The following is a 1153433-nucleotide window of genomic DNA, read 5'->3' on the forward strand; positions in this document are numbered from 1 at the left end:
CACTATGTTTTCCCTCACACAAGAAACCAAAAAGATAACTTGTGGTAATTTAGAAATTTAATTAATTGGTGCACTGTGAGGTAGGTTGACTACAGGTTTAATTGGGGGCAGTTAGCGGTGGGATCTGCTACATTTAATTGGAGTTAGTGGTAGGGTTGTTACCCCATATCCCACCCACTGGGTCTAAGGAACCATCCACTATTATAAGCTTCAGTTTATTGGTTCAGTCTGTTACTGAGGCCAGATATCTGCACATGTAAAGAATTGGAGCTGTGACAACACACTCCAAAACCCAAGATTACCCCATTCGGCAGATTCATGTAGATGTTAAACAGCATGGGGGAGAAGACTGAACCCCATGGCACCCTCTACTGAAGGCTCAAAGGGGCCAAAGAACATTTTTCAAACACCACCTTCTGGAAACTGTCATGGGAGCCAAACTACTGCAAAGCAGAACTACCCCACCCCACCCACTGCAACCACACACAACCACTATTTTGAAACTTTGTTTTTTGCAAGATCACAAACAACAGAAAGGCAAAGGGACAGTGAGGGGGGAAAGTATTTGATCCCCTGCTAAATTTGCCCGTTTGCCCTTTGACGAAGAAATGACTAGTCCATAATTTTAATGGTAGGTTTATTGTAGCTGTGAGAGACAGACTAACAACAGGAAAACCCCCAGAAATCCAGAAGACAAAAGTCAGAGATTGATGTGCATTATAATGAGTGATCATTATATTTGATCCCTTTGCAAAAGATGACTTAGTTCTAGGTGGGAAACCCTTGTTGGCAATTACAAAGGTGAGACGTTTCTTGTAAGTGGCCACCAGGTTTGTACACATCTCAGGAGGTATTTTGTTCCACTCCTCTTCGCAGATCCTCTCCAAGTCAGTAAGATTTCGAGGCTGTGGAGGGACCTTCAGCTCCCTCCACAGATTTTCGATGGGATTAAGGTCTGGAGACTGGCTAGGCCACTCCAGGACCTTAATGTGCTTCTTCCTGAGCCACTCCTTTGTTGCCTTGGCCATGTGTTTTGGGTCGTTGCCATGCTGGAATACCCATCCTTGACCCATTTTCAATGCCCTGGCTGAGGGATGGAGGTGCTCACCCTAGATTTGACGATACATGGTCCCATCCATCATCCCTTCAATGCGGTGAAGGTGTCCTGTCCCCTTAGCAGAAAATTTGCAAATGGGCAAATTTAGCAGGGGATCAAATACTTCCCCCCCTCACTGTAACTGTGTTCAGCTGAAATTCTTATCAAATCCATATTTCAAATCTACTCTGTTGATGGATTTTGAACTTGTTTATATATATATATATATATATATATATATATATATATATATATATATATATATATAATTCTGGCTCTGGTATGTTAATGTAATTGGGAATGTTTTCTATTATTAATAGGAAATATTAATGATGTTTCCTTCTTACAATGTCAATAACTTTTAAAAGTAAAGGTTGAACCAAGTGAGACAATATGTTGTTGAAGTTCTTCAAGAACCTGAGAAAGGGCACCTTAGTAGGGTTTTGCAACAGTAAATGCTTTTAAATTAATTAGGTAGTTAATTGGTTAAAAGCTAGACAGTTAACCAATTAAAAAAGCTTTAATCAGTTGAGAGCCCTTTTTCTAAAGGGGAAATTCACAGAGCACTTATTCTGGCGCTTAAGTAAATAAGCATTCAGCTACTTCTCATGCTGAGATTAAAATGAGAGCTGTGGGCTTTACAAAACATGGCTCCATTTCTGGGTGCAAGAGTCCCTTGGCAATCCTGTGCCCAAATGACTCCGCCAAGGACCACTTGCAGAGCCTGTCATGGTGTTCACAAATGCACCTTAGGCTCTTCATCTATAAATTAAAATCACATCTTGAGCCTTAGGCTCTTCATCTATCACTATCAAAGGTTCATAAATATGTTATTCACAATTAGCTTGATGACAGGGCTAGCCCAAGACATCTTGTTGCCTGGGCAAAAGGCAAGATGGTGCCCCCATTTCCAATTCTGTGTACAGATGCTGACAATGCTGGTAGTTGAATCTTATTTCAACACAGTGAAGGAACAGCATGGTCTACCATATCTAAGGGCAGCAGGCTTGCATCAAGGATGCCCTCACACATCTCCCTTCCAAGGCTTCGCTCTCACTCCCTGCCCACCAGGATCTACCACCTGAGGCAAATGCCTTACTCTGCCTAATGGTAGAGACATCCCTGCTTGGTGAATGTCCTATACCCTCAGGGTTTTGTACAACAAATCTCAAGCTTATAGCTGAGTAGAGCACTTGTACTTTGTTTTGGAGGTTCTCCAGTTTCATCAGAATACAATGCAGCAAGTCCCACAGAACTCATTAGGCAGAATACAACAGTTTATGGGACCTGACTGAAGGTTTTTTATCCTGAGGTCCAGATTTCCTTTATCAGGACTCACCTGTTCCCTGAGAAGTGGAAGGCCTTAAAGGGAATAGGCACTGGACCTGGAGTCTAGCATTCCTCATCTTCTTTGTGGATTCCTTCCAGACTCATTGCTGGGTCAATGTGGGAGTATGGCTCTCTGGTGTGGAGTGGGGAGGCTCCTTGTGAAGGTTCAGGTTCAGAGGATATGGGTTCTGGAGGTCTTGTTTCAAGAGTCCCTGCATGGAGGAGTCCTGATTTGATGGGCTTCAGTTTGTAGCTCAGGCCTAGTCATGATGCTGCAGGATGGGCTGGTCTCCAGTACTTCCTCTTCTGCGACTGCTGTCCCAACAGATCTGGCTGGTCCCTCTAGATCCATGTCCAAGTCCAAGCTGTTGCTCCCAGTGGGGAATCCTCACAGGCAAGCCCCAGTCATCTTCTGTGGGAGATTGGAGCTGTAGAGTAGCTTAGAGTTGGGGATTAAGTGAGGGATTGTACCAGTGTGTCATGCTGAATTGCAGAGGAGCCAAGAGGGTCTCCTAAGCACAGCACAACTACAGGGAAGGGCCTCAAGCTCCTTCCTAACTGAACCTTCAAGGAGGGGACCGGGAATCTTTTGTGTTCCATCCTGATGCACTTTAGAGGCACTCCAAGCACTTTCAACACTTGTCTGTGTTGCTCTCATCTGCAGTTCCAAAATACTTGGAGTAGCTCAGAAACACAGGACAGAGGTGGAGATGATCCACAGCTCTAAGCTTGGGAGAGAAGTTGGGGCCACCCAACACTGAGAAAGACTGCAGGATTTCAGCTACTAAGGCCAGACCATTTTTTTTTTAGGTAGGGGATAAAAACTACACACACACACACACACACACACACACACAGAGAGAGAGAGAGAGCTTTGTGCAGTAAAGAGCATCTCCTTATTCTAGGGCAACCTTTCTGTTCAGGCTGCCTCCCACATTTCTCTATGGGGCCACCAACCACTGAGGTGTGCGTATTAATTTTCATGTCGGAATGAATTCAGTCCAGAGCTCTCTCATCTCCCTAATGGAAGATATATTCACTCAAAACAAAACACCAAGAGATATTGATGTTCTTGGCTGCCAACCATGCCCTCAGTACCATTCTTGTTTTAATGAATATACATGGCTTTCCTTGGCTCTCTGCGCTGCGGCCCATCTGTTAGAATGGCATGGTTCCTGCTCACATGTAGGATCAGACCCTTGCCCTGCAGGAACAATGGGCTGCTGTTGCTCTGCTGTTTTTTAAAAGAGGAGCAGCAGGAGCTGCAGGAAACCCCTCCCTTGTGTCATTGCCGAAGCACTGGCAACACATGTCTCATTTCACATGAACACACCAGTTGGTGCAGATGCTCCACCAGACAACATAACCAAGCAAGGTGAAGAAGGCACGGCAGCCAATATACATATTCTCTCTCTCTCTCTCTCTCTCTCTCTCTGTGTGTGTGTGTGTACATACACAAAGTGGTACCTCGGTTTATGAACTTAACCCATTCTGGAAGTCCGTTCTTAAACCAAAACTGCTCTTAAACCGGGGCACACTTTCCCTAATGAGGCCTTCCACCGCCGGTGCCCTTCCACCGTTCAGATTCCGTTCTTAGACCGAGGTAAAGTTCTCAAACCGGGACACTATTTCGGGTTTTGTGGAGTTTGTAAACCGAAGCGCTCTTAAACTGGACTGTTCTTAAACTGAGGTACCACTGTGTATATATATATATATGTGTGTGTGTGTGTGTGTGTGTGTGTGTATTCCATTGCAATGAAAGTTTATAATGTTAAGGATAGTGAGGAGAGCACTGCATGTCCTAAAAATATGCTCTGGTTCTTCCAATAGGATCTCACACATTTCAGTAAGATTTTAGTTTCTCACAGTAAATTTCTATCTGTCTGTCTATATCTATCATCTATCTATCTATCTATCTATCTATCTATCTATCTATCTATCATCTATCTAATCATCTATCTATCTATATCTATCATCTATCTATATCTATCTATCATCTATCTATCTATCATCTATCTATCATCTATCTCTATCTATCTATCTATCATCTATCTATCTATCTATCTATCTATCTATCTATCTATCTATCTATCATCTATCTATCTATCATCTATCTATATCTATCCTAAAAGAGTATCTGCGTACAGATCCTTTATTTTAGCATTATATGACTTGCAATTTGTATCACTTTATCTGCGTAAAATGCTTGAAACCAGAACAATCCTGTGATGTAGGTAGTTTTACTGTTACTTCCATTTTAATTGGAAAGCTAGGTTGAAAAAAACCCAGCAATTTTCCCAACTTTACACAGTGAAGGAAGAGTTTAGATCAGCTCCAAGTCCAACACTGTGTGTAATATTCAACTAAGTTTTGCTCAGAGTAGTCTGGGGATGAAGAGAAATTTGCCTAAGTAGGCATCTAAATCCAAATCTACCACATTCCCACTTTCCAAAACACTATGTGAACTGAAGCACTGCCATCCTTTGAAATGCACATTCATCTGAATTTGGGGAGACAGTTCTCTAGCCAACCAATGTTTACAAAAATGCATAAAATAAAGATATGAATGAAAATAACATGCAAAAGTGCATTACATTAGAGGAAATTGCTTGCAAAAATGTGTTTACTAGAATAATTTTGCACTAAGGTGCTGATTAATTTTCATAAGGACCTCCCCCCAAAACAACAACAACAACAGCACAACCCACTGCAGATTGTGGAGAACTGGATTTAAGGTTGGAAAAATGAGAAACTGAGAGGACCCACATTGACCAATCCTTCCATCTTTAAAGTAGTAATTTTGAAATTAATGGACCTAACTTATTCATGTTCATTCATTTCAGTGGGTCTGCACCAAGTAAAACGTAATTTATTATCACCTTGCGCTACTAAACGGCTATTAATTATTGTAGTTTATCTGAGCAGTCAATGTTAATAGGAGGGCAGCAATTATTGGACACAACCCAAAATAAGTAAGCTGTAATTATGTGCTAAACCAGATGGACCTCATGTGGGTGCAGGGAGGAGGGGAGGGAAGAAGGTTGGGGACACAATTTGAAGTAGAAAAACAGGAAGAAAGGAAAGGGTTCAACACCCACCACTCGCCCTGCAATTCTTCATTGTAAAATCAGGTGTTTCTCATCCGCCACCTCCTGTAAAGTGACCATTCAGAATTAAAGCACACTTTGTGTATAACATTTAGGTTGACCCTAAGGCTGTACTCCTGTGAACCTTTACTTGGAGCAAGTCCCACTGAAAAAAGTAGAACTGTTTCCCGAGTAAATATGTTTAGGATTATGTGGTACATTCCATTTCTGGATTTTCTATGAACATTTGAAGAACAGGGCTGGTTCAGACATAAGACCTAGCTAATCCAGCATCCTGTTTTCTGATACTGGGCATTTTGCCTCTGTCCCACATTCTGCAGTGCTTTGGCGTCATAGTTTGTGAGTCACAGGGGAGGAATGATGGGATAAGAATGACTTCCTAACCCTTTTCCCTCTGGTTATTTCTTCAGCTTATGCTTCCCAGCTTGCTTTTTCACCTGCAGTTGAGGATATCATACACTCCAACATTCTCGAACGGCAAAGTGGGACCTCCCCCAATCACCATCCCACCCACCACATCTCAGCGCTACCTGCCCAACCCATCTCTATGTTCTTTCACTCATGCTGCTCCCCCTCCCTCCCCCTCCTACCTTTGCCTACTGCCAAAATGGGACCTCTAGAATTGGAATCAGCAGCCAGGTTGGCTTCTGTCAATCCAGGATGTCCCACTTCAATTGGGACAGTTGAGTGACATGTGATATAGGGGCTCTCTATCTTTTCCTCCCATGGCTGAGAAAGTAGCCTGGGCTGGATGTTTGAGGAGGGCCTTCTCTGCATTCCATCTTTAGGAGAAGTACATTATGTGGGTACAAAGAAGAAGGCCTTAATGGTGGTGTCTTGGTTGTGAAATGCCCTCCACTGAGAGACAGCGCTGGCCCTGGCCCTATATCCTTTTAGGCACAACAACAACACTTTTTAAAATCTACCTAGGTGTTCTTATTATTCAACTCCCTTAAAAACAACAACCAGGAAGTGGTTAATCATGGTCAGGAACAGGGAACCTGTGCCCCACCCCAATAGTGCTACAAAAGTACAACACCCATCATTGCATCCTGGCGCTGCTGGGAGTTGGAGTCAATGACAGCTGGGGGCCATAGGTTCTCAGTCTTTGATCTGGATAAATATTGGATAGGACTTTGTTAAATTAACACTGTTTCAGTTTTCAGGACAAACCAGAGGCTTTGGAAAAGTGGAAAGTGCACAATGCAACACACACACACACCCTTTATGCCTGCTTCCTTAGGCTTCTGGTTTGACACCATTATTCCCCTACCCGGCTGATTCTTCTTTCCTCTTCCTGAATCCTGTCACATGGACAATCCTTTGAGCAGTTTGATTCTCATGGAATCTAACATGTATTTGAGACTACCCAATATGGTCTCATTACAGTTTCTCTCTTTAAGAAATAAAAGAGCATTCTCCCCTCCCCTCCACCGCCCAACTGGAAAACAGAGAGCATGGTTCCTCTTGTTAATTCGGGACAGTGGGAGGACAATAGAAGAACTGCATGTTGGCAAGTCTTGCTTCCTCTAGCCTCTGGATAAGAGATTTGAGTATGGTGGATATTGCCAATTCTTTCAAGATCTTCCACACTCTTTAATTGCCCTACAAATGAGAATTAAAAGAAAAGGACAAAAACAGCAAGGGTTGCCTCTGCCAAATATTTTGGACTTTAGAATGTGCTTTATCATTAAGCTAAGTATGGATAATTGGTATAATGCTCAATAAATCAATTATAAATTATATGCACAAATGGAAAATTGAGAGGGAGGCAGCTAAGTGAATTAGTTCCCTTTAGTTTCTAGGAATATCTTATCTGTCTATCCCAGCGCTGCCGATCTAGCCCATATTTCTTCCTAATATGTTTTCTCTAATCCAAATAAGAATGGTGTCTTCCATTGGCAAGTATAAAGCCAGCCTGAAGTTCTTGTTGTATTATGGTCACACTGAAGCTTGTGGGGAAATAATAAAAGATATGTAATGATGAAATGAGGGTACAGGGAATGTCGATTTAGTTTGTGTTTAAAGGTGAGCCTGCCATATCTGAACTTTCCAAAGCAACATATGAACAAAAAACCCCACAGCTGTCATTTGGAATTCACACTTATCTGGATTTTAGGATGCCATTCTCCAGTGTTTACCAAAATGTATATATTAGGGGACAGTATGCATAAAATGAATATTATTAGTAAAAATAACATACAAAGGTGCATGGGGGGATTGCTTGCCAAAGTATATTAGGGATATTGCTTGTCAAAAATGTGTTTATTGCAAGAAATTTACACAAAAGTGTTAATAAGTTTTACATGTGGAGTATTATTTAAATGCAAATTGCTGCAAAATGTGGATAAGTGAAGAAAAATGTATTATATTACAGAATACTCCTTGCAAAAATGTGCGCATTAGTCAAAACTGCATATAAAATGTGCTTAGTATAGATTTTCACTAAAATGCTGGCAAAGTTTCATTAGGATATTATTTTTTATAAGTCTTCAGATTGCTGTAGGAATGTGGAGAACTGAATTTAACACTAGAAAAATGAGAAACTGAGAGAAATGAAATTAAGAGATTCATCCTTATTATGAATTGATTGTTATGTAACCTGCCTCTTTTGCAGGATGTGATTGTGGTTCGAGGACCCGACCACCGCGACGTGAAAAGAAGACACAGGGACACGTGATATAAGGTTAATGGGCTAGAAAAGGCCACAACTTTATTGATTACAGCAATGAAAAGGTATTGGCTTAGGCATTGGATCGCGAAACAAGTGGGTTTATTCACCAGGGGTTCATCACCTGTTGATGCTAATCCAACTATAGGCTCACCCCTGCTGTCACCGAGGGTCGTGCCATGGCCTCCCGCCAAGCAGGCATCAGACAGAATACACGACCGCCAGATTCCTTTAACGGAATACCCCTAAACATTGAAGGCATAGGCGATGGCCACACCTAGCACTTCGACACACCACAGCACATTATTCCAATGCCTAACCTACCCACCAATACCACAAAAGTTGTGATGATTGCTATGAGGTAGGCGAAAAAACCAAAAAGCCTAATGCCAAATGGAAAAACTCCTACCAGGCCCCCCGTGCAGCCGGGGCGACCAACCTAAGGTCCATAGCAAGGCCAATGACCTAAGCCCTAACTCAATGGGAGTGGAGGGTGGGTGACTCGCACAGGACGACGAAGAGAAATGAGGCCGGGGAGAGGCTGACGCTGCAGCATCAAGGCTGCTGGACATGCCCCCCCATGGCACCTGGTTGGATGGCCACGGGGGGGGGGGGGGCGTGAGCGCCAGCCAGGTGAGCTGGAGGCAGGGGGCTACGCCCCCTGCTAGGGGCGGTGTTCAGGCTCCCACCCACAACCACTCCCCTCTCTTTCAGGGAGGAGAGTCTCTATTAGTATGTTTTTTTCCTTTTAGTGAGTTGCACTCAAATATGCAAATATTATATTGAAGTATAAAATCTGTAGCACAGATCAGTGCTTATGACCTTTAATTCCTGCCCAGTGCTGCTCCAGTTCATCGTCATCATCATTAATTGAATTTCTGTACTTCCCTTCATCCAAGGATCACAGGGCGGCTTACAATATAAGAACAAAAAACCCTATCACAGTAGCAAACAAAAACAATAACCCTGCTTTAGAAGCTACATGAAGAACAAGTTCCCATAAGGAGCTCATAGGCTCATGGGCTCCCTTGAGGTAAGACTCAAACCAATAGAATAGATTCAGCCTGGATAGCTCAGTTGGTTAGAGCATGGTGCTGATAACGCCAAGCTTGGGGGTTCAGTCCCCATACGAGACAGCTGCATATTCCTATATAGCAGGGGATTGGACTAGATGATCCTCAGGGTCACCACCAACTCTGCAATTCTATGGTAAGTTACAAGAAAGGAGATTCTGAATAAATATCAGGAGGAACTTTCTGACAGTAAGCTGCTTGACAGTGGAAAGGACTCCCTCAGAAGGTGGTGGACTCTCTTTCATTAGAGGTTGGCTGGCTATCTGTCATGGATGCTTTACTTGAGATTCCTGCATTGGACTCAATGAGGCTTGGGATCCTTTCTATGAGTCCATGATTCTGTTTGAACATCTCAAAATCCATCATAGCAGCACTCGGAATGCCTCCTTTATATCGCTCTGCTTCTGTTTTATTACGCCCCCAAATTACTCACTGTGTCTTCTTCATTCTATTCTTTGTCGCTTGAACTCTGCTTCTTTCTTCCATTACTGATCCAGTCCCTTTCTGGATGTCATGTCGCCTGTCGTGCTGCTGGGATCAGGCTTGGACTGGCAGGTCCAGAAGGAGGAGGAGACAGAGGAAGGCGCTGAATTGTGGGAACTTGGGTTGGAGGAAGGGGGATCTCGCCTCTCAGTGCTTACTTCAGCCATGTTGGAAGGGAAAGCAGGAATGCTGGCTCTGCCTTCTGACCACATGTGGAGCAGAAAGCCTCAAGGGTTAAGCCTCAAGATGATGGGGAGGCTGGACACTGGTCAGCAGGAGGATGCAGCTTTGTTGCCCAGACCTGCCTGCCCCAACGCAAGGTGAAAAAATCCTGTGAATGACTGGGATGAGTGGAGAAACTTGTTGAGACATCTTTGTTGTTCTGAACGCCTTGCCCTGCTCCAGAACTCCTGAATCGTGACTCCTGTGCACTGTATCTGCTGCTGTTCCTACACCAGTACTTGCCTGTGTGTTTGGGGCAGGACCCAGGACAGGGAGCAGAAGTAAATGCAGTATCTCTGTACATATGGGGAATGAAAACATGATAATGGTTATTATTCAGATCACACTCAACAACACATCTAAGAAATATTACCATCTCCAGATGAGACAGCAAAACCTTAGACAACCAGAGTGCCGATGAGAAAAGGGGGCCTTCCTCTGCTGCATATGAAATGCTTTCAGTGAATAATTGGGAGCAGAATTGTTAAATGTATTCTACAGTTGAAACTTTAATATTTCCATTGCATATATACAATCTTATTTTACTTTAGATTGCTTCAATACTATCAGTTAAAGTCATTGCATATTGACTGTTCCCCATTTCATTATAGGATTAGGGACAATCTGCATAAGAAACAGGGCTTTCTGCATTCCTTAAAAAAATGGAATGTTTGAAATTAGTTTGGCTCCTTTGAATTCCAAGGGCATTTTCAGATATCACATTTGCCCTTTATTTGGCCTAAGCTAACGAGGCATTTGCACCAGGTTGTCTCCATTCTGTCACCACATAGTATGTATCCTGGACATCTGCCCTGTGGCAATCGCTACTGCCATGTACTTTACATGTTTGTTTTTAATTGTATTTTCCATTTCTGGTTTTTCAGGCAAACACAGAGGCATGCCTTAATGGGTAGTTTTTCCCAGCAGATTTTGCATACTGTACATTTAAATTCATGTTTGCTAACAGAAGCCCTATTTAGAGGGTTAACGTGTGTTGTCAGAGTAGATGGGCAGGGAGGAGGACTCCGCCCCTGATGCCATGCCCTCAACTAGCCCCACCCTCCTGATTTCTACATATACAGTGGGGATGCTTGTATTGAGGATGTCTTTAGGTGCACAGCTTCCATAGGATCTGGAACTCCAGATTATGCAGAACCCTTGAGGCAACTCCCATGCGTGAGATTTCATAACACTGCAGGAGGTACAGAAGATTTACTGCATGAAACATTTCAATTCAATCTAGGTAGACAGAACACTTGAGGTCAAGTCTATTATATATGTGTGTGTGTGTGTGTGTGTGTGTAGGAGGAACACCCTAGAAGATAGGCTGTATGTAGCAAAAGTTCATTACCCATTTTAGCTTCTGACAGCATGTATAGGAGGGTAGCTGGTGCTGCTGATCTGTCTTGAAAGAGGGCTATGAATGGCCCAGGTGAGGAAAACAAGCCTTCCTCCAGAGGCATACCTTTACCCTCCCTCCTGAGGAAAGTTGCTTCTTCTTCTTCTTCTTCACCTCCCAGTGTCTTTAGCTGGCACAGACTGGAAAAATCTGAGAAGCGAAAATAAGGAGGAAGAAGAAACCTTTAAAAGTCACAGCAGCAAAGTTGCCACTGAGTGAAGTTGCTGTTCTGCCAAGCGTGGCGACTGGTGAGCTGTGACAGATCCTGTCAGATAGGCATTGGCCCAGCTTGCAGGTGTAAGCCTGACCTATCAAACTGAATGGGAGCTGACAGAAGGGATTTCTGCAACATGAAATGGAGAGCTGACATGAAAACAGTGACGTGTGAGGGACCGACCAAACCACCCCAAGCAGAGCTGTCACTAGTGATGTCCAGAGAAATGACAGTGGAATACTAACTTTAGTTGATGTCAATTTAGTTGTCCTTTGTGTTAGAAAGAGGAGATGAAAAGGAGGAGCTATTATAATAGCAGAGAAAGATGGTAAAAATATTCTCCTTGACATATAAAGCAATTTCATACTTACTTCAGCATCGTTAGAAAGACCAAGCTGTATCCTGGGCAGCTTAGAGAACTTCTGGTCCTGGGGTCTTTGCAGCATCGTGCTGGGGGGAGATAGGCTCCACATGGAAGAGTAAAACACACACAAAAATGAGATGGATTTATACTGAGTCAGGACATTGGTCCATCCAGTCCAGTATTGCTTGACTGGCAGCAGTTCTCTAAGGCAGAGCCTTCTACAAATCCAACCTGGTTTGCTCCCTATGTGGTTGGACTGCAACTCCCATCAGATCTGGGCAGCTTGGCTCAATGGTCAGGGATGATGGGAGTTGTAGTCAAACAACATCTGAAGAGCACCAAGGCTAAGGAAAGCTGCTCTGTGAGCTCAGGCAGATGCCTTTCCCAGCTCTGCTCCCAGAGCTCCTTTTTATTGAAGATGGCAGAGACTGAACCCTGATTGAAGTTTGGGGAAGGACCATTGCTCAGGGGTGGGCTATAGGCTTTGCACGATGCAGGCCTTGGGTTCAATCCCTGGCATTTCCAGTGGAAGGATTGCAGCAAGTAGCCTGGCTGGGAACTGCTCCTTTGCTTGTGACTCTGGAGGGCGGTTTTATTCGGTAAAAGGCAGCTTTGTGTGATTAGAAGCTAGAGAGGCAAACAGTCACAACTTGGAATTTGAACTCAGTGCAAGCAGCAGGCTCAGCGTAAGGACCACAGCGGCTGCAGATCAGAGGGGGGGGGGAGATTTCGACAGGCAAGGTTCTAAAGAAGGTGTAGGGCAGTTGCTCTACAATGAAGCAGTTGGCCAGCCCACCCGCTGTCTGCTTCTGTTCTCATTTGCAAGGACTGCTGAGGGGGTTGAGTTGGTGAAGCCAGGACAATCAAATTACTCCTTATCTACCTCATTCCAGGTTGTGGCAGGAGGGTTTAAAGAGACAGCCCTGGCTTTCTATACCTATGGTGATTACCTTCTAGACCAGGGGTCAGCAACCTTTTTCAGCTGTGGGCCGGTCCACCATCCCTCAGACCATGTGGTGGGCCGGACTATATTTTTTTTTGGGGGGGGGGGATGAATGAATTCCTATGCCCCACAAATAACCCAGAGATGCATTTTAAATAAAAGGACACATTCTACTCATTCTACACACTGATTCCTGGACTGTCCACAGGCCGGATTTAGAAGGTAATTGGGCCGCATCCAGCCCATGTGCCTTAGGTTGCCTACCCCTTTTCTAGACTCTACTCTTTTACTCAGTGTAAGCCATCCGAGTGGCCCCTGTCCTGCAGAAAGCACTCCTGACCAGTGGGCAGGCTGGCCTTTGCTCCTGAAGCTAATCCAATGGAGGATATGCTAGGTTGCAGGGACTGAACTAGATAACTTCTTCATTCCCTTTTTTTTCTTGGCATGCAGCCTTGCATTCCTATGAGGAGTGCTGTTTAATGACTTAATGAATGCAGCTGAGGAATGGGGCTCACAAACAGGCTTCCCTCCATCCCTCTCTGCTTCCCCCACTGACCTTGCTTGCATGACTGATCTTGGGCAAATTGTTTTATGGTACCTCTCTGCGTCTTTCCTCCTATGACATGTTTGTATGCTACACAGCACAATGTGCAACCCCCCCCCCCCAATCCTGGATGGTATTAGACCTTTAGGTGTTACTGTAATACAAATAATAAATCTAAAGCAGATCCAATTTTAGCATTTTGAGAGGGAAAGAAAAAACTTTTCTCCCCTAGAGCAAGAGTTTGAGGTTCGAGTAGTGGCAGATCATATGATGGGTTCAACTAGAAGGCCCTAGAGGGAAGAAGAGGAAATTAGAACTTGTGAAAGGAAGGAAGAAAGGAAGAAAGGAAGAAAGGAAGAAAGGAAGAAACTTAAAAATGCCCATTGTTCCTTAAAACTAGCATTGCCACCCACTGGTAAGGGTGGGGAAGAATAGTCATTGTTTGCATGAATGCATGACCTACCTGCTCCCGAATCCTGCACATAAATTTGCTCCATTTCAGCCATCTCACTCATATTGGTACATTGCTGAAAATCAGGATGCGAAAGGGTCCTATCCTCTGTTGGCAAAGTGCTGGTGCTCTGAGTGGGACTTTTCGCACGGGACATTCATGTCGTAGCTGACCTGAAAGAAGATATTGAATCAACAAGCAGACCTATTAGAGCCTTCGTTAGATACCTATTCAAGTGTTACAGCTGTGAAGACTGCATTAGCAGTGTTCCCACCATCATGCAGTAGCAGCCAGTGGAGTGGCAGGGTTGGGGCTCCTGTAGTCTCCCCACACTGTATGTTGCTGCCACTTACCAAGAGAGTGAAAGGGACAAAGCGTGGGGCGGGGGTGGGTTCCACACAGTGTGGGAGCAGCGGCAGGCTCCTCTCTGTGGAAGCCAGAAGGAGCCATGTGGCAACACAGCAAGACTATAGCAACCTGGAGTGGGGCTTTCATAGAATCATAGAACTGAAGAGTTGGAAGGGACCCTGAGGGTCATCCAAACCCCTACAATGCGGGAATCTGTGGCTGCCCCTGTTCTGTGGAACAGCATCCCTGTTGAGATATGACAGTGGCCCACTATCTGCACTTTTGAGAAACAATTGGAGGCATTTTTGTTTTAATAGGGTTTTTCAGGGGGGTGCAAAGGCCCTTGCCTGTTTATTCTGTATTGCTTTAAAACTTGTAACTGGGGAAACCCCCAGGGGCAGAAGACTCAGAGCCCAGGGATTGGTGGTGGGATGATGGCGAGCGGTCAGGGGGAGAAGAGGGAGCAGACTGGGAGGAGGAGATGTCGGAAGCTGAAGAGGCAACAGGGGTTGGTGAGCAGGGAGAGGCGATGGAAGAGAGGAAGGGCATCAGGAGGCAGAGTGGAGGCAGGCTTCTGAAGAAACCAGGGAGTCTCCCCCTCCTGCTGTGACCAGCTCATAACATTTTTCATAATACAGTGGTACCTTGGTTTATGAACTTAATCCATTCCAGAAGTCCGTTCTTAAACCAAAACTGTTCTTAAACCGAGGCACACTTTCCCTAATGACGCCTCCCGCCGCCGGTGCCCTTCCACCGTTCAGATTCCGTTCTTAGACCAAGGTAAAGTTTGCAAACCGGGACACTATTTCCAGTTTTGCAGAGTTTATAAACCAAATCATTCTTAAACCAGACTGTTCTTAAACTGAGGTACCACTGTATGCTGAACACACATCTCTCTACCCTAGCCTTTGACATGTCTCTCTCTCTCTCTCTCTCTCTCTCTCTCTCTCTCTCTCTCTCTCTCCTTATGATTATTTTAATTGATTTTAATATTGTATTTTTTAATCTTGTTTCTTAACCTTGCATTTTTATACTGCTGCAGCCCACCCTGGGACCTTATGGACCTAATGGGCAGGTAAGAAAACAACAACAACAACAACCAGTTTATTGTAACGGGTGGCTCCTTTTTAGACTACCCCCCCACCCAAAGAATAGCTTTCACATTGACAACTAAACATTACAAAAGTTCAGGCACTATACTCTAGGGAATTAGTTTCATGTCCCCAAACAAAGAAATGTAATAATAGGCCTGCATTATTTGGTACATTTAATTGGTTTGTAGCCTAGCTGGAATTAACTATCCCTTGCTGTCATTAAGAAACGTGAGAGTAAAAAGTGGGTCACATACTCGGCTTTAACTGCTCATAAATAATTTCCTTTGAAACACTGTCCTTATAAACTCTGCCTTTAAACACTTAAGTCTGCTGCAGCTATTAACAGCAGGTGGGGAAAGGCGCTACTTTTACAAGGTTCAGAGGCAGGAATAGCAATCATTTGTACAGGATACTTTTTCAGCATGACAATGAAAGGTAACTAAATAAGACACAACATTATCAGTCCAATGAAATCAGGCATTCTTCTGTAAACAAACATTACATAAACGTTCTATGCCACAATTTCATAGCTATATATGCCGTGTGTGTGTGTGTGTGCTTGTGTAATGCAGGCTGTAAATGAAGCTTACTTTTTAAAAGAGAGCAGGGATGGATTTTAGGTGGAGAGACTGTCAGAGAAATTGGGGTTAATTGAAGGAGTGATGAACACAAGGTCCAGATCTGGCAATATCTTCTTCCCAATCTTCTCTCTATGTATGGTTGGGGTCCAGAGGTTCGGGACCATACAGAACTCAGAGCCAAAATTGGACAGGGTCTCCATATCAATGGAGGTCACACAACATACAAAGGGAATCAGAGACTCCGGAGGGAAGCCCCATATCACCCTCCTAGAATACACCAAACCCAAAGACCCTACATATTTATTTATTATACTTCTATAATGCCTGCCAACCAAGTTGCTTGGATGGTTTAGAAAAAATAAATGAAAAATAGAAATACAGACTCAACAAAATAAAACAGAGACCAGTATACACCCAAATGTTGCATGAAAACAGACCAGCATAAAATCAGTATTTATTTATTTTTAAGCGTCAAAGGAAAACAGCAAATTAGTGCTCAGCTCTAAAAATGCACTGAAAGCATGTAATTAAAAGGGCTGGGATAATAAAAATGCCTTTAACTGGCATTGAAAAGACCATAATGTAGGCACCAGGGAAGCATCTCTGGGGAGGGCATTCCATAACTCAGTGCCACCACCAAGAAGACCCTCTAAGAGGGGCTTAACACCTCCTGAATGGATTCACCTCCTCCCTGTGGCAAACACCCCAGGATCTGAAGAGCACAGTGAGTCTGCACCAAAGTTTAAACCAACCACTGCAGTTCACACTCAACAGCACAAGACATCCCATTTCAGAACTAGACTCGTGAGGAGGCATCCCTACCTAAGTGTCACCAAAGCCCCTGTAGTGCACTGGAAAGGTGAGCTTGATTGACTGGTCAGCTGTGTATTTCACTGTGATCAAATATAGGAGCAGGGGAGGAATTTGTCTAGGCTGCTTTTTGCATTGGATTGACCTGACCTGATTTCCCCAGACTTGCGTGCAGACCAGACTGAAACACAGTATGATTATGCACCTCTCTGAATTTTGCGATGCAGTTTTGGTGCATGAAAAGTCTGCATACATTTTATAAATTTTAAATTTATTGTTGTGCATTGTTTTAATTGTTTGTTTTCCTTCTGTGACTGTACCCCCAAGTGTGTTTTAGAAGCTGGTCTCCGACTGTAATAAATTGTCTATCTATCTATAAAATATATATCATACATAAAAGTAGCATATGAAATGGATAGTTGTAGATTTCCCATGATGATGGTTATAATGGGGAAAATCAAAGCTTTATTTTATATACCGAATGGCTCAGAATCTATAACACAGACTGAAGCAGAGAGAGCACAGATCCACTTTTTCTTTTTGGGAAAAATAATAATACAGATACCAGGTGAAACTTGAGGTCTGTGCAACCCCCTATGGTTACTTTCATCAATATAGCCCATGCCAGCTGCCTGTTAGGTATGTTGGCAGGCATTCCAAAAGGATGTTTTAATAAGAAATATATAGGTTGAGCACATCACCCTTTTCAGCAGACAAAAGACAATTTTCCAAAAAAGCTGCCTCAGCTGTACTTAACATCATGGGCTGGCATGTCTTTCAGCGAAATGAAGCTGAACAGCCAGACACAGCCATGAGCCTCGTGCAGAGAGTAGTCAATTTGTCCAGTAATGTTCATCTTGCACTCTTAACAGTTTTATTTGTTGATCATTTCAGATGTTAATGGTAATGGGCCCCATTGGTATTGGGATATTTATGTCTGATAGCACAGCACAATTTACATTAATAAGACTCATTAATTTTCAGATGGTTCCTACCACTCAAAAGGGGAAAGTGTGAGACACGAGCCTTTGTAACGTGATTCCTCTTGCCTGGTGCATCATAGACCCACTAAGTACATTTCCACACAACAATCAATGCCCTTTTCTTGTTGTTATTGATTATTTGTTCCCTTGCCAAAAGGCGGACCATTTTCCCTTGGAAGAAAGAACTTCTTTCCACACATTATGATTTTTCTTCTTCCTGGGCTCCATTTGTCATTTTGCAAAAAAAAATCTGGAAGCCTTTTTAGTTTTATGCTTCTATTTCCTACATCCTCTTTGTCTCTGATTGTGGCGATCAGAGAAATTGGGATGTGAAAATGATGTCCAGCATTAAAAGGGAGAGCTATAAAAGAAACAACAGTTCTTCATTTGAACATGATACAAATGACTCAGTCATGTCCAATTTTTATAACAGGAAATAGAAAACTAATTACTGGCTATTTTGGTCTTTCTAAATCTCTTCTTTTTTATTGGTAGGACAATGAACAGTTACTCTATATAAGAAGAGAGGCCTCAAAGCAAATAATTTATTGGGTCTGATTTCCATAATGGCCTTTCAGGCCACAGACTGGTGGGCGCTGACTGCTAACACAGCTGTCCTGACCTGGCATCAAAATATTTTTTTGCTTTTCTCTACAAATCTGGTTCAGCGTTTTATTCCTTTATGTCCGTTGATGAAACTGGAACTGAATTTATATGCAGAAATCAAATGGTCGAGCACTGCTAAATTAACAGAAAGTACTAAACTAATAATATACGGCAAGGATTTAAGAATACTGGAGAGTTTTGTACAAATTTATTTTGGGAATAACAAAACTAATCCCTGAGCTAGATATATCTAAAGCAAAACAAAATCTCTAAATGGCTGAGTTTTGGTTTCTTATATGAAATTGCCTATTGGTGGATGGATCTCTGCATCCCCCCCCCTTCCTGTCTGCAATCTGAATTAGTTTTAGACTGAAATCAAAGTATGCCAAGCCATACTTTGAAAGGAGGTGGGAATTTCTAGCAATGCTTAATTTATAGAATGAGATGCATTTGGACTCCTAGCCAGTCGTGTACTGAGGATGATTCCAAAGTAGGGTTGCAGGATCTGTCTGTTTTGGTTCCCACTGTTTCTCATTTTTCCAGTCTTAAATTTCAGTTCTCCACATTTCCCACCAATTTTTGCTTTATTTTTTTAAAAAAATGAAATGAAAAAGAAAAAGAAAATCCACCAGCATTTAAGCATGAATTTCTCCTAATAAACATATTTTATGTGCATTTTTATAAATGTACACGTTTTTGCAAGCAATTTCTATAATAAAATGCATTTAGTAAGCTACGTTCATGAATGATTTCATTTCTAGGCAAACTGTCCTCTAATATGTGCCTGTTTATAAACATGGTTTGGTTGGAGAACTCCATCAAAAAAATCAGATAACCATGAATTTTGAAGGATAGTTGTGTTTCGGTCCACTTATCATTTCAGAAAGTACATTCAGGAAACTGATAGATTCTTCTTTAAATGTCCATGGAATTGAATTTCTCCTCCATCCTTACCTGGAAGTCACACTATTGACCCCAAAGTTATTGACATGCAGTTAAGACCATGGATGGGAAAACTTTCAGAGTGAGGAGTGCCAAAAGAGTACCAAAAGAAAGCTGTTGGGATGTGTTTGGCACAATCCAGGATTGAGTAAGGCCCTGTTACACATCCTAAACTCACACTCACAATCTGTCACACGCAAAGCTATTTTCCATGGAAACAGAGGCATATATTTGATTTTTAGTAATTCCACTCAAGTTTCAACATTATGTGCAAAAATGCACATAAAATATGTTTATTAGGAGAAATTCACACTAAAGTGCTGATGGATTTTCTTTTTCCTTCTCATTTCTCCATAGACTTTTATGAAGTTTGTCTTTTTTAAAAAATAACTCTTCAGCACCCTTTATCTGTCCTGACTGTGCAAAAGGCAAAAAGAAATCAATAATGTCAGCAGAAGAATGCAAACAAGATCAGCGCACAGCTGAACTGAAAGCTCTACTACCTTACAGCTATTCAAAACCTCAAACTTCAAAATGCAACTGTATCCTGAAAACAGCATGTATACAATCAGAAAATGCATTGACACTTTGGGCATATTACTAAGGAATAGAAGCCTACTTCTAGGCTGAGACATTTTCCTTCAGATTTAGTCCAGAAAAGGACAATCACAATTCTCTGATACAATTTGTATTTTGGCTATTTGGTGAGAGGAAACTCTACTAATTCAAATCATTATCAGTCATAGATATTAACCCACCATATCATAAACAAGGCGGATTGCAAAAAATAATTTGCTCGATTTGAATTTGTCCTCCTAAGTATTTTGCCACTATCACAATCTGGGAATGTGAGGCCCTATCAAAATATTGCAGGAAGTAGTCCTATCCATATGGCAGCAGACACTTGTCACGTATGTTCTAGCTGAGATTCCTGCATTTCAGGGGGTTGGAGTAATTGGCCCTCGGGACCCCTTCCAACTTTTCAATTCTATGATTCGATAGTGGACTGATAAGAGATAAGTTGATCTGTAGCAGGTAAAATGGGCTGTGGCCTGGGAAGGCATGAATGATGTCAAAGCCTGGATTCCAAATAAGCCTTCACCTTCTGCTGCCGTTTCCCTCTTTCCCTTCCTCCTCCTTCACAGCTATTTATATTGTGTTGCTGTCAAGTGGGTTATTGCAATTCTTGTACTACCAGGACTCTTCCTTTGTCATCTTCAGAATGTTTTTGGCGCATGGGCAGATGGGCAGAGACAAAGGCAGGAGAACGTAAGAAGAGCCTGGCTGCTGGATCAGACCAGAGGCCCATCTGGCCCAGCATCCTGTTCCCATGGTGGCCAACCAGATGCTGGCTCTAAAAAACAAAACACCTTTATAGCATCATTTCTGGATCAGGAAAAACTTATTTAATGTGGGGGGAAGCTTGGGCTGGCACTTGGATGGCAATGTCAGGTGGACAATGTGATGCACTGAGTCCACTTTAAATTGCTGGGTGTATGTACATAGCCTTGGGGAGCAGAATCAGGGCTGGATTAAGACCATTAGAGGCCCTAATCACTTAAAAGATTTGGGTGCCCCTATCCATACCTAATGCAAATATAAACAACTAAATACTGTAAAATATTGCCTTCTACAATTATTTTATAAAGTTCAGCATGACGGAATCTTTTTTTACATGTTTTGTTGCACTGAACTTATGACATGTATATTGTGGGAGCCTTTGTTTTTGTGGAACCTGGTTCAGCTGCACCATATGGTCCATGGTCAATCCGGCAATTGAAAATTTCTGTGGTGCCTCCCTTCTCTTGATGCCCTAAGCACATGCTTATTTTGCTTAATGGTTATTCCAGCCCTGAGCAGAATGCAGAGGAAACCATTGCCTGCATCTAACCCTTGGTCTCTGGTGTCATTAAAAGAAATGAAAATGAAAAAAAAAGTACTTTTTTCAGAGTAAGGCAGGAAAGGGTTTGAGCACAGTGCTGACTTTTTACTTCAAATGCAAATGCAAGGCTGGAACTACTGAAACAGAGAGCCATATAATTCTCTCAACACTGTGTGCATTTATTTTAACATAGACATATGCATCATTTTAACCAGAGTTAGCATCAAATTCACCTAAAATAAAATTCCATGATGAATTTAAAGGTTCTCAAAACTACGTATGAATGTTGAAATAAGTAAGGAGTTTGGATAAAACTAGCAGAGTTTTCAGACAGGATGGGTGAGTGCTACCATAGTTGCTAGTAAATTTCTTAAGAAGTGATATCCAAGGACAATTTTGGAGATTCCTGCTTGGGCAGACATCTGCGGAATCTCCAGAAAAGCAAGAGTGTTTTGACAAGAAGAGCAAGATGTCTCTAAAGGGATCAGCGTTTAGCAATGCTACCTAGGGAACCTACTGCTACTTTCTTTACCAGGCCCCTGACTTGCATCGGCATATGGAGGTGAACCCAGCCCAGCTAAGATTGAACCCCAACTATCTCTGCAAAAGCCAGCAGATTTGCAAAGCCTTCATTTTTTGCAGAAGTGCTGCTGTCAGTAAGCCTGACTTACTAAAGGAAAGCGGGAGGGAGCGTGCCCATCAGTAAAATTATAGCAGATGCTATAATTGTATGTGATTGAATTACAAAGGGAGGGGAGGACTCTATGGCATTTTTTTTTCTGAAGTGGGAAATGAATTACACAACAGACCTTGCAATTGAAAAGTCAAGTGGATGTACACACACACACACACACACACACACACACACACAGAAGCACTCACACACAGACACAAAGTCGGCTATCAAGTCTAAACTAGGCATGATGGCAAGTATCCAGAAAAAAGGTATGCCTGGTGCCAAACTTGTGTAAGAATAATGATTTAATAATCAGCCCCATTGCTTTAACGGCCTTTTTTATATATATATAAACCACTTTCCCCTTTATTGTAACTAATCTCATTAAATAGGGTTCATTGTTTCTCTGTCACTGTCAGACAACAGGCTCTTTCAAGAAGAACTGTGCCATGGATTGGATTGCTCAACAGGATTTGAAAGAAGCAATAGCAACATCCTGATAGAAGGTTGGATTGAATATCTTTTGCCATTGGAGGGGAAACAGAGGGCTTCCCATGTTTGTCATTTTGTGCCATTTGGGGCTGCCTCTCAGTAAACCTTCTGTGAAATCTTATGAGAGTCTGAGATTTTTGGAAGGTGAGTAACAGAAGTGATTGATGTGAATGTGTGTGATGATATAAACCTTGTGGCAGAATGACAAAAGGGTAGCTCAGTCACCAGGGATAATGTGAGGAAGGATGTGGTGACAGCAGAGGCCAGCAGGTAAACTGCCTAACAGCCAGATCTGGTGTTCCTTGTATTCAGTGGGAAGGCTGCAGCAGACTATTCCAGGGTAGTGGCTAATGTGGTGATATTTTTTTTGGTATAGTCGTTGGTTATACGAAGCTTTTTGACATATCACAGATTATGAAAGCCTGGAGCTAATAATAAATACCTGAAATTCAGCTTCCTTCACTGCTTTGTGGCCTCAGTACCCCTTAAGGTTACCAGGCCATAATGCTCCTGTGATGGTGTTGCTACAAGAGACAGAATTGCTAAATCAGCCTCTTCCACCCTGGGGCCCTTCATCTGTTCTGAGCATTGCCTGTCATGACTTGGGGCTGAAGGGGGGCTGTGGCATGGAGGGCACCACACTGGGGAAGACTGTCTTATATTCAGGAATTAGCAATCCTATGCTGCTTTAGAATCCTGGCCAGCAACCTCCAGTCCTCTAAACCTTTGGTTTGCCCTGTTTCCAATACTGCAGAACCCTTCCTTAGGCCAGCTCCCATGTGTCGTTTTGACAAGGACTTCTTATCTTTCCACTATGTGTGGTTTTAATCTGAGACAATGTGACAACTTTCCTTTCCCTCACAGCAGTTGGACTGCAGGCTGTTTAGTTCCTTTGGCCACTGAGCATTCTGTACTACCTCATCACTACAGGCTCAGTACAGAAGTGGCTCACCTAATGGGGGATGAACCACAATACTGACTTCTCAGCATCGGTGTTGCTGCTGCTTACTAGACGGGGAGAGGTGAGGTGATGGGAAGGTTAGGGTTGTGTGGGTGCACCACCAGAAGTGATGGATTGGTTCTGCTGATGTACCCTTACACCTGAGATATGTCGGATACAATATGGATAGAAAAACTTGATAAATAGCCTCTGTAGGTTGATTTTGAAAAGTAATGTGAACTTTGATGCTGTTTTGAGAAAAAAACAGATATTGAAACTGTGGTTCATCAGTCAGTGGAAAACCTCAGAAATATGGGTTGATCTTGACAAATCATGTTATCATGGCTCCATCTTAGCCAAAAGGAGATTGCTTCATCAAACCATGTTAGAATGGTAATTGAAATCTGTCCTTTCTTGAGTCTTCATCAATACTTCTGGCTTCTTATATTCATATATAGTGGTACCTCAGGTTAAGAACTTAATTCGTTCTTAACCTGAAACTGTTCTTAACCTGAAGCACCACTTTAGCTAATGGGGCCTCCTGCTGCTGTGCTGCTGCCGCGCGATTTCTGTTCTCATCCTGAAGCAAAGTTCTTAACTCGAGGTACTATTTCTGGGTTAATGGAATCTGTAACCTGAAGTGGCTGCAACCTGAGGTACCACTGTAGAAATAAATGCCTATATAATGTAGGGTTGCCATGCGTCCAGAATTTCCTGGACAGAATACTGTAGTCAGAAGCAGTTCCCAGGTGGAATTTGCTAAAAATGTCTGGGAACAAACAATGTTGGCACTGTCGTGTTTGGCGATTTTCCTCAAAAATGTCTTTTTCCTCCCTGCAAATAATAACTTTTATTTTAGATCTTCTTAAAACAGCACAGGTTGTTTGAATCAAGTATATTAGATGGGTTTGGATTATTTGACTGAAATGTTTCAGGGGCCACCCGAGTCCCAGGCCCCAATCCAGGCTTACAAGCAATATGATAAGTTTCTTGCCATACTCCACACCATCAAAAGCCAATTCAGGTAAAAGCTATTATCTTACAAATGATGTCACCACTGTGCCATAAAGGTATATTGCAAATATATTAGGAAGTATACCATGAATACTTTCGGAATTACACTAACAACATATAGCCTTCTCCTATGTCAGTGGTATTGTAAGTAAGAAGAATGTGAGTTTATATAATCATACCACAAGCTATTTCGAAGTATTGGTAAGCTGTTGTGGACTCACATATCCAAGATTGGGTTTGTAGTAACCATTGGGTGTGATCTACATTATTGTTACAAGAGGTCAATGGTTTTCAAACTGTGGGTCTCTTGGGAGTTGATCAGGAGTTCCTCAATGAAAAGATGACAATATTCCTTCAAAAGAAGCTTGTCCATGAATACTATTTTTCCCCCAGCAATGCCAACTGCAAGGCAATAATGTGGTCCAAGAGGTCTGGCCACCATTCTTCACAAACTGGCTGTCTGCTCTAGGGCAGCCTTCCAGATGTTTTGGACTACAACTCCCATCAGATCCAGCCAGCACAGCTGGAGCTGATGGGAGTTGTTGTTCAAAATGGCTGGAGTTTGTCGGGGGCTGCTGCAGAATATGCTGTAGAACAGAATAGACTTTATTTGCGTAGCCGACAGGCCATAGCATCAAAGGACAAACACCGACAAAAATACATTACGAATATAGTTACCATAAAATCTTATGACCTATTAAAACCCTAGGTAAAAGCTGGATTATCATTCATCCATGACCCTCTGTCCCATGGGCGGGCTGTAGAACACTGAACAATACATAAGTGTTCCTTGGCAGACTGCTCAATGTGGAAAGGATTCCCAGAAGGTAGAAAACTGAAAAATTGCACAGTGTATATAGCAATCAGTGGAGGTATTTGGGCTTTCAAATTGCAGCAGCGCCCTGTGTGACACCAAAATTTGGCATGTGCGCTCTTGCTCTCGCTCTCTGACACACACACACATCTCACCTTCCATTCTAAGGCATTGGTGTGACACCCCTCATGGTGCCCTCTTGGCTCAGCAACCAGTGCAGGCGAACTGGTGGTGCTCCCTTAAATCTGTCTCTGTAGCAATAAAGCACCACCCTCCTTTATATTTGTCACTTCCCTTTGGAATCCAAGTGGTCTGATTTTGAAAGCTACTGAAAGGTGAGAAAGGAAGAACCACAGATAAATGGAGAAAACAGAGTGAATCGTAGATGAAGCTCTTGTAACAACAGGAAAAAACCACAGACTTTAAGCGGCTTAAAAATAACTGTCTTGTTACATCACAAGAGCTTTATCCTTTCAGGTATTAAACCAAAGGGCAACAAGGGATCAGCTCTTTTTATTTCCGCAAATATCTTAAAAATGCAGCCTAATGGATCAAAAGGAAACATGCAACAAATCCTATTTCGAGGGTGCAAATTCTTTCCAGAATGACTAAAACTTCCAGAATGACTGTTTTAAAATATTTATTTGAATATGTGCTTCCTCATCTTTGTCCAATCTGTTTTCATGACTGCAACAGGCTGGGCAGAGTGTTTGGGTTTGTTTTAAATGTGCTGCCTACTTTTAATATTTGGGGTTGTTTTAAAATTTAAGGTTTTAAGTGCCACCCAATCGTTATCCCTGATCCTGCCAAGCTATGCCCTCCAGTAAAAGCAGGATTCATCCCTACCTTGGTGGCCATTCGGCAGCCAAATACCAAGTTCAGCACTGCCCCTGCTCCAGAGATTATTTGCATGGATGAGGGTGCAGGCCCAGGATTTTTCTAATAACTTTTTTTTTTTTTTTAATGTCATTGAGCCTACAGTATTCTGATTTCTAGCCATGGTGAAAAAAGTTGGAAACATAGGCGAATGTTCATACTTTATTAATTATTTTGGTACACTGCTATAATAAACCACTCTTGATTATTGTACTCTTCTGGGCATATGAACAATGCCAGAATGTCAGTTTTACATTAAAAGGATGCAGTTTGTGAACACTAAGTACTGAAATAAAATGTGTGTTTAATTAAGACTTTAATCTTTCCTGAGCTCAATTAAAAAATAAAAAGGTTGGGGGGGAATTGCATCCCTATAGGGGCCGATAATACTTTCCTAAAATGATTCCTATTCTTATGATGTTTATTAGTAAACATCCGTTTGGGTGAGTAATTAACTAGAATGTTTGGGGATTATTTTACTTCTGCTAATTGTGTTCTCAAGTCTAGATGATCATTAAACCAACAATGCAATCTATTTATTCTGCTGAGCCAAGAAATTAAACGGGCTTCTTATTCCATCAATACTGAGATAAACAGGACAAGAGTACCACTCAGGCTTAAGGTTAGTACTTAACATTTGTCTGAATTTTCCTCAACGGTCTGTCTGTTTGTTGGCCTAAGGATATAAAGTAATAGACACAATTCTTGGAGGGAAATGAAGGCTTATGTTGAGTCCACTTTGCAAATTCTGTAGCATAGTTCTTGGCATCTTTTATCATTCCCACTCTCCCTCTGATGTCTCTTCTCTTCACATTCTGGGGGCATGATCCATCCTATCATTGAAACATATACAGTGGTACCTTGGTTCTCGAACAGCCTAGTTCACGAACAACTTAGAACCCGAACGTTGCAAACTGGAAGTGAGTGTTCCGATTCTCAATATTTTTTTGGGAAGTCGAATGTGTCCTGAGTCTGAGCTTCCGTTTTTAGTGCTGTGCTTCTGTTTTTAGAGAGATTGCGCTGATGGGGCCAGTGAGGAGAAGTATCCTGGCAGCGCTCTGCAGCCCAGCTGCTTTGGCGAGAGAGTTTTAGAATGTTTTGGTTTTGAAACGGACTTCTGGAACGGATTAAGTTCGAGAACCAAGGTACCACTGTTGTGGGGTCAGCATCCCTCCAACATCCCTTCTTCCGATGAAAATAGGGACATTCTATTCTACATCAGAAAGCTTCTCCTACGTTTGATTTCCCACACATATGAAGGTAAAGGACCCTTGGATGGTTAAGTCCAGTCAAAGGTGACTTTGGGGTTGTGGCACTCATCTCACTTCAGGCCGCTATATACACATATACGTCTTCCACCTCGGGCCAATTACAACCTCTCCAGCTAACATTCCTCACAGAATTGTGGTAAAGAAAAAGTGTGTGAGGGAAGGGATCATGTACAACACCTTCAACAAATAAATGGAATGAAATAAAATTTTAGTTGGAAGCTAACTTGAGTCCCTGTCAGGAAAAAAATCAGGATATAATGACAACCATGGAAACTGAGAATGATCAGGAACATACCAAGAGAGTAAATCCTATTGAACTCAGTGGGTCTTACCTGTGAGTGAGAATGCTTAGGATTGAGGTGTAAGACTGCAGTCTTTACTCAGTTACCTGGGAGTAAGCTTCATTGAATACAATGGGACTTGCTTCTGAGTAGACATGTAAAGGCTTGCAGTGTAAGGCTCAATTTACAATAAAGGAATAAACACTCCACGTGTTTCCTAAAAAAGTGCTGGTTGCTGAACCGTTGGATTTAAAGAATAGGAAGGGCTTCATGTGTCAGTTTCACCATTTCCTTCTTTTGGTGCAAGTCCACACACACACACACACACACACGTGTACAGAGCAAAGGCTCCTGTTTCCAAAAACAACAGGAGGGAGAGGTCTGATCTTGGCACCGCTTTTAATTATTCTCTGAGATGTGGAGGGGAGGAAAAAGGAAAAAGAAGAAGATAAAGGGTATTCCCTTTCCTACACACCCAAACACCCCAAGGCATGACACTGCAGCTCCTTCACTGCTCACTGGGCTGCTGTACATCTTTTTGGCGATCACTCATAGCCGAGTAAGATTGTCTTCCATAAACACGGTTTTAACAATGAGTCTGTAAGTGACTGTGGAGGCCAATTCTGGATCCACACATCCTTCCACAGTGGGGACATTGGTTTCCAGCTGGGAGCTGATCACGGTGTGGATTTGCCAGGCGTGCCTTCCTCCTAGCACATTTCTCCCTTGTGTCCTTAGTTCGAGTGTCTTCAAAGCCCATGACACCTTTGGTAAAGGCTGTTCTCCAAGTGGAGCGCTCGCAGGCCAGTGTTTCCCAGTTGTCAGTGTTTATACTACATTTTTTTAGATTTGCCTTGAGACAGTCTTTAAACCTTTTTTGTTGACCACCAGCATTAAGCTTTCCATTTTTAAGTTTGGAGTAGAGCAGTTGCTTTGGAAGACAATCACCAGGCATCCGCACAACATGACCAGTCCAACGAGTTGATGTTGAAGAATCATTGCTTTGACACTGGTGATCTTTGCTTCTTCCAGTACACAGATATTAGTTCGCCTGTCTTCCCAAGGGATGTGTAAAAATTTTCGGAGACACCGTTGATGGAATCTTTCAAGGAGTTGGAGATGGCGTTTATAAGTGGTCCATGTTTCATAAGCATATAGTAAGGCTAGTAGTACAATAGATTTGTAAACAAGCATTTTGGTTTCCCTGCAAATGTCCCGGTCCTCAAATACTCTGCACTTCAATCGGGAGAAAGCCGCACTCGCAGAGCTCAGGCAGTGCTGGATTTTGGCATCAAAGTTGGCCCTTGTGGAAAGATAACTGCCTAGGTAGGAGAAGTGATCAACATTTTCCAACGTTACACCATTGAGTTGGATTTGTGGTGCTGCAGAGGGGTTATTTTGTACTTGTTGGTGCAGCACTTTGGTTTTTGGAAGTTGAGTGATAGGCTAAGCTTTTCGTAAGCTTCTGCAAAGATATCTAGGATGGTTTGGAGGTCATCCTCTGAGCGTGCACACACTACGTTGACATTTTCCCTGAAGAAATGCCAGGTGCCCAAGATGAGCAGCTAAATCTCTTCCCTCCTCGACTCAACAGGGAATGTTGGCTGGCTCAGCTTTTTAGACTGATGCCCTGCTCCTAAACACACTTATGCAGAAAGAAGTAATAATAAGGAACCAAGGCTTACCCAGCTTTGAGGTGCCCTGCTGGGCTCTGGCAGGATCCTAGAGGCCTCCCACCTCCTCCTCAAATCTGGGCAACCACTAGGCTTTGGGAAGAAGCCAGAGGACTCTAGGAGCCTGGCAGAGCACACATGCCTCCTTCCCAAAGCCAAGTGCCTACTTGGCTACCTTCAACCAATCTGAGACTCTGCAGGAAAACGTAAGAAGCCAGGATGGCTTATGAGGTTTGGGGGATGTCCTGGCATTTTCGGGACAGTTGGAGACTATGTCACACAACTAAACAAAATCCTATAGCCCCCTACAAACACACATAACCACAAGCTCAGTGCACACAAACCTGAAGTGTCACAGCCAGGACCAACCCAAAACATTTTGGCACCTAAGGCGAAGCAAAAAATGCCACCTCCCCCTCCAAGGAAGATGCCAGAGGGAAGACCTACTATCGGGAACAGGGGGAAATAAAGATCTACAATGGGAACAAGCGGGTGAATGTAGATTTACATCAGGAACGGGGTAGGGAATCAAAGCAACATTACCTGGTGGCTGAATTGGGAATCATCCCTAGGGGCGAGAGGAGACCGGCAGCACCTCCTATTTGCCAAGATGCCACTGTAGAGGTGGCATATGGGGGCTGCCAAGGAGGCGGCACATCCAGCCTCCCAAGAATGCACCACAGCTGTTACTGATACTGTGGCAGCAATGGGCAGTGCATTCCTTGGAGGCCAGATCTGGTGCCGCTGTGGATCCCACCACCTGAGGTGGTTGGCTCACCTTGCCTCATGGGTGGACCAGCCCAGGAAACAGCCATTATTGAAAATGGGAGGTCTATGCCAACTACCCTCCTCCCGGGCATCTTCTAGCCCAGGTGCAAGCTACTCAAACCCAGAGCTTGGCTGGGTCATGTACCCTAGAACTTAGTTCTTCTAGTTTCACAAAACTCTTCTTCCAGAAAATTGCCTCACTAATTTCCACTGATCTAATGGATCTCAAGATTTCTTTCCTCCAAACATTATGTTCCTTGGTATTCTTCCATTTTTGAGTGTTTTCTACTCTATTACTATCTTTTGAGCAGGCTGCTAACCCTTCATGATTCTAATTCACATGACTACTTCAGGATAATAAAGATCTTTTTTTTATGACCAATATTTATGTCCCACTTTGCTAGCTAAGATGTTCAAGGCAGCTAAACAGCAATCCAATAAAAATACAATAAGAATAATGATTTCAAAATTAGAGCATTAAAATTAATAGTCCTACTTACTTAAACAAAATAAGAATAAAATAGCAGCAATTTGATTTCAAATTGCAATTTTAAAATCAGTATCTAAAAAAGCCCATTGCAATAAAAAGTCCTTGATGCCCATTTAAAGCACACCAGCAGTGGGGGTTTGCAGACTTTGCTCAGATGTTCCAGCTTCCAAGTACCACAGTTTAAACAGCAGCACTGTGAACTTGTCCCAGAAACAAATTTGATAGCCAATGTAGTGAATAAAAAAATCAAGGTAATATGGTTTGTAGGTTCCAGTTAGATGTGGCAGCAACTTTTGAACCAATTGTCATTTATATTCAAGGTCAACTCCACACAGAGAGTACTTTTCAATAATCTAATAGCAGTTATAATACTCTAAACAATAAGTGACCATAATCAAATATATGAAATATAGAATGAAGCAGTAAATACAACTATAAAACCATCGAACACCTTACCTCTGCAGCAAGTTAAAATTCCTATAGACAAAATGTATGAAACCTTGTAATTGCTGGAAAGGTAACACACAAGATTGTGTGATGAAAAACAAAGAACCAGTAGACGACTTTTTGCAATTGGGTGAGACTTACTATCTTATGTTTCAAACAACAACCTGCATGACTCCTTATCTAAATTATGTGTTAGTTTAATATGCCTATGTAAAGTTGTTATCAGCCCACAAACAGCTATTCAGCTACCTTAGATTTGGCATCCTGGAAGTTAAATCTAGGCTAGATTCAGTCCACGGTGGTTCATGCACACAGAGATCTCCATACAGCAACAGGAAGTCATCACAGATTGTCCTTTCTGAAATTTCCATACCCTGGTTTTTATGTTATTGTGATTATTTATTATATATCCCTCTCTTAAGCCTCAAAGGGCTCCTGAAACAGATAATCAAAACTAATTTTCTATGATCAGCAAAACATTGATAATCAAAGGCATATGCTATTAAAAGCCACAAACCAGAATAAATTGTTAAATTAAATTATTGTGCTCCGAACCAAGGTTACCCCAAAATCATACTCTCTGAGTGTCTCTGTTTTCCGGCATAGTCCCAGAATTATGAAAAGCCACCCCAGCTTCTGATTTGATCCTGGAATGTCCCTGTTTCCACCACCATCGCAACCACTGAGCTCAGGGAGGAAGGTGAGCGTCCTGTTGCCTCTCCAAGGCCACCACTGCTGGCCTCCTCCCTTGGGCAGCTCGTAGCTCCTCCTGGAGAGCTGGTGAGGAGGAGGAGAGGCTCTGATGCACAGGCTCTGAGGGGTGGGCAGAGGGCAGGGCCATCCAAGGCAGGAAGAAAAGGGGAGCAGAGCAGAGCACAAGGAACCTTCACTTTTTTAATTAAAAATGCTTTGTGCGTCCATGTCTCCTATTGCCCCTTTCTAAAATTTATTTATTGGTATATGTTTTTATTTTTGTAAATCTACCAAAAATGAAATCAAATCAAATCAGGATTAAGGGGTTTTCTCAAGATGGTAGAGGGTGTGTGTGCTGTGTCCTTTTGGTGGAGACACAGTGGTGGAGGCACTCGCCCGTCTTCTGATAGGAAATGCTCTGCAGAGGGTGGGGGGTACATAAAATGTGAGCGTCAAGGAGGGTCAGTTTTGGGGAGTAAGAAATATTGGAGGGCATGCAAAATGTGTTGAGCAATTTACCATTTTGTCAAACATTTCCACATTTTTTCAGTACATTTCAGTTTCACATTTGGAGGCTTGTCTCCCCTCCCCAACTGCCCCCTGTAGTAACACTGCATGAATTGTATCCTAAAGTTCACCAAGAAAATCTGGGTTCCACCAGCTTCAAAGCTTGGTACTTATCTCCATCAGGTTTCACATGAAATCTGTCTGCTCTGTGGAACTTCTCCCCTCCCTTCAAATCAGCATAATGGATAACAAACAACAGAGAAAGAGGAAAAATGCAAAGGAGAGGCCAGCAGGGAGATGTTGACAGCAGGAAGAGAGGTGGCAGTAACTATTAGAACATAGAAAGGTGATTTCATTCACATATGTCAAAGAGAATTCAGATACTTCCGACAATGAGCAGGCCGCAGAAAGTTCAACTGCTGTATTCCACCTGTTAGGAGATGAGTTTCAGTTTATGTGTCAGCATTTACATTTTCATCACAAGATAATTTTTAATTTAAGAGCTATCCAACTTTGTCCTGACTTTAAAGAAACAGATGTGGTGGGTCCCAATCTTAAACAGAAGACCAGTGTGTGTGTGTGTGTGTGTGTGTGTGTGTGTGCACGCACCATTGTTTTTAATGAATGTATTTTTAAAAGTTGTATCCCACTTTTTCTTAACAAAGAGGCTAACATCAAACATTTTAAAGAAGCATTTATTAATTAAACAATACAATAAAAGAAAGCAGCAAAAGTATTAAAAACCATTAGTGACTAAAAGGTCTTAACCCAACCATTAACCTCTCCCAAAGGTTTAACAGACTGGCAGAGTGGATCAAGCAATGGAGTTAAACAGGGGCACTTCAAAGCAAAGGCATCATAACTAGCAAGACGCTGCAATTCCTACCTTCCCACTCGCTGCATCAACCCCCTAGAATTCATCTAGTGGCCGAAGCAATTGTGAAAACAATTGGTTATCTTGCATTGCTGGGGTGTGTGTGTGAGAGAGGAGGGGATTCCTTGCGGTGCTCACCTTGGAGAGCAGCTCTTTCCAAATAGTATTATAATCTCTTTGTTTGAGTCAAGTCCATACCCAATACCTTGTGCATGGTTTGTTTTGTGCCTGTAAACTTCTCTTCTGCCAGTTGTGTCGCATATGAAAGCAGGACAGTGGTGAGCAACTAAGGAATGGGGCCAGCGGCGTAGCGTGGGTTGTCAGCACCCGGGGCAAGGCAAGTAATTTGCGCCCCCTAACCCATGGATTTGCGCCCCCTAACCCTAACCCCCAGATGTTGCGGCCGGTGCGGCTGGGCCCCCCTGCACCCTCCACGCTACGCCACTGAATGGGGCTTTTCAGTGTGCTTAAGGTAAAGGTAAAGGTACCCCTGCCCGTACGGGCCAGTCTTGACAGACTCTGGGGTTGTGCGCCCATCTCACTTAAGAGGCCAGGGGCCAGCGCTGTCCAGAGACACTTCCGGGTCACGTGGCCAGCGTGACATCGCTGCTCTGGCGAGCCAGAGCCGCACACGGAAACGCCGTTTACCTTCCCGCTGGTAAGCGGTCCCTATTTATCTACTTGCACCCGGAGGTGCTTTCGAACTGCTAGGTTGGCAGGCGCTGGGACCGAGCAGCGGGAGCGCACCCCGCCGCAGGGATTCGAACCGCCGACCTTTCGATCGGCAAGCCCTAGGCGCTGAGGCTGATGACTATTTTAGGGGCCGTCAATGTCTGTCGCTGGTTTTATTCTGTGTTGGGTTTTAGTTTCCTATTGTTTTTTACATTTTTACTTTTTACTTGTGAGTCACCCAGAGGACTCTTGTCATTAAGTGATATATAAATATTGGAAATGAATGAGTAAAAATAATTTATCTGTCGGAGCAGGGCCTCTGATGTTGATCGTAATGCATGGAAGAGAGCAAATGGGCAGAAGCCTGCATGGAGTGGGGACCAGGCGGGATGATCATATTTATTGCTGAGTGTTTTGTATACACAGGATGTATTTGGGGGGGCAGGGATGCTGGAAGACCTATCTTGGTGACTGAGGGGGTGGGTCAGCATGGGAGAGGGAGCCATCAGAGGGCAGCAATTTTTCTCTGGGCTTTAATCTGAAGGATATTATGACCTCTCCTCTTTTAGTGGGGAGGAGCTTGTAGTCTTGCCTTTTTTTGTTAACTTTGTTTTTAGTCTTTTAGCTGAATTATCAAGTTCTTGGGTTTATATTGTTGCCTTCAATTGGGTGTTAATGTAAAACACTTTGAGTTACCTTTGTGAGAAAAATTAGTCACAAATAAAAGTTCATAAGAATAAAATAATAATACATTTTGGGAAGAAATAGTGAGGAGGTCTTTTCGGAGCTGCACCCCTGGTTATGGGAGCTCCCAGAGAATCTTAACTTAAGGTTACCAGACGTCACCAGATTTACAAATCTGTCCCCATACAAAATCCATTAAAGTTGAAAAATTTCCCCGGATTCATTGGAAAAAAAATGGTAACCTTATCTTAACTGTATCAACATGAAGATCTCTCTAGCACCAAATGAAGACCTCTTTGCTCTCTCAAGGTTTTTCTTAATTATGCTTTGGGTGCATTTTAGACAGGGCTCAAATTTGCTTTTTTCCCTTTGCTGGTTTTGGGCTTTTTATTGATTATATTCAGGTGGGTGTTTCTTTTAGTTTTCTGTTGTGTTTTACATTGTTTGCATCAGTATTGTTTTAATACTATTGAATTGTGTTGTTTTATGCTGCTTACACTATTTTTTGTGCTAGTACTCCTATATTGATTTAAGTTGGTTGTTGATGGTATTTTTATTTTGTTAATTTTATCATATAAATCCTGTGTGTAAAACAACAGATTTTGGACCAGTATCATGTTACTTTTGAAGAGCGACCCCAGACATTACAGTATTATTTTTTTTAAGCAAAACACACAGAGACACAATGAGAAGCCAAGAGGAAAGAGTTAAGATTTCTCTTCTTGAGCTGCTAGACCTCTGCTTAGGATTATCCCGTGGCTGTTGTGCTTTTAAAAAATGTTGAGGCAATAAACAGACAACTGAACAGCATTTTATGCTGTTCAATCCTAACAGAGTAAAGGGACTTTATTTGAACGATTGGTCAGTCCTATCAGAGATCTGTTCCTTGTGGACCTGTTCTAATACTATAGCTTGGGAAATTGTTTAGGAGAGTTGTTACTGTAATGGATATCATCATCATCATCATCCTCATCATTATCATCTTTATTTTAGATCTTCTTATGACATGTGGAAATTATTTGGTTGTGTACTTTTTGCTGTTTTATTTATTGTTTATGACTATTTTTGTTATGTTTGTAATTATGTGGTATTTAATTTGTTGTAACCCACCTTGGAAAGGCGGCATACAAATAAAATGGCTGATTGATTGAGTTGTCTGAGCTCTGCCTTCTGCTCAGAGACTGCTGAACCCTCTAAGACCTTTAAAGATAAGCCTTTGCGAGATTTTGTGCAGCAGCTTCTGGGTTGAGCTCCCCCGAACACAGCATTTCTAGGAAGTACTTGACAGATCATTTTTCATCAATAGGAAAATTTAACACCCTCTCCTTAATTCCCCACCCCCAATTTCTTGCAATTTTATTTAAAAAAAAAAAATTAATGCAGGAAAAGGACTGCACTCCACATATGTGGCTGACTGTCAATGTGTCAACTCTGTCAATATGTCTGCATATTTTGGGCCACTGCAAAAATACAAAGGAAAGACAGTATAAAGAATTTGCAAACAAAACAGACTTACCCCTCTCCGCTAGGCAAAGTAACTTGCATGTGCACTGTGGCACTTGTTTCCCTGAGGTAATTTGGCAATAGTCCTGGAATAATTGGTAGGCCTTCAATCCAGAGTGGCAAAAAGCCTTGATCTCTGTATGCTCCAAGCTAAGAATAATTTACTAGCGCAAACATGGTAGGCTTGTGGTTCTGGCATTTAGAGGGACTACTATGCAGTCAAGCTTATAATATGTGTTGGCCATTGCCCCAGTCCGTTGGACATGATTTTTGTGTGAAGAAATGTTCCCACATGCAAGTAACAGTTTGTAGTAAGAAAAAAGCTGGTTGCATGTAGAGAAAGTAAACCAACATCCCTTGAAAAACTGATATTATCTGGTATCCTAAATCTTCATTTCAGATTTCTCCTTTTGCCTCTTTGTGTGTTCAGATCCAGAGACCTCCCTCCTAAATAATAATAATAATAATAATAATAATAATAATAATAATAATAATAGAGTTTGAATTTGATATCCCGCTTTATCACTACCCGAAGGAGTCTCAAAGCGGCTAACATTCTCCTTTCCCTTCCTCCCCCATAACAAACACTCTGTGAGCTGAGTGGGGCTGAGAGACTTCAAAGAAGTGAGACTGGCCCAAGGTCACCCAGCAGCAGCATGTGGAGGAGCGGGGAAGTGAACCCGGTTCCCCAGATTACGAGTCTATCGCTCTTAACCACTACACTATAAAGACACATTTGACTCAAATTTTAGTTTTAGTTTTTGGCAGAATTTAGGCCACAACTTTATTGATTACAGAAAAGTGAGTGGTTGCATAGGCTCTGGTTCAACTAGCTCCCTGCACCCTTGCAGGTACCGTAGCACTGACCCAGAGCTCTATCATAGGTCAGCCAAGGGTGAACACCTGAGGAAGGTGAAAAGCCTGGGAGCAGACTCTATTCACTCCCCAGATGCTCCCCTGGACTCAGGCATGGGCACAACCCCTTTTTGGGGGTTGGCCAAACCAAGTTGAGTCCCTGGATTCCTTTAATGGAATACCCTTCACACAGGGATGGCAAGAGCCTTCTCCCATCCCTATCACATGAACCAGTGCCTATCCACAACCTTACAAGTTGTGATGATTTGCTACGCGGCAGATGAAAACTCAATGGCAACAGCTGATCAGCCAAGTGGGAAAATTCCTGTCGTGCCCCTGTCCCAATGACAGACGACGGCATATCAAGGTGAATCGCAAAAGGCCCTAAAATTAGGGAGAGGTGGGTGGTTGTTCCGAATGCATGAGCCGAAAGAGGAAGCTCTGGGTCATGTGCATAGGTATATATAGGTCCCTCGGTCCATTTAGACTGCAACCCCATTGGCCAGATTGAAACCCAACATCGAGGGACTTACTAATCGGGTGTTGTGGCTGTCCAATATACCCACCCACAACCAAGAGGTCAGTCTCCAGATCTCACCGCAACATGTGCCCTCTTTTAGGGAGGACACGATTTCACAAAAATAAACGGTTAGATGTGCCCAGCAGAAAACTAACATTTGCTCATCTTTAGGGTGCCACAAGACACTTTGCTGTTTTTGCTGCAGCACACTAACATGGCTGCCTGCATGAAAAGGGAGAAAAGCGGTCTCAACCTGCCTTTTGTGGTGCATTTTCAAAGGGTCTTTAAGGGAAGTAGATAACACCATCCCCCTACTGTGTAAACCCCGTCTCAAAACAACAAGACATTGTTTTTCAGGAGGTGCTCTGTACAACAGAGGTAGGTTTACTCATTTGAAAAACTCTTGCAGAAACTCCCCTCCCCCAGCTCCAATGGACAGCTTGCGGTTCCTGGGAGAAGGGAGGGGAATAACTTTATTTTATTTCATTTTATTTTAAATGGCATTGTAGAGCTGTTTTGTTAAGCCTCTGCGGCTTAAGCAAAGACAGAATTTATGATGTGCCCAGGAGCAACTGAACGGATGCTTGAAAACATTAATATTATTATTTATATCACTATTTAGTTAGCTGTGCTGGAAGGTATTAATATTACCCTCATCATTATTACTGTGAAACAAATGCTGCGAAACATTGGCAATGACGGGGTGGGTGGGTGTTGAATAAGGATGCTAAATATTATCCCCCCCCCCCGACAATAAAACCTATAAATCAAAGGAGGGAAATATCCTTTTTCAAGTAATAACCGCCCTCAAATATACCACAAGACTGAAAGCAAGGTAATTAACATGGCTCTTGTGCTAGTGCATTCATTTGCATTTATGCACATCCCCTTTCCTCTGTGTCCCCTTTCCTAGTGCCCTTTATTTATCTCAGACTTGCTTTATCTGGGAGCTTTCATCGTGGCTGTTGTTTATTCATGTTGCAGTTCTCCACTGAAAAACAAGCACATACCGTCAACTTCCAACTGGCCAACATGGATGCTCAGGATCACATGGGGATCAAAGCGAGATGAGGACAACAGGGGTTTCATTAAAATGTTGAGTTCTGCGCCTGAGGAAAGAGCAGTGAGGACGGGGGTGAGGAGCGGGGGGAAATATCATCTGGCCCAAACAAGTTTTAACTGGGGGGGAAAAATCTGAGTGAACCACCTGTGGTCTCCTTGGAAACTGGCATGCAACCCCTCCAGCCACCTTTTAATGAAACCCCAGAGCCCCTTTATTAATTTATTAAAGAATCTATTTTCTGAAGATTCATAAACCACACATAACTCATACTCTGACACATCTCTGCTATGCTAATAGTGCTCACCACTATGAATAATTAATTCTTTAATTAGTAATAATTAGATGCTGTTGTATAGATCAGGCCACCGGACTGACAGCACGCTGTTGTTCAAATGTCACTGAGGGTCGCAGGGCAGGTCCTTAAACTGGAACGGCATGTATCATTTCTGCTTTATTCATGCCCATCTGATGCACTAGCGGGCTCCTTTTAGGGAGAGAAGATTAGTATAAAACACTAACTAGAATGCACTGTACATGAAAACCTGGAGGACCATAGGAGTTTGGGAGCTTGACAGGTTATAGCACCAGATCTGAATATGTATGACGCAGAATATGAATGGTACAAGGCGTCTGCCCACCCCCCTCTACGCCTAATTTACAGAGCAGTGCTCTGGCAAACAGGAAGGACAACATATACCTGGTCTTCTTCCATATGCAGAGGCTTGAAAAGTGATGGGCAGTAGCAAGATCTTGATCACTTTATGATGCAGCAAAGTTAACCCAAGCTGATTTACCTATGTCAGTTTTGCGTGGTTTTGAATGCATGTATGTATGTACCTTGTCAGTGTTGATTCTGGGAGAGTTTTCCTTTGATAAATAGCAGCATTCTCAGCACAAATTTGACTTGGAAATATCACTTTGTGGTGACATTTCCATGTAAGGTATGACTGTAATTGAACATCCGGATGGGTATAAAAATAAAGCTGCTTTTATCTTGTACTAATTACAGTAGTACTTTGTGGTGAAGTGGTTGAGACTGTTGGGCTGGAACTGGAAAGACTTAAGTTCAACCTCCACTCAGCCATGAGAATCACTGACTCCCTCGTCTGTGCATTGTGTCACAGACTCAGCTTCTTGGTCACTACATTACATTAGCTCTCATTTATAAGAAAAGGGAACCACAATATGTTACGGGGATTTCTCACCTTGTTGTGATAGTTCCCTCTGAAAATGGAAATTTACATCAACTGTAATGCACATTTTCAGGTACACATTTTGATAGTGACTTTGCCCTATTACCCCATTGAGGAATGCAATGCTTCAACAAAAATATATGACTGATTAACTGTATGTTTGTCAGTTCTTCCTTTTATGCTTCATCTGATCAGCATCCTGAACTGCTAACAAGTGACTTGAGGAGGCAAAACAAATCCAGGGTATCTTTTCTTGTTGAAAGATTAGAAAAATCCCCTTTTGTTAAAGGAATGAAAGATGTGGCGGGGGGGGGGGGACTAAACAACAAAGATGAAGAAGTGAACTAGCAGCAATTTTGCTCCTAGTAGGGAGAAGGAGAAAACAAATCCTATCATCAGAAATCTCTTTGCACTGTGTATCTTGATATTTTGGAGGAAAACAGTTGAGGGAGATGATACACAAACATTATTTGCTGATGACTATTGAACAAGGTCAAGCAAGATATTATGCTAAGGCTTTTTGAGATCTACATCAAGAAATGTGTGCCACTCAGAAAGAGAAACAAACATGAAGGCAATGGACAATATTGCCACATATCTTTTCATATGCAATGCAGGAAATAATTTTTTTTTTTTTTTGCTTTGAATATGCCAATGTATTGCCCTTAAAGAAATGCACCAGTTAATGAAACACTGAACAGATTGTCAAAGCAGAGGTTGAGCTCCTGAGGCAAACATCACTTATGCATATTGTCCACCAAGTCATTTCTTTCCATCTCCCCGACAAATGCACAGGATTAACTAAATAAAGGTGTAGTGAACCTGAAAGTTGCCATATTGGATACATTTAGAACCTGCTCATTGGTGTGGGAGGAGAGGAGGATAAATTTGCTTGCGCTGATGGGGTGCATTAATTGGATATAACCCAACAAGCTAGAAATTTCAAAAGGTGGAGAATCATTTACAGAAGTACTGTGGGGGTAGTGATACTGGATAGTTTAGTTTAGAAGATGTACTATTGTTCGCCTGACCCAAAATTCCCAGAGCAACATTGAGATGGAGAATGAAATAAAGCGAGTAGCCAAAGGAGGAAATAATGGAGTAATGAGTGACCACTTAACCCTCACATAGAATAGGTGTGTGTGTGTTTTCCAGTCATGGCAAAGTGGTAGAATGTCATTTAGATACCCTAAATGAACACGCCCTAGAACAGTTGGTCATGAAGCCAACCAGATGGGCAGCAACTCTGGATTGAATATTAAGCATCTCTCACAACCTGGTGTGAGATGTGTTGTTGAACCAATTAAGAACAATGACCATAGTGCTATCAAATTCAGCCAAGAGGAACCGGCAACCCACGCTATGCTACTGGAAGTTCTTGATCATAGGTTGTTGGTGGGGTGATGTGAGGTGGGGTCTGCAGAGGCCCCAGTGCAGTGTCCTGGGCCCAGGAAATCCTTTGGCACCCTTGAGGTATACTGTTGGATGTAGTATGCACCAGTTGCTGTGGATCACAAGTAGGGAGAGTACTGCTGCACCCAAGTCCCACAGGCATCTGGTTGGCCACTGTGAGAAAAGAATGCAGGATTAGATGGGCTCTTCTTAACCCTTTTAAGACTGACTTAAATTATGCTTGGCTGAAACTTTGTTAGTGTGTGAAACAGAGTAAAAAAGACAGAGTGCAGTTTAACTGCCATCTGATTTGATGGAGGTGTCTATGCTGTCTAGAAGATTTGGAGAGTGGCTGGCTTTTAGTACACTTCCTCCCCTTGTACCTACCAACCTTTTAAATCTTGCCATTTTTTGCAAGTACAATGACATGTGTTCTGTTGGATTTTGAAGCCAGAAAATGACATTTTAAAACTCTGGTTTTTCACCTTAGAAGTACAATATACAATGGAGCGTTTAGAAACCTGTTTGATGAGAGCTTTATATACAACAAAAATTGTTTTGATCTCCCTTTTTTACTTTGAGACATATAAAGCATTCCTTTATTGTTTTGCTTTTAATTTTAGCTTTGAGTCCTTCTCTCTTTTCTTCTATAAAGAATATGTAGATGCCATGTAAATATTATGCTAATTGAATCCACAGTCAATTAATGTGTACTATTATATTCACTAATACCTGATAGGCAATGTCACACCAACCCTCCAAGTTTTATTTGATCTTTGTCAGAGGCAGTAAGGCTGTCCCTCCCATCTGTATTTCCTCTGTTGACCATCTTTTTCAATATATCAATGTATCAAAGGGGGTGGGATCAGTGAAACATCTTTGTGGTTTGTGCAGAGGTGCAAAACTCTGAGCACCAGTAACCACTGGCACCTAAAACAACTGGTTTGTGCCTGATATCTGATCATTCTTCTTACTTGGCTTCTAGAAAATGTTTCTAGTGCCTAAGCTTTGGGAACATGTTTGCAGCTCTGTATTTTGACATGATCTAATAAAACCTATATCATCCCAATTCCTGCCACATTGCCAAAGTAGCAAGATAAAGGGGAGCATATTATTAAACAAATAAAGCCCCTTGCTTTTCATTGAAAATTATCTTTTCATCTAAACAAAACTATGCATTTTTTAAAAAAATATTATGGAAAGCCAGTCAGCATACTTAACACATTGTTGAGATGTCACAAAACTTTCTGGTTTCTTTAAAAACCAGGAAGGTAAGGCAGGATGTCTGATGTGTCCAATAGCTCTACACACACACACACACACACACACACACACACACACACCCCTTTGAGTTTGCCTTGGAAAAATATGTGCAAAAATGCTGGTTGTAATTTGTAATTTCTATTTTATGAACAGATTCAAAATCACATTCCAACTTACTTTCTGTACTTAGCTGTCAACGTTTTCCTTTTTTTAAGGGAAATTCCCTTATTCCGAATAGGATTCCTCACAAGAAAAGGGAAAAGTTGACAGCTATGTTTCTGTATCTGCTTCACATTGGTGTATATGTCCCGCCCCGCCCCATTCAAAGAACACTATAGGAGTTTTGCTTGTTCCTAAACAAACATACATGAAATTACTTTGAAATCAACTGCACTGCCATTAAAGACCAAGCAAGATGTGGCACAGGAGATATGTAGTTCACCCATGTGTTTGCTTTGGAGATTGGGGAAATGGCAGCCTGGGAGAGGATGTTTAGGCCAATAATAATAATAATAATAATTTATTATTTATACTCCACCCATGTCATTTCCCTGATCCAAATCTGCCCACCTCCCAACAGGGCTGCCATTCGTTTCACGGTGGTAGGGAAGAGTATTCGCCTCTTTTGGCCCTTAGTCAAAAGAACTTCACCATTCAGCAAGACTGTTGAATGTAGCTCGTAGAACTACAGTATATCTTGCCGGTGTAAATCATCTCTCATGATTCTCATGGTGGTTAGCATCCTCTTCACCAGCTATATATAGATTTAAAAACAAATAAAAATAAAAATTTAACAACCGCCATAAACTAGGCCAACTAATAAGATGGCATTCTCATGGAGGGCTGCTCATGTTGAAAGCAAAGGACACATATATTCAGCTTATCTAAGTGACTTCCTCTTCTGCCTGATTTATTGCCACAGCAGAAAACTTCCCTGCACATTCTGCAGACTCTGAGCATGTGCCCTTGCCAGTGCATGTGAGGTCACTGATATTGTCAAGGGCAATTTTTGTCAGTTATTGAAATGAGAACTAATTTGACCTAATCTAACTTGACAGACAAAATAGTTCATCGGTGAAATAAGCCAACTCCAGAAGCTGGTGCTAAAGATGAGGAGGGAGGATGCATTAACATGTACATTGTAACCCTAGACATGTCTGCTCAGAAGGAAGTACTGCTGAGTTCAGTGGGACATACCCTATATTATTATGTATAGGGTCACAGCTCTAGTCTGTATGCAGGATTTTAAAATATGGGGATGGGGTGGGTGGTTAAGTACATTTCCTTCTCTCTCCCCTTTTGATTATAGATTTTAGGTATGGAATCTGTGGTACCCTAGCAAAGTCAATTGTTGTCAGCCAGAACATCTTGCCGTTAACTGGAAGGGCCATAACTCAGTAGTATGTTGTTGTTGTTTAGTCGTTTAGTCATGTCCGACTCTTCGTGACCCCATGGACCAGAGAACGCCAGGCACTCCTGTCTTCCGCTGCCTCCCGCAGTTTGGTGAAACTCAAGAACACTGTCCAACCATCTCGTCCTCTGTTGTCCCCTTCTCCTTGTGCCCTCCATCTTTTCCAACATCAGGGTCTTTTCCAGGGAGTCTTCTATTCTCATGAGGTGGCCAAAGTATTGGAGCCTCAGCTTCACGATCTGTCCTTCCAGTGAGCACTCAGGGCTGATTTCCTTAAGAATGGATAGGTTTGATCTTTTTGCAGTCCATGGGACTCTCAAGAGTCTCCTCCAGCACCATAATTCAAAACTCAGTAGTACAGCACATGAAATAGGTCCTGGGTTCAGTCTCTGGCATTTGCAGGTAGGGCTGCCAAAGATTCCTGCCCGAGACCCTGAAGAGCCACTGCCAGTCAGTCTAGACATAATTGGGGTAGATGGACCAGTGGTCTGACTCGGTATAAGGCAGCTTTTAGACTGAGCCTGATCACCTTGCAAACCTGTATGCCATGGAATGCCTAACCTATGACCCTCCGGTTGGTGTTGGAAGTCCCAACAGCACCAGCAAGCATGGTAACTGGCCTGGGATTATGTGGACTGCAGTTCTGCAACAACTGGGTGTATGGGGTGTTAGGGGAGGGTTAGTACCTCTGGTGGGGGACACGTCATGCTCTTTCTGGGGTAGTCTGTCCACCTTTGGTCCCCACCCTGCGCTCAGCCACCCCTGCTATATAGGTGTTGTGCGCATTCTTCCCAAATACAAAACCTAGTGAGATGGTGTTCCTCACTTCCTCTCTCCCCCTCATTTTCCACATCCCCTTCACAATCCATGTTGGGAGCCTGCCCTTATTTCCTTCCATTCTCATTCTATCACATTTAATGGGGTTCAGCTAATGTTTAAGTTAGAGATGGGGGCAAAATTCAACTTAGTTTACATTTAAAGGCCAATCTACCTAATCCATACTTTATGCAACAAATTGTGAACAGAAGCAGTCTTCGAAATTCACAGTTCTCTCAATTTTGCAGTGCAGTGCTCCAGCAAATTATTGTGGTACAGTATGCATATTAGAGTGAGAATGACCTAGAAAATGCATTATATCAGGGGAGAATGGTGTTCCAAGAATGTGCATATTAGAAGTTCACATTAAATTTTTTGTGAGGATTTTTTTTTAAAAAAAGACAGTCGCAAGCCGATGGTAGAAACATGGAGAACTGAATTTGAGATGAGAAATATGAGAAAGAAAGGAACCAAAATTGACACATTCGCTCATTGCTAGTTTCAGTACATATTAGTAAAACAATCTGGAAATGATCACTATACAAAACAGCCTGTGGGAATGTTTGGGTGAATGTTTACATGTACACATTGCCCCCGCAATAGAGGGGACCTGGAGTCACGTGATGTCACCATGTCCCACGGTGTGCTCATGGTGTGCACACATACTACAGGGCATGTGGACACGTCGCGTGGACACCCCACAGCATGCACATGTGACATGAGCATGTGCCACAGCTTGTGCACATGGCTGCCACAGATGGAGCAAGCTTCTTTTCTCCTGTTCTGGAGGGTAGATCCCAAACCAATGGATTCAAGTTACAAGAAAAGCGATTCTGATTCAACATCAGGAAGAACTTTTTGATGGTAAGATTTCGGACTCTCCTTCCCTGGAGCTTTTTGAACAGAGGTTGGATGGTCATCTATCATGGATGCTTTAGCTGAGACTCCTGCATTGCAGGGGGCTGGACTAGATGACCCTCAGGGTTCCCTCCATCTCTGTGATTCTATGATTCTATTATTACAACAAATCTTCAAATGCTATCTTTTATTTTTTTTAAGGCTTAATTAACCAACTAAATAAATAGAAACTAAAATAATTAGGCAAATGTTTTTGAACAGATGCTTGATTTGGCATCTAGCCTATTATCTGACCTAGCAGTGAACTTACTAGGGATGTGAAGAAGTAAGTTGGATGGAATTGCTCCCACATTTTAACGTTAAGAAATGTCTAGATCAAGTAAACAGTGCAGAACTGAGCTGATAAATATGAGATGCTGTTGACAAGATAATGTTTTGTCATACCATCATCCTGGGTTATTATTTTTAATCTACTCCTGGCTATGCTGCATTGTATATCCTATTTTATGTTGTCTTTTTTATCATGTCGGCAGATTTGTGTATTACACGTTAGATCCATTCTCCTTCCTCTTTCATAGGATATAATTCACAAAAGCAGTGTGATAATCAGATCACAAGCTCTGATGCCTCTAGTATACAATTAGATGCATCTCTCTCTCTCTCTCTCTCTCTCTCTCTCTCTCCTGTTCTTTCTTACTCATCTTTCTGTGATAACTGACCATATAAAGTGAAAGAGGTTAAAATAATCTCACCCCAATCACTACTGAGTGAGTTGGATTTTCTGTACTCTCTTTGGGCTCATTTATCTCACCTGTGAGGAATGAAGATGTTCTGGAAAGGGCGAATGCTGCATGACATGCTCTTGAGTTATGGGTCATGAAAGAAACAGAGCACTTGCCCTTGGGACATGTGCTATCCCACATGTAATATATTTTCCAAAAGTGCAGTGTGCTCATAATTTCTGGATGTCTGTAAACTCAGAATTATTGCTACTGCTTCAGTTTGGTTCAGGATTTCTAAGCAAACTCATAATGTCTCTGTAAAATATCCATCTCACTGACTGTATCCATGGCTCCATCTTATGCTCTAGGCGCTTCTGCCATAGGTCACATGAGCAGTTAATCACATAAATAACCAAACAGCTGCTAATAAAATACCTCTCCGTGGTCCTTGGATGCCCTCCATTACCATAGCACCTGTATGCCCCACAACCCTTAATGTAGCTCTCTTTTCAACTGCCCCATGAGGTAGAAAAACGCTGCCATCGCAATTTGAAGGTAGTGACCTGAGGGACAGGAAGGTTAAATGACTTCTACGAAATACACCCAGGTAGCTTCTACTGATGCATGGACTTGAAACTAGTGTAGAAAGTGGAATCCAAATCCTAAAAGGAATGAACACTATTGTATCACTTTTAAGAGAACTCCAGAGAAATAATCCATTAAAATAAATAAATTGTTGCCTTCACATGTCCAGCTACACACCATTTTCTTCTACCATGTGAACCCTACCATTATGGAGATCCAAGCTGGATGCTCCAGGCTTAGACGGCATGGCTTTAGCAATCCATCTTTGTGTTTCTATACAAGTAATTTAGAAACATTTACCATTCTGAAGCTCAGTTAAACTGCCTGTCTTTGCCTGCTGCTGTACGGAAAACCCCATGAATCTGACCTTTGAAGAGTTTGTAAGTAAACAATTTTTAACTTGTCAAATATGTGTCTTTCTATGCTAAGGGAAGTGGGGAGCTTTGGAAACAACTTAGAAGGGGATAACAGCCTATATTCCCACCCTTTACTTTGCTGCATGTTTTATGATTTTAAATCTCTGCTGTACCTTCCTTTCCAAAGAATACAATCCCCAAACTTGGATCTAGGTATCCAGGGAATCCCCCTTTTATTTTACCTGTAGCATTTTCCCTTTAACCAAACCAAATACAAAATATGAACAGTGAGTGCAGACAGCAACTCAAAAACAAATCAGAATTTTAAGACATGCAAAGATACAGATAAAAAGTGATGCCCCCCCCCCAATATACAGGACTATTTTCTCTGGTGGTTGGATCCTATAATTTTACAGAGAAACCTGGTGTCAATTCATGTGTTAAAATGGGCTTTAATATGCTCATGTGAGTGGCTTTCCTGTGTGAGCAGTGTGCCATCAGAGAAACACACTGAAGGCAAATAGGCAATCTCTGTAATTAGGTCACTTTGGGGCAGTGAAAATTCCTGCTCATGGAAGCAGCTGTATCCTCCATCAGTCTACTTCTCCCGCATCTTGCTATTCAGGACTCCTCCAGACAGCTTGTTTATGGAACATGCATCCCAATTAGCTTGCATAAAGTTCATGCAGGAGTTAAATTATATAGTTGGATTATATAATCCATGAGCAAATGTTCTGATTTGCTTGTGGGGTGATTGCATGTTCATTAATCCCACAATTTTCAATGCATTTCCTTGTTACTTTCCAAACTGCAAGAAGTCCAGTTCTTTTTTAGAGTGGATTTGTTGTGCTAGGGTGATGGAACTGTTTAATCCACTTTAACTGCCAAATTTAAAGTCCCAGCATGCACTTGAATCCCTCCTGTGGAATTCTGGAGGCATCCTTGGGTAAGTGGACCACTTGTGGGGGCAGTTATTTACACATATCTATATATACTAATACAAATTTGAGGCTTTCCATTCTCAGGCTTATGTAGCCAAAACCGGTCAGCAGTGTCCCGTTCAAAAGCACTAGTTTTAAAAGGAAAGTTGCTAATAGAACCCATTACTTTTGAAATGCTTTTTTAAAAGTGAGAAGTAATAGTCAAATATTTCATTTGCTTATAAACTAAGTTGCAGGGGGCAGGGTTGAAACAAACAAACAAACAAACAAACAAACAAACAAACAAACAAACAAACAAACAAACAAACAAACTGTGGTGGTACCCCTCTTTCTTCCAGTATTCTTCCTCCACTAATGATTAAGAGTAAAGCCTATGCTCTCATTAAGTACCCATCAAAACTGGGAAAGAGAAGAGAGTTTCTGAAATATTTACCATGGCTACGGTGCTATTAGCCCAATTCTGAAACAGGAATGTGATAACTGAACATGCCTCAATGAGAGGAAGAGCCTTAGCTACAGTGAGATAATTTCCAGAGGGTAAATTCCAGCTTGCTTATATTTTATAATGCAACATAGAGGAGATGTACATTCTGTTGCTAAAAGGGAAAAGCATATGTCCTTTACAGAAGGAAAGAAAAATAAGTAAATAGTGGAAGGAAAACTATAGAAATGTATTCTTCCTTTACCTTTTATTTTTATTTTTTATAAAATATTTATTAAGATTTTGCATAATAAAACAAATCACAATCAGACAAAACAAAAGAGAAAGACAATCAAAAGCAGCACAATCCAACAAGAACAATAAAACACAGTAAAAAACATAAGCGAAAAAAGGAAAAAACAATAAGAGAAAACAAAAAAACAGAGAAAAAATAAAAGATCTAGTTTTTGGCTTACTGTCTTTATAACCCTCTTTCCTGACTTCCTCACGTCTCCCTTTTCTGTGTTCCCCTTTACACAATCAAATTCAGCAATTCCTTACCCTCTTTCCAATCTTATTCAATGTTATACATTTCAACCTATTATGTCTTCGGTTTTCCTTTCCTTTTAAATCCATTTATCACATGTTCTTTATAACTTAATCCCTTATATCATTTGTTTAATTTTGACATAATTTTACTCTGGTCTTTTCACCCTTTTTTCTTAAAACATTTTTGCATATTTCTTTTTACTATATTACTGATGCCAAATTATCTTTATATCAAACATCATTTTAACATTCAAACATTTTACAATGTTTTTGGAGATATTCTTTGAACTTCTTCCAGTCCTCTTCCACCGACTCTTCTCCCGGGTCTCGGATTCTGCCAGTCATTTCTGCCAGTTCCATATAGTCTATCACTTGCATCTGAGGGGTCAGACCTTCCCAAAGTTGATGGACATTGCCATTCAAATGGTGTGTGTGTGCCCATCATGTGATTGATTATGAGGGGTGGTGCATACCTGAGGTCCTCCCAAATATTTTAGTCAGATTGGCACCCCTGCTAGCAGGAGCTTGCAAAGCAGGAGCCTATTGCACCCTGGCAATATTCCTAGGATGTCACCTTACATGCAACAGGCACCAAAGAAAGCACCACTTACTCAATGGAGCAAGGACTAAGAACATGGATAATAGGGGGGCCAGGAATAAAATATCCCATGGGTCTGGAGGCCACATGTTCAAATAATATTAATATGTGTCTCATGATCTTACAGGTGAGTTCTGGCTCCATTCCAAGCCAGCACCCAGAAATCTGTCCTAAATGGGGCACAATTTGGTGGCATTCCTAGTTGTTAGTGAGAGAATCCAATTCTTTGTTTTCCTAATATTTCCCTGTTGTGCACAATCAGCCAACCTCCTTGCCTGTCTTGCTGAAAAAGTGGGGTTTAATTCCACATCACTCCAGATCAGGGAGCATAGAGGGTGAGCAATGGGACCTGGAAATAAAAGCAGTGGTAGACTTTCCTACTCTTCTGTTACCCTAAAGGCAGGTTTCCTGAGTTCCAGCCTGAATCTAGTCTCAGTTGGCCACATCCAAATAAGTCATGCAGAGGGTCAACATAGATAGTTTGGGATTTTGCCCACACTTTCTGCTCCAGAATAATTTGGGCTGTGTCTGTTTCAGGTTGAAGACATACACGATGGTTGATTACACACAATACTTTTTAAAGCATATTTGAAACATATTTCCCCTCAAAGCTTAAAGTGCTTTAAAGCTGTAGTGTTGGTGAAAAATATGTTCAACTTTTACTTCTGAAAAGGATATACCTTTCATCAATCTCAAGTTCCACTTGCTAGCATCTTAAGATGTGCATCAGTAAAAAATTACATGGCGATACCAGCTCGGCCCCTGACACTGCTCCTGAGAGCCCTTGTCAAGAGCAGCTACAGCTGTCTGAATTATTTGAAGGTGAAAATGTATCCACCTACTCTTGACTGCACATTGTTTGGAGCAGAATATGTGCATGTCATACAAGGGTGAAAAGAAACCCAGAGGAAAGTATTCTCTTATAGCAGACATCTTAGCAGCATTTCTTATGACAAATGTCTGACAGTTTCTTTCATGTTCACTGCTCTTTGATTTTCTATTTTTATTTATTTATCTTTAGTGCCCTCTGGTTTGGTCTTAGCCTTTTCCCTGTCAGTTGGCTGCTTCCTACCCTCATATAACATGCATCTTAGTTTTACCCTTCAGCTTTGGTGTCAACTGTATGGATGGGCACAAGAATCTAGTGTGTGAAGACTACAGGACACAGCAAACACCTGAAGATAAAACTACAAAAATGAGTGCTCCTTTCTCTAAATAGGAAGTGAAGGACAGAGTTGACGGCTACCAGCTTTTCAGTTGGCAAGCGTGGCTGCACCTTTAATTGCAACTTGATATGCAGATATTAGGGACGCGGGTGGCGCTGTGGGTTAAAACACAGAGCCAAGGACTTGCAGATCAGAAGGTCGGCAGTTCGAATCCCCGTGACGGAGTGAGTTCCCGTTGCTTGGTCCCTGCTCCTGCCAACCTAGCAGTTCAAAAGCAAGTAGATAAATAGGTACCACTCTGGTGGGAAGGTAAACGGCGTTTCCGTGTGCTGCTCTGGTTCGCCAGAGGCAGCTTAGTCATGCTGGCCACATGACCCGGAAGCTGTATGCTGGCTCCCTCGGCCAATAAAGCAAAATGAATGCTGCAATCCCAGAGTTGGCCACAACTGGACCTAATGGTCAGGGGTCCCTTTACCTTTACCTATGCAGATATTAACATTAGATCAGGTTTATACTGTGAATATCAGGACAGGTCATTCTTATAGCAGCAAGATTTAGACACAGATGCAATATGAGAGAGTCCAGGCTTCCAGCCCTACATATGTTTGCATTCATCCAAATTCCACTCACTTAAATGCATAAATATGGGTTGAACCCTGTTGGCATCTGATTGATTTCAGTCAGTATCCCCTAAGTAGGATCAGTGCTTCCCACCCCCCTAAAAAATGTTTAGGGTACTCTCATTTTCCTACTCATATTGAAATACTGCCCCTCAATGAGGCCAAACTTAGATTCACAAAATGTTTAGGGGTCCCCCTGCATCCCCCCAGAAAAAAAGCACTGAGTAGGACTACGCCTGGATCCAACCCTAAGTGTTTGTGGAATAGCTCATTTGGAGCTGGGATTCAATGTTTCCAACAATTTTACTAAAATATCACACTGGAGCGACACTTCTTTATCTATTTATTGTTTATTAAATTTGTGTACTATTCTTCATCTGTAGATTTCAGGGTGGTTCACAGCATAAAAATGCATGATGAAAATACAATAAAACACAAGAACAAAACAAACCAATAGCCCCCCTCTCAACCTTTGTTTTCCAAGGTGCTCTAGGTGTTCCCCATAGTTCTCCCCCTACTTTCACACTCACAATAACCCTGTGAGGTAGGTTAGGCTGAGAGGCAGGGACTGGCCCAAGGTCACCCAGTGAGCTTCATGGCTGAGTGAGAATTTGAACCCTGCCCTCCCAGGTCCTAGTTCAACACTCTTAACTAATACGCCACATTTTGTCTAGACTACCCCATTGAAAAGCTTGAGGCAGGAAACAATAATTTAAAACAAAGGCACCAATAATAGATCTGCACAAGAGTACTGTGCCTTTTCTTTGACTTCTGGCGGTAGGAAATCCAAAAGACATGAATTGGAAGATCCAAACATATTTCTGAAATGTTATCATCAAATCTCTGACAAGATCGGAAGTTCCGTTGGCAGACATTCTGAGCTTTCCTTTATAATATAAAAATGGCAAATATATACAGTGGTACCTCGGGTTAAGAACTTAATTCGTTCTGGAGGTCCGTTCTTAACCTGAAACTGTTCTTAACCTGAGGTACCACTTTAACTAATGGGGCCTCATACTGCTGCTGCACCACTGGCACGATTTCTGTTCTCATCCTGAAGCAAAGTTCTTCACCTGAGGTACTATTTCTGGGTTAGCGGAGTCTGTAACCTGAAGCGTCTGTAACCCAAGGTACCACTGTAATTAGAATGCATTGGCCTGTACCAGCCTACCCATACTTGGAGATCAGCTTGTGAGTCTGCCTGTGAGACCAATTTGACGGGGAGGCGAAGGAGAGGGCTTTCTCAGCAGCAAACTCATGCCAGCAAAACTCTGCACCAGTTGAACTACGTAAGGCCTCATCATGACAGGCCTTTAAATTAACCCATCTGTTTACAACCACCTTCTTTTAAACGAGGGATGCATGTGAGTTGCAGTATATAGATGTTGCTGTTGTGGTTTATAATTATTTATCTGATTTTATTATCTTTAGTGGTCTGAATGCTGTTCTTCCTGCTGGCTTTGGTATATATGATTTTTAAAAATCTTATTGGGTTTATACTGTGAATTTATAGATTGGTCACCACCTTCGTATAGTTTGATCCTAAATGGCATCTCTACAAATATTTTAATGAACGAACACAGAAGAAGGAGAGCCTTCAGCAGCATGTAAGTGATGGGGGTCAGCTTAAATAGTGATTCTTCTTTCATGAATTGTGATGCTGTTATCTTCATTTGTGAAATGTTTTTTGGGTGTGTAATGCCCTGCTAGATAGAACCCCACATTCTGTTTCCAGCAGTGGCATGGCAGTTGCCTCTCGGAGCAAACATATTACAAAGGGGATCATCAGCCATTGGCTGTTTTCTAACACAATGTAGACGTATAGTTTTTGCATTCTTTAAAAAGCTATTGTTGTAGCTGCTGCTGCTGCTGCTGCTGTTAAAATTTTTATATCACCCTTCAGCTGAAAATCACAAGGTGGTTTACAACGTAACGCAAAATGTATTGTGTAACAACACAATAAGCAAAAAACCAAGACCATCCCCATAGTTTAAAAGGCCATAGCTTGTTTAATCAGCCCAAGGCCTGTGAGGATAGAAAGGTTTTTGCCTGGTACCTAAAGATAATGAAGGTGCCATGTGAGCTGCCCTGGGGAAAGGAGTCCACAAATGCTCCTTCCTGTGTTGCCACCCTCTGGGTGTCTCATTAGGACAGCACACAAAGAAGGGCTTCAGATGATGATCTCAGGGTCTGGCTTGCTTCATATGGGGTCAGCAGTGGACGAAGCCTCTTGGGCACCTTGGATGGAGTGCCCAGGGGTGGGGCAAACCACCCATAAGGGCGGGGTGATGGCGTGCCGTCCCGTGCCATCCCTATGGGCACCACGGTGGTGCACCCTGACCCTATGGGTGCCGTGACCATGGGGCATGCAGTACCTATAGAGATGAGACGCAGCGCCCATAGGGACAAGATGTGGCCACGGCATGCATAGGTGCCCATAGGGACGGGGCATGCAGTGGGGCCCCAGCTGCCCTACAGCTGGGGAGGAGGCAACAGGCGGACAGCGCAGAGCGTGTGGGCTCATGCATGTTGCAGGCCCTGGGGTGACAAGTGCTGCTGCACCCCCCTTTGTATGCCCCTGTATGGGGTCTGCCTGTGGTTCTTGAGGTGCTGTGGTCCTGCACTGTTTAAGGCTTTATAGGTCAAAACCAACATTTTGAACTAGCACTGGAAACTTATTGGCAGCCAGTGTAGTCAGGCCAGGACTGGCAAAATATACTCAAATTGCCTTGAGCAACCTGCCTACAGAATTCTGCATCAGCGGGAGTTTCAAAACTGACCAAGGCAGCCCCATGTATAATGCATCACATTTCTTTTCATTATGAGTTTAAGGCTGCGATCCTATACCCACTTACTGGGAGTAAGTCCCAGTGAACTCAGGGAGCTTGGGCGTAGACAGGGCGTTTGTTGGGGGGGCAGGACTGACATGGTTAGTCAGTTAGTTAAGTATTTATATTGTTTTACTTGATCTGGGGGGGGCAGCTGCCCTCCTGCCCCCCTTGGCTATAACCATGTCAGGGAGACATCCTTTTGAGCAGATATGCATAGGATGGCACTGTAAGACAATGAGTGCCTCAGCTAGCTTAGTTTTTTCAGATGCACTTTTTTATTTAAGGAAAAAATGTGCAGCTGATAAAAGCCTAGTCAGCATGTGCAAACGACAGGTAAGAAATCAGAAATTTGAACCAAATGTTGAAAAACCTTACTTTAGCTTTTCTACCTTTATCAAAGCCTGATTCTTCATGTACAAAGCAATTTTACTTGGGAGGAAGTTCCATTGAGCACGGTTGGCCTTGCTTCCAAGTAAATTTGCATAGAATTTGGCTGCATACAACCTCTTCCAAGATGGCATTTTATTTTTTCAGTCTGAAAAGCAAAAGGTACTGATCTCAATCTCTGTTCGTGCAAGTGTCATACTATTAATCAAATAGCCCCATAAGCTTAAAGGGGAGGGGAGATTCTTAAAAAGAAGAAGTTAAAACCAGGTCAAGTCAGTCTGGATGTTCAAAATGTCAGCAAATTGCATGCTTGAAAAGCTACAAAAAGATATTAGGTTTTTGAAATCTGAGAGGGAATCCATATAGACAGAAAATTTACAAACACTTTCCCTTTCTAAGCTCACCAAAAAAAGGAATCCTCTGGGTGAAACAGAAGTGCTTTGAGAACAGAAGGATCAAACACCCAAAGAGCAGAAAGTATTCTTTATCAGTGACATTGAAGAACTAAATAAAGTGAAAGGTGGGAGAGCTAATTCATTACGACTGAATAAAAAAGCAATTTAAGGGCCACACGTGTAGACTACGTGTGCTCAGAAAGTGAAAAGCTAGCATGCTGAGCCATTGGAAGGAGCTGCTAGACATCTCTATGGGAGCAACACACTGGCCTCCCATAGAAGATCAGAGCCAAGTGCAGCCTGGTGCACAGACACAAAATACTGTGAAGCATTAAGAGCATGAATTGGTACTCCGAGGTCAAACCATGGCTCTCTCTGCCACTGGGGCTGATGGCCACAGCAGGAAAATGCAAGCAGTTCCAGCTAGGACACTTGTGGAACAGCACAGAATCCACCAGGCTTAGGATACACCATTTTATATAAAGCTCAGAGATCTGTGGTGATAAGGGTGGGCAACAATTTACCGAGGGATACCCCCAGATTCTCCCCTGAAAAGCGAGGTTGTGCGTGACCACCACCAGTGACCATCAGGTCCCTGAAAATTGTACTCAGGTTGTGTTCATATATATGAGTTAAAATATGCATAACAATGGACACTGAACAATGTCCTTGCCCCTGAGAAGGGCAGTCTTTGTGCCTTTGTCCACACTGGGGAATATTGAATATCATGTTGGGCATTGCCATGACAAACCAAACATTTATGCCACTTACCTGTCTCTTAAGGGTGACTGTTGCCTGGCCAGGGCAAGGATCGTGACCAATCTTAATCTCCTGACCTATTTCACATGTTCTTCCCAACACCTTTTTTACCCTTCTTACTTAAGAATATCCAGATGAAGCCTATCACTTTGAACACAGTTACAATTTCAGGTTTGAATTTCAGTGAGTGCTTTGTGGCAATATCAGAGAAGGGTTGTTGCCAGTTGTCTGTTATTCTGTTGCTAATCCTAGCCTGGCCAGGTGTATGGCCTGCAGGTAAGGCGTGGGAAGCAGCTGAATACCAGATCTCTTTGTTGCACATTATCTTGTTAGTTAAGCTGTCTAAGCTGTCATAAAAGTTTTCAGTGTGTGTGTGTGTGTGTGTGTGTGTGTGTGTGTTCGTGTGTGCTCAAATGAAAGGCAGAGTTTAATCGAGTTACACTTTTGCTTACTTTTCCACATAAGTCTTTTGCAAAAGAACCCTAGAGAAGGCCAGGTAACGTTGAGCAAAAGTTTTGTATGCAATTTATGTTAGTTAAATTTGTAGAGCAAATGAAGGCCTTAAGCTACCTGTAACCCATCTGAAAAACAGTCATTAAAACAGGTGGAATGGCGGTTGGGTCTATTGTAGCCACTCTTAGACTCATTTTACCTTGGCTTGAGCTCTCCAACCTAGGATCACCGATCATTGTTTGTTTTAAAGACAGATGGAAATGCCTCCTTTGAATGACTAATACACACGACAAGATCACAGCCAGATATCTATGTGAACAGCTGCACAGCCTTCCAAGAGGTCCTGGGTTGCGGCCAGGTCCCAGTCTCATATATTTCAAGCAGGATTAGTTTATCCTTGTAGGCACTGGAATTACTCACTGGGGATATTATGCGGTATGTTCTGGGATAAAAACAAACTAAATCTATGAACCCATTTTTGGGATTGTATCATTGAAATGAATGGATCTTACATCTGAAGGCTTCACCCGGAACAAAAAAGCTGGCTAGCACCCCCGTAGCTATGGTTCTGCCTGGCGGTTACTAGGCAACCGTTTCTCTACCCTCACTCACAGGGTTCTAGTGGAGAAAATGGAGGGAGGGTGGCATAGGAAGCTGTCCTATACAGAGTTAGGCCATTGGTCCATCTTTGTTGTTGTTTAGTCATTTAGTCATGTCCGACTCTTCATGACCCCATGGACCAGAGCACGCCAGGGACTCCTGTCTTCCACTGCCTCCCACAGTTTGGTCAGACTCATGCTGGTAGCTTCAAGAACACTGTCCAACCATCTTGTCCTCTGTCACCCCCTTCTTCTTGTGCCCTCCATCTTTCCCAGCATCAGGGTCTTTTCCAGGGAGTCTTCTCTTGAGGTGGCCAAAGTCTTGGAGCCTCAGCTTCAGGATCTGTCCTTCCAGTGAGCACTCAGGGCTGATTTCCTTCAGAATGGAGAGGTTTGATCTTCTTGCAGTCCATGGGACTCTCAAGAGTCTCCTCCAGCACCATCATTCAAAAATTGGTCCATCTAGCTCAGCATTATTAATACTGACTAGCAGTGGTTCTTCAGTATTTCAGGTTGACTTTCCCAACCCTACTTAGTCACACAAGGGACCTTTTGCATGCGATACATGGCCTCTACCACTAACTACAACCTTTCCCATATATGCCATGCCATTTTGAGATCCTTGAAGAAAAAGTGGTAAAGGACCTCTGGTTAAATCCAGTCAAAGGCGACTATAGGGTGCATCGCTCATCTCGCTTTCAGGCTGAGGGAGCCGGCTGTTATCTGCAGACAGATTTTCCAGCTCATGTGGCCAACATGACTAAACTACTTTTGGTACTATGAGACACCGTGATGAGTGCCAGAGTGCAGAGAAATGCTGTTTACCTTCCCATTGCCACGATACCTATTTATCTACTTGCACTGGTGTGCTTTCGAACTGCTAGGTTGGCAGAAGCTGGGACAGAGCAATGGGAACTCACCCTGTCAAGCGGATTTGAACCGCTGACTTTCTGATTGGCAAGCCCAAGAGACTCAGTGGCTTAGACCACAGTGCCACCTGTGTCTTTATTCACACCTAAGTGATAACCTAGGTGACACCTAAGTAGCCAGCGCCCAGCTTCTTAGAGGGCTGAGTATTTTTGCATTATGCTACCCGAGGGGGGAAGCCTTGATCTATTGCAGCACTGCACAATTCAATAAATGAAGCAGCTAACGTTTCTGAGTTAGCCAGAGCACTGTGTTATTTTAGGAGATATTTCATGTAGGGCTAGTTTTTGCAGAACACTAGGACAAGAAAGCCAGTGTATGGGAACCAGGCTGTTTTCATAAGCAGACTTATACCAGCCGAGGAATTTCTACTCTGTCACAAATGTTCTGCAAAATGCAGCATTCTCCTGCTTTCGTATCAGGAGATTGCCATATATTTTACATAAAGTAATAATATGATAAGAGGTGCCTCATTGCTCATGAATAGCATCTCTGAGGAACCTGCTAGCACTAGAGCAGCTCTACTGGTGTGGAACTGTTTGCAATTTCTCTAGCTTGAATGGGTAGCGGCTATGCAATCTGCTGTATGAGTCACGAGAGCTTTGATTGAGGGATGAGCACACCTGGGAACTTGGGAACATCTGGTAGAAGGGCTCACTTTTTTAAAAAAGCCATCCGATGACTTGGGAGCAGCATCTGTGTAGAGTGCAGCACATGGCTAGTTCGGAGTAGGAAAGTAGGCAGAATTTGATCAGACCTAGGAATTTGATCAGATCTAGGTGAAGGTGGGCTGTAAAAGCAGGAATACAGAACTAAGTTATAAAAGGAAGAACAATGGGCTGGATGAGTAGCATTGAAAGGTATGGTATCTGAGGTGATTTCCAACCCAGGGTCAACCTGGCAGCAGGAAAGTCCCATGACTTACATCAAATAGGGAGACCCTTGCGGGGCTGGCCACAGCCTGGGCATATAGGCAGAAGCCACGCCTCCCAGACCCCTTTAACAGGTGGGGTAGGCAGAGACTACAACCTCCCCTCCACCCAAGACTAAGATTTACCCAATGCCTAAACCCCCAAAGTTGTGACGATGCTATGAGTTAGGCAAAACTACCAGGCTGGAGCCCATTGGCTTGGTGGACAAATTTGTACCTGGCACTGAATCTGGTGACCAACATGGTCATAGCAAGGTCCCATTATATAAGACTAAGCCACTTCTGGTGAACCAGAGCAGCGCACGGAAACGCCATTTATCTTCCCGCCGGAGCGGTACCTATTTATCTACTTGCACTTTGACGTGCTTTTGAACTGCTAGGTTGGCAGGGGCTGGGACCGAGCAATGGGAGCTCACCCCGTCGCGGGGATTCGAACTGCCGACCTTCTGATCGGCAAGCCCAAGAGGCTCAGTGGTTTAGACCACAGCGCCACTCACGCCCCACTTCCTAAACTGACATCCTAATCAGCAGGTCCAGACCCAAACATTGTGCTTAGAACTGGACATGTGGGTGCAGAAATATTTCTGTCTTTATAGTCTCAAGGCTTTCATTGTTATTTACATCCCATTTGATCAGCTGTTTGAAGAGAAGTATATCCATGCGTGTGCGCACAAAACCCACACTCGTCCTTCCTGCATGCCACTGGGAAGAATTCATGCCTGACCTCAGATTTGATAGTCAGTACATATGAGCAAGAATCGCTACGGCTAGAGATCTAAACTGACAGTGAAAAGACTGACAAACACATTTAAAACACACCACTCTTCTGAAATGTGTCTGTGGGAAAATGGCACTTTCTTAACTCAGCAGACCAGCTGCCTGCATACGTTTGATCATATCTGCTTATTTTAGTGAAAAGACCGTCCAAAAAAAGTTGGATTTCATTACTGTCAACCCTGCTACACCAGCTTCCTTTTTTTGGCACACACAACCACTTATTTGTTTGTCAGTAAAGCAAAAACGACTTCACCTTGTCCCTATTGTACTAGGTGCTGTGCTGAACAAAGGAGTGACACGGGGCTTAATCTGAGTCTTTGCAGTCGGCGTTAGATATTAAAGGCAGGGTGAAAGGAAAGGGCAAGAACTGAGAATGGTGAATGGCAGAGGATCTGATATAAGTGCCAGTAAAGCTCTGGCAGCATCTTTTTTAAAAAAAGAAAAGGGAGTGGGCTTTGCTGTGGGATTTGGAAGGAGAGAGTGAAGGAACTTGATGCACAGAGATGAGGAAGTTGCTGGTGAATATAACTGATTTAACATTATTTTAACTCACAAGTACAGATTTGAGGTTTTTTCAAAGTGTCTGTGGAGACAGAAGTGGTGGCTTGGTAAATATAATGGAAATTTGACTCTTGGAAAAGGAGAGTTGTACATGGTTGTGTCTACATTTGAGTATTGGACACTTTTCAGTGGTCATAGGAAGGTGTGAAGGTGGCTCTATTGATAAGTATTGTGTCTGAAGTGAAGAGAAGAACAAAGTGGCACATGGACACATGATTAAAAATCCCCAAGTCTGAGCAAAGACCTGGCAGTCCTTACTGCAGCAGAACCATGCAGGCTTTGATGGCTGTGGGAGTTGCTCAGTTCCTCAGCAAAATCTCCCCGAAGGTCAACCTACTGGAGATGTTTTATGCACAGTGTATCTTCCTAAACACAATGCTCAGACCCATTATGTTGAGAATGGAGAAAGTGTTCACTGGCATATGACGTTGGAACATCACATTTGAATGTGTTCCGTAATAAAAGAGGGCACCTGGTTAAATAGTGGAAGCCCAATTTAAGTGGCAAATCCTAAATTGAATATATAGCAATTACTGACAGTTAATACCAGCCCTACTAATAAAACTGTAATTAGATCTCATGTGGAGCTATAAAATGAATGTGTTAAAGATTGAACCAACTGCTTACTGGATGTCTGATGGACAACTTGTGCTGATTGCTCCATTGAAGAGGCCATATAATTTCACACTGTACTATACTTCTTGGCCTTGGGTGGCACAAGTATCAGCGCAAACAAATAATTCAACAGAATACAAAAGTGGAGAGAAAAGGTGTTGAAGCTGGCCAGTGTAGGAGCTGGTACAGATGACTGGATTTCTGCAGTTCCATTCTGTAATTGTTCCACGATTGTGATACACTTTTGGTTCCATTGGGTTTCCATTTCGGTGCCTTGGGTTACATACTTTTCAGGTTACATACGCTTCAGGTTACAGACTCCACTAACCCAGAAATTGTTAAGTTGTGGGTGAACATATCAGAAGACACAGCGATTCTTCAAACAGCTCTTGTTTATTCACAGGCCAGAACAGAACTGAACTGACAGGTTCGGTCAGCCTGCTTATATAGAGCTCCAGTACAATGTAACTGTAACAATTTTCTAAAACTATCCAATCACTGAACGTCACTTTCGATCCCTTCTTTGCATAACTATCTACAATATCCCCCTGCTGGCCCAGGGTGAGAACTTCAGTACATAACAGAAATATTACCTTGGGTTAAGAACTTTGCTTCAGGATGAGAACAGAAATTGTGCTCTGGCAGAGCGGCGGCAGCAGGAGGCCCCATTAGCTAAAGTGGTGCTTCAGGTTAAGAACAGTTTCAGGTTAAGAACGGACCTCTGGAACGAATTAAGTACTTAACCCGAGGTACCACTGTACTTCAATTCCAGTAGCACTTCAAGATTTCAGAATGTGATCAAATAGATTTTAAACGTATGGTGAAAATTGAGAGGATTGGTACGTGGATAAAAAGAAATGTTTAAAAATCCTGCAAGTCCCCCACCTTTAAGTGCTGTTTCACTATTATGCTAAATACTTTTAATTTTATTCTATTAAAATTCTATTATGCTAAATGCTTTTAATTTTATTCTATTAAAATTCTATTATGCTAAATGCTTTTAAACAAAAATGAGGTGATTTTGTAAGAGAATTCATTTTTAAATTTACTTTTGGTGCGTTTTACTCTAGAGACACAAAAATGAGTAAGAATCCCACTCACCCACCTCTATGTGAGATGAATACCAAGGATGCAAATTGGAATGACTTACTTGTAAACCTTAGAATGAAAAAATGAGAAAACTCTGCTCCTTGGTCACAAACAACCCCAAAATGGTTAAAACTGAAAATACTGGCTCAGGTTTAAAGGAGGCAGATTTTGAAAGCTTTAAAATGAATATGCTGAGTTTGTTCTAGAGTTCATTTTGCCTGTTCCCCTCTCATTGATATGAAACTGCACATCTGCCAGAATATACAGTGCATTTTATTGGTGGGAAAAGGATTCAGAGGTTGTAGTAGAAAAATTATCCACAATTCTATGTCTCATTGTTAGAGGAAGGTGTAGTAGATGTAGCCAGATTTTCAAATAAAAACTTACTCTGAGTTGGTATGTACTTCATGTTTTCAAATCCTTTTCTTTCTCAGGAGGCACCACATATCGAGTAACTGTTCTGTTCTTTGCTCAGGTATGGCTGGTACAATATTATATATAAAATCTATTTTCACTTATGTAAATGAATGTCGCTCTGGACTTCAAAGGAGGAATGCAGCCTAAGCAAGGAAACCATTTAAATTACTCTTTGCTTCTGACATTCTCATGATATTTCCTTCTTGAAACATTTTAATTCCCTCACACCAAGCCAAATTAAATTTGAGGATATCTTTACTCTTTTGCACAAAACCATCTTCTGCAATCTCACCAAACTCTGTGATATCAACTTGCATACCAAGGCCAGGTAAGCATATTGATTTATACCCAATGCCTTAGCAGAAAATGCTTCTGCTCCCATAAATTGGAGAATCTGGTTTTTGCTGTCCCCACACCCCCTGCAGTCATCAGGACCACAACGGGGTGCAGGGGACATGCTGCCAGTAGGAGAAACCTGTGAAAATTAAGTGCCCTGACCACTACATGAATGTAACACTATCATTTGGTACAGCCCACTGTGCATAAATGCAGCAGGAGCACAACTTAAAGATTTCCAGTTCCAGGATGCAGCATGACTTCAGGTGAAAAGCAGAAGCACAAAAATGACGATTTATGCAGTTTTAACCCTACCAACCTTCGAGGCAGGTGACTCACAAGCTAAAATACATGCAACTTTCTGGACTGCATTTTTGGTTAAGAAATCTCTGAACTATAGCAGCACCGCATGCAGAACCAGCTGGGTTCCAGTGGTGTCACTGGATTTTCGGCAAGTAAGCACATAAGTAAATATATCTAAAACATATATCCTGCAGCATAGCCAATAAGGCACTTGTAACAGCTTAATTTTTTTAAAAAAAAGTTAAAACCATAGAATAAAAATTACTTACAACCTACCTAAAACAAAACTCAGAATCATAAATCGGACTCCCATAAATGCTCTTTCTTCCAGTGATACAGCCATGCTTCACCTTCAGCTGCAGTTTCTACAACTTACCATAGCTGCTACTCAAATAATATGCCCATTACAGCATGTATATACTTGCTAGCCTGCATTTTAGATTTGCTTTAACATTCTTAAGAAACTAGGTGTTATTTTAACCTTTAAAAAAAAACCCCTAAATGAGGCATTGGGCACTGTGTAGCAGCAGGGTTGATCGATGAACAGTGGAGAATCAAAAGGCTGCTCTCATAAGCCCTCCAGTGTTGGAGAGGCTAAGAGAAACCTGTTGAGATTCCTTTTCCCAATCCCTCTTCTAGCTCCACCTGGCAATAAAAATGTCCATGAATCAAAATGTAATACACATTTCTTTGATTGAGATCCCTGTAGAAGTGCTGCAGAACAGCCCCACTCTCTGCTCTCGCTCTCTCGCTCTCTCGCTCTCTCGTGTGTGTAGAAAGAATGAAATATGAAATAAAGCACCTTGATACTTCTCAAAACAATCAAAGCTAAAATTTTGTGTCTTGATTGCTAAAACATTTTGCTGTGATTCAGTTGTGTTTCTGGTGAAGTAAACTGTTGAGCAAGCACCTTTTAAAAAAAAGAAAAGAAAAGCAGTATTTGTACTAAAAATAATCGCAAACGAAGGTGTTCTGAACCTCCTGAATGCTCAGAAAGCATGTTTAATGTCTCCCTTATGATATACTGAAGAGTAACAAAGGCTTCACCCCTTGCAGAGAGAGATCTACTTGGCCAACAGTGAACTCCCCCAGCACAGCAGAGGCACTTTGGGGAAGAAAGCACAAGGGCCCATCTCTCAGTGGTTGAGCATCCACTTTGTATGCAGGAGGTCTCAGATTCTATCTTGGCCATCTCCAGATGTGTGCCCTGTCTGAAACCCCAGAGAGCTGATTCCAGACATTGTACGCCAGAAGTTGCCAGCATGGAACCTGTGGGCACACATCTGCCGTAGAAACCTTACCTTGTGCCTTCAGGGTCCCTTTCCACTGTGGTCATCAGGCTTCGAGTAGGCTGTGTATTGTGTTGCATCTGCAGTAGTGCTGCTAAGTCGCTTCTGCTTGCACAATGGAACTTTCTCCCTTTCGTGCCCCTGGTGTCCCTCTTCAGGAAAGGAGGGTGGTGACAGCAGAAGGAGAGGGACATGCAGGGTTGGACCCAGGAGTGCGCTGAGGTGAGCCAATGGAGCCAATGCCTGCCCCCACCCACCCCGGCCTGAGGATGTGGCTCTGCCATCTCCTAACATGGATATCACAGCAGGAGGTTACCGGAGAAAGTTGGGAGCCACTAAGAGGTGCCACGAACAACTAGGTTGCACCTGCTGCTGTTGCTGCTACAGAAGAGCTCAGTTCCAGCTTGCTCCTTGCTGGAGCAATGTCAGAGCTCTGTGTTTTCCAGAGCACAGCCTGAGCCCTGCCAAGCCCTGCCTACCCTCTGCCGGGACCTTGTTCCACCTTGTCTTGTCTTATATGACAGGGGGCCTTGCTGCACTGCACTCCTTCTTCTCCCCACTAAATCATTTGGGGCAAGTTAGGAGAGGGTGTAGTGGGCAGGGGAGGAGAGGAGGGAAAGTGCCATTGTGTAAGCAGCAAATCTTTGTGCTGATGGAATGAGGGCATTGGAAACACAGTCCCTGCTCTTCCTTTGCTGCTGCTCTTAGAGTATCCCCTTTGCTGCCTTTAACAGCAATAAGTCACGCTGTGCATTCTGCAGTGGCTGACTTTGGCCTTTCAAATTTTAGTGGTGCCCTGTGCGACACCAAAATTTGGTGCCCCTGACTCACACCCTCCATTGAGCATCATTGTCATGATGCCCCCCACAGCACCCTCTCAGCCAGAGCCATCTTTCCCATACGGCCTAGTGGTGCATTGTGCCAGGGCGCTGGTCTGTCAGGGATGCCCCAGTGAGTGGGGGAGCTGCGCGGCTTTGCTGGCAGCCTCCCCTTTCCCTGCACGCCCACTAGCTGTGCCCTGTCAAGCCTATGTTCAGCTTCCTTCCCAAGCCTCCGTGGGACGAGAGCAATCCCTGCAGAGGCTTAGGGTGGAAGCTGTGTCACACCAACTATACAGCGGCATGGGGGAGAGTTGCGCGCACACACCCATGGCTGGCAGTGCACAGCTTCTCCCCCCATCTGTGGTAATTTGGGGGTGCTGAGTGGATATTTGCACCCCGGTGCTGCATCTGCTAAAGACGGCCCTGCTCTCAGCTCATCACCCAGTGCAGGCAAACTGTTCTCACTCCTTTAAATCCACCTCTGCATTCTGAAGCCATGTGAAAGAAACATATAGTTTCTCCACAAAATGAAGGATGCTGATTGGCCCAGGACCAGAGACGTGTGTGCCCAGCTGGCATGTTCATTGGTACTGGAGACCACATAGTGTGACTGCCTCATGCCGTCTTTCAATGTGCGATGGGTTCGAGCAATCCCCCCTAGTGTATTGCTCTGTTGCTCCAAAATGGTTGCATTTATTTTCACAGCATTTTGATTTGATTTTATATGGCATATAGTCGGATTAGCTAGATGTAATTTTTTAATGTTGATATTATATTATGGCAATGTTTATTATATTTTATTACACACACGCACACACACACAAACTAGGGGGTGTATGTGGGAGCCAAATAACAAGGGAAATTGGGGTGATTCAGAGGTCTTTCATCGCTCCAAGTCAAAGTGTGTTAATAACCCCTTGAGTGGGATCAGCCCCCTCGCCGCCTTACATTGCTCTGTTGTTTCTAAACTTAAATTTTCATATATGTTTCTCTGATTTCATAAGCTTTACAATAAGACTGTCCAAAAAGTTGCTCATGGAGCATAGAAGAGAAGCAGAAAGAAATGGACATTGATCAATTTCTGAAAATAAATGGACTACACAAAATTTCTCAGGAAAAACAGCTAATGTTGAATTATAAAATAACGGATCAGGAGGTGGAAGGGGCCATCCAGAATATGCAATTAGGTAAATCTCCAGGACCAGATGGTTTGACTTCAAGATACTACAGATCTTTGAAAGAATGGTTAATACAACCATTGAAGGAAGTCTGTAACAAAATTTTGGAAGGGAGAAAGGCACCAAAGTCGTGGAAGGAAGCTTACATTACACTTATACCAAAAATAGAGACTGAAAAGACACAGCTTAAGAACTACCGCCCCATATCGCTGCTTAATGTGGATTACAAATTTTTTGCAGACATTTTGGCTAAAAGACTAAAAAAGGTTCTAGTAGAAGAAATTCATAAAGACCAAGTGGGCTTTCTCCCGGGCAGACATTTGTCTGACAACATGAGGAATATAATTAATATTTTAGAAAAATTACAAGTGAATATCAATACCAAGGCAGTTTTGATATTTGTGGATGCAGAGAAAGCCTTTGACAACATCTCATGGAGTTTTATGAAGAAGAACCTACAGGGGATGGGGGTAGGCCAAGGTTTTGAAAATGGTATAGGTGCAATTTACTCAGAACAAAAGGCAAAACTAATCGTGAACAATGTGGTGACAGAAGAATTTAAGATTGAGAAAGGGACACGACAAGGTTGCCCAATCTCTCCATTGCTCTTTATATCAGTCCTGGAGGTTTTGTTAAATATGATTAGAAAGGACCAAGAGGTTAAAGGTATACAAGTGGGAGTTAAACAGTACAAACTGAAAGCATTTGCTGATGACTTAGTGTTGACTTTACAGGAGCCAGAATCTAGTACTAAAAGGGTATTGGAACTGATTCAAGAATTTGGACAGGTAGCAGGTTTTAAGTTGAACAAGTTGAAAACTAAGGTTTTAGAGAAAAAATTAACTGTGAATGAGAGAGAAAAGTTTCAGGAGGAGACAGGATTAACATTGGTTAAGAAAGTGAAATATTTAGGGGTAAATATGACAGCCAAAAATGTGAATTTATTTAAGGATAATTATGAAAAATGTTGGACTGAAGTGAAAAAGGATTTAGAAATATGGACAAATTTGAAGTTATCATTGTTAGGCTGAATTGCTGTGATAAAAATGAATGTGCTGCCAAGGATGTTGTTTTTGTTTCAAACATTGCAAATTTTGGATAAGATGGATTGTTTCAAGAAGTGGCAGAAAGATATTTCTAGATTTGTTTGGCAGGGCAAGAAGCCTCGAATAAAATTTAAGATATTAACTGATGCTAAAGAAAGAGGTGGATTTGCCCTGCCAGACCTTAAACTATATTATGAATCAGCTGCTTTTTGCTGGCCGAGAGAATGGCTGCTTCTTGAAAACACAGACGTGTTGGATTTAGAAGGTTTTAATAATGTATTTGGTTGGCATGCATATTTGTGGTATGATAAGGTAAAAGCACATAAAGCGTTTAAAAATCACATTGTTAGAAAAGCATTGTTTAATTTTTGGATAAGATATAAGGGTTTGTTAGAAAAGAAAACCCCAAGATGGTTGTCACCAATGGAAGCGAAGGCACAGAAAATACTCGATATGGAGGCCAAATGGCCGAAATATTGGGAAATTTTGGAACAAGATGGAGACAGAATAAAATTGCAGAGCTTTGAAAATTTGAAAAATAAAGTGCGAGATTGGCTTCATTATTACCAAATAATGGAGGCATATAATTCGGACAAAAAAGTTGGCTTCCAGGTGGAAAAATCAAAATTGGAAACAGAATTGTTTGATCCAAAAACTAAGCATTTGTTAGAAATGTATAACTTGTTGCTGAGATGGAACACTCAGGATGAAATGGTGAAATCAGTTATGATTAAATGGGCACAAGATGTTGGACATAACATAATGATGGCTGACTGGGAACAGTTATGGACCACAGGTATGAAATTTACGGCATATAATGCCCTAAGAGAAAACTTAATGAAAATGATTTATAGGTGGTACATGACACCAGTCAAGCTTGCAAAAATTTACCATTTGCCCGATAATAAATGTTGGAAATGTAATGAGATTGAAGGTACATTCTTTCACCTTTGGTGGACATGCCCAAGGATTAAGACATTCTGGGAGATGATTTATAATGAAATGAAAAAGGTATTTAAATATACCTTCCTGAAGAAACCAGAGGCCTTCCTCCTGGGCATGGTCGGCCAATTGGTGCCAAAGAAGGATAGAACTTTCTTTATGTATGCAACAACAGCAGCAAGAATACTCATCGCAAAATATTGGAAGACACAAGATTTACCCACCCGGGAAGAATGGCAGATGAAGTCGATGAACTACATGGAATTGGTGGAAATGACTGGCAGAATCCGAGACCAGGGAGAAGAGTCGTGGAAGAAGACTGGAAAAAGTTTAAAGACTATTTACGGAAATACTGTAAAATTAATGAATGTTAGGAAAATGTTGGAATAAAGTTATATGGCTTTAGTAGAAATGTTATAAGGAATTAAGGATAAATAGATTAATAGAGTATTAAAGGGAAAATAAGGTTAGAATGTGTTAAGATAATTATAGGATTAAAAATAGAGGAAGATGGAAAGGAATTGCTGGAAAAATTAATAGAAGTGGAATACAAAAAGGGAGGTGTGAGGAGGTCGCGGAAATAAGTGAATGAAAGATAAGATATTGAAATTATTTGATGTGTATTAAACTGTGTTTGTTTTGTTTTGTTAGTTTAATGTTAGTGTTTTTTTTTCATTTTTTGGTATTGTATTGTATTGTATTGTTTTTATTTTTTGTAGTGTTTAAATTGTTGAAAAAGGTAATAAATATTATTTTTAAAAAAATAGAAGAGCTCTGGATCACTTTTTGTTAAAGCACAACAGCTGAAGATATTTTTAAGTTATGGGGAAATGGATATAGCTATTTTTTAGATACCCCATTATACTGAATGAGGAAAACGGAGCTTCATTTTATACAGAGCAGCATGGAATCCAAAGCACAGATCAAAGGACAGAGAACACAGAGCGACTCAGAAACAGATTGGAATTTTTTTAAAAAACGCACAGCTACAGATGCAAGGTCCATGTACCTCCCCAGTGTGCATGCACACAGACATTTGTACCTAAATGAACAATTGGCCAGGGCTCTAGTATAGTTGATGTCCTTACACTGATGACTGAAATGAAAGAGGTTGTGCGGTTGAAATGCAACAGAGGCATTCTGAATAAGTTGGTAGCTCAAGCATATCACTGCTGAGAAAGATGCACGAGCAGCCAAGACATGGCAAGTGTGTGAGTAAGCAAACCGACATCTTCATTGTGTAGGAAGCTGTGCAGTGTTCTCTGGCATGAAGTGACTGAGCCGATATGAATTATCATCAGAGATAGATATATTATATAATGGTGACTGCAGTCATCTGTCAAGGTTCCTTACCAACATCCATGGAGTAAATGTCACAGGTGAATAGCAGCTTGCTCTGCTTATGTTAATCTGACAATGAAAGCATGGCTCTGTACTTTGGCAGCACATCAAGTTCATTGAAAACTAGGGGTTTAATTCCTCCTTGGTTTGGGCATGCTTCCCAAGCATCAGTGGATCTCAAACTTTTGTCTCTGGGTCACATTTTCAGAATGAAAAATTTGCTCGCGCCACACCAAATCTCTTAAGGATAAGAAACACACTGGCAAACAAAAGGCAACAACTCCTAGCAGTGCTTGATTTGTAACACAGAACACGACTACTTTATAATATGATCATGCATAGGAACCAGCTCCTAGGGGCTGTGGGGGCTTTGGCTCCCACAAAGTTGATGGGCATTCCCATTTAAATGGTGTGTGCGCACTGTGTCATATGATTCATTATGCAAGGCGAGGTCCCCACAGTATTTTGTTCAAGTTGGCACCCCAGTGATCATGGGACATCAAGAAAATATAAAACAATGTAACTACATAAGAATCATTCCCAAATATAATTATTAACGAGCCTTTCATAACGTGTACAAACTCAATGAGTGGTGTAAGCTTCCTTTTGCCAGATAATCTCATTTATATTAGGTCTAATTTGAGACAATAATAATCTCATCTCCTCAGCCCAAAGAAGCCTTTCTCTTTTCTGATCTTTCATATTTGTCATACTTGAAAATCGCAGTTCACAACAATATGTCATGGAGAACTGTAGAAGAATAGCCATGCTATTTTCCAGCACTCTGTTTGAATGGCGATTCCGGATCACAACTAAGATTGTCCACAGTATCAGTTGATGCTCTTACTCTCATTTTGAAAAGATATCTATCCATATTCTGCAAATAAATAAATAAATATTTTGGTACTATAGTATTCTATACTATACTGCACTGAAATGTTTAAGTGTTTCATTGATTGTCCTTGAATGTTCCCACCACACTTGCCATCCTCTCCTGCCACACACTGTGGCTCGCCACACCCTTTGAGAACCACTGCTATACATCCTAATGGCTGCTTGTCATTAAAACTCAACTCTAGCTGATGTACACTGTGAGAAAGGTCCTAGTTTTTGCAGGATTCCAGCCAGGGTCTAGGATGAGGCAGTGAGGCAGCTGCCTCAGGCAAGTGATGTTGAAAGGCGGGGAGGGGACAGAGCTGTGAGTGCCATGCCTGCCCTCAAGCACAGTGGAAGATACTTTCCTTTCACCTGTATTAGAGTAAGATTCAACTGCAAATCCAACTAACCTCTGCATGTGCCTTTGGAGAGGGCACCAAATTGCCCTTCACCTCAGCATACTTGTCCTGATTTCAGCAAACTTACAGGGTTTCCTTTGTACATGGGCTGCTGGTCTTTAGTACGAGAGCGACTGGGGAATGACCCTTGTGCGCATAAAGCAGGGATGGAGAAGCTGTGGTTCTCCAGATACTGCTGGACTACAACTCCCATCATCCATGACCATCCGCCATGCTGGCAGGATCTTCTCAAAGCTGTAGTCCAGCAACATCTGGAGGGCCAGAGGGATCACCATTGCTGGCCCAGGCAGTTCCTGGGTCCTCAGAGTTCCATGCCACTACACATTGAAACCACTTGCTCTGTAGATGTCCCCTTTTCCTCACACATCTCTGAGGAACTGGCTTGTGTCTGTGGAGAAAGATGGATAGACTATATGGATAAATTATAGATATTTGCATCAGCCTCAGCCATTGCAATGTATTTACAAAACATAAAAGCAACTGAAACACATACAATTGTCAAATTAAATTAAAAATTATACGAATTAAAACACAGAAAGCACCACAACTGTTTATTTTAATAGCATCTGCAATGAAACACACACATATATACGGCACATTCTTTTCTACAATCCCATTACCTTTTAGAGAAAAGTGTCCTTATTAAATTGTTCAGAAAAGGAAAAAAAAAAAATCAGAACTGAACTCTGGAACAAAGTATCTGAAACAGTAAAATGTCCTTAAAGGCCAATTAGAAATTGCAATACTGGGAGTTTTACTACATGTAACTCCACTGTAATTATCAATCAATGGATTCAGTTGAAAAAACCCCTCAAATTCACAGCTGGGGAAAAAGATACTAATTATTTCCTGTTAATTAAGACTGTGCTGGGACTCAGGCTTACCATCCTTCAAGTAAAGGATTGACACATCAATGCTAATATAATGCTCAAGGTCCTTTTCAAAGGCTTTATTTCTAATGTTAATAAATTGGTGTCACATTATTTTAAGTGTCTTAAGCAATCATGCCATTATCTGTCATTTAAACACGGCATGTCTGTATAAACACAGAGGGTGATATAATAACATCGCCAGGGACAAAAATTGGGATGATTCAATTTGCTTCCGAAAACATGAAATTTGAATCATTTGTCTTTTGACAGGTTTGTTGGAAGACCACATCAAAGGTAAAGACTGTTCATAAAGTATTAGTTTGTTCACTTGACTTCAATATAATTTTTTTCAGTGATGTCTACTGAACAATGTAGAGCTCTGAGTTGATGTTTTATTCAACAATAACATATTTTTAGTGCCTTGTACAAGTTTTACTTTTATTTATGTCAAGGCCATTTTATATGGCCAACAGCGGCTTAATCTCACAAATGGGTAATTGGCAACAGGTTTTTTTTAATGGATTGGGGTAAATCTGGATTGTCTCTTAATGCCAAGACTCCCTGGAAAAGACCCTGATGCTGGGAAAGATTGAGGGCACAAGGAGAAGAGGACGGCAGAGGACGAGATGGTGGGACAGTGTTCTCGAAGCTACCAGCATGAGTTTGACCAAACTGCGGGAGGCCGTGGAAGACAGGAGTGCCTGGCGTGCTCTGGTCCATGGGGTCACGAAGAGTCGGACATGACTAAACAACTAAACAACAACAACAACAAGCAGCAATCCCACAGAAGGCATTATTCAAGAAGTACCTCCAAGTTGGCCAGCAGAAAATGTGGCGTGGCCATTCAGCTGTGGGACAAAGGAAGGAATTGATCCTGGTCAATGAAACCTAGTAAGCAGTGCAAAATTTAGGAAAAACAGTGCAATACAAAATGTTTTGCTTTATTGCTATATACAATCAAGTCTTAGAAGCCAACAAGACTAAAATGTTTACAATAGATTTTCATGATAAAATATCCTTATATAGAGACTTGAGAATGATAAATTGATTCACCGATACATGCACATTGAATAAATGTGCATGGGCACATGTTGAAAATAGTCACCCATTGCTCACATGCTCAGTGTCCATGGGGAGTGAGTCCTTAACGTGTGATGGCCTGCTATGCCATGCGGCTGGACATGCACAGCCTAACAACACCAGAACAAAGGGTAAATTGTGCTCCCCTTTATGGAGGCAGAGGGGCAATTTGGCTGGGGGCTGGCAGGCAGGCCTAAGCATTTCCTGTAGTGCTTACTTCCATTGGGCTGGCAGTGCTTGGACAGCATAGGAAAGGGATCTAGAGTGTTCTGACATAAGCTGCTTCCCGTGTTTCATGACACTGTAAATGGTCCCTTATTTTAAGAGAATGTCCATCTGGAAACCCTAAAGGTAAAAGAGGTTATCGCTCTGAAAGAGGCAGCAGGGCCTTTAGGCATCATTAGAGTTCGTGAAACTACAGTCTACCTGGGCCACATCTTTTACGAGCAGGAGCTGTCATTTCACTGCCCACTGAAAACCTATTTATCTGCCATGGAGAATGAAAATGAGTTCTTTTTCGTGTGCAAATGCCGGTGGCAGATTTGCCTGGCCTAACTTTCACAATTTAACAAACTTTTATCATTCCCCCCCCCCCAGCCAGTTTAGCATATTCTAATCTGTTCCTCCCTCCTCACACACAAGAAACACCAACTCCCACCACCGTTCCTGTTTACTATCTCTTTCCAAATAAACATAATATTTTTTAGCAATGACAGGTGATTACCAGTCTCTCACTCAGCCCTGGTAATTCATTTGTGCCTCCCAGCAGTCATGAGTCATGGGTCTTTTACACTTGTCAAGCAAACCTAATCCTTACCCTTCATGGGCCAGATATCCTAAAGATGGCTGAACATGTAATTGCCTTGAAGTGTAAAATATTTCCCACATTATTTATTATGCTATTGCCAGCTAGTACCTCTATAGTTAAGGTTGTGTCAGCATTTTCATTATAAACCTATATTTCCAGCTGTAAAAAACCTGCTTGAAGGTAGAGCTGGTGCTTGATCAAAATTAGGGACTGCTCACTGGGAGGGATAAGGGGTGCCGTGAGGCAGGCCAGGTTAGAAATGTGGAAGCTTTCTGTGTTGCGGTGGTTTCTCTAGACTTTTTTATTCTTTGGGATGCTCCTCCAGGTGTGTTCAAGAAAGGCACGGGATTCCATGCTGTGATCCAAGCACAAAGAAAAAATTTAAAGTCTATATAGGGAAATTTAAAGTCTATATAGGGAAATTTTGTAAAATTTAATGGGGGATAGAAAAATCTTGGAATGAATTTTTTTGGCCTTAGTGGAAATGTTTTAAGAGGTTAAGTGTAAATAGGTATATTAGTTTTAATGGGGAATAAGATTAAAAACATTTTAAGATAAAGGATTTGCTGAGATAACTTATAGAAGTGGAATACAAAAAGGGAGGTGAGAGGAGGTCAATGAAACAAGGGAATGAAAGACAGATTATGGTAAATGTATGATGTGTGTTTTTAAATTGCTTTTGTTTTGTTTAGTTTATTGTGTTTAGGTGTTAAGGTTGTGTTTTGTATTGTCTATATTGTATTGTTTCTTTTGTTCCTTTTTTCTCTTTCTTCTTTTTTGTAAGTTTTAAAAGTAATAAATATCATTTTTTTAAAAAAAAAGGGGTTGCAGTGCTGGCACATGAAATATCACACCACAGCTTTCCCCAGCATTGTTCTTATCTGAATTTCTGTTCATTGCACTGAAGCAGTAGTTCACCTAAGATGAGGTATAGGAAAATTACCTGCCTTGGATGCAGCCTAAATGACAGTGTGACAAAGGTCCTGGCTCTAAATAATGTGAACTATTGAATGTTTTATTTTCAGTACAGAGTGATTGTGTTATGCTTGCAATCTGGGTACCCAATGGCTTCTGAGCTGGAGAGGTCTAGTCAGAAAAGAAGTGGGGAAAGTGTGCAGAAAAGAGCAACCATGAGATCTAGTGAGATCTTGCCAGAAGTTGTTGCTGCCGCCGCCACCATATATCCCCAGGGCAGTGACGGGGGGGGGGGTCAGGCGGGGTATCCTTGGGATGCTGTCCCATGGGATTCTGTGACCTCAGGTGGCTGTTTCAGTCTGCCTGATGGGCGGGCTGGCCCAGGGCATGATCAAAGTTTACAGAATTATCTCTGATGTTGAGAAAGTAGCTAGATACCTTCATCCAATATAGTGCATTAGCAGCAGACTCAGGAAAAGGCAAAAAAAAAAAGAAAAGAAAAGAAAAGAAAAGAAAAAGAAAAAGAAAAGAAAAAGAAAAGAAAAAGAAAAAGAAAAAGAAAAAGAAAAAGAAAAGGTAGATCTCCACTTAATTTATGGAATTTTTCTGCCATTAAGTGTGGTGATGGCTTAGATGGTTTTAAAAGGGGGATTAAGACAAATTTATTTACGTATTATTTATGCATTATTTTATTTTCTATTTTGATTAATTGATGGAGGTTGATTCTACAGTGGTACCTCAGGTTACATACACTTCAGGTTATATACGCTTCAGGTTACAGACTCCGCTAACCCAGAAATAGTGCTTCAGGTTAAGAACTTTGCCTCAGGATGAGAACAGAAATCGTGCTCCGGCGGTGCGGCGGCAGCAGGAGGCCCCATTAGCTAAAGTGGTGCTTCAGGTTAAGAACAGTTTCAGGTTAAGTACGGACCTCCAGAACGAATTAAGTACTTAACCCGAGGTACCACTGCACTAGCTATGCTCAGTATGTTGCACCTCCAGGTACGTAGGCTGGATGCCCTGGAATACTTATTGCTCAAGGGAAAGCAGCTGGGGAGAAGAGGAGGAGGAGGAGGAGGAGGAGGAGGAGGAGGAGGAGGAGGAGTTTGGATTTGATATCCCGCTTTATCACTACCCGAAGGAGTCTCAAAGTGACTCACAATCTCCTTTCCTTTCCTCCCCCACAACAAACACTCTGTGGGGTGAGTGAGGCTGAGAGACTTCAGAGAAGTGTGACTAGCCCAAGGTTATCCAGCAGTTGCATGTGGAGGAGCGGGGAAGCAAACCCGGTTCACCAGATTACGAGTCCACCGTTCATAACCACTACACCATGCTGGCTCTCACAAGCCTTGCCTCCATGATAGGATTGTGGTTTTGAGATGCAGGATGAAGGACCAGAAGTGAGCCTATTCTTTGATTCAACAGCACTCTTCTTAAGTGTTCTTATTTAACTTTGGCGGTGGCATAGCTAATGCCTAGCAGCCACAAAAACACCATATGTCATTTTATTAAGTGTTTATGGGAGACTCATCTGGTCCCCAGCAGTAGATGACATGGTCTTCCCTCCAGAAACAGGGGCTGGGAGGAGTTTCAGATGGTTTCAGTGGTCAGCTGATGGTAATGATGCTGGCCAGTGCTGTTGTCAAGACAAGACTTTAGGGCAGAAGTTCAGGTTCCCACTCAGCAGTGGCTGGCAAGGTATCGAGACTTACCTGACCTCCCATCACCGGCATCACTATGGCTTACTGGGAGGAAGAGGAGCAACGAGGCAGCAAGTCTGGCACAGTGAAAACACACAGATGGGAGCACCAGATTGGTTCTGCCATTGTGTCTGCACCACACTGATCTAGCTGCCGCCTCCTCCCTCGTGCTCCACCTCTGCAGCAAGGCCACAGCAGGGAAGTCAGGTAAGTGCTCGCTCCCTGCCAACTGCTGTAGTCCCACGCAGCAGAATGAGGTGACATGTGGGCAAAGACAACAGGGTTACCTTGCAACATTTTAAAAGAAGTGAAGGCAAACACATTCCTATTTAAAGATGGAGACCCCAGGAAGATAATTAAGTCCAGGGTCAAAAATTGCCTAACCCCACCACTGATGCCAATCCACAGAAGCAGACTTTTCCTTCATCTGTGTGACTGCTGTGAAAATATTACTGGCATCCATCTGATTTGAGAGACAATGGAGTATGTCTCTGGGGGTGAAGTCAAACTGCTGGAGGTTCACAGCACCTTCTGTGGCTGCAGAGACCAGTAATTCCTGTGTTGTTTTGCTGCATGAGCAGTACCAAAGTGACCTCTCCTGGGTGACAGGCTCTCTTTTGCATAAATGACCACACCTCTCTTCTTTACTCTGTCCGAAGATATAAATTCCTGGCCCAATCTTTTGTTTACTAGCACTTTTCTGTGGAGCCTAGTCACATGTGTTTCTTGCAGGCAAATAATGTCCAATTGTTCTTTTTTTAATATATGAAATATTTTCCTCCTTTTTTCCGGGATGTTACAGCCATTTATATTCCAGCTCAGAAGTTGCAGAGACATCCTGAAATAATCTGGTTATTTTTCCAGGGGTGGTATCTTATTCGTTGAATCTTCAGGTTCCAAGGGTGCCGGTACCGCCGGTGCTCCAGGCCCAAAGGGTAGTTCAATTCCTTTTTGAAGGTCCTCTCCGTATGTGGTCAGAAATTTGTCTCTATCTTCCAGTGTTCTAATTTTAACCTTCTTCCCTCTGAAGGTAAAAGATAGTCCTTGGGGAAATTCCCACCTAAAGATAATTGAATTGCTCCTAAGCAGTTTAACCAATTCCAGGTAGTCGGATCTAAGGTCCAACAGTTGTTTAGGGATATCTTTAGAAATTTCAATTCTTCTATCCAAAATGTCCAGTGACTTTTCGTAATGTAAGCCCAAAATCTTATCCCTTTCCTCCTTTGATCTCAATGTTATCAAACAGTCTCTGGGCTTTTCTTTCTTTACAAGTCTTCCAAGCCTGAAAGCAGACGCAATTTTAAAGTCCTTTTCCTCTAAATTCCAGAACTTGGAAAATTCTTTAGTCAGAAACTCAGCTAAGTTGCCTTCTTCCACTTCTGGTATTGACCTTATCCTTAAATTACTCTCCCGGTTCTGCAGTTCTATCATAGATAGATAGGTCTGATGTTCACCTACTTGTTTGCAGAGTGGTCTTACCTCTTGTTCTAAATTTTCTAATTTTTGACTAGTATCCTCAGCCAATTTCCGATTTTCTACTGTGGCCTCCGTCAACTGCCCAATTGCCTGTGCGTTCTGTGATACTTGTCCAGTTAATCTATTTAGACATTCTGTGTTTTGCTCAATTTTGGCTGTTTGTTCATCGGCTTTCTTGTCCAGAGATTCCACTCTCTTGTCCAGAGATTCCAATTTTTCATAGATTTTCTCTAGAATAGAAGCAGTTGCTCCTGAGGCCATATCTTCCAATTGTAACTGTTCAGTTTCTCCCTCTCCTGCCCTTGGCAGAGAAGCAGCTTCTTCCTCTGAAGGCAAAGTAGGTAGAGATGATCTACGTGTCTGCGAGACTGAGGTTAAAGTTGTCAAAGTTGTTTGTCTAGTTCTTCCCCTCCTTCTTGCGCCACTCATTCCAGAGTTATCTAAAAGTCAAGGTCAAGCTGAGTTGTTCCCATGAGAAAGCAGCGGCCCAGAGGAAAACAGTCAAACAGGAGGTCAGGGGAAAGGAAAGTGAAATGATGTCACTGCTGTAAATCCCAGATCCTCTAGGGGGAGCTTGAAATGTCTTAAGGGAAGAATCCAATTCTAGTAAATTTACTAAAATCAAATTTAATGTCCAAGAACCTTCAATAGCAGGTTTTAAGCAGAGTTAGTATTAACAGCCACATTGTTTCAGACAGTGCATACTGGTACTTCAATTGATGTTTCAAAGTAACAAGTCCAGACCCCCTCAGATTGTTGCAAGTTCTAATACACAATAGCCAGATCTGCAGAACTGACAGCTCAAGTTGCTCAGGCAGCTCCAGCACCTGGATTTCTCATTCAAGTTGTAGTTCCAATAGAAGAAAGGTATCACAGTACAAATAAAAATCAGAGAATCAAATGCTTAAAGTCCTTATTTTGTTTAAGGAAAAGTTCAGTGGGTGCTCAGATCAGTTAGGCTAAAGATTCTTTTTAAGCCTCCACTCCTCCAGCTCTTTGCTTTGAAGTTCAGTGACAGCGGAAGACGGACTTCCTGTTTTGCGTCACTCTGCTTTCAGCCAAATTCAATAATTTAGTCTCAAATTTTTTTAAGTCCTTCTTCACTCACGGGTTGTTGCTTTCCCGAGTCAAAAGTTTCCAGGAAAAGAGGTCAGCACTCACCGGCAGCAGCAGCGCGGCTTCACTCCGTAGATTGCGAAACGACTCACAGCGCCGCTACCCCCTCCACGTTCCGGAGCCCCTTACGGGGTTCCTTCAGCGTTTCGGGAGCCGCTTCTGGTGCCCGCCGAGTCTCAAGTCCACAGGCTATTGCTGCCTGTGGGTTTCCGATGTGGGTCTCCGCTTCGCCGTAGCGGACGACCCAGTTTCCACGGAGCTTCCTCCTCACGAAAGGAAGAGGACCGCCATTGCCGTTCGCGCCGCCTCCGGAAGTCCAACCAAATTCCTATTCAAAGACGAACATGGAAGAATTTTGGCAATTGAGATACAACATCAAGGAGAGAAACTTTTGATATTAGGAATCTATGCGCCAAATGAGGGGAAATCGGAATTTTATAAGAAGTTGCGTGAGACCATGCTGGATTATCTGGACTACAACAACATCATTTTGATGGGAGATATGAACGGGGTCGTATCAACCAACATGGATAAGTCACAAAGCCAAAATGTTACAAAAGATGGCAGACTACCAAAGACCTTTTTCGAAATGACAGACAATATGGATTTGATTGATATTTGGAGAATAAGGAACCCCTTGGGAAGAGAGGGAACATTTTTCTCTGAAGCCCAACTGACCTGGACAAGAATCGACCAAATATGGATATCTAGAGGTCTGGCACCCAAGGTTAAAAAGGTGGAAATCTGCCCAAAGACCTGCTCCGACCATAATGCAGTAAAGATGGACATGACACTAATACCAACCGGCTCCTTTAGATGGAAGATGAATGACAATTTGTTTAGAGATCAGGAGATTATTAAGAAGGCCCAAAAAGCTCTAAAGGATTATTTTGAGATAAACATGAACACTACGGTGGAAAAAAGAACCATCTGGGATGCAAGCAAGGCAGTGATGAAGGGGTTCTTGATACAACAGAATGCTGTAAAGAAAAGGACACAAAATGAGAGGAAAGATAAAATCTTGGAGAAAATTAAAGAATTAGAAAAGAAGCTAAGATTAAACCCGAAGTCACAGCCGATGCTGAGAGAAATTAAACTTCATCAAGCACAATATTCTAAATTGATAAACCAGGAAATAGAGTGGAAGATTAAATTAATGAAACAAAAAACTTTTGAATCGGCGAATAAATGTGGAAAACTGCTAGCTTGGCAGTTGAAGAGGAGACAAAAATTAAATACAGTTACAAATTTAGAGATTGAAGGAAGAAACATTCAGAACCCTGTGGATATTAGAAAGTGCTTCCAGAGATATTTCAAAAAATTATATACCCAAGGGCCGCAAGATGAGATTGAGATTAAACAATTTTTGGAAAAAAATGGATTACCAAAATTGTCACAAGAAAATAGATCAATCCTGAACTGCAAAATAACACGACAAGAGATTGAACAAGCCATTCAGAATATGAAATTGGGCAAATCTCCAGGACCAGATGGGCTGACCTCCAAGTATTATAAGACACTAAAAGACTATCTGATACAACCACTGATGGAGGTTAGCAATGAAATTATGGAGGGGAGGAGGGCGCCAGAATCGTGGAAAGAAGCCTTCATCACATTGATACCAAAATCGGAAGCTGAAAAGACACAACTTAAGAACTATCGTCCCATCTCTTAAACGTGGATTACAAAATATTTGCAGATATTCTGGCAAGTAGATTTAAAAAAGTTTTAAATGAGGTAATTCATGAGGACCAGGCGGGCTTTCTCCCAGGTAGACACTTGTTTGCTAACACAAGGAACATTATTGACATTTTGGAACTTTTGCAAACAGACATAAATACAAAAGCAGTGTTAATTTTTATAGATGCAGAGAAGGCCTTTGACAATATCTCCTGGAAATTTATGAAGGGAAATTTAAAAGAAATGGGAGTGGGACAGGGTTTTGAGAATGGGATTGATGCAATATATTCAGAACAAAAGGCTAAATTGATAGTTAACAATGTGGTTACAGAAGAGTTTAAAATTGAAAAAGGAACACGACAAGGCTGTCCTATCTCCCCTTTGCTATTTATTTCGGTTCTGGAAGTGCTCCTGAATATGATTAGAGGGGACCGGTTGGTGGAAGGAATTCAGGTCGGAGCGAAACAATATAAACTCAAAGCTTTTGCAGATGACCTAGTTTTGACCCTGCAGGAGCCAGAATCTAGTACGAAAAGAGTACTACAATTGATCCAAGACTTTGGTCGGGTGGCGGGATTTAAACTAAACAAACAGAAAACCAAGGTATTGGGGAAAAATTTGACAGATACAGAGTCAGAACGGTTTCAGAGAAAGACAGAATTAAATGTGGTTAAAAAAGTAAAGTACCTAGGGGTAAATATAACAGCAAAAAATCTGAGTCTATTTAAGGATAATTATGAAAAATGTTGGTCAGAAATTAAGAGAGACTTAGATAGTTGGACAAAATTGAAACTTTCTTTGTTAGGCTGAATTGCTGCTATTAAGATGAATGTATTGCCAAAAAGGACGGAGTGCTTCCGGAAGTGGCAGAGAGATATTTCTAAGTTTGTCTGGCAGGGCAAAAAAAGTTTAAGATATTAACCGACGCGAAAGAGAGAGGGGGCTTTGCCCTGCCGGACTTAAAGTTGTATTATGAGGCCGCAGCTTTCTGCTGGCTAAAAGATTGGCTACTTCTCGAAGACACTGATGTATTGGATTTGGAAGGTTTTAACAATGCTTTTGGTTGGCATGCATACTTATGGTATGATAAGGTTAAAATCAATAAGGCCTTTAAAAACCATATTGTCAGAAAAGCAGTGTTCAATGTCTGGACAAAATATAAAGACTTATTGGAAAACAAAACTCCAAGGTGGCTATCACCTCTGGGAGCTAAGGCCCGAAAAAGACCCAATATGGAGGCCAAATGGCCAAAGTATTGGGAAATTTTAGAAAAAGATGGAGACAATTGGAAATTGCAGAGTTTGGAGAAAATGAAGGATAAAGTGCGAGACTGGTTACACTACTTGGTCTCTGATTAAAGAAGTTTTCAAAAATGACAAAAAGTTAGGGTTCCAGGTGGAGAAATCGAGATTGGAATCAGAACTGCTAGAACCTAAGACTAAGGTACTTTCAAGAATGTATAACTTGCTGTTAAGATGGAACACACAAGATGAAATGGTTAAATCGGCTATGATAAAGTGGGCACAGGACATTGGGTATAACATCATGTTCGAGGACTGGGAAAGGTTGTGGACCACTGGGTTGAACTTCACTGCATGTAATGCTTTGAAGGAAAATGTAATGAAAATGATATATAGATGGTACATGACCCCAGTTAAACTTGCCAAAATATACCATTTGTCTGATAACAAATGCTGGAAATGTAAAGGGAATGAAGGAACATTCTTTCACCTCTGGTGGACGTGCCCTAGAGTGAAGGCCTTCTGGGAAATGATATATAATGAGTTGAAAAAGGTATTTAAGTATACTTTCCCCAAGAAACCAGAGGCCTTTCTCCTGGGTATTGTCGGCCAGAGGGTGATAAAGAAGGACAGAACTTTTTTCCTGTATGCAACAACAGCAACAAGGATACTCATCGCCAAGCACTGGAAAACTCGAGATCTAACCACACTGGAAGAATGGCAGATGCAACTGATAGACTATATGGAATTGGCTGAGATGATCGGCAGAATCCGAGACCTGGGAGAGGAGAAGAAGACTGGAAGAAATTTAGGATTTATTTACAAAAATACTGTAGTTTGGTTGAATGTTAAGAAGGATGCCAGACCATAAATAATTGAGCACCACTAAATTAGACGTAATTTGGATGATAAGTGAGATTGAGGAAAATATAAACCTTTTGGAGAATTATTAGATTAAATTAAATGAATGAGATTTAAGAATGTAAACAAGATGATAAATTGCTGGAAAAAGTTTTACAATGATGTAAGTGGGAGCGGGAGACGTGAGGGAGTCCAAAGAAGCTTTGAAAATATGTTATGATACATGTCATATTGTTTATTATTTTTGCATTTTGTATTTAAAAAATCTCAATAAATATTTATTAAAAGAAAACAAAAACAAAGTGACCTCTCCTGTATGGAGGTCCTGAGCTACCCAGATGATAAGACCCTCCTCTCTGCCTTGCTTTCACTTGCTTTCATAAATTATATCTTAACCCACCAAAGTGATTTTTTCTAAGGAAAAATAATTCAGGGAATATTGCCATGGGCTTTCACACTGCTCAGGCAAAAGCCTGAGATCTCACTCTCCCTACATTCCGTAACAATCTAGATGTGTGACCATGGGACCAAGTAGTCACTTATCAAACTTCTTGGTTGCAATTGGGAAGAAGGAAAAGATGGCAGCAGTGTCTTGGCAGGTGACTTCTCCAGAATTGGAAGTTGCTCAAGGCTGGGTGCTTGCTAGGTTGTGATGGATTCTTGTCCCAGCTGTATAATTGCTCTTGATATTTCGAAAATAAATAAATAAATAAAAATTGTGCCAAACAGTGAAATGATTGAATTATTTGTCCAGTGTCACTTGCAGAGACCAAGATGATGCCGAAAGAGACAAGGACTTTGGGCTAATTTTATCCTCCCATATGTCAGATTGATTGTATGTTCAGTAGCTGAAAGGGCAGAGGGTGTTCATCTACATGGCATCGCACACAGGAGCCAGCCCACCCTTACCCCAGTGGCAAATTTTTGAATGTCATCATGGGTTTCTGCCTGCCCTCAATGCAGGCACCTTTTTTCTTTCTGTCTTATAGGAACGCTTAAGTAAAAGTGGGGCGGGGGGGGGGGGGAGAGGAGGCACTGCATGCAGAATGACTTGTATTTTTACCACCTGGAAGGGCACAGTAAAGTTTTGCCTGATCCACAACAGCCCAAGTGGATTTTCATCTCAGTAGCATCATATAGCTACAGCTGATTAAAATGGTACCAACATTTACAATTTGCTACTTATGGTAAAAAAATTTTTAAAGAGGAACAAATCTGTGACCACAGTCTTTTATTCATTTATTCCTATCATCCGAGGCTAACTGAAAACTTTCCCCCTATATCTGTCCTTCGTATAGTTGCACAATTTGAGTACAGCTCCCTTACTTTCTTCCTGCATAAAATACTGCAGTGTTTTAGCTGATGTAAAATGTGATTTGCTGTTTTGTTGCTGATGACAGTTACCTGAAAACCTTGTGGGATCCTCAGGTATGTTAGTGGCTGCACTCACCTCCAAACAGCATGAGATTCTCTTGGTGGGGAAGAGCTTAATCTCCCTTGGTGGGAGGTGGAGAGAGGCTGGTTGTCTTGTCCCAGCGGGGAGATGGGGTGTAAATGAGGATGCCCCCCATAAGTGTTTTTTTTGTTTTGTTTTGCTTATTTATTTTTGCTTTTGGGCTGTTCTTATTCAATGGACCCATTTGTCCTTGCATGATTAATGGTTGCTGAATGTTTGAATGTTCTCTCAATAAAGTTGATGGAATCAATGTGATAGGCGCAAGGAGAAAGTGGTTGTCAAGTGATTGTCTCTGTGGGGGTCATATGTTCACATTAGTTTTGTGTGAATGTGTGTATGTGAATTATTTTGGTGATTCCATTACAGGTGAGAACTTTTTTGTAACATTATATGTTCTATTTACATGCTGTAATTATTATTTTGTTGCTTATGAGTTGCTTTTGCATTATTAATAAATTTGTTTCACTTATGTACATTTCTGAGATATTGATTGTTGCTTAATTACCTTACTTAAAACATGATGTGTATTATTAGTAGTAGTAGCAGTAGCAATCGTAATATTAAAAAATGCTTTACTTACAGATTTGTGGTCCCGGTCATGCATTGTCCTATGCAGCAACAATAGCTAATGTAGGCAAAATATTCTTGGGTAGAAATAGGAAAAGTAGCTTCAGAAATGTGTTTGAAGCTGGGAGCTATTGTGAGACCCGTCCTCCATCCATGGCTTACATTGTGAAGAAGAGAGTGGAGAAAGGAAGAGAAGAAGCACATCAACTCCTCTCTTACCAGAGGTGAGGAGGCTTGACTTAACTGAGCCTTCTCTAGCAGTTAGAACACTGTTAGAACACTTAAGCCCTTCATACCTTAACTAGCAATCATGCATAGTTATGTTTGACTGCAAATTTCCCACAGATCCATATTTTTAAAAAATATGTCCGGAATGTTTTAAAGGAGGACTTTAAAAATACTACCCCTAACAGCAACCACGGCACAATTTCATTTCCTACTGGTGCAACAAAACAAAATATGTAAAAACTTGAGAAGTTTTCTTAGAGGTCATTTAATAAAGGCTGAGTTAGAATCAATACTGTAACTGAATAGATTTATAAATTTGCATGCAGGTGGTATTAATTGTGATACTTTCTTAGAATAACATTATGAGCTGTTTTGCTTTTTGCTATTTGTATTCTTAATACCAAAGTGATGTCCAATTATGTCTATATGAATATGAAAAATAAAATATGACCCCTTACAGTCTGCAGAGGTGAAAGCTTTGAAAGTTTACATCTAAAAACATGAAGTGTGAATTAGGAATATACCATCATCCTTGTGTTCCTCCCAAAATGGTTTGATACTTTGCATGTGGTCTGGGAGTGTGAACGTGAGCACCTACTGCAACCTCTGTTGCTTCCTCCTTCCCTTGTCCGACAAGGATCTTCCCCCACCTTACCTGGAGCAAGAAAGGGGGGGGGGGAGGTTGTATAGACCAATGATGGGGAATCTCTGGCCCTTGAGATGCTGCTGGAGTACATCTCTCTTAATCCCTGACCTTTGCCCATGCAGGCTGCGAGTGATGGAAATTTGGAGTTGAACCACACCTGGAGGGTCACAGTTTCCCATCTCTGTGTGAGAGGCAGTGCCATCTCCCATCTCCATGTTAGAGGAAGCACCAGTTTGCTGTGGAAGAACACCCTGGCCCACCTTTGGCAGAAATGGACATAGTCAATTTTTCACCAAGGACACTGAAACATGTTTCCAGCACACTCAGTGGCAGGAAAGGAAGATCCACTAGGGAACTGCAGCTTCCCACCTCCATGGCCAATCTCTCCTGCTAAGTTGGAGAGTGCTTGAGGGAGCAGGGGAAGGTGGCAAAGAGTACTTAAGGTGAACGTGGAATGGGGCACTTTTTCCACCCCACATCGTTGTGGGTAGAGATGGGGGGGGGAGTTCAGTTCAGTTCACATTTAAAGGTGAACCCACCTAGGGGTCTGGAAGAATACACAAACTGAAATGCAGCCATCTTTCAAAGTTCATGCTTTCCCAAATTTTACAGCGGTGTCCTCCAGCTCAAAATGTGTACAAAAATGCATATACTGGTGTAGAGTATATACATACAAATGTGCATAATACTGAAAATAACGTACAAAACCTGCATTATATCAGGGGGGAAGATTTGCAAAGAACATCTATTAGACAAAATAGCATGACTTGCATGATTGTTGTATCTTGTCAACAGCGGTTGTGTTACAGAAGGTACTTTGGTGTTCTTCAGCAAAATATATAGCATGATTGTGAAGGTAGGATAAATTCATGCCAGAATGTTGATGAATTATCATGAGGACAGGTTTTTGTTTTTTGGGGAGGGGAAATGCAAAGTGATGTAGAAATGCGGAGAAGTGAATTTAACTCTAAAGAAAGGAAAGAAACTGGAAGAAACTGAACAATTTGCTCATTCCTACTTGTGAGTAATAAAACAAAGGAGGTCATTTTCACCACAGTAAATACATATCTGGAAACTTTTATAACAGATACAGTGAACAAGAGCCAGGTTTGGCTGCAGCTCCCTGTGAGTGTGCGCTCAGTGCGCCCAAGGTTGTCATTGTGTAATGCATGAAGTGGTAAGATTTAACATGTCTGACATCTGCTGGCTAGGCTCACATCTGCTTTTTTAGGATCGCTCATCCTAGTCATTTGTTTTGTTACAGAGATGGTTTGGTAAGGGGAATCCCTACAAAAAAAGACAGTACTGTTGATGTGAGAATGCAACATTATTTCCCTTTGCCATTAAAATATTTTGCTGAAGAACACCAAGGTACCTTCTGTAACACAACCGCTGTTGACAAGATACAACAAATAACTCCGCATTTCCAACAAATGTTGACTCTTGAGTATATCAAGGAAGCTACAAAATGTATCACATTGTATGTGTGTGTGTGGGGGGGGAGTATTAACAAGGTACTTTAACACCTGCAGCTCAAAAACTTTGGACTTTCTTTGTTTCAAAAGAATATTGAATTTATTTGCTCATTAGCAACAAAGGTAGAAGCACTGGCTATTAATGAGTGTGGTGAGAGCAGCATAGATTCGCTTGAGATGGATGTTTCCGAAAACAGAATTGCTTGGAGCTGGGATGTGGTCAATAGCAACTAGAATTCTCCATTAGTGCCTTGTGGAGGTTGACAGTTCTCTTATGGCTCACGGTGACCATTTGTGGAAATGGGACACTGGGCTGGGTGATGTGCAGGTACACAATATATAGTCAGAACAATGGGAGAACTCTAACATCACACTTTGTTGAATGTGTCATCAGCACAAACATTTTGGCTTGCTGGAGGGAATGATCCCCCTCTCCTCCTGTCCACTGTTTTGAGGGTTCTCCTGCCTGCCTGGCCCAGGCAGTTTTGGGAGGCCCGGGGGGGGGGAGCCCTGTTGTGCAAGCAGAGGTCCTTGCGCAGGGCTTCCGTTGACAGGACTAATTAGGTGAATCCCGCCCAGTATGTCAACTATCCCTCCGCTTTAGAGTATCTGAACCAAATATGAGAATAATCTGTAATTCCTTACAGCGTAACTCCCTCATCTGGACTTCCAGCCAATGGTGTCTTAGTGCAGCACAACAAAGTGGAATGTACTATTTCAGACCTCAAGTGGGGGATCCCAGATTTGAGTGTTTTCTCTTGTTAAATAAAATGCAAAAATAAAATGCTGCATGCAGAAATGAAACTTTGAGGGAAAGTTCTAACCTTTCTGCTCTAGTTTTCCATTTTCAGGCCAGTGGATATGTAAGGAAGCATTAAAAAGCGATACGCACCTGCAATGTGATGTGATGCCGTCCATTATGCAATCTCATTCCCAGCTTGGTCCATTGCATGCATAGATCCAGCTGGGGCATAATGGTTTCCAGAGAGCAGTATGCTTCAAACCTTCAAACCATATTCACTGAATGGCAGCAGAGAGTTGAGAACAGGATTGCACCCATTCGCCCCTGCCCCACCAATTTCCACACATTAAGTAGAAGGCTTGAATGAAGCCCTATGCATGATTGGTGACCCTAATTTCCCAGGTTTCCATGGAACATGTGGATGGAACAAGTAGGTGCATTCCCACTCACCACCACCAATGAACATGGTTTGAAGGTGCGAATATGGTTTGATAAATGAGAAGGATCATGTTCTTCTCATCTGATTTCTCTGCACAGATCTTACACAAAAAGGTACAAGTCAAAATCAGCAGCTCAGCAGCTGTAAAAGAAAAAGAAAAAGATCTCACTAGGCTGATGCAAACTAGCAGAACATGGAAGAGAAATGAAGTGCATCTACATAAGCTTATGATTCAACCACCTATTTGTCCTCTCTGATACCATAGTTCACATATTTTAGGTGGTCCTGCTAACAGATATCCACATGTCCTCAGTCTTATTTGAGTTGTGGTTATAATTGCTAATGAGAGCACTGGCCCTGCATGGGGGATGCTTTGATATATGAGTTCTTGATGTAGGAGTGTGCCATTACTGGCTGCAGAATCTAGGCCTTCTTTTGGTTGTGGGGTCAGAAAAGGTGGAGGTGAAATGGCAGTCATCTGGGTGGGAGAACTGAAGTACCTCTTTTGCAGGGACAACATTGCAGTCCAAAGGATTCTGCCTAAAGATTCCTCCTCCGTTGCTTGCCCCCCCCCCATTTCAGAAACCCCACACAAGAATTGCACTGATGGTGGCTTTCTGTTAGTGCAACGCTATCAACTGTCTGGCTCCGAAGCGCCCTCTCTGATTGCATGGAGCCCGGACAGCCCCGTGGTTTTCTTTGGAGCTGAGGGCAATGAAACAATCGCTGAGACGGCTAGAGCGTCGGTGGCAGAAAACTCACTCCGAATCTGACCGGACACAGGTTAGAGCTCAACGTCGAGCCTACCAAGTGGCGATAGCGATGGCAAAGAAGACTTTCTTCACCGCCTCTATTGCATCTGCAGAAAATAGTAGCAGGAGACTCTTTCAGGTGGTTCGCAATTTAACGGAACCACCTTTACCACCGGGGCCTTGTAAAGACCCCAAGATCTCCTGCAATGATTTTGCAAAGTTTTTTGCAGATAAAATCACTCATATTCGGAAGGAGCTAGACACCACCGTGGGAGCAGGGCTGGGGCGGGAGAGTGCTAGAGCCCTGTCTGGTAAAGTTGCAGGGAATCAATTTCAATCCGTTACCCCCGAGGATGTGGACAGGCTGCTTGGATGTGTGAAACCAACCACCTGTCTCCTTGATCCTTGCCCATCCTGGCTAATAAAAGCAAGCCGGGAAGGGCTGGGCGATGGGCTCTGCGGGGTGGTGAATGTTTCCCTCTGTGAGGGAACATTCCCAGATCCGCTGAAAGAGGCGGTCATTAAACCGCTTCTTAAAAAACCATCTTTAGACCCGGCCAGTATGGCCAACTATCGCCCAGTCTCAAATCTTCCATTCTTGGGCAAGGTGATTGAGCGCGTGGTTGCTGAACAACTCCAGGCACGCCTTCCAATTGGGATTCAGGCCTCATCACGGGACTGAAACAGCCTTGGTCGCGCTGGTTGATGATCTCCGGTGAGCTAGGGACAAAGGTGAGAGTTGTTTCCTGGTTCTGCTGGATCTCTCAGCGGCCTTTGATACAATCGACCATAACATCCTTCTGGACCGTCTAGAGGGGTTGGGAGCTGGGGGCACTGTTATACAGTGGTTTCGTTCCTTCCTCCCGGTCCGTGTTCAGAAAGTGGTGGGGGGGATGAGTGTTCAGACCCTTGGGCCCTCACTTGTGGGGTGCCTCAGGGTTCCATCCTCTCCCCCATGCTTTTTAACATCTATATGAAGCCGCTGGGAGAGATCATCAGGGGGCTTGGACTGGGTGTCCATCAATATGCAGATGATACCCAGCTCTACCTCTCTTTCAAATCAGAACCAGTGAAGGCGGTGAAGGTCCTGTGTGAGTGCCTGGAGGCGGTTGGAGGATGGATGGCGGCTAATGGATTGAAGTTGAATCCTGACAAGACAGAAGTACTGTTTTGGGGGGACAGGGGACGGGCTGGTGTGGAGGACTTCCTGGTCCTGAATAGGGTAACTGTGCCCCTGAAGGACCAGGTGCGCAGCCTGGGAGTCATTTTGGACACACAGCTGTCCATGGAGGCACAGGTCAATTCTGTATCCAGGGCAGCTGTCTACCAACTCCACTTGGTACGCAGGCTGAGACCCTACCTGCTCGCGGACTGTCTCGCCAGAGTGGTGCATGCTCTAGTTATCTCCCGCTTGGACTACTGCAATGCGCTCTACGTGGGGCTACCTTTGAAGGTGACTCGGAAACTACAACTAATCCAGAATGCGGCAGCTAGACTGGTGACTGGGGGCAGCCGCCGAGACCACATAACACCGGTCTTGAAAGACCTACATTGGCTCCCAGTACGTTTCCGAGCACAATTCAAAGTGCTGGTGTTGACCTTTAAAGCCCTAAACGGCCTCGGCCCAGTATACCTGAAGGAGCGTCTCCACCCCCATCATTCTGCCCGGACGCTGAGGTCCAGCGCTGAGGGCCTTCTGGCGGTTCCCTCATTGCGAGAAGCAAAGCTACAGGGAACCAGGCAGAGGGCCTTCTCGGTAGTGGCGCCCGCCCTGTGGAACACCCTCCCATCAGATGTCAAAACGATAAACAACTACCTGACATTCAGAAGACATCTTAAGGCAGCCCTGTTCAGGGAAGTTTTTAATGTATGACATTTTAGTGTTTTTGGGTTTCTATGGAAGCCGCCCAGAGTGGCTGGGGAAACCCAGCCAGATGGGCGGGGTACAAATAATAAATTATTATTATTATTGCAATACTGGCATAATTGTTTTCCAGCCACAGAACATTGGGCAAGGTGTTTTGGAGCAAACCCCCAGAATGAATTCTTTGTGAGGAAAAATGGACAAAACTTTTAGGGCCTGTAACTAAAACAAACAATTAAGATCTTAAGTGAAAATGAACTAACAAATGACATATTTTGGAATGCTATGGTCAGCTCATGTGACTAGGAAGGAACTACAGTGGTACCTCGGGTTAAGAACTTAATTTGTTCTGGAGGTCCGTTATTAACCTGAAACCTTTCTTAACCTGAGACACCACTTTAGCTAATGGCGCCTCCCGCTGCCGCTGCCCCACAGCCGCACGATTTCTGTTCTCATCCTGAAGCAAAGTTCTTAACCCGAGGTACTATTTCCGAGTTAGCGGAGTCTGTAACCTGAAGCGTCTGTAACCCGAGGTACCACTGTAATCAAAGGGGCATAACGACACTGGAACGGCTGATAGAACTTCAGTTGAGTGCTAGGTCAAGTAATAATTGTAACAACAGTGCTTAACAAATCATTTTTCTAAAAAAAGATTTGACACTATGAAAAACATTGGAATGCATTAAGCTGTGTTGTCTGGATTGTCAACGAAAATTGAGTCAAATGATGAGAAAACTGCTTGTGTGGAAGCATCTCAGGCCATTAACTTATCAAAACATCAATAGGGAACATACTGAATAATTCAGTCCACATATTTCCTTCGTATGAGAAATGTTGCGCACAACTGCCAAGATCGGAAATGGACAAATGCTGACAGTCCCACGTTTACTACATACGATCAGAACTCCAGCAATATGAACAACCCATGACAATAACAAACAAGTGGCAACCCTGCACAAACAGGACTTTTTGAATAGGGGCTGCCCCGCTCGCTTCAGGGTTGGGGAGTGGGTTGTGTGCACAGTGGGGTCTGCATGCATGGAGCAGTCCTCTTGACACCGGGGGGGTAGGGGAATGAGGCAGCTCCTGCTTGGGGGAGACCTCCGTGTGGGACGCATCAGAACCCCGCAGAGCTTTGGATGGTAGCCAAAGCCTCTTCCCTGAAAGAACCTTTCGTCTAAATAGACCCCAAAGCTGCACGGTGGGAGTTGAAAGAGAGATAAATCACCTTCTCAAGGGCACACAGCATGTTAGAGGCAGCAGGATAAGAACTCAGGGCTCCTGGATGCCAGAATGAAGCTTTGTCTGTATGATCGCAGATGCATGACTGACACTTGCGATAAGGATAAACTATATTTTTGTTTCAAGAACAGAACTGATAAAATGAGAAACGGCTCGGCGAAGCATGCCAGTCAGTGTCAAAGCCTCCCTGCTCCTCAAATTAAGTGTCTGTGGCCCCTCTGAAGTCTCCTCTTTCTGTGCCCTGTACCCTTCATTTTTTCCCCCTATGACATTTGAGGTCTTCACCCAGGAAAGGTAACACGGTTTCTTTAAGAAAATACTTATAGTAATAAAAAATGACTTTAACCGCAAAAACTAATAATTGCTAAGGAGCCAATTAAATTCTGAAAGCGAGATGAAACCCTTCTTATTTCCCCTGGTGATTTTCTGCTTTAAACTCGCTTCCGTGTTGGGGTGGGGGGGAGAGGGAAGAGCGGGAGAGATGGGGGGAAAGAGAAAGAAAATATAATTTCAGAAGCTGACAGAACTCATTGTTCGAGAAATTTTAAATTCAAAAAAGTTAATAAAGCTCAACTATAAGATGAAGGGAATTTGCATTTCACAGATTAACAACATGTACAGCAAGAAAGGCGATCCGCCTTGCCCCAGGTGATAATTTAAGAAACCTTTGCATATTTTATTTAAAACTGGGCCCAGTTTGGCTGGGTAATAAAACAGACAGATAATGATTAGAAGGTCGGCCCTTCAGGGCACACAGCTTGGGCCCTAGCAAATACCAAACAATGATCCCACAAGCCTGGCTTGCTGCAGATTAGTCTAATTGCCTGCTGATGTTTTATTTTTTTTTCTGAAGTTCTTTCCCTCCCTTCTCCTTGAAACGCTAAACAGGGTGGCAGTTTTGGTATTTGCATTTTTTCTTTTTTGCTGTTCATTGCACACATATATACTATCTCCCCCCCCCCCCCGTGTGTAATTGTGTGTATATTCATACGTGTGCACAAAATGTGCATTTATTGTGCATATAAATATATACCAAATGTGTATGCGCATGCACACTTTAAGTGAAGAAGAAGAAGAGTTTGGATTTGATATCCCGCTTTATCACTACCAGAAGGAGTCTCAAAGCGGCTAACATTCTCCTTTGATTTTATTATTGTATTTTTATATGGTAGTAACCTCCCCTGAACCTTATGGTGAAGGGTAGGAAATCCTATAAAATAAATAAACACACACACACACACATCTCTCATAAACAAATTCCATGTGTGCACACATATAATACATATTGATCCTGTATATATGTAGTATAGTATACCCTAGTGGTCCAGAAGCTACATAAAAAAATATGCAAGGCTCCATAGAGCACTGATGTACCTAACATGGAGCATTATATGAGCATGGACTGCTTCAACTCTTCACTATTGAGGAATCCTTCCTGACTAATTATCTAACACTTTCTCATGTGTGCCTGCATGTACACACACTGGGGATCTTCTGTGTGCACTGCAGTTGCTGGCCTGTGGTTATTGTCTATTTAACCGTTCTCCCACATAAGCACTGAATTCTATATGCTTCCTAAATGCATTGGAAGTATGACCTTCTGATTTTAATAGAAGTTTCCAAGCTAAAAAGTGTGCCTGAGAACATGAGCACTGTAACTCTTAAGAAAGCTGTAAAAGATCAAAAGGTTCATCGGGTTTGCTTTTCTTCTCCTTTGCTATAAATTTGGAGCTGATAATAACTTCCTTGTACATAGTTAATTTGCAGGTTTGTGTGATATATCCACAAAGTCTAATTCCCTTGGCTATAGTACTCTGTTTTGTTATGTGAGACCAAAAATTGCTGGCGGTGTGAAGCAGGCTGTTCTGCAAAGCACACAGGTGAGAAAGATCTGCAGGATTTGGTGTCACCTGGTTGTTGATGAGGGAAAATCATTAATGTGATGAAGGAAGGGTTGCCCTTAAGACTGTAAAAGGAGGTGATACTGTTCAACACTAGTTTGTCTGATTGCAAAGTTTGTATGTACAGAATAAAAAGTATGAGCAAATAGAGAGTCCCACCAGCGAAGGGTCATTGCTGGGGGTGAACAGAGGCACTGCCGCACCACCCAGAGTCTGCCCTTAGCATGCCAGTGCCTGCCTACTTGCTGTACAGGGGTTGAAACTGATTTTCAGCTGCTTCCCTCTTGCTCTCAGTGTTGCCCTTGTAGAACTCAGCAGGCAGAGGGTAGGAACAAAAGGAGAATGCTGTTGGCCTCCTTGACTTCTGCCCCACCAGTCCCAAGCAAACTTTCCCCACAATATTTTGTCTGTATGAAATGCTGTGGTTAACTCTAACCCCCTTTGCACCAGCTAGTTTGGCAGTGCCTTTGGTGTGTCTGAGCAAAATACCGTATTTCTCTGCTGAAATTTAGACAGCCCCTTTCAAAAGCCTCTTCCTTTTTGTTTTGTTGTGTTTCCCCTTTCCTTCTTGATGGCGACTTTGCCTGTCAGTTTTGTGTCACTTGCTGTACATGCCAGAAATGTCACTTGGAATGACAATACTAGGAAAAGGTCAGGGCTATTACTGAACATGCTTGGAGCCTGAAGCTCAATCCAGTCAAGACACTGAGATTCAGCTTCAGGAAGTGATTGGGAAGAAGTCAGCCACGGGGAAAACAGAAGTATTTGGCAGCATTGGTCCATGGAAACAGTTCCTTGGGGCTCTCATACTTTCTGGTCCAGGTAGCGTATGCTGTGCAATTAGCACCAAGAGCTGGCATATGTACTGTACAAGCAACGCCGACCTGTCAGGATCTTTCCACAAAAGTATACTAACTGAACATTGGCTGTATGCAAGAGTGTTGCCTATAAATCATACCTTGGTTGTGCATTTGCCTGGCTGTCAGCGCAGAGTGCTTCCTCTTACAGGTGCAGGGGAGGGAATTCATTGTATCTCACCTTTATCTCAGCAAAATTATTCTTGCTGAACAAAAGAGGAGCAGCAACTGAGAGAAAATTGGATTTAGACCATTTACCACCATTCACACCTTTGCTAATGAGCACTCACATTCACACTGTGGGTGCCCTTTGCTTCGGACTAGGGTTATTCTTTGCAGGTTCATGCCTAGGCTCAGTTAGTCAATTTACACTGCTGGAAGGTGGGCCCAGTCACATAAATGGGGAGGGGAGGACGGGGGAGCTGGCAGCAGCCAGGCAGTCGGCTCAGGAGCTTCGCCCACCCACCTAACCCTCCCTTTGTTTGATGTTTCTTGTTTACAGGTTAACTGTTTTGCTTCCTGTTTAGCGGTCGCTGCTACAGTCTTTTGACTGGTTGCTGTTGAAGAGCCAGGAAGAAATTTTCCTGCATTGGCAGGTTTTGTCTTCCACGTAGCAATTCGTCACAACTTTGGCAGTTTAAGGCCTTGGGCAGAATACTTTAGTCTTTCCTTCCCTGAAATGGGGGGGGGGGCATGAAGTGGTGACCCCCCCCCCCCGCGCACGTGGCAGCGATTCCAGGGTTCCCTCTTAAAGGGGTTTGTATATGGGTGTCACTGGCCATACACTGAAAGGTTGTCAGTGAACTCCCATGTGTTGCAGGGATATGGGGTGGGCTGCCTGCATACACATGCATCTTGCAGAGCACCCCCATATCCCATTTACCCTGAGGAGCCCCAGTTCCCCCAGCTGGGGGGCTGGGAGGGATACACGCCCAATGCCTAAGCCAAGGTCTTTCTACATTTGAAAGTTTAATAAAGTTGTGGCCAAATTTTAATTCTGTAACACATTGTCAGAGTCATTATGCCTTTCTGGTGGTCCCTGGGGGCTGGGGCAGTCGCTGCCTGGTCATGCAAAACATCCCTGGTCACTGTAAGTCACAAGAAGCCAAATATTCTTTTGTGGCAAAATAGTAGTTCATGTGTGACACAGGGCTCCATTATATTGCTTTCTTCCTGTAACAAAGGCACAGGGAAACTCAGGTCAGGGGCCAAAAGCAGCCCTCTAATCCTCTCTGTCAGGCCCTCCCCATACACCCTCCCTAGACCACACCCTCCCTGGCAACTTCCTGGCTGTTTTTGCCTGTCTGGCCTTGAGCTCCAACCATGCCTCTTGCCTGTAAAGGGTGTGTGTAGCAACTAGCTTACTGTGCAAAGCTATGTATGTTTCTCTGCCCCACCATCCACTGGCATGTGCACCCCACCCGAGAAGATTGCACAAGAGGTTTATGGCACAGCATATGGATCCGGTGTGTAGGCTTGTGTTGTGACATCTTCAGTTTGCAGTGTTTCCTGGCACCAGCCCTACATCTTTGGTTGCCCACTTGTGAGGGCAAAGAAGGACAACAGGGAGATGGTTTCTTGAGCGTAGAGATGCTCTACCTTAAAGGGGAAAGAAGGAGAACCCAACATGAACATCTTTGACAGTGATCCCATGGAAAGCATGGCTTTCCTATGGCGGCACCCAGGCAACAGATTCCCCTGCCAAAAGAAGTTCACCTGCCAAAACCCCATCACTGCCAAGTCCCTCCCCCACACCAGGTGCTTTAAGGTATGGTTTTCTGGACTTCTTTCGGTTTGTTGCTGCTTGTTGTATTATTTGCATACGTTAAAACTAATATTTTATAATTTGATTGCATTGTGTCAAACTGCTCTTTTATCATCTTATATTTGTAGAAAACCTTCAGTAAAAGCAATTTTAGACAAACTGGAAATGACTTTTGCAAATAAGGAAGCAAATAACTCCTTAACTTCAAGCATGCTCAGAAGTCCTTAACCTAATTGAAAATATACAGTGGCTGGTTGTCACTCCTTGCTTGTGAAAGTAAGGCTAAACTAGAACTGAATGGTGGTGTCATATGTATATGTGCAATAAACCTGGGGAAAATCCAAACAAGTTGAAAATCTGGGAGAGGGGGGAATCAAATGTTAATTTGAATTGAATATGTTAATTGTCTATTTTATTACAAAACTTAAATCTTAATTCTTTGATGAATTAAGGCAATAATATTGAGTATCAATTTGCTAAATCCCATGGGAAAAATCTAACTAATTTTTTGTTGAACATCTCATTGATGTGTTTATTTACAAAATTTGGCTTTTAATGGTTGTTTTTAAAGTGTTTTACAATATACTATATCTAATAGAAAAATGGTACTTTATACACACACACACGCACACACACACACACATAGTATGTATATAGACACTCTCTCTCTCTCTCTCTCTCTCTCTCTCTCTCTCTCTCTCTAATAAATAAATAAATAAATAAATTAACAGGAGAAACTAAAGAGCTGTAGGTCTAGAATAAAACTCAAATGAGAGTCTAAATTAAAGGGCCTGACAGGCCAAGTATGTTCTTGTCTGTCTCCCTAAAGAGCCATGTTTGGTCAATCAGTGCCAGGGGATGTACTCTGTGTGTCTCCTCGTGAGGAGGCCTGGAGGGTGGCTATAAGGGAAGGGCCTTTTCAGTTGTGCCTCTCCTGCTCGTGGAATTGATGAATAACTGTTTTCTGCTGATGACGTTCTGCCTTTATACTGAGTTTGTTTATAAGTCACTGTAAGGGTTTTATTGTAATTGGTTTATTGTTTTTAATGCTATGTCTGTGGCTCTTACTTCCTTGTCAGTTGCTTAAGATACTCTTTTGTAAAAGGTATGTCTAATAGTATAGTGGTGATGCAACACTGGACTAGTGGAACTGTCCTCCTTCAGGTAGCTGCAAATCTTGAAGTCACAAAGAGGGCCTCATTGTCAGATATTAAAGCAAGGCAGTGATGCAAAATCCAATTTTATAGTTGTTAAGAACATGCTTAAATCTTTATCACTGAAATAAATGGGACTCTATGTGAGGATGTTTAGGAAGGTAGGAGAGGATACATTCTTTTGATATTATCCTTCCTCATTCACGCTAGTGAGCCGACAGCAGAGAACATTCCTTTGCAGCTTATAGTGAAGCAGTTGATGACTCGCTAGAGTCTTTCAAGTAAGCAATCCAGTCTGGCTTGTCTAGTCTGGCTTGTTCCTGGTAAATTTCCCCTTTAGGTAAAGGTAAAGGGACCCCTGACTGTTAAGTCCAGTTGCGGACGACTCTGGGGTTGCGGCACTCATCTCGCTCTATAGACCGAGGGAGCCGGCATTTTGTCTGCAGACAGCTTCCGGGTCACTAAGCCGCTTCTGGTGAACCAGAGCAGCACACGGAAACGCCGTTTACATTCCCGCTGCAGTGGTACCTATTTATCTACTTGCACTTTGATGTGCTTTCGAACTGCTAGGTTGGCAGGAGCAGGGACCGAGCAATGGGAGCTCACCCCATTGCGGGGATTCGAACAGCCGACCTTCTGATCGGCAAGCCCAAGAGGCTCAGTGGTTTAGACCACAGCGCCACTCATGCCCCACTTCCTAAACTGACATCCTAATCAGCAGGTCCAGACCCAAACGTTGTGCTTAGAACTGGACATGTGGGTGCAGAAGTATTTCTGTCTTTATAGTCTCAAGGCTTTCATTGTTATTTACATCCCATTTGATCAGCTGTTTGAAGAGAAGTATATCCATGTGCGTGCACCACTCGCGTCCCTCTTTATTTCCCTCTTATTTCCCCTTTATTTCCCTCTTAAAATAAGAATGACGCAACACAGTCTTCTTGAAAAATAACAGTAAAGTTTTACTCACATTCAGTTCACAAGAGTAATCTGAAGGCAGGCATTATTTTGTGGTTACAGTTACATTTGTAGAGAAAAGAAGTCTGAGTTAGGTCTCAGACTTTCTACTTGTGGCCTCCATCCTCTGTGAGGATGTGCCATGTGCTGGCTAAGAGCCAGGAGCAGTAGGGATCCAGAAGTGAAGGTCCAAAAGAGGAAGATGGTTGCGTAGCCAGCCCTTTTACCTGGTCAGCTCGGGTCCTGGCCACCTGCCTGGTCACACACAGTTGAGGAGGATCCAGAGCAGGTATGACAGGATGTCCTCCTTGTCTGGAGCCACATCCCCCTGTATGTCCATTCTAGGCAACAGGAAAATGTTGTACTTGACTGCTCTAGTAAAAATATTAAAGCGCTAAACCTCAGATGAATAAATAAATATTATGTTGGGCTTGGATCACAATTTGCATACAACTTGCATACAAATCCCTGGTACAGATATAAAAATAGATAGATAGATAGATAGATAGATAGATAGATAGAGGGGTTTTTTTGTTCCTTAAGCTCTTCACTGCATGTACAAGTATAATAAATTGACTAAACTGTGTCTATAGACACTTTAAAATAAAGTAAGCCTAATTTTTCATCTTGAGCCTATAATTGTAAAGCCAACTGCCTTTCAGATTTACACAGCTATCTGCCAAGTGCACCAACAAAGGTACCGTAGAAATAGTGTCAGGCCCGCAACAGACAGAAAAAACTACAGTCTCTGAAAGCTAATATGGAGCAGGGATGGATGGGTTGCATTGTGAGATGAATGTGAAGCAGTGTGGTCTGTGGAGTGTTCAGATTTTTTTTTTCTGTTTCAAAAGGAATTTTTTACCCCAGGCCAGAAGCCTTTGTGTCAGAGAGACTGTCTCATTTCTCTTCTCAAAGGCTGTCAGAGATGACTGAGATTTGAAAACCCTTTTCTGATGTTGATGAGGTCAAGGAAGGCAGCACTGGCAACCATCAGTCATTGCATCAACAGTGAGCTGAGAAGACACGTGAGGGCTGGAGGAACGTGAAGGGATTATATTTGGAGGAATGCGAGAAGGAAAATTGTATATGAGTAAATAAGTATGTTTTAAACAAATCGGAAAAGGGGAGAGAGAGAGAAAGAGAGAGAGAGAGCAGGTCAGGTGATAATGCCAAAGTTTATTGTATTAGCATTCTGCTTGAATAAGGGAGAGAGATGGAAGAGGTCCCCAATGGGATGTTCTGAAGAAAGGATAGTTGACTAGCGGCAAAAGATATATTAATATTACTTAATCAATACCTAAAATTCTCCAGCGTGTTTTTGTAGAAGCCTGTTCTATAAAGTTGCTGATTCTATTGAATTGTGTTAGCTGAAAAGAATATACAAGTGAAAGACCCCAATGACTTGATAGGAGGCGCTGAGATTGTCTAAACACAACACACACACAATGAATCCCGCATTGTCAGCTGAGATAAAGGTGTGGCATTTGAGATGAAGTACCCCATGTTGGGATTTGTGTAAGTGCACTGATCAATTAAGATTAATGCTAATTGCTTATTAAGAGAGGTTCACTGGACCCCCACTCACCCACATGTTGAAAGATCATGTGACGAGACTTGGCGGGGGCGGGCAGGAATATGTGCAGCGTAAGTTTCGTCATCAAATCAAGAAATTTTGTGCTTGGTAACTTTAGAGTTGTGACACAGCAACAGCTCTGTCAGCTTGATGTTTATTTTTTCTTTGTTATAGCATTTATACTTCACCCTTCTAGTATAAATACACAATATATGAGTTTCAGCATCAACCAATACATATAGTTTTGATAAACTTTATTCTTCTTCTTGGGGCCCATGGCAGCCATTTTGTGCTGGGATCTTTGGCAATTCTACCAATATTTGAGTACTGGCACCTCATTTTTAAAAAGCAAAAAAGCACTTTCTTTATATGCCACTTCAGGAATAATTCATAGAATCATAGAATCATAGAGTTGGAAGAGACCACAAGGGCCATTGAGTCCAACCCCCTGCCAAGCAGGAAACACCATCAGAGCACTCCTGACATATGGTTGTCAAGCCTCTGCTTAAAGACCTCCAAAGAAGGAGACTCCACCACACTCCTGGGCAGCAAATTCCACTGTCGAACAGCTCTTACTGTCAGGAAGTTCTTCCTAATGTTTAGGTGGAATCTTCTTTCTTGTAGTTTGGAGCCATTGCTCCGTGTCCGCTTCTCTGGAGCAGCAGAAAACAACCTTTCTCCCTCCTCTATGTGACATCCTTTTATATATTTGAACATGGCTATCATATCACCCCTTAACCTCCTCTTCTCCAGGCTAAACATGCCCAGCTCCCTTAGCCGTTCCTCATAAGGCATCGTTTCCAGGCCTTTGACCATTTTGGTTGCCCTCCTCTGGACACGTTCCAGTTTGTCAGTGTCCTTCTTGAACTGTGGTGCCCAGAACTGGACACAGTACTTCAGGTGAGGTCTGACCAGACAGAGCAGAATACAGTGGCACTATTACTTCCCTTGATCTAGATGCTATACTCTTATTGATGCAGCCCAGAATTGCATTGGCTTTTTTAGCTGCTGCGTCACACTGTTGGCTCATGTCAAGTTTGTGGTCAACCAAGACTCCGAGATCCTTTTCACATGTACTGCTCTCAAGCCAGGTGTCACCCATCTTGTATTTGTGCCTCTCATTCCCCCCCCCCCAAGTGCAATACTTTACATTTCTCCCTGTTAAAATTCATCTTGTTTGTTTTGGCCCAGTTCCCTAATCTGTCAAGGTCGTTTTGAAGTGTGATTTGAAGTGTGGGCATATAACCACATTGCAGTGGTGCTTGTGTTGGCAGGAGTCACAGAGCCTGATAGTAGCATTGCTTCTTCCCTGGATGGGACTGAGGTATAGATCAGGACAACAGCAAGGTCAGGGACTATGCTGGGCACACCTTTGCAACCAAATCCTTGCGCATATGCAGCCCTGCCCTCATTACTGCTCCAACACCATCTTGGTAAGCAGCAGTAATGCCAGCAGGGCCGTCTTAATCATATCTGGTGGCGTGGTGCAAAGATCCCCTTTCCCAGAGTTGTCGACCTTTTTTAGGGCTGGAGGAAGCGGGCAGTGGCTGCAGGGCGGCTCCTCCTCCGGCAGGGAAGAGGTGGAGCCTGGACAGGGCGCCTCCCCACTCAGCTGGCTGCTTTGTGCCACCAAGCCGAGCAAGCAAGGGCATGTGTGCTGCTCCCGCTGCATCCTGCAGAATTTGGCACCTGCAGGCTAAAAGGGGGAAAAACCGAACCAACACTCAACAGGAGCGGCGCACACACCCTCACTCACTCAGCGCGCTCGTTCGGTGTTCCTTGGACTCTTGTCTGGCGCCCTCCAAAACTTGGCGCCCTGGCGTCCCGCGCCACTAGCAGGAGGGCAGTGATGCCAGTTGGGAGATATGATTGAGAAGTGAAAAGTAGTCAGCTTTAAACAATGAGATACCTTACCTTGTCATCAGGCAAAATGAAATCACACTTTACTTCTTTTGAAATGAACCACCTACAAGATATTGATACCCTATAGATATTATAACTAGTCTGTCTGTTGTTGGATACAAGAGGCCCTTGGCAGTGGACATGAGGTCCACTACTGATAGACTGAAAATGAACAGGCTGTGGCAAGCATCCTCCTGGAAAGGTAAGGGAGCTGGTAAAGGTGAGAGCCTTTATCAGCCAGAGAGTTTGCATGACTACATATGGTGTCAAGGTTTGCTTCAAAAATTATCAGAGCTTGACTGAACCTTTATGTACTGGGAAGGCTTTGCCATCTGAACCAAGCCCTGCCCTTTCTTGCGAAGGGGCCATAATTTAGCACACTTTGGGCATTCTGTGCTTCTGGGGTGTGTGGGGGGTCTTGGGCAGCTGGGCTGGTTCCTCAAGGGATTCTGGCTTTCTTCTCAGATGGTCAGGTTGCTGGTCCATGGGCCTGTGTCCAGCACTGTGTGACCTTCCTCCCTGATCTGCTCTAGGAAATACCATGACTTTCTGATTGGTACCTGGGTCTGTGTCAGTGACTGGATATAACATTGGGTCTTCCTCAGAGCTGATGTCTCACCAGAGCCTTCTGTATAGCATGCAGCTCATTCGTTGCCTGTGCTCTCCCTGCCAACCCTTTTCTTCCACATTGCCTTGTAGCCTGATAATTTAGGCATTTTACCCACCCCCATAAGAAAAGCCCTGGAGGAACAGAAAGGCCTGCATAGTCCAGCTTCCTCCTTCTCACTGTGGGCAACCAGGTGCCGATCAAACTGGACGTGGGGGCAACAGTCCTCTCCCACTGTCATTCCCCAGAAACTGGTGTTCAAAGGCAGCCTGCCTCTGATTCCTGTAGAACAGTATACATGTGTGTAAGAAATCCAAGACTTTTTGTATGGCCATACCTGACATTTAGAAGACATATGAAGGCAGCCCTGTTTAGGGTTGTTGTTAATGTGTGACATTTTAATGTACTTTTAACCTTTGTTGGAAGCCGCCCAGAGTGATTAGAGAAACCCAGCCAGATGGGCGGGGTACAAATAATATATTGTTGTTGTTGTTGTTGTTGTTGTTGTTGTTGTTGTTGTTGTTGTTGTTGTTACAGCTCCTTCTCAGCCACAGCCCCTCTCCTCACACCTCACATTCCACTGGCCATCCCTCACGCCACCCTGTCTCTCCCACTGAGTCTTCTTGCCCTTGAACTCTGCTAATGCCTCTCACTTGCCTGGGTGCAGGATCGAGAGGGATGTGTGGGTGCATACAGAAGCTAGACCTTTGCCTCTGGCCCTTCCCACCGCTGGCATGAAGGTTGTTCAGAAGGGAGTGGTCTGAAAAGAGGTTCCCCAGACCTGATATACAGCCATCCTGGCTGGTAGCCATTCATAGGCTTGTCCTCCTTGAACTTGCCTGATCCCCTGTAAAAAGTCATGTAAGTTGGCAGTCATCATCATGTCTTGTAGAAATGAATCCCCTAGTTAAAACTATGTACTGTGTGAAGAACTACTTCCTTTTATCTGTCTTTTCCCACATTTACTTTCATTGGGTAACCCCAGGTTTTAGTACTATGAAAGAGGGAGAAGAACTTTTCTCTGTGCACTTTTTCCATGCATAATTTTATCCACAGAACTTCATCAAGTCCTGTGGCACCCAGGGGGACTTGTTCTGTTCAAAGCATGCAGAGGCAAGAATAGTTATGCACTAGCCACTCCAGGCTCTTGGCAGCTTGATGACTTTTTCTGGAGTTTTGCGAAAAAGGAAATCATTTTTTAAAAAATGGATGGAGGCAGCACTGCAACCCTCAGACCACTTTGTAATGGGATACGCAGAACTGCAAATTCTGAAACGGACTAAACTGGATCTGATCCAGAGCATGATCTACCTGGATCAAATCAGTTGAATCCAGTTTGGAATCTGAGTTCTGTGGAATACTCCCCTGCTTGACATTTCCATAGAGTTATTCACTTTGAACCTAATATACTTTGCCTGGTCAGTTACTAGCAGCTCAGATCCCATCAATGTGGGGTGTTTGGGATTTTGCACCATTGTACTTTGTTTTGCACTTAAGGCACCTCCAGACATCAAATTTCTCATGATTATATTGGGGTGGTTATACACAATCTCACTTTCAAGACTGTTTGTGCCTGCAAAAGTTTCAGGGTAGACATACTATTTAATTTCCAGTTTGTGCATACCCCATAACTCCCTGCAGATATCCTGCAACTTTTTATACCACAAATATTCTGGTTTATTTTTTGTCCCACTATAGTGGAAGTGTGCCACTTGAGACAGCAATAATGCAGTACCATTGAGGAACAAGTAACAAAGCCGAATGAGGAAGGGAGGGGTGCACATTTGATAAATAAATAAATGCCCCCACAGTGACGGAGCAGCAGTTTATCCCACTTTTATTGTTCTTGCAGGAAATCTTTAAAATGGGCCCAAGCATTGCCAGATGCCTAGAATTGGAATAAGAAGAAAAAGAAGGAAGGAATGGAGACAAAATCAAATTTTGGTTAATTCAGTGGTGGAACAGGAGCATTTCACCAGGTGTGTGGCAATTGTGAATTAAATCGAATGTACTAAGTAGAGTAGCCTAATCTATTAAGAAGCATTTGTGCTTAATTAGAAGTCAGATGCAAATGGAATAGCTCTCAGCAACTGTGTGTTCTCATTTTCCTGCTTCTGACCCTAGTTGGGTAAACCTTCTGCCTTTCCTTTGTACTACGTATGATTGTTTCAGCAGTTGTGCAAATCCTTGTGCACAAGCTGCTCATGCAGTAGGCAGCTTATATCAGTTATGCTCGAGCAATCTATGTTTCAGGTGGTGCAGCAGAATGAATGCAGGATCACAGCTTGCTCCAGAACGACACTGTCCAATGACATTTTGTTGCTGTTTAAACCATTAGAACCCATCCACTCAAAACAGCCCACTCAAAGGTCCTAACAGAACCACTTTCCCCCAAGTAGATAGTGTGGTGCAGTGAAGGGTATGTTTGACTTCTGGAGAGACTTGGGTTCAAAGCCCCACTCAGCCATGAAGTTCACTGTTTAATCTTGACCCAGTCGCCAGCCTAAGTTCTCTCACAAGGTTGCTGTGACGATAAAAACTGAGGGCAGACCTAGGCCACTCTGAGCTACCCAGTATTGGGTTTATGAATTTGCGTGTAGAGGATGCTCTGAATGAAGGCAGTATTGCTCAGTACTTCATGAGACTGAGCCACAAATCAATTTAAAACGTAATTTTTGCTCTTCGCCTGAAAGCAAACATGCTAGTTCCTGCCTTTCCCCCTGACAAAGGGTTACAGCATTTCTTATCCTTATGGGTGAAACCCCTGTCCTCTTGTTTCATAACAATATTTTACTCCAGAGTAATTTATTTTTACAGTGGGTCTGTGTTGTCTATGTGACAACCATTGAGTTCTGTACAAGGAGAGCTGTTTTCCCCCTCTTCTTTGCCTCCCTATGTTCAGTCGCATCTCAGCCAGAAGTTATTTACATTAGTCATGTTTTTAAAAAGAAAGAAAGAAATAGGTTTCTATTTTTTAAGAAAACCAAGGCAGGAACTCAACAACAACAACTTGGAGAGTAGATTTACAGTTCTGCAGCCTTTGCTCTTGCCCCGAGGCCAGATGGGACTTTGGTGTCCTTGGAGAAATGGCAGAAGGAAACACTAGGGGCCAATTGCTGATTTTATCATTCAAACACAAAATTTGTTACACCACTTTATCAGTCAGAGGGAAAGCAATTATAGTGTGGTTCAATTTTCCACTCAATGGCTGTACTGGGGATCAAAGTCAGCTTTTATGACAAGAGAAAATGTTTTGCTATTTTATTTGTTACTTAAAATAAAAATTTAAAGTCCTGGCACTTTAAGTACAATATAATCTGAGAGTGTTTATGTTTTTCTTTCCTTCTATAAGATACACTTGATTACTTTAGTCTTTCTCCTTTTAAATAATCAAGGCCCTTTCTCTCTTTCTTCACATTATATTATAAAGCCCATTGCAATGCAGAAATGGAATTTTCACGCTTAAAAGCAATACAGCATTAGAAGTCTATAATCAGCATGGAAGGAAAATTGACAGAAGACCACATGGTTTATTATGAGCTGTTCTTTTCTAGTATCTTTTTTCAAATGAAAAATATAATGTGTGTGTTGGAGTTTCTCGTGCATTCTCTTAAAAAATAATGGACACAATGATGAAATAAAATACTTCAACTGAGGCAAAACTCCTTTCAAAACTAGAAATGATTAACTGAGGAAGAAGGGATAAACTCTAAGATTTGAATCACATTTCAATCTAAAATCATCCTGTTTTGACACATTATCGAAACAAGTGTGCTTTTAATTGCTTTAAAAAAATTTTTTTACAAAGGAGACATAATAGTGGAATGCAGAGAAACTATATCACATCCATTCAATAAACGTAATAATAATACTTACAGTAGGGTTTATACAAGCCTTTTCATCTGGAAACCTTTTTACAAATGTTAACTAATAAACCCTTAAAATACCCCTGTGAGGTAGGAGAATGTGCGCAGAAAGAGAAAACTATTGCTACATCAAAGAAAATTGCATCAATTATTTAGCTTAATATTTTAATCACTCTTCGAAAGCAAGGCAGAATCTCATAATGATTTTTCCTATATGTGCCACGTATGTGTCCTACGTATTTAAATTTGCTACATTTTCCTGTGATTTGCACCTGTTTAGAAATCATCCTTTACGCAGGCCAGTGAACTGGAAGAGAGGGGCAAATAAAAAAATGTGCCCCTGTGGATCAGGGCTCCAGGGGAAAAACCCCACTTGGCCCAATCCAATAAGAATGATGACAGATGCACACTGATGCAGGTATCCATGCCCACTTAGCCCTTACAGGTGTGAGTTTGCCATATGGTAATGAGCCCCAGAAAAAATGCTCCTGTATCCTGCAATAGTATCAAAAAATAAAAGGTCCTTGGTGTTTGCTTTGGCAGCACCAATCACAAGTTTGTCCAGTAAGGATAACTGCTGCTGGCACCATAAAATAATTCAGTTTTGTACTGGATCACCTTCTGGATCCTTGCGCATGGTGGACTAGCAGGCAGGCCACACTCGTCTCTTCCACAAAGTTACATGTGTCCCCAGGTGGGAGATCTCAGTTCCTTTTAGCTGTCCCTGTTCTCTCCTTCAGTCCACCAGTTGAGATATCAGTACTTTCCAGAAATAACTGAAGTTATTTTTGTTCCAACAAGCTTTTCCAGTTGGTGTCCGCCGTAAGTTTCCATACTGTGTTGTTTTTAAACACATCTTCTGCTAATTTTGTAGCTGTTTTATAATATACTTTGCACATTGCCATGGGATATGATATGGAAGGTGACTAATAAACAGCAGCAGAAGTCCTAGGAGCTCTTCTCCATGTTTTGATGATGTTCCACCCAAATCACAGCTGTGTTGCAGACCCCTCATTTTGGGTTCTGCACACACATCTACCTCCTTGTCTGAGGTCAGTGGTATAGCATCAGTGTCAGTGGGATGTGAGAATCACAAGTGCAGTCTCCAAGCCTGGTCCTATAGGACAGCACTTCTTTGAGCTGCTTTAAAGCTTGGCATCAGGTCTGCTTACAGCTATAAAATTTTAAAGCCAATTAAAAGCCAGTTGCTAGGTAAGGGATCTAGAAAAAGCCAGAAGCAAAGGGGGCAGGAAAGTGGGGAAATGCAGGTTCTAAAATTATTCAATGATATCTTGAGCATTTAGTCTTGACTTTCGCTTTTGAATTGTTATTTAAAAATGAACTGCAAACAAACAAGCACTATTTCCAAGCATTCAGACTTTTCAGCTGCTATGTCCTCGGCTGCAATGGATAAAGTGCGAAAGGTTTTTAAGGACTCTTCTTTCTCATATATATTTGCCTGCTTAGAGGGAGAGAGAGACAAAGGGGGGAAATCATTAATTTCTCCTCCCCAGCTATAAAAGCCACAGGATGCTTTGGTCTGACAAATTTAAATTAGTGAAGTGTTTCTCCCACATGGGAGGCTGCCAGCCCTGGCTTGTGGTCAGAGATAAATTTTTCAGTGAATCTGTACCCTGGGTGATTAAGGGAAACCTCCTATTTTGTCCTCTGGCTATTGAACCGATAACAACACTGTTGCCTTTTGTTGATCCCCCAAAGGTTTCACGCCAGCAGGGAAAGAGAAGAGGAGAAGGTCAGAGAATTCACGGGGGTGATGGAGAGAGATGGCTGAACGGGCAGTGCTCTGTAGTGACTGTAGTGAACAACTGCTGCTTTCTAACATACCATTGCTTTCCTACATCAACTGCTAGAATTTAATTATGTCTGGGAGACTCCCTTCCCATGACGGGGAGGGGAAAGGAAGCCCTTTTGTGCTGCTGAGGCGCTGCTCTTCCAGTTAGCTGTAAGGAAGGAGGTCTATCGCCATGGCTCCGCATGGAGCCTCGTATAGCACTGTATTTACTCTTATAATCCCACAATGCCACTCTCTGTGACAAAAAGCAAATGTGGCTGGCATCTGACTGCACCAAAGCAATTGTAGCTATCCTAAGCAAAAGGACGAAAGAGGAAAAGTCTGAACACTTGCTCATTAATTATTTCATTGTTTTTCCTCCGCTCGCTTGCACTTTCGAAAGAAACGGATTTAAAAATAAATAAATCACGGTGTGCTTGTGGTTCAGCACAGAAATGAAATGAGATTTTAAAAGTTAAGAAAAGGTGTGGTTAGAATATTGTCTGCCATAATTGTTGGGAGGAAATTTTCACCCTTTATCAGTACCTCTCACTTTGAATATTTGTATATTATGTGTCAGGCATGCTATAGCACCTATGCTCCAAATGCAAGGCTGAAATTAGTATTGTGCCCAGCTATCTTACAGTCTTACTAGTCTGCTAGGCTGATATTATTATGCAAACTAGCCATCCATAAGATGCTCGGGTTCTTAGGCCTGGTGCACTCCCAGCATGCTGTGCACCATGGCGTGTGCCTGGCATAAAAACAGACTCACGCTGCACATGCTTTTTGAAATAAGTCCGGTTTTGTTTACTGAGGCATGCTATCCTGGGAGTAACCATAACTGATCACTGTGGGATTTGCATAGGATTGCAATGGCAAGTGGCCTCACACAGGCTCTCGGATGGGTTTCCCCATCCCAGATTACAGGTAAAGGAGACTGGGTTTGTTCCAGGTGCCACATGACATGAACTACAAAGCCCCAAGCTTGCCTATTTTAGCTGTGCCCAGCCGAAGTCCAATTCAAATCAATAGGGCAAGTTAAACTTGTCTGATTTCAGGTCAAGCATGACTAACTTTAGTGGTAAAAAGACCAAAATGCATAGAAAATATTTTAGGTATATGAGCTATGTGTTGAGGAATGAAAGAGAGAATAATATGTGTGTGTGTGTGTGTGTGTTTGCGCGCGCGTGCGCATCCCAGAATGCTTGCAAGAAAGACATATTTGATGCTATTCTTTTGACAAGTTGTCATGCTTCAATCTATATTAAGAGAAATATCTGACATGTCAGAACCGCCATCTCAATCTGTCTTGTTTGGGCAATGCCAGAACATACAGTAATCTCCATTGTCTGACCTATGAAATCTATTCTTTAAGGTCATGCAGCATGCCAGACACATTAACGCAAGCTGGTTTATTATATACCAGCATGTGTTCAGCAAGGGTATTGGACAGGAAGCTACTGCAGACGTTGACTGGCCCCAATACCGAGATTGTGAGTCATGTTTAAGGTTTTGATCTTAATCCCATTTACTTGAGAGTAAACTCCATGGAACTCAGTGGGACTTACGTCTGAGAAAAGATGCATAGAATTGTGGTCACAAGTTATTTCTCTCATTGAATTTTAATATGGCTCCTACCCGCCTGCCAACCTAGCAGTTCGAAAGCACCTCCAGGTGCAAGTAGATAAATAGGGACCGCTTACCAGCGGGAAGGTAAACGGCGTTTCCGTGTGCGGCTCTGGCTCGCCAGAGCAGCGATGTCACGCTGGCCACGTGACCCGGAAGTGTCTCCGGACAGCGCTGGCCCCTGGCCTCTTAAGTGAGATGGGCGCACAACCCCAGAGTCTGTCAAGACTGGCCCGTATGGGCAGGGGTACCTTTACCTTTACCTTTTACCCGGGTCAGCATTGCCCTAGTTCATAGCTGTCAACTTTTCCCTTTTTTAAGGGAAATTCCCTTATTCCGAATAGGATTCCTCACAAGAAAAGGGAAAAGTTGGCAGCTATGCCCAAGCTATCAGATGGAAGGTGACAAACTGTGGAGGTGGCACAGCATGGGGTGCCCCCACCCCATGACCCCAGCAGCTAAGGAAAAAGGCGCACTATCAGCATAATGTAAGAAAGAGGGTGGACTGTGTTTGTCTGGGAGCAGTAAAGGAACTCCAAATTATTTCTGTGTATTTCATTCAGCCAGCACTTCAAATGCAACATGAAAATCTTCCCACTTTTGCACTATTGACTTGTTATTAACTATTGACCATGAACAAGCATTCAGTGCCTTTCATTCTTAGACTTAGCATAAGCTTACATAAAGGTAAAGGGACCCCTGACCATTAGGTCCAGTCGCGGACGACTCTGGGGTTGTGGCGCTCATCTCGCTTTATTGGCTGAGGGAGCCGGCGTACAGCTTCTGGGTCATGTGGCCAGAATGACTAAGCCACTTCTGGCGAATCAGAGCAGTGCACGGAAACGCCATTTACCTTCCCGCTGGAGCGGTACCTATTTATCTGCTTGCACTGCGTGCTTTCGAACTGCTAGGTTGGCAGGAGCAGGGACCAGGCAAGGGGAACTCACCCTGTCGTGGGGATTCAAACCGCTGACCTTCTGATCAGCAAGCCCTAGGCTCTGTGGTTTAACCCACAGTGCTACCTGCGTGACTTACATAGGGACACTCAAATACAGAGCCCGTGGTACTGGCCAGATGTCACTTCATAACTACCTTGTATGTCTCATTGGTGAATCATAATTAAATAGAAGCCTTTTCCTATCCGGTATTCCTTACTGTTGGTCTCAGCTGTGTGAGCAAGAGTGGAAGCTCCTTATTCAACTCAATGCACGGTTGGCCAATAATAAAGGGGTCGCGTGATGATGAAGAGAAGGAGCCCAAGACAAAAGGAAAGTGTGGCTGCTCTTTTCACCCACACAAGACACCCACACAAGCTTCATGCTCTGGCACTGGGGGGTGGAGAGCAGGCGGGGGCATGGCTGGTGCACGTCCTGGGGGCATGGTGCGCTGCCCGCAGGGGCGTGGCACCCAGCGTGGGGGGGCAACCAAAATGGCACCCCACTGGGATCGTGCTGCTGGGGGTGGTGTGCTCCCCCTGCCCCCTCTTCCTCCGCCAGTGTACACAGCACACACAGCCATGGGCAGATGCAGTTTATCCCTGACTCCCAGCTGCTATAGAGAAACAGTAAGCAGCTTCCCCGAGATTTGGTTTTTAGTATTAAGGACTATCAAAAAGACCGGCAGAGAGGAAGTGAGAGAGAATTAAGAGCCTCGGACTTAAGATCTCCAGGCTGATTGTATATTGAGACTGATGGACACATGTTGGGGACTGAAACCGGGAAGGGGGCATGGGTGGAATATAAATTGGGAACTCAAAGGGTATATAATTATAATTTGTTTTTCTTTTTGTTTTGTTATCTGTATGAAAATTGGAAAATTTGTGGAAGGGAATTTTGGTCGACCTTAGAGAAATGGTTTAAGAATAAGTATTGAAGTATAAGTTTGGATGAGAGTTAAGATTGGATAAAGTAAAAGTGGTTTTTAAAATAAAATAAATTAAATGAAAATAAGGTTGGAAGGATATATAGGGAAAATGATTAGATATAGAAGATTAAGCAAAAATGAATCGAGGAAATGGATGAAAGAGAGAAAGTAAAATAATAACATATTAAAAGAAACTATTAAGTTAAAAAATAAGGTTGAAAGGATTTGCTGAAATAAAAATCTGAATTTGAATACAGAAATGGGAGGTGTGAGGAGGTCAAGAAAATAAGTAAAAGGGAAGTGGTTATGTAAAGGATTTAAATTGCTTTTTTCTTTTTTCTTTTTTAATGATTGCATTTTTTCTTTGTATTTTTTCTGTTTTTGTGTTGTACTGCGTATCTTTTTTGTTTTTTGTTTTTTTCATGTTTTCTTTGTAATCTTTAAAAAATCTGAATAAATATTATTATAAAAAAAAAGAGAGAAGCAGTAAGCAATGGCTATCACCATCTTACGGAATTTGTAGCATCTCTGAAATATCTGGCTCCTGCCTCCCTTTTTTTGATAAGGTGCTGTGCTGATAGGCACAAAGACAGACAGAGATGGACAGACAGACATGCAGCCACCAACACACACGTCAAACATCATACAGTGGTACCTCAGGTTACATACGCTTCAGGTTACAGACTCCGCTAACCCAGAAATAGTGCTTCAGGTTAAGAACTTTGCTTCAGGATGAGAACAGAAATCGTGCTCCGGTGGCGCAGCGGCAGCAGGAGGCCCCATTAGCTAAAGTGGTGCTTCAGGTTAAGAACATTTTTAGGTTAAGTACAGACCTCCGGAACGAATTAAGTACTTAACCTGAGGTACCACTGTACCTCTACCTGCTCATCAAATGATGAATATGATGAGCGCTGAGAAGATCAATCTGCATCTCAGTTGAGACGTCTGGAACTTTTCTGTCCAGCCCAGGATCAGGATCAAAATGGCTCCATCCCCACTGGTCCCCAGCACACTTGTGTCCAGTGGTGATGCAGTCGCACATTGCCACAAAACTGGGGAGTGCTTAGCAGGACAGATCAGGTCTTTGGGCCTGCATTTCACCAATCTTGGTTTAAAGAGCAGATTGCAATTACTGGGAGCCCCCTCCCCCCATTTCATTTCTAGGTTGCACAGGCTACAGTGTGCCAGCATCCGTTCCCTGGCTTAGACACAAACTTGTAACATGGGCCTCTTCCTGATGCCCCACAATCCCTTGAAAAACTGGATAACTGATGGATATGCTTTGACTATTCTTTGTACTTTTTGTTACTTAGGTTTCTGGCTGCCTGATTTATATTTGCAGTATGGCATGTATGTAGATCAATGAAATGAAAGTGCCTAGAAGTCATGTATGCAGTGTCCCCTCTTCCTGAATTCTAGTCAGTAATAATAATAATAATAATAATAATAATAATAATAATAATAATATTTTATTTATACCCCGCCCATCTGGCTGGGTTTCCCCAGCTACTCTGGGCGGCTCCCAACAAAACAATAAAAACATGATCAAACATTAAAAACTTCCCTAAACAGGGCTGCCTTCAGATGTCTTCTAAAAGTCAGGTAGTTGTTTATTTCCTTGACATCTGATGGGAGGGCATTCCACAGGGAGGGCGCCACCACTGAGAAGGCCCTCTGCCTGGTTCCCTGTAACCCTGCTTCTCGCAGGGAGGGAACTGCCCGAAGGCCCTCGGGAGGAGGACCCCGGTGTCCGGGCTGGAGACGCTCCTTCAGGGATACTGGGCCTTTTAGGGCTTTCAAGGTCAGCACCAACACTTTGAATTGTGCTCGGAAACATTTTGCATGACTTTCTATGGGAAAGCGCGCCTTGGTTTTGGAACAGACTTTGGATTGAGCCTGAGAACCAAGGTACCACTGTAACTAAATATTGGAAGGAGCTCCCCCTGGGGCCATGTGTATTCTTGTGTATTCTGGAGAACGGTGGTCTAACTCACACATGTTCTGTGGGTTGCACATCTCTGCACCATCACAGACAGGTGCTGTGTGAAGAATGGTAACTGTGGTCCTGAGGGTCTGATTGAGAGGCTTGGAAGTGCCACACAGGGCCCCTAAGCCTGAGGTCTCTAACCCCTAGTACAAAGGGCCTTAAAATCCATAGTAACCAGGCTACTATATTCTGAGAGACTGCCCATAGATTGTGGTTTGCTTAGGAAGTAACTCAGTATTGGTAGCATATTGTCTGAGAGTGGAGTCCATGACATTAGACACCCCAGCTTTAATGTCACCAATGCTCCAAACCAGGGGTCAGCAGTGGTTAGCAGGAAGCTGGTCCACTGTCCCTCAGACCTTGTGGTGGGCCGGACTATATTTTGAAGAGAGAAAAAATGAACGAATTCCTATGCCCCACAAATAACCCAGAGATGCATTTTAAATAAAAGGGCACATTCTACTCATGTAAAAACACGCTGATTCCTGGACCAGCCGCGGGCCGGAAGGCAATTGGGCTGGATTCAGCCCCTGGGCCTTAGTTGCTCCAAACTGTGAGGTGTCTACAGCTGATAGGTTTATTCATTTTGGGTAGTAGATAGACAAAATAAGGACAAAATATTGGTGAATGGCAGATTTCCTTTTGGACATCTGTGGGAAATTCCTTCATGTGCTTATGTAGATCCTTCTTGTATTCTGCAGTGTACCTTTGAGGATACACTGAGAAGACAACAATTAGAAAGTTTTCTCTCAATTTCCCATGAAACAGGAGGAGTAAGATGTTCCTGATCCTGGACAGAGTTGCATATCTATTCTGTTTCTATATAGTTCAGGTTTTTTGGTGTGTGTTTTTAAAATGTTGAAACTTTACCTATGCTTCACTTACCTGGCACAGCATTGCAATGGTGAAGGTGCTGTGGAAACAGCCCACCTGTTCCCAAGTGCTGTTTAGAGATTGATTTCTTACAGTATGTGCTTTCATAGAAGACCAGCTAATTCATTCTTATGCACTCAGGTGCATTCAGGCAAAACTTTCCCTGGGTTTTTTCCCTGGCATGTGGAGAAAATGTAAGCACTCCCGCTGTTGTGAGAAACCTCATATACGTATGGTTGAGTTCCAATTTAGGTCATATAAACTCAAAATACTAAGAAGTTTATCTCTGGAATTCAGCTCTTTGAATGTTGAGCAGAAGCATGAGGAATACAAATGCATGCCTTAATAGAAGCTTCTTGCTTTTCTAAAAAGCACATTAGACACATTTTACTGTACTTTTCTGTGCTACCATATCATGAAGCATTGGCCAATGCCCCCACTCCCTGCATGTACAACTTGTTAAAAATTCTTGGAACAGATTTCATGGATATCACAATATGACTTTTGAGATATTTTTTTCAAGGCTTTGATTTATATTTTAGTTATCAACAATTATTTGTTGTTGTGTGATTATTCTTCTTTTAAACTGGGGGTGGGGTGTAAACAAGCTCCTGGGAAAATATTGCCTCAGGGATGAGTCCTTTTGGAACATATGGATCAGTCACAAGTTTACAACTACATGTTACATTGACCATGTGTATTTTATAATATATATATTTTTAGTTAGCAGGTGCAAGATCAGGACTGGGTGGTGGTGGCTGGGACCGAAGAGGTGTCAGGATAGAAAACTAAGCATGTGAAGCCAAACTAAGTGTTTAAAATAACATGTACTTTGGCCAGAAAACTAAAAATTAAGGACTAGCAATAAATTGCTTTATGCAAGTGGTATGAGAAGAAACCAGGAAGGACTACAGCTCGTTCTATTCTCAACCTGTCCTTTTACTATGGTATGTCTCCCTGCTATGAGTGCTTATTTCCCTGTCTCTAAGATCTGCAATGTGCTTGGTGGTTCTTTTTGGTATTTAGATCAATTCCAGGCTGGTCTGAGGCCTGATTTTGTCACTGAAATAGCTTGCGTCATCCATGACTTTTACTGGGAGAGAGACATGGGGAGAATAGCTCATTGACTTCTCTCTTTAAAAAATAAATTAAAAATATTTATTTATTTTACATATCTTAGTACATTAGTTATACAATTGTCATCGTTTATCTCACAGTCTTTGACTTCCACATAAATCTCTCTGCAGGGTCTTATTTAGTCCTTGTTAAACTCCATCTCCTTAATTACCACCCCTCCTCTGCTTATTTTAACTGCTGTTAATATATCTAACTCCACTTGGAAATTTATCTGATTGTTATATTTCTTTAAATATTTGCCAAAGTATTCCCACTCTTTTTTTTAATGTCCAACTCATCCGGGTTTCTTATCTTTACAGTCAACATTGCTAGCTCTGCGTACTCTATTAGCTTGTTTTGCCAATTTATTTTTGCGGGACTATTTTTGTCCTTCCACCTTTGGGCATAAATTGTTCTGGACACTGTTATTGCGTACAGGAAAAAACTAAGTACCTACTTGAGAATTTCCCCCTCTATAGCTGTACCTTGGTTCTCAAACTTAATCCGTTCTGGGAGTCCATTCGACTCTCAAAACCGTTCAGAAACCAAGGTGTGGATTCTGATTGGCTGCAGGAGCTTTCTGCACTCAAGCAGAAGCTGCGTCAGATGTTTGGCTTCCGAAAAACATTTGCAAACCGGAACACTTACTTCTGGGTTTGCGGCATTCGGGGTCCGATTTGTTTGGCAACTAAGCCATTCAGGGACCAAGGTTTCACTGTACTATACTCAAGAAGAATGTCTCTGCTTTCTTGGGAAATGAGACCCTTAACATCTTTTTTAGTTCTGAGTATATTATCTCCCAATACTCTTGGGCTTTCTTACAGCCCCACCACATGTGTATAAATGTTCTTTCAGTCTCATCACATTTCCAATATAAATTGGTTCCTTTTTTATACATTTTTACAAGTTTACTAAGGGTGAGGTGCCATCTAAATATCATCTTATGTAGGTTCTCTTTTAGCATGCCGAGAAGTTTATTGTTGTTTTCCCCAATTTTTCTCAAGAGACCATATCTATGTTCTGTCCTAGGTCAATTGCCCATTGAACCAGAGAGCTCTTTGTCGTTTCTTCCTTAGTGTCCCACTCAATTCCTTGACTTCTCCATGGATTTTGATGCTATTGCCCATGGTGTTCTTCAGGAGCAACTTTGGGGGTGGTGATTGGAGGCACTGTCTTTTAATGTTTCTGCTCCCATCTGTAGGGTCGCTACCAGTGGCAGACTGTTTCTCAGTCCATCACAATCAGGAGGGGCTGTGAAAGTGTCTAGAAGCAGTGATGGGCTGAATGGGGTCCAGTAAACTACTAAGGCCTTCTTGCACCTGTTGCAGTTTCCAGACCAGATACAAGGGCAGCCCACATAAAGTGTGTTAATCTTAACTACCCATAGCTCTGGTGCTTTCCTTTCATCTAAGGTGTACTGTTGAGTCGGAACCTGGTGTTTCTGCATCAGATATTAAACTGAAGGAGCAGGGGAATGTAACAGATGCCATGGACAGTAACATCAATTAAGGCATCAGTTACTGTTCATAATAAGAAAGACTCAGGTGCTCTAATTTTTATGTAATTATGTAATTTTTATGTTTAGTGTTTGGAAGTGCCCTGATTTGAAATTTGTAAAATGTCAGCTGTACTGGAATGAGGCCCTATTATTTAGCATGTAGTGATACCAAGGTGCTGTGCTATTAATTTTTTTTATAAATAATGTAGAGTTAACATAATAACAATAAAGTCATCTAAAGACATATTGTACACCAGACCTTAATTGGAAGGCTTATGCCAGGCTGGGATTTTTATGCAAAGAGATGGCAGCTTTCTAGGAGAGATAATGGAATAGTTGAAAAATAGAGTTGAATTTATTGTAATGCAACTCAGGATGATTAAAAGCCTGTGCTTATTAGACACATAAAATGTATTACTGAATCATTTGGGGGGACATATAATTTTCCAATTATTTATGCATCACAGTAATTAATGAGAGTAGGGATGGAGTCAATGATTCACTGTGTAATACATATGGTAGTTACCTGGGGAGGAAAAATTACAGAGCTACCAATTATTTGCTTTAATGTTTTGGTAATTATGTCCTATGCCTAAGTTGATTTTTTATTTAATTCCATTTTTTAAAAGCTCAATTTTTTAACAATGAAACTGTTTTTCTTTTCAAGTGTCTCAATTAAGTCTTACATGGAGAAGGTTATGACTCAAAATTTCAGCTTGATCATTTTTTTTAATTTTTGCTGGTAACCCAAGGAGTAATCCTCTCTGAGGTCTACGTGGTCCTTTCATTTACACAGCAAGCAGTCCTAAACTTTTATGCCCTGATCCAGCAAAGGTGGTCTGAGTGTGGATTCTGTATACAGTGGTACCTCAGGTTACAGAAGCTGCAGGTTACAGACTCTTCGGGTTACAGACTCCGCTAACCCAGAAATAGTACCTCGGGTTAAGAACTTTGCTTCAGGACAGCGGCGTAGCGTGGGTTGTCAGCACTCGGGGCAAGGCAAGTAATTTGCGCCCCCTAACCCGAGGCAAGGCAAGTAATTTGTGCCCCTAACCCCTAACCTGCCGCCGCTGCCAGCTTCTTCTTGCTGCTGCCTGGGCTGGTCGGGTGTGGTTCTCTCCCGTGCTCAGCGCTGTGCTGGTCGGCCGCTGCACTGTCCCGCCCCCAGATAGTCCCTCCCTCGCTCTCTCTCCGCTCCGCACCACAACGCACGCCTGGCACCCTCCCCCTCCACAGTGGGTGGCGACCCGGCAGCTCGGATCGGATTCGCACAGCCAGCACTGCAGTGAGAGAGAGTGAGTGAGCCAGGTAGGGGCAGAGAGCTGCGAGTGCGCCCCCAAATGTTGCGCCCGGTGCGGCTGGCCCCCCTGCACCCCCCACGCTACGCCACTGCTTCAGGATGAGAACAGAAATTGTGTGGCGACGGCATGACGGCAGCAGGAGGCCCCATTAGCTAAAGTGGTGCTTCAGGTTAAGAACAGTTTCAGGTTAAGAATGGACCTCCAGAACAAATTAAGTTCTTAACCCAAGGTACCACTGTATATAGATTAGACAATGTGGATGTGGTTCAACAAACACAAACTATCCTTTGAGGATTCAGTCCCTGAATTCTGTACTAAGGTCAGCAGTAGAGCTGATGATAAAGAGTGGCTCAACAAAATTTGACACAACTGACCTAGTCATTCAAGAAGAAATGGTTTTGGTGAAGCCCCCCACCTTTGTCTCATTGATTCCTTTTGTTGATTCTCTAGCATTCGTACTTGGGAGAAGTCCCAATGAATTCAAATATAGCAATACAGTTTTCAACAAGCCTGCTTCAATTCCCTGTTAAGTGGCTTGCTTCGGTTACTGCTCTTCTTTGAATCTGTATTTAATTGAATAAAATTAGGTGCTGGAAGAAAGAGTCACCTATTCTTTAGACGTGTGCACATTTCCCCCATAGGTATTCAACTTGTGCTCATGGGATAGTATAACAAAATAGCAATTAAATGGTTAACTGTTGAAGGATTCCCTCAAAGGCAAAGAGGAGAAGAAAGTGGGAGCAGTGAGGCGCAGTTGCACAGCCAACTTCCACAGGGCTTCTGGTGGGACAGGTCATGACACACACAGTTTTGGGTTGTTTTATTGTTGTTTAGTCATTTAGTCGTGTCCGGCTCTTCGTGACCCCACGGACCAGAGCATGCCAGGCACTCCTGTCTTCCACTGCCTCCCGCAGTTTGGTCAAACTCATGCTGGTAGCTTCGAGAACACTGTCCAACCATCTCGTCCTCTGCTGTCCCCTTCTCCTTGTGCCCTGCATCTTCCCCAACATCAAGGTCTTTTCCAGGGAGTCTTCTCTTCTCATGAGGTGGCCAAAGTCTTGGAGCCTCAGCTTCACGATCTGGCCTTCCAGTGAACACTCAGGGCTGATTTCCATCTGAATGGAGAGGTTGGATCTTCTTGCAGTCCATGGGACTCCTCCAGCACCATAATTCAAAAGCATCTTGAATGGGGTTTTTTTCATGCTTCCCCCCCAAAAAAGCATTTTGAACGGGTTGTTTTAGCGGGCTTTTTTGTGCAAGCCTGGCATATCAAGGGGGGGGGGGGGACTGTGCACGCAGGTAAAGAAATATTTCCATATATGCTGACAAGAGATCTTGGGTTTCTAGAACTTATGTAGGGCAAGGAAGTACTAATTTAGGGAAGGTACCAATACAACATAGTGGAAAGATATCCCATCAAGCACCACCTAGCAGTGCAAACATGGGGTAGAGTTCAACTGAAAGTGCTTGTGTGTGGGTGAACCTGCACAAAAACGCACACACACAAAGCAGAGATCTGTGCAGCCCATCTGTGCATTAACACTCTGGTGTGCTACAGTCGAAGTTGAGGAAATGACACAGAGGGAAGAAGTAAGCTTCCTGCACCCAGCTGCCCATTACCCTAATTCCATTTCCCTCTTCTGGAGCACTTTTATGACTTTTTTTTTAAATAAAAAAGGTCAGGCAATCCAGTCATGATTCCCCCATATCACATTGTGTTGGGTCCTCAGGACCTGGGACCAGGAAAAAAAGCTCCACCCAGGTGCAGTAAAACGCAAACATAAGGCTTCACATTCTCCCAATTTAGCATTTACTCTTATATCAAGAGATATAAAGAAGGATCTCATGTTTTGCCTGGCAAAAGGGCATTTATGCTCTTTTTAACTAAGAAAGTGATAAGTTCCCCTACCTTGGGAATTCAATTAACACTCTCAAACAAGTTGTAAGGGTGTTTGTAATTTGCTGATATTTACTTCTCAGCAACGATGTGAAATTCACAGGCACCTTCTCCTTCCAAACCTTTATCTTAAACCCAATTCTTTCTCCAGCTTTTCCCCTCACCCAACTCTAGACTGCATCTTCCTATTTCTTGTCAGCTCTCACAGTAAAGCTCTCCCCAGAGCTTGTTCTGGCAGGTGTGTCTGGGTCACGTGTTCTTTAATAAAAATACAACCAATGCTATTTGGAAGAGAGAATAAAATTCCCTTTTGCACATGCCCACCAGCCTCTTGCCAGCTTAGGCTTGGTGCTATTTAGAGAGGCATTTCTTTTTAATGAATGAGCTCAGAGTGCTAGAATTTCCCATGAAGATTCCCCCCCCCCCTTAATTTTTGTAGCACATTCAGCAGATTATGTGGGTGGGATATGAATCAATAAAGCTCCCAGCTATACAAAGCCTTTGGGTGTGCAAGTCTGTGTTGAGATATTTGTTTGTTTGTTTATCCCAAACAGAACTAAAAATCTGAATAGGTTTTTATTCCTGCCAAGAAATAACAACATACCCGCCTCCCTCAAATCCCTGCTGTGCTAGAAATCTACTGTATACTAAGCACTGTTTTTATTGCAAATATTCATGAGGAAACATTGTTGGTTTTAATGATGGAAGATTTTAGAGAGGCTTCTCCCTCCCTTTGCTTCAGCGTACTGCATTGTGAAAACCACAGTAAAGCAAAGGCAAGATTATCTGGTACACCGGGAATGTTAGACATTCCCTGATGAACTTCCATGTCGAAGGGGCAACACTCCACACAGTATCAGATGCTGGGATCATACAGATCATCTATATTTTTATTATTGCATTTATATCCCACCTTTCCTCCAAAGAGCTTCTTACCCTCCATGTTTTATCCTCGCAAAAGCCTTGTGGGGTAAGTTCAGCTGAGAGACTGTAACTGGCCCAAGGTCATCCAGTGAGTTTCGTGGTCTCCCAGACCCTCATCCAGCACTCTGACCACTACACCACAGTAGGAGTGGGCTACTGCATTCCTACTCAGCTTGTGGGCATCTTAGTGGCCTGTAGTGGGAAGACAATGCTGGCGAGAATGGAGGCTTGGTCCCATCCTGCAGAACTTCATTAAATGGAATGGAACTGAGGATGCTGTCAGCAAAAACTATTAACTGTCTGTCTGTCCATCTGTCTATTTGTGTGGGTTATGAAAACTATCAAGGGGCCATTTTAAAAAAAAACCAAATAATTGCATAGCTAGGTCAGACCAAAGGATTATTCAGCCTGTCATTTCATCTGTAAACGAGGCCAGCTTGATTCTACTGGAAGACGTATAGGCAGATTGTGATGCGGGTGGTTACAGGAGCAGCCCATCCCATTTCTTTGCCTGAGAGGTCCTTGAGATCTTGCCAGAACCTGGAAGTCACAGCTGCTTCTTGCTTCTCCAGTGGCTGCAGTGGTGGGCAGTACAGCACAATTCAGCCGTGTTTTGCTTTCTCTATTTATTTATTTTTTTTAATTTTTATTAAGAGTTTTATTAATACAATAAAAAAGAAAGGAAACAGAATAGACAAAAAACAGACTAAAAGAAACAAACATAAAATTTAACATCTTGTAATAACCATCTTTTCTTCATTTTTGGACTTCCTCACATCTCCCGCTCCTGCATTCCACATTAATAAAACTTTAGCCAGCAACTTATCACCTTGTTTCCATTCTTATTATACACATTTTCAATATTTTGTCCCTAACTTTGAATATTTTATCTAGATCTTAAACACCTAATTTTAACATAATATTTATTCAAAATTTATTATTCTCATACAATTCACTCATTCTCATAATCTTAACTAGCTTTATGGTGCCCTGTTGTTTTCGAATCTCTCATCCTTCTTAACACTCATATAGTTTACAGTGTTTTTGTAAATAGTCCTTAAATTTCTTCCAATCCTCCTCCACTGCTTCTTCTCCCAGATCTCGGATTCTGCCAGTCATTTCTGCCAGCTCCATATAGTCCATCAGTTGAATCTGCCATTCTTCCAGCGTGGGCAAATCTTGAGTTTTCCAATATTTGGCGACAAGTATCCTTGCTGCTGTTGTTGCATACATAAAAAATGTTTGGTCATTCTTTAACACCCTCTGGCCAACAATGCCCAAAAGGAAGGCCTCTGGTTTCTTAGGAAAGGCTTGCTTTCTCTATTTTTAATGACCACCAGTGATGAGCCATGCATATCTCCATTGAGAAAAGGTTCCAGATGTGTGGGGCCACCACTGAGAAAGCCCTGTCCTTAGTACTTGTCCACGGTAGGCCAGAGAGCAGGATCTTATACACTTGAGCTGGCTCATACAGGTGCGTGTGGTCTTTCAGATAATGTGGTCCCAAACCATTTAGGGCTTTAAAGGCCAAAGCTGGCCATGGAATAAGTGTGATATGATCCAAACACCCAATTCCCACAAGTGTTCAAGCTGCCGATTTCTGTACTAGTTGCAGTTAACAGCAGCCCATGTTGTAGTTTACTTAAAGCCGCCTTATGTGCTCACAACAGTTGTGTGGTTTGAACCACGAACGGAACCCTTATGTTTCACCAGCTCAGCCTTCACTAACATGCGGTCCTCCAGGTGTGTTGGATTAAAACTCTCCCTCAGCCCCAGACAGCATGGCCATGGGCTTGGTGGGAGTTGTTGTCCAAAACATCTGGAAGGCACAAGGGGGCAAGTGTCTTTGCTTCCTCTTCAGATCTGCGCAAGCGAGGACTTCACTTCAGTATATGGGGCACGGCCAGTGGTGGGATGAAACAAAACTTGCTGGTGATTTTTTGTACTGGACTTTTTGCATATATATTTTTTAAAAAACACACTGTTAAAATATTCACTTGTTTTATCGCTCCGTGTAGTTTCAGGAAAGAGAGAGAAAGAAAGTAGAGAGGAGAGGAAAGAATCCATATAGCTGCATGACCTTGTAGTGATCCAAGAATCTAGTTACGGTTCAGAATGCCACAGTGCAGTAACGGCGTTTCTCCTTCCCAACCCTTTTGCGCAGGTGCCTTCTGTAGTTGGCCCCATGACATTAGCAATTATAACAGGCTTTCATTCCACTGGCAGGCTACCCGAAAGCCCTGCAAGGATTAGTTCAGAGATACAGAAACACTGAGGAAACCAGGAGGAGGAGGAGGGGTGGAAGACAGAGAGAGATTGCACCGAAGGGAGAAAAATATCATATTTGGATCTGAGCACTTGCTGCCACTTCATAGCAGAGGAGGTTAGAATCAAACCACAGTGGATGATAATTGCTTTAACTAGGCTCATGAGTCTTTTTACCAGAAGCATGGTCAGAAAGGTTGGATATGGCTGGCGAACTGATATTTCTCTGACTTTCTCTGTATATGGGAAATCAGTTCTCTAATGCCCCCTTTCCCACATCTGCAATCCATTATACATATGCCAAATGGGAATATAAATAGACTGATTCTTGACTAGGAATAGGGGAGGAATTTAGTTCTGTTTGCACTGAAAGCAGAATATCAAATTCACACTTTCTGAAGGCATCCTTCAAAATTTGTACTTACCTGAACTTTGCAGTGCAGTTTTCCAACCTAACAGCATTCACAAAAATTCATATATTAGGGGAAAGTGTGCATAAAAATGAATATATTTGTGGAAGTAGCATACAAAAATGTGTTATTGCTTGCAAAAACTTGTACATTAGTTAAAACTGCCTACAAAGGTATATTTATTAAAAGACTAAAATGCAGAAAAACTTTCATGAGGATTTTTTTTTTTAATTCACAAATTGCTGCAGAAATATGGACAACAGAATTTAAGGCTGGAAAAATGTGAAATGACGATAACTGAAATTGACGAAAAATTCCTTGCCTATTCTTGACATACTGTATTAACAATATAAGAGATGTTCACTAGTGGAACAGACTCCCTTGGAAGGTGGTGGACTGTTCTTCATTGGACACTTATATGCAGAATTCATCATGCGAAAGGCTGGGCTGGATGAATCCCAAACCAGAATTAAGATTGCCAGAAGAAATATCAACAACCTCAGATACACAGATGACACAACTTTGATTGCAGAAAGTGAGGAGGAATTACAGGACCTTTTAATTAGGGTGAAAGAGGAGAGCACAAAATATGGTCTGAAGCTCAACATAAAAAACCCCCTAAGATTGTGTCCACTGGTCCCATCACCTCCTGGCAAATAGAAGGGGAAGAAATGGAGGCAGTGAGAGATTTTACTTTCTTGTGCTTCCTGATCACTGCAGATGGTGACAGCAGTCACGAAATCAAAAGACACCTGCTTCTTGGGAGAAAGGCGATGACAAACCTAGACAGCATCTTAAAAAGCAGAGACATCACCTTGCCAACAAAGGTCCGTATAGTTCAAGCTATGGTTTTCCCAGTAGTGACGTATGGAAGTGAGAGCTGGACCATAAAGAAGGCTGATCGCTGAAGAATTGATGCTTTTGAATTATGGTGTTGGAGGTCTCATTTGTTGTTATTGTTTGTTGTGGTGATGATGATGGCCATAGCAATCTACCAATGAAGGTATTTTCCTGGAATACAAGGCTGTGTTCACACTCCTCTTTTACTGTGCACCTGTTGTGTTGGGTTTTTCATCTGTTTTTGGATGGTCATTCCCAGAGGGTGTTGATGGCGATCACTTTTCAGCCCCGTTGAACCTTCCATGTGGGGCTCCGCAAGGCTCAATCCTATCCCCCACGTTGTTTAACATCTACATGAAACCGCTGGGTGGGGTTATTCAGAGGTTTGAAGTACGTTGTCGGCAGTGTGCTGATGACACTCAGCTCTATTTCTTCTTTACATCTGCAGGTGAGGCAGTGGATGTGGTGGACCATTGTCTTGCCTTGGTAATGGACTGGATGAGAGCCAACAAACTGAAGCTCAGTCCAGATAAGACTGAGGCACTGTTACTGGGTGGGTCCAGATGGGACCCACTGGGTGGGTCCTAGACCAGATGGGTGGGAGGTTGCCTGCTCTTGATGGGGTTACACTTCCTCTGAAGGAGCAGGACCATAGCTTGGGGGATACTTCTTTATCCTTTGCTGTCGCTCAAGGCTCAGGTGGTCTCAGGTTCCTTTTTAACCAGGCCTTTGGTTGATTTGATTGACATCCTATGCCTTTTAGAATGTGTTTTTTATGAGGGGTGTTACTGGGTTGTTGTTTTATTTTGATTATGTATTTTATGGTTTTATATTTTGATTTTGTTCTGTGAACCACCCTGAGACCTCTGGGTATAGGGCAGTATATAAATTCAAGTAAATAATAACAACAACAACAACAACAACAACAACAACAACAACAACAACAAAATAAAAAAAAATCCTTCCAGTAGCACCTTAGGGACCAACTAAGTTTGTTATAGGATTTTTTTTATTTTGTTTCCACTACGGCAGACCAACACGGCTACCCACCTGTAACTGTAACCCAAAATGCATGTGCGGCCTGTACTTAGTTGTAAACTGCTACTGTTTGATGCATAGTTTCTCAAGCCAACTTCACACTGACTGGAGTCCTGAAGCCATTCCTAATTTGTCTCCAGCCAAGGTGTGAACACAAACAGTAGTGAATTAAAGCTGTGCTGATTTGAACTGCTTGGGGGAGAAAAAGCGCCAAGGGGAAAAGAACCTCACTGTGCTCTAAGGCAGTAATGTGAACACACCCAAATACATTAACTTTCTTCCCTTCAAAGGAAATTCCTGCAAAGATGACTTGAAAACAATAAAGTGCCACTGGTCACGCTTGGTGCTATATTAAAAATAGTTCCCAAGAATGGGTCTCTGCTTGCAGAGGTGAGAATGAATGTTATGCCTTTTTCATGCCAAACGCAGTAAAAAATAAATTTTTAAAAAGCCCAGGCCCAATCATGTTGTGTTTCAATAATACTGTGAGTTGTCAATCCTAAAACCTCCACATACACACTGGTAAGGAGATTTGAGAGTGAAATGTGACCGCTGTCTTTTAGCTACAGAAGAGAAGCAAGACAGAAAATGTGTGCCGGTTACTAGAATTACAGAACTAGGCTTGGAGCCAAGACTGTGTCTGCACTCGATGGGGGAATCCTGTTGTCTTTCAGGTGCAGGAACAGCAATTGCATAGGCAAAGGAGAAAGTCTGTTTCACTTCCATTGTCCTGATTGCAGAAATGAATTTTCAAGGAAAATCAGTCAGCCATTTTATTCTGGCCAGTTCCAGTTGTGTTTCCATTCCTATTAACTTTCGTTAAATGTCCCAGATGTTTTTACACATATGTATTGACTTATGAGTCATTGAATTTGTAATTCTAAAAGTTATAAAGAACTAGCATTTCCAATAGCAATATTGTGTCATTTTTTTATGATCATAATCATGCATGAATGTTTTATTCTTAAAAGGTAAAGGTAAAGGTACCCCTGCCCGTACGGGCCAGTCTTGACAGACTCTAGGGTTGTGCACTCATCTCACTCTAGAGGCCGGGAGCCAGCGCTGTCCGCAGACACTTCCGGGTCACGTGGCCAGCGTGACAAAGCTGCATCTGGCGAGCCAGAGCCGCACACGGAAACGCCGTTTACCTTCCCGCTGGTAAGCGGTCCCTATTTATCTACTTGCACCCGGGGGTGCTTTCGAACTGCTAGGTTGGCAGGCACTGGGACCGAACGACGGGAGTTTTATTCTTACACGTCTGTATTTGCTCTAAGAGTGCTTCCCACTGTACCAGTTTGAGGCAGAGAGGGTCTCACGTAACTGAATGTTCCTCCATACCAAAAATTCCCTGCACATAGAAAATTAGCATAGAAGGAAGAAGGCTTATCTTACAAATTCTCTCTCTGCTGTCTAGATTTCTAGGTGGAGAGCATTATTTGTATGGGTGAATATTCAATTATATGAGCCCAATTGCGGTTTGTGGTGATTTGGTCTAAATGGCTTACCATTTTCATGCAAGCCAGGCCTATACCTCACTAGTATGGGAGTTTTGTAGTCTTAAACACAAGAATTTCATTCCAGATAACACAGACTGTTGTGGGGTGATACTATGAAAGGGGCTTGATGTGGATGCCATATTTTGATCTTCTTTGAGCCTGTACAGTGGTACCTCGGGTTAAGCACTTAATTCGTTCCGGAGGTCCGTTCTTAACCTGAAATTGTTCTTAACTTGAGGTACCACTTTAACTAATAGGGCCTGCTGCTGCTGCTGCTGCCACGCCGCCGGAGCACAATTTCTGTTCTCATCCTGAAGCAAAGTTCTTAACCCGAGGTAATGTTTCTGGGTTAGCAGAGTCTCTAACCTGAAGCGTATGTAACCTGAAGCGTCTGTAACCAGAGGTACCACTGTAGTTTTACATCTGTAGGATGGAAGACTGTACTTGGACTAGCATACTGGTCAAACCAGTTTATTTTTTAAGTTATTGACCCTAGCCAAGTCTCTTAAATACCTTCTTTACATGATTCAAGAGTTGGTGAATTACAGCTATGTTGCCATAGAAATGACTAACTAGAGATGCTTCCAGAAAGAGCAGTCCTTCCTGCTCAGCTGCAGGCCGTGCTATCGAGGTGCAGGAGAACAATTGGAAAGTCCAGATTGTTCTCAACTGGACCACAGAAGATAAACCAGTTTGTGTTGCTATGTGTTTGAGGAGCGCCTAGAAACTTAATGAGAGAGAAAGATCAGTCTAAGAGCAAACTATATGGTGCTGTGGGTTAAACCACAGAGCCTAGGACTTGCTGATCGGAAGGTTGGCGGTTCGAATCCCCATGACGGGGTGAGCTCCCGTTGTTTGGTCCCTGCTCTTGCCAACCTAGCAGTTCGAAAGCATGTCAAAGTGCAAGTAGATAAATAGGTACCGCTCTGGCGGGAAGGTAAACGGCATTTCCGTGCGCTGCTCTGGTTCGCCAGAAGCGGCTTAGTCATGCTGGCCACATGACCCGGAAGCTGTAGGCCGGCTCCCTCGGCCAATAAAGCGAGATGAGCACGGCAACCCCAGAGTCAGTCACGACTGGACCTAATGGTCAGGGGTCCCTTTACCTTTACCTGTATATCATGAAGACACCCAAGTCTCCAATGACCTGCATTTCAAAGAGAACAAACCTGTAGTGACCCATCAAGTCACTATGGACTCAGTTAAGTTAGTAAAGAAAAAGTGTTTTATATGTGTTATGACACGGTGACACCAGATGGCGCTGTTGAGTCCCATCTTTCACCAACATGGTTTCCCATGAATAAAGTTTACAACGCATTGTCCTGAAACACTTTTTTGATGTGTCTAGATCTAAATTCCTTAAACAAGTAAGCACCTGAAATAGAATCGGGGGGTGCCTGAGTGAAAGTATGAGTTTATCACATGTTCTGAGCACAGTTCAACATGTGGGCAGTTACCTTTCAAGCCCTCAGGGGCTTGGCCCTCTTCCCACACCACCCTCCCCATTCGGCTGGGAAGCTCTTTTTATGTCCCAGTCAGGGCTGCCTCAGGCCCTTCCTTCTAGCTGTCCGTTTGGCCCTGTCTCTCCTTGCTTTTCCACTGTGTGGTCAATATTCTTATATTCCAGCAGAATATGACTTGGATTCTTTTGTGACTGATTTTCTTGGGGTTACATTGGGGTTGTCTGCCACATCTGTCTCTGGTTTTACTGCTGATTATTGATATTGTTGATTGTTTGATTACTTTCTCTGAGCTTTTATTGGTTTTTTAAAATGCTCTAAGCCAGGGGTCGGCAACGTGAGGCCCATGGGCCAGATGTGGCCCACGAAGATCGTTTTACCGGCCCACGAGCTGCCCCTGAAAAGAGCCACCCACTCAGCGAGTCCCCCGTGTGCTGTGATAAACCGGCACAGCACGGCGCGGGGACTCGCCAAGCAGCGCCAGAAATTGCGTCTATGCACGTGCAAATACTGGAAATCGCCTCTGCACATGTCCAGATGCTGAAAATCACTTCTGCGCAGGTGCGATTTTCGGCATCTGGGCATGCACAGAAGCAATTTCCAGCACTGCAGACATGCACAGATGCGATTTCCAGCATCGAGCTGCGCCAGTCCGGCCCACGGGCAATTTCTGTGGGAGTGATCCGGCCCATGGCCAGTAAACCTTGCCAACCCCTGCTCTAAGCTGTCCTAAGAGTGGCAAATGCTGTGGAAGAGTGGGATAGAAATATTTTAAATATTCAAATGAATAAGAAACAAAAGTCTTATTATTTATTTTAATAGAAATTTATTTTAATAGAAATTTAACAGCAAGGCATGCTCACAGTCCCCTGATCCTCTTAACACTTGTAAATGCTTCCTTTCAATAGAAATTAACTAAGTGTTAAGGGCTATCTGTACTAAGAACCAGTTCACCTGCTCTATTTTTCCCCAGGTTTTTCTGCAGATGTGCATCTGTCTACACAGCAAGAGCAGAGTCTGTGAAACATAATAGAGCTCTCACCCACAGGGCCGGCCTTAACGTGAAGCAAGGTGAAGCAGTTGCTTCAGGCAGCATATTCCAGAGGGGGTATCATTTTCCAGCTCCCAATCTCCTTCTGTTCATTAAAAAAAAAACCTTTTAGACTTTTTTTTGCTGCAGGTGAAGAAGAATATATGAAGTTCTGCTTACCAAATGCAAATTTGTGATTTCTGAAATAACTTTTTGGATGGAGCTCATAGATGGTACTCATTGATGAGTCTGCGGTTAGTATGTGCAAGTTCTATTTACAGTGGTACCTCTGGTTATTAATGCTTCTGGTTATGAGCTCTGCTCCTGGTAGCTGCTCCTGGTTGTGAACTTTGCCCCAGAATGCAAACGAAAATCACGTGCCAGAGGTGCACACGCAGTGGGAGACCCCGTTACAGATAGGTAGCCATGTTGGTCTGCCATAGTCAAAACAAAATAAAAAAATTCCTTCTAGTAGCACCTTAAAGACCAACTAAGTTAGTTCTTGGTATGAGCTTTCGTGTGCATGCACACGAAAGCTCACACCAAGAACTAACTTAGTGGGAGACCCCATTAGTGAAAGTGCTCCTCAGGATAAGAATGGTTTCAGCTTAAGAATGGACCTCCGGAACGAACTAAGTTTGTAACCAGAGGTACCACTATAGATCATTTCCTTTGTTTTTGGGTGGAGTGGCTTTTGTATGTTCAAGATTCTGAAACACAATGGTGTGTCAGCCCAAGACACAAAGGGTGGAATGCTTCCCCTGCCCCTTCCAGATTCAGAAGCTGACCAGACTGGCAGATGACTCCTACTTCAACACAGGCAATTGGAGACTGCTCTCTGCTGCAAAGAGGCAAACTGTGTAAAAATTTTAGGGAGATTTGCTGATGCCAGATTTCACCTTGTACTTGTATCTGTGCTTCTGAACAGTTTCTGAGTCACTCTGTATTCTGTTTGCTTCAGGCTGCTGTTCAGCTTCTCAGTTCCTCTGAATAAAATGAAGAGGGAAGTGTCTTCCCCATTCACTCATGTGGACCATCTAAAAACAGCTACAGTTTCTTTCCTTTTGGCAGAAGCTGGTTAAATTTGTAGGCATGGGACCTGTGAATGAATGAACTAGAATGAACTGAATGAACCAGAATGAACCGAATAGAGTGAACTCTATAGAGTGAAAAATTGTGCATTATGGGGGTGTGGAGAGAGTGTGTATGAACACTGCTTAGCTTATTTTTTTTAGTTGCTATTTCATTGATGTTGCCAAATAAATCAAAGCTAAGCCTGCAAAATTGCAGAAAAACAGGTCCAGGGGCTTTGGTAAGAAAAGTTTCCTCTATAATCCATATTAGGACAATAACTTTATTAAGCCAACTTAAACTTCAAAATCTGTATTCATTTCATATTTTTGATGAGGGGAGTGATTTTTCGCTTTCACTCATCTTAGCTGCTTCTCTTTGATTTTCTTCTGGCAGTAGCTTGTGTTGGGATGGGGTGGGGATGTTCTCCAAAAGGCATTTCAAGATTTGACTGTCTTTAATGCTGCTTGAAAAGTACTGAAGAGTTCCAGAGTATTCCCCACTCCTGAGAGTTGTGGACAATTTAAAGTTAAATGAAACTTTTAAAAACTTTCTTTTTAAAAAAAAAAAAACCAACAGCCAGTGCTCTAAGAATAACAATATATTTAAAAGCTGTTTGGTGCTCCACTGGCAGCATTTAGACAGCCTCACGTCTTGCAAAGCCCATGGACGTAGAGTAGGAAAACATAGGGACACTGAAAACATAGGGGTGCAGTACATGCAAGAGTAGAAGAGAATACACAAAAACCAGAGCAATGCAAGACCTCAGGGAGACTCTGAACCAACTTGGAGTGGGGAGCTGACATCACAGTTTGACTCAGGGAGGTAAATTAGCTCAAATCACACCAATTTGCCTTGTTATTCACAAACAAAGCAGTCATATACCTTTAGGGAAAACCACAAGTGCCCTCATTGCATTTGATCAGCTTATACACTAGGCTTGTCATTCCCAAACCTCTTTTGAGCCCATAGAAGAACGGACTTAAGACCTAAGAGACCATTCTTCTGAAAGGCTAACAATGAAGAATATGAGTGCACTTTCCTGGCTTATATTTATTAGCTCTTTTTCTGGGTTATGAGATAATTGCTTATGATATTTTACAGTTATACCAGATATGGAGCCATTTTGTATAAATTGTGGTCATTATAAGCAGTAAGTGTGGTTACTGCCACATATAACTAATGATTTCTCTTCTCTAATGAAACTATCCATCATTTCAGTGGAGAAAAATTGTTTTCTGGAATAGATCTCATTCAGCATTATTGTGGAGAGGCATCACAACTGCATTCTTTTTCTTCACCAAGGGCCAGATTTTCAAAGGAACTATATTGGCATTGAAATGAGTGCTGCACACTTGGTGAATTCCACTGTGTTGCCCTGGGCCAGATATTTAGAGATGCTCAGCAGGCTTGATAGTCACTGAGCCATTTTGAACTTCAGCTCCAGCTTTGGAGGTTGAGTTTTTCTGAAAATTGCTGGGAGGGAGCTAGTGGCTCCTCTGCACTTTTCAAAATGCATGCCCAATTGCAGGCGTTGATGAACAGAAACTGGGACCCAAAGGCCTTTGACAATCCAGACCCACCAGAATGGTCTGCAGGAGGGGGTTCCCTTTTACTGGCCTGCGATGATCCTTCCAACCCCCTCCCGCCCGGGGGGCTAGCGTACGCAGCAATGTGACAGCCAGTCGCTAAGTAACAGTGAGTGGGGATAATAAATAGGAGAAATTCCTTTAGAGTCGTTCAGGTTCCCACCACCCGCCATACAGAATATTTGCTCTTTCATACTTCAGTGAAGAATTATGTAGCATACACAAGTTGCAATCAGGTTATAGCACAGGAGTGCTCTGTAATTTTATACGGTGCCCACACCCAACCTTTGCATAAGATGTTAGCTAACCAAATGGGACAAGGTGCCTAATTGATTTGAACTGAGACTCTTCTTCTTTATTAAAAAGCTATCCAGAAGGGAGGGGGTGAAGAGGGGAACGAGAGAATGGAAATAAGAATCAGAGCAACTCCCCCCCACCCACCCACCCTTCTCCTCTGAAGGAAGCAGCAGTGTCTCCTTGCAGAACGACAACCCTCAGGATACAGCAGTTGTCTTCAAATCTGTGACCATAAAAAATCATTATCTCTGTGAAATACAGCAATTTGGGAGATAATCAAACAGTGACCAGGGGGCAGAGCTGCCAATCTGAAGGATTATGCTCAGCGCACGCTTGATTCCGCCTGACCTTCCTCCGAGCCAGCTGTCAGCTTGGCGAAAACGCACATGGATCAACTCGGGGCACATTCATTAGACTGTCTTTGGTGAAGGAGTCATTTGCATAAAACCCCAGCTTTCTTAATTAGTACTTCATTTTTCCCTTGACTTATTTTGTGGCTGAGTTTGGTCTTTTTATTTATTTGTTAAACTCTCTGGGAAAAATATTAAGTGTGTGTGGTGATGTGTGTGTGTATTGGGGGGGTTGAGGTTGTTTGTTTTTTAAAACAAGGGGGTGGGCAAAAAAAGAGAGAGACAATTTGACTTGCAAATTATGTTTGCGATAATTAGGCAATTAACATTTTTTTTCTTAGTGATAGAGGTAGTTTCCACATAGTAACAAAAGATGAGACAAATGACTAAAAATTCAGAATATGGTATTCAGAAATTATCATTTGATCTTTTGGATGGAGAATGTCTCACAGTTGAGTAAAAGAAGATTGGACACTGAAGGAAAAATACACTCTATCTTCCCACCTCCCAAGCACACTTTGGCTACAAAACTGATATTCTGTTGACCAATTAGTAATTCAGTGTGAGAAATTATCATTTTTCAAACCCAATAGATATGAGGTGGGAGTGTGTGGCCTTTCTTCATGAAGACACAATGAGACAATTTTGTTTACACAATAGCATGACCATCAATAGAACTGTACATGTTAGAAATAGCTGCTAACAGAAATGCACTTTCAGAGAATCCGGGGTGCCTGACTGCTGCTGCTACCAAACCAACTCCTCAGTGAAGGAATGTGATAGAGAGAAAGGGAGGGAGCAGCACTGAATTCTTCCTTCTTTCTCCTCTCCTTTGGCTCAGTAGTAACTAGGGATGAAAAGATCTGTCAGTTTTGGATCCTCGTTTTCCTAATTCAGTACTCCACATTTCTGTTACAATTTGAGATTTTTTTTGGGGGGGTGTGTGTGGGGTAAATCCTCTTGAAAATTCTTCAGCATTATACTGCAGTTACACCTAATAAACACATTTTTAATGTGGCTTTTACTAATTTACACCTATTTGCAAACAATTTCTATTTGTTTCTTTGTTTGTTTAAAAGTTTCTATACTGCCCCTCATCTGAGCATCCCAGGGCTGTTTACAATATAAAAACTGCATTCTGTATGTTGTTCACACAAATATCTTATTTTTTATGCACACTTCCCCCTAACACGCAATATTATTATTTAATTATTTTTTAAACTGGTTGGTTGGAGATCTGCGTAGGAATATTTGAATTAGTGTGAATTTTGAAGGATGGCTGTGTTCTCATGCTGTTTGGTTCTCAAATTGTTTCAGAAAGTGTGAATCTGATGGCTTTGGCTTTAAATACAAACTGAGTCAAATTTATCTCCCATCCCACAAAGTTCTCTCCTCCACCCAAATCACCAGCCTCAGGCACCACTCCATTGTATCCTAAGGTTGGTGTAAAACAGGGGTCAGCAACCTTTCTCAGCCGGGGACCAGTCCACCGTCCCTCAGAACATGTGGGGGGCCGGACTATATTTTGAAAAAAAATAATGAACAGATTCCTATGCCCCACAAATAACCCAGAGATGCATTTTAAATAAAAGCACACATTCTTCTCACATAAAAACACCAGGCAGGCCCCACAAATAACCCTGAAATGCATTTTAAATAAAAGGACACATTCTATTCATGTCAAAACATACTGATTCCCGGACTATCCGTGGGCCAGATTGAGAAGGGCCTTAGGTTGCCTACCCCTGGTATAAAAGCTGAGCAATTATGATGAAGCTCCTACCTCAGAGTGGAACAGAGCTGCATGAAGGGGTGATTTAAATCTTTTTCTCCCCACAACAACAAATTCCTAAACATGAGTGGATGGATTTCTTCAGCTGGACAGTTGGTCAATGTGAATCTTGAAATGGAAAACTGCACTTGTATAGGTTCAGGAACTATGTTATGGGAAACCTGACTTCCATTCCTCTGATGTTCTGTCATACAAACAAACTTGTTTTTTCACACAGCATTGAGGAGAAAACTGAATCTAGGCGAGTAGTGGGTTACCTCCCCCTCATTCCTTCTTTTGAGATAAAATCTTGACATTTTCTTCCAACATGCATTTTTAAATGTTCTTCGGCTTGATGATTTTTACAAATATTTTGAAAATTACTGTGAGAAGTGAAACTAGCCCCCCTCTGGTTGCTTTTTAACATCACCCTTTAAGTTGGCAACTTCCAAGCCTAGAGTTCCACCCTCCGAAGATTAGATGACTGGTGAAATCTCCATTGCACTTGATGGAAGCACGATCGAAATGTTTGCTGGATCTTGACCATCAGTTGTGTCTCATTTCTGCTGTGAAATGGTGAAACTGGCAACAACTTGATTACTTTTTCAGGTGCGGAAGTAGCCTTTAACCCCAATCTGCAGTGAAGGACCTTTTCTTTAAAAAGAGGGGGGAAGCTACATATCATTTCTGCTGCTGTTATTGTTGCTACTACTATTATTTTCCCTTAGCTCTTTCTCTCAATCTATCAATGTGTCCTCTTTGTTCTTATTCCTCCCTCCCCCCCCAATCTTTGTTTCTTCCTGTTCTTTCCCAAAGATTCTCATGATAACTCATTCTTAGGCAAGATCACCTCTCACCAGCTGAAGACCAGTGTGCCAGCGAGGGAGAAATGATTTAGAGTTGTGCCCAACATTTCAAAAAATTCTCTTTTGACCACTCATTGGGTGGGCAAAGGCAAAACGAAATCCTCCCCAAAGTTCCTGGGCTGGGGAGCTGGAGGAGACAAAAGGTCACATACAGTGGAACAAATCTCCCCACCACCAGCACTTCCTGGAAAGTCTTGGGAGCCACATCACATCCCACTGTTCCCAGGAGGTGAGCCTGGGGGGAGGCTCCACAAGGCTGTCTGCATAGCTTCCTGCTGACCTCACTTCTTGGTGGGTAAGGCAAGTGGTGTCCATCTCCTGAAAATTTTGAATACAGTGGTACCTCAGGTTAAGTACTTAATTCGTTCTGGAGGTCCGTTCTTAACCTGAGGTACCACTTTAGCTAATGGGGCCTCCTGCTGCTGCTGCACCACCGAAGCACGATTTCTGTTCTCATCCTGAAGCAAAGTCCTTAACCTGAGGTACTATTAGCGGGTTAGCGGAGTCTGTAACCTGAAGCGTATGTAACCTGAAGGTACCACTCTACATTTCTTTTCCCTTCCTCAAGGAAATAGCAGGTAATCTGCCCATGGATTTGCAGGAGGAGAATATTTTGGGAAGCAGGGAGGGAGCAGGCTGTTTCAGTCCAACCTTAGAATGCATGCTTCTGCCTCAGTAAGTGTAGGCCAGGGGTCGGCAGCCTAAGGCCATGGGCCACAAGCAGACCACGGGGGTCATTCAACCGGCCCATGAGCCACCCCCAAAGCCGCCCGCTCGGCGAGTCCCCACATGCTGCACTAGACCGGCACAGTGCAGTGCGGGGACTTGTTTCTGCAGCACCGGAAATTGTGTCTGCGCATGCACAGACACCAGAAATTGTGTCTGCCCAGACACAGGCACTGGAAATCGTGCGCATGCATGACCTGGTCCACGGAGGGAGCTCCACTGTAGTGAACCGGCCCAGGCGAGGTAAACCTTGCCAACTGGAAATTAGAAATGCATGGCATATTTTGCCAGATATATGTGGGAGTCCAGAAAAGCATAGAGTTCCCCTCTGCCACCAATTTCACTGTTGTCAAAAAGCAGAATCCTTCACTTCTTCCCAAAGCCAGCTCACCAAGGAGATGAGGAGAAGCACTTGCCTCAGGCAGCAGAAGTGCGAGAGACCCACCCATCACTTCTGGCATTCTGGCGCATGGCGTTGCCCCCCATCTTCCCACCCCCGGGGTGGAGAAGGCAATCAGGAACACCTTGTGGGATGTTCTTGCTCTCAATGAGTTTTTCAAGCGAGGGGGCATTCTGGGGGCAGTGGAAGTGGCGGGGACATAAAGGTATGGCAGTAGGGGGTGACACATTTCAATTTCACCTCAGGTGGTGAAACAAGACGAGCCATTCGTGCTCCTGCCTGATAGTCAAAAACTGGATCCGTATTTGAACTGGAAGCAGAAGGCGCTCCAGGTTCACTAGATGGGAGGGAAGCATGACATCATAGCCAAGCGGCAAGATCAGGGAGCAAGCTCTCCTCCTCTGCACGCAGCAACTGCTCGGACTGCCACCTGTCAATGGTGACCTTCCACTCCACTTTGAAATGCTTGGATCTGGAGTTTGTTCATTTACTTACTACACATTAATCCCACCCTTCCTCCAAGAAGAAGAAGAAGAAGAAGAAGAGTTTGGATTTGATATCCCGCTTTATCACTACCCGAAGGAGTCTCAAAGCGGCTAACATTCTCCTTTCCCTTCCTCCCCCACAACAAACACTCTGTGAGGTGAGTGGGGCTGAGAGACTTCAGAGAAGTGTGACTAGCCCAAGGTCACCCAGCAGCTGCAGGTGGAGGAGCGGGGAAGCGAACCCGGTTCCCCAGATTACAAATCTACCACTCTTAACCACTACACCACACTGGCTCTCAGAGTGAGCTGAGACCTTGGTCCATAGCAGAGGGGGGATTTCAACCTGTTTCTCCCTAGTCTTCAAATCGGGTTGATAAACTAAATCTAAAAGGACATTGTTATAAGATCTTGATTTATCTCCCCAATATTTTTGTGCACTTGAGGAACTCAGATGAATACTGTGTCTCAATTTTAATGGCAGACTCTAACTCTCAGATTACTGAAAATATAGCCAAGTTATTTGTTGTAGCCATCAAAATTAGGCCACACTTGTTAAGGGAAAGATAAATTCTAAGTTTCATCATTTTTTGAACTGTGTCTAATTTTGAATTTTGTTATACACTTATTTTGAAAGCCACAGTGTGTATGCCTATTGTGCATTTTCTCTGTTTTAGTTGTCTTGATAACCCTGTCCCATATTTGATGCTTCAGCCTGTGGACCAAATAAATTTAAAGGAAACTGCAGCCTTGATATGTCTTTTCTATGGGGTGTTGTATTGATGGATTTTGTTTATCTGTAATGCGCGCACACACACACACACACACACAGACACACACACAATTCTTCTTGATTTATATTGAGCTTCTGTGGAATTCTGCTATTCTGGATAAACTGCCATTTTCTAGATATGTGATCTCTATTGTTGGATTTTATTTCTTGTATTGTTCTTTTATTTTTTCTTCCTGCCTTCTGTTTTTAAATAGTATTTGAATCTGACTGCTTCTTAATGCTATTATTCTTTATTCTCTTCTGGCTAACTAATGAGAATAATTATTGAAGTATTTTTCAGTGTGAATTATCTACTAAAGGCTAATATGAAAGCACCAATCTCATTTTAAATTGGGTGGGGGTGGCTGTGGAAGATGCCATGCAAGCCAAGAATTGCAATCCCTGAAGTAAAATAACAGGATTTTTATTTACTAAGGTCTTCAGTCTATTCATTGGTTTTTATTAGCATTGAAATAACATTTGGGGAAGATTATATTACGGATCTTTTTTATTTTAATATGGATATTTAAAGGTTCACAATTAAAAAAAGCCTCTGTTAATATTCCGATATCTTCTCACCAGAAGCCAAGAGGGATTAGTGTCATGGCTTTGTACTAGCACAACCAGAATGTGGGATTGCTCATAGACTCTCATCAGCCTATTTTTGATGCCACAGCCTTCCATACTGGAGACTATACTCCAGCATCCCACACTGCCAGTTTGGGATTTCAGTGTGAAAGTGCAGGTAGCCGAATCAGAAATTAAAAGTGCTGCATTGTTCCGAATGCTGTGTAACATCCTCTCATTGTAAGTAGCAGGGAGCAGAGCACAGATCACCCCAGCTGTCATGTGGTTGGCAAATAGCTGCTCAAATTGAATGCATCACATCACTTGCAAAAGAAGGAGTAGGTAAAGGACTCCTGGATGGTTAAGTCCAGTCAAAGGTGACGATGGGGTGCAGTGCTCATCTCGCTTTCAGGCCAAGGGAGCCGGGCGTTTGTCCACAGACAGCTTTCCAGCATGTGGCCAGCATGACTCAACTGCTTCTGGCGCAATGGGACACCGTGACGGAAACCAGAGCGCATGAAACGGCGTTTATCTTCCCGCCACAGCGGTACCTATTTGCACTAATGTGCTTTTGACCTGTGAGGTTGGCAGGAGCAGGGACAGAGCAACAGGAGCTCACTCTGTCACAGGGATTCAAATCGCCAACCTTCCAATCGGAAAGCCCAAGAGGCTCAGTGGTTTAGACCACAGCGCCACCCCGTCCCTTAAAAGAGGCACTATAGCTAAATGGTAGCAAAGCATATAAACCACAGTCTGTGAGTCCTGGATCTTGGATCTCTGAGGAAACCATTGTTTTCATTTGTTTGTTCATTGGATAATTTTTAAGAAGCAAAGAAATTGTTTTCTGAAGGAAGAGAGCATGCAATGAATCATGCATCTAAATGAGCAAGAGCTGATTTTCACCCTGTCGTGGATGCACATGGAACTTGCAAGTCTTTCTCATTCACTTCCATGGAAGATGTGGCTCTGAGCATCCATATTGCAGAAAGCTCTGTTCTTCATGTGAATAGAGTGGATAAAATGGAATGGGTAACCCATCGTTCTGTCCTGACTTTGACAAGAAGCCCATAGGGGCACAATGGGGCAAGGCAGAACAGCACTCTGCCGCTCAAGCAATTCCCCCCCCCCCCCGGCTTGTTGCCTGTGTTGACAGTATACATGGGAATGGAGGATCCTGGGATTGAGGGGGGTTGGTTCCTCAAGGAATGCAGGCCCCCGGGGTATGGATTCCAGCAGCTCTGATGCTCACAGGTCCCCAGTCTGATGGGTTCGGGCACTGGCTCCAGTTTGGTCTGACTTTGGGCTCAGGCCCTGTGGTGACAAGGGTGACAGAACCTTTAAGGCAGGGACCCTCCCCTAACTGGCTGTCGTGATCTCACACAAAAATATGGGATGTCCCATTTTTTCCAGGGCACTTGGCAGGTACGAATTCAGTCATGTACACACAACAATGTACATAGCAACAATGAAGTATGGCCACCCTGAAATCCCATTGAATCAATACAGCTTAAGCACAATGCCTATGCAAAGGAAGTGAAATCTGTTGGTCGCTGGGAAATTAATCTGGATCAAGATCTTCACAATAAGTCCTTCTGTCCTTGAGTCATGAAATCAGCTCACTAATACTGTTCAAAGAAAGGAGTAGAAAATGTATTTTAGAAAGCTGTAGCATTTTTATTTATTTGATGGGGGGTTTTTTGTTTAAAAGTCTTTTTCACTTAAAACCTTCTCTTTATTATCCCCATGTTAAGAAGTTGCACAATTCAATAAACAAACAAACAAACAAACAAACAAACAAACAAACCAGTAACTGTTATTGCTACCTAAATACCATTACCTGGAATTTCTCTGAAACATTAAGACTTCAAAAGGGTTAATTAATTACATTAGCTGTGTCATTATCCTGGCAAAGTTCTGCCCGGAGGGTGTGTGGATCCAATCAGCTGCTAAGTTTGAAAGAGCTGTGTCCTTCTTTCATGAAAGAAAATTTATCAGACATTAAGAGCATGGTCATTAGCAGAACCTATTGTTTATCCTCTCTCAGGTTGGGGATATATCAAAAGGTATAACAGAGACAAATATGGTAAATAAGTATTTTCTTAATCTATAGCTTAAATAGAAGAGAACTCACCATTCCTTAAATATTTTTGCAATCTTTGAAATGTATAGAATTGAACATATGAATCACTATATATGTTTTAAAATACATGGAAATGCTTTTGTTAGTGGAATGTAGAGAACATTGCATTGATTCTTCAGATGTTTTGTACATGATTATTATATAAAAAAATCAGAACAGTGGGAATCTCTCTCACACACATGAGAGATAGAGAGAGAGAGAGAGAGAGAGAGAGAGAGAGAGAGAGAGAGAGAGCTCAGTGTTCATTTCAGATGCTGTAATCCTCATCCAATTGAGGCCAACAGCTTTCACAGCTCACATTCATTTTGATGGAGAATTGTGTTTAAGGTCCAACATGGGCAAACATTTCTCCTTTGCCATAACCTCTAGGAACACAGCATTATCTTCCCAGCAACCAATGAAATGAGCTGGGAAACTTACAGCAGCTTAAGTCTGCACTGTATAATGAGAACTCACTCCTAAACATCATAACAGGGAGAAGAAATGACTGGGCACAAGGTTGTCACTTTCTGTGCATGAAGTACAGTCCGACTTAAAGGCCCAAATGGCTACCTGTTTTCTTTATATGATAACTCATTTAGCATCTGTCCATCTTCTTATCGGCCCTCTAGTTGAAAATGCTAACCCTTAGTTAAAAGTAGCTTATTATTAAACAAGTCACTCATTTATACACGAAATAACATTTGCACATTGCTTCAAATGTTCAAAGTATGTTATAGAATTGTAATCCTTACCACAATCTTTTAAGATATGTCAGTATTATTATCCCTCATACTGCAGATGGTTAGACTGAGGCTAACAAATAATAGTTTGAGAATAAGTTCGTTTAGGGCTTTTCTGCACTTGAGTTCACTGTGGATTTGACCCTCCATGTTTTTTCTAATTCTTTTGTAGTGCCAACACAATGTCCTCCTCCTAGTGGCAGTCCATAGTCCCCCCTCTCTAGATTCAGAGTTCCCTGATCTCCAATAAGGGAAGAAAAGTGCATTGAGTGGTGACACTTCTCTGGCTACCGTCTCTAGCCAGACAGTACCAGCTACTTCTTTGTTTCCATCAGCCAAAAGGAAAGGATGCAGTCCGGCTTCTTCCACTGGTTGTTTCTGGAGGGAAGTTCACAATAATTTTTTATTTTATTTTTCACCTGTTAAAACAGCTCTTTAGAGCAGAAGTGGTCTTACACAAAGTGGGTGTTTAAAAAATAAAAATCGCCCTTGCAGGTACAGGAGGCTGCAATGGGAAAGGGGGAGAAAATGTATCAGCCCTTCATAAGAGTGATTCCAAATTCTTGCCTGGCTTGGAGCACAACACTTTAAAATAATAATAATAATAATAATAAACTGGGCAGTGGATATAGGCCATAATATTGAAATGGCAACATGGGAAAGATTGTGGAATGTGGATTTGAAATTTACAGCGTGGTATGCGATAAAAGAAAATTACATGAAAATGATGTATAGATGGTATCAGACTCCTAGTAAATTAGAAAAAATGTATGTCGAAATCAGATACCTGTTGGAAATGTATAGAGAAGGAGGGTACCTATTTTGTGGTCATGCAAGGTAGCAAAAGCTTTCTGGGAAATGAGTTTAAATAAATGAAGATAACATTTAAAAAACAAAACATAACCAGAAGCTTTTCTTTTAGGTATAATTGGCGGAGAGGTAACCAAAGAACAGCAAAAAAAATATGTATGCTGCTATGGCTGTCCAAATGATTTATGCCCAGAGATGGACAGAAGAAACAGTTCCAACGAAGGAGGACTGGCAATTAAAACTGATGGAGTATGCAGAAACGTACCAGAAGAATAAGTAACCAAGAAGAGAGACTTTTTCAAACAGAATGGAGACAATTTATTGATTATTTGAAGATGTATTGTAAACAACTTAAAGCATTAGCAGGATTGACAGAAACATGTGCAGTAAGAAACAATTAAAAGGGAATACAAAGGGGAAATTAGTAAACAGGTTTGAACTGGACATGCAGTAGCAAAAGATATAAAATACGGTAAGTAACTGCAGAAAGGAGGGGAGGGAAGTCAAGGGAAATGTAGATTGACTATGTAAAGACTGTTTTTTCATTAGAATATTTGTAAAAGGAGAAAATGAAAAATACAATTATTATCTATCTTTTTTTAAAAAAAAAAATATTTATTAAGATTTTTTAATACAAAAATGCAAAAGTAATAAACAATATAACATGTATCATAACGTATTGTCAAAACTTCTTTGGACTCCCTCACGTCTCCCGCTCCCACTTGCATCATTACAAAACTTTTTCCAGCAATTTATCAACTTATTTACATTCTTAAGTCTTATTCATTTAATTTAATCTGATAATTCTCCAAACATCTAATTTAGTGGTGCTCAGTTGTTTATGATCTGGCATCCTTCTTAACATTCAACCAAATTACAGTGTTTTTGTAAATAAATCCTGAATTTCTTCCAGTCTTCTTCAACCCTCTCCTCTCCCAGGTCTCGGATTCTGCCGGTCATCTCTGCCAATTCCATATAGTCTATCAGTTGCATCTGCCATTCTTCCAGTGTGGGTAGATCTTGGGTTTTCCAATGCTTAGCGATGAGTATCCTTGCTGCCGTTGTTGCATACAGGAAAAAAGTTCTGTCCTTCTTTATCACCCTCTGGCCGACAATACCCAGGAGGAAGGCCTCTGGTTTCTTAGGGAAAGTATACTTAAATACCTTTTTCAACTCATTATATATCATTTCCCAGAAGGCCTTCACTCTAGGGCATGTCCACCAGAGGTGAAAGAATGTTCCTTCATTCCCTTTACACTTCCAGCATTTGTTGTCAGACAAATGGTATATTTTGGCAAGTTTAACTGGGGTCATGTACCATCTATATATCATTTTCATTACATTTTCCTTCAAAGCATTACATGCAGTGAAGTTCAACCCAGTGGTCCACAACCTTTCCCAGTCCTCAAACATAATGTTATGCCCCAATATCCTGTGCCCACTTTATCATAGCCGATTTAACCATTTCATCTTGTGTGTTCCATCTTAACAGCAAGTTATACATTCTTGAAAGTACCTTAGTCTTAGGTTCTAACAATTCTGTTTCCAATTTCGATTTCTCCACCTGGAACCCTAACTTTTTGTCATTTTTAAAGACTTCTTTAATCTGAGCGTAATGTAACCAGTCTCGCACTTTATCCTTCATTTTCTCCAAACTCTGCAATTTCCAATTGTCTCCATCTTTTTCTAGTATTTCCCCATATTTTGGCCATTTGGCCTCCATATTGAGTCTTTTTCGGGCCTTAGCTTCCAGAGGTGATAGCCACCTTGGAGTTTTGTTTTCCAATAAGTCTTTATATTTTGTCCAGACATTAAACACTGCTTTTCTGACAATATGGTTCTTAAAGGCCTTATTGATCTTAACCTTGTCAGGTTTCTGGAACTTATGGTGGAATGTGCGGTGACAGCACACAAATGGAAAAACTGGCTGATGTTCCCATTAACACCATAGGGTCAACATGGTTTTCATGAGTTCATAGCAGAGGTGAGATTCAGAATCAAGGAATACCTAATTCCTTGCCCAGCTCCACAGCCACCATGGACACAAGTACCAATACTGGTGGAGAGTTGGGAAGACAGATGAACTAATAGCAGTGTACTGGAAGAAGCAAAGATCACCAGTGTCAAAGCAATGATTCCTCAACATCAACATCATTGGACTGGTCATTTTGTGCAGATGCCTGATTATCTTCTTCCAAAGCAACTACTCTATTCTGAACTTTAAAATGGAAAACGTAACGCTGGTGTCAACAAAAGACGGTTAAAGACTCTCTCAAAGCAATTTTTTTTTTTAAAAAAAAATGTAGTATAAACACTAACAATTGGGAAACACTGGCCTGCGAGCGCTCCAATTGGAGAACAGCAAAGGTGTCATGGGCTTTGAAAACACTTGAACTCAGGACGCAAGGGAGAAACGTGCTAAGAGGAAGGCACGCTTGGCAAATCCACACCATGATCAACTCCTGCCCGGAAACCAATGTCCCCACCGTGGAAGGACATGTGGATCCAGAATTGTCCTCCACAGTCACTTACAGAGGCATTGTTAAAACCGTGTTTATGGAAGACAATCTTACTTGGCTACGAGGAGTTATATGGCAGGCAGTGCCATAAAAGAATAATAACAGAATAACAGAATAAATATTAGAAACATATCCTATTAATATTCAATACCAGATTAATTGGGGGGGGGGCTGGAAAGCACCATTCAGTCCTACCCACCTTTACATCTACCTTCCCCCTCCCTCTTCTGCTTTTTGGAAAGCTTTGAAGAAATCTCATTAAAAATGTGTTTAGTGAGGTAGGGGTTGGGGGGCAATATGTTGAGGGTTAAATCTGAAATGCTAAGCAGTCTTTGGCAGCTGGCAGCTGTTAGTTACTTAGTTGCATAAAACTAGTCTGAAAAGTTGGGTTCTTTTTAATACAGTATTGAGTTGGGGGTTGTGAAATTTCACTTCTGATTGGCTTGCTGGACGGAAATGCTTGGTCATTCATTGGATGGGAAAAGTGATGTGGAGGGGAGGGAAGAATTCTGTGCCACTTGGATCTGATTGGCTGAAGGGCAGGGTGGCAGGAACATAAACTGGTTAGTTCTGACTGTTCAGGGGAATTCACTGTATGAGTCCCTTGACCAGAAAAAGAAGAAGGTTGAAGGCAGATGTTGAGCTGAAACAGGTAGAAGAGAGACAAGCGGCTAGTACATAGGCTAGGAAGAGCCTGGAAGTAGAGTTTACACACACACACACACACACACACACACACACACCCGCAAAAGGCTGAATCACTGGCGGAGAAGCTATCAAAGGGCTGTGAGCAGCAGGGGTGCCAACTTTAATAAAATATTGGGGGGGGGTAGGTAAGTCCCACCCCACATAATCGATCACATGACACAGCACACATCCATCTGAATGGCAATGCCCATTCAGGCAGGGGGAGCTCAAATATTTTATTGGGGAGCCGAACTAACCTGGGCCCTGGGAGCTGGCTCCTCTGGTGAGCAGGGAAGAAGAGTTCAGCAAGGCGCTTCAACTAGAAAGAGACACGCCTGCAAGCCTGGCTGATAGAAAACCAGCAGATGTCCTCTGTACCTGGTAGTGGTGAGACTGACAGACTGTGGGGAAGGGGCCTAAGGGTGACTGGCACACAAGTAAGAGTAAGGTAGGAGAAGGCAGGGCCAGCTCAAGACAGTTTGGCACCTGAGGTGAACAACAAAATGGTACTCCTCCCACCATCAGTTGAGATGAGAGGGGGAGTGAAGATCAGCATCAGAATTAAAGGGGGTATTGAAGATCCACATGGGAATTAGAGGGTGGGGTAAAGATCAGCAATGGAATGGACGGGGAGAGTGAAGATCAGCCTCAGGAGAGGAGGAGAAGGAGACGGTGCTGGAAGAGGAGGAGGAGGTGGCGGCAGACGCAGGAGCAGGGCGATCTGCTCCCCTCCCAGGGGGTCCCTATCTGCCACCTGCGGTGGCTGCCTCTCCCTGCTTCATGGGCTCTGGGAGAAGAAATATAACAGGATTTTAACAGCCAGCCTTATGTAAGCTTCTGTGTTTGCATGCAACTGCCCGCTATAATGATAACATTATAAAAGCAAGCCTGTGTCTTAAAGAAATACTATAGTGTTTACCTTATTTTACCTTTGAGTTAATAATAAAGAACAACTGAATACTTCTGTTCACTTATAAAGTGAGTCTGGCTAGCTTGGTACCATGTCTACCACAGCTACTGGGTTGTAGATGAAGGCTTTAGTAAACAACATGGTATAGCTATATGGTGTTAGTGGTTGGAAGGTTTGGGGGGTTGAAGTGCAGTGGTGGGGGTGGGAGAAAAATAGGAACCCCTCCATACACTCAGTGAGTCGGCAGTGACAAACAAGAGGCTGGTTCTCCCCCTGTGAAATGGGGTGGCTCCCTGCACAGGTAACTTTACTGTAGGGGAGAGGAAATGAAATATTAACGAGGAATATTGCAGAGTGGTGTTTTTATTCACTTAGAGATGATGAATGACACACAGTCAGTAGCTGTTGAAGTTACAGGGCTGATAAATCAAATTTCAGCTTGACCTAGGGCTGTCATCTCACCATATAAATTAATGTTTACAATTTTTAAGTAACACCTCTGGTTTAAAACAAGCAAGCCAAAAAATAAATTCTGAAACTGGAACTGCAGTTTCTTGGGGGAAATGGCAGGCAACTTCTTACATCAAAAGCTCATTATACTTTTGGACAGTTTGACAGCCACCCCAAAGTGCCGCATTATGGGAGCAGAACTGAGCAGCCTTTGCCTCTTGTTCACAACAATCACCACACGTGAAAGTTTTAATTAATCTCCTTGATCATAAGGGGAGGAGCCTGCTTAACTATTAGTCCCGTAACATATCTTACATGATGATATCCATGAAGCCCTCTCCGACTGTTCCTCCAGCACCTGAGGGACACCCATTATCAGCATGGCATAGGAAGACTTATTAGGGGGGATTTTTTTAAAGTTAATTTGTCAGAGCCTGGATAGTTCCTTCAATTTTATTATCAAAACCCAATTAATTTTCTGTAACAGCATCAAATTAATTACAAAATATGCTAGAAATAGCAAGAAAGGAGAGGTGTTTCCTTTCTTTCCTTTCCCTCTCATTATGGAAAACATGTCAGGCCCTTTGGCAGTGAAGGCCTATTAAGGAACCACACGCCGTATTTTTTTTTCTTATTTAAAATTCCACTGGTGGCATCAGACTCAGGAGGCCTCTGGAAGATGAAGCTTTATGTTCTTCATCTCATGCAGGGAACCATTTTCACTTGCCCTTATTTGTTCATATCTTCTTCATTTGTTTCTCCTCCCCATACATATTCAACACTAGGATGGTCACTTCCACTAGGAATCTACCCCCTTCTAAAAAAATAATAAGAGGAAATGCATACCAAAAAGGATACAGATCTGCATGAAAATTGCATATGTTGATTTTTACATATAGATGCCAATTTATAAACAGCTTCTGTAACTTAAAGAGAAATACAATACTTCTCACCATAGTGGGGAAGACTGTGAATGGGTCACATCAACTGAAACCGATGCCATAAAACTAGGCCAAACAGTGTAGGGGACATCTCAGCTGGATCTGCCATGATACTGGTGTCAAGGTTGTTGTGGAGGCAAGTGATTTTGTTCTCAAAGTGCTTGCGAAACATCACAGTGAGCCTCCAATCTAGAGCCCCATTCACTGGAGTGGGTGTTAACAGACCCTGGACTACTCTAAAGAACTCCACTGGACACTTAAGGATGCAATGGGGGCAAAAAAGTAGGTTTTATTCACCACCATGCAATAGCTTCACATAGAGTCTTGCACCATTTGCACTCTAGTCAGCATCCGGCCTGTTTCATCACCCACCGCTCAGTAGGATAGGAGTATTCATGTGGATGGACCATCACATCTTACAGACTGCTGATAGGCTACCTGCTCTATCTGTTGGAAAATCCTCCAGAAATCTCCAAAGATTCCATAGTGTCTGGGGAGAGACCCTCCTCCTTCAGGGGAAAACAGATGCCATCCATTCAAACCTCGCGAAGAAGTCCACCCACCTGACTACTCAGGGCAAAACTATATTGAGACTATGCTCTGCTCCTTGCATTGGGTCGGTGATAACCTGAGACAGCCCCATAGTTGCCATGAAGTCCTGAAATGGTACACCAAAGGAACCTTCAGCATGGATATTGATGTTTTATTTTGAACAAAATTGTGTATCTCAGCTACCAGGAGTTTTGGCAACCCTGGGGTGAGTGTTGAGTCAGGCCTTAGGAACAATGGCTGAAATTCAGCAGTCATGCTGCAAGTCGAGGGGCCGGATAAAATTCAGGACAGCAGCTTGCAAACCTTCTCTCTCTCCCCTCCCCACAGCAGCAGCAGCAGCAGCAGCTATATCACATTGTATAGGTGACAAATATTGAAAAGACACAGCACTTGGCAAAATGGCAAAAATGTACACATAAAACATTATGAAACATGTAAGCAGGAACCCTATTCCCCCCCTAAGCAAGGCATGTCAGTTGCATGGGCCCGGCTTAGGAAAACATTTCCTTAAAGACTGTGACTTGTGAACCTCCGAGATGGAGGCAATGCGAGTGCCCATAGGGGTGCGGCAGAGATGAGAAGTAAACGAAACAGAAATGTGAGGGGGAGAAAACTGGAAGAGTCGAGTGAAGTTTTTTGAGGTGGAAGAAGACATGCCCTAGGAAGACATGGAAACCTAGGCTACAAATCAGGCTTTCCCCTATAGGCACAGACACTGTCTGTTGTGTTTTGCAATTCCCCTGGACTTAGTTTAGAGGACAGTTCTGAAGACGATGGCAAAAAATATGCAATCTCCAGATGTACAAACAGCCTGATCATTATATTGCATGTATTCTAATGGTATGGAATATATATATTATGATACAGAGAGAGAGCACACCTCTGGAAAGAAAGAGAGATCAGTGAAAATGGGCTAATGCCCTACACTGAAATGTGCAAAACCTAGACCTATTTCTTGGCTTCTTTAAAGGATGTATATAGAAGTCATTCTATATACCGGTAGATTCTTTATAAACAAATACTCAGTTGGCCCTCAGAGGAAACATGTGCTGTGTTAATACACAGAGAATTTTTGCAGGAGAAATAAAACTGGTTCATGATAGCTCAGTCGGTTAGAGTGTGGTGCTGACTTTGCCAAAGTTGCAAATTGGACCCCATAAGGGACAGTAGCGTATTCCTGCATTGCAAGGGGTTAGACTAGATGATCCTCAGGGTTACTTCCAACTTTATGATTCTATGAGGATGATTCCATTGGAACTGCCTTCTACATAAATTTGTTTAGAAGTGTTCAGATAAATAAACGATTTTTCCAAGACACTTGGGCCTTGATTGATGTGGACGCAGTGATCTGTCTCAAGCTACTTTTGTGGCATGCGTTGATGACACCTGGAAAACCAAGACAAAAGAATTCTGTTGTTATTTCCTTTTGTTAGGTTGTGGGATGTCTTTGCCACAAATTTCAGAGTTGTGCTTTGTTTCCCAGTTACCAAATCAAATGAGCAGGATCCTGGGCCAGCAAGGAATTCCAATGGATTCAGGTGGTCCTAGACTTACTCCAGAATGGATGAAGTGTGGATTATTCTACCACACTTTGGAAGCTGTAAATGTGTGGCCTAATGTGTTTTATTCGGCTGCATCCATTCTAGGTGAGATTTCATTGAGGAAGAAGCATTTTTTTTCTGTAATGACTGGAGTTTGGGGGAAGGGGTATAAAAAAGTACAAGCACACATATAGCCTTTTCCTCATCTCTTTTGATCTTCTGAAAACTGACCTAGTCATCAAATGCAATATTTACAATGTGTGTGTGTGTGTGCGAGAGAGAGAGAGAGAGAGAGAGAGAGAGAGAGAGAGAGAGAGAGAGAGGCAGGCTAAGGTTACCTGGTGCTGTATGCTAGCTCCTAGTTATGGAGGAAATGTTCTGATTTTATGAAAGGAATCAGCATGGGGCAGAATCCATTTCCTCCAATGTTGTGGATACAAAGAAATTGTCAGATTGCTGACGGGGATGGTTTTGAATGATGCCTGAAAACATGGATTAGAATGCAGAATGTGTGCATAAGATATTCAAAAGGAGTCCCTGGCTCACAGCACAGTGGATCCTTAAACTGAAATATGCCATTAAAATTGTAGAATTGGGGAGGGAAATGCAGAGCCACTATGCATAATGCACAAGCCAATGTGTCAAAACCCAGGCAACAAACTGCCATTTGCAGCCATGGGGGGAAAAAAATCTTTTTGCACTGAATGCAGATGTGTGGGGTTTAAAATACTAACAAACAAATGATGTATGTTACATAGCCTGGATGAATTTGATTCTTAAAGGCTAAATGGCATGGGAATACACACACACACACACACGCGCGTGCGCGCGCACACACACACACGTTTTGTGGGGGTGGTAACATGACAGAAACGCTTATGGGCAAAATATCTATTTTAATTTCATTCCATTGGAATCTATTCCACGTTTTCATAGTATATGTGTGGGGGGGTTGCAAACTGCAAAGATAAGAGTTTAGAATGTACTGTGTACACACCATAGACTGAAAACACATTGCCTCCAAAGAACCATAGGTAGTTTACCTCTCCCAGAGCTACAGTAACCAGCACCATTAACAAACGTCAGTTCCTAGGATTCCTTGGGCAGGGGGTGGGCTTTAAATGTATAGTGGTACCTCTGGTTACGTACTTAATTCGCTCCAGAGGTCCGTTCTTAATCTGAAATTGTTCTTAACCTGAAGCACCACTTTAACTAATGGGGCCTCCCACCGCCGCACTATTTCTGTTCTCATCCTGAAGCAAAATTCTTAACCCGAGGTACTATTTATTGGTTAGCACAGCCTGTAACCTGAAGCGTCTGTAACCTGAAGCATCTGTAACCCAAGGTACCACTGTATAACTCTGCACAAAGATTGGCACTTGTTTCCTTCCCAATTCATATAGAAAACAGGACTGAGAAATCGAAACCTTTATGTAATTCCTGCTTCAGCTGTTGAACCCCTTATTTTCCAAGGGTTTGTGAGTGCCTTAAATTTATGGTATTGCTGACTGTCATCTTACTGCTATTCCATGAAAAAGATCAGGCTCTGGGATACTCTCTCTGGAGTGGCATTTCATATTGCCCTTCACTGCATATGATGCACCATTTACCAATGGTCACAAATGCATGCCATTCTGGAAGGGAATCCCCAGTAATGGCTGTTCTTGGTGGCTATTACCATACAAAGAGGCAGGTACAATGCAGAGTAGCTCCCCCTCTGGCTTGGGTGACTTCCTGCATGCCAGTCTGGTTGTTTTGTTTATACGGCTTTGTGGTGCCACGGAGGAAATTGCCGAGGCTGTTTGATGAGCCCAAGAAGATCTTGGCAAGTGGTGATAACTTCTGTGCGAGAGCAATTTTAAATCTGCTTCCATGTGATGACTGTAGTGTGTGCGCAAGCCACACAATTTGGTATTATTTGTGTTTCTTTTCTTTTCTTTTTATACTGACTGTAATGCTTCCACAAGGGTCTGGGCTATTGGATATGGAGTCAGCCAGTGAGCACAATAAAATACAACGCTGCAATTGAAAGATAATACGGTCAGGATGAAATTGCTAGGGCATGTGGCCAATAAGTCATCATTTTGGTTTCTTACCTGAGCAATTTAAACATGGCCTTAGGGCAGCTTCCAATCGTTTGCTTGCTTATACTGCAAGCTCAGATTCCAATGTGTTCTGCTCTAATTTGCACCTTCTTCTGGTTTCGTCCTATGACGAACCACCACACTTCTGAGTGCAAACATGAGAAGGCAACTGAACCCCGTTCAGGCCCTGGAACCTAACCCTCCTCGCCCCCAAACTGCATGTGATTTATGCTGGTTTGGATGCTCTGTCAGTAATTTTTCCTTCTTCTGTGGGGCTACAAAGTGCCATGCAAGGAACTAATTGGGGGAGAGGCAGAGAGAGAAGGGGGGCAGGTAAAAGGCCCTTTGGCTGCTTGTACGAAGAACACAGACAGAATCATAGTCCCCCAACCCATGTGAAATAGTTTAGGTTCAACAAATGCCTTCAGTATAAAAACAAAAGTTAAAAACAGATAATTACTGACAATGTTTTCTGCATTTTTGCCTATTCTCTGAGAGAAACATAGTGGCCTATCATCTTCTGATGAACTGCTCTTGTGGGTGAAGGTGGCAATGCCTCAGACTCTCCCAAGAAGCTCTTGTGCAACTGAAGATCCGGGGGACTCCAACAGTCACAAGTTGTTACAAGTGTTAGTACTACAGTCACCCCAGTACTAAGGGCAGTATAATATCCCATCCCAGTAATAACATCACAGTAGTATCAGTAAAACTTATTTTATATGCAAATTGCCCACCACGCACAGGAGGCTGACAGATGCCGTCTGCTGCCTTCAATGACTGCATAAACATTCACAATGCACACCTTGCTGTCTACTAAACTTGCATTTTTTTTGGGGGGGGGGGGAAATGCCAGTGAATATGGATTGCAGTTTTGATTGCTGAGCCTTTGTAACCCTGCATAAGTAAAAAGCAGTAAATTATGGGGTTTGTTAAGCTTGCTTAACAATACTAATAAATGTAATACAGTGGTACCTTGGGTTACAGACGCTTCAGGTTACAGACGCTTCAGGTTACAGACTCTGCTAACCCAGAAATAGTACCTCGGGTTAAGAACTTTGCTTCAGGATGAGAACAGAAATCACACAGTGGCAGCGCAGCAGCAGCAGCAGGAGGCCCCATTAGTTAAAGTGGTGCTTCAGGTTAAGAACAGTTTCAGGTTAAGAACGGACCTCCAGAACGAATTAAGTTCTTAACCCGAGGTACCACTGTATGACGCTTAAGAAACGAACTTATACAAAAAACAAAAAAACCAAAGCAAGAGCTGAATGCCTTCTTTATGATCCACTGTGTAACACTTTTTATGGGCTGTATGTTTGAAAGGAGGTATATATAATGATGTTCAATGTGTAGTTGGGAACAAAATTATTACAGTTTTAATATATGGTTCAGCCATATAACAAAAGAGCGCTAGCCGGCACTTGCCTTTATGTGCGATGCAGCCTTATAATGCAGAGCCTCAAAGCTAGGGTTTACTGTACTTTGGGAATTAATCACATAAACTATAAATTGGGTTCAACAGGCTGGCTGGGTAAATAGGCGCAGCTAATGAGGACACTACGAGATCTTATAAGAGCGCTGACTGCCCCGGGACAAATGTGCTGAGCTGTACCTGATGGAAAACTAGAAGACATCAAAGCATAAAGGATTAGTGCTCTCACAGTGTTGAGAAATGGCCAGGGGGAGATTCACCAACTTATTACCCACATCCAAGCTAATCCTGTTATCTGCAAAAATATAACTGTTCTGGAACTGCCACCACCTAAACTTGCAGGAGACTAATTCTGTGTTTACATGGACAAAAGTGCAAAAATATTTCATCTGGGCAATGAATATAAACAACGGAGATTTTTATGTATCAAACGTGCAGAGGCGAAGGGAAGGGAAAAGAAGAAAAATTACCCTCTCAGACTTATATGGGAGTGAATGATTTGTTCAGAGGAATATAGAGTGTCAGTCATACGCGGCTGAGCCACTGCTGTCTTCATCTGGACTGCAGTCAGAGTATCCCAAAGGACAATCCAAATACTTTGAAAGCAACTTTTAATAGAAAAGAGAAGATGAGAAGGATTGAGAACCATCAATGCCCATGCCCTCTGGAAATATAGAAAATCTATTGTGTGGCAGATGCCTCCATACCTAATACCTGGCGCTTGCTCAGCAGTGCATTGAATGATGGCCGGAACCCCACAGCAGTTGAAATGCCACGGAGAAGGATCCCACACATCTGTCTCTCCCACCCCACCCCCCACAAAAATCAATGGGGATCAGGTTTAGGTTTATGCAAAGGAGATAAAATAAAACCTGCTAAATGGATACTCAGCTGGTATCTATGTTCGACTATAGCTCCTGCCTTTCTTCTTGAAATCCCATAAAGCAGAATCAGCCAGCAGGAGAAAAATGCAAAAAGGCAAAGGCTAGAGAAAGCAAGGGAAATGAGTGTGCCTGCTATCTGCCTAATCTAAATGCCATTTCCTTTCATCTGATGGATCACCAGAGTCTGGAGATAATCTTTATCCCTTATGGCACTTATGGAACGGTGGGCAGGCAGGGCAGGAGCTCTGCACCTGGCCTCGCATGAGGAGCGGAGGTGAAGCAGCAACCAAAAAAGCCTTCTGCAGATGTACAGGAGGGGTGGGGAAAACTCACCATTTATTTGGCCATAAGAGAATTGGTTCAGTGTGGAGTTTGCTTGTCCCCACAAGTGGGGTTCTTTCTTTTTTAATCTTGAGGACGTATCGAGCTGGTTAGACGCCAAGGTTGCAGGTTCGATCCATGTATGGAACAGCTGCATATTCCTGCATTGCAGGGGGTTGGAGTAGATGATCCTCAGGGTCCCTTCCAACTCTACAAGTCTATGATTTTATATATGATTCTGTGATTCTCCTATGACCCAGGGACAACACAGTTAGGCAAGGCAGGATACCTATGGTAAGAGCACTTTGCAAGTGCAGTGCAGGTAAAAGGGGAATTCTGGGTGGGATTAAACTAAGGAGTCCTGTCAGTGGAAGCCCTGGGCAAGGACTTGGGCTTCTGCCACTGGACGTTTTCCCCTCTCTTCCCCCACGTGCCCCCCCCCCAAATTGGCCAAAAGCGCAACAGAGAACCCACAGAAAAGCACACCCTGGAGGAGAAGGGGGATAATTCCACCTGGCAAACTGAAACACTTGCTCTGATGCTGACAGAATGTTCGCCTCAGCACGGCATTGACTTTCTCCCTCAGATTCCATAGTTTTAACTGGTTGGGTTGTTGTTGTTGATGATGATGATGATGAGGGTTGAGTTAGATGTACAAGTTACTCAACCGTCATCATCATCAACAACAACCCAACTATGGATTGATTAATTAATTAATTAATTAATTAATTATTGCTTACTTACTTAATTAATTCTCACAAAAAATCTTTTCTTTTTCTTTAGTTAAACAGAAGGAATAATAACTAAAGAAAAAGAAAATATTTTTTTTGTGAGAATCTTTGCATTTCAACAATATTGGGGGGCTCCCCAGTATAATAAGGGGATGGTCCAAGACCTTACCGTATTCTCCATTCTCCAACTCGCAAATTGTCATGGACCAGCTGAATGCAGAGGAGTGGTGGGAGGCAGCAGCTGGAGAACGCCCAGGGGAAGAAGAGCCAGGGGGTTGTTGGTGGGATGATGATGAGTGGTCAGAGGGAGATGAAGGAGCAGACTGGGAGGAGGAGAAGGAGGAGGAGGTGTCAGAAGCAGAAGAGGTAACAGGGTTTGGTGAGCAGGAAGAGACTGTGGCAGAGAGCAGTTCAGACTCCAAGGCAGAAGCGGGGGCTGGAGAGGAGTGGGGCCAGGAGAGAAGCCTGCTGAAGAAACCAGGGAGTCTCCCTCTCCTGCTGTGACCAGCTCCCCCTGCCCTCCGGTCTCCTAGAACATGCATAACAATAGAGAGGGCACAGCAGAGGGGGGTTGTGCACAAGTGCAGTCTGCAATTGCTTGGGAAAGACCCTGGAAAGGAGGAGCCTTAGGAAGTCGTTAGTGAAGATAGTGAAGTTAGTTAGGAAGTGATTAGGAAGTAGTGGGGGCCTTCAGTCCTCACAACTGCCTTGTTGGAGCAAGGCCTACTAGGAAGAACTGATGGGATCATTATGCCTGCGCTGTTCTGGTTTCCTGAATAAAGAGTTAACTGTACTGACTCCCGTATTTTGCATTGATTGCTGACCTATTCTTGCCTCCAGCTCCTGACACCAATGCTGCTTTGCACACCAGACTTCTATCCCATACATAGTAAGTATTTATGTGGAATGTGCTGTCAATGAATTTCACTCCAAGTATTGATATTTTCATATAGTCTGCATTGTCGTATGTCTTGTGAGGGATGGGATATTCTCAATCCTATTTTTCTGCCTCAGGTAGCAGGCTCCATAGGGACAGCGTTTCCTGAAGTAGATCTTTATCCCCCCCCCCCCCCGTTCCTTTTTTTATAAAAAAAAAAAAATTAATTCAAAATTATAACAAGACATATTATCCAAAAACATATCATCCTTATTCCCCCCCCCATTTTTCCTCCCTCCCCCTCCCCCCTCCCACACAGAACCCCCACCCCCGACTTCCCTCAGTTCCAGTCTTTGGTTTCTCTAATAATGCTGTTTTCTGCATGTTACAAGGTTGTATAGATCCTCAAACTGTTTAGCTGATTATTATCACTAAAAAATTTGTGGATGTTTATTCAAAACCTGCCAAGGAGTCCAGTTCACTTTGTTGCATCTTCAGATACTTTGTAAAAGGTTCTCATTCATCCTTAAAGTCACAGTTATCCTTGTCCCGTAGCTTATATGTCAGTTTTGCCAGTTCTGCATAGTCCATACATTTTTCTTGCCATGATTCTTTTGTTGGGGTTTCTTCAGTCTTCCATCCTTGTGCTATCAGAACTCATGCGGCCGTTGTTGCATACATGAAGAAGTTTTTCAACTTTTTTGGCAGGTCTTTCCCTACAATCCCCAACAAAAATGCCTCGGGTTTTTAAACAAATGTTAAATGGAACATTTTCTTCAATTCGTTGTATATCATTTCCCAAAATTTTTTAATTACCTTACAATCCCACCACATATCATAAAATGTTCCCTCCTCTTCCTTACACTTCCAACATATATTTGAACTAGTTTTGTACATTTTTCCTAACTGCACTGGTGTTGTGTACCATCTGTACATCATCTTCATGTAATTCTCCTTCAATAGGGAACAATCTGTAAATTTTAAGTCAGTTTTATGCCCCATTCCTAATGCAGTTCCTCACCCCTTCTTCCTGGTGGGGAGGGGAGTACCATTTAGTGGTTTGCCTCAGATGTCAAAATGCATTGGGCTGGCTCTGCATCAACTGTTCCAGGCTTTCCAAAATTGCAACTCTTAAGCGGGAAGATTCTAGTCAAGCCTTTTCCCTGAAATGCAGGTGTTGCACACTGGGGAAAGGGTTTGATGTGGGAACACTTTCATTTCGAAGTCTGTTTTCTGAGCTCCTTTTCCCACCTGCTAATGACACCAAGTCATTTCTCTAATGCCCTATGTCAGTCAAAGTCCTGCAATTTCTCTATTCCTTCATGTCAAAGTATATTTCCACACATATTGAGGCTGAAATCCAGTTGTAATTAAATCCACCCCACAATGTAAATGTTAAACAGAACGTTCTTTTCACATACACATCCCATCCCACAAGGTGTAAGGCTAAAATGTGCTTTTCGGTGCTATGTATGAGAGGAGTCTTAAGACTCCAGCAACTATTTTTGCCAGCAATCCTATAAAATAGTAATAGGTGAAATCCCTTGGGCTGTGTTCAAAATTGGGCTCAGCTAGCTGAGCTAGTTTCCTTAAAAGTTAGAAGGGAAACTTGGTTATTTTGAGATGCTATGGAAGCACATCAGGATCCAGAGCCCTCCCACAATCCCCTCCAGTTTCTCTGCCTTGCTGCTGTTTCTGTGGCTATTGTGGTGTCTCCCTCTTTCCAGGCTTCATATGTGGTTGCCATGGCAGAGATGGCAGGTAGGCAGCTCCTTCCTTCCATTCCTGTTACATGGGTTGTTGCTGCTGCAGTAGCAGAGACTTAGGGGTTAGGTACCCTGGGGACATTTCATAGGCCACTGCCTTCTGAGTTGCTGCTATAGTGGCAACTCCTAACTCTCCCATCAGGGAGCGAGGGAGGGGTCTACTTGCCTACACTGCTGCCACCACAGAAACAAGCACTGTTGGCAGGGGGTGGGTGTGTTGTGGGCGAGTCACGGGTGGACTGTCCTGTTTTGTTGCGCCTGTGGCAAAACAGGTAAGTGACACCCTCACAGCCCCCACTCCCACAAAGCCTCACAACTGCAGCAGTGGTTCCGTTTTCTAGCAAAATTTTGCAGGGCTCTTGCAAGATCCCACCAGAGCCCAGAACGGTTCACTGCTTCTCCTTGCTTCTCTGGAGGCTCTGCCCCTTGGAGCCAGTGTGGTGCAGTGGTTAAGAGTGGTAGTCTTGTAATCTGGTGAACCGGGTTCGCTTCCCCACTCCTCCACATGCAGCTGCTGGGTGACCTTGGGCCAGTCACACTTCTCTGAAGTCTCTCAGCCTCACTCACCTCACAGAGTGTTTGCTGTGAAGGAGGGAGGGAAAGGAGATTGTTAGCCGCTTTGAGACTCCTTAGGGTAGTGATAAAGTGGGATATCAAGTCCAAACTCCTCTTCTTCTTCTTCCATCACCTGAGCCCACCTCATGGGCAGCCTGGGCCTGGGGTGGGTCCAAATGTGAATGAGGAGGGGGTTAAGAGGCCAGAGAGGAGCCTCAGCTCATAAAGCTCATCATGAACTGGAGGCATGCATCTCAAGTCACTGAGATCCATATTACAGCCTTGAGGCATTGCTACCAGAGAGCTGGGTCTGATGATGACCCATGCACACAGCCAGAAGTGCCTCTGGGGTTTCTCTTGCATCTGCATGCACTTGCTGAATAGGCAAGGCTCCCCTCAGTTTAAAATTTCCCCTGCCCATTCAGCAGTGCAAGAAACTGTAGTAGAAAACCGAAAGGAAACCTCCATCTAATAAAAACCCCATTGGATCAGGCCAGAGGGCCAGCCCCCTGTTCTCACAGTGGTCACCCAGATGCCTCTGAGGAAGCTGGCAAGGAGGACTGCATTTAATTGCATCTGAATATGCACCTCATTTTTTAAGCTTGCAGCCGGTACCCAAACCAAAGCTGATCAGACTGAGCTGGTGGTTCACCCTATCGTGGGCTCTGTAGAAAAGGCGTCAGCTTGTCTACTCAGCTCATAATGTCTGCTGCTTTAGCCTGCCTTCAGGTTATCCATGGGCTGCCAGTTGGCCATACTTGTTTTAAGTTTGTTCTTATTAACCAGCACATATGTATATTAACTTCATGTATCAACCTAGCTTCTTTAAAGTAATCTTTTTGTAGCAGAATAAAAGGGGAAAGGAGTGATTAACGTGACAGCTTTTCATGCTTTTGAAGGATCATATCAGAAAACATTGCCAAAAGCTATTTTATTCAGAAAGGAAACACCCATTTGCTTGCTGTAAATTATGGGTGGACCAGAAAGAAACAAAAGCTATGAACCCCTCAGGAGGAATACTTTTCAAACACCATCTTTCCACTCCTCCCACCATAGTAATAGGAACACAAGTCAGGTTGCCAGTGACTAGGAGTGTGCTATATATATTTTTCATGCTTAAAAAATAATTACACTGTAAAGCTTCAAATAGTATAGTGTTACAGACTGAACAAAGAGTTAAATATAAATTGTGAAGAAGTACGGGATGAGGAAAGAGTGTGAGGACAAACTTGTGCGTAATGGCAAGAGGATCATATGTTAGTGAGGGAGCAGGTCAGGTGAGATAAGGCAGTGAAGGAAAGGCTTTGCCAAACTTGGGTCTTCTTGCAGATAGGCTAGTTCATACCTGCACATGGCATCACTTGATTTCTTAAGAATGATGCGTGGCATTAGGGAAGCTCCATCTGACATGCTTGTTCCCTCACACATACACGTTGTCCCCACCGGCAGATACTGTTGGCATCCATCTGTCTCAAGAGACTATGGTAGAATGCGCCATTGGAGGTAAAGTTAAACCATTGGACAGTTACAGTGTCTGCTGTGGCTGCAGAGACCAGGACATGTTTTATTGCCACTAGGGAAGACGAAGGCATCCAGTTTTGCTGTTACAGAAGCATCATGGCATTTTTTCTCTCTGCACTCCTCCCAGCAGTCATTTCTCCTCTGAACACTGCTGTGGATACACAACCTGATTGTCTGTCTCCAGGCACAGCGATTGCCTGCAAGGGATTCCCACATGGCAGGGCTAATGATAATGATCATCAGATAATGATCACACATTTATAAACACTGGTGATATGATGATGATGTATCAAGGGATCACATGCTTGTGTGAACCACGCTATTAGGAAAGGGAGGTTTGGTTTGACAAAAAACAGTGTAGTAAGACAGTAAGAAGGGACATACTGAATCAGACCAAAAACATTTCTACCTCAGCATTCTGTTTCCCACAAGTTTTAGCCCTAGGGTTGAGTATGAAGGTAGCAGAGGAGGCACTAGGGAAAATTTTTTGGAGAGGGGACAGAATGGGCAAAGTATATTTCTAGGTGGGTATGTTATGTCACACATTTTAAGATCTCTGAAAGAAAAATAACAGTATATCTTAATGGTATGAATCCAGTGGGGGGGGGAGTTAAGGTGGGGGGGAAGGAGTTCCTTGTTTGGTTGTTGTTGTTTTTTGTCCCAAGGCTCCCTCTCCAGTTCTGCCCATGGGAAAGGAGTTTAGCCCTGTTCAGTACTTAAACTTATTTCATGTAGTAACGAATTTGTGCGAGGAAACTGTTGTCTTTCTCCCTATCCCTATTGTAAGTCAGCTGTGGAACATGTGGCAGTGGAAATTAGACAAATTCATTCTGGAGGAAAAGGCTTTCAAAGATCTCTAGTTATGTACAGAATCATAGGACATTGTGCCTCTGAATTCCAGTTGCTGGAGACCCACACTGGGAGAGCACACTCAAGTACTACTGGAAAACAGAATTCTGGACCAGTAGGGCTCTTCTTAGATTCTTATTTCCTTTGCTGGGTGGGCAACCCTCTCCCCAGTTCAATTGGAGATGCCATGTCGGATTAAAAAAAAAGTTTTTAGCAATGACCAGATTCTAAGTGGTCAGCTGCTGTTGCAGCAGATTCATTTGTGCTGATGGAGCTGGGAAGTCAGCTGCAAGGGGAGATGTGAGAGAACAGAGACAGAACAGTGGGGAACTTTCAAAAGTCAGTACTGGAAGCATCAGATTGATATGGAACATGAAAGGCAGTCAGTAAATATATATGGGAGGAGAGTGATGTGACCACAGATGAAGTTCATCAGAGATGCTCTGAGCCTCCACATCCCTATGAATCAGGAGAGTGTGCGGTGAACGCACACCGGTGCAACTTCAGATTTTAAGACATCAGTTTTGCCATGTGTACCCATCCACACCAGGGTGTTGTTTTTGTCTTTCTTTTCATGCCTTGGGAAATAGTGATCTTGCAAGTTCACGAAATGCCCTTCTGTTCTCAGGTTCCCTGGGTCCCCCCCCCATGCTTTCTCTTCCTCCTTCCGTCTCTTTAACCTTGTTCTTATGCTACCACAAGAGTTGGGACAGTAAAGCTTTCAGGCTGTATCCAGTCTGCAAATGCTTTTCTTAATACCACACATAACATTTTCCCCTGTGTGAAGGAATAGGACTTTTATCCATTTTGAGCTGGGCTTTGGGTTGTAAAATTTGGGTTGTAAAATGGTTGGCTTTTGCCTTAAAGGCTTCCATGCATGACAGGAGAAAAAGTTCACAGGAAGGTTAAAAATGCAAGGGGAAGTTTTGCTCAGGAAGTTTGGTCAAATGTTCATCCCTGGATCTTAGCAATTAAGAGGAAATAGAAAGTTAACAAGGCATCTGCTCTCCTTCTGATTGGTTAAACATTGGGGTGTGTGAAAATATTGTATAAAAACGAAGCAAGAAAATTGGATAGTTAAGTCAGAATGTTGAAAAGCTGGAGCTGGAGCCTGCAAGAGAGGAAAGGGTCTGAATGGCTTTAAGAGAGCTAGAAAACTGGAAACGAGGAGGAACCAGGAGAGGACCATGAAAAGACCCAGAAGCTGAACTTAGGGTTGCAAACTGGTAAGCACTGGGCTTGGGCAAAGAAACAGAAAGGAATAAGCAAGCTGTACATATTTATATGTGCTTATTTTTCATTTCCTCCTACATGTAACTACTCAAACTGAAAAACTTTCTTTTTTCCTAAAGCAATTTTCTCAAAAACAATTTCACTTGTTGCTCTACTAAAATCATAATTTCTTGGGGGGGGGGCCTTTGGAGGGGTCTAGTGTCTTGTTTTTCACCACACACTTAAGTGCCATTCCATGCCACTCAGTACCGGGAGTATGTTAGGTGAGTTACAGTTAAAGGGGATTTGTAGTGGAGGCAGCCAGAGAAAAATAAATATATTCGTGAAGTTAACAAGAAGAGCAGCTTGGCTGATTTACTTGCCCTTCGTGCAGTCCCGTCCTGGAACAGGTTGCCTGGCACAGGGTGATGGCACAGGGCTGTAGGAGCTGTGAAATGAACTTTGATAGGCTGGCTGCAACCTATGACCTTACCATTCAGTTCTAACCCACACAAGGCATGAAGAATACTCCTTAGCTCAATGGGAAATGCAAGCTGCAGTCTACTGGGGGAATACGCCCCATTTAACACATTGGGGCCTACTTAGGAGTAAGCATGCATAGGACTGTGCTGTAAGTCACAAAGAGCAAAGATTTCCAAAATCTTTCAGACTGAGCCAATAATTAAACCAAGGGGGCATTGCTGTTTAGCATGAGCAAGAAGACCACATGTTTCTCTTCAGGACATTGTTTTCCACACTGGCTGTGTTGACGTATAATTTTATTCTCTTGCTGACGCATGAAGCATGGGCTTAGTTAACTTCTTGCTGCTGTACAAAAATGCTTCAAAATCTTAAATGCATTCCTTCTTATAATATTATTTCTAGAAAGTTGCTATCCCCAAGTTTCAGAAAGAGAAAGTACTATCTGGAATAAAGGTATGAGGCAAACACAGATGTGTTCAAGAAGGTTGTCAAAGGATATTATAAATATCTTGCCAGGTATATACACAGAATTTTATGGTAGCAGGAGATGAGAGAATGGACTAAGCGGAGGTACTTCTTTGGGGTATCTAATGCCAACGCCCTATTTTGAGGAAGGGAACTGCTTTTGCCCTTGTTCATTTGCAAAACTAAATTATTTTAATTTTGAAGTTGAACTTGGCTAGAAGATAAAAATTGCAAGACATACTTTTTCACAAGTGTTGTGAGAGTATTTCTGAGTAAAAATACTTTGTTTGTTATTCATTCTTGTAAGCAAACTTTGTGAACAAGTACTATTTTGAAGAGTTAAGAAATTAATTATGTGATTGCCATCCTTTGGCATTTGTAATTTCACAATTCAATATTTTCCCCCTAATGTTATGATTCAAGTTCTTTCTCTCATAAGTACTCATTAACAGGGATAGGAAATAAATTTGATCCATTTCACGTTTAAGGAAGAACCTGGCTTTTTTGCACTTTCCAAAGCAATATGTGAGCCAGAACAGCCATCCTTTGACATTTGTAATTTTACAATTAAATATTTTCCCCCTAATGTTATGATTCAAACTGTAAATGGCAAATGTCTAACACAAAATTTAAATTCGCATTTATTGAATTTGTACTACAGATTTCAAATGCTTTGGCAGTTATTTTAGGAATCCCTGCTAGAAAAAGGGCAATTTTAGTTAACTTCTTAAAGGCTCCAATGGGCCACTGTTGGAATGATATTCCACAAGGAAAGTACCACCACAGAAAAGGCTCTGCTTTTCCAGTGGACATGGTTTAGAACAGATTTAGATTCACTGTCAGAATCAGGAAATTAAAACCATACCTGAGTTCATGATAATACTGCTTGGTGTTTCAGAAGGAAAAATCTACCCTCACTCCCTCTCTCCTAATGATATGCAACCCTGTCATGCTTTGCATAGTGCTGCGTACATGGTTTTTAATGATTACAGCAGCCAGGAGGCTTTCCTATTATGTTCACATTGTCAGCTCTACCTTTCCGCTAGTTCTAGGTGAAGTGGTAGTGCAATACCCACAGTTCCACAACCTCCATGCCCGCCGCATAGTCGCTGACAATGTAATACTCGTTCAGCAACTGATTATAATTAAAAATATCAGAATAATTAAAGTCTTCAGTTTGACAAGCAGAGCCATAACTTTGCCTTCAGACATTCCTCTCTAATTAGTTAATTAATCCTAATGCAAATTATAAGCAATAATTAGTCAGCCAAGCTTGACATAAAAGTCTGCTGACTTAACAGCGGAAAACCTTCCTGGTTATTGGGTTGTAAATTTTTACTGTTCCTTTTGTCCAATCATTATGTTCTGCAATCTAGTCTGCGGCTAAGCTACCCTGTATACATCTAGGGAAAAGGTAGAGTTCTGCCCTTGCTGCCAGACCAACTGGAACCAGTTAGTTGTGGGAATGGAAGTGTTTCTAGAGTGGATTCAGCACCCACTGCTTTATCTGCAAGCACAGGAAGGCCTCTGTTTCAAGAGAAGGATGGCTCTTTGCTTGCCCCTTAGACTCTGTGGGGAATATATGGTGGGGATCTAACTTAGCCTCCCAAGCTTTATAGTCATGCCAAAGGTCTCCAATCCAACAAGGGAGATATATTTTTAAACCTCCATCTCACTGGATTGAAGACCTTCCTTCAAGCTTCGCATCACAAGACTAAAGATCTATGACAGGGCTGTCCAAAACACAGTCCTTGGCAACATTTAACCCCACCACCACCACCTGCACTGAGGCACTAGGCTCTGACAGAATCCTAGAGTCCCCCCACCCAACGCCTAGTTAGCACTTTCCCAGCCTCAAACCTCCTTCCCAAAGCCCAGTGCCATCCATCAAGGCCAGTTCAGGGCCAAAACTGGGACTGCCCTGAGGCCAGACGTGGATGAGTCAAGATAATCAGTTTCATCCAAGATGTCAAGCATGCCCAGGCAGAGGGGCCTACTTGAATAAAATAGGGGGCAAGTAAGCCCCGTGCCCACATAATGAATCACATGGTGCAACACATACACACTATTTGAATGGCAATGCTCATCAATGGGGGGGGGGGAGCTGGCACCTCAAATATTTTATTGGGGAGTTTGAAGGGACCTCCACCCCTAGATGTTGGCTTCTATGCACCCAGGTCATCCACAGGGCAGGAAAGCATGGAAGGTACTGAAGGCAATTAGCTCCTTATTAACAGAAAATAACTACACAGTAGAGCCTTCTGGCTTGTCTTAATCCAGCTGAGATGTTGCTGAAACTGACCACCTCTAGCCTTTCACTCAGGATCCCTCCCAAGCAGACGAAGGCTACACTGAGGGAGGGAGCTCCTCCTCTGGGCCTGTCTGTTGATCGGGGTGCCAGAGGGGGAGGAGAGCCAGCAGGACTGCTCTTCAGTGTCCCACCACCAGGATCCAGGATATAAGTCGCCTTCTTCTGTGCGAGGGCCTTGGGGGTTCTTGGGCAGGCAACTCCCACCACTCTTCCTCATCCAGCCAGTCCCTGACACAACAGCATCCTTGAAGTGTTTTATTCCTCAAGGTGTCTTACTAAATTTTGTCCTCAAAGTGTCCTACAAAATCATTATACAGATATCCCACCAAGTAACGCCCACACCCATTTTGTTTACCATCTAGCCTGATGAAGAATTCAGGAGATTTCAGCAGCCTGCACACTATTTTGTGACATTTTAGTTGCCCTGATATGGATTTTGGAATCTTACATTGATTTTCCAAAGGTCTTTCAGTAGCTGAGAATAATTACCACTTGGAGCACAAACGACAAAAATATGTACTCAGACACCCTATTGAGTTCACTAAAACTCAAACATGTCTCTGTAGAGCATGAGTTTTCATGTCCAGTCCAAATTTTAAGCACCTTAAAAAAAAAATCTAAGTGCTTTGTAAAAATTAAAATATTTTATATGCCGTGCTTGTAGGCTTACCAGCTTAGTAATGAACTGTTTTACCAGTCTAATAATATCACCTGGATTGTGCCGATGTGAAGATAAGAGTGATAAGATAATTTAAAAATGACTAAAACCAGAGTTTTTTCACTCTCTTTTTCCCATGCGCAAGTAAATGAATGGGAGTTAGTATGTCATTTCAAGGGGAGAATAGAATTAAGCATTTTGGAATGCAGAACCCAAGAGGGATGGTTAATCCCATTCGTGACAATAGCAAATGTAATACGTACAAATAATGGAAAGCATTATTCATGCTTTTCCTCATTTCACATACAGCACAATATGTTATTTTCTAGCTTCTAATTCATGTCTTCATTAAGGGGAAAACTACTCAGGAAGCCCAATCCGATTGCCTCACTGTGCCAGGCACCCAGTACACCAGAACAAGATAGTCATGTTACTGTGCATCCCAAACAGCAAAAACAACAGCACAACAGAAAGAATATGCAGCAACATTGGCAGCCATTCCCACAACCTCCCAGGTGACTCTGCCAACACTCACTCAACACCAGTGATGCCCCCACATTACACCCATGCATGAAAGCCGCCAATCAACACATGGCAGCAGGAGGAAGGCAATGATGGTGTCACACAGCCCAGTCTGCAGTCCAATTCTCCTTCACAAAAAGCAGACGGATGCTCTTGGGAAGAGAAGAGCAGCAGTGACCCCATCCAAAGAGTCCCAAAGGAAAGAAGGGAAGCAATGTTGTGGAGCTATCAGGAAGCTTCATGGGAAAGGGCTAGGCAATGAAAATGTGAGATGTGGATTTGAGTCACACCTTGCGGAGCTGAAAATGTGACCTCTTGTTGTTGTTGTTTAGTGGTTTAGTCGTGTCTGACTCTTCATGACCCCATGGACCAGAGCACGCCAAGCACTCCTGTCTTCCACTGACTTCCACAGTTTGGTCAAACTCATGCTTGTAGCTTCGAGAACACTGTCCAACCATCTCGTCCTCTGTCGTCCCCTTCTCCTTGTGCCCTCCATCTTTCCCAACATCAGGGTCTTTTCAAGGGAGTTTTCTCTTCTCATGAGGTGGCCAAAGTCTTGGAGCCTCAGCTTCAGGATCTGTCCTTCCAGTGAGCACTCAGGGCTGATTTCCTTCAGAATGGATAGGTTTGATCTCCTTGCAGTCCATGGGACTCTCAAGAGTCTCCTCCAGCACCATAATTCAAAAGCATCAATTCTTCAGTGATCAGCCTTCTTTATGGTCCAGCTCTCACTTCCATACATCACTACTGGGAAAACCATAGCTTTAACTATATGGACCTTTGTTGGCAAGGTGATGTCTCTGCTTTCTTAAAATGCTTTGAGGATGAAGCAACAATAGGATGGGGAAAGGGAGACGTAGGTCTAGAACTCTTAGCCTTCCAGTCCAGAAAGAAGGGCCCTAACCACACAGTCCATTGAGAAGGATCCCAGGCAGAGTGGTCAGGCAGTGGGGGGAGGGGAGGAGAAGAAGTGGGCAGCCTTTGCAGGGGCTGCAACACACACACGGGGAAAGCAACACCCAGAAAGCCTGAACTCTCCACTCACTGGCAGGTGAGCACGATGATCAGTTCCACTCTCTGTGGTGCAGTTGGGACACTGGGAAGGAGAAGCAGCATCTCTTTAAAAACCTTCAAGGAAGGAGAGTCCACCACCTTCTAATGGAGACTGTTCCACTATTGAACAACCTTAAACATTAAGGCTGGACCCTGAATTGATTTTGGGCCTGCATCTCTTGGGTCAGCCCAGATCAGCCCAGGTCAGATTGGGGCCCATCCAAAATTCCAAATTGGACCCTCAATCAGATTGGATGGCAGAGGCAGGGTGTGCACAACCGTAGTGGTTGTAGTCCAACATAATCAATTGGCCAATGATGAAGAAAGGGAGCAAACAAAGGCATTTTAGTTCTACAGTGAGAGGAGGTAGAGTTGCCAGAACTTTATTTCAATGGTCATGAGTTCATCCTCATGTTCAGATGCCTGTCTTATCTCTTTTCTGTTATTTTTTAATTATTGTGTCATTGGTTTTAGGTTTAATTTTTTAAATGTTTTGTACACCACTTAGAGATTTTAAAAATATTCAGTAGTTTACAAATACTTCAATAAGCAAAGCCCGAACTCCATTCACTCCCTCCACTGCATACGTTCAGAGAAGCAGAATGCAGTGAATTCTCTTTTTTAAAAAATAATATTTATTCAAATTTTAAAGATTACTAAAAGAAAAAAGAGAGAAAAACAAAGAAAAACAAAAAAACAGAAAAAAGTACAATCAATACAAAAAACAACAACAAATCGAACTTTTACATAGCTTTCTTTCCTTTACATATTTCCTTGACCTCCTCACACCTCCCATTTTTGTATTCTAATTCAAATTGTTATTTCAGCAAATCCTTCCAACCTTGTTTTTATCTTAATAATTTGTCTTAATATACTTTAATTTAACGTTCTCTCTTTCACCCATTCATTTTTACTTAATCCTTTATGTCATTTCTGCCAAAACCACATAATTTTCTTTTTTCAACATCTTTCTAACAATCCTTAATTTTACAATATTTTAGAAGATAAACTTTAAATTTTTTCCAATCTTCTTCCACTGACTCTTCTCCTTGGTCCCGGATTCTGCCAGTCACAGAATGCAGTGAATTCTCTAGGCAGACGCTGCATTTCCAAGGTGCCACAAGGTCTCCGTGATGGCCAGCACATGGAGCAAGAGAGCCCCAAATATCCTGCTCCCTAACACGGCTAGGGGATCCTGCTTTCTCTGCTCTGGCCAACATTTTATATAGAGAAGGGAACTCTCATGTGTTTCAATAACTGAATTTTTCTATTAATATAAGTGAGAGCCAAATACTGTTGTAGTTCTTTATGTATATCATTTTCTTCCCACAGAGTATGCATGAAAGAGTCTTTCCTTTGGAATTAGTTTCTGGATTGCGGATGCTTTTCTCATCTTGTGCCATACAGCTGTTACAGCCAGTCTGTCTCTTCTCACCAAGAGGTTGAGACAATGCATGTCAGAACCTCACCCATCACTTGTGCCGCAGCTAAAGAGATTGCACTTGACTTTAGCACCTTGAAGGAATGCAAGTTGATCTTCCAATGTGTTCTTCTGTTGACTAATAATGGCACTTGCATGTAGCTGTGTACACAATAGCTTCTGACTACAGCCGTAGACTCTGATGATTTGCTTTTAAGCAAGAAAACAATGTTCCCTTTCACTGCAAAGCCTTCCTCTCTGAGCTAATGTTTAATAAAGCACTATTCCTATCTGGCATTCATATTGGCAATGATTAACTTGAAATAAGCGCAAGCTGCATTTAATATTAGCACATGCTTTCGCTGACATTTTAAATGTTTTGTGTAAATACTTACTCAGTGGGGGAAATGTAACATGAGAACAAAATGTGATGCTTTAAGGACTGTTGCAGACTTTGTGCAGAATTAAGGCCATCCAATAGTATTATTCTCACAACATCCAGTTGTGAGAAATTGGAATATAGAAACCTCATTGGAGATTTTGAAGCAGAGGTCAGGTGGCCACCTGTCATGGATGCTTTAGTTGAGATTCCTGCATTGAAGGGGGTTGGACTAGATGACCCTCAGGGTCCCTTCCAACTCTACAGTTCTGTGATTCTATGTTCATTACAAATAGGCCTGAGACAAATTTTCTTTAGTTTTGATTTTTTAATGTTAGCATTTCTACTCTTTATGCTCCTCTAAGATCTGCTCAGGGCAGACGCTAAGCTGTGGAAGTACACAGAAAACAGGAGATCAAGAAATTTCTGTCTTTCTTTCTTGAAAGAGCTGTTTATTGAAGAGATCTCAAATGAGAGTATGAAATCCTTTCACAATGATATACAGATAGCATTAGTAAACTGGTTCATTTATAGTATTTTAAAATCAAATTACAAAAAGAAACATTTCAACCAGTTAATATATATTATACATCTCAAAAAAAATTTCATGAAAACTGCAAATGCCTCTGTTTTTAATGTATGTATTTCTTTGAAACTCAATTAGGCATTTCATTCAGACCTCAATGATTTGCAAAATCTCAAAATTGGTCCTTTCATATAAGTTCTCAGCTGGTTAAAAAAACAGGTATAAAACTGTTTAACACATTGTTTCTAAGAAGAAGCATTGAGGTGCTATCTCATTGCTTTGTCCCCCCCCCCTTTTAATTGACATGTCTGTATTCAAGCATGAGACCACCTGCCTTAGTAAGAGATGGAGAATGTTATGGGCTATTGAGCACTCCTGCAGATTTTCACAGAGGATCAGCAAAACATTATTTAGCACAGGTGTTTCATTATGACGCATTAGGGGAGCAGGGATAGTATTCAATAGCTCTCAAACTTCCACCTGTGTTTTGGACAAATGCTTGCAAACTGGGAAAGCAACAGAAACATTATAAGGAAGATATAGTTCAATCCAATAGGAACTTACCATTTTTTTGCTCTATAAGACTCACTTTTTCCCTCCTAAAAAGTAAGGGGAAATGTGTGTGCGTCTTATGGAGCGAATGCAGGCTGCACAGCTATCAGAGAAGCCAGAACAGCAAGAGGAATTACTGCTTTCACTGTGCAGCAATCCCTCTTGCTGTTCTGGCTTCTGAGATTCAGAATTTATTTTTTTTCTTGTTTTCCTCCTCCAAAAACTAGGTGCGTCTTGTGGTCTGGTGTGTCTTATAGAGTGAAAAATCATAAGGCCCACACACAAAGAAAGTAGGAAAAAAATAAGAGGTGATGGTTAGAATCCATAACTGTGTTAATATTACTAGCAATATTCTCAAGAGCACTTTAAACCACTTTATTGGCTAGTTGGTTGACTGGATTACATATTTCGCCCCTTATGGGGCCTGCAAGGTTGTGGTATCACTTATTTCCTTTCCTTCATTTGCCCAAATGATGCTCCATTGTAGATGCTTATTCCTATGCAGTAGATGGCTATCTAAGAGTGAGAAGCAGAAATTCTTCTGAGCTTGTCTACATGATACACCATTTATAAATATTATTAAAATGGACTGAGAACAGGGAAATTCATGATGCTCTGGGTTCCCAAATAAACCCATAAACTAGTCTAGACATAAGAGCCAGGACAGAAGGAATGTCATCACAGACCGCCCTGCTGACTGCAATGTTTAGTAAAAGTCACTTTTTGGATTGGGATTATGGCACCCTGAGTTTCCCTGCTCACAGTCCATATTAATGGCATTCACCCTTCAGGCTCACACATGCTTGGAATCTGTGCCCTTTGCCCTGTTCTGCTCATGAGTCCATTGTGTGTGATGGGGCTGAATAGGGCAGTGTTGCTCATACTCCACTCACCATCTAAACATAGCCTGCATTTAGTTAGATACCATCTGTTTTAACTAGCGAGGGTGTGGAAATTCTTGCATGCCTCTATGTGCATCCTGCTACTGCAATCTGTAATTTGCAGCAAGAGATTTCAAATATTGTGCCACGGCCATTTCACCTCCCCCTCCCCGTTTTCTGATCTTTATTTCCCTGGCTGTTCTAGGAATTCACTGGAAGGACGGCAGCTCAGAAGTACCTTTCTGCCACTGCTGTTTGCAGAGTTGCCACATGAAGAGAGACTGGCAACACTGCTTATCTTCCAGCAGCAATGGATCACATCCAGAAATGTACAGTACTCTGCACATGCTCGGGGCTTCTCTCTTGTTTCCATTATGACTTCCCATATTCAAGAGGCTAGTGCTGGAACTGCAAATAGATGCAAAGGCTGAACACTTATTAACTCTGGGAGCAATTAAGCCCAAACTGAGGCTGCAGCTGATGTGATGTTTGAAACCAACTTTGCCAGGTTTACCACCCTGGCTGTAGCGCATGTAATATCCAACTCATGTTTATTTAATGCATGTAAAAGATTTTATTATTTACATTTAAATATTTATGACATTTTTCATAAGGAACTCTTCACCCACACCCACCCCATGAAAGAAAAACTTTATCTTGTGCCCTTTAGGAATGAAGCAATTTCATTTTACTAGACAGATTTTATTCCGTATAAATAATTGACACTGCAGGAAAAGAGGCCCTGATCTATCATTCCATCTTTATGCTATTTCCTAAGTGAAAGGTAATAAAACTAACAAGCTCACCCTTCTGTGCTGACTGCCCCAAAAGCAAAACTCTTAACAAGCTGAAAGGTAAGGAGATGGTTAGAAAATAACAAAGAAAAGATTCAAATATCACCCACGCTTTTTAAAGACCTCCGCATTCATGATGTACAAGTATTGTTATTACTCTTTCAAAGGTGAGTTTAGGTGACATAGAGCTGTAATTTTTCTTGGTATCAGGTTTTAGCACTTGGTTCTACACATGGTTCATTTGTCCATCCTAAAGGTATCTCTGCACACAAGACAAAAGTAATCTATAATCTATAGAACAGAAATAGCATTATCTCCAAAAATAGCAAAGGACAGGTATTGTGAGAAGTGGTCGGAGCAGGCCTCTTGGTTCTTTCCTAGATGGTAACGGCAAAGTGTTGGGTGCCCTGCTCTTTCCAGGCATAAGTCCACCCTTAGAGGCTCCATGTCTGAGCATTGTTTTGTTTTGTTTTGTTTTGTTTTGCCCCAGAGTTTTCCCCACAAAACCCCACTCTTTAGCACTCAGTTAGAGCAAACACCAATTTGGGTTTTCTGTGGATTAAGGTTTGCTCCGATTGGACATTACAGAGTGGGTTTTTGTGGGGAAAGCTCTGGAACAAAAAAAGGGCACTCAGGTACAGAGCTTTAAAGCATGGATCTTGCCTGGAAGAAGCAGAGGAAAGCCAAGTGTGGATAAGCCCTCAGTCACCATAGCATAAGGATGTTGAGGTGGGGCAGGTTTGGTCCAGCTGAGTGCAGTGGAATGTGTGCGTGCCCAGGCGGAGACCCCCCGACCCCCGAGAGACCACCAGGAGGAAAGAATAACTCATGACAACATGTTATGGGATTAAATTGGCCACAACTTTATTAACTCTTTCAGATGTAGGAAAGACCTTGGCTCAGGCATTGGGCGTGTATCCTTCTCGGCCCCCCAGCCAGGGGACTGAGGCTCATCAGGGTTAATCAGATCCAGGGTGGGGGCACTGCAAGACGTTTGTGTACGCAGGCAGCCCACCCCCTGTATCTCACAATGCAGGGGAGCTCACTGACAACCTTTCAGTGTATGGCCAGTGACTCCCTTTTAACAAACACCTTTAATGGGGAACCCTGGAATCTCCACCGTGGGGGGGGGGGAATGAGTCACCACTTCACACACCCCCTCCTGAGGTTTGAATTATCCAATTGGTGGCATTGGTGGAGGTGGGGAATTCTTTACTCTATGTTCCCTAAATGGAGGGAACATGGAGGTTTTTTCCTCACACAGGAATTTGATGATTTTTGGGACCGGGACTTGGGTCAAGAAGAGATTAAAACTGTGAGGGCCTTCGGACTTGGAAGAGGAGGGGAAAAAGAGAAGAACAAAATAAGAGACTGTTGGAACTACCAGAAGAACCTAGAAGAACAACAGTCAATAGTGGAAATTTTGAAAGACGTCCCGAAATATCTTTTGGATTTTGGGTTTAACTACGGAGATTTGGTTGCCCTGTTGAGAAGGAACAAAATCATCTCTAGGTGGGAGTTTCCCCGAGATCTACTCTTCAGCCTTAAAGGAAGGAAAATGAAAATAAGATCAGTGGAAGACAAAGTAAAGCTCATGTATAAATATGAAGAAGACTCGCAGAAGGGACTTGGAAAAGAGTTAAGAGCATCGGACAGAAGATCACCAGGTTGATGGACTATAGGGAATTGGCGGATATGACTGGCAGAATCCAGAACCAGGGAGAAGAGTCGGTGGAAGAAGATTGGAAAAAGTTTAAAGATTATTTATAAAAATATTGTAAAATTAATGAGTGTTAGAAAAATGTTGCAAAGGAGTTATATGGCTTTAGTAGAAATGTTACAAGGAATTAAGTACAAATAGACAAACTAGAGTATTAAAAGGAAAATAAGGTTAAAATATGTTAAGACAATTCTATATTAAAGGGAAAAAGAAGGTTAGAATATATTAAGATAAATTACAGGACAGAAAACAGAGGAAGATGGAAAGGAATTGCTGAAACAGTTAATTAAAGTGGAATACAAAAAGGGAGGTGTGAGGAAGTCGTTGAAACAAGTAAATGAAAGTTAAGATATTGAACTTATTAGATGTGTTTTAAATTGTGTTTGTTTGGTTTTGTTAATTTCATGTTTTGGGGTTGGTGTTGTGTGGTGTTTTTGTTTTTGTATTGTATTGTATAGTTTTGTTTAATTGTTTAATTCTTTTTCTTTCTTTTGTAGTCTTTAAAATGTTAATAAATATTATTTTTTAAAAAAAATTAAATTGAGGTTTGGTGGGAACCCCCAACTGCTGCGGCATCAGAGAGGCGGACCAGCACAACTGGCTGCTAAGTCCCACGAAGCCCAGGGGTGTTGTGCGCAGTCCCGCAAAGGGCGCCCACAGTCAGAGGAGTAAGCATTCATTGATGGCATTGGGATTGGCAGCTGAACCTATAATTTTACTTTTAAGTAAGTTTGCACTAATCTTGCTTTTAAAATATTTGGGTGTTGTTCATCACCATCACCAGGTGGTGAATTTAATATTGAATCTTCTGCAATACAGTTACAATTGTCAGGCCATATCACTTGAAGTCAGACTCATCCACACTGTTGTGAAATGTTTAATTAAAGTCATGTCAATTGCTGAGATGAATATATTTTCTCAACACATTCAATAATAAGAATAATTTTATTATTTATACCCTGCCCATCTCGCTGCATTGCCCCATCCATTCTGGGTGGCTACGGGGAAATTGGGAAGTGGACACCTTTTACTACTTATTTGAACTCACAGACACTGGAAAATCATAGCTTTTTTGCAATGTGCATTCATGAAATTAAAGGAGAAAGAAACATGGAGCCACCACTGCTGCGTACTTCTCCTCTCGTGACGTTGAATTTCACACAGCAATGGACACAAGTCTTTGTGCTATGGATTTCCCCAACATTTCATTGGCTGTTGGTGGCAGGAAATGTGCAAAGTGGAGATGTCACATGACAAGATGAATAAACTTGATGCTACAAGAAAGAAACGGGAAGCAACAAAGAGCAGCAGTGTATCTTGTGACATCCACTTAGGTATTCGCTGCAAGCTGGCAAGTTTGGAATTAGGAGGGGACACAGGCCAATGAGAAGACAGAATAATTTACTGAGAAAACAGAGACTTTTTAAAGAAGTCTTTTTACTTTGCTCTTCCACTGCTTTTGATCTGTATAATCAGCTAATGAGATTTCCACCTCTCCAGGCAATGAGACAAGTTACTGTCTGTGAAGATTTGCGGCAAATACGTTCAGCTACTATTAAGAAATATTTTTTACAGCACAGTGCATTTAAACAAATATTAAATTCATACAATTGTTAATCAGTGTGCCATCTGGAAACATTTGAAAGTTTAGACTCTTAATTGCTTGAATCTCATAAATGCTCAAAATTGTTGCGCACTACAGGCTATAATGCACTTAGGACTTTTTAAACTGTATAAATACATGTAATTAAAACCAGGGCTGTGAACACCTTTTAGCAGCTGCGCAGGCTGTAAGCCTCTTCGCTATTCATCTAAAGGTGTTTGGCACCAGGGTCAGTGACATGTCACTACACTTGAATCTTACCATTTGACAAAGCATCAGTATTCCTTTCCCAAATTCCTTCCATGTGACTGACAGTTAAATCCATTTCTTCCTCAGGCCACTGTTTAAATTCCTTTGTACTTGTAGAAGCAAGCTTGCTGGCTCAAGAATTTTGTCTTAACTTTGCCTTTAAGACTTGTCAACGGGAAAATTAGGACAAGGAATTCTAATTTATCTTTCAAAGGCTCCCGTTGGTACCAAATGGAGCTGTTTTTATTTACATGTCAAATCAAAGACGCTACAATTGTTGTGGGATTTCAAGAGGTGTCATAAAGTATACCGTCTCGGAGGGTGCCAAAGAGGGAGGGGGCTAAGCTGAATAAAATCAAGTACAGTATAATGCACAAAGAATCCCTGTAAATAGAAAATACTGGTGATAAGATTATTGAAGAATTAGTAGCAACATTATGTACCCCTTTCTGTGCTCCAATGTGTGTACTATATGCACTAGTTACTAGTTCACTGTTTCCCAAGAGTATGATAGCCGAGAGACTTTTTTCTAAGTTAAAATTGAATGCCTGCTTCATTCTTACACTCCAAAAAGTTTGCTTTTAGAATGCCTAATGTAAGAATTATTCATATGAAATGGAGCCCATGGCATGCTGCCCTGGGCTCCTTTGGGTGCAAGGGTAGGATATAAATTGACTCAATAATAATACCCTCTTTTGTGCCCTTCTATAATATAGTAAATCTGAATGTGCCTCTTGACTAGAAAAAGGAAAGCCCAGATCGGAAACTCATGAAGAGATGCAGCAGGCAGCCTCCTCTGAAAGTGGTTCAATGTTGCTACATCAGAAAAGGGCAAGCAGGATGATCAAGGGATTGGAATGACTCCCTTACAAGGAAAGGTTGCAGCATTAGAGGCTTTCTAGTTTAATGAAAACAAAAGGTGACATGATAGAAGTTTATAAAATTATGCATAGCATGAGGAAAGTGGATAGACAAAAGTTTTTCTCCATCTTGCATAGCACTGGAACTCTTGGACATCCAATATGAAGCTGAATGTGGGAAGCTTCAGGGCAGACAAAAAGGGGACTTCTTCACTCAGCACATATTTAAACTATGGAACTCCCTCCCACAGGGATGGCCACCAAGTTGGAGGGCTCTAAAAGAGGATTGGACAGATTCAAGGGCAACAAGACTATCAAAAGCCACTAACCATGATGGCTCTGCTCTGCCTTCATGGCTAGAGGCTGTATGCTTTTTTATAATAATAATAATAAAAACAACAACATAATTTTATTAATCTGGATTTTCAAGATAGCCTACAAAAGAGAACAATAAAACAAATATAAAACAGATCAAAAACATCAGAAACAAAAGTAATTATCATAGCAATAGTAAAAATACAAAAAGCAGTAGATAAAAAATCAGGCAGCGTGCTTCTGAATACCTGTTGCTGAAAACTTCAGGAGAGGAAGGTGCTTGGGTCCTACTTGCGAGTTTCCCATGGGCGTCTGATGGGCCCCTGTGAGAAGTGGGTGCTGGACTAGATGGGGCCTTGGCCTGATGCAGAAGGCTCTTAGGTCCTTAAGAGTAAATGGCATCCTTGGGCAGCTGCCAGGGTCCCTTAGTACAGCCCACTGCCCACTAAATCTCACTGCTGTGAATCACTATATTTCTGAGTCATGACAGTCAAAATGGGTCTACTAGACACAAAAAAATTAAGCAATGCAGACAAAAATCATTTCTGGGGGCCCTCTGGGATAAGGGGCCCAAAGCTTAAACTTCATTAGTTTCATAGTAGATCCACCCCTGTTCCCAGTGTCTGAGTGAAAATCACTAGCATGGAAGCAGTCCTTAGTTGAAATGTTTCTTAAATCAATCCATACATGTTTGTTCCTTTTGCTTCTAGTTTCTGGTATTGCCTGAAAGGGAACTGGGAGGCATGTTTTCTTTCCCCTTACAGAAGAGAATCTGCAGTGTTGGTCAGGTTGCAAAACAAGAACTGCTTTGATTTTTTCACATTCTGCCATGAGTGGAGAAGAGGGAAGCTAATACCTGTTTGTGGAAGATAGGTGAGACGGAAAATAAATAAAGACAGACAATAAAGCATGTGAACACTCCAAAAGCATTTTCTACCCTTGAAATGATTTGGTTTCATTGTGGCACAATATCAGTGAGGGATACTGTGCAGGAATTTAGTAGGAGAGGAGCAGGGATCAGTTGACATCTAATAGCATCCCAATGGAGGCAGTGGGGTCACCAAGGGAGGGCCTGGGATGCTCTGTGCTACCAGGAATGCCGCCCAGCCTCAATAGCCTCATACCCCCCAGATTCCAGGTGCCACATGGCTACATGACAGTCAGTGGTAATAACTGAATGGGGGGGGTCAAAAAACCTAGTAGGAGGTGGCACTTTCTATCCCACATAGCAGGTGAATACTTTGGAGGAGCCACGATTTGCTCTTCCTCTGGCAGCTTCCATGTTTAACACTCCATCCTGTAAAAAGAAGCTTAGAAGGGCTATTTCAGCATCACTTCAGTGACAGCAAATAAAGTCACTGACAACAGGCTGCTTTTCAGGAGAGGCTGCTGGGAAGCATGAGCCAGAGGAGATGGGACACACTCTGAGTCACGGGTCACCAAAGTGAGACCTCCAGATGTTATTGGAGTGCAATTCCCATCATCCCTGACCACTGCCCAGGCTGGCTTGGACTGATGGGAACTGGAGTCCAACAACATCGAGAGGGCACAATATTGGCTATCCCTTTGCTATGTTCATAAAATGAAATAGGAGTTGCATAGGAACCACAGAAGGTCCAGGGGCATCCTACTGATGCTTCAGCTCTGCTGCTGATGTTCCACCTAGATTTGAGTTTAACCCAGCTAGTGTACATACAGAAGGCATTAGGTGTGCACCCACAGGCAGTGTGGAATAGGGTTGCGTTGCCACCTGTCCCTAGAAAAATGAGACCATCCTTATTTGACAGCAAAGTGTCCCCTTGTCCCCATCTAAGATACCATGGCTGCCACCAACGTGTTGCTGCTTTCCCAACAGACTTCCACCTGTGCAATGGATCTCCCTCTTCCTCTCTTCTCCCTGGGATCCCCCTGTGTACCCTCAAAATTTCTCCAAAGGGCTGGGAGACCTTCCAGAGTAGAATAGGAGAGGAGAGGAGAGGAAGGGATAGTTCTGCAGTGGAAATAATTCCTTGGCTTTGCCACTACAGAAGCCACTACAAAACACAGCACAGGGTGTTTAAAGTTTGAAAATGGTTCACTCCAGGAACCCCCTATGAGCCCTGCTTAGTTTATCATTTTATTTATTAGAGTTACACACCACGCTTCATCAAAAGATAAACCTGCTTAAGTGCTCAGATCATAGATTCAATGAATGCACTTAGGATGACAACAGGCCTTCATGTGGACAACTGTATGCCATGTGCCCGCAGGCTCCATTCGGGCATTCAGTGAATGTGCATGGGGGTGAGGGGGGAATGTGTACATGGGTTGATATTACACAGTCTGAATACCGTAGCAGGGCGCATTCCTGGCAACCACCTATACTAGCATGGAGACACTCCATGGGATCTGGAGTATCTATGGGGACTGCAATTAATATTTTGCAGAAATGTTTGCACATCCAAAGCTGATACTGTGACACTTTATCACAGTCACTTTGACTAGGTTGGGTTAAACAGACTTGTTAGATTGTGGATCGGTCTATAATGACAAGATTCCATATATATATATATTATTATTGGGCACCCTCCTAGGACTGCACATACAGGGCTGCAGCTGTGTCGACAAGAAACGCTACAGTTATGTATTCGTTCAAATGTACAGCGTAGGCCCAGTGATTAAATGAAAACCTATTCGATTACCCTTTTAAAAAAGAAGTCCTAGTGCACAGACTGTGAGATGACAGATGAAACCTGATCCTTAAAAAAACAGTTTAAATACTTCCATTTATCAAATGCCATAGTCATTATAACAGAAAACAGGAGTAGACTACCCCAAGATACTGCTATATTTAGCTAGCACCATTACGGTGATTCATGTCAATAGAATTTGGTGTCCTCCTGTCCACCTAACAGCTGTGCTCTCTAAATGTCTCACACAAGCAGCAAAGTGCTCTTCCTAACCCTTAAAAAGGGTATAGAATGAAAGGCACATAAACTCTGAGCAAGTTCAAATGTTAAAGCAGAAATGCCGAGCCGAGCCGATGCGCAAGGGAGTCCTGTGTTGCCGAGCAAATTGGAAGCACGTGATTCTCACCCATGGTGAATCTGAGAGCCCCAAACAAGATATGTATGATCAGAGAGTTCCACTTCAGTTGTTTCTGCAGGACAGGAAAAGGCAGAAGTCCGCTTTCTTTGCTTCGTTGTAACATCTGAAGTGTCTCAGAACCATAGAGCTCTATGGCGAGAAGGCCAAATTGAAGCAAAAGGAACAAACATGTTTGGATTGATTTAAGAAACATTTTAACTAAGAGCTGCCTCCCATGCTAATGATTTTCACCCAGACATTGGGAACAGGGGTGGATCTACAATGAAATTAATGAAACTTAAGCTTAAGGGCCCCTGATCTCAGAGGGGCCCCAGAAGCGACTTTCTTCCACATTGCTTCTAGGAGCCAAAGGTGAGAGCTGAGGGCAGGCTGGGGACCAAGGTGAACAAACTACCCCTAAAGGAGCATGTCATGTCCCCCACCAGAAGTGTTACCCCTCCCCTAACACCCCACACCTTCCTCTAGCCGATAATAATTGGCAGGGGGCCTCCCAAGGTTTTCACACACAGTCAGTAGCACAAATAAAAATGAAGTGCTTGGGATCTGACTGTCATTTTCTTAGACCACTTAAGGAAAGTACTTTTAGTGTCATGGTGGTAATTTAGAAGGTTATTTTCTTCTTGTACAGTTTCTGTTGTTAACAAACACTTAGCCTGAGAATGCATTGCAGCATTACTGTATTTAGAGAGCACCAAGACCCAATATGTCTTGAGGAACGACTTGTCAGCCATCCGACAAAGCCGTGTGTTCTGGTCATTCAGTGATATGAAAGTGTGTGTGTGTGTTTGCCTTCTGAAAAGCGGGGGGGGGAAGAGGCAAGCTTTCTAATGGCAGCCTGGCTCATCAAGTGTAAGCAAGACTGCGGAATTGCTAAGCTGTATACCCAAGGGTGCACAAAGCCTGGAAAAATTCCATAAAATAGGACACTTTATCACGTGGCACTTTGAGCCAGCAGCAGCATACATTTGTGTGGCTACAACAGATGTGCCACATTCAAGGCAGAACCCAGAACATGGTCAAGTGCCAATTTAACAAGTGTGAGAGCATATCGTCCCAGCAGGAAACAATCTCAGTGAAACAAACTGGCAAAGCAGCCCATTTGTCATGATCCTGAATGCCTGATCTGTCGATCTGTTTCTGCTGGTGGCACTGAGGATGGAAGCATCCAGATTTCTATTCTAACTGTTAACTGATGGCAGATCTTCAAAGGAGAAGCCTTTAGAGATGAGTGACAATATATTTCTATGGCCCAAAGAACTCATGAAAAATATGGCAATTTCTAAGAACCACTCTCTCTTCCAAAATCTGTGCTAATCTGCATCAGTTCTTCTTCACAAGCCAAAGTGGAATCATTAACAGTCCATGCACTAGTTTAAGCACAAAACTCTTTTAAGAAGTCATGCCAGGTAATTTTGCAGATGGTGCCAAACAGTATTTGATCAACAGCAGAGTCAAAGCATAGCTGAACCCCAAATTGTCAATGGTTAGCTCACAGATCCATCAGGTCCTCATCTTTGCTCCTCAACAATCACAAGGATCAACCTTAAAATTTGCTGGGTACCACAAACCAAGAAACATATGAGAGATGTATATCTTGCTGGTATAAGATAAGGGGAGAACTCAACTCTTTCAGAAGGCACAGGTCTCAAATCCCTTGCTCCAAGATCAGGTATACCTCACTCCTATATTTCTTCCATTTACCATGAGTCTGTGACAAATTGCTGTGCTCACTCTCTAGGTTTAGAAGATAGCTAGGGTTTCTTTATTCTTTAAAACTAAGATGTGAGTGTATGTATTTAGTGATTATTTGCTGCCTGCATATTTGTAACCTTGTTGTCATATACACAGTGTCTTTTCGTTTCCATGTAATAAACCAATCTTTTTCTACAAGTTCTTTATTAGGCATACAAGTTATAAGTATGAACACATTTTTAATGAACACATGTCCTGATTCCATTTGTCTTGGAGCTGTATGCTGAGTCACATATGTGATGGGCATGCATGTAGGTTCAGACAGACATCTAGTATGAGGCCCACAACATACTATTCCTTTTTGACTGACACAATGGCTTGGCATAGTGTTCTCCCAAGAGTTCAGGCATATTATCACTTTGTGTCTTGGGAACTGTGGTTCAGTTGTTCCAGCACACTGTGTGTGATGATGCAGTACATTTGATGTTACATCTGCTTTGTGTTTGGCTGCATAATGATGGCAGTAATAATGCAAACAATTGCAGTGAGTTGTGGAAATGATTGGAGAGTTAGCATCACAGCTGTATTATTTAGTAAACAAAAACAGACCAGGCCTGTAGCCAGAAATTTCATGGTGGGCAGGGGGCTTTGGCTACACAGAGAGAGGACATTGTAAGTCAATGGGAAACAGCAAAAATCCAAATGTTTAAAGTTTACTCATTTAAATTGAATTAGATTTTAAGTGCCAGGTACTCGAGTGCCTATCTAAGCCCCAGATTTTAGGGTGACCACAGATTGATTCCATTTAAACACCAAGGTTAAATCTATCCAATACAGTATAGCCTTATCAAGCTAAACCATTTTTGTAATTCACAAGCATAAAACCACAATCTTATTAGCAATAGGATTCATTCAGTGACAAGGTAGGTAACTGAAAGGCATCTAAACAGTTGGAGGAATGGCAATAATGCAGAAGTAGAAATGATAGTAATGTGGAAAATTTCATTCTTCATCCTTTCTGGGGGGGAGCGTATGAGAGGTTGGGTTTTCAGTTGATGGGGGAAGGAGAGTGTTGCTGGGCACCTAGATGTGTTTTCTTCACATTTTTGAACTGATTTGAAATCAGGGATTATTATTGGCTCATATGCATTAATATTCCTGCTTGGCATATTTTATTTTATTTTTTAAGATGAGGGGTAGTACAGATTAAAACTGCCTGACAGCGATGAACCCTCGGTCATTTAGATAAGTATACTGAAGTGCATTTTTCTGCAGTGAAAGTAGCCAGGATATAGGCAACACTGCAGCAAGGAAGCTTGCCATGAACAGTTAAAAACAAAGCAAAACAGGTACCAGGCTGAGTGAATCTGAGTACTCATTCTTCTCCTCCTGCTCCCATTCTTGCATGAATCAACTGAAGCAAATGACCCACTGCCACTCAAAAATAGTATGGATGATCTCTCAGATTACCTGCTCTCACTTGTCACTGCTGTTACTGAGGTGGATAGGAAGCAAGCCAGAAGGAAGTAAAGGGGCAAGGGGAAAAAATACTACAGACTATGGTACTTAGTAGGAAGGACCAATGGTCTGAGTCAAGCAAAAGCAGATTCCTGAGTTCAAGTAAATGTGACTGTAAGCATTTCCTTGTGCATGCCTCAAAGTGGGGAAATTTATATCTATTTTTGGACGTGCGCAAAATCCATCTGGGTTTTGTCAGCATTCACGTGTGAATGTCAACATGTACTATATTCTGAGCAGTCTTTGTGAAATAATATACACAGGGTGAATTGTCACCATGATAGGTCTTTCCTATAAGCCTTTCCAATAGCAGTTTGCTTTTAATGTGGTGTCATGTAGCTGTAAGTCTGCTGGAAAATATAGTCTTTGGATTTAATACTTGGTCTCTTGTGACATGATCCATAAAATCACACTGCATGCTATACCGTGTTGACGGCACTCTGTTCTGTTCAGTCTACATTTTGGATAACTGGAGAATGAACTTTTAAGAAGCTATTAGCCATGTAAACATTTTGACCTGAGATGAAAACTGGATGATTGTGAAGCATTAACAATAATAAGATTGCAAAAGACACAAGGCTAAATGGCTATTTTTGGAGATAGAAGTCACTCTTTATCAATGAGCCTTTGTGAAATACTTGCAGATATTCTGTATCAAAACAATTCTCTTTTACGCTTTTTATCCATCCTTAATGTCCAAATCAATGCAGGGAGCATGAAAATGAAGGGCTTTTAGAGTACTTCTTTGAACCTGCTGAATTATAGAAGGTAAAGCGGAAATAGCTATAGTTTACCTCGGAATGTTTGGGTTATATGTGACCAATTGTATTTTAATTGTGCTTTTAACCAATTTGGCACATTATCTGTCAAGATGTTAGTTGAGTGGTTGACCAGTGTGTGCTTCTGGGGAAAGAATAACCAATTAATAACTCCTGAACCATTTCACACTTTGAGAGCTAATTTATTTATTTGCCATGCATTGCCCAATTGGAGATGAGGCTGGTGGAATTACAGCTGTGGATTCCCTCCTCAATGGATTCAGGTGGCTACATATTGGAAAACAGAGTGGTATTGTGGGTTGCCTATGACTGGGGAGACCAGGGGGGCATAATCCATTTCCTACTCACCCAAACGGCTCACTTGGGCCAGTAATAATAATAATAATAATAATAATAATAATAATAATAATTTATTATTTATACCCCGCCCATCTGGCTGGGCCTCCCCAGCCACTCTGGGCGGCTTCCATAGAAACCAAAAATACAGTAAAATATCACACGTTAAAAACTTCCCTGAACAGGGCTGCCTTAAGATGTCTTCTGAATGTCAGGTAGTTGTTTATCGCTTTGACATCTGCTGGAAGGGCGTTCCGCAGGGCGGGCGCCACTACCGAGAAGGCCCTCTGCCTGGCTCCCTGTAGCCTTGCTTCTCGCAATGAGGGAACCGCCAGAAGGCCCTCGGCGCTGGACCTCAGCGTCCGGGCAGAATGATGGGGGTGGAGACGCTCCTTCAGGTATACTGGACTGAGGCATGGACAGCTGTGAGTCCAAAATGACTCCCAGGCTGTGCACCTGGTCCTTCAGGGGCACAGTTACCCCATTCAGGACCAGGGAATCCTCCACACCTGCCCACCTCCTGTCTCCCCAAAACAGTACTTCTGTCTTGTCAGGATTCAACCTCAATCTGTTAGCCGCCATCCATCCTCCAACCGCCTCCAGACACTCACACAGGACCTTCACCGCCTTACTGATTCTCAACTTAAAAGTGTGAGTGAGGGCTGCATAGGCCACTGCAGGGCTCTTAGACAGAAGGCTGAACAATAAATTCAATCAATAATCTAAGAACACATTTGGTTGCCCTGATGAAATACAGTGAAGAACATAGGAGCCAACTTCTAGGGGCCAAGGGGTCTTTGGCCCCCAATAAAATATTTGAGAGGGCCAGGCCCCCCCCCCAAAGTTGATGGGCATTGCCATTCAAATGGTGTGTGTGCACCACATGAAGTGATCAATTATGCAGGCCATGCTTTAACCAGGATTATACTTTTTCACTCTGGAATTACTTCTCTAGGGGATTAAATGGGTCTGATGTCTTTATCAGATTGAAAAATTAGGGAATTATATAAGAACTCAGTTGGGAGCTGCAGCATTTCTATAAAATTCCAAAAATGCTAATTTAGTTTCCTGGCCACCTTCAAGCATTATCAACCTTCCAGCAGCAGCCCAAAGTGAGAGAAACAGCTCATTAAAGCTCTTGCAGAATCTTATGGTTAAATTGCAGTATCATTCATGGCCTCCTCCCCTCTGTGCCAAAATAGTTCTTGTTTGGTGAGGGTGCCAAAGATTGCATGATCCTTTCAGTAAGGAAACCAAGCCATTCTTTTTTCTTTTTTGTAAGTTGTTTAGGACCATATTCATCTTCATTTTACTGCCAACAGGTGGAGACCTGCTTGCTGTAACTTCTGAAAACATGAGCAAAATCTTGACTTAATTGCAAAGCTAGGTGTCTGTGATTTATTCTAGCCTGAGTATTTTCATGGAGAAATATGTTTGTTTAAAGGTGGTTAAGGGCAGATATAAATCAAACCAGGCTTTCATATGCGTGGAGCAATCACCATTCTACTAACCCTGCTATGAGAGAGTAAGAATGTTTCTTCCAAATCTTTGTCTCCAACCATTTCAGACAGGGGTTTCTCTAAGCACTGCCTAGACTCTGAGCCAGGGGCCTTCTTCATGCAAGGCAAATGTTCTACCCACTGAACTACAGCCCTTCCCAAGCTACCAGATGTGGGCAGACGTGGCAGAAGCAGTGGTGCCCCAGCAGCAAGAAAGGTGAAGCACCACTGACTGTGCCACTCTGGGCTCCATGCTTCATTTCCACAATCACCATCTTTTCTTCCTTTGCTGGCACTTACTGAAACACTGGGAAAGAGCAAGAAAGAGCAGGAATTCTCTTCTTCACCCCCCCCCCCAGATAGTTTTGCAGAGGTGATTAAGGATCTCTTTTATTTGAACACATACTTTGTGATCAATGGTAAGGAGAGGATAACTTTGGCTGAATATTTTGACATAAATTTACAAATATACATTTCTTTGCACGCCTACTTTGGGGACATAGCTTCTCATGTCAAGAAGGTTAAAGTCCTAAAATAAATATCCAAGTATAACACATCTTCCTCCTCAAGAGCTGATAAAGCGCTCTCAGGTCTACAACTGAGGCAGCATAAGGTTATGCTCAGAAGAGCCCCAGTGCTGAGCAGATATCTGGGCACTGTCATTGTTTTACCTACATAGCCAAGCTGTCGCTTTCCTCTGTAACCTGTTTTACCCTCTAGACAGAAGGGAGGGGGCAGTGGGCCCTGAGCAAGCAAAGAAGCCAAGCTGGAAATCACGTCAGCCTGAACTTCTTCCTCCGCTGCCTCTCTGGGGGAAGAGATTTCTACTGAGGGTGGGATGTGGGAATGGGGTGGAGGAGATACGAGATGTCAGGATACGGAGGGGAAGGAGAACAAAAAAAACATTTCCCTTGGCAATTCTGTTTCCCTTTCTTGGGGGAGGGGTAGCGGGGGCACTACTTTCTTCATTCTTTATCCCAACTGACAAGTACAAGCACTTTGGGCCCTAACTGGATGTGAACATTGTCAAAAGGAATTTGGGCTAAAGGAAGGCATCTGCAGTTCCGTTCTGATTGTGCTCAGCACTGGAGCCACTTTTGCCGACGTGGAGGGTGGCTGGTGGGCAGACACCAGCGCAGATGGGAACTTCACATACTGTACGCATCATGACCAGCTATAAAAAGAGTCACAATGAATCAGTTGTTACACAGCAAGTCTCCTTGGAACCTTCACATCCAATTTCAATCCAGCTGACATCCATAGCTTACAGTGAGCTTTTGTGTTTAAGCATCGGGACAGTATTAATGCAGGAGCAGAGCAGCTCTGGATTGCCATCGTGCAGGTTTAACCACTGATCTCCGCCAGTTGTTTTGAAGGGTGGGGTGGCTGAAGGGGAAGCCGCTGCCCTCGGAAGGGGAAGGAGGCCGGGGGAGTCTGTGGCGATGATAACTGAGACGGTTGGGAAAGGGAGACCTGCAGCCTACTGCCGGCAACTGTGAAAGAGAAATTCTCTGCCCTGGTTAAAATTCTTTGGTCTCAGTAGACAACAGAGGAGAAAAAACACAAAATTAAAATGGGGGGGGGGATAATTAAAGCAAACAGCTTAACTTTCCTTGAAAGGTGAGTCAACGGAAAGCCACTGTGAGGTAAACTGACAAGCTGGAATGAGTTGACTTGACAGTGCGTTGCTCAGGTAAAGGTTTGACGGTAGCAGCACGAGCTTTCTGAAGTGAAGTATTATGAAAAGGTAAATTATGTTTTGTATTCATGACTGAAAGCATTTTATTTTAAACCCGACGCTGTCAAGGTGGAGATGCTAGCTTTACGTACCAGCGCCTCTAGCCTTGCAATGTGAGTGAGGCAACATGACAGCTTGTAATAAGTAATTTTTATACAGTTGCATTTATCACTCAAGTAGGCTTGGCAATATTAAACACAGACCTTAAAATGCTGCGGAAGAAAAGGACAGGGGCTGCGGGCCATACAGTGTGTGTGTGTGTGTGTGTGTGTGTGTGTGCACGTGCGCGCGCACACACACACACACACACAACTTTTCTTTCTACACTCTCTTTAAACCGGTTTCTGTTAATGTAGCACTTTTTAAGATATGCAGCAAAATGCCTCCAAATTGTTAATACTTCACTGAAAGGTTATGAATGGAATGACCCCATTTAGCCCAAAGGATGTTGTTTTAGGCTTTAATGAATTAGACATTGCTACTATTTCCCAGCAAAAATCAATTGCCTCAATTAACAAATTTCCACCATTCCAAATATTTACAGAGCCAAAGGCTCATAGTCTCATATCTGGCTCTCTGTTGCTCTTAGTCCTCTTGCTAAATTTGGTAAATGCAAGTGGCAGCTGCTCTGTTGCATTTGCTGTGAAGCATAGTTGCAGGAATGCCTGGTTTTGATCACCTTTTCAGCCCTCTCCTTTCCCGAAGGTTTTTAATGATGAATGATCCGTTGCAATTAGGATTGGCAATGGGACAGTATTTTGCTGCTCAGACCAATAAGATTGTGTTCTGCCATGTAATCAGCACTGGGACTTTGAATGCTGGTAACTTCCAGTTCCTTGAATGATAAGCCTCCATCTTTTGTATGGCTGCACCTATTTTCTTAGGGTTGCCATATTTCAAAAAGTAAAATCCAAGACACCCCAAAATTAGGAAACTCCACTGAAATTGATGAGCTGTTTTTAGGGAAACCCCCTAAAAAGTTGTTGAACTTTTTTTAAAACATAAACGTCCTAAGATCTGGACATACGGCAGCCCCAGGCTCTTGCCCTCATGGCTAGCTGGCCAATGAGGCAAGATCAGGCAGCAGGATCCACAGAGCTGCAGCCGCCTTTGTGGTGTGTTCCTCAGAAGCAGCCTCCCCCCACCTCTCCGCACCCCAGTGCTGCCTCTACAGTAGCCTCATGGTGAATAGGAAGTGCTGGCGGTCTCCTCCCACCCTTGTTCCCAATGCAGATCTTCACTGCCTGCTTCTTCCCTGGTGGGAGGGGGCACCATTTTGCGGTTCACCTCAGGTGCCAGCCCTGCCAACCTTCATCCACTTGATATATTTTAGTTTTGGTCAACCAAGAACACTGGACTTTTTATTTTATTTTTAAAATGGCAATCTGAACTGCCAATGAAAGCAAAGGGCAAGCAATAATCTAAGGCCTGCCCATACCTTGCAGGCTGGTCCTCCTGCAAATCAGCAGTCACTCCTTTGGAGACAAATTTATGGTTTATTTAAAATATTTATACACTGCATTTTCCTTAGCATTCAAGGCGGCTTACCAGCACAAGAAAGTATAACATAATGGAAACAGTAACATGGAAAAGAAACAACATCCATAAACACTGGCAATGAGAGAGCTTAAAAGCAACGGCAACATATATGTATATTCATGCCTGGTTCTGAAAAAAGTTACCTAATTGTGCACAGTACAGTACTGATTGGCTGGCTCTTATGGCAATCACAAACCCTCCTCCCTTTCTTACTTTGTCATCTTGCTATGTAGATGGCACTTTAAAAAAAAATTAAATTTGTATACCGCTCTTCATCCAAAGATCCCACGGCAGTTCACAACATAAAACCACAGAATGAAAACGCAAAATTCATACAGTAATAAAACAAAAGCAAAGTCAATAAACCCCCTCCCACAAACACAGAATGGCTGGTCTTTGAATGGCCATTTATTGGTAGATTGCATTGTGCATTACAGCTCTGAACTGGGCAGCTTCAAGGCCCCTCCTCTCCCTTCTTATGATTCTTTATCTTTCAGTCAGACCAGACCTTCAAATTAAGAATTGTCCTCTGAATGTGCCCTATGTTGTAATATCTTTCTAAGATGTCGTTTAGATTCCAGGGGAAGGGGGGGACTTAGCAGATACTCTGATCTCTATAACCAGACATAATATAACTCCAATGAATTCTGCTTTCCATTAGCCACCAGGGAATAGACAGATAACCTGCATCATTAATCCCTAAATAGCTAGCCAGTTTAATGTATACTTCACTTTCCTTGTAGTAAACCAGTTTCAAATATTGGAGAAAACTACAGCAAAGCAACCAGCTCTGAAATGTATATGCTCATACTTTGTAAACAACGGAAAGCCATGTTTCCTTTGTAACAGCATTATAAAATCTCTAGGCTGTGCCTGAATGAGAAAGCATCTGACAATTTTATACCCAGTAGTTTGCTATTTCTGATCTATCTTTGTACTGTATGCCATGCCTATGACCTGATTCTCCATTCAGCCATACCAGAAAACAGTCAATCAGGATGCATTCTGTGTGACTCTGAAGTTATACTCATGCAAAATTGGAAGTTAAGGAGAAATGAATTAGGTCAATAGTAAGGAAGAATTGCACCTATATATCCTATGGCGCTGGGCACTCAAACAAACTACTGTATAGAGGAAAAATAATGCCTCAAATTAAGGCCATTCATGGGATTCTAATTATTTCTCCAGAGCAAACATTTCAGTCTCTTATGGGAGATAGTTCTCACACTATTTCCATATACAGTTAGATCATATTATATTTTTTCAACTAGCAAATACAGTGTCTTCACATTCAATGTTAACACAAAAATATCCCATACCATTATTTTCTGCAAACAAACAAAGCTTCATACTTCCTCAAGTAAATCCAGGAATTACTCTAGGATTCTTAGGTCAAAGGGGCCTATTATGTCAGAATATTTCCAGAGTAAAAACTCATTGGAAAAGAAAAATTCACTGAGATCATCTTGGAAGTATAGATGTGGCAGGGATCAAACCAAGTAGTATTGTAGTGGAATACACTTCCAGTGAAATTCGGTAGCATCACATTCTGCTGCTGCTTGTGCCATGGCTGAAACCAATGGGTGATGTGCTGCCTGCTAACTGCATTTGCATATTGTAAGATTTCCATAATAAAAGGAGGTATGTAAATACTTTAAATATAAGTAATAGGGATGAATATCTGCTAAAGAATGGGTTAAACATCCCCCACTTTCCTGATTATTGAGAAGCTGGTTGGTAGTGCAGAAAGGGTTCATTTTATTAGAGAGGGGAAGAGGGGGCTTAATGGCGTTTGAGGAATGATGATAATAATAATAATAATAATAATAATAATAATAATAATAATTTATTATTTATACCCCGCCCATCTGGCTGGGCTTCCCCAGCCACTCTGGGCGGCTTCCAAAAAAAAATGATTTATAGACATATCTACATGCTCAAGCCTATTAGAAGCAAGCAGATCCTGGTTTTGTTTTGTTTTGACCATTTCCCATCAGTTAATGAGAAGAGAATTTGCATTCAGAAATCATCAAAGGGTAAGAACTTTTCTTTTCTTTTCTTTTTTGTTAACACTTTATTGCAGAACAATTTACATACAAAATTAAAGAAAAAGAACAAACAGACAAAACAATACCTCAATAACACCACTAGACTTTAACTAATAGCACAATATCTAACACCACACATTCTTTTGACTTCCAATTCACCTCTTTGTGCCTCAACGTATTCTTAGCCTATACACACTTTCTGTTATATCTGTTACTAATCTGGAATTTCCTACATTTATAGCTTCCCTTGGTCTTCAAAATTCAATCTAGACCTGTCAGAAGGTTTACATTTTCACAATATTGTTTTAAATATTATTTAAATATTGTCCACTCTGCACACTTTCTGGTTTGAGTTTCCTCTTATTCTCCCAGTCATTTTCGCAAGTTCTACTTTTCGCAAGTGAGAATGTTTCAGTGAATTTCTCAGTGTGTGGGGCCCAGAGTTTTTGTCCCTTTATCTTACGTTCAGTCTGGCCAATCGATGTTTATACAGTCATACCTTGGGTTACAGATGCTTCAGGTTGTTGTTTTTTTGGGTTACGGACCGCCGAAACCCAGAAGGACTGGAACGGGTTACTTCCAGGTTTCGGCGGTCACGCATGTGCAGAAGCACTAAATCGCACTTTGCGCATGCGCAGAAGCGCCGAATCACAATCCATGCATGCACAGATGTGCTGCTGTGGGTTGCAAACACTGCAGGTTGCAAATGCTGCAGGTTGTGAACGTGCATCCCACACAGATCACGTTCGCAACTTGAGCCTCCACTGTACGTGTCTTTTCTTTCACTCAACAAATCATCTCTCTGAGACTCTATGGCTTTCCACAGGGCCCACATTTCCTAAAGACCCCTATGCCATCCCCAGGTGGGCTTTCCTGTAAGCCATGAATAGGCAAACTAAGGCCCAGGGGCTGGATCCAGCCCAATCGCCTTCTAAATCCGCCCCGCAGATGGTCCAAGAATCCGCGTGTTTTTACATAAAGCGTGTTCTCCTTCAGGGAGAGCACGTGTTGCGGTGGGGTCTACTGAGCCACCCCCTTTGTTGCTGGGTAAGTTCTCCAAGATGGCCAGGGGGCAGTGATTGAATTGCTGAGTTGCTGGGGGGAAAGTTATGTTGCAATTTTGGTGGGAGGGGTAAAAGGTTTAAATACTCTGCACGCAGCCTTGTACCTTCTCTTTTGCTGCATGCAACGGATCACCCACCTACCCGCCCTTGAGTAAGGGGTTGTTGTGTTGACCTTGCTATGCCTGTCATGGGGTCGTCTGCCTTTGAGCAGGGGCCTGGTAGGAATTTTGTCCATCTGGCTGATTGGTTGGGCCATTTGGTTTTTGCCTACTGCGTAGCAAATCGTCACAACTTGTAAGGTTGTAGTTAGGCATTGGTTATAAATCTGGTGGAGGAGGGGTTAGGATAGGTTGGGCCTGCCCCTCCATGGTTGCTGCGGAAAGGGAATTCCGTTAAAGGAATCCTGGGGCTTGCCATCTTTTTGTCCAATCCCTGGAATGGGACTAGGGCCGGCAAGCCTTCGGGGAGCAGGCGGGTGAGAATTGAGGGTCTGTGACTCAGCTCCATTTCTCCCCAACTTGCTTTCCCCCGCACTGTCTTTTGGTGGTGCCAGGAAGTCAGTTCTGTCCCCAGGCGGGGGGACAGATAGTCTTAACCAATGCCTAAACAACCACTCACGGTTTGTATTTGAATAAAGTTGTGGCCAAAATCATGCCAAAAATCTTAAACAAAAATTACGTGTCCGTTGTGAGTTATTTTGGGGGGTGGATTGGGGACCTCGACACGCAAGTAGAATGTGTGTTTTTATTTAAAATGCATCTCTGGGTTATTTGTGGGGCATAGGAATTCATTCATTTATTATTATTTTTTCAAAATATAGTCTGGCCCCCCCACAAGGTCTGAGGGACAGTGGACCGGCTCCCTGATGAAAAAGTTTGCTGACCCCTGCTGTAAGCAATGGAAAGTGGTGAGGCTGCCTAGTATGTGCCTAGTGTTGTTTGTTTTCACTTTTAAAGAAATCAGTTCATAAATAAAGGGTTTTTTCTATAAAGGTAAAAGGAAGGATTTCCCTTGAAAACAAAGTCAGCAAGCGCATCAGTCTCAGGCACTCAATAGCCAGTCTCTACAGCTTCAGGGCTTCATTTAAAGCTCAGAGGAAGGTGTCGTAAGGTAGCAGTTCCTACTGGCGCTTTTCCAGATCAGAAAGCAGAGGTGGCTGAAGAAGTTGCAGAGCACTGGGAGACATGTTTATGGGAAAGTGGTGGGGAAATATCTTCCATGAATATCTTAACATTTTAAGATCTTTAAGATCTTTAAGATTCCTTTGGAATGTTGGTTGGTGTGGGATTGAGCATATCATTATATGCTCAATCCCACACCAACCAACATCCCAAAGGAATCTTAAAGAACCCTAAGAAAGAGACCGAAAAATGAAAACCTCTTAAGCAAGGGAAGTAAACTTCCAAGATACTGGAGGACAAGTTTCAGCGCAGCACTAATAAAAACGGGAAAACCAAAAACAGGCAGCAAAACCACTGATCATGCATCAAATTCTCAGAAAGCCGCAATTTCCCTCCCTAAGGGCTCCTTGCCACTTTTAGCCAACCCCAGCTAAAATGCTTTGCGCTCTCTCTTGCACTGTGTCCAAATTCAAACTTGCAAAACTCACTCCAAACTGTTGCTGCTTTGCGGGTGTGGGACAGCAGCAGGCAGCATATAATTCAATGACATTGTTTTGTTTATCCTCTTGTTCACTCATCACTTGCCCTTTCATAATGATGGGTTGATTTAAAATCTATTTATGCCAATCTTCAGCAGAGCTGCCTGGGCAAATTAAAATAAATAAATAAAACAAAACAACATGTGCCAATAAAAATGCATATTTTTAAATGCCTGGGAGAATAAAAGCTCCTTTGCCTGATGTTGAAAGAAAACAGGGCTGGCACTCGGCAGGCCTCCACAAAGAGCCCTCGCCACCCCTGAGAATCATAGAATCATAGAATCATAGAGTTGGAAGAGACCACAAGGGCCATCGAGTCCAACCCCCTGCCAAGCAGGAAACACCATCAGAGCACTCCTGACATATGGTTGTCAAGCCTCTGCTTAAAGACCTCCAAAGAAGGAGACTCCACCACACTCCTTGGCAGCAAATTCCACTGTCGAACAGCTTTTACTGTCAGGAAGTTCTTCCTAATGTTTAGGTGGAATCTTCTTTCTTGTAGTTTGGAACCATTGCTCCGTGTCCGCTTCTCTGGAGCAACAGAAAACAACCTTTCTCCCTCCTCTATGTGACATCTTTTTATATATTTGAACATGGCTATCATATCACCCCTTAACCTCCTCTTCTCCAGGCTAAACATGCCCAGCTCCCTTAGCCGTTCCTCATAAGGCATCGTTTCCAGGCCTTTGACCATTTTGGTTGCCCTCCTCTGGACACGTTCCAGTTTGTCAGTGTCCTTCTTGAACTGTGGTGCCCAGAACTGGACACAGTACTCCAGGTGAGGTCTGACCAGAGCAGAATACAGTGGCACTATTACTTCCCTTGATCTAGATGCTATACTCCTATTGATGCAGCCCAGAATTGCATTGGCTTTTTTAGCTGCCGCGTCACACTGTTGGCTCATGTCAAGTTTGTGGTCAACCAAGACTCCTAGATCCTTTTCACATGTACTGCTCTCAAGCCAGGTGTCACCCATCTTGTATTTGTGCCTCTCATTTTTTTTGCCCAAGTGCAATCCTTTACATTTCTCCCTGTTAAAATTCATCTTGTTTGTTTTGGCCCAGTTCTCAAGGTCATTTTGAAGTGTGATCCTGTCCTCTGGGGTGTTAGCCACCCCTCCCTCTGGTGGGGTGCTTCCACCCCTCTGGTGGAATGTGCTCCCTCTGGTTGGCATCCACCTTACCTCACATGGCCTGGAGGAGACAGGTTGGTATGGGTGCTGGCGTTCCTTCAGGTTGCTGGGTCTTACGCAGTATAGGACTTTAAAGGTAAACACCAGCACTATGAATTGTGCCTGGAAAGGATTGGGAGCTTGTGAAGTTCCTTCTGGGTCAGTGATATATTTTCTCACCAGCTGGTCTCCATACCAACAGCTGTATTCTGAACTAGCTGCAGTTTCCAAACAGTCTGCAAAGGCAACACATTACAGCAGTTAAACCCAGTTGTGGTTAGGCTGTCTCTGTTCTGGGTAGGCTGGAGCTGGTACACAGCCTAACTTGGTGAAAGGCACTTCTTGCCAAAGAAACTGCCTTGGCTTCCAGTGACAATGGTTGGATGAAGGAACACACTCTCTATCACTCACTCTGTCTCTGTCTCTCTCCCACACACACAGTGTGTTAATATAGAGAGATGCAGAGAAGAACGTATCTGCAAAAATAACTCAAAAAAACTGGGGGAGGGGCAGTAAGGGAAGTGACACTGTGGAAGTAAAATGTGCAGACATTATTAGGAATTATGAGCCTCAGAAATAAATGGCATGACCATGCACAGAGTGCACCTTTCTCATTTGCACACAGGAGTACAAATATTCAAATGGAAATTGGTCAATCATGCTGCAACTTTATTCTACATCCATTTTGGGGTATACAGAAGTAATGCAGATACTGTATTAAGGTGAAAATATATTATTTGTTGCAACCTTGAACCTGCTGCCGTGTGGCACATACTATAAGAATCCATAGTGATCTACATTTTTTTCCATTACCAGGAAGTGACAGGATATAAACACCTTGATCAAATTTGTGTGGGCAATGACTGTGAATGAACATGGCTAATTGCACATAGAACAGCTTGCTGTCCCAGGCTGAAATTGTAATGAAGCCCAGGGAAAATAATGCAGGTGACTTCTGTCCTCCTGATTCACTACTCCCTTGTGGCCATGGCACCAGATAATTTGATGAGCAGAAGGCTCTGATTGCAATGGCAGAAATTATGCTGTGGATAGCTGAGGTTCTTTTGACCTTTGTGTGAGATGGTGATGAGCGTTTCTTTTCCCCATAAGCTTAGGAATGGGTGGAATGCAAATGCCCTCTCCTGTGTGATCCTTCAAGACCGTCTTGTGACAGCAGGCAGTGTGTTTGGGGTAGAGCACCTTTGTGCACTTGGGAGCAAATACTTGTGAAGAAAGATTGCAAAGTGTTGCTGGTGGAAGGGAGTGTTGTTTACTCTGATTACAGGGTCTTAGTTTTAAAGCTCAGTAAGCTTTGTGGCTCAAGCATTTGTTTGCTGTTTTAGTGCTAAGCATGTTGGATGGTAGAAGAAGCAACGTCCATCACTGCAAAAGTTACAGCTCCTCATCCAGATGAATTCTGGTTGTGGGTTGTTGTAGATAAATTGTCCCACGCTCTTATAAGACTGCTACCTCATGGGTTCATATTCCTTTGGTGTGGCTGTGGGTTCCTTTCCCTTGTTACATGTGATTCTGGGAGGAGAGATGCACTGTTTCCTTGGAAAATGTCACATATTGCAAGAGATGAAGGAACCACCACTGAGCATGGACCTCTGTTATGGTCTCCCACCACACTTAAGACAACGACTAGGCAGTGTTATCTAGAGCCAAATCAGTAGAGCACGAGACTCTTCGCCTCAGGGTTAGGGGTTCAAACTCCACATTGGGCAAAAGATCCCTGCACTGCAGGGGGGTTGGACTAGATGACCCCCACGGTCCTTTCCAACTCTTCAGTTCCATGATTCTATGAAATCCAAATGTCTTGCTGGTTGGGGTTGTCATTTTCTTGGGTGTTATGGAGTTCCAACACTTATGGAATTGGTCTATTAAAAATGAAGCTTATTACCAAAGACAGCAAACTTCTGTAATCTCTTCAAAACAGATGTCTACCTTTTTTGTTGGTGGATGGAGTTTAATGTCTTGAACCCACTTAACTCTCATGAGCAGAAAACCAATGTATGTGTTCATAGTATTGATTCACAATGGCATCCCCTGGGGATATTTTTATCATCAACAGCAATTCCCGTCCTTGAATCTCTCCATTTTCGTCTTAACACCTTTGGAGGCCCTGCAAAGTAAATAGTAGAATATGGAGATACAAACTTGACAGTAGTCAAAGTACATCCTAATGATTACTGTTCTGCCAGGGAAAAGTTTGATGAGCTATGAAGTTTTTTAAAACTCCGATATAAGGAAGGATACCTGTCTTTTTCTTTGCATGGAGCTTTTCATAAATCTGCTGCAATTATGATCTCTAGCGTGATCTTTCTCTGCTCTGCTTCTCAGATCCTTTTAGCATGCTGCAAGAATTGGGTATATCCAAATTCACATATTTGTTATGATCTTGGTTACTTAAATATTTGTGATAGGAGTCCTTTCAAAAGCCATTCTTAGACTATAGAAAGAAATGGATTAAAAACTCTATATTGGTGGCTACAGAGTGGCTTTTTTCAATAATTTATTTAGCAGTGTAAAGATGTGTTGCTGGCAATAAGCTATGTCCTCTTTATTGATGCCAAGTCACAATTTCCTGTTCCCTGGGTGTCATGTTTGTCTATGTCACTAACTGGCATCTTACACGGACTCTTTATATTTTTAAGGTCACAATTAATCTCCAGCAATGCACAATCTGTACTAAGAGGGAGGTAACTACACTGCTAAGTAAGTACAACAGAAGCTGTGGATATTTCTATAGGGCTGGGACCAGTTTTATCCTGTGTTGTTTATACCACTGAGTAAATTATTGTAAGTAAATAAATATTAGATGAGCCAAAAGGGAAAACTCACATCTCCAAAATATGTCCCTCAGTTAAATAAAAACACCCATAAGTAAATCAAATTATGATGCAGCTCAGTTACAGAAAATTTTGTTGATTAATCATATGAGTTTAACAGTGTGATCTTACACACCAAGATGTAAGTCATACTGAATTCAATGAGACTTGCTCCCTGGTAAGAATGTATAAGATTGCAGCATCAACCAAAGAGAAAGTCACAGAAATCCTTAATGTATATGTGCCCTAAATCTTGTCCCATGTTAAATAACATTCATTCATATTATCTGATGGTCCAGGTATTTCTAATCCTTCTTTTACTATTTGTAAAAGAACACACATTCGCATGCCTTTTTCCCCTTTGTGTGGTTGGCAGGTAAGCCCCGGAAGGAAAAAGTAGGCTTTGGAAATCTGAAGCCTTGAATAGGTAAGAAGGAACTGTGGAAGGACTCTGCTGAACTTTTGTGGAAGGACTGTCTTGAAGAAGAAGTCGGACAAGGAGGATGGGGGGAAATGGTGATGAAAAGAAGCACACATACAAAACTGTTTCAAGAACTTTTTACTGATTGGTATGATTGCATTCAGAGGGACGCAGGTGGCGCTGTGGGTTAAAGCCTCAGCGCCCAGGGCTTGCCGATCGAAAGGTCGGCGGTTCGAATCCCTGTGGCGGGGTGCGCTCCCGCTGCTCGGTCCCAGCGCCTGCCAACCTAGCAGTTCGAAAGCACCTCCGGGTGCAAGTAGATAAATAGGGACCGCTTACCAGCGGGAAGGTAAACGGCGTTTCCGTGTGCGGCTCTGGCTCTGGCTCTGGCTCTGGCCAGAGCAGCGATGTCACGCTGGCCACGTGACCCGGAAATGTCTCCGGACAGCGCTGGCCCCTGGCCTCTTAAGTGAGATGGGCGCACAACCCCAGAGTCTGTCAAGACTGGCCCGTACGGGCAGGGGTACCTTTACCTTTACCTATGATTGCATTAAGATTAGTAAAGTTGACTTTTTAAAAGGTAGTGTTCATGGCCCTACCTTTCAATTCTCATCTCAACCCCCCAGGCCTTTAAATGCTGCCTCATTTTACAACATCACCCCACCTCTCTGAAGGTAACAAATCCAGCAAGCCCTTCTTTTCTCCCTGACTTCCCACCAGAATTGAAATGGGACCTTCTAGGAAATGTTGGGCCCTGGGCACACCACACACTTCCTTTGCCCTCTGTTTCCAAAAAGTGGTTGTGCTGCTGTGTGACAAAAATGCAACTATCAGACATTACCCAGAGAGGGTTACATGGCTTTATTTTCCTTCTTTGGCTTGTTTATGCCCATGCTGACTAAAAAGAACACCCAGGTTCAATGAGTGACAAATCATTACAGACCGTACAATGTAATTAAAAAGCACAGCCATTGATCAGCTATGAGCTAAACCTGAGGACCCCCCCCCACCAAAAAAAGTGAGAGACCCAGAATAGCTGGCAAAACTTCTCATTGAATCTGTCTGAAATGGAAGATGTTCCCCCTGCAGGCATGGAGCTCAGCCCATTGTGCATTTCCATTAGAGATACACACTGACTCAGAGCATGCCATTGATGTTGGCCTATTTATGAAAGGCTGTTGAAAGAGGTTTCAGAGTTAATTGAAAAGAGCTGTTTCTGAAGTAAAGTAACTTCAAACAACACTGCTCTGAAATGTGTTTTAATGGACTGGAAATCCGTGAATTTCCCACATTGCACACATGAAATAAAGCACACACACACAAATGAAAGCTGTCTTGACGTTTGGTGAGATTTTTCTTTCTTTTCATTATCCCTTTCTAAGTAAGTTATTCAGTGGACAGGTGACAGAATAGCTAGAAAACTATCGACTGATAAGAGCAACAGCCGCAAAGGCCTGTCAGTGGTTTTGCCATATGTTTCTTTGCACTGAACAACCTCCTCACAAAGCCCTCTCTCAGATTTTAAATTTGCAGAAAGCTTATTTCAGTCCTCCTCATTTACTCCATACATGCTCAGGTCCTGTTGAAAATAAGCTTGAAGTATAACACTTAAGTTTTCTGTGCTGGATTTGCACCAAAATTTGCATGACTTCAGGGGCAATTTGGATAATCTGTGCCAATAATCTGGCTAACAATATCTTGCTATCTAACTTGGATGGACCAAATTCTCTATGAGTAGAGATTTGACTGGGATATTTCAAAGTTCAGTCCTCAGCCTCTTGCCTACTATATACTTTGTCATCTTCAGTAGCCTGTATCATGAATCTGTCACTTGAGTGAAGAGGGATCCTTCTCGGAGCTTGGCTGTCAACTCACTGACAGTCGGCCACCTGAGGGCTTCTGAGGACATATTATTAGGATGAGGCTGAGGTATTCTGGTCTCCTCCAAGGCCTTAAATAGGAGGTATGGCCTTGGTTCATCATTGCTGGTCTGGATCCAGATGAAGAGAAACAGAGGACACAAAGAGAGGCTGCTTGGAGATGACCACACAGACTGCAAGAGCTGAGTCGTGTGACTAGCACAGTTGCTGCAATAATGTTTGTAGCCTTACATCTCTGTGTTGTGTCTTTCACAGAATCATGGAGTTAGAGGGGACCATGAGGGTCATCTAGTCCAATTACAATGCAGGAATCTGCAATAATATTTTGCCCAACATGGGGCATACAACACACAACCCTGAGATTAAGAGTCTCATCACACTTGGAACAGGTCTCTTCTCTTCCTCTTTTGCTTTTAACAGGTTTTCTTCACCAGTGGCACCACAATACAGGTTCACAGCCATCCAAATCAAAGAAATAGAAATAGAAACATAATTCACAAGAAGAGCAAAGATACACTGCAACCTGTCCCAGCTGAGAAACTGTCAGTTGACTCCACATAAATGGTCTGTCTCAGTATAAAGTTCGTTCCTAGAGTGATGGGCCATATCCTACTGCAGTGATTTGGTTTAGGAATCTATCCCAGCTAAACAAGGAGCACATCCTTGTCTATAAAATAAATACTGTCCCTGTGTACACTTGGGATTCAATGCGTCCGTTGGGTTTGGCAGGCTGGAGATATGGGTGAGATCAAAAGTGAAAGCAAGCAATAGGATTAAAGGAAATAGATTATTATGTTTACTCACATATTGCTCAGTAGAACAAGTCTTCGCTGGGAAAGGATTTGTTTTCTGCTTGAAGAATTAACCTGAAAAATTTGTTCTAAATTTCCAAAGTTTCTGCTAAAGGCACTCTTTTTCCCTTTTTCCTTTTGTAAAGAACTTTTAGGAAAACTTAGCAGGAGGAGGCCAAGCCTGGAGCTGAGTGTGGCACAGCTTCAATGGCTGGCTCCTTCTCCTCCTTCTCCCGCTGTGGGTGGAAGGAGTGGGAAAGCAGCGCCCAGCTGGTGGCAGTGGCAGCAGCAACAGGAGGAGCCACAGGCCACTGCAGCCATGCGGCCACCACATTCGGCTCCACCTCCTGGCTCCTCCTGACATCCTGACATCACACATGAGACGTCACCCCCCTCCATTATCCTCTGACAATGATCAAATACAAGTGAATTAACACTGCAGTTCATAGGCTAGCTTTGCCTCAAGCTAGCAGCCCATCAAGCTGAATCTCCACTTCAGGGAGCCCAGGAGAAGCCATTTATTCAGCATGCAATTCTCCTAATCTCAGGTTTAGCTGGGAAAGTTAGCATATTTGGTAATGGCTTGAGGACCTTGGGAACAATGAGGTGTTCGATTTAAAAACACAGAGAGACACACATGTCAACTTCTGATCACTTGGGTTGGGGCAGGGGAGCCATGCTATTCTAAGAAGACATTTGCTGATTTACAACTCTGCAGAGCTATCGCTCTGGGTGCTTCCAGATGTTGGGAGCAGGAACGTCTTCCTGGCTGCACTCCTGATAATCATTCTCCCCCTTGCCAGCAATATCATACAATGATATTTGGAAAGGGAAGGTTAACAGAATACAGCTTATTTCTAGCAAGAAGAATTAGGCTGTGTGCACACTATACATTTTAAAGCACATTTGAATCACATTCTTTCCCTCCACGAATTCTGGTCACCATAGTTTACCCCTCAACAATACCGTCACAAATAAAACGTTTTAAGTGTGTTTTAAGAGCAATATACAATGCGACACTAGCTGGCGATAGTGAGCCTTATGGAGAATTCAGTGTATTGTTAAAAATGCTTTTTTAAAAAAAGCATTTTCAGAACATTTTTAATATGTGTGTAGATTCCACCAGAGTTGCCATTCTTAGCAACCTTAACAAACTACAGTGCCAATAATTCTTTGGGAGGAGTTATGTGCTTTTAATGTTCTTTAAAAAGGTTGTGTGTTGGCAGCCACAGACCACAGAGAAAATACTAGCTAGGGCACAATATGTAAAATCTCTACAGTAATCTAACCAGCTGGAATTCTTTCTTTCTTTCTTTCTTTCTTTCTTTCTTTCTTTCTTTCTTTCTTTCTTAAAGTCAAGTTTTGTGAGTTTTGGGGAAAGGGAAGATGAACACACACACAAATGAGAGAAGTGTGTGCTGTTCATAACATTGTGTAGATTCCTTGGAAAAAGTGAGTGAAGAAAGCACAGCTGTTTCACAGTAAATGCCAGTGTGGAAGCAGCCTGTCTGTGACTGAAGCCTTTGTTTGCTAGTATTAACCCGATGGATCCCTAATGTGGAGTTCCAAGAGCAGCTTCCCAAAGCATTGCTGGAGAGCTGATCTAATTTTAAGCCAAGTGGAAAGTGAATGTGATGATAACCTAGATAAGGGTGCAGCGATATGGAGAGCATTAATAAAGTCCCAACAAGCGTACTTAACGCAGCCTCCTTATTTCCTAAATTATTTGCATTTATAAAATATAAATTTATAGAGGCCTCCTATTTTGCATCATTTAACCCGTTCCTTTCTTCTTCTTCTCCACAGAAGGTAGAAAGGGGTGTTCTTTACTTCCTCTTTTCTTCTGGCACTCAAGAAACTTCAGATGTTTTTGTTTATACTGCTGTATATCTGTCATCATCAGAGAAGGTACCTTGGCTTAAGGCCAGTATAAATTTAGATTTTTCTGGATAGCTTTGGCATTTGAGCAAGCTACCTTTTATATTGACTCACGGGCAAAACACGTACCTTACAAACTTTCCAGTTACAAAATCACCAGGACCTTCACTGAAGTACAGAGAACCATACCGCCATAATGCCACAAATCCACAAAGGGTTTGATGAATACACACACACACACACACACACACACACACACAACACAGTGCTTTTTTCTGGGGGGGACGCAGGGGTATGCATACCCCTAAACATTTTGTGAATCTTTATACTTTTGTCCTTTTACTGTATTTATTTTTCCCGATTTGAACTATAAAATGGTGGTTTTCTTGAGTCAAAATGAGAGTACCCCTGAACATTAAAAAAAAAAGCACTGGTGTGTGTGCGAGAGAGAGAGAGAGAGAGAGAGAGAGAGAGAGAGAGAGATTTCCACAAACAGTTCTGCCTTGTTCATGTGATGAAACAAAAATGTTATCCACACTGCATGAGGCTAGTGTTCTTCCAACAGACAGGTGGGAGTGGTTTCATTACTATACGAATTTGTTGCTTTTAATGTACTCAGAAAGCAATGAGTGTGCTATCCTGCTTCTTCAGTGAACTCATCAGTAAGGGTTTCTCTTTTTTCAGGATGTTGGCATCACCAAAAAAACTAATCCAAACATTAAACCAACCGATCAAAATATATGTGACCCACCTTGCTGAACACAGTCTTACCTATTAAGTGCTTGAAGAACAGTCCCAGGCGGGGACCCAAACAGGAAATTTATAAGTCCCTGGTGATCATGGCAGGTTGCAAGATGTGCAGGCCTGCATTAATCCATAATGCGTTGTTCCAACACTTGTTGCCAGCGAACTGGACTTTTGGAGCTGACTGGAGATCTTTGAATCATTTCTATGCAGTGGGGTGCTGACTCTCTTTCCAGAAATGCCTGATAGCCTGAAACGAACTGTATTCTAACCTCCATTTGCAGCATCTTGAGTTCATCCTAAGCCAATTCTTTCCGATCTTTCTTTATGTATTTGATAAATATGAAACAAATATTAAGCAGCAATATTTTTCTGCTTTGACGCTGAAAGGTGTGGTGGTCCCTTTCTGCAGAATGAAGCTCTGTGTTGTGCTATCTAAACTGCTGAACTCACAATGGAAGTGCTTTGTTGAAAGGCCAGTTGCTGAACTAAACCTGTGACTGAATAGTTCAGGGAGGATGAAATTTGAGGGCGCAGAAATGGGGAAGAGAAAGAAATTTGACTAGGGAAATATGCTTTAGAGATACTAGTTTCATGAAGAATAGGTGATCACCAGAGCATGTAAAAAGAAATCTAATGTAACTTAAAATGATTAGCTGATAGCAGCTGATCTAACATTAAGGATTTACATTTCAGAACAGGTATGTCTCACATCCCCAACCTGTAAAATTAAAAAGAACCTTAGTCATACTTCCGGGTCTCTTCTTCTCTTCCATTCTATCAAGTCTTTCAAAACAATAAAATGTAGGTGTCATCTGTTCACCATGTTTCAACAGCAGAGGAAGGACATGCAGAGGCTGTTGCTCTGACAACTGTAGAAGTCTATTCCATGAAATATATATTACAACTCAGCTAGATTGGTAAAGTAAAAGCGTTTTAAATGTGTTTTATATGTGATATAACACCTTGACACCAGATGGCGCTGTGGAGTTCTGTTTTTGCCAAGGTGATTTCTCATTATAAATATTACAACGCATATTTCTGAAACGCTCTTTTGGGGTATCTAGATCCAACCTTGGAGTCAAAGACTAAGCATTTTTTAAAAGTGATCTAAGGCCTCATTGGAGCCAGTTGTTCAGATAAGGTGACATAAATACTTTTAATTTAATTTATTTTTAATTTATTTGAGTATACGCTGTGGTGGATTTTAAATTTTAGTTTATTTTACAGAATAGCTATTTTAATGCATCTCATAAGTCTGGGATGTGGGAGGGAGAGAGAGAAAGAGAGAGAGAGAGAGAGAGAGATGGGGAAATGGCATCACTGCATCTGACCCACAGGCTTCCCAAAGAAAAATGTGCTGATTTACTTCAGTAGGATGTTTTCAAGATTAAGGAGCCAAGATCTGTAAATATTTTACTCACTCATAATTTTATGAGGGGGACGCGGGTGGCGCTGTGGGTTAAACCAAAGAGCCTAGGGCTTGCCGATCAGAAGGTCGGTGGTTCGAATCCCCACGACGGGGTGAGCTCCCGTTGCTCGGTCCCTGCTCCTGCCAACCTAGCAGTTCGAAAGCAAGTCAAAAGTGCAAGTAGATAAATAGGTACCGCTCCGGCGGGAAGGTAAACGGCATTTCCGTGCGCTGCTCTGGTTCACCAGAAGCGGCTTAGTCATGCTGGCCACATGACCTGGAAGCTGTACGCCGGCTCCCTTGGCCAATAAAGCGAGATGAGTGCCGCAACCCCAGAGTCGTCCGCAACTGGACCTAATGGTCAGGGGTCCCTTTACCTTTACCTTTAATCTTATGAGGAGCAACTAATTCAGAACTGACAGCAGTATAATTCTGCATGTTCATTCATGACAGGATATTTTGTTTGTGTTATTATTGTAAAAAAAAAAAGAAGTTGGCATTTTAACTTCTGAAATTATACATTTTACACAACAAACATTAGTATAGATATTAGAGAAAAGCTATTAATAGGAAACAATAAGCCTTGCCAAAAAATCTGCAGTTTTTTCTCAGTCTGTTTCTCTCAAAGCTTTACCTGCAACTCATTGCTTCTCCAGGCTGAGTGAAAAATATCCCATCTGTTCTCAGAAAGCAGTCACCTGACCCCACTCTATCAGACGTCCCTGGGTGGAGATGATGACTCCCAGAAGCCCATGGACTCACAGCGATGTGCTTACATGCCAGCAGAGTAGTATAAATGTGATTAAGCATACGTTTTGTATATAGTAGTTAAAATATAGCAGTTTGCATGAACTTGTCATCATCGAAGACAGATAGCACGATGTGTCTGTTGGTGTCTAGCTGCCCATAAGTCTTCAGCTGATGATTTTGAGTGAAATTATCTATTTCTTCTAGCCTGAAGGGTTAGTCATGTGATGCCTTTCAGAACTTCTGCCAAGTGTGTTAGTGCTGCTGTCTCTTCATCATCACTGAGCAATATACTATCTCTCTCCTTCACCAAAAAAGACAGCTGGATTTGCTGTTTGACGTCGTAATTCTGCTGAATTCAACTTAGTTGATTTTCATAAAGATACTGTTCCCCGGCTCTGTCTTCTCCCCAGAAACATGACTTTCACAAACATGTCACAACAGTGGAGTTCATTTAGAGCTGTTCATTTCAGATGTTTTAAACTAATCTTTTCTTCTCTACTCTGAAGTGACACAAACTCAAAGGGTGGGGTTCACCTAACGGACCTCGTCAGCAGAAATCCTGCAGAAAGATTTCTGCTTGTGCAATGGGGCATTTCCCCCCCCCCCCACCTTCTCCTCCCGCAGCCCCTGAAATTGGCTCTGAGGGGTTTGGGTGAACCACCAGAACACAGGGGAAGGCGAGGAGGGATCATTCCATTAAGCTGAAATGCTTGTGCAGGCAGAGTGTTTGTAATAGCACGGTGTTGAAGTCCACCCATTAAGTGCATTCTGGTTGTGTGAAGCCTATAATTTCACTAGCTATGGCCTATCAATGAATATACTATGATACTGTTTACAGGGTAATATTTTATCTTAAGTCTGTGCAAGCATTTGGAAACACAAAGCTTTTTATTAGCCTGATGAAGTCCTTCAGACTCTTAAAGTCTGATATTCCCACACCAACAGAAGTCATTACCTCTTCACTCCTTTAAGTATTTTTATTCCTAACACAACTACTGCACAACCTATTTCTTATTTTTCCAGACACAGTGAATTCTCCACCTGTTTTGTAATTTCATATCAACTGCCACAAATCCTCTGACTCTACACACATCTCAGAAAGAATGATTCCTATAAATCTTTCTCTTTTTATTTTTTTAATCCTCTAATGATTTCATTTTACCTTGCTTGTGTGTGATCTCCCAATTCCTCTTAAAACAAAAGCTCTCATTTTTCTTCCACTGCCAGTTGCCTTTTTAACATTGCAAACCCAAATAATTATTTCCTGAAGGTTTACAGTAGAAACCTCAAACTGTCTGATCGTTTAATGTCCCTTCACTTTTTGTGCCAGTTTTAAGGCTCAGCAAGAATTGACAATGCAAGCCTTTCACGGCATCAGCTGACTGTGTTCTCTTTGACAGCAAGATTTCAAATCAAGGATTTAATAAGCTTTTCCAGTTAGCAGGAAATAATGTTCCTTCCATCCCGCTCCTCAACAGAACATCAAACAGACCTCGGTGCTGCAGCTAAGATTGCAGCTAAACTAGAATCACAGTTCATTTGCATTCATGGTCTTACCAAGTTTGAGTACTGGGAGCCAAAGGGTGAGGAAACATTATTGCTCTTCTTTAAATAAAGTTTGAATGAATATAGCAGGGGGAGGGAAGAAAGAGAGTTTTGAAAATGTTAATTTCTTTGAAAATTCAGTCTTATGAAATACACACACATCTATATTTAGCCATCCACCCACCCATATATATATATATATTTAAAGACACTAGGTGTGCATGCTGATGACATAAATATCTTTGATAAAAACAAACTACAGTGCTGGACCTGTGGATATTGCTATAGTTATTGTGGAAAAAATATTTCACATAAGAAGAGCCGTGGTGCATCAGACCAAAGGCCCATAATTCACATGGCCGAATGTTCCTCCATATAAATTACTCCATATTGAACAGTAGATGCCAGAGACAATGATTTTAAACTAGCCTCCTTCTTGACATGCTTGCTTTCCATATGCTGGGAGATGTTTTGCAAGGAGATGAATTTGATCATATGACTTTCAGCCTAGTTTCAAATGGTATCACTACTTGTCTAAAAATTAGGACTTAGGATCCTTTGTCGAAAAATGAACACTAATGAGTGGAAGCAATAATAGAGATATATTCTTCAGTTAAGAGAGATTCCCCTTCACCTTCTTTAATTAACAATTGGCTACTAGAAAGGAGTGGGAGGTTATAACCCATTCTAGTGAATGTGGGAACCCATAGCTTCATTTGATACAGACTTGCTTGAAGCCTGAATTACAGATAAAAGAAGAGAGAGTACAGGGTGACTCAGAAATTGATCCAAACTTCTAAAAACATACAGACATACCAAACAAAGTAGAATACCTGACAAATCATTAGCTCTGGTTTTGTGTTCACTTTAACAATTCATATGGCTGTTTATTCCTCTACTTCAGACTGGATATGGGGTGCTGGTCAGTATGGATTCTTAGCTATTATGAGAAAACGTATGCAAATACATATTTAAATTCTAATTTTCATGGAGGGGGAAAAATCAAAGATTTTTGCTGGAGAGAACGAACTTAGGATCAAGATATAAATTCTCACATCTACCCAACCCATGATCAGACAAAAACAAATGACTCACAAACTAAAACCAAAAATAAACTACTTCATGCAAAATGCAGTAATAATTAAATATAGAGATAGATAGAATTATCAGTATATAAAAAACATTTGGACACGCAAAATCTAAGAATAATGAATAAATACAAAGGAAGACAACCCTTTCCTTAAAATACAACTCTTGTCATGAAACTGTCGTTCAGTGGAATACCCTTTTCATTCAATGTTACCAGACATGAATTAATAATAGATACAACTTTGTGTAAAATGTAAGGAATCTTTATCACTTGTAGCGTACAAAAGAAAACCCCAGCTATCTAAATTCATCACGTGAGAATTCATGTCGGGGGACAAACAATTACACAATGTAACGTAAAAAATAAAACAAAATCACTACCCTGTATGAAGTTATACATATACTACCAAACAACCATGTAGTAGGAAATTCAATGGTTTGGTAAGTGGCTGTCTACATTTGCCCTGTAGCAGTTCTTAATCCAGAATAATCAGTCCATTGTAAGCACAGATTGCATAAGTGGAATGTTCTATTTAGCTATTCTGCCTAAATGTTCCGCATATAGGAAACAGAAGCTGTGCGGTTCCCAAAGATAATAATAAAAATGTTGTTCAGGATTTCAGAAACAAAGTTAATGTGGAAATGCCACTTACAGAGGAGTACAACTGAGAGTCTTCATAGTTCTTCTCTGCTCCAAATCAACATGCACACCACTTGTCTCTAACCCACCACCAAACCAAGGCTGAAAAGTATAATTCTTTGGTTCCCGCATTTCTTTCCCATTCTGTACCCTTAAGGTGAGCAATGACTGAGAGCAGTACTGTTTTAACAGGAAGTTAACTGCAACTACTATCACAAAAGGAGGGTGGTTTGCAGTTGTAAAAATTTTTTGAGAAAAGCAACGGCCACAGTAATTCCTGTCCTTGCATAAAGGATGGGAATGACAGTTGTAGATGCTTCTTTCAACTGCCTCAGATTCCTTTCACATGAAAGATTCGCTATAAATCCAAATAAGATGATGGATGGTTATGGGGATGACATGGTGCCAAGAGTACTAAGGCGGAGATATTACCTTTCAGAGGAAAGTGATAAAAACTGCAGGCCAGCTCCATTTGCTTGTCTGGGGTGTGCCTGGCACAGAACCAGGGGGAAAAGGCAACCATGGCAGCCAGCCCACTTTCTGCTATCAGTCTTGGAGCTAGCTTACGACTGGGCTCATTCTCAGTTTGACTTAGAGCAGCTTTAAAAGATGTTTCATTCAGCAACATTTACCTAACCCTCCCCCTTCTGATTTTCAATTTTTTACCGTATTTTTCGCTCTATAGGATGCACTTTTTCCCCTTCAAAAATGAAGGGGAAATGTGTGTGCGTCCTATGGAGCGAAGACTCTCCCGGCTGGAGAGGTAACGCGCGGCTATGGCAGGATCCTCTTTAGCCACGCGCCACCTCTCCAGCTGGGAGAGCGTGTGAGGGGCTAAAGAAGCCATAGCCCCGCGACCCTCTCCCAGCTGGAGAGGTGACGCGCGACTATGGCAGCAGCCTCTCCACTGCGCCTTTCCGCTGCTCCCTGACCTGCTCTTTGGGGCTGGTGGTGGGCTTTCCCTGCCAGCCCCAAAGAGCAGGTCGAAAGGAACCTGAAGCCTGGAGAGTGAGAGGGGTCGGTGCACACCGACCCCTCTCGCTCTCCAGGCTTCCAAGGTAGCTGCCTGAACGGCACCTTGTTTTAGAGCGGGAAAACAAGAGGGGGAAAATTCTCCCCCTCTCTGCGCAGCGCCTCCTGCCGCTTCGCTGAAGGGGCGCTGGGCAGAGAGGGGGAGAATTTTTTTCCCTTGTTCTCCCCCCTCTAAAACAAGGTGCGTCCTATGGTGCGAAAAATACGGTAATTATCACATGTTGATCTTGAACCACATTTGAAAAGCAAAATCCAGATTTGTCAGTTGTTCAAATATTTTGAGATCTGACTTCTAATTTGTGAAATTATTAAATTGTTGCATTTGAGTGAAATTTCATTTGCTAGAATAGTGGGATCGTAGAATGGTAGTGTTGGAAGTTACCTCTGGGATCTTCTAGTCCAACCCCTCGCAGTGCAGGAATACTGTAGGTAGGGCCTAGTGTGTGGAATGAAGTCTAGGAAACAGTTATATCTGAATCAGAAATTGTGCCTGCACACTTTGGCAAAAGAGTTCAATTCAGTTATTTTAAGGGTTTTTTGTAGACACATATGAGGTATGGCCAAGAGGAAGGAGTTCCTGAGACCATTAATGACCTTCTATGACAGATTTGTGAGGCACCTTGAATGTGAAATTTCTAGGATTTGTTCAGAATCCTAGAAATTAATCACCATATTTAGAGCAGGTTCTTTGGAGGTGTACAGAGAACTGGCTTCTCTTGCGCTGATGCTCAGTTTTAATTGTTACAGCTTGGTAACGTAGACAAGCTGCTTGGAGGGGTCCGGCCTACTGCATGCCTTCTTGACCCTTGCCCTTCCTATTTTATTAAAGCCAGCCAGAGGGACCTGACCAGGTATATCTGGGGTGTGATCAATGCCTCCGTGCAGGAGGTTTATTTTATCTTTTTATAATATTTATTTAATTTTCATTTTACAACTTTTAAGCATTTCTTCATGTTTCACATTATTTTTCCTCATATGAGCTAATTGACTTCCCCTCTCCCATCTCATGGTTACTATAATTTTTATTTTATCATCACATTCATACTTCTTCCTGGTTACGTTTCACCATTTCCGATTACAATTTTTAAAAGAATATGTAAAAAGATAGAATTTTCCTCAATATAAGTCTTATTAAGTCAGTCCTACTAGTGTTGTTAATTGTTTACAATAGACCTTCAAATATTGTACAAATTTACCCCAATCATTTGTCATCCATTTGGAGGATGGATGGCGGCTAACTGATTGAGGTTGAATCCTGACAAGACAGAAGTACTGTTTTTGGGGGACAGGGGGCAGACTGGTGTGGAGGACTCCCTGGTCCAGAATGGGGCAACTGTGCCCCTGAAGGACCAGGTGCGCAGCCTTGGAGTCATTTTGGACTCACAGCTGTCCATGGAGGCACAGGTTAATTCTGTGTCCAGGGCAGCTGTTTACCAGCTCCATCTGGTACACAGGCTGAGACCCTTCCTGCCCGCAGACTGTATCGCCAGAGTGGTGCATGCTCTAGTTATCTCCTGCTTGGACTACTGTAATGTGCTCTATATGGGGCTACCTTTGAAGGTGACCCAGAAACTGCAATTAATCCAGAATGCAGCAGCTGGACTGGTGACCAGGAGAGGCCGCTGAGACCATATAACACCAGTCCTGAGAGATCTGCATTGGCTCCCAGTACGTTTCCGAGCACAATTCAAAATGTTGGTGTTGAGCTTTAAAGCCCTAAACGGCCTCAGTCCTATATACCTGAAGGAGCATCTCCACCCCCATCGTTCAGCCCAGACACTGAGGTCCAGCTCTGAGGACCTTCTGGCGGTTCCCTCATTGCGAGAAGCAAAGCTACAGAGAACCAGGCAGAGGGACTTCTTGGTAGTGGCACCCGCCCTGTGGAACGCCCTCCCAGCAGATATCAAGGCAATAAGCAACTATTTTACTTTTAGAAGACATCTGAAGGCAGCCCTGTTTAGGGAAGTTTTTAATGTTTAATGCTGTATTGAGTTTTTAATATTTGGTTGGGAGCGTGGCTGGGGAAACCCAGCCAGATGGGTGGGGTATAAATAATAAATTATTATTATTATTATGTATTATTATCATTTTGGAAAGCTTGATCACACTGGTTACAGATTTTCCCAGTCAGCTTCGCCAGCTCTGAATATTCTATCATCTTCGTCTGCCATTCTTCAACTGTTGGTAATTCCTGCTGCTTCCATTTTGGAGCTAACAAAGTCTTTGCTGCTGTAGTTGCATACATAAATAATTTCTGTAGTGCAGGAGGTTTATGTGCCACCAGCTTTAAAGGAGGCAGTAGCTTATGCTCTCCATAAGAGGACCCCCCTGGATCCAAAGGTGTTAGACAACTTTCACCCACTCACTAGCATCTCACTTCTGGATAAGGTGTTCAGGAAGCTGGTAGCGGGATATCTTTAGGCATTCTTGAAGGAAGCAATTCATCGAGATCTGTTTCATTCCAGCTTCACACAGTCCCACATAACGCCCACAATAAAATATCTCAATTGAAATGCATATTACCTTCCAAGCAAGATTTAAATATCATTAAGAACACCTTAAACCTCTTAACAGCCGGGAGCCCAGGTACCTGAGAGAGTGCTGCTTCCCATTTCAACCTGTCTATTCTTTAAGAATTGGTTGCCAGGGGAGTTTGGTGTAATAGGACCTTATCAGTGGCACCTCCAAAATCCTGGATTGACCTGTATATGGAAGTATATATTGCTCCTTCACTGCTTTCATTTAGCAAACATGTGAAGACACACCTCTTCTGCCAGGCCTCTGGTGGAGAAGGCTGTACTATGGAATACAGGTACTGAAATCAGGTAATTGTTGAAACAGCTGTTGGTTTGTTGATATTGTTGTTATTATTTTAATTGGTTGTTTTAATGTTTTGTATTAAGCAGCTATAATAATTTTGATTCCTAAACTGCAATGTGACAATCTCGTAAAGGGTGGTATAGCAATCCCTAAATAAAGAGCAATACCTTTTACATTGTATATTACACATAAATAAAGGTATGCTAATTTAGTTTATGTATTTTAGCTTGCATAATTTGCATAGCTTCTACACATACAATCAACTGTCTGAAACAACAAATTTAGTTTATACTGATGGTTTAACAGCTTATTTTATCTAACTGTTCTGCTTCAAAAATAAGGATTTTTAACTGTATTTATTTTTAATATTTTAGTGGCATTTCAAGCTGCTTTCAGATTTCTTTGAAATATGGAGCATTGGGGGTTCCTTATGTTGAATACCCTGCCCACCATTTTACTGTAGAGACAAGTTGCCCTGCTTAGGCAGAGTCAGTCAGTGCAGGTATCACCTGTTGGCAGGTGTCAGTGGTGGCATAATCTGATAAAGACACAAGTGTGCCCAGTCAAATATTTCACACATAGTAATAATTTGTCCAGAGCCAGTGCAAACAATTCATATTCTGACTCCACCCGGGTCTTCCTCATTGTTCTGTTGTCCTCAGAATTCAGACATATTTGTTTAAAATATTTATCTTACTGAGGCTGATACACTAAGCCAAAATGCAGAAAGTTCATTTGCATCCTTGTTCTATATAGTCCTTGCTGCTTAATGGGACTATAGGTCACTTGCAAACTTGGGGCTTCACATTTAGCAACTCACCTCAAAGGCTTCCTTCCCCCCAAAAAAGCATATTTAGAAGACGGCAATTGAAATTAAGTTATCTCCACCTACACCAATGTGTCAGGCTACTTTTGTCCCCACAGGATTCAAAAGATATATTTGTGATGGTGAACAGATGTTTGAAACCGGGGTAAGGGGGTGGTTGGAAGGGGTGATTTGGAATGAAGAAACAGCAAGTGGGGAAGAGCACCCCCAAACCTCTTGCTGCTGCTCTGCTGCAAATTGGCAATTGAGGCAGCTCTAGGGAAGTGCGACCGGTGTGGTTGCACAGGACATGCAGCTTCTGAGCAAGATCCACCACTATTACTCCAACAGAAGATAAGAAGCGGTGGGGGTGGGAGGGAGAGAGAGAAACCAGATTTTGGCATCACACAGGGCGCCACTGAAATCTGAGACACCAAGGTCCGCCACTGGTTGACCTGCATGTGTTTTCATGGGTAGGTGGGCCTTCAGTTTCTGACCTCTGAGCTGAATCACATCAGCCAGCAATTCACATGAGCACCAGTCCTTTCCTTTAGGCTCCTCATCATTCCTGTGAAGCAAACAGGCCAAAGGAAAACCTGGCTGCTTAACAGGAGCCGGGCTGGTGGGGCAAACTAAGGAAAGAGCAGAGCAGCAAGCAGGGCTGTCTTAAGCATATGCAGCGCCGGGGTTCAAAGATCCGCCCGGCGCCACCCCCACCCCCACCCCAGGTTGCCCAGTCCCAGGCACACAGGAGGGCAGAGCTGGCCCACGGCCTCAGCATCTTGCTGGCTCAGTCACCCCCAAACTTGCGGCACAGAGCCACCCACAGCAGGAGAGCCTGCCGCAGCACTCCAACCGATGGGCGGGCTCTTCACCAGACTCAACTCTCAGGCCCCAGACTCTCAGCCTGGCACCCCTGAGAGCCCGGCACCCGGGTGTCCCACACCCCTAGCGCCTATGGGTAAGACGGCCCTGGCAGCAAGCCTGGACCTTGAGCAGTTGCATTCGCCTTGCCTTGGCACATTAAAAGGTACCAGTATGATCTTGGAGCTGAAACTTAGTAGGGACAGCCCATTTCTGAGACAGAATAAAAACAACTGTCTGAAGCACCAGGTGCAGGGCTGTAGCACCCACTCACTCCGTGATTGGTCCCTGGTCTTGCTGCTGCTGCTGCTGCTGCTAGCACCACCAGCCATGTCCTCCTGCCTGGTTCTTAATGAGTGCCATAGCAGGAAATCTCATTTGTGATACCTTCAACTTTTATGATCGTATGAATGCTGTAGTCTCTGTTGGAGGGAGGGAGGAGGACAGAGGAAATCAGCTTGCTTGAGCTCCTTGTTATTCTAGAAGTGGAAGTTAGGGTTGATGCAATGTTTAATGAGAGTTTAGAGTACCTCTCTCTGCTTTCCTACCCTCCAGAAACCACCTCTACTAGTGTTCAGGTTTGCCACCTGTAGCCACCCCTAAATTTCAAGCCCTTTAGAGCAGAGGGTGGTGAAATATTCAGGAAGCAACCAGGTGTCCTTTTACATTTTCCTCCTCCTACAGCTTCCCACCTCCTAGAAAAACCAGACCAGTAGTACAAACAGGGCTGACCCAAGACATATTGCTGCCTGGGGTGAAACAGTGGGTGGCACCCCACACCATCAAAAATGGATGCACAATTCCCAAGAACAGCCAAGTTATTTTGACCCCAGAGGCAGAAAATTCCACAATCACCTCCCCCTGGTAGTAAAATGCAGTAATTACAAATTCTAAAGCATGTCTGAACAGTACTGAATGAAGACCCTTGATGCAGAATTACTCTTGTTATATAGAACTGTATAGTTTAGCTCACTCTCTTTTCCTAACGGCAACTAGAACATGGCATGATTTACTTTAGATCAAATCCTCAGAGATTCATGTCCCTTCTTTGTCACAGCCCCAGTTAATTGGGACTTGCCAAGCTTTTCTAAACAGACAAGAATCCTGGCATTGCCTTTATTATTTCCTGAAATAACATCTATTAAAAGCATTTTAGAGCCCTACACATGGTGGATGTGACTACGTGCTCTGTTTTCCACAAAATTGGTGTTAATTGGCCCTAGAAAGGCAGGAGGGGGAGAGACACATGGTAAAGGACAGGCAGACTTGGAACATTTATTAACTGGGTTGTATCTCGTATATGCATGCAAAGGGAGACACAGGATGGAAAGAAATGCCACGTTTGTAAAAACAAATGAGAAGGCACTAATGAAGGTTGTTGGGTTTTGTTTTGTTTTGCCAGTTTGACTGGGGTATGTGACCTTGTAAATCCTGATTAACTGCTATTGTGTTTTCATCTAACCTGTTCAATAATTTGTCCATTAAGTGGCTTGCTCCAGCGACCCAGTGAGCACCACCAGATGCTTGTTGCTGCAAGAGTTAAAATACTGTTGTGCTGCAGGTTGAGGGTTTTTAATGTTGCAGAACCATGATGTGTTTCTCTCTCCCCAACACCTTTTCCTCTAATAGGTGGATGATATATAAATGGATCTCAGGCAAGCTGCTAAGATTGTTTTGTTCTTATAACAACTTTAATGCTGTACCAGTTGTTATTATCAAGACCTTTTCCAGATTGTTTGGATGACAAAAGTAATAAAAGAGTTGCTGTTTTGTCTCCCTTTTCGCTTCCAACCTCATTTCACAGCTCACTGTAAGAGAGATTATTTCTAGGCTCGCTTAACAATTAACTTGAAATGGCTGAACTATCACATTAGAGCAGCAGCGATATAATTGAACTGGCCCCTGAAAATAGCAGTTTGGAAAATTGCATGCCATATATATATATATATATATATATATATATATATACTCCATCCAGAGGAAATCAGTGACTTTCTAACATGCCTGGGCTCTTTTCAGAAAGAATAGGAATGATGGTGTGAAAAAAGTATGGCAGTGATTTTCCTACAGGAGCATCACCCTCCTGTGCCACGCAACAACATTTTAGGAAGATTTGATGCCTTGAACTGTCTGAGGCACAGGAAATATCAGAACCTCTAAAACAGAGCCCTGTTGTGATGGCACAACGTTAATTAGCCGGCGGCTCTGGAAATGGCTCCTCCCTTGTAGACTATTACACCCAAAGGTCCAATAGACTTTCAAGTCACTGCAAGTCATATCTGTGAGCAAACCATAAGCTGCATCAGACTTTGTCATAGGCCTTTATTATCCCATAAATACTTGTGATGTTTACTGGGTCATTCATTCTGAAAAGGTGACTAAAAGTTTGCCTTTTATCTTGTTTTTCAAAAGGAGGGTGTTAAACTTAGAGCTCAGAGCTGCCCTACTATGTGGTTACATATTCAGCATTTGTCTTTAGATGTGTTTCAGTGTGGCATGCCTACACCCCATGGTCACTGGTGGAGGAACGGGGGGGTGGGGGAGTGCACCGCCCCTGGCACCATCAGGGAGGGGGGTACCATTGCAGCCACCCCCCTGCCCCCGCCTGCTCTCTGCCCCTGGTGCCAGAACATGCAGCTTCGCCACTGCACATGGTCATCCCCACTATGAGAGAACGGCATGGTGCTCCAGGATTTTCAGCACTGCCAACAAACCACATTCTCCATTAAATTTGTGTAACCTCATAAACTGCTATGACATCACACAAGTTTTTCATGAAAATAATATGCCTTATCAGGTATTCTAGAAACAGAGGACATGGGTGTCCAGACAAGATTTCTACTCTCTTTTATATAATAGCACAAATTAGCCAATTTTTTTTTTAAAGAAAGCTATGGTTTTCCCAGTAGTGAAGTATGGAAGTGAGAGCTGGACCATAAAGAAGGCTGATCACCGAAGAATTGATGCTTTTGAATTATGGTCCTGGAGGAGACTCTTGAAAGTCCCATGGACTGCAAGAAGATCAAACCTCTCCATTCTTAAGGAAATCAGCCCTGAGTGCTCACTGGAAGGACAGATCCTGAAGCTGAGGCTCCAATACTTTGGCCTCCTCATGAGAAGAGAAGACTCCCTGGAAAAGACCCTGATGTTGGGAAAGATGGAGGGCACAAAGAGAAGGGGACTACAGAGGACGAGATGGTTGGACAGTGTTCTCGAAGCTACCAGCATGAGTCTGACCAAACTGCGGGAGGCAGTGGGAGACAGGAGTGCCTGGCGTGCTCTGGTACATGGGGCCATGAAGAGTCGGACACGACTAAACGACTAAACAACAAGAACAGAATTGAATCGCTGGAAGGGATCCCAAGGATCATCTAGTCCAACCCCCATCCAACCTCTGCTTACAAACCTCCAAGGTAGGAGAATCTACAACCTCCCAAGGGAATCCATTCCACTGTCACCAGCTCTTACTGTCAGAAAGTTCTTTCTGATGTTTAGTCAGAATCTCCTTTCTTGTAACTTGAAGCCATTGGTTTAAGTCCTATCCTCTAGGCCATGAGAAAACAACCATGAGAAAACAAGCTTGCTCCATCTTCCATGTGACAACTCTTAAGATAGTTGAAGATGGCTATCATTTCTCCTCTCAGTCTCCTCTTTTCCAGCTCCTTCAACCATTCCTCATAAGGCTTTTTCTATCATGCTTTGAAATTTATGTCCTTGAATGACTCAGATAACTAATTCAGCATATGAGTAGGTCCGCTGAAAGGAGGGGGTGGGGACAACTCGTGCATGTCAACTTCAACGCGTACCAAATATGACTGCAGATATGAGTGAAAGAAGCCAACTTGCATTTTAGGGCTACAACCTTTAATTGGTTTGGTGGTTAATTAGATCTTTAATCATATATTGTTCCACTTTAAGAGAAAACTAAGTTGCGCAAAAGTTTACTCCTCAAGGTTTTTCACTATCCAAAGCACTGGTAGGACACTACAATCTGGATCAGAAGGAGCAGAGTGAGAGAGAGGGGCTTCCCTCTTGCCTCCTGAGCCATATTTTTACTTTATAAAACACACTTTCTCTCCCTCTCCCTCTCCCTCTCCCTCTCCCTCTCTCCCTGAGCTGTTTTTTGTCTCATGGAGAAAAGATATGAGTGCCTGTACCTTTTCTCATGCAGAGCAAAAAACAGCTTAGCAAGCACAGTTTTTGATAAGAACAGTCTTGCCCAGTGACTGTCTTTTCCAGATTGCAATTTCCCACAGCTGCTCTGAGTAAAAGAGAGATTGGTGGGAAACCTCTGAGAAAACATCCACATGACATCCACATATAGACTGACTCTAATAGGTGGGAATTGGTGCTGTGGGTTAAAGCCTCAGCGCCTAGGGCTTGCCGATCGAAAGGTCGGCGGTTCAAATCCCTGCGGCGGGGTGCACTCCCGCTGCTCGGTCCCAGCGCCTGCCAACCTAGCAGTTCGAAAGCACCTCCGGGTGCAAGTAGATAAATAAGGACCGCTTACCAGCGGGAAGGTAAACGGCGTTTCCGTGTGCGGCTCTGGCTCTGGCTCTGGCCAGAGCAGTGATGTCACGCTGGCCACGTGACCCGGAAGTGTCTCCGGACAGCGCTGGCCCCTGGCCTCTTAAGTGAGATGGGCGCACAACCCCAGAGTCTGTCAAGACTGGCCCGTACGGGCAGGGGTACCTTTACCTTTACCTTAAAGCAAACTAACAGTGGTTGCTGCTTGGGTCTCTTGTGCAAGGCAGGAGAAGTATCAGCCTCACCCTCCCCATCTCAGACTTGATGAAAAAGGAATCTTAACATTGCATGGAATGAAAACAAAAAGGCTTTCCATCCCACTTTGTAACAAAGTGAAAAACACATAGTTGGACTTTCGGGAGAATTCCTGTGCCATTAATTCTAATAGTAATAACTGCAAAAGCAATGGAAACTGACAGTCCTCAGTTTGAAATCAGTATCAATGGCTCTATTAAATCTGAACATTTCACAATACTAATAGGATTTGAACTTGTTTATTTTTAAAGTCATGTTGTTACGGTAATAGATGTTTTCATATTCACTAATTTAATGGTGGGGGAAGAATTCAATATGAGGCTTCCATCTAACCATCTATCCATGTGCTTACATTGTCCTTTCCTATCTTAAGGATCATTTGGACAGACATCACACTTTGAGCACTTATTATTCACTGACAGATATTTCTTCCCTAAAAAGAATAAGTGTTGTGGTTCTTCTGTCTGTGTATACAGTCTCTTTTATTGATCAGATGTTTGTGCTAGGTACATCTATTGGATAATAACTGTATGTATCCCCCCCCCCCCCCCGCAAAATACACTGACATACTCACACACTGTCCTTTGCCTGGCTACAGAAGAGATGTGGAATCAGCACCAGCCATGAGCTCTGCACAGCCAAATTTCTTATGGGCAGATAATTTCTTCTGCTTTTAAAAAATGTGATTTCCTTCCATGGGGAGGTTTGGAAGGTGGCAACATGAGATCGGGTCTTTTCAGTGGTGGGCCCCACTGGAATCCCCCCCACCGGAGGTCTGCCTGGCACTGTCTTCATCTATTTGTAGGTGCCCGGCAAGTGCCTTTCTCTGTAACCCAGGCTTTTGGCCCTTAATTTAAAGGGTGGCATTGTGACTTCTTTCGTGGGGTGCGATCGGTAAGTCCCAATCTGTTTGGCTGAGTTTTCCGATTTTTTTGGATATTCCTAAATGGTTTTAATGTCCCTCTGTGAGAAAAGCTGCTAGAAATATAATAAATAAATACGCAGTTTAAAACTAGCAGAGTCCTGTAAGTACCAACAGTACCTTTATTATGGCAAAAAGATTGTGCAGATTAGAGTTCACTATCAGATGTGTGAAGGGTTATTATCAGTGCCAGGATTGACTATTCTCAACAGCTATAATCGGAGAAATCACACTGGTGTTTGCATGGTCACTGCAAACTTTAATTGAATTGCCTTAGATCATAACATAGTTTTTTGCATTCTATTCATATTTGACCCTACTATTTGTCACACACATGCATATGTAATAAATGTTGTTAGCCTTTAAGGTGCTAAATGGCTCTGTGGTTAGGGTGTTTATCCTTCTGGAAATTTAAATTGATTCATGTTCTATTGTCTAGGGCTGAAAGAAATTGGTTGCTCCACACGTCTTTGTTGTATGTTTTCTTCCTTTTTCGTGCATCTCTCTCTCTCTCTCTCTCTCTCTCTCTCTCTCTCTCTCTCTCTTGTGTGCCAGTGCACCTTAGGTCCAGTTCATATATTATTATTCAGCCCTCAACTGTAGCAAAAAAATATGACTTTTGTGGGAGAATGAGTCATCATAGGCAGTCCATCTCTGCTCCATGGGCCTGGGAAATGTAATTTGAATTCAACTCTTCTAGCAGGTTTCACAGAGGTGGCTAATCAAATTTCAAGACGCCAACAAAAGACAGATCCCAGTCATGCCCAGCCCAGAACATGGTCACTTTTACATTGAGGCAACTGCTCTGCTTTATCAATGATTTGAAAATGTTGGGTGGGGTTTTGAATCCAGAGTGTGAAGCCTGGTTCCACATTTTCTCTATACCCAAGAAAAATAGAAGAAGAAGAAGAAAATAAATAGCTTAGGGATTTTGAATGCTAAATTCTGCCCCATGTACTTGATTCTATGCTTGTGTGGTTCTAACGCGGATGTGCAGAATATAGATAGTGCTGAATATATATATAGAACTGTTTTATATCACTAGTTAAATATTGCCTCATCCTTTCTTACAGGAAAACCGCCTTTACGTAAAGCACTCCCACTGGTTGATCATATTGCAAATTTCACAGAATTTAAGGTCAGAAGGAACCATTAGAATAATCTAATCTCACCTCCTGCATAACACAAGCTGTAGAGTTTCTGCAAAAAATTTGCACAGGTTTGATAGGATTAAAGGACACGCTTTATACTCCCTTGCTTTGCAGTAATTGAAGGCAATGATTTTTTTTTTTTTTGCCTAGATACTTTCTTTATTGCACAGAAGAAAATCTGAGCCTATGAGGTGTAGATAGTTTGCAGAGACTTAAAATCAACATTAAAAACCCTTCTACAAACTCTGTTAAAAATTATGAGTTGATATGTCAGTGAGTGGGGGAGGGGGGAGAGGAGTAAAATTACATGTCAAATATGAAATGAATACCATTTCTTCTTTTTCAGTGGTTAATTTTAGAAGTCTCCAAGACAGTCGCTGGTATTCTTTGCTATTAGAAAAATCAAAAGGTGGGGGAAGGGAAAGAGAGGGAACCACGTGGGGACTTTTAGCTTACAGCTATGAGACAGTTCTGCACTCTCTCCTAATAACCTTGACCTGCTTTTCCTGGCTCAGCAGTGGCAGCTGCGTCACATTGGTTTAGCATCTGTTTATCAATCTAACAGTGCAATCCTGATTCCTGCTTCTGTTCTCTTTAGTGCCCAGGATATTAAAATGACCGAATGAACGCAACAGAGTTCAAAAGACTGGGGTAGATCTGTTAAAAGAAAAATGGGAAAAATATGTTACAAAGTGAACTAGTTTGGGAAGGTGCCATTTTTGCTTGGTGGATCTGTAACATGTTAGGGGTTTTGTGTAGGGAGGGGGAGATATTTGAATTTTGCTGGAGTCTTGCTGTGTGTTGCATGCCTAGATCTTCATGTGGGAAATGTAGAAGTACTTAGTAGGCCATTTTCCCCTTACCATCTTTTGACAAACACTTTTCAATATGTTTCTGTGAATGAGCATTAGAAGAGAGCAAAATCATTTTTAGTCAGCCTTCGTCATTGAAGGTAATGATGTCTCTCAACCCACCAGCAGCCTTCTTCCAGTTCTCAGAATTGTTGTTTATTTGGTATCTGGTAAGGCACCCCACCGGGACGCAGGTGGCGCTGTGGGTTAAAGCCTCAGCGCCTAGGGCTTGCCGATCGAAAGGTCGGCGGTTCGAATCCCTGCGGCGGGGTGCGCTCCCGCTGCTCGGTCCCAGCGCCTGCCAACCTAGCAGTTCGAAAGCACCTCCGGGTGCAAGTAGATAAATAGGGACCGCTTACCAGCGGGAAGGTAAACGGCGTTTCCGTGTGCGGCTCTGGCTCTGGCTCTGGCTCTGGCCAGAGCAGCGATGTCACGCTGGCCACGTGACCCGGAAGTGTCTCCGGACAGCGCTGGCCCCTGGCCTCTTAAGTGAGATGGGCGCACAACCCCAGAGTCTGTCAAGACTGGCCCGTACGGGCAGGGGTACCTTTACCTTTACCTAAGGCACCCCACCAGACCTATTATTTCTTTTGCTAATGCTCATCTAAGTGAGCAATTGAGGCAACAGACTATTCCCAGATGTCCTGAACCACATAATGGGAATTGGAATCCAACAACATCTGGAGGACAACAATATTACCATCCCTGCCCTAACACATAGTTTTTCATCACATTTGCTGATTCCTACTAGCAACAGCCAGTAATGTGGAATACAATACTGTATATATTTAATGGCACAGAAAACCAGAGCTGATTCGCACTATCAGACATGGCATGGAGAGTATGTGGTTTGAGTGGAACTGAACTGATCAGAGTTTGGCACAAATTACTGTCCATCCTACATCCAGTTGCATCCCAGCCCACATATACTTTGCTGTGGCCATCCCAGTTCTGAGGCAGTGAGGTTAATGTCAGCTGACCTGTAAAAAGAATATGTTAACATGTCACTGACATGCTAAAATAATGCAATGGTCAGAACTTAGGCTCAGGCACACCAAACCAGCCAATTACTCTGTCCATTTGAATGATGTTAACAAGGACACACAGACACCTATAGTCTGTTCTAAAATAGAGGCCAAGTAAGCACATTGATTCGTGACAATATACCTGTCAGCACTTGAAACTCCAAAAGAGGGAGGGCTGCTTGCTTTAGGAATGCTGAGTTTATTGAGTTTAAACATATTGCAACAACACCTGATAGTATATATACATGCAGAATATAACAAACAATGTAACAAACCAGAAGGGGACATTGAGGGAAGTCGGATGGGGAGGGAGAAGATTGTAAATGTAACTGTAAGGCATAGCTGCCAACTTTTCCCTTTTCTTGCAAGGAATCCTATTCGGAATAAGGGAACTTCCCTTAAAAAAGGGAAACGTTGACAGCTATGCAGTAAGGTAGGCTTGGATATTGGTATGTGATATATGGAATTTGCAATTATAAAACCGCAATAAAAATGTATTATTTTTTTTAAAAAAAGGAATGCTGGCACCCTTCTCATCCTCTTGGGAGAGAGAGATGTATTTGCTTTAGTATTCCTTTCTGAGAGTTATGTTAAAAACAACAAGTAAAATTATAAATGCACATCATTTTGCCATTTATAAACTGATCAACAGTTTTGAAGTCTTTTTGGTTTTATCTTATAATGAGCTGGGCTGGGTGATGATAATAATAATAAAAAGAGTCACTAATAAGATAACCTGACTTCTTCCTTCTGGTAGAACAGTTTACACTAATGTGCAGATGAACTGGAAATGCTTTGGACTAGTTCCACAGCAATACAAATTGATATGATTGTTGAGCAGTTTGTTTTGGCCAGGTTTTCTGATTGCAAAATAGGTGGGAAGAAGGAACCCCTCCAGGGTTATGTGAAGGTAGCAGTTATTGGGAACCTGTCAACACATCTTGATGCAAGGTATCCGGATCCTTGCCAGGCTTAGGACTTACACAAAGAGTAGATCGCGTGGGGGAAATGTTCTTGGGTTGCCATGTGCTGGTGCCAGATCCCATGTGGCTGGGTGTTCCTCTGCATTAAACAAACTAAACAAATACTGGAAGCACACAGAATACAAGAAATTGGAGAAAGGGGACTGCAGCTGGGCTTTCCCCTGAGATTTTTAAAAATATTTTTTATATATATTTTGGCACCACCACATTCCAACACCATCACCACCTGTAGTCTGGGAAGGGCCATAGTTCAGTGGTGGAACAACTGCTTTGCATGCAGATGATCCCAATTTCAATCCCAGTATCACCAGGTATAGGGACGCAGGTGGTGCTGTGTGTTAAACCGTAGAGCCTAGGACTTGCCGATCAGAAGGTCGGTGGTTCAAATCCCCACAACGGGGTGAATGAGCGCCGCAACCCCAGAGTCAGTCACGACTGGACCCAATGGTCAGGGGTCCCTTTACCTTTAACTATCACCAGGTATGTTTGGAAAAGGCTGCTTGAAAACCCTGGAGAGGGTGTATGTCAGCCATATGGGGCTAGGTGCTAAGTCATTAAAGGATCCTGGTTTCTGGTCTCCACAAAAGTTTTAGACTTCTATACAGACAATGGGGGTATTGTGTCTCTATGTGTTTTTAAAAAGTTGAATTGTGCCATTTTAAAGTGGGTTTACTGCTTATGGTATGTACATTCCTGCTTTCACTTCTGGTAAATTGATTTTGTATTGTTTTGAAAAATGTGACATTATCAGTTTAGCTAGAGGCAACAGTGGGGCAATAAATAAATAAATCGTTGAGTATACCATCAGTAGTTAAGTCTCTCTCTCTCTCTCTCTCTCTCTCTCTGTCTGTATATATATATATATATATATCTTTCTTACAGTATGTCCCCTAGGAGCCTCCATAAGGATGCTGTTTCCAGAGGAAGAACTATGAGGTGAGAGAGACTGTTTGCCATCAGGGGGTGGTTGGTTTCACCTGTGCTGCTCCACCTCCAGCCTGAGGAATATTCAGAAGGGGGTTGCTGCCAAGTCACGAGGTGTATGTGGCTTTTAATGTGATGAATCAAGTGAAAGATTATGGGGGTGGGAAGAGGGTGCATTTGGATTTAACAGTGCTAAGTTTATTTTTTGGCTGCTATTTTGTCAATGTTGTTAATGTTGTTCTATAGATTATAAAGGGACGTGGGTGGTGCTGTGGTGCAAACCACTGAGCCTTGGGCTTGCCGGCAGTTTGAATCCCCGTGACGGGTTGAGCTCCCATTTCTCGGCCCAGCTCCTGCCCACCTAGCATGTCCAAGTGCAAGTAGATAAATAGGTACCACTCCGGCGGGAAGGTAAATGGCATTTCTGTGCGCTGCTCTGGTGTCGCCAGAAGTGGCTTAGTCATGCTGGCCACATGACCCGGAAGCTGTCTGCAGACAAACGTCGGCTCCCTCAGCCAGAAAAGTGACTGGACTTAACGGTCAGGGGTCCCTTTACCTTTATATATTATAAATAATGTATTGATTTGTATAATATGTATAATATGACATTTGCTTTCATTGTGATGTTTAGCTTATTTTTTAGTTGTTGCTTTGTTAACAGTGTTTTACAGATTGTAATTGTTTCACTGATGATTTGTTAATTATTCTATATGATTTATGCTGTATTTGTTCTATTATGTTCTATCATGTTATTTTTATTTATTGTTTGTAAGCCACTTTGGGATTCATTTAAATGAAAAGCAGCAGAGAGATATAATAAATCAAATCAATCCGTTTGAATCCTCCCCAGTTCCATATTAGTTCATCATTCCTTAACCCCATCTCACAACTTCTTTATTGACCCTTGTCCTTTTCTTCTTACTAGAAGGTTCTGTGTGGCTATATCTGGCAGTAGATATAGCAATAAAAGTAGTGAGTCAGCATGAAGCTGCATTATTTCCACCAAAAAGGATGTTCAAGCTGAGTTCCCATCCAGCTTCTCATTTCTAAGCACATTTACTAAAAGTAAGTCCCAGTGATTGCAATGAACTTATTTCCTGCCTAGTGAAACTGCAATCTCAGAACAACTGCCTGTGGCCTGGTTCTAACATGGTGTAAAGGTAAAGGTAAAGGGACCCCTGACCATTAGGTCCAGTTGTGGCCGACTCTGGGGTTGTGGCGCTCATCTCGCTTTATTGGCCAAGGGAGCCGGCGTACAGCTTCCGGGTCTTGTGTGTTGCGAACCAGAGCAGTGCACGGAAACGGCGTTTACCTTCCCGCCGGAGCGGTACCTATTTATCTACTTGCACTTTGACGTGCTTTGGAACTGCTAGGTTGGCAGGAGCAGGGACCAAGCAATGGGAGCTCACCCCATTGCGGGGATTTGAACCGCTAACCCACAGCGCCACCTGCATCTAACATGTTGTAGAAGTTGTAAAACATGCTAAGATTTAACTGGCACTAACATATAAGCTCCATTCAGATGGATGATGAATTCATGCTTAGTGACCACATGAAGTGGAGTAATAGGTTGTCCCCCTCCCCCAGATGTTGCTGGTCTACAGCTCACCTGATGACTGGCCATTCCTGCTGGGGCTGAGGGGAGTTGCAGCCCTGCAGCATCTGAAGACCCAGAGCTTGGCCACCTGTTCTGTATTATCAACTGACATATACCAGATCTTTTCTACATACCATATTTTTCTGTGTATAAGACGCCCCCATGTATAAGACGATCCCTATTTTTTAAAAACCCGAAATTAAGAAATTAAGTTGTTTAGCTTTTGGGGGGGAGGGCACTTCCACCAATCACTCCCCTGCCTGCCCGCCACTGCCAATCACTATCAGCCACTGCTGGTCGCACACCTCACCACAGCCACCAATTGTCTGCCCACTCGCTGCCACCAACAACCCACCCGCCCACTTGCCACAGCCGCCAATCACCTGCCCGCCTCGCCACAGCCGCCAATCACCTGCCCAATTGCCACAGCCACAGCCAATCGCCAGCAGGCCTTGCTGCAGCCACCAATCACCCGCCCAATTGCCACTGCCAATCTCCTGCTTGCTGCTGCCATTAATTGCACGTCCCCCCCCCTACATTCGCTATCCGTGTATGAGACAACACCCAATTTTTGCCTTTTTAAAAAAAACCAAAAAGCATTGTCTTATACACGGGAAAATACAGTGTATAAAAAAAATCATTCTTAGCATTCTATGCAAGCTTTTGATATGCAAACATTTTGACTGGTGGAAGTTTTCACACAGAATAGCAGGAGGACAGAGAATCACGAAACATCTTGAAATTGATATATTTGGACAGTCTAATTCTGGAAGCTAGGAAAAGCAGCTGTATTTGTGTCTACAAGGTAGAACCTCCTGTTTCTGGACACATTTGAAACGTGTTTTCTCCTGCTCTGGAGGGAAGGAGTCGAACCAATGGATTCAAATTGCAAGAAATAAGATTCCGACTAAGCATTCGGAAGAACATTCTGATGACAAGAGCTGCTTGTCAGTGAAACAGACTCCTTTGGAAGGTAGCTGACTCTCCTTCATTGGAGGCTTCTAGCCAGAGCTTGGATAGCCATCTTTCAGAAATACTTTATCTGTCATTCCTGCATTGAAGCAGTTGAACTAGATGGCGCTTGGGAGCCCTTCCAACTCTGTGATTCTATGGCATCAGATGTATTCAGAGGGTATGGCTGAATGTGCCAAAGTTGAGGCTGGGTCCACAAGTCCAATTTTGCTTTTTTTTTCCCCTCCCTCCACAGAAATTGAATGCAAAGTGTTCATTTGAACAAGGCTACTTCAAAGTGAGAGAGGACCACTCAAAGCTTTTCTCTTTGATGTACTAATTTACTAAGGGAGTTTTTTTACATGAGGAAACACTATCTATCATCTATCTACTGTATCTATCTATCTATCTATCTATCTATCTATCTATCTATCTATATATTTCACTATTTGTAGTCTGAAGTGGTACAGTCCAGAATCCTGTGTGACATTGGTCTGCATAGGGACAGAACATCTCTGAGTTTCTAAAAGTGTATTTCATATTGAATATTGCCCCAACAAACGATAGGATTCAGGGGGCCTAAGGATATACAAGTAATCTGTAGGAGAATAGCATGCAGAGTCAGAGCTCACAGCAGTATTTACCCAGAATGCCTTAGTCAGCCCCTGCTCCAACCCCATGTTATCAATATGGGCTATTTCTATTATTTCCAAGAGCATTAGTAATGTAAAAGCAATTCTCCCCATTTAGCTTGAGGTGCATGAAGGAGAAAAGGAGGCATCTCTAGGAGGTTGGCCATTACTCAGTACTCTGCATACAACTCCACTTTCCCCACCTGTGCTCTTGTATTGCTCTAATGGGGTATTTATCCCTCTGAGACGATAGCTAGGAGAATATTTATGTGGCTGTAAAAAACTTTAACAGGAGGCTGCCTGGATCTAATAGTCTCAGGTATTTCAACACATCCCTGCTTGCCATGTGTCATGTTGAATTACACCATGTTCTGCCTTTGACAGCAGCCTCTAATGTGACCCATGTAACAAAGTCGGAAAGGTAATTCAACAGGAGGGGAACTTAAAGTGAAAGGGTACCTTTTATCTTTTTTTCTGGAGGGCATATGTTTTCACAGAATTAACAGGATTATGGAAACATAGTCATAACTGTGCAGTAAGCTAATATATATATGATTTGTAACAACAATTATGTAAACATACATAAATTAACAAATATGGTTCCTCAGAGTGGCATAGAGAAGCTCACCCAATATGGGCTATTTATTATTAGAACTTCATATTATTAAAGGCTCTGAAGTTCGATAAAAGAGTGGGTTGTTTCCTCCTGCCTGATACTTAAAAAAAAAAACGTTTGGGGTGAGAAGGAAAGTTTTCCATTTTATAATACTTATTTAACTTGATTGAGCAAGTGCAACTTATTTACTTTGATTGAGGAAGTGCAACACTGGATAAATGTATTTATTTAGAATATCAAAAATTTCTACTCAAAGCACAAAAAATAGTGTACAATAAAGCATAAAAAGCTATAAAACACAAACTATCAGTGGGGCATTCCAAACTATAGAAGTCAAGCACAGCCCAGGAATGACAATGCTGCTTCTAATCCTTGGGATCTTTAACATTACATTGTTAGCAATGGGAAAATAAGGCACGTGCTCAAATTTTGTGCAGTGGTTTCATAACCAATATGAATTTGTTTTTTAATTCACCCATTATAAGCATAGTATACAATGATCTTTGTTCATTACCTAAACACAGAAATTTATTATTTGATCCACCCCGAAAACTTAAGCCCACATAAAAAGGGATTAAATGGAAGCATGAAAAGATTTAATAAGCTGCAAGAGGACCTTAAGAAACTCAGGAGTCATTGTTTCCATTTTCAGTGGTGAATTTTTACTTTTATGAAGCACTGGGCAGCATTCTGTGAATTTTCAGAACTTTAAAATCACAGTTTAATCCTGTACATGTCTAGTCAAGAAGAAAGTCTCATTGTTTTCAGTGGGGGTAACTTCAAATTAAGCATATATAGGGCTGTAACCTTATGTTCCCATTTAATTAAATTTTGAGAAGAATTAAATATGTTTCACTTTCATATTGAAACCATGGAGGCTCAAATGTGCTTCATTTTGGCTGGATCATGCCCAAAGTATTTCATGCTAGCAGGGTGGAGACTAATTTCATCTGAAATAAATTAATAGTCCTGCTTTCACTGTTTATGGCTGTTTTTGTAGAACTGGCTGTGCTTTTCATTGACTTGTGGGGAGATTTTATTTTATTTAGCTGGCAGAAAAGGCAACATTTCACCCTCCAGCAAACTGACAAGAACTGATCATTCTGACCATTTCTAAAACATCCTCCATCCTAGGCAGCACAAAATTGAGCCTGCGTCATTCTGACTGGCAGATACTGGTGGAGAGCAAAGATCTTAAGATTCTGCCTACTGAAAAGATACTGCAACACAATCTTGCAGTGAAATTACGTAGTATGGCCACTATCCAAAACAGAGTTAGGCATGCTTAATCCCTATTGATTTCCTTCAGTCTAAAATATACCTAACCATGTACTGGATTATTGCTAATGGATCTGAGCCATCACAAAAGACATACAGCATACTAAAACATTTACCACCAATTCGGCAGAATTGCACAGGTGTGAGGAAGCAGACACATGAGGCACACAACAAAACATCCATGTTAAGCAAATAATCTAGGATATGTGACAACTAGGAATGGGAAACAAATCTGCATTCTAATGAGAGCCAACCAAATTTGCACTTCCTGAACCAGTACCTGAAGTGAATGGAGCTATTATTTGAAATTTGGCACTCCTTGCCTAGGGAGGTCTGCTTGACTCTTTCCCAGTGTTTATTTGTCTAAGATTGTAAAGTGGTACAACCTGGACAATAGCTTAGATGGAGAAATTGACCAAACAATGGTGAAGAAGAAAATATCTGACAAAGAAACATGATTCCAATCCTCTGACCCATGCCTCTGTTTGTGGGGAAGATGCAGCTCAACATAATTTCAGACCTATAATAACCTCAACTACACAGCCTGGATATTACTGGACAATCATGATGTGATGCAGTATTTACTAACGAGTGAGCATTGGTAATTGTAACAGAAAAAAATACCTTTCGTATTCAAAAATTTTTGTCTTAGTCTACTAGTTCATTTTTCTTCTTCTTCACTTTTTCCTGTAACTTGTTTACTGAAATATTTTATTTTGCATGCAAAGTTGATGTATGTTATTCTTCTCTCTTTCAAGTACTGCAAAATCTTTAAGAAACATATTCTTTAAAAAGAATGTTCAGGATGATATTTGGTTCTCTGAAAAGGGAAAAGGAATAGGTTTGTCACACTGCATGTTTAGTTAAATTTGTTGTGTTTAAGATTTATCATTTTAGAATGTTTTTATTCTTTTTTATTGTAACAGTGGTTATTATTTGTCGCAAGTTGCTATGAGACGCTGATGAGGCTGGTTAAGTGGAATTTTCATATTTTTTAAAAGAAGAACTTGAATTCCCATTGATCTAACTGGATGCATCATTTGAGGAAGAAGGCGGATGTTAGTTCGGAGTGACTGGTTTTTACACATGACAAGTGATGTGCAACTGCAGCTGATCAGGGGTTGGTATCCAAACAGCTCCTAGCACCGCATGCCATTCCAAAGAGCCCCCACCCTCAGGAATTGCTTTCCAGCAGGTGAAAGCGGCCGAAGTAGAAAGGAGGACAGGAGAGAGACTCAATAAACAAATGCAACTCCACTTTGGATCCAAGCCAATGTGTCTGTTTAGCCAAACAACTGGCCATACTACAGAGATTAACACATGGCTTCTTTCAAAGTCAATACTGAAACACAAAGTCCAAGATTTATCTTCAAAACTTTGACATTTCAATATAAACTTTTAAAAAATGTCCCACTAGGTCCTATATTGCTGCATCATCTTTAGGGTGTGTCCCCCCTTCCACCTGTTAGGTTTAAAGCTGGTTTGTTAAAATAAATAAATGACAGATGTGTTGCAAATATAAAACCTACTTAAGCTGCAAATGTTCATTCAAATCGCAAGTACTTTCTTCAGCCACATCAACATGTCTCAGTGGAGAAGCCTGAACAACAACTTTTGGATCCGTCTCGGCTCAATAATTCTATAATGATATGAATATGTGAATGGTTTTTGCTCAGAAAGTTGAGTAATGAATTAAAAAGCCCTTCCCTTACTCATCCTAGGGTGGATTTTTAAGATTGGGGTTTTTTAGGCATGTGTTCTGTGTGACTGGAATTTATTTCATCAGGCCCTCTGCTGCTGAGTTCACCAGAGAACAAACAAATCATCTGGAGAAATGGGGTTTAGTGGGCTGTCACACAACATCTGGGAGCATCAGGTTCTTGTGCAGTGAACAATCAGCATTCCTTCCATTCAGAGAAGTCTGGTCAATATTGTTACAGATTACTATCATTAAGAGATGGAAAGGGAAAACCCATACATTAAAAGAGAAAGCAATGCTATCCATGACTGGTAGGAAATTACATCTTTACTTCCGGGTTGGCGCCATCGCCGAATGGCGGACTCCCTCCGAGCTCCGGAGGGAGCCTGCTCGGCAGGGGCTGGGTCCTACCGCGTCGGCGTCGCGGGGACCCTCAAAAACCATGGGCGCTGAAACCCATGGGCATGGTGACTCGGCGGGCACCGTTTGCGCCCCCCCAGCCCGCGAAGGAGCCTTTTTAAAGGCTGCGGAGCGGGTGCCGGGGGGGTGGTGGTGCTATGAGTCCTCCGCTTCCCCTGCCAAGCGAAGCCGCATGCCATTTGGCGGAGAGCGCTGACTTCTTCAATTGAAAATTCGGATTAAAAGAACAACCCGTGAGTAATTGGAAACTGGACTTAAAAAAGGAAAAAACTTTAAATTTTAAATTAGGAGCGAGCGGGGGAGGTGCAAAAAGGAAGTCAGCCTCCCCCCTGTTGTAGAGGATTTAAAGCAAAGGATTTAACAACTAAGATCGAGTGCTACCTAAGTCTGATAAAGCTATTAATTTCACGATGGAAAGCTATAAGATTGGGCTGGAGGAGAAAAGTAGATGTGAGCTAAAATGCAACCCCCCCCCCCCGGGACCGGGAGCGATCCGTGAGAGCGCCGGGAGAGGAGAAACAGAGGCTTTGACAGCTGTCAAAGGAGCTGTCAAAGCTGAAGAGTAAAAAGAGAACTTTGTTAGAAGGACTTTGCCGGTTATATTTGTTACAAATTGGATACAAATTGTTTAAAATAAGGAATAACAAGTTACTTTGACTGTTGGGTGGATCTGGAAGGAAACTGAGTAACTATAACCCCCCTAGAGGGGCTATGGGACACTACAAGTATTGTTGCCATGGAATTTGAACTGGATTTTTTATCTCCTGGGAAACTGCAGAAATGGAATACTATTTTGTCTACAGAGGTCTCTACACTAAAGGAGACAATAGACTTATCTATTGAAGAATGGAAGGGACTTGACGTAAAGTTTTGTTCCTGAATAACAAAGCCTCTGTAGGAGATTTTAGAAGCTTTTGGAATTGGAACATTTTTGCAGGAGAGCAGGAAATGAAACTAGAGAAAAATGAGGAGAGAGAACAACAAGAACAACATGAACAATAAGAATCGGACAAAAAAAATGGACTTTTTTGAGATAGAATTTCTTCCAAGACTGGACGCTTGAAACCAAAGACGATTAAAAAGATGGCAAAGACTATTTAAAAAGACAGCAAAGTGGATTTCTGAAGGATTTCGGCCTAGATGTGGGATCTCCAGGATGACAACAGGCATTGATGGACATTGGGGAATGCAACCGGGAAAGGGGGGAGGGAAATTTGGAATCCAAAGGGTGTTAAACTATACTTTATTCTTTTTTCTATCTTTTTAAAATTTTAATCTGTTCTGCATACTAAAGTGGGGAACTCGTGGAAGGGAGCGAGGTCGATTTTAGGGGAGGGAAAAACATTCTTAATATTGGGTTAATTGTAATAAGTTTAAAACTTGGGGTAAGAACTTGTTGAATTTATTTGAAAGAATTGGAATACAAAAGGGGGTGGGGTGGGGAAGTCCTGGAAAAATGTTAATGAAAATAAGATTATAGAATGGATGTTCTATTTTTTTCATTTTTCTTTTTTGTCATATTTGAAAATGCTTAATAAATATTATTAAAAAAAAAAAAGGAAATTACATCTTTATTTATCAGCAATACTCACATGGAATAAAATATCCCAGTCCAAGCAATTCCTTCAAAAGGAAGTAATATTTTCTAAACAAATCCATTTCCACCAATTTTTATTATTTAAGAAAACCTTTAAAAATAACTGTTAAGCATTTTGTAGCCAAACGTTTGTGTAGTGAACAGAGCTTTTGTGTTGCCCCACTGCAGGTGCAAAGAGAGACAAGATGTTGGTAGGAGAGCAGGGCAGGAGAAACTGCAGATGCACCTTAACTGGAAGCCACAGGCTTGCAGAAGTTGAGATATTTGGGTAGTGGCGACCTAGATACCAGACAAGATATAAACTCTGAGCAAACCATATTGATTCCAATTATTTACAATGTGAGTCCAATGATAACCTAAACCCAGTGTCACAGGAAAGGGCTGTGAAGTCTCATCAGCACTAGCTGGGTAAATAAAAAACTATTATTTGTTATATTATTCATTTCTGCCACATTGAAGCCAAAAGAGGACAGCAATGCTTTCATAACAAGCAACATAAACTGTGCATCTTAGACGTGAACTGGAATGCACTTTTCCCACTGCTCCATGCATGTGCCTAACAAGTATAACAGCAAACCTTTTCTCTCTAAAGGCAGAGGGAATAGTGCGAGCAGAGTTAACAGGATTACATCATAATTATAATACTTTGTTCTTGAAATGTTGCCCTTGGAACAAGAAGACACACCAGGTGATGCTCGTTGACAGCACACCTTTTGTACAGCTCTTTTGCAGACTTCTAACGGCTGCCTTTTATGGTTGTTGACAAGCTAGGACCAGACTTGCACACATGTTCAGAATGCCTTTGAGATTAGGGGATGGATTCAGGGCTCAACCAGACTTCCTTTTCACCCCACCATGAAAACCTGCTCTTTACTGTTGAATGGGAGCAAACCGCAGAAAACCCAAATTAACATTTGCGTGTTCAGACCTTTAAACCTCCCCCTTAAATAAATTCAGACAAGACTCAAATTTTGGTTTGGTTTTTGGCAGAATTTAGGCCACAACTTTATTGATTACAGCAAGTGAATGGTTACATAGGCTCTGGTTCGACTAGCTCCCTGCACCATTGCAGGTAGCGCTGACCCAGGGCACCAGCATAGATCAGACTAGGGTGAACACCTGGATAAGTAGAAAGCTGGGAACAGGCTATCTCCGCCACCCAAATGCCCCCCCCCTGGACTCAGGCATGGGCACAACCCCCTCACAGGAGTGGACCAAACCACTGAGTCCCTGGATTCCTTTAACGGAATACCCTTCTCATAGGGATGGCGAGAACGTTCTCCCATCCCTACCACCTGAACCAGAGCCTATCCGCAACCTTACGAGTTGTGACAATTTGCTATGTGGCAGGTGAAACCCAAATGGCACCAGCCAATCAGCCAAGTGGGGGAAATTCCTGCCGTGCCTTTGTCCCAACGACAGGCGACACACAATGGCATAGCAAGGTCAAGCACAAAGCCCTAAATATAGGGAGAGGTGGGCGGGTGTTCCAATGCACAAACTGAAAGAGGAAGCTCTGGGTCACGTGCATGGGCATAAATAGGTCCCTTGATCCATTTAGCTTGCATCCCATTGGCCTGATTAAACCCAACATCAAGGGACCTACCAACTGGGTGTTGTGGCTAATCAATCGACCCACCCACAACACAGGGTTTGGTTGCCAGGTCTCACCGCAACACGTGCCCACTTTAAGGGAGGACCCAATTTTTTTTCCAATTCAGCGTCCAACAGCAAGTTTTCCTGAGGAAAGCAGCAGGCCAAAAAGAAGAAGAAGAGAGCACTCTGAAACAGTGCTTTGAAGCTCGGACCTATGCCTAGGGCAAAAGGTATACAGTATGTGGATAAGCCCTCAGTGTCGGAGCACCTGCTTTGTATTCAGCAGGTCCCAGGTTCAATCCTTGGCATTTCCAGGTAGGGCTGGGGAAGAATCTTGCCTAACACCCTGGAAAGCTACTGCCAGTGGGCACAGACGATGCTGAGCTATTTTTGGACCAATGGTCTGATGTGATGTAAGGAAGCTTCCTGTGGGATTGCTTGTTCTTATTCACTCCCTGGTCCTGAATGGGGTAACTGTGCCCCTGAAGGACCAGGTGCACAGCCTGGGAGTCATTTTGGACTCACAGCTGTCCATGGAGGCACAGGTCAATTCTGTGTCCAGGGCAGCTGTTTATCAGCTCCATCTGATACGCAGGCTAAGACCCTACCTGCCCGTGGACTGTCTCGCCAGAGTGGTGCATGCTCTAGTTATCTCCTGCTTGGACTACTGCAATGCGCTTTTCGTGGGGCTACCTTTGAAGGTGACCCGGAAACTACAACTAATCCAGAATGCGGCAGCTAGACTGGTGACTGGGGGCGGCCGCCGAGACCACATAACACCGGTCTTGAAAGACCTAAATTGGCTCCCAGTACGTTTCCGAGCACAATTCAAAGTCTTGGTGTTGACCTTTAAAGCCCTAAACGGCCTCGGTCCTGTATACCTGAAGGAGAGTCTCCACCCCCATCGTTCCACCCGGACACTGAGGTCCAGCGCCGAAGGCCTTCTGGCGGTTCCCTCATTGCAAGAAGCAAAGCTACAGGGAACCAGGCAGAGGGCCTTATTGGTAGTGGCGCCTGCCCTGTGGGACACCCATCAGATGTCAAAGAGATAAACAACTACCTGACATTCAGAAGACATCTTAAGGCAGCCCTGTTCAGGGAAGTTTTTATTGTATGACATATTAGTGTATTTTTGGTCTTTATGGAAGCTGCCCAGAGTGGCTGGGGAAACCCAGCCAGATGGGCGGGGTACAAATAATAAATTATTATTATTATTATTATTATTATTATTATTATTATTATTAATTTGCCATTTTCATGGTTTATCAGGCCTAGAAAGACACTTCAAAGATATGCCACCCCTTCAGTCTACCAAAGCTCCAGGAGTCTTCAGGTCATACCTGGAGGTCTGATAACGGAGGAGGAGGAGGAGGAGGAGGAGGAGGAGAAAAAGAAGAAGAAGAAGAAGAAGAAGAAGAAGAAGAAGAAGAAGAAGAAGAAGAAGAAGAAGAGTAGTTTCCCTTGCTTCCTGTTTTCCATCTATCAAGGAACCTGCCTGTTTTGTCTAAGGACAGATGCATCTTGGTAACAACCAGTATTTGTTCTAGAGATGCGGGAATCAGTCATTGCTGTTTCTTGATCCAACAGGCCTGGCTGCAGTGCACCTGCAGAGCACCTAGATAGCTCCTCCTTAAGACTGTGACCAGATGCAGACTCCCTAGCTTCAACCTGAGCCAAATGTCCTCCTTCCCTCACCTGCACCCTCCTTTGCTTCCTATGATGAAGAGCTCTGCAAATCTCCAAAGCTTATATACAATTTTCTGTTATTGTGGTTGGCCTAAAAAAGTATTGCCTTAATATGGATTTAGATTGTCGTCCATATCTGCCTCAAGCTTCTGGAAAGGATAAATGCATACTATGTGTGTTTTTGGTGCAGCCCACTTTAAAATGCATGTGTTTTACCTATCTAAGTCTAAACCGTGAAGTAAGAATTGGCCTCCGGAAAAGCATCCGTATGCCTGAAAAAAAGCCCGGTGGCATAGAGTGGATTGACAGCACCCAGGGCCACGCGGGGGAGGGGGTTGAGTGGGTGGGAGGGAAACGGACTGAGCACACATGCGCATTCAACTGCCAACAAACAGCATCTGCATCACCTAGGAGATCGCAGCTGCAGAGATAAGTAAAAAAGAATAGTTTCGTTGTCTGGAGACATCACTTCCTGGTTTGCATGGAAAAGCCGTTTCCAGCAGATCCCAATGAGGAAAACATGCAGCAGTATTGAGGCAGCGCTGGGTGTTAAAATTAAGTGTCCCTTAACTAGTTTGTGCCCAAGGCAACCACCCCTGTGGCCCCACCACAGAAAAAGCCCCCCCCCCCCCTCTTTTTAAGTGTATGCTATTTCATTTTTGTACAGTGGTACCTCGGGTTAAGAACTTAATTCATTCTGGAGGTCCGTTCTTAACCTGAAACTGTTCTTAACCTGAGGTACCACTTTAGCTAATGGGGTCTCCTGCTGCTGCTGCACCGCCACCGTGTGATTTCTGTTCTCCTCCTGAAGCAAAGTTCTTAACCCGAGGTACTATTTCTGGGTTAGCGGAGTCTGTAACCTGAAGCGTCTGTAACCCGAGGTACCACTGTACACCTTCTAAAATTTGTTTTGCTATCCTCCTAAATTCCACCTCACCAAGTTATAATGCTTGAACTGCCAAACTTTTTTTCTTATTCCTTGCAGCTCACATCCTTGCTGAGCAATGAATTATCTCCTTGCAGCATATTCAGGAGGGAGAAAGTGGACCTTGTAACAGCCTGAGCTTTTCTATGGCTGCCTAAAGAGTTGCCAGTCTGGATTGCATATTTTAGAGCAACGTGCACCTGAGGAAAAAACCTCACCTGGTGAGCAAGCTCCCTTTTCATTTAGAAAGAAAATCCCTCAATTTGTGTTTGCTTTACAATTTTAATTCGGCACTTAATTAAAGCCAACAGAGGATAAAAATTAGAGCAACAACTTTTACATTTTGCTCCAGGCATTCTTTCACTTTTCTCAAAAGAACATAGGCCCCTTTCCTAAATATATATTTCGATTATGATGACTGTACTGCATGCTCCTTTTCGTTAGGGAAGCTTTTTTTTCTTTCTCACATGGCATACCCTGTACAAACTCAATTCTCCACTGGTACCACAAGTAGTACAAGGGAAGCACAGCCAGTTCCCTTATTCTTCAGCAAGAGGGACTGGGCAGGCAACTTCCAAACCAAAATATTTATCAGCACAAAGGTAGTACTACAGAAGCTTGAACGTTACAGGGGTTTGTGTAAAGGGGAGGAAAAATCCATTTTCAGGTTGTTAAGAAGAGAAAACTAAGATGCCTTGCTAGGTTCTGCTAAACAACTGCTCAGGCCCAAACTGCTCATGACGGCCACAAACTCCTGGGTGGGATTCAACTAATGTGTTCCATCAGCAGATGCTCTGCACAACAGCTTCCATTTGTGCAAAGGAGCTTTCCCTTCTGTCCTTTCCCATCACCCTCTGAAACTGGATCTGGGGGGTCAGGAGAAGCCCCAGAACCAGAGGTGCTAACTTGAATGAAATAGTGGGGGGAGAGATAAGCTCTGCCCTGCATAATTGATCACATGATGCAATGTATGCACACCATTTGAAATGCAATGTCCATCAACTTTAGGGGGCCTGGCCTCCTCAAGTGTTTTATTGGGGAGCTGAAGACCCCTTGGCTCCTAGGATTTGGCTCCTATGTATGTGTGCCATCACTTTGTCCCATGTTTTGTTTTGCTATTCTTCTCAACAAGCACAATGTGTTTAACCAGCAAGCTGACAAGAGAGTGGCCATCTTGAATAAGGATTCGTTCGAGGCACATGTTGCTGTGCAACATGTGAAACAATCCTAAATTAGAATGGTAGCGGTGCTTGATGCAGGGAAAATAGCATACCCATTAACTGTCAGCAGGTTTAGTGTAACCTATGGAATTCTGCCAGCACACAATGTGTGCCAAAAAGCACATTTACACCCAGACAGCTGCATAAAGGGATTTGGCTCTACAAGTAGCAAGGTTCAGTAAGCAGCACATTTCCAAAGCATTACGAGTGCATTGATTTTGGTTGTGCAGAGTGTGCTGAGCCTATGTCCAGCATGAATCCAATAGACGGGGTCTTTTCTTCCTGTTGTGGCTGAAACAGTAACACTGCATGTTTGTGTCTGTGATGCTTATGTGGCTGTGCCCATTCTCATATCATAACCAAAAGATGTTGTTTCCTTCTTAGAGGCTGGCAGTGTCTAACATGTTGCTGTTCCCTTAGCAATTGGTAGCAATTTCCTTCGTCTTGCAGATCTGGGATCTTCTTTTCAAATTTCATTGTATCATTGGTCGAGAGCCAATTCACAAGACTATCAGTCTCATGGTAGATTTGCAATGGCATTCAGAATGCTTAATCCCGCATATGAAGGCTGCACGGCCAGCTGGTGAAAAGTGAAGAGCCAATATATGCTCAGGAATTTCAAGAGTTATCACAAGCCCAATGATCAGCAGATCTCATGGCATGCTGTACCCAAGGTCATTACTTTAGCTCCTGTTAAAGATGCCTCAGTTTTGATCACAGTTTATGAATACCATTCCTGTGAGGTCTGATTCCTACAACAAGCCATCTCTAATTCACCACAACTGTCCTTTTAAAAAAGGAAAGGAAAAGCATCATTGTATTCTATTCATGTATCTTATTTATTCAGTTAACTTATGTACAGTTTCATAGTTCAACAGAAATATCTGTTTTGTGTGTACATATTGCAACAAAAAGAACCAATGTAAAAATTACAATACGTATTATGTTGTTGTTGTTGTTGTTGAAATGATTTTAAATGCTTCCATTCTGCTCCAAGGTAGATGGTGACCACCACCTGTGTTCTGCTGCAATACCACATGAAGGGAAGAGGCAATAGCTTAGTAGTAGAGCATGTACTCTGCATTTTACAAATCCCAAATTCCATCCTTAGTAACTTCATTTAAAAGGTTTTCAGGCAGAATAGGCTGGGAGAGGTTCTTACCTAATAACTTATAAATTCATCATCACTCAGAGTAGGTGAACCAAACTTTTGACTCATTAAATAGGATCTCCTATTCAAGAAAGTGTTACCAACTGGAACAGGGTTTTATGGGACAGTTATATGATTTTGGACTATGGCCACTGTGGCTGGTTTTGTAAACACTCGTTCTGCCATTTGGCTTCTCAGCAAGGGGACAGGTGCACAGTGGCAAAGTCACTGAGTGTTCTGGGGTTCCCGGGCATGTGAAATCTGTGTGCCGAACACTTGAAAAGCCCTCTGTCTGGTAGCACCCTAAGATTAACTCAGTATCAGCACTTGAGGTACATCTCTCTCCCTACCAGCAAATATCTTGCTGTAGATCATAATGGTATAGAGTTAAATGGCAGGATTAGTAGTGCTGAGAAGTAAGAAGCTGCCTGTCGCACTAATCTAGGACTCCTTGGATTATTACATGGATTTCCTCTGTAAAAGTTGTATAGAGTGTGCAAGCAATAGCACAGTGATTTCTACCTGAGGCAAATGAATAAAATCACAAGCAGAAGCAAGCCAGCTTTTTGTAGGAGATAGGATGAATGGGTTCAATAAAAATCAGATAGATACTTCTGAACAGTGGCCAAGAATGCTTCTGGCTACATAACATCCCTAAAACTCACAACAGGGAACACAGCTCTCCAAACTTAAAACGAGTATATTTTCAAAGCACAATGCAACAGTCTTTTAAAACAATGTATATATGTACAATTTGAAAAATGTATTTCTAGTAAAAAAACAAAACATTTTTAAAAGAATCTTTTTTAAAATTCCATTTAAACTCTTCAGGAAATGTGATTATCTAAACTAAAAGTAAGCTAAGTTTCTTCAAATTTATGTGCTTAATCCATTTCCTTCAGCATGTTCAGCTCTGTGTATTTTGTAGAGGAGGAAGGTAAACAGCATTTCCATGTGCTCTGGCACTCTCAGTGGTTTCCCGTGCACCAGAAGCGGTGTAGTCCTGCTGACCACATGACCCAGAAAGCTGTCTGCGGACAAATGCCAGCTCCCTCAGCCTGAAAGTGAGATGAATGCTGCACCCCATAGTCAAATTTGACTGGACTTTACCTTTACCTGTAGGTAATCCCCACAGACCCTTCTCTCCTATCCCCCAATCTCTTGTTGGAAATGTAAAGAAAAAGAAGGGACATTCTATCATATGTGGTGGGAGTGCAAAAAGGTAAAAGGCTTCTGGTAAATGATATATAATGAATTGAAAAGGATGTTGAAATATACGTTTATTAAGAAACCGGAGGCCTTCTTATTGGGATTGGTAGGAAATGAGATAAGACTGTAAACTTTTTCAATACGCAGTTACAGCAGCGAGAATACTTCTGGCCCAAAAATGGAAACAGGAAGAAATACCGACGGTGGAAGAATGGAGATTAAAACTGACTGATTATGCAGAATTGGACAAACTAACAGGGAAGATTCGGTATCAACGGGACCAAAAATTCATTGAGGACTGGGGAAGATTTACAGATTACCTGAAAGGCATATGTGATGAACTGATAACGTTTGTTGGTTTTCAAGGGACTCTGTGAAAAATAGAGGAATATTGTTAAAAAGAGAATAAGATGAGGGAAGGAGATATTTAAAGGCAATACCAAGTTAAGAAATGCGTTAATAATATAGATGTAAACGAAAGATCGGCAGAGGATCTGAGGGAAGTAAAAAAAAGAGAGATGAATGTGTGATAAAATGTGAATTGATTGTATAAAAAATTGTTTTTTTGGAAAATGAATAAAAATATTATAAAAAATAAAATAAAATAGAAATTGCTCTTTGCACAGTCACACCCCACACAAGGACCCTTGAAATGAACTGACTTGAATGGGAAGAAGACGGGAGGAGACTTTATGTAGATATTTAAGAACTTGCACCCATCTTCCCTGAGAAAAAGGCCAGGGAAGAACTAATCTTTCTGTCTGAGGAACAGGGCGCAGAAATAGGCATGCTGTGACCTGTTTGTGCCACTGAATCTGTACAGATCTGCAGAATCAAGATTCCTAAGTCTAGTCTTACGTCTTCCTGTCGCACTAATCAAAGGCTTGGGCGTGGGACAATGTATCACTGCATCAATAAATAATGTTACATTTATCAGCCTGGGGTGGGCCCCCAAAGGGGGCTTTGTATCCGAACCAGTCTGGCTGATTCCATGGAAGGTTGCACCCAAGTCCATCCATCCTCCTGGAGGTCAATATATTTTATGGCTATCACCACGTTTATATACCGCTTAATTCTAATTGTCAGTCCAAAGCTGTTGAGAACAGGTACAGTATTAACATTCAAAATATAATATAAATCAACAATAGGCTAAAGGAAACATGAATTAATCTCAGCAAAGAGTGGTCATGTATCCAACTTTAGAGTTCTCTATTTGAGGATCTGTCAGAGGAGTGCTGGAAGGATTGCCCAGGCCAGTTCATTTTAAAGATAAAGAACCATAAGTAGAGCGTGTCAGGGCCTTGAAGCTGCCCGTCAATAGTTAGCACCTAGACAGCAGACTGAGCTGGCCCTCAAGTCACCCAGTCACAGACTTTCCTCACTATGGTATGGCGAGAATGAACTGTAGTTCTATTTAAATCAGAGTGGGGAATCTCAGGCCTTGGGGCTGAATGTGGACCTCCAGGCTGGTACATCTGGCCCTCAGGACTCTTTCCAAACCACACACCCTCTCCAGCCACACTTCCTCAGGCTCTTCTTCACACACCCCTGGGCTGGAATGTGCCCTTGAACTTCAGAATTGCCTTTTGCTTGCCTGGATGGCATGTGAGTGGATATAGAAACTATCTTACTGTACAGAGGCAATATTTACATCCAATACTCCACCCACATTTTCCTCTGGTGCCATGCTCCACTGGCGTGTGGCCCTTGAAAAGTTGGCTAAAGGAGAACGTGGCCCTCAATCTGAAAAGGATGCCCAGCCCAATTTAAATTGCAGCAATTATTTGTAAATTTGCACCTGTACATATGAATCAGCTTGTGTGCATTTTATGCAAATATGTGCCTCATTTTGTGGGTGTGGGGGTGTGATACATTCCCTTTCTCTCTTCTCTCTTGGCAATGCTTACATGGGTGCCCTAGGCTAGCTTCTTGAACTCAGTGCAGCAAACAGAAAGTACGAAAGCAGAATGCCAGAGCAGAGGCTTCACACCACCGGCCAAGTGCAGGGCCCTCTGTGACAACACCCTGCTCCTTTCAGCACTGAAGAAGGCTCTGAACCTTGGGCGGCACACTCACCCAGGCTATGCCTCATGCTTTGTTCAAGCAGCCCCCAGTGCTCAGGGACTACGGCTGTGGATGGAGTTGCTTGAGCCATTGCTGTCAGATAGGGAAGGAGGCGTTGGTTAAGTCATGCCTGCAGGAGCCCAGATGATGTGAGGCAGCTTATGTTCACTCAGCAGCAGTTCAGTGAAGTTCTGGGCACTAGTCAGAGATGGTGAGGGACTGTGATCCATCCCTCGTTGCTAAGACCACTAGTAGAGACTTGAGCCCAGGTCGGTGAACCAAAGAAACACCACGGACCCAACTTATTTGGGGGTAAAACAAGAACAAAAAACCCACCTCCCCATGCCTAGTAAGGCAATCTGAGAATCCTTATAATGTGGCTTCAATGGTAGCAGAACATTTTGCTCACAAAAAGAAAGTGAGATGAGCTCCCTTCTGCCTCCTATCTTGCCACTGCTCTAGCAGCCAGTGTGACTGTTCTGTGGTGAAAATGTTATTCCTTCCTCATTTTTTCATAACCCACTGGGATGAACCCAGCCATTTCTCCAAATGGATGCCCTGTGACACTGTACTTTTAATATCGCTCAGAAAGATATGGCCATTGCCTTTATTTGACAACATTATGGTCCCCTAAACACTCATCTGCTATTTGTTCCTGACCTTAGCAGTGCAGCATCCTATTGCTTTTAATAGAGCATTTTCCCTAATACGTTGTTGACATAAAATGTCATTTAGCAGAATAGACAGGGGACCAATTTTGAACGGTCTGGAAAAATAGTTTGGCCTGAGATTTTATTATTATTATTATTACACAAAGCAAGACTAAAAGCTGTTTTATGAGGGGAGGGGAGGGGAGGGGAGGGGAGGAGAAGGGAAGATAGAGGCTGCAATGCTGAGGACATTGACTAGGAATTAAGTTCCACTGAACACTGTGAGACTTGGTCCTCAGGAAAGGAGCTTAATATAGATCTGGAAGAAGAATTGAGGAGATTCCTTTCAAAAATGCATATATTTGGCAAAATGTATAAAAATGCATATTAGGATGAATGCATGTAAATTCATGCGAATTCTTTTTTAAAAAAAACTGGAAAATGGTGAGAAAACAGGAACGCGAAAACAGGAAAGTGAAAGAAACCAAAATTGACATATTCATCCATCCCTAGATGGATAAATATCCTAAATAAATTTACTCTGTGTGATGGAGATATATAGCTTTGGGCAAGACTGCAAGAGCTAGTTTCTCTTTCCTCCAGGAGTCTTTAGTAGGGTCGGTCTCTCGGTCTCTCTCTCTCTCTCTCTCTCTGAAGGAAGGCAACAAATTAGATTCAGGTCTCACCTGAAACAAAATCTAACAAATTTGCACTTTCTGAAACAATATGCAGACACAGCTATGCTTCAAAATTTGCTCTTATCCTCATTTTTCTGTGCACTTTGCTGGCCAAACAATGTTTACAAAAAGACATTTATTATGGCATGGTGTGAAAATCTGTAAAACTGATTGGGAGAGGTTGTATCTATGGTTTCCTCCCTATGGTTTTCCTTTTGGGCTCTGATTCGGTAGCCTTAAGTGGTGCTGCACATAAAAAAGGAAGCACCTCAAGTGTTAAGAGTACTTAGGGATGATTGAACCCTGTCTGGAACTTCAGTGGCACCCATGCGATGGTGGCAGAGCCCTTCTCCAATGACAAAGGAGATAATTCCCTTGCATTATCCTTTTCCTGCCATAAGCACATGGCAAAATAAGCACATTTGCTTTGTGGGTTGCTTGCATTTGTTGCTGTCATTTATCTTAATAGCGCAGGTGGAAGAAAGTCTAATCTAATGATGTTCCCCTGCCTGAAGAGTGGGGCGGCACCAGCCCCTTTCTGCTTCAGTCGAGAGCCAAGGAGCGGCACCCCTGTTCAAGAAGTGGCACGTGCTTCAATGCAGCAGCTCAATCTGTACTGAAATAACATACTTTCCCAGCTCGGGGGGGGGGGGGCGGGGGGCGGGGAGCGCTGGCCCTTAGCTGCAGTGTTGAGTAATTGACATAGTTGCCCAACGCTAGAAAACTAACTCGGGAACTATTCTCATTAGGCATCCCCCTGGTTAGCTACTCTGTTATTGTAAAAACCCAAATGCCGAGATCCTACCAGCATGGTTCTGTTTTTAATTAGTTCTGATGGTCCTGGGCTACGTGCCAAGAAGGCGCGGGAATGAACTTCCTGCAATGGGAGCTTATTGCTCAGTATGTTGCTCTTCTGTACTGAGATTGTTTTCGCAACGTTTTATGAAAAAGGGGGCTACTGATAGAAATCATATAAGTTCTTTTACTGCTTTTGATTCTCCCTCCCTCCCTTCCAGGCTCATAAAAGCGCTCCAAGTGAAAGGAATCCTAAAGTTACAGCAGAGATTTGTGAGGCCAGCCTCACAGTTCCACTGATGAAAGACATCCTAGTACATTAATTTTTTTTTAATGGAGTAAGCCCAGACTCCTGTTAAAATTTTAAGACCAATGACTTTTTAGTGTTTTAAGTAAATTAATTTAGACATTTTTAATAGTGCCAGCAGTAGAAGTAGTGAAAATAATCACAAAGAGCACATAAATGCATTCCAACCATGTAGATGCAAAAGCTGTTTACAAGATAAAGCAAAAAGATAGTAGCTAGCTACAATATTTTTTCTTTGATATTTTTAGAGTGCATTGTTTTAATTTCCCTTTAAATCACAGTGGTATTGAACAGAGACCCATCTGCTGCAAAAGCAGTGGCAAAATTATCTCAAGCAACAGAATGCTCCCTTTGCATCAGGGAGGCGATGGGGTCAATACCCATGTTCTCCAGCCAACAGCTTAGTGTTAGATCATTTGTTTTTCATACAGAAGATCCCAGGTCTAACCACTGCTAACTCCAGCCAAAAGAGTATGGCAAGTGATGTGAAAGATGCCATACAAATGCTGCGGGAATGGTAGGTAAGACAGGTCCAGAGGGACAGAAAGGCAGCTTCCTAAGATTTGGGGAGGATAGACAGAAGTTCCAAAGGGTTGAAAAGGAGTTTGTTGCAAGGTGGTTGTAATGAAGGGGCTGCAAATATGGTTCCCTCCAGTTGTTGTTGGACTAAGACTTCCTTCCACCCGCTCCGGTGTGATGGCCTGGGAATCCGATTCAGAGGCTGAACCGGAGGAATCCCAGCCTGCAGAGGAGTCCCCGCCTCCAGGGCCGGCTGAACTGGGGCAGGGCCTTGATTCTGAAGCGCCTGCACCTGTGCCGGATCCCCAGGAGCAGACACCAGGTGAATCCACTCTGGCTTCAGAGGTGGTTGAGGACTCAGTGCCTACAGGTGAGTCTCCCCCTGGGCCCAGTAACCCTTCAGCCTCTCCTGAACTGCAGAGGCTCAGGGCAGAGAGGCGAAGGGAACTGGTTTCTCCCAGGAGGAGTGCTTGCCTTAAGGCCAGGAGAGGTGGGTCTCCTGGGGGCCGGGACCGCCCCTGGCCTCAGAGAAGATAAAGGCCAGTCAGCCTGGTCCAAGGTTGCGGGAGCAACGTCATTGATGAACTGTTTCGGCCAGCATCCAGTCCTGTTTCCCCCAGAGTTCCTGTCCTTGCCTGGCTTCCCTCTGTGGACCCCGCTTCGCCCAAGGAGGACTGTCTGTTGACCCTTGACTCAGGTCCTGGACCTCGCCCCACGGTAACCTCCCCCTGGACCAGCACATCCACAGGCCATGTCGGCACCACATTGGCTATCAAAAAATTTTAATGTTCTAAGACTCTGTGGTTTCATGCCCCTGAAGGGTTTTCTTAAGACACAAGATACAACTAAGACTCTCCGGGGACCAGGGAAATTCGGGGAAGTGGTCCTATGGTTTTATTACCAAGTTAGTATCAAATAAGTGATTAAATGGAGCCTACCACAAATCTTCCTAATACACCTGATTGGGTAATGCTTGTGTAGGACATGCTTAAGTCCTAGATAAAACCTGGGTTCCGACTGCTCCAGTTTTGGGCATACTTGAAACAGCAAAGAAGCATAGGGTGGTCTTGTAAACATTAAACTATGGAGAGGGAAAGAGTCATTTTAGCCCTTCTGATGGCAAATAGCCAACTCCAAAAGGGCAGGTTACCTCCTGGCCACCCATACTTTTTGCCAATCTAGAAAAGGAGATGTGGTTTGGGGAGGGGGTTGAACTGTTGGGGGGGGGGAATGCAGAAGAGGCAAGTATGCAGATCTGTCTGAAACAGATTTATTTTGTGAACAAAGCATTTCCCTGGAAGGAACTCATATGAGAAGCATGATCCAAAATCATGTGTACTTGGCCCTGAAATGGTGTGTACAGTAGTTTAAATAATGTGTTGTATGTGCTTGTAATTCTGTGGTTTAATTCTTGCCTTAGCTATGAGTTTCCTAAGGGACTTTAGTAAGTCAGTATCCCTCAGTTTCAGCCACCTTCCCCATCTTCAATATGGGGTTAATAATACTTTCTGCTACTTTCTGCTTTCCCATCTTGCTGGTGCATTGCATTCATGTAATGTGTGTGCAACACTTTGAAACATTTAAAAATCCTATATAAATTGTAAGTTTTACATCTTTCATCTCAGATATCCCATAGATATGCCATTAAATGCATTCGTCATGATTTCAGTAGGCTTCCAAGTACCTCTTAGTGTGTTGCTACTCATCTGCATAAATAAATATGAACTGGTGTATTTATTCCCATAGAAATTTTAGTGCATAATCACTACACTCCAAGCCTGTGCAGGGACAAAGACTTCCATGGGTAAAGATTTTCTTTTCAGAAGTTTCCCTGTGCTCCAGTCCTTAAGGACCTAAGCCTATTAGAATCCTTCATGGGGATCCAATAAAGCAAATAGTGGCTGTCCCTAGAGCTGTTCAAGAAGTCACCCTCAAGGGGGTGGGGAAAGCCCTTGATTATTATTATTTTTGATTGTGCATATTGCCTCCGTCCAAATGCTTCAGGCAATTCACAATCCTATGAAGCGCCATCCCCTCTGGGCAACATTATTGAGCGTAGATTGTAATGTGCACGAGAACAAGCTCTGTCTACTTCTATCTATAGTGACATTGTTATTCAAAGGACTCTTGTGGGTAAGGAAAAGAAAGATGCAAACAGCACTAAAAAAGAAAAAGAAAGAAAGAAAGAAAGAAAGAAAGAAAGAAAGAAAATGTTCGCCATTGCTCTGGCAGAAAGAATGTGAGTTCTCAACCATCAGGTTTGACTAAACAAGATGCATAGAATTTGAAAGCCAGTTATACACTTAATGTGGGAGAAGGTGATGCAGTGGTAACTCTCAGTTTTTTGAACTCTGCTCCAAATCTTTTTAAACCTCTCATCTTAACTACAGTGGTACCTCAGTTTGCAAACAGTCCTGTTTACGAACTAGTCGGTTTACAAACTCTGCCAAACCGGAAGTAGTTTGCGAACTTTACCTCAGTCTATGAACAGAAGCCGAATGGTGGAAGGGCACCAGCAGTGGGAGGCCTCAGTAGGGAAAGTGCGCCTCAGTTTAAGAATGGGTTTGGTTTAAGAAAGGACTTCAGAAACAGATCAAGTTCGTAAACCGAGGTACCACTGTACCACTGCTTAAGCTTGATTGATGAGTGATGACAAATATAGTAAAGAATTTAAAGAGATTATAACACAAATTATGTTGTTGTGGTGGTGGTGGTGGTGTTTTCTTTTCATGGAGCTGAAGCTCTTGCAGCATAAATGTCTTCGCCCTTCCACTGTCCTCTTGGGTGACATACCGTCCAGATATCCTTGGTTGGCACAGTATTGCTGTCCAAAATGCTATCCCTGTCTGCATTTCTCCTCTCCCTTTTTGTTGCCTCATGGCACTTCTGCCATGGCATAGTGCTTGTGTGTGCCTCAGCCTCACATCACTGGCAGGCCTCTTGGGGGAGCTGGGAAGGGCACATTGCATCATGCTGCACAAGGGGAAAGTGAAAGGATGGAACCTGACACAGAGGTGCCAGCAGGGGCACCAACTTGCCCCATCACATGATGCGTCCTGCCCAGCACACAAGCGTTTGTGTGCCACGCCAGGCCACACGGGTGTCCTGCCCCCACCACCGTGATGCTGGTGCTCACACTCAGCCTCCTTCTCCCCGTGGAATACACTGGGTGGGGTCAGGACTTGTGGAGAGTGATCTTTGCCCTCACTCATCCCAGGCCCCTCCTGGCTCCCAGGCTGCTGGGCGGGGGCTGGAGCGCGTGGAGGCCCCCTGCTTCAAAATACTGAGGGGACCGAAGCCCCCTATACCTGACGCCCCTGGATGCCAGATTTTGCAGGTTTTTATAGTGTGTATAAACACTCTATAAACCCTTTTTGATCAGAGCTGACTGTAGAACAAAGAAAGAAGTATGTACATAGGACAGGGTGTGTGGTGTTTTTTTCCTTTTCCACCTTTTACTCACTTAAAAATTATTGCTTACCACCAGACTGTGTGTGTTCCATGCTCAGTTTGACCCAGTCTAGGAAATCCAAATTCCTTGTTGTTGTTGTTGTTTTTAAAAAAAAGTAAACTGGGTGCTGTTTGAGGACAGCATCATGTGAATAATGGCCAGAAAAGTGAGGCAAACAGCTTTGAATACACAGTAAACCCTGATGTGGGTAAGTCTTTAGTCTCACTCCTGCACTCTGTCCACAACTGGCTTTAATGGGGAAAGCTTTCAGATTGGAATGCCCCTGGATTGCACTGTATTTTCATTGTGGACCCACCCATGCTTTTATGTCCACTGGTTATTTTTATGATGCAATGCACACTTGTAGAATGAGTTGGTAAATTGGCTCCAGGGGACCTTACACCAGGGACTAGTTTGATTCATTAATTTATGTGCATCACATGTACAGATCCCTGCAAGTATTCAATTATGTTTGATGTCCCATCTTTTAACTTAATCATTACTTAGATTTGTTACCAAAACAGCCACTTTTAAGAGGCTGTTATCCATCCAGGGAGGAGAGATTTACGCACTTACCTTCCATTAGCATTAATAGGAGTTGCCTATATAAATCACTCAGCACCAGAATGGGAAGATCAAGCCCTCTCTGAGTCCAGAAGATAAATGACTTTCTCAATTGGAAGATCATTTTTTGGAAAAAAAGAAATGCAATTATCCAAGATGAAGCTGCCTTGAAACTCCATGGTCTGTAACAGTAAAGTACATGCAGCATATACTTCCTTGCTCTGCAACAAGTCGGCTCTTCAACAACAGCGACAACAACAAGCAGTATGACCCTTAAATTTTAAAACTTCATGAAGCATGCAAAAAATAATAACATATCATCATAGCATGATTTAAAAATAGCAACAACATTTGAAGATATATTGTTGTAAATTTGCAGATTAACAGGGGAGAAGGTCTACTTTAAGACTATACTGGTCAGAGCTTTTCGTTACAAAGACTGCTGGCTAAGTGGTCCAGAGCGGCTAGAATTGCCTTCCAGCTGTTTTGGACTACAACTCCCATCAGCCCCAACCAGCACAGGGCTAGAGGGCACTAGGTTGGCAAAGGCTGGGCTAGATGGTGTGACCTTCAGTGCTCCAGAAAGGGGAAAGCATTGTGGTAGGGAGCAAACCTTCCCCCAAACCCCACCTCAGAGGGATGTGATGGTCAACAGTATTGAAAGCCACCAAGATGAAGGAGAACAGGGTCACACTCCCCTCATCTGTCTCCCAATAACAAGGGTGACCAAGGCAGTTTCAGTGTCATGACGAGGCCTGAAGCCAGACTGGAATGGATCCAAGTAATGGATCCAAGTCGAGTTGTTAGGTCTGGTTGAGGGCAACTGAAACAAAGAATGCTGAAGGAATCAATTAAAAAGGCCAATGGAAGCCAGAAAGCCCTGTTTGTACTATCCTAGAGGGGAGCATGACAGAGCATGGAGGGCAAAGGGCATGGCTGGGGATGCACTATTGCAGACCCCTGCTTTTTAATTGTAATGTTGCCCTTTTTATAATGCACATACAGAAAATAAGGATGAGTAAGCATGGTAGGACACAATGGTTATTTTGAAACCTCATGAAACTAACAAAAAGACTTAAGTGAGACCAGTGTTGCCAAAAGCTAGTTCGGACTGCACTTAATAAGACTAAGACTCTAAGTGCATTTAGTCAGAAGTAAGTCCCATACTTGGATTCCTCCAAGTAAATAGTATCTCATATGAAGTGCTATTTTTCTAGACAAAGAGGTGCCGGAACTCACCATGAACCTCTCCCTTGTACTCTCATAATGGCAATGAGTTCCACTGACTTCCAGCTTAAAAAAAGCTCTGCCCATAGGATTGTTGCCTATAAGGCTCTGATGTCACGGAGGTGCACCTAACTCAACACAGGAGCAGACTGCACAGGTAATATGGACATGTGGGTAAGACTGAATGATAATAATATAATAATAATAATTTCTTATTTATACCCCGCCCATCTGGCTGGGTTTCCCCAGCCACTCTGGGCGGCTTCCAACTGAATATTAAAAACAATACAGCATTAGACATTAAAAACTTTCCCAAAGAGGGCTGCCTTCAGTTGTCTTTTAAAAGTAAAATAGTTCTTTATTTCCTTGACATCTGGAGGGAGGGCGTTCCACAGGGCAGGCGCCACCACCAAGAAGGCCCTCTGCCTGGTTCCCTGTAACCTTACTTCTCGCAATGAGGGAACCGCCAGAAGGCCCTTGGCGCTGGACCTCAGTGTCCGGGCTGAACAATGGGGGTGGAGACGCTCCTTCAGGTATACAGGAAGTCCTGTATTCCTCCAAGTAAATCCTGAGATTTACTTCTGAGTAAACACAGATAGGATCAGGTGGCGTGGGATTTAAGGAGTCTAATTGTGCACAGGGCTGTAGTGACAATTATAAAGATATGAGGTTATTAGGACTTGAAGCTCTTCAGAAAATAAATATCTAAAAATAAATATCTGAGAGTCAGAAATCACAGAAGAAACCTTTCTCCACCCCACCCCCCACCATGCCAAAAAGGAAGAAGAAGAAGAAGAAGAAGCGAAATGGTTGGTTGTCTCCTTGTGACATATTTTTTCTCTCAGCCTTGCATATTTGCATTAAAGTGATTGTGAATAATGTACATTTGACCAGTGCTGTCTGTGGAACTAATGCCTGTTAAAGTGATGGGAAGTAGCATATGTTGTGCCTAGGGCAGAGAAAGTCCAATCACCCCCACTGTGTGAGTCTCCAGCTCAAAATGCAGGACAGCCTGGGCTTTATCCTAAATGAACCCAGCAGGGAGAAGCAGAGCCCAGCCCCTCATTCTGCATTTAAGCCTCTATACCAAATTCTAAAGAGTTTGATTGTGAAATGGCAACTGTAACATCCATCAGTTAATTCACACTGGCGCAATGGCACCCTCTTTCTCTTTAGACCAACTTCATAAATGCAAGGGAAGGCATTCAAAGGAGAGAACGGCTCGTGTATTCAGTTGTCTCAAGATGTATTCACTTTATTTGCAACCAAAGCAAATTGAGAAAGAAAGGGAGAAAGGAGAGCCCTCTGCTCCAATTATTCTCTCATATTTTCTGCCAGTGAACAATTCTGTCAGTAATTGTCAAATGACTTGGGTCTGCGGTTTCACTTTTATATTCCTGCACTGTACTAGAAAAGCTCTGCTATTTCAGTACTATGTAAAGACTCCCCCCGCCACCTCTCCCTCTGTCTTTTGGTGAGTTATCTTACATAAGGCTTCAAATGACCTCCAGCGTTAAGTTCACATTCAGAACAGCCTTTCTTCTACTTCTGTGAGCTCAGTAGCTGGGGCAGAGAAAAAATAAAACCACCACCAAAACCAAACAAACCCAAAACATGAGCCAATTATAAAAATGTACGTGAATGAGAAATTCAGCTGAAGTCAGGGGAATAAAAGTTGCCGACTTGTCATGGATACCATCATGCCATGATGCCTTTTGCCTCATTTAGACGCAGCTTTGGAAGCATGCGTGTAGCAGAAGGAAGCTTTTGGATAACAGCCTTTCTACAGTCTCCCCAACCCCACTGACTAGAAGGGCATCTCTTTATTTTTTAAGGGAGGAAACCCTAAACATTAAAGTATTTTATCAGCATTCCTTGTCACTGAAGCTGATAGGACACATTCTGATCTCATTTGTGATATCATCAGACAGCGAAGTCTCGGATTCTCAGTGGCACTGTTGAATTGTGTTGCTAAAGTACAGTATTAGACTCTGGAATCCAAAGTCCATAGGCTTTATCTATATTGTATTTCCAGATTTCTCAGGCAATTGTATTTTTGTGCTGTAAACCACCCTGGGATCTTGAGATGAAGATGAAGTATACAAATTTAATTAATATAACAGCAACAGCAGCAGCAACAACACAATTGTCAGAGTTGCACATATTTGGGCTTGCAGGGAACTGCACACAGAGGAATAAGAAAGGTTTGGAGCATAAAATTCCCCTAAAAATCTGGAGAAGGCCAAAGAGCTAATAAGAACCCTAGTTCTGCTTTTGGTTTATTTAAATGAGTGTGCGCTAGACATTCTGTGGGCAGATTTGTACTGTCAGCCTCAACTAGCAGATTTCTGCAGAAAATCTGTTTACATGGGTGATTACCTGCACAAAGGCCTCTAGTGGCAAAATGGGCCAGCTACAACACTGTTCTGCACAGGAGCTGTGGTCAAACTGGACATTATGACAGGAGATCTGTGACTTGCTCACATGGTGGGGTTCCTCTTCAGATGTCCATGGTCAATGTGCAGGTGGGGGGGGGGGGGTCACACTAGCCCAGAAGTGCAACTTTGAGGAAGGACCAGCAAGTTCAGCTATTTGTTCTCATATCCACACATTCAATGTGTGAAGGATAGTACAGTCAGAATCCCATTCTCAGCTATGCTGTGACTGTGTGCAATCATCAGAGCCTGTCAATTGACTTTTAAATACAGTGGTACCTCGGGTTACATACGCTTCAGGTTACATACACTTCAGGTTACAGAATTTGCTAACCCCGAAATAGTACCTCGGGTTAAGAAATTTGCTTCAGGATGAGAACAGAAATCGTACTCCGGCGGCGCGGCGGCAGCAAGAGGCCCCATTAGCTAAAGTGGTGCTTCAGGTTAAGAACGGACCTCCAGAACCAATTAAGTACTTAACTCGAGGGACCACTGTATAGCGATTTAACTTCTGCCAAGTCTTTGCAGAAAGGAGCCCTTGTCAAGGGGAGGAGTGAGGATTCCCATGGTAGCTGTGCTCCTCTCTCCTCATGCCACTGCTCTGCCCACCTTGTGCTCCTTTTGCTATGCCATAATGGCTTCCTGCTGGTGCAATGATGTCTCTGCAGGATGACCTAAAAGTGATCCTATCCTACCCACTAGGGTTAACTCGAGAATAAGAATTTTCTCTTAGTTTGAATGGGGGTGGGGGACAACATCATGGCTTTCCTCAAGCGACCTTTGTCTCTGGTTCCTTTAGAGTATCCCTTGGGATCTGAAGAATATGAGCCAGTTTAGCTGCAGTCAAAAGTGCCTTGTAGCTGAACTCTCCAAACATATATCAAAAATCATGCCAAAAATTTCCTGTGACTGTCTGAGACTTTGTTAGACATTATCTTAACAGATTATCTTCTGTGATTCCAAAGATTATTGCGAATTATCTCATTATTCTTTTATAATGTTCCCTCTTGTAAAACCACTCACTTTTGATTCTTTCTCTTCCCCCCCCCCCCCCATCGACTTTAGTCATTTCCCTTAGAATGGAATTTTCTTGTTAGTAAGTTATGAGGTCCAGTGCCAATGAAATAGGAGGGGGGAGCAGGTCATTATTTCTGTAGCTTTTTTGCTCCGGTTATTGGAATGTCTTTCCTTATTTCCATTTGGATTTCATAATAGTTATTATTTACAATGGGAAATTGCTTCTTCTGAGGTTAGAGACCTAGTTGTGCAACTGAGTCTTAAAGTCAAGGATTTTTGCACATGTAAAGAAGAACAAGCCTCCTCTCTTTCTCTCCTTCTCTCTATGTGCATACTATAATTCCCTCTTCTACACATCTTTTAAACATACAAGAGCTTTGTCTTTGCGTATGATCATACTAACTATAACAACTCTGTGTGCCCATAAAAAAATTAAAAGCACAAAGAAGTTATTTCATTTTAAAACACTGGACCTGGACTGGTTTTGCTATTACAGTACACAGGAAACTTTTCAGACGTGATTAAGTTTTAATCAAATGCTAGCATCAGTCCCTCCCATTTCCAAGTTTTAAGTGACATTCTAGAATGCCTAGGGCTGGAAGTGTGATGTGGGCTACTGGAGTTAGTGGAAATAGATACAGAGTCATTTTTTTTCTGTAGTATATTCTTGTGCCAGTCCATATTACAAGAAGCCACTAACTCAAAAGTCAGTTGCCTTGGAGTTTCTGAAATAGATTAAAGTTACAGTGAGAATCCATAACTGGCTTTACTGCCTGAGCACTGCAGCACAACTCTGAAGCTGCGCTTCATGTCTCTCTGCTGTCTAAACAGAAGGCTGGTTTGTGGGCATGAGACACAACTTGGAGGGCGGGGGGGTTGCAGTGTGTCACCAAGACTATGGGACCCCATTCCATGGGAGGCCTGCTTGACTCCTTCTCTGTTCACCTTTTGGCAGGCAGCTGAGACATACCTTTTTCAACAGGCTGCTTCAGAAGGAGCTGCTTCTTATAATACAGCACCAGGTTCCTCTCATTGAAAATGGCTGACTGATCATCAGTTTTAATTTTCTGTGTTAGTCTGACCTACAGTTGTTTGCTGACTTTTAAATGGCATTTTAATAGAAACATGTATAAATGCCATAAATAAATAAATAAATAAATAAATAAATAAATAAATAAAGAATCCCCAAATTAATCTGGAGATTTCCGCATGCAAAACAATATGTGGTTGTACAAATTATCACACACGCAAGCAAATCTTTTACTTGATGTTCCTTCAGATTTGCCCATCTGACATGAACTTTCAGAGAGGGTGGATTCCTGGATAGTACTGTTTATCTTATTGTTCCATTAAACACCTACCTTTTAAATATGCTTGCAAACGTTCCTACCCATATACTCTTGAAAACGTTAGAGAAGGCAACCAGTTCAGATAAGATACAAAACAGATGAACATTTGTCCATTTTGCACACACAAACTCAAACCAGATTTGTGTTGTGATTCTGAAATGTTCTTTTCCTTCTTATGGAAAACCAGGAGAGGAAACGGAAATGCCAAAGTTAGCAGAAAGCCTACAGTTCTCATGGTTGGATAGGAAGCAGATGTGGTTAAAAAAATAAAAATAAAGGAGAGGCTTTTCTCACAAGAGATTCTTCCAGCGTAAACGTATGGACTTACCAATGCAATCTTTTATTCTGGTTGTGTTAAGGCCCATTCAAACAAACAGGAATTACTCAGGAAAGTCTGAAATTCTACAAAGCTGTCTGAAGTTCTCAAAGTATTTTAACACACTGAAATCGTGTACACAGGCCAATTTAGGGCCAAACTAGATTAGATGTGGGGAATGGGGGGCTGGGTAGCTCAATACCTTTTTCTTTCCTTTAACTGCTTGGGCATGGGCATGGATGGGCCCTGCTCGTCACAACATCCTTTCTTATTATAAAAAATTTTTTATAGTCCAGGGTTGGCTATCCATGCATATACAGTCATACCTCGGGTTGCTATTGCTGCGGGTTGTGCGTTTTCGGGTTACGGATGTGCTGAACCCAGAAGTACCGGAATGGGCTACTTCCAGGTTCGGTGCTCGCACATGCGCAGAAGCGCCGAATCACATCACGCACATGTGCAGATGCGATGCTGTAGGTTGCGAACGCTGCAGGTTGCGAACGTGCCTCCCGCACGGATCACGTTCGCAACCCAAGGTTCCACTGTACAAAATGTGATTACAGATGCTCATTTTATTATTTTTTACTTTAACACATATATTACTCTTCCCCACAATAATACAGTGCTTGTTCCTAAGTAAACATGTTCGGCATCAGGGCAGCAGAAGCATCCCCTGTCTTGTAATCAAAAGTGAGTTTAAAGTGTTGAAACTGCACATGCTCGGTATATTTTTTTTCCTTTTTCTAGCAAGGTTGCTGTCACAGCCACATCTCAACTGCCAGGGTCCCATGCCACTTGCAGAAGGGAGATTTGGCCACAACAAAGTGTACCCCTCTGCTTGTGTGCCCCACCCTGCCCCTTGCCCCCTATAAGATATCCACCACTAGGTAAGAGCTAAATTGCTAGAAGAAGGATTTTGATAAGCTGGAATGTGCACAGAGGAAGGGACCAAGATGATCAAGGGTCTGGGAACCAAGCTTTACGAAGAATGGTTGAGGGAGTTGAATATGTTTAGCCCAGGAAAGAGCAGACTGAGAAGAGATATGAGAGCCATCTTCAAATATCTCAAGGGCTTTCACGTGGAAGATAAAACAAACTTGTTTTCTCCTGCTCTGGAGGGGAGGACAAGGTACAAGAAAGGAGATTCTGACTAAACATCAGGACAAACTTTCTGACCGTAAGAGATGTGAGATCATGTTCTTTCAGGAAACAGTTAACTTATTAATAATTATACTAAGTCTAGCAGATGTTTAAGGCTTCTAAACAAGGTAGCAAACACACAGCTTCTTTTAAATGTCAGTTGATTACTTCAGTTATTACTCCTCAGTTATATGTGACAGGTTTCTAGACTAGATAGTAAATGCTTAGCTTATTTCCGGTTATTTCACTTCAGAAAAAGCTCTTTTTATTCTCCCCCCCCCAAAAAAAAATGGTGGTATCACCCCTTCTGGCTGACTGTCTTGGTAGCCAATCGGGGAGAGGCTCTGGCCCTCTGGTGGAATTCCAAGGCACTGCACCACCAGACTCTTGTCTTAGCTCAGCTGTCTGTCACAGTTGGCAAATGGGGTTTTTCTTTGAAGAACTTTCTGAAATGCTGTGGATCAACACCTAATCACTTCTGTTAAGATCAACATAACATCTCATGTGAGAATTTCCCATGTAAAGCCCTTTTATAGGAATCAAAGAAAGCCCATGTTTTCAATGCTATGTCAAATTACATATTATTACAGGAACCAGACCCAAATCTAACCTTTGAACCAGCATGGGGGAAGTTCCCATTTCAAAGAGAGCTTTCGTAAGACGTGGCAACAATGTGCACTGTGTCCCCAGCTGGCAAAATGTTGGCAGCCATTCAGAAACCCTTGTTAACAATGATGCTTTTTTAAATAGATATATCTATACAGTAGATCTTCTGTGTCTCAACACACTTGTTTGAACAGCATTTCAAATCTAAAGCACAATCTTCATGAATATATAAGATGTTCCAGATGTTCCAGCATCCCAGGCCATGCATTTTAACCAAGTTTATTCTGCATTTATATTTTGCCGTGCAGAAAGGGCATGTTGATTAGACTTATCAGTGAAGTTGTTGTTATATTTTATTTTATTGTTATATTTTATTGCCACTTCCTTCTATATAGCCTTTTCTATTAAATAAATAGCTTTTTGTGCTCTTTATTACCAGTGTTTTCAAGGCTGTTTTAAATACATTGAGGACAGTGTCTGAAATCTTTGCCATATTTACTTTGTTCCAGAAGTACTTGATGAGGCTGGGAAGGAATTTGCATGGGTACACACTTGAGAGAAAGGCTAGAGATACTCAAGTACACTGATTTCAATGAGCACTTTATTGATACTATTGTAGCTTCCACTGCCAAATCACTTTGAGGCCTGGATCCTAAGATCACAAAAAATGTGCAGTGACTCCAACCCAGAAGGGATCCTGTTAGCAGAGGGATGTGGGTTTCTGATTGCTGGACAAAAGATAATACTGGGCATATACAGTGGTACCTCGGGTTCCATATGCTTCAGGTTACATACGCTTCAGGTTACAGACTCCGCTAACCCAAAAATAGTGCTTCAAGTTAAGAACTTTGCTTCAGGATAATAACAGAAATCGTGCTCCGGCGGCGTGGCGGCAGCAGGAGGCCCCATTAGCTAAAGTGGTGCTTCAGGTTAAGAACCGTTTCAGGTTAAGAACGGACCTCTGGAATGAATTAAGTACTTAACCCAAGGTACCACTGTAATTCAGTTCCCAGAGAATCTCAGCTTTCATTTTAAGAAGATCCCACTTCTAGTCCATCTTTATGACTGTGAAGATATGCTTGCAGCCATCAGCCAAAGGAGTTGATAAATAAGATTTCCAGGCTGAGTTCCAGCATGGCTCCTTACCTTACCGCTTGTTCCTGATATAGATCTTCACTCACCTCTTCTTCCCTGGCCTCAGGTGCCAAAATGTCTTGAACCAGCCCTGTCATAATGTATTAGAATCATAGAATTGTAGAGCTAGAAGGGACCACAAGGGACATCTAGGCCAACCCCATGAAATGCAGGAATCTTTTTGCCCAACGTGGAGTTCAAACCCACAACCCTGCAATTGAGAGTCTCTTGCTCTACTGACTGAGTTTAATTACGCACTACCTACAAACTGTAGGTTGTATTGGAGAGTCGCAAAGATCATGCTATATCCAGCAGAGAAAATATACATCCAGGAAAATGTGTATGATGCTCTGAGTGTGGCTTTGTGGCACATGTCTTTGTTTTAAACATGAATCAGACATTAATGAAGACATATGAACTAGTGAGCTGGAATTCTGAATATTCCTAATCGTAAAAACCTTCACTATTGCTGAAGACATATTTCTAATTTCAGTGCCGAACAAAACATCTCTGATACCCTTATTTGCAAAATTCCACAAATTCTTCAAGCTCCCTAGAAAACTTGATGACAAATCATGCCTGCATTTGAATTCATTTGTAAAAAAATGCACTGACTTCATTCCAAGGACTCTGTTTTGACTAGCTTGGGTTGGAGCTGCAGTTTTATTTGGGAAGAACCATAGCTGAGGGCAAAGCACGTGCCTTGTATGCTCAGAGTCCCAGGTAGTAAAAAGCTCAGGAAAAAACTTGCCACTATGCCACTGCCTATCTAAATTGATAATATTGAGTAAGAAGGCTCATAATCTGACTCAGTAGAAGGCAGCTTCATATTATTCATAGTAGTTTTCATTTTTAAAAAATAACTGCCCTTCCCCCAGTGTGTGTGTATATGATGATCAGACATGTTTCTAATAGAATAAATTTCCCCTCAAAGAAAGATTTTGTCAGACTTGAGAAGTCTGTGTGTTCCTCTGACAGTGTTTTAAGCAAAATAGACTGCTTTTTGGTATAGTGTGAATTAACCATTGACCTTAGGCATCTGCTGAGACTTTAAAATCTACCAGATGATTCTTATTTTAGAGCTAAGTCTTTGTGGGCAGTGGAGCTGAGTCATCCAGGAATGCTAAAATTCCATTTTCCCTTTAACCTGTCCTTTTTCCCTCTCAAAAGAGGTGCAAAAAGTTTCCAGCTCTAATTAGCCCTGGGAATATCCCTAAATTCAAAATGCCCTCCTTTAGTCAGTGACCTCTGCCCTCTAAGTTCAATGCACTGTCAGACACATGCATGGAACAAACCATTTCCCTTAGCATTGCGAACCATACTGAGGCTGGGTAACTTCCCTAAATGCATCACCAGAATAATATAGGATGCAATTATTTGCAAGAAATATATTACTAGAAAAATACATTGCTCGGCTATTCACTGGATTAGCTCTCTCCAGCCATTTAAAGAAAGAAAACTATTTTGTAATAGGAAAATTATTTTTATATCTCTGATCTCACTTGCTGTTTTCTCCCCTTCTATTCTGCTGATAATTTCCACATTTTTTTATGAAGAGCAATTCCAGACTCTATTATGTTCCATGCTCAGACATTCTCGTAGGAAATGAAAAGCTGCCCTAACCTTCCTTCCTGCTCATAAAGTCCTATGCAAGGTGGATAAGACCAGAGAGTCTTCTAACTTATGGTACCTTTTAAACCATTTAGCATAAGCCCCTTGGGCAAAAGGAGGCAAAACTATATTTCAAATCCAGATTCAGATATTTTTCATGGAGCATTTCTCCTGGCAATTACAGAGCTGACCCCATGAGCATAGTAAGAGATAGGCTGAATAATGTGGTATTATCAAACTTGGTTAGTAGCGAGAATGGCAAGAGGTATAAACATTTAAATCAGTATTGCCCAAATACTGAAATGTCCCGTTTGGGGCAGCCTCCTCAGAAAATTCCATTTTTTCCTTAAGTTAGTGGCTTCCAAGCAATGGTGCTGGTGAAATACAAAGTTCCTGGGTACATCAGTGATAGTGGGCAAGCTTCCCTGAAAGACAGCATGTCCCTCATGGCTGATTTTCTGTGCTAACAGCAAAACCAACAAGCATTCCTTCTAACTTCTCATCTATGACAGCATTCTCCAAAGAATTCAAGGAAGTGGGACGTTCATGTTGTGATTAAGATTGCAATTCTGTCTAAACAGAATTATTGGGAAATAAGTTATACTGAACACAGCAAATTTTACTTCTGAGTAGACACAAAACCAGGCTGTGTATGTCAACTGCCCTGAAAAAGATTAGTTATAACTGATAAATTACTATTGTGTTTTCATACCAGGACTGGTATGAAGCAGCTTAAGACTCAGTACTGAGTTTCAGCCTACTGGACCAAAACAGTCACAACATGTGAAAGAGCTCCAACCAGTTAATATGTCTTTTTCTAAGAGAGCAATTTTGACTACTGCCCCTGGAATAAAGTTTGAACCTGTGGGTCTCTTCGCACACAACATTGTTGCAGGTGTATGGCTGAAACAATTGCCATTCTAATATTTGTCCATAAGGTAGCCAGATGTGGAAGAGCAGAGCAGCTCATGTACCACTGATAGTTGTGCAGGAGCGAGACTATCAGCAGGATAGCTTGTCATGCAATACAATATTAATAGTATATTAGAACCTTTGCAATTACAAACTATAACCACAGTTATAAAGACTGTCACTATAACCTTCCATATAAATGGTGTGAAACCTTTAATAAAGGTTAAAAGCTTTGTGTCCATATTCTGTACTAGCTGCAGGTTCCAAACCATCTTTCCATGCAACAAATTGCAGTAGCCTAACTGAGAAGTTGCCGGACCATGATGACTATAGACAGGCTACCCGTCCCCAGGCAATGCCATAGTTGGTGTACCAGTCTCAGCTGATAAGGCTCATCAAGTCACTGAAAACAACTGAACCTCCAGTTACAAAGCTGGATCAAGGAACAACCCTCACAGCGAGCCTGATTCCTCCTTCTACAGCAGGTTGAACACCATCTCTTTAATCACAGGAAGCATCTGCCTGGGCCAGATTGATCCCACGGATTTCCAGGGGACACGATTTCCTATGCCATGGAAGCAAGTCCCCGTGCTGCGCTGCATAGGTTTAGCACAGCACACGAGTGGGCGGCTCAGTTTGGGGGTGGCTTGTGGGCCGGTCAAACAACCTCCACGGGCCGCTTCCGGCCCATGGGCCTTAGGTTGGTGAGCCCTGTTCTAGCCCATTACCAAGTGCAGGCACTGATTTGGCACTTCTTCCATGCCACCTGATTTAGATGGCAAAAAGAATGAGATTGGGAAAGAGAATACTGATGACACCCCACTCAAATCCCTGAGTGAACTCCCCCAGTGGGTTCATATACATATTTAAAAAGTGAACCCAGAGCACACCTGTCAAAGAGTCAAGTAGAAATCCACAAGGATCCATTTCCATTTCTTTATTTTAGTTACAATATGTGTAATATGCCACCCAGCAACAGCATCTCTGGCAGCTTGCAACAGTAAAACATTAAAATACAGTCACTACCAATAAAGCAAAAAAGGAAAAGGAAAAAATAGGAGCATCAGAAGGAAATACAGCTTCACTAAGAGCAGATCTAAAATTAAGCAGAGGGCATTCCCTAACCTCCCAGAACCACCATCAGAACTCTCTGCGGTAGCCAAAGCTATAAAATGTACCCCACACCCCCTGAGGTCACTTGTGCCTTTAATGACAATGGTGGATCAGTCAGCACCCCCAAACTGCAAAACCTGATTATTTAAGGGGAGTGCAACCCTCCCCCCCCCCCAGTACCAGTAGAACACCTGAGCAGACAAACCACCCAATTCACGTACCTGTGTCATGTCTGGGGTGAGCTTTAGTCATTTATTTACCCTCATCCAGTTCATTACTGTGGCCACCACCCCTCCTAATCTGATGGAAAACAGAGAGTACATATCCCTGGATGACCTCTCCCAGCAATGTTAAATCTTAAGCAACATGGGGGAAAGAACAGAACTCTTTGAGACCCCATAGCATAATTGCTATGGAAATAAATTCATTATGTAATTAAAAGCTCCCAGCTCACTACCCACATTAGAGGCTACATGTTTTGTCTCTGAATGTTTGTGCCCTGGCCTCACTGTTCTGCCGGTGTCTTCTTCCCTTCAGTCTAGGTCAGAGGTGCCCAGATAAGCTCCAACCCTCATAATTGATCACATCACATGTATGGTGCATGCCCATCAACTTTGGGGGAAGCCCCCTCAAATATTTTATGGGGGGTGGGGTTGAAGGGACCTCAGCTCCTATGTGTCTCTTTGCTGGGAATGATTGAGTGATTTGCCTCCTTTCAGGACTCAGAAACACAGGAGTGGGTATCTCTGAATTCATGCTGTGTTCTTACACTGTAGGTGTGTGACCATGAGAACACAAGAAAAGCTCTGTTGAATCAGACCAAAGGCCCATCCCTTCCAGCACCCAGCTGTGAGAAAACCGATGCCTATGCAAAGTCCAGAAACAGGACATGAAGCCCTGCTTTTGGGGTGTAACAGTGAAGTATGCTTTCCATTTTAATTCAGGGAGGGAGGAGAAGAGTGTCTTAGTGAAACGAAGTCCTACCAGTGAAGTCACAGGAATCTGAAGCATGACAGTGCTGCAGGACAACAGGAAACAAATCACTCTTTGATGGGGCATGGCACTAAATGAATTTATGGACTGATCTGACTCCCACTGAAATAATTTAAGTTTTCCTGCAGATAATAACAACAGCAGGATCAGATGCTGTAACAGCTTGGATTATTGTTAACAGCTAACAGTGTGCTTCTGGTAACAGGGGTATTTAAAGGTTTACTATTTTAACAACATCCTTTCTCTTTCATTTATGTTTCAAATAAACAGATGCAGTCAGGCTGACACCTAAAGAAAAAGGAAACTGATGTCAGTGTGGCAGTTATTAGCATACCACTAAATTTAGGATTCACCTCTGGCGTAATTTTGCTAAGGGTAAAATTTGCTTCAGCCATCCCCCAGCCCCCCCCCCCCACCCTGCTTTTCTAAATTACTTTCACCATAAAATGGACCACACAAGCTTTGCTTTTCTGAAGTTCTTAATCAGGATTTTTAAAAAGGCTTATATGGCTTCAACTAGAAAGAATGGTTTGGGATGAAGAAGTGATATTCCATGAATTGTATCAGGCTTAGAAGGAGGATTCGCAACACCTAATACCACTCTGCTGCAGAAACCTGTATGGATGGCAAGACATGGAAAATAGTCAGGGCCCCCCCCCTTATCATGTGGGGGGGCGGGGGGAACTTATTTCAACCTGAGGGCTCTCCCAGGTGCTTGGGAGTGGAATTTGTTGGGTTTTGCTGCTGCTGTTGTTGATTATCAGTTTATTATTTGTGTTTGTTTTTATGTGGTTTTTCTCATTTTCTGCTGTTGATATTTTAAAGTAGTTTTGTAATCTGCTGCAAGCACTAGGAAGGGGGTATAAATGTTTTGAATAAATAATTTGGTCTCAAAATGCATTGTTTTACAAACAATATGTATGTCCATTCTCATACTATATCAGAAAACTAAAATCAGAGAAGAGTTGTATTTATTTATTTATTAACCTTACCACTAGGAAGGAAGGAAAAGGCTCCCTGGGCCTTTTAAAAAACCTTTAAATAAACACTTGGAACCACCAGCTGGCTAAACTTTGGGATATACTTTTCATTTTGTGGAATGGCCTTCATGGTCAGGAAATATAAACCTCTCATCACATTGACCACAACCAGGATTACTGCTTCATGCAGTAATGTATTTTCCCAAATCTATTTTATGCAGACCACAAGTGAGTCCGCACTCAAACCATGGCTTATTAGGTTGACAGTCAGATCAAGTGCATACTTACTCAGAAGTAAGATAGTCCCAATGAGCTGAATGGGATTTTCACCCAGGAAAGTACTGAAGGGATGCAGGCAGTGCTTCATTATATATATGCTCTAAGCCTGGGCTCCAAAGTGCCCCAGCATTAGGTAGAGTGAGGCAGCTGCCACAGGTGGCAGATGCTGGAAGGTGCGAGGGGAAACAGCAGCAACTCCCTCCCACCTTCCTGCCCCATAGGGACCGAGGGGGCTTCAGGCCCCCCATAAATATTTGAGTGGGTCAGGGGGCCCCAAAGTTGATGGGCATTACCATTCAAATGGTGTGCATACGCTGTGTCGTGTGATCGATTATGCAGGGTGGGGCTTGCCTGTGTCTCCCCCCTCCCATTTTATTTAAGTTGGTGCCCCTGTTGCTATTCCTCCAGAATCCAGGCCCATTTTACTACTGTTGGAGAATAAAGCTGTTTGTCTGCCCTCCCCAGAAAGCTTCTCCCCTCAGGTACTGTGGAGATACAAAGGGCTGCTGTTTGGATTAACCAACAAAGGGCTGCTGTTTAGATTGCCAATTGATGGGGGTGGGGGGTGGGGAGAAGGTGTCTGACCCGTTCTTGTCCCTTTGAAAGCATCTTGACATACAGACATCAAGAAGCAAAGCATGATGGATATGAACATTAGCTCTGTTTGATAATGCAGGGCCTATGGGTGCCAAATGCACAAATGGGCTAGTGCAGAATGCAGACTAAATGTACTTTCAATATGTACATTGAACTCTTTGGATCCTGACCTAAGCCTGCAATCCTGAGCATTGGAAGTAAGTCTTATGAATAGCAATGCGACTCACTTCTGATGAGTTTAAGTTACTATGTCAGTTTATTTAATGTCTTTACTCTGAGTATAACTAACGGGGGATATCACCCCTTATTTGCAGCTAAATTCTGAACCAAACATAAATCCAGCATGTTAAGACCCTAATAGAAAGTGATAGAGTATGAATCAGAGGAAGATTTGTGAAGTGCTTTTTTAACTAATATGTTCAAATGAATGCACATATTGCAAAAACCTCCTTTTGAGGTTCCAGAAGACAGTGTAAGTGTAAGAATAATTTAAATTTCAAATTACCAGTCCATGTCAGAAGGAAAAAGCTATTTAAGCATTTCCTTTCTTTTCCTATGCAATCTTACAGCAATTAACTGTTAAGGATACTTAGGAGTCAAAATAACTTCAGTACACAAGATATCAGAGACAGTAATTCCAAGTGATCACTGTCATCTTTGATTGTATGAGTGGTATTCAGCTAAGTTTTGCTCAGAGGAGACTCACTGAAACTAATGGACATAAGTTAGGTCCATAAATTTCCATAAGGCCTGCTTTAAGCCCTTCAAGAACATTTTAGTTTGCTTGTTAGCCCCATCACTTACTTACCTTTAGACTTTTATGTGCTACTCTCCATCACAAAAGATCTCAGAGTTGTTTACATAAAAGAAGAGTGGGGGGATTTTACGCTGCAATAGAAGCTTTTGCTGCATAAATTTCACTAACTAGCTAACTTAGTGGTAGTATACACAGACAAATCCTCAGTCCCAGTAATCACACTAATGTTTAGATTATGTTACATAAGTACATGTTTTGCACACATAATCAGCTCCAGATGCTCTCTCACAACTACCGTTCCATTCCTCCATTCATTGCTGGTGTTCTATCACAAGCCCATTGGGAGCCACATAGAAGTCAAGCACACTCCCAATAAATATTACATTCCCATTCAGTTACTGTCACCCCCTCTCGCCATCACTAACACATACTCTCTCGGACAATTTCACATTCAGTTACATATACTCTCTGCAGCACTCACATCTTGTTATGCTCACAATGCAACACCCACCTTTAACAACAACTGCACTGTCACACTCCCATTAATGCTGCATTAGCAACCCACACACAATTACAATCACTCTCTCCTATTCACATTCAATTCAAAAAAACAGCAACACTACACCTCCAGAACTGTCCATCTCTCATGCTCACATACACACACAGTCAGCATATATCGGGTTGCTTGTCACATTCCTAGACATGAGAATGGTGAGGTTTTGACGGCGGCTGCTTTGTTTTTATGGCTGCATTCCATGCTTTCTTCATAAATGATGGGGGAAATAAATAATGCCACCTGTAAAAAAAATGACAAGTACATGCTACATATGTTTATTCTTTCTTTTTTCCCCACTGGTTAGGTCCCCATTTAGCTTACCTTTAAACTTACTGGATGGTAGTCATTCTGATTTTGATGCATGCTGGTTGTCCAGTCTATTTCTCCAGAGTCTGTTTTTCCTTTGTTTTCTGGCTATATGTTACCATATAGTGATGGACATCTTGGATATTTTATGTTCTTGTTCTGCTGTTATGGTGCATTATGAGTGTGCACCTCTCACTAGGGTGTTGTGTTATTTTGAGATTTAGTGCTATACTGGATATTGGTAGGCTGATCTCAGTGTTGTAATCTGTGGCAGTCTGTTAACTGCTGTTGGAGCTAGAAGTCTTCAGATCATTCCCTGAACACAATTCTGGACAACAGCCATACAAGAAATATGTAAAATAACTAAGCAAGTACTAGAAATCACCCCAGAATTGGCCCTACTAAACATCTTCCAAGACAATAACACCCATTTACATCACAAAGAACTCATAACCCACATACTCTCAGCAGCCAGAAACATCATAACCAGACACTGGAGAGACCTGTCAGGAGTAAGCATGGGCCAATGGTACCAAATAGTATGGGAAACAGCCCTACTATAAAAACTAACCAATAAACTTAAACTGACATGGGGACAAATAGAAGAAGATGCCTTCACCCTGGTATGGCTCCCCTTTATCACATACGCAGCCCAACAAGAAAACAACAAAAATCCACCAACAGCAGATGAATCAATATGGCTAACCTGATCCAAACACCCGCCCACCCCACTCACACATGAAAACAAAGTTCACCACAGCCAATCACAAACAAGCAACCGCACCCTAGGCCAACCTCTTTCTCTAGAAAACTAGTACAGTGGTACCTCAGGTTCAGAAGCGCCTTTTTCACTGCCACCTGATTTCCCTCCTAATCCATTCCCTGTTGGCTTTTGATCAATCCCTCCCTCACCTCCAAACCCTCTCAAGTTCTGGTATAGCGTAGCACTTACATACACACACCCTCATTTTGTCCTCACACCAACTCTGTAAAGGTAGGTTAGGCTGATAAATCGTGGCTGGACCAAGGTTATCCAGCGAACTTCATATGCTGAGTGGTGGTTTAAACTCCTCAGTCCTTTCCTGACACTTCGTGACTGCTTCAGTACACTTAGCATCAATACCCTTTCTCTTATATTTTATTTGCTATATTAGATTTGCATGTACACACACACTAGGTTATGGTGACTTTTATGAAAAGCTGGAGACTTGTTTTACAAAATTATTGTAAGGATTACTGAGATTATCAATTAGAGAGTAGTGGATTTGTTTCTTTGTTTTTTTTAAGAACAGGTGAGCTTTTTTTCATCAGTAACTCACAGGCACCTCTCAAGTGGGCGCCACTGCCATTATAAGAGAACGAGGGAGGCGTTCATGGCACCTCTTTCTCTAGAAAACCAGTACTGAGACTAGGCAATATTGACATTTCCCCCTGACTCACTTAGGCTGTGGGTCCTCTGGGTAGAGAGACTGTTCCATGTTATATACAGCACCAAGCACACTGATTGTGCAGCAGAGTGATACTAGCAGCAGAGTGATGGTGGTGATTCGTTAGGGTAACCATTGTTGCAGCATGTAACTGTTATAGTAGGAGCCCAAAGAGCAGTGTGGCATTAAGAACAGGATGATAGTTTGTTGCAGTTGTAGATTGTGCAGTAATTGGATATGGAGCTGTCATAGGGGGAGGATATGATCATAGTAAAAGCAATAGCCGGATTTATTGTAGTTGTAGTCCCAGGAGTCATTATAGCAGTAGTCAAAGAGGCGGAGGTAAAACAAGCAGAATCAAAACTTGGGCTGATATAGTAGTAACAGAAGTAGTCAGGGGAGTGAGATGAGAATGTAATAGTAGTTTGTGTTGTAAAGTTGGATTCAGTATAACTGGAGAAGGAAAAATCCGTAGCTAGGATGATGCAGTCATTCCATTAGACTGATAATATCTTTGGACTTATCAATTTTAGGATCAGTGATGGTCCTTTTGCTCTCAGTTCTTCTCAAAAGTCTCGTGCTCCTGGCCACCCCCTTCACCCTGCCTGCGCCCTGAATGTGCCCACAGCCAGATCACAATATGCAAAAGTCTGGGCCACCTCGCCTTTAGTTTCCTAAGTGCTGTTTTGTAAGGCTGTGTCATGCTTCTCAGTTCAAACACGCTCGGGCTCTTTATTATTCATGGGCCTTTTTCTCAGTCGGTGGTGTTGAATAATAAAACAGCCCAGGATCAAATGGGCCAATTCTCCACGCCTGACACCAACTGCTACTGTTCGCTGGGCTCTGCCAAGCGTTGCCTCTGATAATGAGTGGGATTTGGTTAAACAGTAAATTAATGAATAATGAAATATCCAGGTTGATCAGTTAGAGAGCACGCTTGCTTTGCCCCGGGCGGAACGCTGGGGGCAAATATTACTCTCAAACGGCGCTTGCCTGTCTGCTGGGCTGGATAACTATTATACAGCCTATTGCCTGACAGAATGGACTGGGGGGAGGGACGGAGGGAGCCCAAGAAAGCTGGCAAGGGAGGGAGGGGGAGGGGAGTCGGCAGGACAATCTAGTTATCACTTTGTGGGCTGCTGAATAATAGACAGGGGGACGGAATGCAAACATTAAGGATGGAAAGTCCAAAGAGTTGGAAGGCTGGGAAAGCAGGAAAAGAAAAGGAACCAGAGAGCCCAAAATGCATATCCGCAGAGTTTCTTTTCTCCTCCCTTTCCCACTTTTTCTTTCTTTTTTTTAATGTTTAGTTTTATTCTCACACCCCATTTCTCCTCTCTCTCTCTTTTTTTTTTTTTTGCAAGTTAGCGTTAAAAAGATACAGAGAGGCAAGGAGCAATTTTTTAAAAAGCCAGCCAACCGCCAAGTTCCGTGCTTTACGCCCTGCATTTCCCCCCCTCAATCCGTTCTGGAAGTCTTCAGGCTGGACCCTCCACCCGAGAGCCTGAGCAAAAGAGACAGCCTTTCGGCGCTCTTCGCTGGGTTGGGAGGACGCGCGCTTCGCCCCTCGCTCTCAGATCAAGGAGACTCCGCGGGGCTTCACTTTTGGCCAGATCGTGCCTAAACCGCCAGCCTTGGTGCAGGGAAGCGGAGGGCGCGCGCGGGGGGGTGGGGGAATCCGTCCAGGACTTTCGCTCTCTCTGGGACTCCAAACGACTTTTGACGCTCACTTCCAGTAAATCCGGCTTGGGTTATATGCGAAAATGCTATGGGCTATATGTGGCTGCTGAATGCACGAATGAGTGCCTAGGTACAAAGCGGGGAACTGCATCTATTACGCACAGAATGATTTGGCTTGGGTGTGCTTTGATATGGCGAAGTTATGTGGCGCTTGCGCACATTCCTTCACCCACAAACCCTGCCCGTGGAAAGTCAGCAGAGGGGCATCGATTGGGGAAGATATACACAGAGTGTGTGCGCCCCTCGTCACCCCCTGAGAGATTTTACTTAAAGCACCCAACCGCGCCCACTGATCACAAGTGACTTGCAAGCAGGCGCGCAGGTTGGAATGCATGAGCTGCCCCAAAGTCAGAAGAATGTCGGCAGGCAGGCAGGCAATGCTCAGACCTAACTGGCGCCGGCCAAGCAATAGCTGTCCCGGCTCGGGATAGATTTAGCCTGAAGGCTTAGGCTGCAGTCTTCCTGCATCATCTCCTCCCACCCGCCGTGGAGTAATAACTGAGTCCTGTGTGGGTTTCCAGGGAAATCCACCTTGTTCCAGCTAATACGTCCGATCATTCTTTTAAGGGGATTCCTTCAAGAAGAAAAAGTTGGAACCGCTGGGCCGCAGATGGGGCGGGGGAAGCATTTCATGGGAGCAAAACGTAAGAAAAAGACGAAGTTCCGGAAGCTACAGAAAAACGAATTTGTTGTAAACACAAACGCCTACACGAAAAGGCGGCAGCGATCTAGTGTTCACGTTCACTCGGTGATGTGTTTTTTCTTCTTCAAGGGGGGGCGGGCGGTTGGATTTAGAAGTCAGCTGATAAGCTGAGTACAGGCAACTCTTCATGACCCGAAATAACAGCAAAAGCGCCTCAGTTTCACACTCCTGCAAGTCTAATCATGCGGGAGGGCAAGGACCGGCATTTCCTGTACATTCACCAGGGCTACAAATACAAGAGTGTTTGTATAGTATCTAGGGAACTTTAGGAGGGCTTCTGTGGTGTGGTTAATCTAGCATCCTCCCCAAACTGGAAATGGAGGAGGGGAGCAGGGTGGTCTGCAATTTAGAGGCGGTCGCTCAGGGAGATTCGAACCAGGGACTTCTTGCCTCATACCGTTATTTCAACAACAATGACCAAGCGTATACGTAGTATTCTCACGACAGTGCCTCATTCGCCAGAGGTAAGCTCTACAAAGCCGATCACTCTCTCCTAGACTATTGGGCGAAGTCCAACCAAATCACACTCGGAGCAGACCCACTGAAACCAGTAGGCTTAAATACAACTCATTTCAGTGGGCTTCCTCGGAGTCTGACTAAGTTGAATGTTGCTGTTGTGTCACTGGAGCAGGAGTAGTATTCTTCCATCTTTTGCTCAGGCGGAGATCTCTTACCCGGATTCCTAAATGTCTTTCCACTGGCAACGTTAGCAATTTGTATAGAGATTTATTGGTTGCGTCATTATTGCTAGTTACCATTATCACCTACATTCGTAATTTGCTACAGTTTTCCATTCAGTGGAAAAGGCAGATCTATTGCCAGCGCGAAGTGGCGAATTCTGTGAGTTTAGGATCGGTGTGGCATATTCAGGATCAAGGCGTAAGCGGGACTCCCTCTTATCCAGGCCACTTTATTGCTGACCTGAATAGAATGCGCGAATATAATAACGATCATATCCATGGATGCTGCTGCCGCTACTTAAAAGTTTGGATCCTAAATTCGGTTTCATCCAAAGCAGATCTTAGCTGAAGGGGGGGCGGGGAGTTGAAATCTGCATGGATCCTCCAGCCACTTAAGCTTCTTCATCTCGATTTCAACTAATACGCGCCTCCTCCTCCTCCTTATCGCATTAGTTAGAAGCAAATCCCACTACCTTGTGAGTTTCGGATGTGGAGATTATTTTAACTGGATTTGCACCTAGACCCTAAACACGCTGACGTGAAGTATACCCAGCTGCTTAGCGTGAAGCAGGCTTTTCGGGAAATCAAATGGGATTTAGATTTAAAAAATCCAAGGACCGGCTTAATTGTCTTGCAGGCCGTTTTATTAGTGCCTGAAGCATTTAAAGAGTGTATTATCCGCTGCAATTAGAAACCTCAACAGTAATTACTCCGCCGTTCCCGACGTTTGCTTGCATTCGTTAAAAGAATCGTCTGCGAGTCCCCCCAAAAAACAGATTTTACCTGGGATGCTAGATCTCTAAAGGGTGTTACGTCTCTCTCTCTCTCTCTCCGTGGAAATCAAATAGAATTTCCAGACAGATTAATATCTCTCACTCGCAATTATCAGAGTTGCTGAACTGGCATGCAGGAAGCATTACCCGGAAGTGCGACACTTTCCAGGCTGTCCCTACAGACCAGGAGCTAAACTTGGAGCGGGCAGCTCGATCGTAGCATCATAAAGTTAGAAGATACCCTGAGGGTCATCTAGTCCAACCCTCTGCAATGCAGGAAACATGCATCGGTCGTTGCAGGAGGACAGAACTACCGCCCCAACCAACACGGCCAGTGGGGCCCCATTTGGAGAGCGACAGCCTCCCCAGCCCTGCTCCAAAGGGGCAAGCTTGTTTATAGCTGATTTCTGTTCTCATTGTTTGGCTTTGTTCCACACGGAAGTGGAAGTGATGGTTCTGGTTTCCCAGGTACCTCGCATGGGATCCTGAAGGACTCTGTGTTTTCAGCTAGTTTTAAACAGTCACCCAGATCCAGTAATGAAGGCTGCGTACACACTATGGCTTTATAAGGCACATTCGACGCGCTTTCTCTCCACCAAAGAATTCTGGGCACTGCAGTTTGTTAAGGGCTTCTGGGAAGGGTAACTCTACAGCGACCATAATTCTAGGGGAAGAATGTGCTACGAAGTGTGCCTTGAAGCATACTGTGTCTACCACAGAGCTCGGGGATGGAGTAGAGGTGTCCGCCCACAGTCTATGGTGGGCTGGGATGGCGCCCCGAGATCCACCAGCCCCTTCTTGCACCTATCGCTGCCTGAATAAAGCCAATGCGTTCCGGGGTTGTGGGGTAGTTGCATCTGAAAAGCATTAATGGGGCCAATCTACCTTTTAGAAGTGTCTTAGTGGCCACGAGGGCATTCGAGTGTGAGGCTCATGGCTAATTTACACCTGAAGGGGTGTTGTTGTTGTTGTTGTTGTTGTTGTTGTTGTTGTTGTTGTTGTTGTTTTACAGGTGCAAGCTTGAGCCCTTTCATTTGGGTGTGTTGTTTCTGCACTGCTGGTTTTCACTGCTGTCTGTAATCATTACGTCATAGTGTCGTTTTAAATTGTTTTAATGTGACTATTGTGAACCGCCATGGGCTCCTCTTGGGGAGGAAGGGAGAGTTATATGTTCGAAATTATGGATACATTTTGGTTGATTAATCAGTGGGGGGCAATTTTAATGAGTGAGGCTAAACACTATCCCGACCCCTTTTACTCCTAGGAGTACATTTTCTTAATTCTCTCAAAAAGGTGTTACTTTCATACCTTTGGGGGAGAATGAAGAAAACATAAGTTTTCAGTGTTTCCCAACCTTGGGCCTCCAGCTGTTTTTGAACTACAATTCCCATCATCCCTGACCACTGGTCTTGCTAGCTAGGGATGATGGGAGTTGTAGGCCAAAAACATCTGGAGGCCCAAGGTTGGGAAACACTGGTTTAGGTTGTCCTAATAGGCAGGTGCATTTCAATTGAACCTATTAACCGGTTTTAAAAGCCAGTTTAATCAATAATGAGGCGTTGGCTCTTCGGAGAATTCTTTAATAAAATGACTATGAAGTCAGGCTTGGGATCTCTTATCCGCGTCCCAAACGCATCAACGTTGCAGTCGATTTCACTTCTACTGGGCTGGCTTCCCAGTTCCCGAGGATGGGCCACTCAGTCAAAGAGTATGCAAATAGACAGAGTCAGAAATTCAGAGAGAAGCAGAACGCCAGATGTATTTCAAACCGGCGACACAATACGTTGTTTATACCGCAGGAATCAAGATGAAGGCTCGCTATAGGAAAACGCCTGAGGCGGCAGTCCTAAGCCCGTTTACCCTGGGAGTAACCCCCGTTGAATTCAGTAGGACTTACCTCTGAGTAGACGTGGTTAGGCCTGCGCTGCCAGTTGCTAATTCAGAACAGAGAAAGTAAAAGATCTTTTATGGGGACAGTGTGGAAAATAGAAATTTAGTACAGTCCCGAAAACAATTCCGGACAAAGGTAAGTTAATGGTGGGGTTCTATCAACATACCATAAAACGAACGGGCCAGAGCCGTAAGGATGAAAAGGAAGACTGGATTTCCTATTAAGAGAAGGGCGGCTCACCTCTACGTTTCATTCCAGTGTTGATCCTACATCCGGATCCTAAACAGGTAGCTCCAGTCTACTTAAGTTAGTCGTGACCGTCCCATAGAAAACAATGCGACAAAGTCGGCTGCCAGGAACTTGCTGCTCTCCATTGCTTCCGATAGGACTTGGGTCACAAATAATGGCTAGATCGGGGCCTTTTGTTTTATTTCAGTGGAACGTACTGCCAGGTTAAAATAAGAAAATACCTTCATACTTTTTCAAGAACTTTTTTTAAAAAAGAAAAGAAGAAACAAACAAACAAATAAACAAACAGCTGAAAACCCAGTTCTCCTAACTGCCAAACACTGGTGGCTCAGATCCCTCAAAATTAGTCATGACACTATTTTTTTATTGATTCAATTACTTTTTCAGACTTATTACCCGCCCACCCGTCTAGGCGGCTAGGCTAGTCACTCTAAAATGAGAGGCGTTTACTGATGCGCAGATATGCGCATTTATGAGGTGCTTCTGGGGGTGGTGCCGAGGCTCAGGTTCCCACCAACTTTAGTGTAACCGTGGGGCAGTGTGGGGGACAAAACCCCGAGGAAGAATATTCCCCTCTCCGTGCCGACGCTATTAAATTGTTATTGCGATGCAATCTAAGGAGAGTCGCTTTATCGCGACCAACTTAAGCCTATGGGTTTCTATGGGTCTACTGTCTGAATCGGCTGCGCCCTTTTTCTTTCAGACGCGGAGGGACGACAGAGGACTGGCCAGCTCATCCATTACTTTCGCTTTTTACCCCTTCCCTCGCTTACAAACCAAACTTCCCTTCGTTCTTGCCAGCCAATTGGAGCGCAGCGTCCTTTGGGGGCTTTCCACTCAGAAAGTTCCCTTCAGAACCATTCCTGCTGCAAGGCGGGAAACAGGAATGAGAAAGGACGCCTGGGTCTCTCGCTTTCGCGGGCGACGCCATCGGCTGTTTTCCTTGCTGCGGACACACGGTGCCTTTAGCGCATTCGGAGCCCATCAGAGAATTCTGCGCACTGTAGCCTGTTAAGGGTTGCTGCGAATTGGAACTCTGTGCAGACTAAACTACAGTGCCCAGAACTCTTCCAGTGTGCTTGGAAAGTGTTCTGAAGGTCGTGTGTACCCAGCCCTTACAGCCAGTGGCGTAGCGTGGGTTGTCAGCACCCGGGGCAAGGCAAGTAACTTGCGCCCCCTAACCCGTGGATTTGCGCCCCCTAACCCGTGGATTTGCGCCCCCTAACCCGTGGATTTGCCCTAACCCCAGAAGTTGCGCCCGGTGCGGCCGGCCCCCCCTGCACCCCCCACGCTACGCCACTGCTTACAGCTCAGCCTAAAAAGGAGAGCGCGTCCCTTGCCCCTAAACTGGGGCGCCTGAACCCCTTGGAAACAAGTCTCGCGCCGATAGTAGAGGCCGGCACTGCAGGGTTAGGATCCATCTCAGCCTTTCCAGGTCGCTGCCTAGGAAAGCAACCATATTTGGAAGGACGCTCTGCGGAGACTAGCAAAGAGGAAACGCATTTACAGTGTAACAGAAATCAGAAAGATTCAGGAACCTGCGTTAGCCTTTCCTAGGCGGGTATTTGTGTTTGTGGGCCAAACTGCCTCGGATGGTGAAGAACTCTGCTTCGAGGGTTGGGTGGTCAACATCTTTCAGAGCGGATTTCCTGCATCGGTTAGACTAGACGCCTTTCCCTCTCTCTGATTCTAAGCATTGACATGGAAATCGATCGCATTTCCTGGCAAATGTGTTTAGAATCGGGATGCACATGGATTGAAGTCCAAATATTTGGGCTTCACCTGGTTACCTTCGCCTAGCAATCGCTCCCTTCCACTGTCTACTATACAGAATTCTTCCCAATATATGTCTTTTTTCATTGCAGCTGCAAAATGCAAACGTGGCCCTTTCCAGAGGCTTCAAAGTAGGTCACACCGTGACACCAGCCGCGGGGATGTTTGGCGGGGACAAAACAACAACAAAAAACCGTTGCTCGGATTCAGGCTCATAAAACTGGAGAGAATCCCCCAGACCCCCCCCCCCTCTCTCTCTGCGTGATATTTTGAATATTGAGCAATAAAGTCATCCTACAGAATAGTGGAGAATATTAAGGGGGGGAAGGGAGAGAGTTTCTTCGTGGGCTGGAAAATGGTAACGCTTTCAATCAATTCTCTAACCTTCCCTTAACTTGACTGGCTCTAAAACTGAACGGGACCGAATGAGGGATGAGCAGGCTTCGCTGAATCCAGACCGACCGCGTGAACCTTTTCCAGAACGTGGACGAGGCTGCAGTATATTCAAGCTACTTCAATGGGGAAAAAGAGGGATCAACTGCTCAGTCGATTGTGCCATCTGGCCAACAAACAGAACTGAGTAGCGTACTTTGAAACAATATAAGACTATTGGACCTCTATTTCATAATTTTTAGGGTCTGGAGTGGAGTTCCGAGGATATTTCTGTTTCGATTGACAAATCCTTTCACACTGGACTGGGAGTGGGGGGGGGGTGCTGTTTGTATGGTTATAGGTATCTCTGTGTGTTTGTGTTTACAGTTTGTTCTTTTAGGCATGATGAAGAATGGAGCGTTTAGGAAACTAATGCGGCAATGCAGAAACTCTGACTTGGGGTAAATTCCATTGAACTCAATGGTACTTGCTTTGGAGTAGGCTTTCTTCTGTGTGGGGAGGGGGAAGGGAGGGAGGGGGTAGAGGGGGAGAGAGGGGGGGCGTGGCCGTGTGGCAAACCGCAAAATGGTGCGCTTCTCCCCTAGCAGGGAAGGAGTGAAGATCCACATCTGGAACCAGGGTGGGAGGAGACCGGCAGTGGCTCCTCTTCGCCAAGGGGCGCTGTAGAGACAGCAGGGGGATGAGGGGCTGCGAAGGAATCCGGCCTCCATGAAGCCCCCCTCAGCTGTTGCTGCCCTAAGGGCAGTGGTAGCAGGCCAAGCATTCAGTGGAGGCCCAATCTGCTGCCGCCTAAGGCGGTTGCCACACCTTGCCTCGGGGTGGGCCGGCTGTGTGTGTTTGAAGGCTTGCCTTCCTAATCTGCGGTGCTTTCGTTGGCTGGTGAGGATGAAGAGGCCGACCATGTGTCCATTAGACTGCCAAAGGAGTTCGCGGGCGCCGCCGGCTTCTGCCCAGCGCGCGTCCAAAGCGCAGCTGGCGTCCGCCGCGCCCCGAGCCTGGAGCGAGCGAGGACCGGAGTTCCCCGGGATCCCTGGAAGGCAACGCGCTCGCGAAGAGCCGCCTTCCAGGCACGTCTGCGCTGCGGAGGCGACAGGAAAGCCGAGGTGTGGGGCGAGGAGGGAGGAGGGCAGCCGGGGGGCAGCGGCCTAGGGTCGCAGGCGACTTGGGAGAGGAATCAGACACAGTCAACGGGGCAGCACTTCTGAGAAGCAACGTTTATTTCTTTCCACTGTAGAACCGGGTCCTGAATTTCCCAAAGTCCAGACTGGGAAAGAAAAGATTTTGTCTTGGCTGCGGAAGTAAATCCATCTTCAGAAATGAAGCAGCACCAACATAGTTTTTTAAAAAGGGGAAAAAATATCTGAAGAGGAAAATACAACAAAACACAACAATCTTTTTTTTTTAAATTCGTATTATTATTATTTATGTAAATCAGGTCATCACTGGACAAGAAACCAATTTCTACCCATTACCATAACAGCTTGTCTATAAAGAACAGAAAAAAGATCAGATTGGGTACTATCTAGAGTCAAGCGTTTGTAATTTTTTTTGTCTTTTTGATCGTTTTTCTTCTTCTTGGTTTAAATTCCCCACCCATTCACAGAGGTATAGTCACAGATAAATAACCCCAAAACTACTTGCTCGCCATATTTACACAATCCCGTTAAATTAAGCATAAATAAATATATACAAACTCATCATTGAATGCCTCTCCGCGTTTGCCCCCCTTCTTTTCTGAGAGTCGCTAAAACCGATGAATTTTTTTCATTTTTATGGAAAGACTATTCAAGAAGAGTAGATGTTGGTTTTGCTTTGATTTAAATAAAGGACTCGATTTTGGCATAGAAAGGAGAGACTGTAGATTTCACACTCCTATATTCGGTATATCTATTTGTCTTATAATTTCAGCTTCAAACCTTGCTTCCTAAAACTCTTTGCTGGAACGTGCAACCCACTGAATGCAACGTGATTCACTGTCACATAAATGAGCTTAATAGAGTGGTGATGGACACGCTGGCACACAAAGGGTTACACTATGAAGGTTGACTTTAGCCATCTGCGGTGCTCTAAGTCACATGATTGTTTTAAACTTTTTTAAAAAAAACAACAACAACACATGAGCATGATATAATATTGGAGTAAACGTCAGCCAGGAGAAAGAATATTTTATAAACATGGCCAAGAACATTCATCAGTGCAATTAAAACATTAATTCATTAATTGCATATATTGAAATGTTAAGAGTAGAAGATTGATTTTAATCAGAGCTGTCCTTCAGAAAAGGGTATTCAGTGCTGATGGCCTCAAATAAAAACAAAAAATCCCAAAACAAACTATGTACATGCATTGATTCAACAAGATGGGTTTTAAGAACACCCCTCCCTCCAAAAAAAGAGGAATAGAAATTATTTTCATCATGACTCAGAAGAGAAAAATTGCATTTGATTAGAGACATAGGGAGGCCTGCATTGTTCTCAGAGGGAGGCTGGTGGTGGACGTTGGCCAAACAGTCATGAAAGCACCTTAGGCATCAACTAAAAGTGTGTTTATTCAGATGTTTAGCTGCAATTCTGCACACTCCTAAGACAGCAAGTCACTTAGAAACCAGACACAGGATTGGTAATGCTCAGCCCTGAACCGGTGCTCTGTGAACTACCAATCCAACTGTATACATGCCTAGCCAAGAAGTAAATCCTGCTCAGTTAAATGCAAGTAGATCACTCCCAGGGAAAGCAGGCATAAGGCTGCAGCTTAACTGATAATCTAGCAAAAAGGAAAGTTGAATGGACGTTGTTCTTGTTTCTGTTCCTAAAGGAGCAAACGGCATTGCCAAGGGCATATGCACTTCTCCTTCAAGGGTTCTTTGTTTCTCCAATAACTATTTCCAAGGCCTCTCCTCCTAGAGCACCCTTCCCCAACTGGTGCTCTCCAGATAATTCAGGCTTCAGCTTCCATCTGCCCCAAGCTGTGGTGGCCCAGATCTGTAGTTCAAAACATCTGGAGAACTCCAGATTGGCAAAGATGGCACTAGAGAGATGTATGAATGGAAGGTGCCAAGAAGAGCAGGAGAAAAGGGCTGAGCAGGAAAGCAGAAAAGGTGAGAGGTGCAAGTTCAACTTCCTTCATTCTGGCCTTGGGGCAAGCAATTAACTCTCTGACTTCTTTCCCTAGTGAAGAATGGAGACTACCTAATTAACATTGGAGAGACACTTGAGTGGGGCAATTTTGAATGGGAAATTGTCATGAGAGCAAAGGGTTAAATAGTCCCTTTCTATTCACCCCCTCCCCATAAGATTACTGATTTCCCTTTTCTTTCTCTCTTTTTAAAGTTTGGGGTGGGGGGTAAGAAATCACACTGCCTGCATATAATAGGTAGTTTGATTACTAAGATCAGGATCATTGCGCTATTGTCCATGAGCACATCATGATCCTAAATGCATAGCCTTGAAATGAATTTTTATTTAAACGAAATCCCTCCCAAGTGAAAGGTGTTTAGGACTAGATGCAAAAGGAACAGTACAACCTTACTTCTCATTGTTTAAAAAGGCACAATTTATCCATTTGCTTCCAATATGACAGCAGGGCAATCTTGATCACTAAGGTTTTCCCATAGTATGGAGTCTTTGTACATTTGACAGTTGTATAACTGGCAAAAACCTAACCAGCACAGCTTTTCCCAGCAGTGATAGCAAAAGTGTCCTCTACTGAGTTGCAAAAACAATGAAGGATCTTGTGGCATCCTAAAGGCCAACTTTCTTTTAATGGCATGAGCTTTCATGGGCTATATTTCACTTTGTCAAATGCATGGAGCATAAGCCTAAAATGGCAGATATATATATATATATATATATATATATATATATATATATGCACACGTTTCAGAGGAGATGGAATGAATAGGGAAATGAGAGGATAATGAAATGAAGAAGGGACAGTGGAAATTGTGTACCAGGAGTTGGGGGGGGAGTGTAAAAAGGACATTGGAAATGCATGGTAATTTCAGCTGCAATCCTATACATGTGTAACTGGGATCAAGTCCCATTGAGCTCAGTGCAACTTACTTCTTAGTAGACATGTGTAAGATTGCACCACTAATAGTTATGCAGCACTTTTAGGTTTTGGAAACTAGGAGCCATTTTACCTGTTCCACAACAATAAAAACAATTTTGCCACTGAGATTAACTCTGGCTCTCCAGTGAGGGGCAAAACCTGTTTCTTAGGTGTACACTTAATGAGAAACGTAGGTGTCTACAGGCCCTGAATAAACATTAAAATTTATAAGAAGCTTACCTGATCAGCTCTCCCCACCCCTTCCTTTAATAGCCCCATTAATGATAGTGGCAGGTAGAAATTGAGCAGGCAAAGTATCCCCAGCAGGCAGCTGCAGCAAAGGGAAAACTTCCCATTCTGGATTTCCATTAATCAACAGGCGCAGGAGCTCTGCCATTAAAAAAGTTGTATTCAGCAAGGTTATCAGTGGCTCTCTGCTACTACCAGCCATCCCCACAGTGTGTGTGTGTGTGTGTGTGTGTGTGTGTGTGTGTGTGTGTAAATCATAGCTTTTAATTCCATTACTTTTAAGTAGAAATCATTATCTGGGACTAGGGTTGCCAGTTTTTATACCACCCCTAGTACTGTGCCTTTAGTAGCAACTTAATATGTGAGAATGAATAAGCGATATGTTTCATCTTCTCACACTTCTACTCATTCCTGCATACCAGGTGACTGTTACGGGTTCACAAGCAGGCCAGAGTAGTTTTTTTGTTTTTTTGTTTTTTTGGGGGGGGAGTTCTGCTCAGTTGGCATCCCTGTCTAGAACTTAATGTTTTGGTCGACATTGCTGGCAATCAAAGTTAGGTTCTCCACACTAAAATGAAAATGTTCAAGTTTTTCCAGCTGCCTGGACAATAGTGGAAGAGGCAGCTTCTTATGCTCCTCCTCCTCCACCACTAGATGCCATAAATGCAATTTATGGAGGTACCCAAATGAATGGTTTAGCAACATCCCTTGAAATGTAGGAAGCAAGACCCAAGAATTGGTGATGCTATGTAAATCCTTTTAGGTGGTCAGCAGAACTGTAAAGGCTGTTGTCAGAGCTGTGCTTAGGTGCCATGTTGTTTGCAGAGACTGGAGATGCTTAATTCACTTCATAGGTTGTTGGGTTTTTTGCTTGTTTTTTTAATAAAAAAGTACCAAGAGTTATCATTTATCCATGAATAAATCTCATTTAGACAAATGGAATTTATTCACGAATGACTTTAAGATGGCAGCCATTTACCCCCAGGTATGTAGATGATCATTATTTTAAAATGCTGCTATTGCAGCAAGCCAGGCCAGGGTATATATCAGGTGACCCTTTAAATTTCTGGCACTATATAGACTCTCCACATACTCAAGGTATCTATGAAACTGGATAAATATGGTTTCTTTGAGGAAAAACAACATACATAACTTTTAGAGAAAGAGGAGTCAGATTATCAGCAGAGACAACTGAGTGCACACTTTGGAAATAAGGAATAAAACTATCATAAAGTGTAGGGAAGAGATGTAGCTCACTGGTAGTGCATGCTGGGTGCACGCAAAAGATCCCCGGTTCCATCCCAGTCATCTTCAGGAAGGCTAGGAAAGAATCCTGTCTGAAACCCTGGAGATTGCCAGTCCGTACAGTTCAGTATAGCCTCACCTAGTATCCTTCAAATGTTGTGGGACTCCACTCTCCATCAGCCCCAGCCAGTATGGCTGACGATGAGGACTGATGTGAACTATAGTTCAACAACAGCTGGAGGGCACCAGTTTTGGTGAAGCTGCTGTAGACAGTAGTGATTTAAATGGGCAGGCATCACCAAGCTTTTTGGGTCCACAGGCACATTGGGGGTTTTGAGAGAGTTCTGTGGGCTGCTTCTCTCCTTCCCTCCCTGGCTCAGTCTCTCCAGGTCAGAGTTAAAGTTGGTTCCAGCAGAATTCTTAAAGGGCCTTCTGAATTTCCATGAATTTACTTTGTGTACCCCCTTCCCAACAAAAAGCACAGTCAAGAAGTGAAAGCTTACAGTGGTAGACTACACAGTAAAAAAAATTACAGATCCGGTACTTTCCAGCACTACAAAAACATCGAAGGCACAGATCTTCACAGTTTTTACACAGGATGCCAACAAACACACCCAAATCACAGAACACAGCTGTGGACACATTCTGAAAGGTGTAAAAATATGAGTATCCATGCCTAGGGTCCATGCTTTCATGCTGTGGCATTTTCTCTCCCAGCTCCTGTGGCGCACCACTTTATCCCCTCTGGCTATTCTCCTTTCCTGCCCCGTCTCCTAGATGGCTCTCCTTTCCCTCCTGCCTTCTTGGTTGCTCGACTTTTTGTTCACATCTTGACCTGAGCCTTAAGAAGCACATGGAGCTGAAAGAGAAATAGGAAAGAGCTAAGGCTCTTCCAACATCCTCCTTCCTCTGTATGCTTTTCAAGTGGCGGGTGGGAGGGGAGGTAATAAGCTATGCCACCTCATGGCAAAGAGGACAGTCAGTGAGGGAGGGGTCTCAGAGTCTTTGTGAGTGCCACTGGCTTTTCTTAAGGGCACTTCTGTGCCATGTTGGCAACCCCAGCCCTATGGTTTTCGGTCAGCATGTGCACACTGCTCCATGATTTTAGGATTCTAAGCTCCATTCTAGTGTCAATGCCAAGGAAGAATTTGTAAACACAGAGGCTTTAACTGGGAAAAAATGACAAATGAAAGGAGGCAGGAGAACCCTGAGATTTGCTTCCGTCTTGTGATGTGTTGTAACCAATGAGCAGCCAACATGGTGCCTCCCAGCTGTGGCTAGACTACTAAACCAACCAGCCCTACTCCACATGGCCAATGATCAGGACTGATGGGAGTTGCACTCCAACAGCATCTGGAGGGGACACCACAGGGGCCGCCTCAGTACTTACATCCTAAGGCCAGTTGGACTACAATTGGCTGCTGATTAACAAAAAGAAAGAAATATATTTGGTCGATACGGTTTTGAAGAGAGCTCAGACTTCTGTATAATATCTCTCTTAGGGTTCCTTGCATTGTTGTCCACAAAGTTTGCAAATTAAGTTTGGAGGGTGAACATGTCTGCGGTATAAACTAGAAAGATTTTGCTTCCTGTTTACAATTAGGACAAAACATCTCCTCATTTAACTTTGTCGATTTTCTGGTTTTTGTGCCACAATGTTTTCCTCAGTTCAGTGTTAATAGTTATCCTAGATTTTATTTTAATTTATTTTTAGTTACTGAAATATTTCTTCAGGTGGCCTTTTTAAAAATATTAAGTTTGGGTTCTTTCTTGTGCAAGGCATGTTCAGATCAGTGGACTGAAACATAGTAAATTATTCTTGTGATGCATAAAGGCGATTTTGTTACATTTATAAATTGTCCAAGATAGTGTACGGAGTCAAAGCTAAAAAATATGAGAACAGGAAAGCATTAATTACTATCACAGCTGTCTTCAGCTCCTCAAAAGTGCCCTTTGGGGTAACAACTGCAAATAAAGGTGCATTTACTTTCTTCCTCCCTCTTTTGAGATGGTACAGTGTACAAAAGACACAGACAGAATGTAGATTTCAGAAATATAGGAAGCAAAAAAGTATGGGGTGAGGTTTAGTCAACATTAAGCACATTACAGTCCCATTGATTTCAATAGGAACAAGTTAAACATATGCTTGATTCTCCCCAAAACTAAATGGAACCAACTTTGGTTGGATGTGCCTGAAGTTACTGAACTAAAGCAGCCCCACTGATAGTAGTTCCAACTAGGGGGCCTGAATTTAATCAATTAATATTTTAAACGTTTCCTGATTCTTTGGAAAGTATTAAAACAATACACCATATTAAACATCATCTTAATTCTTGCTTTTCTCTCAAATAGGAGAAAATGCATCAGATAAGATGGTGTCCACTATCTAAAAGCAAACCTATGCTTCTTGCTTCATGGCAATTGTTTTGGCCAACATTTAATCAATGAATCAACTAAAACTCATATGATTAATCAATTCATTTCATGAATTGTATGACAGTCTGGGTTCCAATACTGCTGTAGAGTACTATGCTCAGTCTCTCCTGCATAATTTGTTCTAGTGACATTCTAAAATTAGCAACTTGAGGACCTGCACCATAACTTGGCAATATTGCAAAGTCACATGCATACAGGTGTGCATTTAGGATCAGTGTGTAAAGCTCCACTCACAGCTGAACTGAAATACTTAGATTCAGACCAAGGCCCATTGGAAGTTCTACTCATTTTGATTAAACTTGTTTCCTATATAATTGATCACATCCAATATACAGGTACTCCAAGTTAATCACCTTCTGAATATGTCTGATTACAAATAACAACACACAGTTTACTTCATGGTGCAGGCAGAAATATCCAATGGGAAAGTATTGGCTTAATTTCAAGTACTTTATGGTTTATAAAGGTTGGAAATGAGATCTTAGGGACCAGTTCTAAAACACAGTGTACGTAATTCAGCAGTTGCATTGTGCATGATACTGTTTGGAACACAATAGGTGATGAATTCAGAATGTACGTCTTCATGTTTCAAGCAACTACACATGCATATTTCACTGTGTGTATATGCCGTACAGAACTCCAGTTGGCTGCATCATTCTGCTATATGCTGAATATGTGTTGAATATTTATACACATGGTGAAACAGACATGTGCAGCCATTTCAATTGGGGCACTGGTCACTTCTTGTACTCTTGAAGTTTACATTGTGAGAAGGTTTCATATTTTTAAAATTAGAAACTGCAAGGACCCAAATTGCTTTTGAAAACTGAATTCCAAATGTAAAACACTACCCTGTGAAACAGATGGACCCCATCCATAAGTGTTTGCTTAAGTAGAACAAAGTTCTACCAAAAATAATGGAAGTTACAGCCATGGTGATGTGTTTATCCTATTCTCATCTCCTAGCATGAATTCAGTATGTTAAGTCAAAATGATGTATAGACATAAGCTGTTGTGACAAAAGGGAAATGATTTTTCAAAATGCATGGAACACCATAGCCATTATCCAAGTCAACAAGGTATTTCAAAACTGATAACATGCAAGGTGAAATTCATCTTCTTTCACTGAAGTATAACTTTAGTAGGTATTCCAAACAAGGGGGGGAAGCTTTTAAAAATCTCATTTATAAAATATACTGTAATGCACTTAAATTTCTGCAAATGCTTGGAATTTGGTTGATTTCCCTCATCCCAAGGCATGTTTTTTTTCTAAACCAAGAACGGCAAAACTCATTTAATAACCTGGGGAAAAGAGATTTCCTTAGACAAAGCTACTGGAAATGCTCAAGAATCCTCTTTACCTTCAATCCCCTCCTTCTCCTCTAAAGCCACTTAGCAAACCTGTGTTATTCTGTGCATCAAATATTATCGGCCCTCCCCAAATCTTTTCTATATATTGGATAAATTAGCATTTGCCTATCAATATGACATTGCCCATTCAGCTGCCTTTGCCTTGCTTAATCTATTCCCTTTGAGCTTCTTTAAAGAAGTACACCTGCAGAATTGCAAAACAACTGGCTTTGATTTGAAAAGAAAAGTGTCAGAATTGTGGATTTTCATCTCTGTACCTGATGAAATGTGTAGGGAGTTCTAGTCCTCTTTGAAGAAGCTCATAAGCCAAGCGGGCAAAGCTTTGGGAAACAGAAGAAAATAAAAAGGGTACATACTCCTGAGAAGGAAATCACATACTCATCAAGACATTCCTGTTACTAATACTTCTTTAGAGAGAGAGAGACAGAGAGAGAGAGCAGTCTGAGACATATTAAAAAGAGCAAACTGAATTGTTGAGAATTAGCCAATATCCATTCAGAATAGCAATTAGCAGACTGGCACCTCTGTCTTAAGCATATTGTTCCCAGTCTTAGAACAGCCAGTTCTCTGCACTTGAATGCACACAAGAAGCTCCTGTTCGCTTCAGTGGCACACCTCCATGTACAATTCTCGTGGGGCCCACTGAGCTATCTGCTCAAATGAGATAGGTGGTTTCATTGCAATGCAAAAGAAAGCAAGCAGGAGAGATTTGTGTGTACATCCGAAGTCCTGCATCTACAAGGGATTGTCAGACTGCAGCAACTGGACTTGGAAATAGGTCATATTGATTTCAAAGATAGGATCAGTTCTGATGTATGATGTAGCATTTGACCTTTATGAAGAAGAAATACATAAAAAAGTTATATATGAATGCAAAATGTGCATATTGGTTTTAAAAAGAATCACCCAGAAGCAGGAGAATTCTGTTCAGAGCTTTTGCATTCATGTATAGCGTTTTTTCACGTGTACATCTCCATTTTTAAAAAAATGTTATGTGAAACAGCCAGTGAAACTTGCAAAGTTGCAGCTTCAGAATTTTAGGAATAAATATGTAAAGTATCTAGTTTTCAGTAAACCCAGAAATTTAGGTAGTTTGTATTGAAATAGGGACACTTGATAACTGTCTTTTTAGCTAACATTATTTGAAATACTCTTCCAAGTAAGTATCGTCTTAACTTCATCAGAACGTGAACTTGTTAGATGCAAATGCACTGCTTTAGGTTTCCCCATAATGGTTTCTAGTCTAAACAGACCCAGAGCTCTCATTTCCTGCTACCTCAACCCACTGTGAAGAAATCTGCAAGCCGGAGACTATTGGTAGAGCTTAGGCCTGGGTATCCTGATGACACAGAGTGGCAATGGCAAGACATCACCCAAGTCAGGGGGCTACAGTTGGTCTGAGCTGAAAACAGGACACTTTGCTCTGAATGGGACAGTCCCATATAAAATAAATCTATCCCTTAGTTTTTTTGATTTTTCTACTTTAGATAGCCTTTTTTTTCTTTTTTGAAAAATAACAATTATACAGAAACAGACTATGTATCGCGGCCAACATATCAACATTATCAAAAAGATTCTTCCAATAAGTTATTGATTGTTTTTACCTATTATTGACATTTTTCACACACACCCTCCCCAATTATCACAAAAAGATTGCAGGAGAACAGAAGTGGAAATTCCTTGAAGTTGTCTTCAAAAGTTCCTTTGCAAAAGCCACTGAGCCTCTGTGTTCCTGTTTCCATTGTGCGTCTCTGACCTTACTTCCTTTAAAATAAAATAAAATGTGGGTGTGACCTACCTAGTATAATTCTTCCAAAGCCCAATCCAATATTTTAAAGCTAAAATTAAAATGTTTGTTTAAAAAGATTTCTCTCTCTGCTTTTCCTTTTATTTATTTTCCCCCTAATTTCATTAGCTTCCTTGTTTTTTGTTTTTGTTTTTGTTTCATTTTCTGTGCTTCTCTTCCTTGTCTCCAGTTTTACTACCTGGTCCTTCCCCAGAAGTGTGCCTGTTAGCAGAGTTGTTGTTCAAGAACATCTTGTCCATGCCTTTGAGAGCTTCAGTCAGGTAGTTCTGGAGAGCAGTCAGGGCAGCGCATATGGCTGGGGACCCAAAGCCATGAGTGATGAGGCTGAAGTGAGTCAAGCAGCTCTGAATCCCAGGTTCCAAAATGGGGCTGGGCCTGCTATTGCCAATGGGTGTCCTGTCCTGGGCCAAGAGATCCGTAAATTCTTTACAAAGTTGCCTGCAGAGGAGGAAGACAAAGAGCAGATGGCAAGAGCCAAGGTTGATCAGGATCAGACCATTTCATTTTCAACACTTTGTAAGACATGTTTAGCGCAACCTTACAATTATAAAAATAATTCTCAGCATGTAAGGGAAATGTTCTTCCACCAAGCAGCTCAGGAGCTGGAGAGTCCTATTTTAACCTCAAACAATCCAGGTTGAGAGACTGACAGAGGCCTTGTTAGCTGCTTAAAATATGGCTCTGGGCAGAGGCCCATGATGCAAGTAGCACGTGTTAATTTATAGATTTATAATTTATATATTTAGACTCCCTAGAACAGGCGTGTCCAACTTCCAAGAGACTGTGATCTGCTCCCACTATAAATAAACTGGCAGTGATCTACCTATTGGATTGACTAGAGTTGTTGAGCTTTCTTTGGGGGACAATCAGGGTCCTGCGGTCGACCAGAATCGACCAGGTACATCACGCTATTGACAGGTAGATCGCAGCCTTCCTGTTGGACACCCCTGCGCTAGAATATACAAGAAAAAGCTCTCCTGGACCAGGCAAAAGTCCATCTAGCCCAGCATCCTGCTCTTACCATGGTCAGCCAGATGCTTTTGGGAAGACTCAGAATAGGACCTCAGCACAACAGTACTCTCTCCACCTGTGTTGTCTGGCTACTGGCATTCAGTGGCATAGACATAACACCTACATTGAGGCAAGGAAGAAGGGCTACCCCTATGCTATTCACATAATCAGTTATCAGAAATCAATATATTCATATATGCTCACACATAATCAAGGCTTACAGTATTTTATAATCCATTTTGAATCAAAGGGAAGCTGTGCCTTAGCTAACTGCATACTGCTTGAAACAGCAAAAATTAAGAGCCGACCTTTCCCCTACAAACATCTGTGTACCCTGGACATGGGGAAGACGTGAATCAGAGATTCTGGTACAAAATCCCCTCAGATACAGGCTAAATTAATCCACAGATCAGGAAGAGCAAAACCACAAAATCTCCAAACCCCCTGTCCTGTCATAGCTAGGGGAGAGGTTAGACAGAGCGTCACTGCAAGCATCGGAAAGCAGAACTTGAACTCGGTGTTTGACCAGTGCTTGACCAGGAGCTGGAAGCATGGCAAGAAGCTTGCTAATTGGCTGTTCTTTGCTGACAATATCGTGACTGTCTCATGGTTGTCTCATGATCTATGATTTGCTGTGATCTACTCAGGTATAAAGACCTCTGGATTTGTGTCAATCGGGGTCCCAGTTCCTTTTGGAAGAGATTCCAAACTGGGTCCTTATTGCCTGGCAATAAACTTCACCTTCATTTTCTCCATTTGCTGAGTCTGCCTGATCCTTATTTTGCACCCAGTGAGTACCTGCTCACGTTCACTTGCTTCAACATATGCATTTATATGTATACTATAGAGGTACATATAGGCAGACGTGCAGAGGGCCACATTTTGGTCCAAAGTCCACCAAAGAAGCAAACAGCTTATTAATACAAATAAAGATTAAATAAAAGTACAATAAAAACTTGCCGTCGGGGCTTATTGTATACTGTGGGGTCAAGACAGGATGTCCCGGGCCTGGTACACCCCACCTGCAGTCTGTTAGCAAAAACTGCTGCTTATATTAAACCAAGGGTCTCTGGGCAAATTAAGATTGTGGGAGACTCAATGGCTCTATAGGCAGATTAAAAGGCAGGAGATCCGGGACTGTCCACCACCCACAGTGAGCCTCATGCATGCCAGGGAACTGATTGGGTTTAAAGAAACATGTATAAGCTGCCTTTCCAAGTGATACTCTGCCAAGGTGCCTTACATCTTAAACATCCAACAATATCAACAAATAAACAAGTGAAATTGCTAAACCCAGGATTCCTTGTAGGATCTGAACCCTCTCCATGCCCACACACAGTCCACTCTGCTACACCAGTCCTCAGGCGACTTGTTTGTTCTAAGGGGAAAGAGCTATTGCCTACTGGCTTTCTGCTTGCGGCAGTTATCCGCTGTCTGACATATCCTGAAGGATTTACACATCTGCATTTCAAAACATTGACTTGTTCTTTTTTCTGTTTTTGCGTTGTACATGATCATTACAAGTGTCATTGCCAATATTTCACCTGAACCTGCAAATGTGCGGCATTTTCTACCAGGTGCTGGAGTTATACCATTTGATCCAGAGCTCTGTGTCAACTCCAGTACATTTCACAGAGCTTCTGCTAGAAGGGGAATCCATTGCTAGAAGGGGCCAAAAGCCCCCCAGAGCAAAAGACTGGATGTGTGGGTGTGTGATGAAATGGATTAAATAAAATAAACTTCGTCAACACCACTCACACACCAGTCCTCCCCTCCTCAAACAGCCTGTTCAATCTGATCTCCAGTGTGCCAGCAGCAGAACAGCAGTGCACTGCAGGGAAAGGTATCTGAAGATAACATTAGTGAGAAAAATCAAGCCATGCACTGGAACTGATATGTTCCTTACACATAATCCCTCCCCTCCTCAAAATTCTTAAACTTGTTGAGAAAGCAAGCCATGCACACACATGCTGAGCAGTGGTTATGGTACTAAGCTACAATGGATTTAACACATGAAGAAGAAGAAGAAGAAGAAGAAGAAGAAGAAGAAGAAGAAGAAGAAGAAGAAGAAGAAGAATTTTCAGGGTGATTGATCATTGAAATAAAGACAAACCCTCAGGGAGGGAAGTCACTATAGTTTTTATTTTACAGATCAGGAACACAGATTTGTGGAAGCTTACCCAAGATGCCCATGGTTGAGCAGTAGTTTGAATACAGCAGCTACTCTTATCTATTAAAATGACTATAATTTAACTTTGTATACCGCCCTTCCTCCATAGATCTCAGAGCGGTTCACAACATAAAATGCAAGGGATTCTCAAAGCCTGCAACAGTGAACCTCCCTAATTCACTAAAAACATTCCTAAACTGCATGAGTGGTATCTCTCATTCAAATTTCAGGGCAGTCAGAGCAAAAGGCGGCTAACCTACTACATGGTAGGGGGTGAGGTGCCCCAAATAAATTCAAAGTTTGCAAAAAAAAAGTATAATGGTTACTACATAGGCATTATAGATCGACTGACTCATAGAATGGAGTAAGCAAGGAGTGTGTCTCCTGGTCAAATCTGTCTCAGTCAAAATAGTGCACACACAGCTGAACTAGGAAGGACCAAGGAATGAACCCAAGAAGCTAGCCACATATTTCTGAAATAAACACCAACCTTAGGGAAGCAGAGCAGTAGCTCACAATGCTTCCTTCACATGACATCACATACCTGATCCATTCTGCTCAGCTGGAGTTACCATGCCAGCAGAGAAGTCTTAGCAAGTCAAATTGTTTTAATTGCTTTTCCCAACCCATTCTTTTCAAAAATGCATTATCAAATTGGCACAAGGGTCATGGACTACACATTAAGTGCAACAAGTTGCAGAATCCCACTGTCTTCTGTGCATTTGTTGGTGGTGCGGAAAACTAGGGAGCAAACCATTCTACTTAGCCTTCTTTCTGACAAGCTAACCCTCTGTGAGCAGAAACGCCCAAGGTGAAGGAAGCCTAGGCCTGCAGTCAGAAGTGATAAAACCAAAACATGGACATATCACCACGTTTGTGTGTGACAACAGGGCTTATCCACACACTGAGCCTGGGATTTGTTGCTCTCTCGCTAGTGTTAATCTAACACAGGGGTGCCCAAACTTTTTTTAAAGAGGGCCATATTTGATGAAGTGAACATGCATGTAAAGGTAAGGGTAAATGGGCCCCTGACCATTAGGTCCAGTTGTGGCTGACTCTGGGGTTGTGGCGCTCATCTCGCTTTATTGGCCGAGGGAGCCAGCGTACAGATTCCGGGTCATGTGGCCAGCATGACTAAGCCACTTCTGGCAAACCAGAGCAGCACACGGAAACACTGTTTACCTTCCTGCCAGAGTGGTACCTATTTATCTACTTGCACTTTGACATGCTTTCGAACTGCTAGGTTGGCAGGAGCAGGGACCGAGCAACGGGAGCTCACCCCGTCACGGGGAATCGAACCACCGACCTTCTGATCGGCAAGTCCTAGGCTCTGTGGTTTAACCCTCAGCGCCACCCGCGTCCCTTGAACATGCATGAGTGCCGACCAAAGAAGTTGTTGACCTTTTTAGGATGTTACCCCAAAGTTGTTGACGTCTTTTTTAAGAACCCCGGGAAGGAACTGCCTGTGGGAGCCGGATTAAACTGACCGGCGGGCCAGATTAGGCCCCCGAAACAGACTTTGGACATGACTGATAATGGGAGGTAGTAATTTATAATTACTTCCATAGCAACCCAGTAGTGCAAGACCTAACATGAAATATCTTCTAGGGGTAGACAGAGTTCAAAGGGGAGGGGAGAACTGTGGCAGACATGCCTCCAGGTGTGGCATTCTGGGCATACAGTCAAGGAAGCACATGAGGGTGACAAGTTACAGAAGCTGAACACTAGCAGGTCTAACCTACATGGATCCATTCTGTCTTATGTGGTTCTGTTTATTGGTTGGCCCTTTATGATTATCTGCTGTTATGCCAAGAGAAAAAAAGAAGGCAAGTAGCAAACAGATATACACTTGGAGTGTGTGTGTGTGTGTGTGTGTGTGTGTGTGTGCACCCTCTCTCATTTTAAGAACTGAAGCTTCAAAGTCTAAGGAGCTTTCGGTACACTCAGGTATATTTAAATGAATGTACCTCTTTTGACACTCTCTTTTGATGCCATACCCTGACTCACGCTGCCACACATAGTAATAATAATAATAATAATTTATTATTTATACCCTGCCCATCTGGCTGGGCTTCCCCAGCCACTCTGGGTGGCTTCCAACAAAATATTAAAATACAGTAATGCATCAAACATTAAAAGCTTCCCTAAGCTTCTCTCTGGTCGGGGACAGAGGGTGGCGCTTGGGGGGGGGGAATTGTCATTGCGCCACTCCTTGGTGTGTGGAGTGCCTCAGGGTGCGATTCTCTCCCCGATGCTTTTTAACATCTTTATGCGCCCCCTCGCCCAGCTTGTCCGGAGTTTTGGGCTGGGTTGCCATCAGTATGCCGATGACACCCAACTCTATCTGTTGATGGATGGCCATCCTGACTTGGCCCCAGACACACTGACCAGATGTCTGGAAGCTGTGGCTGGATGGTTACATGGGAGCCGGTTGAAGTTAAATCCTTTGAAGACAGAGGTCCTCTGGCTGGGACGGGGCGATATGGGATTGAGGAGGCAACTCCCATCTCTTGCGGGAGTGCAATTAGTGCCAGCATCATCCGTTAAGAGTTTGGGTGTAATCTTCGATACCTCCCTCTCTATGGAGGCACAGATTACAACTATAACAAAGGCAGCATTTTTTCATCTCCGCCAAGCTAAGCAGTTGGCTCCTTATCTCTCTCGCCCTGACCTAGCCACTGTGATCCACGCGACGGTCACCTCCAGACTGGATTATTGTAACTCGCTCTACGTGGGGCTACCCTTGAGACTGACCCAGAAACTCCAGCGGGTGCAGAATGCCACGGCAAGACTCCTTACAGGGTCTTCGCTGCGAGATCACATTCATCCGGTACTATACCAGCTGCACTGGCTCCCGGTGGAGTACAGGATCGGGTTTAAGGTGCTGGTTTTAACCTTCAAAGCCCTATACGGCCTAGGACCCTCGTACCTACGGGACTGCCTCTCCTGGTATGTCCCACAGAGGAACTTACGGTCTGTAAATAAAAACATCTTGAAGATCCCAGGCCACAGAGAGGTTAGGCTGGCCTCAACTAGAGCCAGGGCCTTTTCGGCCGCGGCTCCAATCTGGTGGAACACTCTGTCACAAGAGACTAGGGCCCTGCGGGACTTGACATCTTTCCGCAGGGCCTGCAAGACAGAGCTGTTCCACCAGGCCTTTGGTCAGGGCGCAGCCTGACCCCCCTCCTCTGGCACAGAATCTGCACAGAATTTTGCTTATTGGTTGCCATCAATTTGATTTTAATTAATTTTTATAATGAAATGTTTTTAGAATCAGTGGATTATTTTGATTGTCGTTAGCCGCCCTGAGCCCAGCTTCAGCTGGGGAGGATGGGATATAAATAAAATTTATTATTATTATTATTATTAAACAGGGCTGCCTTCAGATGTCTTCTAAAAGTCTGGTAGTTGTTGTTCTCTTTGATATCTGGTGGGAGGGTGTTCCACAGGATGGCTGCCACTACCGAGAAGGTCCTCTGCCTGGTTCCCTGTAACCTCAGAACTGCAATCATAGGTTGCTGTTCATCTCCCATTGAACTCAGAAGCATTGTAATTTGCACAGTTTATAAGCTTAGTTTAAAAAGCAGTTGAAGGAGAAGAGGGAAAAGGCTGGGAAAAAAACGGTGAGTGGGAAAGCATCCTTTTCCCACCCTTGGAAACTCATCAAGCTGCTGTACTTAGAACTGGGTGTGGAGAGGATAGCTGGCTGCTGAAAAGGATATGGTTGTGGGCAGCCTGAGGATGCTTCATCCACCTTGGGTCTGCCCATAAAAAACAAGCCTAAAAGACTAGGCAATGTCAGCAGCAGTTTCTAGGAACCTTCCCTTTGTGAGATTTTTGAGGGAGAGATATGAGTTTGTTTGGGCCCTGGGTGAGAGCCAGGAATCTGAGAGATAAGATGACATTGGTTTTTAATATTAGTAATTTTGTATCAAGGAAACATTTTTATATTGCAAAATTTGTTGATGCTTAAGTTGTATGTTTTTGCTTTGATTTTCTGTACACCACATAGTGATATTCTTATATATTAAGTGGTATAAAATCAACAAATCATGTCCTCCCTAAAAGAGGGCATGTGCTGCGGTGAGACCTGGAGACCAAACTCCTGTGTTGTGGGTTGTGTTATGGATTGGACAGCCATAACACCCGATTGGTAAGTCCCTCGATGATGGGTTCAATCTGGCCAATGGGGCACAGTTCAAACAGATTGAGGGACCTATATATACCTATGCACGTGACCCAGAGCTCCCTCTTTCAGCTTGTGCATTCAGAACACCCGCCCACCTCTCCCTACTTTCAGGGCAATTCTGCGATTGATCTTGCTATGTCGTTGTGTGTCATCTGTCATTGGGACAGAGGCACAGTAGGAATTTTTCCCACTTGGCTGATTGGCTGTTGCCATTTAGGTTTTCGCCTGCCACGTAGCAAATCGTCACAACTTGTAAGGTCGCGGATAGGCTCTGGTTCAGGTGATAGGGATGGGAGAAGGCTCTCACCATCCCTATGAGAAGGGTATTCCAGTAAAGGAATCCAGGGACTCAACTGGTTTGGTCAACCCCTGAGAGGGGGTTGTGCCCGTGCCTGAGTCCAGGGGGGCATCTGGGTGGTGAACATAGTCTGTTCCCGGCTTTTCGCCTACCCAGGTGTTCACCCTTGGCTGACCTATGCTGGTGCCCTGGGTCAGCGCTGCCTGCAAGTATGCAGGGAGCTAGTCGAACCAGAGCCTATGCAACCACTCACCTTCTGTAATCAATAAAGTTGTGGCCTAAATTCTGCCAAAAACCAAAACTAAAATTTGAATCAAGTGTGACTTTATTTAGGGGAGAGATCTCTGGGTCTGAACACGCAAATAAGCCACCTGCCAGAGCAAGCCCCAAAGGTCTTCTGTGCGTGCACACACATAGTAGAAATCTGAAAATTTTGTTTAGTTTTACAATTGCAGTCATTCTTCACCATTGTTGTTACAACCTATAGTCTAGAGGCTAAATGAACACATAAAAATAAATACATTAGGAGCCCTAGCCTTTGGGGGCACATCTTCAAAGGCCTTGACAAATGCAGAAATAACCAGTACCCATTCCGTCAAGCCCACATTTCACAGTGGGCCTGTGACCACGTTTTATGAATAAGCAGCCCAAGTGGTACCAGTATTCTTGAGGGATGTGATGCAAGTGGTGTGCTCTAGGATGTCTTGCTAGGAGAGACAATGTGGCACTGCCGCTGCTGGAGTATTGATTTGCCATGTGAAGAACCCTCATTCAAAATGCTGCTCAGCCATGAATTCTTCTGAACAATTCACTACTTCTCAGCCTAATAATCTACCTCATAGGGTTGTCGGAAGAGGAAAATAAGATTGTCAATTGTAAGAAAAGGAAAATGTCACTTTTTCATAAAAGGTCAGAAGGCCTCAAACAGTTGCAACACCTGGGTAGAAGGTTGCAACAGCTAAAAAACTGCAGACTCGCTTGGGTGCTTGGGGTTAGAACGCCAGAAAACAGGGTGGCTTGCTGCTAGAATGTGGCTTATCTTGACACTTCAGCAGGGTAGGACTTGTGTATGCCTAAGGCGTGGTCGGGATGTGGCTTTATTGCTTGGGTAGAAGTGTGAGAGCATAGGAACACGCTTCCTTATTTTGGCAAAAGTAATTAAGGGTAATGGTCCCTGAATTCAGGGGAATGGGAGATGTCAACAGGGGAGGAGATTTTAGTATTTTAATTAGGAGGTTGTGATAGGCTGTAACCCAGTGGAGGACAGGGGACGTAACTTTTCGCTCAAAGGAAGGTGATATAAACTTGTGTTTTGCTGAATTTGGGTGTCCCTGCTTTGGACACCCATCCTTGCAAGCAATTAATGAACCTTTGCTGCTTCACCAACTTTGCTCAGACTTTATTTTAAGGGTCCATCCCAGGACCCCGAGTCTTGGGACAGGTGTTTTATATCCAACATCACTGTACATCAACCTGAGATCCCTGGTGAGCTTCAGTTACAGTCTGTTGACAGGAAACACTTTTACATTTCCTTTTTACATTTACATTTTGCTTTTACATTTGTAACACTACACATCTACCTTTCATTACTTTTCCTCTCTTCCCTACTCCAACTATTTTTCTTCTGTCTCTGAGAAACTAAACACACACAAATAAGTAAAACAGCAGTGCTAACTCTGATGCGGCTCAATGCCCAACACAGCTTAGGACACAGTTGAAGTCCAGTGTGGTGAACATTATGTGCTACTACACAGACCAATATAGAGCATGAAAGCAAAAACCACACCAGGATAAACCAGGAAGAATGCTTTAGCACATGATGAAAAAAAGATTTTAAAACCATGGGGATATTTTATTCATTGTTCAGTTATAGAATCATAGAATCATAGAGTTGGAAGAGACCACAAGGGCCATCGAGTCCAACCCCCTGCCAAGCAGGAAACACCATCAGAGCACTCCTGACATATGGTTGTCAAGCTCTGCTTAAAGACCTCCAAAGAAGGAGACTCCACCACACTCCTTGGCAGCAAATTCCACTGTCGAACAGCTCTTACTGTCAGGTAGCTCTTCCTAATGTTTAGGTGGAATCTTCTTTCTTGTAGTTTGGATCCATTGCTCCGTTTCCGCTTCTCTGGAGCAGCAGAAAACAACCTTTCTCCCTCCTCTATGTGACATCCTTTTATATATTTGAACATGGCTATCATATCACCCCTTAACCTCCTCTTCTCCAGGCTAAACATGCCCAGCTCCCTTAGCAGTTCCTCATAAGGCATCATTTCCAGGCCTTTGACCATTTTGGTTGCCCTCCTCTGGACACGTTTCAGTTTGTCAGTGTCCTTCTTGAACTGTGGTGCCCAGAACTGGACACAGTACTCCAGGTGAGGTCTGACCAGAGCAGAATACAGTGGCACTATTACTTCCCTTGATCGATGAGCACCCTTTGGGTTCGGTCAGTCAGCCAGTTACAAATCCACTGAGTGGTAGCATAGTCAAGTCCGCATTTTATCAGCTTCTTTACAAGAATATCATGGGGCACCTTGTCAAATGCCTTGCTGAGATCAAGGTAGGCTACATCCACTGCGTTCCCTTCATCTACCAGGGTTGTAATTCTGTCAAAAAACGAGATCAGGTTAGTCTGACATGACTTCTTTTTCAGAAATCCATGCTGACTATTGGTGATCACAGAATTCCTTTCTAGGTGCTCACAGAGTGTTTTGCTTAATGATCTGCTCCAGAATCTTCCCTGGTATTGATGTCAGACTGATTGGGCGGTAATTATTTGGGTCCTCTCTTTTCCCCTTTTTGAAGATAGGGACAACATTTGCCCTCCTCCAGTCTGCTGGGACTTCGCCTGTTCTCCAGGAATTCTCAAAGATGACTGCCAGTGGTTCTGAGATCACATCTGCCAGTTCTTTTAATACTCTTGGATGTAGTTCATCTGGCCCTGGAGACTTGAATACATCTAAACTAGCCAAGGATTCTTGTACTATCTCCTTAGTTATTCTGGGCTGTGTTTCCTCTGCTGAATCATTTGCTCCAAATTCTTCAGGTCGGGCATTGTTTTCTTTATCGGAGAAGACTGAGGCAAAGAAGGCATTGAGGAGTTCAGCCCTTTCTGTGTCCCCTGTTTGCATTTCACCATCTTCTCCTCTGAGTGACCCCACTGTTTCTTTGTTCTTCCTTTTGCTACAAACATACCCATAAAAGCCTTTTTTGTTGCTTTTAACCACTCTAGCAAGCCTGAGTTCATTCTGTGCTTTAGCTTTTCTGACTTTGTGTCTACACGTGCTTGCTATTTGTTTGAATTCCTCTTTGGTGGTTTCCCCCCTTTTCCATTTTTTGTACACATCCTTTTTTAATCTTAACTCAGTTAAAAGTTCTTTAGATAGCCACCCTGGCTTCTTTAGGCACCTTCCATGTTTCCGTCTCATTGGTATTGCCTGAAGTTGTGCTTTTACTATCTCCCTCTTAACAAACTCCCAGCCATTATGAACTCCCTTTCCTTTTAGTATTACTGTCCATGGGATCTCACCCAGCACTTTATGAAGTCGGCTTTCTTAAAGTCAAGAAATTGAGTCCTAGTATGCTTGGCTGCTCCTTTCCGCTGTATAGTAAACTTCAGAAGAGCATGATCACTCGCGCCTAATGATCCTTCCACTTCTACCCCACTAACCAGGTCATCAACATAGGTTAGGACCAGATCTAAAATGGCTGTTCCTCTTGTTGCTTCTCCCACTTTCTGGACAATGAAGTTGTCTGCAAGGCCAGTGAGGAATCTGTTTGATCTTATGCTCTTGGCTGAGTTTGACATCCAACAAATATCCGGGTAATTGAAGCCCCCCATTACTACTATCTCCCTTCCTTTTGCATGCTTGGCCATCTGTTCCAGGAAGGCATCATCTATGTCCTCTGTTTGGCTTGGGGATCTATAGTAAACTCCCACAATGAGGTCACTGTTATTCTTCTCTCCCTTAATTTTGACCCAAATGCTCTCACTTTGGCTTTGAGGTTCTAAATCTTGGATCTCTTCACAGGTATACACATCCCTGACATATAACGCCACTCCTTCTCCTTTCTTGTCTGGTCTGTTTCTCTGAAATAGATTGTATCCCTCCATTATTACATTCCAATCGTGGGACTTATCCCACCAGGTTTTAGTGATGCCTATTATGTCATATTTAGTTTGCTGTACCAAGAGCTCAAGCTCATCTTGTTTATTTCCCATGCCTTGCGCATTAGTGCACAGACATTAATCATTCCCCCGTGTCTCTTATTTAAGGATTTTTTCCTCCCACCACTAGGTCTGCGTGCTGTTTGCTCCATTTGGTCTATGACATTTGGATGATCATCTTCATCAATTGATAAAGACTCCTACCTTCAGGAGCACTGTCTCCCTCCCCCACATTAGTCAGTTTAAAGCCCTCCTGTGAGGTTTCTGAGATTTTTGGCAAAAACATTCCTCCCAACTGTTGTGAGGTGCAGCCCATCGCTTGCCAGAAGTCCATCTTCAAGAAACTGCAGTCCGTGACCTAAGAATCCAAACCGTTCCTGTTTACACCATTTGCGAAGCCAGCTGTTCACTTCCACTATTTTTTCCTCTCTCCCTGGGCCACTGGGAGGACAGATGAGATGACAATTTGTGCATTTAATTGCTTCAATTTCCTGCCCAGAGCCTCGTAGTCTCTTTTGATCTTCTGGAGGCTATTGCTTGCAGTGTCATTGGTTCCCACATGAACCAAGAGGAAGGGGTATTTGTCAGTGGGTTTTATGATTCCTTGCAGTCGTTCAGTTACATCTTGGATCTTAGCCCCGGGGAGACAGCACACTTCCCGAGACATCTTGTCAGGCCCACAGATCACTGCTTCTGTTCCCCTCAGTAGGGAATCCCCTATCATCACTACACGCCTCCTCTTAGGTTTGGTCGGGGTTCTTCCGTGAGCTGTCCGTTCCAAGGTCGCCTGCACATTCCCTGAGGGCTGACTTTGCTGCTCATCTTCATATACCTGATCAACTGTAATGAGGGAGAGATCCTCAAATGGAGTCTGCTCTTCGTCTTCCATACTAGGGGAGAGGACCTCAAAGCGATTGTGTATTTCTAAACAATCAGAGCGAACCCTGGGCCTCCTACTTCTTTGAGTCACATTTCTCCATATATCTGGCTCCTGTGTTGGTGAATTAGCCTCCTTCTCAGGGGAGTCCCCTGTCTCCTCCTTGGTGGAGACGGTGTGCTCTGTTGCTTCCAAGAAGAGCTCCAGCTCTCTAATTCTTTGGAGCGTAGCTACACGTTCCTCCAGTTGCTGGACTTTGTCTTCTAAGAGGGCAATCAACATGCAATTGCTGCAGGTAAAGCTGCCTGCAACCTTTGGCAAGATGGCAAACATTGTGCAGGAACCACAGGCGACTGCAGCTGTTCCCTCACCCTCCATCTTGAGAACGTGTCGTTGGGGGTGGCTACAGCGGTCCTCCATCATAAAAAGCGTGAAGACAGGACAAATAACTCCCCCCCCAAAAAAAACCTAGGTCTCCCCCAACAAACGTTTGAGACTAGCTCCCCTAAATCTAAAAGATGGATCAAACTGTGCGTGCCGCTAGGTGCGCGCCGCTGCCCTGCAAGCTCTGATAAGCTCCTCCCACAGCTAATCACCTGCCTCAACAGAAACCCTGCCCCCTCTGACCTTTGCACAGGGAGAGCAGTTATGGGCAAGATGATGGGAAGATAATTAAACATGTTCAGAACGGTAAGCTCTTCTATTGTATAAGACTTCTATGGTATAATAGGAAGCAGCCCCATAAAAATATGGCAAATGTGGGGTGACAAGGCGGGGGGCAAGAGTACAAATCCCTCATCAAATTGGACTGTCTGCTGCATTTGCCGTAGTAATATATGTTCTGAAAACCGTCATCATTTTGCTCTTCCAAAGCCAAAACCACCAAAGAACATTCAAGAAAAAACATTATTTATAGTGCTACGTTTCCATACCTTTAATGGAAAGGTGGGCACATTTTATTTATTAATTTATTTGTTATATAGGAGAAAAAAATCCTCACCTCTGCGGAAATTACAACGCTAGTTTCCATCCCCTGTTTCTAAGACTCCACTAGCAGATAGGTAGGCACACAGATGTTTACAACCTTGCCTTTCTATACACCACTATTTGGCCACATTGGGGCCTGGATGATGAATACCAGCCCTTTTTGCTCATTAACATTCCACTGAAAAAGCTCCACTTCAGGTACAGTAGCAAAGTATGTGACAAGTAAAGTTAAACCCTTTTTCTAAATGCAATGCAGCTAGCGAATATATGACACATGTTTGATTAAAGCAGACAAATGGATGCAATCTACAATCTGGTTAGCCCATCTAACTTATTTACTGAGGCAGGGTACCATGTGTGGGATGTATTATTGCTAGAGCAGTCAAGTTCCATATTTTCCTGTTGCCTAGAATGGACACACAGGGGAATGTGGCTCCAGACAAGAAGGACTTCCTGTCATACCTGCTCTGGATTCTCCTCCCCTGTGTGTGACCAGGCAGGTGGGCAGGGCTCTAGCTGACCAGATAAAAGGGCTGGCTACGCAACCATTTCTCTCTTGGACTTGTACTCTCTTACTCTTACTCTTGGACTTTCACTCTTCTGGCTCTTAGCCAGTGCATGGCTCAACCTTCACATAGGATGGAGCCCACAAGCAGAAAGTCTGATATGCAGCTCAGACTTCTTTTCACTGTAACCACATGATAAAGTCTGCCTTTGGATTACTGCTGTGAACTGAATGTGAGTAACACTTTATTCTTACTTTTAAAGAAGACTGTGATGTGTTATTATTATTTTAAGAGGAGAAACTTACCAGGAACAATCCAGACTGGACAAACCAGACTGGATTGCTTAATTAAAGGATTCTAACGAATCATCAATTTGCTTCCAATAAGTTGCAAAGGGAATGTGCTCTGCTGTTTACTCACTAGTGTGAGTGAGGAGGGATAATATCAAAACAATATATCCTCTCCTACCTTCCTTAACATTCCCACACCATGATCCTTTAAAGCCCATGGATTTCACCCAAATCTATTTATCATACAAATGGTTAGAAATAAGGTGCAAGAGTGCTGAATACATATTGACCTTCTAAACAGAACAAGATGAACAGCAAGTCTTGTGGCACTTTAAAACTGATAAATTCATCATGGGAAAAGGTTTTATGGACACCAGTCCACTTCACCAGATGCATGAAGGGTTACCCTGAAGTGTACATACACAAGTGGAGTGGTGGAGTGGAACTGTAAACATTCATGTCAAAAGGGGGAAATGCAGAAAATACAGGTTGTGGTAATTGACAGCAGCCATTCACAAAAAAAGTCTGTTGCTAACACAAATTTCTTAGCGTTGCTAAGCCAAGAAATGTTGTATGATTAAACAAAAAACATTTGCCCCAATTCATGACAAATGAGATAAGAGTTCACAATGAGACATAAATGGTGTGAAGTAGTCAGGTAGTTATGTTAGGCACAGAGCCATATTATAATAGGATGGTCCAGCTGTGCAGTCCTGAAACTGAAAGCAGATCAAATGTTTCAGATGATGGAAAAAGTTCTTGTATGTGCGTCTTATCCATTAGGAAACAAAAGGAGAAAAAAGTAGAAATGTCAAATTTGCAGGCCAAATATTTTTCCATCTTCAAAGAGCAAAGGCTCTGTGAGCAATTAAAGTTCTGGGACATTAATATCTTTTGACCCTGCGGAAAAGGGCAATCAAATTCCAATCACGTCTAAAAAACATCTGGACAAATTTGAGCAAATGATTTTTCAGCCATCCATATATTTCTTTAAATTACGCTGTCAACGGAGAAAGCCACATCCTAGGGCACGAAATAAATGAGATCTGTTTGAGGCCTGCCTGCAAGAAAGAACGTGTGGGGGGGAAACAGGCAGCCCTACACCACCACAGGCCTAAGCCTGCCATAAAACACCAAACAATATGGCACAGGAGCCAAAGGGAGGCATAAATCAAACAAATAGAAAAGCTATTGTAAAAGTTTCAATGAGCTAGAGAGAGACATCTAAATATAGCAGCAGATTTAATATTCCACCCCCCTGCTGCCCCCCAAGCTGCTGCTGTAAAAGCGTCAGATATATGGATGATTAACAGTAAACATTGGAAGGCGTGGGGTGAAATTTATTTTTTGTCATCTTGGATGGATAGCCAAGAATCCTATGGAAATCAACTTAAGAATTTTCTGCTGACAGGGGGTTAGGCCCAAGGTCACCCTTCACAGGGAAAGATGGGTTGACAAAGAAGGGAGTCGTGTTATGCCAATTTTGGCAAACCAATTTTGCAAAAATTAATGCAATGAGTGCATTTCATCTGTTGGCATGAGAATGGTAATGCAGTTTTACCACTTGATCCATCACAACTGACACTTCTAAACTGACATTTCCTCCCACACCATTAAGCAACCTTGCCGCCATGCAATAAGTGTGAGCTGAATAGTGTATTTCACTCAGGTTGAAGTGACGGCACAATCCAATGCCAGCTCCTTCATCAAGGCCAAAACCCCAGAAGGCAAGCTTAGGACACATCCTTGTCCACACTATACTGCACCTGGACCTTAATGTCATCAGCTCAGCCTCTTACAGTGACAAGAAGGGACGTCCCTGGTATATGCATTGCCGTGGGTTTTCTAGAGCAGTTGCTCTGAGTGCAGCATAGTTTCTAGAGCACAGCTGGGGAACTTGTAACCTTCTAGATGTTGCTGGACTATGTCTCCCATGATCCCCAACCATTGGCCATGCTAGCAGGGACTCATGGAAACTTGAGTCCAACATTTGGAGGGCCACAGCTTCCCCACCATTGTAGGAAGTACCGGTAACCACTGTAGGAACCCTATACACAAAACTCATGGCTGGCACCATCTTCAACTTTTATCCCCCATCCACATGGATCTGACAATGCCTGGATGCAGGAACTGTGTCTGGCCAATTATTTGTTTCCTTCTAACCCAAATATCAATCAGACAAGAAAGCAACATTTTGGCATCTTTCGTCTTGCCCACACATATTTCTAGAACAGCAAGAGAAGAGGCCACTAGCAAGTGACTAATGCATTGATACAGAAACAGTCAGTCCTTAGTTTTTTCACCACAGGAAAAGGACTGTGTCTAGCCCTCACACAATCGCTTTCACCATGGCTACACAACTACTGTCTTCCACTGCGGGAGGCAGTGGAAGACAGAAGTGCCTGTTGTGCTCTGGTCCACGGGGCCACAAAGAGTCGGACACGACTAAACGACTAAACAGCAACACACAACTACTAGGCCCACCCAGTTAACAGTATCACAATTCCAAAGAAGCAAGTGACACACATCTCCAGGTGGACAAATCTGCGCAACCAAACAGAACAGGATGAAACAGCAAGAATGTGCAACACCATCCTGAATTAACTATATCTGAACACAGATGAAATGGGAAAATGTACACATGCAGATAACAGCAGAGTCACTCGGAAGAAATTTGGAAGCACAGGAATCAAATCTCATTGAAGCTATTGCAAAAATATTAATTGCTTTTTTGTTGTTATTTTGGACCACATCAGGAGGGGGAAATTAAGCAAAACAACAGCTACACAACCACTGTAGAGATAAATCTACTCACAGAATTGAAGGTTCAAATTATTAGAGCCCAAGGAATACAGAAGTACAGGTGGGTTGTTAAAGAAATTGCAAATTAGCACATAGAATACTGTATTTAACACCCATTGAGAATTCAGGGGTAAATAGTATGACTTTTGGAAGTGATTTCATAAGCATGTGTGGGGAAGGCCCACTGGAATTGGTTTTCCATGTATTTCTGGGGGTGGGATGAATGGGAAATGATACCACCTGTCAAAATGTTGTGTTGCCTGAAATTGATTGTTAAATATGGAAGACCAACTGTGTTGATTCACGAAGTCAAGTCCTCAGAAGGTAAACATTTATACAGCACTTGGGGGTAGAATCATAGAATTGTTGAGTTGGTAGGGACCCTGAGGATCATCTAGTCCAAACCCCTGCAATGCAGGAATATGCAGCTGTCCCATATGGGGATTGAACCTGCACCACCATCTAACCAACTGAGCTATCCAGTTGAAAGGGCTTCACATCTGGACCTTTCAAGTTTTGTGTATATCATATATTATCTCCCCTGAAGTCAAAGCGGCTTGTTTCTAAGTAAATATGCTAAAGATCAGAACTGGGGAGAGGGGGGCGGGGTCAAGGAAAAACACGCTGGATTTAATGTCAGTTCTAACAGCCGCAGACAACACTAACCAAAACCAAAATATGGCTTCCACACGAAAACATCTTTTCAAATCACAGAAGCTGCCTTCAAGAGAGACACATCTGCATGCAGCAACTCACTATGTACAATTTTATCCACGCTACCTTAATCAATCCACACAACCTTCTTAAACAAAACACACACAGAAAAAGTTGTCTGATGCATTGCAATGAGCCTGTGGCCAACTGTTTTGAATGTTGATAGCTTCCATAATGCAAATATACTATAAACCTATAAACCTGAAGGCACAGATGTTGCTGGTTATTTCACATTAATAGGGTGCTCCTGGTCTTAGGAACCTCTCTTCTGCAGCTTTTTGCTTTTCCGGTTTTACCTTTTGGTTCATTCTGACTCTCCCTTAATTCCTCTGGTTTGTGAAAACCCTGCTTCTGTCTAGAACCGGAGAAAGTCAGTCAATTGCTACTATGGAGACCCTTCTGACTGGCTATGTGCCTTCCTTCCACCTCCACCTCAGCCAACCACTTTAGAATGGAAAAGAATGTCTAAGCAAACAAAACCCTACAATACATTTGGATTGTATTACAGAAAATTGTTTGTTTGTTTGTGTTTGTTGATTGTATCCCGCTCATCTGACCGGGTTGCCCCAGCCACTCTGAGTGACTTCCAAAAGAATATAAATGAACACGAAAAAACAGGAGACTTTAAAAGCTTCCCAATACTGGGCTGCCTTCAGATGTCTTCATGAGCCCACATGGTACTGTATACAATACACATGCTCATTAAGTCACAAGAGCCTTCCTATTCAAGCCTTCAACCCCAGTAGGATTCTAATAATGAAAGGGAGACCATGTTCCCAGAGTCCTGGCCACACCACCTTTCATGTTTTGGAGGGGATGCCTTCATGCTGATACTTCGCTACTAGTTTGCTGTAACATAAAATATTGTTCCACCTTGGGTGCTTCCTGAATGAGAGACCTCCTGGATACCATATATAAGCCACTTAGAGCTCTTTGGAGGGAAAGCAATATATCAAATGTAATAAATAACCCAGCAGTAGACAAATCTGAACTGAGCTTGATATGTGAACAGTACCACAACGTATCTGTTAATCTGAAAATTATACCAAGGGGATAAAATCCACAGGGAGCAAAAGTTGTGACAGTGTGATCTGTTTTGTAATTTAAGATCTACTGATCCCACAAAAACAACCTGCTAAAGTATCAACATGAAACTATCAGTTTCAGGGCCAGAATGTTGAAAGCAAAGTATATTATAGGGTTATTCCTACTCACTTTGTGGCAAGCAGCATATTCTTCCTGGAGTGGAGATCAGTAGGGTCTGTATGCTGTCTGTTCAGGTACTCAGAAACAGCTTTGGCTGGGAACTCAGTTTCACAGATGTATCCAAAATCCCGAGCTAAATGTACAGCTTCTCCTGGGGAAAGATGAGCAGCTTTGATCATCACAGGTCGACCACATTGACACAATCCTTCTTAGCCAAGTGAATACTAACTGAATGAGACCGGCATATAGTCAGATCCTTAGATCTGTCAGACCAAAAACTAACTTTTCAGTTATCACGATCTTCTTCTTCAGTCATTTGCAGATGTCCTGCACCTTCATCCTTAGCATTGCATTAAGCCATTGGTCATACTGAACGTAGTAGAGTTCTAGAGCATTAAATGTCTGCGACCTGGGCTATGAAAGGGTAACCAATAAAGCCACATCAGCTCAACTAGATGCTGGCTGAAGCTGTTAGCAAGCAGGTTGAATCACACAAACAGGGAAATGCACATTGTGTATGTCTACACAGCAAACCTGAATTAGTTATTCCTGTTGGGTTTCTATTCCTCTCACTGTGCAGATATTGTTTAGGATTGGTTCATCACATGTCTGTGTTATGCATTCCAGCATCGACTGTTGGAATCACGGGAGCGGATGTTTTACTGCATTGTACTCTGTTTCCATTTGTTTTTGCTTTCACTTCTGCCTTCTCTCCAAGGAAGACCAGAGAGAGGAGACATGTTTAATTTTGTTCTGCCTTGTGCTTAATAAAGCAGCTTCATGCTCACAACCTCAGCCTAGCTCTGACTGCGTTTTATCTCTGCTGGACTCTGGGTGTGTGCTCAATGTCTCCAAGACTTGAGTCACTATAAATCGTCAGGGAAGGATAAAATTGTGTGTTGGAACTCCCTAGAGCTGCACGCTAATGGGAGGGACAGGCTGGAAACATTCCTGTCGTTTGCCTGGGGGTTGTCCATGCCCCTGGCCAACCCGACAATTCCATCCCCTGAAAGGTGTTCTATGATGGGAATCTAAAGATTCCTAATAAATCTACAGTTCCCAGAATTCTTTGAAGGAAGCTGTGACTGTTAAGTGCCATAATAATGATATCACTTAGTAGTGGGGTCAGCCTTACACTAAGACTGAGATAAGAAGTAGTTTTACTCCCCAAGGTTGTGCTGGCAATACTGTGGAAAGAGCTGTTCAGCTAAGCACTTTGAAGCCCCATTTATTTCAATGGGAGAGATTGACATGCACACTTATTCCTTCTATTGAGAGCAGTCCAATTTTATAGCGCTTACTTTTGACTGAATTGTACCTTTGGAGTGCAATGCTGGAAAAAAATACAGTTGGGTTTTATTATTCTCTTTCCCAAGAATTATATTTGAGCTCTTCATGTACACTTTCTTCAGACTGCTTTCTCTACCTTTGTTGCCCTCCTTCCCATAAAATTAATTGGCAAACAATTAAAAACAAACAGGCTTGCACACTTGTTGTAACACCTTCTTTCAATAGGCCAGAGTCCAGGAAGCGAAAAACAGTGTTCTAGACTCTCATAGCATTGTAGGTTCTCTAATAAGTAGAGCTGGAAGAGAAATTCAAGCAAAGAAAGGAGTTCCTTCTTCCCCTGTGGTAGAAGGCCTGGATACTGATTGAGCAAATCCTCACTTAACATTCACAACTTGGAGAACATTCAAGACATCCAGCCTGTCATAAATACAAAGCAATGTAATGCTGTTGTAAGAAGTTACGGACTGAGTTGCAGTTAGGAAGAATAAGGACTCAGGAGCTTTACATAATTGGATGCTAGAATTATATTAGGGCTCCAAGTTGAGCTAAGTCTTGTCTAGCCTCCAAGCACAAATGCTCAGTCCTGAACTACATGAAAAATGGACAAAAATGGCATTTGTAGCATGCATTTTTCCTCCCTTGCTGCAAGTGAATTTGGGCATTCTGTTGATATGCAGGAATGGATAGTACAAAGTTATCCAAACCTCCTGTTCCTCTAGTGTTATATTAGAAATATTTCCTGCACAACTCCCTTGCTCAACTGGATGTGAAAACTGTCCATCAAGAGTCTCCATATATCTTAGGTCAGGGAGATGTGAAGGCTGTATTTACATTCAAATGTGGCTGTGGAGGACCATCAATTCTTTTTATGCACAACAGAAGTCCAAAAGCACCCTGTTAACATGAGTGAGCCCTACCCTAAGGAAGTAGAGTGCAAGTCTCAGGCTGGGTTCCTAAACAGAACTGAACCCCTAAACAGGCCACCAAAAAATACAACAGCAGACAGTCAACACATGTATACATTCTGTTGTTGCTGCTTGTTATGTATTTTGTGTTCTCATTTTGTATTTTGATATTTTTGACTGTGTTCCAGTGTAAAACATCATGTACTTCATCAATTGGTGCTTGCATCCTGCTGAAATTTATCCCTTTGCCACTGAAAAATAAAAAATAGAGACCTTCACTCACTACATCTCCCTCAAAATGTAGCATGTAGGATAAAATTTTGTGTACATGTGTTCAGGAACAGTAAGGGCTTGTTGACATGGGAATTTATAGTGGATTTGTTGCTACTCATGGACGCAAGCTTTACAACATCTGCACAATGCTGTCCTAATCAAAATACCATCATTTAATTGGGAATGTTCTGTTTTACAAACAATCCTTAAGTCCAACCACAGTCAGTGTGGATTATAGCTATGGTACTGGGGGGAATTATAATATTATAAAAGAAGTTATTGTAAAATTTAAATACCTGCCCCTTTTCTGATTACTGATACCACACTGTAGTTTAAACCTAGTGGAGGAGGAGGAGGAGGAGGAGGAGGAGGAGGAGGAGGAGGAGGATCAAGGCAACCCCAGAGACTGTTACCTATAAAAACAAATATGTCTAATAATCCTAATGACACATTATTTTGAAAAGGAAAGGAAGTGGGAGAGAAAGATGACCTTCATCAAATCTCCATTCACCATGGATGTTTAATTCTCCTTATGAAACTTACAAGATAAAGACCAGGCTCCCTGCCCCTTGTGAATCCCGAACAGTGATGAATGAAACATTTTTGCCACAGGCAATAAAATGGAAGAGCAGTGGAAGAGAGTGGGATATTGCTGAAGCAGCTGCTAATTCAGTAGGATAGGCCAAGATATAGTTCTTTAAGGGAAACTGTTTGGCTTGCTCAGCAACAATTTTGTATATTTTGTAATGCATCTCACTCCAATATTCACAAACACAAATGCATCTCACTCTAATAGTTGCATGCACAATTCTAGTTCCCTGTTAACTTTGAGAATTCCTGAAGCACTTGAATAGGGTTTGGGTGGAGTTATACTCTTACATTGTGGTCCAACACAGAAATGACACCTGAGTAATGCATGGTGGACTGTAATCATACAGTATCCGCAGTTTATTATGTGCAAGTTTGCTGCCCATCTCAATCTTAAGGGACCTTTGGGCTGCTTTCCTCAGCAAGCAGCTCATCCCTCTCCTCTCCAATTTCTGTGATCATTTCTATTTACTTTATAAACTTCGGAATATCTTCACTTCTCATGAAATGTCTCTCCTGAAATGGACCTTCATCATCATCATTATTTTAACAATAACTTAGGAACCAGGAAATTGAGTGATATCTTGCAGATCCAAGCAGAAGCAGAATTTTGTCAAGTAATTAGCAGAGGCCTCTGGTACCAATACCTTTATTCCTGAAGTAGGTATGCTGACTTTTCTAATGGCTTCATTCAGGTTTACAGCTTAATCACATTCAAATAACCAGATTTTGGAACCCTCAAGTCAATAATTACATATAGTATACTAATGATACCCAGTGGTGTTTTTTTGATTCTGCTTTTGAAAGAATCCTGTGAATCCTTATTAGTGTCAGATACAAGTATTTGTCAAGGGGAAGCCTCCAATTCTTCTCTGAGCCAGCATGCCTCTCTATAACCCAGTACTAATTTTTCCACAAAGCACAGTTCTATCCATATTGACTGGGGCCCAGCTGCTAAACACTGAAGGGATTACTTGCAAGTAAATATGCATAGGATTGGGAGCTTAGTTTGGAATCTAGCAGCAACTCCCCTTTCTCCTCTGCAACCCTGGAAAAATACTCCTACAAACACACACACAGAGAGAGAGAGAGCGCAATTGCAATAGAAAGCTCCCACTAGCATCAATGGAGTTTCATTGGTATTACCTTCATAATAAGACAATGCAAGCAGCCAACCTTCCCCCACCCTCCCCTCCCCAAAAAAATCCACCCATGTTTAAAATTTCTGTTTTTATATTCTCCTCCATCCCAAGGAAGAGTTGCTGCTTAACTCAAACGCTCACACAGCACCTCTTGGTATATTAATTTACTGTTCTTGGGTCTGTGCAGTTGCTTTTCAGTTCCCAACACCTCTTAGGATGAATTCGGTTGTGACCCCTAAGCTGGTCCGATCAGAGGCGTGCTGATTCCAAAGCACATCTCGCTGCCCTCAGTGGGACTCACTCCGAAGCCATTTCGGATGGCGAGATCTACACCAGAGTGGAGATATGGGCCGAGCTTCATGATGCTTGAGGTCTTTGTTCTTTATTAAACACTCCTGCTTCCTGCGTGCCGGAGCTTCGGTGCTACCCCGGTAACGATTTCCACTCAATGCACGAGCCTTGTGCGAAATGTCCCCTCTCCCCCGCCCTCGAGAGCCGCCCGGGGGCGCCGCGGGGGGAATCCGCGCGGGCCGCGTCTGCTTACCTTCCACCAGGGAGGTGAGTAAGGTGACATTTGCCGCTTTGCGCCTGCCGGCTGGCAAATTCAAGCCGATTTTTTCTAGCCTCTCTCGCAACGATCTGCCCCCGTTTTTCGATTTGGCTCTGCAATGGCAAAATGGGGGGGAAAGAAGGTGCTGATTCGAAGCTGAAGGAATGTTCCCAGGAAAGAAACTTTTTTTTGGGGGGGGGGAGGAAAAAGCGACTATGAGGCAGATCCCCGGAGCTGGAAGGGGCTTTAGCGCGCGTGACTGAATTGCAGCTGACTGAGGAAGTTCTAGCAGACAAAATTGAGAAACGGAGAGGGGGGGAGGGAGAGATAAGCAATGAGAGACAGACAGGTAATGAGGAAGGAGAGAGAGAGAAGGAGGGGAGAGTGGGGGAGGGAGAGAAGCAATGAGACGGACAGATCGAGAGATGGGCAATGGGGAGGGAGAGAAAGGAGAGGGGAGGGGAGGGAGAAATAATGATTCTCGAGGAAGAGTTATGCTGAGGGATCACAGAATTGTAGAGTAGGAAGGTGTCCCAAAGGGTCATCTAGTCTAACCCCCCGAAACACATGACTCACTGGTACTGGTTGGACCCTGCACCAGGAAAGCAAAAGGAGCTGGGGGCTGGTAGCACCCAACCAAGGCTGCAGCAGCCCGATTCCATGAGTTTTTATTTGAGCACTGGTTTCATTGTGGCTTGCTCCTAGTAAATGGCTAGATCATGTGCATAGCCAAGGGAGGCAGGGGGCTGGTGGGCAGCTGCCCCCCAATCAATAAAAATCAATAAAAATACATAGCTAATTGCGGTTCTGCTCCACCCCAGCAAAAGGCCTGCCTCCCCCCTTAACAAAAATCCTGGCTACGCCCGTGGGATAGATTATTAGTTTTGAGGAAAAGCAAATGGCCATAAAACTGGAAAGGTGGAAAGGTCAGAGAAATAGGAGATCAAGACTTCCAGGATACAGGTGGCTGTGGAGAGGGGAGTGACCGCTTGTACAACTGCCCTCAGCAACGCGAAGAGTTTAGTATTGGTTCTGAGTGTGTGTCTTTTAATTGCAGCTGGCAACCTTATGGCCAATTTAAATATATTTGCCTATTATTGAAATCTTGGTATTGCAGGCACATTTTAACAATATCTACCATTCCTAAAAAAAAAAAAAAAACCTCTTATCCATTTCCGCAACATACCACAAATCAAAAAAGCCCACAGAACTGGCAGCCCTGCTTTTTAAAAACAAGTCCTCTCCAATTAAAAGTGGGCCCCATTGAAGGAATGGAAGCTTTCGCCAGTTGATCTAGCAATTAAAAGATTGCTGCTTTCCATTCATTTGACAATAGCCACAGACTCGTCTTGCAATGACAGAGGAAGACCCCACCTCTACTTCTGGACTTCCCTTCTTCATCAAGCAAATGGCAACCATTGGCCAGGATGCATGTGTGCATATGAACATAGATGGATGCATGCTGAAGACCACATGCCCAAGCTTCACACAGGCTGAGGAGGCCCCAGTTTTACCTTTAATATCCATGGCTATTAACCCACCTAGAAATGACACATTGTCTCATACTACAGGGGGGAAAGTCGGAGGGGGGATAAGAAGGAAAGGGCTTACTCTGTGAATATCTTACATTAGAAATGTGATTTCTGCACTGTTTCCCACCCTCTCTTCTGAAAGACATACCAGCCACCCTGTAGAATAGAGCTTCACACCCTTTCTTTACATGTAAAGAAAGAGATGTTAGGATCCTAGGCCAGCTTGAGAAGATCTATCAGAAAAGCTAGAAGGTTGTCTGCATACTCAACTCATGGGTACTTACTCCTTTTCCTGAAGTCAAATTAGGTTTTAATATTAGCTGGTGTGGTGCCCTCCAGATGTTGGACTACCATCAGTCCAAGCCAGCATGATGTGTCAGGGATGATGGGTGTTGTAGTCTAGCAACATCCAGATGACACCATGTTAGGCTTCAGTTGCAAAAGCAGCACTGTGGAGTCTGGCCAAAGGCCTATATCAGGGGTCAGCAACCTAAGATCCATGGGCCACAAGCGGCCCATGGGGGTCGTTTAACTGGCCCATGGACCCCCGCTGCCCCCTAAGGGACCCCTGCCGCCTGCTTGGTTGGCTCCAGTGAGCCGCGCTAAACTGGTGCGGAGCAGAGCAGGGACAACCTTCCACGATGCTGGCCGGCTTCCCACTGGCTACAGGAAACTCCTGCAGCCAATGGGAAGCTGCACACGCCTCCTCTACGATGGAAGGAGCCCCGGAAATAGTGTTTGCGCATGCAAACACCACTTTGCCCACCACTTTGCTGACTCCTGGCCTATATACTTAGGCACCCCATTTCACAAAGTGGTGAACCAGATGCCAATCAAAAGTACATAAGCAGCAGACAAGGCCAATAGCCCTCTCCCTCTAGTTGTTTCCCCATAACTGTTCTTTAGAGGCATCATGTATTGTAGCCACTGATAGGCCTGCCCTCCATGAATTGGTCTCATCCCCTTTTAAAATCATCACCACATATTGTGTGAATTCCATAGCTTCAGTTTGGCCTGTGTGAAGAATGACTTCCGTTTTTCTGCCTGAACCTTGCTTCATTTTGTTTGAGTACCATGGGAGAGGGGAAAACACATCTCTATCCACTATCTCCACATCATAAATATTTGTGAACACTTCGCTCATATTCCTCGTTACTCACCCTTTTCTAAACTAAAAAGCCCCAAACACGGTATCATTTACTCCCAGGCGGGTTGCTGTGACCCAGTGATCATTTGGGTTGCTCTTTCCTTGCAGTCTCATTGCCATCAGCAAACATGGTCACCTCACTGCTCACTTCTAACTCTAAATCATTTATAAACCATTAAAAAATAAATAATCCAGTCCCTATGCAGATACCTGTGAGGTCTTAGACACCTGACCCATCCACTATGAGGACTGTCTATTTATTCTTATTCTCTGCTTCCTGTTCTCTAACCAGGTACCATCAGAGGACCCATCCTCCGATTCCATGACTGCTAGAGTTACGCAATATTTACCAGGTCACCACTGTACACTTATTCAATGGCATTCTTAAAGAACCAGAGTTCAGGCTCAAATGAAGCCCTTACTGAAGAGATGTACCACATTAACTGAAAGTAAGGAGTGTTTCCATGGTGGGGTGTGAAGAGCAAATGGAGCCCCTGCACCAGACCAGCCCTTACCACTGCAGCAACACACCCCGCCATGGAAACACTCCTCAAGCAGCTTTGCTATATTTCCATGGAGGGGCATGGAGGGTGAACAGAGCCAGCTGTGGCAGACCAGCCCTCACCACTGAAGTGATACCAGCCCCGAGCAGTGTGTCATTCCAATGGCTGGTGTTGCTTTGGGAATGAGGGATGGCCAGGCGCAGTGGGCTTCTTCACCCTCCGCCCCCCCCCCCCCCCCCGCATCCAAGGGGACATGTGTCCACCCCAGGAACAGTGGGAGCACCCTTCACCGCTGGTAGATCATCACTCATTCCTTCTTCCCTGGCAGGAGGGAGGAAGCAGCATTTTGTGGTTGCCTCGTGTGACAAAATGTCTTGGGCCAGCCATGTGCCTTAGCAATTCTTACAACAACCGTTTAAAATAAAGCCAGCATTATGAATTAATGGAGGGGGAAGTCAAGGTTGAAAGTGAGTGCTTTGCCTAAAAGAGATGGCTAACCTACAGCCCTCAACATGTTGTTGTACTCCAACTCCCATCAGCCCTTGCCAACATAGCCAATGTTCAAGGATGATAGAACTCATAGCCATAGCTGTCAACTTTTCCCTTTTCTTCGAGGAATCCTATTCAGAATAAGGGAATTTCCCTTTAAAAAGGGGAAACATTGACAGCTATGCTCATAGCTCAGCAACATCTGGAAGAGCCCAGGCTAGCCACTCCTGGCCGAAAGCCACCTAATGTATTTTGACCCCTAGAATGCCTGGCTCACAACTTAACTCCATAAAAAAATTCCTTCCAGAAGCACCTTAGAAAGCAACTAAGTTTGTTATTGGTATGATCTTTCGTGTGCATGCACACTTCTTCAGATACACTGGAACAGACGTCAACAGACCCACCCCCACCCTCTCACTATATATAAGGGTCTGGTGACTTCTGTTCCAGTGTATCTGAAGAAGTGTGCATGCACAAGAAATCTCATACCTATGACAAACTTAGTTGGTCTCTAAGGTCCTATTGGAAGGAATTTTTTTTATTTTGTTTCAACTACGGCAGACCACCACAGCTACCTACCTGTAACTAGAACTTAACTCCAGGCTATTACAGTACAACAGCAAAAGTGCTGAATATGCATACATTATCATATCATCCCTACCTTTCAAGTAAAACTTACTTAAAACAATGTTTAAAAAATAGATGAAAGCAAAAATAGGACATTTGAGATTTCAGCATTGCAGGGGAATTGACTAGATTACCCCTAGTACCCTTTCCAACCCAATGATTCCATGATTCATGGTTATTGACAACAACAACAACAAATTAACATATCACAGGAAACAAAAATCAAAGGGCAGCTGAGCAGGACAAGGTCCCAAAAGGACATGAGAGACTCGGTTGTAGGCAAGCCTTACTGGGGGAACACTCCAAATATGGGGTGCAACAGCTGAAAAGAGTTTTTTTCTCAGTTGCTATGTACCTCATCTCCAAAGGCACAGCCACCCAGGCCCAGAAGATGATCTTAGAATTTGGGTAGTTCATTTGGGAGTATTTGAAGAGCCTGAGTCCCAAGCTGTATATTGCTTTAAAGGATACGCTCCTGAACTTTGAATTGTGCTCTGAAAAGCAGTGCCAATGTAGTCCTTTAAGAACTGGTGAGATGTGTTGCACATGACCAGTCCCAGTCAAAAGCCTTGCAGCCAACTGTTTTTTTCCAAGAAGTCCTCAGAGGCCCATGCATGCATAGTGGTAGCCAGACTGTTAAGTATATGTCCTATGAGGTCTTCTACATGCATCAACATCAACAGATATGCACATAGCTGATCCCTGTAACAACACGTAATAAACCTCACACATAAGCACACATATACCTATCCCAAGGGCTTACCTTCTAAGTACTCCTCCAAGAAGCGAGGCATTCAAACATTCTGGGGGTGAGAGGCGCCTTTGAACTTCTCCAACAGTTACTTTGTACTTGGAAGTTGAGCTGAGCAAGGAGAGCCGCCCAGGTACTGAACAAAATACTTCGCCTGTGTTCACAGACATGCCACCAAGGAAGCCGTCTTTGTTCATCATCAGGGAAGTTACAGATTTTGGAGGAACTGGAACTGGGGAGACAGAAAAGTAGGTGTGGGAAACAGCACACTTCAGGGACCAGCTCAGTCATAAGACCACATTTGCTACACCAGAAGTCAGTCCCATTGATTCAGCACCTTTTGTTTGGATGGCTTACTGCTCAGAGTCATATGGGGGATCCCATCACAGGGATGGTTCTTATAGAGCTGCCATGACAGGCCCCAATGCCATATTAGCAGTGTTTCACATAGAAAGACCCTTTGGGCATTATCCTCAGAACACGAGAGCTGCTAAACTGAGAGGGGCCAAAGGACCCTATCCAGAATGACACTGAACAGAGTGGGAGCAGCTGCCATGCAGCCTGACTCCATCCTTTACGGCTCACAGTAATGCTTGGAAGTCACTCTAAGACTAAGCTGTGGGCAGAGGAGCTCCTTTCCAGGACAGTGAAACTCTTCTTTCAGGAAGGAGCAACTGTAGCATAATAATGAGGAGTCAGTCTCGGACATTAGGCATTTCCTACAACACAGAAAGAAGCCACATTGCTGAAGGTGATGTTGGCCAGAGTCCCATATTGCCTCAGGTTCCATGGAAAAGGACCAAATTCTTTCCATGGAAGTAGTGAAAGGAGACATGCTGCAATGGTCCCAGGACAACAAGGTGAACTTGGAAGGGAAGGGAACACAACCCATATGGGAAAAGTCAATACCTACAATACTACCAGACTTAACATTACTGTTTCCTATGCAATTAATAGCTCACATATTTTTGTGCTCCTGGATACTAAGTCTCCAGTATAATGCAAAGATGGGTCATTCTAAGCTCTCCAAAAGGGATCACCTAAAAACTCAGAAGAAGAAAGGGGTGCACTGAAAGTTGGCATACTGCCTTTACATGTCTATCAGAAAACATTCGGCTGCTATGGGGTTGGGCTGGAAAGCCTTCTCCACCAGCAGAAGCTGCCAACTAGTTTTCTTGCACAACTCCTAGTAAATACCTACATAATAGTCAGAAATGCAATAGATTAAGGGTGCCCCCCCTACATGCTGCCCCATGCCAGGACAAGATTTCGATCATTTTATATCTACCTATTGGGTGCTAGTTTTACTTACTTATTTGCTTAATTATTCATAATCCACCATGTGTGTGTGTGGCAGGGTACAACATAAAAACACAATAGGCACAGGAATGGCAGTGGTGGAGGGGGATGAGGAACCCCTCTCGTCACTGAGAAGCCAGGTTTAACAGGTGAATGTCTATGAAGAGAGCCAGCTTCTCTTGGTCAACTTGAGTTCAGCAGAGTACAGCTGTTGTGTCCCAGTTTCATTAATTTTTAATTCTGTGTTCATCTTAATTAGTTCATGAACTCTGAGTTTCCACTCTCTCTTTTAAGATGACATGGAGCCTATGTCCTAAACCCTTACATGGAGTGGGAAGGGCATTTCACTAGATTTATAGAGTTGGAGGGACCTGAAAGGTCATCTGTTTTGCTGCTGTTGCTGCAGCATCTTGGATAGGTGGCAATTAAGCTTTGGAAACCTCCAGTGAAGGAGAGGCCTCCATCTTCCAAGGGAGTTTCCCTAACACTTTGTCAAAATCACCAATATTGTAATTTCAACCCACTGCTTCAGGTCCTTTCCTAAAGCATCAGAAAATAAATTAGCTCCATGTTTTAAGATGCTTGTCATATCACCACCTCTTAATTGTCTTTTCTGGGCTAAATAGCATGTTAGGCCACACCTGCTGAAGCTAATTTTCTGCACGATATTTAGGGTGGGGAAGACTACCCATGTTGTATTTAAGTCACCCAGTTGTCTCTCCAAATCTCAAACCAACAATTGTATATCTTTCTCTGGGCCAGTGACTGTTTCAAGCTTTTTCACAGATTAGATATTTAGAACACCAACCCATGAATAGTTTAACCCCAGGGTAGTTGCAACAATACTCCAATTAACCCTTCATATATTCTTCCTTATCTCTAGGGAAGTTGCCCTGGTGTTTCTAAGTATATTTGTAATTATGTAGAAGTTGGAGACAGCAGGCAGCCTTTACTACAACCACATGGTAAAACAGAATATGTAACAAGGGCAATTAAAGATCTACAGCCTGACCCACTAACCCATTGAGCCAGAGAAACTTGTATGGAAAGCTCATTTAGGCACCGTGAAGTGATTGGGACATCACATTAAAAAAACCCCACACATTTTGGTTTAACTTGTTCCTGGATCACATCTATAAATACAGTTTTTTAAAAGAGGGAAGTAAGCTTTTGACCTGTTCAGTGTAGCTCCGTAGATTATAATGGACAAGCCAAAGAAAAAAATACCAGTGTTCTTTAATAATATTTGTGGGATATCCAGAAAAAGCAGTCAAGTCCAGCATTTCCCGTTTGCTAGAATGAGCACTCAGAGTTTAGACTGGTCAGTAACTTCTCTCTCTACGTATAAACTGTAAGACACTTTGTGCACTGTATAAATAAATAGTTATTACTCGTAAATATTTGTTTCATTATTTTTTTAGTAGTGATTCACAAATAGAAAAAGGAAAGGAATCCAATGAATTTATAAACTGGAAAGCTTAGCAGCTGGATCATTTTTGCACTGGTTTGATAAAAACTTGTATATTTGGGAGTTTTTAACCCTTTATCCTGGCTTGGAATTGATGAAAGCATTATTTTTTATTTAACAGGCAGATTGGGAGGGCTGGGTGTGTAAAAAAAGCAAATCATTCTAATTCCAAATGAAAATGGAGCTCACTACTGAAAAGCTGCTTTTCCCTAAGATTCCAGGTTGCTCAATCCATTTATTTCAAGAATGAGCACTGCTTTAAGAGAATTAGAGCAAATTCACCAACCATAAGTAGACTTGGGTATAAAGTTATTAAACAGGGCACACACACACCCCCAAAAAAAAAACAAATAGAAGGAAATTATTGATGATGTATTTTGCTTGCTACTGAACTTTTTAAAAAATCCCTATGATTTGCAGCAGGTGCGCTGATCAATCAACCAATCACTAATTTATACAGAGACTTATTGCATCCCTCCCCCAGTTGTTTCATTTGCTGCCTGTAATTGAGAACAAACCATACTTAAGGTACGCTTCATGCAAGAGTTAATAAGGGCTGACAGCTGCTGCTATTGCTGCTTCCTTGAGATCACTGCAGGCTGGTGTTACCTTAATAGACAAAGCGAGGTCTCAAGTTCCAAAAGGGAGGGAAGGAGACATTTGGATTCTACAAACATGCCCTGCAGGAAGCCAAATATATGGCAAGTCCAGATTTTGTACTTTACACTCGTTCTTATATAGAGCAGATGAAATGGTAAACCTGTGTCCGGACTGTCCCACTTCAGATTGTAGGTGAATGCTTTCTTGGGGGGGGGGGGTGATTTCTGGATATAGAAAACTAAATGTCAGAGGAAAGGGTTATAACCTAGCCATTTTCCTGATATGCTAGATTTCTTACACTTAGGAATGTTATCCAAAGGCAAAACACTGCGCCGCTTGAGCCGCCCGCCTGCAATCTGAAGTGGTACACTCCTGTAAGGAGGCTACCACAACTATTATTTGTGAGAACCAGGTCGCAGCTTTCTATGACACTTTCATGCCCCAAAATGAATCGCATCTATAATTGGTTAGGAGAGAGGAAAGCCAACTTTTAAGAACTCCTTAAGGATTCTTAATATCATCATATACTGGCGCTAGAGTTTCAGCCAGGTGTGAAGTACAATCTGAGCTATTTCAACGGGACTCTTTATTTCCAGCTTTGTATCCCTAGGAAAAGGATTGTTGTCCCATTCATGAAAATACTCTTAGTGGCAAAAGGGGCGGGAGCATGGTGTGCGCGCGTTGCATATATATTGATTACATACACATCATCTCCCGAGCTTCCCAAACGTGTAAGATCGAGTGTCTTAACAGGCTAGGCTTACCAAGGAAATTGGCAAGTCAATAACCTCAAGGGAAGGAGTAGACAGAACAAGCCTTCGTCCAGGTTTTATTACAAAATATTTCCTTCCACCACACCAGAATCCCACACTAAAGCGCTGTAACAACTACAGAAGTCCCAAGCCCGTGTTAGATTTCATAGATCCGTGCTGCTTGGTGCGGATTGGACGGAAGTTTCAAAGTAAACGACTGAGTGGTTTTGCCTCATGGGAAGCGAAAGCTGGCTCGGCTTCCGTTTGCTCTTCTCGCTCATATATTTTATCTTCCTTATTTCACGCAGTTCGATTTATTATTTATATTATTTTTTAATATATATATCTATATCGCCCTTCTTCCGAGGGCGGTTTACAATATAAAAACACAAAAATACATAACATAGTAACAAACTCAAACAGTAAACCGCCCCGCCCCCATTTAAAAGTCCATAGATATTTATCTATCTATCTGTCTATCTATTTAATCGATCTATGACTCGTCTAGGGCAAGGTGTTGCAGGGGCTTATCTGTGCAATCAATCTCAATTGAATGACTCAGTTGTGGCTTAACTGCGCCCTGTGGATAAGGGGAACGCACTCTGCACATGCTCTTAGGGACTATCTTCATTATTAACCTGCATCTTCTAGACCTTATTATCGGCTTTGTAAAACAAGTCCTAGGGGTCTCGTAAATCTTTCAGCTGGGTCCTAAACTTGATTTTTACTAGCATTCTTTAAGTCCTCACCAGAACTTCCTTCCAAGAGATGTATTTAGAATGAATCTCCCTCCCCTCCCTTTTAATACCTCTGCATTTTAGAATTTTTTATATTAGCTCCTCGGTCTGTCAGGGCTCCTGAACGGCTTCCATGACCAGAAAATAAAATATCAAAATCACAGAAGGCATTTAATCAGAAAGAAACGAAAAAGGTCCAATCTCATCAAACAGAGTGTTAGCAGCAGCCTTGGGATCTCGGCTGACCAGGCCTAAAACAAGTCTGGGGGTGAGTTTTGCTGGCCGTCCTCGGCAAAGACCCCCATCCTAACCGCCTTCAGCCTCTGTCGCCCCCGGCCGCTTAAGTGGCGTGGCAAGGAAGTCACAGCAGCTCTCACTGGCAGCGCAACAACATGGTCACGCCCAGAGAAAGGGGTCCCATTTTTAAAACGAAGACGACCCCCTTACACACCACTTGCTTTTTAGTTGCATCCTCACACGAGGAACCCGCACCCTTACAGGGCAGGTCTACACAGATTTACTCCCAAGCAAGCCTCACTAGTTTACTGCGGCGGGCGGGGGTGGGTCTCAACCTTATTCTACAAGTGGCAGCGCCCCCTCCCTTTTATCGACCGAGAAGCATTTTTAATAGGCGCTGAAAAATATTTACAGCTGGAATCGCAGCCAACTCTATAGGTCTGAGCCTCAGTGTTCTCAGACGCGCTTGCCAACAAACCATTCGTCTGCCCGGAAGAGTTTTAGAAGGACAGGGATGTAAATGAAAGAGCCTGAGACGCAGTTCTGCCCCCTTGTCTTCAGCAGAAAGAGGTAGCCTGTCTCCAGGACAGCCACTACTACGAGGACGCTGCTGGTGGGGTTCGCTGGTTTGTTAAATTTCTATACCGCCCTTCATCGGAGGATCACAGGGCGGTTTACAATAAGACCATAGCAAAACTAGAAAGATGCCCTATTCCTAACGCTGCTCATCTTTCATGCATTGTGAAATCTGGAAGTATCTTGCCATAATTGTTAGCAGCAGGTATCCTACATTTCTTGGGTTGTGGCTGAAGGAATACATTCAGGAAACAGTTTTTTTCAGCTTTAGAGGACTTGCGTTGGAACTGAGTACTCTTACGAAGCCTGATCCCTATACATATTTACTCGGAAGCAAGTCCCACCACGTTCGATAGGACTTGCTACCAGAGAAGCATGCACAGGATTGCAGCCTTACCTGGAAGTCAGTCCAAGACAATGGGACTTACTTTGCGGGGTGGGGGCGGTTAAATTAAAATAAGTGACCAGAAGACCAGATCCAAGGGTCCAGCAGCCTGCATCCTAAACTTGTCTCCGGGGAGCAAGGGCTCCAAAAGGCGCCCCAACCCCACCCTAACCCCAACCGCACTTTCTCCCCAGTTGCTTAATTTGGTTGGGACCATTCTCACGTCCAGGATCCTTTTCACCCTTTCCTTACGTGGGGATGTGCTTCCAATTAAATGTGTTGAGGTCGGAGCGCGAGTCCTGCAGCCAACTGGGCGGTGGATCTGGATGCCAGTGTCTCATCAAACCCATCCTCCAAGTAAGTAGACCATTCAGGCTGCAACCCTGTGCATACTTACCTGGGAGTAAGCGCCGTTGAACACACTGGGACTTACTTCCGAGTAAACATACATAGGATCGGGCTGGACATGAGGGAAAAAAACAAAACAAGAACACACACACTCTACTTGATGTAAAGAAAATATTCATCTGAGTCAGAGGCTGCGATCCTAAGTCACAAGAGGGACCTTCATTAAAATGAACGGAACTTGCCTCTAAGTAGATCTGATCGGGACTGGAGTGCAAGGGGAGTTTAAACAGATATTGCACTTGTCGCTTTGCCCGCTTATATAACTGAAGCGAATGCATTTCATAGCATTTTCCCAGGTAGGTACCGTCTAACAGGTATTATGGCGCCTGGCTGCTTCTTCTTGTTGTTGCTACAGTCCCTTTGAAAGAAGCAGCCCTTTAGTAAAGGGCGAGATAACTGTATCCATTGCAATTTCATAGCTCCGGAGATGTGCGCTCTAATCTCCAGTCCATCTTTTGTAAATTACCTAATTCTTCTCTCTCTTTTTGAAAGGGAAAATGGAAAGAAAAGGAAAAAGTGAGCCTCCCATGGAAGAAACTATAGGGATCGAGTTATCCAGATCTGTATAATTACTTTTATATTAAAGCTATTGCCAAATGTAATGCAATTTGGAGATTTCAGTTACTCAAGATATACCCATTAGGTGCACAAGAGCGGGGGCGTAGGCGGCACAACGAACAGCGAAAGCACACAGCTCATGATTAATTTTAACCTAAATGCCTCCTCCACTTGTTGTTGTTGTTGTTGTTGTTGTTGTTGTTGTTGTTGTTGTTGTTGATGATGATTACGATGATCCAGAGGAGCTTAATTTTGTTCTTGAGTTCAGCGTAGCAACAATTTTACGCTCCCAGCCATGGTACCTCCACTGTCCCTGAACACCAGTTGCAGCGAACCACAAATGGGGAGGATCTGTTGTGCTCTGGTCCTCCTTGACGGCTTCCCATAGGCATCTGGCTGGCTAGTATGAGAACAGGATAAGGGACTAGACAGGCCTTGGGCCCGATCCAGCAGGGCTCTTCGGTTAGCTCAAACTACTGACTGTTTCTGATGCTAGCGCTCAGCCCCGAAACTTTTCAGAGGCAGAGTGACTCTGAGCATGGACAGAGCTCAGTTGGCTCCTCGCTGGGTCTGCAGTATTATTAACATCTGTTTTACTTCTCTGTAGCCATTGAATGCAATAGAATTTACTTCCCATAAAATATTAAGGATCGTTAAGGAGGGAAGAACTGGAATTCCGGACTGGTATCATTTCAGTTGCCGAAGTGTGGCTGGGTGTGCCGTTTCCGAATGCTCCCCAAAGTAACCCCATCGCTCTGCATTGGGTAAACTAGCACACGAGAGAGAGAGAGAGGTTTTGCACAGCCTCTTTCCTCAGCGCCAACATTATTAGCTGCAGGGAACTGTGCCGGCCACCAGAGCGGCGTCCGGAAGTGACCCCAACCTGCAACTCCCCGGCTGAATCCGCCACCCATTCCGTAAGGCCATCAACCCAGACACACTTTGCAACAGCCCCCACAGAACTCAGCGAGGTCTTTCCGTCAGAGCAAATCCATGTTCCTGGCTAGTCATCTACTTTCTTTATAAGTCAATGGAATTTCCTCCCAAGTAAAGGTCACCAAGATTGAGGAGCGGATGGGGGAGGGGAGTTGCAGCTTTTCTTCCACGTATTATCATTATCATTAGCACATATTTATTTATACCCCTGGGACGCGGGTGGCGCTGTGGGTTAAACCACAGAGCCTAGGACTTGCCAGTCAGAAGGTTGGCGGTTTGAATCCCCGCAACTGGGTGAGCTCCCATTCCTCGGTCCCTGCTCCTCCCAACCTAGCAGTTCGAAAGCACGTGCAAGTAAATAAATAGGTACCGCTTCAGCGGGAAGGTAAACGGCGTTTCCATGTGCTACTCTGGTTCGTCAGAAGCGGCTTAGTCATGCTGGCCACATGACCTGGAAGCTGTACGCCGGCTCCCTCGGCCAGTAAAGCCAGATGAGCGCCGCAACCCCAGAGTCGGCCACGAATGGACCTAATGGTCAGGGGTCCCCTTTACCTTTATTTATACCCCGCCTTTTTCCCTGACAAGGTCTCAAGGCGATTTACAGCGACCCCCTCCCCTTGAGCCACTACATCCTTTGGTTGGGCTGCTGTAGCCGGCAAGGGACACCCCCCCCCCTCTCTCAAACCCAAGAGCCTTTTCCTCTCGCGTGTCCTTGAGACCGTTTCCTCCCGCTGCCACTCCGGTGTAATATTATAACCGAGGTGGGTGCTTTTGTTTTAATTTCTAACAGAAGGAAGGGACCGCCCTCCCCGCTTCGCTCCCCCTCTTTCTCCCTCCCCTCCTCCCTTTCTCGTGAGCTTCTCAATAGGAGCGAGGGAGCCGCAGTAGCCGCTTGGTTTGCTAGTAATTATGAACGACAATCCTGTTCCCGAAAACGGGAGCTCTTAGTCGAGCAAGATCGCTTTGAAACGACAGCAGGAAACGGCAAGGAAATGGAGCGTGCAGCAACCCAGCGTGAAACTTTCGCTTCTTTACATGTTTACCATTTTCCACGCATATATTAAGGCTGGGCGGGCAGGGAGAAAAGAAAATCGGTTCTGCTTTGGGTTGCTCCCACACAACAGAGAGCAAGCAAGCAAACAAACAAACAAACAAACTAAAAGGGTGCGATTCCAGAGCAATGGGGCTCCCAAATACCTTGTGATAGAATCACAAGCCTATATTTATGGCACTTCTGAGTTTGTTTATTTTCGTTTTATATATTAATCATACGTTAAAAAAACCGCACTTAATTAGGGTTTGGAATCGTGGAATTGTTCTTATGTAATGTGGGTGTTTTCTGGAGCAACACCCCAAGCCACGACCCATTTGCTCCCGAGGAATCCTCTTAAAATAAATCGGGCCAGTAGCCAGCAAGCGGATTGTGCTAATTTATCTGGGAGTCTCTTTAAAATCTGTTTGTGTCGAGTAATGAGCGCGCAATAATCCGAAAGTTTCCCTCTTTTGAATAGACAAGTGTACTTGGAGGTCGGTCCTTTGGATATCCTTTGGATACTTGCTGAGAAGTGAGTCCCGCGGGTTTCAACGGCCAGTTAAGTGTTCAAAGGCTTGGCCTTCAATCCCACGTGGCGCACACATTTCTCGGAAGAAAATATTCCAGCAAGGCCCAAGGAAACCAAGGCTGTGCCCTCCAACTCCCAGCAGACCCGACCACGGGCCACCACGGCTGAGGGTGCTGGGAGCTGAAGTCCGTCAGCCTCTGGAGGACACGTGCTAAACAGCCCTGATGGAAAGCATTTCTTCGGTGTAAATAAACATTTACTTCCAAGCCAAGCTGCAAAAACACATAAATATAGAATCACAGCGTTGGACGGGACTCCAGAGGTCATCTGGCCCAACCCCTGTGGTGCAGGAACATCCACACACGGTTCCCCATCCAATTTGAAACCATACCCGAAGACCCTGCTTCGCTTTGTAAATCTGCTGGCAGGTTTCCTCACATCAACCGCTAACGACACAGAGAGGTTTATTTCCCTATTTTATATTATTGTGTCTCTTCTAGGACCAAAAAAAAAGTATGTTTCCAGTCGTGGGAGGCTACAAACCTTCAGCTCCGGAAAACTTTAATGTTAAACCCATTTTCACTGAATGGAATTAATCTGTCCAGTTATTTCGATTTAAGCAGTTTATAGTGCCATCCTAAAAGACTTGCCTAGAATATCGCAATGGGATTTAGCCCCCTGTAAAGACCTGCCGAGGATCTCACGCGGCCTTAAACCGCACTACTCAACAGCTGGAAGAAAACGGAGGAAGTTCCTTCTCGACTCAGTTCAGTTTTTGCATGTTCTGAGTTTCGTTGAAATGACTGGCAAAAAGCTCAAGCGATTTTAGCAAATATTTGCCCGATGCGGTCAGCTCTCTCTGTCCCTCTCTCTCTCTACTGTACTCCAAATTTGCCTCTCCCTTCTCTTTAGCTGGCAGCTCTTTAGCTCTGGGCTTTGGGCAGGCGTGGTGCTACTCCTGCAAACAGGTTTCAGGCAGGCCTACAAACCCGCCTCCCCGCTCGTGGGGGGGGGGATATCAAGTGATAAATCGCTACAATCGGCAAGTTCAAGACGCCCCTTGCCCTTTTCACACGGGTTGGACAAGGGCGTCAACATAAAGCGCTGCATTCAACTGGATCCCAAAAGGCAGCCTTGGAATGTCTCCCGGGCAAAAAGAGTTAAGCTTTGACCCGCCGTACCTGCCCCGCTGCATTCAAAAGCGATTTTTCTCGAAGGGGAATTAATAGTAGCCGATGGCCCAGAAAGGTATTTTCCCTTCACCGTTCCTTGCAAAATGGTATCTAATCTTATCTATACATATAATGTGTGGACTTCTTTCGTGAAAGTCTTGACCACTGCTGAACCAACCAGAGGGTCCATCCCTGCACACTACTTCTTAGAATAGCTTCCAACTGCTCAGGTCCCTCGTATTGGCCACTTCCTGCGCTTTACACCATAAATCAAGCACAGCCAACGCACATTTAAAGGGCACGACTTTCCTCAAAGAATCCTGGGAACTATGGTTTGCTATCGGTACCGGGAATTGTAAGTCTAAGGCAGTGTTTCCCAACCTTGTGCCTCCAGCTGTTTTTGGACTACAATTCCCATCACCCCTTGCCACTGGTCTTGCTAGTCAGGGATGATGGGAGTTGTAGTTCAAAAACAGCTGGAGGCACAAGGTTGGGAAACACTGGTCTAAGGTTGCCAGGATTCTTGCGTGCATTGAATGTACGTTATATGTGTCTGTGTGTTCTAAAACTGCAATTGCGCTCGCCACGCAGAAGAAAAAAATGCGAGAGGGGTGGAGGACAGTTCCCCGTTGGATTCCCAGGGGTTTGCCCACCGTGGGGCGTCAGGATACGATCCCACGCATCTGCAGCTGGGATGCGTTTGGCGCTTTGAGGTCCAATTATCTACATATTGATCCCGAAGTAACTGCCAGTGACAATTTCAAGTGGGAGAGGGCTTCCTACTAGCCACATCCAAAACAGCCTAATAAACTACCAAGCCCTCGGGTTCAGCAAAGTCATGAGGGTGGAGCAGCCACCAGCCATGAAGTCTGCAGAGATGGGAGAGAATCCGTATCACGCGACGCGATCCTTTAGGAAAGCCTTGCAGCGAGTCTCCCTCAACGCGGCTCCGCACTTCCGACAGACTCCACCCAGAGGCGACGGGGACAGGGACCCCCCTCTTCCCCGCTTTACCGCTCCGTGCATAATCAAAACATCGTTTCATCCAGCCTTTTAGCCAATGTGCCCCACCCTCAATGCCGGTGTTTGAAAAGCCATTCGAGCCGCTGGGTGATCCTGCTCCGCGTTGGCCGTTGCTAATATTTAATGTCTGCCTTGGCGAAGGGTTCATACATCTCCCCGCCCCAGCAGAGCGTGCGTCTGGCAACTCAGGTAACCCGGATTATCGAATCATAAGTGTTTGGAAGGGACGACCAAGGATCATCTAGTCCAACCCTCTGCAATGCTTAGTTACTCTTAACCTTATGGAAATAGTCTCCAAATCAGAAGTAAGCTCTACTAAGAAACAATTAGGTTCGCTATAAAGTAAAACAAGTTAAAAGACGTGGTGAAGTTTGCTCAGGGGTGTTTCCAGGGTTGCTTGTTCTAGAGTTGGACTTGAATGGCCTCCAATCCGCATTTCACCTCTGAGGGTGGGGGGTGGGAGGGGCTGCCATCAATTCGCTCAATGTGCAAACGCTCCGGTCGCAAAAGCTGCAGTCCCGAAGTGTGTGACTTGGGAGGGCCTCCGTTAGCAGCAGGGTTTTCTGCTGAGGATTTGACTGCAGAACATCGCAGGGCGCGACGGAATCTCAAACTCCACTTTCGTGGAAAGGATTCTGCGTTGTCACCCTTTGCGCTTACTGCTCTCTAAAGCTGGGACTGCCGCCGCCTCCGCCTCCCTCCGCCTGCCTTAATGGAAATAAGAGTTACGAATGATTTTTTAATGTCTCGTTGGATTTTTAGCCTGTTAATGTAGCGCATCCCTCTCATTATTACTTTATTGATTGCTCATTGACCAGCCCCCTTCAAATCGTATTAACCACCCTCTGCCACTTTAGATTAGGAACTGCTTCTCCCTCCCCCCGTTTTCTTCATTTTTGTCTTTCTTTTCTTTTCTTTTCCTTTTTTTTTTTGCAAAAAGCACCTTTCATTATAGCCTCACCAGCACCCCAGCAACGGAGATCCGGCTTGGCAGCTTAATGCTGGCTCTAATGGGGCAGCTCAGAGACAAGGGGCCACGGTCCCTGCCTATTGCATTAATAGCTCAAAGGGGGCTAATACAGAAAATTAGCCTTAAACGAGCTCTGGAGATCTCCAAATGAAAGAGCCATTTATCACGCTGGCTACCTCCACTCCACTCGTTTGCTCTCTCTACTGGGAACAACTCATTTCCTCTTAACTAAATTACCTCAGAAATGTCAAGGAAGCCCAGATCGCAAACATAACGAGAGAAGAGGGAGGGAGGGAGGGAGCGAGACAGTGTGCTGCTCACAACATATTGTGTTTCTGCGACGGAGTCAAGCGCCTCAGCCAGGAAACAGCGAGGTCGGGGGGAGAGAGAGGAGTATAGACAACCCATCTGTTTACTTCAGTTCAAGATTAGTAGATAGAGAAGGAAGGAAGGACGAAATAAAAATAAACAATTAAAAGACGACACACGAGGAAGACAGAACTTGACTATGAAAAGTAGTCCTAGATTAAATTAACAATTCGACCCAACGCACTTTTACTACAAAGTAAGCTCCTACTAAACTCAGTGGGATTCGCGCTCTAGTAAGTTTGCTTAAGGCTGAAGTCCCTATGGAAGCGACGATGTCTACTACTTCCTACTGAATTCAGCCGGGCAAACGGGGTTAGGATTGCAAATTAAATTAAATTCATGGGGCCTTCAGCAGAACCAGCCATCGGACTCTGAAGTATGTAACACAACAGAGGCTCGACGGCACACGCAGGTCAGGTTTGGTTTTTGTTGCTGCCGCTGCTACTGCTTCAAAAGAAACTAGGCAAGCAGGCAGAGAGTTTCGAACCCAGATCCGAAAGCAAGTTTATTGGGTATTGAGGACTGATTTATTCGTTCAAATACATTGCTGATTATTCACGCCACGCTTTCTGCCTTGCAGCCCTGTTCAGGGAAGTTTTTAGTGTGTGTTGTATTGAGCTTTTACTTTTTGTTTGTTGTTGGGAACTGCCCAGAGTGGCTGAGGCAACCCAGTCAGATGGGCGGCATAGAAATAATAAATTATTATTATTATTATTATTATTATTATTATTATTATTATTATATTATTATTATTATTATTATTATTATTATTATTATTATTATTATTATTATTATTGCAGCTGCACGTGTGAACTATCTGAATTGAAACGGAACTGCGTGTTTGCGGGTGAGATGCGCCATTTGTCCACAGGGGCTTCTTCCACCAGGCCTCCCCGCAATTCAGAATCAAGCACGCACATGCGAACCTCCTCTCTCAGCCACCCAGTTCCAGTGGAGGTTACCACCAGCCGGATGTGTGCAAGGTGGAGATGTGAACTGAATTTTATTCTGGTTGGTACCAAGGTTTTAAACAGACGGCTAGAGGGAACGAAGAGGGTTACCGTGTCGCCTTTCCTCTCCTCCCTTCTCACGCTAAGAAAAAAAAAAGGGGGGAGTGTCACACACTGGGACCAGCGTGGCAATAAAAGATGACAGATATCGCCATTACTTTCATAGGCCTCAAAGATCGTAAGACGTGGGCGCTAAGGGATGAGCTGAGTGTGTTAATAATTTATCTCCATATCGCATCTCCTTTGTCACTGGGATATTTTTGCCTAGAAAAATGGGCACCGCTCTGTGTGAAATAGGAAGCGTCACTCCACTTTTCTATCCGTTCACACGTAGCAGAGAGGGTTGCAGCTGCAACGATCCCTTCGGCATTAGGTTCCAGCCAGAAGAAAGAGAGCGGCCTTCTCCCTGCCACAACTATCTGCGCAGCTTCCCTCTTCCCAGGATCTGCTTAAGGACAGGCAGCCACAAATGCCCCTAGGCCTTTCGCTGTTTTGCTACTAGAAACCTGTCCAGCCATATTTCTGGGAATGGATTTCAGACAAGGCTCACTGGAAGGAAAACACTGAATTCCCAAGACTTTTGAATTGTGTGTACAGAAAGTGTGGGAAGTCGTCCACACATCTGATTTTAAAAACAGGACGCTCTCCTATGAGTAGTGAATGGGATTCTGGGCAGTGATTCTAACGCAGTTACTATGGCTTCCAATAAGTGAGCCCCACTGAACTCAAGAAGCTCACTTCTCAGTAGAGGTGACAAGAAAGGCAATATAACCGAAAATGCTTAAGATCGTGCTACCAGTAATCAACTTGAATAAAATATATGGGGGGGGGGCAGGTAAACCCCGCCCTGCATAATCGATCACATGACGCGGTGCACGCACACCATTTGAAAAGCAATGCCAATCAACTTGGGGGGCAGGGGGCAAATACTCCTTGACCTCTAGGAGTTGGCTCCTATGTAGAGAGATTTGTTAGACAATATTATGCAGCACGCGTGCGCGCGCGCGCACATACACCGGAGCAGGAGGAAAGGACTCTTTAGGACTAAGTTCGACTGGACTGACTTCGCTAGCAAAAGGCGACAATAGCCGGGGTTGTCAACGTGGTGTCCGCGGATGCCGTCCGACTCCAATTCGCAGTGGTACAAGTCATAAATGATGATGATCATCTCTAGACATTGGCCATGCTGGCTGGGGCCGATGCGAGAGGGCGTCCAACAACCTTTGGAGGATATATAATCCCTCAACCTCAATCACATTTACTTAGTTGTTTCATTGGCTTCGGTTGTTTAGCGCCGCGGCCTTAAATTGATTGGTTTGCTCATTATCGAAATTTATACGACACGCCGTTCTATAAAATATGCAGTTACTTCCCTCCCGAGCAAGTTATTAATAAGTACTCTGACTTCGGAGGAGACTTATGCTATAAGACTGGGCTGTAACGGTGCAACCCAGGAGAGATCCTACTGCCATTCAAGGCAATGGAAGAGAGCACCGGCTGAAGGAAGCAAGCGAAGTGCGCCAAGGCTGAAGCTGGGCTATCAGTTAACGAAGAGGACCCGAGAAAAAGCAACGCGCTTATGAGCTCCATGGTGGCAGACCAATCTACCTGCAATCTACCTTTCCTGCCTGAGCCAGTCAGCTGAAGGGGGCTGTCTGCTCTGCTCCCAAGTGCCACCTGAAATCATGAACAGAACTGTGCCCTTCCTTTTCGCTTCATTCCAGTTTAGGATTTCCCATAAAGGCAGCAGTAATTCTATGGACCTTTACTCGCGAGCAGGTCCCGCCCGCATCTGTGGGGCTGAGTTCTACGTAACTGGGTAAAAGTCACCTGCACTAAAACCAGTAGGATCCGGTCCCATCGGGATTTTGACTTACTGGGGAGCAGGAGTGCCAACTTGAATAAAATATTGTGGGGCCCAGGTAAGCCCCGCCCCACATAATCGACCATATAATGCAGTGTGCGCGCACACACCATTTGAATGGGAATGTCCATCAACTTTGTGGGGGCCCGGCTCCCTCAAATATTTTATTGTGGGGGCCGAGGCCCCTCAGAATTGGCTCCTATGCCAGGGAGACTGCGCCCACACGCAGCCTTGCATCATGATGAAAGCAGCAGAAATTACAGGGCCCGCAGCTCTTCTCTCCGCCGCTAATCCACCTCTACCTTGGAGCCACAGATTTGATTTTAAGGAAACAAATCACGTCCTTTCCATTCAGCTTTCTTCAGTGAGATACCACATTCAGCACATGTAAATACGTCCTCCTAAACTTAGTTCCTTAAGCCGCCTTTCCCTTGATTATAGAAGCAGATTTTGGGACGGGAGCCTTGAGTTTCCGAGGAACTCTCAAAATCGGGGTCTAAGACAGCTTTCTGTTTCCTTTCCGCTCAGGGCTGGGGGAGCTTTGTTAGGGAGCTCGCCGGAGTGGTTCTTAACGGTAAGGCGAGCCCCGGCAATTGGGGCTGCAGTTTAGGACGCCGAAGAGCCAGTGCTACCATGCCCATCCTGCGCAGTTCAGAACTGGATCTAGCAATAGTAATTCCGGAGATCATTAAATCTAGCACCCCTCTCTTCTTTGAGTAGGGTCTGCTCAATGTCTATTGCTTTTTCGCCGTAATCGTCCCACGTTTTCAAGAGTCTGTCAGCGAAATTCAAACGGGAGGCGGGGGAAGCTGGGGAAAGGGTGAAGCAGCTGCAATACGCCCAAAATGAGTTATTGTAATTACATTTAATTAGTTTAATTAGTTAATTATTTTGCTTACAGCTGTACAAGAGATTGCAAACATTTGTTAATATCACATTCCCTCTAACAGTATGGGGCGAAGCTACACTTACACTAAATCATGTATGCATGTGTAGATTTGTTTTTTAATGGAGCATGTGCGATTCGTAACCCTCCCCATCCCATGTTTTCCCGAAGGACAGGCGTGCGTGTGTGTGTGTTTGTGTGTGCGTGTCCACAGGCTGGGAAAACCCCTTACAACCAAGCTCTTGCCACACCCGTGCACGTTTACTCAGGAGTTGTCCGCTGGGTTCAATGAGACTTACTCCCAAGTGAATTGTGCATGAGGCTCAGCCTTAAAATCAATGCTTCCATTGGGCAAGCAGCATGGAGGCAATATAAACAAGGGGCCCGAATCGCAACCACCAAGGATCATGGGAATTTTTTTATTTAGCCAGAGCCATTGTTCTACGCAAAACGAGAATTGACGGGGGGGGGGTGGAAGCTATGAAATGATTTTTGGCCGTTTCACAACTGGACTTTCCCTTTCTGAGTGGAGGAGGGGAGATACATCCCAGAATTAGGAAAACTTTCATTCCCACACCAAGGGAAGTAAACCTCACTTAGATGCAAGATCCGTTCATTCCGCTTTTACATCACAATCCTCAAAACGTTTGCCTACAAAATGGTTCCATGAAATTTCAGAGATACAGCCAATCAGCAGTCAGGTCTTATGAATGCTTACCGGGACGGAAGTTTCTATGGCTACAATGGGGCTCACTCCCAACTTAATGTGCACAGAGCTCGAGGCTAGGATTCTTCGTAGACATACTGGAGAACAAGCCCCATTGCGCAATTAAACTGGTTTGCTTCCCAGGCACATTCCTAGGCTCATGACGTGTTCTTAGGATCACAGCTGTGGTTCCCAGGAAGCAAATTTCATTGATTACAAGTGTGGTCCACATGATCAGTAGGGAGTTTTGCTTCCGTTACCCTCCCTCCTTATGAAAATCTGCCTCTATTAATCCCTCTGTTCTCTCTCTTTGTTTCTACTGACGTAGTCTTGTCTCTTCCACGTGAAACGTGCTATTCAATCCTATCCACGTTTACTCGGGAGTAAGCCCCAGTGGAATAAGTACTTCCAAGTAGGTAGAAAAAGGATATTCATTACTCGGAAGGACTATCGATTGTCCCCAAACGGTGAAACAAATGCCACAGATACGCGCGCGTACACACAGTATTGAAATGTTTTCCATACCTTTTTTGATGACAGACTGGTCCAACAAGTTCATGCCGCTGTTATTGGCATCTTCTACTGACTATGAATACAAAAAAGAAGGGGAGGGGGGTATCACTATTCAAATTGACTGGCCGGCAGAGTACAACGTACACGTAGGTATAAACATATGCACTCAAGCGCGCGCACGACATCACGTCAGCCCAGGATCTGGAATTCCTGTTATTACCATTTATATTAATTCACTAGGGAAAGAGAGGCGTTCCTTATTAAATCGACAGGGCAATGAAGCGCTCCCAGATTAGAGGATCTAATAGAAAGAGGTGCAAAACACCTGGGCTTCTTTTTCTTCTTTATTGCTTAAAAAAAAAAAAAGCTAAATAATACACCGACTTTATTCCTTCAGGCTTTTAAAAATTCCTTTATTTGCCCTAGTTAGACAATAAGACCATTTGAAATAGGGCACATTCACAATATAATAATTCTGTGCGAGTTTGCTTGAAATTTAGGAATACACACTTTCTTAGCCAGGTCTACGATCTCGAAACAACCCGATCTTATATGTTTACTTATAAGTAAATGTTATTGAACCCAATCGGGCTTACTTCCGAGTAAGCGTGCTTTAGGTTGCCAGTTTAAGTAAAGGCTGAGCAGTAAAGCACATAGTAAGTTTAATTTAAAGCCCACGCTGTCAAGATCTTCGCTTTCAGTCGTTCTTCTGTTGGAACAACTTCCTTACCTGTGCAGAGGGAGAAGGGCAACTCGCATTTATTTCCATATATTTGGGGGGGAGAGAGAGAAGGAAACGAAGGTGGGGCGGGGAACAACAACTTACTGATACTCTGATAGGCGATTAAAATAGATTGTCTATCGAAGCCATTTCTTTTTATGGCCCTCTAGCCTTCTCCTTCCCGCTATGATCTAGGAGCCACACTTGTAATCATGGCACGTCTTTCTTCAACTAAAAAACAATCTTCTGGCCCAGGAGCGAGCATGGTTGGACACGGAGGAGATACTGCAGAAGGCTCTTGTACTGTGTGGTTGCATGATCCGATTATGGCTCAAAGGGGAGAAAAGGTTGGGTTTTGCTTACTGCTTGCTCGGAAGCAAATCCTACCCTGGCCTGGTTCTCTGGAATAAGAGTGCCAAATCCGTGTTTGGACCATACCTCTTTAAGGCAACAGGTGGTAACGGTCTGCCGCATGGTTAAAGAAAGTCCCCGGACGTAGAAAACTAGCACAGAGGGGAGACGACTACCTTGGAATCCTTCTCCACTGCACAAATTTATCTGCGGGAATTGCTCTTCAGGATAGGAACACCCCCCCCCGGCAGCCTGAAGTGGTACGGTCCAAGGCACGACCAGGCCTCCGACTTTGTCCTCTGTATTATGAAAGATGGGCCTCAGTTTAATGGGATTTCCTTCCCAGTTAGCATGCATGGAGGTGCAGCCTTTATTCCCCCACCCCACTGAAGATAATTTCACCTGTTGCCCAACCCTAGTAAGTCTTAGTAAGTGGAAATATTGTCATAATCTTCAAAGCAGCAGAGGAGTTCCTCCTCATCACAGCTACCGCGATGCGCACCTACAAGTCAGTCCATGGAATAAAGGGAGTCCTATAAGGCGTTTCAAACTCCTTATGAAGGAAGAGGATTCCTCCCCACCTTCACCGTTACTCAGACGAACAAAAGCCACTTGGTTACCAAGACAAATGAAAGAAAATAAATTTGCATCAGTTCATATAAAATGTATAGCAAAACTGGGCTGAGGTTGCCTCCCTGCATACCCTCCCACTTCACAGAGCCTGGGTTTAAATGTCGGTGTTTCTCCATAGGTTTTACCAGCGTGGTCCGGCCAAGGTCTACTCGGAGGTATGACCTACTGAATTCAACGGAGCTGATGCTGCCTAACTCGATGATTTCACTTGCTCTCCCAATGAGGACCTTGTTGAGTCTAGGCCATGGTGTCTAGAGCGAACAGAACCTAGGGCTCTCTATGCCTAAGCAACAGTGACCGACCTAACAAACATTTCCGACTCTTCTGCTGAAGATGGCCTCAGCGAAGGATTTCATTCAAGGGCTTCTGCGTAACTGGGTCAAGCGGTCTCTTGCCAGCCACTCTGACTCTAGTGCTAAGCGCGTTTGCTTGGAATTAGGGTCCTCGCGAATGGTCATGGCACCGAGAGCTTGCCAGAGAAGCGTCCGCTAGCCCTCAGCTTCAAAAATAACCGCAGGACAGAGCACTAGACAAAAGGATAGGGAGGGTCCTGCTTCTTCCTTTCGCCCCCTTTCCAAGCGGCAAGCCTGCGCACGCTTACTCGGGCATAAATCTCGCTTTGTGTTCAGTGCCTTTACTTCAAAGTAAAACGCGTCGAGGATGGCTCTGTAAAAGAGCGAGCGGCTGGACCGCGTCTCTCATCTTACAGATGCAACCAAAGGGAATAAATACTTGCCGGGGCATGTTCTCCGTCCTTATTGGGGGCAAGGGAAGGGTGTCACAAGCCCCTAATCCCTAAACAAAAAATAATTAGCTCGGAACGGTTCTTCCCCACCTGAACAACCCCGGCTGGACGTCTAAGAACACACACCCGTCCCCCCCAAAAGTGGCCATGCTTGAGTCTCGCTGGGAAGCTCGCGAGCAGAACATTGGAGGCAGCGCCCACCCCCTGGTGCTCATCTGCAGCTCTTGCAAGGGATGGGGATTCTAATCCTCTTTCGCTCAGGTAAAGGGGCGGGCTTGGCGTTGATCCGGATTAAGTGCCCCCGAAGGGCGTGCCTGTGCTCTAGGGGCGCAGTTCCTGGGAGGCGCGGTGGGTGGTGGTGGTGGAGATGGCGGTGGCAGGGCTCCTCCTGGAAACCTGTTCCTCGCACCCTCCGCTGCTCGCCTCCTCATCAGCAGCGCGCCTGAGCTGTTGTAGTTAATGAGAAGAGTCTTGTCTGATTTTCGATCTAATTACGGCCGCCTGCTGGGTTTTTGTACAGGATATTCGCGCAGCATGCTGGCAGTTAATAGTCACAGAGAGGATCGTAAAGATTTAATTAGGACTGCATGCGGAAACACGCACACGCACACTCACACACAACTCAGACTTTTAATTACTAGACTTCTTTAGTTAAAAGTGATAGCAGGGGTTACTTTGCATGGGTGCAAAGTTAACTTTGGATCCCCAGCGCCTCTCAGAAGAGACGGTGGGGGTGGAATTCAGTCTTGGACATTCCCCGCTATAAAGTGCACACATTTATTTATTTATTTTAAATAAAAAAGCTAACACTTTCCAATCGCCGCCTGACATACCGAGAACAATAAATGGAGGGGGTGGGAAGGAAGAAAAGCCTACAGTGCAGGTCTCGCTTCAGTTCGAAAGGGATTTACGGGGAACGAATGCGCATTGATTTCAGCGAGACCGTGATCGGCCTTTAATAGGTGCCTCGGAAGTCAGTCCCGTCCATTAACAATGGGACCGGTTTCCATGTAACTCTGCCTGCGTGCACTTACTTAACGGGAAAAGTCCCACTAAACTCAAGGGGCTGGCTTCTGCGCACAGATGCGTAAGAAGGATACAGGATTGCCTTCAGGATTGCTGCGAGGAAGAGTAGTTTTGAATCTTAAACCCTCAAGCAAATCTGATATAGAAACCAGTTAAGCCGAAGCAATCTTATTGCAAAGGCTTCAGAGCCACCAATTCCAAGCGAAACACCCCTGTTCCGATTAACACGACTTTGTAAGCAATTCTGGTTGATTTCAGTTTGATTTACGATAGCAGCGTTTAAACTGCATAAATCCGAATACTTTGGATTCCCTGGACTGTGAGTTTGCTCGCCTGCGAACACCTGAACTGATGTGCTTAATGAGAGAATAAGGTATTTCAAGAAAACATTACATCAAATATTAACCCGTAATATATTACTGGGGATGAAAAATAAAGTCGTGCAATATATCACACTTGGTATCACGAATACTCGAGTTTCAATTAAAGATAGGGAGCAACTGCAGACATATTAATGGCATACAGCCGTGAATATATCATAACTATTTCTTCATCGATCTCTCTGTCTAATCTTAATTTATTAAGGACATTAAGAAGAAACAAATTTCTTATCATCCACCTGATAGCTTAGTTACATTGCGGTACACATTAATTGCACATGTACACAGAACGTACCAAATGAAAGTATCCTCGCTCTAATAATAGATAATGACTGCTAATAATTCATAAAGTATTCCTGAGGAAATAGTTTCTCAATGGTGCTATTTATCAAGGAAATGCATAACCAAGGAAACGAAGAATCAAAATTTCGTAGACGTATCTATCTAGCTCTAGTAGATTCCATTAATTCAAATAAGCCAGATATCAGTTTCATGTAAACTCGCACCTTTCCAAACATGCCATTAAGAATATACGTTGCAGAACATTCTTCACTTATTCCATAACATTCACATCTAATAGGATTACTTAAGAGGAAATGGATTTATTGAGCACTCTTGCACGCCCTTTAACAATATATACACCTACGATCCAGCTACAATTAAGCAGAACTTCTGCTGATTCCAGTGGGATTGATGCAAAGATGTTCCCTCACCCCTCGCACTGAAGTCAAAGGGACTTAAAACTGCCTAACTGTGCCAGGATTTGGAAGAACGCCCACGCAGTTTGATGGATCCCCCATCTTCCTAAATAAATCTTTGCAGTAGACAAAGGTTACCAGCATCCACTCACTATTCAGCTACCCTGGCACTCCTGCCTTCAGTCACTGGTCCCTAGATCCTAAACACTTCCCCTTGGAAGTCAAGCCCTACTGATTTCAGCAGAACTTCCCAGAATATATGAGCAGGCTGAACTTTTAAGGACAGTCTGGAAATCTTCCCATATAGTTAGTCATTCCTTATGACGGAGGTGGCACGCTCCCTCCCTTTACTAGAGAGGTGTTCATGTAAAAGTTGTGGACTACATCAATTGCCCGCCCACATTCTCTACCCTTTGCGTGGCTCCTCTCTTGAGGACCATTTACCGGTACTTGCTTCAGAGCAAACACCCATAGAATCGGGCCGCACGTGACCAAGTGCAGAATTTAACGCTCCCAAGGACCGCAACATGTTTACAGCACTGCAACAGAAAACTCTCCAGTTACAAGAAACGCTTCATTCTGCCCATGAACAATGGATTACACATAGCTTCGGTTTGTATTTCTATAATTATATATTTTCTCCCTAATTTCTTTCTGTCTCTGCTTGCCTTATTTCCCCCCTGTTACAGTCAACCACATTGACTGTAAGAAATTGGGAGGCGGGGACGCAGGCACCGTTTCCCCTCTGCATAACCCTTTTCTTGTTATTCGAGAAACTGAATAAAACCGATGCGTGTGATTTTTTGTAAACGTCTGGATTTGTGTACAAGGTAAACTGGATTATTCTTACAAAGTTTAGAATGAATTCTATGGTGTATCCCCCATCCCAAATAAGAGTAAGTTATAATGGAAGGAGACTGGACAGTTCCTCCCTCTCTCTCCCTTAGAAGCAAATGCATTTCAAATAAAACAAAGTTCCTTCCCATCAGGGTCGCTTGCTCCTGCTCCACCTGCCTTTTTCTGTCTCCCAAAAACTGCACATTACTCACAAGATTCATACCTCAGAATAGCTGTTGCCTCTTAGGCGGTTTCAAGGGAGCTGCTTCCTAGCCTAGAATAGGTTTGTTTTGGAACAAAACAATCCGCACACCTAGCACATTTTCTTCAGCTAAAACCGGGCCATAACCTTTCCTATGACTGATACTCTGCATTTTTCCTTTGTTTTCACATAGCTGAGCGATTTGCCCCGAGTTCCCATTCCTTTGCATTCGAATTCAGAGGAGCCATTTTCAAATAAATGTTTGGCCCCCATCATCACCCCATTTTCAAAGCTGAATACGGATCACGCCATGAAATATCTCCATTCAGCCCAGATCCTCTAATTCTCTCTCCATTGGTCACTGGACACAAACTCATACATTCTGCCCCCTCAGTGACCGTATTTGGAGGGAGAGTCGCTTAAGTGAAAAACGCAGGATCGGGCCTGCCAAGTCCTCTCCTCCTCCGGATCGTTTGCGTCATGCACATAAACGCTTGATGCGCGTGGAATCTGACGCCCCCTCTGCCTTAGTTCATAAAGGCTGGCAATAAACGCAAACCGCCCAAAATAATCAGATGCTTTTTAACCCTCTCTGCTCCATCATGCTTTCGTGCAATTGGGGAATTCCTAACGAAACACCCAACGGATTTCGTTCAATCTATATACCAACAATTACTTCGTTCTGGAGCAATTTCTGTACTGTCATTATTTACTATAATGGAAAATCGTTGATTAGAGTTACGTTCTCTTGGAATAAATTCAGAAATCACGTGGGTTCAGGACAGAGATAACTCTGCGTTCAGAGGATCTGTCTTCAGTGCAAAATAAAATAAATGCACTAGTAGAAACGATGACATCTGCAGAAAAGAACGCCCACCCGCCGGAAGAGAATGTAGCCCCCCAAATAACTAATCCTATAGGCCACTGCCACCTCTTTTCAAGACACTGTGCGAGGCTTTTGTCTTAAACAAAAAAGTAGCCCTTGATCGTTTGACTGTCGAACTGGAGGAGAAAAGAAATTTAGCGCGTCATCCAGTTCTCTGAAATACATGTTTAGTATTTTAGTTTAGTGTTTAGTATTATTAATAAAATAAAATAAAATCTAGAGCAGTGCCTTGTGTGCGTGGATTTATTTCCAACTTTCTGCCCAGCACATGTCCCTGAAATTTTCTTCAACTTTTGCAAAGAGAAGGGCGGGGTGCGTATCCTGGGAACTCACACGACTTCCATCGAAGTTCTTGGGGCTCCCCCAGCTGCCCCCCTTGCTGTCTACACGGAAATAAATTCCATTGATTTCGGTGGGACTTTCATCCCAGAGAAGTCTGCCTCTCGCTGCCCCTGGCTGTCTGGCAGCTTGGGGCTGCAACCTTCAGCTGATCATTGATGGCTGCAACTCACAACTCATTGACTTCCAAGCAACACTGAGGGAAGTTGCAAGACAGAGTTTGTTTTAAGTCCTTTGAAGCAACCGGGAACGTATTACCAGAGATAGAAAAGAGTGGAATAAACTCTGGGTGTGTTCCGTCTTCCAGAAAACAAAAGCCCCAGAGATTGCTAAACATGCAAGCCTCCTGGGGTTGGGGGGGGGGCGCACTATTCCAAAACAGACCTTGAGTAGAGGTCGATCACATTCGCAATAATCCTGGGAAAGGTTCTATAACACAGCAAAACCTCCAGCGCTGGAAGGCATCCGTGCACGCCCCCCCCCCGCCCGCGACCCCCGCCTGTGTGCGTGGGAGCTGGATGCTCCGTCCCGAGCGCATTACCTGGACGTCCTCCATCCCCGGGTGCCCGATGCCGTGGAGAGAAAGCGCGTCGCCCATGCCGGAGTCCAGGCCGTGGTGAGCCGAGTGGAGCAGGACGTCTGGCCGCCTGACCGAGTGGTAGTCCCGCCTGGGGTCCAGTCCCGAGAGCTGAGGCAGCGAAGCCCGCGGCTGGGGCAGCAGCGAGCCGGTCTCCGAGCCCACCTCCTGCCTCTGTCTCTGCCCCCAAGGGTGCTGCTGGGGCTGGTGCAGAGGGTTCAGGGAGTAGGGGTCATTGACATGGGAGTAAGGGTCCTGGCTCTGGTGATAGGGAAGCGGCTGGTAGGGCGGCGGGAAGTAGGGCGGCTGGAAGTCCGAGGACGGGGTATGAGACAGCGGAGGGGCGCTCGAGTAGGGTCCCTGCGAGACCGAGCCCAGCTGGGACAGCCGAGAGCTGTGACTGGGCACGCCATCGTGGCGGTCCTGGAAGGTGGACAACCGGAGGGAGGGGAGAGGAAGGAGAAAAGAGAGAGGAGAGAGAGATTGGGAAAGGGATTTTAACACCCAATTTATTATTCTCAAAAAAATACAGTTTAAAAGGTGCCTATCAAAACGGCTCCTGTTCAGATTAATCACCCCTCGGCACCGCTCGTTTTCAGCGGCGAAGAGACGTTTCTTAAAGCTTCTCCTATGGTTTGCGTATAATTGAAAACAGAATGAAAAATCAACAAATTAGGAAAACGGAAGAATAACTCCTGTCTCCTTTCCTTAAGTTCCAAAACTTCCCATGAACTTCTCGACTGCAAGCGACAATGGCAAAAAATAAATGAAATAAAAATTCTGGTTTTAAAAGAGAATGGAGGAATTAAAAACCCCTTAACTCTACCACGAAGGACTGGGGTGAATTTCTCCACCCATTCCATGGTTCTTCCCCACGAATAATCTCGCAAGAGCACGACCAAATATACATTTATTCAACACTGTATCGCTTTAGGAAGAGCTTTTGATGAAAACAAATAAACAAGCCACCCGCTCGTTTGCCCGTGGCAGAACTGGAAAGATGCGATTCTAGGTTCGTTCTGGAAGATTGTATGGAAAATAATATGAAACAACATTTCTCCTATTAAAATCGATCTCAAAATCGGAGGAAAAAAGTTAGGATTAAGCCAGTGAAGCGAGGGCCTTCAGAATATAATTTATTAATATTTTTTCTAATATTTGATTCACGCCTGTAAAAAGAAAATTAACAAAAATGTTTTTGGCGTTATAATGTATAAAAGTTTTTGTAAAAAACAAAACAAAACACTATTTACATTAAAAAAAAGAGTCACAATCCAAATCAATATTCTTCTGAATTGTGGATTCTATATTCGAAGTGAAGCTGTGATTTTACACACACACACACACACACACACGCACAAAATCTATTCCAGAAAAAAGTCGTTCAAATCCCCGACAGCAATTTTGTTTTATAAAAAGTTTCCCCTCACTCTGCCCCCCTCCTCACCCCCCTAGCTCAGACCGAGAACACAATGCAAAACCGAAGAAGCAGCTGCGAGCTTCCTCCAATTATTGTGCTAAATTACCAAGCCAAAGGCGTTCAAAGAGAGAAAGGAAGAAAGAGAGAGAGGGAGAGAGGGACTGAGAGAGAGAGGGAGAGGGAGAGAGAACAGGGCAATTTTAAATCACAACACAGAGCCAACTCACCATGGCGGAATAGGTGTGGACTAACATCTGGAGGGGAAAAAAAAGTCTGGAAACAGCTAAAAATAAAATAGCGATAGAATAACAGTATCAACGGGAGGGGACGTATCAAGGAGATCTGCAAGGGAACGCGGAGCACCCAGGAGAGCCGCTGGAGGTATTTCCGAGTCTATCCATCAAAACAAAAATTCGAAGAAGGAAAAAAAGCCAGTGCCCCAAAATCTGTGTGTGTGTGTGTGTGTGTGTGTGTGTGTGTGTGTGTGTATTTAAAAGGCTCCGCTCTCTTGTCCCCCCTCCCGGCCCTTTGAGCTTCCAAATGCAATCCTCTTCAACCCAAGGCGAGGTTCAGACTGCTCCGGCGCCCCTTTCTCCTTTTCCTTCCCTACAACGCCTCATAATAATTGATATTCATGACTATTAATATTACACGACTACTTTAAAGGGAGAATGCAGGACCAAATGGAGCGTGAAGGCTTTGCAGGCAGCTCGAGAGCTCCCCTAGTATTGTAAATGACGTTCATTCAGTGGAGAATTACTAGATGTAATCAGACGAGGGGGCTGGCGGAGGCAGAGTTGGGGGAGAGGGAAGGGACAAAAAAAAAGTTGAGCGAGGAAGAGGCAGAACTTCAATTAACTCGAGCAGAGGAAGACGTGTAAACGAGGCACTGCTGATTTGGAGCTAGGAAGTGATCTGGAGCCGCGCCAGGGGCTAAAGAGGGGAGGGGGAAATCATATTTCCTTCTTTTACATTTAATTATACATTCCAAATACGAAAGAAAATCGATTGCCCTTGGTGCTTTTGTTCTAATTTTTAAAGCAAATAATATAAGGGCTTCTCTAATCCTGCAGTGTTTTTTTTTAAGTCAGCCAGTGAGATTTGTTTGTTTACAGAAGTAATTAAAGCACTTAAAATACTACCAGTTATTACAGACTGCCCTCGTTTTGAAAAGCTATACAGAGAGGGTGCAGAGCACTTGGCTTCTATTTAGCCTGTCATTATTTGTGTGTGTGACACACACGCACACGCACACACACATCTCAAACGTATAGACAGCTTTCCTCTGGCTGTGCCAAAAAAGCGTTCTATTTCCACCTAGATGTAAAATCTACGCAATGAATTTGCAAGGATACTAGATTTATAGTTCTTAGGCGAAGCCAGAGGCGATTAAGAACCTTTTTGATGTTCCCAGAACCCGTTCGACTGGCCTGACTGCCATTTCAGTTAAAGTTCAACTTAACGTTCCTGCTTAAATCCACTCTCACTTGGCCGCGCTGCGCTCCCTGACTTCTCCGCAGCGGCGTCTCTTTGAGGGGGAAAAGTCGCTTTTTAAATATATATATATGTATGTTTACAGTTATCAAAAGCGATCGATCTAATGGGTGAACGTGTGTTCCTTCACCTTTTAGGCTTTTTATTTTTATTTTAAGAGAGAAAAGGATATATATATATATCCACGCAGATTTATATAGCTGCCTTGGGAGCGGGTCTATCGCATATTTCTCGCAGGATTCGGAGACAAATCCTGGGATTTCGATTCCTAGCCACGAACTTCCCAAGGCGTGAATTTCTGCCCGGAGTCCAGCGGTCAAAGCGCAGTAAGAAGCCGAGGACTCTCTTTGCGAGCCACAACTTAGGCTCAGCGTTACCATTTCACAGAGGAGACCCTGCCGCCCTTTCACTCGAGAGGGGCCAGATTCCGAGGCAGGTCTCGGTCCCCCCCAGGGCGCCCTGAGCTCGCCCTGAAGGGAATCACTGGAAATGCGTTTGGGGAGAAGGGGAGAGTAGGGCGCGCAAGAGAGGTCCGAGCTCTGTGAGCTGGAAGGGAGAAATGGGACCCGAGGAGGAGGGCGCTGCACATCCCCACACCGGGCTGGATTTTGCCGGCGCTCTGTAGATAATTACCCCGACAGGAGCTTTACACAGCTCCGGAGAGGTTGCTCGTCGTCGGACGCAGGCTACCCACCGGGATCCCCCCGGCGCCCTATCTGGCAGGAGCCCCCCGCCTCGCCTGCCCTGGCGTCTCTCCTCCACCTTTCTCCTCCGCAGACGGCTGCACTTTTAAATATTAACTCATCGCCGGCAAAACGCGGCTCTTGGCTTTCTTAATCGAGTTGGAAACTCCGCAGACCGGCCGGCGGCTCTGCTCGCCCGCCCGCCCTCCTGGCCCACACTCCAGTAACCCTGCCCGGGTCGGGAAAGGGGGGAAAGGCTGCTCCACAACCCCCGCTTGCAGCCCAAACTTCCACGGCAGAAAGGGAAAGACGGTGTTCTCTCCCTTGTCTCCTTCCACTGGCAGAAAAAAAGAGAGAGAGAGACCAGAGCGCCACTAAATTCTCCCTTAGCCTGCTCTGGAACTCAGCTAGGAGGGAGCCCGGATATTTCGGAAAGAGTGCAGTCCACCTCCCATGGAAAGCAATAACTAGAAAAGAGAGCCAAGCATCGATTTTAAGAGAAGCTGAGGGGATCTCCGATGTTTCTAGACGCAAGAGGGAAGGAGAGACAGAGAGAAAGAGAGAAAGAGAGAAAGAGAGAGAAAGGTTTTTTCCCCTCGTGTACCGTTCTCACGAGAGAAAAAAACCCCAAAGCTGAGCGAACACCTTCCACCAGCACCACCACTGCTCTTCTCCAGAGTCTGTCTGCATCTGGGCTTGTGCAGAGTCCTACAGAAGCGGCCAGTTTAGGTGGTCTCCCCACTGAGGAACTGAAAAGATGGGATGAAAACTAAAGAAGAAAATGAAAGCCTATCCTATTATATATGTAATGAACGGCATTAGGCTGCATCTAATCGAATTACACCGACTTCCAGATCTAAACAAACTGCAGCGTTTAAGTTGCTTTCTGCCATCCCCCAGATCATTCCGTGCTTTGATGTCTAAATCTCGTCTGCTTCTTCTTCTTCGGCTTCTTCTTTCGAAAAAAAGTAGCTCCCTTTGACAACAAACACGGCGTAAAACAAGCCTCTCCAAGTCCTTTTGCCCCTGAACGCAGCTCATGTGTCTGCGTCTGGGCGCCCGCCTGCATCAGAATCTCTCTCAGAAATAAATCCAAACGTATAAGCGGGCACTTCCCCACTTCTCTAAACCTAAGGTTCCTTCTTTTCACCAAAAACATGCTTCTTATCTCTATACTTACCTCGTAGATATCTTCATACTTGACATTTTCGACCAGTTTCCAGAGCATGATGGCGGGCTGTTCTCTAGGAGGTGAGTGCATTCATGTGAAGAGCAGATGTCTGGATTCTCAGTACTTCTCTGTCTGTAATGATCCATCTATAATTGGAAATGGGGGACAGACACCAAACCCGACGTTCCTCTCCCATCGCAACTTATATCTGTTGTCTGAAACAATAGGCTGGAGAAGTAAACCTCAGCCGGATAGGAAAATCATTCCCATCTACACAGTTTATATAGAACACATAGACATATTGAACACACATATATTATGCATATAATTACACTCCCCTGATGCACACACAACTCTATATTGGCACACACAGTCGCACGCACCCATGATAAATATAAATATATAAATATACAGCCACACATCCGTATATGCATATAAGAGAGTCAATGTTAATGTGGACTTTTTGATCATGACGAGCAAGCATTGCAAAATAGATAGCAATAGGTATTGATTTGTTTACATGTCTGCTATTATTAAAATAGATACACTAGTAGAAATATATGCTGCTATATGCAGATATACACAGATTTGTGCATGAATAGGTTCCTTAAGACTAGGCTCAATAAAGGTGGGGGAAATACACCAACCAACCTACCCTTTAGGAGTATTAATTATTTGTAATGAGAGATGAGGGAAGATGCTTTCCCACCCCGAAGAGGGACGTGTAGAGATTTACAGATCCTCTACCGATTCATTGATAAACGCAGAGAAAGGGCGACCAGGACGTTAGAGAATATTAAACCTGATCATGTACATTTGGAACATACGAGTTTAATTTCGGCATTTTTAGACTAGCCCCCCTCCCCCACGGATCTAAAACCGAAGCAATCCAAAGATTTAGGAACATCTGGATTTGGATGTATTTAACAGACAACAAACACTTCAAAATACCCTGGTTGTGAATAGTTTTGGTTCTATTTTTTTTTTGCGCCGGTCTGTCCGTTTGAGCTGCGACTTCGCTCTTCCCTGCTCAATATTATTTTGCAATCAGGATTTCAAAGCAAGTTTGATCAAACAGGCAAGACCGATTTTTCTGCCCCTTGGAAAGATTTTATAAAAGCCTCTGATGTGGAGGCCTTTGCCTTAGAATCTCAGGCTCTCTTTAAAAGCGCACCCCCCGCCCCTCCAGCGCATGTTTGCCTACATCTCCATTTGACCTTGTAGGATAATATGTATATATATCCCTAGAGTTTCTTTGCAATATCGAGAAATAAATCGATCGTTTGGACCTGAGGCAGGGCGGGAGGTGAGAACTGCCCCTGGGCTTCCTTGGCCACCAAATAAAGGGGAACAACCAACTTTTCCTCTTCCTCATTCCTCGCTAACCCCCGTTTCCAGCAGGAGCTGGAGAGACGGGGGCCTCCCCCAGGGAAGGCGTAGAAAGCAGGCTGGTCTTAAGGAGTCAGGCAAGTTGGCGTTTGCTTGTAAGTTAGAATGGCTGGTAAGAGCAATTCGCAGCAAAGGTTGTCTTATATGCGTTGCTGCGCGGTGATGGTGGCGGGGTGTGTGTGGAGGAGGACAAGGGGGAGAGGCATACGAGGAGGAGGAGAAGGAGGAGGAGAAGGAGGAGGAAGAAAGGGCAGCCGCATCTTAGAGCATTAGGAAGGAGCCTTCCTACACAGGCAGAGCAGCGAATGCAGAATGAGCCCAGGGAAGGGAAATCAAAACAGAACAGGATGCATTCTTGGGAGCTGTGCATATTCATTGGTGTGGGTGCGCGCGCACTCCACCCACCCACCTACCCTTTCCTCCTTAATCTGACAAGGGGGGTGGGGATTTTTCACACAAATGGAGCCTCAGCTCAGTCCGACGGAGGTCCCTTTCGCTGTGTGCCCAGTGGACTCACCTCCTCCCGAGTCAAGTGGGCCGAAGATTGCCGGCCCTTCTGACTCGGAAGCGAGTTCCGCGGCGGGCTTGGGATGGATCTGTGACGCCCACGTTTCTGGGACTCGGAGCTTGGCCGCTGGCTTCCACTCCGCTGGATGCCTCTCCTCGCCCTTTCTCGGCTGCGCTCTTGCGCGCTGCCACTTTGGGCTCTCATGTGATGGAAATGCCACGCGTGGGAAGAGGGGCCGGTGGTCGATTCACCAACAACCCCTTGTTGGCCGTAGAGTTGGTTTCACCATATATAAGGAAGCCTATCCGCACAAACTCACTCACTTCTATGCCTACAGCTTAAGGGCTTTCCACGTTCTCTTGAGCGGCAGGAAAGAACCCCCCCCCCCCTTTGCGACTAAAGACCCTGAGCTTCTGGCGCGCTTAGCGATGTCAAAATAAAGCCTCGCCACAAGCCTTACGCATCAAACCCAAAGAACAGTTTTCCTCTTCATGCACAACTCACCAAGTGAACTTGGCGAAGTTCTTGTGGCGCTGAATTGAATAAGCTAAAAGCTGTAAAGTCTTATTATTATTTTAGCTAAAGAAGTGCAAGAAGAGCAATTGCTGGTAAAAAAATCACCATCATCTTTTCTCTTTACAGCTATAGAGACTTTGGAAATTGAGGCTTTACTTGGCGAGTGGCGGGATCTGAACATTTTGCAGAAGGAGGCAGCCCTCGCCTCGCAAATGAGCAGTTTTTCTTTTGAGAGAACCGCGCTTTTATAGGCAAGACTGATTCGCAAATTGCGCAAATTTGATATCACGGGAAAATATTTGAACAAGTTATTTGAGGCCTAAGAGTTCACGCCTCAAGCCCATGCCTTGGCAAGCGAGTCCAGGCAAATTGCAGACTTCTGCTTAAGGAATGGTGTTTAGGGCTGGCGCATACGAGAGCTTTGTTTTAGGATCGCGTGTACGTAACTTTTAACTGACTTGCCCAAGCAGGAACATTCAGAATTTTGGAAGAACTGCAGTCGAGGGGAGCTGCCTTTCGACGGCTTATAGAGACCCGAAAACCCTTATTAATGGAAGGCTTGCAAGAGAAAGGTGAAAACGATCGTTCAGCAGAGTAACAGCGCCCTCTGTAGGACACTGATATTTTGCGGTCGCCGCGGCGAAACGGCTCTTCCCTTTAGTGATGATACAAGTATAATTAAAATTAGTCTTTCAATTTATTAAAAAAAGAATGAGGACCTTTGTGATGAATAAGCAGTAAGCTATAAAGAGTTGTCCCACACATCGCTTCAAAGAAATTCCAAAGTGAAAATAAAGTGAACAACTATGGAGTTGTACATATTTCTTTTGCAAATATTATACAGATATTTGGGCTTGTTTTCATTTATATGTTGATTAAGTGTTACTAGCCTGATGTATAAAAGAAGGCTTTACTCAAAGCTGATGGTAGGTCCACACACAGCCGTAATACTCATGGGGCCGGTGCAACTACAGACATCGTCCTCACCGTCGTCTGCTCCATCAGCTTTAAAAAAAATAAAACTTAAAAAAATAAAAATAAATAAATATATTGTTTCCAGTAGAACACTTTGTTCTTGCAAGGTCTCGTTGAGATGTTGCATACCCATTCAGTTGTGTTGAGTCACTCAGTCTCGGTCTCTGTCACACACGCTTTGTGTGTGCGTGGATGCGCGCGCTGCTAAAGCCAAAGTGTATCTATATAACTAGGGATGGCAGGTGTTGGAATTAGGCTGTCTTCTTGGCTTTTTCCAACGATTTATTCCGGCGCCCTCTGCTGGTAGTCACATAAAACGTTAGCACCATTATTTTAAAACTTAGTGCAGGCACCCCCAACCTTCGGACCTCCATATGCTTTGTACTACAATTCCCATCATCCCTGCCCACTGGTCCTGTTAGCTAGGGATCATGGGAGTTGTAGGCCAAAACATCTGGAGGGCCGCAGGTTGGGCATGCCTGACTTAGTGCCCTCCCACTGTAATTTTGTGTATGCCTTGAATTTCTCTCTTTTGTTTTTTATTACTTTCAGAATCAACACCTGACAAATCCTTTACAACTGAATCCTATTTAGCAACATTTTTCAGATTTTTTAGTGATTCTTAGAAATACATCATCATCATTATCATCATCTCACAGATTGTATATATTTTGCAACCACAACCTAACCCTGAGAGCAGTGGTTTTCAACCAGTGTGCCTTGAGACCCTGGGATGCCTTGAATGATGGTCAGGGCAACACTGGCATTGTCTGTCTTTCCTTCCCTCCCTCCTCTGATGCCTTCTCCTGTCTCTGCCTCCCAAAGGCTTGCACAGCTGTTTATTGTGAATGTTGCCTCTGGGAGGCACCTCTCTTTTGGGAGTGGGGGGCAGCTCAGAGACCAGGGATGGCAGCAGCAGTTGCCCAAAGGACTCCTAAGGAGAGGGAAGAGGAGAGGAGGCTGAGGGAATACTCCACAAGGGAGGGTGTTCAAAAAGGGGTGAGGAGCTGCCAGCTCTGCAGGCAAGAGGTGCCATAACTGGCCTCTGAGCCTACAGGAGTGCCACAGAAAGAAAGTAGTTGGATAAGGGAGCCATGGACTCAAAAAGGTTGAAAAACTCTGCCTTAGAGAAACTGACAATACTGGTCAAAATGGTTAAACTTCCTAACCTAGAACCTTGTCTCATTGGTTTCAATGCATTTTACATCCAAGGAAGCCTTATCTTCTAAAATGAGAGGTGTTGGGGATCAACCCCCCCCTTTTTAAAAAAGCTTCTACTCTGAAAGCCCTCATTTCAATGTATCCCAGAAATGTGGGATATGGGCTGCCGCAGGGCACTGTCTATCCCTAATGCTATTTCATATCTATATGACGGCATTGGGAATGATCATTCAGAGATCCGGGGCCAAGGAGTCATTAGTATGCTGAGGTCACTCAGATCAATTTCTCTATAACATCTGAATCAGAAGAGGCTGTGCAAGCCCTGGGTAGGGGCTTGGATGCAGTGCTGAACTGGATGAGGGAATCATGGCAAGTCAGAAGCACTTTAGATGAGTCATTTCCATGTCTGAGAAATCAAACAATTGCCTGCCCTGGACAATTGCCTCCTCTGGAAGGAGCAGGTATGCAGTCTGGGGTGCTTCTGAATCCAGATTTGTCCTTGGAGGCCCAGGCGGCCTCAGTGACTAGAAGCATCTTTTATTACCTTCAGCTGCCACAACAGCAGCAGCTGTTCTTGGAGAGCTTGACTAGAGTAGTCTAGGCACTGGCAACTTTAAGACTGGGTTGCTGCAATGCTCTCTATGTGGGGCTTCCCTTTTGCTTGATCTGGAAACTGCAGTTAGTGCAGAATGCTACAGGATGATGGCTGACAGGAGAGATGTCCTGTTACATGCCTGATCTGAGATCTGTACTGGCTGTCTGATTTGTTAGTGGTGTGCAGTTGAAGGTGTTATTATTAGTATATAAGGCCCCAACTGGGACGCAGGTGGCGCTGTGGGTTAAAGCCTCAGCGCCTAGGGCTTGCTGATCGAAAGGTCGGCGGTTCGAATCCCTGCGGCGGGGTGCGCTCCCACTGCTCGGTCCCAGCGCCTGCCAACCTAGCAGTTCGAAAGCACCTCCGGGTGCAAGTAGATAAATAGGGACCGCTTACCAGCGGGAAGGTAAACGGCGTTTCCGTGTGCGGCTCTGGCTCGCCAGAGCAGCGATGTCACGCTGGCCACGTGACCCGGAAGTGTCTCCGGACAGCGCTGGCCCCTGGCCTCTTAAGTGAGATGGGCGCACAACCCCAGAGTCTGTCAAGACTGGCCCGTACGGGCAGGGGTACCTTTACCTTTTACCTTTAAGGCCCCAACTATTTGAGGTCAGTATGCTTGAAGGATCCCCTAACCCCATAGGTGCCCACTTCACTGCTTCAGTCTGCAAAACTGGGACATTTAAGAATCTTCATTCTGCACTTGTAAGGAATCAATACTTCATTGGGGCAGCAGACCTGTTCTCTGGAACTCCCTGCCCATTAATAGTTCAAGGTAAATGTAAAGAACCCCAGATGGTTAAGTCCAGTCAAATTCAGTTATGGGGTGCGGTGCTCATCACTGCTCTCAGGCTGAGGGAGGTGGAGTTTGTCTGCAGACAGCTTTCAGGGTCATGTGATCAGCATGACTAAACCACTTCTGGTGCACAGAGGACTGTGACGAGTGTCAGAGCGCACAGAAACGCCGTTTACCTTCCCGCTACACCGGTACCTGTTTATCTACGCATGCTGGTATGCTTTTGAACTGCTAGGTTGGCAGGAGCTGGGACAGAGCACTAGAAGCTCACCCCCTCACGTGGATTCAAAGTGACAACCTTGTTTGTTTAGGCAAGCCCACCCAGACATGGGATTTTAACATATAATTTTATTTTATTTTGTATTATGAAAAATTGTTTCAAACTGATTTTATTTATATTTTGATGAATTTTAGGTCAATTAACTTGTTTTTAACACTTGATTTTACCTGGCATTTTTATTGACTATCCTATATCTTTTTATGTAAACTACTTACAGATCTTTGGTTATTAACTGGTATGTAACTCCTGTTAATTAAAAATAAATGAATGCACTCTGTGCATGTTCAAAAGCACTCATTTAATTATTCACACAAATTTGCTAAATTCTGGCACTAATAAAAGGTATTCTGGGCCTAGCTGTCATTGAGCCCTATTTTCAAGCAAGTATGTTGCAATCTAGTCCTGGGCCTGTTCATTCAGAACATTGAATTCAGTGGGACTTAGTTTAAGTATGTATAGGATCAGGCAGTTGGCCTCTCTCACATAGTTGTGTGATCTGTTTGTTTGATAGTTTAAAATACAACCTTGTTGCATTTTGTCCAAGGTGTACTTTATAACTTCCATTCTTGAATAATATTTAACATTTTCCACATGAAAAACAAAGTTCAGCTGCAGATCTGATTTTCAAGTTCAAGATGTCAAATTTTCTCATGACTTATGTCATTTCAGTTAACTTATATCATCTGAAAACATCAGAAACCCATTCTTAACAGCAAAACATTTTACACAAAGCCAGCAGAAACTCCAAGAGGGGAAATGAAATAATTCTATTATACATACATTCCTCTCTCTTAGGAGCTCATTTACTCAGAATTCAACAGATCTGCACCTACCAATAGCAGCAAGTGGCCTGACTGATGAGTAAGTGGAATAAATCAATCAGTCCATATAATCTTGAAGTAACTTATGCAGAAAAATGATTATGACCAATGATAAATTTTTTTTACAAGCTGTCCTTTCTGTTTTTCTCAGACTTCGACTTTCTGAAAAAGAACATGTCTGATAACTTCAATGATGTTCTTAGAAATTAACGTGTAGAACTTAGGCTGAAATCCTATACCCACTTACCTAGGAGTAAGCCCCATTCCAGGTAGACATGCATAGGATAGTGCTTTTAACTGAATGTTTTAAAAAGAATTTTTAAAGAATAAAAAAAAGACTTTGTAAAAACCACCGGGCTCTTCCCTCACTTAACAAGGCAGAGACATGCCATTTCTTTGCAGCAGAGGGAGAGATGGATTGGATTGTGCTGTTTGGCTAAAATTCTATACCTACTTACCTGGGAGCAAGTCCTATTGTACTCAGTATAGCTTACCTTTGAGTAGACATGCATAAGCTTCCACAGTGCACACCAGGTTGCTTTCAGAACTTGGAACTTCTACCACTAGGGTCAACCCATGTCCGAAGTGCCGGCTCAAGAGGCACTTGGCTTTAGAGATGCTAAGCAGTCCCTTGAATCGAATTTGGAAGCCAGCAGTTGAAGATGCGCTGAAAGAATGGAACAGGTTCTCTTCCATAACCTACAGAATCCAAGTCCTATTTCCAGGGAGTTCACTACAGCAGTTGCTTCTCAGATATGAACAGATAGCAGCTGCCAAGTTTCTGTGATGAATAAAAAGTGAGCATGGATGATATTAATAGAAAGCAGCCTCAGTCATAGCACCCACACACCTCTAGTTTGTGGACTACAGTATACAGTAGTTGAGCTTAAGAGGAACGCACATTTGGCAAACCCTCACCGTGATCAACTCCCACCTGGAAACCTATGTCCCCACTGTCAAAGGATGTGTGGATTCAAAATTGGCCTCCACAGACTCACTGTTAAGACCATGTTCATGGAAGACAATCTTACTCAGCTATGAGTGATCAAAAAAGAAGGAGGAGGATGAGGAGTTTGTGAATTTAATTAAAAAGTAGTTGATACTGTAAAGCAGTGCAAAGTTACCAGTAGGGAGCACTGGAGAACTCCCCAAAAGGAGGTCAGAAAGTAATATGTCCTCATTAAAAAGGTAAAGGACCCCTGACAGTTAAGTCCAGTCATGAACAACTCTTGGGTTGCGGCTCTATTTTGCTTTACTGGCCAAGGGAGCCGAAGTTTGTCCACAGACAGTTTTTCTGGGTCATGTGGCCAGCATGACTAAGCCGCTTCTGGTGATACCAGAGCAGCACATGGAAATGCCATTTACCTTCCTGCCGGAGTGGTACCTATTTATCTACTTGCACTTTGACGTGCTTTCAAACTGTTGGGTTGGCAGGAGCTGGGACCAAGCAATGGGAGCTCACCCCATCGCGGGGATTTGAACCGCCGACCTTCCGATCGGCAAGCCCTAGGCTCAGTGGTTTGGACCACAGCGCCACCCGCATCCCGTTATGTCCCCATTAGTACTGTGGTAAAGGACAGAGTTTAAAAAGGAGAAATTAGATATGTGCAAATGTAGACTGTATAATAGGCCCAAGATATTAAAAAAACAACCGGAAAATTACTTACACTTTCCTACTTTAAAAGGAGGGCTAACAATGTTTCTGCCTTGCCCCTCAAGTTTGTGGTGTGTGTGTAAAACTCAAAACTAATACTAGTCCAGCAACAACTGATATATGAGACTCAAAAGTGTGATTTTCAGGGTTGCTCTAAGATTTTTTAATTTGAGGGGAAGGAGGCACTTATTTAAATTTCTAAAACATTCATAGAACATATCAGGAGAACCCATATTAGGTCCATAAATATTGACCATAGCCATTACATTTCCTGCTATTTTAGCACATAAAATTAAATAGTACCCATTATCATCAGTGATGGTCTGTTGTATATCCATTGAAAATGCTTTATGCACCAAGAAAGTCACTCCATTAGCATTCCCCCCCCCAAGAAAAACAGGTGTTATTTTTAAAGTATTGATTGAGTTTTTTGTCACATATACTTATACCAATCCCCTACTCTCCATTTTTTATAAAACAAGAGGGAAAGGAAGAAGACTTGGAATGTAATTTAAATTGAATATATCTTACATGTAAAGATCAAAGGAAATTCTGGGGTGTGGAAAAAAGGCAACACAGAGCTCTTGTGAGCTGAAAAGGAGTATTTAATCATCTGCGTGCTTTGCTTGAAAACAGCCCACTCTTTGCCATTTTCTTTTCAGCTGGGGAAGTTCTGTGACATACCAGTGGGACAGAATGGATTATTGCTGGCTGTTGTCTCTGCGACGGAGAGTTCAAGACCCAGCATCTCTATCCAACCTGCTACTTTGGTGGCAGAAGCAGAGCACAAAGATGACTGATGGTTAAGGATAACTAAAATCTTAAACAATGAAAAACTATTGTAATATAATGTTAAATGTAAGGAATGTAATGTCAATTAGAAACAACTAGGAAAATAAAGCATCATCAAGAGGAAAGTTTGGACACATCAAGAACGGAGTGCAGGAAACCAGTTTTTGGAGAAATTGTGTTTTTTTTTCTTAATTCATGGCTGATTTGGTAAAATTTGAAATGACAGTGCTTTTTTCCTAAAAAATGTTTAGGAGTGCTCTCATTTTCCTACTCATACTGAAATACCTCCCTCAATGAGGCCAAACTTAGATTCACAAAATGTTTAGGGGTATGCATACTCCTGTGTCCCCCCAGAAAAAAACACTGCTTAAATATAAGTCTTCTATTGACATTTAGCCTATTGTGTAAATTCAATACTATTACATATATATATATTTGTTGTTGTTTAGTCGTTTAGTTGTGTCCAACTCTTCGTGACCCCCTGGACCAGACCACACCAGGCACTTCTGTCTTCCACTGCCTCCCGCAGTTTAGTCAAACTCATGCTGGTAGCTTCAAGAACACTGTCCCACCATCTCGTCCTCTGTCGTCCCCTTCTACAACAACAAAATGGGGGCATGATTATGTGATATAAAAAAATACTAAAGAAAAGTAGAAATATACAAAAGATCCTTAAAAGAATAAAAAGGAAAGAAACAGAAAAATAAAGAAATATAGAAAAAACCCTAAAATTAGAAAAAATAGGAAAGTGCAACAATTAATAAAAATAGTAAGCAAAATACCATAAAAAAGGAAAAATAAGAATAGAAAATAAAAGTAAAAATATGACTTCCTGAATGTGTCAGCGTCACAAAAAGAGGTCCTCTCTACACTGTAAAAGTTTTCAGAGTGTTTCTTCTGAGTATTTAACAGCAAAAAGTTCTCTAACTGGCAGTAAATCAAGAAGCTTATCAGACTGAGTCTTCAGGAGGAAGCAAAGGTATGTTTTTCTTGCATCCTTCCCAAAATGTCTAAAGAGCGAGTGTGCTTTAGTGGCAGAGGCAAGCTAACAAAACAAAAACAAAAACAAAAACAAAAACAAAAACAAAAACAAAAACAAAAACAAAAACAAAAACAAAAACAAAAACAAAAACAAAAACAAAAACAAAAACAAAAACAAAAACAAAAAAACAAAAACAAAAACAAAAACAAAAACAAAAACAAAAACAAAAACAAAAACAAAAACAAAAACAAAAACAAAAACAAAAACAAAAAACAGCAACAAAAACAAAAACAAAAAACAGCAACAAAACAAAACAAAACAGCAAAGATTTGATTTGATTGCAAATAGATAGGCTTCCGCATTTTCAGGGACCTTAAACTTATGCACTTGGTCCTGGTATTTTAAGCAAACTTTTGCTGGAAACAGTGTGAAATGTGTAGTGCTCTGGCAATTTGGTTTGCATTAGAAAACTTCCTTTGTCACCCTTGGTTTTTTTTAAAAAAATATTTGCTTAGAACCCCTGGCTTGTTCTAGTAGACAACATAGCGAGATCTACAGAGTAATTTACAATTCAGCTGAATATAAATTGATTTTATTTGCTGATGACATTCTTTTATTTATTTCAAAACCACTTGTCATTTTAAAAACTATTTGCTTAATTTCTGTTTCTGATATTAGTGCAACTAACATTTGTTTTTGTGTATCACTGAGATGTGGTAGATTAATTTAATTTAAAAAGTTTCTATATCATCATCCACTACATTTTTTGGAATGGTAAAAGGTAAAGGTAAAGGGACCCCTGACCATTAGGTCCAGTCGTGACCGACTCTGGGGTTGCACACTCATCTCACTCTATAGGCCGAGGGAGCTGGCGTTTTCCGGGTCATGTGGGCAGCAGGACCAAGCCGCTTCTGGCCAACCAGAGTAGTGCATGGTACCGCTGTTTACCTTCCCGCCAGAGCAGTACCTATTTATCTACTTGCACTTTGACGTGCTTTCAAACTGCTAGGTGGGCAGGAGCTGGGACTAAACAATGGGAGCTCACCCTGTTGCGGGGGTTAAAAACCGCCGACCTTCTGATCGGCAAGTCCTAGGCTCTGTGGTTTAACCCACAGCGCCACCTGCGTTCCCTTTTGGTATGCTATATACCGGTAATTCCATTTTTACATTAAAAAGATCATTAATATATTTTGAGCTTTTATAGACTTCATCTCTCTCTCCCCCCCCCACCCGGGTTTATTGCCTTATCTTTCTTTTGTTTTAATCAATTAGCCAAAATTTTACCTGGCTGTTCACCATTCTCCCAATATCTCTGTCTTACTTACACAGAAGAGCATAAATTCTATTTGCTGAGATAATCTATTGTTTAATTTATATTTCCTTTTTATATTTCATTATACAATGCAGCAGTTGGATTCCTAACCTAAGACCCATAGGTCTTTCAAGTCATCTCTCAACATATTTTCCCTCTTATTTTAAAGTCTATTTTTATATGATGAGTGTGTAATTATTTGGCCCCAAGTATATGTTTTATATGCTTCCAATTCAAATATCCAGGCAGATGATGTATTGAAATTAAATTCAAAATATTGTAGGGTCTCTGCCCACATTTGTTGTAGAAATTTATTATCATTAAATAATGAAACATTAAAATACTAATTTCTCAATGCCTTATCCAATTTATGAAACACACAATTCAAGATAATTGCTTACTTGTTTCACCAAACCTTTATTAGGCATTACAAATAATAATAGTTGCACTAAGATCTGATGCATAACTAATATCAATGCTACAATATTGGTGATATAGCAAAAATGGTGTTAGAAAATAATCTAGGCAGATGTTAGGCTTTGGGTAATTGGCTTCCTCCCCTGTGTCAGTAAATAAGAAGAGATCAAACAAAAGGAATGTCTTAACAGTTAGATTCTTTAATAATCACAGTGAGAGACAAAGAACCAGTCTACCTAGAATGGCAGTGCTCCCAATTAAGGCATTCTCCCTCCATCCCTGTTAATCTACGTCACTCCTACGTTTTGTAATCTGAGTTTGTAATCTCAGCGCTTTCTGTTCTGAGCTCTTCTTGACCTTGGAGAGGGTGGTGAAGGAATGCTGTCCAGAGACTGTGAATCTGTTAACACTCTCTCTCCCAGTGTTTCTTCTCCTAGCTGTTTCCCCTCCAGTATTTCCCAGCTTCTGCCTTCTGAACTATGCCCCTCTGCAAACCACTGTTCCAAATCTATACTGTCCTCTTGCTCCTGGGAAATTCAGGATCAGGATCAGGGAGAGGGGGTGGCTCTGACCCTTCTTCCTCAGTGCAGCTTTCCTCAGCATGGTCCCTGATAGCAGAACATTTTTTGATGGACACTTGAGAAAATGTATATGTTCTTTTAGCAAGATGCTTTACATGACTCCAAGAATATTCCTGCAAAAAATGAAACTACTGTACAAATTAATGGAGTGGATTTGGTATTCTGAATTTGGAAGTAGACCATTGTGCTTATTTATTGTCAAATACTAAATATTGGAAACCTACTACAGTCAAATCTCGGTTCCCAAATGCCTTCGTTATGGTACGTTTAGGCTCCTGAACGCCAAAAACCTGGAATTAAATGTTCCGGTTTTTTAATGTTTTTCAGAACTTGAATGTCCGACGCAGCTTCTGCTTGAGTGCAAGAAGCTCTTGCAACCAATCGGAAGCCGCACCTTGGTTGTTGAACATTTCGAAAGTCGAACAGTCTTCCGGAACTGATTGCATTTGACAGCTGAGGTTTCACTGTATCTGGTGTTAACTGTGCAACCTGGGCAACTTTATGCAACACACATATACAGCACCTATAGTTGGTTGGACAATACTAGGATCAAGATATTTTAAAATTTGGGAGACTGTTGAGACAAGCCAGAAAGATATGTAATACAATGTCTAATAAAAACCAGTTTGATCCATTTTCGCATGGTAAATTGACTTAGTGGGGAAACCCAATTTTATGAACTGTAAAAAAGATGAAAAATTGGATGGAAGAGGGCATATTGACTTTGGATCAACTGATAGGGAGAAAGATGAATTTTATACGTATAGTGTTTTTGGAGATAAATATAATTTCTCAGATGCATCAGATGATATATCTGTGAGGCAATTGGTCAGTTACTTAAGTATTTTTATTTATTTACTTGATGGGGGCAGCTGCCCCCATCTGCTCCCCCCCATCTGGCTACACCCATGCTTGCAGTGTTCTATTCTCACTAAGTTTTGGAAGAAAGTGTTGAACTGTATAAACTTGACTGTACAGGAAAATATAAAAATTTCAGAGGAAACTATTTTTTGAATCATCTACCTATTATACGAAAGTCGACAACTGCAGTGCGATAATGGATTCTATGTGCCCTAATGATGGCCAATAGCCTGGGATTGATGAACTGGAAGAGCAGAGATATACTCCCCTTTAATCAATGGACTGGAGACATGGCAGCACTTACAGCATATGAACAGACTGCTTAGAGATTAGATATTGTTTGGGTAGATATATTGATATTTGGAATGAGTTTATATAGAATATAGTAGGTTTATAATAATATGTATTAGCATATGCAAGAGTCACATATATAATAGCATACATTGCACTTTTTTCTTTTTTCGCTTTATTTTGTATAACTGATAAAAACTTAAAAATATTAATATTTTGGAAAATAACATAAACTATCAAAAGGAATTCTTTTTTTTTAAAAAAAGAGTAACTGCTGTCACTGCTTTGTTAGCCTTGGACCTGATGTTTTGTTCTGCAGTGTTCTGTACAGCACATGCAATAGACAAACAAACAAACAAAATGAAATTTTAAGGTGCTTTGGATTCATTTGGATTCAGTAACATCATTAGTATATTTCTAAAGCAAGGAACATTATTATATATATGGGAAAACAAAGGAAAAGTATTTTCTAAAAGGTTACCTTGTAACTATGGAGGAAGAAGCTAGTCCATGTCTGTTTGAACTTGTGTTTAAAGGAGATAAAAGAAGGAATGTTTTCTGCACTTTGGCCTTTTTTTGCCAATAAATCCCTCAAATGAACTCTTCACACTCTGTTTTGTTTCCTTTAAATAATAGACTACTATAATAGTCATGTATTTACTTAATTTAGGGGGGGCAGCTGCCCCCCGCTGCCCCTTGGCTATGCCCTAGCTTGCACTAGCTTGCTTTGCAGACATTAGCAAGCGATATTGTTCATCCAAAAGCTTTACTTATGACTGCTGCAGATCAAGTTGAGGTTAGAGCCCTCAGGACTCTCCCCAGACCACACTCCTCATTAGCCCTACTCTTCACACTTCTTGGGTCTGGATAGAATATGCCTTTGAATTGTGTCTTCTTTGTCTGGATAGAAACAAGTGTGTATGAGTGTGTTGTGTATAGCCTAAGTGTGTGCAGGGTGTGCGCCAGGTGTGCCCAGACAAACCTGAATGTTTAAAAAACCTGGGGATAGAGGGAAGCAGACAGAGAGAAATGCAGGCAGAATAAAAAGGCTGGAATTGATCTGGAATAGATACTGGTATTTAGCTTCTGCCTGTGCCTGTAAGTGGCAATGGGTGACTGGCTCCAACAGAGGCAGCAAGGGAGGAGGTGGAGGGACTCCCTCCTCTGCAGATCTATTCCAGTCTTTATATTCGGCCTGCACCTGCCTCTGTCTCATGGCTGTTTTCATCTAATCTCTGCTTGCCATCCTCTGCAGAAAAGATCTGTGGTGGTCAGGGGCTGCTTTTGTGGAGCACAAGCAAGGAGGAGGGGGAGCCATCCTGCCCTTGACCCTCCAGATGTGCCCTGCGTCTCATCAGCTTGGCACACTGGTACAGACATGGGCATAGCCGGGGGGGTGCAGCTCCCCCCCCCCGATCAAGTAAATACTGTAAATAAAAATAATTAACTAACTGACCAGTTGTGTCACAGATAACTTGGTTCTGCCCCCCCATAATGTCTGCCCCCCTAAAATAAATCCTGGCTATGCCCATGGACACAGGTCTTTTTATTGGTAAGAAAGAATATCTTGCTTTGGAACTCTGACCACTTGTAGCTGGTATGTTAGCTTTTTGCCTCTTTACCTCTTCCATGTCCTTATTTCTAGTTACAGGTAGGTAGCCGAGCTGGTCAGGGACGCAGGTGGCGCTGTGGGTTAAAGCCTCAGCGCCTAGGGCTTGCCGATCGAAAGGTCGGCGGTTCGAATCCCTGCGGCGGGGTGCGCTCCCGCTGCTCGGTCCCAGCGCCTGCCAACCTAGCAGTTTGAAAGCACCTCTGGGTGCAAGTAGATAAATAGGGACCGCTTACCAGCGGGAAGGTAAACGGCGTTTCCGTGTGCGGCTCTGGCTCTAGCTCTGGCCAGAGCAGCGATGTCACGCTGGCCATGTGACCCGGAAGTGTCTCCGGACAGCGCTGGCCCCTGGCCTCTTAAGTGAGATGGGCGCACAACCCCAGAGTCTGTCAAGACTGGCCTGTACGGGCAGGAGTACCTTTACCTTTACCTTTAGCCGAGCTGGTCTGCTGTAGTAAAACCAAATTAAAAAATTCCTTCCAGTAGCACCTTAGAGACCAACCAAATTTGTTACCGGTATGAGCTTTCATGTGCATGCAGACTTCTTCAGATCAGTGGCGTAGCGTGGGTTGTCAGCACCCGGGGCAAGGCAAGTAATTTGCACCCCCTAACCCGCACGCCTGGCACCCCCCCTCCACAGTGGGTGGCGACCCGGCAGCTCAGATCGGATTCGCACAGCAGTGAGAGAGAGTGAGTGAGCCAGGTAGGGGCAGAGAGCTGCAAGTGCGAGTGCGAGCGCACACTCAGAAGGGTGGTGGGAATGGGAGATTGGCACACGAAAGCTCATACCAATAACAAACTAAGTTGGTCTCTAAGGTGCTACTGGAAGGAATTTTTTTATTTTGTCCTAATTTATTTGACTTGTTGATTTCTCCCCTCCCGACTTCCTTCACATTGAAATAAATAAGCAAATAAACAAAAATCCCTGTGTACACACTCTAATGAAATGTGCTGTGCTTGCCTATATTGTGTACATGGGTGTAGCCAGGATTTATGTTAGGGGGCAGGCTTCCTGTTGAGGGGGGGAGCAGAACCTCGGTTAAGTATTTTTATTGATTTGCTTAATTTAGGGGAGCAGCTGCCCCCCTGCTGCCCCTTGGCTATGCCCATGGTTGTGTAGAAACTTCAGCCCTGCAATATAGTCTGTATAATACAAAGGTCAACTTGCTTTGATCTTTAGCAAAAGAAGTTGTTAACTGGTAGTTCTTTACCAGTAGGCTTGCGAACTTTCATCCAACTATCTCTGAAACACAAAAACAAAAAAGACAAGAGTTACATATTGCAATTACTAACAGAAGGTGAAGTGCTTAAGCTGCTTTTCCTCTTTATGTGTGGGTAAGCATATATGCTTATGGGACGCAGGTGGCGCTGTGGGTTAAAGCCTCAGCGCCTAGGGCTTGCCGATCGAAAGGTCGGTAGTTCTAATCCCTGTGGCGGGGTGCGCTCCCGCTGCTCGGTCCCAGCGCCTGCCAACCTAGCAGTTCGAAAGCACCTCCGGGTGCAAGTAGATAAATAGGGACCGCTTACCAGCGGGAAGGTAAACGGCGTTTCCGTGTGCGGCTCTGGCTCGCCAGAGCAGCGATGTCACGCTGGCCACGTGACCCGGAAGTGTCTCCAGACAGCGCTGGCCCCTGGCCTCTTAAGTGAGATGGGCGCACAACCCCAGAGTCTGTCAAGACTGGCCCGTACGGGCAGGGGTACCTTTACCTTTTACCTTTAAGCATATATGCAAGATCCATTGGCAGCTTGGAGATTTTCTGTATAGTTCATCATACAGTTTATATTTCATCTCAGCCACAGCCAAACGATGCCTTTAAATGCAGCCTCAGCAGCCTCAGCTAGGGGATTGCCTGCCCTGTGAGAAACTAAATGTGCTTCTTCAGTTTCAGATCACTGAATGCAGTTAAACAAAGTTCCGATCCTTATTTAAAGCCAGTGATGAGTGCTTTGCCTTTTTATTTCTGAGCCTGCATACTTGCAATGTTCTTGCAGACAATACTGTATAGGTGAACTGTTGTGGTGTATATATTCCAGTAGAGGGCAGTAGTACATGCAGTGTTCTCCTTCAAGACTGCATAGTGAAGTGGAGAAGAGGTGTTGGAAAATGAGGCCAATAATGTGTGTATATGTATGTTTTGGTGCTATAGGAGAGCAGAGACCTTCATATGCGGTTGATTTAGAAATCAACTCAGTTGCACTATAAGCTACCTCAGCTATGGCTAATTATAAATACCATGTTGTAAACCTGCAATAGGGAAATTGAGGAGATCATGGCATTTGCAAGAAAAAAGCCTACTTACCTCTAACCTACAAACTAAAATATGGCTCATTAGTCCAGTCATGTTGCTGGTCTAAATTTAAATAAAAAAGGTTTCTTTGGCAATGTCCAAAGTAAGAGGAAGAATAAGCAAGTGGTAGGTCCTCTGCATGGAGAAGACAGAGAAAAGCTATTGTGTGTCAGAGAGAAGGCAGAACTTCTCAATACCTACTTTGCCTCTGTCTTCACCAAAAAGGAAAGTGATGCCCAACCTGGTGATAACAGAATAAATAGCTACTTTAAATGAATTCAAATCTCCAGGGCCTGATGAGCTGCATCCCAGGGTACTAAAGGAACTCGTGGATGTAGTTTCAGAGCATTTATCTATGAGAATTCTTGGAGAACAGGTGAGGTTCCTGCAGACTGGAGGCGGGCAAATGTTGTCCCCATCTTCAAAAAGGGGGGAAAGAAGACTCAGGTAACTACCAACCTGTGAGATTGACATCGATACCAGGAAAAGTTCTAGAACAGAAAATTCAACAGTCGGTCTGTGAGCATTTAGAAAAGGATGTTGTGATTACTAAGACACAGCATAGATTTCTAAAAAGTAAGTCATGCCAGAAAATCTCTGTTCTTTTTTTGATAGAGTTACAAGGCTGCTGGATCAGGGGAATGCTGTGGACATAGTGTATCTTGATTTCAGTAAGGTTTTTGACAAAGTCCCCCATTATATTCTTGTGAGGAAGCTGGTAAAATGTGGGTTGAATGAGGTACCATAACTGGTAGGTGGATCTGTAGCTGGTTTACTGACCAAACCCAAAGAGTACTCACTCACATAGCTGTCAATGTTTCCCTTTTTTAAAGGGAAATTTCCTTATTCCGAATAGGATTCCTCGCAAGAAAAGGGAAAAGTTGACAGCTATGCTCATTCATGGTTTCTCAGCATCCTGGGAAAAAGGGGTGCCGCAGGGTTCTGTCCTGGGTCCGTTGTTGTTCAGTGTCTTTATAAATGATTTGGACAAAGGAACTGAGGGGATGCTCATCAAATGCAGATGACACCAAACTGGGAGGGGTAGCTAATGCCACAAAAGACAGAATCAAAATTCAAAATGACCTTAACAGATTGGAGAACTGGGTGGAAGGTAACAACATGAATTTCAATAGAGCTAAATATTGGGACGCAGGTGGCGCTGTGGGTTAAAGCCTCAGCGCCTAGGGCTTGCCGATCGAAAGGTCGGTGGTTCGAATCCCTGCGGCGGGGTGCGCTCCCGCTGCTCGGTCCCAGCGCCTGCCAACCTAGCAGTTCGAAAGCACCTCCGGGTGCAAGTAGATAAATAGGGACCGCTTACCAGCGGGAAGGTAAACGGCGTTTCCGTGTGCGGCTCTGGCTCTAGCTCTGGCCAGAGCAGCGATGTCACGCTGGCCACGTGACCCGGAAGTGTCTCCGGACAGCGCTGGCCCCTGGCCTCTTAAGTGAGATGGGCGCACAACCCCAGAGTCTGTCAAGACTGGCCCGTACGGGCAGGGGTACCTTTACCTTTACCTTTAAATATAAGGCAGGAATAACCAGATGCAAAAATATAGGATGGGGAACATCTGGCTTACTTGCAGTACATGTGAAAAAGTTCTAGGGGTCTTGGTGGACCACAAGCTTAACATGAGTCAACAGGGTCATGCAGCAGAATCAAAAAACGCTAACAATATTTTAGGCTGAATCAATAGAAGGATAGTGTCCAGATCAAGTGAAGTAATAGTACTACTCTATTTTTGCCTTGGTTCAGACCACACCTGGAAGACTGTGTCCAGTTCTGGGCATCACAAATTAGGAAGGATGTTGACAAGCTGGAACGTGTGCAGAGGAGGGCAACGAAGATGATCAAAGGTCTAGAAGACAAGACTTATAAGGAATGATTGAAGGAGCTGGGTATTTTTAGCCTGGAAAGGTGGGTCTGAGAGGAGATATGATAGCCATCTTCAAATATCTCTTTTTTTTTTAAAAAAAAATATTTATTCAAATTTTAAAGATTACAAAGAGAAAATTAGAAAAAACAAAAAAGGAAAATAAAAAATACAATACAAAAATACAAAAACAATTCGAAAAAAGAAAAAAGAGAGAAAAAAACAGCTCAAACCTTTACATAACTTTCTTTCCTTTGCTTATTTCCTTGACCTCCTCACATCTCCCTTTTTTGTATTCTAGTTCAATTAGATATTTCAGCAAATCCTTTCTAGCTTTGTTTTTAGCCTAATAATTTATCTTAATATACTGTAATTTTACATTCTCGTCTTTCTCCAATTAAAAAATCAATTTTTACCTAATCCTTTATATCATTTCTGCTAAAACCACATTACTTCATTCCAACATCCTTCTAACATTCCTTAATTTTGCAATGTTTCTGTAAATAAACTTTAAATTTTTTCCAATCTTCTTCCACCAACTCTTCTCCTTGGTCTCGGATTCTGCCAGTCATTTCCGCCAGTTCCATATAGTCCATCACTTTCATCTGCCATTCTTCCCGGGTGGGTAAATCTTGTGTCTTCCAATACTTTGCGATGAGTATTCTTGCTGCTGTTGTTGCATACATAAAAAAAGTTCTGTCCTTCTTTGGCACCAATTGGCCGACCATGCCCAGGAGAAAGGCCTCTGGTTTCTTCAGAAAGGTATATTTAAATACCTTTTTCATTTCATTATAGATCATCTCCCAGAAAGCCTTAATCTTTGGGCACGTCCACCAAAGGTGAAAGAATGTACCTTCAGTCTCTTTACATTTCCAACATTTATTATCGGGCAAATGATAGATTTTTGCAAGCTTGACTGGTGTTATATACCACCTGTATATCATTTTCATTATATTCTCTCTTAAGGCATTACATGCCGTGAACTTGATACCTGTGGTCCATAACTGTTCCCAGTCAGCTATCATAATGTTATGTCCAACATCTTGTGCCCATTTTATCGTAGCAGATTTCACCATTTCATCTTGAGTATTCCATTTCAACAGCAAGTTATACATTCTTGACAAGTTCTTAGTTTTAGGATCTAACAATTCTGTTTCCAATTTTGATTTCTCCACCTGAAAACCAATTTTCTTATCCAAATTATAAGCCTCCATTATTTGATAATAATGACGCCAATCTCGTACTTTGTTCTTTAGTTTTTCAAAACTGCAGCTTTAATCTGTCTCCTTCTTGTTCCAATATTTCCCAATATTTCGGCCAATTGGCCTCCATATTGAGCTTTTTCAGAGCCTTTGCTTCCATTGGTGACAACCGCCATCTTCAAATATCTCAAGGGCTGTCACATGGAAGGTTGACCAAGCTTGTTTTCTCCTCCTCTGGAAGGTAGGACTCGAACCAGTTGCTTCAAGTTACAGGAAAGGAGTCCGACTAAGCATTCAGGAAAAAATTTCTGACATTAAGAGCTGTTCAACAGCAAAGCAGACTCCCTCGGGAGGTGGACTCTCCTTCCTTGGAGGTTCTTAAGCAGAGGTTGAATGGTCATCTGTCATGGATGCTTTAGCTGAGATTCCTGCATAGCAGGGGGTTGGATAGATGACCCTTGGGTCCCTTCCAACACTAAGATTCTATGATTCTTCATTTTCAGGGGAAGCATTTCTGAACCTGGTTCAGCCCCATGAGCTGGAGCCCTGGACAGCTGGTGGACCACAGTTCCTCCACCTCACCATAAAGAAAGGCTAATTTCAGAATTCCTTTTTGGTGTGGTGGGATGGCTTGGAGGCAAAGTCATCAAGCACTATTGTAACAACCCCCCCCCCCCCCAAATTTATCACTTTGAGGGAGTCTATTTGCATGTTTGGTGGAGCTGCCTAACTGTAGCTATTGCAATATGTTGATGAATAAAGTGATGCTTGGAATGTTTTTGACTCATTCCCAGCCACCCTCATTAACTAATCACCCTGGATCACCCTGAGCAATGTGGCCTTGGGGATCAGCAGTGTAGCTGTGGTCAGGAAAGGCAGGTGAGATGATAAGCTGCTCTCTCTCTCTCTCTCTCTGCCTGTGGAGTGAATACTAAAGAGCTGAAAAGAAATTTGACAGTTGTGCTGAACAAGTTTGCTATGTTTTGCAGAGGTGATCTTGTGAAGGACGTTCTATTGGCTGGAACCACACGTGGGTAGGATCCTGGTTCTTTATGGTAAAGCTATAGAGACAAAAAAAGAACTGCGGGAGCCTTTTTTGCTGCCACCTGCTGGCTTGAGTATTTCAATGCATTCATTTTATTTATTTCTTGTATCTTGGCAGAGCAAGTGACATCAACTAAATATTTGATCCTGTCCTATCCCAGTCCTGGTGAATAGCACTATGGCCGCACCTGGGTGGGCAGCACAGTGACAGTGGCTGAGTGACGGAGACCGCTTGCTCATTCTACGGAGTAGCACCTTGGGCTTATGGCCCAGAGTCCTGTCCTGATGGTACCTACACAAGTATGCACACATTGAACTAAATAGGACTTCCGAGTAGATATGCACAGAACCAGATTTTCCCACTGCTGCATGTGTTTCCAGTGTGTTTCTAAAGCTATGTGGCAGGCAGAAGTTCACCGTGGCACAGAGAGTCAGTAATGGGGGAAAGTTACACCTCCTGAATTTCTGGCTGTAGTTGGTGACATCAGATGATTAAGGTGAATGACCCTACCCACCTGTCAAAGTGGCCCACTCTGGTCTGCTGATGTGATCCTGTTCCCCACACCTGTGTTAAAGGCACAGAAGGCTAGTGGGAGGGACAGCATGTTATTTCTGCTTAGAAATCCCAAATACAAAAATTATTTCCAAGTGCATAAATCAACATAGATTTTATTGCCGTGAAATGTTCACTTAAATGTGGTCATCATCTTCAGAGACCCACGTCTCATGGACAAGTCATGTAAGGAACGGAAAGGTAAAAGAGAATGAGTTTATCCACCAAATTATAAATTGCTGTGGGGTGGAGCAGGGAAGAGGAAAGGAACAATAATCTTTGCCTTGCTTGTGACCAAGTGCTCACTCACATTTAAGTACAATCACAACAACTGCTGTACAGAACAGAACCCATCAGACAAAAGAAAAAAAATAGCTCTTTAAAAATGATTCCCCATGAAAGAAACTGAAGTTTGGTCTTTTTCTGATGCTGGGCAAAATGACCTCATCTTCCCAACCCCTCAGTCTGCAGCACAGCCAGGAGGAAGAAGCCTTTGAAATTACACTTCCTGGATCCTGCTCCTGGGCCTGCAATTCTCTTACTATCAGCTCCTCTTGCCCTTTTAAAGCAAACTACTGGAACAGAAGAGTTACCTTTCCAAAGGCTAAGATAAATTCAAATTTATCTGGATTAATTAGCAGCCCTTTCAGATTTGTTAATTTCCAGAGCAAAACAAAACAAAACAAAACAATGTTCTACAGTCTTTTCAAGGTTGGAGGGAACCACTACATGGGGTGGGGCTCAAGGGTGCATCTGAATAACAGGATGCCACCATGTGAGTGCTCCTATCAAGAGACCATGCCGGTGAGGAAATTTCAAAAGAAAGATATGAGCAGTGGGTGGTATTTACACAGAGGTCTGAGAGAGAGACTGTACACAGAATCAGGATTTGGTTTTTTTTTGTTTTTTTTGTTTTTGTATCTTACAGAACATCAAGCCTGACCTGCAAGAAGGTCATTTCACACATTACGCAGCAACAAAATAGTGGTTGGCCCCAAGTGTACACTCAAATGGCCCTCAAGCTACATCTAGGCTGCAGCTCACCCACCGTCTTCTAACAAGTGTACTTCGTCTGAAACACATATTTTCAAACACCTGTTTATCACATCCACACTATACATTTTTAGGCGTACACTTTTTTTTTAATTAAAAAAACACACCATAATACAGGAAGGAGGCCCTAAGTAGGGGGCCTGTCTGGTTGGATAAAAAAGATGACTGTGTTTTGCTAATGAGCTTACTTATAGATAAACATTGGCAACCAAAGGATTATAAAAGACTGAACAGTTAAGATACTTTTGAATATGAACTGGGGTGGAGCTGTGAGTGGCAATAAAGGTTTTTGCCAGGATTTCAAAATGAAGAAGAGGTCCTTCGCTTTTACCATCTGAAAATGCAGTGGTCCCATGAATACACAATTCCAAAAACCCATTCATCCCTCTCTTGATTGAATAAAAGTATTTCTAAATTACAGCCACCAAGGCTGTCCCTGGTCATTCATGCTTGTGGGTCACAGCCAGGGTGTTACAAATGATGGCTACAGGGGACCTGATACCTGCTGCACAAAAACAATAATCACCACCATATTTAACAAAAATGGTGAATCCTTAGAAGGGAGGGTTAAATGTGATTAAGTTACACAAGAGGAGACCTCAGGTAAAACTTCTTGATACCAAGAGGTTTGTCAATTCTGTGTATGAGTGTGTGAGAGAGAGTAAGGGAGAGCGAGAGCGCAGCTGACTTTTGACACCTCACAAAACCCCACCGTGCAGTCTACTTTGGTAAGCAGTATTATATCAGAGCCATGGACTCATATGAGATCAACCCTTCTCCATGTATTGAAAAATGGCTTGCATTTTCCAATGCAACAGAAAAGGAGCCATGTTCTCATGTGAATCCAACGCTCAAGTGTTATACTGTTCAAACAAGCAGGCCACTCACATGAATGTGTGCATGCTAATTGGGTGTGTGGAAGCAGGGGCATAGCCAAGATTTTTGTTGGTGAGGCAGAACCGACGTGATTAGTCAGTTAGTTATGTATTTCTATTGTTTTACTTGATGGGGGGGGGCAGCTGTCCCCCGTCCCCTCTTGGCTATGCCCATGTGTGGAAGCATAATCAGAACCAGCTCCGTGGGATTCCTCTATATTGGCAGGAATTAAGTGTGTGATGCACAACACGTCAGGGATTTATTTTATAAATCTAAACTTGTCAACATTTCAGCTGGGTTGGGCAACTGAGTTTAGGACAGATCTGTGACCTGCTAATTCCTGCATATCTAACCACTGTGTAAGGCATAGCTGGGAGGACTAGTCGCAAAGTTAGCAATCCTATTACATTTTGATCCTGGGCATATTTCATGATGCTTTAGTGAAAAGTTTATTTTACTCTAGATTTGGGTAAGTTTTGTGAGTATTTGGAATGTCAGAACATCATACTATTTTAAGAAGAGGAAGAAAGACAATTGAGAACAATAAGGTTGTGCTCTAGTCTCTGCAGTGAGCAAAGTGTGTGTGTGTCTCTGTGTGGCAGATTTGGTGTTCCAGGCCCAACATGCGCATATGTTAAGTGCAGGGTCTAGCTGAATGAACCTGAGCCCAGAATAGCAAACCAGACTTTCAGCAGATGTCTGGGAAAGAAAATTTTAAGTCCAACTTTATTATAAGCCACAGCTAGAAGGCTTTTCTCCCTCCTTTAATGAACCTAACAGAAACAGAATGAGCCTGGCAAAAGCTGAGGCATTAAGTGTCAGAATCATGAAACAGCTAGAAAATTATAACTCTCTGGCTGTCTTGGGCATGGCTGCTACAAATGGCTACTTCTGAATCAGATTATTGAATTGGATAATGTGCCGGTCTGTAACAAATCTTGAGTTTAGGAATGTGTGTTCGGGGGGGGGGGGGGGGGCATTTGGCACTATTATGACATTTTCTGAATAAGCAGGGAAAGGGGGACAGCATCTTCCATGTTCATGCCTTCTGGCCCTCACTCCTTATGCACATTCAGCATGGTGTCTGTACAAATGATGCCCTACACATGTGCAAACTGTTGGCTCTGTCTGTGTGATCAGGGACCTTTCCTGATTGTGTAGTCAGAGCTTACACACAGGATCTTTCAGACATTACATCAGACACACATTGGGGAAGAGCTGGCAGGAGCAATCGTACCCTCCACCCCCCCGCAAGAAGAGCTGAACAGTGTGGCTGAAGCATGATCGTACAAGCCGTTGAAGGGGGGAAAGAGAAACATTGTGACATCACAGCAACACACTAGATCTCTCCAGTCCCATATTCTGATCCAGCAGAGCATACAGCTGTTTATGGTTTTCTGCAGGCACAGAAGTCAGCTGCTAAGTTTAAGGGCAGGTGGGAAAGATGGTCAGAAGCTCCAGCTCTTATTTGTTGAACTTCTCCTAGCTAGCGGTAAGAAGGGCATGGACTCAGTGGCCACACCCTCCCAAGAGAAGGCACCCAGGCTGGAATGACAAATCGTTGATGGGTTTTGACATCATACTGGTGTGGATCTCTCAGAAGCTCCCAGGCCTCAGTATTCAGTCCAAACAACGCAGTGCTTGTTATTTGAAATATCTTCAAGTTCTTCCACCTCCTGTGCAAGACATGCTTCCATATTGTCTCTCGTGGGGACAAGTGAAAAGAGGCACTCTTCTCTGTTTCATCCATTGAATGGGTGATGATGTGACACAAGTTCACCAGGATGCCATATTCTTTTAGTCTCCGACTAGGCTGTCCAATCAGAAAAGTGTTTCAGTGTTAGCCTGTGATAGGTTAGAATTGTGCTGCTTCTTCCAAGTCTGGAAGTGCTAAGGGGGGAAGTGTCAGTGTATCATTTGGAATGATCAAATGTACGTGTGTGTGTGCGTGCACACACAAAACATCATTGAGAGAGAGAGGCTTTTAAAAAAGTGACGGTTTCATCCCACAGTTACTGTACATAGCTGTCCTTGGGGAGAGCAGGGGTGGTGGGTTTTAAAAAACCTCCCCCTCCCCAAATTCAGTTTGGTCCACTGGAGCCAAATCACTTTTGATGAGATATATAGATATAGATATATATGTAGATCTATATAGAGAGAGATAGATATATGTTTTAAAAAAAATATCAGCAGCAAGGTTCTCTGGAAATAGATTCTGTTTGATGTAGCTAGTCTGTCTTTTCTGTTTTGCCCTCTTTCACAGCAGCCTCTGAAGTTTTCCGCAGGGGGGTTTTCTCCGAGTTGGCGTGTCCTTGGCCGGATTCTGCTGCTCCGCCATTTTTGTGTGCCGTGTGTTTTTCCAAGTAGTTCAGCATTTCACTGAGAACAGTTTGGAAAGTGCTGAGGGCAGCACATATCGCAGGCGTCCCAAAGCCATGAGTGATCAAGCTGTAAAGGAAGGAGAAAGAGAGAGAGAGAAATATTGAAGAGTTTACTGCGCACAGATTTTCATTTTGCTGAAATTGAAGACTTGCCCACTAAAATATTTATTACTTTCCGAGTGAGGAAGACACAAAAATAATCTATCTATCCAGGCCAGAAACATCTTCAAAGGTTGATTTTCTTGACAGAAGCTTAGGTGTTAAGTGCAGCCCTTAGGGACCAGATTTTCAGTTGGTGTAAACCAGTGTTGCTTCATTTACTGTGGCCAGGATGCCCTGGAACCCCACAGGTAGAAGAGGATGCTATGAAGTCTCCCAAAGCAATACAATGTGACGCCCAACAAAACGTCCTGTTAGGATGATGAGGAATAAAGTCCTGCAAGAAAAAGCCTCAAAGGTAGAAATATGTGTGGAAACACACATCTTGCACCCACTGGGAAACTCTGGCCCAATCAGGTACTTGTGCATGGGTGTTTATAGGTGTATAGGTAACATCCACCCTTGGCATGCTGTGGTGAGAGTCAGTGTTGCAACAAAAGTGATTCCTGCAGTAATAATGTCTAGAGCTGGAACATATACTGGGGTGGCAAAACAAGGAACAGGCAATCTTCATTCTGGGAATAGGTATGAAGGTGAAGGGTTAACCCCCCTTCCCAAATACATGGCCCTGATCCAAATCATACTTGGGATACAGTCACATGTAGTTTGGTCTTTCATTTGGATTAAAGTTCAGGTTGCCAGTTTTCCCCCCTGTCATGTCCCCTATACCTTTAATAATTGCCTGGCTGGCAAAAATCAGCACTGAAGTTTTTGCTGGCGTGGCTATTCAAGAGTGGGCAAAGCTTAACATGCTGGTTTCTGACTGTTATATAGCTATGAAATGCTGGAAGTATTTGGATACAGCTAAGCTTGCACTGGAGACAGAGGTGTAGGAGGGTCAGGTGGTACCCAGTACGGAAAAATTCTTGTCACCACATTGATTTTTTATTTTTTTATTTGCCTGCAAAAATGGTTTTATGTTATTTCATATTTTCTTACAGAGGAATGTGGATTCTGGGCCCCTGATAACAAGTAGGCGACTGTGGACAGAAACTTAAATCTACAGAATGGATTGAGTTTTGGCTCCACTGAATTGAAATTTCAGCCTTCATGACATATGAAAATGGCCAAGTAAACAGTTATTTTCATGGAGGAGGGTCAAGATATGATATGCATGAAATTTCAGATATAGCTATATAATCCCTAGTGTAGTAAGATAAGATCTTTGGAGCAGGCATTTTTTAAAAAAAGTTTTTTATGAACCGCCCTAGTAGGGCAGTAATTGTTCCTTGATAATTTGTCACCCCCTCCATGATGGCACCTGGGGCGCCCCCCCCTCCTACACCCCTGACTGGAGGCTAGAGAGAGGAACCTCCTAGCTTCCTAGACTGTCATTTATCCTATGCTGACCTTCCTTCAGACGAGAATTTCTGACCTAATTTCCTACTTTCCTCTTTTCTTTGCCACCTTGGCATCTGCTTTGAGCCTCTCTCCATTTGAGAGGAAAGAGAAAGCAAGGCCCATTGCACCTCTTCTATACTTACCATGATACAATGCACTTTTGGGGGAACGAAAATGGATTTGTATTTGTAAAGAGTGTTCTGAGAACTTTGGTGGTGGTGGGATATTATGCCAATTTTCTCAAGTCATTATGCAGTTCAGCACATGCAGCCATGCCCAGAAGCTGAATGGGAAGGGCGTTTCCCCTTCATGTTTTAATGATATCCTTTCACTGAAGCAAAACCAGCCAAATAGGCCTCAAGACTTGGACTCTCCTTTGGCAGCAGCTACAAGGTGTCGCACACCCCACCCCACCTCTCCACCCCCAGGCTGACAGAGCTCAGTCTTATTGTGAAGGAAATAGCTTTACTCTCCATGGGAGGTGGAGGAGAAAAAGAGGAAGCCACCATCTGTCTATCCCCGTTTACAGCAATGGCCAAGTCTGGATATTTCTAGCAGCAGAAGTTGCTATCAAATATTTACAGCATACTGTGGCAGGCTGATGATACTCAAAGAGAGACATGTGCCTCTGCTATGCCCTGCTCAGTGTGAAAACATCTAACCCCATGAGTGGCCCCTATGACTCCAGAAGCCCCTTCCTGCAGCCTCTACATATTACCTGCAGTTCTTCTCAGTATGTAACTTGTTCATGGTTAGAAGCTAGAATGCCACTCCTTGTGACGGAAAACACCAGGGCTTAGTGTCAAGCCTTCAGATGCTTTACAGCTGGCACAGCCAAGGTGGGGCCCTCTGGATGTTGCCAGACATCAACTCCCATCAGCCCCAGCCGGCATGGGAGTTATAGTGCTAAACGTCCAGAGGGCCACCCTTGCTTTACATAAATTTATTTTGGGAACAAAAAGGTGAGAGCAGTCTCCAGTGTTTTCTTGAAAGGATCTCCCTTGGTCCATAATCACATTTTTGTGGCTTACACACAGCACTCGTTGTTTTCCAGACGAGGATCTGCTTGCAACGAGTGTATCAGCCATGTCTCTTGCTGCATAACTGTATCGGCCACAATGTGGGCATGCTTTATGCAGGGTTTCAGCTTCTCTGGCACTGAAGCCTATGCACATAGCTCAGTCACACATTTTGGGGGTGGGTCAGGGGAAGCTGCAGAAGCTGTGGTATCGCCCCACCACTCCTTTCTGGGCATGGCCACTCGTCCATGAATAAGAGTGTGAGGAGGGTTGTAACACTCCAGTTGCAATTTGGGTGGCTCACACAACCTTTTAAAGGTTGTATGCTCACACAGCCCTTTAAAAATACATATGTTATTATTACCATTGCTATTCATTATTGCTAATAATAATAATTTAAAGCATGCAAGCATATTAAAGTGATTTCAGGAGGAAGAACAAGTTGCTGAGAAGGACTTGTGTCCTATAGCTACACCCACAGCACCCTCTATGCCAAGCCTATTAGAACCCACACATTCCCTTAAATACTATGAAAGTGTTTTTTGGTAGTTCTACTGGTTGTGTTTCACTTAATTTTGTTTGCAGAAAATGTTGCAGGGTTATATTCAGATACCTTGTCTGAGCAGCACAAGGCAAGGGAAGTATATATGGCTCCATAAATTTTCTGGCACTTCAGGAATTTAAATCCTGGAAATGTCCCATCTCTGCACTGTGCTCCATGAAGTGCTCCACCTTCAGCCACCGTTTCGTTCAAGCACATTTTTATAATTGATACCTGGGGAAAATCTTTGCACTTATCCCATCCTGCTCTTGCTTAGAGAGACCTGCAATATCACTTATTTGATTTAACCTGTTTGGGACTGAATGCTCATTTAGGTGCAATTGGGAAAATGTAACCTAGTCCTATGTCCTTTCTTGCTTCCACATATTCTTCTTTTGTTTAGCTCACTAGCAGAACAGCAGAAAAGAAATGACTGCTTCTCACCAGCACCACCAGAGGGCGCCTGACCACTCAGGAATGACAGCACCTTGGAACGAGACAATAGTTTCCATTGCATTCTAACTGAGCAAATTTTCATGAATTTGGATTTCATGTTTAAGCCCACATATTCAACTGGATAGTTTTTCATTATGCAAAAACTGAAGTGGTTTAATTGTTTATTTACTTAAAACATTTATATCCCACCTTTCCTAGGCCAGATAACCAACAATAATTTAAAGAAAAACAAGGAAGAATAGCTAAACTATTAAATGTTGAAGAACACATACACACACAAATAAAAGCGGCTCTTAAAATAGTCTTAGAACAGTGTACAAACAATGCAATACAGATTGATGCAGGAATTTAAAAACCATTCATGGCCTCATGCTCCTCTAAACTGGAAGGTTTGACCATCCAGTGAAAAGTCATTAAAGGGAGGGATAAGGCAAGCCACTCTGGGGAAAATTCAAGAGCCTAAGTCTATATTATTTATATAGCAAAAAATGAGTTTACATAAAAGTCTTGGACAGTAACTGTATTCCAGAGACCTATACTCTCTCCTGGATCAAATTCAAGGACATTCCTGTGCCTTGGGATCTTGTAAGAGGTGGTTGCTACACAAGGACTAAACTCAGCAAAGCTCCCCAACCCAAGACCAAAAGTTCAAGTAGCCTCCTTTTATGCACCCATTGAAAGTTCCTCCCTACCACACATAGATTGGATTTAACAGATGCTAGTCTTGATATTTGGGACGCAGGTGGCGCTGTGGGTTAAAGCCTCAGCGCCTAGGGCTTGCCGATCGAAAGGTCGGCGGTTCGAATCCCCGCGGCGGGGTGCGCTCCCGCTGCTCGGTCCCAGCGCCTGCCAACCTAGCAGTTCGAAAGCACCTCCGGGTGCAAGTAGATAAATAGGGACCGCTTACCAGCGGGAAGGTAAACGGCGTTTCCATGTGCGGCTCTGGCTCTGGCTCTGGCTCTGGCCAGAGCAGCAATGTCACGCTGGCCACGTGACCCGGAAGTGTCTCCGGACAGCGCTGGCCCCTGGCCTCTTAAGTGAGATGGGCGCACAACCCCAGAGTCTGTCAAGACTGGCCCGTACGGGCAGGGGTACCTTTACCTTTACCTTTAGTCTTGATATAGAACTTACTGTGACAGCATAAGCAACTTTCATCCCAGTTTCTTGAGAGGAAGCACATTGAAATCTAAAACATTCACCAGCTAGCATTTCAAGTTGACTTACAGAACACAAATGGATTTCAAAGGTCATACCTGAAATGTGTTAAATGTCTCTGGATGTCAAGGTCCAATATTGGAGTGGGTCTTGAGGATCCCAAGGGTGATCTATCTTGACTTAGCAGGTCCTGAAATTCTTTACATATTTGCCTAGAACCAAAATGGATGCATAATGTTAAGGATATCTCATGCATGCTCCAGTGTGTTGACATCTCTTAGCAGAAATGGATTCCCAGGTATGGAGCACAACTGAATAAATAGTAGCAGGTGGTACAGGTGGGAGGTGGGCTGAGAAATGAAGGCATTCTTCAAAGCTCTGCTGAAAAGAGTTTGGCACTGGCACTATTCCATTGCTTTCCATAATGCATGTGAAATAGCAACACTATGAAATGCATATGGAATGTGCACAGAGGCTCGTTGCTTTGCTTTACAAGTGAAACTGTGCCAGGATGTTTGAAGCACGCAATATTAATTTGGAGACCAGATGATCCAGCATGTGGACTATTAGCTGGCCATTGCTCTCTTATGCTGTTTAGTGATTATATTCAAAATCAATCTACATTCCAAAAAATGTGCATATGCATGCACATGCACACACATGCATGCACACACACATAATACAGTGACAACAATCCAACACAAATTATGTGTGGTTATGCTGCTTTTGGAATTTACTTTAAAATGCTTCAAGTTGCAGTATTAGTAAACCTTGACCATCCAGTTCCAGGCTTTGGTCAATAAAACTTCACATTTCAGTGAACAGGAAAGGCCATCAGTGGGAGGCATGTCCCTACAACGAGGACCTGCCAACCATGCTTATCTCACTCATGTCTAAATTCAGCTGCTATCAGCTTGCATGTACGCAATTTTCATCCATTATGTTATTGAGACTACTGCATAGGATCAAAAACAGACGATCAAAGGAAATAGTGCTACATGGGGTTAGCCTCTTGGTTGCACACCATTGCACTCTTCTCTCACCATCTCATAAGGAAGCCACACATACATAAAATATTGCCTTCATGAGTCTACCGTGTAATTTTCAAAAGATGATGAGCCATGCCCCCCCCTTTTGAGGCCATTATCAGAAATAAGCAACATCTCTTGGGTGCATGCCACAAACACCTCCCAGGTAGGGTTTTTGTGTGTGTGAATCATTTCAGAACCTGCCTCTTAGGTTCAGATAGGAGGCCACTTCAGCTTGTGTTTAGAAGGTTGCTTCAGACCATTTTCTGAAGCTTCACATGACTTTCCCACAGACTATAATGGGGAAATTAACAAAAGTCTCTACCTTTAATAAAAAATTAGGCAGAATTGGGTGTTATATGCAGAGCTGAGTTGCTCTCGATTTCTAAACAGACTGCATGAAGCAGTGTGATTTGCCTGAGATTCATACCTCATAGAACTGTTGAATTGTAGAGTAGGAAGGCACATCAAGAGCAATCTAGTTCAAACCCCTGAGACTTTTGCACAGCCTTGCTCTCAAGTTCTACACAAATTTTCCCTATAGACATACTTTTATCTCATGAACAATAACTTCCATATGAACTTCTGTCTTTTAAGATCCAGCGAAGCCTGCATTAAGGTCCACCAGTCCATATCAAGCAAATCTTTGCACTTGAGCCTTTGTCTTATTTTTCAAAAAAGGAAACAAATTATTTGCAACCACTGATAGTTTAAAATGAAAGCAAATAGTATTAGTTTTTATCACTCCAATCTTTACAGTGTTAAATCATAGCTCCCAAAAGCTCTGGTGCAAATCATTAGTGTGAGCAAGCCCAGAGTAATCTTGGTCCAGTCTTTCTTCCAAGCTCCGCCACTCTTGGCAGGAAGGGGTCACTTTGAAATGGTATGCTGATGTGCCTGCAGATGAACAATTGGTCTGTGCTAGTCCTAGGTAAATGTTTTAAGAGTCTGTTTGGTCTTTAAAATCCTGGCAGACTAATTGTTTTTTATGGCTCCTTGGGGAAGATAAAGGGCTTCAGGAGGCCTATTTGCCTCTGTTATGTTTGTGCATTTCAGAACTTCTGATTGTAATGACTGTGTGTGGCCTAATAAAAGTGGCAGCTTGTTTCCTTCCATTTTAAGCCAGTTATGTGATTTTTGGACTATTGCATGCTGGTATAGCCAAAGGGGATTCTTTGAAGTGAGGTTATACATCAAGTAGGAAAGAGGTTTCCCTTTTCAAGGAAACAGAAAGCTTGCGACTTTCATTGAAGCCTTTGATACTGTATAAGTTATTTGCGGTCACCTGTATCTTGTCGCCAGGCAGCACACCATGGCCGTTGAAAATGTGAAAGAGGCACAGGGGAAGGAACTCAGAAGCACTTACAGAGCAAAAAGCCTACTCTCTGTCCTTCAGTGTGAATGAATATGCAGGGCAGGTATAATACAGAAAGTCTGATCCCTAAACAAATTGGGCTGTTATAGTTCGAATGAGCCTCATATCTCAGGCCAACAGAACAAATTAACCTGCTTTGTCTAGCCTATCATGTGAGCTTAAATGGTTTGTGCATCGGTCTCTAATGCTACAGTGCAGCATGTACTTCTTTGGGGGTCCTGTTGAAATCAGGGGAAGTTTTGTAACTGGGCTTATTCAGAATACCTGAGAGAGACTCTTACTGAAACTGCATTAGTGAAAATAATGGCTGGTGTGCACAGTGACTGGTCTGGGGAGACCTTGGTTCAGCTCCCCACATTCACGAAGATCACCAGCCTTCTTCATAGACTGTGATGAGGATAACATGGGATGATGTGACAGGGAAACGAAGACATGTTAGGAGTAGTGTCCCTTAGGTCTGCGGCATCTGGTCCTTTGCATGTTTACGCAGAAGTAAGCTTCTGTTGAATAAGCTTCCTCACTCCAGAATAATTGCGTTTGGGATTACATCCTTGCTTGTGTATTAAAAGAAAGCAAATAAGAGACTGACGTCTGTAATGTATGTTTATGGCCCTAATTATAATAAACTAAAAAATATACAAGGTCTTTACTCCAAAATATGGCCCTTGATTTTTGAAAAAATAAAATTAAACCATTGACTTTTGCATAAGTAACCAAAAATATTTCAAGAAAACATTTTCCTCACCTTTTCCAGATTGCCAAAAAAGTTCAAAAATCAGATAATTTCAAAAGATTTAACAGGCTGTTTCTGGCCTGCTCCTGTCTTGATGTGTGTGTGTAATAATGTCTTCTTCATGTACTTTAGTAAATTCAGCACATTTGGGCACATTCAAAGAAGTTTGATATGGAGGATTGCATGTCAACTGCTATGCAGTGAGGTTTTCATGAGAATACTGAACTTCTTTGTCAATTTCCCATGTTTCCCATGAATCCCACTGGATAATTCCCATGACAAATTAAGCAGAGATGGATTTAGCACAGTGCGACTGCTTCTCCTGCACTGTGTGTCAAGGTGAGGGCGGCACCGTAACTTATGTTGCAGTGCATATGCAAAACAGACATGGAGAAGGCACCAAATTTTGGCCTCATGCAGGGGGCTGCTGAAATTTGAAAGACCAAAGTCCGCCCCTGGTACAGGAGTACTACAGGATTGGCTCATGTGCCTGGTTTGTTCAGCATGTCTATGACATGCAGGTGATCAGTTCTGATTATGCCCAGTAGAGGGCAATAATAACATAACAGAAAAGAAGCAACAGTCCATCTGTCTGTCATTCATCAGTCAGCTGATTCCAGTGATGTGTCAGCTGCAGACTTCTGTTAAAAAACATCAAAGTCATCTTTCTCCACACAAATGGAATTGGTGATTTTGCATTTCTAATATTATAGTGCTCATGCAAGGAGACCGCTCATGTGAGCGCTATATTTTCAGAAGTGATACAAAGTGCTATTCTATATTTACGTATTTGTCTCACTAAATACAACACAATGTACTTCCCAGGAAGTGTGTTTCAAACTGCAGCCTCTGTGACTAATGCATTTATGTATCATGGAACAAAAACACTCTAAACGTTTGCAGAGGGTGCATGTGCCCCCCTTCCACTATGTTTTGGGCTGATCCATGGTCAGGTTACAAACCAGCATGAAAATAATCTGGCTCTTCCTTACTTTGTTGCTAGGATCATCTTTTTCCTTGCTGTCTGTTCCTTCTGTTCCATGTGCTGTCTGGCAAGATGCTCCCCAACCGCCTTAGCTGGGAATTCAGTTTCACAAGTGTAGCCAAAATCCCTGGCCAAATGTAAAGCTTCTCCTGCAAGCAAACAAAAACAACTGGGTCATTTTACATTTAGTCTTTGGTACTTTACTTAGAATGTACAGGCACTGCCTCTCTCAACATAGATAGATAAATAGTTATGATTTAAAGCATTTTTACCTGCTCTTCAATCAAGAAAAATGCCAGAGCAGATTGCATAAGAGTAGTAAGAAACAAAACAACAACATATTTTTGTTGTTGAAATATGGCATCAAAAATAAAATAAAATACTGATAACCCTGAAGAATGGCAACCACCAAAATCAAAGACTGGGCTTTGGCAAACTTAAACTTTGGCTGGGTTTTTAATCCTTGCTCACAAGACATTACCCAAAATGTATATCAATCCTGTACTTTGTCTTTAGATACTACTGTCTGATGCCTTGTTTCTCAAACCAGCTTCCCACCAGCTTAAATTGTTCTTAAGCCATTCCTCATTTGTCTCTAGCCAAGGCATGAACACCTTTGCATGGGGCAAAGACATCCCTGCTCAGTCAACACCTCCTGGTGTGTACAGTACACAGACAGAAATTGAACTGATTCATAGAATCATAGCATTGGAAGGGATTCCGAGGATCGTCTAGTCGATCTCCCTGCAATGCAGGAATATGCAGTTGTCCCATAGGAGGATCAAACCTGCAACCTTGGTGTTATCAGCACCATGCTCTAACCAACTGAGCTATTACTGCTCTAAGGCAGTAATGTGAGCACACCCTCACTTTGGATCCAAACCTAACGTATACTTTGTCTTTTGGCAAAGAAGTACTGCAGCTTTTTCAAACCAGGCAATGTTCAGATATGCTGTAAGTAGCACTATGGGATGACTCTCTTCCATGGGCATAGTAGTGAGGTGACATATTAAAGCCCACAACTTGAGTAGGGACAATCACAAGATCACCACCAGCACACCATCATCCTCATCAACAACTCATCAAAAGGTAAGGTTACCAGATTTTTTCTCAATGAATCCAGGGACACTTTTCAACTTGAATGGATTTTGTCAGGGGACTGATTTGTAAATCTGGGGACTGTCCCCAGGGAATGGGGACGTCTGGTAAACTTATCAAAAGGTCCCATGCAATTGGGCCCAAAAATGTGGCTCTGGGCCTTTAAATATTACAGCAGCATCAAGGAATGAATCCACAAAGAAACTGGTCCAATGCTTATACTTTAAAGATCAATCACTTTAATATTGTTTTCTTTCTTAAGGCTATGATGTTGTGAGGGGGGGTATATGGAGTATTAGGGGAGAGGTACTACCTCTGGTGGGGGATACATTCCACCTTTGTTCCCCACCCTACACTCAGCTCTCACCTGTGGCTCCCAGAAGCTGTCAGCATGCAACAGTAGCCATACCCCAGGAATGGCTTCGACTAGCCAGCTAAACCAGGTGAGTGCAGCCAATGGGTGTCAAACCTTCAATGAGTTAGGGACTTCCCCAGCATGTGAAGATAGACTGTGGTGCTGTGGTCTAAACTACTGAGCCTAGGGCTTGCCGATCGGAAGGTCGGCAGTTTGAAACCCCGCGACAGGGTGAGCTCCCGTTGCTCAGTACCAGCTCGTCACAGTGCAAGTAGATAAATAGGTACCACTCTGGTGGGAAGGTAAATGGTGTTTCCGTGCACTACTCTGGTTCACCAGTCATGCTGGCCACATGACCCGGAAAAACTATCTGCGGACAAACACCAGCTCCCTCGGTCAGTAAAGCGAGATGAACTCTGCAACCCCAGAGTCATTCGCAAGTGGACTTAACTGTCAGGGGTCCTTTACCTTTATCTTAATAGTGGGTCCAATGGTCCAATGGTTGTATTGCCAGATCAGATATGGCCAGTAGGTGGTGCTTCCTGTTTTCATGTTTATTGTAGCTTTAAATCTTTATATTTTTATCTGTATAATGAGGGCTTCATCATATAGCTAACTTACAATGCGGAACTGGTGCTAGATGTTGCTATATATCTGTCAATATAATTAGCAGTTATCTCCCTAAATATCCTGAAGTGCCATTTTTGCATATCTTAATTGCTATTTAGTGTTAAGTCTTTGTTTTTGTAAGTCTTTATATTGTAGAGCTTATTAGACTCTATTTTGTAGTATCATTATGTCTTATTGCTAATAATTGTCAATCAATAAGCCATTTTCTTCTTCATCTAACAGTCTACTAGTCCTCCATCTGCTGGGATCCAAAAGAACTCCTTGCTTGCTATAACTACTAGGCAGCATAGCAAGACAGAGGTTTCTGCACATGCTGTAAATGGACGTAAGGGGCAGATGGGGCTTGTGAACCTGAGAAGGTAGCCCATCTAGAAGGAAAACTCTGATCCTGAACCTCCACTGCCTTGTGGGAGAAGAAAAGGCTAAGGAGTAAACCCAACACAATCTAGAGTGGAGTTGGTTGGCTGGTGCCTTGTATGCTTTCTCCCAGCAACTCCTGCAGCCAAGCTGGTGCTCTGCTTTCCTTTGGACCACATCAGCGAGACTGAGAGGGGGTCTTGTCTTCTGGGTGGCCCAAGACCGCCATACACACTTCCCAGGCTTGTGTCCCAGGGAGGTCACTTTGGTGCTGCTAACACAATACACTGGTACCTTGCAAGACGAAATTAATTCATTCTGCGAGTTTTTTCGTCTTGCGATTTTTTTCGTCTTGCAAAGCACGGATTTTGGAAAAGCTTCAAAAATCACCAAAGTCTTCAAAAACCTCAAAAAAGGCTACCACACCGCGTGCTATGAGTTGCTCCTCGAAGTCAAGTCACAACTGCACCCCCTGAAAGCACGGTTTCAAGAAAAAGGAAACAAACTTGCAAGACAAAGGAAACAAACTTGCAAGACGTTTTCGTCTTGTGAAGCAAGCCCATAGGGAAATCCGTCTTGTGAAGCAACTCAAAAAACGAAAAACTCTTTCGTCTTGCGAGTTTTTCATCTTACGAGGCATTCGTCTTGCGAGGTACCACTGTAGTTTGACTTTACCCCCAGAGGCACACTCCATTGTCTTGAGACAGATGGATGTCAACAACAATACTGTTGTATTATGATTATAGGAAATTTTCTATAATTATGAATGAAGAAATGTTTTTTTCAAATATTAAAAAATGGCATTAAGAAAACAGCTACCAATGACTGGTTGGTAGCTTCTGTTTATTAAAATGTACGTTAACTCTTTAGAGAATCCATTTCTTTTCGAATTTGGCTAAGAGTAAATTGGTTGAAGTTTGCATTGTAATATATGGAAATTAAATCAATTAATTCATTATGTGTTCAGCTATAAAACATGCAGCCAAATAAAGGCCCTAAGATGGACAAAATATAATTCTGATTACTTTTGTGTTGCTTGTTTAGAAACAGAGAATTTTCATACAGAATTTTATAGTTTCATTGGGCTCAATTGCATAACTGTGTAGTAGTTAAAACATCAGGAGGACATATCATACTGAGCTGCAGATATTAATTTTAGAGACAATTTGTTTTCTTTACCCCATCCCTTTACAAGACAAAACACATATTTTCAACAAACAAGTCAACATGTGTCTCTTTTGGCTGTTTAATGGGCACTACCACATTCACAGCTTCTCTCTCCTTCTCCTGCTCTGTAGCCTTTATTTTCACAGTCTTCATTCTTCTGTCTTCTCATGGGGATGGAAAAGCAACCTATTTCTCTCCCCCCCATTCCTTAAACAGCTAATGCTGCAGGAGTGCTGATCATTATGCAGGTAAAGCCAGAGAGAAGAGGAGAGGAAATCCATGGATAAGCTTCCTCCTAGGATTGTTGTTTTCAGCTTTCACTCAAGATAGGAGCATCCCTCAGTCTTGGGGAGGCCCAGGAGAGCTTCTTGCTGCTCCTTGCACCTGCCAGCTGAAGCCTGTCAAGGTACACAACCTGGTCCCTCCTGTGGGGCCTTCCAGAAATCTCTGCCTTAGCCCAGCAAACTGTCCTTTTCAATCTTGCAAAGCTCCCTGGCCAATTGTCAAGCAATACAGAAAAAGCCTTGCTTGTTCAGCATCAGCTCTAGCTGTAAATAAAGCAGCCTGTAACCCAGATTGTAGTGAAAACAACGAGCAGTGCAGCATGGCTGCTCTAGCAGTCAGCACTGTGTGTGGGGTCCTCTGAGCAAAGTTGCTGTGGCATGTCAAGATGGCTGTGCCGACAGATTAAAAGGCAGTCCCTTCCCCTAAAGCCCACCATGGGCCCACCATTCCTCCTGCTCTTGTCTACTCTGATTGACAACAGCTGGTCAAAGCTTGAGCCTAAGTGTATTTGGGCTGATCATCAATTACAGTACTACCATAGTGGCAAAGGGAGCAAGTTTCCTGGACTTTGCTGCAGGAGCCCCTGGTTTGAGACCCATCTCCTTAAAACTCCATGTTAGGCTCCTGCCTTCTCAGATGGAGTCGGTTGATGAAAGTCTGCTCTGTCTCTTGCACAGTTGCCTGCTCAAGTCCCTGCTGGGGCTTTTACTGCCTACAAGGAAGCGGGGCTGTACCACACTTGTAGAACACACACTTGGCATGCAGAGGGTCCTGAGTTCAATTCTTAACCTCTCCAAATAGAACTGGGAGAAACACTTCTCTGGAATCCTTGAGAGCTGCTGTTGAGCTGGATGGACAAATGACCTGACTCAGCATAAGACAGCTTTCTATGTTCGTTAGTTAAATAGTCTGCCATCTCGCCACACTCTCAGGGCAGGTGCCTCATTGACATGTTGAGAACAAAGTGTGGAAACTTCAGAAACAACAGTTGTCATTCATTGCTAGTAGGAAAAATGTAACTGTTGATCTTTTGTTTTCATCTGCAGTTACAGTAACATGCTGGAACCAAAACCACTTCAAAAATTCAAGGCGGCAACAAGTAAGGTACTTATATCATGATATTACAAAGCATACCTTCTACTAAGGATGTTAGGAGGGTGACATTTGCTGCTTTCCTCCTCCCTGCAGGCAGATTGAGCCCCAGCCTGTCCAACTTTTCTCTTAAGCAGCGTCCTCCATTCTTGGATTTTGCTCTGTCAGGGAAAGGGGAGGGAATGGAAATACAAAGATTCATTGTTATCCTTTCCCATTTTTTCTTACTTAAAATAATTCCTCAAATGAGTATCTAAGAGCTGCATGTTCCCAATTTGCAGTACAAGGCCCTCCTCAGCAGGAATTGATAGGTACTCTCAGCAGTTGGAGCTAGTAAATGAGAAGGATGATGTTGCTGAGGGCTAAATGGCATGTCAAGTGGGGAAGCCATGACTTGATGTTGCTTTCTTTCCCCATAGGAACCATTGTGAGCAGCAATTGAATCAGTGCCATAGTGTACATGAGTGTGCATGTGGCTAACCTTTCCCCACAAATTGATTTCGTGGTGCAGATCACTTAGTGGGGCTTCCAAAAATTTCCTCAACCAAATTTCTCCCCAGATTTTTGGAGTTTTGAATGATCAGGTCTTTTTTTTCCAAAGTGAAACTGACACATTTGATTTTTCTCCCCATTGTTCCTTTTTGATTTTCAGATTTGTACAGCACACTTTGTACACACAGCCTGTTCCTTCAGTTTATTTGTATGCCCTCTCTTCTGCATCACAGATGTGCAAATACTATGTGCATTGATAAAATACATCAACAAAACAAATGTGATATGATAGTACCTACAATTGTAATAGAAGGCTTTTTTTGTGCCGTGTTTGACCAATCTATGACAGCGTATGGGCACACTGGAAAGAAACTTGATGCAGTCATATCAAGATTGTTTTGGGGGCAGTGTGCTTTATAAATCCGTTAATGTGCACTGGTAACAAAAGCCGAAATAATACAAATGAATGAGGAAAAATAGACTGTGGAAAACTGCACATGACCCACATTCCAAATTAAATTTTACAAATGCCTCTACTTAAACTGGATTCAGGAAAAGTGAAATTTGGAGCACAGCAAATCAGAGAAACAAATAAAGCAAGAGAACGAACAGGGGAAATCCTCTCATCTCTAAAACCACTCCTCTGAAAGGGACATTAGGTGGGGAACTGAAAGCATGCAGGTACAATATGAGTAAAAGTTGGGGTTTCTGATGTAACCCCAAGATGTCTCTCTTGACTTCTACTTAGAAAGGGTTATCAAACAAAAAGTAGTGTTACAAAAATAGTCCTGTTCCTCTCACAGATTTATGGGTTTCAGAAGTGACCCCCTGAATGATACTAGTAAAAAGGAAGAAAATGAAGGACTTTGATTCTATTAACAGAGCTTTGCACCAAGAAGAGCAAGAATCTTCCCACCATTCGCCAATTTAATTACTCCATGGCTTTTGCTATTAACTACATCATTTGTTTTGTGTTTAATCTGAGAAAGTCACATTTCTTTGGTCATTTTTTTCATGCAAAGTCATTTTGTTTCAACACTCATGTTTGTAACTCCCCTTCCCCTGTCATCTGGGTCAACAGTGATCACAGAGCTGATTTTGAAGCCTGTTCCTTGTGGCTGCCACTTCATTTCCCCAGAATACCCCAGATCTTATATTGTTCTGTAGGCTTTCTTGCAGGAGGAGCAGCATAAATTAATGGTGGTCACCATTAGGAATGACCATCGTGTGAATCAGCTGTCATTTCTCTCCCAAATATATTGAAGTGATGCATCATCTCAGCCAGGCTTCCTCAAACTCGGCCCTCCAGATGTTTTATGGCCTACAACTCCCATGATCCCTAGCTAGCAGGACCAGTGGTTAGGGATGATGGGAATTGTAGTCTCAAAACATCTGCAGGGCCGAGTTTGAGGAAGCCTGATCTAAGCACTGTGGAGAAAATAAAATGTAGAGTGGCCATTGAAACAATGTGTCTGCAGGAACTATCAGTGAAAAGTTCAAATGGGTCTAAGTGTGGTAACAAAAGCTGAGCCCATTCGTGCCCATTCATTATTTAATGCATTCATTCTGAAACAAATGAAAATTTAACCAAATGAACTCCATTTTATATACATTCCATAGAGATGATGCCTATATTGTTTCTATTTTATTTTTGGACACAAACGTTGTCTAACAGATAAAACCACAGCCAACAATTAAAATGCTACAACAAAAAACTGCTTATGTTTCCTTTATTATTTCTGGTCTTCCTTGTTGAGGCAATCATTTTTTGATGTTGCTGTCAGTCGGAGGGACAGATTCAGATGAAGTAATCACTTCAGGAAACAGATTCCAGAGGAGGCACCATTTCTCTGCCTCTGATCAATCTGTCTCAGTGTTCCCTTTTCCTTGAAGAGCCTGAGGTACATAAAGGTCTGAAGAACTCATCTCTTATAAGCCCAGCCAAGCTGAGCAGGCACAATGACATGCCGTCCAAGGCCCCACTGAGTCCAACTCAAGCGTCCCTATATCTACCCCATGCAGTTGCACACAGCTTTCCCTTACCTTCTCAAAATCCCTCCTAACAGAGAGGCATTGAGGCATTCTGGTGGGGACAAGCGTCTCTTCACTTCTGCGATGGTCACTTTGTATTTGGAAGTGGAGCTGAGTAAAGATAAACGGCCAGGAACTGAGCAAAAGAGGTCTGTGGGATTGACCACACACGTGCCACCTGAAAAGGTATACATGACATGCGTTAGGGGGAGGCTCAGAGCAGGAGTTTTCAGGATGAAATGTTCCTGGAACACATTTGAGGGAAAGTTTTGCTTAATTTGGGAATTATGCCTGAATGGGGGGTGGGAGCACAAGTAAGGTCCGTGGGGCCAAGCACACCAGCCCTGCTGCCAACACCCACCTGTGTGCTTGCTCTGCCTGTTCCATCCCTGACCTTCCTGTCTTGAGTGGGAAAGTAGGGAAGGGAATTCTAAGCACATCTGATTGAACACACTTAGAAGTCTCCTTGGAATAATGCAAGGTTCTCAGTTACAGGGAAGTTTCTAAGCACATTCGGCTAAATGCACTTATAAATCTCCTTTAGACTTTCCATCCCCAAGACTGCTGGGGATGGAACTGACATGCTCAGTGACATGCAATCCTTTTCCATGGGTTGATCATTTTAATGCCTGAATAGGGTTTTTTATGTCTTTCCCAGTTTTGTCCATTTTAAAAGCACAATTTCATAGCAGAACTTGTTATTGTTTTTTTTAAAAAAGTACCTCCAAAACTGTATCAAACAAAGAATTTGCACAACATGTAAGAACTTCAAATAGTTAGTCACAACAGGCTATTTGCAACCAATTACAATGATTTCTTCCCTTTTTATATTTTGGTTCTGGAAGATCTCTTCTTCTTTCAGGAAAATATTTTTTGCATATTTATTTCGGGCTTTTTGTTCTGTGATTTCTTCCCAGAACTGCCACTTGCAACTGTGACCTGACCTCTGGCATGATAGTAATACTTAGGCATCATCACTACTACAGCTGCAATTCTTGGAGTATATCGCTTCAGACAGAGGATTGCACAAATACTGTATATCCTTCCCTGTACATAGACAATTAGATGTCAGGGAGAAGGTTTCTAGCATTCTATTTTTCTATGCATGTATCTCCCCCAATAAAAGCATTCACGCACACTTTCTGCAGTCTGAAGAGGGGCACTCTTACCACAGGAGCTGCTGTTTGTGTAGGCTAAGTTTTGCAGTGGTAAAAATTATTAAAACAGGTTTAAAATGCTATTTGTATTCTATATTAGCATGCTGTAGATGTTTAGATTAATACAAGTGATACACACAGAAGTGGTTTACCAAAGGGTACTTGGGAAGGACGACGACGACGACAATCCAGGTAACTAACATATACCAGTATTTGTATCATGTACATTCTGCTTTTTATTACATTTGTAGAAGTTAACATTATTCTTTGAAGCAGAGTTTATAGCAATTATATTCCATGGATTTACACAAGGCAATGGCACACTTGAAAATATTTGTGATGGTCCCAGAGGAGGCATTCATTAATTGTTGTAGTCCACGCCCTTCCCCTTTTTACATTTTGTTTTCACAATTTCTAAGTCATGATTTCTGTATCTATGCCTAGTGCATTTAAGTGGTTAATCACGATTTCTCCCTATAAAAGCCAGTCCCTCAATATCTCAATCACATTGTGAGGAAAAGCAACAAAATGTAGGATGTGCTGAGAGAAGCAGACCATCCCACTCAATGGCTTGATTTGGGGTGACTCAGATAGAGAACTGGGTGAGGCCTCCATTGCAATGATATCTCCAAGGGCACGTCTTTCCTTTCTCCCATATAAGTGAATGGGGAATGTAAGGTCTGCACACCTGAAGGCAAACCTGCGTTCCCGCACTCACAGTGGGTGCCTCAACCCTCACTAACAGGGATTCCCCGAAAAGCAAAAGGCCCCTCCACACACAAAGTGTCCCTATTCTATTTATGGGCATAGCAATTTGACTGCCTGACTTTATCTATGCCGCTTTCCATATTTTCTGATTTTACCCTGCCTCCTCTGACAGAGGCCACATACGCAGTTTACAAGGAGACAAGCTGCTTCCTTCCTTGCTGCTCAGGGGTCCCAGCAATCTATGGCCAACCCACTCTGTCACTATAATAGGGGCTTCACTAGAAAATATATCTGTGTCTATATCTCTGTCCCTATCTAACTAGTGATTTTATAAATTGCCATTTAGGAAAGAAAACGAGGTCTCAAATTAAACAACCAACAATGAAAGACCAACAAAACACTGAAACTCAGTTATCTTAATAAATGTAAGTATTTTCAAAGGAAAACACAGGCTTCATAACTAGTTGAACTCTTTGTGTGTGTGGGGAGGTTATTTTATTTTTCCAAACTCTCCTCCTGCCAAATTGTACCTTATGCTTTTTCACCTACATATAGCTTTGAATAAATAATAGTCTTCCTGTGCATCCAGATTTCAGTTCAGCAAAATAATGTGTAAATGATGTTAATTATATTGGAAGGTACTATTTATTTCAGCTCTTGATATATTTGCTCGTAGGCAGGTAGAGAATTACCTGCAGCCATAGATCTTTATATTACAATGCAAGAGACAAATTAAGTCTACATTTTACAAACAATGAGGAAGTGCAGCAATGAAATATTAATATTTCTCTTTTACAATCCAACCCATATGTGCACAAACAATTTGTGCTGAATAAATAATTGCTCCTTTAATAAGAAAACATTTTGTTCCCACCTGCTTTATCTTTTTCAGCGCAGGCTTTATCATTCAGCAAAATGCATCGATTCCAGAAAGGCCACAGTAGTCTTCTAAAATGAAACTGACTCAAAAAGCGATGCCTTGTAAAACAACATTGAGCAGAAACAATGGCCAGATCCAAAGAATTGCTAACTTGAGGTGCCCCTTGGGGTTTCAATGTGCCCAGTGGGATTTTTGACATTTTTTCCTGGAGTGACAGGCCCCTGCCTGCCACCGTTTTCAAAAGTGCTTTGCCTTGAGGTATGAGCCACTGCTCTACCACAGGTCCAAATCAGCATTGGGCATGCAGAGCTAGCTGTATTGTTGGATCGTGGCCAATGAGGATAGGGGGGAGAAGGGAAAATGTCGTGGGAATGTAAAAGGCATTACTTATCCAGTGACATAAGGGCAGGATGGTAAATGGAACTTCCCAGTGAACTATAATGAAGATATGAAGCAGGGTCTATCCAAATTATGGCTTAAGCCTGCTGGGCAGGCTTCATGGGAAACCTCAGTGCACCAGCTGCACAGCCCACCCACTGAACAAAGGGAAAGCCTGGCCCTGGAGGAAAGAGCCAGCAGCCAGTTCTTGAGCATCTCCAGGGATGCTGCCCTCAGCTGACTCCTTGGTTCCTCCTCAGCATCCTTGAGACTTGGATGCCCGACTTCTCTTCTGTCACTGTCCTTTGATACTACGCTCTTCCCCACCATTCTTCCCTATCATGCTTAACATGCTTGATAGGAGAAAAATGTTCCCTGGAGGCTTCCCAAAGTTGCCCAGCACTAGGACCAGCCCTGATGAAGTGGGGCAAATTCCCTAACTGCACGTAAGTAGGCAATGCACCATTTTCCAGGATGAAGTGGTAGGCCCACAATACTTTTCTCTCTTCAGGAGAATTGAAGGTGGCATGATAGGAAAACATTTTATTCCACTGTCATGACTGTTCAAGCAGATGTTAGGGTGCCGAACTACAAAAGGGCAAAAACTGCTTTTCAGAATCAGCAATGGGATGGAAAATGTAAGTGACTGCATTATGAGCCATGATGGCCCTATGGTGCCACTCCCAGGAGAAGAAAAACTACCATTTGTCTCTAGTCTGAACACAGCGCACTGAAATGATGTTTTGGAGAAACTTCTGTATTCTGCTAATCCCACTCTTTATAAACAGCATAATATGGATTGAAAAGTTATATTCACATTAATGATTGAATTCCATGCCTCATTTTTCATGCTTTATGACCCGAAACATTCCCAGCTTCAAAAACTCTGGAATATGAGACGATTCTTAAACACACTGTCCCAGTCTCTATCATAGCACCTTAGAGCCAAAGCTTTGATCCACAAACCATGAAGTGACATAAAGCAGTTGCCTTGGGCAGCAGATTCCTGGGGCGATGCCTTTTCCGCACCTCCTGTTTCTATTTATGTACACATTTTGAAACATCAAGTCATCACTAAGCATGGGGTGTGGGTTGGTGGACTTTGTGTGTAATGTGCGAAAACATCCAGAATGGTATATGCCAATTGTCACCACTAAAGGCTGGATTAACTACTATATACTAACAGCTGGAGCCAGAGAAGAACTCTGCTCATGAAATGGGCCTTTTTTGGACTCCCTTTCCATTGCAGCCCCTGATAACTCCAAAAGTCACTCCTGGTGGTCAAGATGAAGGAGGCTGAAGGGGTGGGGTGTTAATGGGATTTGGGGAGGAACTACAGCTTTAGATCTAAGCATAAGAACTCAAACAAAAAGGGCATCCTGCTAGAGCATAATTAGCAAGAAATGTGGGGCAGAAAGCCAGGTTTTATTTAGTCACTGAATTCACCGTCAGATTCTGCATTCCTGTGGCAAATATCTATGCCCTTTCCAGTATTAACTGTCTAGAATTCAAGTCAGTATTTACTGAAGAATGGTTTTTATAGTGACTTCTGGCACTTTGAGTCTTTATGATTGATGTTACTATCCCAAACTGTGAAAGCTAGAACTATCTATTTAAAAATAAATACAAATTAAACCAATGCAGTGTTACCTTGGGTGAAGAACTTAATTCGTTCTGGAGGTCCGTTCTTAACCTGAAACTGTTCTTAACCTGAGGTACCACTTTAGCTAATGGGGCCTCCCGCTGCTGCTGCGCCGCCGGAGCACGATTTCTGTTCTCATCCTGAAGCAAAGTTCTTAACCCGAGGTAATATTTCTGGGTTAGCGGAGTCTGTAACCTGAAGCGTCTGTAACCCAAGGTACTACTGTACTCTCCCATAATGGCATATGATTTCTTGGCCAATGAAAGTTTCAGTCTATACATTTTAAACAAGAAAAAGAATCACTCCATGAAGGAGCCAACCAACTATCTGCCATATACTTCAGTTCTTGTCAAAGAAAACACCTGGGAAGCAGACTTTCAACTTTTATCCTAAAATCCTAGCTGGATTCAAAATTAGATCTCATTGACCTAGATGGGTTTTCTTTCATGACAACTGGACTTCACAACTATCCTATGCTAGCTTCACGGAAACAAGTCTCATTGTGCTCAGTGGGATTTACACCCAGGAAAGTGTGGAAAGGATTGCAATCTTTTTTTTTTTTTAAAAAAGGTGTTTCTAAAATATTTTAGAGCAAGCTTTGGCATAACACAAGGAAGAATTTGATGAAATGTGATGTCTAGGCTTCCAAGCAGGGCTGTCTTTACCCAGGGGTGCAAGGGGTGCAGAGCACCCAGGCACCACATTTGGGGGGGGGGCGTCAAATGTATACCTACTGTTTTCTGGTCCCTCTCGATCAGCGGCAGTGAAAAGCAAAGGATCAAAAGTCCCCGCCCCGCTCTTCCATCGTTCTGTTACTCAGCAGCATCAAATATCCCCGACGAGTCAGGAAACAAAAGCAGTTTTTTTCACTACATCATTGTTACAGGTGAGCGATTCCCGCTCCCCCCAAAAAACTCCACAACTTTGAGTTCACCCCCCTAAAAAAGGTCAACAACTTTGGCTTTCCCCCTCCCCAAAAAAGCTCAATAAAAGTTAATTTGGGGACGGCTAAACTAAATTTGGGGGTGCTGGACAGATCTTTGCACTCCTGTGGCCCATGTGCTAAAGACGGCCCTGCTTGCAAGCCTATGCACATGTACTTGGGACTAGCCCTCACAAATCTGTGAGGTCCCTTTCGGAGCAGAGGTGGATTTAGGAGAGCGCGGCTGGTTCTGCAGCACTGGGCACAGAGCCTTGGGGGTGATGGAGGAAGCGCCACAACTGTGATTTAGAATGGAGTGTGAGAGGAAGGGGGTGCACCACATTTTGCTGTTGTGCAGGGTGCTGCTGATTTTGAGACCCCAAGTTCCACCACTGTTCATCCAGCCTGCATATCCTCGGATAGCAGCAGTACAGTAAAAGATGGAATAAATCAATCCCTTCTTTGGGACAAGGTGGGACACAGTGCAGTGAGTGGAGGAGGAGGCATGAATCATGGAGCTGTTTATACAGTGGTACCTCAGGTTAAGTACTTAACTCGTTTCAGAGGTCCGTACTTAACCTGAAACTGTTCTTAACCTGAAGCACCACTTTAGCTAATGGGGCCTCCCGCTGCTGCCGCGCCGCTGGAGCACAGTTTCTGTTTTCATCCTGAAGCAAAGTTCTTAACCTGAAGCACTATTTCTGGGTTAGCGGAGTCTGTAACCTGAAGCGTATGTAACATGAAGCATATGTAACCTGAGGTACCACTGTAATAAGGAATAGTACAGAGAGAGTGAAGGAAGAACAACCTTTTTTTCTAAACTAAAAAGATAAATCTCTTTAGCTTTTCTTTCTAAGGAAGATAATGCTATGGTCAATTCAGTTGCCTTTTGCTGTACTATAATATACTTTTTGAGATTGGGTGACCTTGAATACAAACAACATTCTAAATTATCACCATAACATGTGCCAACATTACAGCCCTGCTTTGTTGTATCATTGGGAAGTATTTATGTGCTGGTACAGCAAACTGCATAATAACTGCTAACCTGGCCCACAATAAAGAGGTCTTTTCTTGGTGTGCCCAAAAGTTTATATAGGCTTCAAAAACCAACACCTTTCTTGGAATGACAAACATATTGACCAACATTTTTATATATATATAAGCACTTTCCACCTACCAGGCGCTGTAAGTATCTCACAGATATAGAATCATAGAATTGCAGAGTTGGAAGGGATCCTGAGGGTCATCTAGCCCACCCCCCGCAATGCAGGAATCTCAACTAAAGCATCCATAACAGATGGATGCTTTAAAACCTCCAAAGAAAGAGAGTCCATAACCTCCTAAGGGAGTCCATTCCACGGTCTAACAGCTCTTACTGACAGAAAGTTCTCCCCAGTGTTTAGTCGGAATCTCCTTTCTTGCAACTTGACTCCACTGGTTCTGTTCCTACCCTCTGGAGCAGCAGAAAACAAGCTTGTTCCACCCTCCATAACTGCAAATAACACAGAAATAAGGGGAAGGTTCAGGCTAATTAAGATTGGGCTGCTATTTGGAAGTTCTATTGAAAACATTGTGCCACAGAATACAAGAGGAATACATGGGCATAGCCAGGGTTAGATTTTAGGGGGGGGGCATGCTTTATATTGGATGAGGCAGAACTGAGATATCTGTGATGCAATTGGTCAGTTAGTTAAGTTTTTCTATTTATTTACTTGATGGGGGGGGGACAGCTGCCCCCCAGCACCCCCTGGCTACATTCACATGTGGAAGGTGCCTTACACCAAATTAGGAGGTGTGCCCACCTAGCTAGCAGTTGCCCAGGTCCCAGGCAGAGGTCATTTCACATCAGCTTCTACCTGAGCCTTTCAATCTAAGATGCCTGTCAGGATAGACAGTGCCTGGCTAGATGGAGAAATACACCGTCCATTCGTATGGATTTTCAAGGGTAAGGGTTTTTTGTTTTTTTAAGCATTTAGGGGGTTAGGAATGGTAGAAAAATTGCCACCTGAAACAGTGTTGTTGTTGGTTTTTTTTTTTTAAAAAAACCTCTGTTTCTCATTCCATTGTCACAATATCCATGCATTCTACTCATCTATGATTAAACTTCCATGCAGATCTGGCTGAAAACATCATGCTGCCTATTCCACCATCCAAATCTGTCCCCCTGCAGAGGACGGTGGAAATCATAGGAGCAGTTCCCATTCTGTGCATTTAATTTTTATTTTATTTTTACAAAACTGTGAGTTCAGCTTAAGGATATGTGTGTGGGGGGGTTCTCTATCCAATTCCCTTATTTTCTGAGGGCTTGCTCTGCTTTGATGGTGCCACTCCTCCAAAATTCCAGTTTAACTAGGAGAATTTTAAAAACCTTTTGCTGGGACTGGAAAACGCACAATTTGCCAACACTTTCAGTTCCTACAGTTCATGGTCATGGTCTTCCCCATCTACTTTAGAAATACAGTATACACATGTCTGTGTAGAAAACATTGCAGAAAAGCAACCCTGAAGTTGTCATTCCATGATTGTATCGAGATTCTTTTTGTGCAATGTTTCACTGGTGTGCACAAATGTGCTCCTTTCCATTAGTAAAAGATTGCACAAAGGAAAATCAATACAACTGTGTGTATAATTCTATCAATGCAATTAATTAATGCACACACACACATGCATACATTGGTAACGCAGGACAGAGTGAAAACATGAAGGAACTTAAGCAAATCATGGACCAACAGCACTGTATAGAAAATTTGGGAACAAAATATTGGAGGAATGGAGGACTCTGAATGCATTGATTCTCTTTCAAAACACAAGCCTGCACAATTTATAAAGAATGCCAAGAAAATTCAGAGGAGGATTATTTTGGAAGCACCTCTAATTCAAGCACATGAGTGATCAGCCATGTCTCCACACCACAAGACAAAGACCAAATAAAATGCATATTTGCTGCCATGTAACATGAAGCAGCGCATAGAGTGAAGAAGCATGCTTAATTCCACCACCTTTAGGACCGAAATAAAGTTAGCATAGCCTCAGTATTTCAGTTGGAGTGCAATAAATCTCTAGCACTTTATAACCTCTCATTACAGAATTGATCTGAGTTGCATTAGTTTTGTAGAAACCAAGTAACAGCTCTGTCATAAACACATTCCTTAAAACACAAATTCCCAAAGTCCTTCATTCCACACAATTGGTGTAATCTTGAAAAAGTTACCTACACCTCAGTCTTATGGAAACCACAGCCCCTTGCCTATGATGGGGTGGGGGTGGGGAAAGAAGGACTCTCCAGTAAGCAAGGTTTACTTTGGAGTAAACTTTGATGCTTGTCTGTGTATTTCATCTCCCTAGGTAAGTAGGATTTAGCACGCCCAACTTCCTCTGGATTTCCCCCATGCAGTGGGACTTGTAGAAATTTCGTTGGGGACTGCAGTCTATTCTTACTTGGCCAGAGAAAGCAACACAGCCCACCCAACCTGTTACATCTAAACGTTTGGGATGAGGCGGGTTTACATCCCTGCTTGGGAAGGCGCTTATTGGAGCCTACCGTGAGCCTAACCCAAGAGAAGACCGATTCAACGCAGGCTGCCAGCATTTGGGAGCAATCCCCCAAAACACAGCGGGGCTTTCTCCAAGGAAGGCATGCAAAGGATCGGGCTCTGCTCCCATGGTGAGCAACGCAAGGGGATTGCTGCGACGTACTTCTGAACCGAAGAGGCTTCCGAACGCTTGAGCACAGCGATGGAAGTGAATGGGGGAAATGGCTCGAAATCCTAATACAGTACTCCCTCGTTTGGAGCGGGATTTCCCAAGACGTTCCCGTGACCCGCGAGTCCCAAGCCCAGGCAACTGTTGAGATACTCGGCTGCTAATCTTTCAGCCAAGCCAAGCAACGCTCCCCACGCCCCGCAAGCTGCACCCTCTTAAAACCCAGCCGCGCTTATTCCAGCCGCTCCCTCCTCCGCCTGGGCGCGTTTCTTGCGGCCTCCTTCATGAACCAGTTAGGCTTTTCCCCACACCCCGCCTCACGTCTATCCTTTCCTGCCCCCCCTTCCTCTCTTTTTATTGTTGTGACTCCATTTGAAACCAGCTCGGCTGGAACTATTAATTAAACAAGCGCATTAGGGCTTTTAAATGGGACTCAATTTGCTTCCTGGAAAAAAAAAGAGAGAGAAAAGAGACAGCAGCGTTAATGACAATACATTAAGGGCAAATTATACGTATTATGGGATTATCAAGATTTGGCCAGATAAGAGCTAAAGAGTGGGGAGGGAATTGGAATCTAAGGGGGCCGACAGAGAACGGCTGGCGAAGCAAGCCAGCCTCGCCCGGTCTCCTCAGGTTGCTTTCTCAGAGACCGGGACACTAGCTCAGCACAGTTACGCGCGCCTAAACCCCGCGGATGCGCAACGGGTGGTGGTGGGTGTCGGAGGTGTTATAATAATTCTAAGGTGTCATAAATAAAATGAATCTTCATAAGTGCACAAGGTAAACACAAACACATGATAAAAAACCACATGTCTGAAATAGTATAGGAAAGAAATCCAGAAGCCATCTGGACTCTTAATGACCCATATATTTCCTCTGCAGAAGGAAGTATATTGGAAAAAACCTCTCCCAGTAGTTCTTTTCGCTTACAAATCTAGTGAAAAGAGAATATTTTGTGAATGAATAGGGGAGGTCTTGGGACAATGGTTTCAGGAACTAGCGTATTTACCATTTAAAAGATGGCCCAGACTGGCCGAGGTGGGGCGATCAGGAAACAATATCAGGTATCTTGACAAACAGGAGACAAGCCACACTCCCAAATTTCTGTTGTAGACCGCCTCTTTCTGAGATGCATGTGTGATGCTTCTGGTGGTCTTTAGGCAATTTCTAAGTGTTTAAACACACCTTTGTCCGGGGTCCTCCTCTTCTCTGACCGATCATGGACTTAGGAGACACTGAAACCCCTTCATGTTGAGCTGTAAAAGCCAAGACCATTCCACCCACCCCCGTAAAACAGGGTTCTCAGTTGTGCCCTGCATTCCGCAGAGACTCCACGCCGGCTTGGGGAAAACGTCCGTGGGGCTTCCTTACTAAGGGTTTTAGGGGGTTGAAATGGAGGGAGCAGAAATTAATATTATTTGTTTTTACTTCAATATTTAAAGATGGAAAGAAAGGCGGTTGAGGACTAGAGCTAGGCGTAACTTGGAGTCGAGAAGAGAGAAGGACTCAGGGAGAGGACTATGAGACAGAAGAGGCCTGTGGTGGATCAGGTCTAACAGAGCACATCCTTTCAAAAAGATTAACCTCTTGGACATGTTTCTGCTGGAATATGTACTGTTGTAAAATGTGTACACATTTTTTAAACCCACTCCCACATTAAAAACAATAGTCAAATAGAATTCAACAGAACAGCTATAGTGAAGCAAAAATAGACAACAGAATGTGGGTGTAGGACTCTCGCGTTGGACACCTTGCGCCCATAGGAGCCAACATCTGGGGCCCAGGAACCTTCGGCCCCCTCCAATAAAATATTGGATGGGGCCATACCCCCCAATAATAATAATAATAATGGGCAATGCCATTCAAATAGTGTCTTGTGGTTGATTATTGGGGGGGGGCTTACCAGCCCCCCAATAGTTTATTTATGTTGGCACCCCTGCTTTCGCCCTCGGAAGAGGGATCGGATCAGCTGGATTTATTTCCCAGTAAATATGCCTACGATCCACTCAACCTCACCTCATCCCTAACCTTGCCGGGTGGTTTAGGCCAGGGGTGTCCAAACGTTTTTCAAAGAGGGTCAGATTTGATGAAATGAACATGCCTGAGGGCCGACCAAAGTTGTTGACCTTTTTTTAGAACCACAAAGGGAGAACTGCCTGTGGGGGACGAATTAAACCGACCGGCGGCCGGATTAGGCCCCCCAAACTTTGGACTTTGGACATGCCTGGTTTAGGCAAACTGGTGGTTTAGCCATTCCTTCCAGTTTAGGTATGGGACGTAGTAACGCTGGCCTGCCTCACAGGTTTGTTGTGAAACGATTGCTGAGCTAAATGTGGCTAATGCTTTTGTGAGTACTCGAGAAAAACGCTGTGGTGCTAAAGTCACAAACCAGCCGGAGTCAAGCATTTTAAGCCACTGATTCGAATAAAATAGTTAAGCACATGTTTTGTTGTTGAAATTAATTTAACGAAGTCCGATCTTCTGGATATCAGCTTGGAAGTGAGCCTTACTGCCAAGTAAATGCAAAAGGGTCGCGTAGGATTGAATTCTATATGTAATTCTTTCACAGAATAGCCGTATGGATATGATAGACAGGTCTTATCTTTCCCCGTGCCGATATGGAGAATATTCTGCGAGATATACTAACAAAGTCCCTTTAGGTTTTACCTTCTGTTTAGGAGTTTACAGTAAAACAAACGGTGGCTCGTCTTTCCCATCTGGTTTCTCTGCCTAATTCCCTATTCTCTACACCCAGTATGAACAGGGTCTTTTCTAACACGACATATGCGTCGTGATATATTCTGCCAGAATGTACCATAAATGCAAAACTTGGAGCTATCCTTAAAAAGGAAGAAAGAAAGAGATTGTTTGGTCTTAGATATTTGCCCCCTAGAGCTTCACTCCACCCCTTAATAAAAACTCTCTCCACCCCTCTCCCCCCGCATCCAATGAATGAGTCATTAGGCTGCAGTTTCATCATTAAGTGCCTCAAATTAAAATTGCAGATCAAAGGACCACGATCAAACCCCGGATTGCAAGGGATAGGCAGCGCCTTAAGTAAACACATAAAAGGCAGAAGGCAGAGAAGGGGGACGTCTATCCAGGCTCTCTATTGGTTAGGCTGGTTTTTTGGTGACTGATGCTCAGACTTTTAAGAGCCTTTCTATTTTTTATTTATTTTTTTAATCAAATAAGATCTGACAATGTTTCTAGCTTCGCATTAATGCCTCAGCCTTCTCATGTCAGTCACCTCTAAGCGATTTGACAAACTCAAGATCTCTTAAAACGGGAAGAGTTCAGATCATATTAATTCCCCAAAAATGTTTTGATTCAAAGTAGTTTGTATTTTACGTTGCCAAGGGCAATCGAGAAAGAGTGTGCCGATAGCCCGGGCCTTCTTTTTCTCTTCATGGCCCAGAGGCGATAGCAGTATTTAAGCTTCTGAAATTAGCCTGGGGCAGGGAAAGATGGATGATCACAAAGCGAAACAAGAGCCGCTCCCCCCTTTCTCCTTTTTTTTTTTTTTTGAGTTTGCCATTTCATAAAACGACACAGGAGGGCCAAGTGTCACCGTGTTGTCTTTTTTTTTTTAAAAAAAGGACTCCAAAATATTTAGTGCTGAAGCCACCAGGCTATCCCTCTTATTTACTCGTTCCAAGGTAGGCAAGCAAAACATACGAGACTCTTAAAAAAGAAAAAAAAAGCAGGTTCCAGGCTGATAATTGTCGTTTAGAGAGGAATTCCTAAAACAGAAAACTGATTTCTAAGAAACTATAAAAAAGAGGGGAGGAAAACTGGGCGTGACGGCGGGGAGTGTAAAAGATGTTTCTTTCTGCCGCCATCCTCAGCAATGATTAAAAATTGCAGACTACTCTTGTAAATAGAAGGTTTGCATCTTCGGGAGAGATTTCTTTTGAAAGGGCCGATCTGAATATTCAACTTTTAAGGCAAAGCTGCACTCGTCTGTATGTACAACATTAATATGATCTCTGCAGAATTTGGGCCCTCAGAAAGATTACCATATCAAAGCAGGCGCCTGCGGCTAGAGAAGCTATCGATACGCTCGCAGTAGGTAAAGTAAAGATTATTGGTTGTGATGGTGCGAGGAGCGGAGCTCCGGGCAAAATCCTGCACACCATTAACTGGAAGTGATAGCGGTGGGAGCTCGGCCACCGAATCGGGGGCAAATATTGGCTCTGGCTTGTAATTAGCTCGCCAACACCTCAGTCCTGCAGCCCCGACCTCCTCCCGCCCCCCTCACCGCCACCGCCCAAACCCACACAAAAGAAAAGGCCCCTTCCTGCCCGGGTCTCATTAAAAAGCAAACACTCCACATCAGGGCACCTCCAATGTCTCAGCTGGGACAGGCCTAGTCGGAGGAGGAGGAGGAGGCAGGCAAGAGACTGCATTTTGAGCAGACGGGGGTGGGCGGGCTTGGGCCGAGGACTTTGTTGGAAGCGGGGGGGGGGAGTAGGGGCACTTGGTTATTTTTCGAATTACAATTGGGCAATCTTGGCTGTAGGGCCAGAAGGCCCGGTTTGAAATGTACATGGATTTCCCCACTTTCTTTCTGTTCTATACCTTCTATAGTCCTTACCAGTTTTCCTCACCTGTTTAGTAAACAGTATTAGTATTTTGGAGTCGTCCTTTCAACTCGATCATTTTCCTCTATATTGAAATTAAAGGGTGTTTTTTAATGTCTTTATGGAGTTAGTTTTTCCTTCCTCTTTCCTCCTGCTTCTTCCCAAAGTGAAATCTTTTCTCTCTCCCCCCCCTCGAATCCCCTCCCTCTCTTCTTAAAGCCGCTTCCCCCCTCAGATAATGACACCAAACGCTTAAAATATGAGGGGAGCCCGGCTTCATATATTTGCATCGATGCAGCGAGAGAGAGAAAAAAGAAAGGGCCCCGCTGATTTATGCGGAAGGTTTCACAGCGCTCGGGATCCGAGTGCCTTGATGACTGCTAACACTTTTTCCCTAAGACTCACATGACAAAATATTTATTATGTATTTCGAGGACTCATTTGAAACGTATAGGTTCGTCTTTGATATTTGTCCCTGATTTCACAAGAGGCGTTGCGCGGAGGGCGGGGGGATGGGGGCTCAAGGTGTCGGAGCCATTCAGCTCTTAAGATGAGTAGAGAAACAGCCTCCTTGCATTTTCATGCTGGATTTCACCATCAGCCTTTAAATCCTTGAATGACTCGGTCGCCTTTTGAAAAACGGAACGGTAAGGAGGGAGAGAGCAGCCTTGCTTAACTACAATCAGTCGCTCAGGTAATTGGAAGCTCCTTGCCAAGAGAGAGCTGGAGACGGCATCAACTCGATAAGAAGGACTCGAGAGGAAAAACCTCCTTCAGATGGGAGATTAGAGTCCAGTCAAGCAGTTACAGACACAGCACCTCAGTTGATGGGGATTCAGCATTTGCCCGTTTCTCCCGTCAGGATCCAGCCCAAAGAAGCAAGCGCACTTGCTCATAATGAATATGAACCAAAATACAAGAAACCAACATGCAACTCTCTCCCCACCTCTGGCGCTAAGGAAGGTGGAGATGATTGAATGAGAATGCATAACATATTGTCAAAACATTCCATATGGATTACTCCAGAGAAATAGACCCTTGCTCTTTTTCCAGTATGCAAGCAACAAATGTAACTTTTTAAAAAGAAAAGTGTCACCCCTAGCTCTATTTATATTTCTTAAACCACACAATAATACCGCACATTAAGACGATTCTAAAAATCAGAAAGCACAGCCTTGTGTAAAGGGTGAGGGGAAACAACCGATTTACAATCCATTGAAACGGGGAAAAAATAGATTTGGGGCCATTTATAGTTGATATTACAGTTTACGTTTCTGCAGACCTTGATCAAAGTGTTAACAATAATATAAAATGAATCCATTCGTTTGTTTAGAAAAAAATGACGTGGCTTTCACAGATGCCCAGTTCCTAGAAGAATTGTAACCCTCAACATTCAGAAGGGTTTTGGAGTGGGACTGTTATAAAGTAGCCGCAGGCGCTCAACGGTCAAGCTTCCTCGCTGTTAGGAAAACTCACCGCCAAGGAGCTGTCCATTTCAGCACCAGAAGTATCCCTGCCACCGCCTCCTTTCCCGCACCTTTAGAATATCTGCAGTCCGACAGGATTCAAAAGACATTTCACCACTAGCGTGTTGCTGTGCGCTCTTTCCATAGTTTTATGCGTCAAATAAGTTGTAATGACCTTATTACTATTTCAGTAACTTTAACCAAGACGGAAGAAAATTTCCCCTTGCTCATTTTGGTTTACTCTTCCTCCAAATGACAACAAATAAAATAAACAAAACTATCTGAAAAACGTAAATTACAGTTGAAGCAATCCTGTTGGAATCAGCCTATATTACAACACGTGGCCCAAATGGGCTAAGAAGCGCTCAGCGTAAGCACAGGATGGTTTCAATAGTTTCATCTTGTCTCCCTGTCATCGGTGATATATGGGGAAAACCCCATTTAACTTCCTCCCTTCATTAATTTGTTCACATTTCGGGAAAAGATGTTTTTTCCCGTTTTCAGATGTAATCTTTGAATAAATTCTGTTCTCTGACATTTTTATTATCCTTCATTCTGATCAGATCGGTAACATATTGGCCTCACTATAGAGCCTTCTGCCTAAAATACTTGCGATTCACGCAACTTAATGAACTGACCCACCCCACCCCCTTTCATTCACCCAGTGCATTTACAGTGCACTCCTATACATGACTACTCAGGAGTAAACCTCATTGAATTCACCGGTTGCCGTAGGATCCAAATGTGAGCTTATGGCTGGTGCTACTCCCCGCCCTGCAAAAGCCAGTAATTCGGGTTTCTGATACAGAGTAGGCTAGAAGACCACATCCTGATTTTTACAAAAGCTACGCTTCGGTTTTAAAACTTCCATCGCAAATTGTCATTGAAGCTCTACTTGTGTAAATAGTACCAGCAGCATACTGAGTGGAAAAGTTTACAAAACACACGTGCGCGCACAAAATGAAATGGGAAACGCAGATGGCAAAAACAACATCGCAAGATCATCCCAAGTAGAAAGCATAGCGGGATGGGGCGGGGGTCGTCTTTCATTTCCTAGAGCTGCACACTAAACATGATGGCAACGTTTCCTTAACGCCTCTTCTGTTTCTATTGGGGTGGGGGCAATTACATGGATATAAAAGGCACCCAGAACCCGGTCACAAACTCCGCTATTTGTTTGGAAGTTGGCCCTAGTGGTTACTACACAATTTTAAGGCTTTCTGTTGTTAAAATAATAAGTAAAAATATAGGACTCGCAACTTGCTTACCTCTCCTTATCACCCCACCTTGGCCGTTCAACACTAGCCCACACTGGGTCTCCACTGAGCCCTTGAATGAAGAGAATAAAATAAAATCAGATAAAGATCCGTACAGATAAATTGCATGGCTGGATGCATCGAACGTGATGCGTTTTAGAAGTGACTATGTTCAGATTGCAACTCAAAGAATATATCTCCTACGAAATATTTCAAAAACCATAGAATAGCACAGCTTCTTCCCAGAACAAACAAACTCTGTTCTCAGATATGATCTTTTGTCTGAATGATTGATTGGCAGGCAAAGAGGAAGAGAGTCAGTATGGAAAGTTTTTGAAGGGATGTTTTGGAGGAGGAAAAAGAACAATTTTAAAAGAAAGTGGCAGCATACCTGTGGAACATATATACCCCTTTCAAGGTCCATGTCTAACGTGTTAACATGTCACACAGCTAGGACCAGTTTGCAGAGACTGGTAAAAGCCAGACTTAGAAATGGGAGTTATAAAGAACGGAGACAGAAGGGGAACAATCGGGTGTTTCTCGATTTCTCGACTGGACTAAATTCGAGACTACGCTGTTCAGGGAACCATTCCAACGACTGAGAATTTTGCTATCAACTTCAGTGGGATTTCAACATGCTCTGGTCAAAACACGTTACAAACTGAGTTCCATATACTCTGGTTTCGCTTTATGTTGGGATACGAATTCTATCGAGAAGAAATCCCCCTTTTTTCTGTCTCTCTGTGTGTACATTTCTTCCACGCAACCTCTCAGTCCTTTTGTCCAGTGGCAATGTGTTAAAAGATGCATTTTCCTTTACAAACAAACGAGGTATTGGACATGAAAGAGGCCTCTTAAGGGTGTTAACCTACTCAACAGCCCGTGAAGAGTTAAGTACATGCGGAGAAAGAGTCGGTGCATAATAATATAAAGCCCACTTTACAAAAACAACCTTTACAGTCCCGTCTCTCTCTTCCACAAGCCCCCCCCCCCCCCGTTTTTCGGCATATTGACGCTGGCCTAGAAAACCCCTTTCAAGGCCTCTTTTGAGTTTTAGTGTTCTGCCTTAAAGTGATTATGAAATCAATATGGGGAAAAACTAGGCGACTGAGCATAAATTAAAGCGGTGATGGGAAAAGGTGTGACAGTTTCCTTTGTTGCCCATGGAAAATCTTTTTAGGGGCCTCAAAGATGCCCATTCCGGCTCCAAGACTCCTTGCATCTGTTAGGCTGGCTTAAACAGCCTTCCAAACTATTGGACTTTCACTTAACATTCTGAGCAGGGGAAAGTATATTTACATTTGTTGCATTAGAAATGAGGCATATGTTGATGAAGAAAGTGGAAAGCGGGCGGGGGCGGAGATGAAAAAGAAAAGGCAAAGAACTGGCTACGAGTTGGAGTTCTTCCTCCAACCTTGGTCGGGCAGCAATCCATTTTGTCACCAAAAAAACCTCCCCTATAAAACATAAGAAGCTGAAATCAACAAGCTTCTTTTCAAGCGTCGAAAAGAAAAAGCTACAAAAATCAATGCAAATTCACCAATAGTTGTTCCCCCGCCTCCCCCTCGCGCCACTTTCGAAACCCCACATTTGTAACTGTGAAGAAACTGAAGACGATGTAAGGAAATAGCATTCATGTATAATGAGTATAATAGACATTATGCATCATGCATAACTCAAAACCAAAACAGGGTTTTGTTAAATTTGATTTTTATGGCAATTTTTTTGGTAGCGCTTCCCCGCCGCCCCCTCCCACAAAGCATTAAAAACAGAAAGAAGGAAAGACGACCTCGTCTTATTCTCTCCACTATTTAAATTTAAGACAAAAAATGATTTTTTAAAATCGTTAAAATGATTCCTAAGCATGAACCTGCCATCTCAGTCATCTCGGCAAAAGGAGGTTGGAAGGGAAGCGCGTTGTTTGGTCGGATGACATTGCATAAGTGACCAGTTGAATGGCACTAAGTCGAAAATTGGATAAACTATGGTGCTTTTTTGCACAGGATTTAGGCATTGTGCGCTGCCTTGCAAACGTCTCTAATCCCTCCTTTTGAAAAAAAAATACAAGGCTTTGTGCTCCGCATAGAAAAAAAAATGTACAGCTAAAAAAATCAGCAGCAGACGTGGTTATATAAAAAAAGGAGAGTAAATAGGTCTTAGTGAAGCGAAATAGTGAATGGCAGATTTGGGAGAAGGAGTGATGAGGAGGAACATAAGGGAAGCCCTGTTGAAAATGGGGAGGGGGCGGGTAGAGACAGAAGCGTGGAAAATGATTGAGTGAATTTCAATGCAGAAAGTCAGGTTTTAGGGAACTGTTCTTCATGGGCCCAAATGATTTTATTCTTGTGCAAATTCCAAAATATGTGTGTGGGAGGCCTACCTTTTATATGGCACACACACAAACATTTTCTTTATCCTCAGAGAGGAAAATATATATTTTTTTCTGATAAGAAATCTGGGGCGGGGTTTGAGGGGCGAAGAAAGGAAAATAAAAGCAACTTAGAATTTACTCTCTGTAAGTAAATAGGACCCACTTCATTAAGTGAAACTACACTCCTTCCTAATAGGCTTGATAGAATTTCACGTTCTCTCTCTTTTACAGTAACGTTAGAACTATGTATTAGTTATTATAACTATAATTAGTTATTATAATACATTATATGTATTAAAAGTAGTTAATTCCATCAAAACGCACCTTCCCTTGATGCTGATAGCTTCTTGACTAGGAAACGTTCGAATTTTGTAAAACTAGAGATTTGTGTGTGTCACAGACAGCGAAAGAGAGGTACAACAGAAATAAACAGATGAATATGTTGGAGAGGAAGAGAAAAACAGGTGTTTGCGTTGGAGGGGGAGAGAAATTTAGGGAAGAGACGTGCATGCGTATGTGAACACCGGGGGGGGGGGAGCGGATGATTGGGTTAACGAATGGATGGATTTGCAGATCTATTTCAATATTTTACAGCTAGTTTTTAATGCTTTTGCTGGCTCCCTCACTGCCGTAGGTACACACACACACACACACACACACACACGCAGTCGCCTTCCATGAGCTACTGCTCTTGTGCAGTTCTCTTTCAGAGATATTTCTGCCTGTCTGGTTCAGTTTTAATTTTGCAGAGCGGAGTGGGGGTTGCTTGGAGGGATGCGATTGTCTTTTGGGGAGCGACCTTTGATTTCTGCCTGTCTAATCTGGATTAGCTAATGTCCCCGCCCGCCCTCGGCCGCAGGCAGCTCGCAGGTGAGAGGCTCCTCCGCCCGTGCAGCACTTTCTCTCCTGACCACAAGGTCGCCGAGCTCTCTCTCGACAGCCGGGGCCCGGGTGGGCGACAGGCGAGTGCGGGCCAGGGGTGGGAGCAGGAGCCGGGCGGCGGCGGCGGCGGCGGGGGGTGCGGCGGCAAGGCAACGTGTGATTTACCTGCAGGTCGTCTGCTCCCGAGGCGGCCAGCCCAAGGCTTGGTCCTGGCAGGAGTCTTTGATCGGGGTGCATCCCATACTGGGAGCCATGGCTCATAAGAGACAGGTCGTGGCGACGGTAAGCGTCTAGGCAGCCCAGCTCCCTCCTCTGCTCGTCCAAGCAGGAGGACTTGAGCGCCCGGGCGTTGTGCAGGTTGATAAAGTCGGTGGGTTCTCCATGGTGTATCTGCTGGTAGTACTGCTGCGAGTGGTGGAGTGAGTTCAAGGAGTAGGCGTCGGGGTTGACGGCCGGGTGGCTGTGTTGGAACTCGTAGTGGAAGGACTGGTGGTGCAGTGGGGTGTACTGGTGGTTGGTGGAGAAGTAGGGGGAGGCGAACTCAGTGCCGGTGGTGGAGTAAGTGAGGGGCGAAGTGGAGGAGTAGGCGACGGTGGAGTTGGCCACAGACTCCAGGCATCCCAGCTGCATCAAACGGTAGCTGTTTGATCCATCATGACGTATCTGAAAGGAAGAAGGGAAAAGGTAACCCAAATACTGCAGGCTGGTCATCGGAAAAGAGCGGGGCTCCAACAGCACCCTGTCCCGCCTAGCTCCCCCCCCCCCGCAACCCTAGCCAAAGCTCCTCTAGAGTTAGCGCCGGCAACCCCATACACCTTGGGCTGGTGCCCTGCAAGTCTGCACTAGAGGTTTAAAGAGGGAGCGAGAGAGAGACCCCTACGTAGGAAAGCGAGGCGTCCACACAGCTTGGAAAAGAAAGCTGCTACTTCACTGTAATGGCTGCTTGCGGAGGAAACCCAAAGTTACCCAACACAAACGCTGCAAAACTCCATATCTGTCTCAAGCGCAGAAGGGCTGATCTCCTCCTCTTACGGTCCTAACTCTCTCAGCAGACATAGGTCTCTCTCGATAGACACCAGGCACCGCGTCTCTCTCGGTGTGGCTCGACTCCCTACATGCCTTTAACCCTTCTTGGTAAAAGATATAGGTCCAAAACCTTCCCCTTCCGACAACCTGAGTAGGAGTCGATCGTTTGCTGGCCCCCGGATTCCCATTGCGCGCTCTCGCTCTCGCTCTTTTTCTCTCTCTCCGGCTATTATTAATAGTATTTGCCACCTTCCGTTTCACGGCATTATTGGGGCCATTAGCCTGCTTTCTTTCCGGCAACCGTTTGAATGCGGCAATGGGTTTGCCCCTTTCCTGGCGACAGATGTCATAACGAATTTTCGCCCTTTACTTCTCGAAGTCCTCTCTGAAGCCGGATTATAATTAAATGTAACGGTCCAATGTGGATTAACAAAAAAATGGAAACAACCACACACAGGCACACTCGACCGTACACACACACACACGCATGCATAGGCACACACATCCGCACACACGCGCACACACACACATCCGCACACACGCACACAGACACACACAAAATACCTCCGCATCGTGGACGAGTCCTGGAAAGGTAGTTGACATTTTGGGTTCTCCGAAAGAGGCTCTGATTAAATCCCTTCTCCAAATTTAAAAGGAAAGAAAAGACACCAAAGCAACCACCAAACCACGAACAGTTTTTAAAAATCAAAAAATTGCAGTCCTCTCCTGTTTCCCACAGACGTGAAAAATATATATACATATAGAGAGTATTTCTATCTAAACACAAAGAGGCTTTGCAACGTGTCTGCATAGGTCTCCCGCTTTTTTCCACCGTGCACCCTTTTAAAAACCTATAGGAACAATTTTTCCCTCTGCACAAAAGCAGCTCCCCGGATCAGATTTTGTACTTGCAGGGTATTTCTTTGGCTGATGTCGTAGGTCCCTTGGTAATATAGAAGTTTTGAAAATTAAGCATCAGCACTGAGAACTGGGAGGACAATAGATAGAGCAGCTTCATCCCAGGAGACAAGGAATAAATATTGTATCTTCGCCTAATAAGGAACTGTAGGTTCTTTCAACGTTTTTATACATTTTTCCTTCACTCTTTTAGAAGGCTTCCCCCCACTTTACTCAGGCTAATGTGGGACCTAATCTTTTCGAAAGGGGCCTTTTTAGGAACATATGATTGAGGTGAACTAGAGCTAATACATAAAACAAACTAGATTAATTAAAACCATCCTTTTTCAGTTGGTGAGTATTTCTTCTTGCTGGCTGTGGCTATCCACCCTCCCCCCCCCCCCATATTGACCAAAACACAAGATTAGCATGTATGTAACTGGATTTCCCCCGTCCTCCGAATTACACCAGCGCATTTATATTTCTTAGAGAAAATAATAAATCGAATTGAAGTCCACCTCCACGCCCCCCCCGCCACCTTAGTCAGATTGTTCGATATGGGGCAACTTAGATGAAATCACACTGGGTTTTGAAACAGAATTTCAAAGAAACAACTTATCTGAAATGTGTCACTGCGGTTAAGTGTCGCTGCCGTGCATTAGAGAGATAGATAGATAGATATAATATAAATGCATACATATATATACATATAGGGCGATTCCGGGAGCAGGAAGACACCCCCGCGCGCCCCCGCACCCACACAATGACACGGGGTAAGAGAGCTAAAAACCTGGAGATTTGTGAGCGAAAAGGTGAGAAAGATTTGGAGCCTCCCGCCCCAACTTGGAATTGTCTATTTGAAGTGCGATTTGTTTTATTTTTCAGACAGCTAATTATGGCCAAGTTAGCATTATGGCCGAGTTTAAAACTACGTGCATGTATTTATTTGCAACCATCCCGGGAGTTAATTTCTGGGGGCGCGTCCGCTTTCTGCGGGAGAATCATCTAAGCCCCGTTTTCTGCTCGGAGGAACCGCAACTGAAGATTCTCTCTCGTCAGGGCGCGCCTGGCGAAAGCTCCAAGGAAGGATCTGAGGCAAATGGCATTTCCTGCCGCTGCTGTGTCTCTCTGCTGATGGCGAGCTTAAATTACAAGCCTTGGAGACAGAAGCGGGTGTAACTCGCTTTTAATTGCCATTTAATTTGGTTCCCTTTTAAGTGTTTAAACCGCGAAGGTGTCTTAATAATAAGCCGCAGGCAAACAGACATGTGGCTCTTTTTTAAGGTCCAGGTTTGGGGAGTGTTTATTGGTATCTGTTCATGCAGGCTAACAGGAGCTGTCATTCAAGCCTCTATTCTTTATCCAAATGGACAAAGGCACACGACTAGAAGTGAAATGCATTGTCTGAAATGGAAAAGTGCGATTATCCAGACCGGCACAGGGGCCAGCAGCAAACACTTTTTGTTGCCTCCCCAACCTTCTCTTTAACGGGATGGGGTGGGGCGAGGGGTTCTAAAACGCCTTCGCAGAAAGAAAAAAGAAAGAAAGAAATTACACCCTGACATTTTAAACAGGAATTTCCATTAATTACTGACATCTTTAATGTTTCTTTCCCGAGGCTTTGGACAACTTTGGTGGTAAAGATTAGGAAATGGGAGACAGTACATAAATCAGTGAAATCTTTCCCCTGCAAAGACTGAATTTGTCCAGTGATCAGCCTACCCCAGTTAAGACACTCCAGTCCACCCCCTTCCTAAGCGGAGGCGCCTTCAGGAAAGAGCAGGGACTCCTCTCAAGTCACCTCCTTTTAAAGGATCCTGCTTGCCCACCAGACGAGAAGAGCCACCAGTCTCTTGGGATAACCACGATTATTCACCCCACCCTGGTTTATGATCATCTATAACGCCGAAGGGTATTATTTTGGTTTATGAGAGACTGGATCGTCCTTCTGGCTCGCAAGAGTAGATGCGCACGTCGGAAGCGTGAAAGAAAGAAAGAAAGAAAGAGAGAAAGAAAGAAAGACTAAACCCAAAGAAAGGAGAAATCTCGTTCATGGCTAGGTTCCACTCAAATGCGTCTATTCAAGTGTAACATCGGACAACTAAATACTTGATTTGTTTGTGTGGAAACCTTACGCACGTCAAACTGGATTTCCAGGAGAATGTGCGGAGGATAGCATGGTTACAGCCCGATTCTCTATACTTCCCTCTCACCTGGAAGGTAACCCCTACGGATTTCAAGTGAGGTTCTGCTGCTTTAAAAGCAGTTTAGTTTTGCACACCTAAGGTGTGATTCTTCTTGTCATCAGCTGGACGTACTTCTAAGTGAGTGCCTTGAGATTAAGATGGAAATAGACAGGAAGCGAACCTAGGTACGCTTACTTGGAGATGAGATCCATAGGAAATAAGATCCAAGTTGGTGATGGCCACCAACTTGGATGACTTTAAAAGAGAATTAGGGAAATTCAGGGAGGAGGAGAGGGCGACCAACGGCTACGAGCCGTGATGGCTTTGTTCTGCCTCCATTGCCAGGGGCAGGGCGATGCATCTGAATACCGGAATCGCAGGTGGGCAGAGAGCGCTTGCGCTCAGGTCCTGTCTGCGCGCTTCTCATCAGCATCGAACTGGCCAGTGTGAGACAGGATGCTGGACTAGATGAACCAGTGACCTGATCCAGCAGACTCTTCGTATGTTCTTGAAATCAAGCGTAGGTTAGTAATTGGTCGGTTGCTGCAAGGTCTTAAGAGTTGAGGATCTAGTTCACATTCAGTCACGAAACTCTGTAGGTAAGGGTTCTGGCAACCTGGTGTGAAATGACACTTAATCATTGTTTCCCCCCAACGTCATAGAAAGTGTCAGTTCGACGCCGGAAAAGCGAGTGGAGAAAACGCGCGACGTCCTTTCCCATGCTGGCAAAGAAAACAGCCAAATGGAGACAAAGTTTGCATGTTTCATCTTACTTGTCCATGTTTAGGCTGGAGAGCTGTTTTCACTTTCCTACAGCCTAAACAAGGCAAGACAGGCGTGCAGAAATGAGACTGACAGTTTCCTAGGCATGGAAACAACTTCCTCGACAAAGCAGTGATTCCTTAGGAAGAGGATTTAACTCCTCCCTTTCCACAACAACAACAAAAAAGGCACTCCTCCACCGTCGCGTAAACACCAGCGGGGTTATCAAATACAGGATCAGACCGGCAACAAGGACCAAGGTTTCTGTCCGGACTAGCGAAAACGTTTAAAGAACAGCCAGACAGAACAGATGAATTTGTCCTGCTAGTTTTTTTAATATGGAACGTAAGAAGCTGCCTTCTGCCCAGTTCGGCCGTGGCTCCATCTACAATGAGAGGCAGCGGCCCTCCGGGGCCTCTTTTCCATACACACACACACACCCGGAAATGTCGGGGGTTGAACCTGGCTGGGATCTTCTGCACGCAAAGATGCGTTACCACTGAGCTACAGTCCTTCCTACGCCCTCGATTTGTGTTGCTCTCGAAACAAACCATTAAACACAGCCTCTCCTCCACAATCTTGGCCAAATCCATATTGATGAACGGAGTCAAAGCTGTGAAGCAACCGACTGATTGCTTCTCAAAAGCAAGGAAACGCATTGTTTCCTGCTATGTCAATCCCGTCCTAAGCAAAGCAATGCTAGACTATCAGCCTAAAGACGCAATAATTGAATGCGTTACAGTTAACAGATGCAGGTGTATTCCGAAGTAAGTCCCACTAGGATCAATGAGAATTCCTCGCAAGTAAGTGTGTACTGAAGGGCACTCCCAAGGTGTAATTTAGTTTTCTAGCTAGCCTATTCTCTCGAAGACTTCTTTCAGTTTTAGCCTGTGAGGGAGGATTTCAGTGGCACTTTTGAGTTCTTTGACAGTTTGCGGGATTATGGAAAGAAATGGGTCTTGAACGCCTGGCTTTTCTCTCAAAACAAGGCATTCAGAACACAGAAGGCCAAAGCTGTGGTTTTACTGTGTGGTGCTGCGGAAACCACCCTAAGCTATTGCTCACCTCCCTTCTCTCTATTTTAATTAGAAAGTCTGTGGGATATATTGGGGAGCTCCTCCGTTTGAGAAGCCAGTGACCAAGAGGAGCTGATTCAGTTCTCAGAGACAGCTGGAGAAGCTTGTTCCACACTATCAGTTTTGCCTTCTTTCTCCCAATCACTCTCTGTCGGGATTCTTTGACTCATCTTACGACCCAAAGGCCCTACCATAATTTCCCCTAAGTCAGGGGTGCCCAAACTTTTTTCAAAGAGGGCCAGATTTGATGAAGTTGATGTGTGAGGGCTGAACAAAGTTGTTGAGCTTTTTTAAGGATTTGACCCCAATAAGTAAACTGCCATGGACTTTGGACATGTCTGGCTTACTACATCAAGGACTGTTTGTGGGAGGAAGGCTGGGAAGAAGCCACCATCCATTCAAACTTATTTGTTGAAAGGTTCCTGTTTAGATGAGAGATGGGCAATCTGTGGCTCTCCTGATGGTGCTGGACACCAACTCCATTCAGCCCAGGCCGAACGTGATGGTGGAAGCATAGGCCACACCTGCCACAATTATTCAGTAGCAGCCAGCTTCCAAGCTGTGTGCTCAGTCTGCCAAGTAATTCCAACAGGAAGTTGGAATTCAACATCCTTGGGCCCACAAGTTGGTTCCCTTTCTCTTCTTTGGGGGATCGGCACCCTTATAGCACTTCTGACCACCAAACAAGGACAGGCTTAAGCAAGCAAAACTGGAGGCTAACAGAGAAATGCTGTTCAAACAAATGCTGTTGTTTTACACAGGAGCCACACATCTGCACAGTCCTGCCTTCCATGGACCACTCCTGAGCCATCCATTGTCTCTGCCTTTAGAGACAGAAGAAATCTATTTGTATTTCGTCTATCCTTAGCTGAAGAGCAAACTGTACTGGGGATATGAAACCTACCCTCTCTCCCACTCCCTTCATAAATACAAGAGCAGGAAGCAAAGTCTCTAATTCAACTATATGCCATGTCCCTTGGCAAGTGCCAACTTGAATAAAATATTGGGGGAGGCAGGTAAGCCCCATACTGCATAATTGGTCACATGATGTGGTGCACACACACCATTTGAATGGGAATTCACCTCAACTTGGGAGGGGTGGCCCCCTCAAATATTTTCTTGGGGGGCTGAAGGGACCTCAGCCTCTAGGATTTGGCTCCTATGCAAGGTGCTGTAGTAATGGTAACGACTTCAACACACCTCCTTCCCTGCTCTATGTTTGTCCCAGATTCCCTCATTTTCCACCATTATATGCTGAAGTCACTTTGCTTACTGCAATGTTATTTAAGCTCTTTTTAACTAATCTGCATAAGCATTGGGCTTGGACCATGCATAACCTTTAATGATCTTGAACTCATTTATTCTGCAGCCCACAATAATGTTTTCTCAAAGTGTACCCTATCTATGATTTTGTCTTTTATGTGGCTTTCAGCATCTTTTATCTATACTGTCAAGGGAAACTGTTTTTTCAGCAGAATCCTTTCCTGCCTTTGGGAACTTTCCCAAGATCTTTGTTGGGAGACTAACCTAAATGCGAGAAAGAGCTCTACTCATTGCTGTGAATTGTTGTCTCAGTCACAGGAAACAAGCGTCTACAAGTTGAGAAATGTAGAACTAGTTTTCCCTGCTATTGTTTTTTTATTTCATCAACAAATGTGTGGTTGTCTTTCTTAAGCTACCAATGGGTTTTAATGCAACCACTCATTCAGACAATATTTAGTTTACTTTGGAATATGAATATTCACTTTAAATATGTACTGCTCTTACCACAATCCTTTCAGAAAGATCCTACTTGCTTCGCTATGTCCACTCCACCAAAGAGACATGGCAACATTGATCTTCCTTCCACTCATACCTGTGAATAGTGATGCAGGTCAAGTCTTGCAATCCTCTCAGCTCAGGATCATGCTGATAATTTTGGATTCGTCTGAGATGCCCTTCTTGATGTGCCATCTCTTATTAGAGATAATTTTTTGTTCCCCCTCCATCCGGGAATATACAGTTAACTGTGGGAGACTTGAGGTTAGAATATTATTGGATGTTACCAATAACATTCACCACTTTGTGGTGGAGATTCACACAAAGAGAGATTGCTGCAGCCTCCAGCAGCAAGGGAAAATCTCTTCAGCAGCATCAAGTAGAATCCCAGCTTCTACTGATTGTTTTTATGCACTAGTGTTATGTGGATTTTCTTCCTAATTAGTGTTTAACCACTACGGATCGGGGTGGGCAGGGAGGGAGGGGTTTTCATTGATATATACTTTCCCATTCTCTTAGATTGATACACATATTCACAGGATATATACACTAAAGGGATGGCTTTGAAATTGAACAGAATAGGCACCCTGAAAAACAGGTACCCCTTTGAAGACTCATAATGGAATCTCTCCTGGGAAGATGCCAAGCCCATAGCCCCAATATCAGCAGTTATGGCTCAGAGTGGTAGAGAGTGCTAAGACAGTAGTCCAAGGTAGAACTGTATATAAGCATGTGGAATATATATATATATATATATATATATATATATATGGAAAATGCAGATGGTTGCCCTCAAAGCCACCATGATGATGTGTCTCAAGATGTGTATTGCCACATTGTTTTGCCAGCGATGCTAAACCAGGAACCTCTGGAGAGGAGAGGACCTCACACAGGATGTACCAGCTAGCACAGATTTGGGATTTTTAAAAATAGCACAGTTGTTGTGCCACCTATGGTGATCTACACAATCTGCCCTTTAAGCTGGGTCATCTTGTGAGTGATGTGCTATTTCATTGTCTTCAAATTCACAATGCCTTCAGTAGAGAAGTGCCTACAGTTTTTCTGAGAGTGACTGATCCAAACACTACTTGTTTTGTAGTCTCTTAGAAAAAAAAGGGGGGGGGCAACTATACAAAGGATTATCAAGGATTTCCTGACCAGGCTCTCCATAAAAGTACTCCTGGCTGAGAAAATCATCACACCAGATGCAGAGCTGCTTTTTCATCAAGAAGACTATTCTGACATTGTTTTCAAGATGCATTTTAATATTTGAGTCAGTATCCAGTCATTAAACTTCTCTCTGGTAGCTGAGAATGAAAACATCTGTAGACTGTGATGTATTAAAGATGTACCGTATATTAGGAGTGTCTATAATTGATGGAGACATTCCAATAAATAATACAGTGTCAGAATCTTTAGATTATTGAGGCTCATCTACAGTGCTCATATATTTATGCACCACCAGTAATAGCAAGCATGTCTCCTTCTCTAATTAAACACACAGCACCACCATGGTATGTTTAAATAACATAAGACTATAGCACAAATGTGAAAATAATTCATGTCAAAGATTTGGGTCCTTAGCTTATGAGTCATCTTAGTGTCAACTCTTTTTTGTAGTGAAATAAGTTGGTGATCATTGATGTGAATGTCAACATCTGCTAGATTTTGGATAATCATTCTAATGTATCATACAAATAAGTATTTTGACTTGCTTTTGTTCTTCCAGTTGTAGGCCTATGCTTTACTAGTAACACTCTTCATGTGTCAATCTAATGCTATTAATGTTTTTAAGCCACTATTTTCTCAAGAGTATGAGCAGCTTGAATAAATTTTATGATTAAGGTGGGTTTTTTTTTGTAAAAATAAAATAAAATTGAACACATATTTATTCATGGGCTTGAAACATAAGGCTTTTATTGACCCAAGAATCCAGGATGGTTGCAAAGGAACCACTGAATATATATTTTTCCTTGACTGATTCAGAATTCATGCCTTCCTGCTATTAAAATGCATATGCTGCATTCCCCACACTGAAGCCAGCTACTTCAGAGACACTGGAGTCCATCAGGGAATATGTATTTATGTTTTAAAAACATAATTTAATTTCCCCATTGATTGTAACAGCTCATGGATAAAATCAAGGTTTTCCCCTCCCATAATTATCACTTAAAAATTAACAAGTAAAATTTATATGTAAAACAAAATAATGTCCTCAGCAACCCAGCAATGAGAGGGTAGTGGTAAGTTTGTTTTATTTTTTAAATCCACAAGGTTTGATTCTGAAATGAGTTTTTCCTTCTTACGCTTTCCTTTCTTAAAAAAACAGTTAGATGAAGAAGAGGTTATTTCTGAACTTTTGGCAATAGCCAATAGAGATTCATAACGGTCCTGCTGATAGTACAAACTATGAATTCAATTCTGCAAACCTAGTAATCCCTGCTTAAGCTAGTTGTCTTCCTGACCCTATTGGAGTCCTTGACCTGGGTGAAGGTTGAAGGGTCAAAACCCTAGAATTCTGGAACTCTCGAGGCCTGAAGGGTTTGGCCCAAAGCTCATTGCAAGTCAGAGCCTCTTCAGTTGAATGCACTAGGCTTGAGCTGAGGCCCTGAGCAAATGTTTGAATTTTCATTGTGTTTTAAATGAAAGAATGAAAGAGTAAATGGCAAAGCAATGACTGCTCACATTAAAGGAATGGATTTTTAAGCATTTGGGGCCATTTTACACAATACAGCAGAGCCAAATTTGGGTTTGCCGTCAAGTAAGGACCAAACTACATGATACATGCACTTGCATCTTTAATTGCCTCATTCCCTTCAGGAGAAGTATATAAACTCTCTTTGGGTGGTAATTGGACGTGCAGAAGTGGTGGAGGGAAACTGTTTCAGGGTGCCTCCACATGGGGGTTTTATGCTGCAAGTGGGTCATTCAGGTTTGATTTTTTTCTGTGTGCCCAATGGGCATGCAGTTACCCACCACTCCTGTATTAGTCGTAGGTTTTTGTTTTTAAAAAGATATTCCACTGCTTCCCAACCACAACAGTGGGCCGTCCTTGATGGAATGTTTCTGTGTTATGTTCCTCTCGGTCACTACTTCCACACCTTTAGCTAACTTTTCTTGTTCTGGACATGCATACAGGAATTTCTTCTAAAAAAATTGCGCAGGAAGTACGCAACAGCAAGTGTTATGAACCCTTCATTATCATGTCTCACAATGAGCAAAACTGGCTTATGCTATTTTAATTTGGAGGTGTCAGGTGACATCAATGTCCATTTATTTTCTTTTTAAAAGAAGTTAATTAATAATTATGACTTTGGGTGTGTAATGGTTTTTGTTTTTGTTTTACTTCATGGATTTTCTCCAGTAAGAGGAAATCTGGATTAAATGTAAAAAAACAAGGAGAGAAAATGGGTTGGAATTTTGATGACAATGACATCGTGTCAATGGTGTGAAAACTACGCATGCGTGAGTAGCACCAATATCAAAACAAACCTCTATCCGGAAGTGCCCTAACACTTTCCCAGCCCACTGTTTTTCTGCTCCAAATTACTCCTAAAAAGAGAGTTTTTCCCCTCATTATATGAGATTGCATATAATGTATAGTTTGGTTCTTGATCTTAAAACTTGCTTTAAAAGATATAGTGTGAAGTCACCGCGAAAGATCCTTTCAGGATTTTCAGCAGTACCATTTCCCAGGTTCTGTATAGATCAGTGCATAACAGGAAAATAAAACGTATTATTGTTTGCAAACAGCAACCACTGTGAAGACTTTCTGAGTGAACCTATCACTACTGCTTGAAATGGCAGCTGAAGAAAAGGATGACTTTGGAACCCTAATCTGAAAGCATTAGTTATTTACAGGATGTTGAGATCTGCAATCTTGTCTGAAAGGCTGTAAATAGGAGCTCTCTCTGCAGTCTTTGGGATCACTAAGTAATTAATTTAAGCATAAAATTGCATTTCCTAAATCAAGCCAGTAACAATAGGAAGCCACCCACCCAATGCATCTTTACTTTCAACAGGGCATCATTCAAATCAAATGTGTTCAGGAATGTGACCATAAAACTCAGAATTAGAATCAGGGCTATTTTCAAAACCTGAGATTTATGTTAGCTGATAAAAATCAAAGTAACTCCATGAATATTCTCAATGCTGTTATATTTCAGGGCATCAGAACATCAGAATATTTATCAGCACTTTGTTTCCAAGGCTCAGTCCCTATTTCAATCAACAACAATTGATTTCCACTGAGTGGTTCTGTCCATAGTCTATCCATGTGGGAAGCTGTGGTCATTTATGTACATGCTAATTCTACTGAAGTTAGTGGTACTGATTCAAGCTTAACTGAGAAAATCTGTGCCTTAATTTATGCCTTACTATATCAGTAATATGCTAGCAGTGACTCTATCAGCTTGAGCCCAAACACACTTACAGGGAAGTAACCCCATCACTTCCAGTGGAATTTACTTCCAAGAATATGTGCTTAGGCCTGGGATGTACATTTGAATCCCCAAGGTTATTAGGGATGAGTCATTGTGAGTAATGTACAGCAAATCTAAAGGCTGATTTTTATTTATATAATTAATTGGGGTGGGAGATGATGAATTATATCTCTCCGCTCTCTTCCTTCAAATCCCTCCTCAATACGCACCTGTTCTATAAAGGTTTTTTGTGCATAATATCTTTCTCTTCACTCCCCACTGAACTTGAATTTGTGCATATTCCCCTCCCCCCCGCTATCCTTGCTCCCACCACCTTCCGCCTACACTGGTGTTTCCTCCTCTGCTGAAATGTAAATTGTAAGCTGCTTGGGGTTGAGAAACAGTTACCAACAATCTCTTTGTCCTTGCTTTAAATTTTAATTATTCTGGAGCAGAATGACTCTAAATCATTGAAGTATCACTTGTTTTCCTGCAGGATGTTTCCCCAAATCTAAAAGGTACCCTCCTTTACTGTCTTCAAACAACCCCTGAGCTAGGTTGAATGTTTGCAATAAGAGCATGAAAAAAGGATGCAAGCCTGCCTGGCATCCCTTTCTTTTATTTTCTGTAACAGGAGCAGCCTGTTAGTTGGAGTAATCCCACACCCTCTCCCTCCCTGCTCTGCAATCCCCCCATCTCCTTCCTCCAAAGAGTTATTGGTTTATCAAACATCATGGCCCCTTCCAACAAGGCCCCTTGTCTTTCAGCAATGCTTCAGTAGGGAGCTGTCCATTCAGGACCAAACAACCACGTGGTGCCTGCCCGCGAAAAAACAAAAGAAGTGAAATATTAATTAAGAGAGAGAGAGAGAGATGCAATCTGTTCAATCCTACGCCTGCAGGCAAGCTCTAACGGAAACCACATATGCTTTCTCTCTCCCCCCAATAAATCTTCATTTGGGCATTAAAATACTTAAAAGGATTAGTCATTAAATACTTGTACATTTGGTTTAATTTGCTAGAAACTCTATGTCACAGGGTTAGATCAGAAAGCTAAGAGTTTTAATCTCATTTGCAGTATTTACCTAGATGTTTTATTTCTTCTGCTGCTTGTTACAGGGATCATATTAATATCCCATGCATCCAGAGGGAGGAGGTTGAAAAAAAGGAGCTGGTTGCTGACTGATGGCATAGAAATATCAAAGGGCCTTTTCAAGTAAAACAAAAGCATTAATGGGAATTGGGTGTTTCCTATAGCAGTCTGGCTCCTTTTAATGATAGGGATGCTGTAATAGTTGCTCAGGGAGACAGTGAGGCTAAATGGGTAAAGTAGTGGCTGAACCCATATGGGGATTTGGGTGATGTCCCACCATTTCAGTTGTTCAGGTTAGGTCGTCTTCCTACTCTCTGATTTTATCTCTTCCCTTTCCAGCTGTCATATAAGAACACTGAGTTGTTTCAAGCAATGGGTTATTGCAACAAATTCTTCTATGTTAGTTTCTCAAGCTGATGTTGCCATGTAATTAATGGAAGAGTTGGCACATTTCATTTTGCAGTAAAGGTAAAGGTAAGGGTACCCCTGCCCGTACGGGCCAGTCTTGACAGACTCTGGGGTTGTGCGCCCATCTCACTTAAGAGGCCAGGGGCCAGCGCTGTCCGGAGACACTTCCGGGTCACGTGGCCAGCGTGACGAAGCTGCTCTGGTGAGCCAGAGCCGCACACGGAAACGCTGTTTACCTTCCCACTGGTAAGCGGTCCCTATTTATCTACTTGCACCCGGAGGTGCTTTCGAACTGCTAGGTTGGCAGGCGCTGGGACCGAGCAGCGGGAGCGCACCCCGCCGCAGGGATTCGAACCGCCGACCTTTCGATCGGCAAGTCCTAGGCGCTGAGGCTTTAACCCACAGCGCCACCTGCGTCCCTATGCAAGGCCAAAATTTGACAGCCAAAATTTCACTGCCTGGCCCCAGCCTAAAACTGCCTTCTCAAAGCCGGATATATGAGGTGTCAGGTTTGGGAAGGAGGTGCAAGGCTCTTGCAGGGTCCTAGAGCCCTCCCTCCTCCTTCCCAAAGTTGGGGAAGTGCTAAATAGGCTTTAGGAAGGAGGTGGGAAGGTGTCCCTTTGGCCCCTGTGCCCTGTGTGTGTGAAAACTGGTCATGGTGCCCTAAATCTGCTTCTGGGGACAACATGTATGGAACTTGAGTAGCCATGATCTAAAAAAAAATAACCTGTTATGATTCCAGGGATCTTTGATACTGGGAAGGGCCATAGCTCATGCTTTGCATTCAGAATGTCTTGAATTCAGTTCCTGGCATTCCCAGGTAGAGCTGGAAAAGTCCCATGTCTAAAACTCCAGAGAGCTATAAATAATACTGCCACTACATGGCCTTGTATTGTATTACAAGGGACGCGGGTGGTGCTGTGGGTTAAACCACTGAGCCTAGGACTTGCCGATCAGAAGGTCGGCGGTTTGAATCCCCACAACGGGGTGAGCTCCTGTTGCTTGGTCTCTGCTCCTGCCAACCTAGCAGTTCGAAATCACATCAAAGTGCAAGTAGATAAATAGGTACCGCTCCGGCGGGAAGGTAAACAGCGTTTCTGTGCACTGCTCTGGTTCACCAGAAGTGGCTTAGTCATGCTGGCCACATGACCCGGAAGCTGTACGCCGGCTCCCTCGGCCAGTAAAGCGAGATGAGTGCCACAACCCCAGAGTCAGTCACGACTGGACCTAATGGTCAGGGGTCCCTTTACCTTTACATGGCCTTGATCAGATGTGCACAAATCCATTCAAATCTAATCAACTGAAACGTGTACAATGATACCTCGGTTTAAGAACAGCCCTGTTTATGAACTATTCAGTATATGAACTCTGCAAAACCGAAATTAGTGTTCCAGTTAGCGAACTTTACCTCGTTCTATGAATGGAAGCCGAACGGTGGAAGGGCACCGGTGTCAGGAGGCCTCATTAGGGAAAGAACACCTTGGTTTAAGAATGGCTTTGGTTTAAGAACGGACTTCTGGAATGGATTAAGTTAATAAACAGAGGTACCATTGTGATGAGATATTTAGCTCCAAGCCACAGTATACCATGGGGAGATGAAATATGGAATATGGGGCATATTAACACTCACCAGGCCCATTGGCAGACCAACTATCCTTACAAAGATGTCTGCAAACATGATATGAAGGCCAGCAACATCACTCCTGCCATGTGGGAATCCCTTACAGACAACCACAGTGCCTGGAGACAGAAAGCAGGTCATGTATCCATAGCAGTGACCAGAGGAGGAAGCAGCACAGAGAAAATAAATGCCATGGTGCATTTGCATCAGCACAACTAGACACCTTTATCTGCCCCAGCTGCAACAAAACATGTATCTCCCATATCAGTTTCTACAGCCACAGCAGGTGCTGCAACCTTCCAACAGTTTGACTTTACCTGCAAAGGCACACACCTCTGTTGGATGCCAGCCAGCCAACCAGCCAGCCAACCAACCAACCAAGCCTCAGACAACAGAACAGTCCTTAGAATCAAAGATGGTACCAGTAACTGGTACAAGTTTAAGAGTCAGAACATCCCACCAATAACTAGACTGAGGCATTTTGCATCACTGCATGTTTCTGAATGGTCTTCAATGGCAATCTCACAAAGAGTGTACTAGAGTAGTCCAACTTGAATGTCACTACTACATTCTATGTCACTAGTAAATGAGGTTAAAGGTAAAGGTAAAGGGACCCCTGACCATTAGGTCTAGTCGTGACCAACTCTGGGGTTGCCGCTCTCATCTAGCTTTATTGGCCAAGGGAGCCGACATACAGCTTCCAGGTCATGTGGCCAGCATGACTAAGCCACTTCTGGCAAACCAGAGCAGCACACGAAAATGCCGTTTACCTTCCCGCCAGAGTGGTACCTATTTATCTACTTGCACTTTGATGTGCTTTCGAACTGCTAGGTTGGGAGGAGCAGGGACCGAGCAATGGGAGCTCACTCCGTCACGGGGATTCGAACCGCCGACCTTCTGATCAGCAAGTCCTAGGCTCTGTGGTTTAACCCACAGTGCCACCTGCGTCCTTGTAAATGAGGTTAGGTCTGCTCTATTCAGATAGGGTCATGGTTGGCATCATTCTGTGAACTGCCCTGAGACCTCCAGGTATAGAGTGGTATATAAATTCAATTAATATAACAACAACAACAAAAACAACAACGACGCCATTCTAAATGGAAAAATGCACTCCTGGCCACTATGCTGAATCCAGGAGAACTCTGAAACTGTTTACTTCAGTGGGACTGCAACCTTATCCAAGAAGGGTCATGAGCCTCCATCCAGAGTTGACAATTCACCTCCCTCACAACACCCCCATCTTGTCTGGATGAAGTTTTAGCTTGCTTGCCTTCATTCACACCAAAGCTGCCTCCAGGCACTGGTTCAAGAATTTCACAGCCTCCTTAACAGAGAAATGGGGAGTTTGCTTAAAGGCAAAATTAATCAGTAAGGATATCTTCCATGTTGGAGCTTCAGCTGTGGACAGCTGGAGTCACGAAGTCTCCTTCCTCCGATGTGTGTGGGGGCATTACCTCTGGGGCAGCAAGGACTGGCATGCATTAGAGAGTGGGCAGGATAGAGTTATACTCTAACATTTTCTTTTGGAAGACTGGGTGATGCTAGTTTGTATATTTTGGGAATTGAGGAGGAATGTCTCCCTAGGTCAGTTTGGTCAGTGGCTTATGTGGGGAGAGAGGTGAGAGAGAAATGGGGCAAGAATACAGACAACCAATATTTTGGGGTTTCACCATTCCGCAATATTATTCTATTCTATTCTGGCTTATTATGGTTGCTATGTAGTGTAGGCTGAACGATGGAGCACTTGGGAGCAGGCAGGTCATAGAAGATGGTTTTGGAGTGCACGGTCTTTTCTTCCTTTTTAATTTCACGAATCTATAAAACTATGCCCACATCAATTCAAATCTGCAGGTAAGTTTAATATCAGCCATGAATTGAAAGGCAACCAAGCCATAAGATCCTTTTTATTTTCTTAAAACAACATTTTCACAGGAGATGAGACATTATGTAGCAGCTCTCCTGATGGCTGCCACCTTGCTTTCCTCAGAATGCTTCATTTTTTTGTGGTGAATGTTCAGAGGCATTCTGGAGTGGTGAATGTCGCGCCACTGAAGTCTCCTTCTGCCAGAGCTGACTTGGCTCCTGCTGCAGACAGGTCATCTACTTATCCGTCCTTGAATGCCACCAATTGAATAAATGCACATGAACAGGAGTCCCAGACTAGATGTTCATTCATGACAGTTTATTCCTCTAAACATTAATTGTACCACAAACTGAACTGAACTGGATAGACTCCATTTGGTTCAGTTGTCCGTTTGTCCCTAAACAAATGCACACTCCTAGCAAGCAGCCACCCATCCAGGCATTGATCAAACTTGTAGGAAAGTTTCATATGTGCACTGCCTGGGCCACATTTTCTGTTCATGTGGGTAAAGGCAGCCCAAAAGTTGTGAATCTGAAAACTGGCGGATGACCTGTGATGTCTGTTCATGTTGAGTCATAGAAGGAAAGGAGGGAGTATAAGAGAGACATGGGAAACCTATCCATTCCCTTCATTGCCTTTCAGCTTTCCCAGGCAATCAGTTTACAGCATGCAAAGTTAAGTGACTGACAATTTTGCAGCCTTTAAAGGGACCTCAAAATTTGCTGCCTAAGGCAGGTCACCACACCCTACATGATGTTAGGGCCAGCCTTGAGGCTCTGCCCCTACAGCAAGGCTAGTTCCTCTGTTGCAAGGCTACCCTGCTTTAGGTGCCGGTTTGGGGCCAGCAAGAGGAAAGATAAAATTCGAGGGTTTTGATGAGGTGAAAAGCCCTTGCTTTTCAAGAATGCAGACCTTTCTTTTCATGTCATAGCTACTGGATTTATTTCCAAATATCTGATAGATGGGGAGGGGAGAAGTTTTATTCTCAGATGTTGCTCCCATGTTCAGTTTTATTTGAGAATGCAGGAATAAACCCTGCACCACACATAAAGCTTTTTCAATCATACTGTTGTGCTTTTCTTCCTTTCTCAAAAGCCAGAAACTCTTTTCTCATATTCAAAGCGTTAAGCCCTGCTACCCATGGGAATGCTTGGATGAGGACTAGATAAGAGAGTTACATTAGGGCAGAAATTCGGGTCACATCATATCAAACTGAAAGCATCAGGCCAAATACGGGTTTGGCTAATAAGATTTGTACACAGTCATTTTAAATTTTTAAGACTTGCCTTGAAATTTAAGGGGAAAGAAAAAGAAAAAAGAAACAATGAATGCATTTTCAATAAACACTGGTTTTATTTGCTTGCAACATTTTAGGCTTCTTTTTTGCATGTTATTCTCTTCTCCTGCAAACTTCAATCCTCCTGGAAGACTTAGGCCTCATCCTCATTCATGTGGTAAAACAGATTATGCCACTTTTTTTTAAAAAGCTCCTTCACACACAGTTGTTCCCTGCACATCAAAATTTGGCATTTTTTTGGATAAATCTCTTTAACATGTTAGTTTTATATGTGAAGAGATTTTTGGTTTTGGGACATCCTATCATGGGAGCCTTCCACCTGCAGTCTGAAGGGGCAGGGCCCAGCCATTGATTTTTAACACCTCAGTGACAACTTGCCTCAAAACACAGCTGTGTGTCACCAGCTATTCTATTTACAAGAGGAACAAACTGAAGAAAAGTTAAGCCTAGTGTATGTTAAATTATGTAACTGAGACATATGATGGCTCATGAAATGCTTACCTAAATTTCTCAAGTAAATTAATTTTAGAATTTGTATACAGTTCTAGCTTTAGTTGGCTGAGCAGATAATCTAAAACTTATTTTATGAATTAGTTGAAACCTAAACCGAAGAAGAAAACAGAACAAGGCAGAGAACTAGATTAATAATTGTTTAGTGTATTGCACACAAGGCAATACAACAGAATTACTGTGTGGCTACGCATAGAGAATGTGTCTGCTCTGTTTAATGCTTTGTGTTTCTTCTCAGTGGCAGCTTTTCCTTAACATAAGGAAGCAAAATGAAAGTCACTGCAATGAAATTGTGGCAAACAAATGTGAGGGGAGAGAGGCTCCATGTTGTCCAGCAGGTAATGGCTTTTTCCACCTTCCTGTCCTAGGAGCCTCCATAAGGATGCTGTTTCCAGAGGAAGAACGGTGAGATGAGAGAGACTTGTTTACCATCAGGGGGTGGTTGATTTCACCTGTGCTGCTCCACCCCCAGCCTGAGGACCCTTCAGAAGGGAGTTATTGCCATGGGCATTAGGTGTATGTGTATTTTGATGAACTGAATGGAGAGAAAGATTATGAGTCATGGGGTGTGGAGAGTGCATGTATGAACTTACCAATGCTTAGTTTATTTTGGCTGCTATTTTGTTAATGTTATTATTTTGTTTTATAGATTATAACTTCGGAATTGATTTGTTAATCATATAATATGACTGCCTTAATTGCGATGTTTAGCGTATTTTAATTTGTGGTTTAGTTAATAGTGTTTTATAGATTGTAATTATTTCACTGATGATTTGTTATTTATTCTGTATGATTTATGTTGTATTTGTGATGTTCCATATTATTATTATGATTACTTGTTGTTTGTAAACCGCTTTGGGATTCATTTTAATGAAAAGGGGCATAAAAATATAATAAATCCATTAAATCAAATCAAACCCAACACAACTGTTGTGGATACATCAGTGTTACACCAGTATTTTACACGAGAAACATGTGGAGTGTGGATGAGAGTTATGTACCCTTAAATATCTGTGCACAAGGACTTGGCTCAACCAGGGCTCCCAAACATGTGTACGATAATGTACACTTTTTGCATTAGCTGGAGAGGACACTAGTAGGCAACAATGCTGTAACAATCATGTTTGATGTATAAGGTGTGGAGCTGCCTTCACAGGGTTCTTCATACCCCTATATATTTTAGGTGTATGATCAACAAGACAAAACAAACTCCCCCTGTGCTTGTCTGTATGCCAACCGCAGTATTCCTATGCAACTGCAGATGTAAGTGAGAGTATGATATATGGGACAGAGAGACTAGGGATGATAAAACCTAGAAATCATAAAACCTATGATAGCATTCCTTCCAAAACCAGGTATCGGCAACCTAAGGCCCGGGGGGCCAGATGCGGCTCAATCGCCTTCTCAATCAGGCCCGCGGACAGCCTGGGAATCAGCATGTTTTTACATGAGTAGAATGTGTGCTTTTATTTAAAATGCATCTCTGGGTTATTTGTGGGGCATAGGAATTCATTCATTCCCCCCCCCCCCAAATATAGTCTGAGGGACAGTGGACCAGCTCATGGCTGAAAAAGGTTGCTGACCCCTGCGGTATACAGCTAACTCCTTATCCCTCTTCCTGGCTTCCAGTCCTCCTGCTTCTACCATACATTAGTAACCACCCAAACTGTTTGTGGTCCATTCTCTTTCCCAAGTCTATACAGGAGAAAAACATAAACAACAACGCCACATTCCAAATTAAATATGACAGCAGGCATAAATCACAAAGAATAAATATGGAATGGAAATGAAACTTGAGACCGGGTTGGTAACAGTGATAAGACACTTGTGCAAAGTAAGGGGGTGCTTTATAAAAATTTTACACACCCTCATCCCAGAGTGTGATGTGCAACAAGTTACATGTTTGCAAACAGAATGGTCAGTGAAGCCAGGATGTGGGTAGGTGGCAGGGACTTCAATAGGCAGGCAGAGCTGGAGGTGGATCCTTGAGCAAAAACACTGGGGTGGTAAGACCAGTCCACTGCTTTTAAGCAACGGGGCGGGGGTGGAGATGTTTTTGTAAAATTTATTGCATGTGATCACAGAACTGGAGATTCTGGAGAGTTTAATCCAGGCTTCCTCAATCAGATGTCCTCCAGATGTTTGGGCTACAGCATTCATAAGTCTCAGCTAGAATGGCCAAGGGTCAGGGATTCTGGGATTTGTTGTATATAATACTATCAGGGCACCAGGCTGCATAAATTTGGTCCAATATAGGCCTCCCATAGAAAGTAGTCATGCACACATCTACTCAGCAATGTGTTCAATGGGGCTTATTCCCAAGTAGTTATAGGACCAAAGCCTTCAAGAAGCAGTCGTACCTGAGCTCAACCAAAGTGTCTAAAATACTAATAGAGATCTTTCCTAGTATTTCTTTTAAGCTGTCTAATCCAGAATAGCTATCATTTTGATACTCCAGATCTAAATTATTTCTAAGAATGTCCTGTGGAAGAAAAACGAAAGAGAAAAGATATTGTAAAGGAAAATTCATTTGCATCTTTTGAGCAGTAAGAACCTGTTGAATGACATTTAAAAGAGGATTAAAGCTGATTTCTTACAAGCGGCAGAATAATCAGATCTCTAAGCTAAAGTGGAATTAAGGTCCTTCAATTCATCTGCAAAACCTGACTGAAGTTAAATCATCGTTCGGTAATTTACATGTCATTTACAGGGACATTCATTGTGCCTTTAGTACTGTAAATATGATCCGAACAGCTTTTGATCTTTTGCAGTATTTGCAGGAACACATTATTGTTTCAGAGAAGGAGGGGAGGCAGCTTATGAAGGAAGAGGGGGAAAAATAAGGATGCTCTTTTATAACGTCAAAACAAATGTGTCAGCCAAATGGTAATATCATCACTGGTTTCATTTATTTGAACTTGGCAGATGTGAGGGTGGTTCAATGATTGTTTGTCATGGAAATAATTTTTTAAGAGAAGCAAGCAGATTGCTGAGCAATGAACATGTCTGATGGAACATGCAGCATTGTAAACATATTTTTGTGCTCCAATGGCATTGTAAGACTAAGTGCATTAACAGGGAAACAAGTTGTTGAATGCAAAGCTTCTATTTAAAAGCCCTATGTTTTGGGACCCAGGTATCTCAAGAACTGCCTTCTTTCCTAGTAGCCTGCAATACACTTTGAGATCAACATATGAGATTCTTTCCTTGGTTCTCCCCCTTCTGAAGTCATGTGTCTTCCACCTTTGTTCCTGTGATGATGCAACCGTTGAGGAACTCCCTCCCTATACATATTTGACTGGCACTTTCTGTTTTAGCTACTGTTATGCACTAAGCTTGGATCCCAGAACAATAGGCAAGTAGGATCCTAGAATGCAACAACTGATTGGCTTGCAGGAAAAGAGCAATCAGGCTCCAGGAGGAAGGTAATCAGCCTATTAGGCTGGTAAGATAGTAGAATGCAACAACTGATTGGCCTGCAGGAAATGACCAATCAGGCTCCAGGAGGGAAGCAGAATCAGCCAGTCAGACGGCACTCATTGTGTAAATAATGTATATAAAAGCCTGAGGTTTGGGGGGCAAATCAATCACTGTTTTACAAGCTGCAATAAAAAGCATGAAATCACTACAGGACTCTGCGTATATTTCAGCTACTATCATTTCCTGGGGGTGGGGCAGTAGAAAAAATGCTGTTACTCAATCATACCTAGGATAAACATCTGAAGTTCTCTATTGTTCTCTATGGGAAACAATGGGAGGGGGGTTGTGTAAGTCTATGATAAGTCTATGGATGAGAGCAAGTAAGATTGAGAGATGCATCCTGTGTACCAGGAGGAAGAACAGAGAAATATTATTCCCTTCCCCACTAGAACTTCAGCCTTCTCCTGCTGTATAGCTGTAAAATTCTCAGGACTGTGTTTGACTGGCAAATGTTAGAAGCTTTCACATGAGGGTCAAAAAAGGTGGCCTTTTGGCCTCCTCCTCTCCAAACCAAGGGCAGAACCGTACTGCATGAAACCCACTCCCAGCAGCACATATGCTCTTAAAGCAGCACTGATGATTCCCTAACTTGGTTGATAAGTAACCTTAAATGCTGCTGATTAGTGATAGACCGAGGGCTGCCCAGAACAAACTTACCAGGAAGCTTCCCACATCCCATAAAAGTCATAAAACACAAGCACAGGATGCTTTCATGTGGACATACACACAGCATCTGAGAGGAGAGAGCAGAGCTCCAGAAGAGATCTTCCTCTCTACTCCAAACTTCCTGCTCCTGTTTTCTTCTGAATGAGCTGCAAGATCATCTCTGAAATGGCATCTTCTTAGTTCTAACTCCAACTCTCTGTAAGGCAAACCAAAGCTTTATTATTCACCCTGGGTTTGGGCATGTAGTCTCGGTTTTTCTTTCTGACTGCTTAATGTTTTATTCATTTTATCTGTCCTTACAAATGGATTTTAATGTTTTGATATTTTCATTGTTGTAAGCTGCCTTGAGGACCCTTTGGTTTGGTTGCTGTGCCTTTAAATCTCTGGTTGAAGCAGGAGGAAAGGCAGCTCTGGCTCCTCCCATCCATTCTGTCCCTGGTCTTGCTGATTTGTGTGTGGCACACTTGGGGTTTTTATTCAGGCCAGCAAATGATGGAGGTTGTGGAGTGGACAATAGAACTTTGAGATACTGGATGGGTGCACTCTCCCCACATTCTGTTTTGAATTATTTCAGAATATTTTATTATAATTATTATTATTTCAGAATATTCTTGTTTGCTGAACTCCCTTCCTCCATCATTCTACTTTAACGGGGAAGATTTCTAAATTAACACCAAGAAGGAGACCATTTGAAGTTTGATGCAGCTTTCTATTCTTTCTGATCCATTGTATCAGCACAGAAGTTGATAATGTACATGCACACATTGATTCAGCATTACAAAAAGCAGTTATAAGTGTTGCATGATTGCATCAAATGAAAAGGATCTTAATGCAATTTTACATATGATCATTGAAAAATTACTTTTCTGAGGTAATTTAACAGTGCGCTTCTGTGCATTATCAGTATAAAGAAGGGGAGGACAGGGATGAATGGAAGGCACATTAAGCTTTGCAAACTACTCTGTATAAACTCCATAAATTGAAACAACAACAGTGGAGGATCTCTAATTCATCAGTTCTAGGTAACAAGAAACAAGACCGGGTAATTCAGAACTCCAAAGACATATGATGAAAATTCCAGAATCATTCCTTTACAGAGGAGACTCACCTGCACTGATAATTTATAAGGCAACATTTGTGGCTGGAATAAGAGGTGAAAAGGTGAAGTAAGAATGGAAATAATAACCAAAAACTGGGGTGAGTGGCAGAAGGAAGAAAGGGACACGGATCTGCATAGGCCTAGAGTACAGAATATAACTTTAAGTAGACTTTGTGCCACTGCCAAAATGTCTGTATTTCAGCCAACTACACAGGGCTGTCCCATTCATGAGGCCAGGTGAGGTGACTGCTTCAGGCAGCATGATCTACAGGGGCAGCAGATTCAGATGTCTATCTCTGCCCCCACACCTTGTTCCCAATGTCGATCTTCGCTCACTTCTTCCTTGGCAAGGAGGTGAGCACCATTTCGCAATTTGCCTCAGGTGCAAAAATGCATTGTGCCAGCCTTGTTACACTACAACTAATTTTCTCCTTTTCTGTCCTCAGGTAGAATGCACAATAGCCCTTCTCACACAATAGCTGCTCTCACACAATAGCCATAGCATAGCAATCTGCAGGGAAGAAGCAAATGCATAACCATATATCCATAAGCTTCCACTTATTTGAGACACCCAGTTCATCCCAGTGTCCCAGTCTTGTGGCAGCCAATGTGTGTGTAGCTGCTTATACGTGTAGGTTTATTCCTCATAGACAACACCACCATGGAGCTAGGCAGCGCCCCCAGTGTAGGGGTGTTGCCAGGAGCGTGGCCCCATTCCCCATTAATCATGTGATGTCCCTTGCATGCAAGTATTGAGTGAACTTTAACTCAAGGGGTTAAAGAAGCCAAATCCAGAAAAGGGAACTTCTGAAACCCCCCTTTCACCCTAATTTGAGGTGAATAATTAGCTGAGTAGAAAACTTTCCCCCATCTACAGCACAAACATCAGTCAAGGACATATGCTAAACCGTTCATGGCACCAGGACTAAGTACTGCACTAAACTGCATCAAGGAAAATGAGGATCAAAATATGCAGTAGCAACGAAACCTACACAAACAGGCAAGTGTTCATTTTGTACAAAATTATCTTCTGTCAAATCCAACCAAAGCGACCTACCGCTAGGTGAGTTGCATTTGGAGAGCCCTGCATTTGCCAAGGTGTCACAAGATGTTTTTAATTAGCAATTGTTAAGAGCTCTAAGACCTTCACTTGGAGAGAGAGAGAGAGAGAGAGAGAGAGAAATGCTACAGGAGCATTTTTCTAAATTACAAAAAGGGAAAACAGCATAATAATAAATCTCAACATGAATATCTCTGACTTAAGATGCCATGATTTCAGCTGTGATTAAAGGCTACAAGCAGTAAGAAACTGGAGCAATAAACTTCCTCTGCAGCCGAGCACTACAGATTTCTGACACACTGTGAGGCCGCCGAGTTCATTAGCAATGGAAGCCCTACAGAAAGAAAGAAAAAGGAAAGAATGAAGGGAAATGACTTTCTATTCACACACTTTTTAAATAATTAAAGTGGTATTTACAAATGCTCCTAGGATCTTTTGTTATCTCTCATTTGGCATGAGTTACTTTTCTTTTTATATATAGAACTAATAAGTAAATTGCAAACATATATTATTCCTCACCACTCTCCACTCGCCTTCCCCCCACTGGCATCCAGTCCACCAGAATTTTCTTCCATTCCCATTAATTGGTCCTTAGAGAGTCTCACTCTCATACCTTTGCAGTGACAGTCAGTGAACATTCCTTAGTAATACTGAGTCAGAGGCCCTGTGATAGCTCACAAGTCACATATTGAACTGGAGCTGTACTACTCCCTTCCATTATGTTTAATGCATGAGGCTTTTAAAAATGGTACCATTAAGGTGATGGCTTATACTTTATTTTGAGAGAATCGTGAATTTTGGGGGGTTATTGTGTGTCTGTGTTTATTAAAAATATAAAATATCTTTTATATGTCTTACATAAAAGAACAGAATGGAAGATCACGGCAGACCATGGTATCTGAAACTGCAAGGTGAGCAAGCTCTGAAGGGAGGGCTTGTTCCTTCCCATAGGAAAATGCAGGTTTCTTAATGTGCTGCTTTTATAAGAAGCTTGCAATTTTGATGCTCAAAACATTTCCGAAGATTACATTGAAATTATTTATTTCAATTATTTATTTTATGGCTAAAAATATTCCAGATTTATTAGCACAAATGAAAATTCATATTACAGTTATTGTGTTTCTGCATCCAGTAAATAAATTATTGCTAGTTATATAAGTCTAATATGAGAATTATGGTTTGGGGAAATTTCATGGGAACAATGACAGCCATGGGCTGAGATTAACTGCAGTGCAGTAGCATATTATTGTCTAGGGATTTGGATTTTGTTTGTTGGCCATGATTAATTGATGATGCCCAACTATATTTCTCTTTTTCATCTGAACTGCAGTGTCTTTGCTTGCTCAGGACTCACTTGCATTTTGGGACTGGATGAAGGTGAGTCAATTAAACTTGAACCAAATTCTATCCACTTATGAAGCCTATAAGTGCTATAGTCATTATTTACTGGATGTCCTCTGAAAATAGTGGGTGGCTTAGGTTCTCTGATACCTTTTCATTTATTAAGCAAACTGGAAGGGGCAGCCCAAGTCAGGGCCAGTCTGAGACCTTTTGGAACTTGAAGCAAGATGTGCTACCGATGCTTCTCCTCACCGCAGATCTAGGCCCACACCCTGGTGAGGTGAAAGGACCATGCCACCCAAGATGGGTTGCCTCAGGTTGCCTTACTGGTGTGCCAGCCATGCGAAGGCAGCAAGCTAGCTTAGGGGCTGCAGGGCAAACCACATGGCACACCTTTCTGGCCACTTTCCACCCTTCAGAATTTGCTACCTGAGGCAGCTTCCTCACTCTGCCTGGTCCTGGCCCTGGCCTGACTATGGGCTGAGTATACATTGAGTATGCCTGAGTATCAAACCTCTCCATTCTGAAGGAAATCAGCCCTGAGTGCTCACTGGAAGGACAGATCCTGAAGCTGAGGCTCCAATACTTTGGCCACCTCATGAGAAGAGAAGACTCCCTGGAAAAGACCCTGATGTTGGGAAAGGGGGACGACAGAGGACGAGATGGTTGGACAGTGTTCTTGAAGCTACCAACATGAGTTTGACCAAAGTGTGGGAGGCAGTGGAAGACAGGAGTGCCTGGCGTGCTCTGGTCCATGGGGTCACGAAGAGTCAGACATGACTAAACAACAACAACAACATGCCTGAGTACGCATTGCTACTGGAGAAGAAGGAAGAAGGTTTGGAATAGATTATTATAACCAAGGAAGAAGATGCCTTAGATGTTCTGGAGGTGACACAGTGTCAATGGCATTTACCTTCTTCTCACACCAGCATGGAGTCTGCTGGTGTGAGGCACCCTAGTTTTTACATCTCTGCAAATATTTCAGAACTGAAGATCATTTGGAAGTTTTCCTGTGCAAGTCCCAGCTACACATGGACTCAAAGGTTCTAGTAGGTTCTGGCCCTGGTGACTCAAAAGAACTCAGAAGGACACAAAAATAGCCCTGCTGAATCAGGCTAAAGGCCTATCTAGTCCAGCATCCTGTTCTCACAGGGGGAAAGCTGCTGGAAAGCCCACAAATAGGACATGAGTGTAACAGCACTCTGCCCCCTTCTGTTCCCCAGAAACTGGAATTCAGAGACACACCATCTCCAGTGCTGGAGGCAATAATAAGCCATCTTGACTAGTAGTCACTAATAGCTTTATCCTTCATGAACCAGCATCATCCCCCTTTAAAAGCACCCACATCGCTGTCCATGACAACATCTTACAGCGAATAAGTTCCTAGTTTAACTGTGCACTGTCTTTCGTTTTGCCTCCCCCATATCTTCCAACATTCAGCTTCATTGCGGTTGCCATATTTTGAAGAGCAAAAAAAGGGGACACATTTGCTGACTTCTACTTTTAACTATATGGGACGCGGGTGGCACTGTGGGTTAAACCACAGAGCCTAGGACTTGCCGATCAGAAGGTCAGCGGTTTGAATCCCCACGATGGGGTGAGCTCCCGTTGCTCGGTCCCTGCTCCTTCCAACCTAGCAGTTCAAAAGCATGTCAAAGTGCAAGTAGATAAATAGGTACCGCTCTGGCGGGAAGGTAAACGGCGTTTCCGTGCGCTGCTCTGGTTTGCCAGAAGTGGCTTAGTCATGCTGGCCACATGACCTGGAAGCTGTATGCCGGCTCCCTCGGCCAATAAAGCGAGATGAGCGCCGCAACCCCAGAGTCGTCTACCTAATGGTCAGGGGTCCCTTTACCTTTACCTTACTTTTAACTATGGATCACTATGATGACTATACCAATGATAAAGAGCATGTGTCCTGGAAAAAGAGGACATGTGGCAACCCTTGGCTTTATAGGTGAAAACCAGCACTTTGAATTGGACCCAGAAATTAATTGGTAGCCAGTACTCAAACCGTCTTGCCTGAGTGAGCAACCTGGTAGCTGAATTCTGTACCAGCTGAAGTTTCCATACCATCTTCAGAGGCAGCCCCATGTATATTACAGTAATCTAACATAGTGCTAACCGGTATTCTTCCAGAAGTATCACCCTGCTGGTAGTTTCCTCCTCTCAGCATAATTATTTTGGGTGGGTAGGTGGGTGCCCAGAGTACTGTGCCTCATTGGTGCAGAGAGTGGCAGAGTTAGCTGCATGGGCGCCCGGAGCCATGCCGTGCTCAAGCCGCCGTGCTCGGGGTCGGTGGGGCAAGTCCCTCGCAGTGTGCCTTTTTGTCACCCCCCTCAAGGATGACACCCGGGATGGACCGCCCCCCCTTCCTACGCCCCTCTGCAGGGAATTTAGTGAATGTGGCTTTAGCATAGGATCACTTTGTACACTTTGTAAACTTCTCAGGACTTACCAAACTACAATTGCTTGGAATCTTTCAGGAGAAATCTTGATAATGAAACTGACATAAGTTTATAACATAGATATAAAGCTGAGATAAGTTTATAACAGAGCTGTCATAATTAAATAATAACAAAAGTTTGTGGTGAAATGAGCTTGAATTTTACATAGACAAAAGCATGCTGGATAATAAGCCAAGTGTCAGGAACAAACCTCTGACTATGCAATTTCACAAAAGAGGAGGATGAATGGGATAAACTAACAAGGCGTTACCACATTTAACCTGATATAATTTGGTACATAAGACGTCAGGGAACAATCCGCTGGCATTCATGCTGAAGCCCCCCATTCCTACCCCCCCCATTCCAAGTGCTGTAGGAAACTGTCAGACTGTTGATGGCATTTGTCACTGTGCAGAGTTCTTTTACAGATGGTGTTCAACAGTGGCTCAGTAATTCACAGATCACTGTCCCCATTTGGCTCCTCCAGGAGGTGTGAATATTTCAATGTGGTGATGTGCATTCATTTTCATCTTGGTTTCTGGGTGCCTTCATGCTGGGAGAGGTGTCTTTGAAATATCAGAGCATGAAGATGAGCAGTGGCTTTTATTTCCAGCTTATCAAAATCACACACACATACACACACACAAACTTTCCCTCACACACAACACACACACAATCTGCAGTTTTCACATGTACAGCTCTATTTCATAGAACTTTGGAATCACTCAATTGTCTGATCTAATACTGTGGGGAACCATTTACTGAGAGCCAAATGTGGCCCTCTCAGGCTCTCTGTCTGGCCCTTGGGACTCTCACCTGACTGCACACCTTTACCGGCCTTCCTTTACAACCTGAGTGATTTTGCCTGGTTGGAATGTGTCCTTGAGCTCTAATCATGCCTCTTGTTTGCCTGGATAGAGATGCATGAGTGTGCACAGAAACTAACCTCCTGTACAAAGGTAAAATCTACATTTATTGCCCCACCCACTTTCCCTTCTGCTCCTGCCCACCATTGTCATGTGGCTCCCAGAAGGTTACCAAGAAGAGTTTGTGGTCTTCAGTCTGGAAAAGATTCCTCACTCCTGCTTTAGTACTTGAGTTGACCTCTCAGACTGAGGAGCACGGAGACAGAGAAATGCTACCTTTCATGGTGGAAAAGCGAGTGACGGAGCCGGGACCAGCGTTGTTGCGCACCAGCAGGTGGTCCACTGCCAACTCCCAAGGACCCGGCTTGCTGCTTCTCTTCTTTGCTGGCGCTTCCTCTCCACCTGCCCCCTCCAAGCAAGTGAGCAGCAAGGAGAGGAAGGAGAAGGAACAGCAGCTGCATTTCACTTTGGCCCTCTCCCTCTGGCAATTGTGTGGATTTTGTCCAAAGGGAGGGGACAAGCAAATGGGAAGAGAGAATAGCAGGGAGAACCCAAACTAAACCTGGAGCCGGCACTTGACTGAGCATTGGTGATGGCAGAGTGATTGGGCAGGGGCAGCAGGGGGGCACTGAGAGGAGGGGAAAGGCAGCTGGTTCTGGGGTGTGGGACTGCACCACAAGGGGGTGCTGGGGCAAGAGTCTCAGTGTGATGGTTTTAGCCCACAGGTTGGCAGCAGAAGACAGTTGTTCTTACCATGGCTATGCCATTAAATAGGTGGAACTGGATTTAGCTATACTTCAGCCCAGCAGCTACCGCGACAAATGGTTCAACAACTTTCAGTAACGTATCAGCAGAGATGGCCCACCCATGAAGTGGGCTGAAGCAGCCGCCTCAGGCGGTGAAAGCCAAAGAGGTGGCACCCCCGTAGGCACCCCACCCCCACTCCACTGCCTCTTGCTGGAAACCACCACCACCAGTAAGGGAGGCAAGAAAGACTTCAGCAGTGGCAAGGCAGGGTGGCAGCACTGTGGCACGTTCCCACCTCAGGCAGTGAGACAGGGTGCACCACCCCTGCATATGAGGATGCCTGATGACCCCCAACTCTGTTTTCTTGTTATATCTGGCTCAGGAATAGAAATGAGTTCTTTGAGTTAGTGCCTAGATAGGCAGATGAATGCACGCAAATCATAAGCATTTACCATTGGGAGATGCAATGATTTGACATAAGTGCTCTAGCTGGGATTTCATGCCCCCATTGAAAATGAAAGTTCTTAACTCGGTATGCTGCTGGGCCTTGCTCTTCTGATATAATAATAATAATAATAATAATAATAATAATAATAATAATTTATTATTTGTACCCCGCCCATCTGGCTGGGTTTCCCCAGCCACTCTGGGCGGCTTCCAACAGAGATGAAAAATACACTAAAATATCACATATTAAAAACTTCCCTGAACAGGGCTGCCTTCAGATGTTTTCTGAATGTCAGGTAGTTGTCCATCGCCTTGACATCCGATGGGAGGGCATTCCACAGGGCGGGCGCCACCACCGAGAAGGCCCTCTGCCTGGTTCCCTGCAACTTGGCCTCTCGCAGTGAGGGAACCGCCAGAAGGCCCTCGGAGCTGGACCTCAGTGTCCGGGCAGACCGATGGGGGAGGAGACGCTCCTTCAGATATACTGGACCGAGGCCATTTAGGGCTTTAAAGGTCAGCACCAACACTTTGAATTGTGCTCGGAAACGTACTGGGAGCCAATGTAGGTCTTTCAAGACCGGTGTTATATGGTCTCGGCGGCCGCTCCCAGTCACCAGTCTAGCTGCCGCATTCTGGATTAGTTGTAGTTTCCGTGTCACCTTCAAAGGTAGCCCCATGTAGAGCGCATTGCAGTAGTCCAAGCGGGAGATAACCAGAGCATGTACCACTCTGGCGAGACAGTCTGCAGGCAGATAGGGTCTCAGCCTACGTACCAGATGGAGCTGGTAAACAGCTGCCCTGGATACAGATTTGACCTGTGCCTCCATGGACAGCTGTGAGTCCAAAATGACTCCCAGGCTGCGCACCTGGTCCTTCAGGGGCACAGTTACCCCATTCAGGACCAGGGAATCCTCCACACCTGCCCGCCTCCTGTCCCCCAAAAACAGTACTTCTGTCTTGTCAGGGTTCAACCTCAATCTGTTAGCCGCCATCCATCCTCCAACCGCTTCCAGACACTCACACAGGACCTTTACCGCCTTCACTGGTTCTGATTTAAAAGAGAGGTAGAGCTGGGTATCATCTGCATACTGATGAACACCCAGCCCAAACCTCCTGATGATCCCTCCCAGCGGCTGCATGTAGATGTTGAAAAGCATGGGGGAGAGGACAGAACCCTGAGGCACCCCACAAGTGAGAGCCCAGGGGTCTGAACACTCATCCCCCACCACCACTTTCTGAACACGGCCCAGGAGGAAGGAGCGGAACCACTGTATGACAGTGCCCCCAGCTCCCAGCCCCTCAAGACGGTCCAGAAGGATGTCATGGTCGATGGTATCAAACGCCGCTGAGAGATCCAGCAGAACTAGGAAACAGCTCTCACCTTTGTCCCTAGCCCGCCGGAGATCATCAACCAGTGCGACCAAGGCAGTTTCAGTCCCATGATGAGGCCTGAATCCTGACTGGAAGGGATCCAAAAGGTCCGCTTCTTCCAGGCGTGCCTGGAGTTGTTCAGCAACCACTCGCTCAATCACCTTGCCCAAGAATGGAAGGTTTGAGACTGGGCGATAATTGGCCATCGTGGCTGCATCTAGAGATGGTTTTTTAAGAAGCGGTTTAATAACCGCCTCTTTCAGCGGGTCTGGGAAGGCTCCCTCACGGAGGGAAGCATTCACCACCCCACGAAGCCCATCGCCCAGTCCTTCCCGGCTAGCTTTTATAAGCCAGGATGGGCAAGGATCCAGGAGACAGGTGGTTGGCTTCACTCGTCCAAGCAGCCTGTCCACATCCTCAGAGGTAACAGATTGGAATTGATCCCACACAACTTGACCAGACAGGACTCTAGCACTCTCCCGCCCTGGCCCTGCTCCCACGGTGGAGTCTACTTCTTCCCGAATCTGAGCGATTTTATCTGCAAAAAAATTTGCAAAATCATTGCAGGAGAACATGTGGCCCGTACTGGGCCCCGATGTTACAGGTGGTTCCGCTAAATTGTGAACCACCTGAAAGAGTCTCCTGCTGCTGTTTTCTGCAGATGCAATAGAGGCGGTGAAGAAAGTCTTCTTCGCCGTCGCTATCGTCACTTGGTAGGCTCGACGTTGAGCTCTAACCTGTGTCCGGTCAGATTCAGAATGGGTTATCCGCCACCGGCGCTCTAGCCGTCTCAACGATTGTTTCATTGCCCTCAGATCCGTGGAAAACCACGGGGCTCTCCAGGCTCCATGCAATCGGAGAGGGCGCTTCGGAGCCAAACAGTCAATAGCCCTGGTTAACTCCACATTCCAGCGGGCCACCAGGGAATCGGCTGAAAGGCCATCAACATGGGATAAAGCATCCCCTACCACTCTCTGGAAACCATTTGGATCCATTAAGTGGCGGGGGCGGACCATCCGAATCGGTCCCACCTCCCTGCAGAGGGGATGGGTCGCAGAGAAGTCCAGTTGCACCAGGAAGTGGTCTGACCATGGCACTTCTTTCGTTTCACTTTTACTTAGTGTCAGATCACCAACATCCGTAGAGGTGAACACCAGGTCCAAGGCATGTCCGTGGCTATGGGTTGGGCCAGACTTATTCAGGGACAGCCCCATGGAGGCCATGCTTTCCACGAAGTCCCGAGCGGCCCCTTGTAAGGTCGTGTCGGCATGGATGTTAAAATCCCCTAGGACGACCAAGCTAGGTGTCTCCAGGAGAACATCCGCCACGACCTGTAGCAGCTCGGGCAGGGAATCCTTGGTGCAGCGGGGAGGTCGGTACACCAAAAGGAATCCTGTACTGCCCCTATTGCCCAACTTCCAGAACATGCACTCAGAAAACTGGGTCTTCCCAATAGGACGCCTGGTGCAAACTAATGACTTCCTAAAAATCACTGCAACCCCCCCTCCCCGCCCACATGACCTGGGTTGCTGTGCGTAAGAGAAACCTGGTGGACAAGCAGCGGCAAGGACAGGCCCATCTGCTTCATCCAACCAAGTCTCTGTCACACATGCCAGGTCAAGTCCTCCATCCATGATCAAGTCATGGATGGCAGTGGTCTTATGAATCATTGACCTGGCATTGCACAGCAACACTTTCAGGTCATGTGGGTATCCCTTGCTGATTCTAGTATTCATCTGGTAAGGGCCAGACCCGGAGGCAGGAATAGTCCTCAGACAACGACTAAACCTGCCTCCTCTGTAATGACATGGTCTGGTCTTAGCGTAACTCCTCCTCCTACCCGTGATCACTGAGATCGGTTGTCCCAGTGCATTCCCCCCCGTGAAACATATCCCAGCCATTTTGTGGGCTGGGGCCCATTCCCCGGCAGCCCTGACCCCTCCCATTAAGAGCAAAATAACCCCTTTAAAAAACAACAGCAAAAAAACAACAACACAAATAAAACAATACAAACAAAAAACAATAAAAATTATAAAAATTACAAAAACATAAAATCAAACAAATTCCCAGGCCCAATAAACATCCACCCCCCCCACATACAAAAAATTCAAAATAAAAATTTTAAAACATTTTAAAAGCACTCTGCACCCCTCCAGCAGTAACAGCAACTGTCCTAGTGAGGCCCGTCAGGCCCCGCCCCAGGCCAGATGGTGAGTGGCAGGAAGGAGCAGGGCCCTCAGACACTCACATACAGGAGAGTCCTCCTGGGCAGCAGAGCGCAGCAGTCCCTGTGAGGCTTCAGGCCCCACCCCAGGCCAGATGGTGAGTGGCAGGAAGGAGCAGGGCCCTCAGACACTCACACACAGGAGAGTCCTCCTGGGCAGCAGAGCGCAGCAGTCCCTGTGAGGCTTCAGGCCCCGCCCCAGGCCAGATGGTGAGTGGCAGGAAGGAGCAGGGCCCTCAGACACTCACACACAGGAGAGTCCTCCTGGGCAGCAGTGCGCAGCAGTCCCTGTGAGGCTTCAGGCCCCGCCCCAGGCCAGATGGTGAGTGGCAGGAAGGAGCAGGGCCCTCAGACACTCACATGCAGGAGAGTCCTCCTGGGCAGCAGAGTCCAGCAGTCCTTATGAGGCTTCAGGCCCCACCCCAGGCCAGATGGTGAGTGGCAGGAAGGAGCAGGGCCCTCAGACACCCACGCAGGAGAGTCCTCCTGGGCAGCAGAGCGCAGCAGTCCTTATGAGGCTTCAGGCCCCGCCCCAGGCCAGATGGTGAGTGGCAGGAAGGAGCAGGGCCCTCAGACACTCACATACAGGAGAGTCCTGTGACAGATTCCCAGGTTATATTACCAACAAGGAGTGTTCTTGGCTTTCCCAAGTTCAGCTGGTCACTGCTCAGAACCATTCTCTCTCTCTCTCTCTCTCTCTCTCTCATTCTGGATCAGTCTACCGCTATATTTGGACTACAGGAAAAGCAGCTACCTTGGAAGATGGTTTGGAAACCATGATAAGCATGTAATGGTCAATAGTCATTGCTTCTCCCAAAGAAGAAATTGGGAAGCTTTGGGAAGATGCTCTGAATTCTGTCTTGGACGGTCTTCACATTAAAAGCTTCACTCAAGTGAAGCAATGGCAGTCATGTTCATTTAAATTTATACAGTGCATATGCTCTGAAATGATGATCACCATTCTGCTATTGGAGCCTGTTACCAGGTAGAAAGTTTTACATTCACAACTAGCTGGGACCATACTTTGTTTTTTTGTTTGTCTGTTTTCTAACTTCAAGACCGTGCCTGGCCTTATAAATTCTTTAGGATGTGACATTGCACACTTCATTCATTCTTAATACACAAAATGTGCTTTCCCCCCACATTCCACTTTTAAAACTTTACAAGCTGTTAAATTTCCCATCCCTTCTGCTCCATTTCCCCACTAAAATTCTAGTGCATATCATATAAATTGTTAAGCCAAACACCTGCTGCACAACTAGTCCATATAAAGCCAGCTAGAAAATGCAAAGCCAAAGGAGGAACTAAGCCACCACCTGAGAAATTGAGCAAGGAGATCCTCAAGTATGACAAGTGCCCCTTGCTAGAGTTATGGATGAGCTTTCTTATGAACATGAGAGGCAAAAGGCAAGGAATGGAAGAAGCTGCCTTATACTGACTTAGACCACCAGTCCATCTAGTTCAGTGACTCCCCAGGGTTTCAGAAAGGGGTCCCTAGCTGGAGATGCCAAGGGGCTGGACCTGCATGTAGGGCAGTGCCTCTTCCACTGAGGTGCAGCACTCCCCCTCCAATAATACTTAGCAATCATATACCTCATTGGAGTATTAAAAGTGCCACAGATGTATATTTGTCAAATGTTCTAGGCAGCTATCTTCTGCAGTCCCTGAACTTCACCCACAAAACCGCTGACTTTTACTTCTGGATTGTAATTTATTTTTCTTTCTCTGCACACAGTGGCCAGAGGCCAGGAGCCAGCAGCACCTTGCCCTGAATCGCTACAGCTACATACATTAACAGTCTGATCAAAACTGTCTGACTCTGTGATTTAGCAGGCTTTATCCATTTTTGGTGGTGGGAGCTACCATGCTGGAAAATTTCATTCATTTCTGCGAGAAAGAAAAAATAAAGATTTTTAGATTTTTGACTCGTGTATGGGTATGCGTGAAATGAAGAACATTCAAATGGAACTGCAAATGAATTGGACAGCCTACAAAGTCCAAGTCAGGCTATTTTCCGCTGTGATAAATTGGGATCAAAACCGAATCTTGTGGTTGATGTGCATTCCCCAGAATTTTCAAGGAAGTTTGCTTAAGACTAACAATGTAATCCTATCCCCAAGATTATGCCATTTGCTATGCTAGTTGTTGCTAATTGCTTCCTTGTGGGACATCTTCAGGAGAAGAAAAGGCTAAAGAATAAATCCAACACAAATCCAAAGTGGAATCCCTAAGATGGTTGGATGGTGCCTTGTACAACTCCTTCCAACAAGTCCTGCAGTCAAGCTGGTGTCAGACATATTGCTCTGCTTTCTTTTGGACCACATCAGAGAGGCTGAGATGGGGGGTCTTGTCATCTGGGCAGCCCAAGACCTCCATAAATACGTATGCCCAGGCATACGCCCCAGAAATATCTGTGCTGCAAATATAGTAAAAACAACACAGAAGGCAGCAGTTATGAGTTAATGGTTACTGGTCTTTGCAGCCACAGCAGATGCTGCGATTCTCCAGCAGTTTTATTTCAACCCCAGAGGTGCACTCCATTGTGTCTTGAGACAGGCAGATGCCAACAACAACAAAATGCTAGTTGTTTTACCCCCTGTAGGCAGTGCTATTTTTCCTAGAAAAAGAGGTGCCAGAACTGACCATGAACTCTGTCCCTGTTCTCTTGTAGGTAAAAGGTAAAGGTAAAGGACCCCTGGGTGGTTAAGTTCCATCAAAGGCGACTATGGGGTGCAGCGCTCTTCTCGCTTCAGGACAAGTGTTTGCCTGCAGACAGCTTTCTGGGTCATGTGGTCAGCATGATTAAAACCACTTCTGGCAGTTGATGAGTGCCAGAGTGCATGGAAACATCATTTACCTTCCTGCTGCAGCAGTATCTATTTATCTACTCATGCTGGTATGCTTTCAAATTGCTAGGTTGGCAGAAGCTGGGACAGAGCAACGGGAGCTCACTCCGTCATGCAGATTTGAACCGCCGACCTTCTGATCAGCAAGCCCAAGAGGCTCTGTGGTTTAGACCACAGCGCCACCCACTCCCTCTCTTATAATGGCAGTGGCTGGGGTGCTGGAACTGCTGAAAAAAGCCCTGCCTGTAGGAATGAAAGAAACCACTGAAAACATCCAGGAGAGGAGAATGGAAACACCAGATTAGATCAGACTGAACTGGACTCAACCTGAACCTGACTGATTTAAAATGACTTTCTTCATCTGGAAATGTTCATTTTCTGCAGACTTCATGTTATGTACTGAGTTGAATAGGATCCAAACTGCAGCAGTCTGATTGGTCCTAGAACAATAGGATCCAAACTGCAGCAGTCTGATTGGTCCTAGAACAATAGGATTCAGAATGCAGCAGTCTGATTGGTCCTAGAACAATGCAGCAGTATGATTGGTTGGCAGGAACCACCCAATCATGCTCCAGATAGAAGTGAATCCACAACCTGATTGACTTACAGTAGAATTCTGGAATTAGCCAATCATGTGCAGCCCATTGTGTAAATAATGTATATAAAGCAGATACTTTGAGGGGACATTCATTCATTCCTCCTCACCACTATGAGCTGAATAAAGAGCATGAAATCACTTTGCGACTCTGAGTATATTTCACTGGCGACGAAGGTGGGATCCCGCTGAGCTGACTGCCACACACAGCACCGCAGCACCGGCACCTGCCGCACTGCTGCCTCGCACCGTGTATCCAGGCTTCAGCTCCAGGACACAAGGAACTCAGAATGGCAACCGACAGCAGCTTTTCGCCGTTCAACCCAGCATCCGGAGACTGGGAAGCATACGCCTCCCGTTTCACCTTCCTCCTAGAAGCCAAAGGGGTCACCGACGAAGAAGACGCCAAGAAGAGGGCGATATTCTTCAGCGTCTGCGGAGAGGAGACGTTTGAAATTGCCCGGGCTCTCCTTGCGCCTGAAGACGTCGCTACTGTTCCATACAAAACAATAATGGAACAGCTGAAGGGGCACTTTTCACCGCAGCCCTCAGTGGTGGCTCGTCGAAATGCCTTCTACGCAAAGCGGCAAGCCCCTGGGGAAACCATAACTGGGTTTGTGACCTCTCTCCGCCAAGCCGCCCGGTTCTGCAACTTCTCAAAGCTGGAGAACATGCTTCGTGACCGCCTCGTACCGACAGTCTGATTGATCCTAGAACAATAGGGTTCAAAATGCAGCAGTCTGATTGGTCCTAGAACAATGCAGCAATATGATTGGTTGGCAGGAACCACCCAATCATTCTCCAGATAGCAGCGAATCCACAACCTGATTGGCTTACAGTAGAATTCCGGAATTAGCCAATCATGTGCAACCCATTGTCTAAATAATGTATATAAAGCAGATACTTTGCGGGGACTTTCATTCATTCCTCCTCACCACTATGAGCTGAATAAAGAGCATGAAATCACTTTGCGACTCTGAGTATATTTCACTTCATAAGTAAACTAACTGTGCATGTGATCTTATTTTTATAAAAAATCATTAACTGGGCTGGTCATACTGCTTACTGAAAGAGTCACACTCACAGGACTGGAGAACAAGTCCCAGCTCATGGAGAGAAACATATTTTCCATTTAAATTCCATCTCAGACTTTTTTCTTACAAAGTTTACATCCTTCAAATCCTGTGGATTTCAGACAATGAAGTTTAAAATTAAATGAATTAAATTATAGCACCATGGGAGTGCCCTTAGCTGAGAAGCAACAATAAAGTTCTGGCATTAGAAGTCTCAAAATTCTTTATCTTATAAAAATGGTACCTGTTGGCTAATAACTTGAAATTTGGTATCCATGGTCTACCCAATGTGGCAAATTTCAAACTGATCTGATATAAAATGTTACAATAAAATGCAATTTTAGAAGTGCTGAAAATGGTGGATGACAGGTTGTAGTGGTTAGATGACAGATTGCCAATTTTGGGGGGGCCTGTGGACAAATTTGGAAACCTGGGAAACTGTGATAGGGGAACCTGCCCCACAACCTTATGCACCCCCATTGCAACTCCCTTCAGCTCATCCTCTCCCACCTCTCCTGGTATGCCCCACGGTGAGCCTCAAGGTCCATAAATAGCACCCTAGTGGTCCCAGGCCCTAAGGAAGTTAGATTGGCTTCAACCAGAGCCAGGGCCTTTTCAACTCTGGCTCCGGTCTGGTGGAACGCTCTGTCTCATGACACCAGGGCCCTGCAGGATCTGATTTCTTTCCGCAGGGCCTGTAAGACAGAGTTGTTCCGCCTGGCCTTTGGCTTGGAGCCAATTTGATTCCCTCCCTCTCTCTCTTTTTTTTCTTTTTCTTTTCCTTCTCCTCCTGTGATGAGGCTACATTTTAATATTTTAATGTTCCATTATTTTAATGTTGTATTTTATTTTTGTTTTTAAGTTGTAATCATTCATCTTGTTTTTATTATTGTTTGTAAGCCGCTCTGAGCCCGGCCTTGGCTGGGGAGGGCGGGGTATAAATAAAAAATAATAATAATTATTATTATTATTATTATTATTATTATTATCCTACAGCACCCCATCAGTTCAACACTGTACAAAGTGGAGAGCTGTATAGTATAGTGGTTAGTATATGGCTACCCATGAACTCCTGGTGTGCTCATGTTTCCCTTCCAGTAATTATCTTCACAATGATCAGGTGGGGTAGGCCATATGCAGAGGGAGTGATGTAAAGAGTTTGGATTTGGATTTGATATCCCGCTTTATCACTACCCGAAGGAGTTTCAGAGCGGCTAACATTTTCCTTTCCCTTCCTCCTCCACAAGAAACACTCTGTGAGGTGAGTGAGGCTGAGAGACTTCAGAGAAGTGTGACTGGCCCAAGGTCACCCAGCAGCCACATGTGGAGGAGCAGGGAAGCGAACCCGGTTCACCAGATTACGAGTCCACTGCTCTTAACCACTACACCACACTGGCTCTAAAGTTCAAACAAAGCAAAAGAAGCCACTTGTTGAATGACTTATTATTTGCTCTGCACAGTAACATATTGGTTTCTGGTTGACTTCCTCTGATGACACAAATGCTGATCTCACACATGATAAAAATCTTGAATTATAGGCATTTCTCATTTTAACCTACTGTACATCTTTAACATTGGTTGTAAGAATATATACTGTATACAGTCATACCTCATGTTACGTTTGCTTCAGGTTACATGTTTTCAGGTTGCGGACTGCGGGAAACCCGGAAGTACCGGAACAGGTTACTTCTGGCTTTTGCCACTCGCGCATTCGCAGAAGCGCTAAATCGTGCTTTGCACATGTGTAGAAGTGCCAAATCACGCCAGCACCTGCGCAGACATGGGGCTTCAGGATGCAAATGCTGTGGGTTGCGGAAGTGCCTCCATCACGGGTTACGTCTGCAACCCAAGGTTCTACTGTACTTCAGATGACGAAAGAAGGAACTCTTTAACCAGGGGGCAGACAGAAGCTATTGCCTCTGGTGACTGGGCATAGTAACTGCAGCTGGAGTGCTTTTATGAACAAAACTTCCTATTCCATTCAGCACTTTCTGAGATTTGTCTCCTTTGTTTTTGTAGTTTGTACATGGGGCTGCCCTTCCTAATCCCACCACCACCAGCATGCCCCTGCCTTCATCCCTGGAATGTTGAATTTGCAACCAGTTGCATTAATGTTGCTCATTTTTACTGTTGGATCGAACCATTTTGTTGGTGTGTACTTGGTACAAGAAGATGTTTATTTCTTGGCCAAATTGTTTTTTGTTGGTTTTTCACTTTTCTTGCCCTTTATACTGCTGGGATTATCATTTTTTGCCTCAGTGTCCTCAAGTATAATGTCAACTGGAAGGAAGAGGAAGGGGGACGCAGGTGGCAAGGGGGACGCAGGTGGCGCTGTGGGTTAAAGCCTCAGCGCCTAGGGCTTGCCGATCGAAAGGTCGGCGGTTCAAATCCCTGCGGCGGGGTGCGCTCCCGCTGCTCGGTCCCAGCGCCTGCCAACCTAGCAGCTCGAAAGCACCTCCGGGTGCAAGTAGATAAATAGGGACCGCTTACCAGCGGGAAGGTAAACGGCGTTTCCGTGTGCGGCTCTGGCTCTGGCTCTGGCTCTGGCCAGAGCAGCGATGTCACGCTGGCCACGTGACCCGGAAGTGTCTCCGGACAGCGCTGGCCCCTGGCCTCTTAAGTGAGATGGGCGCACAACCCCAGAGTCTGTCAAGACTGGCCCGTACGGGCAGGGGTACCTTTACCTTTACCTTACTTGGCACTAGTGGTATTATTTTGAAACAAGACATGTAAAAGTATTTCATCCATCTTTGTTAAATTTTTATTTATTTGAGAAACCTGTATAACAAACCAAATTGTAACTTCATATAAACAAGCGATCCTACAATATCCTGGCATACAATAAATAACAGTCTCCATAAGTTCACATCATATATTGTACAAGAAGATGTTTATTTCTTGGCCAAATTGTTTTTTGTTGGTTTTTCACTTTTCTTGCCCTTTATACTGCTGGGATTATCATTTTTTGCCTCAGTGTCCTCAAGTATAATGTCACCTGGAAGGAAGAGGAAGGAATATATATTCAATTATACCAGATTGATTTGGGCAAATTTGGCGATGCATATTTATTAGAACAAGAGGTTATATCAATTCCTTGATAGTGTGCATCGAATCAAAAGTAGGTCCTACTGAGTTCAACAGGACTTACTCTTAGGAAACTGGGCAAAAGGTTGCAGCCTTAAATGTTCTCCTGTGGTAGTAAAAAACAAACATATTCAAAACCACAGTGAAGTAAAAACCGAATCAATCTCTAATGTTAACATCCATGGGTGCAGCAGGACTAATGTTGAGATGGGGGGCAGGACACCCACCTGTCATCATCCTCTGTCTGGCTCTGTCCCACTTTTATCACTGTCACACGATCCCCATTTTTGGCTCCCTAAAACAAAGTAAAGGAATCTGAAATAAAGTAGAATATGCAGGCCTGGCCAAGCTCCATGAATAAAGAACTGGGCAGCGGTCTTGTGGCATTCAATGTGTTAAAAAGAACAGAAACATATGAATGGGTTTACTTAATGGTAAAAACCTTTCTTACAACTTTTTCAAAACAGTTGCTGTGTCCTAGGTAGGCTGACTAGGTTAGAGTTAGAACACCGACAATAGCCAGGAAACTACACTATATTTAAATTGTGAACTTGAATAAACTGAACTATATCATTGACTGAGGCCTGAGGGCTTTTTGTGGTACAAATAGCCTATGGGAAACTTCCAGCCATTTCTAGACAGGCCCTGCAGTTGCAAGCTTGCAGGAGAAAAAGCTGGAAACTATGAAAAGCTTCCAGAACTGAGCTACCTGCAAAGCCATGCCTATCACTCAGTCAGGTGGCCAGTTGTGTCACTAGAATGCACCACAACATCATCCAAGTGACCTCATTGAGCATTTCAATTTCAAATATTCTGATTATTTGCACTTTCTAGTATTTTTATTTATTTACTTGAGTTATTTACTAGCATTATTTACTTGATGGTGAACAGAGTAGTTCTAATCTAGTTCAAAGATTTAAAAGTGAAATGTTTAGTAACTGAAGAACTAAAAATAATTCGGTTTAGAAACGAAAACCCTGTAAAGAACATCTGGGAAAAGAATGAGGAAAACATTGATATTTGCAAATATATTACATACTCTTAGGCAGAAGGGGCTCAGGCAAAGGACTATGGGCCGCAGAGTATTGCAAAAAGAAGAAATGTGGAAAATCTTCCTAGTAATTCAAAAAAATCTTCACTTTGTTCTTTCCTGATGTGTGAGGCTTAATTTAAACTTACTCATAGAATATAGAGTAGTTCAAAGACTAAATAAAATAATTGAAATGGAAACTTTCAAACATTGGAAAACCAATTCTCAGCAGACTGTCTTCCAAAAGACATCCGGTGGGCTTGCTCACAGATTCATGCTTCCTGGACTCCTAGAATATTACTGCTCAAGTCATTGATTTAACTGTAACCCACACAGATACCACGGAAGAGGGTTCAAGGCTGGGTTTTCTTTACCCAAACAGAAAATGACAGAAGTTGCATGCAATATGGTACTTGTGGGAGCCACCTTTAGGAACTTGAAAAAAAATTCTTTCTCCATCTGTCAAAGTGGTAAATGTAAAGTCATTTCACTTTTCATTACTTCAGTCTTGTCTTCACTCTACTCAGAAACTCTGGGAAGCATGGGAGGTTACCAAGCAACCACTAGTTATCACCTATGGTTCCTGTGGTATCTGCACTCCTGAGACAGACATGTCATAGCATCCTGTGCTAAGGTATGCTGAGATAAAGGACTTGCCACAGGACTTTTCATGAAAGCAATTTTTTTATTTTGGCAGCCTAAAACTACTTGACATCAGTAGTGACAGAAAAGTGCTAGGTGGTGGTTTAAAAAATAAAGCAGGGGGAACCAGCCTCTTATCTAGAGAGGGACAACACATACTGACAAAGTAGTGGCAAGGTTCCTAAAAGGGTCGAATCCATGCATCTTCTCCCCCTTGCCACTCCAACCTACCCTTGAAATGAACTTATTCCTAGCAGTGAAATTTAGTTCCAGAAGTCCAGCTTTCATATCAACTACTGCAAAGGAACATAAATCAGGGCACATGTCTGAAGAGGGTCTGAATAGTCTGTTCTGTGGTGCAATGTGTTCAAATTGATATTGTTATTAGGTGCTTGTGTAATGCTCATAATTGCATGTGGCGAGAGAAAGTAGAAAGCAAACTCTCAATGCTCACAGACAAAAATAGGAACATTTCTGAGCATGCGTAGATAATGGTGGACTATGGAAAAGGCTCCAGTGGGAGAGGAGTCACACAACAAAAGAAAATATCACCCATGATGACAGAGAATTCGATATGGCAGATAAAGTGTGTTAACTATTTCACACTTAGCAATCTCAGGTAGACAGATGGTCTACCTATATTAAACTATAAAACTATACCTTATATTCCAGATAATCTCATATTCCAGATCTCAGTCTTGCAAAATTCTTCATAATTAGGAGAAAAACACTGTAAAGATTGCAGAACACATGGTGTATCTTTGAATTACCTTTTGTCAGTGTGACCCTATGCATACTTTTGAGCTAGGTGCATATCCTGATGGATAGTTTGCCTGCACCAACAAATATTTTATCTATGCTGTGTTAACAGATCAAATCATTATTCACAAAATTATTACTAAAATAAACATGCCCTCAGTGGGGAAGAAAAACTCAGCTTCAAAAACACCATATAAGCATTTTACTTCATTGAATACTGAACCGTGAATAGTTTCACAATACAGGAATGCACACAAACACAGTTATGTGTTTTCACTTGGGTATTTTTGTTGGTCAGCCAGAGTGGATATATGAGTGTAAGAGGTACTTCTCCATATACCTAAAGCCAGATTAAGTTCAAGGAATTCAAAATACAGTTTTATGAGCTGGAGAATATGCATAAACCCCTTACCATTATTTAAATACTTTGATTTAAGTACAAAAGAATGAACAATATGCGTTTAAGCATAATTAATCAAGAGTTATGTGATCTTAAGTATGAACTCGGGGATCACATTTAAATGACTAGAATGTGCCACAGACAAAAGATTGAGCCCTTATACTCATTACAGTGGTACCTCGGTTTAAGAACAGTCCGGTTTAAGAACAATTCGGTTTACAAACTCCACAAAACAGGAAATAGTGTCTTGGTTTGGGAACTTTACCTTGGTCTAAGAATGGAATCTGAACGGTGGAAGGGCACTGGCGGCGGGAGGCCTCATTAGGGAAAGTGTGCCTCGGTTTAAGAATGGTTTTGGTTTAAGAACGGACTTCTGGAATGGATTTAAGGTCGTAAACCGAGGTACCACTGTATTCCTTTATAATTAATCTAAAATGGCTGACACCCACTCCTGGCCGTTCCCTTGCTTTGTCTATTATAGGGCTTTTTATTGTAAGGCTCTATGCACAAAACTCAGGGTTTGTCCACATTTCCGCTTGCCCCATGGTTTCTAGGCATGGATTTTGTTTTTGCCCTGCAGCTCTTCCCTGAAATACTTGCTTTTTACTGCTGAATCAGAACAAACAACAATCCAGGGGAAACCCAGTTGCTGTTTGGTCCTATTCATCTGTCAAGCATGGGTTTCCTCAGTTGGAAGCAGAGGGGCAAACCCTCAGATCCAGAACTGAAGTGGTCTTTGTCTGAAGCACAAGGAGACCTCTTCGAAGAAGTCCAAAGTGAAGCAGGCTACTCGAACCTGTGGACACACCTGGAAAATTTTGAAGGACAGAGAGACTGCACATCTGTGAATATTCAACCCCCCCCACCTCTCTGTATGAAGAAAGTTGTAATGGTTATAAGGGGTTGCTCGTGTGTAAGTTACTTCCACTCCTGGCTAGGTAGCCTGGTTAAACCTGTTCTGGCTGGACAGCCCTTCACTTCGTGGCTGTTCAGTCGCTAGCAGAATCCGTCAGTGGGCGTTTCTTGAACTTCTTCCAGCAAAGAAGTTCTTTGACACCATTCTACGCCTACTTTCCCTGTGCGGAAGTCTTCTGCGCAGGGTGGGTGTGGGTAGTGGAGGATCCGTGCTCTCCCCGCTGGTCTCCAGCGAAGAGTCTTGGAGCCCCCTCGCTGATTCTCTCATCTGCCCTCCTCTATCCCTGGTGTTACGCTGATTTCCTTCCCCAGCCGATGAGCTCCCTCTCTCCCTGCTGGGCCCCTCTCCAGCATCGCTTGAGAGCCTTGCCTCCACCTCTGGCTCCGATGTCAGTTCCCTGACAAAAGTTGTCAGGGAGGGAAGAGGGAAAGGAAGCCCAGGCTGGCAATGGCTCCAACCAGGGAGTAACTTTACCAGGGCTCTCCTTTTCACCTGCATCCTAAGTGCTTTGGAGAACAATGTAGGAAGAACTACGGTACATTGCGCAGTTCTTGTGAGATGTGTGGGCCTAATGTCTGAAATAGCCTTCTGTGGAGTCAGTGAGATGATCTGGGCTTTCAGATCGGATGAGGGTAGAATATAATTTGAAATCTTGTTATAATTTAGGTTTCCAAAGGTGTTTAATTTCCATCTCGTGCCCTTAAATGTTAAACATAGGTAAATCTTTATAGCACATTATCTTGTAACGCAACACATAGTTTATGCTTATTTCTCTGGTAGCTCCTGTAATGACATTCTTTCTGCAAAAACACTGCTGTGTTCTAAGTAGCAATAACGCTGCCAGATGTGTAATTTGGGATACACAATAATGCCTGGAAAATACTTATATCAGAATAATGGCTACATTTAAAAATATTATGGAAGATAAAAGTGCATTTTAAACAGATGAAGAATCAGATCCTTTTCAATATGTCATAAAATATATAGTACAATGGAAGCAACACTAAAATGCGCCATAATAAAATCTGCATTTTTATTATAAATTACATTGTTGGGGCAAAATCCAGCCGAAGTTAAGCAGTTTTAATTCTCATTGACTTCCGACGGATGTTTCAGTGTCTCCCACTGAAATTAAGAGGTCTTAAAAATTCTTGTCTTTGACTGGCTATGTCCAACAACAACAACAACAACAACAACAACAACAACATTTTAATTTATACCCAACTCGTCAGGCTGGTCTATGTTTGGTTAAAACATAATACAGCAGTCTATGAACAGGAAAAGCATGACTTTGATTATAGTGCATTCACCGTGATTGTGAATTGTGCATATTCTATGCAATATCACCGGTAACGTAAATGAATTCAGACCACAATACAGTCCATGTATTTACTCAGAGGTAAATTCTATTTTTTCCAATGAGACCCACTCCCAAATAAGCATGCATAGGTTTTCAGTATTGTTCAGAGTATATGGGGAACCAGAGTTTGTTATAAAAACTATTCTGGTCCTATTGATAATTTATACTTAGGGCTACAAACCTATACACACTTACTTCAGAGTAAATCTAATTGAAATAATAAATGAACCAGGTGTAGGAAACCTTTAGTCCTCCAGATGTTGCCAAACTACAATGCCTGCTATCCTTGGCCATTGGCTGTGCTTGCTGGGGTTGATGGGAGTTGTAGTTCAGCAACAGCTGGAAGGCCAAAAGTACCCTGCACCTCAAAAACACACACACACAGTACCTGCCCATTTATTTCTCCCACTGAATTCAACTGGCCTTAAACACACTTCGGCTGGATCTTTCCATGCATGACTTTGCATCTTATCTGAAGGACACAAACATATTTTATTGGGGGAGAAGGGACAACCATTGCAGCAACAAAAAGCACATTTATGTCTTTCATTTATCTGATGTTTCTTTAGTCTTGATTACCTTGGTTTCGAAGAGAACATTCCAGGACTATTGTTTTATAATACATTAGTTGTTTTTGAATTTGCTTCCCTCTGTATAGGTCCTGAATGCACAGAGAAGGGGGCTCCTCTGTTCATTTAATGGATGGTCCGAAAAGAGCTTCTAAGCATGCACAGCTATCCACTCTCATGTGTGAATAGCTACAGAAGCTCGTGCAACATCTTCTGCGGAGCACACAAGGTGTGATCCTGCTCCCCCCCCCCCCACACTCTGGTAGAAACAATTTCTAGATCCATCATTAGTATCCAGAATTTATGTGGGGCAAGATATGGGTGTATGCTGAATTAGAGGAACTGATATGAACTATTTGTAATACCTTCACCCTGATGTTTCTTATGGTTTGATTTTAATCAGTAGAGGGTTCTTTATCTGCTCAGATATTGCCTTACCTGAGCATATTTACTTTCAAAAACTAAGGCAAAAAGGAAGAAAGGTAAACATTTGAATCACTACCGAATTTCTATGCACAGCTTACCTGCAGAGAATTCCACACACTTCCTTATGTATAATTGCCAAGAAAACTAGTGGCAGCGAACACCGAGTTAAACATGTTGTGCACATAACACATTTGCTAGCACATGCACAGTGCAATCCTATTGTGTTAAACGGGGCTTACTCCCAGGAAAGTGGGTATGGAACTGCTGCAAAATCTAAGTCTTTTGGCATATATTTAACATGAGATTTTGTGATATTCCTAGGGTCAAAATCTCAAAAAAAGAAAAAAAGAAAAAGGGATATGACATTAAGAAATTAGCCCCAACACACACACACCAGGGAAGACAAAGGCTACAATCTAAACCACACTTACTTGGACTCACTTCTGTAGAAAAAGGAAAAAGAAAAAAGATTTGAGCTGAAAATATTAGGAACAGAACCACTCTTGAAAAATGTAGCATTATGTTAGGAGCATAAAGCATGCAAGTGTTTCTGGCAATCCTGTGTAATTATTTTGGATTCATATAGCTTTGCTTTTTTTGACAAGCAGTTGAAATATTTCTTTTTTTTTTAAATGGACTCTGATTCCTGGACGATCTTCACAAAAACATCAGAGAAGGCTGTGATAATGTGAATATGTCACTAAATTATTGAGCATTGTGGCTGTTGTAATGATAACAATTGGCACAGGTCAGATTTTCTGATGGACCATGGAAGAGAATGGAAAAAGACAGAGCTACATTTTTAAGAACTTTGTTTTACTTTTACTCCCTATTTCAGCTTTATTCTCCCTCCTTGCCTGGCAACGGTTTCATATGTTAATATCATTTTTTATTAACATAATACAAATATCAGTAGCAGTAGTACAGCTTTCATTGCTAGCGGCTTTCCTATCAAACGTCACAGTAAATTTTATTTTCCCTAATAGATTACGACTTGTACATTGTATTAGGGAAGGTGAGTAGTATTGCAGGATGACACTGAAATTACAGAACATACTACCTTACAAGGTTTAAAAGTGTGGTGATTAATTATCCACCATTTCTGCCCCAACCACTGTCCCACCTCGCAATGCTGAACCAGGGAAGTTAGCTGGGGAATTTATGACTATTTACGATTATGATTAATGTTATTTTTTGGAGAGGAGGAAAATCGCACCCGTCACCTTTCCAGAACCTCACTGTAGCCGTTGTCAAAATATCACATTATACAATTCACTGGAAGTGAACTTATTGCTAAATACCCGTTAGATTCCCAGGAGATGCCTTACATTAATTGTTTAGCAAAAGCACCCTTAGGCGATCGCAGGGGAAGAGCATTAAATGCGCAGAAAGAGAAGCTGACAGAGATCCCTGTAGAACAAGCTGCGGCTTCCCGCATAAAACTTCTCCCAGGGATTGGCGGCGGGGGACACGCTGCAAGCCTGGACGGTCATTTGGGGGGGGGGCTGCATTTTCTTCCCTTCGACGCTCTGCAAAGCGCAAACACAATTAGGCTCAAAAAGAAAAATCAATGGCGCACCAGCACAGAACCCTTTCTTGTCCTTTCCCCTTTTTGGAGACGGCCTGGGAATGGTAAGCAAGGTTTTAAGAAGAAACCCCAAAGAGGGAGTTTGGACCTGAGCTGCTTACAAGGACAAAAACAAGAGGGAAAGTTGGAGGGCGCAGCAAATGGTCCAGCCAGCGCTGAGGATGAGGGAGGCGGCGGCGGACAGATCAGAGTTCAGAAGCGGGAAGACCCAGGGCGCAAAGGGAGTTCGCGAACTTTGCGCATTTAGAGCGCCCTTCTCCGCGCCGAATGTGAGCCTGCGATCAAAGTCAGCGCGCGCACGAAAGAGGAGAAGATTAGGAAGGGACACCTTGGCCACGCTCTCTTCGGCGTCGTGGTCACTGCTTTTATTCACACTTTTATTTGCCTCTTTCTTCTTTCTCTCTCCTCCGCCCCCCGCCCCGCGAACATCTGGCTCAGAGAGCTTTTCAGAATAAATTGAGCTAAGCAAACATATTTCGATCTCTGGGATTATTAGATGAAACTATGCCGTTCAGGTTATTTTAACAGTATCCTTTGCCAGCACTTCTGCTATTGTGCCACTAGAGGGACCACTGGTTAAACAAGAAGCAAAACCATAACTTTTCACTCTCTCTTTTTAAAAAAAAAAATTAAAAAGCCCTTTCCAACAGAAATCTCTCCGCCGGAGTTAAAAAGAAGAAGGAGACCATCATATGGGGATTTTGTTTTTAATTGCTGTTACTGTTGTGAATATATCAAATAAAAGGGTTGGGCAGCAGTAGAAAAGGTATGATTAAAGGAAAGGAAAAGCCATTCAGTAATGACCTGCCAAATGTCAGCAGGTGTTTAGTTTGGTAAAATCTTCCAATGTTGTTTCTCTAAGGCTGGCATTCTGCGCCCTCTTACTTGGGAGCAAAGTAAGTACTGAACATCACACCACACCGTGAAATGCTTAGTCATTCAGATTCTTCTGCTCCTAGTTATTTTTATTCCACACTTGCAAATGGCAACTCTATATTAAAGAACAGCTGTTAACTGCAAAAACAATTTATCATTAACAACCCAAAGATGGTTGTAGGAGTTCCCCGACAACATAACCCCTTTAAGGAAATTCTTTCTGCTTCTTCTCTGCTGACCCACATACATAGCTCAGAGTTGTCAACTCATTAAAAACAATAGTTGATTAACCACCTGCCATTCAAGTAAATAAGCATGCATATTACAAAAAAAGTTAACCTAGATGTCTATTTTGAGACATTGGCATGGCAGCCAATCTACATGTTAATAAACTCACTGTCAGAAAAAAGCCATGTTTAATATTTTATTTTCATGTCCTGTTAAAACAAACCAAAATTACATTTTTCTGAAGGAAAAGGGCCCACACTAAGATGACCTATAGATACCTTCCCACACCCAAGGGGAAGCCATTTCTCCTTGCGTAGCGCTGAGCAAGGCGTTGATTTCAGGAGAAAGACCCTTGTGAGCAGCCCCCAGCGCATGTGATTGGGTCATTTATATGTTCTGCCATCTGTATGGGAGCTGTTTGTGGATAAGCAGCTCCCAGGTGGTCCAAATAACATCTAAACAGAACATGAAGTCTGGGAGAGGATGTCTGAGGTGCACATGGACCTACTGTTCCTGATAATCAGGGCCGGCACACCCATGAGGCAAGGTGAGGTGACTGCCTTGGGCAGCAAGGTCCACAGTGTAGATCTTTATTCCTTCCCTTGTTCCTGATGTAGAGCTTCACTCGCCCCTTGACAGCCACCATTTTGTGGTTCATCTCAGGCACCCAAATGTCTTGAGCTGGGCCTGTCGACAATGGCCTAGCGTGCTGTGTTATGAACTTGCCATTAGAAGGACGGGAGCACTGGGGGACTCCCTAGAAACATATAACAATACCTCTGTGTGCAGAGACATTTATCTGCATGGATATAATAATTTTATTATTCGTACCCTGCCCATCTGATTGGGTTGCCCCAGCCACTTTGGGCAGCTTCCAAAATATATAAGAACATGTTGTTATTGTTAATTGAATTTCTATACTGCCCTTCATCCAAAGATTGCACGCAATATAATATAAAATAAAATATAAATATAAAATACACAATATAAAAACACAAAGAAGACACACCATAATAACAAACAATAGCAATAACCTCCACAGTTTGAAAGGCCATAGATATGTATTGTTTTCATTCAAATGTATGCTTCCAACCCTGATAGCAGCAACATTAACCAATTCAGCAATACTTTTTATTAGAAACAACTAAAATGTCACCAAGTAGTAAGGGAGCTTTCAAATTCACAAAACTCTTTACCAGGCTTGATTATTAATTCAAAATAATGGGGTGGGCGAATGGAGGAGAGAGGGAGAGAGGAGAGCATAAGATTGACCCGGCTATTGATGGCTTGCAATTGTAACACTCTAAATATAGTTTTGGTTGCTATTTGAATCCTTACATCAACTTTGTTTCACAGTTATAGCACAGGGATCATTTAACTATGGTTGCAATCCCACACATACACAAAGTAGAAGAACAGAAGCATAACCACCCAACCCCACCCCACTCACCATTCCCCCTCCCTCTCTTCCCCCCTCTTTTCTTCCTAACATGCAACACTAATGTCTCACAACAAATGAAACTGATCTGTAGGAAACACAACTTGAAAAAAGAGACAATGCACGTATTTTTGTAAACTAAGAAATCTTAAATAAAAATATATTTAAAAAACATCTATGGTTACAATCCTGAAAGCACTTACTGAGGGAGTAAATCCCTTTGAATACCATGGGCCACACTCCCATGTTACCATACATTGCATCATGCTGCATGTTGTATTATGGGTGTCCTTTTTCTTACGTTTTGCCAGCCAAAAATGGAAACTGCTTCAACGGTGTACAAATTTCTGTACTCAGATGACAAACAATAGCATCCCGACTGACAAACAATAGTGCTATGAAGCATATGTAAACCGACCAGCCTTCTCCTTTGCATCAATCCAATGTACTAAGTACACCTGCATTGGAGTGCAGAAGAAACTGGATTTTAATTCTGTATTCATCATGACTTTTATCAGTTGCCCATACTGATACCTTCATCATGGTCCTATGGGCTACCTGAAAAAGTGGCATGGATTAAAGTTTAAGAATCATATTGGGTGGTTTCAGTGCTTTTCTTCCAGAAAAAAAAGGTGCCAGTGCTTTGTAACCTTGAGTACCCCCAGAAAAAAAGCACTGAGTGGTATTCAGTTAAGTTTTACTCAGGGTAGATCCATTGAAATTAATGACTCTAAGTTAGGTCTATTAATTTCAATGGGTCTATTCTGAATAAAACTTAGCTGAATACCATCCATTGTTTTTAACATATGAAATTGACCCCCCTTTTCTTTACTGCAACATGATAAATATACCACAGAGAAACAACTTGAAGTTACTTCTACATTTGACATGTACAAACTTTATTATATATATACATTTCCTTCAAAGTTTATGAATTTTAATGGAACTTTTTGAATGGAAAAAGAAAGGTGGAAGGTGTCATCATTTTGCATCCGCTCTGGGATTGCCTTTAACACAGAGTGGGCTAAAAATGGCATAAATAAGTAAATGCGCTGCTCTCTGTCTACAAAATGAATGCCTTATTGGTGTAATTCCTGCATGTCTGAGAGCTCATTGCAATGTAGGGTATAGCTTTCTTTAATTGAGGAGTACATTGAGGGAAAACTTTGCACCAGAGTAAAAAACTGACTAATTTTCAGGAGAGGGACAGTAGCTTCCTGCTGGTAGCCAGGTTATTCAACATGAGGGACACCAGATCTGACAGCTTTTGTACCAGCCAGTGGCACTGGGTTTGGCCTCTGGTGTCTCTCAGCATCTTCAGCCAATGGGATTCTAATTCACAATCTGCATTGTCCTTCTTGCTGTGACTCATGATCTGCAAGGCTCCTAGCTTGAGCCCTACTGTATTCCCTGTATGTCTGCGACTAGACTAAGACTAAAGGGACCCCTGACCATTAGGTCCAGTCGTGACCGACTCTGGGGTTGTGGCACTCATCTCGCTTTATTGGCCGAGGGAGCCGGCGTACAGCTTCCGGGTCATGTGGCCAGCATGACTAAGCCACTTCTGGCAAACCAGAGCAGTGCACGAAAATGCCGTTTACCTTCCTGCCGGAGTGGTACCTATTTATCTACTTGCACTTTGACATGTTTTTGAATGCTAGGTGGGCAGGAGCTAGGACCGAGCAACGGGAGCTCACCCTGTCACGGGGATTTGAATGCCGACCTTCTGATCAGCAAGTCCTAGGTTCTGTGGTTTAACCCACAGCGACTAGACTACATGTGCACTAAATTCCAGCTCTCTGCTAGCGCTGAGGTATCTTCCATTAAGAAGTTTCAGACTTCACTAATAATCATGGTGTCTTGAGTATACCAACGCATACCAAGTATCATTTTGCTGGTGAATGTGGAATGTGGAATTACTTTTTCCAGGTATATTGAAAAGCAAAGATACTTCCTGAACTTTCAGCAGATGTGGCTCATATGCTATTAAACTTTTCCCTGCAAACAAAAATATTAGAAATTTACTCTCTCCCACACCACCCTCCAAATCCTTGGGAAATCAAATGTTATGCTGGATTCCAGAGTTTGACCCTGCAGAGGGAATGTGGAGTGCTAACAACTCAAACATTCTGCCTCACTCTTGAAAAGCGGTCTTTAATCTTTAACATTCAAAGAATATTCACACTTGAGAAAGTCTTCATGGGGGGGGGGTTGCTTCCTCAGTGCATGCCCTGTTTGATTCTAGGAAGTGGCTGAGGATTTTTTCCATGCAAGATAGATGGAATGTGAGCACATGATACCTCCATCATATCCAGGCTATTCAGTAAGCTTTGTGAGCATAAATATGAGTCTAGGTTGTCCCCTCCCCAAGGAGGGGAGGGCAATGTTCTTAGGAGCATTCCCATGTCTAGTCAAAGAATCAACCTCCTTTCCTCAGTAGTCTGCACCTACGATTATGTCAATGGGGAGCAGAGGCAGCTTCTGGGCAGATTTCACACAGGTCATTGAGCAGCCATCTTGCAGCCACTACAGCCCTAGGACACACAGAAACCAACCTGTTCTTTTTTTCTTTTTCTTTTAAACGAAAGCCTCTGTATCCTGTTACTGGTCCCCAAGGGTTGTCATCCAGCCTCAAACCCAAAGGAGACAAAGTCAAAATCCAGAGTGGGATTTATGCAAAAAAAGAAAAGAAACCCAAACCATCAACACCCTGAACCTGCGATACCTCCAGGGCTTACTACCTCCGAAAACGTCAAGGGATTGCTTGGGGAAGCATCGCATGAAGAAGATGCTGTGTTATTATAGTTTGCTATTGCTGTATGCACAGTAAAATCCTGTCCTCAGGAGGCTGGTGAGAATAATTACAAATAGTGGGTTTTTTAAATAAAAAGAAAAAGCAGAGAGAGGGGAGAAACAAGAAATAGAAATAGAACATCATCCAGCAGTATCATTTTCGTTCTTAACATAACCTTTGCCAGGAGAGGAAAGAGAGAAGCCACTCGTATTCCCAGCCCATGTACCATTTCTCAAGTCTGGCTCCATGAATCTGGGTTGGTTTTGGTTTTAATTTCCCCCCTCCTTCACCTCCATAGGCAAAAATGAATGCTAAGAGGCGCGTGGTGGCCTCTGCTTTGCCACATTGCTTCCCTTGTTCCCCATTGACTGCAAGCAAGAACTGCCAAGACTTCAGGAAGCTCTTCATGCTATCACTTCACAGGCTGGAAGGTGACAGCTTCACCAGGGACTAATGCAGTCCGACATAATTGAATGTGGCCTGCAGCAAAGCAGCTGCCTGGAGCCACTCTTGATTGTAGCTGTCATCAGGTGGAGCCCGCTGCAAGAAAACATGTTCCATTGGAATGCCAGTCTGCCATGCAGCTCCATGCTGATAGCTTATTTACTCTCCTTCTGCCTAACAACCATCTCGTGGCAAATAGTTTCAATCCAGCGTCGCACTCCTGAATGAGTGCGTAAATTCATAACTGCCAACAATTGTATTTCCACAAATGAACTGTGTGCACTTAGGAGTGCATGGATCTGCATTATTTGCCTTTCCTCACCACTCTGGGATGTTTTTGTTGTTGTGTGTTTTGTTGGCTTATTTATGTATTTTTCCTAAATGTGGAGGAGGTGTTGTTGTTGTTGTTTTTCATCAGAGCATGGTAATGTGGGCAAATAATCTGCTAAATTAGGCATGGAAAAATGTGTGCAGGAGAGGAAACAAGGAGAAGCCTCTGTCACATTAATGACAACTTCAGATGAAAGAGCATCCAAACTATTTTGCATTGCTCATTCCTCTGCCCTCCAGCAGATGCCTCCATGCTAGACAGAGTTTCTGCTACTATTCTGTGTGCCTTGGGTCCCATAGAACCAATATAGGCCTTTGGCAAATTAAACAAATTGTGTCCTTTTGACTATACGGTTTGGGGTGTGGAGTTACTATTTTTGCTTGTCAATGTGGGATATTTTTGTAAATTGCCCTGTGATATTGCGGTGAAGGGTGGTCTAGAATTATTGTTACTACTACTACTACTACTGGGAAAGGAGTGCCTTGTCATAGGACAAATGATACCACTTTAAGAAAGAACATTGTGGTTCTCAGGAACCCCAGTAGTAGTCTCCATACAGGACAGACATGAATGGCATTATTGAATCTGCCATCAAAACAATGATCTACTGTGCAAGTTGGGCTGATCAGCTGCACACCTTGGATATCTCTAGTGTGCATTGGACTCTGAGAATTGCACTAGGTTCATGTACCACAATACTCCAACTTGGTCCAACACAGGGGCTTCAGGACTCAAGTTCTGTGAATTATGAATTCATGAAACAAAGAGCTAATATGTCAATCAAGTAATGCTTGATAACTCTGTTTTTTCCCCCTGGAAGAAAACCATTAACTAAGCCTACCATTAGCCAGACACTTATTGCTGCTTTGTTGAGGCAATAAAAAGCACATGTCTTGGCCCAAGTTTGCAATAAGTAAATTTAAAGTTCAAACAAGGTGCTTGTGATGATGCAGCCAACCACATTGTCCTGCAATCTTTCCCTCTCTTGGCTTAATAAAACTCACTGAGGGGATATGACCAGGGGAATCCAGGATGTGGTCAATGCATCAGTTTAAGACAACTTCTACCTTGTCACAAATACTCTATTTGGGAGAAAGGTGATCAAGAGGGTTTTGTGTGGCAGCTGGAAGTACTCTGTGGTAGAACCAATTACTTTGACCTATATTCCAATCTTGGTTCAGGTCTGGATATGAATTGGGCTTGGTCACCCTGATGGATGACCTTTATTATGAGAAGGACAGAGGGAGTGTGACTCTCTTATTCTTGCTTGATCTCTCAGCAGGTTTTGAAATTCATCATCATCATCATCATCATCATCATCATCATTATTACCCCACCCTTCTGGCTGGGTTCCCCCAGCCATTCGGGGAGCTCCCAACAGAATATTAAAAACATGACAAAGCATCAAACATTAAAAACTTCCCTTACAGGGCTGCCTTCAGTTGTTCTAAAAGTCAGATAACTATCATACCCTTCTGAACTAACTCTGTGAGATAGGCATTGGGGGCACTGCTTTACAGTGGTTCTGGTCCTATCTCCAGGGTCAATTTCAGAGAATAGTTTAGGATTATTACCTTTCAGCCCCCTAGTAGTTCTGCTACTATCTAATACTGAAGGACATTGTCATTTCTTGTTATTCTATTCAGCCTATCAGGAATTACAGAAATGTAGGTTGAAACAGAGCACCTTTTCCTATCTCTGCATATGGGGAAAAGTTTTATGCTGCTAGATGCACAGAGACTTCAGTCATGAAAAGATACCAGATAAGTAGCAAGTACCTTGTCTAACTAGACTTTTTTGTTGTCCAGATAGTCTTTTTATTTTTCCTAGCCACTAAGTTAAATTTCCTGAATGAAGAACTATTTTGTTGCATGATTTCATAGAGACTTCTGCAGTATAAAACCCACTTTTGTGGCTTTGAATTTAGTAATAAGTGCCATACTAAGGTAGGTAATATGCAGATTATCAAAATACTTATGGCAAGCTCATTGAAGTGTAAGTGGACATCTCAATTTGTCATTCTTCAGTATTTAGCAAACCCATACAGATGACAACATACAAGACATTTGAAACATTAACCAGATTAAACAGTATTCACAATAAAAGGTAAGAAAAAATGTACATTACAAACTTTAGCTTCTTAGCTGCTAGAGAAAACGTCTCTACCAACTGAAATGAGTGTGCTAATATCCACATACCAGAAATATCTAATTCTTCCAAACACATCAATTCTTTATACTTATTCAGACTTGCGAGTCATCACTTGATGTTGCAGGCATCACAGCGAGGACTTCCACGTAACCTTGCGCCATCTCTCTCACCCAGTGATTTTCAGTGGAATCACTTCATGCATAATGCTGCTGCTGCTGCTGCCAGCCAGCCATAACTGAGCTCAGGGAAGTCAAGTTACGTATACTTGCATGTGTGAACTAGCTCCAAACTTCAGAGTGCTGTATGTTTATTCTGCCTTAGGATTCTGAGTACCCAGATACTGACAAATGTGCAACTGATCATAGTAACTCAGCTGCAGCATGGAAGAGTGTAGTTATTAAAAATAGAGAGAGAGAAGAGCTCAAATAGCAACAGCTTCCTTTTAAAGCAATCTGCATTTTTGGTTTAAAAAATTGCCTACATATCAATACTTTGTAGACATCAATAGCTTATACATCAGTCAACAACCAGACAGGCACAAAGCTACATGCACATCAAAGAGCACAAAATGGATTGATTAAAGGGGGGGATTTCTAAGAAGAAATGCATCTTTTGAATATATTACAGGAAGCACTGTCATTATTTGCCTGCTGAAATTGCAAATGTGGGTGATTTCATATTTCTGTTTTGCTCAGTCTGAATAGTTAATTAATACTGTTTCTGACTTTCTGAACCTGGTTTTATTGTCCGTAAATAAAAAGTTAAGCTAACAAAAATCATCAGGGGGATTGTGGCTTTTAAAATTTAGGACACTTCCTGCTCCTGTTGTGATTAATTCACTCTCCCAGCTATTTTGCTGTATAGGCGGGCCTTGCCATGTTGCACCCCAGCTGCAGGATTCATTGCCCCTTCTTCCTCATCCCTCCTTTCCCTTCTCATCAGGCTGCCTCTTCAATCCTAGCAATAGCACCCACACCACTTGTGAATCCTGAGACCATCAGTCCAGAAAATTGGTGTGAGCAGAAAGAGGATGGGCCATTGCCTCTGAGCCCACCAAGCTCCCATCTCCTAGTCCTGGCATCTCCTACCCATCCCACGCTTAGGCAACCTGAAGCCAGATACCACCCAGAAAAGGATCCCTAACTAACAATTCCCTAGCAACCAAGAAGCAGCAGTTACTGAACAGCATCTAGGTTGGAGGACATCCCGAAAGAGGCAAGTGTGGGGTTGCCAACCATTCACCCCAGCAGGGCTGCTGTGTTTTCAGCAGTGGCTCTGCAAACAACAGGGTAGCAGATGCCATTTTAACTCCATGTAAGGGATGCCTTCAAGGGACGCGGGTGGCGCTGTGGTCTAAACCACGGAGGCTCTTGGGCTTGCGGATCATAAGGTCGGCTGTTCAAATCCCCACAACAGGGTGAGCTCCTGTTGCTCGGTCCCTGCTCCTGCCAACCTAGCAGTTCAAAAGCACGCCAAAAAGTTCAAGTAGATAAATAGGTACTGCTCCAGTGGGAAGGTAAATGGTGTTTCCGTGCACTGCTCTGGTTTCAGTGTTCTGTTGCACCAGAAGCAGCTTAGTCATGCTGGCCACATGAGTTGGAAAAACTGTCTGTGGACAAACGCCAGCTCCCTCGGCCTGTAAAGCGAGATGAGCGCCACAACCCCAGAGTCGTCTGCGACTGAAGTTAACTGTCAAGGGTCCCTTTACCTTTTTAATGGATACCTTCACCTGTTGCATAACTCTCTGTCTTGGGCCAAGCAACGTGTCAGTCCCATGGAGGAGCAGACAGGAGCATCCAGGTCTCTGCTGCTGGTCATGGGAAGCCCTCCATTGTTTGCACAGATTAGGATGTTAGGGTGTAGAAAAGATCCATTCCCTGTGGGAGAGCAAGGTGAGGCAGCAGCTGGAACACATAGTCCCTGAACCTGCATGTACAACAGGTATTGCTACAGGGCTGGTAAGGAGAAATTCCTAACACAATATCTGGGGCTGATAAGGGCATAGCCATGGTCTGATGCATATCATATCTGGCACAGGTGTGCTCCTCTTCTGTGTTTCCTTGGAGGTTTTTAAGTAGAGGTTGGAAGGCCATCTGTTCTGGATGCTTTAGTTAAGATTCTTGCACTGCAGGGGGTAGGATTCTATGATTCTATACTGGATCATGGTATCTTTGCCAGAAGAACGGCTCTGCAAGCCGAGTTCTCCAACCACTTTCAGGAAGAGTTCCACTGGTGCCCCAGGCTTGTTCTTCACCTCAAGTTCCACCAGTGCAGTGGGGCTTCTACCACTTTGTAAATTCCATCAGCCAATGGAACTCAGGAATAGAACTGCACTTTTATTTACTCACTTGCTTGTGTCCAGTGAAAAGAAAAACACATTTTCTTCAGAAAAACTTCCTGCTGCCTTAAATTGATGGATTTCTGACATAGCATGTTTATTTGACTTACATTTTATTTTGATCATGAAATTTATGTTGTGTTAATTTCACATGCTACAAAAATGTCTGAAAACTCACCAAAAGGAATTGAAATGAAATGTTGTGGGGGTGGGGGAGAGGGGAGAAGCCAATAAAAGTGCACTAATTGCTTTCAGATATTCTTATGATAATAGTGAAAATGTTACCTAAGAAGTCATAAAAAGAATATAAGATAAGAGATTAATTCAAAACTACAGAAGCTTGGATAGCTCACTTGGTTAGAGTGTGCTGCTGATAATGCCAAGTCTGCAGGTTCTATCCCTGTACAGGACAGCTGCAAACACATATAATGATAAATATTTATAATATAGTAATAATAAAAATCAAATAATTTAATATTTACACAAGTCTTAATTTCGTCTTGAAAATTGTTATTCCACAATTTGAAAAATTCCAAGAATAATTTCCAAAAAGAGAGAGAAGCTATTCAATAAAACACTTAGTATGTTTAAAGGTTTACATATTTGCAGTTTTACTTGAAAATATTCTTTTATTGGAATATTTGCAAATATTTTAAAACTCAATAACAGATACCCTCATTGAATTATGGAGATTTTGAGTGGGGAATGAAGGCACTGAAAATGGTTAAAATGGTAATTTTAGCAGGCATGAAGAGCCATGTGCATAAATGTATGTGCTTCTTAGGAAAAATCACCTAAAAAAACTTAATTGCAACTTTGATTTGGGAATTGGCTAGAACTGTGGTCATTTACAGTTGCCTAAGCTGATTTGTGTTGTGTTCATTTGTGTTGCTCGTACATTTTATGAAACAATGCATTTCTAAAACTGTTATCCTGATAAATATAGTACATCATTAGCCCATTCCATGTCATTAATTCAGTGTAACAAGGGCTTGTATTTGAGTTTCTACAACACTTCTTATCATGTCCCTGCTGCTCTTATGTGACTCAGACTTGGGTTCCTAAAGCAGAATCCTATTACGTTTCCACATAATCCTTTTCGAGACAACCTCTGTATTCTCAAGTCTCCTTGATTGATTGATTGGTTTATTACGGCCATTGGCCCATATCTAAAAACAATACATCAAAATTTATCCATAAACAATACAATTTAAACAGTTCCAAGTTAAAACACCCCTATAAAACCAATTTTACTTCAATTAAGTAAACTATACACAATAAGCTCCCTCTATGTCAACCGCAATTCAAATCCCTCAGATTTTGGGGGATATGCGTCTTAGTTCTGGCACTTATTGATGGTTCTTAAGTTTGGCTAAGCTGTCAGAGTCATACAGTGATCCATTTCTCCTCTTATGAAATAAGACATTAATCAGATATCTAGCGACTGCAAGTGATCTACTTGAGTCTTCGTCGTTTAATAAGTATATTATTTGGGCTTCCTGAGGTCTGTCTCAAGTCTCCTGAAACTGCACTGCTATATGCATGTTCCCACGAAAGTACAAGTGAGGAAAGTGGTGTTAGCACTCCTACTAGTCTCCCCAGGGACACCTGGTTGGCTACTGTAAGAAAAGGATGCTGGCCTCATCCTGCAGGGCTCTTAAGGCACCCTTGTCCTCCACAAAAAAACAAAATCCTTCCTGGATACAGAAGATTAGCACATCAGGGACAAGGCCAGAAGATGGTGGGGGATATTCCCATATCACGTGATTATTACACCTCCCGCACTCTGAAACCCCACGCCTGCAAATTGTACCATATTCTTTCTTTCTTTTTATTTGAGTATCAGCCCTTCAAATGAAACTCTAGGACCTCGCTCTGTTCTCCCCAGCATAATTGTCGCTGTTACATATCGCTCCGCTGTTGGGTTGTCTTCCTAAACAGATGCAACCTGACGACCGAATTCCTCCTCTGTGTTGCCTTAAATCACCGCTACACCCTTGCCAGGTAGGATCCTGCTCAAGGAAACCCGACTCTCTCCGAGTCTGATTCTTCTCTCATCCCGTTGCTCCTGAACAGCAGTGACCTTGCTGGCGCGCACGCCGGGCGCTACGTCCCCAAATAGAAGAACGCAATGGAGAAAGATGCAAAATTCACCCCAAACATATGTCTGGGGGGCTTTTAAATAAACATACCTCTCAGCTCGGACCAACTGTTCCCGAGGACTGAAATGGATGGAGATTTCCGCCTGCCACGGCAGTTTAAGGCAAACTCTAGCCTCCCCGCTCGTCAAAAAGAGATGACTGCTCAGCCCTCCCCCAACGCAAACACCAGCAAGCAATATTTTCCTAAACATGCAGAAGTGTATATATATATATATATATATATATATATATATGTATGTATTTAGAATGAGACTCATGTTGTCTATTCAGCTGTCTCTTCGTATTTAGATTTGGGGAGCCTGCGAGAGGATTTTAAAACCACTTGTTTCTCTTTTCCTTTCCTATCCCCCCCGCCCCACCCTCCGCAACTTGTCACAGCAATAAAGTTGGCAGTGGCTCTGGGGAACCCTCTGCAAAGTACAATGCCCTGGGCTATGGGAGATGGAGCCCTCAATAACTGATATGAAAGGTCCTTAATTAAGCACTTAGCATTTCAAGGCAGTTCTCACGGCTAGCCCACAGACCGAGCTGGCAGTCCGTCACCACCGATAGGCCACCTCGACGCCTAACGTGAGTTGAGTCGAGTCTTTTGTACTTTAGGCGAGGCGCCCCGAGGCACAGCCTGCTCCGGTGACCCTCCCAGATACACGGTTTCTGCCGGGAGGAACGGGATATCGGATGTGACAACGCTGCAGACGGGGAAAGGCTTAAAAAAAGTATTTTTATTTTTTTTAAAGCCCCTCTAAAGATCAGGGATTGAGTAGAAAGTTGGAATGACAGTGGCACATTCTTGGCTCTGCAGATGCGTCTGAATCTGGCCAAACCAAACGAGTGAATAATTAGGAAAGGGTTGCGGGGGGAAAGGAAAAGGCGATGGAAACCTCTCTCGCCACCGCGCGCGTGCCAATGGCTGCGCAAAAGAGGAGGAAGAAGAAGTTCGCCAGGAAGAGTACCTAACTTCTCCTCCTCTTTCCTTCCTTCAACATCACAATCCTCTGGGCATACCAGCCCAGAGTGCCGAGTGGCGGAGATGTTTATCTCTGCATTAAGGAGACGGCGGGGCTTTGGTAACATTAAAATGGAAAGGGTTAATGGAATGAACTATAGATTAAATTGGAAAGCAATCAAAGGGAAGCACACCCACCCACCCAAGTGTTTATAGCAGACAACCATCTTCTGGTGTTTGGGTCTATGTCAAGCCATGGATGTGGAAAATTAAAGCCATACTGAGGGAGGAAATGAACCATGTCTAATACATCCACAGCAATAAAATGTTTTCACTAGGACTGTAAAACTGTGGCTTACATTAGGAAGGAGAAAATCAAACTATATGTCAATTCCACATCATGGGACATGAAGTGTCCACAAAAATTTATATTACTATTTAGAAGTGTTTCATTCTGGTGTTTTATTGTGATTGGATGCGCCCTTCTCGGTATCTTTTGACTGGTATGAAAATGATTTGAACTACTTTTTTAGCATTTATTTTACATCTATTACCTGTTCTATTACTTTTTATTATTTTATTGTGCTTGTGTAGAGGGTTTTGCACAGTTTCCATTATAATGTAGCATTAAGTCAATTTATTTGTGTATTACACGCTGTATAATTGCACCTTTTTCTGGAACAATTTGGATTTCATTATCTAACAAATCAGCTGTGTTACATTTCAGAAAGCTCATGTTAGGAACCAAGTGCATTTTCAAACTATGACAGCAGAGGTTAAGTTTGCATTTTAAAAGAAAAAAGGCAGGAGAAGAAGATTTCCCAAACCAGTCTTCCCACTGTGGCAGGTGAGACTGGAAACAACTGGAAAGGTTTGTGAAAAGAAAAAAAAAAAAGGCAGCTATTTAAATTAACTTTATCTTGAGATAATGGCTACCAATACTTCAAAAAAAAAAAAAAAAAAGAGGAATATTGGTGAATAAGTGATTCTGACATAGAACTGGAAAAATAGTTTACAGAAAGAGCAAACAAAATAAGTGAAATATATCACATGTAATTTTGTTTGTTATTCTGACATTGAAGAAACTAGTTGCTCCTTAATTTACAAGTGTCATAAAATGCATAACTAACAATAAGCAAAAATAAGCATCTATCCATCTGCTTGATGAAAAAAAATAATCAACAACCTGTTTTGACATCAGTTATCAAGTTTAAGTCTCTCCCAGGAATTGGCAGAATGACTCATAAAGGTAAGATTGGCAGCAGTTTAAACCCGGAATGCAAAATATTCTTTGAAGTGTAGCAAATCATCAATAGATCATGCTATTACATATGGCTATGAAAATTAATGGAGATTACTGTTTCCTACAGTGTTTTGCATTCATTGCCATTTCTTTGGAGAATGGATGCATTAACGACTTAGAGCAAGGAACATCAGACCATAGCTGATTTACAGTTATAATTTTCACCACGTGAGTCTGAGCTTAACTATGGTGAGCAAATTGTTATCAAAGATCATGAAGGCACCTGTGGTGGGACTGGAAAAGAAGGGGCTTTCACAAGTGGTCCCGTCTACACATTAAGCTGGAAAGCCAGGCATGGATGCCAGGATGCCAGGCATGTCCTACGATAGCCTGCCCTTGCCCCTTGCCCCTTGCCAGAGATTGCTACTGCTTTGTGGTGGCATGAATTTAAATAGCATGGGAGGAATTCAGTGTATTGCTATGGCAATCATTCCATCAATGCAAGCATTTCAGCTTGCCAGAGGGAATGGCCCCCCTCTCCTCCCCCATGCACTGTCCTGGGGGTTCTTCTGACCCAATGAGGCAATTGGTGGGGTGTGGGGGGCATGAGAGGGGGAGAAGGCAGGCTGTGCTTGTGGAAGTCCTTGTACAAACCTCCACTAGTGGGACTTATTAGCTGAATCTAGTCCACAGTCTACATATGCAATATATGCATGGGTATGGGGGGGGGGCGGTGAGAAACCCAATGTGGGCAGGTTCCCCCCTAGATGAATCATAATCTTCAGATTCTCAAAGTTCATTTGGAGAGAGAGAGAGGGGGGGGGGGAGTTTAGCATTTGTAGAACCTGAGCAATGAGACAAAATTGACAAGTGCTATTCTCATTTTTACCTTCCCGCAGGAGCAGTACCTATTTATCTACTTGCGCTTTGACGTGCTTTTGAACTGCTAGGTTGGCAGGAGCAGGGACCGAGGAATGGGAGCTCACCCCGTCGCGGGGATTCGAACCACCAACCTTCCGATCGGCAAGTCCTAGGCTCTGTGGTTTAACCTACAGTACCACCCTGCGCTGTTCTGGTTTGCCAGAAGCAGCTTAGTCATGCTGGCCACATGACCTGGAAGCTGTATGCTGGCTCCCTCGGCCAATAAAGCGAGATGAGCGCCACAACCCCAGAGTCGGTCATGACTGGACCTAATGGTCAGGGGTCCCTTTACCTTTACCTTTATTCTCATTTTTGTAAGAATTTACCCTGCTTTCCCCTTTCCAGTGTTTTATTCCCCCCTCCTTCCCCAGATAAATTGCTGTGGACATCCATGGATATGTCTGGAATCCTTTTGAGAGGCAAATGTTGTAGAGATGGCCAGGAAATACTTAGAGAACAAAGAAGCCAAGACCCTTGTTGTGGTTCTCCTGCCAGTACTGGATACCACAACTTTTCTTTCTTTCTTTCTTTCTTTCTTTCTTTCTTTCTTTCTTTCTTTCTTTTTACTGCTGCCGTCCAGATTCTCATGTTGGAACAAAGTGGCAAAGGCCACTGGATTACCTACCTATCAATTTAAATTTTCATGAGACAAATGAGCCCATATAGGTCACCCTGGCTAGACTGGTGATTTCTGTTGGCCAGGCCTAGGCAACCATCTTTTCAAGTGGCAAGGAGGAATTTATCACATGCTGGATGAAGATGTTTTACAGACTATGTACTTGTAGTGGACTATGCAGCAGATGTGTAGTAGATTGTCTATTGTTTTTATTTTCTGTATATTTTTATTGTGAAAGTTTTAAGCTTACAGAAGAACCAAAGATTGCAAACATAAAATTGTGATACATTTGGCAAGTAAGATGCACAACCTACAAGTGTGTGGATAATTTTATTATCCAACAGAAATGAAGAGAAGTGATAGAGGAGTAAGATTCTCATCACCACTTGACAGGAAAATGGAGGCATTAGAAAACAATTTTATCACAAATTTCACTACACTTTTTACATTTTACCCATTTTAGTAGGAGAATACAAACAACCAAGCTAACCAGAGACAAGAGAGCTTCACTACTGGGTAGGCTGGTCATCAACTTACCAAGTGGTTACATACAGACTTTGGTCATTTACTATGCTATAAATTTACCCAAGATTAAATAGTAAGATTTGGAAGACCTTGTCTGCCTGCTTTGCAAGAATTTGTTGTTGTTGTTTAGTCGTTTAGTCGTGTCCGACTCTTCGTGACCCTATGGACCAGAGCATGCCAGGCACTTCTGTCTTCCACTGCCTCCCGCAGTTTGGTCAAACTCATGCTGGTAGCTTCGAGAACACTATTCAACCATCTCGTCCTCTGTCGTCCCCTTCTCCTTGTGCCCTCCATCTTTCCCAGCATCAGGGTCTTTTCTAGGGGCGTCTTCTCTTCTCATGAGGTGGCCAAAGTATTGGAGCCTCAGCTTCAGGATCTGTTCTTCCAGTGAGCACTCCGGGCTAATTTCCTTAAGAATGGATGCATTTGATCTTCTTGCAGTCCATGGGACTCTCAAGAGTCTCCTCCAGCACCATAATTCAAAAGCATCAGTTCTTCGGCGATCAGCCTTCTTTTTGGTCCAGCTCTCACTTCCATACATCACTACTGGGAAAACCATGGCTTTAACTTTACGGACCTTTGTTGGCAGGGTGATGTCTCTGCTTTTTAAGATGCTGTCTAAGAGCAGGTGTCTTTTAATTTCACGGCTGCTGTCACCATCTGCAGTGATCATGGAGCCCAAGAAAGTAAAATCTTTCACTGCCTCCATTTCTTCCCCTTCTATTTGCCAGGAGGTGTTGGGACCAGTTGCCATGATCTTCGTTTTTTTGATATTGAGCTTCAGACTATATTTTGCGCTCTCCTCTTTCACCCTCATTAAAAGGTTCTTTAATTCCTCCTCACTTTCTGCCATCAAGGTTGTGTCATCTGCATATCTGAGGTTGTTGATTTTTCTTCCGGCAATCTTAATTCCGGCTTGGGATTCATCCAGCCCAGCCTTTCGCATGATGAATTCTGCATATAAGTTAAATAAGCAGGGAGACAATATAAAGCCTTGCCGTACTCCTTTCCCAGCAGCTCTCACTTCCATACATTACTACTGGGAAAACCATAGCTTTTACTATACGGACCTTTGTTGGCAAGGTGATGTCTTAAAATGAAGCTCAGATAACTTGCATGCTTTCCCCCTCCTCCTCCTCCTCCTCCATTAAGTTTATATATTGCCCTTCATCTGAAGATCACAGGGCAGTTCACAACAAAAAAAATACAAAAGGAGAACACAAAATACATAAAAAACAAGAGCAAAGACAACCACAGACCAATAACCCCCTTCCCACAAACACATTAAAAAGCCCAAATAATGTTAATCAGCCAAAGACCTTGTTCAAGAGGAACATTTTTGCCTGGTGCCTAAAGGTGTATAATGAAGGTGCCAGGCAAGCCCCTCTGGAGAGAGCATACCACAGATGGGGAGCCACCACAGAAAAGGCCCTGTTCTCATGTTGCCACCCTCCAGAGGAAGCACACAGTGAAGGGCCTCAGATGATGATCGAAGGATCCAGGTTGGTTTTTATGGGGAAAGTTGGTCCTTGAAGCATGACTGGTCCTTTTTACCAGTCATTACTTTAGGAGTTCCAAGCCTGGGGACAGGTGAGGTCTTGGTTTGACTCCTTGGGACAGCCTCCCCCAACCTGGTGTCCTCCAGATGTTTCGGACTACAACTCCCATCAGCCCCAGCCAGTATGACCAAATATCAGGAATTTGGGGAGTTGTCCTGAGTATCTGGAGGGCACCAGGTTGGGGGAGGCTGCATTGGGTGACTGGTAAAAAGGAAATGTGGAAAATAACAAGAATTACGAACATTTATGGCCAACGTATACAGCCAGTACTTCTTGTTTAATTGAAACTTTTAACAAGGGTATAATTTTAGCATCCATGAGGCAGCTGCTCTTTGTTAGATATCTGTAAACTTCCATTTTACAAAATTCTTTTTCCACATAAAACCTGGACTCTGGGCCCAGATTTTGGGTCAGAGTGTTTGGTTTGGAGAAAAGTTTGACTGCTTGCATTTTATAGACCAGCCCACCACCAACCTCCAGGTATTTTGGTCTACAACTCCTCTCAGTTCCAGCAAGTGCTGATGTGAGTTGTAGTCCAAACCATCTGGAGGGTGCCAGGTTGGCACAAAGTCCTTCAGACATCCCTATTTTCATTGGAGAACTGTGGGAGGGTATGGAGTTATATGACCCCCAAGCCAAGGAGATAAGTAACCTTTAGAAGACATCTGAAGGCAGTCCTGTAAAGGGAAGTTTTCAAATGTTCAATGTTTTATTAGTCAGATGGGAGGAGGATGAATAAAATAATGGAATAGGATGTCCCTATTTTCATGGGGGGGTATGCTGCAACCAATGGAATTTTTTCTTTCACTGCAAATAGCAAGAGTGGCCCTCTGATCTGAACTGGGACCACAGTGTGGGATAAAATGCCTCCAAATTGGGCCTCCACACGGACTAATTGCTTTTTTAAAAGCGCCTCACACAAGTGCTAATCTCATGTAGCAGTTTAGCCCTCAGATCCAGCTGCATTGAGCACCAGGTTGTGACATTCGGCCCTCCAACAAAGCGTACTGCAGGCTACCCTGTAGAGTCTACGAGCCAAATTATACACCAGCGCAGCAGATCTGTGTCCTTAAAAATGGCAAGGGATGGGGCAATGCAATTCAAAGCACAGGGAGTGTGCTCCTGCCTCTTTCACATCCAAAGACCACCCCCAGATTTCCCTTTCCCTCTAGCAATGCTTTCTTACCAGAAGTGAACCCAAGTGAAAACTCCCTGGGCTGCAAGAGGAAAAGCAGTGGCCAATCGCTTTCTTCCTGAGCCCCCCCGCCCCCGTTTGGTGCTGTAAATTGCACTCTGCAACTGAATGTCCTTTGTATCCCTCTTCAGGCATGACTAAATAGCAACCACAAATATACTTGGGCAAAAAAAATGAGAGGCACAAATACAAGATGGGTGACACCTGGCTTGAGAGCAGTACATGTGAAAAGGATCTAGGAGTCTTGGTTGACCACAAACTTGACATGAGCCAACAGTGTGACGCGGCAGCTAAAAAAGCCAATGCAATTCTGGGCTGCATCAATAGGAGTATAGCATCTAGATCAAGGGAAGTAATAGTGCCACTGTATTCTGCTCTGGTCAGACCTCACCTGGAGTACTGTGTCCAGTTCTGGGCACCACAGTTCAAGAAGGACACTGACAAACTGGAACGTGTCCAGAGGAGGGCAACCAAAATGGTCAAAGGCCTGGAAACGATGCCTTATGAGGAACGGCTGAGGGAGCTGGGCATGTTTAGCCTGGAGAAGAGGAGGTTAAGGGGTGATATCATAGCCATGTTCAAATATATAAAAGGATGTCACATAGAGGAGGGAGAAAGGTTGTTTTCTGCTGTTCCAGAGAAGTGGACACGGAGCAATGGTTCCAAACTACAAGAAAAAAGATTCCACCTAAACATTAGGAAGAACTTCCTGACAGTAAGAGCTGTTTGACAGTGGAATTTGCTGCCAAGGAGTGTGGTGGAGTCTCCTTCTTTGGAGGTCTTTAAGCAGAAGCTTGACAACCATATGCCAGGAGTGCTCTGATGGTGTTTCCTGCTTGGCAGGGGGTTGGACTCGATGGCCCTTGTGGTCTCTTCCAACTCTAGGATTCTATGATTCTATACAAGGTGGGCAGCAGCAAAGACAAGCACCCTGACTCCGCCACTGCCACTAATACCCTGCTCCAGTTTTTGCCGCTTTCCATTATTCTGAAGTGGGGAGTAGTTTTCTAAGCATGAAAACAGCTTGTGCAGTTTTGAGCCTTGATTATGCAACATTTCAAAATAAGTAGGGAGCCTTTATGGTAGGGTTGACATATTTTGAAGAGCAAAAAAAGAGGATGCCGTGAACCTATGACAGCCATTCAAAACAATTAAATGCAATTTGTCTCAAATTTTACTCCTGAAAAAGAGGACGTGTCCTGGAAGAAGAGGACACATGGCAACTCTGCTTTATGGTTACAAAAGGCTCCCCACTTCAGACTGTCACCTTTCATGCATTAGACCCACGGTTTCCATGCTTCACAGTTGTGCTGTTGTGGAAAGGGCATTGGTAAATATGCACTGTGGTACCTTGGGTTAAGAACAAAATTCGTTCCGGAGGTCCGTTCTTAACCTAAAACTGTTCTTAACCTGAAGCACCACTTTAGCTAATGGGGCCTCCGGCTGCTGCTGTGCTGCCGGAGCATGATTTCTGTTCTTATCCTGAAGCAAAGTTCTTAACTCGAGGTACTATTTCTGGGTTAGCGGAGTCTGTAACCTGAAGCGTCTGTAACCTGAGGTACCACTGTAATTAAAGATGTAATAAAGTAAATCAAGTAAAAGCCTCTCAATATCCCAGTTCTTTTGTAAGTCCCACTCAGTTCAAAATGCACTTCCCTGTGTGTACAAACACACATGATCATGAAGATCAGAGATCCACCAAAGCACAGTAGCCTAAGCTAAAAACTATAAAGAGCCTCGTTGGATCTTAAAGTCTAACACATTTATTGTGGCATAAACTTTCATGATCTAGAGGTGCTGGACGTGTTATCCTTAGCTGCTGTATTGACTGCACATATCTGGTCTCCAATCTTTTTGGACTAGCGAGCACTTTTCAAAGTTTGAGAGAGTCCTGTGGTTGCCAGTGACAAAATGGCAACCATGTTGGCATGGCATAATGAGAGGGTACAGTCGTTGCAGCTTTTCTTCTCCTCTGCCACCCAGACAACCTCATGCACCCCATGAGAAGTCAGCTACGTCTTCTTGGTCCTGACTGAGTGGCTTCAACACAAAAACTCTGTTTCACTTAACACCAGCCCTAAACCAAAGCTTGTAGCCACTTGCAAGTAAGACTCATTAAACACAAAGAGACTTAACTGTAAATTAACTAAAATTAGCTTAATTGCTGTTCTGACTTCATTCTTTATCTAAAAATGCTGACAGGTGAGAGCAGCCAGGCTGGCCCACTTCGCAGAAATCACTAGAAAGGGTAGCTGCATATTTTGCTTCATCACTTTATTTCTAGCTGCGTTAGAGACTTTTTTCTTTTAATGAAAGCTCAGAGTCTGGGACCCCACCTAGGGGCACCAACAGGCAGAGCCATAGCTAGCTGATCTTGCACCCCTGGCAGAACAGTCTAGATCACGCCCCCTAGCCACAGACAAATTAGTTCTTCTTTCTGCCTCTCCTCCAACCTCCCCTCCACCCATTCAATTCACCCTCTTTTAAAACCATTTCTTATGAGACAATAATCAATATTTATATTTATGGACATATTTTTAAAGCCAATTTTGCGCGCGCCCCCCATCGCCTGTGCCCCTGGTGGGGGCACACCTCGCCACCCCCTAGCTATGGGCCCTGCCAATAGAGCCTTCTGAGGGTATCAGGGTGTCTGCAGGCAGTGGGTTGGTGATCTGTATCCTAAGTTTATTTTTTTTATTAAAAAAAATTAGCAACCTAGATTTTTGAGGATGGAGTAGCTGAGGGAAAGGCAAGAGTAATGAGGAACAGGAAAAGGAAAAGAAGCGGAAAGGGGCATGCAATGTAACAAGGCATGAGAAGCAATAAATGGGGTCAATGTACTTAGGCTGCAGCCTATATTTCCCTAGGAATAAGCCCCACTGAACACAGTGGGACTTACTTCCAAGTAATTATGCATACAATCAGGCTGCGCAGCTTCAGTTTAGCTGAGGCTGAGGACTAAGAGGTTAAGCCACAGGCCACATAGAAAAGTGAAAGAAAACACGGAAGTCTGCCATTGCAAAAACAAAACAAAAAACTGTACGTATTATTAGCCTTCCTTTTCAGGCGCAGGGCACCTCCCATACTAGAGGACACTGTAAGCATTGTGTTTTGAAGAGCACCAAAAATGTCTATATTCAAACATGCCCTATGTCAGGTGGTTATAATGTCATCTCACAGAAGCACGAAATGCAAAAAACGTGACTTTAATTGTCTCTTATAGAGGCAGCCAAATACCAGACATTTCTGCTACGTGTGGTGTTGTAGTCTCTATGTAGTTCTGTTTTCTTTTTTCTCCTGGGCTCTCCAAGAGCAAGTATCCTGGCCCTGGACACACACACAGCCATGCTGAATATTGCTTCTTAATTATAGTGTAAGAAACTCAAAATATTGTCAACTGTATCCTCAGTTCAGGTTGTTGCTCCTGTGTGGTAAGTAGAATTTTGAGGATGTTTCTTCCGAGTGGTGGAGTGGAGAAATCCCAGTAAAATTATGAGTGGAGAAAAAAAAGCTTACTGTAGAGTAGTAATATTGTTCTGTTTGAAGTTCATGTGTCTCAGTAGTATCAATAAATTTGAAAAAATGCATCCTGCCTCACATCCCACGATCCCTCATTAGTTGGTTTTGAGTGCTGCTGAAGGTGAAAGGGATGGTAGCCACAGTAGCAAAATTAGCTTAACGGAGACTCAGTTGCGCTGGGGGGGTGTGTGTGTTTCCCCCCTCTCTACTAGGGAGATTCAGTTTCTGAGTTTCCAGCAGTACTTGCACGTAGATGTTTCCTCTCTTGTGAGAAAGATGGAAGCTGACATGTCAGTACAATTCTTTGTCAGAAATATACATCTGCATGAAGAGGGGAGAGTTAAAAATTTAATCTGCAAAGCTATTTGGAGAGTGGATAGGCCTTGACAGGCCTCCCCAATGTATTAAAAGAACAAGAACAGCAGAGTTATGGGGGGAGAAAAAAGCTGTTGCAAGCAAACAGAATGAAACTAAGCTTTCTTGACAGAATCAGTTTGCCAAATGACTTTAAAATTGCACTATGTCTTGTAGGGTCCCCCCCCCTCTTAAAACAGACTTTAATTTAAATTATAAAGCAAAAGAAAGTTCCTTAAACTTCAGAGATCACCACTCTGCCCAGAGGATAGAGAAGAGCCAGACAGCAACAATTAGTGAGGTGGGGGTGGAGCGTGTGTGAATGCATAAAGCTGGGAGAGCTGGGTCAGGAGTTTATTTTCTATCACAGACCTTTTGTTTGCATATGTGTTTTTGTTTTGTTTTTTGAAACAAATAGCAGCAGAAAGTCCTCTGTGTCACATCCAGAAAATGGGTGTAAAAACCCCAGCTAAGAGACTTGGATTTTGGCTTCTTAGGTTTTGCTTGATTAGTGACAATACCTTATACTTAATAAGCTCAGTGGGAGCATCTTCATTCCTCAGGATAATGCGTCACCACCATAATCTAAATAGCTTTTGTTTTTTAAAATGTTGATGCCAGGAAATGGGGCCTAGGAAAATCCCAGTGGTGGAACCCAGGAACCCAGGAGATTCTGGAAGTAGGAGGACTGACCACAAAGTGTTTGCTCCTGAGGCTGCTGGACTCAACCCATGAGTGGGTTCTAGTGAAGGGCTGTGTGTGGAAGCAGCCTCTACAGCTTCTGCCACTGTCGGAATGGATTTAGACACTGATATATTGTTTAGTTATGGGACGCAGGTGGCGCTGTGGGTTAAAGCCTCAGCGCCTAGGGCTTGCTGATCGAAAGGTCAGCGGTTCGAATCCCTGCGGCGGGGTGCGCTCCCGCTGCTCGGTCCCAGCGCCTGCCAACCTAGCAGTTCGAAAGCACCTCCGGGTGCAAGTAGATAAATAGGGACCGCTTACCAGCGGGAAGGTAAACGGCGTTTCCGTGTGCGGCTCTGGCTCGCCAGAGCAGCGATGTCACGCTGGCCACGTGACCCGGAAGTGTCTCCGGACAGCGCTGGCCCCTGGCCTCTTAAGTGAGATGGGCGCACAACCCTAGAGTCTGTCAAGACTGGCCCGTACGGGCAGGGGTAACTTTACTTTACTTTACTTTATATTGTTTAGTTATTATCCTTCCTTGCTCACATTAGTTAGATCAGCAAAGTACAAACCATGAGTGGTAAGCGAAGAACAAACAGATTGATTGTTCAGAGTCAGACAAACTACAAGTTCAGGTTTTGAGGTAATGCTAAACCAAAGTATGACGCAGCTGGTCTTCTAAGTGGTGGCCTACAGCAATGGAGCTCAGCAGCTAATGGTTGGGTGGAAGGGCTCACCTGCTCTCTGGCTGCTTGCCTTGCTGCAGGAAGCTGGGGGCAGAGGCAGAGCTAGCTGTGCACCCGGGGGTGCGGTTAGCGTCTCAGGGGGGTGCCACCTGTGGCTAGTGGCGAGCATCTCAGGGGGTGGTGATGTCACTCCCCCCCCGGGTGACACCTGGGGTAGGCTGCACCTACTGCACCCTGCTTCCTCCTCCAGTGGCTGGGGGGCAGCACAAAGTGTGAAACCGTGTGAACACACTGGTGGAGCCAGACCCTGCTGATGTATTTGCAGTATACCAACTTTACCACTGCTCTACCTCCCAGTAAGTAGCAGTAACACAACTGACCAGAGATCTGGAAAGTGCTACCACCCTGCCAGCTACTTATGAAACTCCCTTCCAAGTGAATTATGCCTTGCTCCTTCAATTTGTGCATTTTAAGAGAACCTTGAAGATCTTTCTATTCATAGTTGGGAGTCTTTTAACATTCACCACCTGTTTTGCTAGAATAATTTTATTAATGCTGCAATTAATCTCTGAGGATCATACCCCTCTGCCACAACCCTCATTTTTAGCTCTTCTGCTTGTTGTCATGGTTACAATAATCTTATGCCAGCATAAAAACAGTGCTACACCAGCATAGCTCCCTAATCCTGGTGCATCTATGGGTTCTACCAGGTCAAGTGAATTTAGCAACAGCGCTATTGCCAGTCCAGTCAATTATAAGATTGCCGTGCTAGCTTCTCAGCTGTGTACCAGAATTTGAAAGTTGCAATTCTATGCTAAACCAAACGAGAAAACAAGAATCCTTATTAAAATATATCACATGGTTTCAGTTTGAATCCTGTAACTCCTACATCCAAGGCTTGCAATCTTTAGACTACAGGCTGAAAGTTCTGGTAAAACCTTTTCAGGTCTGCAAGGCAGCCTATGCAATGAATCATACCGTCATTCATTCACACCAAGAAGCTCTTAATTATGCAAGTTGCCCCACCAACTTCAGCAGGTTCTCCATCCTCAGGGTAACACAGTGGAGTCTTATTCACTGGCCAGCCAGTGAAATTGAGTCTGACAGCTTCTTGAGCCCACAACTGTGGTCACAGCCCTCATGCTGACCAAAAACATGTTTTGTGCACAAGCCTGAAGCGCAGTCACATCTAGGGCAGCAGGGTTTGTTAAGGTCTGTTTATGGTCTGAATCTATAGCAGCCACAGTCATACAATAACCACTAAAAGTGTATACAGTAATTTTATATGCACCACAGTATTTTTTTTAACATTTTGGAGTAGAACCATTCTTCTTTTTTCTCTACAGACTATAAAACACCCCAAAACAGTCTATTGTTAATTTGTGAACTCTTGCAATTATCTATTTTATCTGTCCCACAACTTAGACAACCCATGCATTTACTAATTAATGGTTAAATACTCCAGTCCTCAGTAAACCACATTTGCCAGCATCATAATTCTCCTTGGATTATCTCCAAAAGCCAAAGGCAACTTCATGAAAACATCAGTCCAGGAAATGGGAACAACAGGTATAAATTAACTGAACATGGCTGTTTGTGCATGTCTGTATATGTGCACACAGCCACATACTGCATGTCCCCCCACCACCAGTAATACTAAAGCTATCTTCCATTTAACACAATGGTTATAAACCAATGGGACAAAAAGAAAGAAATGCATTCACAATTATATGTATATAAAACTAAAATAAAGGTGATTTCATACCACCCCTTGGAGAGCAAAGGCACAATATGTTTGTCATCTCCCAACATTCCTCCTTTCATTAGGCAGCTGCTGTAGGTGATGAGAGAGGCTGAACTGTGGAAGCAGCTTCACACATTTCAGTAATCAAGTAATAGCTGCAATTATCACATAATAAACACAAGTGAACTAATGCTAAATGTCAGTAACAAGGGCAAGTATTGCGCTGCTCTGTTGCTGAAATGCAGATGCTAGCTGAAAAGCTAGAGAAGAATACAGCGTGATGACTGGAGAATGAGTCTTTGGTCAACATTGCATTTATTTAAAAAAGAAATTTGCTTACTTGCAGTCATTTGCTGATGTTCTGTTCGAATCAGGCCTGGCTAAGGAGCAAGATTTTGGGAACCACCAGGAGAATTTTGCTGCAGGGAGAGAGTGGGACAAAGGTTTCAAGGATATCACACACCTAAGAAGAATGTAGCCATGCCATCAGGAGGTGAAAGCCACTTCCCAGATGGAGGTCCTTTCCCTGAGGGCTCACTGCAGACTAGTAGGTCAGCCTGTTAGATTGCTGCATGGGGGCAGGAGTGGGGAGCAAGAAGGGCAAGACCCAGCCTCATATTAGCCTAGTAGAACTACAGTGGTACCTTGGGTTAAGACCTTAATTTGTTCTGGAGGTCCATTCTTAACCTGAATCTTTAGCTAAAGGGGACTCCCGCTGCGCCGCTGCCATACGATTTCTGTTCTCATCCTGAAGCAAAGTTCTTAACCCGAGTTACTATTTCTGGGTTAGTGGAGTCTGTAACCTAAAGCGTCTGTAACCTGAAGCGTCTGTAACCTGAGGTACCACTGTAGTATGGAAAGATGTGGACCAGACTGTAGTCTGCCACTCTAAAGCCTGAGTTTCTTTAATAGATCAGTAGAAATTTATTAACTCATTCACTTTTTATGTGAATAACCATTTATGAATCCTGTTATTTCACCCAAATCCCAGATTCCATGAGGCTGCTGTGCAAACAGGGACTGCCCTGCTCACTTCAGGATTGAAAATGTGCACAAAGCACTCTCCATATCATCAGACTGAATGGGAAAGCTTTTCCTTCGGCATGAGCTCTGAGCAGGAAGCAAGCACTCATGCTCTTAAATTAGAGCATATCACCAGCTTTTACACTATAAGAGAGAATAAGTTTCCATTTGTTACTATGTACAGGCGGATTATAATGTGCACTTACTAGGGAGCACATTCTGTCAAGACTTATCTCTCAGCTGAGCTGTTTAACAGGCTTCCTCAACCTTGGCTCTCCAGGTGTTTTTGGCCTACAACTCCCATGATCCCTAGCTAGCAGGACCAGTGGTCAGGGATGATGGGAATTGTAGCTTCAAAACATCTGGAGGGCCGAGGTTGAGGAAGCCTGGTTTAGGATCATGTGGAAAAAGAATTATACTTCAAATTTTAACACGAAGTTCTACCTCCACAGGTAGAAATTTCTTCATTTGAAAAATGTATCATTTACTTTTAAAAAACTTACCAAAGTTAAGTATGGTTTAAAACAGTAGAAAGTAACAAAACATTAATTCTACAGAATGATATCTACCACATGTTACCCAGAAATCTGAAGACCTTACCTAAAGACATTTTTAACTGCCCATTTGAAATCCATCAAGCTCTCAGAATTTATGAATTTCACATGGCTGGGAATTCTGTTAATGTGGTACTTCAACAGCAGGGCTTAAAAATATTTCATAATGGGGTATAGACAATAGAAGTGTGGTTGCATATCCTAGTGGATCCACGTGTAATTCATTATTACATGTTTTTGTCTTCTGTGACTCAGGATGGCATTGCAATTCAACAACTATTCAAAGGTCTGGACTGGATTTAGAAATATTTGCACACAGATGTGGATACGTTTCTTTCCACTAGGCAGTTAACCCAACAAACTGCAGTAAATTATTACTGGATCACTGGGATGAGACTAGCTTACATATGTAACCAAGAAAGACTTTATGTGGAAAGAAATACTGTTCTATCTGATGCTATGCATCTTAGAGCACAAGGAGAGTTTTGAGGATTGATGAGACGACATTGTATTACGACTCACCTACATGCAATTCTATATATGACTACTCAGAAAGTTCCATCAAGTTCCAATGGAACATAGGCTACATTCACATAGCAGTTTATTCCGTTTCCCTGATGTTTCCTTACCTGCTAATTTCTGCATTACATCAAATGACATTAAAGCCGCATCTGGAGATCTAGCAGAATATAGCACAGGTTTGGCGATAATTTCCATGTTATTTCTTCCACAAACAAAAATTCATTTTGCTAACAACATGGAAATGAGTGCGAAACTTGAGCTCTGTTTCATTATAGTTCTGGAAGTGGCTTTTATGGCATATGAAAGCTCAAATATAATACAGAACAGTTAGGGAAACATTGGGAAAACAGAATAAAGGTGGGAATGCAGCCTTACACCCAAATAAGTGTGTACAGATTGTAGTCTTATTTATTTATTTATTAAGGTATTTATCTACCACCACTCATACATAATAACAAAGTGCTATACAAAAACAAAAAGACAAGCAAATTGCAAAATTATGAGTTAAACATCAGCTGCCATGGCAGATAGTTAAGGGAAAGGCTAGGAAAGGCCTCCAAGAATACACATGTTTACAGCAAGTGGATTTATGCAGGTGATTTCCTCAGTTCAGAGGGGTGGTTTGGATATCCCAAGAAATATGCTACAATTGTATGAAGATGCCATGGCTATGTACCGTATTTTTCGCTCTATAAGACGCACCAGACCACAAGACGCACCTAGTTTTTGGAGGACGAAAACAAGAAAAAAAATATTCTGAATCTCAGAAGCCAGAACAGCAAGAGGGATCGCTGCACAGTGAAAGCAGCAATCCCTCTTGCTGTTCTGGCTTCTGTTATAGCAGCGCAGCCTACATTCGCTCCATAAGACGCACACACATTTACCCTTACTTTTTAGGAGGGAAAAAGTGAGTCTTATAGAGCAAAAAATACGGTAATTCACTCTATCAGAAAATAACACAAAGTAATGCAATCCTATCAAGATTAAAAGCAGACATTGCGACACAAGTTTGCAGTGCAAAAGCAAACGAAATGCTGTTCATATTAAATGCCTGCTTGTATTTTAAATATCTGCTAGCATTTTACATTTATTTTATAGAGTCAAGAAAAAAAGACGACAATTGCAAGGATAACTTTTTCCTTAAGACAAAAGATTTTTAAAAGCTTCTTAAAAGGTAAAGGTACCCCAGACGACTCTGGAGTTGTGGTGCTCATCTCGCTTTACAGGCCGAGGGAGCCGACATTTGTCCGCAGACAGTTTTTCTGGGTCATGTGGCCAGCATGGCTAAGCCGCTTCTGGGGAAACTAGAGCAGCGCATGGAAACGCCGTTTATCTTCCCGCCATAAATACCTACCGTATTTATCTACTTGCACTTTGACGTGCTTTCGAACTGCTAGGTGGGCAGGAGCTGGGACTGAGCAACGGGAGCTCACCCCGTCGCGGGGATTCGAACCGCCGACCTTCCAATCGGCAAGCCCTAGGCTCAGTGGTTTAGACCACAGCACCACCCACTTCTTACTTTAGTCTAAAGGTATAAATCCAGCAATTTCAGTACAAATCCCATATATGGATTACATATATCTATCCACCCACATACAAAATAGATATGAAAGAAAAAGGAGTGGGATGAATGAAAAGCCACTGGAGGAGAGGTGGACACTTTCCCAGGAGAGCATTTTGCAGTAGATGTGTCAGTCTTTAAGGCGCCACAAGACTCTCTGTTGTTGTTTTTACATCAGTTAAGGTAGCTAAATGGAACATCCATGTTTAGAAGGAACATACTTCTTTTTTCAAAAACAACAACATATTTTTATTAAAGATTTGTTGGTTTACAAAAGTATGTGCAATGTCTCTTTTTTCAAGTTACATTTTCTACAGATCAGTTTCATTTGTTGAGACATTGGCGTTACATTAGGAAGAAAAGGGGGAAAGAGGTGGAGGGGGGAATGGTGAGAGGGGTGGGGTCGCGGGGCAATGCTTCTATTCTACTTAGCGTATGTGCGGGGTTTTGTGTCAGCATCACTTGTGTGGGTTCTCTTTACTATTTGCTTGTGTTCCTTTGGTGGTGAGAGAGGTTGGCATTGGCCTAGGGTGTGGTTGTTTGTTTGTGATTGGCTGTGGCGAGCTTTGTTTTTATGTGTGAGTGGGGTGGGTGGGTGTTTTGGATCAGGTTAGCCATATTGGTTCATATGCTGTTGGTGAATTCTTGTCGTTGTCTTGTTGGGCTGTGTATTTAGCTTAATGGTTGCTATCAATTTGATTTTAATTAATTTTTATAATGAAATGTTTTTAGAATGTTGCACTATTTTATTGTTGTTAGCCGCCCTGAGCCTGGCTTCGGCTGGGGAGGGCGGGATATATATAAATTATTATTATTATTATTATTATTATTATTATTATTATGTGATAAAGGGGAGCCATAATGGAGTGAAGGTGTCTTCTTCTATTTGTCCCCGTGTCAGTTTCAGTTTATTGGTTAGTTTTTCTAATAAGGCTGTTTCCCATACTATTTGAAGAAGGAACATACTTCTGAGACGCTGCGTCTGAGGAGAAACAGGTTAAAGTAGTACTTTCACCACCTTCTTCTAAGCTTTTAGAACAGGCATAGGCAAACTCGGCCCTCCAGATGTTTTGGGACTACAATTCCCTGTTAGCTATGGATGTCCTGTTAAGTAGGGATCATGGGAGCTGTAGTCTCAAAACACCTGGAGGGCCAAGTTGGCCTATGCCTGTTCTAGAAGCATCTGTCTGATGCCCTTGTTTGTTTGTTTTTTAATAATAATATTTATTAGAGTTTCAAATAATACAAAAAGCAAAAAGAAAAGAAAGAAAAAAGAAAAGAAAAAAAAATTCAACCTTTACAGTACATATTTTCAATAACTTTTTTCCAGAACTTCCCCTCGCCTCCCCTTCTTGTATTCCATGTCCAAATATTTGTTCAACAAGTTCTTATCCCTAAATTTTTAACCTTAATTTGTTGTTATATTTAATTCAATTTATATATCAACTTTTAGCTTATATACATCAATCATATATACTTACACACTTTTTCTAAGGTCGACCCAGTTTCCCTTCCACGAATTCCCCATTTTTATAGTAATGACAACACAAGAATAAAAAAAGAAAAAAAAAATAGTAGAAAGAGTCAGACACCCTTCGGATTTCCAAACCCCCACCCTCCCTTCCCCGGTTTCGATCCCCGGGCCGTTGTCCATTTATTCCATCTGCTATCAGCCCGGCAACCTCACGTCTGCATCTGTCTGACGCCCTTGGAACCACAATGCTAGTCCTGGTGGGCCCAGCAAGAGAGCTTCCCCTTCTCTCATATTGGCCCATTACTTCTTAGACATCAGGGCAAGTACTTTAAAGATAGGTTGTTGAGGAACATGGAATCACAGACCTGTAGAGCTGGATGGCACCCCAAGGGTCCTGTAGTCCAGCCCCCTGCAGTGCAGGAATCTCAACTAAAGCATCCATGACAGGCGGCCACTCAACCTCTGCATAACCTCCCCACCCCCACCCCACCCTGCTTCAAAGGTGAGTCCACCACTTTCTGAGGGATTCCACTGTCAAACAGTTCTGTCAGAAAGTTTTTCCTGGTGTTTATTCAGAATCGTCTTTCTTGGAAATTGAATACATAGGTTTGGGTCCTGCTCTCCAGAGCAAGAGAAAACAAGCTTGCTCCATCTTGCATGTGATGGATGGCTATCAGATCTCTTCTCAGTCTCCTCTTACCCAGTTCCCTCAACCATTCCCTGGAGCCAGGGCCATGGTCCCTTTGTAAGAATGGCAATGTGCAACAAATACACAACAAAGTCTTCTATGTTTGCAATAGCCCCCCAGCAACTGTTGTCTTTTTTTCTTCTTGTGTTGACTGCTAGCCCTTATACTGTAAACAGCAAAGGTGTACCTACACTGACAGTTTTTAGGTAAATATATCTATACTTCCAGCACATCTTCTTGATTTGTTTTTGCTTTTTTTAATGTGCTAACACTTCCTCAATAATGACATTTCAGCCTAAGGCTCTGCTCTAGATATATATATATATATATATATATATATATATATATATATGCTTTTGCATCTTTTCTTAGCAGACCTTCCTTCCAGTATAAAGAGTGTGTTTGTCGCGCAACACTTTCCTTTAGGGACATCCAAAGTTATGCAAAGAGGTTCTGAAACATGCCTTTATTGGGTGATGGACTAGTGAGAATTGATTTTCCCTTGAGGTCTTGCTTACATGACATTTTGAGCACAAGATTCTCCCAAACCTTTTTTTTTTTTTGGCCAGAGTTTTAGTCATACATCCTGGCTCCTGATGAGGAGCAATGACTTTTTTTTACTTCGGTTGTGAAATTCCACTTTTTACATCAAAGGCTAGATGAATTTGAACTCATGGTTTTTCCTGTCTTCCTGTTATAGAAAGCTGACTGTAGTTAAGGAACCCATTTCAGATGCAATGTGGCAAATCATTATTTAAAAAAAAAATATTTTTGCAGCATTTCCCCTGCCATTCACCTGGTTTTGCAATCTTCACACGTTTTCACATATTTGGGTGGGCAGCCTTGGCTTTTGTAACCCCCCTCCCCCTGAATTTACCTTAATTTACACTTTCTGCATTTGGAGGAGGGAGTGTTGCTATTTTTTTGCCATTTACCTGTCTTTGCTGCTCCTAGATTTGTTTCTCAGACAGGGATTTATTTTTATTTACTTTTACTAGGAGTGATGAGTCTGCTTTTTTGTGTGCACTATTTTGGGCCATTTACCTGGGTTTCCTTGTTCCCAATCCATTTATACTCATGCCTAATTCTGAAATTCTAACTGCACTTACCTACCTCCTATTGAATTCAAGAGTACACAGAATTAGGAATGTGCTGTAATCACTTCTTTTCCTTCTGTTTTTAAGGGTTTGTTTGTTGGTTGCACCAAAAAACCTGTTTTAGAAGCAAGTACTGTGTCCAAGTCAGCAGGTAGATAGAGTCATAACATCTGGAGGAGGTTGATTTCATTGTGTGAAAGGAAGATACTATCCTGGTACCAGAGCCAGCTTCTGTACTGATGATGATGATGATGATTTCATTACCTGACTTCACCATAAGGTCCAAGGATGTGTTACAACAATTTAAAATACAATATTAAAAACAGTTTAAAATAAATTACAGCAGCAAAAATAGGGTGGGTCCCATTTCTCCTGCTGCAGACAAGGAGGCAAGGACATATAAGAGATTATGTCTTTTCCAGTTCTTCTAAGACCTAGTACCCAGGGCCAGCCCAAGACATTTAGGCAACTGAGGCAAACCACAAAATGGCACTCCCCCACACCCCGAAGGAGGGGTGAATGAAGATCTACAAGCAGGGAGCAAATATCTGCATTAGGATCTACTGCCCCATAGATCCTGCCACCTCAACTCATGGGTGCGCCAGCCCTAGTACCCCTGCCTTAGTCACAAGGAATTACCGGTAGCTGCTTCCTCCTGACTTCTGTAATAAGTCCTTAGTCAACCGCAGAGGTGATGCATCAGTCTACACTAGCATTCCTTATCCTGTACAGTAAAGTTTGAATTACTGTTTTGTGATGGCTGTGCTATAGAAATAATAGTTGTAGTATATCTATTATGATTACGATGACGCTTCCCTGAAATTTTCAGGGAACTGTGAATCCAGAAAGCTTATGTTTGGAGCCACTTTTCTGCAGACCCAAAGGGCAGGTTTGTTTTCTCAAGCCAGGCTTGCTGGGGTTCTGTGCATGTCTTGTTGATGTCAGCTTGTCAGGGCAAAAAAGTGTTCTGTGGGAGTCAGGACAGTATCAGCTCTTCTCTACACTTGACCCTTGCACTGCAGCCATTTCATTAAATCACAGATAGTTCCATGAAAGCATCTCCCATGAGCCCACTAACCCTATGGTCTTTCTATGAAAACTGGACACACACTTCTCTTCAAGCGAATGAAAAAAGAGGTACAGTATTCTTAGGATTATCTGAGATAGCCATATAAGGTTCCTCCACAGCACTATTTTCCATGAAAAGTTGTGGATTCACCATTGGTGGTTGTTGACAAGGTGGTAAAGTCCTGCATATCACACGCTCCTAAATGCTGAGTTATATGGTGAACATTTCTCAGTGGATAGCAAACCATGAACCATCACTCAACAGAGAGAAGGCTACCTTCTCTCTGGTTGTTTTTCCAGAAACCTTTATGCCATACCACTGGGGCATAGGCCCTCGGACAAATGGCTCACACTTCTTGGACAAGGGGTGGGATAAATGACAGCAGACAATCATGCAAATGTACTGAAGACTGTAAGAAATGTGTGGCTTAACTATGTGCCTTGCTTAGCACTCTGTGTTATCCTGGAGGTCAAATCTTTTTTGCATCATAGGGGACAAAAGTCATTAAAAAGGATCTGTGGACCTTTTAGTCACGTGCCAAAAGGTTTACAAAAGTTGGAGCACCAGGAAGCCTCCATGAACTTATGCTTCCAGTCACTGATTCTAGAAGTGCCTGCTAGTTGGAACTCTTCATTCTTCATGCTTCAGAGAATGTTGTATAACCAGCCGTGGCTGTCACTTAACATTTACTTTGAGAGCCATGCAGACTTTGAGATACACCCAATGGTGGTAGCTCATATAGCCCTGATCCCCTTGAGGAGAAAACTGGGCTGGTCAATCAGCAGAACATTGTATTTGGTGAGCTGTTACCCATGCCAGCTATTTTAGACTGAGGCCCAGTATGCAGGGTATAAGGCCCAAGACAAATATATTTGGGCCTGACTTGTTGAGTGAGTTCTGAATGCCCTGAGAAATTGCAGGCACAAACTGCTCAAATCCTTGTTTCTCTCCAGACCCTAGTTTTCTCACTGCTGAGCAAAGAAAGGACTGGGGTGGATTTTGAAATTGAGTTTTTAGGGCAAGGAAGAAGCCTGGCAATGTATTAAGAAACAAGTGAGGTGGCTGAACTGGAGCAAAAGTCCTACGGGCAGGACTTTGGGGCATGTAGCTTTAACATTCAGTAGGGGATGTTGAGGCATCTGCATACTGGAAGTGCAAGTGGGATGGGCAACCTGTGGCACATAAGAGGCTGGAGATTCCCACCATTGTGCTGGCTGAGGCAGATGGGTGTCGTAGCCGAACAGCATTTAGAGGGCCACAGGCTCCCCAACCCTGCTGTACAAGAAACACTTCCTGTTTCTTCTGAGAGAACTTTCATTCAGCAGAACTTGTTCTGTTGTGAACCTGCCATTCCACAGTCAAAGTGGAGATTCTGTTCTTTAAAGGAGGAGTAATGAAATGAAAAGGGGACGCAGGTGGCGCTGTGGGTTAAAGCCTCAGCGTCTAGGACTTGCCGATCGAAAGGTCGGCGGTTCGAATCCCTGCGGCGGGGTGCGCTCCCGCTGCTCGGTCCTAGCGCCTGCCAACCTAGCAGTTCGAAAGCACCTCCGGGTGCAAGTAGATAAATAGGGACCGCTTACCAGCGGGAAGGTAAACGGCGTTTCCGTGTGCGGCTCTGGCTCGCCAGAGCAGCGATGTCACGCTGGCCACGTGACCCGGAAGTGTCTCCGGACAGCGCTGGCCCCTGGCCTCTTAAGTGAGATGGGCGCACAACCCCAGAGTCTGTCAAGACTGGCCCGTACGGGCAGGGGTACCTTTACTTTTACCTTTAATGAAATGAAAATCCTGAAGGTACAGATGTAAGTACCGGTAGACTATATTATGAAATCCTGTAGTGATTAACAAAACAGTAACAACAAACAAACGAACAACAATAATTGTGCAAAACAAGGCTTATTTTATCTTTAAAACGTTTCCCTTAAAAATAGAAAATAATGAGGGTTTTTTTTAAAAAAAATGCAGATTTTAAAAAAACACAAAATTAACTTTCCACAGCATCCATAAAACTTGCAAGGGAAGCAAATTTCCAGTCCTTCACATTCTTAAGGCCATATTTTATGGTTTAAGTGAGCTCCTTTAGTGCTGAGATCAACCTGTCTACTTGCTTAAGCATTTTCTCCGTGTGCCACTTTCTCTCTTCTTCTCCTAAAGGCTGATATGATGACGGTGGAACCCAAAGGTGAATATGTGCATAACTGAACAGCCTGCCTGTAGGTCAGTAGTGGTGCATAATTTAAGTAAGCACACGCAAGGCTGCAATCCTATGCATATATGGGACTTATGCATAAAATGGCAGTGCTAGCCTCCTACTGGCCTTTTCAGCAGGACTGGATCCGGCAGTGTAAGAGGGTGCATGTGGCTTGGGCAGCAGGTGTGTGATGGGGAAACAGCCTCCTGCTCTGATGACAATGTGGCTGGCCACCCACCTCTTCTAATAAGTGGAACCCAGCCAGAACAGGAAGAGTCACTTTGCATGTGTTGTGGCCATAGCATGCCACTCAGCCCTCTTTCTCATACTGCGTCATCGTCATCGTCATCGTCATCATCATCATCATCATCATCATCAGAGCCGGACTCCTCCTCCTTTACATTCTGGCTGAGTTCAGCTGCTAAGAAGAGTTGGACACAGGTAGCTGTGCTTCACTCCTCCCTTTTGATCCCCCTGGACCATTAGAAACGTAAAAGAGAAGCCAGGTCCTGAAAACTGTGTGTATGTGTCAGGGAGCTGGCTATTACCCACCCACTTATTCTTATAAGCTGCTTATTAGAAGAGGTGGGTGACTATAGAAAGGTCCATCTCCTTGTCTGTTTCAGGAGGAGAAAGGAGGAGATTTTCTCCAGGAGGAGAAAATCTGCAGGGGTGGCAGAAGGAGACAAACTTGCAGGCTTTCTTGTTTTGGTGACAGTGGCAACAAGGGGCTGCTGCCACCTCCGTCTCCCCTTTGCCATCATCCTACTGTCACCACCAATAGCAAGAGAAGAAAGCCTGCGTGGGACATGAAGGGGAGAAAGATTCTCCCTTCTTCTGGTTGGCCACAACCTGCTCACACTGTTGCCACCAAGAGAAGGAAGCCTTTTCTTGTATCCCCTTCATATCCTGCCCCACAGACGCCCCTGCCTCAGTGGTAGTGGCAGCAGCAGCAGCAGCAAGGGGACAGGGACACAAAGCTGCAGGGCACGAGAGCAGCAGGGCAGACCTTCGTGGCCTCTGGTGAGATCTGCAGATCTGGCACTGATTTTCAGTCACATATGAAAATATATAGTTGACAGTTGATGGATAAAGCTTGGTGAGCCTGTAATAATCTGCAATCAGCTAAAGTACTCCTGTTTTGTGATAAAATACCATATAAGAAGTCTAACCTAATGGAAAGAATCACAGAAGCAAAAGCCTGAACACAGCATTGGTGCAATTCTAATATTTTTACTTTTACATAAATGCATTTTAATCTTTTTTTAATAGTCAGCAGTAAGATTTCTAAATATGTTTCCCCTTCTCTATTTAAATAGGCTTAGATCTGAGGCTAATACCACAGTTTTCATAGAAAGTCATCAAGGAGAATGTAGAAGACAAGAAAATGGTTCTGAAGTGTTGGTGATCATGCATATGCTAAAGTATCAGCCACTTATCATCCCTAGATATTCTCCACTGCATTGCCCCAAATACACATCAACACTGAGATTATGCAGGGAACTTTGGCGTCCTGGATTTAGAATCTCCACTGATTTCTATGTGCACAAATTGCTAATTACCTCCTGCCTAAAGCCAAGACCAGCATTTTTAAATCTTTCATAATGCTCTTAACTAGAACATATTCACTCATATCCAGAAATGTGTTTATGAAAATTGACCCAGTACCCATTGAGCAATTTCTTTCTAGATTTGCTGTGTGCAATCTCCCAGGTCTGTCCAACAATATTAAACCTAACTATGTGCAATGGCTTGATTTTGTCTGCTTAAGCCTCTGATAAAATGTTGTTCACAGAAGACTCTAAGTATGTATCTTGTTCTGAAATATAAAATGAAACAATACCATATCAACATAATTTAGTTTAGCTTTTGAAATTATTTAGTTTTGAAAAGGCTGCAAATAATTATTTGACTCAATGTCACCTGCAACAGAAGAGGAAGCAATTTTTGTTGATTTATCATATAGAACCATTTTAAAAGAGCTTGTTCTGAAGCAGGGGTAGTCAACATGGTGCCCTCCAGACGCACTTGGAATCCAGGTCTCACCACTTTGTCTATCCATCTTTTGAAGTACCTACCACTTTTGTTTCCTAAGGGGACTGCTTTTCTCTTATTGTTCTCTGTTGGGAGAACAATAGCCCACGAAAGCTCATGAGACATTATTTAAGGTGTTACAGGACACTTTAAATTTCTTTTGTTCCTTTATTACATATTTCTATTGGATTTTTTACCTGCCCTTCAAATAAATTTCCAGGGTGGATTAAGCAATATATATCAATTTTTATTCAGATATGCAAAGCAATTAGATATGTCTTGAAACAAACGAACAAACAAAATATAATACTAAAATCAGTCTAAAGAATTTACAATCAGAAGAATATGGTGGGTGCTTAAAAACAAATATTTGGTGTCCAAGGTCAGGTAAAACAAAAAAATGACACAAGGAAGATGTCGGACACGTCCTCAGTGGGGAGGAAATTCCACAACTTGGGGCTGCCACAGAGAATGCCAAGCTTTTAAATCAGAGCTTGAGGGTCAAAAGGAGTAGGAATGGTGGTGTTAATATTTTGAATGAGCCTTCTCTGCTTCTCTGCTTGAATGAGCCTTCTCTGCACTGACATCATGGAAAACCAGGGATCCTTGTAGTTCTTGCTGAATGTCTTTGAAAAAATGGTGGGCTTCCCAGAGGCAGGCATATGGGAGAGCTCATTCCTCTGATAAGGAGATTGAACAAATGTTGCTCTAGTTGGCACCAACAGTTCACGTATGATGGAAATAAATTGCCTAAATTCCAAGTTCCTTGAAGGTCCAGAACCTCCCATGTGCTCCTGGGATTCTCTCCAAAACTTAGTGATTTCAATGGAGACTTTGCACATGCAAAAGTATTCATTTGGTGGCTTACAGGCATTAGTTAATTAGTAGATTAGAGTGATCCATTGAGTGTCAGGCTGTGTTTCAGCATCACAAAACTAACATGCTCACCATGTCTTATAACAGGATAAGATACAGTGGTACCTCGGGTTACATACGCTTTAGGTTACACACCCCACTAAGCCAGAAATAGTGCTTCAGGTTAAGAACTTTGCTTCAGGATAAGAACAGAAATCGGGCTCCAGCAGCGCACCCGCAGCGGGAGGCCCCATTAGCTAAAGTGGTGCTTCAGGTTAAGAACAGTTTCAGGTTAAGTATGGACCTCCGGAACGAATTAAGTACTTAACCCAAGGTATCACTGTACTGAAATATATAAACAGCTCAAAAATCACAGAGGCCATCAGCCACAAAATATCCAGTCGAAAATGAAGCCCCAAGAAAAGTTCAGTCTGCACTTAGGGAACTAAATTCTATGTGAAGTTAGGCAGACTCTATTTCTTGACACTTATACCTCTCTTCCTGCTTCCTAGCTTTTAGTGGCTGGTCTGTGGCTATGCCTTGGATTCTTTTATGGTCACATTGTGTAGGGTACTGTTTAGATTCTGCTACTTTTAGTGGGGGGGGGGGGGTTTACTGTTTTTATCTGGTTTTATAACTGCATTCTGTTTTATTTGCTACACATTTTCATAAACTGCTTTAGTGAGTATTTTGTTTCGTGACCTATAATTTATTTAAATAAGTACATTTGTTTAAAAGAACTTTAGAATTTAAAATAAATCTGGTCTCAGGTGAAAGAAAAAATTAGAACTATTGAGCAGCCACCAATAATGTCTCACTCTCTGCATTCCATAGTTGTTCTAACATGTTGGTCAGAAGACATATGTGTAAGCATGTGCTCTTAGTTAGTGTGAGATTTTAGGATGGGATCTAAGGGAAGAGATGGTGTCTAAGATATGTGAAGTTAAAACCAGCACCTTGAATGGTGCCTGAAACACTGTAAAAAGCCATTGGTGATATGTTCTCCCATGAGAGGCAAGCTGCTTTGCTCTGCATCAGCTGAAGCTTGCAAATACCTTCCAGCAGTCTCTAAGGAGAGTTGTTAGTCCAGAAGCTGGGACATCACCATTGAAGAAAAACCACACACACACTACAGGCCAGAGCTGTAAAGTGCAGTGGTAGATCCAGAAACAACCACAGATTGTGCATTAAGCTGAACTCCCATCAACAGTCAGAATCTGTTGCTCACTCCAGTTCACAGGCTATGACAAATATATTTATTTCAAGCAATTGTCTCCCACTGACTTGGCTGCATTGAGTCCCATAGTGAGGCAGTGAGTTGGTACTAGAACTGCAGTACTCGAGTCAGAATGATGGCATCATAGGAAGTGGAAGGGACATTGGATGCCATCTAGTCCAAGTCCCTGCTTCATGCCAGATGAAACTACAGCATCCCTGACAGATGGCCGGCCAGCCTCTACTGTGCCAATCTCATGGAAGGCCTTGGGGAGACTGTGAGCAATTGCCCTGCCCACTCTTTGGAATATGCATGCTGAGCAGGAATGAGATCAACCATGAGCAGACATGAAAATATTTGTTGTGTATCACGGACACATTATTGTCCGTTGTATGAAAATGAGTGAAATCTTTAAAAAAAATGTATTAAATTTTAATAATTTGGATCAATTTGTTAAAATTTGCAAAAACTAATAAAATTAGGGGGGGGAATATCAGCCACTCGAAATGGCTTTCGAGTAAACATGCATAGGATCAGGATGTAAATGAAGATTAATTAACAATGTCTCTAGATGTGGCTTAAATACTAAGAAAGACAATGGCAAACATAATAATTCTATAAGAGGGAATTTAAAGTTATTCTTATTCGGTGTTCCAGTTCCTGCTTTAAATGGAGTGGAGTGGAGTGGAGAATCTTGTGTGAGGAGATAAGAAAAAGAAATCCTCTGGCTTGAATCTGCTGTGCATGCCACACATTTCATGTTCTTTCAGTTTTGCAAGTGGCTCTCCTTTTGGAAGGCAGGTCCAGCAGATAATAATTATTGTATGCATGGCATGCCAATCTGATCAATAGGTTACTCAAGCATGTGCAGCAGTTTTGCTCAGCCCCACCATTTGCTACCTAATTAGCAGCTGCTCAGAGATGGGAAACAGGTGCAGATCCAGACTCAGGCCAGGGAAGCCTGCCTGTAATTAACAAGGAAAAAAAGGGTCAGATATTGGGAAGAATATCAAATCTGGGTCCACTGGGGACGCCATGCCGGCCTCAAAGGCATAGTCACCTGAGATCTTAGGCATGCTAATGTAAATTATGCAAGCTTTCAAACAACATGGCTGCATAATCACTTGGCAGAGAAGCAACGACCGGTGTTTTCTCCAGCTTTGTCCAACTGCGGAAAATGAAATGGTTTTTCAATATTCTCACTGTGTTGCCTTTTTGCTTGGCAATTGCTAACATCCTGCAACTGGGAGACACAGATTAAGAAGAAGCAGAGAGGCAGGAGTGGGGCAACGAAATTACCAATTAACTTTTTCTCCCCCTTCCCAAAGAACAGATTACCTTTAATAACAAGTGCATCTCACTGGGAATTTCCCAATGCTAAATAGTCATTATCTTCAATTTTTGACAATAACCACCGTGATAATTAGCCCATATTATAATGTTCTGCAAGTTGATAGCTAGGGGCACAATCCACTGGGAACTTCTCCTTTGCACACCTCTTGGGAAGGCATGAGAATATTCCATGCATTCATTCCAATGGGCCATGTGCAAGAGAGTCTGTGGGTGTATGTGGGTGTCATGAGAGAGCGGGGGGGGGGGGGGAGAAGAGGGGCATGTACCTTCTTTAAACAATGATACTGATTATAAGTACTTGGCCCCTAGCATAAAAAGGCTCAAACAGCAACTGTATAGGATCCAGTGGGGTAACTAATTCCTACTTGTTTATCAAGGAATAATAAAAAGCAAGGGCTGCAGGCATTATGTTTTCTTAGAGCAACTTTGTATGCATTCATGAAGCAAGAACCTGGACCTACCACTGCAAGGAGTGAAAGTACCTTTCATACTTCTGTCTCTCACTGTTGATGCATATATACTGCTTCATGGGAGAGGGAAAGTAACATCATGTGCCTTCAGGGATCAGCATTTTTCCTCATCCTTTCTATCTAAATAGTTGTACAGTGTTCCTTCTAAACACCCCAAAGCTAGGTAAAGGTAAAGGGACCCCTGACCAGTCGTGGCCAACTTTGGGGTTGCTTTATTGGCCGAGGGAGACGGCGTACAGCTTCTGGGTCATGTGGCCAGCATGACTAAGCCGCTTCTGGCGAACCAGAGCAGCGCACGGAAACGCCGTTTACCTTCCCGCCGGAGCGGTACCTATTTATCTACTTGCACTTTGACGTGCTTTTGAGTTTTCTGCAATTTTGTTTTCACCAGTTTCCATCTCTGGTCAGGTACTATTGATGAAGATTGTCATTGTCATTTTTATTTTTTACAAATTCTGGCAAAGCAGCTTAGGTACCACTGAACATGTGCAGAGTGTTTTGCCTCTGAGCAGAATGTTGTTTTGCTCTGAGAGATGCTTTGAAGTTTGTTTAGAAAAAGAAAGAGGAAAAGGGGAGAGAAAGAAAAGAACCTAAGAGCACAGTGAAAAATGCATCTCCTATCTTGAAGAAAGCAGCTTAAAAACACACAGAAATGAGAGAATACATTTGAAAATAGGCAGATTTTTTTCTCACTTTTGAAGTGTAACAACTTTTAAAATTATATCTTCTAAAAATATAACGGCAAAGTGCAATTGAGTGTGTTTTGATCCCACCCCATGAAAGATACCACATTAAAAAAATTAAAATAAAAAAAATGCATTATAAGGAGAGAGTAGAAATATCAAAAATACTGAGCAGTAATAAGCATATTTTCCTCGACTCTTCTGGTCTTCTGGCAAATGGCCAAGAGGATGAAATTCTAGTCAGCAAAGTAACATTATGGCTGGGTGGCAACCCTAGTTTTGATTCATAATTTCAGACAAGTAGCTAATCCAACAAATTATTCCTAGGCCATTTGCACCATCTGCTGTGTTAAGTGTTGGCTGATGGGTGAGTGGCAAGACACCTGCTGACAGCAAAGCCAAACTCTTGTCATGACAGAGACAGGGAGGTGGTGGCTGGCAAAAAGAGAGGGAAACAAAGAGAATGGAAGACTCTGTAATTTGAATGACCAAAATTCTAAATAGCCTTACGGTTCAGCAATCTGGTGCACAATCAGCTCACTATGAATCTCATTGCTTGTTTTTCTGAAGCCTCACCATGTTAGCTTCTCCTTCTGGAATATTGCTAGTCAGATAACGGAGCATCATTCTTGATATCATTTGTTATTCAGTGATGTGTCGCAGAATCCTGTGGCACCGGCTTAAACACTGACAGAGGGTGCTAAATTAGGTCAGCTCCCTCCAGTGGTAGGTAGCATGTGGGTAGTGGATGGAGGAGAGGAAGGACAGCATTTCAGAAAAAGGCCCCCTAGAAGGCCCAGCTGAATTCCAGAGAATTTTTTGAGTGGGGTGTTCAAAAACCCACCCAAAGATCAGGAGGGGAGAAAGAACATCTGAGTAGATGTGGACATTCGGGTGGTGCCATTGCTTGAGTACCCCTGTTGCTTTAAACAGTCAGGGGGCAAGCCATTCCAGTCTTTGATAAAGAGGTCCAAAAATGCCCTTGCGGTGACACTATGCACTGAATAGGAAGGTCTGAAGGGGCAGTCTGGATGAATGCCTTAAAAACCTCTTTCTGATGAAGTCTCTCAGCCCCAAAGTTTGTTGTGGGGAGAGGAAGGGAAAGGAGAATGTTAGACTCCTTCGGGTAGTGATAAAGTGGGATATCAAATCCAAACTCTTCTTCTATTGCAGGGAAGCCAGAACCCCCACTTTAGGCCTTCTTTTTCAATGAGGGAAGACAGAGGTGGAGCATGTGAGATGAGCAAATACAGGGAAACTGGGGATTGGGGCAGCATCTATGGACCTGTGCCCTCTATGTGTTTTCCACACAGCTCAGAATAATGGCTGCATAGAATTTGGAGTCCAGTCATCAAATCGGAAGCTCTAGGGCCACTTGCTGAGGAGCTGGGCCAGGGGTTTTGAATCTGATTCTGATTATCAGGGGCCCATTGAACCTGGCAGGCAGGGGACTGCTGAATCAGATCCATCAGCCTGGATCAGACAGCCTATCAAATTAGAGCAGAACCCTTCTGGGTTTGAGAAATGAATTGCCCCTCATAGTGCCTCACCAGTTCAGTGGAGCAGGGAGGCCATGGAGCAAAGGAGAAGCAGCCATCTTGAAACCAAGGTGCTCTCCATTTAAGAGTCCTCAGTTGTCCAACAAACAGGTATAATGCAGGAATAGTGGACTGGAGACACAGGATCAAAAGTTCTCAGTTAATCTCTAGCCCTTGTTGGAGCAGGTTTCTCACTTGGGAGCTCTCCACAGTGCTGCAACAACAAACTTTCCTAATTGCCTGATGAGTGATGTCAAGGCCCTGGCTAGGCAGGGAGGGTGGAGATCTAGCTTAGTCTGGGGCCATTTTAACAGCTATTGGGGAACTGCATGAGGTTCTTGATGCTGGTGGTTCAGAGCCCATGGAACATGAGCCTGGTGGTTCAGATCCTACAGTGCCCAGAAGAATTTCTTCCTGCACTGTCAAGCCAGCCCAAAATGTGCTAGGTGGGATGCCACAGAAAATGACGCACTTGTCTTCAGGACACGGGACTGGTCCTTGAAGAACTGCAGTCTTCAGGTGAAGGGGGTGGAGACTGCTAAAGGGTGGACTAGAAGAATGAAACTCTCACATCCTCCCACCTCCAGCCTTTATCAGAGCAAGTTTGTCACTTAGGTGGTGCTGCAACCACTGTGCCCCACAGGTTCCTGCTCAGGACCAGAACAGGACACTTCAGAGATATTCAGAAAGCTGTACATTTTTAACGCTTCATCAAAATTTGGTGACATTTTCAGATATTGAGTACTTATTTTTTTTTGCAAAGTGTCCAATCACCAGAGTTTCCACATGGGTACTGACATAGACAAGGGGACAGATGGACAAAGCCCTGTGTCATTTATTATGATGCACAAACTGTGTTCCCTTCTTGTTTTTTGTATAGTTCTGGTTGTGAGCCAAAAATGCACAGATGTTTGGACAGAATATGAGGAGTTAGGAGGGCAGTAATCATAGGCTTCCTATTAAGTCAAATGTTAGTGTTTCATTTTATGCTATAACTTTCACATGTTATACCTTTATGGTAACATCTTTTGAAGGGTCAAAGGATTTCAAATAACATTTTTCTCCTCCTTTCTCCTGCGCCTTCAAACCTTCAGCTTTGCACAGTCCTCTTCCCTGTTTGTGTTGATGGACTGGTGAACAGGTAATGATATTCCAGCTTAATGTTGTTGTTGCAAGGGTAGTATTGTGTTTTCTTGGTACAATAGCAATTTGATAGCAATTGTATCCCACCCAGTGGCCATTACTCAAGGACGGGGTCATTCCGAAAGCCCTAGAAAACCTGTTCTCCTAACTCATCCTGGAATCCATTTTGGATTGCATTATTTCAATCTAAAATTTCATTTTGGATGCCATAGGCCTTTGTTTCAGCTGTAAACTCTATGAAAGTGACTCCAGAAGCTTCCACAACACCGTGCTCATAGAGAGAAGGGACCTACCGCATCTCTGAAGTGGATTTTCTGAATTTGTAAAGGTGGAGGGAGACACAGTATACAAAGAGAGCTCACAGTAGGTTCCTAAGCCATGGTGTTCTTCCCAAGTTTGCAAGTAAAATGTCAGATGTGCATACCAATGATTCAAACTCTGGCTCAGCTGGTACTCTTCCTTCTCATGTTGTTTTTCAGGTGGGATGTCTTTCATATATAAATATGAAATATGTGTTGATAGGTAGATAGATATAAATATGTGGTTCAGGCTGGAAGGTTTTTTGTTCACCAGTGGAAAACTAACTTTCGTCTCAATGTTCAGGAGCATACTATATACTAAATCCTCCTGCTTACTAGCTAGTATGTGGAGGATTCAATCCTGTGTGGTGCTTCTCCTTTGTGAGCAACTTCCATGTCAAACCTGCCTGCTCTCAGTCAGGAGAGAGGGGGAAGAAGACATAGTGTCTCCTTCTTCCCCTGCCCCACCATATGTTGAAGATAGTTTTTTAAAAAACCACTAATTGCTTCAGTTGGGCAGTTGGCTCCTGTGCCTACACAGGGTGCATTGGCCAGACTCATGGGCCCCAAAATTGGGGTGACAGGGCAGATCAAGGGGTCTGTGCACAGTCCTGCTAGGAGTATGTGCATGTTTTCATTACATATAAATCAAAAGTATGTGTTGTAATCTTTTTTTAAGCACTTCATAATTATTATTGTTTCTGATACTTTATTCATTAAAAAGGGACCTATTATTTTAAAGTGCAAAACTGCTCTGAGAGCTAGGGCAGAACTTCACATGCAGGACAGTCAATAAGCACCGTGTGTACAGCCAGTTAGTACAGTTCAGTCTTGCAGAGCTAGTCTCCCATCCAAACACGGCTGCAAAGAGGAAAAGGTACAAGGAGTGGGTACAGTGAGGGTCTGCATTTCTGGACCATAAAGAAATCATTGATAAGAAAAAGAAAGTGGAAAAACCTGGTGAGAAATATCACCCTCTTTTATTGTAGCAATCATGCAGCTCACACAAGAGCTCTTGTAAACAGAGGGTGACAATGAATAGCCAGTGGCGAATGATAGCTTTACAATTTAAAATATTATGAAGCTTAGACCCAGCTGTAGGGTTTCATGCCCAAAAGAGACAGAGGTAATTTGTCCTAATCTGTGTCTCGTAAAATAATACTTGAGCATCTGGGATGATTCTGTCATATCAGTGTCCTACTATGCAATCTGATATATTGCCTTATTTTCGTAATAGCAGAGTTTGCCTTAGGGTGTTCTCTTAATTAATCATGTCCAAATATTAACTGACATCAGTTCTTGGGTGTGAATAGAACTTCCCTCAGGGCAGTTCTTCTTTGGAAATCTGAAGCGTTTCCATGCTGAAAGCCAACCAGTTGAAATACCCAGAGAGATGTAGCTATGCATTGCGCACAAGAGGCAGACATTTTGTGGCTGCCGAGAGGAGAGAGATGGGATTGGTCCTGGTAATAATATATTGACTAGGAAACTGGGTTTTTTTGAGCGTTGATGGCAATTGGTTTAAAACAAGAAAACACAGATAAATTTGCTGCATGCTGTCCCCAGCATCAGCACTGTAAAACCCAACTCAGTGATGATTAAGTGTCAACTTATATGTATTTTTTTACAACTTAAGACATTTGCAACGTACAAGGCAAATAAAAAATAGGTTTAGCTTGGTGAAGCTTGGTGAAATAACTGACTGGTTATTTTTGTGTAGGTTGTTGGCATCCATCTGTCTCAGGAGACAGTGGAAGAGTTTGCCTTCGGGAGTGAAGTCAAACCATTGGAGAGTTATAGTGCCTCTTGTGGCTGTAGAGACCAATATGGGAGAGACATTTTTATTGCTAGTCGGGCAGATGAAGATGCCCATTTGTGCTGCTGCAGATGCACCATGCATTTCTTCTTTCTGTGCTCCTCCCTGTGGACATTCCTCCTTTGGCAGCTCTATGGATACACAACTTGTCTCCAGGCACTGCAGTTGTCTGCAAGGGATTCCCACATGGCGAGATTAATGTTGCCAGCCTTCATCCCATGTTTGGTGTTAGATAAAGATAAAAGGCTTTCAGTTCAATCCTTCCCAGTTACTACTATATGGTATCTCAAACTATAGCCTGTGTTTAAGTACTTAATGAACTGGAGTCCATAGGCTTCTTTAGAAAATAACAATACCATTGCACCACTCTGTTTTGTAAGCATTATTAATTGTGCATTCATACTATGTTTCTATGAGGTTTTACATCTGCAGGTGAGGCAGTGGAAGTGCTGGACCATTGCCTTGCCTCGGTAATGGACTGGATGAGAGCCAGCAAACTGAAACTCAGTCCAGAATTTGGCAAGACTCATGAAAAGTCATCAGCATTTTAGTGCAGATTTCTCCTAAGAAACACATCCAGAACCAGTTGCATACTCAGTCGCCTGCACATAGAATCATGAAGCTCATTTAGTCCAACCCTCTGCCAAAGCAGAATATCCACTGCTCTACCAGACCCTCCAAGTGTCCCTATTTTCCAGGGACGTCCCTGATTTCGAGAAGCCATCCCAGTTTCTGATATGATCCCGGAATGTCCTGCTTTTCCTTAGGACGTCCCTATTTTCATTGGAGGAATGTTGGAGGGTAGGGAGTTATTTGACTCCCAAGCTGTCTGAAGGCAACCCTGTATAGGGAAGGTTTTTTTAATGTTTAATGTTTTATTGTGTTTTTATATATGTTGGAAGCAGCCCAGAGTGGCTGGGGCAACCCAGTAAGATGTGTAGGGTATAAATAGTGAATTATCAGTATGGAATGGGAAGTCCCTATTTTCATCAGAGAAATGTTGGAGGGTATGCTCTACCAGACCTTACTACAGGCCATCCTGCTTCTGTTAAAACCTCTAACAAGGAAGAGTCCATCTGCTTCACTGTAGAACAGTTCCTGAACTGGAAACACCTGTCTTGTTATTCGAACCCATAGAACTATCTAATTCTCTAATTCAACTATCCAAGTTGGTGACCATGACTGCCTCCTGTGGGAGTGAGATCCATAGTTTTATGCAATGTGTGAATAAGTACTTTCTTCTATTGTCCTGAGCCCTCCACAATCAGATTCATTGGAGGTCCATGAGTTCTGTAGCAGAAGACATGAAATCAGAGGAGCAGAAGTCCTCATTCACAACGATGCCACAGTATGTCCATAGTGAAGGAGGGCTATATGTTTTCAAAAGTCAGCTCCTTGTGGAATGGAGTAAAAAGAGAGAACCTTCTGTGTGTATAGATTTCTACTTCCTAGCTATCTTGGCACAGGGTCCTTTGGATCATCTGGCATCACCATGACACGAGACAGGTATTTTCTGGAGTATTTGCAGCTCAAGGGAAACAGTTACCCCAGTAACCTGAGCAGCAATAAAGATATCTCAACATCTGTTGTTGAGATGCAAAGAAACATAATTTAGCTAGAATACTGTTAGAGCTACTACTGGTTTGGTTGTAGAATAAGACTTGCACTCCATTTTCCTTGTTATCTTGCAACATGAGTTTTCTCCTTGAATTTTAATGATATACTGTTTTTATTTAAAGTTTAGCCACTCATGGTCTGAAGGAGGTAGATAACACAACCACAAGTATTGTATAGCACTGGGTGTCACCACATTCACTTGCTTCAGTAAAGGTTTACTATTAGAGGCATAGTTCAAACTCTCACACTGCTGCAAGATGTGTTAGGTGGGGGAATTTCTCCAGTGCTCAGGAAATGCAAAAAGTCCTCACAGCAGAAGTGAAATGCAAAGGAAAGGTGCTGGATTACATGATTATAAATGAGGGCTGTGTAGTGTCTTTCTAGGGCTGAAGAGACCCAAGTTCACATTCCCACACAGGCACAAAGCTCTCTGAGCTGACCTTGCGCCAGTTGCTTTCTCCCAGGCTAACCTCCCTCACAAGGTTAATCTGAGGAAACAATGGAGAGGGAAGAACCATCTCTGGCATATCGAGCTCTTTAGAGGAAAGGCAGGATATAAATGTAGTAAATGAATATAGATAAAATCAAGGGGGAACAAATTAACATAAATTACACAAAAATGTGCAGAATTTGGTGATGTGATCAGGTCGACCACACATCCCTCCAATGATATAATGGCATTAACTTGAGTCAGAAACCTATGCTCACATGGTCTCTTAGCCCACGAACCCAAACAGGAAATCTCTGCAAGCCTCTCTGTGGAGGATGCTATAACACTGTGACCCCTGGAGTAGCAGCACAGATCTTTAGGGTGAAGGTACTGCCCAGGACACTTTCCTTTCCTAAAGAAGCTGGTTGCAGACATTTCAGTGGATCTAATGGTGCCTAGGGACGCAGGTGGCGCTGTGGGTTAAAGCCTCAGCGCCTAGGGCTTGCCGATCGAAAGGTCGGCGGTTCGAATCCCTGCGGCGGGGTGCGCTCCCGCTGCTCGGTCCCAGCGCCTGCCAACCTAGCAGTTCGAAAGCACCTCCGGGTGCAAGTAGATAAATAGGGACCGCTTACCAGCGGGAAGGTAAATGGCGTTTCCGTGTGCGGCTCTGGCTCTGGCCAGAGCAGCGATGTCACGCTGGCCACGTGACCCGAAAGTGTCTCCGGACAGCGCTGGCCCCTGGCCTCTTAAGTGAGATGGGCGCACAACCCCAGAGTCTGTCAAGACTGGCCTGTACGGGCAGGGGTACCTTTACCTTTAATGGTGCCTAGGCCCATACCTTTACATTCCTTGAGGACGCATCAAGCTCTGTTTGGAGATACATGGACACAGCTGGGCTTTGTATTTTGTTGAGTTACCTTTCTGCTGTCCCTGGAAGCTCCAGCTGTACCCTGACCATTGTGTGTGAGAGAGATTTGCTTCCTCTCTCACTTCTGCAGCCCACAACATGCCACTACTACTCCAGGCTTCCCCTCCATACTGTAGACTCTCATCCTGACTGGAACAGGACAGCAGTGGCTCCTCTTCAGCAGAGAAAGAGGTGAGTTAGACTGCAAGCTCCCTGGGTAAGGACTATATCAATAACACAGTTATTTTAAATTCAAGGATGAACCCTTACATGCTGTTGTTTTCACAATTTTTCTGGAAACAAATGGGACTTTATTGCTTTATTGAAACCCATCAGATCTGCAAGCGCACTGTCAGCAAAGTCTTGATTCAATATAGGAAAGTGGTTAAATGCCAACACTGACAAGCTTTGAACCCAAGGTGTCTTAGGGCATTTCAAACATCACAACAATTCCATGTGGAAAATTATGTTTATCCTGTGTACAGAACAGTAACTTGGATCATTGTGGCCTCAGAAGCATGTAAATCCTGCATATATACAGTACAGGTTACATGTGCCAGGAAGCAGGGACACAATCCTATACATCTCCTTGGGAGTAAATCCCACTGAGTTCACTGAGGTTTCCTTCCAGGTACGTGGCTGTTGGACTGAAACCTTATTGTCATAAATGAGAATTTGCTGTGGTTTGCACACTTTCCTATTCAAGACCTTTTGATGCAGGATTTTCACAATGTTTGAAGTATTTCTGAGTCAGATTCTGAAAGCCAGCTGCTTGTTTTAGTGCTTTCCTTAATCAGGGCTCCTGAGGTTTGTCAATTCTTTCCAGTTTGTGAAAATCAATGTTCACTATCATTTGTGTAAGAAAAACAATCACAGCCTGATTAACACAGTTCTTTTTTAAAAAAGAAGCACCTGGTGGTTTCTGGAAATAGTATTCCTATTGGAATCTTTATCCAATTTCTTTTAGGCAAATGCATATTGTAACCCAGGGGTAGGCAACATGGTGCCCTCCTCATATTTTGGACTACAGCTCCCATCAGCCCCATCCAGAAAAGTAAACAATATCGGAAAGGGCACCATGTTGGCTACCCCTGTTGTAACCCATAATTCTCCCTTGCATTTTGGGTTTGCTTCCCCTTGCTGTCTAAACTGTTAGCTTGTGAATGTCATTAACAGCCACCACATCCCACAATGGAACTGACTCTATTTTCCATCCTGGGTGAAGTAGTTATTACTGCTGATACTCTTCTGGCGCTACCCACAGGGAAATTGAAAGATTTCATTAGCACATATTTTAATGTCCACATTAGAAAGCATACCTTTTTCAGTGTTAGTCATTGCTACTAGCAGCAGCAGCATTGCCCTGTTTCCAAAAACACATCTATCTAAAAATTACCACCACAGCCAAAAATATAAATTAATTGACACATGTGACTAAGCCTGCACTCAAAGGATCTTAAAAGAAAATAGTTTCATGCCTAAGATATCTATGAGACTGTTTAGTTCTGTTCACTCCCTGTTTGAATTCTTTAAAAGTGGTGAAACAAAATAATTTATTAGCTTGGATTTATTTGCAAGGAAGTTTCCGTTGCCCTTTATATTATTGTTATATCTCAAGACAATGTTTCTTTACTTATGAGCAGATGTTTGAAATCCTCCAGGAGGTTTTTTTTATAAGACTATGGAAATGAACTTGGCATGGGTACTGGTCTCCCAGGTGGAGCGGGTGCACACAAGCCTCCTTAGAAGTCTCAGATCAAGGCTAGTCGGAAAGAGCAACAGAGCCCAGCCACCAAAAGCTAGTGCTTTGGTGAATGACAGGTACAGGCTCTTTCTGAAGCATAAAAAGGAATGCTAAATGATCTCACTGACAGAATAAATCTTCTATTTGTTTGGTCTGGACCAGATGTGCTACAGGCTGGTGCAGAAATGTCTGCTGATGCCAATCTCAGTTTAAATCACAATTTGGCAGCAGGTTTGGGTACATTATTATTATTATCATTATCATCAAGTTTGCAACCCACTTAATGCTATTAAAATAACATTGACAATCACAGTTAATTGGGAAAGGATCAACTTGACTTAAATTAGCAATGCAAAGATAAGATGGAAGATGGATGAGAAATCTAGGCTTGGCCCTCCAGGAGGCTATGCATCCAGCTCAAGGCTTATCCTGCAGTTACTTGAATGCAAGCCCAATTGCCTTTCTGAAGCTGGCTCCAGACCAGGTTTTAAATCCAGGTATGTTTCACATTCCCAGAGACTTGGGGATTGGGGCACAGCACGTTAAGAAAAGGCAAAAGAAGTAACCTCAACACAAAATAATTAATATATGACATTTGCCAGTGTAAGGACAAGATATGGAGAATGATTTGGAAGCTGCAATCTGCATATTTCTAGCTAAATTCCTTGGCTGTGCTATAGCAGTGAGCTTGGTGATTCCAGAAGCAAGGCTTGTGCTTTTGATCAATGGTACCCCTAAAGGTTGCCATTGTAATAGAAACTGTACATTTTTATTTCTCTATTAAATACATTGTTCATTCCATCTTAGGGTATTCATTCTCCCAAGGCGGTTTACAAAGCAATCAATAATACAAAAATTTAATAGTGAGCTATAAAAACCAATTCAATAAGTCAACCATAATTTTAAGTAACATTAAAATAACAGCAGTAGATATAGCCATTATTAAAAGAGTGTCATAAATTCATCCAAGTGCAGACTGAAATACATCTTTTAAGGCTTTTTCTAAAAGCAAACAAATAGGGGAGGCTATTCTACAGAAGGCTCCATTTCTGGTATTCACTCACCTATTATTTTCAAAACTTCCTCCAAACACCTGCTCAGATTTTCTTGGGTTTAGGAGCTGGGAAAGAGAGGTAGAGCTCATTTCAACCTGAGATGGGCTAGTCAGGGAGCACAAGAGCCAACTCCTAGGGGCTGAGGAGTGTCCCCCCCCCATAAAATATTTGAGGGGTCTGGCCCCACCAAAAGTTGATGGGCATTGCCATTCTAATGGTGTGCATCACGTGATCGATTATGTGGTGTGGGGCTTTCCTGGGGCCATCCAATATTTTATTCAAGTTGGCACCCCTGTCAGGAAGATTTTGACTGGTCTAAGGTTATTGTTTGAGCCTCATGGATGAGTGAAGTGAAGATTTGAATCTGGACCTCCCATTTCATGGGCTACTCTAGTTATCAGTGAAAAAGCAACATACAAACATGTCTTGAAAACACAAGACAAAAACCACAGCAAATGGCTGATGAGGAATTGTTAAAAAGTTCTTCTTCATACCTCTTGGTTTAGGAGAGTGAAACTTTCTTCCATCGTATTCTCATCTCCTAGCAATCATTGCCAACTCAGGACCGACTCCATCTTAAATAATAATCTCCTTCTTTCTCTTTAAATTATTCCGCCTCAGTCTGAATCTAGGACAGGAAGAGGAATAAAATAAATAAATCAATAAAGCACGTAATCCCCAGGCTGGAGATTGCAGGAATGCACACGGCACAGGTGGAGGTGGAACCTGTGATAAATTATGAAACCCTGTACACAAAAATGGATTTATCATACACTTGTAACTAGTGGAGCAGCCCTTTCCATATGATGTGTTTGAGCGTTCCATATTCCCAGGCAGCTGCAGAAAAATGCATTTTAAACATAACAAGCCAGAAAAATATCCTTTCCTACTCGGTGTCATTGCAGATAGTTGATTTGAGGTTTGATTATTATCACCATAGTTGTCATCAATTATGTCACTTATCCTTCTGTCAAATCTGTAAGGTAAGCCAATATTATCACACACACACACCCCGATATTGCAGATAAAAGGGAATGCTGAGACAATGGTGGCATGGCCAAGATCAAGTTAAGAATTCAACTGGAAACCTCCTCACTAAGTTTACTAAGGTGTCTGTGTTTTTTAACCATGTAGTTGGAAAAGCAGGGAAAATTCAGACACTGCCAGATAACATTGTCCTCTGCTGTGCAAGGCACCCCTGAAGTAGTCTGAGGCCTGATTCATCCACTCAGATCCAGATCAATACAGGCCTAAAACCAAATTGAGAGTCCCCAGTTAAAAATTAATGATTTAAACTCTTATCAAACATGCAGTGAGAAGCATGTCTCCTTCTCCCTCATCCTGACTACATGTTTAATCAGGGTTTAAAACCCTAATTCATCACGTAGTTAGTGGCAAGGAGAAGGGAGGCAGGAAAGAAGGAGATGATGTAGGTGAGAATCTCGGGCTGCATCATTTTGTTTCCCCCTCCCTTCCTGCATACCCTCCAAATGTCCAAACTTTCCAGAGACAATCCCAGAATTATAAAAGCCATCCCAGCTTCTGACTGGATCCTGGAATATCCACATTTTCCCTGCCTGTGCTGCTGCTGCTGAGCTCAGGGAGGGGGTTGAGCCAGAGCTTGTCCCGAGTGACAACAGCAGTTGAGGCTGCAGAGGGAGCATCCTGTTGCCTCTCCATGGCTCCTGCTGCCGGCCTCCTCCCTTGGAGCACCTGCCAAGGCCCAGCCCCGTGTGACATGCCAGGCAGAGGGCAGGGCCACCCTGGGCAGAGCACAAGGCATCTTGATTTAAAAAAGAAAAATATTTTCTGCGTCTGAGTCTAATCTTACCCCTTTCTAAAATTTATTTATTGGTTTGTGTTTTTCTTATTGTAAATCTACCAAAGAATGAGATAATGTAAGTCTGGGGTTGAGGGGTTTTTCTCAGGATGGTGCAGGGCTCGTGTGCTGTTTCATCTTGGTGTGATGGTGGTGGCACTTACTTACCCTTCTTCTGCTAGGAAATGCTCAGTGGGAGGCGGGGAGAAGACAGAGATGGGGGGTTGAGCAGGGTCAGTTGGAGGGGGGAGTAAGAAGCTGAGGAATGTTGGAGGGAGCATAGGTTGATGTCTGACTGCACCCCCTTTTTGTTGGAAACACGCTCCGGGAAGGCTACCAACTTCCCAAGTCTTCGGAGCGCATCTCCAGTGGTCCGCCCTGGCTGTAAATCTCCCTCAGTCCAGAGAGACTGGTGATAAGCGACCCTTCTCTCCTGAAAAGAGCACGCTAATCTTCTGGTATATCATAGCAGAAGAAAGACTCAATCGTAGTTCTAAAACTACTTTATTTACAGCCTATATACAACGACTCCATCATCATGTCTGTGCTCTTTGAACACCAATACAGAAAACTGTGACACATACAGAAGTGAAACTAACTTCCAACAATACTCAGACTTCCTGTCTCACGCTCACTCAGATACTCACATGGTGCATACAATCATAGTACCACTGCTGGAGCAGCTCGGATAGATAAAAATCTGAACACTTTTGACAGCCTGGGATTGTTACAGGTGGGCCTGATTTAACCCAGCACAATCTGGGGGTGCCTCAATTGTTCCGGAGAAATTCTGGAGTTACCAAAATCAGCACAATTCAATTCAGGATCTAGGATTTGTCTGGACCACATGCTCAGTCCTACTGAATCCCAGCTGCTGGGAAGCAGAGGTGGGGGCAGTACTATTGCATCCAGGTCCTGCCAGCATGGTGTAGTGGTTAAGAGCGGTGGACTCGTAATCTGGTGAACTAGGTTCGCGTCTCCGCTCCTCCACATGCAGCTGCTGGGTGACCTTGGGCCAGTCACACTTCTTTGAAGTCTCTCAGCCCCACTCACCTCACAGAGTGTTTGTTGTGGGGGAGGAAGGGAAAGGAGAATGTTAGCCGCTGTGAAACTCCTTAAAGGGAGTGAAAGGCGGGATATCAAATCCAAACTCTTCTTCTTCTTCTTCTTCTTCTTCTGCTCGAGGGCTTCTTACAAGCATCTGGTTAGCCACTGTGAGAGAACGATGCTGGACTAGATGGGCTTTTGCCTGATCCAACAGGGCTTATGACTTTGTGTTTTTGAGGGCATCTTCAAGAAGTGACTGAATAGGTCATTAATCCAGTTGAACATTTTTATTATGACTCATTGCATGCCAGGCACTTGGGATGTCATCCGGGACTGAAATATTTTTCTTTCTCTTAACACGGAAATGCCCATTACTTATGATCACCCAACTGGCCAGTGTTGTGCCAAGAAAATCTATGAAATTTTATCAACATTAGCAGAGGGCTTGTTACTAAACAAAGAGTTTCCTAGGATGCCTTCCCAGGGCCTTTGAGTCTACCTGGGATTCACTTTCCATAGCTTTCCAGCTGCTTCAGGGACTTTCAGACAGTCTCTTGTCTTCTGCCACAGAGCAAAAGCAACCATTGCTGCTCATGGAAACTTTGAAAGGCATGCTCTGTAAACTGAGGATTGCACAGATGATATTTTCCCCCAACTATTTTTCTTTTTTTATATTGATATACCTGACTGGTGAAGTTTTCAGTAAGAGTGAAGAGTCCAATGCTTGCATTACACTTCTCTTCATTAGAGTTTGCACATCAGTTTTCAGTACAAGTTACATTTCACCAGTGTGAACTTAACATTTCATAGGAAAGCTGTGGTAAATATATGGTCAATACTACTGCTATTTCTACAGATATGTATGTAGGTAAGATAGTTTGTACTTAGGTTTATAACCCACCCAGAATGGTCTAATGAGCACTGATTATATGGGCAATCAAATACTTTGTTGCAAGGGTCGACTTTGGTCTTTCCATTTTCAGCAGCGCTCTGTGCAAGGGCACCTACCCACATCTCACCTTCCGTTCTGCTCAATTCACTACGTCATAGTTGTGGCGCCTCCTAGGCTCAGTGTCCAGTGCAGCAGCAGTGTTCACACTGTCCTAAATCTGCCTGTTTGATGAACAAGTGGTTGTTTATTAAATATTACACCCAAATGAAGCTATTTTAATGAATAACCATTAAAAGCAAGACAAAGAAACATGCCCCCATCTACAAAAAACTAAGGACTAGGCCCTAGTCAGATGTTTCCCTCATGTGTTGAAATGTTATATATGGGGGCCATGACAATCTGCCCAAAACCAACACTTCAAAATAAATAAATACAATCAGCCCAAAATAAACACTTGGCAGAGTTCAAGCCATCTGCGCTTCCATGGGGAAGGAGTTCCATAATCTGGCTACCACACTTTGTCTCTCACACCCACCAACTAAATCAATGATAAAGGCAGGTATATGTGCAGGGCCTCAGAGGCAGAAACTACCCAGGCAGGTGCATGGAATGCTTCAGCTAAGATGATCCCTAAGAGTTCTATTCTGGTATTCATTCTCTTGCATGATTGCAACCACACAGGGAAAGTAGGTGGGCACACTGACACCCCAGCCCTTCAGTGCATCACCTTTACCTGTCTTTACAGCTCCCCATGAGTTGAAGGGCAGTCTTCTGAAGTGAACCCCTGAAGAGGGCTGAAGTGTTGAAAGGTCAAAACAGCACCCAACTGACCCAGAATCACACAACAACCAGTGCAAATGGTACAGTATTGGTGACCATCATATCTCTGGTTGCTTACCCAACCAATACCCAGACAGCAGCATTCTGCACTGGTTGGAGGAGGAGGAGAGGTCAGAGGGTAACAAAAGAGCTGTGAGTGGAGGGATGGCTTTCCCCCCATCCTCTGGACCTGCTGGGAAACTCAACAAACCTGCTGTACCTGGAACTGGGTGTGGAGAGTACAGCTGAATGGGACACAGCTGTGGGCAGCCTGAGGAAGTGTTATCCATTTTGGACCTGCCCATAAAAAGTATGCAGGGCTAAACACTTCTCAATGCTCCTATTGAGTTCCATTGAAAAACAAGTGGCAGGCAATGTGGGGCAGAGTTGGGAAGAAGCAAGCCTGACAGTTGCATATTTAATTAAAAGCATTTATGCTCATAATAGTTCATAAACCTAATAAACCTCTAAGCAGTGTAGAGTCTAAGAAACAAACAATGTGTCATCAGAACATTCAACCCAAAATACAACCTAAAAATCAGTAAAACACCAGGGGCAGGAGATAGCTCATACACTAAAGATGTTCCCAAGTAGGCCTCTTCACTCCGTCCCTTGAGTGAATGGTTGTCCCTCATTTATATGGGGAAAACATTAATGAGTTGCAGAGAACAGTGTAAAACCCACCATCTCAACCAGCTTTCTCTGGCACAGGCCCTGGTAGGATCACATCTCTCCCCCCCCCCCCCCGTGCCATGCACCCCCACCCCTCCCTGGAATCTAGAAGCCCTCGCTTCACACACTACACTGCCTGTCACCGTGATCAGCATTTCTAGCGTAGCATGATAACTATTACAGTAACTGAAATGAAATAGGATGTGATATAGGTTATTGACATTCTATGTAATAAACTCAGACATGAGCCAGACACAGCTAGGCAGAACTGGGCAAGAGCCAAATATGAAATTAAAAAGTTCTAAAGCAGATGCTACATTTTGGGATCATTGCCTGAGATGCTGGTAAACAGTGATTTGAAAGGAATATGAAAGCCTCCCTTCCCTGTACACTGAGAATAGAAGATAGTGCTGAGCTGTCACTTCTGTACTTTGTGGTTTTGTGTGTGTGTTATGTAGGCAGAGGTACAGGGCAATATTCAGCTCACAGAGGAGCATTCAGGAAACAAAAAGCATCCCGAAGTCTCCTAAATACAAAAGCATTTAAAGCTGATATGGTATGGCGCTAATCTCCACTTAACAGCTTCTCACTGCTGTTCTACCAAACATTACCAGAAAGGACTCCCTTGAAATACATCTGCTTTTCTTACAATGGTTTGGACAATAAAATAAAAGGGAGGTCAGCAACTTTGAGGAACCTAATTTATAGGCCCAGATCTGTAATGTGGGGTCAATATTCTAGCACAGGGCAAGACAGAACCACTACCATTAAAGAAAATAAATAAAATAAAACTAAAAAACCTTGAAGTGGAGGGTCCTGCTCAAGGGAAGAGCCCATAGCCTTTTAAGGAAAGCTTGGATATATCTGTCAAAATTTGAAGCAGCTTTGGAAGTGCCTTGTACCTCCACAAGTGAAATATTTAAGAGAAGCCAGGGGTTTTGATAAGAATAGCAACCTTTCTCAATGAGGTTTTGTACTTTCTTCGGCTCAAGAGAGCATTTACAAGAATGACAAAGCCTATGAGTGGGTTGGGTGTGTTCAGGCAAAACCAGGAGCAGGAACGATGGGTTGCAAGTCAGGACTAGGAGCAACTATTTCTTGAATTTCCATGAGATGTGTGGGGAAAGCCTATTCGGTCAGGGAGGCAATGAACGGTGAGGAGGAGGAAGCAGCTTTCAGTAGGCTATGATTGCTTTATTTTTATCAGCCTGGATTCCTACCAGGAATATAATTAAGGCTTGCTTTGGCTGAGAAAGAAAGACCTTAGGATAGCTCATTTAATTCAAAATAATTATCTACCCAGGGGGAAAGGAATTTGATGACTAAGGCTCTAGGCAAAGTTCCTTCCTGTTGCTCAGGAGTAGGGTATACATTGGTACCTATTGGTCATGCTGCTTTGTTCTCCACTTTCAAATCATTCTGTATTATCTACTTCTTTAGTACCATGTTTCTTGTGCCTGCCCACACGGCTGCCTGAAGTTCCTCTGCACCAGCCACACTTGACATTTGTCATTGTCTAACCCTCGCCTCCACCCTTGACTTACCTACCGAGTCTTAGCAGACTTTATCATTTGGACTTTTTCTCCAGGGGTCTAAGCTTCAACAGGGAAGCATGGCAGGTCTGGTTTCCTTGGCCAGGTGCTGTGATTTTCCAAGAAACAGATCTATCTCCCCACAATCCAAGGGAAGCACAACCTCAGAAGGATTTAGACAAAATCAAAGCCAGGTTTGAACCTTATAGGTGGGATTGGTTGGGAACAAAAAGAGTGTGAGATGCTACTGCTGCGCCAGACAACACTGGCTGTAAATTAACCCCTTTTCAAGCAAAGACAAGGTGGGGCCAGTTCTTGAGGTTATTTGGTTGGCATCTGGCCTATGCCAACATGTCTGCTGATTACAGGGAGAGCCATCCAGCTTGATCCTTCACGGAATGCAGTTGGGCTGGCCTGGAGCTTTTCATACAACTGCTTCCAACAGTCTGGAAAATTCCAGTGAGTGACAGGTGAATGGGAGGGGTTCCCAGTACAAGAATGGCATTTCGTTCAAAATGTTAGCAAGCTACAACATTAGTTGGGGGTGCTTGTGCTCCCTCCTCCCCACCAGGCCTATGTATAGGGCACACATCAATTAATTAATTGGATGCTTTTCTTTCCTGCGTGGTTGGGAGAGTTAGTAAAACCCCAAAAGTTCCGACTTGTTTCAATTGATACATTGAGCGGGTTATCTGAAAACGCTTGCAATTTCTCAGAAGCAGAACAGCAACTCCATGTGATTTTACATTTGGTGAGTGCCACAAATAATCAAGACATGTCAAAAAGTCTATAGTTTTTAAATACCAGATTTTGAGATACACTTTCACTGAAAAATTGAACCTCAGATTTGATGTCACAGCTGAAATGAATTATTATTAATTATTAATTATGAAATTAGTTACTGATTGCACAGTGCAATCCTGTGCATTTAGAAGTAAGACTCACTTAGATCAGTGAGACTTACTCTCAGGTTAAGTGTGTATAAGATTGTATAGCCTTATTTCATATTCATTTCAGAAATTTTCAATTCAAGTTTGGATTGCTGTGATAATTTTTTCTGCCTATCCCCTGCTCAGATACTTCTCAGCACAATGATTTTAGCATTTACCACCACTGAGCTTTACCTGGGCCTCAGCCTTGTAAATGGATCAAGCAATAACTTACAGTTCCAGATTTCTGGAAGAAATCAGAAGACAAAAGCCTATTACCTTGGTCCTTTCCAAACTGTGCTGTAGATGTATCCAGGTTGAATTCAGGGGGTTGCCATTGACCTTTGAAACCCTGAGCAGCCTGGGGCCAGGATACCATCAAAATCACCTCCTCCTGTACTATCCTGTCTGGAAATGCCACTCTATTGCAGAGGCCCTCCTCTGTGTTGCCTTGCCACCTGGGGGGGGGGGTCCTTCTTAGTTGTGGCTTCTTGAGGGAAATATGCCTGGTTTCCTCACAGTTCATTTTCCCGGGGACAGTCCCGGGATTTATAAATCTGTCCCCGTACAAAATCTGTCCCTGGAATGTCCCCGGATTTCATTTAATGTCCCCAGATTTATATTTTAAGTGTTGAAGATTTATTAGTAGGGAGTGAATGTTGCGTGATTGGTTCAACGGCACAAGACACATCAAATGGGGGCTTCCGGCGAGGCAAAATGGCGGGCGCCACAGCCTAGGGGGAACTGGGGACACCTGGCGTGTCAACTGAGAGAACCACTGATCCCCCGTGACCCAAATCAAGCTGGGAGAGAGAGCACCCGGCCACCAGGCTGACTGCCCAGTGGTGCTCCGGGGCCAGGAAAACCCCGGAGCTAATGCAGGGAGAAGTAGGAGAGGAGAAGGAGAAGGAAGAGAAAGAGGAAGGAGAGAAAAAGAGGGGAGCCCCAATCTTGCTGCGCTGCCGCCGCTGCTGCTGTTGAGGAAAGGTAGGAGAGCACTGGGAGGGCAAGGACACGTGTCTGAGCCCAGGCCCGACCCAAGCCTACTCCATGCGGCTAGCGCTCCAAGAGAGCAGGCTGGAGCCCAGAGGAAGGCCACGCGACAGAGGAGACCACAGAAGAGAAGATATTACTTCTTAAGTAACTTTTTTTTAATACCTTTTTTTTTCTCTTTTCAAAAAAAAAATAAAGTGTCCCCGGATTCTTTGAAAAAAATCTGGTAACCTGCGATTACTTTACACTTACTGGCGTTTTCTAAATTTGACTTTTGTGATGTGTTTTCACTGCTGCTTTTTGTGCATTTATTGTTGCTCTTTATGTGTTTTATGCTTTGTACTTGTGAACTGCCTTGAACAGCTTCAGTGTAGGAAACCGTGGTATAGTGGTACATTCTGAAGGACTCTACCCTATCAGACTTAAACTGCATTAATAATTACTTGCTCTTGCCAAAGAATCCTGAAACTGTAGATCTGTGATGGGAGGGGACTGGGAATCAAGAACAGAAAGTTGTCAACCTGTGTCATGGCTGTTAACTGTAATTCCCAGGATTCCCTGTAGAAACCATGACAATTAAGCAAGTATAAAGCCAATGTAAGCATTTAGCATGCACGAGCCCCTAGCACTCATTCTTAAACTGAAAACATTTCTTCTGTTTTGTAATGTCTGAGTTGTAACTTATTACAGTTGCTGAATCACTAGCGTTTTTAGTTAGTTGTTTGGTTGTTTTTTTCAATGCGCAGAAAATACAACCAGCCATTAAGGGTTAGTTTCTCTATCCCAGAAAAAAAGACATCCTTCTGTGTGTACAATAGGGATAGTTTAAGCTATCTTAAATCACTCAACCTGCAGTACATGTGAAATGTTAATTAAACTTTTTTTTTCTTATTCTCACCTCTGCTCTGCCGGCTTTAGTGAAAGCTTGTCTGCCAGCGTAACTCTCTACAGGTACCTCCAATTCTTTTTGAAGTCAGTGTGCTGGGCTTGGCTCATAACTTTCACAGTAGATTTACCTGAAAGATCAATAAAAGCATGTTCAAAGCTAGATTGGCTTCATAGAGCCCAGGATTTTATTAATTTATATAAACTTCCTAAAACTTTCACTATAAAGAAAAAAAGGAGGGGGAAGGAACCTGTTCATACTTTACAGTAGGGTGATGAAAATGGAACTAGAAAAGAAGTTTGAGCAAAGAGTTTTGACAACATAAGTGTACCAGGTGGGGTGACATCTTTAGTAAGAAATTAACACTTGGAGTCACTTCATTAAAAAAAAAAAATCTCAATAGATAATTACCCTCCAACAAGGGACATCCTTTTTCCAATGAACTACTGACCAGCCACATGAGGCTACCTTTAATATGATATTACTTGAGAGGAGAAGTTTGTGTGCTCACCTAATGGAATCAGGGAAAGGCTGAGAGCCAGGAAGGGACAGAGTCTCCACTCTTATATAAGCTCTCAGTCTGAGCCAGGCTAGTTCTGAAACAATAGCTCCCTTGACTCTCCAAACTGCGGTCCATGGTAGCCAGCTATAAGGTTTGTATCTCAACTCTTTTCAGAACTGGACATGTGAATTATGGAGGCTGAATGAACCCACTCTCTGTTCAACTCCATGTTCCCAGCCTAGCTGGATTGTTGCTTTCTGCAAATGTCTTGCAGTGATGTAACTGGAAAAGAAATGGTAAAGTTAATCTCAGGTAGGAAGGCAGAGAGGTGGAAGCATAGAATCATAGAGTTAGAATGGACTTTGAGGGTCATCTAGTCCAGCTCCCTGCAATGCAGGAATCTCAACTCGAAACAACACCAAACCTAAAGGTAAAGGTAAAGGTAAAGGGACCCCTGACCATTAGGTCCAGTCGTGACCGACTCTGGGGTTGCGGCGCTCATCTCGCTTTATTGGCCAAGGGAGCCGGCGTACAGCTTCCGGGTCATGTGGCCAGCATGACTAAGCCGCGTCTGGCGAACCAGAGCAGCGCACAGAAACACCGTTTACCTTCCCGCTGTAGCAGTACCTATTTATCTACTTGCACTTTGACGTGCTTTCGAACAGCTAGGTTGGCAGGAGCAGGGACCGAGGAATGGGAGCTCACCCTGTCGCGGGGATTCGAACTGCCAACCTTCTGATTGGCAAGTCCTAGGCTCTGTGGTTTAACCCACAGCGCCACCCGCATCCCTCAAACATCAAACCTAGAGTTACATAAAATACAAACACACAAAACGTAACCGGCTGTGCATTCACATAAACAATTCTCTTCTGTATTTTTATCACAGTATCAAATATTTCTCTTTAACATAATCAATACATAAAGTACAACAATGTAAACAGAAGTCCCAATAGATCAGTTCATTCATAGAGTCCAAATATCTGCTAGTTTCTGTTCCATGTATGTCTTTGTATGTTCCTAAAATCCAAATGGGAGCTTACTACAGTTCCACAGAATCTTGACAAGAATTTCTGGAATAATGCCTTGTTTCGCCCTCCTGGTCTTCATCAGTTGTACATGTTCTAAATAATATAAATAAGTATAATATTGTATTTCAACATATTTTAACAAATAAGAATAATATAAACAATTGTACCATAGGTGTACATACCGTATGTAGTATATCAAGATAATGGAAAATATGACATGGTGGTTTCTGCAGTGAACAACAACTGTTACAATATAAGGTTATATAGACAGGCACAGTATTGATTTTATTTACCGGTGATGGCAATCTACAGTTGCAAGGTTTCCTTCTTAAAGTGACCCCCTTTAACACAACAGATGTAAAACAAACTTTATCCATGCATAGGTGTTATGCATACAAACATTAGTAATAACTCATAAAAAGCAACTATAATCAATTTCAGTATTCAAACCTGAGGGATGCAAGGAGTCAAGTAGAAAAATAAATCTAGTTTCTTTCTGCATAAGAATTTTTTTAGTCCGTTCTACAGGACCAAGATATACCCAGATTATGAAAAATGTCATGTCTTCATCCAAATGAGACGCTTGAATAAAATGTTGTACTAAAGGAGCATCTATTACATTGTTCCTAATCCTTAATAATAACAATAAATTTTATTTATACCCCGCCCTCCCCAGCCAAGACCGGGCTCAGGGTGGCTAACAACCAATAATAAAAACAAGTTGATTGAAATACAACTTAAAAAACAAGATTAAAATACAACATCCTTGTTCAGTGCTTTAATAGGTCTAAGAATGTGACCTACATATAACAATCCACAGGAACATCTAATCACGTAAATTACACGTGGAGTAGCACATGTAGCAAATGCCTGTAAAACAAATTTAAAACCTTCTTTGTTGGTTAATTCTTTTACCTGCAGTGTGTATTTACAGGAGGTACAATGACCACATTGCTGCCAAGGAGTGTGGTGGAGTCTCCTTCTTTGGAGGTCTTTAAGCAGAGGCTTGACAACCATATGTCAGGAGTGCTCTGATGGTGTTTCCTGCTTGGCCGGGGGTTGGACTCGATGGCCCTTGTGGTCTCTTCCAACTCTATGATTCTATGATTCAATGATCCACATCTAAAAAAACCATGTGGAGGATTAGATAAAGTACGTTGTGTGGGTGTAGGTTTTAAATCCGTGTGCACCAATATATCTTTTAATGATTTTGTGCGACGTTTGGCAAAAAGGGGAATCATATCACATCCAGGGATGTCCTTAAGAATATGCCAATGTCACCTGATAATTTTCTCAATTTCAAAAGTCATACGGTTATTTTCTAGGGAGGCGTAAATACACATGGATCTTGTGTTGACATGTGAACAGGATGTAAGAAAGGTCAACCTCTCTCTCAGTTGTGTTTTTTGAATGGCAGTTGTTATTACAGAATTTGGGTAGCCTTGTTTTAACAAAGATGCACAAAATATTTTTGAATGGGCTTTAAAGTCCTGTGGGTCTGATGAATTTCATTTTAATCTTAGGAACTGACCTAGAGGAAGATTGTCACAGAGGTGTTTGGGATGAATTGAACTATAATGCCACAAAGAGTTTCTATCTGTACTTTTCTTATAAGGATGAACGTTAATTCTAGATTGATCCACATAAATTTCTAGGTCTAAAAAAGGTAAGGAGTGTGAACTCGATGTTCCTTCAAAGGTCAAATATGGACTTAAACTATTTATCCAATGGGTAAACAATTCAAAAATATCCTCAGAAAATAGAATTATCAGATCATCTATGTATCAACCGTAAAACAAAATGTACTCACTATATTGTTATGAACAATGTGTTCTAAATCAAAATTCCTCATAAAAATATTGGCTACACTAGGAGCACATTTGGAGCCCATGGCTACAACTTGTTTCTGAATGAAATACTTCAAACCAAACCTGAAAAAATTGTTAGATAGAACCAAATCTAAAATCTCCATTAAAAAATGCACTGGTGGAGATGATTGGCTATGATCAACCAGCAGTTCTTGAATTTGTGATTTAACTATATCCAAAGGTGAGTTAGTATATAAAGACGAAACATCCCATGTTGCAATTATACCGAGTTGAGTGACGTTCAAATTTTTGATGAGGGTTATAATATGTTTAATATCCCTAATGTAAGAAGGAGTTTCTTTCGTGAAGGGATGTAAAAACGAGTCAATGTACTGTGAACAGTTCTCCAAAAGGGACCCTGAAGCTGACACTCTAGGTCTACCTACACTTCTGCTGATAGAGTGATACAGCTCTACCTCTCCCTCCCCACTCCCACAGATGCCACAGCACAACTTAAAACACATCTCTTTTTTAAAAAGTGGAAGTGTGGTGATTGTGTTGCTACTCCCTCTTTCCTCAGGGTGATGAGAAATAGAAGCAGCATGAGAAAAACATGGTACATGGACTGTATCCTGATGATGTCATGTAGATGCTTTGTAAAAAGTGTGTGAATGATTCACGAGTATTTCAGAGGAAACACATTTTCTGGGAACACCCTACCCTTCTAGCCCCAGAGCTCACTTTACGGTATTTGGTGGAATTTTGCAGTAATTTAGCTCTCCTCCCCCAATGTATAAATGTGTAACCAGGTCATGTACTGTTTTAATGAAAATTGGAGCTAAAAGCTTAATGTTACCCGTTTAAATGGGTAATGTCTTGATAAGTATAGAGATAATTTGTGTTCTCTACGGCTAACATTAGTAAGATCTCTAAGTGTTAAGTTCAACCCCACATGGTGGTGGAGTTAAGCAAGGTACAAATCAGAACTTTTAAAACTGATTAACCAGCCTTCACGACTTTGATCTCTAAAATGCTGGAATTATCCTTAATTAGAGGCGGGTGAGCACTGCAATGAATGGTAGCTGCATTAAAGGTGGAAACAGGTTTTTTGTTTTTTGTTTTTAAACTCTTTTCTTCTCACTAATACTATTTCTTGCTCATGTCTCGAGGGAGAAATTTGGAGTAGACAAGATTAAGAAGATTAATTTTTTAATATTTGATGACAAGAACTAGGAGCAAACTACAAGCACTAAAATAATTTTCAAAGAAATTGTCAACTTAATTTAAACCCCCATATATATCTTTTCTACAAAGAATTAGCAGAGTCAGGTCAAAACAGAATGACACATTTTTAACAGATGTGTCCCAACTGCAGAAAAATAAGCTACAGCAATGGCTTGCCTCTCCAAAACGGTCTGGGAGAATGTGATGCTAATGACCAATACCAAGATGAAGGTCTACCAGGATGCTGAGCCTGCTGCTTTATGGTAGTGAGTCATGGGTAACTTATACCTACCAGGAGGGAAGCTGATTTATCTCAAATCCTTGATGAGTTAGAGATTTGCCCAGCATGTGAAGACAGGCTCCAGAGGATTGAGTGGATGTGACCAATAGTGGATCCAATGGTCAGGAAGGTGGTTTTTGCATGTGCTGTAGAGGGAAGTGAGGGGCACATGAGGCTCATCAACCTGACATGGTAGCCCATCTAAGAGAAGGAAAATTATGATCCGAAACTCCTGCTGCCTTGCAAGATATCTTCGGGAAAGGAAAAGGCTCAGGAGTAAACCCTACACCAGGCTTCCTCAAACTTGGCCCTCCAGATGTTTTGAGAGTACAATTCCCACCATCCCTGACCACTGGTCCTGCTAGCTAGGGATCATGGGAGTTGTAGGCCAAAAACATCTGGAGGGCCGAGTTTGAGGAAGCCTCCTCTACACAAATCCAGAGTAGAGTCTCTATGGCAGTTGGATAGTGCTTTATACGCCTCCTTCTGGCAACTCCTGCACTCAAGCTGGTGCCAAACATATTGCACTGCTTTCCTTTGGACCACCTCATTGAGGCTGAGCATCCCAGGAACTCCATACACACTGCCCAGGCTTCTGCTCCAGGGAAGTCACTTTGGTGCTGCAATCACAGTGGTTTGACTTCATCCCCGGAGGTGCACTCCATCATCTCTCAAGACAGATGGATGCTAAGAAGTGAATGGTATAAAAGAGAGTGAAACAACCACTAACAAGAGCAAATGGCAATGGAATATACCAGGTTCACAACAAACGGTGGAGTTTTCCTGCACATCAAATTATGAGCACCTGAGTTTCAGCACTACATTTGATAGCATCTTGGTGACTGACGGTAGAAAGACTTTAGCTATCAGGTGTCACAAAATCCAAAAGGTTTTAGGAACCATGTGAAGCAGCAACATTTAACAGTTTAGCTGGGGGGGGGGACTCTCAGTGAAAGTTTTCCTGCTGTTAATGAGACAGAGGTGACTGTAAACAATACAATGCCTTATAGCTATTTTCTAACAAGAATCAAAGCTGTAATTAAATATAAAGCACTGTCAATGATCAAGCCTTTAAAGTAACTTATCATGGCTTCACTTTCTGTATCAAATAAGCTTCACATAAGAAAAGCATGAACTTAACTGAAAAGAGAACCATAAGAAAGCTGTGATGAAGACCTACTTTACACTGTGTGTGTCACACAGATCATATAACTTCAACAATCAAAGTATTGTTACCAGATCTTGGGTCTGATCATTGCACAAACGTGGATGCTAATTCAAGCAGATTTGTCCCCATTAACTTCTGTCAAACAAAGCCTTTCCTCCCCAGTAGACTTATGACAATGGATTGGGGTTTTGCCTTGTGTCAACAAAGGAATCCTCTACAGTTTACCCAACACACCTGATTACCTGTATCATGTTTTATCAGGTTTTGGGCCAGTATGGCAGACAGGGGGATACAGGTAGCATATCCCTGGGTCCAAGTGTACTTGTTTCCTTGTCTCTCTCTATCTGCTTCCCTCCTCCTCTCTTCTGTGCAGGTCGTGGCAGTTGAGGGAGCTGGGTTTCCGCTCTGTGCAACATGACATTGCATACCTATGACGTGGAGAAAGTTCCCCCACTGTACCATGGGATAGCCCTACTTGACTTGACTCCAGTGCTGCCTCTCTTCAGAGAGGTACTTCCTGTCTTGGGGCGGGCTGGGGGCTGAGGCTGGATCAGATAGTGAGCTGACCACGGCATCTTTGTCTCCATCTGCAAGGATACATTGATGGCTGTGCCAGTACAAGCAGACCCAACCCATGCGCAGAAGTGCCTGCTAGCTTACCCAGTCCTGAGTCTCGGGGCTCCAACCATGTGCCCACACCACTCTTCAAAAGGGAAGCTCATGTCACATCTTACCTTATGTCTAGCCATGAGCCTTAGAGCTTTGATCTAACTATAGGCCTGCACACCTTGCAACCTGATATATTTCTGGGCATCATAGCAACTTTTGGAACAAAACCTTTGGCAAAAGCGTCTGAGTGTTGTATCTACTAGTGGGAGCCAGGATACAGTGAAGAAGAAGAAGAAGAAGAAAAAGAAGAAGAAGAAGAAGAAGAAGAAGAAGAAGAAGAAGAAGAAGAAGAGGAGGAGGAGGAGGAGGAGGAGGAGTAGTTTGGATTTGATATCCCGTCTTTCACTCCCTTTAAGGCGTCTCAAAGCGGCTAACATTCTCCTTTCCCTTCCTGCCCCACAACAAACACTCTGTGAGGTGAGTGGGGCTGAGAGACTTCAAAGAAGTGTGACTAGCCCAAGGTCACCCAGCAGCTGCATGTGGAGGAGCGGAGACGCGAACCCGGTTCCCCAGATTACGAGTCCACCGCTCTTAACCACTACTGGCTGGGATATAAAATCTTGGCAACTTCCACTTGGTGTACTCAATAGGTGAGCTGGGTGAGACAGCAGCGAGCAAATGGGCTGTCTGATGCTTGCCCTGTGCCATGCTGACCCTGATAGACCATAGCTAATAAAGTTGTGGTCTCTGCTTAAACCATGCATCATGGTGTGTAGTCCACCTCCACTATGTGTCTGCCTCCACTGTCAGTGGCAGTATGCTTCAAACCATAGTAGGGGACGGTGCTGTTGCACCTGCTTGCATGCTTCATCTACATCTGGTTGGCCACTGCGATAACTGGATGCTAGACTGCTCCTCGACTGCTCCTCAGTGACATGGCAATTACGTGTGTCACACAACAGACAAAGTTGTGAATAAATGTGCATATGAATAACAATACTTTGATGCTTTGCAATAGGCACCGTCCTATGTGAGGCCCTTCCTCACATGTAGAAGGGAAGAGGCAGTGCCTTCTTCCACGGTGCTGCCTGCCACCAATAGTTTATCTAAGTTCTGGTCCTGAAAACAATTCTTTACATCTAAGGCTGAGTGAGTTTTGGACACTGCTTCAGTTGATGGAATTTTTTAGCCAATTCAACAATATACTGTAGTCCCTTTAAAACCCTCAATTCAAACACTTTAGAGCTTTGGAAAGTAGAACATTTATATCCCCTGACTTCAAAAACAAAACAAAACAAAACGTCATAACTTTCACACACCTGTGTGTTTTTTGCAATTCTTGTTTTTCATCTGTAAGCCACCCTGAGCCACTTCTGGGGAAAGGCAGGGAATAGATGAATATGTAATAATAATAACTCTTTCCATTTAACTGAAGACCACATTTAGTTAGGATAGCTTTTTGGTTGCACTTTTAAAGTTGGCTAATTGTTGCTCAAGTGGCCAGGACCACTGTCTTCTGCAGGACTCCACAGAACAAGAGAGCTCTCCATGGAGGACATTACGCGACATGCAAATTGCATTCTATTTTGATTGATAGATGAGCCCCATTGCCGAATGTGGAGCAATGTGCTAAATGTTACATATGCCCTTAGTGAGTAATTTCAGGAAATTATTAAAACAGATTTCTTTTAAAGGATCTGGTATTGTAAGTCAAAGAGATGCCTAGCAGACCCAGTGCTGATTAGTGTGGGTGACCACAGCATACTGGAATCTTTGATATTCCTTGGCTTTTCCTTGGTTTCCCTGAGGCCCTTTGGACTAAGCAAGTTAAGATAGCTGATACACCCTTGGCGTTCTGGGAAACTCAGTGACATTTAAAGGCTGCTGGGGCCCATTCTGCTAATATCTAAACTAATTAAAATCAAATCATAATTGTAGAAGCTTGTTCACTGGAATTCTAATAAGCCTTGGAGCTGTACATGCGGAATGTTGCTGCACTAACGGCAGTTATCAGTATGTGAGAGCACCATTTTGCCAGAGAGAGAATTGTTCCTGGCATTTTCCCTCCCACTCGTTCTTACAACCATCTTTCTTATATAACAAGTGTTGCTGCTAATGTGAGGTGAAGGCTCAAATTTCATGATGTCAAGGCAGAAATGTAATAAGACTTCTGTGGACAGGAAAGCTTGCCAGTGAAGATCCATTCAGAGAAGACAATAAAATCTTACAGTGGCAGCAAGCCACTTCGTAAGGTTCCTTATGGAGGCCTCTCATTGGAGTATCACTGTGAAGGAAAGGACTGTGGATGACTTAAAAGGCAATCCCATACATTTCCCACCAACTTCTAGGATGGAGAAGCAATAAGCAGGGGCAGGGGCTAGAGAGGGGCAAAGAATAACATTAAAAACTGCTTGAAATCTGCCACCAGGCAAAGAGAGATGGCCTAAGAAGACAGACAACTCCACAGTGAAGAGTTATTTTTGAATTGAGAAAGTGGATAAATACTGACTCCTCCTTACATCCAGCATCACAGTGATGCTGAGAGTAGGGCTCTAGGTTCTGCTTGTTTTTTTGTGACCATTTGTGTATTTTTGTGACCATTTCATTGAGAACCCAACAAGACCTGTTTGTTTTTGTTATATAAAGCATACAAGTATTTTACTGGACTGTTGCCTTTGGAATGATGCAGAATAAACATACAGCCACATTCAGACACTGGATTTTGACACACAGTCAAGGATTCGCCCATGGTATTCCAGCTCGTTTTCACTATCAATGTGTGAGTCATTGCTCTGAATATTTCTTTATTGACCTATAATCCACATGTTTAGTAGTCATTTTCGAAATAGCCATTTACAAATATCAGGTGTATATTGATTGTGTTTTATAGTCACATCTCCTGCCAGAATGCAAGCCAAAACTGGAAAACTGCATATTTTTAGAGGCTAGGAATGTCGTGGCTTCCAGTGGTTCTATTTCTTTAATGTAGCTGCACCTCCATCATTGTTCTAGCTGATGTACAGCTCTGACAGAGTCAAACCTAGTATTTCTACTTTGTTTTGCAATACCATTCACCTGACTGGTTAACTATACTGGATGACTGGCTTAGGACACCAAGAGTAATATTCTGACCCATCCCACTTTTTCAAATAGACACACTTCTGTGGATAGAAATGCTATTGAAATAATGACTCTTGCTAACGTCACATTTTTGAATTTATCTTTATTAGTCTGTATTTTAATTCCGTTCAGTGCATCCTCATTAAGCAACTGTTTGCTCCCTTGGGCATTTTTGAACTACCTTTCCATCTAAGCATTGCTTTTCAAGGTTGTAAAACTGAAAGCCTATTTGAATTTTTATATAGAATCTGCTAGTTTTGTCTTCCTCCCCTGTAGAACTTCAGGCATTTCTGAGCATGGACAGATACCTGCTTTTCCTGTATATAGTCTATTATCCTGAACCACACCAATAAATATTCCTGTGAGGAATTAAATAACACATATCTGAATGGATTTCCTATAAGCCAAATGTCTTTCTTCTTTCTTTCAGAAAACAGATTTTCTGCACTTCTGTTTTTATTGTAACTTATTGCTTGTGAAACATCATTTGGGTACTGAAGTGGATATGTTCAGACCAGAAGATGGCTAAGCCAGGGAGGAGGATTAAAATGTTGATCGTGGTCTTCAAATATTTAAATGGACTCCATAAAGCAAAAAGACAAAAATTACTTTCACGCCATGAAGTACAGGTTAAAGGAAGCAATGGGCATTAACATGAGCACGAACACTGAAAATTGCCTTTTCCTACCAGCCATTTCTCAGCTCCATCTCTCTCACACATGCTGTCTCAGTAGCTTTCCCTCCATTGGATGCAAAACACATTTATCCAAATGAATTTGGGACTGGAAGGACTGGCCAGAGGGAATCATGTGCCTTGTTTTCCCTGAGGGAAAGACACTGACCTCCTGCCCTGAATCAGCTGTGCTGGTCAGAAGACTTGAGGAACTGCCTGGCTCACACTTTGCCTTGGGGACTTTTCAAGGAGACCAAAGCATTTAGTTCTGGCTCCTACAAAGGTAGTGGGCAGTCTGAAACTCAGAAGGGGAAGTAGGTTCCATTTTTTAAAAAAATGATTTGGTTTTTAGAGGTTTTAAAATTCAGATGTACCTGATGTGATTGTGATGAACTTACTTCAGCAGCTTGAATGTGATAGCTTACAGGTGTATGATCTGCCTATTAAAAAGGCAGCTGTGAAAATGTGCCAGACACATAGGCAACATCCTTCACATCCTGATCTCCTTGAATTCCTCACAACTTCAAAACATTCCAGAGTCCATTCTGCAAAGGGAAAGGACCTCGGGGAAAGACAGTCAACAGAGAGATGGGGGCTATCACTAAACTCACAAGTGAATTTATTGCCCACTTGTGAGACATAATTTCAATGACTCAATTTCTCAATTCCCCCCTAGACTAGATGCTTGTTTGTTTACAGCAGCTATAGATCACCCTTCAACAAAAACTTTTCCAGTCATAAAGGTAAAGGTAAAGGTACCCCTGCCCGTACGGGCCAGTCGTGTCTGACTCTAGGATTGTGCGCTCATCTCGCTCTAGAGGCCATGAGCCGGCGCTGTCCAGAGACACTTCCAGGTCACGTGGCCGGCATGACGAAGCTGCAGCTGGCGAGCCAGCACCAGCGCAGCACACGGAAACGCCGTTTACCTTCCCGCTATAAAGCGGTCCCTATTTATCTACTTGCACTTAAGAGTGCTTTCGAACTGCTAGGTGGGCAGGAGCTGGGACCACATGGCACTACATTAAACAATACAAATTAAAAATCCAGTGACAATAAAATAAAAAGCAACAATTTAAAACTCAGTCTTAAACTCAAGTATTAGATAATAAAACAACTAGGATTAAAAAATTAAAAGTTAGTACAAATTTAAAAGGACTGAGAAAACAAAAAATGGTCCTCACTTGACACCCAAAAGGCAACAAGAAGTCACCAGGCGGGCAGGCATCTCTGGGGAAGGCATTCCACCACCAGAGTGCTGTCGCTGAAAAGGATGTTCACCAGCCGCTCACTACACCTCCCTCCACCTTCTCTTGTGGAGGCACATGCTATATACAGGTGTGTGGTCCTTCAAGAGATAAGACTGTCTTCTTGAAAAATCAACTTCTTGAAAAATCAGCTTCATCAAAGATGGAGCAAAGGTCTTTTGAAAAAGAAAATTTTAAAATAATTTCTGAAATAAAGGGGACAAAACCTCCTTCAGGAAAATCTGGAGCGAGTTCTGAAATACTCTTTTAAAGTCTGTGTTGTTGTTTACAAATATCCCAAAAGAACTTTCTCAAAATCCAATCAGTGGCATTGAAATCAAATCAAATTAAAGCAAAACCACAGATTTAAGCAGCCTTCCCCAAGCTAGACACTAGTGCCCAGACACTGGTGCCCAGTCAGCATGTCCTAAACACCTGGAGGGCACCAGGTGGAGGGAGCCTTGATTAAACCATGCTGCTGTGATGTATAAAAAGGTGACTTGATAGATATCTTTTTGTACTGGTGCAAATATTTACTCTTATTACTGGTCAGTTACCCTACAAAACATCGAAGAATTGATAGCTGGTCTGATAATACTGTTTCCTCTGTGATCTTTGGATCCACTTCTGCTTAAGTCAGTTTGTAAAGCAAATATTGATCAGTCAGGATGCATATGTGCATTATAAATACCTTTCTTTTGTATTAACCTAGTAAGCATTCATATTAATATCATCATTAGGTTGCATGTTGTTTCCTCATATGTAAAAACAATTTTACAATCGCTAAAGCATACACAATGAAACAAGGGTGCCATCTGTGTGCTTGCTCTGCCCAGAGAGCCCTGGGCCTGTCAAAATGAGTTCTTGGTCCTTGCCCCACAATGGTGGAGACTCAGGACCCCACTGAAGGTCCTACGTGCCCCAGCCTTGCAAGTTGCTGCTGCTGCAAGAGACATACTGCGACCAACATTCTGCTTCAGGCTCAGTGAAGGAAGCATCTTGCTAAGGGAAGCAAAGACGGATGTCTTTCACTGTGAATGCAACACAGAAAGTGGGAGAGAATAATTATGAACATTCTAGCACATGTAGATTTTATATAATATAAATTAACAATAACAGCAATACAGCTGTGGAAAATGTCAAAACTGGATTAGGAGCCACGTTTGAAAATGTTTTTCAGAAATTTAACTTTTTTACTATTTAAGCTCGAAGGCTAAGATGGTTAAGCTTGTTGAGATGTACTATATACTTTATAGAAGCAAGTATTTTAAATTAGTGCTGGGATGGTTCTATCTGCAAATTTGAGTAAATTTGCTAACCAGTTTAAATACAAATGCTTCTTTGCAAGTAGCGGAATCTGAATGATCAGGCTGCCAGTCTCCATAAAGAAGATATATTTTAAAATGCAAGATCTATTGTGTTTGCTCCTATCTTGTTCATAAAGCTTATTCAGTCGATTACTTCTGCGGTGTTATTAATGCAGCACTAACCTGGAGACTTCAGTCATGTTCTATTACAGGAGAGTTCAATAAACACCCCTCCCCTTTGCTAAATCTCTCTCTCCCCCCCCCCCCCCCACTGCCCTTGGAATAAAACATGGCCGTAGCACATGTCTAGATACGCAGAACTCTTCCTTGAAGTAGTAAAGTTTTGTATTGCTGTGACAGATTACACAGTTCTGCAGAGGCTGCATAGGTGACTGGCCCAGCCATGAAAGGATTGGTCACTAGTGACTAGTATTAACAATTTCTGAAATCCAGGCACCAACAGCTATACAAACTTGATCTGCTCTGACAGCTACCAGGTATGCTTCAAAATGTTGTGCTAATTGTATAAAATGCACCGGGGACATGGGACATGTGATATCATTGTATTTATGTTACCAGTGAGAATTGCATTTCATTTGGTAAGAGTGTGACATACATGTTAATAATAAAGAAGAGATATAGGTTAGGAGGGGGAAGCTCTTCAGATAGCAGTTTGAGTTTGCTTGCTTTATAGCTCTTTGTGCCTTTGGTCAAATGACACCAAAAAAAGCAAGGGCTATAACTGAAATTACAATAGACCCTGACCCCACTGAAAAAGGCTAATAATGCCTTTCTTTGAAGAAGACGGAGGTCTATTGGGGAAGATAAGGAATTGGGAATTAAGAACATGGTGGCATAAGTTCTTTTGTAATAATGTATGGATTTATGGATGTTTTTTATGTTCTTATTTTTTATGTTTTGTTCTTATTTTATATTTTTGTTAATTTCTTGTGTCTGTTTGTTAAGTAAAACTAATAAAAAGCATATTTTTAAAAAAGAAAAAGGCTAATAATGGAACATTGCATTTAAATACAATGTTCACCTTCTCTCTTCTCAGCATTTCAGACTACTGCCTGTGTCAGCTGGATGCAGATTATTATAATTTTGTAGGGCATTGAAATGTTTCCTACATTATCACCAAATACATTTATCTTCAAGGCTATTTATTGTCTTAGTTGTTCCTCAGCTTTGGGCATGATCATGCCAGCATTAAAACTTTCAGGTCCCATTGACTCTAAATGGAGAGGCTCCATCCTTTCTCCCTTCCCCCACCCACTGTTGAGACCCAGGATACAAAAATCTAGAGGTACCGGTATAGCACCCTGCTTGTGGTTAACGCTTAGCTGGAATGAAATATTCAACGCAGCAATAGAGAAATTAAAATAATAATTTATTTGTCAGACAAATAAATATGAGGCACAGTGGTATATGGTTACCAAGCTCTGGCCTGGCCTCCTGCCATTCTGGCCAGCACTTATATTTCCTTAATCCAGCCCCCTTGCTCCTCCTGTGGCTGCCTCTGTCCAATCAGCCTGGTTGAAATTCCTATTGGCTGTTTGCTAGAACCAATCACAAAAGATACACCCATTTCCTCTTGCCCTTTTATGGGAAACAAAAAGATATATATTCTTCTATCTATAAATGACAAATAAGTAGTAATATATCTTACATGTGTCTCAACAAGGAACCTTAATTACCAGCTCACCTCGCCCTATTGCCCTCCAAAACAAATGGTTTAATCTTAATTTTTTATCTTAAACAGATGTCAAGGATCTTGAGTTCACATCATCATTGAAAGATCTCCTTCTCTTGGAGGTCTTTTAAACAAAGGCCTGACAACCATATGTGTGCTCTAATGATGTTTCCTGCTTGGCAGGGGGGCTGGGCTGGTGGCTGATGGCCCCTGTGATCTCTTCCAACTATATGAAATAAGAATCTAGCATAAGGATTTAACATTTCTTAGCTTCTAATTCCTTTGCATAATTACATTTAAGCCAATATATTTAATACATAACATAGATAGCTTTTTAGAAGAATAAACCTTTTCAAAGTAAAAAAGGAAGGAACAGTTTCCAGCCTCAAAATAAGATAGAAAGAAAACCTCTTCTCCAGCCAAGCCAGTTGCCTTTTTCACTGCTCTTGACCTTTCAACCTTAGGAAAATATGGCTCAAGTTTAATGGGAGGCACATGGTTTTATTTTACTATTTAAGGTAAAGGTAAAGGTACCCCTGCCCGTACGGGCCAGTCTTGACAGACTCTGGGGTTGTGCGCCCATCTCACTTAAGAGGCCAGGGGCCAGCGCTGTCCGGAGACACTTCCGGGTCACGTGGCCAGCGTGACATCGCTGCTCTGGCCAGAGCCAGAGCCAGTGCCAGAGCCGCACACGGAAACGCCGTTTACCTTCCCGCTGGTAAGCGGTCCCTATTTATCTACTTGCACCCGGAGGTGCTTTCGAACTGCTAGGTTGGCAGGCGCTGGGACCGAGCAGCGGGAGCGCACCCCGCCACAGGGATTCGAACCGCCGACCTTTCGATCGGCAAGCCCTAGGCGCTGAGGCTTTAACCCACAGCGCCACCTGCGTCCCATATTTTACTATTTACCCACTCTTAATTATGTTTATCTCTTTTTTTATCTTCTGTAATATGTAGGGTCAGTGTAACCTTGGCTGTCAGCCTGTAATTCCCTTTTTACGACTTTGAGAATTGTTTTCTGCTATAAATCAGGGGGCCCCCTTGTCCAGGAGAATAAACATCTTGCCAAGGTTCTTAGGCAGCTGGTCTTCTGCCTAGCATGAACATTTGAAAATCTTTAAGCTCATTTTAAAATACAGGCCCTGATCAAGCCTTAATAAAAATGCAGGCTATGATTAGATGCCTCACCGGTACTTTACTTCTTCTTTGCCATCTACATTTCACCTCAGATTTGGGGGTTCTGGATTATCTGGTTTTGTTTCCAAAGTGAAACCAATGCATTATAGACATTCTGTTGTTCAGTTTGTTGTTTTAATATAAATATTGGCCTAATTCACTTATAATGCTGATTCATGGCTTGCTTAGCCAAAATGAGGTTTGTTTGAATGTCTGAACATCAACCCAACAGACTAACCATGATTTCTTTTCTGCCAGCACATCATAATGTATGTTCAAGAAGCATTTTAAGTTGAGATCTTCCCCAGTCTGCATCAATATTGGAATTGTTTTAAAAATGTTTTTATTGTTTTGTCACTTGTTTGCTGCCTTGAGCTTCTTTGGGATGAAGTTCAGGATATAAATTTAGGAATAAACAAATAAAATAAAAGAATGTCAATCCATGATTTGTTGCTGGCTTACAAACTATGCCTTCCGTTAATTATGATTTGGATCTATTTCCAAACCTAACAGACTTGCTTGTGCGTTGTTTGGCCACAACACACCAGACACCCGCAAGCATGAGGCAAGAGCAATATGTGAGACAGCATGATTTAAACAAACTATAGCTTAGCTTTATGTGCAAATGCAGCCAGTGTTGCACATGCACATTTGCCAGAACTTTAGATTCTGTCAGTTCATTATGTCTTTCTCTTCATTTTCATTATCTATGTTCATGTGCACATTTGCTAAAACACTGCCCCCCACATAGCCTGATGCCTTAATGCAGGCCATTATTTTGATAATGTGTTAGAAGGCTCTATTGTGGGCCATGGTGTAATTAAGAAATGGAGAAATTGTAATTTCAGAATTAAAAAAATATTTCCCCCTTCCATGACCCATAAGACTGCATGTATAGGATTGTGGCATGTGTGTAGGAATGGGCCCATGTGGCAAGCTTGTACTGCCCCTCCCCCCCCCCATGATCCTTAATTCCTGCAACTGTGTCATTCATTTTGCAGAGCAGAGTGTTGCAATTGCAGTTTGGAATGCTGCAACTAGATCAACATTTGACAGCAAACTGTGATATTTTAATGGCAAATTGTTTAAGGATATGGATTTTTTTTTTTAAAAAAAATGAAAGCGCAGATGATGATAATAAGGCAGAAGGAGGTAATCTACTAAATGTTGTTTGATTCTTTATTCCTGAGCCATGTGCTCACTTATAAATAACATACATTTCATTCTAACATGTGAACCACCTGGCATCCTAAACCATCACTGCAGAATAGAAGTGCTTTTACTATTTTTATGATAGGTGCTATCAAAAAAACCATAAGCACAGAGACGCTTGTCAATATGGGAATTGGTATCTAATTGCCTTTCTGTGCCTACTTTAAAATAAGAAAATGCCACAATCCTTCTGGAAGCAATAAAAGGTGTTAATAAAAATGGGGTTGTGCTACATATTTATTGCTAATCATATCAAGCAATGATATGCATAAAAAAGCACTTGAACTGATGGTTCTAAATTTCATAAAATGTTCTTTTACATCTGAACATGAATTTAGCACCTACTGTTTACCTTTACTGGATGGAGAGGGATGGGTAAGGTAAATGTAAAAAGGTAAAGGACCCCAGACGGTTAAGTCCAGTCGAATTTGACTAAGGGGTGCAGCGCTAATCTCCGCTTTCAGACCGAGAGAGCCAGCATTTGTCCACAGATAGTTTTCTGGGTCATGTGGCCAGCATGACTAAAAACGCTTCTGGCGCAATGGGACACCTTCCTGCCGCAGCAGTACCTACTTATCTACTCGAACTGGAATGCTTATGAGCTGCTAGGTTGACAGGAGCTGGGACAGAGCAACAGGAGTTCACCCCGTCACACAGATTTGAACTGCCGACCTTGCCATTCACAAGCCCAAGAGGCTCGGTGGTTTAGACGACAGCGCTACCCACACCCCCTGGAGAGTGATAGAGACAACTTGGAAAAATTGAACAATATCTAGTATCTGATCAGGATATGTGAGGCGTTATCAGTGCATCTCTCATATTCTTATCAGATACTTGGTAACATTTGATTTTAACTTGTAACCATTGGGTCTGATAAGTTCCTATTTTGACCCTGGAAAGTCCAGCCTTAGTTTCAAGAACATTTGGTAGAGTGGCAGATGCTAGGATCTATGATAAGGGAACAACAGTTGTTCCTCCAGAGAACCTGCCTGTTTCCCTCTGTTGGAAGACGCAGCTGTGAGTGACCACACAGTCTGCCTGGACCCGCTGGTGGCCTCAGGTGCGGTGGAGGATATTGTCCTGTCTCAAGCTCTGAAGCAGGATTTAGCTGCTGCTCCAGGCATCCTCTATATGAGGAATGGGAGGGGATCATCTTGTTCTTTGTTCCAGGCAGCAAAATGTCTTGGGCCAACCTTGCTAGTGAAGCAGAGTTAATTGGATTTGATCAAAGTAAGTATCACAGAATCATAGAGTTGGAAGAGACCACAAGGGCCATCGAGTCCAACCCCCTGCCAAGCAGGAAACACCATCAGAGCACTCCCGACATATGGTTGTCAACCCTCTGCTTAAAGACCTCCAAAGAAGGAGACTCCACCACACTCCTTGGCAGCAAATTCCACTGTCCAACAGCTCTTACTGTCAGGAAGTTCTTCCTAATGTTTAGGTGGAATCTTTTTTCTTGTAGTTTGGAACCATTGCTCCGTGTCCGCTTCTCTGGAGCAGCAGAAAACAACATTTCTCCCTCCTCTATGTGACATCCTTTTATATATTTGAACATGGCTATCATTGATTTTAGTAGAGGGAAGTATCATAAACAGTGGCATGAGCATTGTCCGTGGTCCTTCCACACCATATATCTCAATCTATTTTCCTGTGCTTTGCAGCATCAGGATTTTGCTTGATGTGAATTACCTGTTCTGCAGGGGGAACCTTAATGAAGGACTGTTGCCTCTGAGGAAAGGTGATCCATGCCCAATGAGATGTTTGAACAATCCCCCAGAAGGTGGAAGTTCACTGGAGGTTTCTAAGGTGAAGTTGGATGGTTGCCTGTCCTGGATGCCTTAGGTTGGACTAGATGACCATATGGGACTCCTCCAACTCTAAAGTTCTATGATTCTGTGCATGGATGTGTGTCAGACACAATCTCACATGCACAGCATTTTAAACTCATTTTGAAAAACTTCACAATTTTGCATTTTGCAAATTCAAGTTGTGTTCCTTTGGTATTCATGAGGGCACACTGCAACTACTATAGTGAAATGATTAGTTACAAAGCCAAGCAGTGTTAGAGGCAGCCACTTTGTAAGAGCAGAGCATCTATATTGGCACCAGGCAACATAAAACCTGGTCATATAAAATGCTGCCAAAAAAAAATGCTGGTTCTTTAAAGCATTTCCATACTGTGAGCCTGTTATAGCTGCACATAGATTAAAGGCATGTTTAAAGGTATACTTTTAAATAACTACAAATAACTGTTTTACGTGAGTTGCCTGGGGTACATCTGTAGCCCCCTAAATGATCAAAAGCAATAGCTTCAGGCAAGGTCCAAAACCACCTGCTTCTACAAAGGATGTATATGAAGCAGCTGATATTCTACGTTTACATTGATCTTTTATACACAGTAACGGAATCAGTATCCAAATGAGGTTAAAAATAATATTTGGTCTCCCTTAAAGATGGCAGAGGAGAGAATTCAGGACTGATATATTATTTCATGTACATCCCACTTTCTTTGCACACCCTTTTGGATCCCCCCCCCCAATTTACAACTGCTTTCCCCCCACCATCCCTTTCTAGTTATGGATAAGATGACTTCATCTTCTAGATAAGGGGGTATAAAAAGGGGCCAGATATTTGAAAGCAGCTTTCAAGGGCATAACATGGACACGCCTGCTTAGGTCTCCAGAACCCCTCCGATCATTTCACAAGAGTGTGCCCTGAGTACAGGGGGTGGGGGTGGGGCAAATCCTCGTTATCTGGTGACATGGAAATTCTGTGCCTTCTGTTGTGGTTGGAGATGTGCCTTATTGGGTTAATTCCCAGCTCCCCAAAAGAACAGGAGCCTTTTCTCAGCAGAGCCTTGGTCCCTCCTTTCTCTTTGCTCACTCTATAACTGATTCGGCTTCCCTACATGTATTAACTTTTTCGGAATTTAATTGAGGAAGAGAAAGTCACACAAGTTACTCTCAAAACAGGGGAAGAGAGGGGAAATAATAATAATAATAATAATAATAATAATAATAATAATAATAATAATTTATTATTTATACCCCGCCCATCTGGGTGAGTTTCCCCAGCCACTCTGGGTGGCTCCCAATCAAGTATTAAAAACAATACAGCGTTAAATATTAAAAACTTCCCTGAACAGGGCTGCCTTCAGATGTCTTTTAAAGATAGGATAGCTACTTATTTCCTTCACGTCTGAAGGGAGGGTGTTCCACAGGGTGGGCGCCACTACCGAGAAGGCCCTCTGCCTGGTTCCCTGTAACCTTACTTCTCGCAATGAGGGAACTGCCAGAAGACCCTTGGAGCTGGATCTCAGTGTCCGGGCTGAAAGATGGGGGTGGAGACGCTACTTCAGGTATACAGGACCGAGGCCGTTTAGGGCTTTAAAGGTCAGCACCAACACTTTGAATTGTGCTCGGATATCACCTGGGAGCCAATGTAGGTCTTTCAGGACCAGTATTATATGGTCTCAGTGGCCACTCCCAGTCACCAGTCTAGCTGCCGCATTCTGGATTAGTTGTAGTTTCTGGGTCACCTTCAAAGGCAGCCCCACATAGAGTGCATTGCAGTAGTCCAAGCAGGAGATAACCAGATTATGCACCCCTCTGGCAAAACAGTCCGTGGGCAGATAGGGTCTCAGCCTGCATACCAGATGCAGCTGGTAAACAGCTGCCCTGGACACAGTTACCCCATTCAGGACCAGGGAATCCCCCACACCTGCCCGCCACCTGTCCCCCCAAAACAGTACTTCTGTCTTGTCAGGATTCAACCTCAATCTGTTAGCCGCCATCCATCCTCCAACCTCCAACCGGGAAAAGGCAGGATATATCCCACTTTGATTTTGGCGGAGGGAAACATGCAGGACAAAATGGCCCCAATAATCAGGAGGTTGAGAGCTTAAAAGCCTTAGAATGCTCACAAGATCCTGCATCATCCTGTGGGAACTTGTGGGCCCTACATGGCACTTGGAAGATCTTGCGTCATCCCATGGGATCCTGCAAAAGCTGGACTGAAAGCCAGAGACCCTTTCTTCTGCCTCCCCAGAGCTGCTGCACCACCAGACAATTGACAGGCTGCTTGCAGATGCACGTGGAGTGCAGGCTTCCCAAATAAGCAAACTTCTTTTTAAAGATGGCCCCTGGATATGGAACTGTGGAGAATGGAACTTAAAAATAGAAACTGTGAGAAAGCAAAATTGATAGTTTTGTCTGCTCCTCTACTGGATCCTGGCTGTGAGGCAGCTTCAAATCCTCAACTACTTTTCTCCCAACAACTGCCACATGCCTCTTCCTTCACATTGCCTCATCTGCATATGTTCATTATGCATTCAGCAAAACCAAGTGTTAAAGCTTTTCCAGGATTGTGGGCCATGTGGGACCCCCCCCCCCCCACAGCCGCAAATGGCACATGGCAGGAAAAGGCTCACCACTTTGTAGACTGATCTGGAGTGAAGCCAAAGCCAGTTTTTATCATCACCCTGTTATATATTACTTACGTGGATTCAACAACTGGACAAGGAGACACCAAGTCAGGAATCTAGATTTCCTCTTTATTGGTACGCGTTTGCAAAGGCGGGCCCTCCGCTCCGAATTGGTGCGAAGAGCCCCGAGCATACTCCAGCACAAACATTTATACCCTATAGCTGCCGCCCCTCGTTAGAGGCTTGGCTTACAATCTACCTAGCATCATTAGACACCGCACTAATACAATAGCCAATCTACACTCTCTATTCTAACTCTGCCCTTTTATGGAATTACTCATTACTTCCCTATTCTACCTATTACTTCCCTATTCTACCTAGCCGACGTGGCATTCATACACCCACATCCCCATGTACAAATTACTGAATTCGACACACTCTATTTTCTATTCTCACAACCCCTAGTGGGGTTGGGTTTTGGAGGGAATGTTCATTTGTGAACAGTGCAGGGGAAACACATCTTTCCCCCTCTTTTTACACATCTACAGATTGTGCTCCTTCATTTAAAGTCTGAAGCAAGTCTGCACAACTTATTAAATGTTCCATAGTGTTCACACAGAGACAGACAGCTCCATATTCGTCTATAGACAGGACACTCCTGCTGTTTCTCTCTCTTGCTCTCTCTCTCTCTCTCTCTCTCTCTCTCTTTCTCTCTCTCTCTCTCACACACACATGATTTCACACACCTGCTAAAAAGCCTTTTGGTTCACTTAGAGCATAGAACTCCTGGAAAAATCCTAAAGGAGAAACCTGAAACAGAAATTGATCATTTTTCTTCTCCCCTGCGACCACATACACAATAGAAACCTTTTAGAGTGACCTTATTGTCAAAGAAATTTACCCTTTTATAGAAAAAAAAATGACATTCTTGTGTTCCTCATTTATTCCTCATTCGTAACTTCCAGGGCAAAAAAAGTTCTTACATTTGAAATAGATAGAAGGTATTTCTTATAAAATGATAGGACGTTCCCACAATTATGTGTGTTGCTCATAGACAGAAAAAAATGTTTACAATGTCTGGGGAAAGGGGGAAAAAATCCACAGTCAACCTCAGGGTTTGAAAGCCCTTTTAAAGATGTCATCTTTCTCTCCAAGGTGCTGAGCCAAAGTCGATAAAAGACCTCTCTTTGAGGCTAAAATGCAAAAAGTCAAAACAGTTTTTTCATTCCATTTTAGAGAGCTTTTCATTGTGTTTGCCTATTGCCCCATATTTCAATGTCTTTTGTTCCTCTATAAGCTGTCAGCATGGAGGCATTATATTAATGAAAAGAAAATTGCTGGAAGCATAATACCCATGAGCTTTTGGAGAGGAAAAATTAAATGACAATATTCATAAAAATATACATAAGATCTGTCTTCGGGACAGGACAATCCAATAATTCTTCAGGTTAGAACTCTGATCTCTGGAGATTTAGGACAACCTCATTCCTCACTTCCCTCTCACTGGCCGAACACAAACAGGGAAATGGGCAAGCTAAGAAACAATGGGCATTTCTCAGCTCCACACTGCGCTGGGGCCTCTTTCCACCTTGTTTTTGACTCCACATATTTAGTGCCTATGGTTTGCTCTCCCTTCCATTCCAGCTGCAGAAACATTGGCAGTTTGCTCTGTAGAGTTCTAACCAAACTTTCCATCTTGGATCTCCTGCTTCAGTGATTAACTCCCTACCAGCAGCAACAGGCTGGTGACTTTCATTGCTGTGAAATAATTTGCCTGCTTGCTTATAAAGGTAAAGGTAAAGGGACCCCTGACCGTTAGGTCCAGTCGTGGCCGACTCTGGGGTTGCGGCACGCATCTCACTTTACTGGCTGAGGGAGCCGGCGTACAGCTTCTGGGTCATGTGGCCAGCATGACTAAGCTGCTTCTGGCAAACCAGAGCAGCACACGGAAACGCCGTTTACCTTCCCGCCGGAGCAGTACCTATTTATCTACTTGCACTTTGACATGCTTTCAAACTGCTAGGTTGGCAGGAGCAGGGACCGAGCAACGGGAGCTCATCCCGTCATGGGGATTCGAACCGCCAACCTTCTGATCGGCAAGCCCTAGACTCTGTGGTTTAACCCACAGCGCCACATGCAACTTGAAAATGTAGTTTATATGACACAAAGTGGTGTGGTCCAGCTGATCAACATCTGAGATACAAGTTCAAATTTCTGTTCAGTAGCAAACCAGCGACTCAGCCTCAGTTCCCCACAAGGAAGATAAAAATATTAATGACTCCACTAAAAAATGAAAACTGCTCCGTTAGAAACATCCAGGGCAATTTTTAAAAGAGCAGTGTTTATAAAGGATCTAAGAAACATTCCCCTTGTTACATTTGATATTTTATGTTTGATACCTTCTTGGTTGGTGTAAACTGACATCCCTAAACTAAAGTAAAGTTTCCACAGTTCCAGTCTACAGAGCCCAATCTCTGTGGCCAAGCACCTGAGCTGTATGCAGAAGGACTCAGTTTCAATCCTTGGCATCGGACATCTGGGAGAGACCCTTGTCTCAAAGCAGGGAGAGCTGCTGCCAATCAGTGTCAACAACAATATTACTGTTATTATTATTAATAATACACACACACACACACACACACACACACACACCACCTTTCTCACAGAATAGGACTTAAGGCGAATTAGAGCTAAAATAGAAAAATAACCCTGAGCTAAATGGACCAGTGGCCTGACTTGGACTGCTAAACAATTATTCCATAGCAATATCTGGGTGTGGTTGCCCTAGGATGCTTCAGAAAGCTGAGCAAACAAGAGCGAGGGTTGGACTTGAGAAACCTTGTCCTTTCCAACTCTGATTCTATTGCTAAATACCTTATTTGGTCATATGGTTATATATAAAGGAAGCCCCACTAAGTTGTCAATGAGACTTATTCCCAGGTAAGCGTATATAGCATTTCAGCCGTAACTATCTAAAGTTGTGAGTTATGGACCGCACTCCTTTTATGTGGAGCAGGAGGAAGAAGCAAATAAACTCAAAATATTGGTGGGAGGAAAGGGTTAATGAGGCCATAAAGGCACAAAAAAATAAGGTAATTGTATGTGTCGCAGTTGCATCACTTAGCTAAAACATTTCTGCACTTCAGGAAGCTAGTCCAGAGACTTTTGTGTTCCTCGTCCTTGGCACTAAAGCTATCATGACATGTTTCTCAACAATTAATTTCAAGAATAGACAGCAATAACTTTAAAATATTTTTTATGTACCCAGAGGCGTACCTAGGGATTGGTGAAACAGCACCCATCAGAGGCACAGGACGGGGGGAGGGGCAGAAATCACCAATCAGACCATGGAGTGTATGACACAACACCACTGTTGTGGCGAGATCAAATGTGGGAGAAGTTTCCCATTCTTCTCGCACTGTGCCACACAGACGCGTGGATCCCTCCCTCTCTTCCTCCCCTCGCTCTCACTCTGGAGGCTTTGAGTGCTTGGGTCTCATAAAATGTAGTAATTTCTAAAGTGGCTATTGCTGTAAAGTGATTTTCTTTTCTTGCCCAGGGGTGTGTGTGTGTGTAGATAGAGCTCCTTGCCAAGGGCACAAGGGACCCTGGGTACACCTCTGGATGTTCTTTGGCTTGGCAGAAACATGGCTGGAAGATGCCTTAAAAAGTAGGGGGTGGGGAGGAATCTAAAAGCATGCGCAATGGAGACAGCACAGTGTTGTGGCCAAGAATAATTCAGACTCCTTCTGGGGCAGACCATCAGCATTACATGCAGAAGATGTTAAGATATTCCATTCCACCTTAAGGAACAGGCATGATTGTTGTGTGTCACATGTCTGTTTACACTCCAGCACAGCTTGCTGGGAACTTCCGTTTGTGTATAGCTTTTGCTTTTGCTGTCTTGCTGTGGACACGAAGGAGATTGGACATGTTTTCCTTTTGTCCTGATGTATGCTGAATAAACTGCTTGTAAATATGCTCACACAACTTCACCTGCCACTTCTGTTGCGTAGCGTTTACTCTGCTGAGTAGCGTGCCCTAGCTTCTGAAGCTCAGGTCGCAGATGCTGCACCAAGGACTGGAGGTCGCCTGGCACACCAGTCGGTGGGCTGGAGCCAGCTGGGGGCCTGCCAACTGCCCCCATTTCCTTGGTTGCTTGCCAACAGAAAGTTCAGTCCCTGGCTTCTCCATTTAAGGAACTCTCAGGCAACAGGACAAGGAAAGACTACCTGTTTGGGATATTGGAAAGCTGTACTGTACTGGGTTAGCTGAGCCAGTGGTTCTCCTCAGTGTAAGGCAGCTCTATATGTTCATCTATGTGGATTCCATAGTGGGCACCGTGGTTAATGAAGAATGCATGAGGCCATGGGATGTCTTCACACAGTCGGTGGATGATGTTGACTAACAGCTCTTGGTCTAGCATAAGAGAAGGGGAGGCAATTTTCATTGATTCCTCCTTCCGACTGCAGCCATCAATGTATGTGGGACTAAGAAGGTTGGGACAGCAGTCAGGGAAGAGAAACTTGATGCCACAGAGGGAAGGTATGGCGGGTTAAGGGAACAGCACTTCCAGGAAGTGCTTTCAGCACACGCATAGAGAGAGAGAGAGAGAGAGAGAGAGAGAGAGAGAGAGATGGAAATTAAAGGAATCTTGTTTGAATAAAGCTATTTGTTTTATAATATTCCTGCCTGATCCTTAGTGCTAATTAACACCACTTGAAAGAGCCACCTGCGCTGTCCCAAAATTTGTTCCAGAGCATTAAGGAGGACCTTCCACACCAGCATGGTAGGGTGGGAAGGGGGAAGCACAGGGAGCTGCATGTGATGAGGAAATCGATGGAAATTGCCTCCCCTTCCCTTCCATTAGCAAGTACCTTCACTAGATCAAATGCACTGGATACCACCCGAAAGATCAATACGCTAAGTCACATGGATGTATTCATTTCTTGTTTTGGATCATGACATTATCATGATGTCCACAGCAATTACCTTCGTGTTTTATAGATATAAAACCTGAGGTGCTTCAAGAAAGTATGGCATGATCAGACATCCCATTGAATACTAAATTTCTGCAGTCAGTGGATCAGACAATACCCTCCTTAAAACAGATAATAACGAAGGAACAGAAGGTGGTCTTGAAGGGATCATGTAGTTTCCTGCAAAAGGCTGCTCTATCCAATATATCTGTCTGCCACCTGCCTTTTGTAGTATAGAATATGGGAGACTAAAGTAAATGCCTCTTGTCAACACCTGGAAGTAAAAAGGCCCCCTGCAGCTTTTGATTGGCAGAGCTTCCCTTTAACAAGAGCTCTCTCACAAGACAACAGAACAGAGACAGGCAAGCAGAGTTCAGAAGGCAACAAAACAGCACCCATATACTTCCCAAGACACACACGCACACACCCTCTCAAATTTACCATCTCTGTAGCTTCTAATTTTCAAGTTATTGATGCCTTTAATAAGTGAGAAAGCAAAAAGCATGACAACAAGAAAATTCTAAAAGGGGTTTCCTCACAAATCGATTTTTTCACCTGAGCTTGTTAAAATTATAAAGGGTGACATGAAAAAGTATCATCCTATGTTACTGTGTTGTGCAAACATCCAAAGGGTCTTTGAGATCTTGGTAACATAGAAATACCTATGAAAAATGTGTCATCTAAGGTTGTGTACAGTGCCACTGCATTATCTGTAAGGACACCAAAACACAACAAAGAAACAATTGTTGTTGTTTCTTTATTAATCACCTCCTATACAACCATCTTAACGTGATGTACAATAGATACAATTAAAGCCATTTTTTAAAAAGAAACAGTGAATACATTTAAAACAAAACCGACACCATACATACAAACTGGATGCTCATGGCTTGGACCCATTTATCTAGCTGAAAAATGTCTTCCACTCTTTCCAAAAAGTGCAGATGATTGGCAGCTGCCATACCTCAAAATGAATGCTATTCCATAGAACCGAGGCACAGCATAGGGGGTGCAAGAGGGGCCTTGGCCCTGGGCTTGGATTTTTGAGGGTGCTCAAAGCAGGCAGCCCTAGTACATCATGCGCAGCGCTCCTCTCCCTTAAATAAGTGCACGGGTTTCCGCTTAATACAGATTACAGTATTGTGAGTTATCTGAACCTTAACATTGAAAGCATTATGATTATGGCAGTTTGAGACAAACAGACCAGAACAAAAAAAAAAAAACAAAAAAAAAACGTGTTCATGTCTACATTTTCCAAACCTTCAGCCAAGGGCTAACAATGTTTTGCTGTCCCGGCAAAATACAGTTATTTCCCTTGTTTTCCTTTTAATGCTTTTTCTTGGACGGCAAGGCATTGTTTATGAAATGCACTTAAAAGCAGTTGCTGAAAATTAACGCAGAGCTGCATTTACAGCTAATTAACCTATTCTCAAAGAAAGCAACTGGGAAATGGCTGATTAATGTTTAAGGCTTGAGATGCAGACACGTACGCTCACTCACAAAATGCAGGCAAAACTTCATCACGGAGCCCAGGAGAGCCGTGTGTGACACAATCTAGAGTCTGAGTGCAGCTTGCTCTCCACAGGAACTAATTTTGAAGCACCAGAATACTGTGGATTGTCTGTGAAAACATTGTAGAAGAAACTCAACGCAGAACAGAAGGCACGCTTTCCTTCGGAAGAATGCTGATAAAATTTTAATGAAGTAACATGTTGCCATGGGAATTTGTTGCTATTCATTAATTCATTGTGCTTCAGCCTCTATAGTTTTGCTGAAGTTGAGTGACAAATTGTCAAGAAGCAGTTTTTGGAGACTTAAAGTTTTCTCACTGATAGGCTAACTTTCCTGCAAATTGTATAGAGGATGCTGTTTGGGGGCATAAATACTGAAATTAGTGCATGTGTATACATACATACACACACAATTGTGGATGTAAGTCATGTGGGGGAAACCATATATGCATTTATTTTGCCTTATCTGACTGTCCCAACAATAGTCTATCTATTAATCTATCATTTCTTGCCCAGGTATTATGAGTGTGGTTGGGTAGAGACCAGAAGCAGGAAGTACATAATAATATTTTATTTTTATTTTTTATTTATGAAAGCATTTCTAACCCACTTAGCATTTACAAGTTCTAGGATACAAAAATGCAAAATACAAACAATTAAGATAGTATCATAAAAGCAGCAAGAGCATTATAAAAACAGGAATTCAGCAATAACAGGGCACAATCCTATGGGTCAGGGAAAGCTAGGGCAAAAAGTTCTGTTTTTGCAGACCCTCTGAGTGTCCCTATTTTCCAGGGACATCCCTGATTTAGAGAAGCCATCCCAGTTTCTGATCTGATCCCAGAATGTCCCCTTTCTCCTTAGGACACCCCTATTTCCATTGGAGAAATGTTGGAGGCTATGGAGTTATCCAACCCCTGAGCCATCTGAAGGCAATCCTGTACTGTATAGGGAAGTTTTTTATTGTTTAATGTTTCATTATTTTTATATATGTGTTGGAAACCACCCAGAATGGCTGGGACAACCCAGTAAGATGTGTGGGGTATAAATAGTCATCATTATGGAATGGGACTTCCCTATTTTCATCAGAGAAATGCTGGAGGGAATGTTTTTGCAATAGCTCCAAAGCAACTGAGAGATGCTGCTTCACATATAGTAGAGAGAAGGGCAATGGTGGGTCGTGCCTGTTTGCAGGTCACCATCCTGTGATATTCTGTAGGGCTTGTTGCCATGAGTAAGGATTTCTGCAGATGGTCTAAATGATCTTACAGGTCCCTGCAGGGCCAGGCAGTCCTCCAGGCAACCTGGTCCCAACTTGTTTGGGGCTCTTAAGCTAGTAACAAGAACCTTGAATGGTCCAATAGGTCCTTGGCAGCCAGTGCAGTTCCCTCTGTGTGTCTTCTGTGTGCCCAGGTGCTCTGGCTAAAAGCAAGAACAACCATTCCAAACCTCCTTCTGTTGCTTCAGGAAGCCCCCACATTAGTGAGAGGGAAACAAAGCATAAACCACAGACTAGTGTTTCATCCTTTAGTAATCTAAAATGCATTCACAGTTCTCAGTCTCCATCTGTCTGAGCACAGCACAGCGTTCAGTACATTGACCTGAATACTAGTTTCTTCTGGTGATCACCTGGGAGAGGGAACTGCTGCGCTCATGCTCTGCTTGTGAGCTTTCCATTGGGGCATTTGACTGGCCGCTGTGGGAAACAGGATATTGGACTGGGTGGGCTTTCTTCTGAGACAGCAGGGCTCTGACCACTGTGCATGTGTGCCAAGAGGCTCACTTTGTTTCTTTCAAGAATTTCTGAATACTGGGATTTCTAAATGATATACAAAAAGGGATATAATAGGCATAAAATCTGTTGAGTTTTAAATCAGTGGGGGAAAGTATTTAAACATCAGCTGATGCAACAAGAAGTCTTTCCCAATTTCTGGAAGCTCAAGAGAGAGACTGGCCTGACGGATCTCACCTTGGATGGAGTTCCACAGAACTGGGCCCACAAAACGGAAGAGATGGCTCTTGCTGGATGTGCCCCAGGGCTGCATCTGAAATCCCCCTCATCTTAATTTCCCCCAAGATTTTGGAATTCTGTGTTATTATCAAAGCCTGCTATGCACCTCACATGTGTGAAGGGACAAAGTCTTCAAGGCCATGCCTGATTCCCATGTTGCCCAGGGGTTTCATGACCTGAAGAAAGCAGTGGACAAAGAGATCTACAGATGAGGCCTCAGACATCCCCACAAACAGACATTGGGGGTTTGGGCAGTGGGGATGAAGGTAGGAAGAACAACAGTGGACCTGCAGCCCTTATTAACATGCTTTGCTTCTTCATGCAAGTAACACGTGAACAGGACTCTAATCTTGTTGTTGGAGCCAGTGCATCAGGAATATTTTACGTTTTATTCCCATTTCTATTTCACTGTTATTTCGAAATTGTTTCCAGAACACTGCCAGGCACAGTACGCTGCATCTTTCAGTACATTCCTGTTTGTCCTCTCTTCCTTGCCAGTTCACACATGGACACTAATGAAACATGCACAGTTAGTTGTAAATTGCTGGTTGTGCAGATTTTTACCATTTCTGCCTATGCACAAATGATGCAGCACTGCAAAAAACCAAAAGGCGATCTTTGTATGATTTTAAGGATTATCCTTTCAATATTATTTTGTATACTGTTTTACATGTGTGTCAATAAAGCACTGGACAAAAACATATATTGATGCAATCAGATGCACAATCACACAAAGACTGAATTTTTGCCAGGTGTTTACAATGCAGTGGTGCATATCAGTAATACAGAGGAAGGAAAGATGCCTATGGCAAGCTGAGAATTCTCCACTTCTGGAATTAATATTAGAAATGTTCCTGTGGAACAATAAAACAGTGAACTGGGAAAAGTCCTCTCATCCCCAATGGGCACATTAGACCAAGACAGAGAATTCCTAGAGGGGAAAATTAAATGGCGGAGCAAAGGGAGACTGCTGGGGATACTATCTAGAATGGAGAGCTCTATTACCAAATGAGGTGTCACTAAATTTTAATGCATAACCCCAATAAATGGTATTGTTTTTGCTTTGAAATGGGTGGCTAATGGAACTGGATGGGGTTGCATACTATTATGAGCTGGTCTAGAATTTAGGAGAAATTGGGCCGGCTTCATTAAGGGGTGCGGATGTCACTTCCAGACTCCTCTAATTTTGTGTTGGCCCCATCACTGCTTGTTATCCAACTTATTCTGCATCTCTAGTAAGTGAAAGAGCAGAAGGCACAAAGAGAAATATTCAGTGGCATGCGGTCAGTGGACTAGGGGGACTAGCCTAGCCCCCTAAATGTTCCCAGTAAATTGGATTATTAAAGTATTAAAACCTGGTGCCTCCTTCCCTGGGAAGCTTCTGCCCAGCTCAGGGAGGGAGGCACAAGGCACACACACAACGTTGGTGCCTCCCTGTCACCCTCACAAGCTAGCGCCTCTAGCCCTAACTGTTCCTCTATGAGAAATTTCACCACACGTTCTCTTCCTAGATCAGCTCCTCTGCTTTTCCCCTGCCCAGGCCTGGCCCAACATGCTCTGCTGCCTGAGGTGAAGGGCAGAATTGCACCTCTCCCCATTCCACATACAGAAGGACCAGGAGTTGAATGTTGATTCAGCCCTGGTGATGGGACGGTGTCATCCGCCACACCTGAGATAGAAGGTTAGTATGGGCTGGGGTTGAGAAGGACATAAAGGTAAAGGTAAAGGTACCCCTGCCCGTACGGGCCAGTCTTGACAGACTCTGGGGTTGTGCGCCTATCTCACTTAAGAGGCCAGGTGCCAGCGCTGTCCGGAGACACTTCCGGGTCACGTGGCCAGCGTGACATCGCTGCTCTGGCCAGAGCCAGAGCCGCACACGGAAACGCCGTTTACCTTCCCGCTGGTAAGCGGTCCCTATTTATCTACTTGCACCCGGAGGTGCTTTCGAACTGCTAGGTTGGCAGGCGCTGGGACCGAGCAGCGGGAGCGCACCCCGCCGCAGGGATTCGAACCGCCGACCTTTCGATCGGCAAGCCCTAGGCGCTGAGGCTTTAACCCACAGCGCCACCTGCGTCCCACTATAGCATAGCATGCAGCTTATACAGTTCTCTTCTCCAAATGGCAACACATTAAAGACCAAAAAATCCTGGTCCATATATCTTCACTTGGCACCCAGATCATCACAGGGTTGTGCTTGATGAGACAGGGAGGGAATTCCACAGACAAGAATGCCACTACAGAAAAAGCTCTTTCCTGTGGAGGGCAAAGAAGATTCCCCCCCTCCTGCTTGCTGATCTAGCAAGGGCAGATTGCCACAAAGAGAGGCACTCCTTTTAGTTCCAAGCCTATGAATTGCTCGCACATTGTCTATCCAAAATGATTCTCCAAACTTTAATTTTCATCTAACTTTAAAACAAAAACATCAAAACACATTTAAAATAGAAAAGTGTGACATTCTTCCGTGCTGTTAAATACTTTATGTTGCAAAAATGAGAAAAAATGTGGGGGGGGGGGAGGTGTAGATTTATTTGTGGAGGAGAGAGGTTGTGAGCTCAGCTCTAATAATAAAAGCTCAGTTTAAACATGTGTTCAGATGCAACAAGGTTCTGATGTTTAGGTGGGTGGGAAGGCAGAGAAGATGGAAGTTATTCAGTGGTGATGGGAATACACTCTTCACATGTTCAGGGGTAGCCTCCTCATATTCAAGGGCTTAATCCCAATACCAAAAACTGACTCCTAGGCTGCATGCTGGTGAAGTCTTGACACAAATACTCCTAGCCCAGCAAACAGCTGCCCAACCATGTAGACCCCTGACCCCAGTCCTGCCGGCAACTTGTGACTTGATTTCTTTTCCTACAGAGTGTATTGTGCCGGGACCAGTAAATTTTAATGAAGCTTTGTGTGTGTGTGTGTGTGTGTGTGTGTGTGTGTGTGTGTGTGTGTGTAAGAGTGTGGAGGTGAACATAGTTGCAAATGGTAACAAATAAAATAAAATAATCCATGCTGCTGGAATCCATCCATCTTCTCCGTAGCCTGGCTCCCCACTCACAAGCTGCTGACATTATTTTTCTGTGATTGGCTGACACTTCTGTGCCTTGAGTGTTCCTCTCGCTGTAGGGTTAGTAGGATAATTGACAAACCACAGGGACTGGATCCCTGGATTAGGTTGACCGGACTGTCAAAACAGCCATGACAAACTCTCACGTCAACTTCTACAGCAAGTCAAGTCTATGAGGAAAAAATACACCTTGGCAGGTCCGGGAGGAAAGTCTTTAGCTGAAATCTTTTCCCACCACGGTGACTGCTTCAGCTGGGAGGAGTAGGGGAGAAAAAGGCATGTTTCTGTTTAATTCATAGAAAACCCTGCTCCCCAAAGTCACAATTAATTAGAGTATTTATATAAACATTTGGTGGGTCTCATTTGTGTACAGCACAATATGTGACACATGTCATTTCTCTTTCTTATTAGAGGAGTGACATTTTACAGTATATTCCGGGTGCATAATGCCAGTCATAGATAAAGTTGCTTATGCTTGCCCCCCAACCCCTGTATGGTTTGCCTGTACTGTATCTGTCTTGCATAATGCTGTGAGTTTTTTTGTGGGGGTGGAGTGGGGAGGCTGTATGTCTAAGCCCCTTCTAATTCCCAGATCCAGCAAGCATTACAATCTACCAGTTTCTTGGCTGTGGCCCTAAGCAAGGGGTCCTTTGTATAAGAAAGGAAATTGCTCTGTGCCACAGGGTAAATGGGTAGCCCCCCCCCCTCGTCTGACTGTTAGTGAGAAAGACAATAGCTAGGTTGTAGGTGAGAAGCAGAAGCAGAGAGGGAGAGCCATGTTTGATTTCTGCTTGAATCCAAGGCTGCAATTTTTTAAAGTAATTTTCGCAACAGAAATACTTCAAATTCTATATTTTAATGTCCTGGAGCAGGCACAGAAAAAAGAAAAGGATTTGTACGTTACCAGTGTCTTGGAGAAAAACAAAATCTAGTAGTGGCATCACCAACATGCCTTTCTGCTGCCAGCCCCCCAATTAATGGAACAGTTTTGTAGCTTTTTTTTTTTTAAGGGCACAAGTGGTTTGTTTGTTTGCTTTTGCAAAGTGAAGGAGCACCTGATATATGTTTTTATAACCTTGCCTATAGCACAAGGGGAAGGACCAGTGGCGTAGCGTGGGTTGTCAGCACCCGGGGCAAGGCAAGTAATTTGCGCCCCCTAACCTGTGGATTTGTGCCCCCTAACCCTAACCCCCAGATGTTGCGCCCGGTGCGGCCGGGCCCCCCTGCACCCCCCACGCTACGCCACTGGGAAGGACTAGACTGAGAACCTCCATACGCATGTGAGAAAGGGGCAAAGTGCATGCTGAAAGCAAATAAAGATGATCCTGTGTCCTTTACAGAGGACAGTCATCTACTTGAAGGAGTCCTCTCTCTGAAGGGCAACTGAGTCTGGGCACAATTTAAAGGCAGAGAACAATGAGCAGGTGGGGCTGGGGCCTGGTACCTGCCTTTAGAAGTCAGCTCCTGGCCAGCAGATTGAACAGACACACACAGAAGAAGAGTTTGGATTTGAGATCCCACTTTATCACTACCCGAAGGAGTCTCAAAGTGGCTACCAATCTCCTTTCCCTTCCTCCCCCACACCAAACACTCTGTGAGGTGAGTGGGGCTGAGAGACTTCAAAGGAGTGTGACTGGCCCAAGGTCACCCAGCAGCTGCAGGTGGAGGAGCAGAGATGCGAACCTGGTTCCCCAGATTACGAGTCCACCGCTCTTAACCACTACACCACACTGGCTCTCGCAGTCCTCCCCACAATGGTGAGTTGCATAGTATTTCTGTTTAAATTAGAGACATTCTTTCTAAATTTGCATCCAAACATATATTTCACTCTGTGCTCTCTTGTCATTCTTTTGAGTAACAGTGTTCCTCTTTTTTGGGAGGGGAGGTGATAGGTAAGAGGCATCCTATTTCAGATACATTTTTTTAAAAAAAAATGTAATTGAAAGGAGACTTCAGGATGCTGCAAATCTGAGTGGGAAAAGTCCTGGGGGAAGTTAATTCTTCCCCTACCTGCTTTGAGGGAGCAATTCTGAGCAAAAATTACCCAGCAACTGAAAAGTTGAGCACTTTTTTCATCCCCCTGCCTTATTCCCTCCACTCCTAATTGCAGCCTCCTCAGGTTCCTTTTCTTTTTTCTTTTCTTCTTAAATGTTAATGACTCACTTAAATTTATCCCCCCGTCTGCTTTTTGTGTGTGTAAAGCTGAGGTGCTGATACTCATATACAATAAAAATGCTATGGGTGCCAGCACAATATGGCTGCCATGGGGGGGGGGAGTTACTCTGTACAGGTGAGTACTGTCACACACAAAAAATGATTGTCCCCGTGATAACTTGTGAACCTGGGTTCATGCCATGGGTGAAGAAGCTGCTGCCACAGCTGTTATAAAAAAACTGTCATTATCCTGAGTATACTGCATATGCATAAATAAATATCCTTTATCAAATATAATTAGCATCTAGAATATATTAATATTTTCAAGCACTTTGGAGGTTTAGATTCCACATAAGCATTTGCAGTCCTTTTTGCTGACTGCTTTCCTTAATTTTCTCTCATTTAAATGTCAAACAATAGCCTTCATTTGCTTCACTTTGTGACATTTTTAGCATTTCTTCTAGATTTTCAGAAATTCACTCATCCTAGATCTTTGAAATGACAGCTTGAGTGACATCTATTTATACAAATGTAAGAAAGAAGTGTTCCCTGTATGAACACTTATATTAAAGAAAATTAAAATGCAAATGCCAAAGAGAGTTATTTACTTAGTTCTGCCAGCCAGCACATGGGAGAGGCTCACATAGGACTGAAGAAATCTAATTATTACTTTTTAATATAAAAAAATCTTGAAGATTGTTCTTCGTGCCTCACTTGGGTTTTGGAATATGATCAAAAAGCTTTTAGAATAATCAGTGTTTCCATCTCCGCCTTCCTTTTTAATGAAAAGTTGGAAGAAAACAAATCCATGAATCTTTTACTTCATGTTAACATCTGCATAGTGTTGTAGAAGGTATGTCTAAATAAAAAAAGCATCACAGGATTCGATTCTGGTTGAGAAAACTGAGGTTTTGGGCTGCTGCATATCTGTCATGAAATATTATATCCCCAGCATTTTGGAAGATCATGTTCACTATGGTGAAAAAACAATTCAATGTTTGAGAAAGTGATTATCCATTTTCAGAAATAAAATGAAAGGACTTTGAACTAGCAAGTGTATGCAGACCACCCAAGGTGTGTGTTTGTAGCATGTCTTAAAAAACTCAGTATCTTGCAGACCAGCGAGAGCCAGTGTGGTGTAGTGGTTAAGAGCAGTAGTCTCGGAATCTGGGGAACTGGGTTCGCTTCCCCGCTCCTCCACATGCAGCTTCTGGGTGACCTTGGGCTAGTCACACTTCTCTGAAGTCTCTCAGCCCCACTCACCTCACAGAGTGTTTGTTGTGGGGGAGGAAGGGAAAGGAGACTGTTAGCCGCTTTGAGACTCCTTCGGGTAGTGATAAAGCGGGATATCAAATCCAAACCAGTGGTTTGCTGTGGAGTTGGGAGCAGGGAGGGGAGAGAGGCCATTCACCCTACTTTCTCCTTCCACCAAACACACAGGATTTCAGCACTTAAGAAAGGCATCGTTCTGGTTTCTGGAAAGGAAACTGTCTTTTAGCAAGTCAGAATGCTGATCTATCTTGCTCAGTACTTTTGGTATAGTCTCAATGAAGCTGAGTGCCAGTCGAAGCTTTCTTCCCAGTACTAATAGCAAGTGAGAGGGCACCAGCTTGGATTGGGACTTCCATGTGAGAGGTGGGGGGGAGGTATAAAAGTTATCCATGTTCCTTCACCAGAGTCTAAGTCTGCCTCAACGCTCACAGTTACACTTAAAAAAACAAACCAGCAACACCACAGCTAATTTCCAAGCGGCTTAAAACTTAAATGGTTTCAGAAAATTAAGCCCATCCCTGAAATTACACTGAGACATCTGTCTGGATGATACTAAGTAAAGGTAAATGACCCCTGGATGGTTAAGTCCAGTCAAAGGTGACTACAGGGTGTTGCGCTCATCTTGCTTCATTTGTCCACAGACAGCTTTCCGGCTCGTGGCCAGCATGACTAAACTGCTTCTGGTGCAACAAAACACCACGGCGGAAACCAGAGCGCGCCAAAACGCTCTTTACATTCCCTCCACAGCGTACCTGTTTATCTACTTGCACTGGCTTGCTTTCAAACTGCTAGGTTGGCAGGAGCTGGGACTGAGCAACGGGAGCTCACTCTGTCACAAGGATTTGAACCTCCGACCTTCCAATCAGCAAGCCCAAGGGGCTCAGTGGTTTAGACCACAGTGCCACCTGTGTCCCCTGGGGGAGAGGTGATCATCCAGGGACCCTGGTCCCAAGCTATGAATGGCCTTACAGATTGACATTAGCAGTTTGAATTGGACCTAGAAAGGACTTGGAGCCAGTCTCACACTGTTATGAGTCGCACAGCCATCTTCCTAACAGCCCTGGGTGCTGTCCTGGTTCTTGCTGAGCAGCAAGAGCTCCACTGGACCTAGCTAGCACTCTGCAGGGATTGAGTGGGGACTATGGGGCACTCTCCATAGTTCCATCACACCATCTGTCTTTCTGTACTACAGAGGGCACTCATGTAGTAGTAACATACTTAGGGGAAAATAATAGGAACAGCTTTGACTCTCATTCCATTGCCTTTGGGTTCTTCTTCTAATAATAATAATAAAAAAACCTGATTTCCAGAAAATGTGTTTTAAAGGAGACAGACCACTTTTATCCAAACAGGTCAGGAGAGGACAGAAGTCTTCTGACACACACACACAAAGAGGTTGTAGCGTTTAGTGAGGGTATAACCTTACCTGATGAATTCCGATTACATCCTCATTTGACTCACTTAAACGGCCACAGAACGTCTCTTAACACCCAGTGAACTAAACACATGGAAGAAGAACTTAGTATAAAAGCTATTATCATATTCATTTCTTTTACACTTCTGAGAACATTGCTTATGGCACCTTACAAATTCCTGTGAATTTCCTTTTTAGTACCTTCGATAGAGGGTGTGAAAGAGAATATGATCAAAATTGATGCTGAAACATCTCCATAGGCAAAGAAAAAAAGTGGGGGGAGCCTGCCTGGAAAATCAGGCCTTAAGGAGAAGTAGCAGAACAGCTTTAGTCTCAGTTTTTGCAGCAGAGTGTCTTTGTAAGTGTTTTATGCAGAAAGGAGTATAGGATATATCCTTAGCTCATTTTGTTAACATGCTGGCTAATTATCCGCTTCAGATAAAAGCTTACAGATATAAAGGCACAACCTAATAACTGATTAGATACTCACTTAAGAAACAACAACAACTGTTGTTTTCTGCTGCTCCAGAGAAGCGGACACGGAGCAATGGTTCCAAACTACAAGAAAGAAGATTCCACCTAAACATTAGGAAGAACTTCCTGACAGTAAGAGCTGTTTGACAGTGGAATTTGCTGCCAAGGAGTGTGGTGGAGTCTCCTTCTTTGGAGGTCTTTAAGCAGAGGCTTGACAACCATATGTCAGGAGTGCTCTGATGGTGTTTCCTGCTTGGCAGGGGGTTGGACTCGATGGCCCTTGTGGTCTCTTCCAACTCTATGATTCTATGATTCTATGATTCCGTTATTGGCAAAATGCCCATTGAGCACTAGGTGGAAATCTGGATGTAAAGATAGGTTGCATCTGCATGGGTGGGTGAGCCTTGGTTGTTGTCCACCTCTGGCGCATTCTTGACCTGCAGTTTCCATTCATGGCATCCTAGGGTTGCTTGTCATGCAAATAAGGTTAATGGGATTGGTGGAATGGTGTTGACGTGGTCCTGACTCTTGTTTGTTGATATGTCTGGCTATTAGCCCCCAGCCCACAATGGAACATAGTACCTTATGTGTACTCGGAGCAGTTTTACGTCTTACACAGTTTTACGTCTTACACAGTTTTAGCTATGTTGACTGTCAGTGGCTCCCTAGGGTTATTAAATAGGGGTTTCCCCAGCTCTATTTGGAGATGCCAGGGACTAAATATTGCCATGTGGTGTACCACTGAGCTATGACCCTTTCCCATCATGCATCACATTATTATCACATCACTTCACTCTTTTGAAATAAGTGCATGGCCATTAAAAAGAGTAACAAAAACAATATGAAGGTGGGTTGAAACAGCATGGTATCTCTGCATTTTAAATGTTCACTTCATATGCAAGGAAATGAATTTCTTTGCTCCCTGAAAATTTACATTTTGTGTTGAAAACAGCTCATCTTATCGTCATTAATTACATATGTTTACAATGTGCATATGTTTTTTTGCTGTCCTAGTGCTGTTGGTTGCAGTGTATTTAAAAGTCAGATGAAAGAAAAATGCAAGCAAACAGAGTTTTTTCCCAATGCTTTGATGTCTCTAATGCTCCATCAACTAGCTTATTAAACCTTACACTCTTCGTACTCTGAGCAAAAGCTTGAGTGCTTTACAAGGTGTCTAAAAACATACTGTGATCCTTAAAAATATGATCATATTTATCGGACAAGACAATAAATAATAGATGGTGCTCAAGACCTCTTTTATATTTTATTCACCTCTGCATATAAGTTTAATCAGGGCAGCAGCAGCCTATGGAGTGGCACTGAGCAAAAATAAATAAATAAATAGCCAAGTGGAAGAGGTCCCTTTATTCTGCCTGCATCAAAAGTCAGTTAACACAATAGCATTCAGCTAATATTTGGCTACTAATAGCAAATTAATAAATAATACACAGCAAATGATCAGCCAGCAGTTAACTAATGGCAGTGGTCCAGTAGGTCAGAATGTAATCCCTTTTAACAAAGTGTCCCTGATTCTCAAACCCCAGAGCATATTAAAGTAAGATATGATCATCTGAAGACCGCCGTAGAAAGGATGGATGGGAACTAAGGGGTCATCCACACTACTGTTTGTTCTGTGCTTTCTCAGCACGGGTCCGAGAGCTTTTTCGTTTGTCCCTCTTATCTTATCACCTCAGCTCAAACTTAATGATTTTCTGTGGAGACAGTTCATACATTTGGCTGAAGTTCATACACGTGGCAGTCAATATGAGGCTGTTGCTGAATATGGCTGTCCTATATTGTGTCCCCCTAGTAATGTTTAATGAGAGTCACCCCCACATTTCCCTGTGCTTTCTTGTCGCAATCAATGACAGCCAATCATGGGCGGCATAAATCAGACAAAATGTTTCAGAGAAAGGAGAGAGAATTTGACATGGGACCTGCCATTCATGGTGGCAGCTCCATTTCACCCTGTGAGAGACTTCCAATGTTGAGTAGACAAGTGATGAAAGAATAAGTGTTTGTACCTGCAAGTATGAACCAGCCCTGAGGCATAGTTTTGTCTTCAACGATTTGATCTATGATGCTAGGACGAGGTGGCATCTTGCTGTGCCATCTTCCAGGAAGGAATGGTGATAGAGTAGCCAGATACCATCAATGATCATAGGCAAAATGGCTGAAAACAAATCTAGAGCAGAAATTTCATAGAAAAGGAATGGCGGTTGTTAACTACTATGGAAAATAAGAATACCATGATACTCAATTGAGAAAGGTGGGCCTTTAAAAGGAAGAGGTTTTGTTAATGAGGATGCATGTTGTCCTTCAACTCTCAATCTCTTCAATGTGTTAACAGGATCCTTGGTTCTATACTATGATCACCAGAAATTGATTGCTCTTTTCCAATAAAAGTAGAACTAACCATAGCATGTTGAAAGAGTGAAATATGAAGTATAAGTTGCAGTTTCTTGTTAGCACTGAAGGCGCGAATATTTCTAATCATTATTCCACTTCGATACACACACACACACACACACACACACACACCATTCTAACAAATTATTAAAGAGAAAATTATACTTGTGAAAATTACTCATGATAGACTTTTATATTCCAGATTCACCAAATCTTTCAGCAGATGTTTATAAAGACATAGGTTGGCTTATGAAAATGTAATGAACTCTGGTCCATCACATGCATGTATATCACTTGATAATGTGTTGCTTGATAACTGGAATGTGCAAATAGGAAATGTTGCATTTCAAACAGCATTGGCTAATTTTAAATTAGTTAGGTGTGTAATGGCTGTTTCACATTTTATGATACTGTACCCAACAAGTGATGCTATACACATGTGAACCAGCTTTTAACAAATAGTTTTGGTGTGAGTTCTGTGGACCTAGGAGTTGAAAGTATAGGAATACAAGAGATGCATGTTTCATCTTTTTAAAATGAAGCAATTAGAAAACTTGGCAACCCACAACTCTAAGAGCCCCCCCAAATATCTAATATAAGAACAACAGTATAGGCTTGTTAATAGGTGTGTGTTCTCCTGTTCTATAGAGAATGAATTAACTGTACTCTATAATTAGATAATTAATACTGTATATTTTAATACAGGAAAGCACACAGAGCTTGAGATAAGTGCTTTCAACATCCATATAAATAAATAAACTGTCTAAATATTTCAGTTATTTCTGTCACTGGTTTCCCACATACAACATATTGCCCTCATAGCTAAATGTAGGCCTAAGGAGAAAGAAAGGACAATACTTCCTTTATCTCTGTTTCCCTTTCTTAGAATTGTTTCCCTTGTTCAGAGCCATAGCTGTTCTCTTGGGAGCTGCAATGATATCTGAAGAAACATAGAAATGACCCGATAATATTCATTCTGGATATCATAGCAGTAATATCTACATTCGCCTGGGCAAGCGGGTTGAGATGTTTCTCTTTGACACATACCAATCTCGCAACAGAAGTTGTGGTAGCTATGTGGGTAGCTGGTCAGCCAATCTTTCACCCCAAGATTTCTCTGGAGTTTGGGTTGCCACAGAAATGCTGTGAGGCACTATTCTTCTGGGCCTGAGCACAAATCCTTACATTTATGGCAGTGTGATATGTTAAGGAATAAGGGTAAATACATCTCCAAACTGATTTCAGCTCAGTTACATTGTACATCCGGGTGGCGCTGTGGTCTAAACCACTGAGCCTAGGGCTTGCCGATTGGAAGGTCGGTGGTTCGAACCCCCATGATGGGGTGAGCTCACGTTGTTCGGTCCCAGCTCCTGCCAACCTAGCAGTTCGAAAGCACGTCAAAGTGCAAGTAGATAAATAGGTACCGCTCCGGCTGGAAGGTAAACGGCGTTTCTGTGCGCTGCTCTGGTTTCACCAGAAGCGGCTTAGTCATGCTGGCCACATGACCCGGAAAAACTGTCTGCGGACAAACATCGACTCCTTCGGCCAGTAAAGCAAGATGAGCGGCGCAACCCCAGAGTCGGCCACGACTGGACCTAACAGTCAGGGGTCCCTTTACCTTTTTACATGGCACATCCGGTTCCACATAATTTCTGCTGCTGATTCTCTCCTCCTGTCCCCAAGACTAGTCCTCAAATATACAGCCAAGATGTTCAAGGGTCTGGAAACCAAGGCTTATGAGGAAAGGTTGAGGGAGTTGGGTATGTATAGCCTGGTAAAGAGGTGATTAAGAGGATATATGATAGCCATCTTCAAATAACTAAAGGGCTGTCACATGGAGGATGGAGCAAGCTTCTTTCCTCCTGTTCTGGAAGGTAGGACTCAATCCAATGGCTTCAAGTTACAAGAAAGGAGTTTCTGACTAAACATCAGGGAAAACCTTCTGCTGGTAAGAACCATTTGACAGTGGAACAGACTCCCTCCTTTCTTGGAGGTTTTAAAGAAGGGATTGGATGGCCATCTTGGGATGCTTTAGTCAAGATTCCTTTATTGCAGACGGATAAACTAGATGACCCTCGGGGGTCATTTAGAACCCTACAGTTCTAAAATTCTACGAATTAGGGACCAAGTACCGAAAGTACATGAACCATTGGTACAGAGGTTCAGTGATTTCCATAATCTTTCCCTTTTCTGCAGCCCCATATTACCCACGTGCAATCATTTATTGTGGTGTGTGGTGTCCATGCAACCACTGACATGAACATCCCTGAGGACAATTGCACAAAGGAAAATAGAGCTATAAAAATGACAGCATGTGCCAATCTTAGGTACCTGTCTAATTGGGGGTGGAGGTGGGGAGATGATCAGAGGATACAATGATTTATCTTCCTGCTAGCAAAATGTCTTCAAAACCAAACTATAGCACTTGCAAAAAAACCAAAACAAAACAAAAACAAAAAAGAGAGAGAAGCCTCAAACTGGTTTTTGATGTAACTGAAACAGTTTGGAGAACTCTCACTGTGCACAGAAAAAGGGACCAAGGAATCCTTACTATGTCGTGACACTGCACCAAGACCCTCACACAAGCCAGCCATCCGGCTGTGGAATGTGGCCTAAAATAAACCTTAAAAGTGGTTCAAACTTTAAATCCCTTATTTTCTTTTCAAACTAAAGTGATAGCTTCTTCTCCCTCTTGGCTTAACCCAACTGCAAGTCTTTCATTCTTCTTGAATGATGTTCCCAAACAAAACTGGCTCACTGGAGTAAGAAGGAGCAGGTTTAGACGATGCCAACTACTGCTCCCCCCTCCCTCTTTTCCTATGGCAGTGTAAGGATGTGCAGAGCTTTTAATCCCATATCTCTGGATAGGATTCAGCAGGCTTAGCCTGACTTTTCAAGCAACACTAAATACCATTTCAAGTACAGCATTCTTGCAAGGGCTGTAACATTTACCTGTTTTGCTATTTTCCCCATTTGACATATCAACAGGTTTGCCAACAATTGTTGATTATTATTTTTTTAGTAGTTGTTAATGATGATTATATAATGTTATTAAGGATGGTCACATACTGCAGTCTTTTAGTAAATCCATGCAGTCATCTCAGATGGGGGGGGGGGCTGCATTTATAACTCCAAAGGCAGCCTCTGGGTCAATGCATGAAAACTCTGAGGTCAAGATGTTGTCAGTAATGAGATCAAAAGTTCACATAGCCCTTTGTACAACACAGGAGAATTCTTCTGTTTCCTCTGGTGCTGTATAATGCTAATTTTCCTAGCAGAAAGCTGTTGCAGGGCATTTCAAATAAAACATCAGTCCAACGCGGATTCACATTTATTGCTTGAGTGGAATGTTTGAGGGTTGATGTGGCTGAATTGCTAAAGACATTACAAGCACCAATGGTTATATTTCATTTAAGAGGAAAGAGTTAATTGCACATTTTTTCTTTCAAAAATGAGATTTTGAGTTTAATCCTTCCCTGACTATTGGAATGTTGTTATTAGTATCACTAACAATAAAGCTTGTTCAAACAAGCAAAAGTGAGTGAAATACTCTCTCTTATTCAAGAGGGCGCAATTGTATTGATTAAGGCACAGCAAACATTTATGTGTGGATTTGACCCTTGCAAGTCCAGAGACCTGAATTTCCCATTTCATTGGTGCCAATAAGGATTAGAAATTATTGTCAAGAACCTAACTAGGATTGTGGGTTCGAGAGCAGGGATCAAAAGAACCAATTCTGAGAAAGTTAAACTCACACAGGATAACCTTTTTTGACCTCCCCAATGCAAAATTTGATAGAAACAATTGATTCCTCCACCATTACCACTTAGCACCTCTGGGGATGGTTCTGAACGATCAGGAATCAATGCTACTGCTTATAATAAGGTATCACTCCTACATAAGTTTTACATGCTTAGCTAGTTTTAATGAAACCATCTGTACATATACTTTCATAGGATGACTAGGAAGAACATTGGATAAGCGCTAATTATCACTGCCATTGGGGAAAGCCTAGGGTGTTGGATGCTAAGGAAACTGCTTCATGGTGTAAGAAGTCAAAGCTTGAATCTTGTACCACGTCAGGAAGCAAATTATCAGGAGCAAAAGCTATTCTGTCAGGCCAGAGCAGAGGGAGAAGGGGGACTGCAGAGCCCCCTCTGTCAGCTCAGCTGCGTGACCAGCCCCTCTCTCAGCTGTTGTCTAGCAGCAATTCTTCTGTAGCTGAGCAGAGGTAGAGACAGGTCCTGTCCATTTGCTCAGGTGAGATGCCACAGGCTTAAGTCTCCTCCTTTCTTTGAACACTTCCCATTCCAGCAGGTCATTATGGGAACTAGTGCTTGAGATTGTTCCCCTTCCTCTTCCATGTCAAGACTTTTAGAGTATAAAGCTCAGGGCAGGGACTGTCTTGTTGAGAATTGTAAGCTGCTCAAGCAACCTTTTTAGATTTTAAAAAGCCATGGCAATTGAGAGAGCGACTGCTTTGTATACAGAAGGTTCCACTTTCAACCTCTGCCATCTCCAGGTAGGGCTGAGAGAGACCCAAGTCTAAAACATTGGAGAGCTGCTGCCAGCCAGTGCAGACAATACTGTGTTAGTTGAACCAGTGGTGTGACTCAGTATAACACACTTTCCCATGTTGTACTATTTCTAAGAAGTCCTTGAACTAGGCAGGGGAGCCAAATCAAGAGGGGCAGGTTGACTTCTTGCCTGCTCTGTACTTGATCCTGCCTGGCTGTTGCTACAGCAGGTCATTGCATTTTTTAAAAAAGCATGCATATTAAATGTAAAAAATGCATTTAACGTTTAGTTTGTTCTTAAGAAAATTAAATAAGGCAGGACCCTCTCCAAAGAAAAAGCACCCATGACTCTTTCTTAGAGTTATACGACCCACACCTCTACATTAAACCCGTATCTGTTCTATTTTTTATTTCTTCAATAGTGGCATAGTGTAAAAATATTGTGTTCTCTTTTCTTTTCTTTTCTTTCTTTTTTCTTTTAAACCAAACTCGACTCCTTGTTAAAACAAACCCAGAAGGGTACACATCTGATAGAGATTGAGGATTAAGCTATAATTAAAGTCAATATCATTGCCCATCCCTGCTTTGCCAAGTAATATATATTTCAGTCAGGGCACTTTGGGGATTTCTCTCCGTGAGGCCTGCTCCTGCCCAAATCAGTGTGTCTTTCCCTTTGATATTCCCACAGTGTTCACATATACCCTCAAACACACACAGCTCAGGGTAATATGTCTCTAATGCGATGAAATCAATGGGAACACAGCCTTTTTTGCCTGACAGTATTGTCAGGCTGTATTATCTGGTTTAGGCTGTGGCTTCAGTTCATAGCAGTCGTCAGTTAAATTTCCCTTTCTGAAGCTGAGCAAAGTGTGGTAATGTCACAGCCACAGGCGACTGCTGCTCATAGGATGGTTTACTGGTAGAGTTTAGCCTCCTGGCTTGTCACAGTGTATATATCTCAGGGTCTTCTTTTCCTTCGTAGTCAGAGGTTTCCAAGAATGTTGCCTGGAGCAGTCATGGGATGCAAAAAAAGAGAGATTTTTGTTCTGCACTTAGCAACATTACCACACTTCACACTCACTTTCTGATAAGGGGAAATTTAACTGACTGCTCTGAACTAGATATACCAGATAATACGCTCTGACAGTGCTGTGGATAAAGGCTGGCAAACCTACTAATTTATATTTCATTATCCCTGCACTCAGCTTAATCTGTTATCTTTTGCTAAACATTACAAAGATCACAACGAGGGCTGAACCCAAAGGGGAGAAAACAGGACCACAGTTACCTCAGAAGACGGGGTTTCAAGGAGCTTGATGGCAGAGCTTGGATACTAGCCCTTCAGAATGAAAGCGTGTGACAACATAGACCTATAAAGGCATTAAATTAAGCCCTTGAAGAGGGCCAGGGGGAATGAGCTCCACCTCCTCTGACACCCTTTTCGCAGCCTTCCAACTTGTGGAAGGTGGCTGCTGGAAGTACAAGGCCTCCTGGATGTGTGGAGGCTCCCCATGTCTTCAAGAACCCCAATTATGCAGAGTCCCCATGGATACAAAATGTTCCCTGCTTCAGAATGTCACCTTCACAAGGCAACAGAAATAGTGATCAAGGAAGGTGGGACTGATGCAGTCACCTGCGCTGCCTCCCTCACATGTTGACTCATGAAGAGGACTTGTAAGTTTGACAAACAAGCATGATTCTGGATTATCCCCTCATCTAGGTGGAATCAGGGTTATTTTTCTAGTTTACATTAAGCATCCCTTTATATAGGCCCAGGATAGTTTACATGGGGTTTCAGGAAGAAATGGCCAGTGAGCCAGTCTGTTGCTGAAAATGCTTGCAAGCTTTCCTAATGCCAACTTAAGCCTTCTCTTGTCCTAATGCTTTTGTCCATGGGAGACTGCTCTTTGCTCCAATTTAGCACTAAAGAGTGGATTTTCCTTGGTAAAGGAATGGGGTAAGGGGCGAACCACTCAGACCCATGCTTTCTAGACACAGGAAAAGCAGAAGTGTGGATGAACCCTCTACTTTACCAATGTAACAACATCATGTGCCCTCAGACCATTAGCAGGTAGAAGTGGCATCACCTGTGATTTCAAAGGCAGACTTTAGAAAGTATTAGCTAATGTATCTGGATCAGTACCGCAGGTCAGTTTCCAGAATCTTGTAGTTGGGTCACTAGGCTGCAAATGCTGGGTAATGGGGACTATGGGGAACAACAGAGAGGAAGGAAGAGTAGGACTTCTTGGTGAAGGGTTGTGGCAACAGATGTGTCATAAAAGCATTACCTAGACTCCTTTATACGCCTAATAAAGACACATCAATGAAGCCCCAAAGCTCAAGCATAAGAACTAGAATACAGACATGATAATATTGGGTGGCAGGCAGTGGGAGCCATAGTTACAAAAGAAAAGCACTAGTTAGTAGCTATAAGTAAGTCTTTTTCAGTTTATGGAAAATACTTGTAGCTCTTTGAACATAAATCTGCCATTTTGACCTTCAAGAACCCGTCTTAGCTCTTTAGTGGCTAAGTAATTAAACAACCCTTCTTTTCTTTTCTTTTCTTGCCTTGATTTCTAATTTATTTACATTGACGGACCCTCATGCAACATCAGTCCTAGTTTCTGAAAAAGATCAAAATATGATTGACTGCAATTGTCTTGGCTTCAGATCAGATTACCCTACAAAGACTGGCCTGGCTTAGGTTTTCAGTGATTTATCGATTGCCAGATCTCAAGGTTTGTTTCCATGGTTGGAATATTGCTTTCTTGAATTCCCTGTCTAAAAGAGTGTTTTCCCACTATGGGAAACTCAAATTTATCCTTCCTCTGTCATAGTAAAGTTCCCTTACTCAGTCATGGGCCACAGCCCTAGACACCCACAGCATGGAGGTGAAGAACAAAAGCATACATAATGGGAGACATTTTTGAAGATTTGTATTAAACCAGTCACCCAGAAGTAGTCCATGTCAGATGGCAAGGTGCTTGGCTGCAGTTTAAATATTTACAGCATATACAGATTTATACACAATTATCTGGCACACATGGTATTGTCTAGAATTGTAGATATAGTTTCATGTGGAATCTGGAATAAATTGCTCAAGGTTAATGTTTTAAAAGTGTACTTACACCCACATCCTAAGGCTTCGTCTCAACATATCTGCAACGTCAGAGTACCATTCCTGTAATACCTATATTCTGACATGGTTTGTGCCATTTCATTGATGCTGTAACAGCCACACGCTTATCCCACCTTAGGACAAGGTAGCCAGTCATAGGCTGTGTACACACTAACCCGTTTTTAGCACAAAAATGTAGTTTCCCCCACTCAGGAATCATTAATGCCACACAAAGTGCTGCATTTTGCCACCTCAGTTTTACAGTCAATATAGTATTCAAAATACTTTAGTATGATACAGGCACAAGCAACTTCCTGTTGTTTTGGGAATATTTGCATGGAAAGTGATGTGATGCTAAACACCACCCGTGGGGAAAAGCTGTAGTCAAATAGCACAAGCACACCCACTCAGCTCACACATTGCTCCATAAATACATTACTTGGAACATTAGCTTTCCCTGGATACATTGAATTAAAAAATGGAGCATTCTAGTCTTAAACCTGAAAAGAAAACAGAAGAGGGTATCTGAGTTAAGTGTATAGAATACCACATAAAACTCTTTTATGTTCAGAGTCAGTCATCAAAGCTTTATTTAACAAGTTTCTGTGTGAATTTGAGGAATCTCTGAGACTGCATTTTGATCCTCTGCTTTTTTAATTTTTATTAATGTTGCTATCTCATGTAATATTCCTTTGCTCAGTATTTCTAAAAACACACATATAATTGGGGCTTAAAAAAAAAAGTAGCACTGTTCCTTAGTAAGAGAAGATGGTCTTGTACACAACAAGTGGTGGTGCCAGAACTTCCCCCTTATGCACTGCTCAGACTGTGAACACAGGGCTGCTTCTCAGAATGGCCACATTAGTAAAAAAGACTAGCATATTGTACCAGTTGTGAATGGTATATGCATCTCACAAGTGAAATGCTTCCCTTTAAAATACATAAAGATAGGACCCAGTTCTCCCTCTCCTGGTGGCCAGTCCAGTGTACAGTATTCAAAAGTTTAAAAGCTACATTTGAAACAAGAGTCGCCTTCTTGTTGACACACTTGTATTGTGTGCATATATGTCTATACTCAAGTACAAAATATCTCATGAATGTTACTTTTTTAAAGATGTGGCTTCCATAAAATATGCATTGATTTTACCCTTTTAAAGTGGGATTTTCATGAAGCTCTTAATGGAGATATATCTAATTCTCTTGTTTATGCAGTTGGATCAAAGTTGGGCAGATAGGGCTGGGCAGATCTGAGCATGAGTTTCCACTCAGGTACAAAAATGTGTTGCATGACATTGGGGGGTAAAACCAAGAGTTTGATTTGCAGTTTTATGTGTTTTTATCTTACGTTGGTCTACTGTATCTGAGAGTATATGTGTACCCTCTACATCTGCAGTTGTCTTACTGCCTATCTGCTTTGTTTTATTTATGTATGGAGGTGCTTTTATCTTATGCTGGTCTATGACTGTAATAAAGATTTGACTTTGGGGGAGTTTCTGCCGTGAAGATAAGAAGGGAGGGGTCCTCATGGAAGAAGGTTAAGATATTAATATAGGAATTAAAAAGATTACCAGTGTAATATTCTTTTAAAAAGGGGGGAAATGAGCTATTCTTCGGGACTTAAGGTAAAGGTAAAGGTACCCCTGCCCGTACGGGCCAGTCTTGACAGACTCTGGGGTTGTGCGCCCATCTCACTCAAGAGGCCAGGGGCCAGCGCTGTCCGGAGACACTTCCGGGTCACGTGGCCAGCGTGACATCGCTGCTCTGGCGAGGCAGAGCCGCACACGGAAACGCCGTTTACCTTCCCGCTGGTAAGCGGTCCCTATTTATCTACTTGCACCCGGAGGTGCTTTCGAACTGCTAGGTTGGCAGGCGCTGGGACCGAGCAGCGGGAGCGCACCCCGCCGCAGGGATTCGAACCGCCGACCTTTCGATCGGCAAGCCCTAGGCGCTGAGGCTTTAACCCACAGTGCCACCTGCGTCCCATCTTCGGGACTTACTTTGTTCCTATTTAATAAACTGGATATGATATACCATCTTTGCTGTGAAATGTTTGTGTTCTAGTTCCCAAATTTTTATTTCACTACATAACTTTCAGTCTCTTTTATGATACATTAATGGAATGGAATGTAGCATTATATTCTGCTACAACAGGGAAGGGGAACCTTTGGCTTTCCAGAAGCTGAACTATGACTCCCGTCGTCCTTGAACACTGGCCATACTGGTGGGGGCTGATGGTCAAATGGCTAGTGTGGTCCAAGAGCATCTCATGGGATCCCTTCCTCTTAACTTCCACTGTTCAAAGGTCCTCCAGACACAAAATATTTATTTATACTTTAGCAAATGTTAACTCTTTAAGCAGTTTACAAGAAATATTAAAATTATCTGTTAAAGCAGTTAAAACAATTACAAACATTTAAAGATAATTAAAAATTAACACTAAAACTGATTAAGACACATCAATACCCAAGTGTCTAGACAAAGTTTTAACCAGGTGCCAAAAAGGGTATAACTATGGTACTAAAATTATTTTTTTAAAGCTCTAATGACACACTGCCAACATCTATCATAAATATATCCTGTTTATTTCATCAGATTAAACAGGAAAAAATTGGTAGATTGAGTGTTTAAATTGCCCTAAGGTTAAAAAAAAAATCCCCTCTTGGCAAGCTGATGCTGTTGCCTTCAGCCTCAACAGATATTTGAATGGGAAAAAAATGAGGGGGGGTCTTAATTTGATTTTAACTGTTCATAAAAAGCAAAAGGTTAAATAATGCTAAATCAAGAAATGTTACATCAAATTACCAAAGAGGAACAAAAAAGAAAGAAAATTAAATCTAATTTTGCAACTGGGAAAGTAGGGAAGAAAATAGTATTTTATTTAAGTCTTCCTGTAACAATATGTGTTTTTAGAATGATGAACGTATTTGACATGTGTAGTAAAATTTAACTTTGACACCAAGATTTGCCGTCCAGGTTAAATAGAAAGTGATTAAAACAACTATGTCATCCTTCTGCACCTGGTTTGTGGCAACTTCTCTCTACTGTTTGTGAGGATGATGCAGAACACCAAGATATCTCAAAATGAGAGAGTTTATCCCAGTTTACTCTTTTGGAGATCTGTTTAGGCTCATAGGGCACCCAACTAACCATATTATCAGTGCTAGCTCAACATTTTTAGTCATATCAGAACCTGATTCCACCCATTCCTTTATTGTATCTACACTTATTTTGTTAATTTCATCAGGACACTTATTTACATAAATTCACAGGCTCCATATTGTTCAGAACACAAGAAACCCGCAATAAGGACCTGAGTGCAACAACAACAACAACAACAACAACAATTTATTATTTATACCCCGCCCATCTGGCTGGGCTTCCCCAGCCACTCTGGGCGGCTTCCAAAAAAATATTAAAATACTGTAATGCATCAAACATTAAAAGCTTCCCTAAAGAGGGCTGCCTTCAGATGTCTTCTAAAAGTCTGGTAGTTGTCGTTCTCTTTGACATCTGGTGGGAAGGCGTTCCACAGGGAGGGCGCCACTACCGAGAAGGCCCTCTGCCTGGTTTCCTGTAACTTGGCTTCTCGCAGTGAGGGAACCGCCAGAAGGCCCTCGGCGCTGGACCTCAGTCTCTGGGTAGAACGACACTCTCTTCTTCATTCCTAACTATCCCTAATGTAGAATTTGCTGCTTCTTATTTCCCCCACAGCTGCCACACTTTACTCTAGTTTACATTTGCCCACCCACCCACTTTGGAGAGATACTGTTGGGAGTACCTCACAATCTCTTTTTGCTTTAGCCATCTTGAACAATTTGGACAAGTATTTTGCACAAATGTGCTAATGCAAATGACTCCAAATCCTTGCCTGGCTTGGAGCAAGTCACATATTTCTTTGTTTTCTGCTGTTTTGTGCAAATCGGGTATATATAAAAAACTTGCGTTTCAAAAAATTAAATGAAAATAAAAAGATGTCCGTGCATAAATAAACAAATAGCTGTGTGCATGCCCACATTGGGCCCCAGGTTTTCAAAACTTATGGGATTTATGGTGGTGCTAATTGAGGGGAGGGGACAACACATGATGCAAATATATTCCATCAAGCACAAGCCGCTAGCGTGGATGGGAAACATTAGGATAGATTTCATAGGTATAAAATTGAAAATGCATGTGTATGGATAATGGGATACAAATGCACACATAGAAACAGTGACCCATGCATAGTTACACCCTCCTTTTTCTCAAAAGGAAGAGTTTGTTTGCTTGTTCTTCTGGAAGGGTATGGAGGTGACAGGGAAAGAGTACACACTTTATCCATTGAGGTTGTGATGCGCTTTCCTTGAGAACGTGTTTTGAAAAACTCATTTGTTGTTCTTGAGTATACACAAGAAAAGTGCAACAAAACCTCAGGGGTTTTTTTACACCAGTTGAAGAGAGTTTACTTATCAGGATTTTTAAGATCACCCAGTTGGGTTTCAGTGCTGTGAACAGCATTCTCTCTCCATGAGTAGCAGAATAAATTATGCAAAATAAGCATGCAAATTCCTAGGATATGCATGATTTATGCAAACCATGGAATTCACATCCTGTTGGTGCAGAATTTTGATTTATTTATTTTTATAGGTAGAGAGCACACGGCACCCTTCCCATCCAGTTTGCTCAGCTCATGAAAGTCCCACAGTTATGATGGTAGCATTTTGGACTGCTGGGGACAGGTATTTTAAAATACATTCTGCCATGTCTTGTGGAGCACTGGCCTCCCAGCACCAACCACAGCCAAGAATGGGCAGCAATGGCATGGGCAGCCTCTACAGAAAGAGGGCTCTGTGCATCACTGTATGTTACAGCAGTAACCTGGAAAACCATGACAAGTGGGCCATTTCAAGCTTCCTCCTTGTAAGGTTAATTGCCTAAACTGAACCTTAAAGATTTCCCCACAGAACTTGTCTGTTATGTTCCCTTGAATGTCTTCCTTCCATCCTTCCCTTGCTTACTTCTTTTATTTATTCACATTAACTATATGCTGACTCCTTTACCCATAGCAGTTCACATAAACCACAAAAGCATCAAAACACATTATTAAACCATCAATTAAATTAGATCATCTTAATTCTTCCTCTAAGGAGTAGACTTGCATCCATCAGACTGATTTATGTATGACTACACTAGGCACCTTACAGAAGCAGTGGGCTTGCTTAGCTTTTTAGTACAACTATATTATGAGCCATAGATTAGATTAGATTAGATTAGATTAGAATGTGGTGCCTTGCGGACATTGTGGACTACAACTTCCATCAAGACCAACATGCATGGCCAAACATCAGGGATGATGTGAGTTGTAGTCCTCATCACCAGGAAGGCTACCCCTAGTTTACACCATGTCTTGGACATAGCTTTCCCATTCAGCTTTATCACATTCTCACCATTCCATTTTTTTAATTTAAAAAAATCTCCATTTTTGATAGTTGATCAGAATAAATATTACAATGCTTTCTTCAGAAGAGGATGTTGGGGGGAAAGGGGAAGCCAGTTTGGACCTGGCGTGTTGGGAATGGGAAAAGAAGGAAGGTGATGCTCAAGAGGGACTGTGGGGTGAGATGTAGTCAGCCCCTAAACCATGTACTGCTCTCTCTGCATAAAAGCATGTTTTCCACCCTTTTAATGCACAGAAGAAAAAAGAACAAGTCATTCACATGGAAATGGAATAGATCCCTGTGGTGATTAAAAACTCCTGTAGAATGATACATATTTAATGACTAGATAAATGGGGAGGATGCACTTACAGTGGAAATGAGCTAAATAACAGATTATATTTGGGATTTACGTACAGGGAAAGAGAACTTGTATTTAAAAACAGAGGGTTATTAAATTGCTAAATACAAAGACAAGAATGATGGAAGAGCTAGAGGCATGTCTGCATAAGGAAACCTGTGAAATTATAGACATAACTAAAACCTGCCTGGAAAACCACAATTAAGGAATATTCATGTCTTAAAAGGAATAGTTTAAAATAGGAATGCTAAAAAAGGAGGCCACTAGTTTATGAATTTTGGATCTTCAAGTCATTAAATTTCTATCTGCCAGTACACTTGACTTGCAAGATGTGAAACAACGGCTGTGTGTAGATATCCATTATCAGTCCAAAAGAGGGCTCAACTGGAAAGAACCCTATCACTACCATGCCCAGTTTTAAGAGGGCAAATTCAGGTTGCAATGATTAAATTGAAACCCTAAGCAAGTCTGCTCAGAAGTAAATCCTACTGAATTCAGTGGACCTTACTCCCAAGTATGACGTTAGAATTACAGCCTTAATTGATTCACATAACAGGATTTATATACAGTGGTACCTTGGGTTAAGTACTTAATTTGTTCCGGAGGTCCGTTCTTAACCTGAAACTGTTCTTAACCTGAAGCACCACTTTAGCTAATGGGGCCTCCCACTGCCACCATGCCGCCGGAGCACGATTTCTGTTCTCATCCTGGAACAAATTTCTTAACCCGAGGTAATATTTCTGGGTTAGCAGAGTCTGTAACCTGGAGCATATGTAACCTGAAGCGTATGTAACCCGAGATACCACTGTACTGCTTAGCCATCAACAGCAAAAAATGCTCACAATTGTACCATATGAATGAACATGCTTCCTGTCTCTTGTCTCAGAATGCTGGAATGGTAGCTTAGCAATGGGCTTCCCCGGCTTCTGCTGCTCTTCTTTCTCACTTTAGTAAAAGTATGAAACCTTCAAGTAAAAATATGCATATGAAACAGTGGATGCAGGAGGTTACATCAAGATGTCCAATTCGTACGTCTCCTAGCTGAAATGAGACATACCATGGCTGCATGCCACAAAAGGTTCATACACTCCATTTATTCATCCTTTGAAAACAGGAATCAAGTTAAATTAAGTCTTTATGACGCATGACACAAACATTAGAGAATTGACTGTGTTAGTCTGTTGCAGGAAACAACAGTCTTGTGATATTATGAAAATGAATGAATGTATTGTGGCATAAGCTTTCATGGGCCAAATGAACAATTCATATTGTATAATCATTTGTCAGACCATTTGCACAGCTCAGAGAACAAACCCTTAGATACAACAAATTATCAGTGTCATCCCAAGGTGAAGCCCTAAACCAGGCCTTATTATGTGTGAACCTCAAGTTAATTGCCAAGTAGTCTCACACTGGATTTGCCATCACACCTCTTGCCCTAGACAAAAACAAGCAGTTCAGCATAAACTGAACTGCTACTATCAGAAGAGCATGCACCATCTTGTTTTCCCCTTTCCCTGTGGGTAATAAAACCAAATAATTATTTTTTTAAAAAAATAATTTTTATTAACCAGCCAATCAAATCAAATTAAATCACATCACATAAATTCCAAATTACAAAGCCGAATTTTAAATTTTGTTGGGGGGACCCATATTTCAAGATCCGAAGGGGGATTCTGATCATCTTGCTACTGCGTTAATGTCCAAATCAGTCCAAATCAATCCAAACAGAGTTCATAATTCTATCCAGTCTTATCTTGCTGTTTCCATATCACATCTTGTTCATATATTTTCTCTTTTTTCTTTATGATCTCTTCTGATAGTCTCCTTAAGCCGATAAACACCAATAATAATCCTGTGTGAATTTTTCCGTTCTTCCAATCCTCAAATCGAGATGGTTTCCATATATCATCGCCTTCATAGATAACATCGCTCTTTCCATCATTAATCTTGCAAAACTGTCGCTCTTAAGTCCCACTGAGGAGTTTCACCCACAATATAAAAACAGCTCTATTTCTCTATTTCTCCTCTCAGACTTAAGTCCTCCGACAGAACTTCCCAATATGGCGACGGCATTTTTAACTGCGTCATTCCAAAGCTCTTATACATTCCACGCTCTTCTTAAAACATACTTTGGTTCGAAAGTTTATCTCCACACAGCCTTAAATCCACAGCTTAAGTCCTTAAAACGACATTTCTGACTCGTGAGGGGAGGGGATTCTTGTTTAATCACATAAGGAAAGAAAGGAAAGTTGTTGTTTTTTCCCCTCCCCCATCAGTCATTTGCCATACCGAGTCTTGGCGTATCTTCTCATGATTTCTCTTGTTCCTCCGACTCGTCTTATTTTATCAGAGATCTCTTCTGTTAGCAGTCTTTACTCCCCCTTCTTCCTTGAGATATGTGCATTCCTTCATCCAAATTGTTTCTTTTGAAGTTCTTGCAGCTAGATCAGGGACGGCGTCCAGGAGCACCGGAATCCCACAGGAGGGCTTTGTGCCTAGTGCCCCCATCCCCACAAATTCGGGGGTGGTATAGGGCACAGCAGGCAAGGCAGTCCCCCCCACCATCCTGGGGGGGGGTAGGGAGGCTAATTACTCCCATCATAGCCTCCAAATTACCTCGTGTGGGTCGGAGAGATGTTATTGACAGCCATCTTCCGATGCACCAAATAATTAAAGGTCCAGGTGGTGATATCTGGCTAAGACATACTGAGAGGAGACCCACTGAAATCAAATGGGCTTGATTTCAATAGGTCTACTCTGAGTATGTCTTGGATCCCAGCGCTGTGTGCCAGATCCAGCTGGATCCCAAACTGAATCAGGCCAGGTCAACCTGTTGTTTGACCAGATCAGGTGGAGCAAAACCTGGATTATCCTGGGTCAGATCAAAGTCACTCAGGGCAATCCAGGGTGGTTAAAAGTGTGAGGAGGGTGACAGTAAGAGGGGAGAAGGAAACTCGCAGAGACTGCATGTTTCTCCTTCTCACATTGTCAACCAGATAACTGCAAAGCTCCAAAATTTGCACTGTCGTGCACTGCTCTGTTGGATATGATTCTAGAAAAGCTTTGTATTCTGGAATGCAGCTTTTACAGGGAGAAAGAAGAGTCAAGAAATGCATAACAATGAGAGCTAGTATAGCAGGGGTGGGGAACTTCAGGTTTGGGGGCCAAATGCAGCCCTCTATGTGGCATTCTTCTGCCAGCCCTATCTATTCAAATGAGCACATGCAAGGATAGCATTTATTTTCATTTATTGTTTACAGAAATTGTGTGTGTGAGTGAACACCTACTTCTATTTTAATCACCTCAGCAAGTCTTTTTTACAGTGAGTAGGAAACATGAAATTAAAATCCAAGGAAGTGTTTCTAAATAATAAATGTGTTCACATTTGGGGATTGTTTCAGGTTTATTATAAAACTCCACAAAACAGTAAAAGTAAAACCTGTAGTTGGAATTAGCTAGTTATAATTAGCCCCCAATAGCTTTTAAGATAGAAAGTTCCTGCTCCAGGGGGGTCAGTGAGAGAGAGGTGAGGAGGGAATATCAGGAAAGATAGCTGAAGGATTTTTTAAAAAGCAAGCTGGGTTATTAAAAACCTACGCAAGATTTGTTGAACTGCTACTGCTTCCAGTTAGCAGTCTCGGAGCTAAAATTTAGAGAGTGGAAACTAGCATTTCCCCTCATTTATGGTGGCTCGGACGTTCCTTTAAAATAAAGCGGCATTCTTTAAAACAAAGGATATCTGACCATCTCGCTCTGCATTTTAAAATAACCACCACTGTTTAATTTTTACTTATTTAGTCTTTTATATTTTCATTCTTCAGAATTACATTTTGAAGTTTAGGGTGTGTTTACGGATGAAGAAATGATGTCTTCCATCCCTTCTCAGTGCTCAGCAAATTAACACAGCACTCCCCCTGCAAATAGGTTACCTTTCACATACTGATCGATAAAGCATGCTGGAAATATGTTTTCACCTCAGCTAACACCCCTCATTTTGAGTACAAGAATGCAGAACCAGGCAGTTCTGTTGGGGAGGAGTGCAGTGGCGGACCTTGGGGTCTCAAATTTCAGTGGTGCCCTGTACAATGTCAAAGTTCAGCATCCCTCAACCAATTGCTCTCCATTCTAAATCCTACTTGCAGCGCCTACAGTGGCGCCCCTGGGTCTCTGCGCCCGACTGAACCGGCCGCACTCCCCTAAATCCATCTCTGAAGAATGGAATGAAACTCTCCTCCATCGAGACTCTAGAACAGATTGCAAAAACGGGGATAGCTTCTGTTATTCTGTCTAGGTGGGCACAGTCATGCCTAGCGTACCTATGCCTCTCTCCACGAGTCTGAAGGCCTCTGAAACAGCAAGGAGTTGGTGTTTTTTGTTTTGTTTTTTAACTGAACTTTCACTGCATCTGATAATTAATGTCACAGGATATGATTGTGATGCTCTAGCCCATGGGTAGGCAAACTAAGGCCAGGGGGTCAGATCCAGCCCAGTTGCCTTCTAAACCCAGCCCACGGATGGTCCGGGAATCGGCGTATTTTTACATGAGTAGAATGTGTCCTTTTATTTAGAATTCATCTCTGGGTTATTTGTGAGGCATAGGAATTCATTCATTTTTTCTCTCCAAAAATATAGTCTGTCCGCCCCCCCCCCCCCCAAGGTCTGAGGGACAGTGGACCGGCCCCCTGACCCCTGCTGTAGCCCACCTCAGAGACTCTGGGACTTTGCTTCCTATTATTGATGGCCTCCAATGCAATGAGGGGTCATTAAACAGGAATGTCTTGGGGCAATCTAAGGCTCAGTGTCCCATGCATGTGACATCCAATGGAGAAAGCAAATACAACTTTCACGGTACTTTCATTGTCAGGGGCCACAGTCTGGATATGTCCCCAAGATGCATTAGATTTTCATCTGAAAGCCATGGCAAGAATGGGGAGCCATTCTTCATTACATGGAAGGCCTCCATTTTTTTTCTGGAGTGGGACCAGAACCTGCTATCCACTCTATAAATATTTCTGCCTCTGCTGGAAGCTGTTAGTACGTACCAAAATATTATCCCACATTTCCCCCCATCCATTCACCATCTATTAATCAGAAACAAATTGTATTTGAATATTGTGGGATGTAATCCACTGGGAGCAATCAAATACAACATTCCTTGTTTTGCTAGAGTGGACATGCAAGGGAATGTTTGGTCCAGCCACTCGAAACTTCCTGTTCCTCCTGGCCTGGAGCATCTTTTCTTGCATGTGACTAGTGGATGGGCGTGACCTTTCCAGACTTGGTTAAAGGCCAAGGCATGCTGCCACTTCCCCTCCTTTTCCATCTTCCTTTCATCCTGCAAACTTCCCAGACTGCTAACTGCAGTCACTAGGTCAACCCACATATGGGGTAAACCTGTTTGTATATGCTTGTAACTTTAAGCCTTAAGCCTGCCTTCAGGGATCACACTGTGCTCTGCCTGGTCGTGAGTAAACTTTCTTTTTATTGCTTATGAATAAGACTGCGGTATCTTTATTCTTTTCGGAGGGATTCAAGGGGTCTTACCAGGAAAATATTAGAACACATTTCAATCTGGACAAGACAGATTGAATTGTGTATTGTGTTAAGAAACTCACACGAGTTTGCAACTAGTTTTCTGCTGTGTAAAGGAGAATGCACTCTGCTAAGTAAAGGAACTGGCTAACGCAAGTTAGGAAGGATATTAATAAACAATATATCCTCTCCTGCCACCCTGAAGATTCCCACAAGTATTATCAAAAGGAAGAGAAAATGTCAGTAAAATTCTCATGGGTAGGCCACAGGGCTTGGCAGGCTTAATTTAATTAAATTATTTAATTTGTTACTACATTTATATCCCACCTTTCCCCCCAAGGAGCTCAAGGTGGCATACATGGTTCTTCTCCATTTTTGATCCTCACAACAACTGAGAGACTGCCGCTGACCCCAGGTCACTCAGTGAGCTTCATGGCTTCCTTTTTTTCTGTTCTACAGATTATCTCACATAACTGGCAGAAACTTTGCTTCTTTTGACCACTCAGAAAATGTCTAATTTAACTTGATTTATATTGTCTGTTTGTATTTTCAAATTTCCTTATAGCCACAGGTCCACCTTAGTGACAATGCACAATGGCAATTAAAAACAGATTCCATCCCTTAATCACCTCACTCATGTGAGAGTCTCAAGTGACAGACTTGGATGGGCTAATTACTTGCAAAAGCTTCCTATCACTTTGCCGGATGGCATGGTGTTAAAAGCCCTCTCTCTCTCCTGGCCCCCACCACTCAATATGTTAGCATTGCTTTTGTTTGGCACCATATATATTAGAGCTTTATTACTTCAGGGAAGCCATGCTCTCTAAAATGCCTTTCCCTGTGGCTTAAAGTAAAGATTTTTTAAATAAATAAATACAGTTTAGGTTGGGCATCTACCACTTGAAGGGCTAATGATTATTGACTACCCTCCAGCAGACTTCAGGGAGGCTAGCCTGAGGCCCTTCCAACTTTCCCCCAAACATGCCAATGTTAACACATGTTTCCAGATTCTGGCTGGGATTGGACACAAAACAAGGCAGTCAGAATGGACCATTTAGTGTACAAGTCAAGATGACAGATCTCTGCTTAATATAAGGGAGACAAAAAATTCGTATCTTATTGAAAAAGGCAGAAGAGCCCCGGGTGCTTTCGCTTTGTGATTCTGCAGCAAAAAGGGGCTTGTGTCAATATAAGTCTATGTCACCAGTTCACAGCTGCCACACTGAATTGACCCTGCTAGCTGCAGACAGAAAGTCCTTCCATTTCCAAAATTATTTCTCAAGCTCATTTGAGAGGCAAAGCATGCAATAGAAATTGAGTGCAGAGGAGCTGGCGGGTGGGGGCCCATGACAGAGAATAAATTGAGAATTGCCTTCATGTCTTCAGATTTCCCCACCACGGTATGCTGGGGTGGGGGTGGGGAGGTGTCTCTATTATCAGAAGTTATCTGGGAGGCTTCCTGCACTGGATCCACTAAATCGACTTCTTGTAATTCCATTGTGAAGTCTCCAGATCTGTCTTTGAGATAGCTTCATGGCATTAAATATTCTCTCAGTTCTCCCACCAAAGTTTAATTACTAGAAGCTGAACCATCTTTCTTTAAACTCTACACTCTTCTTTCCTTTGGGGATGCCCAGGAAGAAAAGAGTGGAGGGGAAAGCCAAGCAGTACTCAGTAGCTCTGAATCAGGATTCAATTTCTAAGGGACAACGGAGGAATGAACAATTCAAAGAGTTCTGTAGTGTGCTTCTCGTAATACTTCACTTTAAGAAGAGGAAAAATCTGGCTAGCTAATGGCCTATCATATGTCTTGAGTGGGGTGGCTCATGGACAAGGATGGAAACAGGATGAGGATGTTAGGGGGAGGGGTGGCATGTGATTCCCCATGACACCTCCACCTGATAATATTCTTTATTACAAAAGAAAAAATGCCTGAACAGAGCTATCATGTACTTCCTTTTCCTCCACAGTTCACTATCATGCTCTTCTCAGTGAAAGCTGGGGCCATGCTGAGGATAGGAGAGTGCCATGGGTGTAGCCAGGATTTTTGTGGGGGGGGGGGAAGACCGACGTGATTGGTCAGTTAGTTAAGTATTTCTACTGTTTTACTTGATCTGGGGGGAGGGCAGCTGCCCCCCCTCTTGTCTATGCCCATAGAGAGTGCCTATCTCTCCATGCATTTTTTGTAAGAGCAAAATGAATCCTTTCATGTGGTGTAGCCTCAACTGCCCCTTCATGGTTTTCTTGCATTCTTGCAATGGTGTCATGAGCTACTGCGCAGAACAGAAGATGAAGCTATAGTGCCTCACAGGAACTGTGTAGGCTAAGGCTGGAGGTAATTACCTTCTGCTTTCTCCACAAGCCATTCTGAGAAGGGTGCATGCACAATACCCTCAAGCCACTGGGGCAAACCCAGCAGCTGAGACAAGTATCAAAGTGTTAATGAAGGGATGGCTAGTGAAGTTAGAAGGGCCTTCACAAATTTCATGGGTGTGATTGTGGGCTGTTAAAGGGAGCACTTGGGGGATTTTGAGAACAAAACATCATTTTGAGAACAGGACATCATTTGGAGATGATAAGGTGAAACTCTTCACTGCCATTAGAATGCTTCCTGGCAGCCAATAACTAGTAGCTGCCATTTTTCCTAAGAAGCCCCTTGAACAATGCTACCTGATGCTACAACCATTTTGCCATGTTGAATTTTGGTAATATCCTGGACAGCATGCTTTAATATCATATTTCCTACAGTGTTGGGGGCAAAACAATAGAGCACCACCTATTCTTGGCACCAGCATGAGATCTGTTCAAATTTAATAATTTTTCATTTCACTATCCACTCTGAATTTCATTGTTGTAGTGCATGAATTTAAACGGCATGCTCTTTATAATTATTTACCATACTTTTCCATGTATAAGATGAGATTTTATTAAAAAATAGGAAGCGTCTTATACATGGGGGCATCTTATACACAGAAAAATACGGTATTTTGCATGTAAAATTTTCAGAGCTGTTTGCTACTTTGCTATCTATTTATATTTGGCATTCCCATGTATTCACAGATTTGTGGGTGATTTTGTCAATGGCATAGCTCACCAGTATTTAATGTAATGAAAAAAATTTAGATTTCTTACCTTATTGTTTTACAATAATAACATATAAAATTATCAAATAAATAAACGGGTGCAACCCTAAAACAAGAAAAGTGTAAAAACAAAAACAATACAAACACTTGAAAACAATTCCACTTCTCGGTAGTGGCGCCTGCCCTGTGGAACGCCCTCCCATCAGATGTCAAGGAAATAAACAACCATCTGACTTTTAGAAAACATCTGAAGGCAGCCCTGTTTAGGGAAGTTTTTAATGTCTGATGTTTTATCGCTTTATTATGATTATTATTCTCATTAATTCTGTTGGGAGCTACCCAGAGTGGTTGGGGAAACCCAGCCAGATGGGCGGGGTAGAAATAAATTGTTGTTGTTGTTGTTGTTGTTGTTGTTATTGTTATTGTTAAAAAAACCATTCCATTGCAGATGCAGACTGAGAAAAGAAAGAACACTCCTGTACCAATCCTAGGGAACAAGTTTCCCAATTGTCAAAGTGAAATTGAAGATAAACATTTCAAAAGATGCTAATTTGAATCATCATTGAATTATCCATTTTGAGTCACAACTTTGCAAAGCACAATGGCTCACTTCTCAAATTTTAATTACAGCAAATTCCACGGTTAAAGGATATTGTATTCTAGTATCGATTAGAAGCTAAACAAGCTAAATGCGTGAAAAGCACATTTGAAGTCTATTGGTCTTGCAATGGCTAAATGATTTCATTTCTGCTGCAACTGCTGCTTTGAATAAACATACTATAAATATAGTGCATGTGTCTTGGCTGACAGCATGCCCTGTCACAGAAATAAATTAGGTTCAGCTATGTGCATTGGCTCGAACACAAAACCATTGGTCTCCATCTTCTTGCTAATGTCTTTTCTCAGATGTAAATTGGTTTCTATACCAACTGCTTAAGTTAAAGCCATTGAAGTGTAGGAAAATATAGCTGCAGTCAAAAGGAAACTAATATGAATAGAAAGTCACCCAAAGCTCCTCTATATGCTACATGGTGACAGAAATATCCTACAACAAATGGTGGTTCTTAGAGTTTAGTTCAGCTCCTAAATGTGCAAGGTAAGTTCAGAGAATGGTTCTCAGTTGGTGTGGTCATTGCTGTAACTGATATAATTTACATAGCACTTTAGAGTGTTAATGTGTAGCATCTCAGTAATGCTTGCAACAAGCTTGTAAAGCAGGATGGGGTTATTATTCCAAACTGCAGATCAGCAGGACCCACACCCCTGATGACTCTTAATAACCAAGCACCATTTGTTCTCATCACAGCCCTGGCCCCACCTGTGAAAGAGTGGTGGATTCTTATCTGACATCACACCAGCTGAACTTAAGGTCCAGCATCACTGTGGAGGGGGACTTCGTAGCTTCCTCCCAACATATGAGCTGAGGTGATGGTTGGGTGTCCTTCTCACACGGAGCTTCACATACACCCAGAGAGCAGCAAGAAGTTTTCTAAATAGCTCAAAGGTTCAATACTTTATCAGGAGAGCATCCACACCTCCCAACAGCTTGACATCAGGCCGACTTTGGAGAAACACGAATGTAATGAGCTTTCCAAGCATCAGTGAAGCCAGCTGAGTATGTGTGAGACTTCCTGCCCTTCTGCAGAGCCTAGAGATGTCCCTTTGTGTTCACTGGTTAACTGCCACATAGTTCAGAACAGAGATACTGTTGGAACTAGGGGCTTCCAAGTTTCTTGATCAGTCTTTAGGCTACTCGTCTGTACTAAATTTCATGCCCATGATAGGAACTCAGCAGGGTCAAAGTCACACAGGCAAGAATCCAAAGGGCCAGAGCCAGATGATGTGGTCTACACCAGGATTCCTTCCACTCCTTAATGCTTCACCCCAGGAAAGACCTGAGAAGTACTACAAGGCTCCTGTTCTAAGCTGGCTGGAGTTCAAAGGAAGTTGGGAATACACGGCAATATTTTGTTGCTGGTCTCCTTGTTGGATGATATTTAAAATGAAGCATTTATGGAACCTTCACGTTCAGAGGTATTATAGTAATGAATACCTGTTGCTGGGGCTATAGATTGTGACAGCATTGTTCCCTTCACACCTGGTTTCCCCCCCCTCTTAGATATCCTCAGACCCAAAACATGTTAATGCCAGCCACCAGCCCTTTTGCCAGGTCAGCATAAAACAAAGTAGGGGCCAACAGTTCATAGTACTTTTGAAAACGACATTTTTACACTGCCTGAGAGGTATTATTGTGCTGCATTATTTATCCACTAAGATTCCTTTGCTGGTGCACTTATATTTAACAGTTTGGAGAAGAAGAAAATAGACTTTGAAGATGCTGCTGATGGATCTATTGTAGCAGTAGAAGCTGTGTAAATCCTGAACAAAAAACTTAACTCAAGAGAGCAAATAAATAGCCTGTGCAAAACTCTTGCTAAATCTGTGTGATGCTACTTAATATACGCAGATATTTCAGTCCAAGTGTATCTGTGAGCTAACAGCCATTGTGAAGTCTTACGGACCTCACATTTCACAAGTGGAAAAAATCACATGTGAAGGCAAGCAAGGTTTTCCCAAACTGCAGTTCTGCCAAAAACAAAGCAACAACTCCAAACTAACTCCCCACACATTATGTAGTGGCAGTTAGCTCTGGGAGAGGGGACGGAAGAGAGAAGAACCAGGCGCTGAAGAATTCACCCCTGCGGTGTCGGGAAAGGGCCAGAAGAGTGTCATGCTGGACATAGCTCAAGGCAGAGACAAGGGGTAGAGAGACTCATCTCTTTTTTTTGCACCCCAAGGGGTGTCGTGGGAGCTCTAGTGAGTATTGCAATTTCTTCAATGGAGTGAAGGGTGGTATCAATACTAGTGCTGCACTGTAACACACCAGGAAGATATCATTGAATGAACAGATATGAGAAACAACCATCCATGCACAGAGGTATTCTGTGTTTCAGGGACATGCAACCTGTGGCCTTCCAGATGTTGTTGGACTTCTGCCCCCATAATTGGCTGTGTTGGTTTGGACTGATGGGAACAAGGGTCCAACAACATCTGGCGAGTCTCAGGTTTCTCATTCTCTCTATATATAGTGATATATATGGGGAAAGATGGAGAAGAGATCAGGAAAGAAATTCCAATGGCCTTATTGTAATGACCAACTTATCATAATGGCCAAATTTCCTATTGCTTTCTGTAGTCTCTCATTTATTATACGCATAATAACAATGCCATTATTACACCACAGGGTATGGTGCTAACTTATATTTTAAAAAGTACTGTGCAATAAACGCAGGAACAATGTATGAGACTGTTACTATGCAACCCTTATGAACACAGGAGAAATCGGGAGCCTTTTTCAGACTGAGGGCCACATTCCCAACTGGGCAACCTTCCAGGGGCCACAGGCAGGGACAGAGATAAAAGTGGAGCAATTTATCGAAATTGTAGCATTGTTCAGTAGGCTGGCTTCTTCCTGGACTCACACTCCATTCTCTATCAGGGGTGGCCTGTTCTGTTTTGCCACCTGAAGCAAAATCAGAAGCTGCCACCCAACCAACTGACGTCCTGCTTTTCGAGGTCGCACAGAAGTGGCTTCTGACAAGATCTCATCAGGAGCTCTCCTATCTTCTCCAGCAGCAGTAGCAATGGGCAGAGGCGCTGCCCCATAGGATTCTGCTGCCCGAGGCAGTTTGCCTCATGTGTGGGCCGGCCCTGTTCTCTGTCCTCCAGCCATACAACAAAGAGGCATTGTAAGTGTTCATGGACATATTCCAGTGAGCCAAAAACACTCAGGGTGTGAAGTAGGGTTTGTCAGGGGTGTGACCTAGGTGTGTGTGTGGCCTGCAGCACTCACCGCATCCTGCAACAGATGTTTCTCACTCACCCCTGATATACGGAGTCAGGTCATTGGTCCACTAGCCCTGAATTGCCTGTTCTAAGGGGCAAGGCTTTGGACAGGGGTCTTTCCAGTTCAGCTATAGGAACCTGGAGCTTTGTCAATGCACATCAGTGAGCTTTGACCCCTTAGGTTTTCCATTAGCTGCAAAATGATAGAAATGTTAGAGGGGAAGATTTTAAAAAAACTAGCAATTTTAATCCAGATTCTGGCATGTATTGATAAACGTATGTTAGCATTTAACTATTCATTCTTTTGGAGAAAACTGGTTAACCCCTTAAGTGTTTTGCCCTGAAGGCAGACATTAAAAGTTAATTATAACCACATGGGACAAGCCCCAGGAGAACCACGACAGCATTAAACTGCTACCAACGAAGCATGCAGGATGCACAGCACTCCCAGTGAACACCATGTACAAAAAGGATGCTGTCTCCTTGAATGAGTTCTCAGAAGTTAAAAACATGCTTCTTTTTGCATGCACAGTAAAAAGGCATATTGCAAATGTTCCATCCAGACTGGGAAAAGCTTCCGGCTGAAGGAAAATTAGAGCAAATGAAAGCTACTGAGTGATGTGATTAAGCAACATGGTGCAGGCAGAGGGGGCCACCCTGAGCGCAGATCATTTTTGCAATTTAAGGACACATCTCAACGAGGGCCAGATTCCCTTATAAAAGATTATTTTTCAAACCTTACACGAGGGAACAATTTTTATTGCCGATTGTCCTCATTTGCCAGATGCAAAAGGTTTTCCCTGGACACTTTATAGACATTTCATAGACATCTAAAGAATGGCTTCCTGCTTTTTTCACTGGTGAAGTTATGTGTGTAAGAGTCCTCCTGCTATTGTTGGACTACAACTTCCATCATCCCAGACCACTGACCATGCTGACTAGGGCTGATGGGAATTGGAGTTCTACAACATTTCAAGAGCCACAAGTTCATTAGGACCAACCTGGTGCCATCCAGGTGTTTTGAGTTACAGCTCCATCAGCCCCAGCCAGCATAGCTGACAGGACTTTTAGTCTAAAACATCTGAATGGCACCAGGTTGAAGTGAAGCATCACAAAATAGTAAGCAGTCATTCAAGTTCACCAGTTCTTCAGTCTTGATGTTTGGGGGAGGGGGGAATTAAAAGACAGGAAGAGAAGAGTAAGATACTGCAAGGTTCTCCCCCAAAGCCCCAAAGTCTGCACTTTCTAAGAGAAAACAGAAAACAGGAGGTATTATGCACACTTAGTTTTGTACTGAGGACTTTGGCAGCAGTTTAAAATTTGTTTGCATCTAGCTCTGTCAAACCTAATAAGACTACATAAAACTCCTGGGAATTTTCTGGTTGTGTAAAATACTAAAACTTTGCAAGTTGTATCAATAAACTAAGCCTCATTGTAATGAACAATGGCTGTGCAATTTCTGAAATGTTCTGAATGAATCATAACTACTAGAAAACACTCCCAATCAGGCCTGATGTCCAAGGAGCTTCTGTACTCAGGATTAAAGTTAACATTAAGTGCCCAAAGTTCACGAGAAGATGAAAGCATTGGAGGCAATTCTCTTCTCTTACTGAGCAGAACACCTGCGGAAGAGATGAGCAGTTCACCTGTGGAGAGAAGAGACAAAGAGCACCTTCTTACTGAGCTACGTGCTAGGAAACAAAAAAGCCGCTGAATGTACAACAGGCTTCCCTCATCACCTGTAGGGCCTGAAACAGGGATATGCCTGAAGTGGGGGGAACAGGAAACTGAGATCTCCTGGCCAGAAGCAGAGAGAAGCCCTTAAAAGTAGCTTTTCTGGAACGCAACACTGAACTCTGGGGGAATGTTCAGGGAGGCAGGAGAGGATATATTGTATATTAATATCCTTCCTAACTTGCTGTGCTGGTCCTGGGGGGAGGGGGTTACCGTGAGGCGTGGTCAGAGTCCGGTCCTGGGCCGAAGGTCTGGAGACTGTCCAGCAAGGGCAAAGCGGAGTCCAAAGCAAGAAGCTGGGTGTGGTTGGGAACTCCGGAAAAACAGGTCTGGGTGCTGGCAGAAACAGGTTTCCAACGTCATTGCTCCCGCAACCTGGGACTGGGCTGACTGGCCTTTATCTCCTCTGAGGCCTGGGGCAGTCCCGGCCCACAGGTGACCCGCCTCTCCTGGCCTTAAGGCGAGCACTCCTCCTGCGAGAACTTAGTTCCCTCCGCCTCTCTGCCCTGAGCCTCTGCAGCTCTGGAGAGGCTGGAGGGTTACTGGACCCAGAGGCAACCTCACCTTCCCCTGACAGGGCTGGGAGAGGAGCACCTGCAGGCAATGGGTCCTCGATCACCTCCGGAGCCAGAGTGGATTCATCTGGTGTCTGCTCCTGAGGATCCGGCACAGGTGCAGGCCCTTCAGATTCAAGCCCCTGCCCCGGCTCAGCTGGCCCTGGAGGCGGAGACTCCTGTGCAGGCTGGGACTCCTCAGGTTCAGATTCTGAATCAGATTCCCAGGCCATCACACTTGCACTAGCAAGTTCTATAAATTAGCAGAGTTTTACATTCCCCTTGTAAACGTGCAGCAGATAGCTGGTTGCAGGCTTGTGTGAGCCTCTCAATATCACGCAATTCAATACTGAATTGTATGTTCCTGGTAAGTTCCCTTATATCCCTCTTAAAAGAATAAACACGCCACAATCTTGTGTAAAGTATATAAAAGTAGTTTACTCACAATCTGTTCACAGTTGGATCCCAGATGGCAGACTTAGTTACAAAGTGTCTACCCCATATGGGAGGTTAATCCCAGTGACTGCAGACTGGCAGACTGCACAGGTAAGGCCACACCTACCTCTAGTCACATGCAAGAGGAAGTATGTCCCAGCCCAGGAGGAAACAGGAAGTTCTGACTGGCTGGACCAAACATCCCCTTGCATGTCCACTCTAGGAAGACAAGGAATGTTGTATTTGACTGCTACCTATGTATCACATCCCACAAACTCGAGAGTATGGAAAGGGCCCAACAGGCAGGGCTGGCCCACCTTGAGGCAAAGTGAGGCAACTGCCTTGGGCAGCAGGATCCAAAGGGGCAGCAGATCTGGCCTTCAACAAACATATTGCCCGCTGCTGCTTCTACTGCTGCAGTGCTCTCTGGAGTCCATATCTTCTGCCTTCTCAGCAGCCTCCACGCCCCGTGCCACCTCTACAGCATCCTCTTGGCGAATAGGAGGTGCTGCTGGTCTTTTCCCATCCTTGTTCCTGATGTAGATATTGATTCCCCCTTTGCTCCTGATGTTGATCTTAACTCACCCCTTCTTCCCTGGCAGGGTATGTGCACCATTTTTTGGTTCACTGCAGGTGCCAAAGTATCTTCCACCTGCTCTGCCACCAGCACCACCATGTACCTTGTCTGCCCATTGTTTTCTTGAAATGTGGTGGTGACCTATTCTGTACTCTCTTCACAGTAAAGGCAGTTGAGTTATATGAAACTTTGCACATAACAAAAGTATTACACCATAGGGCAGCCAAACCTTCAACCCTTACAACCCATAGAATGCAGACACAAGAGAAGAAAGAAGCCCGTCTCCAACGTCTAATAATATAGTGTTTTAAAGGTCCTTTTGGAAATAAGAGCAGTGAGATAAGATGCAAATCTGAAATGCCAAATCATGCTGGTGTTTTTCTCTCTTTAGGCAGTGTGAATAAAAAAAACATTAAGAGGTGGGCAGGATTACTTCCAGTGAGACTTTGTGGCTTCCAATAATCTGTTCTTAACCACTCCTGATATATTTACTATGCTGTTTTTGGAACCTGTACAAACCAGAGCATGGGGTTTTGGAGTGGATGGTGTGGCATGATAGAGGTGTCTGAAGTATTTGTAGAGGGTTGCTCCAGTGCTGTTAAGCTGAGTGTTTTCAAGTGTAACCCCAGAGATCAAGGATAGGCCATTTTCATGCCAGGTTTCACTCAGTTGGGCCAACAAGGCTTGTGTAAGTGTGCCTGCTTTTGTTTTGGGAAAACCCACCTCATATTCAGCGACATTTTCTGCTCTGCTGCATTTGAGTTCTGCAGAGATATCACCTGGGTACTTATATATTCCCACAATGTTTTATATCCCACCTTTTGGTCCCCAAAAGGGCCCTCAAAGCAGAGGCAAACAATGCAGTTACAGAGTAGGCAAACATCAAACAAAGAGGGAGAGCAAGAAGTTCAAAATATTGAACAAACCTGTGCAACCTAAATGAAGGCAAAATACACCCAGGATTTGTTCACTCAACAGGAGGCTGCAACCAATCCCAGTTCCCCAGCAAACACACCTGCACGCTGTACTCATTTGCAGGCATGTTTGCATCAGAATGTGCATCATCACAGTAATCTCTAAACCAATCCCTTAAATTGGATTAGTAGCATATTACTCCCATTTTACAGAATTGGAGCTAGTGATGAGAGATAGCAGCTTGCCTGAAGCTACATAATCAACCATTTAGCAGAGATTAGATCATGCTAGTAATCACTCTAGTACATGAATATGTACTCGAATCTTCCATTCCTGGGTAAGGTGATTGAGAGAGTGGTTGCTGAACAGCTTGGTAGGTTTCTGGATGAAACATCTGCTCTGGATCCATTCCAATCCGGCTTCCGCGCTGGTCATGGGACCGAGACGGCTCTGGTCGCCCTAACAGATGATCTCCGCAGGCAGCTGGATCGAGGCGGGTCGGGGCTGCTGATTCTTCTAGATCTGTCAGCAGCCTTCGACATGGTCAATCACAAACTCCTGGACCACCGCCTTGCCGACGTGGGGATCCAGGGCACAGTCCTTCAATGGCTGCGCTCGTTTCTCTCTGGTCGGGGACAGAGGGTGGCGCTTGGGGGGGAATTGTCATCGCGCCACTCCTTGGTGTGTGGAGTGCCTCAGGGTGCGATTCTCTCCCCGATGCTTTTTAACATCTTTATGCGCCCCCTCGCCCAGCTTGTCCGGAGTTTTGGGCTGGGTTGCCATCAGTATGCTGATGACACCCAACTCTATCTGTTGATGGATGGCCATCCTGACTCGGCCCCAGACACACTGGCGAGATGTCTGGAAGCTGTGGCTGGATGGTTACGTGGGAGCCGGTTGAAGTTAAATCCTTCGAAGACAGAGGTCCTCTGGCTGGGGTGGGACGATATGGGATTGAGGGGGCAACTCCCATCTCTTGCGGGGGTGCAATTAGTGCCAGCACCGTCCGTTAAGAGTTTGGGTGTAATCTTTGATACCTCCCTCTCTATGGAGGTGCAGATTACAGCTATAACAAAGGCGGCTTTTTTTCATCTCCGCCAAGCTAAGCAGTTGGCCCCTTATCTCTCTCGCCCTGACCAAGCCACTGTGATCCATGCGACGGTCACCTCCAGACTGGATTATTGTAACTCGCTCTACGTGGGGCTGCCCTTGAGACTGACCCAGAAACTCCAGCGGGTGCAGAATGCCGCGGCGAGACTCCTTATGGGGTCTTCGCAGCGAGATCACATTCATCCGGTACTATACCAGCTGCACTGGCTCCTGGTGGAGTACAGGATCAGGTTTAAGGTGCTGGTTTTAACCTTTAAAGCCCTATACGGCCTAGGACCCTCGTACCTATGGGACCGCCTCTCCTGGTATGCCCCACAGAGAAACCTACGGTCTGCAAATAATAACATCCTCAAGGTCCCAGGCCTCAGAGAGGTTAGGCTGGCCTCAACTAGAGCCAGGGCCTTCTTGGCTGCGGCTCCAATCTGGTGGAACGCTCTGTCACAAGAGACTAGGGCCCTGCGGGACTTGACATCTTTCCGCAGGGCCTGCAAGACAGAGTTGTTCCACCAGGCCTTTGGTCAGGGCGCAGCCTGACTCCCTCCTCTGGCAACCTGCACAGAATTTTGCTTAATCAGTTGCCATTAATTTGATTTTAATTAATTTTTATAATGAAATATTTTTAGAATGTGTGATTATTTGATTGTTTGATTATTTGATTATTGTTAGCCACCCTGAGCCCGGCTTCGGCTGGGGAGGGCGAGATATAAATAAAAAAAAATATTATTATTATTATATGTACTTTATTCAAGTTGTAGAATTTTGGCAGTGCAAATTTTGGGTTGAGGGGGCACAAAGTAGACATAAATTGCATATGCACAATGAGTTTTGGTCATGCCTGGTTTTGCGCACCTTTTCTCTCTCTCCACAGTAATGTGTTTGAAGGAACAGCTGCCAATAGGATATTAATTATCGCTACACTGATAATGTTGCAACTAGTATTCTGCTGTAAGAACAGCAACGTTCAGTTTTGAACCCAACATCTTCCAACCTAATTATCATTAACAATGTTTTTCAGGATGCCATGGTCTCGAACAGCTGTTGTTTTTCTTCTTGCATCTGGCAGGGAGTATAGCAAACTCTGCCGCCTGCCTGAACTAGAACGCCATTGTTCCCATTAGACGACCCTTTCGTTTGCTACTCCAGAGTGGTGATTCTTCCATCCCAGCTAACAAAAGAAAATGTATTTTTGACCCACCATTTAACCCACACTGTGGAAACAATCTTAATGTGATTGTTTCAGCCACATTCCTGCTTCAGCCTGGCCATGGACAAGAAGTCCTGAACCAGCTACTTATTCAGGTGAGGCCACAAGCTTACAGGCTCTTCTTCTCCATAGTGGCTTATAAGCCTCTGAGGGAGTCATGATTGGGAGGCAGAGGAGAATCCAAAAGAAGGTGGAGGCTGCTGGAGGATGAAGGCCGGGAGAGGCAGGTTGGGTTGTCTACTCCTCACCTCTACCCCAGAATGAGCTGGTCTTCTCTGCTTTGATGGGATGGCAATAAAAGGACACCGCCTGTTCACTTAAAGGAAGGAAGGAGCCGCTGCCCTGAGTCCTGTGTAGTGTGTGAGACCCTGGGAACTGCAACAAAGGTAAATCATGCAACTAAGCATGCTGCTCATTGTCACATTATTTCAGAATAATTATTTTATTACTTTCCTTCCTAATAATATCTTATTATTATGGTGTACTGAAGTTTTCTTGGGTTAAGATTTATCAACACTGATATATTTGTATTTTTCAATAAGTAACAGAAATAATAACAAACCCATAAACACTAGAATCGGCAATCAATAACCTAAAAGAGAAGCCTGCTGGCCTCAAAAGATGCTGCCTTTCAAAAGTAACCACGAAGCTATAACCTCATTGAGTGTAAACAAATTAAGCTCTTGTTTTGTTCTAAAAGTGACCATGGTCATGGGGTTCCTTTCACAAATTAAACAGTTGTTTTGGACAAATACTGGGAGAAATTTATCTAACAACACACTGATAACAGCAGTCACATTACGCAGCAGCCATTTTAAGTAAGGGTGTCTGTCGCAAGGTCATCCTAATAGCCCACCAGCAGCAACAAAATGAGTAAAGCAATAAACTACCCAGCTAGAAGGAACCTTGAAGCAAGCCACAGAAACACTTAAGAAGTTACCGTATCACTAAGCAAAGTCTAGGCTTTCCAGAATGCCATGAAATCCCATTAAGAGGTGTACTGGATTTAAAATTCCAGTGCTTACTTACAGTACTTCAACTCTGAAACTAGTTTATGGTTTGGAAAGTAAGTTAATAGATGCCTCCCAAAATTCCATATAGAAGTTCTTAAAAGCCCTGAGCTTTCTTTTTGCCCTGGTCAAAATATTTTCAAGATTCAATCTTAGAGATAGAAAGACACAAGATTAACACATACCCTCCAACATTTCTCCAATAAGAAGACAAAGCGGAACATTCCAGAATCAAATCAGAAACAGGGACGGCTTCTGTAAATCTGGGACTGTCCCTGGAAAATAGGGACACTTGGAGAATCTGTTAACAATCAACTTGTGAAGAGGAAACAAAACTTGAACATTAATTTTTCCCTATATGTTCAAGTTTTAAAATACACACTTATTTTTAAGTAGATCAGTGTGCTCATATGTCTCTAGAAAGTAGGTGAAAATGGCATTACATTCTTTTAATTGCCATCAGCTAAAAGTGGTGGACTCCCATAGAGCAGCTAGAGGGGTTTTCTCACTATTTTTCCTTCCTATTTTTTGTTTTACCTTCATTAATTTTTAAGTCTAAAACTTAAGGAGGCAAAACTGAATGCATAATAAAAAGAAAGAACCAAGGTTATTCTTCCCAGGTCGCAATCCACCTGTCTAATTTTAAATTCAGTCCAGTGATAGCTGGTCAAGCTAGTAAATATTGGATATCTATGTATGGAGTTATTTAGTAAACAGAATGGAGAGAAGAGTCAAGGTCATGAGCTATGCGGCAAATATTTCTAGTTTACTAGAAGTAGAATGATAAGCTCATGCTATATCAACGGGTGCAAGATATTTCAGGAACCAATGCTAAGATTATTATGTCGTAACAACAACCTCACAATTATGTGTATTTTTATTCAGAAGTAAATCAATGGGGTTTACTCTCACAACTGCTGCCTTAAGCACCTTTTAAAAAGTCTGACAGCACAGCTGCATGCATATCTTACTTGGTATGTTCCGTGAAGCTTACACCTATTATGCAGAATGGCAATCTTAACATGTGTTTGTAGACACTCCTCTGAGAGTTCACATATGTTTATCGGCAGCTAGACCTTGTACAGAGGGCACACTTCCTTGTTAAATTCATTACAACGATGACAGAGTCTTCACTGCTTACAATGCGTTTACTTTCGCCACTTTGTTTTGTGTAGCAGTCAGAATTAATCAGCATTTGTTCCCAGTGACAATTACATTATATACATTGCATCATTGTATTACTGGAATATATCAGTTGGCAATAGCTGACATTGTGAATTGAAGTAATAATAAAAAAATAAAAACTTGTCTGCAAAGACACTCAAGAAAAACTGAATTTTGTGATCTGGATACTGCATGAGGAACGGCTAAGGGAGCTGGGCATGTTTAGCCTGGAGAAGAGGAGGTTAAGGGGTGATATGATAGCCATGTTCAAATATATAAAAGGATGTCACATAGAGGAGGGAGAAAGGTTGTTTTCTGCTGCTCCAGAGAAGCGGACACAGAGCAATGGCTCCAAACTACAAGAAAGAAGATTCCACCTAAACATTAGGAAGAACTTCCTGACAGTAAGAGCTGTTTGACAGTGGAATTTGCTGCCAAGGAGTGTGGTGGAGTCTCCTTCTTTGGAGGTCTTTAAGCAGAGGCTTGACAGCCATATGTCAGGAGTGCTCTGATGGTGTTTCCTGCTTGGCAGGGGGTTGGACTCGATGGCCCTTGTGGTCTCTTCCAGCTCTATGATTCTATGATTCTATGATTCTATGTAAATTGAGCAAATCTGTATATATTTGCTAATTTGCAAAATCTATTCTGCTTCTCTTAATCCTGGAAGAGAAAGAACGAGTACTGTGCAGCACTCAAGCTCTCCCTTCTCCTGAGCATCTCAACAAAATCCTATTCTGGTTTCTGAAATTTCCCATATATTTTTCACACCTACCTTCTCAGGTTTTGTAACCTGCAAAAAAAGAAAAATCTAGCAACAATCGACTTATCTTGATTTGTTAATTTATTAATTTGATAACTGTTGCATTGGCATTTAGTGATGTGGATAATGAGCTATGCAGGGCTGCAAAAATGACACTGAAACCTATTCTGGATTTCTGCTTGCACTCGGTCTCTGTTTTGGCAAGCAGCATTTTGTTTTGTTCTGAAGCACCAATGCTCACTACATCCCTGGGTTTAGATCAGTGCTGGCATTAATTAGAGTGGAATTTCCTCAAACGAAATAAGAGATGGCCCTGACTCTCTGCAGCATTACTTCAGGTTTACTGTAGTCTAATTTCTAATGGAAATTACGCTGGTATAAAATTAGAGCAGCATATCAGTGGATCAGGCCCTGAGGTAAACAGCTGCCTTTGCAGTCAGCACACTACTGGGGCTTGACCTTGCTGCTATTAAAGTCAATTGCAGAATTCTCATTAAGATAAACAGGAACGGGCCTGGAACGCAGCCTACTTCCATGCACCCCCAAGATACCAAAAGACAAGAGTGTTGTCAGCCAGCTAATCAGCCTGATTATGGACACACACAAACATGCAAACATATATATGTCATTAGGACTTTGCAGCATGAGCAAGTGTCGCTCTATCTATGGTATGCCCTGGTGATTTTCTCAAAGATGCCTCATATGAGAGAATTCTGACTGATTATACTGACAGCTGGTTGAATTGTCTTAATCCTGAGAGCACCAAAAGCATTTCTTTCCATTTTACCTCAGTGCCTGCCAGCCCTTTCCACGCTCTTTGTTGCTTTCCTCAACTAAAAGGCACATTAGCAATGATGACTAAACTTTTTTAATCCCCTCCCCCTAAAAAAGAACTAAATAACCTCTTGTGTGCAGGATATTTACTGCTTTAGGGCACAATCTGTTGCTGCAGTTCTGACTGTTGCTGAAGCACTTATTGTTATTATATGCGCCTCAGAAACAAGGCGTTCTGTCTTGTTTTTCATCTGTGAAGGTGGTGATTTATTGATAATACTAATCTTGTTTGAGAGTTACAGAGCTAGTGAGTCAAACGTGTTTAAAGAGAGAGAGAAAGAGGGGGAAGAAAGTCTCACATCCCCAACTTTTCCTCATGGTGAGTGATGTCTATGGGGTGGGGAATCATAACTGCGTGGACAGGCGGAGTCCCCCAAACCCTGGGCAGCCCCCAAGTGGAATAACGACTCAAGACAACGTGCTATGGGAATAAAATGGGACACAACTTTATCATGTTTCAGATGTAGGTAGACCTTGGCTCGGGGACGCAGGTGGCGCTGTGGGTTAAAGCCTCAGCGCCTAGGGCTTGCCGATCGAAAGGTCGGCAGTTCAAATCCCTGCGGCGGGGTGTGCTCCCGCTGCTCGGTCCCAGCGCCTGCCAACCTAGCAGTTCGAAAGCACCTCTGGGTGCAAGTAGATAAATAGGGACCGCTTACCAGCGGGAAGGTAAACGGCGTTTCCGTGTGCGGCTCTGGCTCTGGCTCTGGCTCTGGCCAGAGCAGCGATGTCACGCTGGCCACGTGACCCAGAAGTGTCTCCGGACAGCGCTGGCCCCTGGCCTCTTAAGTGAGATGGGCGCACAACCCCAGAGTCTGTCAAGACTGGCCCGTACGGGCAGGGGTACCTTTACCTTTACCTTAGACCTTGGCTCAGGCACTGGGCGTTATCCCTCCCAGTCCCCTGCCGGGGATCTGGGGAATATTAGGGTTATACAGTGGGGTGGGTGGGCTGGCTCTGGAGAACATATGTTCAAGCAGAGAGAGCCCACCCCGTTACGCTGCCATCACAGGGGAGAGCAATGACAACCTCTAGGCGTACGGTCAAAGCCTCCCCTCAAAAACCCCGTCAAAGCCTCCCCTCAAAAACCCCTTTAACGGGGAACCCTGATATTGCCACCGCAAAGAGGAAGGGGGCGTGGGTCACTAATACATGCCCACCCCTATTTAGGGAAGAAAGACTAAAGGATTCCGCCCAAGGCCTGAAACCGCCAAAGTTGTGACGTTTTGCTAAGGGAAATTCAAAACACATAGCAGCGCCCGTGTACCTGTGGAGAAAAGGTTAACCTGCAAAAAAAGTCTTAACTGAGGGTGGGTAGGGTGGGAGAAGCTCTGGATCCAACTGACGATTCCCAGGTAAGATCCTCCCCCTATTGTGTGGGCAGGTAGTCTCTCCCCCTACCTGGCCTGAGCACCTTGGCAGCGCCTCCCCAGGCGGGATTGGGCAACAGGTTGAGGTAAGTGGAGACCTCTAGGTATCCCACCCGGGGAAGGCGAAGCCAAGCTTGTGCAAATGGAAACCACATAGGGTCCAGGGGGCTGCGCGCGACCACGCAAAGGGCGTCCCCCATTTAATGTGAGGAGCGGTCATTCTGACCTCAGCTGTTCCTCCCCACCCTACACTCCAAGGTCACTGTTGTGCATTGGGTGCAGGACCCAAAATGGCAGAGAATTTTTGTTGGGGTGGCAGCCAAAGTTGCTGAGCTTTTCCAAGGTAAATATACCCCCCGAAAGCAGACATTATGGGGGGGGGCAGGCTTCGGTTGGGAGGCAGCCTTCTCCGGGGCAGTGCAGAACCTCAGGTTTTTTTTAGTACTTTCAATGCTTTTCAATCAATTTGTGGATCGGGGGGGGGGGCAGCTGTCCATGGAAAAGGTGGAATCAATAAAAAATGGTTCCTACCATGCACAACGGGAACCAGCTTCCGGTTATGCCAATGGCACTTTTAGATCCAAGCAGGAATCTTTGGAAGCTTAATATATTTATTATGCTCCATGGAAAGGAGTATAGAACGCAGCAGTATATGGATTTCTAACAGCAAAGCGATGCATTTTCTGCTGGATGAAAAATGCACATTTTAAAGTTTAAAGTTCCTGTCATGTTTAATGGACAAATATTGCATCACTTAGGGCTCATCCACACTTCCACTAAACATCAATTGGTTTTCCTGAGGATTGATGCTTGTTTTGATTCAGTGGTAAACTGTGAGTTTTCCCTGGGAAAGCAGTGAAATAAATGAAAAACTGCTCAGACCCAGGCCTAGAAAGCAACTGACAAGCAGCCCATGAATGTTCCAGTGCCCTGTCTATCTGGGTCACTGTCCACAACCTTTTCACCAATGAATGTGATCATTTACTTCAATGGAGGCTTAGCGCCCTCTGTGTGGGACTGAAGGTGCAGTCAATATATCCATATTGGGAGAATTCTATATTTCCTTACTTTTCCCACTGGGCAAGTGGATGACTTATAGTGCGTATATCTTCCTAACCATAGCAAGTTGTTTTGTGTCTTCTTTCACTATGAATTATTCATCAGATTCAGTCTAATGTGACTGCTAATTCTAAAACCCGCAGTGTGCAAATAAACAACTTGCCCCCTAATATTAGCTCCTGACCATGTTTTCTCTAAAACTAATTATCTGTCATAGATATCTGAGTTCAACAACCACTAGGAAGAAGTGAAATTTCTTAATTGCTAGTAATTTCCTAAAACAGTGATTGAACTGTGGGAAACTGCCTGTGACTCACTGTCAATTAATTGTGTAATAAATTATCTCTAAATTTGTAGTGTTGTAGATTTATCCTAAAAATCATACCATTTTGCTATGTGGAAGTAATTCTGAAACTCAAAATCATTTTTTTCTCATCATAGCAAATTTCTAAGCATCTGGTTTGCTTGGTCCTCCAGTGCATAAGAGCATTGACTGGAAGCAGCATCAGTGGCCCAGCTCGGGCAGAACAATGCAATGTGTGCTCCCTGGAAAGAGAACTACTGTAGAAATGGAGATGAAGAAGAAGAGGAGGAGGAGGAGGAGTTTGGACTTGATATCCCACCTTTTCACTCCCCTTAAGGTGTCTCAAAGCGGCTCACAATCACTCTGTGAGGTGAGTGGGGCTGAGAGACTTCAGAGAAGTGTGACTAGCCCAAGGTTACCCAGCAGCTGCATGCGGAGGAGCGGAGATGCGAACCTGGTTCCCCAGATTACGAGTCCACTGCTCTTAACTGGTACACCATGCTGGCTCACCATGCTATATCCCCACTTAGAGTTTCTGTTTTATAATAGACATTCCACAGCAGTTGTCATTCTCACACACAGCTTTATTGCAGTCCATAGACCCAAAATACACAGCTGAACAGTAATATATATCAGCAGTTATTAAGGCGTAAGAGCAGCCTTGCTAGCCAATGGAGGAGCTTTAGCCTGTACATACTGATTTCTGATTTTTACTGCCTCCGAGAGGAATTTTGCTACAGCCAGTGTAATAGTATCAGTCTTATCCTCAAGGAGAACCTTGACATGAATAGAGTCAGCAATTCCAGGTTGTTCTGTTAAAATTGGATTTATTCGATGCTGTCTGACCTGTTTATAAAGGCTACAGTGTAATAAAATGTGTTCCATACATTCAGCATCCTGGGAACATGGGCACAGCCTATCTTGGTATGGGGCACCAGTCATTCTTCCCCTCAGCACTTCAGATGGGAAAACATTGTATCTGGCTTTAGAGAACAGACGGTTAGATACGGTCACATTCTTAAGGGAGTTATCAAAAAAACCTGTGGTATTGGATTCCTGCACAGATGGGCCACAGGTCATTGTCATTCTAGTTTGCTACAAAACAAAGCATCTTGTGACACTTTAAAGGTTTGTTGTGATATACATGTTTTCATCGGCTAGAGCAAGGGCAGCCAATGGGATGCTCCTCAGATGTTGAACTCCAACTCCCATCATCCCCAGCCAGCATGGCCTACGGTTGGGGATGATGGGAGCTGTAGTCCAACAACATCTGGAGGGCAGCTTGTTTGCTACTGGACTATTATTATTATCCTTATTATTTATTAAATTGGTATACCGCCCTTCATCCGAAGACCACAGGGCAGTTCACAACATAGACTTTAGCTCCACAGATGTTCAAAGATTAAGCAGACATTTTTCAAAAGCTACTTATTATTCAAGCAAGCAATAGCCATTCATATTTTATTTATTAAATGAACAATTGCTAGTTTCTTTGTTGTTGTATTGTCCACCTGTCTTCATTTCAGATGGATTCAAATGAAAATATTTTCATTTCAGGTGTAGCCTGGGCATGCCCATAGAACCACGCAGGACATATAGCTCCCACGTTACCTTGTTTTGATATTTCCTGTTAACTGCATAGTTGTGCCATCTGCCTAAAACTAGAGTGAGGAATTGTCAAGGGTTTATTAAGAGTCATTGTTCTGTGCTATGCATATTCAGAAGAAAGTCCCACTGTGTAGCAGGTTTAGTCGTTGTTTGAGGACTATCCCTGCCTCCAAGTCTGGTCCTGACTGGAAGGATACAGTAATCAGCAAGGGAAACCCACATGACCTGAAAGTGTTGCTGTGCAATGCCAGGTCAATGATGAATAAAACCACTGCCATCCACGACCTGATTGTGGATGGAGGATTTGACCTGGCATGTGTGACAGAGACCTGGTTGAATGAGGCAGATGGGCCTGTCCTTGCCGCTGCCTGCCCACCAGGTTTCTCTTACGCACAGCAACCCAGGTCATGTGGGCGGGGAGGGGGGGGTTGCAGTGATTTTTAGGAAGTCATTAGTCTGCACCAGGCGTCCTATTGGGAAGACCCAGTTTTCTGAGTGCATGTTCTGGAAGTTGGGCAATAGGGGCAGTACAGGATTCCTACTGGTGTACCGACCTCCCCGCTGCACCAAGGATTCCCTGCCCGAGCTGCTTCAGGTCGTGGCGGATATGCTCCTGGAGACACCTAGCTTGGTTGTCCTGGGGGATTTTAACATCCATGCCGACACGACCTTACAAGGGGCCGCTCGGGACTTCGTGGAAAGCATGGCCTCCATGGGGCTGTCCCTGAATAAGTCTGGCCCAACTCATAGCCACGGACATGCCTTAGACTTGGTGTTTACCTCTACGGATGTTGGTGATCTGACATTAACTAAAAGCGAAACAAAAGAAGTGCCATGGTCAGATCACCTCCTGGTGCAACTGGACTTCTCCGCAACCCTTCCCCTCCGCAGGGAGGTGGGACCGATTCGGATGGTCCGCCCCCGCCACTTAATGGATCCAATTGGCTTCCAGAGAGTGGTAGGGGATGCTTTATCCCAAGTTGATGGCCTTTCAGCTGATTCCCTGGTGGCACGCTGGAATGCGGAGTTAACCAGGGCTATTGACTGTCTGGCTCCGAAGCGCCCTCTCCGATTGCATGGAGCCCGGACAGCCCCGTGGTTTTCCCCGGAGCTGAGGGTGATGAAACAATCGTTGAGACGGCTAGAGCGCCGGTGGCGGAAAACTCATTCTGAATCAGACCGGACACGGGTTAGAGCTCAACGTCGAGCCTACCAAGTGGCAATGGCGACGGCGAAGAGGGCCTTCTTCGCCGCCTCCATTGCATCTGCAGAAAACAGCAGCAGGAGACTTTTTCAGGTGGTTCGCAGTTTATCGGAACCACCTGTACCACCGGGGCCTGGTAGGGACCCCAAGATCTCCTGCAATGCTTTTGCAAAGTTTTTTGCAGATAAAATCGCTCAGATTCAGAAGGAGGTAGACTCCACAGTGGGAGCAGGGCCAGGGCGGGAGAGTGCTAGAGTTCCGTCTGGTCCTGTTATATGGGATCAATTCCAATCTGTTACCTCCGAGGATGTGGACAGGCTGCTTGGACGAGTGAAACCGACCACCTGTCTCCTTGATCCTTGCCCATCCTGGCTGATAAAAGCGAGCCGGGAAGGGCTGGGCGATGGGCTTTGCGGGGTGGTGAATGCTTCCCTCTGTGAGGGAGCCTTCCCAGACCCGCTGAAAGAGGCGGTCATTAAACCGCTTCTTAAAAAAACATCTTTAGACCCGGCCAATTTGACCAACTATCGCCCAGTCTCAAATTTGCCATTCTTGGGCAAGGTGATTGAGCGGGTGGTTGCTGAACAACTCCAAGCACGCCTGGAGGAAACGGACCATTTGGATCCCTTCCAATCGGGATTCAGGCCTCACCATGGGACTGAAACTGCCTTGGTCGCACTGGTTGATGATCTCCGGCGGGCTAGGGACAAAGGTGAGAGCTGTCTCCTAGTTCTGCTGGATCTCTCAGCGGCCTTTGACACCATCGACCATAACATCCTTCTGGACCGTCTAGAGGGGCTGGGAGCTGGGGGCACTGTTATACAGTGGTTTCGCTCCTTCCTCCTGGGCCGTGTTCAGAAAGTGGTGGTGGGGGATGAGTGTTCAGACCCTTGGGCCCTCACTTGTGGGGTACCTCAGGGTTCCGTCCTCTCCCCCATGCTTTTTAACATCTATATGAAGCCGCTGGGAGAGATCATCAGGGGGTTTGGACTGGGTGTTCATCAGTATGCAGATGACACCCAGCTCTACCTCTCCTTTAAATCAGAACCAGTGAAGGCGGTGAAGGTCCTGTGTGAGTGCCTGGAGGCGGTTGGAGGTTGGATGGCGGCTAACAGATTGAGGTTGAATCCTGACAAGACAGAAGTACTGTTTTTGGGGGACAGGAGGCGGGCAGGTGTGGAGGATTCCCTGGTCCTGAATGGGGTAACTGTGCCCCTGAAGGACCAGGTGCGCAGCCTGGGAGTCATTTTGGACTCACAGCTGTCCATGGAGGCGCAGGTTAACTCTGTGTCCAGGGCAGCTGTCTACCAGCTCCACCTGGTACGCAGGCTAAGACCCTACCTCCCCGCGGACTGTCTCGCCAGAGTGGTGCATGCTCTGGTTATCTCACGCTTGGACTACTGCAACGCGCTCTACGTGGGGCTACCTTTGAAGGTGACCCGGAAACTGCAATTAATCCAGAATGCGGCAGCTAGACTGGTGACTGGGAGTGGCCGCCGGGACCACATAACACCGGTTCTGAGAGATCTGCACTGGCTCCCAGTACGTTTCCGAGCACGATTCAAAGTGTTGGTGCTGACCTTTAAAGCCCTAAACGGCCTCGGTCCTGTATACCTGAAGGAGCATCTCCACCCCCATCGTTCAACCCGGACACTGAGATCCAGCGCCGAGGGCCTTCTGGCGGTTCCCTCATTGCGAGAAGTGAGGCTACAGGGAACCAGACAGAGGGCCTTCTCGGTAGTGGCGCCCGCCCTGTGGAACGCCCTCCCATCAGATGTCAAAGAGATAAAGAATTACCTGACATTCAGAAGACATCTTAAGGCAGCCCTGTTCAGGGAAGTTTTTAATATGTAATGCTGTACTGTTTTTAACACTGATTGGGAGCCACCCAGAGTGGCTGGGGAAACTCAGCCAGATGGGCGGGGTATAAATAAATTATTATTATTATTATTATTATTATTATTATTATTATTATTATTACTGTGTTCAGTGGAGTTTAGTCTCACGCACACAGCACTGCAAAGGGTCAGCAGCAGGTGGTGGGTGTGGCAGCGCCCCTCTCCCCTCTGTCTTGCCCCTCCCACTCTCCCGCCCAGTAAGCAGCAGCAGCAGCGACTTGCCTGCCGCAGGGTCAGCTTGCTGCCCAGTGCTGCTGAGAGTACAATACACCAAACATGGTTCCAATCCAAATCTAATCTCTTTTCACTAAATCTAAATGGAAGTGGCACCTTGCATCTGTCACAGCGTTCACCACAAAGTAGTAGAAGAAGAATTGGGCCAAAAAAAAGAAGGCTAGGTCTTAAAAGGGCTGCCAGTGCATGTACTGTGAGGACAGAAACTATTCAGTCCAGCGACACAGCCGCCATGTTCAAGGTCAACACTCTTGCTTGGACACGCATACCTTCCTGTATTCTGCTAGAAAAGTGCTTTCTCAGGCCCTCCACCAGTCACTTTTGCCTTTCATCTTCTCAGAGATAATTTCTGAATTGTATGCCTCAGTTGAGTTTTAAGCATCTTTATAACACAGACTACATTTTATAGCAACAATCTCCAACACAGATATTCAATGTCTATAATGAATATTATTTTCAATACCCATAACTTATCTTTCTGGCTTCATTTCCTTCTGTCAGTGTTGTAAAGTGTTTTATCACAACATATAGCAAATGCAGCATGACTGGTTCCAAATTTCTAAAATTTGGATTTCTTGGCTTTTAAGATAAAAACAAAAACTGGCTTATCTTACAATACTTTCATTCATGGCATATGTAGATGTGCTGTGTGTTTTTGCATATGTAATATCATAAATTACATCCATAAATACAGCCGAACTGTTGAGCTGTCATACTGCCTTCAGTCAGTTTTTTCTTTGAAGTCGTGCTTTATTGCTTGGGTACTATGATTTTATGACTTTGATTGCTATAATAACATCAAAACACAGTGCAGCTTTTAAATATATTCACTTCAGCCTTTGTTCTTAAAAGAGACCAGTTATTTATTTCTGTCCTCTGAAGAATCTCGTAATCCAAGCAGTGAGTCAAATGTCAGGAATGCTGGTAAAAATGACAAAAGGATTTCCACCCCAGTGAAAGAGATAAAATCAGCATGTGCGTGACTGTGATATGAACATAACTAAATTTTATACATGTCAATTTGTGGATAAAAATATTGGAACCCAAATTACTTTTGATTGCTGCTCAAGGCTCTTGGAGTATTGCTATTTTACTAGCAAAGGTATTGTAGTCCCCCCCACCCCATAGATACAGTAAAGTTATACATCATGGTAACCTACATATTAACTAGCTCAGGATTGCATTGAGCTATAATTACTCCAAAGACCAGGGTGTGCTCACATGAAGGCACTCCTTGTGTCAAATTACACCTGTGTATTGCAAATGTGACCATTGCTGAAGTCTACTTCTGATAGCGTGCATCTCACATCAACCTCCAAAACTGTCCCCATCAGGACAATTTGACTTCAGTGACATGGTACTAGATCTACTGCAAAGATTCTAATGCTCTGGAGAAAAACTGTAGGACAGAAGCTTCCTGCAGAAACACATCAATAGTTCTCATTAAACTATCTAAATTCCTCCTTGGTCAAATGGACCAAAATCTGTACTTGGATTCAACCTGTTTGGGAGAAACAAACATGTATAATATTGATTTTGATATGAAAGTCCAACATGTGCAAGTAATTAACAATTTTGCAAAATAGAAATCACAGCTATAAATGCTAGTAGAAGCTGCTTGTTTTAATGGAAAGCAAAAGAATGGTCATATAGGGGAAATGTAATCTTCCTTATTGTACTTTACTACACTCAAATATGGAAACTGAATCAACCTTGCTCAGTTGAGGACTGCACTTTTGTGAGGATGGAGGATGGAGCAAACTTGTTTTCTCCTGCTCCAGAGAGTAGGACTCCAAGTCAATGGATTAAAATTGCAAGAAAGAAGATCTTGACTAAATGTCAGGAAAAAACTTTCTGGTGGATAAAAGATGTTTGACGGTGGAACAGACTCCTATGAGAGATGATAGACTCTCCTTCCTTGGAGGTTTTTAAGCAGAGGTTGGATGGCCATCTGTCATGTATGATCTAGTTGAGATTCTTGCATCGCAGGGGGTTGGACTAGATAACTCTCAGCATCCCTTCCAACTCTACAATTATATGATTCTGTGAGGTTTGACAGTTACACAAAGATACCAGAGCTGTCTATTTGTAGGAACATTGCAGACAATCTAATTAAAGGATATCAGACAGGGGAGAAGGCTTGCTCTATAATCCCATTCCCACCCAGTCACTGCCTGCTAGAAGAACTGAATGCAAAGTAACTATGGATCAGTGGAAACTGGGTGAATACTGCACCATACACAGCAAGTTTCCACCATACATACATGGTGAGAGGGTGCCCTGTAATGCCACATCACAGACTCAAGGCAGTCTTCTTAAGAATAAATAAGTACTTTTGTGTTTCTTGAGTACATTGATCCATGGTTGCTAGGTCACTAAAAAAAATGCAATAGTATAATTGATATCACCAAGCAAATATTTAATTAACACAAACAATTATTCATGTTCATCTGAAGAAAAAGTGAATTTAAAATTTATTTAGTTTAATTTGTGTTTTACTTTTCTCTACTAACGAAGCCTAATGAAGTGGCTCACAATATGATAAAATCACTCCTGTTTTAAATAAAATGAACAAATAGAAAAGAAAAGAAAATTTAATTTAAAGAACTAGTGACATGCAATGTTCTAAACAAAGACAAATTCTAAAGATGGAAGTGATAAAATCAATGGAACACCTTCCCACATAAAAATGTATCTATATTAAAAGTCTCCCAAAAGAATGGAGATGGATTTATGCAGAGGAGATGTGATACAACCAATGAAAAAGGCCCTGCTGCTCCTGTTCATTCCTTACTGACGACTGTCATTCTTTGGCAGAGGGGACCCTGCTCTTGATATTTTAAGTGGGGGAGAAAGTTTTCCTAAGGGTTTTTGGGTTGTATCACACTGCGGAAGGAATCAGATATCTAATCTGGCATCTCACCATGTCAGCTGGTTTCTGTTCTGTAAAGGATCCTGAACTGAATCTTCATAATTTTTCTTTTATCACAATAAGGACATTTTAAAAATACTGTACAAACATAAAAAAATACTTCTGACTAATTATTTGATTAAATGTCCCAGGAAATTATAAAGATGGAGTGCCTATTCCCAAATGATTATTAAACTGCTCATTTGGACTCACAGGTTGAATACTAATCTGGATATTTTTCTTCTTCTATATTGCATCCTTGTCTATAAACTTGGGTCAGTAGACTAGAAGCAATAAGCACGAGTCCTAATAAGCACGATTTAGTCTGCAAAATTTTGCATAAAATCTATATCTCCCTCCTGTGAGACCCTCTCAAATAAATTGCATTAATTCTTATATTTGCTGAAACAGTCTTCCTCCTTGCTAGACCACTTGCCTCCAATTATGGGAAGTGGGAAATGCTTTAAAATACCAGATTCTGGCATGACATGCTTGAAAATCTTTGGGGGATGTTAGTTTGTGTTTAATAACTAGTCCCAAATTGTGCCTGGTGGGGCTCTTCTGTGGAAAACAAAGCTTTCCGAACTGCTAGCAAAAACACAGCATTATCATATGGCTGCTATCTGTCAAGGAGAGAGCAATTCTGTAACTGAGAGGAAAGAAAGATTTTGGCACGGGGTGGGGGGTGCAATTGGGAGAAAAGAAATGTGGCAGCAGTAGAAAAGTCGTTGCATTAAAATGGGTTTCTTTCTAAGCAAATATCAGGGGGAAACATCTCTGCTTTTATTTACAGATCTGCTCTCCTCGGGCTTTACAAGGCTTTAGACAATCTGTGTTGTCAAAGTTCTAAAAATTAGAACTATGATTATTTAAAACAATGAACATGTTACTTGCCAGAATTTCTGCTGGGCATGTGGAATTTTTCTTTGTTCTGCCAAGCATTACAATTTGCAGCTAGAAGATGCACCACAGAGAACTCCTCATCCGCTAGCACAGAGCAGTTGTGTTGTGTTTGGGTTCTTCCACCACCCCTCCTACAGAGGCTACTTTAGCGTCACTTTGAGAATTTTGTTTTATTTTCTATCAGACAGATGCTTGCTTCTGGGTGTAGGAAAAGTGCAAATTGAAAACTAAACATCACAGGAGAGGGAGAGAGTGAAAAAAATAAGGGAAATCTCTGTTGAATAGAACTGGCTTGAAGCTGAAAATGGGGGCAGTCATCATGGAAAAGCAAGAGAGAGGGAAACACATTGCAAAGAATGCTCGTGTGTCATAACTCTGGGACGAGAATGAGCAGGTCCCCTTAAAAAACATGGTTTAACCTCAAAACAAAATAAAAAAATTCCTTCCAGTAGCACCTTAAAGACCAACTAAGTTAGTTCTTGGTATGAGCTTTCGTGTGCATGCACACTTCTTCAGATACACTGAAACAGAAGTCACCACTCATACCAAGAACTAACTTAGTTGGTCTTTAAGGTGCTACTGGAAGGAATTTTTTTATTTTGTTCCTTCTGTTTCAGTGTGTCTGAAGAAGTGTGCATGCACACGAAAGCTCATACCAAGAACTAACTTAGTTGGTCTTTAAGGTGCTACTGGAAGGAATTTTTTTATTTTGTTTTGACTATGGCAGACCAACACGGCTACCTATCTGTAACTGGAACTATGGTTTAACCTCATTACTGCTTCATTAATAGTCTCCATCATAGATGTAGCTCCAGATCCCATTTCACTCACACACTTTCCCATCTATAAAATGGGGATGGTGCAGATTTCTCCCATGGGATTATGGATGGAAAAGCCATCAAAGATCGTGACACATTTTGCCAAGAGTTATATGTACTGTATCTGGTCATCATCTCTTTGTGACTGTGCACAGTGCAGCCACCTGCCATTTCAGCATGGCAAAACAAGTGCCACGGTCAGGGCCATGGCGCAAAGATCCCACCGGCCCCCCACCCTCCATTTCCCAGAGTTGTCTACCTTTTCCCAAGCCTCTGCTGGGATCGCTCTCCTCCCGCAGAGGCTGGGGAAGGAAGCTGCACATCCGCCAGGTGGCAGGGCGCAGCTTCCATCCTAAACCTCTGTGGGGAGCTCTCTCCTCCCGCGGAGGCTTGGGAGGCAAGCTGCACGCCTGCCAGCCATATGGCTGATGGGGCGCAGCTAGCGGGCGTGCAGGAGGGAAAGGGGAGGCCGCCGGCAAAGCCATGCAGCTCCTCCACTTGCCGGGGCTCCCTGAGAGGCGCAATGCACCAGTAAGTCCAATGGGAAAGATGGCTCTGGCCATGGTGTCTGTTCCCGGACCTTCTTTAGCCGCCTTGGCCCGGGAGGATGACCACTGTGGTCTCATTTCCAAAGCCAGGGGTGTCTAACCTGTGGCCTTCCAGATATTCCGGGATTACATGACTGTTGGCCATGCCTGCTGAGGCTAATGAGAGGAAGTCCAACCTATGGAGGGCCCTCAGGGCCCTAGGTCAAGAGAACCAGCAAGCTCCCTCCTCTCTCAACCACTGTGGAGGCTGATACCAAAGATAACGACAGAGAGAGCAAAATGAGAAATCTTTCATGCGCCCATGGAAGAGTTCTCTCCCCACTCCTGCAATTACTTCCCCACCCTGCTTTATTTCATGCTCTCCACTGAGCTTTTTTTTCCTAAAAGAAGTAACTCATACAACGCTAAGAAATAAACAACCTCTCATTTCTACATCATTATTGACAAAAGTTCCAAAATGTGAGGATAAAAATTATGAACAGGTGAGAACTTTTTTAATTAGTGAAGGGCTTAATGTCATGTCACCACCCATTATTGTGGGTCCACTATTCTTTTCCATGAATTAATAAATTAATCAGTAATATAAAAGTAAATATTGCAAAGCAAATCCCACATATTATAGCAAGATAATTTATAAAATCATAGAATTGTAGAGTTGGAAGGGACCCAAGGGCCATCTAGTCCAACCCACTGCAAGGCAATGTACTGTTAATTACAGTTGTACCCAATTTCCCCCCCCCCCCTAAGCAGGACCACTGAACTGCAATCTAGAGAATTGCACTGCAGCTGTACAAAAGTCCTCCCCACATTATGAATGCCTGATGAAAACTGTTCCTTCAACTGGTCTTTGCACATGCACCCTGGCTCTTCTTTCTGAACATTTGCTATGCAAAAAATCATGTATCTGAACATGAGTAATTAGTACCAAAAGCTTGCTATACACACCACAGATTCAGATATCCAAACAGAGAGCATTTTTTACCTCCTTGTTTGCCTTTTGCTTACTAGCTGAGGAACTGCAGTGATCTGTACTTTAGTAAGATTTCAGAGGGTTTTCCTGGACTTGGCGGGGGGTCAAAATTCCATGGTCATTAGAAATTTCCCCATAGGAAATTTGATTCATTGTGTGAATGCTCACCTAACATTTTCAGTGGATCTTTTGTATTTGGGGACTTGCATGTACCGAGGTTTTATATGTACCGAGGTTTGTCTCCTGGAGTAAATTAATGCAATCCTGGCAGCTCTTCTTCCACATTTCACTAGCAGCAGACTCCAAGTGGTTATTCTCTTGTTTTTTTGGGTTGTTGTTTTTTTAAAAAAACAGACATCTGAAAATCAGCTTCTACATCCTGCTTTTCAGAATGTTTAAACCACACCCATATATTTTTGGTGTTCAAAACCATGCAGAGGAAACACAGCCCAGAATAACTAAGGAGATAGTACAAGAATACTTGGCTAGTTTAGATGTATTCAAGTCTCCAGGGCCAGATGAACTGCATCCAAGAGTATTAAAAGAACTGGCAGATGTGATCTCAGAACCACTGGCAGTCATCTTTGAGAATTCCTGGAGAACAGGCGAAGTCCCGGCAGACTGGAGGAGGGCAAATGTTGTCCCTATTTTCAAAAAGGGGGAAAGAGAGGACCCAAATAATTACCGCCCAGTCAGTCTGACATCAATACCAGGGAAGATTCTGGAGCAGATCATTAAGCAAACAGTCTGTGAGCACCTATAAAGGAATGCTGTGATCACCAATAGTCAGCATGGATTTCTGAAAAATAAGTCATGTCAGACTAACCTGACCTGATCTCGTTTTTTGACAGAATTACAAGCCTGGTAGATGAAGGGAACACAGTGGATGTAGCCTACCTTGATTTCAGCAAGGCATTTGACAAGGTGCCCCATGATATTCTTGTAAAGAAGCTGGTAAAATGCAGACTTGACTATGCTACCACTCAGTGGATTTGTAACTGGCTGACTGACCGAACCCAAAGGGTGCTCATCAATGGTTCCTCTTCATCCTGGAGAAGAGTGACTAGTGGGGTGCCACAGGGTTCTGTCTTGGGCCCGGTCTTATTCAACATCTTTATCAACGACTTGGATGATGGACTCAAGGGCATCCTGATCAAATTTGCAGATGACACCAAACTGGGAGGGGTGGCTAACACCCCAGAGGACAGGATCACACTTCAAAACAACCTTGACAGATTAGAGAACTGGGCCAAAACAAACAAGATGAATTTTAACAGGGAGAAATGTAAAGTATTGCACTTGGGCAAAAAAAATGAGAGGCACAAATACAAGATGGGTGGCACCTGGCATGAGAGCAGTACATGTGAAAAGGATCTAGGAGTCTTGGTTGACCACAAACTTGACATGAGCCAACAGTGTGACGCGGCAGCTAAAAAAGCCAATGCAATTCTGGGCTGCATCAATAGGAGTATAGCATCTAGATCAAGGGAAGTAATAGTACCACTGTATTCTGCTCTGGTCAGACCTCACCTGGAGTACTGTGTCTAGTTCTGGGCACCACAGTTCAAGAAGGACACTGACAAACTGGAACGTGTCCAGAGGAGGGCAACCAAAATGGTCAAAGGCCTGGAAACGATGCCTTATGAGGAACGGCTAAGAGAGCTGGGCATGTTTAGCCTGGAGAAGAGGAGGTTAAGGGGTGATATGATAGCCATGTTCAAATATATAAAAGGATGTCACATAGAGGAGGGAGAAAGGTTGTTTTTCTGCTGCTCCAGAGAAGCGGACACGGAGCAATGGCTCCAAACTACAAGAAAGAAGATTCCACCTAAACATTAGGAAGAACTTCCTGACAGTAAGAGCTGTTTGACAGTGGAATTTGCTGCCAAGGAGTGTGGTGGAGTCTCCTTCTTTGGAGGTCTTTAAGCAGAGGCTTGACAACCATATGTCAGGAGTGCTCTGATGGTGTTTCCTGCTTGGCAGGGGGTTGGACTCGATGGCCCTTGTGGTCTCTTCCAACTCTATGATTCTATGATTCTATGTACACATTTTTTTTAAGTACCTTTCACTACTATATTTTAAAGTTATTTTTAAATTTCTAAGCCACTGAAGATATTCAGTCAGCACCATTAACTACAATTTTCAGACTCAAAGAATATTTAAATTTCTTGAAATTACCTGGACAAACTAGCAAGACTGTGCTTTTCACATGCTGCTGTTACTTGATCAAAGGTATTTGACCAACCTTTATTAGATCAAAGGTAATCTATCCTTCCCAAGCAAGTGAGCCATTAATGCCCCTATCGTTAAAAAGATTCCAATGAATATTTAAAAGATGATTTGTACAACCATCAAAATTTAATATTATTATTTGAATTCAGCTTTTTCTGGCTGTAGCACCCAGATAAGCATCTTCATATAAGAAGGTAAAGGAAGATTAAATGACATGAAGTCTGGTTCCTGAATAAGATTAAATTAAATTAAATTAGGTCTTTCGACTTCTAAATCATCTCTCAGGTTAAAAATACAGATCATCTAGATATTTAATCTCATGAAATAAAAAAGTGTTATGCCTGAGAACCATGAAAACGACTCCAAATAAAAATAGTTTTGCAAAAGTACTGGAAAACTCTCAGGACCAGATCACATTATAATTTTGATACAATTCCCCACCACTCAACTCACACCTGACTCTATGTGACACATGCATACAAACAAGCACCACCACAATGCAGGAGAGAAGTAGCCACCATTTTCTGCCTTCACAAAGCAGCATTTATTCAGTAGCAGCTCCACCACCAAACTTTTGTTGGGGTCCTCCATTACCCTCCTTCAGACTATACTTTACTGTAACTGTTGCGTGTTGAGACCCAGAGACCTCCCCCCTAAATAAATTCACACATGACTCAAATTTTAGTTTTGGTTTTTGGCAGGATTTAGGCCACAACTCTATTGATTACAGAAGGTGAGATTACAGAGCATAGGCTCTGTTTCGACTAGCTCCCTGCACCCTTGCAGGTAGCACTGATCCAGAGCTCTATCATAGGTCAGCCAAGGGTGAACACCTGGGAAGGCAAAAAGCCGGGAACAGACTATGGTCACCACCCAGATGCCCCCCTGGACTCAGGCACGGGCACAACCCCCTCTCAGGGGTTGACCAAACCAGTTGAGTCCCTGGATTCCTTTAACGGAATACCCTTCACATAGGGATGGCAGGACCACTCTCCCATCCCTATCACCTGAACCAGTGCCTATCCGCCACACGAGCACCGCGCTCACCATCAACCACTCACACCTGTAACCAACCCCTTAACTCCGCTGACACGGAGGTCAGCCACAAATCATTCCCAGTTACAGACAGATGAACCCCACCAAGCCTGTAAAGGGACGCATCACGGAAGGTAATGCCCGGGTGACGGATCACCGTCCTGCCGATGGCCAGAACCTTCTTGGCCACTGCGCTCTGCACGTGCCTCCTGGCCCTTTCGGTGGCAGCTGGGCATCGCCTACCAGACCACACACATCGCTGCAACAGCTGCAACCAAAAATTTTGAGTCCAGGAAGAGCTGCCTTCAACTCTTCCAAGTCCTTCATGTGGGTCTGCAGGCTCAAGCCGGGAGCTTCCGGCAAATTGTTCTTGCCCAGCTGCACCACCATCACCGCAGGCATGCCTTCTGCAGAGACCTTTGCCCACACCATTGGGAGAAGCTCCTCCCACTGCATTCCTCATCTGGACACCCAGGAGACACACACGTGGTCAGGAAGTCTGAGCCTGCATCCAAATCCAGACTCTGCCACCCTCCTGCCGGAGCAGTGGGCAATGCTGTGCCCAACTATCCAGACATGCAGGGTAGGTGGACTTAGGAATGAACAAAAAACATTAATAACTGCACCTCAGCGCCGCATCCGAACATAACCCTTGTATGCATCAGATTTCCAGCGGCCCAGATCTTCGATCCTGTCAACGGACAGACCCCAGTGTGCAGCAGTAGTAGCTACACCAATACGGAAAGAATGAGGTGCAAACTCACTGGCCAGCAGGCCACACGCTGCAAGCGCCTTGTGCATTACTGCAGCAAATTGATGCCTCTTTAATAGGAACCCATCCTCATGAACCAGGAAGGGATCATCCCCAGGCGGGCGAAGTGACAAATATCTCTTGCCATCTTTCACTGGACAAGGGCCAGGCTTACCAGTGGCAGGCAGCCTCATCAAGGCGATTCTGCTCAACTGGTCCATTTTGGAATTTCAAATAGTGAGCACCAGCTCAGCATCAAAAGGCTTAATGTCCTGCAAAAGCAAGCCCCTGGGAGCCCTTCCCTGTGCTGACTCCAGCACCACTTTGCCCACACGCAGTGCACTGAAAAAGGCTATCGAAAAAGCTGCCGCAAAGAGTCTCACCTCATAAGTAGACCAGCAGACAAGTCTTGCTGCGCACCGAGAATAAAATGTCAAATGTGACTGGCCTCCTACCTGGCGATGCTGGTGGCTGCAACCTGGCCCAACCCTCGAGAGCCTTGCACACTACAAACTTTGCACAAGGGTCTCTAGAATAAAGGGATTTGCAGAAAAATGAAATAGCAGAAGACTGAATTCTGATAGACTTTACAGCATGACCCAGAAACCACAGGTGAGCCAGATACTGCAACACCAGATGTGTGGATGGTGGCACTGAACTGTCAATCATCAAGTGCTGTGCTCTGAAAGCTAAAAAGTCCATCCAGGCCTTCTTATAGGACCTCAAAGTGGAAGGAGAAACAGAAGCTACTACTCCCTGAAGGACTAGCTGCTGCCAAGGTTCCAAAGCTGAACAGGGAAATATTCCCGAAGCTGCTGGGCATCCGGAGCCAGGGATCTGAAGTGCTTCATCTGAAAATGGGATAGGGCATCAGCAATATCATTAGTAGCGCCAGGAATAAATTGGGCAGAAAACACAATATTAAACTTGAGGCATTGCAGCACAAACGTGCACAATAGGGCAGAGACTCGGCTGGAGCATGATGACTGCCTTGCCAAAACGCTCACCACGGCCTGGTTATTGGACCAGAAACAGACCCGCCGGTCCTTGAACTCCATGGTCCAGATGTGCACTGCTACTACAATGGGGAAGAACTCAAGAAACGTTAAATCATGGGTAATGGCTGTGCCCTGCCAATGCTGAGTGCACCAACAGCCACAGAAATAGAGCCCAAAACCCAAGGATCCAGCAGCATCCGAATGCACCTGGAAATCAAAATGCAGATTCAAGGTATCCTGCAACAAGGATACGCCATTGAACTCCTTCAGGAATTTGTGCCATACCTTGAGGTCTGCCCTAACCTCACTTGGCAAACACACCTGATGATGGGGTGACCACAGGCCTGCAGAAAGTCTTGCTAAGCATGTGCAAAAAGGGCGACCAGGGGCAACCGCCCTGCAAGCGAAATTCAAATGGCCCAACAGAGACTGAATCTGCCTCAAGGTAACCTTTTCCCATGGCAAAAACTCCATAATGATGTCAAGCAGGGCCACCAATTTTCCTTTAGGCAAAGAGGAAGTTTGTGCCACAGTATCCAACTGGATTCCAAAGTAAGACAATCTCGTGACTGGGCCTTCAGTTTTATGTGCTGCCAAGGGAACACCCAACTCCTTGGTTAGGTCATTAAATGCATGCAGCAATAGCAAGCATTCTTCGGAATTGGCTGCAGAACTTAGTAAAAAGTCATCGAAGTAATGGATCACACCCCTCAAACCTGTCTTGGTACGCAAGACCCAGTCCAAAAATGTACTAAAGGCTTCAAAAGCTGCACAAGATATAGAGCAGCCCATTGCCATGGCCTTATCCACATAATACACTCCATCCAGTTGGAAGCCAAGCAACTTAAAATCAAGTGGATGGACAGGAAGTAAGCGGAACGCAGATTCCACATCACACTTCACCAAAAGAGCACCCTTCCCAAAGCTCCTGATCAGCCTGATCGCTTGGTCAAAGGTGACATACTTGACAGAACACAACTCAGGAGGGATAGCATCATTTACTGATGTACCCCATGGCCAGAATGAACACAACATCAAGGGACCTACCAATCGGGTGTTGTGGCTAACCAATTCAACCCACCCACAACACAGGAGGTCAGTCTCCAGGTCTCACCGCAACACGTGCCACAATTACCCAGGATTATTACCAGGTCAAAGAGACTCTGAATGCTCCACTCCCACCAAAGTTAATTTCTGTTTCTTACTCCTTTTTCTCCACTCCCTTTTAAATAAGTGTGAGTTGTTGCTGTTTTACCTAGTCTATACAGCTGCCCCGTGCTTTCAGGTAACATGTGGCTGGTGGGCTGGAGACGCCACACCCTTTGGGGGGGCTCACACTCCTCACTACACTTTCAATGAATTGCTGGGCTTGCATGGGGCTGCAAGTACAGGCCTCGGGCTCCGTCACATATCCTGGCAGAGGAACAGAAGGCAGCAGCAGCTCTTCCCTCCCAAGTCTTCCCTGGATGGTTCCTTTTTACTTATACTTCAAGACATTCAGGGATGACATCCATGACACAAAACAGCAAATTGGTGACTGGTTGTCACTGAGAACAAACAAAGCTTCTTTAGTGTAAAGCCAAGTTTTCTCTTGATGCCCTAGCCAATAAGGAAGGAAAGGCAAATACCGTATTTTTCCGTGTATAAGACGCCCCCTGTATATGATGCCCCCTATTTGGGGGGACTCCAAATTAAGAAAATACCCCTCAGCACTACCTGTGTATAAGACAAGCCCCAATTTTAAAACTAATTTTTAGGTTAAAAAAAACCTAGTCTTATACACTGAAAAATACGGTAAACCCCATTTGTAAATGCATTGGAAACATTCTACAATCTTATACATTTCTGTCCCCACCCCACTCTCCAGGTACTACAGGACGGTAAAAACGAGTGCCCCCCCCCAACTAAAACATACTTCTGGTGATGGATGCACTTTGATTCTAAGTGAAATTAGTAGTTGTGCATGCTAAATTAAAGATGGAAGTTGAATAAGAGTCCCTCTATTAATTAAAGCACATAATACCACTTTATATGGATTCCCATAAAAGTCAATATAGATACTGCGAGGAGTGAGCCAAATAATCAATATCTGAAAAGGGTCACCTCTCAGCTAAATTTCCTCCTTCTCTCTCTCTCTTTAAGCTTTATTATCATTTTATATATTACTGTGATTTCTCATTTATGGTGGAAATGAATGTCAGAAAGCAGACTCTTTACTTTATTTGTACCCAAGCCTATGCCAATCAATAGAGGCAGTATTCCCATTTCCCAGTGCCCTGTCAATGCACTTCAACCCTAGCTTGTTGAGAGGCCTTCTTAATTGACTCCACTGAAGCAAATCCAATTTCCTTGTACACATATGCTAAGACAGCTAAATTTAAAACTATTTCTGCTCCATTCTGTGGTGCCTACTCTGACACACATGACAGAATGAGATCACCTGAATGTGCTTTACATCTCATATTTTAAGAGCCTTTAATTGGAATGATTTTTCTGCCATTGTTTCTGAATGGTATTAAAGTGATATCCTAGAGGTAAAAAAACAAATATGTTATTAGACCCACATCATCCACTTTCTTGGAAAAACACCACCTTTCCTTTTACTGCCAGATCTGATTTATGTTCAAGATATAAGTGTCAATAACTTGTTTTTGATGGGCAAAATACTGCCAGGAAAAAAAGGATAGGCTATAAAGTCAGGTATGAAGCATAATTCAGATGGGCTTCACAACACTTGTCCCCTCATATGATGACACTCATCCCCTTTCCATTTCCAATTTCATTGGAACAAGGCGAAAAAATGGTTTCCAATCTATCCCGCCTCATAAAAATAGACCTGTGTTTAATTCTTCAAGACCTGAAATTATCTTTTAGATATTGTCAGCCAGTCACCCAAGGCAAACATCCGTGGACAAAGTAATAAAGAAAACTTGTAGGTATAGCAATTGCTAAAACACGGCTATACTTTCCATTTTAATGGCAGCACTCAAGGTATTAAGGAGAAACTAAATGTACTGATAATAACAAGATAGGCTGGTGTGAGGGTATGTGTATTTGTTCAGTTCGGTTCCTATATTAGTGCAATTTATTGTAACTATTGCCAGTTTTGCAAAATGAAATAGTTGGTGGTTTTCTGTTTATATCCTGTAGAGGAATCAACTTATAGACAAACAAACGTCGTTGCATTCTTTGGGGTCACAATAAATAAATAAATCAAAAGGACAGCTCTCTCTCTAAAATTATTTGCATGTAGCTGGAACAGGTACAAATAACATTTTCCTAACGTATCTTAGTTTTGCTACCTATTTCGCAGTCATTAATATAAGCTTGACTTAAAGGTAAAAATGATTTAGGGATCATTTGTAGTTTACAATGCAAGTTTAGTGGGGCAACTGTTCATTCCTGCTCTTTCACGTGCAGGTCTCCAATCACTTACCAACATGATTTATGTCAACTATCCAACAATGGATCTTAATCTCCTTGCTGTTTAAATACCAGGTGCTGCGAACAAACAGAGTCAGGCTATCCAATCCATGCCTAGCTTTTGATCTCCACCTGAGCCTTTGGTATGCTGCTTTCTGCAACTAGCCTCCTTTCCCCCCTACCCATACAGGAGATACGGGTGCCCCAAATGGTGCCCCAAACCAAGCAGTTCTGCATGCAGTGATTTTACCCCACAATCACCCCTGTAATAACTTGTTCTTATCTCCCTTATTTCATGCTTTGTTTGATCTTCAATGATACTCGTGTTAGGTATGTATATCCTGTACAATCTTCTTCCTTCATTCTTTGACATTTCTAGTCCCTTTCTATCTTGCCTCTAAGAGAAATGGCTAATAAAGGTGTAATATTTGAATGACTTGAGTTCTAAAATATTGTTCTCAAATGCCTCTAACACATCCAACTGTTTTTGACATTATCTATATTCTATCTATCTATCTATAATTTATTATACAGTTAAAAACCAGCTTACTCTATTTAATATAACAAATACTGCAAGTTATCCTGTGTTGCAGGGGGTTAAACTAGATGACACTAGGGGTCCCTTCCAATTCTGCGATTCTATGATTCTACTAATATGAATAAAATAAAGTAAAATAAATGGTAAGAAAGCAAAATTGAAGATTTAGTAATTTAAAAGACCTCTTTTCCCTCCTTGCATCATTTATTTTGTTATCACCAGGTTGGGCATTGCTTTTGCTTATGGGTGAAGTCAGAGGCAAAGTAAGTGTTGAGCAGTTCCGCCTTCTCTCTGTCACACAATAGCACTTCTCCATCTTTTCCATGCAGAGGACCTACTACTTGCTTGTTCTTCCTCTTGCTTCAGACATAGCCGAAGAAACCTTTTTAATTATTCCTAACCTCTCTTGCAAGCCTGAGCTCATTCTGAGCTTTGGCCTGCCTGACCTTCTCCTGAAATAGCTGGCTGTGCTTGTATACTCCTTCAGGATTTCCACTTTCTTCCCATTCTTATACATGCTCTTCTTAAATCTCAGCCCATCTGCTAGCTCTTTATTGCAGCTACGCTGGTTTCTTTAGATGGCCTCCCACTTTTCTTTCATGTTGGAATTATTAGCGGTTGTTCCTTCAATATTTCACCTTTAAGAAACTCCCATCCATCTTGGACTCCCTTCTCTCTGAGAACCAAAGAATTTCACCCAGTAGTTTCTTAAGCTTTTGAAATCAGCCTTATTAAAGTCCAAAGTGCATGTCCAGCTACACTCATCTTTCCCTTGCCTCTGTAGAATGAAACCAAGAGGGCACGATCACTTCCTCCCAAGGCTCCCAGTATTTCCACTTCATTGATCAATTCAGTGAGTCGGCTGAGGAATTTGTTGGACCTTACATTATTGGCAGAGTTTGAGTTCCAACAGATATCAGGGTAGTTCCCATGACTACTATATCTCTCTTTTTTGAATATTTCGATATCTCATGGTAAAACACTGTCAGTAGTCTGAATTTGACTGTCACCCTGCTCTCTGTCTTCTGTTTTGCTCAATGAGGAAGATCCAGCCAGGATAACAATTCAATTTAACCTCTGACTTGCTAGTCCTGCAATTAGTGAGCCAGAACATGGGGAGAACTGAAAGAGCTGACAACCTCTCACAGAACTAGAGCCACCTCTCTCTGCCAATCTATGTTAAGCCCCAAATTGTCTGTGACTTGCATATAACTTTGCCCAGGCTTTCCCCTTCCTTTTTAATGAGAAGCAATGTGCGGGGGAGGGGGCTGCAATCTGGCGCAGTATAGACAGGTGAATGGCTGGGGAGAAGGTGGTGATCCCTTTCCTCTATACCCATTTTTGTGTTCAGAATCTATTCTGTCTATTCTGCCGCCATCAACCGGGAGAAAAACAGTTGCAAAGGCACAAAATGTACTGTGAACACTCAGAGGCAATGGCCCGAAGGGACTGCTCTTGAAATTTCTCATCCACGTTAAACGCAGGCTGTTATTTACTTAATTTGTTTATTTATTTTTAAGTGATTCCCACCCCCTGCCAATCTTCAGTCATAAAACAAAAAATGTAATGGAAACCACGAGAAAGAAGTATCAAATATGGGGTGCTAAAATAAAAGATGTCCAGCCTATGGTCACCACTCACCTTGAGATGGCAGGAGGGAGACACACAGAGCTTTCAAAAAAGCATCTGGCACATGGGAAAACACACTGGCTGTTTCCATTCTCTTGACAGTGCATGATTTTGGGAGGGTTAATTAGATCATTTTAATCAACAACAAAAAATAACTGAAGATCTCTTATAATAACATAAGGCACGCGAAGCATCTATCATATGGAATTTAATAAATACATAATATAAATTATATCAAAGATTTACAGCTGCAGCACATTTCTTTAGACCTGCGAGATGTGCATACATGGGAATCGCACATCGTCTAAAGAATGACAGTGTGACAGATGATTCCCATTTCAACAGTGCAAGCATTTCATAAAATGTCTCGTGGTTCTATGGTGCCTGTGGAATGTATTTAAGTTGCTTTAAAATTTCTTCCTTGGTTCTAAATTTAAAACTAGGCTTTTGGGGCACAGGCTGTACTTTCTCTGGGGGTGTAATTGCCATGTACATATTAATATATGCAAATAAAATCAAGTTTCAACAGCCACTATTCCTCCAAAGGTTACTTTCTCTAATTAGACTCAAGCAATTAGCTGAGAAAAGTTTTACTCACTCTTTCCCTTTTTCTTCCAAAAGTCCCTGCTTTAACAAAGAAAGTACATTTGAGCTATTTTCTTTTTAAAAAAATTAAATATGATATGAAATAATTATAACTTTTATTTTATCTTACCCATTAATTTCCTCCTTTAACACACATCATTTCAGGTGATGCCACTTTGAGATGCCTAATATGTGCATGAGCACAGTCACCATGTTAAAACAAATTGAACTGTTCTCCATCATTTTGACACCTTAAATCCCAGGTTACTGACTGATGCGACTAGGGGATGAGCAGTAACTAAGTCTTCAGGCTTCATCTTAAAAAAAAAAAATAGAAAAGAAACTGGTTTGATGTAGAAATTGTTTGACCTGTAGAGTGTGCTTAAATATAGGTGGAGATTGCACATTCTTACTCTACTAATGAGATCCTTTAAAGAGAAGAAATATCTTTGACTTTGCCAGAATGTCTGCTTTCTTTTGTCAAATGATAAAATTCAACAATGCCCCAATGAAAAGAAACTGTGAAAATAAAAATAAAATAAAAGCAGTTATATGTCAGTGGTAAAATGATAACCTTTATTTGCAAGCATGTTTTTATAGAAAATCATTCAAACCTGATTGGATTTGGCAGGTCTAGTTTACTGGTAGGGCACCCACTGTGTATGGGAAGGTCCCAGACTCATTCCCTGGCATCTACAGGGCAGGATCTCAGATTGTGGGGTTACAAGAGAATTCCGTCTGAGACATGGAAAGCTACTATCTCTGGAGATTTGAATATTCCATGGCTATTATTCTGATCCATCTTATACATTTCGGAACTATTGATTAGCCACTGTTGATTAGAGACTTGCATACCAGATGCCTGATCTGGCAGAATTTGTTTATTGAGTGTATGTACCTAATGATTGAGTGGGATGTGGGTGGCGCTGTGGTCTAAACCACAGAGCCTAGGGCTTGCCGATCAGAAGGTTGGCCGTTTGAATCCCCGCAACAGGGTGAGCTCCCATTGTTCGGTCCCAGCTCCTAGCAGTTTGAAAGCACATCAAAATGCAAGTAGATAAATAGGTACCACTCTGGCAGGAAGGTAAACAGTATTTCCATGCACTGCTCTGGTTCGCCAGAAGCAGCTTAGTCATGCTGGCCGCATGACCCGGAAGCTGTCTGCAGAGAAACGCCAGCTCCCTTGGCCTATAGAGCGAGATGAGCACGCAACCCCAGAGTCGTCTGTGACTGGACCTAACAGTCAGGGGTACCTTTACCTTTACCTTTTACCTAATGATTGACTGTTCAGACAGACTGGGGATCCTGTTTTTCATGTCCATTCTGCAACAACCAAGTCCCTAAGTGAGCCTACAGAGATGGTCAGTGGGCCTGTGAGAACATCACAGCTTTCAGTGAATACAACATTACCATTTTGAAGGAGATATTTGCCCTGCCACAGAACTGCCAATTGCATCTCTGTTGCTGCTTGAAGTGCCAGAAAATCCAGGAAAGGAACTTAAAGAAAACTTCTGCCACCTCAGTCATAAGAGTAAGGCTCCCCACCAAGCTCATTGAAAGGAATTCATTTCACCCTCCCTCCTTTTCTGTCCCCAGAACTTCTGCACCACCTTTCTGGACTGAAGAAACCATGTTGCAGTGGATCTGCTCCTTCCTGTAAGATGAAGCTGGAAAGCATTTAAGGCAGATAAGGTGATGATAGTGAGGAGCTCAATGAACATGATTGCTAGACAACTATCTGTTCGAGGTGTGACTGCACAATCTTGTAAGAATCAGGTTCCTAGGTAAAGGTCCCCTGAACTTGAATTGCTCCCCAAATCCAAGGTAATAGTGTGGCCTGGAATGTCTTTTAGTACTATTGGCTAATAAGGCATCTATTTCTGCTACAGAAAAACAGAAACCTGACATTCATGCTATGATGATTTCCAAGCTTCCAATGTGCTCTACATGAGGTTGCCTTTGAAAATTGTTCAGAAGCTCCTGCTAGTGCAAAATGCCATTGCTTTCCTATTGACAGATTTGAGTTGGCACACTCGTATGCCACCTATTTGCAAACATCTGTGCTGCTTGCCAATTGATTTCTAGGTCCAATTCAAAGTTTTGGTCTTGATCTTTAAAGCCTGGTCATGGGTGGGGAATCTGTGGCACTCCACATGTTGGACTATTCCTCCTATGAGCCTCAAACAGCATGGCCAGTGTTGACTGGAATGATGGCAGTTCTTATCTAGCAACATCTGCAGCCACAGCTTTGCATCTCCTGCTCTATGTAGTTCTGGATAGTGTATTAAAAATAATAAAATAAAATAAAATGTGAGTGTTGATAAATATGTCTTCCGTGAATTTGTCCAGTTCCTATTTAAAATACCTAATCCAGTAATCATTGTCATGTTGCACCAGTGATCATTGTCATGTTGTAAAGAAGTATTTTAATTTTAAGAACATCTCAGTCAACTTCCAGTCAGTTCAATGGGGGGGTGAGTTTTAGTTCTTGTATCATTTTACTGTTGTTAGCTGCTTTGAGCCCGGCTTCAGCTGGGGAGGGCGGGATATAAATAAAATATTATTATTATTATTAGTGTTGTGAGGGTTAGTGAAAAAAATCTCTCCCCTCCCTCTCTTTAAATATTTAATAATTTTATTTAATTAAATTTATATAATGAAATCATCTCCTTCCTTAGTAAACTTTAGCCCCCCTCCCTCCAAGAATCAAATGTTTAGCTTTTCCTTGTAGGCTGAGAAGGGGCTCCAAGTCCTTGATCATTTCTCCACTTTTCCCAGGTTTGCAATAATTTTGTATGAGATTGGCAACCAGAACCATCTACAGCATTACAAATGTTCTTGATTTGCACAAGTGATATTTTCCCTTTCAGTGTACTGGTGACCCCTTGCCCCAAATACCTAGTGATTGCTCCCAACAGCTTCATATAAATATTGAATAGCACTCGGGAAAGGATATTACCCTTCAGAGCCCCATAGCAAAAGTGCCAGGAGGCCAAGGAACACCCACTGGGTGCTACTCTTAAACATGGTACTTTCCGATGCCCATCCCACAGGAGGATACCATGGTCAATGGTATCAAAAGCTACTGAGAGAGTCAACAGAAGTAACAGGGTTACACTGTCTCTGTCCTCACCAGAAAGATCATCCATCAGGGTGACCAAGACTGATTCAGTTTCAAAGCCGGTCTGTAGTGGATCATCTGTCTCATCGAGGAATACCTGCAGTTGCTTCACAACTACACCATATAATGTGTGCACTGGCCCTAGAAATCGCAATCAGACATAAGAGAAGAAACTGTCTTACCTGAGGCACAAACCGCAAGGGATTATATATTGATACACGTCTCTTGAATAGTATTGAGAAAATTACAGGGAGCCAGTACAGTCACAGAAGCACTCGTGTGATGGGTTTGTGAAACCCAACAATTAATACTAAAAACAATACTTAGCATTTCAGTGGGGTTTTTTAATTTTTTATTTACTATTCAGAACCACAGTTTTGGAATAGCCCTCAAAGGCAGTTGAGAGCACAGCACATTGCAATTTAGTCTTGTTCTCTCAAGTTTACAAAAGTATGAATCATGATTATCAGACCCAAATTCAGGGTCACAGTCTTTACACTAGATGGTGCTGAAAAGCCTTCCTTACCATTGCTCCTATCAGCAATTCCATGCACATTAATAGCTACTGAAAGTAATATCACAAGCCTGTGAGTCTAAAGACGGCTGAAACACTTGCCTTGAATTTGCTCAGGTTATGCATGGTCCTCAAACTATCTTGACTTCAGTCAGCACATCCATTTCCTCCTGTACCCCAACCACTGAGTAAGCACTGACAGTCAAAGAAAAGTCACATGTGCCTCATGAACAGGGGATCTCTGTTTGGTCAGAGACCTAATAGAAGCAATAGGGCACAAGTTGACGATGTCTAGAAAGAATGTATGCCAAAGCCACAAGCCCATCCTCAGTGTCAGACCTTTTGCAGGTCTCTCTTGAGTTACAGCATAGACCCATGACCAGTGCAGCTTGCATTTTTCTTTAAAGCTCAGTGCTATGGCAACTACAATAACTTTTTTTTTTAATTATCTCTCTGAACTTCCAGCTAGGATTTCTGGTAAATAAAGTTAGTTCTACCTGAATCATTTTTTACTGGGGTATTTAAGTCATTGCTGTAAAATGTTTTGTCCTCTTGTCTTCATTAGTTCTACCATCTAAGCTGTAAGCTACCTTGCAGCCAGGAAGTACAGCAGTTGGACATAAGTTCATGAGTGAAAGAGTTGCAGAAGATCATCACTGGGGTGGGGCTGATCAGTTTTATCTATCTATCTATTTGGGCTGGGCCCAGGGGCAACCCATGAAACACGGTCCAGGACTGGTCCAGAATCCAAAGGTTCCGCTGGGAGTCAGTCTGACAGGGCCAAGGTAAGACACGAGGCAGGAAACCAGGCAAGGACAGGATCTAGCACACAGCAATGTTGCTCCCACAACCTAGGGCGGGGTCTGACAGCCTTTTATCTTTGTCAGGGTAGCGGACGGTCCTGATCCTCCGGCGACTCACCTCCCTGTTTCGCCCGAAGGCGAGCACTCCTCCTGTGATTACTCAGGTCTCTCCTTCTCTCAGACCTTAGCCTCTGCAGATCAGGAGACGTCGGTGGGTTACTAGACCAAGGGGCTGCCTCAGCCTCCCCTGACCAAACCGGTAGTGGAGCAGCTGTAAGTGATGGCCCAGCAGAGGGTAATGAGGTAATCCCCGCATCTGGAGCCAGGGCAGGCTCAGGCTCCTGACTTGGCCCAGCTGGTGTTCATTGCAGTCGAACCTGTGCAGACTGAGACTCTTCAGGATCAGGCCCCAGACTTGGTTCAGATGATGCCTGAGGCAAAGGATCCAGTGCAGACTGAGTCTCCTCTGGTTACGAGCCCGAGCCCAAGTCCCAGGCCATCACACTATCTACCCACCTACCTACCTACCTACCTACCTACCTACTGCATTTCTATCCCACCTTTTCCCCAAGGAGCTCAGAGTGACATACTTGGCGCTCCTCCTCCCCATTTAATTCCCACAATAACCCTATGAGCCTCATGGCTGTGGGGATTTGAACCCTGGTCTCCCAGGTCCTAGTCCAACACTCCAACCCCTATGCCACCCTGGTCTATGGGAAGCCTGAAAAGTTGACCTGAGAGTTGACACCATTCTCCCCACTTGTGTACCCCAGCAACTGGCATTCAGAGGCATATTACCTCTGACAGTAGAGGGAGGCACAGAGAGACAGGGAGAGCGACAGCAGGAGCAATGAGTCCCTATTAATCCTCCTTGACCTCTTGGTGGCTTTCGATACCACCAACCATTGTATCCTCCTGGAGAGGCTATCTGAGTTGGGCTAGGTGACACTGCTCTGCAATGGTTCCAGTCCTACTTGGATGGTTGTTTTCAGCCCGTGATGCTATAGTGCCCCTCAAGGCTCAATTCCATGTTGTTTAATATCTATATGAAGCCACTGAGTGGAGTCATCCAGAGCTTTGGCATGAGTTGTCAGCAGTACGCTAATGACAGCTCTATTTCTCATTTCTCATCTGCAGGTGTGGCTGTGCAAGTGCTGGACTGGTGTCTTGTCTCAGTAAAGGACTGGATGAGAGTCAATAAACTGAAGTTCAATCCAGATAATACTGAGACACTGCCAGTGGGTGGTTCCCTAGACCAAATGGGTGGAAGATAGCCTGCTTTGAGCGGGTTACACTCCCTGTTAAGGAGCAGGTACATAGCTTGGGCATGCTGCTGCATCCACTACTGTCACTTGAGGTCCAGGTGACCTTGATGGCATGGAGTGCCTTTTGCCAGCTTTGCCTGTTGGCCCAGCTGTGCCCCTATCTGGACAAGGATAGCCTAACTTTTGTTTATGCTCTGGTAACCTCTAGGTTGGATTACTGCAATGCATTATGCATGGGGCTGCCTCCAAAGACAGATTGGAAGCTTCAGCAGCTGTTGCAAAATGCAGTGGTCAGATTGCTCACCAGAACAAGATGGTTTGCGCATATAACACCAATCCTGGCACAACTGCATTGGTTACCAATTAGATTCCAGGCCCACTTCAAAGTGCTGGTGTTGACCTATAAAGCCTTAAACAGCTCAGGACTTCAATACCTTAAGAATCGCCTCTCCCAATACAAACTGAACTGAACTCTGTCCTTGTCACCTGAGGCCCTTCTCTATGTCCCCACTCCCAGAGAGGTTCGGGGGGGTGGCGGCGACAAGAGAAGTGGCCTTTTCTGTGGTGGCTCCCCAATTGTGGAATGCTCTCCCTAGAGAGGCTCACCTGGTGCCATCATTACATGTCTTTGGACACCAGGCAAAAACATTCCTCTTTACCCAGGCCTATGGCTATTAAATAATCTATGAAAGTATGGGGGAGAGGACTGTTATTGTGATGATTCTTTTACTGTCTGTCAGTATGCTTTTTACTATGTTTTTATCCTTGATGTTTTGTAATGTGTTTCTAATGTTGTACACTGCCCTGAGATCTTTTGATAATGGGTGGAATAATAATAATATTAATAATAATAATAATAATAGTGCCTGCAGAAATGACTATCCAAAGCAGAACTTAAAACTTAACCATCTCCAAGGCAGAATGTAAATTCCTTAGTGCTTCACCTGAAAAGCCTCCCTCCTAGAAAACAAAGGTGTTATGGGGTATGTGTGAGTTGGGGGCATTGTTAGGGAAGGGGGTGGGCTGGCAGCTAAGGCTGCTGGTGAAATGTGTGATCTGTGAGCCACACCCTGATATGAACAGGGTATGAGTTCAGCACAAATGGAATGAGGATTTCCAAACTGAGCAGGTTCGTATTTTAAATTCTCCCAGTTGTAAATTTCCCCCAAACATTATTCTTTCCACCTAGACTGTGATGAGATATGATATTATACAAACACACACACTGTGCCTTACCACTGTATGTAATCAATTACAATACATTATTATAGCAATCTTGTAAGCTAGTTCAGAAACTGTCGAGAGGGTTTTTCTTGCTCACAGGATACTCCCCCCCACCGCCCCGGACAAACAAATGTCTTTTTTTTTATCCACAGGAGTTTTTTGTTCATCTTGGGGGCACATGTTGGGGGCTCCCTGGAATGGCATTCTGTCCCCCTTTATTGTTTATAGTGTACATGCTGCCATTTGGCTGTCAGTGGCAAGCAATTTGATTGTTATGTAAATGACTCCAAATTTACATATTACTCAAAACTAATCTTCATTGTCCTGTCACTGGATGGGTGTCTTTGATTGATAATAATTTTTCTTTCCATCACAAGCTTTCTTTTACCAGAGTGCAAATTAAACAGAAATCCTCTTAATGGGTTTTCAATGGTTTTTAATGAAAGCTTTTGGCTGTGAAGCGTCCTGCCCTGTTTGTTGTCAGATATGGAGTAGCAATTTATTCGCAAGTGGGCTCTTGTTTCAAGCAGTTTATTTTTTGTGGAAGCCAATAAAAACCACGGAACGTCATACAATGCAAATTACTACCAGGTGACTTGCCCCAGAGAGTAACTTTCTCTGCACAAAATGTGCATTTTGCTTCTTTGCCCAAGTAGACACAGGAAACAGTAGAAATCTGCCATACTAGATCCCAAAATGCAACAACACTATAGCACATCTCTTTCTATTGACTCTGTTCTGCCATCAAAAGAACAGTTGTAGGTTTTTTGCATTATCTGTTTAGCTTAGGTGCAGGACCTAGGTCCAGGTGCAGGACAGCTTAGGTGCAGGACCAGGGGCAGAATTTTTAGTGACCAAGAACTGGACCAATCCAGCTCTGTAAAAGGGTGCTCCTGTCTTCTCCTCCAGTCATTAACTCAGCTGCAGAAGATGATGTAAAGGATTTCTATATTTGGCAGGTAGCCTAAGAAGTGGGGCTCTCGAGGGTGTGGGTGTTGGAAACTGGGCTGAAGTTTACGTCTTGCAAAACCTGCTGCTGACCAGAACTATAAAGGCATCTTTCATTTAGTTTTGAAAAGTTATAACAGTGTATCCTCTAAAAAAGATATGAGTGAAGTAAAATCCCTATATTGATATTCAAAAGACCCTGTTTGTGGATTTTGGTGGTATTTTTTGTTGCTCCATAGGTAGTCCTTCTGCACTGGTGTGCATGTAACAGACCTTCCACCAAATGCCACCATGTACAAAGGAAAAGAAACTTCAACATAAAGTCTCACAGAATAGCCAGGACTAATGTGCAGTTCATGTGGTATACTATACTGTAACCCTAAACAGAGTGGAAGAATGATTACTGCCAGAGTGGAGAAAAATAAGGCATTACAAAAAGAGAGAGACACTTTATTTAAAATGCAACTTCATATTTTTTGTGGCACCATACCAATTTAGCATGTTATCCTTATTCCATGAGCAATTCTGGAGTTGGTTCTAAATTTCTTACCTTCTTTCATTCTGTATTAACCCAGTGGCAATTACTGCAGGTCTGAGACTTTAATATCTAAGCGCACTGAGTTTCATCTCTTGGAAGTAGCTTTTGAAATCTGAAAGTGCCAAACCACCTTATGTTTTATTTAACTATTTTTTTTTAAAAGAAAGTTGAACCCGAGGTTATTCCCCTTTCGATAAGTTGGCTAATTATTTATTAACTTTCAAGGCTCTTCTTAAAAGGGAATCTGAAAGAAAGAGAGGCAGGGAAAGAAGCAGAGAGATATTGATTATGGCACTACTTCTAGGCTTTTCAGTGCCAAGCAGTTAGTGAGTGACACGGGCCGAAGAAGTTTGGTTCCCTATTCCATTGTTATTATTCTGTCATTGTCTGAAGTGTATCATTTTATCAGCCACACTATGCAAACTGGTGATAGCAGCAGAAATGAGGTGATAGCAATCTCACTGCCAAATAATTCTGAATTTTGTTAGGTTTCGACTATCTTTTGATGGAAAGGCTGTATATAGGTAAAGGTAAAGGTACCCCTGCCCGTACGGGCCAGTCTTGCCAGACTCTAGGGTTGTGCGCTCATCTCACTCTAGAGGCCGGGAGCCAGCGCTGTCCACAGACACTTCCGGGTCACATGGCCAGCGTGACGAAGCTGCTCCAGCGAGGCAGCACCAGTGCCGCACACGGAAACGCCGTTTACCTTCCCGCTATAAAGCAGTACCTATTTATCTACTCACACTTAGGGGTGCTTTCGAACTGCTAGGTGGGCAGGAGCTAGGACCGAACGACGGGAGCTCACCCCGCCGTGGGGATTCGAACCGCTGACCATGCGATCAGCAAGTCCTAGGCGCTGAGGTTTTACCCACAGCGCGACCCACGTCCCTAACTTAATATCTCCTTCCATTTCCAATAGCCAACCATTTAAAGAGATTCAAGGAAAAGGTTCATTCCCACTTTTTTCTGGGTATGTGCATTGGGGGCTGGGGGGGCTGGGGAGAGAACAGTAGGGCATTGTGGTTTCCACAGGTGGCAATTTTTAAAATGTTGTTATTCTCAAGGACAGAATTCATTTTAGCAGTTTAAGTAACCATGTGTACATTCCAATTGACCACAAATCATAAGTCCAATGTGGATCAATATGTATTGCTGTTCATGGGACTTTTGGAAGGATCCACCAGCACCAGCACCTGCCCCTTCCCTCGAGAAATTACCTAGTATGGGTCAGTCTGTACTGGCTCAGTTGCTGATCTTCCTTGCAGCAAGGAAGTCCAGGAAGGCTAAAGGCTCATGTTCATGTATAGTGCAGAGATCAGATGTCACTGATGAAGTGCATCTGGTCCTCAACGAAAGCACTTTGTGCGCTGAAGTTGTGCGCTGAACTGTTAAAGCCATCATATGCAAGTGTTTTTTTTTATTTTCCTGGAGCTTCCTGCTCTTCCAACATCAGTTGTCCTCAACCCAGAAGAATCCATGATCGCCACCAGGATCTTGTGAAAGCAAGGGAGACACAGCTCTGAGCACAGTATGAAATGAAAGGGGTTGGCCCTACCAGTTTGATGCATACGTTGGCAGGGTTGCCCTTCTGTCTCCAGCCATGCCCACTTTCAGACCCTCCAAGTGTCCCTATTTTCCAGGGATGCCCCTGATTTAGAAAAGCTGTCCCGGTTTCTGATTTGATGCTGGAATGTCCCACTTTTCTTTAGGATGTCCCCATTTTCATTGGAGAAATGTAGGAGGGTATGGAGTTATCCAACCCCCGAGCCGTCTGAAATCAATCCTGTATAGGGAAGGTTTTTTTTTTAATGTTTAATGCTTTATTATGATTTTATATATGTTGGAAGCTGCCCAGAGTGGCAGGGGCAACCCAGTAAGATGTGTGGGGTATAAATAGTAAAATTATCATTATGGAATGGGACATCCCTATTTTCATGGGAGAAGTGTTGGAGGGTATGCACTTTGCATAACTACTCTTGCAAGCAGTTAAACAAAAGAAGGCCATCCCAAGATACTGTTATAGATTTAAGGGGGGGTCCCCCTGAACCCTAGAAATTAATAAATACCAGGGTTTTGCTTAATTGGGACATGGATTAAAGTGCAGAACTGTGCCAAATAGGGAATTCAGTGAATTCCTGGACTGGCTTATGTAAACCAGGCTGGCTGGCTGGCTGGTTGAAAAGCAACCTCGCAAAAGGTGCTGATGGGCCATTGGGGAGTGAGATTGGGGAGTGAGATGCTACCAAGGTGATGGGGTGTGTGTTTGAGGGGACAGGGAAAGGATTTCTGGGAAGAAGAAGCAGGAAGAAGGGCTCAGATCCATCTTGGGAGAGGCTGGCTTCAGGGAACCTGCACTGCTGTCTCTTGAAATGACCATGCAGTAAGATCTGGACTCCCTGCATGCCAACTGAAGGTGTAAATAGGTGAATAAACCATATTTCTTAAAGCCATGACAGTGTCCATTGTGCCTTTATTCTTCAAAGGAGCACAGACCCTGATACCCCATGGGCCCTTGCCAGCACTCGGCAGAGAAAGGGGCAGCCACAATAAATTGGTGTTGCCCAGTTTGACATTGTCTGCTGAACCTATGAATGCAGGATCAGTGGCGTAGCGTGGGGGGTGCAGGGGGGGCGGCTGCACCGGGCACAACATCTGGGGGTTAGGGTTAGGGGGCACAAATCCATGGGTTAGGGGGCGCAAATTACTTGCCTTGCCCCGGGTGCTGACAACCCACGCTACGCCACTGTGCAGGATTACAGAGTGCACCAGCTATTTGTCTGTGCAATGCCTTGCCTAAAAGCAGTTGATCAAAAGGAAGCTAACTTGGGGAAAATAAACTCTTTTTTTGAACATTACTAACATTTTTTGAACATTACTTACCATCCATTTGTAGCAGAACATGATTGTTCATGGGATGAGATACAACCTGGACCTCACTTCTTTCCATGAGTCATTTAGTCATCACATTTGTATCCTGCCTTTCCTTTAAGTAAATCATCATTTTATCCTCACAGCAATCCGGTGAGATACGCTAAGCCAGGGTTGCAAACATGGATCCTATGCATATTCGTGTGCTTGCAGAGGCATTCTCCAGTGTTCACTGGGTCACCTCTGACCCCCGTTCTGAAATTTGGCTTGAAAGAAGCATTGCATTATAGCCAACAAAAAAAGGTGTCAGCGTGTGCTTTGTTGTGGCACATGTGTGGTGCCTACTACAGTTTGTTCTATTTGCAAATGTGCCCCTCAAGGTTTGGTGACCACCCCCCATGTAAAGCTGAAATGTGTAACTTTGGGCTAAGGTCAGCTAGTGAGCTTCTCGCAAGCAGGAAGCCGTGGCCCAATTTTGATTTGGAACTTCTTCACCAGACTGAATGTCATGTTCACGGCACCTGACTCAGAACAGCTGCAAATCTATGAACACGTAAAAGGTGTTCACGTATTACATTAAACAAGTGCACAGTCTGACTGCCTGTGTACACAAAAAATAGTTGGACTGTACCCTCGTACATTATTCTCATGTAATGTTTAATGAGCATAGAGTCTGTGTACCTGCATACACAATAGTTGAGCTGGATCAATCAGCAACTGTTTCACACAAACATTTAGATCTGTGTTCATAGTTTGTACCTGTGTTTAGTGTCAAGTGTGAACAGGCCTGCATACACATGTACAATGGGAAGCTAAACAAGAAAGACTGTTAATGATACAGCTACAGCTTTTAAGAGGATACGTTTTTAATAAATAGGGGTGGTTGGAGCTGGAGTAGTTAAATTGGTATCCCTATTTACAGCCCATAATCCTTTGTAACAAACTGAGTAATCTCCTTGAACTTCAGCCAAAGATTACCAGAGCCAGCGAAAAGTCTCCCAGTGACTTCAAGGGCGTGTTTTGAAAAGTAATCTGAACTTCTCTCTCAGCGACGCTGTCAACTCAGTCTTCTCAGCTCATGTGTGAGAGGTTTTGTGCTTGGGTGCTGAGGGCTCCAAGTTCAAACCATGCTGATGGCTTGAGGGAGGCAAGGAGCACTGCAGAAAAGACTATTCCATTTCCTACTGGCTGTCATTTTGAAAACAAAGAAGGAGAAAACAGAAAGGAAGACCCCCAAGATGTCATGCTCACTCGTTTTCCTCAGTCTCACGTAAAGGGAATAGACTAAATAGCTACAAGTTGCACGCGCAAGTACATTCATCTTACAGAATACTGGTGAGGAGGAGACACTGACACAACATCGAAGCAGGAAGGAGGGGCAAGAGCACCCCTCAAAAGTCGGGAGCAAAAAAAGGAGAAGAAGTGCTTTAACATAAAACAAGAAACCGTCTGAAAAATCTGAGATCTGGCTGTGACTGAAACTTAAAACAAACGAAGAATTCTTCAGTGTAAAGCGCTGCTTTGACAGCAAGTCTGCAGTGCTGAGGAAGACAGGGCTTTTCAGTGTTGAACAGAACAGGAGCTAACACACATCCTCCTAATAAAGAAAGCCTTGAGGGAGATGGGTACAGTAGCGAACTAGATTTGTGTAATCAGCTTTCATTTAAGTTCTCTGGATGGTTTAGAGAAATGGAATGAATTACAGCAATTCCTAATGAGGCTAGTCTGATGAGGATAACTGATAAGAGCAACTTCCAGTAACTAACAGTGATTTTTAAATATTGGCAGTGTTAAGTGCCGTAAAGTTTTAAGCGTTTTTGTGAGGGGAAGGGAAAGGAGAGTGAGGCAGCAACTCTGCTTCTGTGTTGAAGTATAAGCCCAGCATTGACTGAATTCAGAGGGGTGTTTCATTCTTGCTGCCCAAATGTGTGTGTACATTTGTGGGGAGAGAAATTAATCTAAAACTTTAAACTCCCCCTGGAAGTTCTGGTGCATCCAATAGATTTAATGTTGTAAACAAACTTTGTTCCATGACTTTGAAGTCTTCCTAACAGTTTCCCCCAACTTAGGGGGGAAATTACAGTATTTATAAAAGTGCACAAAATGTAATTTAAGTTATAAAAAAAGCCTTGAAATTTTTATCAAAAGCATTCAAATTAGTCTCTCCCCAGGTCAGCTAATGAGTTGTCATGTGCTGGCCTCTTATAGCAGTGCACCTCCTGCAGACTAAGACAGTTAACCATGTTTTCATCAAAGGAAATGCTCATTAGTAGAGCTTTCAGAAACTGATTTGATTATAGTTTCACTTGTTAAAGTGAAATATTTTGAGCTCATTAGGATGATTATGATTCAAGGTCATCTTTTGAAGCTAGTCCTGTCAATATAAGATAAATGGGCCCTCATCTTTTTCCCTTCTTTACGTCTGCGCTTTTTAAACTCTTCTGTGTAAAAAGTTCCATAGCCATAATTAATTTTTAGTTCTTCTGTTACAAAGCTGCTTAAAAAAAAAAGAACAAAGATTTTGGCTACCAAAAAGGCATTGAAGAACTATTAAGAGGAGGAAGAGGCTATCTTGTTTTAGAGAAATCAGAAGAAATCCTTGAAAAATTCAGCTTTTGAAATCCAGCTATTTTCTCCTTGACCTTTTCCAAAGTTTCTAAAAGGTACTTTGTACATATTTTTGCATTATCTTTTTATCTCAAAAGTATAAAACTAAACTAAAAAAGCTCCCAAGAAGTACCAGTGGCTTATTAAATATCTTCTCTTTTATGACACATGATAAAGTTAACACCTTTTAAAGTCCCCCCCCCCCTTTCTCCCTTTTAAATATCCACTTAATCTCTAAGTGGTTAAAGAGCCATTTAAACATAAAGGGAAATGGCATTAACTTCTATCAAAAGATGAAGACACAGAGCATTTGCATATGGCTTGCATCTCAAGCCTAATTGGTCAGATATCGCCTCAGCTTAAAAAGTGAGGTCAGGAGGAAGGTTTTTCTGCCGAATACATCAGACTACAAAGTTACACATTACAATGGAAAATCACAAAAGAAAATAGGAGAGCTGAGCTGTTCTTCAATGGGCTGGGTGCGACTTGGGATATCATGTAACACATTTCCCACGGAAATAATATCAGCTCTTGTGGATCACAGAAACTCTCCAACCAACCACCATCATCTCTTGGGCAGGGGCTGGATCCAGATACTTGAAGCTGTTACAGACTAGTGCATGTATTTATTTAGTTTGCTTTTTTATCCCTACTCAAATTAAAATGGTCAGGAAAGATTGAAACTGCTAATATATTTATATCCCCTCCAGCATCAACCCAGTCACCAAATACAGACTCAGAAAGACTGAGAAGCTCAAGTTTGGTGACTTAAGGGAAGGAAGCTTCAGAATTTTAGGGCAGCCAATGAGCAGATGGATTTTAGCTATAAGACGCTGCCCTCAACTACTGTAAAATTTTGTGAGAGCCTGGGGGGCCGGGGTGCAGAACAGTGTGTAGCACACACAGAGAATAATAGTCAACTAGTCCACTGGCTGCAAAGCTCTTCTAATGTCTTCCTGGGAAGCCACCACAGTCATGAGATGGGCCAGTGTGTTTAGAGCAGCCTGGCAGGGCATTGTGGCACTTATGAAACTGGCCTCCTTATAGCTCTGGAGTCTTTTCCTCACTTAGCCCCCACAAAGCACATTATAGCCTGATTTCCTACTTGGAAATCACTGTGTTCAGTGAGGCTTGCACCCAGGTAACTACATAGGATTTGAGCCTCAGTCAAGTGACCTGCAGGGCACAGAGTGGAGCACCATGATGTTCTTAGATTTTCGCCGGTGGCGTTGGCAACAGGGAATATGTTTAGCATATCCCAGGAGAGTCTATTTTAGGCTGACATTAGTCAGCATGTTTGTGTTTTGTTTTTTTGAATTATGTAAATGTGTTCAGGGAGATGTTAGTTAGGTGCAAGCGACCAAACCTTAAAAAAGAAATTATACAAATTGGTAAAAATAAAATGGTAAAGAGAACACAGAAACAATGGGCGGTGTAGAATGTTCCACTCTTTTTTTTAAAAAAATAAGCAACGCGCCATGGGATTGCTGGGGGAGGGGCGGGGAGGAAGCACATATTAGTAGAGTAGACTACATTGTTACCTCTTCCAAAGCATGTGCATACCTATCCTTTAGCTGAGGACACTGAGGAGTGAAAAAGGAAGCAAAGGCAACACATTTTCCCCCTGAAGAAAACAACCGGCAAAGCAAATGGTTTAACTAGCACTAAGAGTTTTTTTCTGTGCCTCATTCTTTAGAGGGCAAAGTTCCTTCGAGGTCCATTTATTTATTTATTTCATAGAATCATAGCATTGTAGAACTGGAAGGTATCCCAAGGGTCATCTAGTCCAACCCCCTGCAGCAAAATCTCAGCAGAAGCATCCATGACTGAAGGCCATGAACTGATTGGTTCCATAATCATTCATGGCTGCAGCCTTTTCTTTTTTAAAGAAACTTATTTTGGGGAAGCAAACAACACTGAACTCAATGAGGCTTATTTTTGTGTATGCAAGAATTAGAGTGGATTGGTATAAGACTAGAATCCTATTTATTTATTTTTATAAGATATTTATTAAAGTTTTCAGAGATAAAACAAAAAAAAGAAACAACAAAAATACAAAAATACAGAAATACAGAAATAAAAACGATTTAAAAACACGTAAAGTTTCCGTTCACTTATTTTCTTTTAACTTATTTTCCCGACCTCCTCACACCTCCCTTTCTTATATTCCAATTCAAATTGTTTGTTCAGCAAATCCTCCACTAAATCTTTTAATTATTTCAAAACCTTATTTTCCATATCTCTTAAACATTACAGCTGAAAACCACTTAATTACTCTCCAACATCATTCTAACATTCTTTAATTTTACAATATTTCTGCAGATAGTCTTTAAACTTTTTCCAGTCTTCTTCCGCCACCTCTTTTCCCTGGTCTCGGATTCTGCCGGTCATTTCTGCCAGTCCCATATAGTCGATCATCTTCATCTGCCATTCTTCCAGAGTGGGTAGATCTTGTGTCTTCCAGTATTTTGCAATGAGTATTCTTGCCGCTGTTGTCGCATACATAAAAAAAGTTCTGTTCTTCTTTGAGGTATAAGACTAGAATCCTAACCCCACTTACTTGTGATCGGAATAAGCCCCATTGATGTCAATGGGACTTACTTCTGAGTAGCATGGTTAGAATCGCAGTTTAAGTCTCTTATCTAGTGATCATATGTTTTCCATGCCAGAGCAATGGGCAAATAACAGCTCCGCACACACACCAGGGTCCCAATCCAGATAACCGTTCTCCATAGCTGCTATTTGCAGAAAGGTAGAGAGAGACATTTCGTTCACATCTGGTGCAGCCTTAATTCTGTAACCTCAGATAAGTTCAGCTTTGCCTGTAGACATTTGTAGAGTAGAACGATACCTTGCCAAAGCTAGGCAGCCACACACACACACACACACAGAGAGAGAGAGAGAGAGAGAGAGATGGAACAAGTAGTGCAGAAGAAGTGTGATAGGGCACTGAATGGAAAAAGAGAATTGTAAAGAGAAGAGAGTCAGGAAGTGGCAGATACCATGGAGAAAGGACAGTAGACCAAGAAACAGAATCATAAACTAGGAAAAGTTTCATTTGGCAACTAAGGATTTTCTTTCGTGCATCTTTTCTATACACAGTACTTCTGGCCAAATAGGAAGAAAGAAATCAATAGTGGTGCTCCTAAGTTTCAACTTCAGCGTTGAAAGGAGCTTTCTGGCACTGCACAGTGGCTGGGACTTTGGAGACTTGCTGGTTGATTCTTGACTCTGCCCCACAATATGTGCCCATTATGACAAGGACAGAAAGAGACAAGACAAGAGAACAGAAGCAGAGAGAGTTTCTAGTTATTGCTCAGCAAGTGATTGGCAGCCTTGACCTTTAAGACAACTTGCTTAAAGGTCGATCCGCAGAACACTTGCTGAGCAATAACTAGAACTTGCACCTCCACTTTCCTAAGCTGGTGCCCTGCCCTCTGAACCACAATCTATTTCCAGTTCACTAATTGGCATTGACTCTGCAGAGAAAGGGAGAGTGAGCTAGTGAGACAGAAAGAGACCTTTCCCTTATTAGGAGGCACTCTTATTCTGCAAAGAAAGGAAGGGAGCACCAAGCAGAAAAGCTTGTTTCTTGATGGTCTCTTCCCACAACGTTGAGAGAGAAGAGAGGGGAAATCTAAAGAAAGGAGGCTGAAGTGAAAGGAATAGAGGAATGGGGGGGGGGGAGAGATGCAAAGGAAATGGAGCAAACCTTGATGTTTAGTTCCAAGGCAAGTGAGAATCTGCTCAGACTATCCAACTACGGAAAACCACCCATGTCCACTCATTCAGTTCAGTGATACTGAAACAGATAAAAATACAGATGCTTCTAACAGTGCAATGCTGTGCATGTCTACCCAGAAGTAAGTCCCACTGTGTGTTCAATGGGACCTACTTCCAAGTAAGCGTGTATAAAATTCCGCTTTAATGTACAAGTGCATTGTTTTTGCTTTTTATTTGTCTAAGATTTCCCCCTGTAATTAATTTTATTCCATTTTATTAATGCAAGTTTCTACCCTACACCATGCGCTAAGGCTCAGGGCATATTTAGGAGATATAAAACAAGAAAAGCAAAATAAAATGTTAACATTAGAGCTAGATCCAGTGAAAGTTGGAGATTCCATAGGGCTCAACACCTCCACCAGTTCAGGCTCTTGGGTGCTCGAGCACAGCCGCTGTATCTAGATGTCCCTGCAGGAAATGGTAGGTCTATGTGTGCCTGCTGTCCAGCCTTCCCTCTCTGCACCATTCATGAGGGTGGTCCAGAAACTCCTGCTTGTGTGTTCACATGGCAGTCTTTTGGGACCCATCTGTATACAGCTGCTGTGGCCAAATTTGATCAGTCTGAGCCCATATCTTATATAACAGCTGATTACACGTATCTCTTTCCTGCTACACCCAGCTGACACAAACAAGGAAGTCTTCTACCACTTTCAGAAAGTGTTCAGCTTTTGACAAACCTCTGGGCAAGGAAGTTCCTGAATTGAGAAGTCACCACTGACAGTACGTCTCTTGGTGCATGGATTTTACAGTAAAGGTAAGATCTGATGTCATGAAATGGAGGACAGGGGAGAAACTAACCCAGTCTCTCCCACACAGACTATCCAGGGGTCACTGGCCTTATTACAAATGGTTGGCAAGTCCAGACTCTTGGGCTACTTCCAGTGAGTATGGAACAGAAGAACTCATAATTCTTCATGACATCCCAGAAGGGATGGACTGGGGTACATTCTCAATTCATAAAGTGATACTATTACCCCAATCCTCACCTCACGCTTTTCTGGCAAGGACTCAAAAAAACCCACAAAACTGTTCCTGACATGGCGTGTGTGTTTGTGATCTATTAAGGTATGTTAAACAAGATTTAGAACTGAGTAGTCATTAAAAATCATCTTCATACAATTTAAATCACTCAAATGATGTACACTCAAGTACAAGACATTTGTTTGTGTGTGTTTTTTAAAAGTTTTAGAAGCCAAATTTTAATGGAAATGTATTGAACCCCTGTGTATAACTGGATTGCTTAAAACTGTCTCAGACACAAATGTATCAAATAGATTCAAAATTTGCTCCGCTCTTGCAAGGTTATAGCCCATATAAGGATAAGCTATGTGATAAAATCAAACTAGTACAATGGTACCTCGGGTTACAAACACTTAAGGTTACAGACACTTCAGGTTACAGACTCCACTAACCCAGAAATAGTACCTCGGGTTAAGAACTTTGCTTCAGGATGAGAACAGAAATTGCGTGGCGGCAGCACGGTGGCAGCGGGAGGCCCCATTAGCTAAAGTGGTACCTCAGGTTAAGAACAGTTTCAGGTTAGGAACAGACCTCCAGAACGAATTAAGTTCTTAACCCGAGGTACCACTGTCATCCCACCTCCAAAGATATCTGCTTCACAGTAATTGTGACAAACATAAAGGCCCTTATAAAAATAGACTTCTAAAAGATAATGTTTATTCTTTTTTGCATGAGATGCTGCAAGTTCATAAAAGAATCTGAAACTCCCCTTGAGTCTAAGCAATATAGTCGCCCCCTCCATAAACTTCAAGAAACATGTTGTTTGCTATACTTTTTTTTTTTAAGGCCAATACATTCTGATCTCCAGAGCTGGGGGTGGGTGTGTTGGGGGGAACCATGCCATCACCTGTAATCCACCTTAAGACATGACACAGCTCCTCTTCTAATAACAACTTGAATTGGAACATGAAGAAATCAAGAGATCAAAACTATTTCCGTGCTGCTTGCATACAGCTACTACTGACAGCCATTTTAGAAGTCTTAGCTAAAACCATCAATATGAAAGCACATCACTGTGCTATATTTTCAACAGTAGCAGCAATGAGATATCTGAGTTGTTGCTCTCTCCCCATCTTTTTGGTGCAACTGGTTCTAATGAAGACCTGAGATATATTACAAATTCAAGAGGTCCTACTAATCCTTAACTTCTGTTTGCCAGTGGCTTCGGGAATATTCCCTTGCTCCAATAGTTGATCCTCAGCAGGCACTGGATTAGCAACATCAGAGCCTGCAGATGTGCATTGTTCCCCATTAGTCTCGGACTGAGCCTGGTGTCACGTCCTCTTCTTAAGGAACCTCCAAGGCTAAGTCAGTGAACCAATACTAATGATCCCAGACTTCCAGAGACACATCAGAGTCTGCACACGTAATGGCCAAGGTCTTTTTGTTTCAGTTAGCTATTTAACGTTCATCGTAAGCCTTAGACCACTTACTCCCATCATTGCATAAGTTGCTGGATTCTTCACACCATTTCCAAGAAATCCACGCTTGAATATCCTTTCCTCAGTTTTCGCTTTTGAATTCTTTACCAGAAATCCCAGACAAAGCTTATTCTCTCTCACATGTGCAGGCATGTACACAAGCACCCGTAAAATAAGAAATGGCTAAACCGTAGTATCAATAGATGAGTGTTCTGCTATAAATAAATATTTTGCAGGTATTGAAAAGGAGAGCAGAATTCATTTAAAATTCTCTGTTGCACTTCACTCTCACTGAACTACTAAAACAACCTGTACCTAGTCTATCTTCACCTATCTTCACATTTGCCTAATGATCCTCACCATTCATGTTAGGCTGCCAGGGACTGAGAGTAATCTTTCTAGGGTGGCATAGATCCACTTTGAAAGTCACTCGATAGTGAAATATGTTTATGTTCTTCTTCATACTCCTTCAGATGACAAATTAATACTTTTTTAAGAAAGAAAGAAAAAGTAGAAAACCATGCTTGGAGATTTCCTGACTGTGTGCATTGTACAATATGGTGCAGTTTTTTTCTTTTGAATGTGGTTTTATTGTATAACCAGCATTTCGAGAGCCAGTGTGGTGTAGTGGTTAAGAGCGGTAGTCTCGTAACCTGGTGAACTGGGTTCGCGTCTCCGCTCCTCCACATGCAGCTGCTGGGTGACCTTGGGCCAGTCACACTTCTCTGAAGTCTCTCAGCCCCACTCACCCCACAGAGTGTTTGTTGTGGGGGAGGAAGGGAAAGGAGAATGTTAGCCGCTTTGAGACTCCTGAAGGGGAGTGAAAGGCGGGATATCAAATCCAAACTCTTCTTCTTCTTCTTCATTTCAGAGTAACAAACTGTTTCAGAAGTCAGGTAGGTAGCCGTGTTGGTCTGATGCAGTTGAAATAATAATAATAAAATGCCCAGAAGCACCTTATAGACCAACTAAGTTTGTTCTGGTATAAGCTATCTGAAGAAGTGTGCGTGCATACGAAAGCTTTATACCAGAACAAACTTAGTTGGTCTATAAGGTGCTACTAGACAATTTGTTATTTTTATTTATTTTTGTTTCAGAAGTGAGAGAGAGCAAGAGAGCGCCAGTGATAAAGAGGAGACTACCTGCTGTATCAGCACTGATTGTCATCAAAGAGGATGCTAAATCGACTGTGGATTCACTGCAAGCACATGAGCCACATACATCTCCTGCTTGTGTCTCAGCATCTTCAGCAGATAATGGAGTGACCCTAGCTAGGTAAAAATGGTGAAGATGCGTAATTATGCCTAATGCAGTCTGAGCAATTGGGATAAAAGTGCATCAGTATTACTGCTAGATAAACTACCATGAACCATGCTTACCTGTATGCTCATTTCTCTGTTGTGCTGTATATGAGTTCAGATGCCATCTTCAGAATTTCACTTTCATGCCTCTGTGTCTCTGGTAGCATGCTTGCCAGCTAACAAACACTAAAACCACCTACATTATAAAACTCTTTTTGCCAAGGTACTCAGGAAATGAGTAGCTCACCTTGGCATGCATTGTTCCTGAGCAGCAAAAGGTTTTGCACTATACTATTCCCTGTCCTGCGGACGCGGGTGGCACTGTGGGTTAAACCACAGAGCCTAGGACTTGCCGATCAGAAGGTTGACAGTTTGAATCCCCGCGACGGGGTGAGCTCCCGTTGCTCAGTCCCTGCTCCTGCCAACCTAGCAGTTCAAAAGCACGTCAAAGTGCAAGTAGATAAATTGGTATCACTCCGGCGGGAAGGTAAACGATGTTTCCGTGCGCTGCTCTGGTTTGCCAGAAGCGGCTTAGTCATGCTGGCCACATGACCCGGAAGCTGTACGCCGGCTCCCTCGGCCAGTAAAGCAAGATGAGCACTGCAACCCCAGAGTCGGTCATGACTGGACCTAATGGTCAGGTGTCCCTTTGCCTTTACCTATTCCCTGTCCCTAGGTCAATAAAAGACAAACTCCCACAATGCCTTGGAGGAGGTGCCACCGGTGGATATGGCATAGGGATAGGAACCCATAGCAGGGCCTGGTTGCTCCCAGGGTGTGAAGCTCCTTCCCCGGTGAAATGCATTTATTCCCTACCCTGCCATCATTCAGATGACGTCTAAGAACATTTTATTCACCCTGAAATTTAATACTTGAAGGGTAGTATGGTTAGGTATTTTTTGTGGTTTAATTGTTTTTTCACATTTGTAGTGTTTTCTTTTATATCATGAATACTGTATGTCCACCCTGGTCTGCTTCAGGATGAAGGGCAGCTAAAAAAAACACCAGTTCAATAAAGGATTATTTTCATTTCAGCCAGTTGTGACACAGTAGGATGGCCAAGCAACTGAAAGTTCCCTCAGAGCTACTCTGTCACTCTAGCTCCCCTCAAGGCTGCCCATACCTGCCAATCGGATGTGGACGGCACAGGGTGGGAAATCAAATAGCATCCCGTAAAAACAATACATGTCTTATTCAGTGCTATCATCACCTTTGGGGCAGCTTGGCCATGTTTGCATGCATCATAGATTAGGATATTAAAGAACTCCTCTAGTTTAGATAGATTATTAAAATATATTTGAGAGTAAGACCTGCTTTTCTGTAAGAAGCAACACTGTGAACTTCCCATTATTATGGCCTTGTTCTTCTCAGGCCCAGTGCTTCAGAAAGTGTTCTTCTGCATGTCCTGTTGCCATACGTGTCTCAAAGGAGATTAGCAATTTTCAGAAGTTCAGTACAAAAAAATCCATGTTGCAGAACTCCTATGAACTCTTCTGGGTTTGTCAGTCTGTTTACATGGATTTTAATGTGATGTTTAGAGCAAGAAATTTCACTTTAATTGGCTTTGCTCCCAGCTATTTAAGCAATGTGCTGAACTGTCTATCATCTCCCTTGGACCACCACAACAGCTTCTGCTCAGCATTTTCATTTATCTGTAGCAACAGTTTATCAAACCACTTTCCATTTCAAAACCCTTTGCTAATTTTTGTTGTTTGTAAGCTGGAGAAGTTGGCCACAATCCAAAGCAATACTTTCATACATGCCCAAGGACCTGAGCACATGAAGCCACAGACTTCCACACCACATCATCGTATCCTCAGCTTGCTGCGTTCTCTTTGGGTTTCAAAGACAGTGCAGGTTAGGGCTACTTCTGACATGATGCTTCTATGACAGGAACAGAAATGGAACTCCAACTAAAAGCACCAACTTCACAATTAAGAGCAAAGATAGGGACATACCCTTTGAGGCAGACATGGGTAGACTTCAGGTCTGAGGACTCTTCTTTACTAAAACCTTCAAGATCCACCAATCAGCACTAGGTGCAAAAAGCATGTGCTTAGAATGGAGGAAACCTGAGCCCAGGAAAACATTTTGAGTACTAAACCTGAACAGAGCTCACAGTCATTGAAAACAAAAACTCACTCACACTTAAGGCAAGCTTTCTTCATTTCAGCTGCATGATGGGGTTGAGGAGGTCATTTTGTTTCTGTTACTGATAAATAATTTTGAGTCATAAATTCCTGCTGATCTTGTGAAAATCATCCAGAGGTTTACAAGGAAATCCAGATCTACCTTCTGTCTGCCTCTGCTTGAGGTATACAGTGTGTGTGAGTAGCATTCTGCACAGCTTTTGAGGGAAGTATTTTAGCACAGCTGATGTTTTTATGTGAGGTAAGATGCCTATCTTATTTTATTAGCAAGAGCTGCAATTAATTATGATTTAGTTTCCTGCTTGGCAGGGGGTTGGACTCGATGGCCCTTGTGGTCTCTTCCAACTCTATGATCCTATGATTCTATTAGTGTGGAAATTGTATCTGAATATTGATTTCTTATGAAGAGTATTTAATTCTAAAATTCTCTAAGAACCATGATAAACTTAGCCCAGCAGGGAACTCATGAGCACACCACACCCCCTTGAAAGCGCAGTTCATGCACCTTGGCTGCTGCCACCAAGTGTAACAAAAGGAAACAATAATTGCACTTCAGAATGCTGAGGAATTGTTTAACTGTGAAAAGTCCTCTGGAATCCCCCATCTCACAGCAAGCTTTGAAAGTGGGCAAACAACATTACAACTTGAGGGAAGGTTTTGAAACTGTGAGGCAGCATAAAAGTCTGGTAGAGCTGGGATTTGACCAAGTCTAGCCACCATCAGCTGTCATCAGCTGAGAAGTTTCTCTGCAGGGAGGAAAAAGGAAAGGATATTATGAGCTAATATTGTGTGGCCTACTGTTCAGTGTTAATTATACATTATTATTATTAGAAAAATTCAGCACAATTTTCAAGAAGTTGTTCTTTGCCTCGGAGTTTGTGGCCTTAGGATATTAAGTACTGCGCCCCACCACCACATTACATATCCTGTGGTCCTAGTGATGAAAGCAAGCATTAAGTCATTCTGGCAGTGTTAATTCTGAGAGTGTTGTTTCTAACTCTTGAAATCTTAGACTCTTATATGCAGGGGTTTACATACCTTGTTATCGTTTCGCTTTGGTTTGCCTTCCACATAATGAGAACCGGTGTAGCATTCATCAGAAAGCGGGCTGTGCCTCCCTTGAGAAATCCCTCATTCAAATCTCACCCCAGCCATGGGATCACTGGGCAGCCTCAGACAGGCTATTATTCTCTCAGCTACAGCCACTCACCAGCAATGTGGGGATGATAATAATACAGGCACAACATATAGGGTTCTTGGTGAGATTACTGAGATAATGTATGTGAGGCATTTGTTTCATCTTTTTATCTGTTTGTCATAATTTCATCCAGTCTTTCCTCTGAGGACCTCAAGGCAGTGCCATTATCCCATCTTATCCTCACAGTAGCCCTATGAACTATATTAGGCTAAGAAATTATTTCTGTGGCTGAATAAAGATTGGAACCCAATTCTCATTATCTGATCTTTTGTCTATTGCACCTCCCACTTTAATGTGTGATACAAATGCTTAGCATTACTACTGTAGTCATGGCCTAGAGGTAGTCCTTTGATGTGTCCTCTTCTTGTCAAGAAACTTCATAACAACAAATTCTTTTACAAACCATGCGCTTAAATACTAAGTCCCAAAAATGTCTAGCTATGGAATTCCACCATCCACAACTGACCACTTGCCTAAAACTCTTCACATTAGGGAAAGCAGGCCTTGCTAACCTCTTTTATTGTTATGTGAGAAATCCCAACTCCTGACCTCATGCAGTGAAGCATCAGTAGTTTTAACAGATTGGCAAGGCAGGGACAAAGTGTGCTAAACCCCTGGAGGATGCAAATGTCTGGTTAGCCAACTAGAGAGCAGCTTGACATTTCCATGACTACTGCCACTACTTATTTTTCCTTAATAGTACTGTCATAGGGCAAACTCAGGCAGAAATGGTTGCTGTGATCTTCCCTTGGTAGCTTAGGATAGCCAAGAAGAAGAAGAATTTCCATAACTTTTTGCCCAAACATTTTTGCAACTAGACTTGATTTGTTTGAAAATCATCATACCAAATTAATACTTCAATATTGCTCCACTAGGACAAGAAACTGAACCGAGGAACTCAAATATCAATTATATAAATAAAAGACGCCTGCTTCTTGGAAGAAAAGCAATGACAAACCTAGAAAGCATCTTAAAAAGCAGAGACAGCACCTTGCCAACAAAGGTCCGTATAGTTCAAGCTATGGTTTTCCCAGTAGTGATGTGTGGAAGTCAGAGCTGGCCCATAAAGAAGGCTGATCGCCGAAGAATTGATGCTTTTGAATTATGGTGCTGGAGGAGACTCTTGAGAGTCCCATGGACTGCAAGAAGATCAAACGCATCCATTCTTATGGAAATTAGCCCTGAGTGCTCACTGGAAGGACAGATTGTGAAGCTGAGGCTCCAATACTTTGGCCACCTCATGAGAAGAGAAGACTCCCTGGAAAAGACCCTGATGTTGGGAAAGATTGAGGGCACAAGGAGAAGGGGATGACAGAGGACGAGATGGTTGGATAGTGTTCTCGAAGCTACTAACACGAGTTTGACCAAACTGTGGGAGGCAGTAGAAGACAGGAGTGCCTGGCGTGCTCTGGTCCAGGGGGTCATGAAGAGTCGGACACGACTAAACGACTAAACAACAACAACAAAGATTTTTTTATAACAGTTATTTGTTAGATAAGTTTATTTATTTTGTTTTTATTGATTTAAATAACATTTTATACCTGCTGATTATAAGAAAAATCTGTCATTTACAAAAATATAAATAAAACATTAACATTCTCAATAAAAACATGATTAAACTAAACAGCAGCGGAAAAGAGATAAAGCACATGTAACTTCTACATATGTGGACAGACTCGCCTAAACAAAACTGTTTTAAGCAGGTGCCAAAAAGAATCCAGTGAAAGTGGCAACCTGGTGTCACTAGGCAAGGAGTTCCAAAGTACAGGTGCTTAAAGATTGATTTCTTACAAGTGTAGAACAAGGGATATGTGGCACATGTAACAGTGCATGTTCCACATATTCTTACTGAAGCAGTTATACAGATATATATGGGGAAAGGAGGTCCCACAAGTAAACTATTTCCCAGTTGTTAAACTCTTTATACACTAACAGTGACAACTCAAACTTGGCCCTTCTGTAAGTGGGCAAGAGGTGCAGATCTCTGGGCTGAGGGGTTATATGCAGGCAGAGCCACACTCCTATCAGCAACCACACTGTGGCATTCTGCGCTAAATGCAGATTCCGGAATCAACAAAAGTAACAACTGATAAAATTAGGGCAGTAAATATGAATTAGGATAAATGTGAATTAGGATAAATGTAAATATGAATTAGGATAAATGTTCATTTTACATGTTATAAAAGCAGGGGTGAAATGTAAGTGTTAAATTGTTGAGTTGTTTAAAAAAGCACTAGTCTGATGATACTTATTTCTTTAAACTCGCAAAAAATGCTGCTAAACTAAAGCTGGGAAGCAATTTCTCCCCACCCACCATTGCCATAAATTCACCATCAGAGGTTGCTTCTGTGATGTAAAGTTTTGTTTTTTTTTCAGGGCCTCCCCCCCTTTCTTCCCCAGTCCTCCCCAGGAAAATGTTAAATGGTTGATAAAAGGCCAATTGTAATAACTTGCCTCAAATGGTTAGGCTGGCCAACATATGCAACTAATTCTCTGCAAGGCTTTCTGGGAAAACCAAAGACAAGATTGGTTCTGTGGGCTAGCCCCGGGCAGTCAGCAGTGGTAGAATGCTTCACACAGCCCCACATGCACAGTTTCTGAACTGACACAAAGCTTAATGGAAGTGAACCCTGACAATTGTGGCCAATCGAGTGTAAGTGACATCCTGCTTGGCATGCCATTATGCACACACACACACACTCCATCTCTTGAAGGTATAATGTCTCCTGTGGGAAGTCTTGATGTGAAAATGCCATTGTATTCTTCGTCAGGTGGTTTACCCTCTATTAACTACTATGCAGTCAGCAAAAAGTCCCAGAGACAAAAAAAACACTGCCAATTTCTTCGTTAAAGGAAGCAAGCAAAGCAATGCACTCAACACTTGAGCATGACTGACATGTCAATGTTCTTCCCTTTTTATTGTCAAGTCCAAACTAGTGTATTGGGGCAGAAATATGTCCTTATATAACACGGATCATGTGACTGTTTGCCCCACCCCATCTTTTTTTATAAAAGATTTTATTTATTATTTTCCATTGAACAATAAAATCGTTTTACATCAAGTTTCAAATACCCCATTTCGACCTTCCTCCCCCCTTTCTGTGGTTGCTTATGTTTATATTTTTACTGCATCTCCTAGTTAAAACCTAGTTATTATTTATCCCATATAATCAAAATTAGTTTTATATCACTGCACATCTTTACATTAATCCCGCTAATGATGACTGTTTACAATAATTTTTAAAAAATATTCAATAATCTATTTCCACTCTAAGTCTTGATTTCTTATTCTTCCGGTAAGTTTCGCCACTTCTGCCTATTCCAATAGTTTTTGCTGCCATTCTTTGTTCATCAGGACATTGTCTTCTTGCCATCTTTGAGCAAATATCATACAAGCTGCTGTGGTCGCAAACATAAATATTTTTTATATTGTTTAGGTATCTCTAATTCCATTATCCCTAAAAGAAAACCTTCTGATTTCTTAGAAAAGGTTATCTTAAACTTTTTTCCCCAGTGCATTGTATATCATTTCCCAGTAGGCTTTTACTTTCGTACAAGTTCACCACTTTACACTTCCAACAAATATTCAATTCGGATTTATACATTTTTGCTAATCTATTAAGTATCATTACATTATTTTCAAATAGTTTTCCTTCAACCCATCACATGCTGCAAATTTTAAATCTACATTCCACAATCGCTCCCACGCCGACATTTCAATATTATATCCTATATCCATTTCCCAATGTATTATTGAAGATTTTCCTCCTCATCTTTTGTTGGCTCTTCCAGTAGCAACATTTTTGGCAATACCTTAATGTTACTATTTAGCAGGTCTCTCTCCAATTGAGAAGACTGATTCACAAAGCCTAAATTTTTATCTGCCCCACCCAATCCACTCTCCCTGATCTATTGATCCTCCATTGCCATACTTTTCTTTAAATTACAAAGGTTTGTTTTTTTCTGCCAAGGAATAAGTACAGTGGGCAATCAAGTATCATACAGTTAATGGGATGACAGTGCAGGTTTATACATCTAATCAAATTTAGCTATGTGATAAGCCTCTTCACCAGTGAATTACATGAAGGTAATCGCTTAAAGAACAGGGCTCCTCTGGCCTCATCCCTACCCTCAAGGTCCAAGTGTGGATGTTTACAAGGGAATGTCTATGCAGGTAGACCTCTATATGCTACAGTTGTGGAAGTTGTTGGAAAGAAGATGCATCACACACTTGGGGTTCCCACCTCCCAAAGTCCCACAGGAAGTATGTGTCAAGGAACTGTCAAGTGAGCCTAGCTCATCCACAGGGCAGGAGAGCATGGGAGGGACAGAATGCAATTAGCTTCTTTAAAAGCAGACAGTAACCACACAGTAGAGTCCTCTGCTTCATCTTAATCCAGCTGAGACATTGCTGAAACTGACCACTGGCCCTGCTGCCCTTCTCCTCTAGCCTTTCACTCTGGATCTGTCCCAAGCAGACGAAAGGCTGCGTCAAGGGAGCGAGCTCCTCCTCTGGGCCTGTCTGGCCTGTTGCTCAGCAATGTGCAGGACTACCCTCAATCAGGGTGTCAGAGGGGGAGGAGAGCCAGCAAGACTGGGAGGGTCCTGCTGCTGTGTAGCAAGTGACTCTCAGCCACTAACCCTGTCCCGGAAGGCCCTTCTTCTCCTGACCCCCTTGATCACTCAACCCCCTGCTTCTAGCAGCTCCCAACTTGTCCCTTCTGCAGACTTCTCTTCAGTGACCCACCACCAGGATTTGGGAACTAAGTCATTGTCTTCTGTGCCTTCCCTGGGGGGCTCAGGCAGAAAGCTCCCACCACACTTCCTCATCCAGCCACTCCCCAACTGTATGTAATAGCATCAATGATAATAGAAAGTTGACCTCTCTTCCACTCTCAGGTTGTAGCTCTCCCAGGCCCCCTCCATATTCCACAGTTGGGCGGGCCCCATTGGACCCTCCTGTGGCTGCAGTGCACTCCATCAGGCCATCTCATGGCTGTGATTAGGCCCCGTCAGGCCTTTTGGAGGGCCCAATGGACCCCATTGGGCCTTCTCCCACTGTGTGATGTCATGTGCATTCTGCCCCCCCCCCCATATTGGGCAGAACGCGGCACACTGGTAGAGTATCTACTTTGCATGCAGTTTCAGTCCTTGGAATCCCAAGGTGTGGCTGGGCAAGAACCTGTCTGAAATCTTGGAGGGTCACTGTCAGTCATTGTAGACAATACTGGGCAAGGTGGGCCAATGGCCTGACTCAGTATAAGGGAGCTTTCTGTGTATGTTGCGAAATCCTCCCTATATTGTACCCATCACTCCCCAGGTCTTCCTCCAAGCCATGACCCCCACCTTGGCAGCCCCCCTCCAGTGCATAGGGGATTCCAGTGAACTGGGGTGGGACTTTTTCATTTCCATCAACATTGAGTTTAAACCTCCCCACTCCATGCACCAGGCCTTCCTTAGTCATCTGCTGACAGCCATGGGTCATCTGAGGAATGGTGAGGTCCCGAGTTTCCTCCACATCTTGGCATGCTGGGCAGAAAGGTTTAAAACTCCTCACCCAGTGCTCTGAGATGGGAATGGAAATATCCCCTCCTCAGCTGCTCTGAATATATCAGTAGATGAGGAGGAGAACTGGGAAGGGGGGGTGTATATGATTGCCTGTGTGTGTTTAGGGACTCAGCTAAATTGGTAAAGAAAAAGAGCTTTATATGTGTTATATATGCGATATAGCACTGTGACACCAGATGGCGCTGTGGAGTCCCAGATTTCCCTGTATGACTATGCAACATGTTTAGCTCATGTGCCTAGATCCAGCCCTGGTATGATTGTGTGTATCTGTATGTGTGTTAAGGGTGTGTGAATACACCTATGCCTGTGTTAAGTAGTGGGTGCTAAGGGAGTGCGAGTCTGGGAATGTCACTTTTTTGATCTGGTCCCATCAATTTTGGGCTGCGGTCCTTCCCGCTATTTTAAGGTGGCCCCATTAATCATTCCACGTGGCCCTTGGCCTGAAGCCAGGTTCCCCCCTCCTGGCTTACAGTATAACCCTCGAGTGACTGATCCTTCCTCTTTAGTTCTCCAATTTTTATAGGTAAGACTTATAAAATAACAATCACTGACCCCCCAAAAGACCCAGTTTATATGGCTTTTGAAAAGTCAAGACAGTCACATTAAATGAACCATTAAAAATTTAAAAATGAAATGAAGTGACCTGAACAACAAACTGAAACATGCCTCCGGCATCACAGAGGTTTCAATTATTATTTGTGGTGAGTGATGTGACAAAAAAAAAATATCTCTAAATTCTGAATTCTGAATAAATTAGTCATAACTCAGATGCCACTTCAATCACCTTCCAGAGAACAGCCCTTTTCTGTTACCTCTTAAGCTCACCTGCCTACTGACAATGCTGGCAGAAAGCAAGGTTTTGGGAGAAACTGAACAAGATGTGACTGTATCTGCAGTGCAAGATCTTGAACATCTGCATTCATTTCTTGATCACTGTAGAGTTACATGAATCCACGTCAATCCAAGGGAAGTTGGAGCCTTGGGCTGAGACACTAACCCCACTTATGTAGGACTGAAGTTCCATTGAATTCAGTGGAACTTACTTCTGAGTAGATACTGTCACAAGTGCAACCTAATTAATTAAGGTACTTTACATGTATATTTTATTCTTGTGAAAGCTGTCCCAGTTGTGCTTTTTGAGCTGGTCTTTGACCGTAATAAATTATGAAATAAATTATGAAATTAAGGTACTAAAATATGGAAGGAAAGACAGGCAAAGAGATGATAAATCACATATAAATGTATCAATAAAGTATTTGTGGCATCTTAAAGACTAACAAATTTCATTATGGCATGAGCTCTCATAGACCAGAGCCTACATAAGATTCATGAATATGTTAGTCTTTAAGATGCCACAAGAGACTCTGTGTTAGTTTTGCTGCAAGCAATAGTCTAATTAACATGACCATTTGTCTGGAATAGCTATACTAGAAAAATCTATTCTAGTACATATGCCATAATTTCACACTTTATCAATAAATCATCTGTGTTTACCTAATACGTGCACCTTATGAACCACTCAAGCTTGGGCTATACAGCTGCAAATAAAACGTTTTAGGTTTGTTGTAAAGTGCAATATATGAATGTGATACTAGATGGTGAAGGTGAGCTATGGCAAATTCAATATATTTTTCAAAATGTAAGAGGGCGGAAGCATTTTCACAGTGTTTTTCATATGTGTGTAGGTTCCACCTAGGACTAGGTTCCAAACTGTCCTGCAGAAATAGAGCTGGCACTTTCAGATGTCCCTGGGCAAATCTATCACAGCCAAGACCAAGCTGAGCAAAATGAGAGCTCCATGGGATATGCTAATCCTGGAACCATAAACCTTGGTTTTACTCAGCAGTCCATTGTGTGCACTTAAGCACAGCTGTGTTGAAAACAGTGAAATGCTGCCTTAAGGACAAGGTCATGATATGATGACTGCAACTTCTAGTGATTCCTTGCCTATGGGAAACAGTTACCACATTTCAAACACCCCATGGTAGCAACAAAAAGCATATTTTCAGTGGGAGTAGGTCATGTGTTCAACTGTAAGTCCAGGCTTTTTGTCTGATATGTGCTGACTGGCACTGGTTGAGTCTGCTGTTTTATCTTGCTGGTTTTATTAGCAGTTATATATTTTCTGCTTCTTTGTCTGTGCTATAGATTGAATTGCAATGTAACCCACTCTGGGATTTCTCAGCAAGGAAGAGTGGGCATGAAATATTTTAAAATAATAAAATAACACAAAGAAGTCATTTGACTGCTGATATTCTAGATGATATGCATGATATGTAAAAATCACTCTTTAGGCCAAGAGTTGGGGAATATGTGGAATTAGAGATATTGTTGGACTTCATCTTTGAATGTTTATGCTGAGAGTTGAAAGATTTGGGACAGGCAAAAGAAGGTACTTCTTCACACGGTGGGGTTTGCTCCCACATGTTGTAGCGATGGCCACCAAGCTGGATGGCTTTATTTTTATTTTATTTATTTTATTTTTTTGTAAATAAATTTTATTTAAGATTTGACAATAACAATATATCAACAGTAACTAATACATCAATTCACTACAGTTGGCCATCTTTAACAATAGTTAACAAACTACAAAATATCACTTCGAGTTAGTCAACTTTTCATATTTAACTTTATCTCTTTCTTAGCAGATCAGAAAAAAGGAGACTAAAAGAAGAAAGGGAGAAGGGAGGAAAAATAAAGAAAGAAAGAACAAAAAGAAAAAGAAAGAAAGAAAAAGAGAGAAAAGAAGAAGAAATTAATAAAGAAAGGAATTAAAAAAGAAAATATATACATTTAACTTCTGATTAGACTCATTGTATTATTATTTCTATTGTTCTTTCACACACAGTTCCAAATTACTGTATTACTTTCTTTGTTTTTATCAGATAACAAAAACATTATGTTTCTTATTTTACAAGAGTCATCTAGTTCTGGCAGGAGATGTTTATTATTACAATAGTTTTCCAGGTATTCTTTAAAGATTTTCCATTCTTTCTGTACTTTCTGTTTTGGATATCCTCTGACTCTCCCTGTCATCATAGCCAACTGCAGATATTCTATCATATGGACCTGCCACTCATTTATCATAGGTGTTTTATCAATTTTCTAGTTTCTTGCAATTAAGATCCTGGCTGCTACTGTTGTGTACATAAAAATTGCTCTAAGATCTTTTTTGATTTCTGGTGACATTATACCTAGGAGGAAGGTTTCATAACCTGGATGGCTTTAAATGGTCAGAGAGGAGAAATGACTCTCAGTGGCTACTAAGTAGGGTAGCTATGTTCTACCTTCAATGTTGCAGGATGCCTCTGAATATCAGTTGCTAGGAACTGCAAGTGGAAAAGCCCTGTTGCACTGAGATATTGCTTCCAGGCTTCCCATAGACCTTTTGCTGGACACTTCAAGAAATGGACCTTTGGACTTACCCAGCATGGCTTTACTTAACAGCCCCAGCCACCATGGCCCATGTTCTGGGGTGATGTGTGTTTCAGACCAGCAGGATCAGGAGGGCTACAGCTCTCACCCCCCTTGCTAAGCTTAGGAAAACCAGTGGTTCTAGTGAGAGAACTCTCACGTTGCTGCCAAACCACAGGGCACAAGGGACACATGCCCACTCTCTAACATAACATGCTAACATAGTATATTCTAATGTATCTTTTTCAACAGCCTATACAATATTTTACCATTCATAAACTTAAAAGGAGAATTTCTGCATAAATGTTAAAACAAATGCAAATAGCATGTGAGTGGGAGGGACAAAATGCAAACAGCTTCAAAAAGGAATTTGACACTAACTTGAAAGAAGATTTGAGTGCTTTCAGTCATGTGTGTAAACTCTGTGTTATACCACCCCCACTATTAAAGCTTTTCATTTATCAAAGTGCTACATTTTCAAGCAAACAAAACTAAGCCAAGCAGAATATACACTAGTTATTCTTTGTGTACAGTACTTCTGAAAGCATGACCATTCACCACCACTATATTGTCTTGATTACACCAGTGGCAAAAATCGAATTAGTCACTTATGTCTCAATTGGACATGAACATGACAAAACCGGTGACTTCTCTTCACAGTTACTTAAACATACAAATGTAACTCATTTGTGGCACAGCTTCCAGGTTGAAGCTACCAAGTCTTGAGCTCTGTCATTAACTATGGCACCAGGCCAGTTCATCCTCCTATTTCAAGCAGGAGGCACCCCACATTTTGCCAGCTATCTCTGAGTCTCCATCCCCATCCATCACACATACAAAAAGTGGCCTGCTAGTATTATCTCTTGTGCTGGTGTTCTGTTCCATTTTCACAGAGCATTTCTGAAGATGGTTGAGATAAATGGCACAATTCTAAACATATCTACTCAGAAGAAAGGCCCACTGCGTTCAATGGGGCTTACTCCCAGGTAATTAAGTATAAGATTGTAAACTAAAGCATATCAATCCCTTAAAAGATCCCTGCTTCAATCTGTGAGATGTTTGAGTGCCTGATGGTGTGATGGATTTGGTCCAGTGATGGTGGTGGGAGGAACTGCACACAGCAGGAACCATGACCAGATGCCCGGACTTATTGTGGAACCAACCTGACCTGGAAGGAGGCAATCAGTGGCTGCAAGCCTTTTCCCTACCCCTTTTCTTTTAGCCATAGCTGGATTGTGGAAAGAAGCAGCAACATCTGAATGCACCAGGACTAAGTAGAAGACATGCAAGCAAAAGGATATTGTGCCTACAGGTGGTTGAAGTGATACAAGTGGTAGATGCCACTGTTGTGCCTTCTTGCCCTCCCCCCGACAAAAGAGCACTCAGATTTCCAAAATGCTAATCTGTATGTATAGGTGCAAATTTATAAACAATTACTGTAATTTCAGTAGAAGTCTAATCAAACTCACCCATAGTAGGGAAGCCTGATTAGGTGAGCCATGTGCCTGCTCACTCTGCTGTCTACATACTAACTGTTGATGGGCAAACTCAGGGTCTCTGCTGATGGCTGGACTTGGGTTGGAAAGTCCTTCCAGCAGAGAACACCTTCAGCTACAGGGCTGTCTCCTGCAAAGGAGGATGCACAATCGCTCTAGGTGCTTCTGACGGCAGCAGGGAAGCAATGTGCTGCCAGAGATGGTTGGCCACAAGAGACTGTTGGTGGCCATTAGGTAAGTTCATGAAGGGTGAGATTTTATTTGTGTGTTATAGGCATGCATCTTTCTAAGTGACACACTTTAGCCAATCAATCATTCCATAGAAACTATATGAGAAACAGGGCGAGGAAGGATGTTCTGTTGTTGAACACAGCACAGAAAGTCAGGCTGGATTAACCTCTTGACCTTGAAACTGCACTCACTGTGCTGAATTTTTCCTACACAGGCAACTGCTCTGCTCTCTGTGCTCTACAAAGCAGGGACTTAGCAGCAGCCACCGTGAGGTCCAGGGGGCTCTTTTTTGTGACAGCTGCCCCTGGCTCTAGTGAGAGCAGGGAAATGGCCTCAAAGAGAATAAGCAATGTTTAAGAGCCCCACAAGGCACAGAAAGTTCAAGCTCACTCCAGCCACCACCCACTATGAGAAATTCATCTCTGGGTACTGAAATGTGATGTGTTGGCAACCTCAAGAGCAGCAGGAGGGGGCAAAATATGGAGCTTCAAACTGCCCTTGGGCAAATCCACTTTTCACAGGCATAATAATATTAATTAATGAAAATTCTGGAGTTTGCAGGGGGAGAAAAAGCTACAGACGTTTTTTAAAAAAATCTCCAGACTGACACTTCTATTTATAAAGTGTCACATCTAGAAACATCATCCAGATTACAGTGTAGAACTGGCAAGCAATTCATCAGAAAACTCAAATGTCATATAATAATAAGCCACATTCCTGGTACACATTAAACATACAGCATCATTTATAAGTCTGAAGCTAGAAACACCATCCTTTCACCCTCAACACCAAAACTGATGGCATGGATTGCTTGGCTTTTTAGCTGTGTTGCTTTTCAGTCAACTACCTGAGGTTGATGACCAGCAACACAGATTCAAAAATCCAAGTCAACAGCGGAAAGCCAGATTAATAATATGGAGAGATTGTTTAAAAATATATCACAGCTGATTATCTTAAATAGTCCCCTTGTCTATGGGCTCCTATTATTTTTCTTCAGATTGCTGCCAAATTTTCAAGCTCTCCTCTCAAACATGTGAACTTGAGACAAGAAGAGGCAAGACTCTCGCTTTGGTTAAACTTTTCACAATGATTGCCTTTTCCCAAATGACAAGGATCGTTGCAAAAAGACCAAAGCTCCTAAACCGGAGCCCCTTGGCCTGGCCAACATGGTTTTTTAGTTGCACTGTCCTTGAAGGCACAAGGTTGCACTATAAGGAATGTTCCATCTGCAAAAGCGCTTCAGTTTGCCAAAATGGAATTATCTCCCCTTACCTCCCCCCACATGCTGTTCTAGGGGTTCTCCCAACCCACCATAGCCAGTTTTGTGGCACACACAGGAGGGATACCCCGTTGCACTACTCCGAGCAGAGGGGCTTGTTAGCTGAATGTGTGTGTGTGTGTGTGTGTGTGTGTGAGAGAGAGAGAGAGAGAGAGAGAGAGAGAGAGAGAGAGAGAAATTGGTCATTTCAAGATTCCCATGCTTACATAAACCACCCCTCTTGTTGATCATACTCCATTTGTTTGAACGTTAGATTGCTCACCATCTGGGAAAAGGATATTGCCACAGTGCACAGCATTTATGGAAGGCTCTTCCCAAGGAAGCTTGCCAGTTTCAGGAATTGTGGGGGAAACTCTTTCACAGACACATTTGTTCTGTCACTTACTGGGTTGCATTGAGCATCCTACTGCTGATATACACTGGCTGCTCCTTTCGATTTGTTAATCTTTGATTGAGCTTGAGTGTTTGGGTGTTGACTGACCATCCTGGCTGACTATTCCTTTGTTATGCTGACTGATTTCTAATAGTCCAGGAAGGTCATCAACTGTCCTTCAAAACAGGAAATGATGCCCTGGAAGGGAATTGGTGTCCAGCACTTGAAATGAGAGGCCTATCACAGTTTGAAGAAAAAGACAGATCTTGCTGTTTGAACAACAGGCAGAAGAGGCAGAAAAGGACCAGGGGTGCGGCCTTGGGTTATGCTAGTGGATTTGTGAGAATTTGCTATTTGCAGCTATTTGCTTTCATTACACTATACTAGTATATTTATACATTGAGTCAATACTGTAAACACTGTTGGAGAGAGAGGTTTGGGAAGAGTCTTGCTCTCTTCTAGCATAGTTGCACAACAGCTGATTGCACCTAGCACCTTTAGACTAGGTTATATTTTACATTTGCCCTCATCCACCTTTAAAAAAAGTGTTCCTCAAGAAAATACTTAGGCTAGAATAAATCACAGACACCTTGTTTTGCAAATAAGTGAAGATTTTTACCTACTGAGTTTCAGTAGTCACGGAAACAAGTTTTAAACTTGTCTCCATTGAATCGGCAGCAAAATAAAGAAGAAAAAAGGGTTCCAAACAATTTAAAAGAAAAGAACTTGACTTTGTCTCAAAAAGGATCAGGCATTCTCTGTGTTAGCAGAGACTTGCAGGCTATATAAAATCTCCTAGTTAGGGAGTTTAGCCACATGTAGCTAAACCCTTGCAGTTGGTGCAAAAGTTTCATCAAAACGATATCCTTTCTTTTGAGAACATCAATGTGCTACTAGTCTCTGCCTTGACACTAACTTCTGCTAAGCCCTTTATCTTATACACCCATCTACAACCCACTTTCTTTTTCCCTACTGGCAATGGTTCAACTGTAAAAACTTCATACTTTACCAAAGATTTCATCTTTTCCTTCATAGCATTTCGCTACAATGCCACCTCCTGGCAAGGCAACCTCAACACTTCTGCATATCTTTGAGGTTCAACTCCTAAACGAAACACTCTTGCTTCATTTATTGTAAAACATTGAGGAGGTACACCTTTATTGCTCCTTCCTGACCTTCTGAGCTGAATACTTTCCTCCCTTGTCTCTTCCTGCCTGGGAGAAATTGGGTCTACCTTGGGAGATCTCAAATTAGGACTTCTGGTTTCTTGCTTCTACAGGAATCGTGCATGTCCACAGATAAGTGCCCCTAGTCTTCTACTGTCAATCTGATACTGCCTTTCAAGTAAACAATGCTTGACTGAGCTTTACTGCTTCCATGCGTGTTTTATTGCCATCAGCCTTGCGCAACTTGATCCTTTCAATGCTTAAGCTGTGCGATTACTCTGTAAAGTAGCATACACGCAAGGACCACCCTCAAGATTTATGGTTGGAGATTGTAAAATCTTCTTCAGTGATGGGGGTCTGTTCAACCAGGCAAGTCTCTGCACCGAAACAAAAGTGTGGCGTGTCTTATCTGAGAGATGTTGTTTGCAGATGACACAACCTTGGCAGCGCACTCCAAGGAAGCTCTGCAGATACTCACCAGCCATTTCACCCAAACCTGCAGAGAGGTCAGTCTTACCATCACGAAAACCAACATCCTGGGTCAGGACATTGCCAGAACTCCTACTCCTAAGGGTCATGGGGGCATCAGCCCTCACAATAAAATATTTGGGGAACGAGGCCCCCACATATTTGATGGGCACCCACCTTTGCTTCACTCCATATTGAAACCTCCAGCTGCTGCTCTTTGTTAAAAACAAAAACCAGAGGAAAGTTAACATGGAGCTCTGCGTAATGTGTTGTTTAACTGTGTTATTAGCAGAGTTCTGCACACAGTGGAGGATCTGCATTAATTGTAATACAGAAGTCAAGCATGTCCTTGTGTCCTGAGGTTAATATATATCACCCTCAGTCTTGTAGAAATTTGCCTGTGGAGCAATGATTTATAAATCATTCAGTAACAGATGATGTTATAACTAAAGCAGTGGGAGTTTTGAAATACCTACATCAGATTAGGCTTGTGCTCATTTCAAATAAAGCTCTGATCTAGCTTGGATTTTTGGCAGGCTCAACATGAGCCCAACATGAACTACTGTAAATCAAAGCTTATTTTGAAAGTCAAACTTGGAATGCTTCCAATTCCAATTAAAAAACATTTGATGTCTTTGGGACTTCTATTTTTTATTTTTATTATTATTTTGTGTGTGTATGTGAAACCTTTATTCTTGCAAGCTCTTGTCTAGACCTCTCCATGCTAAACCGAGCCTACCAAGAATGGGCGAAATAGAATACACTTCATTAAGATTAAAATATTTTCTTTCTAGTTCCCCTTGCCATCTCATCAAAAAGTATACAAAACACAAAACTCTAGAACAATCAATAGTGCAAATGGTTTGATACAGGGTCAAAGGTGAACTGAAGGAAGTTAATAAGATAAAATTTAGAGATTTCTCTTCCCGCAATGGTATTTATGAATAATACCTATTGTGCCCCCCCAACTGAAATACATACAACAATTACATATACAAACGGAATAATTTAATAATCATTTTTTTACTAGTGTTTTCATTGCAGAGTTCACTGAGAATAATGTAAAATAAATTATTCAATAAGCATTTTATCTTGAAATGTAATACCTATGTTTGATAATTTTCATGCATACTTTCATAGAATCATAGAATTGTAGAGTTGGAAGGGACCCCGAGGGTCATCTAGTCCAACCCCCTGCAAGGCAGGAATCTCAAGTAGGAATCTCAGCCCTCTGGAGACAGGTGTGCAGAAGTCCTGCTGTCTACTTTGAACCAAGCTGTGGCATTGCTCTTTCCTTGCTTTAAGAGAAGGGAAGACAGCATCTTGTGCTGCTTCCCCATTTCTTCTCTGTGGAAGATTTCTCCTTTTTTTTTATTATCTAATAATCACATCATGCAAAATATGTACTGATATCTAGCACAAGGGACACTGGTGGTGCTGTGGGTTAAACCACAGAGCCTAGGGCTTGCCGATCAGAAGGTCAGCGGTTTGAATCCCCACGACGGGGTGAGCTCCCGTTGCTCGGTCCCTGCTCCTGCCAACCTAGGAGTTCGAAAGCACGTCAAAGTGCAAGTAGATAAATAGGTACCACTCCGGCAGGAAGGTAAACGGTTTTTCCGTGAGCTGCTCTGGTTCGCCAGAAGCAGCTTAGTCATGCTGGCCACATGTCCCGGAAGCTGTACGCCAGCTCCCTTGGCCAATAAAGCGAGATGAGCGCCGCAACCCCAGAGTCGGTCACGACTGGACCTGATGGTCAGGGGTACCTTTACCTTTATCTAGCACAAATATTCCACATTTATATATTTATGGATATGGATATTTATTTATATTGATACCATTTCATACTATTGATACTAAAATGCATACATAGCATTTTAGAGATGTTTCACCATCTCACCTCTGATGGCTGGATCCTAGGCCAGACCATTTCTGACACAGTGAAAAAGAAAAGACTTTTCTCCCCCACAACCTTCTGCCTTGGCCAGGGCAAAAAGGCAAGGCTGTGAATGTAGCAGAGACTCCTCTGCTCTGCAACTCCCCAGCTCTCCTTAGGATTGCTCTGTTCAATATTATTGCTCAGCATAAAGGAGATTCAACCATTTTATTTTTAAAAGCAATTCCCAAAAGCTTAGGACAGCCAATGTTTATTTTTAGCAGGAGAGAGACACATTATGTAAAGAGCTAGAAGATGTTTCAGAACTTTGTGTAGGTAGGGTTTATGCATGGTGAAATTATATCAAGAAAGAAAGGGTAGCAATGTGTGTCCGGAATACAAAGGTTATTTACTTTTATTTACTTATTAAAATATTATATACCATCTATTTCAATCTATTTCAAGGGAGAGACAAACTAAACTGTTAAAAGAAAATAGAAAGGTAAGACCACAACATAAACATATTTAAAGACAATTTTGGTGGCTGCGGCTACATTTGCACAAGAACTTCAATAAAACTCTTTTTGAATAAACCTGTTTGTATATATGCCCCCACAGAAAGCTCAAGATAGGGATGCCTTATTTCAAACAGTGAAAATCCAGATCAAAAAGTTGTTGAGCTTTTCTTGTCAAAGTTATTGGGCTTTTGGGGTAAATTTGCAAAAAACAACAACAAAAAACCTGCAGTTTTTGAGCGACTTTTAAGGAAAGTTGCCGAAAATGACACTGCCAACATGGGTTGCCATACGTCCAGATTTTCCCAGACATTGTGTGTGTGTGTGTGTGTGTGTGTGTGTGTGTGTGTGTGTGTGAGATTTCCGCCTGGACACTTTTCCAAATGCAGTATTTCGGATATGTCTGGGAAATGGCAACACTACACTACAGAGACCCATGAATTAATTGAAAAAGCATTTTGGGTGGACACTTGATAACAGTTTTTCCCATGTAAAGCTGGACAGCTACATCAATAAGAACATTTCCCCAAACAATTAAGTATAGTAATTACCGGTAACTTCATTTAATAGCTACCGTATATGGAAGTTTCTGCATCCTACAGAAAGAGATTGCATCTTCTACTTAAGTATTCATTATCTGTATTTCTGTATTGCTTTCATAACACCCAGTATAACACCACAACTTACCAAAGTACATATTCATGCCATGATGCATTGTGATGATGCAGCAATATCCATTACCTGGTCCATAAAGTAAATTAAATAATGGAAATCAAATAATGTACTATTACTCATTTCAGAGGGGTGCATATCAGCTTGATGTATACCCTAAATAATGATGTGATTTGGAGAAATTTCTTCCATTTCCAATTTGGATGACAACATTAGTAAGGTGTCTCAAGGTGGAAGAATACCCCATGAGGTTCCAAGTGCCTCCAAGAGTCCCCAAAACACAATTCCTGAGAAATAAAACCAAGCTGACTGGTGAAACACCTGAAGTCTGAGTGGGGACGATATCTGCCCCCACCCCCACCCCATGAACAGGTCTAGTTTTCTATCACAGTGAATTGTTTTCCCAATGTATTCCAATCACAGTGACTTGGAGAAGGATTAAAGCAGTGGGTTTTTTTTTTTTACATGGATCTACATCTTCCCCTGTACAAGTCAGGGGACAGACTTCTATTGTATCCACCAAAATCCATGGGAGGCTGGAGCCCAGTTCTAACCATTGACCCTTGGGGTAACAGGGTTTATGCTGGGAAGGGGAGGGTGACATTTCCCTCACCTCAGTCATTCTTGGAAATTTATGTTATTTTCCTACTACCTCTTCCTCATGCAAGTTAAATGAGAGATCTTCGCTGGCAGAGTGGATGGGGCAGATTTTCCATTGGTGTAACTGGGGCATAGCTAGCCTATCTGCTCACATAGGATAACTAACTGTTAATTAATTTCAACACTTTTTTCAAATTGATATAAAAATTATCAGAGGGAAGAAATGATATTATTTCACAAGAAGTTGGATGAAAGTGAATTCCTCTCTTCAGTTTTTTAGCAGCACTTAATGATATATAAAATAATCAAATATAAGAGACAATGTTTAAGATTTATATTCCATAGATCTGTGTTGTTCCTGAACAAGTGATGGACATAGAATGACGAGTTCTTCTGAATCAGACAAGTAAGCCTTCTGTTTCCAGTGGTGACCGAAGAAGCCCTTGGTGAGACATATAACTGTGCAAGACAATGTTCTGGAATGATGTGATATTTTTGGGATAAGTATGGTCTTTTAAATAAAGGGCAAACGGAAATGACAAACTAATGGGCCATTTAGGAATTGTTTTTCAGCTACATCATACTTACTATGCAGTGACACAATGGAAAGAGTGGTTCCAGACATCATTTGAATATGCATGTCTGAAACTTTCCAGAGTTTGGCCAGTAGTCGCATCTTCTGGGCTGGCAGCCAGCTTAAGTTGCTCAGCTTTGTACCTGGTCCATTTAGAACAGGGCATGCTCCAGGCTCAGGCAGCCAGCATCCTAGGATGCAGTTTTTTACAGGGATCAGAGGCATCCTAGAAAGGACAGGAGCCGAAGCTGTAGCTGCTGAAGTTAAAAATGGGATGGCACTGCCTCCGCACCTTCGGCTGTGGCCAGTGCATGCCAAAGGACTTCCTAGGCTGCTCTGCTCAGCCCTGCCCTTCTCCAGGCAGGACTCTCTAATGCTCCATTGAACTAGTTACAACCTCAGCTAGGAGTAAGTAGTAGTGGAGTTGGTGAGGCTTCCTTGTTTGTTTAACAAAATTTATATACTGCTAGTGTAGTGCTGCTACACTAAAATGTCAATTTGTGGCTCGAGGACCCGAACCCCACGCAGTGGAATGAAACACAAGGACACATGATATAAGGTTAATGGGCAAGAAAAGGCCACAACTTTATTGATTACAGCAAGTGAAAAGGTATTGGCTTAGGCATTGGATTACGTCAGCTGACTCCACCCACTTGGAGAGGGGTGAGTCTAAAAAACAAAGGGGGGTTTATTCACCAGTAGGTGGAGCCTGTTGATGCTAATCCAACTATAGGCTCTCCCCTGATGGGACGGAGGGTCGTGCCATGGCCTCCCACCAAGCAGGCATCGGACAGAATACACAACCGCCGGATTCCTTTAACGGAATACCCAAAAATTGAAGGCGCAGGCGATGGCCACACCTAGCCCTTCGACACACCACAACACATTATTCCAATACCTAACCTACCCACCAATACCACGAAAGTTGTGACGATTGCTACGAGGTAGGCGAAAAAACCAAAAAGCCTAATGCCAAATGGAAAAATTCCTACCAGGCCCCCTGGACAACCAGGACGACCAACCTAAGGTCCATAGCAAGGCCAAAAGAAAACTGGAAACCCTGCTCTAAGGGAGTGGAGGGTGGGTGACTCGCGATGGGACGACAAAAAGAGGGGGCTGGAGGCTGGCGCCGCAGCAATTCAGGCTGCTGTACACGCCCCCTTGAAGGCACCTGGTTGGGTGTCTGGCCGAGGGCGTGGGCGCCAGCCAGGTGAGTGGGAGGCAGGGGGCAAAAGCCCCCCTGCTTGAGGCGGAGTCTGGCTCCCAGCCACAACCACTCCCCTCTCTTGCAGGGAGGAGAGTCTTTCTTACAATTGCAGTACTATGTGGCACCTTTAGCTGTGCCAGTTCCACTTCTACTTCTGAGTAGTTAATTAACACAAATTGCCACAGTGAAACAAAATAAAATCAGAAACAAAGTAGCCTCAGAAATAATCAAGTACTGCCCACCAATTTATACTGATTAAAGGTGGTCCCTGCTGATTAATCAACTAACACTAAAGAATCAGCTAATATTTGGGTTGATCAATCTACCAATTAAACTGATCATATCTTGAAGCTCTTGCAAAGACAGAAAAATGTAACCACTGTAGTCCTGAGGCTGGTTAAGTGGTTGAGGCAAAGACCTCCAGTTAGAAAGGTTTACTTCCCTTAGGGGCCAGTATGGGAAATTTATTAGATTTTCCCCCACCCCAGCACATCTGAGTCCTTTTACTGTGTGTTCCATTAATACAATTTAAAGCATACCTATAGTAAGCAGAGTTACAACAAGGAGCAGCAGTGTGTGTGTGTTAAAAAACCAAACCCAACTACTTCCATTTCTGAATACAACCGGTTTAGCGTTGTTATATATTTTGATGATTCTGTAGCCCATGGGCAGTGTTGCAATCATTTACTATGTATAAGTTTTAATAAGTCAATTATAAATGTAGCATATGTTTCAAATCTCACTGCAGTAACAGCTTAATAAACAGAGTGTTTAGAAATCTTTTCCTCAAAACAAAATTAATGTACCATTTCTCCGTTTTATAATCAAAATGCTAAACAAAACTCACTGCAACTGTTACAACATACGAAAGGTGTTTCATCTCATTAATTTTAGGCACCTAAAGGCAAATCTTTCCTTTAAAACTGGAAAAAAGGATAACACAGTTGTAATAGGCATGTGTACAAGCACACAGGGCACGTGAGCTATATAATAATACACATCATGGGCACATGGTAGGAATTGGCATATTTGCACATCAGTATCAATATGGGGAGAATCAAGGCATTGCAATGCTTTCCAAGTATGGGTGGCGGTGGGAGAAGGCCTCACCTTAAATCTAGACCAGCTAATCTCTGCGAAAGCTCAATCTGAAAGCTGAAGGGATCCTGCTCTGTGGACCAGGCAAGGGGCCGGCAAAATTATGTACTCCTAGCATTCTTTTAACCCTAGTCCTGCCTTCCCCAACTTGGTGACCTCCAGATGCTATTACTCCTGTCAGCCCCAGTTAGCACTTGTTCAGTAATTCAGTAATGCACATTTGTGCACCAGCACAACGCGGCACAAGAATCTTGATGAAATCATTTGTATAATCTGGGGGTGGGCCAAAACCGATGCACTCAAGTCACCACCCCACTCACTGGCGGCGATTGGGGGACAGTTATTTTGGCTCTGTTTGGTTTAAAGTTTGGTTTAAAAACACAACAAATACTGTGTTTGTGTTTGTTTGTTTGGTTGGTTGGTTGGTTGGTTGGTTGGTTTTGTGTGTGTGTGTGTGTGTGTGTGTGAGAGAGAGAGAGAGAGAGAGAGAGAGAGAGAAGGAGAACAAAGTAAGAAGCCTCTCCTGATGATATAGATGATAGATAGATAGATAGAGGAAGATAGATAGATATAGATAGATGATTAGATAGATAGATGATAGATAGATAGATGATAGATAGATAGATAGATAGATAGATAGATAGATAGATAGATAGATAGATGATAGATATAGATAGATGATAGATAGATAGATAGATAGATAGATAGATAGATAGATAGATGATAGATAGATGATAGATAGATAGATAGATAGATAGATGATAGATAGATAGATAGATGATAGATGATGATGATAGATAGATAGATGATAGATAGATAGATGATAGATAGATATAGATGATAGATAGATAGATAGATAGATAGATAGATAGATAGATAGATAGATAGATAGATATAGATAGATGATAGATGATAGATAGATAGATAGATAGATAGATAGATAGATAGATGATAGATAGATAGATGATAGATAGATAGATATAGATGATAGATAGATCGATAGATAGATAGATAGATATAGATGATAGATTAGATAGATAGATAGATAGATAGATAGATAGATAGATAGAATCATAGAGTTGGAAGGGATCCTGAGGATCATCTAGTCCAACTCTCTGCAGTGCAGGAAATATCAACTAAAACATCCATGACAGACGGTCATCCAACCTCTGCTTAAAACCTTCCAAGGAAAGAGAGTCCACAACCTTCCTTTTATTTATTATTTTCCCCAAATGACAAAAAACAGTAATAGTACAATAATAGTACAATAACAAAACAAAACAAATATAGAAATTCAAATTGTAAATCATAACTCAATTGACTTCCCTCCACTCCCCCTCTTGGTTCCATTATTCATGCACATCCACAAAGCCTTACACTCTTTAGCAATCCAATTTTCAAACCTTATTCATCTTAATACAAGTGACTTATAAAAGTTCGAAGGGATTTGCTGATTGGGTAATGAAATTAGAATACAAAACGGGGAGGTATGAGGAGGTCGGGAAAAATAGGTTGAGAAAATTAAGGCTTGAAATTATACTTGTTGTTTTTTTCTGTTTGTTTTGTTTTTATTGTTGTTGTTTGTATTTGTATGTTTTTATTGGAAATGTTAATAAATATTATTTTTTTAAAAAAAAGTTCTACTAATGCAAAAGTCTGTACACAACCCTTTAAAAATGTGCATTAAACATTTCCCTTTTTAAAAAACAATATCCTCTTTCTTTCTTGGGTTTCAAATTATCTAACATGTCCTGCATAGTTCATTAATTAATTTTTGTCAATCTCCTTTATCTTCTTTGGCGGTGGCTTCTTCCTTCTATAGGTATGGGCTGATCTTGGCCCGGCGTCAACACTCAGCTGCAGGGACAAAGTCTTTTGCTTTACAAGTCCTTCAAGTTCTGTACATCTCAATACCATGACTTCAGTTTTTTTAAACAACAGTCATTTTCCACATTCTCGTCAAGTCTTTATATGTCTTTTCCCAGGCCTTTTTAATGATTTTACATTGCCACCACATATGGTAACCGAGAGTCCACAACCTTCCAAGGGAGACCGTTCCACTGTTGAACTGCTCTTGCTGTCAGAAAGTTTTTCCTGATGTTGAGTCAGAATCTACTTTCTTGTAATTATAGATGATGATAGATAGATAGATAGATAGATAGATAGATAGACAGACAGATAGATAGATGATATAGATTAGATAGATAGATAGATGATAGGACTTCCAGGTTAGCGCCATCGGCAATGGCGGAATTCCTCTGATCCAGAGGAACCCGCTCCGCGAAAATCGGGTCTTGCCGCCGCGGCGAAGGCGGAGACCCTTTAAAAATCCCAGGCGGAGGAAGCCTGGGAACGTGGGATTCGGCTGACACCAGGAGCGCCCCCCCTACACGCAAGGAAACCCCTTTTTCGGGGATCCGAAGCGACATGGGGTGAGCGGCGCGGTGTTTTGAATCGACCGCTATTTTTGTGGAGTGAAGCTGCACAGCCATTGCTTGAGAGCGCTGACTTTTTCCTGTGGACAATTGGACTCTAAACAAGTACCCGTGAGTAGAACGGAAAATTGGGCTAAGAAACATTTTAATTTGGCACTCGAGCGGGAAGGTTCTAAACAGGAAGTCCGCCTTCCGCTTTTGTAAATAGCCTGAAGCAAAAATTGTGCAAGCTAAAGTCTGGAAAGTTGTACATAAAGGTTTAAAATTCCTCCTGTTTTAACCATCTAAACCCCTCTTGGAAGCAGGAGCAAAGAGGGGGAATTTTGACTGTTTAAGCCTGCAGGAGAGAGAGTAAAGAAAGATAAATTTCCACCGTCTCAAACCTGGGAACGGGGTGACAGAGACAGAGATTTTTGGTGAAGTTCATTGACTGTGAAAGGAGCATCCTTTGACAGATAGTTAAAGAAGAGAAACAAATTGTCTCCAATGTTGCCTTTTGCATTTAAAAGAAACAAGAAATCTGAAAAATGAAAGTAACTTTCTTTTGTTGGATCTGCTTTCAAAAGATGGATACAAATAGAAATTGTCTCCTCTAGAGGGAGTTTGTTAAATTGTTGCTGGAGTCGATCTGGGGACTCTACAGCTGCGGTGATAAGGATTGTGGGATCAGACTGTGACCTTGAACAAAAATGTGTTTGGAAGAAGTTTTGGTGCTTGCCTTTTGCAAGACAAGCGCTTTGTTGGAGCAGATGCATGAGAAGATGGACTTGATGACTGTTGCAATCAAAAATTTTCGACAAACAGTGAATACTTATACAGAAACCATCCAGGAGCCAACTCAGGAACCTGCTTTGACAGAGCAAGTCAAACGCAGAAGATAATGGAGGAGGTTGCTGTTGAACCTCAAGTAATACAAATGGAGAAGCCCGAGGCCCTACAGGAGCACAAGCCGTTGTTGTTGAAGGTTGAATCTGGAGTGGGCCGGGGGGGGGGTCTGGAGTTGTGGGGGCCCTTAAGTTTGGAGGGACTTTGAAACATGCCTTTAAATATTTTCTGGACTACACTGTTGATTGTGGGGAATGGGACTGTGGGGAATGGGCCGATCTGCTGAGGAGAGACGGAGATATTTTTGAGTTGGAACATCCCCGAGACCTACTCCTCAATGAGAAAGGAAAGGAATTAAGAAAGTGATCAACAAAAGATAAGGTAAAGTGCAAGTACAAACAAGAAGAAGATCTGCAGAAGGGACATGGAAAAGACTTAAGAGCCTCGGACATAAGATTACCTGGTTGTTTGGACTAGATGGAACGGACAGTAAGGACTGACATAACCTGAGACCAGGAAGAAGAGACGCTGGAGGAAGATTGGAAGAAATTTTTTTACTTATATTGGGAATTAGTGTAAAATTAATGAGCATTAGGAAAACGTTGGAATGAAAATATTTGGCTTTAGTAGAAATGATATAAGGAATTATGTACAAATCAATATTGAGTTTTAAGCTTTAAGGTATTTTATAGAAAGATAAGGTTAAAATAAATTAAGGTAAATTGAATGACAGAATATAGTGAAAGATGGAAAGGATTTGCTGAGTTAACTAATAGGTTAGAATGTTAAGACAAATTATTCAATAAAAATTGAGAAAGATGGAAAGAATTTGCTGAAATAAATAACTAAACTAGAATACAAAAAGGGAGGTGTGAGGAGGTCGATGAAACAAGTAAATGAAGGATGGAGATATGGAATATTGGATGTGTGTTTTTTATTTATTGTTATTGGTGTATTGGTTTTTATGTGTGTGTTGTTAATTTTAATATTATTTTTAAAAAATAGATAGATAGATGATAGATGATAGATAATAGATAATAGATAGATGATAGATGATAGATGATAGATGATAGATGATAGATGATAGATGATAGATACATAGATAGATAGATGATAGATAGATAGATAGATAGATAGATAGATAGATAGATAGATGATAGATAGATATAGATGATAGATAGATGATAGATATAGATAGATAGATAGATAGATAGATAGATAGATAGATAGATAGATAGATGATAGATAGTTGATAGATGATAGATGATAGATGATAGATGATAGATAGATAGGTAGGTAGATGATAGATAGATAGATAGATAGATAGATAGATAGATAGATAGATAGATAGATGATGGATAGATGATAGATAATAGATGATAGATAGATAGATGATAGATAGATAGGTAGATAGATAGATAGATAGATAGATAGATAGATATAGATAGATAGATAGATAGATGATGGATAGATGATAGATAATAGATGATAGATAGATAGATGATAGATAGATAGATAGATAGATAGATAGATGATAGATAGATAGATAGATAGATAGATAGATAGATAGATAGATAGATATAGATAGATAGATAGATATAGATAGATGATAGATGATAGATAGATTAGATAGATAGATAGATAGATAGATAGATAGATAGATAGATGGATAGATAGATAGATGATAGATATAGATGATAGATTAGATAGATAGATAGATAGATAGATAGATAGATGATAGATACAGTGGTACCTCGGGTTACATACACTTCAGGTTACATACGCTTCAGGTTACAGACTCCGCTAACCCAGAAATATTACCTCGGGTTAAGAACTTTGCTTCAGGATGAGAACAGAAATCGTGCAGTGGCAGCACAGCGGCAGCAGGAGGCCCCATTAGCTAAAGTGGTGCTTCAGGTTAAGAACAGTTTCAGGTTAAGAACGGACCTCCGAAATGAATTAAGTACTTAACCCGAGGTACCACTGTAGATAGATGATAGATAGATAGATGATAGTTTCAAGGTTTTTTTTAATAATCAAGCAATGAATAAAATTTACAAAAAAAATAAATTGTAAGCTATCTCCATTTCCCTAATCATTCTGGCCCCCACCCTGAAACAATCTGCACTGCACACTTACTGGAAGCAATGCCAGATTCCTGTCAGCAAGTTTCCTGTCACTTACAGGGAGGGAGGCATGTGTCCATACCGTCGGCCTTTCCTGCCCTGGTAAGTGGCAGCAATGCTGTTTGTAGGAGAAATAGCTGCCCAGGAATTCCCCACCAAGTGAGCTTCTCCTGCTGTCCAGTAAAGGGAGGAATGTGGTGGGAGGCAGCCACTGCTGCTACCTCACAGGTGCTCCTCCCATTGGGGGGAAAAGGTCAGCCCAAAGGCCTCATTACAGAGCCCTCCAGAGGGTCCTCAACTTGACTGAATGGGCGCCAGCAAGGGAAGCATCCTTTTCCCTGGCCCCATTTATCATCACATGTGGGCCGAGGGGAAGTTCTTTGCAGAAGGAGGGAATCCGAATGGCTGCAGAAAGATCTGTTATGAGGTGTGGGGGGGGGGGTTAAAAAGGAAACCCAGAATGGCTCCCACCATACAAAAGGATGAGTCCCTTGCTTCCTTCCTGGCTTCTGATTTGATCCTGGAATGTCCCTATTTCCTCTTCCACTGAGTTTTGGAAGAAGATGCTTTGTGCATCAGGGTCTAATATTGGCACTTTGCAAATAATAATAATAATAATAATAATAATAATAATAATAATAATTGGTGTGTGCTTTTCTTTTTGTTAATCTACCAAGAAGTAAAATAAACAGACCGCAAATTAAAGACTCAGGACTGCAATACCTCAAGGACTGTCTCTCCCCACATAAACCAACCTGGAGTCTGTGTTCAGCATCTGAGGCCCTTCTATGTGTGTCTCCTCCACAAGAGGCCCAGACGGTGGCAACATGAGAACAGGGCCTTTTTTTGTGATGGCTCCCCATTTGTGGGATGTTCTCTCCAGGGAGGTGCGTCTGGCAACTTCATTACTTATCTTTAGGCAAAATTGTTCCTCTTCAACCAGGACTTTGGCTCCTTCCCTCCTTCCTTCTCTTCTCAGCTGGAATGACCCATTGCTCATTGTTGGTGTGTGAGGCCACAGACAACTGACCACTGCTCTCCCTCAAACAGGGTCAGGCACATATGCTTCCTACATGGTGTGAAGCATGCAAATGTGAATATGATTTTGCCTTCCATCAATTGGTATGGGAAAATGGAACTGACACAGTGTGCTAAGTCCCGCACTTCCATTTTACTGAGCATCCTCTTAGCTCTTGTACTTTGAGGGAAAAGATTCTCCTCAACCTCTCTCTCACACAGAGAGTGCTTGAGAGGTGCTAAATATTCTTCTTTCAGGCCCTCCCCCTGCCCCAACAGTGTAGAAGCCCTAGTCTTGCAAGTCTCTCCTCATACAGATGTTATTCTATATTCCCATGTTTGACACAGTGGATGGTGTAGTATGGAAATATATGAAAAGCTCGATATGAAAGCTGTTGCACCCTCCTCTCATCCATTATTTTCTTGATCTCAGATTGCCTTAAGCTCGGGGAGGGGGGGAACCTGGAGAACTTACAAGAGAAATCACAAGTAATTTCCCCCCAGCACTTGTGAAGTGCCCTGCCAGACAAGATTTCCTCTCTGCCTGCCTTGCACTAGCTAGGAAGCAGCCCTCGCTCTGCCAGTAGCAGTCAGGCACTACAAGAAAGAAAGAGGCATCGTGTGGGCCGCCTTCTATCACTGTGCCATCTCTCATTTTGCTCTTGCCACTGAAAGACGCACACACCGCATCTGATCATCTCATGCCTCCTTCCTTCTGCGGGGCGGAGGCACTTTATTACCAGCTAACATTCATTAAAACTCGTAACTGGTTTGTTTGTTTAATCCGAAAACAGCTTCTGTCTCCCCACTAACCTGTCACCGAGTTATGCAGACAGAGGTAATTTGCAAAAGGGCTTTGAAAGCCTAGATGCAAATCAGGAATGGAAATGTGCCTTCCAAATTGGCTGTGTTAATGCAAAATATGATTCTTTCTAATAGAGTGGAAGTAAGCCCCAGTGGTATTGATCTTCCCCTTTCTTCCCCTTAACCTCCCTCCCCGCCCCCCTCCCAGTCAGGCAGCAGCATAGCTTTCCGACTCCCCTCCTTGAGACTCATCTGGTCAAGTGGAGCTCTTTCCCCTTATTTGCCTGTGCAAAGCCATGAGCACTAAATGAAGCGAGTAATTTGGTGCATTGTTGGGAGAGGAGGGGGGCAGCTGACAGTGAATGGTGTCAGCTGCAGAGGCAGCAGAAAAAGCCGACATCTTAATAAAACAGCCTCGGGCAAAATCCCATTAAAGCCTTCAGAAGCTTGTTTCCCTGCAGTTGAGCAGGTAGGCGTCGTGCACTGCGTGGCAGCCCTGAGTGCTCTCTGGGAGCCCAGTTCAAAAAAACGGAGTGCTTTTTCTCCCCCTCCCCACCTAAATCAGCTACCAGCCTAGTTCCTCAGAGTCATTTGCAAGGCAGAGGGGTGGGGTGGGGTGGGGGGAGCGCCTTGATGTACTGGGACTAAGTGCCTATGCAGTGGCAGGAGCAGATAGTGAGCTCTGCTTGTCCATTACGACGTAGCACAGACCTCAGACTGACCTTTGGAGAGAAGAGGGAACATACAAGGACACCAGCAGAATGATAATGAGACACCGAGCACCATCAAAACTCATTGTTCCGCTGCTGTGGGCACAGGCCCGGTTTTCAGAAACATTAGCGCCTTTTATAAATGTGCCACTCGACTCCAACATGCCAGCTGGGATGACAACTGCAGCAGGGAGGGAGAGAGGGAGGAAGTGGCCGGTTTGCAGTGCTGTCACCACAAACAAAAAAAAAGTGTGGCTCATTTCAGTCCAGGCACATGATGAGAAGGCCTGTGAATTGTTTGGAAATGGGGGGGGGGGGTATGGCACAGGGTAGCGGCTTGAAGAGGTCAATAACTACCTCTCCCACTACTCATTCATGCTGCCCATCAGTCTTGGTCATCAAAATGTAGGGAGCAACAGGGTGCAGGAAATTGTTTTAGAGTTCTGCTCTTCCCAGAGCTGCAGCACATATCACATAAGGGTCCTTTTCTTGCTTTCGCAGCCAAGATCGGTGAACTGCACACCTTAAAATGCAAAGTATGGCCGTGACAAAAAAGTATTTGGAAATATGCTTCATCTGCTCACCAGTGTGCAAAATTGTGCTTTTTGTCACAAGGCCAAGAACTGGTTTGTGAGCTGGGATGGAGAGTGCAGACCCTCCAAGTGTCCCTATTTTCCAGGGACGTACCTGATTTAGAGAAGCCAGTTTTGATCCTGAAATGTCCCTATTTTCCTTAGGACATCCCTATTTTCATTGGAGAAATGTTGGAGGGTATGGAGTTATCTGACCCCCAAGTCGTCTGAATGCAATCCTGTATAAAGGTAAAGGTAAAGGTACCCCTGCCCGTACGGGCCAGTCTTGACAGACTCTGGGGTTGTGCGCCCATCTCACTTAAGAGGCCAGGGGCCAGCGCTGTCCGGAGACACTTCCGGGTCACGTGGCCAGCGTGACATCGCTGCTCTGGCCAGAGCCAGAGCCAGAGCCGCACACGGAAACGCCGTTTACCTTCCCACTGGTAAGCGGTCCCTATTTATCTACTTGCACCCGGAGGTGCTTTCGAACTGCTAGGTTGGCAGGCGCTGGGACCGAGCCACCGCAGGGATTCGAACTGCCGACCTTTCGATCGGCAAGCCCTAGGCGCTGAGGCTTTAACCCACAGCGCCACCTGCGTATAGGGATCCTGTATAGGGAAGTTTTTTAAATGTTTAATGTTTTAGTGTGTGTGTGTGTGTGTGTGTGTGTGTGTGTGTGTGTTATATACTGTGGTAACCCGAAGATGTGTGGGGTATAAAAAGGAAAACTATCATTATGGAATAGGATGTCCCTATTTTCATCAGAGAAATGTTGGAGCATTTTAGGAGCAGTGGCTGTGTAGGGTGCCAGGGCCCCACCCCTAGGGCCTTTACTTGGTAGAAACCATTTACCATTCAGCACAGGGGTCAGCAACCTTTTTCAGCAGTGGACCAGTCCACTGTCCCTCAGAGCATGTGGTGGGCTGGACTATATTTTTTGGGGGGGAATTAACAAATCCCTATGCCCCACAAATAACCCAGAGATACATTTTAAATAAAAGGGCACATTCTACTCATGTAAAAGCATGATTTCCAGACTGTCCACGGGCCGGATTCAGAAGTCTTCTACTAGGCATGATTCTGCCTTCTAGCTGTTCCCCTCTTTTAGTAAATCGGCTCCTGCCTCAACTGTAGTTCTTCACCATGAGCTTTCTTCCTCCTAGTTCTGTGACTGTCTCCTTTATGCCAACTTATTGTGCTGCAAGTGACTCAGATAAGGGGTTGAGTCATTTGCACAAAGCTGTCCTACAAGCCTCAGAGAGCCTTCACTCTCATTTTGACTGCTGCTTTTCCATCAGCAGCCTAAGATTCGCATAATTCCATCATCAGCACAAGATCTCATGTCATGATTCTTTTTAAACAGCTCTAGGACTCTTGATATCATGCCCATATAGTGAATTCATACAAGAAGCTCCAAAATAACTCTGATACTTTATTATATAGTTGGTTGCCTTCCTAAGAACTGAGGTGGCTTGAGTTTCTCCATATCCTCCCCTGCTTTATTTTAGAAATCCTAAACTATCTGCCTCTTCTACATCATGTGTTCCATTTATGCTTCACAGGTGGGTTGTGTTGCTTAATCAGCCAAAGTGCAAAGTACTGTATCAGTAAAGAGGGACACGAGTGCTAATTAATACAATTAAGTAAAAACTAGATTGCCTCATTAATTTTATGAACAGTTTCTGTGTTCTTTCCATTTTCAGTTCTGCTTCTCACATTACTAGTAAATATAACCCCTCAACTTCCTTTTTTACTTACAATTCCTTATGAAGTGGGGCAGATACTCCTGCCACGAGAAGTGCATGGGGTAGCTGGTATTCTTATAATTTATATAATGTTGGGACAGAGGAGAAATGAAGAGAATAAGTAACAATTATTTAACTTTACAATCAGACTGTGTTGGTTGTAGGGCTAATAGCAATTAGTTATTAAACTTAATAGCAGAGACAGTGGTGAAGGGTTGTAATAACCAGCAGCTACAATATATATTGAGGGACGCAGGTGGCGCTTTGGGTAAAAGCCTCAGCGCATAGGGCTTGCCGATTGAAAGGTCAGCAGTTCGAATCCCTGCGGCGGGGTGCGCTCCCGTCGTTCGGTCCCAGCGCCTGCCAACCTAGCAGTTCGAAAGCACCCCTGGGTGCAAGTAGATAAATAGGGACCGCTTACTAGCGGGAAGGTAAACGCCGTTTCCGTGTGCGGCTCTGGCTCTGGCTCTGGCTCTGGCCAGAGCAGCGATGTCACGCTGGCCACGTGACCCGGAAGTGTCTCCGGACAGCGCTGGCCCCCGGCCTCTTGAGTGAGATGGGCGCACAACCTCAGAGTCTGTCAAGACTGGCCCGTACGGGCAGGGGTACCTTTACCTTTACCTTACAATATATATTGCTCCCCAAAACCTTTAGCTTTCCAGTTCTTCCTTTCTCCGCCTTCCCATTTTCTGGTTCACGTAGTCGCATCTCCCCTTTTAAATTATATTTCTCTCTCTCTCACACACACACACACACCAGCTGCCATCCAGAATCTTCTGCTCTCTATCTAGCTAACACTGGCTTAATTCACTTAACAAGTAATCTATTAAGATGTAATCATAAAGTTGCAGATCGCTAGATAAGCAGCAATCCCTCATTCCAACTGCCTTGGGCAACTGTATTTCCATATATAATGTCAACAGAGGAGAATACAGTTGCTACACAGTTTAAGCACCCAAGCAAAAATGAAGCATATGTTACACCTTGTAATATATTTCCCATTTTGTACCCTTACACTGTTCTCACTGTCAGAATGATCCACTATGTCCCGTTATCAGCTGAGACTTTTTAAAAACATATATAAGTTCTCTTCCCTCTGAGCCTTGGGTTTTAATAATTTAGCCAACAGTCGTGTACTATATATTGTTCTTCCACCTCCTTCCTTGGGTGCAAATCATGAAGCTAGTTTAGCTATGCATCCTAGCTGGCTTTATATGACAGCTAGCATTTGCCGTTATTCCACTGCACACTTAATGTGTAGCATTTAAGTAAGTAATTAAGTTAGTAACACTAATTTGCACATGAACTTTCATATGCCTTTCCCTCATGCCTTCCCCACTTTTGTTTCATAGATATTCATAATACATTGGATAGTATTACAAATTTAATAATTTAGTGTATATATGAGACTGAAAGAAAAAACAAGGAAATGCTGGATATATTTTTCAGCAAACCACAGAGGTTTAAAAATGCAAACAAAAAGCAGCAGCAGCTACACATGTGGATGAATAATTCTGAAAATCTTTTATTCTCTTCAGTATAAAAAGCAGGGTAGACAGGTACCTAGGAAGCCTACAGAATAGAAGAGGGAAATTTGGTAGTCAGGCCCTTGGCACACACACACACACAAAGGAGCACTTTGCAGGAATAGCCAAGGAGAACAACAAATAGGAGAGGTGCTTCTCCCCCCCCCCCCCCGATTCTTACAGGTACCTCATCTGGCGCATGGGGAGAAAGGAACCAAACTAATTTGCACTTCGCAAGACAACTGAAATGCAGCTTTCCTTCAAATTTGGCACTTCTCTAGATTATGGAACGTCACTAGCCAACCAGAGTATGTGCACAACAATGTATGAGTTAGTGGAATACATGCATAAGAATAATAGAATCTTAGAGTTGGAAGGGACCCAGGGGTCATGCAGTCCAACCCCCTGCGATGCAGGAATCTCAGCTTATCTTCATGAAGGTAACAAACAAAAATGCACTACATAGGGAATGTTCCTTTCAAAATTGCGTATTAGGCAAAATTGCATATTTTAAAAATGTTGCTTAGGAGAAATGTGTATTACATGAGAAATGTGACAAACTGAATTTCAGGTGGAAAAGAAGAAAGAGAAAGAAAACCTGGCAGATTCTTCCAAGCCATCATCCCTCCCTAGCCTCACCTGACAACTCCAGATGCTAACACCCAGCAGGAACCTCAACCCCATTCCTGCAGCTGGAGAAGCAAAGACAACACGCCCCACACAGGTAAACAAGGGGAATCATGCCTCTTAGTGGGACGGCTGCAAATGTTCCTCATGCCCCACCAATGCCTGCAATATGTTAAAACTATTCATTGCTTTAAAAAAAAAACACAATTGTCCCCCAAATATAGGAGCATTATCTTACATATAGGATAACTATTTGTCATGAGGAAAGTTTCCACAGTGACCCTTCCAGGAGAACATCTCCAACCAGCTGCAACTGAAATATAACATAGTTCTGCGTATGAGCATACATACTCTTTGCAAATTCCACCTGAAGCTTCAGTACATAGCCTATTTAAATTTAGGGAAGCTCCAGAAGGGCACATTTTTAATCTATTTTAGTGGTTCAGGGAGATGAAGGGTTTCCATAGTCATTACTAGCCCACTAGCCACGCATTTATGGTGTGATCTTCAGGTGAAAGGTGGTATACAAATTTACTAAATAATAATAATAGCAATGGTTGCTACTGCTCAAGGAACCTTCATGACTCTTTTTGTCCTGGCAGATCAGAGTCCAGCAACATAGAGCAGAAGCGACCAGACACTGCAGATAGATTTCCACACGGAATAGGTGAGTATTGTCTCAGTGTCTGAAGTATCACCCTTAAGAGGTGGATCCTGAAATGTGAACATCAAGCCATCAAGGGGGAGAGGGAGGATGAGGCATAAAAACTGGAAGAGCATTGGGTAGTGCCACTATCTGATATGCTTTCACTATCGGCTACTGAATACCTTGACTCAAGCACTACCTGTGAGTAATATTAGTATTTTTACTCAGAATGTGCATCCGTTTGGCATACTTCCCAAATAATGAGGCATACAGGGGCCATATGGGTACGTTGGATCACACAGTTAACAAATACAGTGGTACCTTGGTTTTCAAACAACTTAGTTCACAAACAACTTGGAAACCAAATGCTGCAAAACCGGAAGTAGGTGTTCCAGTTTTCAAACATTTTTTGAGAAGCCGAATGTGCTCCGTTTTGAGTCCCCCTGTGTTTCCTGTTGCGCTGCTAATTTGCGCCCCCCCCCCCATTGTAATTCAAGCCTTCTGTTTCCGATTGCAATGTTCTAAGGTGATATTTGGAGCTGATATTTTGGTGCTTTTGTTTTTGCTATTTATTTTGCATATTTTGTTTTGAGGCTTTTTCAGTTAATTTGTTTTTGTGGCTGTGCAGATCCCAGTTCAACTACTGACTGACTGACTGACTGATTGTGTGACTGCAGAAATAGATAAAAGCCCCCCATCCAAACAATGACTATCATCAGTGCAGGTAAGAAAAAGTTTTAATTTTAATTTTTATCATCTACAGTAATATTTTATTTATTTTACAGTACATTGTTTATTGCTTTCATTTTATGGATCAGTGGTATTGTAATATAGTAAAATTCATGTTAAATTGCTGTTTTAGGGGTTGTTTTTAAAAGTCTGGAATGGATTAATCCATTTGCATTACTTTCTATGGGAAAGCGCACCTTGGTTTTGGAACGCTTTGGTTTTGGAACAGTCTTCTGGAATGGATTAAGTTTGAGAACCAAGGTACCACTGTACCCTGATGTAGATCACAGACTCCCTAAAACCCTGAGTTACTCTGTGGACCTGGGTGCTCAAAAATGTTGCATTTTTAAATGACCACTTTAAAAAAAATACTTTCAGTTTTTAAAACTGAAAGTAAGCTGACAATGAGAACATCCAGAGCTAAAACAGGGTGGAGAACTGCGTGGACCTTTTATTCTGATGGACAGGTGAAGCTTTTGAGCACAGTGAATTGTTTTATCCAGGGCACCCCATCACAGGGAGGCATGTTGGAAGTAAATATTTTAAACTGTTTGGTTTGGTTTGTTTTCCCTAAAATATTACATTGTTTTCACTTATTTGGCCAAGGAGCAGCAATCAACAGTTAACATGTTTTTCACATGGATCTATGCTTTCCCCCCACTACATTTTGGAGGGTACATATTTCCGCTACCCTAGTCTTTCCTGGGATCCATTTTCCACCACCCCCTGACCCACACCCCCTATTATATCCTGCCCCAATATAGTAACACTGGCCCTTGTGGGAGAAGGCTTCATCCCCTCAGGCCATGCCTGTAAATTGTATCCAATTCTGGGAGAAAATGAGAAAGTGAGACCTCTTTGTTGTTGTTGTTGTTGTTGTTGTTGTTGTTGTTGTTGTTTAAATAGCTTTAAAGGTGCCATGCACGAAAACCCTGAAAATATTGCCTACATTCTGGCAGACTTAATTCACCTTGAGGGCAATTTTGTCCACTTTGGCAAAGGGGTGAAAGGTAGACATTATTAAGTTCTTCATATTATAGAGTGACTCAGAATCCAGAGCACAGTTCAAAGCAGAGAGCACAAAGTGATTCAGAAGCAGACCAGAATTTTAACAAATGCACAGTTGCATATACAAGACATTTATTGGGTCCCATGAACAACTTTTCTGCAAATTTTATCTATATGAAAAAAGTTACAGCTTCTGTAAAAGTGGGGGGGGGGGAGACTTCCCATTATGACAAATGGAGGTAAAGCATACATCTGTTTTTAGCAGATCTAGTGAGCTATTCTGTGGATGAGATATATTTTCTAGTCCTGCCTCTCCCCATCATCCAAAAGGTGAGTTGAGTTCCAGGTGAGAATGGGAACAACTGCTAATTTTGGTTCTCAGTTTCTTATTTTCCCAATCTTAAATTATGTTCTTCACATTTGGCTGCAATTTGCTAATTTATTTGTGTGTGTGAGAGTGTGTTTAAACCAATCCTTGTGAAAATTCACCAGCATTTTAGTGGGGGAAGAAGATCCCAGAAGAATTCATGTGTGCACTGCTCCTTGCACATAGACAACGTTTGCTTTCAAAAACAAATGCATAGCAGACATTTCATGTCCAAATTTGAAGTAATTAATGGACCTACACCTATAAGTTAGGAATGACAGAAAGAATACTGCATTCAGTTTTATGATCATTTTGCTAGCTCAGACCTAAGTCTGGAATGGCACTGGAAACCATTGTTAAATAAGTAAATAAATATTATTACATCATCTTGGCATTGTCTCATAGGCATTTTTTTTCCAAGTTTTAAAAATAAAATAATAAATGGAAGGCAAACTCTTCTTTGAAAAGCCAGCTCCACTCCATATCTGAGTGTCTCAACTGGTTGAATGGGGCATGGAGAAATCAGGTGGATTTGCTTACATACTCTGAAGTCATCTGCAAAGGGAAATTAAAGGCAAAATAGTTGTGCATGGATGGGCAAGACAGATGGACTGCATCATATCTAAGCTTTCCAAACCTTTGACTGGCTTGCGGCTAATTACATCCTTGCATTCTGGAATGTACAGAGGGTTATCCAAGCTTTAGGTGTACAGTTGTAAGATGGGCCTGATTAAATTATGGATAAGCTGGCATATGAGAAAGCCCATCCATGAGAGCAAGAGCCATTTCCACTGCGTGTCCTGCTCCCCAACCCTTCCTCTCTACTACTACAAAGCCTGCATTTTTCACAGTGGATTAGCAAGTCTAGACATCCTATAAAATGTCAATGAAGGTATGGATCTTTGGTGCATATTTCTCAGGAGAGGAGCACTCGTTTGTAATGCTGCTCTCTCAGCCTAATCAATATAGCCACAACAGCCTTGTGCATTCCCCACCCGGTGAAAACACAGCCTCTCCCACCCCCCAAAAAAATTCATGAAAAAAGAAGAGAAATAAGACATTGTATAAAAAGTTGGAGAGGCTGCAAATAAAAGTATTTAATTCAAATTACTAACCACTAAGGTACCATAAAATTATTATCATGAAAAAGATCACACCTCTGGGGCAGAAAAATGAGTAGTGGAAGGGGAGCCCCAGCTGAGTATTAAAATGCCCATGGGATGTGATTATCTCCTGGTAAAAAAACATCTCCGGACTCGCTGCTATTATGAATCCCTCCCACCACACATACATTTTATACAATGTACATACAGAGAAAAAGAAAGAGATGCATATATAAATTATTTAGGCGAACCATTTCAATTCCCAGCAAAAATGGCAAGTTTGCATTAAAATGCTTCAAGTGTGAGATTTGCAGATATATTAATATCCAGACTTTTAGGGTGTTGAGCAGTCTATCAGAATAAGCTCTTCATCCTCGGCTGTTTTATGATGGCATTACAGATGTATTGCAGGGTAGAATGGCAAGGAAAGCAAGTTTTCAGAGAAATGGGCTTGTTTGGGTTCCATATGGTTGCTGGAGGGGAAAACTTTTCATAAAATGACTCTTGCTGCTCACTAAGGCTTCCCGGTTTCTCATTATTATTTTGATTTCTTCTCCCCGACCCCACTCCCCCCCCAAACAGTTTTTATTTCTTCACTTCCAGGTTCCTGCCTAACTAATTTAATAAATAGTAAAGAGGCAGCACTGAGAAAGATTGAATGGGAAGTTGGTTTGCAGGATCACACTGATTCCTTGCCATTGCTGTTCTGCAGCAGACTATAAGTGAAAGAAGAAACAGCTGTTATTCCTGAATACCAGGCGTACTTAGGATGCAACCTTACATACACCAGACTTGCTTAATTCCTGATGAAGTCTAACTGTGTCCTGGATTGCACCCTTAGTGGTGTATAATAATAATAATAATAATAATAATAATAATAATAATAATAATAATAATAATACAGGTGGTGGTGCCAGGAGAGTGAAAGTACATGGAACAGCCCATCTATTATCACTAACTGTGTATTGACTAAGATATCATTTAGAATATTATGGCAACATATTATTTGTACAGTGAAAACTCCGATTATGAACTTAATTTGTTCTGGAGGTCTGTTATTAAGCCGAAACCATTCATAACCCGAGGTGCGCTTTTGCTAATGACTCCTCCCGCTGCTGCCGCACCGCCGGCACGTGACTTCCATTCGCATCCCGGGGCAAAGTTTACAACAAGGGGCATCTACGTCCGGGTTAGCAGAGCTTGGAACCTGCAGCGTTCACAAGGAGGACAGCATGTAACACGAGGTTCCACTGTGCAGTGCAGAGCTTCACTACAAAATTATCATCCTCCTCATCTATGATCTGGCCCAGCTGATGGTTTTGTGGTAAGAATCTGTGTGACTGGCCCTGCCCGTATGGATGGGTGAATCTAATACATTCAGTTTCTCCCCGTTTCTCTGTTTTCTTAACTCACCTAATATATACATATATTGTACATTTGTAAGTAGTTTTCAGTAATAGATACATTTTGTACACCTTTTCCCCTACTACGTATACACATTTTGACTTGGAAGTGCAAATTTCAAAGGATAGCTCTGTTTCTGATTTGCATGCTGTTTGGAGGATGTTAACAATTTAGGTAGGTTTGCATTGTAATGTGAAGTGAATCTCTATCTGCCCATATAGTTGTGAGCTTTTAAATGTTATAGCAGTATCATGGGATGAACCAAAGAAAAAACAGTCATCACAATGCTATTGAAATGTTTAAAGAGAACCAAATATATTCTAATTTAGAAAACCTAAGTAATACATACATATTACTGTCTGCATATACATGAATACATGCAAGTCATGATTCAGCAGAATTAGTCCATGAACACAGCAAAGCTTTCCTGTTGCAGCTGCTATTTATTAGCACACTGTAACCATCTGGCCCCATGAACACAAGCAGACCAGTAGTGGTTGCATGTGAGGGGGGTGGGGATCAGAGGGCCAGACTGCAATATCACCCTTTTCCTCAGTAGGAAGGAAACCTCCATTATTTCAAGGGAGTTACTTCTAAGGAAAACATGCCAAACCCAAGTATGTTTTATTTTGTAAAGGAAACACACTCTGTTAGTGAGTGAAATAATATGGGCACCAGGAAAGTGGTTTAACAGACATACCCTATTCAATGTCTCCTGTTTTTTCTCCTGCTCTGGAGGAGACCCCTTAGTGATTGGGTGTCCTTAGCAATGGTGCTGCCTGCTGAGTGCTGGAGTATTAGAGCTGCCTCTGCATTTTGTGCTCTAACTTTTTTCAGAAATGTTGAATTGCTTTACATTAAAAAAGATATCTAATAGTTTGGGTCCCCTGCTGGCCTCGGGGCACCCAAAATCCTACTGATCTTTTAGTGACCCTAGATAGGAGGCATTTCAGGTGTGAGTTGTTTTCTTTCTCTGTAGCATGATTTGGGAAAGACAGCAATAGTGGTGTGGCAGGGGCAATTGAGCGAGCCACCTCTTCATCCACCTCCTTTTCCCCACATGGAGGGAATTGCTCACCAATGACCCCAATGCGTTGATCTATCACTGAAAAAGAAAACTTACCACAGCTGCAACTTCTGTCATCTCAATTACATAGATATGGGAAGTATAATTCCAGAAAGGAATAGCAGCAATGGAGAAGCAGGTCAAGTGGCTGTAACACAGAAGCTTTCAATGTGCTGCCATGCTACAATCACATGTACATTAAAAACTGATCTCATTTACTATGCTGAAACTCATTTTGATATATGTTGTTTCAGTCCCAGATTATACTTTCCACACAGAAATGGGAAATTTGCGTCCTTCATCACATTAGCCTCAATCCAGTGAAAGCAACATAATAATCTGCAAAATGCAAAGAAGAATGGTGGGAACATTGATCCAAGTGTGAGAGAGAGACAATGTGAGTGTGAATTCCTATTCAAATTCAATACTTCCAGCTACTTTTTCATGTTCCAAACAAGTCAACACAGTGTGTAAACTGATTAGGCCAGATTGCAAGCAGTTTCTACTCTGGTCAGTTTATCCTGAAAGAAAAAACTGAAATATCTAGAATATCAATACATTGCTGGGTGGAGAGGGGAACCATTCATGGTATGGAACGGTACCCTTTCCCTCCTTAAAAGGAAAGTGCCAAGCAAGAAACCACTTCTGTTGCAAGGAGACACTTTGCTGAGTTCCAATTCCCACCAACATACAATTATAATAAAGAGAACAAGCTATGAGAGTTTGTAAATGGGCATAGCTTCATTTATCTGTTTTTTAAAGATATCTTACCACTAGAGAATATCTAAGTTCTTTGATATATTTACCCTAGAGCTGAAATGCAAGCTCCTTTACATATTTGCAAATCAAATACAATTATTTGTTTCCTTTGACAAATATTCAAACTCTAATTAACATCCTTTGAGAACTTCCACTTGGGTTAATTCATTTCTGCAACCTCACCTAAAATCAAAGGATATGCCTCTTTTGGACAGTTATGGGTCTTGAGATGGACAGGCCACCAGTAAGCTGTAAATACCCATAATCTGAATTCACAAATTCTAAAGGTTTTGTTGTTGTTGTTTAGGGAAAAAAAGGTGCTGGCACTCACCATGAAGTTGCTGAATGCAAAGTAACTGTTATCAATTTGCAAATACTCAAAACAAAACAAAAAAACAAAACAAACAAAACAAAAGAGATTAGCCTGCAACCATATAGAGATGCATTAACAAGCATCTATGTAATACTTAAATGCAGAGCCAAGCAATTCATGTCTGAATGTGTTCTATAAGAGCAGTTCCTGGACTGTACTTCTTCAGACATGCAAGTGGGTGAATGGCAAGATGTTGTCCCATATTTAAATTACAACTCTCTGAACATGGACATTTGGAGTTCTAGGTAAATTCTAACCTGCACTTTTCTCAGACATTCTCTTCTGTTTGCAGTGGATTGTGCAAAAATGTCTAAAGTGGTTTAATCCAAGAATTGTTTGCTCACACAGTGACCTGTTAGTGTGGCTCTGGTTTCACCTTGGAATGCTTGGAATTCCAATTCCTTAGACTGAAATCTTTGGAAGATCATATTCCCTCTATTTGGATGTAGAGGTTAAGGAGAAACAGCAGCAGAATCACAGCGCCAACAGATGGCATCTGCTCTGTCGGCAATAGTGTCCATGCTGTGATCATGCTACCTACTCTTCAGTCATAGGGACACACTAGGCTTAGATCAAGACAAAGCAAATGAGGACTGAAATATTAAAGCCTAGAGGCTTTCACTTATTAGGAATCTTTCCTCTTTTAGGGAGTGGAGACCTAGTCAACATTTGACCTTTCCAAGTTAATGGGGTGTATAAAAACACATTATTATGGGCCTAGGAATTACCTACAGCAAATGAAAAATTGCAATGTGAAATGATTTTTCTGCTCCTATGAGTACTATGTGATTTTACAGTATCCTCCCAAGAAAGGTAGGATACCTCTCTTGCTTTAGCAGGTATTTCACAGGTACATCAACCAGAATCACTATTTTATCTCTTCCCCCTCTTGCAGCTACAGACATTTGGCCTACACTATTTGCCCTTCAGGGAGAATACCCTAAATAACTCAGTTTCTGAAGAAACTGAAGTTACAGAATAATTTAAAGTACAACCTAGAAAGAAGCTTGCAGCATCCTTCCCTGCAGAAATTGCCCCTCACATAATGAAACACAGCCATCAACAGGCACAAGCTCATTGGTCCATTGGCAATGGGGCAGCCATTTACAGTAGGCACTGTTGAAATTTGAGAACGGCTGAAGGGACCCAATCTATCTCCTGCAGCAAGACAGGCTTTGCTCTTTTTCTTTTTTGACATTTTATTTATGAAGAACTTACACTTAAAAGCATTCCATTTTTTTTTCTTCAAATCAACTATTTTAGGTTGCCATTATGCCCATTTTACAAATAAGAAAGGATTGGAAACAAGGGCTTCATTTATTTTACACATGGTGAGCCAAGCAGAAGCACCATCTTCTCAAGTTGATTGAGGAGGCCCAAGGCAATGGCCTGATGTGCGATGTCACGAGGAGCCAGGGGACAGTGCCAAACACCCTCTGAACATTGAGGGGGCCCAGCCCCCTCAAAAAACATTGGGGCCCCCTGAAACTGCCTCAACCCCTAGGAACTGGCACATATGAAGCCAAGCTATGACTTACTGAGACCACACAGGTATGCAGGTTCATTCTTGGTATAGCTCATGGTCAGCTAGGAGCCCAGGTTTGGTTGACAAATTAATCATGAGCCCAGGTTTGTTTGACAAATTAAGTCAAATCTAAATTTAGCTCAGCGTGGGACAAGAGTAAAAGCATCTGTGGAGAAGCAAAGCGCTGCAAGCTCCTTTCCAGGAGTTCACACATTTGTGAGGTCCTTGTATGTCATAGTTTGGCTTACCACATTGTGCAAACCAAACCACCTGCATGTATGCACATGTATACATGTATGCACAAAGAAATCTAAGACTGTATACTTCTGCACACTTGCCTGAGAGTAATGCCCAGGATTGTGTGTACTAAGTTTCTGTACTAAGGATATTAATATCCTTTCCTTTAAAGAATCTAGCTACATAAATGTATCCAGTGTTAAATGTGCAGCACTTAAATATATCATTCTGGAATACTGATAATTATAGTATAGAATTACTCTGTATTAATTGGCTTGGGAGTTGCTCCTTTCATGTAGCTAGGCTTTAAATGAATTGTGCAGCAGATAAGATAAAATTGTCAGTTATCCCAGTCCTGCTCTTCCCATCCTGATATTTTCCTACATAGATCTAAAAGCCGTACAGGCACGTTTTGTTCAGATGGACAATACAGCCTCCATATGCATTGCCAAGTGCAATGTACTGTAAAGGTAAAGGTAAAGGTACCCCTGCCCGTACGGGCCAGTCTTGACAGACTCTGGGGTTGTGCGCCCATCTCACTTAAGAGGCCAGGGGCCAGCGCTGTCCGGAGACACTTCCGGGTCACGTGGCCAGCGTGACATTGCTGCTCTGGCGAGCCAGAGCCGCACACGGAAACGCCGTTTACCTTCCCGCTGGTAAGCGGTCCCTATTTATCTACTTGCACCCGGAGGTGCTTTCGAACTGCTAGGTTGGCAGGCGCTGGGACCGAGCAGCGGGAGCGCACCCCACCGCAGGGATTCGAACCGCCGACCTTTCGATCGGCAAGCCCTAGGCGCTGAGGCTTTAACCCACAGCGCCACCTGCGTCCCTCTGCAATGTACTGTACTATAGTATTATTTTAAAATTGTTTTTATGTAATTTTACCACTGTCAGCTGCTCTGGGCTCCCTTTGGGGAGCAAATTACAAATCTGGAAATAATAAATAATCATGGAAAAGGAGGCATGTTTCACTTCATGCATCACATTAAAGTACAGTGTGAGGATTCCTACTTCCTTTTGGGTGCAAAGTGTTTCCCAAGCTCCAGTGTGTCTTTAATATTCAGAGCCTGATGAATCCCCTCCCTTCTCATCAACACACTTGGGCCAGTCAGGTTTGCTGCCTTCTTCCTCTCTTTTCAAGTTCTTCCCTCTTTGGTAATGCTTGCCATCCACAGTTACTCAGGTCCAATCTCGCCTCTTTTAATTCACCGCAGACGATGTTCTCTTCCCTTAGTCCCGCTTTAGTCGATGCCTTACTCCTGTCTCTAGTTACTTTCCCTGTGGTGCCTGTAAAAGTGCCAGTGAGCATATGGGGGAAGGGGAGGCAGTCCCATGTGAACTGGTCCCAGTCTGTTAAAATGACAATCCTATATGTAAATCTCATTGAAATGAAGACGTATTTCTGACTGGAGAAGCATAGGGTATCACTGCAAATTTACTTTGGACTGTAACTTAGGTGCTTTTGCCACCTCAGACATTATGATTTTTACATACAGGAAAGATTTTTACATAAAAGGAAGAAAGAAGAGGTGTGCTTTGACATTTGCCGTGCATGCAGTGGAACCATTCCCTCAATGAACAGTTCAGGTCTTTGTTCCTGAAGGACTCCCCTCTTGTACACCTGCTCTCGACAGGCAGAGCCCCAAACTATATGGCTTAGTCACATACTAAGCAGCAGGAAGGCAGTCTCAGATTTTTTATTTTTTTTAAAAAAAAAGGCCTTCCCACTAGCTCAGTGTTTGGAATTCAGTCCTACCTATAAATCAACATCAGAGACTACAACCCAGTGTGTTCAAGAGCTTTGTTTAAACATCAAAAGGAGAACACAGACAAGCACGATGATAGAAATATAACTAATCACTTGCAAATACATCTTTCCTGTCAGTGGGAGCTTAACCTTTTTGTTTAATGTTGCAGGAGGAAAATGCACTGATTTCCATGCTATCTAACTCCTTTACAGCTATAGCTGAGTTTGCTATGAAAGACGATCATATTTACTCTTATTGCAGCACAAGTCTGGGCAAAAGCGGCACAGAAGTGTGCTGTTAAAGCAAAGGCACGGCCAAGCCTTATTATTTTAGCAAAATTCAAAGTGTTTCCCATGATTAATGAAAGCTGCAAAGCTGTGCTTTGGCTGGAGATTGCCAGACATCTCATCCAGGCAAGCTATCCAGCCTTAACTAGCAAGTGAATTAAGGAGGAGAAAATATACCTGGGCTTCAGCTTATTTGTTGACCAGCAATGAATACAACATGATTGCATGTGGCAACATTGATTGGATCAATTTAGCTTCACTCTCTGCTCCTGGATTTGCTAATGCATAAGGGACCCTGGTAGGATTTAGACAGGGTGTGCAGAAAATCCTACAATCTATAGCCCACTCCTTTTAATTTGAATGCTACAGATTATGGATGAAAGTTTGGTCACCTGCAGGATTTACTACTTCAAAGCACATGAAAATAAAGAGACATGCAGAGGGGCTAGGGAAGAAAATACACAAACAAAGAACTTCTCTGAACAAGGGATAAGTGGAGGAGGAAAGCGAAAGCAGCACAATAAAATCAGTGATGAAGTTTTCTCCGTCTTGTTTTTTATACATGTGGCACTCCACCGAACTGCGGGCATTGTAACTAGTTTACACTAAAGTAAAGGGGTGGGTAATTGCATTCATTCTTGTATTTCTGCACCAGCAAGTTCCCCCTGTGCAAGTTCCACTGAAAAGTTTGGGAACTGTGGGAGGATTACATAGCCTTCATTATTTAAGAAAAAGCAAATGTATGGGATAATTGCAGAAAAATGATAGAAGACCCTGATTTTATATGCACTATGTAAAAATAAAATGTAATAAAGCCATTTTCAGAGATGAAATCCCACAAACATTTCAGAACATTTGGGGAAAGTAGAAGCTTCACCAGAACTTTACTAATATGTCTTTTGTTCATTGGCACCTACCCTACACTTAGCACCCAGGGGAAAAAACCCATTTCTATTTAAATGTTAGATAAGGACTTTGTAGCAAAGGAACACATTTCACTATGAACTGGGGCAACTGAAGCAGACACAATTGGCTGTGCATTTGGATGCTGCTTTGATTAATAATCTGCTACATAAAAACGAGCTGCTTGGAAGCATGCAGTGTATCGAATGTATATAAACATGCTGAACAATATGTGCCTGTGCATAAAATTCTCCATCTCCATCTTCCTCCCTAAGGGGCAATTGACTGCACATGGTGAACAAGGACAACTCTGCCATTCTAATTCCAGCTCTTAACTAAAAAGGTTAAGGTTATGTTGCAGAGTTAAACTTGGGCAGCCTTTACATTAATTCATGATAATGTTATCCTAGGAAATAGCGCTATGTAGACATATACTGTAGAAAAGGAGCCATCTAAAAGGTGTTTGGTGCCTGCCAACATTTGGAAATCCAGATGAGATCAACTTAGACACCTCCCTGTGATTTAGATGCTGATCTTCAGAAACACACATGGCAAAGCCCATGCAGGTTTAACACATCCCCATATACAGACATCCCAGCCTATCAAATACCAGCATGTCAAAGAGAATGAGCCTTATCTGTGACATGCTAGCTTTCCATTGTTAGAAAGCATGTGATGTGGTGGGCATATCATGTGATCTCACATCAGCGCTCTGAATTGGTACAATTTTTGGAGAGCTGTAGCACATGTCTTTTCTGCTAGTGGTAAACAGTATGTGATAGAGGTAAAGTATGTCTCAGGAGGCCTTGCAGTGAATCCCACACTTACATGGAATTCAGTCTCTGGATGTATAAAGCAAAGCCTTGCCTGTTGTGTCATAAGGACATGGAAAACGTTGCCTGTCAAGACCACTTGGCTTCAGTTTCTGAAGACCGGTAAAGATTTTTCTGTTCTTTCCAACAAGTTTTTTACTAAGATGTTAAAATCATTTCTGACTATGGCTGCTTAATCTCTGCATCATTTGTTTCTGACTATTGAACAGGGTTGGTTTTTTTTTACTTACCTCAGTTTGTACATTGCTTTGAGTAATTCCACTAGAAAACACTGTCTGTAAGTTTTACAAATAACAACTCATCATAAGGTAAATCTGTTTCCAGGCTGTACTACTTTTAGACTCTGTTGAACCCACCTCAATCTTGGCTCAAAAATAGCCATTTGTGGGGGATTATTCATTTTGTTTTTCAAATCCTGTTGGTTAATTATTGAGATTGTTAATCATTTTTGGACCCGTTCCTTGCCATTATTTCTCTCCTTTGCTACTTCTGTGCCACTCCCCTCCCCATTTGATTTCCTATTGGTAGAGTGATTCCAGTAAATCAATGATCTCATCTTGATCATGATGATGTCACAGTGCATCATGGCCAATCAACTTTGTGCTAATACCACTGAAACAAACCCAAAAAAGCTCATTTAGTGTGAAGACGATATTTCCTGAACTGGAAACATGCTTCTTGACTAGCCAAGTACTTTGAAGGCACTCCATGCTGGATTAATGATTCTGACCAGAGCCGAGTTCTCAACTGAGATGATAAATCTGGGTCAGGACTACACCACTTAAGACTGCAGGCAGAATTCATGTGACTGAATACTTGATTATACAAAAGATGCCCTCCACATTGACAACTAGATGCCAGGACAAAAGGTGATAGCCTAACACTCTCCTTGAGGTGACAAGTGTGCATGTGTGCATGGGCAAGGACAGCTTTTTTAAATGAAGTCATGTGTGTCTCCCACCTGCGGTCTGATGTGGTACAGCCCATACGCAGGTTTACCACCTCCAGTTGATTGAACAATGAATGGAATAAATGAGGACTCCTTTAACCTTCTCAGGTTCTGAGACCTGAGGTGGTGCCCCTGCTCCCTCTGCTGGCCACCAGACCTTTGCCTGATTCTTGGGTGCAGTGACTTTCTGGAGAATGCCATGGGCTTTAGTTTAGGATTCCAAGCATGCTTTCCAGGCTGCCTATGCCAACTTACTCTTTTTGTTTCTTCATAGCCTTTTGAGGGGATGTGTTTGTATGTACTGCTATGGATGTACATTATTCTGTGGGCACCGCTTTATGTACCTTGGTGGAAAAACAGAATACAACTTTAAAAATAAATAGCTACATTTATTTTTATCTTGCCATCTTTGTGTCATAGAGTCCTCAAGGAGATTTGCATATAAATGAAAATAATAATAATATAATTAAAACCCTGAAACTGGGGTGGGGACACGCAACACATATATAGCCATATAAGAACACCAGCTGAAATAAACCAGCTTTCAGATTAAGAGCCACACACAAATAATCATGGTGCTTAATCTTGAACTGGGAATGGGAATTCATTCACCCCACCCAAGCCCGTTATGAACTGGGACCAGACCCTCTTCATGTTTTCATCCCAGGAGTTAATGGACTGGTGCCATTCCCTTCCCTTTCCCTAAACTCATGGCTTTTTTTCATAGGGAACTTGCCTCTTCTTCTAGAAAAATAGCACTACCTAAACTTGTTAAAGTGGCAACAGTGAGGAGAGCTTCCATTAGGCCCTAGAATCAAACCAGATCCTAGAGATTGTAGGAGTCACAGTCCCTTTCACACATTCAGCTGCATAGGGGTTGTGGGGTTGTGTTCATCCCAGGTGCACCCCCCATGCATTCCACAAGGTGAAGGTGAGAAGGAGCCTGCAAGCAAATACACTCTACAGATGAATCCTTTGTTCACGTGATTATGGAAACTGCCTGTTAGAGGGACCACAGTCGCATGGACAAAGTATGACACTTATATGCATGTTGGAATATGGAGCAGGCACAGGTCTTGCAAACACAATTTTAAATTTCCCTGCAGTGCTTCCTCCAGGAATTGGTATTAGGGTAATGCCTGGATTTTTGCAGTTGTGAAGGCTGCAATGACCATATGCCCTTGTGGACTCACGCTGTATAGCGCGTATCACAATAAAAAAAAGTTTCAAATCATGACCATTTTGTTGAAGCTAGCTCCATTTACTTCCTTCCTGTTAATGAACTTCTCAAAATGCAGTGCATGCCTTTTCAGTCACTTAGAATCACAGAATTGTAGCGTTGGAAGGGGCCACAAGCGTCACCTAGTCCAACCCCCCTGGAATTGCAAGAATCACAGCTAAAGAACCCCTGTCAGATGGCCATCCAGCCTCTGCCTGAAAATCTCCAGGAAGGGAGAGGCCGCCACCCTCCGAGGGAGTCTATATGTCCATCATTGTCATTTTTAAGGCTGGTGTTTGGGAGAACCTGGATCCAAAATGTGGCAAACCTTTCCTAACTGTGGGACAATAGACAGGGAAAATGTGACCCCAAGGAAGTAGCCCGTCACAGGCAAAATGGTCATCCAAACTGGTCCACAGCTAAACTGCAGGTTGCAGAATTTCTCTTGTGGGATTCCACACCCTCTGCCGCCTCTTACATGGGAGGTTTCGTTTGAAAAAGCCACAGCTGGACATCTTGTGAGTACTGTCATTAGTCTTTTTAGAATAAAAAATATAGCCAAAGCAAAAGCCGGAAGCCTTTCCCATTAGCCATGATAAACAAGAGTTAATCCATAGCAACACCAAAGGACATGTCTAGTTTGCAGGTTGTCATATTCATTAAAAAATAAAAATAAAACCCATTCTGGAAGGAAGGGGAGAAAGCAGTGGAACTATGCATCTCCTCCTAGTGGTTAGCATCAGCACAAGGGAAATCGCAAGCTCACTGAATAGTACCGCTGTGACAGAATGTCATTTCAATTGGCTTATTAACCATATGAAAAAATATATCACAACAGTGAGAAAACCTCTCAGTTATCTATATCTTATCCCTTAGGCTATTGTCATGAGCCAGTGGCATACTAAGAAGAGAGTGCTAATTCAGTTGTCAGCTGCCTTGCCTATTAAACAGACGGCATAAAAACACCAGCAACAAAACTGAAACAAGTAATAAGGGTAAAGGAAAGGTCTAGCTATCCTTGTCCACTTGTATTTTTGATTTAAACAAATACACCATTTTTTCCTTGTCATGTATAATTGCACCCGTACCAGCAGGTTGTTGTATAATGAAGCACTTACAGTGCTCAGAAGGCATTTTTTTCAGTGGTGCAATATTATATGTAGAGTTCATGACCTAGAATGCAGCATAAAGGGGAAGGCAAATAAAATAAATGCACTGGAGTGAAAACATGCTATGGATCTGAAAAGAGCAGGCCAATATGCAGAAAGCTAAGCAGTCAAATGAGCCGCTGAAAACTACTGAAAGATTGGATGAGCAAGCATGTGGTTTTTACAAGTGGCCCATGAGTGCCATGACCTTGGCCTTAGCCAAGTCCTAAGGAGAAGCAGAGACAATGAGAATAAAGTCACTCACATTTGTTCTTGTTTAGATGCCTCTTTTGGAAAGGGGTTCATTCTGGGTTCCCTTTCTTTGCATGAATGTGTCTCATTTTATTTAAGCTGAGGATACAAACAAGGTGCCTGGAGAAGTCTGTGTCTTGATTTATCTTCTCAACATGTGTACTTACTGGCTAGTGAAGGACATTTAGAAGGTTTGGGGCATCCTGGTCATTAGCACAAGTTGCCCTTTTAAAAAAGCAGCTATTAGGCCCCTCCTTAAGAAATCATCACTGGATCCTGCTGTCCTGGGGAACTGTTTCCAGTTTCTTACTAACTTTTCCTGGGAAAGGTGTTTTAGAAAATGGTGGCCAGTCAGCTCCAGTTACTCTTGTGCAATACTGATTGTCTGGATCCATTTAAGAAATGGAAGAATGGAATAGCCCTACTAGATCAGGTCAATGCCCCTTCTGTTCCCATGGTGCAAGGAGGCACCCTGCCTAGCATAGCCATCATGTTGGATAGGCATCCAGGTTGGCAGCCTTCACCATTAAGCTTCACTTGATGAGCCTGGGTTCTTAGGAGAAGGGGGAAAGAACTTCCACTGTCCATTTTCTTCACACCATGCATATTTTTGCATGCCTTTGCCATGTCCTCCCCTTACTCTTTCCTAAGCTAAAGAAGCACCAAATGCTGTAACCTTTTCTCAGGGTGAGTTGCTTCAGGCCTTTGGCCATTTTGGTTGCCCTTTTCTGAACTCAGTAATCAAGTTTATAAGAAGTTAAAGGAACAGGCAAGTTCAGCCTCTTTGTGAGTTGGGCAAGGAGATCAGGGAAGTCAGCAATTCCCCAACATCTGATCATAAATATCCTGTTAAATGTACTGAAGAAAGAAAAATAACTACAGTGGTGCCCCGCAAGACGAACGCCTCGCAAGACGAAAAACCCGCTAGACGAAAGGGTTTTCCGTTTTTGAGGCGCTTCGCAAGACGAATTTCCCTATGGGCTTGCTTCGCAAGACGAAAACGTTTTGCAAGTCTTGCGATTTTTTTCGCTTTTTTCTCCCTTTTTCTAAGCCGCTAAGCCGCTAATAGCCGCTTAGCCACTAAGCAGCTAAGCCGCTAATAGCCGCTAAGCCGCTAATAGCGCTAAGCCGCTAAGCCGCTAATAGGGTTGCTTTGCAAGACGAAAAAACCGCTAGACAAAGAGGCTCGCGGAACGGATTCTTTTCGTCTTGTGAGGCACCACTGTACAAAGTTTGAAAGCCAGCAGTAGCATGGGTGCTGCAAAGTGTATTGTACAGAGTGTCACATGTCTACTGGACAGACATTGTGGGTGCTGATGCAGGGAGTTCCTGGCTCTCAGGGAACGTGTGATGCCTTGAGACCGAGATAACTGACTTGCAGAAGCTGCGACAGGTGGCAAGGCTGGTGGACAAGTCTCTGGGGATATGATAATAGTGCCTCAGTTGCAGAGTGAGGGTTTCAGGGAAGGAAGGTTTTCTCTCTTCGGAAGAGGGACGCTTGGACATTTTCCATAGGGTTGTCTGCACCAATGGGATTTTTCCTTTCAAACATGGAAGCTGGTTATGCCAAGTTGATCAAAACATGGCTGATTCATTACAAGTCCTCTGGCACATGGTGGCTTATTTTATTGTGTTATGTGTCGGCTGCAGCATCCAGCTGCCAAAATCCCATATACAAGACTGGTCCTTGGTGGTGTTCTGCAGACTCACTGATTATCCACTTAGAGCCATCTTTATGCAAACTGGTTGCCTGTTTGGAAGCTGCCTAGAAGCTGAAAAACTGCTGTGAAACTGAACTTTAAGCAGCTGTGATCCATCAGAGGGTTCAGACATGCTAGTCTTGTGATGCTGCTGTACACACTCGCCCTCAAAAACAATTTGGAGAACTGAAGATCTTCTTTGTCGGTCTGAATCACATGTAAATAAAAGTTGTCACTGAAATTTCACCTACATTGAAATTCAAAGTGAGCTTGGGGATTGCTTTTGAGTGAAGCCATGTGAAGAGTTTTGGGAGAAGTCAAAAGAATTTCGGATACATGGTCAACCTCAAGCGAAATTCAAAGGAAAATTGGCAGGCTCCACCTCATCTAAAACGTTTAAGGAAATTGAAGGAAAACTGAAAGGCTTTTGATAAAACTAGTGGTTTTGCTTTTAAAAGGCGGGGGTTGAGATTTCACCATCTCTGCTATTAACTCTCTTGCAAGTGGGGGGGGGGGAATCAATTCAGTTCTCATTTAAAGGCAGCTCTACCTACATAGTAAGGAAACTGAAACACACCCATCCTTTGGCATTCACATTCTCCAGATTTTACAACGAAGTTCTCCGAATAATGTGTGCTAAGAGACTGGTAGAAAACAAAATTGACATTTTTGCCCCTCTCTACCTGCCAGTGTGCCAATACCCACCTGTCCTAAAAAGTTAGTTACTGCTTTACAGCGGCTCTGATGGTGATCATCCTTTTGCAAGGGAGCATGTTAATAAGCCATCTTCTTCCTATATCACCCTCCTGGATCGTCACATGTGTGGCATGTCTATCCTCTGTTCGCTCTTTTATTTAAGTGTTTGTGCGTGGGGGAAAAGAAGCCGCTGCAATGTGCTGAGGTATGTTTTGTCAGACTTCATCAGTTCCATTGAGCTTTGTCAGCACCATGCATGTTATGTCAATGTGATGAGTCCCAACTCAGCTTGTCAATTGCACAGCTGTCTAGTCTTTTTCTCTCTCCCTGTTTAAAATAAAAATGCTACATGGGAAATATGTTGAAAAGGCATATTACTCTTGAGTCAGAAGAACAATTTGAAGGTAGATGAAATTAGTAAGCGTAATGCTTCCTATAGGAACCTGTCTAACCCAAACGAACAGAGGGGCTACTGGAGACATGAAAGAGAAGATGAAAGAAAAATAAAAAAGAAGGGGAGATAATTATAATGAAGCAAAAATTAAGAACTGGGTAACATAACCAAATTTTTATTCAGAAAACTATAAGCCAAACTTATATTCTGGGTGGAATGCAAATCAGTCAGGATACCTTAAGGAAGAATCAGATATCAAATGATGCTGGACAGTTTTATTCATGGCTATAATTCTGTGCCCATAATAATTGCTTACTTGAAATCAAGTGTCTTTTGGGTTGCAGTATCAGTGACTCTGAGATGTACATGTTCAATCCTTCTTGCTTAGAGTGAGTGGAGAACTTGCCATCTGAAGGCAATCCTGTGTAGGGGAGTTGTTGTTTTTTTCATGTTTAATGTTTTATTATGTTTATATATGTGTTGGAAGCTGCCCAGAGTGGCAGGGGCAGCCCAGTAAGATGTGTGGGGTATAAATAGTAAAATTATCATTATGGAATGGGGTGCCGCTATTTTCATTGGAGAAATGTTGGAGGGTATGCCCTCAGTTTACGGAATCTACATTCTTAGTTTCCCACGTAGAATACTTGGGAGAAAGTAACAGAAGATCAGCTGTCAATGCAAAAACCTTTCCCCCAAGTACACTTATTTCCCTCAAATTTCTACATTTTGAGGGTGACTTTAAAAAATAAAAACAGATCTGTAAAATATAATAAACAACCTCCTGAAAATTAAAATGAGGGTAACATTTGTACAAGTAAAAAATATTGTAACCCCCTTTTAAATTGCAGGAGAAAAAACTGAAAATGCTTTTTATCACCTTTAGTTTTAAGCATAGAATAAGTGGGACCTGCCTGCATACTTGTCCTTTCATATATTCTGAAAATGCATCTCCGCTGAATTATGCATAGCAACCCAGACTGCAATTCGAAATGCATTTGTGCAGATGAAGCACCACGGAATGGGAAGCTCAGTCAACGCTCGTGCGTTTAGGATTGCACCCCCAGCCTAATGCACAAATGGGAAAGTAATTCTGGAGATTTCAAATAAATTATGCTTGGACCAGTCAATGAGCACATTTTTTAAAAGCTGTTGATGATGTTCTCATAATAGGAGAAAAACCTGATGATCCAAATCCAAAGGGGGTGGGGAATCAGAGTTTGTCCATCAAAGAAGATTATGGCTTGCTTCAGAACATTACAGAGCACTAAAATCTAAAGTCATTGCTTTCTTTTGATTGAGCAACTGCTTTAAATCAGTTCGGCGTGTAATGCTAGCAGAATTTATGATTCTGAAAGGGACAGGCACGCTAAATGTTTTAATGAAAACTGGGGGAACCAAGGGATATGCATGTTTGAAATACTGTGCTGCACTTTTTGAAAAAGAATGTTTAAAAGTTACTTTGTTTGCTTCATTTGGATGACTTGGATATGTCAAAACTGGTTATCCCAGACTTACAAAACTGGGTTATTTTTTTAAAAAAATATTACATCTATATGCCACCTTTTCTCCAAAGAGCTTGAGTTGGTGCACATAGTTCTCCTCCACTCCATGTTATCCTCACAGTGACCTTGGAAATGAGGTTGAGAGACAGTGACTGGCCCAAGATCACTCTCTGAGCTTCATAGAGAAGTGGGCATTTGAACCCTGGTCTTCCAGGTCATAGCCCAACACCCTAACCACTACACCATGGTGATTTGTGACCCACTCCAATAGCCACATCCTTAATCATCCTAGTCAGGTAACAGAAACAGGTTTAACAAGTCCCTGCTGGTTTTGTTCTCCAGGACTTAGATTATGTTTAATCCAACAAAATCTTGCTTTTCAGGCATATCAGACTCACTGTTTCCTCTGTTAGAAGCGCAATGCATCTTTGGCTATGTGCTAGCATTGTGAGGAAGTGCCTGTACTAAAACATCCCATTTGGTCTTGCCTTGTAGTTACTGCATTTTGGGCAGAGGTCCTTATTGCTATTAATTTGGTCCTAGGAATGTACTTAAAATTATCAGGCATTTATGCCGCACTTCACTATTGTCCTGGCATCCTGGAGTTTGCAGAGGGACAATGAAGCCAAGTAGTTGGTATTGCAATACTGAAAGGACTGCTCCCCCAATTGCTCATTGGCTGGAGGACTTTTTTCCTCTTGCAGCTTATAAAAAAAGCTGCCTTTCACTGGAGGCATAAAGAGCATAAACTCAGGGAGTCCTACTTGGAGTAGTTTGTGTGATGTGCATGCCAAATTGACTCTGCCAGAGTCTTTCTCCAACCCACCCCTCTTTCTTCCTTCTCTTGGCTTTGATTACATCTATCTGACCTTGTATCGTGCTGTATATTACAAACTGGCATGCTATGCTGATTTGTTTTCCTTTATAACATGCGCATAAAACATTTGACACAAAACAACGTTTTAGGGACCAGAGTAACCCAATGCTAATCATTCTTCCAATCCTCTCTTTGCCATCTCTCTCCATGCTATTTCATGTATGACATTTTTTTAAAAGGATACACAAAACATTGTAGGCATTTAATAAGTTGACATTTAAGGACTAAATTCTGGGGAAATCATTTAAGGACATTTAAGGACTAAATTCTGGGGAAATCAACAAATGAGAACTATCTATTACCTTCATGCTCTGTTTGTGAGCTTCCAAGAAGCATCTAGCTTTTGGAAACAGATGCTGAACTAGATTAACTCTTTGTGCAGGGATGAAAAACCTAGGAGGCTCCAAATGTTGATAGACTCCATCAGATCCCTTCAGCATGGCCAGGCACTGGGGAGAAACAAAGCACAGACTGATATTTTGGGAGCCTGAACAGAAATACACTAAAGAAAATATTACTTCTACGTGTCCTGCTCCCAAGTCCTTGCACAAGAAGAAATTGTAGCATTCTTCAAAAATTCCTACTCTTATTAGAAGTGGTTGTCAATACTTCTGCAGCTCTGTAAAAGTGCTACCTCAGCCAAATGGTAGAGATATAGCTCACATTTTCCACATGAAAGCTGCAATCATTGTGCAATTTCTTGATTCAACATAATGTTGATACCTGAGGGTGATTTTACTGCATGTTGTGAAAGCATATTTAGGAAAGCAGTATAAAAAGGAGAGGAAACAAATGCAAATTTCACATTAATGTAGTCAGGTGGATGACAAGCTAGTATCTAAAAAGTTAGTATCTGGCAAAAATCAGTCCATCCATTTAAAGCACCTTAAATAGCCATGACTTTCGTCAAATAATAAGGCACCTACTCCCTTCACAAAACTACAATTCCTAGTGTAGTTTAACCATCAATCCCTTTTCACTGGGAACTCTGGGAATTGTCACTCTTTGAGGGAAAAAGGAGTATCACAAGAACTTTCATCAGCCACAGAAGACAGTGATGGCTTTAAAAGAAGAATGGGCAATTTCATGGAAGAGTTCAATGTCTCCCGTGGTTCCATCAACTGGCATTCAGAACCACAGGAGGGGAGAGGCCTCTTTTGCTCAGATCCAGCTTGTGGGATTGGCCATTGAACCAGACATCAGGCTGGCCATTGAGTTGCAGTAGATGGGCCATTTTCCTGACCCAGCAGACCCTTCTTGTGTTATTAATGGGAGAAAGTCAATGTAGTGCCAGGGTAGGAGTTCTCAAACTTTTTTCTCTGGACCACGCTTTCGGAGGAGGGATTGTTCGCACCACACTAAATTTTTTATTGGTAAGAAATACATTAGAAAACAAAAAGCTCTTCATATTCTGCAAATAAAAATATATATACTATACTACACTAAAATGTTTCAATGTTTCTTTGTCCTTGAATCTTCCCACCATGCTTGCCATCTTCTCCTGCCACACCAGTGTGGAGCACCACACCCTTTGAGAATTACTGTGCCAAGGAGATCATTAACTCAAATATTTCTGCTTGCCTGATGGAATGGTCTCCTTCTCCCCTCCCTCCCCTCCATGTGCTGTTCTGGGGGCGCTCCTGGCATTCCCTCCTCCAGTTCTTGGAGGTGCAGAAGGAAGAAGGGGAAATCCACATTGTATTAGAGAAAGCCAATGTGTGGGATTCTTCTAGGACCAGTTAATTTCATCATCAAACCTTTATTGCCATCACTTACAAACATTCAGAATAAATAAGCCAGTGCGATCTCATCGCCATTTCAACAGTACAGTCATTTGCCAAAGGGAAGAAGAGGCGAGCAATCTATTTCATCTCTGTGGGTCTCCAGCAAGGGCAGGATCCTGTAGCATACTTTGGTGACAAAAAAAATCAAATAGAGGAACTTAACTACTGTCTTGGTGAGCTCCTGGTCTCTCCACTGTAATAAGAAGCGTATAACCTCTGTCTCTGGTTTCCATGTTGGAATCCATAGATGGTCTAAAAATTGTTGGCAGAGATCATCATACATTTTACATTTAAGGGCCATGTGAGCTAGAGTTTCCACCAGGTGGGCATCGCATGGGCAGATCCTATCTCCTTCTGCCATACCCACAAACCTACCCCAAAGGAGGTTAGAAGGATTAGAATTGAACCTAGCCAGCGAAAAAGCCTTTCTTTCTTGCGGGTTAAATCAAAATTGTAAATAATTAAGGTTAAATTCCTGCGCCCAAGAGAGTCAAAAATAAAGACCAGTTAATTGCATCTGACCTAATGATTATGTGGATGGGCTACTTGTGGTGCAGCACATGCGGCTGACTTGATTTATGCGAGGAGGGGAGGAGCAACAGTTACTGGAGCCACCTACATCACAGAAGTGACTGCAGCCATACAAAAACAACCCAGCTGCAAGGCCCAACACTTGCTTCCTAGGTAGTCCTATGGGGAGGGACAGCACCACATAAAAACTGACGTGTAGCTACCCCACAAACTAGGGATTCAACTTAATTTTAATGACATTTACCTTATATAGCTGTTTAGCAGCTTGAATTTTATACTACTGTATCACAGCTGTCATTCATTTTAAAAGTTTGAATAAAATGAGACAACTCCTCCATGTTTATTGCTCTGTATAACTCACTCTGCCAGTCTGCTATATTCTGTTCAGCAGCATCCATTCTTTCGCTTCTGACCCCGTCTCTTAAACTTACTCTGTTCAAGCTGCTTCCAATTTTACTTTCCACATTATTCATCTCTGCTTTGCTCTTCTGTCAAAATCTCTCTGTGTGTGCTTCAGTTATCACATGGCTGAAAATCAGATCAAGACCAGATGATTCAGTGATCTACATTTCATCCTATGCCTGACAATCAGAACATTATGGTTTGGGGAAGCAGAACCAACCAGGGGTTTTCTACATAGATTCCTGCATGAAACCTGACTTTACTGAAAAAGCTGGTTCTTCAAAATGTATATTTACCACCTGTCAAAATCATAATGTGCTTGAATGCATGTGTTAAAATAAGCAGTTGAGAAGACAAGTTTATCTGGAAAAAAAAGTTTGTAAAAGCAAATCATCCACTAGCCACTTGAGTATTTGACAATACGCCTGTATAGCACATTTAATCTGAGTTATATGTAGACCCGATTCACTTTGTGAGGAGTTCAAGGTCACAGTGAGGTGACTGTTCCACCAGAGAAAGCATTTCAGCTTGCCAGACGGAATTATCCCCCACTCTCCTCCTGCCGCCTGCTGTTCCTGGGGTTCTCCCAATCCCTCAGAGCCAATTTTGTGGGGCAGGGAGAAGAGAGTGAGGTAAGGCCCATTGTGCAAGCAGAAGTCATTGGGCAGGGCTTCTACTGATGGAGCTCTCGGGGTTCCAAAAGGGCATCTTCGCTAGCCCTGCAGGGTGCTGAACCTGAAACATCAGACATTCAGAGCATTTTCTCCAATACAGAGCCAGAGTCCTTCCCCTTAAATGTTTCAATAGATGTCTGAGTCACACATGCTGAGTTAATTTTGTTCTTTTCTTTTTTCCTAGATGCAGAGAGTTGTGATCTGGAAACCTGATGAGGCAAGCATTCACAAGACAGTTCAGCACACCAGTTTCACCAGAAAAAACACAACTTGATGACTTCAGTGGGTAAAAAAAGAGTATATCAGCAGATAAGCAGGAATCTCAGACTGGGTTGAATGAGAATGGGCAGGAGATGGAATGTCAGCCTCTCAGTCCTTGATCTAGACGTTGGAATAAAATCAGATGGAACGGAAGGGCAAAAGGAGGAAGGCGGGAGTCTGACGCCCTTCCTGTTGTGGGAGGAGTGAAACTTCAGACTGACCAACAAAGCGAGGAGGGGAGAAGCCAGGCTCGGGATGTGTCTTTTTGTAAATAAACATACATAAACTTGCTGGGAGTCATTAATTCTTATTGGAGACTTGCTTGCCTGCCAGAGATCAGTACAGCCAGAGTATCATGAAGCAGGAATTTAGGTTATCCTTCCGAAGTGCTTTCTGAAGTTGCTTTACTCATGTACATTATTGTGATATCTCTTGAACTATTTGTCTATTTTCGAGAGACTCCATTCACATGACATGAATAATTTGAGGAGAGAAAAGAACACACCAGCTAGTTCCGTCTCCTCATTGTCTAACTTAACCAGCCACCATGGATGGAGGGCAAACACCCGCAGCAGAGAGCCTTCTGTATTCACAGATGCTCCTTGTGTGGCTTACAACCCTAATCTAGCCAATTTTTACATGTGGACCCTTCACAAGAGTCACAGCCAGTCCACTGTCTACATTATTTGCACTGCTATGCATGGAGGGGAGGGAGGCGAGGGAAAGGGCAGAATGAGCATGTCCTTGCTCCTCCCGTTCCGCTTCCCCAGGTGAGGAGTAAAAAATGCCTGTGTAGGCATTAAGTTTATATTATGAAGCATCTTGTCTTTGTGGATTGACGGAATGGATGACATTGGAGAATCCACATAACTTAGATTTAGAAGGTCATGATAATATTTTTGGTTGGCATGCCTATTTGTGGTATGAAAATGTGAAAGTACACAAAGAATTTACAAATCACATAATTAAGAAACATTTGTATAGAGTATGGGGATAAATACAAAAAAATATTGGAGACAAAAACACCACTTTGGTTCTCACTGTTGGAAGCCATAGTGGTAAAGAAAAAGAATATGATAGAAGGTTGGACAACATGTAGAAATTTATTAAAAGAAGAGGGAGAAGAGTTTAAATTAAAAGAATTTAAGGATTTAAGTTAACAACATGCATATAATATCAACATTTGAATGAAGTATTTAAGAAAGATAAGAAATGAGGATTTGGGGAACAAATATCACAATTGGAAAGAGATCTGTTGGAATGCAATGTTAAAGTGCTGTCTAAAATGTATAAGATATTACTGGAATGGGAGACAAAGGATGAGGTAGTAAAATCTTCAAGAGTGCCTGGGGAACCCCCAGCCCATGGCCCTAATCTGGCAGGTCAGGTCTTTTGATCCAGCCCCCTGCCCCCAAAGCAATGAATGCCCCCTTTCTCCATCCCATTCTTAAGCAAGCTGGCCTTGCAGGGAGAGACATCTTTAGCACAGCCAGTTGGTTTAGTTGGCTTCTCTGTCTCAGCAACAAGTGAGGAAACCCAGGGATTTGGTCATGCCAGGCTCTCTGCAAGTCTAGATTGCTACTTTCCCCCTATTTCTGCTGAGAAAGCGGAGCAAAGAAATGAAACACAAAGAAAGCAAAATGAGTGAGAGAATGGGGTGCCTGTATACTTCATCCCCACCCACTGTGGGTGGTGGTTCCACACACTTGGACATGCTCTCCCTTTTCTCCCCTGAGGAAATTCAGCCCTGTGGAGGGGGACATTTTCCCACCTCCAGGCTAAATTAGATAGTTATGTAGGCATTTAAATATCAAGTAATAGCAACAATGAAAAAATGGGTCTCTCTTGATTGTCAATTGGAGGTGTGCTAGAAGATAGCGGAGAGCAAGCAGACCCCCTGCCCTAGTGGGCTTTATGTACAATTTCTGGATTTCTTTTGATAGCCCTGTCTTCATTTCCTTGGGAGAGTTGTATAATTTAAATTCACTTTGATTTCTTTTAGCATTTCCACCTTGGAGTATAAAGCAGTAGGAGTGCAGGAAGGAGAAAGCTATCACTAGGGATAGAGATGATAGATAGATGATAGATAGATATAGATAGATTAGATAGATTAGATAGATGATAGATAGATAGATAGATAGATAGATAGATAGATAGATATAGATAGATAGATAGATAGATAGATAGATAGATAGATAGATAGATATAGATAAATAGATATAGAAATAGATAGATAGATCGATAGATAGATCGATAGATAGATAGATAGATAGATAGATAGATAGATAGATAGATGATAGATAGATAGATAGATAGATAGATAGATAGATAGAGAGATAGAGATATAGAGATAGATAGATAGATAGATAGATAGATAGATAGATAGATAGAGATATAGAGATAGATAGATAGATAGATAGATAGATAGATAGATAGATAGATAGATGATAGATAGATAGATAGATGATAGATAGATGATATAGATGATAGATAGATAGATAGATAGATAGATGATAGATAGATAGATAGATAGATAGATAGATAGATAGATGATAGATAGATGATAGATGATAGATAGATAGATAGATGATAGATAGATGATAGATAGATATAGATAGATAGATGATAGATAGATAGATAGATGATAGATAGAGATAGATAGATGATAGATAGATAGATAGACAGATAGATGATAGAGATAGATAGATAGATAGATAGATAGATAGATAGATAGATAGATAGATAGATAGATAGATAGATGATAGATGATAGATAGATAGATAGATAGATAGATAGATAATAGATAGAGATAGATATTCTTAAATGCAAGAACCTAAGCCTTATTCCTTTGTTCATGCAATGTCCCAAGTAAACCCACCAAATACAGTTTGTCTCAAAGGACTTTTCAAGTTAATACAATACGAGTGTTAGGTGTGTTTTGAGAGATGAGTTATTTGCACTTACAATATTGAACTAGCGGTGGAATAGGGGATACAGTATTTCTCTTCATGCTTACATTTGGGGGATTTTAAGCTTCTTTTACTAATGCTTACATTATTGTAAACTTTGCCCTCTTGCAGTTTGTTAGAAGCATTTAAGCTCATTTCACCACATTTTATTTATTTCTCAAAATTATATCTTGTGCTTTCTCCCAAAAGAGCCCAAGGTGGAAAACACATCCATACTAAAAACAAACTTTAAAAACTGCTTTAAAACAATCAAACACAAACATGTAACAAATTGTCTGTCTGAATAGGTCTGCTGAAGCAGACGGCATCTAAAAGAATACCATGATGGTGCTTGCCGAATGTCAATAGGCAGGAAGTTTCAAAGTACAGCTTGTGAGACACTAAAGGCAGGACTCCTGACAAATAGTATGGACACTGCATTCACTTGTAAGAGTGCAAATTTGCAGATTGACTGAGTTGTGTGCTAAATTTGGCTGCATGTTAGAAATATGGCTAAGTCAAGAGAATGCTACAAGAAGGTAAGAGAAGAGATACTCACCCTTCACAAACAAGCAAGAGGATACAGTGGTACCTCGGGTTAAGAACTTAATTTGTTCTGGAGGTCCGTTCTTAACCTGAAACTGTTCTTAACCTGAGGTACCACTTTAGCTAATGGAGCCTCCCGCTGCTGCTGCACCGCTGGAGCACGATTTCTGTTCTCATCCTGAAGCAAAGTTCTTAACCCGAGGTACTATTTCTGGGTTAGCAGAGTCTGTAACCTGAAGTGTATGTAACCCAAGGTACCACTGTACAAAAAGATAGCAAAGGCACTGCATGTTCCTAGAAGATACTGTTGGAAGTATAGTTTGCAAGTTCAAAGTTAAAGAACAGTGGTTATACTACCTGGATGGGGCAGAAAAAGGAAGCTATCTGTGGATTCAAACCCAATTTCTAAGAAGGCAGGCTGGAGAAACCCCTGAGTGACTGCAAAAGAGCTGCAGCAAGACTTGGTGGCAGCAAGTACTGAGGTTTCAGTGAGCACAGTAAGGAGCGTACTAAACACAGAAGGTTTGCATGACAGAGCTCCAAGAAGAACACCACTACTGACCCAAAAGCACAAGAAAAGTCACCTCCAATATGCTCAAATAAGCCACAGAGGTTTTGGGGTTCTGTTCTGTGGAGTATTGGAACAAAATGGGAACTTTTCAGTCCCATGGATCAGTGCTATGGCTGCAGGAAGAAGAATGAAGAGAACACTCAGCCTACAGTGAAGCATGGCAATGGCTCAATGATGCTCTAGGGCTGCTTTGCATCCTCTGACACTGGAAACGTGCAGTATGTGGAAGGCAAGATGGATTCATTGAAGTATCAGGAAGGCCTAGCAGGAAGCGTCATGCCATCTATGAGAAAGCTGAAGCTGGGGAATCACTGGACCTTGTCCAAATAGGACAATGATCCCAAGCAGCGTTTTTTCCCCTAGAAAAATAGGTGCCATACTCAGTATGAAGTTGTTACAGTAAGTGTCACACTTTTTAACTGCAAAAAAGAGGTACCAGTACTGCATACCCCTGCGTGCCCTTGAGTACCACCTGAAAAAGGGACTGTTCCCAAGCATACCTCAAATTCCACTGAGACTTAGTTGCAGAAGAAGTCCTGGAAGGTTCTGCAGTGGTCATCACAGTCACCTGACTTGAACCCCATAGAAAATCTCTGATGGGGTTTGAAGAAGGCGGTTGCAACATGCAAACCCATGACTATTATTGAACTGGAGGCCGTTGCTCATGAGGAATGGGCTCATATTCCTCAGGAACGCTGCCAGAAGCTGCTGTATGACTATGCATCCCATCTGCAGCTGGGCATAGCAACCAAAGGCTTCTTTGCTAAGTGCTAAAGATGCTTGCCATGAAGGGGCAGAGCAGTACATGTGAATTTTACCGAGTTTCTACACACTCACACACCTTTTGATATCCCTCTATCCAAAAAACCAAGAGGCATTATCAGAGTTAAAGGACACATTGCAGGCAGAAAGACTCAAGGAGGGTGCAGAGTAGAATCACTGGCAGAGGAAGAGGGGGGGAGCGCACCGCCCCCAGCACCATGATCCCAGTGAGGTGCCATTGCGGCTTCCCCCCCCCCCACTGGGAGCCATGCCCCCGCAGGTGGTGCACCATGCCCCCGAGACACGTGCCATGCTCCCGGGACGTGCACCAGCCACGCTCCCACCTGCTCTCCGCCCCCGGTGCCAGAGCATGAAGCTCCGCCACTGAGTAGAATTGCTCAGCATTGTGGGCAGAGGAAAGCCCCAAGGGCCAGAGAGAGAGGACTTGGCACCTTTGGCCCCCAGGGATGGTATTTTAACACAGCTGCATCCAGGGCTTTTCTTCAGTCAGAGTTCTGGCACCTCTCAGGTGGGTGCCATTGCCATTATAAGAAAACAAGGGAGGTGTTCATCGTGAGTTCCAGCATCTCTTTTTCTAGAAAAATAGCACTGGCTGCATCAACTTCATTGTTTGCACCACATCTGGGTTTTTCAGGTTGCCCTGTGAGAAGTAAGTCATTTTGCCCCAGCAAAGTTACGATCGCAAAACTTAGCTCTCAGTTTTCTTCAAATTAGCCGCAGAAAACATAATGGTGTCTTTATAATGGTGCAACCTTTAAAAAGCTCTTGTTCCAGGTTTGAAATTGCATATAGCATTTGAGAGTGATGATGAGAGTTTATTTCAAATTGTACCAACATTGCCACCTAGTGTTCTTGCATCATTTTGAGCTTTGCATACTATTCTATTAAAAGTTAACAAATATATTTTGTGAAGCAAAATTAGCTGGGAGGAAAGAAGGGAGCAAAGATAGAAACTGGACTTGAATATACGCTGCTTGGCACCTTGTCCCATGCGAGGAGAGTGAGAGAAAATGAAGCTAAATGTTCTGATTTAGTTCATTCTTGTGCGGGACTCTGCAAAAAATCCTCAAGCACCAGCAAGTAAGTAGGTGCAGAAAGCAACACATAGGATTTACTCAAATCATGAGCCATATTTGGGCATTCTAAAATCAGGAAATAAAACATGAGGAGGGGTAGAGGAGATGCAAACCTGACAACCTCCACAAGCCAAAGGGTGATTGTCTTAGGTTTGTGTACACACTATACCTTTTAAAACACATTCAAAGCTTATGTTGTCCTCAAAGAATTCTGGGTACTCTTAAAGGTTGCTTTGAGGGGTGAAGTTCAGTGCCCAGAATTCATGCAGGGGTGTGTGTGTGGTGCTTTACATACCCACCAACATTTCTCCAATGAAAATAGGGACGTCCCATTCCATAATGATAATTTTACTGTTTATACCTCACACATCTTACTGGGTTGCCCCAGCCACTCTGAGCAGCTTCCAACATATATAAAAACATAATAAAACATTAAACATCTAAATAGGCCTGTAGGACACACAGAACTGTACTGGTGAGGTGTGTTGATGAATTGTTTCCTGTTTTTATTCCACTTAAACATCTGTCCCTTTTCTTACAGTCCAAGTAAGGAATATATTTGTAGTAGTATACATTCTTACATATGTAGAATACATTGTGAATCAGATACCTTCAGATAAGGGAAAAGTCAACAGCATCTCTGTCTACTGTCCAGCCAGCCAAATGCAACCACTCATAACATTGCCAGCTAATTGAAAGGTTTCTCAAAATTCTCAACTTCTAATACTGTTGATATAACACTGATAATAAAAAAGTGTTCTTGATATTTTAAAGAAAATGGGGGGGGGGGACTAGCACACATTTACTTGATATATTTACCTAAGTTGTAAGATGTCAGTGAGAAAATGCTCTTTGTGATAGGTGAGGTTCTATAGTTGGAGATTTCAGTTCATATCATGTCTCTACCACCATTTGTTTTTTAAACATTAATTGCTAAAAGAATCAAAAGTTTAACAAATATATTAAATATAAAATTGTGGTATGCACTGACCACAAGAACTGGATCAGATCTCATCTATGCACTTCAGAATACAACCCACCTCTGTCTTGGGGTGCCTTGTAGGCTGCCGAATTTGGTTCAGAATTCATTTAAGCCTGCTTCATTTCCCACCAGTTGCATTCACCAAGAAACTTACTTGACTGGCTGCAGATGTTTATTGCCTGCTGTTTTGGGGGATTTGGTGGTTTTGTGGTTGTTTTAATGCTAATATTTTGTAATTTTTACTTGTGCAAGCTTTGACTGGAAAGGTGGACAAGAAATATTTTAAATAAAATTACATAAACAACCATTCAAATTGGCCACACTTCTTTATAAAATGGTTGAATGTTCTCATTTCATTAACACTGTGAAATGCATTTGAAAATTGACAAAGTGGCATCAGTTTGACTAATGAAAGAGTGACCCACAATTTTTCCATCCATCCTTGTTTCAAAGATATTTCCAGTGATGTGCAAAAATTTATCTAGCAACTGCTGGTGATTTAGTAATACTTCATGTTTCTGTCTAGAGACCAAAGAGTGTAAATATTTATGTTGATATTGCAAATAGTACTGATGACAAGGTACAGCCTTGGTCCTGAATCTCTTCAGCTCCTCCACATGCAGCTGCTGGGTGACCTTGGGCTAGTCACACTTCTCTGAAGTCTCTCAGCCCCACTCACCTCACAGAGTGTTTGTTGTGGGGGAGGAAGGGAAAGGAGAATGTTAGCCACTGTGAGACTCCCTAGGGTAGTGATAAAGTGGGATATCAAATCCAAACTCTTCTCTTCTTCTGATATTAATATTTTTTATTAACCATTTATTAATATGGTAGAACCTCGGCTTACGTTACCCTCGGGTAACCGTAAACTTCGGGTTGCAAAAGCAGCAAACCCGGAACTATTTTTCTGGGTTTTGCCACTTGTGCATGCACAGAAGCGCTCTACGTGCCACGTGCCTGTGCAGAACAGGCACCTCCAGTTGCGGAAACCTCAGGAACCAACCAGGGCTCCGGAACGGATCCCGTCCGCAACCAGAGGTACCACTGTAAAGACAAATTGATGGAAATGAATCTATTTTATTACAAAGCCAATAACCTTATTGTCAAACCTTTTGGGGGGATTTTTTTTGGGGGGGAGTTCACATTGGAGAAACTATTTCCATTCTAACCTATCAAATCCCTTTCAGGAGGGAGAAGGAGCCAATGACCTGTGTTGCTTCCAGCAACTAGAAAGCTCAAGAAGACCTTAAGCAAAGTTGCTGGTCAGTTTGAGCCCACTAGCATCTTAACTTTTAACAGTTATGTATACAGTTAGGCATGGCATGAATAAAGCGGACAGGGAGATGTCTTTCTCCATCTCTCATAATATTGGAGATATCTGAATGTTGCGGGATTCAGCACAGACAAAAGAAAATGCTTCTTCACAGAGTGCATGGTTAAAATATAAAATTCTCTCCCATGCGATGTAGTGATTGCCACCACACTGAACAGCTCTGAAAGAAGATTAGACAAATTCATGGAGGAAAAGGCTATCAGTGGCTACTAAGCATGATGCATCTCCTTCCTTAGAGGTTTTTAAGCAGAGGTTGGATGGTCATCTATCATGGATGCTTCAGCCCTGATTCCTGTTTTGCATGTGGTTGGACTGGATTATCCTTGGGGTCCCTTCCAACTTTAAAGTTCTATAATTCCGTGATTCTAGAACCATGTTTTGCCTTTATTGTCAGAGGCAGCATGCCTCAGGATATAAGTAAAGGTAAAGGACAGTTAGGTCCAGTCAAACTTGACTTGACTGGGGTGTGGTGCTAATTTCGCTTCAGGCCGAAGGAGCCGGTGTTTGTCCACAGACAGCTTTCCAGGTTATGTGGCTAGCATGACTGGGGACTCAGCTACATTGGCAAAGAAAAAGTGCTTTCTATGTGTTATAACGGGACGCAGGTGGCGCTGTGGGTTAAAGCCTCAGCGCCTAGGGCTTGCCGATCGAAAGGTCGGCAGTTCGAATCCCTGCGGCGGGGTGCGCTTCCGCTGCTCGGTCCCAGCGCCTGCCAACCTAGCAGTTCGAAAGCACCTCCGGGTGCAAGTAGATAAATAGGGACCACTTACCAGCGGGAAGGTAAACGGCGTTTCCGTGTGCGGCTCTGGCTCTGGCTCTGGCTCTGGCTCTGGCCAGAGCAGCGATGTCACGCTGGCCACGTGACCCGGAAGTGTCTCCGAACAGCGCTGGCCCCTGGCCTCTTAAGTGAGATGGGCGCACAACCCCAGAGTCTGTCAAGACTGGCCCGTACGGGCAGGGGTACCTTTACCTTTTTTTTATGTGTTATAACAATGAGACAACAGGTGGCACTGTGGAGTCCCGTCTTTCGCCAACGTGATTTTCCTTTATGTAGTTTAGAACGCGTTTTCCTGAAATGCATTTTTGATATGTCTAGATCCAGCCTAAACCACTTCTGGCGCATGGAGCACTGTGATGAGTGCCAGAGCACAGGGAAATTCCGTTTACCTTCCCGCTGCAGTGGTACCTATTTATCTACTTGCACTGGCAAGGCTTTCGAACTGCTAGGTTGGCAGGAGCTGGGACTGAGCAACGGGAGCTCACTCTGCCACAAGGATTTGAACCTCCGACCTTCCAATCAGCAAGCCCAAGAGGCTCAGTGGTTTAGACCACAGCGCCACCCTCACCTGCCTCAGTATACCACATACTGGTAATCAGAAGTAGGGAGAGTGCTGCTGCTTCCAGGCTTCCCATAGCCATCAGGTTGGCTACTGTGAAAATAGGATGCTGGACCTGGAAGATGATACCATAGCCGGGTCATTAATGGGATTTAGAATGCTTATAATGATATTGTTATTGTTGTGTTTACTGCCCTGAACTCCTTTGGGGGGAAGGGCCAGGTATAAATTTATAGTAATAGTAGTAGTGGTGGTGGTAGATTATCAAACTCCTTTTGTTAAATCTTTTATATTCCATTTGTTGCAAGGTTAGCAAACTTTTGTGACAGGCCCATTCACAACACCCATGCTCATAACACTTTTCTGTATGTGGTCTGGGTTCCACACTCCATGAAGTGCAAGCACTAAGCACTTTCCTTTGAGATAAAGAAAAGGTGCCATTGATTATGTGACATGTTATGCAAAAACTCCAAATTCCCCACTGTTTTAACATTAATTCAATAGGCCAGTATAAAACCAGCTCGACTACTTATTTCCTTCTTCAAAATATTTGCAATGGAATATGTTATGTCTCAGGTCGATAGAATATTGGTTTCTTATCTCCTCTGAAACATATTCTGGGTCTGAATGCCTAGAAAAATCCAGGAGCTGTTCTGTCAGTAAAATGCCCCCATCTTACCAGAAATGTTCAAGTTTCAAGAGAACACTTACAGCTACAACCAATTGGATGAATAACACAGTGATTTTACAGTAATATGTTGTGTGCCCCACAGCTGCATCTGAAAATGTAAAATGCTTAGTAAATCTTCCATGTGGGCGTTGTTGATCTTGAACTGAAGGAGAGTATTCTGCAATGTCCCAGTTGTCATTCCGTGTTTGACAGATTTTGGAATGGGATATAACAAGATGTCCAAAATCATCCAAGACAGAACTTTCTCCTGCAGTAAAAACAAACAACAAAGGACTGGGAGCTTTAACAAGCGACATGTACAATGAAAAAGGAGGATTGCTATTTCTACATTTGACTTGCTGTTTTTCTTTGGAACAGGAACTAAGGAAGAAAAGAGAGGCTCTCATCAGTGCCTTCATCTCCCACCCACTACCCGCAAATAGCTTAGAATAGGAAAGTGGAAAAATTACTCCTTTTATTTATGATGGATAAATCACTACAAGTACCTGATTTTGAAACAATTCAGAGATATTTTGACCTAGATAATACCCAACATTTTTTCAATATATCATTCATCTGCATTAAATTTTGAAGCCTTTACCACAGTTTCTCATTAGCTTTGGTAATTTAATTATCTTTGATAAAACATTTTATCCTCTCTCTCTCTCTCTCTCTCTCTCTCTCTGAAAGCTGTTTACAATGTAATATTTAAAAGCTTGGTAAGTGATAGTAATTTAAATAATCCAGAGCTGTTATCATTAACAGCAAACTGAACAATCTATGTGGTGTTAACCTATGTGTGCTTGATAATTTCCATTGAATTCAGTGGGACATTCTTTGCCACTAAGTTGTTTTGGACCGGATGCAAAAAAAACTGTTGCACCAGAAGCGGTTTAGTCATGCTGGCCACATGATCCGGAAAGCTGTCTGTGGACAAACGCTGGCTCCCTCAGCCTGAAAGCAAGATGAGCACCATAACCCATAGTCAAATTCAACTGGACTTAACCATCCAGAGGTCCTTTACCTTTACCTTTTTCACCTAAACAAATTATCTTCATGGCACGAATAGAAGCAGTGGCAGCTCTGTTTTTCTTTCATGTTTTCTTCTCCACTCTTCCCAGTAACATAAGCACAAGCTTGTGACCCAATGCAATACAATTAAAAGAAGGAACTGTTGAGATTTTCCCAATTATTGCGAGAGGCAATCACACTGAAGTTGTTCAGGATGTAGCTGGCTCTGTTAACATCTACACCATACTACGTCATGTAACATACAGATCATCACTGCTCAAATCTTAACAACTTTAAATCTTCTTAAAGCCTGAAATGGACAAGTCATTCAACCCCCTCCCCCATTCTCCAAACAGCTATTTGGAGTTCTCTGTAAAAGAACTATTCAGCAGGGCCCCACCATCCACTAGCTACTACTTCAAATTTTCTGAAGATCCAAGCCCAAGTGGCTGGCAAGTGATGAACAGGTTTCTTAACACTTGTTTTAGACAAGGCAAGCCTAACAAAAATTGCTCCTCACTTATTAGGCAGGTGATAGGTACATAACAGCGAGGAAAACTGCATGTTTTTCCCTTTGTAGGAATACAATGGCTCATCCTTCCCCAACCTAGTATCCTCCAGATGTTTTGGACAGCATCTCCCATCATTCCTACCAGGATGGGGCTGGTGAGAGTTGTAGTCCAAAACATCTGGAGGGCACCAGGTTGGGGAAGGATGAGCCCTTGTAATCCTACAAAGGGAAAACCATGCAGTTTTACTCACTATTACGAGCTATAGACTTAAACAAAACCAACATTAGTCAATGGCACAATTGATACCCACACACTCATAGCATAGACGATGGGCAAACAAGTGAAACTAAATGTGACTTTCTTGGTTAAATGGGGTTTCATATGCATAACTCTGGGGTTATGAGTCATACTTTGGTTATACTTTGTATTGATTCAGTTATGATGATGCTATGTATCAATATTCATTCAGAATGCCATTAAAACAATATGAGATTCCAAACGATAAAGGCAGAGAGAGGGAGAGAGAACGGGAGAAGGAATAAATCATTTTACCATTGTTAGCCTGTAGAATTTATCTCATAATGAGACATTTTCCTCTGTTGGGTCTTTTAGACTTATTATTATAGTTCCTATTCTGCAGGTCTCCCCTGAGCTTTAATTATAGAATTTAAGTCTACTCAAAATGCCAGCTTTAACGGTCCTATAGACAGCAGTCACATTGCTATCCTCCTGATGGTCCTTCCTGATTCAGTTTCCCAAACAGTACTGTGTTAATTCTATCTTGAGTATTCTGTGTCTGTGTCACTTTTTACGTCCCCCCCCCCTCCATTTTTCCAGTTTATTTTTAAAGCTGGTAAATTTATTTCTGAGATTTTTGTATGTAGAATACTCTTTCAATTTCATTTCCTGGTGTTTAAACTCAGAAATAAGGCGTAGCTACAGAACAGGATTTTTACACCACTTTGAATGTCTTAGTTTCATGCAAAGAATCTAGTGTGGAAACAGAGAATTCTCTGAAAGATCCATAGAGTTAACAGGATTTTCTGGGGAGAAGCAACTAGCATTATACCAGGTAGGATCTGTAGCATGGATACTTACTTACTTATACACCTATTAACTGCTTAATCAATAAAGCATATAAGCAGTTTCCATAAAAATAAAACCAGATGTTAAAAAGTTGACACTACTTATTAAAATGCCTTCTCTGCTTTCAAAGCTTGCTGTATTTACATGGGAAATCAGAACTTTTTCTTACTGTTAAATTACGCTTTATTTTAAATAAATTTTACTGCATACTAAAATTAAAGCATATACAAAAGCACATACAACAAGTTGTCTTAAAATTACATCAGATGAAATCCAAGCATTCCTTAGATATCAACAATCATCAAGTTTTGATATGTACACAATATGTTAGACTAAATTGACACCGCTGTGGTGTAATGGGTACAGCACTGCACCAGGGTTCAGATCCCTACTCAGCCTTGAAGCTTATTGAATGACCTTTGCCCAGTCAATACCTCTCAGCTTCAACTGCCCCACTGGGTTGTTGTGGGAATACAACGGAGAGGAGAACCATGGATGCCATCTTGACCTCCTTGTAAGAAAGGTGAGATATAAATTCATATTAGTAAGTGAATAACAATTCATTGGTATGAACAATGAATCAGTTGGTGATCCATCAGCTCCGATGATCTCCTGTCTGAACTACCGTAAACCGCTCCATGTAGGGCTGCCCTTGAAGATGATCCAGAGGAAGCAGCTAGGGCAGAAGGCAGTTGCTAGGTCTGCCCAGTGGGGCAGCCCAGTGGGACCATGCATCACTGGTCCTGAAGTCACTTCACTGACTGCCAGTGAACTATGGGGCCCAATCCAGCATTTCAGTACTAACATATAAAGTTGTAAACAGCCTGAGTACTAAAAGAGCAACTTCCTTTTGTATCAAGCATGGACCCTATGACGGCCAGGTGAGTCCTTTCAGCGGCACCACCAATGGGGCTGCCCTTTCTGTGTTGACCCATGATAGGACCTTTTCAGTGGTAGTTCCCCATTTGTGGAATGCCCTCCCTGGTGAAGTGAATCGGTCTCCCCCATCGCTGACTTCCAGGAGGAAACTGAAAACATTCCTACCCAGGCATCTGATGGCTGGAAGATACTGTTCCTGGCAACTCATATATATGACTGGGGGTGTATTTCTTTTATTAAACATAATATCAGTAAATGAACCAATAAAATTATTATCTTTTGTCCAAGGCAAGATAAAGCATTTTAAGAACACTTTAAAGACAATACACTCAATTCCTTTTCTACAGCCATTGCAGTACATCTTGTTAAATATTTTAAAAAGGGAAATAAAAAGAACATACTGTAAATAGTCAACAATTAACAGTCAACAGTATGCAGTTTGGTATCTCTGAGACGTATAGTGTACTTTGAGTTTAATACATTGTATGTGGAAAGAAAGTATTGGCTGTCATTATTTAATAACTGTTTTCCATTTGCATTGCAGTTAAGATGAATTGGAGCACATATGAGTGTGGATGGGTGGGAGCACATGTTTAAATCGACCAGATTGCGCTAGACTAGACTGGTGGGAGAGATTGCTCATTTTATATGCATTATAAAGTCAAACCACACTGGGGAGAAATTATCTTTTACAATCTGTTCATGGGGCAGCTGTAATTTATTGGTTAGTCTTTCTTAAAGACATCTCCACCTTCTCAGGAACTACCATACTTAGGAAAGCAAGCTACTGAAGCTGGCCTGAGAAAGTTTTGTACCATTGCTTTGTGTTAATATTTTAAATTGTGAACCACCCTGAGATCTATGGATGAAGGGCAGCGGTGCTTTTTTCTGGGGGGACGCAAGGGTACGCATGCCTCTAAACTTTTTGTGAATCTTTGTCCATTTGTCCATTTACTGTATTTATTTTCTCCGATTTGAACTATAAAATGGTGATTTTCTTGAGACAAAATGAGAGTACCCCTAAATATTTTTTTAGAAAAAAAGCACTGAAGGGCAGTATACAGAAAAACCACAAATAAATAATAAAATGGCTGTTTTTCAGAGTATTTTGTACCAAGTTGTCCACTGCCACACTTGAAATATCTTTCCAATGTCTGGTTATGTTACATCTGGGCATTTGTAGTAGATGGCTTACCAGCATATATGATGTGTTTGACACCTCAAGCTTCTTTGGGAGGTAAGATACAATATAGGAGGAGGAGGTACAGGAGGAAAAGCAAGGAGAAGAGAGAAAAAGGAAAGTTTCAAAAGAACTTTGCTATACCATGTTGGGCAGCACGGTGGTGTAATTTCATTTTAAGTGGGGTGTGACATCATTAATGAGGTGGGGGGGTAGAAAAACAACACAGTAAACTCTGGAATGCCCCTTGGGTTGTCTGAGGTCTTCTCAAATGCTAAAGAAGAGCTCCCAGTCTAAGGCCGGTATTGCCCAAGCATTACATCAGCCTTTGCTCCAGTGCAACTCAACTTAGAAATGTGTACTGACCCAACAAAAGAACAGTGGCAAGAAAAATTGATGAGCTACGCAGAGCTGGCTAAACTGACATACAAATTGCAGGACAAGGACAACTGTTACTTTAAGGAAGAATGGGAGTTTTTTACTACTTATCAAAAAAGACAACAAAATGAATTGGACTCCTTGGCATGTTTTGAATAAACATACACAATTTTATTAGTTGATAACATGGTAGATAATGTAAGGATATGTATAATTTTATAACATGCAGAGAATAATGTGTGCTGAGAAATCAGAGAAAGGAGCTGAGGGAAGTCTTTGGGGGCGGGTTTGAAGGGGGAGAAGGGGGAAATAATGAATATGATATGTTTTGATAATTTGTTATGTGGAACTTGTTAACAAAAACACTTTTTTAAAAAAAGAAACATGTACTAACTAAGCCTTAAATTTAGAATGGGGGGGGGGGAATGTTAAACAATTTGGTTTCCAATTTAAAAGTATTCACTCGTGTCTCTGCACATGCTGTATAACAATATCTGTATGTAACCCTTTGAATCTGATAAAGTATTTTTGAAAGTCTGCTTGATAATAGGCTTTCTTAAATGTGTTACAGGATTCATAGTAAAATTCTCACAGAAAATCATTTGCTAGGAAATAACAGAAGATGATAATATAGAAAGGTTATTTCTGCAAATACTCTTATAAATTCTTTTTCAAGCATGTACAGAAATGTGTGGGCTGCCACATACAAAAGGGAATTTGAGCACCAGCTCGACTGGAATCTTTGGTTTCCTTGAATGAAAAGGTCCAGAACTATAAAGCTGGATTATCCACTGTAAAATGGGATTGAAAAATGAACCAACAATCTTCAAATTCACAGATGTCACTGAAAATATTTTAGTTGAAACAGCTCAGAACATTGGGCATCATTTTAATGGACATATATGACCAGATTTTCTGTTGGTTACAAAACATCCAAGATTTGTATCGAAGTCATACTCATCAAAATCCATGGATTGAAATTAGTATTGGTCAGGGTTGCCATTCTCCAGACATTACCGGGATTTCAAAGGCAGTAGTGATGTCCAGGGGGAATTTCTGGAAGGTGGCAGTTTGTCCTGGACCTTTGGCAAGTAAAAAAAAAGAACTTGTCCTGGTTTTTACTTTTTGAAATATGGTAACCCTAGATTGGTGAACTTAAGTCCACTGGGTCTGCTCTGACTGTGACTTAGGGCTCAACCACACTCCTGCCTGTCCTGCGACTACCTCCTGAGAAAACCAGATGTTTACAGCTGAATTGCATAAAAACCTATTGATGTTTGTTCTAATTCAGAAATGAACAGAGGGCTTTCCTGGGGGAAAGCAGTGGGAGAAACAAAAAACCACTCAGACCCAGAAAGGATGGGACAAGGCGCAAACCTCTTAGTCGGATACAGCTCAAAGCATTGGTTGTGGTTTCAGTTCCAAGAATGGCATACTGTATGTTGCCGGAAAGGACTATACAGCAGCTCCTTTTTGGTTGGAAAATCCCCATGGGAATGATATCTTCCTCACTGCTAGTGCTGTGCCTTAATCGGGAGACCTTGAATTTCTAAAATGCACTACTATGGCTAAACTTGTACTATGGCTAAGTCATGTCAGCTCAAATAAGGGAATGTCAAATTATTGCAGAGCAGTAAAATTCTGTGTTTCCACCAGCCGAGCCATTAGTATGGCCGTGCGTCACAAGAATGCTGTGAGGTGCCATGTTCACAGAGACCAAGTGGTAGGTAAATTAAGAGACCTCTATTTAAGATTTCCTCCAAGCTTTTAAGTTAGAAACTTTAATACTGAATTCTAATTGGCAAGCAACTAAAATCTTTTCAGACTTTCTCATTCTTCAAATGTTTGTGTAAGTCATATAACAATTGCTGTTGAAATTTATCATTCATAGGAAATGAGCTGCCCCCCCATCAAGTAAATAAATAAAAATACTTAACTAACTGACCAATTGTGTCGCAGATAATTTGGTTCTGCCCCCTCTAACATAAAGCCCCCCCCCCAAAAAAAAAATCCTGGCTGCACCCATCTCATAGGATAAAGACCTGATTCGGTGTCAAGCGTACTACTTGTTTTATCTTTAACGTGCTAATATCCTCTCTAGCTTTTAACTGACATGTGAAATCTGCTCTGTTTACCTGGGTCTTTGGTGGGTAATTTAAGGTATTGTGTTTAGTTTGCTCTTCACCTCAACTGTCTGTTTAGCTTATATTATATTTATTTGGCTTTATACTCCTAGAATGTTTTACCTGTTTTTCTATTTGTTTGCAACAATGAACTCTTTTTTTTATAAAACATTTTATATTTCTCACAAATGTTTTGATGTTTAATGAAGTGGAAATAAGATGCCTTGAATGCTATTCATGCTAGGAAGGTGGAAATTTGTTTTTCTTTTTGTTTTGTTTTTAGTAAACAAACAAACTTATAAAAATCAGAGTAAAACAAAATACTTTACAGGGTTTTTTTTTTCTTTTTTAAAGTTCAAGCAAAAGTTCCATTTACTACTCCACAATGTCTTGAATTTGATATGTCAAAAGGAAAACAAAAAGTTGAAAAGCTTCTTCTGCTTTTCATGACAAAAATAGTCCAGTTTCTAGAATAATCTGAAATATTTAATACAAATAAATAAAAAACATATTTCAACATTAAACGTACACAAGTATCAGATTAGCGTTGTCATTCCATGGGGCAATACAGGAACAACTACTATGTTTTGGCATAGTAGTGTTGTTGTTTTGAGGCATTTACAAAATATTCACAATAATTTCACAATAATGAGATCTCCTGGAAAACAAAAACCCTTTGGTGATAAATAACTTGGCATGAAATTATTTCCTGCCTAATAAATAACTTAGTACGAATTAGGTGCACAGAAGAGGAGATTCAAAATGCAGTTTCTCTTAAAGTGAATCCATGTTTTACCCAAGCTTGCAGAAACAGAAATGATGCCCTGAAAACACAGCTGCAATTATTAGATAACTTTCCTTTGGCTATACTTTACTGTCCCTTTTTAAGCAGTTCCCAGAGTTCTCTTTTCGGAATCATTTCTGCAAGAGAACAATCATACAAGGTACAGAAGGTAGAAAGAGCTAAATATCATTATTTTTAATAGGTGATTATTATTATTATTATTTTAAAAAATGGACATAGACTTTGATGGAAATGATTTATGTTTATCTCAGAAAAATGTAGAAAGAAAACAATATCAATCTAAATATAGATCTACATTTACCAGATTTCAAAAGTGCAAAAGTTAGTTCCTGCAGAAAACTGCCAGGCTGTGTATGATGGAATCTGGAATAGCAATACCAGAGAGCTGTCAGTCAGGCATCCATCCATCTAATTGCCTTCTTACCATCTTTCCATCATGTTTTTTTTATAACTGGTCGCCTCTGGCTAAAATGCAAATCATGAAGAAGAGCCGTCTAGAAAAGCTGCTGCTTTCTTAATTATCTGTCAGCGTATGGACCAGCGGACCCTGGGCCACAGAGTACAGTTATGCTAAGCAGAAAAGCATCATGGGAATTGGAGTGACAGCTCATTTTCCTCCTGGTTTTTTCCCCCTGCTTTCGAATGACAATGCAGAAATGTGGGTTTTTCCCACACTTTCTCTGAACACCTGGGCCAATGCTCAGGGGAACACAAAACCAAAACTGTCACATTTCCAGACATGGTCTTATTGCTGTCACTGTGACAGGATTGTTGACAAATGCCAGCAGTCATCTCAGCATCTTGGGAAATGTCTGCCGTGGTTGTGTCAACAGCCTGACAGAAATTGTTAATGTTTAAACTTCTTCCACTGACAGAACCCTGTCTTGGTGACAGTATTTGTCATATGAAACTCAATCTTTGTCAAACTTGCTTAAAAATTAACACTTCCTCTATTTCTTTTGCAGCAAACTGCCTAGCAGTGCGTTTTTCCCCTTTTGTAATATTATTTCAGAAGAGTAATATTCCACAGTAACTGAGGTCTGCAAAGAATCCAGATGCCCAAACACATGATGGACTTAAGGCCAACTTGTCCTTTTGACCTCTGCTGCAGTGATAATTATGTGCTTATTTCTTGCCCATTTTTTGCCTTAGGAACCAGCGTTCTGAATTATTCAAGAGCTATAAAAATCCTATTTCTTCGTGTACAGCTTGGAAAAATCAATTAAACAGAGTTAGCATAGCACTTATATAAAAATATGTTGCAAGTTTGTAGGCACACATTAACTAACTTCTTTCTAAACTTTGTGTTTTGAAGGTCAGTCTGGTTGGATAGTGAAACAACAAAATCACCTGGAGTTAATAGATAGTTTGACAGCATGGATAATTCCTCGCAGATGTGCTCATAGGTTATACAAGCAGTTGTATACTAATAAGCTTTCAGTCATGTGCACAGTTGCCTATAAGGATATTTGAATTATTGCAATGGGGCACAGAGTCTCATCTTCACTTATGCTCTTTCTCACTATGGGTACAGGTGCAAAACAGATAGTTGAAATGTGGGTAATCTATTTTAGACCTAAACATACATGTTACATTCTTTTCACTGGTGCTGTGTCTGTAATGAGTATTACAATTTAAACCTCTCGTTTAAATTGGAATCAGTGAAGGAATCAGTGAATTGGAAGCATCCTGTGCAAGTGTCTGGAGTTGGTTGGAGGGAGGATGGCAATGTGCAGCCTGGGGGTCATTTTGGACTCACAGCTGCCCATGGAGTCACAGGTTAATTCTGTGTCCAGGGCAACTGTCTACCAGTATGCCAGCTGAGACCCTACCTGCCTGTGCATTGTCTCTGGTACATCTCTGGTTATCTCCCACTTGGACTACTGCAATGCACTGTATGTGGGGCTATCTTTGAGGGTGACTCAGAAACAACAACTAATCCAGAATGCAGCAGCTAGACTGGTGACTGCCGGGATCATATAACACCAGTCCTACAAGAACTACATTGGCTTCCAGTACATTTCCAAGCACAAGTCAAAGTCTTGGCACTAACCTTTAAAGCCCTAAATGGCTTTGGCTCTGCATACCTGAAGGAGTGTCTCCTCCTACATTGTCCAGCCCGGACACAGCTTTGCAGGCCTTTGGGCAGTTCCCTCACAGTGAACTAGGCAACTAGGCAAAGCGCCTTCTTGCTAGTGGTGCCTGCCCTATGGAACACCCTCCCAGCAGATGTCAAACAGCTATGTGACTTTTAAAAGACATCTGAAGGCAGCCCTGTTCAGGGAAGTTCTTAGTGTCTGATGTTGTATTGTTTTTACTATTTCTTGTTGGGAGCCGCCCAGAGTGGCTGGGGCAACCAAGTCAGATGGGCGCCATATAAAAGTGTTGTTGTTGTTTGTTAACTGCAGTTAACAATCTTTAAAAGTGTACCTGTATAAAAGGGAAATGCGGATTAGCCATAAAGTAAACAAGCAAACAATGTGGTAAAACAGACATTACTATTTATCCCTATGCAGATCAAACCTAGGTTGATTCATAAGGCTTGTAGGATAGCTTTCTCTGACATTGCACAACTCCCAGCCCAAGAAAGTGATTATTTTGTGTGTGCAAAAATAAACACAGGAATAAATAAACAAACCAGGCAGTGTTTGAGCTGCATCTTGCATGGCCTCCAAGCTTGCACCTTTTTCATTGACACTGTTGTAAAATGGAAAGCATTACTGAAGGCAACATATCAAACATATAGAAGGACTAGTCTTGCTGAAGAAAAATCAACATGGCTTCAGCAAGAACCTTTTAAAGTTCTTCAAGAATATCCTGAACAAACGGAGCACTCATGGGTTAAGTGGAGACACCCTCCTAAGGATTGATAGCTAGTTAAAGAACAAGTAGCACAGAGTTAAGTCTAAATGGGCAGTTCTCACAGAGGAGAGAGGTGAACAGAGAGTTCTCCCAATGATCTGCGTTGGAACCCGCACTTTTAAAATTGTGCATAAGTGATGCACACTGAGACAAATAATCCTAACTTCACCAGTCTGAGCTAGCAGTAATTGACCAGGGAAGGGATCTTGGAGTTGTGGTGGATATCTCAATGAAAAGATTGTTCTTCTTTCATCCTGTCTTTGTATAAACCTTGCAGACCAGTACTGCTGCTGATACAACATATGTTTTCATTTCTGAACAACAGTCCAAGTGATGAAGGTTATTGTGTATCATTTCATGTTTGTTAAAATTGCGATGATTTTAGCATATACACTTTTACAAGGATCTGTGGTGTATTCGGAGATGACACACCGATTTTAGGTACAGTCGTACCTCCGCTTACGTATACCTCTGGTTACGTAAACTTCGGGATACATAAGCGGCAAACCTGGAAGTATATTTCCATGTTTTTGCCATGCGTGCATGTGCAGAAGCAGTCCCTCTGATTGCAGAAACCTTGGGATCCAACCAGAGTTCCGGAACGGATCCCATCTGCAACCGGAGGTACCACTGTAGTTGTTTTATCTTTTTAAAATACACTTTAATTAAAAGAAAAAAGAAAAATAAGAAAACAATCCTGAATGAAACTGCTGTGAAAAAAATGGATTCCACATTGGAAGCATTAGAAAAGAAATCAAAAATAAAATTGCCTCTGTACCTTGGTCACTTGGAACTTTACTCTGTACATTGGTCACTAGCAAGTAAGTGCTACTGTACTCATATTCTGTTTGTGGGCTTCTCATACCTCAGTTTGGTCACTGTTGGAAATAAGATGCTTGACTCAATATGCCTTTGCTCTGATCCAGGGGCTCTTATATCTTTATGACAAAATTATATTCTTAATATCACTAGTGAAAACAAAACACATCTATGCAAGTATTTTCCCATAAGAAGCAAGCTGACGCCAATAAAAAGAATTGTTGAATAAGAGGAAATAGTGTGCATTTAGTCCATAAGAGTTTAGCATATATTGAATCTGGAAGGACTCATTTTAAAGGATAAGATCTGGGTAAGGTATTTTACTTTAGCTGAGCAGGACAAAAATGTATTTCCAGTATGTAAGGTAGAAACATATCTGGATTAAAAAATAAACTGATCCCCTTCCCATCTGAATATTTGAACACATTTACTAGTTGTTTGCACTCATAGGCAGTATCTTGGATCTAGACTTGATGCTCCTCATCCATCTCATAAAAAACTGATATCCATTCTTAAACCAATGGGCTATCTGTGTACTTGGTCTCCTTGGGGAACACCTACCTGGAACTAAGTGGAAAATCCTTCATTCTCCTTGACAGTGTTCAGATAATACAAGGGGGGGGGAGAGAATGGGACATTAAAAACCTGCAAGAGCAGGAAGTGTGGAGCCGCAGGTCTCCAGCAAAATAATTATCTCCGGGTATTGTATTATTTGCATAATTAAAAAGTTTGGTTGAGTTTCTGACATGCTGTCTCCCACATTAGGGATGTGGTGGGGGGTGCTAATCAGCAGAGGAAAGTGAAGGTTAATGAATTGTTATTCAGATGGTACAGGCCCTGTGAGAGTTGTGGATAATTGACACCATTTGGGATTTAAAGCAGAGTGGAAGAGGAGAAAGATGAGCTGCCGCAGTAGCTAAATGAGGTGGGGAGAGGAGAGGGAACAAATGATAGGTTAGCACCAATTATAATTTTGATGGGCTTATTTTCTCTCTCTGCCCTCCCCCTCCCCCCAAAAAATTAGCTGGAAGGGGCTAAAACACTGAAAACTCAAAAAACCCAATAGAAGTCAGTGTATGTGACTGCAGAAAGAAAGAAAAGTATTGCCTGATGTCATTTTGGCTAACAAACATTGATGCTGTGCCCCAAGATCACCCAATAAAATTGATTTGTGTAGAATTACATCAAGCAAAAGGAAGCATTTCTTCACACACCAGATAGCTTATAGAACTCAGTAGCACTTATGGTTCCACTAGGTGTAAAACTACAAACAAAACAAACAAACAGACAAACAATGAAGACATTTCTATCCATGGATAGTAGCCATATCAAATGGAGCATCTATGATTGAAGGCAAATAACAGAGCATAACTATATTAAAATAATAATAATAGAAAAACTGACAACTTTATTATGGGATAAGTTTTGAGGAACTAGCATATTTGATGAACTTGAAAATGTCCTGTTGCAATGTTTCATTAAAACAATTGAAGAACAAATGGCTATGGATAAACCACAAAAAGTTGCACCTTCTTCCTAGCTTGATGAATGATGGCTAGAATCATTATGTATTACCCTAGGTGAGTAAGACACAACCTATTGACATAGAACAGTAGTCTTGTAAATGATGAAATGTTGGCTTTCAGAATGACAAGTTGCAGAACCCATTTTCTGCTGTTGCAGAATGAACACAGAAGTTGATCGCATCTGAGTCATGTTCAAGGGTAGAGGAATGAGTGGGAATGCTTCAAGTAGCCCCCACATCACATTGCCTTGGCACCCACAGATACAGCATGAAATCTGCAGGTCTTTTGTGCCAGACATACATTGCTCTGCATGCATTGCTGCACTACACTTTGGGTGCCCGGGGGGCAGTGGGGTTACTCAGAGAGGCCTCACTTTTGTTTAACATCCTACTTTCACTGCAGGAAACCCTTGGAAATCTAGATCTGTGAAGAGGACAGGGGTCTTTGATAGAATTCTCAGCATTGTCTCCAAACAAGTGGAAAAAAGCCATTATAGAAAGCAAAAGTTTGTGATGTGGATATGCCCTCAGAGTCTGAAAAAAGGCCTTAGACATCAAGGGGGAGTAGGGCTGTTCTCAGGGCCACTTCCTGAAAACAGCAGGCTTAGTTCATTGATTTCCTGGGAGATTTCTTTGCAATTTGATGGTTGAACGCATCGTTAATGCAAGAGAAGAATAAAATCTGAGGGGAAACTAGAAGTCTTTAACTCAACAACCAACCACGCTTAGTATTCTTAATAGTTTTCAGCATATTCCAGCATGGTGATATGCTCCCTGCCTTATTTCAATTCCTGCTTTGGTCTCCCATAAAAATAAAAATAAAGATTATCCAAGTCACCTAACTGTGCCTTTGAACTTAAAGGTAAAGGTAAAGGGACCCTGACCGTTAGGTCCAGTCACGGACAACTCTGGGGTTGTGGCGCTCATCTCGCTCTATAGGCCAAGGGAGCCAGCGTTTGTCCGCAGACAGCTTCCGGGTCATGTGGCCAGCATGACTAAGCTGCTTCTGGTGAACCAGAGCAGTGCATGGAAACGCCATTTATCTTCCCACTAGAGCAGTACCTATTTATCTACTTGCACTTTGACGTGTTTTTGAACTGCTAAGTGGGCAGGAGCTGGGACCAAACAACAGGAGCTCACCCCATTGCGGGGATTCGAACCGCCTACCTTCTGATCAGCAAGCCCTAGGCTCTGTGGTTTAGACCACAGCGCCACCCACGTCCCAATGGCCTTTGAACTTACTCCCAACAAATTCCTCTATATTTGAAAATTTGGCAATCAATAAAGTTCATCTGAATTAAAAATTAGCTTGAACAGCAAACCCTTGAACATCAGAGACAAAGATATAACTATGTCTTAAGTGCCCTTCCCCTCAACATGCACATGACTGCAGACTTTGGATGGACTATTTCTGCCTTTTCCTGCCTGTTTACTGTATACCATGTTGGACTGGTTCACATATAATTCTAAGCCATTGTTTATTAAACTATGCATTATTAAACCATGGTTGAGAGTTATGAGAACCATGCCCAGCAGCTCATCTATGGTTTGTTCATCTGAATCCATGCTCTGTCACTATGTGTGAACCCAGCACCCTTCCTTACTAAGCTGCAAAGGCAAGAGGCAAGAACAGCTGGTAAACAAATCAAGCATTGGAGAAACAAGCCATAGTTTGTTTGATTTCTGTGGGTCAAGTTGTGGTTAACTCATAGCTTAAACAAACTGATATAGCATTGTATGTGAATCAGGCCAGTATGTTGTGCCTTGAATTATAAAACTTTTTGTTAATGAAGAGCAGACCTACACTGCCCTTCCTGCTTCACTGCAATATAACAATGTTCCCAGCCCACTGGCAGGATTGTATACTGACTGGCAAAAGAGAATTGTTTTGGTTGGCATGATGGACTAAGGAGAAGACCAGTTCTTGGCTCAAGGCCTGGCTGGCTGTGTGAATGGTCTCTCTAACAAGCTTGCTTAGAAAAAGAAGAATGAGACTTGGGGGGAGACAGCAATTATTTAGAAGCCCATAAGAAGAAAACAAGGGGAAAGAGATAACATATTGCCAGCGAATGATGCATGGCTTCAGGCAGGAAGAGGAATGGCACAGTGCACAGCTGTGTTAAGACTGTGTTCTGAGAGCAAAACAGTTCCCTACTTTATTGGGAAAACAAGCTTCCTATCATGAAAACTGCTTTCAAAGAGAATTTTGGCAGAGAATGTCTATGAAATGCTGCTTTTTTGCAAAAGAGAGTTATCAACGCATCATACATTTTATGCCTGAACTTCTTTCACTGATTTTTTAAACAATGAATTCATTTATTTGCATTTGTTTGATTGTATTGTGCTTTGGAATGTGTGTTTTCTACATTGCTTCTAGCATTTTTCTAGAGTTAGTAGTTCAAAAATGGCAAAAAAAGAGCGCTTTTTAATAACAAATGCATATACACATTAGGAAATTCAACTTGCATTCTGCATCTGCTTCTCTGCTTCTAGAGAAGTCTGGGGTGTCAAGCAAGACATCAGGGACATCCCACATTGATTCAGCACATAAATGAAGATGCTAACAAGTGATCTCTTTCCTGCTACTAAAAGTTGATTGCATTGACAGGTACCAGAAACAGGGCTTTTTCAATGGTGGCCCCACTTCCTACCCCTGCAGACTGTTGGGATACTGCCAGGGAGACAAAGGCCATCATGACCCCACGTCAATTCCAGACGATCCATCGATCTCCCGTAGACACGCAGTATCATTCAATTAGCGACACAAGCTCCAGAAATAGCTTGCCACATTCCAGAGCTGGTGCACGCTCTTATCAGCAGAGTTCACACAGCGAAAGATGCATGCAGGAGAGCATTATTTACAACTTTATTCAGCATTGGTCAGAACAAAGAAAACATGACTGCCTGCGTTGATGTCTCAGGCACACAGAGAGAAACAAAAGCAATAGACACAACAGAGACATCCTGTGAACAGGAAATGCGCAGGCTGTGACACAAACATCCTGCTCCCTTTTAAGGTGGAACGGAAATATCCTAACATCCTCCCCCTTTCCGTGTAACCTGTAGTACCTGTGGTTCAACCCAATTGCAACCTCTGTACATAAACCTTAAGTTGTTCTCTGTTAACAACCTTAGACAACAGATCAGCAGGAATTTCATTTCCTGGCATGTAGGACACCTGAATGAGTCCTTTCTGAATACACTCTCTTGCACAATGTATCTTAATCTGCAAGTACTTGGTTCTTTGCTTGCAACTCTCTGAGTTCAGCAAAGCCAAACAGGATCTATTGTCTTGATACACTTGTATAGGACATTTCACAGACACTCTGATGTCCTTAAACAGTTGCATCAACCATTAACAATCCATGAGTGAAAATGACAGAGCATTGAGTTCTGCTTCACAGGAACTTAGGCTTACTGTCGTCTGCTTCTTGCACAGCCAGTCAAACAGACAGTGGTTGTACATGTAGCATACTCCAGAAGTGCTTGTACCATCTGTGGTGTCACTTCCAAAACTAGCATCTGCAAAGATTTCAAGACCTCCAGTCTTCTGACTGGTGAACCTCAGCCTGTAGTGCAAAGACCCTTTCAAATAGCGGGCTATGCGCTTCAGAGCTTTCCAATCCTGAACAGTAGGATTGTTAGCATGTCTGCTAAGCAGGTTAGTGCTTACAGCTATGTCAGGTCTTGAGCATCTAGCAATGAAATTCAACTTGCCTAGAATGCATCTGTACAGCATAGTGTCAGAAAACGCTTCAGCAGTACTATCTACCTGGTAACCTGTCACCATCGGTGTGTCTGCTGGGTTTGCATCAACCAAATTCAACCTGGTTAATACATCAGCAATTTTCTGTGTTTGGTGTACCAGAAAATTACCTGCTTGGTCCCTCTCCACCTGCAGAGAAAGATAGTTGGATACCTCACCAAGATCCTTCATGTCAAAGTGCTCCTTCAGCTGAGCTAGGGTGCTTTGGTAGAAAGCCTGATTCTTCCAAAACATCAGAAGATCATCAACAAAACATAAACAATACAGTTTGTTTTGCCCCTCCTCCTTGACAAACACACACGGATCAGCCTTGCCCTGGTGAAAACCTAGAGAAAGCAATGTCTCAGTGAGTTTTGTGTTCCAACACCTGGCACTCTGCTTGAGACCATATAAGGACTTCTGAAGTTTACAGACCATTCCCTTCTGTATCTGCATTCCATCAGGTGGAAGCATATACAGCTCCTCCCCCAAAACCCCGTACAAAAAAGCTGTATTAATGTCATGATGGGAAACATGCAGTTTCTCCTCTGCAGCGATCTTGAGCATCAGCCGAATGCTCTCATACTTGACGGTGGGTGAGTAGGTCTCGTGGTAATCCTGTCCTGGTACCTGTGAAAAACCTCTGGCAACCGATCTGGCTTTGTGTCTGACAACCTTGCCATTCTGGTCTGTCTTGGCCTTGAAGACCCATTTGCTGCCAACCAGTCTCATTCCTGGGACTACCGGTACCAGTTCCCAAGTTTGGTTCCTATTCAAGGAATCAACTTCAGCCTTCATGGCATTAAGCCAAGGCTCAGCATCTTTAGAGGTTAACTCCTGAACCTCTTTGAAGCTTGAAGGTTCCCACACCTTCTCTGAGCTACTAAGAACAGCAGTTCCTGTCTTAGCAAACTCATCAGCAAATCTCTTTGGAGGTTTGCCCTTTGTGGCTCTTTCAGATCTGCGTACTAGACGCAAGTCTTCTTGACTCATCTCCTCCTTCTTAGGAGAAAAGTGACCAATGGTGAACAGTGGTTCTTCCAGTTCATTGTCAGATGCATCAGATGGTCTGACTGAGGCTTTTGCACTCTTGTAGTCTGCTGTGTCATCACTGTCGCTGACATCAGCAGCAGCGCCGCCCACTGAGCTGGAATCCGAACTCTGATCATCATCATCATCCTCAGCTTTCTCAGCTTCCTCAACATCATCTGATTTTTTTCACAACACCTTCATCTTCCTCTGGGTAACTCTGGAAAATTCCCACATTCCCCCCCCACACACACACACTTAGGATTGTACTCAACACTCTTTGTGAACTTAATGGACTTAGAGTCAGTCATCCATACCCTGTATGAACCTTTTTCGTACCCCATGAACAAACCATGTGCCCCATGCTTCCCAAGCTTGTTGCTCTGTGGGGTGTGTACCCACATGTCAGAACCAAAGATTCTCATGTGTTTGACGTTAGGTTTCTTACCAAACATCTTCTCATAGGGAGTACAACCAATAGGTGATGACAATCTGCAATTATAAGTGTAAACAAACGTGGACAGAGCCTCCCCCCAAAACTTCTCAGGGAGATTGGCATCATGCAACAAGGTTTACAGGCCTTGAAGCAAAGTCTGATTTGCTCGCTCCGCAAGTCCATTCATCCATGGCGATCTAGGCGTTGACAAGTCATGCTGGATTCCCTTCTCAGTCAGGAAAGCTTCAAACTGCTGAGAAGTGAATTCCCCGCCTCGATCAGTAAAGAGACAGCCGATACATTTACTGTGAACATTCTCCAACCAAGCACAGAATGCCTTGAACCTAGGAAACGCTTGCGATTTCTGCTCGAGCATAAACACATGAATGTACCTGGAAAAAGAATCAATTAGAACCATGAAGTACCTTGCTCCACCCAAAGAGGGCGCAAGTGGACCAACCAGGTCTGCGTGGACTAGCTGGTAGGGTTTGGAAGCCTGCCTGCTAGACTCCTTGCCTTTTGGAGCAACCTTCACCTTGTTCTCTGCACAAGATACACATTTCATGTGAAACTTACAGGGTTTGATGTTCAAAACCTCAACCAACCCAGGCATCTTGGCGAGCGCTTGCCAAGACATGTGACAAAATCTTCGATGTGCCTCGTGAATGCATCCTGCATGAAGAACTTTGTTAGTTTGTGCAACACAACAAGAATCAACATTAGACACAGCAACAGCACTATTGTCATCATAAGTTATACACAACAAACCATCTATAAACTTTGCATGCAAAATGTCCTCTTTGCCTTTCCTGATGACACAGACGCTCCTCTTGAAGGAAATCTCAAAGCTACGCCCAGTCAGCTGTGGGACACTGAGCAAATTGTCTGCAGCACCTGGAACATAAAGTACATCTTTGATGGTTGTGTGCAGACTTGCCAGTCTCACAGTCCCTTGTCCTGCGATTCGCAACGTCTTTCCATCAGCCTGGTGGATCTCTCCATCTTGAGGTGTGAAGGAGATAAACAGATGCTTATCTTTTGCCAGATGGTGGGTGCATCCAGAATCTACAATAAATCTGGCCTTGGCCTTTGGAGCAGCTTTTTCAGCAAACAAAGCCTTGTTTTTCCCTGGCTTGGGCTTTCCACACACACACCCTCTGCTTCTGGCCATCTGCAGGCATCTGTCTCTGTTTACTTCTGGCCTTCCAGCCTCTGCAAAGATGATGACCTTGGTTCTCATGAGAAACAGAGCTCTCAGCTGCCGACTCCTTGGCTCCCCCTGGAGGCTGGAATGCTGCCTGGGATGACATCACAGTCAGCTCCCCCTGCAGCTTGCAACCGGTGCCCTCGGCATCCCTGCATTCACTCGCATTCTGGGAAACAGCCAGGACCTCCGATGCAGTCAAACTCTGGGCTGGGATGACTGGCAGATGGGCTATCTTCAAAGCATTCCACATCTGACATGCAGTTGTGTTGCCAGCTAGCGTAGCAATTTCCTCCAGAGAGACGGATAAGACTATTACGTCTATGGCCCTTGAATCTTGGGCCCTCCATCTATCTGTCAGAGGAACTGGAGGGGCTTCACACACAGTATGCCACACTCCAAACTGACGCAGCAAACTCTCACACCATTTTGCCCAGGTCTCATAATTGTGCCGATTTAACTTTGGGCACTGAGCAGCATCATCTGAGGCTTGTAAAAACTCCATTCCAGGTTTTTACTTGAGCCGTGAGCCTTTATGCCTTCAAAAACTTCTTATCTTGGCAGCTCATAAATCTTGAAGCCTCTGGCGCCAATTGAAGCCCAGGCCAATTAAGCCCAGGCCAATTAAGCCAGCCGGACATCAAAGAGACTCTGCTGCGGCAATTTTTTCACATACCTCACAGCAGTCTGTCACAGTCTTACTCTCCTGTAAGTGCTGTGAATCTGGGCCCATAACCTGTTGTTGGGATACTGCCAGGGAGACAAAGGCCATCATGACCCCATGTCGATTCCGGACGATCCATCGATCTCCCGTAGACACGCAGTATCATTCAATTAGCGACACAAGCTCCAGAAATAGCTTGCCACATTCCAGAGCTGGTGCACGCTCTTATCAGCAGAGTTCACACAGCGAAAGATGCACGCAGGAGAGGATTATTTACAACTTTATTCAGCATTGGTCAGAACAAAGAAAACATGACTGCCTGCGTTGATGTCTCAGGCACACAGAGAGAAACAAAAGCAATAGACACAACAGAAACATCCTGTGAACAGGAAATGCGCAGGCTGTGACACAAACATCCTGCTCCCTTTTAAGGTGGAACGGAAATATCCTAACACAGACTCCACTTATTTCCCTCTCACATTATCTTTAAGTGGCTTCTAAAGACTTCTTTATTTTACCAAACTTCTTACAGATGTTGTTGGTCCCTTGTGTTTTTGTTGTTTTGTTTTTTGTGTGTGTTTAGTCCTTTTGGGGCAAGTTGGTTGAGGGACTTAGTGGTTAGCCAACTGCAGATGTAACTAGATGAAGCAGATTATCTACATCCATTTCGATCTGACTTCTGGCTTGGGTATTTTACTTGGTGTTGGGGGCACCATACTACAGTGGTTTTGATCCCACCAGCAGGGCCACACTAGGTAACAGCACTGGGGGACTGAAGTCTGAACCCACAGCATTTACCTTATGGCTCTATCTTGTCCCACATCCAAAACATCTCTATAAAACCATTCAAAGAATCCGAGATTCTTGGAGGTTTGGTGAGCTGACATGTTTTCCCTTTGCCATACCAGGTGCATAGTTTGAGGGTTCTCCTCAGTTCCAAGCAGTCAGTTAGAGGCCCAAGTGGCTTCAGTGTCTATGCCCAGGAGTGCATATGCTCAGCTCAGCCAGTTTGATAGCTACAGCTGTTCCTAGACTAGGATAGTTGGGCCCCAGTTATTCATGTTCTTAATAGCCCTCAACTGAAGCAGCACATCCAGTTTCACTGCCTAAGGCAAAACAGGAATGTACCATCCACCTGCCACCTTTGAAGCCTACCTTACTTGGAGCACATGAGATCTCATGGGATTTCAGTGAGCTCTCACGAGTTCTTGCCGGAAGCCGTGAGACCACTTCTCAGCCAGTGGTGGAGGCAGCGGGGCGAACAGGACAGAAGCTATATCAACAATGGGGTGCCATTTAAAAGGCAGTGCACCATCTTGCTCCAGTGTAAGTCCTGCTGATTTTGGTGAAGCTAAATCCACATCAGTAGGGATAGGACTGCAGATTTAGAAACAGAAGTGGGATAGATGCAGTGGCTAAATTAGCTGAGGGGTTTTTTTTCATGTTAAAGGGAGGGGGAATAGCTCTCAAGCTCAAACCTAATATGCTAAGTTTCAACAAGGAGTGCATTTTTATGACCAAATTATAGGGCCCTGAAAGTCGAGGTTTATAATGGAAAACACTGATAAAACCATAACTATGGAATTGCAATTGCACCACGATGAGAAAATTGGCTTGGATAATATCTCCTTCTGGAATGACTGCTATTCTAAATGATCCCGCATCTCCATAAATCTAAGCTAACTCAGTAATTCAGAATTACTAAGATTTAAGCTTAGTACCAATAAACAGTAAACTTATGGGCTATTGCTATAATAACCGCTGGTCTGTACTCCTTTATTTCACAGCAGGTGGTCTTTCAGCTGCATTGACGCCAGAATGAAAATACTTCAATCCATTTCGGAACGAATTCTGTAAAGTTGCAAAAAAGCAGGCTGCTAACTTCCTCAGAATTGTATCTCCTAGCAAAAGGATTTAAACCAAAAAGGGGGAAAAGCACAATGCACTAGAGAACCGTTCTTTTAACATTGTTTTATACTAATACTGCTACACTGTGACAGCTGTCTCAACATATTACCGCAATATGTCAGGAACAATGCACAGAGGGATATGTAATGTAACTCTAAACATACTGTATTTCTTTGTGCCTACTTAAAACTTTTTGCAGATTAGCTGATTTTGGGGGAAAGGCTTAACTGGGTGGTGTGTGTTTTGCCTGCAGTAGGAAAAAACTCTGCCCTTACTTTATAGCCATAATGCCCATGTTGTGGAATTTAGTTTTAAATCAGGATGGACAAATATATTGATCACTTTGCCTCATTTCCACATCAGTTTGTCATTTTAAAAAGAAAACTGAAAGAAAAAGTCCTCACAAAGATTCATAAACATTTTCCTTAGCCTTTTTCCTAATTTTGAACATCTGCATTTCTGCAATCAGTGTCTCTTGATATAATACCTTTTTTGTTCTTGCATTATCGTCTGCATTAATATGTGCTCAGTCCCCAATATCCACATTTTGTATGCTTTTCTGATTGCATCACAAAATTTGGAGACGTGTACAATTCAAAAGAAAGCTGCATTTCACTTTGAATATTGATCCACATTTTTAAATGTGTTAAAATGGGATGATCTCCTCCTTTCCTGTCTAATGACTATTATTCATAGCCAGTGGCATAGTGCACCTCAACCAACAATAACTGCACAATTTTGCTAAGCCTATCTAAATTCTGTTCTTTTAACTATTTTCTTGTTCATTTCCCTTAAATTAATGCATATGTCCCACTTAAAGTAGTAGCATGTTTTAAATGGGGTGGGGAGAAATAGAATCTCCCATCAGACATATTTTTTGATAAAGACTCTCCTCCCTGAAAGAGAGGGGAGTGATTGTGGGCGGGAGCCCGAACACTGCTCCTAGCAGGGGGCGTTGCCCCCTGCCTCCTGCTCACCTGGCTGGCACTCACGCCCCCCCCGGTGGCCGTCTAACCAGGTGCCATGGGGGGGCGTGTCCAGCAGCCTTTATGCTGCAGTGCCAGCCTCTCTGCCCGGCCTCATTTCTCTTCGTCGTCCTGTGCGAGTCACCCACCCTCCACTCCCTTTGAGTTAGGGCTTAGGTCATTGGCCTTGCTATGGACCTTAGGTTGGTTGCCCCGGTTGCACGGGGGGCCTGGTAGGAGTTTTTCCATTTGGCATTAGGCTTTTTGGTTTTTTCGCCTACCTCGTAGCAATCGTCACAACTTTTTGTGGTATTGGTGGGTAGGTTAGGCATTGGAATAATGTGTTGTGGTGTGTCGAAGTGCTAGGTGTGGCCATCGCCTATGCCTTCAATTTCTAGGGGTATTCCGTTAAAGGAATCTGGCGGTCGTGTATTCCGTCCAAAGCCTGCTTGGCGGGAGGCCATGGCATGACCCTCGGTGACATCAGTGGTGAGCCTATAGTTGGATTAGCATCAACAGGTGATGAACCCCTGGTGAATAAACCCACTTGTTTCGCGATCCAATGCCTAAGCCAATACCTTTTCATTGCTGTAATCAATAAAGTTGTGGCCTTTTCTAGCCCATTAACCTTATATCACATGTCCCTGTGTCTTCATTTCACTTCGTGGGGTTCGGGTCCTCGAACCACAAATACATTTTTGATATACAGTATCAGCTGTCTACAGAAAATAATGTTATCGGTTTGGGAGGTGGGCAGGCTGTATGCTGAGACCCTTCTAATTCCAGGATCCAGCAAGTGTTAAAATCTAAGCAAGGATTCAAATTGTTGTAATAACCAGACAAGCTTCTTGATAATGACCCTCTAAATATGGGTCATTAAGGCAACAAAGGAAGTGGTCTTGTAGCAGATGACAAATGGGTAGTCCCCCCTCAATTCACTGGTAGTTAGAAATGACAAAGACCAAAGCTGAGTTGTGTGTGTGTAAACTAGAAGCTGGAAGAAGAAGTAGGCTGAAGCCACTGAGGGAGAGACATGCCTGATTTCTGCTCACATCCAAGGCTGTGACTATGGATGATGCAAGACTCTCTTGGGGTGTTAATGCTGTGAACTCCTCCACCATAGGCTCAGGTTGTATATATGTATAAAGAAATCATATATCATAAAGACACCACAGTCGCCACTGGCCATCACTCCACAGGAAACACAAACCCTGGGTAACTCCCTCTTGCACCACTCAGGGTGGCACACAACAGTACATTAGCCCCAAGATGGTCAAGTGACCATTCTGGTGTCATTTTTCAGGAGATAACATATGTGCTCCCAGCAGCCAGTACACTTTCCACAATCTGGAAGTATTGGTAAGTGGACATCATTAAGAACCCCTCCTTAATTAAACAGCATCTCTTCTTGTCTCCCCACCTATACCTCTGTCCTGCAGGTAGCAGCTTTGGGAGAAAAGCCATTTAACTCAGGGAAAAAGCAAAGAAGGAAAGAGTTAAACAGACTCTCCAAGAGTGCCACTTTCCCCATTCTTCTAAGCAGTCACGTGGAACTGCCAATTAATCGATATCCTTTTTAAAAAGTGGGAGATCCTAATCACTTATCTACCACATCACATTAAGGGGCTGTATGAGCAGAGGGCAGTAGTCATATGTTCCAGAATCCTTTTCTGCACTCCTGGGAGATTAGCCATAAGAACGTGGCCTTTGGGCTGGAAAGCTCCACATGCACTCCCAAAAGTAAAAAGAAGAAGAAGCTGGGCTGCTTCTTTCAACCAGCTTTAAAAACAACTAGCTCTGTGTCACACGGTCACTGCCATGACTTTCCCCCTAACCTCCAAGCAGCCTCCATAGCGGTCATTCTCCTTGGAGATAAATGCTTGAGCCTGTCTTCAGCTTCCTCTAGGCACAAGCAGATGGCCACTGGTGCTCAGTAAAAAATGACATGCTTATCTCTTAACATTCCCACTACAAAAGTAATCTGATCACTCTTTGTAAGCAATTTCCCAACCAATCTATTTTTTTTTATCGCATTAAAAGATCTGGATTTCCAACTTTCCTTAAAACTTCTTTCCCCAAACAGCATATGCTGCTCCTTCCCTGCTGCTTTCTCAATTTCCTATGCCTAAGCAGCATGAGACATTATTTAAGTGTTACATTTCCAAGTGTTCATGATTCTTTCGGTAAGATGCTCATCACACATCACTCATGCCTCATTTTACAGGCAGAGTGGGTAATTAGCATCTTCTGCAATTGGATGACATTATTTGTTTTCCTAATTTAATTCCATCATGAAGGTGATAACATGGCATGAAGCTGTAATGTACTGGTTGATTTATTAAGCTTCTTATGGATGGAAAGAATTGGGTGAGGAACATCCATTTGTGAGAAATGGTATTTTGAAAACTGAAGCTTCTGTGGTTGAATGTGAGAAGATGCAATCAAGGGAAGAAGGTGCAGTTGTCTTAAAAGTGCATCCATCTTGATTTATTTGATTTTAAACATGCATCTTACCTGCAGAGTTTGCAGAAGGCAAAGCTGGCAACACAGTAGCAGTTCAGGAGCTACACCTGAACAATGACTGAAGAGGGGTTAAATTATACCTCTCCAATAATAATGATGATGATGAAAATTGTATTTGTAAAGGGACTTATGCTGTTCAAAGTGTTTGTGTGCATTTACTCATTAATCCTAACGACAAATCTATAACATAGGCCTGTATTATCGTTGAAGGTGGGCAGAGAGGTGGCTGGGAGTAAGAGAACAGCAGCTTGTTTAAGGAGCTGCAAATAGCAACTTCATTCAAAAGATGAGATCTGAACTGGGATTCACTGTTTAATGTTAATAAAGCCAGTAAACCAATGTACCTCATTTCCACATCTCACCTATATGGGCTCTTGTTTAAAAGGTGATGCACATATTTGGGTTAACCTATGTTTCATTGCTAAAGACATTAGCACAAACAATTTTTAAAAAAACAAAAAAAGTTTCAATAAACCAGAAGCGGGGGACAAGCCAGGGCAGCCATTGTGCCACTAGTCGTCAAAGGAGTGAAATGATTTCTAAAACTGGATATGGAGATTGCAGAGAAGCTGAATTAATTATTTTTGTCAGTCTTTGCTGCAGAAAGTGTGGTGCAGATGCCCACTCCTGAACCATTTTTTGTTTTGCTTTTCTGGGAGGATATTGGGAAAGGCTCTGCTTGCAGCTCCGTCAGTGGGGACAGCAAATAGGACAGGAACATGTTGTTTGTTGTTGTTTAGTCGTTTAGTCGTGTCCGACTCTTCGTGACCCCCTGGACCAGAGCACGCCAGGCCCTCCTGTCTTCCACTGCCTCCCGCAGTTTGGTCAGACTCATGTTTGTAGCTTCGAGAACACTGTCCCACCATCTCGTCCTCTGTCGTCCCCTTCTCCTTGTGCCCTCCATCTTTCCCAACATCAGGGTCTTTTCCAGGGAGTCTTCTCTTCTCATGAGGTGGCCAAAGTATTGCAGCCTCAGCTTCAGGATCTGTCCTTCCAGTGAGCACTCACAGCTGATTTCCTTAAGAATGGATAGGTTTGATCTTCTTGCAGTCCATGGGACTCTCAAGAGTCTCCCCCAGCACCATAATTCAAAAGGACAGGAACATAAGACAGGGCATTCTCTACAGTGGCACCTCATCCAGCTCTCCCTTGTAGCAACATTCAGGTGAAATACAAAATTTCGCTTATTTGCTGAGGGCTTTGGAGCATAACTGGTTTTTGAGCTCCATTGGGGAAGCATTATGATCTGCTGCTTTCTATTTTACTGGTGATGATTTGGTTTCTGAGAGGATATCACTGCTTTCAGTATAGCAGGCCCAAGCCTGTGGAACTCCCTCCCACCTGAGATTAGACAGGCATCCCCCTTGCTGAACTCAGATTAGACAGGCATCCCCCTTGCTGAACTTGCTGAACTGACTTTCTTGTTCCAGTGGGTGTTCCAAGGTAGTTTTTGGTTTCATGATTATTATTGTTGTTGTTGTTGTTTTATTGTCCCAATTTCTATGGGCACCATTTAGAAATGTGAATAATTAAGTGGTATAGAAATGTCTTAAATAAATAAAAACTGAATGAATTAGAGGTGACAAGAGATGAAGTTCTAGGGCTGGCTGACAAAATAATTAGCAAGTCAAAGAGTGAGTAGCATATGTCAGTCAGTGACTCTTGTGAGGTGAGTTGGCATCTGTGTTACATCTTGAATTGCTGGAGCAACAGAAATATTCTCTACTTGTACTGCATCTGAAAAGCCTACAAGCTGTGTGTGTGTGTGTGTGTGTGTGTGTGTGTGTGTGTCCATGTTTGAAACTATATTACTGATCTTCTGCAGCAGTAAACGATTCTAGACCTTAGAATCATAAAACTGTAGAGTTGGAAGGGACCCTGGGGGTCATTCAGTCCAAAACCCCTGCGATGCAGGAATCACAACTCTGGTCCTCCTTCAACTGCCTCTGTGTGGTGACTGGAACTAGGGGCAACTTCCACTATCAGATCCTCAACACAAAATCACAGACCCACACACCCTTTCCCATCTCTCAGATATCTTATACTGTTTGGACTCAGAGATGCTCTGGAAACATTTCTGACAACTCGTGTTCTCTGGCCACACCCACAAACAGCTCAGAGCATCTTTTTTGCAGCTGGTGAAAGAGGATATGTCTGTCCGTCTGAGCAGCTTCTTTTTGATTAACATATGTTAAGAGAGAGTGATGGTGGACAAAGTTCAAGTCTCTTTTCATAATAAATATTAGTAGTAGTAGTATTACATTCATTGCCCACCCTTCAGCCGCAGGTCCCAGGGCGGGTTAAAAATAGTTTAAGCAGATTAAAATCATAGGAATGAGGTGAGCCTTGAAAACACATCTCAGGGCTCAAAGGACTATTTTTACTTGATCCTCTGCATTTGAGGGGGAGGACTGGGAAGAGAAAGGGAGGGTGGCTTGTGTGTGCTGCAGCTGTAAACATTTCTGTTTATTGTAAAGGTAAGCTTGGTGTGCTTGTTTAGATTTGAGAGAAGTATTGAGGTATTGCATTCCTGTTTTTTCTTTAGGTTTAAAAATGGAGAGAGAGAGAGAGAGAGAGAGAGAGAGAGAGAGAGAGAGAGAGAGAGAGAGCATGAGTGAGCGCACATCTGTGCATGATGTTTGGTTGGCTACTGTGAGAACAGGATGTTAGACTAAATGGGTATTTGGCCTGATTCAGCCAGCTCTTCTTTTGTGGTGATGGTAAGATGCACTGTTCATACAAAGGATATTTGTTGTGGAATTACCTTCTTAAATACAAACAAAGGTGTCTCGTCAGTGAGGCAGGTGCACTCTGTGCATGTTCATGCTGTTTATTTCTGAGGCTTAGTTCCTAAGCATGGTTCCTCTGTGAGAAGAACTTGTAGTTTATGAGGAGTTGGTAGGGCTAACAGTTAAACCTATTAGACTGCAACACACTTTGGTTGGATAGAATATTGCCTGCATGTTTTTCTTCTCAGTCAGCCATTTAGCCAGATCCCTCCTTGTCTTCCTATGTTTAAAACAAACACACCAAAGGATCTGGAGACCTAACTTTGAATTCCTCCTCTCTATCACTGGCACATTATGTGGTTGTTCTGGTATCCTTTCAATCAAAGAGGTAGCCAACTAGCCATGGCTTACAGCAAAAAGGAAACAATAGTCAGGGGGAGCACTTTAGAAGCTAGCAAATCTATTATGCCATAAGTTTCCATGGGGGGGGAGGTGTGCTTTGCATTTTCTGTTTGGAAGAGAGTATAAACAATCAGCACTTAACTTATTAAATGAGATTTACCAAAATACAACTCATTTTCAATTATTTGCATTTTTGCCCACTGCCAGTAACTCTGGGGGGGGGGACCCAGAAATCGTGTCCTCCATCATGGAAAGCACGTGTTGTGGTGAGATCACCTAAACTGCCTCCCTATTGTGGGGCAGGACTGTTTGGATAGCCACAACACCCCATTGGTTGCCCCTCAGTTGCTGGGACAGAAATTTGGCCTGTTGGGTCATCTATTGGCTACCAAGGGGTTATTTAAGCTGCTGCATGTTGCTGGGAGCTTTCTCTTTCTTGCGCCGTACATCAGATCACCTACCCTCCTAACCCTATATTTAGGGCTGTTCTTCTGGCCTTGCTATGCCTGTCTAGGGGTCATCTGTTTTGGAGCAGGGGCCCGGTAGGAATTTTGCCATTTGGCTGATTGGCTGGTGCCACTTGGTTTTTGCCTACCATGCAGCAAATTGTCACAACTTTGTAAGGCTGGCGGTTAGGCGGTGGTTCAGTGTTTTGCGGAGGGGAAGTGGTTGGCTGTGCCTGCCCCTCCATTGCTGCTGCTAGGGAATTCGGTTAAAGAAATCCCGGAACTCGCCTTGCTTTTGTCCGATCCCCTTTCAGAGGTTAGGGCCACGCCAGAGTCCCTGGGAGCATATGGGGTGAACTGGAGCCTGCACTCAACTCCGTGCCAGTCAGTTGTCCAATCCCACCTGGGGGAAGCGTTGCCAAGGAGACCAGGCCAGGTGGGGGAGGGATTACCTGCCCACACAATAGAGGGAGGATCTTACCTGAGAATCCTCACTTGGCTCCAGAGCTTCTCCCACCCTACCCACCCTCAGTTAATGTCTTATTTTGCAGGTTAACCTTTCTCCACAGGTATGCTACGTTAAGGTCACTGTTAAAGGGCCAGAAAAGAATTTCCCTGCATTGGCAGGTTTCGCCTTTCCCATAGCAAAACGTCACAACTTTGGCAGTATCAGGCCTTGGGCGGAATCCTTTAGTCCACCTTCCTCTTTGCGGCAGTGATACCAGGGTTCCCCGTTAAAGGGGTTTCTGAAGGGAGGCTTTGACCGTACGCCAAAAGGTCGTCATTGCTCTCCCCTGCGGCGGCGGCGGCGTAACAGGGGCGGCCATCTCTGCTTGAACATATGTTCTCCAGAGCCGGCCCATCCCCCCCACACACACTGGATAACCCTGATGCTCCCTAGGTCCCCAACTGGGGACTGGGGAGGGAGAACGCCCAATGCCTGAGACATTTGAAATTTAATAAAGTTGTGGCCAATTTAATCCCATAGCACGTTGTCTTGAGTCGTTATTCCACATGACGGGGGGGGGGAGAGACTGCTCGGGATCTGGGGACTCCGCCTGTCCACACAATGTTTTCCCTTACTGACCTCTGGTGGTGTCCAGTTGTCAGTCCTGTTCCTGCCACAGTGCAGGGTCAGGTAGTCAGGAACCAATGCCTAGGCAACCACTCACATGCTGTAATTCAATAAAGTTGTGGCCAGATTATTGCCAAAAACCTTAAACTAAAATTCTGTGTATTTATTTTGGGAGGTGGTTTTGGGGGTCTTCACAAGCAACAAACTAGTCCTCAACAAAACTGCAGTTGTTCTACTCCAGGGCAAGAAACCACCTAGCTATTCTGTCTGATCTTGTAAAACAAATAAGACTATGGGAAAACAGCAGAGCAAATCCTCCTTGTCCCAGGTAAGTGGCGTTGGACTGGGTGAAAGCATCTCTCTACTCAGCCCTGCCACCATTCCTCTGGTCTAGTGCTCCCACATCTGCCCACAGAGGGGTTCCCCACCTACCAGCAGAAAGTCCCCCAAATTCTTGTAAAATCCAAAACGAACTGAACCATGACACAGCATCTTGCATTTGGGTGGTGAATTTTATATATATATATATATGGGTGAAATGTAACTGAACATCCACTAGGTGGCACCCAATCATTTCCCTTGCAGCTTCTTATCTCCCCCTATATAATTTTGATATGCAGAAAAGTTTGAGAGCTGAGAGGTTTTCCAAGGCTATGTGGAAATCAGAACATGGATCTAAAACTCAGCTTTTGTGTATGATCCACATACACATCAGTATTTCTTTTTCTTTTCTTTTTTTAATCAACTTTATGAAAATTTAAAAAACAGTTACCAAACACAAAGTGTTGTCTTCCAAGGCAAATACACATGCAGATGTTAAGTCTTGTATCCAGTCATCCAAAACAGACTTAGAGAATCTTTTACGTTGCAAATTCAGCTCGCATCCATTAGGCATATTTCAATCTATAGCAGTAAGATGATTTCTCTATAGCAGCTGCTGAGATTGAGATAGAAGGGAAATGGTATAAATCGAGACCATACAGTCAACCCCATATTTCTTTCTTATTCCTTTTATCACCTTCTGATGGTGAGTCAAGTGTTCCATAAGTGCTACATTCTGCTCATTTTGGGTCCAAGTTTCTATGGTGGAAGGGAAGGGAAGCAACTATTTGTCTTACTGCTTTCATAAGAAAGAAGACTAACTATGCTTGATATTTGGTTTAATATAATTTTCCATGGGCAGGAGGACCAATAAGATGTTTCCTGGTAATAATGGATGACAGCGAAATGTCAGTATTTTTGATCACTTGTATAAAATTATGGAGGATGGGTGGAGGTGAAGAGTACAAATACCACATGAATGTTATGTAGAGAAGAAGGGGCTTATTCACAGCTTATTTCCATGCAGAAAACACACAGAGATCTCCATTGCTTGAATGTATTAAGCAAAGATAATCTGAAGGGGCTCAGAGTGCCCAACAAAAAACACCTCAGAAACACATTGAGGCCACGCAAGAGGAGAATCCATCAGGGGGAAGGGAAATGCTCACTCCACAGTAATGTGTGAGTTATTGGAGGTTTCTGTAATACACTGTTGTTCATTATACAAGTTATAAATGGAAACCACACTATGTTTTATTAGCTGTCTAAAAGGAATGACTGTTTCTTTACTAAAAGACAAAAACCATCTTGTAAAAGTCCAGGGGAGAGATAAAATACTTGCTCCTATAAAACATATATAATGTTCTTTGAGAAACTCGCCTCACGCTATTTGCTCAGTTAAGCATGTCACAGCAAACAAATGAACTCCAATGGTTAGAAATGGTGTTTGACGTTTAAAAATAGTGGAATGTCTAGGGTGTGTTATCTACTTTTGCCCTAAAGTAAAGTGATTGTTTGCCTCCTAATAGGGATTTCTATATGGCAGTGTTTCTCATACTTTTTGAACCCTGTCCGACCCCTTCAGAATACAACTTCTAACTTCAACTGTTCCAATAGTGGAAGGGGGCACAAAGGACAGGAGTTCCCTGCAGAGCTCTGCACATGCTCAAGTGCTTTGAATGACTTTTCTTTTCCCTACACTGACTGCCCCTGAGCAGCTCTTCACTCGGCTGCCACTATTTGCTCTGTGACTTTGGTATGTAATGAACGCCATCCACAAGGAAGTGAAGAAAACAAGATTCTGGGAGCAATGGATGCCTGGCTATACACATATGAAGAGTCAACTGACATTAAAACTTTAAAACTATTCAGATAAAAACAAATTAAAACTAGAACAGACTGGAAGTGCCTCTGTATTATAGGGTCCTGAGCAGGGGTCAGCAAACTTTTTCAGCAGGGGGCCGGTCCACTGTCCCTCAGACTTTGTGGGGGGCTGGACTATATTTTGGGGGGGGGATAATGAATGAATTCCTATGCCCCACAAATAACCCAGACATGCATTTTAAATAAAAGCACACATTCTACTCATGTAAAAACACGCTGATTCCCGGACCATCCGTGGTCTGGATTTAGAAGGCAATTGGACTGGATCCAGCCCCCGGGCCTTAGTTTTCCTACCCATGGTCCTGAGGAATGTTGGATAAAGACCCCTCAATACCTTGCCATTAGGTCTAGCAAGTGAATTGAGCCTGATGATAATTATAATTCTACCACATCCATCTGGCTGGGTTTCCCCAGCCACTCTGAGCAGTTTACAGTATATCTGTGATGGCCTGGGACAAGGGCTCAGACTCGGAACCAGAGGAGTCTCGGTCTGCACTGGATCCTCTGCCTCAGGTGGCATCTGAACCAAGTCTGGGGCCTGATTCTGAAGAGCCCCAGTCTGCACAGGTTCCCCTGCAACAAGCACCAGCTGAGCCGAGTCAGGGACCTGAGCCTGCCCTGGCTCCAGATGCAGGGATGACCTCATTGCCTTCAGCTGGGCCATCACTTACAGCTGCTCCACTACCAGCTGGGTCAGGGTTAGGGTTAGGCTGAGATGGCTTCTGGGTCTAGTAACCCACCGACGTCTCCCGAGCTGCACAGACTCAGGTCTGAGAGAAGGAGAGACCTGAGTACTCGCAGGAGGAGTGCTCACCTTCGGGTGAGACAGGGAGGTGAGTCACCGGGGGATCAGGACCAGCCATTACCCCAGTCTGCTGGACCCTGCCCCAGGTTGCATGAGCAACACTGCTGCTTGCTGGAACCTGCCTGTTACCCTGTGCCTAACCTAACCTGGTTTCCTGCCTTGGCCCTGTTGGATTGACTCCTCGTGGAATCCTTGGATTTGGGACTGGACCTGGACCGTGATGCTCGGGTTAACCCCTGGGCCCAGCACAATATCTAAAACTACAAAGCATCAAGCACTGAAAGCCTCCCAACGCAGGACTGAATTCAGATGTTTTCTAAAAGCTTTACCTCCTTGACATCTGATGGGAGGGTGTTCCACAGGGCGGGCGCCACTACTGAGAAGGCCCTCTGCCTGGTTCTCTACGACCTCACTTCTCGCAATGAGGGAACCACCAGAAGACCCTCGGTGCTGGACCTCCATGTCTGGGCTGAACAATGAGGGTGGAGACGCTCCTTCGGGTATACTGGGCCAAGGCCGATCTTTTGTATTTCTGTTCTGTAATCCAAATACCAAATCTAACCTGGAGAGAGAGGATCAATATTTGGAATGTCCAGAGGGGAAGCTGTGCCCATCTGAGCTGCAGCAAAACCAAGAAAGAGTCTTGTGGCACCTTAAAGGCAAACAGTTTTATTATGGCTTAAGCATTAGTTGACTAGAGCAGACCCTCCAAGTGTCCCTATTTTCCAGGGATGCCCCTGATTTAGAGAAGCCTGGTTTCTGATTTGATTCCAGAATGTCCCATTTTCCATAGGATGTCGCTATTTTCACTGGAGAAATGCTGGAGGGTATGGAGTTATCTAACCCCCAAGTCGTCTGAAGGCAATGCTGTAAAGGGAGTTTTTTTTTAATGTTTAATGTTTCATTGTGTTTTTATATATGTTGAAAGCCACCCAGAGTGACTAGGGCAACCCACTAAGATGCATGGGGTATAAATAGTAAAACTATCATTATGGAATAGGATGTCTCCTGAGAATCATAGAATCATAGAGTTGGAAGAGACCACAAGGGCCATCGAGTCCAACCCCCTGCCAAGCAGGAAACACCATCAGAGCACTCCTGACATATGGTTGTCAAGCCTCTGCTTAAAGACCTCCAAAGAAGGAAACTCCACCACACTCCTTGGCAGCAAAGAGAAATCTCTGTGTGGGACAAGAAGCTACAGTTAGACCTGGATATGGAACAACTGATTGGTTCAAAATTGGGAAAGGAGTACGACAAGGCTGTATATTGTCTCCCTGCTTATTTAACATATATGCAGAATTCATCCTGTGAAAGGCTAGACGGGATGAATGCCAAACCGGAATTAAGATTGCTGGAAGAAATATCAACAGCCTCAGATATGTAGATGTTACAACCTTGATGGCTGAAAGTGAGGAGGAATTAAAGAACCTTTTATTGAGGGTGAAAGAGAAGAGCGCAAAATATGGTCTGAAGCTCAACATCAAAAAAACTAAGATCATGGCCACTGGTCCCATCACCTCCTGGCAAAAAGAAGGGGAAGAAATGGAGGCAGTGAGCAATTTTACTTTCTTGAGCTCCATGATCACTGCAGATGGTGACAGCAGTCACGAAATTAAAAGATGCCTGCTCCTTGGGAGAAAAGCAATGACAAACCTAGACAGCATCTTAAAAAGCAGAGACATCACCTTGCCAACAAAGGTCCGTATAGTTCAAGCTCTGGTTTTCCCAGTAGTGATGTATGGAAGTGAGAGCTGGACCATAAAGAAGGCTGATCACCGAAGAATTGATGCTTTTGAATTCTGGTGCTGGAGGAGACTCTTGAGAGTCCCATGGACTGCAAGAAGATCAAACGTATCCATTCTTAAGGAAATCAGCCCTGAGTGCTCACTGGAAGGACAGATCCTGAAGCTGAGGCTGCAATACTTTGGCCACTTCATGAGAAGAGAAGACTCCCTGGAAAAGACCCTGATGCTGGGAAAGATGGAGGGCACAAGGAGAAGGGGACGACAGAGGACGAGATGGTTGGACAGTGCTCTCGAAGCTACTAACATGAGTTTGACCAAACTGCGGGAGGCAGTGGAAGACAGGAGGGCCTGGCGTGCTCTGGTCCATGGGGTCACGAAGAGTTGGACACAACAAAATGACTAAATAACTAATAAAATTTTCATCAGAGAAATGTTGGAAGGTATGCTAGAGTCCATCAGATTTATTAAATATCTTCCTCAGCTGCAAATGCATACAAATTGGGGGCTACAAGGTTACTGAATAGCCTGCTTAACCTGAGGATGTTTGTAAGAGGTTTTATTACAGCCCTATTTATGATTGAACTATTCATCTTTGTCCTTTAATTTGAAAACTGTGTTGACTTAACCTTTAATAAGAATGTTTGCTTTTTGTTATTTGATTAAAGGTTCCACCCACATTTTCTGCTACATTTGTGATCCATGAATGATACGTTCCATAAAAGCAAAGGCTCTCATGTCATGTCAAATAACAGGTATATTGTGGAATAAGTTTACATGGGTATACAGGAAAGGCATTGTCAAACAGGAAAGGCAGCAAAAGGCTGTGAAGTGCCTGTGGGATGTCTGGGCAGTTTTGCCCTGGCAGTGACCATACCCCCTCATTAGGAAAATTGTAATCATTATTTATCAAAATCGTATACTGCCCTTCATCTGCAGATCTCAGGGTAGTTTACAAAAAATAAAAATAATAAAATGCAAAGTACACCATAAAAACAAGAATAAGAACCACAAACCACTAAGCCTCCCTCTCCCACATCTTTCTCTTTATCGGAGACCCTGGAAAGCTGCTGCCAGCCCGTGTCGGCAATACTGAGCTGGGTGAGCTAATCATCCCATGCTGTGTAAGGCAGCTGAACTTTGCACATGCAATATTAGCAGATGCAATACAGGTGTATCAAACCTTATAGGAATTGCTCACCATTCACTTCCTGCTAAGGCCCTTAGGCTTTTTAATTGGCTTCTTAAGCAAAGCTAGGGGCCAGACTTGCATTCACAACTGCCTTGTATCCAGGCGCAGAGCTCCATTGGCACAATGGGACTTCTGTTTCCTCTGCTTGTCTTACCTCTCCTTTGTAAGAGGCAGAAAGGGGATAGAGTAGGAAGCAGAGAGAAATAACAAAATGCAGCCAAGGCAGCTCCTGCTTCGCTGTGTGTTTGCCTGTGATCCTCTCCAGCTTTCTGCCTGCTTCCAGGGGAGCTTTAAAACTCTTAATAGCCCACATCTGGCTTACACATTGCTACTCTTCTCTGCTAAGTGCAATGGGTAGTCAGACTGTAATTTTATACACCATGTAGCATTACTTGTTTTAAAAGGACAACAGTAAAGTGAATAACCAAAACTGTTCCCAATTATTATGCACCGAAAAAAAACACTTGATCTGAAGTCCTTTGTTCACTTTTTGCTTGTTTTATTTATTCAACAATGCCTAATAAAAGACATTTCAGCATCAAAACCCTTAATTATACCTGAAGATCAGGTGTGTGAAAAGTTCCAAATGGCATCAGATCTTCCTAAAAAGAAGAAAATGCTTGCGCTAGAAGCTTGAGCAACTACAATGCACAAGGGAACAAAACTGAGCAAATAGAGGATGGGATGTGGATATATTTCAAGAGGATCTCATGATCCTCATAAGCTCAGGCAAAACAAATGAAATTCCTAGGTTATTTAAAAAAAAGATTTGCAGGATTACCTCCAGATTTATCAGTCTATTGTTCTAATGAATGGGAAAACTATCAGAGAAGACCAAAAGGATGTATAAGCAATTGTTTAACTCAGGCTTTTTGCACTTGATGATGCTGACATTGACATTGCCTCATGACCAAAATTGTTCCCAGTCATTGAGCAGCAAAACAAACACTTGATTTGAAGTCCTTTATTTCACTTTTTGTTCATTTTATTTATTTCACAATGGCTGCTACAGGACACTGTAGAACTACAAACACTTTAGGTGATTCACTCAGATGCTTTAAAGGTAAAGGTACCCCTGCCCGTACGGGCCAGTCTTGACAGACTCTGGGGTTGTGCGCCCATCTCACTTAAGAGGCCAGGGGCCAGCGCTGTCCGGAGACACTTCCAGGTCACGTGGCCAGCGTGACATCGCTGCTCTGGCCAGAGCCAGAGCCAGAGCCAGAGCCGCACACGGAAATGCCGTTTACCTTCCCGCTGGTAAGCGGTCCCTATTTATCTACTTGCACCCGGAGGTGCTTTCGAACTGCTAGGTTGGCAGGCGCTGGGACCGAGCAGCGGGAGCGCACCCCGCCGCAGGGATTCGAACCGCCAACCTTTCGATCGGCAAGCCCTAGGCGCTGAGGCTTTAACCCACAGCGCCACCTGTGTCCCATGCTTTGGGATTGTGCAAATTAGCTGGCTGCATTTCCATCTGGTTTTTTTTTTCTCAGTTCTGAAACCAGGGGAAAAGGTATTGCTGTTTTTAGATAGATTCCCTATAAAACTCTTTATGGAAAGGGAACAGGGTATTTGACTGACTGACTGCTCCTACATCAGCCTTCCCATTCCTGGGGGTGACGCTTGGAGGCCCTACAGGGAATATGTATTCATTAGTAAATAAAGATCGATTAGTAATAAATTATGAGTGATTTATTTTGTGTGTTAACTTGTTTGTTAAGCACCATGAATATTTTTTTAACTGAAAAACAGGAGATGTGTGTTTGTGTATAATGAAATAAATTGAAAATAAAGAGAGTAGCTGAGTTGGTAGAGCATGAGGCATCAGTAATGACCCCCTTCCATGCCTGCTCCCTGTGATGCAAATAGGGAAACTTAAATGCCAATCGAAGAAACAACAGCCAGCCAACCCCTCAGAACACCATGTGCCATAAGTCCATTTGTGTTTGATGCCATCTTTCTGGCTGTTCTGCAGAGCAAGCTCATGGTGGTCATGCTGACATTTAATAGCTATAACATCATCAAAATGCTGCAGTCAGCCTCATGCAGAAGATATCCAGCAGATACCTAAATGTGCTTTAAGTCACACTGACTGTTTAGCATTTGCACTGCTACATTGGGAACGCTGAGCCAAAACACATGATAACATCAGCGTACTGTATGACTGGGACAATGGTTGCATTGTTTAATGTTCTTTCATATTAAGCAGTCCCTGAACATTGCAAATGTATATATCAGGGACTCAGCTATAGTTTAAAAAAATTGTTGTTGTAATGTGTTATAACACTGTGACACCAGATGGCGCAGTAGAGCTGAAATTGGAACTCTATGAAATTTTCCATTGTGGACTTTAAAACTGTTTTTTCAGAACATTTTCAGAGTGTTTTTTATAGCTGTGTAGATGCAGCCCAGGTCTAGGCTTCTCCACAGTGTGCTAATTGGTTTACAAAAGTATGTGCATTGTCTCTTTTTTCCGGTTGCGTTTTCTACAGATTAGTTAAATTTGTTCTGAGACATTAGTGTTGTGTGCAGTATATAGGCAATTCCAAAGAAAGGCTCTTGTACAGTCTGTTTATATCTCCTGAAGAGCTATAGCTTTTAGTTTAGGCAAACGAAGACCCTCCCTACAGAACCTACATCAATTCCCAAATAAATAAGCTCAGTGTAAGCACCCTTTGGGGACGCAGGTGGCGCTGTGGGTTAAAGCCTCAGCACCTAGGACTTGCCGATCGAAAGGTCGGCGGTTCGAATCCCTGCGGCGGGGTGCGCTCCCGCTGCTCGGTCCCAGCGCCTGCCAACCTAGCAGTTCGAAAGCACCTCCAGGTGCAAGTAGATAAATAGGGACCGCTTACCAGCGGGAAGGTAAACGGCGTTTCCGTGTGCGGCTCTGGCTCGCCAGAGCAGCGATGTCACACTGGCCACGTGACCCGGAAGTGTCTTCGGACAGCGCTGGCCCCTGGCCTCTTAAGTGAGATGGGCGCACAACCCCAGAGTCTGTCAAGACTGGCCCGTACGGGCAGGGGTACCTTTACCTTTACCTTTAAGCACCCTTTGACTTTTTGTACACAACTGAAACAAGGGAGCTACCAAACAGTGCCCCCTCTCCTTCTCTATATAATCAATATGGCATGTAAAGAAGGGGGTTATAAGGCCAAAAGGTGGAGACAAACTTCTGAATGTAGAAGGAAAAGCAGAAAGATCCCCGCCACACACACACACCCTACCTCCAGCCAAACTAATTGTATGCCTAGGATGCAAAATATATCTAAGTAGCTAAGAAGAAGCAGTGTGCCAACAGATGAACAAACCGTCCTTAGAACAAGCAGTCATAGGGGCATAAGTGAATATACCTCTATTGTTTGAAGATCTGAACTATATCATAACAAACATAGATAGGTCCAGTAAGCCCCCAGGTTTGCGGCCCCCAGGGATGAGCAGGCAAAAGGAAACAGGTTTCACAACCTGTCCAATTATTGCTTTGATTGATCTCAATGGGGGACTATCACACCACACAACCAGGCATTGTTGCCATTTGTCACCAGAAAACTAATGGCTACTTTCCCCTTCGTGTAGATCACCCCCAAAAAAAGCCCTCCAAACGAGTAAAAATATTCCCCCTTCCTGGAAAATAATAGCCCATCCCATTATTGAGAGAGGCTGCTATTTCCCCATGTACGCTCACTGAAATCTCCTCCACCAGTAATGCTCTCATCACTGTTAACCAGTCATTCGTTGATGTGGCTTGGGGAAAAGGCTAAAGCTGGATGTGGCAAGTCTGGATAAAAGAAGAGTGTTTTCTCCTACTTCAGAGGGTACAACCTGAACCAACAGATTCAAGCTACAAGAAAGGAGGGAGAACGTTCTGGTGGTGAGAGCTGTTCAGCAGTGGAACGGACTTCCTTGGAAGGTGGTAGACTCTCCAAGGTCGGAAGGCCACCTGTCATGGATGCTTTAGTTGACATTCCTGCACTGCAGGGGGTTGGACTAAGTGTCCCTCTGGGTCCCTTCCAACTCTACAATTCTATGATTCTATGACACTGATTACTCTGACCAGCCTGTATGTTCAACTGGATAGGGAACTGTGGGCTTAAATGGATGCTGCCCACATTGTTCTTCTCCACTCCTAACCAGTAGATGTAGCTGTGCACACAGAACACTTTCCAAAGGAATTAAAATAATGTCAAGGACCTGTTTGGGAGGGTCACTAAGGGGACTGAATTTAGTCCTCTTACCTCCTCCTATTTTCAGCAAAGTAGCCTGTAGGCACTGGAAGGCTACAAAAACAATTAGTGACTGGAAAACAGATTTCACTGTTTATTAATGAGGAGCTGAATAGAAGGAAAGATGAAGTATGCAACCTACAGACCAAACTAGTGATGACCGAAGCTAATGAAGGAACAAACAAACAATTTATTGATAGAATGGGAGACCACTTAGAACAAATGGGAAATAGTAGAAAAGACTGCATTAAGATTAAAAGGATAACTGAAAAAGCAGGAGGAGATAATGTAGTTTCTTATCGCGTTGACTTAATTGTTTCCATAGCAGGAGTAGATTTGGCTAATAAAATTATTGCTGCAGCTTACTATTTAAATTCAAAAATAGTGCATACAAGCTAGATAGAGATAGTCAAGATATATTTCAGAGCATTAACTCAAGAGACATGTTTTTAAGAGTCATCCAACATCTTAATGATATTAAAATTGATGGTAATGTGACCAACTTCCTAGCAGACATTTCCTGTTACTCTGAGCTAAATCAAACTGAGATTAAAGCATTAAATGATTCACATATTCCATTTGTCCAACGTAGTACTATCACTAATTTTTCAAATATCCCAAAATTATATTTAATTGACTTAAGTATGAAAAATTAGTTGCAAACTGATGGCAATGACAGTGTTGGAGGGAGTCTGAGAGTCAGTAGGCTTGACCTGGGAAGCAGAAGAGAATCAAAATATATTAAAGAAATAATGTTAAAGAAAAATCAGTTATCACTGATATTTTTTCCCCTAATATATTGTTAAGAAAAAAATATGAGTGAAATGAAATGTTTGAGTCTTGGGGTGCGAGCCAATGCAGTGCACGCAGGTATCCTCTGAAATGGGATTTCTCTTTCGACTCCCCCCATCCCTTCAACCTTCTGTGCCCTACAATCTACTCCAGAACAGATTTTGGAGGCATCTGAGCAGCTGGAGGGGAGAGAAAAGAAACTGGAACTATTGTTGTAGAAAGGAGGCTCCATTGTGCAAATGGGCAGACACTGGATGCCAATCATCGTGTCAAAGGACTTAACCCTTCAGTTAAAAGAATGCAGATTATGCAGTTCTTGAAAAAGGGAAAAGGCAATAAAATATTTCTGCAGACACTCACATGAAAGAGGTTCAACAAGACTATATGAAACCCCCTTAGCTAGTGCAAATCTATGTTTCTTGTGTGACAGCTAAGACCAGAGGTGTGCTAATATATGTTAAAACTTCAATTCATTTCTAGCTTTTAGCAAGTGTAAGAGATAGTGAGGGACACTGTACTATGAATAAAATAGGTGCTGGGTATTTTGTTGTTGTTTAGGGACGCGGGTGGCGCTGTGGGTTAAACCACAGAGCCTAGGACTTGCCAATCAGAAGGTCGGCAGTTTGAATCCCCTCGACGGGGTGAGTTCCCGTTGTTTAGTCCCTGCTCCTGCCCACCTAGCAGTTCGAAAGCATGTCAAAGTGCAAGTAGATAAATAGGTACTGCTCTGGCGGGAAGGTAAACGGCGTTTCTGGTTCGCCAGAAGCGGCTTAGTCATGCTGGCCACATGACCCGGAAGCTGTACGCCAGCTCCCTTGGCCAATAAAGCGAGATGAGCACCGCAACCCCAGAGTCAGTCACAACTGGACCTAATGGTCAGGGGTCCCTTTACTTTATTTTGTTGTTGTTGTTTGTTTGTTTTTATTAAAGATTTTCTAGATTTACAAAAATGTGTGCAATGTCTCTCTCTCTCTCGTATTCTCCCCCCACCCCCATGTAACATTTTTACAAATCAGTTTCATTCGTTGAGACATTAGGAAGAAAAGAGGAAAAGAGGTGGAGTGGGGTGCTGGGTATTTTGTTTATTTATTTTCTAAAATTTATGTTCCTTTTAATTGTAAAAAGAAAAAAAAACTGATAGTAGATAAGATGCTGGTCACATTATGCACCAGATTCAAAATAAAGTGCCTTTTCCCATTTATTTCATTTCCCTCCAACCTCACTATTTACAGTGTTCTTCTTACAGTAAATATAAATATGTAAGTGAAACCAAGCTTATGGGGAATGTCCATGGTTGGGAAGGAAGATGGTGGGGAGAGGGGGCCCATTTTGGGTAACAGGTCAAGTGCCAATGCCCATGACACCCCACACCACTAGGCAAAGATTGGGGTGGCCTGTCACACTGGCGTCAAGGTGGGATCTGTGTTTCCGAGTGGAAAAGGCCTGTGAGCAATGTGTGCCTGAAGTAAAAGGGGCAGAAAAAGGAGGGGGAGGGAGGGAGGGAGAAACAGCAACACACCTTGAGCAGTTCAAGTTGATACTGGAGCAGCCAAGCCAGCAGAAGGAGCAGTTTGAGAAAATGGAGCAGGGGCAGAACTATTGGTCCGGTGAAATGAAGCAACTGCAAGCAGAGTGCATGAGAAGCCTCCTTGGGGAGAAAACTGCGATTGCATGTGAGGGGAGAGTCCTGCCTTACAAAATCCTGCAAGGGGGTCACCCTGTTAGGATATTGATGTTCCGTTCCACCTAAACAGATGTGTGGAGCTGTTGTATGTCACATGTCTGTTTACATTCCAGCACAGCTTGCTGGGAACCTCCGTTTGTGTATTGCTTTTGCTTTGTGCTTATGGGTTTTTGCTTGGACACGAAGGGGAGCAGACATGTTTTTCTTTGTCCTGTTGCTGAATAAAATGCCTGTAAATATCCTTACATATGTCTCTGTCTGCTCTTCCATTGCAAAGAGTTCTTAACTCTGCTGGCTTGCGTGCTCAGTCTCTAAAGGTTTCTGAGGCTTGAGTCACAGTTTCAAGAACCGGAGTTCGCCCGGCTGCCGGCCAGTGGCCTGGAGCCAACTGGGGGCCTGCCAATTGCCCCCGTCAATTGCATCTCAACAGACCCAAGACCCCAGCTGGAGGTCCAGAGTGTGGAAGAGCAGCTGAGGGGCTTAGACAGTGAAGAAAGGCAGTCTGTAGCTGAAGGCAAGAGGGAAGGTGGCATCTTGGAGAAGGATGAGCTGTCTCGATTTGGGGAACAGGAGGAACTGGAAGTGCATGTGAGCATGCATGAAGAGCAGTGGGTGACTGCTGGATCGGTGCCAGCAGGGGTGCCAGGGAAAGGGAAGCAGATGGCTTCTGCTGATGTGGAGCTAAGTGGGGCCACACTGTGCTGCCTGCCCAGCCATGCAGTGGGGAGCCCAGATGGCTGACGCCCCTCTGCTTTGAGGGGCACACTCACGGCACTCTGCAAGCCCAGTGCTGCTTTGCGAGGCTTTCTAGAACAGTGCTGGGGGCGCAGGGCGCCATGAGCTGTTGTGGCCTCCAGCTGGAGCAGTGGCATTGGGTGAGATGGCTGGGGGGGAGGGTTGTTGCCCCGGGCACAGTTTGGGGGGCACATTCCTCATGGCACCCTGCCACAGCATGAGCTGTTGCATCCGTCTCACACTGTCCTCCAGCTGGAGGGTGCCTTGAGAAGGACGCAACAGCTCACAGCATCTTGGGACCCCAGCGCTGTTTTTGTGGGTCTTGCAAAGTGGCGCTGGGCTCGCAGGGTGCCATGAATGAGCCCCTCAAAACAGGGTGGCATTAGCCATGTCAGCCACCCAGGTTTCCCGCTGCATATCTGGGCAGCGTGGCCCCACTTAGCTCCAGTGGGTAGGGGTCTCTCCGGCGGTGCACCTGCCCCCCAGCACACCCACCCTAGACATCAGTGGGGGACACGCTGCCACTGGTCAAGAGACAATGGAAGAGACTGCAAGCCTGGGCAGTGTGTCTGGAGGTCCTGGGCCCTTGTCAGCCTCGCTTACAGGGGAAGCTGGAGCACCAGCTTGGCTGCAGGAGTTGCCGGAAGGAGGCATACAAAGCGCCACACAACTGCCTTAGGGACTCCACCCTGGATTTGTGTAGGGTTTACTCTTTCGCCATTTATTCTCCTAAAGATATCCCAGCAAAGGGAGCAAGTTAATAAGGTCTCTTTATAGGCTATATGTTTAATTATGTTTTTTAAAAAACCAATTAAGCAATAGCCCTGCCCCCCAAACTAATTCAGGACTGGATCTGGGGCAGGTGATTGTCAGGTAGCCCCAAGGCAGGTCTACCTGATTCGGGTCCCCTCAATCAAGGGTGCAGGTCAGATGGAGGGGGCTGCGCAGAGTCTTAATAGCAACTACAAAAGTCACAGAATCAGATGGATATAATTATGTGACCAATGATTTGCTGAATGTTCATGATTGACAAATATGAATTACAGCTCCTAATCTGAAGCAACAATTAATCAACGCAACTATCACATTTAATGATCCACTGGGAGGAAAAATGTGACTAAAAACTGCTGGATTCATTGTACAAATAAAAGCACAGTGGAATGTTCAAAAAATGATCAAAACTGATGATAACTCCTGCAGAGACTCCTTAATGTTCAAAGTGCTGCCTGAGCCAAGAAACCTACCATGCCTCATGGCAGAGCTGGTCCTGGAGAATAGAGCTTTGTGAGTTCTGTTTGCAGAACACTGTTGGCAAGCACTTAGATAACTTAGAAAACTTCCTATGTTATTACTTTGAAGTATGCTTTTGAATTCTCAAACATACCAGCTTAAGTCAACATTGCAACATAATGAAGCCACTCTCTTCTTTCCTCCTGGAAACAAATAGCCCATCACGTTATTGTCAGAGACTGTTAATGTTGTCCCTTGTAAGCTCATTGAAATCTCTTTCCCTATTGTTCATTCACTTAAGGAGAAGTTGATTACGACACATGATCTCTCTTTGTGGTCAACTGTTAGCCAATCATCGACTGATGAGGCAAGGCACCATTAGCCTAAGCACATTGCCTACATACACAAAGGCAGGAGTCAATATGTGAATGTCTATCTGGAGGGGGAATTGTGTGTTCCAGTGGGTCCTGCCTCCACAGCTCCCCTCTCTCATGCAGAAGTGGGAGCTCCACACACAGTTTTCCAAACAGTAGAAAACTGGGGAAAGGGAGAGCAGATAGAATATCATGAAAAGGACATGGGTAGTGGATGGAATCCTGAATAGCAGTCACCCTAAAATGTTATGCTGCAGGTCCCGTTTTGAAAGGATCGCTAATAATTATATTTTCCCTATTATTATTTTTTAAGACAAGCTTTCCACTAGAAATTGATTGTGAGCATTGCATTATATGCTCCCTGATTTTGAGGCCAGGAATAGCCAAACTTTAAGCGCTAAATGCTGACCCAGCCACAGTGCATGCTCATACACAAAGAAAAAGCACTAAAAGAGACAAATATTTAAATGACGTAGATTTATAGAAGTCACAAGCCACAGATAAGCCCTGCTTTCTCTGCTTTTCAGCCATGATCCTGCTCAATTTGTGCATGTTTGGCTGGTTACCGTGTTGTACAAATCTGCTCTTCAGGTAAGACTTTTGTGAATTTGCCAGTTTGGACATTCATAGAAGACTTCTTCCCAGAAGAATGGTTCCTGTTCATTTTGCTAAACAAATTATTTGAATCACATCCAAGGACATTTTGTCAGGGAACGAACAACTACCTTTGTACCCACCGTGCAAGGTTCCTTCAAGTCTGCAATGGCCCAGTGTTGCCATTCACAAGCAGAACCTGTGTATCAGAATACGCCTGTAAAAATCGCCTTAAAGCAGGACTGTCATACTGAAACTCCCAACCCCTAGCAGAGCCAGTGCGCTTCCTACCCAGCAAGCAAGGTGGAGAGCTTAAAAGCTCTTTCCACATAGGGTGACTACTGCTCCTATTCCAGATTGTATTTCTCTTTCTCTGTTAACTACAGGGGATGGATATTGAACTTGCCGTTGGGCAGGGGGTTATTTGGGTTAACTTTTAATTCAAATCACAGCTTTCTGTCAGCAAACCTATGTATTAGAGACCAAAAGTTATCCTGTACATCCCTATCTGGTCATAATTAGAAAGGTATTTACAAAGCAACCCATTTCCAAGGAATTCCCCTACAATGGCTTGGATTCCTGCTTGCTGTTCAGATTCTCTGTGTGTGTGTGTGTTTATATTTGAATGTGTAATAAAGAAAAGTACATGTCATGGAAGAAACCAATAAGGCTTAATGCAGAGCTGTTACTGCCCACCTTCATAACTCAGAAGAGTTCAGGTTTTCGTTAGGGCAACATTTTTCAGAGCTCGCTGGGAGCTGTCCAGGGTACTGATTCCTTCCAGGACTTGAAAAGAAACCTGATCTGACCAGGCCGGTCCATTTCCTTCTCAAGTCCTAAGCCCCAGCAGCGCATGTCAAAGAGGGGGTCGCTTTCCCGACTCCTCCCCCCAAGCTACTAATCAATCACACGCAGGCACTGGAAGGGTTACCAGGCTTTATCAGGCACCAGCTACAGAACATCAAACAGCAAGTCGAATACACGGCATGTTCTCTCCCTCCCCCAGCAGTTTAACTCAAAGATTTATAGGGGCTGGGGGATGCTGGCAACCAGCCAGCCCCATCACATGCTCCTACTTTGGGGACTAACTGTTACCACCTGCCTGAGGGGCCCCAACCAGCAATACTCGCTCACAGGATCACTACTTCCTGACAAGCCAAACATTACTGGCAAACATTCAGCTGGCCACACTTTCTACGTTATGACTTTAAAAGAGGGCTGAAGAAATGGAAGCTTAAGTGCAAGACGACATGTACTAGGAGTACATGTGAAAAGGATCTAGGGGTCTTGGTGGACCACAAGCTTAACATGAGTCAACAGTGTGAGGCGGCAGCAGCAAAAGAAAAGAAAAGCTAATGCTATTCTAGACTGCATTAACAGAAGCATAGCATCCAGATCAAGGAAAGTAATAGTGCCACTGTATTCTGCCTTGGTCAGGCCACACCTGGGAAACTGTGTCCAATTTTGGGCATCACAATTTAAGAAGGATGTTGACAAGCTGGAAGGTGTGCAGAGGAGGGCAACCAAGATGATCAAGGATCTGGAAACCAAGCCTTATGAGGAGCAGTTGAAGGAGCTGGTATGTTTAGACTGAGAGGAGATATGACAGCCATCTTCAAATATCACAAGGGCTGTCACAAGGGCTGTTTTCTCCTGCTCTGGAGGGTAGGATCAGAACCAATGGCTTCAAGGTATAAGAAAGAAGATTCCGATTCAACATTAGGAAGAACTTTCTGGCAGTAAGAGCTGTTTGAAAGTGGAACAGTCTCCCTTGGGAGGTTGTAGACTCCCCTTCCTTGAAGGTTTTTAAGCAGAGGCTGGATCGTCATCTGTTATGGATGCTTTAGCTGAGATTCCTGCATTGCGGGGGTTGGGCTAGATGAGATAAGAGCTGTTCGACAGTGGAATTTGCTGCCAAGGAGTGTGGTGGAGTCTCCTTCTTTGGAGGTCTTTAAGCAGAGGCTTGACAACCATATGTCAGGAGTGCCCTGATGGTGTTTCCTGCTTGGCAGGGGGTTGGACTCGATGGCCCTTGTGGTCTCTTCCAACTCTATGATTCTATGATTCTATGATCCTTGGCGTCACTTCCAACTCTACAATTCTTATGATCTCCTCACGGCGTGCTAATTAGCCTTTAGGGGATAGCTTGTATTAATGCTAAGGGGAATTTTTTTCCCTAAGCCTAATTGCTGGGGGGGGGGGTGATTTTTAGAGCGGGAAGAATCATCCCTCCCTGCATACTGTGATCTACATACATACCCACTTCACAGCAACTAGGCTTATGGGGAGACTATTATATTGGTTTCAAGTCTTTTTTTTTAATAAGGTAACCTTCCATATGGGGGTGATTAGTGAGGTGCATGGCTATTGTTTCTTTTTGTGCACATCGCCCCCCCACCCCTATTTACCCCTTATGACAATTAGCCAGCTTTGGCTGGTGACCCAACCGTACTCCTATCTGGACAGGGGTAGCCTCACTACTGTTGTCTATGCTATGGTAACCTCTAGGTTAGGTTACTGTAATGCATTCTACATATGGCTGTCTCTTTAGCTGGTGCAGAATTTGGTGCAGTGCCTGGCCAAATAGTTTCTAAGCCCAATTCAAAGTGCTGGTTTTGATCTATAAAGTCTTAAATGGCCTTAAACAGCTCAGAACCTCAGTACCTCTCTCCATATGAACCTACCTGGACTCTGCAATCATCATCTGAGGCCCGTCTTCTTGTGCCCCCTCCACAAGAGGTCCAGAGAGTGGCAACATGAGAAGGGGCCTTTTCTGCAGTGGCTCATCCCCCCAAGGAGGTTCACCTGGCGCCTTCATTATACATCATTAGGGACCTGGTGAAAATATTCCTCTTCAACCAGACTTTGGCTGATTAACATCCTATATCTTTTAATATGTGCATGTGGGAGGGGGGTCAGGGGGAGGGGGATTTTTGGTTGGTTTGGTTTTGTTCTTGTTCTTATAATATATTTTGTCTTTTTATCTTGTATTTTTATGCTGTGAGCTGCCCTGAGATCTACAGATCAAGGGCAGTATACAAATGTAATTAATTAATTAATTGAAATAATAATAATAATAATAATAATAATAATAATAATAATACAGTGGTGCCAGTGTAGAGGGCAGAGAGATCAAGACTGGTGTTTGCTAGGAAGGGAAGGGAGAAAGTGTGTGTGTGTGTGTGTGTGTGTGTGTGTGTGTGTGTGTAAATGAATGCATACAGGTGAAGGGTGTTTATGGGCGAGAGAATAATGGATAAAAGGGGTGGATCCACATGTCCTGCACACTTTGGGATCTGGTTCCTACCTCACCCCTTACTGGTATGCAACCCACAGCAGGGTAACCCTGAGAAAATCCTCTTTAATTATTTGACATTTAACATGTGGCAATATTGCAACATAATGAATACGCTTTGTTCTTTTTTCTGTGAGACTATTCACCCTTCCTAGAAAACAAAAGCCCATCACATTATTGACAGAGGCTGTTCACTGAAATCTTTTCTGCTATTGTTCCAGCTGCAAAGTAAGTTTAAGGAGGAACTGTTCATGCCAAAGATCTCCTGTTGTGTTCAGATGTTGACCATAACCAGTGATTACTAGTTATGAGTCTAAGGACATTATGCACAGAAAAACCAGATTCAGTGCATGTCTGCCCAGCTGCCTGGGAACTGTGCACAAGTGAGTCTTGGCTGCATGGTTCCCTTCTCCCTTACAGCAGTGATGAGCTGCACAAACAGAACCCTTTCAAAAGGCTATGCGGGAGTGACAATGGGGATATTTTGTCTTCCCCTTCACTCACGTTGAATAAAACAACAGAACCCTTCCTGAGGACATATAATCATGCAATTGAGTAATGTCAGCTAAAATGGAAATCACTACTAATCCTCTTCCACACCTCCTGCTACCGAGACAAATAAGGAAACCAAAATGATGCTTGAAGGCACAACTGAGAAAACCTGTACAGCCTTTCGGGACACTGTGTGCTAGAAGTGCATCTCTGTCTAGGCTACAAGCTCAGGTCAACAAGCTTCGCTGGCTAAAGCATCGCCAAAATGCACCAGACAGCTTAACAAAGAACATATCCAGAAGATCTATCTCTAAAGATCTTTTTCATTCTCATGAGGGCTGACCCAAGGCATCTTGCTGCCTGAGGTGAAGGACAACATGGCAAACCTTACTTCCATGTACCAAAGCTGGCTAAACTGGCAGCTGAATCTCAGTTCAGCCCTGGCAATGGAACAGCATCCACCATCACACCTTAGTGTGGGGCAGGCAGATCATGTGGCTTGCACAGCTCTGCTGCCTGAAGCAGCCACCTCACTCTGCCTAACGGTAGGGCTGGGCTGGGTCACCCTGCCATTTGATTGGCTTATGCTGCATTTATGAGCTGGGGCAACCCAGTCAAACAATGGGGTACAAACAATAAAATTATGAAGAGGAGGAGGAAGATGAATGCAGCTATATCAGTTTAATAAACAAATTTCTGTCCTACACATTCCTTAACTTATTTATTGTTCAAGTTGAAAGCACCTTCTACAAAATAAATGGACATGGCAGTCATTGCAAGACTGCCAGTGGGGGAGCATTTATAGAAGTTTTTTCTTGTCAAACACATAGCCATTAGGAATAGAACTCAGTAAGAATCTTTCTCAGTGATGTGCTAGTTGTCTACATGCAACATTGTGGTATTTTTCATGCAGGAAAGCATTCCAAAATTAAATCCTTCACTGATACCCTGACATGATACAGTTGAGAAAGGATTTTACTGTTTGTTTCACTGATCACATAACTCAGTCACAAGAGAGGAGCTCAGGGAAGGATATAGGGGTACCTTGTTTGTGGGCAAAAGAGTAAGAGGCAAGTTTGGGGATAACAGAACCACAGCATGATTAACTATTAATTATTCAACTGGATATCAGCTTCAAGCAATATCTCACATTGCAGGCCTTCCCTTTGAAGGGGCCACAACTGATACTATATATGAAGGTTCAGTTCATGTATTATGGCCAAATTTGTACTGTAATAATGATTAATAATGTTAATGATGCAACTAATTCCCTGGTGACCCATTGGAATGTGGAGTTAACCAGGGCTATTGACTGTCTGGCTCTGAAGCGCCCTCTCCAATTGCATGGAGCCCGGAACAGCCCTGTGGTTTCCCCGGAGCTGAGAGCGATGAAACAATTGTTGAGATGGCTAGAGCGCCTGTGGCTATTAATCCAGAATGCGGCAGTTAGACTGGTGACTGGGAGAGGCTGCTGAGACCATATAACACCGGTCCTGAGAGACCTACAATGGCTCCCAGTACATTTCCAAGCACAATTCAAAGTGTTGGTGCTGACCTTTAAAGCCCTAAATGGCCTCGGTCCTGTATACCTGTCTCCACGCCCATTGTTCAGCCCGGACACCGAGATCCAGCTCCGAGGGCCTTCTGGCGGTTCCCTCATTGCAAGAAGTGAGGTTACAGGGAACCAGGCAGAGGGCCTTCTTGGTAGTAGCACCTGCCCTGTGGAATGCCCTCCCTCCAGATGTCAAGGAAATAAATATATATCTGACTTTTAGAAGACATCTGAAGGCAACCCTGTCAAGTTTTTAATGTTTGAGTTTTTTTGTGTTATAACATTTTGTTGAAAACTGCCCAAAGTGGCTGGGGCAACCCAGTCAGATGAGCAGCTTATAAAGTATTATTATTAAAATTATTGACATGTTGGCAAAACACAAATGTAGCACTTTTTCTAATTAATTAATCGAACTATCTGTAGTAATGCATTTTAAGATGCGCTATACAGTATATTACATAGTTCTCAATACAAATATCATATTTTTATTATAATGATTAATTGTTAATATATATATGGCTTACATGCCAAAATGACTTCTAAGTGGTTTACAATGATAACATTGATCCATTAGTAAAATACACAATAACATTAAAACATCCTTACTTGAAATATATAATAAAGCAAACAATAAAAGTAGCATCTCAATTACAACAATTAAAGACAAAAGGCAAGTACAAAATGGAATCATTGTTCCAAGATCTCTTTTAGGACCTAAAAGATTGATCTTGCCTTGATTGCACTTATATCTGAAAATCTGTATTCATTTAACTTTGTCGATCAAACTAGGTACCCCAGGTTAAGGCTATTCAGAGAAGAAGAAAAATGAGCAGATGTCTTGAAGTTTTAGAATATGCTTAGCAGTCCATTCCTTAAAAAAACTTAGGTGATCTGGCTCAGGTAGATTTATTTCAGAAATAGGTGACAATTGCATTGACTCTGTATTGAAATAAAATATAATCGGGACTTCGTGGAAAGCATGGCCTCCATGGGGCTGTCCCTGAATAAGTCTGGCCCAACCCATAGCCGCGGACATGCCTTGGACCTGGTGTTTACCTCTATGGATGTTGGTGATCTGACACGAAGTAAAAGCGAAACGAAAGAAGTGCCATGGTCAGATCACTTCCTGGTGCAACTGGACTTCTCTGCGACCCATCCCCTCTGCAGGGAGGTGGGACCAATTCGGATGGTCCGCCCCCGCCACTTAATGGATCCAAATGGTTTCCAGAGAGTGGTAGGGGATGCTTTATCCCATGTTGATGGCCTTTCAGCCGATTCCCTGGTGGCCCGCTGGAATGTGGAGTTAACCAGGGCTATTGACTGTTTGGCTCCGAAGCGCCCTCTCCGATTGCATGGAGCCCGGACAGCCCCATGGTTTTCCACGGATCTGAGGGCAATGAAACAATCGTTGAGATGGCTAGAGCGCCGGTGGCGGATAACTCATTCCAAATCTGACCGGACACAGGTTAGAGCTCAACGTCGAGCCTACCAAGTGGCGATAGCGACGGCGAAGAAGAATTTCTTCACCGCCTCTATTGCATCTGCAGAAAACAGCAGCAGGAGACTTTTTCAGGTGGTTCACAATTTAGTGGAACCACCTGCAACATCGGGGCCCAGTACGGGCCACATGTTCTCCTGCAGTGATTTTGCTCAGATTCGGGAAGAAGTAGACTCCACCGTGGGAGCAGGGCCGGGGCGGGAGAGTGCTAGAGCTCTGTCTAGTCAAGTTGAGTGGGATCAATTCCAATCTGTTACCTCTGAGGATGTGGACAGGCTGCTTGGACGAGTGAAGCCAACCACCTGTCTCCTGGATCCTTGCCCATCCTGGCTTATAAAAGCTAGCCGGGAAGGACTGGGCGATGGGCTTCGTGGGGTGGTGAATGCTTCCCTCCATGAGGGAGCCTTCCCAGACCCGCTGAAAGAGGCGGTTATTAAACCGCTTCTTAAAAAACCATCTTTAGATGCGGCCACGATGGCCAACTATCACCCAGTTTCAAATCTTCCATTCTTGGGCAAGGTGATTGAGCGAGCGGTGGCTGAACAACTCCAGGCACGCCTGGAAGAAGCGGACCATTTGGATCCCTTCCAGTCGGGATTCAGGCCTCATCATGGGACTGAAACTGCCTTGGTCGCACTGGTTGATGATCTTCGGCAGGCTAGGGACAAAGGTGAGAGCTGTTTCCTAGTTCTGCTGGATCTCTCAGCGGCATTTGATACCATCGACCATAACATCCTTCTGGACCGTCTTGAGGGGCTGGGAGCTAGGGGCACTGTCATACAGTGGTTCTGCTCCTTCCTCCTGGGCCGTGTTCAGAAAGTGGTGGTGGGGGATGAGTGTTCAGACCCCTGGGCTCTCACTTGTGGGGTGCCTCAGGGTTCTGTCCTCTCCCCCATGCTTTTCAACATTTACATGCAGCCGCTGGGAGAGATCATCAGGAGGTTTGGGCTGGGTGTTCATCAGTATACGGATGATACCCAGCTCTACCTCTCTTTTAAATCAGAACCAGTGAAGGCAGTGAAGGTCCTGTGTGAGTGTCTGGAGGCGGTTGGAGGATGGATAGCGGCTAACAGATTGAGGTTGAATCCTGACAAGACAGAAGTGCTGTTTTGGGGGACAGGAGGCGGGCAGGTGTGGAGGATTCCCTGGTCCTGAATGGGGTAACTGTGCCCCTGAAGGACCAGGTGCGCAGCTTGGGAGTCATTTTGGACTCACAGCTGTCCATGGAGGCACAGGTCAAATCTGTGTCCAGGGCAGCTGTTTACCAGCTCCATCTGGTACGTAGGCTGAGACCCTATCTGCCTGCGGACTGTCTCGCCAGAGTGGTGCATGCTCTGGTTATCTCCCGCTTGGACTACTGCAATGCACTCTACGTGGGGCTACCTTTGAAGGTGACTCAGAAACTACAACTAATCCAGAATGCAGCAGTTAGACTGGTGACTGGGAGCAGCCGCCGAGACCATATAACACCGGTCTTGAAAGACCTACATTGGCTCCCAGTATGTTTCCGAGCACAATTCAAAGTGTTGGTGCTGACCTTTAAAGCCCTAAATGGACTCGGCCCAGTATACCTGAAGGAGCGTCTCCACCCCCATCGTTCTGCCCGGACGCTGAGGTCCAGCGGCGAGGGCCTTCTGGCGGTTCCCTCATTGCGAGAAGCAAAGCTACAGGGAACCAGGCAGAGGGCCTTCTCGGTAGTGGCGCCCGCCCTGTGGAACACCCTTCCAGCAGATGTCAAAGCGATAAACAACTACCGGACATTCAGAAGACATCTTAAGGCAGCCCTGTTCAGGGAAGTTTTTAACGTGTGATATTTTACTGTATTTTTGCTTTCTATGGAAGCCGCCCAGAGTGGCTGGGAGGCCCAGCCAGATGGGTGGGGTATAAATAATAAATTATTATTATTATTATTATTATTATTATTATCTGGATCTTTCCCCTGCAATCCATGCATTGTTTTGTTACACAGGGATTTTTGGAAACGAGCAAAGTTTCATCTTGGAAACTTAATTAATAGCTCTTTTATGCCAAGCACCTGTCAGCAACAGAGAAACCAGGAAAACTGCCTGAATATTTACTATCCCATGAAGAAAGCCTTTCCGCAGAACCTCTACAGAACCCTCTTTGGTTGTTAGCACTCTTCAGGCAAAGCTCTCAAAATGTTTTACACAGGAATGAAAGAAGAAAACAAATACTAACCAATAAAAATAATTGTGTGAACATTGAAGTGCACACACACACACACACACACACACACACACTTAACAGATAGCAAGAAAATAATGAATGGGTTATTTTTTTTCTCTTCCCCAAAAAACAAAACAAAAAAGAAAGAAAATGTTTATTTCCCCTCACCTCAGAATATATTTATTGTTTTTTTCATATATTCAAAGAAAGTGACCAAAAAGGAGGCAGCTGGGTTAAAGAGCTTGCCAGATGTGCTGCCTGCAGTGCACCTAGCAACTTTTAGAGAACATTTCTGAAAAAAGAAGGGACCCCCTTTTTCCCCCCTCACACCTCTTGGTCAGTCTTCTTTCCACCAGTACTACTATTCCAAGAATGTATCTTCTTTTTATATTTGTTAAAAATGACTTTTTAAAGAGCAGGCGCACAAGACTCCACACTTGTGCCAACCATCTTCCACCTCCCAGAGTGTTTCTGGGCCCCCTGGTGCCAAATATGGCCTCCTCATTCACATCACCGGAGACCCCTGAGGATGATTCTCCTTCCCTTCCTTTGCCTTGGGATACTGTCCAGAGAATTTACAAAATTCAGTCAAAACATGGACATTCCCTAAGGTGTTTTGAGGGTTTATGTATATGGATCAAGAAATGTGCACATTTCCCCCTTCATGGGAGGATTATGTGCACGTTCTCCATGAGGTATAAAGAATGTGCCAATAGCTGCTCGATTTACATCCCCCTATACATACACACACAAACACACACACACACACAATTCTAGCCACATTCACACCATACATTTAAAGCGCTATGGTACCACTTTAAAATTCATGGCTTGTCATGGCCCTCCAAATCCAATACATCTGTATTCTTCAGTTGGCACCAATCTCTTATCCAAGAAAAACAGGCGGCCTCATAATATAACTAAATCGGGTAGGCCAAATCACTACCTCTCTTTGATGTCAATTAGTAGGGTGTGGACTGGATGAATCCCAAGCCAGAATTAAGAAATATCAACAACCTCAGATATGCAGATGACACAACCTTGATGGCAGAAAGTGAGGAGGAATTAAAGAACCTTTTAATGAGGGTGAAAGAGGAGAGCGAAAAATATGGTCTGAAGCTCAACATCAAAAAAACCAAGATCATGGCCACTGGGCCCATCATCTCCTGGCAAATAGAAGGGGAAGAAATGGAGGCAGTGAGAGATTTTACTTTTTTGGGCTCCATGATCACTGCAGATGCGGTGGAAGACAAGAGTGCCTGGCGTGCTCTAGTCCATGGGGTCACGAAGAGTCGGACATGAGTAAACGACTAAACAACAAGTAGGGTGTGCTTTATCCTTCTTTCTGGAGATGTGCTACTCATTTCCACTGGGAAAGCATACAAAAGTAACATTTCCTGAACAATATCCTGCTCTCCAGTTTGGTGGCTTTGGCTCCAATCTAGCCTCAAACCTGGATAAGTATCATGAAAAAGGAGCAAAACTTTGAAGCTGGGTAGACTTTCCTGCAACAAACCTCTGAGCTCTTTCAACAAGACTCTAGCTCAGAGAAATTAACAGAAACCTTGAAGAGGAGACATGTCCTCTGCTGAGCAAAGCACTGTAGCCGAAAAATTAACAAATTCACATTTGTGGTGCTGATAGTGGAAGTCGTCATTATTACTGGAGAAGTTCCAGTTCTGGGTCAGATGGCTGTGCTTATACTTATGGAAGTCAAACCACAAAAGAAGTTTTTTGTTTTGCATGCCTGGGAGAGGTCTCATGTGTGATAAGGAGTTCTCTGAACATCATACATGCACAGTGAATGTCATTCAGTGAATAGAGTTTTCTCAAATATAGTGGAATATTACAAGAGATTCAAAGCAATGTTTCCACCTGTTACTGAAATTGTTTACCCTAAGATGCAGCTTCCTGTTATTTTGCTTTACTGGCAGTCTACAATGATACATTAAAATATTTTTTCACAACTTAATTCTTGTGGCTAGAGCCACATGAATCAACAAGTGTCACCCTCACCCTTATCTCATGCCACCAACACTCTCTTCATAGGCATCGTGAAGCCAAGTTTCATTACATACTTAACTTTCTCTAACATACTTCAACCTTACTATCATATGAACGTGCAAAGATAGGGAGGTTAGCAAAGAAACGGATATTTTAAAAGTCAGGAGCTTGAGAAGTTCAATGTGACATTGTTGTTGTTTTTTGTGTGTAGGGGGATTGTTTTGTTTTTTTGTTAAATTTATTACCTGCGTTTCACCAGCAGGTCTGGTGGGGGGCATTTGCAACAATTTAAAATTCAGAAATTCAGAAATTAAAAACATGGGCCTCTGGTCCTATTGTGCTACCAAAGTCATGTAGGTCCCATGGCAGTCTCGAGCATGTCTCATAACCATACAAATGAACACAATGAAGGGACCTCATGTAATTGCAGCAGCTGCACCTTTTTGAACCTCACATCCCTAAACTGCTGTGAGGAATGTGAGGAATGTGGAGTCCATCATTTGCACTAAAGACAAGAGGAAGAAAATGCTGGGCACCTTTAAGCCCCTGTAAGAGGCATTTGCCAGTCAATTATTCTCAAATTATCTGGAACAAATCTTTCTTCCGCTTTTTTGCACTGGAGCAAGGCTAAAAGGAAACACTGATTCTGAAATCATTCATGAAGCAGAAAAGTAGATGTTTGTGTCTGTCCTAACGCTTATAGGTGACAATCCTAAACTCACTTACCAGGTATTAGTCTCCACTGAAAATACTGAAACTTACTTCTATTGAAACGTATATAGGATTGTATTGATAATTGTGCCTTCCCAGGTAAGCATTTAAAAAATAAAAAAAATCCACCCCACTGTCACTTAATGTAAAGAAAGATAGCTATGCCAGCTCAAGGAGTGATGTACATTAGGGTGTATCCTGGGAATAACGAGACTTTGGATCCACCAGTTCCAGGCCCTCGTCTAGCACATTTGTTTTCAGTCCCACTGCCTGTGGAGAATCTCCAGTGGTTTGGGCATTTTCAACCATTGCACTAGGGAGACGGCAGCCTGTGGCTCTCTTCCAACAGTCCCTCAACTGCCGTCCCTGAAGGCTTGTTCCGTAAACAGGCATAAACAATTCATAAAACTGTTACTAGGTTGTATGAAGTGTTAAAAGGATCCAGAAAAAGAGATGCCAGAGCTGATGGATTCGGTTACATGAATCTGAAATATGAAGGTTCCATGTGCTTCCAGACTGTAAACAACTGCAGAAGATGATAGGAGGAAATCAAAGAGGGGGGAAATGAGTAATTGAGTCATACAAAATTGCTTTTCAGAAACTGTCAGCCATGGCAAGCTGGAGGAAGCCACGTATAAGTGTCAGGCAGCAGTGGATCTAATCCCCACAGCAGGTCGCCAGGAATGGATAAGACAAGGAAAAGTTCTCACCAACTGCTTTTCATTCAATATTCACAGAGAGAGGCTTGGAAATGCAGCCTCTTGGAATAGTGGCGTTGCCCTGAGTGAGTCTCCACCCCCTCCCTCTCTCACATTATGCATCATCCCTACGGGAGCTGAGATGTGTCCTCTGCCTCTGAGCTCTCTGCTCTCCTACTTTCAAGGCTCACTGGGTTCTGGGAGGGGGATCTGGAATGCTTTCTAAAGTCACTGTGCCATCAGCTGTCCATTGTGCTTATTCCTCCTCCTCCTCCTCTCCCATTATTTCCCAGCTTTCCCTCTCATCTGTCTCTGAACTATGACCCCCCTCAAATCCCTGTTGTAATTCAGAACTGCCTTCCTCTTCTATGGAAGGGCCAGGCTGGGGAGGCTGTCTCCACCATTCCTCCTCTGCCCAGACAATAAGCCTTATTTATACAGTACAATCCCCTTTGTTTGCACAGTCCTTACTGTACCAAGTCACATTTGCGCTGGTAATTATACAATAACAGACAGAACAAAATAGTTCTACAAGTTTTTCTCAGCCCATTATGCTTGAAAGATAACAGTAATGTATGCTTTTCTAAATGACGTTCCCATCAAACCAGGTTTGACGGCAGTAAAATGGACATAATCCAAACAGAGAACTATTTCAAATTCTCCTTGGAAAATGAACTCAGCCATCAGTATCCTATTCCTCATGCCTTGCAGTATCCATTATGTGAAGAATTCCTTATATTTTCAACACAAAAGTACACTCCGATTTAGCTGAAAATTAATAATCAATATTAAGTTTTTAAAAATGGATTAGTTTGATATTGTTGGTAACCCAGCCTCTAGTAAAAATGTATTTGGTTTGGGGGTGACTTTTAGTCCAGTTCAGCCACTCGTTATGGAAAGCACCTGATTTATTTTCCTTTTTGTCTTTTGCAGAGGAAAACCAAGTTGTTCCTCATCTAGCACAACTGTAGGGTTATAACAGCAGCAACATTTTCACAGCCAGGAAAATATCAGGAAATAAAAGCTATTACAAAAACAAATATTGCAAGAAGACAGTGAAACAATTCTCACATCCTACTTCACACAGCCGTTTCTGTGACTCACATTGCAAAGCAGGAAGCAACAGAGATCGGGGGTGTGTGGAGAATATATATATATATATATATATATATATATATATATATATATATTCACTGAAGCAAGAAAATCCACTCATTTTCAAAGGAAGGAAACTACCTAAAGGTACAACGAATTCTTCTGAACTCCCTAGAAAAATAAAGGTAAGTTATATTGGGGATGGGACGCAGGTGGCGCTGTGGGTTAAAGCCTCAGCGCCTAGGGCTTGCCGATTGAAAGGTCGGCGGTTCGAATCCCTGCGGCAGGGTGCGCTCCCGCTGCTCGGTCCCAGCGCCTGCCAACCTAGCAGTTCGAAAGCACCTCCGGGTGCAAGTAGATAAATAGGGACCGCTTACCAGCGGGAAGGTAAACGGCATTTCCGTGTGCGGCTCTGGCTCGCCAGAGCAGCGATGTCACGCTGGCCACGTGACCCGGAAGTGTCTCCGGACAGCGCTGGCCCCTGGCCTCTTAAGTGAGATGGGCGCACAACCCCAGAGTCTGTCAAGACTGGCCCGTACGGGCAGGGGTACCTTTACCTTTTATACTGGGGATATCACTAAAGTTACATTGCTGTGGTGCATATCGCTTAACTCAGACAGCGTTCTATAATTATTATTATGTTTTTAAACTTCCGTTTTTCCTAGAAGCTCCAGGTAGCGCAGAGCCATAGTGGGGGGGGGAGGGGGGTTTGGTCCTGGGCGCACATTTTTGAGGAGGCGCAATCATGCTCCCCCACAATGCTATGGATATTGATGGTAAAACCACTGGACTAAGGGATGGGACTTATTTTGCAAATGAAAGAAGTATGGATTCTGAATCATTTTGCACAGCAATATTCTGCTGTAAGAGTTGTGTATGGCTGAGACAATGGACTCTGTGGCTTGCACTGAGATTGCAGCAGCAGCATCCTGCGTTTGTCTAGAAGGCAAATCTGTCACACTCTGGTGCCTCTCACTTTATAAAAAAAAATTAGTCGTCAAATATATGTGGTTGCACAGGTATAGCTTGTGCTCTATTGGCCTTAAAGATGCCTTGGAGGTGCTTGCCTTCTAGACCTCTGCCTTCTAGACTAATTTTCACTAAAGTTCCATGCTGTTCTATAGTATTGTCACCACTGGATTTGGTGGCTCTGTAGCAATGCTGACAAGAGCAAAGATTTAAAGTGGACAATGGCCTGGTTCACACATCACAGTAAGCCAGAGTACGCCCATATTATTATTAATTATTATTATTATTATTATTATTATTATTATTATTATTATTATTCCCATACCACCTTTCATCTGACGACACAGGGCCGTTTATAATATAACACAAAAATGCATACCATAGTAACAAAAACAGTACCTACCTGTATAAAGGTAAAGGGACCCCTAACCATTAGGTCCAGTCGTGACCAACTCTGGGGTTGTGGCGCTCATCTCACTTTATTGGCCGAGGGAGCCGGCGTACAGCTTCCAGGTCATGTGTCCAGCATGACAAAGCCACTTCTGGTGAACCAGAGCAGCGCACGGAAACGCCGTTTGCCTTCCCACTGGAGTGATACCTATTTATCTACTTGCACTTTGACGTGCTTTCGAACTGCTAGGTTGGCAGGAGCAGGGACTGAGCAATGGGAGCTCACCTCGTCGCGGGGATTTGAACCGCCGACCTTCTGATCGGCAAGTCCTAGGCTCTGTGGTTTAACCCACAGAGCCACCCGAGTCCCTCCTACCTGTATACACACAGTTTAAATAGTCATAGATTTAATTAGCCACCCGCATCCCTCCTACCTGTATACACACAGTTTAAATAGTCATAGATTTAATTAGCCAAAGGCCTGAGCAAATATGAATGTTTTTGCCTGGTGCCTAAAGTGTTGAATGGTTTCTTTAAATGTAAAGGTTCATCATTGTTCCACCCAATGTGTATGTCTTTAAGGGGCCAGAGCAAGGGCCAGAGCAAGATAACGAGACCCAGCTTTACAGCTGTGAAACATAGCAGGTGCTGCCAAGTTGCATTGATTAAGGTGTGTCAGCATTTGCATGTAGTATATAAGGAGCAGCACCTAGCTCTCCCATTACCCTGGGGGATGGGTTGGTGGTTGGGTCTGGTTTGTTGTTAATGTATTTAGTGTAAATGGAGTTTTTGTTTTTTGTAATTAAAACCTTGCTTAAGTTATTTTGAGTCCCTTTCTTTTTAATGCATGGTCTCCCCAGCAAGCTCTCTGCAGCGCTACCATACTGCAAATAGCCAACATAAAGATATGTAACAAAGGCACCCGGTGCGCTTCCCTGAGGGAGCATGCCACATGGATGTGCTGGTTCCCAAAGAGATGCTTGCACCCATTTTGGGGGCTTTTTAATTTGATACAGGACAGCTGCTAAGCCAAGGTTTGGCTTAGTGAGTCATCTAAACCAGGAATTGTGGTTAAGTTCACTCTTTATCCATGAGGATGGACTGATATGATTATTTAACTTTTTTCTCCTTTTAAAAAATGTATCTACTACTTACAAGCTTCTGGAAAGATCAGAAATATTTTTCAGTGATAAAAAAGTGGCCCTGTGCATCGGCACTGGAGAAAAAGCTCTCAATCTACTGTTTAAATGTGCTAGCAAGGACTTTTTCTTCATAAATGCTACAACAACTTGTTAACTTGGAGACCCAAAAATAAGAAAAGTCCTGGTGAATGATCCTGTTCTCAATTTCTTGTTATTGACATTTTGTATCTCTTTCAAAATATTTCTAAAGTGTTCCGAGCCTCAACAGTAGACGACACATTTTAAAAATAAAAAAGAACTAAATGCCACTGTCACTCATTCCTATTATAACCCTTCTTTTTCAAAGAGCTCTCCATCAGCAGCTGCAAAGGAGAGCAGGTTCGGTTAATGAACTAGCGGAACAAATAACTAGCATTAACCATTCAGAAGTATAGGTTCTCTGATCATTGCAGAGGGCTCATGATGACACAGCAAGCTCAGAACAATACTCAGATTCCTGCTTACCTATAGTACTTAGTTACAGTTCCCAGCTCAGAAGGAAACAAAGTTCTGGTGTATTATTAGGAGAGGCCGGAGTGGGAGAGGGCAGTCATAGATCACTGCTCTGTGGCAGCCTTTTTCTCTTACCTGCAGGTGGGGAGTGAAGGGAGGGAGAGAGCGATAAAACATCAAAAGATTTGAATTACTGTGATATGCTGCTTCCTGATCTCTCTCTCTCTCTCTCTCTCTCTCTCTCTCTCTCTCTCTGTGTGTGTGTGTGTGTGTGTGTGTGTGTCTTTCTGTCTCAAGTAGCTGGCTTCTACATTAAGGATTTATTATGTATATTGTTATAGGATTGGGGTTGCAGTGGTTTAGATTATATCTTTGGATCGCAGCCAAGCCCGTGATTTTTTTGAATCTAGTAGAGGGAATCTGCTGAGCTGCTTGAACCTGTCTGTTTTGATACGATAATGAGGCTGGTAGACATCCATTTACTTGTTAGACTTCTTAGCGCAGAAAGGATGTGTTGCCAGACAGACAACTGAGATCTGGGGATTGAGCCTTTTTCCTGGCTGGGTGTTACGTCATCCTAAGAAGCAGGGGATAGTCTAAGTGTAAGCCAGGAGGTGAAAGGACTTAGAAAGGCTCCCCTTGTTCTCGGCTGAATCCAAAATTATGCTTTTGGATACTCACCCACCCAGAAACTAACAAGAAGGCAAGATCTGTTACAGTGTAAATGCTGTGAGTCCCTTCATCCTATGCTTGGATTGTATATATGTGTAAAAAGCCCACATATCCTAAAGATATCACAGTCTCCACTGACCCATACCGCGCAACTCTCCTGTTTTTACCGGGACTTACAGAATTACAGAAGCTGCCCCAGGTTCTGATTCCATCCCGGGATGTCGTGTGATTTCAGTCAAGGGGGTTCTGCACCTTTGCCTGCTGGCCAGCTGCTGCCACCCACCACACACACACACACACACACACACACACACACAGAGGGCTGCAGCACTCTGAAGTACAAGGCCACTTCTGGACATTCGTCACTGCGGCCCTCCGTGTGTGTGTGTGTGTGTGGCATTGGGCAGGCGATGGCAGCGGGCAGGTGAGTGGTGATGTGCAATGGCACGCAGTGATAGGCACGGATACGCACAAGCTGGTAAGGTGGCAAGTGAGCAGCAGTGGCAGGAAGGGAGGGGTATGGTGTGAGCTGGCCAGCAGTGGTAGCAACAGTGGGGTGGTGAAGGATGACCTGATTTCTTCTTGGGAAATGTTGGAGCATATGCTGACCTTCATTCCAAGGAAACTAAACCCTGCATAAGTAATGGCACCCCAGGAATCTCTTGCCACTCAGAGATTAGGCTGCATGTAGCAACAGGTAATTTCCCAAAATTTCACATGGAAACGTAGCACAAGTGTTCTCTAGTGTGGGTCATAATAACTCTCAGCCAGGCCCTGTCTTTGTAACTCTAAGGGCTTACCGGTATCTACACTTCATCTTGTTCTGCTACTTTTCCCCAGGGAAAACCACTCTTTAGCATACAATCAGAGCAAATAGAAATCAGGTTTCTCACAAACTGCTCTTTGTTCCAATTTGGAGCTAAAGAGCAGGTTTTCCCTGGGAATGGAGCAGGGCAAGGGGAAAACTGCTCAGACTTGTGCCTAGAAATTGTGGGTCAAGTGGAAAACCACTTGGACCTGTGCTTTCTAGACATGGGACAGGTAGAAGTGTGGACAAAGCCTTAGACACATGGTAACCATGGCTGCCATCCTTAGTTTGAGGACACATGGTTAGGATTGTGCTGTACCACGGTCAAATATTTACACTTTCTTTTAACACTAAATTTTGTCGTTCAAAACAATAAATTTTGACTTACTGAAGAGGCCTCAAATCGCTTTAATGATCCCTGAAGGAAATCTCTACTCTAGCTAGACTGCCCAGTGTGCTGCTGTAGCCATGAGTTTTCTAAATCAGGGATGGGTTGGAGCAGATGATCTTTATGTCCCTTCCAACCTGATGATTCTGTTATTCATGGGGAGAAGAGGGACCTGCCAGATCTTTGAAATTTACTCAATGAATAAAGCAGGCTCCCTGTTTCAGAAGGTCAACCAACTTACAGAGGCTTATGAAAATGGCAAGCTGGGGCACAGAGCTAGCATGCTCAGCCCTAAGGGGCCCCCTCACGTAGTTTCAAATTGCACAGGTAAGGTGGATGTTTTAGTGGCATAGATATATTGCAGTTAAGATGACAAATGTGTCCTGGTTTCTTTGCTTTTCAGCCATGATCCTGCTCATTTTGTGTGCATGCCTGGCTGCAGTGCTGCATCAATCTGCTGCACAGGTAGGACCTTGGTTTATTTGTAGAATGTGGGGTGTTCATAAAAGGCAAACTGGTTCCTGATGCTTTTGCTAAGTCCACCTATACAAATCAAATCCAAGGAGATCTTGCCAGAGAGTGGGAAAGCACATTCACACCCACCCTTTAAGGTTCATTGAGTCTGTGCTGGCCAAGCTTGACATGAGCGTGTCTGTGCAAAATAGCCCTAAGCTGCCAGACAAGTGCCCAATTTGCTCCCTTTTCCTCCCTCCATATTTTTTGCTACCTAGAGAGCAAAATCCTGCCCCAACCAGGCTCAAGGTGCTTTACTGCTGGTGACTGCAGATAGAACCCATCTGCCTTTGCTAGGCCAGCAGACAAGAAGCTAGTTGAGCTTCTTTCAGAGAAGACTTTCAGAGAACTGACTTCACAGCTCATACCCCTCTGGTGAGTCACATCCAGAGGACAGAGCACCTACAAATGGCCAAAGGAATTTGAAATTAATTATTCTCATTTATTACATCCAGATTATAGGTTTGTAATTTTCTGTTTTTAACTCTCCAGTTTTTGTAGTTTTAAAAAAATTATTTCTGCTGTATTTTTGTTGTTCCCTGCTGCTGTTTTAGCGTTAACTTATAAATGACTTTCTATTATTCTCCAAAGAAATACACAAAATGTTCAAAAAGAAGGCAAAAGGATTACAAGGGAGTTCACAGGGAATAATATTATTACAGTAATACACGATAAATAAGCTACTTTACAAAGTAAACCAACTATGAACACTTTAGATTTATTATAACACTACTATTGTCTTACAAAAACCAAATAAAAGCATTAAATTGATTCCTGTCCTTGAGATCCTTAACATTTATTTGATGAATTTAACTGAAAAATTTTAATCACAGGGTCTCAATTGCTTTGCATATATTTATACACCTTGATTTTCTCCCCATCATTGTTGTCAATTTTATTATTCCTAACGGTTCCCATAATTTTCTGATCAATTCTATTTTAGCTGGTTTTCTACTGTCTTTCCTTTTAGCATATAACATCCATTCAAAGGATATATACAAGACTTATATCCATTCAAAGGATATATACAAGACTTATGTCTAGTGCTTTTTAGATACAGAATACTTTACAAAGTTCAGTTGATGCATGAATGGGTTAATAATTACGGTAAGCCCACAACTTAAGCAGGGGTTACATTCCAGGGATCATGCCTAAAGCCAAAATCATGTAGAGTCCAAGCACATTGGGTTCAAAGGTGGGTGGGATTGCAAAAGTCATTTTTTCCTGGAACCCTGCCCCCTTTCCACCTCTATCTATCCATCTATCTATTGCCACAAGTTTAAATCTGTATGCACACAAGTTAAACGTGCATAAGTTGCAATATTACTGTATTGCAGATATCAATATTGTGCAGCGTGAAGCAATTAAAAAGGTAAAGGTACCCCTGCCCATAAGGGCCAGTCTTGCCAGACTCTGGGGTTGGTGCGCCCATCTCACTCAAGAGGCCGGGGGCCAGCGCTGTCCGGAGACACTTCCGGGTCACGTGGCCAGCGTGACATCGCTGCTCTGGCCAGAGCCAGAGCCAGAGCCAGAGCCGCACACAGAAACGCCGTTTACCTTCCCGCTTGTAAGCGGTCCCTATTTATCTACTTGCACCCGGGGGTGCTTTCGAACTGCTAGGTTGGCAGGCGCTGGGACCGAACGACGGGAGCGCACCCCGCCGCAGGGATTCGAACCGCCGACCTTTCGATCGGCAAGCCCTAGGCACTGAGGCTTTTACCCACAGCGCCACCTGCGTCCCTGTGAAGCAATTAGATGCATATAAACTGAGTCCTTTTGGAACAAAAATTTTCCAGACTCATAAGTATTATTCAAAGTTTTACTAACCAGAACTTCTTCAAAAACAGGTACAAAAACATCCATGTTTTTCATCCAGAAAGTTTTATAAAACATATACATATTCAAGCATAGGTTCTTCTTCTTAAATATATAACTTAATTACGATCAGAGCTGAAATCAAGGCTCTGTTTTTCCCATGGCCTGCACTCACCTGCATTGAGCCGAAGGCTATGCAGCTTCTTGAGACGCGTCATCATCACATCCCTCCCTGACCGTGCCTGGGAGCAAATGGTCAAGCCAGCTCCCTTTCAAAATGGTGACTTTGCGATGGAATACCTTAATCACATGATCAAGGAGAGTTAAACACTCACACGAACACTGGCAGAGAACAACAACTCAGCTAGAGCTCAGAGAGAGTTTCCTTCTAGCTTAGTAGAATTTTCCAGCGTTAAACCCTTTGTGACATACATACAAACATCCTCCACTTCAATGTGCATTTCAACAATTATACTTAACATACTGTACTCCAGTTTGGATGACTTTGTTGATAACCGCAATTACCATACACCAACCACTTTCTGCAACCCCTCATGTGATAATAGTCATTTTTCTTTTCTTTGAAGAAGCAACAATGCCCCCCCCCTGCCATTTACCCAATATTTTACTTCTCCACAAAGTTTCTTTCTTAAATAAAAAGTCCCATACTTCATCTGTGGTTACAGTCTGCATGTTTTTCTTCTCTTTTTCTCTATAATCGAGTTTTCCTTGATAATTCTCTTGTAACATTATTCTTGTTCTTCTCTACTGTAAAAATTAAATGCTATTTTTAACTGTTAATTTATAAGTTTATATTTAATAGATTTGGGTCATTGGTTCAAATATGCTTCCAAATGTAAACCATTCTGGGCTGAGTTTATTTTCATGTGATCTATCAACTTAAAAAGATTTATTTGCTGGGAACTCTTATCTACATCCCTATGTTAGCTTGTCAATAAGGACACAGTCTCAATTTCTTTTCTTTCTGTTTCACTTTCTGTATATAGTGTACATGATTCACATTTTAAAAGTTGCTCCATAAATATGAACACACACACACACCCCACAAAAAAACCCATAATGGCTCATTATTGGACCAGTGCATTATGCCTTGAGTACTGCCTTCTCCCTTCTCTTGCAAGCCTTGGTGTAAGATTTCTGGGGTTTGCTAAACCATTGTTTCCCATTCTGCCTCAACCAGAAAAGTGTGGCTTAAGTTGTAAATGTGGTTAGGCTATGGTTTGCAAACCAGCATTTGGTTGATGCTTAATTCACAGTTTCCAAGTTCTGATGTAATGGGAAACTGTGGTTTAGCAAAGCCAGAAAACTTGCAAAGGGGAGTGAGAGAAAGGTAGAGGAGGCAGAATAGGAGGGAACACACAGACACAGGCCATGGTTTATCAGTCTGAGATGGTTGCATCTGAACCCTTGGCCACTGTCTCTTTGGTTTCAGGTCTCTGACCATTTCGCTAGTTTGAGCACCATCAATGAAGACCAGAAAAAGGAGATTGTGGACATACACAATAAGCTACGGAGAGAAGTCCAACCACCTGCTAGCAACATGGTGAAGATGGTAAGACACATTTTGAAAACCCAACAGAAATGCATGCAGGAACAATACTGGCATTTTTAAAATTAATTGCTGGGGGGGGGGGAAACCATTTGTTAAGGTAGGAAAATGATGAAACCAGAGTAAAATATAGTGGACAAGATATTGCAACATGGTTTTGTTTTTACCTGTTGCATTTTATCTAGTTAAGTCACTCTGAAATTTTGTTTTTTGTAAAAAGTGGGTAAAAAATGTAATTATTACCAACAGAGCTACAACTATCTCCATTAACCGATGATGAGTACATAAACTACTACACAAATAAATCCAATGTGATGTAAGGATTGGAGCGGCAAACTAGGTCTCAGGAGATGCAGGCTGAAGTACCACTAAACCATGAAGCCACGGCTCAGCCTCCTGGCTCTCAGCCTAGTTAACCTTATAGTGTTGTGTGGCTAAAATAGGAAGAACCACCACATATGCTGCCTTGAGCTCCTTGGATACACAAGATACACAAACATAATAAATAAATGAATGAATTTGGCAACATTAGCCATTTCTGGCAATGAGTTTCCTATGAAGTGACCTATTTGCAGTTGCTGTTTACCCAAATTCCACTCTTAAATGCTTGGTTACAGAAAAAAAAATATCAAAAACATTGCTAAATAAATCTTCCTTCCTTCCTTCCTTCCTTCCTTCCTTCCTTTCTTTCTTTCTTTCTTTCTTTCTTTCTTTCTTTCTTTGCAAAAATAGACTAAGATCCAAATGCAGTACCAAAAATGCACCTGATTCAACTAGATAAGTAAGAGAAGCATAGAAAGAAATCCTGGGAACATAATGTGCTTCTAAATACCTATAATTTTAAAAAGGCTTGATTTCCACCATTGACCATGATTTATTGAACCAGGCTTGTGCCAATAGCTGAGAAATTGTCTTTCAGTGTTTAGCTAGAATATCAACATCACCATAGTTACAAAATCCACTGGTAATTGATGCATTTCTATAAACTTGTAACTCACTAATGTATTTTTATATGTACATAGGAGTGGAGCGATGATATACAAAAGATTGCACAATGGTGGGCAAACCAATGCACATTAGAACACAGTGCGGCATCTTATAGAACACTAAGTAAGTAAAGAACCCATCTTCCAGCAAATATGAGTTCAAACAGATTATTTAAAGTGGGACTTTGTTAGAAGACTTTAAATCTATTTGCTGAAGAAGAGAATAACAAATATTTAATGCAATATTTTTCTTTGAAAAAAATTAATTTGAACTTTTATTTTAATTCAGTCCAATATCAAAGGAGACGCATGACTGGCACATTTATATCTTTATACCACACTTGAGGCAATATATGCAGGTCTTGGAATCTGCTCCCAAAGTTTGGGAGTTGGGAATGCCTTTTCAGAACTGGAGCCACAGAAGCTGCCCTGTACATACAGACCTATCCATATTTCTCTTTTGAACCAAGCCAAAGACTGTGCTCCTTGAAATGTCTCACATATATTCCAATAAGTCTTCCAGCAGCCGTAATCTCTGCCATCTACAGCAAATGGTATCCAGGTAACAACCTGGGTGCTGTAAGTTATACATTTATACATATGAATGCCCAAGTGAGGAACTACAGTGAAATCTTGCAATGTTGCCATAACTTGAAAGGGAGTCTAACAGAACAGGGGTGGGGGGAATCTCCAAGGGGGAAAGGGGGGAAAGAACACTTTTCTCCTTCCCACCATCCTGAAAGCTGACCCCACTATCATGTAAAAGTGCTGAAGTGCTAAAGTTTGAGATAGGTGTCAGCCCTGAAGTTGAGCCTTTTGTTGGTCTATAGCAGGGAGAAACTTTCCAAAGAGTATGAAAGGGAACATTTCTCCCTTCCCTTTCTTCTTCTGTCCTCTTCTGTCTCCTGAAACCTTGAGTCACCACTCTGCAGAAAAACCAATTGTTGTTTGTTCTGATTCAGTGGTAAACAGCAGGTTTTCCCAGGGGGAGGCAGCAGGACAAGGAGAAGTGTGGACCAGCCCTTATTCTCTCTCCCTCTAAGTCTCTCTGCCAACACCCTCAATATTCCATGGCCCCATGCTTCCAATCTTCTGTAGGTTCTGCAAGACAGTGATCTCCGGTCCTTGTCAGGCTATTTTGGTTTGTGCCTATTTAGATTTATTTCCTTTCAATTTTTACAAGTGAGCATACTTCTGTGTACCCTGTATGCAGAAACCTCTGCCATTTAGAGGTGGATGTATTTCACCGCAAAGCTGATAGGCTGAAAAGACCACCCAGGGTCTGCACTAGAGGCAACAAATATAAACTTGCAACAAAATGCAATGCATCCCCAATCTGTAACAGAAGTGCTCCAGTCAGGCTGAAACAAATCTTGTAACTCTGAGTCCCCATGAACCACTTCCTTAAATGGTGTAGTGGTGTTCGCTTTCCGTATTGATAAGGACGGGAACATGAAAGAATTAGGGACTGTGTCCTTGCCCCAACTCTTTTTGGCATATTCTTCTCCCTCTTGCTCTCCCATGCCTTCACCTCAACAATTAAAGGAGCAATGGACTCACCATCAGCATGACAAAGACAAACATTCTGGATCTGGATATCACCAGCACTCCACGTAAACAGCATTGGTGACCACATGCTTGAGGTGGTAGAGGGTTTTGCCTACTTGGGTTCCACCATAACCAGTAATCTCTCCAGTGACACTAAGCTGGACAAGCATATTGACAAGGCAGCTATGGCAAAGGCTCGCCTCTCCAAAAGGGTATAAGAGAATGGGATGCTAATGATCAACACCAAGAAGAAAGTCTACCAGGCTTGCATGTTCAGTACACTGCTGCATGGAAGTGAGTTGTGGGCAACTAACACCCGCCAAAAGCGACACCTCAGGGCCTTCCATATGTGCTGTGTCAGAAAGATTTTGGGCATATGTGCTGTGTCAGAAAGATTTGGGGTTGCAAAACCATGTAATGTGAGGGGAGAGACTTCCTGGCCCTTTCAATACATGGGACTCCATTCACATACAAGAGCAGTTTGATAGTGGAATGGACTCCTTCGGAAGGTGGAGGGCTCTCCATCACTGGAGGTGTTTAAGCAGAGGTCGGGTGGCCAGCTGTCATGGATGTTTTGGATGAGATTCCTGCATTGCAGGGGTGGACTAGATGACTCTCGGGGTCCCTTCCAACTCTACAGTTCTATGATTCTGTGATTCTAGTACTATGTTTTACGTTTACTGTCAGAGGCAGCAGGTCTCAGTATAAAGGTAAAGATAAAGGAGAGGTTTCAACAAAGGAAGAATGTTAAATTTTGTAGTTTTTTTGTGAAAAACCAATAAATAAGTTTTTTTTAAAAAAAGAGAGAATTAGGGGTAAGGTCATTACAGATTTATAGAAAAGAAACTAAGTCTTAGACCAGGGTTGGCAAAAAAAAATTAGCCACGGACCAGTCCACTGTCCCTCAGACTTTGTGGCGGGCAGAGAAGCTGCACCGGGGGGGGGGCTGGAATTAGAGGTGAGGGGGGGCAAGTAGTCCTCCTCCCCACCCCCCAACCCCAGCCGCTGTGCTTACCTACCCAGGGGCCACTGCTGCTGCTTCTCATGGGTAGGCAGAGTGAGCTTGTCCGCTCCGCAGGAACACCAAGGTGGCAGGGGCAGGAAGATGAGCGGCGCAAAAGGGCTGGCTCCAGAGAGGGCCTGCTTAAAATGGCGCTCAGCCAGCTCAGCCCAGCCCCCTTCCTCCTCTAGGCAGGGCGGGGAGAAGCCAGGAGGAGGGAGGGAGGAGGTGCCGCCGCAGTGGGGGGGGGGAATGGAATGGCGCAGGGGGGAAATGGCGCAGCCTGAACAAAAGAATCCCCATGCCGATCCACAGATAGTCCGCGGGCTGGATCCTGAAGGCAATTGGGCCTGATCCGGCCCGTGGCCCTTAGTTTGCAGACCCCTGTCCTAGACAGTATAAATGCTACTTTTCCTGAAGCACATGCAGAAGTAGGCAAGCCTTCAAGTTCTTGTAAATAATTGTTTTTCCACTTGCAGATGGCAGATCCTGTGGTGAAAATCTCTTCATGTCAACTTCCCTCAAGAGTTGGACTGACGCCATTCTGAGTTGGTATAATGAAAGAGATGACTTTCTGTATGCTTCTGGAGCAAAGACGGAAGGAGCCGTGATTGGCCATTACACTCAGGTACTGTGACACTGGTCAGAGGTTAAAAAGTTTGAACTATTTATTTACAAATTTAACTAGCTGTTTCAAAAGTGTTTGGAAGGGGCAGACTAGCAAGCCGAGATATCAGTTATTATAGCAGAACAAATATAGCAAAATATGTCAGTTCTCAAAGCCCAAGAAATGTAACTGAGGATACTGTCAAGAAATTTCAAAATCAGTTAAGCCTAAGATTGAAATTCAATGACAATATCCAAAATGCATTAGCCTTGCTGAATGTTGTGCCATGGTAAAGGAAATGTTCACTACCTGGCTATGTTTGATTCCCTCATAACATCTTCATCCTTGTTGGGGCATCCAATTATTTTTTAAAAATAAACTATTTCACTATCTTTAATTTCTCAAAGCAGTTCACAAGAGTATTTAAAACAAATCACATGGACCCAAATGCCTTTGCAAGGTAGACAGAGAGGTTTTTACTCCTGAACAGCTCTTTATGGGAAGTAAGTTTGAATACATTACACAAACTGCCCATTCTATAGGAGAGGTTTGCATCAATGCATGTCTCTTAGACTGATTTGTGATGAATCATACTTATTATTTACTAGAGATGTAGGAGGGGAATTCTATTCAGTTTGCATTTAAAGGCAAACCTATTGCACTGTACATGTTAGGGGAAGGTGGGATCTGTGCAATAGAATTGCAGCACGGAGATAGGATGTGAAGGGCCCATTTCAATACTCCTTAAGGTTGTCATGGTGTGCACTCAGATTTACAGTGTGATCACATTCATGTTCATTTGTGTATCTGCAGGTGGTTTGGTATAATTCGCACCTAATCGGATGTGCTATTGCCTTCTGCCCAGACCAAGAATACCAGTACTACTATGTTTGCCAGTACAGTCCTGCGTATGTATATTAACAGAAGAACTTGCTGCCTCTTGCTATGCTGTTTTTATCTTTAAGTTTAGGGTTAGCAGCCAACCTGTATTCTGTACCATTGACCAATAACATTGTACTTTTTTGAGAAATCCTCACAGGGGACTGGAAAACCAGATTCAGCCAGACTCCACCCTGCTGCTTCCAGTTTCCTCCAAGCTCTATACCAGGGGTCAGCAAAAAAAATTAGTCGCGGGCCAGTCCACTGTCCCTCAGACCTTGTGGTGGGCCAGAGAAGCAGAACAGTGGGGAAGCTGGAAGAAGAGGCAAAGGGGCAAGTAGTCCTCCTCCCCACCCCCCAGCCCCAGCCACTGCGCTTACCTTCCCTGGGGCTGCCACCACCACCGCTGCTGCTTCTTCTCGTGGGTAGGAAGAGCAAGCTCATCCGCTCCACTCTCTGGCCCACAGGAGCACCAGGGCGGCGGCGGTGGAGGGAAGATGAGCAGCACAAAAAGGCTGGCTCTGGAGAGGGGCTGCTGAAAATGGCGCTCAGCCAGCTCAGCCCAGCCCCCTTCCTCCTCTAGGCAGGGCGGGGAGAAGCCAGGAGGAGGGAGGGAGGGAGGGAGGGAGGAGGTGCCACCGCAGTGTGTGTGAGGGAGAGGGAGGGAATGGAATGGTGCAGGGGAGGAAATGGCGCAGCCCAAACGAACAGAATCCCCACAGTGATCCACAAACAGTCTGCAGGCCAGATCCTGAAGGCCGTGGGGCCTGATCTGGCCCGTGGGCCTTCGTTTGCCGACCCCTGTTCTATACCTATTGCCCGTCAGAGTCTGCTTCATGCCATTTATATGTTCTGTCAGTATTGAGAGGTACAGTAAGGATCCTTTTCTGGTGCATATGCGAATGAGTTTCCCTTCTCTGCCTTCTCTCTTGGCTGCAGCCACCTGGGATTTTCTTCTGCATAATGTGGTCCCCTGTGCCTGGAGGTGGCATGTGAATGACACAACTCCATGAGGGCAGCCAACTGCAGGGGTCAATCCTACATAGTTGGCAGATTTCAATCTTGACCTCCAAAGCGCGAACAAAACATATTATATGCTCAAAGTACTACTGCTGTGTAGTTCCTTTCAGTAATTGCTTTCCTTTCTTTTCAATGCAGCCTGCAGCATCTTGCTCCTATGTGGTGGTTTCCTCTACTACAGGAGGATAGGAAAATTGTTAAGCAAAACAAATCTATTTAGTTGGGTGCAGCACATAACCTGCCACTAGTTTTGTTTACCTATTCATATTGGTGCTTCCCTACTTGCGGCCTTCCTCATATGTCACTAGGGACTCAGCTACCTTAGTAAAGAAACAAGGAACTGAATGTGTTTTAAACATGCAACACCAGATGGCGGCAGAGAGCAGGAATTGTTTAAAACTACATTTCTCATAGGAATTTTTTCTCTTGTTAAAATGATCTAATTTCTGACTAATTTATAGCGTTTTCCCCCTGTGTTTAAATCTACCCTATGTCTCATATTCATTGCTGAATATATCTTACACAATAAACAGGTAAAAGTATTGTCTCATGGCAGTTCACTTGGCTGCCAGCAGGTGGCACTGTGAACTGCAGGGTGATGGCAGACTGAGCTCCCAGAGCTATGGGGCCCTTGCAGCCGTGTTGCAGGGTGAGGAAGGGGGTGTTGTAACCCTTTTCTCTAATCGCAGTTATGCAGAGGCTGAATATGATTCCACAACAGCAACAGCAATGAATCGGCATATCCTCAAAAAAACACTTCACAAACAGCCCTGAGACTTGACCTCTCATTAAGAAGTTTGGGGCTTCAACCTTAGCTTAGATTAAGCCCTGATCTTCAGTGCCTGCCAGTTAAACTTTGGGTAGCAAAGCCCTCTGCTGGGAGCTGGAATGATCTGGCCGAGGTCATGTGGATTTCATTGGATGGTTACTGGAACAGTTAAATAAAATCTGTGAATTCTTTTTGCCCAAAGCAGCTAATATGGTTTGGTTTCTTCACCCCATAACTTCCAAGGCACAAAATGTTCTGTTCTGTTTTGTATTGCTTTGTTTGAGTGCTGTTGATTTTTCTGATCAAACCTGGCCATGACCCACTCCAAACAGTGTTTGTTATGACCCCTGTATGCACCCCTGATCCGGAAAAGACAGTTGGAGGCTGCAGTGGCATCCAGTGTGGAGCTGACTCTGGCTCAGGGTTCAGGACAGTCTAACTATGGAAGATGGGGAGACAGCTGCTGCAGATGGACAAGAACACCCAGAGGAGCACCCCAGGCCACTAGGGCCTATAGGGCCAGAGCCTGGACCCTCACAGGCCCCTTCCACCAGGGGCATAGCATGGTGGGGCCAGGGAGGCCGTGGCCCCAGGCACACAATTTTGAGGGGGTGCAAACTAGGTGCCCCCCAAGGACCCCCATCCTGCCCTGCCTGCTGCCAGGGGTCTCTGGGCCCAGGAGCCTGGCCTGGCCGCAATAATAATAATAACAATAATAATAATAAATTTTATTTATATTCCGCCCTCTCCAGCCGAAGCTAAAACAGTACAACAGTACAATGCTGTGTCCCTGGCCCTCTCACTAAATGGCTGCCCAGCCCGTGCTCACTCGCTCCTTGCTTAGTGAGCAGGCACGGACAGAGGGATGCAGGCGAGGGGCAACCCCAGCATGGCTCAGCCCAGCGCTTCTCTCTGCGGGCATCAGGGAGAATCAGCCACCAAGGGTTGTGTCAGCCAGCTGGGCTGCCCCTGCACTGGGGGGAAGCAGCACAGCACCCCCTGCTTGGCTCCAGTGGTGAGGGCTGGGTTGGCATGGCAGGGTCTGTTCATCCTCAGTGCCCTGCCTCTGCCTGGCATGCATGTGCAGGCACCCCAGGCATCGCCAAACAAGACAATGCCGCTGCGTGCCAGCAGCACACCAGAGGTGAGGTTAAAGAATGAAGGAAGAGTGCCAATGGCCAGGGGGTTGTCCCTTTAAGGCTCTGAAGCAGCTCTGGAGCCTGAAGGAAGCGCCTGAATAGAAGGCCTCAGTCTGCCCCCAGCCTTTCTTGGAGCAAGTTACTCGCTTGGTGCCTAGATGAATGATAGAAGGGTGTGTGAATGTGCGTTGAAAGTAGGCTTTACATTAATGGTACTGGCCCTAACCAACACTGGAATGTGGCCCCTGGAAAGCTCTCCCGAATGCAGTGTGGCCCTTGGGCTGGAAAAGATCCCACAGCCCTGATGCAGTGGTCAACATCTGTTTTTGGAGCGGGCATCAACCCCTCTAGCCAGCTGTTCTCTTCTATACCCCACACAGCCCCTTCCCCTCCTAACATATTTGTTGTGTGGAAGATTGAGCAACTGGTGCCATTTAAGAAGGCCATCTCTCAAGACAGAGAAAAAAAAGATATAAACTGCTGGTTTCCATTTATCATTCCAGAGGGAACATCAAAGGCAAGATTGCCACCCCCTACGAAGCAGGAGAACCCTGTGGGCGCTGCCCAAACGATTGTGACAAGGGATTGTGCAGTAAGTTTGAGAATGTTAAACTATTGTGAGGCAAAAAGATACTGGCAAACTCTGAGTGCCCTTAAAGAAGTTTGTGAAATTATCCATAACCATAACCCTTCTCTTAAAAACAAATATTCAACACCAGCTGGGCCCCAGAGTTTGCTATGGTGGAAAACAGGATGCTGAACCTTTAGTCTGATCCAGCAGGAGACTCTCCGAGAGAGTCATTTTTGTTTTGCTTAAATTTTCTCCAGTTTGTAACTCTCTCTCTCTCTCTCTCTCTCTCTCTCTCTCTCTCTCTCTCTCTCTCTCTCATTTTTAGCCAATCCATGCACGGAAACAAATGTTTATATCAACTGTGCGAGCTTAAAGGATCAAGTGGGATGTGATCATCCTATGATGGAAAAGTGTGAGGCTTCTTGCAAATGTCCCACACAAATAATATAAGGCTCCTGAATTTCTTACTTATACCAACCATCTCTTTGTATTAATATAACAATACGCTTTGCTAAATTAGACTATTGTTCATTTTTGATTATCACTGATCCATAGACTACTACAGGACAAAACCATTTTATATGTAAATGGTTTCTAATAATTTTTTTACATGTAATTGTAATTGTAATTGTTTATAGTTATTACAAAAATGAATTTAACATTAGAATTTTCCTCTCTGTCTGATCTGCAGTCAAACTAATAAAGCTTTTGAGTCTGAGAAAACAAAAGAAAATGTTTTGATTTCCTTGTGACTACGGAATGTAGCAAATTGCAGTTTGACCATTTGTGCTCAGGGTGTGGACAGCAACAATCCCACAAAGAAAGAGAATGGCCAGAACTTTACTGGTTACAACTAAGCCACTTTGACCTAGCAGAGGGTGCAAGGATCCAAATATTGGGCAGCCCGGCTCTGGGCAGAAGCACACAGCCAATCTGCAGGATGGGAAATGTTAGTGGAAGGTCAGAGAACTTTGAGTTCATGAGCCACTATTGCCATCCTGCAGGTCACAGGCATTCCAGGGTCAAAGCTGGTTTGGGTCCAGAAGCAACACCCAAATCCCTCCTCAAGAGAGTCCCCGTTGAGAAGCAGGGAGCCCAATGCCTGCAGCACCTGCCAGAAACTAAGGACAACATCATCAATAAATGTAACATCCATGCCAAGAATAACAGGGCTCTGGGGAAGGCAAAATCCCCTCCCCCAATGCCCAGCTCCATCAACCTTTCTCCATAGCAAAGGCTGAGTGCTGCAAAACAAGAATTCAAGAAGTTCAGGGCCAAGATGGCAATTGTCACAAGGCATGCCAGCTCTTCTCGTTTGAAGCTGACCCAAACCAGAGGGGAGAGGCTCTTCCTGCAGTCTGCCCCAAGGTCCCACCCCCAGGAGCTCAGCTGGCCTACCTGATTGGTGCCTGGGACACAGCCATGGACCACAGTGTGGCTGGTCTGCAGATCACCATCTGGCCATATCAATGAGGCAGTCAAGGCCCCCCCTCCCCGGTCATCACTCCATGATGCACATGGTGGTCAGTTTTGACTTAGTGGCCTATTCCACTACGTTCACAACTTTTGATCTTTGCCTTACCCGATTACAGTGGTGCCTCGCAAGACGAAAAGAATCCGTTCCGCGATTCTCTTCGTCTAGCGTTTTTTTCGTCTTGCGAAGCAAGCCAATTGATGGCTTAGCGGATTAGCGCTATTAGCGGCTTAGCGGTTTTTAGCGGCTTATCAGCTTAGCGGATAAGCGGCTTGTTGTTGTTGTTTAGTCATTTAGTTGTGTCCGACTCTTCGTGACCCCATGGACCAGAGAAAGCCAGGCACTCCTGTCCTCCACTGCCCCCCGCAGCTTGGTCAGACTCATGCTGGTAACCTCGAAAACACTATCCAACCATCTCGTCCTCTGTCGCCCCCTTCTCCTTGTGCCCTCCATCTTTCCCAACATCAGGGTCTTCTCCAGGGAGTCTTCTCTTCTCATGAGGTGGCCAAAGTACTGGAGCCTCAGCTTCACAATCTGTCCTTCCAGTGAGCACTCAGGGCTGATTTCCTGAGTGCTAAGCGGCTTAGCGGCTTAGCGGCTTAGCGGCTTAGAAAAAGGGGGGAAGGGGGGGAAAGTCGGAAAAACTCGCAAGACATTTCATCTTGCGAAGCAAGCCCATAGGGAAATTCGTTTTGCGAAGCGCCTCCCAAACGGAAAACCCTTTCGTCTAGCGGGTTTTTCGTCTTGTGAGGCATTCGTCTTGCAGGGCACCACTGTACATGGAATGGGATAGGAGAGGCACCGTTTTTGCTTCAGGCAGCAAACTGTGTTGGTCCGGCTCTGCATAGTGACTGTTGGCAAACTGTTCCTATGGGTAATAATGTAACTTCTGCTGCATTTGAAAGCCATTTACCCTTTTCCAACTTTCAGGTTGACGACTGGTTCAGCCTTGTTTTGAATTTATTTCCATCACTGCAGGGTCATCATCCATCTCACTCATTCTATGATGACACTGTATGCTGCTTTGCTTGGTAAGCATCCTGAGGGCTTCATTTTCCCACTTGCCCACCCCCACCTTGCTGCGCCATAAGATTGTGGGAACAACTGTGTTAATTCTCCCAGCTCATTTGTGCCCCAGAAGGATATGGAAATGTCATTGAGGAAGTCCATGTTGAGCTGTGTCCAGGTTAAACTGCAGAACACACTGGTGTGTGCAGGCAAAGGAATGAATGGAAAAATTTAAAAGTGCAGTAAAGCATGTGTGCTGCAGTTCTGGGATTTGTGGTTTAGGAATTATTCCAGTTCACCCAGAATTCAGGAAGACTGGGATGTAGGAATGCTCTGGCACCAACCAGAAGAACAGCTGTACATAGCTTTGGGACTTCCTTAGTGGGAAGCAATGCACAAATCTAACAAACCTATACAATGAAAAGCTGTAATAGGTGAAGTCACCTGGCCTCCCTAAACTAACCATTTCTCTTTACCTGTCGCCTCTTTTCAAATGAAACCTATCTATTCCAGATTCTCAATATAGTGCGTCTAACAAAATGATTTTTCAAGTCCACATTCACTTTGACCTTGTCATACGACATATATCCATGTCATTCAAACCTCAAATCATGGCATTCTAATTCCAAAACCCTCCTATTTCTTAGGATCACCCACTACAGTGGAACCTTGACAAAAGTCCAGTCTATTATAAGTCGTTTTGGACTAAGTCCAATTGCGATCTGGAAATGAGTGCTCCGGGTCGGGCCCAGCTGCTGTTTTAGGGGTCGCTTTTCAATGTCTGGTTCCTGTTGAGTGTGTTTCCTTTGTTAATTGAGTCCCATTCGTTAATTGAGACTTCCTGTTTGAGTCTGCCAGCTGTTGAGTCCCGTGCACCCAAGCAACACAGAGGTGATATTTGGAGGTTTTGTTTTTGCTTTTTTAAAATTTTTATTTTTTTGCATTTTGGTTTGTGTGGCTTTTTCGGTTTTTTGACTGTGGCTTCATTTTATGGGACTGACCTGTGACTGTGCCTTGTGACTTCGTTTTTGTGACTTGTGTCGTAACCGTGTGGAACCTAGTTCAGCTACTGGTTGATTGTGTGACTGCAAAAATGGATAAAAGTCCCCCATCCAAACAATGGCTATCATCAGTGCACGTAAGAAAAAAAAGAAATGTTAATTTTTTTCATCTACAATACTGTCTTATTTATTTTATAGTACAGTACATTGATTATTGCCTTCATTTCATGGATCAATGGTCTCATTAGACAGTAAAATTCGTGTTAAATTGCTGTTTTAGGGGGTGTTTTTCATTGTCTAGAACAGATCAATCCATTTTCAATTACTTTCTATAGGAAAGCATACCTTGTTTTAAGTCCACTTTGTTTTAAGACCGGACCTCCAGAACGGAATTTCCCAACTGCCAGCCGCCTAGTCACAGCCTTGTTTCCTGGGGGTCAGAGCCAGGCACGATGGGAAAGCTGTGTCTTGGTATTCCTCTGAATGGCGGCATTTGCTTAGCCAGCGAACCACGGAACAGGCGGAAAGGAAAGGAGGAGCCAAGGATTCCTCCGAAGGGCGCCATTTCTTCGCCCGCAAACCACGGAAGATGTGGAAAGGAAAGGAGGAGCCAAACATTCCTCTGAAGGGCGTCATTTCCTTAGCCCACGAACCACGGAACATGCAGAAAGGCATTGCCATTCAAATGGTGTGCGTGGACCACCAATGGTGTGCATGGACCACTTACCTCCCCCCCCCCCATTTTATTCAAGTTGGCAGCCCTGCTGCCAAAACTTTCAACTGCCTCTCCTCTGCTGTTTGGTTGCTCAGATACAGATTCAAGCCAGGGATGTCAGCTCACATCACACTCCTACATGAAGGCTATATTGAGCTTATCTGGGGCACAGAGGGTATTTTGGTTGATGTGAATCAACAGGAAAAAGGGGTAAGTTAGGTGAAAAAAATGGATGTTATGGGATGTAAATTAGGCCACATCTTTATTGATTCCAGGTGTAGGTTGGATTTGGCTGGGGCCAAATTTGTATTGGCCAGAATTCAAAGAAAGAGATAGTGGGAAAGCCGGCTAATCCAAGCGGCTGGCACGGGAATTTCCCAGCTGCTGGCCGCCAAGTCACAGCCTTGTTTCCTGGTGGTCAGAGCCTGGCACGATGGGAAATCTGTGTCTGGGTATTCCTCTGAATGGCGGCATTTGCTTAGCCAGCGAACCAGGGAACATTCGGAACGGAAAGGAGGAGCCAAGCATTCCTCTGAAGGGCGCCATTTCCTTAGCCAGAGAACCAGGGAACATGCGGAAGGGAAAGAAGGAGCCAAGTATTCCTCTCAACGGCGCCATTTCCATAGCCAGGGAACCAGGGAACATGCAGAAGGGAAAGAAGGAGCCAAGCATTCCTCCTGGAGTCAAGGTAATCCATTGCATTTATGGCCTCGTAATGTGTGAATAATTTGTTTAAATAAATAAATAAATGAAACCTCCCTTCTTTAATTAAAAAAGCAGAGGGAGAAATGATTCTTGATGCCTTTGCTAATCATATGCCTGTGGCTTTGTTTAATAAGGTTGAATTGGACAGTTTAGATTTGGGATTTTTGTGTCCCACTTTTAATATATCTTTTCCAATCCCAAATCAATGAATGTAAGAGCTTGTTCTCAACATGCTTACTTAAAATGTTTTCTCTCTAAAGAGCCAGTGTGGTGTAGTGGTTAAGAGTGGTGGACTTGTAATCTGGTGAACCAGGTTCGCTTCCCCGCTCCTCCACATGCAGCTGCTGGGTGACCTTGGGCTGCTGCTGCTGCTGCTGCTGCTGCTGCTGCTGCTTCTTCTTCTTCTTCTTCTTCTTCTTCTTCTTCTTCTTCTTCTTCTTCTTCTTCTTCTTCTTCTTCAAAAAGAGTACAGTGAAGCTGCCTGTGAGATATCAAACGGCAAGGAGTTCCCAAGTGTAGGGGCCACCGCATCAGTTTCTTACAGATGCAGAATGGGTATTATGTGGCTGAATCCCACCCAAGACTAGCGATGGTCTGAAGGTACTCTTTGCTTTGCTCTCAATTTGCCATACTCACAGCAACCCGTTTGCTCTCAGGGTGACTCAGGAGGGAAGCAAAAGTCACCACGGCCAGATCTCTTGCCAAACTCCTTCCCTTGGCATTTCATTCAACTTCGCTTCTGGCTTTCCCCAGTTCCGACCATGGCAACTGCATTGTAGGATGTTGAACTAGATGACCCTCTAGCCCCTTCTAGCTCTATGGTTCTTTGATTCTGTGACTTCATAATCCACCCATTCCTGTGCAAAGACTTCCTTGCCCTCAGCCTTCCACTCTCTGCCCCAGATGTTCATCTCCTTGTGGTTTTAGGCCCCATCTGCACCATACATTTAAAGCAATGTCACACCTATTTACACTCTAAAATCCTGGGAACTGGAGTTTTTTAAGAATGCTGAGAGGCTAGTTCTTCTTCCTACGGGACTCGGGGCTTGCAGCTCTGAGAGGGGAACACAGCTATTAGATTTTGGGCATACTGCATTTTCTGTGTGTATAACAGGCCCCCATGTATAAGACCCAAAATTTGGGGACTCGAAATTAAGAAAATGGAGGGAAATTGCACAGAGTTGTTGAGCTTTTATGGGGGGGGGGGAGACTAACAATGCCAATCGAACGCGTCGCAGAAGCAAAATATTCTCTGCACGCTCGCCACCAGCAGCCACCAATTGCCCGCCCAATTGCCACAGAAGTAGCCTCTATGGAGGAGGCCATGTGCTTTAAATGTATGCTGCGCATGTGAGCGATGTTGCATCAAGCCAGCATTATCCCACACGTTCAGGTGCACTTTCTCATCTCTTACACTTTGGGGGGGAGTGGGTTTGTTGTGCAAAGCCTCCCAACTGCCTTCAACTGCCCAACCACAATTTGCTGGGATGTGGCTGAATCCCACCCAAGACTAGCGATGGTCTGGAGGTACTCTTTGCTTTGCTCTCAATTTGCTTTCTCTCTTGTGTTGATCCATATTGGATTGAGGATTGAGAATTGGACCCTTCCTTCCCCCTGTTCTAACAGCCATACTCACAGCAACCCGTTTGCTCTCAGGGTGACTCAGGAGGGAAGCAAAAGTCACCACGGCCAAATCTCTTGCCAAACTCCTTCCCTTGGCATTTCATTCAACTTCGCTTCTGGCCTTCCCCAGTTCCGACCATGGCAACTGCATTGTAGGATGTTGAACTAGATGACCCTCTAATCCCTTCTAGTTCTATGGTTCTTTTTTTGTGTATAACAGGCCCCAGCAAATTGTGGTTGTGCAGTTGAAGGCAGTTGGGAGGCCTTCCACAACAAACCCACTCCCCCCCCCCAAAGTGTAAGAGATGAGAAAGTGCACTGGAACGTGTGGGATCATGCTGGCTTGATGCAACATCGCTCACATGCACAGCATACGTTTAAAGCACATGGCCTCCTCCAAAGAACCTAGAGAACTGTAGTTTACCCCTCACAGCGCTACAATTCCCAGGACCCTAAACAAACTACAGATTTGTCTGTGAGATTGTCTTACCCCATACATGCCCTCTCAGACTGCTTTGATCTGTGGAGCTGGCATTGTTACAGGGGACACATAATACCCGTTCTGCATCTGTAAGAAACTGATCTTTTAATGTGGTGGCCCCTACACTTTGGAACTCCCTGCCAATTGATATCTTGCAGGCAGCTTCACTGTACTCTTTTTGGCACCCACTTAAAGCATTTTTGTTTAGACAAGCCTCCTCCTCTGTCTGAAATACTGACGTGTTTATGTTTCCTGCTGGTTTTAATTTACTGAATGTTTTCATTGTTTTTACTAATGATTTTATTATTGTATTCTTTGTATAAACCCCTTTGAGGGATTCTGTGTTTTTTTAAGAATCAAACAGCATATAAACTTGTATGAAATGCATACATGCTTACATCAATGTACGGTGTAGATGCAAATGCCGTCTAACCTCCCTGGAAACAAATCGGAATGAATGTGCAGTAAAACAAGTTCCTCAAGCCTTAAGGTTTTGTTTTGTTTTTATTTTTGAAGGGGCGATGGTTGTAGCCCAGGACTTAAGGCTTCTTTGGGGTTTTTTTGGGTGTTGGCTGTAGCCGCACTTTTTCATTAGACAGCGCAGGCATGTGTCACCAACAGTGGCGTAGCGTGGGGGGTGCAGGGGGGGGCCAGCCGCACCGGGCACAACATCTGGGGGTTAGGGTTAGGGGGCGCAAATCCACGGGTTAGGGGGCGCAAATCCACGGGTTAGGGGGTGCAAATTACTTGCCTTGCCCCAGGTGCTGACAACCCACTCTACGCCACTGGTCCCCAATCATATAGTTGATGTGCCGGCAAAGCGCAACTGTGCCCTTCTTGATCTGGGGCAAATCAGAAGTGATCTCCATGGAGACCACGTAATTGTTGCACTGGCAAGTGGTGCCTCTCCCAGCATTGGTTTCATAGACGGTACACACGTACAGGTGAAACTCGAAAAATTAGAATATTGTGGAAAAGTTCATTTATTTCAGTAATTCAACTTAAAAGGTGAAACTAATATATGAGATAGACTCATGACATGCAAAGCGAGATATGTCAAGCCTTTATTTGTTATAATTGTGATGTTTATGGTGTACAGCTGATGAAAACCCCAAATTAACAATCTCAGAAAATTAGAATATTAAATGAAATCAGCAAAACAAGGACTGCAAATAGAGCAATATTGCACCTCTAAGAAGTAGAAGCATGCACATGTACTCAGTACTTGGTTTGGGCCCCTTTTGCATCAATTACTGCCTCAATGCGGTGTGGCATGGATGCTATCAGCCTTTGGCACTGCTGAGGTGTTATGGAAGACCAGGAAGCTTCAATAGCAGCCTTCAGCTCTTCTGCATTGTTCAGTCTCATGTCTTTCATCTTTCCCTTGGCAATGCCCCATAGATTCTCTATGGGGTTCAGGTCAGGCGGGCTTGCTGGCCAATCAAGCACAGTAATCCCATGTCCATTGAATCAGGTTTTGGTACTTTTGGCAGTGTGGGCAGGTGACAAAGTCCTACTGGAAAATGAAATCAGCATCCCCATAAAGCTCGTCTGCTGTAGGAAGCATAAAGTGCTCCAAAATCTCCTGGTAGATGGCTACATTGACCCTGGACTTAATGAAGCACAGTGGACCAACACCAGCTGATGACATGGCTCCCCAAATCTCTTTTCTGATGAGAGCAGCTTTTGCATCTCATTTGGAAACCAAGGACCCAGAGTCTGGAGGAAGAATGGGGAGGCACACAATGCCAGATGCTTGAAGTCCAATGTGAAGTTTCCACACAGTCTGTGTTGATTTGGGGAGCCATGCCATCAGCTGGGAGATCAGCTGGGAGATCAGAGTTCGACTCCTCGGTCGGCCATGAAGGTCACTGGTTCCTTGGGTCAGTCACACTCTCTCAGCCTGACCTACCAAGCAAGATGGTTGTGGGGATAAAACAGGGAGGAGGCAAACTTAAGTACACCACCTTGAGCTCATTGAGGGCTATAAATGTGATAAAAATGTGATATAAATAAATAAATATCCTTTACCTCCAATATTACATAGAAAGCGAAGCATTCTTTATGTGAAATAGCCTTTGTGTGAGGGGCATCGGCAATAATATTTCCAGTTTGCGTAGCAGCCAACTCCTAGGGGCCGAGGTCCCTTTGCCCCCGCCCCTTACAAAATATTTGAGGGAGCCAAGGTCCCCCATGGTTGATGGGCATTGCCATTCAAATGGTGTGCATGTGCTGCATCTTGTGGTCAGTTATGCAGGGTGGGGCTTACCTGAGCCCTCCCAATATTTATTCAAGTTGCCACCCCTGCCAGTTGGGATGCTAAAACTGCCACATCCTAAGCATAATTGTTCAGAAGAAAACCCCTCTGAGTTTGAAGGAAGCTGTTCCCAAGCAGGTATGCACAGAACTGCAGTATCAATAACCTTCCATATTTCTGAGGTAGATGGAGAATTTCAGCATGATGGGGTGTACTCACAGTAGCTCTAAGGAGATTGTTGTATTGGGTAAGCAGAAACGCTTCCACTTCATCTCCTCATCAACACAAATGAAATGTTTAAATGTTTTTGGGTTGCCCTTGAATCTTCCCACCAGGCTCGCCATCATCTCCTGCCACACCCTTTGAGAACCACTGAATTAAGGAGTCCCTGAAATTTGAATCCATTGGAGGCATTCTGCTTGTCTGATGGTGGTGTGTTTCGTGTTCTTTTCACTTTCAGACAATCCTTGCAAACGTGTAGATAATTACAGCAACTGAGCTGATGTAGCGAAGTAAGGCAGATGCAAGAAGAAAGCTTTGAGGCAGATTGTCCTGCTTCTTGCCTGCATACCATTGAAATAAAATAGGTTTCCTTGGGGGCATTCGTCCTCTCTGTTGAATTCTGCATTCTCATTCAAATCAGGCCATCCGTCAGGACCTTCTGGATGACCCCTTCCAAATGAAACTTGTTAACAGGCTTTTTAAAATGAAAACTCATAAATTACCTTGCAAGTGTGGATTTCTTTATTTTATTGCTTGTCTAATGGGGGGGGAGTGGAAGTTGTTGGCAATCTGAAGTGTCACCCCTGACATGTGGCCCTCAGACAGTTGCCCAGGAGGTTATATGTGGACCTCGGGCTGAAACCCCCACCTTGCAGTCAGAACCTGGTGTATGCATGGCTGCTTCTGTGGTAAATGTAACTCATAACCAGACTTACCCATTGAGTAACTTCATCCATTGGCTTTGGTGGAGCTTAACAGGATCAGGCCATTATATGCTGGTCTGAGACAAGCAGACTTCATAGCTTAGAATCATAGAGTTGGAAGAGACCACAAGGGCCATTGAGTCCAACCCCCTGCCAAGCAGGAAACACCATCAGAGCACTCCTGACATATGGTTGTCAAGCCTCTGCTTAAAGACCTCCAAAGAAGGAGACTCCACCACACTCCTGGGCAGCAAATTCCACTGTCAAACACTTTTTTCTTGTAGTTTGGAACCATTGCTCCGTGTCCGCTTCTCTGGAGCAGCAGAAAACAACCTTTCTCCCTCCTCTATGTGACATCCTTTTATATATTTGAACATGGCTATCATATCACCCCTTAACCTCCTCTTCTCCAGGCTAAACATGCCCAGCTCCCTTAGCCGTTCCTCATAAGGCATCATTTCCAGGCCTTTGACCATTTTGGTTGCCCTCCTCTGGACACGTTCCAGTTTGTCAGTGTCCTTCTTGAACTGTGGTGCCCAGAACTGGACACAGTACTCCAGGTGAGGTCTGACCAGAGCAGAATACAGTGGCACTATTACTATCATTGCAGGTCATTGGATCCATTTTCCAGCCAGGAACACAAGCATGTGATCAAGGGCTCAACAGAAATAGCTAAACTTACTCTTAATCAGGTGTGTGTCTACCAAGCTGATCTCAGGACCCCTTGTTCCCAGAGGAAGTGAGAGGCTTAGCATCATTCTATAACATATTACTCTCCATCCAAACTGAGTTGCCACTCTGGTGGGCAAGCTAGAAAAAAATCATCCAAGCTGAAATCCCACTAAGAAAAGAAGAGATCTTGGTTTGACTTCCCAAATATAGCTGTCCTAAAATCTTTCAGGTAAGACATGTATTGAAGGCTGGACCACTCACAAGACTGGGATACATATGGATATCTGCTATAAGATGCATTTAAATACTCAATTCAGGGTGGAAAAAGTGGTTGTGTAAATCACCTTAAGTAACCCTGAATTCGAGATGCTAGAACATTGGGAAGAGTTCTTCTTAGAAACATATTTATGGGAACAACTTAATTTGCACTGAAAAGTTCATTGCTAATATCTGTCATAACCAAAAGTAACACAATGCACCACTATGTGGACTCAATTCACAATGGGCCAGTTCACGGACAATGGGCTGGTTCATAGACTCACCCATCCAGGGATATAATATGCACACAAGGCCACAATTGTACTTCACCTGTGCAATAACCTTCATTTCCCCACTCACTTGTCAGTGGCCAGGGTTATTCTTCTGAAAGAGGGAAGGATGAAGGTCTATGGGCAATGAGACCACCAACCAGAGCCATGTCTCCATCACACTGACAACCTGCTCCCATTTTCTACCCATTTCCCACACCAATGCATCTTGTGTAAGAAAACCAGAATGAGAGGCCAAACCTTAAGTCAAGCATAGGCAAACTCTGGCCCTCCAGATGTTTGTTACTACAATTCCCATCATCCCTGACCACTGGTCCTGTTAGCCAGGGATGATGGGAATTGTAGTCCCAAACTTCTGGAGGACCGGAGTTTGCCTATACCTGCCTTAAGATAATATGTGAGATATGATAACGTATTACGACATATTATTGGCTCAGTGCTTTAAAAAAAAAATTCCAGCACAAAGAAAGTCATGGCATCCCTTGTTCTAGAAGAACATTTGAATAGGAACATTCAGTTTTGAACATTATGATTGTCACAATCCAGAAAGGACATGTAACACAGTATAAGTCGCTGTATTTTGCTTTTCCTGATACATTCTCATGCTCCCATGAATTCCTACTCTGCTTCAGCAGATTCCAGAAGCACATGCAGCAGAACATATGTGCAGCAATTATGTCAGGATGCTAAGTGGACAGAAGCAATCACTGAATGCTGGAATGCCACTTAGTATGCCATCATCAACATCACCTCTGGAAAGATCAGCTGTGTGGCATCACTGCATAAAGAGATACAAGCTGTCAAGGATCAGCAAATGAGGGACACCAGAACATTTCCTATCACTTCAGCAGTGCATAAATAGTGTAAGTAGCCAATAGCAGGCAGAGTCAAACTATTATCAGGAGGAGGGCCTTAACCCTTCCCTTGCTACAGTCCTGATCCAGACTGGGTGACTGACACCTGCTTCCATTGGCTCAAATGGGAGGTTTCAGTGGCGTAGCGTGGGGGGTGCGGGGGGGGGCGGCCGCACCGGGCACAACATCTGGGGGTTAGGGTTAGGGGGCGCAAATCCACGGGTTAGGGGGCGCAAATTACTTGCCTTGCCCCAGGTGCTGACAACCCACGCTACACCACTGGGAGTTTTACTTCCAATATAATTAGCAGGCACCAGGGAGAAATTCACCAGGGAGACTCCAATACTTTGGCCACCTCATGAGAAGAGAAGACTCCCTGGAAATGACCCTGATGTTGGGAAAGATGGAGGGCACAAGGAGAAGGGGACGACAGAGGACGAGATGGTTGGATAGTGTTCTCGAAGCTACCTGCATGAGTTTGACCAAACTGCGGGAGGCAGTGGAAGACAGGAGTGCCTGGCGTGCTCTGGTCCAGGGGGTCACGAAGAGTCGGACACAACTAAACGACTAAACAACAACAACAAAGGGGGAAATTATTCTGCTATAGGAAGCACATAAGTTTGTATCAAAAGAAAGGGTAGCCATTATTATGCAATGCTACCTAAAAGCATTTATCTATGAATGTTAACACATCCAACATTTAAAATCCTCACATATTCTAAATGAAGAGTAAAGGAAGGCACATCAGTGATCTGATTTAACTACACACCTATGCAAATGAAATGGGGTGTTGATACATTGGGTTTTCTAAACAGCTTGTGATCACATACTGCAATCTGTGCAATCTGTAATGATTCAGTGCCTTCAACCATTCATGATGGTTTGCAGTTGGTTTAGAGTCTTAGGCTGCAGCTGCAAACACATTCTGCTTTGGGGGGAAATGGGACTTGCTTCTAAGTAAATGTGCTTAGCTCTATGGGTGATGAAATGATGCCATGGGATAAAGAACAAGCACAGATATCAATCGTTCATAAGAAGTTGGCTGGCATGAAAGAGCTCACTAATAAGAAATGCTTTGTTGTTGCATAGAAGATGGTTAATCAATTTCAGGAAATAAATCTTTTTTAAAACAACATAAGAGATATCCAAAGTTGTCCCTCAACAAAACTGTTTGATTTACTGTTGGACATTGAGTCATTCTGCGAAGAAGGAAACAGGAGAGGTATATAAGCATAACATCATCCAGTGACATCCAGAACCTCCTTAAATCTGCAAAGGAGGTTATTCTGGTCTCACTGGAAACGAGAAGGTAAGATTTTTTGGGGGATGGGGGGTAGCCAGTTTATACCATAGCCTGCTATATCACATAGCCTGCCATATGAAGGTTATTTGCAACTAGAGTTGCCATATTTCAAAAAGTAAAACCAGGAAACCCCAAAATTGCTGAGCTTTTTGTTGTTGAACCAATATTTCAATGGACTTGCCTAAGATTCAGGACAATGCACCACCTTTCAGAGATTCCACCTGGATTTCAATTCCACCTGTGAAATGTCTGGGAAAATCCAGATGTATGGCAGCCCTAGTTAAACATGTTAGGTTAGCTCAGGAGGAGACATCTTAATGTTCACATTTCTATTATTCATTCATTTATTTATTTCATAAAATTTATACACCACTTCACAATTAAAAAAACAACCACCGCCACCCTGAAAGCAGTTTACAAAACTCTTCTACTGAAGACTCTGCACTTAAGCCAGCTGATAAATCGTGTCCTCCTCCCAGATAGCATGTGTTGCGGTGAGATCATCAGGACTGACCTCATTGCTTGTGTGGGTGGGAGTGATTGGATAGCCACAATAACCCGATTGGTGGTCCTTCAGTTGCTGGGGTAAATCTGGCCATTGGGATTGATCATGCATTAACCGAGGGACCTATATATTGTGAAACGATCTTGATAAGATCTTAATTGCACTGGCCATCTAATTGCTTTATGGCCCCAATTAGCCCCAGTGGTCCGGCACGCTCCCCAGCAAGCTGCGCAGACCCTCTCTTTCTCCGGTTTCGCCTTGCAGAGTAAAAACACAGCGGATCAAAACTGTCGCAGTCTGCTTCAGATCCAAATACACCAAGCACTGTGTATGTCCAAATTCAACAGTTCTTTATTGTAGCAAATATTTACAGCTCAGCATTTCCCAAAATCTCCTGGACTGCTAGCATTCATGGCTTCCGTCCGTCTCTCTCAGAGACACAGAGAGAACAACAAACTCCTCCCTCCTTTCCCACGTCAGAATGTGAGGCGTCACAGAACATCTTAACCCTATAAGTTCTGAATCCCAACACCCCCTCTCGCTGAGCATTCTGACAAGACCTGTGGATGTACCTTTGCAGACCTCTGTGAGATCAATCCCTTCCCCAATGCCTTGCGCCCTCTCCTGGCGTCCCTGTCAGGCATCTGTGGAACATCCTCACAACTCTCAGATTCGCACTGTGCGAAACTTACCCACGCACCTGTGGCCTGATACCTCTCAGGTGGAATTCCCTTCGTTGTGCGACTGGACCTCCTGGGCACAAACTCAGGCACTTCCTCTGACGCACTGTGGTCAGCAGGTGTGTCCCTTGCATCCTGGGATTCCCCCTCTGACTTAACACGTCTTCGAACCCTTGGAATTACCCTCACAGGAGAACTAGGCTCACTCTTGGGCTCCCTTTTTACAACTTGCGGAGATGCCCCATCCTGCTCCTGACTTTGGTCAGTGAGCTGATCGTCATCAGCAGACTCAGCCCCTGGCTCTCCTTCCTCCTCATCAGAACCTTCCTGCTCTGAATCAGAAAGACATTCTGAAAGAATATCGCGTCTGGCAGGGGTCTTTGACCTTTCCTCCTGCTTACAGAACTCAGCGTGTTTACTGATCAGCAGCTTACTCTGATCACCTGACGGGTACGCAAACCTCCATGCACGAGCCGTTGGCTCATACCCACAGAAGATCATTTTCTGGAACTTGGGTTCACCTGGCCCTCGCAAAGCTTCAGGCACCAGCAGCGAGGCCGTTGATCCGAACTCACGGAGGAAGTGAACCTGCGGTTTCCTCCCGTGAAGCATGAAAAACGGTGTATCTCCTACCACTGAATTGTAGGACCTATTCCAGGTGAAGCTCACATATTTAATTGCCTCCATCCAAAACCTCGGAGGTAACCCAGAATCTGACAGCATCACCTGTGCAGCCTTAACCAGAGCCTCACTTCTGAGCTCTGCCACCCCCCTCTGTTGAGGAGAAGTCACTGTGTGACTTATCCCTTTCTTGTGAAAGAACTTCTGCAAAGCAGACCCAGTAAACTGTGAACCTCTGTCACTAGCAATTTCCCTGACTCTGGTGGAGAACCTTAGTTCCACCTCCTCAATCCAACGTCTAACCAGCTGTGCTGCATCTTCCTTGGATTTGAGACCATGTGTCCAGGTGTTCTGCGAAAAATCATCCTGCAGTGTCAGCAGAAACCTGGCCCCTCCCAAACTTGGTTCCTTCATGGGACCCAACAGATCTATGTGCACAAGATCAAAAGGTTTTGTGGTTACCCTCTCCACCCTGGGGTAACTGCACCCTCTTACCTTTGCCTGTCTGCAAGCCTGACAATCTAGGACTCTTGCACATTCCGCAATTCTACAGCCTTTGGAAACCTCAGGTAGCACCTGTAGTTCTTCAAGACAGGTATGCGCTGTCTTCTTATGCCACACACACGAACATGAAACATGAGTGGGAACTGTAGCACGTAAGGCTTGTGCTTTCTCAACCTTCCCCTCACCCTCCAGAGACGTTTTAAGAATGAAGAGATCATTCTGCCCCTTTGCAACTCTGACCAGTTGCTTCCCTCCTTTGGAGATTGTACAAACATCATGTTCAAAGCAAACCTTAAACCCCTTTTTCAACAAATAAGGCACAGATAAAATACAGTGTTGCACTCCTGGCACAATGCAAACTTCCATCTGCTCCTGCAAAACAGAAAACAATACATTTGCAACATTAGTCACATTTTTCTTTGTCCCATTTGCAAACTGAACAGTTTTTCCAGCCGGAATTGCCTTGCAATTCCACATCTCGACTGCAGGGGTCTCTGGGATCAGGTGGCAGTTAGCTGCTGAGTCGATTACAAAGCGAAAATTAGTGTGTCTCTCAGAGCTGTCCTCAAACAAAGCCATACTGGCAACAAACGTATCGCTGCCCCCTGTCTTTGGGCTTCTGCAGCAGTTCTGTCTGGTTGTCTTGGCAACCAACTCCCCCTTGCTCAGGACCTTGGCAGCTTCCGTAGAAGTAGCCTCCTCCGTTGCCTTGGAGACTGGCCTGGCCTCTGCGTTCCCACGCGACTCTTTAGGCCTTATCTTCACTTTGTCCAGGTGGCCGACCTTGAAGCGTCTAGCTCTCCGCAGCCTTCCTGACTTTGCATGACGACGACAATCCCCAGTGGAAAAATACTGCCCAGGGCTCCTTTCAGCTGGCCTGGCCCCCCTTCTTCCGGAAGAGCCCTCTGTGCCAGCCCTGCCCTCGCTGAAACTGCGTTTCACTTCAGCACTCACAGTGGAAAACTTTTGAAACTTGCCTTTGGAATTCTCAGCCCCCCCGACTTGCACCTCAGGGACTGGGGCTTCAGCCATCTCCAGGCTCTGCATGACTCCTCCAGGGCTCTGGCATCCTGCTGAAGTTTCACACAAACTTCTCAGCACCTCCCAGGCAGCCCTTGCTGACTTTACGCCCTCCAAACTGGGCAAAAGTGATGCATGTACGCATGCCTTTAGCATAGCAAGCTCTCTTTGCATTCTCTGCTGGCTTTCTTCAGGCAACGCAGCCTCAAAGCCAGTAATGTCTGTCCCTTCAGGACCTGGATTCAGGGGACGTGGTTCTCTCTGGCTTACACTCCAAAGCCCAGTAACCAGAAACCAACCCCTTACTCTTCTGGACCAGGTTGCCCAACTTCTTAAAGTGAGCTTTTCAAGCGGAACGTCCTCAAAAACCTGGCTGTCTGCCATTCTCTCCTCTTTCCCGGGGGCCCCAGCTGCTGTACTCACGTTTCACCAGTCAGCTCTCCGGCACCCGATTCCTCAGCTGCTTTTCCAGCTCTCTGCCTCAGCAACTCTTGCCTCTCTGCAGCAGGCAAAACACAGAACGCAGACCTCCGCTCTGCTTCAGTAGCGTCTTCCAGCTATTGCCAAGCTGACTTCAAGACTTCAAAGCTCACCGGCAGACTCTTAGCAACAGTTTTATTAGCGCTAATTAGGTCATCCATAACCTGTGAAACGATCTTGATAAGATCTTAATTGCACTGGCCATCTAATTGCTTTATGGCCCCAATTAGCCCCAGTGGTCCGGCACGCTCCCCAGCAAGCTGCGCAGACCCTCTCTTTCTCCGGTTTCGCCTTGCAGAGTAAAAACACAGCGGATCAAAACTGTCGCAGTCTGCTTCAGATCCAAATACACCAAGCACTGTGTATGTCCAAATTCAACAGTTCTTTATTGTAGCAAATATTTACAGCTCAGCATTTCCCAAAATCTCCTGGACTGCTAGCATTCATGGCTTCCGTCCGTCTCTCTCAGAGACACAGAGAGAACAACAAACTCCTCCCTCCTTTCCCACGTCAGAATGTGAGGCGTCACAGAACATCTTAACCCTATAAGTTCTGAATCCCAACATATATACCACTGCACGTTGTGTTGAGCTTCCTCTTTTCGCTTCGTGCATCAGATCACCCTCCCTATACAGCGGTGCCCCGCAAGACGAACGCCTCGGAAGACGAAAAACTCGCTAGACGAAGGAGTTTTTCGTTTTCTTAGCCGCTTCGCAAGACGCATCTCCCTATGGGCTTGCTTCGCAAAACGAAGCTTGCCCCACAAGCTCCGGGGATAGCAGGGAAGCACAGCGCGTCTTCCCCGCTGTCCCCGGACCCCTTTTGAACCAAGGGGCGGCAACGGGGACAAGCGATCTTCTCCCCTCTGCCCCTTGCTTCAAAAGAGGGGACAGAGGGGAAGGTGTGCGCGCCTTCCCCTCTGTCCCCGGACCCCTTTTGAACCAAGGGGCAGCAACGGGGAGAAGCGATCTTCTCCCCTCCGCCCCTTCCCTTGCTGTAAAACAGGTCCGGGGACAGGTCCGCCGCGTGCCTTCCCCTCTGTCCCCGGAGATTGCGGGGCAGGCAACGGGGAGAAGCAATCTTCTCCCCTCCGCCCCTTGCTTTAAACAGGTCCAGGGACAGAGGGGAAGGCGCGCGGCGCTTCCCCTCTGTCCCCGGACGGTCTCCATAGGAACGCATTGATTGATTTTCAATGCATTCCTATGGGAAACCGTGCTTCGCAAGACGAAAAACTCGCAAGAAGAAAAAACTTGCGGAACGAATTAATTTCGTCTTGTGAGGCACCACTGTATTTATGGTCCATTATGACCTTGCTATGCCATCGTGGGTCGTCTGTTCTTGGGACAGGGGCCCAGTAGGAATTTTCCCATTTGGCTGATTGGCTGGTGCCACTTGGGTTTCGCCTGCCGCATAGCAAATCATCACAATTTTGTAAGGTTTGGCGGTTAGGCATTGGTTCAATGTGGAGTGGAGGGGAGGTTGTCACACCTGCCCCTCCCATGCGCGAAAGGGTATTCCGTTAAAAGAATCCAGGGGCTCACCTTGCTTTTGTCCGATCCCCTTCCAGGGGTTAGGGCCACGCCAGAGCCCCTGGGAGCATTAGGGGTGAGCTTGAGTCTGAGCCTGCTCCAATGCTCCCCCAGAATGTTTTCCCTTACTGACCTCTGCCGGTGTTCAGTCGTCAGTGCTGCCCTGCCAAGGTCAGGTGCAGCTAGTCAGGAACCAATACCTAAGCAAACCACTCATGATCTGTAATCAATAAAGTTGTTGTTGGGATACTGCCAGGGAGATATGGCCCATCATGGCCCCCACGTCACCTCCGGACGATCCATCGATCTCCCGTAGATACAGTATCAGCAGTTAGCAACACAAGCTCCAGAAAATAGCCTGCCACATTCCAGAGCTGATGCACACTCTATCAGCAGAATTTGCACAGCGAAAGATGCACGCAGGAGAGCATTATTTAGAAGTTTATTCAGCGTTGGCCAGAACAAAGGAAAAAAACATGACTGCCTGTTTGCGTGTTCAGGCACGGAGAGAGACGAAAGCAAAGACACAACAGAAACATCCTGTGAACAGGAAATACGCAGGCTGTGACACAAACATCCTGCTCCCTTTTAAGGTGGAACGGAAATATCCTAACATCCTCCCCCTTTCCGTGTAACCTGTAGTACCTGTGGTTCAACCCAATTGCAACCTCTGTACGTAAACCTTAAGTTGTTCTCTGTTAACAACCTTAGACAACAGATCAGCAGGAATTTCATTTCCTGCCATGTAGGACACCTGAATGAGTCCTTTCTGAATACACTCTCTTGCGCGATGTAGCTTAATCTGCAAGTACTTGGTTCTTTGCTTGCAACTCTCTGAGTTCAGCAAAGCCAAACAGGATCTATTGTCTTGATACACTTGTATAGGACATTTCACAGAAACTCTGATGTCCTTAAACAGTTGCATCAACCATTCACAATCCATGAGTGAAAATGACAGAGCATTGAGTTCTGCTTCACAGGAACTTAGGCTTACTGTCGTCTGCCTCTTGCACAGCCAGTCAAGCAGACAGTGGTGGTACATGTAGCATACTCCAGGAGTGCTTGTACCATCCGTGGTGTCACTTCCAAAACCAGCATCTGCAAAGATTTCAAGACCTCCAGTCTTCTGACTGGTGAACCTCAGCCTGTAGTGCATAGTCCCTTTCAAATAGCGGGCTATGCGCTTCAGAGCTTTCCAATCCTGAACAGTAGGATTGTTAGCATGTCTGCTAAGCAGGTTAGTGCTTACAGCTATGTCAGGTCTTGAGCATCTAGCAATGAAATTCAACTTGCCTAGAATGCATCTGTACAGCATAGTGTCAGAAAACGCTTCAGCAGTACTATCTACCTGGTAACCTGTCACCATCGGTGTGTCTGCTGGGTTTGCATCAACCAAATTCAACCTGGTTAATACATCAGCAATTTTCTGTGTTTGGTGTATCAGAAAATTACCTGCTTGGTCCCTCTCCACCTGCAGAGAAAGATAGTTGGATACCTCACCAAGATCCTTCATGTCAAAGTGCTCCTTCAGTTGAGCTAGTGTGCTTTGATAAAAAGCCTGATTCTTCCAAAACATCAGAAGATCATCAACAAAACATAAACAATACAGTTTGTTTTGCCCCCCCCCTTGACAAACACACATGGATCAGCTTTGCCCTAGTGAAAACCTAGAGAAAGCAAAGTCTCAGTGAGTTTTGTGTTCCAACACCTGGCACTCTGCCTGAGACCATATAAGGATTTCCGCAGTTTACAGACCATTCCCTTCTGTATCTGCATTCCATCAGGTGGAAGCATAAACAGCTCCCCCAAAATCCCATACAAAAAAGCTGTATTAATGTCATGATGGGAAACATGCAGTTTCTCCTCTGCAGTGATCTTGAGCATCAGCCGAATGCTCTCATATTTGATGGTGGGTGAGTAGGTCTCGTGGTAATCCTGTCCTGGTACCTGTGAAAAACCTCTGGCAACCAATCTGGCTTTGTGTCTGACAACCTTGCCATTCTGGTCTGTCTTGGCCTTGAAGACCCATTTGCTGCCAACCAGTCTCATTCCTGGGACTACCGGTACCAGCTCCCAAGTTTGGTTCCTATTCAAGGAATCAACTTCAGCCTTCATGGCATTAAGCCAAGGCTCAGCATCTTTAGAGGTTAACTCCTGAACCTCTTTGAAGCTTGAAGATTCCCATACCTTCTCTGAGCTACTAAGAACAGCAGTTGCTGTCTTAGCAAACTCATCAGCAAATCTCTTTGGAGGTCTGCCTTTGGTCGCCCTTTCAGACCTGCGTACTAGACGCAAGTCTTCTGGACTCATCTCCTCCTTCTTAGGAGAAAAGTGACCAATGGTGAACAGTGGTTCTTCCAGTTCATTGTCAGATGCATCAGATGGTCTGACTGAGGCCTTTGCGCTCCTGTGGTCTGCTGTGTCATCACTGTCGCTGACATCAGCAGCAGCGCCGCCCACTGAACTGGAATCTGAACTCTGATCATCATCATCATCATCAGCTTACTCAGCTTCCTCAACATCATCTGCTTTTTTCACATCACCTTTATCTTCCTCTGGGTAAATCTGGAAAATTCCCACATTTTCCCCCCACTTAGAACTCTGGGCTGGGATGACCAGCAGATGAGCTACTTTCTTCTTTTTTAAAAAATGAAATTTTATTATATTTTTTATATAATAAAAACCCCCTCCGCGATCCGGAGCCCCTTACGGGGTTCCTTCAACGTTTTGGGGGCTGCTCCTGGCGCCCGCCGGATCCCAAGACCACAGGCTTCTGCTGCCTGTGGTTTTCCAGAATGGGTCTCCGCTTCGCCGCAGCGGGAGACCCTTTTTCGGCGGAGCTTCCCTTCCCCAGCTAGGAAAGGGCAGCCATTGCCGTTCGCGCCGCCTCCGGAAGTGCCAACTTTGTTTTTATCCTAATAATTTAACTTAGCATACTATAATTTCCCTCTTTATATTCTAATTCATATAGGTATTTCAGCAAATCCTTCATCTTATTTTTATCCTTATATCTTTTCTTAATATACTATAATTTTCCATTCTTTCTTTCACCAAATAATCATCCACTTTTACTTTATTTAATCTTATTTCTCACTGAAACTTATATATCTGTACTTATTCTTAAAACGTTTCCCCTAGGGTCAAAAGAGATTCCATTCCACGATTTTCCCATCTCTCATTAAACAAAAAAAAACACCAAATTATATTATATACACTTTAAATTCCCAATTTTCTTCCACCAGATCCCCTCCCCGGTTTCAGCCCCTGGCCATAGTTCCATCAATCTCGAAAAACCATCAACCCGGAAATCTTAAGTCCGAGGCTCTTAAGTCTCTTTCATGTCCCCTCTGCTGGTCTTTTTGATAATCTTTGGTGTTGAAAAACAGATCTCGGGGGAGCTCCAGCCCAACGGTAACCATATTCCTTCCATAGTTGAAAATAGGGCCTATAGGATATTCCAAATCTTGTTTCACACTCCTTTCAAATCCAAAGGCCCCCAAAGCTCCAACCTCCACCTGGCTCAGATTTGTATCCCAAAGGTCATTTGATCTCCACATAGGGTGATCTCTCCATTTTTCATTTTCCAAACCAAGCCAGGCTTCCATCTCCAAAAATTTGCTTCTCCTAGTTGCCATCATATAAGGCCTCAAATTGTAGTCCACCGTTTGCCTCTGTAGGGTTACGGCTCCCCTTTTCATCACTTTAATCGCAACATGATTCTCCTTCTCAATTTTTTCAATTTGTTCAGTTGAAGTAGGTTCCTGTGCCGAGTTCTTGTCAACTTCTTTACTAATACCACTTTTGTTCCCAAGATTACAACATTAGTAGCCAAAACATTTATCTGATCGTGCTGCTTTCCCAAGAGATAAAATGTCCTGTTCACAGTTGATTTCCTTCCCGACCGCCATCCTTAAACAGTCCAAGGTCAAAAACTAGTTTCTCAAGGCTTTTATCTTTAAGAGCAATTTCCAGCTGCTTCCTTCCGACAATGTCCCAAAGCTCCCTCTAGAGGGATTCAAGTTCCTTTTCACTCCTTCCAGCACAGACCCAAAGGTCCCATACGATAAATTGTAACAGTTCCTTCCTTCTTTCCAAAGGCAAGATTGTAACAAAAACAGACAGTAGAAACAAAGTCCTTCTTTTGTATCTTGACAGCTAACTTTACAGCTGTCAAATTTGTCTATTCACCATCAGCGGGCTCTCACAGACCACTCCTGGGTATACGGAAGTGGTGCTTCAATTCCCGAATTTTAACCTTCTCCTGCAGGCTCCCCTGCTTCCAAAAAACATATTGATAGTGGTTTCAATCAGTGGAATTTAGATCCTTTACACAAGACTCTCCATGACCTTAGTTGACAGGTTCTTTGCTTCAGTTTATTTACAGAAAGGGGAGGCGGACTTCCTGTTTAGACCTTCACCGATCGGTGCCAATTTTTTAAAAAAAACTTTAAAAATCCAATTTCCATTCTACTCACGGGTTGTTGTTTGAAATCCAATTGTCCACAAGAAAAAGTCAGCGCTCTCCGGCAACGGCTGTGCAGCTTCACTCCGTAAAAATAGCGGTCGATTCAAAACACCACGCCGCTCACCCCACGTCACTTCGGAACCCCCGAAAAGGGACTTCCCTGTGGGTAGGGGGGGCGCTCCTGGTGTCAGCCGAATCCCACGTTCCCAGGCTTCATCCGCCTGGGATTTCTAAAGGGTCTCCGCCTTTGCCGCCGCGGCACGACCCGAATTCCATGGAGTGGGTTCCTCTCAGTCAGAGGAACGCCGCCATTGCCGATGGCGCTAACCCGGAAGTCCTCCAGATGAGCTACTTTCAAAGCATTCCACATCTGACATGCAGTCGTGTTGCCAGCCAGTGTTGATATATCCTCCAGAGAGACGGATAAGACTATTACGTCTATGGCCTTTGAATGTTGGGCCTTCCATCTATCTGTCAGAGGAATTGGAGGGGCTTCACACACAGTATGCCACGCTCCAAACTGATGAAGCAAGCTCTCACAGCAACTTGCCCAAGTCTCATAATTGTGCCGATTTAACTTTGGGCACTCAGCAGCTTCAGAAGCTTGTAAAAACTCCATTCCAGCTCTTCACTTGAGCCGTGAGTCTTTTTCACTTCAGAGACTCCTTATCTTGGCACCCATTAATCACGAAGCCTGCTTGGCTCGACTCCCAGGCCAATTAGGCCAGCCGGACATCAAAGACTCTTGCCGCGGCAAACAGAAAAGCCTTATTTGCTTTTGCTTTTCCCACATACCTCAACGCAGTCTTACTCTCCTGTAAGTGCCGTGAATCTGGGCCCGAAACCTGTTGTTGGGATACTGCCAGGGAGATATGGCCCATCATGGCCCCCACGTCACCTCCGGACGATCCATCGATCTCCCGTAGATACAGTATCAGCAATTAGCGACACGAGCTCCAGAAAATAGCTTGCCACATTCCAGAGCTGATGCACACTCTATCAGCAGAACTCGCACAGCGAAAGATGCACACAGGAGAGCATTATTTAGAAGTTTATTCAGCGTTGGTCAGAACAAAGGAAAAAAACATGTCTGCCTGTTTGCGTGTTCAGGCACAGAGAGAGACGAAAGCAAAGACACAACAGAAACATCCTGTGAACAGGAAATACGCAGGCTGTGACACAAACATCCTGCTCCCTTTTGAGGTGGAACGGAAATATCCTAACAGTTGTGGCCAATATTATGCCAATAACCTTAAACTAAATTCTGTGTAAATTTTGTCTTTATTTATTGGGGGAGGTCTTGGGATCGTAATATGCAAGAGCATTACCATAGTCTTCAATGGATATAATGCTAGGGATATATCTAATGTATATTTTACGAATTTCACATTTATACCTTCCCCGAGAAGAATCCTGGGAACTATACTTTTCAGCAGGTGCTCACAATTCAGTCTGGAGATCACAGACAGAACTAAAAGACCCAGAGCCCCCAGGGGGAAGGATATTGTGATTAAAGCAATTTCAAGGCTGCCGTTTTATGAGCATTTATTTGGGGATTCCCATTCCAGTGGGAATGACTTTTAAGGAACATGTACATCCAAGTTACTACAGGTCAGTTATTCCTTCTAACAGCCTGATGTTTCTCTTTGTGGGGGATTAGTATGCTATAATCTATATTAAACATTGTATTTACATTGTACAATTCAGCAATGAATTGCCGCTGTTAAACAACCGGGAGTCCAAAACCCTCATCCATCTTCTGCAAACCATCCAGAGATCTTCCAGCAGATCCTGATCTGCGACCTGACCAGCCCTGTTCCGGGAAGCAGAAATCGACTTCTCGACAGCTGCCACGTGAGCAGTTTGGAATCTAAACCAGCACTCAGGAGAGGGGTGCCATGTCTTAATAAGTACATTCTATATACAAAAAGCAAATGTAAGGTAAAACCCCTGCTGTTATTTTGTTTTCAGAGATGATCATTCTCATTGTGTTGCTGAGTTTTGCTGCTGTGTTACAACAACCTGCTTCAAAAGTAAGTTTCTTAGCTACACAGGCATCCATGCATAACTCTCTCCCCTTTAAATCAGTAGGCGGGAAAGTGTTACTAAAATTGGTTGGGTTGTTTTCAAATCTAAGATTGGATTGGGGCAACCAAAATATTCTCTTTAATCAGTCAAAATGTGTTTTACTGCTTCATCCAGGAACACAATGAACTTGAAAAATATCATACTTAAGGGGAAGTCCAAACAAATGTAACTGTATTTTTTTAAAAACTTGATTGAATCTCGATTCTTTAAGGATGTTGTGGTTTTCAATTCCACTAAACTAATGGCAAGTCTCTTTTTTCTTTCAGTAACTGTAGACTTATCCAAAGCACAGGTGTTGGGTGCCCAGGGCCCTGGTGCCATGGCTCCCACAACATTTTAAATGAGGGAGCCAGGCTCGGTTGCGCATGCATGCTGCGGGGGACATGTGCACTATGTCATCATGCCCCTGGTGTGTGTGCAGTGCCTCACTGCACCCGCATTATGCGTATGAGTGATGTCAGCATGTGGGGGGGTGACATAGAGCTCACACACCAGAAGGGCATGATGACAGTGCACAGCCTCAGGCACCCACAGTTGCAGGCGCAAGCCGGCACCACTGATCCAGAATATGCCAAAGAGAGTTTGGTGGCACTGCATTATCCAACAGTTTACAATTCAGATTTCATTTAGGTCAGAGCAGCCTGACAGAGGCAAATGGGGCCTACAAAGCACTTTTTCATGATTCTTAGAGAAACAGTGGTAAAATTATATTAGCATAATGAAAAATAATCCTATAAATAAAGACAAGAGGAATATTACTTGTTCTCTTACTTCAGGCACATGCAGTAGGAATTGGACCAGCTGAGCGAAATCAGATTGTTGACAAGCACAATGCCCTGCGGAGAGGAGTGCAGCCACCGGCAAGCAACATGCTGAAGATGGTAAGCAAGGAAGAGGCCCGATTCATGTAGGTCAGGGGCCTTGCAAAGGCTTTCCAGGGATACTACACCTCCTTGCAGGCAGAAAACCTTTGTTCTTCACCCTCTCATAGTAATCTTCAAGGATAGGACTAGATTCAACAACAGCTTGAATGCCACTTACACATCGTTTTAGAAAAGACAGAAGAGGACAAAAAGTGGGCACATATTTGCATATCATCATTTATGCATATGTCACTATTCCATCGTTCAAGCCATGCTCAATGCAATTTACATAATTAGATAAATATAACAAAATTTGTCATAAGCAAAGAATAAAACACATCCAGACATATACAACAAAATTAAATATTCCCCACATAAGTCCTAATAAGATCTAAGAATAAGCATACAAAAAAAACCTCACGGTGGTGGCAGCCGAGGTGGTGAAGAGAAAACCCAACCAGCCAAGTTAAGGCAGCCGGGGGGTGGGGGCAGCAATGCGTGCTGAAGTGGCCTGAGTGGGTTTGGGGTGAGCAGGGAAGTCGTGTGGGGGTGGCAGTGGTGATGGTGGGCCTGGGTGGGTGGGGTGGGTGCCCCGGATTTAGGCTAGAATAAGTTGGAGGGTATGCTATATAATGGCTGGATCTACACACCTCAAAAAAGCATTTCAGGAAAACGTGTTGTAAACCTCATAATGGGAAATCATGTTGGCGAAAGATGGAATTCTACAGGGTCATCTGGGGTCACAGTGTTATAACACATTTAAAATGCTTTTTCTGTACTAATGTAGCTGAGTCCAATGTGTCCTGAGTTCTGTGGCCCAAGCCTCACCACCACAACTTTGCCTAAACATGCAGACTTTTCTCCCCCAGCAAGCAGCTGTGGCAGGTGGAATGGAGGCTGTCTTCTGTGAAAAGGAAGGGGCGCTCCTGGCAAGAGAGGTGTGGGAGGAGGGAGACAGGGGAACTCTGATGTCAGACATGTAGGGCCACCACCCCAGAAGTAAACATCAGTGTCTCTAATGTACACACCAGGGCTTCACTAGAAGTGGGACAAGGCTACAATGCTCGCATCAGGCCAAATTTGACTTGGAGGGAAACACACCAAAGCACAAGAAATGGCAGCATACGTTTGGAATATGAATAACATTGTGCATCCATAGATTCAAAGCCCAGTGGTTGGGGTGCACTGGAACCCAAGTAAATGGTAATGTGTGCACATCCCAATGAGTAGCTGAGAGCACCTAACTCACCATCTTAACCAGGGTTTAAAAGCTGGCTAGGGATGTGGATGGCGTTGTGGTCTAAACCACTGAGCCTCTTGGGCTTGCCAATCTGAAGGTCAGCAGTTTGAATCCATGCAACAGGGTGAGCTCCCATTGCTCTGTCCCAGCTTCTGCCCAACCTAGCAGTTCAAAAGCATGCCAGTGCAAGTAAATAAACAGGTACCGCTGCTGCGGGAAGGTAGACGATGTTTCCATGTGCTCTGGTTTCAATCACGGAGTTCCGTTGCACCAAAAGCAGTTAGTCATGCTGGCCACATGACCCAGAAAGCTGTCTGCGGACAAATGCCGGCTCCCTCAGCCTGAAAGTGAGATCAGCACAGCAACCCCATATTCACCTCTGACTGGACTTAACTGTCCAGGGGTCCTTTACCTTTTTTACCTTACTATCATTAAGCATGGCTGGCATGAGTCAGGCAAAGGTAATGGTTTGTTGTTGTTTAGTCGTTTAGTCGTGTCCGACTCTTCGTGACCCCATGGACCAGAGAACGCCAGGCACTCCTGTCCTCCACTGCCCCCCGCAGCTTGGTCAGACTCATGCTGGTAACCTCGAAAACACTATCCAACCATCTCGTCCTCTGTCGCCCCCTTCTCCTTGTGCCCTCCATCTTTCCCAACATCAGGGTCTTTTCCAGGGAGTCTTCTCTTCTCATGAGGTGGCCAAAGTACTGGAGCCTCAGCTTCACAATCTGTCCTTCCAGTGAGCACTCAGGGCTGATTTCCTTCAGAATGGAGAGGTCCATGGGACTCTCAAGAGTCTCCTCCAGCACCATAATTCAAAAGCAACAATTCTTCGGCGATCAGCCTTCTTTATGGTCCAGCTCTCACTTCCATACATCACTACTGGGAAAACCATAGCTTTAACTATACGGACCTTTGTTGGCAAGGTGATGTCTCTACTTCTCAAGATGCTGTCTAGGCCTGTCATTGCCCTTCTCCCAAGAAGCAGGCGTCTTTTAATTTCGTGGCTGCTGTCACCATCTGCAGTGATCATGGAGCCCAAGAAAGTAAAATCTCTCACTGCCTCCATTTCTTCCCCTTCTATTTGCCAGGAGGTGATGGGACCAGTAGCCATGATCTTCGTTTTTTTGATGTTGAGCTTCAGACCATATTTTGCACTCTCCTCTTTCACCCTCAATAAAAGGTTCTTTAATTCCTCCTCACTTTCTGCCATCAAGGTTGTGCCATCTGCATATCTGAGGTTGTTGATATTTCTTCCGGCAATCTTAATGCCGGCTAGGGATTCATCCAGCCCAGCCTTTCGCATGATGAATTCTGCATATAAGTTAAATAAGCAGGGAGACAAAATGCAGCCTTGTCGTACTCCTTTCCCAATTTTGAACCAGTCAGTTGTTCCATATCCAGTTCTAACTGTAGCTTCTTGTCCCACATAGAGATTTCTCAGGAGACAGATGAGGTGATCAGGCACTCCCATTTCTTTAAGAACTTGCCATAGTTTGCCATGGTCGACACAGTCAAAGGCTTTTGCATAGTCAATGAAGCAGAAGTAAATGTCTTTCTGGAACTCTCTAGCTTTCTCCATAATCCAGCGCATGTTTGCAATTTGGTCTCTGGTTCCTCTGCCTCTTCTAAATCCAGCTTGCACTTCTGGGAGTTCTCGGTCCACATACTGCTTGAGCCTTCCTTGTAGAATTTTAAGCATAACCTTGCTAGCGTGAGAAATTAGTGCAATTGTGCGATAGTTGGAGCATTCTTTGGCACTGCCCTTCTTTGGGATTGGGATGTAGACTGATCTTCTCCAATCTTCTGGCCACTGCTGAGTTTTCCAAACTTGCTGGCATATTGAGTGTAGCACCTTAACAGCATCATCTTTTAAAATTTTAAATAGTTCAGCTGGAATACCATCACTTCCACTGGCCTTGTTATTTGCAGTGCTTTCTAAGGCCCATTTGACTTCACTCTCCAGGATATCTGGCTCAAGGTCAGCAACCACACTACCTGGGGTATATGAGACATCCGTTTCTTTCTGGTATAATTCCTCTGTGTATTCTTGCCACCTCTTCTTGATGTCTTCTGCTTCTGTTAGGTCCTTTCCACTTTTGTCCTTTATTATGGAAATCTTTGTACGAAATGTTCCTTTCATATCTCCAATTTTCTTGAACAGATCTCTGGTTCTTCCCATTCTATTGCTTTCCTCTATTTCTTTGCATTGCTTGTTTAAGAAGGTCTTCTTGTCTCTCCTTGCTATTCTTTGGAAATCTGCATTCAATTTCCTGTATGTTTCACGATCTCCCTTGCATTTTGCTTGCCTTCTCTCCCCCGCTATTTGTAAGGCCTCATTGGACAGCCACTTTGCTTTCTTGCATTTCCTTTTCATTGGGATGGTTTTCGTTGCTGCCTCCTGTATAATGTTACGAGCCTCCATCCATAGTTCTTCAGGCACTCTGTCCACCAAATCTAAATCCTTAAACCTGTTCCTCACTTCCACTGTGTATTCATAAGGGATTTGACTTAGATTGTATCTTACCGGCCCAGTGGTTTTTCCTACTTTCTTCAGTTTAAGCTTGAATTTTGCTATAAGAAGCTGATGATCTGAGCCACAGTCAGCTCCAGGTCTTGTTTTTGCTGACTGTATAGAGCTTCTCCATCTTTGGCTGCAGAGAATATAATCAATCTGATTTCGATGCTGCCCATCTGGTGATGTCCATGTGTAGAGTCGTCTCTTGTGTTGTTGGAAAAGCATGTTTGTGATGACCAGCTTGTTCTCTTGACAGAACTCTATTAGCCTTTGCCCTGCTTCGTTTTGATCTCCAAGGCCAAACTTGCCAGTTGTTCCTTTTATCTCTTGACTCCCTACTTTAGCATTCCAATCCCCTATAATGAGAAGAACATCCTTCTTTGGTGTCACTTCTATAAGGTGTTGTAAGTCTTCATAGAATTGGTCAATTTCAGTTTCTTCAGCACCAGTAGTTGGTGCATAAACATGGATTACTGTGATGTTAAAAGGTCTGCCTTGGATTCGTATCGAGATCATTCTATCATTTTTGAGATTGCATCCCAGTACAGCTTTTGCCACTCTTTTGTTGACTATGAGGGCCACTCCATTTCTTTTACGGGTTTCTCGCCCACAGTAGTAGATATGATGGTCATCTGAACTGAATTCACCCATTCCCGTCCATTTTAGTTCACTGATGCCCAGGATGTCAATATTTATTCTTGCCATCTCATTTTTGACCACCTCCAACTTACCCATGTTCATGGTTCTTACATTCCAGGTTCCTATGCAATATTTTTCTTTACAGCATTGGACTTTCCTTTCGCTTAATGCTTAAGATCATCCAGGGACTGAGGTTGGTGACTGATTCTAGAACAGAAAACATGAAATTTTGAAGAAATCAGAGGTGTATGATGTTCTCCATTTTTAGAGAATGTGTCCATTCACATATTTACTACTTTTTTTTTTCATTTAGAGATGGAATTCGGCTGCTGAAGCGAATGCAAAACGCTGGGCAAGCAACTGTCAATTTGCTCACAGCCCAAGTAACCAAAGAGTTGCCGGCAAGTACATCTGTCAGTAAGCACTGTGCAAAAAATTGAGGGTGATCTAAAATCTAACCCACATCTAATATACATTCACAATTGTTGCACTGACTCCGCAATTGTCATTCTGAGCATAATATTAAAAATACTCAAGGAATCCCACAGAAAGAGGAACAATGGAGAGGAATGTTCCAATTCTCCCTAACATCTGAAGTCAGAATTCCACATGCCATTCTCATCAGCTAAGCTTTGCCTCGACACACACTGTGTCCACCTGTGATACATATAACTTTTTAAGCACAGAGGACCAGTACACTGCAGCTTCCTCCTCCCTCAGGTGTTCTAAAGAAGGTGAAACCTGAAACATTTTGCTTTTGAACTTCAATATCTCTGCCTTGTTAATCACAGTAATGGAAGGAGATGGAGATGATAGATAGAGATAGAGATGGAGATGATAGATGGAGATGATAGATGGAGATGATAGATGGAGATGGGAGATGGGAGATGGGAGATGGGAGATGGGAGATGGGAGACTGGAGATAGAGATAGAGATAGAGATAGAGATAGAGATAGAGATAGAGATAGAGATAGAGATAGAGATAGAGATAGAGATAGAGATAGATGTCTGACAAGATGCCAGGTGGGCTTTGGAAAGGTGTCAGGAGGGCTCTTGAACTCTTATGGGGACTTGCCTAGTCCACTGACCACACACCACTGCAGTAATTCTAAAACCCCCAGAGAGCGAGTGCCTTTTAGAAAAGACATTTACAGGCAAATATACATGTGCTAACAACAAAACAGGTGTAACTTTTGCTTTAGAATAATTATTTTGCATTCAGATGTGAGTAGCTTTAACCAACTAGGTAACCAGACAGATTTGTGAGTGGGGGGACAAATTCTGCTTGGAATAAACAAGCTTTTACCTTCCAGTAGCACCTTAAAGACCAACTAAGTTAGTTCTTGGTATGAGCTTTCGTGTGCATGCACACTTCTTCAGGTATCTGAAGAAGTGTGCATGTACACGAAAGCTCATACCAAGAACTAACTTAGTTGGTCTTTAAGGTGCTACTGGAAGGAATTTTTTTATTTTGTTTTGACTATGGCAGACCAACACGGCTACCTATCTGTAACTGGAAGCTTTTACCTGTTGCAGCATGTTCCCCTAAAGCATTGAATGACTCCTCTTGTTTACAGAATTTCCTAGATCAGGAATCATGAGTTTTGTAAATGCTTCCCATCTCAACTTATAGATGGCATTTCATGTGGTGAAAATATATATGCATCATCTCACGCTACTCCATGGAATGACGTGATTCAAGCTTGGTACAACGAGGTGAAAGATTTCAAGTATGGTGTTGGAGCAGTCCGTCCAGGGACCGTAACTGGCCATTACACTCAGGTAACTCAAACACCGTTTTGTATCTTTCTCAAGCGCATGGTTCAGCTAGTCAATCCATGCCTGACAGCCCACTCACATCTTGGCTTGCTGCTGCCTGGGACCTCACAGAAGGAAAAAAGGAAACCGAAAAGAGGTGGGTTTTTCCCTCACGTTTCACCCAGTACTTTTTCCATATTTTTCACACAGAAGTTCAGATAATCCTTATCTCTGTTCAGATAGTCCTTATCTCTGCTGTGCCTTTCTTTCTGTTTTTTCTTCGGATGCCATTCTCATTCACAGCTTATTCAAACTTCCTTTCCTTGAAGGGAAAAATGAGGGTGCTTCAATTAGACACAACACAAAGTGATGATATTTTGGTTGTGTTTCTTTAAAAAAGCTGTTAAATGTATGGTATGTTTTCCTTGCTCGCCATGGAAACTGAAAGGATGTTCTCTTTCTATACCAGTATAGTAAAACATTGGTTCTTTTCTGTGTGGCATTCTGGGAGATTCTGAGAATCACTACTGCACTCACCTTTTAATCCTATAGCTATCTTTCTAATCCCTCTTTGCACATACCAAAGATGTATCAGGCACACATTCTTTTCTTTAGTTCATCTAAAGTTTACCCTGATATATTCTTCTTCAATATATAATTGATTAGGTGCTCTTATGTTATGATCATAACATTAGTAATTGCTTTAGACGTATTATAATCAATCTTAGTTATAAGTGGATTAAGAGCTTTCATACCTGTCTAAGCTCTACCTTGTTTAACAGTCTTTGAACTAGTAAAGATTAATGTGTATATGTAATCCTGCCTTGTACCCGCCTTATGCAAATGTTAACCAATCAGCCACTAGCATACTGGTGGCAATGTTTTTAATACTCAATAAAAGAGAGATTCTGGAGGCTTGCCGAAAGGAACGTCTCTCGGATCATCAAACTCCTTGTCTGTCCTGATTCTCCATTCCTACAGAAACAGATTCCAATATGTTTTCTTGTGTGGATGATCTTATACTTACAGGTGGTTTGGCACAAGTCTCACCTAATTGGTTGTTATGATGCCCATTGTCCTCAAAGCAGAATGAAGTACCTCTACGTTTGCCAGTACTGTCCTGCGTATGTATTATTTATTTATCTGTTTGTTTGTTTGTTTGTTTGTTTGTCGTTTGTTACCCATAGTCTCCAAAGGATTTATGTTTCATATCCGTTTTCCTTTTATATATTACAAAAAAAAAAAAAACCTGAATAAAAGAACCCTCATAAGAGCCACAGGACACTTGGGCAGCACGCTAGTACTGTATTAACTCTGCATTTCAATGGCTGCCAACCAACCATAAAACAAAAACAACAAAGTCCTTATTACCTTTGGGCTATTTGCCTAAAAAATAAGGAAGCAACAGTGGATTTATTTTTTTAATGACAAAGTCAAAACCCCTCAGAAAAGAATTTTCTGACATTTTATGGAAACCTCCACCCCACCCCGCTCCCTTTGGATCCTCCTAAACAGTTGAAGACTTTCATTCCGGAATGTTCATTGCACTGAATATTCAGTGAAATGGACTCCCTAACTTCACCATCAGGGAGGATCCAGTCAGACCTTAACCATATCAAGTTCCTTATGCCAACTCTAAAAATCCTGGGGAAATCCCGTGCCACCCCAGAAAATATTTGGCAGAAAACCTCCATTTGCCACCCACAACTAGTGTAGAGATTCTGGGAGGCTTATTCCATTCAGCCCAATTTTTTCCTCGTTCACAGGAGCAGTCACAGTTATATTCCTCAGGAGAATAGGCAGGGAAGTCACAAAACTATTGACTTCCCATTCACAAAACATAGATGTTTGTAACCCAGATTACATACAATTGCATTTTAAGGTTCTGTCTTATATAATTTCACCCTCTTTAACATGTTTCTTAATATATTCGGCTATTTTCTGACACTTCAAACCCCAATGTGGTCTTTGCATATGGGGAATAATTTTTTTAATACAGTAGTACCTCAGGTTAAGTACTTAATTCGTTCTGGAGGTCTGTTCTTAACCTAAAACTGTTCTTAACCTGAAGCACCACTTTAGCTCCTGCTGCTGCTGTACCGCTGGAGCACGATTTCTGTTCTCATCCTGAAGCAAAGTTCTTAACCCGAGGTACTATTTCTGTCTGTAACCTGAAGCGTATGTAACCCAAGGTACCACTGTAGACTAGAAAGGGTTTCCAGTCTTCTTTAAGGATTTGAAATCTGTGTCTCTTATCAGTGCTGTCAGTATTGCCATCTCTGTGTATTCCCAGACTTTCATCAACCATTCTTCCTTTGAGGGTGTTCCCTCCTCCATCCATTTCTGTGCATTGAGAATCCTTGCCATTGTAGTCACATACATAAATACCATTGAGGCTTCCCTTGGAATTTTTCTGTCTAGTATCCCCAGTAGGAAGGATTCTAGCCTCTTGGGAAAAGCCAATTTATTTATTTTTCTTAATTTCATTATATATCACGTCCCAAAAGGCCTTCGCCTCCCTGCAGGTCCACCACATATGATAAAATGACCCCTCACAGTCATTACATTTCCAACACTTGTTTGAAACATTTTTGTACATTTGAACTAGTTTCTTTGGGGTTAAATATGATCTATATATCATCTTGTAATAATTTTCTTTTAAGCCATAACATGCTGTAAATTTCATTCCTGTTTTCCAAAGCTCTTCCCAGGCAGCCATATCTATATTATGTCCAACATCCTTAGCACAATTAGTCATTGTTATTTTAACCATTTCATCCTTTGTTTCCCAGCCTAACAATGATTTGTACATGTTAGAAACTAATTTCTCATCATAAACCTACTTCCAAGTTTTCCCAGACTTTTTCAGTTGAAGAGTGAGTTGGCCAGTCTCCTTTTTCCTGCATCTGACTAGAACAATAGGCCAATATATCTGGGAGGCAGAAGGAGCTGCTGCCCCTCCTTCTCTCTGCATTCTACCCTGGCAGCTGCATTGCAGAGGCAGGAGGGTTCAGTCCTGCTCAGTTTCAGTGTATGAATGTCTTCCCTTGCTGGAAAGTGGTCTCCTCCTCCCAGCTACCCAGCTGGCCTTGTCTCCACCCGACTCAGCTGAAGCCCCAATCCACCTGAATGAGCTCAATTCATTTTAGGCTTGGAGCTTCAGCAAAATCCATCGTGCAAACCTATTCCTCACATTCATTTCAAAAATGTGAGCACTGCTTGATTGTCAAAAAATGTCAGAGCAGTTTGAACAATAAAATTAAGGAAAAATTAAGAACAATAATTTACAACACACAAAAGGTTAATATAACAGTAGACTAAAGCAACTTTCTAAAAATATGCATAAATACTTTTCTAATTGAGAACAGAAAGCACAAATGTATCCCTGTTTGTTTACTTCTTATTTATCTTATTTATCATTCCAGAGGGAACATGATGGGATCACTTCAAACCCCATATAAGTCTGGGTCACCTTGTGGGGACTGCCCTGGCTCATGCGACAATGGATTATGCAGTGAGTAGAAATAACTTCAAATATTATCATAATGCCTTTTTGTACTTTAGAAAGGGCACTTCATAAGAATGGGTCCCAGTAAATTTGATGGAAGCTTATTCCTGAGTAGATGTGCACAAGATTGTAGACCCCATAACCTTCCTTATTCTGTAGGTGGTTGCAGGATGTCTGTGTAAATGTTCTCATGACCTGCACATCCACCCTTACAAACATGCCCAATTTATTCTGGGTTACAGCCAGGATTGCTAAACTAATTACTAATTCAGTTCCTACATTCATTAAAACAACTGCTGAATAATGTTTTACATATTCTTCTTTTTCTTTTAAATCACTTTCAGTTTTGATCTTAAACTCCACTATGTCAACTAAAAATGAAAAAGTCCCTGGAGTTTGAATCCTTGGAGGTGTTAACTCTGATGTGTTCTTGTCCTTTTCATTTTTAGCCAATCATTGAAAATATAGAGATAAGAACATCACCTGTGAAGCTGTAGTGAAATCACAAGGATGCAATAAATAGGAAATTATGCAAGAAATAACATAGGAGGTCCCTCTTGGGGCGTTCATCATCTTCGTTGAACTCTGCATTCTCACTTAAATCATACAATCCTCCAGTTTCTTCTGACAGATGCCGTCTAAATGAAATTTCTTAACATGTTTTTGAAACGGAAAACTCATAAAAAGTCTTGCATGCATGGATGTTTTCATTCTTTCTTTTTGCCTAATGGGGGGCGGGAGTTGGGGTGTAGGGTCTAAAGAGTCACAGGAGAAATAAAAGGCACACGGATGCACACCTGCAAAAGATCCCAAGAGGGATGCAGTGTATGGCTGAGTAAATGTGGATACAGGAAGCCTGGAATGGAAGGGGGACAAACGTAATGATATGAAGTGCAACTAACCCACAGCTGCTCCACCTGGGCTCACACTGGCATAACACAGGTTGGATCCTAGGCTCATCCTGCAGCTGAAGCAATTTTGCAATACATAGCAACCCAAAAACCTACACAGCAACACATGTGCACAATGGTCCTGGTATCCCCAGTGCTTGGAATCAACTAGTGCGTTTGAACAAAAATCTCTGAACGACCGCAGAAAGTTGCTACCATAATTGCTGGATGAACTACGGGTGAATTAAGTTAATTTGGGAGTGGGACGATTTCTCATTCATCTTTACGCTCAGTCCCTCCACCCAGTGCTCTGTAGGGGGACTCTCAGACTTATAGCATTCCACAGTTTTTAAAATGAAATATTAGTTGTTACATTACCAGGAATGGGAGATGAGAAGCAAATGGTGTTGTCAGAGCTGCCTCTAGGTCCCAGCTCACAGAGGACCAACGCTAGGCTGTAGTTATGTACAAAAGTCTTTATTGAGGTTCAGTTTCCATTTCAAAGCCGTAGCGCGCAGCTCTACGTCTTAAAGCCTAGACCGGCGAAGTACCGTCTGAGTCTCCTCCCCTATGACACAAGTTTAAGATCCTAGCCCTGCTCCACCTTTTACGCTGCTCTCTCCTCCTCTGGGTCCTCCTGCCCGCTGGGGCATTGCCCTTTCTGGACTCTTCCGACGCTGAGTCGCTTAGCTCCTCCCCCTCCCTCCGGCGGGCTTTAGGACCCAGTTCCCAATCCTCACTCTCTGCTGTCCCGCGCTCCTGTACATTTGAACTTGCCTCTCGCGCCAACCCAGTGACCTTCCTCCTGACCGTTACACTACTTCTGTCACTGCTTCCCTCTTCCGGGATACTGGCCGGATCTGACCTCCCCTCCGTTGTCTGACTCTCCGATGGAGGTGTGGTCAGCCCTGCCTTATCTTCTCTCCCTGGTGGGGAATGCACTGGCCCCGATCCTTGGGACTCTTCCCCCCCACTCTGCTCTGGTGGGGAAGCTGGTCCTGATTTCCAACTACTGCTCTGGGAGTCTCTGCTCCCCCCTTGCTCCTGGGCCGTTCCCCTTGGGAACCCCCTACCCCTGGCCACTGGCGCCCCCTTCTGTGAATCTTCCGATTCGCTGGAGAGGCTCATGGAATCCCTCGGTCCACTGTCCTCTTCTCCTACGCTCCCCTCGGATTCCTCCCCCTCGCTCTCCATCTCCTCTCCTCCCTGTGCCTCTGCTCCTGAACCCCTGACAGGTGTTCTAAGGTTTCTTTTGTTGCTAAGGTGACATTGCTAAGTCCATCTTTCCAGGATTCAAGGTCAATTTATAGATCCTCGTTCACCACTGCACCCAGGCACAGCTCCAAGAACGCATAGTGACCATATGGGTGTTGAATAGCATTGAAGACAAGATCGGTGCTTGGAGCAACTAGCTCAGACCTCTTTACACACTGAGCTTCTCAGATAGACCCCTACAAGCAAATTCAAAAGGGAGCCAGACTGGAATGGCAAGCGAATCAATGGCGGGCAATTATAGAAGCCTCATCATCACGGAACCCCAGACAATTTTGGCTCCTGGTAAATAAAAGAACTAAAAGATACCCTTTAACCATTATTCCCGCTCCGGTTTGGGAATCTTATTTAAAAAATTACTTTGCCACAACTGACTATATCGTTAACACAAGAGACGAATTTCAAGATCAGCTTCCCCGCTGGCCCCCCACCGATCCGGAAGACATCCATGACTTGATCGTTAAACTCAAAACAGGGAAAGCGCCTGGGCCAGACCTGATCCCGGCAGAAGCTATAAAATACCATGCGGACTGGTGAGCCAAAGTCCTGGCGACCATCTTCGATGCCGTTAACAACTCTGGAATGATCCCGGAAGTATGGAAGGACGCTGTTATTGTTCCAATCCACAAAAAGGGCTCACCAGATGACCCGGGGAATTACAGAAACATCAGTCTGCTCTCAATAGTGGGGAAACTGTATGCCCGCTTCCTGTTGAACAGACTTAGCCATTGGGCCGAAGAGAAAAAAAATAATTGGGCCCGAACAAGCTGGATTCCGCCCAAAACAGTCAACAATTAACCATATTCTAATCTTACAGCATCTTGCCTGGAAATATTCCACCCCAAAGGGTGGCCAACTCTGTGTGGCATTCATTGACCTAAAGGCAGCATTCGATAGTATCCCCAGGAGCATCCTCTGGGAAAAACTCACCCGCTGGGGCATCGACAGAAGGCTTCTCTGGCTAATAATCAAACTCCATGAGAACTCAGCGGCTAGAGTGAGATTCACCCCGGAGGGTGATCTCACCAATTCAATTCCCATTAACAGAGGTGTCCGACAGGGTTGTATATTGGCTCCACTCCTGTTCAATTTGTTCATAAGCGACATGAGGACTCCCCTAATAGAGGCCCAAGAAAGGATTCATGCACCCCGCCTAGCACTTTATCGCTGCCCCTTGTTACTATATGCGGATGACGCAGTCATTCTTTCTTTTTCTAGAGTAGGTCTCAGGAGGGCCTTAAAAATTTTTGGATCATATTGTAACGCAAATTCCCTTACAATTAATTATGGAAAATCTAAGATCCTGATTTTCTCAAAGAGCCGGAAACTCCATAATTGGAGAATTGATGGGAGAGTCATCGAACAAGTCTATAGATTCCAATATTTGGGAGTTTGGTTACAACATAACCTTAGATGGAAGGCCCATGTAGCCTATGTTACAAATAGAGCCAAAGCTATCTCCTTGGCGATCTTGTGATTCTTCTTCACCGATGGGGCCCTACATATCCCATCGGCGTTGAAAGTCTTCAAGGCCAAGGTGATCCCGACAATTGCTTATGCCATCTCAATTTGGGGGACTCTTGTCAACCTATCTCACCTGGAGGTCATTCAAAATCAGTTTTTAAGAGGGATATTGAAACTGCCCAACTGTGTAAGTAATACAGCGTTACGTATGGAACTTAATACTGTATCCCTGGAAAATGCTCTGTGGAAGCACATACTTTGTCATTGGTTATCTCTATGGCACAATCTCCCAAACTTGTATTTGATACAATGTATGTGGAGAGATGATTTCCAGAGCCCATGGGTAAAAAATTTACAGCTGAAAATAACGGCAATGGGAATCTCCCCATCCAAATTACTAGAGCAGGACATAAAGGTAAAGGTAAAGGTACCCCTGCCCATACGGGCCAGTCTTGACAGACTCTGGGGTTGTGCGCCCATCTCACTTAAGAGGCCAGGGGCCAGCGCTGTCCGGAGACACTTCCGGGTCATGTGGCCAGCGTGACATAGCTGCTCTGACGAGCCAGAGTCGCACACGGAAACGCCGTTTACCTTCCCGCTGGTAAGCGGTCCCTATTTATCTACTTGCACCCGGAGGTGCTTTCGAACTGCTAGGTTGGCAGGCGCTGGGACCGAGCAGCGGGGGCGCACCCCGCCGCAGGGATTCGAACCGCCGACCTTTCGATCGGCAAGTCCTAGGCGCTGAGGCTTTAACCCACAGAGCAGGACATAGTCCTAGCTAAAAGAACAGTAACCTGTAAGCTAGAGGAGATGGACTTGCAGCAGAAAATGGTCTTGGGCAATGGTACCTGCTCACCTCTAAATCTTGGTTTATTACCCCTCTTAAGGCTCCCAAACTATTTGAATTCTTTAACTTCCTCAGCTCATAGATATGCCTTTGTAAAGGCAAGATTCAACACCTTCCCATCGAACGTGCTGAGAAATAGATTCTCCAATGGACAGATATCGCTCTTATGTGATTGTAATTGTGGGGCACCGGAATCGTTAGATCACATACTTTTTGACTGTGCTCTGCACTTACCGGCCAGGAGCAAGTTTCTTGCTCAATATCTTAAGGGAATTGCCGATGATACGATTGAAGCCAAACTGAGATATCTACTAATTGATGATGACCCCCAAAGATCACTCATGGTTGCCAGATTCTTGATCAGCGTCCTATCCCTAAAGAAGAGAAACGGACTCCTGTGTGGCTCCGATAATCCCTTTAAACCATGATCTATGTTTTAGGTGATATCACCATTGTTTTAAACCATGATCTATGTTTTAGGTGATATCACCATTGATATCCCTGATTAATTTATGAGCAGAGGGCGATGTATAGGTTACAAATTTATTGTAATGTATGATGGTGGTCTTTGTTTTTATTTTGCTTTGGTTCCTGTTTGTTTTTTGTAAGTTTTGGCGATTTTAAATTTGGAGATGTAAGTATATTATGCTGGTATGGGAAACTGTCGTGTGGCGGGCCAATGGCCGTAATAAAGACCAATCCAATCCAATCCAATCTCAGATAGACTGAGGTACAACAATAGGCTTGATTCCCCTCCTCCCAAGGTGAGGAGTGGCCTAGCTAAGCCTGGCAGGACGGCTTACTCTATGCCATTAACCCCTTCATGCATCAAGTGGACTTAAGCATGTTGGTTCTATGAGGCTGGTGATCCCACAAGCCCAGATGGGCAACCAAAACATGCATGGGGGGCACACACACCCTTGCTGGAACAGGGTCAGGAGCAACCTGTCCCAATGCATGCCATGGCAATCCAGCCGAAGCCCACTGCCCAAGGCACAGCTTGGTCCCAAGGTTTGGCTTTGCCACTTGGTGATCTGCCTAGAATACCACACTAGGCCATATACCATGATATGTGCCCACTCTGATCCAGTTCAGTGATCTGTCAAAAACAAAGGCTGAGACACTAAGGACTTCCTCCCCACCATTAACTTTGAATCACGAGTGAAAGTAAGGGGGGAGTATGGACCAACACAAGGGGATGCAAAACTTTTAAAAAAACCCTTCCTTAAGATATAGGGTGTCTGCCTTTGGGGAGGGGGGTAATTTTCCATCAGATGTCACAAAGCTGCTGCACTGATTGAGCTGGGGCCCTTTCCCAGGAATAGTGCTTGATGGTCCCAGCGTCTTACCCTGGGAATCCCAGAAACTACCATAGCAGAACCTTTCTCAGGGACAAGTCATGAAGGGATGAGGACCACCACCACCCCCATGCCAAGATGGAGCTTGGGAGGGAAAGCGCAACATCCACACACTCTTTCTCCCGCTCCCCCCCAACCACATGCTCTCCCCCACCACCACCATCGCAACCCTTCGCTCTGCTGGCTCTTTCTCCAGTGCCGCGGTGGCTGGGCCTCAGGCTTCTTGCAGCCTACTCAGCCTTGCCACGGCGACCAGAAGTGAGACACCTACATCCAGAAGTGTGCTTTCGGATGTGTTGCACCCGCTTCTGTGAATATAGACGCGGCAGATATCAGCCACAGAGGTGGAGGAGCCTATGATGGAGGCTACTCCGGCCACCCTGGAAGAGGTGGCGGTGGCTAGGTTGCACAATCAGAACATCACAGATTTCAAACAACCGCTGGACAGGTTTCTGTGAATTCGTGATGTCCAGATTAATTTGGGGAAATTGAGTGGTATGAACCTTCAGGGATTCAGCAGATACCACATTAACTGTACTCCCAGCAAAGCAAACAAGGTTGAACCCCCCTCCTACCCTGTGGGAACGTGAAGGAAGAGCAACCTGCCTAGCCAGAAGATGGCCATTATCAGTCCTGTCCCTACAGATCAGATAAGAGTGAGCCATAGGTCCACCTCCTTCTTAAAGGTAAAAAAAGGTAAAGGACCCCTGGACGGTTAAGTCCAGTCAAAGGCGATTATGGGGTTGCAGCACTCATCTTGCTTTCAGGCCGAGGGAATCGGTGTTTGTCCACAGACAGCTTTCTGGGTCATGTGGCCAGCATGACTAAACCACTTCTGGTGCAATGGAACCCCGTGATGGAAACCAGAGCGCACAGAAACGCCGTTTACCTTCCCGCCACAGCGGTACCTATTTAGCTACTTGCACTTGTCTGCTTTTGAACTGCTGGGCTGGCAGGAGCTGGGACAGAGCAACGGGAGCTCACCCCGTTACGGGGATTTGAACCGCCAATCTTCTGATCGGCAAGTCCAAGAGGCTCGGTGGTTTAGACCACAATGCCACCCACATCCCCACCTCCTCCTTATGCCATAGTAGGAAACATTCAAAGGCAGCCCTAATACAAAAAGCCTCTTCATATGCCAGCCATTCTCTGCCCACAAACTCAGAATAGGCTCTGTACATGATATTCCAATATCAGGTCCACATCATCTCCTTCTGCCCGTACCCCCTTCCAAGAAAGGAGAAAGGGTCCACAAAAACACCTTTACAAATTCTCTCTTTAGGTGGTGAAAGCCCCAAGAGGCCATTGTTTCCTGAAAAGGTATGCCCTTCCTCCTGACTGACTCCTGACCATCGCCCCACCCTTCAGTGCTCCACCATGTGCAGGTGTGTCCAATGACTCAATGGAAGGTAGAGCCAGCAGAGGAACCAGAGATTCACTCACCGTTGGTCTTACTGAAGGTTGTCCAGGGATGGGAACTGGAGCATCAAGTCCCAGTAGCCTCCATGCCTGGTAACTGGCAGAGCAAAGAAGTGGTCACTGTGACACCCCCTTTTCCGTGGGGTGGAGAATGCCAGTGAAGACTGGCTGGGCCCCCAAAGTGGAAAACTCCATGTAGTTAGGGACCCCAGACAGGTCAATCCCATTTCTGAAAAGGGGAAACTTCTCCAGGGAAGAGACCCACACCTGAATCAGAGGCTGGACTAGCATCTCTTTTTTATATATATATAAATATTTATTAAAGTTTCCAAATTAATACAAAAAACAAAACAAAAAAATACACAAAAAATGACAAAAATACAAAAATACAAAATTAAAAAACAATTAAAACAAATATAACTTCCATTTCTTATTTCCATCAACTTGTTTCCCAGACCTCCTCTCACCTCCCCCTTTTGTATTCCAGTTCAAATTCTTAACTCAGCAAATCCTTATTATAACTTATTATAACTTATTATAACTTATTATAACTTATTATAACTTATTATAACTTATTGCTCAACCTTTACATTACAGCTGGTAACCACTTAATTTCTGTCCAACATCCCTCTAATGTCCATTGATTTTGCAATGCCGCTGTAAATAGTCTTTAAATTTCTTCCAGTCTTCTTCAACTCTCTCCTCTCCCTGGTCTCGGATTCTGCCGGTCATCTCTGCTAGTCCCATATAGTCTATCACCTTCATCTGCCATTCTTCCAGAGTGGGTAAATCTTGTGTCTTCCAATACTTCGCGATGAGTATTCTTGCTGCTGTTGTTGCATACATAAAAAAAGTTCTATCTTTCTTTGGCACCAATTGGCCGACCATGCCCAAAAGAAAGGCCTCTGGTTTCTTAATGAAGGTATATTTAAATACCTTTTTCAGTTCATTATAGATCATTTCCCAGAAAGCCTTAATCTTTGGGCACGTCCACCAAAGGTGAAAGAATGTACCTTCAGTCTCTTTACACTTCCAACATTTGTTATCGGGCAAATGATAAATTTTAGCAAGCTTGACTGGGGTCATGTACCACCTGTAAATCATTTTCATAATATTCTCTCTTACGGCATTACATGCCGTAAATTTCATACCAGTGGTCCATAACTGTTCCCAGTCAGCAAACATAATATTATGTCCAACGTCCTGTGCCCATTTAATCATAGCAGACTTCACCGTTTCATCCTGAGTGTTCCATTTCAACAGCAAGATATACATCTTTGACAAAACCTTAGTTTTGGGTTCTAACAATTCTGTTTCTAATTTCAATTTTTCCACCTGGAATCCAATTTTCTTGTCCAATTTATAAGCCTCCATTATCTGATGGTAATGAAGCCAATCTCGCACTTTGTTTTTTAGTTTCTCAAAACTCTGCAATTTCAATTTATCTCCCTCTTGCTACAAAATTTCCCAATATTTTGGCCATTTGGACTCCATATTAAGTCTTTTAAAGGCTTTCACTTCCATTGGTGACAACCACCTTGGAGTTATATTTTCCAATAAATCTTTATATCTTATCCAAACATTGAACAATGCTTTCCTGACAATATGGTTTTTAAATGCTTTATGTACTTTAACCTTGTCGTACCACAAATATGCATGCCACCCAAAAGCATTATTAAATCCTTCTAAATCCAAAATGTCTGTGTTCTCAAGAAGCAGCCAGTCTTTCAACCAGCAGAATGCTGCTGATTCATAATAAAGTTTAAGGTCTGGCAGGGCAAATCCACCCCTTTCCTTTACATCAGTTAATATTTTAAATTTTATTCTGGGCTTCTTGCCCTGCCAGACAAATCTAGAAATATCTTTCTGCCACTTCTTGAAACAGTCCATCTTGTCCACAATTTGCAATGTTTGAAACAAAAACAACATTCTAGGCAATACATTCATTTTTATAACTGCAATTCGTCCCAACAAGGAAAGCTTCAAATTTGACCAAATTTCTAAATCCTTTTTCACTTCCGTCCAACCTTTTTCATAATTATCTTTAAATAAGTTCACATTTTTTGCTGTCATATTAATCCCCAAATATTTCACCTTCTTAACCAGAGTCAAACCTGTCTCATTCTGAAACCTTTCTTTTTCAATTGGTGTTAAATTTTTCTCTAAAACCTTAGTTTTTAACTTATTCAATTTAAATCCTGCCATTTGACCAAATTCTTGAATTAAGTCTAAAACCCTTTTAGTACTAGATTCTGGCTCCTGTAACGTCAAAACTAAGTCATCTGCAAATGCTCTCAATCAGAGGCTGGACTAGCATCTCAAGCCCTGGCAGGTGTCAACAGAGTTGGAGATTCCATGCTAAGCCAGCTTCCCTGAATCCAAGGGTCATAGACAATAGGCTTCGCCTTCTTCGAGGGCCACCTTCTCAGCCTCAGCATTCTCCAGCCTGCCAAAGCAAGCCTGAATTAGCTGACCATTGAGGCCTTTCTTCAACTGAAGACAAGGTGGGCATTGAAAGTGGTGCTTGGCTGTGGCTTTAGGGGCGTTGACTTTGCCCTTCCAGCCTGCTCTGGCCGCCTGTGAGTCACAATAGATACCAGGAAGCCAAAGAGGTGCAAAGTGCCCTCCCAAAAACCCTGTAAACAGTGCTGACAAGAGTAACCTTACTCTAAATCCAGTGTGGGTCTGCCAATATGACCCTAGGACCACTTGTTCCCAGAGGGAGTGAGAGGCTTAGAATCATTCTATAACATATTACTAGTGTGGTGTAGTGGTTAGGAGTAGTAGACTTGTAATCTGGTGAACCGGGTTTGCGTCCCCGCTCCTCCACATGCAGCTGCTGGATGACCTTGGGCTGGCTAGTCACACTTCTCTGAAGTCTCGCCGCCTCACTCACCTTACAGAGTGTTTGTTGTGGGGGAGGAAGGGAAGGAGATTGTTAGCTGCTTTGAGACTCCCTAGGGTAATGATAAAGCAGGATATCAAATCCAAACTCTTCTTCTTCTCTTCTACTTTCCACCCAAACTGAGTTGCCACTCTGGTGGGCAAACTAGAAAATATTCATCCAAGCTGAAATCCCACTAAGAAAAGAAGAGATCTTAGTTTAACTTTCCAAATATAGCTGTTCTAAAATCTTTCAGGTAAGACATGTATTGAAGACTGAACCACTCACAAGACTGGGATACGTATGGATATCTGCTATAAGATGCATTTAAATACTCAATTCATGGTGGAGAAAGTCGTTGTGTAAATCACCTTAAGTAACCCTGATTTTGAGATGCTAGAACATTGGAAAGAGTTCTTCTTAGAAACATATTTATGGGAACAACTTAATTTGCACTGAAAAGTTTATTGCTAATATCTGTCATAGCCAAAAGTAACACAATGCACCACTATGTGGACTCAATTCACAATGGGCCAGTTCACAGACAATGAGCTGGTTCATAGACTCACCCATCCAGGGATATAATATGCACACAAGGCCACAATTGTACTTCTCCTGTGCAATAACCTCCATTTCCCCACTCACTTGTCAGTGGCCAGGGTTATTCTTCTGAAGGAGGGGAGGATGAAGGTCTATGGGCAATGAGACCACCAACCAGAGCCATGACTCCATCACACTGACAAAGTATTTGAGCCTGCTCCCATTTTCTACCCATTTCCCACACCAATGCATCTTGTGTAAGAAAACCAGAATGAGAGGCCAAACCTTAAGATAATATGTGAGATAGGAAAACGTATTACGACATATTATTAGCTCAGTGCTTTAAAAAAAAAATTCCAGCACAAAGAAAGTCATGGCATCCCTTGTTCTAGAAGAACATTTGAACAGGAACATTCAGTTTTGAACATTATGATTGTCACAATCCAGAAAGGACATGTAACACAGTATAAGTCACTGTATTTTGTTTTTCCTGATACATCCTCATGCTCCCATGAATCCCTACTCTGCTTCAGCAGATTCCAGAAGCACATGCAGCAGAACATATGTGCAGCCATTATGTCAGGATGCTAAGTGGACAGAAGCAATCACTGAATGCTGGAATGCCACTTAGTATGCCATCATCAACATCACCTCTGGAAAGATCAGCTGTGTGGCATCACTGCATAAAGAGATACAAGCTGCCACGGATCAGCAAATGAGGGACACCAGAACATTTCCTATCACTTCAGCAGTGCATAAATAGTGTAAGTAGCCAATAGCAGGCAGAGTCAAACTATTATCAGGAGGAGGGCCTTAACCCTTCCCTTGCTACAGTCCTGATCCAGACTGGGTGACTGACACCTGCTTCCATTGGCTCAAATGGGAGCTTTACTTCCAATATAATTAGCAGGCACCAGGGACCAATGATGCCATTAAAGAAACAACCAAACCAGCTAGTTTAATATGTGGTGTCACCTGTGTTCGACTGCAGACCAGGAAATATCAGACAGACTTAGGAGAAACTGCTCTGGAGAGTCCCAGGACTGCAACCTATGCCGACAATTGTGACTGAGAAGCAAGATCCGCTATGCTCAATGTGGTTTACTCTCAAATTGGTGCTTAGCACTGAAACCGTACATTCATGCCTGGAAATAGGCAATAAAACTAATTTCTGCATGTCATAGGAGTGCTGGGGAATAGAGACAATTATTATTTCAGAAGAAAACCATGTCAAAAGCTAATGTAAAGAATTGCACATTTTTCTAGACACACAGGTAATAATGATTATTCAGTGAAGAACAGTGGCGTAGCGTGGGGGGTGCAGGGGGGGCCGGTCGCACCGGGCACAACATCTGGGGGTTAGGGTTAGGGGGCGCAAATCCATGGGTTAGGGGGCACAAATCCAGGGTTAGGGGGCGCAAATTACTTGCCTTGCCCCGGGTGCTGACAACCCTACGCCACTGCGCCTCAGCCCCCAGCCCTGCTTGGGCGACTCCTGCGCCTGGGGGCGCGCTCACACGGATGGGCTGCTGCTCCCCGGTTGCAAATGGTGCCCGTAAGGCCACATCAGAGACGCCCCTGGGACCCAGTTGCTGCATTCTTCCCCGCCATGTGATTAAGCCTTGCACTACTTTGTGGAGCTGATTTGCAGTGGCGTAGCGTGGGGGGTGCAGGGGGGGCCGACCACACCAGGCGCAACATCTGGGGGTTAGGGTTAGGGGGCGCAAATCCACGGGTTAGGGGGCGCAAATTACTTGCCTTGCCCCGGGTGCTGACAACCCACGCTACGCCACTGGTGAAGAATGGTCTATGCTACAATTAAATCCTAAACTGAAGGCCCATATTGTAAGATCCGCACTTCTGAAGCCCATCCTATATAACTGTAAACTGATCTTTTAATTTTTCTTATAAACCTTTACACACCCATTATCTTTGCTTAATTAAGTATTCTATGTATTTGTTTAAATCTACATTCGGTTCTTGCTCAGATTTATTTAATAATTATTCATTTAGATTCATACTGTTATGCTATTTATTTAGATGTTTTGCTTATGCTGGTCTATGACCATAATAAAGTACTTAAAATAATAATAATAATAATAATCACCGTCATCGTCATCATCATCATAGTGATTAGTATCCACACTGAATTTTCAGGTACTGAAAAAAATACATGAAATGACATTTGCCCACCATCATGATGCTCCTGTGATCTAATCACATCCTCCTCTTCCTCCTTCAGGTACAAAGAATGTCTTCAAATCATATTGTGGGTGAAGGGGAGATTCAACTGACAGTTCTGTATTAATCCTGTGGCAAATGTTTTAGCATATTTTGACAGAAAACCACTAATATTTGATGCGTTAATTGTTGTCTCATTTCCTCTTGGAAAAAAATGTGTGATTCCAGGCTGTTAGCAACCTTTACAGATAGCAGCAGAATTTATGGTTAATCTGCATCCCTGAAAAGAACAGTTCATATTTAGTTATTTACAGTGCTTTTTCGAGGGGGAGGGGTGCAGGGGTATGCATACCCCTAAACATTTTGTGAATTTAAGCTTGGCTTCTTTGAGGGGCACTATTTCGATATGAGTAGGAAAATGAGAGTACCCCTAAACATTTTTTAAGGAAAAAAGCACTGGTTCTTTATAGAGTTTTCTTAGCTTTTCAAGAAAATTTGTCTGTTATAGGAAGCACACAATTTTGTATTAAAAAAATGGTAGCCATTATTATGCAATGCTACCTAAAAAGACTTTATCCATGAATGTTAACACATCCAACATTAAAAATCATCAGATTTTCTAAATCAAGAGTAAAGGCAGGCACACCATGTTGGTTTCTGCTCTCTTCACTGTGCAGCGAAATGCTTGTCACAAGACAATGTTTACATTCCAGTCAGAGTTGCTGTTGGGTTTTCCCACGGGAAAGGGAGACTGGATGTGACGTACACTGGTTTCCTGTTTTTCACTGTTCTCACTGAGTGTTTCTCTCCGTGCTTCAGAGGAGAGAGGATGCATTCTCTGCTCCGGCAGAGGCAAGATGTTTTTCTGTAATCTACCAGCTTTGAAATGTAAATAAAGCAATTTAGAGTATGTGCACGTATCCCTCATCATTCCGCTGTGCACAGGACACTGCAAATTCAACATTTTTGGTTATGGGCCCAGAAAGACACAGTCATCTGAATGCCGGCAAAAGGATCGGAATACAGAGGGATAGATCGGACGCTATCTCTGCGCGTCAAGATGATTGATGAGGTATGTGCTACTGCTCCGGGCAGCCTGCCAGCTCCTAATTAATGGCTTTATGGCTGGACTCTGACCTTTCATGTCCGTTTGCCGGGCACAGGCAAAGGATCAAAGGATCAAGTTCCTATGCTGGGGAAATCGAAAGTAACTTTTAAAAGTGCTTTTGGGCTAAAGCAGCTGCAGATAACAGTGACGCAGCTTGAATTAAGGCAGCAGAGAGAAGGCACTTTTGAACTTGCCTTTGGAATGAGGTTTGAGGCAGCTGCAGTTAAGCAGAGTGGCACAGGCTCACAGGCAGAGGCTGTTTTGAACTTGCTTTTGGAATGAAGCAGCACAGACACAGCTTGTATAAAGCAGCTTGTTTAAAGCAGCAGAGATGATGCAGAAGGCTAATGCCAGAGTCATGTTGGCTAGCTGCAGAAGGCTGGCTGATGCACGTGGGGAATCTGATGCCAATCAGCCACATGCTCAGCTCAGAGTAGCTTGTGATACTGCCATGATTCAGAAAAAAGCACACCGCCAGGGTGATAGCCGCATGGGAAAGGGGGAGTCTTCACAGACGTCATCCCAGAGTGCAGTGGAACCACCAGATGGCGCCAAAGCTTTGAAGGCAGTGAAATGCTACTCCTGTGGACGTCTAGGCCATATGAAGAGGGAATGCAAATATCCCAGGGCCAAGACAGAGCAGCGCAGCGAAAGCTCATCACGTGGAAAAGGCCGAGGCAAAGGCAAAGGTCCGGTGTCCAGGACAACGCAGCCCAAAGCAATGGTCTCACGCTTCACTCCAAAAGTTGCAAACGTCCAGAAGATGTCTAGATCTTTCTTCGTTGTTGATTCAGCGGCAACGCACCACATGTGCAACGATAAGCGACTGTTCGTGTCTTTTACACCGCAGGAAGGTGCGATTCACCAGGCGGATGACCACACAATCCCCAGTAAAGGCTACGGAACTGTTGTTCTTCACAGTTTGGACTTATCGATACAGAATGTACTTTATGTGCCAGATGCCAAACATAATCTGCTCAGCGTTGGACAGCTGAATGAGCGGAAAATTGACGTTTCCTTTAAGAACAAAAGGTGCATCATCACAAAGAAAAATGATTATGTATTGTATGCTGAATATGTTGATCGTTTATATGTTTTGTATTATGATGATGTTGTGCAGGATGACACTTGTTGCATTGCAGGTTCTAACAAAAGTTTGCATGCAGAATGTATTCACGATTTTCATCGAAAATTTGGTCATTTGCATTTTGAGGCAGTATCTAAAATGCCTGCCTTGGTTGAAGGTATGACTATTAAACCCTGCAGGTACCACATGAAGTGCAAGGCATGCGCAGCAAACAAGGTGAAAATGGCTGCGAAAGGTAAGGTGTCTAGTAGGCAAGCTACAGAACCATACCAAATTGTTCATGCTGATTTGGTTGGACCACTAGCGCCCTCTTTGGGTGGAAATAGGTACTTCATGGTTCTAATTGATGCATTTTCCAGGTATATTTATGTGTACAATCTCAAGCAGAAATCAGAGGCTTTTCCAAGGTTCAAGGAATTCTGTGCTTGGTTGAAAAATGTGCATGGTAAGAAGGTAAAGACTCTTTTCAGTGATCGCGGAGGAGAATTCACTTCTCAGCAGTTTGAAACTTTTCTGACTGAGAAAGGAATTCAACACGATTTGTCTAGTCCTCGCTCGCCATGGCAGAATGGACTTTGCGAGAGGGCAAATCAAACATTGCTTCAAGGGTTAAAAACCTTGCCAATCTTCCAGAGAGTTATTGGGCCGAATCTCTCTCGTGTTTTGTTTACAGTTATAATCGCAGGTTATCTTCAGCGATTGGTTGTACCCCCTATGAGAAGATGTTTGGCAAGAAACCACACATCAAACACATGAAAATTTTTGGTTCTGACATGTGGGTTCACTCACCACAAAACTCCAAGTTAGACAAGCGTGGTTTGCATGGTATCTTTCTAGGTTATGAGAAAGGTTCTTACAGAATAAGGATGACTGACTCTAAGACTATTAAGCTCACAAGAAGTGTTGAGTACAATGCCAAGTGGGGGGAGAATGTGGGAATTTTCCAATGCTACCCTGATGACAGTGATGAGACTGAGAATAGTCAAAAGCAACCACAGCAACCCACACCCACTGATGAAAGTTCTGATTCTGAGTCTGAAACTGAATCAGGTGATTCAGAGGATTTCAAGAGCGCGAAAGCCTCTATGCGACCCTCTGAAAGCTCTGATCAAGAATTGGAAGAACCATTGTTCACAATAGGTCACTTTTCTCCTAAGAAGGAAGAGGAGAGTGTTGAAGACTTAAGGCTAATTCGCAGGTCACAAAGAGCCACAAAAGGCAGACCTCCAAAGAGATTTGCTGATGAGTTTGCTAAGATAGCAGTAACAGCTGTTAAAAGCTCCAAGAAGGTTTTTGAACCTTCAAGTTTCCAAGAAATCCAGGATTTGGATTCAAAGGAAGCTGAGCCATGGTTAAATGCCATGAAGGCTGAGCTTGATTCCTTAGAAAGGAACAAAACATGGGAACTTGTTCCAGTAGTTCCAGGAATGAAACTGCTTGGAAGCAAATGGGTCTTCAAAGCGAAGACTGATCAAAATGGCAAGATAGTCAGACACAAAGCCAGATTGGTAGCCAGAGGTTTTGCACAAGTACCAGGTGAAGACTATCACGAGACCTACTCACCCACAGTGAGGTATGAGAGCATTAGGCTTATGCTCAAGCTAGCTGCAGAGGAGAATCTACACATTAGTCACCATGATGTAAATACAGCTTTTCTGTACGGATCTCTAGGTGAATCTCTTTATATGCTTCCACCTGATGGCGTACAGGTAAAACAGGGATTTGTTTGTGCTCTTAAAAAGTCCCTTTATGGTCTCAAACAAAGTGCACGGTGTTGGCACACAAAACTCACTGAAGTATTGTTTTCTCTAGGTTTTAAGCAAGGGAAAGCTGATCCATGTGTATTTGTCAAAGAGGAGGGGCAAAAGAAACTGTATTGTTTGTTTTATGTTGATGATTTATTATTCTTTTGGAAAGATGTCACAATGTACAATAACGCCCTAGCTCAACTGAAAGAACACTTTGACATGAAAGATCTTGGTGAGGTAAACAACTACCTATCTCTGGAAATAGAGAGAGATCAAGATGGTAACATTCTAGTACACCAGTCACGGAAAATTGCTGATGTGTTAGGCAAACTAAACCTGATGGATGCTAACCCTGTAGACACACCGATGACAACAGGTTATCAGGTAGATGACACTGAAGAAGCATTTTCTGACACTACACTGTACAGAAGTGTGCTAGGCAAGCTAAACTTCATTGCCAGATGTTCAAGACCAGACATTGCTGTTAGCTGTAATTTGCTAAGCAGACAAGTCAACAATCCTACTGTTAAGGATTGGAAAGCTCTGAAACGCGTAGCGCGCTATTTGAAAGGCACTATGCATTACATACTGAGATTTAACAATCAGAAGTCTGGTGGTCTTGAGATATATGCAGATGCAAGTTTTGGAAGTGATACTACAGACAGGAAAAGTACGTCTGGAGTTTGCTATATGTACAATCAGGGTCTATTTGATTGGTCATGCAAGAAGCAAACAACAGTTAGCTTAAGTACTTGTGAAGCTGAACTGAATGCACTGTCTTATTCACTTAAGGATTGTGAATGGTTGTTACAATTGTGCAAAGACATGAAAATTCCTGTCAAATGTCCAATCCAGGTTTACCAGGACAACAAAGCATGTTTGGCTTTGCTGAATTCTGAAGGTTGTAAGCAAAGCACGAAGCACTTGCAGCTGAAGTTGCAACATGCTAGGGAACGTATTCAGGAGGGACTCGTAACGGTGTCCTATATGCCAGGTAATGAAATTCCTGCTGATGTATTGTCCAAGATTGTATCAAAGGATCAACACTGTACCTATGTGCAGAAGTTGGGTTTGTACTGATATTGTACGAACACGCTGCCCAGTGATGTTCACAGAAAAGGGGAGGATGTTGGTTTCTGCTCTCTTCACTGTGCAGCGAAATGCTTGTCACAAGACAATGTTTGCATTCCAGTCAGAGTTGCTGTTGGGTTTTCCCACGGGAAAGGGAGACTGGATGTGACGTACACTGGTTTCCTGTTTTTCACTGTTCTCACTGAGTGTTTCTCTCCGTGCTTCAGAGGAGAGAGGATGCATTCTCTGCTCCGGCAGAGGCAAGATGTTTTTCTGTAATCTACCAGCTTTGAAATGTAAATAAAGCAATTTAGAGTATGTGCACGTATCCCTCATCATTCCGCTGTGCACGGGACACTGCAAATTCAACACACCAGTTATCTGATTCAACCACACCCCTTAACTTTTGTAACCTATGCAAATGAAATGGGGTGTTGATACATTGGGTTTTCTAAACAGCTTGTGGTCACATACCGCAATCTGTGCAATCTGTAATGATTCAGTGCCTTCAGCCATTCATGATGGTTTGCAGTTGGTTTAGAGTCTTAGGCTGCAGCTGCAAATACATTCTGCTTTGGGGGGAAATGGGACTTGCTTCTAAGTAAATGTGCTTAGCTCTATGGGTGATGAAATGATGCCATAGGACAGGGGTCAGCAACCTAAGTCCCATGGGCTACAGGCGGCCCATGGGGGTTGTTTAACCAGCCCCCGAGCTGTCCCCAAACTGAGCCACCCGCTCGGTGAGTCCCCATGTGCTGCGCTAAACCAGTGCAGCGCAGCACGGGCACTCGCTTCCACAGCGCCGAAAATTGCGTCTGTGCAGACACAGGCAACAGAAATCGTGGGTGGGCTCACACACACACACACACACACACACACACAATCCGGCCCACGGAGGGATCTCCACTGGAGTGAACCAGCCCAGGTGAGGTAAACCTTGCTAACCCCGCCATAGGATAAAGAACAAGCACAGACATCAATCCTTCATAAGAAGTTGGCTGGCATGAAAGAGCTCACTAATAAGAGATGCTTTGTTGTTGCATAGAAGATGGTTAATCAATTTCAGGAAATAATCTTAAACAATGTAAGAGAAATCCAAAGTTCTCCTTGGTCAAAATTGTGTGATTTACTGTTGGACATTGAGTCATTCTGCAGAGAAGGAAACAGGAGAGGTATATAAGCATAATATCATCCAGTGACATCCAGAACCTCCTTAAATCTGCAAAAAAGGTTATTCCAGTCTTACTAGAAACAAGGAGAAAGGTAAGATTTTGGGAGGGAGGGTGCCAGTTTTATACCATAGTCTGCTATATCCCATAATCTGCTATGTGAAGTTTATTAGCAGAGTTAAACAATTTAAGTTAGCTCAGGAGGTTACAACTTATTGATCAAATTTCTATTATTTATGTACTTATTTCATAAAACATACTAGGGTTACCATATTTCATGAAAATCCAGACACAAAAGCTGTTGAGCTCTATTAGGCAAAGTTGTTGAGCTGTGTGGGGGGAGGGGGCAAAGTTGTTGAGTGATTTGCTCCCAGGCACTGTTCCCGACAGCCGGATCCCGGGTATGTTCGGGAAATTCCGGATGTACGGTAACCCTGTTATCAGTAGGTATGAGTATCAAGGAAACCTTCTTGGAAGTGAACTGCACTGGACTGTATTCGTAGTATAGCTACACCTTCACACATTTAAACATATCCTTGTTTCCCTTTCTTTTTGCCTCAAGACAATTCTACTCATTCTAATCCTTCTATACTTCTCCATAAGAGGTTCAGCTAGTAAAAGAGTTCAGCTAGTGAACACATAACATGTGCCCTATTTCCCACTTTATTTTACTACTTGTGATCCTATGCATTCTGGCACCCTGGTCCAGAGATGAACTACAGTCACACCATTTTGGCACAAGGTTGTGTCCTTTATGGGTCATCCAAGAAGAAGAAGAGTTTGGATTTGATATCCCGCTTTATCACTACCCTAGGGAGTCTCAAAGCGGCTAACATTCTCCTTTCCCTTCCTCCCCTACAACAAACACTCTGTGAGGTGAGTGGGGCTGAGAGACTTCAAAGAAGTATGACTGGCCCAAGGTCACCCAGCAGCTGCATGTGGAGGAGCGGAGATACAAACCCGGTTCCCCAGATTACGAGACTACCACTCTTAACCACTACTCCACACTGGCTCTCACACTGAGGTAAACCACAGAAAAGCATAGCTCACACACTTTGAAGCCAGACTCCTTCCTACAAAACAGAAGGAGCTAGAAGACCCGTAAACACCAAGCAGTCTCAATGTGATGTTCAAGAACTGGGAGGACAATTCCACACCCTCAAAGATGAGGACTCTCTAAGTATTGTGCTAGTGCCATAAAAGCGACCTAAGTGAATTTACCATTACTGTAGCGTGGTCCAGTGTCCATAGATGTGAAGAGAAGTGGAAGGAATATGGCTTAGAGCCAGTGTGGTGTAGTGGTTAAGAGCGGTAGACTCGTAATCTGGGGAACCGGGTTCGTGTCTTTGCTCCTCCACCTGCAGCTGCTGGGTGACCTTGGGCCAGTCACACTTCTCTGAAGTCTCTCAGCCCCACTCACCTCACAAAGTGTTTGTTGTCGGGGAGGAAGGGAAGGGAGAAGGTTAGCCGCTTTGGGACTCCTTCGGGTAGTGATAAAGCGGGATATCAATCCAAACTCCTCTTCTTCTCTTCTTAGAAGCTCCGCCCTAGAGGCAGTCTTCATAGCCAAGTACATCCATCCAGGATATAAGGTAAAAGGTAAAGGGCCCCTTATAGTTAAATCCAGTCACAAATGACTCTGGGGTTGTGGTGCTCATCTCGCTTTACAGGCCGAGGGAGCTGACATTTGTCCGCAGACAGTTTTTCCGGGTCAGGTGGCCAGCATGACTAAGCCACTTCTGGTGCAACGAAACACCGAAACCAGAGCAGTGCACAGAAACAAGCCATTAATCAGCTGCCAGCACAATATCAGTGCGGCTGAAAGGACCTAGTTGAGAACCTGTGATTGTACCACCTGTGAATTTTAGCATGTACTGGAAGAGATTTCTGTTGCACAACAGATTTAAAAAATGGGAGTTCACTTTCTTCTCCTCCTGCTGCAGCTCCATACTTACTCACAGAATCTGTTCCAGGGTGATGGGAGCCCCTCCAGGGCAAATTGAGGGGCAATTCAGTGAACTGCAGGGGAAAAGAAAGGAAAGGATGGCTGCATAATAAAGGAAATTTGAAGGGCTCAGGTGCTGTTTTTCAGTGCAGCCACTGTGTCCACTAACCAGAGACAGAAGCAAAATAGTTTAGTGGGGTGGAGTCAGATGCAAAGTGGTGACTCTGGAGGAGACACTTGCCTGTGGCACTCCTATTCCAGGAGGTACAAATCTACGTCTCAGCTGGTGCCACATGAGCAATTTGAAATTTAAACTACTACTCAGAAGAGTGGCACCATGTTTCAATAAGTACGCTCTTTATCTAAACAGAAACTCTAAGATAATCTCTCCAGTGTTATTTTGTTTTCAGAGATGATCCTGCTCATCGTGTTGCTGAGTCTTGCTGCTCTGCTGCAACAGCCTGCTTCAAGAGTAAGTTTTTTACGTTGTGTAGTGTAGCAATACTGAGAGATGCTAAACAGTCTCAGGCAGTGGGACATGAAAAGTTACTAAAGTTAGCTGGATTGTTTTCAAATACAAGATTTAGTTGGGCCAACTAAACCTTCACTTTAATAAGCCAAAATGCTTTTGACTGCTTCATCCATAAACACACTGAAGTGAAAAAACAAATGCAATTAACTTGGGTTAACCTTAAAACATGATGGAAGGATGGTCCAGTTACATATCCCACTAAAAGTAATGCTAAGTTTCTCATAGTTTTCAGTAGTGGATTTATCCAGAGGAGTCCAGAGACATCTTGACGCCTCTGCATCACCCAACTGGAGGACCTGTTTATCTGCTCCATGGAGCCAGTGTGGTGTAGTGGTTAAGAGCTGTAGTCTCGTAGTCTGGGGAACCAGGTTCGCTTCCCTGCTCCTCCACCTGCAGCTGCTGGGTGACCTTGGGCCAGTCACACTTCTCTGAAGTCTCTCAGCCCCACTCACCTCACAGAGTGTTTGTTGTGGGGGAGGAAGGGAAAGGAGAATGTTAGCCGCTTTGAGACTCCTTAAAGGGAGAGAAAGGCGGGATATCAAATCCAAACCAAAAAAAAAAAAAAATGGTCAGCTACACTATCACAGAACACTTAAAATACATCCCTTCAATTTTAGTTTACAACTGATGTTTCATTTATGGCAGAAGAGCCTGACAGAAGCAAGTGAGTATGTCCATGATTCTTAGTGAAAGTATGCTAAAATTACATTGGTGTAATGAAAAATATAATCATATAAATAAATACAAGAAAAAAATACTCACTCTCTCACTTCAGGCCCATGCACAAGGGGTTGGACCAGGTGAGCGACAGGAAATTCTTGACAAGCACAATGCCCTGCGGAGAGGAGTGCAGCCACCGGCAAGCAACATGCTGAAGATGGTAAGTGTTTTAAAGGTTTACTACGCTTTCTGGCTGGCAGAAAATTGCATGCGCTAGTTTATACATATCTTTTATTATTTATTAATTTATATTCCCTAGTGGCTACTACATGATTTGCAACTATAAACCCAATCTATAATTAAAATACACAATAACATTAACATTAACATTAACATATATACGATTAAAAGCATTCATTGTCCACTACATGGACAATGAATTGTCCACTACATGGACAATGAATATGCATTTTTCTCAGAAGCTAAGTAGTAACTAAGAGCACCTAATTCAGCATTTTAACCTTGGTTTGAAGTGGGTTTACGGATCCTGGTAACTACTGTTACGTATGGTTGGCATGGATCAGGAAGAAAAAACAAAAACGTGCGCACAACCCAGGTAGTATCTGAGAGCACCTAACTCCGCATGTTTGAAAGCTGGCTGTTGCCATTAACCATGACTGACATGAGTCAGGCAGATGTAATACTAAGCCCAAGAGGGAAAAGACTGCACACTTTGATTTTGCTTCATGTATTCAAACCATGACATAGCCTGAGAATAACTATCATTAAAAAGACACACAAGTTTTTTTAAGAGAGCTGAAAGGTGAGAATGATCAGACAAATATGAGCCTCTCCATTTTTACATTTCGCATCCAGTCTCATGTTTAATACATATATTTTTCTTATAGGAATGGAGTGGTGGTGCAGAAGCAAATGCCAGAAGCTGGGCAAGTAGATGTCAATATGCACACAGCCCACCACAACAAAGAACTGCTGGCAAGTATAGCTTTCACTAAGCATTGTAGAAATAATTTAGAGATCTGAAATATAACCCACATTTAGTCACCATTCACAAACTCTTCAGCAACCCTGCTATTGTCATTCTGCAGATAATACTGAAAATACTGGAGGAATGCCACTAAAAGAGGAACAGTGGAATGCTCTGGTTCTTTCAAAAATTTGAGGTCAGAATTCCACACTCAGTTCTGACCAGCTAAGCTTTGTCTGCAGGAGTGGAGGAAGGGGTGTGTGGTGGGGGCAGACCACCCTGGGTGTGGTGTCTTCGCTGAGGGGGGTGACATTTGGCACGCCATCCGCCCGCAACTCCCAAGCCTAGCCCGAGCCGTAGGGGGAAGGCGAAGCTGCGCCGCTTTGCCATTGTCATTTCTCCCTTCCGCTTTATTTCGACAGCTCGAGGGAGACTTGGGAGTCGCAGGCAGGCTGCGCACTGAATGTCCGCCATTGGTGACTCGCTCCACCCTCGGCTGCAGGGTGCACCCGAGTGGCTATCCTGCGCCTGGGAAGGCACCCTCCGCACCCCTCAGGAGTGCGCCCACCACTGTTTGTCTGTACACACACTTTACACCACGCATGTCCAAAGTCCGTTTCGGGGGCCTAATCTCGCCCGCTGGTCAGTTTAATCCAGCCCCTGTAGCAGTTTATTTCTGGGGGGAAATCCCCAAAAAACCTCAACAACTTTGGACGGCCCTTTGGACAGCCCTCACGGCCCTTCACTTCATCAAATCTGGCCCTCTTTGAAAAAAGTTTGGACACCACTGCTTTACACCAATGATGCATACTCCCTCGTTCTCTGAGAATGGTAATGGGACTCACTTGAGTTCCAGCTGGAAAAAAGCCCTGCTTCCACCTACTCTATTATGATCTGGTTTTTTAAAGCATTATTTATGGCCACATCAAAGAAACTGACCCACCAACTCCAGGTTCTCAGAGGAGAAGTGGACTTTGTGGCTCTCTGTTGATTTATGTAACTTATTTAGTAACTGATGGCAAATGTGTTTTCATATTGTGCTGTTCTTGATTATGAGGTTTTTGATCGGCCATTTTTCCCTTATCTTGGTAAACTGCTGTACAGTGTTGCCTCTTTTGCACAAGATATTTTTCTCTATATCTTTATTTTTCTTTATATACCTGTGATCATCATTTGAGACACTTCTTCATGTGTCACACCATGAAAGGTCTAGATGGTGTGAATTCGAGATTAGGCCTTTTCTGCAGTGACTCCCCATTTTGCGGACTGCTCTATGCAGAGAGGCTCAACTGAAACCACCATTATATATCTTTAGGAGCCAGGCAAAAACTTTCCTCTATAACCTTAGCGCTATCAGTCAGTTTGGTTTATTGTGTTTAGCAAGAAGCTATTACACACTTAAAAACAATAACAGGAATGCTAATAATAACAGGAATACTGCACTGCTACTAATAATGGTTAACATTTCTACTCCCCAACCCCTACCTCTTTAACTGTAATTGGCCTTTAACTATCTATGGCCTTTTAGAAATGGGTGGAATTTTTTAATGTATTTCTTTTTCTTCTAGCTAGTGTCATGGTGGGGTGGGAGCTGTGTGGCTGCCTGATTGGTTGGCTGGTTGGAAGTCACTTTAGGTTGCCGTGGGTAAGATAAAGCAACTAACATATTTAATAAATAATAGGAATAATCTCCTTCACTTATGCTTGAATATGCTCAGTTGTTTACTCCCTTTCTTGAATTGTTGAAATACTCTGTTATGGGGGTGAAGAGAGAGAGAGAGAGTGCACTATACCTTTTGCTTTGCAACTATTGTTGTACATACAAATGTATACAGATTTACTTAAGCAAACAGATCTGCCGGGGGGGGGGGACAAATCCTGCTTGGAATAAGCAAGTTTTACCGGTTGTAGCATGTTTCTCCAAAGCATTGAAGAGCTCCCCTTGTTTATAGAATTCCCCGAATCACTAATCATGACTTTTGTTAATGTTAACCGTCTCCACTTCTAGATGGATTCCAATGTGGTGAAAATTTGCTCATGTCAAGTGGCCCTATGCCATGGTCTAAAGTAATTCAAGAGTGGTACAACGAAGTGAAAGATTTCCAGTACGGTGTTGGAGCGGTCCCTGCAGGAGCCAAAGTTGGCCATTATACCCAGGTAACTCAAACACTGTTTTGTATCTTTGTCAAGTGCATGGTTCAGCTAGTCAATCCATGTCTGACAGCCCACTTGCATCTTGGCTTGCTGCTGCCTGTAGTGGGGTACGAGAGCTGGAAAAAAGAAATCCATATTTAGACAAATCTAAAATGTCTGGGATACAAATTTTCATGGCCCTCTGGCAGCTATAGTGGCTCCTAGGAGGCTTAATTTGGTCAGAATCAACTATAGACTTCAGAATTAACACTAAATGCATTAGTTCTGGTAAATGAGCCACCATAGTTGCTGGTGGGCTGTGAAAATTTGTGTCCTGGGCTTTTTAGACTCATCTGCAGTAGTGCTATTTTTCTGGAAAGAGAGGGGCTAGAACTCACCATGAACACCTCCCTTAGCATAGCACCTGAGAGGCGCCCTGTACAGTCTACCCATGTACTATCTGAAGCCAAAGGGTGTGTTGGTTGCCAGATGTGAAATACATTGGCATTATTTTCAGCTCTCCCACCACACTACTGGGACTGTGCAAAAGAAAAGATAAAGAAACCAAGGAAGGTGCTTGTGCCCCCAACAGGGGACACATCACATGGCAGGTAGACTGCTTTTGGTTTGGTGGGTCACTTTGGGCAGGGTCGGCCTCTCGCACATATTCCTATTCATAGTTTTCACACAGGAAGTTCAGATACTGGATCATCGTTCTCTCTCCTACACTTTTGCTTCTGTGGGTTCTTCAGGCACCCATGAGGCCATTCCTATTCACAGCTGTATATAGAATCATAGACTGACAGAACTGTAGAGTGGGAAGGGACCGTGGGGATCATCTAGTCCAGGCATGTCGTGACCCACCAGTAGATCACTGGATGTTTGTGTTAGATCACTGGTAGATCACTGCTCCCCCCAGAAGCTCAACAACTTTGGCTCTTCTAGAAAAAGCTCAACAACTTTGACTTGAACCCCCAAAACGGGGGTAGATCACTGCCAGTTTTTAACTCTGTGAGTTGATCGCAGTCTCTTGTGAGTTGGCCCCTAGTCTAATCCCTTGCAATGCAGGGAATCTTTTGCCCAAGGTGAGGCTTGAATCCACGACCCTGAGATTAAGGCTCTCATGATCTACCAAATGAGCTATTTCTGAGCAGCTACTGCCAGAGGAAAAAAATGATTGAAATTGTTATCTGGAAATTGTTTATTTCTTTAGTATCGTACTCCTTTTCAAGGTGCTCCTAATTATACACAACACAAAGTGGTGATTGATTTATTTTTGTGGGGGGAGTTTAAATGGTATTGTCAGATGAATGTTTTCCTGGCTCAAAACAGTTAGATTCTAACTGTTTTTCTTGTGTGGATGTTTTTATATCTACAGGTGGTTTGGTACAGGTCTTACAAAGTCGGTTGCTCTATGAACCAGTGCCCTCAAAATTCCCTAAAATACTACTACGTTTGCCAGTACTGCCCTGCGTATGTATCATTCAGTCAGTCCGTCATTAAACCTCTTAGTCATTTCTTACCCAAGGTCTCTAAGGGACTTACAACACATTTAAAACATAAATAAAAAGGCATTATACTATAAAAACAGAATGAAACAACTTCATTAAGAACCACAGGGTGCATGGGCAACACACTAGTAATGTATTAACTCTGCATGTCAATGGTTGCCAACCAACTAGAAAACAAAAACAGCCAGGTCGTTCCTATTAGCTTTGAGCCATTTGCCAGGAAATCAGGAAACAACAGTGGATTTTTTTTAAAGGGCTGAGTCAAAACACCTCAGAAAAGAATTTTCTGGCAATCTGTGGAAAACTTTATTTATTTATTGGGTCCTCTGAACAGCTGGAGATTTTCACTCCTCCTCTGGTGAATATTCAGTGACAGGCCCTCCCTAATTTCACCACCCATTACGGTTTGGGGCACTGGTGAATCCAGTTTAACCTTACCTTCATATTGCTGCTGAAGGAAGCAAAGGGCCGTCTCCCACTCCTTGCAGCTCTCCTCTCTTAGTGCCCATGGCTTCTGTCATCCACCAATACGCACCTGCAGCATCTTCAACATTAAGTGAGCCACAGCGCCTCAGAAAATAATGTTCTCATTTAGTCTAATTTTTTAAGCTTGTTGTAAACCAGGTGTGGGAACCACCAACCCAGAGACCTAATTAGCTTTGCTCCCAGCCATTCAAGCCCCACCAGGTGCTGGATTTTGTCATTTGAAGAGTTAGTTGGCCAGTCTACATTTTCCTGGACTTGAATAGAACAACTCATAGTAATAGGCCTAATTGAACATATATTTGGGAGGCAAAGAAGATACTGCATCTCCTCCTCTCGCCCCCACCCCACCCCACTCCTGCAGCTGCACTGCAGGCACAGAAGTGTTCACTCCTGCTCAGTTTGACCACCTGGCTGTGTTCCCCTGCTGGGAAGAGGAGTGCGGCCAAAGTTCCTTCTTCCCACACAATGTCCCTTCTCCTGACAGCCCAAACACTCTGGGAGGGTGATCCTATCAGTGCTGTCTCCACCCAACTCATCCAAAGCCCAGGTCTACCTGAATTATCCTTAATTCAATTCAGGCTGAAGGCTTTAGCTGAAACCAGTTCACAGCCCTACTCCTCCTCACATTGCGCAATATTTGTGCTATAAGTTCATTGATTAAATAAATGGAATAGAACTTTTCTAATTAAGAAAATCATTTACTGAGATTATACGATCATTCTAGTCAAATATATCCTTGTTTACTCTTTCACTTTCATCATTCCAGAGGGAACATAGTAGGATCACTTCAAACCCCATATAAGTCTGGGTCACCTTGTGGGGACTGCCCTGGCTCATGCGACAATGGATTATGCAGTGAGTAGAAATAACTTCAAATATTATCATAATGCCTTTTTGTACTTTAGAAAGGGCACTTAATAAGAATGGGTCCCAGTAAATTTGATGGAAGCTTATTCCTGAGTAGATGTGCACAAAATTGCAGACCCCATAACCTTCCTTATTCTGTAGGTGGTTGCAGGATGTCTGTGTAAATGTTCTCATGACCTGCACATCCACCCTTACAAACATGCCCAATTTATTCTGGGTTACAGCCAGGATTACTAAACTAATTACTAATTCAGTTCCTACATTCATTAAAACAACTGCTAAATAATGTTTTAAGTGGGGGGCGTTTTCTTGTAAATCACCTCCACTATAGCAACTAAGAATGAAAGCATCTCTTGAGTTTGAATCCCAGGGGCATTTTGCTTTTGTTAACTCTGATGTGTTCTTTCCTTTTTCATTTTCAGCCAATCCTTGCAAGCATGATAATAAGTACAGCAACTGTGACGAGGCAATGCAATCGCAAGGGTGCAAGGGCAGCTTTTCGAATGAGTGTGCTGCTTCTTGCTATTGTCCCACTGAAATAAAATAGGGGGTCCCCCTGCGTGATCTTCGTTGAGCTCTGCATTCTCATTTAATTTTCATCCTCTAGCATCTTCTGACAAATCCCATCCAAATGAAATTTGTTGATTTGTTTTTGAATCGGAAAACTCATAAAAAGTCTTGCATGCATGGATGTTTTCATTCTTTCTTTTTGCCTAATGGGGAGGAATGGAAGTTGGGGGTAGGAAAAATAACAGACACAGAGATGCAAAAGATCCCAAGAAGGACACAATGTATGGCTGATTAAATGTGAATGGAAGGCGGACAAACGAAATGAAATCAACACAGCATAAGCAGCTGCTACACCTGGGCCCACCCTGACATAACACAGGTGAAAATTCTCAAGCCAGGAAGAGAATAAAATTGATGAGTTAATTGAGTTTAGAATGTGAGACTGCACATGATCAGAGCATTTTGTTGCAGTTTATCAAGGTCTGCGAAGTGGCTTGTGTACCAAGAGTGGAACGTAGCAACCAAAGTACAGAGGATGAGGAAATGTTTGCTTTCTTGGCTTTGACATGAGTTTCTTCACATCACATTATTTATGTATTTATACACACACACACAGACCCACATTTGTATTGAACTTTTCCCCGGCAACGGGCAAAAAAAGTCTCTCTGGTGTGATGCCGTAGCCCAGTGAAGCAGTACAAAAACAAGAGTTGGCATTAGTTTTATTTGGTTCCTTTGTGGGAGCATAACACTGGTAACCCATTTTCATCAGTGAGATATTGGAGGGCCAGCTACTCTAAACAGGAAAGATCCCTAAGCAGGTATATTTAGAGTTGTTGGAGAGAGAAGGGCCCAGAAACAAGAGGGGGGCCCTGACTCTTGTGGGACCAGGCGTCGGGCTCCCCAACCCATATAAATAAGAGACAAATAAGACTGGTTTTGGGGTCAAAACAGGCCACAGTTTTATTGAATACAGATGAAAGAGGTTTAGCTTGGGCATGGGGCAATCTAAATACTTCCGGCCCACCCGCTGGAAGTGACGCGTGGTAAATCCAGGCAGGGGTTCCTAAGACTTGCATCAAATAGGGTGACCACTGTCTGGGGAAGTGCCTTCAGCCCTGGCTTCACTGACTTGAAAGATAATCCAAGCATCTATAAATTTAGAAAGCCAAAACATGAAGGTGATATTTCATCAGATGGCAGCAGGTGCTGAACACCCTTAGCAACAACGGCATGTCTGTATCCAAGTCCCACTAGGGACTCAAGAAGGTAAGGGGCTCCCAGGTCAGCAGAATAAATCAAACAAACTTATTGTACCTGCTGCTAGCCTGACACTGGCCAGAGGAGGACAATCTAACTGTATACTGGAGTTATAGATAGGTAGCCGTGTTGGTCTGCCATAGTCAAAACAAAATAAAAAAATTCCTTCCAGTAGCACCTTAAAGACCAACTAAGTTAGTTCTAGGTATGAGCTTTCGTGTGCATGCACACTTCTTCAGATACTTATCTGAAGAAGTGTGCATGCACACGAAAGCTCATACCTAGAACTAACTTAGTTGGTCTTTAAGGTGCTACTGGAAGGAATTTTTTTATTTTGTATACTGGAGTGTGTTTGTTTAAGCACTTTCCTCTGTGTCCATACTATTTCATTCACTGTCCAAGTGTGCTGCCTTTCTTCCTATATACATAAAAATGTAAGGTTGTCATCACACAGCCCCCATTGGATGACTTGTAGCGCATGTAACCATGTACAGTATGTATGCATCCCTGTAAAGTGTAGGTGTATAACAACTGACTGGTAGGGGAATTCCTGTAGCTCCAATAAAACAACTGAGAGATGTATGGAGGGAGCTACTGGTATAAGCCTTCTTCCCTGAGAGTATGAAGCATGCAAAGTACTAGGGCACACAATAACCCTCAAGAACAAATGGGCAAGGAGGGAACTTAAGAGGCTATGGGAAAGTCACACAGCATCTACCTTCCATCATAATTTATGGAACTTCTTAGCCTGTCAAAGGCTATAAAATGTTGACAAGAGCCCCAAACATTAACAGTAACCTGCCCCAAAGAGAAAATGGGTGGGTATGATAAAATTACCCCCCTTCACCACAGAAAAACCACCCTGCATTCCTGGAATGGAGCAGGGAGGACTGAAAACTGCCCCCTGATGGGCTGCACAATAGGGGGAGGAGAAGGGGAATGTAGGGAACCCAGGAGAAACCCCCACAGAGCCTGCAACCACTGAACCCTGCTGCCTCAAAGGGGGCTGTCAACAGCACATTGTTGTGGGGGAAGCTGGCCAGGATGCCCACCCAGCTCCCAGAGGCCATACACCATGGTGATCTTGATGAGGCCACCACACCTGCCACTCACCCCAGCTTCTGCAGCTGCCAACCCATCTCCATGGATTATGATAACCCTTGGAGCAGGAGCCATGAGGAAACCACAGTTGCTGGGCACACTTTAATGCCCCAAACACATCTGACTTCCACCTAGGCCCAACCTACTAAGTAAATTCTTATGATCCTGAATCATTAAGGTTTCAGTGGTGTTTTTCCACCAGATTTGTCCCTGGTTTTGTTTTGTTTTGAAATAATCTGAAGGCTATATATATATATTTTTGTTTGCAAATATAGGGGGTTTACTTGGGGATTGCTGTTTCATTTCTAATTTCCTGATATGTTTTTGATGCCTTTTCATTTATTAGCTAATTCAAGCAGCCCATATTGTTTCCATAATGACAAAGTAACCAACAATGTTTCATAATCTCTTTAATATAATTAATTGCAATCAGTGGAGGCAGTCCTAGACAAAGTTTCCTCTTATATTATGAGGCGGGAGGAAGTATAACATTTTGCCTGAGAAGAGACCAGTGTTTTTAATGTCCCAAACATAGGTTGCTTTTAACAAAATCTTTTAGTCATAGCAACCTGAGCATATATTGTAGGCTGAACCATTCACAAGATTGGAACGCAAATAGATACCTGCTATAAAATGAATTTTAAACATTATTTCACAGTGGTGAAAATGATTATATAGCGTATCCACCCTAAAAGAGGGCACATGTTGCGGTGAGACCTGGAGGCTGACCTCCTGGTTGTAGGTGGGTATATTGGACAGCCACAACACCCTATTGGTAGGTCCCTCGTTGCTGGGTTTAATCTGGCCAATGGGGTGCAGTCTAAATGGACCGAGGGACCTATATATACCTATGCACATGACCCAGAGATTCCTCTTTCGGCTCGTGCATCAGAACACCCACCCACCTCTCCCTACTTTTAGGCCATTTTGCGATTGACCTTGCTATGCTGTCGTGTGTCGTCTGTCGTTGGGACAGGGGCACGGCAGGAATTTTCCCCACTTGGCTGATTGGCTGTTGCCATTTGGGTTGCGCCTGCCGGGTAGCAAATTGTCACAACTTGTAAGGTTATGGATAGGCACTGGTTCAGGTGATAGGGATGGGAGAACGGTCTCACCAGCCCTATGTGAAGGGTATTCCGGTAAAGGAATCCAGGGACTCAACCCGAAAAGGGGTTGTTCCCATGCCTGAGTCCAGGGGAGCATCTGGGGAGTGGACAGAGTCTGCTCCTGGGCTTTTCACCTACCTCAGGTGTTTACCCTTGGCTGACCTATGATAGAGCTCTGGGTCAGTGCTACGGTACCTGCAAGGGTGCAGGGAGCTAGTCGAACCAGAGCCCATGCAACCACTCACCTTTCTGTAATCAATAAAGTTGTGGCCTAAATTCTGCCAAAAACCAAAACTAAAATTTGAGTCAATTGTGTGTTTATTTAGGGGGGAGGTCTCTGGGTCTGAACACACAAAAAGCCACCTTCACTGGTCCTCAGTTGTAAGAACACTTAGAAGTGTTCTTTTTTAGAAATATATTTATGGAGACGACTAATATTTTTCATAGCCAGAATTAACACAATGGGACCACTCAGACTCAGTTTGCAATAGGCCAGTTCATGGACAATGGGTTTGTGGACTTAACCATCTAAGAATTTAATATGCATATAAGGCCATGATTGTACTTTAATTGAGCAATAAATGCTCATTCTACACCCTGGCCGCTGATTTTTAAGTGGGAAGGATTGCTCTTCTTTTCAAAGAGAAGTGGATGAAAGAAAGCCTACCAATGCAGAAATGAGACCACCCTCCAGACCCCTGACTCCATAGGACAAGCATAGTATTGGAGCCCAGCCCAATCTTCTCACTATTTCCCAAACCAACCCATATTGTGTTGTTGTTGTTTAGTCGTTTAGTTGTGTCCGACTCTTCATGACCCCATGGACCAGAGCACGCCAGGCATTTCTGTCTTCCACTGTCTCCCGCAGTTTGGTCAGACTCATGTTTGTAGCTTCGAGAACACTGTCCAACCATCTCGTCCTCTGTCGTCCCCTTCTCCTTGTGCCCTCCATCTTTCCCAACATCAGGGTCATTTCCAGGGAGTCTTCTCTTCTCATGAGGTGGCCAAAATATTGGAGCATATTGTGTTAGAAAACCAAAACAAGAGACAAAACTTCAGTCTAGTAAGTGAGGTATAAATGACATATTATTGGCCCTGTGCCAACAACTTATCAAGAAGTGTTCAAGATATAGCTTGTTCTAGCCGTATGTTTGATTTTGAGCATTACAGCTTGTAGAAATCAAGAAATTACTTACAATATTACTTACTGTTTTTTGCTTCCCCATTGTCATGTTCTACCTAAATAGGTTACAGAAGTGCATGAAGGGCTGGATTATGACCTACAGAAGCCCTAAGCAACCCTGTATGTGATTTTTTAAAAAGCAATACGAAACCATAAAATAAAATAATATTTTTTCGAATGACATGAAACTTACATGTGTGCTGAAATTAAAATCACTTTTCTGTCTAGATTTTCTGATTTCTGATTCTGATTCTGAATTCATCGAAGCTGACTTGATGAAGCATGTCTGCAATGGCGGAGGAAGGGGGTGCGGTGGGGGCAGACCACCACTTGGGGACAGGGTGACAAAATGCCGGGCGGCACTCAACGCAGGGCCTGCAGTGCACCCGAGCCACACCTGTTTCCTGGGAGAGACACGGTGGCTTAGGCGCACACAGGCTCCATGCTGCCTAAATGGTCCTCCCGCTGCCTCCCTCCCCCCAGCTGTAGGACGACTGAGTGGGAGGAGCAGTGGACTCGTAATCTGGTGAACCGGGTTTGCTTCCCCGCTCCTCCACATGCAGCTGCTGGGTGACCTTGGACTAGTCACACTTCTCTGAAGTCTCTCAGCCTCACTCACCTCACAGAGTGTTTTTTTGTGGGGGAAGAAGGGAAAGGAGATTGTGAGCCACTTTGAGACTCCCTAAGGTAGTGGTAAAGTGGGATACCAAATCCAAACTCTTCTCCTTGGAGGCCCCGCGGAGCGTGCTGCCCCTGCTCACCCATGGGCAGCTGGCACCGCCCACTGCCCCAAGAACCCGATCCACTTGCTCCGCCGCTGCATGTCTGCTTCCCTACACAGCACAGAAAGGGAATCAAGTCCGTCCTGAGAGTTTTTTATTCTGTTTAGCTGAGAAAAAGGGCAGGGCACTTGTTAGAAAAATACATTGTACACCCTCCGCACACTTGGAAATACACACTGTGTTCCATCATTCCATATTGCATCATTGTGAGAATATATTGTTCATCAGATAAGTGCATATAGTTTAGAAAAGAAAATCTACCTGGTGCTTCTTCACCTCTCCTCTTCATATTAGCGTTAACTTCAATTACAGCATAGATATCAGAAATTTGTCATTGAAGTGCAGTGCTGTTCCTATCGCACTGCCATTGGCTTGTTTTTTCATAATTTTCTCGCAGTACTGGGCTTTCTTTGCAGTCAGTATAAGGCAATATATCTTTTGATATGTCTTCTGCAGGCAAGTCAGCAGTAGCCATAAAATGTCTCACTTTTCTCAGTGGAACCATTTTTTTAAAGCCTCCTACCTTGTGGAATTCCCTTCTAAGAGACATAGAGTTGGCACTATTAATCCGGGAACTCCAGGACTCATTTATGGGAAGAGGCTCAGTAGCCGGCTCCTGTCAGGAGAGGCAACGATCGGTATCTGTGTGATCCCTGTGATCTGCTGGCGGAGTCTGAAATGTTAATGAGCACCTCAATGCTTCCTTCTCACTGCAGTTCTGCATCAGGAAGAGAAAAGGCATTGCCCTGATTAATGCTTCAGATGTTAAAAAGAACAGATGTTAGAAGGCCCTGGAGGGCTTTACAAGGGTGTGTTTAACTGTACAGTTGGACTTGGGTTACATTTGGTGACAGAACAATATGGGGAACAAGGTGTCTCTCTGTGTGTCCCCTCCATCTTAGGAGAAAGGAGTAACTTCAGACATCTCCTCCACACCTGTCAAAGCCTGGTCAGGTTTGTGGGCAGCTGTACCCATATCTATAAAACCAGAGTCAGATTTATATGTATTAGCCAACTGGTATCAAGTGATTTGCTTTTAAAATCTATTTCAGAATTTTGTAAGTTTAATTTACAATGAATGGATGTCTCTATCATCAAAACAAATCAATTGGATTGTCATATTGTGTCTTGAAATGAATTACAGTGGTGCCTCAGGTTACAGACACTTCAGGTTACAGACTCCGCTAACCCAGAAATAATACCTTGGGTTAAGAACAGAAATCGCCCCATTAGCTAAAGTGGTGCTTCAGGTTAAGAACAGTTTCAGGTTAAGAACGGACCTCCAGAACGAATTAAACTCTAAACCCAAGGTACCACTGTAGCGTTAAACTTTGTAAGGATAATACATTTTTGCTCTTCAGTTCCCAGCCACTTTAGGCCTGTTTGTGTTACAACCATAAAAATAAGTCAGAGTCAAGGGGTGTGTCTTCAGCATTTGTATCATGAATGTGCCAGTCGCACTTCTGTGGGGAAGGAGAGCCACAGCTTAGGGGCAGCCACAGAGAATAGCGTGAAACTGACCTCTGAAACTCAGCACAGGTAATGTAGCACTTGATTTTCTGTTTCTTCAAATACTCAATAAGATTATATCCATAACTCAGAGGACTATATCAATAATAAGACATAGTTTTGTTACAACACATGATGGGGATCTGATTTCGTCACATTACCGCTATCTACTTGAGTAAGACGCCCTGTGGTTTAGGTGGGGGGGAGTAATAAAAAAGGAAGAGAAAAGTGGGTGGAGTGTAAGGAAGTCTAACAAACATTTTCCCCGCAGTGACTACTTCATTGTTTTTAAAAAAATATGAAATACAGTGGTACCTCGGGTTAAGAACTTAATTCGTTCTGGAGGTCCGTTCTTAACCTGAAACTGTTCTTAACATGAAGACCACTTTAGCTAATGGGGCCTCCTGCTGCTGCCGCACCACCACCACGCGATATCTGTTCTCATCCTGAAGCAAAGTTCTTAACCCGAGGTACTATTTCTGGGTTAGCGGAGTCTGTAACCTGAAGCGTCTGTAACCTGAAGTGTCTGTAACCCGAGGTACCACTGTATTAAAGTTTTCAACAACAAAAAAATCCTCTCATTTATTATTTATTTTATGGTGCCTCTGCTTTGCTGATTCCGTAAGGACATTCTTAGTCTGCTTATTGGGTAATCCAGAACTGAGCACATGCAACAGGAAGTATTTGCAGAAATTATATCTCCACTGTGATGCTAATTGAACATAAGCAAATACTGAAGATTTAAATGGCCGTTGGCGTGTGATAACATCATCTCCAGGAATACCAGCTGAGTGGCATCAATGCCTCAATAGATGCGGGAATCAGCAAATGAGTGGGGCAGGGGAGAGAGGGAATGGGTCCAACTTTCAAAACAAGAAGATTTCCTATCACTTCAACATCTGCAGTAACAGGTTAAAAACACTTACCGTACATCCTTGTTTACTAGATTATGGCACCACCAGTGCATTACTTCATACACAGAAGGAAGGAAGGAAAGAAACCTCTTTGGCAGCAGCAATAGCTTGTGAATTCCTCTCATTACAATGTATATTGAGTCAATGATGTGTTTAGATCTACCAGCGATAAAATGATGCCACAGGATAAAGAAAAGGCACAGATATCAATCCATCATAAGATGCTGGTTGGAATTTTTCAGGAAATAAAACATTGTTAAAAAGACATGTGACAGATTCAAACTTCTGACTGGTCAATGAGGTGTGTAATTTACGGTTGGACACTGAGTCATTCTGCAAAGCAGGAAACAGGAGAGGTATATAAGCATAACATCGCCCGTTGATTTCCATAACCTCTTTGAAGCTACAAAGAAGGTACTTCAAGTCTTCCTTGAAATAATAAGGTAAGGTTTAAGCGGGGGGGGGGGGGGTGTTTGTTAACCTATACATTAGCCCGCTGTATCCCATAACCACCTACTTGAAGGTTGCTAGGAGAGTTAAGTAAGATAAATTGTATAAAAATAATTGCTCAGGAGGATGCATCTTATTGATCCAATTCCTACTGAAGAATCTGCACTTAAGCCATCTGTCTTCATTGGCTGTAATGCTGGGGGTGTATCTAATGTATGATTTACAAAGGTTTACTGTCATGCTTTCTCATGGGAGGTGAAGGTAAAGGACTCCTGGACAGTTAAGTCCAGTCAAAGGTGACTATGGGGTGTGGTGCTCATCTAGCTTCAGGCTAAGGGAGCTGGTGTTCCGGGTCATGTGGCCAGCATGACTCAACCGCTTCTGGCGCAACAGAACACTGTGATGGAAACCAGAGCGCATGGAAATGCCGTTTACCTTCCTGCCACAGCGGTACCTATTTATCTACTTGCACCGGTCTGCTTTCGAACTGCTAGGTTGGCAGGAGCTGGGACAGAGTAATAGGAGCTCACTCTGTCACACAGATTCGAATAGCCGACCTTCTGACTGGCAAGCTCAAGAAGCTCAGTGGTTTAGACCGCAGCGCCACCCGCGTTGTATGTGTAAATACAGTGTGTGTAAATACAAATCTGCATCCGAGTTACTACAGGTCAATAATTATTTCTAACTGCCTGATTTTGGGGTGGGGGTGGGTTTCAGCAAGTTGTAAGCTATTTTAAGCATTGTACATTCATTGGGAGGGTGTGGTATAAATCTGCTAAAATAAATTCCCACTCTTAAACAAGCCTTATTCATCCATTGCATCCAGCGATCTTCCAGCAGGTTCTGATCTGCCACCTGCCCTGTTCTAGGGGGCACAAATCTATTTTCTCATGTGGAGCCACATGAGCATTTTGAAATTTAAACTACTACTCAGAAGAGTGGCACCATGTTTCAATAAGTACGTTCTTTATCTAAACAGAAACTCGGTAAGATAATATCTCCAGTGTTATTTTGTTTTCAGAGATGATCCTGCTCATCGTGTTGCTGAGTCTTGCTGCTCTGCTGCAACAGCCTGCTTCAAGGGTAAAGTGTTGTTGTTTTTTACGTCGTGTAGTGTAGCAATACTGAGAGATGCTTAACTCTCTCCTATCTCAGTCAGTGGGACATGAAAAGTTACTAAATTTAGCTGGGTTGTTTTCAAATACGGGATTGGAGCTTTGTCAACCTAAACGTTCTCTTTAATTAGCCAAAAAGTGCTTCACTGCTTCATCTGTGAAGACAATAAATTTTAATAAGATCCTACTTAATGGAGGAAGTTGATTTCATTAACTGTGGATTTATCCAGAGTACGTCAGAGAGACGTTAATGCCACGGCATTGCCCAACAGTTCACAACAGCTTACAACTGAGATTTTGTTTATGTCAGATTTCATTTATACCATGTTTTCACCATGGCCATGATTCTTACAGAAACAGTGCTAAAATTATATTGGTGTAATATATGATGAATAAATGCAAGAGGAATTTAATCACTCTCTCACTTTAGGCACACGCACTAGGGGTTGGACCAGGTGACCAAAAGCAAATTCTTGACAAGCACAATGCCCTGCGGAGAGAAGTGAAGCCCACTGCAAGCAACATGCTGAAGATGGTAAGATAGAAAGAGGTGAAATTCATAGTTCCAGGTGCATTGGCAAGTGCTTTGCATGTTGACTACACTTCCTTGCAGGCAGAAATCTTGTTCTTGATCACTTCAAGAATGAGGCTCACAAGCAGATTTGCATTTCACAAGGGAATGGCATTTAAACATCATTTTTTAATTTAAAAAGGACAAGCAGGCACAGATTTGCATAATATTTGCATATGCTAATTCATAGGTATAAGTGCGAATTTAGAACTACTCAGTATGATTTCAACAGAAACACAATGCAAATGGGGAACCAGACTGTAACCAGGCTACCCCTGGTGCCTCCTCACACCCTGGCTGGCTGGGTGTTCTTAGCTTGTGATATTAGAGTCAGCTTAAGGAAGTCATGCAGATTCATGTTCAGCAAGCAAGGTTCAGCTTAATGAGTTGCAGTAATCATTAGTAATAATAGTGCAGGCTCAGAGTCTATTGATGCCGCTTCTCACCTCTGCGCTTTGTGTTCCCTTGGATAGATATAATCCACCCCCTTGCTTGCTTTAACTTCCTACATGTTCTTGTCCAATCAGGAGGAAAAAACCATGTAGGCTTTCCCTTTGTCCACTTGTCCATATAGTGGGCTATGAATATGCACTTACCTCAGTAGTAACTTAGTAGCTGAGAGTGCCTAACTCAGTCTCTTAGGTAAAAGGTAAAGGACCCCTGGATGGTTAAGTCCAGTCAAAGGCGACTATGGGGTGTGGTGCTCATCTCGCTTCAGGCCAAGGGAACCAGCATTTGTCCACAGACAGCTTTCCAGGTCATGTGGCCAGCATGACTAAACTGCTTCTGGTGCAACCTAACACCGTGACGGAAACCAGAGCACACGGAAATGCTGTTTACCTTCCCGCTGCAGTGGTACCTATTATCTACTCGCACTGGCACGCTTTCAAACTGCTAGGTTGGCAGGAGCTGGGACAGAGCAACGGGAGCTCACCCTGTTGTGGGGATTCGAACTGCCAACCTTCTGATTGGCAAATCCAAGAGGCTCCGTGGTTTAGACCACAGTGCCACTCGCACCAGCCTCTTAATCAGGGTTTGAATGATGGTTACTGCCATTAAGCAGGGCTGACAGGAGTCAGGCAGATGTGATGCTAAACCATGGTTAAGATCACCCAGGCGTTGGGGTTGGGGCAGAACCGGCCCTCCCATGAGGCAAGCTGAGGCAACCGCCTCAGGCAGCAGAATCCACAGGGGCAGCAGTTCTGACTCCAAGGAACATGCTGCCTGTCACTGCTGCCACAGTGGCGGCTGTGGTTCCTTCCCTGGAGGACAGGTCTGTCACCACCTTGGTACCCCCCCCCCATGCCGCTTCCATAGTGGCCCCTTAGCAAATAGGAGGGACTGCTCATCTCCTCCCACTTCTAAGGAGGAAATAGCTGGGGCTGCCCTCTGGGGTCTCCTGGGCTCTGCACCCACCTGGCATGATTCAGAGATGGCCCCTTTCCCTTCATGAGAGCCTCTGATTACCAGTTCAACCATCAGCTAAGGCTGATTTGATTCCCTCCCTTGTTCCCAATGTGGTTTTTCACTCCCCGCTTGTTCCCAGTGTTGATCTTTATCCCATTTTTTCTGATTTAGAACCTCATTCCCCCCCCCCTTCTTTCCTAGTGGGGGACACCATTTTGTGGTTTGTCTCAGGTGCCAAGATATCTTGGGCAAGTGCTGGGTTGGGACTGGAAAGAGTGATGGGAAAGGACGGCACAGTTCTGTTTTTCCTTCATATATTCAAGCCATGACCAAGCCACAAAATAACTATCATTAAAGGGGAACATGCATCCACAAGGTTTTGAAGAAAGCTGAAAGGTGACAAGCGATCAGACAGATATTATCTTATCCATTTTTACAGTATGCCTCCATTCTCACCTTTGCTACATCTTTTTTCATTTAGGAATGGAGTCCTGCTGCAAGAGCAAATGCCGAACGCGTGGCAAAGAAATGTCGTTTTGACCACAGCCCACCCGACCAAAGAATTGCTGGCAAGTAGAGCTGTCAGTAAGCACTGTAGAAATGTTTTAGAGAGATCTATAATATAATCCACATTCAATCAGCATTCACTTATTCCTTCAACAACCTTGCAGTCGTCAGTCTGCGCATAATTTTTAAAAAGCACATTTTTTAAAAAACACACTGCAAGAATGCCACAAAAAGGGAATAATACAGAGGAATGTTCGAGTTCTTTCTAACATCCAAACTCAGAAATCAGCATACCTTTGCCTCTATACATGCTGCATCCACCGTAGATGCATACAATTTTTAAAGCACCACACAGCAGTTCATACATGTTTATTCCGGATCCTAGAAGTATGTAGTTAATCACTAAAATAATAAATCTTTTGCAGTCACTAACAATTCAGAAATGGTAACATTTTAAAACAAGACGTTTCAGCTTCCACTTTCTTCCACTGAAGGTATTACTTTGGAATTCATCAAAGGATGCCTGCTATTGAGCAATTTATACAGCACAGCTGAGATTAGCCTTTTTGGGCTGTATAATAGATATGTTTAATGTCTTATACGCTGACAGGTTCTAAATTCAGAATATTTTAATTTGCTCTAGTGAACCTATGGATAGTCACCAAAGAATCAGAACCACATGAAAAAGGAAGCTCATTTAACATTTACTAAAAGTAACTGACAAATGTTTCTTTCTGGTACCACCTTTGAATAAGTTTACTCGTTAAAATTAATTCTTCATTATTTATTGCTTGTACCAAAATGCAGACTCTTCTTTCTTCCTCTACCTTTCATTGCAACTCAGTTTTCCATATCAAATGTAAACCACAAATTCTGCCCACATCTGGGACTCAGCTAGACTGGTAAAGAAAATGTGATATCACATTGTGCCACTGACGTGGTTACAATGCTTTAAACTGAAACACTTCTAGCTAAGAATCTACCCTACTGAAACAAAGACTTCTGTCTCTAAAGAGGGATTATAATATTGGTTGAAATAAAGATATTCTTGTATAACAAAAATTTAATATAAAAATAAATACCTGGGCAATTATACATCAATCACCACCCTTAGTGTGCCCAGTTCATATTTTATATCCCCCCTTTCACCCCATAGTTTAAAACTGAACAGCTGCTTCCCAGTTTAATCAGATATAGGTAACTCCTAAACGCTAAGCAAGAAACATGGAACATCAAAAGGTATCCCAAATAGAACTGTATCAAAGAAGTTATAAGATTTATCACTCCCAATTAAGCGAAGATTCTGTGTTGTTCAAGCACTGGCTCAAATGGGTCACATAAATAAAATCTCTCCTTTGCGGGTGAACAAATTCTGCTTGGAATAAACAAGCTTTTACCTGTTGCAGCATTGAATGACTCCTCTTGTTTACAGAATTTCCTAGATCAGGAATCATGAGTTTTGTTAATGCTTCCCGTCTCCACTTCTAGATGGCTTTTCATGCGGTGAAAATATATATGCATCATCTCACGCTACTCCATGGAATGACGTGATTCAAGCTTGGTACGACGAGGTGAAAAATTTCAAGTACGGTGTTGGAGCAGTCCGTCCAGGGGACGTAATTGGCCATTACACTCAGGTAACTCAAACACCATTTTGTATCTTTCTCAAGCACATGGTTCAGCTAGTCAATCCATGCCTGACAGCCCATCCACATCTTGGCTTGCTGCTGCCTGGGACCTCACAGAAGGAAGAAAGAAAACTGAGAAGGGGTGGTTGTGTTCCTCGTGTTTCACCCAGTACTTTTTTCATATTTTTCACATAGGAAGTTCAGATAATGGATTGTCTTTATCTCTGCTGTGCCTTTCTTTCTGTGGTTTCTTCAGACCCCCATGATGCCATTCACATTCACAGCTGTATACATTTCTGAGTTGCATCTCCCAGAGGAAGAAAATTATTGGAATTGTTACTTGGAAATGGTTTATTTCTTTAATATCATACCCCCTTTTCAAGGTGCTCCTAATAACACAACACAAAGTGATGAAATCTACGGGTTGTTTTATTTTTTATGCTGATGTTAAATGTATGTTTTTCTGGCTCATTATGAAAACAGTTAGATTCTAACGTATTTTCTTGTGTGGATGTTTTTATATCTACAGGTGGTTTGGTACAGGTCTTACAGAATTGGTTGTTATGCTGCCCACTGCCCTCAAAACCGCTTAAAATACCTCTACTTTTGCCACTACTGTCCTGCGTATGTACTATTTAATTATTTATTGAGCTTGTTAGCTGTTTGTTACACAAAGTCTTCAAGGGATTTAACAACACATTTCAAACATAAATATGAAATACATTAGACTATAAAAACGGAATGGAACAACTCTCATAACAGCCACAGGAAGTTTGCACACTAGTAAAGCAGTAACTCGGGATGTCAATGGTTGCTAGCCAGCTAGAAAACAAAAACAGCCAGGTCATTCCTATTACCTTGAGTAATCAGGTGGCAGCAGCTGGTGTTGTGTTGTGTTGTGTTGTGTTGTGTTGTGTTGTGTTGTGTTGTGTTGTGTTGTGTTGTGTTGTGTTTGGCTGAGTCAAAATCCCAAAATAATTTTCTGGCAATCTCTGGAAAACTTTATTTTGGGAGTCCTCCTGAACAGTTGGTACCTTTAGTCCTGTTAAGGTTTGGTGCACCAGTTTAGCTATGGTTTAGGTAAAGGGACCCCTGACCGTTAAGTCCAGTCGCAGATGACTCTGGGGTTGCGGCGCTCATCTCGCTTTACTCGCCTAGGGAGCTGGTGTTTGTCTGCAGACAGCTTCCGGGTCATGTGGCCAGCATGACTAAGCCGCTTCTGGCAAAACCAGAGCAGTGCACGGAAACGCCGTTTACCTTCCCGCCGGAGGGATACCTATTTATCTACTTGCACTTGACGTGCTTTCAAACTGCTAGGTTGGCAGGAGCAGGGACCGAGCAACGGGAGCTCACCCCATTGCGGGGATTCGAACTGCCGACCTTCCGATTGGCAAGCCCTAGGTTCTGTGGTTTAGACCACAGCGCCACCCACGTCCCTTAGCTATGGTTTAACCTTGCTTTAATACTGTGAAAAGGCACAAAAGGCAGTGCCCCCACTCCTTGCAATCCTCCTCTCTTAGTGCCCATAGCTTCCGTCATCCACCAATTCACACCAGCAGCATATTCAGCATTAAGTGAGCCACAGTGCCTCAGAAAAGTTCTTTTTTATTCATTTACATATTTATTAAGTTTGCTCTAAACCAGTGTTGGGAACCTCCAACCTGGCTTCCCTGTTTGACCCACCAGGATATTTCAGCCAAGCCACACCTGCCTGCCCTACACCTAATGCTATATAGAAGCAGATGGGGGCAGACAAAGACCTGGCTCAGCTGAAAGAGATTTTCAGGCACCTCTGTTAGGTGGACCAGTGGCAGCTGCAAAGCCCTGTTCAAGGGGCTTAACAAAGGCTGGCATCTTTGACAAGCAATGCAGAGCCAAATTCTTCAAAGTTCAGAACCCAGGAAGTTTTACCCAAGAGGGTAAAGGATTCTCTTGAAAAGTGTATGGAGATACAGGAACCCCTTGATCATATTTTGCTGCATTTCTAGTGGGCACATATGGTACAGTCTGTGAATAACGCCCGTGAGATTCTCTTTACTGATGATACAGCCCCAGCCCTTTGGAAGAGGTATCCAGCTATTAACATTCCTGAGAGATTACATAACACTGGGAGGTCCAGAAGATAAAGGGAGTTAGTAGCAGATTGTCAACGGACAGAATAATCTCCACAGAACATTAGAATAATCCAAATTACAACATGCTGTGTTCATTAAGTTCATTTGCATTGGCTTGTTCTGGATGTTGAGTTGTCACCCTTCCCTCCTTAGAAACAGGGATGTGGTGTTGTGCAAACAGCTAAGGTTGCACATAGGAAAATAAAGTAGTTGTGTTTTATCCCTCCCAATGTGATGTCCTGCCTTTCTAGTAATTCTACAGGCAAGACTTCTTCACTCTCTCCTCATTTCCATTCCCACTAGCACCTAGGGCACAGCATTACTGAACTGACGCCACTAGATTGCTCCCTCTGAATACAAACAACCGGCTACAGCATACCAGGACTGAGCTGCTTTAGGGTTATATATATATATATATATATATATATATATATATATATATATATATATTTCATGAAATAAATAAATAAATAACTGTGCACTTTTTTGCATTTCTTATTCCAGAGGGAACATACAAGGCTTACAGAAAACCCCATATAAGTCTGGACCATCTTGCGGGGACTGCCGTCATGCTTGTGACAACAAATTATGCAGTACGTACAAATAACTTCAAATATTAAAGCTTCTCCATCTTTTCTTTAGAAAGGGCACTCAGTTAGAATTCAGAACTCATTGGGCCTGTTAACTGTCACCAAGTTAGTATAAGGGATAGTAGGAAAAGCTGTGCTGATTTCTGCTTACAGGCCCTACTTCTGGATCTGCCGCAATGTGCACTGGGAGCAGCGCTGGTGTGATGTGGAAGTCTTGCATCCAGATATGATGCACAATACACTGCCAAAGAGATGCTCGGCCCGAACAGTTTAGCCAGGAAGAAAGCCGGAGATGGGCAGGCAGAGATCCACTGCTGCTTATGAAGATCTATATAGATATATAGATATATCTGTTCCCCCAAGATTACAAGGTTATTTGTAGAGTGGAAGGGATATCAGCTATTATATTCTAAATTTGAATGCTAAAACCAGCATATTCCAAACCTAGTTACTCAGAAGAAAATCCCACTGAGTTTGATGGAAGCTGGGGCAGCACATCCCGTTTCACCACTAGAGGTGAAATGAGAAGTTCTGTCTTGCCTTGCTGCCACTCCCACCACCACCTAATTTCTCCTGCCGCTACCGCGCACCCTGCCGCATCTGCCAAAGGCGGAGAAGCAGCGCTCCCATCAGCACCAAAGATCTTGCCCCAAATGGACACAATCTTGCCCAAAACTGGCACTGATGGCAGTACCACCTCTCCATCAATGGTGGGGAGGTCATACCACCTGCGGAAAGGCTTCTGCCTCCTGAGTCACAATAACCTTTTATATTTTTAAGGTGAATGTAGGGATTTCTACATAATGTTCATAAGATGTGGCAATCAAAGCCTGCCCAATTTCACAGCATCATAGGATTGTAGAGTTGGTAGGGTCATCTAGTACAAGCTCCTGCAATGCAGGAATCTCAACTAAAGCAGCCAGGGCCACTCAACCTCTGCTTAAGAACCTCCAAGCAAGGAGAGTCCACCACCTCCCAAGGGAGTCCATTCCACTGTCAAACAGCTCTTCCTGTCAGAAAGTTCTTCCTGATGTTTAGTCGGAATCTCCTTCCTTGTAATTTGACTCCATTGGTTCAGGTTCTACCCTCTGGAGCAGGAGGAAACACGCTTGCCCCATCTTACATGTGACAGCCTTTCAGATACTTGAAGCTAGCTGTTATATCACCTCTCCGTCTCCTCTTCTCCAGGTTAAACATGCCCAACTCCCTCAACCATTCCTCATAAGGCTTGTTTTTCAGGCCTTTTTCTTCTGAGTTATGGTCAGGGTTGCTAAACTGTTTATGCATTTAATTACTACATCCATTAGAACAACTGTTAAATAATATGTTCAGTGTTCTTTTTTCTTTTGTATAATCTTCAGTTTTGATCTTAAGCTCCAGTATATGAACTAAAAATGAAAGCGTCACTATGGTTTGAATCTATTGGGGATGTTTTGCTTTTGTTAATGTCCAGACTGATGGTAGTGTGTTCTTCTTTTCACTTTCAGCCAACCCTTGCAAACATACTGATAAGTACACCAACTGCCCTGACTTAGTGAAGTCACAAGGATGTACGAAACAAAACATGCTGAAAGACTGCACTGCTTCTTGCCTGTGTAAGAATAAAATAAAATAGGTCTCCTTTTGGCACTTATGATTTTCGTTGAACTCCACAAACTCACCTTCAGCATCTTTTAATGATCTTTTCCAAATGAAATTTGTAAACATGCTTTTAAAATTGAAAAATAAATTATCTTGCATACATGGGTGTATTTTTTGTGTAAGGTGGGACTGGAAGTTGGGACGGGAAGAAAATTTACAATTTACAAAATTAGCAGCTGCTACACCAGGGCTCACACTGCATAGCATAGTTAACATCCTATGCCCAATGAGAAACTGAAACAATCGCTCCAGATTGCTAGGGAGTTGTTTAAAAACAATATTAGAAACTCAACTGGAGTGCAAGCCAGAGATCAGCAAAGGTAACATGAAGACCAAGAGGGTGCCAGTGCAGTTAAGAAGTGGAATCTAAGAAGGTTTTAAACTGTTCAAATGAAGGGAATGAAAAGGAACACAAAATTAGGCCACAAAATGGTAAGCAGACAGTAAGGGATCCTAAAAAAAGAATTTGTGGAACAGGAACACATTGCTAAAAATATTAGAACCGACCAAAAAAAAGTTATTTAAATACAGTAGCATCAACAGAGAAAATATAAACTGAAAAATTGCTGGGTCCAGATGACATCCACGCAAGAGTTCTCAAAGAACTCAAATATGAGGTAGATGATCTTCTAACGAAAATATATAACTTGTCCTTCAGATCAGATGGCACACCTGAGGACTGGATAGTAGCCAATGTAACAGCAATTTTTAAAAGGGAGGCAGGAGGATCCTGGAAGTTAGTTTCATGTTTCTGGGGAAACTGATGGAAAGTATTGTTAAGAATCATATAACCAAGTATATAGAACACCAAGAAATAGGGGCATGTGGAAGGAACAGAAGAACTATGATAAATCCATTCTAGGAAGAGACAGGGTTGGATCCTAAGTTAGTTAAGGAAATTCAAGGAGGGAAAATGTCCCATCCCTTTCTTTCCCGCTTGAAATCCTCTCTGGAAGGCCAGGAAGCTCTCTGTCCCCTATGGCACACCCTCTATTCATAAGACCACAGAACGTGAAAGGACCTTGGCAGTCATTGTCCAGCCCCCTACTGAGTCCAGTATCTACAATGCAGGATGCAACTGCAGCACTCCCAGACCGGTGGCTGTTGAGCCTCTGCTTAAATACCTCCAGAAAAAATCTCCTGAGGCTGCCTGTTCCATTGATGAACAGCTCATACCATTAGAAGCTTCTCTTAATCCTTAGCTGAAATTTGCTTCTGGAAACTTCTGTCCATCATTCCTAGTTCTTGCCTCTGGAGCAACAGTTAACAAATTTGCCCCAACGTCATACCCTACAAGATTTCTCTGATGAAAATAGGGACATCCCATTCCATAAAAATAATTTTACTATTTATACCCCACACATCTTATTGGTTGCCTTAGCACTCTGGGCAGCTTGCAACATATATAAAAACTTCATTAAACATTAAAAAAAACTTCCCAATACAGAACTGCCTTCAGATGGCTTGGAGGTCAAATAACTCCATAGCCTCCAACATTTCTCCCATGAAAATAGGGACATCCTAAGGAAAAGTGGGACATTCTGGGATCAAATCAGAAACGGGGATGACTTCTCTAAATTAGGGACGTCGCTGGAAAATAGGGACACATGGAGGACCTGCAACTTACGTGCAACCTGTATTTGAAGACCACTATCATGTTCTCCCTAAACCGTTTTTTCTGCAGGCTAAGCATACTCAACTCTTCCTATTACTTGGTTCTGAGAGCCCTGTCTGTCCTCGTCACTCTTCTTTAGAGACACTGCAATTGGTGTCATTCTTAAAATGTGGTGCCCACAACCGGGCACAGCACTCCACATGTGGCCTGATCAGCACAGAACAGTGTGAAACTATTACTTCCTGTGGTCTGGACACAATGTTCCTGTTGTTCTAGGCCTTCTCAAACATATATCTGCACCTTGGATTTTATGCTCCTAAATACAGAGCTTTATTGTTTATCTCAGATGGTGGTCCCGCTTTCTGGAGACTTCTCAAGGGGTCCAGTGGGATCTAGAGGGAAGGACGGCGCTGGAAACTTCCTTAACATATCTTAGGATCCAAACCACTTTTATTAAAACTATTGCCAGGCTCTGATATAAATACTGCAATAAACATATATAAGTGAACAGTAGAGTTACCCCTATTTTCAGCTTCCTTCCTGATGCAAATGGCAGCTGCTCAGGGCTTTTTTTCAGCCAGAGCTCACTGGAACTCGGTTCTGGCACCTCTCAGGTGGGTGCCATTGTCATTATGAGAAGAAGAGAGGCGTTCATGGTGAGTTGCAGCACCTCTTTTTCTAGAAAAAAAGCACGGGGTAGATGAGTCTAAAAAGCCCAGGACAGAAATTTTCACAGCCCTCTAGGAGCTATGATGACTCTTTCTCTCCCTCCCTCTCTCTCTATCACACACACACACACACACACACACACACACACACACATTGAATGACAACTGTCTCCTCCCACCCGACATCTCAAAGTGCTTCCACCAGCTTTAAAGGACGTTTGCCCTGTGACTAACCACAGTGGGACAACTGCTATTCATGAAACAGAAACATCTCAAGGCCTCTGGTGGACAGGAAACTCAGGTGCCAGGAAACATTACCTTGCCGATCAGATGTTCCCTCTCTTTGTTGAGAAAAAGCCTTTTCTAGGAGGGGAAAAAATATTATGTTTGTACTTTTGGATGGCTTTAAGAATGTCTATTGGACAGTAAATAGAAAAAGACCATGATACCTCAAGGGCAAAGTCTTGAAATGAACATGAAAATGGAAACCTTAAACTTAACAAGTAAGGCAGTGGATCTTAACCTTATTTGGGTCATGAACCCTTCTGAGAATCTGATGAAAGCACATAAACACAAAATTTTGCATTCAATTTATTTTATTGCATTGGAAAAATCATTGCTTTTCTGCCCAGTTCATGGATCCTCTCAAGCCCATCCATGGACCACAAGTTAAGGACCCCAGATACAGGTTTAACCAGTGTAACCTTCTCAATGAAATCAAGAGAAGCATCCATCAAGCTGTTTCACTGTAGTCAGCATTTTAACATAATTATTTAATAGCCAATGTAAGTGTGTGTCTGATATTACTATTGTGCTTTTAAAATGTTTAGGAACACTGTAACAGTAAGGAAGTTTTATTTTTGAAATGCTGTATATATTTAAAGTAATGCATCAATGCAACACTGATTAAGCCACACAATGCTGAATCAATGGCAAAAGTCCTTTTGAATTTTAAAGGAGCCACATTATAAGCAGAGGTTTAAAGCGTTCAGATTTCCTGATAGTAGACTAACATTGAGACCTGGGGAACTCTTGGAATAACTGATGAAATCTTATCTGAATAAATAAAAAACGAGCAGTTTGCATGCTATGTCTGTTTAAGACGCAGTTTGCCAGTTCTTTGGGGTCAGTGGTCATATTTGAGGAAATTTTGAGAAAATGTCTTACGGCATATCGCAACAGACTCCCTGGAAGGTGGTGGACACTCACTCATTTGAAGCAGAGATTAGATGGCTAATCTCTCAAGGACTCTTTAGATGTGATTCCTGCATTACAGGAGGCTAGACTAGGTGAGCCTTGAGATCCCTTCCAACTCCACAATGCTATGATCCTATAAACAGGGTTACCATGGAGATGTGGTATAATACAAAAGGATTGCCACAGAAGTGTGGCATAACACAACATGGCTGTCACGGGGAGGGGGGGGTCCCATTGCTACTGCATCTGAGAGACAGGACCACAAAGTGATGTGGGCAATCTGCCTCATCAAAGCAAGGCAACTAGACCAGCCACTGCCACACCTGCTCTCAGAAGGAAGCTCTTTGGACCTCTCCTCTGTTCAAAACAGATGAGATGGGGGCATGTTCAACGGGGGGGGGGGTGAGCCAGTGCAAACAGGAACTGAGTAGGAAGAACAAGTTTTTCTGTACTGTGGATTTTTGAAGAGATATTTATGGAGACCTACAGTACCACTGGCGACCCCTGAGCAAAGCATTTACTGCTACGCATATTAAGTCATTTTGTTTTTCCAACTATAAGGCAGCCCTGTTCAGGGAAGTTTTTAATATGTAATGCTGTATTGTTTTTAACACTGATTGGGAGCCGCCCAGAGTGGCTGGGGAAACTCAGCCAGATGGGCGGGGTATAAATAATAAATTATTATTATTATTATTATTATTATTATTATTATTATTATTATTAAAAAGTAACCTAATGGCTGCAACACTTACCTAATTTTTGTACTTTTTATATTTTCCTCATCACTCTCAAAACACTTTTGGTATAAAGGTTTTATCACTATACTGAGATTCATGACTGCTGAGAAAAGTATCATTTTCACAAGGCCTACATTTTGAAAATTCAAAGGATGAGTCCATATTGATATTATACTGTGAGCCACCTGATTGGACTGTGCCCCAAAATGTGACGTAGAAATAATTTGATAAATGATGTAGCATAGGAATCTTAGGCAAGCGCTAAGACCGAACGTATAGGTACCACCTCAGTTATTGTCATAGTGCATGCCATACCACTCACTCAATAAAATTATTGTGTGATGATCTAATTTGCAATCTGAAATTTCTTCAGATGGAAAGGAATAGCGAAGGCAGAATAAATAAAAGTTAGAAACTATTAAAAAATGACAATAATAAGGTACAACTATGTTTTGAAGTAACAAGTGTTCACAGATGCTACAAATCTAGTATTTGTATCTTAGAGATGAATCTTGGCAATCATTAGAAATACAGCTCTTGGCAACTTTCCCCACTTCTAAGCTCTGCTGCACTGATTCACATGGGACTCAGCTACATTCATCCATTTTATTGTTATAACTGTAGGGCTGTGCTTCCTAATGGAAAACATTGCCCAACGGTGGGTGTGGGGTTCTATGAACCAGAAGCTTCCGTTGCTTCTCCAAGCTTCAGGGCAAAATGTATAACCAGAGGGAGATGATTTTTACCACTCATAGAGGAACTTTGCGTTCTGAGAGTGACACACCCTTCAACCACTATGCAATAGTCTGGGCTTCAATTGACTCATTTACTTAAGATATCACTTAAAATAAATCTCTAGTTTTACTAACATTTAGACTGCCACATTTCTCTTTGAGGGTTGTTGGTTTTTCCCCCCAAACAAGTGGTATATAAATTTTATGAAATAAATACACACACACACACATATACATTATATATATATATGGAACAGCCATTGCTTGTTTGTCCCAGAATCCTAAATGCAAAACCTGATACCTACAGCACTAAACAGAGACTTACCAGTTTGCAATCTCTACCCTGGAACAGTGTCTGAAAGCTAAGGCTGTCCACAGGGCCCAAGATTTGCTTTGAATCTATATGCAATTTCTCTGTGTTCCTGCCATGCTCTGTGCTCTCATCACTTCAATCTATGTTTTGGATTCCAAGCTGCATTATATAAAACAGAGCTCTATGGTGTAGAATCCAAAATACCTAGGACTTGCCCCCCCCCCCCCTTTGGCCAAAGTAGACAAAATATAGAGGCATAACTGGCCTTCTCCAGAATGGATTAAGGCCGCCAAATTGCAGACAAAGCCTGTCCAGTTGGAGTTTGTGCTGTAACTTTCCTTCATAATCTATATTAGGGCAATGACTTCAGTAGGCCAAATAAAACACCCAAATCCAGAGCAGTTGCATCTATTCAAAGGGGACGGTCTCTTGCTCTTTCTTACCTTAAAACAATAAATAGAAGTCCATGTGATGTGTATTCTTGCTTCTACATTTTAAATTTTTTTCCTGTGGCTGTTTGTGTCCTCCAAGTTAGGCCTTCAGACGTCTGATACAGGCCTCACAATATGAGGCTCTCTAGAAAATGTCCCGGAGAGCTTTCTTTTCGTTTGATTAAAGCAGGGCAGCAAAGAATTTATGAAAAAGATGTAAATTTTAACTTTTAAAAAGTATCCTCTGCTGCTGTGCTTTAACAAAATTCAACCCAAATTTCTTCAGGGCTCTACAAGCAACATTTTTGGCAGTCTCGTGTTTTACAAAGCCCATGGACCTGGAGAGAGAGAGATATATACAAAAAACAGAACTATTCTGTACAAAACAAGCAGAAAATTACATGGCCTTGCGGGAGCACTTACCCAGTTTTGAGAAGGGGGATTATATACATTGTGCTTCAACCTGGGGGGATACCTCAAATCAGCCTAATTCACCTTGTTATTCAGCCTCTATACACAGCTGATGCATACCTCTATTAAAATCTATATACTTTATACTTGCTTATTTTTCCTCATTCCCCTGCCCTTGCTCTATGTAATATCTTGCCCGATAAAGAATTTTGGAAAACACAAATGCTTGCCACTGCTTTGTGATATTTTGATTTGTCCTAATAAGGTATTGCAAACTGTAGATTTTGGAGGGGTTTTTTCAGCACGCCCCAAGCTTCGGGCTTCGCGCAGGTCTACGCTAGCCGTGGGAGAGCTGCGGATAGTGGCCTGTTCTGGGGGCTGGGGTCGGGTGAAGCTCGGGCTTCCCCAGCCCCAGCCCCACACCTGGGGGGGGGGATTTTTCTTTATTTCCCCCCCAAAAAAACTAGATGCGTCCTATGGGGCAAAAAATATGGTAAATGAAATGTTGCTTCTGTGGCCCAGAGAGCCTTCTATCAGCTTAGCCTAACTACTGTTGCCTATGCTCTGGTAACCTCTAGGCTGGATTACTGCAATGCATTATATGTAGGTCTGCCTCTGAAGGCAGTTCATAAAACTTTAGCTAGTGCAGAATTCAGCGGCCAGGTTGCTCACTGGGGCAAGACAGTTTGAGCATATTACACCAATCCTGGTCCAACTGCTCTGGCTACCAATTAGTTTCTGGGCCCAATTAAAAGTGCTGGTTTTAACCTATAAAGCCCTAAATGGCTCAGGACAATACCTCAAAGATCCACCTCTTTCTATATGGACCTACCCAGACCCTGAGATCATCTTCTGAGGCCCTTCTTCATGCCTCCTCCACGAGATCCAGAGGGTGGGAACACGAGAAGAGGCTTTTTCTGCAGTGGCTCCCCATCTGTGGATTGCTCTCCCCAGGGAGGTTTGCCTGGGGCCTTCATTATACACCTTTAGGTGCCAGGCAAAAACATTCCTCTTTAACCAGGCCTTTGGTTGGTTGACATCCTATGCCTTTTTAAAATGTGGGGGAAGGATTATTGGGTTGGTTTTGTTTTGATTATGAATTTTGTGGTTTTATATTGATTTTATTCTGGGAACCACCCTGAGACTTGCAGATATAGGGCAGTCTACAAATTTAATAAATAAAATAAGCCAGTTGAAAACTCACAGCTGATCAGCACATTAAAAATGCTTCAAAACTCTATTTGCGCCAGTTGTCTCATTTTCTCCATCTCTTATATTATTTGGAGCAACAGAATAAATTCAAAACACCAAAACCCACACAACATGGAAGCAGCCATGTATTTCAGTTAGCCTTCATCATCACTGGATTTTTCTGTGGCAGCTTGTTCACTGTTTTCACTTTCATACTCAGGAGCCTCCTGGCCATCGTGATCTGGCTGAGCTTCCATGTCCACCTCCTCTTCAGAGGCTTCCACCTCCTCCTCCTCCTCATCACCACCCTCCTCTCCACAGGACCGGGCAGAATGGAGCTGTGAGCTCTCCCACTCTCGCTCAGATTCTCCATCTCCTGATTTATTTTCATTATCACTACAGGAGAAACAGAAGAAAAACACTGCCCATTGGCATCCTCTAAAGAACAGCTGAATACATATTATGATCCAATCAGATCACAGCTATAAGGAGCTATTCTCAAATTTGTCAACTGGCGTGATTTCGTGTTATTGCACTGGTGACAATGTTATTGCATTGTAAAATTTAGTTTCAACTTGTGTAGCATTATGGCTTGCATCCAATGCAGCACTAAGTCACAGGTCCATGAGTGCAAGGATTTATGCTTTGTGCAGCAGGTCCTCTCACTTTTCCTCCCCCCCCCCCCCCCATGTGCCCTGAACCCTCCCAGATACCCTCAAAGGAGGCATCTGCAGAGACAAAACCATCAATCTCGGAATGCCTCATGAACAAAGAAGCCATCAGGCTGCCATGCACTTATATTCAAAGGGTGCACTGGTACAGAAGATCATTGTCCCCCAGATGAAATGGATTGTAAGCCCACAAGAACAAAGAATCCTGGAGCAGCATGCAAAATCTCCATCTTGACTGTAAGAAGACAGTAAGTGATAAAACCATCACTGTGTCCTTTCTTGAGGACATCCTGAAGCAAGTCTCCAAACAGCCTGTTTTCTGTGTGAAGCAATATACAGAATATCCTTGTTTTTAAAATCAGCACTCCGATATTGGAGCCATGCATGTGGTTGGTCCTCATACTCATGGACCTAGCTCTAGCTATAAGTGCCAGTCAGTCTCCATAGAATAATCAGCCACAAGCCCAGCCAGGTCAGCTCAATTAGAAGCTATCAAGCTAAAATTACTAATGTTCCAACATGATTGGTATATATGGGATGGTTCAGGGGGTGGCCTCACAGCCCCTCCATTCTAGGGAACACTCCTGAAAAATAAGGGCAGCTATTGTCATGTCCAGTAGAAAGCTCCAAGTCTGCTGTTGATTTTCCTAAAGCTGCAAATAAAACCTCTTGGCTGCTTGATTACCTTGCCCATTCCAGTTCTTGCAGTTCTGATGTAATAACCTAATAACTGAGTAAAAAGGGAAATCCACACTTGAAATCCCAGCTAGAGGAAGCATCCGTGGACTTCTAGGTTTTGGCAGTTTGCTTTACTTTGAGTACTTTTACCATCAATTCTTCCATCCACCAATCAACCGCAGGTATAAGGGCTGTGAATATTTTCACATTCTTTTCAATGGGTGAAATCCAACAGTGTCCATCTGCCAGTGGAATGACCACAGCTGGCAGGACAGATCTCTCACCATCTCCCATGTAGTCCCCTGCATGCCCCCCCCCAAATGTGCTCTGGAGAGTTGGGGAACCTGCTAGACCAGACTGGGATAGCATGGGGGCCAGAAGAGGAAAAAGAGGAAGGGGAAGTTGATGCTGACTCACATGATGCTGTCACCCAATGGAGATTTAAGTCTCTCTCCAGAGAGGAGCTGCAGACATACCACATGCACACGAGGCTTTGGATTTTAGAGTTCTGTGCTATTAGAATAAACTACAGCAAAAGGGGCAGTTTGAGATTAAAGTTGTCAGTCTCCCTCTTAAAACATCTAGGGCAGGGATAGGGAATCTGCATCCCTCCCAATTTTGTTAGACCACAGCTTCCATCATCCTTGATCCTTGGCCACCTTGGCTGGGCAGTTGCTGGCAGTTGGAGTCCAACAACATCTGGAAGGCCACAAGTTGCCCATCCTGATCTATGGCAACCACTGGCAGTATTTACCTTTCGCCGTCTGCTGTCAAAATGTCAGAGCCACCACTGGAATGGTCCTGCAAAAGCATTTCTGGAGCTGTTTCACCTTTCTTTGAAACAAACTCTTCACATAGTCCCAGCTCTCGAAGAATACCGCAGTAATGCTTCTCGGCTGCTATTCGTGCATTTTTCTGTATTTTAGGAGAGGTAGAGTAAAAGAATAACAAAATACACTACTAAGATACTCTTAAATTTAAAGAATATACAGTGGTACCTCATGTTAAGAACTTAATTCGTTCTGGAGGTCCGTTCTTAACCTGAAACTGTTCTTAACCTGAAGCACCACTTTAGCTAATGAGGCTGCCGCACCGCCGCCGCACGATTTCTGTTCTCATCCTGAAGCAAAGTTCTTAACCCAAGGTACTATTTCTGGGTTAGTGGAGTCTGTGACCTGAAGCGTCTGTAACCTGAAACGTCTGTAACCTGAGGTACCACTGTATACGGCTGTGGATGTGTACATTGGTTGCCAAACATCCATGACCTCAGAGCATGAAAATGTTGTGGAACACAAACACAAAGCTTTAGGCAGTGGCATTTTAAAATTTGGTACTCAACACCTCTGCGCCAGCAAACACATTAAATGTTTAAATTACATGTTAAAAATATTAAACGTTTAGATTACGTATCTGCTCAGCTGTGGCTGGTTCATCCATCTCTGCCCTTGACTTGCAGCCTTAGGTAGAAGGGAAGACATACTACCACAGGGCAATGCCATGTGCCAGAAATGGAAGAAGCAGACCTAATGTTGTTGCATTATTTTAAGTAAGCTGCTTGGGATCCTTCTGGGTCAAAAGGCAGACTAGAAATCAAGCAAATAAACAAAACAAGTGTAAATAATCACAGTTAAATTAAGTAGCGTCTCCTCTACTCTTCACACTGTGGTGGGTGGATTAGGAATGCAGAGTATAAAATAAGACAGCTTAACAGGGACATTACTGTACACAATTATAACCAGGAAGGCAGCAATCATTGCTGGCTGAGAAAGCACAGACAAATGAAATGAGGCGTACAGAAGTGATGCAATGGGAGACGGGAGCCTGGGAGGGTGGCAAAGCTTGCATCACCTCAATGACAGTTCTTGATCATCAGATAAAGAAGAGAGCTGGCACCCCAATATATGAGAGATGTCAATAACCTGTGTAGCTTGTTCCAACAACAGTGGCCTCTTTTTCACTCTTTCTTCCATTTCTTCCAGTTCCTGGAGATATTCCTTCATTCTCTGCTTTTCGTGTTTCCTGTTTTTTTAATATACCATGACATGGAAATGGTATGGAATTTAATCATGAACTTTCACAGCAAAATAAAAATAGAAGCAGCAAGACTAAACTATGTTACACACTTTGAGGGCCTGCTACTGAACTAATGATCTTGCACTTATTGGGTCAGGATTTGGAGACTACATTAGCAGAATACCTGAGTATTTTAAACTTCGATTTATGCATCTGAGCTAGACTTTGATGGGGATCATTTGCCTCAGCCCGGGTGTATATAAGTTTCTGTAGCTTTCTTGCTCTTTCTTTTTGTTTTGTTCTATTTTTCTTCTTCTCTTCTTCTACCTTTCTTTTTTCCTCTGCTGACTCCCTGAATAACAAAATAAAGTAGAACTAAATAAATTTAAATTGAGAAAAGGCTTTATAGAATTTCTTAAGGATACACTTATACAGATCAAGAAGTAATGTACTTCACAGGTAGCAAATCCCACCCAAATATTATTTCATCTGGTGCCTGTGTCCTGTCTTGGAATACTGCCATGTTGCCTCTTTTGTGTAAGTTTATTTTTTTATTATTTAAAAATATGTTTTATCTCTTTACCTTTATACATGATCGTGCACAATTGTTTTTCTTTCTTTCTTTCTTTTGGATTGCTGGAATATTTTGTTAGTCTTGTGATACATTTAATAAAAAATGATGTGAATGGGTATGTGTCAATCTCAACTTTTTCTAGGACTTATTATTGTAGATCATGGAATGAGTAAGAAGGTTGGCATAACTTAATATAACAGGAGATCCCCATTATGAACTTTCTTGATGCTGGTACCAGCCGTATCTCAAAAACATGTCTGGAAGAGACATCCTGAGCTCCAAATACCTTGTGTAAATATCAGCACGTGTAAATCTAGCAACTAATAACATCTAATCAACACCTGAATGGATGCCATCACGGTAATAGTAAGGTAACTTTAAGACAGGAAGTAAACAAGGATAAACAGTTCAGTCATTGCTCACTAGATCCTTTCAACTTTTTATTAAGCAAAATAAAGAAAATGGGAAATAGGCAGGAAACTCTGGGAAGAAACAACAGAACAATAGAAATACTAAAATTATAGGAATTGCTCGTCTCAGAGCTCCCTTCCTTCTCCATTAGAATGAATTGGCTAAAATTTTTACAAAAACCCTAGATTTTCAATGGTTAGTTAGCTCTCCAAGCTCCAAGAAAGAATTCTTACTTAGCACTCCAAAGGAAACAACACAACCTTTGCTTCAAGGACAAGTCTACCTTCCCCCACTCCATTTCTTGACTTGCTATTAGTGTGGGTTCTGTGGTGAAATTGTCGCGCTCATTTTCTATAGGCTTTTGATAACAGTTCAGGATTCTTTCACTCACTCTTTGCCTGCTTAAATTATAATTTTGCTTTCTGAAGCAACATTTATCTATTCTGACACTTTCATTTCATATAATACACCTCTGGTGTAGGAACTTCTTGTGGGCACAACAGACGCACATCATAACTCTATCAAAGGATCCTAAACCTCTCAGTAGTGTGTGTATGAATACACAAGTGTGGAACATGCATGTGAGTTCAGACATACATGCAATGAAACAATGTACTTCCTCTAAAACTCCACCGTGAGGCTAATCAAAGATGGTTTCCTTACCCTAAAAGAGAGCATAGCCAACCATCCATCCACAGTTCTCTGGAGATATCCATTGCTACAACCACTACATCAAGAACACTGAACTCAGGAAATGGTTGGCCCCCTTGGTCTTGGCAGCTGTGTAACTAGGGCAAAGTGACTGGTGCCCCAACACCAGACACAAGATCTGGGAAGAGGGGACGCAAAATCAGTTGCTGACAATGGAGTGTGGCTTAAAACAATCATGGGGAGGAAAAGGACTTCCCCACCCGCCACCCCCATTCCCTGAAAGCCCCAGAACAGCACATGGAGGAAGGAAAGGGGGGTTCATTTCATCTGAAATGCTTGCTCTGATGAAATGATTGCCTTAGTGCAACACTGAATTCCTCTCCAAAATAGCATGAATTTCACGCATTCAAAGATAATCTTCATATTTCGTTATTTAAAAAAACAAAATTAATATGATTAACATGATTATGTTTAGTTGTCTACTTATATGTTGTTGTTGATGTTGTTTTTTAATAATTTTTATTAACTGGCCAATCACATCAAATTAAATCACATCGCATAAATTCCAAATTACAAAGCCAAATTTTTTAATTTGTGGGGGGGGGCCACTAGGTGGCGCATCGGAAGTTGGCTGACAATAACATCTCTCCGACCCACACGAGGTAATTTGGAGGCTATGATGGGGAAAATTAGCCTCCTTAACCCCCCCCCCAGGATTGTGGGGGGGACGGCCCTTGCCTGCTGTGCCCTATACCACCCCCGAATTTGTGGGGGTGGGGGCACTAGGCACAAAGCCCTCCTGTGGGATTCCGGCACTCCTCAATGCCGTCTCTGATCCGCGCCTCTGGTTGCAACAATCTTCAAAAGAAACAATTTGGACGAGATAAATTGCACATACTTCAAGGAAAAAGGGGGAGTAAAGACTGCTGACAGAAGAGATCTCTGATAACAAGACAAGGATAAAATATGAGAAGATACATCAAGATACGGTACGACAAATGACTGAGGGGGGAGGGGGGAACCTGCCTTTCTTTTTTTTATGTGATTAAACAAGAATCCCCTCCCCTAATGAGTCAGAAATTAAGGACTTAAGCTGTGGATTTAAGACTGTGTGGAGATAAACTTTCGAACCAAAGCAATGTTTCAAGACGAAGCTGGAAAGCTAAGAGTTTTGGAATGACGCAGTTAAAAATGCCGTCGCCATTTTGGGAGGCATTGATGGAGCTCTTGGGTCTGGGAGGAGAAAGAGAGAAATCAACTTCTCGGTGGGACTTAAGAGTGACAATGCCTAATTTATGATGGAAAGAGCGATGTTATCTACGAAGGAGATATATGGAAACCATCTGGACTTAGTTTGGAGGAACGGGAAATCCACACAGGATCATTATACTTGCTTACCGGCTTAAGGAGACTAACAGAAGAGATTGTAAAGGAAAAAGAGAAATTATATGAACAAGTTATGATGTGGAAACACCAAGATAAGACTGGATAGAATTACAAAAAGTTAGGGTTCCAGGTGGAGAAATCGAAGTTGGAAACAGAACTGTTAGAGCCTAAGACTAAGGTACTTTCAAGAATGTATAACTTGCTGTTAAAATGGAATACACAAGATGAAATGGTTAAATCGGCTATGATAAAGTGGGCACAAGACATTGGGCACAATATTATGTTTGAGGACTGGGAAAGGTTGTGGACCATTGGGTTGAACTTCACTGCATGTAATGCTTTGAAGGAAAATGTAATGAAAATGATATATAGATGGTACATGACCCCAGTTAAACTTGCCAAAATATACCATTTGTCTGATAATAAATGTTGGAAATGTAAAGAAAATGAAGGAACATTCTTTCACCTCTGGTGGACGTGCCCTAGAGTGAAGGCTTTCTGGGAAATGATATATAATGAGCTGAAAAAGGTATTTAAGTATACCTTCCCTAAGAAACCAGAGGCCTTCCTCCTGGGTATTGTCAGCCAGAAGGTGTTAAGGAAGGACCGAACATTTTTTATGTATGCAACAACAGCAGCAAGGATACTCATCGCTAAGCATTGGAAAACCCAATATCTACCCACACTGGAAGAATGGCAGATGCAACTGATACGACTATATGGAATTGGCAGAGATGACCGGCAGAATCCGAGACCTGGGAGAGGAGAGAGTTGAAGAAGACTGGAAGAAATTTAGGATTTATTTACAAAAACACTGTAATTTGGTTGAATGTTAAGAAGGATGCCAGATCATAAACAATTGAGCACCACTAAATTAGATGTAATCTGGATGATAAATGAGATGGAGGAAAATATAAATTTCTTGGAGAATTATTTGACTAAATTAAATGAATAAGATTTAAGAATGTAAATAAGTTGATAAATTGCTGGGAAAAGTTTTGCAATGATGCAAGTGGGAGCGGGAGAAGCTTTGATAATATGTTATGATTTGTTATATTGTTTATTACTTTTGCATTTTTGTATTTAAAAAATCTTAATAAATATTTTTTTAAAAAAAAAAAGATAAGACTGGATAGAATTATGAACTTTGTCTGGACTGATTGGGACTGATTTGAACATTAACGCAGTAATAAGAAGATGATCTGAATCCCCCTTTGGATCTTGAAGTATGGGTTCCCCCAACAAACTTATATGTTGTTAAACAGATACGAAAACCAATAAAAATTACTTATATAAAAAAAATCCACATGCAATTTGTAAAACCATTATAAACGGAGAATAATAGTTTTATTAATCCCACGTGGATCGTAGTTTTAACTTCACTTAAGATATGCAGCGATAACTAAAACAAGTATTTAGTACCTTATTGCATCAACATGGTTTTATTTTCCATAAGCAACTTGAAATTAAACTTGAAATTAACGACAATTACATCAGTCCAGGCCTGTGAACAGCTCACCTGACTACTTGTAGTCGTCGTCTTGTAGATTCTGTAATTCTTGGAGATACAGATTCTTCACAGCCTGAAGGAGATGAATTTGCATTCAAAGACCTCATTTGAGGCTTAGCTCTTGAAGAAGCAAAGGGCCAGCGTGTTTCCTTTAATTTTTCTTCATCCATTTGAATGTCCTCAAGAATTTTCTCTTTGTGAGATGCTATATTTGGTGTACAGAGATTGAAGGGTTCACAGGCTGTAATGTGTTTCACATTCTTCTGTCTCTGAAGCCGCTTCAGGAATTTTTGATGTAAAATTTCAAAATCTGGGACCTTGGCTTTGGTCTTTGGTTTGTGTTTTACTTCTTTAGTCAGCTCAAGATGATTTTGCTGCCTATTCTTATTAATGCCTCTGTTTCCTAACCTACTGTTAGGGAGAGATGAATTGCGCAGAAGTTCTTCTGATCTCATCTGAATTCTAATATCTCTATAAAGCTCTTCCTCCTTTAGCTTCTCATTAATTTCTGAACTATAAACAAATTTAGGAACTGGCTTTGCTTTGAATACTTTTGCTTTCTTTTCTGGTGAAGAAACGTCCTTCAAATGCGTTTTCTTCATTTCTTTCTTTTGTGCTTCCCGCTCAATAAACTGAAATGGCTTTTGTGTAGCTAAAAGGATCTCTCGCCTCCGCTCTCTTAGTGACTTTCTACGTTCTTCATTTTGCTGCATAATATCATGATAGAGAGGGAAAAAGACATAAGCAGGCACTGGATGGGCTCGGAATTTCTTTTGACATTCTGCTTCCTCCTCCAATTCTTTCTTCAGCAAGTTATTTTCCAGTTCAATCAGTGACTTTGACTTTATGTTCTGTTGTTTTATCTTAGCTTCTCTGATAGTCATCTGGAAAGGCTCAGGTATTGTGATCTTTGGGGACCACTTTTTTTTCTTCCTCCTGCTCTTCCTCAAAGTCTGTAATTTGGATAAAATACTTTGGTTGCAGTGAGAATAGTCCTCCAAAGATGACCCATCCCATGAATTTTCAGCTTGCTCCTTACCAAATGTAAGTGATCTGTCTTCACTGTCTTCTAACTCTAATTCTTTATCAGATATATGAGATAAATCTGAATGAAAAGAATTGTTCAAATCAGGCTCAGAAAATGATTTACACATATTCTGAGGTTGAAAAGGCCTTGGCTCCCAAGATCTAAAAGGAAATAATAATGTGAAGGTTAGTTTTCTGCAAGCGGCAAAATATAACCAGACTGCTTTGATGAATAACAGAATGGAGGAGCATTTCAAGTCTAAAAAATCCCACCAGTATAGCAGGTTGGGCTATACTGGTTGTGTCCCAGCTCATTGCCTTTGTTACCAGAAACCTGAAAAATAGCTTTCCCCAAACTGCATTTGTTCCTTATGATAAAATGTACAGTTTAGTGAAATATTTGTGTTAGGACCAAGCAACCATAGGCTGGATGTTAGCTTTATGTCTGTGATCAGAACTCACATCACTGGTCTCCTGTAAGACAGAGAATAGAAGTAAAAATAAGTAGTCCTATTAGCAAAACTGAAAATTAATTTTAGAAGGTGCTTCCTAAGGAGTATCTGCACAGTGTTCTAAAACCTTTGGAAAACCCTAAGCAAAAGTACTTTGTTACTATGAATAGGGAGACAGGCCACAGCTCATTAGCAGAGCCTCTGCTTTGCATGCAGAATGTCCCAGGTTCAATCCTTGGAATTTTCAGGTGTTGCTGGGAAAGAACCCAACTGGAAACTCTGGAGAGCTGCTCCCAGTCAGTGGAGGCAATACGGGGCTAGATGAATCAATGGGCTGACTTGGTATTAAAGCCACATACTATGTTCCCGAAATTTCATTTCAGTCCCATTTCAGTATTACTGTCCTAAACCATGGCTTCAGATTCTGGTGTAAGCAGGAAGCCTGGTTAGTCTTGGCATCAGCTAATGCCACCATCAGACGTAATAGTTAATTGGTGCTAAATCCCTAGGAAGAATTTACACTCCAGTCCAAAAGGATCGAGTGGGGAAGAAAGTGGATGCAACCCTGCACTTCCAATTGCTTAAGCATAGTTAAGCAATTAGCAGTGTTACACACTCGGTAACTCTGAAAGTTAAATAATTACCTTCCAACATCTTTATCTATATATAACCTATTGTACACCACAACAGTTGAACCAATTCTGACGTTTTCAGTAGGATTAAGGAGTTTATCCTACAATTAAGGATATTTTCAAACAAATCAAGGCAAGAAACACACACACACAGAGAGAGAGACACACACACACACACACACTCACACAATACTCAGTTCTCTTCCTTGTTCAGCTGTTCTTTCTGAGTTCCCTGCAGGGAGGCAAGTGCAGCCAGATACAAAAATCTAGAACTGAAGGTTCTTTGGAATTTTAAAAAGTTAAGCTGTTGGCATATAGTATATACCGGTAAAACACATTTTTGGTGAGATTAGCAGCATATAGATTCCTCTATAATATATATGCAGGCAGTAACTATTTCATGCAGGGGCTCCATTCTTGGCCCCTGCATGTGTCAGCAGAGCATACATAAGCACACCCCACCCCATTATGCCCTGTTCCGCCCCCCCCGCCCCCCGTTCTGCCCTCTTCCAGGTCCAAAAGACCTGCGCATCAGCAATCACGTGTCAACCCCTAAAAGGGTTGCTGCCTGTAACTACAATATTTAACATCTTCAAAGAAATAATACTACAAAAATAGATTATAAACCATACCTGTCATTCATACTATGGGTCACATCCACATTTGTTAAAGGCTGAACATCTTTTAGATACAGTTTATTCCGATACATGTTTTCCAATTTTGCCATCGTCTCCAGGTGAGCGTACTTAAGCTCTTCCAGCTTTAAATAATATTCTTGATTCGAAAGGTACATTTTGGAGAGGTCTATCCAGTCTCTGCAATTGGCTTGTCCAGTAGAACGCTGCTGTCTCTCAGGATTCAAACTATCCTAAAACAGAATATTATTATAATGTTTTCATTCCCCTTGGAGAAGTAAGTATAAAATGCTAGTAATTTGGTCAAGTGGAAGGTGCCATCAACTGTGGAACTTGGCGTCTCTCAGCATTGAAAACTGCTGAGACATGGTAAAAGTAGGGTCCAATCTGCATGGCATCATCCTATAGCCTAAGTTGCTCAAATATAATAAACATTTAAATCCATTTTTATTTCTAATTTCAAATGAATAATTGCATTTCACCAACAGATATACTACAACACTATGTACCTTTCTGGTTAGCTGCATGTAAACTCATTTCGACTCCTTTGAAGTAAAGCTCATTAAGAGATTTGTGTAGGCTTGGTATACATCAGAAATGTTACCTATGCTAATGTCTTCAATCAAAATGCAGTAAGAGAAGTAAAACCATTTAGAATTGATTCCATCGGTTTTCCTTTATTTCATACAATTTATATACCACTTGATTGTAAAAAAGAGCATGCAAGTTAAAGAATTTAGAATGTTTCGAAACTTGCAGTGTTATTACCTTTGCAGTTGACAAATTTAAAAGTGCACGCTTTTATTCTTAGAACACTACTACTCATTAAAGAGCAGGTTTTCAGTCTGCCACCTTTCTTGTTCTAAGTGACAGCCCAGTGACATGATTGGCAGCAGAAAAGAGGGGAGGCAGGAAGACGACCCATGTGTCATAGAGCCTAATCCATCATACACAAAGACGCACAGACTTTACAATAAGCTCTCTCCTGCATGCCAGAGAGGAAAGGCAGACCTTTGCACAGCCTGGCAAGGTACAACTTCCACTCATACAGAACAAAACTGGACCTACAGCAATATCCGACTGTCAGCATTTTCAGCCCAGCATATATAATATGTCATGGTTACTCCCGACATCAGAAAGACCTGCCACCTCCGTTTAAAGCAAAAGTGCACAAGAGGCACATGTTTCACTCGCAGAGTTTTCATTGTGCTAATAAAAGCACTGCTGGTTAAATGTGTGCCAATCCGGCAGTCATTCAGGCACAAGCATGGATGTTTCTCTTTCTTTCTTATTAAGCATATTTGGTTTAACAACTGTTTTTCTTAGCTGCTAGCATTTGTGATTTCCAGTCATTGCAATCACAGCTGGAAAAGCTTTGGTTGCTGATTTCTCCTAGTTATTTACATGGTGGTTGTGTGGCTTTTATTTTTTCATACATGTTACCTTAGACGATGTATTGATGTCTAATTCGCCATGCCCCAATATTTTCCCTTCTCTTAAGGCTGTAAGTCACTTGGCGATCTTCTGGGTAAAAAGTGACTAGTAAGCTTACGTTTCCCTTTTTAAGCTTAAAAAATAGATAAAAAATTTTGTTTAGACAAGCCTACCCAGGTGCTTAGAAAGTTCAGGTAATTTTAATCTGTTTCAGTATTTTAACTTCTGCAAGTTTTAAACTTTGGTTGTGAATTTTTCTCGATTTTATTGTTTTATCTTTTTCTAAAAATCTCTGAGGTTTTTAACAATCAAGCGGTGTACAAATTGTGCGAAATAAATGAATAAACAAAAACAATAAAAAGATTTTACTTCCATCTAGCCTAAACCCCCTCCCTGCTCTTTGGCAAAATAGTTGTTTGCCTGCTAATGACTGGCCCGGAGCATTCTTCATTATTATTATTTTTCTTTCTTTGTGGTTATTGCATGTGTGCGTGTGTGTATTAATAGACCTTCAGGGGACAAGGGATTATTAAGTGTTTTATTATTATTATTATTATTATTAATAATAATAATAATAAAAGTTATTATTATAAACATTATAATAATAATTTAATAATATTTAATATTTAATAATAATAAACATTATTAATAATAATTAATAAATATTACTAATTAATTAATAATGCGCTCCTCTGCTCCGCTCTTTTGCCTGGAGACACGCAGCAATTGCCTCTTTTCCTGGGAGGAAGGGCAAAGGCGCCTCCTGCCGTTCCCTCCCGCGGCCACCAGGGGGCAGCTCCGTCCCCCCCCTCGCTTTCGGCCTACCTGCCGCTCGCCGCCCCCCGGCGCGGGCCTTCCGCCCTCCCTCTCGTAGAGCGCGACCGGGGCCCTGGTGCGCGGGTCCACCGGCGTGTGGAGGCAGGAGGCCGCGAGCAGGGCGGCTCGGTGGGCCGCGTCCATGGCTCTCTTCGCGCGGCGCAGCGCAAGGCCGCTTGGCCCGGCTCGGTTGCCAAGGCGACGGCGCTACGGCGCCTCCCGCGGGACAAAAAGCCCTCGCCCGCTGGCCAACGCGGAGCCCCGCCTGTTCCAGAAAGGGCCTTGGCTGGAGAGGCGGGGCTGCGAAGCCAAGATGCTCTTCTCGTCCTTTCTCTCGTCTCTCGCACGGCGGAGTCGGAAGGGACCTCAGGGGTCATCTAGTCCAACCCCCTGCGTTATCCTTGGCTGGCCTCGAAGCAGCCAGGCGCACGGACCCCAATACCTATAGTCTCCCTTGTCTCCCGAGACAGACGGGCGACAACTCAATATATATGAGGCAACCTGTTCTGGGTGCTTTAGCTGAGATTCCTGCACTGCAGGCCACTATTATTTCACACACACACACACACACACACACACTCACTGTAGTGAGCATAGGCACTGACTTGTGCCTGGGCTCCCACAGATTTTTAATGGAGGGGCCACCTCCCTCCCCCAAGTTCCACTCTGCAGCGTGGGGGTGCACACATCACACCAGCACACACACACACACACACACACACACCTGTGATGTGTGCAAGTGACAGCAGCAGGCCGTGTGAGGGATATTGTTACTATAATTATTTATTTATTTATTATTTGTTGTTGTCCTTTAGTCGTGCCTGACTCTTCGTGACCCCCTGGACCAGAGCACGCCAAGCACTTCTGTCTTCCACTGTCTCCCACAGTTTGGTTTAATATATATATAGAGAGAGAGAGAGAGAGAGAATCATAGAATCATAGAGTTGGAAGAGACCACAAGGGCCATCGAGTCCAACCCCCTGCCAAGCAGGAAACACCATCAGAGCACTCCTGACATATGGTTGTCAAGCCTCTGCTTAAAGACCTCCAAAGAAGGAGACTCCACCACACTCCTTGGCAGCAAATTCCACTGTCAAACAGCTCTTACGGTCAGGAAGTTCTTCCTAATGTTTAGGTGGAATCTTTTTTCTTGTAGTTTGGATCCATTGCTCCGTGTCCGCTTCTCTGGAGCAGCAGAAAACAACCTTTCTCCCTCCTCTATGTGACATCCTTTTATATATTTGAACATGGTTGTCATATCACCCCTTAAACCTCCTCTCCAGGCTTCTCCATATATATGTGTGTTTGTAATTCCATCAAATAAATCAGATTGGTCTGGCATGACTTACTTTTGAGAAACCTATTCTGAGTTTTAGTAATCACAGCATTCTTTTCCAAATGCTCACAGACCGACTGTTGAATTATCTGTTCTACGACTTTCCCTAGTATCGATGTCAAGTTCACCAGTCAGTAGTTACTGTACCTGGGTCTTCCTTTCCCTTTTTGAAGATGGGAACATTTGCCCACCTCCAGTGTGTAGGGATCTCACCTGTTCTCCAATAATTCTCAAAGATAATAGACAAAGGCTCTGAAACTACATCCACGAGCTCCTTTAATACCCTTGGAAGCAGTTCATCAGGCCCTGGAGATTTGAATTCATTTAAAATAGCTATGTGTTCCCTTCCTACCTCTTTTCCTATCTTGAGCTGCAGCTCCCTCCTTACATCATTTATGCTCTCATCACCAGGTTGGGCAGCATCACTTTTATTTTGGGTGAAGACAGAGGCAAAGTAAGCGTTGAGTAGTTCCACTTTTTCTCTGTCACCCAACAGCATTTCTCCATGTTCCCCACGCAGAGGACCTACCACTTGCTTGTTCTTGCTTACCTCAGGCATAGCCAAATAAACTTTTTACAACAGCTCTCTATAAATTTGAAGATCTATTGCCTTATTGGGTTTCTGTTGATGAAATACATTATCAGGGGCAGATCTCCATTCATTCTATGCTGTACAACTATATGGTTACCCAAGTTGAAAAGAGCACACTGGGTGATAGAGATGTATGGTTACTGCCCTTGAACTGACTTAGCTAACCCTGTCTGCTTTACTGAAAAGTAGCAGTTGCATTGATAATGGATAATACTGCAAGAGACCTTTCAGAAAATATGCACCTCAGCTTATTGTACAGGCAAGTATGGCTTAATAGCGGTCCTCTGAACCCAATGGCAGCACCGAATTAACGCATGTGCATTCTGCTCTATTGATTTGTATGCAGAGGTCCCAAATAAAACAGGAATTTGGTTATTTCTCTAGTTTTCTTTCTATCCCTGCACATTGCACTAATGTGCAATCATGTACACGCTTTGGAGTAAGCTTAATTATACTCTTAAGTGGTTTACTTCTGAACAGATGTGTAACAGATTTCATTAAAAATATAAAAGCTGTTTTTATTAATTCAGATTATGACATTTATACCCCACCTTTCCTAGCTCAACATGGTTTACATGGTTCTTCCCCCTCCAACTCTGCAACGTCAGTTAGGCTGAAAGAGTGACTGGCCCAACGCCATCCAGCAAGTTTCATGGCAGAATGGTAATACTGATCTCCCACACCCAACACTCTAACCACTAAATTACACTGGCTTTTTTTCAATGGTGACAGCAAGTCTAGGCAGACTCGCTCAGGACAAATTGTAGAGGCAATTGTATTAGTTGTAGGTTTTGTTGTTACAAAGTCTTGAGGCACCTTAGAAGACTGACCTAGATTTATGGTACAAGAGCTCATGTCACCAGCAGCATGAACTGATGTAACTTCTGACGCCATTCGTTTTAGGCGTTTAATTAAAGCTGAAATGAAAACATGTCATCTCAGCTGAAGTAAAGATGTGGAATTACAGACAGACAAGAAACACAAATTACTTCCATCCTTATCCAGAAAACCCTTTGGCTTGTCTTCTGTTAAGTTTGACTTTGAGTTTGAAGCTACCATGGCTTACTGCCTAGCATAACTATAAACATTTTAAAGTGACTGATCAGTTGAAATCAAGAGTGGCAACTTTGGTTTCTGTGGCAATACTGGTTTTAACTCTAACAGTATCAATTGTTGTAAACTGCTGGGGGCGCGCTTTCTTTAGCTATAAAGACAACGTAAACAAGATATGCCTTGAGAATTTAAGGTTTTATTAATTTAAGTTGACAAGTATACATGAAATGTAACTGGGAGTTATGCAACGTCCAATGAAGGAACTGCATTCCAAACTTGCGACACTGTGCTGAGCTGCACTGTCTGTTTCTTTAGTCATCTCATCGAGTATTCACCTGCAAAGAGAAACAGAATGGTATGGAATGATTCTTTTAACCATTACCTTCAAATGTCTCTGCATCACCAACTATATTTTGTATCATTGTTTGTATCCAGCATTAATCTACACTTTCACTAAGCTATTTGTCTCTTTAAATTTGAACAGCGACTTTCATCATTTAGTTACAAATGCAGCATGTTAACTTACAGATTCACATTATGATATAATAGGAATTGTCATTTAACATTTGCTAACTGCTATGAAATATCCATTTGCAAGAATGTTAGCCTTTAAGTGTAACTTACCACATCATCAATCTTAAGAATACTGCGGACTGTTTCTGTCGCTAGGGTCAGAGCACTGATGGAAACCAACAGAGGCTGGACCACCAATTCTTCCAGGATATTGGAAATTCCACCCTACAAATTAAGAATGGAAACCTCAGTTTATAAACAAATTACCAGCGTAAATTACATGAAATTAGGTATCTCAACATTTTCATTCTCATCAGGTGGCCAATCAACTCACTTAACCATATTCACATCCAAGTTTACAAGTGTTTTTGAGCATGCTGTACATGATCTTATCTTGTAGGAAAGAACAAATATTATTGTGCAGTAAGTATATGAGGCACTGATGGCATGCAGCCAAGGAATATATTTAATTATACTAATTCTAGTTGAAGTAGCCTTAAAATAATCAAATATTTTATAGCACTATGTTAATCTTTACCATTTTTAATAAAACCACAATAAGCTGTGCAATCAAGTTATATATATAATTATTTTTGTAACACCAGTAAAATGTCATAATAATAATAATAATAATAATAATAGACTTCTCAGTTGTTACATAGTAGGTTTCCATCAAAGATTAAATTTCACAACATGAAAATAAAAGCAAGCCACTTTTTCTGTTGCTTAACTGGGCAATAAAAGGTCACTTTTGATGGATCTACAGACAGAGCCAAATATTTAATTCTTGGTTCCTTGGATCAGTAAGCCGCTTATCAGTAAGCCGCAATCAATTATCTCTAGGTACATTCCACTATCAAGCTTCAAAAACCACACTTGACATTTTTCAAACATAAGTAAAGTGAAGTTCCAATGAGTAGCTCTTGCATTTAAAATAAAGTTTTATATTTTGGAACCAACTGGACCAAGATCCGTGATGAATGAATCCATCTGAGTCTATGTTTAAGTTCCAACTGGACTCTGTATCACTAGATTTGTTTTTATGATACCATTTTGCCATTTTATGTTAATTTGTATTGCTTGTACAACACTTAGAATTTTTAAAAATATTCAACTCAGAAATAAACAAAATAAAAATATATTTAGCAACTGTCACAGCTGAACAGCAAAACAGGCTTGAGAATGCAAGTGAATTTTATGTCAATGCTGTTTTTATGAAACTGAATATATTAACTGGGGTCAACATTTCGTCTCTGATTTTGATGAATCAATACCATGTAACTAGAATGCAACCCAAGAGATTCCTCTACTGCATTCCTTTGCAGAGGCTGCCAATTATTATTGAAATTACACTTAGTAGTAGTATTCTGCGCACCTGACTGCGTGGCCCCAGCCACTGCAACAAAATGTTGCAGCGCAGGCAACTGCTGTTCATGAGTCCAGCTACTTCAAACCTGATTTTCTATTCAACCAGCCAAACCACCCCAACCACCAGTCAGCATTTTGTGGTCACTAATCAAGTTCAATCTTAATCAGGCTGTTCCTAGGGAGCCCCCCCCCCCCCGATTTTTTAATTTTTTTTTTATTTTTTTTTTTTTTTTTTTTTTTTTTTGCTGCCTTTAAATATATCCTGTACCTCAGCGATCCACAAAACCTTTTGATCTCTCTCTGTTCTTTACAGATGGTACCATTTTGGCTACATGTAAAATTACACTAACAGGCGGAACACCAGAAATAAAGAAAACAAATACATGATATTTTGACTGTTCCTTTGAGTTATGCATAATGCAGTGAGCAGCATACAATAAACTACATAATAAACTCCAATATAAAAAACAAAATTCTATGGAATAATATACAATAATATGTATTTCTTTTGTCTCACCACTTTGCCCCTTACCTTTCTGACATTAATTCCTGCAGTTCTCTCTCCTTGTGCATGTCTGTTTCTCAACTCAGTCACAGTAGAAATAGGATTAAGGCCTGCATTTTCAGCCAGGGTGGATGGAATTATTTCCAAGGCCTCTCCATAAGCACGTACACAGTAAGACTCCATGCCACTCAAGGTGCGAGAATATTCATCCAAGCGTAAGGCCAACTCTATTTCTGGTGCTCCACCACCTGCAATCAGGGCTCTGAAATTAGAATTTTGCAGTTTGAAAATGTTAACAAAAGGCATTTGTAAAGTTGAATGGTGACTTTACTGGTCTATAAATCTTATACGTTACCTTTTCTTTACCAAACAGCGTATGACACACAAAGCATCGTGAATTGAACGTTCAGCTTCTTCAATTACTAGTTTGTTGGAGCCACGGACCACAATTGTTACTGTTTTTCCAGGGCTAGCACAACCTGTAATCTGCAGGGCAAAAACAGTGTCACTACAATATTTAGAGAATTAGAAGCACTGCTCCTATGGACCCCCCCCCCGCCCAAAGAGAGTCAATAAAGCACTCCCAAAGGCCATTCTAGATCTGATTGAGCAGAAAGAATTGACTCCAACATCCGGACAATCCCAATGGAGATGAATAAAGTTCTTGATCAGATGGAAAGAAGATGACAACCATGCATGTCCATCAAACCACCTAAAATAGTGTGATGCCTGCTTGGGGCTGCTCTTCACATTGTTGGAAGCTTCAACCAGTGAGAAATGTAGCAGTCTACTCCCTCATAGGGCTGTATCAACAGAAGCATATTACCCCAGTGTTCCATTAATGGTCTGCTGTAGAGGCTAACTATGTTATAAGTGGCTTGGCCCATCACAAGTTAGAGATGACTGTCTTCTCTGAGTCCTGCTATAATCTCCTGGTACCAATAAAGGGTGGACTATCTGTGGCGCTGTGGGTAAAACCTCAGTGCCTAGGACTTGCTGATCGTAAGGTCGGCGATTCGAATCCCCACGGCGGGGTGAGCTCCCGTCGTTCGGTCCCAGCTCCTGCCCACCTAGCAGTTCAAAAGCACCCCTAAGCGCAAGTAGATAAATAGGTACCGCTTTATAGCGGGAAGGTAAACAGTGTTTCCGTGTGCGGCACTGGTGCTGGCTCGCCAGAGCAGCTTCGTCACGCTGGCCACGTGACCCGGAAGTGTCCTTGGCCGGCGACGGCTCCCGGCCTCTTGAGCGAGACGAGCGCGCAACCCTAGAGTCGGTCACAACTGGCCCGTAGTGGAAGGGGTACCTTTACCTTTTTATCTTTTTGCCAGGTGAAGATGAGAGCCTCAATGAGCAATTTTCACAGTAGTCCAAAAGTTATGAAAATACCCCACAGTAAAGCTTCAGCATAATTTCTTTTGGGAATCAGGACTATGATAGAGGGATCATTAACTCTAAGGTGGTGAGGTTTCATTCTGTGTGGAAGGTTGCGTTTCACACACATTGCTACAGTGGTGCCCCGCAAGACGAATGCCTCGCAAGACGGAAAACTCGCTAGACGAAAGAGTTTTCCATTTTGGAGGTGCTTCGCAAGACGAAAATGTCTTGCGAGTTCCTGCGGTTCCCCCCCCCTTTTTCTAAGCCGCTAAGCCGCTTATCCACTAAGCCGATAAGCTGCTAAAAGCCGCTAAAAGCAGCTTAACTGCTAATAGCGCTAATCCGCTAAGCCGTCAATGGGCTTGCTTTACAAGACGAAAAAACCGCTAGACGAAGAGAATCGCGGAACGGATTCTTTTCGTCTGGCGAGGCACCACTGTATTAGTGTTACTATTGGCATACACAGTTGTACCTCAGAAGTCGAACAGAATCAATTCCGGAAGTCTGTTCAAATTCCAAATCATTCGGAAACCAAGGCGCGGCTTCTGATTGGCTGCAGGAAGGTCCTGCAGCCAATCGTAAGTTGCGGAACCCATGTTGGACTTTCGGGTTCCAAAGAATGTCTGCAAACCGGAACAATCACTTCCAGGTTTGCGGCATTCAGGAACCAAAACATTTGACTCACAAGGCGTTCAACTTCTGAGGTACAACTGTAACTTGGGACCAGTTTACCTATGAGATTGCCTTACCAAACATGTGCCCACTTGACAACTTCAATTGGTTGAACTGGCACTACAGGTGCCACATAATACCCCTTCCACATTTGTAATAACTCAATAGTTTAGTGTGGAACTCCCTGCCTATTTATATCAAACAACAGATACAATTTCACTGTACAGTTGTACCTTGGAAGTCGAACGGAATCCATTCCGAAAGTCCGTTCAACTTCCAAAACGTTTGAGAACCAAATCACGGCTTCTGATTGGCTGCAGGAAGCCGCGGAAGCCCTGGTGGACATTTGGGTTACAAAAAAAGTTCGCAAACAGGAACAATCACTTCTGCATTTGCAGCGTTCAGGAGCCAAAACATCAGAGTTCCAGGGCGTTTGGGATCCAAGGTACAACTGTATTTGTTTTGGGCTCTGTTAAAGACATTCCTGTTTATACAAGCCTAACCAAATGCTTGGTAATGATATGAATTGTAATCTAGCTTTTTAACTTTTTGTATGTTTTAATGCAAGTGGTCCAACACACAGCCCAGGGGCCATCTGCCACCCTTGAGGCCTTTCTGGCGATTCCCCTGCAACATTTGACCCCCTCTCCATCCCACTTTCCCAAAGCTGGGTAAGCAAGGTGCTGGGCTTTGGGAAGGAGGCAGGAGGGCTCTGACAGGGACCTAGAGTATGAAAAGTTGGGCCTCCCTGTTCTAATGTATTGTATTTTTAAAAAATCCTGATTTTATCTTTTTGTAAACCATTTTAAGGTTTTTACAATCAAGCGGTGTATACATTTTATGAAAATGACATGAAAATTACTTCCTCAAGTGTCATAAAGAAGCAAGCTAAGTAGCTAAACAGGAGTTCTGCTTACCTTTACTAGCTTTCCAGATCCATTTAAATTGACCTCTTCTGCCAGTTCAGCACATCCCAGCATATCCCCAGTAAACTGATCAATATGAGCAACTGGCTTAGTTCCAATGGTCTTTTCAAAAATAAATCAACACAGGGACCATAGATTAAAAAGGTATGATATAGTTCAATATGCTATACTTTATACTCAGGCTGCAATCCTATATCCATTTACCCGGGAAGAAGTCCCATTAAATTTGGTGGGACTTACTTCTGACCACTCATGTATAAGCTTGAAGTAAGACAGTTTACAGCTGCATCTTTATAAGCAAGATGACACATTACTATTTCCTTGAGAAGAAGTGAGACTAATAGAGCCTACTAATTCTTTCACGTATTGTTTCCTCCCACAGCCTACATACAAAGTGTGTAACAAATTCCAAAGCAGCGCCAATCAGTACTATGACCAATTTCAATTACTTTTTGAGTCAAATATTCACCTACAGCATAACTACCGTAGTTAACAGCTCCTCCTTACCTTACATATAAACTCAATGTCTTCTCTTTCAATATCTTTAATCACCATTATCTTCATTTTGTTCAGGAAATGTAGTGCGAGATCACTTAGAGCATCCCTGAAATCAACACAATGAAGGAGCTAGAAAATCAACCAGACTCACAGCAGCATTATTAGTGATGGGCAAGCTACTCTGATCAGACTCAGAATTTCCCAAGACTCAGAACATTACTTTATGTTTCCTGGGCCCAACTAGATGTCATTATTTATCCTGGGCCCAACTGGATGTCACGAAGTGCATCATTGGTTTGGAGCTTTTCCTAAATCTCTCCAAAAGGCCAACAAGCCCTCTCCCTCTCTACTTCCCACTTTACTCAAATTGAGTCACCTGACATAATAGGTGGTTGGACTAAACATTCAACCACGTGTGTGTGGGTGAAATCTGACAGTTGGTCAGAGCCTCAAATGTGGCTGAACGTCTGGTCCACTGGCCAGATTCAGTTGCCTGCCCCTGGTTTAAGGAATACGTTTCAGAGCAAGTCTCTTAAACTTTATCACACTGTGAACAATTTTAATCCCGAATATCATTCATTCTTCGACAGCAAGCACATTACTGGAATAAACATACCGCAGAATAGATTTCTGAATAAGCAGCACATTGCATCCTGTCTTCTTAATTTGCTTAACTAAATTGAGAATGTAAGCTCTCTCTTCACGCAAGACTCTGTCCATTTGAGTGTAGTCAGAAACAACAATTTGGTTATCCATCTAACAGGAGAAGAAGCATAATAAAGCTTAACTAAGCATCTAAATCAGAGATAGACATTGTGATACAACTCCCAAAATTCCTTACTATTGGCCATGCTGCCTGGGACTGATGGCAGTTGGAACCAGCATGCTGGCTACCCTTAATCAAAATTTCCATATGTAGTATAGTATAACTCACTGTCTACAATCAAAGCATTCAGTTGCAAGCTAAGCAGTTGCAAGCTTAAGCATAGTTTACAGAAGAATATGCCACTAATGACTATTTCTTTTATGCTAATACCTTTTTTTCAGGCTTAAACTGAAGAGATATAGGCAGTTCAGTAGTGGGCCAATAGTTCCTGCTGATTCTTAACAGGAAACCTTAACAAAGATTTTGACTGTTAAAAACAAGAGTGCTTAATATCTGATATGCTGTTGGACCACATAAAATCTATGTAAACAACCAATCATACAAGTCAGCCCACCCCTATTTTAAGCTTTTAACATGTAATTCTATTCAGAAAGTAAAATAAAAGAATGTACTGTTAGCATACTTAGAATTTTTAAGAAGCTGCAATCAATGTGTAAAGATAGCTCATAATGATGCAGACATAACAAATTAAACAAAGCAACTTACATCTGTCTTCGGAGCTGACAAGCAGAATTGAATGAGACCTATCTTAGCTTTTTCAACTCTGGTTATACCACCATTGGCCACTTTCTGGGTGAGGACCAGTCCTTCAACCAATTCACAGTCATCAATTGTTCCTCTAGAAAGAAGTATTGAAAGAGTAAACTAGCACAATAATAATTTAAAATAAATAGGTTACAGAATTTGTATTTTGAGATTACTACTTACCCAAGCTTTTTAACAATTTTGATGTCTCTAAGATCCACACTGCTAGCTGTATTTGGATCTATCACCTTCATCACAGCTTCCACACTCATTGGAGAAAGCAAACTAGAATACTGTGATACAACCTGCAGGGATTTAGTGAAGACCCACATTTTACTTGGGGGGTTTTCATTGGTTTTGCACATTTCCATAAGAACTTCCACCAACAGATCTGAATTACAATCTACCTAACAGTTACATTAAATTAAACAAACTGAGATCAAAGTTTATATTGTTTCTTTGTAGGTAGGACTCATAACAGTAAGTAGTTGGCATGTTGCTTTCTTAATTTTTCTTTTCTTATTTAAGACAGAACCAGAGAGCAGTATGGAGGTTGCAATTCCCATTCTGAATCTCTAAGTAAATTTCTGACTCAGCAATACAATTTTAGTGGTGAAGTTAAAGAGCAGCAGGGCAAGATCTAAGGGGAAAGAATACGCAGTTGCAAAGGCTCTTTTCTGGCCAGCGCAGCTGGAATTTTCACTATTAAAAGGAAACATTGCAAGTAAATAATGATGCCACACACATTCAAAGGATCCTGCATAGGGCGCACCTCTCTTTAAATGCTAGCAAGCAGGATCAGAACACCACCATAAAACATTCCTCTCAAGAAATGCCTGGCAATTCTAAGTAATTGAAGCATTCCTTATATTACTGTAAAAGGTAAAGGTAAAGGTACCCCTGCCCGTACGGGCCAGTCTAGACAGACTCTAGGGTTGTGCGCTCATCTCACTCTATAGGACGGGAGCCAGCGCTGTCCGCAGACACTTCCGGGTCACGTGGCCAGCGTGACAAGCTGCATCTGGTGAGCCAGTGCCGCACACGGAACGCCATTTACCTTCCCGCTGGTAAGCGGTCCCTATTTATCTACTTGCACCCGGGGGTGCTTTCGAACTGCTAGGTTGGCAGGCGCTGGGACCGAGCGACGGGAGCGCACCCCGCCGCGGGGATTCGAACCGCCGACCATGTGATCGGCAAGTCCTAGGCGCTGAGGTTTTACCCACAGCGCACCTGCGTCCAATATTACTGTAAGGAGGGTCCAAACCTTGGTCTCACTTATTAGTTAATACAGTTGCATGCAATTTTTATTTAAAGCACGAGCTAGACATGGTGTAACCACATATGTCACAAGTTACCCACCTTTGAGTTCAGTGCAGTAGCTGCATTGTTAAGTAGGGTTTCTCTGTCACTCAGCTCAACAGGCTGCCCCATGCTGGTCAAGATCTCAGTACCTTTATCCAACGCCTTCTGGAATGACTCAGAAATGATTGTGGGATGAATTCCTAGAAAACAGTTTGATTTAAGTTTATTCAACAACACTTAAAAACAAGTCATTGGGGGTGAAGTTTCCAGTTAAATCAACATATAAAATATGCTTTGCAATATTGAACATTAATATAGCTCACATACACTTAATCCTGAATAGTAAACTGGTTGACAAATGAACTCTAGCAATAGAATTCCAAACCTTCTATTGCCTTGACTAAAAGAAAACACTAATCATCCATTTTAGCTGAATCCCACCCCCATTATTTTAGAGAAAACACAATGAATGAAACAACACTTTAGGCCCATCATAAAAATGATTGTTTCTTTTTCTGATTAAGATCAAATTCCTTCCAAAAAAATAAACAAAACCCCCAAAACCTAATAAAATTATAATAAAGTTTTCTGGAATATTTTCCTTTGTCATATCGTGATCTATCTTCATCATCATTATTTTTACTAACCTCCAAAAACTTTGTATCACTGAACATATACACAAAAATACATTCGGGGGAGATATGTTACAATTACCACAGGTACATAATAGTGCCAATATAAAAATTTAGATACATCCAATAGTCATATCATGTCAGTAGGAGGGCTGGGCAATATCTGATTTTCAACATGCTGATATATCACCAGCTAAACATTGTGATACACTGATATATCACAATGTCAGAAATAAGGATGGAGCCATGTAGAGGCACTGGCTGGCTTCACCCCCCCCACACACACACACTGTGATTTTTACATGGCGCGCACACACACGGTGATTCACAATATATTGCCAGGTCAAAAACTGTGAAACTGATATCATGATATGGACTTCAAACTGGCTTTGGATGATATATCAACGTATCCAAAAAATAGTAAGTCCAAAATAGACAACTACCTTCCCCCTTCCCTCCCACAGACTCACTAGTACACATACTTTGGGAAAAGAAAACATGTATGCTATACTAAGGACTACACAGGTATTTATATATTCAGTTTTCTCTTTCAATTTCATCCTTTTGAGTCTCCATTTATTTCATATGCCAAAATTACCTATGTATTTTTTTAAAGGTGAAACCTACCTTTCTGAAGGAGTCTGGAACAAGCATCTAACAGAGCTCCAGCAATGACAACAACAGAAGTAGTGCCATCCCCAGCTTCAATATCTTGCGCTTTGGATAACTCCACCAGCTGTGTGTTGCCAAATGTTAAAAAATTATTATTATTTGCCCTGAATTGCAAGAAAAAATGCAAGAACAAAAAATAATATTCTGTGATTAACAGTATACTGAATATGCTGCAAAACCTCACTGCAGTAACTCTGGGGAAGTATTAATCCAGTTGAGATCAGTGCTGCTCCCAAACACAGCAGATCTAGCTTACCACATTTTGAGGAAATTGAAGTTAATACATATTAGCATCTAATGAAATCTCTCAACCAGTGCTACAAACTGAGATATGAAAGCTAGGAGCTAAACGGCACCATAAAACTAAGTTATGGGTGCAACAACGGAATGTCTAGGCGCTGTTTTTATAATAAGAATACGAAGCTGAACTGCAGCTAAAATATTGTGCTCATTTTCCACATGGTCTAGTCCTTCCCCTGCGTACACCCTAATATTCTTAAGAGGGTCTCTTCTACGGTCTTCAGAAAGTAGCTGGAAGTGGGGAGGCAGAAAAAGGTCCTCCTTTCCTTCCACTCTGCAGTTTTAATCTGAAATCTTAGGCGCAGTACTGCCCCAGAGCTCAGAAACTGCTTGCACTAATGAAATTCCCTGTCTCAGAATGCACTTAGAACAATGGGAGTTTTCAACACCACTCTCAACCCTATGTTAGACTATTAAGCCCAGAACGTAAGATTACCTAACTACACCACTTGAAGGAATATTTCTAAATATTGGTTATGGGTGATATCCAATGTCATACTCAAAGTAGACACAACTGGGTTTGATTTAGCTGTCACTAATCAATTATATGCTCTTCTTGCCAAGGGGCACTCTGGTCAAATACTGTAGTAATTTAATTCATGCCACTCAGCCTGAAAATCCATTGTAACAATCTGTCACAATGAACATTAAATTTTAACTAGAATGTTCTGGCAACAGCCATTTGTCCATTGTTACTTGGAATGGTACACCAATAACCCTAATTCAGGTTAAAAAAACAACAACAAAATGTTTATCAGGCTTATGTGGACCATAAGCATTTTACAATTACAGTAGTGGTTTTCTGTGGCACTTTTGCCAGTTGTTTCTTTGGGAGGGGCTGTGTAATGTCCCAGATTCTGCAAAAGGATCAACATTATGTGTACTGAATCATCGTAACAGTCCTGTATATTTCTTTTTTGGACAGATGCCGTCAGAAGGAAGAGCTCCACATATAGCTGCACAAAATTCTAGGCCCGATGTTGTTTTCTACAAACAACTAAACAACAAACAACTAAACAACAGCTAAAAATTTGGAGGATTGTATGTGCATGATTTGATGTCACCTTGGGGACTGACAGGAAATTTAATTTAAATATTACTTGCCATCTTGGCTGCAGGGTGAAGGACCTGCATCTGCTTCAGAATTGTTGCACCATCATTTGTGATTGTTACATCTCCTTTGCCATCTTGGATCTGAAAAAACACAAGTGCATCAACTCAAGAAAGAGAAAAATGAAACCTAGAGTGCATGGTAGGCTGCCTGTTTTTGAAAGGCACGATGTTCCAGATTACTACGCTAAAAGCCTTGGCTTGTACCAGCAGTGCCATCTGTCAGCAAAGACTGCGGGGTGCCGCCTTATGCTACATGCACACAAGGCATGCTTGTGATGTTACATGTGCAACATGCGACGTTCGCTTATGACGTCTTGAGAAAGCCAGGCACTGCTGGGCACCCTGTGGTCAGGAGACCAGGCACCGCACCAGAGCACCCTGTACATTGGGGTGGCTGGGCCCCCTCCCTGAAAATATTGAGGGGGTCCAAAAATTCTCAGCCTCTAGAGCCGGCACCTCTGGCTTCTGCTGAAGCTAAATGAATGTGCGAAAACTGGGACAGTGAGGAGGGCTTCTCCATATAATCACAGTGATCTGGTCTGTTTATAAAAGCAAAGCTGGTTCATCAAGTGTGACAGATACATGCTCTTCAACATCTAAGCACATCTATCTTGGAGCCCTGATTAGGCTATCACTCCCCAAACATGCGCCCTCCCTTTGCACTATTCAAAAGCCTGAAGCATCTTGCCACTCAACAACCCCACTTCATTTGCATTCTCAGCACAATCTCTTTATGTTTGTCTGCCTGTATAGTTAGTGCTAACCAAAATAATCCATTCCACTCAACATGGAACCTGCTCCATGACAATTTAATCATAATGCCTTTTCCCCACACAACTGAAAGTTTATGAACAATAAATAACTTTACAGTACCTTAGAAAATGGATTACATAGAATTCATAAGCATCATTAAAAAAATTGCTACATGCACAGTATGATAGGCATACACTCAAGACATACCATTTTATCCATTCCCTTTGGTCCAAGGCTTGTCCTAACCGCATCTGCGACCGCTAAAATAAAAGTGAAAATGTAATTTTTATTTTCCAGCAGACATTGGAATGAACCAGGCAGCAACCACACATGGCAGATCCCTGAAGCTCTGATGCTCATCTAATTATTCTAAGTTGGTTCGGCTGGCTGCACAGGAAAGCCTAGCCATGGACACCACTAACTGATGGGATGGAGCTAGTAGAAATGCTACCCCATGCATTCCTTGGGCTCTGATCCCATTACAAATCTATCCCTGTCTGGAGCCAAACTCAGCCTAGACATAGAAGGTGATGTAGGATGGGACTGAAAGCACCACCACCTATGGGAATTTCCCTTCTTTCTGGGGACAAGAGGAGCTGTTCCCTGCAGCACTAAAAATGTATTTGCTGACATCCTGAGGCACGTCAGATTCCCAAAAAACCTTATGATGATCCCTAAATTTATTTTCTTCACTTATGTTTAGGTGCCTTTTGAAGTCTTCCAGGTGTCAACAGGCCTTTCCAGGTCTCCATGCGCATTTTATGAGATTGGCCAGTTCTTTATGACTTTGTGATTGATGAATTCATTACAACTTTTTCTGCTTTTAGTCTTCTTACATTTATCCTGATTTTATGTTTGTTGTACACCCGCTTAGATGTTTTCAATACAAGTTAACCCTGTCATCTCCAGCCCAATACGTGAAGGCACCATGGTGTCCATGAAAGCCTTCCTCTGTCCTCTAGCTGTTACTATCTTACAGGAATGCCTTTCATAAAAGGTGAAGCTTATTTCAGATCACTGTAATTCTATATTAGTATTTGGGGGGCCCACAGTCCACCAATATGCTCAATTAGATTTACTTTGCTCTGATAACCAAGATACATACCTCCAATTTATTCATGATTGTTACAGCATTATCTATGTACATGGCACATGCAGTCTCAAACAGTAAGGGAGCAACGGCCTGATTTCTGAGTAGGTATGCACATGAATGAGCAACACAGAAAGTGTCCCGTCCCCCAATAGCTTTTATTCAGCAAGCTGTGTTTGCACTATTAGTACTGTTTCATCTTTGGAGCTCTTCTGGCTTTGCAGAAGAGATGCCCCCTTTCCCTTCCCCTCACACAGCAAAAGATTGACTTCAGCAATATTCATCAATATTCAGCATGGTTACCTTTGTGCTGAGCCTAACACCATAACTTAGCAGTTCTCAAACTTTCCTCTGGGTCACACTTTTAGAATAAACTTGCCACATCAAGTTTTTTGTTGATAAGAAATGCATTGGAAAACAAAAAGACACAACTGCTATTGGTGCTTGATTTATAACATAGGACACAACCCCTTTATAATAGGAGCATGAGACATCCAGAAGGTATGAAACAATGCAGAACATGAATCATTCCCAAAATACTGATCTGGTTGGCAACTGTGAGAATAGGATGCTAGATTAGATGGGCTACTGATCCAGCGAGGCTCATATTGATAATAATAATAATAATAATAATAATAATAATAATAATAATAATAATAATAATAATAAATTAAATGTATATACCACTTTTCATCCAAAGTTTCACAGCACAATATTTAATCAGTATGTACAAGTGGTACATTTGTAGCTGAAAAAATAATAACTTGCATCACAACGTACTTCTGAATAATCACTGTCTAGCATGCTTGGTTATTATCCTACTACTGCTACCATTATTATTAATTAAACTTGTATACCGCCTTGCCTCCTAAAATCTCCCAGCACAAAAATGCAGAATACAAAGCACATAATAAAAGCAAGAAGAAAAACGAAACAAAGCAATAGCCCCCTATGTTCAATGGATTCTGCACCGCGCCGATACCACCCACGGCGCCACCTGCGAAGGAGGGAAGGGGAGCCGCTGCCCGGTCCGACCGCGAACGTGCCGAGAGGCCCCTTTCCCCGAGGGGTGGAGGGGCGGCGAGGGGCGTGGCGCGGCCTATGAAACCCCCCCCCCGGCCGCCTATCAGGAGACAATGGCGCCTTCCGCGCACTCTTCTCCCGCCCCCGCCCCCGCCCCCCCCCCGCGCGCGGCCTGGGGCCAAGGGGCGCTTCCCCGGCCTGGGCCCCGACATTACCTTTCCCCGCCGAGATGTTGCTGAAGCGGATCTGGGTGGGCTTGTCCCTGTCCTGGTAGGAGCCGCGGTTCCCGCCGGAGCTGCGGCTCCCCGCGCCCACCAGGCCGCCCTTCGTGCCCGCATTCTCCGGCATGACTGACCCCGGATGCCCCTCTGGAGCCCCCGATGGAGACGGATTGCGCTGCCTCCCCCCGCCCGCCAAGCTCCGGCGCCAGCCCCAACCGATGCTCCCTCGCCGGCACGAAAGTTCCAGAAGGCGCCGGGGAAGAAAAGGGCCTTTCCCGCAGTCGCCGAGAATGACGTCATTCACAAAGGCTGTCTTTCGCAAATGCCTTTCCTCCGCACCAAAAATAAATTACTATTATTTTTTAAATGGTGTGCTGTGGTATAACTCTGGAGAAGAGAAGCAGGAGTACGTAAGAACCTGACAGAAGCCAAAAACATTTACAAACGGGGACGAATAGCAACTGGCGAGTGCGATAGGCACCTACAGGCAGAGCTGTTCTGAATTCTGATCTTAGAGTGCAAAATGTAATATCGTTTATTTATTCATCAACTTTTTTTCCTTCTAACAGTCTGACAAAGACTTTGCTGTTCCAGAAGGCTTTTAATTATCGCTCTCTTGGTTTTATTATAGTGACGCTACCTCTGTTATTGATGTTTATTTGGTGTTTATTTGTTGTAATTTTTAAATTTTTATTATTAAATTTATATGTCACCTGTAACTCCCAGGAGCTCAAGGTGGCATAAGCAGTTTTATTTTCCCAACACCCCATTGAGGTAGGTTAGGCTGAGAGACAGCAGCTGGCCCATGGTCATCCAGTGATGTTCCTGGTTGAACAGGGATTTCAATCCTTATCTCCCAGATCCAACCACCTCTCCACATTTTTATAATGGATCTGTTGTTCTGTATCACTTTGAACTCACTTTGTGAAAAAGGTAGATATAAGTGTTTTAAATAAAACAAATACTGATTTTGCCACCCTGTGATCCTCAGCTGAAGGACAGTACATAAATTTAATAAAATAAACAAATATATATAAAGCTTCACAATGCATGAGACTACAGGTTCCTGACCCCAATGAATTTACAATCTGTAGACTTACTACTTTTACAACATAGCATATGAAACTGCCCTTAGATAAAGTAGTTAAGGTCAAACTCTGCAGATTGGAGCAGGTTGACACAAATACGAGATAAGACTTTGTCAAATGCAGATTTACCTGAACATATGCCCCACTGAAATTGGTGGGATTTCTAGGTAAACATTCACAGGACTGGGCTGTTAAAATTCCAAGTGCAGACAAAACATTTCGAAAGCAGCATATGTTACCAATAAAACATTTTCTCTTTTCACATTTATAAAGAATGTTGCCTGTGTCTCTTCATCCATGAGTCAATAAGAGTAGCTCAAAAGGAAATGTGTTCTCTACTGTATTTTTCAGATAGGGGGATCAATAAAATATGCCCTCTCCAGCGAAGGCCAGTTTAAGAGGGTTGCCTCATCTGGTCTTAGAGGGAGGCCAGCTCAGCACCTAGCGAGAAAGTTATTGTAACCAGTGCTTTTTTCTGGGGGGACGCAGGGGTATGCATACCCCTAAATATTTTGTGAATCTAAGTTTGGCCTCATTGAGGGGCAGTATTTCAATGAGTAGGAGGAAAATGAGAGTACAGTGGTCACTCAGGTTACGTAACTCTCTGGATAGGTAATACGTATTTTTCCACGTTTTGCCGCTTGCACATGCGCAGAAGCAGCGCCTCTGATTACAGATTTTTCAGGGTGTGCATGGGCCCCTGGAACCAATTAAATCCATATCCAGAGGGTCCACTGTACCCCTGAATATTTTTTTACGAAAAAAGCACTGATTGTAACTATTAAATAGGATCACAGTTACAATATGCAAAAATGAGGAAGAGAGCAAAGACCTGAGGGCAGGGCTTCTTTGCTTAAGATGGAAATTGCGTTTCCCATGTGACCCTAGAAAGCGTCACAAAGCCTTTCTCCTGCTGCTTGTGGCCTTTTGCACATTACACCGCAGCCCTGCCAGGTCCCATGCACTGTGCGGTTGGTTGGCTTAAATAACGCCCTGTGTTTAAGCAACTTCCAGACATGCATTAAAAGGCCATTGTGTGTAGATGGAGGTTTCACCGACGACGCCCCACTGCCATGTCAATGGGAAGCCTGCGTTGAAGAGAACGCCTTTACTTCAGTGCTTTTTATTTATTTCATAATGCAGCGCTTGATTTTAAAAAGAAAAAGAAAAAACCCTTTAAAAAAAATGTTTCCGATGTTAACTAACCACGTGGTTTATTATTGTTGTTCTGTTGCCATTGTTCTTACTACCGCGACCAGCAGGGGTCGCCACCGAGCTGGGTAGGATCGCCCCGCTTACGGCTTGGTTTGTCCCCGCCCGGCCGCCGTCGGAACCAATCTTCCCGGCCGCGGCCTAGTCCCCTCGGGAAAGATGGCGGCGGCAGCGGACCGTCCTCCCGCCGAGGCCGCCAAGCCCTTGCTGGGGCTGCTGAACGGCATCGCCCAGGCCACCTACTACGGCAACGCGGAGATCACGGAGGAGCTGCTGCGGGACCAGCTCTACCCGGAAACGGCGCCGCAGGAATTCCGAGCCTTGCTGGCCAAGACGAGGGGCGTCGTCAAGGTAACGGGGGCGGGGCCGGCGGGCCAGGTAGAGCGGCCGGGCAGCCAATGAAGCGGCGCGTTGGGGGCGTCGGGGCGGGCCGAAGGCGGGGCGGCGCGGCTGAGCAGCCAGGAGCTTCGAAAGAGGATTAGACGAGTCAGGCCGTGTGGGCTAGTGGTTAGAGCGTCAGACCAGGACCTGGGCGATCCGGGTTCAAATCCCCCCTCACTGGGGGGGGGGGGGATGACCTTGGTCCAGTAGCTCACTCTCAACCTAACCTTCCTCACAGGGTTTGTTATGTACTGAGTTGAATAGAATCCAGAATGCAGCAGTCTGATTGGTCCTAGAACAATAGGATCCAGAATGCAGCGGTCTGATTGATTCTAGAACAATAGGATCCAGAATGCAGCGGTCTGATTGGTCCTAGAACAATAGGATCCAGAATGCAGCGGTCTGATTGGTCCTAGAACAATAGGATCCAGAATGCAGCGGTCTGATTGGTCCTAGAACAATAGGATTCAGAATGAAGCGGTCTGATTGGTCCTAGAACAATAGGATCCAGAATGCAGCAGTCTGATTGGTCCTAGAAAAATAGGATCCAGAATGCAGCAGTCTGATTGGTCCTAGAAAAATAGGATCCAGAATGAAGCAGTCTGATTGGTCCACAGGAGCTACTCAATCCAGCCCCAGGTGGAAGGGAATCCGCAACCTGATTGGCCTACAAGTGAATCCCGGAATTAGCCAATCACGTGGGGCCCATTGTGTAAATAATGTATACAAAATTTGCTTGCTCTCTAACTAACCTTTTCCAATGCAAATTACTTTTAATTCATCTCTTCCCCCTCCCCCCCAAAAAAACCCACATCACTGTTGGGGAGGCAGGACAATTGTTTAAGATAATTTATTTTCATAAGTGTGCTTCAGGCTATGTGAAGGATGCAACTAGGACATTCTACCTCTGATGGGTGACTAATTCATTGTTAAATATGTTGTGTGTGAGATTTTACATTCTCTACTGACATTGCCCAATGGTAGGGGCCTTCTGATTTCTTCCCATTTATGTAATTTATTTCAGTTTACATGTCTGCATACATTATATTTTCTGTAGCGTTCTCTGTTTATTGTTACCTATCTGTCCCTCTGGATGTTTCCAGTTTAATATGTGGCAATAATTTTTCCTTGGGTCTGGGTCTTCTCCGCCTCCCCACAAATACATGTTGCTCACTTAATCCTTTTCATTTTGTGTGCCTTCTTTGATTCTTGCCTTCGTTAACACCACCTCCCATGACTTAGCAGTGTGTGGGCAAATAGAGTTTCTGCAGTGACGTGCCTGACAGAAAACAAATAAAATATAATGATGCTGGAAAAAGTTCTGTGGTGGAGGAATGTATCGGAGCAAAAAGATTTAGTACTCTTGCAAGAAGAATTAGTAATACTGCATTTTAGGCCTGCAGAACACCTTTTTGGAATCATTTTCAAAAGAACATATCAAAAGACCCACCAAGTTCAGCACTCTGCTCTCAGGGTGGCTGGTCAGAGGCCTCAGGGAAGCGCCCAAGCAGAGCATCAGCAAAATAAGCCCCTTCCCACTGTGATCTGTAGCAACTGGTATTTCAGAGGCATTCCTTTCCATGAGGGTACTGCATTTGCTCACATAGTGATCTGATTTGCAGGTCACATTAAACCCTAATTAAATTAAATGTGGTTTAATGTGAATGGGCAGCATGCTGGCGCTTGCCGCTCCGAGGGCCACGCTTCTCCTCTACCACGCCAGTGAAGAAACTCGCTAGAATCTGCCTTGTTATTGCCTGTGAAGCTGGGCTCATGGTTTGTTTCCCCCAAACAAATGAGGAGTGGTAAGCCAAGAAAAAAAACTTTGGCTTCTGCTTGCATTGTGTTTGGAGACAAACAAACCACGAGCCTAGGCTTGAATGTACTGACAAGCCAGACTCTGGCTTGTTTCTTCTCCAACAAGGCAAAGTGAAGTGTGGACTCTGGAGCAGCATGCTGCCTAATTACATTAAACCTTACATTAAACAATAGCTCATTTTAATTATGGTGTAGAGTGACATGCACACCCCACCAGTATTGGGCTATTGCATTCTCTTTCCACTTTAGATGCTGGCCATCTCATTGACCGGTCTGTTTACCATAGAAATTGTAACTGGAATAGTTGGTTGTCAAGCAGTAAAACATCTCCTATATTTCAGACTGAAACTTCACATTCATCTGCAAAAACTATAGATGTATAGTCTAGCCTTGAAAGTTGAAATTATTCCACTCGTTATCCAAAGTACTGTACACCATCCTTCTTACTGAAATAATTTAAGCAGAGGCTACTTCACTTTCTGCCTCTAGGTGGCAATACACTATCAGCTTCAATTCAAATACTGGTAGATGGGTCATAATTCTTGTTTTAAAATTCAGTATTTAAAATTCATGACTATGTATCATTTCTTAGAACATACAAAATATATTATGCTGACTTCTGCAGCATTTTGTTATTCAACTCTGGTTGAATATTAAACAAGTTGCATAATTAATATGGAATCGTACTTAAGCTATAACCGTTATGCAATATCATTATATATTTTATGAAATGCTTTTTTTAGCCTGCCTTTTGATGATGAGAACTGCAAGGCGGGCTGCAATGAAACAAAGTTAATTGTTGAAAACAACAGTTTTTAACAGATTAAAACCATAGAGTTTGTGCATTGCCGAAAGCCCACAGAAATAATAAGAGTGGTTCAGTCTGTGAATATGATAGGCAAAGCACCCAGTGGCCATCGTTCAGGAGGGCATTCCACAATCTAGATGCTGAAACTGAGAGGGCTGTATCCCTTGTGCCCTCTTCTGACTTGGATGGTGGGACGTAGAATAGAGTCTCAAGGCAGGCAGGCTCCTCTGGGTGGAGGCAGTCCTTCAGATAGCTAAATCATAGAATTGCAGAGTTGGGAGGAACCCTGAGGGTCATCTAGTCCAGCCCCCTGCAATGCAGGAATCTCAGCTAAAGCATCCAGGACATATGACCACCCACCCTCTGCTTAATAATCCATCCATCCTCCAAGGAAGGAGAGTTCACAACCTTCTGAGGGAGTACGTTCCACAGTCGAACAGTGTTTGCCGTCAGAAAGTTCTTCCTGGTATTTAGTCAGAACCTCCTTTCTTGTAACTTGAAACCATTGGGTTTGGTTTCATTGGTTTGAGTCCTACCCTCTGGAGTAGGAGGAAACAAGCTTGCTCCATCTTCCATGTGACAGCCCTTAAGTTGTTTGAAGATCGCTATCATATCTCATCTCACTCTCCTCTTTTCCAGGCTAAACATACCCAACTCCTTCAACCGTTCCTCATAAGGCTTGGTTTCCAGACCCTTGATCATCTTGGTTGCCCTCCTCTGCACACCTTCCAGCTTGTCAACATCCTTCTTAAATTGTGGTGCCCAGAATTGGACACTGTATTCCAGGTGTGGGCTGACCAAGGCAGAATAGAATGGTATTATTACTCCCCTTGATCTGTTGATGCAGCCTGGAATAGCATTTGCTTTTTTGCTGTTGACATGTTAATAAGCTTGTGGTCTACTAAGACCCCAAGATCCTTTTCACGTATACTGCAGCTGGTTCTTTCTACAAAAGTGTAGAACTTTTCATTTGACCCTGTTGAATTAATTTCGTTGTTTACAACCTTTACAGTTTTAATCAGCATTTTGAATTAATCCTGGATGCAAATAGATAGCCAAAAAGATGAAACCAATTGGTGTTGCATGTCCCACACAGCATACTCTAGTTAACAATACAGCTTCTGCACTTTGAGCAACTCAGAAATTCCAGGTGCATTTGAATGACAGCCTATGTGCAGTGTAACAGTAGTCTGGTTGGGATGAGAGCTGGAGATTAATGACTTTGGTTAGGTCCATTCCTAATCATTACCCCTGAGAGGATTATAATTTAGAACACCAGCTGAAACTGTTTACAGACACTTCTGGCTACTGATAACCCCGGTACACGCAGAAATGCCAGATCCAGGAGAACTTTTGACCTGCAAGCCTAATTGTAGGGTAAGCACAATTGCATCCAAAGCAGGCAATACAATTCTCTCAAAACCATGCATATATTTTAATGTCCCAAGCCCATTAGGAAGCAAAACACGCTGATGTCAAGAGAATGCACTTTCATGTTAAGTGTACAGTGGTGCCTCGCAAGACGAAATTAATCCGTTCCGTGAGGCTCTTCGTATAGCGGTTTTTTCGTCTTGCGAAGCAAGCCCATTGACAGCTTAGCGGATTAGCGCTATTAGCGGTTTAGTTGTTTTCTGCTGCTCCAGAGAAGTGGACACAGAGCAATGGTTCCAAACTACAAGAAAGAAGATTCCACCTAAACATTAGGAAGAACTTCCTGACAGTAAGAGCTGTTTGACAGTGGAATTTGCTGCCAAGGAGTGTGGTGGAGTCTCCTTCTTTGGAGGTCTTTAAGCAGAGGCTTGACAACCATATGTCAGGAGTGCTCTGGTGGTGTTTCCTGCTTGGCAGGGGGTTGGACTCGATGGCCCTTGTGGTCTCTTCCAACTCTATGATTCTAGCGGCTTTTAGCGGATCCGCTGATAAGCGGCTTATCAGCGGATCAGCTGATAAGCGGTTTAGCGGCTCAGGGAAAGGGGGGGAACCCGCAGGAACTCGCAAGACATTTCGTCTTGCGAAGCAAGCCCATAGGGAAATTCGTTTTGCGAAGCACCTCCAAAACAGAAAACCCTTTCGTCTAGCGGGTTTTCCGTCTTGCGAGGCGTTCGTCTTGCGGGGCACCACTGTATTTAAGAGGGTAGCCCAACAGAGCAACCCAAGCCCCACTAAGCTGGGCTGCTGAGGTGTTGCTCTTCCAAGCTCAGATGCCCTCCAAAAATTACATGGGCGAGCAGGAGGAGGCGAGACTGAGCCAGTGTGTAACAGCATCAGGGACAGATTTAGGCTTGATGAGGCCCTAAGCTACTGAAGGTAATGGGGCCCTTCACATGTCCAGCTGTCCTTTGTCAACAACAAATTGTCGCTGTTTTTTGTGTTGAATATATGCTGTATGGTAATTTATGGACCTAATAGGTATCTTGGACGCGGGTGGCGCTGTGGTCTAAACCACATAGCCTAGGGCTTGCCAATCAGAAGGTTGGTGGCTCGAATCCATATGATGGGGTGAGCTCCTGTTGCTTGGTCCCTGCTCCTGCCCACCTAGCAGTTCAAAAGCACATCAAAGTGCAAGTAGAGGTACTGCTGCAGTGGGAAGGTAAACGGTGTTTCCGTGCACTGCTCTGGTTCGCCAGAAGCGGCTTAGTCATACTGGACTCCTGACCCAGAAACTGTCTGTGGACAAACGCTGCCTCCCTCGGCCTATAGAGTGTGATGAGTGCACAACCCCAGAGTCATCCGCGACTGGACCTAACGTCAGGGGTACCTTTACCTTTAATAGGTATCTAAAACCATTTCCACATCACAAATAGGAGCCTACACAACACAAAACACTGTTGCTGTATGTAGGCTTTATTTTATTTGTTTTTTATCTGATATTTTGGAAATGTACATCTACTTTTTTCCCCTTTAATTTTTTTGGGGGCCCCCAAGAGAGTGGGGGCTAAGCTAGAGCTTGTTTAGCTTACACGTAAATCCGGCACTGAACAGCATTGATCTGGAAACAAGCCCACTCATCTTCCTGCGCCCCCCCCCCCCCATTTTCTGACGTGAATGCCGAGAGCTGTGTATGAGGCATTGGCTTCCCCATTCCACAAAGCCCCACCAGTGGAAGGGTGGAGTTTGGATTGCTTCCTAAATCTGTTGCTTCTTTTTGCTTAGCTTATTTCAGAGATGCTAGATATCACGTTGTAAATGACTGCTTTTGTTGGCTCTCCCTCTATATTCAGTAGTTGAGAAGCTGTAAGTACCTACAGCATAATGTAACTGAATTATGCAATAGTGGTGCATTGGAAAAGGGAATACACAAATAAGAATGTTAGAAGAGCCTGCTGAATCACTGTCCTCACAGTGGCCAACCATAGACCTGGGGGAAGCTTTCAAGTAGGATGTGAGCAGAACAGTACCTGCCCATGTGCATTTCCCAACACCTGGCATTCAAAGACATCACTGCCTCGTACAGTAGAAATAGAACAAAGACATAATGACTAGTAGCCACTCAAAGCCTTGTCCTGCACAAAATCATTTTTCAAGCTTATATGTTTCTTCCTTCATGAGCACAAAGGCCTAAGGATCTTCACGTGTCAGTGGCACTGTTGCAGGTCTGAATGGGTCTAATGGTATGTTGAACTGGTAAGGGTTTTGTGTGAGGAAGTGGGACAGTCTTGTGATCTGTCTTTTATGGTCCCTACGGACCAGATTCAACTGAGTAGTTGTGCTAGAGGGAGCCAGCACAACAGAGCTTCTCCTGCAGCAACTCCCTCTTGAGGCTTATTTTTGAACAGTGCTTTTTATCCTTAAGAATTAAAATGCTTGTGATTGACCTCTGCTAATTATTGAACAGGGACGCAGGTGGCGCTGTGGGTTAAAGCCTCAGCGCCTAGGACTTGCCGATCGAAAGGTCGGCGGTTCGAATCCCTGCGGCGGGGTGCGCTCCCGCTGCTCGGTCCCAGCGCCTGCCAACCTAGCAGTTCGAAAGCACCTCCGGGTGCAAGTAGATAAATAGGGACCGCTTACCAGCAGGAAGGTAAACGGCGTTTCCGTGTGCGACTCTGGCTCGCCAGAGCAGCAATGTCACGCTGGCCACGTGACCCGGAAGTGTCTCCGGACAGCGCTGGCCCCTGGCCTCTTAAGTGAGATGGGCGCACAACCCCAGAGTCTGTCAAGACTGGCCCGTACGGGCAGGGGTACCTTTACCTTTACCTTTAATTATTGAACAGCAGTTACCAGAGTGCTTCAGCTATCTGACAGAGAAACCACGGGAATTAGGATTGCATTGCAGCTGGAAGCATGAGTTTGCTACTGCACTTTAGGAAGAACACTACTTTCATAACAATAAAGTGTAACACATACCTTCATCCTTGTAGTACAGATGGCTCACTAAGCCACGACAAGACTTGTTGTTCTGCAAGAAGGTTATAGTCAGCTCATGTGATGATTTGTTTTTCAAGTTCCTTCAGTTCGGAACGTGTTTCTAAGCAATGGCCGCATTTCTCATTCTGAAGCTGTGTTATCTTTTATATCAGAGACCTCTCACAAAGTTGACTACTGCTTCAGTCTCTCTGTAAAGCTCTCTATATGAGTTAGCACTCCAAAAACCTTTTGTGGGTATCTTGGGGGCTGCATATTAATCTGTACCTATTCAGGTCTGGATGGGATTAATACATAGATGGAAAAATCGGTGCAGGGTATAATAAAGAATTGCCAAAGGCAAAGCAGTGTGATTGAATCATTAGCATCTTTCCTGTTGAAAGCCACATGGGTTTCCCAATTTACTAAGTATGAAAATTTAGACCACAGCAGCGCCGGATCATAGTCTGAAGGCTTCCCCCCCCCCCCACTTCCAGCCTCCGCCTGCGCAATCACCTGATCATCTCGGGGGGGTGGGGAGAACCCCAGAACAGTCGGGGGGGGTAGATTGTTCTGTTGCCAGAAACAAGTAGAAACTCTTGCACTGATCATAATAGCACAGCATTGAATTCCTCCATGTATGTACACTGAGTTGAGTTTCCATGGTAGAAGAAAGGGGGAAAAAATGTAGTAAATAAAATAAAATGAAAAGAGAAGAGAAGAGAAGAGAAGAGAAGAGAAGAGAAGAGAAGAGAAGAGAAGCATTACACATGGCTATTGCTGCAAGGAATAAATAATGTGTTGCTTTTCTTAACTGGCTTTGTTTTCAGACTACAGTGGTACCTCGGGTTAAGTACTTAATTCGTTCCGGAGGTCCATTCTTAACCTGAAACTGTTCTTAACCTGAAGCACCACTTTAGCTAATGGGGCCTCCTGCTGCTGCTGCCGCGCTGCCGGAGCACGATTTCTGTTCTTAGCCTGAAGCATTATATCTGGGTTAGCAGAGTCTGTAACCTGAAGCGTATGTAACCTGAGGTACCACTGTAGTCTGTAAGTAAAACATTATACAGGAAAAGTAGTGATGGTAGAACTAGCATTTGAGCCGACATTGCTTGTTTCACAAGAAGAGACGATTTGGGGATCAGCCAAAATACTTAATATGGTGAACTATGCAGTCCTGTTCTTCAAAGACTTCCTTTAGCTTTGGCATGCCTTGGTTACAATTAATGCTAGTTAATGAGAAAACAATGCTGCCATTCACCCTGGCCTTTGAATGGGCTGCCCAAACTAGCTTGCCCAGTATGGGGCAAAGAGCAGCTGAAAACCGAAGGAACTGACAGGCAGAGTTGATAAGAAATCTCTGGCTCAGAAGCAGTTCTTTGGTTTTGCCGTTACTTTGTGACACTCCTTCTAATGTTGTACTGCACCTTGAAATATTTTTAGAACGGTGCAGGTTATAAATACACAAATAAATAAATATTTTTATACCCTGAAGACTTCGTTATTTGAAAGAACATTTGTTGTCTTCTGCATTCGTTACCTTTTAATAAAGTCTGCACAGAATAGATTTCCATTTTCAACAATCCTTTGCAAACTGCTCCCCCCGCCCCCGAAGACAGGAAATAAATCACTTAAGGCCATTGATTTCAGTGGGTCTACTCTGAGTATGATGAACATGTGATATCACCCATGGGGTCTGTGACTATGCCAAGGTGCTGTGTTCCTTACTTTAATTGAAAATGTTTTATTTCTACTGTTGTAGTGCCTCATTTAATTTGTGGGCTTGTACAGTATGTACTGTGCCAGTTAACTGTCTAATTTATTGATGCCTACTGGCCAAGCGAAGAAATGAGAACAGCACAAAGTGCACTTCATTGTATCTTGTTGATGTAAGAAAGAGCCTAGAAGAATATAGCAGTTGTTTTGCTCAATCATACCAAAGGTTCACCTTCTCCGAAAGCTCACGGACGGCATATTCTTGTTTGTCCTAAACCTATTCCAGTCTTATTGAATGAGCCATCGTCTTCAATGTTCCCCTAGTCTTTTCTTTTTTGTTAACATAGTCCTTGTCATAATTCTTTATATGTAGGGAAGATATTCCAACTCCATTATTATTGCTTTTCTCTGCCCTTTCTCCTGCTTAATGAAGTAACAGAACTGTTACACACATTGCTTATTTCTACTTAATCGTATAGTTAGAGAATAAAGATTTTGAAAACCCTTCAGTTTTTCTCCAGCTTTCACAATTCAGATTCTGGTTGCCTTCTTTTTGTAGCACCCTGCTTGTGGTTAACGCTTAGCTGGAATGAAATATTCAATGCAGCAATAGAGAAATTAAAATAATAATTTATTTGTCAGACAAATAAATATGAGGCACAGTGGTATATGGTTACCAAGCTCTGGCCTGGCCTCCTGCCATTCTGGCCAGCACTTATATTTCCTTAATCCAGCCCCCTTGCTCCTCCTGTGGCTGCCTCTGTCCAATCAACCTGGTTGAAATTCCTATTGGCTGTTTGCTAGAACCAATCACAAAAGATACACCCATTTCCTCTTGTCCTTTTATGGGAAACAAAAAGATATATATTCTTCTATCTATAAATGACAAAGAAGTAGTAATATATCTTACATGTGTCTCAACAAGGAACCTTAATTACCAGCTCACCTCGCCCTATTGCCCTCCAAAACAGATGGTTTAATCTTAAATTTTTATCTTAAACAGATGTCAAGGATCTTGAGTTCACATCATCATTGAAAGATCTCCTTCTCTTGAAGGTCTTTTAAACAAAGGCCTGACAACCATATGTGTGCTCTAATGATGTTTCCTGCTTGGCAGGGGGGGCTGGGCTGGTGGCTGATGGCCCCTGTGATCTCTTCCAACTATATGAAATAAGAATCTAGCATAAGGATTTAACATTTCTTAGCTTCTAATTCCTTTGCATAATTACATTTAAGCCAATATATTTAATACATAACATAGATAGCTTTTTAGAAGAATAAACCTTTTCAAAGTAAAAAAGGAAGGAACATTTTACAGCCTCAAAATAAAATAGAAAGAAAACCTCTCTTCTCCAGCCAAGCCAGTTGCCTTTTTCACTGCTCTTGACCTTTCAACCTTAGGAAAATATGGCTCAAGTTTAATGGGAGGCACATGGTTTTATTTTACTATTTACCCACTCTTAATCATGTTTATCTCTTTTTTTATCTTCTGTAATATGTAGGGTCAGTGTAACCTTGGCTGTCAGCCTGTAATTCCCTTTGACTTTGAGAATTGTTTTCTGCTATAAATCAGGGGGCCCCCTTGTCCAGGAGAATAAACATCTTGCCAAGGTTCTTAGGCAGCTGGTCTTCTGCCTGGCATGAACATTTGAAAATCTTTAAGCTCATTTTAAAATACAGGCCCTGATCAAGCCTTAATAAAAATGCAGGCTATGATTAGATGCCTCATTTTCTTTTCCTATTTAAAATCTCTGTTGAACAACACTGTATAAAATAAATAGCAAAAAAGAAAACAGGAAATTTCTGAATAGCTGATTCTGTCAAATGAAATAAGGGGTTCAAATTATTATTTTGCTTATTTCGCATCACTGTTAATCTTGGTCAGCTATAACTGACACAGACTAAACCTGAAACAGGTAGGTCACGATGTTTACAATGTGTAAATTATTTTAAAATGTGTAACTTTGGTTTAACTTTGTGATAAACAAATGTGTCTGGCTTTTTGGAATGAATTAAAAAGAACAATATAGCCAAAGTTAAGCATGCTGTTGTATTGCTTTTAGTACTAGGGGCTTAAGCACTCGGAGTTTACTCTGGACTGGCCAGATTTCTTTCACACACTTTTTACGGGGCAATTATGTGTTGCCAGCATTAAAGTACCATTCTCCCATGTTTTCCTCCACAAGTTTAGATTCAGTGCTACTAAAGACAGAAATTCTGTTTTAAAACATGAACTATAACTACCCTTTAACTTGGCACAACTAAAATGATAAAGTGTGCGCACTTTGAGAACACTCTGAAAATAAGACATACATTTGTGAGTCAGAAATTTAAAGATTTGTTGTCTAGCTACCAATTTTTTGAAGATGAGGTTGAATTCAGTTAACAGTATCACACATTTTCTCTGAATTGTCAGATTGCCAGGTCTTGAGGGTCGACCTAAAGTTCCAGGGTGTTTAGCATCTACTATGCTTACATGTTCACAACCCTTTGGTGGTACAGTATTCCAACCCTTCCTTGCACACGAAGCAGTCCTGCAGAATACATCCTGCAGTTTCCTCATATTTCTGAATCAGGTTACAGAATGTAGCAAACCTCGAATGTCTTATTAGATTCTAAAGCACCACCTCTACATCCAGGCATTACATAAATCAATAAAGACTGAGCCTGTGCCCTCTTGTGCACTACAGGGATTATTGATTGGAGGTAGGCTGCATTTTCCCCATCCCAGCCTCTTCTGCTTAAGATCTTCTTTCTTGACCTCTGAAGTACAAAGCATTAGAGCTCTCTTTCTCACAAAGGCAAGGGCTTAGCTGTTTGCCATTTGGAAGAGCTCATTAAATACTTTTCTGAGTGCACTTTCCTTTTCCTTTCCTTTTAGAGGCAAGAGGATTTTGTTATTTCTCTTTCAGTTTTCTAAGCTTTAGCATGAACAGGCTCATCCAACTGTACTCTATTTAAAGGTCAGTGTCCCTGAAATTCCATAAAACCTTTCTTAATGTAGTTCACAACCCTACAAAATACAGAACCACCTCCAGAGTTGGACAGAATGTTTAAAACATTATAACTATTCCCCTTTTATTGTGTGTGACTCCCCCCCCCCCATAATCTCTTTAGCTGAATTATTTTATACTTAAATATGATTACAAGGATTAAAGAGACCCTAAAACTACCGGTAGTTCCTTGTGGTCTAGGAGGGCTTTAAACTTCGTTTTTCAGTAGTGAAATCTACCTTGTGCTGTATGGAAAACTGCAGTGCGAGTTAAAAGCAGTTTGTGGGATTTTAAAAGGTAGGGAAAGAGAAAAATGTACTGGTGCCTGAGATCACCTTAGCAGTTCTCTGGATGACACGCAGCCCATTTGCACAATTGCTGTATCATAAAGGTAAAGGGACCCCTGACCATTAGATCCAGTCGCAGACGACTGGGGTTGCGGCACTCATCTTGCTTTATTGGCCGAGGGAGCCAGCGTACAGCTTCTGGGTCATGTGGCCAGCATGACTAAGCCACTTCTGGCGAACCAGAGCAGTGCACGGAAACACCGTTTACCTTCCCTCCAGAGCGGTACCTATTTATCTACTTGCATTTTGATGTGTTTTTGAACTGCTAGGTGGGCAGGAGCTGGGACCGAGCAACGGGAGCTCACCCCGTCGCGGGGATTCGAACCGCCAGCCTTCCCATCAGCAAGCTCTAGGCTCAGTGGTTACAAATAATTTGCAGGGGGAGGTTCTCCTACTGGCTTCTCCAGTGTTTTCCTTTTTTTAAAAAAATATATATATTCAAGTTTTAAAGGTTACAAAAGGAAAAAAGAAAAAACACCAGATTAAGCAGAAAAACAAACAAACAAATCAAACCTTCCCATAACTTATCTTTCATTTGCTTGTTTCCTTGACCTCCTCACACCTCCCTTTTTTGTATTCTAGTTCAGTTAAATATTTCAGCAAATCCTTTCCATCCTTGTTTTTATCCTAATAGTTTATCTTAATATACTGTAATTTTACATTCTCTTCTTTCACCAATTAACAATCCATTTTTACTTAGTCCTTTATAACATTTCTGCTAAAACCACATACCGGTAACTTCATTCCAGCCTCCTTCTAACATTCCTTAATTATACAATATTTCTGTAAATAAACTTTAAATTTCTTCCAATCTTCTTCCATTGACTCTTCTCCCTGGTCTCGGATTCTGCCAGTCATTTCCGCCAGTTCCATGTAGTCCATCTTCTCCAGTGTTTTCCTAACAGAAGACAAGCTGAGCATCTTCTGAGCAGCCAATGGTTCAAGTCAAAGGAGTCCTGATAGTGCCATCGGCCAACAGGAGCCAGGAGGATGGAGTTGCGCGCCTGGTTCTGCTGAGGGTTGCCACTACTTACCAAGAGGGGGAGGAGCCACCCATGGGGAGGTCAACGTGGTGCAGGAGCTGTGGGAGGAGCATTGCCTGCTGCCGCCATGGGGTTTGCTTGAAACACATTCCAGCTCTTGAGGTGACAATCCTGTACATTATTAAACCCGGGTGTCAGTAGACACACATAACACTGCATGGCAGGGGCCTTAAATTTTGTGGGTGTCTTAAATCTACTCTGCACTCCCAATTACTTTTCAGTTTTATATAGACAGGCCAGCTTGTCTGCAGGTTTTGCTTATTAAATTGGGCCATATTGCATTTCCGTCTGGCTGAAACTGCAGTTGTACGTTTGTGCAGTGAAAATTGGTACAACTCTCCATGATACTAAGAGAATGTGGCCTAAATACTTGTAGAGAAAGAACGGGCAACTGTCTCATATACCGGGTAAGTTAAACAAAAGCAAGATGGTCGTCAGGAAAAGGAGATGCTAGGGCCAATCAAGTCTAGAACATAGCAACCATGGTGGCTTATGTGTATCATTTCTGCCTTTTTCCTTTTTGTTAACGTTTCAGTGGGAGCAATTTGTTCTGTCTTGGAGCAGTGCAAAACAACTCGTGGTAGCTCCTGATTTCCCCAACCACTCCATTTTACTTGAAGTAGCTGTATTTAAACTACGAAATCCGTTTCAATATTTAACATGGTAAACCTGTAGTGTGGACAGTAAATGTTGTTCAGTTGACCAGCCAAATAACAAGCGATAATTTTTGTAAAACAAACAAACCCAAGAAGATAATCAACAAGTTTTTGTACTTTCTGTAATCAGCAAATGTTGATTGATTGTTGTGAATTATAAAGCAATTGCATTAACTTAAATAAAGCAATTTTATTAATTTTTTATTCTCCCCTTCCCCCAAGGATTTCAGGCTGGCATGCATAATTCCCTTCTAATATTATCACTGCTACAGCCCTGGGAGGTAGTTTATGCTAAGAGTCAGTGACAAATGCAGCCGCAGTTGGTGGGGTTGGGGGTGTGTTGCCCCCCTGCCTTCCCAGCACTGAATGTCATCACTAACTTGGAGGGGGAAGGGTGACGCATTGCAGCTCAGAAAGCCGGACAGATGCAACACTGTCTGCGGCGCTTCATCGCTGCATCTTCCCTGCATTTCCCTTAGTCCAACACTCTGCCCACTAAGCAATGGCCTTTGACATTAACTGCCTTGTTTTCATCGTGGAAACAATTGAAATTAAAGAAGAGAGCCAAGCTTCTCCCACCAAGCAGGTGGCCCCTGGCTACTGCAGGACTGCGGGGCCAGGCGCAACAACCAAAGCTCCCAGGCTGTAGTCTTCTTGTGACATTGCAAACTATTAATTGGTAGATATGCATGGCTGCAGAGCCTGTTACTACTTATGTATGTCTAGTTCTTATGGGCTTAAGGGGAATAAATATCAGGATTGTGACATCTTACTATGCACCTCATGGCCTTGGTTTGGCCATGTCTCAAGTGTGATGTTGAAGCACTATGTCCACACATTATTATATCTAAAACTTTAGAGCAGGGTGGATAAAAATCAAAGATTTTTTTTTAAAAAAATCCAATTTTTTTTATTTAAATCAGATTTTTAAAATTTAAATCAGATTTTTAAAATAAAATGTTTTTGGAGGGAAAATCAAATAATGTTAAGTTACATTATAGTCCAAAGGCTATTCATCAGGAAATAAGTATTTGTTTTAAGTTTTTCATGTGTACTAAAACTCAGTCAAAGTTTTTGTTTTGGTTTGGGGTTTTTTAAAAACCATTTAACCACATCAGTTAACAAACATGGATACATATGCTATAATGTTATTGCTTTAGTTAAATAAATTGTTTAAATTGTTATTAAGGAAATGATTATTTTTCTCCTTCCATTAAAGTACAGCAGAAAAGTTGTCCAAACTTAAACAGTTAACTTATTAAACCTCACAATAATTTAATAATTACCTGCCTATGTATTTCTAATAGTATAACCAAATCAGTAATTTTTGATATAACTGTAAAAACTGCTCTGAAAATTTATTATTCCAAAAATGAAACCTGTCAATATTTAAGAGGATGCCAACAAGGCTGAAGCTTTCTGGGGGGTGGGAAATGATTTAAATGAAGTCTTACTGACTAGTGATTTAAATCATGATTTAAATCAAATCCAGCTTGCTTTAGAGTATTATTTACACAAACTTTCAGATGAATTCTGTTTACAATTAGGTATATCAGAATTGGAAATCAAATAAGTGGAAGCTCTCAAGCGTAAAGATGTATTCCTTTCTTAACTGTCTGTGAAATAATACAGTATTTCCACTGTTCTGTGGATCAGTGCACATCTTTGTTATCACTGTAGTGTGCAGAAAAAACAAAATGTGCAGTAATTGCCTACAGTAACCTCGAGTGAGTGCTGCTATGCTAAATTTAGCCAGAGAGAACTGCAACTTTTTGTCCCTCGTGTCTTCAAAACATGAGCTGACCCGTCTTCTATTTTTAGCTTTCTAAGTGAAACAAGATGAGACATTGAGGAGCAGTCCAAAGCAGCAAGCTGGTTTCCCAGAATGCTTGAAGAAATGTAATAAATAGGAACTCGTGATTTTTTTAATGGAAAGATTAAGGAGGGAGAGTAATTCACATGACCTCTCCAGGGCAACGAAGGTCATTTAAAAGTTCTATTGCTTGTCGTCCATTTCCTATAGGTTTCAACCCCCCACCCGCCCCATTTGGTTCCCTTGAAATAGTTGCCTTTCAGACAACAGACCAAATAGGCTGCATTTAATGCAGTTCTTTATCTGTTAAAAATGAATCCACTTTAAGGAATATGTCCTATCTGGGACTGTGAATTCTTACATAGGTAAAGGTAAAGGGACCCCCGACCATTAGAGGTCCAGTCGTGGCCGACTCTGGGGTTGTGGCGCTCATCTTGCTTTATTGGCTGAGGGAGCCGGCATACAGCTTCCGGGTCATGTGGCCAGCCCAGCATGACTAATCCGCTTCTGGCAAACCAGAGCAGCGCACGGAAACGCTGTTTACCTTCCCGCTGGAGCGGCACCTATTTCTCTACTTGCACTTGACGTGCTTTCAAACTGCTAGGTGGGCAGGAGCTGGGACTGAACAATGGGAGCTCACCCCGTTGCGGGGATTTGAACTGTCAACCTTCTAATCAGGAAGCCCTAGGCTCTGTGGTTTCGACCACAGGGATCTAATTCAGCTGCATAACTTGACACTGGTATTTGGTTGAATCTGCTGGGCAGGTTATTCTGTTTTGCTCTGTCGTATTGTTTTTATGATAAGGATAAATGGCGCTGGTTTTATATGAAGCAATACTGTATGGTGTTAGCTGACCTGAGGACCAGAGGCAGATTTAGGGCAGCGCGACCAGTCCCACTGCACTGAGCGCTAAGCCTGGGGGCGCTGCAGGCGGCTGCAACTGTGATGTAGTGAATTGAGCAGAACAGGAAGCAAGAAGTGGAAGGAGGCGCCAAGTTTTGCTCTGGCACTGTTGACATTTGAAAGACCAGTCTGCCCCTGTGAGGCCTCCCAGATGTGGCAAGTTAATGTATTGTCACAAGGACATCAACGAAAAGTGGGTAAAATGGGGTATATTTGCATACAATTTGCAAATGCTAATTTATATGTGTAGATGCAACTTCAGAAATACAATAGTCTCACCACAGTGTGAAAGACTGCAACTACGGTAGGTGATCTGGATGCCTGTTCAGTCTGTTCTCCAGGTGCTAATTGCTGAAAGCCCATCTCTGCCTTCTTATGGTTCTTTGTCTTTAAACTGGCCTTGGACCTGGCAGCCCTTCAATTAGAGGAAACCTTGAAATAAAGGACTGAGCTCTGTGAAACAGAATACATGGCTACCCTCCTGGAGCCATGTCTGACAAAGTACAACTTTTATAATGAAATAAATCAGAAGCATAACTAGGACGCTTATTCCAACTGGTAATGATTTTTTTTCCTAATGGGCAGAACAATACAGCATTGCAGTTTCTATGTTCATGAGGAAGTATTGGGGTCAGCACACTTCCTGCCTGTGATCTGCATTTTCTGGTTATGAAGATCCGTGGGTGAAAGCTAACTCCTTTTCAGCTCACACAAGTGCTGCAACCTTGCAAAGGGCTTTCAAGAGAATGTCTTTGTTTGGAAAGCCCAAGTTTTCTATAGAACAAAGTGTTACGCTACCTTTAGTACCCATTTGGGAAAGAGTTGAAGGAGTGACTAAAACCACAAATACTTTTAGAAGATGAAATAGAGAGGCCTACACTTTTAAGAACTTCTAAAATATATGAACTATAAAAGCTTGCGTTAAACACACTTGCCTGATGTGCTCTGTGCTCTGTGATTATTATTATATTTTTAATCTTATAGAATCAAGGATATTTTCCCCAAAATAGATTGCTATTATTATATTTATATTTTGTCCTTTCTAAAAGGAGCCCAATATGGATACATTTATTTAGTTGTTTATTTAAAATATTTTTATATACTGCTACACCTCGTGTACCCACCAGGTCTAGGCTGATGCTGTAATGAGGATACAGCCGGGCACAACTCAGAGAAATTAACTCCCCTTCTTCATTCAACTTGTCTCTGTAATGCTAGCTTGGTCAACCTTCTAATCCAGGATCAAATCCTATATCACAGATGAAATATGTGCCCAGAGACTCACTCATCCCCTTGCACCACTTTCTGGGCATGGCCCCCAACTCCCAACCCTTCTAGACGGTCCAGAAAGATACCATGGTTGATGGTATCAAAAGCCACTGAGAGATCCGGTAGAACAAGGAAACAGCTTTTACTTCTGTCCCTAGCCCGCCGGAGATCATCGAGCAGCACGACCAGGGTGATTTCAGTCCCATGGTGGGGCCTGAAACCTGATTGGAAGATATCTGAATGGTCCGCATCCTCCAGGCATGCCTGGAGTTGTTCAGTGACCGCCTGCTCAATCATCTTACCCAAGAATGGAATATTTGAGACTGGATAATAATTGACCATAATGACTGTGTCCAAAGATGTTTTTTTTGTTCTGGGAAGACTCACCACCCCATGGAGCCCATTGCCCAGCCCTGCCTGGCTTTTATGAGCCAAGGTGGGCAAGGGGCAAGGAGACAGGTGGTCAGTTTCACTTGTTCAAGCAGCCTATCCACATCCACAGAGCCTATCCACATCCAACAGGTTGAAATTGATCCCATACAACAGAGTACGGGCACTCCCCAGCCCAGCCCTGCTACAATGGTGGAGTCTACCTCTCTCCGAATTTGAGCAATTTTATCTGCAGAATGCTTTGCAAAATCGTTGCAGGAGATCTTGGAGTCGTTACCAGATCCTGATGGTAAAAGTGGTTCTGTTAGACTACAAACCACCTGAAAGAGTCTCCTTGAACTGTTTTTCCGCAGATGCAATAGAGGCAGCAAACAGGGTCCACTTCACTGTTGCTATCGCCTCTTGGTGTGCTCAAAGTTGAGCTCTGTCCCGTGTTAAGTCCATTTTGGAGTGAGTTTTCCACCCCCGGTGCTCTAGCCGTCTCAGCAATTGTTTCATCATGAGCGCTGCACCCCATAGTCACTGTTGACTGCACTTAACCGTCCATGGGTCCTTGACCTTGACCTTCATCACCCTCAGCCCCTGGGAAAAGCATGGGGCCGTGAGAGCGCCATGCTGTTGGAGAGGGCACTTCAGAACCAGACAGTTGATAGCCCTGGTTAACTCTGCATTCCAGTGGGCCACCAGGAAATCAGCTGAAAGGCTTTCTGCATGGGTTAATACATTCCCTACCACTCTTTGGAAGCCATTTGGATCCATTAAGTGGCAGGGGCAGACCATTCATTTTGGTCCCACCTTCCTGCAGAGGGGAAGGGTCGTAGAGAAGTCTAGCAGACCATGACACTTCTTTTGTTCCACTGGAACTTAATGTCAGATCACCCACACCAGATCTAAGGCATGTCAACTGCTGTGAGTATAGCCAGATTTATTCAGGGACAGCCCCATGGAGGCCATGCTTTCCATGAAGTTCCGAGTGACCCCCTTGTAAGGTTGTGTCGGCATGGATGTTAAAATCCCCTATGACAACCAAACTAGGCAGCTCTAGGAGAACATCCGCCACAACCTGAAGCAGCTCAGGCAAGGAATCCTTGGTGCAGCTGGCAGGTCAGTGCACCAATAGGAATCCTGTACTGCCCCTATAATTTTAATAATAATAATATTTATTTATACCCCGCCCTCCCCAGCCAAGGCCGGGCTCAGGGTGGCTAACAAGCAATAATAAAAACAAGTTGAGTGAACATAACTTAAAAACAAGATTAAAATACAACATTAAAATATTGAAACATTAAAATGTTAAAATTATCCAGCTTCCGAAACATGCACTTAGAAAAATGGGTCTCTAATAGGATGCCTGGTGAAAACGAAGGACTTCTTAAAAATCACTGCAATCCCACCTTCACCTACAGAATTCTGCTGATTCCCCGATGGCCTGCTGTACTTAAAAGAAACCTGGTGGACAGGCAGCAGCAGGAGCAGGCCCAGATGCCACGTCCAACCACATTTCTGCTAGGTGGTTATCAAGAGGAGTTAAGGCATTACTGTTTAGGTCCACTTACTCAGGCACAGCAACACACACACACACAGCCTACTTCCCCCAATATTTGTAACTCGCTTCACATTTTCCCTAAAGTGAGAATACAGCCCGACACAAAACTTCACCTTCCCTTAACCCCCACCTGATGCAAAACTTCAGTCAAGAACCTTCAGCTTTGACTACAGTGGTACCTCGGGTTACAGATGCTTCAGGTTACAGACTCTGCTAACCCAGAAATAGTACCTTGGGTTAAGAACTTTGCTTCAGGATGAGAACAAAAATTGCACGGCGCCATCGCCTCGGCAGCAGGAGGCCCCATTAGCTAAAGTGGTACCCCAGGTTAAGAACAGTTTCAGGTTAAGAACGGACCTCCAGAACGGATTAAGTTCTTAACCCGAGGTACCACTGTATAAGTTTTCTACATAGGTTCCAAACATAACCAATTATACCTGAGGAGAACCCTGTTCATCCTCACAGTAATGCGGTGGCGCAATTTAGGCTGAGTTACATTGAATGGCTTGTCATTGCCAGTGGCTATGGCTATAAATTGGCCTGGTGCATTTTGCACATGAGAGCTGCTGCAAACATTGCTTCATCATCTCTTCACAAACACATGTTCTTTTAAATGGGAACAAGAACCATTTGCTTCTTGTGCACAGTTGATAGTCATAAAATGAAAACTATTCAGCCAAGCTTAGACTTGACGAAGGCCAGATCCACACCAATACCCATTTAAGGCAAAGGATCTTGGGAACTATAGTTCCACCTCACAGAGCTACAATTCACAGTACCTTTAACAAATGGCAGGTCCCTTTTTAAGTGAAGCTTATGTTTGTGTTTTCCCACTTTCACTTACCCACAGCAATATACCTTGTTCCAGTAAAGCATGCCTATTGAACATAGATTCCTCCAGATAATGTTGTATCGAAACTCCCATAAGCCCCAGTAAAGGATGTCAGAATATTTTTATACTAGTAGAATTATCATTCAGGTTGTGATAAAGGGACTACTTCCTTTGAACTTCTCCCTGCCTATGAAGAGAGCCAAAAATGAAATAGTACATGAAGCTGAATTGTTTTTTGTTTCCCCAAGCCTTTCATTTCATTGCCTTACAGAATGGCATCAATCTGCAATTTAGAGGGTTTGCTAAACAAAATGCCTCCATGGCCTGGCCTGGCAAATTCCTGGATCTCAGCCACAGCTGTCGTAAAGAAAAGTTCTGTTTCAGGAAACTAATAGTGATTTGCTTGTCAGACTCTATTTCTCAGAAAACATAATGAATTTATATTTGTATTTCCTGCTGTGTGTGTAGTAGGGTTGCTTTCCTTTTGGATCTAATATAAAAACCATCTTGTTGATCAATTATTCTTCCATTATGGAAGTAACATTTGAAAGTATTACTATTTTATAGGGTGAGATGTGGGAAGGCAGCTGTTTGGAACAAATAGAACCATAACAGATTTATTCTAGGCAGGTTAGCAAACTTTTTTTTTTCATTTTTAAGAGCCTTTAATGATTCTTTTTCCTGCTTAAATATAAAATATTCAGAGTTCCACAATTTCACATACCTGCTGGCTAATACCAAGCAGCTTTCACCGCTCACCCTTCTCATGAGTTCTCTGTGCTTCTTGAAAAAGTTCTGCCTTATGGGAGAAGAATTCCTTCATGGGGTACATCCGGGGCTGAGGTATGTCACCCAGGTGACAGAATTCACTGTTCTCCATTGTAAGGGGCCGTGAAATCAAAGGAAAATGAAGGTAGCTTACTTGGATTGGGGTGGGGAGGAAATCAATTCTGAACTCAGAACCTGACAGGAAGTGGGCCCCTTGCTTGCAGCTACAATAGTAGGCACAAAAGTATAGTGTCATGCAGTTCACACTGCTGCTTATTGTGTATTAAGGACCAAATAATGTATGTTATGGAAGAGTTTATGCCTTTTCTGTTCACTGTCCGCACTTCCTTGATTATATACTACTGCATTATGTTTTGGGAACTGGTTAACTGAATCCATTCTGTGTTTCCTTCTGCAAGAATGAGGACTGGTAACTAATGTAGTATTATTAGGGATTTGTATTCCATACCTCAGTTTTCCAAGAGGACACTAACACAGACTATATTTTTAATTTAATTTTTTCTAAAAAAAAATGTCTACTGGACAATTTATTTCATCTGCGTCAGACCAACACAACTACCTACCTGAATCTATTTTTTTTTGTTTTTGTTTCAGTCAATCGCTTCGGCTGACATGGATTTAAATCAGCTAGAGGCTTTTTTGACTGCACAGACGAAGAAACCAGGAGGCATCACAACTGAGCAAGCTGCAGTTATTGCCAAATTTTGGAAAAGCCACCGAGTGAAAATTCGAGACAGCCTTATAAATCAAAGCAAGTGGGAAAATAGCTTGAAAAAAATCAGCTGGAGAGTGGACTTAAAGTCTCAGTCAAGACACGCTGACCAATTAAACAACCCTGTGGCAATAGTTGAAATGGAACTGGGGAAGCACGGACAGGTGAGCAATTTTTATCTTGTTTTATCAGTGCGAAAATGTTTCTTAAACATGGGGTTCAGCTTCCAACAATGTCAGACAACTGAGAAACCGTACAGACACAGATCACTCTGCCAAGTTGTGGGTGTCTATTGATGCAATTTTACAGAGTTTATTGTTTACTCAGGGGTAGAGAACTGGTTCTCACCAACAGGACTGATCTTTATCTTCCCCCTTTGTGGAACAAGACTGGCAGGTTTGTCAGTCACGTGACATCGCAATGATATCAGCTGAAGCATTTTAGCATGCACAGTTTGAAATCTAGTCAAAGGCACAATGCTTTGCAAGCCCCAAGAAGCAGCTGGTTATCAGAACTTGCAAAGTGCTGTGCATGGGCTTTCAAAGTCCCGACAATCAGCTGATTGTTGATAGGCTTTCCATGCACTACCAATCAGCTGATCACTGGTGTCTGCAGTCCTAAACAAATGTACATTAGATGTGAATATGGTTGAAAAGTGTTTTACTTATTTTCAGGTAAATATATGTAAAGGTAACGGTACCCCTGACCATTAGGTCCAGTCGTGACCGACTCTTGGGTTGCACGCTCATCTCACTCTATAGGCTGAGGGAGCCGGTGTTTGTCCGCAGACAGCTTCCGGGTCATGTGGCCAGCATGACTAAGCCGCTTCTGGAGAACCAGAGCAGCGCACGGAAACGCCGTTTGCCTTCCCGTCGGAGCGGTACCTATTTATCTACTTGCACTTTTGACTTGCTTTCGAACTGCTAGGTTGGCAGGAGCTGGGACTGAGCAACGGGAGCTCACCCTGTCGTGGGGATTCGAACTGCCGACCTTCTGATCGGCAAGTCCTAGGCTCTGTGGTTTAACCCACTGCGCCACCCACATCCCCAAGCCTGCTTCTACACAAATCCTGTTCTGCAATAATTACACATGTGTGAGCCTGCTTCTACACATGTAGAATTATTGCAGAACAGGAGCTGACTCCTAGTTACCTTCTGTGTAAGAAAAACACCATGTGTGAAGAAGAGAGCCTTTGGTTGAGAGCCTTGGTGTTGTTGTGATGAGAGCTTTACAATTGCGCATGCAAAAACCTATTTTGAGATATCTACTTGGCTCTGAAGCTCACTGGGCAAGTCACTCTTTCACAACTTAGTTAGCTGACTGAGCTGTTGTGAAGTTCAAATGCTATTCTCAGTTCACTGGAGGAACAGTTAGGTATATATAAGGATTTAGCCAGATTTTGGGGTGGGGGATCTGTTCTCAGCTTTTTGGTTCTTCTTGGCACCTACTAATGTTAAACAGAAGCATGTCATGCAGCAGCACTATGGCTAACTCTTTGCTCAGGTTAAAAGATAAAAGTACTGCTTTAATATGTTTCTGAAAGCATTACATCTCTTAAATGCATTACCTTCTTAAAGTCACTTTCTCATTTTAGTTTTACACTCATCCCAAATAACTAAAATCAGATCCTTCAACTGATATTCCTTGATCTGGTCAAAGCTAACGATAACGTCATCCTGTGAATTTTTCTCAAGACCTTTATCTCAGATAGTTTATTGTACAAATAGTTTAAGTGACCTGAATAATTCTCTCTCCCCTCCCTGTTTCAGAATGTGCTGGCATTTGTTATCATTACCATATGCCAGCCATTTTAAGATTGTGTTCTTAGGAAACTTGGCATTCCACAGAAACTGACCAGAGATTCCTTGAAGAGATGCTTAGCCTTGGTGGACAAGCTCCCAAGTACACAGATTGTGAGAAACTGGAACTTTTTGTGAAAGGCACTATCTCAGGGGAATGTTGAGTGCATTTTGAAATGCACACTTAATGGAGAAGCAGTTAGGCCTGGATGGCACCCTTCATGACCTGAGAATGCCCTCAAAATCTGTTTCAGAATCCTTTGCAATGTGTAGAAATTTTTACAGTTATCTCAAAGGGGAAGAAATAGGAAGTTGGAAAACTGGTTGTATCAAATTTGTGTTGTTCGAGTTGATTGCCATTACACACTGATCACATGAAATAGTGGTTTCTACATATATTTTAAGGGGCATGGGTAGCGCTGTGGTCTAAACCACAGAGCCTGGAAATTTCAATAAATATTATTTAAAAAATAAATAAACCACAGAGCCTGGGGCTTATCGATCAGAAGGTCAGCAGTTCGAATCCCCGCGACGGGGTGAGCTCCGTTGCTCGGTCCCTGCTCCTGCCAACCTAGCAGTTCAAAAGCACATCCAAGTGCAAGTAGATAAATAGGTACCACTCCAGCAGGAAGGTAAATGGTGTTTCCGTGCGCTGCTCTGGTTTCACCAGAAGTGGCTTAGTCATGCTGGCCACATGACCAGGAAAAACTGCCTGCAGACAAACACCGGCTCCCTCGGCCAGTAAAGTGAGATGAGTGCCGCAACCCCAGAGTCGTTTGCAACTGGACTTAACTGTCAGGGCTCCTTTACCTTTACCTTTTTAGAAGCAGGCTCAGCAAAGGAAGCAGCAAAGTTAGAGGTGTTAAGAGGCAGGAGAAAGCATGCAAAATGTCTTTTATAGTAGTTGTGGAAAGACTTTGCACAGATGTGGAGGAGCAGTAGTGTTTTCCCATTTCCTGCAACTTTAATCCAGACTGTTATATGTCTTACTTTACTTTTGTATGACAGGTGTAATAGTGGCAATTTATTAAAAATATACTATCTCCCAAGTGAAAACTATTAGAAATTGGTCACCCTAGTGACCAGGATAAATGTAATCTCTTGAGCTTTGTTCACCTTGAAAATATACGTATTAGCTGGAACAGTTATGTAACTGGATAAAGTGAAACATGAAAAACAAAAACAAAACAATAATAAAAGGGCAAGGTTCACACTGCTGAGGGAGAAGTAGAATAAAACAGATTTATTATGCTGAACGTTTTTTAAAAGCTGTGCACGATGTCAATGGTTATTTTTCCTCTACATTATTTCTCTACTACATCATCAAACACTGAACAAAAAGAAAATGTGTGTTAGCAGGATACAGTTGGGAACAAGATCACCTTGAATATTTTCTGCTGCCACTTACTCCCAACCCCCGCCCATCTCTGAGTCCACTTCTGGCACCTGAGCCTCATTTGTGAGAAAGGTGGCTGGGAAGGCTTTAGTGCATCTTTCGTTACTCCCTTTTGCTCTTAAATTTTTCCTTTCGGTGTATGTATGCTGTTCTTTATCCAGTTCCTTAACCTGCGCATTTCTTTCTCCTGTTGCTGAAGGCAAGTGCAGTTTTCAGGTTCCTCAGCTTGTTTGTCTGTGCCACCTAAAACAAGCAGAAAAAAGAGGAAGAATAGGTTGCTTCTGAAAAGGTGGGAAGTTCTACTTTGTAAATAAGCTCCCACCCAGAATATGCTCCAGCTCTAGAATGATTCTGAGCTCAAAGCTGTGAAAGTTGTAGCTGGCATCTTCAGAGGTCCGCTGGATCTTTGTCCCACTGTTCACTTCCGCCAGCGTGCAAGTGCCAACTCATTGCAGGATAGATCTTCAACTTCTAACCAGTCTCCTTGCGCTGACTGAGTGCTAACAGAAGATGTTGCAATTCCTCCAGTGCCTGCCTCCCTTCTTGTTCTTGCCTCTAACCTATTGTGGGAAAAGAGGAGCACCAAAAGCTTCATTCTAGAGCATTGCTATGGCTTCTTTAGGCAATAGTAACTTTTGGTATACAGTGATGTTGGAGGTGTTTGAAGACAGTTCTTCTGTAGGTCTTTCTGTCTCCCAGGTGATAGTGCTTTGGCTGACTTTGGGCTGCTCACTGGGTTGGTACCACGTGCAGTCATTCCAAGCCTTGGAAAAGGCTGCTGTGAGTACTGCCCAAGGAACAGAAGTGCTTGATCATGGTGGCCTTTGCAGAGTTGGCACCTGTCGCTGCCTTGAGATTCCTAGGATGGGGTGAGGAGTCTGCCTTGACAGGCTGGTTTCCTTGTGCAAGTTGGTCTGAACCGTTCTACGGATGCTGGTTAGGAACACAATGCCACTCCTCGCAGCGTAGCCAGGAGTCGCGTCTCTCCTACCTAGAAGGGTGGTTGCCACCTTGTGGACGGGCATCATCCTGGGTTCCACTCCTGAGCATTTGCTGTGAGTGATGATTTCCTTGTTCTTCGTTTTCAAGGCATTCCTTTTTTCCTTGCTCTGCTGGCACATTTCCTTGGAGAGCCAGGTAAAATGGCATCTTCCTTAAACTAATGAGTGAGTTTCTCCTGGATGTTGGACCAAAGATCACTAAAGACCCCAACCTCCTCCTCTGTCTATTATTGTGTCTTTTTCCTCAGGGGTGCCTTCTGCCATGAGTCAAGGGATTCGAAGGACCATTTGAATGGCAATGCCCATCAACTTTGGGGAGGACCAGCCCTCTCAAATATTTTATTAGGAGGGACCAAAGAGACCTCACCCCCTAGGAGTTGGCTCCTAGGCTTGCCAGTGAGGGAGGGTGTCTGTGACAGGAGGAATTTGCAGACCATACCTGTGGGTCACCTACACTGCCCAGTGTGTCATTTAGCTTGGTGAGAGCTCCCTAGAATGGTGATCTCTAGAAGCAGCATCTCTGAGCCCCTTAGCACTGATCATAAAAGACCACCTCTAAAATGTGTTGTGAAAGCACACGCCCAAAGCAGCTTAGGTCAGTGAGTAGGTCAAGACAACGTTATTGAGATGTCCAGGCACCGTGTAGATTGTTCTCCAGGTGGTTGCAGAAGAGGAACCAATTGCAAACTGCAGGCTGCAAGCTTTTTATGGGGAGGATTGAGGTTTGTTTGAAAACTCACTGTTTGGTTTTATCCTCCTAGGATTTTGTGGAGTTGCTGTGTGAACTACTTAAGCCTTAGCCGTTTTACAAGTGTTAATGATTTCTGTTTTTTCCCCACCATCACCACTCCCAGTTGAATTGCTGTTGTGTTTTTCAATCTAAGTAATTAAAATACAAGTAATTTTGACGATGCTAGTGTACTGTTCAATTTTACATTGCTTTTTATGATTTTCAATTTTAAATAATTTTACAATCATTTTAACATTTTGAAATCTGCCTTCCTTCCCCCTCTTTCTGAGGTTCCTTAAATTTATTTTTTATATTTTCTGCCTATTCCATATTCATTTAATTTACTCATTTATTCATCTACTTTATACAATTTTACATTGCTGCTTTGCCATTCATACCCTTATAGATGTTAACTGGACTGCAGTCATCTCCTCTCATTGTTGAGAAGCAAGGCTGCCTGCTTTGCAAGAAAGGGCTTGTCAGGGAGGAGCAGGGAAGAGTTAGGAGTGAGATAACCTTTGACGAAAGTGTGAGCAACAGCCGCTTAGCTTAGTGAACTAGTGAACTTAGCCTAGTGAACTTAGCCGCTCGAGCCATTCATGCCTTGAGACTCTGTAGCATGGCAAACATCTTGGACAGGATGGGCAATCAAACCATGGTTAAGGGAAGGTGCCAGGTTCAAACATAACACCAAGCCATATTTAAAAGAAAACATGATTCATAAGCTAACAACAAATCATAGTTTTAGATTGTGGTTTGTTGGCCAAAACAAGCCGTGGTTAACTGCAGAGCAGGGTTTGGAGTCTTGAACAAATCATAGTGAGGCTAAACAGACTTTGGCTTTGTGCATATGAAGGAAACCAGCAAGAGACAAGAACTCAATAGTAATTCTTGAGATTTCATTTTGCTGCCAATCTTGAAAGACATCACTTTAGTTTTTCATTAGCATGCAAATAGAATGTGGTGATGGGTTAATTGAAGAAGCAGAATGAACTAGGCTGGAACTGTTCTGCAGCTACAAATGTCTCAAAAGACTCAATCAAAGTAGAGTTTATCATGTGATTTTTAGTTGCCTGGCATATCTGACCTTAGGTGAGGAAATGAAGCAAGATGATCATGCTCAAATCCACTAAACCCTCTTTAATATGCAGCTCAGAGAATCTTGACTGTCCATTTCTTATGCAGATTATGTTAAGCATAATGGTTTAATTTCTTGAAATGGGACTGTTTACTTACTGTGTATATTTAACTTGGGTTTTTTCCTTTGGCAGTAGCTCTCATGTGATTGGCTGATTGTGAGACACACAAGGGAGACATTCCATTCTGTTGTGACTGTTATTCAAGTAGCTGTCGTTTTTGTCTGTTCTCCGTTTCTCTCTCTGTGTGTGAGGGAGAATGGCTGCTGAGAGAGGTTTCTCTGTATACCAGGGGTCAGCAACCTTTTTCAGCTGTGGGTGGCCCACCATCCCTCAGACCATATGATGGGCTGGACTATGTTTGGGGGGGGGGATGAAAATGGGCCAGACTATATTGGGGGGGGGATATGAATGAATTCCTATGCCCCACAAATAACCCAGAGATACATTTTAAATAAAAGCACACATTCTACTCATGTAAAAACACCAGGCAGGCCCCACAAATAACCCAGAGATGCATTTTAAATAAAAGGACAGATTCTACTCATGTAAAAACACGCTGATTCTCGGACCGTCCGCAGGCTGGATTGAGAAGGTGATTGGGCCACATCTGGCCCCCGGGCCTGAGGTTGCCTCCCCCTGCTATATACTGCTGAGGACAGTGTGTGTCACTGTGATCTTTCTGAAGTGAAAAAGTCCGAGGAAGATCTCTAAATGTTCACAGGGAGAAACATGTGCAGGAGCTGTCTATAAGGAACAAAGTGAATAAGCATGAGATTGTACATATATTCTTCTCAGTTATATATTATGAAAGTATAGTTCTTTTGACTATAAAGTCTTCCCAGGCAAACCTTTGGTCCCTCTAGCTCAGTGCAGCCGCCAATGCCCACAGGAAGCAGCGCTTTAGAGCTCTAGTCAGGGGTCTCTCCCAGCCTCTCTGGAGGGGATTGAACAAGAGACTTTCTGCATGCTACTGAACTATGGCCTTTCCCCACTATCTTAAATGTCTTGTTTCCAACGCTTCGACACGAAGCGTTGGAAACAAGACATTTAAGAGAGGTTGTTTTTTGTTGTTGTTGTTGTTGTTTGCTTTGTTTTGTTAAATGTGCATTCTGTGCTTGAGGTCCTTTGTAATATTTTATTCCAAAACCTTTGAGATAATTTTTTAGTTTTCTGTTAATTATCTTGCTTTGAATGTACACTTTATAGTTGGCTTTCTTCTGTAATATTTTATTCTGGGTTGTTTTATTTGATGTTTTAATGTAGTTTGTAAACTGATTGGATATATTTTTTTCTTAGCAATATAAAGCGGTATAGAAATGAAATGAATAACAACAAAATAATAACTTTGGGTTGTATCCTGTGGTACAACTTTGTCAGCAGAATGTAGATGAAAGCAATTCCACCACCAACCTGCCACATCGCCTGGCATCCTAAATCTGTTTTGGAGAATCCCCCAACACCCCAGAGCCATTTTTTGGGTGTGGGGTTACAGGAGGGAGGGAGAATCACCAAAAATTGCTTCCCTCCCATTCTTACCAAGGAACAGCACTGGTGGACACAACCCATTTTACTCACGCAATCGGTGTCACTTAGGTTAGTTGTTGCTGCCTGTCTGAATTTCACCCAGTGTTTTCTGAACTCTTGCGCTGCCATTTTATAACTAGTTCCAGCTTGTGGACACAGGGATCTGGGTTTGCTTTGCTTAAAAATAGTGTTCTCAAGTCTGGTTCTCCCACACGAATGTCAAATTGAAAAAGGAACCATTCTTATTATTAGCATAGTGGAAAGGTGTGTGCCTCAAACCTGCAAATGTGAGTGGAATGCTTTACTTGTGGGTTGGTAAATTTACTTAAGCATCAGGTGTAAATAAGCAGGGAATACACTAGACATTCTTTAGCAGCTGGGGAAAAATCAAATATGATGCATCCAAAGAAAATTCAAGGTATTGCTGCATGAGGGACAGGAGGAAGAAAATGTAAATCTTTCCTGTCCACAGAAATTTTCATCCCAATTTCTGGCTTTATGCACCAACTGCAGTCCCCATGTCTTCCTCATACTCTGTCTTATTAAGGTCTAATAAGTACTCTTAAAGAGGCTCTTCCTGGATCCAATTCTGCTTGATAACTGCTGCCCAGCTGCCAAAACCGTGTTTTGGAGGGAAGGTGATCAAGAGGGATTTAGTGATGTAACTATGACTCTATTGAATGGGATCATTTTTCTAGATGCCTTTCGATCTGGTCACGAAAAGGAGTTGCCATTTTTGGCCCATAGTGGCAGGCATAGGTCAGCAATAAAAAACATGGCGTCAGTGAAGTTGGCTCTTTATTCAAAGTGATCCCAGTAACTCCTCCCAGTAGGTCTTGTTCCAGTGAGGCAGTTGCAAGGACTGAAGGTCACCAACTTCTCAACCCTCTCTAAGGCTCCTTCTCTCCAGGGTCTTTCTCAAGCAGTCACAAATTGCGTCTGCACACAACCAATCTCTGCTCTGCTCTTTTCAGTTCTCTCTGTGTTTTAGGAGATGGGGTGGGAGGGGAGCTGGTTGCAGCACAAGGTGGGGGGACGGACTCCCTGGCTTCTTCAGCAGCCTGCCTCATCTCTGTCTCCTGGACCCCCTCCTCTGCCACGGCATCTTCCTGCTCACTGAACCCTGTTGCCTCTTCAGCTTCTGGCACCTCTTCCTCCCAGTCAGCTCCCTTTTCTCCCTTGGACTACTCATCGTGATCCTACCACTAGTCCTCTGGCTCTGAGCCTTCTTTCCTTGGGGGTTCCCAGCTAGTGCCCCCTCACACTCCTCTGCATCCAGCCAGCCCATGACACATAGCTATTATTATTATTATTATTATTATTATTATTATTATTATTACAGAAAAAATATAGCACTATTTCAACTGTAGCCAGATGTGATGCTTAAATGTAAAAGGACTAAGTTGATTCAGACATTCTAGACTAGTGTCTCTTACAGTCACTAGGTTATATCCATTGTTAAAAATATTCAGAGTACACCCATTTAAATTAAATTAATCGGTGTGAATAACTTATCTCCATTAATTTCAGTGGGTTTACTGTGAGTAAAACGTAGCTTGGTATAACCCTCTCTCAGCTTGCATACATTTCATTGACAACTCCTGAGGGAGAACTTACACCCTCATCCAAGGAATAGGTCTTTGATACAGGGAGATGTCTCATTCCGCAAAGTATATACCTGACATTTCACATGAATAATCACCTTAACCTGGGTGCTGTGAAACAGAAGCAGGGGTTGAATGATTCACGTTCTGAATGGCACCATTAACCTCTGTCATAGAGCTGCTGTCTTGGATTTCTGGCAGGACATGTAGATTAAAGTTCAGGAAGAATGAGGCTGAACCCTTGATAGTCTTATCAATATTATTATATTGCTTTGGAAGTTGTTACAACATACCGATATGTATGTCTGAACTTAATTGCATTGTAAATTTGAGATATGATGTAAAGAGAATGTCAAAAGTATCTACAAATACATTAACTGGATGAATTTGATTTGGGAATGGACTAGTTATGGTTGGTTGGTGCGAAACAAACCATGCTCCCTCATTTAAACATAAAACTAATCCAGGGAGTGTGGCTTGTTTCTTTCTAGCCTGAGCAGGAAGGAAAAAACAGTTGACCTCCGTGTCTTCACAGTAAACCACATTAACTTTCGTTTGCCATAACATGAAAACTGAGCCTATATGCATCCTTTCTAAGCATGTGGGGGAGGCTAGGGTTACTACCTTCCATACTACAGATGTGCTCAAATCATCTTAGCCAAAATATGTATTGGCACTTTTACGGTGGCTCCTCTCTCAATAGCCGAACTAAAGTATGTTTTTACCCTAGCAAACTGAGATTCATAGTGGTACTTTTATCCATCAGTAGATGGGGAAATGTGTCTGATGGAGATGTCGATTTCACCACAATGATGAATCCTTCAAGAAACGTCAGTTACAGTATATGTGCCTCTGCCTTCAAATGCCAAGTACTCAAACATTCATGTGAAAAAGAAATTCAGGCCAACAAGCAACCCACACTAATCAGGTACACAAACAGGTGGTACAGAGTAAAATTATGTTTCCTGTGTGTATTTTTTAATAGAATCTGTGGTTCTTAAAGACCAGTCTTCCTTCTCTTCTCTCTCTACCTTTTCTAGCTCTCTTGCCGTTTGCTTCCTGTCTGAACCTTGCTCGCCCTTCATAGGCACCAGCAGTGGGTAACCACTTTCAGTTCAAGGGCCAGATTCAAACTCAGAGATATCCCTGTGCACTCCCTAAGCCAAGGTGGCCCGACTTTTCATATCAAGGGAAATTTTTCACAGCGAGAGCACTTTGATACAGAACCCGTGAGCTGCAAACCGCCTTGTTGCATGTCGGGGGGCGCTCTGGCAGGGTATTATAGCCCTCCCGCCTCCTCCCCAAAGCTGAGTAAGAGCTAACTCGGCTTTGGGAAGGAGGAGGCGGGACTCTAGGACCCTGTCGGAGCTCTCATGCCTCCTCAAAGCCCAGTGCCTTGCTTACCCAGCTTTGGAAACGCAGCGCAAAGGCAGGGGGAGCATCAAATGTTGCTGAGGGCCGCATGTTGATTCACCCTGCCAGAAGCTATATAGATGTCATTAAAACATTATTTAATTAAAAAAATATTTATCGTAATAACTTTTCTTATTGGTGGAAAATAATACTGGGGAAAGTGAGTTGCAGGGGTCCCTTCAAATCTCTCCTCTCATTTCTGCATGAATTTTCAATGAGCAGAATTCGACTCACGGGAACTCTGGGTTCAAGCCGTTATTGGTTGTTCTGTAACTGATCGCCTCTGTTTTCTGTTGTAATTCCTTGGGGGGAGGGGTACTGAGGAATTTCCATTTTATGGAGGTATCACTACTGCATGTGGTTTATGGTAGGATGTGGAAGTTCCCAAAGAAGAAGTTATAATTGTAGATTAAGAATGTGACACCATTCCTTGTTGCATGACTTCCTGTCAGTTTTCTGTTTCTCAGAAAACTATTGCTTTTAATATAGTCAGCCTTTTAATCCCTAAGCATTTGTACTTGTACAAAGTCCTGTAATTTTGTTAAGTATAGATTTGAATTTCCTTTGTCAAACAAAGAATATATAAGCAGTAAAACAGAGCCTCTAGAGCCTGTTGTCGTCATTTTACAATTTCACATGGCAAAGCATCCACTGTTTATTTTGGAAAGTTGTTTATTGGTTAGCTTTGCTTTTAAGATACCGTAAACAAATTCTGTGAGATCAAGGAGTAAGTTTTTCATCTGTGTTTAGATGCAACTGGACACCATTTTTAATCAAGGTAGTGAACTGAACTTTTCAAAACTGTCCCAATTTTAACCACTACTTTAAGAACAACTCTAATTGTTGTACTTGTTAACATTCCTAGCATCACCAGAAATTCTAACCAATGTTTGCATAATAGTTCCTGAGAACAAGGAGAAGATTGTCTATATTTAGTAGACTTGGGTGCCATATTGAATCAAGATGGTAGACTGAGCCTTTCAAAGCTGTTCTGATTTGATTTGATTTTTTTTTATTTGGTTCTTAGAATTCCCAAGCAAAGCCAGGTACAGGGCTGCTAGTGTTCTATAACTTATTAGTATGTTCATTCTGTGGAGCTAGAACAATAGTAGGCAGCACTTCATAGATGTAAGAATGTTTTCCTGCAAATTACAGAATGATAATGTTGAAGTGCTTTTGGAGGATGTCAGTTAATAAAAGCGTTATTGAAAGCTAGATCTTTCGTGCGATGCTTAAACATGTAAAATTCCCACATGCAGTTTTTTATGCCTTGCTTTCTATGTTAGGATTGCTGTGAGGATTCATTGCATAAACTGTAATTCAAAATAATCTGTTTATCCACAGATATTTCTCAGATTATTGCAAGTTTTTCAGTACTACAGCTGCAGCCTAGGCTCGTGGGAGTGGCTGCATTCTATGCGCCTGAATATTTGGATGGGTTACACATTCATTATAGGACCCCTGTTAAGAGTAGCCCCTGTTTTAGTTGTTTTAAAAAACCTTTTTGAAATAGCCCATGCCTTAGCTATTTCAAGATTATGTTGCTTTTCAGGGCTCTGTAAGGAGTGAATCTGTCTCCCCATAGTCTGAAGGTATGAAATATAGTCATACCTAGGGTTGAAGTAGCTTTGGGGTGAATATTTTCAGGTTGTGCTCCGTCCGCAGTGACCCGGAAGTAACGAAGCGTGTTACTTCGGGTTTCACCGCTCGTGCATGCGCAGATGGTCAAAATGCCATCACGCGCATGCGCGGAAGCGGCGAATCGTGACATGCAGACGCGTGGACGCGGGTTGCGTTTGCTTCAGGATGCGAACAGGGCTCCGGAACGGATCCCGTTCTCATCCAGAGGTACCACTGTATGCACAACCAAGGCAGTCTGGGCAGAACAGCTCTGACCCAGAGACAAAAGTTTAAACCTTCCTAAACCCATTATCTGTATATCTTTTCCTACATTTTCTTTTATATTTATGTTTGGAAGTGCCATCAACGTACTCCTTCCCTAGCTCAGAGCTCCTCTCAGCAGTACCCAGGCAATAGTAGTGGCAGTTCCAGGGGATCATACTGGTACCTAGTCCTTATGCTTAACTCTCAGCTGTGCCATACGAAAGGCACCGCAAGCACAGACTTTTCTGGAACTCCTTTTCTTGAGATACATGTTATAGTTCCACTATCCTTTCACTTCCACTCTTTCTGGCTCAGACTTAGAGATGTATGTCTGCTTTCAACATTTCTGCATGAAGGTTGTGTGGACGCACGTGAAATTTTACAAGCAGAAAGACTTTCAGTAGAGACCACCTCTTCAAATAATGTGCTTGCTAGTTTTTCCTGTGTGTATTGCCTTTTGGGTGTTTCACAAATAAACAGAAAATATTGAAAAACTGCACTAATAGTGATTCACTGCTTCCTGGTTTCAGGCATCTTGGATGTCTAGCCAGCTCCACGCTAGAGACAGTAGAGCTGCAGATGGAACGTGTGACAGAGGATGAAGCGGTTGCTGTGGCTGGAGTTTGTAATGGTGCTTGAGGAAGTGAGTCACCAGGTTCTGCCACAATTAATGATGTTATTGGAACTCTCATCTCTCTAAGCACCTCCTTGGTGTTGAAAGTTTCATTTATTTACTTAAAGGAAATATACACTACCCTTCAGCCAAATACAGCTCCCAGCGCAGCTAACAAATCATTAAGAAGGAGTCCTTGTCCTTAAGCTGACCATCTGTGGTAGCCTTCCCCTCCAGATGTTGGACTCCCATCTGCCCTGTCAGCATTGCCAGTGTCCAGGAATGTTGGGAGTTACAGTACAGCAACATCTGGAAGGCAACAGGGTAGGGAACCTGATCTATGGTATAATTCTTAGTGTAACTACAATTCAAGGTGGGTTTTTGCAGAGGAGAAGAGAATTATTAGTAAAAACCACTATTCCTGATCTGAGGTATCACCCCAGTTTAAAAACACCTATTTCCATAGATCTGTTCATCACAATAGTGTGTGTGTGTGTGTGTGTGTGTGTGTGTGTGTTTGACACAACTTATATTAAACATTTTGTAAGGGTGACAACATCAGCTATAGCCTGTGCTGTGAGAGGTAAGGGAAGCAAGCAGATCAGCCAACCCAGTCTCCCTTGCAGCTCTTAAAGGACTAATATTTTATTATGGAACCCACTTTTTGTTGGGTTTATTTCATCAGGTTGTGTGAGAGAGATATAACTAAAGTAAAACTTAAATAATGCAAAATAAATAAGACAATCCTGAGCTGCATGTAGTGGTCTTTGTATAAAGCAGCCTCCTGTGTTCTTGGAACAGATTCTGCAGTTGGAAAATGATACTTTTGAACAAAGTTCAAATTCTCTGTGGAGAATTCTAGCTGGTTTGCTTCAAATGTTGGCTTCTTCCTTTACTAATTTCATTTTGCCCCATGGCAGACAATTATCAAAGAGCTCATTTAGCTTTTCTGTATGTCTGCTGGGTCACAGAAAAAATGTGGAACATGACAAAACATTTATTTTGAGGTCTTTAGATGTGAGACCTTTCACATGATTATCATCCCAAGTTCTGTGGGTGTGTATTTGCAGTGCTTGGCATAATGAAAGCTTGTTTTTATTCATAAAGAACTGAAGCCGAAATGTGCAAACACAGCAATGCTATGTGTGTATGGGGCTGATGGCGGCCCATTTTCCTTCTGATAGCCCCCCCTCACACCTCATATTCCACCTTCAAGCGAGTGCTGAAATGCCCCAAGCATACAAAGCACACACTGCTTTGGGTGTATCTTCCTTTGTCCTGGTTTGGGTGGCATCAACGATTCTAGTGACATTCCCCAGCTTCTTCCCTAGAATAGCAAACATATCCCACTCTTTGCTCCCCCGACCCCAGTCTCCTTCTCAAGGTAAATGTGGAGCCCAATGTCTGTGTGGGGAAACAAGGGGCTGGGCAGCAGGGCTTGGCTTTGGAAGTTCTGCACACCAGCAATGGGAATACTAAGACTGAGCCATGGGCGTAGGCAGGGGGGCAGTTGCCCCCCCCAATCAAGTAAATAAATATAAATGCTTAGCTAACTGACCAATCGCCTCACAGATAGCTTGGTTCTGCCCCCTGCCCAGCATAAATCCTGGCTACGTCCATGGGCTGAACTGAAATGCAGCTATCAGTACTGAAGCACAGTTCAAGTACATGTCAATACTGGAGACTGGTCTGTCTTAAAAACGTTGACCAAGCAGGTATAGGCGTTTGCTACCTGACAGCTTGCACAGAAAGGCAATGCAGGAACCTTTAAAATAATAAATAAAACTAAAACAAATGATGCCTAGCTGGAGTTGCTGTGTTCAAAATTTTAGAGGCCAGGAACAAAGCATGTGGGAAGGTTATTTGTCATACTGGCCTGGTTGTGGACTTCCAGCTTGCTGTTGCCATGCATTCTTGGGATATAGACCTATGCACACCGGAAGCTAATTCTTCATGTTTAGGGAATAAGAACTTCCAGAACATGAATGACTAGGAGGCAGTTCAGCTCAAGAGCTTTATTATGCATGTGGACAGGCTACTATCAATCTGATAGATCGATCTAAAGGACATTAATTTCAAGTGAGCACTGTCCACTTCAATTGTCTGTGGTTCTTGTTGCTATTATCGTTGTTAATTAAATTTCTATACCACACTTCATCCAAAGATGACAGGGCAGTTACAGTATAAAAACACAGAAATACATATCACAATAACAAACAAAATCAACCCCCCAGTTTAAACACAGTTTAAGAGGCCATAGTTTGGGAGAAGAAGAATGTACCGTATTTTTTGCCCTATAGGACGCACCGGCCCATAGGACGCACCTAGATTTCGGGGGGGGGGGGAATAAAGGGGAAAAAAATATTTCCCCCCCCCCCCGGGCTCGCAAGGCTTGCGGGCGGCAGCCCCCAGAATGGGTCCCAGAGCGATGCGGAAGCTGCCCGCAGCTTCGGCATCGCTCTGGGAGTTTGCGGGGCTGGGGGCGGGGGAAGCAGCTTCGGCATCGCTCTGGGACCCGTTCTGGGGGCTGCCGCCCGCAAGCCTTGCGAGCCCGGGGGGACCTCCCGCCGGGCGCACAAGGCTTGCGGACATCTGCCCAAAGCACGGGGCGTGCTCTGCAGCGCACCCCGTGCTTCGAGCTGCAGGCTGCTGCCTGCAAGCCTTGGGAGCCCGGCGGGCACTCCCGCTGGGCTCCCAAGGCTTGCGGATAGCTTCCTGAAGCCTGGAGAGCTGTTTAAGGCTTTATAGGTCAAAACCAGCACTTTGAATTGGATCCAATTGGCAGCCAGCGCTTTGCAGTCAAGTCACAGTGAGATACCACTGGTTCAGGCCACACCATAAAAGACCCTGCACTAAGTGGCAGAGGAACCCTCTCCAGCACCCAGGGCGGAGCAGCCCGTACAGAGTGCACAGGTGCGGCAGCCCATATGGATGCCCTGCAAGCAGCAGCCCGTATGGATGTGTGGCGACCATACGGGATGCCGCACATGCGCACTCCGTACGGGATGCCACTTGCGTGCAGCGGCCATGCAGGCTGCCGCGTAAGTGGCATCCTGTACGGACTGTGCATGTGTGGCATCCCGTATGGAGTGTGCACGTGCTGCAGACCGTACGGTCGCCGTGCGAGAGGCAACCCATACAGACGCCCATATGGATGACGTGTGAGAGCAGCAGCCCGTATGGACGCTGCGCAAGCGGTGCCCATACGGACTGCGCATGCCCTCAACCACTCTACAGCTGGGGGGAGGGAGGCAGGGGCCATCTTGTCGCACACACCTCAGAGTGGCTCCTGGGGCACCCTCCGCCTCCCACTTCATACGCTCCTGCCTGCACTACCTGGGAAAGCTTTACTGGATGGCACAGAGTTAACCGACCAGGGGTCCTTTACCTTTACCTTTAAGTCCAGTCAAAGGCGACAGTGGGGTTGCAGTGCTCATCTCGCTTTCAGGCCAAGGGAGCCAGTGTTTGCCCACAGACAGCTTTCCAAGTCATGTGGCCAGCAGGACTAAACCGTTTCTGGCTAAATGGAACACTGTGACGGAAACCAGAGTGCACGGAAACACCGTTTACCTTCCCGCCACAGTGGTACCTATTTATCTACTTGCAATGCCGTGCTTTCAAACTGCTAGGTTGGCAGGAGCTGGGACAGAGAAACAGGAGCTCACCCCGTTGTGCAGATCTGAATCACCAACCTTCTGATTGGAAGCCCAAGGGGCTCAGTGGTTTAGACCACAGCACAAGGAGGATGCAACAGAGCCATCCAAGTATGTCTTCTTTGCTGCCTTCACTGCCACTAGGTATAGTGTTCAACTGCTTTCAACTGGAGTTTTCCTCCACTCATGTTTGAGCCATTTCCCAGCTTGTTTCCTCACCCTAAGCTCTGGAATAGACTAGGGAGCCCAACAGGCTCCACAAAGTGGGAGGCAGCTTAGGGGCAATTGTGTCAACAGCCTGAGCCATTTGGGTGCTCCCGGGGTCAGCCATGGCTTTGACAGGAGCACCAGTCATATCAGCCAAAGAAAGCCATTTTTTTCCATATTTGAACCAAAGATATGTTAACTTTAAAGTGGGAAACTTTCCCCCCTCTTTTTTCATGGCATAGGGAAGGAAGCACATATGTTTTTGTGCAATCGACCTAGCAACATACCCATGAATCTTTCTGGTCTACTGATTTCATTTTTATTTAATCCTGCGGTAGCAGTTATCCTGTAGTAAGAAAGCTGTAATCTCTTGTTTCTTTTACATTGCATATAGCATTTTGCAGTTTTGTTCAAATTTTAAAATGAAGCATGAATGTTGATTAGATCTGCTCTATAGACCTTTCTATATCGAAAAAGGCAGCACTCAAGGCAACTCTCACAGAAATATAACAATAAATAAAAACAAAATTAAAAAGAGCATTAAAACATGGCTGACTTCTATATGTTATACAAAGTAGTGGAAAGCTTAAGGCTTTTCTGAAATTACGTGCTTTAAGCTTGCCATGTGTTACAGAAAAATTGATCAGATATTTACTGGAAATTTGTCTGATGTCAGTTTAATGAAGTGAAAGCTTTCCACAGTGTCATCAAAATGGACTTTACCTTTCAACAGATTGATTGTAATTAAAGGGTTTAAAGTGAGTATGCTCTTATCAGGGATGCTCTATAGTCACATGAAGTGAGAGAGATCAGAGTACTGTATGGTCCAAGCCAAATATTAAGAGGATTTTTGCCAGCTGGTATGAACACATGGCTGCTAATCATTATAAAAGATTTAATCTATATTTTAGGGGAAATTGTTTTCTAAAATTATTCTTTCCAATTAATTATGCAACCAAGTAACAAAATCCTATTTTCTGGTAGGACTCTAGTTTTGTCTAGCATCTACCCGATAGGTGACAATTTAGCAGCTGTCCCTCGCGTTGAGATGAAATGATAGCAAAATCTTCACCAGTTACATTTGTACATGCTGACAGGAAAAAGAGGACAACCACATCCTTAGTTTGGCTGAAAGTTGAGTTCCATAGTAGTTCACTTCTCTCTTTCTGAATGACAACGCAGTTTAAAGCCAGGGTTGTCAGCAAGGTGAAACTCAGGATGTGGAGCTACAACACACCCTCTCCTGGTGGCCAAGATTCTGCAAGGACTTTCCCTTGAGGATACCATCCAGAGGCAAGGATGCAGCGGGGGGGGGGGGGAGGCTTTTGCCTCAGGGGCTCCCCTGCTGTTCATCATACAATCTGAACAATTTCAGGCACTTCATATGCATTACAGCAGAAGCATTGGAACTGATGGTTTCTGCAGCATTGCTGTAATGATTAAAGGTTTGCCATTATGCGGGGAGGGGGGCAGTCACACAGGTCCTTAGCACTCAGCATCTGCCTCTAATGAGCAACCATGGTATGGTTAGGACCAGGGGTCCCCAAACTAAGGCGCGTGGGCTGGATAAGGCCCAAAGGACTCGTTTATCCAGCCCGCAGCAACCCCCGCTGCTGCTGCCCGCTCTTACCGGCGCTGCGCGGCTGCCCACTTCTGGATCAGAGGAGCACCGGAAATAGCTTGTGCGCATGCACAAGCATTATTTCCTGTGCACATCCGGGTCAGAGGAGGCCATTGCACATGCACACAAGCTATTTCCAGTGCTCCTCCGACCCAGAAGTGCACCGGAAATAGCATGTGCGCATTCATATGGGCACGCGCTCCCCTGCCCTCCGGCCCGCTGCGCAATCGGCGCTGGAGACACCGGCCTGAGACGCGGTAAGTATGCTGACCCCTGGTTAGGACCTACAGTCAGACCTTTAAATGTTACAGAAGTGCTGTGGGATGAATCCTCAAGTTGTGATGTTAAATTCTCCAGAATAATCTTTTGGAGAATACTCTTGAGAATGTTCTCGATTAATGAGGTGTGTACATTTAAAGCAGCTGTGTCGACGACACAGGATTTACAGTTTGTGGAGAATATTTTCCGGAGAATTTTCTAGCAGAGACTATTCTCCGGAAAATATTCTCACCTCACATCACTACCCACAAGAAAATCTGCACTCACACGGCTGCAGGGCACCAAAACAGGGAATTGACCACAGCTGGTCATTTTGATACACTTTGGCCCCCAGAAGCTGCTATTAGGCAGCTTGGTAAGCAGCTAGTAACTCCATTTAAAGCTCTGCAGATACGATGTTTGTAAAACTTTGGGGAGATGTACATTTTTGTTGGGTAGATTATGTATGTTGATAATTTATCATGGGCTACATCAAGAGAGGTTATTTTTTCGGCTTGACAGTTGCTCATATCTGTAATGAGTAAGGAATATGTACTAGAGATCTGCCTCTTTTCAAAATAAAATACTTTCAACATGTGTATATATCTGTTTAAGGAGCTAACAGAAATCACTGGGTTAAAGCTGATCGAAAGTCCAGAGGTAGCATTATTATCAATTTACGATGGGGTGGAAAGTTCACAGGCTATGAAGGACTTGCTCACAAATTTATTGACAGCTGCACAAATTATAATAGCTAGGAAGATGGAAGGGGCAAGCAGGAAATAAAATGGAAGAATGGTATAAAGAGGTGTGGGATGTAGCTATTAATGAGAAATTAACATGTGCCATTAAGGTGAGACGGGGAATATGCAGGAGAAATGATTCTGAGGAGATATAGAAGGTGTTTGTAGAATTTGTACTGTTAAAATGGAAAGGGGTCAAACCATCGCAAGAGGTGTTGAAATTTTGGGAGGTTGGATAGTTACAATGGAATGGTCTCGGTGGTGGGGTGCACATTTTTATTCTTATTTATTTATGATTATTACTTTGTCAAAATAAAAGAAGAAGAAAACAAATACAAAAAACAAACAAACATGTATATATCTGAGTTTTACATGTGCTCTATGATTTTAGGAAGCAGACTGCCGAGTCCTAACAAATAGCTTAATGAATGCTGTTACTTTGATGACCACCAGCTTCAGAAAAGAATTCAACAAATTCATAGCTGTTAGACAAGATAGTGAATTGAAACTCTGTGTACAAAGACAGTAAATCCATCTCTCTTTATCAGGGGCATTTGGTACTGGCATTCTTCTCCACTTTTGACTATGTTGGGGGTGGGAATGGTTACATTCTTTGAACCTGAAGTTTTATAACCTAAAGATATAAAAGCCAACTATGTTTTCACAGTGATTAAATGTGAAGTTGCCTATGTTTCTGAGCCAGTAGACACATTTGGAATTTTGAAAAAGTGGCCACAAAATGGGATGAGCATGGTCCCTTGGCCCCTATAAGTCGCAGGGAAAGAGGCTGACAGTATATTAACCACCACAACACTTATGTAGGGAGAACAACACTTTGCACCTCTCTGTTCTGAACAGAAAGGAAGGTGGTTGTCCAGTCCAGGCATGCAATGAAATGTGGGCATGTTAAATCACTTCATTTTTCACTTTCCAATGTTTCTATCTTCAGCAGGCTACAGCATACTTCTTGCATGCAAGAAGTGTAATTTTCAAAAGTTCAGTGAAAGGTTTGAGAAGAGGGTTTGTTAGAGAACTTAAGCAATCACTAGTTGTTGTTTAGTCGTTTAGTCGTGTCCGACTCTTCATGACCCCATGGACCAGAGCACGCCAGGCACTCCTGTCTTCCACTGCCTCCCGCAGTTTGGTCAAACTCAAGCTGGTAGATTTGAGAACACTGCCCAACCATCTCGTCCTCTGTCATCCCCTTCTCCTTGTGCCCTCCATCTTTCCCAACATCAGGGTCTTTTCCAGGGAGTCTTCTCTTCTCATGAGGTGGCCAAACTATTGGAGCCTCAGCTTCACTAGTAGATGATATTATAAAAGCTGTGCAAAAAATAGCTTAGTAAACACAAAGGCAAGAGAGGAAAACAGACGTGGTAACTCGAAGGACAAAGGGTTCAAAATGATTTTTACTCTATTGAAATAATAATTTCAGTTGACTGATGAGAAAGACTATAGAAAGATTTTTAAAGGAAGCTCTTTTCAAGAGATAACCATTGTTACTTAAGCAAGAGATTTAGAAGAATAGAACACCCACAGACTTGAAAATAATAACCATCACACTTCAGAGCACTTAGTGCACAGGTGGAATTAAGAAGGGTCTCCATTTCATATCTTGCATTTATGAAGTGTTTTGTCACAATGGGATCCTAACTGGTGTGTCCCAGGATGAATGTTATTGCAGATAAGCTGTGTCCTAACCCCCCATCATAGGGTTGGATTCAGAGCAGCACTCAGTGGAACTCTTTTAACCAGATTCTAAAATTCAAAGAAACCAGTATCCCTTTTAAAAATAGCTTAACATTTAGTTTTTTATTTTATATTTAGGTACAATATTATACATACACTTACTTATGTCATACTTTATATATCTAAAATAACAGATTTATCTATTTTATATTGATTCCAATACAAAAGAAGCCCCGTTCAATTTTGTTGAAAATTTTATTTTGCCTGCATCCTTCCATCCCATAGTTGCTTAAATCTCATTACTTTATTAATGATCATTACATCCCAGATCTTCCTCTTCCATTGGTCAATTGTTGGTAGACTATCAGTTTTCTGTGCCTTTACTATCAAATAACACTCTGCAATCAACATGTGTGACTAGAACAAAAGAGTCTCTCCCTATACCTGATGCTGTTTCATCAGCCTTAAAACAACTGAGAGCCTCAAGCTCAAAGCAAAATAAGCTACAATTCTTGTTTCAGATGTAACACTAAGCCGCAGATTGTCATTTGTTTCATCCATGCAATAGCAGTTTGCAAATTGAGAAGAGAAAACCACCCAGAGAGACACATTCATTGTAAGCTATTAGTTATGCTTTACTGTGATATGTGACCTGGGCACTGGCCAGAGTCTGAGCTTCCAAGTATATAATAGGCATGGATTTTAAGCTTCTTTTTTGTTTATGTTTTCCATCCTCAGGACAGTTTCATAAGTTCAGTTCACTTTCTTATCCATTATTCAGAAATCTCTAGAAGCAGAACTGTGGTTATAACTATCACTTGTCAGTTCAGACATTCAGCCAAGCAACAGTTTGCAAATCACAGTTTCTGTGTCTGGTTTTCTAGCTGATCACAAACCTTGGTTTGTCAATATAGATCCACTTGCAAACATAGCTGTCCCTCTTGAAAAGCAGATGTTTTATGAAAACAGACCTGGACCTCCTTCCTGGCATAGAGGATAATTAAATTGTTGTTCTCTTCCATTGTCTTATGGATACAAAAAATTGGTGTCAAAGAAGAAGGGAAACTTCAATGTCTTAATTTCCCAAATTGAAATATTGCAGTTTGTAGAAAAGCTTGTTCTGGGAAAGCTGCTTTTCAAACATGGTGCTAAAAGATTTTTGATGTGCCCTGTTTTATTGGCTCAATTTCTTTAAGATCCTGAAAGAACAGTATTATAGTGTAGATCCCATACTTAAGCTGATCTTACTTTGTGCAACAAATCATGAATTATATGTTTAATAAAAATACAAACCATGAGCAAGGACAACAGGATCTGTGTGGGTGGGCCCCTAGGCCTTTTGTGTGCTGTGATATTCAGCACAGGTTTAAGAGAAAAGTCCGCCCACACAGATGTCTCTGCAGAACTGAAGCTTCCACCGTTCTTTCTGTACCTTCAAGTTCACTTTCTTTCATTTTTTTTCTTTTTCTTTTTCCAGAATATTTATATCTAAAGAGAGCTTGGAAATACCATTGTTGATAGAGAATATCAGTGAGAGAACAATCTTCACTAAAACGTGCTCAGTGTATCGTTGCTGTATTTTTAATACATTACATTTTTCACTATTTACTTTATGTGTTTATTTAACAAAATATATTGCTTGACTGTAGATAGAAACTCTAACCAACAGTTAAGCTGTAAACAGATAAAAAATACCTGCCAACCTCTACATACCTAGATAGGCCTGCCAAAACAATTTTTTTTTAATAAGATATTTATTGAAATTTTCAAAAAGAAATACAATGTAAAACAAACAAAAAAAGGAAACAACAAAAATACAAAAACAACTAAAAACACGTATAATTTCCAATTACTTATTTTCTTTTAACTTATTTTCCAGACCTCCTCGTACCTCCCTTTCTTATATTCCAGTTCAAATTATTAATTCAGCAAATCCTCACCATTGACCTTTACTTATTTCCAAACCTTATTTTCCATATCTCTTAAGCATTACAGCTGGAAACCACTTAATTTATATCCAACATCATTCTAACATTCATTAATTTAACAATATTTCCGCAAATAGTCTTTAAACTTCTTCCAATCTTCTTCCGCCGACTCTTTTCCCTGGTCTCGGATTCTGCCGGTCATTTCTGCCAATCCCATATAGTCGATCATCTTCATCTGCCATTCTTCCAGGGAACAAAAATGTTTTTAAAAGGTGCAGGCGTAGGTGCCAGGAAGGGTTCAGCAAAGGTGTTTGCCTGGTGCCAGTAGGGAAGGAGCCCCAAAGTGTGGGTTCCAACAGGCTTTTTAGAAGTGACCGCTTTTAATGAATGGGCTGGTGCCATGCTGTTTTTACTGTTTTTACTGTAATTATTTTATGTTTTTAAACATATTTTAATAAGTATATAGTTTTAATTCTATTAATGCTTAATTTTTTTAAACGATTACTCCCCAGTATGTTTTTCGCTTTTGATGCTTTTATGTGTAAGCCGCCTTGAGTCTCGTCGGGGTAAAAGGCAGGGTAGAAGTTAATAATAATAATGATAATGATAATAGCCAGTTCTCGTCTCTAAGCAGAGGTGAAAGAGGCTGAGACTAATTACCATATTTTTTGCTCTATAAGACTCACTTTTTCCCTCCTAAAAAGTAAGGTGAAATGTGTGTGCGTCTTATGGAGCGAATGCAGGCTGCGCAGCTATCCCAGAAGCCAGAACAGCAACAGGGATCGCTGCTTTCGCTGTGCAGCGGATATCCCTCTTGCTGTTCTGGCTTCTGGGATTCAGAATATTTTTCTTCTTGTTTTCCTCCTCCAAAAACTAGGTGCATCTTATGGTCTGGTGCATCTTATAGAGCGAAAAATACGGTATGCTTTTTCATTAGCCTGTTTCAGAGCTTATTCATAACCCCACACCCCAGTGGTTTTAATACACTCTGATGAAAGATACTCTGAAACATTTTCACTTGTGCTTTGCCTAATTACCATACAGCAAAATGTGCTGAGGATTTTTATCATATTTTAGTTTTATTTTTTAATCTCACACCTGCACAAACATAGCTGTACTGTACACCCAGCTCTTAATTTACTAGTTACCGGATGTCCTTATATAAGCTACTATTTTACAGCCTTTGTCTCCTCCCTGGGGCATGTATATGAAGTATATGAAGTATATGCTTTGCTTTGCTTTGCTTTGCTTTGCTTTGCTTTGCTTTGCTTTGCTTTGCTTTGCTTTGCTTTGCTTTGCTTTGCTTTGCTTTGCTTTGCTTATAGAGCTGAAAGGGACCATGAGGGTCATCTAGTCCAGTGTTTCCCAACCTTTTTTGGGCAAAGGCACACTTGTTTCATGAAAAAAATCTCGAGGCACACCACCATTAGAAAATGTTTAAAAAATTAACTCTGTGCCTATATTGACTATATATAAAGTAACTCTCTTTAATAGGAATCAAATAAACACAAAGAAAGCATTTTATAATTACTTTATTATGAAATAGTAAGTAAACAGAAATATGAAAAATTGCGCCTTTTGTCCCTCTCCTCGAAATGCTCCAACTCAATGTTCCTCCGCGGGCTGGCCATTGGAGAGCCGTGTCGCCCACACCGCAGCCCAATACAATATGAACCCTCCCCTCGCAAGCGGCAACCCCTCCACACTCCCCACCTTAAGCCTCCACACGCGCCCTGCCCAAAGAGATGCCCGCCCGCGCGCGAGGGGATCCTTTACCTCAGCATCCCGCCAAAAAAAAAAAAAAAAAAGAGGGCGGGAGACTGCGGTCCCTCAGAGGCTGGGCGTTAGGAAGAAGCAGCCGCCTTCATCCAAGCAGGAGCAGCAGCAGCTGTAGCTGTAGTAGCGCCAAGCTGTGCTGGGGACTCCGTGCCCATGAGGGGAGGGAGGGGAGAGAGAGGAGAGGCAGCAGGTCGCCCTCTTAAGTCACGCGCGCGCAGGCACCACCACGCATCCCTCGCGCCCTCTCGCAGAGCCCCTGCTCAGCACCTCCCGCCTCGGGGACGCCCGTCAGGAGCCGCTGAGAGGCCGCCAAGCCTCCAGGCTGCTCCCATTCAGCCTTAGGCGCGCGCCTGCCTCGGGAAAAGCGGTGCTGGGAGGCGGAGAGAGAGAGAGAGAGGACGCCGCTGGCCGCGTCCCACCCTCAGTCAGTTGGCTCGGAGCTACTGAGGAGAGGGAGGTGGGGACGACGGCGCGTCTGTTCCGCTCGGGGCCAGCGCGCCCCCGCCCCCCTCTCCAGAATCCCCAACTAAATACGATGCGCTAAGGGAGGGGGGAGAACCCACCCACAAAGAGGACGCCTTTCTGCAGGGCGCCTAAGGCCTCTCGCCGCCCGACTCGCCCGCCTCCCTCCCACGGCACACCAGGCAACGTCTCGCGGCACACTAGTGTGCCGCGGAACACCGGTTGGGAAACACTGATCTAGTCCGACCCCCTGCAATGCCGGAATATTTTGCTCAGTGTGAGGCTCAAACACACAACCCTGAGATTAAGAGTCTCATGCTATACTGACTGAGCTACTAAAGGATGATGATTATTATTATCATTTTAATGTATGTCCCACCATTCACCATAAGGTCCCAGGGGGTGACAACAATTTAAAATACAACATCCGGAGGAGTCCTCAAAGCTCACATCTGCCAAAAGCTGCACAGTGAAGGTGCCAGGTGCCTGTCTGTGGGGAAGGAGTTCCCAAGTAAGTGGCTGCCACAGATTGCCCTCTTCTGAGGGTGGCAGAACTACCAAGAGATCTCCTTTGCACCTTGCCGTCAGAGAGGAGAGGGTCTGCAGGGAAGGAGAAGTCTTTCAGATATCTGGGGTCTAGGTTGCTTTAAAGACTAATGTGAGCACCTTGAATGGGGCCTGGAAACCAACCGGCAATCACTGCAGCTGTTTTAAAATAGGGGTTATATGAGATCTATATCAAACCCCAGTCCAGTTACGGCTTCCGTGTGTTGGTCGTCAATATTTCTATTATCCCATAACCTGCTGAGTCTTTTTTCCTGTTTCTCTAGAGTCACATGCAGGGGCTTATACCAGTGAACCTGTGCTATTGGGTGTGAGAGAGGAGTTCACTATACAGTTGCTTTTCAAGTTCATTAATTACGATCCGCACAAGAGCCCTGTTGGTGGCACCGCCTCTGGCTGCTGCCTGGTTGACCCCTGACAGGGCCTCCTCTGTGGTGGTTCTGTTTGTGGAATGCCCGCCCAGCTGAGCTTTGTCAGTCTCCCTCACTATTAAAAACATTCCTCTTTGCTCAAGCATTTGATGGCTAAACTATGGCTACTATGAAATTAATAACTGCCACCCTGGGCTCCTCTGAGAGGAAGGGGTGGGATAATAATAATAATAATAATAATAATAATAATAATAATAATAGGCCCCCTCGCTCCTAGGTTTTGGAGGTGTCTTCCAGATCTAAACCAGATTTGCCTATGCTAGCCTACTGAATATACAGTGGTACCTCAGGTTAAGTACTTAATTCGTTCCAGAGGTCCGTTCTTAACCTGAAACACCACTTTAGCTAATGGGGCCTCCCGCTGCCGCCGTGCCGCCGGAGCACGATTTCTGTTCTCATCCTGAAGCAAAGTTCTAAACCCAAGGTACTATTTCTGGGTTAGCGGAGTTTGTAACCTGAAGCGTATGTAACCCAAGGTACCACTGTAATGGGATTTAAATTGCTCCTTTCCTTTTTGTTTCAAAAAAGAATTGCTATGTGGTTAGCAGTTTAAAATAAGCATTATTGTTACATACATACATACATACATACATGGTTTTATTTGTATCCACCTGTCCACAGTTCAAACCATGCACAAGGCAGCTTACAACACGGGGGGGGGGGGGGGGAGAAAACATGTAAACATACACAACCAAAAACTGAAGAATTTCCACATAAATTGTTAGGATCTGCTCCAAACTTTATCTAGCAGGAACACTGCTCTTTATGTGTGCCCTTCACAATGGGCTGCAGTTCAGTTTAGAGTTTGGAGTGCGAATGAACATGCTTGTAGCCTTGAGAACTATCAGTTGTATTAAACAATTAATATTTACAAAATGCTTATGTTTAACCAACCCCAATATTTTGTTTCAGGGAAATGCATTTTTTAATGACAGGTTACGAATCAGAGTTAAGGTTTTCTTGTGCTGGCTCAAGCTCCACAAAGCCAGGAAACTGGAAGTTAGGCTCCCATGGCTTCCCCAAAAACAACAATATCTACACAGCTTTTGTATTCTATAGTGAAGAGACTTCAAGCGCAATCCCGTCTTGACTCCCCAGTGGCGAACACAGCAGGGCTCTTTGTGTGTGCTTCCAGGAAAACACTTGACAAAATGGAAGTGAAGCCAAGGCATCATGCAGTAACAAAATGAAGCTGTGCCTCTTCTGCCAGAATAATTTGATTCAATTCTAATGTGTGTTTGTTTACTTTAATGGGAGCAGCACTACAAATGCTTATTCCAGCTTTGAAAGCATTGTCTCTGTAGATTGCCAGCAGGGTTACTGGCTTACACTGCCTAATTTAACTGTTGGCTCTTTAGTATTTGTTTTAGTTTTAATGCCTTTCCATTCCTACACAAAATGTTCCATCATGCTGTTTGGCTTTAAAGATAAGGACGGTTACTGACAACCACTCCAGTCAAGGAAAATTATTTGTGTTAAGCTGTACACCTTTCAGTGGGCAACCTGACAGAAATCTCTGAATCGTCTCCCTTGTGAAGAATATGGAAGGGTATTCTGCTGGTTTTATATCAGTAATATTTGTTTTTCCTCTTACGTCTGCAACGCAAAAAGAACTTAAATGTTCATATGATAAAATCACAAACAGTAAGTTTTTCTTTCTAGGAGAGGTGAGAACTTTATTTTTGATGAAGTTGGGGGGGGGGAGCGACTGCTGCCATGTGGTCGGAAAAGGGCTGTTAGAAAATCAGGGGCCAACCCCTTTTCTCGAGTTTAGTGTGATACTATAATAGTATATTAAATGCGTTGCAAGTTATGCAGCACTTATTAGCAGCAAAACTCATTTTTTATAAAAAAAAAATCTGAGGCATGTAGCTAAAAGATCAAGTATTGTTTCCATAATTTACAGTTCTTTCTTCAGGCAGATACATCAAAAATAAAAACTACTCCCGTCATCTTCCATAATTGCAGTCCTAATATTCACACAAGTTCATATTTTGTTGCTGCCCATTTGGAATACTTAGCTAATAGCCTTTGTGTTTTGTGCTCACAGTTACTTATAGTTTCAAAACCATGTCCCATCCATTAAAATCCACAACGGGGTGGGGGGGTTAAAGCCCAAGTAATTCAATCTAAGTGTTCTTGGGTGCACATACTTTCAGACTGCAAAGCACTTTACAGCCTTTATCTAGCTAAATAAATGGGCTTGGTGGTATTTCTTCCACTTCTAGAATCTGATAAGGATTCCACATTTTACTCATTCCTCTCCTTTCCTTTCCTATACAAATGGCATTTTTAATTGTTTAAAGAACACAATGAGCTTGCAGAACCTTTCAGAGTAAAAAGAAGAGCAAGCTTTGCCCTAAAAGCAGCAAAGGGAGTTTTCTCGCCTTGGTACAAACAGTGAAACTATCCTAGAAGGTTACGTTCACCATTGTGTAGAAACCGCTCAATGGCACATGTAAGCAAGAAATAACAGGCGTTCAAATATAAGAGAGAAGAATGAGAAGAATGAAAATCAATGACACTGATATGTAATTAATTTAGAATGGTAAAAGGAAGCAGTGTGTAATTATATATAAACCATAATTGAGTTTTAGGATTCTATGCCAGAGGATGTCATCAAAGCTGAACTGGCCTTATTAGTCCTCATTTACTTCAAAGAACACTGTGCAAATATCCACTCAGCTATTGCATAGCTAAGTTCCTTCTCTGGACTTCTGCAGCATTCTTTATATTATGAATCTTTCAAACATTAAGGGTGCAATTGTATCTTAATTACTTTGACTTCTTTATGCAAATAATTAGCAGGGGTGTGCACCAACCACCAGATTTTGTTTGAACCCCAATTTGGTGCTTTGGAAAACAGCCTGCCTCAGTTTGATGTAGCTCAGAGTCTATGGAGCTATAATTTTTTTTCTTTTTAACAGAAGTGGATGACTGTTGCAGGCCTACTAGCTTACCTAATTACAGGGGGTTTGGGGCTGACCACTTTTAAAGTTTTGGATGTGTGTGTTTTAAGGAAATGCCTATACTTTTTAATCTTGTCACAGAATTGAATAAAATTAGCACAAAGAAGGCTGATCGCCAAAGAATTTATGCTTTTGAATTATGGTGCTGGAGGAGACTCTTGAGAGTCCCATGGACTGCAAGAAGATCAAACCTCTCCATTCTGAAGGAAATCAGCCCTGAGTGCTCACTGGAAGGACAGATCCTGAAGCTGAGGCTCCAATACTTTGGCCACCTCATGAGAAGAGAAGACTCCCTGGAAAAGACCCTGATGTTGGGAAAGATGGAGGGCACAAGGAGAAGGGGACGACAGAGGACGAGATGGTGGGACAGTGTTCTCGAAGCTACCAACATGAGTTCAAGAAGAGTCGGACACGACTAAACAACTAAACAAACAAAGTAGGCACGGGACCCATTCTGAAGGCAAGAAAATAAAGCCACAAGAGCAAATGTTACAGTTTTATAGTCAATGAAAAAGGAAGCACTGTGGAAAATTGGTCTGAAAAGTGCAGACCTGAGAGGGGTGACACTGAGTAAGAAATCTGCCAAAATACAGATAAATAGGGACAGACTTTAGTGCTAGACACTTTCTAAAGTTGATTTTGGGGGTAGGGGAAAAAAGATTTACTTTCTTGGTATATTAATTCTCTTTGATTACAAGTTTAACCTATCAATCCCAATGAAGTCCTCCCACTGCTCACATTGGTGTCTGCCCTCCCCTTCCCCCGTCACCTGACTATGGCAAGCTCTGAGACATTACTTTTGCTTTCAGCAAATGCTTCAACATTATTTGATGCCAGATTGCCAAGGTGTCAGAAAGTGCTTCCTGCTTCCTGTTTCAATTCATGCCACCTCATACAGAGGTGGAAGAACTGATGCAAACATTGTCACACTCCCCTTGGGACTACTCATTCCAGTCCTTTCCTTGGTAGAAAAGGGTGATCCACCGAGGAAGTGGAGACCCTTTGCCATCACGTCCCTCTTTTCCTGCCCTAGGTAATCTTGGTGGGCCCCGTGAGATGGGGAATGCGAGGTGAGAGCCCTGCAAATGTTCTTTTGCTTGCTCACTTGAAATATATGCAAGGCACACACTAGGTACTGAACAGCTTTGGGCTAAACAAGATCAACCTGACAGATGAAAAACTTTACTGCAGTATCTCCATGCCACATTGAGAAATTTCTGATTGGCTTGCCACCATACATTTCTGACTTGGATGCAATCCAAACCCTTAAGTGGTCTCCATATGTACATCCTGGACTACTTCTTGCTTAGAAGTAAACAATATTCATGAAATATAGTCACCCTATGCCCCTGACTCCTTTATGTTTAAAATAAATTTTAGTGTAGCATTGTTTGGTGGCCAGTGTTTAAGAAATAAAGGTCTCAAGTCTCTGTGCACATACCAAGTGGCATGGTGCTCTGGAGTGTGGTCGTTTTTCTCGTGTTTAGATTATTACCTTCTGTTTCATGGTCTTTCCATGTCATCACTGCTAATGCTGCAAACTTTTGAAGAGGATATTTTAACAGTTTTTATTTATATTGAAACATCCAGCTCTAAAAACTAGCTAATCCAAATCAATTATGGATGACCCGTGTCCTAGCAACACAGAGAGGGGAGCTGTTCCAAGTGATTATGACAAAACTCCCTTTTTCAATAATGTAGAGAAACATGAGATGGAGAATCACAAATGTGAGGGCGTTCACTGGTGCTGGACTTTTTGTAGCTGCCTTATAGCACAGTCCTACACATCTCTACTCAGGGAATTACTCCCTATAAACCTTAAAAGCCATGTTAATGAACAGCATTTCATGTTACCTTCCTGTATGACAATTGTAGTGTACTTCTTAAAAATTAATACATATTTTAAATTTGAAACACACAGGGCAAAGGTAAAGGTAAAGGTAAAGGTACCCCTGCCCGTACGGGCCAGTCTTGACAGACTCTAGGGTTGTGCACCCATCTCACTCAAGAGGCCGGGGGCCAGCGCTATCCGGAGACACTTCCGGGTCACGTGGCCAGCGTGACATTGCTGCTCTGGCGAGCCAGAGCTGTACACGGAAACGCCGTTTACCTTCCCACCAGTAAGTGGTCCCTATTTATCTACTTGCACCCGGGGGTGCTTTTGAACTGCTAGGTTGGCAGGCGCTGGGACCGAGCAGCGGGAGCGCACCCCGCCGCGGGGATTCGAAGCGCCGACCTTTCGATCGGCAAGCCCTAGGCGCTGAGGCTTTTACCCACAGCGCCACCCGCTTCCCTAGGGCAAAGGTAACTTTCCATAAAAAAGTGGTTGGGGATAAATGCATCAAAATGCAGCATTTCTCAAGAAACTACAAGCAAAGTGTGGAATGTGGTAACCACATGCTTACATGACTTCATAAACTAGTAGTAGCACTGCACTGCATGCAAAGTAACTGGAGTGTGTACACACCCAAAGTCTCCCCCCTCCTCTCTTGATTGCATCTGCTCCCTAGATGTAATCTCTTCTGCAAAGGGCTGAAGCATAATTTCAGCACACACACACCCCCCAAGGCAGGAGGAGTAATGAGAAAGAGTGGTGTGGCTATCCCTGTACCATAAATTGAGAGGATTGGTTTTGCTTGTCTGCAAAGGAATTGTGGCCAGTCCCACTGAAATTAGAGAAGCAAGCCAGGTGACAGGGTGACAGCACTTCTACATTAAATTTTGTGTTGTTGTTTTTTTCACAATTTAATTCCACGTTAACATCAGTAAAAAAAGAACATTTTTTATCCCCAATCCCCATGTATAGCAATATCTTTTCAAAACCTTTTCTTCGAGATTCCAGGAATCTCTGGACTTCCCTCCATCCCCTCTTCTGGTTCTTTATATAAACAAAATTCTCTTACATTTCCATATCCATTTACCCAATTTTCTAATAATTACCCATACTTAATCAAAACTTACTAACACTTCAAATCATTTACCATTATTTAACACAGATGTCATTTAAGTGTTTAGAGTACCCTTTAAAACAACTTTCTGCATTCCACATCTGTGCTTAACTATTATTTTTTCTTCTAATTTTATCCCCATCTCTACTAATTGAAAGCATTTAATCACAGCCTGCTAATGTACTAATATTTACAAAATTTTGCACATAAACAATCATCATTTCCCAGACTATTTCCCATTCATTTTCCTAATTTTGGCATACTTAAATTTCATGAGGAGACACCTGTCAGTTGAGGCAAGTTCCAGATCCAACTCGCCTTCCTTTCAAACTTTTCTCTGTCTCAGAGGTGGTACTTTCTGCTTCGCTTTCTCCACCAAGGCCTCCTCAAGTGTTTTCTACCTAAACCTCAAAACTTCCAAATCTACCCTGTTCTTTTGGACTTTCTTCATATCAGTCATCTTTTCCCAGTTTTCAGGCTTCCTCTCCAACTTTTGCCTAGGAACATCCACTTCCGCAATTCTCACTGTCCAAGACTCTATTGTTTCAATTGGTTCTTTCACCCTTTTACTGCTTTGATCCAAAGGGCTGAAGCATCATTTCTGCACAGTCCCCCCCCCCAAGGCAGGGGGAGTAATGAGAAAGAGTGACGTGGGGACCCCTGTACGTCAGTTGAGAGGATTGGCTTTCCTTGTCTGCAAAGGAATTGCGGCCAGTCCCACTGAAATTAGGCAAGCCAGGTGACAGGGTGACAGCACTTCTGACCTTTTAGCACTGTCCACCCACCATTCTTCCCCCCCCCCCCCCAGGAGTGTGGAGACCTTTCTTCCCCCTCCACTGTCCTTATCTCGTTCTTCCCTTGCTCTTGGAACACATGGTTTCCTCTCGCTGAGTGTTTGAAGGTCCCCCTTAACAGCTGCACAACTAGCAGAAATTCAACAGCAGAGCCTACATCTTAGGCTAATGCTGCACTAGTGGGGTTTTTGTGTCCTCCTTTGTTCTCTTCTTCAGTGATACATATTTTCTTTTGGGGCAACAGGTAAGGAACCACCCTACTTAAGACTTTGTTTGTTCTGAATAGTGAAACCTGAAGAAGGGGACAGATCATAAGCTTGTGTACAATTGTTTTTAATGACTAGCGACGCAAATACTATTATTTGTATTTCTCAATCTTAGAACCCAACATATTACTATGGAATACATGAAAACAAAGGGGCATTGTATGTGCTTTTGTTAACTTCACCATTCATTCCAGCAGGACTTGTATAGGAAGAATTGCCAGTGGATTCTGCTTATGGTGGGTTTGAACGTATCTTTCAAATTCTTTGTGTGCAATACTTCACACATACCAACTGGAGCTGAGCCTGGAAAGGTTAACTTGAGTGCTGGTAAATAATCCTCCTTTGATTTAAGGGTTATAAATGATGGATTGAAAAAACGTAATATCATAAAAGCAGTGAAATTAAATTTACTGCACTGTAGCAAATGGAAGGCTTTCCTTTTGTTCTTGGACTTGCTCCAGTCCCTTCAATCCTTTCAATTTAATCTCCAATAGGATATGATTGATTCTACATTAGAAGAATTAAAGAACAATTCCTCTTGAAAGATGGATAACTTTCCCCCCTCCTCCTATAACATAGCCTCTTAAATCATGTAATACCCAACTAATTATGGGAGAGCAAACAAAATTCTGCATATCAAATGCTTCTCCCATGGAAAGGAGTCACAGATACAAGCCTCACTTTCAAGATTTTGATGCTGCCATTCTGTATCCACTTACTTGGGAGTAATCTAATTGACCTCAAGGTAGACATGCATTTGTTTGCACTGTACATGTCAGAATTATATTTACAGTGGTACCTCGGTTTACAAACTTAATTCGTTCCAGAGGTCCGTTCTTAAACCAAAGCGTTCTTAAACCAAAGTGCGTTTTCCCTACTGAGGCATCCCGCCACCAGTGCCTTTTCTCCATTTGGCTTCCGTTCATCCTCTTGGGCAACGTTCGCTAACCGGAACACCTACCTCCGGTTTTGCGGAGTTCGTTCACCAAATAGTTCATTAACAGGACTGTTCGTAGTCCGAGGTAGCACTGTATTGAGAAATTATAATGAATAGTGATTTGTTCTTTTCTTTTGCTGCCAAGATTGTAGTGCATATGAAAACAACTAGGCCAATAAGATTGTACTGCATCTCATTAACTTTGAAATTATCCAGCTTTTATTTGGTGATCATACATTGTTTGAACCTCACAGGATAGGAATAGTCCTTCAAATAACTTTTTGATGCAATAGGATGTTAAATAATTTTATTCAACATCCTTACCTAACTGCACAATGGAGTAGTTTGTCTCTTCTGAGATTGCTGATTTTATATGAAAAGAGCAACTTTGGCAATGTCTGTTTGCCTTCGTTTGATGCTACTCATTGTATATGATCTGTGTGTGCTTAGCTGTCATACTCAGCTACAAAAAGCAAGACACACAGTCTTTTCTGGGGTCTACACACATTCCATATTGGTTTTTTATTTTCATTTATATTAGCAGCAATGGCTTTGTAGCTACATCTAGGCAAGTCCCATTGAGGGAGGAATCTTAACTGAACAGCAACTAACAAGGTCTCTTGAGACATATATATTCAGGTGAGCAATTTTTCACTCTGAAGGTAAGAGAACACATTTTCCAAAGGCATAGTCAAATTGATTAAAATCACCTTTTTCAGGTGATGCTTACTGCAGCCTATATTCTCCAAAGAAAGCAAGACCACTGCACATGGTATACAGAGAGGGCATAGATAGCCTGTATCGCTAGTTCCTGAACATTTTGGCCTTTACAGAAATACTCTTACCTGCTGTGTGCCTCTAGCTTCCCCTCACTTGCAAGCATTTATATGAACAGCCATCTTCCTGCAATACCATGTGTAGAAATCCTCTTAGATCAGGCATGGGCAAACTCGGCCTCCAGATGTTTTTTGGGACTACAACTCCCATGATCCCTAGCTAACAGGACCAGTTGTCGGGGATGATGGGAATTGTAGTCCCAAAACATCTGGAGGGCCGAGTTTGCCTATGCCTGTCTTCCATAAACCACTCTGCTGCAATGATGGGCTGTATCCAATGCTAGTCCTACTTAGAGCAGGCTTATTGAAATTAGAATTGTAGAGTTGGAAGGGACCCAACAGTCATCTAGTCCACCCCCTGCAGTGCAGGAATCTCAACTATGAAGTCATGACCATTAACCTCAATATGTCTACTCTGAGTAGGGCTAGCATTGGGTACAGCCCAATGAGTTTATACAGGCATCCCCCCACTTACGCATGATCAACTCAAGTTTGACCATGTATCTGCATGATGCTGGGAAGTAAATAGATTCAAACCGGGCAATTGTGGGAGAGAGCTGGCGAGTCCTTGTGGCTTGTGAGGACAACCCTTCACAGAGCAAGTGTGGGGGCAGAGGAAGCCCCAAAGAGACTGCAGGCACAGCGGGGCTTTTTTTAGGCTGCTCAGCCGCCCTGCCTAGCAGCTGACATGCACAAGTAGCGCAGAAGCAGCCGCCACTTTCCCATGCGTCCTACAGCCTCCAGCCGGCTTAGAAAGACAATCATGTGGAAAGAAAAGACTCTACGAGAAAAGTAAAGCTGAAAATTGTTCATGTTATATTTGTTAACCCATATGCTAAATATATTATAGTGCCTGTCCAAAATGGATTACCTACTGAACTTTTGAGTTATGGGGACAGACTCAGGGGTCCCTAAAATACGATTTAGCAAAGGATGTTAGTGTCCCTTCAGAGTACTGTTAAATGTCACTGGGAAGAATGTGGGAAGCCAGGCAACATGGCAGGGGTAATGAAGATGCGTTCTGAAGGCTTTGATAAGAAACATATTTGACTGCAGCAAAGCAGACAGCACTTATCAGTCTGGGTAAGCAGAACTGACAGGCTTGACAAAAATAGCCTTTCACATTTCCTTGTCTAGGAAATAGGCTAGACTGTGAATCATGGATTTCATTGGCTGCATACATTTCCAAAAAAAAATTCCCCTGCTTATAGTTGTATCTGTCCTTTCAAAAAACCTTTGGGCAAAGTGCCTCACCAAAGGCTTCTGTGGAATCTTATCAGTCATGGCATAAGAGGCAAAGTTCTCTTGGGGATCAGGACCTAGTTAAGTAACAGGAAGCAGAGAGTGTGGAATATGGGATAGCTCCGTGGGGAGAGCATGAGACTCAGGGTTGTGGGTTCGAGCACATTGAGTAAAAGATTCCTGCACTGCAGGAGTTGGGCTAGATGACCCTCGTGGTCCCTTCCAGCTCTACAACTGTATGATTCTGTGCGTAGGAATAAATGGGCAGTGGAGGGATATAGAAATGCTACTCAGTGTTAACAAGTGTAAAGTGATGCAAAAAGTGGTGCAAAAAAATCCTAATTTCACATACATGCTTATAGAGTCTAAACTGACCAGAGTGAGACCTTGGGGTCAATGAAAATGTCGACTCAGCATGCAGGAGCTGTGAAAAAGGCAGATTCCATGCTAACTACCATTAGGAAAGGAACTGTAAATGAAACTGCTGCTATCATTATACAAATCTATGGTGTGACTGCATTTGGAATACAGTAAGCCTGTAACTTATGCACATTTAACTTGTGTGCGTTCAGCTTTACGTGCATGGCAAAAAAAAGTAGAAAATTATTTTGGCAATCCCGCCCACCATTGAACCCAAAGTGTTTTGGCTATACACAATTTTGGCTTTAGGTGTGATCCCTGGAACATAACTTCTGCATACGTTGTGGGCTTACTGTACTGTGTACAGTTCTGGTTGCCTCATCTCAAAAAAGACATTGTAGTTGGAAATGGTTCAGAGAAGGGCAAATAAAATGATCAAGAGGATGATGAAATTCCCCTGTGAAGAAAAGTTACAGCATTTGGGGCTTTTTACTTTAGAGAAAAGACAAATAAGAGGTGCCATGACAGAAGTACATACAATTATGCCTGGCATAGAGAAAAGTTTTTCTCCCTCTCTCATAATTCTAGAACTCATGGACATCCTGTGTATCTGAATGTTGGAAGAGTCAGGACCGGCCAAATATTTAACTATGGAATTTGCTTCCACAAGAGGAAAGGTTGAGGGAAAATGCTTTCAGTTCTAACATTTCTCTCTTAGTGTGAGGGTTTCAGGCCAAAGGAGGGAATCAAATCCACTCCCCAACTCCCCCCCCCCCTTTTAAAGTTAAGTTTCACCCAAGTAAGCATTTCCCTAGAACAGACGTCTTCAAACTCGGCCCTCCAGATGTTTGGGGACTACAGTGCCCATCATCCCTGACCACTGGTCCTGCTAGCTAGGGATCATGGGAGTTGTAGGCCAAAAACATCTGGAGGGCCGAGTTTGAAGAAGCCTGCCCTAGAAGATTGGTTCATCTTCCTCTATCTCCAACCTTTTCAATTTGTTCTACTATATCACAAACAATAGAAAAACTTTTAGTCTCTTTCCTCACCCCCTTGCCAGAGCAGGGAGGACCTGTCGCCACAATCGCCAGCCAATCAGTTTTGCTGAAGCCTGATCCTGAAACAAACCTCCCCTATGACTATTATGACTCTGTGCTTTTTGCTCTCATGTGGAGCATGGCCTTGGGACAGTTTCTCAGCTAAATAAGCATGGCTGCGCCTGAACCAGCCTTATATGCATTAGAGATATGGAACAAAACTCACCTTAGGTTATGAATCTGGTCCTCCTTTCTCAGTGTGCTCATCTTCGTTTTTCTTCTCTGTTTTTAATGTGAAATTTTATGCCAGAAAAGTTGTTTACAGTTTTGGTTTCACTTGTTTCTGTTAGAAAAAAAGACTGCTAGCATGAATCAGTTCAGAGACTATTTAGATAAAGTATGTTAAACAAAACCTGACTCTCGGGGGGTTGGGGGGGTGCTGTTGCCTATACATTCTTCATAGCCAGAATTGGCTTCATAGCCATAGTCAGCAAAGTTGTGTGTGTGTGCATTTTAAATCCCTGTATGTATAGTTTTGGTTTGACTTGTTGAAACGGCCGCAAATTCTTCACTATAACTTTGACTTAGAGACTTTTCCTTGAAAGACACAAACAGATAGCTCAGTTTAAAACATATTATTCTCATTAATATGTATAACATTCAGTCTGCGTTTTTCAGTTTACATTTAAGCAGGTTCTGTAATGTTAATGTATGTGTCAGTCCATATTTATCCTTTTATTTTACACTACAGCATATTTGTAAGTATCAGTAGTTCAGACATGTAAAATAGTTTCTTTGCCCTTCTTGCTCTCAGTGCTGAGGAATGCCCAACATGCTCCTCTGCCAAAATAAGAATTATCTGATGAGCAGCATTGTTGCTTGACTGAAGCTGGCATTCAGGGATGGATAACATATATATCCTATAACTAGTTTGCAAGGCGTCTGGTTTGGGTTTCAAGTGTCCTGGTATTGCGATTTTCAAACAACAGAACTCTGAAGAGTTCCTCCAAAGCTTATCAGGGGCTCTTAAATGAAAAGATGGGGAATGGTGGACAAAATCCACAAAGTGCAACCACATACTGGGGTTTAGCAGCAGATTCTGGAGCAAAAATGAAGCCCAAGAGGCTGGCTGTGTGTGTATGCTAGAAACCACTTCTCAGAAACCGCTGCTGCACCCAAGGGATTTATGTCAAACGTGTAGGCATTCTTCAGCAGACAGTTTGATGCAGAAACCGTTTCTGAATGTAGGAAGTTTGAAAGCTAACCTTTATGCATATTAGCTTTATGTAAAAACATTGCCTTATAAAATAGGACAGTCACTTTCTCACACTGTATGATTGATCATGTAGACCATGTGACAAGCTCTATCCTTGGCGACTCTCTGTGCGCAGCAGTAATCACTTCCTGCATGTGGTAGACAGTGGGACCATGAAATCTTATGCTGCAACAAATTGGTTTGTCTTAAGGCCCCACAGGACTTCTCCCCCCGCCCCACCCTACTGCTGTACCTTTCGTAGGCGGGGGTTGTGTTGCTGTTACATACTCATATGACTTTCCTTTTGGAAGAAAAATCAATATGGATATTTCCTTTCATCATACTGTTTTCTGTTTTCACTGTTCCACAGCCATTATTCCAAAGCATTTCTGTGAAGGAAAAAGTCTGTTTGGAACCAGTCCACAGATGTTCTCATCCAAATAGCCTTTCTTGCTCCTGATTTTTTTCTTTGTTAAGTTTCCAGCACTTTTCCCTAATATCTTCCTTCCTTCTTTGTTCCAGGAATCTGAATTTTTGACTTTGGAATTTGATGAGATCAAATTGAATCAAATGCTGAGGAAGCTTTCGGAGATTGAAGACAGCATTACTTCTCTGACTCAATCAAACTAGCTTTTGAGTTAAAACTGTGTATGGCACAAAATATGTTTTAAATCCTGTTCATTCCTTTGGTCATCATGCTTGTTGTGAAATATTTTAGTTTATTCTTCTGTTATGTAAGAATTGAAATAAAGATGACAAAAAAGTAACTCAGGAAAAACATGCATAGACACTTGCAAAGATCATTCCGCCCACTAAAACAAAAGGATGTAATTGGATTAAAATAGAGTTAATAGCAGAGCTCTGCAGAACAACAGGAGGTATTGCTATTATTCACTTTTTCTCTCCAGCAGTTGAGACCAGAAGAGAGCTCCTTTGCCTCAAATGAGAACGAATGTGAAAGTGAAAAGAATGGAAAGTTACACATACAGATTGTACTGGGGAATGAAGACAAGAGTCCTGGTTCAGACGTGAAGGCCAGTTCTGGCATTTATCTTAAGCTGGCATCGCAGCTTGCATGAGGAAAGGGAAGGTGCATGCCCTGTCGCTGCACATAATGTGTGGCACAGGTACTCTAAACAGGCCTTCGTGTGTGCATTGTGGCTCAATTCCTATAAACATTCAAGCTCCCCCTTATTTAGGGGGAAGAGCTGTGTGGCTCAGACCATTGCACAGATGATCCTCCATTGGGGGGGGGGGCTAGTTACATTATGCGCCGGTGAGGCCTAGGCCTAGTCCTTCCTCCAGTGAGTTGTGGCAGTGGCTGCTATGTGGCAATAGGCCCAGGAGAAAAATCCCTGTAGTAAATTCCTATACGTACCTTTATTTCCCTTCATATTCAGCAGCTGTTTGTTTGTATACACAAAGAGTTCATAATTGGAAATCATTGTCAGGCTGTCAGACCCTATCAGGAAAATTAAGCATAAGTGTATTTTGGCTACTTCAAGCACAATGCATGAAAGTTCAAAACCCCCTGCTGGAAATTATTATCCAGTCATTTGAAAAGCCTAAATAGGTGTAATTTCAGATGGAGAGCAAATTAACATCAGAAAGACTTTTCAGCATGAACTGTTACATCTCTAGAGCAATGCCTTGTGGTATATTACAGTGCATATTGAAAATGTAAAGTGTAGGGCAAAATATTAAAGTGACATGCATGTATGAACTCCAGACTCTCTCAGGGGTGACAGTACTGTTGCTTGCTTTCTGCAGATGGATTTGATTGTGGGGAGGGGTTGGGGGGGTTCTTTGGCAGGGTTGCTATTGGGATTTTTCTTTGAGAACATCCTTCAATATTTTAACTAATTTATTCAGCATGTCAAGGGTTCAGTTTTACCTTGGCATTGCCTTCCTTACAAGGTTCAAATTACTCCCATTTCTCAGTGGGGCTATCTGCCTCAAGAGGAGAACTGGTTCTTGCCCAGGACCCCCATGTGTGGTCCCATTCCTACTTTTTCTGACGGTATTGTGAGAAATAATTTGATGCCAGGTCCTAGTTCTCTCCCCTTCCCTCCATATTTTTAATAATATTTTAAACAAAAAACAAAACATTGCTTATGGGGCAGCAGAAAATACATCTCTTCCCAGAAGACCTGGTTTTCTGAAGGACTACTACTGGATACCAAACCACAGTTTGATTCTGGTTTCGTTGTCATGAACACGATGTGATGGCTATTGGGAACATCTGCTCCTACTCTACTGTCCTCTGCCTGCAAGAGAGGAAGAGAGTGAAAACTTTGCTTTCACATTGGAGCAATCTGCAGATCTACATTATGTACAAGCTCAGGAACTGTAGTTCATGCTAACCCAACTTAGTTTAAACCAGGGGTTAGCAACCTTTTTCAGCCGTGGGCTGGTCCACCGTCCCTCAGACCATGTGGTGAGCCGGATTATATTTTGGAAAAAATAATGAACAAATTCCTATGCCCCACAAATACCCCAGAGATGCATTTTAAATAAAAGGACACATTCTACTCATGTAAAAACACACTGATTCCCGGACCATCTGCGGGCCGGATTGAGAAGGCGATTGGGCCAGATCCAGCCTCCGGGCCTTAGATTGCCTACCCCTGGTTTAAACCCTGGTTTATATCATGGGTGAGGAATCTTTATTAAACCTGAGGGTTGGAATCCACCAGGAGCAACCTTACTGGAGCCGCATGGCAATTGTAGGTGGGTCCAGAAGCAAAAAGTAAGGTGGGTCAAAGATGTGACTCTTATCTTTTATGACTTCAGTCCAGCCATGCAAAAGTCAGCAGTTTCTAACCCCACACACTCACACCTCCAGGTAAGCAAGAGGCATTATAGACAAGATAGAGAAGTTTATATTAACACCCCAGGCAGGAGATCCTACACCTTTGATTTAGGTGATGGACTGAATTGGGCCAGGAAATGGGGCAATACCTTGTGGAATCCCAGGAACTAAATGACTTGATGAGTAGAATTTATAGCAACTGAGTTTTCAGGCATAGCTCCTTGGTCTTCCCCATAACAAGCAAAATAAACAATGCAACATAATAAATGGTGTGGGTTTCCTTAATTTGCACAAATTATAAAATCCCTCTTATAGCACAGCATACACATCGGACAGAATATAAGGAACCAAGAAGCCACATTCCACCTCTTAATCACATCCCTAGAAAGCACATGCTGCTTCGTCATAGGACAAGTGCAGTGGGCTATGCCAAGAGTGCCCACATGGGTGCCATGGCAGCAGATGTCCTTGCAAGCCAAGCCCTCACCTGGGCCGAGTATCTGAAGGACCCTTCCCCATCTCATTTTACTTCTCCCTTCAGCACCACAACGATGTCTGGCCTCCTATCATGCAATGATGTTTTGTTTCTGTTGCCACATTTTTGTAATATTAATGGTTAATGATATGTGATCTTGCCTAACGAGTCAAGAACACTAAAACCATGATCTAACTGCTGAGGCACTTGTGGCCTTTGATCACAGAATTATATTGAATGCTCAAATATACTTTGGACAAGAATTGTTTTTTGAACTGAAGGACACAATTTAAATAAGCTACATCATGTCAAATTCTTCAGTGGATGGAGCAGTGTGGTGTAAATGAAAGTTGCAAAGAAACTCAAGGCAGATGTCAGGAAGTAGTATTTTACACACTACAAAACTATATGAAATAGTTTACCAGAGGTTTGCTGAGGCAGGAAAGTCAGAATCATTTTAGGGGGGAAATGGATGATATCCTGAAGTAACTGAAAAATATTTCTGTAAGTCATAGAATCACAGAGTTGGAGGGGACCCTGAGGGTCATCTAGTCCAACCCCCTGCAAGACAGGAATCTCAACTAGAGCATCCCTGGCATTTGGTCATCCAGCCTCTGCTTAAAAACCTGCAAGGAACAACCACACTCTAGGCCAACCCCAACCTCTCTCACCACCCAAGGAACACAAGTGAATAGAAGAACCTGCACAAGTGACACTGACACAAAACCCTACATATATTAAGTATAATAGAAACATCCCCACCCGACCCCCACCCCCACTCACCTTTCCCCCCTCCACCTCTTTCCCCCTTTTCTTCCTAATGTCTCAACAAATGAAACTGACCTGTAAAAAATGTTATTTGGGGAAAAAAGAGAGAGAGATTGCACATACTTTTGTAAACCAAGAAAATCTTTAATAAATATACATTTTTTAAAAAACGTACTAGGAAGGAGAGTCCACCACCTTCCAAGGGAGACCATTCCACTGGTTGAACAGCTCTTACTGTCAGAAAGATCTCCCTGAAGTTTAGTTGGAATCTCCTTTCTTGTAGCTTGAAGCCCTTGGTTTGGGTCCCAGCCTCCAGAGCAGGAGAAGGCTATCTTGCTCCAGCTTCCATGTGACAGCCCTTGAGATATTTGAAAATGGCTATATTTGAAGATGGTGGCTGGGGGAACCCAGTCAGATGGGTGGGGTGAGTACTATCAGTCAACCAGACATTTGGTTGATTGACATCCTATGCCCTTTTAAAACGTGTTGGAGGGGGGAATGATTAGGTTGTTTTCATTTTGATTAATTAGTTTGTGGTTTTCTTTTTTGATTTTATCCTATGGACTGCCCTGAGACCTGCAGGTATAGGTCGGTATACAAATTTAATAAATAATAAAATAAATCATCATCACCACCATATCCTCTCAGTCTCGACTTTTCCAGGCTAAACATACTTGACTCCCTCAACTGTTCCTCATAAGGCTTTGTTTCCAGACCCTTGATCATCTTGGTTGCCCTCTTCTGCACATGTTTCCAGCTTGTCAACATCCTTCTTAAATTGTGCCCAGAACTGGACACAGGACTGCAGGTTTGGTCTCACCAAGGCATCATATCCGTGCAGGGGGCGTGGGGCATAACTGGCTTAGCAACCTGAGGCCTTTGGTTTAAAGTAACCATTTTGGCATTCTGTTTGTAAGTTTGCTTTGTTTTTAATGTAAAAACTCAATTAAATACTGAGATATATGAATGACATTTGTTATGTCTGTTCAGCACACAATTTTAAGTTTCAAGCCTGAATACCAGCTTATCACCAAAATCCCCATCTGCAAAGCAGAAAGGGAAATGCAAAATAGATTTTACATTAAGTGCCAACAGTCTGGTTCCTTACAGTTCAAGTGAAGACCTCTCTTCTGCATAGGTATGGCTTCTTGTAAAAATTCCCTCAGCTCTGCCAGTCTAGATTTCTGAAATGCTGCCTTGGAAGTAGGTGCTGGACTTCAGCATCTTGAGCAATCTACATTTTTCTTCCAATACCTCACTGCTACATTATTTGTACAGGGCACATGATGTCTGCAACCTTCGTACCAGACAGGCACCGTAACTAGATTCTGCACCATCACGCTGTCCGTTAAGCATTCAAACCAGTTTCCTTCTGGAGAATACTCACTGGTTGTCATTGTTCATAGCTGAATAGTGGAGGCAGCACCTCTTTCCAGAAAGTTAATAATTGTGATAACACAAGAAAATACAATATGCCAGGTACGCCACCTCCAAAATTGCTTGTTTACTGCAGTTAATATGTTACCTTCTGGTGGTGCTCTAAGGTTCAATGAAGGCTCTAATCAAAGCTATAAACACTGTAATTTAGCTTTACAGAAAATTACAGTTCCTGTTAAAGAAACTATGCACTACAGTGAGTTGACGTGCACATATTAATTAGATGGGTTTCTGGACACTGTTAAATGTCATGTAATATGTATAACCATCTAGTTTTTGCCAAGCACTAACACAGAATACCTTCACAGTTTAAACTGTTTTTCTGAGCAGTTCATGCAGTTAGGCTGCTTTCATCCTGTAAACAGCTTAACTGTGTCCAGGATTGAAACCTTTGTTTCTCTCTCCTACCAGCTTTTTGTGGCAGTTCAAAATAATCTGCTTTGTTTTTAATCTGCTTCCATTGATAGCTGTATTGAACAGTATCATTTACTTCTGATTTATACAGATAAAGTTGAATGCAAGGGGTTGGGGGAGAAACCCTCTGATTTTACTACAAAGTTTGTGTGTTAAAATATTATGGGCTCTATTCTTCTTCTCTCCCCCCCCCCCACATTTGTTTGTCTGAAGCTTAGAAATTTCAGCCAAAACCTTTGTAATCTTCAACTTTGTTCTTCCTTGAATATATCAACGTTTCCGCAACTAAAATCATCCCATAGTTTATTCACCCAACGTGGCACTTTGTTGACTGCTACCTTGCCTCTTCTTGTCCTAAAAGGATGTCACATAGAGGAGGGAGAAAGGTTGTTTTCTGCTGCTCCAGAGAAGCGGACACGGAGCAATGGATCCAAACTACAAGAAAGAAGATTCCAAGAGTTTAAAATTGAAAAAGGAACACGACAAGGCTGCCCTATTTCCCCTCTGCTATTTATTTCGGTTCTGGAGGTGCTCTTGAATATGATTAGAGGGGACTGGTTGGTGGAAGGAATTCAGGTCGGAGCGAAACAATATAAACTTAAAGCTTTTGCAGATGACCTAGTTTTGACCTTGCAGGAGCCAGAATCTAGTACGAAAAGAGTATTACAATTGATTCAAGACTTTGGTTGGGTGGCGGGATTTAAATTAAACAAACAGAAAACCAAGGTATTGGGAAAAAATTTGACAGATACAGAGTCAGAACGGTTTCAGAGAGAGACAGAATTAAATGTGGTTAAAAAAGTAAAGTACCTAGGGGTAAACATAACAGCAAAAAATCTGAATCTATTTAAGGACAATTATGAAAAATGTTGGTCAGAAATTAAGAGAGACTTAGACAGTTGGACAAAATTGAAATTTTCTTTGTTAGGCCGAATTGCTGCTATCAAGATGAATGTATTGCCAAAAATGTTGTTTTTGTTCCAAACACTACAGATTGTGGACAAGACGGAGTGCTTCCGGAAGTGGCAGAGAGATATATCTAAGTTTGTCTGGCAGGGCAAAAAGCCCAGAATTAAGTTTAAGATACTAACTGATGTGAAAGAAAGAGGGGGCTTTGCCCTGCCAGACCTAAAGTTGTACTATGAGGCCGCAGCTTTCTGCTGGCTAAAAGACTGGCTACTTCTCGAAGACACTGACGTACTGGATCTGGAAGGTTTTAACAATGCTTTTGGTTGGCATGCATACTTATGGTATGATAAGGTTAAGATCAATAAGGCCTTTAAGAACCATATTGTCAGAAAAGCAGTGTTTAATGTCTGGACAAAATATAAAGACTTATTGGAAAATAAAACTCCAAGGTGGCTATCACCTCTGGAAGCTAAGGCCCGAAAAAGACCCAATATGGAGGCCAAATGGCCAAAATATGGGGAAATACTAGAAAAAGATGGAGACAATTGGAAATTGCAGAGTTTGGAGAAAATGAAGGATAAAGTGCGAGACTGGTTACACTACGCTCAGATTAAAGAAGTCTTTAAAAATGACAAAAAGTTAGGGTTCCAGGGGGAGAAATCGAAATTGGAAACAGAATTGTTAGAACCTAAGACCAAGGTACTTTCAAGAATGTATAACTTGCTGTTAAAATGGAACACACAAGATGAAATGGTTAAATCGGCTATGATAAAGTGGGCACAGGATATTGGGTATAACATTATGTTTGAGGAGTGGGAAAGGTTGTGGACCACTGGGTTGAACTTCACTGCATGTAATGCTTTGAAGGAAAATGTAATGAAAATGATATATAGATGGTACATGACCCCAGTTAAACTTGCCAAAATATACCATTTGTCTGATAACAAATGCTGGAAATGCAAAGGAAATGAAGGAACATTCTTTCACCTCTGGTGGACGTGCCCTAGAGTGAAGGCCTTCTGGGAAATGATATATAATGAGTTGAAAAAGGTATTTAAGTATACTTTCCCCAAGAAACCAGTGGCCTTCCTCCTGGGTATTGTCGGCCAGAGGGTGATAAAGAAGGACAGAACTTTTTTCCTGTATGCAACAACGGCAGCAAGGATACTCATCGCTAAGCATTGGAAAACCCAAGATCTACCCACACTGGAAGAATGGCAGATGCAACTGATAGACTATATGGAATTGGCTGAGATGACCGGCAGAATCCGAGACCTGGGAGAGGAGAGAGCTGAAGAAGATTGGAAGAAATTTAAGATTTATTTACAAAAATACTGTAATTTGGTTGAATGTTAAGGAGGATGCTAGATCATAAATAATTGAGCACCACCAAACTAGGCGGAATTAGGACGATAAGTGAGATTGAGGAAAATATAAACCTTTTGGAGAATTATTAGATTATATTCAATTGAATGGGATACAAGAATCTAAACAAGATGATAAATTGCTGGCAAAATTTACAATGATGTAAGTGGGAGCGGGAGACGCGAGGGAGTCCAAAGAAGTTATGAAACTATGTTATGATATATGTTATACTGTTTATTATTTCTGTATTTGTATTTAAAAATCTTAATAAATATATATTAAAAAAAAAATACAAGAAAGAAGATTCCACCTAAACATTAGGAAGAACTTCCTGACAGTAAGAGCTGTTCGACAGTGGAATTTGCTGCCAAGGAGTGTGGTGGAGTCTCCTTCTTTGGAGGTCTTTAAGCAGAGACTTGACAACCATATGTCAGGAGTGCTCTGATGGTGTTTCCTGCTTGGCAGGGGGTTGGACTCGATGGCCCTTGTGGTCTCTTCCAACTCTATGATTCTATGATTGTCCTCAATATTAGGCATGGAAATGGCTCTGGAACATCTTCATCTTCAGCTGTTCTGTGGCTAATTTTGGCTCTGGGAACATATGCACCATATTTTGTTATCAGTGGATTTCACAGGCATAACACAATGACAAGAATAATTTTCCAGCTGTGAGTTTGGGTTTGGGGGCTAATAATAATGTAAAGAATGTTAGTCATACTCAGAGAAGGCAACTAACATAAGTCCATTCATTTCACTGTGTCTACTCTGAGTAGAATTGAGTTGGATACAACTCACTGCCTACTCTTTTAGTCTTCTAGAATGTTCTGCTCTGCCTGCAAGATGACTTTCTGTTTTCTGTCCATTTGCCTAATGCATTTTATTTCCTATTTTTTTGAAGCATAAAGTTTTATCTGTTAGTGGAATGTAGTTGCTTTAAAACTCTGGATTTTTGAAAGCATTTATTAAAAGTACTGGTAGACAATGATCACTGCTTCCATTTAATAAGCAGTTTAGACTGTGAGGGGGTTTTTTATTACTTGAATAAAAAATAAATCCTAAATGCCTCTTGGATTGCTAACAGGAAACATTAAAGCATTTTGACTGATGGATCTAATGCATTTCCCCTAGTTCACACTTGTTTATTTCTTGAACTTTCCTCTGCTTCCCCTCCTGCCTGCCCCAACCACTTCCAGGCATTTTTGTGTTAGTGTGTTTTAAATATTTAGAAAGAGTAGCTTAATTTAGCTGAGGGGAGTTGCAGTCATTTCTAATGAGAGCCTTTTAAGGATATAGTTTCATGGGAGAAACAGGAAGATTCTGCGGTGGCTCAGTGATCATTCCCAGCAGCTGATGGAACTAATTCACTTTCACAAGCTTTATAATGAAGAAGTCGTGTGGATGGTTCTGCAATGCTAGAAGAGAGAAAACATGACAGGAACTCTAAACAACTGACTTCAACAGCCATTAAGGAGAAATGCAGTATTTAGGGTGTGTATATCACTGACGTTTTCCTGCAGAAGCCATAAATCAGAGGCCATAAGTTTCTAAATAAAAGATGTCAGGGCAAACAGGGAATATCTATCATCTTCGTGCTCTGTGTGTGAGCTCTTGAAGGCATTTGGCTGGCCACAGCTGGAAGTGTTGCTGGACTAGAGGATCTGACAGGCTACTCATTATGTGTGGTGGCTCCCGACTGAGGCTTCCCTAAAGCATTCTTCACAAAGTTTCTCCTGCGATTTTCACCTTTTGAAACCGTGGACTTGGATGTTTCAACAAGCTCTGTTTCTCAAAGATGGATGTAAAAACAACGAACAGGGAGTAGTTCAAGCTGAAACAATATTGAGAAGGGGAAAGCTGGCTAGTTTTATGGAAAACATTCTTCATTGCCATTACCGCTCCCTGCTCAGGCTGCACAGAATCACTTCAAGTGACAGAGATGAGCTATCTTTTTATCCCTCTGCCATATTCAAAATCAGTATGCCTAAATGGTTCTTTATCCATTCTCCCCACTGTTGGGGTTGATAAGAAACTGGGGGAGTGGAGCTCACTTATAAGCTTGCTAACAACATCATATTCTGTTCTACATCATTATTTGAATTCTTATAACACTTCATAAAACAGGTGTTGCTTATTTTATTTTATTAGACTACAACTTCACTAATCCCTGACCACCAGGGCTTTTTTAGCTGGAACACAGTTCCAGCACCTGTAAAGTGGGTGCCATTGCCATTATAAGAGAACAAGGAAGGCATTCATGGTGAGTTCCAGCACCTCTTTTTCTAGAAAAATAGCCTGGCTAACCTCTGACTATATTGGCTGGGGCTGAAGAGAGTTGGTCCACTATCTGGAGGGTACAGCTTAGCCACCCACCATAGAGGCTGACAAACTGGCTCCATCACAGCCAGTTACTATCTCTACCTTATTTCACAGGGTTATTTGGATTAAAAGGTGGGGGGAACCCACTGGCTCTGCCTCGAGCTCTTTGGAGGACTGATATAATTGGCATCCATCTGTCTCAAGAGACAATGGCGTGTGCCTCTGGAAGTGAAGCCAAACTGCTGCATTAGCAGAGCCAAAGTGACCTCCCCAGGGTGAAGCCTGGCCAGTGTGTCTGGAGGTCCTGGGCTGCCCAGACGACAAGGCCTCCCTCTCGACCTCACTGATGTGGTCCAAAGGAAAGCAGAGCAATATGCATGGGGTGCTAGGGGAAGGGTAGAACCTCTGGTGAGGGACACATTATGCTCCTTCTGTGGTAGTTTGTCCACCTTGGTCCCCACCCTGCCCTTAGTGCTTACCTATGGCTCCTAGAAACTGGCAGAATGCGACAGCAGCAAAGCCCCAAGGAACGGCTTCAAGTAGCTGTCTAAACCTGGTCAGAGTAGCCGATGGGTCTCAAACGCTTGGTGGTTAGGGACTTCTCCTGCATGCAAGGACATGGTGCAGTGGATTGAGCAGACAAGACCAATAGCGGACTGATATAAATATGATTAATAAACAATAAAAAGCGTTGGTCATAATTCTGAATGCATTAGCATTCTCTCTCTATCTCTCTGTATATATAAACACACACACACACACACACACACACACACACACACACACACATTATATATATAATACCACATCCTCCCATCTTTGGGGACAGGGCTTGGCTGGCAATGGAGAAATCTGCTAAGCAGCTTTCACACTAGATTGACTCTAAGGGGATTCATAAAGAATGACACTTCTAGCTTGTGCTGGCTGGAGGCTCTGCTTTTTTCAAGATCTGCTTTCTCATATGTCTAACATCTCTCATCACTAATTGTGCTGCTCCTTTACAAGTTACATAATACTGCACTGCTGAAAAAGCTTTTGTTTGCTGAAAAGGGTAAAATTTCACAATGGAGGTGAAACACACTATAAAAGGAAATGGTTATAATCTCATTCCAGTAGAAGACCCTTCTCTTTGCAGTGCCTTGCCCACCCCCTGCTCCATCAGCCAAGGCTGATCAGGTTGCCATCTCTTCTCTGAAGTGGTCCTCAAGACTCTGAATACAATTGTAATTTACACATAAAATTCTCTTCTGTGTATTAGATTTTGAAGCCCTGTTGATTAAATCAAATATACACAGATCTCCAGCTTTTAAAATGTGCTATTGCAAGCAAGGTGTAGCAAGAAGTACGCTCAAAGGAAGATCTCTGGATATTAAAATGACATTGTTTTATCCCATCAATTTCCCTTTGGAAATTTATTTGCCTGCCAGGAAGGGACACCTATTGATGGAACATTCAAATGTGCAAGAGAACAACAAGTGGAATATAGCAGAATAGTTGGGGAATAGTCAAAGGCAGAGGAGAAAAACATTTTACATTAAGAGGAGTGCAAAAGGGAGTAGTATTAGTGTGTTGGAACAATAGCAGGGAGCAGGAATGGGCCCCAAGGCTGTGGGAGAAAATAACGGCTATTGGAGGTGGCACAAGGGAATCTAATGGCTGAGTGACAGGAACGCACTCCCCCCCCCCCCAAAAAAAAAAAATTCCTAACACATTTAAAGGGAAATCCAGCTAAGCTTTGGGAATGGCTGCCCAATCAACTGTATCAGCCCCAAATGATGGTGTGGGGACAGAGGTTCCCTGTTTGCAGGGCTGTATTTTTGTTAAAACAGTTCTGGAAGCAGATCTTTGCTACAGATAATACGGATATTACTGCTCCCTGATCTGGGGCTTGAATCTATCTGTGCCTTATAGGGAAATGGGGGTGATGCTATTAGGAGTGGCATGTAATGAGATTGCACAGCACTGGATGTACAGTGGTCCCTCGGGTTAAGTACTTAATTCGTTCCGGAGGTCCGTACTTAACCTGAAACTGCTCTTAACCTGAAGCACCACTTTAGCTAATGGGGCCTCTCGCTGCCGCCGCGCCGCTAGAGCATGATTTCTGTTCTCATCCTGAAGCAAAGTTCTTAACCTGAGGTACTCTTTCTGGGTTAGCGGAGTCTGTAACCTGAAGCATATGTAACCTGAAGCGTATGTAACCCAAGGTACCACTGTACATATAAGGTTTCTCCTTTAACAGGTTGATGGCCTGTGTCTGATCTGCTGCACTCTAAACATCTAAGCCAGCGTGCAAGAGCAGTTTGGTGTTTTTAAAAGAAATATCATTTTGACACAGTGTGACATAACCTTTTTATGTCACCTGTCATATATATATCATCTCCCATCCACCTTGTTACGTAGTTGAGAGGTTATATATCCCCAAGTTTTTGAGTGTGAGAATTTCAAATCTGCAGTTACTTTTGTGATTGGACAACATTTAGCTTGGTCAGTCTACGTTTGATGCAGAAGCACATAAACTGCTTTCGGAAAAGAATTTGAATTTTACCTTCTGAAAATGTCAGGTAATGCATAAGGATAAGAGTACAACTGCAAGTACTTGTCAATTTTTTTTAATGATTTCTCTGCCATTTCACACAAATTTTACTCACCAAGCAAAACTAAATTATATTAATTTGACCCAAATGTATTTTGCATTTACACGTCATGGTACAATTTTGGAATTTGAAAGCTGGAAAATCCAGCACACCCTAAAGCCCGTGGTGCCGATGCAGGGCCTGTTTGCCACGGCCCCCGCTGTCGGCTGCTCTGTGGGTGGCCGTTTGGAGGGCCCCCGGGCTGTGGGGGCCCCAGACTTTGGCCCCATGGCCTCCTTGCCTTCCCAGCAGCTCCCAGCCTTGTTCTCCCTGGAGGTGGGGGAAGGGAAGAGGCCGAGCCGGACGGGGCGGCTGCGCTTGCGCGGTGGGGAAGAGGGCGAGAGAGGTAAGGGGGGCAGAAACCAAGCAGCCATGGGGCTGGAAGAGGGTCAGGGAATGGAGCCGCTGTGAGCGGGGACGGTGGCCGGGGTGGGGAGGTGAAGGGAGAATACTGAAGGCGGGAAAGGGGACTGGAAATCTCCGCCTGCAGGGCAGCCATTTTGTGGCAGGGCTTGAAACTCCACCTTTCCGACTTCGCCCTGTGGGCCTTCAGATTTATGGCTTCCTCGTGTTTTATTCCCTTCCCACAGCTAAAGCCTGTTAACGTCGTTCTGCCCCTGGTATATAAATGCAGGAGCCGGGAAACGTTGGTGGCGCTGACTTTCCATCATTCCTGTGGCCTGTGGGGTTGAAAAGGGCCTGGGGGGCGAGAGGGGGCCGGTCCCTCTCTCAGTTTTCTGCCTTTGAGGCCTTGTGCTCCCAAACTTCCTCCACAAAAATATACATAAATATAAATAAAAGAGGGTCAGAAATAAGAAAGCACATTCAATTCGCACACCTTTGTTTATGTACAGATGAGGAAAAATAATTCAGATTGAAATATCCTTTTATATTGCAGTGCAGATCAGATCATCAGAAGACATAAGTATTAGTTAAAAAAAGAAAGAAAAAAGATTAACTCACTATTTACTTTTTTTAAAAGACCTTTTCTGGCCTTTTTTGCAAAAAAATTCAAACTGCCGCATGGAAATCAATCTCTTTGGCAATGTTTGATTCAACACTTAGCCTGGCCAAATCCACAAGACATTTCCGAGACATTGTAGATAATTATTAATTAGCTAAAGTTTGCTAAACGGCCTCTCTCCAGAAGCTACTGTTGCTGGAATTGTCAATAGTATACTTAATACTATTAACACAAATATTTGGAAACAGGTCACAAGTTTACTAGATCTAATGGCTTTAACTTGATTGATTTGATTTGATTTATTATATTTCTATGATGCTTTTTATTCAAATGAATCTCAAAGCGGCTTACAAACAATAAATAACAAGAACATAATAGAACATAGTAGAGCATCAGAAATACCACATAAATCATAAAACAATTAACAAATCATCAATGAAACAATTACAATCCATAAAACACTTAACGAAGCAGCAACTAAAAAAATATGCTAAACATCACAATTTCCCTCCCAGATCCCCTTTTTGACCCTGGGCAGGAGTACAATGTACCCCCCTGCAGCCCCCTCCCCTGGTTTCCAAGCAGGTGTCATTGTGTCAATGGGACTTTGTTCTGAGTAAATATGCTGAGTGTTGCATTATTGTATGGGGCCGGCTGCTAGTTCAAATCTTATTTGATGGAGAATTCACAAAGTGGCCCTAACAGTAAGTGGAAAACCTACATTCTAGGTTGTTTGATAATGAGCTGGGCCTGAGTGAAAAGTGCTTGGAAGCTCCTAAAACACTTTAGTATTGTGCACCTGTTTGGTTTTCTTCTAGAATTTAGCCTGATTGCATTTTTAGTTTCTGTTCTCCATTCTCATTCAGGCATAGTTGAAGATATTTCCTCTTGCTACTTCCACTTCTTTGCTTTAAAAAGGTCCTCTTCTTTCTCAGCAAGCCATAGCTTATTTCTCACAAGGGCAGAAATGTCTGTTGTGCCTTTCTTTTCTTTCCCCCCCAAAACTGAAATTCTATAATATTCTTAATTTGATTACTTACGTCTGTCTTGCCATCCTTAGTCTCTCTTCTTATTGACTTTAAATTGTTTTCTCCTGCACATTTCTTCACAATACCGATGAACTCACCAGCTGGGATGAGTTTAAATAACAGGATAACCCACCCCTAGGAAAAATGGTACTGTATTGTAGTTCTCTGCTTATTTTAAGAAAGACGCAATTTTCATATCCTTTACTGACCATATTAGGCAGTATGCAATGTGAGGGTCTCCCTCTAATCTTTACTAGTGCTATTATGTGCCTTCTCCATGTAGAATCTAATTTCTTACCCCACATTATGTCTCAGTCTTCTTCTGCATCTTTCTGGCAGTATGCTTGTGAAACAGACAGGATCAGGAAGTGGTGGGCTCTTCTTCATTTGCAATATTTTTAGCAGCTGTCGGATGACTACCTGTCAGGGATGCTGGAATGGTAGATTTCCTGCATTGGGAAGGGTCTGACTAGACAACTTTTGAAGCACATTCTAATTCTGTGATTGCGTGATTGGCTGCCACTAGCATAGGATGAATAATGTTGGGGGGGAAATCAGGTCTGGACTATCAGATGTTACAGGGAAAGGGAGAAAGTTAAATGTGGTGAATCCTTATCTGAGAGATATTCACAGATGACGCAGACTTGACAGCACACTCCAATGAAACTCTTCAGAGACTCATCAGTCATTTTGCCCAAGCCTGCAGGGAGTTCAGCCTTAACAATACCCTGATGAAGACCAACATCTTAGGTCAGGACATTGCCAGCACTCCACACATCAGCATTGGTGATCACACACTTGAGGTGGTAGACAATTTTGTCTGCCTACGTTCCACCATAACCAGCAATCTCTCCATCAATGTTGAGCTGGCAAGGCAGCTATGGCAGTGGCTTGCCTCTCCAAAAGGGTATGGGAGAACGTGATGCTAATGTCCAATACCATGATAAAAGTTTACCAGGCTTGCGTGTTGAGCACACTGCGTTATGGAAGTGACTTGTGTGCAACTTACAACCTATTTGGAGTGATGTCTCAATGCCTTCCACATGAGCCATGCCAGGAGGATTTTGGGTATCAAATGACAAGACAGAATCCAAACAAATATGTGCTCACATTCCCAGCATGTTCACATTCCTGTCTCAGCGATTGTATATGCTGGCATGGTCATGTCCACAGAGTGGAAGATGTCAGGATTCCCAAGGATGTGTTTCCAGCACCAGGCCAATTGGCAGACCAACACTGCATTACAGAGATGTCTGCAAATGTGACAAGAAGGCTGGTAACATCAACCATGCTATGTCTCCAGGCACTTGCAGACAACCACAATCAGGGCCAGATTTGGGTTTAATGAGACCCTAAGCTACTGAAGGTAATGGGGCTCTTTATATGTCCAGCTGTCCTTTGTCAACAACAAATTATCCCTTTTGTTGTGTGTTGAATATATGCTATATGGTAATTATGGACTTAATGGATATCTAAAGCCATTTGCACATAACAAAATATGTACATCATAGGAGCCTACACAACACAAAACAATGTTGCAGCATGTAGGTTTTATTTTATTTGTTTTTTATCTTATATTTTGGTAATGTACATCCAGTTTTTTTGCCTTTAATTTTTTGGGGGGACCCCAAAAGATTGGGGCCCTAAGCTATAGCTTGTTTAGCTTATACATAAATCCACACTGACCGCAATCCCTGGAGATAGGCAATCAAATTGTGCATCCATAGCAGTGACCACAGGAGAAATGACCCCTGGTAGGAGCACAGAGAGAAGAAACACCATAGTCCCAGTGGGACGCCTTCATCTGCCCCAGCTGCAACAAAACAGGTCTCTCCCACATTGGTCTCTACAGCAGGCTCTAAAATCATCCAACAGCTTGACCCCACCCCAAAAAAGTACATTCCTCCATTGTCTCCCAAGACAGACAGATTCCAACCTCAGTGCAGTCCAGCCTCAAAATGCAGGAAATTTTGTTCCTGACACACTTCCTCCTCCTCCCCATTCTGTCTCCAGTTCACCATCTCTGCATTTACTGCAGCACTACAAATGCATACCACACCTTTAATGTTTAAATGCACAATAGTTTTTTGTTTTGTTTTTTAAAGCTGCTGTTCCTGCCATTGCTACTATAATAAACACCGCTTATAGGAAATATTTTAAGACTGGAAGAAAGTCAAAAGATGAATGGAAGATTGGCATGATGTTTATTGGACAAATGGCTAAACAAATTAGTACCTGTACTGGATCTGGGAGTTCAGAAAGTGGAGGCTTGTTCAGCCTGCAGAAAGAAGCATTCTGTTCACCATGGTGGACAGATGTAATACAATTCTGGCAAGACAGAGGCCTGTGGATGATTGGTTATGCTGTATGAGAAATATGTCAGTTTCCTGTTCTGGATGAAGCTACCTTCCGTCTGCAGGAGCATGTTTGTAGTCTGGGAGGATTCTTTGATCCATCATTGTCATGGAGGTCCAAATGACTAGGAATGCTTTTTACCAGCTTCCAGCCATGTGCCAAGTCCAACCATTCTTGGATAGGGATATTTTAGCTACAGTGGATGATGCACTGGTGACCTCAAGACTGGATTAATGCATTTTATGTGGAGCTCCCCTTATGGTTGGTCCAAGAAAGCAGCAGGCAAGCGAAGAAGGCGGTAGCATGACTTCTAGCTAGTTCTGCTTTCCGACAGTACTGCACATTATGCTACTGGGCCACATTTAATATTTTGCCACTAGTTTATAAAACCATAAACAACTGGATCTGAGGGATGACCGCCTTCCCTACATTTCTGTCCTGCCACTGTGGTCATCTGTAGGCACTCTTGTGGTACTGCATTGCATCAGAGAATCATTCTGTGGCTATACCGGTTAGGTCAGCAGTGGGGATTCTTTAACCAGATATTTATCTCCCCTCCACCCTGCAGGCCAACTTTGACAGTTGGATTGAGACCTGTCAGAGTTGCCCCATGGGGCTGGAAGCGACCAAACAAGACTGAACTCCCCATACATCAGCTGATGCACAGAGAGCTCAGTCCTGCTTTCTGCAGGGATCAGCTGTGTGAGCCACAAATCTATCTCTGCCTGCGCCACATCTGACATCGCATATGATGCACGCACTAGATTTAAGCTTCCTAAGTATTGCTAACAGCTGAGCTAAAGAAAGCCTTCTTCTTTTTCATATGTATGGGGTAGGGAGAAAATGCAGTATCTCAAGTAGTGCTAGAGTGATGGAAAAGTTGCACTTGGCCAAATGTGCTAATGTTCACTTCAGAAGCAGAAGCTGAGAAAGAAAGGCAAGGAAAGGCAGCAAAGACATTTTTGGCAGAATAGTTGCCTGTTCTTGCCTCCTGGTTGGCTGGGGACTGGAGCTAGTAGAGGAAAGTATTTGCCTTTTGAGCAAATATTGTTGGGCGAGAACTTATTATGAATGGTGGCAGATATGTGAGACGGTTGGCTGCGAACATCTTCCGTGATCCTCAGAGTGCCCTTTCCTGAACTGATCATCCACTGATAGAGCTCTTCTCTGACATTTTCTGGTGCCGCTCTGTTTTACATTATAGTGAAACCAGGGTGTTCTGTCTTATGACAGACCCTGGGCATCTTATAATCCTAATTGAATAACATTAATGTAATTAAAATAGCACAAACAGGATGTTCTTGTTCATTCAGTACAGTGGATCTGGTTCTTTGTAGAAGATTTCACTTTTGAAAGCTTTTTCTGTCATGACAGCTTTGTCATGAAGGAACAGGGTTTCAGTTGTATTTCTGCATGATCTGTCTTTATGTGTGTGCAAAATTCCAACTTTTCAGCCAAGAATGCAGCTTGCTCCACTGTATTTTGCTACATCTTTTTTTTTTGCAACAGTCAAAAAGGTCAATTGAATCTACAGCATTTTTGGTCAAGAGAAAAATTCAGTAGAACCATGAGGTCAAATGGCATTAGAGCTAAGCTGGAAAGACCCCTTGCTTTAGCTTCCATACTCAAGGCAGAGAAATGGGGTGGCGAATTGGGCCATTTTTTGCAGCAACAAGTGAAACTACCCTAAAACATTTCAAGGGGTACTTCAAGATATAATGCCATTCCATTGTACCCAGCCACTCCTACACCACCCCCAGAGTTCTCTCTCTTTTTGCTCTGTAGAGATGAATGGGGACATCATTCCTAGCCAATGAAACTGTACCAGGTTAATCCAAACTGGTTTGGTCTACCCCTACTGTAAATACAAACTGAAACAAAGATTTTACTATTGAACAAAAGACATAATTTTATCAGATGCTTGAAGAAAGCACACCTTTTTGTTGTGATTAATAACTGGGAGGGGAGAATAGTTTTTCCCAAGGCCTGTGAGACCATGGTGGTTTGAATAAGTGCCTGAAATGTGATTTAATGCAAATCACCATTTGCATAGAGCCCACAGCATCACTGATGTCACAGCTCCTCTTCTCCCCAATGTTTACACCATGTTCGGATAGAAACACTAGACCTCAGTCTGCTAAGAGGCGTTTGCATGGCATAGGAAATGCCCATAGTTCAAAGCACAATGTGAAGAAGGTGGTTTAAAACTATGGCCATAGCTAGTTTTACTTTGGGAAGGGATTAATCAGTAGTGGGTCAACATTGCACCTCACTCTGCCCTCCCAACAGAAGATAGCTGGCCCCAGATGTTGCCCTGTAAACGTATACCTTTTGTCTCTAGAATAGCAACCATATAGTACCTGGGTAATACAGGGATGTGGGTGGCGCTGTGGGTTAAACCACAGAGCCTAGGGCTTGCCTATCAGAAGGTTTGCGGTTCAAATCCCCGTGACGGGGTGAGCTCCCGTTGCTCGGTTCCTGCTCCTGCCAACCTAGCAGTTCGAAAGCACGAAGTGCAAGTAGATAAATATCTCCAGCGGGAAGGTAAGCGGCGTTTCCATGCGCTGCTCTGGTTTGCCAGAAGCAGCTTAGTCATGCTGGCCACATGACCTGGAAGCTGTACGCCAGCTCCCTCGGCCAATAAAGTGAGATGAGCGCCACAACCCCAGAATCGTCCGTGACTGGACCTAATGGTTAGGGTAGCCATTTTTATGTTGTGGACAGAGGAGACATGCCTCTTGCAGAAATGCAGTGAGCCCAGCTGTTTCTAGCACTGGAGATGCAGTGGTAGATTCTTGCCTGCCCGTTTAAGGCACAGAGTCTTGGCTTGTAAATCGGCAGGGGGGGGGCACAATTTGAGTGTCATGGCAAATGACTCATACACACTACATCGGGAGACGTTTGCATTTGTCCTATATTGAAAGACAGGTCACTTATAGGATGTGGGCCCTTTTGGTGGATATGAAGAATTGCAGATAGTGGCTGAACTCTGCAGAATGCTAGTTTTTCCACTACCATGCCATCCAGCAATATTTTTAATCAGGGCTGGCTCAAGACATTTTGGCAACTGAGGCAGACCCCAAAATGGTGTCTCTCCTCCTTGCCAGGGAAGAACGGGTAAGGGAAGATCAGGAACAAATGGGGAAGCAAAATCAATATTGGGATCTTATGCCCTGGTGGATCCTGCTGCCTGAGGTGGTCACTTCACCTTGCCTGATGGGTGGGCCGGCGCTACTTTAACATTCCTTGGGAGCATACAGGAGCTCTAGGGAAAGATTCCAGGAGCACTGTGACAGATTGGGCAGGATGGTGAAAACATGCTGATAGCAACTCCATAAAAATGAACGTGGCCCTCTTTTTTAGCACTGAACAAATAAGTATTACCCTTATGTATCTGAGCTAGCTCACTCCCTCTCCACTGACCTTTTTGCATAGAAGCAGAGGCTATTGCTCAAATGCTTTGAACTACATAGATGTGTCTACACTGATTTATTTAAAGTTTCACATCAGAGTGCTGAGTTCTTTCAGAAATGAATACTGAAAATAGGTGACTGCAACCCCTGGGAAAGGTTGCCTGCCATTCTTCCTATATTGTCAAGGACTGTGTACACACTAAAGCTTTAAAACACATTCCAAGCACATTCTTTCCCTCAAGGAATTCTGGCCACTAACGTTTGCCTGTCACAGAGTTACAATCCTTAGCAATCCTTAACAAACCAGAAGGCCCGGAATCCTTTGAGGGAAAGAATGTGCTTGGAATATGCTTTAGAGGTGTTGTGTATACCCAGCCCTTGACAATGTACAAAGAATGGCAGGCATGCTTTCTCAAGTGTTGCAGTTGCATAGTTTTCAGTATTCACTTTGCAAATCAGGAGAGCTGGGTCTGCTTCCATCCCTGCCCTGATAAATGTCCCAAATGACCTTTGGCAATACTTTCTTCTTACATAAGAGGAAAAGAACGCATACCTGCTCCCAGGCCACTTAATGCATGGATACTAATGCAGTACTGTATGTTGATGATGTCTCTTTCTTCTTACTGCTGTAACAAAGTGCAAGAATCTTGTTAATGTTATGATTCTTTAGCCTTTGGTAAAGGAAGATTTGCACAGCAGTTGGTTTGGGGTGGGGGCTGCCAAGTCAGCATTGCAGTGGTACCTTGGTTCTTAAACTTAAATCATTCTGCAAGTCTGTTCCAAAACCAAAGTGTTCCAAAACCAAGGCACATTTTCCCATAGAAAGTAATGCAAAATGGATTAATTCATTCCAGACTTTTAAAAACAACCCCTAAAACAGCAATTTAACATGAATTTTACTATCCAACAAGACCATTGATCCATCAAATCAAAGCAATAACCAATGTACTGTGCTATAAAATAAATAAGACAGTATTGTAGATGATAAAAAATTTAAAAAGAAATCTTACCTGCACTGATGATAGTCATTGTTTAGATGGGGGGCTTTTATTCATTTCCGCAGTCACACAATCAATCACATGGGGCTCGTCTTATACACGGGTAGTGCTGAGGGGTGTTTTCTTAATTTGGAGTCCCCAAAATTATACATGGGGGTGTCTTATGCACGGAAAAATATGGCAATAATGATTTGCCTATCTCAATATTTTTACATATGAACTGGATTTCACTCTTGACTTTGAAATGGAACTTAGAAGGGTATCTCACAAAAGATAAGACGTAGGCCAGACATTCTCTGTTCTTCCCTTCTGAATTCAGCTTCTCTGGCTTCAAGATGATGATCCATGTTCCAAAGTGTAGCCAGATAGCAACTGCTGAACCTCGCTTGACAAGTTTCCATGACTTCTGCGTAATGTTTTTCTCCCCAGAGTGAGACACGCATTGCCTGGAGAGATAGCATGACAGGATTGTAGCTTTAAAATGAATGTGTTCAAATTCCCCATCCACCAGTCACTTCTCTGTATAGCCTTGGGGAATTCACTTAACTTCTTTCTGTTTTATTTCCTTACCTGTGAAAGAGAGATGGGTAAGCACAGTACTACCACTGGGGAGCCAGTTAATAGCTTTAACAGGTTTACAAGACACAAGCCCTCAGCCAAAAAGACCCTACTTACTTCAAATTAGGGGGATCCTTTCAGGATAAATGGGGTCCTTTGTGGCTGTTATCTTGAGGTGAACACAACACTTCTCTGCTTATGAAAACAGAAACTACTCAGGAATGAGTAAGGGTTCATTTGGTGCCTCCTATCTCTTCTTTTTGGCAAGGGGACGCAGGTGGCGCTGTGGGTTAAAGCCTCAGCGCCTAGGGCTTGCCGATCGAAAGGTCGGCGGTTCGAATCCCTGCGGCGGGGTGCGCTCCCGCTGCTCGGTCCCAGCGCCTGCCAACCTAGCAGTTCGAAAGCACCTCCGGGTGCAAGTAGATAAATAGGGACCGCTTACCAGCGGGAAGGTAAACGGCGTTTCCGTGTGCGGCTCTGGCTCGCCAGAGCAGCGATGTCACGCTGGCCACGTGACCCGGAAGTGTCTCCGGACAGCGCTGGCCCCTGGCCTCTTAAGTGAGATGGGCGCACAACCCCAGAGTCTGTCAAGACTGGCCCGTACGGGCAGGGGTACCTTTACCTTTACCTTTTTTATCTCTTCTTTTCCTTTTTCATTTGTTTCCTTAGCCAGAGCCAGATTATATGATGTGTGACAGTGGGGCACACAAGGTTCAGAGAGAGAGAACAGTGAGAGCACATTCTAGCAAAATAATCTGATCATTGGAAACTAATAAAGGGATGTGTAGTAATAATAATAAAAAGTGCCATGATTGGATCCTTGATTGTATGTGTAAAACAAAAGCACAGTTCCTTGTTGCACCATTTGCATTTAAAATTTTTATTATTAGAGTCAATTTTAAAAACTAATTTATATACCACTTGATAGTAACAAAAAACTAAGTGGTTTATGAAAATGTTAAATAAAGCATTAAAATTATCAGTGACAACAGTTAAAAACAGGTATTTAAAAACATTCAAAACATTATTAATATCAACAGTAGCTAAAAAGAGATAAAACACACATTATTTCTACATGTCTGGATAGGCTTGTCTGAACAAAAATGTTTTAAGAAGGTTCCAAAAATAGAACATTGCACTCACTGAGTCTTGAAGACACCAGGGCATGAACTACTGTGGCCAAGGTTTCCCTGTCCAGGAATGTCTGTAATGGTTACACCAGTCACATCTTCTAAAAGGCACTTCTAGCCACTAAGGCTATCAGGGCCTCTAGTGACAATACTGGATCTAGAAGCACTCCCAAACTGCGGTCCTGTTTCTTCAGGAGGAGTGCAACCCCTGGCCAGGGCTAGCAATTGACCAATTTTTGGAAAACAGGAACTTTGATCTTATATTTGTTCTTATTTTGTTTGGGGGTACCTGTTTAGCATTTTAAATACAGACCATAGGTCTGCAGAGGTGTATGGGGTGGCAGGGAAGGGGTAGAACCTCTGGTGGGAGACAATGTCCTGCTCCTTCTGGGGTAGTTTGTCCACCTTTAGTCCCCAACCTGTACTCAGCTCTCACCTGTGGTTCCTAGAAGCCGTCAGCATGCAACAGCAACCACAGCCCAGGAACTGGCCAGCTAAACTAGGTGAGGGTAGCTGATGGGTTTTAAACCCTCAGTGAATTAGGGACTTTCTCTGCATACAAAGACAGGCTCCGGCAGATTGAGTAGATGAGACCAAAAGTGGGTCTAAAGGCCAAGAAGGCAGTTTTTGCATGTGGTGTAGAGGGAAATGAGGGGCAGATGGGGCTCATCAGCCAGGGAAGGTAGCCAATCTAAATGAAGGAAAACTCTGATCCTTAATCTCCACTGCCTTGTCAGATATCTTTGGGAGAAGACTAAGGAGTAAATCCTAATATCCAGAGTGGAGTCCCTAAGATGCCTGGATGGTGCCTTGTATGCCTTCTTCCAGTAACTCTTGCAGCTCAACTGGTGCCAGATGTATTGCTCTGCTTTCCTTTGGACATCAGTGAGACTGAGAGGGGGGTGGGTTTTGTTGGCTTGGCAACCCAGGACTTCCATACACCAGTGGCATAGTTAGGGGGTGCGGGAGGGGCTGATCGCCCCGGGCGACACTGGGCCTGCAGGGCACCCGAACTGCTGCATCCCTCCTAGGCACCCTCCAGCTGGAGGGTGCCTGGGAGGAATACTCTTTACCTTGGCACTCAGGTCTGTTCTTCTTTCTGTTCTTGCATTACACCAGGGTGTTTTGTTTTGTCTTGGGTTTTTTTGATATTATGTCAAATAGGAATTAGTCAATGCCTTTCTTAATGGACTCATTAAATGAAGAGCCCTTTGACCATTTACAGTGGTACCTCAGGTTAAGTACTTAATTCGTTCCGGAGGTCCGTTCTTAACCTGAAACTGTTCTTAACCTGAAGCACCACTTTAGCTAATGGGGCCTCCTGCTGCTGCCGTGCCGCCGGAGCACAATTTCTGTTCTCATCCTGAAGCAAAGTTCTTAACCTGAAGCACTATTTCTGGGTTAGCGGAGTCTGTAACCTGAAGCGTATGTAACCTTAGGTACCACTGTATCTGAAATTTGGCAGATGTGCTTCATTGGAGGAGGGGGAGGAAAATGTCTGAAATTTTTGTGTCAGCTGGATAGAAAATTTGTGTTTCTCCCCTATACTGTATCTTATCATCTGATTGAAGGTTAGTGAAATACAAATGAGAATCCAGCACATGATTCTTCTTTTCAAGATCTTCTGACTACAATAAAGTGTTTCAGATACTAACCACCCCTCAGTGTTTCTGGATTAAATGATATTTTTAACCAGAGCCTTGTGGCTTCCTCAGACACTCCTTAATGCTATTACAGATAGTTCTTTCATTATGACCATCTTAGGAAAAGGGGGACTTACTTTTGTAAAAAAGGATCTACATCAGACTTTGCTAATCTTGAATTGTATCTTTCTACCATTGGAAGCATCTTGTGTTTTTGTTTTTTTTTGTTTTTTAAATAATTTTTATTAACTGGCCAATCACATCAAATTAAATCACATCATATAAATTCCGAATTACAAAGCCAAATTTTTAAATTTTGTTGGGGGAACCCATACTTCAAGATCCAAAGGGGAATTCAGATCATCTTCTTATTACTGCGTTAATGTCCAAATCAGTACCAATCAGTCCAAACAAAGTTCATAATTCTATCCAGTCTTATCTTGGTGTTGCCACATCATATCTTGTTCGTATAATTTCTCTTTTTCCTTTACAATCTCTTCTGTTAGTCTCCTTAAGCCCATAGCAAGTGTAATAATCCTGTGTGGATTTCCCGTTCCTCCACTAAGTCCAGATGGTTTCCATATATCTCCTTCGTAGATAACATCACTTTATCCATCGTAAATTTTGGCATTTGTCGCTCTTAAGTCCCACCGAGGAGTTGATTCACGATATGTAAACAACTCTATTTCTCTCTTTCTCCTCCCAGACCCAAGAGCTCCCACAATGCCTCACAAAATGGCGAACGGCATTTTTTCCTGACTGCGTCACTCCAAAACTCTTAGCTTTCCAGCTTCATCTTGAAACATTGCTTTGGATCGAAAGTTTATCTCCACACAGCCTTAAATCCACAGCTTAAGTCCTTAATTTCTGACTCATTAGGGGAGGGGGATTCTTGTTAAATCACATAAAAAGGTAGAGGCAGGTTTTTTCCCCCCCTCCCCCCTCAGTCATTACCGTATCTTGACGTTCTTCTCGTATTTTATTGTTGTCTTGTTATCAGAGATCTCTTCTGTCAGCAGTATTTACTCCCCCTTTTCCTTGATGTATGCAATTAATCATGTCCAAATTATTTCTTTTAAAGATCACTGCAACCAGCGGCGCGAATCGGGGACGGCGTCGAGGAGTGCCGAAAATCCCACAGGAGGGCTTTGTGCCTAGTGCCCCCACCCCCACAAATTCGGGGGTGGTATAGGGCACAGCAGGCAAGGGCCGTCTCCCCCATAATCCTGGGGGGGTTAAGGAGGCTAATTACCCCCATCATAGCCTCCAAATTACCTCGTGTGGGTCGGAGAGATGTTATTGTCAGCCATCTTCCGATGCGCCACCTAGTGGCCCCCTGGAAGCATCTTGTGAGTGGAGTTCCATTCACAGGATGCTTCTGCTGGTGAGAAGGAGCGAGGCAACATACACAGTTTCTTTGTCCCTACAGCCCCTGAAAATGTGCTCAGTAAGGGGAGCTGCAAGCAGAGGGGAGAATCAGTGAAAACTGCCTCCCTTTTCCCACCCATTTGTTAGAATGACATTTATTTCATCACAAAATTTTACCAGTTTCCATAATTTACAGTTGTTCCAATGATTTCAATTAGAGACTCTACTTCTACAGCCTGAAACATCTATACTTTCTGATATTGGTGACATTTGTGAACATTTGATAACGGGATATTAAGTTTTCCATTCTGAAATGACTTATTCCAGAAATACCTGCACAGAAATTACAGCTGCCAGCTGCTTTGTGAGTGCAGGGAAAAGGGGAAATATCTTGGAGGACAGGGGGAGGGGGAGTACCCATCATTAATTAGTATAAATATGGGTAACTATCAGCTTCTTGCCATCTATTTAACTTTATTCCTGATGTGAGATTAACATTGAACATTTTGTGGTTGAGTCATGAAACAATCAGTGGTGCCTCTGTTTAAACAGTATGAGCAGCTGTTTACTAGCTTAGTTCCAAAATCCATTAGCCTCAGTACTTGTTGCATTAAAATGTATTTAGCTGGACGACCATGTGTGACAAAGGTACACATATTCCTTGTGAGGTAGGTGAAGCTGAGAGCGAGAGGCAGCCACCACCCACATTATATAACCCTAGTCTGAATGTGTAAGAATTCAGACCTCTTCTGTGGAGAACAGCAGATCTGGGCCAGTTTCCTTCTGTTAACCAGGTAGCTTTAGGCACAAGTAGCCAACTGTGGGTGAGGGAGACTGTGGGCAAACAAAACCTTATTCAGTCAGCTCCAGGTTTATCATTAAACTTTTTATTAAAAGCTTCAAAATAAGCAAGTAGACGAATAAGAAGCAGCATGAAATTTAAAAAATAAACAAGTGATTTCTAGCTAACCACACCCTGATATAGATTCTAAGCTAGGTTTGATAAGTTGGAAGTAGAGTCCCTTCAGGCGCCATGCAAACAAGTCATTGCAGGGCACCCTAGAAGGCATTCAAGGGGGTGACAAAAGCACCAGGGGAGATCTCATTGTGTGGAATTCAATGTAGCCCAAAGTGGGTATGCATGCATGCCTAAAACAAGGTTGCCACCCTCTCTTCTCTCTGCATGCACCCCCTTAACCTGTGCTGGGGGTTCCCCAAAACCCTACAGACAGATTTAGGGAATGCAAGGGTGGAGTCCCATTGCACAAGTGGACCTCATTCTGTGTACACATCAGCTTAAATGAATCCTGCCCATTTTTTTTCTCTCCGGAGAATAAAGAAAAGGGCTAGCCAGGAAGAAATGAATTGATGAATCAGGGAAAAGCCAATTCTTCTTGGGACACCTGAGGTTCATCATGTACACAGAGGGGAATTGACCATTAACACTTGCCAACAACCAAGTAAGCTGATAGAGTAGGTATGAATGGTAACAGTCTCCTCTTGGTCCCTGTCCAATGAGATTAACTAAGAATAAACACAACCTTGTGTTTATTGGGTGGGGTGGGGGGGATGCTCAAGATGTGTCTTGTTCATTATAACGGAGTAGAAAGTTTCTGGATTGAGATAGAATTTCTTAAAGTAAAGAAAGTCTGACCTGGTTTGTATAATTGAGGCCTGGGAGTCCCAGTAGCCAAGTCACCAGTTCCCTGCAAGTTTGGGTCAGTAGAGGGGATGACATGAAGCTGGTGTTCCGTTCTATTTTTCTGATCACTGCCACTAACTATGCCATACCTTCTCCTCCCAGAAATAACAGCAGGATATTCATACTCCCCTCACACCTAGCCCCCCATGCTTAATCCAACACACCTGCCATGCTCATCACACCACAATTAATTGCTTCTCAGTTCTCCACATCCTCTGCCACTGAGGAGTGACCCATTCACTCCAGGATCACAGATTAACACCCACAAACAAATATGTTCCTAAAACCAAAGAAAGATTTTTCCACACAACAGGTTCACTACCCTGTATCATTATATCATATGAACTATTGATGCAAATTCTGCATTACAGCCCCAGCATCTAGCAGACTGCATCATGCCTTTTTGAAAAAACCTCCAGGACATCCAATACCCTCAATATATATATACATATTTTTAAATTAATATTTTAATTTTAGGTCCAAGGAGACTGAACAAATTGAAGTGAAAACTACCGTCCGCTGTTGTCGACACATTTGAATTCTCTGCTTCACTCCTCTCTTATTCCTTGTAAGTTACATTTTGTCTTATATATACATTAATGGTTTTTAATGGTGGTGAAAATATGGGCCATTAGCCAAAATAATACTCATAAAAATATTGTAGCACCCTGCTTGTGGTTAACGCTTAGCTGGGATGAAATATTCAACGCAGCAATAGAGAAATTAAAATAATAATTTATTTGTCAGACAAATAAATGAGAGGCACAGTGGTATATGGTTACCAAGCTCTGGCCTGCCCTCCTGCCATTCTGGCCAGCACTTATATTTCCTTAACCCAGCCCCCTTGCTCCTCCTGTGGCTGCCTCTGTCCAATCAGCCTGGTTGAAATTCCTATTGGCTGTTTGCTAGAACCAATCACAAAAGATACACCCATTTCCTTTTGCCCTTTTATGGGAAACAAAAAGCTATATATTCTTCTATCTATAAATGACAAATAAGTAGTAATATATCTTACATGTGTCTCAACAAGGAATCTTAATTACCAGCTCACCTCTTGCCCTCCTTGCCCTATTGCCCTCCAAAACAAATGGTTAATCTTAAATTTTTATATTAAACAGACTTCAAGGATCTTGAGTTCACATCATCATTGAAAGATCTCCTTCTTTTGGAGGTCTTTAAACAAAGGCCTGACAACCATATGTGTGCTCTAATGATGTTTCCTGCTTGGCAGGGGGGCTGGGCTGATGGCCCCTGTGATCTCTTTCAACTATATGAAATAAGAATCTAGCATAAGGATTTAACATTTCTTAGTTTCTAAATCCTTTGCATAATTACATTTAAGCCAATATATTTAATACATAACATAAATAACCTTTTAAAAGGAAAAGAAATCTTAAAAGGATCTCAGTTTAAGAAAGAAACAACTTTAGAAAAAGACTTCCCAAAATACTCTCTTCCTTTCTGCCAGCCAGATGCTCTTGGCCTTTTAACCTTAGGAAAATATGGCTCAAGTTTAATGGGAGGCACATGGTTTTATTTTACTATTTACCAACTCTTAATTTAACCACTCTTACAGCTTAATTGTACTTTGCAACATGCAAGGTCAGTGTCCTCGCTCTCAGCCTGTAATTCCCTTTTTACGACTTTGAGAATTGTTTTCTGCTATAAATCAGGGGGCCCCCTTGTCCAGGAGAATAAACATTGCCAAGGTTCTTAGGCAGCTGGTCTTCTGCCTGGCATGAAACATTTGAAAATCTTTAAGCTCATCTTAATATACAGGCCTTAATCAAAAATATAAGCTTTGATAAAAATGCAGGCTTATGATTAGATGCCTCAATATGAATTTGTTCAAAACTGACTGGCAAAAGATTTTTGAAAACTGCACATATCTTTTTTATATTTTACTGTATAAAACTTTTATACTTTTAGAAAACCATGTAAAAATGGAGTTTCCCCCCATTATGAACATTTCTCCACCCACCCATGTTTATTATTCTTGTGGTTGCCTAGAAACTTCTATGTGCAACTGAAATTGCAGAGGAATTATAATAATGAGTTGACTACTACTTGAGAGTGAAAGTATACATTGCTTTACATTAAGATGAAACCTTATTCAACTTTAGTACCTGACAGAAGTCTAGAAAGCAGGAATACTGGACTTAATTGTTTAACAGTAGACACAACAACTTGTTATATGTCCCCATGGATTGTTATAAATTGTTTCTTTCAACAAAAAGCTCTTACCCTGGGAGGGACATGGAGAATGATAGTCATGTGACCATCCCAAGATGTGGTTAGCTTCCCTCTTCCCAAATATGTTCATTTGGATTCCAGAGTTTTGCACTGCTCTCCCTGTGAGCAATGTTTCCTTTGGTCTCTTATTGGAAGAACTGTACTCTCAGAGACAGACCTATCACATGCATGTAGTGTTATATTTATTGTGATTTATTTAAAATATCTTCAACCCACCTCATCTCAAAAAGAGTTCCAGAGCAGCTTACAAAGATAAAATACAAGAACATAGCTGACATTGTGCTGATAATCTAAGATACAACGCAAAAGAAGGCATTGAGAGGGAGGGAAAAAGAAACACTCAGCCACTAGACCCCAGTGAACAAAATTCTTATAATGACCAGCTGGAAAGGAGCAGTTCAAGAAAAGGAGGAGTGTAGCGACACTTGCTTTCTTGTAGCTTGATGGTATGAAATGACTGCTGCCAGATGACAGTGGGTGAGGAAGGAACATGATGCAGGTGGTTTAAAGAGATTACTAAATCCCTTTAGGGTGTGGGGAAATGTTACAGTATTGTTTTCTTAAGTGATCCAGATCCTTTGTCTTCAGTATACTGTATAGTGTACAAAGGTCTCTATTACAGATTTTTGCTTCTAGCTGTTCCAGGCTCTATTCCCAAACATACCTGGACTGCAATGTCACATGTGTGACAGAGAGAGTGCATGGGCAATAAACATATGATAACAGTGCATTGCAAAGTGGACCCAGATTGGTCATGCTTGTGGAGAGTAAAACATCAATGCACACAGGGAAGAAGATTTAAGAGGTTTTCTGGTGCCTTGTATAGCAAGTTGAAGTGTGACATAACCATCAACTCTTTGATTCTATGATTCATGCCATTGCGTGTAACATTTATAGACCAATCAAAGTCAATTAAATCCCATTTGGGGAGAAAACAGAGGGTTATGCATGGGCTTTGATCAGTTTCTTCCTAAAGTTTGAAACACATGGTTGTCTTTCTTACAAGATGACTGTAATATTTGATTAGCTTTCCCTGGTGGAAGGCTTACTCTGCAAGGTGGCATCGGCAGAATCCAGGCAAGCACTCTCACTCTCAGTTTCTATGGCTGTTCCAGATTTGTGTTGCTGCAGAATTGACTCCGTATATGTGCCAACGAAGTACTCAAGAGTCTTGTCAAAGAAAGGACTCAGATTGTGGTCTTGTAAGCGTCCATCACCGATTTAGGTTAAAACTGAATGCTGAAGGCTTTTTGGGTTGCTGAGAAAATAATCATTTCTGAGGGGAACGAAAGGAAGCAAAAAGGACACAGAGAATGCATAAGCTTTCTTACAACCCGAGGTCACAGGGAGATGCCTGGGGCAGGCAGTATTGCTGAATTGAGCTCTGTGTCCTTCAGTCATGTTAATCCTTTTGGCTGAGACATTACATAACCATTCCCTTCCATATTTCTGTCCTGTCTGGCCTTTCAGCAGCCTTGGCTTCACGTTGTGCTAATATGAACATATCCCAGGCTGAATCTGGTAGTGGTGGCTTTCATGCTAAATAAATAGCTTTGTAAGCCAAATTATGTTGTGTAGTCAAGAAGAAATTCATCTTTTCTTATGAGCATTTATTGGAGGAAGTCATTGAAAGCTAGTATAATTTTCTCAGTTATGTACTATGAAATTTGGAACGCTACAAAACCCAGAAGCGTTAAAAGAACAGAAGGCAAGGCAAACTTACCACAGTAACAAAGGAGGTACTGGGGTGGGGGAATCCATTGGAATCTAGTAAGATCTTATTTTGACATGGGTAAATAAGGCAAATTTGTTTGTTTGCAGATGTGGGTATTGTAAGCAATATATAAGATGTGTTCTCAGCTTCAGCTGGAGAAAGACTAGGTTCTGAGAGTCCTGGGAGCAGTTTGAAAGAGTGATCACATCTTATGGTGAATATAGTCATCCCACCTTCTCTACTAGTAAATAGGTTTTGCAGGGTTTTGTATCTTTTCATTTCTAAATATCTCGCCCACAAGTTGTAACCCTGAGTGACTCATAATAGAACATAACCCTAGAACTACTTCAGAATAAGAACATGAGTAGCTCTGCTGAATCAGATCTAAGGACCACCAAGTCCAGCATTATGTTTCAAGCTGTGGCCTTCCAGATGCCTTTGGGAAGCCCACAAGCAGGACATGAAGGCAAGAATTCAAGTAGGTGTCAAGAATCTGATGTTGAGGAATGCTAGGCTCCACCTGCCATGCAGGGGAATAATTGAGAAGGCCTTGCATATGCACCTAAGAACTTTGCTTTAGAACTGAGTAAGCAACAAGCAGCCAGCAGGGATCTGGGATAAAGAGAAAGCTGTAGGGCAGACCTGAAACAGGTCTAATTCCCATTGCTTCAAATTCTGTCATATAATTCTTAGTTATATGCACATATATATGTGAAAGTAATCACTAGGAAGCAAGCAGCTACTATAGCAAACTCGTTCCAGCATTTGGACCCTGGCCTGTTCCAGCAAGTGGTCAGTTTTGCTTGCACATGCAAGACTGCTAGTTGCAGTGTCTAATGCTGATGCTGTTTTATATACAGATAGAAAATGAAACATGCATTCTAAAAAAAAAGTTGCATGCTGCAAGCGTATATAAATGTACCCAAGTTTGCCTTTTAGATATAAAAATGCCCTATTGTCACTGGGTGTCTCAGAGAAGCTGACACTGCATTTTAAAACATGTTTACATAGAGATCAGTCCCATGTTGTCAAATGGTCTCCCCCCCCCCAAAAAAAAAAACTGGGAGCCACTTTCACTGAGGTTCCATTACAGGACTTGTGTAAGTGGGGATTCCCCCATTCTACCCACCACCACACCCCATTCCACCCTTTTTGGTGCAGAAAAAAATGGAGAGATTTGGTGCAGAAAAAAGAGGATTTGCAGATATGCAGAAAGCATGGGTGACATGAAGAGGGAGAGGGAGAGAGAAGGGCACCCCACGGCACCCCTGACCAATTGTTAAGTCACCCAAGGGTGCCGAGGCACACAGGTTGAAAACCTCTGATTTAGACAGATAAACAAGCATGTATCTAGTTATGATGAAGACTGGGTAATTCTTTTTTATACTTTAAAAAGAGGGACCCTCCTACTCTGAAGCATGATTATTTCCTTTTAGCAAATGAAAATACTCCCCGTAAAATATTTGTATCTGTGCATTACATGAGAAAAGAGACTGCCATTTCCAAGGTAATAGAAGGACATGATACAAATGTGAGGGATAAATAATTACTTGGGCACATCAGGAAATAAAAATTAGCTGCCTCATCACACACTAGTGCTTCTCTTCCTAGTGTGGTGTAGTGGTTAAGAGCGGTGGACTCGTAATCTGGTGAACCGGGTTCGCGTCTCCGCTCCTCCACATGCAGCTGCTGGGTGACCTTGGGCCAGTCACACTTCTCTGAAGTCTCTCAGCCTCACTCACCTCACAGAGTGTTTGTTGTGGGGGAGGAAGGGTTAGGAGATTGTTAGCCGCTTTGAGACTCCTTAGGGTAGTGAAAGCGGGATACCAAATCCAAACTCTTCTTCTTCTTCTATTTCAGCAAATAATAGCACCACACTGCAAGGATCAATATTACAAGCTATACAATGTAAACACATCAAATCAAAGGAAAAATACCCCCCCTTTTTTTTAAGTACATAAGCAACAGAGTGAAGGTGAAATTTGCAGTGATTTGCTTACTGAATACAATAAGGTGAGGCTTGATCTGGCAAGCAATAGTTCCTACTCAGTTATTTCCCAAGAGAGAAGCATTCAAGGGCTTTCACCTCCACTTTTATCTTTTCGTACATAATCAGTCTTATCTTTCAAGTCTACTTCTCATGTTACTTTTTCCGGTGCAGAGACAATCAGATGTTGCAAAAAGTCTGCATCTTGTACTGTCTGGTTTAATTTCACCACGATTCTGCAGAATTCAGCTTCCTGAGAATCTCAGCTTTCATTTGAAATAAAGCATGTTTCTTGCCCTTACCTTGATGATGATATGCTTGAAAGTGCATCTGCTTGGTCAGATGTCAGAAGTCCATTGAAATGCTAAATAACATCTCCAGTGAATGGGGGAGTAGGGAAAGTGTGCAGGGCTTTTGTGCCCTGCGTATGTCTTTGCCCTCCATGCTTAAAAAGACACATACTGAATTTACATTAATATACAAATTGATTTACAGTTCATCCATTGATTGCTTAATCAGTTAAAATATAAATGACTAATCAACTAAACATTCATCCCCAGGCGACACCATATCTAGACTATACAGCCTTGTAACCACTCTATTTGACACACAGGAAGTCAAAGAATAGATTAAAAACATTCTAGGAGAAACAGTTAGCAGCATACATGAACTAAAGAGCTGAAATTGGAGTGCAGCTTTATCCTTTTAGATACTAATACCACTGTTTCACAGGAACTATTTTTAAAAAGTACCAGTTCTACACAAGGACCACTCAGGTGTAGTAGACTGTACTCTTGCATACTTGTCAAAAGTAATGATCTTTGCTCTAATGAAGGTTGACATTGGGGAAAGTGCTATATAAATATTAAATAGGGATCACATTTAGAGACAGAAGGGATTAGTATAATTGCTGTGCAATTTTTGAGTTCCTCTTCCCTGGACTGGCCCCACCATTAGGCAGAGTGAGGCAGATGCTTGGATGGGGAGTTGAACGGGGTGAGATATGGAGGGGCAGCAAAGTGGAGGAAAATAAAACTGCATGTGCCACATTGCCTGCCCTGACCTCCCAAGCTAACATGCAAAATTTCATAATTTAGCTACCAGTCCAATTGGCTTCTTTATATAGAATGGGAGAGGAGTAGCATCTTATCCTTTTATCTCGGGCCTCAAAGTGTCCTGGGCTGATTCCAGCCCTTCTCCAACCTCTCTTGTCCCTGCATCTTGAAAGATGGGTCAGAGAGAATGTTGTTTTGATCACTCCCAAATAACCTCGGTCTAGTCATTGAGCCAGTATTAGCTCCTTGAAACCATAGGGTCTATAACATAAATGGAAGAAGACTCATTATGATTACATCAGAACAGAGATGAAAACCCACTTGCAGTCTTAATTAAGTTGCAACAAACAAATCATACTTTGCCACCACTGTCTGTTCAACATAGTCCTGCAGAGATCTTTCATGTAGTGAAGGGCCTCCTGGGTGCAGACCTGGCGAGAGATTTATTACGAAATTTCTATACCGTCCTTCATCCGAGGATCACAGGGAGGTTTACAGTATAAACACATAAATACATATTAAAAAACAAAACAATAATCCTCAAAGAATTAGTTAAGTAATTAGCAGATAAAGTCATTGCATCCATGCTTACTTTGATGCCATAGTTGTGACAGTGTGTGCCATATGGTCATGTCACAGCTTGTGAAACATGTAGATGTGTACCACCTACTTGGAGGGATAAGGTCTACTATTTGTCTTCCGGAGTCATGCCTATCTTAGCTGATGAAACTGCCAGGGCAGGGCTGGGTGTGTGAATCTTTGATGTCGTGAAAACCTTTTTTGAGGGGAGAATGATCCCTGCAATTTTTAAAGAGGCAGTAGTGAGCCCCATGGTAAGAAAGCTTAATTTAGACGTTTGGTTTGAGAGATCTACCTCCCAGTTTTTAATGTTCCATTTTCGGTAAGCTGATGTGAGCAGTCAGTGTCAGGTGATACCAGTCTGGTTTCAGGCCTAGTTTTGGAGCAGAAGCAGCCATAATTGCCCAAGTGGATGCCTTATGCTGGAAATGGATGGACCTGTTGCCTGGGCTGGGATGTAGTGTTGTGGTAGCTCTGGTTCTTCTTGGAGAATCAGTTACAGAAGGTGCTGCTGAGGAATTTGTTTTATAGGCCTTTGACTTATGGGGTGCCTCGGTTTTATTCTGTCCCCCATACGTTTTAACCTCTACATGAAACCACAGAAAGATATCTGCATGCATAAGTGAAGAGCACCCCACTGCATCTCCAGCTCATGAAGAGACCTTCGCCAGAGCCCAAAGGGGACATCCCCTTCAGGCTCCAGGGACAGTCTCCTTGTGAGCCGGAGGCACAGCAGGGCTTTGATAAGGCTCTTCAGGTCTCTCCCCCCACTTCAAGTTTTCTGGTACCATGCATATGCGTGGTCGCACATGACTTGAAGACACGTGAGATGCCTGTACACCAATATTGATCCAGTGTCGTAGGCTGCCAGTGCCCAGTTACCACACCCAATTCAAAGTGGTCATGAATTTTAAAGCCCCAAATAGTTTGGGGCAGGTTACTTACACATGTATCAACCTGCCTGTACCTTAAGTTCTACTCTAGAGGACCTGCTGAGATACCCACTTGCAGAAATCACTAGGAATGTTGAACAGAGCCTTCTCTGCAGTGATTCCCCCTATTATGGAACTTGATTCAGCATGAGATCAATTGCTCACAAAGAGGACAAATGAACCAGCAGAGACAGTAAGGGGGATGTAGTGGTACTTGTAACATGGAATGGTACCTTCAATTGCATGACAGCTTCAGTTACAGAAACTCCATGTCTATTCCAGTTTTCTGGCATTTAAAGGTAAAGGGACCCCTAACCATTAGGTCCAGTCTAAAGTATCTCTGGATCCTAGCCCTTAGACGCTAGCCCCCCGCCCAGAAGAGGGAGACCAAAGCTTTTCTTATAAACTACACATGGCTTCTACTTATCTGAGGGGGGGGGGGGAATGCATTAAATTGATCTACATATACATTTCCCAACATGGTGCCCATGGGCACCACAGCATCCTCGGGTACATCCCTTGGTACCTGCCAGCACCTCTGCCTGGAGTTTGGCTTTGTTGTTGTTTTGTGGGGTGACATTGCCTGTAGTTTAGGGTGGACTATTGCCTCCTTTTTTCTATTTTATTTATTTTTGGAGTGTAAATAGCTGTTATGCTCGAGGGGCTGTTGCACGCAGGAGTGGTCTGAGTATCACTAGTTTATCTGGTGTGGATTGAGCACTTTGTGGTGCCCACAGCAGTTTCTTAGATTTCCAAATCTGCTCCCAGGCCCAAAAAGTTTGGGGACCCCGATTTACATTAAAGTGGAGCTTTCCAAACTGCGTGTCATGACACATTAGTGTGTCGGCTGCAGTGTGTCACACAAACGCTCCACACACTCCTCCTGGGGCTGGAAAGGGATTAGTTTAACCTCTGGTTTGCTAGTAAAACTCAATTACTGTGTCACGAAATGATTCATGTCTAAAAAGTGTGTCACCAACATGAAAAGTTTGGAAAGCTCTGCATTAAATCTAGATTTTTTTCTAAGCTTAAAATACACACTTTTTACAACTATACTCTTGAGAACTTTGCATCTACATGTTTTAGCAGGATGATTAATATATACTGACATTAAACTGCATGGCATTAATTTAGAAATTTGATGACACATGAACTCTCTTACACAGAAAAATATAGTCTATAAGACATAGTGCTACAGTGTGAACTAAGAACTTGTTTACATTTTCCTGTATGACTTGTGTTGGGAAGGATGTTGTCACTGCCGTTCTATCCTAAGTGGGGTTACTTTAAAGTTGGAGTGCACAGAACTGAACCCTTAATTTTGTTGCACTCGGATGAGAGAGGAGTAGATGAGTTGAAAGTGCTGGAGGGGGCAAGGGGCTCCATACTTTTTAGATGAAAAATGGACTGGCAATAGAATCCTAGCTCTCCCATACACTTTGCTATTATATGGCTCACTGCTGCTTATAAAAGCAAAATGAGTCGGCTGCTATGGACATACAACCAACTCAAGCAAGTCTATTTTAAGTTTATACATAAATTGTTTGAATGTACAAACATACCACAACAATGCTCTCAAACTACACTGCTTTGTAACAGTTTAGCCTCAAATTTACATGAGAGTTGGATTGACCTTTGGAACCTGATGACTCTTACTCCTTTCCCCAAAAATAGCTTTCCCCTTCCATACCAAGGTCTGAATTCTTGTCCTGTTAATAGCAATTATTACATTGACTTTGGTAATGAAGTGACTATCAGAACTAGCAGATGTCTTGTAGAATTTAGACTGGCTAACAGCTGGAGACGACATGCAAGGATCCGTTTCCTTGTATTTGTGCTGAATTCTAATGAGAATTTAGTCCAGCAAACCCCTAGAGGAGATTCTGTTTTGGTGCACTAATTGCTTGTGTGTGTAATTATACCAAATGTAGATGAAAAACTGAAGCCCTAATTTGTCCTGATGATAGTGAAGGAAGAACAGGAAAGCAACAAAGCAACTGGGGGGCTTCCAGGCAAAAGAGCTACCGGAATTTTGGAATGAGTTCGTGAGCATATGCTTTTCACAGAGTCCACACAACATTGTGGGCATCAAAACGTTGGCCTGTATTTATTGATTTACACACACTTAATCCAGATTTCCCCTTAATGTAAAAAATCTGATAAGTGAAAATAACCCAGCCACCCATCCAATCACCCCCGGTAGAAGATTGTTAGTGTATTTTTTTGAGTTGGCCTTTTGTCATGCATGATGTTTCAATAAGCAGCCTCTTAGCACCGCACCCCTAATGTCTATTTGCCCCTCACCTGAGCACAGTAGATGGTCACTCATCACACCAATTTCCTCCAACTGCTGTACGCTGAAAGTACATCTAATCTATAATTCTGCCACCTCAGTACAACTCTTAAACAAACCTTATGCAAGTCAGGTAAATACCACTCTTCCACAAGATCTCAGTATTTAAAAAGCAACAACAAACAAACAGGAATGGATATTGCCTCATGCAAAAAACCACAAGCTTCCATTTTTCCCTATTGTGCAGCAGAATAACTAAGGCTATTGTTATTATTATTTATTAAATTTGTATACCACCCTCATCCAAAGATCTCAGGGCTGTTTACAACAGAAAAATACAAAACAGCTAGTAACATTTATTCTTGTGTGCTTCCTGGGATTATTTTTAAAGGTGCACCCAGGTGCAAAAATGCCTCTATACATGCCCAGAATGGAAGGAAGGTTGGCAGACCTGTGATTGAGGAGCTGGCAGAAATATACAACCCAAACAACCAAAACCCGCCCACCGGTGAAGAGGGCTGAAGAAGCAGGAATGTGGTGGGGGCTAGGGTGCCAAACCCGGGGGGGGGGAAGGATCTTTACGACCCGTTTACACGGAAGACCCTTGTCTGCAACGGCAAACGCCCTCGTTGGCATCTCACCCGCGGGGTTTACAGCAGAAACCCTGCCAGGCGCTCCGGCGGCGTCCCGCACCTGCCAAGGTGCCTTCAAACCCCCATCCCGGCCCCCTCCGGCTACGTCGAGCCCTTTGAGGGCCGTGCTTCTCCCCAGCGGCCAAGGGAAGTTTGAGCAAGCTTGTTTGTTCAGACGTGGCCGCGATGGGCTCGTTTCCTCCTTAGATCCGCAGCTGCTCTTTCGCGGGCACTGCCCGCCTTGCGTTTTCCGACGGCCGCGCTTCGCCGCGCTCCTCTTCCCCCTTCGCCCCCGCTCCCTCCTTTGCTGAACTTCCAGCCGGCGCGGGGAAGGAGCGGGACTCGTTCGGGCTCCCTCTCCCTCTCCGCCTCCCCCCCCCCCCGCGAGGCCTGTCTCCGGAGGGGCCGCCCAGGAGGTGGAGCTCGGCTCTCTCTCTCGCTGGCTGGCTCGCTCCTCTCCCCGTTCCCCGTCTGTTTCCTCCGGTGGCAGCGGCAGCGTGGCCGCCTGAGGGGCTGCCTTGGGTTCCTGCGCGAGCGGGGCGAGAGGCTGGCGGGAGGCGGAGCAGCCTCGGAGGGCACCCGAGCAACAAGTGGCCGCGCCGCCGCCGCCGCCCTGCCCTGCCCTGCCCTCGGAGCAGGTAGTAGCCTCCTGGCCAGCATGGCCCCCGGCCCCCGGCGAGCTGGCCGGCCCGCGGCGCCGAAGCTGCTGCTGCTGCTGCTGGGTTAGGCATCGTCCGCGCTGTGCCCTCGGGAGCATCGCGCTCTCTGTCGGAGTCGCCGAGCGAGCGAGCGAGCCAGGGAGTGAGTCACTGGCGCGCAAAAGAGGGAGGAGGGAGGCCGGCGGAAGCGGCGTTGGCGGCGGCGGCGGCGTGGCCACCCGCCCTTTCCCGGACTTCAACTCTCCCTTCCCTGCTGCCGTCGGGGAGAGCCGAGGGAAGCCGCGCGCCCCGCCGCCAGGCCTCCAGCACCGGCCTCGTTCCCGGCGAGAAGAGCGCAGGAGCCGCACCTGGGGGCGGGGAGGCGCGGCGGAAGCGGCGCGCAATGGGAGCAGCCGCGGCGGGTTCTGGCGCCGCCGACGAGGCCATCGCCACCTGAAAAGCGATGGTGGCGGATCCACCGACGACGGCGGCACGAGTAGGAGCGGCAGCAGCAGCGGCGGCGGCCCGGGCCATTGTCTGCCAAGGCAAGGCGAGCCTCCGTCGCCAAGGTGTGTGTTTGTGTGGGGCGAGGGGCGGGCGAGGCGGGAAAGGCAGGAGTGGACCCGCGGCCGCAGCCCTCCTGGCCGGCGTGGTGGGGAGCAAGAAGGGGAGGCTGCGCTTTGGGCCGGGCGTCGGAAGGGGTCGCGCGCAAGGACTTGGCGGACTTGGCGCCTTCTCCCTCCCCGCCCCAGGCAGGCTCCGCGGGCGCCCTCGCTCTGCGCCCCGCTCCCCGGGCTTGGACGTGGGAAATTCTTGCTCAGCCTGTGGCTTCACGAATGGGCGTTGAGGTCTACGAGACAAACGGGGGAATTTCCTCTTGGGGCGTCCTCGGTGGCCGCGTGCGAGAGAGACTCCGATTTGGGGCGTCGAGATGGGAGCCTGTCTCCTTCTGGCGTGGCTCTGCTCTTCTCTTTCTCGTTCTCTCCCCCCACCCGCTTCTAGCAGTTCGCTGCCTGTCCGACCTGCACAGTCCATTCATCAGCCTTGTCCATATTGTATTCAGGAATGGTAGAGTTCATGTGAAAATGTAGAGGGGTTTTGTCTACAAAGACATTTAGGTTGCAATCCCAGACACATTTACTTTTACATTTGCCTGGGGGCGGGCGCGTGCATATGTATATGGTTGCCCCGTTGGGAGGGGGCGGGTGGTTGACTAAGGGTGATGGTGAAATCTGGATAATACACTGTAAAAAGAAGTTGGGCCAGATTTCTGTTGCTGTTATTCAGGTATCAACATGACACAGAGCAGTTTCTGTTTCTGCTTGAGTGAAAAAGTAAGTTGGCCTTGAGATTTGTTTTCTACTCTAACACTAAACAGGGCTCCCCCTAGTTACAAATTTGAAAGGAGGAATATAGCAGGCGCTTGACCTGGCTGCTCTTACCTTGTGATCTTCTGGCATTGGTCATGAATTACAGTATATTGAAGAAAATTGCAACACAGAGGCCTTGTTGTGAAGTGGGGCAGTTCCACTGACAGTTGTCCCTTAGAAGCTGCAGCCCTCTGCTATAAAGTGGAAAAATAATTCATTCTGAATTGGAAGTGGCAAGCATAATCCATGCCAATTTGCTCCAAACGTAGAAGCTTCCTCTGGAATTCAATAGGAGTTCTTTTTTTAGCAATTGTGCAGGTTTTCTTCTTTCACATTTAGTGGAGTTAATTTTATTGTAGGGTTTGACACAATGATCTCACTCCATGAGGGTGATTTCACACATAAAGAATTTACCACACTGATATAGGTGCAGACACCAAACATGAATAAGCCTTAAAATAACCTACTTTAAATTTGGTGTTTAACACAGCAGAAATTGTTTTAAAAGCCTTTAGCATGACCTTCAGATGGTGTAGTTTAATGATTAACTTTAGGATTCAGCTAGGTAATATGGAATCTGTTTTGACAAGAATTGGTTACCTTTCATCAGATAAGGGGAATCCTTGATTCTTTTGTGCTCTTGAATCTTTCCATTCTTGCCAAAGATCACAAAAATTACGTGTTGCAATAAGTTTTTGTTATGTTACAAAGCACTTTATTAAAAGTGGTAAATACCACTGTTTCATAGATAGGGATATAGTCATGGTTATTTATATTTCCTTACCTTTACCTCTAACTAGTCACCTGCATGACAACAGTAACGTTACCTTTCATAAAATGCCCCATGCTGTAGGTTTTTCCCATTAAGTGCCATTTAATTTTCATAGAAAATTTTGATTTTCCTTTTTAGACTTGAGTAGAATATATCTGGTATGGCTTAGGTGAAAGGTAGCAAAAGGGTGTCTTTTGAGACTTCTCATAATCCAAGGAAGTGAATGGACTATTTGCATAATTCCCTGGTGTGTCCCCGTGTTATCAGGGTGTTAATAGGCCTTCCCCTTTATGTCACATGCTGGGTCAGTTGTACAACAACCTGGAGAAAAGTTGCCATGCTACAGGTAGGGAGGGATCAACTGGCTGCTTAAGAGTCTGGTTGCAAAGAGTAGCATGTACCCATGGTAGAGAAACAAACTTTTGGACTCACAGCTGTCCATGGAGGCGCAGGTCAATTCTGTATCCAGGGTAGCTGTCTACCAACTCCACCTGGTACGCAGGCTGAGACCCTACCTGCCCGCGGACTGTCTCGCCAGAGTGGTGCATGCTCTAGTTATCTCCTGCTTGGACTACTGCAATGCGCTCTACATGGGGCTACCTTTGAAGGTGACTCGGAAACTACAACTAATCCAGAATGCGGCAGCTAGACTGGTGACTGGGGGCAGCCGCCGAGACCACATAACACCGGTCTTGAAAGACCTACATTGGCTCCCAGTACGTTTCTGAGCACAATTCAAAGTGCTGGTGCTGACCTTTAAAGCCCTAAACGGCCTCGGCCCAGTATACCTGAAGGAGCATCTCCACCCCCATCGTTCTGCCCGGACGCTGAGGTCCAGCGCCGAGGGCCTTCTGGCGGTTCCCTCATTGCGAGAAGCAAAGCTACAGGGAACCAGGCAGAGGGCCTTCTTGATAGTGGCGCCCGCCCTGTGGAACGCCCTCCCATCAGATGTCAAAGCGATAAATAACTACCTGACATTCAGAAGACATCTTAAGGCAGCCCTGTTCAGGGAAGTTTTTAATCTGTGATATTTTAGTGTATTTTTGGTTTTTATGGAAGCCGCCCAGAGTGGCTGGGGAAACCCAGCCAGATGGGCGGGGTACAAATAATAAATTATTATTATTATTATAACATAAGCAAATGGGAAGGCAAAAGTACTGGAATTTTCTGGCAACTTGGGAGACGTTTGTGATATACATGAAAGAACTTCAGCTTGCTATAAACATGTCATCTGCATTCCTCAGGTTCTGGGACAGAACTTAATATACTTACTATGAGAGACAAACACACATCCTCACCTGTTTTGTTTTGTACATTATAATCAAATATATATATATTTTAAAGATTGGGGGAAAGCTTACTGCTTAAGAGTCTGACGTAACCTCCCTCAACCTGATACCAGCCAGATGTTTTGTGTACTTTAAACACCCATCACACCCCCCCCCAACCAGGATGCTTAATTCTTAGAATTGATGGAAGTTGTAATCTAAAACCAATGTTGGGCACCAGATTGGGGAAACCTGGAATGGTGGAGGAGAAGGGACTGTTGGCAAGGGAGTGGTACTGGAGAGTATGGAAGGCAGTAGCAGAACACCAGCACGCTGATTGGAGCTGAGGCAGACTGAAGAGAACCATGGTAAATCTGATTGCTGGCTATAGGAAGTACTGAAGCTCGATAATTGCGACCATTCTGTTTACAGACACTGGTAAATGAAGGCAACTGCTCAGTTTCAAGTGTCTTCCAAATATGCTCCTTGGTAGTGATTGCATATGTGTATTCATGAAAGAAGCCTTAGGGCTTCTTTGTGCATGATGCAGATTAAAGGTAGATTACAGAAACTGAAAAAAGAGTTTATGCTTGGAAGTAAATCCTGTTTAGTAAATCCTTTGTAATAACTCAGTGAAAGTTATTACTGAATAAAGGTTTAAGTGTACGTCAAATGTTATGGACAAAGGACAAAACAAACATAGAGAAGTGCGTTTGTCAATGCATAGCTCTTAGATGCTACTCCACTTTTCAAACTTTGAAATCTATATGCTATTTTGTAGTTAATCAGGATTGTAAAAATCATGAGTCTGTTAGTCTGACACACACACTTTAAGGAACAAGTTATAATAAAAGGTGAGAATCTCTTAGAAGACCATGTTCTTAAAAAGTCAGGATGTTCTGTGTGGGTGGATCAAGGGGATTTGAAATCATGCTTTGAATTGCCAGGGGAAAGGGCTGATTATAAAATGTCCTGAATGTTTAACCCTGTCTTGGTTGCTGTAGCAATTAAAACTTACAGAATCATCAAACTTGAAGGGACCATGAAGGTAGTGTAGTCCAGCCCCTGCAATGCAGGAATCTTTTTGCCTAATGTGGGGCTCAAACCCATAACTTTGCGATTAAAAATCTCATTCTCTTCTAACATTATCAAAGAACCTCTGGTCATACTTCTGGGAGTGTAGCCCACACAAGTGAGCTGCAATGATTTGTAATTGCTTGGGGCAGCAATTGTGAAATTGAGGATTTCTGCAAGTATACCAAGCAGCATAACACCTGAAGACTTAAGTTTGGGCACTGTCCAGAAGCAAGGACAACTAGATAGTTGATATTTCTCCTTGTTACAAAAGTAAAACGTTCTTGCCACCTGATTGACAGTAAAGATAGTCCTAGCTTGCCGTGCACAATAATAAATACCTAACAATACACCACACATTACTTTAGGCTGATGGGGGTCTATTTTGTTTTTTCATTCCAGAGCCCCAGATCCACTAGCTGGAGTTGTTCAAAAACAGCAACATAAACATAAGGGTTAGCTGCGGCAATTCATAAAATAGCAGGTCAGATTTTAGCTGAATGCAGTAGGCCTTATAGTCCTTGGTGGGCCAAAGATTGTACCTGGAATATTCAACAGCGTAGGCTGCATGTTTACCCAGAAGTAGCCCTGTCAAGTTTCTAGACTTGATTCATTGTGTAAGTGCTTACCTTTTTAAAGCCCTATATAAATTGGGACCCGGGTACTAAAGTACTTCCTTCAGCGAATGACCTGGCCCATATGCTAAGTAGACCTTTGGAGAACCTTTTCTCTGTATCTCTGCTTTTTTTGGTGTTGGCTTCCTGCCTCTGGAATGTCTTCCTTAGGGAAGCTTCTGGCAAAGGCTCTTACACATTAGTGTTGTTATGCAAATGCCTGCTTATTTCCCAAGACCACCTTGGCTGAATTTTGTTTTATTATGCTGTTGCAACTTTATGCTTTTGCTATTTTATTGCCCTTTGATTTTATTGTTTCTAATGGTTTTATTTATTTATTTAATTTCTATACTGCACTATACCTGAAGGTCTCAGGGCAGTTCACATAAAACATCAAATACATAAAATCAAAACAAAAATAATAACCCAATAACTCCCCCCCCCCAAAAAAAAGAGCCAGCATTTTAAAAAGGGTATAGGATGTTAAATCAAGTCCGGCAAAAGCCTGGTTAAATCAAGTCCGGTAAAAGCCAGGGAGCCACTGCAGAGAAGGCCCATTCTCGTGTTGCCACCCTCCTGACCTCTCAAGGAGGAGGCACATGAAGAAGGGAACAATGTCACTTCAGCAATACTGAGGGAGGAGGTAAAAATATTCCTAAATAAATAAGTACCACTTATTCTGCTGGGCACCAACACAATGTAAACTCTGGATCAGAGAGAGGGGGAAAGTACCAGTGCTTGCTACTAATTCAACTACTGTGAGAGAGAGCATACTTTCAATGAGTACTTACATAATAATATGAGATCACTGAGCAGAGAAAACGGAGTTGAGAATAGGGCTGTGTAATTCTAACCTTGCTGGTTTAGCCAAACATTGCAGTTGCTAGCCCTCCCCCCACCAGTTATAACCCCTTCTCTGATCCAGAAAGAAGTAGAGAGGATCATGCACTGTTGGGCAGTATTTCCTGAAGCCACACAGTGGGCTTTAGGCCCTGGTATCAAACATTTTGCCTGCATGCCTCTTTCGCCTGAGGACCACATTGTCTTCTGGGCAACTTTCCAGGGACCTCATGTAAATTGTGGGCAGGGCTAGAGGCCAGGGTGGGAAACGTAATAAATGTAATCTTGTGAGTTTATACAGTAGGCTACCTTCTACCCACCCATTCACACCATTCCCTCTTCTATCCAGGCAGGGTAGGGCTGCCATATTTCAAAAGGTGAAAATCCAGACAAAATCCCCCCCCCAAGAAGCTGTTGAGCTATTTTTAAGGGAAATTGGCAAAAACAACACTGCTGACATGGATTGCCATACGTCCAGATTTTCCCGGACATTTCAGCGATTTCTGCCCAGACTGCTGAATCCTGGCTATGTCCAGGAAATTCTGGGTGTATGACAACCCTAAGGTAAGCAAGAATCATAGAGTTGGAAGAGACCACAAGGGCCATCGAGTCCAACCCCCTGCCAAGCAGGAAACACCATCAGAGCACTCCTGACATATGGTTGTCAGGCCTCTGCTTAAAGACCTCCAAGTCATTGTTAGAGTTGAAGGACACAAGGTCATTGAGGGATGTGGCCTGGGGAGAGTTCCAAGAGCTAGTCAGAGATCTTGAGGGTCACATTTGACCCTCAGGCCTTTGGTTCTCCCATCCACAATATGTAGCCTTTCTCCAAACCTTGGAACTGGAGAGGGAGCGGGGCGGGGTTACCACACAGTTGCTTGGAAATTTCCCATGTACCTCAGCACCTTCAGAGCTTGGAGGATAGCTGGCAATTTGTCATACTAGAGAGTAGCAGCATGCCTGCCTTGATGAATGTGCCCTGAGCAAAAACTTGAAGGCACTTCAGCTGGTGACTGAGACTGATACATGCTACTGTTCTTAGCCATTGTTCAACCAGCCATTATCACACTTATGACACTATAGCTGCTGGTCCAAGGCTGCTGGCAAAGCAACCCTTCCGTTCCAAGCACTACTACTGGAGTGTCTTTCAGGAATGCAGACTACTCTGCATTCTTCTACCACTTGACCAGAAAAGGAGTGAAGCAGCTGACTGAATTACCCTCCAAACACTGGCTCCCTTGGCCAGTAAAGCGAGATGAGCGCCACAACCCGAGTCGTCCGCGACTGGACTTAATGGTCAGGGGTCCCTTTACCATTTCAAATTATACATGTGCCCACAAGCAATTTTCCATGCTTTCTCCCCACCTTCCATGTATGCATCCATGATGTCTGCTGTTATAGAAGAAGGGCTAGCACAATCTGAGCATCACATTTAAAAAGGGAACACAAGTGACAGTTTCTACCATGACCAGGAGCAGTAGTCAACATGTCCCCACCTCAGAGCTCTTGACCTATTTACAGTGGCTTCACCTCCAGAAGTCAAATACAGTGGTACCTCGGGTTAAGAATTTACGGTGGTGCCCCGCAAGACGAACGCCTCGCAAGACGGAAAACCCGCTAGACGAAAGAGATTTCCGTTTTGGAGGCGCTTCGCAAAACGAATTTCCCTATGGGCTTGCTTCGCAAGACGAAAATGTCTTGCAAGTTCCAGCGGGGGTTTTTCCCTTTTTTCCCCCTTTTCCTAAGCCCTAAGCCGCTTATCAGCTGATCCGCTAAAAGCCGCTAAACCGCTAATAGCGCTAATCCGCTAAGCTGTCAATGGGCTTGCTTCGCAAGACGAAAAAACCACTATATGAAGAGCCTCACGGAACGGATTAATTTCGTCTTGCGAGGCACCACTGTAATTCGTTCTGGAGGTCCGTTCTTAACCTGAAACTGTTCTTAACCTGAAGCACCGCTTTAGCTAATGGGGCCTGCCACGCTTCCAGAGCACGATTTCTGTTCTCATCCTGAAGCAAAGTTCTTAACCTGAAGCACTATTTCTGGGTTAGCGGAGTCTGTAACCTGAAGCGTCTGTAACCCAAGGTACCACTGTATTTTTTGTCCCTGGGTTTGTTTTTAAATATAAAGAGTTTGGGTAGTATTCAGCTAAATTTTACTTTGAGTAGAGCCATTGAAATGAATAAACATGACTGTCAGATGCATTGATTTCACTGGGTCTACTCTGAGTAAAGCCTAGTTGAAAGAACTCTTAAACTCTAGTAAAAAGTGTTGGATGAAATTTAATGAGTTAAGTTCAAATAGATTTTGTGTTTAGACCTTTAATTACGCAGTCACATAATTTCAAACTATGATACTTTAAAATGAAATGTGTTGTTTTATGTTTATATTCTTCAAAGAATCTGATTTAAATCAAAGCTTTTGCTCCCATGTAGCAAGTGTGTAATGATTGCAGTCCTAATAGTTTCATCTTAGCTCTGAAATGTGGTTACTTGGTTTCCCTTTCAGATAAGAAAAACTTAACATACTGGCTCTTTACACATTTGTAGAATCATAGCTACTAAATTATCCTCAAGAGTTTTTTTTCATGTGCATCTTTAACCAGTGACTCACCTGACACCTCACAGTAAGCCAAGGGTTGCTAGTGTGGCAAACATGTGCTAACAGAGGCTTTCCCCACTCTCCCTGGTGTTTCCTTTTTGGATGTCAAGTGGAGAGACAGCTGAGAGTGGGAATAAGAGGACAGAAGGAGGACAAAGTGTGTTAAAACAAGCCGTAGTTCCTTTGGTCACCTGAAGGCCATTGAATCTGGCCATTGTGCACAGTGGACAGAACAACATGGATAGTAAACAGATGCTAACCTTGTAGAGCAGGGGTAGGCGATGCGGCCCAATCGCCTTCTCAATCCGGCCTGGAGACGGTCTGGGAATCAGTGTGTTTTTACATGAGTAGAATGTGTCCTTTTATTTAAAATGCATCTCTGGGGTATTTGTGGGGCATAGTAATTTGTTCTTCTTTTTTTTTCCAAAGTATAGTCCGGCCCACCACATGGTCTGAGGGACGGTGGACCGGCCCACGGCTGAAAAAGGTTGCTTACCCCTATTGTAGAGTAACAACTTTCACTCTGGAAATTAGCGCTAGCATTGGTAGCAACAGCTAGATAAGTCACACATCTTTAGAACATTTAGATGCAGCACAGAAGATGAATAATGAAATGTTGCATTACTGTATATTCAGCTAAGAAAAAATAGAGCAGAAACCCCTTGAGAGGCAATAGGTATTTAATCAAATAGAAGTCCTAACCAGTGTTTTAATGCTGGTTGGATTTATTTTTTTTAAAGCAGAGGGAAACTTGATGAAATAATTTCATCATCAGTAGCTTAGTATAGAGCCTAATTAGAGACATGAGTAGAATGAATAGAATGTTATGGGATGCAGGTGGCCCTGTGGGTTAAACCACAGAGCCTAGGGCTTGCCGATCAGAAGGTCGGCGGTTCAAATCCCCGTGATGGGGTGAGCTCCCGTTGCTCGGTCCCTGCTCCTGCCAACCTAGCAGTTCGAAAGCACATCAGAGTGCAAGTAGATAAATAGGTACCGCTCCTGCGGGAAGGTAAACGGCGTTTCCGTGCAGCTTAGTCATGCTGGCCACATGACCTGGAAGCTGTACGCTGGCTCCCTCGGCTAATAAAGCGAGATGAGCGCTGCAGCCCCAGAGTCGCCCCCGACTGGAACTAATGGTCAGGGGTCCCTTTACCTTTACCTTTAGAATGTTACTTGGCATGGTTAAATATTTCTGAGGTCTAAACTTACTCATGGAAAACATCAAGGCTTCATTTCAGGCCCCTGCAGTATAATGTGGGTGATCCACTGGCAGAATGGAGCACCTCTTCAACAGTTGTTGGATAAACTGGGACTAAGCTCACCTGCATTGTCCATGATCCCATTCCAGGAGTGCTGAGCAATAACTGCTCTTTCTTTCCATTTTTTGTTGGCCATCTATGGAAGGGGAGGACGTAAGCCAAGTAGCCCAGTTCAGAAATCATAAGAGTACATGTTATAGAGCAGGGGTGTCCAACAGGTCGATCACGATCCACCTGTCAATCACGGATGTACCTGGTCGATCCTGGTCAATCGAGGGACACTGATGCCCCCCCCCCCCCGACAAACCAACGCAACAACTTTGGCTGATCCTCCCCCCAAAAAGCTCAAAAACTCCAGTCAATCCAATGGGTTGATCACTGCCAGTTTGTTTATAGTGGGAGTAGATCGCAATCTCTTGGAAGTTGGACACCCCCGGTATAGAGATATGAACGGAGGACAAGCATGAGGGCTCCTGGCTAGTCTTTTCCTTTTTCTTTTCCTTTCATAGTTGAAGAGTTTGGGTTCGTCACTGTGGAAAGCTTGTAATCTTAGTCACCATGGCACTTGGAAAGTGTTGCATGATTCATTACTCAATCCTTTCTCTTTGACACATCGTTGACTATTCAGATGTTACTAAGAATCTGAACACATGATGGATGCATAACATAGTGCAACACAGGGTTGGCCCTTCTGAGCTGCCCTGTCATTGAATTGCTGATATTCTTCCACAAACACAGTCAAAGCAATTGTAACTGTGTTTACCTATTCACAACATCACTGCTTATCTTGTTAGATGCTGATGCATTGCAAACAGTAATATTTGGGTTAAAGGTCTGTTCTTTGCTGGTGGAAAAAACCCCAAAGTTTCAGAAGAGGCAGCCAAGCAACTAGTGATCCATTTAACCCCTCTTGTCTTTTCTTCCAGCTTCTGTTAATTAGTAGCTGAACTCCAGCTTTTTATCATTCTTTTTCATAGTAGTTTAGCTGCTAGGAGCTCTGCAAGCTGTTGAAAAGCAGTCGGAGATTAATTCAAATTCTGCTCTCTTTAATTTTGACTGTTGTTACTGAAATAAAAGTTCTCCTTTTACCATATAATTCATTATCTCAACTATCAAAAGCTAGTTGTAAATTCTGTCATATCATCCTTGTTATTTCTTTTAAAACAATATTTCTGAGTTCTATTTCAGTCCCTTGATTCCCATTACATGAATTTTGTGGTGCTACTTACAGCATATCAGGAGTTCATAGTTCAAAGTACCGTATATAGAACACATTTCAAGGAACTGTAATGCAGGTTTACCGCAGTCCCTGTTGGAAAAGAAATTGACTAAGAACTTGACACAGGCATGGGCTTATGAGAACTAAATTAATCAGAAGCTGAAATGCTTTACCGTTTTTACCTTTACTGATTGCAATCTTAAATATTCTTATCAAAAAGTACCTCATGGGATCCAGATCCTAAGTAAACCTGTTCAAAATCAAGGTGAATGACAGGCAGAGCAATCCTAAGAATTCTTTCTCAGAAATAAGTCTTTTTGAGTAAATAGGACTTACTCCTTAGAAAGTATGCATAGGCTTGTAGAATTGGATACTTGAAAACTAGACATTAGCGTACATAAGTACATACTGAATTTGGTGCCTTGTGAGCAGAACCTGTGTTCCTGGAAGGGAGAAAATGTGATTAAGTAATCAGAGTTTCTATAGTCGTATCACAGGAACAAAATTAACCTACTTGGGCATCTGGAAATTCCCATGCTCTAACCAGTTTGATCTAGCTATTCAAATACCATTGCTTCAACAGCTTTTTTCATCAGCATTACAGAACAAGCATTTAATATTATCCCTTAGAAATTGTGGCTGGGGTGGGAAGGATTCTGGCTGAAAAAATTAATACTTGCATGATTGACTTTGTGTAGTTTAACCCTGTTTCTTCTTTTCATGTGGAGGGGCTAAGGCAATGATCTGAGTTTACAGAACAAAGAATTAATAAGCCATTTATTGCAGTCTGCACAATGTAACATAGTCGACACTAGAAAGATCTTTTTGGTGTAACAGTAGATAACCGATATAAGACAGTCTAGAAAGTAGCGCTTCTTGAGAGACTAACAAATATGCTGTGGTTGACATGTGGACAGATCAAGAAGGGTGGCTTCACCCCAGTGGTTTGATTTTATTACATATGCTGTGTTGTAAAGAAAATCTGCCCTTTTCCCCTTATGGGGTATCCAAGAGCCCGTATAGAGTCCTTACGTGGGTTCCTTCTTGGTAGGAGAAAATAACAGAAAATAGACATTTTTAACTCCCTGCCCTGGAGCTCAAGACCACCTCTCCATACATCATACATACATCACAGAAGGTGTAACCCAAGACCACCACCACCCCACAAACATCATACCTACATCACAGAAAAGGTGGCCTACAACAGAAATTTGAATGTTGTTGCTTTTCCTGTCAGTCAGGTTATCTGATAATGCCTTATCTGATTGCCTTTCCTGGTAGCCTTCCCATTCCTTTGAAATGGTGATTACCCAATTCCTGTAACAAGGAAGGTTTTTCACTTCCTTCCTCCTTGCAGAGAAACATTTGGTCAGCTTGGGAGTCAAAATGGTTTCAGGTCGGTCTTCCTGTGCTGATCTATGTATGTGCTTGGTTGGTACATTTATGAACATATATATAAGACCTGAAATTTTATTATTACAGCTAGTATGTATGAACAATCCCACCCCCCACCCCCAGCCTTTGGCTCAATTTGGTTTATTTAAACAAGATTTTCACTTCCATTCTCACGTTCAATTATATATCAGTACCTAATTTTGCTTTATTTGTAACCTAAAAAGAAAATGATTATTATCCATATTCAGTTTTAACACAACCACAAGGATATTTGATGGTACAGTTGGCTACGTGATATTGAATATTAACTGTTACTTTTATCTTGTTTAAATTAGTTTATAAACCAGGAACCTATATATTGACCACTAACCACAAACCAAATGTCTGAGATACGCTATTTTTGTTATCCATGAATGATGATACAAGATGGCTTTGGTCTATTTATTTGGTTTATTTATTTATAATTGTGGTCCTTCATATAAAACCCAGTAAAGAGTTATTTAAAAAACAACAACAATCCAGCCAGTGGCCAATGAAAGAAGAAAAGTTAGAAGTACTGTATCTCTTTCTTACACCGTAATCCTTCCCAGGATTAAAACTGCATAAAACAAGTGAAGCAGTTTCAGGATTGAGCTGCTAACTTGAATTTATTGCTGTCTGACACAACAATAATAATACTGAAGCATTAAGTTGGCCTTCCCCAATTTGTGGCCTTTCAAATGAGACACAGCTCTCATCAGCCCCGGTCCTCATTACCAATGGTCAGAGATTATGGAAGTTGCTGAAGAAGGCTGCCAACCTCTTGACTTTATAAAGTGTACATTAATCTAAAATATGCTATCTGTGATTTGAAGCTAATTGTTTAAAATTCACGAACATCAACCCCAAATCTTTATTTGCTTGTCGCCCCCCTCCCCAATCCTTTTACTTATACAGAACTTTGCATATAATTAAATTGATGATAACTTTACTGTTCAAGTGCCAGGTTAACAGAGGCTAGCCATAATTACACTTTTATAATAGAAGCGAAACTTTTTTTCAATAATATGAAAGCTGCTGTATTTACTTATTTATTTGTAAGATTCCTTGCCCTTTGCCATAAAGTCCCAGGACAGGTTGCAACAATATACAATTACAAAAACAAGTAAAGCAATTATAATTTTAAAATAAGTAAAACACATAATATAGGTAGCAACCATTTTGCACGGGGGTTCCATTCCTGCCCCCCCCCACATTAGTGGAGCGTGCATAAGCTTCTCTGTTCCATCCCTTGTTCTGCCCTCTTCTGGGTCTAAAAGGACCCAAGTGTTGGTGGTTGTGTGTCAATCAGACGTGCGCAAAATGGGCACTGCCTGTACAGTTGTAATAACCTGAACGGTACATATTCAACAAAAGGCACCCATACATTGAACACCTTTTCTGCGGTGGCTTCCTGCTTGTGGAATGCTCTCCCCAAGCACCTTCATTACATATCTTACATACCTTTAGGTGCCAGGCAAAAACATACTTCTTCTTTCAGGCCTTTAGCTAATTAGCCAATCTATGGTCTTTTAAACTGTTAGAGGGGGTACTGTTTTTGTTTGTTGCTATGTTATGTATTTTTGCCTTTTTTAGATTGTAAACCTCTCTGTGATCCTTGGATGAAGGGCAGTATAGAAATTTAATAATTCATCATCATCATCATCATCATCATCATCTTACCTAGTTTCTCCTTCCCACCTAGACTGTCTTAGGAAGTGGAGGCAGCTGAAAGTTAGGTAGAGAAAGCAGATCATGTGTTGAAAGTTGAGGATCTTAGGAATCCCATACATTTTTGTGCTTGAATCCCAGAAACAATGCACTGTGCATTGTAATTTAAAACGATTTCGTAGATTAACTAAGACTGCAACCTCAACCCCATTTACCTGCCCTATCGAGTTCAATACAATGTATTTTTAGTAGTCATGTTTAGGATTGTACTGTTTAGTTTCTAGAGATGGGCAGCCTGATCCTTTGCATGTTTACTCAAGATGTAAGCTCCACCAAGTTCAGTATGACTTGCTTCCACATAAGTGCACAGTCTCACATCATTATGCAGAAGTGCCATTTAATGCTGTGGGCTTCATGACACACTTTGTATTTACAAAATTTAGCTCAAAAAACAAAATAAACTACACATATGTAAATTATTGTGTAAAATTGTTTAGAAGATTTGTTCTTTTTCATGGCAGTTTATCAGATGACATTTGCAAAAGCCTCTGAATTACACAATCTCTGTAGCTCCAAATATGGGCAGCAGCTACTAATATTGACCTACCTGAATACATAATATTGGCCTACCTATATAGCTTGCTGTTACTTGAAATCAGTTTTCACGAGTGTGTTGGATATCTAAAATCTTACACTTCCTACCCAATTGTGTTGGTGCTGGTACATGAAACTCATGCTGTGTTGCAGATGATGTCCCTTCTTTCTGAAGTCTGGAGAGGACTTTTAAATATCACTTCAGTGTATCCAGCTCCTAATATGTGCTAACAATGCACTCTGATGTCATGGCATACAGGAGAAAGTGCCAGTGCAGTTTTATGTAGCAGCTTCTCCCCTGTACAGTTTTTCTGTTAGGAAGAGTCAATACCAAATCCTCTCCTTTCAATCTGAAATTGTAATAAATTCAGGTTTGCTAGCCTGATATCATAGCTCATTAATGCCATCCTGTCTGTATTTTATATAGTAGTTTGATAGTCATTGAGCTAGAATGAAGTTTTTTATTTGCTTAATTTGAGTATCTTCCATATTGCCTTCAACCATCTGGAAGTACTTGGTAAGTTTCCTTTTGCTATATACAATATTATTAGCTGCTTATCTGATCGGCTGTTGATTCATAGTCAAAAGGCCAACTGTGTGCCATCTGAAGCAGTGAGGTTGTGTTCGCACGTAATACTTAAGCCATGGATTAAAATGCAGCACATAAAAAAAACTAATTCAATCAGTATTAATGCTGTGAGAAAATTTCTTCCAGGCCCACACTGAATGAAGTGGATGGGGAAGAGTAACAGATCATATGACCCACCATCTTCTAGCCACAGGGCCAGCCAGCCACCACCATTGCTATTAACAAACCAGCTGGCTGTCTGCTAACATAATTACGATATTTTTCGCTCTATGAGATGCACTTTTCCCCTCCTAAAAAGTAAGGGGAAATGTGTGTGCATCTTATGGAGCGAATGCAGGCTGCGCAGCTTTTCCTGAAGCCTCCTGGGCGCAGCGGGAGCCTCTCACTGTGCTCAGGAGGCTTCGCATTGCTTTCACTCCCACTGCGCTCGGGCCCCTTCAGCGAAGCGGGAGGAGAAAAGGGGCCCCTTCCTTTTCTCCTCCCGCTTTGCTGGAGAGGCGCTGAGCAGAGAGGGAGAGAATATTTTTTTCCCTTGTTCTCCTCCTCTAAAACTAGGTGCGTCTTATGGTCGGGTGCGTCTTATGGAGCGAAAAATATGGTGGCTCGTCTGCCCATCTACTGCTGCCACTTCCCCTACTCACTCACCTGCTCCCCCCAGCTGCAGTGGCACTAGAACGCCTGGCTTCACTTTGACAAAGAGTTCCCTAGAGTGAGGCCTTGTGGAAGCAGTCACCCAGAGGGTGCTTGCACAATTTTTGCTTCAGAATACACGTCAACATTTTCTTAAAACTTTAGTGTTTTGAAGAAGTTTATAATTGTATATTTAAGCTGTGATTCAAGTGCTGCAAAGTGAGGGCCACACTGGCACTCTCTGGACGACTCTTCCGCAATGCCTTGCTCTCAGAGAAGCCAGGAGCATTCTCAGGTTTGGTGAGCAAAGAAAGGAATATGTAAGGCAGCACAGCAGTATTAGAAGGCTGGGCCCAGTCTTAGGTGTGCAATGTCTCGCCCCCACTCTGGTTTCTGCTAATGTTAGCAGAAATCTGCTTCTCTGCATTTTCCAACCATCTGTTCTAATCCCACCCTCTGGAGCAACAGGGAACACTTGTACATGAGAACCCTTCAGATATTTGAAGACCACAGTCATGTACTCCTTTAATCTTCTTGAGACTAAATGTACATAACTCATATCACTTAGTTACCAGACCCCTCACCATGCGGATCTTCCTTCTTTGGAAGCACTGTAGTTAATAAGTGTCATTCTTTTAATGTGGTGCCCCCAACTGGGCAAAATACTCCAGATGCAACTAAGTCACATAGGACAGGATTCAGCTAACGAGTCCCATCAATGGAAGCCCTGCGCAAGGGCTTCCAGTTGTTCAATGGGGCTTCTCCTCTCCTCTTCCCCAGAATTGGCTGGGGGGGGGTCAGGAGAACCACAATTGGGCTAAAATCATGGTTTAACTTTGCATGCAAACACAACCCTTAAGTGTAGCTGAAGCCTGCAGTCTGCTTTATCTCAACAAGTGAGTAAAATTCGCTTAGATAGCCAAGATTCCTTCTCCTTAGTATGCAACAAAAGCAGCCATAAGATTGATGCCTACCTTATTTTTTTTGCACATGTCTCCTATGGAGACGTGAATGGATTAATTTACATTTAAATAGCTCAGTCGTGGCAATTACTCTGGTCATAATTATTTTATTTTTAGAAGTGGTTCTGTCCTGGAGTTCACTTATTTATTTTTACTATTTATTACAGCATTATTATACTATCAACAATAATTACTCTCCTCACACTATGTACCTCCCCCCCCATATAGATTATAAAAATACAATGTGAACATAAAATGAAAATTTAAGGTTACTCCTTTATGGGAAAATTCAAATGTTTTTTTTAACACTGCGCTTGTAAACAGCCACTTGCCTGATAATCTGTGGTGAATAAGAATTGCCACCAGAATTGCTACATTAAGACTTTAGGTTTTTTACAGTGCAGCATGAATTTACCACTCCCTATACAACCCCCAAAGCTTATCCCAGGTGTTGAGGAATCCCCAGGAAATGGTTGGAATTGGAGGAGGAAAAAATTGGTATTTTGCACAAGAAGCATTTATAATTTCCTATCTAACTGCTCTTGATTGATCTTGTTTTGCTTCTTAAATTTCTCCCATGGTTAGCAGTAGTGAGGACTTAAATGGTGGGGACCCTAACTTCTTTTACTTGCCTGCTCCTTCTCTGATTTTTTGTGTGTATAGGAAGCATGCAGGAGAAGGAATGAGAGCAATATAGATCACCGTCTGCCTGTCAAGACACCTCTAGGCATACCAGATGAAGGTGGCTACAGAAGAACACACACAGTACAGTTGTGTACCAGGGTGCAGGTTGGATCCAGACAGCTGCTGGCAGGGGGCGGGTTTCTCAGCTTTTGCCAGCTCCTTCCAGTAGTAGCTCCCCATGCTGTTCCTTAGGGTTTACAAGCCCTCTGGATTGGCTTTTCAAGGGGGAACAGGGAACTTCAGTGGAAAGGAGGAGGTGGGAAAGCCTCTAGTTTCTTAGGATCCATCTTGATATCAAGCTACGTTTAAGGTAAGCTTACGTTCCTGCTACTGTTCCTCATTCACAGTTTAGTATTAAATACTGGGCAAAGTTATTGCCCCAAGATAAAAGCGTAGTTGCTTTTTATCATCCTAAAAATAATTCTTCTCTCTTTTAAATAACTAAGGAGCTTGCCTTTATCTTCGGAATGCTTTAATTAAAAATCAGGCATAAAATAATTAGCTGGTAGTTAATTCCACAGACTATTTTGACTCTTTAATTATGAGGAAAGGCTGTGTTCTCCTGCATTTTGGTGGATGTGTGGGTGCTTTACTAGGGCAGGGCCTTATCAGCCATTGCACAATCTCTGCATCTCCCTCATCTCAGTGATACATCTGGCCTCTTCACTCCTGGCTTCTGTCTCCACACTAATAGCACAATCCTATACATTTCTACTCAGAAGTAAGCTCCACTGAGTTCAATGGAACTTAGTCCCAGATAAGTGAGCATAATATTGCAGCCAAAGACTGTTTTGAGGGCTTTGGGAATAGTTTACTTTCTGTTTGCTGCATTTGTTTCTGTACTTGTTTTGCTCTCAGCTATTTGGGTTTATCTATCCTATCTACATGAGCTTTTTAGACATATATCATTGAGATTGTGGCCACTTCTTTAAATGTTCTGTTTAGCAGAAAAGCATGTTGTAAATATTTATAAATGAAAATAATGTGTGGCATAATTCCAAGGGGCATTCAGGAATTATTTGTGTGATATCCAACTGAGTAATGCCCTGACTGCCATTGAATATCACCCTTTGCCATGAGTATTTTTAAAAAAGAAATTCTAATTGCTACTCTTGCACATTCCCTTAGGCCTGTAGGGTAAAGATTGCTGCTTAACCAGTACTGTACGGTGGAACTGGTTTTACAACTTCCAAACAAGTAACTTTGCTGCTGTTATTTATGTGTTCTACGCTGTAAAGTGCCACAGATGTCTAAAGGCACCCCTTGTTTTCAGTCTGACCTGCTACACGCATGTGGGAAGGGTTTGGGTATTATTTAGCAAACAGCAAACCTTCCTCCGCCAAGGTAGTCTGGTACAGATGGATGTGTCCCGTCCTGTCTCCCTCACCCCCAGCATTCATTTTTATCCTTGCACCAGCCTTGATAGTTGGTTATGCTGAGAATGAGTGGCAGGCCAAGGTGAGCTTCATGGCTGAGGGGGGATTTGAACCCGAGTCTTTCTGGTTCAAGCCTGGCACTGCCCATAATGCCACACTGGCTCTAGTTGTAGAATCTTACAAGGGCACTGCTGCAGCTACAGAAGACGACCAACCCTTGGGTCTCTGCAGTTGAATGATAAAATTTAGGAGCAAATTAAAAAGCATTAATTCCCAGTCTGCTGCATTAGAATTTAATGCAAGCTTTTATATGAAAGGGAATTTTGAAATATTTTTCAGGGCGGGGAGGGGGAGGGGAATGTTAAACACACAATCCTTCATATAAATTTTAAGGTGCCAATATATGAAAGGTCTCTGTCACATAATTCGCATGCTTAAATCAACTGTATACATCAAGTTTTACTTTACAGATTCCTTCAGCCTTTCCTGACCCATAACTTCCAGTTAGCGCAATATGTTTGTTGGTGCTGATGGGCGTTGTAGCTCAAAACATCTGAGGCGGCTATAGGTTGGGGAAATTGTGCTACTTTTTTTCCTAGGATGATCAAAAGCAATATTTTTGGATCCTCCAAAAATGAAAATGAGAGTTGACAAAAGCCTCTCCTTGTTCAAACACTCCAATTGGAAATGGGAGGAAAAAACAACCCATAAGCTAGAGCTATATGAAGGTAAACTCAGGCTAGTTTTCTAACCACTTACACTCTTGGTGTGAGCTGTTTTCACAATTGCCTCCTTTAGAGTAAGATCAAACATTGGTAAGCTGGGGTTCAGGGGACCTTCATTAACATCCTAGTTATTAAGCAACATTTTACTTAATTTGTTCTTAAATTACATGTTCATGTTGCAACAGTGACTTAGAATTAGAATGGTCATAGCAAGATCTTTTATCTGATCATATTGAAGAAGCGTTGTATCATCCTCAGAGATCGAGTGCTCTTCTGTGGAGATTTGGACAGTGTCAATGAATGACGGCCTTTTCGGCCATGCCCATTCACTGCCTGTGGATCATTCTCCCCAAGGGAGCTGCTTCTCCTACCCCACCCCTTTCTTTTCTCAGAAGTCTTTTAATTGTTTTCAACATAAAAAAAACTTAGCATCTTTTTCAGCCAGTGTTTTAATATTGCTTATTGGAATTATATAATCTAAGAGCGATTTGTGTGTGTGTGTGTGTGTGTGAGAGAGAGAGAGAGAGAGAGAGAGAGAGAGCGCGCGCTTGTGGTGGGATTGTGTTGCTAGCTGTAGTTTGATCATGATGTTCTATACTGTTAATCTGTTTTAAACTGTACATTGCCTAGAGGCATACATAATACTGTACTTGTAATAATATATTTATTCCACACACTGCAGTGCAGCATATGGGCAGTGCTTTGTAAGTCAAAACTTATAATGAAAACTACAAGTAGTACTATGGAAATAACTTTCTCTGAGTTTATTTTATACTCCATATTCAGTCCCACTTTGGTGGATAATATGGTATGCCTTATCAGTAATACAAATGACTAATCCAGTACACTAAGAACTATTTTGTTAGGTAGCTTGTTCTCCTAGTTGGATATAAGAGCATCTGTCCGAGAGAGAGAGGTACCCTTGAGGTTTAGCTGCCTTTATCAGGGCCAAACCTTTAGTGTGTGTGCCCCTGCCCTGTGGAACTCCTAGCTTATATTTTATTATCTATTTATTAAATTTCTATACCACCATACATCCGTGAATCACAGGGCAGTTTACAATATAAAAACACAAACATGCATAACATAATGGCAAACAAAAACAATTTCTCCCCCAGTATTTATTTTATTATAGTAGTTTGGCAGGAGCATTCCTTGCACATTTTTAGACATCTTCTAAAAACTTTTATTCAGACAGGCCTTTCAGATATGAGATTCTTTGCCAATCAGTTTGCAGTGATACGTTTCACATTTTTATTTTAATACTGTGTTTTTAGTCTGTATATTGCCCTGTGATATTTTATATGAAAATGTGGTTTATAACTATTTAAATAAATTGCAAGGGGTTGGATTAGATGACCCTTGGGTCCCTTCCAACTCTATGGTTCTATGAAATAAAATCTTGTTGTTTGTTCAGTTTTATACCTTTCATTCATACTGGTTGCTGTAAGCAGCTTGTGCATTACTGTATTCCCAGCTCAGGATGAGATTTTGATTTACTGAGCTTCGCGTTCATCCAAATACCTAGTCACACAATAATTGCATTCATCTGGAATATATCTTGCTATATATACCATTACATGTTTTTCAGATATTAATGGCTCTTTCTTTTTTCTAGATATGAGACATGAGTGTTGGACGCAGAAGATTAAAGTTGCTGGGAATTCTAATGATGGTCAACTTCTTTATATATGTGATTGTGGAGGTGTCAAAGAGCAGTGGCCAAGCAAAGAATTCAAAAAGGCACGTTATAATACCACAGGCCAAATTCTGGAGAAAATTTGTTCCTCACAAGGCATATTGGAATAAACAGCAGCAAAAGCTGGAACGCTTATCCAATCCGATTTTTGCATTGCTTACAAATATGACAGTGGAAGAAAGCTTATCTTCTAATGGCAGCTTTTCAAATGCGTGTGATCCTGACCCATTTGTAGCTCTACAAATTAATGGCTTTAAAGACTTGCCAGATAGATTTAAAGACTTCTTGCATTACTTGAGATGTAGAAACTATTCGTTATTAGTGGACCAACCACACAAGTGCAAACATAAACCTTTTCTGCTTCTGGCTATCAAATCACTTATTCCCCATTTTGACAGAAGACAAGCAATCCGACAGTCTTGGGGGAAAGAAATTAAATCGGGAGATGCAACTGTTGTGAGGGTCTTCCTCTTAGGCCAGAACTCTCCGGAGGATAACTTTCCTGATCTCTCAGATATGTTGAAATTTGAGAGTGAAACCCACCAAGATATTCTTTTATGGGACTACAAAGATACTTTCTTCAACTTGACCCTGAAAGAGGTACTGTTTCTGAAATGGGTGAGCAATACCTGCCCAGATGCCCAGTTTATTTTTAAGGGAGATGATGATGTTTTTGTGAACACGCATCAGATCCTGGATTACTTGAAGAGTTTAACCAAGGATAAAGCCAAAGACTTGTTCATAGGTGATGTGATCAAAGATGCTGGACCTCATCGTGACAAGACACTGAAGTACTATATCCCAGAAAGTATTTATGAAGGCTCCTACCCTCCATATGCAGGAGGTGGTGGGTTTCTCTATTCTGGTGATCTTGCATTAAGATTAGCCAATGCATCTGACCAAGTCCTACTCTACCCCATTGATGATGTCTATACTGGAATGTGCCTTCAGAAACTTGGGCTTGCTCCCGAAAAACATAAAGGCTTCAAGACTTTTGGCATTGAAGAGAAACACAGGGATAATATTTGTTCCTACACAAATCTAATGCTGGTCCACAGCAGGCAACCCCAAGAAATTATTAAGATTTGGACGAACTTGCAAGATCCAGATTTAAGTTGTTGAGTACATATATGTCCAAAAGTTCTCTCCAAATTTGGGTTTAATTTCTTGGCTAAATGGTTAGTACTTTGAATAGTTCGTTTTGCAAAGCAAAACTCGCTATAAATGGTTTGTCCAGAACTTCTAAAAGAACAATTGCATCAGTAACAATGCACATCATGAGGATATGGCATGTAGATGCAATCCTTTATCTTTCCACTGTCACGCGTTCAATACTTTCACCGAATAAAAACCTGAAAAAGCATACCCTTCAGAAGTTGTGATTAAACTATTAATTTAATGACCATTTAGCTCAAATATTAGAAGACCTTTCCTGTTTTCTAATTATAATAATTATTTAGTTGTGGTGATAGAAGCTATACACTGTTTTGTTTTCCTGAGATAAGATATCTCAGAGACTGTTTTGGAACTCAAATTCAGGAAAGTAACTTCAAAATAAGTCAACTTGGGTGGAGTGTTCAGCTCTCATACTCTTGAGTATTCCTATTGGAATTAAGTTACAAGTAATTTAAGTTTATGGATTTAAATGGACCTACTCCTAGTAAAATGCAACTCATGCCACCAAACAGTTGGTTTTTATGGCTTTCCTTTTCCACTGTCTTGTTATATCCTCCCACTGAACAGTATTCAGTTAAATGTGATGGAGATCTGTGTAATCTGTATGTAACTGTGTTTAAATTATCAGATGATACATATCTATGGCTGAGAAGCTGTATAGTTTAAAGTGTATTTTGGGAGGTTAAGTGTTGCTTTGCATCAGACTTAGCTAATGGTCAAGCATTTTACACTTTTTATTAAACTGGTATCAGACCTACACAGTCTCTTTATGTCCACAGTAGGCTTAACATTTGCTCTGTTGTCTTTTATGTTGTTAAAAAAAATCAGGCAACTTCATTGATAAATAAACTAATATGTGAATTGTTAATTGGCTTACAAAAACTGGGCCTTCCTTATGGTCTAGGGTTAGAACCTTATGAAAATGTGCAATTTCTGAGATTTCAAATCACTCAAATGACCCCTATAATTATTAAGGGTATCTCAAAGGCACAGGTCCTAAAACACTCTATCTGCCATATCTTCATCTGTGTTATATCAGACAATTATTCAAAACAATGACTGCTTTCTTTATATACGTAGAAGTGCCTGTATTTATTGTTCAGATGGAAGACCAAAACATTTTCTTAAATATATTTAAGAAATATTTGTATAGTGTTGTCAGTCATATTTAAATAGAGTAAACTATTTTAAATGTGTTGAAATATAAAAAGTTAAATAAAGTTAATTGTTTTTGAATTTCAAAATGTATATGTGTGTACATCCCAATTTGTATAGACAAGTCTAAATAATTCACACTATAATGATCACCATGAGTATGTCAACTTTAATTTACTTGAGAGCTCTTATGGCCTGAGTCTGTGGCTTGTTGCCCCATAAAATGGGGCCATGTTCTTGTCCATCACACTAGTGCAATTTCTACCATTGCACTGCTTGCTAGGAGCGAATTATAACCAGTCAACAAGGAGTGACAATTTGCACTGGAAAAGCCCCTCTGTTTCTGTGGGTGCAGCAATGTTGTCCATTTCCATTTCCATGGTGTAGGGGAGGCTTAGTGGTATTATGAGGTAACATTTCAGTGGCAGAGAGACTGAGAAATTGATCTTCAGGCAGCAGCCTTGGTACTAAAGGGGCTTACAGGGGCATATATAATGCTCGTCTTGACGATAATCCAAAACTTAGAGCAGTGGCATTCTTCTTCTACATTGTTTTGAGATAGAAACCCCTCTGAGGAGACTGGAGCCTATCTTTTTGATGTTTAGATTTGAAGGGACATCTGTTTATTCTTAAAAATATTCTATCCTGATATAGTTGTATGCTTATGTTAAGAAAGAAAATTGCTGAGGGAGGAATTCATCATGGCAGTCATTAGCACAAGCTTTTCAGCTTGCAAGAGGAAACCACCTCCTTCCCCCGCATGCATTTCTGGAGGTTGTTCTTATACCCCACAGCCAATTTGGGGTGGGCGTGGAGGAGAGGAAGGGGGAAGCCCCATTGCAGTAGCAGCACTCAGTATATTCCCCTACTCTAAGGCCACTGTTCTGTTCCCCCTTACATGGAACAAGCACCATTGAACTCAAAGGGGCTTATTCCTGAGTAGACATGTAGAGGACTGGACTTTAAGGCCCATATCCTGTGAACATTTGCCTATGGATAAGCCCCAAAGAATACATTGCAACACACTTCTGAGAAAACACAGTAAGCTTGTTCACCTTAATCCTTTTCGCTCACCTCATTTCCCCCCATTTTTCTGTATTCCGTTTTGTTGCTTTACTCCACGCTTACTGCACCACAAAGTTCATATTGTCTGCAATCTCTACGTTTTATCAAGAGATAAAAATGAGTTTTTTAAATTCTATTTTTTTAAATAAAATAAAATGTCTTTGAATTTGAAAAGTGTTGCTGTAAGATTTGATTAGAAACTTGTTTGCAGTATTTTAATACTTTGACTTCACAGCTGATTGGTTCTATCTGGTACGTTCTGTGTATGCAAAAGCAGGAACATATTCCACTTTATGTTGGTAGCAGCACTTTGGCTCCACTGAAATAGGTGGGTCAAGTTACTTTTGACTTCAGTCTCATTGATTTCAGTGCTGAAATCACTAGACACTATCCAAAAATAAAACTGAAAACAACACCTGGCCATTGAGTAAACTCCATGTATGCTGCTCTGAGCTTCTTAGAGAGGAAAGATACAATATAAATGTGATAATAAAATAAATAAATAAATGGTAAAGCCCTTAACACAACAGTAAGTTGCCAATAACTTAATGAATATAAGGAAATTCAGACAATTTAGACTGTTGCCTAAGGCAGTAACTCCTAATAGGGAACAGGTGCTATAAACTTAGGAACAGTCCAAGTTGTGCTGTACATCTTAAAAAGCAAGTTAATGAGAAATACACAACAGTCCCATTTCAAAATTACATGTGCAGCCCAAATTCATGTTTATTCAGAAGTCTTCCTAGTTCAGTGGCACACACTCCCTTTCCCTTCATCATGGGGTTCCAGACCTGTTCATGAGGGCAGCACAAGTAGCTTAGAAGCATTACAGTAGAAATCGATGATGAATGCAGCACAAACACTCTTAAGAATCTGAAAGCATATGCTGCCAACTTGTACCTGTTAAAGTGGTAAAGTAGAGCTCTAGCTATAGTAGTCTATTGCAGCAAAAGCAAGAGTCTTTTGGTATCTTAGAATGTTTGGCATAATCTTTCCCTGGAAAAAGGAACCCCAACTGGAAGAGTGCACCACTTCCAGACCTACTATAATCCCTGTACAATACTTGGATAAGGCAGCACAAATGTTACAAAAATCAATTTAACCCACAGCTCTAAAGTTCTTAAATTTTAACCAACTATTTTAAACTGCTTTGAATAGATAAGCTGAACTGAAAATGACACTGAGAAGTTAAGAAAAGGACAGCAGAAAAATGACGAGTATCTGAAACAGCGTCACCTTAATTTGTTTTGACTGAGTATACACCTTGTTAATAAGGGACGTGGGTGGAGCTCTGGGTTAAACCACAGAGCCTACGACTTACCGATCAGAAGGTTGGCAGTTCGAATCCCCGCGACGGGGTGAGCTCCCGTTGCTCGGTCCCTGCTCCTGCCCACCTAGCAGTTCGAAAGCAAGTCAAAGTGCAAGTAGATAAATAGGTACCGCTCTGTCGGGAAGGTAAACGGCGTTTCCGTGCACTGCTCTGGTTCGCCAGAAGCGGCTTAGTCATGCTGACCACATGACCTGGAAGCTGTACACCGGATCCCTCAGCCAGTAAAGCGTGATGAGCACTGCAACCCCAGAGTCGGTCACGACTGGACCTAATGGTCAGGGATACCTTTACCTTTTTACACTTTGTTAATATTCTTCAATAATTTTAAAAGAAACAGTTGCACCATTGAGAGTAAGCCTTTGCTGTTAAGATAATAAAAATATAAATCCTATAATATATGGATCAAATAACAGTAGTCTTAATAAAGACATATGAAACCTCCATAAACTATGAATCAAAACAGTTTATTGAGCAGACTGAGCCTTGGGCACTCATTTATCCCCTTTCTTGGCTTTGAGAAGATACTATGGGACTGGTTCTCAAAGGGTGTGACTGACGTGCCACACTAGCAAGATCTGGCAAGATTCAAGGACAATCAAAGAAACATTTAAACGTTTCAGATAATATAATATATATATATATATATAGGCAGAATATGGATAGATATCTTTTCAAAATGAGAACAAGAGCACCAAGTGATACTTAGGACATATTGTTGTGAACACGGATTTTCAACTGATGAATATGATAGCTCAGAAAAGAGAAAGGTTTCTTTTTGTTGATTAGGAGATGATTTCTTTGTCTCAAATTAGACCTAATATAAATGAGATTATCCAGCAAAAGCAAGTTCACACCTCTCAATGAGTTTGGACACATATTAAGGTTCAAATATAAGAGGCTTGTTTATAATTATATTTTGGGAATGATTCATGTTCTTATGTAGTTGCATTATTTTATACTTTCTGGATGTTCCATGATCCTATTATAAAGTAATTGTGTTCTGTATTATGAATCAAGCACAGGTAGGAGTTGTTTCTTTTTTTGTTTTTCAGTGTATTCCTTACCAATAAAAAACTGGGTGTGGTGCAAGATTATTCTGAAAGTATGGCCCAGAGAATTTTCTTTTGATAACTGCTGTACTGTGGTTTGTTAAACCCAATCCTGGTTTGTAAGCAGTTTGGACATCATGGAAAGCCATGGATTAACAAACCACAGCATCTTCTTCAGCTGTGTCTTTATATATTATTGTATGATTGTGCTATAACGCGATCAAATAGCATTGTAATTCTCTGACAACAATAGTTATGACTTCAGTTCTGTTTGTTGTTAATATCTGTAATTAGGTTTCTAAAATAAGTTAATCTTTCACTGTAGTCTTTTCTCTCCAACATGTTTCATGAGCAGAATATGTTAAGCATTCTCCACTTTAGAACAGCAGTTTAATATGGAGATAATGTTAGATGAGGCTGTGTAAATAAATACTGGAGTGGAGAGTGGGAGACAGGGTGTGAGCTTTTCAGATCTGAGTGCCTTCAACTTGACCTGGCACAGCAGGACTGGATAAAACGCTTCTTTCTTCGTCTTGTTTTGAGCAAGGCCTGCCTGGGTTGCTTGGACAATATTCAAAAACATGCTTCTTGTCTGAAAAGGTTCCACAGGGATCAATTAGACAATGGTAATAGCTAGCAAAGCACTACTTAGGTACGTACATAAATGATAAACAAATCCATATTTTAAAGTAGTTCCTTCTCTTACGAAAAAAAATAATTTCATGTTCACAAAGGCCCTTTTCAAAATGTGAATGCACATCCAGCTTTTCCACATACTTAACTGTGGAGTGTTTTGTTTTTTAGGGTATATATAGGCAGGCAATGTACTTCAGATTCTAAAGTGAAACTCACATTACAATGCAAGGTTTAAAATACTTTAGAAATTTAAACAAATACCAAAAAGATCTGTGCCTGTTTGAAATGCTCCTACAATGGATGTTGAATGCTCCTACAATTACACACTCTCTTGTTTCTGTGGAGCAAGTGTGCAGTTTAAGAAATGCAGGAAGATCAGTCTCCTCTGCTGTGCATCAGGCTGTATGTCTGATTTATCATTCTTTAACTCTATTCTTTCTTAGCATAAGCAAAAGTGAGCCTGTGAACTAGGAACACATGAGACAGGCACAGGGTGTGAAGAATAGCGCCTGTTCTAACCTGGTCCTGATCATATTCTTTTAGGGTCATACTAGGTGTGAGGTTAACTGCATATTATTTTAATGCAAATAGTATTTACAGGGAAGCCTGAGCAACTTTTCAAAATACTGTTTTTATTTATTTTCATGGTACAGAAAATTTTTGAGAAAACAGCTAGTAACTTGTCCTGATAAAATTACAGACATTTATCATGCCAGGTGTTAAAGTTTCATTTGATTGCTCTAAGAGATCACGCCACATTTTCCCATGAGTGCTGGGTGGATTCCTGCCACAGCCTGAACGATATATGTATTCAATAAACATTTGCCATATGTTATACAAGGAATATGGATTGTGTGTGCCCTTTACTACAAGCCTGAGCAACTTGGAGGGGAGGGGATTCATAGAATCATACAACTGTAGAGGTGGAAGGGACCCAAGGGTCATCTAGTCCAACCCCCTTCAATGCAGGGATTGAATTGATGGTTTCCCCTCTGAGACATGGTTGCATTTTAAAATGTGTTGTTTTTTGCCATTTGCATTTTGAAGGAACCAAAGATGGTGGCTGTGAAGGCTTCCCATGAAATGCAAATAGCTGCTTCAGAAAGATAATTTGTTTTTAAGATCGCAGTGGGTGGAAGCTAAACGCTTTCCCCTTTCCACTCCCAGGACCTTCCGGTTTCCCTGCAGTGGCCACTTGCATAACAACTGCAACAATAATTATCACATAGTCTTTGGTCCTTAGACAACTGGAATAATAGAATTTTCCCAAGAACCATGCCTCCAGATGTTGCTGGACTACGGCTCCTCTCCTGCCTGCCTATTGGCCATTCCTGGTGAGGAGAAGCTAAGAACATCTGAACATCATCATGTGGGTTGCCACTGGCATGGAAAGTTCAGTAAGAAGCTAAGCTTGAAGCACAATTAAAAGTTACCCTGTCTCTTTGTGTGCAGAATTCACTGGAACTAGAGGTTTATTGAATATCTCAGGATTTAAGAGGCAGAAGGGGAAAAAATAACGTCAAGGATAACACTGTTCTTTATCAAGCTCTGATTGGTCCCATGTGATTAAATTACAGCTTGCTTACATGAGACCAAGGGAGCTATGTTATTTTTCAACACAGTTACTTTTATTTTCTTCACTCATAGGAGAGGAGCGAGGCTGGTGGTATCCTTGGGAATCCTGAGCCCTGTTTCCATGGAAAAACAGGTTCATTGAAATGGAAACACAAGAGTTCTTTGAAAGAGTGGTGGACAAGAGATTCTCATGAATTATAATTTTATGTGAACCACCCTGAGATTTTCAGATAAAGGGCAGTATACAAATTTTAATAATAATATGTTCAAATGTCACATCTCCTTAAAAAGTATGAATTGGGTACCTTTCAGTTGTACTTGCATAAACATAACTTGTAGTCCATCATTTTCACAAAATAAATGCAGGTGGAAAACAATCTTAGTTTTGCTTCCTGAGTAAGAAAGTAATAGGAAATTAAATACATACATTTTCTTTACAAGTGCTTTTATACTGCAGTATTGTGGCAAAAGTGTATCTCCAGCATTCAAAAGTAATAAAAGGATATTCCTTCCCTATGTGGTGTGGTCATTTAAGAGAGTTGCATCATTCTGAATTAATCTCATAATATATAATATGCTTTGAGTATCTGTATCACGTCACACAACCACTTTTTGTGCTACAATCATGATGGCAATAAATGCCCTGCTGTGGCTTGAGACATGAAGGATGTTTACAACATGAAACAAAACACCACCCTGTAATAATGGAGGAGGGGAAGAATTTGGTATGCAAAAAGGTATCTGCAGAGCAACTAAGCCACATTTCATAACCTTTAGTGGGAGTTAGGGTGCTTAAGAGAAGACATAAATTTGGTTTAAAAGTATAATAAATCAGAAATTCTCCAACCAAGCGGCTTTGAAAGAGGAAAAAAAAAATCAGTTATTTGCCTAAACATTCAGACTTCCTGTATGATTCTGCCTGAGATAAAATTGAAAGAATTCCATATTCTATGGAAATGCCTTCTACTTGGCAACTTTGCAGGAAAATGAAGTGCTGGCTGTGAGTGAAAGAAAACCAAAATTGGTAAAACAGCATCTCAGTCTAGCTTTTGATTAACCTGCTTTTTAACTTATTATTAACACGGGTCTGCTATCGGCTCCTATCACATTGTGCTCCCCCCCCCACCCTTTACTCCATGCTCTTCTTGGCCCAGCCAATTCTCCTTTTCCTCCAACTAACCTTCAGTTGTTTTAACACATAACATTTTGCCTTACACGGGTTTGGAGGTGAAATGTGTACACCTTCTGCCTCAAAATTGCACAACTGTTTTGTACTTCTGCTCATATGCAGCAGAATACTATGGCATGACTTTAATATGCCTTTAATGCACAGGTCTGTGTGCATGATTGAGGGTATTGTGTGAAGCAGCTGTTAGATTTGACAGAAGAGTTTTCCTGTTGCTGGACTGGAGACTGGATAGGTAGAATACAACTCTTGGCCTGCTCCTAATCCTTTTGTTCCTAATTTGCAGTCTTCCACTGATTTAGAATAAAAGTGAAAAAGTTTTTAACATCAGCAGAAATCTAACATCAGCACAGAGGCAAAACTGCCTTTTTATAGTATCCCTAAGGCTGAAATCCAGCACACTTCATTTATACTAGTATCTGCCTCTCCAAAAAGTTTCTTCACATCGGACTTCTTCCCCGGCTTCCTTATCTCTCCCCAAATGCTGCGCTGCTGATTCAGCAAGGCCATGTACAGGTTTATCTGTCTCTAGTCTAATTAACCAAGTGGGGAGTGACTCAATGACTGCTCACAGTTCTGTATGGATAGCACTGAATGCATCTTTGAGATATTTTAGCAGGGTTGTGTTGCATCATGCCATTCTGTGTTGCTCACTGAACAATACTGCTGCAGGAAGCAAATCACAACCCTTGGACTTAGGTATCCAACACTTCTTAATCCAGTTTGCATGTCTGTAAACAGCTGACTGAGGGACGCGGGTGGCGCTGTGTGGTCTAAACCACAGAGCCTAGGGCTTGCTGATCAGAAGGTCAGCGGTTCGAATCCCCATGATGGGGTGAGCTCTCGTTGCTTGGTCCCTGCTCCTGCCCACCTAGCAGTTTGAAAGCACGTCAAAGTGCAAGTAGATAAATACTGTATTATTTGCTCTATAGGACTCACTTTTTCCCTCCTAAAAAGTAATGGGAAATGTGTGTGCGTCTTATGGAGCGAATGCAGGCTGCACAGCTATCACAGAAGCCAGAACAGCAAGAGGGATTGCTGCTTTCACTGCACATCGATTTCTCTTGCTGTTCTGGCTTCTGAGATTCTGAATATTTTTTTTCTTGTTTTCCTCCTCCAAAAACTAGGTGCGTCTTGTGGTCTGGTACGTCTTATAAAGCGAAAAATACGGTAGGTACCACTCTGGCAGGAAGGTAAATGGCATTTCTGTGCGCTGCTCTGGTTCTCCAGAAGCGGCTTAGTCATGCTGGCTACATGACTCGGAAGCTGTCTGCGGACAAACGCCGGCTCCCTCGGCCTATAGAGTGAGATGAGCGTGCAACCCCCAAGTTGTCCGCGACTGGACCTAACGTCAGGGGTACCTTTACCTTTAAACAGCTGACTACATCACCTCCTGTGTGAACAACAGCAGGCAAGAGAGGAAGCAGCGTTGGTGTGAGGCCTTGAACCAAGGAGTGGGGGGAAGCATTTCATAGAAAGGTTTAGCAAGCCACTCTGTGAAGTGCCTCCCTCATTTAAAGGCAAGTGGAGGTTGGGGGTGATCTGTGAGTGAAGGTGCTTTTGGCAAGGGAAGAGGGGCAAGGGGTGGAGGCTGTGTCAAGGGAGGAGGAGTTGGCCAGGGGTGGCAGTCCCTTGTATTTCATAATTACATCGCATTTTAAATCCTCCATACCAATTCACACAGAATACTTTTAGATTGCATCTGAATTGTTACAAACTATAGTGCTATATCTTTGCACCATGACTGAGGTCTGATTCACAACCAATTGTTCATACAGTGGTACCTCGGGTTAAGAACTTAATTCGTTTTGCAGGTCCGTTCTTAACCTGAAACTGTTCTTAACCTGAGGTACCACTTTAGCTAACGGGGCTTCTGCTGCCGCCGCGCCACCGCCACACAATTTCTGTTCTCATCCTGAAGCAAAGTTCTTAACCCGAGGTACTAACTATTTCTGGGTTAGCGGAGTCTGTAACCTGAAGCGTCTGTAACCCGAGGTACCACTGTAGTTACATTAACAGGGATAGATTCCAGCATGTTCAAGGCCAGTCACTAGATGGTGCTGCCTTTTGTTCAGAAACTAGCTGGTGAAAAATGTTGCAAGCCCTGAGTTGTCATGACCAGAGTTGTGTTTGTGGAGCATGTGGGACTCCCAGCTACTAGCATGCTACCTGTAGTATTGGAGCCTCTGTGCTTCTGAATACCAGTTGTTCAGGATCACAAGGTTACCCTCAAGTCCCACAAGCAGTGGCATCTGGCTAGCCACTGTGGGAACAGAATAGTGAACTAGATCGTCCTTTGGTCTGATCAAGCAGGGTTCTATTTATGTTCTTAAGCATACTTTCTTTGTAAATCAGTGAAAATCAATTATGTTAGAAAAGGGATGTTTAACACAAACATATTTCATGCTTTAGAACTCAAATGAATTGGCTTTCCAAAAGAAATTTCCTGCCAGGTGAGTTTGCCAGGTAGCAGAGCACAAAAGGGCCTAGCAAATAATGAGATGCTATACAAACAGAAATTGTTGCTGTTATCAGAATCTCTTTTCAGTGTTTAGTCATGATGAGGGCAGGGAGTTATGGATACCACCAAATGAATCACATACGTTGCACTCGCTCATACTAAAAGCATGTGGATATTTGCAAGTGTTGTTCCATTGGACCAATGCCCATTACACCAATAAACTGGGTCATCTTATGCACTATGCACCAGGTTTGCCACCTTGTAACTCACCTCCCACACTCTTGCAACTCAGCTTTTCCCAGCCAAAACCTCTACAGTTCTGTAGAGCATTCCTCACAGGCAAAGAAAGCTTCATCCTCAGCTCCTTCCTGTCTGGCAACCATTGCACTATTTCTACAGAACTCTTTCAACAAGAAACTTCTACAGAATTCTTTCCTTAGTGGTTCTATTTTGTGCTTTTGTCACTGAAAAGTATTCCACCAGGAAAGCCTGGTGTGATCAATACAGTCCCATCAAAAGATAGTTCCTGGATAGCTCAGTTGGATGGAGTATGTTGATAATGCCAAGGTTGTAAGTTCGAGCCCCATTTGGGACAGCTAAACTCTTAGGTTGGGATTCAGCTAACAAGCCCCACCAGCAGAAGCCCATGCAAGGACTTCCTCTAGCACAATGAGGCTTTCCCCTTCCTGTCCCACCAAATTGACTCGGGGGGAATTGGGAGAATCCCCCAGAACAGCGCATGGGAGGAAGAGAGAGCAGATCATTCCATCTGGCAAGCAGAAATGCATGCACAGACAGAGCAATCTGCTTAAGTGCTACATTGAATTCCTCCCAAAATGAAAACATCTAATTTCCACAAGGAAAATTAAATGCAAAGCTCCCCACCCCAAACACACACAGCTCACAGCAGAGAGCCCTGCCACTTCTGCTCATCTTCACCCATCAGAGGTTTCCCCCAATGGGCTGGTGCCTTCTGCTGTCTCTCTCTGGGGATACCCTGCTGGCATGTGCTTCCAACACCATCTTGCAATGTTTGTGTCACCTAAGAGGTGGTCTTCAGACAGCCTTGCAGCTGAGACACCTAGCCGGGCCCTCAGAACAGCAACCAAGGCTAAACAGTTCTGGTAGCGGAGGAGAGGGAAGATGCCAAACAGTCCTCTCCCCCCCCCCCCCCCCCGTTCATGCTCAGCCACTGTAAGAAATGACGGAGGAGGCCTGCATCCAAATGCTGGCCTCATCCTGCACTTACTGCATAGGCTAGACTATATTTTTTTACCACCTAATTTGTAAAAAGGGAACAAGTTATTGTATGGGCGTTGTTGTTGCCCTCAAAAGGAGAGATACTTTAACATGAAATGAGCAGAGATGAGCAATAGGGCACTGACTCACTGGCTCCTTTTTTTTAGCAGACCGCTTACTTCTGTGGAGCGCTGGTTTCATTTAATGTCACCCTTGTGTGTTACTAATTTTGCAAATGCAGTCATGTACTGTTTGAAAGGTTTTCTTACATCAATTTTCAGATGAAGTGAAATATGTATTCTGAGCATACATGCATTGTTTGCATTCTCTAGGCATCTGTTTCACCACCCTTTCATTCTACAATGCCCTCCTTTTGGTACCTTCCTTTGCGAGGTATAAGGGCATTGTCTTGAGCTTACTCAGCAGAGTCCTGGCAATCGGCCAGTACTCAGTTCAAGGAACATCTTCAGGTGTGGGATTTTCCCTAATGCAGATTGCTGGGATAAATCATCAGTCAGCTTGAGTCACTACAGCCTGTGCCCGTGTGCTTGGAATTAAAGAGCAGAGGTTCCAAAACACATAGTAATTTCCTCCCCCAAAAAGGGAGGCACTATCTAAATTTAAGCACCTCCCCATGCCTGCCTGGTACCTCTTTGAGGCTCTGACTGAAATGCCGCAAATAAAAGATTGCCTTGGGTGGCCATGTGTTCTACTTTACAAAGGAGAGGCTTCTGTTTGAAGGGCTCTCAGTCCATGTCCAATTTAATTATAAAGAATTCTCGCTCTTATGTTGTTACTTCTCTATCCCACCTTTTCCTAGCCATGGAACCTAGAGTGGCCTAGTGATTCCCAAGCTGTCACCCATCCAGAAACTGACCACACCCAGACCTGCTTAGCTTCAGCAAGGTTGTGGCCTCATGTGCCTTCAGACCATACCTGGCCTAACCATAAGAAGGGAGAACTGGGGGCTTGAAGTTGCCCATCAACACTTAGTAGCTCGGCCGCAGACTGAGCAGACAAACAGGTAACTTGGTCACAGTCTTCAGGTGAGAGGGGAGAGATGGGGAGACTTGTTTGGGTTTGATTGGGAGTGTTGCTTCAGAGCTGATCAACATTACTGGCATATTATTGATTAATACATTCATATATTGCGATTTATACTGTTTTGGTTCATAGATTGTATTTGTTATACCTTTATTGCATTTTTTCTGTATTAGCAGTTGTTTTTATTAGGTTTTTTGTTGTTGTGAGCTGACTGAGCTCAGCTTGTTTGATCCAAAAGCAGCAAACAAATGTTACATCAAATTGAAACAGTCTACCCAACTGTGGCAATATTAGTAGTATTTATATTTAAACTGGAGTGATTATTTCTAAAATTGCATCTCTAAACTAACATACACAAAGCTTTGTCCCCTCTCTCTCTTTGGGGATGTTTCCAGGAGGGAGACAAAATGAGCATCAGTTAACCCACCATCTCCTTTTCCACACAATTCAAAGGCAAGCCTCCTGTTCCTATCCCATCACCTGCCCCTAAGCAGGGGAATTCCTCTATCAAATGAGGCTATCAAGACCCCTGGATTCCTCACCTTCTACTCTTCAGCAGTCTCCTACCTGCTTCCTTTGCATTCCTGGGATTTCAGGTTATGCTTAAAATTCTACAAGGAAGGCTCAAGCAGTATGTGGACCGAGAACTCCCAGAAGTGCAAGCTGGATTTAGAAGAGGCAGAGGAACCAGAGACCAAATTGCAAACATGCGCTGGATTATGGAGAAAGCTAGAGAGTTCCAGAAAGACATTTACTTCTGCTTCATTGACTATGCAAAAGCCTTTGACTGTGTCGACCATGGCAAACTATGGCAAGTTCTTAAAGATATGGGAGTGCCTGATCACCTCATCTGTCTCCTGAGAAATCTCTATGTGGGACAAGAAGCTACAGTTAGAACTGGATATGGAACAACTGACTGGTTCAAAATTGGGAAAGGAGTACGACAAGGCTGCATTCTGTCTCCCTGCTTATTTAACTTATATGCAGAATTCATCATGCGAAAGGCTGGGCTGGATGAATCCCTAGCCGGAATTAAGATTGCCGGAAGAAATATCAACAACCTCAGATATGCAGATGACACAACCTTGATGGCAGAAAGTGAGGAGGAATTAAAGAACCTTTTATTGAGGGTGAAAGAGGAGAGTGCAAAATATGGTCTGAAGCTCAACATCAAAAAAACCGAAGATCATGGCTACTGGTCCCATCACCTCCTGGCAAATAGAAGGGGAAGAAATGGAGGCAGTGAGAGATTTTACTTTCTTGGGCTCCATGATCACTGCAGATGGTGACAGCAGCCACGAAATTAAAAGACGCCTGCTTCTTGGGAGAAGGGCAATGACGGGCCTAGACAGCATCTTGAGAAGTAGAGACATCACCTTGCCAACAAAGGTCCGTATAGTTAAAGCTATGGTTTTCCCAGTAGTGATGTATGGAAGTGAGAGCTGGACCATAAAGAAGGCTGATCGCCGAAGAATTGATGCTTTTGAATTGTGGTGCTGGAGGAGACTCTTGAGAGTCCCATGGACTGCAAGAAGATCAAACCTCTCCATTCTGAAGGAAATCAGCCCTGAGTGCTCACTGGAAGGACAGATTGTGAAGCTGAGGCTCCAGTACTTTGGCCACCTCATGAGAAGAGAAGACTCCCTGGAGAAGACCCTGATGTTGGGAAAGATGGAGGGCACAAGGAGAAGGGGGCGACAGAGGACGAGATGGTTGGATAGTGTTTTCGAGGTTACCAGCATGAGTCTGACCAAGCTGCGGGGGGCAGTGGAGGACAGGAGTGCCTGGCGTTCTCTGGTCCATGGGGTCACGAAGAGTCGGACACGACTAAACAACTAAACAACAACAACAACAACAGGTAAGAAATGCAACCTTCTCAAAGGGTTTACTAGGTCCTTTGCAAGATTTTTGTGACCAGAAGATTTCAAAAGTGACAGATTGCTCAAGAAAGATCAGTAAGAGGACAGCTTAGTAAAAAAGGTAAAGGCAAAGGACCCCAGTTGAATTCGACTATGGGGTGCAACACTCATCTCCACTTTCAGGCCCCGGGAGCCGGGTCATGTGGCCAGCATGTCTAAACTGCTTCTGGTTTAATGGGACACCGAGACAAGTACCAGAGTGCACAGAAATTCTATTTTGCTTCCTACTGCAGCGGTACCTATTTATCTACTCACAACAGTATGCTTTCACACTGCTGGGTTGGCAGTAGTGGACCAAAACAACAGGAGCTCACCCCATTGTGCGTATTCACACTATTGACCTTCTAATCTGCAAACCCAAGAGGCTTGGTGGTTTAGACCACAGCACCACCTGTGTCCCTGTAACTTAGCAATAGAAGTTGAATCAACAGAGCCACCCTCTTCCAGCCTCCTGAAAGTTTCAAATTCCTCACTTTTAAAGGCTGGACAAGATTTGGGGGCTTGTCAGGAGACAACAGAGCTATCAACAAAGACAAGAGAGAGAGTGGACACTGAACTGAAGACTGATAAAGAGAAACTGGAAGATCAGGCCAGAGATGTCATAATCATATTGGCCAATACGGGGTGTTTTCAGTCACCTCTGTTGCTAGGCAAACTTTAAAATACATTTTTTTAAAAGCTCCAACAACTCTAGCAATGATTTCAATTCCTCCAGCTGTTCAGTGTATAATTATGTAATTTTGAGGTTGATACTGAAATCTGAGAATTAGCAGAAATCTCCACTATGTCATCAGTCAGAGGCTGTTACCAAATCTACTCACAGACACATAGACATGAACCTAAATCTTACTTACAGACATTTTCACAGAGCTATCACTTTGTGGATCTTTATATGGCACAGAAATTATTGCTACTGGCACAATTACATTAGAAATAACCCATATTGCTTTGCTCATTTGGCGGTAATTGGCAGGTATCAATAAATGCCAATATTATCTTGTTTCTTCAGGGGAATTAGCAAGAACCAACACCATATGTTATGCTTTATTTATTTTATTTCTACAAAATGACAAAGAACAAACAGGAATGGCTTTGTGGCTTGAAGCACCAATACAGAAATGCAAGAGAGTTAAATGGTTACAAATTGTGCAGGCGACCCAATTCTCATTGCCTGGACCCTGAGCTTACACAGTTCCTACTACAGAGTGAGAGTTGGGTATTTCTCGGGCAGGCATTTAGAGACCCAGGGAGACTGCAGAAGGGAGAAACAAACTAGGAGGAGGAAAAGTTGGCCTGCAAGTTAAAGGAAGTCCAGGTCTCACAAGAGCTTTAGGTAAGTAAGATCAATGAAACATGAAAAAGAGAAGTGAGAGGGATGACATGCAATGGTTACCTGTCTTTAGAATGGGGGAAGGAAAGAGAAGCAGTTTCTTTGGTTTTTACTATGTTCACTGTCATTGCTGGGTCCAGGGCTGCTGGCAATGGCTAAGCTGTTGATTCTGGGGTAGTGAAGACCCTGGCAGCCATGTACCGTACATCTAAGATGGTTTTAGTTTGAGCTTGATAAATTGAAACACACATATCCCCATTTTGCTTTTTCATGTGGAAAGGTGACCAGGATACTAACGTCACCTGACAAGCAGTACAGCAATTGATGGCTTCCAGCATGATTTGTGTGACATTCAGTGGACTGTTCAGTCATCTCATCTATTGTGGGGGGTGGAGTAGGGAGGTCAGTTGCAGCAGCATTGGATTTTCCTCTTTCAAGCTACTTCACTGTTGCATGAGTAGGAAACATGCTGTGTTCAGTAAATAGGACCCCCACTCTGTTTAGCCAAACCCTGAACACCAAAATTCATCACAATAGTTTTAACCCCAAGTTAATTCTAAGAACACAGTGGTAGGATGTTTCACAGAATACCTTGCCCACGGTAGCAAAACCACACCTTGAGTTTCCTGAACTGCATATGGTGGAGATGGGAACATGGTTGGTGGCAGCAATTAACCAAGTGAGGTCCTGGCAGGGGAGTCAGGAATTCAGAAGGACCCACCAGCTGGGAGCTGATTCTGCCACTGTGCAGGGCCTCAGCTGGCACCGTCCTCCGCATAGGAAACAGATGCATTCAGTGGGAAGCTGCGAAGTACAGGACTTTTGAATGAAAGCTGTCTGTCTCCCATGTGCAAAAACTTATCTGGCATGCAAGGCCCACCTGGCACTGCACACCTTCTTGCCCTTCCAGCAGTTCTCCTTTCTGAACACACCTTATGTACACTTATAATGTCCTGCTAATATTCCATGACAAATCTCTAGTCTTTGGCCTCTTCCCACTTTCCTGTTTATATGGGCTGCTATCCATTTCATAGGAAAGGCAGCCTTGAATTAACTGCTTTAATTATTCACTCACCTCAGTAGAAACATTCAGTTATTACAATGTGTTTCTCCCTACTAGAAGTTAACTCAATCCTTTGTGTGTGTGTGTACCCTGCTAGTTCCACAAATATGTTTCTTCCTGTCAACACAGGAACCACTGAACGGGCTTTGCTCATGTTATTCAGGCGTGCTGATGCTGATCTTTATCTCTTTGACTACTTCTTAGAAATATGTTGCACTCTCAGCACCTCTTGTAGCCTACAGGCAGTGCTGGGGTGGGTGTGGGGAGAAGCTATGCTTGATTCATGGCAAGATCAAGGCACTTGGGGAGGGTGGGTTCCCATATGTGATAAATTGGCTGCCCAGCCCAGGGTAGCATTCCCCCTGAAAGAGCAGACATGCTGTCTGGAGTGTTTCTGTGTCCAGCTTTGTCACTGGAAGTCCAAGTAGCCTCATTGGCTAGAAGTACCTTTTATGAGCTGCGCCTGGTATGGCAGCTATGACCGTTCCTGGACCAGAAGAGCTTGATCCACAGGAGTGCAGGCATTGGGGACGTCAAGACTGGATTGCTGCAGTGCGCTCTAGATGGGCCTTCCCTTGTCCTGGAAACTGCAGAATTCTGTAGCCTGGTGTCTAAACTTCAATGGATGGGAATCCAAGTGTATGCTTGACTGGCAGTCAACATATCCATTTATGATGTGCATATTCTTTCTAGCTCTGGAAGAAGCTTGATGTGAGAAGGAATAATGGAAGGTCTCTTTTGTACACTCTCTTGTTACATTTGGGCACAGCCTGTTCCCATTTTCCTTTGAATGCAGATCACACCTCTGTGTGTTGGGTTAATTAGTTTGCCACATCATAAACAAGGCAAACCACCAGCATTAATTGGCATCTGCCTAAGTGATGCTTTATAAACTCTAAATTACAGCATCGTAAGACCTCCTTGAGTTTATCACTGTGGCTCGATCAGACTGAACTCAGAAGCTCAACTTTATATTACAGCAAAATCCTTTCATGACTAACTGGTACACTGTATGTTATGACTCCAGGTTCTGCCAACTTCAAGTTTGGCAGGCAGCCCATGAACCCAGGTGGGACTTGCAGAAGGAGAACAGATGCCAAGTGCAATTTGACAAATGAAATGGGTGGGGAGGTAGGGAACATGCTAAACAAATTCAGTACAAATATTCTGAAGAGAATGCGGATTTCTGCATACAGCCTGACATTGACGTCGTGGTTGTTACTGCTGTTGCTACCATTATTTTGCGTGACCTTTCTCAAAGAGTTCCTTTTGTACCTAGAGGCTCAGCTTCCTTGGGCAGAGAGAATATTCGAGACTGAGTGGTTTTGTGCTATTTGTTTATTTACAAATGCACAGCTTGAGCAGGAGGAGGAAGTGTGTAGGTGCACAAACAGATAGTGCTAGTGGCATCATCCCACCCCGCAAATCCTGGTGCCCATACACCTTAATGCTGCTTCTTGGAAACCAGCAATATAAATGCAAGCTGTTTCATTTCATCAGGCCTAAACCAAAGTGCCTCTTTCTTTTCCATTAGTTTAAAAACCAAACCTGCCTTTTGCTCCCATGAGGACTGGCAAGTGCCACTTCCTAAAGCTGGCTTCTTAATTTTTTTAAGAGGATCAGCCATACCAAGACCTGAGGAGAGAGCTACTTTGCACAATCAAAGTGGATGTTTACAACATCATTATTGCATGCAAAGTACATTTTAAGTGGCTTAGTCATAAAGAAACTACTTGCCCCAAAGATCTCAAAGTACTTTTAATGGAAGGAGAAGAGCAAAATTAGAGGGGCAATAAAAGAAGCAACAAGCTTTCAGTAAAATAATTTTTAAAAATCAGTTTTCCAAGTTGTTAAAATGTCTGTTTAAATAAGATTCAGTATCAGTCCCCCCCCACACACACACACTTTTTTGTTTATTTCACTGGCCTTGGAGTCATGCCTGTTTTAACCAGCCATCAAGGCCAAAGTTTATTACCCAACCTCAGCAATACAGCTCGTGAGTTTTTTTATTGTACCAGAAAGAGTCTATGTTATGTTATCTTCATATGCTCAGATCATGCCAAAACTAATGAAAGTAGCAGCATCTAGCAAGATATATAAACTGGCCATTTGCAGACTTAGAATCATAGTACTGTAGAGCTGGAAGGTTTTCCTAGCCAATTTGCAAATTCTCCCACTGGACAATGTTCAAGGACAATTTTCAAAAAGATGCTTACTGTTGTTTCTAATAGCCTGAAATGTGTTCTCCTATTAGTGCTAATATCTTTTTAAAACATAAATGACCAGGAAATCCTGTGTGAATAACATTAATGTTTATTTCTCATCTTCAGCCTTTTAGCACTGATCTTTCTGAAGCCAACACAGCAACAACCTGTGCACAAGAGAAAGGTGAACCCTGTTGTTGTTGTTGTTGTTTAGTCGTTTAGTCGTGTCCGACTCTTCGTGACCCCATGGACCAGAGAACGCCAGGCACTCCTGTCCTCCACTGCCCCCCGCAGCTTGGTCAGACTCATGCTGGTAACCTCGAAAACACTATCCAACCATCTCGTCCTCTGTCACCCCCTTCTCCTTGTGCCCTCCATCTTTCCCAACATCAGGGTCTTCTCCAGGGAGTCTTCTCTTCTCATGAGGTGGCCAAAGTACTGGAGCCTCAGCTTCACAATCTGTCCTTCCAGTGAGCACTCAGGGCTGATTTCCTTCAGAAAGGAGAGGTTTGATCTTCTTGCAGTCCATGGGACTCTCAAGAGTCTCCTCCAGCACCATAATTCAAAAGCATCAATTCTTCGGCGATCAGCCTTCTTTATGGTCCAGCTCTCACTTCCATACATCACTACTGGGAAAACCATAGCTTTAACTATACGGACCTTTGTTGGCAAGGTGATGTCTCTACTTCTCAAGATGCTGTCTAGGCCTGTCATTGCCCTTCTCCCAAGAAGCAGGCGTCTTTTAATTTCGTGGCTGCTGTCACCATCTGCAGTGATCATGGAGCCCAAGAAAGTAAAATCTCTCACTGCCTCCATTTCTTCCCCTTCTATTTGCCAGGAGGTGATGGGACCAGTAGCCATGATCTTCGTTTTTTTGATGTTGAGCTTCAGACCATATTTTGCACTCTCCTCTTTCACCCTCAATAAAAGGTTCTTTAATTCCTCCTCACTTTCTGCCATCAAGGTTGTGTCATCTGCATATCTGAGGTTGTTGATATTTCTTCCGGCAATCTTAATTCCGGCTAGGGATTCATCCAGCCCAGCCTTTCGCATGATGAATTCTGCATATAAGTTAAATAAGCAGGGAGACAAAATGCAGCCTTGTCGTACTCCTTTCCCAATTTTGAACCAGTCAGTTGTTCCATATCCAGTTCTAACTGTAGCTTCTTGTCCCACATAGAGATTTCTCAGGAGACAGATGAGGTGATCAGGCACTCCCATTTCTTTAAGAACTTGCCATAGTTTGCCATGGTCGACACAGTCAAAGGCTTTTGCATAGTCAATGAAGCAGAAGTAAATGTCTTTCTGGAACTCTCTAGCTTTCTCCATAATCCAGCGCATGTTTGCAATTTGGTCTCTGGTTCCTCTGCCTCTTCTAAATCCAGCTTGCACTTCTGGGAGTTCTCGGTCCACATACTGCTTGAGCCTTCCTTGTAGAATTTTAAGCATAACCTTGCTAGCGTGAGAAATTAGTGCAATTGTGCGATAGTTGGAGCATTCTTTGGCACTGCCCTTCTTTGGGATTGGGATGTAGACTGATCTTCTCCAATCTTCTGGCCACTGCTGAGTTTTCCAAACTTGCTGGCATATTGAGTGTAGCACCTTAACAGCATCATCTTTTAAAATTTTAAATAGTTCAGCTGGAATACCATCACTTCCACTGGCCTTGTTATTTGCAGTGCTTTCTAAGGCCCATTCACTCTCCAGGATGTCTGGCTCAAGGTCAGCAACCACACTACCTGGGGTATATGAGACATCCGTTTCTTTCTGGTATAATTCCTCTGTGTATTCTTGCCACCTCTTCTTGATGTCTTCTGCTTCTGTTAGGTCCTTTCCACTTTTGTCCTTTATTATGGAAATCTTTGTACGAAATGTTCCTTTCATATCTCCAATTTTCTTGAACAGATCTCTGGTTCTTCCCGTTCTATTGCTTTCCTCTATTTCTTTGCATTGCTTGTTTAAGAAGGTCTTCTTGTCTCTCCTTGCTATTCTTTGGAAATCTGCATTCAATTTCCTGTATGTTTCACAATCTCCCTTGCATTTTGCTTGCCTTCTCTCCCCCGCTATTTGTAAGGCCTCATTGGACAGCCACTTTGCTTTCTTGCATTTCCTTTTCATTGGGATGGTTTTCGTTGCTGCCTCCTGTATAATGTTACGAGCCTCCATCCATAGTTCTTCAGGCACTCTGTCCACCAAATCTAAATCCTTAAACCTGTTCCTCACTTCCACTGTGTATTCATAAGGGATTTGACTTAGATTGTATCTTACCGGCCCAGTGGTTTTTCCTACTTTCTTCAGTTTAAGCTTGAATTTTGCTATAAGAAGCTGATGATCTGAGCCACAGTCAGCTCCAGGTCTTGTTTTTGCTGACTGTATAGAGCTTCTCCATCTTTGGCTGCAGAGAATATAATCAATCTGATTTCGATGCTGCCCATCTGGTGATGTCCATGTGTAGAGTCATCTCTTGTGTTGTTGGAAAAGCGTGTTTGTGATGACCAGCTTGTTCTCTTGATAGAACTCTATTAGCCTTTGCCCTGCTTCGTTTTGATCTCCAAGGCCAAACTTACCAGTTGTTCCTTTTATCTCTTGACTTCCTACTTTAGCATTCCAATCCCCTATAATGAGAAGAACATCCTTCTTTGGTGTCACTTCTATAAGGTGTTGTAAGTCTTCATAGAATTGGTCAATTTCAGTTTCTTCAGCACCAGTAGTTGGTGCATAAACTTGGATTACTGTGATGTTAAAAGGTCTGCCTTGGATTCGTATCGAGATCATTCTATCATTTTTGAGATTGCATCCCAGTACAGCTTTTGCCACTCTTTTGTTGACTATGAGGGCCACTCCATTTCTTTTACGGGTTTCTCGCCCACAGTAGTAGATATGATGGTCATCCGAACTGAATTCACCCATTCCCGTCCATTTTAGTTCACTGATGCCCAGGATGTCAATATTTATTCTTGCCATCTCATTTTTGACCACCTCCAACTTACCCATGTTCATGGTTCTTACATTCCAGGTTCCTATGCAATATTTTTCTTTACAGCATTGGACTTTCCTTTCGCTTCCAGGCATATCCGCAACTGAGCGTCCTTTCGGCTTTGGCCCAGCCGCTTCATCAGCTCTGGATCTACTTGTACTTGCCCTCCGCTCTTCCCCAGTAGCATGTTGGACGCCTTCCGACCTGAGGGGCTCATCTTCCAGCGTCATAACTTTTATATGCCTATTGTCTTTGTCCATGGAGTTTTCTTGGCAGGGATACTGGAGTGGCTTGCCGGTTCCTCCTCCAGGTGGATCACGTTTGGTCAAAACTCTCCACTATGACCTGTTCATCTTGGGTGCCCTGCTCGGCATAGTTCATAGCTTCTCTGAGTTCTTCAAGCCCCTTCGCCACGGCAAGGCAGTGATCCATGAAGGGGGCAGTGATCCATGAAGGGGAAGGGTGAACCATGAGATGCACCCAAATAAAATAAATATTTTATTTTAAAGCTTGTTTGTTTTTTTAAACCCACCCAAGTAGTGCACGCATGGGAGCTGGAGGGTGGGGGAGCAAGTGGTGTAGTGGGGGGGGCTGGTGCAGCATCAGCTGAGGAGGAGGGAGAAGCAGAAAAGAAGCTGGAATGGGGGTGGAGGAAGGCAGGCAAGGAGACAAAGCACCAAGGAAGCGAGAGGTCTGTGTAAGGTACAAAATGCTTTTAATTGATCAAAGCAAAGTGGGCGGAAGAGAGAGTACAGATACACACACAGAACACAGGGCGGGAGGAGCGGCTGCCACTGCCGCTTGCCAGCCTGCCTTGTTGTATCTCACAGCCACACAAGCAGATTTTCTGCCAGTCTCTTTCTGTGTATCCTCCCAAGCCCACTCCATTTCTTCCCTGAAAACAACCTGGCTAAGCACCAGAGTGTAACCAGGCTGAGATACCCTGCGGCTGCCCCGTCTCCCCCGTCCTCCAATTCCATTCCATAAGCAGCACAGGTAGCAGCAGATCTCCCCCGCTTTCCTGCATCCCTTGAAATCCCTGATCCTCTGCAGGCCTACTAAACAATGTCCAGCCATATGATGCTCAGTTGCAGAGCACCTGCCTTGCATGCAGAAGGTCCCAGGTTCAACCCCCGGCATCTCCAGGGAGGGCTGGGAAAAGACTCCTGTCTGAAATCCTGGAGAGCTTCTTCCAGTCAGTGACAACAATGCTGAGCGGGGCATTTGGGCACCTGAGGCAAACCACAAAATGGCACCTCCCCATCCCAGCCAGGGAAGAAGGGGTGAGTGCAGATGCATATCAGGAACAAGAGAAGGAATAAAGATCTACCGTATTTTTCGCTCCATAAGGCACACCTGACCACAAGGCGCACCTACTTTTTTTTGGGGGGGGGGTTAAGAAAAAAAATGCGGCTCTTGGGGGCTTTTGCAGGAGGTGGGGGAAGTGAGAGAGCTTTGCTCTCACTCGAGCTTGTGGGGCTGGCGGTGGGGAAAGCTGAGCTTCCCTCACCGCCAGCCCCGGGGAGCAGCGGGAAGGCTGCGCACAGCCTTTCTGCTGCTCCCCGAGCTCGTGGGGCTGGCGAGGGAAGCCCGGCCCCCCCAGCCCCAGGGACCACACATTCGCTCCATAAGACGCACAGACATTTCCCCTTTAAGAGGAAAAAAGTGTGTCTTATGGAGCGAAAAATACGGGACTTTGGGACCTGCTGCCACTGTGGATCCTGCCCCCTGAAGCAGGACCAACCCTGATGCTGAGCTTGGTGGATCAATGGTCTGACTGAGTACAAGGCATCTTCTTCTGCTGCTCATGGGCTTTGCTCTTACCATGTGGCTGAAAGAGGTTTGATTGAATTGATTCAGGAATTTGGTCAAGTGGCAGGATTTAAGTTGAACAAGTTAAAAACTAAGGTTCTCGAGAAAAATTTAACACCGATGGAGAAAGAGAGGTTTCAGAAGGAGACAGGTTTAACACTGGTAAAGAAAGTGAAATATCTGGGGGGTCAATATGACTGCTAAGAATTTGAATTTGTTTAAAGATAACTATGAGAAATGTTGGTCAGAAGTGAAAAAGGATCTTGAAATATGGTCAAGCTTGAAGCTTTCCTTGTTAGGTCGAATTGCTGTTATAAAGATGAATGTATTGCCAAGAATGTTGTTTTTGTTTCAATCATTGCAAATTTTGGACAAGATGGACTGTTTCAAGAAGTGGCAGAGAGACATTTCTAGATTTGTCTGGCAGGGCAAGAAGCCCAGAATAAAATTCAAGATACTAACTGATGCAAAGGATAGAGGTGGATTTGCCCTGCCAGACCTTAAACTCTATTATGAATCAGCAGCATTTTGCTGGCTGAAAGAATGGCTGCTTCTTGAGAACACAGAAATTTTGGACCTAGAAGGCTTTAATAATGTTTTTGGGTGGCATGCATATTTGTGGTATGACAAGGTTAAAGCACATAAAGCATTTAAAAATCATATTGTCAGAAGAGCATTGTTTAATGTCTGGACAAGATATAAAGACTTACTTGAAAATAAAACCCCAAGGTGGCTATCACCTATGGAAGCGAAGGCTCTGAAAAAACTCAATATGGAGGCCAAGTGGCCAAAATATTGGGAGATTTTAGAACAGGAGGGTGACAAACTGAAATTGCAGAGTTTTGAGAAACTAAAGGATAAAGTGCGAGATTGGCTTCATTATTATCAAATAAGGGAGGCCTACAATTCGGACAAAAAAATTGGCTTCCAGGTGGAAAAATCAAAATTGTAAACAGAACTGTTAAAACCCAAAACTGAGATATTATCAAGAATGTATAACTTGCTGTTGAAATGGAATACTCAGGATGAAACGGTGAAATCTGCTATGATTAAATGGGCACAAGACGTTGGACATAACATTATGTTTGCTGACTGGGAACAGTTGTGGACCACAGGTATGAAATTTACGGCATGTAATGCCTTACGAGAGAATATTATGAAAATAATATACAGGTGGTACATGACACCAGTCAAGCTTGCAAAAATCTATCATTTGCCCGATAATAAATGTTGGAAATGTAAAGAGACTGAAGGTACATTCTTTCACCTTTGGTGGATGTGCCCAAGGATTAAGGCTTTCTGGGAGATGATCTACAACAAATTGAAAAAGGTATTTAAGTATACCTTCTTGAAGAAACCAGAGGCCTTTCTCCTGGGCATGGTCGGCCAATTGGTGCCAAAGAAGGATAGAACTTTCTTTATGTACGCCACAACAGCAGCAAGAATACTTATTGCAAAGTATTGGAAGACACAAGATCTACCCACCTTGGAAGAATGGCAGATGAAAGTAACAGACTATATGGAATTGGCAGAAATGACTGGCAGAATCCGAGACCAGGGAGAAGAGTTGGTGGAAGAAGATTGGAAGAAATTTAAAGATTATTTACAGAAGCACTGCAAAATTAATGAATGTTAAAATGATGTTGGAATGAAATGAAGTGGTTTTAATAATAAGGTTAAATAGGAATATGTAAAAATGGATTGATATTAGATGAAAATATAAAGTTATAATATGTGAAGATAAAGAACTAAGATAAAACAAAGAGGGTAAGGATTTGCTGAATTAACTATTTGAACTGGAATACAAAAAAGGGAGGTGTGAGGAAGTCATGAAAATAAGTAAATTAATTGTAAGATATAGAAAGAGGGACTCATTTTTAACTGTTTTTATTCTTTTTGTAATTTGTATTTTTTGTTTTTTGTTTTTATTATTTTTGTATCCTTTTTCCTATTGAAATCTTAATAAATATTATTTTATTTAAAAAAATGAAAGAGGTTTGTGAGCATTGTTCCTTCCATGGCAAAGGGCTTGAGGTTCAAGGCACCATGCACTGATGACAAGCCCAAACCACATTCACCTGGAAGCTTTACATTGGGTGGGGCTATTGGTAGCAGAGCACATGCTGAGCATGTATTAGGTATCAGGTTTTGTCCTCAATATCTCTAGATAAAAATGAATCCTGGGAAAGGCTGGAGAGCTGGGGGCAGGGGCGCCTGTCCATGCAGTCAGCACAGAGAAGATGGAGCCAGGGCTTGACTCAGGCTGTTTTCCAGCATGTTTTCTCCTGCTCTGGAGGGTAGGACCAAACCAATGGATTCAAGTTACAAGAAAGGAGATTCCGACTCAACATCAGAAGAACCTTCTGAAAGTAAGAGCTGACAACTTCCCTTAGGGAGTTGTGGACTCTCCTTCTCTGGAGGTTTTTAAGCAAAGGTTGGGTGGCCATCTGTCACGGATGCTTTAGATGAGATTCCTCCGTTGTGGGGGGTTGGACTAGATGATCCTTGCAGACCCTCCAAGTGTCCCTATTTTCCAGGGAACATCCCTGATTTAGAGAAGCTGTCCCAGTTTCTGATTTGATCCTGGAACATCCTGCTTTTCTTAAGGAGAAATATTGGAGAGTTTGGAGTTATATGACCCCTGAGCCGTCTGACAGCAATCCTGTATAGGAAAGGGTTTTTATTTAATGTTTAATGTTTTATTACATTTTTATATAGGTTGGAAGCTGCCCATATGGCTGGGGCAACCCCGTAAGATGTCTGGGGTATAAGTAGTAAAATTATGGAATGGGACGTCCCTATTTTCATCGGAGAAATGTTAGAGGGAATTCCCTTGAGCTCCCTTCCAATTCAGCATAAGACATTGTCATGAAATTAATCAGCAACAAAGACAAACAAATCATAAAAATCAACTGATATCAAAATTAAGGTAATAACAACAACCTACCTAGTACTTTAGGGGTGTCAGCACTATGGATGTGGAAAGGCAGGATCTGAGCCAAGTAAAGTTAAGCTCCTTGGGGTCCCTTTCAGTTCAGTGGGACAGAGCTGAGCATACGGGCACCTGAAATTGCTTATCTTGGCTAGATCAAGCCCTGTGACTTATGAACTAGCAATTGCAATTACCGGTAATGTATCATCATCACCACCTTATATCAGCAGCTACACATTTTACCATTATTGTATTAAGGCCATGTTTCTTCAGGAATATATCACATGTTCATCTCCGAACAATACCTATGCATGAATCTTGTGATAGCTGGGGGTGGGAATAAAAGCAAAGCATGTGGAGGGTTTTTTTTAAAAGACAAAACTGTATTCAGTAAGACAGAATTATTATTTTTATATGGCCATCCATGTGATTCTACTTCTCAGAGGACAAATCCCTGTCCTGAGGAGCTTACAATCTAAAATTTGCCAAAGGAGAAACAACAGTGGAGGACGGGAGAGTAGGGCAGGCCAAGAAGAAATAAATATGCTATTGTTTCAGTTCCACATGATTAGGCTTGGTAGCAGGCTTAGTTTTTGCAGGGCACGGGAATTACAGGGTTGAGCCCTGAGCGTCACAGAAAAGAAACACTGGGTTTGAAAAGCAGCAGTTGGAATTGCATATGGTATTTGTGAAGCCAGCTCATGTGTGTCATTTATGAGCTAACTTTAAACCAGGATTGCCGCATGCTGAAAGGTCACAGGCACGGGTCCCTAGCAGGTTTATCAGTCACCAAATTGTGAGAACGGCATTTCCTTTCCAAGGTCACAAAGGATACTGCCGTTAAAGCTTCATGGTTCCGCACAGGCAGATTTGCATAGGCAGATTTGCATTGGTAACAAGGATATTTGCATTGAAATGAACACCAGGACACAAAATACTCTGTTTCCCACAATCCAGATCTCTCTGAGCAGTTTAGAAGTCTAATAAACATTGAGATTTCCAAGAGCTGGCTTGTTTGTTTTTAGCACAAAGCAGTATGCAATGGTGACACCTGCTGTGCGAAAAGAACACTGACTTGAGGTTGCAACCCTTCCCTGAACACTGATTTCAGAGCAGTCATACATGGGAGCCTAGGAGCCAACTCCAAAGGGCCAAGGTCCCTTCGGCTCCCCCAATAAAATATTTGAGGGGGCGGGCCCCCTAAAATTGATGGTCATTGCCATGATGTGCACGCACCATGTCATGTGATCAATCATGTGGGGCAGGCTTACCTGCCCCCTCCCAATTTTATTCAAGTTAGCACTCCTACCTGGGAGTGTGCTGTGCTGTAAAAGTATTCAGCAGTTTCAAGCCCCAGGCTCAAGTGTGCCAGAGGGGAAATATAAGCCATTGCTGAACTGAAGGGATTTTTATCAATGTGGCATGATTTACCAAAGGCTTGATGCTTCTGTTGCATTTCTTTAAAGAAAAAAGCAGCATAACTGAAACACAAGTTTCTGCCTGGATAACAAGACCCCCACCCTGCGGCCTCGCTGAGGTGGTCCAAAGGAAAACAGAACAATATATTTGGCACCAGCTGGGCTGCAGGAGTGGCCGGAAGGAGGCGTACAAGGCCAACCCTCTTAGGGACTCCACCCTGGATTTGTGTAGGGTTTACTCCTTGGCCTTTTCTTCTCCCAAAGATATCCTGCAAGGCACTGGAGGTTTAGGGTCAAAGATTTCCTCCTTCTAGATGAGCTACCTTCTCAGGTTGACAAGGCCCATCTGCCCCGCATTTCCCTCTGCAGCTCGTGCAGAAACCCCTCCTCGACCATTGGACCCACCATTGGTCTCATCCACTCAGTCCTCCAGAGCCTGTCTTCATGTACAGGAGGCGCCCCACTTACCAAGGGTTTGGGACCCATCGGCTACCCTCACCTGGTTTAGCTGGCCAGTTGAAGCTGTTCCCGGAATGTGGCCACTGTTGTATGTCAACAGCTTCTAGGAGCCACAGGTGAGAGCTGAGTGCCGGGCGCTGAAGATAAAGATATCAAAGGAGCAAGGAAATCATCCCCATTAGCTGCTAATTGCGAGAAGGGATATTATAGATAAAATATTTACCCTTGGATTTATTTATTTATATTCCATGTATTTATAGGCCACACAAAGCAACATACAAGAACAAGAAATGAAGGCAACATAAAAACAGCAATACAGCGGCACCTCTAGATGTGAACAGGATCCTTTCCAGAGCCCCGTTCGCATCTAGAAGCAAACGTAACTAGCGACGGCACGTCTGCGCACACATGTGTCGCTTTTCGCCACTTCTGCGCATTCACGTGTCATCATCTTGAGCGTCTGCGCATGCGCAAATGGCAAAACCCGGAAGTAACGCGCTCTGTTACTTCCGGATTGCCGCGGAGCACAACTCGAACGCGCTCATCCCGAAGCACATTCAACCTGAGACATGACTGTACAAACATTTGTAAAATGTTGATACCTTAAATGCAATCTCAAAAATTACAAAGCTGGTTAGAGTAGTACAGCAGCAGGCAAATAATATTTCAACATGCATCCATCAGACAGAAGAAAATAGTTTTCCAAAACAAGAAGTTTCCACCTACCAAGAGAAGTGAAAGAGCCAAGCAGCTTCTGTTGAGGAAGCAAACTCCATCCAGACCATGCAGTTGCCTCTGGCCTGCTGCTTCATCAACCCTCCAGAGCAAAGAACGGGCAGTCACTGTCTTCATGGTCAGAGCCACTGCATCTCTTGCATTTCTGTCTTTCTTTAACCATTCAAGGCCCAAAGCCTCTTTGGGGGGAGGGGGAAAGGGGGATGTCACTTAAATGGCTGTAATAAATTCCTATGGCTGCAGCCTGATCCCTTCCACAACACTTATGGCTACAAGCAGCTGGGCTTCTTTATTTAAATACCTGTGTAGACAGGGAAACTTTTGCAAGGGCAGCTTTTTCAGCCTTGAATAGAAAGCTGAAGCTAATGAAACTCCTTCTTCTGCACAACTATTCAAACTGCAGGAGCTTCTGGTTAGGCTGCCCAGCTATTCCCGGCCATCACTACTGTTAGCATGCCATTCTTCTTTGTAATATTTCCAACGTGTGTGTGTGTGTGTGTGTGTGTGTGTGTGTGTGTGTGTGTGCATGCATGCATTGTGGGCATTGGCTAGTTTTCTTAGTTGTTGAACAACCAAAATATATTCCTGTTCCCAAATACTGTTTAGAGAAATCCTGCACTCCTTGCATAAATGTTTTGCTTGGGAGGTATCCATTGCCCATCCCAGTCCATGTTGCAATCGCACACAAACATGTCATGCCTCTCCCAGACCCTGGAACACCTTCCCATGCAGAAAAATCACATTAGGTGCTATGTCAACAACGTCTCTACTTACAGACGTCAGTATTCATTTCAGGACAGCCTTACAGCAGGTTAGCAGTGAAAGGAAACAGATGCTCTCTTGTCTGAAAAACATTGGCCTTAGATTACCTTCTTTGGTCTCGGATCAAAGCTGTCCTCACAGAGTAAGACCACTGTTCAAATCTTGATGAACCAATTTTTTAGCTGTTTGTGTCTATATACCTCTTTGACCTCGGTAGGTACTCTACAAATATTTGCAGGGTTAGAGCCAAAGTTGTGGATCAGATACTTTGCTCTCCTACTTCAGGGGGGAAATGTGTGTGGCTTTATAAAACGTCAAAGCAGTTTCACTTTTCCTAATCCAGGCCTGTCCCACCACAATCTCTGGGGCCAAGTGAGCAGGGTGCCTGGTTTCTAAAAGAGGAGGGGCCTAGGCTCACTTTCTCTGGAAAGCCACCCTTCCTAATCCCAGGTAACAGGGATAGGTATTAGTCTCGTTTTTATTACTTTGTATGTTCTAGAGCACAGCATCAAGAATGAAGACAATGCTGCCGAATTCCAACCTGCAACTCTTGATATGGCTGCTAGTTTCCCTGCTGTCTTCAGTCTGTGCCTTCAACAGTAGCCTGACACATAGAAAATTTAGCAGCTGGAAATTTTCTTCATCATTTCATGTCCATGCCAGGGGGGGGAAAAGCTTTGCTTGCTTAATTTCAGTGCAGGGCTGGACCTAGACACATCCAAAAAGCAATTCAGTTAAATGCGTTGTAAACTTCATACAGGGAAATTCGGTTGGCGAAAGACAGGACTCCACAGCGCCATCTGGTGTCAGTGTTGTAACACATATAAAGGACTTTGTCTTTACGAATGTAGGTGAGACCCAGGAGGCAACTACTGAAGCCACAGGATTGGGATCAGTAAAAGTATTCTTATCACCTCAGTGGCACTTTTCAATGGACAAAACATCCCTTTTCTTTTATCACCTGGCGTCTGCTCCATGAACAGGAGCAGCTGCTGCCCATGGATCCAAGACTCTATATTTGCATCAGCTGTCTGACCTCAGGCTGAGAGGTATTGAGGAGCCCATAGCCCTATAGGTGGCTGAGCTGAGACTTTCATTTCCAACCTTTGTGCATGATATATGCTGCATGAGTGTCTTCTTCCATGCGCCATCTCTGAACAGCAACAAGAGGCCAGGCAATCTAGAGAGCTGCTTTTGTATTTAGGCTTGTGGTCAACTCATAGCCTGAGCCTATGCATGTTTACTCGGAAGTAAGACCCATTGTGTTCAGTAGGGCTTGCTCCCAGGTAAGTACATTAGATTGGAGCCTAAGGATATTTCATTAAAGTTGCCAAGAGTTTTCTGACATTCCATACTATGAGCTGAACTGGCACTTAAGTCATGACTAACTTTCCCCATTGTTTTCAGTGGAATGTGGGTTTAGCTAGCCTAGGCTGCATTCTGAACCCCACTTACCTGGGAGCAGGCCCCATTGAATTCAATAGGCATACAAAACTTTCCCTGTGCCTTCACCTTCCAAGAAAAGTCTGCCCTACTAAATGTTGTAAGAATACAATTTTGATCAGTCAGCTACTAAGTTGTGCTATATTGCAAGTTGCATTTCTTGTTAGGAAATAATAAACGCATTGAAACACAATTAACCAGTTTTTTAAAAAATGTTAATACACTTGACAGATATATAATTTGGCGGGAAGTAATACAGGAGCATGAAAACAATATTCTCATTTAATGTTTAAGTAGGGAGCGTACTGATTTCTTGGGAAATGTCATCTGTGCTGCCGCTGATGGTGCTTTGCCCACTCAGCTGTCGGCTTTATTTGGTGCTAAAACAACACATGGCCACCAGAGGGAGCTAGAGGACAAGCTTTACTGTATATCCTTTAAAAGCTTTTTTGGTACCAATAATGCACCATTTAAAAGGTTGTAAGTGCTGTGCCGAAACTTACCAACATGGGTTTGGGAAATCTTAGGTTTATTGTCCTTGGTCCTTTATGGTATGTGTGTCATACATTATTCTATTATTTGACTTCAAATTCATACTAATACTATGTAGTCATTGAGAATGTCATTTAACTCCATTGGATTTTCTTTAGCGAAGTATTTATTTCCTGAATAAACATGTATTTTATTTATTAACAGTATTTCTATGCCACCCCATGCCTGAAGTTCACTTCGAGGCATCATGTACATAAAAATGGTTAATATAGATAATATAAAGCGATATAAAACACATCACATGAGAGATGAATCAATAAGATCAACAGGTAGGACTTTAGGAAGCCCCACAAAATCTATTAAAAGCCCCTAAAAAGCCCAGGGTATTTCCCACCCCCACCCCCCGGGCTTGCTGATCAGAAGGTCGGCAGTTCAAATCCCCACAATGGGGTGAGCTCCCGTTCGGTCCCAGCTCCTGCCCACCTAGCAGCTCAAAAGCACATCAAGTGCAAGTAAATAAATAGGTATCACTCCAGCGGGAAGGTAAACGGCATTTCCGTGTGCTGCTCTGGTTTGCCACACGACCTGGAAGCTGTCTGCGACAAATGCTGGCTCCCTCAGCCTACAGAGCGAGATGAGCGTGCAATCCCAGAGTCATCTGCGACTGGACCTAATGGTCAGGGGTGCCTCTACCTTTACCTTTAAAAAGAACACAGAACAGGTGCCTCATGAACCTCTCTGGGAATGGTATAAATAGGAACAATCTTTATTCTCAAATTTAAAGGCATGTTTTACAACAACTTACAGTCCACAGCTAGCAAATGCCACATTTGTGTTTATGTCTGTCTGCAAACTTATTTCTTGGGGGCTTGACTTATTAAGCAAAGTGAAACTTACTTCCAAGTAAACATGCAAACATCCTCTCAAGCAAGTGAGCCCTCAACTATTTAATTAGTGCTACTTGGCACCTTGTCATCTGATTGGATAATAGAGTGCTTTTGGGTGGAGGGAGAATTGGCTGGCCTTGAAAAGTGAGAGAGATTCCAGCAACAGGCTTCCCTAAGAGAGAGCAAGGGAAGCAGCTGCAGCAGACACTGAATGGTTTAGGAAAGGAGCAACTGTGGAGATATTTAATGGAGGGGCTTGGTAAAACTTTATGATGAAGTTGCTTTTTCCACTGGCATTATTTCTTCTTTTGCTTTGCTCTTGCTCGTTAGGGAAGGAAACTACCAATCAACCTTCCAGGGGTTTCCCGACGCCAAACTTTGATGTAGGAAAACATGATGAATGGGTGAGTATTGGTGTTGTCCTAAGAGTCAAGTCAAAACACCTCTTGCCCCAAGAGGGCTTCATGTAAGTGCCTCATTCTTCCATTTATATCCCATGTACCTCTGATAGAAATAGCCACATATGTTAAATAAACGCACCATTTCCTCTGTAAGGTAAACTGTGCACTTCCCGGAGTTAAGGGCATTTTGGCACTTAATAAGCAGTGAGCCCTGGAATGACTGTGTGTAGGGGAAAGCGCTTGTATCTGTGCTATACTGGCATAACAATAAGAGTAAATCCCTTGGTTTTCTTTTTAGGCCGACACAAGTCTTAATGGATCCCAGGAATCAAAATCAGGTGAGCTTTAAAACTGACAGTGAAGGAGCAAGGTGATTCATTCATGGGTTTGACAGCAATTTTGTACTGTGCACAAGTATTGTTGGGATTTGTATACTTTGGAGGGGGGGTGCAGTATGGCTGCAGGGCAGGCTCAGTACCAAAGGGATGATTCAAATGGTAATGTAATCCCTAGAGGCTAGTTGTCTTCCTTCCAGGATGGGGAGTGGGGCTGCTGCCGGCCAAGGAGCCTGTGAGCAATGGATTTCTGCTGCTGCTGCTGCTGTTCTTCCTGACTAAGCCCTTGGGTTGGGCTCTGCTAAAACAAAGAGGGAGAACGGCTAGAGAAAATTTCAGGCCCTGTTTTAAATCTGGGAAGGATTGGTGGTGAGTTTGTTTTGTATCCCCCACACTTTAAATGCACAAGTGCCCACAGGGCAGTATTTACATTATGTTTATTTCTAAAGTATCACATTACTCCCATGGCAGAAACAGCTGCCTCTCCTATTCCAGCTTTAGGGTGTTCTTTGAATTTTGCAGATCTGGTATTTTCATGCCCCTCAGATGACCACCAGTGGAATTCTGTGATTTGATTTATTCTTTGCCAGTTTTCCTCAAGCCAATATTTCAGGCTCAGCTACAGAGGTTATGAACTTTGCAGCTGAGCAATGAGAAGATTCAGATTAACTGAGGAACTGGAGGGGCTGTAGCACCACAGCCCTGGCATCTCTCTGTGTTGGGAGCCCTTGGGAGGGAGGTGTTGGGTTCAGTGCCTTGAAGCAGCAAACAGAGCCATAAGAAGGAGAAGTCAAGCAAAGCAAATCCCATTACTGGATGTGATGGCTCAGGTGCAAGAAGATGGCGGCTGTTATTTCTGAAACATATAACCCTGATCGACTACCTATAGTTCTCGGATAGTTGTATTTGTGCTCTTGATAGCTTACAGCAAATGGGATAGGAAATACAAACTTCCAACATTTTCTTCAGCAGATTTTGTCCAAGTGGCACAATGATTGACTGGTTGGTGTCAGAAGATTAGTGTGGTGTTTTCCATACTGTCACAACCACAACAGTGGCCTCCAGTCAGCACCAAGGAGCAAGTGCTGTCAGCTTTTGACATACATGCCAACTGCACGTATTTGCCAAGAAGTAAAATAAAATGATTTTTCAGCTTCATTCTTAACCCTGGATGATGTGGAGTTGTTTTATCTCTGGAAAGGATGTGTGAAGTGGCCCTGTGATAAATCTTCAGAAATGTTTTCTCTTGCCTTGAAAACTGGCAAATCGCAAGCCAACTGTTCAGCAGTTGTGTTACCTCGCAAGGTGTGTCCAGAGTCAGCATTATTTTGAAGTTGCCGAAACTCAGGCAGGCTTCCACTTGTTCCCCAACCAGTGATCTGTCAACATCAGCAGTCTGCTTCTGGGGTGTGTGTGTTGGGGGGCAAGGGGAGCTTGTCTGAGCAGATCTTTTATGCTGTCTCTCTTTGTCTATTGTAGGCCTATAGTTGGCCTGTGAGCAATACGGGTATACTGCAAAACAGGTAGAACACCAAACTGCCTGGCCAGAGTGCCATAAGCATAACTAATACAATGTATGAAGTGCTTCCAGATGCTCAAAGCATTGAATAAAGGCCAAGAAACCAGGCTAGTCCCTACTTAGCTTTGCAAATGTGCTAGCAATTTTATTGTCGTTCTTCTAATGCAATAAACCAGGCATAGGCAAACTCTGGCCCTCCAAATGTTTTGGAACTACAATTCCCACCATCCCTAGCTAACAGGACCAGTGGTCAGGGATGATGGAAATTGTAGTCTCAAAACATCTGGAGGGCCAGAGTTTGCCTATGCCTGCAATAAACCAATCGTGCTCAATAAATGGATCCTCCAAACTTCCATTTGTTCTGCCACTAACCCCTGAAGAAACCTGCAGTTTAGTGCTGAATTGGAACAAATGGCAAATGGTTTTTTCGCAAATTGCCATCTATTCTGATTAGCTTGAAAGAGCAGGTTTTCAGGAAGAAAATGGTGGGACAAAGGCAAAACCACTCAGACCTGTGCCAAGAAAGCATAGGACAAGCAGAAAACCCCTTGGACCCATGCTTTCTAGGCTCCGAACAAGCGGAAGTGTGGATGAGCCCAAAGTGATGGTGATTGTACACCTTCTTTCATCTTCCACCTACAGAATTGGGATTCCCTTGGCTGCTGGTGTATCTTCCTGTAACAAGTTGCCACGCTGTCTTGGAGGGTGATGCTGGAACTTTCTCTCCTCCAGATCTGAGCAGGATGCCAGGCAACAGCTGGTGCAACTGGACTATCTGGGCTGGTCCTCACAAGCACATCTTGATTTACATAGAAGGATTTGAAGGGATTTCACAATGTGAAGAAAATCAGGATAAGCTCATATTCCAAGGAGTCTTATCAAGTGTTGAAAGCAAAGTAGCTTATGCATGCAGAAACCATGGTACTTTGGTGTTTGCTGCACAGGCTGTGGCTGTCCATATAGTGTTTTTGTCAACAATGTCTTCTCACAACCATAGTCATAAATATTTTAAAGGACGGTATTATGTATTTGAAGATTATGAAACTTTTACTGGTGGTGAAAGGCCAGTTGTGAAATCTAACAGCAGTGCTGGACTTTCTCCCAAGTCTTTTATAATGCACTCACAGCATATTTTGGATTTTGTAAACACTAGCAGCGAAAATGGGCTTCCTGCGACTAGTAAAGAGAGGTGGTGGGGAAATAGCAAGGCTACAAGCTTAGAATCATTCCTGCAGCCTACGGTTTCTCTCTTGAAAACCAAAAAAAAAGTTACCTTGAAACCTCTTGATATAAAGAGGATACATGTTGCTAAGCCAACTATTGATGACATTGGGAATGGGAATGAAACCTCTTCCAGCAACTTCAAGAAAACTCTAGTCTTAGAATCAAGCAGTATTGAGAATGAAGACAAAGCAATTATGTACAAGCCAATTGCCTCTTCAGCCACACTACGTGTGTCTCAAAAGGTCAGAATGATGACAAAATCGGTGGCAATGAAAGGTCATGGAACTGTCACTGAATCTGTCAATCTTCAAAATAGTGGGCACAGAACCACACGCTGGAAGCCAGCGTACATGAGTAATACTGGGAGAACAATATTAGGAACATCTGCCTTGAGTGGCACTACCTTTCCACAAATGTTCATGGAAGATCAGAGAACTCCACTTTCACCTCCTAAAAGTATCCCAGAGAAGAAGCAAGAACAGGTTCCTCACTCACTGCTGACTAATTCTGAGTTCTCCAGGAAAATCATGGATGAAATGGAATTTCAACACTTGGAACTGCAGGAAGTATATACAGGAGAGCAGAGGAACAATCAAGCCTTTGGAGAAGAGAATGGCAACGGTGATAAGTACATAGCAGTGACTACTGCTGTAGGAAAAAATGACTCTCGTGGAGCAGAGCAGCTCACTACAGAAATGCCAAGCATTCCTACAGCCAAGCCAAAAACCTATCTGACCACTGTAGGGTACCCTAATGTGCTTCCTGCTCCTTCTCTAAGGATGCTTAATAGGAAACTCTTGGGCCCCACAACCACTACAGCTACAAATTTCCAGGCTGTTCCCTCAAAGAACTCAAAAGGTACCCAAGTAGAGGCAGTTTCTACTTCGCCTCCCAACAATCCAGTAACCAGAAACGCAGAGCGACTGCAAAAGAGGCGTACAAACCCAAATCCTCCCTACTCACCTTCTGCTCAGGTGTCAAGTCATAAAACTTCATTGAAAGCAGAGAATAATTCCAATGGTAAGTCTTGTTACCTCTAAACTGCTTATCTATCAACTGAGGCTGGTAAATGCATGGAGCTAATTGGGGAAATTACAGAAGAAATCCTTACTAGCCTGTGTGTTTCAGAAATCTGGCTTAACTCAACTGAGCAGTGTGTGGTTTTCAGCTTTTTCTAGTATTTGATATAGGAGGGGGAGTCAGTAACTGTTGGCAAACGAAACAAAATTGTCACTCTAAATCTGAGCTGCTTCACACATTAAATTTCCCCCACTCGTTCAGTACTGGTCAGTCACTTTTATTATGAATGGTCACTGCTCTTCCTTTGCAGAATTGTCACTCTGTACTGTTTGCATTTAATTGTTTTTATTTTATTGATTGATTGATTGATTGATAATGGAACCCTACTGTTTGACAAAACGACAACTATGTTTTCTCTCTCTCTCTCTCTCTGTGTGTTTGTGTCTATATTCGCCTACCGACTGATATTCTAGTCCACAAAAGACTATGCCACAATTCTCTGAAGGTTGTCAGGTGTCTTGTGTTCAGTGAAAAATGTTTTACTTGTGCATATAAACAACATGTTTGCAAGCATAAAGTGTATTTTCATTCCACATATTGCATATGGGGCTAGGGTGGGGGGATTATTTTACAATAAACTGTATGTACTGTACATGTGAGTCAGATACAGTTCTGACTTGATGGGGTTTATGGGCGTTGCACTAGAACTCTCATGTTCCGGATACTAGATTGATATTTTTCTGTTGTCTTTCTTCCATAGAGAGGGATTCTGTTTTGAAGCCCCATGAGAATAATTTTGTACTGGAATCTGAGCACAATCCTGGAGGTAACATTTCCATATCCCCTACCTCAAGGCTGGAAGAACTTTTAAAAAACTTGCTTTCCCAGTGTAGTTTAATAATAATTAATAATAATAATTTTATTATTTGTACCCCCCCCCATTTGACTGGGTTGCCCCAGCCACTCTGGGTGGCTTCCAACAGATATAATAACATAACAAAACATCAAACATTAAAAACTTCCCTATACAGGGCTGCCTTCAGATGTCTTTGCAAAGTTGTGTAGTTATTTATCTCCTTGACATCTCATGGGAGGGCATTCCACAAGGAGGGTACCACTACCAAGAAGGCCCTCTGCCTGGTTCCCTGTAGCTTCACTTCTGCCAGAAGGCCTTTGGAGGTGGACCTCAATGTCCAGACTGAACAATGGGGGTGGAGACACTCCTTTGTGTATACTGGGCTAAGGCTGTTTGGGGCTTTAAAGGTCAGCTCTGGGAGCCAATGTAGATCCTTTAAATCGTTGGGTGACCTGATACATCACTGACTGTTAAACCAATGATACTCATGCTGCAAGTAGGCCGTCTGGGTGCAGGGAACACTTCCCTTTGTGCTTATTTATTTACTGCATTTATATCTCACCTTTTCCTCCAAGGAGCTCAAGGTGATATACATGCTTCTCCTTCTCATTTAATCCCCACCACAACCCTGTGAGGTAGGTCCATCTGAGAGACTGTGACTGGCCTAAGGTCATCCAATGAGCTTCATGGCTGGGTGTGGATTTGAACCCTGGTAGCCCACGTCCATGGGACGCAGGTGGCGCTGTGGGTTAAAGCCTCAGTGCCTAGGGCTTGCCGATCGAAAGGTCGGCGGTTCGAATCCCTGCGGCGGGGTGCGCTCCCGCTGCTCGGTCCCAGCGCCTGCCAACCTAGCAGTTCGAAAGCACCTCCGGGTGCAAGTAGATAAATAGGGACCGCTTACCAGCGGGAAGGTAAACGGCGTTTCCGTGTGGGGCTCTGGCTCGCCAGATGCAGCTTTGTCACGCTGGCCACGTGACCCGGAAGTGTCTCCGGACAGCGCTGGCCCCTGGCCTCTTAAGTGAGATGGGCGCACAACCCCAGAGTCTGTCAAGACTGGCCCGTACGGGCAGGGGTACCTTTACCTTTTACCTTTTAGCCCACGTCCTAGTCTGACATCTTAACCGCTAGACCACACTGGCTTAGGGGGCTGTTAGCTTTAAATACGGTGGCAAGCTGTAGGAATTGCTCTGCTATTTTCTGTATCCTCACTGTACTTCGGCAATCTTTGGGCCTTCTGCAGATCTTCTGTTTGAAATAAGTTTTGGTATAGAAAACAAAGGATGGAGCTCTCCCAGTGGAAGTGAGTTGGAAAAAGCTCTCATAGACTCTATTAAGAGTCAGGTAAGAAAACAAATGGCACTGGCTGGATGGTAAAGCCAATTGTTTTTGTAATGCTATATATCAGTCCTTTTCATAGAGGAGCTTCAAGTCCTCAATTTTAGTTCTTTATTTTTGAGGTGGGGGCACACCTCGCCTGTGGCACATCATGTTGATGCTGGTATCATGTCAGTTCCACAAAATGAGTTTAATAGATTTTCACAGTGCACAGTTAGTTAAACATGGGTATTTAGACAAATTAAAGACAGCAGAAAGGTTGGATTTTCACCTTTTTGTGACGAATAAAATGGAAGCACACAGAATCACCAGAAGGCACACAAGGAAATAGACATCTTTGGGGAAATGGTGAGCATTCACTATTTTTGGAATAATAGAAGTTTTTGTGAAAGAGATTCAGAGTGACTAAGAGATGTTGATATTAAGAAATGGAGTAAGAATTTTGTGAGTTAGAAGAAGGGAAAGAAGAGTGGAAACCTATTGAAGAGATATAATAGATATATAATACGTATTTATTATAGGTGCAATTGAAACACTTGAAGTAAAGTTATAAAAACAAAATACTATTTTTATATTACATATACTTGCGTAGTTGTCCCATAGTAGGAAAAACTAAGGTCCACCATACTTGGGTGAGGCTTTTGTTGTTATCTTTAACAGGATATTAATTATGCTATCAGCACCTTTGTTTCCGTTGCCATTGATTTAACCATTGGTTATCTGTAATATAAACCCACAGTTGGGCTGCTTTTTTTTTCAGGTGCAAGAGAAAGTGAAACTCCTCTCAATCAAAGTCAAGGAAGTCAAGTTAAAGGAAATTATAAGGAAACAAGAAACTGAAACTGATAGGTATGTCAGCTAAGCTGTAGCTTGCCCTAAAATGGTAACAAACTTGGTTTAAAGCACCCTGAATTTGCGTGCTATTCTTTATCAGTTGCACTTAATGAGGAAAAGCCAACAATATTATTTCCAACCCTTCTTCCTTCCTTCTCTGTAGTAAACCTGCAACTTACCTTCCGTCTTCTTATTCCCAAGCTGAGATAATACCTTTATTATATGTGCTCAGCTACTAGAGAAGGGAAGTGTTAATGTACTCACTCATTTGAAATTAATACTTTTTATACTAATTTTTATATGTAGACAAAATGGTCCGAACCTGATATTCATGTTCTGGCTCCATCTAACACCAGAAGAAAAGAATATATCTCACTTATTGCATTTGCAACTGGAAGACCTTGGTGGAACATCTGTGGAAGTTGGCAAGGTTCAGACAGTTGTGGTGAGAGGTGTGTAAAAAGTGTTACACTATTTATGGGTGGTATAAAATAACAAGTTAGATAGAGATGGGGAGGTCCGGGATGGGGGAGTAAGGCGGAAAAATTCCACAGGTCTTCCTATCACTAGCTAAAAAAGAAACTTTAATCATTCAGTGAATAAAATTCTGGGCTTGCGATTTTTGCATCAGTGAAGGCAGGAGGAAAGAATAGCCCTTTAATCCACAGATCAATTAAGCTGATAGCATAGGGCTGGATTCAACTTTAATGAGAGCCAGCACAAGAGGGCTTCTCCCAAATAGGCTTGGGGTGTCAGGAGATCCCCCAGAACAGCAAACAGAGGGTTATTGTTCCATCATGCAAGCAAAAATGCTTTTGCAGACAGAACGATTGTAATAGTGTGATGTTGAAATACACCTTAACATTGTGTCACTGTCTCTTAAATCAATTTAGAAGTTGATTACATGGCATCAAATGGAACTGAAACTTCATTCTAGTTGGTATCAGTTGAAGTATGCAAGTCAGCTATTGCATGCAGTTTAACCCACATAACTCTACAGCATACAACAAAAGCCTAACACCTGCTTTTCAAGAGAGGAAAATTTGGAGTAGGGAAGCCATTAGGTGGCATGTGTAACTCTTTCCCACTGAGAGCCAGTGTGGTGTAGTGGTTCAGAGCGGTAGTCTCGTAATCTGGGGAACCGGGTTCGCTTCCCCGCTCCTCCACCCGCAGCTGCTGTGTGACCTTGGGCCAGTCACACTTCTTTGAAGTCTCTCAGCCTCACTTACCTCACAGAGTGTTTGTTGTGGGGGAGGAAGGGAAAGGAGACTGTTAGCTGCTTTGAGACTCCTTCGGGTAGTGATAAAGCAGGATATCAAATCCAAACTCTTCTTCCCAAAAGTTGCTTCTCTCCAAATCATCTTGTTTCTCCATCTGCCTTCCCCTCATGGAGTTTGAAGCACATTCGCCTTTGGCTTCTAGCACTTTATTTTACAATGACAGGTCCTGCTCCAAAGCAAGTCATTGTTGAAACCATGTACATGAAGACTATGGGTTATCCCCTCAGTGTCCATGACCCAGCTGCACTATGCATTTAAAGCAGGATCATACCACTTTAAGAAGTTATGGCATCCCTGGGGACTGCAGTTTGTTAAGGGTGCTAAGAATTGCTAAGAGACCCCTATTTCTCCTCACGGAGCTAGAATTCTCAGCATGATTTTGTTGGGGGTACTGGTCAATCGTTTTCAGAAAACTGTCTTCCTGAGTTTCTGCATGTAAGATGAAACTCTGGTTGTAAAGCTGGATTGTTTACACTGGTGCAAAGATAAGACAGTGAAGTCATGGGCACGCGCAGCGCATTATGTGAGAGTGACTAAGAGAGAGGTTCGGTTTTGATCTGCTGAGAAGATGCAAGCAGATCTGCCGCGGGGATCCGCAGTAGTTTCTGTAAATAGCAACTGTTAAGTTTAATGACAGGCAGTAAAGTAATCTGTCTCATCAATCAAGACTCAGGGCCAATTTCCTCACGCTTAGCTGCAGACTGTATTTCAGCTCCGCTAAGAGTCTGGTCGGAAGTGTGCTGGGCAAATCTGTTTATGGCTGCCTTCACGCTATAAACAGCAACAGCCAATCCTTTCCAGGGAATTCTGAGAATTTTAGCTCTGTGAGGGGAATAGGGATCTTCTTACAACAAACTACAGTTCCCAGGATTCTTTTGGAGAAGCCATGACAGTTTAATGTGGTATAACAATGCTTTTAGGTGTACAGTGCAGATGGAGCTTTAGTGTTGTCAAGTTAAAAAGCTAGTGATGGTGAAGATCATCCACCCTTGACATTTCAGCCAATTTTGTTGACATTCTGGTGCGCCACATGCAAAGTACATGCTTGAGAAGGATTTCTGGTGCAGCCATCATGGAGGTTGCACAGTGCTTCCACCTGTGAGGAAGTGCTTGTGACATGCATAACCATGAAGTGATCATTGTGAGTGAAAGAGCTGGGCGTGGGGTGGGGTACCATAGAATGAATGCTACAGGAAAAGTGAGCGGGAATTTTTTTTAATGTCTACTGAAAGAGGTGAAGAAAAGGAGAAGATGGGAAATTAATCAGCTATAATACTTCAAATACTGCATGCAATGCTCATATGTAAAAATGTAGCTGGCTAATAAAAGCTTTGTGCATGCAAAGACTAATCCTTAACATCAGGAAAAGCCAACGTTTAAGGAAAATCTATTTTATTCCATACATATTATGGAAGTTTAGATGTATTCAAGTCTCCAGGGCCAGATGAACTGCATCCAAGAGTATTAAAAGAACTGGCAGATGTGATCTCAGAACCACTGGCAGTCATCTTTGAGAATTCCTGGAGAACAGGCGAAGTCCCGGCAGACTGGAGGAGGGCAAATGTTGTCCCTATTTTCAAAAAGGGGAAAAGAGAGGACCCAAATAATTACCGCCCAGTCAGTCTGACATCAATACCAGGGAAGATTCTGGAGCAGATCATTAAGCAAACAGTCTGTGAGCACCTAGAAAGGAACACTGTGATCACCAATAGTCAGCATGGATTTCTGAAAAATAAGTCATGTCAGACTAACCTGATCTCGTTTTTTGACAGAATTACAAGCCTGGTAGATGAAGGGAACGCAGTGGATGTAGCCTACCTTGATTTCAGCAAGGCATTTGACAAGGTGCCCCATGATATTCTTGTAAAGAAGCTGGTAAAATGTGGTCTTGACTATGCTACCACTCAGTGGATTTGTAACTGGCTGTCTGACCGAACCCAAAGGGTGCTCATCAATGGTTCCTCTTCATCCTGGAGAAGAGTGACTAGTGGGGTGCCACAGGGTTCTGTCTTGGGCCCGGTCTTATTCAACATCTTTATCAACGACTTGGATGATGGACTCAAGGGCATCCTGATCAAATTTGCAGATGACACCAAACTGGGAGGGGTGGCTAACACCCCAGAGGACAGGATCACACTTCAAAACGACCTTGACAGATTAGAGAACTGGGCCAAAGCAAACAAGATGAATTTTAAAAGGGAGAAATGTAAAGTATTGCACTTGGGCAAAAAAAAATGAGAGGCACAAATACAAGATGGGTGACACCTGGCTTGAGAGCAGTACATGTGAAAAGGATCTAGGAGTCTTGGTTGACCACAAACTTGACATGAGCCAACAGTGTGATGTGGCAGCTAAAAAAGCCAATGCAATTCTGGGCTGCATCAATAGGAGTATTGCATCTAGATCAAGGGAAGTAATAGTGCCACTGTATTCTGCTCTGGTCAGACCTCACCTGGAGTACTGTGTCCAGTTCTGGGCACCACAGTTCAAGAAGGACACTGACAAACTGGAACGTGTCCAGAGGAGGGCAACCAAAATGGTCAAAGGCCTGGAAACGATGCCTTATGAAGAACGGCTAAGGGAGCTGGGCATGTTTAGCCTGGAGAAGAGGAGGTTAAGGGGTGATATGATAGCCATGTTCAAATATATAAAAGGATGTCACATAAGGAGGGAGAAAGGTTGTTTTCTGCTGCTCCAGAGAAGCGGACACGGAGCAATGGCTCCACACTACAAGAAAGAAGATTCCACCTAAACATTAGGAAGAACTTCCTGACAGTAAGAGCTGTTTGACAGTGGAATTTGCTGCCAAGGAGTGTGGTGGAGTCTCCTTCTTTGGAGGTCTTTAAGCAGAGGCTTGACAACCATATGTCAGGAGTGCTCTGATGGTGTTTCCTGCTTGGCAGGGGGTTGGACTCGATGGCCCTTGTGGTCTCTTCCAACTCTATGATTCTATGATATGGAATGCCATAGCATTGAATACCCCAACATTTTCATTTATATTTTTATTATTTTGGCTTGTCCTCTGTTTTCAGAATTGTTTGTATCAGTTGTTTCTAGTTTATATCTGTTTAGCCGGGATTGTGTAACATCTTTTTCTTCTTGTTTCTTCTTGCACCTATGTGACTTAGGACTGTTGTCTTGGTGTTTATTCTGCCAATCCATGGGAGACATAAGTGGCAGTAAGACAGCTTCCAGTGCATACTAAATTCTACTTAATTGGTTAGCTGTGGCTTATATGACTGGTAGTCTGAAAACATGCTATTCAAAGTTTATAACCATGTTACTGCAGAACAATTTTATTCTCTCTCTACCTGCAGATGTGAATGAATGCAGCTCTGGGATTGGGCTATGTGGTGACAAGGCAATCTGTCGCAATGGATATGGTACATATATATGTCAGTGTAAAGAAGGTTATGAGGATCGTTCTCCAAAAAATTCAGGAACCCTGTGCTTTCATAATCCACAGACAGGTATGTATTTATAAATCTGCTTTGGGATTTATTTATTTATTTAGTATTGGGAATTAGAATGAGAATACTTAAGGATAAGAATAAAAAGAATTAGTAAGAATAGTAAATGTTATGCTGCTTGACATAACAGCAGTTTGCATTAAAATGTTAAAACTAAAATATAAATGCTTATCACAAAATAAAACAGAGACACAGTGGACCATCAGAAGGTGTCCCTTCCCGTTCTATGGGATATCAGTTGGGTGCGCATCTCAATCTGGAAGATATTCTCTTGCTTGTAGTGGGATGTGCATGTGGAAGTATATCCCTCTTCTTGAACCCCAGCCAGCTGGCACAAGACTGGGCTCATCCTACGGCAGGGTTTTTTTTTCTTATGAACAGTAAATCTTGTAGAATCAGACAGAAGGTGAGTTTGAAATAATTGTCCATCTTAGAAGAAGTATGCTTATTTGCATTGGAAATTCAGCCTGCCAGTTTACCGTAGCAACCTCTTAAGCTGTCAGAGTAAGATTATGCCTTTTTAGTTGTACTGTGGCTCCTGAAAGTCTTTGATGTAGTTATGCTTCTGTTCATATCACCTGAGAATATATGGATGAAGGTGGACACAGTGTTTAAAAAGCAGTCACGGTGAGTTCTTCAATAGTGTGAGCTTAGCCTTAACAATTTGCATGACAGACAGATATTCAGGCATGTGTGCCAGCAAGCCTTATGCTGATTCAGCCTTCAGTCCTGCGTTTTGCTTCACACTTGGTGTGAGCTGTCTTCCTTTGGTTTCAGGTGTGATGTGCATTATGTTCTGTTATATGTTCTTCCTTGACCTTATAAAAAAAGAAAAAGAAAGAAACAGCAAAACATTTTGATATTTGCAAAACTGCCCTAAGCAGTGTAAGGAAGTGATGGTTAGTGACCTATGGGTGTTGATGGACAGGGGGCTTTATCCCAGATTTGCTTTTAAACAAAGAAATTCAAACTGTGCATAATGGCTGCAGAAAGCAGGGCTGTATTTTCCAGAAGAGGGTAAGTTATGTTTGCACTCCGTGTGGCAGGAGAACTTCCAAATTCAGCCTTACTATGTTCTTAAAATGTTGTGTCTTCACCCTAAGATAGTTAACTCCTTAACTGAGTGTGGAGGAGCATGAAATGTGAATGTTGGTCTCCTAGAATCCTTGACTTGTTCTATAACGTGTTGGCTGATCTCTTTTGAATGTCGCTTTTGTGCGCAAAAAGCATTCGGGAAAGAACGAATTCAACAAAGCAGTTTTATTTGTCTTGCAGGCATTAGCTCCTTGTTCCGCTATACCGAGATTCTTGTAGGTACCACTGTTTTTTTCATCTGTGCTCTTGTAGTGGTGATCAGTGTGCTGTGCAGCATAGTAAAAAATAAATTTACTAAGAAGGACTTGCACTTTCAAGAGGCTGCTTTGCCTGGGACATCTACATCATTTGATCAGAATAACATCCACCCTCTCCTTAGTCTAGACCCTGGCCTGTTAAAACTCAGAGCCAAGTCGCCAGAACGGCCTTTACAACAGAGAACTAGCCCCAGTGAAACGTACAGAGTATCTATTGAACAGTCTGAATGTTTATAAAGAAAATGCAATACTAGTTGCACCCCCCTTCCCCAATTCATAATCTCCTTTCATTTCTTGTTAGTGAGTAGATGCAACTTTTTGTTTCTTAGCAGTTCTTACCGAATTCTTTTTATCACCCCTTGTTCTCTGCCCATTTTCCCCGATATCTTAATTAAAATGTAACTCTTATAGTATTTTTTTCTTCAGTTTATGGGCAACTGTATTTTCTGCCTGGCTTTATATATAAACAACAATGAATGTGACTTCTGTTCATGACTGTTAATAAACCTGATATCCTGCTCTTTGTGTATCTTTTGTGTGTCTTGGTTAATAGTCAAAATAAATGCATGGGGCAATGGAAAGGCTGTAGGGTTGTTTCCGGACAACCTGTTTATTCAGGTGTTCATCCTGATTTATTTTCACAAAGTTTGTGGGTAGCTTAGACAACACCAGCTATTTATTTAGCATATGTTGTGGTCTGTAAACCAAGGAAAATCCCCCCCCTGCCATTCTCCCCCCCCCCAAGATTATTATTAGTTTTCTCAAAACATTAAAATAGTATCTAGAGCAAATAGAATCAAAAAGACAAGAAACAGAGGAGAGAGAAGAACAAGAAAATAGAAAAAGAGAAGAAAAAATAGTAACAATCATAATAAAACACAGAATTATATGTAGATATCCCTCTATCATAATTATACCTTAATCTTCAATCCACATGCAAAGAAGTGAGTCTTCCAGCTCTCTCTTCCCGCTTTCTCAGCCTCACACCCTGAGGAAAACCCCTCTGGCCTGTTTTTCACACTGGTCCCTCTCTTCTATCCATCACCTCTGCATGTATCTTCATTTATCCCAGATATAAATCTTCAGAAATCAAAACATGTGCAAGAATAAAATCAATAAAGTGCTATCAAAAATTAACAATCAGAACGAAAACAGTGAATAAGAGGGGAAAGAGGGAGGTAAAGATTAAAAGAAAAAAGAGGCTTCCGCTTCTCTGTCTGCCAAAATGTTTAGCATATACACTCCAGAAATATCCAGCTTTCCTCCCATTCTGCTAGATGGTAATCCCAAATTTTCTTCCCACGCATCCAGAATCCATATCTTCTCACTTAGGAAGTTCAATGTAGCTCTTCATTTACGCATTGTTATCTTTGATCTGTGTGTCCAAAATAACCTCTTTCTAGTTCTTTTTAGTGAGTTTCTCCTCAGATGCTGCAACCTTTCTCAGTAATGTCGTCATTTATATTTGTTTGCCTGTTAAATCTTTATTAAATCATTTTTTGTCCTTTTGCCCCCTTTCCCCCCCGGTCTTTGATCAGTTTAGTCTCTAGGAGATGGGGGCCATTTTCTATTTGTATATTCATTATTCCACCAATCTCATCAGACACAGCTCTGAAAGCACATTCAATATAGAAAACCATACTTTGAACTGTCTTGAGCAATTCCTGTGGTCGGTAAATTTCCAACTTTACAGCAGATTCCATCCTCGGCTCCCACCTTTCTGACAGCTGTAAATCTGACCCCTCAGCTCCATCTGGTATTTTTCCATGTTTAAACAAATATGGTTCGTGTTTGCCACCTGCGGATTCTACACCACATCCCATTTGTCTTATCTGTGTTCTGAAATCTGTATCTTCTGTAATCCATTTCTTAACTCAATCTGTTGCATTTTAAGCATCCTTTGCACAAATTCAAGGATCAGCGATGTCTTTCATGTAGCCATGATTTATTAGGCTATCTTTGCTTCCCTGTGTCATATGACACAATTTAAAATTCCCACTTTCAGTTTTCATCAACTCAGCACAAGAAAACAAGGATTTACAAAAGATGTAAAAAGTAAATTACTGTATAAGCAATTCTGAGCTCCAGTCCCTTTTAATCTTTCCAGGCAATAAGTTATTTAAATTTTCTTGAAAAGGCTCTCAGCCTGTTATCTGATACTGCTTTTCACTGCCCAGTCTTTTTCTTTTTAGCCAATTAATTTTCTTTTTATTAATTTTCCAAATTGTTACAAATCAATCCAAATTAATTCAATTAAATACAATTAAAAACAAAAAAGATTTCCTGCTCTCATTACAGGATATGTCAATGCTGTATCTGCACTGCTGCATCAATTCTCACTTAGTCTCTAGATGACATCACTTACACATGCCAACAATATTGCATTCATTCAGCTGCCCCTTTACAATCCTGCAAACACAGCAAAAAGCTCAATTAGACCTTAGTATATATAATCCTGAGAAATCTCTATGTGGGACAAGAAGCTACAGTTTGAACTGGATATGGAACAACTGATTGGTTCAAAATTGGGAAAGGAGTACGACAAGGCTGTATATTGTCACCCTGCTTATTTAACTTATATGCAGAATTCATCATGCGAAAGGCTGGACTGAATGAATCCCAAGCCGGAATTAAGATCGCCGGAAGAAATATCAACAACCTCAGATATATAGATGACACAACTTTGATGGCAGAAAGTGAGGAGGAATTAAAGAACCTTTTAATGAAGGTCAAAGAGAAGAGCGCAAAATATGGTCTGAAGCTCAACATCAAAAAAACAAAGATCATGGCCACTGGGGCAATCACCTCCTGGCAAATAGAAGGGGAAGAAATGGAGGCAGTGAGAGATTTTACTTTCTTGGGCTCCATGATCACTACAGATGGTGACAGCAGCCACAAAATTAAAAGACGCCTGCTTCTTGGGAGAAAAGCAATGACAAACCTAGACAGCATCGTAAAAAGCAGAGACATCACCTTGCCAACAAAGGTCCGTATAGTTAAAGCTATGGTTTTCCCAGTATGGATGTATGGAAGTGAGAACTGGACCATCAAGAAGGCTGATCACCGAAGAACTGATGCTTTTGAATTATGGTGCTGGAGGAGACTCTTGAGAGTCCCATGGACTGCAAGAAGATCAAACCTATCCATTCTTCAGGAAATCAGCTCTGAGTGCTCACTGGAAGGACAGATCCTGAAGCTGAGGCTCCAAGACTTTGGCCACCTCATGAGAAGAAAAGACTCCCTGGAAAAGACCCTGATGTTGGGAAAGATGGAGGGCATAAGGAGAAGGGGACGACAGAGGACGAGATGGTTGGACAGTGTTCTCGAAGCCACAAACATGAGTTTGACCAAACTGCGGGAGGCAGTGGAAGACAGGAGTGTCTGGCATGCTCTGGTCCAGGGGGTCACGAAGAGCCGGACACGAATAAATGACTAAACAACGACATATATAACACTGGGCAACAATTTTTTACTTTTTTAATGTTGTCTAGATTTCTACAACTGATTTAGGGTATTTTTGCACTGCTGAATCAGGAAATGGCATCCGTTTCTCTCCATCAGGTCAAGTTTTTGTGCTATGTTGATTTGAAAAAAATCAGATCTTGTGACAAAATTGATTACATTTTTGTGGCATTATCAGCTGATTTTTGTCAACACATATCATCCTAAATATGTTTTTAAGAGAAAAAAATGTTATTCCAACAGCATATATTGATTACCTGATAGAAACATTGATTACTGTAAACTGAATGGTGGGCATTGATAAAGGTAAGTACATGTAAATTGCATGTTGCTTCACCATTTTTCAAACTTCAGGGCTTGAACTTCCGTTTCTTGGAACTCATGGAATGCTCAGCGGCAGGGAGGTCTCTCTTCAGAGTCCAACAGTAGTCAGCCATCATGACTGCGTCCCAGTGACCCTGATACCTGGTCTCCATCTCTTTCATGTCCTGATGGAATCTCTCCCCCAGCTCGTCACTCATTGAACCCAGGTTCTCAGGAAACCGGTCCATATGTGAAAACAGGTAGTGCATCTTGATGCTCATGTTGCAGCCCAGGTTTCTGAAAGCAGTCAGCATGTTGTTGACAAGTTCTGCGTAGTTTCTGGCCTTATTGTTGCCAAGAAAGTTCTTCACTACCAGAACAAATGCCTTCCACGCTTCCAGTTCCTCTTCGTTCATTGAGTTTCCGAACTCTGGATCTCTGATGAGCTGACGGATCTGAGGACCGTCAAAGATGCCAGCTTTCAACTTCTCCATGGTCAATCCTGGAAAAGCCTGGCACAAGTAAGTGAAGCAGTCACCATCCTTGTCCAGAACCTTGGTGAACTGCTTGATTAAGCCGAGCTTGATGTACAGCGGTGGGAAGAGTTTTCTGTCTCTGTCCACCAGAGGGTTGTTGATGACGTTCCTTTCTTTGCAAGGCACCAATTCCTCCCGCACAGGCCAGTCCTTCTTTGTGTAATGCTGAGCACGGTCCCTACTATCCCACATGCACAGAAAACATGGGTACTTGGTGAAGCCAGACTGTTGTCCCAACAAAAAGTTCACCATTTTCAGGTCAACACAAATAAACCTCTTATGCTGATCATAACCAATTTTCTCCAGCACATACTTCACCGCTTCATAGTTCTCCTTCAGTGTAGTCAAGTGAGCCAGGGTACTGCAGTTTGTGTCCCCCCCCCTTTTTAAAAGAACAAGATCCCTTTTTCTCTTTAAGGGTTGCAGAGATGAAAAACGTTTTGTTTTGCACCTTGTCTAGCTTGCAGTAGCCACCATCTGTGTGTGAGACACAGTTCCTCAGACAATGACTCAAAGCAGCGGCTGGGCAGCAATGCTGCTACTGAGTGCTTTTCAGTCGATTGCAGACTACAGTGCTACACACACCACTCCTGATGATGCTATCCCACTGCCCACAATCGCCTGGTCCTGGACACACATCTCCCTTTCAGCCCATCCCTCACAAAGGGGAATTCTCAACGTGGGTAGAACCCATAAGAAAAGCACCTGAAGGACAAGTTTTGCTACTGCACTGCTCAGGCTCTTCCTGGAAGCCTCATTCAAGAGGCTGTAAATTGCTCAAAGGCAAAATGATGCTAGGTGTATGAAAGAAATAATAATAAACAAGCAATAGCACTTGCTTTTACCTGAGAATTCCCACTCTCCCTTGATATGATGTAGCCTTAAATAATTTCTTTTTTTTTTAATTTTGAAAGCAGAGCTGTGTCCACAAGGTGGCAATGTTTCCCACAGAAAGAAGAGTTGAGCTGCTTTCATATTACAAATGGTACTAACATTCTCTGATAGATTTTATTTCATGCAACTATTTGCATCCAAAGCAGCCCTTAAGACTTTTGTATACAGCCCCTTACCCCAATAATTCCTACAGTAACCCCTGAATATGTGCCAAACCAGCAAGGCAAACAGACAACAGCAAGTCTCTGCAGAATTCAGAGCAGTGAACAAAGCACCCTGTTCTTCCATAAGCCCTTGCTAAAAGTAAATCAAAGGTTAAGTAAAATCACTCAGGCAGGTTTCTTGTGAGGATAAATCCCACGGCCCCCGTACACCTGTTTCCTTCCAGCCCTGATATTCTTGAGTCTCGGCTCTTTTAAATATTTGAAGCTGTTGTAGGTGTACCATTCTAAATACTATGGGAATTAATCATAGCTCTAGCTGTAGTAAAAAGTTGAAGCCCTCGCACTTATGACTAGACCACAAACTCTTGCCACCACAGTACAGTACTACAAATAATTGCCTCCCAAGTATTTAGCTTCACCCACACATCACACTTCAAATGTAGCAAGGCAATCTACTTAAGGATTTTGTGTGTGGCAAATCTTATCACCAAGTAACTGCCTGCATGAAGGAGCAAAGGATAATTTAACATCACATTAGTGTGTGTGTGTGAAGTCTTTATTTTCTGTTTCTAATCATTTTTTGCAATTTCTTTTATTCATACTGTGACTTAACAAAGGTCTTTGTTTCATTTCTGGGTTTCCTAAGCAACTTGAAAAGGTTCAAAATTTCTGTATCCCAAGACTTCCTCTCATATTTTCATGTGACAAGGACTGCATGCCAGATTGACCACTGGCTAGCCGGCTCATGAAGAGGCCATTGTTGAGCTCAGAAAGGCCTGCCTGTGTCCAGGGGACTCTGGGAACTACGAGAATCATTGCTCAGCACTTTGCATATCTCGCCCCTGCGAGCAACTGTGCCAGAATTCCTTCAGCTATGTGAGCCCTTCTGTGAATACCACGAACCAAACGGGGCACATATTTTAATCCACAGTCTTTCATATTCACACACACATGATCACTTTTTCGTACATTTCCCCCCTCAACACTTGTAGAAAATCATGCTTAAATACAGCTATGACAGACCCTACAGCAACTAAAAGAAACGAATGTCACACTTTGCTCTGAAAAATGCAAATTTGGAGTCCAACAAGTCTGCTTCCTGGGGCATATTACTAATGCAAATGGGATGAACTCAGATCCAGAGAAGATCACATCATTTGATAAATGGTGAACTTCTTGGGATGGTTTTTGTTAAATATAGTAATTTAATTCTCTGAAAGTGTAAATGCTTGTATGCAATACTGTGTTAAATTTGATTGGTTGGTAACTAAATTCTAGAGAGTTATCTAGTAGTTTTCATGTGATTGGTTAATGTTGGTCACATGGATGGTATCTATTGATGGAGAGACTCCATTTTATGTGAAGCAAAATTACTGTGTTTTAGAATGCACTGTGAACGCTGCTAAATCCATAGTGGACACCAGAGTGTTGGGCCTGGACAAAATAATCAGTTTGGTGGCTGAGACTCTTAACAGAAACAGAAGAAATGAAGAGATTTCTGGCTTGCATTCAGAAGGGTAGCACCCACCATGTACCACTAATGCTCTTGCACAACCTCTCTCATTACCAGGGAAACTGGTATCTTCTGCTCATGGACTACTATTTCTCATTTCCAGAAAAAGCCACACTGGCTGAACTGACTTCTCATATGGTTGTCCAACATTTCCAGGCATGGGGCCCCACAGCTTGTGAGGAGTGATAGTGGACCTCAATTCTTTACTGCAGAGATTTTCAACCTTTTTGAGTCCACGGCTCCCTTGACCAACTGCATTCTTTCTGTGACACTCCTGTGGGGCTAAGGAGCCCAGTTATGTCCCCCCTTGCCTGCAGAGCTGGCTGCTCCTCACCCCTTTTCGAAGACCCTCCCTGGTGGAGTGTTCCCTCAGCCTCCTTTCCCCTCTCTTTGGGAGTCCTCTGGGCAGCTGCTGCCATGCTGTCTCTGAGCTTGCCCCAACCCCACCCCAGAGAGAGGTGCCTCCTCACACTGCCCCACAGGGGCCTGGGACATGTCCATCCATTCCCACCAGCAAGGGCTGGCAGACTGGGTGGCTGGGCTCCCTCACCCACTTGCTTGCTTACTCCAAGGCCGCCTCAGCTCCTGGCAACCAGCACCCCCTGGCTAAGCCCCAGATGCACGATTCTCCTGTGAAGCTTGTAGCTAGGGCTGGGGCAACAAACAGCTGTGCAAGCCTTCGGGAGACAGAGATGCTAGAGGGTATCAGAGGAGGGAGAGGAGGAAAGAGGGGCAGAGGCCAGTGTTACCTGCTGCACCCCTGACCATCATCCAAGGCATCCCAGGGTATGCCCCCCCCCATTGTGCCAGGGTGATGCCCCACCCCCACCACACCACACTATGCCTCTGGGTTTCAGTGTGTAGTCTTTTGATTAGAGTCATTGGCCGAGGTCTCAGTCTTGTTTTCTTTGCATGCAGGGACCCCAGTACAAGAACTTGGTAACTGATCTAAGTAAAAATTATAACATACTTTATCAGTCAGTCTTTATTTCAACAGCAGTCATTCCTGGAGGATGCGTACCCCATTAGCCATCAATCACTGTGAAGCTCTAGCCTCTCTGCACACAATTTGAGCTACACAAGTAACTCAAAGTTGACTTGACAGTTACATTTTTCAGAGTATCGAAAATTGGTATTTCACTCAGAAATAATCACAAAAATATTTGGCATCTACTTATTTGAGAACTGACGTGTGTGTGTGTGTGTGTGTGTGTGTATCCTGCATTCAAATTTAGATGACAACAAAAGATAAATAATGTACCACAGAGTACATCTGTTTTGTCCATATTATTGTAATGTGATACAAAATTGGCTGTATCTTTTGCATTTGAGGTAAAGTCAGATGGTATATGCAAGATACACAATGTTCAGAATTTTCTTGAACTAAATAAAATAAAAACAAAAACCTCCCAATTTACACTTCTGGTCCATTTTGCACCCCCTTTTCCTGCTTTATTTTGGCTAAACAACCCACTCTCCATAAAAAGAGAGAGAGCTTTGTTTAATGCAGAGACACAGCTGGAATCTCTTGCTGCCCTCCGTTATGCAGAATTATCTTCCGTTAATGGTTTGTGCCCACATCCCTGTTATTTATTCCAGCGAACTATGAGCTCAGCAATAAAGCAGAGCACCACTGAGATAATAAACTGAAACGTTAAAAAAAGTAATGCTTGCTTCTTTGAAATTTGATTCTTTCCTGTCTGCTATCAATTCATGGGTTTTGTGATGAATACAATTCCACACATAATTGAATAGCAATCAGATTTGGAAGTGAGACACAGCCTATCTATAGATGGCTCTTTTGGAAGCATGTGATTTGCTTCCCCCGGCTTCTGCCATGAACTTAGTCCTGTTCTAGCAGCAGCAGTTTGATAACTGTGTACGCGTAATGGAGTAATTTTAGTTTCAGTACAGTAGAAGTCTCTTCTCAAGTTTTTCCAGGCTGGAGATAGACAATAGATTTTTCAGAGACTTGAAGGTTTGGAAGAGCGGTCAGGGCTCGTGAAGTGCAGGCTCATCGTGCCTGTTAGTATATTGTTGCAAAAACCTACATAACAGTTTGACTGGAGGCAACAATGGGACCGAAAAATGCAGCAAGGGAAGTGATCCCTCTAGCATGTAAATTTCTATTTTGATGGTAATTATTGTCATTCTGCAGTCTAATTGCAGTTACATTTCCTGATCCTTTACTACTCAAAACAGGTATGCAATTTCACCCCAAAGAGTAAATCTGCACTCATTTTTCTTTTAAATGGGTGTGTGCAGGTATGCAGGTCTTCCGCTGACCAGGTGCTTTAGGTGAACACTACCCAGAGATGCAGTAAGACACTTCAGCACTGTACCATTTTTCAGCCTCGTCTTGAATGTGGTGTGATAGAACTCTCATTGCAATGTGTACACACATTATTATGTTTCTATTATGTTTCTATTATTATGTTTCTATTATGGTTTCTAGTCATTTTGTTTTGACTTACTATAACTTCTGCTCGATTCAGCCCAGAATACCATTGCACAGAAAAAACTGAACAAATATACCCAGAGGCAGGGATAATTCCAATATGACTCCATTAAACCTCTGAAAAGTTATTGAACATGTTGACCTTAGCTGTGATTCCTGCATTGCAGGAGATTGGAAGCTGCACAGATGGCCTGGGGCAACCCAGCCAGATGGACGGGGTATAAATAATAAAAATTTTATTATGGAATAGGACGTCCATATTTTCATCAGAGAAATTTTGGAGGGCTGAGGCCTCTTTGTGTTTACTCCATTACCTAGCTACCTCTAGGCCCAAAATTTCTCTCAAGATGCCCAAAAGTGATAAGAAATGAATTTAAGATGGTAACCTACATAATCATGTTCATTATGAATGTTTAAAAGTATGAAAAATCTTCTCTGCTCCATAATACATCACACACATTTGCCTTCAGTTCCTGATATCTTTTCCAGTTTTGTATTTTGAAATAGGTTAGGCCTGAACAATTTGACTGAAATGTGAGCAATCAAAATAGATGTTTTTCTCTGTGTTCAGTTAGGCTTTCTCATGGTTTCAGTGCATCAAAGGCAATTTCATGGAGCCATTTACTATTTCTCTTCTGGGATAAATGTAGCTTTTTCAGCTTTTGCTATCACCTCTATGTGTTAACCATGAGAAGTGAAAGGACAATATTTCTGCTGCCAGAAAAAGGGGCTGCCAAGGGCACTTGCCTAAAATAAAATAATTGCCATTTCCTTCCTCATGAGTGTGCCTGAATGCGGAAGGGAAGCATAGTGTGACACTGCAATTTTCTCAGGCAGCCGCTTGCTATGGCACAGAATAAATGTGCTCCAGCCGGCTCTCAGCTGTGTCTCCAGCTGCTTTCCAAAGGGATTGCTGTTGATAGTCTGGGACAAAGCGCACCAGTCCACGTCATGGGCAGATTTATTTTAAAACCAGTATGTGCAGTTAATTACCATGCTGCGGAATGAGAGAGGAGCGTAAGGGAGAAGCCAGTCAAAGCTGCAGCTCCCATAGTAGCTGCTGTATGGATGCCTTTCCAAATAACACAGGACAGCAAGTTCTTCACGGCAGCAGGTTACCATGGGAAATGACGGATTTCTGCATCTGACCATGAATGCCCCCCAAGTGGGGGGAAAGTGTTTGTTTCCTTTAATTTATTACTTTTCTATCCCACACTTCCCTCAAAAGATCCCGGGACAGAAAACAATAAAACAGCAAAGAACTACAAATATTTGGAAACATATATTCTCACACCTAAACAGATCCTCAAGCCTGCTATAGAAATTCCACCACAGGGCTTATGTATCTGCAAATAGCGCTTTTGCCTGCATCAAAAAGGCAATATGCTGAGTTTACCTTTGGGCTCAAAGTTCTGTTACGAAATCACAGTAGTATTTAACAGATGGATTGTCGTTGCTAAAGAACCAGAATGAAGCTTTAACAGAGAGGGAAGCTGGCAAAAAAACAAGGTTTTAATCCCTGGCCTTGTCACATGACCAGATTTAAGTTTAATACTATAGGCTCTCTAAGTCACTGTTGAGCAGCTATATAACAGAACATCTGTTTGTACTTGCATGTATGCATCAGAAGTCGTTGATATTATCTTTGTATTTTGTGTGCTCGCTTTGGCAGCAGATATACAAAAAATCTTTATATTTTGTTTTTCTTGGATTTTTGTTTTGCCTGTTGTAAATAAAACTGTTCTTTCAAGGCCTTTGCTGTATCAGTATTGCACATTAAGAAGTTCTGAATAGGTGGGTCTCATCTTGTAATGCTACTGTCTACAAGTATTCTACTGATGTACCTGAATGCCTGTGGCACTCACATTAACCCTCATATCCATGTAATAAAGCTTGGGAAATTGCCCCTTTGGAAAAAACTCTGTCAAAAATTGTGTGTGGTCAAAGGGAAGAAATGAATGTTCTGTGAACTGCCCTGAGACCACCTGGTATAGGGAGGTATATAAATTCAATTAATAATAATAATAAATGACACGTTCATAGCTGGGGGGGGATTATTGTTTTTACAAGCAGAGCAAATAACAATAGACCAGTACTGAAAGCCTGTGGATTACACCTCTCATATTGGATAATGTAAGCTAACTCTCAATAAGGATCTGTACTAGAAATATTGCATGCTATTATTGCTTTATGTTTATTTGGTTTTTATTCATTTTATTGAAAATAATAATAACATAATAATAACAAAAAATACTACATTGTGTTTAGGTTTATGCTTTCCCATGATTCTTTGGGGGCTGCCAAGGCTCCGTGGGTTTTAAACGTAGAGTGTGGATATCTGGAATGGATACCTGTCGGTTGAGGGAATTTGGGAAGATCTCAGAGGATCAGAAGAGAGCTTTCCCAAAGATGGTTTTGCTTGATCATCTGATGGGAATAAGCAAGGCTTCAACCTTGGTGTTGTATTCTCTCCTCGGGAAGCTGAGGCTTAGAAAAGGGTCTGCTTATCACCTAGCGCACCCTGTCAGGCCTGCTGGAGGCGGTGGCCGGCTGGGCCTTGCAGTTCCCTAACCTATTGGTATTGGGGGACTTCAACGTCCATGCTGATGCCACTCCCTCCTCACAGGCTCTGGACCTGGTGTCTTCCATGGCGACACTAGGGCTCTCCCAGTTTGTTTCGGGCCCCACACATCAAGCAGGCCACACGCTGGATTTGATCTTTGGCGTAGGTATAGATGTGATCATGTCTCCTTCGATGAAGGTGCCATGGTCTGATCACTATGCTCTGAAAGCCAGGATTGACTTTCCACCCCCACCCTGCTTAGGTGGCGAGCCGATTTGGGTTCGCCCGCAGAGGCTGATGGACCCTGATAGATTCCATCAAGCTTTGCGGGGCCTTGCTCCCCCTGGCGACTCATTGACTGAGCTTGTTGAGGGCTGGAATACCCAGCTCCTGGCAGCCATCGATGAGATTGCACCGAAGCGCCCTCTGCGACCCCGCAGAAACCGGGCTCCCTGGTTTACCGAGGAGCTTCGGAAAATGAAGCGGGACCTCAGAGGGCTAGAGCGAGTATGGCGGGGTGCCCGTCACGGAGCCTCAAGAACATCTTATAGGGCTTTTATGAAAACCTACGAGATGGCGGTGAAGGCTGCTAAGAAGTCCTACTTCTCGGCCTCCATTGCCTCCGCTAGCTCTCGCCCAGCGCAATTATTTAGTATAATTCAGTCTTTAACGTCCCTTGAAGGACAGCCAAATTTAAATAACAATTTGACACACAGCTGTGAGGCATTTGCGAGCTTTTTTGCGGAGAAGGTCTTGTTGCTCCGCCATGACCTCCCTGCCAATTTGGATACAATAAAGGAACTGGAGGCCCCTCGACTGTCCTCGGGTCCAGTATTGGACCACTTTGACTGGATATCCCCAGCCAATGTGGACAGACTCCTCCGAGCTGGAAAGCCCACCACCTGTCCTCTCGACCCGTGCCCGTCTTGGCTGATTAGAGCGTGTCCAGACGAGGTGCGGGCCCTCCTGGGGGATATCATCAATTTGTCCCTTGGCACGGGGACATTCCCAGGGGAACTGAAGGAGGCAGTGGTGCGCCCGCTCTTAAAGAAAACATCATTAGATCCTTTAGATCTATCCAATTACCGCCCGGTTTCGAATCTTCCGTTCCTGGGTAAGGTGATTGAGAGAGCGGTTGCTGAACAGTTTGGTGGGTTTCTGGATGAAACATCGGCTCTAGATCCATTCCAGTCCAGCTTCCGCGCTGGTCATGGGACCGAGACGGCTCTGGTTGTCCTAACAGATGATCTTCGTAGACAGCTGGATCGAGGCGGGTCAGGGCTGCTGATTCTTCTAGATCTGTCAGCAGCTTTCGACATGGTCAATCACGAACTTCTGGACCACCGCCTTGCCGACGTGGGGATCCAGGGCACAGTCCTTCAATGGCTGCGCTCGTTTCTCTCTGGTCGGGGACAGAGGGCGCTTGGGGGGGAATTGTCATCGCGCCACTCCTTGGTGTGTGGAGTACCTCAGGGTGCGATACTCTCCCCGATGCTTTTCAACATCTTTATGCGCCCCCTCGCCCAGCTTGTCCGGAGCTTTGGGCTGGGTTGCCATCAGTATGCCGATGACACCCAACTCTATCTGTTGATGGATGGCCATCCTGACTCGGCCCCAGACACACTGACCAGATGTTTGGAAGCTGTGGCTGGATGGTTACGTGGGAGCCGGTTGAAGCTAAATCCTTCGAAGACAGAGGTCCTGTGGCTGGGACGGGACGATATGGGATTGGGGGGGCAACTCCCATCTCTTGCAGGGGCGCAATTAGTGCCAGCACCGTCCGTTAAGAGTTTGGGTGTAGTCTTCAACACCTCCCTTTCCATGGAGGCGCAGATTGCAGCTATAACAAAGGCGGCATTTTTCCATCTCCGCCAAGCTAAGCAGTTGGCTCCTTACCTCTCTCACCCTGACCTAGCCACTGTGATCCACGCGACAGTCACCTCCAGACTGGATTATTGTAACTCGCTCTACGTGGGGCTGCCCTTGAGACTGACCCAGAAATTCCAGCGGGTGCAAAATGCTGCAGCGAGACTCCTTACGGGGTCTTCGCTGCGAGATCACATTCATCCGGTGCTATACCAGCTGCACTGGCTCCCGGTGGAGTACAGGATCAGGTTTAAGGTGCTGGTTTTAACTTTTAAAGCCCTATACGGCCTAGGACCCTCGTACCTATGGGACCGCCTCTCCTGGTATGCCCCACAGAGGAACTTACAGTCTTCAAATAAAAACATCGTGAAGGTCCCAGGCCACAGAGAAGTTAGGCTGGCCTCAACTGGAGCCAGGGCTTTTTGGGCTGTGGCTCCGACCTGGTGGAACACTCTGTCACAAGAGACTGGGGCCCTGCAGGACTTGACATCTTTCCGCAGGGCCTGCAAGACAGAGCTGTTCTGCCAGGCCTTCAGCCATGGCACAGCCTGACTCCCTCCCTCGGCAATCTTCATGGAGCTCTGGCCCAATGGTGGCCAGTGGCTCGAATTTAATTAATTTTATAATGAATGATTTTAGAGTGTTGTTTGTGCTGTACTTTTGTACAGTTTTATTGTTGTTAGCCGCCCTGAGCCCGGCTTCGGCTGGGGAGGGCGGGATATTAATAATAATAATCATCATCATCATCATCATCATCAAGGTAGTAGCACGCATGTTATAAAAGCAACCAAAGAAGGTCTTTTCAGAGTGAGGCAGGGAAATGAATATGATTGCTTTACAAATATTTTAAAGTTCCCCAAAGGCTTTTGAAGATGAATAAGGCTGTACAAAACATGAGTGGAAAGCCACCATGGAAGTGCACCTATTGCATTTTGGGTACTTCCTTCTTCTGTTGATTAAATTTTGAAGAAACTGTTCTGGTTTTCAACAGAAATTTGATTTACCCAGTACTGATTGCTGAGTTCTTGTGTCCTTCTTGGAAGAGGGATGTGCACAACAGGGAGAGGGTGGCTCAGAGCCCAACAAATGCCTATTTTTCTTTTTTTTTAAAATAGCAATGAGAATTGGATTAACTCTTTGGAGAATGGTGTCTCTGTGTGGTTTTTAGTCACACTTTACAACGTTATGACTTTGTACTTTAAGAAACTCTTGCAGCTGAATGTTGGAAATTATTGACCTCAGTCCAGAGAAAGGTAGCTGTGTATTGAAATCAATGGGTCAAGCAAGGAATTTAGTTCATATGATTTCCACAGTGCTTAGGTACATCTAACTCACATATTTCTTGGATAAATTGTTCAGCTGAAAGCCACATTTGGCCCAGCTTAAGACTGAGGGCTGGGTTAGTTTAGATAGATTTTATTTAGGATTTGCTCCAGAACTGTCATAGAATAAAATGCCAAAGAGAGAGAGGCAGGTTAGAATTTCCCAGTGGAAATACTGCATTCTGCTTCCACCCAAAGGCTGATATTACTAGAAGAAAATGCTGCTGCCCTGGGGGAAGAAGCTCTTCAAACCTCATGTGCTGCAGCAGGCAAAGGAAGTGCTATCAATATATAGTCATCACTTAAAACTGCCCAAGCCCAAGTATTGTGCAGTTTAAGCATAGCAAAGGGCTGATTCACATTATTTTCCCTCTTGAGCATCTGCTTTTTAAAAAAGTATCTGTAAGAGATTTTGGCTTCCAACTGGAACAAATACATATTAGCGCAGCCAATCTCATGTTGTGGTTTACCTACTTTTAAATGGGACCATGAATATTTGTCCACAGAGTTTTCTTGGCAGGGATACTGGAGTGGCTTGCCAGTTCCTGCTCCAGGTGGATCACGTTTGGTCAAAACTCTCCACTATGACCTGTCCATCTTGGGTGGCCCTGCACGGCATAGCTCATAGCTTCTCTGAGTTATTCAAGCCCCTTCACCACAGCAAGGCAGTGATCATTGCTTGGGAGAAAAGCAATGACAAACCTAGACAGCATTTAAAATGCAGAGACGTCACCTTGCCAACAAAGGTCCGTATAGTTAAAGCTATGGTTTTCCCAGTAGTGATGTATGGAAGTGAGAGCTGGATCATCAAGAAGGCTGATCGCCGAAGAATTGATGCTTTTGAATTATGGTGCTGGAGGAGACTCTTGAGAGTCCCATGGACTGCAAGAAGATCAAACCGATCCATTCTTAAGGAAATCAGCCCTGAGTGCTCAAGGGAAGGACAGATCCTGAAGCTGAGGCTCCAATACTTTGGCCACCTCATGAGAAGAGAAGAGAAGACTCCCTGGAAAAGACCCTAATGTTGGGAAAGATTAAGGGCACAAGGAGAAGGGGACGACAGAGGACGAGATGGTTTGACAGTGTTCTCGAAGCTACCAACATGAGTTTGACCAAGCTGTGGGAGGCAGTGGAAGACAGGAGGCCCTGGCGTGCTCTGGTCCATGGGGTCACGAAGAGTCGGACACGATAAACGACTAAACAACAAGAACATGAATATTTATGTAGCCATGGGAGAACTAGCCAGGAACTCTCTAACCTGGAATGTGTGATGCAGTCTACTAGTGAAGAGGCTGAGCTGTAACCCAGGAAGACTTGACTTCAAAGCTCATTGCACCTGCCAACTTCCAAACTGTTCCATAAGCAAGGACTGAAAAGAGTGCTTTCAATCAACACTCCACCCACACCTCCCCATTGGAAGACTTGCCAAGGTCCTTGCCTGGCAGATGCTCCCTGACCCCAGATTCATGTTCCATGCTAGCCATGGGGTGGAGGCAAGGCAGGGATACTTGCATTGCGGGGGGGGGGGGGAGCACTGTTATTTAAGCACAAAAGTAAGATACTGTGTGTAACAGAGGCTTGTTAAGCAAAAATGAGGTTTTATTAGAAGTGATGTGAGTTTCCATTCTCTTGAACTTCCGGTTTGGGATCGCAAGCAGCAGGGAGCGCGGAAAAAGCCGCTGAGAGCTTTTCCGAGCTTCACGGGGGCTTGGGGCGACGCAAAGGCACTGCGACCCCCAAAACCTCAAGGGGGGGGCCCCTGAGGGACTAGCCACCCAGCAGCGTTGGAGCGGTCCCGAAGCTTTTTCGGGTTTTTTTTCTTAAGGATCCGAGAGCGACGGGACTGAGAAACGTGAAATGGTAAGCTCTGCAGACCCCGTGCAGCAATGCCTCTAGCTCCCACTGAAAAAGCGACAAATCTCCGTAACTTTAAGAACAGAACCCTTAGTGCTTTTGGAGTAATCTTGAACAAAATATTTGGACCAAGCACTAAGTGAGAACTGGATGAAAAGGGATTTAAAGTGAGGAACCCGACCTGTTGTTTCAGAGCAAATATGGCGCAGGGCATATAATCGTAAGAGTGAAGAAAGGAAGTGACTAAGCGCCCGCTGTGGAGAACAGAAAAGTGAAAGTCCTCAGCAACTTATTTAGCGAGGCAAAGGAAACAAAGTATTATAAAAGTAACTGAACAGACCTCTAGAGACTTTGTATTCCTTCTGGAGGAGAAGATACCAAAACAAGGGAAGAAACGGAATAGAGTGGTTATAAAGGAGAAACACTCTGAAGCCACAAACGAGATACAGAAACGCAAAGGGGAAAGAAGAGACAGGAGAAAGGACGGAATAAACAAACAGCTTAAACCTTTACCTGACCCCTCTGATTTTGAAGTCAAATGTGGAAGTTTTTGCAGGAATAAACAAGAGGGGAAATCTTTCTTTCCCTCCTCTTCTCCTTTAACTTTTTAGATCTGGAAGCAACCTCCCCCTTCATCCCTTTAAAGAAGCTGGAGTTTTGACTCCCCTCCTCTTGCTTCGTTCCTATGAGCTATGGAGAACTATTGGGATTTATTGGGATTTATTTACGGACTTCAGTTTAAAGAGTAGCTTCATCCTCTCTGAGTAATCTGGACTGAACACACGAGACCCCTAAAGGCTCTGATAGGTGGACTTTTGTGGAGCTGAGATACATTTGAGTTTGAGAGAGGAATATACCCAGAATATTGGAGGATATAGTTATACATTTGATATTTGGTTCCTCTCTTCTCTTCCTTTTTTGGACCCTTGGTTCGTTGGACCTTTGGCGATTTCCTCAGGACTTCAAGACACTTGGCTGCTTTTTGCTTCGTGTTTTTCGGGTCTCTCTTCTCTTTTGGGGGGGGTAGTCTTTCTTTTTTTATTTTTTTTATTTTATTATTTTTTTCCCCTATCCTCAGAACCCGATATTGGATTAAGCCAGCAAGTGGCTGAAGATTACAGACTTGAGGAGGTAGAAGCTAAGTAAAAATCTCACCTTCCCTCTTTTCCATCTGTGGAACCCCAAAAGTGTGGACACCATTGAACTGTACAGCAGAGACTGGGTTCACCTCTTATCTACCTATTTAGTGATAAATTTTCTTCCTGAAAACTACTTTGATATATTCACTCCTTCCTTAGCTGGAGAGATTTTTTGGGGGGGTTTAACTCATAAATAATAATACTGTCTCCTAGTAAAAATTTAGAACTGGACTAATCTGAATAAGGGACTGAAGTTTAAATAGAAAGAAGGGAAAAGAGCCCTTACATAAGACAAAATTAGATAAAAGCTAATTTTTTGTTGCTGCTCTTTCATCGGTTGGCTGTTTTGGTGATCCTGTTTGGCTTCCATATTGTTTACTTTGTTTTTTTTTTTGTTTTTTTTATTATTACAAAAGCCTTACAGCAAGTCTGATAGGACATTGAAATTGAAACCATCTAAGTTAATTTATCAATATAAATGTATTTATTGGAATTTAAAGTGTCTGAAGACGAGCCTGATCCACTATAAATATAGTGTTAATTTTCATACATTCCCTTTAAATTGTAAATGGTCAAGAATTTGCAACCTGTTCAAAGGAGTGTTTCTGAATCCATTGCTCGATAATTAATTAGACAGAACTCAGAGTGTGCGCCCCCTAGGGGAGAGTGTTTAAGAGAATGCTTTTGAACCCATTGCTTGATAATTAATTAGACAGAGCTTAGAGTGTGCGCCCCTTAGGGGAGAGAATAAGTACTGTAGGAGACTTAATTCAAAATCAGTGAAAGAGAAAATGGCGGGGAAAGAAGGAAAAAAGGCAGGAGGGACACCATTGGAAAGGAAAACATCCCGACAAGAAGAGATAAAGGACCTAGACATTTTATGGTTAAAAATAAAAGAGGAGTTCAAACAGAGTGAAATACATATGGAAAAAAAACTAGGAGAGATGCATGAGTTAATAGATAAGAGAATAGAAAGTGCAGTAGGAGAACTGTCAGGCAAAATTAAAGACTTGGCAGGTCGGTCAAAGGCTATGGAGGAAACAAATAAAAAAATACAGAAAGAAATGAAAGAACAAAGAAAGGAGACAGATAGGATAAGGGATGAGATAGGAGAATTAAATAAAAATCAGGACCAAATCTTAGATAATTTGGCAATGATTGATATGAAACAAAAACAATTAAATTTGAAATTTAGGGGAATAGGAGAAGAGATAAATGAAAATATTAAGGAAAAAATGATTAAAGAACTAGCGAAATGGTTAGAATTGAAAGAAGAAGAGGTTGCATACACGATGGAAAACGCTTTCAGAATTAGAATAAAGACGAAACAAGCGAAATTAAGGAAAATTGCAGGAGACTGCTTGGTCATCTTCAACTCGATAGAGATGAAAAATATGATATTAAAAAGAAGCTATCAAAAAAATTTGTTATCAATGGCAGACCAATCACCATCTTTAAAGAGATACCAACCAGACTCCTGCGCAAAAGGGAAGGTTATAAACAATTGGCAAACATCCTAAAAAAGAATAATATACAATATAGATGGGAGTTCCCTGAAGGAATCTCCTTTTTTTACAAAGACAAAAGATTCAGGATTGCCGAGACACAAGAAGTGAAGAAATTTCTACGTAGATATGAGAAAGAGCTAGGAAGAATAGAAGAGAGATATGAAGGAAGAAACGAGGATCCAGAGGAGAGAAGAAGGAAAAAAGAAAGAGGAAAGGACCAAGAAGAGAGAGATAGAGGAGAGGAAGCAGACGAAGAAGAAGAGGAAGAGGTAGTAGCAGAAGAGGTAGAAGAAGAAGAGGAGGAGGAGAACAGAGCAAACAAAACCACTCAAATTTAAAACACAAATTATTTGTAGACTGAAAAGTTGTCATTATAATGAACTTAAAATTTCTGTCGTGGAATGTGAATGGTCTGAATGAAAAAACCAAAAGGAATAAAATTGTAAATGTGCTGAAAAGAAAGAAATTAGACGTAATCTGTTTACAGGAGACACACGTGTGTAAAAAACATAAACATATCCTGGTACATAAAAAGTTGGGAGTTGGGTTTATAAATTGCACAACGGAAAAGAAAAGAGGGGTGGCGATATATGTGAAAGAAAAATGGGACCCCAAAGTGATCTGTAGAGATAATGAAGGAAGGATCTTGGGAGTACAAATTAACTTCCAAGGTGAAAAGCTTAATGTGATAAACATATACGCCCCAAATTCGAACAAGCCAGAATTCTTCAAGAAACTGGAGCAAATGCTATTGGAGTTGGAATCTAATAAGACGATCCTAATGGGAGACTTTAATGGAGTGCCGGAACCGGAATTAGACAAACAATTAGGAAAGGGGAAAAATAAACAAGGGAAGCTGCCAAAATCCTTTAAGAACTTGGAAGAAAACTTAGATTTAATAGACATTTGGAGACACAAACATGCAATAGAGAAGCAATTCACCTTTTTCTCAGAACCGCATAAGAGTTGGAGTAGAATTGATCAAATCTGGGTCTCTAGAGAGCTTGCATTAAGAACTACAAATTGCGAAATTCAACCGAGAACTCTCTCGGACCATAACTCGGTTATATTGGAAATAAAAGGTAAATCACAGGGCGGTTTCAGATGGAGAATAAATGAATACCTGTTAGAAAACGAGGAGGTTGTGGAAAAAGCCAAAACCACCTTAAAAGAATACTTTAGCCTGAATCTCAATACTGGGACAAGTCTGGACATAGTCTGGGACGCTAGTAAAGCGGTTTTAAGAGGGGTTTTTATACAGCAAAACAGCTACAGGAGGAAAGTAAGAGAACAAAAGAAGGAGGAAATTCTCAATCAGATAAGAGAGTGTGAGAAAAAATTAATAACAAACCCCAATGATGATCAAAACAGGCAAACAACAAAAATGTTACAATCTCAATATTCAATGTTAACAAGTCAAGAAATAGAATGGAAAATCAAAGTATGAAACAAAAATATTTCGAATCAGCAAACAAAACGGGCAAATTATTAGCATGGCAATTGAGAAGAAGGCAAGAACAAAGTGTAATAAATAAGATAAAAGTAGAAGAGCACTTGATTGAAGACCCAAAAGAAATAAAAGAGAATTTCCTCAAATTCTATGGGAAGCTGTATAAAAAAGAAGAGAAAGGAATAGCCCAAATAGAAAAATATTTAGAAGACTATAGTGGGAAGACCATAACAGATGAAGAAAGATACCAACTAAATAATCCCATAAAAATAGAAGAGATCCAGGAGGCAATAAGGAAGATGAAACCAGGAAAAGCCCCAGGACCGGACGGATTATCAGCCAAATACTATAAAGTATTAGAACACCAATTAACACCAGTGCTATGTGACACCATGAATAAGATACTGAAAGGAGGAAAGATTCCAGAGTCCTGGAAAGAGGCTTATATAACGATGATTGCTAAACCAGATATGGACAAACTGAATATTAAGAACTATAGACCGATATCACTATTAAATAATGATTATAAAATCTTCGCGGAGGTGTTGGCAAGCAGACTTAAGAAATGTCTAGTAAATTTAATACATAAAGATCAGGCAGGATTTCTTCCAAATAGGCAACTTAGAGATAACGTAAGGCACGCTATAAACATTATTGAGTACTTGGAATGTAAGAATGAGATACCCGTGGCGCTGATTTTTATCGATGCTGAAAAGGCATTTGATAACGTTTCTTGGCAGTTCCTATTGAAGAGCATGGAAAAAGCGGGGCTAGAGGGTGAGTTCATGAACGGAATAAGAGCAATATACTCGAAACAATCTGCAAAACTGATTATAAATAATAACTTAACAAACTCATTTAAAATTGAAAAAGGAACAAGACAGGGTTGCCCTCTATCCCCGCTTCTATTTATTATGGCACTAGAGGTAATCACAAATAAAATAAGAGTAACATCAGAGATCCGTGGGATCAAAATAGGAACAAAGGAGTATAAGTTAAAAGCGTATGCCGATGACTTGATGCTATCCCTGGAAAACCCACAAGAAAGTGTTGGTAAGGCCTTGGAGATGTTAGAAGAATTTGGTAAGGTATCTGGTTTCAAATTGAATAAATTAAAGACCAAAATTTTAACAAAGAATTTGCAAAAGGATGAAAATGAAAAGCTAGAATTACAGTATGGAATTAAAGTGGCAAAAAAAATAAAGTATCTGGGAATTTGGTTAACTACTAAAAATATAAACCTGATTCAAGACAACTACCTTATGACATGGAAGCAGATTAAGAAAGACCTGGACACCTGGAGCAGAGTGAAACTCTCGTGGATGGGAAGGATGGCGGCAATAAAAATGAACTTACTTCCAAGAATGCTGTTTTTGTTTCAAAACATCCCCGTGATCAGAGGCTCTAAAATGTTTACAGATTGGCAAAAAACTCTTTCGAAATTCATATGGCAAGGAAAAAGGCCAAGAATTAGATTCAAACTTCTTACAGAGCGGAAAGAAAGAGGGGGATTCTCGGTACCCAACCTAAAATTATATTTCGAGGCAGCCTGCCTTTGCTGGATCAAAGATTGGATCAATTTGGAAAATACTGACTTATTAGACCTCGAGGGGTTCGACAATAGGTTTGGCTGGCATGCCTACTTATGGCAAAACAAAGAAAAAGTACATAAAGGGTTTTCTAGTCATATTATTAGGGGGCCTCTATATGAAGTGTGGGAGAAGAATAAAAAACTCCTTGAATGGAAAACACCCTGGTGGCTATCACCAATCGATATTTCAGTGATCAAAAAAACCAATATGGAAGGAAAAAGGTTTACTTAGGAGGACCTACTAATAAGATCAGAAAGTGGATGGAGGATGAGAACATATGAGGAGCTGAAAGAGAAATTAACAAGCTGGTTACAATTCCACCAAATAAACGCAATATGGACGGAACATAAAAAAGTAGGGATGAATGAGAAGAAATCCAAATTTCAGATAGAAATAATAGAGGGTAAATCCAAATTATTATCTAAAATGTATGATATACTATTAGAATGGGACACCAAAGATGAGGAAATAAAGGAGGTCATGACAAGATGGGCAATGGATCTGGGATATAATATAGAGTATGATAAGTGGCTGAATTTATGGACTAGCGGAATGAAATTCACGGCATGTGTAACACTGAGGGAAAATTTAGAAAAGATGATGTACAGGTGGTACATTACCCCAGCAAAGCTAGGGAAAATGTACAAGACAGGGAATAAGTTTTGCTGGAAGTGTAAAACTAAAGAAGGTAATTTTTTCCACATGTGGTGGACATGCGACGAAATGAAGAAATACTGGGAATATATTTACAATGAGTTAAAAAAAATATTTAAATATACATTTCCCAAAAGACCAGAGGCTTTTCTTCTGGGAATAATTGGGGACGAAATTAAAAAAGAAGATAAGACATTATTCCAGTATGCTACAGCTGCCGCTAGATTATTAATTGCCCAAAATTGGAAAAGCCAAAGTATCCCACCAATTAGTGATTGGCAAACAAAGTTATTCGAATTTGTAGAACTTGCAAAAATGACACAAAAAATTAGAAGCCAAAAGAATACAAAGTTTATTAATGACTGGAATAAATTTATGATTTATATTGAAGGGAATTACAAGAACCTAAAAACTATAGCAGGACTGATATAGATCTTACGATGTGCAAATCATTATAATTATCAACTGCAGGAGAAATAAACTATTCATATTAAGAAGCCTGAAACCGGGAGGGATGGAAGTCAATAGATGTGTAGAAGAATGATTAAAATATTTAAAGATATAAAGATATAAATGAGAAGACAAAGAAGCGTAATGGAAATCGACATTGTTTATACGTTATGTTTTGATATTTATTTAGTTTTCTTTTTTGTGTGTGTTGGGGTTTTTTACAACTGTTGTAACCGTTGATTTGTTTTTCTTTTTAGTGATCTAATGTGAAAATTAATAAAAAGAATATACTATATTTATATTTATACTATATTATTGCATATTTGAAACTACATTATTTCTGCACTTAAACGTTGTGTTTAAATTTACTATTATTTTAAAACTGTCGCACTTATACGTTGTGTTTAAATTTACTATTAGTTTAAAACTGTTATTCTTAGCAGAATATACACGTTTTTCTTTTCAACTCTCGAGTAGGAATTATTCCTTGTATTGAAACTTTTGGCCAGAGCTCTTGGTATATCCTTTTCACTGAGTTTAATGGGACTTATTCCAAAGTAATTGCGGCCTTTGACTTTTAATGCATGCATATTGAATTTAGTGGTATTTACATCTGTGGACGCGGGTGGCGCTGTGGGTAAAACCTCAGCGCCTAGGACTTGCCGATCGTTAGGTCGGCGGTTCGAATCCCTGTGGCGGGGTGCGCTCCCATTGCTCGGTCCCAGCGCCTGCCAGCCTAGCAGTTCGAAAGCACCCCCGGGTGCAAGTAGATAAATAGCGGGCAGGTAAACAGCATTTCCGTGTGCTGCGCTGGCTCACCAGATGCAGCTTGTCATGCTGGCCACGTGACCCGGAAGTGTCTGCGGACAGCGCTGGCTCCCGGCCTCTAGAGTGAGATGAGCGCACAACCCTAGAGTCGGACACGACTGGCCCGTACGGGCAGGGGTACCTTTACCTTTACCTTTTTAAACCTGCATGGGCTTGGGCTAAACAGTTGCACTGCTAAGCGTACTGTTATGAGTTTGTGGGCACCAGACACACATAATTCCTGGATTTAGTAAGTGTTAAATTTTAATCAATGCTTGGAGAGTTAAGCTAGAAGTCAGGCTCTTAATAGTAGGGTGGAGCCAGCAGTCCTTCCCAAAGTGCTGGCTCCACCCCCTCTGGTAGCCAATCAGAGAGAGGCTCCAGCCCTCTGGTGGAATTCTGACGTATTGCATCACCAGACTCTGGTCTGGCTTGGCTGTCCATCACAATAGACCATTAACAGAGAACAAAGACAGGGAGATGGGCTATGAGCAACGCAGAGCCTCTGCTGGCCAGCAGATGGGAGGAATGCCTCTCCGGACTCCGAGAGAGACAAAGCAGGGTGGAGAGTTTAGGATTGTAGCTGGGGATGATAAAGGCTGGAAGAAAACAGATTCAGCCTGTAAAACGCAGCAAGCTGAAGAAAGGCCGAGCCATGGCTGGTGTCTTTCTGAAGCCAATGCTGTGGCTATGGGAGAAGCAAGACTCTCTTGGAGTGTCGATGCTGTGAGCCCCTCCATTATAGACTCAGGTTGTATATATGAGTAAATAAACCATATGTCATAAAGACACCACAGTCTCCGCTGGGCCTCATTTCCAATGAAAACACAAAGCCCGAGTAAGTGCCTGGAGCCCTAGAATCTGACACGGCCCACAGATTGTGATGTGCAACAAAACATGGTAGTGTGTTTCATTGTTATTGGCAGCCATCTTCTCAGTAAATGAATGTACTTAGGATCAGAGGGTACCAATACCAGAGAGAATAACTTTTTGTCCTTGCAAAATATAGCTCAGAAAGAACATTCCTGAGGAAAAACAGCATATACTTTAGATAGTGCTGAATCCCAAGTGATTAGCTTTTAATTATTATGGTGTAAATTACTTAACAAGTTGGTACTTTTCATGGTAACTGTTATCACATGACATTTACAGAGCTCTCTCTGAATTTCACAGTCACTGTGGCAGCCACATAATTACAGATCTTGCACAAAATGGGTATTGTGCCAAGGATCTAACACCGCTTTTGGGGGGTGGGGTGGGGGCTTAATAGCTAGAACAAGAGCTTGGGAATTTAGATAAGAACTACCAAACTGAACCAGATAACTCTGATTGTTATAGGAGTTTTGCATATACCCACACCCATTATATTTCAAAAATTGAAAATCCAGACACAAAAGTTGTTGAGCTCTTCTTTGCTTGGGGGGGGGGGGGCAAAGTTTCCACCCGGATGCTGCTTATGGGACTCAAAGGAAACTTATGCAGCACATTACGAAGTGATTGGTCCATTTATTATTCAGTCTCATGGTTCTAGACTCTAGAGTTTTATACACCAAGCATAAAGCTCCTTCAACAGTTATCTCTAGTGTACTATACAGTACTTGTGATGGTGAAGCCTCAGGCTCTGACTGATTGGCTGACCTGTGTGAAGGCACAGAATTCTTTTAGAATATTTGCTGTCCTAATTCTGCAGTGGGATGGAAATACATGAGCTCGACTGGAATTAAAAGCTCACTCAAGCTATAAGGACAATAGGCAAAATTCCAGGTGCTGCAGAGGCACAAAGCTAAGGTGTGAGAGACTACTATGTGCAAGTTGTGCATTTCTTCTGATTCTACAGAATTTGTTGGTAATTTGTTGATGAAGCTGCATGCACCTCACCACTTATTTCCTTCCTTCCTTGTTAATTTCCTCAGATCAAGAGGAGTTGAATAGCCAATTCCAGGAAGAGGGGGGGAATCTTGTGCCTTCAAGGATGACTCTTAAATTATTTTTGAAACATGGAGATTGTTTCAACTTTCGACCAGCTTCAAATTCCACTTCCTTGCCCCTCTTTTTGAAGTGGTGTTTGAGTAGATAATGGCCTCTCAACTCCAAACACTCTTGGATGACACAGGATATCTGGATTCATTTCAATCTGGCTTCAGGTATGGTTTTGGCATTGGAACACTATCATTCTGATGAAGAACTTTCATGAGAAAATGACAGGGGAATGTGGTCCTTGTCATTTTCCTGAACCTCTGAGCACTTCAGTACTATCAGAATTGTGTCCTTTGGCGTTCAGAATCTGGGGAACTGTGATCCCATTCATACTTATCTCATTGATTCCAGGTACTGGTGCTGGGAGTGGGGGGACAGTCGCTCTGACAATTGTGTCATGGGGCATTATAGAACTATGTTCTGCCCTCCATGCTATTTATTGCCTATGTAAAGTTGCTGGGAATATTGTTCTAATAGTTGGGTTGAAACATCAATAATAATGACAGGGTGCTTGTGGGTATGTGCTCAGTGCTGTGCCCTCCCACCTTGACATTCATGACTAATCAAAGTGATTTGGGGGTGGGATGACTGGATGGGTTCCGAGTATTATTATTTTTTGCATGAGGGACTAGTGCCTGCTGCCTTGAAGGAGTGATAATGGTCCATTCCTGGCAGGGGATGGGAACCACTCTGGAGCAAATAGAATTTTAACAACTACTACCCAGTTGCAAATACTCCCCTTTGCAGGCATTCTTGGAGAAACTGGTTATCTAGACCCATTCCAATCTGGATTCAGGACTGCATTTGCCTTGGTCATTGTATTGCCCGAAAAATGGCCAGTTGGTGGTGCTCCTGGTTTTGATGTAACTGTAGCTTTAACTCTTTATATATCTGCTGAAATGTCATGGCTTGACCAACTACCAAACACCTGGCCCCCCTGGAGAGAACAAGATGCCTGACAAGTGACCTGTACCTAGTTCGGCCCCAAGGATATGCCTGTTGGCTGACCATCAAGGCTATGAGAACAAAGTGACTTCCTGAGCACACCTGTTATCAGACCATGCTCTCAAACCTGTGTATAAGAGCTCAGTTTCAGCAGTTCTTCCACAAGACTCACCAGAGGAACTTGGCCCAAACTATTGTTCCCAGGGTCTCCACAGCAATTGAGGAACCATGAACTTCGCTTTTGCAGTTATCTTCCTAATATCCTTTTGTTTTTGTATTTTTTGCTTGGTCCCTTATGTTAAGTGCTATTTTATCTTATTATTAATATTTTCCGATTAATAAACCACTTCTTCACCTGACAGTCTGATAGTCCTCCATCTGCTGGGCTCCGAAAGAACCTCTTGCCAGAGTGATAGGAAGAGTATAATTCTGCTGTTCCCGCTCAATATCATTTCAGCTTTTGATATCACTGACTATGATATACTCATACCAGGTACTGGGTACCACTTAATATTTAAAGTTTATTGGGCATTAGAATAATACTCCATTCACCTATTACTTACTCCCTGGATTACTGAATGGAAGATGGAACTGCAGGCTTTCCAAGGACCAAAATTCATTGACTTTTGGGCCTTCCTATCTATTAGTAGCCATGCTATCCACCAGTTTTGGAGAATTACTTGATCAATCACAATGTAATTCATAAATGAAGTGGGCTTTATCTCTGTATCACTAGCTGCAGATGTTACCTGGCAGTGATTCAACAACTTCATCTAGCACCCTAGACTGAATGTTAAACCATTACTAACTACAATGGAACAGAAAATGCAAGAGCTTATTAAGTTTACATAAACCACAGGATGCAAGATAAGGACAAATAAATAAGGGCTTTGAAACATAAAAGAGATAAATCAGAGCTATATCCTGAACTCAACCTTTTGCATCTTCAGAGAAATACTAACCTCTTCCAAACAATCAGCAAGCAAAATATTATTTTTTACTTACTTGGAAGTAATCTATCTATACCCTAGTCATCTGAAGGCTGCTGCTGAGGGGTTAGGGATAAAAAAAGGCCAGGATTGCTGGAGGAATCTCTCATACACCTCATTCCAAATACAGATAATTAAGCGAGTCACAACACTAAGGGTTAATTCACGCAAACATCTAGCTCATTTGATTTATCTCCAGTTGGTGACTTTGGCTGTGTACAAGTTAGTGGCTTAAAATACAGTGATGTTGTTTTCCACTACTGTATTTCAAGTTGCATTTTTACATTGCTGTACACACCAGAGAGAGGTGGGCATGTCTTCATCTGCTGTACCTGCAACCTTCCAAACTCCTATTTGGGAAGCCGTCACCTGCATGAGCAACAGCTATCTCAAATATATACACTTCACCTTAACTACGATGTGAACACAGCATACATTTTCAAATCAGATGCAAGCTTGCTTGAGGGAAAATGCACCCAACTCTGTATTTCTCCAGAAACTATAGAATAGATATAGATTGTGGCTAAACTCATGTGAACGTGGCTTCAGACACAGCAATGGGAGTGTCCTGGAGCCAGAGTAAATGGAAATGTATGCACAGCCCTTTTCTTCACTGCATGTATGATACAGCTGCAGTGTAAAATGTGTTTGCATTGACAACAGTAGGGGATTTTTTTTTAAGCTTGGTGTTTGATCTGCGATTGCTTTCACAAATGCAAATAAGGAAATTATAAAATGATAGGCATGCACACGTAAATCAACCCTAAGACATTAGCAGACAACTTCAGCACTGCAAATGTAGAAATCCAAGGACAGTGGGTACAGCAGCCCACAAAAACGGTGGGTTGGTTAAACTCTACACCAGGGGTCAGCAAACTTTTTCAGCAGGGGGCCGGTTCACTGTCCCTCAGACCTTGTAGGGGGGTCAGACTATATTTTGGGGAAAAAATGAATGAATTCCTATGCCCCACAAATAACCAGAGATGCATTTTAAATAAAAGGACACATTCTACTCATGTAAAAACACACTGATTCCCAGACCGTCCGGGGGCCAGATTGAGAAGGCGATTGGGCCAGATCCGGCCCCCGGGCCTTAGGCTGCCTACCCCTGCTCTACACTCATATGTGCTTCCCACTGCAAAGAATGGCTGGCATGCCATGCATGAGTGACTGAGGGCCTCTTTGGAGCCCCCGACTTCCCCACTCTTGCACCCTTGGGGGTAGGCAATGGATCACATCATTTCATTTTAGTATTTCTAGACTATTTTAAAAGACAAGGCTAGATAATTTATCAAACATTAGATGGGTATAAGGAACTGTGCTAGATGGTGTTTTGAGACTCCATTGCATTCTGCGACTGAATCACTGAATTTCCTGTGAGGAAAGAGAGAAATAATACAGTGCTAAACCCTAATTTGCCACTGGATCAAGAAAGGACTTTGATTGCCCAAGGCCACATGGGAAGGAAGGAACTCCCAAGTGGAGGTTTGGCATCATAATTAGACTTACACGAAGAAAGGATTTCACCCTTTTCTACTCAGAGAAGAATATATCCATCTTGCCAATCAATGAAGCAATTTGTATTTGAATAGGATTTTCTCTGTGAGAAAATTCTTTTATTTTTAAAAAGCAATCTATTAAAGTCCATACTTTTGTTAGAACTAAGCTTTATAAAATCCTATTAAAATCCTTCCCAAACCCACTGTATCTCTTTCTGTTTTCTACTCCCAGTTACATTCTTTAGAACTGTTCTGGAAGTATTGGTAAGTGAACATCCTGAGGGTTCTGAATTCATGCAATTGAAGGGGGGAGGCGAAAGGAGTGTTTTTCTTTTGACAGTATAGTTTAGTTCAAAACACTTTCTACTGATCTTGATTGGAGCTTGGAACAGGCAGAGGTGGAGTTCCTTATGTAAGTTCTTGAAAATATTTTCCTCTTGGCATGCAGTTTCTTGTATTTTCAAGGGCAGATCTTCCTATCAGATAGGAGTGGCCTTGCTTTTAAAACTCTGGATTGATTTGTGTTTCTTTCTAGGCGTGGATTGTGGAATCTGGCTTGGGAACTATGAGAACACTAATGTTTTAAACAACTGCCCTCTTATTCAGATCTTGAAAGCATGCATCCACTTATGACAAAGGATCCATATCGTGAATAGAAGGTCTAGGTGCTGAGCGGATACGTAGAAGGGGTCATATACACTTAGGCTGCCCCTTCCAAGAATAGTAACTTGACATGCTCATGCCAAAGCTTAGCTAAAATGCAGAAAAGGCAAAAACATTTCTCTATAACCAGGCCTTTGACTGGCTGACCATTCTATTGCATTATAAATGTGTTTGTGGGAGGGGGGAATATCAGTTGGTTGGTTTGATGGTGGTGGTGTATTTTGTGTTCCTCATTTTGTATTTTTATATTGTGAACCACCCTGTGATCTTTGGATGAAGCGCTGTATTCAAATTTAATAAATAAATAAATAATAATAAAACTGTTTTTAGTGTTGTGTTTTAATTGTAACATGCAATAGGACCTTAGGGTGAAGGGTGGATTAAAATAATAACGATGATAATTAAAAATAAATACAAAGGGACCAGTCCGACCCTCCCACCCTCCTCCAGCCAGTTGCCTCTCTCCCACTTACCTGCTTTTGCTGTTTGTGTTCCCATATTGAGGCTTCCACAGTCTTGGTGGCTTGCTGTTTTCGTCTCCTGAGAGAACCCCATCGCCAGGTGAGGCTGTGGAGGCAGGGAGAATGAAAATTTATGCTACCTTTTTCGCTGTTACTGAGTGCAGAACTAAACCCTTAAGGAGCAAAGGATTCCCCTCCCAACCCAAGATGGCCTAAATTTTCTGCAGGTATCAGTGGTGTCTTTCTGGGGTTACATGAGCACTACAGGCATCCCTCCACTTATGCATGTTATACGCGCATAAACAAATAGAATCACAGAACTGTAGAGTGGGAAGGGACCCCAGGGGTCATCTAGTCCAACCCCCTGGAATGCAGGAAGCTCAACTAAAGCATCCAAGGCAAACCAGGAAACGGCAGGAGAGAGCTGGAGAGCTTTACCCGATTTCACGTAAGCCCATGTAAACACAGGGATTCCTGTATATACTATCTGCACAGTGGTGCAACTCCAGCATAAATTAACAATATTGGTGTTTCTTCTTGTACTGATGGTGCAATAGAATTTAGTAATGGCCCCCATCCCCACCAGCAGATGGAAATCAGGGCTAATAGGATAGCACTGTTAACAGGAAACAGAGTTGTCCCTTATCTAACAACATTTCTACTTGTTATAGACAGCTGGGAGTGGTGGTGATGGTGGCAAAATAATCGAACGTGTTTGCTTTTTCTATCAACATGGTCTGTGGAAAAGGCCTTTGTTACTTTTAAACTTTTGACTGTTTCATGTTACGCTACTTTCATGGAAGATGCTCCGATTGTTCTTTGAATTTCCCATGGCTCTAACACAATGGTTCCATATTTTCAGAATATGTTTTCTTGAGCTCCTGTTCCCTTTATTTTCATGTTCTATGCCTTCTCTAGCACACATTAGAGGAAGCCCAAAGTTTCTACCAACCTATTTACTTATATGTATCCTCTGCCTTGTTTGTAGGGGGGGGGCACCTTCCCCACCCATCAACTCTGCACTGGTGACAGTTCATTTGTGGTCCTGAACAACCAGTGTAGCATTTATGTATCACTGAAGCAAACTGCCTTAAGCAGAAACATTTGGAACATGCCTAAACAGCTCAGGGCTCTTTCGTACAGTTTATAACATGTACCATTATGCTTCAAAACTACGTCTGATGCGGAAATAGATATTATCAGGGCCTAACAATGCAGTTTGGAAGGCAATTCTATTACAATTGCTAACTAACCAGAAAAGCAAAATAAATCCTTTGCTTATGCCAGAAAAGGGAGAGGGGAAATTGTTGTAGCTTGTTTTTCACCCTGAGCCACGGGATATTTGGGGATGGGCGGGGGGAGGTGCTGTACAGTTTAGGTGAATACAGTGGTACCTTGGTTTTCAAACTTAATCCGTTCTGGAAGTCCGTTCTTAAACCAAAACCGTTCTTAAAGCGAGGCACGCTTTCCCTAATGAGGCCTCCCGCCACCGGTGCCCTTCCAACATCCGGATTCCGTTCTTAGACCAAGGTAAAGTTCTCTAATCAAGACACTATTTCCAGTTTTGCGGTGTTTGTAAGCCAAATCGTTCTTAAACCGGACTGTTCTTAAACCAAGGGACCACTGTAAATTGTTTTGCTTTTTATCTAGACTCCACTGCCAGACCCACCCAAAACATCTGGGTTCACCAACAGGGCCCCTTATAAGACCTGTGTAAGATGATCTATCCCAATCCTGGAACTTGGCCGTGGTGCAAACTGTCAAAAAATGGTGGACCAATTGATATCACAGAAAGGGATAAATTTCAAGGTAAAATCCTTATTTGGGATGGACTTGTAGTATGAACAATAGAAAAATGGACTCCACTTTCTGCCCATTGGATTGTGAATTGCACTTTCATTGAATTAGAAATAGATTTGTGTGTGTGTGTTGTTTGCTTTTTACAATACTGGAGAAAAGGGTTTGCAACTGTAACTTCTACTTCTAAGTAAATATATAGGTAGATTAGGGTATCAGGTGCATTAACAAGTTGGGCTACAGTATTTTGTCACCCTAAATCAGAAGATTGTGTGTGTGTGTGTGTGTGTGTGTGTGACTTCAAAATGCCTTTTCTTTAATGAAAATGGCTTCTGGGTGCTACCAGAGGAATCACTATAGCACGTGGCTGTAGTAACTGATTGAACACCTTGTTTAAAATTATGATTTCCCATTTTTCTCTCCATTTAAGTAAATGGGTTGCTTTTTGTGCATAAAGTGACTAATAATGATAATGATGATAATGATGATAGTATCAGAATGCAGTTCACTGAAACAATTATTTAAAGGAGAGAAGAGGTAATAAAACATCATGTGAGCTGAGAATAAGTAAATTTAAATAAAGTTAAACCAAAATGATGCAAAGTTGTGAACCTGTAAGTTTGCTTTGAGGAAAATACTAATTTTAGAATTTTAAATGTTTGGGGTTTTGCAGCAACTGATTATTTTATGCTGAAATTTGTAATTTCTCCAAGGAGCTAAAGAGAATTGCAGCCCATTTCTGACCCAAGTAGGCTGATAAGCGTCACTAGCCGCATCTTTAATGCATGGTCCATATTTCTTTGTTCAGGTTTAACGTTAATTTTTAAAATGTTTACATACACAGAGGTGAAATAGGTTTCTCTAGGGCATGAAGGGCAGGGTCTAAATGTCCCTCCTTTTTGCCAGGGAAGTAGCAAATAATCTTTAGAAGAAAAAGATTTTATGCTATGAACTGGCTGTCAGCCAGCATTGAAAATTCAAGCTGCTCGCTTTTTATTAACTGGTATCAGAAACAACAAACAGCCTCAGCAAGATGGCAGCAGGCCATATGGCAAAATTAAAAAGCAATCTCCCAGCCTACCAGATAACAGAGTTCATTGTTTTAAAATGCAAGTATATAATCATAAACAGTCAACCACAATCTCCTCAGTCAGCCTACTGTACGCTGCCAACTGCAGTAAAACTGCAGTACTAGTATAAACCTCCTTAGCTGAACAATTCCCCATACAATCCAAATTAATTGGGTTTTCCCAATCAGTTTTCAACGACCTCTTCCATTTATCCCATTGTTTGGGTTGTTGGATCAGTACAACAGTTTCCCGCATTAATCTTAGTGAGGATTGCCATATTTGTGGAATTTCCTGGGCATTCTGGGAATACTGCAGTCGGAAACAGTATCTGGGCAGAAATCGGCAAAATGTCCAGGAAAATCCAGATGTATGGCAACCCATGTCGGCAGTTTTTTCTTAAAGATAACTCAAAAACAACTTTTGTGTCCGGATTCTCACTCTGAAATACGTCAAGCCTATCTTAGTATTGAGGGCACCAGTAGCAACACCGCCTACAATTATATGATTCTATGAAATATGGGGCACAATCCTAGCCTAAACACCTTAAAGTCCCATTGTTTGCAAAATCTGACTTTTACATGCACTTCCATTGCTCCTGTTTATTATTTAAGGTCACCTTGGCCATCTTCCATCACTCAAGGCAGCATACATGGAGTTACCATGTGATTTCCCATCAGACACCGACCAGAAAATACTGGACTTCAGCATGGTTGCTGCCTCACATGTGCCCACCTGGAATCAAGGGTCTGAAAAAGTGTTGTCTGGATTGTGTTCATGATATTTGACAACCTTATCTACACACTGGCCTCACTCATGGGCATAGGCAGATTTTATTTTAGGGATGGGGCAGAACTGAGTTATCTGCAACAAAATTGGTGAGTTAGTTATTTTTATTTATTTACTTGATTTAAGTGGGTCAGCTGCCCCCCATCCCCCGGCTAACCCCATGGCCTCACCTGACATTGTGGTTGCTATGAGTTTCATCATGATAAAGTGAAGGGGGGATAATCCTATGCTGAGTGCTTTAGGCGACAACAACACTGTATTCTCTCCCACATGGGTGGTGATGTGGTCTAAACCACTGTACCTCTTGAGCTTGCCAATCAGAAGGTCAGCAGTTCGAATCCGTGTGACGGATGCTTTTTCCCAGCTCCTGCCAACCTAGCAGCTCAAAAGCATACCTGTGCAAGTAGATAAATAGGTACTACTGCGCCAGAAAGGTAAACGGCATTTCCATGCGCTCTGGCTTCAGTCACGGTGCTCCATGCACCAGAAGCAGTTTAGTCATGCTGGCCACATAACCCAGAAAAGCTGTCTGCAGACAAACGCTGGCTATCTCAGCCTGAAAGCAGAGGTGAGTGATGCAACCCGTAGTTGAATTCAACTGGACTTAACCATCCAGGGATCCCTTACCTTACTTTACCTACCTATACACTTCCTTTCCCTCTAACGCAGGAGTGGTGAACCATTTTTAGTCCAAGGACCACATTCATCATTGGCCAACCTTTCAGGGCCAGATGCTTGCAGTGGGTGTGGCCAAAAGTAGCTGTGGCCATCCCATACTCTCACAAACACAGGTACACAGAGAAAGAGCACCCCTCCTCAGCGGATCCATGCAGAGATGGGAGTCTTTACTCCCATTGAATAATCAGATGGCTGGACAGGAGTCACTTTGCATCTCCATCAGGATGCTGGCCTGGACAGAACTGTGTCTACATTCATTCATTCATTCATTGGTGTGGGGGGAACTGTCTAGAAAAAATGGCCTGTAGGCACCAGTTCTAAATGTGTTGAAGCACAGGATGACCAGGTGAGACATGTTTAGGTTCTGGAACTCAGAGCATAATGTCTGCCCTCTCATTACAATGTGCCTTGTATCTCCTACATTCCTTAGTTGGTATTTTGTCATTCGACAAAACCAGGTCAAAATACTAACTATAAAATTAATTTTTTACAAGCAAAATGAGCACATAGTACATCAAATGTGTGACCTTAGCAAACAATGGATACATATACTAAAAACAAAAACAAAAATCAATTTATCCCATGATTTACATAGGTCATAGAATCATAGAGTCATAGAGTTGGAAGAGACCACAAGGGCCATCAAGTCCAACCCCCTGCCAAGCAGGAAACACCATCAGAGCACTCCTGACATATGGTTGTCAAGCCTCTGCTTAAAGACCTCCAAAGAAGGAGACTCCACCACACTCCTTGGCAGCAAATTCCACTGTCGAACAGCTCTTACTGTCAGGAAGTTCTTCCTAATGTTTAGGTGGAATCTTCTTTCTTGTTGTTTGGATCCATTGCTCCGTGTCCACTTCTCTGGAGCAGCAGAAAACAACCTTTCTCCCTCCTCTATGTGACATCCTTTTATATATTTGAACATGGCTATCATATCACCCCTTAACCTCCTCTTCTCCAGGCTAAACATGCCCAGCTCTCTTAGCCGTTCCTCATAAGGCATCGTTTCCAGGCCTTTGACCATTTTGGTTGCCCTCCTCTGGACACGTTCCAGTTTGTCAGTGTCCTTCTTGAACTGTGGTGCCCAGAACTGGACACAGTACTCCAGGTGAGGTCTGACCAGAGCAGAATACAGTGGCACTATTACTTCCCTTGATCTAGATGCTATACTCCTATTGATGCAGCCCAGAATTGCATTGGCTTTTTTAGCTGCTGCGTCACACTGTTGGCTCATGTCAAGTTTGTGGTCAACCAAGACTCCTAGATCCTTTTCACATGTACTGCTCTCAAGCCAGGTGTCACCCATCTTGTATTTGTGCCTCTCATTTTTTTTGCCCAAGTGCAATACTTTACATTTCTCCCTGAAATGTAAAGTATTCACGTGGTCATATTCATGTGGTTAGCAACTTGGTCCTAAACATAGTTCCCTCTGAAGTAAGGTGCTAAGTTTAATGGGTCTTCCCTTCTAGAAAGACTTCCCTCTGGGACTGCACCCTGGGACTTACTAAGTTTTGTCCAGTGTAATTTCAGTTTCAATTTACTTTTCCAGAAAACTTCATAACCCTTTCAAGGATTCTTTTTTAAATATATTTTATGGCTGTTTTCAATCTTGGCTTATCTCTGTCATATTTCATGCTCTATTCCACTTGGGGAGGTAGGATTCAATATTGAAGAACAAAGTAATCCAGGGCTTTTCTTCATTTCAGTCTTTTACATACACGGCGCAGGTTCAATCCTGTTGCATTTGACTTATTCTGACTGCTACCAAACTAACCCTTTTTTGTGCCTTCTTTTCACTCTTTCTTGTAATTTTCTTTACCCCCTCCCTTTAATTTTGTCCATTTTGCATCCCCAGTCAAGCCCCTAGTGTGCATTTCACCTCCTCTAAGAGGTTTGCTACATCCCTTTATGCTTTTTCATCCAAGCTGATAGTCCAAAACACTAAGACACGCCAGAGGTTAGCATCAAACCTTCACAGCATTGCATTTTTCTCATCAGCTGGAGAGAAATCCAGCATTTTCCAATAAAAGGCTATGTCCCTTGAAGATTGCTGTTATTGATAAGAGAGAATAGAAAATCAGCCTGTAAATGTGCCATACCAATAAAACACTATCTTCTGAAACTTTCCCCCATAATGCTAATCTCCTGACTAGAATCCCATAACAACTATGTGGAATAAAATAAATACATTCCCTGGGGGTAAAAATAAATAAATGAACTAACCACATCATTATCTATTTAAGAGGAAGAAAAGACCTGAAAGAGCCCTGTTGGCATCCTTGCACAGAATATAGCACTATTTGAAACTGTACAAGACCACCAGTACTGTCATAAAACAAAACCTAGGTATATCACAGGCATGCTAACTGCATAGAATTAGGTATTTCTTATGTAAATTTGTCTTGAAAAAGCTGGAAAATGTAAATAGGTGCCAGCTCTGCTCTGCTAAATTAATCTAAAACAATAAATTCAAGGTGGACAAATGTCAAGCATTTAATGAACCCTAATTATGAAGTCTAAAGCTTTATAATTAAAAGCAATTCTAGAAACACAAGCACCTGAGCAAGTTATTTGGTGATCTCTCTGGGAACGTGGACTCTCTCCATGACACCTACCCAGAATTGTGGGTATGCAAGACAGCAGGAGAGACAGGGCAGCACTGAACCTCCCTTTCCACAAGACTTTACCAGCAGTGGATTTCTGAGCAGCTGTAATGATTTCATGGTTACCACTGCAAAGCAGGCCCTGAGAGAGCTGTATCGTTAGAGCCAGTGGTGGTGTCACAAAATACACATTTTACAGGCTTGTAACAGCATTTCTTAAACTGTGTTGCATTGTTGGATCACTATTCCATCATGTTTGTGTTACAACCAATTCTGAAAAGCTTAGAGTGGGAGAAAACACTTTTGAGATGGATGGAATTGTGTAGTATATGGGTAAAGGTAAAGGTAAAGGGACCCCTGACCGTTAGGTCCAGTTGTGACAGACTCTGGGGTTGTGGCGCTCATCTTGCTCTATAGACTGAGGGAGCCGGTGTGCAGCTTCCGGGTCATGTGGCCAGCATGACTAAGCCGCTTCTGGCGAACCAGAGCAGCGCACGGAAACGCAGTTTACCTTCCCGCTAGAGCAGTACCTATTTATCTACTTGCACTCTGCACTTCGAACTGCTAGGTTGGCAGGAGCAGGGACTGAGCAACAGGAGCTCACCCCGTCGTGGGGATTCAAACTGCTAACCTTCTGATCGGCAACCCCAAGAGGCTCAGTGGTTTAGACTACAGTGTCACCTGCGTCCCTAGTACATGGGTAGACGAGTCTAAATAGCCCACATGACCCGGAAAAACTGTCTGCGGACAAACGTGGCTCCCTCGGCCAGTAAAGCGAGATGAGCGCCGCAACCCCAGAGTCGTTCGTGACTGGACTTAACTGTCAAGGGTCCTTTACCTTTGCCTTTTACCCATGTGCTATCTGAAACCAAAGGGGCACATTGGTTGCCAGAAGTGAAATATATTGGCATTATTATTATTATTATTATTATTATTATTATTATTATTATTTTATTTATACCCCCACCCATCTGGCTGGGTTTCCCCAGCCACTTTGGAAGGCTTCCAACAGATTATTAAAATACAATAATCTATTAAACATTAAAAGCTTCCCTACCCCACTAATATATTTATGGGTAAATTTGTATTCTGGAGCAAGTGCCATAAGCACCATCCCCTCTGGTCACTTCTTTCTAAGAGAGAATGAAGGACACACATACTCTACTTTTCCAATGGGCCTGGACAGAAGCTGGATCCAGTAGAATTGATACAAGCCTTAAAATTCAAATAAAGTTGAGAGCGGAAGTGGGGAACAGCTTCAGTCTTCCTCCTGCAGTTTCAAGGGCTGGGCCACTACTGTTGAAACCTTCAGCCTTGGATGTAGATTGTAATGTAGTATCTGTGGATCTTGCACACTTTCATGGCTTTATCTTCCTATGTACAGTAATCATGGAACTATCTCAAAATGAAACTCTCCTTCAGATAAATCCATCTGGCAATTCTGTTTTGGGTTATAGAAAGAAGGTCATAGAGGAGCAATACACATTGGAAGAGCTATGGCTATCACTTGCAAAGTATCATTCAATGGGGAATGCTAACTTGCCATAGCCAATTGCAGTAAAATATTTAAATAGAATATATTAACACCAATTTATTTTTACAAAATATTCCTTTGCAACAGTTATTGAAATATTAAGAAAACACATTTAAAAATTAAGCAAAGTATAAAAACATAAAGACTTTTAGAAGTCCAAAACAACTGTGACTCTGAGGGCTACTGCTGATATAACATTTTTCCTTCACTGAAAAATGTCTAAAGAGGAATACATGCTAAAGCGTTACAGGGGAAGGCACATCCATGTGGATTACACAAGATAAAATTGGCAAGATTGTGTAGAAAGCTAACCTCATGAATCATGCCTGCAAAATACATGCAGGTTTTACATTCCAGTGTCACATTTTTCCATGTGTTAGTATTTTTTATCACAACAGAATTGGCTCACAGTGAAGACACTGGCGGTAATGCTCATCTTACAGGTTCCTAGCAGAAGAGTAGCTTTTTTGCTATCTGGAACAAGTTCAGATTCTCAGAAACCCAAATAATTAAGGCAACAGGAACCAAGGGAGATGGGCAGGTGGCTGTTCTACATCAAGCCCTCACGGCAGATGTCCAACTAGAACTTGTTGAGCGAATTTCCTCCACACGTGGCCTCATATCCCACGGAGCCTCCACTCTCATTTTATGCCAGCTTAGGTTATCAGAGCGGAAATGACGATCTAGCTGGTCAAACTCATGAAGACGGAAGCGAGTTGCCAGTTGGTTCACCATTCTTCTGAGGGCAATGAATGCAGTAACAACCTGGAAGACAAGGAAGACTACAAAGACGATATTCACTGCTCGCTCCAAGGGCTGGATTTTCAGACCTCCATTTAAAAGCAGGAAGAGAATTAAGGGCAGTTGTAAAAGGAGACTCAGGAGCCAGAAGCCGGCTAGTTCAGGAACCTATTAAAGGCAAAAAAATAAAGGGGGGGGGTTTGCATCAATATACTAACCTCCTGGCAGTATGACTCAGTAGTAGAAAATTTATTGGTCAGACTTTCTAACACCTGTGTCCATAGTGTGAACACTGAGAAACTAAGAGCCACAGAGATTTCATTAAACAGCTTTTTGACTTCTGCGGATTTTCTACTTCTGTTGTTGTTGCTGCAGCTTTCAAGAGAACCCTGCCAACGAAGTGACTTTTCACTCAGACCCAACCCCACCAGACTTTTCACTCTGACATCTCAGCCAGATGTCATTTCGCTGACAGGGGGAACAGAATACAAACAGGACTGGGGACAGCCGGGGAAGCGAGGGAGTGGATGCAAATTGATAGCTTGTGTCTCTTCAACAGGAAGCATTGCCCTTTAGCTGCCCTGGGCAACAGCAGAGGACAAATTGTATTGCTCACATTCTCATCTGTCTCCCCCTACATTGGTAGGAAATAGGGTCACAGTTGCAGCAGCAGGTTCTGACCTTACAGCATTTTTCAGGATAAAGAGGTAGGATTTACACAGGCAACGAAAGTCAGAATGAAGAGACCATGATTAGGAGAAGGAAGTGGGGGGTGGAGAAACCCACTAGCACCCCAATCCTAAACATGTAGCGCATAATCCAGTCAGAGGAGTACACAGGCTTCCTTGCGCCCTTGGCAAGGAGGTGTATTGCCCTCCTCCCCGCCATCCCTGTGTGCCTCGCCCAGTTGCCCAGAGCAGCAGAAGAGCAGCTTGGAGAGCGTGCAGAGGGACAGACAGGCTCCTAGCCACTCTCAGTCAGAGCAGAGAGGTGTGGTTTTTGTGCCCCCCTGGGCCTGAGCCCTTGGCGCGGCCCAACCTAACCAACCCCTAGGTACGCCCCTTAATCCAATACAGACTTAAACACGGAAGCAAATAGCATGGTGGGGCAGAGCTGCCAACCTGAGCTCCTGGTAGGTGAGATGCTGCTGCATACAGGGATGGGGCGGGGAGGGTGTTGTGGTGAAAACACACTGGACTGAATTGGTCACTGCATTTGCAGTGTTCTGACCTTGCCACTGTCTCGCTCCTCTCAATAAGCAGCAGTGCCTCACCTGCATGGAGGTCAAGTAAGTGCCTCTGACCCACCATGCTGTCTACTTTGCTTAAGCACCTGAAATCAACATGCTTAAGCATCTTGTGTGTAACATTTTTTCAGTATCTAGGAAAACCAGCTCTGCACATACTCAGGAGCATTTCTTTCCTTTCTTACTAATCCATGCAACTGCAAGGCTAAAACCTTAATCAGATTAAGCACTGAATAGAATTTTAGAATGTTGGAATTGCAGACAGCATGTTAGACTGATCCACCATGCGTTTCTGTGCTTGTTTATTCATAAGTAAATCTCACTGTATTTGATGGGATCATTCCTAGGTAAACGTGCATAGGAAAAGTGCAGCCCCAAAGTCTTAACCTTATTCTTTGTTAGACAGATATACATCAGTTCCATTTCCTTCCAGATCCGCCATTATATCCCAGGTTGTTTTTTTTTTACATTTCATTCCAGAATGGCATTTACTAATACTAGCACTGTGTTTTTTTAATACTTAACATTTCTGTAGTGTATTTCAAATACTCAAAGTGCTTCACATACTGTTTTTCAACTCTTACAACGGCCCTGTGTGACCAATAGCATTCATTACTCCATGTTGCTTTCCCTGACCCATTAAGACTAGACCTGTTTTATGTGTTTGAATGCATCAATTCCTCTTTTATTTTTTAAAATGCTTTTATATTACTGCTTATTGGTTTTACAGTATGTTGCATTTTTGTTTTACCATTGTGCGCCACTTAAGAGACTTTTAAAATATTCCATTTAAAAATATTCCAGAAGAGGGTAGGAACTTAGGCTAGAGAGCAGTGGTTCCCTCAGACTACCTACTGAGCTGCTTCCCAGCTTTCACACTTTGTCTTGGCCACTGGGCTAAAGAAGCTCCTCCATACAAGTGTCTACAAAAAAACCATGTATGAGTCTAACCAGCATGTCTGTGTGGTATCTTATCTTCAGGACTGAGTCCAGCTACTAAATTTGTTGGGGGAAGGCTGTAACCTAAGAAAGGTTATTCAATATTAAAAATCTATTAGTCTGAGATAACTGCTACTGAATTCCTCATGGGTGTGAGGCAAACTTACCTTTTCCTGCAAATTCCCCATGTATCCTAGGTACAAGCGGATCATTTCAATCAGAGAGGTTAATATAATGACTGTCACCAAGATGAACTTGTAGTAGTCTGGTAAGACCGGATACTAGAATTGAGAAATGACAAAAAATTAAATACAGACATACCTCGTTTTGTTGTGCTTCGCATTACTGCACTTCACAGATAATTGTGTTTTTTACAAATTGAAGGTTTGTGGCAACCCTGCATCAAACAAGTCTACTGGCACCATTTTTCCAACAGCATGTGCTCCCTTTGGGTCTCTGCATCACATTAATTAAGGTTGCAGGGTCGTCTTAAGCATATCTGCCGCCGTGGTGCAAAGATCCCTCTGGCGCCCCACCCCCATTTCCCAGAGTTGTCAACCTTTTCCCAAGCCTCTGCGGGGGCCTGGGAAGGAAGCTGCACGCCCGACAGCCATATAGTTGGCAGGGCACAGCTTCTATCCTAAGCCTCTGCGGGGATCGCTCTCCTCCTGTGAGGGCCTGGGAAGGAAGCTGCATGAGTAGAATGTGTCCTTTTATTTAAAATGATGGGGTGCAGCTAGCGGGTGTACAGAGGGAAAGGGGAGGCAACCGGCAAAGCTGTGCAGCTCCCCCACTCGCTGGGGCGCCCCTGAGAGGCCGGCACCCTGGTGCAACGCACCAGTAAGCCCAATGGGAATGACGACTCTGAAGGTATGTACATTGCTTTTTTAGATATACTCCTATTGCACACTTAACAGACTACAGCAGTGTTTCCCAACCTTGGGCCTCCAGCTGTTTTTGAACTACAACTCCCATCATCCCTGACTAGCAAGACCAGTGGCAAGGGATGATGGGAATTGTAGTCCAAAAACAACTGGAGGCCCAAGGTTGGGAAACACTGGACTACAGTATAGTGTGAACATAATTTTTATATGCACTGGGAAATCAAAAACGTTGTGTGACTCACTTTATTGCAATATTTGCTTTAGGGCAGTAGTCTGGAACTGAACCCACAATATCTCTGAGGTATGCCTGTACTACCATTGGCCAATTGACTGTCATATTCTTGGAATCCATACTATACTGAGAATCTAACTGTGTTTCCCCCCCCCCCCAAAAAAAAAAAACTTGCCTGCTTATGTTATAAACCTGTTTGCAGGTGTCACTTGACCACAGCCATTTCATTAGGTTACAGCAGGGGAGGGAGAGAAGGAATGGAGAGCCATCTCTGCTGAGAAGTCAGGCCCCTCCCTCTCATCAACTGTGACCTGACTGGCAGCAGTCATTACACCAGGTTGCAGCAGAGGTAGAGATGAAAGAGATGGAGTGTCACTCCATCAACGCAACTGAGACCATTAACTGTTTTCTCCTCATCTCCTTGAACTTTTCCACTCTGGCTGGTCATTAGAAGAACTTATAACTAGGAACCTATAACAGAGTTTGCTTATCAGGCATGTCCAAAGTCCGGTTTGGGGGCCTAATCTGTCCCACTGGTCGGCTTAATCCAGCTCCTGTAGCAGTTTATTTCCTTGTTTACAAAGTTCAACAACTTTGGTTGGCTCTTTGGTCGGCCCTCACAGCCCTTCACTTCATCAAATCTGGCCCTCTTTGAAAAAAGTTTGGCCACCACTTATTTCATCCTCCCTCCTTATCTATTTTTCCTTTGTGTGATTGTTCTTTAGACTGTAAACATTAGAACTGCCTTGTTTGCACTGATATGCAAACTGCTTTGGGAGCTTTTTTTGCCTGAAGCGTGGGGTACAAAATTATTTAAATAAGCACACTCAGAACATTCTCAATCTTATTATAGAAGTACGGCTATTACCAGGTATGTAGATGCACAATTACTAGTCTCTCTCTTGCAGAGTGTGCACAGAACAATAGCAGATGCAACAGGATTATAAGAGTACCATTTGTCTTCTGAGCTCACCTTCAGCTGCAGCATCACTATACTGCTGACCCACCAAAATGGGAAAAAGCAGAGGTTGAAATAGAGGGACATCTGCAAGGGCAAACTGGAGACGATTTCATTATCTGGAGAGACAGAGGAAAGAACCCACCAGCCACTTCAGACATTTTCCCTTCTATATGTTGAAGGCTACATCTTTATGCACAGTTACTTTGAAGTAAAATATCCATAGGTTTCAGATGAAAGAGATGCTTCTGAAAAAAGCAGAGTTCTAAGAGACATGCTTGAACTTCTAAGCCCAAATAATCCATTCTTTCTTTTTTTGTTTTATGTTGTTTTGTTTTTTATTTAGATTAATCTGTTTTTATTGCTGAAAAGTTTCAATAAAATATTTTTTTAAAGGAAATAATGGTACCACTCTATTCTATCTTGTTCAAACCACATATCAAGTACTGTGTACAGTTCTAGGTACCACAATTTAAGAAGTATATTGACAAGCTGGAATGTGTGCAGAGGAGAGTGGCCAAGATGATCAAGGGTCTGAAAAGCAAGACTTATGAGGAACAGTTGAGGGATTTTGTATGTTTAGCCTGGATAAGAGGTGACTGAGAGCCATATTCAAATATCAAAAGGCTGTCACATGAAAGATGGAGCAAGCTTTTCCCCCCGGCTCTGGAGGGTAGACTGGAACAAATAGGCTCGAGTTACAAGAAAAGAGATTCCAACTCAACATCAGGAAGAACTTTCTGACAGTAAGAGCTGTTCCATCAGTGGAACAGACTCCCACGGAAGATGATGGAGGTTTTCAAGCAGATGTTGGATGGCCATCTGTCAGGGATGCTTTAGTTGAGATTCTTCCATTGTAGGGAGTTGGACTAGATCAGGCACAGGCAAACTCGGCCCTCCAGATGTTTTGAGACTACAATACCCACCATCCCTGACCACTGGTCTTGTTAGCTAGGGATGATGGGAGTTGTAGTCCCAAAACATCTGGAGGGCCGAGTTTGCCGATGTCTGGAATAGAAGATCCTCAGAGTTCCTTCCAATTTGATGACTTATAGAAATCTTTTTCAGTTCCTTCAGGAAATCAGCCATTATTTCTCAATTGATTCTGGAGTTCTTGCCTCAGCAAACGTCTTGCAAGCTATTTCATGTTTTCGTAGTGTCTAAAATACTACTTCCTGACATCTGCCTTGTTTCTTTTCAGCTTTCATTTACACCATAATGTCCCATCCCCTGGGTCCATTAAAGAATTTGACATGAGATTCCTGCATGGCAAGGGGCTGGAGGAGAGGACCCTCGGTGTTCTTTACATCTCTATGATTCTGTGATTCAGAAAAAAATAAATAAACATTTGGATGCGATGGAATTTTTAAAAGCATAATATATGCCTCATGCTAGTAACATTCAAAATTACACAAGTTGTACCCGCTTTTACAAAAGCTCCTGAGAAAGCCACACATTTTTGCAGAGTTGAAGTGGACAGTGGCCTGAAATGAAGAACCCATTTCCACTAGGAGCTGCTTCTTCTTTGGTGTGTTTTATTGATTTTCAGATACAAATGAATTAGATATAAAGTAGAGAAAAAATAGTAACAGCAACAATAACAGCTGCAGGTTGGTGTGCAGAGCCATCACAAAAAGCGAAAATGTAACAAAAGCAATTCCAGCTGAGGTTCATTGGATGTATAGTTAGATGAAAGTGTCATTCCACAACGTTCCCTGTGTTGCTGGTGGATGGAAGCCGTGCATATCCAATAAAAGGCGGCCACGTTGTATAAAAGCTTGCGTTTATCTTTCCAGTATGGTGCTCTTCTTGTAGTGAGGCCATTAGTTTATCCGTAAGTATGGAGTCCCATATCTACGACAGGCAAGCTTCAAAGAGTCCTCCAAAACCTGGCAATTATTAATGTGGCAGCAGTTAACAAATGAATAATAAGGTATTTCTGAGGCATTCCTTGGTCTGGGAGGAGCCCCTGATCTTGCATTCACTGCAAACCCCTGCAATCTCCACTGCAACTGCAGCTGCCCCCAGGCTTCTGCACTGCCTCCCCGCCGCCCAGCGCCCTTCCATCTCGACTCCTGGCAGCCGACCACGTGACGGCCCCGCCGCCGCCATCTTTGTATCTGGCCCCTGCGGCGCCCTCGCCCGTCACTCACCCGGCACGTTGTCGGCGGCGCTGCTCCCGGGTCCGGTTCGGTTGTTGTCCGTGAAGACGGTCCGGCTGAAGGAGCTGAGCCGCCTCCTCACGGGCTCCGGCAGAGACATAAGCGCGCGCCGGCGGCCTCCGCTCGTTGCTACGGCAACTAGACGCCGCCCGGCGCTCCGTGCGCAGCCGCGGCGCCGCCTCTTCAGATGCGCCCAAAGAGGTGCGCGGGAAACGGAGGCCGCGCAACTCGGCACTTCAGGTTCGTCCACGCAGCGGCCCCAGCAGGTTGTGGGTCCGGGGGAATGGGTGGAGGAAAATGTAACGACGCGCGCCTCCCCCTTGACAGCGGGGTGGGAGAAAGGTGTGGGGCTGCTTGGGGGAGGGGAAGAAGGGACCTGAGAAGGCTGCGTTGCTTCCATTTAGTCTCCCGCAGCAAGAATGTGCCTTTTGCAAAGGCGGGGCTCCTCCTGCAGCCTCTTCACTCCGAGCAATGCTGTGCAGCTGGCAGAATCTGAACCCGCATCTCCCTCCCTCTGCCTGGGATTTCGCAAACCATTTTGGCTTGCAGCTCCGGGAAAGCCAACTCGGGCATCTCAAGGAAACAGTAAACCACCTCTGAGTTATTCTTCAGCAGCAATGTAGTAGTACAGTATATTATATTGTTATATATTTATTTATAGCCTGCCTTTTTCTCTGACAGCGCCACAGTCTAGGGCAGGGGAGGCGCAGGGAAACCGCGCTTCAGAAAGCCCGGGGCCGAGCAGCTTTCCGCTTACCCCCCCCCCTTTCTCCAGGGAAACCCCCTTTTCACCGCTGAATTGGAGCAAATGTCATTTCGCTGAAAACCCGAAGCTGGATGCTGAATGGGACGCTGAGTCCCATTCAGCAGTAAAGAGCGGGTTTTCGTGGGGGAAAGCGGGGGGGGGGGGCAAACGTGCGGAGCCCCCAGCACTAAGAGAGGGAATCCCGAATTAAACTGCCACAAGTGGCATTGAAAAACAGGATGGCGCTGTGGTGGTGCTCTCCGGACACAGTTCTAGCCAGTGCTTTTTTTCTTAAAAAAAAATGTTTAGGAGTACTGTACTGTCATTTTGACTCAAGAAAATCACCATTTTATAGTTGAAATGGGGGGGGGGGTACAGTAAATGGACAAAAGTACAAAGATTCACAAAATGTTTAGGGGTCTGTGCCGTGGTGTAGCGTGGGTTGTCAGCACCCGGGGCAAGGCAAGTAATTTGCGCCCCCTAACCCATGGATTTGCGCCCCCTAACCCTAACCCCCAGATGTTGCGCCCGGTGCGGCCGGCCCCCCCTGCACCCCCCACGCTACGCCACTGGGTCTGTGTCCTTCCAGTTCCAGCCAGACATCTTGCCTGTTCTAGCTGTAATGAGGTCCACAGTTCATGTCACTCAGGGGCTCACCCAAGACAATTTTGCCATAAGGGCAGTGGCGGGGAAGGGTCGACTGTGTTATAAAAAACCTTCCAGTGGAGGCAACCACAGAAAATACCCAGGCCTGCTCCAGTTGGACATTACATCTCACCCAATTCTGGGCCAACTGACAGCACCCACCCTCTGAGGGAATCAGGCACAGATAACGCTGGGGATTGTTGCTGTCTCCCACGTCTTAGTTCAACACTTTTACCACTACACCATGCAGTCTTTGTTATTTTGACTTGAGCTTTTAAGAGTGTGGGGGACAATCTTAGCTGTAATCCTGTACACACTTTACTGGGAGTAAGTCCCACTGCACACTGTGGTGTTTACCTTTGAGTAGAGATGTAGGGGGACACGGGTGGCGCTGTGGGTAAAACCTCAGCGCCTAGGACTTGCCGATTGTATGGTCGGCGGTTTGAATCCCCGCAACTGGGTGAGCTCCCGTCATTCAGTCCCAGCGCCTGCCCACCTAGCAGTTCGAAAGCACTCAAGTGCAAGTAGATAAATAGGTACCGCTTTATAGCAGGAAGGTAAACGGCGTTTCCGTGTGCTGTGCTGGTGCTGGCTCGCTAGAGCAGGTTTGTCACGCTGGCCACGTGATCTGGAAGTGTCTCCGGACAGCGCTGGCCCCCAGCCTCTTAAGTGAGATGGGCGCACAACCCTAGAGTTGGACACGACTGGCCCATACGGGCAGGGGTACCTTTACCTTTACTAGAGATGTAGGAGACTGCACGATTCATTACTCAATAAAGCCAACTGTTTTTATTTCTCCTCATGCATACACTTCGTAAGTAAAACAAAAGCTACTGAAAGGCTACCATGGTTTTAAATCAGAGATACTGTAATCTTTATGTATCTACAATGGTTCAGCTCAGCTGCCTGGTCAAACTCCTGTGGATTTTTTGGCAACAACACTGAGTCATAAACTATATTCACTATAGCTTAGGAAAGTCAAGATCAAGTCTCACCAGTTTTTAAGTGAACAAATTTTCACTTAAGCTAAGCATAGCCAAGCCTGTGGTTTAGTGTTCTACCAGAATCACTATTATGAGGCTACTTGATCTGCCTTTCTGGAGATGGCCAGCCCTATTACTGGACAAATTGCGATTTTGTTCAGAGCGTTCTGAACCTTCCTTAGAATAAAAAGAGCAGAAGGTGAGAGCTGAAGTTGGAGAGAGGAGCCGAAAAGCTTGTTCAGACCTGCTTGTCATAGAATGATAGAACTGTACAGTTGGAAGGGACCCTGAGAGTCATCTAGTCCAATGCAGGAATCTCAACTAAAGCATCCATGACAGATGGCCAGCCAACCGCTGCTTAAAGACCTCTAAGCAAAGAAAGTCCACAATCTCCTGAAGGAGACCATTCCACTGTTGAACAGCTTCTTACTGTCAGAAAGGTCTTCCTGATGCTTAGTCAGAATCTCCTTTCATGTAACTTGATAGGTTGGTTCGGGTCCTAGCCTCTGGAGCAGGAGAAAACAAACTTGCTCCCTCTTCCATGTGATAGCTCTTGAGATATTTGAAGATGGCTCTCATATCTCCTCTCCATCTCCTCTTTTGTAGGCTAAACATACTAAACTCCCTCAGCCTCATATGGCTTGGTTTCCAGACCCTTGATCATCTCTTCTGCACATGTTCCAGCTTGTCAATATTCTTCTTAAAGTGTGGCACCCAGAACTCACCACAGTACTCCAGATGTTGTCTGACCAAGGCAGCATACAGTGGTACTATGACTTCTGTGTGTAGGAGGTTCTTTATTTGTATATCATCAAGATATACAGCCCAGTCTAGTGTGAGAATCTGATCAGATATTGTATTGAATATACATTGTAAGCAACTTAAAACATTAGCAGGATTGTTATAAACTCGTGCAGTAAATATAATTTAAAGGGAATATAATGGGAAGTTAATAATTAGATACAAATTGGTTACGCAGTAGGAAAAAGATACAAAATAAGGAACTGCAGAAAGGAGGGGAGGGAAGTTGAAGAAAATGTGGATTGATTATGTAAAGATTGTTTTTTTCTGTCAAAATACATGTATGAAAAAAATGGGGTGGGGTTAAGGCTGAATACAGCAGTACTATTAATTCCATGTGTAGCTGGCTCTGGTTTTGTGTATCATGAAGATATACAGCCCAGTCTAGTGTGAGAATCTGATCAGAGAGACAGTAAATTGTGTTATGTCTCAAATTTCATGTCTTAAAAGAATGGCAGCTCTTTAATTGTAAAATGGATAAATGGATGTATTAGAAGAGGCTTCTACAATATGGCATAAAATAATGGTTCATTTTCTTAAGCAGGATGCTATGGAGGAACACTGGAAAGCAAAAATCATAGGTGTTAAAAAGATGTGGGGGGAGAAATCTCTGCACCTGTTGAAATCCCCTCTTCTACAAAACTGTTCAGGTAGGGAAGCCATATCTTCGCAAACCTCTTACCACACTGCTCCATAGTTACCAAAGTCTGACAGACATAGCCAGCCAACAATTATCATTGTTATTCTAATGCTTGTAGTTAAAAATAAAATAAGATGGTGCAATTAGCTTAACATCATACTACCGGAATAATGTTAAGGAAGTTTTGTTAGGGAAGAATAATGTAAGGGAATGTTGGCTCACCGGACCCCTTGATAGCATAATCCTTAAAGCACTTTGCCCATGCTAAGAACTTGTGAAGAGAATGGGCGTAATGCCAGCAGCGTGTTTTGAAGATCAGTTCGTTAGACAATCTTCTATTTATGTCACTAACACTTTAACACCCACTGAATGTTTTGTCTGGCTCAGAAGAATGAGTACTACTGATTTGGAGCCCCTGTGTGTACACTGATTTGTTACACATAATAGCTAAGTGTCATACAACACATGCTACTTATCATGGTGTTGGCAAGCGGAAGTTCCCACTTGTTCTTAGTGAACTCAATATTATTGACTGGTGGGAGCTTGTGCATAAGTGTATTTATTTCACTGTTACTATCTAGTTAATACAAGCTTCAAATGTAGCTCTGTTATAACTGTCCATCTAGAATCCCTCTTAAGCAGTTGATTATGTGCTTGCAGAATTTTTGATTTGCTGTTATTTTTTTAAAGGCTTTTTAAAATAACACTGAAAACCCCCCACAAGGGTTTGCTGAGAGTTAACAATTTATGGTTGTTGAAAAATGCTTTCCATACTCAAAACAAAGAGCCATATCAGTGTAAAGCATTATTATTATAATTCTAGGTCCATGCTGCTTCACAGGGATGAAAGATGCATAAGGCATTTTGACTGGAATTCAGAAGCAGATCTCCTAGTGTTCCAGCTTTTCCTATGTTATGAATTATGCAGAATGCATTTTGGAAGCTAAGAGTTGAAGTATTGCATTTAACTGTCATTGTCTTGAGATTGCCTAGCAATATACATGGCCTTTAAAAGCCTGACTCCGAAATGACAGAACTGTGTATGATTAAAAACCATGAAACTGCAGGTGAAGCAGCATTGAATGACTCTTAGGGACAAAAAAGATATGCAATGCTAAATGTGTCATTACCAAGCACATCAAAGTTTTAAACATTAAATAGCAGGTGCAAAGGCTTATTTTCCTTAGAACAGCAAAGAAGGGAATTGGCTTCCATGAACCTGATCCTAACCAACAGGGAAGAATTGGTTGATGAGGTGATGTGGATGTTGGAGAGAAATTCCTACTCCCTTGTAAAAATGTAAAGGTAAAGGACCCCTGGATGGTTAAGGCCAAGGCAACCAGCGTTTGTCCACAGCCAGCTTTCCAGGTCATGTGCCTAGCATGACTAAACTACTTCTGGTGCAATGGGGACATCATGACAGAAACCAGAGCGCATGGAAACGCTGTTTACCTTCAACAAGTCTCCATCCGTTGGCAGTGAAACAAACAAGCAAAGGTTTCAAACAACTTAAAAAGAAAGGTACAGTACTTGTTTTCCTTAGGAAAAGGAGCATGTAAAGATGCAGGCTGTAAAATCTTCCTTTTGGAATGATTCAGTTCATTTGGTTTTTCTTGAAGCTGGGAGCCATTGGTTGTATGGGTCATTTGCTTTTTCCATGAAGCACAGAGAGAAAAAGACTGAGCGTGGTGGAGGAGAGCCAGTTGGGAGCCTGCTAAGCCACACCCACAAGTAAACTGAGTAGTGGGAACATTGGGTTTCATGATGAGAAAGAAAAACCCAAACGCAGTCAAACGTGCACTGGAAAGCAACAACTTTCAAAAATATAGTGGCTTTGACAACTTAAATTTGCCTAACTCTGTGTTGGATTATGGCAAGTATCTTCTTTTTTCTCTTTGGCGATCACTTGTAGCTGAGTAAGATTCTCTTCCATGAACACGGTCTTAACAGTGAGTCCATAAGTGACTGGAAAACCTCCTCTATGGCAAGTATATTTACCCTTCTGAAGGCTGTGCTTTATACATGAATAAAGTATTCAGTCCTTGTTTCAATTCACCTACTATGTGCATAAGCCCACCTGTGTATAACTTTAGGTTATCACCTGGGCACCTATCTAGGCCATCATTCGGTGGTGTGCTAACATTACAAGCAAATGGGTCAACTTGGACCAAAGACTTAAACGCGTTGACAGGCACAGCATGGGTAGGAGCTATACATGTGTTCCATGTTATTCTAAAAATGAGCTCTGAGATCATTAATGAGAAGGCAATTGGTATATAACCAGTGCAATGCTGCAATTTATTTTTCTTGACGATTGACACAGAAGAAGCATATCCATTGCAATTTTTGCACATGGTGAATTTGAGTGTGACGCGGTAGCTAAAAAGCCAATGCAATTCTGGGCTGCATCAATAGGAGTATAGCATCTAGATCAAGGGAAGTAATAGTGCCACTGTATTCTGCTCTGGTCAGACCTCACCTGGAGTACTGTGTCCAGTTCTGGGCACCACAGTTCAAGAAGGACACTGACAAACTGGAACGTGTCCAGAGGAGGGCAACCAAAATGGTCAAAGGCCTGGAAACGATGCCTTATGAGGAACGGCTAAGGGAGCTGGGCATGTTTAGCCTGGAGAAGAGGAGGTTAAGGGGTGATATGATAGCCATGTTCAAATATATAAAAGGATGTCACATAGAGGAGGGAGAAAGGTTGTTTTCTGCTGCTCCAGAGAAGCGGACACGGAGCAATGGTTCCAAACTACAAGAAAGAAGATTCCACCTAAACATTAGGAAGAACTTCCTGACAGTAAGAGCTGTTCGACAGTGGAATTTGCTGCCAAGGAGTGTGGTGGAGTCTATTCTATGAGGAAATTCTCTTTACTTTCTGACAGTGTGGAGTTAGAGCAGCACTGTTTCTGGATTCCCTCACCCCTCCACTAGAACAGTTGACAGATTATTGAGTTTCAAAAGACTCTCTCCTACTCTTTGACCTTATGGCAGGATCTTGGCTGCCTTCATGAGCTATTGAATGCGCAGATCCAGGACTTTCTTTATAGCATTTCTATGGCTCACTAACTGTTACAGGCCACAACTGGAATCTAATGAGGAACACATACCAAATTCTTGGACAGAATGACCCATACCAAAAGAAAAAATGCTGTTACTATTTTTCTATATAACATCCAGATTGGGGAAAGGGACAGGGAGGTTAGTGTGGTTTATTACTTTTCTTTAAGCAGAAAAAACTATGGGAGGCAGCAGTTAGGAGATAGTGGTTTCCGCAGCCACAGTGCTTCTCCAGCGGTTTGTCTTCATCCTCAGAGACACACTGCATTGTCTCTAAAAACAGACAGATGACAAGAAGAAGAAGAAGAAGAAGAAGAAGAAGAAGAAGAAGAAGAAGAAGAGGAGATCAGGTCAAGGGATGTTTGTATGTAGATGAATTCTGATATTTTGTTCACAATTCCAAGAATTTTGAAATTGGCAGTTTAAACACTAACAAAGGAAGAGCAAAACAAAATATACCTTCCCAACATAAAATAAATACCTCATTTCCATTTTTTCTTCTAATCCCCTACCCAAGTTTACTACTGCAGGGTACTTACCAACCACTGAGAAAGTTTAAACCCAAATGGAATAGCACTTTATACTGTCAAGTTTCCAGTCACTGACTGTGGGTGAATTGGGGCTCTCAGTGATACTACTATACGCAACATCATGGAATGCACCTGTGGCTCTCCAGATGTTGGATACCACCACCCATCAGACCCAGCCAGCATAGCTATGTATGCCCTGTTGAGCTTGCTGGAAGAAAGCATAGCTCCTGCTAGAGGAATAAGTTATAAATAGGATGACCCTAGGGTTGCCAGATCTCCAGCATCCCAAAGCCAGGACTCAAGGGGTGGCATGTAGAGATGCCATGGGTGGAGCCTCTTGATGTTATGGGGCTGCCAGCTCTCAAGAGAATTAAGATAAAAAGCCTCGTTTCTTAATTTAAGGATTATCAGGAGATAAGAGAACACGTTCATGATTGGCTGCAACATCGTCAATTAAATGAGGTTTTCAAAGAAGACAACAAGAAAGGATTTGGTTACACCATATATAGAATTCAAAGAGAAATTGTAGATGATGATGATGATGATGATGATGATGATGATGATAAATTTCTAAAGAAAATGTATAATTTATTAGAATGGGAGACTAAAGATGAAGAGGTCAAATCTGTAATGATCAAATGGACACAAGATATAGGACATAATACACAAATGGAAGACTGGGAAAAACTATGGAAATTTAATTTAAAATTTACTGGTTGTATATTGTTAAGAGAGAATTATATGATTGGATTTGCCAGCAGCATTAGTTAACAGTTCAGCCAAGGCTGATTTAATGCTTGCTTAATCAGAAATTTGTCCACTACTTTTCTGCTGAAGAAACATACCTTCCAAAAATTTACCTCTGAGGATCCTATCACATGACAGTTCAGTTAGTTGTTGTTCTTTTTGTACAGACAACAACTAATTGAACTGTCATGTGATAGGATCCTCAGAGGTAAATTTTTGGAAGTGAATTTATCTGAATTATGGTTTCATGTTATCAAAATTTCTTGGTAGCCAAAATGGGCTTTATCAAGATTAAAACTTTTAAAATATTCATAATCTGTTATATTGAATGCTTTCACCATACCATAAAGGTTGGGAACCACTCATCTAATGTGGTAACATTTCAGATTGATGTATTAAACATCAAACAATTTGATCATTAACAAAAATGAATAGATTTGGGATGCCTGTATTGTGGAAGCGAAACTCATGCAAAGAATAGTGTGTTTTGGAATAATTGTCTTACACCTAAATGGTACATGACTAGACATGGTAGAAAGAGTCTGTCTGCACCACCTATAGCTTGATGGCTGTGTGTTGCCATTCAAACCTCAGACTCATAAATCAAACCAAGTGTCTGCCTCCAGCATTGGTTTAGCAGCACCTCTGACATTAATTTGTAAGGCGGGGGGAGGAGTATTCTTAAAACTCAGGAAGGGAAAGGTATGGAATGTAGTGTGGAATGTGGTGTCACCAGATCAAATCTTTGAAAATAAAATGTATTTTCTGGGTCTCAGGGATAGTTACAGAGTAGTTGAACACCCAGTACAATAACCCCACCCAATGACGGAGAAAGTGCATTAGAAAACCCATAGAAAAGATAAAAGCATAATGACTTTCCAGTGAGAACATCTGCTGCTACTACTACTATTGTTACTGCACACATATAATTTTCTTTTTCTCAAAGAGTTGTAACTAGGCCAAATTCATCCAAAATGTTTCCACCATTTTTAAAGCAATCATAGCACTGAATCCATTAGGACATCAGGCATAGCACAGTAACAATTTAGCACTCTATGTATCCTTAAAGTGCAGTCGTACCTTGGTTCTCAGATGTAATCCATTCTGGAAGTCCATTCGATTCCCAAAACTGCTTGAAAACGAAGGTGCAGCTTCCGATTGGCTTCAGGAGCTTCCTGCACTCAAGCGGAAGCCACGTCGGGTCTTCGGCTTCCAAAAAACGTTCAAAAAACTGGAACACTTACTTCTGGGGTTTTGGTGTTTGGGAGCCAAAACGTACAAGTATCACAGCATTTGAGAACCAAGGTGTGACTGTATATTAAGTCAGCGGCGGAGCTAACTGATTGGGCACCCAGAGTGGCACACATGCCGTGCACCTGGGGGCGGGGTGATCGACAGGGCGGTGATCCGCCTGGGGGGCGATCAGTGTAGCAGTGATCCGTCCGGGGGGATTTTGTCACCCCCCTCAGGGATAACACCTGAGGCGAACCACCCCCCACCCACCCCTTCCTACGCCCCTGTATGAAGTTCTGTCTGCATGGCTGGCTTTCTTGCAAGTTCCTATTACGTGCAGAGAAAAGTGTGTGTGATATCACCATAATCTGTGTTTGGGAATTCATGTGATGCTAGTCCTAATTCCAGAACAATTCAGCACATTTGTAGCCCTCGTACAACACAGCGCAGGGAACAGGGGTGGATCTACTATGAAACTAATGAAGGGTCCCTAATCCTGGAGGAGCCCCAGAAGCAACTTTAGTCCACATTTACTTTAAAAAATTTGGTCTAGTAGGTGCAATTTGAGTCACACAACTCGTTGATTGATCTCTGGTTGTATGTATTTCAGCAATCCCAAAGTCTGAGAATCAATAGCACTGGTGTTGTAAAGGTTGTTGAAAGCAACCCCACTGAAGAAGATAACAGTGGTTACCCAGACCTTGTTGCTGGTTGTGAAGGGCCTTCTATAACAGTTCACGTTTCAGGCCCCCCAAAATGTATGTTCACCACTGGCATGACCCTAGCAGAGACAGTAGACTTAACTCCAGTTTTAGAGGAGTCAGGGGTGCCAACTTGAATAAAATATTGGGGGGGCAGGTAAGCCCCACTCTGCAGAATTGATCACATGACAGGGCGCACCCATACCATGTGAATGGCAATGGCCATCAACTTGGGGGGGCTCCCCCCTCAAGTATTTTATTGGGGTGGCAGAAGGGGCCTCAGCCCCTAGGGGTTGGCTCCTATGAGAGGAGCAGTAAGAAAACGTCATGAGTGTGTGTATGTGTGTGTGTGTGTGTGTGTGTGAGAGAGAGAGAGAGAGAGAGAGAGAGAGAGAGAGAGAGAATTCCACACAATGCAGATCTTGCAAGTGGGAGAGTTTAGATTTTTAAAAGGCTAGTTTAGCCTTTTAAAAAAAACAAGCTAAGTTTTCCTAGGTTAAAAAGGTTAGGCTATTTTTGTAGGTGAGAAAAGACTGAACTGAAAGTTGAGCATTCAGTTCATCTTAAATTTTGCTAAAATGTAGTCTAGCTCATCAAAGCTGGTAACTTGCACTTTCAATAGTAGGCTGTCTTCAGTTAAAAAGCAAACTTCCCCCCTATTATTTAAAAAGTTTTTTAACAGGACTCTGAGGAAAACTGGCCTTTTCCACAAAGAATTAATACACAGCCCAGGAGACTTAACTGATACAAGCCCATCCCACTTTTCAAATTACAGTGGTACCTCCGTTTATAAACTTAATTCGTTCCGGAAGCCCGTTCTTACACCGAAAACATTCTTAAACCGAGGTGCGCTTTCCCCAATGAGGCTTCCCTCCACCAGTGCCCTTCCACTGGTCGGCTTCCATCCATCTTCCAGTGCAAGGTTTGCTAGTCGGAACACCTACTTCTGGTTTTGCAGAGTGCGTTGCCCGAATCGTTCATTAACAGGACTGCTCTTAAACCAAGGTACTCTGCAGTGCTTTCTTTTCCTTCTTTCTTTTTAGTAAACAAGGTGTTGGTCCTCACCATGAAATGGTTACAGTAAGTGTCACACTTTTAACATTTGAGGGGGGGAGGTGCCAGTACTGTTTGCCTTTGAGTACCCCCAGGAGGAAAGCACTGCTACTCTCAGGAATTTGAGCCACACATCCTGACCTAGACTGCTCCATGAGCTGCAGGGAGCCTCCGCTGATTCAGGGTTCATCCACACTTCTGCCAGTTCCATGCCTAGAAAGCAAGGGTCTAATAGGTTTTCTGCTTGTCCCACCGCTTTGCTGACTCAGAGCAAACGTCAATCCATGGAAAACCCCACTGATGTTTGCTCCAATTCAGCAGTAAAGAGCAGGTTTCCCAAGTGGAAGTGTGGATGACCCCTGAGTGTCCCTGTCCCGGCTGGCAAAGTGTCAAGGTGAGTTAAGCAACTGAGTGGGCTCTGCTTTCTACATTTATATGCTTGTCAAGTTCCTCCAGGCTACTGTTGCAGTTTGTATGCTTGCAAATCACCATACTTGTACTCTTTTGTTTTCTGACTGTCTGAAATCATTCCAGAGCTCCAACTGGAATGTATTATTAAATACTCTTTTTCTCACAGCAAAACTACAAGAAAAGAATATTGAGTTCAATGCCAATATATCTGTGAGCCTCAGCAAGGCTGTCTGAGTGAATTGGAATGATTTTTCCACTTCTAATTTATCATCCAAAGCAGAAAGTCAAGGATCTTGCTGTGGTGGAATGCATGAGTCTCACTTTGGGCATTAATTACATCAGAAACAGGAAACAGGAAGCATAACTCACACTCTGCAATCCAGTAATGAATGAAATGTGAACTAGCCCTTTTGTCTATCCCTTGTAGTATATGGCATGGGCAGACTAAGAAGCCCTCTGCTTCTTTTTTAACTTATTGCATGCACCACTGATGTGACACAAATGCTGTGTCCAGACAGGGACACCCTCTTGCAAATGATCTCATGAGGGTCCTCCCATTTTTTCACTCAATATATTCATTGCTATTTGACATCTTGCTACCCACACCAAAATGCAGAGCTATCAGAAAATATCCTGTATGTGGGTTTGTTCATTTTTTGTCCCTCCCTTCAATAATCCCTCCCTCAGTTATTTTACAGGTTGAAACTGTACAGTCTTTCAAAAATGTAAATATCAGCAAAGAGGGAGAGAGTCTGGTAATTGTTGCCAACTAGGATTTTCCACAAAGAGAGATATTTTTCCAGGGACCACAGCAGCAGAAGAAGTAAGGTTGTTGTTGTTTTAAAGCAGAATCAAATTTAAGGGAGTGTGACCAGTTTGGTTGCACTGGGCATGGAACCTCAGGGATGCTGCAACTATGATTTAGAATGAAGCGCAAGAGCTGGGGAGGGGGTGCGTTGAATTTTGGCATTGCATAGAGTGCCCCTGAAATTTGATATACAATAGAGGTGGGTCTCATCAGCATATTGCTACACCCCAAAGCTGTGGATGATCTCACTGGCTTCATAGAGATGTTAAATGGCATTGGAGATAACACTGAGCCTTACAGTACACCACATAACAGGTCTTAGGAAGCTGACAAAACACCCCCAATAATTACTCCCAAGTCCCACATGACAGAAAGTAGCAAAAACTACGGGAGCCCAGTCTCTGAGATAGCTGCCAGATCTATCCAAAAGAATACTGTATAGCTTCAAAGCTGCTGAGAATTGCATCAAAAGAAACTGAGAGTAATATTTCCTGTTGATTTCGAGATGGAGAAAAGCCATCTCAGTGTCATAACCAGGATGGTTATCATTCAGCATATGCAATGTTTCTGTTCCAGCATTATCTATATTTGGGTTTATATGCATTATTAGCTATGTTTGCATTTGTTGTAGTCAAATCTGACCCATAATTTAAAACAAAAAAACAAAACACAGTATTCTGTAGTTTGTTTTTTAGTTTATTTTTGCCAGATTGTTATTGTTGTGATGAAGCACCTCTGTATTTGAGTTTAGAAAAGCAATAACCTCCTTACAATTTGGTAATGAATTATGTATCCAGAGTGGAGCTGTTCTCTTTAAACTTGCTTTCATAAAGCCTTGCTGATTCACTCAAATTAAATATGGCCAGGATTTTTCCATTACTTTTTTATGACTGTGTTTCGAACAGTGTCCAACAATAAACCTAAACCAGTAATTGATCTCTCTTAGGAAGCTAGCTGCCTTCTACTGAGTCAGACGGCTGGTCCATCTAGCTCAGTATTGTCTTTGTCCATGCTAAAACCCCAAGTGGTATCTTCTGAGAAGCCTGACCATGCACAGAAACTCACATTCCTAAAACACATGTAGTTTTTATGCATTCCTTTTGCCCTCTTACACTCCAGAACTTCTGTCCTCTTATGCTCCACACACCTCTCTCTCTCCCCTCCCCTCACACCTTCCCAACTGCACCTCCCCCTTCTCTCTCTCTTTTAAAAATAAATATATTTAGTTTTTCAAATTTTGAAATTTAAAAACAACTGTCAGACAACCAAAATAAAAAGAGAATTCCATAGATTCCCCTGGACTTCCCTCCTCCCCTTTGTGGGTCCTTAGTTAACTTTCTCCTCCTGCATCTTCTCTATTAATCCAAATCTATTAAATCTCCATTACAACTACAAGGGTTATTCCAATTCTACTAATAACGTTAATTGTTTACAATGATTTTTAAGGTAAATTAAATATTTCCCCCCATTCATTATTAAAGTTTTGGTCTTCCTGATTTCTGATTTTTCCAGTCATTTTTGCCATTTCGGCATAGTCCATCAACTTAATCTGCCATCCTCTATCTTCTTTCCATCTCTGGGCTGGTAACATCCGAGCAGCAGTGGTCATGTACATAAATAGTATTTTCTGATCCATTGATATTTTGGCACCTAGAATTCCTAGAAGAAAAGCTTTGGGTTTTGTTTTTTTTAGAAAAAGTTATTTTAAACATTTTTTCAGCTCATTATATATCTCCCAGAATTCTTTTCCTACTTTGCAAGTCCACCACATATGATAAAATATTACATCTCCAGCATGTATTTGACCTTGTTTTATACATTTTAGCTAATTTACTAGGAGTTAAGTACTGTACCAACGATACATCATTTTCATATAATTTTCTTTCAAAGTATAACATGCTGTAAACTTCAAGTCCCAGTTCCATAACTGCTCCCATGCTGTAAGTTGTATATTATATCCAAAGTCCTTCGCCCAGTGTATCATAACTGATTTAACCTGTTCATCATTTGTATGCCATTCTAATATTAGTTTATACATTTTATAAAGCAATTTAGTCTTGTTTTCTAACAGCTCTTTTTCAAATGTCATTCATCAGGTTACATTAAACAAGCCTGTCTTTTTATCCGTCTTAAATATATCATTAAGCTGATGGTATTGTAACCAATCAGTTAATAGTTTTCTTATATCCTCTTCAATTTTAGTTGATGTTCTACTTCCATTAATAATTCTTTATAAATTGCTCAATCATTTCTCATATTTATTTTTTTTAGAGATATTGCTTCCAGTGGGGAAAGCTACTGTGATGTTTTTTGTTCAATTTTTAATATATTTTCCCCATACTTCATAAACCACTTTCCTTACTACATGGTTTAGGAAAGCTCTATGTACTTTAACCTTTTGTACCACAAATATGCAGGGCAACCATATCTGTTATCATGACCTTCAAGATCTAAAACATCAGAGGGTTTTTTTTAGTGATATCCATTCCTTTAGCCAGCATAGACAGGATGCTTCATAATATAGTCTTAAATCCGGCAGGGAGAATCCACCTCTATCTTTAGAGTCTATCAGCAATTTATATTTTATTCTTGGCTTCTTTCCCTGCCAGATAAATCTGATAATGTATTTTGGCTATTCTCTGAAGTGTCCTGCACTGCTGGCCAAGAGTAGCATCTCCCCTCTTCTCACAGGAATTTTTCCAGGAGCATTTTTTCCTGAAGAATGGAAGCAAAACCTTGAAAAGATTGAGCAGGCTAATTTCTTAGCAAAAAAAAGGGGGGGGGGTTGTGTCTGTATCTTTTGCCTCTTATCACAGATTGCAGAAATGTATTTTATTTTAAATGAAAGCTGGAAATCTGTGGATTATTCTTCACTCTGGGGCACCAAACAAGGCATTTGGAGGCACCATGGCACTTTGGGGGGGGGGGCAGGTGGGTGATCCCTGGTTTAAACAATGCCATCACTGCGTCTTCAGGGTTGTTGTTTTCCCCCCTCCATCTTGCCTTTACTTGCAAAGAAATTGTTTGTTATTAAAGGTAAAGGTAAAGGTACCCCTGCCCGTACGGGCCAGTCTTGACAGACTCTGGGGTTGTGCGCCCATCTCACTTAAGAGGCCAGGGGCCAGCGCTGTCCGGAGACACTTCCGGGTCACGTGGCCAGCGTGACATCGCTGCTCTGGCAAGCCAGAGCCGCACACGGAAACGCCGTTTACCTTCCCGCTGGTAAGCGGTCCCTATTTATCTACTTGCACCTGGAGGTGCTTTTGAACTGCTAGGTTGGCAGGCGCTGGGACCGAGCAGCGGGAGCGCACCCCGCCGCAGGGATTCGAACCGCCGACCTTTCGATCGGCAAGTCCTAGGCGCTGAGGCTTTAACCCACAGCGCCACCTGCGTCCCTGTTTGTTATTAGCAACACTTGAATAGGATTATAAATATTATTATAAATATTTATATTGTATTAAGTTGTAAACATTGCACAAATAACCCCCCCCAGCTTCAGCTGGACCTGCAAATAGTTTCTGTCCAATGCATTGTACCAGTCAGCTGTTTGGCAGAGACAGAAGTGTGAACGCAACTAAATTCAGTTTCCTACTGGATTTCATTGCAAACAGCTGATCAGTGTGAATATTACCTGACTGTGGTGGTTGTATATATGCACCTCTGGCTGGTGGACCAGACAAGAGAACATAGAACCTGTTGCCATGTGTTATTCCTCATCCAGTTTGAATAATGTGTGACTATGGACCCTAACTGGAACCGTGCAGGCAAAAGTCAAGGTTGAACACATTTACTCTGAGGGACACTGCAGGCACAGCAGGATTTAATCTAGTTTAGGATTTAATTGGGGCCTGTTTGAAGTTTACTGCAATGTTACAAACATACTTCATTAAAAAGCATGAAGAATAAAGTAATCAGCACCCACACTTCCTGTTCAGCCCCCTGAAACCTGGCAACTTTTGCATGCTGTTATACAAATATTTTCTCACAGGCAGCGTGTACCGTCTTAAAATTTATCTCAAAAGGTACTATCTGATCCAGCCTTTAAATAACTGTTCCCTAAGACTAGAATAGGATTCACCCAGTATTTTTTAATAATAAAATGTTAGCACATTCTGTTCTAAATTCCATTGCCACTATTCATTTCACCAACACAGGTATCTTTTATGGCGAGTGATCTTTCCAGACCTGACTTTTGTCCCACCTGCAATACGGAGTGCACTTTTATATGATTAGCAGACTCATTCACTGACTGCTAATCATTTTTCATAACCAA

General features: G+C 43.0%; 14 protein-coding genes and 8 long non-coding RNA genes across 44 annotated transcripts; 11 read left to right on the plus strand and 11 right to left on the minus strand.

The window, feature by feature from the left end:
• The first annotated feature begins 22324 nt into the window (after window positions 1–22324).
• Window positions 22325–71689, plus strand: LOC307212803. Its single transcript, XR_013837232.1, has 3 exons — window positions 22325–22454; window positions 61905–61945; window positions 71581–71689. It is a non-coding gene; the product is annotated as an uncharacterized lncRNA (long non-coding RNA).
• A 27392-nt stretch (window positions 71690–99081) lies between these two features.
• LOC307212790 lies at window positions 99082–104632 on the plus strand. The gene is made up of 3 exons (XR_013837219.1): window positions 99082–99237; window positions 104164–104476; window positions 104510–104632. It is a non-coding gene; the product is annotated as an uncharacterized lncRNA (long non-coding RNA).
• A 122301-nt stretch (window positions 104633–226933) lies between these two features.
• On the minus strand, window positions 226934–807357 carry LOC307212742. Its single transcript, XR_013837164.1, has 3 exons — window positions 807065–807357; window positions 600172–600576; window positions 226934–227143 (listed from the first exon to the last, which is right to left on the minus strand). It is a non-coding gene; the product is annotated as an uncharacterized lncRNA (long non-coding RNA).
• Window positions 278806–349241, minus strand: TFAP2B (transcription factor AP-2 beta). 7 transcript variants are annotated; one of them, XM_079969948.1, is made up of 10 exons: window positions 347986–349241; window positions 343173–343631; window positions 335826–335886; window positions 324234–324296; window positions 317795–318014; window positions 312728–312846; window positions 307995–308136; window positions 288943–289202; window positions 287215–287277; window positions 278806–278966 (listed from the first exon to the last, which is right to left on the minus strand). In XM_079969948.1, exons 1-9 carry the CDS (start codon window positions 348064–348066, stop codon window positions 287237–287239), a joined length of 1446 nt encoding a protein of 481 aa, XP_079826074.1. In that variant the 5' UTR covers window positions 348067–349241; the 3' UTR covers window positions 278806–278966; window positions 287215–287236. The 7 variants fall into 7 exon arrangements, 6 of the variants coding, with proteins under 6 accessions (XP_079826074.1, XP_079826073.1, XP_079826077.1 ...); XR_013837022.1 differs by lacking the exon at window positions 278806–278966 and adding an exon at window positions 282389–284571 and having other exon boundaries at window positions 284757–289202; window positions 347986–349240; XM_079969947.1 differs by lacking the exon at window positions 278806–278966 and having other exon boundaries at window positions 282389–287277.
• On the plus strand, window positions 344869–357685 carry LOC307212769. Its single transcript, XR_013837198.1, has 3 exons — window positions 344869–345009; window positions 347993–348056; window positions 357331–357685. It is a non-coding gene; the product is annotated as an uncharacterized lncRNA (long non-coding RNA).
• Window positions 373361–412671, minus strand: TFAP2D (transcription factor AP-2 delta). 2 transcript variants are annotated; one of them, XM_079969965.1, is made up of 8 exons: window positions 412618–412671; window positions 411193–411690; window positions 407787–407847; window positions 391090–391255; window positions 388597–388715; window positions 383578–383719; window positions 379548–379661; window positions 373361–374845 (listed from the first exon to the last, which is right to left on the minus strand). In XM_079969965.1, the coding sequence occupies exons 1-8, from the start codon at window positions 412654–412656 to the stop codon at window positions 374626–374628; spliced, it is 1359 nt and encodes a 452-aa protein (XP_079826091.1). In that variant the 5' UTR covers window positions 412657–412671; the 3' UTR covers window positions 373361–374625. The 2 variants fall into 2 exon arrangements, with proteins under 2 accessions (XP_079826091.1, XP_079826090.1); XM_079969964.1 differs by lacking the exon at window positions 412618–412671 and having other exon boundaries at window positions 411193–411754.
• On the plus strand, window positions 779380–797173 carry LOC307212603 (cysteine-rich venom protein helothermine-like). The gene is made up of 8 exons (XM_079970129.1): window positions 779380–779489; window positions 784569–784630; window positions 787947–788066; window positions 789086–789173; window positions 792077–792225; window positions 793018–793112; window positions 796515–796603; window positions 796908–797173. Exons 2-8 carry the CDS (start codon window positions 784571–784573, stop codon window positions 797030–797032), a joined length of 726 nt encoding a protein of 241 aa, XP_079826255.1. The 5' UTR covers window positions 779380–779489; window positions 784569–784570; the 3' UTR covers window positions 797033–797173.
• Window positions 807358–821542: 14185 nt separating the features above from the next.
• Window positions 821543–833105, plus strand: LOC307213506 (cysteine-rich venom protein triflin-like; the record flags this gene model as incomplete). The annotated part of the gene is made up of 8 exons (XM_079971423.1): window positions 821543–821564; window positions 821925–821986; window positions 822818–822948; window positions 827615–827718; window positions 828935–829083; window positions 830089–830183; window positions 832485–832573; window positions 833017–833105. The coding sequence occupies 8 exons, from the start codon at window positions 821543–821545 to the stop codon at window positions 833025–833027; spliced, it is 663 nt and encodes a 220-aa protein (XP_079827549.1). The 3' UTR covers window positions 833028–833105.
• A 20777-nt stretch (window positions 833106–853882) lies between these two features.
• Window positions 853883–855743, plus strand: LOC307212684. Its single transcript, XR_013837096.1, has 3 exons — window positions 853883–854022; window positions 854858–854962; window positions 855651–855743. It is a non-coding gene; the product is annotated as an uncharacterized lncRNA (long non-coding RNA).
• A 578-nt stretch (window positions 855744–856321) lies between these two features.
• LOC307212642 (serotriflin-like) lies at window positions 856322–861465 on the plus strand. Of its 2 annotated transcripts, none has more exons than XM_079970194.1 (5): window positions 856322–856561; window positions 857739–857887; window positions 859242–859336; window positions 860627–860715; window positions 861150–861465. In XM_079970194.1, the coding sequence occupies exons 1-5, from the start codon at window positions 856531–856533 to the stop codon at window positions 861272–861274; spliced, it is 489 nt and encodes a 162-aa protein (XP_079826320.1). In that variant the 5' UTR covers window positions 856322–856530; the 3' UTR covers window positions 861275–861465. The 2 variants fall into 2 exon arrangements, with proteins under 2 accessions (XP_079826320.1, XP_079826321.1); XM_079970195.1 differs by lacking the exon at window positions 856322–856561 and adding an exon at window positions 856573–856682.
• A 7970-nt stretch (window positions 861466–869435) lies between these two features.
• On the plus strand, window positions 869436–879215 carry LOC307212605 (serotriflin-like). The gene is made up of 8 exons (XM_079970132.1): window positions 869436–869535; window positions 870564–870625; window positions 871088–871192; window positions 873117–873204; window positions 874631–874779; window positions 875300–875394; window positions 877389–877477; window positions 878962–879215. Exons 2-8 carry the CDS (start codon window positions 870566–870568, stop codon window positions 879087–879089), a joined length of 714 nt encoding a protein of 237 aa, XP_079826258.1. The 5' UTR covers window positions 869436–869535; window positions 870564–870565; the 3' UTR covers window positions 879090–879215.
• Window positions 879216–881976: 2761 nt separating this feature from the next.
• LOC307213804 lies at window positions 881977–885515 on the minus strand. The gene is made up of 2 exons (XR_013837696.1): window positions 883344–885515; window positions 881977–883149 (listed from the first exon to the last, which is right to left on the minus strand). It is a non-coding gene; the product is annotated as an uncharacterized lncRNA (long non-coding RNA).
• An 858-nt stretch (window positions 885516–886373) lies between these two features.
• Window positions 886374–899711, minus strand: FAM161A (FAM161 centrosomal protein A). Of its 5 annotated transcripts, none has more exons than XM_079969785.1 (7): window positions 899311–899711; window positions 897049–897279; window positions 894316–895494; window positions 889959–890126; window positions 889681–889780; window positions 888516–888676; window positions 886374–886808 (listed from the first exon to the last, which is right to left on the minus strand). In XM_079969785.1, the coding sequence occupies exons 1-7, from the start codon at window positions 899676–899678 to the stop codon at window positions 886568–886570; spliced, it is 2448 nt and encodes an 815-aa protein (XP_079825911.1). In that variant the 5' UTR covers window positions 899679–899711; the 3' UTR covers window positions 886374–886567. The 5 variants fall into 5 exon arrangements, with proteins under 5 accessions (XP_079825911.1, XP_079825913.1, XP_079825912.1 ...); XM_079969787.1 differs by having other exon boundaries at window positions 897049–897284; window positions 899311–899494; XM_079969786.1 differs by lacking the exon at window positions 889959–890126.
• Window positions 899712–902458: 2747 nt separating this feature from the next.
• CCT4 (chaperonin containing TCP1 subunit 4) lies at window positions 902459–916904 on the minus strand. The gene is made up of 14 exons (XM_079971064.1): window positions 916650–916904; window positions 914529–914581; window positions 913560–913649; window positions 912111–912219; window positions 910909–911051; window positions 909733–909854; window positions 909511–909643; window positions 908755–908894; window positions 908148–908244; window positions 907632–907742; window positions 905024–905154; window positions 904696–904930; window positions 902907–903020; window positions 902459–902617 (listed from the first exon to the last, which is right to left on the minus strand). The coding sequence occupies exons 1-14, from the start codon at window positions 916780–916782 to the stop codon at window positions 902603–902605; spliced, it is 1626 nt and encodes a 541-aa protein (XP_079827190.1). The 5' UTR covers window positions 916783–916904; the 3' UTR covers window positions 902459–902602.
• A 2143-nt stretch (window positions 916905–919047) lies between these two features.
• Window positions 919048–984143, plus strand: COMMD1 (copper metabolism domain containing 1). 2 transcript variants are annotated; one of them, XM_079970170.1, is made up of 3 exons: window positions 919048–919306; window positions 941196–941477; window positions 977453–977566. In XM_079970170.1, exons 1-3 carry the CDS (start codon window positions 919115–919117, stop codon window positions 977549–977551), a joined length of 573 nt encoding a protein of 190 aa, XP_079826296.1. In that variant the 5' UTR covers window positions 919048–919114; the 3' UTR covers window positions 977552–977566. The 2 variants fall into 2 exon arrangements, with proteins under 2 accessions (XP_079826296.1, XP_079826295.1); XM_079970169.1 differs by lacking the exon at window positions 977453–977566 and adding an exon at window positions 980918–984143 and having other exon boundaries at window positions 919054–919306.
• On the minus strand, window positions 972638–1094755 carry LOC307212601 (uncharacterized protein). Its single transcript, XM_079970126.1, has 2 exons — window positions 1093878–1094755; window positions 972638–972904 (listed from the first exon to the last, which is right to left on the minus strand). The coding sequence occupies exon 1, from the start codon at window positions 1094652–1094654 to the stop codon at window positions 1093914–1093916; it is 741 nt and encodes a 246-aa protein (XP_079826252.1). The 5' UTR covers window positions 1094655–1094755; the 3' UTR covers window positions 972638–972904; window positions 1093878–1093913.
• Window positions 993343–1045696, plus strand: B3GNT2 (UDP-GlcNAc:betaGal beta-1,3-N-acetylglucosaminyltransferase 2). 6 transcript variants are annotated; one of them, XM_079970000.1, is made up of 3 exons: window positions 993343–993452; window positions 1009161–1009251; window positions 1042046–1045696. In XM_079970000.1, exon 3 carries the CDS (start codon window positions 1042055–1042057, stop codon window positions 1043246–1043248), a length of 1194 nt encoding a protein of 397 aa, XP_079826126.1. In that variant the 5' UTR covers window positions 993343–993452; window positions 1009161–1009251; window positions 1042046–1042054; the 3' UTR covers window positions 1043249–1045696. The 6 variants fall into 6 exon arrangements, with proteins under 6 accessions (XP_079826126.1, XP_079826125.1, XP_079826124.1 ...); XM_079969999.1 differs by lacking the exon at window positions 993343–993452 and adding an exon at window positions 993769–993870; XM_079969997.1 differs by lacking the exons at window positions 993343–993452; window positions 1009161–1009251 and adding exons at window positions 1035764–1035978; window positions 1038306–1038636.
• On the minus strand, window positions 1002310–1003096 carry LOC307211638. The gene is made up of 2 exons (XR_013836561.1): window positions 1002958–1003096; window positions 1002310–1002852 (listed from the first exon to the last, which is right to left on the minus strand). It is a non-coding gene; the product is annotated as an uncharacterized lncRNA (long non-coding RNA).
• On the minus strand, window positions 1014499–1021309 carry LOC307212591 (uncharacterized protein). The gene is made up of 3 exons (XM_079970101.1): window positions 1020138–1021309; window positions 1016051–1016123; window positions 1014499–1015953 (listed from the first exon to the last, which is right to left on the minus strand). The coding sequence occupies exons 1-3, from the start codon at window positions 1020883–1020885 to the stop codon at window positions 1015917–1015919; spliced, it is 858 nt and encodes a 285-aa protein (XP_079826227.1). The 5' UTR covers window positions 1020886–1021309; the 3' UTR covers window positions 1014499–1015916.
• On the plus strand, window positions 1076469–1090621 carry LOC307212413 (uncharacterized protein). Of its 5 annotated transcripts, none has more exons than XM_079969758.1 (10): window positions 1076781–1076879; window positions 1077175–1077214; window positions 1078184–1078516; window positions 1079373–1080974; window positions 1081735–1081800; window positions 1083071–1083171; window positions 1083926–1084014; window positions 1084306–1084451; window positions 1088597–1088749; window positions 1090025–1090621. In XM_079969758.1, exons 4-10 carry the CDS (start codon window positions 1079474–1079476, stop codon window positions 1090336–1090338), a joined length of 2370 nt encoding a protein of 789 aa, XP_079825884.1. In that variant the 5' UTR covers window positions 1076781–1076879; window positions 1077175–1077214; window positions 1078184–1078516; window positions 1079373–1079473; the 3' UTR covers window positions 1090339–1090621. The 5 variants fall into 5 exon arrangements, with proteins under 5 accessions (XP_079825886.1, XP_079825887.1, XP_079825883.1 ...); XM_079969759.1 differs by having other exon boundaries at window positions 1076788–1076879; window positions 1078181–1078516; XM_079969760.1 differs by lacking the exons at window positions 1078184–1078516; window positions 1090025–1090621 and adding an exon at window positions 1089857–1090018 and having other exon boundaries at window positions 1076469–1076879.
• Window positions 1088762–1101424, minus strand: LOC307212798. Its single transcript, XR_013837227.1, has 3 exons — window positions 1100828–1101424; window positions 1091019–1091181; window positions 1088762–1089567 (listed from the first exon to the last, which is right to left on the minus strand). It is a non-coding gene; the product is annotated as an uncharacterized lncRNA (long non-coding RNA).
• Window positions 1101425–1129680: 28256 nt separating this feature from the next.
• TMEM17 (transmembrane protein 17) lies at window positions 1129681–1136967 on the minus strand. The gene is made up of 4 exons (XM_079970134.1): window positions 1136792–1136967; window positions 1134654–1134757; window positions 1132732–1132845; window positions 1129681–1130547 (listed from the first exon to the last, which is right to left on the minus strand). The coding sequence occupies exons 1-4, from the start codon at window positions 1136898–1136900 to the stop codon at window positions 1130194–1130196; spliced, it is 681 nt and encodes a 226-aa protein (XP_079826260.1). The 5' UTR covers window positions 1136901–1136967; the 3' UTR covers window positions 1129681–1130193.
• Between the last annotated feature and the right edge of the window lie 16466 nt (window positions 1136968–1153433).

This window comes from Podarcis cretensis, assembly GCF_951804945.1.
Source record: "Podarcis cretensis genome assembly, chromosome: 3".
Taxonomy (NCBI): domain Eukaryota; kingdom Metazoa; phylum Chordata; class Lepidosauria; order Squamata; family Lacertidae; genus Podarcis; species Podarcis cretensis.

Bases quoted from the DNA above. Each gene is read 5' to 3' on its own strand.
- LOC307212605 (XM_079970132.1), top strand. From the start codon at position 870,566: ATGATCCTGCTCATCGTGTTGCTGAGTCTTGCTGCTCTGCTGCAACAG. The intron at 870,626-871,087 runs GTAAAGTGTTGT...CTCTCACTTTAG, and splicing joins TGCAACAGCCTGCTTCAAGG to GCACACGCACTAGGGGTTGG. The intron at 871,193-873,116 runs GTAAGATAGAAA...TTTTTCATTTAG, and splicing joins CAAGCAACATGCTGAAGATG to GAATGGAGTCCTGCTGCAAG.
- CCT4 (XM_079971064.1), bottom strand. From the start codon at position 916,782: ATGCCGGAGAATGCGGGCACGAAGGGCGGCCTGGTGGGCGCGGGGAGC. The intron at 912,220-913,559 runs GCAAGTAATATT...GGCAACACACAG, and splicing joins TTCACCCTGCAGCCAAGATG to CTGGTGGAGTTATCCAAAGC. The intron at 903,021-904,695 runs GTAAGGGGCAAA...CTTAATTTGTAG, and splicing joins CAGGAATTAATGTCAGAAAG to GGTGGAATTTCCAATATCCT.
- TMEM17 (XM_079970134.1), bottom strand. From the start codon at position 1,136,900: ATGTCTCTGCCGGAGCCCGTGAGGAGGCGGCTCAGCTCCTTCAGCCGG. The intron at 1,134,758-1,136,791 runs GTGAGTGACGGG...CTGTCTCTCCAG, and splicing joins CGCCGCCGACAACGTGCCGG to ATAATGAAATCGTCTCCAGT. The intron at 1,130,548-1,132,731 runs GTAAGTTTGCCT...TGCCTTTAATAG, and splicing joins TGGGGAATTTGCAGGAAAAG to GTTCCTGAACTAGCCGGCTT.
- LOC307212642 (XM_079970194.1), top strand. From the start codon at position 856,531: ATGATGCATACTCCCTCGTTCTCTGAGAATG. The intron at 856,562-857,738 runs GTAATGGGACTC...CTCCACTTCTAG, and splicing joins TCCCTCGTTCTCTGAGAATG to ATGGATTCCAATGTGGTGAA. The intron at 860,716-861,149 runs GTGAGTAGAAAT...TTTCATTTTCAG, and splicing joins ATGCGACAATGGATTATGCA to CCAATCCTTGCAAGCATGAT.
- COMMD1 (XM_079970169.1), top strand. From the start codon at position 919,115: ATGGCGGCGGCAGCGGACCGTCCTCCCGCCGAGGCCGCCAAGCCCTTG. The intron at 919,307-941,195 runs GTAACGGGGGCG...TTTTTGTTTCAG, and splicing joins AGACGAGGGGCGTCGTCAAG to TCAATCGCTTCGGCTGACAT. The intron at 941,478-980,917 runs GTGAGCAATTTT...TCTTTGTTCCAG, and splicing joins AACTGGGGAAGCACGGACAG to GAATCTGAATTTTTGACTTT.
- LOC307212591 (XM_079970101.1), bottom strand. From the start codon at position 1,020,885: ATGCTCCCGAGGGCACAGCGCGGACGATGCCTAACCCAGCAGCAGCAG. The intron at 1,016,124-1,020,137 runs GTGAGATGCCAA...ATCTCTCGCCAG, and splicing joins TTCTGCTGTAAACCCCGCGG to GTCTGCACCCAGGAGGCCCT. The intron at 1,015,954-1,016,050 runs GTATGATTTGTT...TTTATGTTATAG, and splicing joins GAACAGACAGTGGTGGCAAA to ACCCTATGGTTTCAAGGAGC.
- LOC307212413 (XM_079969757.1), top strand. From the start codon at position 1,076,745: ATGATGAAGTTGCTTTTTCCACTGGCATTATTTCTTCTTTTGCTTTGC. The intron at 1,077,215-1,079,372 runs GTGAGCTTTAAA...TTCCACCTACAG, and splicing joins ATCCCAGGAATCAAAATCAG to AATTGGGATTCCCTTGGCTG. The intron at 1,088,750-1,090,024 runs GTATGTATTTAT...TTTGTCTTGCAG, and splicing joins CTTTCATAATCCACAGACAG to GCATTAGCTCCTTGTTCCGC.
- LOC307212603 (XM_079970129.1), top strand. From the start codon at position 784,571: ATGATCCTGCTCATTTTGTGTGCATGCCTGGCTGCAGTGCTGCATCAA. The intron at 784,631-787,946 runs GTAGGACCTTGG...CTTTGGTTTCAG, and splicing joins TGCATCAATCTGCTGCACAG to GTCTCTGACCATTTCGCTAG. The intron at 788,067-789,085 runs GTAAGACACATT...ATATGTACATAG, and splicing joins CTAGCAACATGGTGAAGATG to GAGTGGAGCGATGATATACA.
- FAM161A (XM_079969785.1), bottom strand. From the start codon at position 899,678: ATGACCCCTGAGGTCCCTTCCGACTCCGCCGTGCGAGAGACGAGAGAA. The intron at 897,280-899,310 runs GTAGGCCGAAAG...GTTTTAGGATAG, and splicing joins CGGGGGGCGGCGAGCGGCAG to TTTGAATCCTGAGAGACAGC. The intron at 890,127-894,315 runs GTGAGCTGTTCA...TTTGTTATTCAG, and splicing joins CGACGACTACAAGTAGTCAG to GGAGTCAGCAGAGGAAAAAA.
- TFAP2D (XM_079969964.1), bottom strand. From the start codon at position 411,738: ATGACCAGCCTGCAGTATTTGGGTTACCTTTTCCCTTCTTCCTTTCAG. The intron at 388,716-391,089 runs GTAAGGGAAAGC...TTTCCCTGACAG, and splicing joins TTAGGAGGGATTTTGAGAAG to AGCAAAATCCAAGAATGGAG. The intron at 379,662-383,577 runs GTAAGGAAGAGC...TTTTGGTTCTAG, and splicing joins AAGATGATCCTAGCAACAAA to GCAAATATGTAAAGAATTTC.
- B3GNT2 (XM_079970000.1), top strand. From the start codon at position 1,042,055: ATGAGTGTTGGACGCAGAAGATTAAAGTTGCTGGGAATTCTAATGATG.
- TFAP2B (XM_079969948.1), bottom strand. From the start codon at position 348,066: ATGCACTCACCTCCTAGAGAACAGCCCGCCATCATGCTCTGGAAACTG. The intron at 335,887-343,172 runs GTAATGCGCTCG...TTGTATTCATAG, and splicing joins CGGGGATGGAGGACGTCCAG to TCAGTAGAAGATGCCAATAA. The intron at 308,137-312,727 runs GTAAGCAGACGC...ATCTTTCCCCAG, and splicing joins ACTCACCTCCCTGGTGGAAG to GAGAAGCTGTACATTTAGCT.
- LOC307212601 (XM_079970126.1), bottom strand. From the start codon at position 1,094,654: ATGGTGAACTTTTTGTTGGGACAACAGTCTGGCTTCACCAAGTACCCA.